This window comes from Dama dama, chromosome 24 (genome assembly GCF_033118175.1).
Source record: "Dama dama isolate Ldn47 chromosome 24, ASM3311817v1, whole genome shotgun sequence".
In the NCBI taxonomy this organism is placed as follows: Eukaryota; Metazoa; Chordata; class Mammalia; order Artiodactyla; family Cervidae; genus Dama; species Dama dama.
Genome location: NC_083704.1, coordinates 58,967,975 through 60,009,243, shown reverse-complemented (window position 1 = coordinate 60,009,243; position 1,041,269 = coordinate 58,967,975). Strand labels below are relative to the sequence as shown.

The following is a 1,041,269-nucleotide window of genomic DNA, read 5'->3' as shown; positions in this document are numbered from 1 at the left end:
TGTCCCTTGGACCAGCAACATTAGCATCACATAGGAGCTTGTTAAAAATGTAGGATCTCAGCTCTACTCCAGATCACCTTAGTCTAAGTCTTCATTTTAACATAACCTCCAAGCAATTTGTATGCATATCACAGTTTGAAAGGCACCAGGCTAGAAAACATATGTAATTTGGTGTCGGGAGCCACCGGGATGTGCCCAGACCATGACAAGGTCACGGGAGGAGAGAGGAACCTACAAGGCATCTCTTCCCCTAGGAGTCGCTCCAGGGGCCAGTATGTCCCCTTCCTCTTTCTATCTTACTGTTATTGGGTTTTCTATTAATTCTTGGGAATGTAACATATAGTGATCAGGCCTCCCTGGAAAAGTCCAAGCCTATTTAGAAAAATCCCCCAAGGCCGAGGCCTACTCTGCCTCCTGGGCATTGGGAACCTTATGACCAACCAGGAATGAAAGACCTGTTCAGGTTTGTGACAGACCATCCACCACGCAAGTGGCGTTACGCTTGGGAGGGCATCAGAAATGCTCATGATTGTTCCGGCCCAGGACACGACCATAGACATCGTACCAAGTCAAAAAGGAAAAGGCCACAGGCATAGATTGGCTGCTTGCTTAGAAGATTATAATGTTCTAGATTAGAAAAGAGTAGAGGCATTTAGATTCAGAAGTATATGTACGATAGGTTAATGTTCTTTGATCAAGAGGGTTTCATTGTTGCTATTTCAGTGCTGCTATTTGTCCATTGTTTCTCTTCCTTTAAACAATATGGAATATTACGGGTATTTTTGTAGAATTGGAAAATATGTAGCATAGGATTTCAGTGGTATAGAAGATTTATATTAACCAGCCTCACTGCCATTACCTCACTATTAATAGAGATGTTTTGCTGCTTCAGAGGTATTTTGCTGCTTCATAGTTAAAGACTGTAGACTAAGGTTTTGTGGTCTTAGACAAGGAAAAATATCAAGGTTTTCTCATGGTACTATTCTCAGAAATGTCAAACATGTTTTTCATAACCCTTCCCATGTATTGTTTTATTGTCCAAAGAATTCATACTATATCTGGAATCAGGGTCTTTTCCAATGAGTCAGCTCTTCACATGAGGGGGTCAAAGTATTGGAGCTTCAGCTTCAGCATCAGTCCTTCTGAGGAATATTCAGGGTTGATTTCCTTTAGGATTGACTGGTTTGATCTCCTTGGAGTCCAAGGGACTCTGAAGAGTCTTCTCCAGCACCATAGTTCAAAGTGCTCTGCCTTCTTTACGGTCCAACTCTCACACCCATACATGACTACTGGAAAAACCATAGCTTTGACTATATGAACCTTTGTCGGCAAAGTGATGTCTTTGCTTTTTGATACACTGTCTAGGTTTGTCATAGCTTTCCTTCCAAGAAGCAATCGTCTTTTAATTTCATGGCTGCAGTCACCATCCCCAGTGATTTTAGAGGCCAAGAACGGGAAATCAGTCATGGCTTCCACCTTTTCCCTTTCTATTTGCTATGAAATGATAGGACTGGATACGATGATCATAGTTTTTTTAATATTGAATTTTAAGCCGGTTTTTTTTCACTCTCTTCCTTCACCCTCATCAAGAGGCTCTTTAGTTCCTCTTCACCTTGTGCCATTAGAGTGGTATCATTCTGCATATCTGAGGTTGTTAATGTTTCTCCTGGCAATCTTGATTCATTCAGTCTAGCATTTTGCATGATGTTCTCTGCATATAAGTTAAGTAAGCAGGGTGACAATATACAGCCTGATACTTGCTTGTACATCTGAAACTGCCATAAGGAATTTTGTTTCCGTGAAAGCAAGACAAGTAACTGTTATACAGAAAACTATCACATACCAGTGACTTTAAGTTTCTAATTATTGTGCTAGTTTCTCTCTCACCTCAGGGCGTTTGCTTCTGCTGTGGCCTGTCCATGATACACCTTCCTCTCCAACTCTGCTGTCCTTTCAGGTCTCAGCTGAAATGTCATTCCCTCGGAGATCCCTTCCCCAACCCCACAGACAAGGTCAGTCTTCCCCAACACACACCCAGGTCATCCTGAACTTCCCCTTTCTCAGCCCAGCACATGGGTAACTTCCCCCTTAAAAATCTTCTTTCCTCTCTAGACTGTGAGCTCCAAGGTGCAAGAACTTTGTCGTTCTGAAACCACTGACTGTTTCTTTAGGTACTCGTTAAATGCTTATTGGCTTAGGGACTTCCCCAGCGGTCTAGTGGTTAAGACTCTGCACTTCCACTGCAGGGGACATGTGTTTGCTCCCTGGTTGGGGTACTTCCTGGCTGGGGTGCTAAGATCATGGCATCCGGTCCCATCACTTCATGGCAAATAGATGGGGAAACAGTGGAAGCCGTGGCTGACTTTATTTTGGGGGGCTCCAAAATCACTGCAGCTGGTGACTGCAGTCATGAAATTAAAAGACGCTTGCTCCTTGCAAGGAAAGGTATGACCAATCTAGACAGCATATTAAAAAGCAGAGACATTACTTTGTCCACAAAGGTCCAACTAGTCAAAGCTTTGGTTTTTCCAGTAGTCATGTATGGATGTAAGAGTTGGACTATAAAGAAAGTTGAGTGCTGAAGAATTGATGCTTTTGAACTGTGGTGTTGGAGAAGACTCTTGAGAGTCCCTTGGACTGCAAGGAGATCCAACCAGTCCATCCTAAAGGAGATCAGTCCTGGGTGTTCATTAGAAGGACTGATGTTGAAGCTGAAACTCCAGTACTTTGGCCACATGATTCGAAGAACTGACTCATTTGTAAAGGCCCTGATGCTGGGAAAGATTGAGGGCAGGAGGAGAAGGGAACGACAGAGGATAAGATGGCTGGATGGCATCACCGACTCAGTGGACATGAGTTTGGGTATACTCCGGGAGTTGGTGATAGATAGGGAGGCCTGGCGTGCTGCAGTTCATGGGGTTGCAAAGACTGAGCGATTGAACTGAACTGCGGTACTAAGGAAGCTTTCCTGGTGGCTCAGCCGTAAACAATCTGCCTGCAATGCAAGAGATGCGGGTTCATTGCCTGGGTCAGGAAGATCCCTTGAAGGAGGGCACAGCATCTACTCCAGTATTCTTGCCTGAAAAATCTGAAAATCCCATGGGCAGAGGAGCCTTATGTGCCGCAACCTTTGAGGTCACAAAGAGTCAGACATAACTGAAGCTACTAAGCACTAAGATCCCCCATGCAGCACTGTGTGGTGAAAATTAAAATAAATAAAAAATATGCTAGAGTCATTAAAAATTTTCATGCATATTGGGTTATTAAATGAACAAATGGTGACCCTATTCACATTAAATGAGGCATGACCCTGCCTTCTATTTGTACAATGTTTTATTCTTTTTAGCACATTTTTACTTCTATTATCCCATTTGGGCCTCCAAAGACCCAGATCCAGCTCTGAGCCTCTCTCAGCTCTTAAAACATGGATGAGGGAGACTTCCCTGGCAGTCCAGTGGTCGAGACTTTGCCTTCCAATGCAGGGGCTGCAGGTTCAAACCCTGGTCGGAGAGCTAAGATCCCACATGCCTCCTGGCCAAAAAAGCAAAACAGAAAACAGAAACAGCACTGTAACAAATTCAATAAAGATCCACATAAAAATCTTTAAAAAAAAAATATGTATGAGACATCTGACCTCTCACACATAAGCATGACTAGGGATTGGTTGCCTGCCTTCCAGTCCTAACTCTGTGTCTTGGGCAAGTTGCCTTACCTTTCTGTACCCCAGTCCCCTTATTTTTATTTACCTCATAGATACACTGTGAGGAGTAAGAGAATATGTACATGTAAAGCACTTGGAACAGTGCCTGGCACCTGGCAAATGTTAGCTATTAAAGCTCCAGTACTTTGGCCACCTGATGCCAACAGTTGATTCTCTGGAAAAAACCCTGGATGCTGGGAAAGTTTGAAGGCAGAAGGAGAAGAGGGCAACAGAGGATGAGATGGGTGGATGTCATCACGTACTCAATGGACATGAGTTTGAGCAAGCTCCGGGAACTGGTGAGGGACAAGGAAGCCTGGTGTGCTGCAGTCCATGGGATCACAAAGAGTCAGACACCGCTTGGTGACTGAACAGCAACAACCATGAAGATCAAGAGCATTGGGACCAATATTAAAGATGAGGCATCCTCTCTGTTTGTTGTCGCTGCTGTTTTGTGGGTCAGTTGTGTCTGACTCTTTCTGGACCCCCTGTACTGAAGCCCACCAAGCTCCTCTGTCCATGGGATTCTCCAGGCAAGAATACTAGAGTGGGTTGCCATGCCCTCCTCCAGGGGATCTTCCTGACCCAGGGATCGAACCCATGTCTCCTGCGTTGCAGGTGGATTCTTTACCGCTGAGCCACTGAGGAAGCCCTATCCCCTCTCTTATGTTGAGCGAAAAAGCAGCCAGACACAAAAGAACAGTTTGATCTTTTTTTACGTGATGTTTAAGGGCAGGCAAGAAGTTAACCTATGATGACAGAGGTAGATCAGTATAGAGGAGGTGGGAGGCCAGCATGTTGACTTGGAAGGGGTACACGGCCATCTTCCCAGATGCAGAAATGCTCTGACTCTTGCTCATCATTACATAGATGAATGTGTATGTGGAAATGTAGTCTTGAGATCAGAGTGCTTTACTGTATGTAATTTGGGGGCTTCCTCAGTGGCTCAGCTGGCAAAGAATCTGCCTGCAATACGGGAGACCCGGGTTCAATCCCTGGGTTGGGAAGATCCCCTGAAGAAGGGAAAGGCTACCCACTCCAGTATTCTGGCCTGGAGAATTTCATGCACTATATAGTCCATGGGGTCGAAAAGAGTCAGACACGACTGATCGACTCTCACATGTTTTAGGCAGAAGTAAGGGATTGTGGCCAATCTCCTTTTATCTTGACATAGAAGACTTCCCCCAACTCCCTTCTCTTCCTCCCACCAAGAACCTCAGAGGGGAGCCTTGCTGAGTGTAAATCTTCCTCCCCTAACCCTGACTTGGCTGCAACTTCATCCCTGGGAACTGGTCTGGTTACTCTGCTAGTTAAACATAATGTTCACAGTCCAGGGTTCCAGAGATGGGGCCAGAGAGTTCTGCAGGTGAGATCCGGCCAGCTCAGGATGTGGTCAGAGGAAAGCTCCAGAGAAACATGAGTCGTCTCAAGTCCAGGTGCTCAGCTCTATCCACAGAACGAGAGAGCAATAGAATCTACCCAGGCTGGGATCCCAGACACTGGTCCTTAAGCAGCAGCCCACGTGAGCTGTGATCAAATGCCGATCCCTTTCGGCTCTGGGCTTCAGTGTCCTCCTCTGTAAGTTTTGACAGTAATGAGAGAGACAGCAGAATCCCTTGAAATGCCCCCAACAACCTCGATTTAAATCCAACCTCTTCCCTTAGCAACGGTGTGCTCTTGGGAATTTTTTTTTTAACTCTTCAGTTTTGAAAACAATTTCAAAACTGCGAAACATTTGTAAAAATAAGTCAAATAACCCAGGTTCAGCAACTTCCTGTGTGTTGACACCTTTATTTAGACATTCTTTCTCTTGCTTTTTTCCTGAGCTATTTGAGAGTTCCTGGCATACACCATTCCCCTTTTACTCTTCATGGTTTAGTGTTTCCTAATAACAATGATTTTTCTCTTACATAACCACAATACAGTTATCAAATTCAGGACATTTAATATTGGTATAACACTTCCCAAGGGGACTTCCCTGGTGGCTCAGCAGTAAAAAAAAAAAAAAAAAATCTGCCTGCAATGCAGGAGACGCAGGAGATGGGAGTTAGATCCCTTGGGGCGGAACGATCCCCTGGAAGAGGGCATGGCAACCCACTCCGGTCTTCTTGCCTGGAGAGTCCCATGGACAGGGGAACCTGGCAGGCTACAGTCCATAGGGTAACAGAGAATCAGATGCAAATGAAGTGACTTCACACGCATGCACACCTCCCAAGTCCATTTTCCAAAGTTGCCAGTTGTCTTGGTATCCCACAGCTTTTTTTCCCCTCCAGTACTGAGTCCAACCCAACACACTCCAGTACTCTTGCCTGGAGAATCCCATGGAGGGAGGAGCCTGGTAGGCTACAGTCCAAGGGGTCGCAAAGAGTCGGACATGACTGAGCAACTTCACTTTCTTTCACTTTCTTATCAGGTCTTTTTAGCCTCCTTTAGTCTATAACGTTTCCTCAGCCATTCCTTATCTTTCATGACATTGTCATTACTGAATAATGTAGGCCAACTGTTTTATAGAAGGTCTCTCAATGTGGGTTTGTCAGATGTCTCCTAATGATTAAATTCAGGTAATACCTCCCCAACCAGAACTTTAGACAAGTGATGTACCCTTTCAAGGGTGTCATATAATCCTAAAGGAAATCAGTCCTGACTATTCATTAGAAGAACTGATGCTGAAGCCGAAACTCTGATACTTTGGACACCTGATGCAAAGAACTGACTCATTGGAAAAGACCCTGATGCTGGGAAAGATTGAAGGTAGGGGAGAAGGGGACAACAGAGGATGAGATGGTTGGATGGCATCACCGACTCTATGGACATGAGTTTGAGCAAGCTCCGGGAATTGGTAATGGATAGGGAAGCCGGGAGTACTGCGGTCTATGGGGACACAAAGATTCGGACATGACGGAATGACTGGCCTGAACTGAACTGATATGGAGGCATGTGATATCTGACAAGTCTTATTGGTAATGTCTGTGTGGGCCACCTAGTCAATGCTGTATCTGTTTTCTCCATTGATTAGGTCCTGGTTTTCCTCTTGTTTTATGGGGAAGCTATGGGAAACACTGTAAGACCGTGCCAATCTCACATTTCTCAGCAAATTTTCCTCCTTAGGTTCAGCATCAATTGATGGTATTTGCAAAATCAATCTTTATTATGATTGCCGTAAACTGTCATTTTCCAAACCCACCTCTTCTTTCACATTTATCACCTGACGTCATAACATAAGGAAGAGGCCTCCCACCTCCCCATTTCCTTGTTTTTTACTTATTGTCCATATGGAGTCATTGATTCCAATTTTACTCAGTGGATTATAGTCTAATACTATCTAATTTTTATTGGGGTAAAATATGTGTAGCATAAAATTTACCATCTTAACTATTTTTAAGTGTACCTTTCATTGACATCCTTGTTTTGTGTAACCATTACCACCACCCATCTCCAGAACTTTTTCATCTTCCCAAAGTGAAACTCAGTGCACATTAAATACCTGCTTTGTCCTTATCGTGGAGAGACAAAGACGCAGAATAGTCAACATAATATTGAAGAACTTAAAGAACTGAAAGTATCTGACATTAAGACTCACTATAAATCTACAGTAATCAAGACAGACTAATGTGAGTGAAAGAATGGACAAGTAGATCAATGGAACAGAATATGGAGCCCAGAATTAGATCCACAGAAACTTCATCAACTTTTCTTTGACAAAGGAGCAAATTCAGTACAATGGAGAAAAGCAGTCTTTTGGACAAATGGTTCTGGGACAATGGACATTCATATGCAAAAAGTGAACCTAATTACAGACTGTACTCCTTCACATAAATGAACTCAAAGTGGATCATAGGCCTAAGAATAAAACACAAAACTTAAAGCTCTTAGAAGATAACAGAGGAGAAAATTAGGCAACCCCGGGAATGGTGATTAACTTTTTAGATACATCACAAAAGCATGACCCAAATGTCTTGGTCCATTCAGGCTGCTATAACAAAATACCACAGACTGGCTAGCCTGCAAACAGCAGAAATTTATTTCTCCCACTGCTGGAGGTTAAAAGTCCAAGGTTATGGTGGCATTGTTTGGTGAGAGCCCTCTTCCGGATTTCAGACTTCTCCTATCCTCACATGGTAGAAGGGGCTGAGAAATCTCCCTGAAGCCTCTTTTATGAGGCTGTAGTCCCATTCTTGAGGGATTTAAGAACCTCTTAAAGCACACCCCCCAACACTATCATCTTTAGGGGTTAGGATTTCTTTTTTTTTAATTCTTTTTTATTTAATATTTTAATTTTCTTTTTTTTTTTTGGCCATGCCATACAGCATATGGGATCTTAGTTCCCCAACTAGGGATCGAACTTGAGCCCCCTGCAGTGGAAGTACTGGAAGTCTTAACCACTGGACCACCAGGGAAGTCCTTCAACATATACATTTTGGACAGACCCAAACCTTCAGCCCTTAGCACCATGAGAGGAACAATTGATAAACTGAACTTCATTAAAATTAAAAACTTCTGACCTGTGAAAGACTTGTTCAAGGAAGTGAGAAAATGAGCCAGAGACTGGGAGAAAATATTTGCAAAAGGCATATCAAAAATATACAAAGAACGCTTAAAATTCAGCAATAAGAAAATGAACTACTGATGTAAAAATGAGCAAACTATCTGAGCAGACACCTTGTCAGAGGTGAGATGGCAAATATATACAGATGGCAAATAAGCATATGAAAAGATGTTCCACATCATCTGTCTTTAGGGAAATGCAAATGAAAACGACGAGATACCACTACACATCTATCAGAATGGCCAGGTCTGGAGCGCTGACATCACCAAATTTTACTCTTGAGGATGTGGGGCAATGAGGGCTCTCTTTTATTGCTGGTGGGGACGCAAAATGACATAGCCACCTTGGAAGAAGTTTGGTGGTTTCTTGGGCTTCCCTGATAGCTCAGTTGGTAAAGAATCCACCTGCAATGCAGGAAACCCCGGTTCAATTCCTGGGTCAGAAAGATCCTCTAGAGAAGGGTTAGGCTACCCATTCCAGTATTGTTGGGCTTCCCTTGTGGCTCAGCTGGTAAAGAATCCGCCCACGATGTGGGAGACCTGGGTTTGATCCCTGGGTTGGGAAGATCCCCTGAAGAAGGGAAAGGCTACCCGGTAACTCCAGTATTCTGGCCTGGAGAATTCCGTGGACCGTATAGTCGCAAATAGTCGGACACGACTGAGCGATTTTCACTGGTGGTTTCTTACAAAACTAGACATACTCTTAGCACGTGTGTGTGCTTAGACACTCAGTTGTGTCCGACTCTCTGCGACCCCCTGGACTGTAGCCCGCCAGGCTCCTCTGTTCATGGGATTCCCCAGGCAAGAATACTGGAGTGGGAAGCCATTCCCTCCTCCAGGGGATCTTCCTGACCCAGGGATGGAACCCATGTCTCTTATGTCTCCTGCATTGGAGAGCGGATTCTTTACCACTAGTGCCAGTTCAGGAGCCAGTAATTGTGCTCCTCGGTCTTTACCAAAAGGAGTTGAAAATTCACGTTCCTGAAACTAACTGCAGAGGAATATTTATAGCAGCTTTACTCTTAATTCTCAAACCTTGGAAAGCAACCAAGATGTTCTTCAGTAGGTGAATGGATAAATAAACTGTACCATATCTAGACAGTGGGATATTTTTCAGTGTTAGAATGGAATGAACTCTCAAGCCATGAGAAGACGTGGACGAACCTTAAATGCTTATCACTATTAATAAGTGAAAGAAGCCAATCTGAAAAAGCTACATATTGTGCAATTCCAACTGTTTGATGTTCTGAAAAAGGAAAAACCGTGGAGACAGTAAGAGGATCAGTGACTGGGGATGTGGGGGTGGGGTAGGCGGAAGGGCTGAATCTACAGAGCACAGAGGATCTTTAGGGTAGTGAAAATACTTTATATTTCACTTTATAATACACTATAATGGTGGATACATGTCATAATGCATTTGTCAAAATGCAGAGCCTGTACAAACCCAAGAGCAAACCCTAAGGTGAACTGTGGACTTCAGGTGATAATGATGTGTCAATATAAGTTTATCAGTTGTAACAAGTGTACCACTCTGGTGGGGGATGTTGACAGAGGGGGAAGATGGGGGCAGGCAGGGGACACAAGGGAAATTTCTGTAACTTCTACTTCATTTTGCTCCTAAAAAATAAAATCTATTTAATAACATATGACAGTGACACGTAGTAAGTGTTCAGTAAGTGATCAATAGTAATCATTATTATGATTCTTCTCATTATTTCACCTGTCCATTCCAGCACTGGCGTGTCATGATCCTATGACAGTAAATGGGTGAGAACAGTAAGAAAACACTTGTAAAAATGTGTCCGGTTCCGATTTCAAATCCCAGGTTTAAATCCCCAAAGAGTAAACTGAGAGAGAAGGGGACGCTGGAAAACATAGACAGCATTTATTGAGTACCTACCAGGGAATTCCCCTGGTGGCTCAGATGGTAAAGAATCTGCCTGCAATGTGGGAGGCCTGGGTTTGATCCCTGGGTCGGGAAGATCCCCTGGAGGGGGGAATGGCTTCCCACTCCAGTATTCTTGCCTGGAGAATTCCATGGACAGAGGAGCCTGGCGGGCTACAGTCCACGGGGTCACAAAGAGTCGGACACAGCTGAGCAACCAACTACCAACATTGAGTAACTGCCATGTGCCAACAGCTTTATTTATTTATTCACATCACCCTCACAACATCCAATGACATAGCTCTGAGAGGCAATCGAATCTCTTTGCAATTGATTTGAGTTCTACTGGCCCTGCCATTTACAAGCTGTGTGACTTTGGGCAAAATACTTCACCTCTCTGTGCCTCAGTTTTCTCTCTATCTCTTTTTTTGACCGCACAACACAGCTTGTTGGATCTTGGTTCCCTGACCAGACCGGAGGTCATCAAACAGCCAGGACCCTGGCAGTGAAAGCACTGAGTCTTAACCACTGGCCCGCCAGGGAATTCCCAGTTTTCTCATTTGTTTAAAATAGAAATGAATGCCTTTCATACCAGTCTCATAGAGATGTTTTGTAGATGAAATCGAGGACATAAGACAGGGAGAGGCATGTAGCAAACATTTTGTGTTTACTGATACCGTTTTAGGGATGTAGCAACTGAAGCCCAGAGAGGTTAGGTCACTTGCTCACGGTCACACAGCTGGAAAGTAACAGAACTGGAATTTCAACTCAGGTATTCTCTGATGACAGGCAAACAACTGTGTAGACAATTACAAAGTATGTACCTTTGTAATATCTCCTATAATATCTCCTATTACAAAGGTACTCCTTTGATAGCTAGGAGATAGCTTGTAATCTGTGGCCGCCCGGAGGAGGCCTTTAGGCAGGTCTGGGACAGGTCTGGAAGGCTTCCAGGAGGAGATGGTGCCTGGATTGTGGCTTAACGGATGGGCCGAGGTTTGCCAGGTGAGCAGGTGTAGTGGGGCTGGTTCCCAGAGACCCCTACCCCCACCCCAGCTTCCCTGCCACCCTCTCTCACATCTTTACAGAACCCCCCAGGGCCTCACCCTTCAGTCCTACCCCTGAAGGAACTGAGGCCCAGAGGCCAGTGATAAGTGTTGAGGCAGTCCAAGTGCAAGCTGGAGAAGAATTTCCAGACAGAGAGCATTTCAGAAGGGAGTGAGTTTATGAAGAGCCAAGAGCAGAGAGATAAAGTGGGCAGTGCCACAGCACAGTGGGCCAATAACGCCTGACAGACCAGGGGGAGTCAACAGTTTTCATGGGTTAATAGCCAGTTTTTAGAGCCTGAAGACAAAGAGAATTCCTGCTGAACAGTTGGCATTAGGTGATAGGTTGGGGCATGATAGGGTGTTTCCTGGAGTGGGCATCGCTGCCTGACTGGGAGTCAGGAAGCTTATGAGTGATGACCAGCGGTTACAAAGGGGCTCCGTCAGCTTCAGAAGTGACCTCGGTTCTGGGCTCCGCTTCTGTGGCCTTAGTGCGAGGCCTCGCACCTGCGGCCTTGGGGCAGGCCTCAACGGTGATAAGCGAGGTCCCACCTCTCCTGGGAGACTGCGGCCAGGACTTTGAACTCCAGTAGTTCTGGGGCCTTTTCTTCTCACGATCTTTAGAAGTTTTCCTGGAAGATGACAGTTTCTGAATAAAGTTGGCTGAAGTGGGGGAGGGGAAGCAGTACGGCTCAGAAAACCACAAAGCCGCCCCTTTCTAGGACTCTATTCAAAACGGAGGGCCGGTCAAGACAACCTCAGAGACCCTGGCCCACCCCTGGATCCTGAGGCCATTGGCTGGGCCTCAGCCCCTCTTAAGGAGACCCCCTGCCCGCACCCCCACCAGCCCCAGCTCTCAGGCTCTGTCCCTCCAAATGCTGCCCCCAGACTTCAGAGGGGGCAGGGCATGCCAGTGAGTGAGGCCCACACGGAACACCCGGCTGGCGAGCAGAGGCCTGGCGGCCCTGGGGGCCAAAGTCTGACAGGATCCAACCTGGCGGCTGACAGGATTTTTAGGCCTCTGTGCGCCTGCCGCTGGGCTGGAAGCAGATTAGAGAAACACAGAAATGGAATGACCTCTGCGTGGCCCTCACAATGCCACCAAAGGGAAGGAAAGCCTTTGAGAGAAAGCTAAACAGCCTTTGCTTTTTTTTTCCCCCTTCCCTCCCTCTTCTCTCAGCCCTGGGAGCAAGGTCAGGACCCAGAGTGGGTTTGAGGGGGGAGCCCCTCACTCCTGCAGATACCTCATTTGGGACCAGGAATCTCCTCCCAGCTTAAGCGAGGAATCTCCTCCCTTAAAACCCGTGGACCTGCCTTCACCCGCTTTGTGTAGGGCCTAGGGAGGGTCTTCCGTGTGCCTTGCAGGAGCCGTCTGTAACAGGACCACGCGGTCCCCATCTCCCCCCTCACTCAGCACCATTATTTATTTCACAGACACACACCTCCCGGGCTTTCCTCTCAGCACTTCCCAGTACCCACTCATTTAAGCCTCATACGCCCTCACTCTGACAGCCGAGCTAGCCGAGATCACAGAGAGAGATGGATTAACCTCCAGCGTCCTCGGGACTCACCTCCGGGCAGTCTGGCTGCAGAGAACCCCCGCCCCCGTGACATTCCACTGTCTGCCACTTCTCCAAAGTCTGACTCCCTTCAGGCTCCCGGACACCAGGCTTCTGAAGTTGCCCCCCAAACCCCCCAGCTGCCCCCCGCCATGACCTCTAATGTCACCCACTCGCCATGGGAGGCTGTGGTCCCAGAGTCATTATTCACAGATGAACTGCTCGCCCACCCCATCCATCAGCTGCCTCTGACCTGCTGCGTCTGGCTGCCCGGCTGGTTGTTCTAGAACCTCCCCCCTCACCCCACTGCTCCTCACCTGATTCCTCTGAGTCAGCAGAGTCCAGCCTGGGGCCCTCACACAGTCTTGTGAAAGACTGAAGGAGTGAAAGGAAAGCTGAAACCAGTCAGCCCACACCTGCCCTGGCCGGTTCTTGTCCTGGAGAGCCCTGCCCTGGGGGCTCCTGCTGGCTGCTCCTTTCCTGAGCCCTTGGCCTCTGATTTTAGTGAGAGACCAGGCCATCACAACCCCTTGTTCTCTTCCTAGAGTGGAGGAACTTCTCACTTCCCAGGCCAGGCCCCAACCAGAGCGGCAAACCAAGAAAACCCCCACAGTCTATCTCAGTTGCCACCTCCTTGCGCTGGCAGAACACTGGGGCCAGGATTCCTTCCTTCTACAGGAGGGCTCTCACAAATTTGGGCTTCTCTGGTGGCTCAGAGGGTAAAGAATCCACCTTCCAATGTAGGAGACCCGGCTTCAATCCCTGGGTTGGGAAGATCCCCTGGAGAAGGGAATGGCAACCCACTCCAGTATTCTTGCCTGGAGAATCCCATGAACAGTCGAGCCTGGCAGGCTACAGTCCAAGGTCTCAAAGAGTCAGACACAATTGAGCTACTAACCACTCAGAAATTTATTTAATCTCCAATAACTAGATCATGAGATCCTCAAGGCTGGGAAAACCTTCTAAGGTCTTACAGTGGGTTTTTGTTAATTTCCTCTGAACATTTGCATCTTGGTCTGGAATGTCTTATCCGTTTTATCTTGGTGACTGAATAGGAAGTTGCAATTTAGCATCCTGTTACACGCATGTGCAAGTGCGTGCACACACACAATTACATGTGCAAAGAGGTAAGAACAGTTTATACTGCTGAATTTTTGCAGGGAGAGCTGTGTGTGCAGGGGCGAACAGGAGCACTGGCTTGGGGGTAGATGGTGAGGGCTCTGCGCTCGCTAATTCTGGCGCCCCCAGCCCCTTTCCCATGCCACCACCGGCCCATCCTCCACCCCTAGCTCCCAGGTCAAGGTGAGAGCGGAGGCTTTGCCTAATGAAGAAACAGTCTGAACAGCAGAGGTAGAGGAGGGGCAACAGAAACAAGGGGGAGAGTGCAGCGCAGAAAACGTGAAAGGTAGCCTCATACCTGGAACTCTCTCCCCGAAGCCCAAAGTGAGAGAAAGTGGAAGTCTGACTCTTTGTGACCCCACGGACCGTGGCCTGCCAGGCTCCTCTGTCCATGGGATTCTCCAGGCAAGAATACTGCAGTGGGCAGTGTTCCCTTCTCCAGGGGATCTTCTCTACCCAGGGATTGAACCTGGTTCAATCTGATTGCAGATCTGGTCTCCTGATTGCAGGCAGATTCTTTATCATCTGAGCCACCAGGGAAGCCCTAACACCAAAGCCTGACAAAATTCCTCTACAACTCACAAGCAGGATCCAGGCCCTCTGCTCTGAGCAGACGCTGAAAAACTCCTTCTCACCTGTCCTTTGGGGCCAGGAGCTCTGTCTGCAAAGGCAGGGACTACTGGGTCTGTCTTGGCCACCACTAGATCCCCCAGAGTGAGCGGCCAATAAAGGTCAGATGACTGACTCAGGCTAGAGCCTGAACCAGGCTTTGGGGGCTGAGATGATGACTGATGTGCCCAGGGCTCCTTTATGGTTCTGTTCCCTCCCCTTCTTCGTCCTCCTATGGTCATACAAATTACATCTTCACGTGTTATAAGCTTATCCACTTTTTGTTTAAAAATTAAACAAAAGAAAAAAAGAGCTATAAACCAAAAAACATATTTATGCTATCTTCTAGAATTACCTATGTAGATGCCTTTATGCTGGTGCTCTTTATTTCGTCCTGTGGATTTGAGTTACTCTTGAGTGTCCTTTCATTTCAGCCTGAAGGACTGCTTTATGTAAGCATTAAGCAATGACTTTCTATTATCCCCTCCTCTCTGAATCTAGAAACCACTAATCTGCTTTCCACTCTATGAATTTACCACTCTAGGTACCTCATATAATTGGAATCATATAATATTTGTTCTTTTTTTATCTGGCTCATTTCACTTTAGCATGATTGCAAGGTTCATCTGTGTAGTAGCAAATGTTGGTACTTCAGACATTTTCATCAGTTCAGTTCAGTCACTCAGTCATGTCTGACTCTTTGTGACCCTGTGGACTGCAGCACACCAGGCTTCCCTGTCCATCACCAACCCCCGGAGCTTGCTCAAACTCATGTCCATCGAGTCGCTGATGCCATCCAACCATCTTATCCTCTATCATCCACTTCTCCTCCTGCTTTCAATTTTGCCCAGCATCGGGGCCTTTTCCAATGAGTCATTTCTTCATATCAGGTAGCCAAAGTATTGGAGCTTCAGCTTCAGCTTCAGTCCTTCCAATGAATATTCAGGACTGATTTCCTTTAGGATTGACTGATTTGATCTCCTTGCAGTCCAAGAGACTCTCAAGAGTCCTCTCCAACACCACAGTTCAAAAACATCCATTCTTCGGTGCTCAGCTTTCTTTATGATCCAACTCTCACATCCATACATGACTCCTGGAAAAACCATAGCTTTGACTATACGGACCTTTGTTGGTACAGTAATGTCTCTGCTTTTTAATATGCTGTCTAGGTTTGTCACAGCTTTTCTTCCAAGGAGCAAGCATCTTTTTATTTCATGGCTGCAGTCACCATCTACAGTGATTCTGGAGCCCCCAAAAATAAAGTCTGTCACTGTTTCCATTGTTTCCCCATCTGTTTGCCATAGAGTGATGGGACTGGATGCCATGATCTTAGTTTTTTGAATGTTGAGTTTTAAACCAGCTTTTTCACTCTCCTTTTTCAGGCTCTTTAGTTCCTTTTCACTTTCTGCCATAAGGGTGGTGTCATCTGCATATCTAAGGTTATTGATATTTCTCCCAGCAATCTTGATTCCAGCCTGTGCTTCATCCAGCTTGGCATTTTGCATAATATACTCTGCACATAAGTTAAATAAGCAAGGTGGCAATATACAGCCTTGACATCTCCTTTCCCAATTTGGAGCCTTTCCCAGTTTTCCTCCTTTCCCAGTCTGTTTTTCCATGTCCAGTTCTAACTGTTGCTTCTTGACCTGCATACATATTTCTCAGGAGGCAGGTAAGGTGGTCTGGTATTCCCATCTTTTAAATAATTCTTCACAGTTTGTTGTGATCCAGACAGTCAAAGGTTTGGTGTAGTCAATAAAGTAGAAGTAGATGTTTTTCTGGAACTCTCTTGCTTTTTCAATGATCCAGTGGATGTTGGCAATTTGATCTCTGGTTCCTCTGCCTTTTCTAAATCCAGCTTGAACATCTGGAAGTTCTTGGTTCATATACTGCTGAAGCCTGGCTTGAAGAATTTTGAGCATTACTTTGCTAGCATGAGAGATGAGTATGATTGGAATGCCTTTGTCAGGATGTCTGGCTCTAGGTGAGTGACCTTTTCATGGCTAAATAATTTTCCATGGTATGTATAATATCACATTTTGTTTATTGATGGACATTTGGGTTGTACCCATCTTTGGATTATTCTGAATAATGCTGCAAGGACCACTGGCATAAGTTTGCTATACACCTGAAAGTAACACAACATTGTAAATCAACTATAGTACAATAAAAATGATCAAAAAATAAAGTCTTTGTCTAGTAAATCCACCATCTGGCCTTCCTCAGAGATAGTTTCAGTTGGTTTCTTTTCCCCCCATGTATGGGTCACACTTTCCTGTTTCTTTGTATGTCTTGCAAATATGCTGAAATGCTTGCATTTTAAATAGTAAGTGCAGCAATTCTAGAAATTAGACACCCCCCCCCCCCCAGGGTGTGTTGTTATTGTTACGCATCATTGCTGTTGCTGCTGCTATTTGTTTGTTTGGTGAAGTCCCTGAGTGAATTCTATAAAATCTGTATTCTTTGTTATGTGTGGTCACTAAAATCTCTGTCTGGTTAGCATAACGGTCTGCTAATGATGGAACAGAGATTTCTGTAAATGCCTTGCACCAGTGAATCTCCCAGCCTGGAGGAGAGGCTCTGTGTGTTGACACATGCTTCCAGTGCTCTATCAGACAGTTTACAATCTTCACTTTCTGCTTCTGCAGAGCCTCAAGGTCAGCCAGAGGTGAACCACTAGGGCCATCTCAGGTATTTCCTGGACAGGTGCCCAGCCCTGCCCACGAGCATGGCCTTCTAGACCTCCAATAACATATTGGAGCTTTTCAAAGCCCTCTATGGATATATCATTTTCCAGCTTTCTTTTTACATATTTTTGTGCAGCTTCTTGTGTATTCCATCTGTTATCAGTGCTTCAGGCAGATTTTATGTTAAATTATTGCTGCTGACCTTTTTTTCCCTGTTTTTTTTTTTTTTTTTTTTTTGACAAAAGTCCCCTAGGGAAAAGGCTATTCACGCTGACAGAGCTGAGTCAGGTCAAACAAAGACAAGCTCTGGGAGCGGGGATTTCCAGGTAACTTCCAGCAGGTCAAATAATGACAGTTTAGGGAGCACCAAGCCCTCCTTCCCCCTCCAGATGCTGCTAAATTGCTGTTTTTCCTGGCTGTTGTGATTGTGAAACTGTTGGTTTTCAAGGCTACTGCAGATCTGGGAAGAGAAGAATGGACTCAGATAATAGCCACAAAAGTTCACGGCTCTTACTGAGACTCAGTTTGTTTTTCTTAAAATAAATGTTCCTGGGAATGTTGTAAGACTTTGGTTAATTTCCAGAACACTGAAAAAGTTGGTTTTGACTACTTTTGCCAACATCCTCATTGTCCTTATGGAGGGCTGGATTTTCAGAGGTCCTTACTCCATTCTTCTGGAAGTGCTCTCCCCTCCCACAGAGATTTTGAAATTAAAAAATTTAAAATGTGCTGCCCAAACAAAAGAGCCTGTAGATTGAGATGGTCTGTGGTCCATCGGATGATTTGTGGCATCTGGTCCCTAAAATAAGCCCTCTACAGGGCCTCCCTGTGGCTCAGTGGTAAAGACTCTGCCTGCCAATTCAGGAGACAGAGGTTCAATCCCTGGTCTGGGAAGATCCCACATGCTGCGGAGCAACTAAGCCCATGTGCCACAACTACTGAGCCTGTGCCCTAGAGCCTGGGAGCTGCAACTACTGAAGCCCAAACACTCTAGAGCCCGAGCACCGCAACTAGAGAGTAATCCCTGCTCACCACAACTAGAGAAAAAGACCGCACAGCCACAAAGACCCAGCACAGCCAGATAAATAAATGATTTTTTTAAAAAGCCCCCAACAAATGTTTGCTTCCCTGATAACTCAGTCGGTAAAGAATCCGCCTGCAGTGCAGGAGACCCCGGTTCGATTCCTGGGTCGGGAAGATCCCCTGGAGAAGGGATAGGCTACCCACTCCAGTATTCTTGGGTTTCCCTTGTGGCTCAGCTGGTAAAGAATCTGCCCACGATGTGGGAGACCTGGGTTCGATCCCTGGGTTGGGAAGAACTCCTGGAGAAGGGAAAGACTACCCACTCCAGTATTCTGGCCTGGAGAATTCCATGGACAGTCCATGGGGTCACAAATAGTCGGACACAACTGAGCAACTTTCACTTTCAACAAATGTTTATTCATTTGTACAAAGTTGTAACGCTTGGTGGGGCGAGCAGTAGACGATGATTCCATAGCCTGTGGTCCCCGGACTCCCTGTGTCTCTTCCCACCTATCAGACCACATGCCTGGCCCCTGGCTGGATCCATGACAGCTGTAGCTATTCCCAGTGGGTCTGGCCCCAGCTGCACCACCTCTCAGCCCAGGATTTTTCCCGGGGCCCCCGAGGTGGGCAGTGAGGGAACGCTGTCCAGGGCAGATGTGGTGGGTACAGAGCCTGGCAGTGTCCAAACCTGTTCTTGGGCAGTTTCTCATCATTTGATCAACACACTAACTCCCTGACACAAGCAGTACACAAAAGACCACAAAGGAGATGCTACTGAATAGTTAGACAACTGAGCACATCTCCTTATATGAGTGAGTATGTGACCTCGTAAATGTTTGTGTGTGTAGCCATGTGCAGGTATGAGTGTATGCGATGTTTGAGTGTGTAAGTATACATGTGTACATATGTCAGCTTGAGTATGAACATGTGTGAATGTGTGTGTATATGTATATGGCTATGTGTATAAGTGTTGGCAAGTATGTATGAAAGTGTCTATGAATGTACGCAGGTATGACTGTGTGGGATATATGTATGTCACAGAATGCCAAATGGGTGTGTGAAAGTATGAGTGTAAGTGTTGTGAATATGAATGTGTGTGAGGTGTAGAACATTTGAGTATGTGTGTAAGTGTATGAGTGCTTTAATTACATGTGTGTGAATCAACGTGCACAGATATATCAGCATGCGTGAATGTTTGTGTGTGTAAATGTGCGTGACTGAGTATGTGCGAGTGGAAGTGTATATAAATGTTTGAGGGTGTATGTTTGGGAGCAGATTTAAGTATGTTTGAGTATAAAATTGTGTGACTATATTAGTGTGTGTGCCTTTAAAGTTGTGAGTGTGTATGTTTATTGTTGTCCAGTCGCTAAGTCATGTCCGTCTCTTTGTGACCCCCATGGACAGCAGCACACCAGACTTCCCTGTCCTTCACCATCTCCTGGAGTTTGCTCAGACTCACGTCCATTGAGTTGGTGATGCCATCCAACCATCTCATCCTCTGCTGCCCCTTTAGTGGTAAAGAATCTGCCTACCAATGTAGGAGACTCGGGTTCCATCCCTGTGTCCTGAAGGTCCCCTGGAGAAGGAAACGGCCTCCCACTCCAGTATTCTTGCCTGGGAAATCCCGTGGACAGAGGAGCCTGGCAGGCTACAGTCAACTGGGACGCAAAAGAGTTGGACACAACTGAGCACCTAGCATCTAGCGTATACGTTTGAGGGTGTGTAAATACGTGGGTAAATGAATGAGCATGTGGATATGAAAGTTTGAGTGTGTAAGCTATGACCACATGTGTAAATATATGTCTGTGAGCACAGAAGTCTGAGCAGGGGAATCGTATGGGAGCGTGAACATGTGGATGTGAACATTTGGGTGAACGAGTCTGTGATGTATGAGAGTGTATGTGTGTGCGTGTGTGTGTGACAAGTGTATGCAGATCTGCCAGGGGCAAATGAGTGTCAACCACAGTGAGGGGGTAAAGCCAAGCTTCTCCCCTGGGACATGCAGGGCAGGTGTCCCCAGGCGGGAAGGCTGAAGTCACACTGGGCAGAAACTCACCTGCTAGACCCTAAGGCCCCAGGCCTCCTGCTTCCCCAACACTCACAGTCCTGGGCTCCCAGGCACTGGTCTCCTGGCTGTGGCTTCATCCACCCCCTCTCAGTCGAAGAAGCCTGGAGTTTGCAGCTCACCTTTGCCTCCAGGCCTGCTATCTGGGGAGGTAGTAAAGCGTGTGTCAATGGCATGGTTAAACTTTTCCCGTCAGCGTTATTGCACAGGCCATCTGAAGGTTACTTTTAAAAGCCTGCTCTTATTTGAGAAATTTGGGGCCTTCCCCTCAAAACTTCACCTCCTCACCTAATTCTCTCCTTCCATTATCTCCATCACATAAATCTGTTCATTTCCTTGATAACACAACCTATAATTATCTTAGTGTTTGGATTGTTTGTTGATGTTTCTATCTCCAAACTCCCCCGAGGCAGGTATGTATTAAGTCAGTCCTAGTCACAGCTGAATCCTCAGCATTTAACACAGCTTGCGGGCACTTAATAGGTGCTCGGTGAATAACCTCACTGACTGGCAAGGAATTAATTCACATATATATGCCACAGAAGTAAATGCCTCTTGAAACCAGCTACCCACTGGAACTTCCAGAGCTCAAAATTCGCAGAGCTCGAGTGTAGCATTTCCTGTCTTAGTTTGCAAATTGGCTGATGCTAAGATTCTAGAACTGTACTTGTACATGTTTCGATTATTTGTTGGTTCTGGGGCCACAGTCTACTCAGCCCAGAGTCTGGCTATTTCTGGCCCTGCAGTGCCACCTACTGGCTTCAGATAAATCTGCAGTCTCAGGAGAAGTCCCTACCCTCCAGGTCTCAAACCAGGAATGGAATGGGGGGTGGGGGGCTGATAAGAAATTGGTTGTGAAGCAATGACGCTTCAGCTGTGGTTACAGTTGGTTACAGCTGATGGATCTACATCAGGGCATCATCACCTAAAGCCTGTAGCTTACATTAGAGTCCACTCCTGGTGTTCTGTCTTGTACTTTTTTTTAATGTGCTGTCACAAACATGATGTTTTTGACAGTGCCACTCAGAAAAAGAGCAAATACAAAATGTTCCATCACTGAACGAATCGCATTTAAGGCATTCAGGGAACTGACGCCAGGAACATATTTTTTATGGACTGGCAATCAGCAGCCATACCATTACAAAATAACTCACAATTTGGCATTCTTTGGTACCCATATATTTCTTTTTTTTATTTTTATTTTTATATGTGATATTATATAAATATGGAGAAATATATGGACAGATTCATGCTGGGTTACAGTACCCATATATTTCAACCCTGCCTCCTCTTTTTTCTCAAAACGTTTTGGTTTGGACTTTTTATTTACTTATTTTTTTTTTAGTGTCCTGGATTCCAAAGGCTATTCTAATAACCAACATTAGATTTGAAGATTGTTATATCTCTTTGGGGTAAAAATCAATCCACTTCATTATTTTGACTATTAACCCAATCAATTTCATTTTTTTCCCCCTGACAATCAAGAATGGAAAGATTCAGATGAAGCTGTCTTTAGTGCCTGTATTAACAGAGATACTATATACATATCTGTTGGCTCTGGGTCTTAGTTGTGGCATGTGGGGTCTTCCATCTTTGTGGAAGCATGTGAACTCTTAGTTTGGCGTGTGGGATCTAGTTCCCTGACCAGGGATTGAACCCGGGCCCCCTACATTGGGAGTATAGAGTCTTAGTCAGTGGGCTACCAGGGAAGTTCCCATATCATAGAGATAATTCTAAAAATTCTAGCCTAGAGAATAATGATGACACAAAGTTGATGTAGCCAACATCTTTATTCTTGTCCTTTTTTTTCTACCTAGGAATTTTAGGATCATGATGTAGCAGCCTGGGAAAGTTATTCCATGATAAAACAGAACTGTATATCAATATTTTGATAAGCTACAATATAAGTTCTGTGATGTCTTTTTTCTGCACCTTTTTTCCACTTTGATACAGGTAACATTAGGCATCTACATAGTTTGCATTTTAATGACTTCAATACACCCTGGTTTTTCCGGTGGTCATGTATGGATGTGAGCTGCACCATAAAGAAGGCTGAGCACCAAAGAATTGATGCTTTTGAACTGTGGTGTTAGAGAAAACTCTTAAGAGTCCCTTGGACTGCAAGGAGATCGAACCAGTCCATCCTAAAGGAAATCAACCCTGAATATTCATTGGAAGAATGGATGCTGAAGCTGAAGCTCCAATATTTTGGCTACCTGATGCGAAGAGCCGACTCATTAGAAAAGACCTTGATGCTGGGAAAGATTGAAGGCAGGAGGAGAAGGGGACGACAGGGGGTGGATTGGTTGGGTGGCATCACTGACTCAATGGACATGAGCTTGAGCAAGCTCCAGGAATTTGTGATGGACAGGGAAGCCTGGCGTGCTGCAGTTCATGGGGTTGCAAAGAGTCAGACACAACTGAGCAAATGAATAATAACAACAACAATATGCCGTAGATCCACTTTTTGGTTTGACCCAGAGAAGCACAATAGCTCTCAAGTACTGCCTGTTTTAGAAGCCTTATATCCATAAGATGAAACCCCAGGCCAAAAATTTGAGGCAAATTAATTTGTGTGGAAGGAATGTAAAGAAAACATTGGCTGGAGCATAACTAGGGCAGGATGCATTAACTAAATTCTCTGTTTTCAAAAACTTGAGTTGCAATAAAATCTTTTAATGTGTATTTCAATTTTCAGTAGCAAATAAATGAGTGTACAGAGGATCTTACTAAAATTTGAGGTGTATTTGAGTACTTAAAAAAATTCTTGTTCTTATTATTTTATATTTGCTTTTTTCTAACCAGGTATTCTGCTGCAGCTGCTGCTGCTAAGTCGCGTCAGTCGTGTCCAACTCTGTGTGACCCCAAAGACAGCAGCCCACCAGGCTCCTCTGTCCCTGGGATTCTCCAGGCAAGAATACTGGAGGGGGTTGTCATTTCCTTCTCCAAGCCAGGTATACAGTGAACAGTAATATCCTCATCATATCCCTAGGATATAAATATCTGGCATTCTAATATTTTGTGATACTGAACCTCTGGGAAGGAACTTCATGCATTTGAGTTCAAAAACAAGAGCACAGATATTTGTACATACCAACTTCCAGGAAGAGATGCCAAAAATGGAGGGAGGTATGGTATATATACATATATATAGGCTTCCCAGGTAGCTCAGTGGTAAAGAATCCGCCTGCCAATGCAAGAGATGCTAGTTTGATCCCTGGGTCAGGAAGAGCCCCTGGACGAGGAAATGGCAACCCACTCCAGTATTCTTGCCTGGAAAACTCCATGGACAAGCCCCAGGGATTCTGGTGGTGCGCAGTCACATCCTCCCCATGCCGGCCTCCCCACGGCTCCGTTAACTGATGAGGTGGACTCTCTCCCAGGGCCTTTGCTTGCCCTTCCCTCTGCTGGGACCTTCCTTCTCTGGATTATCCACTCAGTTCATTCACTCAGCCTCTCTGGGTCTTTGCTCAATGTCTCCTCCTCAGTGAAGCCCTCCCCCGGACTTTCTCTTGCCACCACCTCCTACTCGGCATATTTTATACATTTGCTGCTTGTCCAGTCTCATTCCCAGTGCTCTATGCTTTAGGAAGCCAGGGATCATGGCCCCTGCTCATTTAGTTCACCAGCACACAGTAGACACCAAGGGCTTCCCAGGTGGCTCAGTGGTAAAGAATCTGCCTGCCAATGCAGAAGATGCAAGAGATGCGAGTTCTGTCCCTAGGTCGGGAAGATCCCCTGGAGGAGGAAATGGCAACCCACTCCAGTATTCTTGCCTGGAAACATTCCATGGACCAAGGAGCCCGGCGGGCTACAGTCCATGGGGTCGCAAAGAGTCGGACCTGACTGAGAACACACACCATGATTTGTTGAATGCGTGAATGAGTGCCTACGGATCAAAGCTGGCAGTCTAATGCAACAGAGAGGGGCAGCAAGTGGGATTTCCTGGATTAATCAAGTCCTGGTTAATCATCTCCATGTGGAAAAGCGTTCCAATATTGCCTGATTGTCTGATTATTCAAGGGAAGCTAGAAATGTGACATTTGTTAAGTGAAATTCTCCACTTTTTAAAGTGGAACTGGTGTCGTTTTTAAGAACGTTGATCGGACAAACCAAATGACACCTGTTGGCTAAGTTTGCCCCACGGGCTGCCTGTCTTGTGACATCCCATAGAGCCCAGCTCCCTTTCTCCACCCCTGATTCCTCTTCTGGGCCTCCATTTAGGGAAGTGCTGCCTGGACACCTCCACCTGGATGGCCTCCTGGACTCACAGAATCCCCAGATTCAACCCTGATTTCACCCTCCTCTTCTCTCAACCACATGCTTTTGAGCTCCTCATCTCACCCTGCAACCTGTCTCCTAAATCAGTCTCTTTTCAATCTGACTCCTCCGCCTGCCCTGTTCCTGACTTGGTGGCCATCCTCTGAGGTACAGTTGGGGTGAGAGGTGCTCACCACAAGCTTGTCAGGGCTTGGAGGGGTCTTAATCCAACCCTGGGGCAGAGAGCTCACAGAAACAGACAGGAGATGGGACCACTGTCTCTGATCTCTGCATGAAGTCCATACACTTGATAATTTAACACAAATCTATTTTAAAAATTTTAAATTGGGATCCATACATATATATGGCCAACATTGGGATCCATATATATATATAGCCAGGGGCAAAAATCCTAAGTATCCGGCATGGTGGACTTTTCCATGTGTAGATACATCAGGCCATAGGACCTTTCCAGCCTCCCAGCAGACGGCCTGGTGTCCCTTCTCAGTCAATAATGTCCACAGCCCCACAACCCCACCCCACCTCACACACATACACACTCCCAGTATTATTCTGATTTTATCATTAATAAATGACTTAGGCTGCTTCTGGAATTTCACACAAATGGGGTCCTGCGACAGGGACTCCTTTATGTCCAGCTCCTTTGTTCAATGTGATGATTCTGAGATTCAGCTTTGCATAAATCAGCAGTTTGCTCCTCTGCTTGGATGGATATTCATATGGAGGTGGACGGTGGGTTGTTTCCAGGTTTGGCTCTTATGACGAGTCTGCCTCGAGCCTTGCTGTCCAAGCCCCCGGTAGCCTCGAGTCCCGGTGTCTGGGGGTGTCTACCTGGAGCGGAATGCCTCGTTCCCAGGCAAGTGCAGGCTCGCCTTCCATGTCCAACGGCAGAGGAAAAGTGGCTGGACTTTGTGTTTTTAAAGGATTTTAAAGACAGGATGAGGGAGAGGTGTGTTATTAGCTCGTGGACTGTCCTTCTGATTTGTTGGTGGTGAGGTAACCTGGAGTCAACATCATCAACCTTCTGGTTCCAGCTGTTCGGCTGTTACCTGCTTATGGTCAACAAGCAGTTAATTTCTGCCACCTGGTAGGGGCTTCAGTGTCTGCAAAACAACATAAAGAATATGGCTCAGAATATTATCGATAGGGCTTCCGGGGTGGTTCAGTCGGTAAAGAATCCACCTGCAATGCAGGAGACCCTGGCTCGATCCCTGGGCCGGGAAGATCTCCTGCAGAAGGAAACAGCAACCAACTCCATTATTCTTGCCCAGAGAATCCCATGGACAGAGAAGCCTGGTGGGCTACAGCCCATGGGGTTGCAAAGAGTTGGACACAACTTAGCGACTAAACCACCACCACCATTATCTACAGCCATTGAGGGGGAACTAAATGTCTTTAACTTCATTTCATGACTAAACTATTTTATTTTATCTTGCTTGACTGTTTTCTTTCTGTATTTTCTCACCTCTCTGATTAAATTTACTTTCTGGAACTCAGGGAAGGCCTAGAAAGCGCAAGTTCTTCCGCAGATAAGAGGCAGGTAGAGGACACTGCAGGGATCTGTGTTCCAGGAAGACCCCATAGGACCCCCAAGCAGGGCCCTAAGATAACACTCACCGGCCTTGTGACCAACCAGCACCACCCCTCTCTGTGGGCCTCAGTCTCTTTGTCTGTGAAATGGGAGAGTTAGCTCCTGAGACCAAAACCTGGCTGTTGTTTTCCTGACAAATCTGCTTTGCTTGACCTGCATGGTTATACATGAACTTTGAATTAGTTGCCAACCTGTAGAAATCTGGAAATTTGATCTAAAGCCAGTACTTGTGCCTCTTTTGAGAAAGGAGTCCTTCCCTCAGGGCTGTGGTGGGTGGGGCGAAGTGGGGGCCACTCCCTTTAGAGGTCTCCTTCAGCCTATGTAACAACTCCAAAGGCCAGTCTGACAAATCTAAGCTTCTGTGAAAAGGATCCTGGGGTAGGGTGGTGGTGGCATGTGGTTGCCAGATTTAGCACATTTAAAAATGCAGGACTCTCCGTCCCTTTGCTGTGACCAGAAACCATCACAACATTCCTAAACGGCTGTGTGTGTGTGTGTGTGTGTGTGTGTGCGTGTGCGCGTGTGTGCGTGTGCGCGCTCACGGGCTTTTGTCCTTCCTGACTGCAGGAAGGGGTGCAAGTTTAAAGTGCAATTCTGATTCTTACCACCAGGAGGAAGCAGAGATTGCAAAATTGACGAGCTCCAGGCCCAGGCAACAGAGGAGATGGTCGGATGGCATCACCGACTCAATGGACACGAGTTTGAGCCAACTCCAGGAGATAAGGGAAGGACAGGAGGGAAGCCTGGTGCGCGGCCATCCACGCGATCGCGACGAGTCGGACACGACTGAGCGACTGAACAACACCCAGGCCCGGGAGCTCTGCTCTGCTGGGGTCCGGGGCTACCAGGGCTGGAGGAGAAGGCAGCGGAAGGAGATGGTGGGGACAGGATCTGGGGACTGTGCCTGACCCAGTGTCCGACAACAAGGGGAGGCTAGGGCGAGCGGTCATAGCGGGTATTGCGGTTCAGCTGTCCCAGTGAGTCTGGTGTTTTCAAGAAACAACCAAAGCCCTCAGGGCTCTAAGTGATGAGCGGGGCGATCAGAGGAGCAGAGGAGACACAGGAAGGAGATGCAGGGCCCGTGAGCCACGGTAAGACCTTGAGTTTTTACTCTCCCTAAAGCCAGGAGCCATGGAAGGCTTCTGAGAAGCAGAGGAACATGATCTGACTTCAGTTTCGAAAAGAACCATCCGGTAGGAACTAGCTCACGGGGCAGGGGGCCAGGGGGGTGGGGACCCAGGTGGAAGCAGGGAAACCCACCGAGAGGCTGTTGCAGTTGCTGGGGTGAGAGGAGATGGTGGCTGAACGAGACTGATGCTGGCAGAAAGGGTGGGATTCTGAATACATTTTGAAGGATGAGCCAATAGGATCTGCTGCTGGAGGGGTCGTGGGAAATGAGAAAAAGAAAGGAGTCAAGAATGACCCCAGAGGTTTTTGCCAAAGCAACTGCTAGGAGCGGGTTGCATTTTCAGAGACAGGACGCCTGCAGGAGAGCCATCAGCACGTGTTAGAGAGAACCGACTGTAGCGGCCCAGCCAGCCTGATCCTGGAGCCTGCGGAGGGGAGACAGACAGTAACCTCTCACTCACAAGTAAAGACAAGATGCTGGCTGGTTGGCAGGGCCACGTGGATCACAACACGGTCACGGGGTCTTCTTGCTACCTAAGAGCAGCCAGAAGCAGCTTTCAGCAAGAGTCACAGGATACCTTGACCCTTTAGGAGAGAACAGAGTGCCTCACCGCCTCACCACCCCTCTCAAGGGGCTTGGGAGACCCTCCAGTTCCCTGAGAGCTCAGTTGGTAAAGAATCCGCCTGCAATGCAGGAGACCCCGGTTTGATTCCTGGGTCGGGAAGATCGTTGGAGAAGGGGAGTCTACCCACTCCAGAATTCTTGGGCTTACCTGTGGCTCAGCTGGTAAAAAATTCGCCTGCAGTGCAGGAGACCTGGGTTCAATCCCTGGGTTGGGAAGATCCCCTGGAGAAGGGAAAGGCTACCCGCTCCAGTAATCTGGCCTGGAGAATTCCATGGACTGTGCAGTCCATGGGGTCACAAAGAGTCAGATACGAGCGACTTTCACTTTCTTGTGCCCAGGGGCTCTCAGAGGCTGCCACCTCACCATGGGGACTGTCACGTCACCCTGGACCCCGAGACTCCCCCTTCATTTCCCTACAATCAGCTCCATCTCTGGGCTTTTTCATTTCCTCCGGAGCCACCCCCCACCCCCCGCCTTGCTCATATCCTGTTGATTCAGACCCCTCATCCACCAGCGCTGCCCCCTACCTCCCTCTGGTTATGACTTGGCTTACAAGGGCATCACTCCGATGTCTGCCTCCCGGGCCACTGGGCCATCTCCCCGTGTGTTTCCGTCTCTGCGTCTTTTCTCCCCTTCTAACAAGAACAGCAATTGTGTTGGCTTAAGGACACACCCTACAACTTCACCTTAGCTAATTACATCCGCGATGACTGTTTCCAAATAAAGTCACCTTCTGAGATACTGAGGCTTAGGACTTGGATGTAGCTTTTCAGGGGGACATAGCTCATCCCATGACAGCTTCGTTGTTGGGGCAATGAGCCAGCCTGCGTGTCTACATTGCCCAAGAGTTGTGCCCTATGGGAGGGCTCTGCGGATGAGGTCGTCCCATCGGCCAAGGACAATTGTCAGGAGAAGGAGGCAGCTGTGCTCTTTAGCGGGCAACACTCACGGCAGCCGGGGGGTGGGTGCCTCAGCCTGGGGAGGGGTGCTGGGTGGGGTACCCACAGCTTCTGGACAGGCAAGCTGTTCAGCCTCTCTGCGCCTCAGTCCCTTCACTTAGAAAACAGGGGTTGTAGCCTGTGTGGTGGTGATTGAGTCACTATGTCGTCTCCGACTCTTTGCGACTCCATGGACTGTAGCCCACCAGGCTCCTCTGTCTGTGGGATTTCCCAGGCAAGAATGCTGGAGTGGGTTGCCATTTCCTTTTCCAGGGGAATCTTACCAACCCAGGAGTCAAACCCCGGTCTCCTGCATTGCAGGTAGTCTGCATTGCATAGACTGTGTACATTAGGGAAAGGTGAGGATTAAAATAATTCACATTCTTAGAACCGTGCCTGATACACAGTAAGTTCTTGGGAAATGCTAGCGTATTGTTAATTATCTCCTGGGCCACGGTGGGCATGTCAGTCTCTGAGAAGCAGCAGGGCTCAGTCTCAGCTCAAAGACGGGCCCCTGCTCAGCCTTCTGGCTGATTTAAAAAAAAAAAAAAACCCTCAGACGACTTAATTCACCACAAACACGACTGCAGAATGAGCCCTTGGAGGTCATCCACTTCAGTCCTCTGGGACCATTTTGCAGATGGGGAAGCTGAGGCCCAGCCAGGAACTTACCCAAGTAATGCGTGGGAGGCAACACGGCAATCTTTCAGAGAGAGGTCTTAGAACAGACAGACTTGGGCTTGAAGCCCAGCTGGGTGGCCTTGGGTCAGTACCTCTGCCTCTCCGGGCTCCAAGTTTCCTATCTATTAGAGGAGTCTCCACTGTACTTATGGTTGAACATGAAATGCGCTCTCTAAATGCTTATTAAATGTCAGCTCCTGCGTCACACCAGCATTATCATGAAACATGTGGCACGTATGTGGCCCTCCTGGAAGGAGGGGGCCTTCCTAGCCCAGGAGACTCTGGGTCCAGGCAGGGTGGCGGGGTGGGGGTGTCAGCCCCTGCGCACAGACTCCAGTCTCAGCAGAGGCCCCGTCTGGCCTGGGCTGTGGTCCCACCCATCCTGGTGGCCTGTCAGTCACCTCGCCGGCGCCATGGAGCTGCTTAATTGCATAGATGGTGGTGCTGTCGCCAAGGCCTCATTCGTCAGAGCCGTGTGGTCTCAGCCGTGCTTGGCTGAGAAGTACATTCATTATGCAGACAGCTCTGATCGGGACTTCCAGAGGGACGGGCCGAGGAGGGAGGCGAACAGGCACGCTCCATTCTCGGGGCTCAGCAGGCCTCTCGTCCCGCGGCTGATTGACACGCGGGCCCACTCTGTGAAGGGTGCTGTCCTCAACGCTTCACAAATATCAGCTCAGAACAGCCCCACGAGGATGGTTATCGGTGAGGATGGTTACTGTGCCCGTCCCCATCTTGTAGATGCGTCATGAAGGACTGAAGCTGAAGCTCCAATCCTTTGGCCACCTGATGCAAAGAGCCGACTCATTAGAAAAGACCCTGATGTTGATGCTGGAGAAGGAAATGGCAACCCACTCCAGTATTCTTGCCTGGAGAAGCCCATGGACAAAGGAGCCTGGTGGGCTACAGTCCATGGGGTCTCAAAGAGGCAGACATGACTGAGCAACTAACACACAGATGTGCTGGGAAAGATTGAAGCAGGAGGAGAAGGGACGACAGAGGACGAGATGGTTTGATGGCATCACCGACTCAGTGGACGTGAGTCTGAGCAAACGGGGAGATGGTGAAGGACAGGGAAGCCTGGCGTGCTGCAGTCCGTGGGGTCACAGAGAGTTAGACACAACTTAGCGACTGAACAACAGCAACAGCCAAGGCCCAGAGAAGTGCAGTGACAACCCCAATTTCACTCAGATGGAAAGTGGGGCCAGTGGCTCCCGGGCGGGTGGCATCTCAATGACAAAGGTGTTGATAAGTGTGACATCACTAGTAGTTTCCAGGTACTGGGAGTTTGCAGGGGTCAGAGGCGGTGCTAAGCCCCTTTGTGAATGGCCTCTGAGATAAGGAAGAACAGCCCCTTTTATAAAAGGCCCCTGGAGGGTGGAGACGCTTGCCCCAGGCCATACAGCCATCCGGGAAACAGCTGCTTGGTCCTCTTCTTTCTTTTTGAAATATGTATTTTCTTTTTATTTATCTATTTGACTGAGCTGGGTCTTAGTTTCAACATGAAAGCTCATTAGATGTGGGATCTAGTTCCCTGGGCAGGGATCAAAGCCAGGGCCCCTGCATTGGGAGCAGAGTCTGAGCCACTGGGCCACCAGGGAAGTCCCTGCTTTGTCTTCTTAAACAAGGCAGTTCCGGTTCCCAGCCTGGGCCTTAACCACTGCTTCTGCTTGGGGGAGGTCCTGGCCCCTCTCTGAGCCCCAGTGTACTTTTAAAAAAAAACTTATTTATTTGACTGAGCAGGGTCTTAGTTGTGGCATGTGGGATCTAGTTCCCTGACTAGAGATCGAACCCGTGCCCCCTGCCTTGGGAGCAAGAAGTCTCAGCCACTAGACCACCAGGGAAGCCCCCTCAGTGCCTTTTTTAATCCATCAGTTCAGTTCAGTCACTCAGTTTTGTCTGACTCTTTGCAACCCCATGGACTGCAGCATGCCAGGCCTCCCTGTCCATCACCAACTCCCAGAGCTTACCCAAACTCAAGTCCATTGAGTTGGTGATGCCATCCAACCATCTCATCCTCTGTCCTCCCCTTCTCCTCCTGCCTTCAATCTTTAGGCATTAGGATCTTTTCCAATGAGTTAGTTCTTCGCATCAGGTAGCCAAATTATTGGAACTTCAGTTTCGGCCTCAGTCCTTCCAATGAATATTCAGAGTTGATTTCCTTTAGGATTGACAGGTTTGATCTCCTTGCAGTCCAAGGGACTCTCAAGAGTCTTCTCCAACACCACAGTTCAATTCTTTGGCGTTCAGCTTTCTTTATAGTCCAACTCTCACATCCATACATGATTACTGGAAAAACCATAGTTTTGACTATATGTACCTTTGTTGGCAAAATAATGTCTCTGGTTTTTAACATACTGCCTAGGTTGGTCATAGTTTTTCTTCCAAGGAGCAAGTGTCTTTTAATTTCATGGCTACAGTCACCATCTGCAGTGATTTTGGAGCCTAAGAAAATAAAGTCTGTCACTGTTTCCATTGCTTCCCCATCTGTTTGCCATAAAGTGATGGATGGGACGGGATGCCATGATCTTCATTTTTTGAATGTTGAGTTTTATGCCAGCCTTTTCAATCCATGAACAAGTCTTTACCAAGCTCCCTACACCAAACAACAACTAGACTGTGTTGGGGGATGGGGCAGGTACAGAAGACGGAGGGATCTCAAGTGTCTGCCCAGAGGGTGTCAGATACCCGCTTCCAGCCCCGTAGTTGTTTTATTGCTCAGTCGTGTCTGACTCTTTGCAACCCCATGGACGGCAGCATGCCAGGTGTCCCTGTCCTTCACTATCTCCTGGAGTTTACTCAAACTCATGTCCATTGAGTCAGTGATGCCATCCAACCATCTCATCCTCTGCTGCTCCCTTTTTCTCCTGCCCTCAATCTTTCCCAGCATCAGGGTCTTTTCCAATGAAAAGGTTCTTCGCATCAGGTGGCCAAAGTATTGGTGCTTCAGCTTCAGCATCAGTCCTTCCAGTGATTGGTTTGATCTCCTTGCTGTCCAAGGGACTTCTCGGGAGTCTCCAGCCCCGAAGATCCCTCAAACCAGCATTTCTCTGGGTGCAGACCACATGGATTGAATGGGACGTCCATAGGCTACAAGGAATCAGATTTTGCACTCTTTGCTCTTAATCAAAAAGCCTTAGGAAGAGAACACGTTCTCCACCCAAAGCCTCAAGAAGGTTATTTGAGACATTTAACAAATTAATATACAGTTTAACAAGTTTGAAAAGTCATACATGCACATGTTAAAACATTCAAACAGCACAGGAGGGTGAAGTAGGAACTTCAGCTCCTCACCCTCCACTCTGCCTCCCGGAACTGCCGCCTGGAGAAAACCACTTTCCTGATGATATTGATCACCTTCTTAGAGCCAAACACTCCCCTGGGCCCTGGGGACAGCAGGGAACCAGACACAGCCCCTGCAGAAACAAGGCCACAATGATCGTGGCTGTTAAGGTTTATTGAGTGCTTGCTTAGAGTGGCCAGGAAGGATCCTGATTCTTTTAACAGTGCCGTGATTGTGCCCCTTTAATAAAAGAGGAGAAGGGAGCATCTTCAAATCATGATTTCCTAGACTTTGTCTGAGTTCAGCCTGTATCTGAAGCACTTGGACTGGCCGTGCTCAAATGGAGGTTCCTGGGCTTACACTCACGTGCTTCTCAGAGTGGGGCTGAAGTGAAAAGTGAAGTGAAGTCGCTCAGTCGTGTCCGACTCTTTGTGACCTCATGGACTGCAGCCTCCCAGGCTCCTCCGTCCATGGGATTTTCCAGGCAAGAGTACTGGAGTGGGTTGCCATTTCCTTCTCTAGGGGGTCTTCCTGACTCAGGAATTGAACCTTGGTCTCCCACATTGCAGACAGACGCTTTACCCTCTAAGCCACCAGGGGTCTAGGAGCCTGCATTTTGCACACACACCCTGGGAGTCTCTGTTGTTGTTGAGTCGTGTCTGACTCTTTGTGACCCGATGGACTGTCTCTGTTGTTGGTGAGTCGTGTCTGACTCTTTGTGACCCGATGGACTGACTGCAGCATGCCAGGCTCCCCCGTCCTTCACCATCTCCTGGAGTCTGCTCAAACTCTTGTCCATCGAGTCGGTGATGCCGCCCCTTCTCCTTTTGCCTTCAATCTTTCCCAGCATCAGTTTTGAGGACCACTACCCCAGCTGCCCTGGGAGGTGGCAGGGTGAAGTGACAATTGAGGTGGTGGCATTCTGTAGAAGTGAGAAACCCTTGGTGCGGGGGTGCAGCCAGGGTGAAAGTGCAGAGGGGAGCGGGCTCACCTGCTGGGTTTCTCTGAAGCTGAGCTTCCTGCAGGTCTAACTGCTTCCATCCCAAGGCTTCCAGCCCCCCAAGTCTCTCCCCCTCCTTCCCGAGATGTGCAATTATTCCAGCCTCCCCAGGCAATCCCAGCTGCTTTTTTTTTTTTTTTCAATATCTTATTAGTCAAGCGGAACATTAATTAAATGTGAGAATAATAGGCCCAGAAATGAAAAAAAAATTATAAAGCCGAAGCAAGTCTGTTCACAGGGCTCTGGGGTAGCTGGGACCCTTAACTCTGTGACAGTGAGGAAGACTGTCACCCGGATGGTCCCACTCTGCCGGGTGACTCGAGATAGCACCTTTAGATGTGTATGGAGGGTGGGGGGAAGTGCATGGAGATGCTGAGTCCAGGGAGCCTTGGAAACCAGGATCTCCTTGGTCACCATGGGGCTTTGTGAGGGAAGGGCAGGACGTGGGCCACCACACAGGAATAAACTAGACCCTGTGGGAAAAGAAGTCCAGCTGCCTCTCTTCACTGCATCCTCCCACTCTGCTGGCTGAGCTCCTATTCATCCCTCAAGGCCCAACCCAAAAGACCCCACTTCCGGGAAGCAGAGCTAATCCTTGCATTTCCCCGGCTAGAAGCAGCTCTCTGTCACAGTTCAGGCTCCCATTCCCATGTCTGTCCCCCTTACAGTCCTCATAACAAGGCCTGGCCCTGAACAGATGTGGGTGAACAGGTATTTTGGCAAGACAAGCACCGGAGCTGGTCAGCTTTGCTTCCAAACTCCTCTTTTCAAATTAAGTTTTGTCCCGACATCCAGCCTGTTCTAAACAAGTAGACTGGAGTCGCGTGTACTGTCTGAAGTGACATTCAGGGTCCTTAGCGACCTCAGCCTCACTTCCTTTACTGGTTCTTCCTAGGCATGCTCTGGCCCAGCTACGTCCGAGTCACCTGGGGCACCCCCTGGACCTACCTGGTCAGAGGCTCAGGGAATTTGAGGAGTCCTAGTTTGCAGATAGCATCGGGCAGTGGGAAGAGGTGGTGATGCACAAAGTCGCCGGAAGCCAAAGAGCCCCACCTCTCCCCAACCCCCAGCCCCAACTCTCACCGCCACCCACTCAGCAGTTCTCCTTTGCCCAGCAGTACATTTATCTAAATGAAACACGGTGCTCCTAATGAAACAAGGAGAGTTATTACACACTCCGCTACCTCCCGGCAAAGCCTCTAATTGACTCAGCCACCCTGAGAAGGCACCGAGAATGGGGGTCTAGTCCACCCCCATCCTGCCAGAGGAAGGCACTCGGACACCAGAAGTCAGCTCAGCAAGGCCCACCTCCTTCATTCACCAAGGTCCTAGAGCTGGAATGCCCACCCACAGGATCTGCGGTGTGGGGAAGTCAAAGTGGCCCCGTGGAGAGAGTGAACCCTTTTCCAGCCTCCTTCCTTCCTGGCTTTGTGCTCAAACACTGCCATGACGGGGCAGCTGGGACCTTCCCCAGCAGCCCTGACCCACCAGCTTGAGGTCCCTCCTGGGTCACGTGTCACGATCGACCCCCGGCTTGGCTCCGTGAACCCTTGAACCCTCATGCCTTTTGCCCTTCCCGTCCCCTTTGGTAACTTACAAGGATCCCAGGAGCAGAAACTAACGCTTACTGAGCACTTCCTCTATGCTGGGCTTTGGATTCCTATCTGGATTGTCACTGCTGCAGCCCCTAGCTCCCACTCTTTCCAGCCTGGGGAGGGAATGGAAGAAACAAGATGTTTCTGTCTGGTTCTTTTGGGTCACTTGCTCTGGGCACCTGGCCACCCTGCTGCGAGGGAGCCCAGGGACCTTGGAAAGGCCACACGTAGGTTTTCCAGGCCACAGACCTGGCTGAGGTCCCAACCAACAGCCAGTATCAGCTGCTAACTGAGGGGACCTTCAAGGTACTTCCAGCCTCAGCCACTGTCTGACTGTAACAGCACAAGAGACCCTGAGTGGGAACCCCCCAGCTGAGCCCAGTCGGCCCTCAGACCTGTCCAGACAATAACTGACTGTTCTGTTATTCTGTCAGTTCTTCTTGCAAGCTACTAAACCTGGGGGTGATTCCTTAGACAACAATAGAAACCCGGGCACTGAGCAGTAGGGGTGGGGAGATTCTGAAATGATTAAGTTCCCACTTCTTAGTAGGGAGAGAACTTGTGATGGAAATGAGGTGTCAACCTAGAGAGTTAAAATGTTTGCCTATTCGGCTTCTAGACTTTCAGACACAGAAGTCATGACCTTCATGCCAGCTGTGTGACCTTGCGGAAGTCACTCTCCCTCTCTGAACTTCAGTCTTACGAAGGACGTGATGCACTTGGCACACTCACTCAGCTCTCCTGGTCTGCTGTCACCTCCACGGGATTGAGCGCCCTTCACATCTTCCCAGACTCCCTCCTTTTCCACTCTCAGGCCATGCTGCTCCTGGGGACACACGCACGCCCCTTCCTGCCTCCCTGGGTGCTGGAGTGAGCTGGGAGCCGGGCAATCGATGGCCAGCCCTGCCTGGATGAGTTCTCTGCTCATTAGAAGGGCCTGCTGCCTCTGCCTCCCTCCCTTCCCACTCAGCAGGGACCTGATTCAGGGCGGGAGTAAGACAGCTAGCAATCTGCTTCTGATCCCACCTGCTCAGAGTCGGAGAGTCTGCCCCCTGCACCAGAGTGGTACCTGAGTGGAGACCTAGGCCATTAATTTCACTCCTGAGAATTAAGCTAAAGACATATCTAAAACGTGAAGATATCCATTGCAGCATTACTTAGAATAACGAAGCCCTGGAAAGGACTTAAGTGCACATGAAGCGTGACCCTTCATCTCTAGGGCCTTAGACAGTGGAGCAGAAAGAGGCTGGGCTTTGGATTCAGATGGACCTGGGTTCGAATCCCACTCTGTGTGTCTCTGTGTGTCCCTGTTGAATGTTCCTGTGTGCCTGTCTTCATGTCTCCGTGTGTCCTTGTGTGTGTCTGAGTCTCTGTATTGGTCTCCACGTGTGTCCATCCGTGTGTGTTGAACATGAGACACTTTGTCCACCACCTTCCCCACACCCCGCCTGCCTGTCCATTCCATCCCATCTTAGGAGCTGGCAACCCTGACCTCTGTCTGCCTTGGACCAGCCCGGTGGCTGTGACCTGGCCCATCTCAGCGTTCTGCCCTCCCTCCCAGGCCCAGGGCAAGTGCCAGGACTTGGTAAATCCTGCTTGAAACCCCAGCCCCCACCATCCTGACAGCTGCAGCAAATCCGTTTGTGACTCTCTGAGTGTGAACTGAAAAATGACCGGCGGTAATTGTGAGTGGAGGGTGTCTCTCTCTGCGTGACTCCAGCCAGAATTTATTAAATGTTCTTCTGAAAATTTCTGTTCATTTCCCTACCTGTTGGACCCGAGAGGCTCATCAATCATGAGGCGCCTTGGGCGTGAAGAGCATCCGCAGAGCTCCCGCTCGACGTCCGGCCCTGCCCATCCCTGCAGAGGATGTCACAGTGTCCTACCCTCTTCCTCAAGCTGCATCCCTGCAGAGACCAAGCTTATCTTTCATCAGAGGGTAGTCATCACTGCGCTCCCCTCTCCGCGCCATGGAACACTGGCTGAGGCTGCAATTGGAAGATGGAGGGTTTGGGAGCATGGTGACAGAGAGGGGTCTCCAAGTCTATTACCAGCAGGGCATTCAGAGACCCCCTTCCCTGGGTCTCTCTATTTGACCATCCGGATCCACTGTCCATTTCCCCTCCCTGCTCCGTGCTTGTGGAGCAAGCCAGTCTTCAGGGCTCCCTGGGCCCCTGGTTCTCTTTTGGGTTTGGCCGATGGCGAGTCCCAGGGAAGATGAGAGGTGGGAGGAGAAAGAGGCTGCAGTGTTTAGCCCCCCGGCTCCTCTCTGGGTCGGGGGTCCCTGAACTGAGGGTTGCAGCTCCGGCCACGCCCCTCTCCACCCATCCCCTGCCTCCTCTGGGTTCTGGTGACCACTGCCTCCTCTCATCTCCCTTCAGGCTCGAAGGTGCTGACAGGGGTCCTTCACCTTTCTCAGGTGCTGCATGATACCTTGTACACTCTGCCCGTATTTTTATAAATATCCCCTTTATTGAATTATCCTCAAACTCTCCAGTTGGAAGATGCCATCTATTTCTTGGCCTGACTCTGACCAATACACTTTTGCTACCCAGACCACAAGCAGACACACGGTTGCTGTTTTAAATTTTTTTAAAAAATTAACTCTGTTTCCAATAATAAGTGCCCCCCAATTTTTTTAAAAACAAAAAAAAAAATTTAAAAAGACAAAAATTAACAACAAACAAACAAAAAATAGAGAGGGAAAAAAAAAGCCAGAAAACAAAACCAAAAACAGTGCCCGTTGGGGAAAAGTCAGATACTTTTCCAAGTACCTGCTCTGTTCCAAGCCAGCGTGATGCCAAGAACATTCCACATTCCCTCACATGACCCCCATGAGGAAGGTTTTACTTCCTTCAATGTAAAGATGAGGAACCTGTGGAATGGAGAGGTGACGATACCTGCCCCAGTCACAAGGCAAGGCCGTGTTGGGCTGAGGAATGGACTCTCCCAGTCCAGAGTGCTTTCTGAGGTCCCACCCACCTCCTCAGATGCCCTTGCTTATCTGAGCATCATTCTTCCTGTTCTGAATAGCTCTCTGGCCCCAAAACCAATAAAGGAAAATCTACCTGCTGCAGCCACTAGGCCCCCAGGATAGCCCTGGAGATGAGTTTAGCCTCAACCTTTGCCACGGCCAGATCGGGATGTTTGTGATGGAATGGTCTGGCTCACCTCTGCACCCCACTTGTGGGCTCAAGTGCAGAGAAGTCCTTCCTTATGATTTCTCCCCCAAGAATCCATGCCCTAGATCTGCACCCACAAATAACTCTTGGCTTAGTGCTGCTACAGGCATCGCCCTCACCTTGGCAAGGGCGAAGTGGGTCTGCAGGGAGGCGGTGAGTCTCCTGCATGCCCTCCTCTTCTCCAGCTGCACGAGGTGGCCCCTCCTGAGTGCCTGACCCTCTCTGCTCCGGCTTTTCTGATGTTACCCATTCTTCAGCACCCCAATCAGCCCCCTCCTCACACTTCATACTTGACTGGGCTTCTCCAGTCCACAGAGACATCTTCCACGGTGACACAGCTTCGGTGCTATACGTCTCGGCACATAAGTGTTCTTGAGCTGTTTATAGTGTTTTTTAAATCAATTAGTTGCTTAATTGACTGTCCTGGGTCTTTGTCGCTGCGTGCCGACTTTCTCCAGTTGCGGTGAGCAGGGGCTCCTCTCTAGTTGCGATGCGTGGGCCTCTCATTGCGGTGGCTTCTCTTGTTGCAGAGCACAGACTCTAGGGCGCAAGGGCTTCAGCAGTCGCATCGCAAGGGCTCCCTAGTGGCATGTGGGCTCCAGCGTGCAGGCTCAATGGTTGTGATACACCGGCTTAGTCGCCTCGCGGCATGTGGCATCGTTCCGGATCAGGGATTGAACCCGTGCCCCCCGCCTTTGCAGGTAGCTTCTTAACCACTAGACGGCCAGAGAAGCCCATTTAAACTATGTGCGTCTAGTCTCCCGGTTGCCCTGGGCGTGCACGGGTGCTCAGTCTCGCTCAGGCATGTCCGACTCTTTCTGTTGGCGAACACATCCACCCCAGGAAGGAGATGCCCCCTGCTGCTACAAAGACGGAGTGCCCATGCCCAGGACCCTCCCAGATATCTCCCTAGGTGTCTCCTCATCTCACTGTTCATCTGCATCCTTTGTGATATTCAGTCGCTCAGTCCTGTCCAGCCCTTTGTGACCCCAAGGACTGTAGCCCACCAGGCTCCTCTGTCCACAGGATTATCCTGGCACCAATACTGGAGTGGGTTGCCATTTCCTCCTCCAGGGGATCTTCCCGACCCAGGGATCGAACCTGGGTCTACTGAGGCTCCTGCCTTGGCAGGCAGATTCTTTACCCCTGAGCCACCTGGGAAGCTCTCCAGTTGACCTAGGAGCTCCATAAGGCAGGAAACCAATTTACCTCTATCTCACTCACTCACTTGCTCATTCATGGATTTATTCATTTATTCACTCGCTGACTCGTCCATTCACTCATTCACTCAATCACTTGAAGCATTAGTATCCTTAAAATTTTCTGGCCTCCTTTTGGCTACATACAGAGGAGGCCAGGAGAAACCATCCATCTTTTGAAAGTGCAGTTCACATATTGTCCATAGGGCCAAGCAGAGTCCCATGACCCTACGTCGGGTAAGGCCTTGCACTTGCTTTGTTCTCTCAGAGACTCCTGAGACTTCGGGTCACTTCCTCACAGGAATACTTCTCAGGTAGAATTGGAGTTACCTCTGAGAGGTGCAGAATAAGTAACAAAGAGGCTAGAGCTTGTGAACCAACAGGCAGAGCAAAGCTCCCTGCCCCTCACGGCCAGGGATATTTTCAACAACTGAGAGGCTGTGTACCATGTTAGTTAAGAGTCAATGATTTGGTTTTCCATCTAGTGACCTTGGGCAAATTGCCCAAACTTCTGGGTTTCAGCTTTTTCATCTGTAAAATGGGAATAACTATAATACTTACATCATTCAATTTTTATGAGGATGTAATGTAATAATGCATGGGAAAAATCCTTAGTATAAAGACTAGCCTGTAGTAATCAATTAGTTAGTTGAAAACTTTAAAAATTATTATTAGTGCTTAAGAATCATTTTCATCTTCATTTTATAGAAGGAAAACTGAGCTAGAGATGTTAAGTAGGGTACCTAATTCCCTCTCCCCTCCAGCAAGTCATTGGCTGAGCTGGTACTTGAATGTAGACCTATAGAGTTTGTGGCAGAAGCTAAGACAGGGGAATTTGCTCTGGTGTCACATGATTCTTCTTCCCTGCCCTGGGATCCCTTTATTTCTTTGAGTTTCATCTGTTAGTCATTACATTGCAAGTGACAGAAAGGACAGCAGAAACTGACTCAAACAGTGTATTAAAAAACAGAGACATCACTTTGCTGACAAAGGTCCATATAGTCAAAGCTATGGTTTTTCCAATAGTCATGTATGGATGTGAGGGTTGGACCATAAAGAAGGCTGAGCCCTAAAGAATTGATGCTTTTGAACTGTGGTGCTGGAGAAGATTCTTGAGAGTCTATTGAACAGCAAGGGGATCAAACCAGTCAATTCTAAAGGAAATCAAACCTGAATATTCATTGGAAGGACTGATGTTGACGCTGAAGCTCCAACACTTTGCCCATTTGATATGAAGAGCCGACTCATTGGAAAAGACCCTGATGCTGGGAAAGATTGAGGGCAGGAGGAGAAGAGGGCGACAGAGAATGAGAGGGTTAGATGGCATCATGGATATAAGTTTGGGCAAACTCCAGGAAACAGCGAAGGACAGGAAAACCTGGCATGCGGCAGTCCGTGGGTTCGCAGAGTCAGACACTACTTAGCAACTGAACAACAACAACCAGGAAAAAAAAAAGGAGGGATTTGGAGGGTCCAGGCAGCAATGACTTTCCAACCATGTTATCCCAGCACTGTCTTTACTACTGGTACAAGTGCCCCCCACAATTCCGGCATGTCTCCACCCAAGAGTCTAAGTCCCAGGAGAGAGTGGGTTTCATAGACCAAGCTTGGCCCACATGCCGGCTCCTTGTGCTGGGATGCGCTGGTGTGGCTGGTGGGCCATCAAGGCCACTCTGGATGGAGATAGGGCACCTCCCCAGGAGGAAAGATGGCTCTTTCTGCTTCAGTTCAGTCCAGTTCAGTTGCTCAGTCGTGTCCGACTCTTTGTGACCCCATAGACTGCAGCACGCCAGGCTTCCCTATCCATCACCAACGCCCGGAGCTTGCTCAAACTCATGTCCATTGAGCCGGTGATGCCATCCAACCATCTCAACCATGGCTCCTTCTGCTTCCCGGAGGTCAAAGGATGGATATAGGAGGCCAAAACACAATGGCATCCGGTCCAGATTCACAAGTGACTTCCCACTAGACAATAAAAAGAAACACTTGAACTCTTAGGAGGGACAGTGAGCCTTTCCTCGGACCAAACTAACTGGATGTCTCTGTCAGCACCTGCTGGGGTCCTCTTCCTCCATCTCTTGTCACCCTGACTCATGGCCCAACGTTAGCAGCAGATTAATACCTGCTCCCCTACTTGCAATATTCAGAATTCAGACTCCATATATTCCAAGGACAAGCTCTAATTAGCCCAGAACATTGGCATAGAGCCTGCTTGTGGCTGACAGCAAGATAAATATACCTAAATGGCCAAGGTGATTTGCGGTTGGTTTTCATTTTTCTCCTGTAATAAGAGGAGCGGTGGCAGGGGTGGGGGCTTGTTATCTCTGGCGGGCCTGATGGATGACGTGGTGTCTCCTCCACCGATGACTGTGGCTCACAGGCAGCCCACGGTTTATCACCCATCCCCGCCCCAACCCACCCAGAGCACTTCTGGACTCATCAGAGTCAGCGTATATCCTCCCGAGAGGATCCAAAGATAAGCTTTGTGATATTTAAAAAGTGGAGAGTCTCACTTTTCATGATGGGCCCTGAGACATCAGAGTCTGGGCTGATGGCCTGAGGTATGGATTCCTTTCTGTTAAAATAGAAAACTCCCTCTAATTTAGTGGGGAGAAGATGTAAGCAAAACATTGAAGAAAATTTTGCAAAAGAATTCTCCATATGCATCAACATCCTCACACTAGTTGTTTTCAACTGGGTACCTTCCCTTCCAGTGGGATAAAGTAGAAACTTTTATTTATTTTAATAAAGCATTTTATTATTTTTAAAATTTTATTTATTTATTTTTGTCTGCACTGGGTTTTCTCCATTTGTGGTGACTGGAGGTTGGTTTTGGGTTGTGGAGCACGGACTCTAGATAACCGGGCGTCTGTAACTTTGGTGCATGGGCTTAATTGCTCCCAAGGGAGGTGGGATCTTCCTCGGATCAGGGATCGAACCCATGTCCCCTGCCTTGGCAGGCAGATTCTTAACCAGGGGACCACCAGGGAAGTCCCAGTGGGCGAGTTTTAGAATAACACAAACCTGAGTTCAAAGCCAAGTTCCTCTATTTCCTGACTGTGTGACTCTGAGGAGGTCATTTTGCTTCTCCGAGCCTCGGTTTCTTTAAAGAGGCAGAATCATTTTGCCCTCATACGCCTGTGTGCGTTGAATGAGAAAAAAATCTGTGTGGGGCACCCAGGCATTGGTTGCTACACACAATCTCTTTCTGCTGTCCCTCTCCACATTCATCTCCTTCCTCAGCACCCACTGTGTGCTAAACTCCCTGAGAGGTGAACACATTATGTCCGCAAGGGAGTTCCTTCTGTTATAATAACATGTGTCAACTTACCGGGCTAGCTAGTAGAGTATGTGTGTGCAGTGTCTGCTCAGTTGCTCAGCCGTGTCTGACTTTTTGCATCCCCGTGGACTGTAGCCCACCAGGCTCCTCTGTCCATGGGATTCTCCAGGCAAGGATACTGGAGTGGGTCGCCATTTCTTACCCCAGGGGATCTTCCTCTGACCCAGGGATTGAACCCACATCTCTGCATTAGCAGGCGGGTTCTTTACCACTGGCGCCACCTGGGAAGCCTCAGATAGCAAAGAACAAAGAAGAAAAGAATTTACAGGTCAGTGTGGAAGGAGGCAATGAGAGTGGTCCATTCACTGAACCTACAGCCATGTGTCCTCACCAGATGGGGTCACCAGGGACTAACTGGACCCAAAGATGATCACAGACCCGGCCCCAAACTGAGCCACAGATAATGTGTGTGACACGGGTACCCCCTGACCTGTATCCCTGGGCACAAACGCACGTGCACACCACACAGACACAAACCGCACACACGTCCATACGCACGCTCAAGCTGCCTGCGTGATGCACAGCTGTGCCCCTGAACACTCTGCGTACACGCTCCACGTCACCTTCATGCATCGGACAACACTCTCCAGAGCCGCCCTCGTGAGTTCCGCTCCGCGGCCGGCTCTGCAGGTTGGCGGCGCCTCAGCCACCCTGGGCCCTCTTTGATCGCAGGCTCCATTCAGCCAGCTCCAGCAGAGTGGAAAATTGCTCTTTAGAAACAATCTGGGCCACACAGACCTGCAATTGGCCTCTCGGCATGAATGTAAGACCTCAGAGAGGCACAGGGCCTGGGCTGGTGGGGCTCAGGGCTTCAGCTCATCAATCAGCCTGGACCGGGAGCATAGAATCCTGGGCTGGCCCTGAACCCAGACAGGGGCACGACTCTGCTGGGCATCTCACAGGGCGTGGGAAGCCTCCCTGGGCATCAGCCATCTCCAGACCACGCTGCTCTGGCAAGGGGATGTCTCTGCTCAGGAAGGGAAGAAAAACAGGTCCTCGAACAGCTTGGGCTCATCTGTTTCCAGTCCTGCTTGTCCCGAGTACCCCCATCCTCCAGCCCGTCCACCCCCAGGAAGCCTTCCCTGATTGCTCTTGCCTTCGCGTCTCTCCTCACACACCCCCAAAGCTGCCCCCCACGTGGTTCATTCCTCCTTCTGGTAAATGTCTAGACTGCCTTGTGTGTGCCCAGAGATGACACTGCGGGGGGGCAGGGTGGGGCTACCTTTGTGCCCTCTCGGTTCAAAAGACGTCGGCCAGGCAACTCAGGGGCACGCACTCGTTCTGGGCTGAATGCATTCACTCGTGCCATCAGTCGTTCAATAACTCTTTACCAAGCGCCAGCTCTGGGCCAGAAACTGGATAAACAGCACGGAGCAAGCCGCTGTCCTCACGAAGCGAGGTTCTTCTGTAGGAGGCAGACAACAAACCAGGGACAAGGAAATAAACACCCGTCTGCGCTTCATGATAAAGGCTGGCAGGGAAGGGCGACGGCCACCTGTTTCAGCCAGGGTGGTCAGAGAGAGCCCCCTGGTAGGACCTTCCATCCCAAAATCTCCAAGTCTTGTCCAACAAACCTTCCATCCCTGACCCTATGGGCTGGATCTGTGGCCCCGCCCCAGGGCTTGGGAGCACTTGGTACCCTGCAGTGCAATCGATGTGGACAGGTTCTCCTCCCCTCCCGGACTGCTAACATCTGCAGAAGAGTGTTCTTTTCTGGATCCCTTCAGTGACCCTAAAACTCAACATGAATTTTGTTCAGGGAATGTTCATTAAACGAGCAAATAAAAGGAGAGATGGATTAATAAGCAAATAAATGAGTAAATAAATGATGTATGAACAAATGAGCATCTGCGGGAGGCTCTAAAGAATGTGTCCAATTATAAAGTCCACCCTTTCGACACCAGCTTCTTTTACGTATTAATGACCTAACCCTTGGCATACAGCAAGAATGCAGGATTCAACTCTGAGACTGCTTGAAAAAATGGAATAGTGAGTGCAGAGAGGCCAGTGGCGGTATATTATATTTCTGAAAGGTAGCTTTCACAATAAAAAAGAAGATGGGATTTTCCTTTTTACATCAATATGCCACTCATTTTAGAAAAAATATTTCCTTACTTAATACCTCCACATAAGGTGCTTAAGGGCTTCCCTGATAGCTCAGTTGGTGAAGAATCTGCCTGCAAGGCGGGAGCCCTGGGTTCACTGCCCCTGGAGAAGGGAAAGGCTACCCACTCCAGTATTCTGGCCTGGAGAATTCCATGGACTGTATAATCCATGGGGTCTCAAAGAATCAGACACGACCGAGCAACTTCTACTTTCTAGGTGCTTAAGGGGTTCAAACTTTCTGCATATTTAATATATATGTGTATGCATGTCTGCATTCATAGTTTCTGAATATGTTGTCTTAAAGTCTGTATGTAAAAAAAGAGAGAGAATAAATGGCCCACAGGTGGCAAGGGGTAAGGAAAGGGGCAAAGGCATGGAGGTGTGAAACTTCACAGCAGCGGTTCTGTGGTTTTGTGAGGAAGCTGGTTTGTGGCCGGGTGCAGCCAAGTAGCTGAGGAAGGCTGGCTGGTGCATGGTGGGAGCAGACTCGGGCTGAGCCCCGTGGGGCACCAATACCCTAGACGCAGGCAGAGTAGAGCGAGAACCCAAGAGGAGACAGTGGGCAGAAAGGGGTGAGAGAGATGGGAGATTTCACAAGGAACAAGGGTTCCATAGAAGCTCCTCACTGGCTTTGCTATTTCTCTTTGCCCGCGATGTACTCACAATTAACCAAGCAGACAGGGGGATGGTCTGAAAGGATAAATCAGATCAGAGTTCTTCCTGCTTTAAACCCTCTGTTGTGCCATTGCCTCGAGAACAAAATCCATACTCTTATTCTCTACCGCCAACAAGACCCCGGGAGATCTGATGCCTCCCCGCTTTCCTCTTATTGTCTATGACCCCCTCCCCATCCCACCACCGCTGTGTGCCCTGGGCTGGAACCATCCTTGACACTTGGATGTATGTTGGAAATCCTTGTTGAATAAAGAAATACATCTATGACTGAATTAACAACTGAAAAGTTTACAGTGAACTCATGATCAATAAAGTCATTGATCAGTTGAGTCAAAAATCTCCAATGGAATCTGACTGGGGAAATTTTCAGAGTGAGTTTCTATGGAGAAAAGGCAGACGCTCAAAGGACTCTTCTTCCTGAAATTTTTTGAGAACATTTTTATGATCTTGGGAAAGAGAGGGCGCTTGTTATGTATTATTATTTCTATTAAAGCTGAATACAAAGGAAAGGACTGAATATTTTATTTTATTTTTTTATTTTATTTTTTTTAGGACTGAATATTTTAGAAGTACCATTTGCTATAATTAAAAAGCCACCATGTGGATATAGAAACCACTAGGGGAAGCTGGGAACCGTTATGGGAAGCTGGGAAAAGGGTACCTATGACCTCTTTGTATTATTTCTTACAATTGCATGTGAATCTACAATTATCTCAAAAATAAAAATTTATTAAACACTGAAAAAAAATTAACAGGTAGGCTAGGCAGACCTTCTGCAGCTTAGGGTTGATAAAGACTCTACAATATCTGAGTGGCATCTCTGAACATGGAACAGAGGGCTTTGAGAGAGGAGGTTAGAGGAGCTCAGGGAAGGCAGGATCTGGAAATCAGAACTTTCCCAGGGTCTCAAGAGCTCTCTGGAGAAGGCAATGGCACCCCACTCCAGTACTCTTGCCTGGAAAATCCCATGGACAGAGGAGCCTGGTAGGCTGCAGTCCATGGGGTTGTGAAGAGTCAGACACGACTGAGCGACTTCACTTTCACTTTTCACTTTCATGCGTTGGAGAAGGAAATGGCAACCCACTCCAGTGTTCTTGCCTGGAGAATCCCAGGGACGGGGGAGCCTGGTGGGCTACCGTCTATGGGGTCGCACAGAGTCGGACACGACTGACGCGACTTAGCAGCAAGAGCCCTCAGGCAGGAAGATGTATGTGTGTGTATGTTGGGGTGGGTGGGGGTGGCAGTCATGGGTACTAGGAGTTAGAAATAGTGTCCAAGCCTCACCATTAAATTATCTCATTATTCTTTTTCAAAAGCAAAGCTGTCTTAATCTGATAAGCAACTACAGTCTCAAAATCAAGCAGATTTCTATCATCAGGTGGGGAAAAAAAAGCAAGTTAGAAAAATATATGCAATATAATGACTGGACTCCTAGCTCCATGAGAGAGAGAAGAAACCTGACTTGTTATCCTGCTGGGTCCCTGTTTTAAAATATAAGTTTGATCATTATTCAGGCATGGTGAGACCAGTAGATGGGGAGACGAGTGGGAGTGAGTCACAGCTCCTAAGAGGAGGACAGATCACACCATGCAGGCCACAAAGGGAAGCACCAGCATCCACCTGGTGGCAGGCAGGCAGGCAGAGGGAGCAGGGAGTGGGGGGGAATGGGTAAGAACCTCTATTGTGGTTTCTCAGGAAGGAATAGGCACAGTGGGGTAGGCAGCTTTAGAACTGGCAAGTTTGAATAATTCCAGTAAACTCTGGGGCATCCGGACTGTTCCTAGTTGCCTGGTACCTGACCCTGGCTGATTACGGCTCTGGGTTAGTTAGTTTGTATATGAAAGGTGCTCTCATGGGAGTTTTTTACTATCTCTAGGAACTGGCTACCCTGGGAGGGTCAGGGTCTCCAGTCAGCAAGACCCCAGAGGTCAAAGCATCAAAAACACTTCATGAATATAGTGCCCAAGTTCTTGATCAGATCCTAGTAGCTACTAAGGACTCAGTGGATATTTCCTGAAAGAAGGAAAGAAGAGATGGAAGGAAGGGACAGAGTTGGCTTGCTGAGGACATCTCAGATGCCTTTACCATCCTGTCTGGTCCCTTGGGCTATATGGGAACCTCCATCCCATGTCCCAACCATCCAGAAACTCTCCACCTAACAAGCAACTCAGACCCCAGATTACAGAAATGGGTTCACCAGGGAGCGATGATCCCCCTTGCCCCTGGGAGGGAATCTCTTAGACTCAGACAAGATTCTGTTTTTTTTTTTTTTTTTTATTGCTTGTGGGTTTGTGGACAGGGAACCTGGTCCCATCACTTCAAGGCAAATAGATGGGGAAACAATGCAAACAGTGACAGACTTTATATTTTTGGGCTCCAAAATCACTGCAGATGGTGATTATAGCCATGAAATTAAAAGACGTTTGCTCCTTGGAAAAAAAGTTATGACCAACCTAGATAACATATTAAAAAGCAAAGACATTACTTTGCCAGCAAAGGTCCATCTAGTCAAAGCTATGGTTTTTCCAGTAGTCATGTATGGATGTGAGAGTTGGACTATAAAGAAAGCTGAGCTCCGAAGAATTGATGCTTTTGAACTGTGGTGTTGGAGAAGACTCTTGAGAGTCCCTTGGAGTGCAAGGAGATCCAACCAGTCCATCCTAAAAGAAATCAGTCTTGAATATTCATTGGAAGGTTGGATGAGGAAGCTGAAACTCCAATACTTTGGCCATCTAATGGGAACAACTGACTCATCTGAAAAAAGCCTGATGCTGGGTAAGATTGAAGGCAGGAGGAGAAGGGGACGACAGAGGATGAGATGGTTGGATGGTATCATCGACTCAATGGACATGAGTTGGGGTAAACTCTGGGAGTTGGTGACGGACAGGGAGGCCTGACGTGCTGCGGTCCATGGGGTTGCAAAGAGTTGAACACAACTGAGCGACTGAACTGAACTTGTCGACAGGGAATCCTGCCCAGAGGAAAAAATCCAAATACCTCTAAGGGCTGCAAGTGAAAGAAAGCCCCCACCTGACCTCCCCTTCTTCAACCCCCAGCTCCCTGGCTCTGTTCTCTTTCATCCCTCGGGAGGGAGTCTCTGAAGACGAGAACCACAGTTCCTCTTCTGCACCATCACACAGATGTGAAAATTGTTCTCTGCTCTGCTTTGTTCACTTAACAACACATCCTGGAGCTTACTGCATACCGGCTGAGTGACCTAGCACCTGTAGCTCCAGATGGGCCTCAGTCGATTCAAGCAGACCTCTCCTGATTGACAGACAACCAGGTTGTTTCCGGTTCTGGCCTCTGTAAACCATGCTGCCCTGAATATCCTGTGTATGTCATTCATATGCAGGTGTGGGTGTCTATAGTATCTATTCTGGGAAATGGGATTGTCTTGTGGAAGGTGCATACTGCGTGCTAAGTTGCCCCAGTCGTGTCTGACTCTTTGCAACCCCATGGACTGTAGCCCGCAGGTTCCTCTGTCCATGGGATCCTCCAGGCAAGAATCCTGGACTGGGTTGTCATGCCCTCCTCCAGGGGGGTCTTCCCCACCTAGGGATCAAACCCGAATCTCTTACATCTCCTGCATTGGCTGACAGGTTCTTTACTCTTAGCGCCACCTGTGAAGCCTTGGGGAAGGTACATGTGCATTAGATTTTCAGGTTGCCACCCAGAGAGAAGGTATTGATTTCCACCTCCACTACTATATATGAAAGGTAACAGGTCTAGGTGTCTGTCTGATTTAATGCTTAGCTAGGATGGCAGTTCTTCTAATCCTGGGGTCTGGTTGGGAGATCAAGTCTGGAATTTCAGATTTGTAATCCACCCCCATCCAACATCTGACCCTGGGGACACAAAGTGTGTCTGGGAGATGGGAAGGTGGTCAGGTTACCTCTCCAGGCCTCAGTATCTTCATCTAAGAATGAGGAGCCAACTATAGCTGATGATCTAAAAGTTCCCTTCCATCTCTAGTCTTTCTGCCTCTCCAAGTCTCTATGTCCCTGTAAAGTGGGACTAATAGTCCGTATCTCATTTATCTTGTGATGTAGGGCTGATGTAAAAGTGATGTAGGGAAGCAATGAGGTGGTGGACATGCCTGGAAAGTTAGATGCTCTGCCAAGGAAAGGAGTAACAACTAACACTCTCGGATTCCCCTTGCCAAACCACCAGCATGGCCTGAGACATACAACAGGTACTCCGAGTTTTAGCCTGAAGAACAATTGTTTGGGGAGGCAGAATAATGTTCAGACTGTCCAGAGGCAGGAGAATCTTCACTGATGTTGTTCCCTCTGCCTAAAATGTGGTTCCCTCTAAGCATGCCTGGCACACTTCTATATCTCCAGAGGGACCATGGAGCCTGGCATACTGTGCGTGCCCATTAACTGTTTCACTGTGGAGGCTGTTCCCAGGACTAGTGTGACAACGCTCTCCTCCAAGGCATCATCTGACTTCGGGGACTGCTTGGTGCACAAGCTCCATGGGATCTTTGCTTTTCTCCTCCCTCTATCCCTTCACTTCCTTTGCCTGGGGTATGTAGATTCAAAAAAAAACTTCCTATCCAGGGGTCACAAACTCCAATGTCCCTTCTCCATGACAGCACAACACATTGGGAAGACAGTAGAAATTGGTGGAGGGTGTGGTGACCCGGGGCAGCTGTTGTCAGGAGGAAATGCAAGCCCACTTTTTTCCCTAGAGATTTTCAAGAGACGCTGTAAATCCACAATTTCCCTGAGTTCTCCTGGCTGTAAAACTTTGGTTACTCAAGAGTTTTTTCCAAAACACTGTGGGAATCAAACAAAACCCACCATGAACTAGTGGCAGCCTGTGCGCGCTCAGCGGTGTCTGACTCTTTGCGACCCGGTGGACTGTAGCCTCCCAGACTCTATGGCCATGGGATTTCCCAGGCAAGGACACTGGAGTGGGTAGCCATTTCCTACGCCAGGGGATCTTCCCGCCCCAGGGATCGAACCGGTGTCTCTTGCATCGGCAGGTGGGTTCTTTTATCACTAGCGCCGCCTGGGAAGACCAACAGGCCAGTTCAGTTCAATTCAGTCGCTCAGTCGTGTCCGACTCTTTGCAACCCCATGGGCTGCAGGACGCCAGACTTCCCTGTCCATCACCAACTCCCGGAGTTTACTCAAACTCATGTCCATCACAGTTTTGAAATTTTAGAAACTGCGGCCCTCCCTCACTGTAGGGATGAGAAAATTGGGCCCAGAGAGGGGGAGACATTTTCTAGAGGCGACACAGTCAAGATCAGAGCCCAGGTCCACTCGCCCACTTTCCTCCTCTCTCGGTCTCTCCCTTACTCCCCCTCCCTCTCCCCCGCAGCCCCCAACTCCTCCCCCCATCTTGACTGTCTCTGCGTCTTTCAGTCTCTCTGGCGTGTGTCTGCCCTGTGTCTCTGCCTCCATCTCCACCTCCGATTCTGTACTGTGCGCATCTCTGCGATTCTCTCAGCATCTCTGCCTTTGTCCCCTACCCGGGTGTTCTCTTAGACATCAGACCTTCGAAGCTGGATGCAGAAACCACCCCCCTCCAGCATCCCATTCTGTGGCTCGTGCCTCCTCCCCCCACTCCTCCGCCCGCCGCCCCCGCCGCCCCCGCCCCAGATTTCCGGCGGAGCAGGCGGGCAGGCGGGCAGGCGGGCCGGCGGGCGGGGTACCCACGGGGCCCGCTGCCGTCAGCGTCCCTTCCCGGCGGCCGCGACCCCTCCGCGCTGACCTCACCCGCGCCGCCGCCTCGCGCAGATATAAGCAGCGGCCCCGCGGCGAGGAGGGCAACCGGCGCACCGGGTCCTACCAGCGCTCCTCGACTCTTGACCCGCCGGCCCCAGACCCCGAATCTCCGGATCGGAGCCCAGGATCCCGGACCGGTCCGCGGAGCTCGTGCCAGGCAGGTAACCACTCTCGGTCCCTTCTCCCCGCGGGCGGCGTCCGGGGCCCGGGAAAGGGGGGCGCTTTGCCCTGCCTCCAATGCGCCCCGCGGAGAGCGGCGGCTTTGGAGCTCGGAGCGCGCCCGGGAGGGGTGCTGCGCTTGCACCCCCGGGTCTTCCACGGCGTGGGCACAGGGCTGGCGGTCCCTCCGGCGTGCACGTCCGGGCTTCTGGAGCCGCGCATCGCGGGGAGGTTCGCATCCCACCGCTGCCGGGCTTCCCCAAGCTGCAGGTCCGCGCCAGGATGCCGAGGGCCGCGCTGGGCAGTCAGGGCACCGGCGGGAGAGCCTGGAAGTTAGAATTCGAATCCGGACCTTACAGACAGGATGTTCACGGTGGCAACCGACCTCAGTCTGAGAATCTCAGTCTCGGAGCTAGAAATAGGATTTTAGCCTATTGAAATTAGCCTCTTAGAGTTTGATTCCTAGCCTGGCCCTAGAATCTTAGCGTTAGAAATAGAGTCAGGGTTGCAATCAGAACGCAGTAGAAGGCGTGTTGGAATAAAACCGTTGCTTTGGGAACCTTGGGGGAGAATTTTAGCCTGCGACGCTGCAGGTTAGCATCCTGGCCATTGGGCCCACGCTGCAATCTTGGTGGTTACACTCCTGGAAAGTCATTTCCAGGAGTGGCATTCAGAAGCGGTGGTGGAGATGGGGTCCTGTGGCTTCCTGACTCTCACAGGTAGACCTGGGGGCGGGCAGGCTGTCCAAGCATCCTTAGGGCTGAGGACACCCAGGACTCAAGGCAGATCCTCCAGCTGACCTTGCCCTAACGTGGCAGATGGTCCTGCTCCAGGGAGGGTATTTGAACAGGTGATACCCCTGCAACTCCCCCCTACCCCCGCCCCACCTCGGGTATCCCGGGGGATAGAAAAGGGAGCCATAGAGCAGGCTGGGAGGGGAGCGCAGCGGTGTACCTATGTTCTCGTCCTGTCTCCCTACCCTAGACACCAAGATGCCTGGCCCCTGGTTTCTGTTAGCCATGGCTTTGACCTTGACCCTGACGGGTGTCCCCGGAAGCTGTGCACAGCTGGATGTGGCCCAGCAAGAGGTGGACCTGTCCGAGCAACAGGGCCTGGAAGACCTCCTGCGGCAGGCGGAGCGCCTCCTCCTCCTCCGGGAAGACCTCCAGCAACTACGAGACCAGGATGACAGCGTATCTGGTGAGGGCTGGGACTGTGTGGGGCTGCGGGTTGAGAGAAGGACGCCGGCTAGAGAGGGTTAAGGGAAACCCGGCCACAGAGGAGGGAGCTTCTTAGTCATTCAGCCTCTTGCCTTTCAGAAACTCCCCCTGGCCACACCTTCGGCAGGTGGCGAGTTGACTGCTTCCTGGAATCAGATTCCTTTTCCATCTCAGTTCTGGGAATATTTCAGAGAGCAGACCTTCGGTGGGAAAGAGTCTGTGCCAGGGAGAGAGAGTTTCTTTGTGTGTTACAGTGTGAATTACTAGGCACCTGTTCATACTAGGCACTGGAATGCCAGGCACCCTTCTAAGTACTTCAAACACCTTGTAGCAGGATTTGATCTTCCTAAGCGTCAGATCCTAAATCTGTGTGCAGTGCAGAAGACCCAGGCTCAATCCCTGGGTCAGGAAGATCCCCTGGAGAAGGAAATAGCAACCCACTCCAGTATTCTTGCCTGGAGAATTCTGTGGAGAGAGGGCTACGGTAGTCCATGGGGTCTCAAAGAGTCGGACACAACTTAGCGACTAAACCACCAAGCCTCAGATAGGTACTGTTATTACCCTTCCACACCCCATTTTACTCAGAAGGAAAATGAGGCTCAAAGAAGTTGAGTAGCTTATGGTCACACAGCTAGGGAGTGGAACCAAAGGCCATGCCCTTGACCACCCGTGTGAGTGTGCCTGGGTCTGTGAGGCCTGAGAGGCAGGTGCGAGGCCATGAATCTGGGTGAATGCTGTGGGAATCTGTCTTGCCTGAAGGAAGGCTGGAGGGGGCATCCGGGGGTCACGGGGTCCCTCACTGGCCTCTTTCCTTCCCCAGAGCCCCAGATCTTTCAACCCGATTGGTTCTCCAAGCGTCAGCATCCTGGCAAAAGGGAGGAGGAGGCAGACGAGGGAGTGGAAGGAGAAGGGGAAGAAGGAGGGGCCGCGGGACTCCGCAAACGGCAGCACCCCGGCCGGAGGGACGACGTGGCGGCTTGGGCGGTGGACGCGGGTCAGCAGAAGCGGCAGCATCCCGGCCGGCGCGCCTCCTGGCTTGGGTACGCTGTCGCCAAGAGGCAGCACCCAGGCAGACGACTGGTGGACTCCAAGGCCCAAAGGAGCTGGGAGGAGGCAGGGGAGGACGGAGACGAGGACGAGGATGGACAGCTGTTGCCCGAGAAACGCCAGCATCCCGGAAAGAGGGCCCTGGGGAGCCCGTGCGGACCCCGGGGACCCTGCGGCCAAGCCAGCCTTCTGCTGGGCCTCCTCGATGACCTGAGCCGGGGGCAGGGGGCTGAAGAGAAGCGGCAGCACCCTGGGCGGCGAGCAGCCTGGGCCAGTGAGCCCTTGGAGGAGTGAGCCCCGTTGCCTGTAAACTCAGTTTGTGGCCTAGGAGCGTCTTGAGCCCTGTGCACCCTACCCCCTGTGACCCCCCTTTTCCCCTCCTTAGATGCCTGACCATACTCCCGAGCCCCCCAGTTTACACACACGTCAAACCCTTGGCCTTGCCTGCCTACATCAGGGATGTGAGAAAGCCAGCCGATGAGTTCAAACCCTGTGTCACCCCACTCGGCATCTCTGGCCAGGCGACAGACCCCAGAGTCCCTCTCCCCCCACCCCTGCAGGCCTGCTCCCCTCCCTAGCCCTAAGATGAGCGTGTGTCTTCTAAGGGATCCCCAGAGAGGAATAGGGTGCCATTGATGTGAGCAACCAGTGAGGGTGGGTGGGGTTGAAGCCAGCATGTTCAGATCCGGCTTCCAGCCCTTGCCATGTGCCAGGATTTGCCATGTATAAACTTCGCCCCCGGCACTAGGATCTCGTTCTCTTCTTGGGCATCCTTTTGTGGGTGGGAAGAGCCTGTCCCCACAGCTGAGTTCCGCTTGGGAGAAACATTGTAGGTGGTGCTGTGCTGTGAGGTGGCCACGGGAATAAACAGGTGTAGGAGCTTGTAAACGTCACCCTGGAAGTCACAGCTCGTATGTATCCTTCTAGGCACCTCTCTCCTATCCGTGTTAATAAAACCTGCATCTGGATAATGTTGGTGGTTGCAGTTATATCTCAGCTGGTGTGGGATTTCTCTTTACAGCATTGAGAGGGGACAGGCTAAGAGCACCCCAGCTCTGCTGAGAACGGAATCAGGGATCTTGCAGGGGTGAAAAGTCCTCTCCGTCATCCCCAGCTCAGAACAAGCTTGGGAGGTGGACGGGAGCTCTGGAGCCCGTTTGACACCTGGGGAGACTGAGGCCTGGGGAAGAGGAAGGACTTGCCAGAAGACACACAGCCAGCTGGGGCAGAGCCACGGGTGTGGGAGGCAGCTCGGGACCCTGACTTGAGTTTGCCTGATTGGTGACGGGGCTGGTCTGGCCCAGTTTTATAATCATCATCGTTCTTGGCAGGAACCAAGAGTTCATGTGTCATCTGGCAGGCAATGATGAGGACAAAGGACCAGGCTGTGTTTGCAAATTCAAATCAGGGGCCTTCTGGGGCTGAGCAGGGAGGCAGGCTGGGTGTAGGACAAGAAGGAGTGGTGGGGACTTGGGCAAAAATGGAAGAGGCCGTCTGACAGCACTTCAATCCAAAAACTTTGACGTCATGAGAATCAAATAATGATAATAATAGTGACATACACCCTACATGTACTATGTGTCAGGCAGTTCTTAAGCACATTACGTATATTAATTTTGATCTTCACAATGATCCTAGGTGTTACTATGATTAGGCCAAATTTCCTAACGAGGAAACCAACATACAGAAAGCTCAAGTGGTGTGACTGGGGCTGAATTTGGCCTATTCGTGGCCACCTTCCCACTTCTGACTCAAACTCTGAAATTTCCCTGGGTCTTCAACTGTGCGTTACACAGCTTCTTTTTTGGTGGGTGGGTGGGCTATTTAGCTCTTCTGCAGACAGTATTTGGTCAGCTTCCTGGAGAGGGAAAGAAGGGTTGGAAGGGTGTCTGAGACTCAGTTCCCCTCCTTAGGGAACCACAGTTTGGGTGGGCCGGGGTTGGAGGAACTCAGGGCTTATACATTCACACTTGTCATCTCCATTAATATTTGCAGAAGTCTGCTGAACAACTGAGCCTTTGATGGATTTTTCTATTTTTTGATGAGGGAACCAGCACAGAGATTAGGCGCCTGAGGTGCCTGAAGGTAGGGCTGGCCTCCCCTTTAGACCCTCTGGCTCTTCTTCGCTGGACCATCAGGGCAAGCGGGGCCCTAGCAGGAAACCCTCTGCTCAGAGTCCCCCCTGGAAGGCAGACACCCTAATACAGGTAACGTGGGCCACTTACAGAGCTCTTCCCGGGGGCTCAGGGCCTGCAGGTGCTTACTCAGCCAATCCCACGGCAGTCCCAAGAGGTGGGCTGTCATGTCCTTTTTTGAAAAAAAATACACAGGAGGACTGTTTTGCCGTGGGTTTTTTTTTTTTTTTTTGCTGATTAAAACAATTATTTATTATTTTTGACTGCTCTAGGTCTTTGTTGCTCCGAGGGCCTTTCCCTAGTCGCGGCGAGTGGGGGCTACTCTCGAGTTGTACAGGCTTCTCATGGCGGTGGCTTCTCTTGTTACGGAGCACGGGCTGTAGGGTGCAGGCTTCAGTAGCTGCAGTTCCCCGGCTCTAGAGCACAAGCTCGGTGATTGTGGTGCATGGGCTCAGTTGCTCTGCCGCCTGTGGGATCTTCCCGGATCGGGGATCGAACCCGTGTCTTCTGCGTTGGCAGGTGGCTTCTTCACCACCGAGCCACCAGGGAAGCCCCGCTGTGTCCTTCTGAAGCTGAACGGCGGTTGAGTGTGGAGAAGTGAAGGGCTTGCCCAGGAACGCACCCTACCCTCTGCTCCTTCCAAACGTGCTCGGCATGGGTTGTTGTTACCTCTCCAGAGATGGGGCCATTTGAAGAGTGAGGCACCCACCTCCCCAGTCATTTAATGATTCCCCTCTACCCCTGAGAGTGATCAGACCACGTTGTAGTTAGTAAAGCATGCCGGGTAGACACAGACGGCAGAGCAAATCCGTCTGGCTGAGCAAAGCAGGCTTCCTGGAGGAGGAAACACCCAAGCTGAGTCACAGGATAAATAAGAGGGAAGACACTTCAGGCAGAAATAAAGAGCATAAACAAAGGCCCAGTGGGGAAAAGATCAATGTTCCTAGAGTTGCTAACACTGGAAATCTGAGGTCTGTTGGCCCATTCCTTTCTTTGAGGAGAAATGTGGCCCATTTCTCTACCTGTTGTCTAGCGCTGATCATGGCCCCTCAGAAGCGTGAGAGAGCCGTGTGGTTTGGGAGTGAAATCAAGGAAACCTTTCTGGGGGAAGGGGCACTTAAGGTGAGCTCTGAAAGATGAAAGAAAAAGAAAGCTCTTTCTAATCTTCCTCTTTACTCTGAGCCCAGACATCAGGCAAAGCACTTTTATCCCACTGCCCAGCACATAGTAGATGATTTGTAAATACCTGCTGAATGAATTAATTACCCATCATATTCATCTCCAGTTCAAAGAAAAGGATACCAAGAGAGAAGTAAGATTAGGGCTAGTCTGAAACTTGGGGTTCATCTCTACCCAACCCCTCCTCTAGCATCCAGTGTTTACCATGTCCTATAAATTTTACCTCCTAGATGTGTCTCTAGTCCACCCATTTTCTCCCAGTTCCTCTGCCGCCCCCCAGGTCCTGGCCACCATCATTTGCTGGTCTCTGGCTTCCACACTTGTCCCCAAAAGGCCATTGTCCACACAGCATCCAGAGAGAGGCAGATAGGACTATGGAAACCATACTGCTTAAGACCTCTTAGTAGCTTCCAACTTGCTTAGAATAAAATCCTTGCCACGGACCGTCCAGTTGGCCTCTTTTATGTTTCCTAAACACACTTCAGGACCTTTGTCTATGTTTTTCCCTCCATCTGGAGTCCCCTTTTCTCCTATTCCTCACACTCTCCAGATCAGTATCCTGGGGTATCCAAGGATACTTTTGAAGTATCCTAGGGTACTTCCATGAAATTAAAAGATGCTTACTCCTTGGAAGGAAAGTTATGACCAACCTAGATAGCATATTAAAAAGCAGAGACATTACTTTGCCAACAAAGGTCCGTCTGGTCAAGGCTATGGTTTTTCCAGTGGTCATGTATGGATGTGAGAGTTGGACTGAGAAGAAAGCTGAGCGCCGAAAAATTGATGCTTTTGAACTATGGTGTTGGGGAAGACTCTTGAGAGTCCCTTGGACTGCAAGAAGACCAACCAGTCCATTCTAAAGGAGATCAGTCCTGGGTGTTCATTGGGAGGACTGATGCTGAAGCTGAAACTCCAGTACTCTGGCCATCTTGTGCGAAGAGTTGACTCATTGGAAAAGACCCTGATGCTGGGAGGGATTGGGGACAGGAGGAGAAGGGGACGATAGAGGATGAGATGGCTGGATGGCATCATCGATTTGATGGACATGAGTTTGAGTAAACTCCGGGAGTTGGTGATGGGCAGGGAGGCCTGGCGTGCTGCGATTCATGGAGTCACAAAGAGTCGGACACGACTGAGCGACTGAACTGAACTGAACTGAACTGAGGGTACTTCCTCAACTGTGGAGGTTAGAAAGCAGAAACTGCGTTTCCCAGATTCCCTTGGAGCTGTAGTTTTGGAAGCACATTAAGTTGTCCATGGGGAAGAAGTGAGACTGGGAAGGTGGCTCTGATGATTCCTGCTGGAAAGCAAGGTGATAGGGATCTGTTTCTGCAGCATCTTCCTGCTCTCCGAGTTCCAGCTCTGAGCGCATCTAGGGTCGGTTGCTGATAGCACCTTTCTGGCCAGCTTCACAGCTATCATCGTATGTTCCTTTCCCTTATAGGCAACTTTATTGGTGGTATATTTTGCATATCCTGAGATTTATTTATTGCATGAAATACTTCAATGATTTTTAGTGAATCTACCTAGTGGTACAACTACCATTATGAATCAGTTTTAGAACATTTTCAGACCCGCAATAAAATCCCCGTGCCCATTTACAATTAATCTCTTTCCCTACTCTTAGCCCCAGGCAACCACTCATATACTTCTTCTCCATACGTTTGTGTTTTCTGGATATTTTATACAAATAGAATCTATAACATGTGGTCTCTTGTGCCTGGTTTTTGCCAGTTGGCACAATGCTTTTGAAGTCCATCCATGATATAGCATGTCTTGTTACTTTGCTCTTTTTGATTGCTGAATAATATTCCAAGTTGTTGTTGTTCAGTTGCTAAGTCATGTCCAGCTCTCTGTGACCCGATGGACTGCAGAATACCAGGCTTCTCTGTCCTCCATTATCTTCTGGAGTTTGCTCATATTCATGTCCATTGAGTTGGAGATGCTATCTAAACATCTCCTCCTCTCTCACCCCCCTTTCCTCTTACTTTCCATCTTTCCCAACATCAGGGTCTCTTCCTATGAGTCAGCTCTTTGCATCAGGTGGCCAAAGTAATGGAGATTCAGCATCAGCATCAGTCCTTCCAATGAATATTCAGGGTTGATTTCCTTTAGGATGGACTGGTAGCAGGTTCTTAGGCTGAGTGATTCCCTCGGTGGTCTCCTCATTTTCCTGATTAGAAACAGAGAAAACAGCTTTCCTGGCAGAGTGCTTCTGTGGTATTTTTCTGCAGGACGGCTCCCCCAGCCCTTTGACAATTTCATAAGCACTTTATTCCGAGGATGATATTCCAGATATTCTGGTACCAGACAGGCATCAATCAATCAGGGCACATGCCCAATCAGAGTGGACAGATTCTGACACACCTGTGAGGCCACAGCAGTACTGATACAACTTGCTGAATGCCAGCCCTGCTGTGTTAGATCAACTTTTCCTCTTAACATCCCTAGAGCAAAGTGTTTGCTGTGTTCACTCCTGATTCGCACTAGGCAATTCCTCCTCCTCCTTGGCTGTCATTTCAGACAACCCTTCATCGGGTTTGCTTGCAGCTGTCACAGTTTGTTTTTATATCTGTAGCCTAAGACAGGATTAGAGTGCAAACAGCTTACTGGGAGGGTGATCCCAGGAAAAGATGGTCTCAGAGTAGGGGAGGGATTTGGGGAAGAGAAGGCAATGAATGCAGATGCAGTAGTGAACACATTACCCTTGAGAAATTGGAGGACAGGACTCAGAGGGTCCCACCCGACAGAGTGAGGTAGCTGGAGATTTTCTCCTGACTCTCAATGACCAGGAGTCGAAGGTGGCTCCTAGGGATGTTAACACCCTGGCATTTTAAGCTTGCCACAAGCGCTGACCACTGGGGGCCCTGAGGTGGAGAATCTTAGGATGCTATTGTGTATCACTGCAAAGGTGAGTGCTGAGGGGATGGAATGAGGGACCTGCAGAATTTGCCAGTCTTCTCGGGTAATTTTTTCATAAATGCCTCCTTCGTCACCAAACTCTGTGCTCCATGAGGCAGGGGTCACTCTGGTACCCCCAGCACCAAGGACAGTGCCAGCACAGGGCAAGTGCTCAGCAAACATTTGTTAAACATGAAAACAAAGGTGGAGATGGAAGCTAAGGGCTTCCTTCTTCCCTCATAGCTCAGTTGGTAAAGAATCCGCCTGCAATGCAGGAGACCCCGGTTCGATTCCTGGGTCGGGAAGATCCCCTGGAGAAGGGATAGACTACCCACTCCAGTATTCTTAGACTTCCCTTTATAGCCCAGCTGGTAAAGAATCTGCCTGCAATGTGGGACATCTGGGTTCTATCCCTGGGTTGGGAAGATCCCCTGAAGAAGGGAAAGGCTACCCACTCCAGTATTCTGACCTGGAGAATTCCATGGACTGTATTGCAGAGTTGGACACGACTGAGGGACTTTGACTCACTCACTAGGTGCGCAGTGGTAAAGAGCTCAACTGCCAGTGCAGGAGACATAAGAGAGGCAGGTTTGATCCCTGGGTGGGGAAGAACTCAGGGAGGAGAGCATGGCAACCCACTCCAGTACTCTTGCCTGGGAAATCCCATGGACAGAGGAGCCTGGTCGGCTGCAGTCCATGGGGTTGCAGAGAGTCGGACACGACTGAAGGGACTTGGCACGCATGATGCCTGAGAGAGAGCCGATGGGGCAAACCCAGATGTTGCAGGGCGCTGCAGTCACTACAGACCTGTGACCTGGCCTCACGGGTGGCCCTGGAGCTGAGAGCTTGTGTTATGGCCCACTGTCACACTTGCCCAGTGACTCTGCCTTTTAAAGAGCCTTGAAGGTCGTCAAACAGCCCTCTGCGGGGGGTAGTTTTTATCTCCACCCTGGGACACCAAGGACCTCCTCTGTGCAGGGACTTTCCGCTTACAATTTACACCCCACTTTATGGGTGAGAAATGCCTGGTTTAGAGAGGTGAAGCAACTTGCCCGAGGCCATACGTCTCCTATGGGTGGTACCACCAGGCTCACCCCAGTTCTAAAGACTTCAAGGCCCGTGGTTTTTCCTTTCTACCCCTGCCATCCTCATGCACGCAGCTTTTAAAAGCGGAGGAACGGGACTTCCTTGGTGGCTCAGTGGTAAAATATCCACATGCCAATTCAGGAGACGCGGGTTCGATCCCTGATCCGGGAAGATTCCACACGTAGCTAAGTCCATACGCTGCACTCCTGAGTCTGTGCTCTAAAGTCCGGGAACTCTAAAGTCCGGGAGCTCTAAAGTCCGCAACTATTGAAGCCTGTATGCCCCAGAGCCCACCCGTGCTCCGCAACAAGAGACGCCCCCACAGTGAGAAGCCTGCCCACCGCAACTAGAGAGTAGCCCCTGCTCTCCACAACTAGAGAAAAGCCCATATGGCAGCGAAGAACCAGCACAGCCAAAAATAAATAAATTAAAAATATATATATATTTTACAAAGCTGGGGAGCATCCCTTCAAGGAGTTGCCTCTCACAGAATCCAGCGAGGCCGCCTGACCTGCTTTGCTGTGAGCCATCCCCATGTCACGACTTCCTCTGATATATGTTCTTGAATTAATTCCTTCTGAGAACCTTATTTCGATTAATTAGATGCAATCAGAGGACCGCTTTGCCATGAGACTCAGTTCCTGCTCTGGCCTCTCGGGGGGTGGGGTGGGGTGGGGGAACACGTGGGGCTTCTAACCTGAAGGATGTTGGCAATTAGAGCCCATTTCGATCACCCGGGTATGAGCTGACTGCCTTGGAGAACATCAATTAGCTCAGTGGCTAAACTGCGCTGCGAGTTACGGGTTTCCAAGGGGACCTGTGGTCAATGCCAGGATTTAAGTGGCTCTAGTCTTCGGGGATCATCTTTCCTGAATCGCGGCCATGTTCTGGGGCTGTTGATTATCGGCAGGCTGATTAGACCCTGTCCATGGAGGAGAGTGAATTCCTAATTGCCAGCTGCTGAGGAGGCGAGCTTCCCGGCACAGACGCAGGTACACCCCGTCCGACGTGCCAGACAGAGGCAGGCAGGCGCACGTCAGGGGGCGGCCACATTAGGCCAGTGGCCAGAGAGACGACACAGAACTCATGCCGGGCTCAGCCTAGTCTCCCCTGGGAGGAGTGTGGGGTCTCGGGGTGATCCTGGAGAACACGGAGGCCCAGGCCATCCTTTGGAGGATAAACATTGTCTCCAAGGAGACATCCAACCTAAAGAAAAAAGAGAGCCCCTGCTAATGCCAGGCTCTGAGCTGATAATCATAACTGTTATTGATGTTCAGTCGCTAAATCGTGTCCGACTCTTTGGGACCCCACGGACTGCAGCATGCCAGGTTTCCCTGTCCTTCACCATCTCTCTGAGTTTGCTCAAACTCAAGTCCATTGAGTCGGTGATGCCATCCAACCAGCTCTTTTTCTAGCACCCTCTTCTCCTGCCCTAAATCTTTCCCAGCATCAGGATCTTTTCCTGAGTCAGCTCTTGGCATCAGGTGGCCAAAGTATTGGAGCTTCAGCTTCAGCATCAGTCCTTCCGATGAATATTCAGCATTGATTTCCTTGAGGATTGACTGGTTTGATCTCCTTGCTGTCCACAGGACTCTCAAGAGTCTTCTCCAGTACCACAGTTTAATAATCATAATAGTCAGTGTTAATTGAGCTCTTTAATTGAGCGCTGAAAAATTGATGCTTTTGAACTGTGGTGTTTTCTCTAAAGTCGTGTGTGTTTCTTTAAATAAAACACAAGTTTAACATCATCTGTACATGTCACCCTCTTATTTATTTCTTTAGCTGTGCCAGGTCATAGTTGCAGCATGTGAACTCTTAGTTGCGGCATGTGGGATCTAATTCCCTGACCAGGGATCGAACTCAGTCTTGGGTGTTGTGAATATTGAATGAGATGCGGCATGTGAATCATTTAATTTGGGAACTGACTCATTGTAAATTATCTACAAACGCCGGCTCTTGAGATGATCACTTTATTCGTTTGCATTTAATTTTTGTTGGGGGAAGAGTTTTGAGCTGTCATACAATTCTCAAAGGGGTCTACGATCCTGGAAGGTCAAGAACCGTTGGTTTGGGAATCTGAGGAGCGTAGGTCGGATATTACGGTAAATGATCACGTCTTGCCTTTGCAAAGTTTGCCAGGATGGCGCCCTGTGATTGCCTCTGTGGGGGTCAGGACGCTCGCCCTAGCCAGGATGAGCCCCCCACCGCCCCGGCTTCTCATCCCTCCCCCTGGCCCCGAGTCCCTGTGACCTCAAAGCTCTCAAAATGCCTCATTAGTGCCTGGAGAGAGCAGAGCCAGCAAGTGGGGCTGCCTCTGGCCTCGGTGGAGCATGCCCCTCATTAGAGCAGAAGGAAGCGTCTCATCTGACAGTGGGGTGGCCAGGGCTGGCGGTCCCTTTGTGTCTGGGCCCGATGACTCAGGGAATGCAGCACGGAGCCGTGGCACTGAGCCTCACGCCCACTCCCACGATTCTCCAGCCCCAGGGCCCAGCACTGGAGCTGGCATTTACTGATGTGATAAACTAGGTATTTACTCCTTGGTCCTCCTGGTTTGGCCAAGAGAGGCTGAATCAGAACGCGAGGGCTCAGTGACGGAGACAGAGCCAGGGTTCAGATGCCTTGTCCCTGCTCCAAACCCTTGCAGTGGAGAGTTGGGGGGTCGAGTGGGGACAGACGGCAGTTGGGGGGCAGACTTGATGTCCGGCAGACAGGGGGGTCCTCTGCTGTGCCACTCTCCAGCCTTGGTGATAGGCAAGCCATTTCTGCTGTCTGCACCCCAGTGTCCTCACCTGTAAGGAGGGGATGAAGAATCGTACCTGAACCGCTACCCTGCAGAGAACCCATTTCACAAGTCAGCTCTGCTTGCATTTCTGTCCTGCTGACGTCCCTGAGGCGCGCTGACCCCCGTCCTCAGACACAGGCGAGTTCAAGGCCCGTCGTTCAAGGTCCTTCGTGAGCCAGACCCTGACCACTGCTCCTGTGTCAGCAACCACCCAGTCACCCACCTTACCCGATCACTCTGAACAGACGAGACGATTTCTCTCCTTCACCCACGCAATACTACCACTTAGCCTGGAATTCTTCCAGCCTCTCTTTTGGAAGTTGGAAAATCCCAACTTCAGGCGCAACTCGGGTACCTCCTCCTCCAGGAAGCCTTCCGTGACCTTCTCCTAGCGTTGCATCAGGCAACTCCTCAGGGATCCCATCTGCCAGAGCTGGACTGATCTGGGCCCAGGATCCTGGGGATCCATCTAGAACAGCCCATCTCAAAGCATGGTCCAGCATTATCCAGAAACTTGTGAGAAACGTGACTTCTCAGCCTCCACCCCGGACCTTCTGAATAAAAACTGGGAGCACGGCCCAGCAATCTGTGTTATAAAAAGCCCCCATGGGATTCTGAAGTTCAATTTTGAGAATCGCCAGTCTAATGCAGCTGCATTTTCTGCATTTGAACTGCCTAATAACCTGGTCCCACTTCAGCAACTGCTGCAAGAGGGAGGGATCCGGCCCGTGGGGTTGCCTCCCCTGGGTGCCAACCACTAACAGAGTTGTTACAGACGAGAACTGTCTCCAACACGTCCCCTTCTCCCACTTCCTGGAGACACTCAACCAATTTTGAATTGTAACTTTCTTTTATTGGCAAAGAAGAAATTTCAGCAACAGTCTCATTTATTTCTCATCAGTTTCTCTTCCATCCCAATCCTGCCAGGCTGGGACCTGCTGAGTTTGAGAATCAAAACGCCAGTCAGCTGCCTCTTCAGGAAAACATTGTCAATTTCGTGTGGCTCCCCTCAGACACACCAAATGTTGTCTGGAAAAATACTTCTTTTCTCCTTTTCTCTTGCCCAGCACCTCACCAATGTGGCTCAGAAAGCTGGGAAGGTCTCAAACATTTTCAGAAGAGTCACTTTCCCCAGTCTAATCCCCTCCCTGCACTCCTGGAATCTGCTAACCTCTTGTACCAGGAAGTTCTTCTTGGTGTCTAACCGCACTCTTTCTTGCTGTCACTGGCTCCAAACCAGTCTGTGATTTATAAGAAACAAGTGGTTTTATCTCTGTTTTTTGTTGTTGTTCAGTAGCTAATTCGTGTCTGACTCTGCAACTCCATGGACTACAACACGCCAGACCTCTCTGTCCCTCACTATTTCCTGGAGTTTGCTCAAACTCATGTCCATTGAGTCAGTGATGCCATCCAACCATCTCATCCTCTGTCGTCCCCTTCTCCTTTTGTCTTCCATCTTTCCTAGCATCAGAGTCTTTTCCAATGAGTTGGCGCTTCGCATCAGGCAGTCGAAGTATTGGAGCTTCAGCATCAGTCCTTCCAAAGAATATTCAGGTCTGATTTCCTTTAGCATTGCCTGGTTTGATCTCCTTGCCGTCCAAAGGACTCTCAAGGGTCTTCTCCATCACCACAGTTCTAAGGCATCAATTCTTCAGTCCTCAGCCTTCATTATGGTCCAACTCTCACATCTGTACATGAGTAGTGGAAAAACCATAGCTTTGACTATACAGACCTTTGTCGGCAAAGTGATGTCTCTGCTTTTTAATACACTGTCTAGGTTTGTCACAGCTTTCCTTCCAAGAAGCAAGCACCTTTTTGAATTCACGGTTGCTGTCACTGTCCACAGTGATTTTGGAGCCCAAGGAAATAAAATCTATCATCACTTCCACTTTTTCTCTGAAAACTAGCCAAGGGCCAGGCACACAGCAGGCACTCAGGAAATGGTTTATTCACTTAGAAATAGTGGGGCGGGGGGGGGGGGGAGGCTAGGAAATGGGGGGATTAAGAATAAACTTTGACAATTGAAAATGAACATTTACTCTGAGCATGACATTAAATGTCTCAGATCCATTCAAAGAGCCAACAAATTTACGAGGTAGATAGTATCTTTTACATGTGAGGAAACTAAGGCTTGGAGAGATGAAGCAATGTGTGTGAGGTCACACGGCAATTTTGCGACCGATCTGGTATGTGAACCCAGGAGAACATTGGGGGCTCACTTCCTGGATGGTCCCAGGAGTGTTGCTGGGGTGTAAGGGGCAGCTGTCTCGAGAAGCACCCAGCCCCTGGAGATTTCGGATGCGTGGAAGCAAGGCCCGAGGCAGAAATAAATGAGGCCTGTTCGTGTCCTCCGATGAAGGGCTTCTGAAGCTGGCAGGAGGAGGCGGCGGAAGATGCTGTCAGGAGCCGGGTGTGGTGGAGAGGCTGCCACCGAGACAGCAAGTGCCAACAGATCTGAGTGAGACACCCCTTTCCTCACACCTGGCTGGGGCTTCTTATAGAGCAAACCTTCAGGACCAGCGACAAGCAGCAAAGGCAGAGCAAGCCTCCCCTAACACTCCCCCACACACACCCTGCCGAGGAACACAGCTGTTGACGTAAAGTGCCTCCTTTATTTGCCCCCAAACCCACCCTCATTCACTCAAGTAACAGATGTCGTCGTAAAGAGACACTGCGCAACGTGAAAGCTGTTGAGTCGAGCTTATTCACTATCTCACCGAGGACCACAGCCCAGGGGGCAGTCTCTCAGGCTGAGGAACTGTTCCAGAGAGGTAAGAGGCGAGGTCAGTGTGTGTGTGATTTTGGGGAAGTGGGTACCGGCCACCAAGCCCCCACCTTGGTACGAGGAACAGACAGCTTAGAAAATGGTTTTACTGCTTTCTTTCCTTTTTTTTTTTTTAAATGAAATATTTATTTCACCGCGCAGGATCTTAGTTGTGGCATGTGGGATCTAGTTCCCTGACCAGGGATCGAACCCAGGGCCCCTGCATTGGAAGATCAGAGTCTTAGCCGCTGGACCACCAAGGTAAGTCCTCATGCTTTTTCAGAATATGGGAAGATGCAAGAGTTTGGCTTCATGAAAGTCTCTCCTGCCAGTATCTAACTGTCTGAAGGCCTGTTCTGCCAGTTCTCCCGGAGCACAGAGTGCCTCAATTCCTGATCTCCACCCTGAAACCCCCGCAGGCTGTCCTGAAGGTCAGGAACTGCAGTGCCTTGTGACCTAACCCTTGCAGACCCGGAGGGCAAGCTCCATTCTTCAGCGGGCATGAAGTAATACATTATTGTTTAAAAATGTGTGTACACATGGATCTGCAGAGCAAAACTCAGAGTCTCCTTTTGTAACTCGCCACCTCCTGCTTCCCCAGGGTTTGGAGGTAGCTGGCCCCAGGGGCCTTGCTCTCAGGAAGGGGTGGAGCCCAGGGAGGTAAGGAGGAGGGTGTGTTACTGTGTGGCCTCGTGGTAATCCTTGCACACGGCTCACAGGTGCGTCCATTTCACGTGGAACATCTCCAGACAGACTAGGAACCGGAAGGGTCCGGAGGAGTCTGGGGGTCAGCATAGCGCACACGCCCCCGAGGGATGGCCGTTCAGGCAGGGAGGTGTGGGAGGGTTTTTCAGTGTGGATTTCCTGGTGGCTCAGATGGTAAAGAGACTGCCTGCGATTTGGGAGACCTGAGTTCGGTCCCTGGATCCGGAAGGCCCCCTGGAGAAGGAAATGGCAACCCACTCCAGTATCCTACATTTTCAGTGTAGAGTTTGTTATTCTGCCTGGAGATGACTGCCATTGAAAAGGCAGCTTAGGAATTCCTGGGCCGTCCAGTGGCTAGGACTCTGAGCTTTTCACTGCCGAGGGCGTGAAGCTAAGGTTCCGAGAAAGAGAGAGATGGAGATAGAGAAAGAAAGAAAAGACACTTTGTGTCTCAGTTTCTGTGAGGAGAGGGTCCCACACTCCAGAGGAGAGCGGGCGGGCGTGGTAGGGGGGAAGCACCAGTGTTGCTGGGAGGCAGGGAGGTGGAAAACGTGGGCTGGAGCCTTTACTGTGGGCTCTATAGGAAGGAACAGGCGAGGGAAGAAGGTAAGCGGAGCTGAATAATTCCAGTGGGCTCTGGGGAGCAGGGGCTGTCCCTAGCCGGCTGGGGCCTGGCCCTGGGGTGTGGGGTGTGGGGGTGGTGGTCCAGAGTGTAAGAGCTCCTCTGGATGGCTTAGTTTGCGTCTAAGAGACACTCTCCCAGGTAATCCTTTCGGTCCCTAGGAACTGCCTACCCTGGAAGGACAGCCTCTCCGGAGTCTGCAAGCCCTCACAGTTGGTGGCATCAGAAATAAGGGAAGGTAGGGGACTTTCCTGATGGTCCAGTGGTTAGGAATCCGTGCTTCCAATGCAGAGGGCGTGGGTTTGATCCCTGGTTGGGGAGCTAAGATTCCCACGTGCCACCTGGCATTGTTAAAAAAAAAAAAAAAAAAGGTAAAAGAGTCAGTTAATACAAGGAGGAGCCAGAAACTCTGGGTCTGGGGCTGGCAGGCCAAGGGGGAGGGTCCCGCACCAGGATCTGCTGTCTGTGATCTCATGAGAGGGGGGGAAGGGACAGGACCTGACCTCTGGCTGCGTGTTGAGGAGAGACGGCCGAGGGCAAAAATGCCCGATGTGCTGGGCGCATGGTGAAGCCTTGGTGTCAGCTGAGAGGATGCAGGCTGAGCCTCCAGAAGGAAGTATACATGCTAGCAAGGGGTGGTCTCTGCTTCTGCATATCTTCATGCGTCGTGGGGGCACGCACACACTCTGACGCCTTGTCTCCTGTTACTTGACATAAATGCCATTATCCCTCTACTCCTTGTCCTAAGCCGCTTTAGCGTCACAAGACTGTGCCGTTAGAGCGCCATCATTCACTTTCACATCTAGGTTCCCTGGTGCTGGATATCTAGGTTATTTTCAGTGCTTCTCCGTTACAAACCGTGCCGTGATGAGTGGCCTTGTGCAGACATGAGACATTCTGTGGGATAGAACCCCTAGAGGTGAAATTGGTGGTGGTGATTTAGTCGCCAAGTCATGTCCGACTCTTGTGACCCCACAGACTCTAGCCTGCCAGGCTCCTCTGTCCATGGGGATTCTCCAGGCAAGAAAACTGGAGTGGGTTACCATTTCCTTCTCCAGGGGATCTTCCTGACCTGGGAATTGAACCCAAATCTCCTGCATTGCAGGCAGATTCTTTACCGACTGAGCCACAAGGAAAGCCCCACAAGTGAAATTGAAAGTGAAGTGAAAGTGAAAGTCGCTCACTTATGTCTGACTCTTTGTGACCCCATGGACTATACAGTCCATGGAATTCTCCAGGCCAGAATACTGGAGTGGGTAGCTTTTCCCTTCTCCAGGGGATCTTCCCAACCCAGGGATCGAACTCAGGTATCCTGCATTGCTGGCGGATTCTTCACCAGCTGAGCCATAAGGGAAGCCCCAGAAGTGAAACTGCTAGGACAAAAAATGGAGAGACACAATTTTTGTAAATCCTGCCAACTGTTCTACAAAAGTCTGTACGCAATTTATACTCCCACCAGAGTGAATGAGATTTCTGCGTACTCATTTCCTCATGCCATTCCCAACACTGGATATTATCAGTTTGTAATATTTTTGAAATTAACCTATTTCTTTTTTTTTCTGGCCACACCTTGCAGCCTACAGAATCTTAGTTCCCTGACCAGGAATTGAACCTGCACCCCCACCCCCACCCCCCGCCTCAGTGGAAGCTCACAATCTTAGTCACTGTACTGCCAGGGGAGTCCTGAAATTAACCTATTAATATTTATAATATATATTATACTTGATCCCCCATGTGGTTCGAGATAGCTATTACTCAAAGATACGTGAAGGAAGCCTTCTAGAATCGTACATAAGTGGTGTAGACTCTAGAGTCAGACCACTTTGGTTCAAATTCCAAGGCTGAAAAAAAACAAAAACAAAACAAATTCCAAGGCTGTGTGACCTTGGCAAGTTTCTTAGCTTCTCTGTGCGTTGGTTTCTTTGCAATGGGACGAGACAAGGAAGGCTGTGGCAAACGGTAGCCATAAAGATGCCCTTCTGAGGTCTCCAAGGATGGGCCGTGTCACCGACTGCCTCAGCCGTCTGTACGGAAGGACGCACGACATTCTCACAGAGACCAGGCTCCCGTGGGCTTCTCCCAGCTGGTGACCAAGAGCACCAGCCCTTCCCCAGGGACAAGACACCCCCTGGGCCTGGATGTCACACCTTTGACTTCCTTCTCTGACTCTCTGGCCTCCCTTCTACAAGGACACTTTTGATTACACTTAGGGCCCATCTGGATAATCAAGCATCATCTCCCCATCTCGAGATCCTTAACTCAATCCCATCAGCAAAGTCCTTCCGACAGGCACGGTAACAGTCACAGGTTCTGTGCATCTTGGGGGGCCATTATCAGCCTAGCGGACTGCCCACCTTCCCTCTTTTCCTCTCCTGCCCGTGGGAGCTAGGCCTGTGGTTGGATGCCTCTCCCAGGTGCCTCCAGATGAAGTAGAGGGTGCTCAGTTAAATGTCGGGTACACTGAACCATTTTTAAATAGACAAATGCATGGGACCTAGCGCATAGAACTTACACTATAAAATGATTCATTGTTCATCTGACATTCTGACATTCAAATTCGACTCAGTGTCCCATGCTTTTTGTTGCTTCAGTCTGGTGACTAGTACTGTCCCCAGTCCCTTCGTGGGTACAGTCGTGCCCTGGCTGAGGTGTGAGGAAGGCTAACTGCCCACACAGAGGGCAGAGGGTGTCTGGGGACCAGGACACCAGGAGCCCCTGCCCTGATTCTCTGCCTCTCCTGCCTGGACCAGGCTGGGCATTCTCAGCCACAGCTGAGGCTCTGGCACTGGCGCCTCCATCTCGGACCCTTCCTTCTGTTAACCTGTTCTGTCTCTTTTCAAAATTGATTTATTTTGGGGCCTTCCCTGTCAGGTCCAGGGGTTAAAACTCCAGGCTGCCAATGCAAGGGGGCACAAGTTCGATCCCTGGTCGGGGAACTAACATCCCAACTGCCTGTCAGTGCAGCCAAAACAGAAAAAAAGACAAAAAAGGAGATTTATTTTTAAAAGTGAAAGGAAAAAAAAAAAAAGTCCAGAAGACCTAGAGGTAGCTACTTTTACTAGGTTCTTGTGAGTCCCTCTAGAGATATTTTAAGCATTTCCAGCATTCATGTGCTGTCCTTGACTTAGAATTAACCCCTTCCATTCCTATTCTCTGCAACCCTGAAAGGCAGCCTCTAACCCCAGATCCCACGCGACCTCCCAGGTGTGGCGAGTGTCTTCTCCCTCCCAGGTGTGGTGAGTGTGCCCCTGGGTCTGCACAAAACGATCTGGAGTGGAGCATGGCTTGAGTTTTAATAGTTCATCTTCTATTTAAATGTGTCCTAAAGAAAACAGACCAGTACATCCCACATAGAACTTCCCATCTGCTTAAAATGAGATTAAAATTTTAAAGTGTGCTGTGTTCAAGGTAAATAACGGGCAATCTGTAAAAAGGGTGAAACTGTACAGGGGGTGGGGGGACAGCTTGGAAGCTTGGAAATACTTGTGGCTGTTAACACGACCAACCCAGAGAGCACATTAAAAAGCAGAGACATTACTTTGCCAACAAAGGGCCGTCTAGCCAAAGCTATGATTTTTCCAGTAGTCATGTATGGATGTGAGACTTGGACTGTAAAGAAAGCTGAATGCCAAAGAATTGATGCTTTTGAACTGTGGTGTTAGAAGACTCTTGAGAGTTCCTTAGACTGCAAGGAGATCCAACCAGTCCATCCTAAAGGAGATCAGTCATGAATATTTAGTGGAGGGACTGATGCTGAAGCTGAAACTCCAATACCTTGACCACCTGATGCGAAGAACTGACTCATTGGAAAAGACCCTGACGCTGGGGAAGATTGAAGGCAGGAGGAGAAGGGGACGACAGAAGACGAGATGGTTGGATGGCATCACTGACTCGATGAACGTGAGTTTGAGCAAGCTCCGGGAGTTGGTGGACAGGGAGGCCTGGCGAGCTGCTGTCCATGGGGTCCCAAAGAGTTGGACAAGACTGAGCGACTGAACTGAACTGAACTGATTAATAGGCGGATCAAGACAGTGAGACCCGTGTTTGAGCCTAGAATGAGCCCACCTAGAGGCTGGTAGAGGAAGGCTGGGTTCCTGAGCTACGAGTCTCAGTCTTGGTTGAACATCGGAATCGCATGGGAAGCGTTAAAACCCCAGTGTCCAGGCTGCGTTCCAGATCAACCTGAGGGTGCAGACCCAGCGTTAGAATTCTTTAAGCCCCACCAGGGACAGGTGTGCGGTTCCTAGAGCTTCCCTGAGCCTCTCAGGAGAAGAGGATGTTGGGCGCCCCCTGCTGGCGGGAGGAGCTGCATTCTCCCACCCCGGTGGGATTTGCTGGGAGACTGCGTCTCAGCTACATGGGGGAGAGATTGGTCCCGTTTATGTAAGCTGTGCTCCGGGCTGCCTTTTCACAGTTAGCTAGAGGATGCTATTTAAAGCAGGAGGCTGGGAGGCACGTGGGAGGCCACTAGGTCTGGTGCATGGGCTCAGGACGCAGGCAAAAGACATGCCCCAAATTCTGATCCTCAAAGTGCCACAAAGGCCAAACAAAAATAGGAGCGGAAGGCAGAGGCCAGACAGCACGGGGGCGTGGAGGAGGCTCTAATTAAAGTGCTTAATACACTTGATGATAGTTAATTTTTCTCCCGGCTAAAAGCTTACCCATTCCTGTGCTCTGGCATTTCTGCTTATGAAGTTGAAGGTCACGCATAATTCAGCGATTCATCCATTCTACAAATGTCTCCTGGGCCAGGCCCTTTGCAAATATAATAATGGCCACACATATTGAGCGCTTACTTTGTGTCAGGAGCTGTTCTATGCGCTTTGCACATGTTAACTCATTTGATCCTCGTACAATCAATCCTACGTGAAAGTGCTAGTTGTTCAGTTGTCTCTGACTCTCTGTGACCCCGTGGACTGTAGCCCGCCAGGCTGCCCTGTCCATGGGATTCTCCAGGCAAGAATACTGGAGTGAACTGCCATTTCCTACTGCAGGGGATCTTCCCCACGCAGGGACTGAACCTGCGTCTCTTGCATCTCCTGCATTGGCAGGTGGGTTCTTTCCCGCGCAGGTGGCATTGCGCCACCTGGGAGGTCTGAGTAGGAGTCAGCTAGGTTGACGGTGGTTGGGAGAAAAGGGAAGGGCCACTTCAGGCCACACATTCAATTTCTGAGTCCTGCAACAAACACTTACTGAGGCCCGCTTTGAGCGTGGTTAGGGGCTGGGATGCGGCAGCAAACAAGGCCGAGTTGCTACCACGAGTGGCTGGCATCCGAGAGGGAGGCCAGCAGTAAACACGCGCATATTCAGAGGAGATGAAGGAAGCGAGCGCCGGGCACAGGCAGCGGCCAGGGGGTCAGTCAGGGTGCGCGTGAACAGCCAGCAACAGGGGAGACGGCCGAGGCTCCCTGAGTGCAGAGAGGAGGCCAGCGGGGCCCGGTCTGGGGTGAGCACCCCCTTCAACTCTGCACCGTGTGGGTGCCCCCCCCGCCTCCCCCGCCAAGCCGGCTCCTGGCCACGGTCTGGGAAGTGCTGCTGTGATGGTGTGGTCAGGGTGAGGCGATGTTAGTGCCGGGTGTGAAGGAGGTGAGGGCCGGGCGTTTAGGAATCCGGGAGAGGAGTGTTTCCCGACTGGGACCAGCAAGGGCAGCTTCCTGGGGGGGGGGGGGGGGGGGGGGAGCACCCTCCCCCTGTGAGGGCAGGAGCTGCGGCACCCCCGCCCCCCAACCCCTTCCGGCAGCGGAGGGGAGAAGCGGGCACATTCTAGATCCACTGGGTGGCAAAAGCCAGCCGGACTTACTGGTGGGTTGGGAGTGAGGTGTCGGAGAGAGGGGTCACGACCTCAAGACTTTGGGCTGGAACACCTGGTGAGTGGAAGTACCATGGACCGCCACGGACAGGCTGCGGTCAGAGCCGGTTTGGGGGTGGGGGTCTCCGAGAGAACAGAACCCGTGAGCTCTGCTGAAGGCGCAGGGCTGGTCCAGAAGGCGCTGTGCGTCCTGCCGTCTGCGCTCATCAGCTGCTCAGCTGAGCCCCCGCGAGAGAAAGGGGGCTCACGTTCAGCAGTGCAGGGGCTTGGTTCGGGGAGCGCGAAGGGGGCTGACTCTCCCGCCCCAGGTCGCTGGGGTGCTCACCCGCCTCTGATGGACAGCAAGGGGCGGCCTCGGAAAGCAAAGGATGGAGACCCGCGGAGCCCCACTGGCAAGGCAGGAGGGCTGCATGGCTCTTATATGGTCGTATGGCGCCTCCTGGTGGCTGGATAGGCTCCTCGCAGCCCTCTGCTCACCCTGCGCGCACAGCCCGCAAAAAGAGTTGTTCAGTCACTGAGTCCTGTCCTACGTTTTGCGACCCCATAGACTGCAGCACGCCAGGCTCGTCTGTCCTTTACTGTGTCCCAGAGTTTGCTCAGATTCATGTCCATTGAGTCGGCGATGCCATCCAACTATCTCATCCTCTGTCGTCCCCTTCTCCTCCTATCCTCGATCTTTCCCAGCATCAGGGTCTTTTCCAATGAGTCAGTTCTTCGCATCAGGTGGCCAAAGTATTGGAGTTTCAGCTTCAGCATCAGTCCTTCCAATGAATATTCAGGAGTGATTTCCTTTAGGATGGACTGGTTGGATCTCCTTCCAGTCCAAGGGACTCTCAAGAGTCTTCTCCAACACCACAGTTCAAAAGCATCCATTCTTTGGTGCTCAGCCTTCCTTATGGTCCAGTTCTCACAACAAAAAGAGTATCCACTGTGAAAAGACCTCCCTTCAACCCAGCTCCCCCTCCCCAGAGGCAACTGCAGCTGGAATTTGTTTCCTTCCAGAGACTCGGCCTGCATCTCTTACAGCGACCCTTACCAAGGGTTCACTCTGTGCCAAGCACACGCGGTGTCTTTGTCCTCCGCCTCTCTTCCCGACACAGAAGCCGAAAGTCAAATCCTGTTCCTCTCGTACTGCAATCCTTCCCCCTTCCCCCCACCTCACTCAGAGTAAAGGCAGAAGCCGCCGTAACAGCCATGATGTGCCCTCTCCCCTTGGGCCCGAGGATCTAATTCCTATAACTCCCTTGCTCCCCGTTTCAGCCCCACTGGCCTCTTTGTTGTGTGGTGTTTAGTTGCTAAGTCGTGTCTGACTCTGCGACTCCATGGACCGTAGCCCTCCAGGCTCCTCCGTCCATGGGATTTCCCCGGCAAGAAAATTGGAGTGGGTTACCATTTCCTTCTCCAGGGACCAGCCCCTTTAGATTTTTTAAACTATGGTAAGCATATACATTATATTTATTATTTTGACCCTTTTTAAGTTTACAATTCGGTGGCATTAAATACAGTCACAATTTAGGGTAACTAGCAGCACTACCTATGCCTAAATATTTTCACCATCCCTCCACAAATCTGCCCTCATGAAACTCCCCTCTCCTTCTCTGGTAACGTCTATTCAACTTTCTGTCTGTAAACTAGCTTGCAAGTGCAGTCATAGAGTATTTGTCCTTTTGTGTCCGACTTACTTCATTTAGCATGATGAAAATGGTCCACCCATGTTACAGCATATGTCAAAACTCCGTTCCTTTTCATGACCGAATAATATTCCACCACACGCCTAGAACACACTTTGTTTGTCCAGACAACCACTGATGGACACTTGGGTACTTCCCACTTTTTTGGTTTCTGGGCGCAATGCTGCTATGAACACAGGTGTTGGCCTCATCACTCTTTTTTCCACCTGCCAGGCATACCCTGCCTTAAGGACTTGGCATGGACTGTTCCCTTTGCCTGGACTGTTTTACCCCAGGGGATCCACATAGCTCATTCCTCACTGTCTTCAGGTCTTTCTTCAAACTGTGCCTATAGTCAGCCTACTCCCAGCCCCCTACTAAATCCTGTGACCTGGCCCTCCCCATCTCCTTTATCTTTTTTCTATAGCATTCACCACTTTCCAACATATCACATAATATACTTACTTAGTATATACGTATTGTCTAGAGTCTATGTCTCTCCAGCTCCAGGAGGGCGAGAACCAGGGTCAGTTTGGTGTATCTCGGGCAATACACGCATACACAGTTTATTGAATGAACTTAAAATTGCAACCCTAAGTCAATTCTGAGTTACACATTTTAAACTGGAGACACAAGTCTTGTTAGATTCTTTGCACTCCAAACTCTCTTAAATGCCTCAAATACTTCAGGTACCACATGTTATACAGATTGCTTCAATTCTGGGCTGAAATGAGGATTAACTTCTCAACTGGCCGAGCACACGTATCTCTGGAGAAGCAGGTCAGAGGAGTGAGCTCTGAATCTGCACATGACCGGTGTGAATTTTTCTCCGAACCTGAGCAGTGTGTTGACTTTGATTCTCTCCTCTGTCCCTGGGAACACAGCTCGGGCTGTGTATATCACCGTCGAGGGGTCGAGTGGGAACAGGGGTTGGGTGGGCGGCCAGCCCCTTTGGCTAAATCCAGGGCTTGAGTGCTGGCACAGGGTTCCATCTGCTGAGTGAGCAGGGGTTGCGGGGGGTCTTTCTCATTCACTGAAGGTCCCTCTGGCCTCTGGGTGGGTGGTAGCCTTGCCTGGTCAAAGGCGATGCCAGTCCGTGACCTGCAAATCGGGCAGCCTTGCAGCTCACCTGCCCTCAGGTCAATTCCTTATTTTCTATTTTTCAGGACCGCAGAGGCTGCTGCTCCCCACCCCCACCCCCACCCCCCTGCACCCCATCACATTCACCGAAGTATGGTTCCTATCTGATTCAGTCCTGAGCTCCCGCCTGGCAGGGCCGTGACACCCAACAATATTTCCATGAACCAGCTTGGACTCATACCTCCCGTGGCAGGATCTGACTCAGCCTGACACCAACTGCCAAGGCATTTGAATGGCAGCTTCCCTTCCTCTTTATTGAACAAACATTTACTCAGTCCTTCCTAAGCGCTGGGCACTCTTCCAACACTTTCCAAATGCTGACCTCTTTAATCCTCCAACCTAGAAGGGAGGTACGACCATGGTCCCATTTTAATGATGAGAAAAACTTAAAAGTCTGGAGAATCTATGCGACCCACCTGAGATCAAACAGCTCCTGGACTGGGATTCAAACCTGGGTCCCCTGGTTCTGGCAGTGGGTAATCACAATGCTTCACTCTGCCTTTACTTAAAAAAATTTTTTTTAATTTAATTAAATTTATTTATTTGGCTGCGCCGGATCTCAGTGGCAGCACGTGGGGTCTGGTTCCCTGACCAGGAAGTGAACCCGGCCCCCGGCGTTGGGAGCGCAAAGTCTTAGCCACGGGCCACCCCGGAAGTGCCAGTTTTTTCCTGTCTTTCTTTTACTTGCTTCCCTCCCTTTCTGCCCCTTCCTTGCCTCTGCTTCCTTCCTTCCTGACCCCGAGCAGCTGCCATCTGCCTCCCCTGGACACCACCCAGCCTGGCACAGTCTCTGCCAGCTCCTCCGTCATCACGGCCGGTTCCCGGTGCCAGCGGACAGGGAGTGCCAGCCTCCACCCCGCCTGCCGCCCGCTCCGCCTCGCAGCGGCAGGTGGCAGAGGCCCGGAGCCGGGGCCGGGGCCAGCCTGGAGGGAGGCCAGGCCTGTGAGGAGCTGCGTGACGTGCCCACACCCGCCCCTGACGTCCGGTGCCCGCCTCGTGAGCTCCGTGCCCCGCTCAGCGGCTTCACAGTGACGCCAAGTCAGCCTCTGCTCCCGGGGAGGCGCTTCGACAGTAGGGACCCTGCCGCTCTTGTGAGTATCACCCTGTCTAAATGATAGAATGGCCCGCAAAAATCACGATGGTTGAAAAACAGGTTCATCGCCTGACCCCAGACACAATCCTGCCTAGGGGCATAGCTTGCGCTGGGACTCCCGTGACCCCTGGACATGAAATGCGGTGTTTTCCTTCCCCAGTGCTGGCTGCCAGGATCTAAGGGAGAGGCCAGTGACATGCACAGATCTGGGTCTCTTGCTCTGCTTCTGACCCCCTGGCAAGTCTCTTCCTGGTCCGTGTGGGTACAGGAGGGGCAGTCCCTGTCCATGCCTCATGCAAAAAAAAAAAAAAAAAAAAATGTGGCCTTCAGGTTGAAAACATAAAAGAGGTTTGGAACCCTTTTTATCTGTACAGATGGGAAAACCGAGACCAAGAAAGGGGATGGAACTCGCTCCAAGTCACAGAGTAACATGCAGTCAGGGCTAGTTCCCAGGTCTCTAGACACCTAGCTTACTGCGCTTTCACTGGGGTGGTGGTATTCAGTCGTTAAGTCGTGTCGACACTTTGCGACCCCATGGATTGCCGCACGCCAGGCTTCATCTGTCCTTCACTATCTCACTGAGTTTGCTCAGACTCATATCCTTTGAGTCAGTGATGCCATCCAACCATGTCATCCTCTGTCATCCCCTTCTCCTCCTGCCCTCAGTCTTTCCCAGCATCAGGGTCTTTTCCAGTGAGTCGGCTCTTCTCATCAGGTAGCCAAAATATTGCAGCTTCAGCTTCAGCATCAGTCCTTCTAATGAATCTTCAGGGTTGAATTCATTTAGGATTGACTGGTTTGATCTCCTTGCTCTTCAATAGACTCTGAAGAGTCTTCTCTAGCACCACAGTTTGAAAGCATCAGTTCTTCCGCATTCGGCCTTCCCTGGTGGCTCATATGGTAAAGAATCCGCCTGCAATGTCTGAGACCTGGGTTTGAACCCTGAGTTGAGAAGATCCCCTGGAGAAGGGAATGCCAACCCATAGTGCTCTTGCCTGGAGAATCCCCATGGCAGAGGAGCCTGGCGGGCTACAGTCTCTGGGGTTGCAAAGAGTCGGACACGACAGAGCGACTGAGCCCCGCAGCCTTCTTTATGGGGCAACTCTCACATCCATACATGACCACTGGGAAAACCATGGCTTTGACCACATGGACCTTTGTCAATAAAGTGATGTCTCTGCTTTAGAATACACTGTTTAGGTTCGTCATAACTTTTCTTCCAAGGAGCAAATGTCTTTTAATTTCATGGCTGCAGTCACCATCTGCAGTGATTTTGGAGCTCAAGAAAATAAAGTCTGAAACTGTTTCCACATCTATTTGCTATGAAGTGATAGGACCAGATACCATGATCTTATTTTTTTGAATGCTAAGTTTTAAGCCAGCTTTTTCACTTTCCTCTTTTACCTTCAAGAGGCTCTTTAGTTCCTCTTTGTTTTCTGCCATTAGCGTGGTATTATCTGCATATCTGAGGTTGTTGATATCTTTCCCGGCAATCTTGTTTCCAGCTGGTGATTTATCCAGTTTGGCATTTCACATGAGGTACTCTGCATCTAAGTTAAATAAACAGGGTGACAATATACAGCCTTGACGTACTCCTTTCCCAATTTTGGACCAGTCTGTTGTTCCATCTCCGGTTCTAACTGTTGCTTCTTTGTCTGCATATGGATTTCTCAGGAGGCAGGTCAGGTGGTCTGGTATTCCCACCTCTTTAAGAAATTTCAACAGTTTGCTGTGATCCACCCAGTCAATGGCTTTAGTGTAGTCAATGAAGCAGAAGTAGATGTTTTATTGGAATTCCCTTCCTTTTTCTATGATCGAACAGATGTTAGCAATTTGATCTCTGGTTCCTCTGCCTTTGCTAAATCTAGCTTCTACATCTGGAAGTTCTTGGTTTATGTACTATTAAAGCCGAGCTTAAAGGATTTTGAGCATGACTTTGCTACCATGTGAAATGAACACAATTGTGAGGTAGTTTGAACATTCTTTGGCAATGCCCTTCTTTGAGATGGGAATGAAAACAACTATACTGTGCCCCTCTTTGCCCGAAATGTGCCCATGGTATCTAATTTTCTTTCTTTCTTCTTCTTTTTTTTTTTTTTTTTTACAAAAGTTTATTCTTAAATGTACAATAGGTTCCAAGACAACACATCATTCTAGCTATAGGCGGCAACAGATATCATGGCAGGGAATCCAGGTGTTTAAACAGGAATGGAACTAAGTGTCATCACTGCCTCAGGTGCGAGGGAACAGCTTACTTTTTGCCAGATTTCTTAATTCCACCAGTGGCCAGGGGGCCTTTCCCCGCGGCCTTTGCTTTTAGCTCCTGGAGTTTCTTTTGCTCCTCCTTCTGCTTCTGCTTGAATGCCTTATCTCGTCCATCTCCTTGGCTTGCTTCTTGGGCTGCTTCAGGGGCTTCTTCTTGCCACCTTCACGGCCCGACATGGCGCCTGCCGCCCCTTCCCCAGACCCTGCCACCGGAAGCCTAATTTTCTTAAAGAGAACTCTAGTCTTTCCACACCTTTGTTTTCCTCTATTTCTACGGATTGTTTATTTAAGAAGGCATTGTTATTTCTCCTTGTTATTCCTTGGAACTCTGTGTTCAGATGGGTCTATCTTTCCATTTCTCATTCCCCTATCGCAAATTATTTTGAATTGCCTCTCACTAATGATTGCTTTTCTTGTGTTTCAGCAAAATCATCAACGCAGCAACACATTCTGCCTACGCTCAGCTCGTGAAATTTGCTTCGTGAACGGGGGTTCTTTACTGAACTGTTTCTGATGACCAGCCCTGGACATTTCTGGAGGCAGGGGGTCATTTCCAGGGCCCCAGCGTCTATGAGTATCCGGTGCCCAGAAGCGGTGGTTTTCAAGGTGTTGTTACAGGACGTGTCCACAAGGCGGCAGCACGTTTCCGTTTCCAGGTCTGGTGGGCGGCAAGCAGAGCCTTAAAAGAAGACTTCCCTGGGCGGTAGAGGAGGGTGGGCAGGGCGAGAAGACACAGCCGAGGGCTTGTGCTCCTTGCTGTTTCCCCGGACGTGTCCCACCCCCGACCCATGCCGAGCCCTGGCAGACCGCTCCGCTGAGGACGCTGTGGCTCCTAGGTGGGGCGACGGCTCCGTGCAAGGAGGCCGGAGCGGGGATTCCACCGGCGTGAGAGTTGCACACCAGGTGACTTTCCCAAGCTCTTCCATCCCAGAGCGTGCGCTGGTCTTTGGATGCAGGAGGTTTCATGGAGCTTTCAGGAGGTGCGCCTGGATCGGGAGATGGTGGTCACGGTCACAGGGGACCAGACACTCCAGGACTCAGGGGGGCTCGTTTGCTGGCCGGTCCTCCCCGGCTGTCTCAGCTGGCCCAGAGTCCAGGCTGGGGGGCCCCAGGCTGCTCAGGCCCCAGAGAGGTGACACAAGCCTGCTCAAAGGGGCTTCAGGGAGATAACGACATTTCTGTTGGTTTTGTTTTGGGTTGTTTTGTTTTCTTTTTCACCCCACTTCTTTCTAGTCTGAAGGGTTTATGTTAGATTGGAATGGAGTTCATTTACAACGATGCGTTTCTTTGGGGCTTCCAGCCACCCGATTCCGTGACACCTAAACATGGGTGTATTCCTTGTTGATTTCTTTCTCCCTTCAGGTTACTGGAGTGTGTGGGCTAGAGCAGCCTCTGCAGTGGAGGGGGTCCTTTCTGATCGTCTATGGGTCTCTTAGTGCACACCTCTTACCCTCAGACACCTCTTGTATGCTTCTCCCCGCCCTTTGTGCTTCCGTAGACATCCCTTTGGGTTCTGGGCCCCGGAGTCGGTTTTTCTTTCCTAAATGAGTTCATTTGTGTCAGTCTTTGGATTCTGTCTCTAAGTGACATCAGAAGGTGTTTGTGGTTCTATGCCAGCGGCCCTTCACTTTATGTGACCCCCTCCAGGTCCATGCATTTTTCTGTGTTTTCTGCAGAAGGCATGTTTCTTTCCTGATTTTGGCAGAGTAATATCCCACTGTGTGGATGAACCAGATTTTCTTGAAGCATCTATATGCTGACAGACTTTTTTGTTGCTTCCAGGTCTTACCTTGTAAATGATGCTGCATGTTGGTTGGGTGAGTGTGTCTTTTTGAATGAAGGTTTCTTTTTAATTGTTATTTTTTCGTGTAGAGGCCCAGGAGTGTGATCGCGGGCTTCACTGGTAGGTGCCTTTTTAATTTTGAAGGGGCCCTTCCTCCCGTTCTCCATCGTGGCTCTTAGCAATTGACGTTGGAGAAAATGGTGAAGGGGGGTTCCCTCTCCTCCGTGCCCTCCCTGGAATGTATTCTTTGTCGACCTTGGTTGATCTGCTTCCTGACTGGTGTGAGTTGATACCTGGTGGTGATTTGATTTCCCTTTCGCAGTAGTTGATAAGGGCAAGCCAGTGGTTTTCATGCAAAAATTGAAAACACACAGTGGGCGTCCAATCGCCTCTTCACCTTTGCTTTATGCAAAGCGGCTGTGTTTTGAATTGTTTTTAACTACAACCCCGGATATAGTTAAAATCTGAATACCCAGATTTAACTGCAACTGGGTCTCTGGGGACTTGTACTGTCCCCCAGGCCTCGGGGCTCAAGTCTGGTCAGGCTCCAGGGCTGTGACAGAAGCCCAGGTCACCGAGGACTCAGGGGAAGAGCTGTGACATCTCTTTTCTTTGTAATTTCCCCTCTTCATTTGAAGTTTACATATTTTCCGGTGGGAATAGAGTTCGTTTCCAATATTGTGCTTCTTTGGGGTGTCGGGCACCCTAATTCTGTTACCCATGTACCAAGATGTATTGCATTTCAGGTTTCTTTTTCCATACAGGTCGTTAGAGACGGTTGATCGGAGTCCCTGATGCTGGACAGTTGGTCCTCCTGACTACTTTACATATGCTGGTGGAGATTTGTCAGCCCCAAACTCCTAATTCGTCTCTCCTACCAGCTGTTTCCTTCTGTAACTGTTAGTTTTTGTTGGTGGTGGGTTTTTTTCCTGGGCCTGGACTTTGGTTTCTCCTCGGTCAACTGATCCGTTTGTATCCATTTTCCACGGCCTGTCTAAGGGACATCACAGGTTATTTGTTGTTCTGTGACTGAGGTCCTTCACTAAGTATGATCAAAGTCAGGTTCATCCGTCTTGTTGCAGAAGGCAGTGTTTTATTTCTCTTTTTGGCTGACTGAGAGTCCATTGCATCTGGGTGCCATGTCTTTTTGACGCATTCATCTGTCCATGGACATTTTTGTTGCCTGCCGGTCCTGGTGATTGCAAATGATTCTGCAGCGACCGTTGGTTGAGCCTTTGCTTTGGCAATCCAGGTTTTTCTTTGCGTATAGTTTCAGGAGTGTCATTGCCAGGCCCATTGGTAGAGATCAATTTGTATTTGTATTTTACTTTCTCTCGCGGAAGTGACCTTCAGGCCTTTCTCCACCGTCGCTCCTGCACTTACCTTCCCCAAACGACCCTTGGATAGGTCCCTTTCCCCTGGGCCCTATCCTGCTTTGATTCTCTGTCCCCATTTTTCCTGATCTCCTCTCTAATGGCTATGAAATGGTATCTGGTTGAGATTTCCATCTGCCTCTCCCTAATGATTGCTTTTCTTGTGCTTAAGCAAAATCACCACCTCAGCAACACTTCTTTCGACCGTCAACCTCTTTAAATTTGCTTCGTGAACGGGGGTTCTTTATTGAACTGTTTCTGATGACCAGCTCTGGACATTTCTGGAGGCAGGGGGTCATTTCAGGGCCCCAGACTCTATCAGTACCCAGTGCCCAGAAGCGGTGGTTTTCAAGGTGTTGTTACAGGGCGTGTCCACAAGGCGGCAGCACGTTTCCGTTTCCAGTCTGGGTGGGCGGCAAGCCGAGCCGTAAGAGAGGCCTTCCTGGGCGGGAGAGGAGGGTGGACAGGGCTAGAAGACACAGCCGAGGGCTTGTGCTCCTTGCTGCTTCCCCGGACGTGTCCCACCCCCGACCCATGCCGAGCCCTGGCAGACCGCTCCGCTGAGGACGCTGTGGTTCCCAGGTGGGGCGACGGCTCCGTGCAAGGAGGCTGCAGCGGGGATTCCACCGGCGTGAGAGTTGCACACCAGGTGATTTTTGCAAGCTCTTCCATCCCAGAGCGTGCGCTGGTCTTTGAATGCAGGAGGTTTCATGGAGCCTTCAGGAGGTGCGCCTGGATCAGGAGATGGTGGTCACGGTCACAGGGGACCAGACACTCCAGGACTCAGGGGGGCTCATTTACTGACCCGTCCTCCCCGGCTCTCTCAGCTGGCCCAGAGTCCATCCTCAGGGCCCCAGGCTGCTCAGGACCCAGGAATGTCACAAAAGCCTGGTCATTGAGGAGTCCTTGTAATATATTTTCATTTCTTTTATTTTTAGATTTAATTTGTATTTTTAAGTTGGAATATAGTACTTTATCATGCTGTATTTCTTTTGAGTGTACAAGAACCTGACTCACTTATACATACACACATAGCTATCTTTTCAGATTCTTCTCCCCTATAGGTTATTACGGAGTGTTGAGTAGAGTTCCCTGCGCTATGCAGTAGGTGCTTGTTGATTATCGATTTCATGCATATTACTATGTTTACATTAATCCCAACCTCCTAGTTTATTCCTGCCCCCTACCCCTGCTTTTCCCCTTTGGGAACCAGGAGTTTGTTTTCTAAGTCTGTGAGTCTGTTTTGTAAATGGGTGCATGTGTATGGATACTTCGACTCCACTCGTAAGCGGTATCGCAGGCTGTCTGTCCGTCTCTGACTGACTACACTTGGTATAATCACCTCTAGGTCCATCAGTGTCGCTGCACATGGCATTATTTCATCCTTTTTATGGCTGAGTAATATTCCATTGTATATCTGTAGCACACCTTTAGCCATTCATCTGTCAATGACCATTTACGTTGCTTCCCCGTCTTGGCTGCACAAGGCATATTAATATACTAATGCTCTGAGAAATCCCACAGCAAAGCAATCTGTTTGCATCTGCTTAATCTGATTTCCCAAACGCGGGTGCCCATGGAATTTTTTTTCATATCACTCCAAATGCTAATTCAATGAGACCCACTTTGAGACATCCTGCTCTACACCAAGTCTAGACTGCAGATTCTGGTGCCTGAAAATAGTCTAGGAATGCTCTAATTAATGCTTTCTTCTCCTACTAAGTTCTTTGCCCATTTCAGTTCAGTTCAGTTCAGTCACTCAGTCATGTCTGACTCTTTGTATCCCCATGGACTGCAGCATGCCAGGCTTCCCTGTTCATCACCAACTCCCAGAGCTTACTCAAACTCATGTCCATTGAGTCGGTGATGCCATCCAACCATCTCATCCTCTGTCATCCCCTTCTCCTCCTGCCTTCAATCTTTCCCAGCATTAGGATCTTTTCCAATGAGTCGGTTCTTCGCATCAGGTGGCCAAAGTATTAGAGTTTCAGCTTCAGCATCAGTCTTTCCAATGAATATTCAGGATGGATTTCCTTTAGGATGGACTGATTTGATCTCCTTGCAATAAAAGAGTCTTCTCCAACACCACAGTTCAAAAGCAACAATTCTTCGGCACTCAGCTTTCTTTACGGTCCAACTCTCACATCCATACATGACTACTGGAAAAACCATAGCTTTGACTAGACAGACCTTTGTTGTTAAAGTAATGTCTCTGCTTTTTAACATCCTGTCTAGGTTGGTCATAGCTTTTTTTCCAAGGAGCAAACGTCTTTTAATTTCATGACTGCAGTCACCACCTGCAGTGATTTTGGAGCCCCCCAAAATAAAGCCTCTTACTGTTTCCATTGTTTTCCCATTTATTTGCCATGAAGTGATAGGACCAGATGTGATCTTCGTTGCCCATTTAATTTCTCCCAAAATTCAGGGCTGGTTTTACAGGAGTTAAAGTAGACAGTTGCTGATTCGCTTGAAATTCAGGAACAGTAGATGATGATGATATCGACAAATGCATACACAGTCATCACTACATGTCAAGTATTTTTCTAAGAAGTTTATGCACATTAACCAGTTTAGTCATCATGACTACCCTGTGAGGTAAGCACTGCTATTATGCCCATTTTATAAACATGGAAACTGAGGCTCAGAGCTACTTGCTTGAGGTCACACAGATAGTGGCTGAGCTAGGATTCAAACCAGGCGATCTGGATCCAGGGTCCAGACTCTTGACCACCATATTATACTCCCTCTCAGATGAGACAGTTGCTTTGGTTCCCTGAAATTCTATTATTCATTCATTTCTTCAATATTATAGGAGACTGTCCTCTTCCAGAACTTCATTGGAAAAACTCAGGGCCAAGAAACTTTCCCAGAAATCGTGAAGAGCTGTCTTAACACAGGTATGGTCCAGACCACCTCGCGTTTTGCTGTAATCGCTTTGCATACGCATCTATGACATTCTCAATTGCAGAAACTTTGTTTCAGGCACTGTGCTGGGCATTAAATGACAGGCATGTGAATGAGATATGGTCCCAGAGCTCGGAGAGTTCCCGAGGCTTTTGTAACTGTTCTTGATAGACACATTTGAAATTTAATACCAGGGCTGGAGAGCTACAAGCTTAAAGCTCTAAGAGCAAAGGGTTATATGTGAGCACAGAGGACAGAACAATTACTTCTGATTAGAAGAGGGTGATATTTGAGCTGAGGGTAAAGGAAGATTTCAATAGGAGAATGAATGAGTGAATTCCTTAGGAAAAGAAATGGTTTGTGTTATTTTTATGGTACAAAAATGAGAAGAATTAGACTTGGCGCTGTATTCACAGGGACTGGCCTTAGTCCTGCAACTTCAAGCAAATCATTTTTCTGCATAGCAGTTTATCCATCTGTAAAATTGGACTAGTAACCACTCATTTCCCAGGATTTGTTTTAAGACTTAAATAAAGCTATGTCTGGAAAAGTTCTTTGCTTGAAATGCTAAGTGCCATAAAGATATTAGGTATAATTATGCTTCTTAATTTCTCTTGTACTTTGTCTCTTAAGGATTCAGTACAATGCAGAACATTACTGAGTGCTTGTTCAGAGGCAGACACCATTCTCTGTACTTCCTGGATACTGTTTCATTGGCCGTCCCAACAATCCTATAAGGTAGGTCATATCCATATGCCCATTCTCCAGATGGGGAAAAGAGGGCATAGAGAGCTTCAGCTGCCTTGCTCAGGTCACACAGCTCTTAACTACTGGGGCCCCAGATAGTACCTCAGCACCCCTGATCAGAGACTAAAGATGCGTTAAAGATGACGTTAGTCTGGCCCACTTAGAACACATCAGCCAGCTGAGAAGGGATGGATGTGGCAGGGTGACCACCTCTGAGGACACAGTCATCAAGACCCCTCTCCTCCAGTTCCATCAGTAGATCAGCTGAAAGTAGGATAAATTATAAGGATCACAGAACTTGGTTTTTCTTTTCCCAAACATTTTATGTCCTTGACCTTAAACACTGATTATAAGAAAAGCCAAGGCATAAAAGTTATAGAGATTTCACAGGGCTTTTTAGAAAATGAAATAGGCGAACATCCTCCTGGTGAAACCTAGCCTGACAAGGTCACCGTTAAGCAGTCCAAAGCCAACAGCCTGGATGAATCAGAAAAAATGAGGCCCAACATTCAGTCAAATCAAGTGACATTTATCTGTATTTTTAAATGGCTCTCTAATGCTTTTATTTCCTTGGTATAAGAGTTCCAATAGGACCCTAAAGCAATTGGGGCTTTTTAATAGCTTTTAGCTTAGCAAGCCATGGTCATTTAAAGAGAAGTGGAGGAGCTGCTAGGAGGAGGGAGATTTCTGCTGAAGAAAACGAAGGTGTTCTGGGCCCACTGCTTCTGCCTCTTTCTGGAGAGAGGCGAAATGCACACAGGAATGTGATGGAACTTTCCAGCTGGTGATTTTGCATTATCAGGAAGGAAAGCGTTTATGAAAATGAAAATTACTGATAATTATGTGTGAAAGCCCGCAAGGGAGAAAAATGCAAAAACATTTCAGAATCTTTATTTATATCCAGAGCTGAAGCCCGTTTGGTGGGAGTGTGAATTGGTCCAATTTTTTGGAAGGGACTTGTTAATGTCCTGACACTTGGACCTGGCAAGGTCCCGTCTGAAAATCTACTTTTTAGCAAGACTTAACACATACCAAAGGTCTGTGTACAAGGATATTCACTGTAGTGTAGTTTGCACGTACAAAAAATAGAAATAATCTATTGTCATCAACATGAAAATGTTTAAACAAATGGTGGCATATCCATATTTTAGAAAATTTTCCTAATAAATGGAATGACAGAGATCTAGATATTTCGACATGGAAAGTTGTCCCTGATGTTTTCAGTGAAAAACAAAGCAAATTGCAAAAGAGTATCTATTGTATGCTTTCATTTTAAAGTGTTTTTAATGTTAATAATGGAATGTGTGTGTGCTGTCTTTTCCAACTCTGTGCGACCCGGTGGACTGTAGCCCACCAGGCTCTTCTGTCCGTGGGATTCTCCAGGCAAGAATACTGGAGTGGGTTACCATTTCTTACTCCAGGGGATCTTCCTGACCCTGGGATCGAACCCCCATCTCCTGCGTCTTCTTCATTGGCAGGCAGATTCTTTACCACTGTGCTACCTTTTAATGTTAATATATTCATAGAAAAATATGTGGAGGAGTACGTACCAAAGATTGCCAGTGGCGATCTCTGGGGGTTGGTATACATATTTTTGTAATGTTGACATTTTTATATATAGATTATGTACAGATTATATATTATTATAGAGTATAGATTGCCTTGGCAAAGAGAAGGGGAAAATAGCTGAATTGTTCCTTCAAGGGAAGAAAGGAGAAAAAAGGAAATTTGCTGGCAGAGATTTATTCACTGTGCTTTGGTGAAAGTTGGCTCAGATGGTAAAGAATCCACCTGCCAATGCAGGAGACCCAGGTTCCATCCCTGGGTCGGGAGGATCCCCTGGAGAAGGGAGCTACAACCCACTCCACTGTTCTTGCTTGGAGAATCCCACTGACAGAGGAGCCAGCGGTCTACAGTCCACGAGGTGGCAGAGAGTGTGACACGCCTGAGCGACTCCCACTTTGTGTTTCGGGGTGATCCTGTGGTGAGTGGTCTCCCAGCCTGGCCGTGTGGGCAGGGGCAGTGTCGGCAGAAGGAAGCCCAGCGCCCGTGTGCCCACAGCGGGCCTGAGGCGCGGGGGCTTCCTCCGCGCCCTCTCTCTGGCCTCTGGGTGCCACGGCCGCTGCGCCTCGGCCTTGGTTGACGGAGGAAAACCAGCTGGCTTCCCATTCCCATTGCCTCCCAGACTGCCCCCTCCAGAAGCCGCTGGCTCACGGTGGTAAAGAGCTCGGCCTCTGGCGTTCGGGGGCCCTGGGTTCAGATCCTGGCGTGGCTGCACGCCTCGCCGTGGGCTTGGGGAGCTTTGCTTCTCCTTTCAGATGGTCTGTCTCCTCTTGTGAGCAACGATGGTCTAGGAGAACCTGCCCCAGGGGTCTTTGTAACGAAGAGAAAATCAGAGAGAGTCTGAGAATAGACCAGAAACAGGTCACCGATTATTACTGTCCTGTGGGTCCTTCCTTGGTAGAGTCTCCCTCCCGTCGTCTTCAGGATGAACTCCTTCCCATCCTTCTGGACCCGGCTCACCGGCCATCGCCGACGGTCTCCCTGGTCTCTGCGGCGCAGGCAGAACTGATGGGGGCTCCTCCTCCGGTCCGGCGGGGCCCTGGGCACCCAGCCTCACCCCTGCATGGTCTAGGTCTAGCCCGGGTTTGCTCCTCCGTCTCCTCCACCCCCCTGAGTCCCTGCAAGGCGGCAGCCCTGTTTGGTCACCTCAGCCTCAGCACTCACCCCAGGGCCTGAGGCTGTGTTTGAATCCCAGTCACCTTTTTCCTAATTGAATTCACCCTATTCCTGCCTCTCTCACCCCAGGCCAGGCAACTTAATGCACAGCGGAGCTCTGGTAACAGCTTCCTAAGGGGCCTCCCTGCCTCTTCTCCCTCCATTCTGGTCCAGGCTGACGTTTGAGCCTGACGGTCCCCGCCCAAAGCCCTTCAAGGGCAGAGTAGGACTGGAGGACACGGAGTCGGATTTTGATTCCGGTTTGCTAAGGCTGATGTGATGCCCAGCACATTGCTTTCTCCAACGCTTGGCGGCTTCATCTGGGAAATGAAGGCATCACCTCCTCCCACAAGGCTGTAGAAGGAATGCAATGAAAAATGCATGTGAAACGCATCAATGGCATTTAGCCAAACCCAAATTTAGCTATTGCTACTTCTGTTATCCTTGAGAGGCCAGGCTCATTGGGGAAGAAGGGAAGCATAGCTGAAAAGTCCCTGTCCAGGAATTCAGACTACATCCTGAAGGGCCCGGTGACCCGGAGCAAGTTTCTGTGTGTGTGTGTGTTATTCAGTTGCTCAGTCGTGTCCGACTCTTTGAGACCCTGTGGACTGTCGCTCACCAGGCTCCTCTGTCCATGGAATTTTCCAGGCAAGAATACTGGAGTGGGTTGCCATTTCCTCCTCTAGGGGATCTTCCTGACCCAGAGGTCGAATCTGCCTCTCTTGGGTCTCTTGCGTTGGCAGGCGGATTCTTTACCACTGAGCCACTAGGGAAGCCCCACAAGTTTCTCTAGTTATTCACGAAGAGGTGAGCTCTTACCTGGGGTCCCATTTTCATCAGAAACTGCATTTCATGTGCTCCTTTGTGAGCCCAATCCATAAGGGAAAAGGGAAAAGACTCTTTCCCATCCTTAAAATTAAATACAATTATCAGATAACCTTGGTGCATTCTTCCTTTTTTTTTCACCATTTATGAAGCGCTTTCCTGCCCATCATAGAATGTGGAGAGGATTTTAATGACAAGAAAGCACAGCCAAATCTTAACAGTGATAGTCTCTGGATGGTGGGATTTGAAGTGATTTTAACCTTACTTGTGTTTTCCTAAACCTTCAAAATCTTCCATAGTTTTGGAGCTGAATAGAAACAATGGTTGCATAATATTATGAATGCAATAAATGCACTAAATTGTAAAGTGTACAATTAGTGTACAATTTCACCTCATCCAAAAGATCTCCTGCAATACTACACACGTGATTTCACAGTCATTTATGAAAATGAGCTTTGAGGCGAGAACCAGCAAGGACTTTTACGGCTCAAAGGCAGTTCAATCAGCAGTCACGCTCCCCCTCCCATGTCCAAGTCTAAATCCCAGGCGGCCAGCCTGCAGCGCGCTCCTCCGACCACCAGGGGGCTCTGCGGAGGCCTGGCGTCCCCACTCGCGGGAGGACGCCTGCTCTTGCTCTTGCGCCTTCGGAGCACGTGTGCACGCGGGGGGCGTGGCCCGGTGGCCGCCTGAGCGGCGGGACGTCGCCCGCTCGGTTGTGTCCCGGGTGCCTCCCGCGTGACTGACTTCATGTCTGACAGACTTCGTGTCTGACTGACCTGCCGCCCCGAGTCCTTGCGGGCCCCCCTCTTCTCGCCCCCCAGCCCCAGCCCTCTTCCGTCCGGGCGGGTCCCCGGCTTCCATCTCCCACCCCGAGCGGGTTCCCTGTCCCGCCCGCCGTCCTCCGGGGGGCCCTGGGTGAGCCCCGGCCCCATGGCGCTGCAGGCGTTGCAGAGCTCGGGGGTGGCCTTCCGCAAGATCCTGTCTCACTTCCCCGAGGAGCTGAGCCTGGCTTTCGCCTACGGCTCGGGGGTGTACCGCCAGGCGGGGCCCAGCTCAGACCAGAAGGTGAGCCCGGGCCAGCCCCGCGCCGGGAACGTGCTTCCGAGGTCGCTTTGCCTTCGGTCCCTCCCGAGCCCTGGAGCTGCCGGGCCGCTCTGCGCATCCCCGTATCAACTCGCGAAGACCTGATAATAAACTCTGTGAAAGGGCTCTTAGAGCGGCAGCGTGAGCTGCGCTTCCAGGACACGTAGGAGTCCGCTTGGGTCTAAGAGCGGGAGATGCAATTATGTGGAGGGAAGAGCTGGTGCCGGGACAAGACGGGGAAAAAAAAAAACAACTAAAAAACTTGCCAGGTCCTCGTTCAGTCTTCTCAGCCTTGTCTGAACATGGGAGGTTTCTGGAAAGCTTTAAAAAAAATACTGATAATCTGGGTCCCAATTGCAGAGATTCAGGTTTAATTGGTCTGGGCATTAGGAATTTAAAAAACTTCCCAGGTGATTCTACTACGCAGCCAAGCTTGAGAATTACGTCTCTGGCTGTAGGAGAAAAAACAAAGTGATTCTCCTGACTTTGGGAAGCTGACGGACGGACGGATGGTAGGGTTCCGCATTTGCAGGAAGGGAGTTAGCGGGTGAGCAGTATATTTGCTCCTGCCCAGGACATTTACCAAGTGTCTGTTTAGGGCTAAGCATTGTTACTCTTCAAAGTTGGCGGAGCACCACAGCAGTGAGGGTATAGGTTTCCTTATGATTGTAGTTTTTTTTTTTTTCTTCTGTAGATGGTGGTGGGGGCGGGGCGGGGGGGGGGCGGCAAGTTTGCTTCCAAGTTGGAGACAAGGTTCAAGACATCCAAGAGTGGCAGGCAGTTATTTTCCATTTAATGAGGCTTTTAATTGGCTTTGACTGACAGGGGCTTTTGTGCCCTTGCTGAATTAAGGTTGAAGGAGCAGGAGTCTAGATAGAGATGTTTTCTGTATGTGCAGCTCGTGTTCTGGATTGGGTTTCTTTAAATGGTCTGGTGCAGTCTGCACTAGGGCCTCACTAGATTATCTGGCTGTAATCTTTCAGTTAATCTTTGCCTGTTCACTTCCTGGTTAGGCCGTCTATACTGTGGCTTGAATTTCCTGGTTCCCACCTGTACTAGTACTTAAGTAATGTGCTTATTTTGTATTTTATTGTGCTCAGTCACTCAGTCTTTTCCAACTCTGCACCTCTATGGACTGTAGCCCCCCAGGCTCCTCTATCCATTGGATTCTCCAGGCAAGAATACTAGAGTGGGTTGCCATTTCTTCCTCCAGGTGATCTTCCTGATGTAGGGATTGAAGCCTTGTTCCCGCGTCTCCTGCCTTGGTAGGTGGATTCTTTACCACTGAGCCACCTGCAAAGCCCCCTAATTTAAATAGTACTTTAATTTGGCAGCATATGAGAAATGATAAATTTGGGGCATACAGGAAATTATAGATTATAATAGGCTATTTTTCCCCCAACATATGTTAACATAAAATTGTTAAAAACGTGTCCACTCAAAATCTTAACTATCACCACTAGTTTGTAGGAAACTCAGAGCATCCTGATTCTGTAGTCATCTCTTCATTTTCCTGTGAAGATTTTCCTTTGAGCAGACCTGGAATTCCCTCCAAGAAAAGGTCTTTTCCCTCACCCTCGTTCCCTGCAAATTCACAAATAGATTCCAGCACCTGAGTCTGTCCCCGATGAGTCCCTGCCTCGGTGCCCTGGTTACTGGCAGGCAGCCTCGTGTGAGGTGGTGCATCCTTTAGCCCGCCCTCCCTTTCTGCTGCAGGAACATTTCTTACCATGGCAGCCAGCGTCTCTCTTTGGTCCCATCTCCCACCACTCTATACCTGCATCCCATCCCAGCCCTACTAACCTAGGCACAGCACCCAGAACATGCCCAGGTCTCATCTCCTCCTCAAGAGCGTTTTCATCCAACAGGACTCCCCCACCCCCTTCCTCAGGCTTCTCCTAACACTTCACCAAATCTGCTTAACTCTTGTGCATTCTGGAAGACTCAGACTTACTGGAGTCTTGAAGAGTGTCATCTTATAGGAAAATTCCTCCTTTTTCTGTGACCCCATTCTGAGTGAAATTCCCCTAGCAAGTCCTTTTGCTAATAATCTGTCTATTCTCCCCAGGTGAGTTTGAGCTCTTTACCTCTAAGGACCCATCAGAGCTCCTCGTAGATGATCAAAGGAAGTTGGTGAATGGGTGAAGTTAAAATAACTTATTTCCCTTTGCATAATGCTTTATAGAGCTTGTCTACATGGTATTATCTGATCTGGAAGAAAAGTGGAACACATTTAACTAGATTTAGGTGGAAGACAGTGTAGCAAAGTGGTCTCGCCCAGAATCTGGAACCAGACTGTGTCTGTTGGAGCTTACTCTGTGCCGTGGTTTCCTTTCCTACAGAAATATGATAACAATGGTGTCTACCTTGTAGGATTGTTTTGAGGATAAGAAGTTCTGTATAATACAGAAAGTGTTTAAAAGAGGGCTAAAACATTACTTGAGTAAACATTACTTTTAGGTGAATGGACAAAAAACAAAGCTCAGCCTGGTTCCAGAGGTTTGCTTAAGTTTCTGACCCTGGGTATGCTGTTAATCAAAGCTACATGGAGTCTTAGAGCTTTCCACTCTGTCTCGGTGTCTTTCTAGGAGTTAAAACTAAAATCCATCTCTTTTCTTCACCTCCCAGAATGCAATGCTGGACTTTGTGTTCACAGTTGATGACCCCGTCGCATGGCATTCAAAGAACCTGAAGAAAAACTGGAACCACTACTCTTTCCTAAAAGTGCTGGGGCCCAGGATTATCACTGCTGTCCAGAATAACTACGGTGCTGGGGTTTACTACAACCCGTTGATCACATGTGACGGGAGGGTGAGTGAGTGACTTCGGGCCTCTGTCTTAACTTGGGTGGATATTAACCTTTGTTGTTAGAATCCCAGCTAAATACACGTGTTCTTACTGTCAGGAAATGTTCACACTTTTGCTGGATGAAGGTGGTGAATACAACTTTTTTTTTTTGCCTCTGGCCAAATGTTTTTTGGTTGGGAAAGATTGAGGGCAAGAGGAGCAGGGGGTGGCAAAGGATGAGATGGTTAGATAGCATCACCGATTTGATGGACATGAGTTTGACTCCGGGAGATGAGTTTGACTCCAGAAGATGGTGAAGGACAGGGAAGCCTGATGTGCTGTGGTCCGTGGGGTGGCAAAGAGTTGGACATAACTTAGAGAGTGAACAACAACAAATGTTTCTTGGTGTCAACTTAGCGGCACCCGGAGTGCCTTTCGGGCGCATGAATGGTGTGTCCCACCCCCAGAGTTCCAAAATCAGAAAGTCAGGGATAGGGTTTGAGGGTTTGCACTTTTTACACATTGATAGGTAATTATCCTGTAACACTGTGCTAGTTTTAGGTGTGTAGCGTAACGATTGATCTTACCGCGGGTTGATTACCACAGTAAGTCTAGTTAACATCCATCACCATACGTAGTTGGTTTTCTTTTTCTGGTGATGAGAACTTTTAAGGTTTACTCTCTCAGCCACAAGGATTTACATTTCTTTTTTAAAAATTTATTTATTTTTAATTGGAGGATAATTGCTTTACACCAGTGTGTTGGATTCTGCCATACATCAGCATGAATTAGCCAGAGGTATACATGTCCCCTCCATCTTGAACATACCTCCCACCCCATCCCACCCCCTAAGCTGTCGCTGAGCATCAGGTGAGCTCCCTGTGTTGTACAGACCCGTTATTTGTCTCTTGTACACACGGTGGTGTATATTTCAGTGCTTCTCTCTCCGTTTGTCCCGCCTTCTCCTGCCCCCTGGATTTGCATTTCTAACGAGCTTTCAGATGATGCTGATGCTGCCCGTCTGGAACACACCTTGAGAACCACTGGTTTGGTCAGTGGGAGGAACGGGCAGACCATTTTGGATCAGGGTGGAAGTTTATCTTGTCTGTACGGAGAGGCGCACACGCCCAGGGAGAAGTTGGAAGTGAAGAGGGGTCGTAGGTCATTGGGAGCGTGTGGTGCCCGGTGGGAGGAACCCCTCGGTACCCTCCCTCGGTTGGGCGGAATTTGATGACTGGCGTTGGAGGGCAGGTGAGCACCCCGGATCCCGGCGGAGGGCTGTCTGACTGCGGGGACCCTGCCCAGTGGTCATTCTGATGAGGGGTCCAGGCTCTAAGAGGACGGCCAGGAACCCAGCGTGACCCCAGTGTGAGAGGACCAGTGGGAGCTGAGTCAGGGGCCTCCTAGAGTCGGCCGGGTGGAGGGTGTCGGCCGCGCCTGCGCTGTGCCAGGCTCCCCACGGCACAGGGCCGTCACTCTTCTGCGGGCAGACGAGTCACCTGAGGATCTTGTTGGCACGCAGATTCTGATTCACTTGGTCTGTGACGCTGATGCTGCTGGGCGGTGGACCACACTTTGAAAGGCAGGAGGCTGGAGTACTGACCTGAGAAGGATTTTGCAGGCCTCTCTGAGCGAGGCAGGGATGAGCACTGAGGGTGATGTCTGCATTGCCTTTGGGCCCGGCGTTTACTTTTCTGGTTGCCGTCCATCCTGCCTCCTGTCTGTTAGGCGCCTGCAGCAAGAAGGGCTCTGCGCTGTGGTGGCCGGAGTGGGGGGAAGGCGGTCACTCAGCCCAGCCCCGCACATCCGCACTAGTCATGGAGCTCGGAGCTCTGTGCTTTCTCCAGGGTTAATGTTATGCTGAGCCGACCTCTAATTAGTAGTTTCAAACACCATTGCAGGCTCCAGTAACCAAATGTTTGGGCATAATTGTGTGCCAAAGGGACTGTACTTTTTAATTTAAATTCTTTAGCTACTTTTTAGATATTTGCAGCCTGAGAAGACTGCTTGGATACTGTTCAGTGAAATGAGTCTGAAGATATCTGTTGAAGCAAATGGGATTTTGTAACCGGAAACAACGGCATTCAGGGTTTTGTGCAAATTGTTACTGAAATGAGCTTGACCATAATTCCATGTGTTTAGGGCTGATAAAGAGGTTTTATGTTTGCATGTTGCATTATAATTACAGAAGTGTTTCAAATAGTCAACAGTGAAAGAGAAATTCACCATGTCAAGGATGTCAGTGAAAACTTTGAGGAAAATTTCTCATTCTCTGCGATGAAACAAACACTGGAAGCCCAGCCTGAAATTCAGGGACCTGGTTTAGCTCTGCTCCTCCGGGTGCCACCTCGGGCACATCGTTTATTCTCTCTGAGTGTCAGGTTTCTTATTTCTCACATGAGGAGAATGAACTGTACCACGGGTCTGTCAGGACCAGTGTTTTTATTGATATTTCCAGTCCATTGAGGAGCAAGACCAGACAGCCTATAAGAGCCATTCTGCCTCTGACATCACAAGTGCCAGAGTTAAAACTGTGGTCATTGCACCATGAATACCTTAGGCAACAGACAGTCTTGGAAACTAACCCTTTGCAAAAGATTTTGTGGAGATGTGTTTTTACAAGGTAGGCAGTTTTTTGAGTGGCTTTGGAAATCAAGCTTCTGCCCTGGTCAGAAATTTAGTTCTTTATATTTTGCACTTGCACAAGGGTCAGGATGGTATTTTGCTCTTTTTCATGCACATTTCTTTTCTTTTCCAGCTTATCAAATACGGAGTTATTAGCACCAGTGTTTTGATTGAAGATCTCGTCAACTGGAATAACCTATACATTGCTGGTCGACTCCAAAAACCAGTGAGTGAGTGTTCTGTTAGGGATGTCTCTTCTCTCCAAACTTGACCTTACTTTGACCTTTGTGATTGCATTGGCATAGAAATGAGCTTCACACTCCTTTTCCTGTGTACAGAAGTATCCAGGTATTACTCACACTGCTGCTTCCCTCTCTCAAGATTATCCAGGTGTCTGAATGGATCAGACTCAGAGTCAGTCCGTTTGAGTCTGGAGGATGACAGGGGAGGTGCCCAGGCCGCATAGAGCCTCTGTCAGCAAACCACTCCCCCCCCCCACCCACCACCGCCCCCCAGATCACCGCTTCTTCTAGAGTGCCAGTGCCACAGGACACTGCTTGTCCAGCAGTCTGTCCCGACAGTGCCTGGGATCCTGTCTCAGCGCCCTCCTTGTTTGGAAGGTTGTTGGAGGAAGCCACAGGGGCAGGCTTCTCCCCGGACTTCACTAGAAGTGGAAGCAAACAAAAGAGTACAGAGGGCCTCAACCTCTGACACGCGTTCACAAATACCAGCTTGCTTCTTTTTGCAGACGTGGAGTCTATATCTGAGAAGGACATCTTCATAGTTTAAGATCTAGACGAAGTTGTCACAATTGCTAATCTCCCAACAAGGATTAATTTTTCTCGAACTGTCAGAGGGTCTTCAGCCCCAAAGAGGGCTCACAGAGTGTTCTCAGACACCTCTCATGGGTGACTGTGCTGCTCATTTTTTGTCAGCTTTGGCAAGAGATTAGAGAGTTATATACAGTCTGAGCTCACTTGGTTGTGTGATAAAATCTCTACTGATATGTGTGGGAGGACCAGATTCTCTTTCCTTGCATTTAGGCTTAAAATTTAACAGTGTAGCTCATTAAAACATGCAGAAACATTTGATCAGGGCGACAGTTACATGGATACAGTGTTCTGCACTCAGTTGCTCAGTCAGGTCCAACTCTGTGCGACCCCGTGGACTGTAGCCCAGCAGGCTCCCCTGTCCATGGAATTTTTCAGGCAAGAATACTGGAGCGGGTTGCCATTTCCTGCTCCTGGGGATCTTTCCAGCCCAGGGATTGAACCTGTGTCCATCAGCAGGTGGATTCTTTACCACTGTGCCATCTGGGAATCCCCCATACTATACCTGATCTTAGCCAAAAAGCGTGGGTACATCCATATGTAACAATCTGCCAAGCTGTGCTGGGTAGATTACTCTGCTTTACTGTATATAGTTTTACTTAAGTAAAAACTTTTAAGTCCAGAAACAATGCTTGTGTTCCTGCTAAGTTGCTTCAGTCATGTCCAACTCTGTGTGACCCTGTGGACTGTAGCCTGCCAGGCTTCTCTCTCCATGGGATTCTCCAGGCAAGAATACTGGAATGGGTTACCATGCCTTCCTCATAATTGAGGAAATAAATGTAATTGTATATTTGTAAATATTCCTTTTCTTTCCAAATTTCTTTTTAAATACACAAAATATGTAGCTTGATAGGAAGATTAATGAATGTTGAATTAGAATTCTTGGGTCTTACTCATTCCTGCTACTTATTAACTGTCTATGTGATGTTAGGCAGCTTGTTTTATACTTCTCTGTGCTCAGTTGTGTCCAACCCCAGGGACCATACCCCACCGGGCTCTTCTGTCCATGGATTTTCCCAGGCAAGAATACAGAAGCGGGTCGCCATTTGCTTCTCCAGGGTATCTTCCCGACCCAGAGATTGAACCCCAGTCTCTTGCGTCTCCTGCATTGGCAGGCTGATGACCACTAGTGCCATGTAGAATGGGAATAGCAATCCTTGCCCTGCCCTCTTCACAAAAGTGGTGAAAAGTGGAAGTAGGATGCTAATACTGGAAAGAACACAGGTGTTTTCAAGTCAGGCAGTTCTAGGGTTTGAGTCCAGCTCTGACACCCCCAGCCGTGTAAACTGGCACCAGGGACTGAATCTGCCTGGGCCTTGGGACTCACTCACCTGTAGCTGAGAGTGATGACGCTGTCCTTAAAAGGCATTTGAGAAATGCCTGGATCTAAGGTGCCTGGCACCTAGCAGACGTTCAGGAAGCCATCTTTCCCTTCTTTGTGTCTTCACCTATCTCAGTCATTTTGAGGTAAAATGAGGCGTTGAATGTGAAAATGTATTCTCTGTACTATGTTTTGTTCTTGCAATGTTTCAAGTTTTTTTTGTTTTTTTTTTAAGAACAGTCTACCCAGCACAGCTTGGTTCTGTTGTTATTGTTCAGTCACTAAGTCATGTCCAACTCTTTGCAACCTCATGAACTGTGGCATGCCAGGCTTCCCTGTCCTTCACTATCTTTCAGAGTTTGCTCAAACTCGTGTCTATTGAGTCGATGATGCCATGTGACCATCTTGTCCTCTGTCATCCCCTTCTCTTCCTGCCCTCAATCTTTCCCATCATCAGGGTCTTTTCCAATGAGTTGGCTCTTCATATCAGGTGGCCAAAGTATTGGAGCTGCAGCTTCAGCCTCAGTCCTTCCAGTGAATGTTCAGGGTTGATTTCCTTTAGGACTGACTGGTTTGATCTCCTTGCAGCCCAAGTGTCTCTCAAGAGTCTTCTCCAACACCACAGTTCAAAAGCATCAATTCTTCAGTGCTCAGCCTGCTTTATGATTCAACTCTCACATCCACACATGACTACTGGGAAAACCCATAGCTTTGACTAGACGGACCTTTGTCAGCAAGGTAACATCTCTGCTTTTTAATATGCTGTCTAGGTTTGTCTTAGCTTTTCTTCCAAGGAGCATCTTAATTTCATGGCTGCAGTCACCATCTTCAGTGATTTTGGAGCCCAAGAAAATAAAATCTGTTATTGTTTCTACTTTTTCCTCATCTATTTGCCATGAAGTGATGGGACTGGATGCTGTGATCTTAGTTTTTTGAATGTTGAATTTTAAGCCAGTTTTTATCACTCTCCTCTTTCACCCCAATCAAGAGACTCTTTAGTTACTCTTCACTTTCTGCCATTAAAGTGGTATCATCTGCATATCTGAGGTTAGTGATATTTCTCCCCAAAATCTTAATTCCAGCTATGATTCATCCAGCCCAGCATTTCACATGATGTACTCTGCATATAAGTTAAATGAGCAGGGTGACAATATATAGCCTTGAAGTACTTCTTTCCCTTTTTGGAACCAATCCGTTGTTCCATGTCCAGTTCTAACTGTTGCTTCTTGTCCTGCATACAGGTTTCTCAGGAGATGGTAAGGTGGTCTGGTATTCCCATCACTTTAAGAACTTTCCACAATTTGTTGTGATCCACACAGATGAAGGCTTTAGCATAGTCAGTGAAGCAGAAGTGGATATTTTTTGGAATTCCCTTGCTTTTTGTATGATCCAGCAGATGTTGGCAGCTTGATCTCTGGTTCCTCTGCCTTTTCTAAATCCAGCTTGTACAAATAGACTGCAGAAAACATATGTGCCATGAAATCTCAGAATGTAAACACTGGAAATGACCTCAGATTTCATCTAAATGTCAAGTATCCTGACAAAAACATCAGTTCCAAGCAACACTCAGATACACTGAGTTCATTTAAAACTGCATTTCTCAGCTTACTTGGAGAAGACAATGTTATTGATAACAATGACAGTCCCTCAGGCTTAGTGGGCTTTCTAGGTGGCGCTAGTGGTAAAGAACCCGCCTGCCAATGCAGGAGACATAAGAGACTCGGATTTGAACCCTGTGTTGGGAACATCCCCTGGGGGAGGGCATGGTGACTCACTCCAGTATTCTTGCCTGGAGAATACCATGGGCAGAGGAGCCTGGGTTGCAAAGAGTCGGATGCGACTGAAGTGACTTAGCACATGTGCACAGGCTTATTAAGAAGCTTCTCAGTTGAGTTCAGTTGCTCAGCCGTGTCCGATTCTTTGCGACCCCATGGACTGCAGCACACCAGACTTCCTTGTCCATTACCAACTCCCGGAGTTTGCTCAAACTCATGTCCATTGAGTCAGTGATGCCATCCAACCATCTCATCCTCTGTTGTCCCCTTCTCCTCCTGCCTTCAATCTTCCCAGCATCAGGAAAGAAGCTTCTAGCACAAGAAAATTAAGCTATCTTAAGAACCAGTTGAGGTTTTGAATGTATCACATGAAATTAAAAATCGTAAATGGATAATTCAACTCTTCCACCTACACCTGTCTCCAATTTCTCTTTTCTGCAGAAGTAGATCACTGTTAACTGGAGAATTCTTTGGATAACTATCTTTAAACTATTTTTACCCCTGAAAGTGTTAGTCGCTCAGTCGTGTCCAACTCTTTGCAACCCCATGATCAGTAGCCTGCCAGACTCCTCTGTTCATGGAATTATCCTGGCAAGAATACTGGAGTGGATAGTCATTCCCATCTCCAGGAGATCTTCCCAGCCCAGGGATCGAACCTGGGACTCTTGCAGGTGGCTTTGTTACCATCTGAGCCAAATACAGTTTGTTTTTTTTTCACCTCTGCTGCTGCTCCTAAGTCATTTCAGTCGTGTCTGACTCTATGCGACCCCATAAACGGCAGCCCATCAGGCTCCCCCGTCCCTGGGATTCTCCAGGCAAGAACACTGGAGTGGGTTACCATTTCCTTCTCCAATGCGTGAAAGTGAAAAGTGAAAGTGAAGTTGTTCAGTCATGTCCGACTCTTAGCAACCCCATGGACCACAGCCTGGGATTTTCCAGACAAGAGTACCTATAGGTGGCAGCAAATATTAACCAAAGGAACAAACCTGATAGAGTTGGAAGCCTTTGGATGAAAATAATGAGTGAATATCTTAAGAAAGAATTGTGAGAATGAGTGTGGACTTTTTGTTTTTATGTGTCTTAAAAGGAATTACATTAAATTATGTTGTCTGAAGCTCTAAAATTATTCTCCATGTTAGGAATGGAATAGGATTTCTCAATCACTAGCAGTTTAAGTCTTTAAAAGGAATACGCAGAGGGCATGTGGGAACTCTCTGTGCTTCTCATTTGGCTTTGCTGTGAACCTAAACCTACCTTAAAAGATAAAGTTTAAAAAAAAATAAAGTTTATTATTAAGAAAATAGGAAAGAATATAGAGGAATACATTCCTTAAAAAGATGGACATTTCTGGAAAAAATTGAGTACAAGTTGGATTTCTATTATACTTTACAGTTACCTTACCTCATCATTGAGGAGACAACCCGGTTTTACTTCTAGTACAACTGTAAGTTTGCGTTGTCAACCAAGCCATTTTCCATGTAAAGTATTTAATAGAATCTCGTTGTGGCCAGTCTTCAGGTCCAAGAAGTCTAAAGTTATATTAGTATTTATTCCTCTAATTTATTTAATGTAAGTTCAATTTTTGTATTTCATGTTTTTTTTTAGTGTATGGATAATTTGGCTTAAATAGTTAAAGCATTCACATGGACAAACAATGGTATTTTGCCACCTTGTTAAGAGAATTTTAATTTAATGTATTCATTTCAATATTTTTTTTCTTTTATTTGCTAGTCATAGCTTTTTTTTATAATAGATTTATTGAGATATAATCACACACACTTCAACCCTTTAAAAAAGTGTATGACTCAGTGGTTTTTTAGTATAGTCACAGTTTGCAGGCGTCACCATATTGTAACTTTACTGACTTACTTTTTTGTAGTAGAAAACCTCCCCCAGTGGTAGAAAAGTTCCCTGAATGAGACTTGGAAGGCCTGGCTCACTAGTCTTGGCTCTGCCTGGCTGAGAGCAAATCTTTGGGCCTGTAGCCTTTGAAATGAAAGATTGAGCCATTCATTTACTTATTCAAAAGACTTAAGTTTTTTCTCTGTGTATGCCAGAAGAATTTAAAAAAAAGACAACCACATTTCTAGTCTCAAGCACCTACAGTCCAGTAGGTAGATAATAAGTTTTTTTTGAATCCAGCTCAAATGTCCACTGTTTCTTTTTGGTCCTCAAGCAAGTCCATTGAGAAAAATCGGCCTTTCTGTTCATTTGGAAAGCTGCTATGGGAAGTATCACTGGGTTAATGGTCGAGTGTTTGAACAGGAGGGAGGGCTGTGTCCTTTGTGACTATAACTTCACTCTTTGCAATTCAAGCTCTGTCTCCATGTGACTCTTATAGAGGAGACCATGCGTGACTTTGTCCTTTTTTCTGTCTTGAAAGGTACCCACAAATCTCTCCAGTTGGGCTTTTGAAAGTCCCTTAGAGTGTTAGGCCTTCCTCTCGCTCTCCAATGAGGATATTCCCCTTGGCAGTCGTGCTGATGCTTGATCTGTGGTTCAGGTCGGGGCATTCCCAGTAAGATACAGACAGCTATTCACAAATCTGAGGACTTCCCTTTTTCTTCCGGGGCCTCTCTGGCAGTGTCCCAAGAGTTCCCTGGCTTTTCACTCTGAATGGCAAGGAACAGTGCTGCCAAGACAAGCTCCTGGTTCACCTTCCTCTGGGGAACCAGATGAGCAGAGTCTCCTGAACTCACGTTTTTCCTTTGAGTTAGGATGTTTTTATTTTCATTCTCTTAAAGCAGAGACATTACTTTGCCAACAAAGGTCTGTCTGGTCAAGGCTATGGTTTTTCCAGTGGTCTTGTGTGGATGTGAGAGTTGGACTGTGAAGAAAGCTGAGCGCCGAAAAATTGATGCTTTTGAACTATGGTGTTGGAGAAGACTCTTGAGAGTCCCTTGGACTGCAAGGAGATCCAACCAGTCCATCCTAAAAGAGATAAGTCCTGGGTGTTCACTGGAAGGACTGATGCTGAAGCTGAAACTCCAGTACTTTGGCCACCTCATGCGAAGAGTTGACTCATTGGAAAAGACCCTGATGCTGGGACGGATTGGGGGCAGGAGGAGAAGGGGGCAACAGAGAATGAGATGGTTGGATGGTATCACCAACTCGATGGACATGGGTTTGAGTGGACTCTGGGAGTTGGTGATGGACAGGGAGGCCTGATGTGCTGCGATTCCTGGGGTCGCAAAGAGTCGGACACGACTGAGCGACTGAACTGAACCTTAAGTAGCAAACACCTAAGTAGAAACTTTCTTAGAGAACAGGAGTATTTTTCATTGAATAGGAAAAATTTGCCCAAACTTACTCTTTCTTTTGCACCTTTGATTTGTTAGTATCTCAGAATAGCTTCTATTTTCATTGAGTTTCTGTGAAAGTTCACCTCCCCACCCCACTGCAAAAAAAAAAAAAAAAAAAGAGGGTGAAGAATTATTGAGCAGGACGTGGTGAATGAGGATGAAGAATAGGAAATAATAAAGAGGCTTCACAGGCTCTCTGGACAGGTCCTGGTCTAGGGTGCTGCCTGCTCCTCGAGGGGAGCTCTTTTAACCCTCTGGTTCCCAGTCTCCCCATTAGTGAGGTGAGGAGGCTGCCCTCTTAGATCCTTGATTCCATGTGGAGTGTAAGGCTTGGGAAAGTTATTCAAGGACCAGACAGAGGGGTTATTGTAGGGCCTTCAGTTTTGCCTTAATCATCTCCCAAGATTGAAAGTTAAGCAGGACAGAATGCGTGAGGGTACGTCTGAATATTCAGAGCTGGCTCTGCCAAGGACAAGGGTGTTACCCTGGTCTTTGCCATCAGCTTATTATGCAACCTTGGGCAGGCCATGCTCCTGGGCTGCTCCTTGCTTTGATTTCTGCAGATGTTTGTGGTAATTCCAAACTCACCCAAGTGCTCCAAGGCTTAATTCAGGGCCATTAAGTCCTTGTAATTATGAGGAAGGAGGAGACAGTATGGAATTAAGCAGCTTACATACCATATGAAGCTTTGTATGTTGTAAATATTCCATTTTAAAAAGGGAAAAAAGGTAAAAGGTAGAATTCAGCTTCTTCAGTTCAGTTGCTCAGTTGTGTCCGATTCTTTGCATCCCATGGACTGCAGCATGCCAGGCTTCCCTGTCCATCACTGACTCCCGGAGCTTGCTCAAACTCACGTCCATCGAGTCGGTCGGTGATGCCATCCAACCATCTCATCCTCTGTTGTCCTTTTCTACTCCTACCTTCAATCTTTCTTCACTCAGGTTCTTAAGCCTGATTTATAAAATGGTTGTTTTCTGATACTGCTTTTCACAACTAATGAAAAAACAGAGAAGAAACTATACTCTGGGATGTACATCACTCCCGTCTTTCCTTGCTATCTAAAACAGTTTTAATTTGGAGTTTCTCATACTGTATGTGTCTTTGATGTGTCATCTGAATTTTGCCAGAAATTATCCTTGTTTGATAAATAAAAGGCAGTTTAAACCCTACTTTCTGGAACACGAGAAGAGTTTGGTTACAGCACTGAGTGGTTTAGAGACAGTGGCTACGTTTCAGATACATGAGTGTCCTCAGTAGGGAGTTCTAGATGCACTGCTTGTTTAGAAAATCCGTCAGGAGCAGCACGATGGTCTACAGTCGTGTCGGGAGCGCACACTGGCACAACCGTACAGAGAGCACCTTGGCCGTTCGGGCTCCGAGCACATGCCTTAGGGCAGTGGGGCTCCCGCGCGGTCCCTGGAGCGGCGTCAGCGTTACCTGGGAGCCTGGCAGAAATGTACCCAGGCCTGCTGAGCCAGAATCTCTGGGGATGGGCCTGATACTGGGTGTTTTAACAAGCCCGCAGGAGACTCTGATCTCACTGAAGGGGAGAAGCCCCGGCTCAGAGAAACACGTGCACTGTGCACCAAGAGACACGCGGGGAAGCTGCCTTCAGCTGTGGGTTCGGATGCGGGCTCTCACTTAATCTTCCCAGCAGCCTCCGAAGCCTGGTTCAGTTATTAACCCCATCACAGAGGTAGTAAGAGACAGAGATGGGACTTGGGCTCATCCTGTTGACTGCAGTGCAGTCTTTACAACCAGCCAAACACACCGGAGCAGTTTGTATCTTGATGGGAGGGGAACGTCAAAGATGGTAGCTCCTACTAGCTAGTTTTCCTTTCTTTTTCCTTAGTCAGGTTCAAAATCAGTTCAAAATAGAGCATGGCCTGCCCAGGTTAGATAAGAACAGAGATGAGTTCTGAATAAAGAAGTAAAATGCCTTTGTCCACTGTAAAATTAAGTGAAGAACAAAGAGATTAAAAAATAAAATTCTCAATTTCTCAAAGGTCATTTATTCCATTTTGTACTAACTTTTTCAAAATTCATGTGGAGTTTCCTCACTTAAGAAAAATATTTATTTTGTTTTCTTTCCTATGTCATGAGTTGTCTGGTTTGGGCTTAAAACAGGAGACTCCAGAATTGCTTATTAGATTAGTAACTATTTCATGTCAACCTGCCTAATGCTGCAGCATCTTCAGGGCTGAGGGTGCGTGTAATAACACCCAGGTTGGGCCCTGCTCCACTTCAGGACATCTCCCTCTGAACGTCCTGCTTTTCCAGGTGAAGATCGTGGCGATGAATGAGGACGTGGCTCTGCGCTCAGCCCTGGATCAAAACCTGAAGAGCGCTGTGACTGCGGCTTTCCTCATGCTCCCGGAAAGCTTTTCTGAGGAAGACCTGTTTACAGAGATCGCCGGGCTCTCCTACTCAGGTTAGTAGGCTTCATGCTGCGCTTCCTCCAGAAGGAGATTCACTGCGGGGAGACCAGGCAGGCCCGACCCCCGCCCCTCACTGGCAACTGAGGTTCCGGTCCCAGCACCTCTGTCAGGGTCTCTGCAGGAACCCGGCGATCTGCCTCCTTCCCCAGGGTCTCTTCCTTTTCACATCTCTACATAGGGTAACCCCTCTATTGTTGTTATTGTTCATTTTTATTTTGAAACAGTTTCAGAGTACAGGTAAGTTTCAGTAATCATCCAGGAAGCTACCATATATGCCCTTTCCCCCAGAAACATCTCACCACACTTCTTTTATCATTCTGTCTGTATCAGTGATGTTCAGAAGTTGGCAGCAGATCCCCTGGAGGGCCTGTCAGAACAGACAAGACCGCCGATTTGAGAGGTCTGGGGCGGGTCCCCAAAGTCTGTGTTTCTCTCCCGTTCCTGGTGATGCTGATGCTCCTCCAGGGAGCCCACTTTGAGAACCACTGTTCCCTCTCTGCGTGTAAATACACCGTATGATGTATGTTCTTCTGAGCTGTTGGGGAGCAGGGCACACGTGTCACGTCCCGTTTAGGCCCATTGCTTCAGTATGTGTTTCCTGAGAACAGGGCATCCTCTCACAGAACCACAGTGCAGGCACCAAATAACAGCGATACATCACTTCTATCAAACTGATGATTTTCACTTCTAATGTTGTCGGTTGTCCCAATAATGCCCTTTCTAATATTTTACCCTCAAGTACATGATCCCATCAGGGATTGCATAATGTATTTAGATGCCATCTCTTTTATCTTTTAATTTGTAACGTTTCCTCAGCCTTTCTTTGTCTCGTACGACACTCACATATTTGCAGTCTGCAGACCAGTGATGTTGGTGCCCTGATAAGCAGTGTTTTCTCCCATCTAAACAAACTAGGGGGGAGACATCTGAAGATCAGGCCAGTGTCCTGCTTCTTAGCAAACTTTCCCTCCAAGGGTGAGTTTCCACTGGTGATTCTTGCTGGAATAGTCTTTACTGTGATGGGTGCAAAGTGGTGACTTGGCCGCTCCACCTTTCCTCGTATTAAGGAAACCTTTCTCCCTCCTCCTCCATTCATCTATTAATTTATCTAAATACTAACTTCCTTTCCCCTTAAGACAGCTGTGCTCCTCAGAGGTATCGGGGAGGGGGAGGCCGAGAGGGCAGAGCCGGGCCCCTCACCGTAGCCTCAGCCCAAGAGTCCCCCAGAGATCTGTTTAACGTGTTAAGGATTTGTGCATAACTCCATTTTCAGAAAAGTAGTCTGTCTTTTAAACCATAGTTTGAAAACCACTATCTTAAATATCCCTCTTTCCCAGCTTTTAAGTATGAGTCAGAGAACTCTATGCTCAAATACTGCAGAAGCAGCTAACTCATCCTCTGAATCCCTGCACAGATAAGACTGCATGGAGACGCTGTGCTCACAGAGACACGAAGGATCTCGCTCTTCAGTCTTGTTCCCAAAATGTGTGTGCTGTGAGCCCGGCTGTCATGGCAGCGTGGGTGAGAAGGCAGGTGAAGTCGCCTTGGTCTTGGTTGCTTCCAGCATCTCACGGCAGCCTCCCTGCCTGTCAGCAAAGGCCAAGGGGCCAGCATGGTGGGGCTGCATCCGGGAGGCACGTGTGGGGACGGGGCCTCTGTCTGGGTACCTCCCCCACCCCGCTCCCCTGTGAGGAAAGGTGGGCCTGAACCTTTGGTTGACTTTGTGGGAGAAGATGCAGAGCGTCCTCTGCTCTGACCGCGGCGTCAGCGTCCGCTTAGTGTCAGGCGGACGCCAGGCCGCTGTTGCTGTTCAGTTGCTCAATCGTGTCCGACTCTCTGTGGCCCCAGGGACTGCGGCACGCCAGGCTCCTCTGTCCTTCCCCATCTCCCGGAGCTTGCGCAAACTCACGTCCATCGAGTCGGTGATGCCATCCAACCATCTCATCCTTTTGTCGCCCCCTTCTTCTGCCTTCAGTCTTTCCCAGCATCAGGGTCTTTTCCAGTAAGTCAGCTCTTCTCATCAAGTGGCCATAGTATTGGAATTTCAGCTTTAGCATCAGTCCATCCAGTGAATATTCAGGACTGATTTCCTTTAGGATTGACTGGTTTGATCTCGTTGCAGTCCAAGGGACTCTCAAGAGTCTTCTCCAACACCACAGTTCGAAAGCATCAGTTCTTAAGTGCTCAGGTTTCTTTATGGTCCAACTCTCACATCCATACATGACTACTGGAAAAACCACAGCTTTGACTAGAGGGACCTTTGCTGGCAAAATGATGTCTCTGCTTTTTAATGTGCTGTCTAGGTTCATCATAGCTTTCGTTCCAAGGAGCAGACTCTTTTAATTTCATGACACTAGGAGTTCGTAAATTCCAAACATTGACTGAAGACATTTACTTACAGACTTTAAGTAAGCATTCAAGCTGCTCTCTATCTTGAGCTGATTTTTGTTCCGCCTCCTGAAAGGACCATGTCACATGCTCCTGGTTTCTCCTGTTGTTCAGTAAACACTTGCTGACTCACAGCAGTATCATCCTCTGTTCCGCTTCTTCTAGAATGTTCCTTAGGAGCTGCTGTATAGCGATGCTGTTCCATAATCAGTAGGTCAGTGAGTAGGTAGGTGGGTGGATGCGTGGGTAGGTGGATGGAGCATTATTCCTTTATTCCGTCACAGAATCCTCTTAGTGCAGCCCTGTCTGTTCCGCAAACGTGTGTGTGTCCTGTGTCTCCCTAGGCCACACACTGCACTAGGCCGGGCGCCTGCTCACAAGCGAGATACAAATGAAACTCCTCATGGAGGTCATGTTCTTTCAGGGAGAGACAGACAGTAAAGCAGCAGTGGGCGGTTTCAGACAGTGGTGGGTGCCGTGAGGAGAAGAAAATGCTTCAGGTTGAGGGTGGGCTGTTTCTCAGGGGGTGGTTCAGGAAGGCCCTCTGAGGCAGGGAACGGTGTCTACGAGCCGGCCCGGGGCTGCTGGGGAAGAAATGACCGACGAGTGGGTTGCTCCCCGGAGCCTGGTCTCACAGCTTGCTGTGTCTGACCCCAGCCCCTCGGCCTCTGGTCACTCCCATACCTCATCTCGCCTCGTCCTGTTTTCTTGCAGTTATATCTGTCATTGCTTAATCAGCCTAGGGTCTGTGACTTTGGCCAAGTAGCCTACATTACTCATTTCAAAGAGGTTGGCTTCTTTTTCCTGCAACACTTAGGACACAGTGCTTTACAAATCCTCCCCAGAGGGGGCTGATTCCCACTCTGTGTGACCCCTATCTTGTGAATAAGACCTTTTCCAAAGTCTTCTGTAAGTCAGTTGTTTAGATTGGGAATATATTTTCCCATTGAAACAGCATAATATATGATGGTTGTTGGTAAGCCAGGACACAGTGTAATTAATGGTTAACTAGCCCATGATATGATGGAACTAGACTGGGATGGTGCGGATGGGAAGGATCTAGACCCTGCAGGCAGGTGTCTTCTGTAGATGTGAGACTTGCCCCAGGTGATGTGTTGAAAGACCAGCTTTTCTACCTGCCTTTCATAGGCTTCTGAGAACCCAGTATCCTTGAATTGATCAGATTCTAATCCCTTCTGGAAACCACCCAAACCTCCCAAGCCCTTAGAATATTCCAGATTTCAAATTACCCACCAACCTCATTTTTATTTACAACTTGGACATTTATTTTACACCTATTTTCAGTTGAGAGAGTTGATATGTCTTCCCTAACCTGCGAAGTTCCGTTTCTCCCTGGCGGAGTCTGGGGGACGTGGAGAAAACAGTGGTATCCGTGTCATTGGACAAGTTCTTGCCAGTAATTGCTGGTGGAGGCAGGATCCGTCAGTATTACTAGCAATAATAATAATAATAATCCCTGTATTCTGTGTAGTATTTGAGGATCACTTTAACTGCCCCAGGGTCAGTATTTATGGTATTATTGTCATAAGTGATAGTGAGAAAGGAGTGGGTGGAAGATGGGAGCCTACAGAACTGGGGAGGAGAAAGCCTTCTAATCCTTCAGTTATTCTTAGAGCTCAGCATTTAAGTAAACAGGAAAGGAAACGGAATGGACTTTAAAGGGCCACCTTCCACATTCTCGTGAAAGTACAGACTATAAAATGACTCGTTTTAGGTAATGATCCCTGGTTTAACATTTATCAAGTGAATCACCGTCCCATACCTTATAATGAATTAAGGATGCAATGTCTGCTCTGAGGAGCTTCACATTCATAAACACGCAGTCACAGTGAGTCAGTGGCAGACTTAAGAGCAGCCCATGTGGAAAAGGTAGGCGTGTATAAGTGCACGTCCCGTTCGGGGAGGGAGCAGCAGACAGATGTGATGGAGGTCCATGCTGGTGGCAGGAGAAGGTCGCATTCTTTGTCGTATGTCAGGAATGACTCTCGGTACTTTTGATCCAATAACTCGTTTCATCCTCACACACAGCCGTTTGATAGGGTGCTAAATTATCGCACCATTTAACAGATGAGAACACCAAGGCCCAGATCTGTCTCAGGCCAGTTGTCTGGTAGATTAGTAGGTGGTAGAGCTGGAATCTTAGCCCACACTCTTTTTTAAATTTTTTGTTTTGTGTCAGTGCACGGCTGATTAACATGTTGCAGTAGTTTCAGGTGCAGAGCAGAGCAACTCAGCCATATGCATGTATCCATCCTCCCCCAGACTCCCCACACATCCAGGCTGTCCCATAACATCATCCAGGCTGTCCCATAACATTGAGCGGAGTTCCATGTTAGCCCTCATTCTTAACCACTGAAATTCACTGCCTCTCTGGTGTTTCAGGGAAGAGGTTAGACCTGGATTGGGCAGGGTGTTGAAGACAAAGTGAGCAGATGGGAATTTGACAACCAAGAGCCACAGAAGTTTTCTGGCATTGCAGGTTGGTCCAGGATTTGTGGTTGTGGAAAGATAATTTTGCCAGCAGTGTGCAGGAGGGAGAAAGACTGAGAATGAGAATGTTTTTTCTCTTAGCACATGGTCACGAGGGTTTTCTCTGCTGGACGCCATCTAAGCTCTGGGGATGAGGCAGGCACGGTCGCGGCCCTCATGGGGCTCTCTCTGCAGTTGGAAAGTCAGCCAGCAGACACGTGGCAGCACAGAACGGGGTGGGGGGGCAGGTGTCACTTTAGTGCAACCAGAGACGGCCTCCCCCGGGGTGGGAGCTGAGCACCAACGTCTGAGCACCCGTGAAGAGAACCCCGGGAGAGCTGACCAGGCAGAGAGGGCCCTGCAGGGAGGATGGTTGGGACCCGGCCTGTGTTGGGTCGCCTCCAGAACCCCCCGTGGCGCGTGGCAGGCCCCTCAGCATGCGTGTGGGTGGATGGACAGAGCGCAGCCAGTCTGGACCACGATGAGGGCTCAAGCAGGGCCTCAGGACCGTGGACAGCCTCACGTGGAAACGGCTGCTTGTTCTGTTTAGTCGCTAAGTCGTGTCCAGCTCTTCTGCGATCCCGTGGACTGTGGCCCACCAGGCTCCTCTGTCCATGGGATTTCCCAGGCAAGAATACTGGAGTGGGTTCCATTTCCTTCTCCAGAGGATTTTCCCGACCCAGAGATCGAACGCACATCTCCTGCATTGGCAGGTGGATTCTTCACCACTGAGCCACCCAGGAAGCCCATTCTATTTAGTACTTTGCATTTTTAATCATTATATTACTTCACGGAAGGCAGCATTAGTACAGAGTTTATAAGCTGGGGCTCTGCAGTCAGACTCCTGGGTTCACCTCTTAGCTCTAACCTTAATTAGCTTTCTGTCTTTGGGCAAGTTTCTTATCTCCTTGTGACTCAGTTTCTTTTTCTCTAAAGGAGGTTTTTATACAGATGAAATTAAATCATACATTTAGATTAAATTGTATGTGCCTGGCACATCATAAATGCTCAGTAAATGTTAGCCTGCACTATTCTAGATCCATGTTTGCTTGTATTAACAGAGGGCTTCCTTGGTGGCTCAGACCGTAAAGAATCTGCCTGCAATGTGCGAAACCTAGGTTTGATCCTGGGGTCGGGAAGATCCCCTGGGGGAGGAAATGGCAATCTACTCTAGTATTCTTGCCTGGAGAATTCCATGGAGAGAGGAGCCTGTCAGGCTACAGTCCTTGGGGTCACAAAGAGTTGGACATGACTGACTAACACACACACACACACAATACAGCCGCTTGCTGTAGACAGAAAGGCAAGGCTGCAGTCAGACCTGAGTTTGAATGCCAGCCTCAGGTGGTGGAGGTGCTGGAACCTTTCTGAGCCTGTTTTCTCCTTTGTAAAGTGGAAATAACTAGTTCCTAAAAAGATTTTCCATGAGATAATATGTATAAAAGCCCCCAGTATCACAGCTCACTGATGGTTGGCGCTCAGAAAATGACTCCTATCATTACTTATCACTGTTACCGTGTATCATTCTGGCTGCAGAGGTTTTCCTCAGGCTGAGACACCCTGATCGGCCCAGTGATTCAGTGATTGGCAGGCGCTCAGGCTGCCTTAATCTGCCATTGTTTTACTAACGACGTGACTATGGTTCACTTCCGCCAAATCTGTTTGGTAGGGAAGAGGGCAAAGGGGGACACTGGCTTCCTTGGACACGTTCGCCAAACTGGGATTATGTCATCTGATATACTAACCACTAAACTGGTGCATGTTGACAAATGATGCCTGTCAGAGTTAGCAGAGGACTTAAGTCAGGTAGAGTCACTTGGCCCTTCACAGTCCTTGAGGAACGAAAAACACCTTCAACGGCTGACATGTGCGAGAGAGAGAGTGGGTTTCTTTTTGATGCCAGATTGTCTGATCGCAGGCTCAGCTACTTCTAGGAGCAAGACAAAGCAGTGAGGAAGTGCTAGCTGAGTGATTCTTAGAGAAAAAATCAGGGGTGAGCGCCAGCCCTCTCCAGCGCGAGTGAACATCCCCATCTCTGGATCCTGGTAAAAGCCAGTAGAGAGACGTTTCCTCTGGGCTGAGAGCTCCTGCGATTTCTCGCATGACAGTCACACCTCTGTGCCCGCGCCAGCAGTGTCCCTGGGTGACGTGGGTGTTGGCATTGACTCTCGCAGTCATTTGGAAACAGATTTCCGCAGGCTTGGCCCGCTTGCGCTCTTGCTGAAGCCTCGCTCGGAGCGCTGCTTTACTCGGTCACTAGCTGATTTTTGAGCCTGCCGCACTCCTGAGAGGGTTTCAGTCACCAATCATGTCTAACGTCTCCAGGTTACTTACCGTGTGTCTGGGAGTGTTCTAAGTGCTTTACGTGGATTAACTCATTTAATCCTGGGAACTCATGGACTCGCTGTCCTGCTGCTCCATACTGTAACATGTGTGAAGCTCCCGAAGCCCAGAGCAGGAGGGAGCTCGTCCCTGTGGCTTCTGGTCCGGAGTGCGGATGCACGCGGGCGCTCTGGTCCAGGATGCTCGCTCCTCCCCTCCCTGTCCTGCAGAGCTCACGCCGGGGACTAGGGGAGGGACTGTAGGACCCCGTGGGTCTCCTCCCCATTCCTGGCCATCTTCCTCTGCTTGTGTTTCCTTCTTTGCACTCTCCACCTCTAAGGGACTGTTTATCTGTCGGGTTTCTCGTCTCTGGTCTCTGTCCCACCGCTAGGACGCGGAAGGCAGGCGTGTTTTCTTGCTTTGTTCCTTCCTTCAGTGATTACGGTGGTGCCTGACACACACCAGGTGCTCAATAAATACTTAGGGGACGGACGGATGGATGGATGGATGGATGGATGGATGGTGGTATTGGTTCCTTCCTGAATCGGTATCGTAAACCTGATGCTTCCTACACCTCTCCATTTTGTGTTCTCTAAAGTGTGCGAGAGAATAATTTATATATGATTCAAATGTATATCACCAGTGCATCAGCTATTTGTTCTTACCTCATTCTCTTCCATGTGTGAGTTAGTGCAGTGATGGTATCGTTTCTGCAGCCGTGGAGATATTTTTGAGGATGTATTTTGAATGGTCTGTTAGGCTCCTTCCATACTGCCTTAGTCATCTCTGTTGAAATAATAATTATTTTTCCACATGGAAAAGAATGAAGTTGGACCCCTAACACACCCTACACAAAATTAACTCAAAATAGATCATGGATGGGTCTTTCCAGGAGTCACTAGTGGTAAAGAATCCGCCTGCCAGTGCAGGAGATGCAAGAGACACGGGTTTGATCCTGGGTCAGGAAGGTCCCCTGGAGCAGGAGATGGCACCACACTCCAGTACTCTTGCCTGGATAATTCCATGGGCAGAGGAGCCTAGTAGGCTATAGCCTCTGGGGCTGCAAAGAGTCAGACACAACTGAGTGACTGAGCACACACACAGATCATGGATGTAAGAGCTAAAACCATAAGACTTTTAGAAGAGTCAGTTTGAGTTATGCAGTGTTTTCTTAAATACAAAGCAAAAGCAACAAAAGAAGAAATAGATGGGACTACATAAAAAGTAAAACTTCTATGCTGCAAACAAAACTGTTAAGAAAGTGAAAAGACAGCCTATGAAATGAAAAGAAATACTTGCAAACCATTTATCTGATAAGGAACTTGTGTCTGGAATATTTAAAGAATTTTTAGAACACAGTAAAAAGACAAGTAACCCAATATAGAAATGGGCAAAGGATTTGAATAGACAGTTTTTTGAGAGGAAGTATACAAATAAGCACATGAAAAGGTGCTTAGCATAATTTGTCATTTCTTTGCGACCCTATGGACTCTTCCGTCAATGGAATTCTCCAGGCCAGAATACCGGAGTGGGTAGCCTTTCTCTTCTCCAGAGGATCATCCCAACCCAGGGATCAAATGAACCCAGGTCTCCCGCATTGCCGGTGGATTCTTTACCAGCTGAGCCACAAGGGAAGCCCAAGAATACTGGAGTGGGTAGCCCATCCCTTCTCCAGTGCATCTTCCTGACCCAGGAATCGAACTAGGGTCTCCTGCATTGCAGGCAGATTCTTTACCAACTGAGCTACCAGGGAAGCCCACTTTACATACAAATAGCAGATAAGCACACGAAAAGGTGCTCAGCAGCATTCGTCATGAGACCCCAGTTCACACCCAAAGCCTATGATCAGAATACAGATGAGAACAGGTGTTGCTGAGGCTGTGGAGAAACTGACCCGCATACGTTGCTGAAGGAATGTAAATAATACAGCCACTTTGGAAAAAACAGTCTGGCGGTTCCTCAGAATATTAAACTTAAAGCAACTATGTGACCCAACAGTTCTACTCCTGGGTATCTACCCAAGAGAAATGAAAATATATATCCACACAAAAACTCATATGCAAATGTTCAGGGCAAGGTTATTCATTAAAAAAAAAAGAAAGGCCCCAAAGTAAGAGCGACCCAAATGCCCATCAACTGAGAGATGGGTATATAAAATGTGGTACATCCACCCAGTGGAATATTATTTAGCCATAAACAGGAATAAGTACTGATAGGTGCTCCAACATGATGAACTCCGAAAACATGCTAATCAAAAGAGACCCTGTATTGTGCAGTTACACTCATAAGTGTTCAGGATAGGAAAATCTATATATAGAGAGAAAGTGGATTAGTCTTTGTGTGGGGCTGAGGGTGGAAGCAGGGAAGGAAAGTGACTGCTGATGGTAGAGGGTTTCTTTTAGGGAGGCTGAAATGGTCTAAAGTTAGATGGTTGCATAACCCTGTAAATACACTTAAAAAAGATACAATTATGTGCTTTACATAAGAATTATATGGTATGTTAATTATATGTCAAAAAAAAAAAAAAGGAAAACCTGTTTAAAATGAATATTACATTGCACATATCAACTTCCAGTTTGAGCTGCTATTCCTGACCACTTCCACATCAGGAGTCCCGGGCAGTAACCTGCTCTGAAATGCCCTGTTTTCATGTCCCTTGCTGCTTGAGGCAGAGTCTGTATCTTTGTATGCCCTGATTCCAACACAGCTCCTGGCACTTAGAAGCCACCCAGGTATTTATTGAACTGAGATGACAGGAGTATGGCAGTTAGTCTAAGAGGGAAAGTTAGCCTGCCAGTGTCGTAAAGACCCAGGGCTTCCTGCACCCTCTGCCCTGCCCCTCCCATACACGCATCATGACAGCAGTGATGTCTCCCTCACTGTGGACAGAGCATCTTCTAATACCTTAATTACGGAAGCCTAAAGGCAGTCTTGGGAGGTTAGCGTGACTGTTACAATCATTTTGCAGAGAAGGAAACTGATTGAGAAAGGTTAAGTAACTCACCCCCCAGCCACCCAGGGATATGGCCAGACTGGAGAGCCAGGGCCTTTCCACTCACACCCCTATGTTCGTAATAAGGGCCCTGACGGCTGGGGACGTGCTGGAATCATAGAGCAGGCCAGCTCCAGACAGAGCCTCTGAGTTTGTTTTATTCCAGGTCAAGGAGAGATTACCCTTTTTGTCTAGCCATTGCATTAGACAGGCTGTTCTCTGGCTTGGGCAGTTAAGAGTTAAACTCCCATAAAATATGAGTCAGCAATCGGTTTTTCTCAATCTCTGTGTTTTGTTGCAAGTGCATCTGCGGAGGTAAGAAAAATTGATTCTTAGGATCAGACGCTGGTTCATGCTGTGCCCACAATTTTATTCACTTTGTTCTGAAGCAGCGGGCGATAAGCCCATTTGCTTTCTGTTCCCTGTGGCTGAGCTGGTTCTGCTGCACAGCAGTTGGAGAAATCCAGTTCAGCAGACATTTATGGATCTGCCTTCATGTGCCAGGCAGTGGGCGAAGAGCCGGGGTCACAGGGACGAACACGCCTTGGTCCCTGTCCCCAGAAATTCCTTAATGTTTCCCAGCTCCTTCCATCGTGGCCGGCAGTTGTTGTTTGGGGAGGGTTTGGATCATTTGCCTTTAACTTTTGGTAAAATATACTCCCTCTCAGAAAGTTACTGTCTAAAATGTAAGAGCTTTTGTTTGTTAAACGGACAGGCGGTGAGGAGGTGGCATAAACATTTAGAATTCGACAGTGGTGCAGACTGATCCTTCAGTTCTGAGCCAGCTGTGTGAGACTCAGAGTTTGATGACATTTCATCCCTTCAGGGAGAAACAGAAAACATTTATAGACTCTGAATGAAAGCATGAGGGTATATACACAATTGAAAGTCAACCCAGCTGCCTCTCCATTCACATTTGCTGGGACAGCATGTCTGTGCATCCATGAACTTACTTCAGAACGCTAGAGGTAGTGAGCCAGCGTTACAGAAGTGAGGGAGAGGGGGGAAATTACAGGGGAGAATTGCAGAGTGAAGTGAAGTTGGCACCTGAAATGTCACTGCCCTGATCTGAGAGGTGGCCGGGCCTTGGGCAGGTTGTCGCTCCTTGTCCTCGTCTGTGAGACTGAGGATAATCTGCACCTTCCTCGTGAGGTTTGGCAGCCCTTAACAAGACAGCAGATGCGGAGCACATGCCTTTAAAGAGCCCGCAGTAAATGTGTCTCTTATTAGAGCAAACATAGCCATTTAAAAACAGTCTTTTGTCTCTCTTTTTTTTTTTTTACAAAGTTGTTTCCTTCTGGTACTTTTGTGTCCTGGCTTCTCAGCTGCACATTATTCCGTGGTCATTTTCCATCTTGGTGTGTGGTTCCTGTAACGCTTAGTGGGTGAGCCCTGATCCATGGTCAGTGTGGGTGTGCCCCCGGTCTGTGGTTGGTGTGGGTGGTCTGTGTTCGGTGTGGGTGCTCCGTGGTCGGTGTGGGTGCTCCATGGTCAGTGTGGGCACGCCCCGGTTTGTGGTTGGTGTGGGTGGTCCATGGTCGGTGTGGGTGGTCCGTGGTTGGTGTGGGTGCACTGCTTCCCTGTTGAGGGACATTTGGTTGCTGCCACGATTTCGGTGTTGTAAATCGTGCTTCAGTGAACAGTCGTGTGTGTGTGGAGGGTGTTCACTGGCTTCCTGGGAGACCTCAGGCTGGTTCCGTCGTCCCCGTGTCCCTGTCCCCTTCCTGCCACATGGGGAGGGGGCAGTGCCCACCTGAGGGGACGGCCGTGTGGACAGACGAGGTAGGACGATGACCCAGACCCTCAGTGAGCTCACCTCCTGGCCTCGGTTTGGGTTTGGGCTTGGGGCTCGCTCTCCAGAGATGAGGCTTCGTCAGTCACAGCTTCCAGAAGGCCTGCAGCAGTGTACAGAGTCAAGAGCGTTACGTGAGAGAACCGGTGTCTCCACCCTCTCACTAGCAGTCATCCTCGTGTGTGACTGTGGAAACAAACAGTGAGAAGACGCTGTCGTCTGTGTTTGAGCAGCTTGTCAGGACAGGACTCGCTCGAGCTCGCTGCCCTAACCAGTCCCCACCTCATCTCACAGAGGTCAGGTTCCAGAGGCTGCCTGTGAATCTCTTCCAAAGCTTGTAGCCCCCACACGCTTTCTACTGAATTGCAGTGCGTGTTGGTGCTTTGAAGCCTAAAAATGCAGTGTATTTTATTCCTCACTGAGGTACATACTTACTGTTGGGTATCTGTTAATTTTTCCAACAATTATGGCCTAATGTCGGAGCTGCCCTGTGGGCCCAGCGGCACGCCCCTTAGCTCACCAGAACTCCCTGCTCCAGGGGGGTCCCCTGTATGGGTGACGTGGGCCCTTCTGTTGGGGTGGCGCTGGCTTCTGGGCATGCGCCTAGGCGTGGCTGGCTTTGGGCATGCGCATAAGCGGGACTGGCTTCTGGGCATGCGCAGCTGCCAGTGCGGTGGCTGCTGGCCTCCCAATGGTCGGGCTTGTCCACGGATGACTGACTGTGCAGGGCCTGCGGCGGTTCCGGACCACTGGATAGCAGGCTGGTGCTGGCGGGCTGGACGGAGGACGCCAAGATGCCCTGGCCAGCAGCGGAGTAGTCGTGGGCGGAGTGAGCTCCTCAGGAGGGCGGCCATCAGCGCCTCTGTCCCCAGGAGGAGGCCTTGCTGCCTCTAGCTTCTCTAGATTGGCAGTTCACCACTTGCAACTTTTTAAAGTTATATCAGCTTTAAAGTTTATCCTAAATGTAAACTTTGCCTTATCAAATATAATAAGGTTATTTATATTCACAGAGCACCTCAAAAGCCCTCATACAAACGCAGCAGGCAGGGCCAAGCTGAGTGAGCAGCACCAAGGACGAGATACACACAACTCCCGTCTCTGATTGGTCACAGGCGGAGTTTTGTTAACAAGATGAAAGTTTATAATAGAGAAGCTTCTGCGTTGGAAAAACAAGTGCATATTAACTCTCAGGGTGACTTCCTTCTGTACTTCAGTATATTTTAACTGGCTGACGGGCTTTGTGATTTGAGAGGCTCTATTTTCCCCCAAGCAAGTGCCTGCATTCCTGGGGTGCTGTGTTCATGTCCTGAAGGTGAAAAAGCCAGTGTTTTGAGTGCGAGATCCTGCCAGGTTGAACTGGTGCGGTGTCAGCTGGGGGCTTTGGTTCACAGGTCATTTGGGGGCCTGCAGTCCACAGGGCAGAGTCTGAAGTCGCAGTGCAAAACTGGTTTTGTATTTGTTTTAACCAGGTGACTTTCGGATGGTGGTTGGAGAGGATAAGGCAAAAGTGTTGAATATCGTGAAGCCCAACATGGCCCACTTCCGGGAGCTGTACGGCAGCATTCTGCAGGAGAGCCCCCAGGTGGTGTATAAGCCCCAGCAGGGCAGCCTGGAGGTGAGCGGTCGGAGGGACAGGATGGTCCGTCCTGAGGCAGGAGCCCGTTTAGGGGGAAAGTAGGGTGAGCAGTATGACCAGTGAAGTAATGTATCCATAGAAAGTGCGTTTTGTGTGTAAACATGTTCTCTGTGTATTTGAAATAAGGCTAAAAGGTAATATAAGAAACTGGTGACAGGAGGCTGCCTCTGGAGAAGGGGACTGGGACTGACATGAGGCCGGGGGTGGGGACCAGCCTTCACCATGTGTGTCTTTTGTGCCATTTGAACTTCTTGCTACGTATATTAATTATTAATCAAACACAAATGAAAACAAACACTGAAATTACCTTCTTTTTGCCTCCAAACCCATCTGCCTCCTAGAGGTAGTCTTATTAACAGGTTGGTGTGTTTGCTTCCAGATCTCATTGCATGTACTTCTATGTGTATTTGTACATGTATACACATGTATGAAGCAGTTTGGTCTTTTACATTTGGTTTTATTTTACTTGAATGTATTCATATATGTTATTCTGAAGCTTGTTTTTCCCCCACTTGTTAAATGTATTGTGTCTTGGCACTTTTGATATAGCAGACAAAACTTTCTTTCAAGGCACTTTTCAAAAAAATACTAAGTTTTTTGAAAATAAAAAAGAGCCCCTCCTTTGAGAAATGTAACTTGGATTTAAGACTTTTTAAACTATAAGATTCATGGCTTTTTATCTTTAAGATAACCCCATTCTACTTTTTTAATGCTCTTTCTTTTCCAGATAATATGGGCAATTAATACCATGTTGAATAACAAATTAATGGTATTTCTAGAACTGAAAGGAAACTTTATTTTTTTATGTGCCATTTGACCAACTGTGTATCTTTTTGTTAATTAATTTATTTTACTTTACAACATTGTATTGGTTTTGCCATACATTGACTTGAATCCACCATGGGTGTACATGTGTTCCCCATCCTGAACTCCCCTCCCACCTCCTCCCCATCCCATCCCTCTGGGTCATCCCAGTGCAGCAGCCCCGAGCACCTTGCCTCATGCATCAAACCTGGACTGGTGATTCGTTTCACATAAGATAATTTACATGTTTCAATGCCATTCTCCCAGATCATCCCACCCTCACCCTCTCCCACAGAGTCCAAAAGACTGTTCAATACATCTGTCTATCTTGCTGTCTTGCATTCAGGGTTATCGTTACCATCTTTCTTAATTCCATATATATGCGTTAGTATACTGTATTGGTGTTTTTCTTTCTGGCTTACTTCACTCTGTATAATGGGCTCCAGTTTCATCCACCTCATTAGAACTGATTGAAATGTATTCTTTTTAATGGCTGAGTAATATTCCATTGTGTATATGTACCACAGCTTTCTTATCCATTCGTCTGCCGATGGACATCTAGGTTGCTTCCATGTCCTGGCTGTTATAAACAGTGATGATGAACACTGTGGTACACGTGTCTCTTTCAGATCTGGTTTCCTCAGTGTGTATGCCCAGCAGTGTGAAAGGAGACTTTACAAAATAGGAATTATTTTAAATGTAGCATTGGAGAATACCATGAATGCCCAGAAAACCCACCACTCAGTTTAACAGCTTTTGCCGTGTTTCCTTTAGATTGAGGTTTTTTGTTTTTAATTTTTACTTTTCTCAAAGTGATGCCTGCACACTTTAAAAACCAGATGATACCCCAAGGTTTTGAACAAAAAGCAGCGGTCTGTGCTGCACGCTTCCTGCTTGTCTGTGCTACTCCCAGAGCAACTGCTTTCACCTCCTTCCCTGATTCTCCTGGTGTTTACTTCCATATTTACAAGTAATATGATTTGACTGTTACTTCTTGATTTTTTAAAAAGTTTTGTACTTTTTTTTTGTTACTGTTTTATGGAACATGAGGATTTTTTACTCTCATGCATTCCACCCACACACACACACTCTTTCATGCTCTCTCTTTCTCCCTGTCTCTCCCCACCACCACTCACCTATGCTCCATACATAGTTATTACATGGGCTTCCCAGATGGTTCATCTGGGAAAATGAATCCATCCGCCTGCAATACAGGAGACCCAAGTTCGAGCCCTGGATCAGGAAGATCCCCTGGAGGAGGGCATGGCAACCCACTCCAGCACTCTTCCCTGGAGAGTCCCATGGACAGAGGATCCTAGACAGCTCTAGTCCATGGAATTGAAAAGAGTTGGACACAACTGAAGTGACTGAGCATGCATGTATGCATAATTATTATATAATTTTAAATTAATAGTCAATATTTATTAGGACAACTGGCTTTCTTCATTGCTGAGATACACTACTGTGAAATTTAGTTTCCAGTACAACTTTGTTTTTCTTGGAGTTAATCAGCCCATTTTTTCCAATTTCCTTGGTTTCTGCGTTGTTGTTGTTCAGTCGCTAAGTCAGGTCTGACTCTTTGCAACTCCATGGACTGCAGCACTCCAGGCTTCCCTGCCCTTTACTGTGAGTTTCCTTGAGTGTACTCAAACTCACATGCATTGAGTTAGTGATGCCATCCAACCATCTCATCCTCTGCTGACCCCCTTCTCCTCCTGCCCTCACTCTTTCCCAGCATCAGAGTCTATTCCAATGAGCCGGCTCTTCGCATCACATGATGATGTGATGTGAAGCTCTAGCTTCAGCATCAGTCCTTCCAATGAATATTCAGGACTAATTTCCTTTAGGATGGACTAGTTTGATCTCCTTGTAGTCCAAGGGATTCTCAAGAGTCTTTGCCAGCACCACAGCTCAAAAGCATCAGTTCTTTGGTGCTCAGCCTTCTTTATGGTCAAACTCTCACATCTCTACATGACTACTGAAAAAGTCATAGCTTTGACTAGATGAACCTTTGTTGGCAAAGTAACGTCTCTGCTTTTTAATATGCTGTCTAGGTTTTGTCATAGCTTTTCTTCCAAGGAGCAAACGTCTTTTAATCTCATGGCTACCATCACCATCTGCAGTGATTTTGGAGACCAAGAAAATAAAAATCTGTCCCTGTTTCCATTGTTTCCCTATTTACCAGAAAGTGATGAGATGGGATGCCATGATCTTAGTGCTTTGAATGTTGAATTTTAATCCAGCTTTTTTCACTCTCCTCTTTGACTTTCATCAAAAGACTCTTTAGTTCCTTTTTGCTTTCTGCCATAAGGGTGGTGTCATCTGCATATCTGAGGTTAGTAATATTTCTCCCCGAAATCTTGATTCCAGCTATGATTAATCCAGCCCGGCAGTTCGCATGATGTACTCTGCATATAAGTTAAATAAGCAGGGTGACAATATACAGCCTTGATGTACTCCTTTCCCAGTTTTGAACCAATCCATTGGTCCATGTCTGGTTCTAACTGTTGCTTCTTGACCTGCATACAGATTTCTCAGGAAGCAGGTAAGGTGGTCTGGTATTTCCATGTTTAAGAATTTTCCACAGTTTGTTGTGATCCATACAGAGGCTTTAGTATAGTCAGTGGAGCAGAAGTAGATGTTTTTCTGGAACTCTTGCTTTTTCTGTGCTCCAACAGATGTTGACAATTTGATATCTGGTTCTTCTGCCTTTTCTAAATGCAGCTTGGACATCTGGGAGTTCTTGGTTCAGGTACTGTTGAAGCCTCACTTGGAGAATTTTGAGCATTACTTTGCTATTGTGTGAAATGAATACAATTGTGTGATAGTTTGAGCATTCTTTGACATTGCCTTTCTTTGGGATTGGAATGATAACTGACCTTTTCCAGTCCTGTGGCCACTTCTGAGTTTTCCAAATTTGCTGGCATATTGAGTGTAGCACTTTACGAGCATCACCTTTTAGGATTTGAAATAGCTCAGCTGGAATTTCATCACCTTCACTAGCTTTGTTATAATGTGTCCTAAGGCCCACTTGACTTCACATCCAGGATGTCTGACTTTAGGTGAGTGACCACACCATGGTCTGGGTTATCTGGGTTATCTTGGTCATTAAAGCCTTTCTTGTGCAGTTCTTCCATGTATTCTTGCCACCTCTTCTTAATCTCTTCTGCTTCTTCTAGTTCCTTACCATTTCTGTCCTTTATTCTGCCCATTTTTGCATGAAATGTTCCCTTGGTGTCTCTAATTTTCTTGAAGAGATTTCTGGTCTTTCCCATTCTGTTGTTTTCCTGTTTCTTTGCATTGATCACTGCGGAAGGCTTTCTTACCTCTCCTTGCTATTCTTTGGAACTGTGCGTTCAGATGGGTGTATCTTTCCCTTTATCTTTTGCCTTTCGCTTCTCTTCTTTTCTCAGCTATTTGTAAGCCCTCCTCAGACAACCATCTTGCTCTGTTGCATTTATTTTTCTTGGGGATAGTTTTGGTTCTTCAGGCACTCTGTCTGTCAGATGTAGTCCCTTAAATCCATTTCTTACTTCCACTGTATAATCATAAAATGATTTGATTTAGGTCATACCTGAATGGCCTAGTGGTTTTCCCTACTTTCTTCAATTTAAATCTGAATTTTGCAATAACGAGCTGATAATCTGAGCCATAGTCAGCTCCAGGTCTTGTTTTTGCTGACTGTATAGAGCTTCTTCATCTTTGGCTACAAAGAATATAATCCATCTGACTTCAGTATTGACAGTCTGGTGATGTCCGTGTGTAGAGTCGTCTCTTGTTTTTTGGAAGAGGGTGTTTGCTATGACCAGTGCATTCTTTGGCAGAACTCTGTTAGCCTTTGCCCTGCTTCATTTTGTAATCCAAGGCCAAACTTGTCTGTTACTCCAGCTGTCTCCTGCCTTTCTACTTTTGCATTCCAGTCCCCTATGATGGAAAGGACATCTTCTTTTGGTGTTGGTCCTAGAAGGTCTTGTATTTTGTACATACCTGTAACTAATTCACCCCCAAACTCTCCTACAAATCTATGAAACACCTTACGTTGTAGACAAACACATCGGGTGCTCTCTCTGTTTCTTACTTTTCCTGGGGGCATTCTTCCTGGAGACCTGTGTGCCCTGTTCCTTCCGTGACGGGCTGTTTTCTAGACAAGCTGCACAGCTCTTCTCCAGAGCTTTGTTTCATTGTCACCTGGGAATTTCTTCCCCTCTCCTTTGGCTAATTTTTGGTTTTCTTGAACTTTTCCTCTTTCACAGTGTATACTTATAAGTACTAAAATGTGTACTTGGTGAAGGAGGTAAATTTTTTGAGATTCTGTACATCTGCAAATTCTACCCTTTAACTGATGGTTGGGTTTAGGTTAGACATCAAATTCTAGGCTGGAAGTAATTTTCCCTCAGAAGTTTTTTTAAGTTATGGCTTTATTTCTTCTAGTTTCTTCTGTTGCACTAAAAAATCCAACAGGGACTTCCTTAGTGGTCCCCTGGTTAAAAATCACCTTGCAATGCAGAGATTTGACACTACATGGATTTGGCCCCTGGTTGGGGAACTAGGGTCCCACATGCTGTGGGGCACAGCCAAAATATTAAAAAAAGAAAGAAAGGTCCAACAGTCTTCAGATTCCCTATCCTTTTGTTGTAATCTTTTTTATCTCTCTGATAATACTTAGTATTTTTTCCTTTTTTCCCAGCATTCTTAAATTTCATGATGATTTGCCTTTGCCTTGTGTATGTTTTTTCATCATTATTGCTATCATTGTGTTTTGCCCGGTCACACCATGCATCTTACGGGTGTGTTCCCTGACCAGGGATGGAACCTGTGCCCCCTGCAGTGGAAGTGTACTCGCCACTGAGCCATCAGGAAATTCCCATGGTTTTTATATATTATTCTGGCACTTCATGACTCTGTTCCGGACACACACGATGTTCAATTCTAGGAAATCATTTTTTCATTTCTGTAATGAAATTCTCTTCTACCATTCCTTCATATCCATTGTCTTCATTTTATTCTAGAATTCCTATTAGTTGTTGGACCTCCTTGTTTGGTTGTTTTTTCCCCCTCATTCCTGTTTCTTTAGTTTTTTTGTTCTGCTTTCCAGAATAATTTTTTGAATTGATCTTCCAACACATCTGTGGAATTTTTATTTCCCTCTAAATGTTTTTTCATATATATATAAAGAGAGAGCGCAAAAAAAAAAAAAGAGAGAGAGCACACGTGCGTGCGCGCGCATCCTATTCTTGTTGTATGTCTGCATTATCTTTCCTCGAAACCTGAAGAGGCCTGTCAGCACAATTCTTTCTTCGTGGTGAGAGGTAGAGATTTCCTCAGTTGATCTTTACTTTGGAGAGGATGTCCCAGCATGCTCCAGATCTCTTGATCCCTAAAAACTTCCCTGCTGTGTTGGGCTCTTCAGACTTCATGGAGTTTATCTTTTACCCTCTGGAGTGCATACATCTACCAAGGCTGCCCGTGTCCTTGCCCCTTACTGCTCTCCAGCTGACAGTAGCAGCATGTTGTTGATGCAGTGGACCAACATGAGGTCACACAAAATAATGAGCTCACTCCATTGCGAGGGTCAGCAGCTTTGAAATTTGCAGGTCAAGCCGGAGACCCAGGGAGGAGTCTGCTGTTCTCTTGAGTCCAAGGGCAGTCTGGAGGCAGACCTTCTTCTGCCTCAGGAAACTTTAGTCTTTCTTCACAAGGTCTTCAACTGACAGGATGAGCTGTGTCCACATTAAAAGGGGTCTTCTGCTATTCAGTGTCTACTGACTTAAATGTGAATTACATCTAAAAAGATGCCTTTACAGTTACATCTGGACTAAAGTTTGACCAAGCAACTGGGCCCTATAGCCCAGCCAAGTTGACGTATACAGTGAAACATCACGCCTTGCATCCTTTAGGTCTACATGTGACATCAGTCTCTGCCATTTCTCCTGGGGCATGGTTTTGTTTTTTCATTGCTCTTTTGGCCAGAGGGTGAGCATGGCAGCGTCAGAGGCTTCCACCTGGCCTTCTCCATCAGGGCTACGCTCCAGTGTGCCATCTGAAGAGTATGCTTTCTAGGACTGCTCATGGTACCAATTGTGTAGGATCAGGATTGGGGAGTTTTGAAACAAAGACATCATCTGACTGATCAGGTGCTGGCACTGTGGAACTTGATGGCCCTTCTGAGCTGTCCCTACTCGGAGGAAGGAGGCCAGGCCTTCATATCCCTGCATTTTCCAGTCTTTGGAAACAGACAGCTCCACTGGCTACAGCTCCTGAAGCCAGTCCTGGGAGGGACTCTGAGAGAGGGAGTCAGCCAAACCAGCAGGTAGCGGAATGAGTACCTTGGCCCTGAAGCAGGATCTGATTGGTGCAACACAGCAGCCGCTGTCATATGACGGTATCTGCTTTTTAAAAACATCAGCCTTGTTGAGATATAATTTACATGGCATAAAATTTGGTGGTTTTTAGTTTCTTCACAGAGGTGTGCAACCACCACTACTATCTGATTTTAGGATATTTTCATCACTCCGTAAAGAAACTCCATTGCCACTAGCAGTCCCTAGCTTCCCCTCCCCCAGGCAGCCACTGAGCTACTTTCTGCTCCATGGATTTGCCTGTTCCAGACACTTCTGTACATGGAGTGATACAACAGGTGGTCTGTTCCATATCTGCTGTTAAAATGCAATGTGACTCATAATTTAACTGAATGCTTTCACATTCGTGTTTTAATGAGAACTGAAGAGTAAGGGTGATTAGAATTTTGCAGCTTCTTTGAACATGTCGCCTAATATTTTGCTTTTAAACATACTTTCAAACAGAAACTTCAGTGCATTTGTTTCTTCAAGAGAAAGCAGTGGCAAATACTATTTCCTGATTCCTCATATTACTCAAGCCATTTTGGCATCTCTAAAATTCCTGGAAGTTTCATAGGTAAAGACTTACAGAAATATAAGATCCTATTGACTAATCTCAATAGTCGGCCCCAAAATATGAGTCTATAAATGTCATTTCTAGCATATTTTACAGAATATTCACATTTTTGGGTCATTTATCTAGCGAAAGATAAGTGGAGATTGAACCCTGTGAATTTAGGAACATCTCAATGATTAAGATGAAACATTTAGGTTAAAGAAACCCTTCACCTTAGTGGAGCCTCTAATTAATAGCATTTTGTTCTTTTCTGGAAAGACTTTATAGATAAAACTAGAAAATCCAGACATTAGACATGTGCTCAATAAATATTTGTTTAATGAAAAAAATGGTAGAATGCATGAATTCTGATTATTAAGAAGGGTGGTTATATCTGAAAAATCTGAATCTAAAATTGAATACATTCTTTTGTCTAATTTTGTTTCTTACCATTCTCTTCAAGTTGAAACCTAAACACTTGTTAAAAGAACATAGGACATTGTTACTGGGAGAATAACGTGATGAGCTGTTGAGGGCACTGATACGGCTTCTCACCTTGCAGGCAGTCGATGTTTATGCGATTTTGGAAAAATTTAGTTCCATGAAGTATGTTAGACTAGGAGTTAGGGAAGCTGGGTGTGGACCCAGCTTTGTGGCTAAATTTTGATCTGAAGGTGTCCAAGTAAAGTCTAATGCATAGTTTTACTTATGTTTTATTTCTGTGTTTATCTTTAAACTTGATATATTTTAGAATACATTAGGAACAAAAACCATTGGTGTAACTTACTGTTGTTTAAGAAATAATGACAACTAAGATTTATTGGTACAGTTATTCATTCCCTTATTCAGCCACTGTTTTTTCAGTACCTACTATGTGCCGAGGGATTAAAGGTGAATAGAATAAAGGTTGGTCTCTGTCATCAGTTTATTCCTCCAGTTCAGACAGGAAACACAAGTTCAGATCCCACTCTCTGACTGGCTGTGTGATCCTGGCCCTGTTACTCTGTGTCCCTATGTTTAAAATGAGTGCCTGATTTGCTGGGGTGTCAGTTTTACCTGAATCTTCATTTTCCTTAACTACTGGATTTAGGGCAAATAAAAAAATTTTTTGAACTGAGAGTCACAAATCGATTCTTGAAAGAAATTTCTATTCTTAGGTACAAACAGAATATTATAGGAAAAGAATTGGCTTGTTTGAAGGAACTGAGACTCCTAAACATTTAGGCATTTGGTTTCAGAAAGGAGAAAGTCTCCTTAGCACACTGGCTAGTCTGGAACGTGAGTTCACATTTGCTTGTGTGGTTTTAAGGAGAAGCCTTGTGTCTTTTGAATATTTATAGCAGTCAAAGCACTTCCATAGACATCAACTTTTTTTTTTCCCTTAGATCGATAAAAGCCCAGAAGGACAATTCACTCAGCTAATGACATTGCCCAAAACCTTACAGCAGCAAATAAATCATATTATGGACCCTCCTGGAAAAAACAGAGATGTGGAAGAGACTTTATTCCAAGTTGCTCATGACCCCGACTGTGGCGATGTGGTGCGTCTAGGTACGTGCATGAATCTGACAAGGAGGAAGTGCTGACCGGGGGTAGGGGGAGGAAGGACGCAAACTTTGTGGCTGAGATGGGTTCTTTCTTCTTTCTAGCCTAGAGATGGAGAGAGAGTGCCTGTAGGAAAAAGAAAGCGCTGACAGTCTGGGGGTTTTCCCAGCCTAAATTCTCATTCGTTTGAAGTAGGGTGCTGAAATTCCTTCTATTTTCAGATCCCTGGGTCCTAAATCACTGTCAGAGAGGAAAACAATGATTCTTTTAGTCCAAAAGCATAACTTTCAGGAGTTACTGCAAAGACGTGGCTTTGTGCTCAATGGTGGTCTGAGGAAGGAGGAGACTGGCGACGTTTTTAATGCTCTTGTGACATCAAGAACACCGCTCTCCTGGGCCTATGCCCCCTTGGTGTGTCTCGTGTGCATGCACTCGATCCAGCACCCAAAAGTTTTCACACGTTATCCCCAGTATGTCCCCAAATCCTCCCGAGGGTGAACCCCAGATCTGAGCCTGAGCCTCAGAGGTTCACTGACTTTTGAGGTGTTACGGGTATTTACAGGTTCAGACAGTAAGGAAATGGTCATGGGAATTGGCTCACCCTTTTCCACTGAGCTTCCCCAGGGAGCAGCCGGCCCTGGAAGGACGCGGGTCACTATGGCGGTGCTGCGAGGCGAGGCCCGCCCGGCAGGCAGAATGTGCTTAGGGCACCAGGCACCTCTCCTGAAGATACACATGGAGGCCCGACTCCAGTTGTTTTTCTTTCTAATGTGGTGCTGGTCACAGAGTGGGCTCTCCTGCCTTTCTGAGGGCCTGAAGGACCCCTCGCTGTCCTCACCGGGGAGTGCTCGTGGTTGCAGGATGAGCTGCCTGCTACGCGGAAATGTGTGGTGTTTGGTGTTTGTTTTCTCCCTCCAATCTTCTCACATCTTGGAATTGAGAGCCATCAGGCTTAAGCAGGTTTAAAGTGAAAAAATGCCCGTGGAGGGTCACCTAAGCCCTCTTCCCTGTGGGTTGTAGGATGAGGCGGTCCAGACCCAGAGGGGCGCTCATTTGCTTGGGTTCACACAGCCGGCAGCTCGGGCCTCCTGGCTGTCCGTCCTGATAACCCTTCTCCTTAGCTGCTCTGACACCGGGACAGAGGTCGAGTTGCTGGTGTTACTGGATAGCTGGAATGAATATTGAGCTTCGAGTTTTCACAGTGTTAAGATGACTAACATCTGGCCTTTTTGGCATCATTGCTGGTTTTTCCTCACAGGGCTCGCAGCCATCGTGAGACCTTCCAGCATCAGACAGAGCACCAAAGGCGTTCTCACAGCCGGTAAGGATTTTAAATGCACACCTCACACCTGCTGGCCTGTGCTCCGGGCCAAAGTGTAACGCTTTATCTGCATCCTTCAAGCACTTGTCAGACGCTGAATTTTGCTGGTCCTAGCCTAGGACCCGGCAGTGACATACAGACAGGCAGACGCTGCTGTAACCTAGGGGCCTGAGGTGCTGCGGGAAGCCTTGGCTGCCCAGGTACTCCACAGTGCAGGGTTTCCCTGGAGTTGTTTTGTCTCTGAAAGTTACTCATGACGTTGTTGCACAAACAGCAGTACTTTGCCCTGCCCCAGCTGTTCCTCTCCAAAGACAACCCCTGCGGACTCTCCTGCTGGTTTATTTATGTTTTCACTGCTGGTTCTCTGGATAATGAGCTGGTATTGCTGCTTCTCCTTTTTAATTTTAGGCAGCATCTATGAATTCAGCTACCCCACCACACACACACACAGACACACGTACACGTCTGTACATCAGTACGTCCGTCCGTCCATCCATCCATCCCTCTCTCTGTGCTCAGTGGTCGTGTCGTAGCTTTGACCAAGTCTTCCTGTTGCCATTGTTGGCTGTGTTACTGTGACTCGTCGCTGAGCTGCCTGATAGACTTTTCCTTCCCTGCACAACTTTCTTTTCCCATGGAGTCGTCATCACCTGTCTCGTGGGAGAGACCCTTGTGTCTCACGTCCCTGATTCTCGTGGTGCACAGCCTCACTTTGGTGAAGCACACCGTGCAGGCACTTTCTGGGACGGGGTGCCTGGCAGGCAGATTTGGAGCCCATGTGTGGCCAGGTCTGTCTTTAGTCACCCTCCCACCTGACTGAGACTTAGGCTGGCAGGTGATTAGAAGTGATTGTCCTTTAGAATTCTGGTATCACTGCTCTGGTCATCTTCTCACTTCTCCGATTGCTGTTGAGGTCCACAGCCATTCTGATTCTTAATCCTTTGTGTGTGCTCTTTCTTGAAGCCTTTTAGGTCTTCTTTTTCCCCCAGGGCTCTGAGGTTTCTCAGTGGTATATTTTGATGTGAGTCTGTTTTTATCTGTTATACTGGATACTTCTTGCCCACTTTGGAAACTCAGAGTATAAGAATATAGGAAAAAATGTATTGTATTCTTTCTTCCCATCTGTTTTCTCTCTTCTCTTGCTGGAACTCCTTTTACTCAAATATTGGACTTCTGAGACGAGTCCTTTGGTTTTTTTCTTTTTTTAATCTGTTTGTTCTTTTGCTTTGCTTTCTCAACTATAGTTTCCAGCTTTTCTATTCTTGTTTTATTTTTGCTATTTTAATTTCTAGTATCTCTACTTTTTTTTTGTTCTCTGAATATTCCTTTTTTTAAAATTTAAAACATCCTGTTTTTGCTTTATGGGCTTAAGTATTTGAACGTATGTTTGGATATTGTCAGATTGCCAAAGTGGTTTACCAGTTAACCTTCACACTGCAGTAAATGAAAATTCTTTTTCCCCATTCTTTCTGACACTTTGTGTTGTCAGATGCCAGACTTTTCTCACTCAGTCTCTCTTTATGCAGCCATCCACCTAGCGTCCCTCAGGGGCTCACCACGCAGGATACTACAAGGTGAACACGACAGTGTCCTGCCTTCAGGGGCTTCGCCCTCTAAGAGGAGACAGACATGCGTCGGGGCCCACAGTGCAGGGGAGAAGTGCACAGAGGGAGCCTGCAGGAGGCGTGACCGTCCAGCCTGAGTCTCACCCCTGGGTGGGGATTGCCAGGCGGGCACGCTCACGCCTCCTCATGCCTCACCCCAGCAGCCTGGGGACACAGCCAAGCTCCATCCTCCTGAATCTTCGGGAAGGTTCAGCCTGTCAGCAGAGGTTTAGTATCTCAGGTGCCAGATCCACTCAACTGAAGATCTTCCTGCCACACAGGGGTGCGTGGCTTTGCGTTTCCAATCAGAATATTTATTTGATCTGTTTTCTTGCTGATTCATCCTGGCCGGGCTGGAGTTGAGGTGCTTCCCTTTGTGTGGGTGGCTCCGGCTCTCACTCTGTGTTTTGCGTGGTTGCAGCTCCCTCACTGTGGTCCTCCTTGGGTGACGCTGGGTGCTTTGGCTTTTTATTTTTGGCTTCCTGTGCTATAAGGAACTACTGGATTTACTCTTTATTTATTTATTTTTTTTTAGTCATGATAATGGTGGTGTTATGGGGTTAAACAATCATTTTCTTTAGAAATACATACTAAGGGACTTCCCTGGTGGTCCAGTGGCTGAGACTCTGTGCTCCCAATGCCAGAGGCCCAGGTTCGCTTCTTAGGGAACTAGATCCCACATGCTGCAACTAAAGATTCTGCATGCCACAACTGAGGCTCCTGTGGAGCCAAATAAATAAATCTTTCTTAAGAAAAGAAATGCATACTAAAATATTTGCAGATAAAATGATAATGTCTGAGATTCGCTTCAGAAGAAAACATGTTTGGGCTGAGTCCCATTGCTGTCCACCTGAAACTCTCACAACCTTGTTAATTAATCGGCTGTGCTCAACTATAAAATGAAAAGGTGAAAAAAGGAAAGAAAACACATTGGAAGGAAGTGAGCATGGGCGGGCTGGTAACTCGAGATTGGCCTTGAGTTGATACGTTGTTGAAGTTGGGTGAAGATACTTGTGAGCTTATTATGCTATCTTGAATTTATTCTAATAAAAGGTTTTTAAAAATCCATCCTCATCATCTCTAGACCCTTCAGCCTGAAATGACTCTTGGGTCCTCTTTCTGCCTGTTCTTCCTGGTCGCCAGCAGAGGGCAGTAGGTATCCCCTCACGGCTCCCGAGCCCAGATGGCCACTGGCTGCGTGCTCAGTGCTGCTCCCCGACAGCTCCCGGGCTTGCTGCTTGCCCGCCTCTCCCTCTGAAGGCGCCTGCTTGGGTTGTGGAAGCAGAATGACAGCACGTCTGCAGCCTGCACTGAGGCCGCCGGCACTGTGAGACGTGGTGTGCGCTCCTTCACACTCTCCGGGTTTGCGTCCCCTGGGCCCTGCTCCTCTGGTTTATGGTGGTGGAGGGCCGTGCTGAAGGCGGCCTGGGCCAAGGGCAGGGCTTTGTGAGCCCCAGAGACTCGGGTTCAAATCCCAGCTTAACTGCTGTGACTTGGGTAAGTTGCTCATTTTTCTGAGTTTTCATTTCATAGGGACAATTATTCTTGTCTCACTGGGTTGTGAAAACTCTTAGGACATAAAAGTGTCTATCATGGCTGCTGGGCTTTCCCCTTTGGTCTCATTACCAAGAAGTTCCCTGACCTCTGTTTAGAACGAGCCCCATCGCACTGTCACGTTCAGCTAGCATTTGTCCCTTCCCAGGTCCCCAGTTGGAGCAAACTAGCAGCCTTAGGCCCCGAATGGCTGATTTGCTCTTTCCCTGTCCTCTGACTTCACAGCAAGCTGCAGAACCCCCAGCCCCAGCGCCGCTCTTAGAAGTCTTCTTGCTGTCATCATCACGGCTGTCATTCCTCCTGGCTTTTCTGGGTCCCTCTTCCGGAACCCTCTGGAGTCCTGCCTCTGTGCAGTCTTCAGCCAGTGGACCTGTCACCTTCCTTTGTAGCCATTACCACTCCTCCCCTCTGCAAGTAAGAAGGAAGGGTCTCCCTAGCTCATGAAGAACTTCTATATTCCGGTACTGTTAAAGTCAAGGAGAGCTAAGCTACAGTTGCTCAGAAGACATTGGCTTGAAGTTGTGGTTCATGCCTTTGCTCTGTAACCTTGGGATATCAACCAGCCCTTCTTCCTTGAAATGGAGGAGATGCTAATATGCAGCTTACGGTGTTCTGGGAGCGCCCAGTATGTCCTTTTAAAGCGTTAGTAGGTGCTGTATAAACTTGAGTGAGTCTGGATCTGAGTATCACTTTCTTCCTAGACAAGGTGGAAAAAAGCCAGGTGTCCATGGCAGCAGGGAGGGCACCCTTTCCAGTGGGCTGTGATGGGTGACGTGGCAGGTGTCCCGTGTCGTCTGGCCCTCCGTCTGTGTTAGTGCTCTGAAATTCCCCTACCATCAGATACCTCCATGCTCCAGGGTGAGCACAGAACTACTTATAAAACCAAACACTTTCTTCCCCTTTAGCCTGGGAGCTGGTTACTGGGGAAGTAACGCTGACTTCTTGGACTGTGCTGTTAGTGGAGTGGCCCAATTCTCTTAAAGGTCTCAGGGCAGTAGCTCGAGGCAGTGGACACTGTTGAGTCCCCCGCTTCTGGCCGGCTCCTCCCTTCACTGCAGCAGCAGATGGTATCGCAGCTCAACCTGCTAACAGGAGCTGCAGCCGCTCATGTTTCTAATCTGCTTAGAGGGAGGTGGAACTGTTTGGGCTGGAGCTGGGGGCTTGGAGAGAAATGGGTCTGGGGTTAGTAGTTTTGACTGAGAAACAAGCTGGAGCCAGACAGCGGAAATCCCTTAAAAGTCTGAAAGGGAATCCAGAGTTTCAGTGAAGGCGGAGGAGGCCGCTGAAGGATCGTCGGAAGACTGCTGCAGCAGGAGACTGGAGAGCAGCTCCGAGGGATGTGCCGCTGTTGCTTGGGAAAGCGGTCAGCCCAGCCGCAGCCAGCCCGGCGAGGAGGCAGGCCCTGACCCGGGGCTGCGGGGAGAGGCAGAGGGGCAGGCAGGGCCTAGACGGCATCGGGAGGGGGCCCAGCTCCTGGGCTTATGACTGGCGAAGTGGGAGATGGAGGTGCTCTTCCTGGAGGTCAGGGAACAGAGGAGAGCATGGCAAGTTTAATTTTCAAAATCTCTTGCTTTATTTTTCCCCCTGTCTGATTTTCTGATCTATTAGAACTCATTTGCGGGTCAAATACCTACTTAACCTCTGTAGCTTCAAAAGATTCAGATTTCACAAAACAGGTTTAGTCTTGTTCCTAAAAGGAATCCAACATGCCTCGCGTTTGTCCTCACCAGCCCTTTCCTGAACGTGATGGAAGGATCACTGACTCTACTCTCCTTCTCATGTCTTATAACTAAACATTTCATCCCCATATTTTGGTGCCTCCATATCTCAGTTAGAAGAACTTATTATTTCAATAAAAAGAATAAGAATGAAGGTTGTTCTGGTGATGTATTTATCATTTAAACCTGAACGTTTTACAAATAAAACCACCTCAGAAGAGATTTTATTTTTTTGGTAGATGTAGGTGACTGTGTTTGGAAATTAATTGCAAGAATGTTGAGGGCCTGTTGATTTTCTCTCCTGTAGATCTGAAATACAGAATTATAGGAAGGTGGACCCCTCTCACAACCTGGTCTCATCTCTGCCTCACGTTGTTTCCTGGAGAATTTTGTTGGTCGCTGGACTCGTCAGTTTAAGGTTGTGTAGGAAATTCATGGTCTTACACCTGTGGTGATTTTGCTGTAGGTCACATGAAGCAGACCGGAAGTCAATAGAAGGAAAACCTTAGGAGCCATATGTTGAGGTAGATTTCCTTTGGCTTTCAAAACTAAATCCTGACTTCGGATCCTAATCCAAGTTTATTATGACCAGCTTTAGGTGAATAAGGAGCTGCCTGATTTAGAGGAGGTGACTGAGGAGACCTGCATCTCTATCCCCTGGGGAGGGAGCAGAGTCGGGGTGTTTCCAGTTTGGGGCTGTTTTCAAGGAGTCCTGCTCGGCATGTTTTGGCACCTGTCTTTGGGTGAGCAAAGGTGTGCTTTTCTGTTAGCTTTCTTCTTAGGGGTGGAATTGAAAAAATGAAAGTGTCAGTCGCTCAGTCGTGTCTGCCTCTTGTGGCCCCATGGACTGTAGCCTGTCAGACTCCTCTGTCAACGGGATTCTCCAGGCCAGAATACTGCAGTGGGTTGCTGCTTTCTTCTCCAGAGGGTCTTCCTGACCTACGGATCGAACCCAGGTCTCCTGCATTGCAGGCAGATTCCTCACCGTGTGGGCCACCAGAGGTGGAATTACTGGGTCATAAAGTGTGAGGATGTCCAGCGGTGGTAGATACTGACTAACCAGTGTCCAGTGACCCTCCCGGCTGCAGAGTCCTGCCTCAGAACCCCTGGGGCCAGGCTTGGTAGTGTGTCCTGTTCATGCTTGGCCCTCTGGGAGGTGAGTGGATGGGTCGTACTGGAGTTTTCACTTATACTTTCCTGATGACCAGTAAGTCTGGGTGTGTGTTCCGCATGCTTACATGGATGTCCTCTTTTGTGAAGTATCTGTTCTGCTTTTGTGCATTTTTCTGTCGAGTTGTCTGCCTTTCCTTCTCTGCACTGAATTCTCTGCATAGTCTGGGTACAGGTCCTTCCCTGGACACATGGAATGCTAGACTGGCCCACTCTGGGGCCTGTCATCTCACTGTCTCACTGGTGTCCTTTGATGAGCAGCCCTTAATCTTACTCGGTCCAGTTTTTCAGTTTTGTCCTTTAAGGTTGGCAGCCTTTCACATCTTGTTTAGGAAATGTTGCCCCTCCAGGTTCATGAAGTTTAGTCCCTCACCTTGGTGGCAACTGGAATATTAAGGTGAAAAAGATCCCTCACTCTGATCTCTTGGATCTTACCCATCTGCACAGCCTGGCTCCCTGGGAGAATCTGACTAAAACTCCAGGCTGTCTGCACAGACAGGCACACAGAGACACCTCCCTGTGACTTCAGAAAGTTCTCAGACTGGCCTCGAAGCCTGTCCGTGGGTGCCTTGCTGGAGAACCCCCACGGAGTCCAGCCCTGTCACTTGGCAGACCACCAGGAAGTCGACCCCTGGAGACGGGGAGTCACCATGCCCAGCTGGGACTAGCACCCCGTTCTCTCCACTCCCATTGCAGGGCTCTTTTCAGCCATTCCCAGAGAACGTCTCTGGCAGAACCGTCGAAGGGGGGGACTCTGTAATTAAGGGAGGTTTCTCTCCACTAGCAGCAGACAGCGGCTGCCTGGTGCCGCTCGTGGGCGGTGGTGCGTTCACCTTAGTTAGATGTGAGGCTCCCAGGAGTCTGCGCGGAAGGCTGGCGAAGCTGAGCTGGGACCCTTGTGTCGACGTCTCCTTGTCTGGCCTGCCTCGGGTGCTGCCTCGAGCCTTTGTGCAGCTGCGGGGCTGTCTTGATGCGCTCTGGCTGGAATTCTGAAACGACCTTACATAATGTGTTTCCTGTCCTGGCGCTCGAGTGGGTGAGGTTTACCAGAGCGTCTGCTGCGGGGAGAAGGGGTGGAGGCCGGGAGAGGGGCTGCGAGTTCCTTGAAGAGGCTGGTGTTCTGCAGTCATTGCTCAGTGCACAGTGAGGCCAGGGTTTCTAGAAGCGTTCAGTAATGATTTTACCGGTACCCTGCCTTTTTACCTGCTCCTGCCTGCAGTCACCTCGTAAAAGATCCTGAGAGCACTCAACCGCCTCCAGCTAACATGGCCGGGTGTTTCTAGAGCGCTCACACCCCAGGGCGCAGAGTCTGGGGAACCGGTCCTGTGACCTCGTCAGCAGTGCCCACGTGGCGTGTCACACCTGTCGCACACACACAGTCTGCATCTCAGGGTGAGAAAGACCGTTGGGATCTCTGGGCCACGCCCTGAAACACAGACTGCATGATCTCACTGTCTGCAGATAGGATCCTGTGAGGGCTGATGGGCAAGAGCGCCCCGCGTGGTCGGCTGCAAACCCCAGAGCGCCTTCCTCCGGTTTCCTCAGGAGCTTGTGACTCCGAGCGCCTTCCTCCCGTTTCCTCAGGCGCTTGTGACTCTGTAGCTGGGGGCAGACGGCTGATCCAGGTGCATCTGCACCATCACGGCAAGACTTTGCTGAGCACTTGCCCTGTGCTGGGGCCGCACTAGGCGATGGGGACACCGGTGAATAGGACAGGTCCCTGTCCTCCGGGAGCTCCAGGGCTGGGCAGAAGGCCAGGTGAGCACTGCACAGCATGACGAGTGCTGGGCTGGGCGTCAGCACAGGCACCGTGAGACCAGGAGGAGCAGCGTCTTAACCGCTGGGGAGTCAGGCCTGGGGACCCAGCATCTCCAGGCAGAGTGTGATGGGAACATGATGCTAAACTCAGGCTGCAACACACGCTTAACTGAAAGCACTCCCTCAGCCCCGGGCTTGGGGGCCTTTGCCTCTGCATCTCCGCTTCAGCAGATGTCGAAATCAGGGCAGTTGCTGGGGTCTCCTAGACCCCTCAGTCAGCGCCACTGGTCTCCACTCAGAAGACACCTCTCCGGTCCCAGCGTCCTGGCACCTCCAGTGAGCGTCCGCTCAGTGAGCCTCGGTGTTCTCACCCTCTCTTCTTTTCTCTTTTAGGTCTGAAGAAATCAGTGGTTTATAGCTCACTCAAACTGCATAAAATGTGGAAAGGAAGGCTGAGAAAAACGTCCTGACTTTTATCTATTTTATGTTTAGCTGAATAAAATGGTCCTTTTTGACAGAACAGTTTCTTTTACTTTGACCCGTTGCTTGAATTTGAAGATGTCTCGGTTTGTAGGATGCAATTTCCCAGATTTTGGAGATGTATGTGCCACATGTTTATCCAGGGGGACCCAGTACGTTTGAGGACCCAGCATGAGAAGAGCCTCTGGGCCCTGCTGTCTTGAGAGCTTCAGCCACGGTCTGTTCGCTCCCCGAGGCTCGGAGGCCTGAGAGGTGGTGCGTGCGCTGCGGGCCGGCGACCCCCTCATCAGGGTGGGGGGTTTGGCTCTGTCTGCCTCAGCTCCATCTCGCCCACTCGGTTTTCTCCAGTGAGAGTCCCCATCAGCTTCTTCCTGGAGCCGGGTGTCTTACATTTCTCCTGGTTCTCCACGAGGGTGCGTGGAGGTGACTCGAGCGAGGAGCCTGCAACAGACCGGTTCAGAGCTTTCCCCGTGTAACGGGCGTGTTTGGGAAGGAGGAAACAACAGGACTTGTTAGGTCAGCGAACTGGGCGGTCAGAGGCTGGTGGGCGTCAGTGTCGGTTTGAATCAGCAGGTTGACAGACCAGCTTCCAGCCTCTCCCTGCCCTTTGCCATGCTGACATCCCACAAAGGCCAACTCCTGAGCCTCTTAACTCAGACCCCTGACAACAACCTCAAAGGCTGTGTGTGCCCCTATCCCGGTTTGGGGAGACGGTGAGGGGCGGGGGTTCCCTTCAGAAGCCCGCCTACAAAAGCAGGGAAACTCCAGCGAGCCTCTGTCTGGGCTCCTGGGCCCTAACGGTAACCTGGTCCCTCTGCCCTGAAGAGTCACCTCCCCTCGCGCTTATGCGCTTACGCGGGAGGAGCAGGAACGGGCAGCCCGCTGGAAACTGGGAAAGGGGAGGGTGCTGGGAGGCAGGGTCTGTCCCCTCACCCGGCACGTCGTCGCTTCAGTCCGGACTCTGGTTTTGTCTTTCTCTTCTCACACTGTCCCCACCCCATGCTGTTTCCGTCATCCAGTGCCCCATCGCAGACACTTAGGTTCCTTTGAGAATCAGAACAATAGCTTTCTGCTTTTTTTTTTTACCTTTGGGTTTTGCTCCTTCCAACCCCAAAGAGCTCTCAGGCTTGGGACATGAGTAAGCTGGGTGGAATCTCCATGCCATTGCTGACCAGCTCCGTGGCTTTGGGAAGTGATTTAGCGTCTCTGAACAGTTTGGCCATGTCTGAAGAGGGAATACGGTCACCGTAGTGAAGATCCGGCAGGCTGCCTGTCCTGCCTACTAGAACACTGCCTGGTAGCATTCAGTCATCGTCACTCTGCCTTTGTTACGATTTTCTTCTGCACACCTTTGTTTCTTTGGGTCAGGTTCCTCAAGAAGCTAACATGATTTCCTGTTGTTTATCGGATAAAATATTTCTCACCGGCCTTGGTCAGATACCACAGTTGACTTATTATAAACAGCAGAAGTTGACTGTTCACAGTTCTGGAGCCAGGAAGTCTGAGACCAGGGTGCTGGTATGGCGGGTTTGTAGCGCGAGCTTCCTGGTGACAGAGGGCTGTTTGCCCAGCGTCTCTTCTCACGCAGGAGCTGGCAGCAAAGCTCTCTTCTTATAAAGATGCTAATCCCATTCGTGAGAGCTCCACCCTCGTGATATTACCTCCCAAAGGCCCCACCTCTGAACCATCATCACATGGAGGACTGAGAGACTGTTATGGGGACACTAGCATTCCATCCATAACAAGCCTGTTCAGGGCCTGTAAGCCGGCTTTATTTTGACTGTAACTTGTGCCCCCTGTATCTGATAGAGCTTTTCATTAGACCACGCTTTCCCGGTGGCTCAGCGTTAAAAGAATCCTTCTGCCAATGCAGAGAAACAGGTTCAACCCCTGGGTCGGGGAGGCCCCCTGGAGAAGGAAATGGCTACCCAGCCCAGTATTCTTGCCTGGGAGGTCCCATGGACAGAGGAACCTGGTGGGCTACCGTCCATGGGGTCGCAAAAGAGTTGGATATGATTTAGCGACTAAACAGCAGCAACAAAATGTCCTGAACTATTTTGCACGGTAGATACTCAGTAGTTAATGTCAGAGTTCTGTTCCATTGAGGATATCTGACTCCCTAGGAGAGGCAGTGACGGCTGAGGGTCAGAACACACAGGAGCATCGTGACTGAGACCAACCCAGGCCTGCAAACTGGTCTGGTGCCTTTTCCCACACACCCCATAGCTTTCGTAATTGATGAATACTTGAGTCTTTGTGTCCCACTTCCTCAAGACGTAGTCTTATCTTCCTTTTCCTCCATGCATTTTGAAGTATCTTAAGTTGGGATTCATCAAACAGGTATCTTAGGATGAAAGCGTGAGACTTCCTCTGAGGAAAAGGAATTCTTTGGCAGGAAGTAGCTCTTTTCATACACTAGAAGACCCAAAAAATAAATGTACTTGAGAGTCAGACTTCCTCCCAGCTGTGTTTTTGGGCAAGCTATTTAGCCTTTCTGAGCTTCAGTGTGTGTGCTATGAGGGCAGTCACTCACTCATACCTCTCTGGCAGGGCCGGCATTAAATTTTAACGAGGACGCATGCACAGCGCCTAGCATGGCTCTTGGTAGATGACAGTAGTTCATGCTTTCTGTAAGTCTCTCTGCTATGCAGATGGTGAGTTTGGATAGCTAGGGAATAGCCCCCAGAAAGCATCAGGGAAAGAGAAACAGTCTTTGGTATATCAAATAGAGGGGATTTAACCGAGGGAATTAGTTATAAAAGAAAGAAGGCAGAAGGGATGACTCCCGGAATCAGGAAGTGGCTGACATCCCTGGAATAGAATCTCCAAGCTGACCTGTTTTGTGTGACCAGAGATGCTGCCTGTGGTGGTTCCAGAATATGTTTGCAAATTCTGTGGGCGTCTTCCCAATCAAGGCGGACTCTTAACTCCTCCTCCTTGAATATGGACCGGCTTCAGTGGCCTATCTGCATTTTGAACAGGATGCAGCGAAGAAGACAGCCTCACTTACGCGATGAGGTCCTGAATCGTGCCACACCGTCCCCCAGCTCTCAGGACACTGGCTCCTAGGGGCCAGCTGCCAGGTTGTGAGGAAGCACAGGCCAACCCCATGGAGAGGACGTGTAGCCGCCCCAGCAGACAGCACCAGCCGCCAGACAAGTGAGTGAGTGACCACAACCAGGCGTGGGACCCCAGTCAACCCCCAGAACTCTGAGGGGGAATCACAAAACGATGATCGTTGTTAAAGGCCACTAGGTTGGGAGGGGGTTGCAGCATTAGATAATTGGCCCGATGCCCCTGCCACTGGGGGAGCTGCGAAACGGTGCCACCACTGCCCAGATGCCACAGACATCACGGCCACTGCTTTTGGAGGCAAAGCCAGAACCTTCCTCACCCTCCGACCTCCCGCCACTATCCCCAACTGGCAAAACCTGATAGAAAGTCACCAGGTCAAAAGGCCTGCGAAAGGTAGTTACAGTCCAGAGTGGAGTGTAAAGCCGTGTTCATCTTGTGGCTGAGGCCCACAGGATAATATCTGCCAGGTCCGCTCTGGTGACCGGGCATCCATGTGTACCCTTTAACCCATACACGACCTTCCAGCAGCAGCACCTCCAGCTCCCTGCAGCACCAGGCACTGTCCTAGGTATAGAAGAAAATGCCCTTGCTTTCTGGCAGAAAAGAGCTTTACATCCATCTCTTGTTTTGTTGTTCATTTGGTAAATTGTGTCTGACTCTGTGTGACCCCATGGACTGCCAGCATGCCATCTCCGGGTGATGATAATTCCTCTTGTAATCACAGTTTCACCTGGCTACCATGTAACCTAGAAACTAACCTGTGAAGTTTCCTACCACTTCTTACAGAAAATCATAGAAGACAGTGAAAGGGGTGAAAAATACATACGTGCCTGTCAGTGATTGAGTGACTGGGTGTGTGAGTCTGTGTGTCTGCGAGTATGTGTACATACACGTTATCAAGCAAGGAAGGAAGGAGACCCACCTCATTTTTCTGAACCAGTAGACACATCTGGCATCTCCCTTCCATCACTCATTCTGCGTTTCTGCTGTCCTGAGCCGGCGCTTCAGCTGGTCAGAGCTCCTTACCTGCTGGGGTGACCCAGATCTTCATTTCTGCGGGACCCGCATCCTTAGTGGACCTGTCTTCACTGGGTCGATCTAGTCTCTTATTAACTTTCACTATTGAATACGGTTCCAGGCTTTGTGTGTCAAATAGTGAGAATTTGATAGCGCTTACTGTGCTAAGGAATGTGTCACGTATTAACTCATCTCACCCTCACAGCAGCCGTATAAGGTAGGTACTGTAATTGTTGTACAAATGAGGAAATTGAGGCTCAGAGAGGTTAAGTGATTTGCCCAAAGTCACATAGCTAGTTTAGTGGTAGAGCCAAGATGCGCGCCGCCCCCCCACACACATGGTTTGAGTGGTCTGAACCAAGTCTCAGCGTCTGTAACCACTGTGTTCATCCACAACTCGGGACATGGAACACACACGGTCAGTGCTAACTGTTACTGTTGATGTTGCTTCCATTTGACTGATACTTGGAGAATCTTTGACTCACTGCCCTGTGAAAATGACCAGGCGACTGAAGAAAGCCTCAGTAAAGAAATCTCCCTGGTTCCTGGCCAGAATTCCTTAGACCGGTGTTTGAGAATTCACAACTGTCTAAGGCAAAGCCTGATTCGCTATGGTTGAGTCATGGCTTCCAGTCATAACACCTCTGCATCAGCTGGGCGACCTGGGAGAAAGCTTTGGTGTTGGTGACTAAAGACTGATGAGCAGATCTCAGGTCAGCTCTGCCCCAGACCAGCCGGGAGACGTTGAGCCTACCCGAGGGAGGTGTTGGCCAAGTTCCCTTACGTGGCTCTAGGACAAGCAGTCTTCAGGAGATGGGACCAAAGAAAAATGGCAAGAAGACAAATACAAGACAGCACAGTGCTGAGGGCGGTATATTGTCCAGGCGCAGGTGTCCACGTGATCCCCAGGTGAGCGGCAGAAGAGCCGGGCGCTGAGACAGGCCTTTTGTAATCTGTCACATGAGCAGAACTTGCTGGAAGTCAGAGGTAGTCCTGTCGTTCTAAGACATCTCCATGGCCACTGTCCTGAATTGCGGCTCCTGCTGAAGCATGGGTTCCTACTCGTTTGGGGGTCTGCGTGGCCCTGTGTCTGCCCCGGCCCCGAGCCTTGCCCTCCAGTCCCCTCAACTACCAGACACCCCCAGCGAACAGTGAGAAGCAGGAGTGTGAATTTGATCAGACGTGCTGTATTCCGACTAAGGCAAGATGCTCGTCCACCCAGGCACTCTGTCTGGTCCTGACCAAAAAGCCCCCAAGCTCCTCTAACCCACAGAAATGCCCACCGCCAACCTGTGCTGAGGAGCCAACACGTCGAGTGTCACAGACACTGGCGAGCATCTCAGGTCCTTTAACTAGTGGAGGATAGAACGGAGCCGGGGAAGTGACCCAGCAGTTACAGAAGGCCAGTGAACGCCAGAGGTCATCCATAAACCACTCCTTTTAATCCTCCTGCTTCTGGAGCATCAATATGATCCCTGGGTTGTTTTTTTTTTTTCTGATAACCGAGGAAACTCAGGATTAAAGAGGCTCCATAGCAGGTCCCCCACCCGACAACTAGTACACGGCAAGCCTGGAGTTTGAATTCTGGTCTGTGTGACTCAACAGTCCACCCGTTGTCCAGAATCACACCCCACTCTGATCCTTGCCTATAAGAGTTGGATAATCCCACATTGATCCAGATGAGCCCTCCTGCAGTCATTATCAGCCGTGACTAGTCATGGGCCTAAAGTCCGCTGGTGTGGTTTCTCCTCCGCTATTTCTGTTTCTTGTGACATCAAGTGGAATGATAAAAACATTCCTTCCCAGAATGAGCTCCTTCTGCTGAGATGATTCAGGAAACGTCAGACTCTCTGGGAAGCCCAGACACCGTTTACCCTCCTTCACTCTCCAGGTAGGATGAGGAGATCACAGACAGGTTGTGACTTCCAGGGTAATGTGTATTTGTTGACAGCCTAAGCTAAAGCCTGCAGCTTTTTTTTTTTTTTTTTAATTTTTACTGAAGTATAGTGGTGTAAACGCAATCCTCAGTGCTGTGTTAGTTTCAGGTGTACGGCAAAGTGAATCAGTTGTACATATACACATATGTACTCCTTTTTTTCATTCTTTGCCCATATAGGCCATTGCAGTCTTGAGTAGAGTTCCCTGTGCTGTACAGTAGGTCTTCATTATCTCTTACATATATAGTAGTATGCATATGTCAATCTCAATCTCCCAGTTTATAAAGACTGCAGCTTTTACATCCTGCTTAATCCTCCTTTTATTAATCCTCCAGCCTGTTATCCTGCCCACCTAGCGGGTAGGAAGTAGGTTCATTGTAACAGTGTCTAGGATTTCAGTAGCTTTTACATGATGAAGAAAATCTCTAAGCTCATATTCTTTACAAAAATTACAGGACACCCCACCGAAATAAAACTTCTAACTCTTGACTTGAGTTTCATTATCCTTAACCCCTTCTTATATGACTGACCTACTGTGACAACAGGCTACAGGTAAAAGAAAGTTCCTGAGATTCCAGGTTCCCATGGGTTGTGTGGAAGTACCTCAGGGGCTATAGTATGTGAACAAGCAGGAAAAGGCTAAAGGCTCTCAGGAGAATGAAACTCAATTGGTAGGAATTCCGTGTTGCTTATCGAGGTGGCTTTGTGGGGGAGATGGGACCCTGCCCTCCATAAGGTTAGCAAGTAGGGAGGACAGAGTTCTTCCCCATATCATAATACAAGATGAGGAAGGACCGTTGATTTAGTACTTAAATATTTAATAAATGCTTACTACAGGACAATAATACAGCTGCCTGTGGCTCAGATCATGAACTCCTTAATGCAAAATTCAGACTTAAATTGAAGAAAGTGGGGCAAACCACTAGACCATTCAGGAATGATCTAAATCAAATCCCTTTGATTATATAGTAGAAGTGACAAATAGATTCAAGGAATTAGATTTGATAGAGTGCCTGAAGAACTATGGTCGGAGGTTCGTGACATTGTACAGGAGGTGGTGATGAAGACCATTCCCAAGAAAAAGAAATGCATAAAGGCACAATGGTTGTGTGAAGAGGCCTTATAAGTAGCTGAGAAGAGAAGTGAAAGGCAAAGGAGAAGAGGAAAGATATACCCATCTGAATGCAGAGTTCCAAAGAATAGCAAGGAAAGATTGCTATTGGAAAGCCTTCCGAAGTGATCAATGCAAAGAGATAGAGAAAAACAATAGAATGGGAAAGACTAGAGATCTCTTCAAGAAAATGAGAGATACCAAGGGAACATTTCATGCTAAGATGGGCTCCATAAAAGACAGAAATGGTGTGGACCTAACAGAAGCAGAAGATATTAAGATGAGATGGCAAGAATACACAGAAAAACTATACAAAAAAGATCTTCATGACCCAGATAACCACAATGGTGTGATCACTCACCTAGAGCCAGACACCCTGGAGTCTGAGGTGAGGTAGGTCTTAGGAAGCATCTCTACAAACAAAGCTAGTGGAGGTGATGGAATTCCAGTTGAGCTATTTCGAATCTGAAAAGATGATGCTCTTAAAAGCGTTGCACTCAATATGACAGCAAATTTGGAAAATGCAGCGGTGGTCACAGGACTAGAGAAGGTCAGTTTTCATTCCGATCCCAAAGAAAGGCAATGCCAAAGAATGTTCAAACTACCACACAATTGTACTTTTTTTCACACGCTAGCAAAGTATGTTTTTCCAGTGGTCATGTATGGATGTGAGAGTTGGGCTATAAAGAAAGTTGAGTGCCGAAGAATTGATGCTTTTGAACTGTGGTGTTAAAGAAGACTCTTGAGAGTCCCTTGGACTGCAAGATGAAACCAGTCAAGCCTAAAGGAAGTCAACCCTGAATATTCACTGGAAGGAGTGATGCTGAAGCTGAGGCTCCAATACTTCGGCCACCTGATGTGAAGAGCTGACTCATTGGAAAAGACCCTGATGCTGGGAAAGATTGAAGACAGGAGGGGAAGGGAACAACAGAGGGTAAGATGGTTGGATGGCATCACTGATTCGGTGGACATGAGTTTGAGCAATCTCTGGGAGTTGGTGATGGACAGGGAAGCCTAGAATGCTGTGGTCCATGGGGTGGCAAAGAGTGAAACATAACTGAGCGACTGAATTGAACTGACAGAACAGTAAGGCGTTGTCCCGACTCTTAGGATCGTACAATGCAGAGAAGTAGTCAGGTCAGTAAATTGGGAATTACATTTGTCTGATAAATGCTAAGTTATAGGCTGCTCTGAAGATACATAAAAGTAAAGGCAAGTTTTGGTTGAGTCCTCACAGTATGTCAGGTGCTGTTCTCAGCACTCTGCATTTATTCATTATAGCCTTATGTAATAGAGACTCTTATTATCCCGTTTTATGCCCGTGGACATGCAGGCCCAGTGAAGTGATGCCTCACCCTATTTCACAGCTTGCAGATCATAGCCGGGGTTCAAAACTGGTTTGTCAGGTTCCAGAACCCTCCCTCTTAACCTCTTAGCCAAACCATCTCCGCATCACTTAGTGATCACCTCTTCTGAAGGAGGGAGCAAGTGATATCCAGTCTGTTACTTTAAGAACAAGTATGAGTTAACCAGAAGAGGAGGAACAGTAACCCACACATGGGGATAAAAGTCCTGAGTGAAATCATCACCATGCCTTTGGGGAACTAAAGTTAGCTGAAGAGCAATAAAATGCCAGGCAGATTCCATGCAAAAGTGAGGCTGGAGGATGGCATGGCTATCCATCTAGTATTCTTGCCTGGAGAATCCCATGGACAGAGGAGCCTGGCGGGCTGCAGTCCATGGGGTCGCAAGAGTCAGACACGACTTGGCAACTAAACCACCACCACCAAGCTGGCTTTAATAAAAAAAGAAAATACCAAGCACTGTGAAGATGTGGAGAAGTCGGAACCCTCATGCACTGCTTGTGGGAATGTAAGGGTGAAGCTGCTGTGCAAAACCAGGCGGCGGTTCCTCAAATGGTTAAACATAGAGTTACCACCGCATCTCACAACTACACTTGGAGCTACACACCCAGGAGAGATGAAAACATATGCCCACACAAACGTGCACATGAGTAATCACAGCACCATGATCCACAGTAGCCAAGAAAGTGCAGACATCCCCGTGTCCATCATGATGAGGGGGGACATAGAACATGGTACATCCCTAAGCATGGAGGCTGCTTCAGCGATAAGAAAGAATGAAGGGCTGAGACAGACTACGATATGGGTAAGCCTTGAGCACATTGCGCTCAGTGAGAGAAGCCACACACAAAAGACCATGCGTTGTGTGGTTCAGCTTATTGTATATCATATATCACATTATAATTTGTAAATATAAATTATGTATATATTATAAATTTTTATTTATATAATTTATATATAAATGTATTCATATATAACATATTTATATAATTTATATTATAAATTATATATGTGTAATATATTTATATATAATATATATTATATAATTTGTAAATAACCATATATTTGTAATTTGTAATATATATTATATAATTTGTAAATAACCATAATAATTTGTAAATTATATAATATATATTATATATAATTCATATATAAATTAAATTTATATAATATATATGTAATTTGTATAATTATAATTTTATATAATATGTATATTATATATTATATATAATTATATGTAAATTTATGTGTTCTGTATTATAATATTTATATGTTATATATTCATAAATAATATATATTTGTATATATTTATATATATTATAAATATATATAATATATATTATAAATTTATGGTATATTATAAATATATAGTCTATGTTATATATTATAAATATATAGTCTAATATATAGTCTAATTTATAAATATATAATATATAAATATAATTTATAATATAATATATAACATATAGTATATCATATATAATTATATGTGATATATATAATTATATGTAATATAATATCATATAATTATAGTTGCATTTTAATATATCAATATATTATATATTGATATCTCTATATTAATATATAGAATATATGGTTAATATTAATTTTATTAATTATTATAATAATTAATGAACAACAATCAATAATAAAATAAAATAAATAATAATTTATTAATAATATTAATTATTAATATTAATATAGAATATATATTCATGTCAATGTATGACAAAAACCACTACAATAGTGTAAAGTAATTAGCCTCCAACTAATAAAAATAAATGAAAAAGTTAATTTTATATAATATTTATATATAATATAATTATATATAATATATAATAATTCATATATTATATATAATAATATATAATATGTTATATATCAGATAATATATAATAATATAAATTATAATATAATATAATATATAGTAATATAATACATAGTAATATATAATATAATGTTATAAATATAAAATAGTATATTATTTTATAATATATAATAATTTATAGATATATATAAATATATAATATAATAATTATATGTATAATATATATACTATATAAAAGATGTTTACTCCTTGGAAGGAAAGTTATGACCAACCTAGACAACATATTAAAAAGCAGAGACATTGCTTTAACAACAAAGATCCGTCTAGTCAAGGCTATGGTTTTTCCAGTAGTCATGTATGGATGTGAGAGTTGGAAAATAACAAAAGCTGAGTGCCGAAGAATTGATGCTTTTGAACAGTGGTGTTGAAGAAGACTCTTGAGAGTCCCTTGGACAGCAAGGAGATCCAGCCAGTCCATCCTAGAGGAGATCAGTCCTGGGTGTTCATTGGAAGGACTGATGTTGAAGCTGAAACTCCAATACTTTGGCCACCTGATGAGAAGAGTTGACTCATTGGAAAAGATCCTGATGCTGGGAAAGATTGAGGACAGGAGGAGAAGGGGATGACAGAGGATGAGATGGTTGGATGGCATCACTGACTCAATGGACATGGGTTTAAGTAAACTCCAGGAGTTGGTGACGGACAGGGAGGCCTGGCGTGCTGCGGTTCATGGAGTCGCAAAGAGTTGGACACGACTGAGCAACTGAACTGAACTGAACTGAAAATAAAGAAATGCATAGAGACGGAAGTGGGTGAGTTATCTGGGGCTGGAGGTGGGTCTTTGGGGAGGGAGGGGATTTGGGAGTGACAGCTAAGAGGTGAGGGGTTTCTTTTGGGGTTATTGAAAATATTCTAGGGACTTCCCTGGTGGTCCAGAGGCTAACACTCCGTGCTGTCAATGCAGGGGGCCTGGGTTCAACCCCTGGATAGGTAACTAAGATCCCACATGCCACAACTAAAGATCCTGCAGTGAAGATCAGAGATCCCAAGTGCCACAACTAAGACCCGGTGCAGCCAAATGAATAAAACTTTAAAACAAAAAAAAGAAAATGTTCTAAAATTGATCATGGTTATGGTGCATAACTCTGAATATACTGAAAACCATTGAATTATACTTAAATTCAATGGTTTAAGTTCATTAAACAGTGAAGTGTATGGTATGTGAATTATATCTCAGCAAAGCTTTTAAAAACAAAAGAAAGGTTTGTCTCATGGAGAAGGCCCTTGAGATAGCCTCAGAGGAATGGTGGGGGTCACGAAGAGAAACAACAAGGGAGATAGGACAGAAAGACCGGAAGAGTTAAGGAGTTGACAGCAAACAGGACTTTGGCTTTCTTTTTTTCTCCTGAGAATTTGGAGATTTGTTTGAGGGTCTCAAACCAGAGGTGCCTCTCACCTCTAAGCCAAGCAAGCCAGATTTTAGGACACAGAGACAACTCAAAAGGGGTCTTTTGCATTTGCTTGCCCTCCAGTGTGATGCCAAGAAGTGCCTGGATATGACAAGCTATACCACTTCCAGCTCTCTGCTGGAAGATAGGATTCCTCAGCCTGTCCTGGAGCCTGTGTTGTCCTCGGAGAGGCTCACCACGTGAGCCTCACATACCTCACCACGTGAAGAAGTGAGACCAACACAATGGCCCATCATGACATCCAGCGACATCCAGTCTTACCACAGTCGTAGACTGAGAGCCAGGTTTCTCAAATCTCTTACAGAAGTTGGAGAAGCCAGTATGATTCTTGAGACTGGAGGGACTTTTAAGAGAGAATTTGCAGGGGCGACGTATTTTCCTCCTTTGCTGCAGATAATCATCCGGCTAGAGGCCCCCAGGCCTCCAGTCCTCAGGCCAGTATGACAGACAGAAGTCTCAGTCTGTGGATGCGGCTGCCTCCGTGGAGAAGGAGGATGTCACACTGGGGATATAAGCCCTGGGGGTGGAGGGTGGTGCCCTGGGGAACAGACCTGGAGAAGGGGATCAGTCTGCAGGAGGTGGAGGTGGGGCTGCTGTCAGGGACACCCCCTGGAAGGAAGTGGGGAGGGGGCAGGCAGAGGGAGAAGCCGGGCTGGGACGCGGCCGCAGTAGAGGCCTCAGCTGGTCCTCCAGGGATGCTCTGGGGCTGGCTGGCCTTGCAGAGTGCTCCCACATGGCAGGTCCAACAGAAAGACTCAGCCGTGAGCAGTTCCACAGTTGGAGAGATGTTCCTTTTTTTTTTTTTTTTTAGTTTATTTATTTTATTTGGAAGCTAATTACTTTACAATATTGTGGTGGTTTTTGCCATACATTGACATGAATCAGCCACGGTTGTACATGTGTCCCCCATCCCGAACCCCCCCTCCCTCCCCATCCCACCCCTCTGGGTTTTCCCAGTGCACCAGCTTTGAGTGCCCTGTTTCATGCATCAAACTTGGACTGGTCATCTATTTCACATATGGTAATATACATGTTTCAATGCTCTTCTCTCAAATCATTCCACCCTCGCCTTCTCCCACAGAGTCCAAAGTCTGTTCTTTATATCTGTGTCTCTTTTGCTGTCTCGATTTAGGGTCATTATTACCATCTTTCTAAATTCCATATATATGTGTTAATATACTGTACTGGTGTTTTTCTTTCTAACTTACTTCACTCTGTGTAATAGGTTCCAGTTTCATCCACCTCTTAGAACTGATTCAAATGCATTCTTTTTAATAACTGAGTAATATCCCACTGTGTATATGTACCACAACTTCCTTATCCATTCATCTGCCAATGGACATCTAGGATGCTTCCACGTCCTAGCTATTGTAAATAGTGCTGTGATGAACATTAGGATATACGTGTTTCTTTTAATTCTGGTTTCCTCAGTGTGTATGCCCAGCAGTGGGATTGCTGGGTCATTTGGCATTTCTATTTCCAGTTTTTTAAGGAATCTCCACACTGTTCTCCATAGTGTCTGTACAAGTTTGCATTCCCACTGGAGGGATGTTTCTGAAGAGAGATCTGAATGGTGCTGGCTTCTCCTTTTCCACAGTAAAACTTCAGAGCCCCCGTAATACAGAACAGATGTTCAAATATCCACTGTCTATACTTTTAACGAGTCTCTTTAGCACTTTTCTCCAAAGATCTCACAGGCCTGTGCAACTCAGCCTGGTGGCCACTAGACACATGGCCATAGTGCCCTTGACATTAATCTGCTCCGAAGTGAGATGTGATGTGAGTGTTGCATTCATGCCAGATTTGAAAGTCTTAGTGTGAAAAAAAAAAAAGAATGTAGAATGTCTCATGAATAATGTTTAATATTGATTAATATTTATTGTATACTGAGATGGTAATATTTTGGACTCCTTAGCTGGCACACCCTGGTTTCTTTCTGAATTGGGATGAAGGCTGTTCTCTCTTCATAGGATGACCAATAAGAATGCTGCTCATTCTAGTCACTGGTAGGAAGCCCTCACAGCAGTTTGTTGAGGAAAAGGTTGAAGCAGGAACACCCCTCCTTGCCTGAATTCCCTCTTTCAGATGTTGCTGTGCCATTTTGTTGATCAGCTTCATCACAGATGGGAAAGAAGAGAGATTGTGGGTGCATCGAGTGTGTGAAAGAAAGAGTAGCTTGCTGGAACGTTGTGATGTCATTCAAGGAAAGCAATTGAGTAAAGATCATCCAAACACAATGGCTGCTCTTTGTGCAGAGGCTTAACAGCTATAAACACGTCTCTGAAAGCTTTTTCACGGGCATTGTCTAACTTAAGCCTCATAACAGTGCCGTGAGATGTATATTATTCTCATTTGCAGGTGAGGGAACTCTCATCTCTCATCTGACAGTTGACTGCTCACAGCCAAGTCTCTCTGGTTTAGATCACCTGCCTAGCCCTGAGGGATTTGAGGTTTTGATCCCCACCCACCGTTCCTTGGCCAATTACATAACTTTATATTGAAAAATTGATGGAAACCAAAAGAGTAGGGTCCATTCTATGTTTTAGCCCAAAAACCTTGATTGAATTTTTTAACCAAATGCATTTATATTGTGAGCTAAATATTTATTTAGACTTGATTCAATCCCTAGTACTGGAGACTCCATTTCAGTTTCTTTTGTAACCACACTCTAGTTGTTTGACACCACCTTTTTATGCATCCTTCATAACTCAAACATAATTTTAAGGTTTCCTTTTTGGGAGGACCAGATGCTGAAAGCCGTTTGTTTTTCAAACCTTGGAGCTCTTCCAGAACCTGAAGCTAATTGAAGCACGTAACTGAATTCACTGGGAGGTGACCTGTTTTCCAATTGAGCAGGTGAGGGAGGGGCTTGGGGTAATATTTCCAGTATTTTTATTAGGTGCACAGCCACAGCCAGCGCAAATGTAGAGCTATCAGTGGTTTTGCTTAACTAGAACAGCAAACATATGTTTTCCAGATATTTTTATTCAAGACCAAAAAGAGCAGATTTTTTTCCAGTAAAAGAATGAGAGTTTTCGAAATGTTTAACTCATTTTCTAAATGTAAAATACTTTTATTTTTAAAATATGCAGTAAGCATATTTTATGATGTCTCCATCAGAATATTTTTATGCTTTATTTTAAAAATATTTTTATGATGTTTCCATCAGGTTTGCATGTGCACTTTAAACTACAGGATTATTTTACACGATTATGTATGATTATGTAGCTAACACACTTCTCAGTTTTTTTCCTTTTTACTCACAGGAGAGAAAGCATTTATACTTTCCAATTTTCAAATGATATTTCCACATAATATTAACTTATCTAAAGAAAGGAGCTTCCCTGGTGACTGAGACTGTAAAGAATCCACCTGCCATATAGGAGATGTGGGTTCGATCCCTGGGTCGGGAAGATCCCCTGGAGTAGGAAATGGCAACCCACTCCAGTATTCTTGTGTGGGAAGTCCCATGGACGGAGGAGCCTGGCGGGCTACAGTCCATGGGGTCATAAAGAGTTGGACACGACTGAATGACTAACACTTTTAGCTTTCATCTAAAGAAAATATCTACACTTTCTATGCCTATTGCTGTCAGAAGCTTAATTATTGACTCAAAGTGACTGTGTGGCTTAACAGGAAAGATGTGACCTCTGGGTGGTCATCAAACCTCGATTCAAATCCCACCCCTGCTTCTTGTCAGCTAACTGGCCCTAGGCGATCATTTATCCTCTAAAAAGTTGGGTTTCCTCTTCTGGGAAATGGGGATAATGCCTACTTTGCAAGGCTCATCATGAGGCTCAAATTACCTGACTGTGGTGGTGGTTTATCCATCGTAAAGCTGATGTATAACATCCTCTCTGGTGAGCTGCAATGATGAGGAGGCAGACTGGTGTCATGGAAAGAACTCAGCATCTGAAGACGGGAGAGGAAGGAAGACAGCGCTGCTTGCGTACCCGCTGCTCTCCTGGCCATGCACGTCACAGAAGCTACACTGTTTGCCTTGCAGTAATCCTGCCAGGTAAGTGTTAATGTTCCCCCCTTGCACTCTGTTATTTACACCTCTTAGATTTAAGTTCAAGTTTCCATTTTGCCAGTTACTGTGTGGCCTTGGGGCCAACATTTACTCTAAGTCTCAGTGTTGTTATTGTTGTTGCTTTTTAATCTGTGAAACTGCAGTGATATTAATCCCGACATCACATAGTAGCACCTCAACTGCTTTTTTGGAGACACCCAAACCCAGTAGCTCCAACACTTTGGCCACCTGATGCGAAGAGCCGATTCATTGGAAAAGGCCCTGATGCTGGGAGAGTTTGAGGGCAGGGGAGAAGCGGGTGACAGAGAATGAGATGGTTGGATAGTATCACCGGTTCAATGGCCATGAACTTGAGCAAACTCTGGGAGAGAGTGAGGGACAGGGAAGCCTGGCGTGCTGCAGTTAGCAAAGAGTTGAACATGACTTAGCAGCTGGAACACCAACAACAAAAGCCTTCTTAGAGCTAGACAGACCAAAAATTAAAAAGTAAAAGTTCAAATGGTTACCTTTGGGATCCAGGGGGATAATGTGCATAGTAACACCTTGCTCTCAGGAAGTCAAGTAAAGACACCTGGATGTGAATTAAGTTACTTGCACCAGCACACTGGCTTGACTTTGTTTTAAAGCTTCTCAGCACACACATCTAAAGAACTCACCTGCCAGTGCAGGAGACATCAGAGATACGGGTTCGATCCCTGGGTCAGGAAGATCCTCTGGAGAAGGAAGTGGCACCCCACTCCAGGATTCTTGCCTGGAGAATCCCATGGACAGAAGAGTCTGACCGGCTGCAGTCCACGGGGGTCACACAGAGTCCGACACGACTGAAATGACTTAGCCCACACATCTCTTAAAATCTGTAGCAGTTTACACAGTGGAGACGGGACCACAGAACGGCCAGATCCTGGCCACCTTACTGAAATGGCAGTGCTGCTTGAAAAACACAGTTGAAGAGTAAGTTGTACACATCGATGGCAGAAATCGCCAGGATGGTGGCAGGAACTGTGATCCTGATGTCAAATGTCTGAGGTCGTTCGGAGACAGCAAGAAGAGAAGTGTTCTGGCTCATGCCTGAACCTCAAAAGGAGAGAGGTGAGGTCCACGGGCAGCTATGGGAGTCGGGAGGTCACAGGCCCCACCGCCTGGGCCAGTGGCGTGTGGTCCCTTCACAGCAGGTGCCTGCCCCAGTCTGCCCATGGCCCAGCTTGTCCGCCCTGTGCTCTCCCGGCCAGCTGGTCAACAACCACCCTGGGACTCAACTGCAGTCGTTGGGGGTGGAGGGCCTGCCTGTGTCAGCCTGGTGTGATAGAGAACTTTCTGGGTGCACATTTAAAGGGAAGGAACATCCTCTGACTCCCAGGGAAGAGAAACAGACCCCTCCCCCGGCTGGGATTTCTAAGGTGCTGAGAGAACTCTCCCTTGCTCTGCTTGTCCAGGAAGTTTTCCTGCCTGTAAGCTGAGCCTTCGTGGCGTTGGAGCCAGGGTGCTCAAACCTGTTTTCAGTGACAGAACACCTGAAAGTCAGCTTCCTCTGCAGGAGGTGATGAAACACCTGCGTTTCTATGTCTCATAAGAACCATGGTTGGACCCAGAGTACACCGATGTACTTCTCGTGTAGTTGGGCCAGAAACATTCTGCTTGATTGAACATGCACACTTATGTGAAACAACCAAACCACAGCCTCAAGCAGACTGGCTCACGGAGGAGACGAGCTGCTGAGGCTCCAGACAAGTTTCCCCAGGACCCAGTTTCCAAGAGTCTCCACTGCGTTCATTTCATTTCCAGTATTCATTTTCCAAGAGGTTTGGATGCTCTGCTAGTATTTGATAGTAGTCATCAAACAAAAATGTCGGGAAAAACTTAAAATTGACTGACTTACTAGTTGTTAGCTTTTTTTTCTTTCTTTTTTTTTTTTTTTAGCAAATCATAAATAAAAAATATTATATTTGGGGGACTTTGCAGTCAGAAAGACCTGGGTTTAAATCAAGCGTATTCGCTGTTGGGACAGTGGGCAAGTTGGTCAATCCCTTGGAACCCACTTCCTCTTCTTTGAGATGGAGATAATACCTTCTTGGCAGGGTTAGTCTCCAGTTTAGCGTCAGTGTCTATAAAGCCCCCAGCACAGCACCTGCCCCATAGCATGAGGCTTAACAAATGCCAGGTATTGTTTATACTCTTGGCAGCGGAACACTTTGTTCAGCTCCTGGAACACCAGTGTTCCATTAGGAGGGAAAGGCTGAGCTGGAAAAGGCCTGGAGGAGAATGAATTCTATCTCCCAAGCCCCGCCAGAGGAGGCAACAGAGACTCAGAGAGTAGCCCCAAGGTCACCCAGCAAGTTCGCAGCACATCAGGCATAGAATCCCAACCTCAGCCACTTCCCCACCACGTTGCGTGGGTCCCTTCTGCAAACCCAGCGCCTTTCGAGATCAGCCCTTACTGCCCCTCAAGACCACCAGCTGTTGCCTGCATTTCCTTCTCCTCTGGCCACCTGCCAAGGGCAGAGGATAGGCAGTGATTCCCCAGGGGACCCGCGACCCACCCCCGCTCCCCAGCTCCTGGTGACCGTGCCTGTTGAAGAAAACACTGCTCTCCAGGCTGTGCCCATACGTTCGTCCATCTTGTCCTGTTTATTCCTCCCACTGTGGCTTCGCTCTGTTAGGAGAGTTTGTCAAGGAGGCTGCCTGCCCCGGCGCCAGGGCACGGCTCAAGACGCTGCAGGTGGGAGCCGGCTGCCCGCCTGGGGCTGCAGACAGCAGGTCTGGGCAGAGGGCAGGGGGTGGGGGGTGGAAGGAGACCTGTTGGCACTTGCCTGCGAGCCTCCAGGGAGAGAGAGACACCTGGCCCAGGGCAGGCAGAAGCAGCGCAGAGGAGCCCAGGCGCACCTTAGGGACCATACAGAGACACCACTATCTTGAACACCATCTTTATTATGTAAAACACAAGCCCTAAGCTTTAAAAGATGTCGGCGGGTGCTCCCCCTCCCACCGCACTTCTGTTTCCCTTCTGGGTTCACAGCTCAGCAGCGGCGGCCTGCCCGCCAATCACCTGCCTGAGCCTCTCTTATGTCACCAGCAGCCAATCAGAGAGGCTGTTGAGTGTGCGATTCCAGGGTTACTACCCCGTGGGTTGACTTAATCCCGGCCAAGACCAAAGAAGCTTGACAGTTTTCGTCAGCAAGCTGAGCCTTTTAAATGGCTTTCTGAAAGCCTGCATGTTCTTCTAGGGCCACTTACAAACCTTCCCCGCATCTCCGGCCCCCGGCTGACACCTCCGCACACCGAGGCGGAAAGCTGGTTTGCAAAGCCTGCAGCAGAGACCAAGTGCCGCCCCTGCTTCCTACTGTGCAGCTCCCAGCTCGGTCCAGGACCACCTGTGCGTCCCACCTCCGGGTCCCAGGGGGTGCCCTGGGTCACATGCTTCTCTAAATCACCCAGACTAGGCCCTTCTGTCCCAGACCAGTTTATGCTCTGCCAGGACTTCCTACCTTGTCGTCTAGGCTCCTCCTTTCCTTGGCAGCACTGTCCCTGGCTCAGGCTCAGTATGTCCCACATGGCTAACACAGGGGACAGCAGGGAACTCCAGTGGCCTGAAGCAGTGCTGTGCGTCTGCAGTCTCGGGATTCTGCCTTGCCTTGTGCCACTCGCTGGCTGGGGCTGGACTGGGGTGGGAAGCAGAGTTCCGCTCTCTAGCCCAGCCCATGCTGAGGACCTAACTCTTCTGGAACCCTGACGGTAGCCTCTGCGTCAAATAAAACTCCCCTTGTTTGGTGTTGATTTTCACCACTAATGAGAGAACTTCCAGATACTCAGGGGTCTACTTGCTTTCACTCTTCCCCTGGTCTGACCTAGCAGTCTGTAAACCATGGCCCTCCAGACAAACAGGCTCCGCCTGGTCTTGTAAATAAAGCTGTGTTCGGACACAGCCAGTCTCGTGGCCGTGTCAGTACACAATTTAAGTATATTTTAGTATACAATTTAAGTACTGTCTGTGGCTGCTCACGCTACAGCAGTGGAGACGAGAAGCTGGGATAAAGATCATGTTTGGGGAAGGCCAAAAATGTTTATGATTTGACCCTGCAGAGATTTTGCCAACCTCTTAAGTCATCTAGCAGACTGCCCGCACCCCCGCCACTGCAGTGGATCTCTTAAAGCTGAGAGTCGATCGCACCATTCTTTTGTTTAAACAAAAAATATGTCTCCCGGTTTACACTGTGTAGACAGAAGCTCCCTCGGGCAGCTCCACACAGCCAGACTCTCACCCCCACCCCTCTCGACTTCTCACCCTCCGCCTCTGCACACGATCAGCTCTGATGTCACGCCTTTGCCCAGCCTACAACACCCTTCCGCTTTCTCCATCTGTCAGGCCTCTAGACATCCTTTGACACCAAATTCACATTTCATCTCCCCTATGCACCCTTCCTGGATGCCCACAAGAATTAATGGCTCCCTGCTCTGTGCTCTTTGGACAGACAACCGCCACTGTGCTGACCATATGGGATGGCAATGATGTCTTTATGTGGTTGTCTCCCCCACAAAAGACAGTGAGCCGCTAGAGATCAGGGACCCTGTTGCATTGCCTTTCTGCCCCTGCCAGGAACCAAGATGAATCATCCAGATGATAAGTCAGAAACAGAACTTCATAAAAGCGCCAGGAACCTGACTGCAACATCTTATCCAGGCCGCTTCTCACGGCTGACGGTAGGGTTCTTTCCTATCTCTGGTAACTGGGATATCATAGGTGCTCCAGAAAATGTCTTAATGAGTGAGTGTGTAAATATATATATATATATATTTTTTTTTTTTTTTCTTCTAGTCTAACATCAAAATGCGGTAAACACATTGTTACATCTCCTTTATCATCAAATACCTTCAGGACTTTGAAAAGTAGTCTGTCTCTACCCAAAGATATACAAATGGCCAATAGCACATGAAAAGATACTCAATATTATTAACCATTAAGGAAATGGCAAATCGAAACTACAACGAGACCCTTAACACCCACTAGGATGGCCATAATCAAAAAGACAGGTAGTAAGTGTTGGTGCGATGTGGGGTAATTGGAACCCTTGTACGTTCCGGTAGGAATGAACCATGGTACAGATGCTGTAGAAAACAGTTTGGTAGTCCATCGAGTTACCAAATGACCTAGTAGTCCCATTCCTGCCTATGTGCTCAGGAGGGATGAAGACACACCTCTACACAAAAACACACACAGCAATATTCACAGCAGCATTATTCATGATAGCAAAAAAGTAGAAATGCCGTGAATGTCCATTGACGGAAAAATGGATAACTGTGGTGTCTCCCTTACAAAGAAATATTATACAGCCTTACAAAGGAATGAAATTCTAATATGTGCTATGAGATGGATGACCCTTGAAACATTATACTAAGTGAAAGGAGCCGGTCACAAAAGGCCGCATAGTGTAAGATTGTATTTATATGAAATATTCAGAATAGGTAAATCTATAGAGACAGAAAGTAGACAAGTGTTGGCCTAGGTTTAGTGGGGGTAGAGTTTGGGAGAAGAGATGAGCAGTAATTGCTAATGAACAGGGAGTTTCTTTTTGGGGTTGATGAAAATGTTCTGGAATCAGATGGTGGTGATAGTTGTACTGCTTCGTGAATATACTAAAATAATTGAAATATACACTTTAAATGGGCTTATTTTATGGCAGTGGATTATAAGCATATATGTGTGTTTTAAGTATTCTTGTTGAATAGAACTAAAATTGGTGAATTCTACCAATTCATTATCCTGGTAGGGAAATTGTACTGTAATTTTTTTTCATTTTACTATAGTTGATGTACAATATTATATAAGTTTTGGGTGTATAACATAGTGATTCACAATTTTAAAGGTTATACTCCTTTGATAGTTACTATAAAATAGTGGCTTTCCCCCCAGTGTTGTACAATATATCCTTGTAGCTTATTTCATATAGAATAGTTCAAAAAAAAAAGAATAGTTCATACTTTGAATCCCCTACCCCCTGGTGCCCTTCCTCCCATCCCTCTCCTCACTGGTAACCACTAATTTGTTCTCTGTATCTGTAAGTCTGTTGCTATTTTGTTGTTGTTGCTATATTTACTAGTCTGTTTCTTTCTTAGATTAAGTATTTGTCTTTCTCTGTCTGACTTATTTCACTTAGCATAATACCCTCCAAGTCCATCCATGTTGTTGCAGATGGCAAGGTTTCATTCTTTCTTATGGCTGTGTAATATTCCAGGGTGTGTGTGTGTGTGTGTGTGACATCTTCTTTATTCATTCGTTCATTGATGGACATTCAGGTTGCCCCCATGTCTTGGCTATTGTAAACAATGCTGCTGTGAACATTGGGGTACAACTGTCTTTTCAATGTACTGTTTTTGTTTCCTTCAGGTATATACCCAGGAGTGGAATTATTGGGTCATATGATGGTTCTATTGTTTTCTGAGAGACACTCATACTGTTTCTACAGTCACTGCACCAATTATTAACACCTTATTCATCATACCATTTGCAAACATGTTCTCCCATTCTGTAGAGTGTCTTTTCATTTTGTGGATGGTTTCCTTTGCTATACAAAAGCTTTTAAGTCTAATTAGGTCTCGTGTGTTTCTTTTTGCTTTTATATCCTTTGCTTTAGGAAACAGATCAAAAACAATTGCTATATGTCAATGTCAAAATTTTGATTTATGTCAAAGAGTGTTCTGCCTATGTTTTCATCTAGAAATTTTATGGCTTCTGTTCTTACTTTTGGGTCTTTCATCTATTTTGAGTTTATTTTTGCTTATGGTTAGAGAATATTCTAATTTCATTCTTTTACTTGTCGATGTCCAGTTTTCCCAACATCATTTATTGAAGAGATTGTCTTTTCTCCATTGTATATTTCTTCCCTTATCGTAGATTAATTGGCCATAAGTTTGTGGGTTTATTTGCGGGATTTCTATCCTATTCCACTGATCTGTGTGTCTGTTTTTGTGCCAGTGCCATACTATTTCGATCACTGTAGCTTTGTAGTAGAGTCTGAGGTGAAGAAGCTTGATTCCTCCAGCTCTGCACTTCTTTCTCAAGATTGTTTTGGCTATTCGGAGATCTATTATGTTTCCATACAAATTGTAAAATTATCTCTTCTAGCTCGAACTGTAGTTTTGCAAGGTGTTACCACTGGGTAAAAGTTACACGACGTCTCTCTCTTTTATTTATTACAACTGCATGGTATCTACAGTGATCTAAAAATACAAAGTTTAGTTTAAAAGCATACTGGATCTTTTTCCTGTTCCTCTCTTCCCAAAATAAGAATGTCCCAGGAGCAGCATGTCCCTGTTCTTTCAATGATGTTGCTATTTGATGGCATCTCTCACTTGTTGGAAACCACAGGCCTAATTCACTGACACTATGAATTTTTTAGGAGCTGACCAAAGTATTAGATGCACCAAAAATGTTTATTGACTCCAAAAGGTGGAAAGAAAACCACAAAATCATTGACAAATGTTTAGATGTCTACAAACTATGATCTTGCATCAAACATCAGCTGTAACTCAACTTAACTTGTGTCCTTCTGTGTGTGTGTGTGTGTGTGTGTGTGTGTGTGTGTGTGTGTATCATACATCCTGAATATTTAATGTGAGGTATCATGAGGATTTGAAACCCACAGGTGACCTGGTTTAGAATCCCGTCTTTACCTCTTGCAGCTCTGTGGCTTTGGCTATGTTTCTTAACTTCTTGGAGTCTCGACCTCATTATCTGTGAGAAGAAAGTTTACAGAATCTGCTCCACAAAAGTGTTGTAAAGATTAAAATCACATGTGTAACTAGTTCATGTGAAAGCCTCAGTGGGGCACGTGCCCCATAGTAAGGCAGTTGTCACGGTAACACCCGGGATACTGATAGACACCCTGTTGTTCCCTGACAACTATTTGTAGGTCACTGGGGCTGATGCTAAAAGCCTCGAGCCCAGTAGGTCCTTGGTTCCCACATGACATTGGCTTTGTGCTTAACCAGAGCCAGAGGGACCGCTTCTGTTGTTGGCCCTGCTAGAGGAACAGCTGAAGCAAGAGAACAATGCCTGGTAACAGTGGAGGCTCCAGCTAACATTGTTTTATGAAAAGGACAAAAACAGTGTGGAGAAACCACACGAGGGGTGGAGCCAGCTAAGATTTGCATCCTGAGGTCAGCTGGTGGTTGACTGAGTCACAAAGCATTTCATACAAATCATGATCTGACAACGACTGTGGTTTTCCTTGCTGAAACATGGGATCAGTTCAGTTCAGTTCAGTTCAGTCGCTCAGTCGTGTCTGACTCTTTGCGACCCCATGAATCACAGCACGCGAGGCCTCCCTGTCCATCACAAACTCCCGGAGTTTACTCAAACTCATGTCCATCGAGTCGGCGATGCCATCCAGCCATCTCATCCTCTGTTGTCCCCTTCTCCTCCTGTCCCCAATCCCTCCCAGCATCAGGGTCTTTTCCAATGAGTCAGCTCTGCACGAGGTGGCCAGAGTATTGGAGTTTCAGCTTCAACATTAGTCCTCCCAATGAACACCCAGGACTGATCTCCTTTAGGATGGACTGGTTGGATCTCGCAGTCTAAGGGACTCTCAAGAGTCTTCTCCAACACCACAGTTCAAAAGCGTCAATTTTTCGGTGCTCAGCTTTCTTCACAGTCCAACTCTCACATCCATACATGACCACTGGAAAAACCATAGCCTTGACTAGATGGACTTTGTTGGCAAAATAATGTCTCTGCTTTTTAATATGCTATCTAGGTTGGTCATAACTTTCCTTCCAAGAAGCAAGCGTCTTTAATTTCATGGCTGCAATCACCATCTGCAGTGATTTTGGAGCCCCCCCCAAATAAAATCTGACACTGTTTCCACTGTTTCCCAATCTATTTGCCATGAAGTGATGGGACCAGATGCCATGATCTTAGTTTTCTGAATGTTGAGCTTTAAGCCAACTTTTTCACTCTCCTCTTTCACTTTCATCAAAAGGCTTTTTAGTTCCTCTTACCTTTCTGCCATAAGGGTGGTATCATCTGCATATCTGAGGTTATTGATATTTCTCCTGACAATCTTGATTCCAGCTTGTGCATCTTCCAGCCCAGCGTTTCTCATGATGTACTCTGCATAGAAGTTAAATAAGCAGGGTGACAATACACAGCCTTGACGTACTCCTTTTCCTATTTGGAACCAGTCTGTTATTCCATGTCCAGTTCTAACTGTTGCTTCCTGACCTGCATACAGGTTTCTCAAGAGGCAGGTCAGGTGGTCTGGTATTCCCATCTCTTTCAGAATTTTCCACAGTTTATTGTGATCCACACAGTCAAAGGCTTTGGCATAGTCAATAAAGCAGAAATAGATGTTTTTCTGGAACTCTCTTGCTTTTTTGATGATCCAGCGGATGTTGGCAATTTGATCTCTGGTTCCTCTGCCTTTTCTAAAACCAGCTTGAACATCTGGAAGTTCACAGTTCACATATTACTGAAGCCTGGCTTGGAGAATTTTGAGCATTACTTTGCTAGCATGAGATGAGTGCAATTGTGTGGCAGTTTGAACATTCTTTGGCATTGCCTTTCTTTAGGATTGGAATGAAAACTGACCTTTTCCAGTCCTGTGGCCACTGCTGAGTTTTCCAAATTTGCTGGTATTGAATGCAGCACTTTCACAGCATCATCTTTCAGGACTTGAAATAGCTCAACTGGAATTCCATCACCTCCATTGGCTTTGTTTGTAGTGATGCTTTCTGAAGCCCACTTGACTTCATATTCCAGGATGTCTGGCTCTAGGTGAGTGATCACACCATCCTGATTATCTGGGTCGTGAAGATCTTTTTTGTACAGTTCTTCTGTGTTTTCTTGCCACCTCTTCTTAATATCTTCTGCTTCTGTTAGGTCCATACCATTTCTGTCCTTTATCGAGCCTATCTTTGCATGAAATGTTCCCTTGGTATCTCTAATTTTCTTGAAGAGATCACTAGTCTTTCCCATTCTGTTGTTTTCCTCTGTTTCTTTGCATTGATCACTGAGGAAGGCTTTCTTATCTCTCCTGGCTATTCTTTGGAACTCTGCACAGGATACCTGTCCTTTAAAAGTTATTTTTAGAATCTGTGATTTGTGGTGTCTGACCTGTAAAAAGGCTTGCATACAACTTAAGTCAAACATGGCGATACATTTATTCAGTCGTCTTTATTGAAAAGAGTAAGATTATGTGCCTTGGGACCCCACCATAGCCTTAAAGCAAGGCTGGGCTTTAATGTTGCATGACCTCTGGGATCACTGTTTGTGACAACTCTGCAAACATATGTCAGGGGCTGACACCTCACTGAGCACCAAGGACATAGAACAGCAGCTCCGACACTCACAGGCCCAGACATATACATGTAAAAGACAAACAGTGATAAAGCAAAACAAAACAACACAGAACAGAAAAAACTGGACATCTTCAATGAATAAACATCCGTGATTCTCTGAATGTTTTATCTTGTTAGTCAGGGATAATGTTGCAAGAAAAATGATCATGAAGGTCATATTCTTGTTTCCAGCTCTTGAAAAGTATTGTTTTAGAAAAACAATAGAACAGTAGAAATGCGCTTATATATAAGGCAATACGGAGATCAGAAGTGAAAAGATCGGAGTTGCATTACAGGCTCTGCCACTTACCTACTGTGCAACTTTAGCCAAGTCCCTTAACCTCTGTGGACTTCAGTTTCCTTATTGGTAAAAAAAAAAAATGAATAATAATAGCCACCTCACTGGTTTGGTGTGAAATTATGTCAGAGAAATGGAATCTTATCCATTCATTCATTCATTCATTTTTGGCTGTGCTGGGTCTTTGTTGCTATTTTCTGGTTTTTCTCTAGTTGCAGCAAGTGGGGGTGACTCTCTGCTGTGGTGTGTGGATTTCTTATTGTGATGGTGGCTTCTCTTCTTGTGGAGCATAGGGTCTGTGGCTTGGAGCTTCAGTAGTTGCAGCACGTGGGCTCAATAGTTGAGGCACGTGGGCTTAGTTGCTCCCCGACATGTGAGATCTCCCTGGACCAGGGGTTGAACCTGTGTCCCCTGCATTGGCAGGTGGATGGAATCTTTTTTCGAGTATAAGTAACATTGTAGGAAATTAGAGAATGTTAGAGAATGTTCTCACTTGTAGGCTGTTGACAGATAACCAGGACCACAGAGTTGTATCATTTCCAAAATGTGTTTGATTTTCAGGTTTTAGGCCAAAGTTAGAGCATGAAGTAAAAATTCGGGAGCAGTAGAAGGAGACCACTACATGAACCTACTTTATAAACTTTTCCTGTTTTGTTTTTCAAGAGATTTAGGACATTCAGTTGGTAAAAGGAGAGTGTGTGTCTCCACTGGGAGGGCAAATGTTCATCCGCTAACAGTGAACGTCTGACTTGCTGCGTTAGGAGGGTCGTGTGGCAGGAGAGTTTGACCCACTGTGGTGTTTGCTCTGGGCAGAGAAAGGGCAAAGACTTAGGTGTTCACTGGCCTTCCATGTCTAAAGAGAGGGGGCTACCGTGTTAGCTCAGGGAAGAAAAATCGAAGGTGGATTATGATAAATCTACAAGACGGCAATAGGAGGCTAATGCAAGCCGCTCGGCAAACATTAAGTGAGCCCCTGTTTTGTGCCCGTTGCTTATTTCTCAGTGTTCTAAACAACAGGCCTTGGAGTCAGTAGTGAAAGTTGCTCAGTCGTGTCTGACTCTGCGATCCCATGGACTGTACAGTCCATGGAATTCTCCAGGCCAGAATACTGGAGTGGGTAGCCTTTCCTTCTCCAGGGGATCTTCCCAACCTAGGGATCAAACCGAGGTCTCCCGCATTGTGGGTGGATTCTTTACCAGCTGAGCCACCAGGGAAGCCCAAGAATACTGGGGTGGGTAGCCTATCCCTTCTCCAGCAGATCTTCCTGACCCAGGAATTGAACCGGTGTCTCCTGCATTGCAGGCGGATTCTTTACCAGCTGAGCTATCGGGCTTAAATCCTGGCTCTGCTGCTTGATCTGTGGCTTCAGGCAAGCAGTGGAATCAGCCATGTTAACTCTTTTAATACCAGGTAACAAGTGGGCTGATGGTCATGGGAAGCTTCTGGTCAAGCTGATGTCATAAGGTCATGCTCTGAGGCTCTCCCCTGCTCCAAACATATGAAACGGCAGATAAAGTATGAAAAGAAAGAGAAAAAACAGAGCCACATGAGAGAACATAATAAATATTCTCTTTGGACCATAAATGGAACACAGTGATAAATGGGCCGGCAGGGCTCTGAGTGAAGGAGCGGGCAGAGACGACCTGGAATTAGCCTTTTGTGTAGTGACAGGAGAGGCAAGGGGAAAGGCCAGCTCAGGGCCCCTGGGGAAGAAAGAGTGTTCTCTTTGTTCACACAGGTGCACACACACACACACACACACACCTGTGAAAGGTGGCTGAGAGATCCACAGCTCTTTGGACATGTGGCTTGTGAAGGGGTGTTCCCTGGGAGGCGGAGGGGCTGAGGCCAAGGCCAGCCTTTCCAGTGGCTTGAGCCTGGACGTGCACGCCCCCCAGGCGGATGGAGAACCCAGCATGGGGACCCATGCCACCTCCACAATACTTGATTCTGGACTAGGAGCCCGAGGGCCTGGGTGGAGGCCACAAGAAACCTGTACAGGGAAGAAGGAAGGAGTGAAGCAGAGAGACTGGTGTGGGGGGGTGCGGGGTCAGGAGGGGAAATGCGGCCTCAAACTGAGCACGCGAACCAGAGTCCCAGAGTCTATAAGGAAAATCGACGCTAAGACACAGAGCCAAGCAAAATACAGTTCCTTCTGCCGCGAAGCTTCCGGGGAGGGCAGTGACTTGCCCGTCCAGAATGACTGCCGTTGTATGTTGTGGAAATATTGTCCTTAGGCCCATCATGCGGGTTTTCTCCTGGGGAATGTTTTCTCAGACCTGATTTATAGCAGTCGGTTTTAGTCTAGATACTTAACCCTGGAGAGAGGAGGCGTGGGAGTGGAGGTGGGGGGATGAATATTTTTTGAGTTACGCACTGCTCTTGTTTCCCACACACTTTCTCAGTAACCCACACCCCAACTCTGGAAGCCAGGTGTTCTGAGCCCAGGGCTACCAGCTGAGGCTCCAGAAGGACTTCAGTTGCACTTATTTCCCCTCGAGCCCAGGAGGTGGGGATGGGAATTTGAACCCGTGTCTGGCTGTTCTAACGCTCTTCCCACTTAAAAATAGAGACTGATGACATCTTTGTTTGTACTCCTGGCACCTAGCACAGTGTAGGGCACATGAAAGATGCCCAGTAAGTGTTGGCCCAAAGAAGGGAAGCCCCGTCGATCAACCCACAAGCTCCTTGTGGGCGATCCCTCCTTCCACTAAACAGGACAGGCAGGAGCGGACTGAATCCACACGCAGGCCGGTGGATCCCTGATGCATGTCTGCTGCGGGAAAGATGAAAAGTGGTTGCTTTGCCATCATTAGGCTCTTTAATCTCACCCAAGCCCGCTAATCCTCACTGTTAGATCTCTCTCACACCGTTGAGTCCTCTCCACCCCTACCACCTCCATCCCTGCCAAGACGCCTTGGTTCCTCACCCCCACGGTGCGTCTCCCCTCCGTCCATCCCCACACTGCAGATACCATTGTCTCTCCCTGTTAAAATCCTTGCACGTTTCCATCACCCTGAAAACAAAAAGCCGTGAAACCATTCACACCTTAACGTGACCTACTGACCTACGGAGTCCCTTACCACCTGCCTTGATCAGGCCTCCTTGCTTGGAAGCGCCCTCTGTGCAGCTCTCTACCCTTCAGGCACCTGGAATTGTCTCTGTTCCTCAGACCTGGCTGGCTTCTACCTTGGTACATGCTCTTCTTTCCTTCTGTTACCTGCCTGCCGTACCCCCAACCCCAGCTGGACATGGACTCTGCAAGGCAGCCTCCTCTGTCCACCCAAGACTGAGTTAAGACCCATGCTGTGGGCACCCAGGGCTCTCTGCCCACCTCCTTCAAAAACTCCTAATACAACTTTAACTGTTTCTTAAATATCCCTCTCCCCACCTGGACTCGTTTCCTAGCCCCCAGGGGCTGTCCCATCCTTCTTCTCCAGCTTCCCCTGAGTGGGCATGTGAGAGATGTCCCGTGAACACATGTTGGGCTGCATGCATGATTCTCATGCCGCCCTGAAGTAGTGACATGCCCAGTGATTGAAGGGAAGTGACACAGAATTGCTTCTAAATCGCAGAATCAGAGCAAAGATTAAACAGCCCTATGATTTACCTCTCAGTGACTTTTAGCTGGGGTTCTCTCTATGATCTGAAGAGTAAGTTTAAGAGCAATGTCACTTCCCCCTCTGCAGCTGGCAGTTAATCAAGTGCCAGTGGGACCCGATTCCCACGTGGGGAATAAACAAGGTGACATCATGGTGACATACGCCCAGGGGACTATGCAAGCTGTCCGCTCCGTTTGCTGGCTGAAAGAATCTGTCCTTGCTCTCTTGGGCCCCTCGTCATCTTTGTATGGCTTCTGACTCTGTAAGGCCTCCAGGGGTGGGTGACAAACTTCAGTGTCCCGGTTCCTCCACCCTCCTCACGACCCTCGTGATCAAGCCCATTCTTCGGGGTGGTGGCCTCCACTGCATACACAGAGCTCCCGGGAAACAGCATCTCTGCACACAGGCTTTCAAACTGAGCACCTCAGATTTGCCCCCATCCCTTGGATGTCAGCATCCCAGCTAACATCAAAGTGTGTATAACTTCCCCACTTCATCCCTCTCTCATTTGGTGGTGGGTCTTATGCTTACTGAAGAAAAAAGATAGGTTGCAGAGTGCAGTGTTCCACATGCTAGAGAGACAGATTGCACTCAGCGATCTAGGTGGCCATGTCACCTCAGTTGCTTCAGTTCTTCTTTGAAAAAAAAAAACCAGAATAATAGTTCATAGAGTGTTTACAGAAGTTTTCAGTTAATAGATGTTCAGAGTTATAATTAGTCCCAGCAAATAGCTAACCACTAAGTGTTAACTGTTTCTATTACTTTCTAAAAAAATTCTGGGCTGTGCTGGGCCTTCGTTGCTCTATGAGGCCTTTTTCTAGTTGCGGTGAATGGGCTTCCTTGCAGTGCATGGGCTTCTCACTGCCGCGGCTTCTCCTGTTGCGGAGTGCAGGGTCTCGGGAGCTCAGACTTCAGAAGTTGAAGCACAGGGGCTCAATAGTTGTGGCGCACAGGCTTCGTTGCTTGGCAACATGTGGGATCTTCCTGGACCAGGGGTCAGACCTGTGTCCCCTGCATTGGCAGGCGAATTCTCATCCACTCTCCCACCAGGGCAGTCCCTACTCTTATTCTTATACTGTATGTCTCGTGAGAGGAAATGTGGTCTCTGTAGAAGGACATGGGCTTTGGAATCCAGAAGGCCAGTTTTCTAGCTTGACTCCGTCACTTACTGGCTATGTGACTTCAGGGAAGTTGTTGAACTTAGAGCCTCCCCTTGATCAGAGTAGGATAGAGATGAATACTAGTGACCTCAACATCATCGTGAATATTCACTAAGAGACTGTCTAGAAAACACCTGGGGAAGGTCAGACACAGAGTAGACACCCAGTAAGTGATAGCTCATTTCCAATACATGATAAATGGGGATCGCGCTCACATTAGCCTGTCACGGGCGGTCAGGGAAGGAGGGAAAGGCAGGTAGCAGCCCACAGACTAGCTAGCTGCTCAGTGGCTCTAGCGTTAGGACCGACATGTATTAGTGTCTGGGAAAGAGTGTGTGTGGTAGTCACTCAGAAGTGTCCGACTCTTTGCAACTCCATGGACTGTAGCCCACCAGGCTCTTCTGGCCATGGGATTCTTCAGGCAAGAATATGGAGTGGGTTGCCATTTCCTTCTCTAGGGGATCTTCCAAACCCAGGGATCGAACCCAGGTCTCCTGCATTGCAGGCGATGCTTTGCTGTCTAAGCCACCGGGGAAGCCCGATAACATTTATTGGGAAAGAGAAGAAAAGTGAAAGTTGCTCAATCATGTCTGACTCTTTGCGACGCCATGGACTGTAGCCCATCATAGTCTGTCCATGGATTCTCCAGGCAAGAATACTGGAGTGGGTTGCCATTCCTTCTCCAGGGGATCTTCCAGACGCAGAGATCGAACCTGGGTCTCTGCATTGCAGGCAGATTCTTTACCGTCTGAGCCACTGGGAAGCCACCTCCACCTGCAATATTGGGAAAGAGAGCTAACGTTTATTGAACACCTACTGTATGCCAGACACTGTAAATAAGTCCATTTGATTCTCAGACTCGCAAGGAAGGGATTGTCTAGTTTCCGGGTAAAAAGGCAGACAGAATGTTTGCTCAGGTCTCACAGTGAGTGAACAGCATGGCTGGAGGTCTACCCCAGAACTGTGCGACGCCTGAGACGCGGCTTTTCTTATCCTTACAGAATACCCAGGCATGGATATCACAGAATACCTTACAGAATGCCTTTACGGAATACCCAGGCACGGAACGGCAGTTGTAAGGGTGAAGAGGGCGTGGCCAGGAGGTGGGCAGGGGGAAGTCACTGCAGGTGTGAGCACCGCAGGGAGAAGCTGGAGCAGCAGAGGCTCTGGGTGGGGGGGTCCAGTCCTCTCCAGGAGGTGATGGAGGAGGTGGGAGAGGGCTGTGGGAGACGGGGCCGTGGAAGGTCCTGCGTGGCGGCGTCAGGGCTGGCCAGTGAGGGCACCTGGTCACACAGCTCGAGAAAGGCTCCTCCTCTGCAGGTTGAAGCTGGACTCCCACCTGAGGCGCTCGGGGACCTCACACGCCTTTCCTCACTACCGAGATAGCCGCCTCTTTGCATATCTCCAGTCTCTCCCTCAACCCTGAAGGCCCATCCCCAAGGCTTCCTTTTGTTTTCCTGGCTTAGGCATCTGCCAAGGTCAGGAAGAACAGGGCTGGGGAGTGGGGGAAGGAGGAGAAGTGGTTCCCACCAGCCCCACTGGGGGGAAGCTGGACTTTCCCCAGTTCATCCCGGGGCAAGTTCAGAGTGCAGAGCAGAGTTGAGGGAATGGGACTGGGGTAGGGGGACGCTGAGGGGTCACTGCAGCTGCCCAGGGAGAGTTGTGGTCCTCTGGTCGTGGGCTGTCACGAGGTAGAAGAGTAAGGAAGAGAGAGATGTGAGACACCCTTAGAAGGTTGGAATAAATCGGTCACTGATTGGCTGTGAGAGGTGAGATGGGGGGGAGGGACTCCAGAGGACACTCAGGTCTCTAGGCCGGATGTCTGGGTAGCAGGGAGCCTGGTTACCTGCTGGAGAGATGGGGGTGGTGCCAATTGAAGGGGAGGCTGCCCAAGGGCTTTGCATAAGTTTGAGGAACACCAGGGATAGATGGGGGTCTAGTTCATCTGATTCATGAGTGTGAAACCCATGAGAGCCTTTTTTTTTTTTTTGAATGTATGTATTTATTTATTGGTTGCTGCACACAGGCTTTCTCTAGCTGCCTTGAGTGCAGGCCAGTCTCTAGCTGGGGTGCACGGGCGTCTCGTTGCAGTGGCTTCTCTTGTGGATGGGGTGCAGGCTCTAGGCACTCGGCCTCTGCCGTTGTGGTGCTCGGACATAATTGCTCTGCAGCATGTGTGATCTTCCCAGACCAGGAACTGAACCTGTGTCCCCCGCACTGGCAGGCACTGGCAGGCAGATTCATAACCAATGGGCCACCAGGTAAGTCCCCAGGAGAGGTCTTAATGTCCAGCTGAGATCAATTAAGATTCCTTCCCCCAAGCAAGTCTCCTCTGGAAACTCCTGGAAAAGGCTCTCTTCCTCTGGATGTTGTGGTATGAGAGTGTGTGACCCAGACCTGCGGTGGCCGTTTCACTGCCACAGGGGCAGAGTTTAGAACCAGCAGACAAATTAGGTCCCCAGGAGGGAGAGCTGGGGGTGCAGGAAACCGGGCCCCATGTGGAGCCCGTCCCTGCCGAAGCTTCAGTCCTACGGCTCAGGACACGAGAGGGAGCCTGACTGGGGCAGCCGGGATGTTAGCCTGTGCATCCCCCAAGCTGACAGTGAACCAGGCCTCTGTTTGACCCCAGGCCCTTCAACAGGTTTTACTGAAGTGGGTTGGGCGTCTCAGCCACCATCACAACCTGTCCGTGTATTTGGAGGGTTAGAACCCAGGTCTCAGAGGGTCCGAGCCTCACGTGGGCCTGGTTCTGGGAAGTCGACCTTTTACAGTCCATACCAAGAAACCTATTTAGACATAGACACTCTGGGAAGTCTTTTGTCTGTGGTCACACACCAACGTCAAGATGTTCCAGGATCCAGGACAGCCTCCATAATCTTTGCAACCAAAGTCAGGTCTTGCCATCATTAGAAACCAACCTGGGAACAAGCAGAGCCGACAGGGCTCAAGCTACGGCAGGTCTGAATGGACACGGCCTCTCCCTTCATTGCCCGAAAGCTGTACATCTGTTTCAGATTGTACACTGTGTGTCTGTGCTTTGATTCACAGCAACTTCCCGTGTTATGGAATTGATTTGCACTGAACACCACTGTCAATAAAAAGAAATAAGTGTCTGAAGAAAAAAGACAGCCTGCCAGCAGATCCTGACCAACTGTTGTAACAATGACTGTCCGTCCTGTGGAGGTTGAAGCTGCACAGAATTCAAGGGCCTCTCTTGGGGACCCTCATCACTGCAAGGCCAAGGAAACAGGCTTTGCTGGTGGGACCTGCAGTATATGACCACAGGATTCCAGTCTCTAGGTTTGTGGTCAGCAGAGCACGGACTTTGGAGACAGACTTGAGTTCAAGCCCCAGTTCCACCACAAGGATGTTACTTAACAATTGCAAACATGAATATAATCAAACCTACTTCTTGGGTATTGAGGGTCAAATGGTAATAAGCATCATTTGAAGGTGCCCAGCAGGCCCCCTCTGGGATCTCAGATTTTTGTAATGCCAAATAACAGCCACAGGGTCAAATCTCAGGCTGTCCACCATACCATCCAAGTGACCCCTATAGTAGCTCCCCACAAAGAGAAAACTCTCAAAAATGTCAATTTCTGCTCCTTTTCTTTCTCTCTCATTTCACTGCTCAGTATAACGGTAAAGAATCTGCTTGCAGTGCAGGAGACCCGGGTTCGATTCCTGGGTCGGGAAGATCCCCTGGAGAAGGAAATGGCAACCCACTCCAGAATTCTTGCCTGGAGAATCCCATGGACAGAGGAGCCTGGCGGGCTACAGTCCATGGGGTCGCAAGAGGCAGACACGACTTAGCAATTAAACTACTACTACTATAAGAATACCCAAAACATTCCTAACTTCAATATGAGACATTCTAATTACTTTGGGGCTGAAGACTGAACTCTAATGTGCGAAATGTTAATACTGAATACACGTTCTCATCTGTGTCCACTAACATTCTTTCAACTTTACTGACATATAAATTAGATCTGATTTAGGTGCACAGCTCAAGGACTTTTGACAAATGTATGCACATGTGTAACCACCGATCAAGGTATACATGATTTCTGCCAAAAGTTCCCTCATGGCTCTTTGCAGTCAGTCCCTCCTAAGCCCTAACCCAGGTAACCACTGACCACACCTCCACCATCAGAAATTAGATGTGTCTTCTCTTGAAATTCATATAGATGAAATCACACATGTGGTCTTTTGTATCTGGTTTCTGTTTTTCACCATCATGTTTCTGGGATTCATCCCTGTTGTTGCATGTGTCAGTAGGTTGTTCCCTTTACTGCTAAGAACTAATCCATTGTGTCGCAATTTGTTTACCAATTTACTTGGCTTCCCTGATAGCTCACTTGGTAAAGAATCCGCCTGCAATGCAGGAGACCCTGGTTGGATTCCTGGGTCAGAAAGATCCTCTGGAGAAGGGATAGGCTACCCACTCCAGTATTCCTGGGCTTCCCTCGTGGCTTAGCTGGTGAAGAATCCACCTGCAATGCAGGAGACCTGGGTTTGATCCCTGGGTTGGAAAGGTCATGCTGTACAGTTATAAACTTGGCTGTCGTATATGTGTGTGCCTTTGTGTGAAAATCTAAAGCATCACTGTCTCAGTATTCATCATGTAGAATACTGGTAGATATTAGGCTTATGTGATAGGTCTGTCCAAATGAGGTCCCTGTCAGGAGGACAGAGGTAAGACCTCAACACAAAGGCAGCATCAGTATCAGTTCTTCACAGACTCAGAGAGTAAGGTAATATCATGAGAAGAAGAGCAAAAGATGAGTCCACAAACTCAAAGTAAATAAGCAAAATAAAGACTTTACTCAAAATGATGCACTTAACTTCAAATAAACAAAAGCAGAGATAATCAAATGGCGGCCCACTCCAATATTCCTGGGCTTCCCTCGTGGCTCAGCTGGTAAAGAATCCACCTGCAATGCAGCAGACCTGGGTTTGATCCCTGGGTTGGAAAGATCCCTTGGAGAAGGGAACAGCTACCCACTCTTAGTTGAGGGACATTTGTTTCCAGCTTTTTTGCTATTATAAATAAAGCTGCTCTTTGTGTGCAAGTCTTTCAGTAACATTTCATTTCTCTTGGGCATCTATCTAGCTGCAGAACTTCAGTTATGTGATAAGTATATGTTTAAATTTTTTAAATGTTTCTAAAAAGTGCCCAACAGTGTGTGAGCATTCCAGTTGCTTCAGTCTTTGCTGACACTTGATACTCTTTTAGCCATTCTAGTGGAAATGAAGTGGTAACATTGTGGTTTGTTACTAACCTTTTTTAAAAAGTTGGTGGGAAAATACACATAAACTTTACCGTAAGTACACGGTTCAGTGGCATTAAGCCCAGGCACATTTTGTGTAACCCTTACCGCCATCCATCTCGAGGACTTCCATCTTATGCAACTGAAACTCTGCCCCCATTAAATCCTCCTCATTAGTATCTCCTCATCCCCCCTTCCCCCAGCCCGTGGCAACCACCGGTGTACCTCCTGTCTTTGTGAACTTGACTAGCACTCTAGTACCTCATATGGTGGAACTGTACAGTGTTGGTCCTTTTGTGGCTGACTTGTTTCACTTAGCATAAAGTCCTCAGAGTTCCTCCATGTTGTAGCATGTGTCAGAACTGCCTTCCTTTTGATTCTTTTGGGTAAGTATCCAGAAGGGGGATTACAGGATCTTACGGTAGTTCTATTTTTTTTTTTTTCTTTTTTTCTTTCTTTATTTTTTTATTGAAGGATAATTGCTTTACAGATTTTTATTTTTTTCTGTCAAACGTCAGCATGGATCAGCCATAGGTATACATGTATCCCCTCCCTTCTGAACCTCCCTCCCATCTCCCTCCCCATCCCACCCCTCTAGGTTGATACAGAGCCCCTGTTTGAGTTTCCCGAGCCACACAGCAGATTCCCGTTGGCTATCTATTTTACACTTGGTAATGTAAGCTTCCATGTTACTCTTTCCATACGTCTCACCCTCTCCTCCCCAATAGCTAGAAAATGGAAGCAACCTAGATGTCCATCGACAGATGAATGGATAAAGAAGTTGTGGTACATACACACAATGGAATATTCCTCAGCCATAAAAAGGGATGCATTTGAGTCAGTTCTAATGAGGTGGATGAACATAGAACCTATTTTACAGAGTGAAGAAAGTCAGAAAGAGAAAGATAAATATCATATTCTAACACACATATATATGGAATCTAGAAAAATGATACTGAAGAATTTATTTACAGGGCAGCAATGGAGAAACAGACATAGAGGATAGTTCTATTTGAAACCTTTGTGGATTCACCATACTGTCTCCCATAGAGGTTGCTCCGCATCATGTTTCCACTGTCAGTTCACAGAGTTCCCATTTCTCCACCAACACTTGTTGTTTTCTGTTTTCCATTTTTCTTCTTCTTCTTTTTGTTTTTTAAAAACAATCATCCTAATAAGTGTGAGGTACAGCTCACTGTGATTTTGATTTACGTTTTCTTAATGGCTAGTAATGTTGAGCATTTTTCATGTGCTTACTGACCACTTCTATATCTTCTTTGGAGAAATATCTGTTCAATTCCTTGGCCAATTTTTAACATCAGGATGTTGGTTTTCTGTTGTTGTTGCCACTAATTTTTCAACTGTCCCTCTCTTAGTGATGTAATTTCATTTTATAGATGAGGAAACTAGTTCAGAGTGGCAAAGTGACCACAAAGGTACTAGTCACAGGCATTGTTCTTATGTCATCAGAGATAAAAATGAGCGATCATTTGATAATCATTTGAAGATTGATTGAACACATACTAAAGGCAATAGAAGTGTGACACGGGCTGGGGATACAGGTTTACAAGTTCCTGGAGGGAGACAGATAAGTAAGCAGGCAGTGTTAGTACACTGTGATGAGCACTGTGACCGGGGAGGTACATTCTGCTCTGAATACTTGGGAAATTGGAGAGAGTTTAGCAGAGCTGGAGGACTACGCATAGGAGTGGCTGGCAATGAGGCTGGAAATGGAGATTGGTCACAGTCCCTAGTTGTAAACAACAGAGTCCTCTCAAGCTTGTTTAAGCAGAAAATAAATTTGTAAAAGAAAATTAGAACATCCCCAAGAGGACCAGAGAATGTGGCTTGGAGGCCACAGAGCTAGAAACAATGCCGAAAACACCTCCACAGGGCTTTCAGCAAAGACTGCCCTGCCAATATCGTCACCGAAGCTCCCTGACTGTGGTGGCAGAGACACCCAGCGCCCACCAGTGCTGTCCCCCCAAAGCCGCTTGCCTCTGCTCCCATCCCGGTCTTCATATGATTCCCCAGAGTGCCTGCTTCCTCACACCGCTCACTGGTGAATGAAACGTTGCGTGGCTGTGTCTGATGGACAGAACCTGAGCTCCCCAGATGCAAGTTGGAAAAAGGAGTGTTTCTGGCTTCTGTCTTCATTAGGCAGGACTCTAGAGGAGGGGGAACTCCCCAGTCATAGACAGGGTTTAAAAAGCAGTGGGCAGGTTCACACAAACACTTCTATAAGAACGTTCACAGCAACTTTATTTGTACCAACCAATAACTGGAGAGAGTCCAGATGTCCTTCAGCAGGTGTTTAATGGTTAAACCAAGTCTGGTCGGTCCAGTCCATGGAGTATTCCTCAGCAGTGAGAGGAACGGGCTATTAATACACGCAACAGCCGGGATGACTCTCCAGGGAATGACGCCGAGTGAAAGAAGCCAGTCCCCGAGGGCTGCACACTGGGTTACTCCGTTGATATGACATTTTTAATCTGTATTTATTTGGCTGCACCAGGTCTGAGTTGCAGCACTCAGGATTTTCGACCTCAGACCCCCTGCTTTGGGAGAGTGGCGTCTTAGCCACCAGACCGCCAGGGATGTCCTAATGTAACATTTTGAATGAGAAAATCTTAGAAAGCAGATTGGTGATTGCCAGGGGTCAGGTATGCGAAAAGGGCTCAGTGGGAGGGAGATGGGGGTGGTTATAATGATGGATAGACTGTTCTGTGTCTTGACTGTGGAGGTGTATACATGGACTCACGGACATGACTGAGCGACTTCACTCACTCACTCACCCACTCACACACCCATGAGTGCCAGGCGAACTGGGAAATCTGGGTGAGATGGGTGTGTTGTGTCCATGCTGGAATCCTGGTTCCGTTACTGTGCTGCAGTTTCATAAGATGTTGGCATTGGAAGGAAGTGGCCAGAGGGTACATGGGGTCTCTGTGTATCATTTAGTACAGCTACATGTAACTTACAATTATCACTATAAAAACATTAAGAAAAAAATTAGCAGTGGGAAGCCAGAAAACACAAGGCATTTGGGAGTTTATTTTAAGAGCTGTGGGGAACTATTGAGGAATTTTAAGCAGCAGTGACATGTCTTCATTTAGCACCTATTTTCTATCCAATGGTAGGATAATGTTGTCCTGGTTTAAGTTACAACTGTGACTGTTTACTTTAAAATAAAATTTAAAAGATCTTAAAAAAAAAAAAAAAACCTGATGTGGTTTCCCAGAGTCTCTAAGAAGGCAATTTTAGGCTCAATATGTGAACTGTGATTCCTCATCCAGAAAAAAATAATAAGAATTCATTCTCTCATTCCTTCCACAAGCATTTCTTAAGCATGTCCTATGGGTCAGGCACTGAGCCAGGCCCTTCAGATTCTGTGATGAGTAAGATAGCTCTGCCTTTGTCAGATTGCACTGTTAGACCCTGGGGGGAAAAACAATGGCTCAAATAAGAAATGGACTTATGTGAAAATTACATAACCTAAAAGCTGGGGACAAAGGTCCAGAGAGGGTGCAGTGGCTTCATAGCATCACTTACGTCCCACACTCCTACTGTCTTTCCGCTCCACCATCCTTGGCAAGTGTCTCCAGGAAGGATGAGGAGCTGAATCAGCAAACTCCTCAATTCCCCCGGGAATGCCCCCCCAACCCCAGAGCTGTACCCATAAGCTTCTGTTCCCATCTCACTGACCCCTCCCATCTAGAAAGGAGCCGGGAACAAGGCACAATGAGAGAATGGATGTTGCTATTGTTGTTCAGTCACTCAGCCGTGTCCGACTCTGCAGCCCCACAGACCGCAGCACGCTGGGCTTCCCTGTCCATCGCCATCTCCCGGAGCTTGCTCAAACTCCTGTCCATAGAGTCAGTGGGGCCATCCAACCATCTCATGCTCTGTCATCCCCTTCTCCTCTTGCCTTCAATCCTTCCCAGCATCAGGGTCTTTTCCAATGAGTTGGCTCTTCGATAAGGTGGCCCAAGTATTGGAGCTTCAGCTTCAGCATCAGTCCAACCAATGAATATTCAGGGTTGATCTCCTTTAGGATGGACTGGTTTGATCTCCTTGCTGTCCAAGGGACTGTCAAGAGTCTTCTTCAACACCACAGTTCAGAAAGCATCTATACTTCAGCACTCAGCCTTCTTTATGGTCCACCTCTCACATCCATACATGACTACTGGAAAAAACGTAGCTTTGATTATATGGACCTTTGTCGGGAAAGTAATGTCTCTACTTTTTTAATATGCTGTCTTAGGTTTGTTACAGTTTGGTTTTTTTTCCCTAAGAGCAAGCATCTTTTAATTTCATGGCTGCAGTCGCCATCTGCCGTGATTTTGGAGCCCTAAAATATAAAGTCTCTCACTGTTTCCATTGTTTCCCCATCTATTTGCTAAGAAGTTATAGGACTGGACGCCATGATCTTAGCATTTTGAACATTGAGTTTGGAGCCAGTTTTTTCACTCTCCTCTTTCACCTTCATCAAGAGGCTCTCTAGTTCCTCTTCGCTTTCTGCCATAAGAATGGTGTAATCTGCATATCTGAGGTTATTGATATTTCTCCTGGCAATCTTGATTCCAGCTTGTGATTCATCCAGCCTGGCATTTCACATTATGTACTCTGCATGAAAGTTAAATAAGCAGGGTGACAATATACAGCCTTGACATACTCCTTTCCCATTTTGGAACCAGTCCATTGTTCCATGTCCGGTTCTAACTGTGGTTTCTTGACCTGCATACAGGTTTCTCAGGAGGTGGTCTGGTATTCCCATCTCTTGAAGAATTTTCCACAGCTTATTGTGATCCACGCAGTCAATGGCTTTAGCATAGTCAATAAAGCAGAAATAGATGTTTTTCTGGAACTCTCTTGTTTTTTCAATGATCCAATGGATGTTGGCAATTTGATCTCTGGTTCCTCTGCCTTTTCTAAATCCAGCTTGAACATCTGGAAGTTCTCAGTTCATGTACTACTGAAGCCTGGCTTGGAGAATTTTGAGCATTACTTTACTAGCGTGTGAGATGAGTGCAATTGTGCAGTAGTCTGAGCATTCTTTGGCATTGCCCTTCTTTGGGATTGGAATGAAAACTGACCTTTTCCAGTCCTGTGGCCACTGCTGAGTTTTCCAAATTTGCTGGCATATTGAGTGCGGCACTTTCACAGCATCATCTTTTAGGATTTGAAATAGCTCAGCCAGAATTCCATCACCTCCACTAGCTTTGTTCATAGTGATGCTTCCTAAGGCCCACTTGACTTCAGACTTCAGGATGTCTGGCTCTAGGCGAGTAATCACACCATCGTGGTTATCTGGGTCATGAAGATCTTTTTTGTACAGCTTTTCTGTGTATTCTTGCCACTTCTTCTTAATATCTTCTGCTTCTGTTACATCCATATCATTTCTGTCATTTATTATGCCCATCTTTGCATGAAATGTTCCCTTGGTATCTCTCATGTTCTTGAAGAGATCTCTAGTCTTTCCCATTCTATTGTTTCCCTCTATTTTTTTGCCTTGTTCCCTTAGGAAGTCTTTCTATCTCTCCTTGCTGTTCTCTGGAACTTTGCATTCAGATGGGTATATCTTTTCTTTTCTCCTTTGCCTTTTACTTCTCTTCTTTTCTCAGCTATTTGTAAGGCCTCCTCAGACAGCCATATTTAGTGACAACTAACTAGTGTCATCCGCCCGTGTGTGTGATTTGACCGTGGCCTGCAGAGCTGCAAATCCAGCCTTCAGACAATTAGAGAAGACTTCACAGAGGAGGTCTTTCCCCCACCGCCCTCCCCCCCCCCCGCCAAAATATTTACATGTTTATTTGGCTGTGTGAGGACCGTTAGCTGCGGGACCTTCAATCCTCGGTCCAACATCAGGATCTTTAGTTGAGGCTTGAGGGACTTATAGTTGTTGTGTGTGAACTCTTGGTTGTGGCATATGGAATCTAGTTCCCTGACCAGGGATTGAACCTGGACCCCTGCACTGGGAGCAGCAGCGTTAGCCACTGGATCACTAGGGATGTCCCAGAAAGAGACCTTTAGAAGACATGCTTGTGGAGGACCTGCATTGCAGGTACTAAGCCTGGGAAAAGTGCCTGTCATGTGTAAGACAGAAAGGAAAACCTAGTGATGTTGGAGCATAAAAGTGTTTTCAGAGGGCTGGGAGAAAAGGCTAGTAAAATGGGCTGAGACCAGAACAGGAAAAGCCTTGAATGTCACGCTAAGAAGTCTGGACTTGGTCCTCTAAAGCAGCAGTAATCATCTGGGGGTCTTGTTAAAACCCAGACTGCTGGGCCCCACCACCAGACTTCCTGACTGAGTCTGTCTGGGATGGGGCCTGAGAATTTGAGTTTCTTCCTGCTGATGCGGGGACCCCAGGTGGAGAGACACACGTGTCAGGAATAGGACAGAAGCGTTCAAGCAGGGGAATCGTATGATCAGTTTTCTTTAGAAGGCTCTTCAGTGGAACTAACCCAGGGACCAAGTGACTTCCTGCAGTGTCAGTCCCTGCAGTCAGATACAGCAGCTCCCTGGGTCAGGAAGACCCCCTGCAGAAGGAGATGGCAACACGCTCCCGTGTTCTGGCCTGGGAAAGCCCATGGACAGAGGAGCCCGGCGGGCTACAGCTCATGGGGTCACAAAGAGTCAGACGTGACTTGGTGCCCAAATCACCACCACCACCATATCTGAGTGACGGGAGAACAAAGACATTGTAAGTCAGCTCTGAGAGTCCAGGGGAATTTTCGTTCATCGGTGGGGGTCCACAGATGACTTAAGACTAGGACAGGATTCTGGATGAGAGCCAACAGAAAAAGTCTCTGGTTAATATAAGCAGAAACAGAGTTTACTGGGTGGGTCTTTGTGGCCAAAGAAGAGATGGGAGGCTAGAAACTCAGAGTCGGAGTGTGGTCAGGAGCTCGGGAGGGGAGGAAACCCTGGTTGTCCCGGCACTGCACTCACCACTTCAGCACGGGCGCTCTCATCCCGGAACTCTCGATGCGGCTGCCACACCAGCCTTCACATCACTCTCCCAAAGGTGAAGATTCCAGGCAGGGACATCGCTCGTTCCCCCACCTCCTGGCTGCCAGGGAGGGGTCATGTGGCTCTGTTTGGCTTCTGTAGACCCAGCCAATGGAGACAAAAAAAAGTAAAAAGTGAAAGTCATTCAGTCGCGTCCTACTCTTTGCGACCAGGCCAGAATACTGGAGTGGGTAGCCTTTCCCTTCTCTAGGGCATCTTCCCAACCCAGGGATGGAACCCAGGTCTCCCGCATTGCAGGCGGATTCTTTACCAGCTGAGCCACAAGGGAAGCCCAGGAATACTGGAGTGGGTAGCCTGTCCATTCTCCAGGGGATCTTCCCGACCCAGGAATCCAACCGGGGACTCCTGCGTTGCAGGTGGATTCTTTTCAACGCCAATGGAGAATCTCCCCCAAATAGGATACACCTCTAGGTGCCGGGGAGCCAAAATCCAGTGCTGTGCACATACGCCTCCACAGACCAGAGGACATGGGCCAGGATGTCCGCATTAAATAGGACAACCTCAGGAACATAAGCTGGAAAGCCCTGCCCACATGTTTGCAGTTACTGCCAGCAGGGTCTGTCCGGCGAGGTCCCACTGTGATCAAGAGCAGAGATAAAACACCCAGCTTCCACCATGGCTATTTCCGTTTCATGGCCTCACTGCAGTGGGCAGATCAGGAGGGAACCGTGCATGGTAATTGAACAGAGAAACCGTGTCTTCCTGGGGAAAAAAAAATAAGTTTTTTTTCTTTTTTCATTAAAAAAAATGAAAACATTTTTTTTCTGATGTTTATAGAAACAAGCCCATAAAAGGTCTCTGGCTCAGATTTTGGAGTTGAAATTCAGAAAACATCGTGTTTATCATGGAAGCACTTTTCTGTTCCAGTCCTCCCGGGCTGATCACACAACTGGTTTTGCTGGGAGCAGGAGCTCTGGGCAGTGTTTGTCTGGGCCCCTGGAGGCGCTGGCTTCAAACGCTCCCCCGCAGCGCTTCACATGTGGCTGCAATTAGCTGAGCGGCAGAACTGCAGGAGGAGAAACTGAACGGCTTGTGTTTCACGGCAGGAAGCTGTGACCCTTTCTCATCTCAGTTGCAAATCCTCCACTTTGAAGGTGTTTCATTTGGGGAACTGCACAGGAAGTCCTTGATTGTATGTTACTCTCTTGGCAAAGATTTCTGCCCCTGGAAATAGGAGTGTTTTTGTCCTTCCTTCTCCAGTTACATGACGGTGTTGTGGGGCGGGCAGTGGGGAACCTGTGCTTTGGCTACTGCTTGACCTGTGCCCACCCCCACCCCCCCCCCCCACCCCGCCCCCAGCCCCACCACCCACCTCTCTGACCTCATCTCCACTAGTCCTGCTCCTACCCCACTCTGCCCACACTGGCCTCCTGGCTGGGCTTGGAACACACCACGCACTCTTCCGCCTCTGAGTCTTTGTAGCTGCTTGGTCGTTCCCCTGCACATCCTCCCCTCGTTGTCCAGTCCCTCAGTTGTGTCCGACTCTCTGCAACCCCGTGGACTCTTTGCAACCCCACGGAAGACCCCATGCCAGGCTTCCCTGTCCTCTGCTATCTCCCAGAGCTTGTTCAAACTCATGTCCATTGAATCAGTGATGCCATCCAACTATCTCATCTTCTGTCACCTTCTCCCCCCGCCTTCAATCTTTCCCAGCATCAGGGTCTTTTCCGATGAGGCGGCTGTTCGCATCAGGTGGCCAAAGTATCGGAGCTTCAGCTTCAGCATCAGTAGGACACAGGATTTGCTTCTCAACTCCCTTCCAGTTCCTGATCATGTATTTCTTACTACGGAAGTCTTCCTGCCTCTGGCAGGTCCCACCCTCACCTTCTTTGGCATTTTCCTCACTCACCCTGCCCTGTTTCTCCCCAGTGTACCGGACACACTACTCTTATTTCTTTCTTTGTTTATCACCTATCTTCTATGAGAATCTGTCTTCATGAGGCAGAGAGTATGTCTCCTTCCTTGCTAATCGCTAGTGGCCAGTGCATAGGAGATACACAATGATGATGTGGATGCAGGAAATAGTAAAAGCTATCATTTCACAAGTAGCAGAATTATAAACATCATCTCTAAGGGGAGTGAATTTATGCTGATGCAGTTACTGCAGCTAGGGGCTCGTACCAGGATCAAAAGCCACTGGGTGAAGGGGAAATACAGCATTTAAATCTTTACCCTTGACTCCCCCTCTGCAGTTCCAGCTCACGTACCCAGCGGCCTTTCTGACAGTCCCTTTTGGATGTCTTAGCTCACACTACATATGTCCCAAGTGGAATTCTTGATTCCTCCTGCTGCTGGTATCAATCTACTCCTTCCAGAACTTCTTGGTTCAATTAATGACCATGACCACCCTTCACCTTGCTCAGGGCAAAAACCAAGGCGTCACTTTGGGTACCTGGCTTCCCTCTAGCCCCTACATGCAACCCACTGGAACATGACAGATATGACCAGTTGGCGACAAACTTGTGTCCCCTTCTGCAGTGTAGGGCCCTTGATGGGGAGAGGCTGCACACACCAGGACATTTCCTAGCTTCCATCATTCAGGGGAGGCCACGTGGCTCTCACTATGGAATACAAGCAGAATGATTCAAGCCGTGGCCATGCCCCTGAGTCCTTCTCTCTGCCTCCTGTCTCCATCTGTCCATTGGAGGAGGAGCACCCTGAAAGGATTCTGGGGCCCCAGGGGTTGGCAGAGTCTCAGGGTGAGGATCCTGGGTCCCCAAGTCACCACCTGGAAGAGAAGCCACTTGCTCTCCTAGAACGGCTCACCGTTCAGACTTCACGTGAAAAACCACCAAGTTTTTGGGCTCGTTTGATTTAGTAGCTGGCATTACCTTAACTAGTGCATCTGTCTCCAAACTGTATCTCAAATCTGCCCACCTGTCTTCATCAATCTCTTATTTTATTTGTAACCTCCATCCTCTCTCATTAGAAAGACTGCAGACCTGTCCTAACTTAGCCCCTCGCTTCCGTCCCTGCCTGCTACAGACTGTGCTCCCCTCCCCTGATACATGTGTTGAGACTGCTCCCCAGCGTGAGGGCATTTAGAGCGGGGGCCTTCTGGAGGTGATTAGGTTCTGAGAGGGAGCCTTCATTCATGGGGTTAGTGCTCACATGTGAGACCCTCGGGGGCTCCCCTGCCCTTTCTTCCATGTAAGGGTACCGCAAAAAGAAGCCCGTCTAAGAAACGAGAAGCCAGTGTTGTTCATTGTCGCTCAGCTGCTCAGTCATGTCTGACTCTTCGTGAACCGATGCATTGCAACACACCAGGCTTCTCTGTGCTTCACCATCTCCCAGCGTCTGCGCACACTCATGTTCACTGAGTCGGTGATGCCATCCAACCATCTCATCCTCTGTCACCCGCTTTCCCTCCTGCCCTCAATCTTTCCCAGCATCAGGGTCTTTGCCAAAGAGTCAGTTCTTCACATCTGGTGGCCAAAGGATTGGAGTTTCAGCTTCAGCATCAGTCCTTCTAGTGAATATTCAGGGTTGATTTCCTTTAGGATTGGCTGGCTGGATCTCCTTGCAGTCCAAGGGACTCTCAAGAGTCTTCTCCACCACCACAGTTCAAAAGCATCAATTCTTTGGTGCTCAGCCTTCTTTATGATCCAACTCTCACATCCATACATGACTACTGGAAAAACCATAGCTTTGACTATATGAACCTTTGTTCATATAAAAGCCAGACTTTGCCAGACACCAAATATGCCAGTGCCTTGACTTTGGACTTCCCAGCCTCCAGCACTGTGAGAAATCAGTGTTTGTCATTTAAACCACCCCGCCTGGAAGGACTAAGACAGCCCCTCCCTATAGTTTACTCTCCACACAGCCATCAGGGAGACCTTTTAAGAACCCAAATGATGTCACTCCCGTCAAATAGCTTCCCTTTGCATATGAGATAAAGTATGAACTCCTTACCACAGCCTGTCCTTTTCCCCAGCTTTATCTCAAACCTGTCTTCTCCTCCACTTACTATGATCCAGCCAGCTAGGCCTTCACTCAGTTCTTCAAACAGGGCACACGTGCTCCTGCCCCAGAGCCTCTGTACTTGATATTTCTTCCACTTGGAAATGTTCCCCTTAGATCGTGGCATGACTGGCTTCTTGTCATCATTCAGGTCTCAACTCAAATGTCACCTCCTCCGGGAAGTCCACCCTGATCACACCATCGGCTTATTGCCATTCTGCTGCCACAGCAGGTCGTTCTCTGTCTCGTTCCCTGTTTTATTTTCTTCATTGACCTCATCACTATTTTAAATGATCTCTTTTGGGTTAACTTACATGACTCAGGTTGAGTTTCCTGGCTAACTGTCCTCTCCCCACCTCCTCCCCAGCACCTCCCCATTAGAGTATAAGCTCCATGGGAATGGGATCTTGTCTGTGTTATTGGCAGTCGAATCTTCAGTATCTTGAACAGTAAATGGCAAACGGAAGGTGCTCTAGACAGAAGCAAGGGAAGAAAGGAGGGGAGGCAGGGAGATGGAAGGGAGATAGGAAGGTTTGCCCTGATCGGATCAAGGCTCTTCACAGCCCAACGCCAGATCCACACAAAGCTGCTAGTGAGGAGGTGGGCTGGGGAGGTACAGGCCTGGGCAGCCTTCCCGAAGCAGGCTCAAAGGTGCAGAAATGACACCGCCTACCAACCCGGCCATCATCTTCTCATTCCTGGGACGCTCTCTCCCACTTTGGAAGGAAAAAAAAAAAAATACCCTTGCCCTTTTTTTTTCTCTCTACACAGAAACCTCATTTATTTTGGACCCAAACCCACTTCCCCTGCTTCCAGTAAGTACTGGGAAGGTTATAGTGCCTCCTCGTCCATGTAATTTAGAAGGATATGAAATTGTAACTATGGTATAAAGAAGATGCACTTTGTCCAAGATGACTAGTTATTTATATGAATCAAAGTCTTCAGAAATAGTTTTGTACATTGTGGTGCCCTAAACACTAACACAGTCTGCTTCCTGGGTGTTCCAGGGCTGCATGCAGTGGCGGAACTTTGGGCTTTGAAACAGGACCCACTGTTATTGATTATGTGACTGTCCCAATGTATACAGATACTTAAAACAAATAAACAAACAAGCTAATACAAATTCACCAGCCCAAGCAAGTTTGACTTGGATTTTTAAAGCTGTTCTAAGTAATCAACTGTAGGGGCTTCTCTGTTGGCTCAGTTCAGTAAATAATCCGTCTGCCAATGCAGGAAACACAAGTTCCATCCCTGAGTTGGGAAGATCCCCTGGAGAAGGAAATGGCAACCCACTCCAGTATTCTTGCCTGGAGAATCCCTTGGACAGAGGAGCCCAGCGGGCTACAGTCCATGGGGTTGCAAAAAGTACAACACAACTTAGCAACTGAACAAGAACAAGAAAGTAATCAACTTGAAGGGTTGATTAGATGAATGAGGAAGTGGAAGAATGTCATTAAAGAATTTTTAGTGTTTTTAAGGTACTTTGTGACTTTCAAAATCCTGACTTTTTTTTGTTGTTAGGGCTTTTTCTCCTTTGCTACTTTTACTGAGATGTAATTGACCTAGGGCACCAAGTCTCGGGTGTAGAGCAGAACGACTTGATTTATATATACTGTGAAATGATTACCACAATGAATGTGGTTAACATCCGTCATCTCGAATAGATTTTTCACAAAGGAAAAAAGTGTGGGTTTCTTTTGACTCACGATGAGAACTCTTGGGACTGACTCCCTTGACAACTCTCAAATACACCACACAGCCATGTGCATTATGCTGATCATGCTGCGTGCATCACCACACTAGTACTCACAGGTCTCATAACCGGAAGTTTGTACCTTTTGACCATCTTCATCCAGGGCCCCCATCCCCCTCCCCCCACCACCTCTGCTAACCACACATCTGATCTCTTTTTTATGAGCTTGGTGTCTTTCTTTCTTTCTTTTTTAAGAAGATTCCCCATATAAGGTATTTCATACCATATCTATCTTTGTATCTGTCTGTCCATGCACATCTCACAAGAATCTTCTTAGTAGGACTGCTCCCTGATATATAGGTGGGAAAATGAAAGGGTAAGCAGGGTCCATGTTCGTGTTCAATATCACGCAGCTAGAACAGTAGAACCAAGGTGTGAACTCTGGTCTGTCTGATGCCTCAGTCTCAGCAATTCTCGAGTGCCAAGGGATTCCCCATCCTCTGACAATGTTGAACCTGATGTTAAGACCCTAGTAAATTCCAATTGCACATGGTAATCCACAGGAAATGGGAAACCAGGAGAAGACAGTTCCCTTCAGAACTGAAGTATCGGTCTAAGAGAGTAGATCCAATGATTTACTTAGAGATCATCAAAGGGGTCTTTTCCAGAGGAACCTGGTGATATTGTTGAAAGATGGTTGAAGGAGGAGTCGGGCCAGCTGGTCGGAATCCTGGTTTGCGGCACCAAGGCAGATGTCCCACCCGTGCTGAGCGCCGGTTGCCTCATCTGTTGAATGGGGTCATCCGTGCCTCCTCACAGGATCACACTGGATTAGATGAGGATGCTCGGTGCCGTGCACACAGTTGGCACCCAGCAGTGCTGAAGTATGGATGTGACAGTTGGACCATAAAGAAGGCTGAGCACCGAAGAATTGATGCTTTCCAAGTGTAGTGCTGGAGAAGACTCTTGAGAGTCCCTTGGACTGCAAGGAGATCAAACTGGTCAATCCTAAAGAAAATCAACCCTGAATATTCACTGGAGGGACTGATGCTGAAGCTGAAGCTCCAATCCTTTGGCCACCTGATGCGAAGACACGATTCATTGGCAAAGACCCTGATGCTGGGAAAGATTAGGGGCAGGAGGAGAAGGGGACAGCAGAGGACAAGATGGTTGGATGGCATCACAGACTCAATGGACACGAGTCTGAGCAAGCTCCGGGAAATGGTGAAGGATAGAGAAGCCTGGGGTGCTGCAGTCCATGGGGTTGCAAAGAGTCGGACGTGACTGAGCGACTGAATATAGGCCCAGCACATGCTTGTAGGAGTTGAATGCAAAAGGAGACATTGGAAGGACTTCCCTGGTTGTCCCTGGTCTGCCTTGCAGTGCAGGAAACATGCGTTTGGTCCCTGGTTGGGGAACTAGGATCCCACATGCCAGGGAGCAACTAAGCCCGTGTGCTGCAACTACTGAGCCTGTGAGCCACAACGAGATAGCTCGTGCGCCTCGACGAAGATCCCTCCTGATGCGACTAGGACCCTATGCAGCCAGAGAAGTAAATATTTTAAAAAAGAAGAAATTGGGGCTTTTAAGAGGGACATGGCAATCTTGGTTTGAAGAATTTCTCTCTGAGATATTGTCCTCTGAGTGTGTCTACTCTCAGAAGAAAAACCCAGGCTTCTTTTTGGTGAAGCTTCTCAACTCAGATGATTCCCCATCTGAGAGGCAGGTAGTTAACTGTGGCCAAGCTCTGTCTGGCCTCAAATCCAGCATCTGCAACATTCTTTTCTATGGAGAATAGCTCTTATTATCTCTGGCCCCAGCCCACCGAAGTCTCTCTCGAAGCAAGACAGCAAGAATAGATTGCCAAGCAGAATTGTTCTTATAGTATTGGAAGGAAAATTCGCCGTGCGAGGACAAATCCAATCTTTGGATCAGTGTTAAACCTCATTCAGCGATCAAGGTCTGAGCAATTGTTCTGGCCAGAAATCTGGTCTTGCTTAAGGGGATCCATGCTCTGAAAAGAAGTGACACGCAGAAGAAAGCTCACCACTGACTCCTTGACAGGTTTCACAGAGTACCTCTCCCGACCCTGGAACATGACTCTCCCTCACATCCCACGTGGGGCTCGGGGCTCAGGTTCCTACCACTCAGAATGGCCCCACCACTGGACTCTGTCCAGGTGCGTGGTGGGTAAAATCCCTGTTGGTGGAGTTCTGACTGCCCGCCCTGGAATGATGGTGCAGTGAGAGCAGTGTGTTCACTACTGCGGCCCCAGTGCCCCCAGCCCTGCCTCCTCACACACAGGACGATCTCGGTACATGTTTGCTAAGTTGAGTTACCCCTGCGCAGCTTACTTAGCCTCTTTAAGGCTTCTGTCTCCTCTTCGGTAAAGGTAGGAAAAATAAAACCTAGATCATAGGGTTTTCAGTTGCACTCTACGTTGTGAGATTGCTGTAGATGCAGATATGGTTGTAAGAAATAACATGTAGAGACCGCATAAGTCATCTCCCCAGGTGGTAGTGCCTTGCAAAGAGACAGCGCAATGTCACAACCAGGATGTCGACACTGATCAACCCATTGATCCCAAAGGATTTCCCTTCTAGGATTTTCACATGGATTAAGTGCAACTCTGTAGGCATCATGTTTAGCAGAGCACGTGCTTCCCATAAATGTTTGATAATGGTTCTGGGAGACAATAGGATAACCAGGGCTGCTCAAAGCATGACGTGAATACGAATCATAGGGGGTACTTGTTGAAGTGCAGATTTTGACTCAGCAGGTCTGAGTGAGCCTGAGAATCTGTGTTACCAGTCACCTCCCTGGGGGAATCTGCTGTGGTGACTGGCTAGGCATGTGGACTCCAGAGTCCAGACCGTTGCTCTTTAGTTGTTCAGTCGTGTCCAGATCTCTGCGACCCCATGGACTGTAGCCCAGCAGGCTCCTCTGTCCATGGGGTTCTTCAGGCAAGAATACTGGAGTGGGGTGCCATTTCCTTCTCTCGGGGATCCATCCTCCTGACCCAGGGAGCAAACCTGTGTCTTCTGCATTGCAGGCAGATTCTTTACTGCTGATCCACCCGGGAAGCCCCCAGAATCAGACTGCCAGGGTTGAATTCTAGTGGCACCTTTATTATCTTCAGGACCTCAGACAAGTTATTTAACCTGTCTATGTTTGGGTTTCTTCTTTTACTTCATGTGGGTATTTATGACCCCTACCTCATGGGATTGTTGTGAAGCTTAAATTAGAAAATGGTCTTGAAGCACTTAGAACAGAGCCTGGGCCATAGCAAGTGCTCATGAAGTGTTAGGTATCATTGTCATTTTGTGGCTTTCCAAATGGCACTAGTGGTGAAGCACCTGCCTGCCAATGCAGGAGGTGTAAGAGACGCGGGTTCGATCCCTGGTTCGGGAAGATCTCCTGAAGTAGGGCATGGCAACTCACTCCAGTATTCTTGCGTGGAGAATCCCATTGACAGAGGTTGCAGAAAGTTGACATGACTAAAACAACTTAGCATGTAGCATCATTATCATCTTAGATTCTTTCTTATTCTATACTATCTTCATTGAAATGAGATGATTTGAGTTTTTCCACTGGTTACTTAGGCCCCCAGAAAAGTAGAAATTTATCTGTTCTCTGTGAGAAAAGAGAAGATATTGCTAGAAGGGATTGATAGAGCTCTTCTAGACCACAAATGGTAAATGTCTGATTCACGAGTTTTCCTTCCCCACCCACAGCAGACATTACTAATCAATCTTGACATTCTTTTTTCATTGAACCCCAACAACAGCTTCAGAGGCCTTCTTAAAGGAGGGCTCATGGCATAGCTGGTGCTCAAGATGAAACCTGTTTGCCAAGACTGCTGTGGTCTAATCTCCTCCCAGGAGTGGAGGTTTAGCCCCAGGGCTAAAACCTGACTTCCAGGGGCTCACACTGTCACCTAGAGAAGAGTCTGAACTAGAACCCACATCCGGGCTGTTGGCAGAACAAGATGGAGTGAAGACAAGAAAGGAAGACCAGGAGAGATCATGAGAGCACAGGAGAGGCAAGGCGACCACGGGTGAGAAAGACTTTCCTCATAGACAGGTCAGTGCATGGAGAAGAGCCGTAAGAGCCTCTGTGCCCTGTGACCATCTCAGACTGGCAGCCACTGGCGTTTCCCTTGTTGCCCCCATAAAGTATGACGTTGGAGGACACAGTGAGAAAATGAACTACTTATTGGGAATGTAGTGTGGAAATGAAAGCTGTCTTTACAATACTAACGCTGCTTGCTAAGTTGCTCAGTCGTGTTCGACTCTCTGCAACCCCACATGCTGTAGCCCGCCAGACTGCTCTGTCCATGGGATTCTCCAGGCAAGAATACTGGAGTGGGTTGCCATTTCCTCCTCCAGGGGGTCTTCCCGACCCAGGGATCGAACCCGGGTCTCCTCGGTCTTCTGCGTTGGCAGGTGGGTTCTTTACCATTAGTGCCGCCTGGAAAGCCCACAGTACTAACTGGGGAGCCTTAAAAAGTCAAAAGGAGAAAACGGCAAGGCAGAGACCTTACTCGCACTTAACTGAACTCCTGAGGGCCTTCCCAGTGTTACTTGAGTTCTATCAGTCTTGCTGCCAGCATCCCAGTCTTGATGGGGTGGCTGTGTGCTCCACCCTGCAACTCTGCCTCTTCTTACTCTCATTTCTCATCACTGGACCGTGCATGACTTCACGAACCCTCGTGGACACACATCTTCAAGGGAGATCCAACTGTGGCCATTTTTGTGGATTGGTAGGAAGATAGGAATCAGGCTCTTTGAGCAATTTGACCTATAAAAGTATGAAAGAAGCCAGTTATGGGGGTCAGGGGGCAAAAGCCAAAAGGGCTAGTAAGGACAGGAATAAGGGAACCAACGTGATGAGGAGGCTCCTTGGTAGGTAGATAAGGAAGAAGTAAACAGGGAGGAGGCACAGAGGAACCGAGAGGGAGTCTAGGGAATGACTCTGTGGCCCTTGGAGGAGGCAGAATCGTGGTTCCTAGAGCAACCTTCTCCTGCACTTTCTTTTCCTTTGTTAACCTGGAAAAATTCAAATCTATGTAAGGGAGAACAACATAACCACCCTCCTACCCCGCCCCCTGTACCCACCACCCGGCTTCAACCATCATCAATTCAGGGCCCATCTTGTCTCTTCTCTGTCTCTCCTCACTCACCTTCTTGATTATTTACCTTTAATAAACTTCTGGTGCATTTATAAAATCTTTGCTGTGAAACACATTCTTATCAGAGATCCATGCACACCCGAACTTATTTTTTTTTTAGTTACTTAAGTAGTTTTTTGTTTTCGTTTCAAGAAACTTGCCCAAATTTTCTTTTAACTCCTTATATGAATTTTTTATTGTAGTAAAATATGCAGGATGTAAATTTGCTATTTTAACCATGTTAAGTGTATAGTTCAGTGGTATCTCTGTTCTTGTGCAACTGTCACTGAAGTAAGTGGTTATTCTTTTTAAGTAGTTAATTTTAATGGTGAACCTGTGAACCCACCAACCAAACACTAAGACTTTGACAATGACCTGTATCTAACCAGTGGTTCCCTCCCACCATCCACCCCTCGCAGGTCTCCTCCCCTGGTATCCATCATTCTGAATCTTCTCATCATCCTCCCCTCACTTCTGTTTTATGTAGTTTTATTGCAGGCGAAGGCACGACTGTAATTATTCTTCATGCTATTTGTAACATTACAAGTAGGATGTTATGCAGTGTGTAATCTTTGGGAACTTGCCTTTTTCACCGACCACTGTCAGGATTTGTCTCTATCGCTGCAGGCCACTGTAAGTCACCGATCGAGGCCGCTGTCCACGTTCCCATGTGCGGATAGTCCGAGTCTGACACTTTGCACCTGCAGTGTACTTCCTTCTCCCTGTCTGACGGAACCTTGAGTGTGTAGCTCATCGGCAAGACTGAGACATTCAGACTGAAACCGCCCTGCTGAGACACGGCCAGGGCGAAGTCGCCCGAACACTGATGTAAGGCAGGCTGTGAGATTAATCCTTGGGAAGGTTGAAGACTGGTTGCCTCCATGAGAAAAGGCCTTCTGTCCCCATGCTTTATCTGCAGAGTAAGGCTCGCTCCAAGCAGTGATGGAAATTAAAGAGGCAGCTTTAGGACCTCCACACTGACCCAAAGCAGAAATCATTTAGCAGCACACAAATGGCAGAGTTGTCATACAGATCAAATGAGATAATGATATGTGAGGGCACTTTGTAAGCCCCAGAGCTGTTTTATACATGTGCAGTTGCATTGTGACTGTTGCCATTACTCATGTGCATTATCTGGACAAATCATTGCCCTCTTCCTCCATGACTGCGGTACCCTAGCAAGACTGGATTTAAGGAAGAGAGCCGGGGAGAGATGTGATTGTTCACCGAATCTTCTGCCTGCTCTTTAGTCTCTGCAACAGCTCTTGAAGTTAAGAACTGTCTCTTTTACAGATGAGAAAACTGGGCTTGAGGATATGCCCAGAGTTCTAGAACTAACAGAGGTGGGGTTTGGGTTCAAATCCGGGTCTCTTCAAATCCAAAGCCCCTCTTCACTGTCACACTTCCCCAAATCTGCTCCAGTAGTCCTCACCCTTCCTAATTTGGCAGGATGAAAATCTCCTCTTTACGATCTTTCTCAAGATCTTATGTCTTCCTAGTCTGAGACTACTGATGAACTAAAATGTAGTCTTCAAGGAAAAAAAAAAAATCTTTGGGAAGACTGGGAGCCTTCCCAAGCTTTAAACTGTGCACTTACACATGGAAACCATGAAAACAGGCACAGCTATGCTTGGGTCAGACTGTCACCTGGGTCATCCTATGTCCACCAGCCCTGTGTGGAGAGGAGGAGAGTGCATTTCAAAGGGGGATGCAAGACCCTGACTCTGGTGCAGGCGATGTTTCCACACTGTTTAGGTCCCTGATGGCTCAGTCAATTAAGAATCTGCCTGCAGTGCAGGAGACACAGGAGACGTGGGTTGGATCCCTTGGTTAGGAAGGTCCCCTGGAGAAGGAAACGGCAACCCACTCCAGCATTCTTGCCTGACAAACTCCACGGACAGAGGAGCTTGGCAGGCTACAGTCCAAAGGGTCGCAAAGAGCCCCACAGGACTGGGCGCATAAGCACCGGGGCAATCTCACTGTAACACGGAGCTATTAACACCTGCTCTTCCTCCCCAACGGGGGCTAAGATCAAATGAGATACTAGGCTGGGGCCTGATATAACTGGATGAGGTAATAGATGGAAAAACAGTTTGAAACCTGCAAAGCATTTCCCTCCAGCGTTAATGTAAGCTGGTATTTGTTTTTGCTATCCTTCCCTCTCAGCGGAGCCGTCTTCCCACGGCAAGCTCTATAGTAGGAGCTCCTCATAATGACTGAGGTTTGAGAACCGCCAGGAGGCACGGGCAACCACGAAGCCATTTAAAGCAAACCAGAGGAAGTCCAGTCCCTGACTATTTATTTTATGAAGTTAGCGGCTGGATACGTTAAGCAAACGTTTTCTTCATTGTGGCAGTCCGCGAAAACAATGGGGCAAGGGCAGCCCGGGTGGTGGGGGGGCGGCGCCCGGGGAGGCTCAGGCCTCCACCCCTCCTACCCCCCACCCCGAAATCTCCGGAGAATGACAGGAAAAAATTAAAGACAGGGCTTTTCTTTTCGCGGTCACATGTCTGCGCTGCTGCCAGAACCTGCACCAATTGGAAACGTCTCGCCTCCTCCTCCTCCCCGCCCCTCCCCCGGCACGTTTCGGAGCCGACCCGGTGGAGGACTCCGGGGAGTTTGCCAAACACAGCAAACACTGGGGCGTGAGCGGCCGGAGGGGGCTCGGCCTCGGACCTCGCTGCCTTCCTCCTCGGTTCCCTCCCTTTCACACTGTTTTCATTTTCTAGGACTTCCTCCTCCGGGCGAGGGAGGGGGGAGGACAGACGCTGCAGTGCGCCCGGGGTGTGTGTGAGTGTGTGTGTGGAGTGTGCGGTGTGACATGGTGTGATGGGAGGGAGCCGAGCGGCGTCCGAGAGCCCTGGACTGCAGCGGCCGTTCTGATCGCCGGAGCACCTGAGCACACGCCTCCCCGAGCAAGGGCGACCTGTCCCTTCAGGTACGCGCGGCCGCCGGCCCGTCCGGGCTGAGCGGCTGGGTGTGTGTGTGCGGGTAACGAGCCGGAGAGGCAGCGCCCCAGGTCGGCGGCCGGTGGAGCGCGGAGCCCGGGAGGCGCCGGCGTGCGCGGCGCTCGGGCGGCTGAGCCGGCGTGGACGCCTACCCCCGGGCGCCCTTGCGCGCGGGCAGCTCGGCGAGCGGGTCGGCGCGAGAGGCGGGAACGCGCGCGGGTCTGGAGCCGAGGGCGGCGGAGGTGCCTCAGGTCCGGCTCGAGTCCGCGGGCACTCGGCCGGCTGCATGGCGGTCGTGCGGCTGGGAGGTTAAGGGGCGGCGGGTGCGGAGTCGGCCTCCGCTGTGGTCGTCGTGGTCACGAGTGCTGTATCCACCAGGTGGGAGACTCTTCTGTGTGGGGCGGGGGGGTTGCTGGCCCGCAGTGGCGGGCACCTGGCCGCCCACGGGAGGTTCGTCTGCGTTCTCGCTGTGTGGGCCTTTGGAGTCCGGTGTGTGTCAGAGGCTGGTACCCAGCGCGCAGGGCGCGCCGACTCCACGCGCTACCTGGGGTCGAGCGCCGCCCGGGCCCCAGGCGGACGTTGGCCGCCCGAGCGCGTGGGCACCGGCCGGGGAGGTGCAAGCAGCCTCCGGGCGCGCGGCGGAGGGGGGAGGGGAGGGGAGCCTCTCCCGGGCGCGCCAGGCCCCGCCCCCGCCTCCCGGCCGGCTCACCTGGGCCGGCGTCCCACCTGCCGGGCGCTGGGGGCGGGCCCGGGGGCGTGGCCTCGGCGGGCCCAGTGGAGCCCGGCTGAGCCCGGGCGAGGGCGGGCGGAGCCTCATTCCAGGGATTCCTCGCGCTCCCGCGCTCGCGTCCGCCTCCGAGCCGGCTCTGGGCGCGCGCCGCCCGCGTGTGCGTGTGGGTGTGCGGAGCGGCGGGGATCGGTGCGGAGCGCTGGCGCGAAGGCGCCTGCGCGAGGGCGCACCTCCGGAGTGCGCCCGGCCCCGTGTGCCCCGCGGTCGCGCCCCTGCCTCTGCCCCCAGCGGGGCCCGGCCGGCCCGAAGTGGGCGCGCCGGGAGCTGCCCGGCGGTGAGTGCGGGAGAACCCGGCCGGGCGAGGGCTGGCCTGCGGGGAACTCAGGGGTGGGCTGACTCGGAGCGGGACGGGGGCGTCCTCCTGGAAGGACGAGGCGGCTTGTTCTTGCGGAGCACCTCGAGGCTCCCGGAGGGAGAGCTCTAGCGTCTGGAGTGGAAGGTGTCTTGGGAGTCGGCGGCGAGGCGGCGGCCAGCGCCCTGCAGCCCTTTGGTCGTGGCCGGCGGCTAAGGACGGCTGTGGGGCGGGATCGCAGAGCGGAGCAGCCGGGACCGGCTCTTTCTCTCTGTATACTTCCTGCACCCTCCCCAAAACAAGACGGCACACTCTTCCTGCAGCGAGTGCAGGCCTCACCGCAAAGCAAGGTCTTTTTCTTTTCTGTTTTGGGTAAAGTCTCCTTTTATTCATCACACGGAGATCTTTAAATATCTTAGGTTAGGATGACAGTACTTGCTGGGGCTATTAGTCTTTACGCACGCTAATGGCAAGTGTTCGTCTATTTAAACCAGGTGATTTTTTTAAAAATCGGTTTCACTTTGATCATTGGTGCTGTGTGTTTGCTAGTTGTGTTTCCTTCTCTGCGGTTAATAAGAACCAGGAGCCTGGGGGTCGGGGGCGGAGGCGGGTCTTCTAGTTTCTACCAGCAGCTGGTTGCCCCCTGTATTTGAAAGGTGCTGTCTTCCTGTAGTTTGTCTTTTTTCAAACCCAAGCCTACTTTGATGAAAACGAAGGCTCGTTTTTGTTTCCTCTGAATATTCAAAGACAAAAGCAGCAAGTGTTACTTCTCCTATTAGTATTGGAAGGTCCGTTTTGCGTTCCAATTTAGCATACCAAAAACTTTAACTCTTTCTTTAGCGTCAGAGTGCACAGACTCGTAATGTTCATTGTTTCCTGCTTGCAGCTGATGAAGCCTGCGTTTGAGCCTGCGGGGAGTAGCGTGGGTCGTTTAAAGAGCGCTGAAGTGTCAGCATCTCAAGGCTGTACTGGGGGGGGGGGGAGGGGGAGGGAGGCGTGTTCTTGGAACAAGCTATCTATCGTCTATCTCTCAATCTCAGTGCTCTCATTTAAATAATGGGTTAGGAAATACTTACAAGTTTGTTGTCTGTACTCCGGACAGTTGTGTGTGTGTGTGTTAACTGTTGCATCTGGCTGAAAAGTCATCTCCCTCCTAGTAGAAATGATGTAAACCCCTCAATTTGTTGTTTGACTTTGGCAGTGGTTTAATCCCAAGCTGATTTCCCCCGCCACTGTTTACTCACACTTCTGGGCAGCCAGCCTTTGCTTTCCATTTGGAAGAGAATGCAAACTAATTTTATGTTGACCAAAACACAATACAATTAAGAAGATAATTCTGCTATAAATAACCATGAACTGCATTCCAAAACTGTGAATGTTGTAGTAAAAACAACTCCCCAGGCATACTTCTGGAGACTTGAGTTCAAGTCTTATCCTTGTCACCTACTCATTTTGTGACCAGAAAAATTTCCTGCTAGTTAATAGTTTGTGCTTCATTTTCCTCTGTAAGAGCGTGATAAAATCTGTTCTGATATATCAGAGTTTCAGGAATTACAAGGAATAGTGTGCTTTGAAAAATATTTTGTGTTATGCTATTTATAAAAGTCTTTGAAGACTTGAGAGAGCTTCATAAGCACCCGCTGTTGCAACTTATCCCAGCTGGTTTAGAACTGCCACTCTACCTTGGAAAGATTATAACCCTTCTTACAAAAGGTAACTTTGGAATGAACACTTTCCCTTTCAGATGGTTTGTTTGGTAAGAGCTCCATAGTGGGAAATTCCTTTTCACTCCTTAGGGAGCCGGCCTTGTCATCATCCTCTGGTGGTTGCCAAAACAAATCCTACGGAAGATTTTACTTTGTGTTTGTTCCAGGTGTCTCTCTTCCATAGTTTTGCCGTGCTACTTTCAGTTTGCCTTAATTAAATCGTAAGTAAAATAATAATAAAAGCTGTTCTCCAGCCTTGAGTATGACTTAAAAATGAGTCACCATAAGTTTAGGAGGTAAAAGTCAAATACACTGGGAAAATGCTAATGTAACTAAAACCGTGACACTGTGTGGCAGGGTTACCGTGCCAAGTTGTCTGTTCCTTGCTTCTGTTAGACAAGCTGTTGCTGCTGTGAGAACCTGGTCAAAGAGTGTTGTTTTGTGGTTTGTTTTTTTTTTGTTAAGTTTCTGCCAGGTATGTTGACTGAGGCACATTTGTGATTCTTTTCGGGAGCCTCTCTGAAGTTAGTCAAGTCTATATGTGGGAGCTTAAGAGAAAAGGGGATACCACCGATCAGTCTGTAGCCATTTAGGATCTGTCCACATTAAAACAGATAAAAACCCAACAACTGCCAAATTTTATAATATAAACTGGCTTGGTATGGAAGGAAGGAGCGTTTGCAGGTGGTGCTGAAATCAGAAAAATCAGTGTTTGCAGGTGTCTGAGGCCTGATAACTGGATACAGTTGATCCTCATTATTTGTGGATTCCTATATTTGTGAATTTATCTCCTCAGTGAAATTGATCTGCAGCCCCAAATCAGTACTTGAGGCAGTTTCTTCCTAGGCACAGGGGTTCAGCATTCACTAACTTAAGAGTTCTTGGAGGCTTTACAGAACATGTCAATGGCAAATGATGAGAACTGACCGTATTTAATGATGCAGATGAGGAAAGGCCTTCCTAGTGATGCAACGTGTCAGACTTTTCTAGGCTGCTGATAGGCGGGGAGTGGAAATTTTGGCGCAGTGGGGAGCTCGACCTGGGTATCGTGGGAAGTTTGCCAACTTGGGCTGTAATGTAGGTCATGTCACTCATTCCTGGGGGTAACAGATACCTAAGAGGACCTGTTAGTTCTTCTGAATAGGAGATTCTCAGTATCCGAGGAAAATAAATGACAAGAACAGGCATGTCCAGGGTAAACTGAAAATGCCTATGAGGTGCTGTGGAAGGCCGAGGTGTCGAAAACAGGTTCACAGTAGCCTAAATATGAGAAGAGAAAAGATAATCCCTGGTTTTATTTGACAATCATGTTGAAAATCGTGGTAATTGGTAGTTTACTCGAAAAGTCCAGATTTGAAATTTTATTCTCCCTCCTTGGACACGCTGGTGTCAATGTGGGCCCCTCCATACAGGCATCTTCCAGTGGGTATTTTGTGGAGCTGGGTGAACTTCAGCCAGCAGGAAGAATTTTGCAGTGGCATTGAGCAGCTTCACCTAAAGGGTGTGAAATACACAATAAGCTGAGTTTGGTTTTGCAGCTGTAAGTCTGTATGGGTGGCCCTCAACATGCACATGGTCGCTTTCATACTGTCCGTGTGTTTGTGCAGCTGACAGTGATGCCAAACTTATTACAGTAGCCAAGGATTTTCGTTATTGTTGGGCAGTTTCTGTCACCAGCATCATCACGACGACGGAACTTCACACCCCGACAGCACTACCCGCCCCCCCCCCCCACCACCACCGGGGGGCGGTTGTTGCCGAGCGTGTCCATAGACACAAGCCTCGGACCACTTCAGTATCAGAAAAGCGAAGATGTTTGAGTTGAGTGCTCATCAAAGATGTCCATCCAGAGTGGTGCCTGTGATTGAGCCCAGCTGACTGTGTTGATGTGATGGGAGGTACGGACGAGCAGGAGACAGAACTGAGTTGATGGCAGGCACCTGATCCTGGTTCCTGATAGCGGAGATGTCCCACGTGGGGAGAAAGAGATCGGAGGCCGCCCAGCCTGTGGACCTGCCCTATTGAGCTTTCACGGGGTGGGGGGCACGTTAAAGCCTTACAGGAGGTGTACACACCTGTACCGACTTAGTTTTCTAGAACAAGGGGAGCAGCACCAAGAGAGCCGTTTCTCATCCTGGGGCTTGTGCTGGCAGTCGACAATCCCCTGAAAGAAGCCTTCCTAGGGACCTTAAACAAATATGTTTTTAATTCCCTGGAAATAAGCATAGAACTTGTAGAAGTATTGTTTGTTATTTCAGACATTCGACCGTCAAATGAATTTTCAGAAATCATTCTGTGTAGAAGTAAGGAATTGGATACAAGGGGAAGTGAGGCAAGTCCTTCTCACATCGTAGATGTGTACATTTCAGGAAGACAGGTCCGAAACTCAGGCCCAGGACGTGTCCCGATAAGAGAAGCTGGACAAGCAGAGGATCCATCTATTTATACTCTGTCTTTGGAAGTATGACCATTGAAAGAGTATTATGAATAAAGACTGGTTTCTGTTTGGGAGTGTGGCATACAATTTAAGGTTGTAAGAACTATGAACAGCAAGGTGAAAATTTTCAGATCTCATTTACTGAACCTTCAGAGTTATCCCCTGGAGTTTAATAGCAGGTTGTGTTGAGCATGACTAAGTGGAAACCGACCTTCCTGATACTGAACCTGTTCTTGGAGTTTGAAGTCCTCAGGGCTTATGTTAATTCCTGTGTGGCTGGAGTCCCAAGAACCCTTTGGCATCGCTGCCAGGGTCATCTGCCCCACTCTGCCCGACCGACGTGGTACGCGAATCTTCTTACCTGCCTTGGTTACTGTTCATGGGACTCTGTTTCTCTCTATTCGGAGGAAGAGAAATATGTCCTGGTTTTCGTGTTCCCAGGAGGGGAGGGCTTGCCTTCCTTTGCTTTCTCCAGAAATTATCATATGGTTCCCTCATATATATCTCAAGGTATGGGGGCAAGAGCACGGGACTAGAAGGCTTGCCGGAAGGTATTCTTTATTTTTTGGTTTTGATTGTGTGTTTTGGCAGATAACTTAAGCTCAAACACTGCTTTCTCTCCAAAAGGTCTTGACGAAAATTAGCTGAAGAATTAGTAGCAAAAGCATTGGATGGTGAGTCAGGAGCCATGGATTTGAGAGTTAGCTTCTTTAGGAAGTCAGCTTACCTTCTCGGCAACTTGGTTTTTCATCTGTGGAAAGCTATAATAATCTTCTTTGGCAGACTCACGGTGAGAACCAGTGAGGTGAGCGTGTCTTGAGAAGCAAAGCCGCAGAGCTCTGAGGTGTCCTCACTTGCCTGTTCTGGGCATTTTCAGTTACATTGTTATCATTTCATTCCATTCAGTGGGCACTTTCAGTTGTGTTGTATCATTTAACCCACATGCCAAGGTCACATGCTTGTGACCTTATGAAGCAGGCAGCCTTGTTAAGTTTTCTTTAGGTGAGCAAAGGTGGATCCAGAGAGGTTAAATGACCCCCCGCAATTGGTGTTAGGCATTTGAAGTTTGGAACATCATAGGCTGAGTAAGTAAACGTATGAAACGTAGGTTTTCTGATGCTGAAGTCCCTGTTCCACTCATTTAACAGATGGGAAAGCGCAAGAAGCAAAAAGCGTTACATGAATGAGAGAGGTTTTTAGCAAGAAGAACAGAGAGGCACAGATCTGCGAATTGAATGTTAACAGAAGCAATGTATGTGTTGCCGGAAGTTACTGGGGCACCAGTTGGACACGCTGTGGTGGAGAAACAGCTAGGAGGTGCATTCACGTCTACTTGATGTGCCTGAAGCTCTGCCTGTGTGTGGTCACCTGAATCTGGTGGCGGTTTCGTCTGAAATTTCATTTCATTTAGCCTCGCTGAGATGCACAGCTAGCCACATCGACCACAGAGTGATCCGCTTTTGGTGTAGGTTGCTGCCAGGGCAGCGGGTTCATGTTGCCTTTTCTGGAAAGTCTCTACACAGTGTTTACCAGACTGGAGACACCCAGTGAAAGCCTCGATTTCCGGAGGGCCCCAGGGGCTGCACACCCGCTGCCGTGATGAGATACTTCATACTGTAGGCTTGTCCTACCGTTGTGTTGATTAGCTGGGGCTGAGCTCGATGAGCTCAGGAAGTGGTCCTATGGAGTGAGGATGGGACACGGCCAGCAGGGGTTTGGGATACTGAAGAGAGTGCATCTGGGAGCTAGATGTGCCATCAGGATCCCTGGAGAGTGATGTCTTCCTGTTTCGGGTCTTTGGCCAAGTGACCAGCATGGCAGGAACGTCAAGGGGTCTGACGGAGCCTGTCCCCACCTTCACCAGGTTCCGCCTTTAGCCGAGACGCATGGTGGTGGCGGTGTAGTTGCCAAGTCACGTCAGACTCTGACAACCCCCTGGACCCCCCCGGGCTCCTCTGTTCATGGAATGTCCCATGCAGGAATACTGGGGTGGGTTGCCATTTCCTTCTCTAGGGCATCTTCCCAACCTAGGCGCTGAACTCAGGTCTCCCGCATTGCAGGCAGATGCCTTACTGACCGAGCCACCGGGGAAGCTGAGACTCACTCTCTTTGCTATGTTACAGTGTAGTTGGGTCACTGGCGGAGCCGTGCAGCGAGCCAAGCCTGGTGCTGGGTTTTTTTTTATCTTGGAAATCTCCTTGGAAGACTTCCATGACATATCTTGAACTTCTGTTCCCTTGCCTGGGAAAAAAAAACACACGAATACACCCACCCCAAAATTCTGTTTCCAAGATGGGGCTCATGTCCTCTTGTTGGTCCAAAAAAAAAAAAAAAGCTTCCTTGGTGAAAGCCCAGAATAATGGTGTTCACATGTAGAGCTGAGCTTTTCATCAGCACTGAATATCCCTAAATTTTAGCGGCTTTATCATGGATACCTGTGTCTGTCTGCTTAGTTGCTCAGTCATATTTGACTCTTTGTGACCCCATGGACTGAGCCCCCTAGGCTTCTCTGTCCATGGGATCTCCAGGCAAGAATACTGGAATGGGTTGCCGTTTCCTCCTCCAGGGGATCTTCCCGACCCAGGGATCAAACCCGCATCTCCTGCTTTGGCAAGCGGATTCTTTACCACTGCACCATGTGGGAAGCCCCTCGTTGATACCCTTTCTTAATTCTTCACAATAAGCTGAAAGAATGTATTATTGGGGATAAGGAGGTCTCAGAGAAGGAATATGGGCTGGCAGAGAAAATACCATTGCCTGGGAAAAAAAAAAAAGGATTTGTTCTCCTCATGATGAGGTATGTTCATAATTAACAACAACCACACACACAAAAAAAGGGTGAATGGAATGGACCAGAAATGGGTTGAAGGGCAGTAGATCCCTTGTAGATGGACTTCATGTCTTTATATAGAAGGACATTCTTCTCCCTTTAATGGGGTTATTACTGTGTTCCAGGTGTCAGCATTTCAAGTAATTATGTTTTTGGTGATCATGATACTGTAAAACCTATCCCGGAAATGTGAACACTTCACTGGTGGGTACTTAGATTAATTTTCCGGATGCTGCGTAATCTTTTGCAAAAGCTTGTAGATGATTTATGGGTTCATAAAGGATATAAAATAAACCAGACTCGTCTCTCCACTGTTGAAAACCATTCAGACCATTCAAGGACTTTTCCCTAGGAATAAGATCTCAGCTTCATCACGCCCCACAGAGAATGAGTGACCCGGCCCATGCCAATGCCCCGCATCGCCCCCGTCTCCTTGGCTGTGGTCCCAGCAGGCCCCTGCGTCCACAGGGTCAGCTTGGCCTGTCCGCCGCCTCCCCGTCACAAGCCTAATCCCTCCCATCCTGTGGGTTTCTCATCCCAGAGAAATCTTCTGTATCTCAAGTACTGGCCAGTGCTCCTTTTCTGGTACATTTACCATTATTTGCAGTTTATTATGTTCATATACATATTTTAATACATGTGCAGTCTTTTAAAAATTGCTTGTTTGACCTCATCGGGCCTTAGTTGCATCGTGAGGGATCTCCCGTTGAGGCGCGTGGACTCTCTAGCTGTGGCACTTGAGTTCAGGAATGAAGGCATGCGGGCTTAGTTGCCCAACCAGGGATTGAGCCAGCATTGCCTGCATCGCTCAGCAGATTCTTAACCCCTGGACCGTCAAGGGAGTCCCCTGTTCATGTATGTTTTGACAAATAGTTATCTTAATACAGGAAAAGCCCTTTCACTTCTCCTAACACTCTGCGAGGCAGGAAATATCAGCGTCCCCATTGTACAGGTGAGGTCACAGACGTAGAATGACTTCCCAGGTCACACAGGTAGGAAGTGGCTGAGCCCATGCCGACTACAGGGTTAGTGACCACCCCCCGCCCCCCAGAGAGTCCCCTCTCCAATCACCATGGTGCCATCATGCTCATTTCCAGTGGGGTGTGACACTCTGTCAAATACTGTAGCTATAGTTCCCCCCGCCCCACGTTACTCACATGTTTCACTGGGTGTCCTGGGCTGTGGATATTGTTTGAGATGTAAATTTCAGGCGTCTGTTTTGTTTGACTGTCATCTTCTGCCTTTATTTGCTGAGGTCTTCTGTGCCTGCATAGTGCCTGGTCCTTGGTCCTCATCTCCCCCCTGTGTCCCCTGTTGTCCTTATTTCACATCTGGTTCCCACAGAAGCCTGCCCCCTGGCCCGCCAGTGACCCCTGACTGCACCCCTTCCGGTCACGCCATCCTCCCCTCACCTGCCAAACCAGAGCATCCCTGACCCCACTCCCCCAGCCCGCTCAGGGGCTCCCCGCTGCCCGCTGGTTGCCTGCTCCAGTGAGTGGAAACCGGTCTGGCCAGCCGTGGGCTCCCTCCTGGGCCTCCACCCACATCGTGCTTCCCAAACTTTGCTGCTGCTGCTCCCTGACGACGAGACTCCCAGTCCTGACCCGGCTGATTCGTCTCCCTCCCTGATTCTCATTCCTCCGCTGTGCCTTCCCTCAGGCTGTGGGTCCAACAGGACTGTACACGCAAGGATCAGGGTACTCACACTCAGGAAGTCTTCAGACCGTGTGATCCAGGTGCCTGGGAGAGGTCTGTGAGGAGAGACCGCCCAAGGGAGAAGGATGGGAAGGAAACCTTTGAAGTGGCTTTTTAAAACACACACACACACACAAACATGTTCACAGGGTAGACACTTCAGCTGACACTGATCTCTCTTTTATCCCACACTACACATTTTAGTGTTATATTTTGCCTTTTATTATCCCGTTCTGTGTACTTCAGCTTCACCAACGAGGCTGTAATGTCTTAAAAGCAGGCGTGATATCTTCTGTTCCTCTGTGACCTGTCCCAAATACTTTGCTGAACTCAACAGTTGTGTAATAAAAGTTGGTTGGTGGCGTTAATAAGATTGCAGCAGATGGCAGGTGCTTCGTAGGGGAACTTTAAAGCACCTAATCTCTTATCTACCTACTTTGAACCTAAGTCACTTGGGAAGAATAAGCTTAAATATCTGATCTTCCACATGTTTGAATTCTGGACTTACTTCTATGTGTCCTTTTGTATCTTTATGCTTTGATATTTTGCTTCTGGGCAAATATTTGCGCAAGAGGCATGTGTTAACATGTATCTTTGGGTGTTTAGAATTTTGAAAGAGTTGTCCTTCAGCTTAATGAAGCAATTAATTTAGGAATTGTGAGCCTAAATACCGACCTACTGAGTAGACTGCTTATCAGCATTTACTTAATCAAAATAAAAGACATGAAACTCACATCTTTCCTGAATAGGAAACTGGCTTGGGTGAACAGAGTAACCGAGTTCTCGTGAGTTCAGCAAGCCTTTTCCTGTCAGTCTGTCCCAAACTTTCATTTTCTCCACCTTTGAGCAAGTTCCCGAGTCTTAACTCTGGAGGTGATCTTTTCTATCATATAAGAAAGATGAGGACTGTGCGTGTCATTGATTTTTCTCTTGAGTGCCTCTCTCTGAGTTTACTTGCTCCCTCCTTGTCTCTGAAAAAGAAGAAATTTACTATTTACGTGTCCTCCTTGCCACTCAGAGCCTTCTTGGACTCTCCTCTTTCACGTTGACACTGGAGTAGGTTGCCATTTCCTCCTCCTAGGGGATCTTCCTGACCCAGGAATCGAACCTGGGTCTCCTGAATTGCAGGCAGAGTCTTTACCATCTGAGCCCCCGGGGAAGCTCCATCCATTGCCTTCTGCCCATCACATCAGATCATCCCCTGCCGTCAGCTTCCTGTTCCGCAGATTGTGACTATAGGCTGCTCCCAGGATGACTTTACTGGAACAGCACATCAATGGCCAACTCATTGCTTGGCTCAGAGAGTTCAGTGGGTCCTTAATTCACACAAAATCCAGCCCAAATCCTGTGAAAGCCCTCTGTCCTCCGGTGATGTGGCATCAGTCCAGATTTCCATCCTCATTGCTCACTTCCTGGCCCCACACTGCCCATCTTGCTGATTTGGACATTGGTTCTTGAGTGCATTCTGCTTCTGTCCTTCCCTTCTGTACTTGTACATTCATTCTTCAGAGGCTCAGCTCACCTTCTGTTTTCTCCCCAAAGCCTTTCAAAATTCGTTGGTATTTCTACAGGATTTTTTTTTTTTAAATAGCCCTGTTTTGGCACTTAGCATTTCTCCCTAATCCTTGACTTCCCTAAGTGTCCCCTAAGAGTGGTTTCAGGTTAAAAGAAGGGCTAGTGAAATTTGAGAGATTTCAAGTATATAAGATTGCCCTCCCTACCACCTCCGCCCGCTGCAGAAGACACAGCAACCCATCAAAAGCCCAAGAAGGAAAAGAAATCGCTTGATGTGGTTTATTCTGGTGTTTCCCAAATGTAGTTATCATAGAAAAAAATTTTTTTTCACAAAATGCGAACATCCAGTGAAACACTTGGGGAAAAACACTGCCTTAAACTAGATTTCTTATTGGCATGTCTACGGTATAAATTCAAATAAGCCCTTTGAAGCCAACTGCTGGGCTCTGTTTATTTTTCCTGCCTTGGTACGTAGTTGATAATGTTTATTGAATGAAATCACAGTGCAGGATCAAGAGCGTATTTTTTTTTTTGAGGCCTGACGTATGAATACTGTAAAGCAAAGCCACTCTGCTGTGTCTAGTAACTGGCACATACACAGTTGTTGTTCAGTCTTTAAGTCGTGTCCGGCTCTTTTTGACCCCATGGACTGCAGCCCGTCAGGCTTCCCTGTCCTTCACCATCTCCCAGAGTTTGCTCAGATTCATATCTGTTGAGTCAGTGATGCTATCTAACCATCTCATCCTCTGCTGCCTGCTTCTTTTGCCTTCAGTCTTTCCCAGCATCGGGATCTTTTCCAGTGAATTGGTTCTTCGCATCAGGTGGCCAAAGTATTGGAGCTGCAGCTTCAGTCCTTTCAATGAATATTCAGGGTTGGTTTCCTTTAGGATCGACTGGTTTGATCTCCTTGCTGTCTGAGGGACTCTCAAGAGTCCTCTCCCAACACCACAGTTCGAAAGCATCAATTCTTTGGCACTCAGCCTTCTTTATGGTCCAACTCTCACATCTGTACATGGCTACATACGCAGTAGGTACTCAGTAAAGGCTGAGGAATGCTGAGTAAATGCTGAATGTATCTAAAGGGTGCACTTAAGAATGTATTTTTTCTCAGTTGAACTGACAGGATCTATTTTCCTAATAACTGTTTGTGAGTGCATGCATGTGTGTGTATATATTTTAAAATAATCCCAAACAGGAATTTTTCTAGGTTTTCCACCACCTTTAGCTCTTCTTCAGTGTTTGCTTTTATAGGTGTGCTGTAATTTAAGAAAACAGAATTAAAAATAAAAATCCAAGTTTTATTAAAAAACAGGTGGCAGTGATCGCTACAAAATAAAGACAAGTTAGAATAAAGATCCCTATTGGACTTAAAATGCCATTTAACTCACCAGTGGAATTCACACAATTTTCATGAATCTATTGCATATTTTAAGCTCCACAGCTTTGTAGAGTCTCTTAGCTCAGGAGGCAAAAGAACAGAGCGATTCAGTCGTAGTAATTTTTGTTAAAACCAACAAACCAACAACCACCACTACCACAGCAAAAGTGTTGCCGGTGTCATGCTATGCTTGTAGAGTAGGCTTTGTTCTGAGAAGTGATTTTACTGGGTACGTCTGGGCAGGCGTGCTGTTATGCATACACATAAACATTTATAAGCACAAATAACATGGGCATGAATATTCACAACATCCCTTCTTTGAGTCCTGACTTGGGCTGCTTCCTGGAATTGGCACGGTTTGGCTTAGTGAACAGAATGGAATTTAACCCCTTTCTCTATCTGTTCCCGAACCACGTTCATTGGCTTTCAGCCCTGGCCGGAAAGAGTTTCACCTTCAGCATTGGGATCTGCATTTAGTGGAGGAGTCACCGTCTCATGGGTAACTGCCAGAATTCTAGAAGAGTCTTTTGAATTCCTTTTAAATTCTTTTGCCTTCTAGGCTCCAACCAGGAATGGAGACCCCATTGGATGTCTTGTCAAGGGCAGCATCGCTGGTACACGCTGATGACGAAAAACGTAAGTCAGGAATCCATTCTAAGTGCTTTGTACCCCTCCCCCTCTTGACTCCTGCATTGTCATAACATCGGGTGTTTCTCCACGTGGTTTCGGGGCTGTACACTGTGAACCTGGCTTGTTTTCTTTGGAGATAACAGCTTGGCGTCCTTATTTTTGTTTTCAGGAGCCAGAATATGTCAGTCTTGTAAATGATATCTCTGGATGCTAGGGCTTCAGCTGTTAACCTCAGGAAGTCCTCTCCTCCGAAAGACTCTCTTAAGTGGGACGTGGAGTAGAGATGCTCCTTCTGTGTGTCTCCAGAACTTTCGATAAGTAGGTGTTTGTCGATAGACTGATTGACCAGCGGAGAACTAGAGACGCGAAGACTCATCCAAAATCATCTGTGTCATTGGAAGTGTGTGTAAAATGGGAAATAGTCTTGCGAGTCCCGCCTGAGAGAGGACACATACTCGGGGTGGGGGGGTATGCCCTGATGCGGTGGGAGGGGGAGGAAGAGGAGAGAACCCCGAAGCTGGAAGGTCGCTTGCCATTGTGTGAGTGCGATTTTCCTGCTGCTTCTCAGGCACCTTTGTTTTTAAATGTTACTGTTCACCGTTGATATTTGCAGAAACGACCGTTTTCTGTGGAAGTCAGGTCGAGGGTTCTTTTCTCTAAGCCCTGAAATGCTACTAACAAAAGATTTATTGAGGTGGAACTTTCATACATGGTAAGTTCTGGAAGGAGGAGCAACTTTCCGGGTTAGTTCTTGACAAATCTGGCAGCCGGAGCGCACGTTCTTGAGACGTGAGGTCTGCTTTTTCACTAGCTGGTAGGACTTTTGTGTGTCTAAGCCTCAGCTCTCTCACTAGTCACAGGAAATAGCAAGAGCTGCTTCCGAAGTCTTTGTGAAGATGCCCTGGGCTCCTGTGTGTGTAGAGCTTACTGTAGTCTCAGCTCCTGGGGCCACTGCCTTGCGCTGTCCTGTGGGTGCTGCGTGGGGCCCTCTGCTGGGACCTTATCTCCTCCTTTATGTTACTATAGAGTCCGCCACTCACGCACGATCATCTTTAGATGCGTGGTGACATGAAATAGCCGTTGAAGTTTGTTTTTTTCCCTAGCCTCTCACGTAATGTACAGCTGTAATTATCCCTTCCTAAGTAACTGAAGCTCAGGGATGTTAAGCATCATTCCCAAGGACATTGAGCTCCACAGCGGCAGCCCAGGTTGTAGACTTCTTACTGAAACAACAACAAAAACCCCTTTATGTCGCTAAGATGGCAGCAAGTGTTACTGACTTGAATAGCTGGTTACAGATTTCTTTAAACATTACTATAGCCAATTTAGAAGCTCTTAAAAAAAATATAAGACAATATTTTGAGTTTCTCTGTTTTGTGATATTCAGTTCAGATCAGTAAAACAATATCGTGTTTGTGCAAATGAAAAATAAGTAATGACCTCAGAGTGGTTTTTGTGTCCTGAGTGTAGAGAGGGTGAGATTCTTTCCTTGTTTTTTTTTCGTTTATTTATATTAGTTGGAGGCTAATTACTTTACAATATTGTGGTGGTTTTTGCCATACATTGATGTGAATCAGCCATGGATTTACATGTGTCCCCATCCCGAACCCCCCTCTCACCTCCCTCCCCATCCCATCCCTCTGGGTCATCCTAGTGCACCAGCCCCGAGCACTTGTCTCATGCATCCAGCCAGGACTGGCGATGTTTCACACTTGATAATATACATGTTTCAATGCTATTCAGAGGGGGCGAGTTTCTTCTCTTTCTCTACTACGTTCTCGGGTTCCCTCCCGGAGCCCAGCTTCAGGATCCGTCTGCTCAGGCTGGAGGCCTGAATAGTTACCAGTTGTGTGAGCAGTGCGTGTGGATAAGGGGCTTTTCTGGGTGGGCAAGGGCAGTCCTGCCTTCATGGAGCTGGCATCGGTCACTAGTCGTGTCCAACTCTCTGTGACCCCCTGGTCTGTAGCCCACCAGGCTCCTCTGTCCATGGGATTCTCCAGGCAAGAATACTGGAGTGGGTAGCCATTCCCTTCTCATGGAGCTTATGAACTGATTTCTGCTTCGACTCTTGTGGCTGTAAAATGTTCAGCAGGGGAGACTGGGCATGCTTGTGAGATAGCTGCCAGGCGTCTGTGGTGCCTACAGCGTGGGAGAGCTGTTTTCACAGAAAGCAAAGGACACTGCCAAGAGAGAGAGGAGTTCTTACCTTCCTTCTGCAAGGAACACAGTATCAGTGCTTTAAGAGGAAGGACAGATACCTGTGTAAGGTCAGAGGGGTCACAGGGTAGACTTTATTTTGGGCTCCAATTGGTTTAACAACGGGCCAGCATAATTCTGGAGTCCCCTCTGTAAAGGTTTCAGCATCTCTGGACCACTTTTGACATTTAAAGATAACTGGGGGGGGGGGGGGGGGGGAGGGGGGAGTCCAAAGATGTCTGTAATCATTATTATTCACACAGGGGCAGCATTTTTAAGAAACTGTTTTGCTGTGGTGCTCCGCCCTTCACCCACAAGAGAACAGAGCCCAGAAAGCAGAAATTCACTGTACTTTCTGTGACCTAGCAGTGTAAGGACATGAAAATTCAGGCAGTTTATAGACAGAGCTGAGCATTAAGTTCACCGCCTTTCTGTGGATTTCTTCAGGCCCACTGGAGCTTTTTCAGCCTGATTCAGGGCTCTGTGCCCTAGATTAATTCTGTTTTAGCTTCTGTTGTAAGTTGCTCTTACACTTCACATTCTCCTCAACTTTAAAAAAAAGTCTTGTGTATGTAATCTGATGTGGGTGTCTTATTACAAGCAGAAAAATGTTCTACTACCAGAGATCAGGTTTCCAGCTCATGTGGGTGACCTCAATGGTTCTCTTTCCTTTTGCTGCTGGGGAGCCAGAGACTTGGGCATTTTTGAAGATGCTATTGTTTTAGCATTTGGAGGAGAACAGTATCTGTTAGGAGCTGAGTACTTAATACCTGATAGCCTTAAGGCTTCGTTATGTCTACTAGTGAAGAATCAAAAGAAATAACCTTAACAGTACTACTGCAGAGATAAAGGCAATAGTGAAATGGTGGTTTTGTGGAAACACAATAGCTACTTATCTGGATGGCCTAGAAGGAATACGCTTACTTAAAATAATCATCCCACTGCTCAGGAGACGTTGATTGAATCAGCACCCTGGGTAATCCTGGAAGGTACTTAATGAAAATGCAATACGATGGCCATTTTTCCATGTGCTTGAAGAATCTCTCTTTGCAGGGATCATTAATCCTGGTGCTGGGAGGACCTTATAATAGTGTGTGCCCGGTTGTATCCTACTCTTTGCAACCCCGTGGACTGCAGTGATTTCCCAGGCAAAAAGACTGGCATGGGTTGCCATTTCCCCCTCCAGAGGGTCGTCCTGACGCAGGGATCATACTTGCGTCTCTTGTGTCTCCCGCATTGGCAGGCGGGTTCTTTGCCGGTAGCATCACCTGGACCTTAACCTTTTACCAAGCCTATTTTTTAGAAGTCAAAATTTGAGGACAGGACACATAGGCACCGATGTTTATATTAATAACAACACCTGGGTATGTCTGTACCATGACTGCACTTCACCGAGATATGTACAGAATGTTTTCTTTTTGGTAATTTTGTTCTTATGTCTCTTGATTATGAGTTCTTTTATCTGTTGACTTCTTCAGTTAGGCTGGAATAATTGTAAGGAGCATGTAGCTTTCTTTTTGAGAATTCTGGCGGCGGGGAAAGTACCTTTGTTTCATCTAACGAATACTCATATGATCTGAACAACCCAGATGAGGTCAGCATGAGTGATGCACGGAGAGTGGTAGGGAAAAAAGGTGGCTTTCACAGTGTTGCCATTGCATCTGCTCCTAGAAATGCACTGACTCCTTGGGTGGTGACGGTCACTGAACACTAACTGATTGATGAAGCATAAATTACCGCCCTCCTTCCAGGGAAAGCATTCCTGGGAGCACTGGCTTTTTGTTATCATGAGGACTGATGCCCCAGATGTGTGGACATTTGCATGTATATAGATTCTGTTTTGAGAAGGAAATGGCAACCCACTCCAGTATTCTTGCCTGGGGAATCCCATGGACCGAAGAGCCTGGCAGGCTGCAATCCATGGGGTCACAAAGAGTCAGACTGAGTGACTAAACAAACAAACAGGGTTCTGTTTGGGGCTTCCCCGGTGGCTCAGCCGTAAAGAATCTGTCTGCATCGCAGGAGACATGAGACTCTGGTTTGATCCTGGGTGGGGAAGATCCCCTGGAGGAGGAAATGGCTACCCACTCCAGTGTTCTTGCCTGGAGGATCCCACGGACAGAGGAGCCTGGAGGGCAAGAGCCGGACTCGACTAAAGTGCCTGAGCACAGCGCGGGTTCTGTTTTGCCTTAAAAAGGGAAAAAAGAAACCTATGGACTTAATTATGAAGAGGAGTCGGGCTCACACACTGTCTTCTCCGGTGGACATCTGTCCTCCTGGGTGGCCGGCACTGTCTGCCAGTGAGGTCACTATGTGTAGGTCCTGGTGCCATAGCCAGCGCCTTCCTGTGACCGGACCAGCTGGGGCTGCTCCGCATTCCTTTCTCTTTCTCTCCATTCCTCCCGTCCTCTTGTCTTTCCTCTCAGCCCCTGACACCATGGCTTGCCAACATTTTGGCCACGGCCCAGAAGAAGAAAAGCTTTTACCTTGTGACCCTCAAACTCATACTGACATAACTGAGACAGCAACTTCATGAAACAGTTCTTATCCTCCCTTTTGCACAGTTATAGCTTGAGTTGTCTCTATTTCTTTGCATTTTACTTTGTTTGAGTAAAAGTTGGGTCATGACTCATTAAGTTGACTTGAGGATCTGCAAATGAACTGGGTGGGACCTGTAGGTGAAAAAACATGATTTGGTTTTTTATCTCCTTTGTTGGATAAACTTGCTTCTGGCTCCTCCGTTTAAGTCCTGGGGAGCTTTGACTAACCGCTGGGGCATGAAGGGTGTGCAGTTGGAATCCATCGGTGGCTGGACGGGGTGACGTCATCACATTGTTCTCGGTCAAGAGCCCTAGGACTTGGCACGCCCGCTGGGAGCGAACAGGACTGCCCCTTTAGAAGCAGTTCTGCTGTAGCCTGAGGCTGTACTGTTCCTGATTTTTAAAGTCAGTGCTCAAGAAAGCAGTCACTCCTCTTTGGTTAAGCCTGTTTAGGTCCCTCTTGTTCCCCCAAAGCATGCTCCGTTGAGACTGCCCAGTAGACCCTGATGGGAGCACACCAATCAGATCCTTTGCAGCCTAATGTGATGGCTTTGGTCACTGCATTTGTGCTGTGCATTCTTTATATCCTACCGCCTGTAGAGACACCATGTATCCAAGACCTGGACTTTCTGTGGCCACAAATTCCAGAGAGAGGAGGAAGGAGCATTGGTAAGCATTCTACAGTCGCCTGCCCAGTGTGAGTCCCTTCCCCCAGGTGTGAGTTACTGAGTCATTGGTCCAATAATAAATACTCCTCGGGGACTTCTGGATCTGCCTCTTTAACCAGGAGGGGCTGGATGCTTCTAGGTATGAGATGATGTAATTCTTTGGCTATCAGGATCCTTTAACCAGGTTCTCTGGTTGTCTATGGATGTGTACTCAGTTCTGTCTGACTCTTTCCAGCCCCCTGGACTGTAACCGGCCAGGTTCTTCTGCTTTGCGATTTCCCAGGCAAGAATACTGGAATGGATTGCCACTTCCTCCTCCAGGGGATCTTCCCAACCCAGGGATGGAACCCAGGTCTCTTGCATCTCCTTCATTGACAGGCAGGTTCTTTACCAGAAGCGCCACCTGGGGAGCCCCCAGGTTGTTTATATTTCATCCTATTTCCTTCTCTCTATATATATTATATGTGTATGTATGTAGTGTTTGTACATATGTATACACACACATATATGTGGATTATTTTTACTGAAACATTTGAGAGCAAATGGCAGATATCATGCCTCTTTACTTCTAAGTACTTACATATCTCCTACGAACAAGAACATTCCCTTGCATAACCACAGTTTGGTTATCTTTATTACAGTGTTACTTAAATATACATAAGCATAAAACGGGGCATAAAATCTTTACACGTATAGTTCTTTTACAACTTCACAGCCAGAGCTTGAACCTACAATTTAAACGTAGCCCATAAAAGTTCGCCACGATCCGGTAGATGACGATAAATCCCGCTCCGCTAGCGTATGGCGCCCGGCACTGCCGAGCTGCGGTTGATTCCGTTGACGTCACCCTGCTCGTCCTGCCGTGCGTCCTTTGACACAGTTCCCCCACCACTTTATCTCTGCAAACTCTTGTAACGTATTTCATTGCATGCATTATGGTGGCATAAACTGGTTTTCTTTTAGTGCAGATACCTCCATTTCATACTAGGTTTGTTTCTGTCCTTTTCTTATGAGACTGGGGCGGGGGCGGGGGGGATGCAAACACAGTCACCAAAATCATGTGCCAATACTATGGTTATATGAATGGTAGGTGTCCGATTCAGGATATGCATATGTCAAATTTTTTTTTTTTTAAGTGTTCTCAGTGAAATAACCAGCTCAGGTGAAAGCTCCTCCCAGACCCCTCAGCATTTCCCCATGGACCTCAATTTCAGGGTCACTGCATTATAATTCTCACAAGAGCCCTGTTCAGGAGTTACTGTGATCAGTCCCATTTTATGGACAAGGAAACAGGCATACAGCGCCTAAATAGCTTGCCTAAGGATGCTTAGCTGGTCCTGGTGCTGCTGAGGTTTGAATTTGGGAGCCTGACTCTGAAGTCTAAATCCTCGTTCCTCTATTTGGGTGTCCTGAGATGGAAGGCATTGAAGACATAGCTGTAGATTAAAAGTAAAACTGTGTATGCTCCCTCTACCAATAAGTCAGCAAGAAGGTTTTCATTTGGAAAAGGCTTCCCAACCAGTGAACCAGCATTTCCCAAATGTTAGTAGCTGTGATCGGCCACACGTGGAGGCCGGGTGACGGCCCCAGAACCTCTCTGTACAATGCGCTTTCTTTACCTGTGAGGACCGTGGTCTGCTCAAGGAGGGGATCTCAGCTCTTGCTGGCATGGGCTGCTTGCAAAGAAACAGGATGCCTCACTGCCGAGGTGCCAGGCAGAGACGAGGTGACTGCTGTCCAGATGCGCTGAGGAAGGGGATAGGCTGGACTTCAGAACCTAAGGTTCTGTGGGTCTGTGTGAGTCCCCAGACTTGTTCAAGGCAAAGATTCTGCTCCATTCTGCTTCATATGCCAAGCACGGGCCATTTGGTGCTTATGATCAGCCTGTAATAAGCATCTATAGGTAATAAAGTAACCATGGGAGTGAAGGCTCATCTCTAAGAAATTAAGTTATTGAACACTAGCAAAAATGATTTCGCTCTAATTATCACCATTACTGCCCAAAACGTACCGAGTCAACGGAGTACCATGTCCCTCTCGATAATACTTTAGACTTTGCAGAACATTTGCAGTAAGCTGAGTAGGAGGTGTCAGAGGGGGAAATGAAGCTTTAAGACTTTGGATGCCTAAATCAAAATTAAAGTTTAAAAAAAAAAACTTGAGGTGCTTCTCCCGCCTCCCTGCCTCAGTACCTTCATGCGCAATCACATGCTGCCGTGATCTTCAGAATGGTGTTTTGTTTAATCGCTAAGTTGTGTCCGACTCTTTCGGGCCCATGGACTGTGGCCCCCCGCCCCCAGCACTTAATAACTGGGTGTCAGCTGTTGCTGGGTGGTGCATAGTCCTTCAGGGGATGAAACCGCAGGTCCTGGGGAGCTGTCTTCTTCTCTGGCTTCATGTTCCCACGCCTTTTGATTTTCAAAATAAGGAGACTGAGTTTACTGCCTTTTGTTTTTTCGTAAGCTTTCAGTTTTTTCTTGGAGTCCAGCCGATGAACGATGTTGTGATGCTTCCTGGCGCACAGCAGAGCCCCCGGGCCATGTATCCATTCTCCCCCGAACCCCCTCCCTTCCGGGGGCTCCCACACAACATGGAGCACAGTTCTCTGTGCTAGAGCGGGTCCTTGTTGGTTATCTCTTTAAATACAGCAGTGTGAACCTGCCGGTTCCAAACTCCCCAACTGTCCCCCCCGCTAGTAACCATAAGTGCCTTCTCTAAGTTTGGGAGTCTGTTTCTGTTTTGTGAATAAGTTCATATCTATCATTTCTTTTTAGCGTCTCCATATAAAGGATTGGGTAGCCATTCCCTTCTCCAAGGGATGTTTCTGACCCAAGGATCGAATTTGGGTCTCCTGCATTGCAGGCAGATTCTTTACCATCTGAGCCACAAGGGAAACCCTACATAAGGGATATCATACGACACTTCTCTTTCTGTGACTTGACTTCACTAAAGGTTGGAGTTACTCATGTTTTGTGTGTTCAGTTATTTACCTTTCATGAATAGTGGCAGTGAAAAGGTCATCCCTCAGTAGCCCATTTTATCATACTTTAAAAAGCTGCATGAAACATTAGGCAGGATATATTAGGAGCTTATTGAAGACACTCTCTAGGTGTGGTCAGAAGCTTTCATCAAAGTGTTTCCTAGGGTGGGCACCTGGCATTTAATCAGAGGGCTGCCCTCCAAAAACAGATTACAAGTGTCTCTGCTATTCTTGTGGTTTTATATCTGATCAAATTAGCATATGAAATGTTAGAAATGGATCTCACTGGTGGAAATAATGGCCTGTTAACTAGCATAATGGTTGTTGGAAATAGATTCTTCCACTTAATAGCTCTTTAGACACTTGAGAATGCTTTATTATGTTAACTTTAAATGAATATTTCTCAACCTTTAGAAATCCTTGCTTTTTCTCAATACACATAAAAACGTTTTGAGCTATTTTAATGTCATTTGCAATTAAATTCAAAATATCAGAGTCAAAAATCCTGGGCTGAAATAAACACTGACCTTTTTTCATTTGATACCTACCTGGTTCTTCCATCTCCATCCTCTCTTCCCCTTCCCCAACCAGCGTCTGGTGCAAACATCCGCAGCACTATCACCCCTTCTTTGTTGGGTGTCTTCCAAAGCATCACGTGAAGTGGCTGTCTTCTCCACACACCCCGATTCATCGATTCATCGGTGTCCTTCCTGTAAGCAGACCTAAACAATGCTCTCTGTGTGTGTGTGGTCTGCTGCAGTGCACCCAGGACCACCACCAGCTTTGACTTGGTCGTGAGTTCTTGGGGGTGAAGGGGCAGAAGAGCGCGGACGCCTGAAGCAGCCAGGTTTGAGCGGGCAGGGGCACGGGACCCCTGGAGATCGGAGCTCTTCCTCCCTTTCAGGGGGCAGCCCCTCACCCGGTTCCTGCCGCGGCCGTGCCAGAGCTGGTTCCTGGGGCTCGCCTGGTGGTCTTCCTCCCAATCTCACTGTCACAGTGGGAGCTTGAAATCAGCCCTGGTGGGAGTGCTTACACCAGACCATGATTTCTGTTTTCTCTCCCTACGGAGCCAGTCCTTACCACTGGCTCCAGCTGACTACTTTAACACGCGAATATGGAGCCCTGATCTAGACAAGTGAAGCCTGGATTTTTATGTAAAATTTCTAGATATTTAAAATTCCATATGAGGCCATCAGGAGTTCCCTTGCCAAGAGGGAACCAATACGTATGTAGCTAGTGTGTGCTTTCTGGTCTAGTCCCAATACTTCTATCAATACAACTGAGGAACAGATTTTTTTTTTAAAAAGCAGCTTGCATCAGCTTCTCTTCCCTCTCACTTTGTAGTTGTGAATTCCTGTAGCAATTCTTTATGAACTCAAAAGGGAGATATTTAATATTAAAACAGCTCCTGGGATCTTTCATGATCTCGATGTGGAAATGAATTTGCATATGTGTATATTTTTCTTCTCATCCAGACTTTCTATTTTTAAAAGAAAAATGGCTGCATCTTTTCTTTATCTTTTGTTTTCTCAAAGATTTAGGTAGCATACTTACAGAATGCTTGTTGACTTGGCATTTTATGTGGATACAATTTGTAGAAGCAATACGTATGTGATTTACACTTTTAGAGAAATCAAATCCAGTTTGAAAAATCAAACTGTTACCTCCTCAGTGGCTTTTCGATCTATTGTAACTGCTTTTTTATTGGATCACACTCTAGATTCCTTGTAAATGGAATGAGTAAATTTTCTTTGCATTTGAAATCTGGGGAAGTTAGCATTTCTTTCATCACACTTTTTACGTACATTTGTTTTTTTTCCCCTGTGAAAAATATTGCTTAAATGTCCTTTCTTTTATGGAGCTTAACTTGTTTAACTAGGCTATAATCAGTTTTTATTAATGAACTAGACAAGGCAGAAATCTGTTTTTTTTTTTCCCCCCACCAATAAGTAGGAGTTGAGAACAATGACTTTTTTTCCAGTTCCCAGCGAAGTGTTAGCTTTAGGGTGCTCTGAATAAAATTAAATTACATAGGAATGTTTCATTTAGGAATTCAGGAGGACAAACTGGATTTTTGGAGTAAATGGCAGTCTGAACACATGTATCAGGCTCCTCTCTTACCAAAAACCCTGTAAGATGATGACAAAATAGACATTAAGAAAAATCTCTACCGCTGCTGGAAAACTAGCATGGGTGTCTACCTTCATTACTCCAAAAGTTATAAGGAATTCCTGGAAAACTGAAAACAGGTGGGAGTAGATTGACAAAAGGAAGCAAAAACAAAAACAAAAAATCATAACGCAAGACACAGGTGCAAAGCTGAATTAAAAGCAGAACTTAACAGTGACGAGCAACTACCAGTGGGAAGGTGCCCTGGAGCAAAATTCAGGAAATTAAAGTATTCCATTTATAACAGTGACCCCCACCCCCCACCTCCCACTCCTCGCCCCTCCCCACCCCAGCCAAGAACTGAGACTGTGCTCTTGAGAAAGTCAACGTCCTTTTGGGGAGGGTTCCCCAAGTGGGTTTAGAGACCTGAGCGGGGAGCAGAGCAGAGCTTAAAATCACCCTGGGCGCCCACAACACACAGCGTGCTGGGGAAGGAAGCCTAAGCCTTCTACAGGCAGTGTCTGCTAAAGTGTTTCACACCAGAGGCAAGACTGACTTGTTTTTGGCAGGTTTGTTTTTGTCTCCCCACCTGCCTGCTGCTTGGTCCTCACGCCCTTACCCTGGAGGAAGGCCCATCATTTGATGCAACCTATGGGGGCTCAGACGTTAAAGCGTCTGCCCGCAATGCGGGAGACCCGGGTTCAATCCCTGGGTCGGGAAGATCCCCTGGAGAAGGAAATGGCAACCCACTCCAGTATTCTTGCCTGGAAAATCCCATGGACGGAGGGGCCTGGTTGGCTACAGCCCACAGGGTCGCAAAGAGTTGGACACGACTGAGCGACTTCACTCACTTCACTTCACTGTGCTCTCACCTAGAGCCCTAAGGTTGAGCCTCTCCGTGAGCGACCTCATGCCAGAGAGGAAGCCTGCTTTACGTGCGCTTGTGGATTGGCTCTGTCTTTTATCCTAAGTATGAATGAAAATCAAGGGATCATTGGACATTTGAGTAAAATAGGATGAAAGAAAAGACATGAGTCAGCACACTCAGGGGAATTTAGGAGGTGTGTAAATATATCAAATAAGGGCTTCTTAGGTGGCACTATTGGTACAGAACCTGCCTGCCAATGGTAAGGAGATATAAGAGATGCAGGTTCGATCCCTGAGACTGTGCTCTGGGTTGGGAAGATCCGATGGAGCTGAGCATGGCAACCCACTCCAGTATTCTTGCCTAGAGAATCCCATGGACAGAGGAGCCTGGTGGGCGACAGCCTCCGGGGTCACAAAGAGTGGGACACTACTGAATTGACTTAGCATGCACGCACACATTAAATAAAAGTAGTCTGCTATGAAAAAGGTGATTTAGAACAACAAAGTTTATGGAAAGTAAAGCTATGATGATTGAATTTGAAAGATTAAAAAGATCAGCTGGATAATCAAATAGATATGATTAAAGACAAAGTTAGGGATCTGGAAGACTGGCAACAAAATGTTGTAGAGTTAGGCAAAGATACTAGGATCTTACACATGTGCCAGATTGAAGTTCTGGTGGGGTGAGGCCAAAGCAGTATTGAGAAGAGAATGCGTTTATTAGGAAAATAGGAAATAAGTGAGTCAAATGGACAACCAAAACAATAACAGCAGAAAAACTGATATCTGCCCTTTATAAAAACGAACCAGCAAACAGAAACGGTAAAACCCCAAACATTTTTTTCTTTAATGTTGTTTAGCCGCCAAGTCATGTCCGACTCTGCAACCCCAAGGACTGCAGCACGCCAGGCTTCCCTGTCCTTCAGTGTCTCCTGGAGCTTTCTCAAACTCAGCATCTCATGCTTTGTCACCATGTTCTCCTCCTGCCCCCCTCCCCCACAATCTTTCCCGCAGTCAGGATCTTTTCCAGTGAGTTGGCTCTTTGCATCAGGAGCCCAAAGTGTTGGAGCGTCAGCATCAGTCCTTCCAATGAATATTCCGGGTGGATTTCCTTTGGGATGGACTGGCTTGATTTCCTTGCAGTCCAAGGACTCTCAAGTCCTTTCCAGCACCATAGTTCATCAGTTCTTCTGTGCTCAGCCTTATTTATGGTCCAGTGCTCACCTCTGTACATGACCACTGGAGAAACTATAGCTTTGACTAGACGGACCTTTGTTTGCAAAGTGATGTCTCAGCTTTTTAATACACTGTCTAGGTTTGTCATAGTTTTTCTTCCAAGGAGCAAGTGTCTTTTAATATTATAGCTGCAGTCACCATTTGCAGTGATTTTGGAGCCCAAGAAAATAAAATCTGCCACTGTTTCCATTGTTTCCCCATCTCTTTGCCATGAAGTGATGGGACCAGATGCCATGATTGTCATTTTTCGAATGTTGAGTTTTAGACCAGCCTTTTCACTCTGCCATTAGGGTTGTATCATCTGCATATCTGAGGTTGTTGACGTTTATCCCGGCAATCTTGATTCCAGCTTGTGATTCATCCAGCCTGGCATTTTGCCTGATGTACTCTGCATTTAAGTCAAATAAGCAGGGTGACAATATACAGCCTTGACATATTCCTTTCCCAGTTTTGAACCAGTCCATGTTCCATGTCCAGTTCTAACTGTTGCTTCTTGACCTGTATATAGGTTTTTCAGGAGGCAGATAAGGTGGTCTGGTATTCCCATCTCCTTAAGAGTTTTCACAATTTGTTGTGGTCCACACAGTCAAAGGCTTTAGCATAGTCTCAACAAAGCAGAAGTAGATCTTTTTCTGGTATTCTCTTGCTTTTTCTATGATCCAGCAGATGTTGGCAATTTGATCTCTGGCTTCTCTGCCTTTTCTAAATACAGCTTGAACATCTAGAAGGTCTCGGTTCATGTACTGTTGAAGACTAGCTGGAGGGATTTTGGGCATCACCTTGTTAGTATGTGAGATGAATTCAATTGTTTGGTAGTTTGAGTATTCCTTGACATTGCCCTTTTTGGGATTGGAATGAAAACTGGCCTTTTCCAGTCTTGTGGCCACTGTGAGTTTTCTGACGTATTTGCTGACATACTGAGCGCAGCGCTTTCACAGCATCCTCTTTTAGGATTTTAAGTAGCTCAGTTGCAACTGCATCACCTCCACTAGCTTTGCTCGAAGTGATGCTTCCTAAGGCCCACTTGACTTTATACTCCAGGATGTCTGGCTCTAGGTGAGTGACCACACCATCATGGTTATCTGGGTCATTAAGACCTTTTCTGTACAGTTCTTCTGTGTGTTTTTGCAACCTCTTCTTAATCTCGGCTGCTTCTGTTAGCTCCTTGTTGTTTCTGTCCAATGTTGTTTCAGTTTCAAGGGAGCAACAAAGGGATTCAGTTATATACTGAACATGTTTGTTACGAGAAAACTAGTCATCCTTTAAAAGAAACAGTCTTGTTGAGGTTTATGTATTTGAGAAACATTTAGAGAGGTCAGCCTAAGATCAGTGAATAATAAGAGTCAAAAACTGTGAAGGTCTGTCAGCTCCTGGACTCTGATAGAGAGCCCAAGTAAAGAAATTTGGTCTAGACGGTTCTAATATAATTCTTCCTCCAGTGAAAGCAGTGCGGAGATTTACAAGAGTTCATTCTTTCAAAAAAATACTATCGAGGGCCAGGTTTGTATAGAAAGGTGTGCTAGACTTGAATAGAATACATTGAAATGTACAAGACACAGTGTTTGCTTCAAAGCTAGCGTGACCGATGTTAATGAGCAGTTGTGTTAGTTTTCACTTGCTGCTGTGGCGATCAGTGCAAACTTAGCAGCTCAGAAAACCACGTGTTTATTTTATTCTGTTGATTGATCTTAATTAGGTTTCTCTAAATCTTCCTGAATTAAGCAGTTTGACTGGAGTACCGGCAGGTTCACTTTTCCTTGTTATTTTTCTTTGAACTTTCAGAAGAGTTTCAGAGACACATCACAAGAAGCTGCTTTACCTTTGTGTGAAAAGATCATTTCAAAAAATCTTTCTGTATTAAATTTTGAACTTTTTTCAATCTAAAAATGGATCAGTCTGAAGAGGTGACCTTTCTGATAATTCAGTGTGAGGGTAGACCCTGCTTGCCTGTGTCCACAACACTTCACTTTTCTGTGTCAACACACGCTTCATGAGCAAAAGGAAAGCCTTGTTAATCTTTGTATCATAGCTGAGCATATTCTCCATCAGTAGCATTTTAACGAGGGTAAAATAGTCTTGAGATTTGCTGAGAACCCAGCTGCTATAATTGTGCAAGACTAGATGTTATTCACCTATTTTTCAAGAGTACAGAATTAAAAAATATTAATTGTCCTTGAAGCATATGCATAGAACATATCTAGAGGATGAGACAAATTTTGTGTTCATCTATGGATTTGGTTATTTTTCATGGTATTGAACTTGCATTTCAGTTCACGTTATGGAAATTACATGTGTATGGTGCAGATAATTTTATAAATTAACGTCCTACTATTAACAGGATGAAAGAATAGCACAGAGAAAGCTTATCAGTTAGAAGATAGTCAAAGAGTAAAGGAATGGTTTATGTCTGGACGAAAGGGGTTTTAAATTTTTTGATTTTACCCTTAATTTGAGTATTACTGGTTAATCATGGCTGTTGTTGAAGAGAAGAGAATGGCAGTCCGCTCCAGTGTTCTTGCCTGGAGAATCCCGTGTAGAGAGGAGCCCGGCGGCTACAGTCCATGAGATCAGAGAAGAGCCACTGAGTGGCTACTCACACTTGGCACTTCAGTTTTTTTTTTTTTTTTTCCAAGCCAGACCAGTGAGCCGCTAAATATTTAACAACGCGGTGTCGTGAAGTGCCAGCGTCTTGTTTTGGCATTTGACACCTGTTATTCTACCAAAGTAATTGATGCAGAAAAATGTTACCTAGCGCTTTGTAGTAGACTCTGTTCTGCTGGTCGGCCCGGTCCCCCCAGTTCTCAGCCAGTGGGAGCCCCCCTCCCAAAGCCACGCCCCTTCCCTGGGTGCAGCAGTGGCTGACGAGTAAGGGGTGTACCGGTCCAGCCAGCCCTCTTGCCCTCTCTCTCTGAAGGTCGCTGTGACTGCGTCCCAACCCAGTTTCTCCCTCAGCTCCCATCTCCTTTCTTCCCCCAGAGCGGTGATCCTGAGGACTCCCCAGCAAACTTCTGCATGCCGTCTCCTGTCCGTCTGCTTTCTGGAGACCTTGCATTTTTGCCCTTTCGTGCTGTTCATGGGGTTCTGGAGGCAAGAATACTGAAGTGATTTGCCATTCCCTTCTACAGTGGACCATGTTAGATAGCATCACTGACTCAGTAGGCATAAGTTTGAGCAAACCCAGGCAAATACTGAAGGACAGGGAAGCCTGGCATGCTGCTGTCCATGGGGTCCCAAAGAGTTGGACAGGACTTAGCGACAGAACAACAACACCTTGCATTAAACCCTACTTCCTTTTGAGGACTTCTGTGCAAACAGACGCTAATTTAGGACCTCAGAACTTTAAAAAAAAAAAATACAGATAGAATTTTGATTATCCTCTTGATCAGTTCTCCCTTTAAGGCAGAGGTGCCCTAGCAATATTCCTGGTGTGTGCCTCGCTATCCTCTGCTTGAATGTCAGGGAGAGTTCATCCTGTCAGTACACTGTCCGTTTTTAAACACTTCTGGGGGTTTGGACAGATTTATTGTTGAAATGAAATCTACATGGCTATAACTTTCATTCCTTGAGTAACTTTCTACTCCCAGCTTCTCAGAACATTTAACCCTTGAAATTGTTCCAGTTTCCATCCTTGAGATATTTGGAGAAAGTTATCACGTTCCCTTTAGGTTTTCACTCTAACCCTGTAAGAGATGCAGGTTCGATCCCTGGGTGGGGAAGATCCCCTGGAGGAGGGCACAGCAACCCACTCCAGTATTCTTGCCTGGAGAATCCCACGGACAGAGGAGCGTGGCGGGCTGCAGGCCATGAGGTTGCAAAGAGTCGGACACGACTGAGCACCTGAGCGTGCGCGTGTGCACACACACACTCATACACACTCACACACACACACGTAACATTAGGCAGGGTTAACTTTATCATGTTGTACATCATATCCCTAGTGCTTATTTGTCTTACAATTGGAAGTTTGTACCTTTTGACCAGCTTTGTCTAATTCCTCCTACCCCCACTCCCACCCCTGCCTCTGGTAATCACCATCTGCCCTCTTTTTCTATTCTGTTTGTTTTTGAAGTATAAGTGACCTATGACCCTGTGGTAGTTCCTGGCGCACAGCATAGCGATTTGATATTTCTGTATGTTTACAAAATGATGACTGCAATAAGTCTAGTTACCATCTGTGACCGTACAAAGATACCACATTTTTATTGACTCTTTTCTCCACACTGTTTCATACCTGTGACTCATTTATTTTGTAACTGAAACTTTGTGTTTCTTTTTTTTTTTTTTGAGAGATATAGTTGATGTATAATAATATGTAAGTTTCAGGTGTACAACAGAATGAGTCACTCTTTTGCAGGGTTATACTCCATTTATAATTATTATAAAATACTGACTCTATTCCCTGTGTTGTACATTGTAGCCTCAAAGCTCATTTATTTTATGTGTAGTTTGTACCTCTTAGTCTCTCACCTATTTCTCTCACCCACCCCTGCAGTCACCTGTTTGTTCTCTGTACCTGTGACTCTCTGTGTTCTTAGGTTTGTTTATTTGTTTTGTATTTTAGATTTCAAACGTAAGTAAGATCGTATGGTATTTGTCTTTCCCTGTCTGGTATATTTCAGTTAGCATCATGTCCCCCAGATTCATCCATGTTGTCCCAAATGGCAGGATTTCTTTCTTTCTTATTGCTGAGTAATATTCACATATCTATAATATAATACCTTAGTGTATATACTTGTGTATATTCTCACTATATATGTCTTGCAGTAATATATACAAGTGCATAGTTATACTAATATGTTTTACCTTTTCACATTAGCATCATATACACATATACATACTTGTGTGTGTGTATATATACATATATATGTGTCACATTTTCTTTATCTATGCATCTATTTTCCGATACTTAAGTTGTTTCCATATCTTGGCTGTTGAGGTAATGCTGCGTTGAACATGGAAGTGTGGATATCTCTTTGAGATACTGATTTCATTTTCTTCGGGTATGTACCCAGTAGTGGAATTGCTGGATCATATGATAGTTCTATTAATTTTTTTGAGGAACTTCCCTTCTGTTTTCCATAGTGACTGCACCAGTTTACATTCTAATCAACAATGTACTTGGGTTCCCTTTTCTTGACAATCTTGTCAATACTTGTTATCTCACCTTTTTGAAAATAGTCATCCTCACAGGTGACATCTCTTTGTGGTTTTGATTTGCATTTCCCTGCTGATAAAAAGTGTAGTTGAACAGCTTTTTATATACCTGTTGACCTTTCTTTCTTTTTTTTTTTTTAATTGTGTGATAGGTTTTGTCCGGACACTTTTTCAAAGCTGTTTTCTAAGTGCTAGACGTGTAGTGTTCAGGTCACAGGTGAGCTTTGTTTAGCTGTGGAAAAAAATCCAGCTAAGTTTCTCTGGCATGTGGGATCTTCCTGGGTAAGGGATGGAACTTGAATGTCTTGCATGTCAGGCAGAGTCTTTATCACTGGGCCACCAGAGAAGCCCCCCTATTGACCTTTATATGTCATCTTTTGGGAAAATGTCTATTCAGTTCCTTTGCCCATTTTTAAATTGTTTTCTTTGTTGTTGGTGGTGGTGGTTTTTTTTTGTTTTGGTTTGTTTTTTGCTACTGAGTATCATAATACTAAGTATTAACCCTTTATACTATATGAAAGGAGTTACAGAATATTAATCACCATTGTTAACTCATAATATTAACCCCTTATCAGATATATAGTTTGAATTTTTTTTTTTTTCTGTTCCATGGGTTGCCTTTTTGTTTTGTTGATTGTTTCCTTTGTTCTGCAGAGGCTTTTAAAAAAAGTTTGATAATAGACTCAGTTGTTTTTGCCTTTGTTGCATGTACTTTTGGTGTCATATCCAAAAAAAAAAAAAAACATTGCTGGGACCAATGTCAAGGAGCTTATCCCTCTGTTTTCTTCTAGGAATTTTACGGTTTCAGATCTGAATTTAAGTCTTTAATCCATTCTGAGCCGGTTTCTGTGTAAGGTGTAAGGGTCCAGTTTCATTCTTTTGAGTGTACAGAGTCAGTTTTCCCAGCATTGTTATTGAAGAGACTACCCCTTCCCCACTGGGTATCCTTGCCACCTTTGTAATAGGTTAATTGAACTGCACACACATGGGTTTATTTCTGGAGTCTCCACTCTGCTCCACTGGTCCTGGTGTTGGTTTTTATGCCAGTAAGTGCTCCACTGTCTTGATTATTCTAGCTTTGTTTGAAGTTTGAAATGAGGAGTGTGAGCCTCCAGGTTTGTTCTTTCTCAGTTTGGCTTTGGCTCTTTAGGGCCTCTTGTGCTTTTATACAAATTATAAGATTATTTTATTTCTGTGAAAAATCTCTGGAATTTTGATAGAGATTGCTTTCAGTCTATGAGTAATTGCTGTGAATAGTGTGTACATTTTAATAATGTTAGTTTCTTCCAATCCATAAACATGAAATATTTTTCCCTTTGTCTTGTCAACTTTTTTTTTTTCAGTGTCTTACAGTTTTCAGTGTATAGATCTTTTACATCCTTGGTTAAATTTCTGAATCCTTTATCGTTTTTTAATGTGAGGAAATGTTTCCAAATACTTTAATGGTTGTATAATATTATCATCCAGTGCATGGGCCAAAACTGATGCTCCTATATTGTTGTAGTTTAAAATTATTTCTAATTTTTCCCTTTTATACATAATACTGCAATGAATGTCATTTATTCAGGCAGTTTCTTCATCCTTTCCCCACCCTTTTAGGGTTATTTCTTCTTTTTTTTATTTATTTATTTTTTATTTTTATTAGTTGGAGGCTAATTACTTCACAACATTGCAGTGGGTTTTGTCATACATTGACATGAATCAGCCATAGAGTTACATGGATTCCCCATCCCAATCCCTTCTCCCACCTCCCTCTCCACCAGATTCCTCTGGGTCTTCCCAGTGCACCAGGCCCGAGCACTTGTCTCATGCATCCCACCTGGGCTGGTGATCTGTTTCACCATAGATAGTATACATGCTGTTCTCTCGAAACATCCCACCCTTGCCTTCTCCCACAGAGTCCAAAAGTCTGTTCTGTACATCTGTGTCTCTTTTTCTGTTTTGCATATAGGGTTATCATTTAGGGTTATTTCTTTATGGTGAGTTCTCTGTCATGAATTACTAGGTCCAAGAATCTATGTATGCTGTTATCACTATTTCTGTCCTGGCTGTTCAGTTCGGTTCAGTTGCTCAGTCATGTCCGACTTTTTGCGACCCCCATGGACCGCAGCACACCAGGCTTCCCTGTCCATCACCAACTCTTGGAGCTTGGTCCATCAAGTTGATGATGCCATCTAACCACCTCATCCTCTGTTGTCCCCTTTTCCTCCTGCCTTCAATCTTTCCCAGCATCAGGGTCTTTTCTGATGAGTCAGTTTTCTGCATCAGGTGGCCACAGTATCAGGAATGATTTCCTTTAGGATAGATTGGTTTGATCTCCCTGTGGTCCAAGGGACTCTCAAAGTCTTCAACACCACACTTCAAAAGCATCAATTCTTCGGTGCTCAGCTTTCTTTATGGTCCGATTCTCACATCCATACATGACTACTGGAAAAAACCATAGCTTTGACTAGACAGACCTTTGTTGGCAAAGTAACGTCTGCTTTTTAATGTGCTGTCTAGGTTGGTCATAGTTTTTCTTCCAAGGGGCAAGCATCTTTTATTTATTTATTTTTTTTTAAGCATCTTTTAATTGCATGGCTGCATTCACCAACCGCAGTGATTTTGGAGCCCAAGAAAATAAAGTCTGTCACTGTTTCCATTGTTTCCCCATCTATTTGCCAGGAAGTGATGGGACCGGATGCCATGATCTTAGTTTTTTGAATGTTGAATTTTAAGCCAACTTTTTACTCTCCTTTTTCACTTTCATCAGGAGGCTCTTTAGTTCCTCTTTGCTTTCTGCCATAAGGGTGGTGTCATCTGCCTGTCATTATTGATATTTCTCCCGGCAATCTTGATTCCAGCTTGTGCTTCATCCAGCCCGGCATTTTGCATGGTGTACTCTGCATATAAGTTACCCTGGCTGTCCTGGGTTCTTTTCTTTTTCTTTTTTAAACTTTTCTCTGGTTCCTAGCTTTATCACAAGAGAACTGAATTTTCAGTTAAATGACTTTTTAGTAGGTGGAATTAATAGTTTGCTATTTACAGTTCATTGTTTGATATGTTTTAGCTTATTTCAAGAAGGTGTATGATTTTGAAAATGGGATTTTATGTCTCAGTTTTTCATCATGCCTTGTCGTGGTTGTTCGGTTGCTAAGTCGTGTCCTGCTCTTTGCAACCCCACAGACTGTAGCCCACAGGCTCCTCTGTCCATGAAATTCTCCAGGCAAGAATACTGGAGTGGGTTGCCATTTCCTTCTCCAGGAGATCTTCTAACTCATGGATTGAAACCCATGTCTCCTGCATTGTTGTAGGCAGATTCTTACCACTGAGCCACCAGGGAAGCCCTTCATTGTGCCTAGCACAGTATAGAAATAGGCATTGAGTTTGGCTGATTGGTTGAGAAAAGAGAATTTTAGAAAGGGACCTAGTTCTGGGGAAAGATGACACAGTTTTATTGCCGTCAGATCAGATTGTCAGTTCTAGACATACGAGTTTAGAATTTATTCTAGAAAGAGTACCGATCAGCTCCGTGGGAATGGATCATCTCTGAAAAAGGGAAGGCTACAGCTGTCGAGGCTGAGGTCGGGACCTGCCCTGGGGAGGGGAGGAGGCTGCCGCCCTCTACCGAACATGGTGATAATGGTGTGCGCATCGCCATGTCTGATTCCTGCCATCCATCCATTCGTCCAGCAAATCTCTAGCGAATGCTGTGACGTGTCTGATGTGCCAGGTGGTGAGATGGAGAGCGTCATCTCCATCTGAGCAGGACTTTGCCGCGTTGTCTCACAGCAAGCTGGTGGCAGAGACCGGGTGAGAAATCAGACTGGACTGATTGCGTCACACATATCCTTCTATCCTTTCCACTGTGCTGTTCCCAGCGTGTGTCTGCTAAGTCGCCTCAGTCATGTCTGACTCTTTGCGATCCCGTGGACTCTTAGCTCACCAGGCTTCTCTGCCCGTGGGATTCTCCAGGCAAGAATACTGGAGTGGGCTGCCGTGTCCACCTCCAGGGGATCTTCCCGACCCAGGGATCGAACCCGCGTCTCTTATGTCTTCTGCACTGGCAGGTGGGTTCTTTATCACTAATGTCCCCTGGGAAGTCCATTTAACAAGCTAGCTTTTTCTCATTTTCAGTGTAGGTGGACATTACTAAATTGTCTACTTGGAGTTCATCCTGCAAGTTTTGTATAAAACTTGGTTGATGAGCTTGGTATAAGTGCTGAGGATGAGGGAAAAAATTGCCTAATGGTGTCCCCCACGTCTGAGGTGTCCTCACTGTTCTCCCTGCTGCCCTTCTGGAATTAGTATTACAATATTGTGGGATCTGTTAGTACATTTTGGTATAGTCTGCCTTGCATCAGGTTTGCCACCATGGTCACCTAGAGTATTTTTGTTAGTACTTTAAATAAAATTTTAACTTGAATATGGTTGTTTCTCTTAGTAGGTATAAATTTGGTAGTGTTTTGGGATATTTGATTGTCATACTGCTATAGAAAATAGCTCATGGTAGACATAGTAGGGAGCACTTAAAAATGAGATGGCATTTCTTAGGAATATCCCTTGGCTGTCAATTTTTTTTAGTGAATATATCAGTACTTAAAATTCTGTGTCATGAAAAATTTCCTACATAACAAGCAGGGGGAACATCTTCATGGATGTTTCAACCAGATTAGGAGAAGCTGTTGAGAATCGCAGCCAAACAAAAAGCCCCTTTAAGAGGAAAGAAATGTTGCCGGCGGGAATGGCATTCCTGCGGAAAGATAATTAGTACTTAGATCAGAATTAATACTGTGTGTCTTTGGAGTGAAAATGCCATGATATTAAGGATTTAGCTATGGGTCTGAGGCATTTATTTGATGTGAATCTTTAAGGAGCCTCTAGAGAACAACCATCTGAGAACAGTGGCTTTCCTTGAAGCAAGCCCGTAGAAATGTCAATTTAAATTGTAAGCAGTATGGCTTCAACATTAAGTGAAATTAAAAAAAAATGACTTCTCATGTATTCTTTCCCTCACATACATTTCTGCTCATTATCGCACTTAAAAAAAAAAGAAAAAGTCTACCTTTAAAAAAAAAAAAATCGAACTCATCATACTCAGAGCCACTAATGGGATCAGTAGTTTTGCTTAGAAATTGATTCTAAGACAGTAATCTGAGGCTTGCAGCGTGATGCTTATGGTGGTATCACGTGATATTGAAATGAACCTAAATATGTAACAATAAAACTGCACATATGTTAGCACACTGATTCTGCCAGAAATATCTCTCATGTAGGTAGAAGCTCACATCAGTTTTAGCTGTGGTTATCTTTTGAGCCTTAATATGGGAGATACATAATCCCTTTATAGCTGGAAACTCATTCTTGGAGAAATTTCTTAAACAGTTACATTGGTAATTCTTATTGCTGCTTTTTTTCCCCCCCTTCTTCTGACAGTTTTACTCTTCAGATGTTGGGCTTCCTGGACTGGTCCTCTTTTTTTTTTTTTTTTCTATTCCCTTCTCCCTTTTTTCTTTCTTGACTGTATATTTTACTTTTCTGGAGGACTTTTCTCAACTTTATTTTCCAGTTCTTCAATTATTTTTCAAAACTTATGCTCTCATCTTCTTAGTTTCTAGAGCTCTCCTGAAAAATCCCACCCTGTTTCAGGGATTTTGTATTTCTGAGGTAACTGACAGAGTGTTGCCAAAAGTTCTCCTTCCTGCGTTGTCTTCATATATTCCAATTTGCTTTTGGAGTTTGATTTGGCCTCTGTCCTCCACTTTAGTGGCTTTTCTAAAACATCTGCATGTCTGCTCGTGGTTAAGGTCAGAGAAGAAAGTACAGGGTTAAATGAAAGGCAAGGGAAGCCGGGGGTTGTGCTCTGAGCCCCACTGTAGAGGGGTCTCTGGGGGCCACCTGTCTGTCAGGAGAAGCTCAGTATTCTGGGTCTTTTCATCTTGGGCTCCCCAGAGTTTAGACCACCGGCTGGCGGCCTTCTGGGAGCCGAGTGGGGGGTGTGTCAAGTGGCCTGCCCGCTGAACTTGGCTCGGGGCTCATCGTTCAGCAGAAACCCTGACGTTTCCTACCCAACCCCGCTGTTCACCATTCCTTTACTCTGCATTTTTAAGGACAGTCTTGCTGAGATGCCGAGATACCATACAACTGACCAGTTTAAAGTGTACAGTGCAGCGGTGTTGGTATGTTCCCAGACTTGTACATTTGCCGCTTTCTCTGAACACGCTTTTTTCTTTTTTAAAAACTGAAATATCAATATATTTGATGCATAACACTGTGTACATTTAAAGTGTACAGCACGTTTGACGCGTCTACATGTTCTGACGTGGTTGCCATTGTAAGGCTAGCACCTCTATCGTGTTGTTCAGTTGCTCAGTCGCATCTGACTCTTTGTGACCCCACGGACCACAGCACGCCAGGCTTCCCTGTCCTTCACCATCTCCTGGAGTGTCTCACATCTGTTGAGTCGGTGATGCCATCCAACCGTCTCACCCTCTGTCGTCCCCTTCTCCTCCTGCCTTCAGTCTTTCCCAGCATCAGGGTCTTTTCCAGTGAGTTGGCTCGTCTCGTCAGGTGGCGAAGTCTTGGAGCTTCAGCATCAGTCCTTCGAATGAATATTCAGGGTTGATTTCCTTGAGGATTGGCTGGTTTAATAGCACCTCTGTCACATTGCATAAATATCATTTCTGTTTTTGTGATGGGAATAATGAAGACCTATCTTCTAAGCAAGTTTGGTGATTATAATCCATTACTGTTGTCTCTGTTCACTGTGCTGTGCCTTTGATCTCCAGGACTTACTGTCTACTAGTTGCAGGTTTGCACCCTAAACACCATCTCTCCTATTCCCTGACCCCAGCCACTGGTAGCCATGACTTTACTTCTGCTTTTATGTTTGGCTTTGTTAGATTCCACATGTAAGCAAAACCTGCATTTCTTTTTCCAGCACTTATTGCTCCCAGATATCACATTACGCGCTTATCTCTGTCTGTCCCTGGAACACCAGCTGCGGAATGGCTGGGACTGTGGTCACGGCCGAGCCCCGGCATCTAGACCAGGACTTGGTCCGTGGAGGCGCCTGACCGAGTGTGTCACCACACAGAGTCCCACCTGGGAGGCTTCCTCCCCTCTCTAAACCTCTCTTGCACACTCACCTTGGGTCAGTGATTAGGAAGCTGCTTGTTGAAGTTGAAAAACATTGAACTAATGATGGAGTTTTGGACTAAATACGTTTCAGAGACCTGTTTCACGGCTTGCTCTGGCAGTAAGTAGTGTTGTTTTACTTAACCTTTTTTTTTGTATTCCATTTTCCTTAGTGGGACCAATACCTGCTCTGCCTGCTTCCCATGAATTGATCTTGTGAAAATGCTTTAAAAAGTATACAGTGCTGTTACAACTCAGGGCATTTAAAACTGAGGGGCAAACCCAGTTGACTTGTTTTCAAGCTCTTCTGAAAGTTGGCAGTTTTTTTTAAAAGATAATTTTGTTTATTTATGTATTTCGGCTATATATTGGCTCTTGGTTGCCCTGAGGGCTTTTCTCTAGGAAAGCGGTGAGCAGGGGCGACTCTTGAGTTGCAGTTCACGGGCTTCTCCTTGCGGTGCCTTCTCCTGCTGCAGACCCCTTGCTCCAGGCATGCAGGCTTCAGTAGTTGGGGCTCCAGGCATGCAGTCTTCAGTGGTTGGGGCTCCAGGCATGCAGGCTTCAGTGGTTGGGGCTCCAGGCATGCAGGCTTCAGTAGTTGGGGCTCCAGGCTCCCCCGCACAGGCTCACTAGCTGCGGTGCATGGGCTGAAGTTCCCCGTGTGGAATCTTCCCGAGTCAGGGATGGAACCCGTGTCTCCTCTGTAGACAGGTGGATTTCTTTACCACTGAGCCACCAAGGAAGCCCCTGGCGTTGCTAATGGCAATAGAATCCTGAAGGCAATTAGAGGAAGTAGTGTACAAGCTGAGTTCATGAAGAGCAGCAGTCTGTCTTTGGAGATCAGGGCAGGCAATGGAGGGAATATTGTGACAATATTAACACGATATTAGAAAGGGTGGAGAATATGATGTTTATTTTCTGGGTGTTTCCTTTTAAAAAAAGAAACTTTTAAGTGGCCCTATTTGTGTAGTTGACTCAGTGACAGCTAGAGACGGATGCTGAGATGCTCCTAACAGCTTGCTACAGTGTTTCATTTTCAACCTGAGGTCGATTCCCGTGAACTTGAAAATGTGCACTTAAACAAAAATTGGGGTATAGGTAAATGGGATTCTGAGATTCCTTCGTTCCAAGCAGATGATTTGAAATTGAACTCCCTATTGAGTGACACTTACTGATAAATATTGGTCAGTAATCGAAATTCCTCAATTTGGGTTTTATTCAGGCCTTGAAGATGGAGGACCTGGTTGCTAGTGCTTGAAACTAAACATTCTTCTCCATCCCAACCTCTTCCGGTCCCAGGGCTTTTTCTCTTTCCCTTGGTTGAACATCACGTCAAGGTTTATTATCTGTCACTAAGCCACACAAAGCTCAGCTCTGATTAGTCTATTTGTCACATTTAGCCCATTTCCCACCCATTGCCCATAAGCCGCCACCCCAGTGTGATCAGGGCAAGTGTCTGGGTGCTGCAGTTAATCTCTCTCTCTGCCTTTTCTCTTTTGAGTCATTCTTTCCACAGATTTGTGGTGAGCACCTGTTCTGATGTTGGCACTCTTCTGGGTGCCAGGACACAGCAGCGAACAGTCCCAAACCCTGTCCTCGTGTAGAAACATGGACTGTCTTCCATCTGGTATGCCGCTTGTAATTGCCTCCAGTATAAAATAAAAGTATATAATGAGGCAATCCGTGAATATCCTGACAAAAGTTTATTCGTCCTTGTTCATATTTTAAAAAACTAATTGCATGTGATAAATTTTTCTGAAAAAATTAAGCATTAATTCTTTGACTTCTGAGTGATCCTCCACTAATTTTCTTTTGTCCTGCTTGGGTCATTGGTATTCGATAAAGAAGAATTTCCTCCCTCTACTGAACAGTGGAAGTTTGCTGTGAAACCTGGTAGAATAGATGAGGGCATATTTGCTGCTATAAATTCGGTTTTGTGAGTAGTGGCCCGAGAATTCACTGTGGTGTTCACCCTTTATTTTACATTAAGAGCTCTGCATTCTCTCTTTGCTTACAGGATTTTTATTGGTAACTTCTTTGGTAAATGTTTTTGAATAGAGAGCTTCTTTTACAATTTTTAACAATTTTTACTTATTTTTGGCTGCACTGGGTCTTCATTGCTGCTCCAGGGCTTTCTCTAGTTGTGCAGAGCAGGACCTTAGTTGCCCCATGGCTTATAGGATTCTTAGTTCCAACACCAGGGATCAAACCTGTGTCACCTGCATCAGCAGGCAGATTCTTAACCCCTGGACCACCAGGGAAGTTGCAATTAGCCAGTTCAGTGGCTCAGTCATGTCTGACTCTCCGTGACCCCATGGACTGCAGCTCGCCAGGCTTCCCTGTCCATCATCAACGCCCAGAGCTTCTCAGACTCATGTCCATCAAGTTGGTGATGCCATCCAACCGTCTCATCCTCTGTCATCCTCTTTTCCTCCTGCCTTCAATCTTTCCCAGGATCAGGGTCTTTTCCAATGAGTGGACTCTCTGCATCAGGTGGCCAAAGGATTGGAGCTTCAGTTTTAGCATCAGTCCTTCCAATGAATAATATTCACGGTTGATTTTCTTTAGGATTGACTGGTTTGATCTCCTCGAAGTCCAAGGGATTCTCAAGAATCTTCTCCAACACCACAGTTCAAAAGCATCAGTTCTTTGGTGCCCAGCTTTCTTTATGGTCCAATAGAGAGCTTTTATTTCTCATAATTGGCTGTCTCTGCAGGTCTGTGGGTTAATTAGAATATGCACAAATGAAGAGGCCAGGGGACTTGGTTTCTATAGCAGTGGATCTTTAAACCTGTTTGGTACTCTGGTCTCACTTGTAAAAGGGAGGGGCCGCAGAAGGCTGTTTGCAAGAGTCTTGCTCTGCTAAGAATTTTAGCAAAGCCTCAGCAAGGGGACGAAGACAGAGGTCAGGATGCAGATGTCATTCTATTGCAAAAGTTTGACAGGTGATATCTGTACAGACTGACTTGGAGACCCACGGCTGTGCAGAAAATTCATGGGTAAATCTGAAGAATTTTCCAGGATATTGAATGAGAATGGAGATGTTTTTAAAAATAAGAAAATAATAGGACAGTAAAAGCTACAACAGGAAGAAAAAAAAAAAAAGCACTAAGTAGAAGCATATGTTTTCTTCTTGAGCTATTTTAATGCTGAGAGTACAGTCTTAGAAAATCAAGTTACTACCCAGATGCCTGAAAGATCTTTGCATCCTAAATCCCTTTGAAGTTGACCTTCTGAATTCTAGTTTTGTAGTTAAGTAGCCTTCTTGCTTAGCAAAGAGAACCCTTGCTCACCTTCCCGTGGGATGATGATTTGAAGCCATCACAAACCTTGAAAACGCACAGAAATTCTTGCTGGTTTCCTGATTCCAGAATTCTGCCACATGATACAGTGGGCCACTGGGAATCTTACAGAATTCAGAACAATAAGAGAGGTTGGTGAAAAGGGTTTCACCTTTCATCTGTAAGATGAATGAGGTCTGAATGTCTCAATGTGAAGTGTGGTGACTGTAATTGATAACTCTGGATTGCATAGTTGAAATTTGCTAAGAGAGTAGACCTTAAATGGTCTCATTTTAAAAATGAGGTGAGGTGATGGATGAGGTAATTAGCTGGGTGGGATCCTTTCACAATATACATATGTATCAAATTGCTACGATGGACACTTTAAATATCATACAATTTTATGTGTCCATTATACCTCAGTAAAGTTGAAATGAAAATAAAGAATTTAGAAAAGTTGCCAGGAAAGATCTTTCTCTGCTTTGTAGGAGATAAGGAAATGGCAAAAGAGATTTCGTATACCAGGCAAATAAGAACAGGGATTCAGCAATTATATAACACAGTGTAATGATATGGTAGACCAGGAGGTGAAAATTGAAAGAAGGATGACGTTAATTAAAAAAAAAAAAAAAAAAAAAAGATTGGATTGGTGAGAATCAAGAACTTTGCTAGAATTTTAGGCAAATATCCTATTCTTTTTTTAAAACATGCTAAGCATTTTGAGAGCCTATTTTTAAGAGGCGTGTGGCTGGGTTCCTGGGCTCTGAGCCAGGGTCTAGCTGCATGGAATTTTCCCAGTTGAAGTTGAAAAGAAAAGTGAATTTTTAGATTATGTATTTTCAGAATGTGACGCTTTTGGCAGCTTGTTGCTGTGCAGAATACATTCTCTGCCTTTCCACTGCTTCATCCTGGTCCACGGTGTCACCTGAGAGCTTGTAAGAAACACAGACCCGTGGTCTGCACAGTGGGGCTGCTGGTTGAGAGGCGACATCGTGACCACTTTCTCGAGTGGGTCCTGTGCACACTCGGATTTGAGAAGCACAGCCCTGCTTCTCACCAGATAAACAGTGGGTTTATCTGTGGTGTTAATGGTAATCTCTCCAGTGCAGGAGAGATAAGAGACTTGGGTTCAATCCCTGGGTGGGGAAGGTCCCCTGAAGGGAGGGTATGACCATCCACTCCAGTATTCTTGCCTGGAGAATCTCATGGATAGGGGAGCCTGGTGGGCTTCAGTCCATGGGGTTAGATGACTGAGCAATCAAGCATGCATGCATGCTCTACATCAGGGTAAAATGTTCTCTTTATTTCCACATTTTCTTTGGGGAGAGGGGAGTAGAAGAGGAAACTCAATGGTTTTCTTTTTCCCAGCGTGCGGTATCATAGGCCAATTTGTATATATTTAAAGTATACAGGGTGATGATTTGGTATCTGCATACATTATGAAGTGATGACCACCATTAATTAGCACGTCCATTATCTCACTTAGTTACCACTTAAAAATTTTTTTTTGGTTATATATTCTTAATTGACAAGGTAAAATGGTATTGCAATGGGTTTCTTGCAAAAAGGAAAGTTTCAGATGTTGATTTAAAGCCTCATTACTTTGTACAAACATCATTTGTGCTCGAGGCCAGACTGTAATCTCCTTAAGGATGGGAGGTGGTGGTCGTGGTGGGGTCGCCTGCCTCAGTTACAGTCCTCTGGCCCTCTCGGTTGTATTGCCCATCTAACCACCCCTTTCATTCACACCACTTACATATGTGTGTGTGCTGTCTCCTCAGTTGTGTGTTTTACATATGTGTGTGTTCAGTTACATATATGCGTGTGTGCTAAGTCCCTGCAGTGATGTCTGGCTCTCTGCCACCCCGTGACTGTAGCCTGCCAGATTCCTCTGTCCGTGGGGATTCTCCAGGCAAGAATACTGGAGTGAGTTGCCATGCCCTCCTTGGGGGGATCTTCCCGACCTGGGGACTGAACCCTCATCTCTTATGTCTCCTGCATTGGCAGTGGGTTCTTTACCACTAATGCCACCTGGGAAGCCCTTATATATATATATATATATATAAATTTTTTTTAATTAAAAATTTTTTGCACTACTTATATTTAAATATTTAAATGATTAGGTATTTCCAATTCTAATTTTGGGGCTTCCCAGGTAGCGTTAGTGGTAAAGAATCCACCTGCCAATGCAGGAGACTTGGGTTTGATCCATGAGTCAGGAATGTCCCCTGGAGTAGGAAATGGCACCCCACTCCAGTATTCTTGGCTGGGAAATTCTATGGGAAGAGGAGCCTGGTGGGCTGCAGTCCATGGGGCTGCAAAGAATTGGACATGACTGAGCAGCAAAATTCTAATTATACCTTCAAAAGATATTTTCCATCGCTTAAAAGAATGCCATTAAAAAGAAAAGTCAGAGAATCTAGAGGAGAATGCATAGATTTCCAGAGATGCATTTTGAACAAAGAAAATTCTGTCTCTGGTTTGCTTTTCAGAAAGCATTTAATTAAATGCCTGTTTATTCCAAGCCATGTGCTAGACGCCAAGGCTACAAAGATGAATCATGTTTGGCCCTGCCCTTGAGGTGCACACTGCCTGGTGAAGGAGAAAGAGATGTTTAAATACACATCACAATTCAGAGATCCAGCTGTGCTGGAGGATGAACGGAGCCAAAGAGAGGAGAGATCGTTTCAGCCTGGTTGGTGTTGAGTCAAGGACAGGGTGTGGGGAGGCTGGGAGTGCATTTGTTAATGACGTTTGAGATGCAGGAAGTTTTTACAGGTGCAGAAGAAATTCTCTGTAAAGGAAGGTGTAACCTGGCATCGAGTCAGTACAGTGCATGGGTGAATTTGGAGAAGGCTGGATGAGGTTGTGTGACCAGATCACAGGTGATGGGGTCTCTGTTGGGAGTTGAGTCCTGAGGGCAGGTCCCCCCACTGGAAGGTAAGTTGCCCGAGAGCAGGGACCTTGGCTGCATCCTTGCTGCCAGCCCACTGTAGAGCAGGGGGTCAACATGTGTTTAGTGATTCAACGGGAAGATGGCTGCAGTTTAGTTATGAAGATCCCTCACTTTTTGCTAAGGTGTTTGGGCTTTATCCTCTGGCTGTTGGAGGTTTTCTAATGAGAGAGATGACAGGTTAGGGGGTGTCTTCAAAATGTTACTCCGCCAGCCGGACAGAGGGGTACAGCGGTCCTCCTCCACTGTGTTTACATAAAGAGCCGGTCTGATGCAGCGGTGGGGCTGGGGCTGGTGAGCTCCCAGGCGGTGCTGAGGCTGCCGTAGCCTTGATTTTAGCAGCAAGAGGAGATGGGATCATGTCCCTAAGGAAGCGTCCAGGAGCGATAGCGGGTATGCTGCATTTTAGAAATTGTGGTTACTCTAAAGGGCTGTCTTTGGGATTTAGAAGATGAAAGTGCAGCTGTTTTGATGTTTAAGCTTCTGTCTCCCTTCAAGGTACTACTTCTCGTTTGGTTTGTTTGCTCCTTTTCGTTTGTCTGTTTATATCCTGAAGAAATGGATTGCTTCCCGTGGCTCTGGGATGGAAACTAGAGACCCTCATGAAATGTGCCCCAGATAGGTTCCCAATTGATAAGGAAGCTTTGCTAATTGCAGAGTAAAGAAAATGCAGCCAAGTGATAATGATATTTAGAGAGTTTTAAAGGAAGTGACTTCGAAAAAAAAAATTTTTTTTGAGCTGGCTTTGATGTTGGGTCACTTTGCATTGTCTTCTACGCATTTATTTGTGATACCACAAATATGTGGTATGTGGCCCTTCTAGGTGCTAAGTCTTATAGAAAGTGAATCAGTAGGTCCTGAATGATCGTTTAGTGTAGCAGGGAAGAGTAAGCAGTCAGATTAATAAATTTTGAGTGCATATGTACATGTTCTATGGATATATATATAAAAATAGGATCTGTTACTACTTACCTTTTTGTTAGGTCAGAAGTAACATGAACCATAAAAAGAAGATAGGTAATGTGTTTTGTAAATTCAGAGGAAAGATTATCAGGAGACTCATTGATCTCATTTTGCTCCATGTTAGTCATTGAATGAAGCCCAGTGGTTCCTGTCATTCAAAATCACACTTTCTGCCTTTAGCCACAGAGAACAGTGAGGATGAGAGGCTCAGTTTAGGACTTGGTGAATTTGAAAGGCTTGGTTGTTGCTGTTCAGTCACTAAGTCATGTCTGACTCTCTGTGACCCTAGAGACGGCAGCACATCAGGCTTCCCTGTCCTTCACCACCTCCCAGAGTTTGCACAAACTCATGCTCATTGAGTTGGTGATGCCATCCAACCATCTCATCCTCTGTCATCCCCTTCTCCTTTTGCCCTCAGCCTCTCCCAGCATCAGGGTCTTTTCCAGTGAGTTGACTCTTCACGTCAGGTGGCCAAAGTATTGGAGTTCAGCTTCAGCATTAGTCCTTGAAATGAATATTCAGCGTTGTCATTCAAAACCACACTCCTTGGCTTTAGCCAAAGAGAACAGTGAAGATGAAGTGCTCGGTTTAGGGCTTTGTGACTTTGAGAATTTGTGGGATACTGAGTAGGCATGTGGAGCTTGCAGGTCCAGAGAGTCAGGCTGGAGATGTACATTTGTGTGCTGTCCCGTTGGAAGGGATTGTTGTCGAAGTGATTACAATCTCTGGGTGAAAGACGGTGGAGACAGAAGTCAGATGAGGATAGCTGTTTGGAAAAGATCAGCCTCAGTGGGTGTTGAGTGAGAAGGTGAGACCAGGGAAGCACTCGGGAGGGCATGGGTGCTATAGGAGAGCATTGCAGAGGCTTCGAGAGGAATGTCGTTACGGAGAGGGGTCAGCAGTCTTTGCCGCGCAGAGAGGTTAAGGAGAAAGTGAGAACTGAAGACTATACTATTAGTGATTTATGGGAGTAAATAAATTTCCCGTAAATGTATATGAGTCTCTACAAAGAAGAGAGTGGGAATAAATAGAACTATAGTAGCGTTAACATTTTGTACGTGACTAGCATTGCAGCGAATTTCTTTGTAGGTTTGGTGTCATGGAGCTTTAGAATCTGTAGGTTTGTAGGGTCTCTGTTGATGACCTTTTATATTAACGGCTTGCGAGACCTCTTTGGCTCTGGATTCCAAACCTGTTTTCAGTGTGAGTAGTCATACCCAAATACATATTTTGAAAATCTTGCACGGAGGCCAAAAAACTTAGAGTCATTTTTGACTCTTATTTTTCTCAAAAACTGTCTACCAGCAAATTCTGTTGGCTCTCCCTTCTAATATATCCCAAATCTGACCGCATTTCACTACCATTATTGCCACTCCAGTCCACAGACACTCGTATTTTTCTGTTTTCGGCTGCGCTGGGTCTTTGTGGCTGTGTAGGCTTGTCTCTAGTTTCGGTAAGTGGGCGCTAGCCTTGCTTTTGGTGCCAAGCACGGGCTCCTAGGGTGCACAGGCTTCAGTAGCTGTGGCATGTGGGCTCAATAGTTGGAGCTCCCGAGCCCTAGAGCTACAGGCTTTGTAGTTGTGGTTTAGTTGCTTCTGGGCATGTGGGATCTTCCTGGACCAGGACTGAACTCATGTCTCCTGCAGTGGCAGGTAGATTCTTTACCACTGAACCACCAGGGAAGCCCATATTTTTTTTAAATTGAAGTGTACTTGATACACAATATTATATAAGTTATAGGTATGCAATATAGTGATTCACACTCTTTCAAGGTGATATTCCATTTGTAGTTTATAAAATATTGGCTTTATTCCCTGTGTTGTTTGTAGCTTATTTTATACCGAATAGTTTGTACCTCTTATTCCTCTAGCCCTACATTACCCCTTCCCTTTCCCTTTCCACACTGGTAACCATGAGTTTGTTCTCTATATCTGTGAATCTGCTTCTTTTTATTTATATTCACTAGTTTGCTGTATTTTTTTTAAAATTTCACATATAAGTGACATCATGCAGTATTCATCATTCTTTGACAGAGTTATTTCACTTAGCAATATAACCTCCACGTCCATCATGTTGCAAATCACAACATTTCATTCTTCTTCATGACTGAGTAGTATTCTTCTGTGTGTTTGTGTGTGTGTATCAGCTTCTTTATTCGTTCCTTTACTGATGTGCACTTAGGTTGCTTCCATATCCTGGCAAGTGTAAATAATGCTATGGACGTTGGGGTACGTACCTCTTTTTGAATTAGTGTTTTTGTTTCTTTTGGATGTATACCCAGGAGTGGAGGTGCTGGGTCATATGGTAGTTCTGTGTTTAGTTTTTTTTGAGAAACACTCATTTCTTCTCTGGATCATTGCAGAAGCTTCTCAGCTTCTGTCACTGCTTCTAACCTTGTTCCCTTCCAGCCTTAACCAGAATAGTGATCCTTTAAATTTAAATATGTGAATCAGACAAGATGGGGACATTCAGAGTGGTATGGCCTGAGACTAAAAATGTAAATCTGATCATTTCACTGCTCTATTCACAGTCCTTCGCTCTCATGCAGAGATGAGAGCTGTTGTTCTTATGTAATCTCCGTGCAAACTGACCTCCTTTCTGTTCCTGGGAAGCTTGCTGCTCTCCTGCCTCAGGGCCTTTGCACAGGTTGGTGCCTCAGCGTGGAACGATCTGGCTTCAGATATCCTCCTGGACTGCACCCCACCTTCCTCATGTCTTCTCTCAGATGCAGCTTCTCAGAACAGCCTTTCTCGTCCTTGCCTCTCCACCTCCCTGCGGCTGCAATCCACGACTTGACCGCACTTTTACGCTGTACTTATCTTGTTTGTCTCCCACATACACTTGAATGTGTGATCCATGAAACCTGGTGGTGGTTTTTTTTTTGTTTTCTTTTAACAGTTTGAGGAATGTCTTTCATATTTCATCATTTTTTTTAAACTACTGTCATTGAAGTACACTTGATTTACAACATCATGTTTAGTTTCAGGTATAAGTGCAGTGACCTATTTTGTTTTTGCAGATTATACTCCATTACAGGTTAGTGCAAGACATTGGGTATAATTCCGTGTGCTATACAGGAAATACACAGTAAATACAGTAAATCCTCATCGTCTATCTGTTTTACGTGTAGTAGTTTGTCTCTGTTAATCGCTTTCTCCCAATTTGGTCCTCTGCACCCCCCTCACCCGATAGGTAACCATAAGTTTGTTTTCTATGTTGGTGAGTCTGTTTCTGTTTTATATAGAGATTCATTTGTATTATGTTTTAGATTGCACATATAAGTGATACCACGTGGTATTTTTCTCTGACCTGACTTCACTAAGCCTGGTATTCTCTAGGCCCATCCATATTGCTGCAAATGGCATTATTTCATTGTTTTCTTTATGGCTGAGTCACAATCCATTGCATGTATGTAGCACATCTTTAGCCAGTCATCTGTTGATCGATGGGCCCTTGAGTTGCTTCTCTGTTCTGGCTGTTGTCGATGGAGAAAGCAGGGGTTTCCGTTGTCCTGGGTTCCGTGAGGAATCTCTAGTGGCCCAGCGCAGTGCCTGGCCCCTGGCAGGCGGTCGGTGACAGCACGTGCTGACTGCGGGAATGCGGTCTCTTCCTCCCTCCAGGCTGGTGCTGGGGTGGGAGCGGGGGTGGCCGTGGCCAGGCGCCCGCGTGGATGGGTGGGAGCCCGAGGGGCAGGATGTGCGTGGGCAGGAAGGGGCTGCTCTCCTAGGGGCCGCATCCTCAGCTCCTCCCTCCTCCACAGCTTCCTGCCCCCTCAGAAGTTACTCATCCTCCCGGCCTTGGGCCGGCAGCGTGCTGGAAATTGGCTTTGGCAAAACTTGAGAGGCACACGAAGGCATGTTGGGATTTGAATACGGTGGAACTTTAGAGTAAAGTGAGCACACTCAGATCTCCATCATTTTGGGAAGCAGTGTCTGGAACTTCATTTTGGAATTAGTTGGATGTTCTAAAAAATAACAGGAGACATTCAAGAAAACTTCCCACAGTTGCTACAAAGGGCCTGCGCCCCGAGAGGGTTGCAGGAAGAGGCTGCCGAGCTTTGAGGGTAAACGGAATGGGAACACACTTTGGCTAATTGAGGCTGTGATTGCTTTGTTGTGTTTGGGGTCAGTTTTGTTTTCTGAGCGCGAATTCTGTGCATCTCAGGGATCTGGGGGCAGTAGAGATCAAACACAGAAGAAGCACACTTTGGAAAAATCTCAGGGATTAATGTTTGTTCTCTCCTACTTATTTCTGGTAAGAATCATGTTCTCTTTGAAGAAATTGTTTCCTGTAATAACCCTTGACAAGCCTGTCTCTATCTGCTAAGTCTAGACTAGAGTCTCTTTTATGTGGGAAGCCTGGAGGAGGGCATGGCAACCCACTCCAGTATTCTTGCCTGGAGAATCCCCTGCACAGAGAACCTGGCGGGCTACAGCCCATGGAGTTACACAGAGTCAGACACAACTGAAGCAACTTATTAGCACGTATGCATGCATCGCCTCGGGACATATCAGAAACCCTAGAGGAGTTTTTACAGATGACACTGTGTGTGTACGTGTACATATGTGTCTTCAGAGACTGCGACACAGTACACTTCTGTCTCCTAGGGGTGAGACAAATTACAGAAAAGAAGGGATTTAAAAATATGATGCAAGTTTATTGTCATTTGCTTGTTGCTCATTCAGTAAAAATGAGAAGGTACGTTAAAAAACAATCACAAAAACCACCTGAAATCTTCCCTCCTGCTCACAAGATAACTCACTCTTAGTTTTGCCGCGCCAGCTTCAAACATTTTCCCATACAAGTGTATAATATATCACCAAAATAGAATCCTATGTCATATTATTTATGTGTTGTTAACTAGATATACAGTCTCATACACTATGTATATGAAGTAAAAATGGAATCACGTACATAAAACTGGAGTTACAGATATTGCCTGATTTTTTTCACTTAGAATTATTGTGAACACTTCTTTCCATTTCACTAAATATAGACCTATATTATTGTTTTTTTAATTATTTAAAAAAAGTATTTGCTTATTTTTGGCTGCGCTGTGTCTTTGTTGCTGTGCGTGGGCTTCCTCTCGTTGCCGTGAGCAGGGCTATTCTCTGGTCGTGGCTCCGGCGCTCTGGAGCACAGGCTCAGTAGCTGTGGCCCATGGGTTTAGTTCCTCCGCAGCCTGTGGGATCTTCCCGGGCCAGGGATCGAACTCCCGTCTCCTGCATCGGCAGGCAGATTCTTGACCCCTGAGCCACCAGGGAAGCCCCTGTATGTGTTTTTTATGGCAGCTTGCTAGATACGTGGTAGGTATAATTGTAACAGAGCACAGTCCAGCGCAGCCCTTAGCAAGGGGCAGATGCTGTGCCTCAGTGCCCCTGGACCCTGTTACCAGGCGTTGGTCACCACTGGACCACTGTGTCCGCGAGCAGTGGTCCAACGAGCTCCGCCATTGGTTGGTGCCGCAGTGGGCCCCGCCCACAAGCTACCAGCTGCCAGTGAGCAAGGCTCAGCGGAGTCCTAGAGCCAGTGGTCGGTGCAGTGGTGGTCCTCAGATAGAGAGCGAGGTCAGAGGCATCCTGCTTGGTCTTCTCCCTGGGGCCCTCCAGCTCAGCGGGCCTTGGGCCAGCGGGGGCCAAGGGCCAGGCGGGGGGCTGTGTCCTGCAGGGCTCCAGGGCCCCCACCAAGGCCCAGCCCAGGCCTTGAGGCGGCGCGAGCCTCGCCCTCTCCGCGCCTCTGTGACCTGTTGGCATTGGCTGTCGGCCCAGGGCGGGGCGCAGTCTGCAGGACCCCCGCCCCTTCACTTTTTGGCCTGAGGAGCCTGAGGGCCGGGTGGGTTGGGCGTCTGGCTCCCTCTGTGATGACAGCTGGGCAGGGTCGGGGGACCTAGCCCTCAGGTTAGCTGCCAACTCAGCTCTGCCTCTTCAGCCAGGATTTCGGCCTCAGAGGGAAAAATCATGCCTCCGGACCTGGCCTTTCCTCAGGACAGAGAATTGCATTTGTTTGGTGAAGATTTATAGGAACACTGTTACCTGATCGTGACCCGACCTCAGGAACAAAGGCTCTGACACCAAGAAGTCTGCAACAGCTTCCCACGCCGCTCTGTCCCCACCTTTCCTAGAAAAGGGCTTGGTGAAAGCTTTTGGGAAGTTTGAGGTTCTTAAGGCAAGAGCCGCCCATCTCACCGCAGGGCCCTCGATACAGCTGTGTCTGTTCCAAACTCAGATGGCAGTTTGGGTATCATTTTGGTCTCACTGGGCATCTGGTACATAGACTTGCTTTTCGGGAACATAATCGTTTTTCTTCAAATAAAATTCTGAGACATGTGGTCACATACTTTCTTCTCTGATTTGTGAAGATGTCACCTGAGTATTGCTGTTTTGCTGGAATGCGTTTGTGAGCTTTAGGATTCTTGGTCAAGACTTTCTCAGATTGTAAGTACCAATCCAAAGGCTTCCCCACCACGGCTGCAAAGGGGAGTCAACCGTCAGAGGGTAGACTAATGGCCCAGGGCCTTCTCTGGCCATTGCTAGCCTCCACATCCTCTCTAGAATTGGTCACCAACACAAGTCACAGGAAGTGGGCCTCTGACAGGTTTCTGTGTTCCCTCAAACAAGGTATTTAAGACACTTCATTATCTTATCAGAAATACTTAGCTTTAAAATACCATGAATCTTTTCTAGGGTTAGATTAGAAAATGTTACACATCTGTGAATTCTCCAAGACTAGGTGATTTAAAATTCCACTTTAATATAAAAATAAAATATTTACTATTTAAAGTTAAAATTTATTAAGATTTAATTTTTCAAATTCATTTTCTAAATACAAAATGAACCCAAAACTGGACCTGGTGTTTAATAAGCAGATTTTTTTTCAATAGCTGTGTGGTTAAGGTATTAATAGTATTCACTATCTTGATGATCTGATAGTAATTTTTAAGGAATCTATTTCTAAACTTGATTCCAATGCAGATTTACTTGGCAGAGTCCCACAAGCCAACAGAATTGCAATTATCGTGTCGTTTACTCTGCAGTCTGATGCATATGAGTTCTCTGTTCAGACAGGTCCTACCAGTTCTAATTTTTCTGAAATACACTTTGAAACTTACATAGTAAATAGGATCAGTGCTCTGTGGGTTTTTTGTTTGTTTTATTTCGGTTTATTTCAGTTGTTCCTGCTAGCGAGGGACAAAGGAATCTACAGGAGAGTTAAGGGGATGTAACCTTAGAAGGAAGAAGTAGAAGACTGTAACCTTAGAAGACTGAAGAATCACTAGTAAAGAAGTGTCAGATCATAGGAAGCAATAAATCGCCTTTTACTGGCCAGGTTTCTCCTGAAATATTGTGCTAAGTTGTTCATTACTTATAAAAAAGCATGTCAGTAACGATTGAAATTCACATGAAGGAAATTGAATGGAAAGATGATGTGGGGGTGGGAGGGTGGTGGTTAAGATTGTGAAATCCTTTTTCTTCTCCAGCGAGTTGAAAGAGTAGTTGGCTGCTGAATGACCGGTCTCCTCATTTTAGGTGAAGGATTAGGTTTATCCGTATTGCTCCAGGAGATCCCACTAGGATCTGTGGGCAGAAATTGTAGGAGTTGATTTCAATTCTCTGAAAATAAGAAATGTCTAACATGAAGAATGGTCCAGCAATGGAATAACAAGCTCCCAGGTGAGACAGGGAGCCCCCAGAACTAAAGCTGAGAGGGACTTGGTCTTCTGTACAGTGATTTTTTTTTTTTTAATGCAAGCAAGCTGATTTTAGTAAGACCTGAAAAGTGATAGGACACTAAATGTTACAAGTAGATGGGGAAATTAAAATTCTAAACATTTAAAGAGAAATATGCTCTCCCTAGATAAATAAGTAAATCATCCTATTTAAAGTAGAATCCCAGGAGAAAGCTTTGTTGAAGTCAGCCAGTCTCAGTTTTATGATGGCAAGCTATCAGATAAGTATAAATCAATAAAATGTCCTCACTTCAGTCTGGCTTACCCCTAGGGTCCTCAAGATAGCTTAGCTATAAATCCTCTTCTGTTTCTTTCTATAAAGCAAGATGTAATGACTAGCCAAGTGTTTTATGTATATATTTTAATAAAAATATTTTATTTGATATCTTAAGAGGAAATATAAAACAAGACAGAATAAGGTAAAAAGGACGATGCAGCCCTAATAATTCACACCTGCCTTTTGTCTTAATACAATTTCTTGAACTGTGACGAGGAGGTGAAATTTGGAAAGCCCACAGGTCCCTTCCACTTGGGAAATGTTAGAATTTTATAATTGGCCAGTGAAATTCCCAAACCAAATGCTTAGTCAGAAAAGTCTGTTTCCTTTCATTTAGTTAAAAGGAATTTAAAGAATTTTCTAATAAAATTTCTGATGGCTTTTGCAGTTCCTTCCTGCAATGACACAGTAGTTTACTTGAGCCTGGGTTGCATCCCAGTGCTGTAAACATTCTCCCATCCCCCCCAAATTTTTTTTAAAAATTTAATATCTTTATTAATGTACCTAAGGATGTAGATTTACAAAAGAGAATATCTCAGTGTGACAATTCTATCATAACATTAAAGTAGCAATGAAAAACTGCAATGTCTTAAGAAGTTGGTTAAAGGAAGTGGATTTCTGTGATTTATCCAAATGCTTTATTCACCTAAAGATATAAAGATGTATTAAGTGACTCATCATAGCAATGTGTGTAGAAACAAAAAAAATATGATACTGGGTAATGTTCTTGAATATTTATTATTGGTGTTTTTAAATTTTGGAAAGAACAATTAACATGAAATTTACCCTCTTAACAGCTTTTTCAGTGCCCACTAGAGTATTGTTACTGTAGGGACAATGTTGTACAGTAGATGTCTAGAACTTACTCATCTTGGTAACCCAGCCTTCATGTAAGCAACTACCCATTTCCCTTGTCCCCTTGCAACTACCGTTCTGCTCTTGGTTTCTGTGAATTTGACTGTTTTCGATTTCTCATCTAAGTCCTGTAACTGGCTTACTTCACCTAACATACTGTCCTCCAGGTTCATCTATATTGTTGTAAATGACAGGGTTTTCTACTTTTGAAAGTCTGAATAATAATCCATGTGTATGTAGGTACCACATTTTCTTATTGTGTAAAGAAACAGAAGGAAACAGGCAAGGATAAAAACTAGAAACCGTTTATGGATTTGTTGTTCAGTTGCTCAGTCGTGTCTGGCTCTGAGACCCCATGGACAGCAGCACGCCAGGCTTCCCTATCCTTCACAATCTCCTGGAACTTGCTCAAACTCATGTCCTTTGAGTCAGTGATGCCATCCAACCATCTCATCCTCTTTCGTCCCCTTCTCCTTCTGCCTTCAATCTTTCCCAGCATCAGGGTCTCTTCTAATGAGTTGGCTCTTCACATTACGTATCCAAAGTATTGGAGCTTCAGCATCAGTCCTTCCATTGAATATTCAGGGTTGATTTTCTTTAGGGTTGACTGGTTTGAACTCCTCACAGTCCAAGGGACTCTCAACAGTCTTCTCCAACACCACAGTTCAAAAGCATCAATTCTTCGGTCCTTAAATGGACCTTGTTTATGGTCCAACTCTCACATCTGTACATGACTACTGGAAAAACCATAGCCTTGACTAGATGGACCTTTGTTGACAAAGTAATGTCACTGCTTTTTAATAGTCTGTCTAGCTTTGTCATAGCTTTTCTTCCAAGGAGCAAGCATCTTTTAATTTCATGGCTGTGGTCACCGTCTGCAGTGATTTTGGAGCCCAAGAAAATAGTCTGTCACTGTTTCCATTGTTTTCCCATCTCTTTGCCATGAAGTGATGGGACCAGATGCCATGATTTTCATTTTTTGAACGTTGAGTTTTAAGCCAGCTTTTTCACTCTTCTCTTTCACTTTCATCAAGAGGCTCTCTAGTTCCTTTTCACTTTCTGCCATAAGGGTGGTGTCATTTGCATATCTGAGGTTACTGATATTTCTCCCGGCAATCTTGATTCCAGCTTGTGCTTTATCCAGCCCAGCATTTTGCATGATATACTCTGCATATAAGTTAAATGTAAGTACAGCCTTGACGTACTCCTTTCCCAATTTTGAACCAGTTCGTTGTTCCATGTCCAGTTCTAACTATTGCTTCTTGACCTGTATACAGGTTTCTCAGGAGGCAGATAAGGTGGTCTGGTATTCCCATCTCTTGAAGAATTTTCCGTAGTTTGTAGTGATCAACACAGTCAAAGGCTTTAGCATAGTCAACAAAGCAGAAGTAGATGTTTTTCTGGAATTCTTTGGCTTTTTCGATGATCCAGTGGATGTTGGCAGTTTGATCTCTGGTTTCTCTGCCTTTTCTAAATCCAGCTTGAACATCTGGAAGTTCTTGATTCATATATTGTTGAAGCCTAGGTTGGAGAATTTTGAGCATTACTTTGCTAGCGTATAAAATGAGTGCAATTGTGCAGTAGCTTGAACATTCTTTGGCATTGCCTTTCTTTAGGGTTTGAATGAAAACTGACCTTTTCCAGTCCTGTGGCCACTGCTGAGTTTTCCAAATTTGTTGGCATATTGAGTGCAGCACTTTCACAGCATCATCTTTAGGAATTGAAATAGCTCAGTTGGAATTCCATCATCGCCCCTAGCTTTGTTCGAAGTAACGCTTCCTAAGCCCCACTTAACTTTACACTCCAAGATATCTGGCTCTAAGTGAGTGATCACACCATCGTAGTTATCTGGGTCTCTAAGATCTTTTTTGTACAGTTCTTCTGTGTGTTCTTACCATATCGTCTTAATATCTTCTGCTTCTGTTAGGTTCATATCGTTTCTGTTCTTTATTGTGCCTATCTTTGCATGAAATGTTCCCTTGGTATCTCTCATTTTCTTGAAGAGATCTCTAGTCTTGCCCATTCTATTGTTTTCCTGTTTCTTTGCATTAATCACTTAGGAAGGCTTTCTTATCTCTCCTTGCTGTTCTCTGGAACTCTGCATTCAGCTGGGTGTATCTTTCCGTTTCTCCTTTGCCTTTCACTTCTTTTCTCAGCTATTTGTAAGGCCTCCTCAGACAGTCATTTTGCCTTTTTGCATTTCTTTTCCTTGGGGGTGGTCTTGATCACTGCCTCCTGTACAATGTTACGAACCTCATCTGTAGTTCTTCAGGCAATCTGTCTATCCGATAAGATCCCTTGAATCTATTTGTCACTCCCACTGTATAATCATAGGGGATTTGATTTAGGTCATACCTGAATGGCCTAGTGGTCTTCCCTGCTTTCTTCAATTTATGCATTAAGATGGTGGTGTTCTGGGTCAATTTCTACTCTTGTATATTAAGCTACTATTAATACACTGTTTCAAAAGCCATATCTGTTAGATTGGTGCAGACATAATTACAGTTTCAGACTGAAATTTAAATCATATAACGAGGCTCATACATATCTTTATTAATCAAAATAGGAATCATTACAATCAACACATTTTGAGAGATAAGTTTGTTTATTCCTGTAGCATAAACATGCCTGCTTCGGGATTCGACAAACTTTGGGAAAGCACTTTCTGCCTCCTGCTGGTTGTGGAAGCGTTTTCCCTGCAGAAGGTTGTCAAGATGCTTAAAGAAGTGGCAGTCGGTTGGTGAGAGGTCAGGTGAACTCAGGCAAACTTTGGGAGATGGTGAGGGACAGGGAAGCCTGGCATGCTGCAGTCCATGGGTTCGCAGAGTCTGACACGACAGGGTGACTGAACAACAGCAAGTGGATATGGCGGATGAGGCGGAACTTTGCAGCCAAATTCGTTTGACTTGTGAAGCATCGGCTGTGTGACACACAGTCAGGCATTGTCCTGGAGAAGGATTGGGCCCTTTCTGTTGATCAGTGCCGGCTGTAGGTGTTGCAGTTTTCGGTGTATCTCATCGATTTGCTGAGCACACTTCTCAGGGATAATGCTTTTGCCGAGATTCAGAAAGCTGGAGTGGATCAGACCAGTCGCAGACCACCAGACAGTGACCATGACCTTTTACTGGTGCAGGCTTGGCTCTGGGAAGTGCTTTTTGTATAAAATCCACTTCTCATCCCATGCCACAGATCGAGAAATGTTTCGTTGTTGCATAGAATAAGACTTCAAAACGACAACACTTCAAAACACCAGGTTTTGGATTTGTGTTTAGTTCCTGAGGCACCCAGTTACTGAGTTTTTTCTTTTTCACCTTTCCAATTTGCTTCAAATGCCAAATGACCATAGAATGGTCATTTATACATATAGTATATAATGTCAAATATATAGTATATAAGGTCAATATAGTATATAAGGTCAAATATATATATAGTATATAATGTATTTTATAGTTACTCTTGCTATTAAGGATTCCCTTGATCAAGGTAAGTATGAAGTTGGGTAGTACAGGTTCCTCAGGGTAGGACCTGTGAACTTTTCAGAAGTGGTAAGCATGGTGATGAGGTTGCGGTGTGCCCAGGTGTCACGGGGAGCCTGTTACCATACAGTCTCGGTTACTCAATGCCCGGTCCCCCGCTCTGGTTCCAGATTCTCTTAGCCGCCATTGCTGCCAGCCCCAAGGTTAAACTAGATGCAGAGTCTTAGACTCAAAAAGGACAGTTTGGGTCCAACTCCCCTATTTAGTGGATGAAAGTGCTGAGCTGCAGAAAGAGGAGGTGACTGCCCAGGACCCCAGACTTGAGACTAGGAGCCAGACCGGGTCTGTAGGCTCCTTATCACGTGCACTTTATTATTTCGCCATGCAGAAGGGGTGAATTGGACCCTGGCTGCCTCCCTTTGAGGGAATGGTCTGTGTCCAACTACGATTCTTTTGGAGCTGTTCAGCTGGAATGTATACCTAAAATGCAGTGGAAAAAGAAATAGCAAGTTTATTCTCTTACATTGTGGTTCAGCATTGAAAAATTAAGTCTGTCATTTTGCTAGTCTCAGAAATAATATGTAAAGAAGTAATGTGTAATAATACAGCTGTCCAGATATTTTTTTAAATCATGTGCTTCAAGTTCTAATTTAATTTTGAAACCTGAGAATTGAGTTGGATGAATTAGTTGTGATTTTCACTTTTTCTTTTGCCTTTTTCTCTCCAAACTTATTTTATATCCTGGACTGACCTTCAAACATTGTTTTTATTGTATTATTCCCTCCCTTTCCCCAAAAGGAACTTATGGGACTCTTTATTACTGTGCATTACTGCAGAGTCAAGCTTAATTTCCGTCTAATTTATTCCTGGTCCTCAACCTCTGGCTGACTTTATCTTTTCAGTTAAATTTTCTGTTGCTTTTGTCTCCCTGGAACCCTTTGCTTCAGTAAAGTCATAGCTCGTGTCATTTTGCTTGCCTGAACACCTTTTCCTCTGCTCTTTTGCTTACCCAACCTTTACTGGCCCCCTCTTTAAAACCTCCTAAATACTTTCAGTGGCCCCAAATAACCTTTCCTTCTGTATTAAAAAAAAAAAAAGCAAACAAAAAACCCCCCAAACCCAACTTTATTTACCAGCTTTTGTTATACAATATGTTAAAAAAAAAAATTCAGTGAAGTAAATCCCTCCCATCTCAAGTTGCTAGTTTTTCTACGGTAAGTTTCTTTGGAGGCTTCTCATGTTTTTCACTCATGAACACAAAATGGCTGCTTTATCTTCAGGCATCACATTTGCATTTAAGACACTCAGTCGGGGGAGGGAGAAACAATATGTCCTTGGCCATATCTGACTTTGTTTAATAAAGCAAAAGGTTTCCCAGATTCTGTTTGTCTCATTGGCCAGATCTGTCTGTGTACAGGACTGCTCCTGCCTACAAGAACCTCTGTTACGCAGAGTACATATTTAGTCTGTTCGGTGCTTCCAGTGGAGGTAATAAGGAAGAAGGGAGTGTATTTTGAACCAGATTGTGTCTACCACGCATAAAATGTTAGTTATGTGTTGGATGTTTGAGACGTTAACTTTATAACAAGTCGTTTTGCTGTATTCATCTATTGTTTTGAATAATTTTTCAGCTGTTTCTCTTTTGTTTTTGTGGTATATGTTACTTTAAAATTATGAAAACTACTCCTTTTTCTATTATAGTAGTTTAAAAAAAATCTCTTCTATGAAGATGCTTTCAATGTAGATAATGGAAAACTTAATTGAGTTTAAAGACAAAAGGAATTAAGTCACGCGGGGGACATTGTGAAGGCGGGCGGGCTCCAGGTGCAGCTTGAGTTGAAGGATCCTGGTGTTTCCAGGTTCTGGGTTCATTTCTCTGAGGCTCTCTTGGTGTGTGGCCTTGTCCTTGGCTGACCTCCTTACCAGTAGCAGGATGGCTGCTCCACATGCACCAGAGAAGAGTGTGTCTTCTGATAGCTGTCCTCGGCTTCTTTGCAGAAAGTCCACAGAAAACATGGGCAAGGTAACTGCTCACCCTGGCACCAGCCCCCATGGTTTCCTGAAGCCTGTCCTTCAAAGACCGACTTGAATTTTCATCCATGTCTCTGTTTCTGTTATTGTCTTATTGTATGGTGCTGGCGTGCCAAGTCGCTACAGTCGTGTCCAACTCTTTGTGACCCCCATGGACTGTAGCCTGCCAGGCTCCTCTGTTCATGGGATTCTCCAGGCAAGAATACTGGAGCGGGTTCCATTTCCTTCTCCAGGGGACCTTCCCAACCCAGGAATCAAATGCACATCTTTTATGCCTCCTGCATTGGCAGGTGGATTCTTCACCACTAGCACCACCTGGGAAACCCCTTTAGTATGGTATCCATTCTTGCCTAGTTCCTCTTTTCTGTTTCTTCCATGAATTTTGTCCAGCTCTATACCTCCCCTTGTTGTCTTACCGTGTCCTCTTTAAGCTCTTATTTCAAAGAGGTTCAGTTCAGTTCAGTTGTGTCTGACTCTGTGACCCCCATGGACTGCAGCACACCAGGCTTCCCTGTCCATCACCAACTCCTGGAGTTTACCCAAACTCATGTCCATTGAGTCGGTGATGCCATCCAACCATCTCATCCTCTGTCGTCCCCTTATCCTCCTGCCTTCAATCTTTCCCAGCATCAGGGTCTTTTCCAATGAGTCAGTTCTTTGCATCAGGTGGCCAAAGTATTGGATCTTCAGCATCAGTCCTTCCAATGAATATTCAGGACTGATTTCCTTTAGGATTGACTGACTGGTTGGATCTCCTTGCAGTCCAAGGGACTCTCATGAGTCTTCTCCAACACCACAGTTCAAAAGCATCAATTCTTCAGCACTCAGCTTTGTTTATAGTCCAACTCCCACATCCATACATGACTACTGGAAAGACCATAGCTTTGACTAGACGGACCTTTGTCGGTCAAAGAGGTTATACCTTTTTTTTTTAAAGTCTCATAGAGAAATGTTGGTTCCTAAATTTGAAATTCTTTTAGTGTGATTTCTCTGGTGTGTTTTCTTATGTTGTTGTTCAATTGCGAGTCATGTCCAACTCTTTGTGACCCCGTGGACAGCAGCATGCCAGGTTTCCCTGTTCTTCACTCTCTCTGGGAGTTTGCTCAAACTCACGTCCACTGAATTGATGATGGCATTGAGCCATCTCATCCTCTGTCGCCCTCTTCTCCTCCTGCCCTCAGTCTTTCCCAGCATCAGCTCTCACATCTGTACATGACTGCTAGAAAAACCACAGCTTTGACTGTGAGAGTGAAAAAAGGGAAGGTGTCCGTCACTCAGTTGTGTCCAACTCTTTTGTCTTCCAAGGTCCGTGTAGTCTATAGCTTTGACTATACTGACCTGTGTTGGACAGTCAAAGCTATACTGCAAGATCAAACCAGTCCATCCTGAAGGAAATCAGTCCTGAACATTCATTGGAAGGACTGATGCTGAAACTCCAGTACTTTGGCCACCTGATGCGAAGAACTGACTCATTGGAAAAGACCCTGATGCCGGGAAAGATTGAAGGCAGCTGCTTCAGAACACTTTGTTTGTTACCAGCCTCCATCCCGAGGGTCCTTCTCTTCCAGCCTGGCAGGAATTGATGCTGTGAAATCCGTGTGCCCAGGTCCTTCTCACTTACTGTGTGCGTGCTCAGCTGTGTCTGACTCTTTGTGACCCCAGGGACTGTAGCCTGCCAGGCTCCTCTGTCCATGGGACCTCCCAGGCAAGAATATTAGAGTGGGTAGCATTTCCTCCTCCAGGGGATCTTCCAAACCCAGGGATGGGACCCACACCTCCTGCACTGGCAGGCGGATTCTTTACGTCTGAGCCAACGGGGAAGCCCTTCTCGCTCAGGATCTGAACAGACATGACCGAGCGACTAAACGACCACCACATAAATATTTTAAACCTGTAATGTTAATCAAACAAAAAATCCTAACGGGATAGAGACATGCTCACCTGAGCCGGGTAAAACTCAGGTTTTGAAAGCGGCATCCATCACAATTTGAAGAACAAAGGAATGTATTTTCATAGTAAATAGAAATTCAGTGGAGGGAGGAGAATATGGCATTTATGGGATGTCTGCTAGTAGGAGCACTGTGTCAAGTGTTTGAGAGTAAGCAGGGGACCCCAGGAAGCTCTAGGTCTGCAGAGGAGGTAAAGTCATGCGTGACCAGGGCAGGCTGTTTAGTGCCCTGCTAAGAGTGCTGGCATCTGTGGGAGGAGCCACCTTTTGGGGGTGCTATCATCACCCCCCCTTTTCTAGAGATGGAGAACTAGACCCGAGGGGTTCAGTTATATGCCTCAGTTCACAGAGGTAGTTCCTAGCAGAACCAAGAGTAGAACCTGCTTCTGATGAAGTCCTGGCTGCCAGGATTGCACTTCTGAAATATTTTTTATCACTTCAGTCACCTTGTCCATAATAATCAAAGTTAACTTCATATGCCTCTGGAATTGATCGATGAGTTATATCAAGTATTTTGTGTGTATCTAGTGAAGTACTGTGTTTAGAAGGCCTTGTCCCTTCAACCCTGCTTTGGAATTCTATTCTTTTAAAGGTCCGGACAAATGCCACTTTCTTTATGAAGCTCACACCTAAGTCTCTTCAGAAAATAGGTTTTTCCCCTCCTCTGCCTTCTACTTTTGTCTGTAGTTCTTGTGGTCTGTCCCTAGTTATGAGCTCTTTAAGGACAGGGATTGTATGGTCTTCATCTCTGGACCATCCTCCGCAAGGCCAGTGAAGTGGTACCTGGGTTAATGTGAAGTTCTGTCCATACTGTTTTTTGGGTGTCTTGCTTCCTGTGTATCTGCATATCTAGGGTTCTGAAGACAAGCACACAGTATGTGCAGTCATGAAGATTGTATCTGGGTTGGGTTTCTCTTGTAGATTTTTACCTCTTTCATGACCCTGGGCAGGATGAATTTGTATCTAAGCCTTGGTGATAGGAGTCAGGTGTGTATGGAGAACATTGGTAGACATCTCTGCCTCAGGGGCTCAGCAACGCTCTTTTCTTCTTACTGGAAGTAACAGTAATAGAAGAAGTAATAGAAGAAGAACTAGTCGTCTTCTTACTAGAGGTAATAATAATAATAATAGTAGAATTCTGGGTGGTACATTTTGTGTAGTGTCTTCTATCAACAGCCAAATAGCACTTTTTGGGTCTTCAAAGTATTTTCACATTCATGTACAATGTGTATACTATAGGCATTTAAACCTTCATAAGTGCCTGTTGGGCAGCTTGTTCAGACGCTGTTTTCTTTGCGTTCAGTGCATTTATGAGTGAGAACTGATGGTGTGATTTCTCTTCCATGAAGAAGAGTGGGCCATGTGCCAGATGAACAAGAGGAAAGGTCCAGAAAGTTCATGTGTTCTTTTTCTGCTGTGGCCTCCTCAGTCTGTTAAAGCTGGCAGCTGATTCTTTCATTAATCCTGACATTAAAACAGAAAACGCACTGCAGTGCTCTGGCAGAGGGTGACTGGAAGGTTGGCTTCAATAAGAGGAAGAAGGTTTCTGCTGCGCGTGTCATCCCTCCAGAGGAAGATGTGCGGGTTACCTTTCGTGGTGTTTGCAGGTCACACGAGAAGTGGTTTAGCCTGTGCCCTGAGGACTTGTAACCTTCAGCGGGTCTGCAAAGAAAGGAAGGTGTTCGGGTGTTGCTGTGGGGTTGTTGTTTGGCCGCTTAGTCGTGTCCGACTCTTTGAGACCCCATGGACCGCAGCACGCCAGGCTTCCCTGTCCTTCACCATCTCCTGGAGTTTGCTCCAATTCTTCTCCGTTGAGTCGGTGATGCCATCCAGCCATCTCCTCCTCTGTCGCCGCCTTCTCCTCCCGCCCTCAGTCCTTCCCGGCGGCAGGGTCTTTCCCAGTGCTGTGGAGTGGACGCCACTAAATGCTGGTGCCGTGGTGTGCGTTCTCATGGTTCCCTTTCTCTTTTTAAAACTTGTTCTGCTGGGTCGGCGGGGAAGAGAGAGCAGGAGGGAGCATCTACATCGATGCAGTGCAAATCGGCACTGCTGCCACGAGCGTCGCAGTATTTCTCTTCTCGGCAGCCCAGGGCGCAGGACCGTGCCTGCCCCTTCCATCCTCGAGTAACCAGAGTGTCCCAGAACACTCAGAAGCTTTCAGAAGTAATAGGGTTATACCTGAAACTCTCACGGGTAAAGTGGTTGTGCAGCTTAACCCTCGGGTAACTAGCCTCCCCTGGAAATAGACACAACTGGGAATTTTAGTTCTTCTCATTCTTTTTGTAGAGAAGAGCCAGATTTTTCTAGATAGTCCCAAGTGTTCTCCCCAAAGAAATGTAGAACGGGCACTTGAGGTCTCTCACGGTTGTTGCTGCTGTTAATTCACATGTCAGGAAAATGAGCTAAACGAAATAGCCTTCATTCCTGTTGTTGTGATGAAAAATGTCCTCGGCATGCTCCTCTCCCTTCTCTCTCTCTCTCTCTCTATTTTTTCCCGTTTTTTGACCTGGAGGTACAGCTCTCATTCACTCTCCACATCCGTTCAGTAAGAAAAACCAAAGGAAACTCATGAGCTCAGTGGAAACAACCCTAACTCATCATCACCATCATTTAGTATATAAAATATGCAGCTCTTTTTGAGATTGCAAATGAAAGTGGTTGGGCAGGGGCGAGGGGAGAAGGGGAAGAGAGGAACTGTCCAGAACCTGAGAACTTTAGGGCTGACTCAGATACTGTTAGAGGTGGAAGAGAGGAGTGTGTTTATGAAGTGGGGTGCAGGCAGCCGGGAGAGGGGAGGGGAGGCCTGGGGTTGCGGGTGTGGGCAGACGAGGCGCATCTTGCTGCCGGCTGCGGAGTAAGTCCTGGACCCTGTTTGTAATTCCGACTGCAGGCCCTGCTTTTGTTTCATTTAAGTAATGCACGGGCGCTTGAGTAGTCTGTGTGATTTTCCAGTATTTGATAGCTTGTAGGGTGAGAGTGCTCCATTTAACTGAGTGTGCGTTATGATCGCCTTTGAGAAGTTACAGAAAAGGTGTGTGCTGATTCCTACCCAGGTTCCCGTCCGGCTTGAATTACTGAGATGCCAGGGGAAGCACCGACTTCTCCTTTCAGAGAGGCCGTAGGACGGCCTCCTTCAGCTGCAGGAAACGGCCAACTGGCAATAAAACGACCTTCGCTCCCCCTTCTTTTTTATGGATGTTGTTTCTGTTTGAGGTTCTTTGGGGCTGGGTGGGGCGTTGTCTAGCCTGAACAGGCCCGCTTCTCCTCGCGGGACCAGAGGAAGCGCATCATCCTTAGGAAGCGTCGTGGCCGTCACCCCCACTTTGCACCTTCTGGTGGTGGGTCGCGGTGACCGCCAGGCGGGTGTGGGGCAGGGGAGCTTCCATCTACCCCTTTTGCAGATGAGGAGACCGAGGCCGAGAGAGAGACTTCCTTGATCACCACCCCGTGATGGTGGGTCCGAGCAGGAGAAGACGCTGGCGGTTCTGACTCTGGGTTTGGTGCTCTCTGGTGCTGGGAGACCCGTGTGAGGTTCCGAGAGCTCAGGAAATCAGGGCACCCCACCCCCTCAGCTTCCACCTTCCGTCGCCTCCGTTAGCAGAGGGGAGCCACTGCTGGCTGCACCTGGAGGTGGCCCTGGCCGACCGCCCACAGCCCGTTCCTGCTTTGGCTGGTCCCAGCACCCCGCCTTCCTTAGGGTCCCATTCCCTCCCCAGGCCTGGGGTTCCTGTCCCCGGGGTAGTTGGCAGTGAGCGCTTCCCTGGGAGGCCGGGATGTCACCCGTCCCGCTAGCCCTGCTTAGAAGCCTGGTTCTGCAGAGCCGCCCAGCTGTCTGCGCTCTGTGCCCCAGAGGCCCCTAGACTGCACCCAGAATCTGGGGTGTCCGACTCCTCCTGGCTTTCCCGTGCCCAGCTTAGGTTCTAGAGTTCTTCCTTCTCGTTGTTCTTTCGGCAAGTCATTCACCTACCGGGTGCCGGGCACTGGGTCAGGTGCTGGGGAAGCAGTGGTTCGGAAAACCGGGGGCGGGGGGCTCGGTCAGAGGAGCCCCCGTGCTCTGCGTCCTCCGGCGGGAGGTGCCTCGAGCCCCTGAAAACCCACCATCGCCAGCCGGAGCCGGATGCAGGGACCGGCGACCCTGCTCTGCTCCTCCACGGGGCGCTCTGTCTCGTTCCCAGGGCCCCTCACACCACACCTCCCTGCCCACCTGGGGATAAAGAGGAGTCCTGGCGTGCACGTGTCTGGCGTTCGTTGAGTATTGCTAGTGGACAGAATCTTAGTCCTTTCTGACCACAGAGCACCCCTAGTTTAAGGAGAGAGGATGAGAACGAGGGGTCCATTCGCCCCTTCTGCGTCAAGCAGGACTGGAGCTGTGTGAATCTAAGTGAGGGAATCACTTCCCCGCGGGGAGGGAGTTGAGCTGTTTCTAGGGTTGATTGACTCACGTCGCCCCCTGGTCACGCCCACAGGTAGCTCACTGGGATGCTCAGGGAGGTGTGGAAGGCAGGGGGTGTGAAGCTCCGTTCAGAACCCCTAGGGCGTTGCTCCAGGACCTCAGGGGCCGGAAGTGTGTCAGGATGACGTGTGGACCTATTTTCAGACTGTACTGAGTGTAGTTCTTTTCTGGGTATCAATTCAAAATATGTCTCTCCGGGCCCCACCCCAGATTTCCTCTGCCAGATTCGGGGCCTGGCATCCGTAGCTTCCAGGGCTTCCTGGTGACGCTAATGCTTGGCCAGGGCTGAGACCCTGTCTTCCTTCCAGTGGCTGCATATCTGGTGAGCCTGTGACTGAGATGTCCTCACAGACAGAGCATCAGTAGGGAACATCAAAGGATGATGGCAGGACCATGCTGGCAAATCCATCCTTGGAAAAACTGAATTGCTTGTGTTATGAAGAGAATTTGATGGTATTGACCTTTACTTGATTTAATAGAATGTCTTCAACCAAAACATTTCATTTTATTTCATATTTCCAAAATAGAGTTGACTTCGTGGGGAAAAAAAAATCTGAACCATCTGCTTGCTTTTTGAAGACCTTTTCATCCCTCTTTGGTGTTTTTTAGGTCAGTAATTCATCCAGGAAAATTTAAATATATACTCTTGTAGGCACTGCATGCTTAGTTGTGAAGTCATGTCTGACTCTTTGGGACCCCATGGACTATAACCCGCCAGGCTCCTCTGTCCATGGGATTTTTCAGGCCAGAATACTGGAGTGGGTTGCCATTTCCTCCTCCAGGGGATCTTCCCCACCCAGGGATCGAACCCCTGTCTCCTGTGTGTCCTGTATTGCAGGCAGATTGTTTACCCACTGAGCCATTGGGGGCATCCCATAGGCACTGAGGCATATCCAGAGAAAAATAAGACATGAGTCTCACTTTAAAGAGATGACAGTGTGGTGAAGAAGATGAATTTGTGTACAGTTGTTAAGGTACAGTTTTCTTGCAGATGCATGTTAACTCCACATTGCAAAGGATCTTGTTTCCTACCTTTTTATTCAGCTGCTTTTTGCAAATCTACCGTAAAACTCATCCCTTGCAAGTTAACAGTCATTGTGGACTTAAAAAACTCTTCTTACTTTTGGTTAAAAGTAAGACCCTGGGTAGAGTGGAAAACCGCTGCTTCCGATCCCAAATCTACACTCTTGGTGTGAGTTTGGACAAACTTCTCAGCCTGATACCTGTTTCCTCATTCATAAAACGGTGATAGTTATTGTCTGTCACTCAGTCGTGGCTGACTCTCTGTGGCCCCATGGACTGCAGCACGCCAGGCTTCCCTGTCCTTCACCATTTCCCAGAGTTTGCTCAAACTCATGTCCATTGAGTCGGTGATGCCATCCAACCATCTCATCCTCTGTCGTCCCCTTCTTCTCCTGCCTTCAATCTTTCCCAGCATCAGGGTCTTTCCCAATGAGTCGGCTATTGGCATCAGGTGGCCAGAGTATTGGAACTTCAGCTTCAGTATCAGTCCTTCTAATGAATATCCAGGACTGATTTCCTTTAGGATTGACTGGTTTGATCTCCTTGCTGTCCAAGGGACTCTCATGAGTCTTCTCCAGCACCACAGTTCAAAGGCATCAATTCTTTAGCGCTCAGCCTTTTTTATGGTCCAACTCTCATATCCGTACATGACTACTGGAAAAACCTTAGCTTTGACTATACAGACCTGTGTAGGCAAAGTAATGGCTCTGATTTTTGTGCTGTCTAGGCTTGTCATAACTTTTCTTCCCAGGAGCAGGCGTCTTTTAATTTCATGGCTGCAGTCACTGTCCACAGTGATTTTTAGCCCAAGAAAATTAACTTTGTCGCTGTTTCCTCATCTCCTTGCCATGAAGTGATGGGACCAGACACCATGATCTTCGTTTTTTGAATGTTGAGTTTTAAGCCAGCTTTTTCACTCTCTTTCACCTTCACCAAGAGGCTCTTTAATTCCTTTAAATAGTTGTGAGTTTTAACAAGAAACAAGATATGTGAGCACCTAGGGCTCCACCATGTGCCACGCCCAGCATGTAGTAAGAGTCCTATGTCTTTCTGTCCCTTCGGCTTGGGGAAGCTGAAGGCGGTAGGCAGTGGATCTCTTGAGCTGCACCAGCCATCGACTACATTGATTGCCTGACTGAAGAGAAGGATTCTAGGAAGGGTTTGCTGAGCTAGACCATGGTTTCTCGGCAGCGACATTGCTACTGTTTTGGTCAGATAATTCTTGGCTCTGGGAAGCTGTCCCATGCATTGTAGCGTGTTTGGCAGCATCCCTGGCCTCTGTCCACTAGATGCCAGGAGTCCTGTCAAGCTGTGACAGCCAGGCATCGCCAGAGTTGCCCTGGGCTGCAGCATGCAACATGGCTGTCTCTGAGAGCCACTGGGTTAGACCGTCCGCCTCTCTTCTGCGTGATGGAGCCTATCGCTCTGTCCCTTAAAAGCGTTTAAGGGTGTTTGCTCTTGGTCAGAGAAGTGCAAAGTAGAACTGCAGTGAGGCTGCTCCGTACCTGCCCGAGTAGTGGGAATGAAAAGATGGAAAGGTGCTGGCAAGGGTGTGGAGCGACCTGAAATCCCAGACGCTGCTGGCAGCAGAATGCAGGCTCCTGTTCGGTCACTCAGCTGTGTCTGACTCTTTGCAACCCCTTAACCATAGCCCACCAGGCTCCTCTGTCCATGGGATTTCCCAGGTGAGAATATCGCAGTGGTTGCCCTTTCCTACTCCAGGGGATCTTCCTGATGTCGGGATCGAATCAGTGTCTCCTGCGATTTCTGCATTGACAGGTGGAGTCTTTACTACTGAGCCACCAGGGAATCAGGCGTTTAAATTGGTCCAAATGCTTTGGGAAGCTATTTGACAGTATCTACTTAAACTGAACGTATGCTTGCTGTAAGACCTGATGTGTCTACTCCCAGATATGTGTGCAACAGAAATGCAGTCAACGCTCACCAAAGACGGGGACTAGAATATTTGTCGGGGCACAATTTATAATGTCCTCCATGGAGAAACTACCTAAGTGTTCATCAGATGTAGAATGAAGTGTGGTCTATTAGAGCCCTGGAATACTGCACAGCCATGAAAAGCGTGGTAGTTCACCTTCATGTAAAAATAAGGATGCCATTCATAAATATAAAATTGAGTGCAAGAATTTAATCACACACAAGTACATACCATACGATTCTATTTGTATTAAGTGGTCAAGCTGCTCAAATGCTCTTCAATATTAGGATAGAAGTTACCTCATGGGGTAGTTGCTGGCAGGGGCACTAAAATTCTCTATTAACAAACAGGTATGGTGTCTCTTCTGGACTGGATCCTAATTGGTTGAAAGGAGGTAGAAAGAGGTTCTCAGGGAATGAAATACTGTGAAGGCAAATTGAACTGCTAGGTGAAGACTGAATCAGTAATCGGAACTATCATGGACATTGACCTTCAGATATTAAATATTTAGGACTTTTCTTCCATTGGACTTCTCCTGTTTTTACCAATTAGTTCTACCCAACCTGGCAAGAATACGTCTGTGGATAATTATAATTTGTGAGACTGTTAATATCAGAATAATATTTTATTTGTGATGGTTCTTTGGGATTTACTGAACTAAATTTTAATAATGAAAAACCACTAAAATAATCATTTTTGTTTATAAGGAAACATTTGTTTCAAGCATATAAAGCACTAGTTTAAAACCAGCAACTTACAATGTTTCTCAAAAGATTTCTCCTTTCTTGAGAATGCTAATTAATTTTTAAAATTTTGTATTTATTTTCTTTGTGCCACACGGCCTGTGGAATCTTAGTTCTCTGACCAGGAATGAATCAAAACTGGGTCCCTTGGTGGTTGAGAGCACAGAGACCTAACCAGTGGACCAACAGGGAATTCTAATTAGTTCTGTTCCCTTCCTCAGTACTGGTTTAGTCGGGTTTATTTAAAACATCAGTCCCAGTCTGCACTTTTAAATGCTATTTTTATCCTGCATACTATGTCACTTCAATTGTGTCTGACTATCTGTGGTGCTATGGACTGTAGCCTGCCAGGCTCCTCTGTCCATGGGATTCTCCAGGCAAGAATACTGGAGTGGGTTGCCATGCCCTCCTCCAGGGGAGTGAACCCACGTCTCTCATATCTCCTGCATTGGCAGGCGGGTTCTTTACCACTAGTGCCGCCTGGGAAAATATTCATCAAGCAGATTGCCTATTCACTCATTCGATGTCAAGTGAATTGGTTCTTAGTATGTTGTTTTAATTTTTGCAAAGTTTAGTGAGAGTGGAACTGTTTGTTAAAAGATATGTACTCGGACTTTTTAGATTAAATAAGAGGCTGATTGTGTTTAAACTCAGAAATCAGGTTTGCTTTCCCAAAATTGTCTTTGCAATTTAATACTCACCCCTAGAGGGTGCTGTTGTATTGAAAGTTTAAATCCTGGTTTTGAAGAACCATTTTAAATTTTTAAAAAAATTTTGTGTTAAAATCCCATTATATTACAGTACATTATCTAGTTATACTTAACAGAAGTTGAGAGTGTTTAGCTTAGAAATAGAACAATTTTATAAACAGTAAAGGTCAAGACATACAGCTTCATGGCATTTGCTACTGTGAAGAATTTGACAAACATTGCCAACTTTTCACCATCATTTCAGTGTGAGCAACTCCTAGTTAGAGAAATAAACAATGTTATGTGATAACTTTAGGAGTTCTTTCTTTGAGAGAAAATCTACTAACAGAAAATAAATATTCAGGTCCAAATCCTTGATGTGTGAGCTGTTTGAAAATAAAATATATTCGTATTGGTGTATGTGTTTTGTTTTGTTTTAATTCAACACTATACTGTTGAAGAGCCACTATGTGCAAAGCAGTCTTTATAATCAGGTAGAGGAGAGATGCAAACATCATCTCATCATCTGCTTTATTTTAGAATTAAGTGCAAGGATAAACCTGAGAAACAGTGGAATAAAGAGATGAAGCCTAGCTAACCAGGGTTCTTGTGGGAGGTGGGGTTTTTTACCCGAGCCTTTGAGGGGCCACAGAACTTTGCATTCTGAACGGTATTTAAAAGAGAAGAAAGTCTGGTTCCTTAACTCTTCTTTCTTACCACTCAGTGCTGTTTGTTTAACAGCACCTAACCCTTTTCTATGCTTTTACTTAAACCCTTTTCTATGCTTTTCCCTCTCGCACCTTGTCTTATGAATTAAGATAGTAACATAAGAAGTGACAGTACTTTGACCAGTGAAGCGTCCAACAAACATTATCATCACCATCATGTTGTTACTGCTCTTATCATACCGAAGAATGTATCCACAGCTATAGGCATGCTGTTAATATGGTGTTTTTGCTCATCCACCTTTTTGGTTAACCGATACTGTAAATCAAGTTATTACCGTCAACTTGCTTTGTTCATTTGTTAGAGTCTTTTGGATTATTATCCACCTATTGGGTTGAAGTGATTAAAAAAAAAAATAAATGTGTGTGAAGGAGAAAAATAAACTTTAAAATGGAAGCATTAGTTAAATATGTTGCTTAGAATTCTGGAAAGAGGAGAGCAGTGGAATCCACTGTCAGGGGCGAGGGGAGCCCAGTTGGGTTATTTACATTTCCTGGGGTGTCTTTGAAGAAATTATTGTCGGACTTGACATTGAAATATTCCCTGCTCAGCAAGTGTGCTAATGAAAGCATTTTATTTTTTAATAAGTGTCTGGAGAGTGGTTTTGATCATTTGGCTTTTATGCGGCAGCTCACAGTTTTGCTGCTGCTATTCTATACTGGTAGTCAAGTTTCTAGCAAATAGAACCACTTAACCTAGTAATTAGCCTGGGCTTCCTTCTGTCATCATTTTGCCATCATTATTCCACAAAGAGACTGAGACGCTGCTTTAATGAACATTTATGGAGCCCTTATTTTATGCTGTGGGGAGGTTGGTTTTCCTTTTCTCCCAATACTAATACATGAAATAATTAGTGAATAATAGAAGACAAAAGCATATGCGTACAGGTCCACATTCTCTGAAAGTTTAAAGTACAGGGAGTTTTTCCTTGTAGGCTGCTTTCCTCAGCCCCCCAGATTTACTGAGATATAATTGACATACACCACTCTACTGTGAAGTGAAGAACTAAAGAGCCTCTTGATGAAAGTGAAAGAGGAGAGTGAAAAAGTTGGCTTAAAGTTCAACATTCAGAAAACTAAGATCATGGCATCCGGTCCCATCACTTCATGGCAAATAGATGGGGAAACAGTGGAAACAGTGGCAGACTTTATTTTTTTGGGCTCCAAAAGTCACTGCAGCCATAAAATTAATTAAAAGATGCTTACTCCTTGGAAGGAAAGTTATGACCAACCTAGACAGCATATTAAAAAGCAGAGAGATTACTTTGCCAACAAAAGTCGGTCTAGTCAAGGCTATGGTTTTTCCAGTGGTCATGTATGGATGTGAGAGTTGGACCATAAAGAAAGCTGAGCACCGAAGAATTGATGGTTTTGAACTGTGGTGTTGGAGAAGACTCTTGAGAGTCCCTTGGACTGCAAGATCCAACCAGTCCATGCTAAAGGAGATCAGTCCTGGGTGTTCATTGGAAGGACTGATGTTGAAGCTGAAACTCCAATATTTTGGCCACCTGATACAAAGAGCTGACTCATTGGAAAAGACCCTGATGCTGGGAGAGATTGAGGGCAGGAGGAGAAGGGGATGACAGAGGTTGAAGACGGTTGGATGGCATCACCGACTCAATGGACATGAGTTTGGGTAAACTCCGGGAGTTGGTGATGGACAGGGAGGCCTGGCGTGCTGCAGTCCATGGGGTCGCAAAGAGTCAGACACGACTGAGCGACTGAACTGTACTGTGGGCATCCCTCATAGCTCAGAGGGTAAAGAATCTGCCCTCAATGCCGGAGACCCAGGTTTGAATCCTGGATCGGGAAGATTCCCCTGGAGGAGGAAATGGCACCCCACTCCAATACTCTTGCCTGCAGAATCCCATGGACAGAGGAGCCTGGTGGGCTACAGTCCACGGGGTCGTAAAGAGTCAGACATGCCTGAGAAAGTGCAGATACATACCCATACACACATATGTGCGCTCATGTCTTCCTTGTAGAAATGTGTATGTAGATCCTCTGCCCTTTTCTTTTGATTTTTTTTTTTATATTGAGTTGCATGAACTGTTTATTTTGGAAATTAATCCCTTGTCAGTTGCTTCATTTGCAAATATTTTGTCCCATTTTGAGGGTTGTCGTTTTGTTTCGGGTTCCTTTGTAGACTGTTCTTTAGACAGATACCTCATCACAAACATCTCTAAATCTTACGAAGTTCTAAATGTTTGGAGTTTTTTAGTCATTAGTTTTTACATCTAAATCAAAAGGTCATATCATGGTGTTAAGAATTAGATATAACTGATCCATTGCTTTTGCTTCACCAGGGCGTATGTTCTCATCATGCGCTTACTTTTGTAAAAGTGAGGACCTTCCTGCACCCTCACTTTGATTATATGAGAAGTATAATCTTTGTGGGTCATTTAGAAATGCAGAAGAATTTAACAAATGCCCACACCTCCAAGATAGCCACTGCTAACGTTTTGGTGCACTTCCCAATCTTTTAAATACATCTGTGTGTATTAGTTTTTCTGTATGTGTGTGTATAGTTAGGAATACATAAGCAAAATCGGTGTTGAGTGTACCTACTGTTTTTATTTGCTTGTTTTCAGTTAATATATGTAGCTCTGTTATCACACGTTTTGAGTATTACTGTTTCTTCCTGTCATTATGTATTTTAGAAGGAATTATAGTGGTTGCATGCTATTCTGTCATTGATATACCACAGTTTTCGTGCATTCCCCAATTTTCGGACTTTTAGGTTTTCAAGCTTTCGTTATTGTAAATGAGAACATGATAAGCAGCTTTATGTAATTCTTGTGGACTGCTCTGTAGAAAGGCACTGCCTGCTTACATTTTCACTAGCACCAACCCAAATTCCAGGGGCAGCTCACCTCACCAGCATTAAGTAAGACTGAGATGTCTTTGTTGCTGTGGTTAATTTGGCAGGTGGAAAATCACTTAATTGTTTAAAATTGGTATTTTTTTCTATTTTTTATTGAGGCCAAAAAAGTCAACAGGCTTTTTAAAACTATATTGCCCTCATGTTCTTTGCTCGTTTAAAAATAATTTTTAAGATTAGATTTTTTTCTGGTTTTCTATTTTCAAACATTCTTTATATATCAAGAATAGGTATCCTTCATTCACCAAGGTATATGTTACAGATACATTTTTCTGTTCTCTGCTTTGCCTCTCTATTTGGCTTTGGCATTTTCAGATGTAAAAAAACAAAATTTATGTATTCAAGTTCTTCAGTAGTTTCCTCTGTGACTTCTTTCTTTGATTTAATTATTTCAGGCATAGAAAATGTTTCCCCATTCCAAAGTAGATCTCATCTGAACATTTTCAGACAGCTTTTAAAGTTTTTTTTTTTACAGTAAAAACACTATGACGGTATGTTTCATGTTTCTGATTCTGTATACAGTTCCACCCTGGAAGTGTTCTTCCCTTTATGTTTGTTTATTTTTATTGGAGTACGGTTGATGTACAGTTTTGGGTGAGTTTCGGGCGTACAGCAAAGTGATTCAGCTATACACATGCATGTATATTTATATACGTATATGTGCTGAGTCGGGCCCGGCTGTGTGTGACCCCATGGACAGTAGTCTGCTGACTCAGGGACTGAACCTGCGTCTCCTGCGTCTCAGGTGGGTTCTTTGCTGCTGAGCCTCCAGGAAATCCCTACATATACACACACACATATATTCTTTTTCAGGTTCTCTGCCATATAGGTTATTACAAAATACTGATTATAGTTTGCTCTGCTATACCATAGCTTTATGTTTTAAGCATCCGATAGATCAAATTTCTTCATCCTTTAAAAAAAAAAAACAACTTCCACCTGATTTTCTGTGGATAAAATTTAGAACCTCCTTCCAGTTTCCTTAAGAACAGTCCTGTTGGTTCTTCTGTTGTTTGTTGCTATTGTGTTGTTGCCAAGTCACGTCTGACTCTGTGATTCCATGGACCGTAGCCCACCAGGCTCCTCTGTCCAGGGGATTTTCCAGGCAAGAATACTGGAGTGGGTTGTCATTTCCTTCTCCAGGGGATCTTCCTGACCCAGGGATCGAACCCATGTCTCCTGCAGATTCTTTACCACTGAGCCACCTGGAAAGCCCATTGGTCCTTTAGTTATGACAATATGAGTCAGTGAGTGAACCTGAGAAGCATCGACATTTTCCAGTGCTCGGATTTCTTAATGGATGTGTTGACCGTAACCTGAAGCCTGATCAGAATCTAGGTGAGTGTTCCTCACATCTGAGGACATGTCCCCAGTAGATGCTAACAGACTGCAGTCTGAGAATTGTTGAGTTAGATGATCCGGTGTGTGCTGGGGAGTAGGGAGTAGGAAGGAGGTCTGCCTTTGAGATGTGGCATTTATTGAGGGCTGCGATGTGCCAGACTCCTGCAGGACCAGCTGAGCTTTGATGCAGAAGGCATGGCCCTGGTTTCTAAAGCCTAGACTTGATTTGGATGGAAGCGTGTCCGTGGGCAAGTGATTGCATAGAGCGGGGAGTGAGGACTTGGAAGGACAGGGGTCCTGCAGGACAGAAGAGGTGGGTGCAAGTCTGGCGGGAAGAACAGGTGTTTGCTGGCAGACAGGCTGCAAGAGCCTTTCACAAGGAGGCAACACGTGCACCGAGACGTGAAATAACTCGGTTTTTGAGCGCCACTGTGGGCAGTTCCATGCTTGAAGCGGAAGGTGGAAGACGTGGGGAGCTGGGATGGGACAGGGTCAGGCACAGAGGACTGACTGCCCTGCAGAACGGCCAGGTAGGACTGCCGCCCTCCAGCCTGGGGCTTCTCAGACTGTCTGTCTGTCTGGGAAGATTTGCAGGAACTAAGGTGACTGCCAGATTGCTATAGAAGTTTCTGCCTGTTCACTCACCTCTTCTGTGTTTCTCTGAGTGGGGCCACACTGGCATCCAGGTCAGTGGAACAGACACGATGAGGACTGGGGATTTTTTTTTTTTTCCCCACTGCTCATTATTCCAAACACAGGTCAAGGTGCACTTCTGGGCCTGTGTCCACATGAGTGGTTGCCTCTCGGAGACTGAGACCACGTTGTCCGTGACACTGAGTCATTAAAGCGATGTTACTAAATGTTTTTACTCATATCTTTACCACCTGATTGTTTGAATCTGGTTCAGTCATCGTGGTTTAAAAGGAAAACTTTTCTTCTCAGAATAAGTAAATAAAATGAAGTATCTAAATCGAAGTATCTGAAGGCAGGTGATTTTTTTTTCCCCCCTCTGAGATAAAAGCAGTGGTTCTCACTGTGTGACAGAACCGCCTGGGACTCTTTAAAAGCGACGCCAATGCTGGGCCCCAGCTCCTCAGATTATTTTGGGCTGCACCCTCAGCATCAGGACTTTTGAAAGCTCCGCCCTGATTCCCAGGTGCCGTCAGCTTTCTCTTGTGTGGGGTGCGCGATTGAGAACTGATGTGAAAGAATGTAGTACCATAATTGTTCTCCAGAATCACCTGCATGGTTGAATCCAGACAAAAACTGTCAGTTGAACCTGACTCTGTACCTAAAGGTATTCAGTACAATAATATAGATCAGATCTGTATACTAGAGGCTACAAGAGTTTTCTTCTGACCTTTTCCATCAAGTACCATCAAGTGTTTTAATTACAATTGATGATGTACCTACTTTTCAGATTCTAGACTATATAATCTAGCATAGATAAATAGCCTTATAAATTAAAGCTTGTGAAATGTTGATTCCTCTGTTGCTTACTTCACCTGCTGTTATGCCAGTTACTGTTGCAACAGCGATGGCAACTTGGGTGTCGAATTTATCTCCAAATAAGATCCAATTAGCATAACTTGTCATAAACATGCCTGTTACCCAGAGTGCAACTGTTGCTAATCTTTTAACATACAAGCTGTTGAAATTACTTATTCAGTTCTTATTTTAGAGTATTACAATGTTAGGTCTTGGTCTACAGTATAGCATATCCCTTGACATTTTCTAAATCTCCAAACAGCATACCATAATATTAGTACAGAAACACTTCTCATGGTGACTTACTAGCCTATTCATGGTGCCAAAAGCTAGCTGCCATCTCCAGAGAGAAAATTTTTTTCCCCGTTTATTTTGCTAGCGTGATCTTCATGTGCTGAAGATTCTGAACATGCAGTGATTTACTGATTCAGTAAACAGCTTTTGGGCATCACTTGTCTGGATGTTGGAGTGTGACATTTAAGGCCCAGGTCCTACCAAGACAGAAGGACATGGCCTCGTGATACTCCGTGAGCCTCCGATGCACAGATGGAGCAGCTTTGTTATGTGCAAAATAAAAATAATTTTCATCCCTCCTACCCATTATGTCCCTTAGGCTTTCTATTTTGGATCTATAGTCTTAACTTCCTTAAACTCTCTTTCTCTCCCCCCCCCCCGCCCCCCTTGTGTTTTAGAAGTTTATAATATTAGGGAATAAAACACTCTACAAGTAGTTCTACCAACTAATTTGGGAGCCATAGACCATTATTTAATCCCTCTGAGCCCCAGTTTCCAGTGCTGTAAAAAGGTGATACCACCCCTGGCGTGTTTATGTGAGCTGTTATGATGGTTATGAGAGAAGTTATATGTAAAGTGTAAATGCAAAGTTGTAAAACAACCTTTAAAAGAGAAGGAAAGAAAAAAGAAAAAAAGAAAAAACAAAACAAAACGGTGGTCTGCGCACCACAGCAAAGCCGTTTGGGTTCCCGAAACCCAAAAAGTGCAGCGGCAGCAGGGTTAAATTCCACGGAAGTTTTGCTTCCATGATGGATTTCTGACTTCTTTTTTTTTTAACCCAGCTCCTGGAAAAAAAAAAAAGGCGACTTCCTGGGTTTTCTCTTCCCTCCCCCGGTGTTGCAAAGCGGCAGGACGGCTTCCTGTCCAGAGCCGCTCGGCCCTGGGCCCCTCCGAGTGCGGGGACCCCCCTAGCCCCCGCCCGCCCCGGGCCCCCACCTCCTCTCCGTCTCGCTTGCAAACACTCGCTCCGTTTAGAGCCGGAGCCCGTGCAGAGAGCATCCTGCCCCTCGCGGCGCCCCGGGGATGCCAGTGAGCATGCTCCGCGCGCCGGGAGGAGGCCGGCCGTGCGCGTTCGAGTCATTCCAGGCATAGCCGGCGTGTCGGCGCGGCGGACTCGCAGCGGGCTGTGAGCGGCTTTGTGCTGGGAGATGGGCCGCGGGCTGCCCCTCCTCGCCCGGCTCTCCGCTGCAAGACACCCCCGTACGTTAGGCTTCTGAAAACGGTTTTTCTTTTTCCTTTTCTTTTTTTTAAATGCTGGATTGACGATCCAGGACGCATACCGTCTGCACACGAGCCCTCGAAGGGTTTTCTTTCTGCAAGTTCGATTTGGTGTGCCTGTGTCTTTTTTTTTTTTTTTAAGACTTTTACTGACCTTGTTTTGATCCGAGGCCGGGCCTCCGTCTTCTGTGAAGTTTTTTTTTTTTTAAAGAGGAGAGCCGGGAGCTCCTCAGCCATAGTTGACTTTGGAAACTGTACTTTTTTTTTTTTTTTTCCGGGGGGCGCAAGCAAAGAGCTGGTTTTCTGTGCTAGCCCGATCAATGCTATTTATGAAGATGGACCTGTTGAACTACCAGTACTTGGACAACATGAACAACAATATCGGCATTCTGTGCTACGAAGGTAGAGACCGTCCCTTCTAGAAACTGCCGCCCTGTTGGTTTTTGGGCAAGGCCACTCCTCCTCTCCCGGTTCCGATCGCCTTCTGTGCGTTTTGTTCTCATTTCTTGGGACTTTCAGGGTGCTCTGGAAGGCAAGAGGTGCTTTCCTCCGTACGAAGTGGTGGTGTTTGTGGCTCTTAGGCTTCAGGGGTTACACTGGAGAGGGCTGGGGGGCGGGAGGCGGCGAAATATATACATTGTTAAAACCTTGGCTTTATCCTCGCAACTCCTCACACTTAAAACTCTTGAAAGATGTTATTTCTTTCTTTCTTTCTTTCTTTTTTTTTTTTTTTTGGATGTCTGTTGGTGTTTTCTTTAGAGGAAGAACTTCTAGGACCCAAGCAAAAAGTTAAAACATGTCGGATTTTCTCTCCTTTTTTTTTTTTTAAAAACATACACCATCTACTGTACAGTATTCCTGTTGTATTCCTATAGCCAATAAGCGCTTTGGATGTGCATATAGAGGGGAACAGAAAGTTGCAGTGAATTTTTGTGTTGGGGAGTGATTGTCCCAAACAATGAAGTTTTTTTTTTTTCTTCCTTCTATTCATTTCGGGGGCCCGGAAGGGCACCCATGTCACGGAGCACAGACTGGCTCTTTGTCTGAATTCCCATTTCCTGTACAGCTCCGGGAGGGTTCTGACATTGAGGGATGTTCCCTCCACACTCCATTCCCTTGTGGAAGCAAGCGATTGCACAACCCACCAACCAGTAAGCTAAATTAAAAAAAAAAAAAAGAAACCTTCTGAATTCTTATTGTTTATTATCTCCTCCTAAACCATGAGGTATTTCCCCACTGCTGGGTAGTATTTCAAGCTGTCTCTGTTAGTAGTAAGAAGAGAAAAGGCGATTTCTTAATCTCCTGGAACATTATCTACGTGCGATTTGAAAATGTGGTAATGGTCTGAGTGTTGAGCAGTTGGAGACACTGGGGGAATTCTGCCCAGCAGGGGAAGTGTTTTGTTTTTTTTTATAACCACATACAAATCTGATGCAGCAGGAGAAGTTTCCATGTTTTCGTCCTATAGTGAAACTGAGCATTTCTCTGGAAAAAGAAAACATGGAAGAAACTTGGGAGGGCGACCCGATCCATTTGTGTTTTCCATGTTGAAAAAATAAAAATAAAAAACTTTAGGCCTGTTGCCTAAGCATTCGAAAAGTTACCCTTTCCCCTTCAAGGAAAAAATAATTGCATTCTGTTTTTGTTTTTATTTTATTGGATAAACTTATATTTAAAGTTTCTTCTTTTTGTGGTTTTTGGTTTCTTTTAATCCTACTTGTTCAAGGAAAGCGAATTTTGGTGAATTGCTTCCTTTGAATCTGCTGTTTTAGGTATTATCCTGCTTCTAAAGTCCCTCATTTAAAAGGCAGACATGTTTAGAGTGGTCTAAGCAGCAAGTGATGGGGCTTGTTTCCCGTGAAAGTAACAGATTGCAGCCAGTGTAAAAGAATTTTTTTCTTTTTTTGGTGAACAAGAAATGGAAAACTTTTACGGGTACTTTCTGTTGGGTTGTCTTTGTAATTGAGGGACAGGATATTTTCAAAACAATACAAAGCATGATAATCAGCCTAGGAGAGGACGATAGGGATTATTAGGAAACTGATACCACATTAATCTTTTTTATATCTGCAGGTGGTGAGGAAAAGTTTACAGAAAGTGGGTCCAGGTTGCTCTGTGGTGTAGTGAATACACCCTACTCAAGAGTGGTCTCCTGGGCCCCCTCCTTAATTAGGAGGAAGAAGCTTTGCTTTTGAAAGTTGAGTAGATACGTGGGACGATGTGCCATATAGTCTGTTTGGTTTAAACATCTGCTGCTGTTTTCCTTATTATGAAAGTTAACATTATTTTAACACCAAAATAAATACACAGGAAATGAAGAAAAGCACAGCAAAATCTGAGTGGTGTTTATAGTGGGTTGTTTATGTCCTGGTGGTTTTCTCAGCGTAAACACTGCACACATCTGGCTCTGAACTCAAAAGGGTGTTTGGAAGATGGGCATAAATCTTTGAAGGGATCTTTTTTTTTTTTTTGAATAAGAAAAACTGGAATAGTATTGTTCCTTCTATATCCAACACTTTGAGAATATTCGTTTTAAACCCATCTGCGTTCCAGGGAAGTTATTTGGAAAATGGAATGTACAGTTGGTGGGCAGTGTTTGATTTCACTTAGAGCCCAGGCAGGTTTCACGTCTCTTGAAACTTGAACAGATTCAATTTTTAAAATTTTTAGTTTAAAAAAAATGTTTATTATTCATTATTATCTCGGTCCCTTGTACTCCTTTCTTTAGTTTTAGCGTTTTACTCCACAGAATAAGCGTGTCTGCACCATCTTTCCTCAGCCTCTCTAGCAACTTAGACACAAATAGGTCTGTTTTAGCCAGTTGTGTCATAGCATACACGGTCTTCCTAAAATCCCACATTCTGAGTGAATCCAAATAGCTTAGATAAGGACCCTCTGCTTGGGATCTGCTCCTTGGCACCTGACTTGTACCATAGAAATCTGCAAGCATAATTGCAAAGAGAATTAAGGGGAAAAAAATGAACCACAAACAGTAGGTCTAGGTGGGGGCCTGTTGGGATAGGAGACATTGATTGTCATAAGGCAGGGAGAATCTGCTTGTGCCTAACTTCTGGAAACTAATTACCTTCCTTGGTGGTAAGCCAATTAGCACACTACGCTTGGGTATTAATGTGTCTTCAAAAAGCTCTGGTTTATTACTGAAGTCTTCAACAGTTACCCAGGTCATCATTGTCACCCTTCCTACTGTATGTTCAAATTATATCCGTTTGAATTCCCATTTTCCCTCTATCTCTGTGAATAGGAGCCTTCATTTCCCCCCCCCCCCCCCCCTGAACTCCTGAGAATGCTCCGCTCGCAGATGGAAAGCTTCCTGAAGGCAGGGCTTTGTCTCCATCACCGCTGTCCTAATCCCGAGTCCTGGCATGACGCCTGGTGTGGCCTGTGGCCCTCAGGAATCGACGGGCAGAAAACTCCACGAAATCTCTCCATCAGCAATTGTGGTCGCTACTGTATAATTTAGCACTTAATAGTCTACTGTCTCGCGTTCTTTAATTATCTAATTATTGCCAGGGCTACCCAGGGCCTTAGATGTTGCTAATCCATTTGCCTCGTTTTCGCCAAGGAAGCTGAGGCCCAGAGCGGTCAGTTGTCTGTCCTAGGTTACGCCGCAGGTCTGTGGCAGAACTGAGTGGAGGAGCGGACCCAGTCAGTGGTTTTGACTGGCCTGTTCCTCTGTACCAGGTCTCTGAAAGTCTGTGGCGTCTCCTCGTTAGTTATTCATGCCCCTCTTGGTGTGAGGGAGCATGCTCCGTCCTGGGGACCGTCACAGCCCGCCGCACATGGACAGCATCTTTTGGGGCATGATGAACAGGTTGGGTCCGACCTGGATTCTTCCTTGCTCCAAAACTGGTTGCTGCTCTAGGTTGCTCCCCGGTCGCTGTGATCAGGGAAGGTGGGAACCAGGACTCTAGGTGAGGAGCCCCGGCGGCATCAGCCCTGCTTGCTGCCCTGGCATGGAGCTTTGCTCGACTTTTTTTTTCCCAGCCGTGCAAAGGAGGCCCTGTGTAGACGCCAGTTCCCAAAGTTTCCTCAAGGGAACAGGGAGCTGGTTGACCATGGACTCTTCTCAAGATGGCTGGTGGTTCTATTTACATAATTACTCGGCGCTGAAAGCTCAGGTCCTAATAAATGTGCTCATGGTTGGCCGTGGCTTTAAGCTGCTGTTAGTGATACTTTAATTATGGGTTAAGAGCCATTAGTGTGTAATTTGGTAGAGGAATTCTCCCCCCCCCCCCTTTTAATTTAATGGTGTGATTTATATTGGGAGAAAGTAAGACTAGATTGCATCTTGAGATATTCTGGAAGCTTAAGAGAAGAGCATTCTAAGTTCCTGAACTCTCTTAAGCTGTTCGTTGTTTCAGAACATAATTATCCCTGGTTTTGTTGCAGGCTGCATTTAAGATGATTTTCCGGAATTGAAAGGAAAACACACACAGCTCGGGTGGTGGAGTCGAGTGAGAACCCCTACTTGGGGGTGTGAGCAGGGCCCCAGGGCCGGGCGACCACCGGATTTGTTTTGTTTTCTGCCAGCCAGCAGCAGTTTCATGGAGTCCTGCTTCCATTGTTCTTTGTCTAATGAACTCAGAGGCATCAGGAAACTTAGGAGCGTGGGGTACCAGTCGGGGGGAAAGGGGCACGGAGTAGGGCCGATGTGCGCCGGCTGGGTTCGTCCCCAGCCCTGAAGATCCGGCGACCAGCTCTTCACCCAGGGGTGTGTTTGGAGGTGGGACGTCTGCAGCTGTTTTGCTGAGGAAATTCGTTCTACCGTAGCTTTTAATTTGTAGGCGAGGGTCAGGAGTGGGGGGGCGGTGAGGGAGAGAGGAGGAGGGGGGGAGGGCCGGGGGAGGCTGGGAGGAGCTTGGCTAAGGAAGCAAGCCCAGGTGAACCCCGAAACAAGCCCAGGGGAGCCCCAGAGCTTGCTGGCCAGGATGTGGCCAGTTGGGCCTCCTTCTGGTTGCAGTTTGGGGGGGAGGGGGTGACAACCCCTTCTTCCTCCCAGCTCCCCTCCCTCCCCTGCCCTCTTCTGGAAGGATTATTATACTTTGCTGTTTCTGGGAACCCGCACAAGCTTTGTTTTGGAAGGCGGATTTCTCTTCCTTCCTCCCTCCTTCCTTCCCTATTGTCTGCAGGCCTTCAGTTCCTACAGGGTGTTTGGATTCGTCGGCAGTGAAGGCAGATATATATATATAAAAAAAAAGAATGCGCTGTAAGATAAGATTTGAAAGCTCTCCTCCTCAGTTCGGCTCTTTATTGTGAGGACCCTGTAGAAAAGTGGGTTGTGTCCTGAAGAAATCGGATCCAGGTTTAGCACCTCTCCATGTACACAAGGATATAAAACCAGTCTTACCAGGGCTTGCTTCTGACCGTATCTGTTTGATCTCTGCCTATCTGAATGTTTATTCCGTGACCGTTTATACTGTGTGGTCTCTATGTATATACTGAGCTCTCACTGGGGCTGAGCGGTCTTGCTCAGCAAGGGCACTTTTGTCTCACAAAATAGTTCCTCCCTCCCTCTTTTATTTTTTAATAAACTCATATATCATCCCCCCTCCCCCCCAGAAAAAACTTCACCCACTTTATTTGAAAAGCAGAGTTTGAAAATTGTATTTTCTCTTTTGCTCTCTTCCACTCTGCCTTCCCAACTGTTACACGGTCTCCTAAGTTTTAAGGGATTGTTTCAATCAGTTTGTTTTCTGATCCTGCCTTTTTTTTCCCCCTTTTTCTTTCTTTCTTTCTTAGAATTCTGTAGATTGTTTTAGTTTCAGGGTATTGTATACAGGATATGTTTTAATCCTAACCATGTGAATCACTGCCCATTGAAAGAATGTTTATTTACGCTAAATAAAATAGAAAATCTCTTCTTCAAGTTGTCTTTAATTTGTGGCTATTTATATGATCTTTCCGAACTCTTAACATTTCACCCCCATCTGTTTGCAAAGACGTCTGTAAACATAACAAACAAGTATATTTAGTGAGTGAGTCGAGAAGACTCAGGGCTGCGCTTTGTCACCCAGTATCCATTCTCGTAAACATGTATGGAATGTTTCTACTCTGCGGAGGAATGTGTTCGGTCTCTGGGCTGATCTTTCTCTGTGTGTGTCTGGCTGTCTCCCTCTGTCCCTCTGTATTGCTCTCTGTCTCTGCCTCTCTCTGTGTTTCTCTGTCTTAACACTTTTTATCATGAAACTTGTATACACCTGAAAGTGCGTAAAGCATGTGTGTAGTTTATAGTTAAAAAAAATAACCAACCTTGTCATGATCACCAGGTGAAGAAACAGTCAGTCGCCTCCTCCAAGTTCTCTCGCAGGCACAATTTCTCCCGACCCCTAGAGGTCATCACAATTGTAACTGGCTTCACTTTGTGCTTTTAACTACCTATGTGCGCCATTCAAAACAGACTAGCTTAGTTTTGTCTGGTGTTTTTTTTTTTTTTTTGCAGTACTGTCCTGTAATTCTTCTCTCGTGTCTTGTGTATGAGGTCTTCTAAAGTAGTGGCCACGTCCTAAGAGGTTTTCTTCTCCGTGTGAATGAAGCCTGCTCCCCGGGCGGGCGAGAGGTGCCTCACCCTGGAATATCCACAGAGGTTCCCGCCGCCCTCCTCACTGCCCTGTGTCCCTGCTGTTAACAGGCCTGGTGACGCTTTGGCCTGAACTGTTTTTTTTTTTTCCAGCCAGTATTTTGGTCACAGTCTTCACCACCTGTTAAAACCCTCCACCATCCATGTGTCATGGAAAACTGCATGTCAGAAAAATTCTGCCCAGTTTCAGAGAGCGCAGAACAGGGAGGGACCCTTCTCGAGGTACGTAGCTTAATTAGGACCCAAACAGAAACTTCGGTCCTGCATTAATTAATAAGCAATTTGCTTAAAGGGCTGAGACCTGTCACAAGTCAGCTTTGACACCATGCCAGGTTTCTTGGGATGGTGATCCAGGGACTTTCAGATAAACAGCGGAAAGCTTACATTGTTCCAGCACTCAGACAATGCGCGGCATTGTATAGACAGGGCTGCCAGCGAGCAACCAAGAGCCCAAACAGTCGTGGGTCTGCCTTACGCACCGTCTGAAACGGTGAATGGAGAAGGATCACCCATATGGATCGCTCTTGGTGTTCGGTTTGTATCTGCTTTGCATGAAAATGGTTGCCTGTTAATTCTTCTTGGCTAATGATTTGATTTTAATAGAGCGAATTCCAGAATTTAATGGCCCGATGCAGATGTGTGCTGCCAAGCGCTGGAGCGGTGTTTACACTGCCCCCGCTCCAGCTGGACCCAGCCCGCCGCCTCCCCAAGGACAGCTGATGAGTGCCCATCTCTGGATGTTCGCCTCCTCCCCTCTTTGGAAACAAGCACATCTTCCCTTAGGTGGCAGCCTGATTAAAGTGACAGGGGACTAACCTAAACTTTGATTTCATTGTCCGAAGCTTTCTCCTGTACGCCTGTCCCCTCCCTTTCTGACAGTCTGTCCTTTTAAGCTGCTGTTTTTCCGATGAGCCACTGGTAACACCGATTGGCTGACCCTGTGGAGAACCCTTGTTTTATTTCCCTGCTGAAAAGCGCTGACCTCTTTGCCAGTGCCTACAATCACCCAGGAGAGTGACTCGGGCAGCTTCTTAGAGGAACATGTAATAGCTGTGCCAGGCTTGATGTTCTGTTGAGCAGAGGGTAAGAGGGGCGGGAAACAGCAGTCGTTCTCCGTCTAAAACCTGTGTGGGGTTTTTGAGCACTACCCTGCAGAATTGCCAACTGGGAACAGTTACAGCCAGGTGCTGGAGATGATGGGGGAACCCTTTTTCTGTTAGAGGCTTTATATCAATAAAGAGGGGGAGAGGGGAGAAGGAGTGGAGAGAAATAGAATCCCAGGATTAGCAGGAGACACCAAGTATTACTCCTGGTGTCCAATAATAAATACAACACATTACTTATATGTGTGTGTGTGTATGTGTGTGTATATGTATTAAAACATGAGGGAAAGTCACTCAGTCATGTCCAACTCTTTTTGAGACCCCATGGACTGTCTCAAAAGTCTGTCTCCATGAGACCCCATGGAGCTCACCAGGCTCCTCTGTCCATGGGATTCTCCAGGCAGGAATACTGGAGTGGGTAGCCATTCTCTTCTCCAGGGGATCTTCCCGACCCAGGGGTCGAAGCTGGGACTCCCGTATTTTAGGCAGACGATTTACCGTCTGAGCCACCAGGGAAGCCTGTGTAAGACATATATATAAATACACACACACGTGTGCATACGGTACGTGGTTTTATATTGTGTCTAACAGAGAATGGGGGAGAGCTTTCCTGTAGAGGTGGAGGAACCCTTAGACACCACTCAAGGAGAAAGTAGAGGGACCAACACGACTCCTTGGCTTTCCTACCCGCAGGCTCTTCGGGATCCAGCTCCATCCGTCTGTTCTTGCTCACAAGTCCCCACCTTCTGGCCTTGGGGACGTCTCCGTGATGGGTGTCTTTCCTGATTCCCTTTTCTTTCTTCCTCTCCTGGGTCTCCCTTTTCATCATCTGCTCACACTCAGGTCTCTCCCAATTTTAAAACAAGAAGCCCCAACCTTGTGTTTTCTTCCTCACCATTAGACCTTCTCCTTGCCATCCACGTTACGGGGGAGAAGGTCGGTGTTCTGTCCATCCGCTCCTCGGCCCACTGATGTCTGATCTCTGTTCCCACCACTCTGCTGAAGTCCTGCTGGACAAGGGCACGCAGCGCCGTCCTGGTGGCACGTCCCGTGGACACCTTTTCATCCTTGGCTGAGCCTGTGCCTGTGGTGCTGAGTCCTTCCATAACCTTTACATCTTTTCATCCCTTGGCTCAAAGACTACCACGTCCCCACTCCCTCAGGAATGGGGTTCTGGGCGCGGCATCAGCAGGGCTTGTGTGCTCCTGGGCGTGGGGAGGAGGGTGGGTGAGAGGAGGCCGGCTGAGAAGGGTTTGTCTGTAGCTTGAGGACGAATTGGGAGGAAACAGGAGAAATAGGAGAGGGCGTGAACCTGCAGCGGTTCGGGCAAGGGGTGATGGTAACCCGAGTCACTGCGGGGATCAAGGGGGAGGTGGGGGGCGCGTGGATCTTGGATTTGGAGAGAAGCCTGAGGGGATGTGGTTCTGGATGGGAGCAGGGGAGCCCCCGCCCCACTCTCTGCCTCTGGCACTTGCAGCTGGAGGGACGGTGCCGCCACTTGCAGAGAGAGGGAACCCCGGGTGAACGCTGGGTTCTGGGGCGAGACTCTTGAGTTTCCCGAGCGTAGTCTCAAGTATGTTTAGTTTGAAGGACTTTGAAATGAGTGTATGGTCTAGATCTCAGAGGAGCGGGCTGCTGTGGAAGACTGAGACTTGGGATAGAGAATAAGAGTGGTCACTGAGGAAGAAAGACTGAAGGGAGAAGTTGCAGCAGCCTGGGAACCCATCCCTCAGCCTGGTCTCCGATGGTTTACTGCCTTATCACTAAGAAAACGGCATCACCGGATCCGCGTCCATGATTCCTCACTCATCCACTGCCCGCATCCTTTCTGCCGCCAACCCCCAACCCACACCTGTGGCCCAGATACACGCAACCCCATCCTTTGAGTGAGCTGTTGCCTCTCTATGAAATTCCACCTGCTCCAGGCCTTTTGCCTTTTATCTCTTTGTTCTCAGCACCAACCACTGTGGTGTCTGCTTTGGTGAGAATCGACTCTACCGACTTTTCGTTAAAGATCAAGAGACATTGGAGCTGTGTGATTAGCCCTGGGATGCTCGGTTAATGGCTAAGACAAATGAGTTTGTTAATTCCTATCAAGTTACTCTTAAGGGAAGGACAGATACCAGGGAAAAGAAGCGGGGGTATGAAGGTTTGGTTGAGGGGAAATCTTTAAGACTCAGTTTCTTTAGAGAAACATTTTGAAGTGGGCTGGTTGCTTGAAAATGACTTCCTCAACTCATCTTGTTTTCTAGTTACTTCATTTTAGTCTATGAGGTGAACTGATCATTTCTGGGGAAAATATTTAATACCAGTTACCTGCCAGGCCCTGTTTTATGTACTGGGGACATAGCTGTCAACAAAATAGACAGCAAGATCCCTGAGATTTTGGAGCTTAACCATGGAGATGAGAGGCAAACAATGAAGATGTAAATAAAGAAAGAAGATAACTACAGATTATGAAAAAGTGTGATTGCTAACAGGTTGATGTCTCTTAGCTGACTTAACGGTTTATGATAGTTTTATCCATTCTTTAAAAGTGACTGGTTTCATTTTCAGACTTTGAGTGGATGATGTGTCTCTCATTGTCTTGTGCGGGACTTAAACGTATGTTGAGGAAACTTGAAAATGATTTCCTTTGGGATCCTAGAAGTGTGAGGTCTTCTACCTGATCTGTTAACTGAGGTCGTAGTCAGACTCTCTTCGCTCTGTAGTACCTGTCTATTATATTGGGAACTAGCATTTATTGTAGCATTATCAACTTAAACCCCAAATGGTTAGATGGTTCATTTGGGTCCTAATAGGAATAAAATATGTATTTAGAATGACAAAAATTCAGTGAATTAAAAAAAAAAAAAAGCCTAGGTAATCAATGGATTAGTTGTATGTTTTTCTTTAAACCTCTCTAGCCATACCTTGAAAGATATTGCCCTGTCTGGGATAGGTCCTACAAGACCCCAGGGGAATTTTTATTGTGAGCTCTTATTTTGTGATAGAGTGTTTGGGGAGCGCTAGACAAAAGGCTGGTCTTGGACTTAATATGGGCCATGGACTTGCAGGGTCCCACCTCTTTGGTTTTCTTTCTTCTTGCCTTTGTTGACATTGAGACATAATTAATTATGGTGAAATTTTGAGGGCATGGCTTCACGAATTTTTTCCTTATGTTTATACCTTTTGTAATCACCGCCCAGATGAAGAGACAGAACATTTCCATCATCACAGGAAGTCCCTTCTTGCCTCCTTGCCAGGTAGTACCTACCCCCTACCCCCCGCTGGAGGTAGCCACTGTTTTGACTGGGTGGTTATAAATTATTGATAGTTTTGCCTGCTCTTTGGCTTCATGTAAATAGAATTATTTGACTCCAGCTTCTTGTGCTCAGCATGGTATTTCTGAGATTCATCCACGTCCTTGCCCAGATCAGGGGTCTCTTCTTTCAGATCGCCCTGCTGTAGTCTGTTACATGAGTGTATCACAGTTTGCTTCTGTCTTCTGAGGTTGAGGGGACATTTGCCTTGTTTTCAGGTTTTCACCATCATGAATAAAGATGCTCGTTTAAACACTTTTTTTCCCCTGTGGTAAAAAGATACATAACATGAAATCTGTTATTTTAGCCATTTTTAGGGTACAATTCAGTGGTTTTCAGCATATTCACTTTGTGGCTGAGCCTCCAAACACTTTGATACAAGCCTTTTTGTGGACTCACCTGCTCCTTTCTCTTGGGTAAATACTTCTGAGTTTAATTGTCGGGTCATTGGGTAAGCTTAAGTTTTTTTAGAAACTGCTCAACTGTTTTCCGGAGCGGTTGTACCATCTGACGCTCGCACCGGCGGCGCAGAAGGGCTCCAGAAACTCTGCGTCCTCCGCAGAACGTGGTGTTGCCAGTCTTAAACTTTAGCCCTGCCGGGGGTCTAGGACAATAATGTTGCAGTGTTTTTTAGTGTTATCTGTAGAATCCGTTACTTAACTGGAACACCCGCTATGACACTGCTCACCGGGCTGGTGTGCCGTAATACACAGTCTCTGCGTTTGAAGAATCGATGGTCTCAGAGGCTGCAGTAGGTACATTTGTTGTCTAATTTCAGGTCAGAGGTAGTGATGTTCGTATTGTTCAAAGGAGGGCTTGTTTTTCCAAGTGGGTAAATCCACAGCCGTGGAAACCAGCGGGCGGCCAGATCCAGAGATGGGCGCAAACACCAGCGTGGCACAGAGGACTCTTTGGGAACACGTGCTCTAGTCTGGTTCTGCTTGGCCTTAGCTCCTGTTGGGTAGTGATTCATCCATCCACTGGCCTGTTGAGAGAAAGCTCAGGGTTTAAGCTCTCGCAGCTCCAGTTTGATTCATCTCCTGGTTTGCCTACCATCCCCTTTAGGCTCTTTCAATCCACTGTCCTCCCTGCCCCCCAACCCTCCCCCACTCCCGCTTTAGATTGTCCTCCCTGCTTCTTTCCAGCAATGTGGATTCTGTTCACCTTCCTGCCTCCCTTTATAAAAACTTTACCTGAAACTTTTTATAGGCAGAAATTGTACTGTAACCTGTTTAATTCTCAATTCTTGGCAAGATGCCTTGCCCTCTTTCAATGCGTGGAATGTTTATGTTCTTTCCCTTTGAATATCCGTGGCGTTTACAGCCTGTAATATTCACTTAGCAGTTATATCACCTTGTATTTTGTTATCTTTAATGTAAATAAAGCGTGACATTGAAAGCAAACAAACGTTACAGCTTCCATCTAAATAAGTAAGGTGTTGAAGCTTGTCTGCAAAATAGTTACCTTGGAAAATTACCACTCTTAACACTGCGATGATCTCATTCCCAGATCATTGTTGGTGTTTTAGAAGTTGCCTTCGTGGGCTTGAGATGCATAGGCCACAAAGGCAGCTTTGGAACGTTTTGAGCGGTGGCCAGTAATTAAATACACGCAGCAGACACTCGTAGAGGACTCTTCCTGCCTGCAACGCTCAGTTCGATGTTAGTGTGCCTATAAAATGACGAGCTGGTTTTTCCTTTGTTGTTCTAAAGCCAGTTCCACAAGTGGAGTTTGAAAATAATCTTTTAATCAGTGACAACTTTCTTTGGAATAAGTAGGCTCAAGTCATTCCAGAATGACTGCTTTGAAAATGACAACACTCATTTGCATGCTTACCAGAAGTTTTTACAATTCGGTTTTATTCGAGTGTCTCTCTGCGGGCAGCACCTCTCGTGGTGACCGTGGCAAGCCCTGGGTGAGCACGCGGTGACTTGCGTTCACACAGCGCTTGTTTTAGAGGGCTGAGATAACTTGGCTGTTAACGCTGGGTGGAGTGACCGTCTTCTGGCTTCATCTGGGAACTGGTGAGCTGCGTGCACTCATTTGAATGCTGGTGAAGCTCTAGCAACCTGCTCTTCGGCTCACTTGAGGGAAGATTTGAATGCTACCTGGTTTGTCTGGGAGGGATTTTCTGTAGGGCAACTCCCACATCGCCATCGCAGACGGGGCACGGTCAGAGCTCTGGGGGCCACAGGGGTGTACGGAGCGCAGCTCAGGCAGTGTTCGTGGCATCTGAACATGCTTATTGCTGCCTTTAAAGGTTATGATGTCTCCGGCTCTGCTAAGTCTTATGGTCATGAGAAAAAAAGAAAAGTTCCTGCCCTTCCCAGGGCTTATCTTTTAAGTAACACGAGAATAAAAGAAACCTCTGGTGACGCTGGGACACACGTCTCATATGGGAACTCGTGTTGTTTTGGTTTTGTGGCCTGTGTGTGCGCGCCTGTGTGTTTCACATGGTTTATTACTTTGGGTGTGGCATATTCCCCTTCTGCATTTGCTTCATCTCACCTTGGTTACGCCGCAGCCGTGCCAGTCGCTTGACTAATCCTCCCAACGCCCAGAGTTCATCGGCCGTTACCTTAAAAAGATAGAGCGCCGGAGTGTTGACTGTCCTCCGTGTCGGCCCTGTTTCTTATGTAGCTTTTTAAAGATGATAGTTTCTTTTTGTTTTTAAATCTAGTAGTTTTTTTCACCGCTTTATTACTGAGATATAATTTACATGCCATAAACTTTACCTGTTTGAAGTACACAATTCAGTGCTTTTTAGAATATTCACAGACTTTCATAAAGATGGAATTCTGTAGCATTGTCTTTTGTGACTGGCTTCTTGCACTTAGCATAATGAGAGGCTCACTCTTGTTGTAGGAGGGGCCAGTACTTCATTCCTTTTTATGGTTGCATACTAGTCCCTTGGATGGATAGACCACATTTTGTTTATACAAAAGATACTGTTTTTTAAGAAGTGGTAATAGTTCCTAGATGCAGATTGGGCTGAGAAGTTATTCGGACTACCATGTCTCTTTGGCTCTGAAAAAGCAGAAGAAAAACATGCTGTTTTGTCTGCTGATCTGCACTCGAACACCAGCAAAACGTCCTGGTCCCAGTCCTATGGGATAGCCCCCTGGAGCAATAGCATGGTTTATTTCCAGCGTCTGAGTGATGCTTTCTGCTCACAGGAAGACCAACAGTCTCTGCCTTTGTTGTTTTTCTGTTCAGTTTTGCTCACTCATACGTTGCATAGGGCTTCCCCGGTGGCTCAGTGGTGGAGAAAGACTGCCTGCCAATACAGAAGACGCAGCTTTGACACCTGGGTCTGGAAGACCCCCCTGGAGAAGAAAATAGCAACCCACTCCATTATTCTTGCCTGGAGAATTCCATGCAGAGAGGAGCCTGGAGGGCTGCAGTCCATGGGGTGGCAAAAAAGTCAAACAGGACTGAGCGACTAAACGACGATGTTACATAAATGGTTCTGGAGGAGGGAGGGTAGATTCCTTGCTGTCAAATAATTTGCACTTCAGACGTGGCGTTTTATTTGTCCGCCATCCGTGTGTGTGTGTGTGTATGGCAGTGAAACTGGATTTTCTATTTTGGATCTCTGATTTTACATGGATGCCTGTCGGTAGATGTATCTATATATATTTAGAACATTTCTGTATAAAGTTTTCTACATATATATAGATAGATAGAAGGAAGGTCCATGGCACTTTCAAAGACTTCAGAACCAAATGTCTTTCAACCTCGACCGTAATAGATAAGCAGCTCGGTGTCCTCTGGTTTTCTTGTCAGGGGTCAGATCAGATAGACTGACTCGGAGGCCTAATTACAGGGTAAGAGAATTGCGCTGCCAGAGGTCAGGGGCCGCGCCTCTATCTTGAGGTGGCCTTTGAAAAGCAGTCTGGGGCAAAAGAAAAAGCCTCTGGCAACTGCGGGATTTTTGGAGAGAGAAACCTTTGGAAGGCAGCATCTGATTCTTTATAAATTATCTTACTGTTTTATTTCTTAATGTATGAATATCGCAAGACTGAAATGAGATGTCTTAAAAGGCAGATCCTGGAGGTTTTGACCTCCTTCCTCTGACACCAGTTCCCCCAGGGCTGTTCTCAGATGCATCCACAGCTGGCCCGAGGGTGATCACCAAGGCCCTGTGGCCTCCATTTCGTCCTGGGGAGCCAGCCGGGAGAACTTACTTAGCAAGCTGAGTCTGGTGTCTGCAGAGTGTCTCTCAGCTCCCTTCCCTGTCCCTCTCAGTTTTCTCAACTTGGAGAGGTTTATGAATAAATCGGTAGCTGCGGACTCCCATCAGCAGAGCTTTTATGGACCATCTCTCGGTCCTGTTGGAAGGATGTCAGTACATGCATTATGGGGGACGTAGGGCCACAGATGTGTACCCATGCTCCTTACCGGAAAACCGAGGCACTGGTGCAGGTCCCCTCACTAAGGTTCTGACCGCTGAAAAGGTCAACGGTTAAAGAAATTGGTAGAGAAGTACATCACAGTTTGAAAACAGGGTCTCCTGAAGGTGGTTTTAAATGTTTGACCTGTGATCGTTGGCTGGAGGAACCAGGAACGGGCCTGAGTCTTGTTCTCTGGGCATTTTCTCACCAGACACTTAAGCCTGGAGATGCCCGGTCCTTAGTTCTTCTCTTCCACCATCCACATCACACATCCAAATACCCCTTAACTAGTTCAGAGGTTTGACTGATCAGAATACTGGTTGACCGTAGTATTGATCAGTTTTGAAAGTGGAAGAAGGACAAGCTGGAGATACGTGCCAGTGTGCTTGGAGACGTCCGGGAGTGGGGGGAGTGGTGCTTAAATGACAGATTTTTAGGGTCCCTGGACAACCCTTTCATTAGAGCTTTGTGTTTTAAACAAGCATTCCCGGTGATTCTGAGATAGGTGGTCCAGGACCACACTTGGGAAAACCTTGTACCACAGTGGAGGGTAGGAGCACCGGAATGGGAAGCAGTAAGGACGGTTTCCAGGGATCAATGACAATCAACTGAGAACCACTTCTGGTTTACGTAGGAGCCTGGTTTACATTGGTAGCTCACGATCAGACTTTAATCAAAAGTTAATTTACTCCCAAATCTTCAGGAATACATTTGTCACATGAAATCAGTTTCACCTGGTAAATATTCAGGATCAGCAACTTAGACAGAAAACCCTGTGAAAGAGAGTGTAATTCCTCTTTACACAGCACCTATTTTTAACTCTTGACTAAAATAAGATCCCTTACTGCTTCAAGTTCCTAGATCCTTCCTCTTATTCCTTCCAGCAAGGCTCCAGTGCCTTGACAGTGTCCCAGTTAATGATGCATGTTCTCAGTGAAGTACGCTGAAAATATGGGGGTGAATGTAGAAGCAAGAATTTGGATGTGGATGAGGTGACTTCCCTTTCTCCATCCCAGATTATGGTCTCTGGAGTTTGAGCACCTTTGGGAGTCAGAATATGTTTAATGTGAGAATCTTTAGTGACCGTCCATCCTGTTGATGTCCAAGGAAGGTTGACGCATTAGCCATTTAAGTTATTTGCCGAAATATCAAGCGCTTACATTAAATGAGTCATTGAAGCCTGCACACCCCAGAGTGAGTGTAAGAAAGAAAAGGCATGTCCCTCAGGCCTCGGCTCTCAAGGCAGCAGATGGGAACGTCTCAATTACATGAGCTCACACCTGTCTCTCTGACTTGACTGGGTCTGTGCTACAGTATGCTGTGGAATTACTGATTCTGAAATCCCTGGAAAGCGTGGTTGAAATGAGATTGACAAAGAGCTAGACCCTCAAGGTTAATGGCACAGAGAGAATAAGAGGCCTGGAGAACTAACAGTGAAATACAAATGTCAGTGGTTGCAAACCACTCATCCATTTAATTTGCTGAAAGTTAATATGGTCTAGTAGACCCCAAATGAAAATGTTTCAGTATTGCTTTATTTCTTCATTAGTCTAATTCCCATTGACCTGTGTCAAGGCTGAAACAATTTATTTTATTTTAAGGCTGAAACAATTTAGAAGCATACTAGCGTGGGCTCAGTTTTAATGACTGTTGTCAGCATGGTTTTAAAGAAAATAGGTTGGCAAAACACATGTAGGTTCTTAAATCTATTAATAGTGTGACATTGTGTTTCTTTGTTTTGTAAAACCATTAAAATAAGGCTCTGGGAGATGGCTTGAATTTCTGAAATGCCAGAATGTCTATGGTGAATATCACCGTTATTTAGGAGTTTGCTACCCGGGTGTATCTGGTGGGTATTTAGCAATGGCTGGGGCGTCGTTGTACGTAGGCTGGCCTATCAAAAAGCAAGAGGGAAAGCTAGTGGCTTTTAAGAGAGCGTTTGTAATAAAAGTTGCATTCCTTATAGGATATAAGATGTGAGTAAAAATAGATGTGAGTAAAAAGACAGGAGGACCACAGAATCAGAGGACACTTTACACATCAAATATCTGGTAGTGGACTTGAGTGTAGAGTGTATAAAAAAACTCTTATACCTCAACAATACACAGACCGGTAACCCAATTAAAAAATGAATAGAGGATTTGGGGAGAGGGGAGGACAGGGTGAGCTGTATGGAGAGAGTAACATGGAAACTTACATTACCATATGTAAAGTAGATAGGCAATGGGAATTTGCTGTATTAAAAAAAAAATGAATAGAGGATTTGAACAGACACTTCTCCAAAGATATACAGATGGCCAATAGGCACATGAGAAGATGCTCAACATCATTAGTCATTAGAAAACCGCAAGTTAAAACTACAGTGAGGTACAACTTCATACCCACTGACATCAAACAGAGTAGAAAATGACAAGTGTTGTTGAGGATCTGGGGGAGTTGAAACCCTCCTCTGTCACCGGTAGGAATTTTAAATGGTGTAAGCTCTTTAGAAAACAGTTTGGCAGTTCCCCAAAATGTTACAGACAGAGTTGCCATTTGACCCATCAGTTCAGTTCTGAGGTATACAGCCAAGAGAATTGAAAACACGGCCTCACGAAAATCTGTCCGCAGATTTTACACCCATAGCTGCATTATCTTAACCAAAAGGCAGACACAGTCCAAGTGCCCATCCCCCGATGAATGGGTAAATAGAATATGGCATATCACCTATCATGAAATATTATTTGGCAGTAAAACGAACGTATTGACATATATTATTACAACATGGATGAACCTTGGAAACGTTATGCAGAGTGAAAGTGAAAGAAGTCTTCGTATGTGATTTCAGTTCTAAGAAATATGTCCCAAATAGGCAAATCTCTGGACACAGAAAGGAGGTGAATGGTTGCCAGAGGCTGGAGGGTGGGGGACAGCGTGGGGAGTGATTGCTAAGGGCTGTAAGTTTATTTATTTATTTTTTTTGGCGGAGAAGGGAAGGATGAACTATTTCCCCCCCTCAGATTGTGGGGATGGTTGTACAACCCTATGAATACGCTAAAACGCATAGAAGCGGGCAGCTTTAAATGGGTGACTTTTATGGTGTACGAATTATATCTCAGCAAAGATTTTTGTAAGACTTGGAGGTTTGGAGTGGAACATGTTGTTCGTTACTGTTACTTTATTCATTTGATTCTTGGCAAAGTTCTGTGGGTGGGCATTTGCTCACATGAAAACATTGTGCAAAGTACCGTCAGCTGGAATCTGAGCCTCGCCGGGACCCGTAGTCCACTGGGTGGGTGTCCGGCGCTCCGGGGACCTTCCGTGCTGAGCGTGATGCAGGTCTTCTCAAGAAGCTGACAGTCGACTACAGTGCCTTCCTTAAATCACTACTCGCTATCTTAAAAGAAGCAAGTTGGCGTCGTGCATACTGCAAGACGATCCTCACAGAGAATGATGTGTGCGTGTTGGGGTCCGGTGTTTGCAGCCCGGGGGAAAGGAGAGGAGGGGGTGGAATTCCAGGTCAGCCAGGGCAGGTGAGCACATGGCCACACGTCCGCATGCAGGTGCTGCTTTCCGCCTCAGGCCTGGCCACTCTGTCGGCCCGTGGGGTGAAGTCCACCCTCCGTTCTTGAGTGTGGCCAGTGGAAGAGGCCGCTCCGGGACCTGCATGCAGGGCTGTTCCCCTAGGGCCAGTCTGATTGGAAGTGGGCAGAGCGAGGGCTCACGGGCGTGATGGGCAGCTGCCTGTGAAGCCAACCCAAGTTTTTTTACTCATGGTGATCGACTTTAGGGGGCTTTGGAGAGGCCGCCCCCCAGCACCACCATCCGTGGGCTTGCTTTTCTCCTTCCTGTCGCCTCCGTGCTTCCACTGGGTCTCTCGTGCTCCGGAGGCTCAGTGACACCGTTCTGTTTCCCGGTGTCCTGTGCCCACTGGTGAACTCGTGCTCATCATTCGAAACCGAGACGGTGCACACTCGTCTCCATTAAGCCTCTCCGGAGTCCTGTGACCTGGCCAAGTTGCCAAGCCACTTTTTGCTGCCATTTTCCTCTTCTGAAAGATGAGATTAATAGTATAGTACCTACTCTGTAGGAAATTAGAAAGATGGAATGAAATTCACATACATAAAGCTTTTGGAATCCCTCTTGCCCCCCTAAGTAAATATTTGCTCCTGAGTGGTTACCCGTCTTCCCGATTACTAATCTCAGGCGGAGGCCGTGGCTGCCCTCTCTGCTTTCAGGGCATTAGCATGCACGCGTGTCCGTCACTAACAGTACATTCTAGGGGAAACTTGTAAATTCCCTGAAAAGTCTGCCGTGTGGCCAGAGCTGTACAGATAAGGTTGTTCCTGTGTTATAGGGAGTGTGTGTGTTGGGGGGTGATTCACAGTCACCTCTTTTAATAGTCACTCCGCGGAGTCTGTCTGAGGAAGGAGGTTAGGCTGAGTGACTTAAGGGCCCCTGAGAATGTAAGTCCTTCCTTTCTTGCCCACAGCAGCATCTGTCTGGTCTGTCCAGGTGCCAGGCACGGAAGACGGAGTGGAGGGGGTGAGCTGAGGGCACTGTTGTGGTTTCAGAAATGGACCCGCTGGCCCTGCTCTTTCTCTGCCCAAGGGTCTCTAGCAAGTCTGGGGAGGGAGGGGGGCCCTTCCGCCTCAGCGCACTAAGTAAGGGTCCCACGTTCAAGTCCTGGGAAGCCAGACTTCCTGCTACGGCCAAGGTCTCTCAGAAGGAAGGTTTATTTCAGGACACACCTCAGGGCATAAGGAAGAACTGTTCAAATATAATTGTACAACGGCTTTAGACACTCGTTTCTTCCATGGTCCTTGAACCTCGTTACACTGAACAATTTTCATCTGTGGGCGTGCAGACCTGAGGTACGCCACCTCCACCTGATAATCTGGGGGTTACCTCCTCCTCTGTCCCTGCGGGAAGAAAGCGTTTGCATCTGTGTCCTTTGTCACATTTCTGCTTTGCACAACCCGCCCTCGGGTACCTGGCCTTCTGGAGGCCACCTCCAGCCCTGGGGCCCGGCCTGCGGCCTCCCGCTGTTAGCACACCTGAGCTCAGCTGCCCTTTGAAGTGAGGGCAGGCCTTTCATCCCCCTTCATTTTTACTTAATGACAGCCTGGTCTTTGATCAGCACCATTTTCTCTCTCTCTTTTTTTTTTGCTTCATATTGAGTCACTTGGAGGTGAGGAGCAGCGACCTGAAGGTCCGCCCCCAAAGGCCACAACTTTTATGAGCACTGTGGTTGTTTGACCTTCATATCTTGAGCAAACATGCCCGAGGGAGTCAGCCCTTCTCGGCCTCTCATTGATAAAATTCCCTCACCCGATAACTGACGTAAACTTGAAAGGAGAGGTGGGGGTGGGGAGGGAATGAGAAGCAAAGGAAAATGTCCATAGGACCCCCCACACACACACACATTTGAAGCTGTCTCATTTAGGGCAGCCCCCCTCCCCCTTTCACACTCAGCAGCATGTGGGCCTTTCAGGTTTTGGAAGCAGAGTCAATTCTCCATGCTGGTGGGATATGTTTGTTCTCAGATTAACTTTTATGGCTCTTTAGATTATGGTCTAACAGTCTCTTGGAACTTGGTGATACGAGAAGTTCTCCTTGGTTGGATATAATTTTTATAAGGATCTTATAAGATTTTATAAGGACATCTGAAAGATTTCTAGTTAATATGAAAATCTAGGGGACGAATGCGCAATAGTCCCTGCAAAAAGCAACTCACAGATCCCTATATTCTTTGGTTTTGCTGCATTTTTCCTAATAGGGAATAAAAATATGTTTTGATATTAAGCATTCTTCTCTACATATTAAATTAGCTGTGTGCCTCACCAGTAAGTCTCCACTAAGTGTGTTTTAATGCTGTCTCAAGCTGGTCAGTCTCCTTTCAGACTTCAATTTCAGTAGCCTCTTAGTTTTTGGTTGGGGCATGCAGACATCTTTTAATAATAGCTTATGCAAACTGTAATTATTGAAATAAATTTATCCATAAAAGGACTCTAAAATATACTGTGTACTGTGAAAATAAACAACATAATTGTGTATTACTTGACATCAATTTAATGAATGATGGCATGTTATAATAAGATTGGTCTATTTTAACAGAACTTAACATTTCATTTGAGTCTGTTTTAAACCACTGTTACAAATTTTTCTTTTATAAATATGGATCTCTATTTGAGGTGTTTGATGTTTGTTCTTCATAAATCGGGTGATGCCCACAAGTAACTACTGAATGAATGTTGGTTAATCATGGATAATTGGACTCCCTTAGCATAGTCCCTTGGAGAAGGCAATGGCACCCCACTCCAGTACTCTTGCCTGGCAAATCCCTTGGACGGAGGAGCCTGGTGGGCTGCAAGTCCATGGGTTCACGAAGAGTCGGACACGACTGAGTGACTTCACTTTCACTTTTCACTTTCATGCATTGGAGAAGGAAATGGCAACCCACTCCAGTGTTCTTGCCTGGAGAATCCCAGGGACGGCGGAGCCTGGTGGGCTGCCGTCTATGGGGTCGCATAGAGTCGGACACGACTGAAGTGACTTAGCAGCAGCAGCATAGTCCCTGCCACTAAAACAATGGACATCAATATTATTTTACTTCAAGAAAATTTGGCATACGTTTTTTTTCCTCCAACAATTAAAAATCACCTTATGGGAATATTAAAAGTATCCACTGATAACAGAAATGTGGATGCAGAAGATGAACTAGACTTTGTTAGACCAACCTGTGTATCTTAGCACATGGAGTTATACTGTCTTTTTTCTTTTTCACTCATAAATCCATAAGCCAGAAAACAGCTTTTTCTCTGGCCTTTTCACTTTGTTCTAGTTTCTCAACATATAAAGAAATCAAGAGCAGCAAGAGTGTTGAGGGAATGATTTAGGAACAGGATGAGGGCAGCCTGTTTTGAAAGGATCAGGCGAAGGTACTAGTTAAAACACTGTCCAGTTCTCTCATCTTCCCGTAAAATGTCCCTCGAATGGGCCTCCTCTTGCCCGTTGTGCATGTATGAACGCTGGGGCCCTCCATGACCGCCCCGTCCCCTGGCTCAGTTGAGTCCGTCACGGCGTCCTCAGACCCCCCTTATCTGAAGCTCCTCCTCGTCTGCGTCTCCTCCCCCAGTACCCCCCACCCCGCCGTTGTCTGCCATGAGATCTGAACTCTGACTATACTCAGAGCCCTGTGCTATCTGACCTGCTGATCTCTGTAGCCTTACCTCTTAACCAGCAGATGAAACAGGCCCTTTCTTCTACTTAGATGGACCTCTCACACACAGGACACCATTCCTGCTTTCTGCCTTTATTCCCACAGCTGAGCCCCACCTGGAATGCCCATTTCCATAGTTTCCAAGTGTCGAAATTCTACCTGCTTTTCGAATTCCACTCCTAAGTATATTTATTAGAGCTAGAATTGATGTCTTCCTCATATGAAGTGTCCATAGCATCTCAAATTTTCTTTTTACCTGTAATGAGTGTATTTTTATCTTCAAATTACTCTTTGAAAACTTTCTCCATTTTACTTCCCAGTGTGGTGATCGTTGACAGAAACATTGTAGCAAAAGTCATCTGTGGTCCTCAGCAATTTTGGGGGTAACAGTTTTATTGAGATGTGATTCGTATACCGTACGATTCATTCATGTCAAGAGCATCTCTTTTGTTTCTGCATTTAGTTCTTCCTTACCTGTTATTTATCTCCATGACTTATCGCTCCTGCGAGAACTGCTGTTCCTTGAGGCAAAGACCAGATCTCAAACATCTTTGTTTTCTCCTTAGTGGGGCATAGTGCTTGCTCTGAACATAGCAGGCACTAAAGTTCTTTCGAAAGAACCACATTTCTTCTTTCCTTCTGCCAGTTCTTAATCCCATACTTTCTTTAGGAGGGGCTGGATTCAAAACTGCTTCGCAGTTAGAAGCTCCAATACTTGGGCCACCTGATGGGAAGAGATGGAAAGAAATGCTTGAAAGGTTGAGGGCAAGAGAATGGGGCAGCAGAGGATGAGATGGTTGGATGGCACCATCGACTCCATGGACATGCGTTTGAGCAAACTCTGGGAGATAGTGAAGGACAGGGAAGCCTGGCGTGCTGCTGTCTGTGAGGTCACAGCCAGATGTGATTTAGCCACTAAACAACAGCAGCAAATTAGCCTTGAAAATGAGGGCTCTGGCTGTCAGTTTCCAGGAGGACTTGGCAGGGTTGCAGGTTTCACTCAAGTGCCATTCAAGAAGAGGGCTTGGGCGGCAGCTCTCAGAGTGAAGGCTAACGAATGCACTAGGGTCGTCGTCTTGAACTTGCCAGGTGATGGTGAGATGGAAGAGCACCCCTTATGTGAGTGAACAGATTGAGCGGCGAAGTCTGGGAGGAGTAGAGATGAAAGGGAAGAGAAGGGGAAGGCTGGAGGGATGGGCTGTGGAGGTCATCACCACCGGGCTGGGAGGTTTTAGACTTGATTTCAACAATCTGATCCATCAGGGACTATACACTCTTTTGGTGGGAGACCAGGAGACCATGTTGAAGGACTTTCTTCTGCCAAGTTTAAGGTGATGCGAGAGGAATAATTGAGAGGACGAAGTTCGTGCCGATAGCTTTCATCTGCCTGAACCATACAGGCTTCTAATGCAGCAAATGTTTATTGAGCACCTGTTGTTTTCCAAGAAGAGCGTAAGCCAGTCCTTGATCGTGCCGGGTGTTTCCTTATATGTTTCTTTCACTGTCTTTTATGTAAAAAAATTTGTGTCTCATATCAGATTTGTGCTTAGTTGTAATCAGGGGTCGGGAGGTCTCTTGCAGAGCAAAGAAGAGGTGATTGATACATGAGTATGGATGTGAGAGTTGGACTGTAAAGAAAGCTGAGCACCAAAGAATTGATGCTTTTGAACTGTGATGTTGGAGAAGACTCCTGAGAGTGAGTCTCTTGGACCGCAAGGAGATCCAACCAGTCCATCCTAAAGGAAGTCAGTCCTGAATATTCATTGGAAGGACTGATGCTGAAGCTGAAACTCCAATACTTTGGCCACCTGATGCAAAGAACTGACTCATTTGAAAAGACCCTGATGCTGGGAAAGATTGAAGGCAGGAGGAGAAGGGGACAATAGCAGATGAGATGGTTGGATGGCATCACCAACTCAATGGACATGAGTTTGAGTAAACTCCAGGAGTTGGTGATGGACAGGGAGGCCTGATGTGCTGCAGTCCATGGGGTCACAAAAGTCGGACACAACTGAGCGACTGAAATGAACGGAAGGAGATTGAGAGTGACAGGATGTGTTGTGTGTTGTGGTGCTCAGCCGTGTCAGACTCTTTGCGACCCCATGGACTATAACCCGCCAGGCTCCTCTGTCCATGGGATTCTCCAGGCAAGAATACTGGAGTGGATTGCCATTTCCTTCTCCAGGGGATTTTCCCAACCCAGGGATCGAACCCACATCTCCTGTGTGTCTCCTGCATCGGCATGCAGGTTCTTTACCACTGAGCCACCTGGGAAACCGGGCAGGGTGCTCACGCCCATATTACTGTGAAACGTTACTCTTTTAGGGTAGAGAAATACTGTGAGCATCATCGTAAGCAAGCATTGACGCTTACTGTCACCCGCGGTGGGACAGGGTGACATCAGGTGCCTCCCACATGAGGCCACATGCTGTGCATACCTCCTCTCATTTTCCTGCCGGAAACGTTCACCTTGAATTGCTTCATGGGGAAATGATCAGACCACGGGAAACCGTAGGGCAGTTGATTGGCCTGGATCCCCCGGAGGAGGAAATGGCAACCTGCTCCAGTGTTGTTTCCTGGGAAATCCCACGGACAGAGGAGCCTGGCGGGAGACAGTCCATGGGGTCGCAAGGAGTTGGAAATGACTGAGCATGCACACACACATTTAAATATGTCATTGACACAGAAGAGGAAGAAAGAAAAAGTTGCTCGGAAATGAGAGATGCAGCAGCTCTGTCGCCCAGTGTCTGATTCTTGATTGGATCCTGGATTCTGTCTACTTCATCCCCCCCAGAAAAAGAGACAGTTCGGTTGGGGAAATTTGAATCTGGACTGGATATTAGATACAATGTTATGTCAGCTTTAGCTTGCTTGGGTGTGATGATGGTTCTTTGTCTATGAAGGAGACTCTTCTCACTCTGAGAAGACAGTTGAAGTGCTTGGAGTATGATGTCTGCAAGTTACCTTACAAATTGTAGCAATTATAGTTTAAAAAAAAAAAAAGCTGGATATGTGTAGACAGACAAAATGAATCAAGGTAAAGGGAATGGGATATTCACTTTTCATTAAACTTTCCAGTAGCTTTAAAATGATTTTGACACAAAGAGTTGGAGAAAATAGAATTATGTCCTTGGGCTCTTGGATCCTTGAGTGATAACGCTGACAAAGATCTTCCTTTAAATTGCTCATTTTACCGGTCTTCACGGGGATTGGATGCTGAGATCACGTGGGTGCCTGAGTTCCCCGTGCTGCGCTCACTCTGCCTTGTGGAGTCTTTGAACTCTGTGCCTTGTTTTAATCCTTGGAAAATTCACTCTGGCCTCCGAACCCAGCCCGTGGGGCAACGATAAGGAATCCGGTGGGTGGCCGCCTCTCTGTGGGCGGCAGAAGGGCTTTCTGAGATGCTGGACTTGGGATGTCTGCCACACCTCAGCAACTTGTGGTGGGGGTTCGAAGCTGGCGTGAGACCCCGTGTTGGGGGTCGGCGGCCCCAGCCTGGCCTTCAGGAGAGCATACGGCGGTTCACCTGTGAATTCTGCATTGGTTCCTGGGAGCCTCGTCTTCTTTCAGGTCTGGACTAGAATATATTTCAGGGAACGAGACTGTACCTATTTGCCTCTCGAGAGACCATAGCAAGCACGATGGTGTTGATATCAAAATATCTGTAGTTTGGGAGCTTCCACCGGGCCATCTCACAAGAGATGCTTCTGGGGTGGCAGGCCACTTTGGGGTTGGGTTTGGAAAGTGGGGATGACTGCACTGGTCACGAGAAATTCTGAGTGCATTCTGGGGGAGCGGGGAAGGTGTCCGGAGCCAGTGAAGGCATGGAGGGTGTGCCTGGGGGGAGGGGTCCCGGGCGCTGTGCCAACTTCCCCGTGTAATCCTTGAGACAGGCCGGGGCCGCCGTGTGGGCTCATGTCCTTTTAACACACGTGGCGTCAGTCCAGGCAGTCAGGTAGCTGCCCCGCGATGGCCTGCCGTCTCCTGGTGGTCAGGTGGGGCACCTCACTGACCCATCCTCTGGGGCGCTGATTTGCCATTTAGGTGGCTGGACACAGCTCACTGCTGACCTCTGGCCACCAGCGGGAGCGATGCTGGAGGAGTCCCCTTTCATCCTCTCTGTGGGAGTCGTAGCAAAGGATGGAACGGAACAGGTGGCTGTTCTGGGCTGGAAACTTCCTGCAAATTTCCACTGATTCTCACTGTGATCTCTCAAGGTAGCTGAGGACAGAGGTGTGAGAGAGGTGGAGAGACTTTGCTGAGGTCACACCTTTATACTTATTTTTTTTTAAGTGTTTGTTTATTTGTTTGGGCATACCAGGTCTTGGCTCTGGTGCGCGGGAGCCTCGCTCTTTGCTGTCACACGGGGTCTTGAGTTGCAGCATGTGAACCCATTGTCTCACATGGGATCCAGTTCCCCGACCAGGGATCGAACCCCGGCCCCCTTCATTTGGAGCGTGGGGTCTTAGCCACTGGACCACCGGGGAAGTCGCAAGATCACACCTTTTGAAAGGTTGCACTCCATTTATACTTATTTTAAAATGGGCCATCAATTCTCATGCAAATTAAGTGGGAGAGGAACCTTCAAGTTTTCATATAATCGAGTAGATTACAAGCTGATTTGGAAGAGTGTTAATCTCTGGACATAAAGTTTTAACATTTTTTTTGATTGATTTATTTATTTGGAGTATAATTGCTTTACAGTGTTGCCACACGGTTATTTTAAATGATGTAGAACCTGCTAGGTAATTGAACAGCAACATAGGAATGCAAATGTAGCAATTTTAAAAAATTTACTTTAAAATATTTTCAGGGCTCCCTGGTGGCCCAGACAGTAAAAGAATCTGCCTGCAATGCAGGAGATCCTGGGTCGGGATGGTCTCCTGGAGAAGGGAAGGGCTACCCGTTCCAGTATTCTTGCCTGGAGGATTCCTTGGATAGAGGAGCCTGTTGGGCTACATACAGTCCATGGGTCGTAAAGAGTTGGTTGTGACTGAGTGATTCACACTCTTTTCAGTCAATGCTTTTTTATTTGGGGAGCGGGCGGTGGGTGTTGGGATGGGTCTCTGCTGGACACGGGCTTTCCCTGGTTGCAACGAGTGGGGTGAGACTCTTGTGGTGCTTGGGCGTCCCACTGTGGTTCCTCTTGTTCCCGAGCACAGGCTCTGGGACACGTGGCCTCAATAGTTGAGGTGCATGGGCTCAGTTGCCCTGCCGCACGGGGGAATCTTCCTGGACCAGGGGCTGAACCCATGTCCCCTGGATTGGCAGGCAGATTATCCAGTGTACCACCAGGGAGATCCCAGTTAGTGCTTTGTGATATCAGGTTATTCTTTCTCTTTACCTTACTAAAGCATCCGAGTGTGTATTTAGAATGGATATTTGGGAATTACAGAATTCTTGCCCTTTCTTTGGGATTTTCTTTTTACCGCTTCTCCTCTTGCCTCTGAAGAATGACAGATGTTTGAAACCATTGGAAGCTGTCTACACTGTCTACCCCTGGTGCACCAGCAGTCTGAGTGAGACCTCCCCCACTCCCGCTGGCCCCCAGCCACATCTCCAGGACCCTCCCCTTTACTTATGCTCTTTAGAGAGAGCCTTGGTCTTCCCTTTGTGAATATTCTTGCTGAGACGCAGCTCAGGCTGTGTCTGCACTTTTGCTGGTCGTGAGCCAGGAAACCCCCTTGCTTTCTGTGAAGCCATCTGTCTCCTCCCCTCTGCCGGCAGGTGGCCTTCAGGAGTTATATCATTTGCATCTTGACCAGTCCCACTAGGTTAGGTCAGTTGGGATAGACCAAGTGGTGGAAGCTGTTCTGTCCCAAAGCTGTTCATCTTTGCCCCAGACCCAGGTCTCAGCTCTGTCCTCACCTTCCCTGCTTCTTCCTCCTTTTATTCCCCCCTCCTGCTCTTGTTACCTTAGTTAGTTTGGCCTCCTGGATCAGGGTACCCCAGACGGGGGCCTCCGCAGAAGACAGCTGCTCTCACAGTTTTGGAGGCTGGACTTTGAGATCAAAGTGTCGGCAGGGTCGGCTTCACACGAGGCCTCGTCTCTTGGCTTGTAGATGTCTGTCTTCACGTTCACGTGGTCTTTCCTCTGTGTTGGTCTGTGTCCTGATCTCCTCCCATAAGGACATCAGTCATGTTGTCTAGGTGCCCACCCAAATGATCCTGTCTCCACGTAAGTCACGTTCTGAGTACTGGGGTGTTAGGACTGCGACATATGAATCCCGGGGGCATTATTCGGCCCATCGGGCCCCCTTCCTGCCCTCACCCCACCGCCCTTCCACTCTCTTTCCGACTGCCTGCCTTCAGTTGTCTTCCTCCCACTTCCTTTCCTTGACCTGTAAGGCACCCTGCACAGCTAGAAGGACCGTGAAAGCTGAGAAATCTAAATGCCTGGTTTCTCCTTTCAGCCCTTCTGTTAATCTGCTTTGTGACTTGAATTATTTACCCATTCTTTTTTCTTTTTTTTCTGCGCTGTGTGGCGTGTGGCACGGCCTAGCAGTCAGGGTCTTGGTTCCCCAACCTTGCATCGAAGCCGTGCCTCCTGCAGTGGACGTGCAGGGTCTTAAACTCTGGGCCGCCAGGGAAGTCCATGTTCACCCATTCTTGAAACATTGATTTCCTTGGCTGCAGGATGTGAGCTCTCCTTCCTTCCTTCTCTTCCCTTACAGGACTATAGTCAGGAGAACCCAGAATAAGAGCTCAGATTTTTAAATGATTTAAAAATAGGATATGTACCGAAGTGGTTCGCCATTCCCTTAAGATAGAAGGTCCTGACAAAGAATCTTGTAGACATGTCTACAAGATTATTTGGAGTGCTTGGAATTCTAATGAAAACAGGGTGTGTTTCAAGTCTGCAAGTTTTACAATGGTATTGTTATCCTCAATATATATTATTAGCAGTCAGTCATGTGGGTTGTAGGTTTAGTCCGCCCCCACCAACAGTCTTACTGTTGCTCTAAAGACAAGGCAAGAACAGCTCAAACCAAGCTCCGTCTGGCAGAGACCTCCCCCCATGCCCATGTCCTGTCTGACGGGGCGGGAATGGCCTTTAGCCGAGGTTTGGCCTCCAGACGTGTGATCGGGCTGCAGGATCAGAGCCGTGCGTCTCGAGTGACGGTGGAAAAGGCACTTGGTGGGACACCTCTGGCGACGTGGGAGGGTGGGGGTGCGCGAGCGCCGTCCCTGGGTTGTAGTGTCGCGTGCAATCTCTGCACTGCTGGCAGACGCTACGTCACATCTTTTATCTCCGCTGGCTCACCCGGGTTTCATCGTGTTGCCCAACAGCCCTCCGTTGCAGAGAGCAGTCAAGAATAGCCACAAGTGAACCGTTGGAGAGCGGGTGACTTCGCTGTCTCCTCCCCAGCTGCTGGCCCGTGAGACAAAGCAGTATTCTTTGAGAGAAAAGGCATACGCCCCGGCTGCCGGGCCGTGAGGTGGGAGATGGGTTGGGACATGTGGAGCGCGTTTGTTTTATCAGGTGCTTCCCTGCCAGCAGGGTGATGTCAGCTGGTTGCTGTGGGCTGTGGTCAGACGGGAGACGGAGCCCACTGCCGAGCGGCCGGCTTGGGGGACCGGGCCGTGGTTTTCATACCTCTTTGATTTAGGTTCCGACACGATAAAAGAGACGAGGAGGAGAGGAGAACATAAAATCTTGGACACAGCCAAGATGTAAATTGTGGCAGGAAACTCTCCGTCGAGCGAGGCATAGGGGTTCATGAAAAATCCGTAGAAGTTATAGCACGTGTTAGTTGCTCAGTCATGTCTGACTCTTCGCCACCCCAAGGACTGTACGTAGCCAGCCAGGCTCCTCTGTCCATGGAAGTGTCCAGGCCAGAATACTGGAGTGGGAGACGTTATAGCAAGAGACTCCTTAAACACGCAGTCATTTCAGCCTTGCGCCGCCTGACTGGTCTCCACATAGCCACAGTCAATGCCGTGATTTTGGTTCATCTCCCCTGCGTCACGCCACAGTCTTCAATGCGGCCGCAGAGCTGGTGAGGAGGAGGCGTGGCGGGGAGCTGACCCGGGTCTGGCGCCCGCCCCCCGCCTTGTCCTGGGGTCTGTTTATCTCTCTGAACCAGCCCCGTGGCCTCCTCTCTGTGGTGAAGGTCTGCGTTTTTGTGGACCAGACCACCTTTCTCCCAGGCCTCCACTGACGAACAACAGCTTTCTTGCAGTGCTGAAATAAGGAAATGAAGCTGAAAGGCCGAGCCTGTGAAGGGTTCTTGGTTTTTAACCAAATCTTCAGCTGTGAGGTCAGCGGTCAGGGGTCTCAGTTGCAGCTTTTTCTCCCCGCCCCTTGTCCAGCGTGTCCACCACCTCTGGAAGAGCCACGTTACGGAGCGTGTAGCGATGAGAGCCAGAGGCAGGCCCTCAGCATGAGCTCAAGGGGCCTCCCAGAGGGAGCGGTAAAGAACCCACCTGCAGTCCCGGAGGACCCGGGTTTGATCGCTGGGTCGGGAAGATCCCCTGGAGGAGGAAATGGCAACCCACTGCAGTATTCTCGCCTGGAGGAGCCCATGGACAGAGGAGCCTGGCGGGCTACAGTTCCTGGGGTCACAGAGAGTGGGCCACGACTGAGCAGCTAGGCACGTGGGCCCCCAAGGTTAGAGAGACAGGCGCCGTTTTGAAGGCCCTCCAGTGAGGCTCCGCACTGGGTCTGGTCTAAGATGGACCATGTGTCACGTCCCCCAAAGAGAGAGACACACCTCTCATCCAAAGATGCCACCTGATGAAGGACAGGGTCAGCTTCATTATAGTGTAGGAAGTCTGGAGACCTAGAAGCTTGAGTTGTGGCAGGAACATGACTCTGAATTGAAGCTGTGGATTCCTGGGGCTCATCTCTCTCCCTTGATCTCTCTTCCCTTCGTCCCCATTCTGACTTGGAAAGCAGGATTTTCCTCTGATATCTCACCAGAATCATTATATAACACATCATAAAGCTAAGTGGTTTTCTTTTTTCTTTCACTGTGTGAAACTTTTTTTTTAAAATTTGAAATTAGTATATGCTGACTCTTGTGAAATCTTGGGCCAAAATCCTTGCTCATCTTCAAAATTTGGAAAAATAATTAAGGAACACTTTTGATCCATTTACTAAAACTACTATCATGACTGGAAATAAGAACTAGTTTTTGTATCCATTAGGCACTGTTCTTTGGTAACAGATACCTGGATAAAATTATCTTCTATTTAACAGGCCAGATACAGTTTGAGTCGAGCTCCTTTAGTTATAATTGTAATCTCTTAAAAAAAAAAAAAGGTTAAATTGACAATTGTAGCTAAGCCAACTCAGAAACTTAAAATACTGGGTTCCTCAGACAGCTCAAATGCCCTTCTCTTGTTTGTTCTTGACAAAGAAAGATCATTTCTCCTTTTTCAAATTACCAAACCATTGTGAGATTTAGCATACCCATTAGCGCAAAAGAAAAAAGCCTTTTATACCCCAAGATAAATTCTTTTTGGTGTGTATTCTTTCCCTTCCCTGCTTGTGGTCAGAGTCTGTATAAAAATTTCGTCATCTGTTTTTTTTCTGACAGCACTTCGCACACGGTCTGATTAAAAGCTGAGCTGGAGCTTAATAGGATTCTGATGAACCCAAGTGCCTGCATAACCTCAAGCTCTTCTGCTCTGATTTTTTTTTTTTACCCTTGATAAATATTTAGAAAGTTATCTGACCATGACATAGTAAGAGAGATAGCTATAATAACAAGAGGCTTATTTTTATTTCAGGGACAATTAATGGGTGCTTGTTCTTATTTAACAGTTAATTGTGGAGACAAGGATCTCGTCACAGTGGGATCTTCTTTCACCTACTTACAAATACAGCTCTAGGGAAGTGTAATTCACATTATCCTACCGTTCGCCCACTTAAGGCACATGAGATGGTGGATTTTATTGTATTCACAGGGCTCTGCAGCCTTCATCACATTTAGGAACATTTTGTTATCATTCCCAAGAGAAACCCTGCCCTCCCTAGCAGTCATGTCCCACCCCGGACTTCTCCCAACTCCCAGCTGCCACCAATCTACTTTCCTTTATTTTAAAACGAATCTACTTTCTGTCTCCGCGCATTTGCCTATTGTGGACATGGCGTAAAATGGAGCCAGACGGCACGTGGCCTTTCGGATTGGCTTCTTTCACTCGGCATCCTGTCCGCTAGGTTCGCCGGTGATGGAGCACGAATCAGGGCTTCAGTCCTTCTCGTGGCCGAATGACGACACTCCCGCATGTGGATAGACCACATTTCCTGCGTCTGCTCCGCGCTGGGTGTGTGGGCTTGGGGCTATGAAGAACACAGCTGCTGTGAACATTCGTGGCTCGGTCTTGTGTGATTGTGTGTTCCCATTTCTCCTGTATCTCTCTACCTTGGAGGGGGGTGGCTGGATCTGTGCTTAACCATTTGAGAAGCTGCCCCTCGTGGTTTTCCCTAGCACCTGCACCATTTTACATTCACATCAGGAAGACACGAGGGTTCTAACCCGTCCACGTCCTCACCAGCACGCGTCCTGTGTCTGTTTAGCCTGGCCTCCTAGTGGCTAGAACCTGCCTGCCAGTGCAAGCATACCTAAGAGATGCAGGTTTGATCCCTTGTTTCGGAAGATCCCCTGGAGGAGAGCATGGCGACCCACTGCAGTATTCTTGCCTGGAGAATCCCAAAGACAGAGGAGCCTGAGGGGCTACTGTCCATAGGGTCGCCCAGAGTTGGACACGACCAAGCACGCATGCACGCACGACTAATTATGGTGAAGATGTTTCCTCCTGCTTGGTTACTGGTCATTTGTAGACCTTCTTTGGAGAAAGTTCTATTCAGATCCTTTCCTCTATTTAATTTGGGTTATCTTTCTGTTACTGAGTTTTAAAGAGCTCTTCATATAAATATATACTCAAATTGATCTTTAAAAAATCCTTATTCTACTATTTTTTAATCTTTAACATATCCCCAAACTCTGTTCCTGGGCATCCTGGCCTTATACACACATTGTCAGTATATCGTGACTCTCTGCTGTGTGGAATACACTGAGGTCTCTGCTCCAAGGACAGGAAATGAATGCAGTGTCCCTTCCTTCAAGGGACACAAAGTGGGAAGGGCCCTAGTGATACATTTCTATGAGCGTCAGGAAAAGAGATGACTTTCAGATAGAGGAATCAAGGAAGGCAGCCTGAAGGAGGTGGCATTTTTAGTTGGCCTTATGTATAGGATTGAATACCAGAAGATTAGGGGGAGAACCCGAGTAAAGATTGTGAGTTCTCTGTGTTGTGTGGTGACCGGTTAACTTTTAGGGCTGAGATTTTCAAAGCCTAGAAAGAGGAATACTGGGGACACAGGTGGGAAACCCAGTTGGGACCAGATGTTGCGTGTGAAGGCTGGAGCAGCCTGGATCGTGTTTTGTCAGCGACTGGAGAGCTCCTGGCTGTCTGGGTGAGGGTGGGGCCGCGCGGAAGGCTGAGTCTGCAGAAGGTGTAGGGTGCCTTGGGGCGGGGTCACGGAAGGCACCGCTGCCGCGATTGCCTCTTAGAGACTGATGCGTGCTTTAGGAAGTCCGGAAGGAACTGCTGGGAGAATTGTTTAATCTCATGGTTTCCAAATGTATTTGACTATAGCTTCTCTCTTTTTTTTTTTAACCATCTAAGATCGGAGGTCCATACTTTGGGTTTTGATGTCTTAGTTCAGTATTTCACAACTAATTGGTAAAGGACCCGCCTGCCAGTGCAGGAGATATAAGAAGAGAGAGTTGGATTCCTGAGTCCGGAAGATCCCCTGGAGGAGGAAACGGCCCCCCAGCCACTCCAGTGTTCTTGCCCGGAGAATCCCATGGACACAGGAGCCTGGCAGACTGCAGTCCATGGGGTCGCAAAGAGTCGGACGCGACTGAAGCGACTTCGCACACAGTACCAGGTCTCAGTAAATGTTGGCTGGTTGGTTACCTACTAGATGAGGGGATTGTGGACCACAGAATTGGGTGTGAAGGAATGTGAGAGGCCAGCTGGTCCACCCCCTGGTTGCATGGAGGCCCAGGGAGGGGAATGTTAGTCTGATAGGCAGTGGGCATGGCTCTTGGGACTGTTAACCCGTCCACGTGTGACCCTGAGTGGGTCACATCGGTCACTCAGAGGAGTCCAGTACTGACGGCAGGCACGTCCCCATTGTCTCTGGAGGACCCCCAGGGGGAGCAGGACCACCCGTGCTTCCTCCATGGGTCCTCTACCCCCCCAGGTCCCCCATCTCCAGTGTTGTCAAAAGATTCATTCCTGTGGACTGGGGCACACACCAGCGCCTCCGTTTGATGAACTTAAATGCAAACAAGCCCAAGAACTTGTACAAGGATGGGAGCTGGGGAGTGGAGCGGGAATGTAATTGTTGCCCCAAGGGTTGTGCTTTTCACGTAACGGCGAACATTTGTGTAATGAGTGACTCTTCCTTTTTTGGGGAGCGACTCTTCCTTTGTTGCTATAGTGGCAGTTTTCCATGGCAACTGCTGTTGCCACACATCTGGCATCTTTACGAAATGGCTCCCAAAGCCCAGGGGTCCACACGGAGTCCTCCTCACCCTGCGTATCCTGCCAAGGACATGGAGAAACGCTGGGTGGAGCGCACGCTGGCGCTGGGCCTTGTGGATGAGGCTTCCTCTGCAGTTGCTGAATTTCTGGGGGTCTTACGGGGCTCCTCCAGAAGTTAACCACGCTGCTGATGCTCTGTGGAGGAGGGGCCGACTTGGAGTATTTTCTGATTTATCAAGATAGAGATATCAGCAGTGCTGTTTGTTTGTTTAAACTAGAAACGACTTACTAGGAAGTAGAGGGTCAACCAAAATCCTGCTGCATTTCTGAGGCCAGCACGGGGCTTGTTTTTTTAGGTATTTTATTTAAGATGGAAAGTTCCAGTTTGCTTTGGGACCAGAGCCCTTAAAAGAAATCCTGACTGGAGGTGGCTTACGGGTGACCGTATGTTTGCTACCTTATATCCTGCTGACTAAATTGGCAAAGTTTTTATTTTCCCTGGTAAACATGAAGAAGGTGTTTTGTTTTTTTTTAAATTCCCCTCACCCCTTCTAACAGGATCATGTTTGTCGTGTGTGTGAAGCGAGCGACTGTTAGAACTGCCCACGCATCTGTGATGATAGGAACATTAGTGTGGCAGATGAAGGTCGCCTCTCTCAGGTTCCACAGGCCTTTATCCCAGTGTGACTCTTGAATGGGGACCCAAGTGGAAACAGAAATGGTCAGGCCCTTTGAGGCCAAATATCAGAAGCACCACAGAGGGGTTATTATTTGTGAGAATTTTAGGTAAACCACCAACCCCCGCCCCCCACGCCCCGTTCCATGACTTAGAAAACGAAGTTTGCTCTTAAAAGTAAATATTACTCTCACTTACAAATATTAGAAGGTACATAACCATTTTTAAAATGAAAGGTTATGATTATTTTAATTCATAAGGAGGCCCAAAGTTAGCTCTTCGCTCAAAGCCTTTCTGAAACAGGAGTGAAAAACACCCAGATGTCGAATCCGATCAGAATGTGAACTCTGATGTGAGTGTCCAGCTTTGAAGGTATTTTGAGAGCTGCCCCTGTGCATCAGCTCGTGACAAATTACTCACAGAGACGTGGTGCAGATCATAGTCATGATGTTTGTGACATGCAGGTTTTCAGTGTAGTCTGAGGGAAAAATGCTTATTTCCCATTAAACCATGGTGTTTTAACACTGGGGGCAAATACGTGAACTATGAGCCCAGAAAATTTCCTCATTCTTTAAAAAAAAAATAACATACCAAAAACATAATAAAAATGTAATAAGCAAGAGAAGTGAGGTGAGGGGTTTAATGAAGCCACGGTTAGGTCATCCTCTTCCAGATCAGCAGTTGAATCACCCACAAGTCAAAAGACCTTTCATGCTTTCAGTTAACTCCTGAGGTGGTTCATGGTCTGCACTCCCCCGTTACTTTACTGCAAGTTTTTATTTTAACCTAGACCCTAAAAAGTTGCTGAAGGGGAGAGGATGGTTATGTGACGTGATGATGGAGTTCGCTCTGGGGTGACGTTTTTGCATTCTGTAAGTGTAACAGATGAACACGTGGTTCACCGTGAACCCGTGCAACGTTATATGTCAATTATGTCTCAGTAAAGCTGGGGGAGACAAGAGCGATCGTGCTGCGAAACCACGTTTATGTAGAAAGTCTCATGCCCGGCAGCTCACCGCGGGCCTGGGCCCGTTCTGAGCACCCCGGGGCAGCCCATCACGTTGCCAGCGACTTTCCCCCGGGAGTTGTGGGGGCGGGCGGGCGCTTCTGTCCTGCCTGGTGACCACGCTGACATACCTCTGTCTCTGTGCAGGTGAAGCTGCTCTCCGAGGGGAGCCCCGGCTGCAGACCCTCCCGGTGGCCTCGGCCCTCACCGCTCACCGCACGGGGCCCCCACCCATCAGTCCCAGCAAGAGGAAGTTCAGCGTGGACCCCGGTGACGACGACCTGGACTGTGACGCTGACCATGCTTCCAAGATGAGTCGCATCTTCGCCCCCCACCTGTAAGTGTCCCCCTCTCCGCAGCCAGCCCAGCTCACGGGGGCCTGCGGGGCCACGCTTCTCCGGCTGCTCTGTGCTGACTCCGAAAGGAGAAGGTGCCTGCTAGTCCCCCCGGTCCTGCTCCCTGCCCAGAGGGGCCATTTAACCGGTTTTAATAACTTCGGGGAGGTGACCTCCGCCCCACATGTCCGCTGTTTGCGTGCGCTCCCCACCAGGGTAACTTGGTTCAAGCGGCTTCAGGAGGGCATCGGGGAGACTTGCCTCCCTTGCCTGGTCCCTGCCAGCTGCTTCTTGGTGGGGACTGATCCCTGCTGAGTGTCCTTAGGGGCGGGGCAGTGACCGGAGGGGCCAGCACCCCTGGACCCCGGCTGGGAAACGCCAGCTGCCTGAGATGTAGGCACGCGGGCTCGCCGGTGTGTTCGTGGCACCAGCTGAGACTTTCCCACGGCGGAGGGTGGTTTTCATATTTGGGTCTGAGCACTCCGGCTCCTGCCCTCCGAGAAGTGGTCCTGAGGCCGTGGTCCTGGGGCTGGTGTGGGGGGGCGCTGCTCCCTGCAGTCTGCACGCGAGTTGCCTCCGTGTCTTCCTCTGTTGAGATGAGAACTGGAGTCTGTGTGACATCACCACGTTTGTATTGGGAAACCCGCATGCTTCCGTGTGCCCCCCACCCCCCCACTATTGTGTTTCTCACACGCACACCCTGCGGAGGGAGTGGGTACTGCTTTGTATGTTTGCTGGACTCAGAGACCCCCCCCCCACCCTGCGGGGAGGCTGCTCTGGCCTTCATGCGCAGGTGGGTGTGGTCAGAGCCTGGGGGCTCGGCAGAGGGCGGAGGTGAACGGCCCTGTTCCTTTCTCCTCCCCACGCGTGAGTTAGCGTGCAGTGATCATTCAGGATGCTCAGCTTCCCCAGTTCTTCCAAGGACGCTGCTGTTTTCTGGCAGGAGCGTGGAGCTCAGAGTCTGGAGGCGGGGACCTCGCGTGGTGCGAGGGCTCCAAGTGCGCCAGCAGCCCTCGGCATCTCCGGCATTCCAGCGCGCTGGGCTGTGTGTGCGGTCATAAGACACCCTGACAGTGGCGTTTATGCTCGGTAAATCACTGCGGTGTTAGTCAGAGGCTGAGCCTGCAGTCTGGAGCCTGGAATTTGCTACGATCAGGAATCCAGCAGTGAGGCTCTGCACAACAATGACCTCTCGCAAACAGGGGAGCCTCATAACTTAGATGCTGGGCGCCCAACTGTTTGCAGTTCATTCTTTTGTCACTAGGAATCTCTGTCTTTCCCCAAACCCAAATAGGAGACATTTGGTCAATTTTTTTTTTTTTAAGGAAAAAAAAAAAGGGAAGGAAGTGGGAGCTGGCTGTGAGAAGGTGTGTTTTGTGATCAGACGTGCCTTAGTTGAAATCCCAGGTTCTGCTACTTACCAAATCACTTCATTTACCTGGGCCTGATATCCTTCTCTATGGCGGCAGTGCTGAGAGTTCGTGTGTAGAACTATTGTGAGCAGTATGGAGTGGCGATATGCACGGAGTTGGGCACAGTACAATAGTCAGTTGATGAGAGTTACTGCTTTTATTATCACAGAGTCCATGACTCAGATATTGGTGATGATAGGAAACCAGAGCACTGTTAACAGCAAATGTGATGTTTGAAAGTCATAACTGGGTTATGGGTTCAGATTCATCCCAGCTTGCTCATTTCTCAGTGGGAGTAGGGTCCTTCCGCAAAGGATGAGTGCTAAGCGCAGTGCTCAGATAGTAAGCAGAGATAGTAAGCTCAGATAGTAAGCAGAGCTTCCATCATTACTGATATTATTAGAATGTCAAAGCATTTAGAAAATGATCTTGTGGTTGCAAATATGACCTTGATGCACAGGTTCTCTGATGACACTGTAAATACTCTATAAAGTGCCGGTAATAGAGAACTGGGGAGTTCATATGCAACTCACAATCGATGTCCTCAGACAGGTTTAGAACAGAAACAGCAGCGCCCCCCCAGGCCAACTTAGAGACGAAAGACGTGCAGTGTCGCTTGTTGCCAAGGGGTAGTTAGTTCCTCATCTCAGTAACTTTACTGAGGTTTCGGTGTGTGTCTTCTGAGAGCCGAATGACTAGTTTTACAGGCAGTGTAAAAGATACTTCTTCTCTTATGACTCCATGGGGTAGGGTAGCTTGTAAGTGCGTTGCTTGATTTAGTGAAAAGTTTGCCATGCCTGTTTTCCAAGAGCCGGATGATTAGTTTTGGAGGCAGGTTTAAAAGATACCTCTCCTCTTACGACTTCGTGAGGTAGGATGCTTAGTTAAGTGCGTTGCTTGACTTGATGAAATGTTTGCCATTTAAACTGTAGTGCATGCCCTCCTTTTTATTTAAGGTGCCTGAAAGTTTTCCATACTAAACTACAGATTCGTGTGAAGAGGACTTGTGCTCAGCCGCATCTGACTCTTTGCCACCCCACGGACTATAGCCCGCCAGGCTCCTCTGTTCATGGGATTTTCTGGGCAAGAGCACTGGAAAGGGTTGCCATTTCCTCCTCCAGACATGTGGAGAGGAGGGGGTCCTCGAAGATGTATGCTTTGGCTGCATTTCACAAAACCAGCATACTGAGTTATTTTCCACTAGAGCGAGGGTAAGATTGAGGCAGGATAGGAAGCTACAGAGTATGACTGTCTTCTGATTTCTTTAGGGAAGGAAGGGGAGAGAGCAGAGGTTCCCCTAGTGATTTCTCCAGAATTTGGAAATTGAGAATTCCAGGTCATTTGAACTGCTTATTGAAAGGGTGGCCCTGAGGAATTTTTGTGTTTTTTTGGCTTGTTTGTTCTGATTTTTTTATTGCCTAAGAAAAGTGTTAAGAACATGAATGTCTTGTTTGGGAATTGAAAAGTACTCTGTCTGCCACTTAGAAAGAAAGTGGACTAAGGTATGAGGCAAGGGTTAGGGTGAGATTCACCTTACCGGAACGAATTTCAGAAGTCATTTCATCTGTGATCCTGGTTTTCAAGTGTGAGCCAATGTAGAAGAGCTCTCCTGTCACCCGTCTGTCATTCGTATGGACTCCAGGGCTCCTCTTTTATTAGGTGAGTTTAACTGTCCCAGATTTTGGCAGATAAGAGCCCCTTCAGCTGACTCCTGTGTCCTTCTTACATGAAGCCCTTTCTTGCTGTCTGGCAGACCACGTGCTTATCTTGTAAGCTTTCTGCATCTGATTCCTTTCAGTGGGGAGTACTCTTTAGAAGCCAAGATCTGGGTGCTAAGTGTTAACTGTGGTGTCATTGCCTCTAGACTTGAGTTGTCTTGTGTATTAATAGTAGACATGGTTGCGTGTGGCCGTTCACATTTCACTTCAAATAAAGTTAAAAACTCAGCTCCTTAGTCATACTAGCCCCATTTTCAGCTCTGTAGCCACATGTGGCTCATGGCTACCACACTGGACAGCATACACACACAACATTTCTGGCATCAGAGGAAGCTTGGTTTCTGTACTCAGTGGAAGGAGCTAGGGAGTCATGGATTCACTTTAATACTGCAGTTTTAATTCAACTCCACAGAGCTCTTCCTCACCCATCCCAATGCATCTTCTATCTCCGTGGTTACGGCAACATCAACTCCTTTAGTGTTCCGTCCTGCAGTACACATCAGGGTGGCAGAGTTGCTGTGCCCTTAGCATTCTGAAAAACAAACCTGCTAAAAAGAATTTAAGATCTGTAGATTGTTTTCCCCACCCTGTGCTGAAGAACTCTTCTTGTACAGAAGGAACTCTACAAAAAAGATCTTCCTGACCCAGAAGACCATGATGGTGTGATCACTCACCTAGAGCCAGGCATCCTGGAGTGCGAAGTCAAGTGGGCCTTAGGAAGCGTCACTATGAACAGAGCTCCTGGAGGTGGTGGAATTCCAGCTGAGCTATTTCAGATCCTAAAAAAATGATGCTGTGAAAGCGCTGTATTCCATATGCCAGCAAATTTGGAAAACTCAGCAATGGCCACAGGACTGGAAAAGGTCAGTTTTCATTCTACTCCCAAAGAAAGGCAATGCCAAAGAATGCTCAAACTACTACACAATTGCACTCATTTCACATGCTAGTAAAGTAATGCTCAAAATTCTCCAAGCCAGGCTTCAACAGTATGTGAACCGTGAACTTCCAGATGTTCAAGCTGGATTTAGAAAAGGCAGAGGAACCAGAGATCAAATTGCCAACATCCGTTGGATCATCGACAAAGCAAGAGAGTTCCAGAAAAACATCTACTTCTGCCTTATTGACTACACCAAAGTCTTTGACTATGTGGATCACAACAAACTGGAAAATTCTTTAAGAGATGGGAATACCAGACCACCTGACCTGCCTCCTGAGAAATCTATATGCTGGTCAAGAAGCAACAGTTAGAACTGGATATGGAACAACAGACTGGTGCCAAATAGGGAAAGGAGTATGTCAAGGCCGTGTATGTCACCCTGCTTATTTAACTTCTATGCAGAGTACATTATGCGAAATGCTGGGCTGGATGAAGCTTAAGCTGGAATCAAGATTGCTGGGAGAAATACCAATAACCTCAGATATGTAGATGACACCACCCTTATGGCAGAAAGAGAAGAAGAACTAAAGAGGGCCTCTTGATTAAAGGGAAAGAGGCGAGTGAAAAAGTTGGCTTAAAACTCAACATTCAGAAAACTAAGATCATGGCATCTGGTCCCATCACTTCATGGCAAATAGATGGGGAGACAATGGAAACAGTGACAGACTTTATTTTCTTGGGCTTCAAAATCGCTGCAGATGGTGACTGCAGCCATGAAATTAAAAGACGCTTACTCCTTGGAAGAAAAGCTATGACCAACCTAGACAGCATATTAAAAAGCAGAGACATTACTTTGCCAACAAAAGTCCGTTTAGTCAAGGCTGTGGTTTTTCCAGTGGTCATGTATGGATGTGAGAGTTGGACTATAAAGAAAGTTGAGCGCTGAAGAATAGAGATACTTTTGAACTGTGGTGTTGGAGAAGACGCTTGAGAGTCCCTTGGACTGCAAGGAGATCCAACCAGTCCATCCTAAAGGAAATCAGTCCTGAATATTCATTGGAAGGACTGATGCTGAAGCTGCAACTCCAATACTTTGACCTCCTGATGTGAAGAACTGACTCATTAGAAAAGACCCTGATGCTTGGAAAGATTGAAGGCAGGAGGAGAAGGGGACAACGGAGGATGAGATGGTTAGATGGCATCACCGACTCGATGAACATGAGTTTGAGCAAACTCGGCGTTGGCAATGAACAGGGAGGCCTGGCGTGCTGCAGTCCTTGAGGTTGCAGAGTCAGACACGACTGAGTGACTGAACTGACGGTGCTGAGGGTATAATAGCAGCCTCTTTGAAGCAGTAATACCAACTTCAAAAGTTACTTTCCCACCCCTTTCAGTGTTGTGTTCATTACAATCTCTTCATTTGTTGGCACTCAATTAGAGATTTTTTCCATCCTTGTTGATTTTACTTTTTGAATATGTGAAATATTAACGTGCTTCTAGAAGCCAAGACTGTGTAGTCATATCACCGTATATGTAAGTCATTCTGCTGTTTACCTTGAACTTTCACAGTGATGTCTCGTCAATTATATCTCAATAAGACTGAAAGAAGAAAAAGTCAAAACCATACTGAAAAGTACTGGAGAAGTATTACTCCCTTCCCTGTGTCTTTCACCACTTTTGTTCCCTCCCCCTGAAGGTGATTACCCTTCTTGTGTGTGTGTGCGTGTGCGTGTTTGTTAAAATAAGCAGGTATATGAATATTTTCTCAGTCCCTTTATTCCTAACACACAAAGTGTCATATTTTATATATTCACTTGAGCGCAGATATTTTCAGTCAAGGATATATCATGGATATCTCTTCACGCCGGTTCCTCATCCTTGTTTACAGCTGCATAGCAGTCTAATGCGTGCATGTGCCAAGGTTGGTCCAGCCAATCCCCTTTGTTCAGATGTTTAGACAATTTTTTATACTAATACTGTTGCAGTGGATAACGTTGTCCGTTTGTGACATCTTGTGTATTTGTAATACAGTTTAAAACTCTTGAGGGCTGACAGTGGATGCGTGCTGCATTTGTCCTGGTTTTGAGACTTAGTGTAGGCTGCTTGGCTGGCAGAGCCTGCTGAGAACTGTGTGCTGGAGAGTACCGTCTCCTCGGTTCTCCCCTGTGTGTGTGAGTGACGGACGTAGGGACCGTTCACTGGGTTACCTGTGAGAGGGAGGGAACGTAGATTCTGAGTGCTTCCTCTGTGCTGACCCTCCCTATGCCAGACACTGTGTGTGTTATCTCATTCAACCCTCACAGTCAATGTGTCCCTTTATGATGGGGTGTGTGTGTGTGTGAAGCAGAAATAGAGAGGATAATGTGTCCAAAGTGACAGTGATCGAGCTGGGATTGACCCTACTGTGCATGACACTGAAGCCAGCCGTCGTGTGATCATGTCACGCCTGCATCTCACCTGAGCTGGGGTGACCTGTCGCTGAAAGACAGACATCACATCGTCAGGGCGACACCTGAGCCTTCCCGTGTGTGGCGCGTGACAGCTGCCACATCATCTCTGTGTTGAAGTGAACATGAGACCCCCGTGCAGGGAGTGTGCTCCCGGAGCTCACACCCCCGTGGGAGGAGGCACGCTCTCTGGTCCATGGTGTGTGCGCGTGCAGAGTAGTCCCCAATGGCCTCGGGACAGGGCAGAAGGCCGGTGCCATGACGGCTGCGCCCGCCCGGCCCATGGGAGCAGTTCACGCTGAGGGAGGCAGGGCCCCCGACTGCTGCTGCTGCTCTGAGCTCCTGTCCGGGGTGACCCGTGGCCCCCGAGGCTGTCTCTCCGCCGCGGCCGTGCCTTCGAGGTGTCCCTGGAGCCTGAGGGAGCCGAGCCCGCGTGTCCGTGAGCGCGTTCTCCAGGATCGGGTTCTCTGCTGTCTGTTCTCCTCCCTTCTCTCCTCTTCCTTCTCCCTTGCTTATTCTTTTTTTTTCCTCCCTTGGCCTTAGTCACTTCCCCCCTGACCCCGTAGGAATGAACAGAAAAAGAGGGAAAAACCAGACTCAAAGCCAGTAATTCCTACAGAGTGACAGGCAAGTTGGAGGAAGCCCTTTGAAATCAGGTTCTGGGCATGTAATAGTAGCAGCTCTGCTAAAACAAAGAAGCCCCACTGCTTACTGACTAAAATGAGCGTGTCCCCCCGCAGTAGGGTTGATGGTATAGATGGCACCTGGGTGTTCAGGAGCATCTGATCTGTCCAGTATCTCCATATTCCTTGGCAGCATCACCACGCTTCCTTTGAGTCTCCCATTTCTTATATGTCTTTAGCACCTTTAGTGGGGATGTGTATGGACACGCTTTACCAAGGGACTGTTCATTCCACAAACTTTGTGAAAGTAGAGGAAGGAATTCCTCATTTCAGTTTAAAACTAGACCCAGAGGGAATGGAAACTGCTGCAGCCACTGTGGAGAAGAGTATGTATGTGTGTGTGAGCTGTTCAGTCGTGTCTGACTCTTTGCGACCGCCATGGACTTTAGCCTGCTAGGCTCCTCTGTCCAGACAAGACTATTGGAGTGGGTTGCCATTTCCTTCTCCAGGGGATCTTCCTGACCCGGGGATTGAACCGGGATCTCCTGCATTGCAGGCCAATTCTTTATCAACTGAGCTATAAGGGAAGCCCAAAATCAACTGTAGTGCAATTAGGAAAAAAAACAAAAAAACCAACTAGACCTAGAGGAAATTGAAAACTTGGGGCTATTTTTGTACCTTGACATACTAGCAACTAGGGCTTTGAAAGGTAAGCAGTCCTATATATTTATTATGTAAACAGTAATGTGTATTTATAGGCAGAGCGTGTTATTGCTGTGTCCATGTCTACATAAGCCTTGGAGAGGGTCAGACTTTTCATTCCTGAGAGTGGTGGTAGATCAGGATTCCCAGCACCCAGAGAATCACGAGAGCCTTTGTATCAGGGCTCAGTCATGACCATGACTGTCTGTCAAGCCTGATTGTGTCCTAAGCACTATGCTGAACGCTCCGTGGGCGTGATCCCTCCGTGTGTCATCTCAGCCCTGAGATGCTGTGATTGTCCCTCCTTTGCAGGTGGTAAAACTGAGAGGTTGTAACTTGTTCGAGGTCACCAAGCTAGTTGGTTGGTAACAAAGCCAGGAATCAAAACCCAGGCTGGCTGTTCCTGCAGCCGGCACTCTTAGGAACCATCTTAGCACCATACTGAAAGGCGCGCGTGTCCGGCAGCTGTGTATCGTTTGATACAGGACCTTAACGCCTTGTGGTTTTGGATGGTCTGCTGTGTGCACATTCTCAGTCCAAGGGGCAGCAGAGGCGGGGGGCAGGGGCCTCGGCGAGGAAGGGCTCCTTGGTAACAGAGAGCGAGGTGGATTCATCCGCCCTGCATGAGAGGCTTCCCTTCAGCGGTGCTGCTGCTCACCGGCCCCTGATTCCCTGCAGGGGAGAGGCCCACGCGAGCTGAGAAGGGTTTCTGCCTTCATGCTTGGGAAAGTGCTTTTGGAACCGTGTTCTTGTTTAAGGTCTCTCTGTGTGCTGAGTCGCTCAGTCGTGTCTGACTCTCTGCGAACCCGTGGGCTGTGCCCCACCAGGCTCCTCTGTCCATGGGATTCTCCAGGCAAGGATATTGGAGTGGGTTGCCTTTTTCTCCTCCAGGGTATCTTCCTGACCCAGGGATGAAACCTACATCTCCTGTGTCTTCTGCATTGTAGGTAGATTCTTTACTTAGTGAAAGTGAAAGTTGCTCAGTCGTGTCCGACTCTCTGCCACCCCATGGACTATATAGTCCATGGTATTCTTCAGGCCAGAATACTGGATTAGGTAGCCTTTCCCTTCTCCAGGGGATCTTCCCAAGCCAGGGATCGAACCCAGGTCTCCTGCATTGCAGGTAGATTCTTTACCAGCTGAGCCACAAGGAAAGCCCAAGAATACTGGAGTGGGTAGCCTATCCCTTCTCTAGCAGATCTTCCCGACCCAGGGATTGAACCGGGGTCTCCTGCATTGCAGGCGGATTCTTTACCAGCTGAGCTACCTGGGGAGCCCTTACCTGCTGAAGTGAAGTCGCTTAGTCATGTCCAACTCTTTGCGACCCCATGGACTGCAGCCTACCAGGCTTCTCCATCCATGGAATTTTCTAGGCAAAAGTACTTGGAGTAGGTTGCCATTTCCTTCTCCAGGGGATCTTCCTGACCCAGGGATCGAACCTGGGTCTCCTGCTTTGTAGGCAAGATGCTTTACCGTCTGAGCCACCAGGGAATCTGCTGAACCATCACCAACATTAAGTCAGACCAATAGTAAATGAAAGTCGCTCAGTCGTGTCCGACTCTTTGTGACTCCATGGACTACACAGTCCATGGAATTGTCCAGGCCAGAATGCTGGAGTGGGTAGCCTTTCCCTTCTCCAGGGGATCTTTCCAGCCTTAGCCTGAAGCATTCAGGCTGGGGCATTTTATAATTTGCTTTAAATACATGAAGACACTTTTTCTTTCCCCTCTCCAGATTCCATAAATCAAGAATTCTTGAAATAGAATCCCTCAAACTATGTGCGTTCTCTCTGTCTCCCACATCCTTCTTGGCATCGTCTGAACTTGGGAAGTTTTAGCCCCCAGATTCTGTCTTCTTCTGCGCTTTCAACACGCAGGCGTGCGTGTCTTCCCACAAGTGTTCTGGGATTTAAGAGGATATTTTATGGCCTTTCATTTCAGTTATCCTAAATAACTAACTCTGAAATCCTCCTTAGCATCTAGCAAGTGTGTGTATCCTTTTTGAAAGGAACGTGAGATCTGTAATGAACACTTTGGTTCAGGGAGGTGGAGCCCAAGCAGTGGGGCTGACTGCTTGTGGGGCTGACTCGCCCTGCCCTGCGGGTGGGGTGGGGTTTGCTGCCTGCCCGGGGTGGAAGCAAAGGTGGTTTTCCCGCTGCTCCGCTGGACCTTAAAGGCACAGCTGTGTGCCGTCTGCGAGTGTTTTGCTAATGAAGTGTGGTACCTTTAAAGAAAGGTCACGGGCCTGACCTGTGTTGTGTGGGTTTCTTGTTTGTCAGGCTGGAGGCATTTTCTCATTTTCACAGTTCAGCCGAAAACAAAGACCTCCTTATCCGAGCTGGGAGCAGTGCTCTTTAGAGCTGACATCAGCCTTTTCCCAGCGGGCAGCGTTTCTGCCTTAAGAGTCTCTGCCGAGAGCTGGGCAGGCCGGTCGCCGTCCTGCACTGGGTCTCTTCTGGCTGGATGGCACGCAGGGTGAAGAAATGCCAAGCGTGCCAACAGTCAGGGCAGCAGAACCAAGCGCTGTCGTCATGGGTCCCTTCTCATCTGTTCCGGGGACCTCTGGGCGCCTCCGTTTCACAGAACTTGTGACCGTTGGGCCGAGAACCCTGAGAAAGGAGGACTGCTTTCCTAGAGAGGCGTTAAAGAACCTTTGGGGCCTGTTGGAGAAGCCTCATTAGCATGTGTAAAGACACTGTTTAAAGATGGGGGGTGGGGGGAGTGTTTTTAGGTGGATGGATTAAGTCAAGGGCGTTTGTTGGGAGGTTGAGGAAACGAAACCACACAGGGTCTGATTTCCCCTCCTGCCCTGACTCTCCCCGTCTTGCTTGAAGATGCCTCTGAGCTGGGGACACCGACGGCAGCGCTGAGTCCACACGGTCGCAGGATCAGCCTTGCCGCTCTGTGGGGATACAGAGCCAACTCGTCCTGGGGTCGGGGCCTGGCACGTCAGCGGGTCTGCCTGAGGACCAGGAGGAGGACTGCTCAGAAGTGGGCCTCGCGTCAGAGTCGGGGTGGTTCTTGGACTCTCCCCTAGGATCTGGCCTAGAATCCCTGCAGCTGGAGCTCGGCGAGGCGGCGTCCGAGCGCTGAGTTCTGCATGTGGGGCGATTCCTGTTTCATAAACGGCGGTGCGCGGTCCCAGAGCATCTTCGCTACAGCTTTGGATTCGGGCACGCTCTCTCTGCCTCCCCTCCACCCGCGGCTGTCTTCCCACTCCTCTGTCTCGCTCTGTCTTGAAATTTCTCCCCAGATTGATTGTCTCCAAAGCATGATTAAAGAGCTCCATGTTGCAGTCAAGGGGTGGGTTAGGGATGTAGCTCAGAACCCCGCCAAGCAGCGGATCCAGATTTTGGACCTGCGCCTCTGTGGCCGCACTGGAGGCCCGCAGGAAGCGGGCTTCGCTCCCCCTCCGCTGTCTGCTCTGACTTCTCCACCTCCCACGTTCCTTCCCTCGACAAGACCCAAGAATACAACGACTGGACGCACAGAGAACCCGGATGGGGCGAGCGGCAGACCAGCTCCTAGTGGGTCCGGGCGCTTACTACTGGGCCCGTCGGAAGCTCCACCCTCTTTGCTCCCCGAGCCTGTCCCCGTGGTTGAGCCTGTCCAGGGAGGGTTTGGCTTTTCTGTCTCATCAGGAGTCGTATCCTCAGGACCGCTCGGGGACTTGGAGCACCGTTGCCCATCGAGGACCATCTTGCCTCAATGCTCAAAGGATAGAGAGTGTTCCCTGGCCAGAGTTCGGGAAGCACCCGACCTGGGCTCCCGGGGTCTGCCCGTGTGGTTGGCGTGAGGCTGGCCCTGAGAGTCTGGGGTGCAGGGAATCTCCAGCATGACTTGCCGTGGGATCCTCGAGTTCTTTGTCATGAGCCCTGTGGGCAACATTCTAGGGAGCATGCTTGCCAGGCCACGTGGGCATCTCATCTGGTCTCGAAGTGATGTTACAAACGTGTACACGCGCAAGGCTCTGGCGCCATACGGCTTAGATTGGTGACGATGCGATCCCTTGATTTGGAGTTGCCGGGTGCCAGCTTCCATGCTGGGTCTTTCAGGGAGAGTCACTGAGGCCAGAGAGATGGGGAGAGCCCAGCCTCCTCCTCCCTGACGGTGTGCCCCCCACCTTCCTTCCCAACGCTGGCTTCTTCACTCTGAGCTGTTTCCAGGGAACAGAGCATCTCCTCTTCCGCATCCGCACCCCAGACCAGGCTGTGATCCAAAGCGTCAGTGGTCATGGGGCTTCCATCTGCCCCTCCCTGGCGCCCTCACGACCCCAGGCCCGGGGGGACCCTGCGACTCCTAGTCCGGCTTCCTTGCCCCCTCTCTTCCTCTCGCTGGTCCCCCTCCTGCTTCTCGCTCCTGCACCTAGGCAGTCTCAGAGGCTCGTTGTCACTGCGTGTTCCGGGCCCCGACCTTTTCACTGCATGGAGCCCTGGATGGAACACATGGACCAGCTCCCGGCGTGATACCCACTGGGGCGGAGGGCTCCCAGGCCTTTGTGCCCGGCTGGGCTCACCCTCCGCGCCCACGGAGCTGTGTGTCCCCTCCGCTCCCCCCACCTGCGGAGCTGCCCCACCAGCGTCGACCATAGAGGTTCCTGTCTCCGCCAGCCCTTACGCAGGCCTGCCCCCGTCTCTATGGCGGGGTGATTCCACTTGCCCTGGAGTCAGCGCTATCTCTTCCGTCTGCTTTCCCACGTGTGATCGTCGCTGCCCCTGGTGAGATCCGGTTGCCCTGGATGTCCTCCGGGAAGCTCCTGGCCGCGGCCGTGGCTTAGACCCCCTTTCCCACGGCAGCGCCCTCCTTACTGGTCTTGGCACCTCGGTGCACAGGAAGGTTTCTGGAGCTTTCCTCTCTGTTCAGAACTCTCCCGGGGCCCCCAGGCAGCCCCAGGGAACTCTGAGCAGACCCCCGCCTGCAGGAGCTTCTGACCCACTGCCGGGGCGCACCCACCCCTGTCCTCGGTCCCTTCTCGTGCCTCTTCCAGCAAAGGCAGGTTCCTGCTGCATCGCCGCGGACGCTTCTGTGTACAGAGCGACGCTTTGCTGCTCCTGACCCGGGTCTGTCCCACCCACACCCAGCATGGGCCCCAGGCGCTAAGGTTCATAGGAAACGTCACTCTGAGTGCAGTGTGACATCCTGCCCTTTGGAGGGGAAGGTGAGAATTACTCAAACACGTAATAAGCCCTAAGCGGCACTTCTGCCTGTGTTTCCCCCCCGCCTCCCCCGCCCCGGGACAGACTTCCATTCCCGCTGCCTCCCTGCCTTCCTTACCCCTCCTCCCCACCGTCTCCCCCACATCCCCGCCCCCCAAACAGAAACATGCAGGTCCCTAGTATCTGGGCACATGCACACTATATAATCTGGGTCACTGCCTCTGCTTGAGATGCAGGTTTTGCATCAAATGATCTTGTCCCAGTTGCTGACTGTTAGTAATAAGCCTCCGGAGTTTACTGTGTGAATGAATCCCCCGCTGCTCCTCTGTTTCTGTTTCTGCCTATGCACCTTGCCTGGATCTCCAAGTGGGCATCAGGTGAGATATTTGGAAGGGAGAGATCCAGTTCAGCTGGGCGCCTCTCGCAGGTCAGAGGGATGGCCAGACTCTTCTTCTCAGTGGAGAGAGGAGTTCTGTCCATACTAGAGAAGCAAGCAGACCTCTGCCCAAGTGTTTACTCCTGGAGTTTTTCCAGGTCTACCTAAAAGGTTCTCAAAGCTAAAATGTTTTTCAGCTGTCTTACAATACAACTGTGGTGTTTATTTGTGGGAGAACCCTTTGGGTACTGGGCTTCCCAGGATCAGTGGTAAAGAACCCACCTGCCAATGCTGCAGACACAGATTCGATCCCTGGGTCGGGAAGATCGCCCAGAGAAGGAAGTGGTGACCCACTCCAGTATTCTTGCCTGGAGAATCCCATGGGCAGAGGAGCCAGGCGGGTTACAGTCCATGGGATCGCAAAGAGTTGGACACGACTGAACAACAACTTCGGGTGTGTTAGCCCCCGAGCAGGGGACTCACGCGGAGGCTCCCTCTTCTCCATGACACAGGAGAGACCTTGGCAGTAGAGACGCTGGTGAAGGGGTGATGGCCACGTGGCTCCATGACCAGCCTGTGTGTCTTGAGCGCCTCCATGGAGGGCGTGGCCATGTCTATGGGTGGGCGGTGGCTCTAGCTCCTCTTTGACAGATAAAACCCAGACTCTTCAGGGTGACCTGCAGGGACTCCGGTGATCTGTCCTAAACTCCCTTACCCAGAATCCTTCTCCTTAGCTGGCTTCCTTGGACTGTCAGTCCTCACAAGCCTCCTTGACCATGGTTATGTCAGGAAGATACCCGAATCCCCGCTAATACATGCCTTTGAGCCAGCTCCACACGGTGTGGGAAGAGACCTCCCCAGCCTCACGGTGGGCAGCCTGGGTGGTCCTCCTGCCTCAAAACGTCCGTCTTGAAACCAGCACTGCCACTGCCCGGGGCATCTTAGCGTGTGTGGCGTGGCCCTCGCCACCATCTCCCAGGCTGCCCTTCACGCCCCTGGCCGCCTGTACTGTAACTTTGATCATTCTAAGCGCGCCACCAAATCTGGTGGTCATGTGACCTGCCGTCCTCCCAGCACCCCTCCCGCCAACTTTGGGACGAGTTGGGATCCACAAAGACCGAAAACAACCAGTACCGTGAAAACGCACATGTCTTCCACTCGCTTCACTAGGTGTGAATCTTCTGCTGCCCCGTTTGCTTTCTCTCTGGTGTGTGCCGTAGACAGTGATGCCGTCTAACATCCTACACGCGTTCACCTTCAGCAATGCCCCTGTAGGTGTTTTAAATTCAGGCTGCCCTAAGATAGCGTTTTGTTGTACCTTCCAGTGATCTTTGATCGAGGATACTTTCCCTGTGTTCCAGGCTCGGCCCTGGATGCCCCTCCTTGGGAGGTCACCTTTGGAACCAGCTGGACCCACGGCAGGGAGCCTGTCTGTCCACACTGGGGGCGATGACGTCCTGTGTGATAAATGAACCGTGTTTCAGGATGCGCGTGGCTGTTACACAGGAGGGGTTGGAGGGGGAGCGTGAGTTCAGAAATGATGGGGGAGGGAAGTCAAGTTGGAGGAGGAGGCGAAGCAGTTGGAACAGGACACTTGTTCAGTCGCGTTTGACTCTTTGCGACCCCGTGGACTGCAGCACACCAGGCTTCCCTGCCCATCACCAACTCCCGGAGCTTGCTCAAACTCATGTCCATTGAGTCGGTGATGCCATCCGACCATCTCGTCCTCTGTCGCCCCCTTCTCCTCCTGCCCTCAGTCCTTCCTGGTATCAGGGTCTATCAGGAACAGGACGTGGCTGAGCAGTCAGAAACAGACTTAAATCCCCCTGCGAGCTCCAAGATAAAACTCAGCTCCTTTTCCTACCCTTCTGTTGCTGCCCAAAGGCTCATTTCTATTTCTAGCCAACAATTCCAACACTTTAACTTAAAAAAAAAAAAAAAAAGAATTAAAAAAACCCAACAACCCAGCACCTTCTGTCATTCACAGCAGAGGAGGGGCATTGCCCTCACCCTCTCTTCCCTAAACCTGCAGAACTCTAAGAGACCACTTTCCCGTGAGACCCTCAGTCTCTTAGAAATAACGCAAAGCTCAGGTGGCATCCATTGACTGTGGGAACTCGTAGGATTTGGGGGAGCAGGGGAGCTGGAGGGAGGGGTTGGTCTTTGACTTTTCAGTGGCATGGTGCTCCTGCTAAGTCATTTCAGTCGTATCTGACTCTGCGACCCCATGGACTGTAGCCCGCCAGGCTCCTCTGTCCATGGGATTCTCCAGGCAAGGATACTGGAGTGGGTTGCCATGCCTTCCTCCAGGGGATCTTCCCGACCCAGGGATTGAACCCAAGATCTTAGATCTCAAGGCAGTGTCTCCTGTGTCGGCAGGCAGGTCCTTTACTGCTGGTGCCACCTGGGAAGCCCATTGGAGGCCTAATTTCTCGAATTTCTGAGCCCCGCTGTCAACTCCGTGGTGGTGCTGTGACGGAGGCGGGCGAGGATGTGGGACCTGGACTGGTGACTGGGTTCTCTCACTGAACTTGCTGGGCCTGGTGGGCCCGGGGGGCGGGGTGGCGGGGTGTCCCCAGGAGGGCCACTTCCCCTGGTGGGGGCCTTCCTCCTCCGGTTGCCCCCGATCCCAGGGCTGCCTCCTTTTCTCCTTATTGAGCACTGGTGGTTTGCCGCTTGTTTCGTTTCCAAGAAACGAGCAGAGTATCCTTCCAGTAAACTCCCCACTGTGCCTCAGCTAGCAAGCCTTGTTTGATGTTGCTTGTGACCAAAAAAAAAACTTGTTAACAAATGCAGACACTGGGGTTGTTTTACAGGGTCGCACGATTATTTGTGATCTTTCTGCGGCTGTCTCTGTGCTTCCATTCTTGCTCACATCTCACATGGCGCATGTCTCTAGAAGTGGAGTTTCTGGGTTGGATGGCGCCCATTTCTGCTTCCGTGCATCCTGCCAGCTCATCTCTACTAGCTTTGCTGACTGACATTCCCACGGGCAGCTGTCTGCATGTGTCACCCACGGCATCCCAGAGGTGACCGTTAACTGTTAATTTTTCCAGGTTTCATGGGAGAATCATTGTTCTAACTTTACTTTTTTTTTTCTTCCTTTCTTTCTGCTACTAGAAAACTTGACTAATCTTTTCATATTTCTATCAGCCATTTGGATTTCTTTTGTGATTTCTTTTTTTTAAAGTAGCATATTCATCTTTCTATTGATGATGTTACAACTTCATATTAGGGACCCTCCATCAAATGAGCTAGGAAAATAACCACTTTCCTAAGTTAAATTTGCTTTTCAACTTTACTTACGTTTTTGAAATACAGATTTTTTTTAAATTGAGAAGTGGTCAAGTCATTGAATCTTTTTGTTTTGTTTTGTTTTAATGGTAAAGCCTTCTAAAGTGTTTTAGAAGGGACTGGAATGCTTCAGCAAGCGCCTGGGCTGTGTGTTGCTGGTGGGGACAATTGCATGTGCTTGCTACCTGTTAGTGGTGGGACCAAGAGGCACGTATCATGGTACATTTCCTTGTTTGTTTCCTTGCCCAGCACTTTCTGGGCGCCTGCTTTGCTGGTGGGACTGGGGGGCTGTGGGAGTGTGTGGAGGAGTCTGCTCAGGGCCTGAGGACATTTCAGGGGTGGCATCGTGGTACCGCCACCCCACAGAGGAAACAGGATCCCGGCCAGGGTTCCGGACTGTCTGCCTGTCCACCCGCCACTCAAGGACCCTGAGTGTTGAGCACTGCGAGTGGGCAGCGGGCTTTCGGCATTTGTTCTATTTAAAAAAAATTTTTTTTTTCTCATTCTGCATTTGTTCTAATGGTCTCTCGTTGGTACCATAAGCGCGCTCTGAAGTCAGACATTTAAATTCTGTTTTTATTTAACCATTTTACCAGATGTTTCCTGTGGTTTGACAGAGGTACCATTTACTCGAAAGTTCACACTCCTGAGATCTGTAATGTTATGGACACTGTTGCTATAGACTGATTCTGTCGGGGCCAGATTTGGAACACGCTTTCTCATCATTTTCAGGTCAAAGATGTGTTTTTCCCCAGAACACAAATGCCGTCTTCATCATCATCACATCATCTGTTACAGTTGTGGTCTCCAGTTTATAAAAGGCCATAACGGGCTGATCACCATTTATTCCCATAAATACTGCGGTGCCGCCGTGGGCTGTACTTTCTGCAAGCTGGACCCAGGCATGCCTTGGTTTTGTCTGTAAAACTCACCTGGGGCAGAAAGGACTCAGGTGGGGGGCGGGTGAAGATCTGGCCTGGCCTGGCCAGGGGACCGGGCCTGGGGGGTGTCTGTGTCGGGGGCGGGGGGCGCGGGCGGTCGGTGACGCGCGGTGTGGGTGAGGGTCCTGCAGGCCTGTGCACCCTCTGCACCCACCCCAGACCGGATTCTACAGGAGGAAGTCCGTTCCCACAGAACCCGGCGCAGGGAACACGGGGCCATCCTGGCCTTCCTGCTCAGAGGGGCCCTTGCAGGCCACGCTGCTGCTCTGAGCACCCCCCACCCCCACCCCGAGCCCCGCAGCAGCCCGCAGGCCTCTCTTGGGTTCCATTCAGCCTCCTGTTTTAGAGAAGTTTTATAAAAGGCCGATGTTCTGGAAGACCGAGGAGACAAAGGAGGAGGAAATGGCTTGCTGTCATCCTGACGACCGAGCTCTTTTCTCGCGATCGGGGTGGTAAAGATGCGGGTCACCTTCTGGCAGAACACCCTCCGTGCAGAAAGCGCCCTGGAGCCCCGGCCCCCCGCAGCTGCCCCCCGTCCCCACCCCCAACACACACAGCGCGCGGCCTCCCCCGGCGGGGACTTTTATTCTGACGGGCCTCCCGCCCAGCCCGTCCTGCGCGGGACCGCCTGCCAAGTTTGGGAGGCCCACGGCTTTCTTGTGGGAGGACGCTGGGCTGTCTTCATGCTCTTTGGCAATGATTAAAGTGAGGTTAGTACCAAAAAAGCCCTTTCATTTTATTCCCTTATCCTTGCTTTTGCAAACCAGATGGCAACCCTGTATTTTCAGCTGTAATTAATTTAAACTCCGAAGGCAGCGAGGCCGGGCGAGGCGGCCCTGTCTCTGCCCCCTCCTCCTGCGCATCCCTCTGGCCTCGCCAGGCGGCCCCTCGGCCCAGAGTCGCATCCCCACCGAGCGGCCGGGGCTCTTAAAGGGGCCGCGGCCCCGCCAACAGCAGCACGCGCGCACACGCGAGCCGAAGGGTGAAGGCACATGGGGAGTCGTTGGGCGAGCTGCCCTCCTGCCGTGGAAGCAGGCAGGCTTCAGGTGACGGCTGACGTGTTTCAGGCCGGCTGTCACGTGACCGGCTGCAGCCCGCAGCTCTGGGGAGGACGGGGTGCTTGTCCTTCCCACTCAAGTTCGGCTGCTAGGATCGCCTCCAAAAGGAGAGGGGGGCGGTTATGTTTTCGGCTTAGCATGTATTCTTAAAGAAAATTACAAGGCAAATAAAAGCACTTGGCCACAACTGAAGTCTGGAGGCTCTGACCTCAGCTATGTGACCACTTCCCTCGCGGGGAGGGAGAGGAGGCCCTCCTCTGTGAGTGAATCGAGGGCCCGGGGATCCACTGGAGAGGAGGCCCCTCCAGAGGCCTCAGGCCACGGGGCTCTCATCCCGTAACTCCTCGAGCAGCCCCCTCCCCCTGGCCCCGGGAGGAAGCTGAGGTTCAGATGGAGATGAGGAGGTCGCAGGCACGGAGCCCGCCTCCAGGGGCTCTCACCTGTGCTGGCCTCGGGCACGGCAGGGCCCTCGGGGCTGGGTTTCCGTCTGGTCATTTGACGATCATGTTTGCGGGGCAGAGGGTTGAGGCTGTGGATCGAGGCAGATCTGTTAACGTTCGTGTGTGCAGGGCACTCTGTCAACTGCTCACTGATGTTACACAAATGATCGTTATTACTAACACTCGCCATCCTTGGATGACTTGAAGTCATTTTTGAAGGCCCATAGTGAAAGATGAGAACCACAAATAGGTTATTTTGTGAGTCTCCACTCACTCACCCGACTGCAGTCCCCGTGTGTGTGTCCCTGGGGCCGTGGGCTTCGGTGAGCTGGTGATGGATGGTCTCTTGTTTATTTAGTTCTTATGTCAAATGCTTACATTATTCGCCAGCATCTGTCTTGTGAACTACTTGGACTGTGTTTACAGAGACATGTGTTTGTGTTGTTGTTGTGGGCCAGACCTATGGTGCTGGAAACCCATGATTTTTGTCTCATAGTGAGGGACACTTAACTACCAACAATTAGTCAAAACATCTAAGGACCGAGAGTTAAACCCCGAGTGCCATGTGATCCAGCAAGTCCTTGAGCGAGTATAGATGCAAAAGGAGTGAAGGCAGGAACCTCAAACCGGTATGTGTACACCTGTGTTCACGGCCACCAGAGCAACCCACTGTCCGTCAAGGAATGAGTGGGTCCGTGCAGTGGAATATTACTCAGCCTTAAAAAAAAACCCAGTTCTGGCACCTGCTACCCCATGCATGTACCTTGAAGACCTTATACAAAGTGAAACGTGCCGGTCACCAAAACACAGATAGTGTGTGATGTTCTTCAGTGGGGACGCATGTTTATTGAAGCGAAGAGAAGGGTGATTGCCAGGTGGTTGAGGAGAGAGGACTGCGTTCATATTTAAGAGGTACAGAGTCTCACTTCAGAAAGATGGGGAATTTCTGGATGTGGGTGACAGGGATGGTCATACAACAGTGAGAGTGGGGACTTGCCTGGTGGTCCAGTGGCTAAGACTCCCTGCTCCCCATGTAGGGGCTCTGGGTTCAATCCCTGCTCAGGGAGTTAGATCCCACACGCCGCAGCTGAGGACTCGCATGCCCCAACTAAAAGAAGACTGTGTGCTGCAGTGAAGATTGCAGACCCCAAGTGCCACAATTAAGATGAGGTGCCAAAAAAAACAGTGCGCATATATTGAATGCCACCGAACTGTATCTTTTTAAATGACTAAAATAGTGAACCTTATGTGTATTTTGCCACAGTTAAAAAAAAAAAAAAAAAAGATTAAAAGAAAACCTTCCAAAGACTAATGATTAACTTTGGTTCGAGTGGATAAACAGGAATGAATTTATTATGTGTTCAGCCTTTGTATTCCGTGCTCAGCTGGGTTGAAGAGTGTAAAGAACTCGGAGGACAGATGGTCAACTCTCAGGCTAGGACGTTTGGAGCCTCATGGTAGGGAGTGGTCGTCATGTGAGGACCTGAGGCGGGGTATGGTTTTTTTTTTTTTTTAATTTAAAGGGTGATTGGGAGTCACCATTCCCATTCGGTGTGGGAGGGCCTTGTGAAAAGGAAAGGGGTATGTCACTCGGGTATGGGGCGATGGCTGTCCCGGGTTCTCTGAAGACGTTTTTAGCATCATTAACTCACGAGTTGGGGCGGGGGCGTGATGCCATTTCAGGGTTGAACAGTCGTGGTTCTCCTGGGTTCCTCTTTGGGTGCCAGGTTTGGGATTAAATGTTTGATTTTTAACAGCCAGATGCTGCTGATGTTAGAGTAAAACTAAGCAGACACTATAGGGGAAGTCAGTCCTGAATTCTCTAAAGAGTTTGAAAATGAGAATATTTGTCAAGAAGTACAGTTTAATAAGTTGAGAAGTGAAGTAAGCCATCCACATCGGTTTTCTGCAAATCCCTTGGGGACTTGGCTTAGAGAATGGAGATTGGTGATTGGTAATTTGCCTATCAGTTGTCCATTTATTAGTAGCCTTTCTTAGTGTCCAGGAATCCTTGAAATAATCTTGAAGAAATTCAAATCATGTTCTTATCCTGTAATTGAAATAAAGGAAAAAAAATAGCTATCCTTTTCCTCTGGTTTTCAGAAAGATAAGAGTTCAGCTGAGACCACGTGGCTTCTCAGAGGGAATTAATTCAGGAAATGCTTGGAATTAATACACTACATAATTTGCTGTCAGATGGAGGGTCCCAAAGGCCCTTTAATAATGATACTTCTATAATTAATAATTATAACATCTGTTTTAAAAAATATTTGGTAGGTGCCTCAGGATCTTTTATTAAATGAACATTTAATCACTTTATATGCTCAATGCTTAAATTCTCCAGCATTTTTAGTAAAGTTTTATAATAATTTAATTCAGTAATTTATTTTTGCTTGCAGAGTTTCTGATGTTAGGGTTGGTGGGTGGTTTTGAAAGAGAAACTAGCTTTTAAATTTTTCTTTAGTGTTGAATGAATGTGTTGAATTAGAACTTATCCTCTACTGTCAAGAAGTCCATGGCTCCAAAATAGACAAAAAGCTCATGTAGCTCTATGTCCCCGCCACCAACAAAAAATAAAAAAAATGGGCAGATCTGAATAGACATTTCTCCAAAGAAGACACACAGATGGCCAAAAAGCACGTGAAAAGATGCTTCACTTTCAGTACTTATCAGAGAAATACAAATCAAAACTCCAACAGGATACCCCCCTGACACCTGTCAGAAGGGCCATCATCAGAAATCTCCAAAGAAAACGCGCTAGAGACAGCATGGAGAAAAGGGGTCCCTCCTACACTACTGGGGGAAATGCAAGTTGGTAGAGCCACTTGGAGAACAGGATGGAGGATGGTTACAAAACCAGAAAGAGAGCTATCATATGCTCCAGAAGTACCGCTGCTGGACAAGGTCCTCAAGAAACCTGAGGTTTCTTAGCGAAACTTAGTGGTTCAGAGTGCTTTGCACCACTGTTTACAAAGAGCAAAATACTGGAGCAACCAAATGTCCATCGATAGATGAATGGATAAAGGAGATGCGGTACTTGTATGCGATGGAATACTACTCAGCCATAAAATAACTAAATAATGCCGTGAGCAGCGACGTGGATGAACCTAGAGATGATCATCCTGAGTGAAGTCACAGAAAGACAGAAACAGGGAACCCCTCACATGTGGAATCTGGTTTTCTTAAAACTGATACAAATGAACGGATTTACAAAACAGAAACAGACTTATAGATATCGGAAACAAAGGTAGGCTTACTAACAGGGAGACAGGGCAGGGATAAATCAGGAGCTTGGGATGGACACACACCCACTGCTCTGTATAAGACAGGTAAGCCAACAAGGACCTGCTGTGTAGCGCAGGGAACTCTACTCAATGTTCTGTGATAACCGCTATGAGAAAAGGATCTAAAAAAGAATGAGTCTATGTACAGCTGAGCCATGCTGCTATGTACCTGAAAGTAACACAACATCATAAGTCACCTATACTGTAGTAAAAGAGAAGGACGTCCACGGGATCGTTTGGAACCGGTTACTGCCAGCATCAGGACTCCCCCGGTGGCTCAGCTGGTAAAGAACCTGCCTGCCAGTGCAGGAGATGCAAGAGACTCGGGTTCAACCCCTGGGTCGGAAGATCCCCTGGAGAAGGCAGTGACAACCCACTCCAGTATTCTTGCCTGGAGAATCCCATGGACAGAGGAGCCCGGCGGGCTACAGCCCATGGGGTCACAAGGAGTCGGACACGACTGAGCACATGCGCGCGCGCGCACTGCCAGCGTGGGAGCGGGATGCTGGGAACGCACTCGCGTTCAGGGGCAGGAGCGCGGCTGTGTGGGTCGTGAAGGGCGGGAGGGAAGTGCCGCAAGCCAGATGGCACAGGAGGACACGTGCGGGTCTGTCCTTGACGGGCGTGTGCACGTGATGCAGTAACTCGTTTATAATTTCTCTCTTTAGCCAGTACGTCAGAATGTAGCTGAGTTAAAGAGGAAGAAAAGAGCGGAAGGATTTTAGGAGACTAGACATTACTGTGGGATCAGGCTGTTGGAGGAGAACCGTTGCATCTTGGGTCCTGTTGTAGGCGGAGTTCCAGTTGACTACAGGTCTTGGAGTTATCCTGATTTCAGTACTAAGTTCTGTTGGCCTTGGTTCTTACTTTCTTTTGATTTTTGGTTCAAAGTATGCTGAGCACACTGAAGGGAGTCACCTGTTCTTCTGGTTTTCTCTGGAGTGTTCTGTCTAGTTCTGGGTACCGCACTTAAAGTTGAAGGGCCTCCCTGGTAGCTCAGGGAGCAACGAATCCGCCCGCCAGTGCAGCAGACGCAGGTTTGATCCGTGGGTTGGGAGGATCTCCTAGGGGAGGGCATGGCGGCCCACTCCAGTATTCTTGCCTGGATAAACCCCTGGGGGGAGGAGCCTGGCGGCCTACAGCCCATGGGGAGTCTAGATCTGGGTCCCACTCTTACAGATGGGTGCTGAGGTGGAGAGCACACGCAGGCGGGCCTGGCATGGTGCAGGCTGGCATGGTGCTGACGGTGTTCGGACCGTCTGGAGGGGTTCTTGTTGGCTGAAGAGGATCTGGGGCGTGACAGGGTGGGCGCAGAAGTGGTTTTCCGGTGGCTGGAAGAAGAACCAGACTTCCTTGGGTTTTTCCAAAGAGCAGACTGTCAATCACAGAATTTTGCTGGAATATAGATTTCGTTCATCGTAGGGGCTGCCTTTCATCGGCGCTTCCCAGCCGTTGAGTGAACTGAGTAAGCCCCGGCCCTGGGAGCGTCTGAGAAGTCGCCACAGGGGGTGACGCAGGGGTGCTTTGGTCCACACCCCTCTCTCCTGGGTTGTTCACAGCCACCCCACCACACAGCTCTCTCCTCTGACCAGGACGAAGCAGCCAGGCTTTTCACCGTAAATGGTGTGCAGTGTCTTCCAGCCACTTGTCACCGAGTGTGGAGTCAGAGCTGAGTGAGCCTTCCAAAGAGCTGGGATGGAATTAGAGAGGGGGCCCGGCTCTCACCTGGAAGAAGGGAGTGGAGATGGCATTGAAGGTGTTTTCAGACCCTCCTTCCTGGTGGCAGGGCCTGGGATCACTTCTTCAGTGACCGCTGGGCCAGACGCTGCCCTGGAGCTTCACGGGTTCCTATCTTATTCAATCCAGCTGGCGCAGGCATTTCCTAAGAATCCGTTTGCTTTTTGTTCAGTCCGCTTATGAATTAGGTGCTGGGTGTCAGGCGCTGTTCTAGATGCTGACTTGCGGGAGCGTCTGAGCAGGCAGCGTGCAGGAGGCCCGCGTGTCCGGAAGGGCTGTGTCTCCGCCCCAAGTCCCAGGCCGGCCGGTGGCTTCCGTCTTCCTGTGGCCTGGGCACTGGGTACCAGGTTTCTAGCCCGAGGAAGGCTTTCCCCGGGGCTCTCAGTGTCAGACTGACCCCAGCAAAGCCGCTGCAGACAACTGTTCATTTTAAGAACCGCCTCAGGCTTCCCTGGTGGTCCGGGGTTAAGAATCCACCTGCCAGCGCAGCGGGGGAACACGGGTTCGTTCGACCCCCGCTCCGGGGGGAGACTGCACATGCCGCGGAGCAACTGCTGAAGCCCGAGCGCCTCGAGCCTGTGCTCCGCAACCAGACGCCACCGCGCAGAGAAGCCCGCGCGCCTCTCCTGGAGAGTGGCGTCCGCTGGCCGCAACTAGAGAAGAGCCCGCGCACAGCAGCAAGGGCCCCGCCCGGCAGAAAAGCAAGGAAAGAAAAGGCAGCCACTCCGGGCCATCTCCGTGGGCGGACCCCTGTCTCTGCCCCCTGCCCGGCCGCCCCGTGGGCATAGCCCTGCCGCCTGCGAGGCGAGCCCTGCGGGCGCTGCAGACACTGCAGCCGTTGGGCGGGAGGAGAGACGTGAGGCCTCCATCGTCCTCGGGCGCGCGGGCTCGGTCCGGTGCCAAGAATACGAGAATGTGTATCTTTTTTTTTTTTTTAAGGATTATTCATTGAGAGAATGCCTAATGACAAACATCACTTACACATTTAGTAGCAGCAGGAATGCTAAGTTAATTTGTGTTTTATTAGTCTCAGCAACGTCTGCGTTCGTTTGAAATGAGTGAGCCCACACATGGGGCCCACGTGACGCCGTCGGCCGCAGGCAGGCTGGGCGCGCAGGGTCCCCGTGCGGGCCGCCCTCCCACCGCCAGTGCCCGCTGCCAGGCCCGGGGGCAGGGCGAGGCGCTTTAGCAGTCTGGCTCTCAGTGTGGACCCCTATTCTAAAACTTTGGTTTTTCCCTCTGTCTCAGCTCATGATGGAACACACGCTCAGGCTGTTCAGTCAAGGAAAGCTGGCCCCTTATTTACATTGAGTCAAGCTGTCAGGAGGGCTTCCCAGGGGGTGAAAAAAAAAAAACCTGCCTGCCATCGCAGGAGACGCAGGTTCAATCCCTGGGTCGGGAACATCCACTGGAGAAGGAAATGGCAACCCACTCCGGTAATGCTTGCCTGGGAAATCCCATGACGGAGGAGCCAGGCGGGCTGCAGGCCATGGGGTCGCAGAGAGTCGGACATGGCTGAGCACAGCCTGTTAGGAGAGGCGCTCCGGGCAGTGGTCCCGCGTCGCGGGTCTCAGCCTCAGGGCAGCCGGTCTGGGAGACCCAACTCCCCGAGTGAAGCAGGTCTCTGAGCGCCGGCCCTGTTCTCGGGGCTGCAGCGTGTGGGCACCTGGCGGCCTGGCCCCGCGACCCGTTGGGTGTCCCTGGTGGCAGGTGTCACGGATGACACTGTCTTCCCCCTCGGTCAGAGGCAGCGGCCGGTCCCTCTGTGTCCTGTGGGAGCGGGGCTCTGAACACCAGTTACTTCTCAGCTGTGTCCGGCCCGTGATACCCGGCTCACCGCCGAGCACCCGGGACGGCGTCTCTGCCTCAGCCCCCAGCCCCGCGGTGCCGACGCCTCTCCTCCGAGCCCTGTGCCCTGCTGGGGCGTCTCCTCCCACACCTCCCTGCTTCCTGTCTGAAACTGGTGAGGGGTGACAACACCCCACTAGGATGTCCTGGTCACGCCCCCCTCACGAGGAAGGAGGGTGATGTGTGAGGTCTGGGTGGGTGGGTGGGGGATGTTTAGAAGCAGACGGTGGGCTGGGGGAGGAAGACTAAAGATGGGGGAGGTAACAGGGGAGACCGCTTCGCAGCTCTTTCTGCCTGGTGTGTAAATGCTCCTTCAACTCTGCTTTTTCAGAAAAAAAGTCTTTTCCTGCCGGCCATTTCCTCTGAAATTTCCTTAATTCCCTTTCATTCATCACAGACCTTGTTAACTGGATCACACATGATCCAGTTCAGTCGCTCAGTCGTGTCCGAATCTCTGCAACCCCACGGGCTGCAGCACGTCAGGCCTCCCTGTCCATCACCAACTCCCGGAGTTTATTCAAACTCGTGTCCATTGAGTCGGTGATGCCATCCAACCATCTCATCCTCTGTCGTCCCCTTCTCCTCCTGCCCTCAATCTTTCCCAGCATCAGGGTCTTTTCCAATGAGTCAGCTCTTTGCATCAGGTGGCCAAAATACTGGAGTTTCAGCTTCAACATAAGTCCTTCCAATGAATGCCCAGGACTGATCTCCTTTAGGATGGACTGGTTGGATCTCCTTGCAGTCCAAGGGACTCTCAAGAGTCTTCTGCAACACCACAGTTCAAAAGCATCAGTTCTTCGGCGCTCAGCTTTCTTTATGGTCCAGTTCTCACAAGATGCATCACACGATACGTGTCCTTTACCAGTTCATCTAGTCAGTGAATGGTCGTTTAAAACCTCTGCGCTCTGCTCAGCCCCGGGGAGCGGGCAGGGCATGGAGGGTGAGGGTCTCCGGTCCAGCTGGGGAGGCTGCCGTGTCCCCAGTGCCGTGACCCCTCCCGCATGCACAGGTCCCCACTGTGTCCTCCAGCCCCGTGGTGTGGGGGTCGGGGGGCCTTCCAGAGCTGAGGATGGAGATGGGGTGAGGCGGGGGCTGCCCGGGGCCCGCTGAGTGCCCGGTTGCCACTCTGCCTCTCTCTCTTAGCCTCTCAGGCTGGGCGTTCATCGGCTCCACCTCGGACCTCTTCTCTGAGACGCTGGCACCTGTTGCCGGCCTGATCCCTGTCCTAAACCCAGCACGTCAGCCAGCAAGGGGAGACTTCTGCACCCCGTGGCCACCCCGCCAGCTCAGGGGTGTTCCTGAATTACAGGAGCCCAGGATGGGGTGGGGGATATGGGGGGCGCTTCCCTTCCCAGCCTAAGAAGTCGGAGCCTGTTGGTTTAGCTAACTGCCGTCAGGAATCCAGCTGAAAATCGGAAGACAGACCTTCCCAGGGGCTTCCTGCAGCTCTGAGCCCCCTTGGTGAAGGGCAGGGAACCCCATGTTCACGAGGGTGCGCGTGGAGGGCGTCCCGCATGCTCCCACTGCCTGGGGTTGAGTGTGTGTTTCTCCCGGGGATGCGGAAGGCAGGGCGGCAGCTCGTGGGACCCGGCCCAGATGCTCTGTCCTGGAGGACAGGGTCCCCTTCCTCCTCGCGAGCCCCTTGCCATCTTCTCTGTGGCAGCACCGTCCCTGGGCTGAGGATGGGCCCCTGGCGTGGGGGCACCCGGGACCCCGAGCCTCGTGTCCTTTGGCGGTCCCCGGCACCCACCCCCCGGGAGGCCTCTGGGCCCCTCGCTGAGCAGACGTGTCCCTAACGAGGGCGGAGGCGCCGCGGGTCGCGGGCAGGAAGCGTGTGGTTTGGGTCCGAGGGCACATGACGCCCCGGGAAGCGGCGGAGCCCGGGGCTGAGTCACTGGGGGAAGGGAAACGACGTCTGTGTCCAAGCTCCGGGAACCGGGAAGAGGAGCTTGGAAGTGTGAGTAATGTGTAATTTACTAAAATTAACCAGCGACTTCTTCAGATGGTTTCTGGGTGTTTTCGGTGTCTCTTCTGGTCCCCGATGCCCGCTGCGTCCTGCCTGCGGGGCCCGTCTCCCCTGTTCACTCCCCCCTGCCCCCCGGGGTGGCGCTGGAGAGACCCTCCGCTGCTCGGGCATCCTCCCCGGAACGAGGCTTCAGTCCCTGCGCCTCCGGAGCGGCGGCCCGGCTGTGCTGTGTGGTGTCTGGGGCCTCGGGGGGCCGGGTCTGTGTGAGCCCCTTCTGCCCACACCTCCCCTCCCGTGCCCAGATAGTGAGCCCCTGAGTAGGGCTGGGTCTTCCTCCTGTAACCATCGTGAAATAGGCGCTTGGTTACCGTTGGCGGCCTGGCACGGGGCCTGAACTGGGCGCGGGCGTGTCCCAGGGACCCGTCCAGCCCGAGACCTCTCATGGCTAGTGATGCACCATCTAGAAACCTCATTTTTCAGGGAGATTGTGTCAGGGAGGCAATTTATATAGATCATCAGATATTAGAGGGAAAGTGTCTGCGACCCCCTGGACTGTAGCCCACCAGGCTCCTCTGTCTGTGGGATTCTCCAGGCAAGAACACTGGAGCGGGTTGCCATTTCCTTCTCCAAAGGGATCTTCCCGATGCAGGGATCAAACTCGTGTCTCCTGCATTGGCAGGCGGGCTCTTTACTGTCTGAGCCACAGGGAAGCCTGATAGCCTGTACCTTGAGGGAAAAGCACCCTGTTCAGGAGAAGCGCTCTCATCCCGGGTTGGAGGGCTGAAGTCCCTGCTCTGTGATATTCTGTCAGAATGCTGGCGTTAGCAGCTGTGACTGCGGAGCCTTCTGCATAAAGGCTGGTAATGTCCTCTGAATCATCACAGGAAGATGCTACGGACAGGCTGCTTTCAGAATTCAGGGCTTTTTTTCCCTTTTCTTTTTCTGGTCTCGTTATTTGGAAGTTGCCGGGATCTGTGTGGCGTGTACGTAGCATCTCGTCCGGACTATCTTACTTGTCTGTGATTGTCTTCATGGGCTGGAAGTGTGTCCTCTAATCGCGTCTAAGTCACTCTGTGGAGTCCAGCAGGGGAAGGGGGGGGCGGGTGGGGACACCCCCGAAGTGAATGCCATGCGGTGTGCGGTCGGTCACGCTGCAGCTGGTGAGCTGCGCTCCCAGGGGGTCTGTTCCGCCCGCATCCTGCCGTGTGCCCGCATGATTCCACACGTGTGTAGCCTTCATTCCCGTTCGAGACCCTCCCAGGGGGCCCTGCGCCCACACGGCGGCTGAGGACACCGGCTCCGGGGACGTGGAGGCAGAGCCAGGCTGGTCTCCTGCGTCACCCACCCCCCACCCCCCTGCCGGCCCCAGTGCCATCCCAATGGGCACAGGCTGCACCGAGGGACGGCTCCTCAGGCCACGGGGCCTTGCCCTCACCCGCACAGGTCCTCAGTGGGTGCGGGCAGGGCGCCGCGCACGAGGCGGCTGGGCCGAGTGGGCGCTCAGACGCCCTGGGGGGCTCCAGGGACACAGAGGAAGGCAGGCTCGCTGGCGGGGTGAGGGGAGGCCGTCTCTCTCGCAAGGGTCACCTTCGTGGGGTCCAGGGCCAGAGCCAGGCTCAGCAGTTGCGGGGTGTCGGCAGCCCAGGTGTGTGGACGGTCCCCACACGGGCGGTGTGACTGAGCCAGGGAAGGGCGGACGGATGCCCGGACGATGGATGTACGGGGGTCAGGGCCACAGCGGACCGGCCCTCGGGGGGCCATCCTGGGCACCTGCCCCGGCCAGCCCACTGCCGCAGACTCAGCCTCCCGGGACGCCACGGGTGACTCCACCTCAGACAAGCCCCGCCGGACTGCCCCCCGGCGGGCCCCCTAGCATGGCCCCCCATGCCCGCGGGCGGAATTCCCCAGGCGAGGCCCTGCCGCCGGAGTCAGGGCTCCGCACCAGCCTGAGCACCGCACCACGAGCCAGACGCCTTGGTCGGTGACGGGACGGCGTGGGGTCTCAATCCCCGCACCTGGGAGGTTCACAGCTTCCCCGGCTCAGGATGGGACCCGGCGTGTGGGAGATCCTGGGTTGTTGCGGCATCCTAATCGCCTTCGTCCTCCTGCAGGCAGGTCCCGGGCAGAGCACGCCAGCCTGGAGCGCGGGGTGAGGCCTCTGGCCCCGCGTGGGTGGGGTGTGTCGGAGAAGCTGCAGGGAGGCTGCTAGGGGAGGGGGGTGAGTTCCTTCCTGCTGGTGCCACGGAGCGGACCCCAGACCCTGCGAGGGCACCGCTCCCCAGCGGCCACCCAAGCTAGCATGCTGGCCCCCGGTTCCCCGCGGGCTGTTTGGTGGAGGTGCCCCAAGGCGGGGTGATGACGGTGTTCCTGTCTGAGCGCACACTGCTCTCTTTTCAGGAACAAGACGGCCAACGGGGACTGCCGGAAAGACCCCCGGGAGCGGAGCCGCAGTCCCATCGAGCGGGCCGTGGCCCCCACCATGAGCCTGCACGGCGGCCCCCTGTACGCGTCCCTGCCCAGCCTGAGCATGGAGCAGCCCCTCGCACTGACCAAGAACAGCCTGGACGCCGGCAGGCCGGCCGGCCTCTCGCCCACCCTGGCCCCGGTGGAGCGGCAGCAGGTACGCCTCTGTCCAGGGGCCGGGACCCCATCGGCGGGCCTGTGCCGGGATCACCAGCCACGTGGGTGACTCCTTGTGTGGGCCGAGCGGCCTCAGAGAAGCGGCCGTGTCTGGGGGGCTGTTTCTGCGCACGAGGAGGGAGTGGCCACGACTAGTCGTGTTTCTCGCCGTCTTCCTTGGCAGCCCTTTCAGGATCACTGTGATGCTCCCAGGGGGACTCCCGACTGAACCCCTCACGAGGCCACACAGCTGGAGTTCAGCGCCAGGCTGCTCTGCTTGGGGCTGCAATCCTAGGAAGTCAGTGGTCAGAAACCTATGATTGGCAGACTGGGGTTTTGTTTTTTTTTTTTTTTTAAGGAAAATAAGGGGATTAAGTTGTCAATAAACAGAGGTTGTTTGGTAGGAATGGAGACTTAAAAAATGGGGTTCCCGGGGGAACAGCTAATAAAGGGAGGCACTGACCGTGAGGCTCAGAAGCACGGCGTGCACCCTGGTTCCTCGCTCTGAACCTCCGAGGCCAGCAGATCCTCAGTCAGAGTTTGCTCGAGACGCCTGGACCCGGGCGCAAGCACGAGGAGGTGCCGGAGCCGAGCTCAGCCTCCAGGCTGCCGGCGCAGCCCCTGCCCAGGCCCGCTTCTGACCCGTCTGTGCCCCCTGCTCGTGGGCGCCCCCGGGTGTTGGGTGAAATTTCGCTGTGGCTTCCTGGAAGGCCGACGAGCAGTCACGCTTCCTGCCTTAAAGCCCCAGATCACGACCCTGTTTGTTTCCTCTTTAACAAAGCTGGGTAGAGACAGCTGCTTTGTGTAGGGAGTGTGTTAGAAGCTGGTCCAGCAAGATGCGGGTGCACACACAGTTCGAGTCTGGAGGAGCCAGGTAATCGAGTGTGCCAGGCTGTTGATGTATCCGCTGGGGGAGCCGGGGGGAGCTCCCAGGTAGGGAACACTCACCGGAGCTGCAGGGAGGAAGGAAGTTATGCCGAGAGGCCCCGGGCGTCTCCCGGAGCCGGCCAGGCTTCGGAAGGAAGGGCCGGGCCAGGCCGGGCCTGAGAGCCGGACGGGAGGCAGGCCCCCTTCCTCCCCTGGCTCCGGGCCTGTCTCTGCATCCTTTTCTCTCGCTGCATGTGGATTGCACAGCAAGCTCTGCGTGGCTGTCCCCCAGCTCCCGAGTTCCCCCCACGTCTCCTCCTGCCTCAGCCTGGCCAGGGGCGAGGTCACTTAGGAACACAGCCCCATCTGGAGGGTGGAGGGCAGGTTACCCAGCGAGGGCACGTGGGGAGAGCACGGGCTCAGGGGTTTGAACAGACCCTCCAGAAGTGGCAGGACACCTGGACCTGACCCCGGCCAGGCCCCCAGACCCGTCTCAGGCTGAGCTCCAAGCCCCTCAGGTCCGATTCTTCCCGTTTCACAAAACGAGCTTAGAGGGTGAATGAAGGTCCTGCCTAATGAGCGGGCAGCTGGTTCTCCGAGGCCTGCCGAGTCTCAGAGTCACGTTCCCTCCTCATCACCGTTTCTGTCCCCACGGCAAGGTGTCGCACTGGCTCCCGGTGGCCCTGCTCCGTTGCCGACGTGTGGAACTGTCAGTAAAGCCCGAGGTTTTTGTTCTCAGGCTGCTGCTGCTCAGCCTCACCTTCCCCCAGCTCCGGAGTCTGCAGTTCCTCGTTAGACCTGAGCACATGCCTGCTCTCTCACATGGAGCCAGATCTGCATCACAGACCTGCCCACTGCCCATCCCGGGAAGGTCTGCTCTGCAGGCCTCCGCAGGGGCTACCGACCTGGCTCTACAGGAATGGCCGGGGTGGACAAGCCCCGATCCCCTTTGCTGACCCGCTGCCGTCACTCAGCCTCTGGGCTGCCGCCACGCGCAGCTCCTGGGAGCTGGCTGGTCCTGCTCCGTGTCCTCTGGGGCTATTAGGACCCTTCCTGGCTGCAGCCTGAGGGCATGGTTGGTTCACGGGTGTTTTCATCCAGGTCGAGGGATGTCCGGCAGGGTGCCTGCTTGGGGGTGGCTTCAGGCTTCACAGAGGAGGTAGCTGAACAGGGTTTTGAAGGGTGGGTTGAGGTTGCCAGGCCCACCGCGTGGTGGCCTTGGGGAAGGCGGAAGGGGTAACGCTGGTTAGTGTGTGTGTGACTCACACACTGGGAGAGGTTCCTCTGTCTGCGTCTCCATCATCACTTGCATGGTCAGAACAGAAACATGAGCAGAAGCGGGAGTATCTTGGAAGGTCCTTGAATGGCTCAGAGAAGCTCGGGGGTCCGGGGGACACCTCAGGGGACTGTGGCGGTGGGGCCTGTGGTCCCGTTGCAGGGGGCCCTCCCCCTGTCGTCCTCCCGCGGGTCCCCGCACCGGTGATGGTCTCATTTCAGCCCAGCAGCCGAGCCTCTGTCCCCCGGGCTCAGCGACTCACAGGGCCGCTGCTCGGAGGGGGCCGGCACACTCCCTCGGGGCTTGTTCACTGTGGATTTGGGGCCTTGAGCTTCCGAGTGGGAACCACGAGGCGGAGGAGGGGCTTGACCAGATCTGCCTTTGGGCCGGGAGAGGTCTGGGGGGGTGCTCGGCGAGAAAGGGGAGCCGGGGAGAAGGCCCTGCGCGCACTGATGAGGGTCTCCCGGTTCAGTGGGTGCCCGGCCAGGCTGAGGGGCATGGGGGTGGCCGTCCTGCCTCGGAGCTGGCGAGGAACGCGAGGGCAGGGTGGCCGGGTGGGGGCCGCACTGCCCGCCGTGTTCTCGCGCGGCTCTCAGGCCAGCTTCCTCCCGCAGAACCGGCCCTCGGTGATCACGTGCGCCTCCGCCAGCGCCCGCAACTGCAACCTCTCACACTGCCCCGTGGCGCACAGCGGCTGCGCGGCCGGCCCGGCCAGCTACCGGCGGACCCCGAGCTGTGAGTGCCCGCGCGTGCCCCCACGCCCCTTCCCCTCCTGTTCCCGGAACGGCGGCCTCGTCCCAGCACAGAGGCCCCGGGGCTGGGCGGGTAACTCGTCCTGGGCGGGCAGAGGGGAGCAGCCCGTGGGCCCCGCTCTCCAGGCCCCCCTTGAGTCCCGCCTCTGGCCGCCCTGTGTGCGTGCATGTGCGCGCGCACGGCCCCAGACAGCAGGCGCAGAGACGGGACCCGCACCGGGGTGGCCCTCTGTGCGGGCCCCGCTCTGACCGCTGTCCCCCTGCCCCCAGCCACCTGCGACCCCGTGGTGGAGGAGCACTTCCGCCGGAGCCTGGGCAAGAACTACAAGGAGCCGGAGCCGGCCCCCAACTCCGTGTCCATCACGGGCTCCGTGGACGACCACTTCGCCAAGGCCCTGGGCGACACGTGGCTCCAGATCAAGGCGGCCAAGGACGGCGCGTCCAGCAGCCCCGAGTCGGCCTCGCGCCGAGGCCAGCCAGCCAGCCCCTCGGCCCACATGGTCAGCCACAGCCACTCCCCGTCCGTGGTCTCCTGAAGGGAGCGCCGCCCTCCGACACCACGTCCATCTGCATGGTTTGCCTGAGCTTTGAACAGTCAGTGCTTAAAAAAAAATGGAAAAATTGGAAAAAAAAAAAATGGTGGGAAGAGGGAGGGATGGTTTATTCGCAAAAACCACGTGGTGGGGCTTTCTGTTGTGTTTCGTACTTGCTTGGTCTTCGTCCTCGGGGCCCTCAGACATGCTGGCGGCGCCGCGCGGGACACCTCTGTCCGCGGGCGCCCGCACGCACGCCCGCCTCGGTTACCAAAGACGCCTGGACCAGGTCAGCGCCCCGCGAGGCCCGGTCGCCACGGCTCGCGCTTTCTCAGTCACAGGCCAGGCCACTGGCGACCCAGACGCTCTGTGCTTTTTCGTTCGCTTCTCGAGACCCGGGCGTGTGCGGCTCCGCTTCCAGCCTGCGTGTGTGCGTGTGTGCGCGTGCTTGTGTGCGTGCGTCTACTTGAGAACAGGACTGTCGTGTCTGATTTGCACTATGGGAGGAGGACTCGAGTGGCCTGCCTGACAGCTTTGTGCGAGGCGCTGGTGCTCCGAGGGCAAACTGCTGAGAAACAGAGGGTTTCAGGATGACATGTGTGACCATTTGTGTTTTTTTTTGTTGTTGTTTTTAACTTAGACAAAACCGCTTTGGAAAGGGGAAGTCTCATGCAGGTTATAGGTCTTTCTCTGTCTAGATTTCAGGTGCTTGCAACTGGACTGCAGACTCTTACCAATCACGGGCATTTTACCTTTTCTGAACACTGCAGTTTGTTAGGCTAGAGCTGAAGTTGGAGGAGCGTGTAGTGCTTTAAACAGTGATGCATGTTTTAATGGATAAAAATAGCTGGTTTCTATTAACTGTATAGACAGTAAACAAAAAATCCTTAATACTTAACTAGCTTCTTCTCAGAATGCGTTTTATTTTTGTCAGTTACAGTCCTAGATATACTTACTGCTGGTACAGTTGTACTCTAAGATTTGTATTTGATATCCATGTTGCTCCCTGGCAGGCCCTGGACGCGGGCGGGCGAGTGGCTGGTCAGCCGCCGAGTAGGATGCTGGAGCGGTGGCCGCAGGCTGACAGCATCGGCTATTTTCTGCCTCCCTGCCTGCTCCCTCGCTCCCAGGGGAGTTGGGACTGGTGTCTCCCAGCTTCCCTCTCGCTGCAGAAACTGCTCTGCTCCCTTGGCGGGACAGCAGATTCCCGACAATCTGACGCGGTGTTTTTGTGTGCTTCCTCTCGTACGCTGGGGCCAAGGCAGTATACATTCCTCTGACTTTATACAGTTATTACTGCATTTATTATCGTTTGCTATAGTCATAGCTACTAACTAGGAATTAGGTGAAGAAGCAAGCATGACAGACCCAGCTGTGGATGTTCTACAGCTGCTTGTGTTTCCGGGCACCTTTTCTTGGGCCCCACCCCTCCCGGCGCAGCCTCCCGGCCCCGCCCACCAGGGCTCTGGCGCGGCCCCTGGCCTGGTCCTGGCCTGGCCTGGCCGCCAGTAGGAGAAAGATACAGGTTTGCTGGTGACTTTTAGAGTTGGCACTGGGTGACCAGGCGGCGTTGGGCTCCTGGGGCTGCAGGTCTTTGAAGAGGCAGGAGGAGGGCGTCTCCCCCACCCCCCGCACGCATTTCCCTCCCACTTCACTGGGCTTCCAGGCTTTTGCATCCAGGCCCCTATATTTTCTGTAGGAAAAAAAAAATCATCGAGAACACTTTTTTTATATAGGTAACTTTAAGACCATCATTACGCTGTGCGTAAAGAATGTACAGAGAAATTTGTAGGTATTTTTTGAAGAACAATTAATTTGTTAATGATATGTAGCTATTTAATTTTTCCCTTTTCCTATTGTAATCATTCTTTTTTTTTGGTTTGGAAAAAAAAGTTGATCTTTTTTTTTTTTTTTTTCGTCGTAGATTTGTCTGTAAAAGTGCAGGAACACAGTTATTCTATGAGAACACTGCATCTGCCTTAATAGCCACTAGTTTGTTATTGCTACAGGCTACTGAGCGTCGCCCAGGAAAACGACCCACTGCCGGCGGCTCTGTGCAGAACGGGCTCCGCGGGCGCCTGCCAGCGAGGCCATCACTGGGGAGGGGGGACGGGAGTGCCGAGGGCTGGGTCCCTGCGCGCTGATCGACCTGGGCGGAGGGGCCCCGGGCAGAAAACCTAGCGGCAAGGGGAAGGGGGACACGCCCTGGCCTCAGGGGCACAGAGGGGTTCTCCACAGAGCCAGGCCATCCGCAGTGCGTTCAGACCATTCTCTCCGTGTTTGTAAATCTGTAATATACCATTCTTTGTGGCCTGTTTTTCCTGGAAGAAGAAGAAAAAAAAAAAAGGTTTGGCAGGCCATCTTTTTTTTGTACTTAAAAGTAGCCTTAAGAACAATAATAAAGTGCTCTTAAACCACGAAGTGTCGGTGTGATCCTTGGGTCCAGGCTGGGTGGAGGCCTTGCCTGGTGTCCAGTGGCCTCCGGTTTAAGCCCCACATAGCCTGGAAAATTAATTTTAAAACCTACAGCAATCCAACCCAAGACTCATTATTGACTTTGCTTCCTTGCCGAAGAAAGACGACCGCGCGCACACACACGTGGGGTAAGTGCCCCCCTCCTGATTTCCATGCCCTGCTCGGCGGGCCACAGACCTGCACCCCCAGGATGAAGAGTGAAATCAGCCCGAGTGACCCCGGCAGGGAGCCTCCCCCTGGCCGCGCTCGGGCAGCTGCGTGTCAATCCCCGAGCCCCGTCTCCTTCCCCCAGTGCAGCGGCGCAGGCCCATCTTCCCTCTGCAGAGCAGGAGGCAGAGGTGGGGAGCCGCCCGGGCAGCAGACTGCGGTCCCGGGGAGGTCCGCTTCCCTGGGCCGGCGTGGCCCCTTTGGTCCTGTTTCCCCTCCGGCCGGCCAGGCTGGGGCCGCAGCCCCCACAAAGGCCACTGGAAGGAGCCAGCTTCTTGCTCCCCACGGGTCTGGGCCACCTCCTCCCGCCGTCACTCCCCCCACGGGGGTCCTGGCCAGGAGGAGCACCCCCCCCCCCAACACGTGTGACCACAGAAGAAAGAAGCGCTCGTGGAGGGGACCAAGTCCCAGGTCGCCGGCAGTGCCGAAGCCAAGGTTATTATTGAGCTCAGAACCGGTGGGATGAGGAGCTGTCAGAAACGGAGGACGCCAGCAGCTCCCGGCGCGGAGGGAGGCCGGGCCTCCACTGCCTCCAGCTGTGGGGATGCGGGGCCGAGTCGCAGTCCTGGGGCAGCGGCCTTGGAGCGCGAGGCGCATGTCAGACGGTCTCGTCGTCACTCATGTCCCAGATCTGCGTGGAGAAGGGGAGACGCTCAGTGTCCGCCCGCCCACGGGGCCATCTGAGCCACGTGGGTGCGGCGGCCAGCGGAGGAGAAGCCCGGTTGCGCCCCCGGCCCCCGTCTCCATAGAAGTGCCGCCACGCTTCTCGTGGGAGGAGCCACAGGCCCCAGGCCCCGCCGGGGAGCACCCGGGCCGTTTCTGCGGCGCGGATACTGCCGGCCTTCCCAAGGCGGCCCTCGCCGCTGGCCCCGCTCCCTTGGCCCCCTCGGTGTGAACCCCAGATAAAGAAGGCGGAGGCCAGCATGGGGGCCCCGGGGGGCTTCCCACACCAGTGGAGGGGGGGCGGGGCGGGGTCGGGCTGGTCCCTGACCTTAGGCCCACAGACTTTCCAAATTCCTAGAATTGGTTGCAAAAGGCGGCCTCCGTGCTCAGAGAGCTGAGAGCTCTCTGAGGAGAAGCATGGTGTTTACAGGAGGCTGGCCCGGGAGGCAGGGAGGCGCGGCCAAGGTAAACACCAGCGTCCACAGCGGCCTGGCCGTCAGCGTGGGGACTGCGGGGGACACACTGGGAGAGGGGCATTTTCCTCGAGGACCAGCCACCTGGGGGCAGCGCTGGGGGGGGGGGGGTGTGTGCCTCACACGCACCCCGTCCCTGGTGCACACCCCCTGCTGCCCGAGCATGTGGGGGGTGAGACCACGACGGCCCCGGTGTCTGAGGGCGCCAGGCCTGCGCGCACAGGCTGGGCTCCCCGGCTCGGGGCAGTCCTGGGCCCGCCTGGGTGGGACTGGGGGGTCCCGGGGGCGTGGGTGCATTCCCACAGAGGCTGCCCCCACGCTCAGAGGGCGCGCTGCGCACTTACTCTCCGCTCTCATCCCGTGGACACACACGCCTGTGGATTCCTCCCTGTGCCACGTGAGGCCAGAGGCTCCCTCCTCCACGACTCCCTACAGCCCGTGACATACAGGCGGAAACTGGCTCAGAGAGGGGCGTCAGCTAGCCCCGGGTCACACAGCGAGAGAGGTGCGGAGCTGGGAGCACAGAGGAGCAGGCTTAGGAGAATGAAGAGGGTGCGGGGACGCCTGCGTGGGTGGCGGGGCCGAGAGCCTGGGGGGTCAGGACGCTCCACCCCTGCCCAGGCTCCGGGGATGGCGAGGGGTACTGGGAGTGGGACACGGCCCACTCTGTCGCCCTACTGTCTGGTCTAGTGGGGAAGGGCGTCTGCAACTAGAAGGGGAGACAGCTGGCCTGAGCATGGGTGGTGGGGAGAGGTCCAGGCCCTGCCCAGAAGGTTCAGGGGTACAAGTAAGGCATCCAAGGGACTTACTACGCTGGGACTGTGCTGCAGGGGAAGTGGCATTAGGCGTCCTTCTCTAGGCCCAAGATGGGGTTTCTACGAGAGGGCAGCCCATCGTCTGCCGTTGGCTGCTCTCTGGAGGGAGTCTGAATTGTGAACCCCAAGAAATGTCAAGATCAACAAACAGTATCATAAGACGTAACATATAGACTCAAAAAAAGCCCAACTCACAGAGCCAGAGGCTAAATAACGAACGGCAGGGCCCGGAGGAAAGGGGAGATAGTCAGGGCACGAGCAGCACAAATCCTGAGGACACATGTAGTCTTAGGACCACTCTACCTTAGTCTGTGGACCACTACCTGTAGTTTACATGGGCTACAGTCTATGGATTGGCAGATTTGGGTCAGAGTGGTTCTGACTAGTCTCCAAGACCACTCTGCCTACAGCCTGCGGACCACTCTCTAGAGTATACAGGCCCACACTGCCTGTAGGCTGAGCACCACTGCCTACTGTCTGTAGGGCCACTCTGCCCGTAGACTGCAGACCAGTCTGTCCAGGGCCTGTCTCTGCCTACAGTCTCCAAGCCCAGTGCACTTAGAGTTTCCACGGATGGTAGTCAGAGTAGACCTGTAGATCTGTCCTGATTGTAGTCTGCAGACCACCCTGCCTATAGTCAGAAGGGGCCCATGAATGTGCTCTTAATGAATAAAGGTGGTAAGAAATTGACAAAGATTTAAAAAATTTTAACACTCAGTGCTGGCAAGCGTGTGAATAAACACTTCCAAGAGGAGTATACACTGGTGCCAGAGATTTGGCAATATGTAACACAAAGCTTTAAAAATCCTTGTAGCCTAAGGAAGAGATAAATGATCTTTTTGTCAGATGATAATGCAAGTTTACTGAGAAAACCCAAGAAAATGCTTCGATGAATACAGACAATAATGAGTTTTCAGTAAGATAGGAAGATACCAAATTAACGACTCAATTACAGCCTTCCTGTATACAAACAGCATCCAGGTAGGAAACAATGAGAGAGAGGAACCCAGTATAAGAGCAGTGAGAGAGAGAAAGTACTAGGAAGTAAACCTAACATAAAATTGACAACGTGTCTATGGAAAAACCCCTGTGTGAAAAGTACCCTGGGAGAAGTGGGGACACACCCTGTGTCTTTGCCCCGGGCAATTCAACATCAGTGAACATGTCCACTTTCCCAAGTAAGCATAAATTTAACACAATCCCCATTTTTTAAAAAAATCAACTATCTTTCCTGGAGCTAGACAAGCTGGTTTTAAAGTTTATTTGGAAAAAAAAAAAAAAAAACAAGGGAAGCTTTGAGTATGAAAAGAACAGTGAGGAGGTTCCCCTACATTGTGTTTAAACATCATCAAATCTGTAATTTAGAGGCAGTGGTAGCAGAACCACAGGCAGATGGGGCCAGGGGAACCAAACGGTTGAGCAACAGAACAGGACAGAATGTCCAAAGACATATGGAAATCTACTGTTTTAACAATAAAGGTCTGGGAAGTGTGATCTCAAATCATTAGAAAAATATGAGCTTTTAAATGATATAAGGACAACTGGAGAGTCATTTCCAAAAAGATAAGATTGATCACTGTACATCCAAATCAACTCCAAACGGAGCAGAGATTAAAATTTTTTTTTTACATTTCTTGAAGGTAAAAAAACAAACTATTCAAATACTAGATGCAAACGTGGGTGAATTTCTTTATAACCTGGGAGTGGGCAGCCTATAATCAAAGTCTATAAACAACAAAAATAGATACACTGGATTATGTAAACACACAGGAGGAATTCTGCATGGAAAAAGCTCTGTAAGTGGAGCTGAGAAGACAAATGACACACACTGGGTGAAAACACAACCTTGTACCATACCCTAACATATAAAAAGCTCTTTTAAAATCAAGGAGATAAAAACCAATAAACTGATTAAAAAAAAAAAAACAGACCAAAGACATGGGCAGTTTACAGAAAAAGACTTGTAAATAGCTTTGATACATAAGAAAAGGTGTTCAGCCTTACTTAGAGTAAAACAAATGCTAAAGCTTTGTACGACACGGTTTTCAGAATGTCTGTCTCTGAAAGACACCACCATGAAACTGCAAAGGCATACCACAGGCCACAGGCAAACAGCCACGCTGTACGTAACGAGGAACTGTATCAAAATATACAAACTCTTCCAGCTCAACGATAAAGGGACAAATAATCTGATTTCTTTTTTAATATGGGGTAAAGATTTGAACAGATATTTAACAGCAGAGGAAATACAGCACTAATAAGAACCTGAAAAGACGCTCCGCATCCTCAGTCTTCAGGGAAATGCACATGCAGAGATGCTCGACATCACTATCAGAAACACGCAGATCAAAGAACAGTGAAGTGTCCCCTCGCACTGGTCAGAACAGCCGCTGTCAGAAACTACGACCCGCACTGGAGGGTGTAGGGAGAAGGGCCCTCTGGTACTGCTGGTGGCAATGGGGACTGCGGCCACCGCTCTGGGGAACAGTGTGGCGCTTCCTCAGGAAACTAAACACCGCATTACCGTGTGACCCAGCGGTCCCACTCCTGGGCATACACACCGAGAGGACCGTACTTCCAGAAGATACATGCACCCCACCGTTCACTGCAGCACTATTTACAATCGCCAGGACGTGGAAGCGACCGAAATGTCTATCGACAGATGAATGGATAAAGATGTGGTACTTAAAGACAGTGGAATATTACTGAGTCATGAAAGGGGAATGAAATTGGATCATTCGTAGTGACAAGAATGAACCCAGAGTCTGTCATACAGAGTGAAATGAGTCAGAAAGAGAAAAATATATATTAATGCATACATATGGAATCTTTGCAGGTGGCGCACTGGTGAATAACCCACCTGGCCAATCCAGGAGATGCAGGAGACATGGGTTTGATTCCTGGGTCAGGAAGATCCCCTAGAGGAGGAAGCGGCTACCCTCTAGTATTTCTTGCCTGGGAAATTCCATGGACAGAGGAGGCTGGCAGGCTACAGTCCATGGGGTTGCAAAGCATCGGACATTACTGAGTGTGCACACACACGTGGAATCACACACACAGAGCAATGGTATGAATCTATCTGCAGGGCAGGAAAGGAGACACAGATGTAGGGAAGAGATTTGTGGGCACCGTGGGGAGTGCTGGGCAGGCAGAGCAGCCAGATGCCCACGCGCGAGCGTATGTGAGATAGAGCGCTGTGGGACGCCGCCGCGCCACGGGGGGCTCAGCTCCGTGCTCGTGACGACTGGGGGGGGGTGGGGGCTTGAGAGGAAGGGGGGGTATACACAGAAAGCTGGTTCACTTTGTTGTGCAGCAGACACTGACGCAATATTGTCAAGCAATTATAATTTAAAAAAAAACTAAATACAGAAACTTATGATCGAACAATCCAGCTCCTGGGCATCCATCTGGAGAAAAGTGTAATTCGAAAAGATACCCACACCCCAGTGTCCACAGCAGCATTACTTACAACAGCCAAGACATGGAAGCAACCTAAATGTCCACTGATGGAGGAATGTGTAAAGAAGATACGGCACATGTATGCCATGGACTGTTAGTCATAAAAAATGAAATAATGCCACTTACAGCAACATGAATGGACCTAGAGACTGTCATACTGAGTGAAGTCAGAGAAAGGCGAATATCATAACACCTAGTAAAATATGTGCGATCTAAAGCAAACCGTACAGATGAACTTACTTACAAAACAGAAGAAAGAGTCACGAGTGAGTGACCAACTTTCACAAGTTAAGTAGAAAGCAAACCTACGGTTACCAGAGGGGAGCGGGCGTGGGAAGGATGAATTCGGAGAGCAGGACTGACGCACACACACTGCCTCGTGTGGAAGGTAACTAACGAGGCCTCCTCCACAGCACGGGGGGCTCTGCTCCATGCTCGGCGGTGGTCTGTATGGGCAAGAGTCTAAACTCATTTACATCACTGGGCACCTGAAGCTAATATGACCATGTAAATCAACTACATTCCAGCAAACATCTTTTAAAAAATGAAGCAATTTTTTGTGAGGGACAGCACCCCTCGCCTTCTGGAACAGCCAAGGTTAAAACCTGTGGCTGGCAACATGAAGGTCGGTGGGAAGGGGTGGGGGGGACCGGAGCTCACTCAGGGCTGTTGGTGAAAGGGGAAGGGGCACGGCCACTCCAGGGGACGCCTGGAGACTTGGGAAGGCCACACACACATCTCACCTGTGCCCCCAAAGGAACACAAACATGGGCTTGCAAAAGGATTGTGTCAGAAGGTTCACAGCGGGCTTGGTTCGTAACAGGCACAGCCTAGACCCAACCCATCAAGAGGCAAACAGGGACACCATACAGCGGACGCTGCCCGCCATCGAAGGAACCCCCCTCCAAGGCTCGGAGCTGCGTGCACACATTTCGGGATCGCTCTGCAGAGCCAAGGGAGCCTCCGGACACAAGACTGCACACTCCATAAATCCATTCACAGGAGATTCTGGAAAGGGCAAGACTAATCTGTGGTGACAGAAAGGAGATCATCTGCCACACTCACCAAACTATACACTTGAAACAGGTGTGTTTTACTACATGTAAACTGCACTGTAATAAAAGTGACTTAAAAAAAAAAAAAAAGCCACACAGACCATTTCTCATCACTCAGATTGGCAAAACCCCCAAAGCTTGACACTGCGAGTGGTGCGGGAAAACCCTGCGGTCCCGGACCACTGCTAAGACCGAAACCTCCAGACCCGCAGATGAAAATGAAGCAGTGTTAACGGGTGATAAACTGGGAATTACAGTAGATGGCTACCTCTTAGGCGTGGGTGGAATGAACGTGAGGCTGCTTTGAACATATCTTTTTCACTTTAGAATCAAGTAAATGTTTCGCATATTTAAAAAACCAAAAAGAAAAATAACCGAAAAGACAGGCAGAAAACCCAGAGACACAGTTTCGATCCCTAGGTGGGGCAGATCCCCTGGAGAAGGACATGGCAGGCCACTCCAGTATTCTTGCCTGGGAAATCCCATGGACAGAGGGGCCTGGCGGGCTGTGTACATAGTCCATGAAGTCACAAAGAGCCGCACATGACAGCGCACACACACAAAAGATGGGCTAAGGAGTTGAACACACGTTTCTCCAAAACGGACAAATGGCCGAGAAGCACATGAAAAGACATGTGATCATCAAGGTAACACTCTGCACCCATTAGGATGGCTTTAACCAAAAAGCCAGGCAGTAACCAGAGAAGGTCTGGGGCAACTGGAACCCTCATGAATGTTGCCACTGGGAACATAAGACAGTGAGACTTCTTTGGAAAGCAGTTTGGCACCTCATCAAACAGTTTAAAAGACAGAGTTCCCAAATCACCCACAAACTCCACTCCTGGGTGTATACCCAAGAGAAATGAAGGTCCACATCCACACAAACAGTAGTACATGAATGTCCACAGCACTATTCACAACAGTAAAAAAAAGAAAGGAAGGAAACTGCCCGAATGCCCACTGAGTGATGAGTGGAAAACGTGGTCCCTCCCTGCAGTGGAGTATTATTTGGCCAAACAGCTGCCTACACTCCACTTCTTGAGCGCCTGAGGACATTGGGGTGAATGTCCCCTTTCACACAGAGGCCCCTCAAGTGCAGACGGACTCTTGTAACCTGCCATGGAGGCCGAGCCAGGAAGGGGGAGAGTGGAGGCTCTTCCTGCTTTATCTCACCATGCCCTTACTGCCGAGTGAAATCCCTTCTACAGAAAGGGACAGGGGCGTGTGCCTGGACTCCCGTCCTGTCAGGTGGGCAGGCAGTGAGAAGCCCCACGGCTGACAGCACGCACAGGAAGCGTGGCCAGCCCAGGGCCGGGGAAAGGCCAGGCGGGCCCCCCGCTCCATCCCCGGACCCTGCTCAGAAGGCTCCCCAGGGAGAGGGCCGGCTGCCGCCTGTGCTCTGGCTGGCTGGGGGTCCTGGCTGGTCCCTGCCTCAGGGACAGCCCGCCCAGAGGAGGTGCCGCTGCCCACAGGCGAGTGGAGGGGTGTGGGCAGGAGTGGGGCACCCATTACCGGGAAGGGGAGCCGTCCAACCATCAGGGAGTGAGCACTGGACCCCACGCACCAGAGGGCTCTGGGTCTCCCGGTCCACTCTCCCGGGGAGACGGACGCGTTTCAAGGGGCCGTTCGTCATGCGGTTTCAAATTTGTGTCCCATTTCTGGACCACACTGCCTGGAGCCTGCCGCGGACTAAGGTTTTTCTTTGGTAAACACTGTAATTATCCCGTAAATGGCACAATTATATTTGTGCGTGTGTTAAAAGTGTTCATTTGTTCAATGTAAACATTTAAAATACGCCACAATTTTTGAAACCTAGTTTTAGCGTTTCTATTTTTTTTTTTAAGATTAAAAATAAAAACCTGCGGCTCTCTCTGAGCAGGCCTGCTCCCCACACCCCCTGGCCGGTACCCTTGGAGGCAGGAGTCTTCCCACTGGGAAGATGGGGGGCGGTTTGGAGGTTTTGCGCTTCCCCAGCAGGGGTTGAGCCAGGGTTCTGTCCACTTGGGGGAAGAAGGAAGGTCCCATCATGGTTCCACGTGGCTCCCACTAATAGCCATTCATTCATCCATCCCCTAGAGAATGCTGACTCAGAGGCACTTACGAGGTGGTGCTGCCTGAGACGGGAGGAGGGCAGGGGGTCCCTCGTTTTCTGCCTGTCCAGGTGGTCAGGACTTCTCTCAGGAGACCTGTGGAAACTGGGGGGTCTGGGGGGTCAGGGAGCCCAGGGGATCACTGGGACCAGGGTTCCCTGTTCAGCAGCCTCAGTACCCCTCATTCTCAACTCTCTGCGTCTTGGTTTGTGCCTCTGCCTGACTCCCCAGAGGACTGGGAGCTCCTGAGGGCGGGCCCGGTCTGTGGGACCCCTGTGCTCCCAGCCCTGCTTCTGAATGAACAAGATTCAGAACCATCTGCTCGGGGAACAGAACCACTCTTCCACAGTGGAGAACGGAGACGGGAATTTCGGGTGTGAACAGAACACCCAAGATTCAAGCGGTAAAGAAAGGGTCCGTCAAGCCTCCTACATGGTTGGTAGGAATGTAAAGTTGGTGTGGCCACTAAGGAGAACAGTATGGAGGTTCCTGAAGAGAAAAAAAAACAAACCCACAGACAGAGCTACCCTATGACCCTGCAATCCCACTCCTGGGCATCTACCTGGAGAAAAACACGGTCCAAAAGGATACATGCACCCCGTGTTCACAGCGGTGCTGTTTACAACAGCCAAGACATGGAAGCAAACTAAATGTCCACTGACAGAGGAGTGGAGAAAGAAGCTGTACCTGTATACAGTGGAATATCACTCAGCCATGAAAAACAACGAAATAATGCCACCTGCAGCGACATGGATGGGCCTAGAGAGCGCAACACTGAGTGAAGTCAGCCAGACAAAGGAGACATAGAAACCCCTTACACGTGGAATCTAAAAAGAAATTACACAGATGAGTTTATCTACAAAACAGAAGCACGCTCACAGAGAACAGACTTACGGTCGCCGGGGGGAGGGCTGGAGGGAAGGGGTAGTTGGGGAGTTTGGGGTGGACCACTGCACACGGCTGTATTTACAATGGACAGCCAGTGAGGACCTGCGGCATGGCACCCGGAACTCTGCTCAATGTTCTGCGGCAACCTGGATGGGAGGGGAGTCTGGGGGAGAGTGGCTACATGTATGTGTGTGGCTGAGTCGCTCTGCTATGCACCTGAGATTATCACAACCTTGTTAATTGGCTCCTCGCCAATATACAAGTTCTTTTCTGAGTCCCTCAGCCCACCTGCTTTGCTGGGCATCCTGGCAGGTCAAGCCCTTGGCTTCCAGGCCCACAGGACGGTGGGGCAGGGCTGTGGAGCCACCTTTGAGTTCAGAGCACTGACGCCTCATCCTCCTCCCTGGGAGGCCCCGGCGGGCCCCATGCCAGGCCCTGGGGGTGCGGAGGGGTGGGCAGCTCTTGCTTGTGGGCTCCCAGAGGCCTGGAAGTGGGCTTAGCTCTGGCCGGAGACAAGGCTGTGTGTGAACTGCCCTGCGGGGCTCACCTGTCTGTCCGCACACGCCCCTGGGGAGGGCAGCGGGAGGGGCCGCCCGGTAGAGGCTCAGGCAGGTCCCCGTCACACCAAGCGCTAACCCTGCCGTCTCTCTCACAGTCAGCCCAGCACCTGAGCGCACAGCGCGCACACGCGGTGTCCCCAGGTGCACCCTGCGGTCTGGAAATTCAAGACCCTTCCGCCCCTCAGACAGGGGCGACTGGAGGGAACCGCCTGGGTCACTGGTGGAGCAGCCAACGTCCTCAGGAATGAGAGATGGGAGACAGAGGGCCACGGGTCCGGCGGGAGGCTGGGGCGGAGAGGGAGGGCCGTCCCAGCCCCTCGCCCACCTCTGTCCACCTGCCTTTCACCCTCCTTCGGGGGAGATAAGATGACCCCGCAGGCCCCCTCCTCAGGGGTGTGCACGCCACCCCGGGGCACCCCACCCTGGTGCCTCCCCACTCCAACTCGGGCCGGGAACACTCAAACCTCCTTCCGCCTGTCCGCCGCTGGGCGCCAGATGTGGGGGAGGAATTAAGGCCCGAACCTCTTCCCCGCGAACCCCAGCCCCAAACTCAGTCTCCCAGACAGGAGGCAGCTGCGGGCTGGAGGAGGCGCGGCTAAACGTCTAGCCTACTGGGGCTAAACGTCTCACCAGCCTCCCCCTTTGCCATCCCACGGGCGCCAGATTCAGGGGCCCCGTGTGCACTGTCCCCCGGTTCCAGGAACGAGACTAAGGTCTTACTAGAAAGAAACTGTGGTGGCCAAGGCAGCTGGTAGGACGCAAATAAGGACTTCACAGCAGATCCTGGCAGGCCACGGTCAAAGGACTGATACTGTGTATAAAACAGATGACCAATGAGAACCGAGGGCTTCCCTGGTGGCTCAGCTGGGAAAGAGTCCGCCTGCAATGCAGGAGACCCCGGCTCGATTCCTGGGTCGGGAAGATCCACTGGAGAAGGGAAAGGCTACCCACTCCAGGATTCTGGCCTGGAGAATTCCATGGACTGTGTAGTCCATGGGGTCACAAAGAGTCAGACACGACTTGAGCTGCCTTTCTCTTTCAGTGAGAACCTACCATACAGCTCTGGGAACTCTATTCCACGCTGTGAAAGTGAAAGGGAAGTCACTTAGTTGTGCCCGAGTCTCTGCGACCCCACGGACTGTAGTCCACCAGGCCCCTCCATCCAGGGATGGAGCCCTGTCTCCCGCATTGCAGGCAGACGCTTTATCGTCTGAGCCACCAGGGAAGCCCCATGCTGTGGGGTGAGCTAAAGGGGAAGGGAACCCAACAGAGCTGGCTGCAGCGGCGGCAGGAGCGGCCTCTCCTGGGTGGGGGGCGACTCTGTCCGGCCGCAGCCCCCACAGCTGATCAAAGCCCACGGAGGGACGAGGCAGGGCTGGGGCACAAGGCTGGGCTGCACGGCACCTTCGGGGGCCTCTGTTCCCCCCTCCCTCCCCCGGACCCCCACACAGATGCTCTGGGCTCCAGGTGACAAGAGGGGATGAGAATAGCTTTACACCCCAGAACCAGGATCCAGAGAAAACGGCCAGCACACCAGGCTGGCCCTCGAGAGTGCCGGGGTTGCCTGGCTGGCCCTCACCTCCCTGCTCCAGGTACCGAGGACACAGCTGAGGTGGGACACGGACAAGGGACAGGAGGCGGCCCTGGAGGGGGGCCGGGGGCCTGTCATCTCTAAGGAGGCACGGGAGGGAATTGGAGAGGAGAGGCTGCTATGAGCGGTACCCAGGCTGGAGGCACAGACCTCAACGCCACCATCCGCTGACAGTCCCCCAGGCTTGTGTCCACCTTCCTGGAGCTGCTTGGGCGTTGGGGGCAGAGGGACGTGGGTGGGAGGGGAGAAGGTACAGCCCACGGTGGGCAGGGGGCGCAAGCCACCCCTTGGGCCAGAAAAGAGAAACTGCTGGCTCAGGCCCCTGTCCTTGTCCTTCCCGCTCACATACACCCTCCCCGGGGAGGAGGGCATCCAGACAGCCTGGTCCAGCACCGGAGGGAGGGTCAGGAAGGTGTTAAACATGCTTTCAGGCAAGTTTTAATGGTATGAGAAAATGATCAGAAGTGTCTGAAATGAAAAGAGAAAATAACACCGTATGCTTAGTCTGACCCCGGGCCTTGCAGGAAAAAAAAAGTCAGAAGCGGAAAGCAGATTGAGTGGTGAAAACCACGGGTATGAGTTTTGTTCTTGATTTGAGCTTTTTTTTTTTTTTTTAATAATACTCAGGTAGCTCAAATGGTAAAGAGTTCACCTGCAATGTGGGAGACCTGGGTTCGATCCCTGGGTTCGGAAGATCCCCTGGAGAAGGGCACGGCTACCCACTCCAGTATTCTTGCCTGGAGAATCCCATGAACAGAGGAGCCTGGTGGGTTACAGCCTATGGGGTCAGACACGACTGAGACTCACACTTTCACTTTATGATGCCGACCTGTGACCTCTGTGATTGGGAAGAAGTGTGGTGTAAAGAGGGGGGATCCTGACACCCCCTCTCCCCCGCCCCATGTGTGGAGGTGAGGGCGTGGTTCTGGGCGCCAGGACTAGCGGCTGTTGCTCTCTTGTGTTTTTCACTCCCAGGAAGTGCTGAGAAGTGAAGGGAGACAGTCTGGAAGAGGGGGCTCCCTCCCTCCGGGCATGTCCTTAAATGAGCACCAGTATCCAAGGGTCCTGAGGGGGGTTATAGCATAAAGACGGGGGCCGTAACTGAGCGCTGTTGTGGGGGTCGGTGGGGTCCAGGGATGAGGACGGGTGAGGAGCGGCGGGCTCGGGTTCCCAACCCCTCGTCTAGAAGGATGGAGACTAAAATAGCAGGGAGTGACTAACTGCAGGGTGTGGACTCCCCACTGCATTTGGGCAGGAGCGGGGACTTATTTTGGGGACAACATGAAGGAAGGGGGCATGTGGGGGAAAGCGGCCAGGCCCCAGGGTTGTTTGCTTTCTTCCTGGCTTCAAAACACATTTTTCAAATTAGGTGGTAAGAACACAGGGCGATTTCTGTGGCACCAACATACTTTCTTTCAAGATATGATTTATATGTTTGACCCACATTTTAAATGAAATGATTATTGAGATAAATGGCCATGCTGGAGGCTGCAAAATGGTTTCCATTATGTAGTTCTTCTTTTCAATGCCTCAGAAGACTTTCTGAAGAGTGCCCCATAAAAAGGCGGGCGCTCTGGCATTTCTGTTCTCTACCTCAGAGGGCTTTTGGGGTCAAACACTGGAGAAGGGGGAGGCGGGCGGGAGGCAAGCATGTGAGCTCAGAGCTCCAGCGTGAAGTGATTGCAGCATCTAAAGAGATGCAGGAGAAGCGACTTGGTATGAAGAAGAGGGCTTGGAAACTTTAAATCTGCAAACGCAGGTGCCCCGGGCATCAGCAGAGGCCCAGGTGCAACCCCTGCAGGAGTCTTCTGAGTGCTGGCCTCCGGGCCGGACCAGCAGAGGCCACAGGATGAGACTCAGCGCAGAAGTACAGGAACCCGAGTGTGGTCCGGAGATGGGGTGGATCCCGGCCGAGAAACAGACTCCCCCTACAAACACGGGTCGAACGACCTTCAGCCAAGCTGCCAAAGTAATGTATGGGGAAAGGAGAGTCCTTCCAACACATAGTGCTCAAACAAATTAGATCTCCACATGGAGAAAAATGAACCCTGAGCTTTAGCCCAAATCACACATAGAAATGAATTGGAAATGAATCATGGACATATATGTAAAAGCAAAAGGCATCCTCTTTAATTGATGAGACATAGACGTAGGCAAAGAATTCCTAAGATACCAAAAGTATGGACCATAAGATAAAAAATGGACTGGATTTCATCAAAATTCAAAGCCAATGAATTCAAAATTCATTGTCTTTTAAAGACAATGTTAAGGAAATGAAGAGGCAAGCCAAAGCTACTGAGAAAACACGTGCAATGCCGACAGATTAGTGACAGAGGACCTCTGTCCTGAAACTATAAAGAACTCTTACGACTCAATCATAGAAAGATAAATCACCCAGTGGAAACATGGTCACAAGATTTGAGAGAAGTGTCATGAAAGCAGAGAGACAGCAATTAAATACACGAGAAGATGGTAAACATCCACTGTCATCAGAAAACTGAAATAAAGCCCATGTACCCCCCCCCACCCCCGCCCAAATGGCCAAAATTAAAGGGACGACCAGCTCTAAGAGTTGAGAACAACAGAATTCTCACATTCTGCTGATGGAAGAGACGGCACACACCTTTCATACACAGCTCAACAGCTTCTAAAAAATTAAATATGTGTTCCACAAGACAGAACCAAACTCAGATACCAATTAAATAAACTCCTGTGTGCTGACAGAAACTTAAATATGAACTTAGAACGATAACCCAGCAATTCCAGTCCTAGGCAATCACTCAGACGAATGAAAACACATGTCCACACAGAGATCTGTTTAACAATCACACATCGGAGCTTTATTTTTAATAGTTTCAAACTGGAAATAAATACTCATCGATAGATAAGTGAATAAACAATTGTGATATAAAATGGGATACTCTTCAGCAATTAGAAAGAAAGGACAAACTACTAACCCATGCAATGAAATGGAAGAATCTCAAAAATTTACTGAACAGAAGAAGCTACACAAGAGTATTCAATATGATTCCAAAACATGATCCTCAACTTTGTATGGAACCACACAAGGCCCCAGAGAGCCAAAGCAATCTTGAGGAAGAAGAACAGAGCTGGAACCATCACACTCCCTGATTTCAAACTACACTACAAACTACAGTAATTAAACCAGTACGGTACCAGCATCAACACAGACACACAGGCCAGTGGAGCAGGACAGACGGCTCGGAAATAAGCCCCTGTGTTTATGGTCAATCACTGCTTGACAAAGGAGCCAAGAGTATTCGACAGGGAAAGGATAGTGTTTTCCGTAAACGGCGTTAGGAAAACCAGTAAACCACAAGCAGAAAAATGAGCCTGGATCCTTATCTTGTACCACTCACAAAAATTAACTCAAAAGGGATTAAAAACTTATACTTAAGACCTGATACTAAAAACCTGATATGGAAGAGACTCCTTGACACTGGTCTTGGCAATGGTCCTCTTTATATGATACCAAGCACAAGTAACGAAAGCAAAAATCAACAAGTGGACTACATCAAGCTAAAAAGACTTTGCACAGCTGAAGAAACTATGAAATAAAAAGGCAGTCTACAGAATGGGAGAAAAAGCATTAGTCACTCAATCATGTCCAACTCTTTGGACCCCACGGACTGTAGCCCACCAGGCTTCTCTGTCCAAGGAATTCTCCAGGCAAGAATATTGGAATGGGTTACCATTTCCTACTCCAGGGGATCTTCCTGACCCAGCTGTTGAACCTGGGTCTCCCTCACTGCAGGCAGATTCTTTACTATCTGAGCCAGCAGGGAAGCCCAAGAATGGAAGAAAATACTTGCAAATCATGTATGAGATGAGGGGTTAATATCTGAAATACATAAGGAACTCACACAACTCAGTAACAACCTCTACCACCACCACCAAACTAAACAATAATCTAAGCAATCTGGTTAAAAAATGAGCAGAGGAACTAAACAGACATTTGTCCAAAGATATGCGGATGGCCAACAGGTACATGAAAAGATGCTTACATCACTGGTCATCAGGGAAATGCAAATCAAAACCACCATGAGGTATTACCTCACATCTGTTAGAATGGCTAACATCAAAGAGACAAGTAACCAATGTTGCTGAGGATGTGGAAAAAAGGGAATCCTTGTACACTGTTGGTGGGAATACAAATTGGTTCAGTTCAGTATGGAAAACAGTATGGTAGTTCCTCAAAAAAAAAAAAAAAAGAAAAGTAAGAAGAGAACTACTTTCTGATCCACTGATTCCACTCCTGGGTATCTATCCAAAGGAAATGAAAACAGGATATCAAAAAGATATATGCAGTCCTGTGTTTACTGCAGTGTTATTCACAACAACCAAGATAGGAAAACAAGCTATGCGTCTGTCAACAGATGAACAGATAAAGACATGCACACAGTGGGATACTAGTCAGCCGAGAGAAAGAAGGGAATCCTGCCATTTTCAGCAAGGATGGACCTGGGGGCACTGTGCTAAGGGATGTAGGTCACATGGAGAAAGACAAACATTGTATGGTGTCACATAGGTGGAATCTAAAGAAGTCAGACTTGTAAGAACAGAGAATGGGGTGATGGTTACCAGAGGCTGAGGCGTTGGAGCAACTGGGGAGATGGTGTTTAAGGGTACAAACTTGCAACTAGTTGATAAATAGGTCCTGAATAGCTAACGCACAGCATAGTCATGATACAAAATGGTAGTGTTATGAACTTTGAAGTTGCTAAGAGACTAGATCATAATTGTTCTCAACACAAACAAATGAAAATTATGGGACATGATGTTTAGCTAACACTAACATTGTAAGAAGTAAATACATCAAATCAACACGTTGTACACAAACTTATACAATGTTTCCTGCCGATTATATCTCAGCAAAAATAAAATAAAAAAAATAAAACAAAAAATGTGGTTGCATTTATATGAAATCTTAGGACATACAAATGAAATCTGTAATGACTGACGGAAATCGGACCCTTGACTGCCTGGGAGTGGGTGGTGTAGGATCTCAGTGTTAAGGGCCCTGAGGAAATCTTTTTTTTTTTTTCCTTTTTTTTTTTTATTAGTTGGAGGCTAATTACTTCACCTGAGGAAATCTTTACCTTTTGGGGTGATTAGACATGGTCCGTATTTTGACTGTGGTGGTAGTTACACATGTAAGTTTGTCAGAAATCACAGGGAAGTATACTTTTACATGCATTTCACTATGTGTACATTCAACCTCAATACATTTTATATTTTAAAATTCAGCAAAAAAAGCTAAAAGGTGGGACATTCACAGAATATAAATATATGCTATGCTGTGCTTAGTCATTCAGTCGTGTCTGACTCTTTGCAATCCCATGGACTGTAGCCCACCAGGCTCCTCTGTCTATAGGATTCTCCAGGCAAGAATGCTGGAGTGGGTTGCCATGCCCTCCTCCAGGGAATCTTCCCGACCCAGGGATTGAACCCAGGTCTCCTGTATTGCAGGCAGATTCTTTACCATCTGAGTCACCAGGAAAGCCCAATGTTTATAATAATTTGCCAAGATACACAGTTTAAGAGGAATACTGTGGCTTTTCTAAAATGGCCAAGAAGGCAGCGGGTAGGCAGTTCCGGGGGGTGGGGGGCTCCCACCTTTTCAGCACCCAGACTGTCTCCCAACCGCCTGACCCAGAGTGTAATTTTCCAGCCACTCTTGAGTGTAACAGAATCACTTCAGTCCAGTGTCCTTGCTTCCACAGCTGGTTGGCAGCCCTTCTCTTAGCCTGGCTAGGACTTCCCCTTTAGTCACCCATCAACATCCCGCATGTTAGCCCAGGGCTAAAGAGCCTGGCCTCTGTCGCCAGACTTCCGGGACCACATCCCACTTACTAGGTTGGGTGACCTTGGGCAATTTACCTAATCTCTCTCTCTGGCTGTTTTCTCATCTGGAAAATGAAGACAGAAACTGCATCTTCTTCATAGGGCTGTGTGACAAAGAATTTAAAGTGCAGAACAGTACCCAACATCAGGTAACACGGTATGTGCTGTTATTTGTCTGAAATTATTGGGAACACAAATTAACAATCTGGGAAAAAAAAAATCCCTGTTTACATCATGAGCATTTCCTGGTCAGCTCTTAGACATTGTGAGTAACTGATCTCATAGAAGAGTCTAATTAAAGCTTTTCCTGCTGAAAATATCTCAAAGCTGCTTCCTCCTGAGATGTCACTCCTTCACCTGCTCACTCACAAGAATTATGAGTTAGATCTAACTCTACAGAGTTAGAGTTAGTGCTCCCGAGTTCAGATCCGGAGTCTCCCACTCAAGAGCTCTGTGACCTCAGGCAAAGTTTCCTACTGTGTATGAGACTCAGGTGCAGAGTTATCCTCACAAGAGCTCTCAAGGGCAAACAAGCCGCGGATGGAGAGCACTCACCCAGGACCTGGCGTCAAGCGGGCCCTTAAGAAACCAACCGTGCTGAGGCCACGGGAACACGGGCTCTTTCGGCTCCTGGCTGAGGATTTCCTAATGGACACGGGATTTATGTAACACCGCCTTCATTGCTGCATTCAGATCCTTGAGGGAGAATGGGGCCTGAGACTCAGAAATCAGGAAAGAAACCGATGCTCTCTGTGGAGGAAGTATGTATGGATGTGAGAGCTGGACCATAAAGAAGGTTGAGCACCAAGGAATTGATGCTTTCGAACTGTGGTGCTGGAGAAGACTCTTGAGAGACCTTGAACTGCAAGGAGATCCAACCAGTCCATCCTAAAGGAAATCAGCCCTGAATATTCACTGGACGGACTAATGCTGAAGTTGAAGCTCCAATACTTTGGCCACCTGATGCGAAGAGCCGACTCATTGGCAAAGACCCTGATGCTGGGAAAGACTGAAGGCGGGAGGAGAAGGGGACGATAGATGGTTGGATGGCATCACCGATTCGATGATGCTCAAGTTGAACAAAATCTGGGAGATGGTGAAGGACAGGGAAGCCTGGCATGCTGCAGTCTATGGGGTTGCAGAGAGTCAGACACGACTTAGCGACTAACCAACAATGACAATAACAATCCGTCCATCCACTCATCCATTCTACAAACACGGAACACCCTCCGTGTCCCGGGCCCTCTGCTGGGCTGTGTGTGTGCAGGCCTCCGCGTGTGTGACACTCCCATCCCAGCGGAGGCGACAGGACACTGAGACAGGACGGGAACTAAGACAACAGCCCCAAGACACGTGAGTGCCACGAGGCGCGGTCAGTAAACACGGAGTGAGGCGGAGTAGTAGACAGGGATTCTCAGGAGGCCCCGCGAGGCAACATTCAGGCTGAGATCTGAGGACTGGGAACTCCACGGGGTGCAGAGAAGGGGGCTCCGGGTGGCGGGAACGGCAGGGGCAGAGACCTGAAGGCGTGCGTGCTCCAGGGACTGACGGGGGCGCCCATGGTCAGGGCAGGAGGAGCTCAAGGCGGAGGCTCCATGAGGAGGGGGTCCATGGTGAGGAGTCTGGCTCTGCTCTAAGCTGGTGAGCTTCAGTGCCAAGCAGCATGGTCACACAGGGTGCCAGGAGAAGCAGAGAGCAGGGTATGTATCTGAGGTCTCGTCTGGAGGGAGGCCCAGCAGGCTGATAGTGAGTATAAGATCGGAGTCCTAAAATTCCAGAGCTGGAGACGATCTCACACACGTCAGGTCCCCCCAGCCTCACCCCCAGTCACGGGAGGGAGACCAAGGCCTAACGGAGGTCACAGGCGGAGCCGGGCGTGGAGCCCTAGGCTACCAGGGTGGTCCTGGGTCTAGCCGCAGGCCTGGTGCACGCTGGAGGAAGGAGAGGTGAGGGGTCCGCCTCCCCAGATGCCCCCCACCAAGTATGCTCACACAAATGTTTACCCTGAGAACAAGGGTGGCCTCCACGGAACACAAACGCCCTTCCCGCGCCCCTGAGACTCTGTGTCTCCTGCGGAACAGGGGTCTGGCTTCCCCCCACTGCGTCCCCGGGAATGGTCCTGGAAGGCACAGCCCTGCCTGAACCCCGGGCTCCATGGCCAGTATGGAACTCCTGTGCTGAGGGTCGCTGCTGCTGGGGCGAGGGGTGGGCACAGTGGGCCCCCCAGCCCTGCAGTCTCAGGCTGCTGGCTGCCCGGCTCCCCGAGGTCTGCAGGCATACGAGGAGCTGGAGCCGGCTCCAGTTGCTAACAGCCATCCGTAAAGATGTTTCTCTCGCTACCTGACTTCCCCTGATGAGCTACTTCCAACTCAGCAGAAGGTGTGCAATTCCCCTCTGGTCCTGTGTGTCTGGCCCCTGGGAACAGTCCCCCGAACCCGGACCAGCTCTGAGAGGCCCTGAGAGACCCAGCCGGGCAGACCTGCTCAGAGTGGGGGTCTCCCTGCCCCAGTGGCCAGTTTGGGCCCGTCTGGGTGGGTGGGGGGTTGGGGGTCTCGGTGTCTTGCACACAGAACCGCCTCTTCTCTGCAGAGGAGGATAAGCGTTGGGTTCATTTTTGGCAAGGGAGCGAGGTGGGCGGGAGCCCTGGTCTGGGGTTGGAGAGGGGTGGTTCTGAGCTGCTCTAGGTTCTAGAAGGCCCTGGGAAGGTCAGCTCGAGAACGGCCACACGGCTCCCCCAGAGTCAGAACGAGCAGCGCTTCATTCCAGGCCCCACCATGTCTGCGCTAAGGACCTCGCCCCATGTGGATTCGAAAACCAAGAGACCTGAGCCCTCCGCAGGGGGAGTCTGCGGGCCTCAGACGCTAGAGCCGGCTGGGGAGCTGGGTCCTCGCGCTGGGTGAACAGCTGTCCCCTCATCCGTGGGCCCGAGGGCCCCGCAGGGTGCCGTCCCATCGCCACCTCCCCCAGCCTGTCCGGGGGCCTGGGAGAGCCTCTCCTCCCCGTGTGCTCACCCCTCCACTAGCTCTGGGGAGGCTGGGGCGGGGGAGAGTTAGGGTGACGGAAGCTGGAGCTGCACCTCAGGTACCGGGCGAGGTACCTCTGGGGACAAGGAGACGGCTGAGCGGGAACGGCCCCTTCCCCAGCCTCTGGTCTGGCCAGGATGGTAAGGCACGGCAGGAGGGCTGTCTGACAGGCGGCCCAGGGCAGCTGCCTGAGCTGAGGGGCAGCGGGCCGGGCACTCCGCTAAGGCTCTGCACTGGATGATACCGATCTAAGCCCTGAAGGATGGAACATTTCGGAAGGCAGGCCAGCATGACCTTAAGGGAGAAGTCAATAGACCCTTTACAGAAGGCTTCCTGGAAGAGGTGATTCACAAGTGAAGGAGGGGTGGGGTGTTAACTGTAAGCACGGCTGGGGATGAGGAGTGGGGGGCAAGGAAGGGAGGCCAGTGGTGAGGCTCCTGAAGGAAGCGGGGGCAGGGAGGCAAGGAGGGCTTCTGGGTGGGACTCGAGGCTGGAGAAGCTTCTGCGTGGCTTGCGGGTGAAGGTCCGCCAAGCTGGGCCGCCCTTCCGCGGCTGGGGGCCTCTCTGTCCCCAGGTGCTCAGCAGGCCCAGAGGCCGGGCCCCGGGGAGGGCAGCTGCCCACTGCAGGCTGGGGGCCTGCTGCTCTGGAGAGGCGACGAGCCCCTGGGCATGCCGGGTCACTCGGGGCACGACCACACGGCCTGTGAAGGGGGCGCACGGGACACGGAGGCCAGTGCCTGCCGGGCGGCACGTCGCCGCAGGCATGAAGGGCGCCATTCAGGAGGGCTGAGCTTGCCCCCCCAACACCAGCCGCTGGGCTCCGGGAGGTGCCTCCTCCTCTGTGAGGGCATCCAGGCCTCGGGGCAGCACGGGGCCTGCCGTGAGCAGAGGACGCGGGCACAGGCGGGGCCTCTGTGCCAAGACAAACAGCGTGCGAGGCGACAGGGACCATGCCTTTCTTTACCTTGGCAGCGGCTTGCCCTCACCTAAATATAGATGCCTGTGCGGCGGCTGCCGGGGCGCCGGCCCGGCCCGGCTTGACTCCCAGCAGAAGGGCTCGGGCGTCCAGGCTCTAGGGGCTTTTCCCGGAGGGTCGCCGGAACCTCAGGTTCCTTCCTTCTGCAGCCTTACCATCCTCGGAGGCGGGGGAAGCCGAGAGCCCACCTGCCCGCCAGCCGAGGGGCACGGCCACGCCGATGGGCTTGAGGAAACCGAGGCCTGGGGAACCCTCCCGCCCTGCGGCGCCCCCCTGCTCCAGGCTCCCCTCTGGTCCGTCAGTACTTTTCCAGCCTGCTCAGCTCCACGGGGCCGATTCCCGACCTTTCCTTGGCAGCTGCGCATTTCTGATGGTGGGAAATCTGGGCCTTGAGACGCGCTCCAAGTTTTTTCTAATTGGCGGTAACCTGAAAGAGCTTAGAGGTTGCAGACAGAAAAAGAAAGAGTGGTTCATTCCCTACTTTTCTTTTTTTTAAAACCCACTTCATAAACCGTGTTCAGAATTTTCCAGCCTCTTCCATTTATTTCTCTCTTCTCTTCCTCAGCCCAGTGACGGATAGGCGCTATGTTCAGAAAGCTGAGTTTTGCTTAACGGAGAAGCAAGACAAGGGTGGCAGAGGAAGGGAACATCTCCAAAGAGTCGGCTCCCCTGTGATGTCCCTCCCGTGTCACCCCTCTTCTCAGAAAGGAGTTTGTGTGGTGACGGTGTTTAGTCATTTCAGAGACGTTTCTGCCTCAGTCTGTGTGTGCAGTGGCTACTATTACAGATCGGGGGTGTTCTCCTCTGTGGTCCCAAACTACCAGGAAAAGAAGGTAAATCTAAGTTCATGTTGGGAACAACATCAAACCCAAGCAGAAGAATAACAGAAAGCAAGCTCATGTGTGGGCCTAACTCCTTAAAAATCACACTTAAAAATCGCTCTATCTTTCTTAATAAATTATTGCAAGCTGGACTGGGGGAAGGAAAAAAAAAAAAAGCACTCCAGAGGAGGCTGACAATATAAATAACCGCAAGAGATCATTTTCTTCGTTTTTGTTGGCGTGGGTCTTGCTGGGCTTCAATGAACATGCACGGCGGTGATGAGAGGCGCTGAGGAGGAGGGCTCCGGGGGCGGGGATCGGCTCAGCTGGTCCGGCCCAGCCTCCCTCGTCCCCCTGCACGCGGCGCTGTGGGCGCTGAGCTGCTCCCAGACCCAGGGACCCCAAGAGTCCAGGGGCCCCAGGTGAAGGGCACGTTCCGGGCTCTGCCTGTCCTGGGCTCCTTCCTCCAGTCCTCCCCCGGCCCGGGGCCTGTGCCCTTCGTTCAGAGACGGTCCAGGTGAGCGTCCGGTACCGAGCTGCCTGTGCGAGCCAGCACTGACACGGGGGGTGGGGGTGGGGAAGGCAGATGAACAGACCAACTTGGGCTCCTCGGAAGCCCTCTCACCCTACAGACAGAGGGGGCACGCCTCCCTGCCTGCCCGTCAGACGCTGCTGCTGAACCTGTCACACGTAACTAGGTCGTGCCCCGCCCATGGGGAGACTGTCATTAACCGCGGGTGAGAAGCCTGTCCTTCATCACCAGCTCGCTTCCCCCTTGTACCCCCCGCTCGAGCTTCGAAATGAGCCCCGCCGCATCCTCCTCCTCTCTCTCGCCCCCCACCCCCCGACCCTGAACTTCCCAGCGTATTCGCTGTAGATGACACACTCCTTAAGACCAGTGTCTGCAGGACTGCACATGGCGCTCGGCACCAATACATCACAAACCAGCCATGACTCAACCATCAGGCTCAATAAACGCTGCTGAATGAGGGAATAAAAGAGCAAGCCTATTCTTAGCAGCAGATCAGCGAGGTACACTCTTCTTACCACCCTGACTCTCAAGCACCTGGAGGGCAGGCACCCGCTGCCCCCTGCAGTCTCTGCGTCCCTCACAGCACCAGGCTGGGTGAGGCACTGCTCTGTCTGATGGTGTGAAATGACACCTTTCTGTTTTCCTAAGCCTTCAGTGATCACTTCCTAGTACTGTTTTCATGGCTGTGCTGCACGGCACGCGGGGTCTTAGTTTGTGGACCAGGGACTGAATCTGTGCCCCCTGCCCAGAAAGGGGAGCATCTTAATCAGTGGACCACCAGGGAAGGCCCAAGGATCCCTCTCTAAAGTAATGATTCTGGGGAAGATCAAGTAATTAACTTTGATTAAATTTAATTTCGAGGACTAAATTTAAATGCTGTCAACAAAGAGACGGGGAATACCAGACCACCTTACCTTCCTCCTGCAAAACCTGAATGCAGGTCAAGAACAAACAGAACCGGACATGGGACAATGGATTGGTTTAAAACTGGTAAAGGACTACGTCAAGGCTGTATATTGTCACCCTGCTTATTTAACTTATATGCACAGTACATCATGCGAAATGCTGGGCTGGATTCTAGCACAAACTGGAATCAAGTTTGCTGGGAGAAATATCAATAACCTCAGATATGCAGATGACACCACTCTAAGGGCAGAAAGCAAAGAGGAACTAAAGAGCCTCTTGATGAAGGTGAAAGAGAGTGAAAAAGCTGGCTCAGAATTCAACATTCAAAAAACTAAGATCACGGTATCTAGCCCCATCACTTGATGGCAAATAGATGGGGAAAAATAGATGGGGAAACAATGGAAACAATGACAGACTTTATTTTCTTGGGCTCCAAAATCACTATGGATGGTGGCTGCAGCCATGAAATTAAAAGATGCTTGCTCCTTGGAAGAAAAGCTATGACCAACCTAGACAGTGTATTAAAAAGCAGAGACATGACTTTGGCAACAAAGGTCCATCTAGTCAAAGCTATGGTTTTTCCAGTAGTCATGTACAGATGTGAGAGCTGGACCATAAAGAAGGCTGAGCACCGAAGAATTGATGCTTTTAAACTGTGGTGTTGGAGAAGACTCTTGAGAGTCCCTTGGACTGCAAGGAGATCAAACCAGTCATTTCTAAAGGAAATCAGTCCTGAATATTCATTGGAAGGACTGATGCTGAAGCTCCAATATGTTGGCCACCTGATGAGAAAAGCTGACTCATAGGAAAAGACCCTGATTCTGGTAAAGAGTGAAGGCAGGAGGAGAAGGGGGCGACAGAGGATGGGACGGTTGGATGGCATCATCAACTCAACGGGCATGAGTTCGAGCAAACTCCAGGAGAGAGTGAAGGACAGGGAAGCCGGGTGTGCTGCAGTCCATGGGGATGCAAAGAGTCAGACGCGACTGAGTAGCTGAATGACAACAAAGTATCCGTGTGTTTGGCGAACAGCAAGCACTAGGTAAATGTTAGCTGCTGTTCTTATTAGACCACTGAAAACCATTTGATAAAACTTCAAAATGCTTTGTCGTCAGGGCGGAGCTTCTTGAAAGCTGATGAACAGGCTTGTAGACCATCTCTTCGCTGGGCTCAAGCACCCGTTCATAAATGAATGAGCACTGCTGGTGGCTCCAGCAAAGGACTGGGGCGAGAGGAGCGGCGTCCCTGTGAGGAATGGCTTTGCCTCCCCAGGTGGGCTGCGCCCCGGTCCTTCACACGCAGGCTGAGAGGAGGCGCCAAGTGCCCAGTCACAGTAAGGCCCCTCCTGCGGCCGGCTGAGCGCCCCCCACCTCTCAGGCCAACTGGGCGGGAGTCCAGGCTCCCCACCCTCATGCTCACCCTTCCCCTCACCCCACTGCACTCAACAGGCCCCTCGCCCAGCCGCCCTGGTCCCTGGGCGCCAGGATGACTAGGTTTTAGTCTAGACAGGCTGCAACCTACTAGCTGAGAGCACTGGCCCCGGAAGGTGAAGCCAGCCCTGCCCTGCGGTGATGGGGTGTGCTCACTGGGGAGCGCAGGGCAGGGGAGGCAGTTCTCATCACGAGTCACACAGATGTGCCGAGTTCCCGTTCATTATCAAGAAGCAGAGAGACCAAGATAGCGGCAGGACGGGGTCACACATGGAGGTGGTGATGGCGGGGAGCAGGCACATTTCATCATGCGGTCCAGGTTGCACACCAGTTGGAAATATTTTGGATTTTTCCTGCATTTCTGTTTACAGCTAAGGCAAATCATTACTTCACAGTTTAGGATCCAAGTTCCTCAGAAAATCGATGAAAGGAGGTCTGGAAGCGACTCCTGGGCCGAGCTGGGGCTCGGGCCATTATCAACCTTTAAATTCAAAAGGCCGCACTTCCTAAAAAGCTCATCTTAGGATGCTCAGCACATCGACGGGCAACCCGTTCGGTGAAGGACGCCCGGCTGGGCTCTCCCTGCTCAGGACGTGCTGCTGCTTGCAAGGCCTCGCTCGCCCTGTGAGCAGCTCTGACAAATGAATGAATTGTTCAGGGCAGACAGTCTGTTTCGTCATGTCTGCTGAGGCAGGAAGGACATTACAACACACCTGTTCTCACTCCGTCTCCGTGGGTCATCCGGGCCTCAAGCCCGCCTCTGTCTCGCTCCCTCTAGCCAGGGCCAGAGGGTCCCCCACCAGCCAGCACCTCCCACCTCAAAAGGAGTACGCCAGAGGGAAGTCGGCGAAGAGCAGGTGGTGGAGGACGGGCACTGCCGGGGAAGAACAGGAGCGGGCGGGCCTGAGGCTGGCTGCCGGGCACAGAGCCGCCCGTGCCCAGCACTCCTGCTGCACATGCTCCCTCGCCCAGGCCAGCTCTCAACTCCTCATCCTTCCTTCCATCCCTGCTCACGGGCCCTCCTGTCCAGCTCGCGATACTGGACCTGATAAATGATGGACAGTAAAGCGGAGACATCACTTTGCTGGCAAAGTCCATATAGTCCAAGCTATGGTTTTTCCATGAGTCACATATGGATGTGAGAGCTGGGCCATAATGAAGGCTGAGCACGGAAGAATTGATGCTTTTGAACTGTGGTGTTGAAGAAGACTGTTGAGAGTCCCTTCGACTGCAAGGAGATCCAACCATTAAACATCTCAATAGATGCAGGAAATGAGTCTAACATGCACTCATAATTTGAATAAAACTACAAAGCTATAACCAAAAGGAGGTTCCTTAATCTAAAAAGCTACGGGGAATATTATGATAAATTTAACACTTTGGAAGCATTCTTAGTAGTCAGGAACAATTCAATGAATCTGCTATTAGGGCTTTAAATCAACATTATTTTGGCAGCCTTGGCCAAAGGGGGGTGGGGGGGAAACAAGAAAAAGAAATGAGGCATACGAATTGGAAGAGAAGAGCCCAGACTATTGCTGTTTGCAAAAGATATGATGATCTACATAGAAAATCTGAAAGAATTCTCAAACTATTAAAACTAATATGAGACAGCCACTGTGTTGTTAGATATATAATCAACATACAAAAATCAATTTTGCAGTGTACCGATAATAATTAGCACTTTGAAAAAAAAAAAAGTAACCCAAAGAGTCAGGGGCGTTACCAGCAATCATATCGTTTATAAATCAGTAACTTCAAATGTAGTCGAAACTCGCCCATCAAGGACCTCCTGAGTGCAGGTTACGGTCCAAGAAGCTCCCAGTCCGCCTGTGAATCTGGGAGCCGGGGCAGCGGAACCACGTTTAGACCAGCACTGGCCGCTTCAGCATTGCTCCCGCTGCGGCTAAGTCGTGTCCGACGACATGAAGTCATGACTTCAGTGCTAAGTCGTGTCCGACGACGACGGCGCCTTACAGAACACTGAGCCCGACTCTGGGCAGAACGAGACATCCACTGAGGGCGAGCAGGAAGGGCTGAGTGACTGCGGATACGAGCGGCATTTCTTTTCTGAGGGTGACGAAAATCTTTCAGATTGACTGTGGTAATGGTTGTACAACTCTGTGAAAATACTAAAAACCACTGACTTGTACACAGGAAGTGGGTAAAGTGTAAGGTATATGAATAATATTTCAATAAAGCTGTTGTTATTAAAAAACAACAACAACAACAAACAGGGACTTTCCTATCTGGTCCAGTGGCTAAGAGAGACTGTGCTCTTGATGCAGGGGGCCTGGGTTCCATCCCTGGTCCGGGAACTAAGACCCAGTGCAGCCAGATAAATAAACAAAACATAAATATTAGAAAACAACAACAATAAAAAGTAAAACAAAAAAGAGTTTCTCTAGGCAAACACATCTTAGAACTGACAGTAAAATGTCACCTGCTTAGTACATTTTTCCTAAAGGTTTACAGTCCTTTTTCTTTTCTGCTTTAACCTCATAGTGATCTTTGGCAATATTGTTAGCTCCCTTTGGGCTTTATTTTAGAGTTGGAGAAATTGAAACACAGCACTTAGGTTGGCCTGTGGAACCTCCATGGAGCTGACTCTTGCTTGCTCTAGAAAGTGAGGAATCTCAAGGAAGAAACAGTACTGGGGGATAAAAGTTGACAGCTTTATTAAAGAAGGAAAAAAGTGAATGAGACGGTTAGGTGGCAAACTCCCTGAATTCAGGCAAGAATTCTCTTTCATCTTTGGCCTCCAGTAACTAGGCAGAGTCTAGCCCAAAGAAGGGGTCAATAAATACTTCTTTATTGCATAAATGAACAAGTGGGTGACTAAGTGAACAAATAAGAAAGGAATTTTCTAAGTGGTACAGGCACTAGGAGCATCTTTTGTTCTCGTATTTGGTCCTTGACCCAGGTTCCTGACATAGCTCCTAACTTCCTTGTAATTGCCTGGGTGACAGGAGCATCTTTCATCCTAATGGGGTGACTGGTGGTGTCCTCCTGGATGGCTTCAAGATGGGGGCTGGTCCCCAGAAACACCATGCCATGATCAGAAGCTTGGAACTTCCAGCCCTGTCCCTCATCCTCTGGGGAAGGGAGAGGGACTGAAGGTGGAGTTAATAATTGATCATGGGGGACTTCCCTGGTGGTCCAGTGGTTACGACTTTGCCTTCCAATGTGGGGGGTGTGGGTTTGATCCATGGTCAGGGAGCTACTAGGATCCCATGGGCCGTGCCTCCTGGCGGAAAAGCCAAGACATGGAACAGAAGCAATATGGTAGAAAGTTCACTGGAGGCTCTGGGTGTGGGTTCAATCCCCCATCACGGAACTAGATCCCATGTGCCACAACTGAAAGATTCTAGTGCTGCGACTAGGACCCAGCCCAGTCAAATAAATAAATGAATAATTAAAAAACAGATCAGGTCTACATGATAAAGCCTCCATAAAAATCTCAGAAGTAAGGTACTTGGAACTCTTTGGAGCTGGTGGTGCTGGGAAGGTGGGAGGGGGCAGAGGCCCCCTTCCCCAAATCGTGCCCCACACATCCCTTCCACTCTGGTGTTTCTGAGCTGTGTCCTGGTACCCTGAGTTCTGTGAGCCATTCTAGCAAATTGTGAGGCTGAGGAGGGGAGTCGAGGGAACTCTCAGTTCCTAGGCGAGCCAGACAGAAGTCGTGGGCCACCAGAGGAGACAGTCTTGTAGGAGCGGGGAGAGGCCTACAGACCTGAGCCCTCACCAGTGGGATCTGACGCTACCTCCAGGCAGATGGGGTGTGAGAACGGAACAGAACTGCAGGACGCCCGGCTGGTGTCTGTGGAGAATTAGAGAACTGCTTGGTGTTGGGGGGGAAAACCGACAGGTTTGGAGTACCGGAGTCTTCTGTCAGTCAGGAGAAACGGTGAGACAGTTAGATGGTATCATCGGCTCAACAGACACGAATCTGAGCAAACTCCGGGAGACAGTGGAGGACAGAGGGGCCTGGGGTGCGGCTGTCCATGTGATTGCAGGGAGGCACCCAGGACTCAGTGACTGAGCAACAACAAAGCAGAAACGGGAGTTTTCCCTTTCACTGGGTCTAGTCTGGGACCACAATAGCATTTTAGATCCTCCAAACAGTCTTGTGATAGAGGCAGAATCTCTATACACAAGGAAATACGGTACAAAATTTCTCAGTACCTGGTCATCTGGTTCCAAATAAAAAACCAAAAACGGCTATGCCTGCATATTCATACCTGCTGAGTAAAAGAATGCTCAACCCACCAACAACCAAGTGAGTATCTATTCAGTACAGGGACAGAGGAGAACAAAATCCACCCAGGATTTCCTATGACCCTCCAGAAGTCAGTCACTGAGGCTGGCAAGGAGAGGACCCTGTCTCCTCCTCGTCGAATAACTCCCTTGAGACGTGAGCAGAGGGGTAAAGGCCCCACCTCGCCACCGCAGCCCCGAGGCAGCCAGGGAAAACGCAGGATACATGGAGCTGGCTTCTGCGCTGTCATCTGAAGTATCTGCTTGCTGACAGACGGTCGTGGTCTTAACGATTTGCAGAGTTACAGACGCCCTACCTGGAGGACGCCAGGGTAATGGGCGTCCGCTACAGACTCGGCAGGCGTGGTATTTATTAGGGAGCGTTAAGAAGAGAGACCGTACATTCTTTTGCCTTTCTGAGAGACAGGGAGCAGCCGCCACCATTTCGCAGGGCGCTCCTCTGGTCTATACCACGCCGCAGCTGCAGGGGGCCCCCAGGCCCCCGTCTGCAGCGCTCCAGCTCGGGTTTCCTGTGTGAGGGCGCTGTGCTGTCAGCGGCTGGGAGGAAATGCCTTCCTTTGTTTCACCTGCTTCAGGTTACCTGAGCCATGGTTAACGGGCGGGAGTGGTGGGGTGGGGTGTGTGTGAGTGTGTGTGTGAGCCATGTAAGTGTGTGTGTGTGTGTGTGTTGCCCTTGTGGTGAAGATACTCATGTGAGAGAGGGAGAGAATGTTTCAACAGCCTTTGAACGGAGACTTGTAACAACTGTTTTCTCTGTTTTGGCCTGGGGCTGCACGCTGGAAATGATAAAAGCAGCTCTCTCAGCCCAGCTTTAAATCCCAGAGTCTCCACGGCCAGTGTCCACACGAGGGGGCCGCCTGGGGCCCTGCACCCAGCAAGTGCACACACAGCCCTGTCCAACCACGGCCCCCTCCACGGCCCTGGCTGATTTCCCCTCTTCTCTCCTGGTTTTTCCATGTTAGCTGGATTTAGCAACTGTTGTTTTAGCTGTAATCAGAGGCCGAGTGCGGCCCGGCCATCGCCACATCACAAGATACTGTGTGATCCCTCTGTCACTTGCCGGGTGCCAACATCACCAGAGCACTTCCTTCGGAGCGTGTGAAAGGAAATCGGTGCCAGGCCCATGCCGTAAATCAGACTGTGCCGGGACCCCTGCCCTCCCAAAGGCAAAGCAACACTTGGGGCTCCCCGAGGACGATGGAAATCCAAAACCGGAGCATGCGCCTCTGTCCAGAGGTGGACTGGGAACGGGCCACGCATACGGTAACAATTAACAAGCATCCTCCCCTCCCCTCTCAAGGCCTGCAGTTGGGTGAGATGGATGGGCCTCGTTCGGGGTGGGTCACCGGGACAGAAGGGAAGATAATGTTCAGGGAAGAATTTTCTGAAGATTACGGTAACATAAATGGACAGTTAGCAGCTCACACCTCAAAAGGAGAAGGGAAAGGAGCTGATTTTATTCTGCAGGTCAAACACGTATGAAACGACCATCACAGCTCCTGGCCCATCCTCACAACTCAGGGATGCCACTGGAAAGGACTCACGTTCGATGTTACAAACAAACACCAAGGAATCATTTCCTAGACCAGCGGACCCCGACCTTTTTGGTACCTGGGACCAGTTTCGTGGCAGACAAGTTTCCACGGACTGCAGCGGGGTGGGGGCGGGGAGTGGTTTCTCAGTGATTCAAGTGCATTGCATTTATTGCGCACTCTATTTCTCTTATTATTACATGGTGGTGTATAATGAAATAAATATACGACTCACCATAATACGGATTCAGTGGGAGCCCTGAGCTTGTATTCCTGTGACCGGACGGTCCCAGCTGGCAGTGATGGGAAACAGAGGCAGCCACTCCCCAGTGTTAGCATTACCGCCTCAGCTCCCCCCCAGGTCATCAGAATTCTGAGATTCTTATAAGGAAGGCGTAACCTAGACCCCTCACAAGCACGGTTTGCAGTGGGGTTCAGGCTCCGGCTCAGACCTAATGCCACCGCTGATCTGACAGGAGGCGGGGCTCAGGCGGCAAAGGGGGCGATGGAACAAACACAGATAAAGCTTCGGGCTCTTGCCCATTGCTCATGGCCTGCTGTGTGGCCCAGCTCCGCACCCTAATCCCAGGGGTCTGGGGACTCCTGTCCTATATGACACAAAATTGCTGCCAACATTTACAAGGCACTTCACAAAACGGGGCCACACAATTTCATTAACCCCTCTGTAAGTGAAGGTGTCACTTGCTCAGTCATGTCCAGCCCTTTGTGACCCCGTGGACTGTAGCCCGCCAGGCTCCTCTGTCCATGGAATTCTCCAGGCACGAATACTGGAGTGGGTTGCCATGCCCTCCTCCAGGGGATCTTCCTGACCCAGGGATCGAACCCAGGTCTCCCGCACTGCAGGCGTATTCTTTACCGTTTGAGCCACCAGAGAAGCCTGATCCTCTGAGGAGCCCAAAACATGTGTCCACTTTAAGACGACGAAACAAAGGTGAGTGAGGACAAGCGAGTGGCTGGCGGCCACGTGGCCGGGGGTGGCCGGCTGGACAGCGCCTCTGCCCCGCTTGGCCGCAGACCCAGAGGTATCTGTTATGTTGTGAAAAGGGACCTCAAACACTGAATTGAACTGTATGGAGATTCACAGCCTGAGTCTCCCAGGAGTCTCACCACGACGTGGCCATGCTTCAGTGTGGGCAGGTCGGGCTCAACGTAGAGGTCACACAGTGGCCATTCAACAGTCTAGTCTGCAGACTGGGGCTTGTCTGAATCTATCGCTCCCAGAGCACAATGAACTGCCCAGTAAACACTACCAAAACTGCCCACAGCACTCTGATGTAAAAGAACAGTAGTCGAGTTTACATTCCACTAGATGTCCTCCACTATGAGGCCTGGCACGCTGTAGTCCATGGGGTCGCAAAGAGTCTGACAGGACTGAGCGAGTCAACAACAACATCAAGAAGGATGCCTGTCACCTGGGGGCGTGACAGCTTCTGCCCCAGCCCCTCCTGGCACCCCGCAGCTGCCCAGCCGACTCACGGGGCCAGACTGTGGACTCTGTGACTCTCAGGGGCTGGTGTGAGGGGTGAGTAAGTCCTGGCCTTGTCCAGGTCTTCCAGCACAGCATCATCTTCCACGTTACAGTGAAGCCACCTCTTTATAGAGTAGTTAGGAAGAGCAGCGGGGACACAGAAGCGTGGGGCGTTCCCAAAAGACATGGCTCCTGGCCTGGGGCTGTCAGGGCTCCCAGGCGTCGTGCCGAGGACACGTGCCCGTCTCCACAGGAACGTCCCCACACTCAGGAGAGCCAGACGGAAGGAAGCAGGGGAGGGCTGGGGGGGCACAGGGTGAGCGGCACTGCCGGGCAACGGGCTTGTGTTCTGGGGACAGCCAGGTCTTCGTGGAACCTGCGTGGCTGCTTACTAGCTGATGCCTCGGTTCCTGATCTCACAAGACTCTTAGGATAATTTTACGCGCAGAAGCCTCCAGCACAGAGCTGCCTGTAGGCATCTGGTGGGCTCCCTCCTTCCCTTACTCACTGCAAGTCCAGCGCAGCCTCAAGCTATATGAATGTGGCCCCTAAACTATTCCTGTTGTAAAATGCCCTCAGGACTTCCCTGGTGCTACAGTGGATAGGAATCCGCCTGCCAATGCAGAGGACATGGATCCGATCCCTGCTCCGGGAAGATTCCCCGCGCCATGGGGCCACCGAGCCCGTGCACCACTGCAGGTGCGCCCGCGTGCTGCAGCTACTGAAGCCGGTCCACCTGGGCCTCCGCTCCACAGCAAGAGAGGCCGCCGCGCTGAGACGCCCGCGCACTGCAACGAAGAGCGGCCTCACCTGCCCACAAGTAGAGAAAAAGCCTGCCCGCAGCAACCAAGACCCAGCGCAGCCAAAAATAAGTAAACAAATAAACGCCCCAGTGCTTTCACATCGCGGTGCTGGGGAAGACCCTTGAGAGTCCCGTGGACAGCAAGATCAAACCAGTCAACCCTAAAGGAAATCAACCCTGAATATTCACTGGAAGGACTGATGCTGAAGCTTCAGCTTCAATACTTTGGCCACCTGATGCGAACAGTCAACTCACTGGAAAAGACCCTGGTGCTGGGAAAGATTGAGGGCAGAAGGAGAAGGAGCAACAGAGGATGAGATGGTTGGATGGCATCATCGACTCAGTGGACATGAATTTGAGAAAACTCTGGGAGATAGTGAAGGACAGGGAAGCCTGGTGTGCTGCAGTCCATGAGGTCGCAAACCAAGAGTGGGACATAACTGAGCGACTGAACAACAACAGAACTTCAGAGTTGGAAGGGAACTGTGAGCTCAACAGGTCTTCCTTCGATTACCAGATGAGAACGCTGGGGTCAAGAGAGATTGTTTCTATTGTTGACCTTACTGTTTAAATTTACTTATTTTAAGGAGTAATTGTTAGAATTCAACCAAAGCTCTGTCTTTGAGCTAACTGCTCTGGCTTTGAGGCTCACGTCAAGTTTTTCCCCATGCTGCAGGAAGCGCCCAGCTGTCATCTGGGGTTCAGACCTCTTTGGGAATGCGAAGGCTGTCAAATGTTTACTCCAGGATCTAACGACTCCCAGATGGCCATCTATATTCCAGGTCTGGCTGAAGTCTGAAGTGTCAAAGGAAACAGTGGTAACAAAACAGTGACTTGCAGGAAGACTGCACCTTCCCTGGGTTTTTCACACAAATTCTGTGCTGGCATTCAGCTCCGTCACAGCACAGCTGTAGGTAACCAACCAAGCCAGCCTCAGTCCTCTGCTTCCTCTCGCAGATCCTCCCCTGTTTGTGCACCCCCACCTGCTATCTGAACAAGACCCTCACCCTCACAGTCTTTCCCCTTCATCACCCCAACCCAGTCACTGGGGCCTGGACATTCTACCCTCTCACGTCACCCACTTCTTTCCGGTCCTCTCTTAGCCAAGCTGCCATCCCCCTTGGGCCAGTCCATCATCTCCAGTCTGTCCTGCACTCTTGGGGTCACTGCTCTGAAGCAGGGAGCTGATCACGTCACCCTGCTCAGAACCCTTCGGCCCCCCATAGCTCTCCATGCGACATCCCCAAGTCGCCGTGGTGCAGCTGACCGAGGTCTGTGTGGCCCAGCCGTCCAGCCTCAGCCTCCCAGGCCAGCTCCGAGCTCTCCTGGGCCAAGTCACACGAGGTCGGTCCTCCTCTCTCTCACAGAGTCTGGGCCTTTCCATGTGCGGTTTGGGGCCTGCAACAGTCTTCTGGCTTTCTTTCTGTTTGCAGCTCTTTCTGGTCACATCTTAGGTGTGTCTCTTCCTCGAGAAGCCGCTGGAAGCCCCCAGGGCCAGTCAGTTCCCTCCTTGGACTTCTTCTGGGAACAGAGGAAGAATCCCAGTTCCTCCTTCTGCTTGTGCACTGGCTCTGTCTGCTCGGCCAGGCAGACGTCCTCAAACACAGGCATGGAGCCTGTATGTTCTCCACGGCCCTAAAAATCCTCTGTGCTCTGCCTACCTATTCAACCTGTCTCCACCCCGGCACTTGGCAACCACTGAGCCTTTTACTGCCTCCATAGTTTTGCCTTCTCCAGATTGTAATATTGTTGAAATCATACAGTATATAGCCTTTTCAGACTGGCTTCTTTTACTTGGTAACATGCACTTAAGTTTCCTCCCTGTCTTTTTGGGGAGGATGTATTTTTAAATTTTGAAAAATTCTTTATTGGAGTACGGTTGCTTTGCAATGTTGTGTTAGTTTCTGCAAAATGCACAGGCCACCCAGATACATAAACCCCTGCCTTCTGGACTTTCTCCCCTCTCAGCTCACCGCAGGGCATTAGGTAGCGTTCCCTGTGCTCCGCAATATGGTCTCGTCAGTCATCGATTTCATGCATACCATCAATAGTGTGTATGTATCAATGGGGTGTATGTGTCAACCCCAGTCTCCCAATTCCTCCCACCCTCCCCCTTCCTCCTCTGTTCTCTACGTGTGTCTCCATCTCTGCTTGGCAAATGGGATCATCCATGCTATTCTTCTAGATTCCACACGTGTTAACATGTGATATCTGTTTTTCTCTGACTGACTTCACCGTGTATGACAGTCTCTAGCTCCATCCACGTCTCTACAAATGACCCAACTTCACTCCTTTTTTGTGGCCGAGTAATAATCCATTGTATATATGTGCCACATCTTCATCTGTTCCTCTGCTGATAGACCTTTAGATTGCTTCCATGTCCTGGCTCTGATAAATGGCGCTGCTATGAACACACGTATCTTTTTGAATTACAGTTTTCTCTGGGTGTATGCCCAGTAGTGGGACTGCTGGGTCACATGGTAGCTCTATTTTTAGTTTTTTAAGGAGCCTCTATACCATTCTCCATAGTGGCTGTTATCAGTTCACACTCCCACCATGAGGTTCCCTTTTCTCCACACCTTCTTCAGCATGTATTATTTGAAGATTTTTTTATGATGGCCCTTCTGCAATCCCCATCAAATTACTAACGGTAATTTTCACAGAACTAGAACAACAAAATTTACAATTTGTATGCAAACACCAAAGAGCCCAAATAGCCAAAGCAATCTTGAGAAAGAAAAGCAGAGCTGGAGGAATCAGGCTCCCGGACTTCAGACTACACTACAAAGCTGCAGTCATCAAGATGGTATGGTGCTGGCACAAAAACTGAAATACAGACCAGTGGAACAGGGTGGAAAGCACAAAGGCAAACCTATGTGCCTACGGTCACCTAAACCATGACAGAGCAGGCAAGGATATACAATGCAGACAAGACAGTCTCTTCAGTAGTGATGCTGGGAAAACTGGATACTAGATAGCTACATGAGAAAGAACGAAGTTAGAACACTCCCTGATGCCATATACAAAATAAACTCAAAATGGAGTAAAGACCTGAATGTAAGGCCAGACAGGATAAAACTCTCAGAGGAAAACACAGGCAGAACATTCTTTGATATAAATCGCAGCAAAATCTTTTTTGACCCACCTCTTAAAAGTAATGAAAATAAAAATAGAAATTAACAAATGGGACCTAATTAAACTTAAAAGTTTTTGCATAAGAAAGAAAACATAAATGAAATGGAAAGACAACCTTGAGAATGGGAAAAAATATTTGCAAACAAAGCAACTGGCAAAGGATTAGTCTCCCAAATAAATAGTTTATGCAGCTCAGTAGCAAATAAACAAACAACCCAATCAAAAAAAGAAAGGGCAGAAAACCTAAACAGGTATTTCTCCTCCATGTCTTTTTCACAGCTTGATAGCCTACTCCTTTTAGCACTGAATAATATTCCGTTATCTGGACGTATCACAGTTTGCTAACTCATTCACCTAGTGAATGAAGGGCATCTTGGTGCCTCCAAGTTCTGTGGGGCTTTGTATGGACACAACTTTCAAAACCATCTGGGCAGACCCTGAGGAGTGCGGCTGCTGGGTGGAGGATAAGAGCATGCCCAGTTGTGTAAGAAACGGCTAAGCTGTCGTGCAGACTGCCATTCCCGCCAGCAGAGAAGGACAGTCCCTGTCGTCCCATACCCTGCCAGCATTAGGGGCTGCCAGGATTTTCGACCTGGGCCATCCTCAGGGGTGTCTCAGGGCTGCCTTGGTGACTCAGTGGGAAAGAGTCCTCCTGCCGATGCAGGAGATGCCGGGGACAGTGGTTTGATCCCTGGGTCGGGAAGATCCCTTGGAGCAGGAAATGGCAACCGTCTCCAGTATTCTTGCCTGGGAAGTCGCATGGACAGAGGAGTCTGGTGGGCCCACGGGGTGACAAAGAGTTGGACACGACTGGGCATGGACGCTACACTACGTAGGTGTTTAACAGTATTTCGTTATTGCTGTAATCTACAATTCTCCCATGCAGATGAGGTGGGGTGTCTTTTCATGTGTGTATTTTATTTGGTGAGGTGGGGTGTAGGGGGGTCATCTCAGAACCCCAGCACCTGACACTGGTTGGTACAGAGCCAGGGCTCAACAACATCAGCTTAGGAAGTACATCTTATGTTGAAAAAAAAAAAAAAGGACTGTGAGCTGTCCCCACAACACAGTGTAGGACCACACTGCACGACGGGCCACCCGGCCGTCAGGACACGTGAGGCTTCCCACGGCTGGCACTGCCCCATGCTGACTTCAAGACCCCCACCAACATCCTTTTGTCCAACCTCTCTTATGGCAAAGATGGTATTTAAGTATGGGCCAGGCTTCCCTGATAGCTCCGTTGGTAAAGAATCCGCCTGCAACGCAGGAGACCCTGGTTCGATTCCTGGGTCAGGCAGATCCGCTGGAGAAGGGATAGGCTACCCACTCCAGTATTCTGGGGCTTCCCTTGTGGCTCAGCTGGCAAAGAATCTGCCTGCAATGCAGGAAACCTGGGTTCGATCCCTGGATTGGGAAGATCCCCTGGAGAAGGGAAAGGTTACCCACTCCAGTATTCTGGCCTAGAGAAGTCCATGGGGGTCGCAAAGAGTTGGACATGACTGAGCAACTGTATTTAAGTACACAAGACAGTTCATTGGCTAATCTACCATGAAGCTGTAAGCTCTATGAGCAGGAGCATCCATCTCTTTAAAGAAATAATTATTTTTGAAGCTTACATAGTCCCTTGGGCTGCAAGGAGATCAAACCAGTCAATCTTAAAGGAAATCAGTCCTGAATATTCATTGGAAGGACTGATGCTGAAGCTGAAACTTCAATACTTTGGCCACCTGATGCGAAGAACTGACTCAGTGTAAAAGACCCTGATGCTGGGAAAGATTGAGGGCAGGAGGAGAAGGGGATGACACAGACAAGAAGGTTAGGTGGCATAACTGATTCAATGGATATGAGTTTGAGCAAGCTCTGGGAGATGGTGATGGACAGGGTGACGGACAGCTTGGTGTGCTGCGGTCCATGGGGATGCAAAGAGTCGGGATAACTGAGCGACAGAACAACAGAAAAATAAAAACCAACTGACTTTTTGGTGGATGAGTCTTAACACACACGTGTCTCTGTCACCACCTCCACCAGTCTTGTTCACTTTTGATTCCCTCCTGCAACTGTAGTTCAGACGTTGAAGAAAACTGCACCGTGACTCACCTGAGACGTGGACAGTCAGAAAAGTGGTCCGTTGTATCGCGTATACATGAATTAAGATTAAAATGCAGTTTCTATCAAGTCCTCTCAGGAACGCTGACCAGAGACACTTAGCTGTCTCTCTCACGGGGGGAGTCCTCTCCTCACTATTCCACCCGGACACATCAGCACCCAGATCACGCTCTCTCTCGTGGGGGCTCCCCCAGAGCCTGTATCAACCTCTCCCCTCTCAGAATTCTCCTCTGACGCCCTTAGTCCTCTACTGCTGAACACCACACACACACACAGGCGCGTGCGCACACACACACACGCGCGCACACACGCTGACTAGTCACCATGCCTGCTCAGTCTTGCCTGCAGGACGGGGGCTCCGGATCTCTCGGTGTGGCTGGCCACGTGCTACGCCAGAGGCTTGAGGAGTGCACACCTGCCCCGAGACGCTCACAGGCAGAGCGGTTCGACATGCCGACTCGGGCCCTTGTCCTGCCGGGGACAGACACGCAGCGGCTCTCGGGGAGCCTGAGCCCCTCTGCCAGCCAGCGGCTCACACGGCAGAGAGTGCCTGAGGTGCAGGCGGTGCACGGGAGGTCGGTGCCGGCGACAAGAGCAAGGGGCATTTTCTGCAGCAGGCGGTCCATCTCCTACCGCCCTCTCCCCCTGGGAAAACCACTGAGTCTCCTCTGTTGAAGGGATTACGAATTGAGCACTAGAAACTGCTTATTGATCTGAAAATGGAGGGTAAAAATAGGCATCTCAAGGAAAAGGACTATAAATGCCCATCTTTAAAGTCCATCTTGCTTCTCTTACCAGTTCTGAAATGGGAAGGGAAAGTTGCTCAGTCGTGCCTAACTTTCTGTGACCCTATGAACTGCAGCCCACCAGGCTCTTCTGTCCATGGGGATTCTGCAGGCAAGAATACTGGAGTAGGTAACTGTTCCCTTCTCCAAGGGATCTTCCCAACCCAGGGATTGAACCTAGGTCTCCCACATTGCAGGCAGATTCTTTACCATCTGAGCCACCAGGGAAGCTCGAATTCTGAAATGGGAAGGGAGAACTTCTGCTAAAGAGCTGAAAGTGTAGGCTGTAAAGTCATGCTTGACTTGCCCAGACTCAAATTTTGACTCCGTCGCTTCCCCTAGGCGTGGGAGCCTGACCAACAACTTCATCTTTTGGAGTCTCATGTTCCTCTCTGTAAAGCAGGCATCAGAGATCAGTGAAGGTTACATAGTCGTGTCTGACTCTTTGCAACCCCACAGACTATACAGTCCATGGAATTCTCCAGGCCAGAATACTGGAGTGGGTAGCCTTTTCCCTTCTCCAGGGGATCTTCCCAATCCAGGGATCAAACCCAGGTCTCCCGCATTGCAGGCAGATTCTTTATCAACTGAACTATGAGGGAAGCCCAAAGCGGGCATAGTAGTCCTTTTAAGAGAGTGGCTGCCAAGATTTAGTAAGATAGATCCCGTGAAGCACTACACACAGAACACAGTTGGTGCTTCTAAAAGAGGAGCTATGATGTGTATTCTTACTCTGGCGCTCGCTACCTTTCACAAGGCATTTAAAGCATTAATACGTTGCTTCACTTGATCTCCACAGTTATTCTGTGATAGAACATTAATCCCGTGCCAAGGCAGAACCAAAGCTCAGAACATCACTGGTGACTTGGTTTGTGGTCCCTTTGGCCAGACTGCAACGCCAGGCTCTGGGGCCTGTGAAATCTGGGGTGGAGATCAGAAATTGAAAACAGTCTCTTTACTTCCAGCACTTGGCCCGGGAAGGGAAATGGGGCCCAACACTTAGGGCTGGCTGGGAAGGGGGGTTGTGGAAGAGTTGGGAGGGGGGCGCTCCAAGAGGGAAGCTGGCTGTAAAGTTAAGAAGACGCTCAAGGCCACTGGGTGGTGGAAGTCACAGATGCTGGCAAATGATCCAAGGGAGCGCTGACTCCAGATGGCATTTTGCCAACCGATTTAATGTCTACATGTAAGCTATCAATTCTACCCCCAAGCCTGGAAGCTGTGCTGCCAAGAACAGCATGGTCAGAAACACAAGTTGAAAAGAGAGCAGAATCAGTTTTTGTTTCATGTGGAGAATGTGCTGTTTTCAGCATGAAAACCTGGGAAAAGGATGCAAAGAAAGGCAAGTTTCTCCCAGCTGACGGTGAAACTTACTGTGGTGGACGTGGAGGGCAAGGGGTGGGTGGGTGGGGGGGCCCACAAGGAGGCAAAAGAGAGCTCTTAAAGCCAAGATGTCCTCCTGGAAGGCCTGACTAGACCCCACGATGTCTGCCTCACTTGGGGTGGGCGTGCAGGCTGGGGCAGGGAGAAAAGTAGGGGACCTCGGGGGAGGCAGTCTGGTTCATAAACTTGGGGCAGGGCTGAACGTACAAAGACAAACAAGAGACAATACTGTAAAATAGATGTTCAGGCATGAGTGGGGGGAAGTGATCTGCTTGAGAGCTGGCAGATGTCTATTTCAGACAAAGCAGCCAGTCCCCGAGATGCTGGAGGCCGACGGTTGGGATAGGTGCCATTCGGGGGCCGGATGAAAGATGATCCTGAAAGTGGCGGGGGGTGGGTTGTGGGGAGAAGATATAAGATTTCAGGCAACTCTGCCTCAGGCACGTACCTTCCTTCTGATTTCTGTGGACGCCAGCTGGCTGGGGGGAGGGGAAAGGCAGGCAGGAAAAACCAAGAGATCTCCCCAGCGGTGGAGGGAAACAGGGGAAGTCAGAGGGAGGGGGAGATGTTCTAGGTTCAAAGAAATCAACTTAGAAAGCTTCCTTTATAAAAATAGCCACTGCCCCATCCTAGCCTATTTATATCACCCGCCTGAGATTGCTATCGGGACCCGGGCCTGCATCACAAGACCCAGTGAAAAACCCTCCCTTGTGTGGAGCGCTGGCTGTCTGATTTACGGGAGGGTGTCTGAAAGGGCGGTGGGGCAACTGAGTCAGGGACAATGTGAGTGCTGGCACCACACGGGGCACTTGCGAGTGGGTCTCACTCTACAGAAATAGATAGGTTCCTGAAAAGTTGGCCTGAACGTGAACTCAACTAACGGGAGTCATATTTTCCTAGTGAAGCACATTTTAAAACTAGAGATGGATTAGGGGAGGGGTGGCCAAATAAACAAACAAAACAGCGGTGACCCTAAGACCAAACAAAAGCCATTCTTCGTTCAGCAAACTTGAAAATGGCACTCACTTAAAAAGCCATTATAAATGCTCATAAAACACAAATGATTTGTCGGCAAACATATGCCCAGCGCCTCTGACACACAAGAGACTGCACCAGGCTTTGGGGGCGGGGTGGGGCTCCAAAGACTCCAGGGCCTGCCCCTTGGGAGCTCGCTCACAATCTGGGGCTATAAGGGAAGTGATACTAAATATTCACGTTATCTCCCCCTGGATGGAGACAAGGGGTGTATGAGGGGTCGCCTGGCCCTTTAAGTGCTCTCTAGCCTTGGAACAGCTCTGTCTCCATCCTGCCAGGAGAAGCCGACCAAGCTCGCCTCTAAATATGTCTTTTCAAACCCTCCGTTCATAAGTTAAAGGCTGCTGGCCATGTGGTGCTGTGTCACAACTGCTATTTATTTAACTTGAAAAAAAGAAAAGCAAGCAAGAAGAAACAAAAAAACAACGATCTGGGCATTTTATAAATAAGAAGAGTTAGGGTACTTAATAGCTCTCTGAGAAGTCAAAGACCTGAACAACCCAAGGGGTTGTTATTTTAAACTTTAAAGGGCATTTGCTCAGGGATCTGTTTGTTTGGAAAAGGCCTGCCTCCTCCTACTTGATGCTCTCCTGCACATACAACACTGGTGACAAGAACAGACACCTAACCAGTTGTTAGTTCCATAGCTGCAGATCAGGGGCATCCTGGGTTTGTGTTAAGCAAGGGACAACACACTACTGGCACCAACAAAAATGTCTCTGGGCTAATGATGACAACGCCGCCAGCAGCTACTGCCATGTGATCAGGACTGGGGAACAGGAGCTCAAACTGTGCTACATCCCCCGGACACTGTGTGCCCCGGGAGCTGGTACCACACCGGGGGCCTGCTAGTAACGGTGGAACTCTTCCTGGCATTTCTGACTTAGACCTGAAAGTGTACAGAATAAACAGTACGCTTTTTTTTTTTTGAAGAAACACTTCTTGTTTCATGATTATCAATGAAGCTATGGCAGAGACTGCTGGTTCTCCTAAAATCCATTCTTTCTGCCTGCGATGCAGTAGACCCGGGTTTGATCCCTGGGTCAGGAAGATCCCCTGGAGGAGGGCATGGCAACCCACTCCGGTATTCTTGCCTGGAGAATCCCATGGACAGAGAAGCCTGGCGAGCTACAGTCCATGGGTCGCAAAGAGCAGGATACAACTGAGCGACTCACACTTTTACTTTTACAGATAGACTTCCTTTCTGGTTCTAATATCCATTCTTTCCTTCTTCCTTTTACAGACAGAGTTCCTCCTGCTAGTTTTTTACTAGCAAGATACATGGCTGCCCTGGAGACTACATTTCCCAGCCTGCCTTAAAATGCGGATGACCACGTGACTAACAGTTGGCCAACGGGAGGCAAGTAACTCCTGGGTCATGCCCTTAAAAGGGAAATCATTTGCCCTCAGCTTCCTCTCTTCCCCACTTTCCATATTCTGGAGTGTGGACCTGACAATACCAAGCCAGTTTTGACAAGACCTAGCAGGGTTTCTTAATTTTGAAGTCCACAGATGGCAAAGGGGTCTATTTACACAGAACTGTTGGTCTATAAACTGGAATGGGGAAAATGCTATATAACTTTATACACTAACTTCTATCTGAAGTTAATTAGTTCCTTCAAGTATCAGGTAGGGGAAAAAAAAACACAGAAGTATTAGCAAGATCTAGGACTCTGTCAGCAACAGACACTTACAGATAACCTCATAACACATTATACTTGTTATGGATTATCACAAAATATTATATAAACTCATAAATATTTTTAAATTAGTCATCATTATACTTGCCCCTAGATCATTACTTGATGTCTTAATAAAGCAGATACTGCTATATTATGGGGCTTCCCAGGTGGTGCTAGTGGTAAAGAACAGGAGACGCAAGAGATGTGGGTTCAATCCCCGAGTCAGGAAGATCCCCTGGAGTAGAGAAGAGTAAACCACTCCAGTAGTCTTGCCTGGAGAACTCCATGGACAGGGGAACCTAGCAGGCTACCGTCCATGAAGCTGCAGAGAGTCAGACATGACTGAGTGACTGACTGCACGCACTATATGAGCTTGTTTCATTTTTAAAATTACTTCGGTAATTGTATTTCAACACAATTGCTTTCCTTTGTAATTCTATGTATTTTATCTTACACATTTAAAAATACTACTCTGTGAAGTGGTCTGTAGGCTTTGCCACACTGTCAGAAGGATTCATGGCACACCAAAGCATGCCGTGAAGCCTTACCTAGAGACTGGCAGAGTCTAGGGACCTGAGTTTCTGAGGACTATCTAAGGAACTCAGGCCCATGGATGACCTTTGCAGCAGAGCCACCCTTCAAGTTGTGGAGCGCTCCTCTAGAGCAGGGCTGCACAAGAAAATGATCACAGAAATGTTCTATACGTGCTGTTTAATACAACAGCCTATAGTCAAGTAGCTAAAGTGCTTGAAAGGAGACCAGTACAACTGAGGAACTAAATTTTATCTTATTTTAATTCATTTAAATGCAAACAGACACTTGTACCTAGCAGCTACCACACTGGATTAACACAGCTCTAGACTGTTACATGAGAGAGAAACGTATTTCTGTCTGCCTTGAACTGTGACATTGTGGGGACTCCCTGTTACAGTACTAAGCTTAAGATATATCTCAACTAATAGATAAGCTCACCTGGAGTCAATAATAATAAATATACTAGGGACAGAAGGCACACGTGCAGACACAAACTCAACAGGTAAAGAAACTCACTAACTGAAACCAAGATCTACAGTAAGAATCTTCTATTTACAAAGCAGTCCCATGCACCTTACTTCAGCGGACACCTCTAACCACCCCGTGTTTATTACCGCACCGATATTACTCTCAAAGGGTCAGGGGACTTTGTTGACACTACACAGATGGTTGAACCAGAAGTCAACCCCGGATCCTCCTACCACACCTCGTGCCTCCTGGCATTTCCAATGCCTCTAGACGGTAGTCCGCCATCAGAAGTGGCCCAGCGGCTGCAAAAGACCCACAGCCAGAACTTGGCACCCCGGCCCACTCCTAGATGTCCATTTGCCTCTAGGCACACGCAGCTGCCAAGCCCTTTTTCTGGCCCTGTGAGCTTTGAGACGCTGCAGGCATCTGAATTTCCCAAATTCCTGGCACACTGCCCGTTTCCTTGGGAGTCTACTATCTTGCAAGGACTTCTGAGTTCTGGGAACGGTGGTTGAAATACTCTTCTCAAGCCCAGGAAAGGACTTGGAAACGACACTGCCTTTTCAGCAAACCTTACTGCCAGGGTCAATTCAATGACAGCTCACTTTCTTCCTTTTGAAATTAGTTCAAAGAACACTATTATTTTAGAGCAATAACCAAACATAGTAACAGGTTATAATTTTATCAGTTAACAAAAGGGCCAAGTCTTAAATTCTAAACAACAAAGACACCAAAAGGAGAAAAGCCAATAGTGAGGTGTGACAACACCCCACAACTCAAGCTTCCATTCGGAGGCTAGGCTATACCCACTCTGCCTTTGGCCAGCCTTGGTTCTCTCTACCTGCCAGCACACCCGTCTATTCCCTAGCCTATAGAACTCCTATGTATCCTTCAAAAAAACCAGTCTGTCCACTCTCATGATCACTTCTTCCACATCACCTTGCCAACAAAGGTCCATATAGTCAAGGCAATGGTTTTTCCAGTAGTCATGTACAGATGTGAGAATTGGACTAAAGAAGGCTGAGCACTGAAGAATTGATGCCTTTGAACTGTGGTGCTGGAGAAGACTCTTGAGAGTCTCTTGGACTGCAAGGAGATGAAACCAGTCAATCCTCAAGGAAATCAACCCTGAATATTCATCGGAAGGACTGATGCTGAAGCTCCAATACTTTGGCCACCTGATGGGAAGAACTGACTCATTGGAAAAGACCCTGATGCTGGACAAGATTGGATGCAAAAGGAGAAAGGGGTGACAGAAGATGAGATAGTTAGATAGCATCACTGACTCACTGGATGCGAATCTGAGCAAACTCCAGGAGATGGTGAAGAACAGGAGAGCCTGCTGTGCTGCAGTCCATGGGGTCACAAAGAGTCAGACATGACTTAGCAACTGAACAACAACAACCACATTGTTTTGTTGTTTTTAAAAACTTTTCATTTGATTATAAGTCATAAATATATATGAGCAAAGTTTAAAAAGCCAAAGTTCCAAGGCTTGTTATAAAAAGTAGCAGGCCTCCATCTTCCACTCTCTGTGGTGAGTCACCTGATACTATACAAGTAATGTTTTACCTCTATATGTGAAAATAATATGTCTACAATACTGGGACATAGGAAATATATATTTGGTCACTCAGATGACTGAAATCTATTTCTCATACCTATTTGGCTTCATCCTGGTTCACAGCTTCCCAAAACCTTGGAATTTACTGAGTGATGAGAGCAATGGGAGGATCTTAAAATATTAGATCCCTTGTCCTCAGTTTCTGAAAACTCTTGAGAACCATAAAGGTGAAATGGGCGTCTGTTTACTCATAACAAGTCCCTTTCCACTCTGACTGGTTCGCATCAATAAGGTGACTTTCGGAAATCTCCTTAAGATGGGGTCAGGGGACTGGCTGCCAGGAGAACTAACCATGGATAGAAGGCTGTAATTTTCAGTTCCGCCCTCTGATTTCCAGCAGGGGAAAGGAGGCTGGAGGCTGAACCACTCACCGATGGCTAACGATTTAATCAGCCATGCCTATGTAATGAAGGCTCTGTGAAAACGCAGGAGAGGAGGCGTGGACAGCTTCCATGGTTGGTAGATAAGACTGCTTCAATGTGCCACTGTACAGGCCCCAAACTCCACAAGGACAGAGCTCCTTTGTTTAGGACCTCGTTCTATGTATCTCTTCACCTGGCTGTTGATTCATACCCTTTAATATCCTTTGTAATAAACTGGTAAGCTAGAAAGCTGGTTCCTTGAGTCCTGTGAGCAGCTCTAGCAAATTAATTGAACCCAAGGAGGGTGCTGGGGAAACCGCTGATCTGCGGCCAGTCAGTGAGAAGTGGGCTTGTGACTGGCATCTGAAACGGAGGGCGGTCTTATATGTGCGTGCATGCTCAGTTGCGTCCGACCTCTTTGTGACCCCATGAATTGTAGCCCACCAGGCTCCTCTGTCCATGGGATTTCCCAGGCAAGAATACTGGAGCAGGTTGCCATTTTCTACTCCAGGACATCTTCCTGACCCAGGGATGGAACCCTCGGTCTTCTGCATTGGCAGGCAGATTCTTTACCTCTGTATCAACCTGACCAAACCCTTAACCTGTGTGAGTATCATGAGAACTGAGTTAACTGCAGGACACCCAGTGGGCAGTGGAGAATTGCTTAGTGTGGGGAAACTATCACCCCATATTAGTATTGGGCACAAAATCTTTAATGTCTGATTGATATTTCTTGGCTTCTTGATTTTTTTTTTTTTTTTTTTAGGTTTAAGCATTGTTGTTCAGTCCCTAAGTCATGTCCGATTCTTTGCGACTATTTCTCTTTTTGGTAAATGAGGAGTTAGCTCTCTTCTTCTCTTAAGCACTCCCTTACCCCTGTGATCACAAACCCTTACCTTCCTGTCCTCTCATTCTTACAGCATAATTATAATTCCGATGAGATCAATATCTCATTGCTATATCTAGGTGAACCGTGTAATAGGGTAGGATTACTTTTTTTCCCCTTCTACATCATAGTTTTCTCTAGAGTTAACAACTGTCTTTTCTATTTGTTTGTTTCACTTTGTTCATAAGTGCTTATCCATAATTTAATCCCAAACTATCTGTCAATTATCTAAATCCCTATATGCTCAGACACATTTAGGTATGCAAGCGATTTCATTTCCTTAACAAAAATCTGTGCTGGAGGCTTGTGACCTGATCTGGTCTGTTCTCGTTGCCCTCAATGCTTCAGGCACAACTGTCATCGCGAGCCTTCCCTCTACCTTTATTCTGGGATTCCGTTCACTCTCTACTGCCTGCCATTCCCCACTCTCTATATGCCATGTCGTCTTCTTCCTTGGTTTACTCCTTTGTTTTTCTGGAGTTCATCCTTCAGTGGTCTCCTCAGAAAGGGTAAATGGAAGGTAAAATTTTCTAGATCTTAGGTATTTGCAAATATCTTTAAGCTACCTTCACACTCAATTAACAACTGGGCAGGATATAGGATTGTAGGTTAGAAATAATTCTCCTTCATGGTTAGAAAACACTGGATCTCTGGTTTCCATTGTAGTTGCTGAGGAGGCAAAAACTATTGAGATTTTTAAAATTCTTTCTATGTGACTGTTTCTTTCTTTAAAATGTACATATTTTTTGACCCAGCTGTTCTGAAATTTCACCATGACGGGCCTTGGGGTTGGTCTCTAGTTATTTTCCGTTTCGGGCAGTCAGTTGGCTTCCAGTCAAGATGCTGTGTCCTTCAATTTTCAGAAATTTTATTTAATTCTTTATTTATTTCTTCTGGTCTGTTTCCTCTTTCCTTCTGGAACCTCTATTACTCTGATTTTGGCCCTCCTGGCCTGATCCACTAATTTGCTCCCCTATTTTCCTTTTCTTTCTCCTTTTAACTTCTGGAATATATTCTGAATTTCATTATCAAATTCTTCTATTGAGTTTTAAACATATATTTTTAATTTGAGAGCTCTTTTTAATTATCTGAATATCCATTTTTATAACTTTTTATTCTTGTTTCATGAATATAGTACCTCTTTTATCTCACTGAAAACCTAAATGACAGTGGAATTTTTAGTAATACATAAAATTATCATCCCGAGGCATAGTCTTATCTCCTTCCAATTTAGTTTAATCTCTGTCTTTCAAGTCAGATGGCAAGGAACACTTGGTTTGTGCTTCTGTTTAAGGAGGTACTCAGCGTGCAGCCCTCCGCGGACCTCACCACAGGGCCATCTGGCTGAGCTGTCTGTCATGTCACAGAGCTCCTTACATTTTCTCTTTAGTGTTGGTCAGATTCCCGGGAGATCACCCATGCTCCTGTCTGGAAGGCATTTAAACTGGAGGGCTGTGAAGTGGGAGCCCAGGGTGAGGAAGAAGTCTGACCTCTCTGTATTTGATGTGTAAACATTCATTTAACCACATCTTTGCAGTGATACATCTTATTTTCAACTTGGATTGAGGCATCCTAGTCTAGAAATCTTGTTTTATTCTGACCAGACAGTAAACTTTCAGTTTCTTAAACAAAGTTGTGCAGAGTTAGGGTGGGGATCTAACTGCTTCTTCAGACAGACCTTTAACGCACTCTCCTGTTTTAAGTCTCTTATTTACCTTTCTTTCTGATGTGTCTACTGTCCCCATATCCTGTCTCTGGGTGGTTCTGAGGGAAATACTGGCTTTCTCTATTGGCTGGCTGGCTTAGAACTTAACCTTCTTGTTGTCCATCTGTTTTGGTCAATTCAGGCTGCTATGTCAAAACCACTATGGATTTGGGGGCTTCCCTGGTGGCTCAGTGGTAAAGAATTCACTTGTCAATGTGGGAGACATGGGTTTGATCCCTGGTCCGGGAAGATTCCACATGCCGCGGAGCAATGAAGCCCATGCACCACAACTACTGAGCAAGTGCCCTAGAGCCTGTGCTCCACAATGAGAGGAGTCCCTGCAATGAGAAGCCCACGCACTGCGGCTAGACAGCAGCCCCCGCTGGCCACAACTAGAGAGAAGCCTGCACAGCAACAAAGACCCAGCACAGTCAGAAGGAAAAAAAAACTACAGATGTGGGGGCTTAACCAACACACATTTATTTCTCATAGACCTAGAGGCTGTGAAATCCAAGATCAAGGTACCAGCAAACTTGGTGTCTGGTGATGGCCTGCTTCCCCCTTCTCACTTGGCCCTCACATGTAGAACGGGCAAGGGAGCCCTCTGCGGTGCCCCTTTAGAAGGGACTAAGCCCATTTGTGAAAGCCTCACCCTCATGACCTAATCACCTCCCAAAGGCCCCACCTCTGAATACTCTCACGCTGGGGACTGTTATATCAATTCTGGGGGGACAGTCTGTCTACAGCACTGTCTTTCCAGATTCCAAATTATTTGTTGCTGCTGTTTACTCTTCCATATCTCTGTAGGTTTTAAAAGATATTCCTTTTACTGTGATTTTAGGAAGTTATAGGAGGAAAAATAAATAAATGAATATGCTTAATCGACTTTTTTTTTTTTAGTATTCAGAAGATGATTCATGTTTCAGAAGGAAAAAAGCATATATAATTATGTCTCCCTCCCACCCTTAGGGACCAGCCACCCAAGGGTCCCCTCTTAGGAAGAAACCAATGTTACCGATTTCTGCTGTCCTTCAGCCTACTTTATCATTTCAGATCCTGCTCTGTATTATCAGCATAATAGGTATCACTTTAGACTCTGCCTTGTTACTGAAGTACTTTTCACAATACACTAAGAACTTCTTGAGGAAAAAAATATAACAAGTCTAGCTCCTGGGAGGAGGATTAGAACAATGATGAAGTTTATCTTTATAGTTCTTTCCACTTTATGTACATTCTCCCCCTCTTTTATGGCCCAGTTCACTACCTCTGACACTAAGAAGCAATCACAAAAGCTTCTCCCCAGCTATTATTAAACTAGCTCTACAAGAAAGGACCTGATAAATTGTTGTTATGTGAATGACTAATACAGCCTACTCTGCCAATCTTCCCCAAAGTGGCCAAATTTTCAGAGGAGATAAAACGTAAGGGCAAAGGAATCAAACTCTAGCAGCTGCCATTTCAAAACTTGCCCAAGACAACAAGTCAGTTTTGCCAAGACGTGCTGTTACCAGGACTATGCTTACCAGGAAAATAAGGTTAAGCCAGAGTGGACTCTCAATACTAGGCAATTTTAAGCCAAGCAAATGCCAAAGAGGCTATCTCTTAATATTGTGAGCAACAAAGCTCAATAGGCTAATTTAAACTTTCATGTTGTTATTGTTGCTATTTAGTTGCTAAGTCATATTTGACTCTTTTGCAACCCCATGGACTGCAGCCCGCAGGCTCCTCTGTCCATGGGATTTCCCAGGCAAGAATACTGGAGTGGGTTGCTATTTCCTCCTCCAAGGGATCTTCCTGACCCAGGATCACACCTGCAGCTCCTTCATTGCAGGAGGATTCCCTGCCACTGTGCCACCTGGGAAGTGCTTTAAACTTTCTTACATTAATGCTAAATAATAATCATTTTCCATGTAAATGATAATGTGAAACATTACTGAATAACAAAATTACCTTAAAGTAAAATTAAATCAAAATAATCCACAGATTGTGTCTTTCAAAATGAGTATAAAGACATATACCCTAAACCGAGGAAAATGCTGACTTCCAGCTCAACTATAATAAAGTAGATGGTATCAGACTTACTTTCTTTCCATAATAAAAACTTGACAAATACATAAAATAATTGTTACCAGGCTCAGAGAGCAACCAACACAGGACCAGCAGAGAGCGATGGTTTTGATGGAGGGACAAGGCGAAAGGTAAAGTTTGATGTTGTTAAGGAGACTGGGATTTGGAGAGCAGGGATCCACGGAACTTAGAAAAGGAACCCAGAAATCTGCATGGAAACTTCCCTTGATCCTTGGTTCACTTGGGCTGCAAAGTGAAGGGTGAGACCCCTAAAAATCTGGGAGAAAGTACATCCTGGGAAGCTGAGACAGAGTGAAAATGCCAGATGTTAAACGTACCAGAGAGATGCTGGTTTCTGGCCCAAGTCAGAGTGGAAGACGTAGGTGAACACACCAGACATTTATTCAGACCTAGACAGTGTTCTTGCCTGGAGAATCCCAGGGATGGTGGAGCCTGCTGGGCTGCTGTCTATGGGGTTGCACAGAGTCGGACACGACTGAAGCGCCTTAGCAGCAGCAGCAGCGTAAGACTATCAACCATACTGAGGATTTAAGGGGAATGCTAAAATAGATCTTCCCTAACAAGTAGACCTTAATAAAACTAAAGTGAACTTCTAGTAACTTAGAAGTTACTAGAACAAATTTAACAACTGTCTGAACAAATTTAACAACTCTTTAGGATATTATACCTTAATCTAGAGTAAACCTATCATTTACGTGTGACATATACTAAAAAATTACTAAGTATACTCCCTGCAAAAAAAGAAAAAACTATAAAAAATGACCAATAATCAAGGGATAATCCAGTGATTAGAAGTAGATTAGAGATAATCCAGATATTTGATTTAGCAGACAAGGACCTCAAAATAACATAATTAATATGCTAAAAAAAGACAGAAAAGCTGTATGAAAAGATAGAATATTTGAACAGAGAATTTACAAAAAAAATCCTTTCCAGCAATAACTGAAATTGAGAACTCACTGAATGAATTAAAAGTGGACTGGATATAGCAGCAGAAAGGAATAGTGAGCCAGTAGATAACTCAGTATTAAGTATTCAAAATAAATCACAAAGAAAAAAAAAAACCAGAATTACAACTGCATCTAAAGGAAAAACTTACACTCTGAAAACTACAGGACACTGACGACCGGAAACTGAAGACATCACAAAGAAATGGAAAGATACCAAGCTCACAGATTGGAAGAATTAATACAGTCAGAATTTCCATACTACATAAAGCAATCTACAGATTCAGTCTGGCCCCTATCAACGGCCCCCTATCAAAATACCCGTGATATTTTTCATAGAAGTAGAACAAATAATCCAAAAATCTTCAGGAAACTACAAAAGACCCTAGAATAACGAAAGCAATCGAGAAAACAGAACAAAGCTGGGAGCATCACTCTCACTGACGTCAAACGACACTACAAAGCTACACGAATGCTGTGCGGTGGCACTGGCACAAGAACAGACACGAAGGTCAGTGGAACAGAACAAAGAGCCCGGATATAAACCCACGTACGTGTGGCCAATGAATCTGCAGCACAGCAGGCAAGAACATAAAACGGGGAAAGGAACGTTTCTTCAATAAATGGTGCTGGGAAAACAGGACAGTTATAGGTAGTGAATGAAACTATACCACTTGCTTACACCACATAAAAAATGAAGTCAAAATGGATCAAAGGTTTAAATATAAGACCTGAAACCATAAAGCTCCTAGAAGAAAACAGGCTGTATTATCCTCAACATTGTTTTCTTTTAGCAATATATTTTTGAATCTATCTCCTTAGGCAAGGGAAACAGGCAAAAGTAAACAAGTAGGACAATAAAAAACTAAAAAGCTTCTTTATAGCAAAAGAAACCATCAACAAACCAAAAGGGTAACCTACTGAATGGGAGAAAGCATTTGTAAATCAGATGTCTGATAAGGGGTTAATATCCAAAATATATAAATAACTCATATAACTCAATGTAAATTATACAAACTATCTGATTAAAAAATGGACCTGAATAGACTGTTTTCCAAAGACACAGAAATGGCCAACAGACACATGAAAAGATTCTCAACGTCACTAATCATCAGGGAAACACAAATCAAAATCACATGAGATACCACCTCAGGCCAGTTAGAATGGCTATCAGAGAGACAAGAAACAACAAGTGTTGGTGAGAATGTAGAGAAAAGGAAACTCATGCACTGTTAGTGGAAACGTGTAAGTTGATACAGTATGGAAAACAGTATGGCGGTTTCTCAAAATATTAAAAATAGAACTACTATCCAATGCAGAAATCCCACTTCCAGATACTTATCCAAAGAAAACAAAACACTAACTCAAAAAGATGCACATATTCTGATATTCATTGCAGCGTTAATTACAACAGACAGGATATGGAAGCAACCTAAGTGTCCATCAACAGATGAATGGGTAAAGAAGATGTGGTCCACAAACACACACAATGGAATATTTCTCAGGTATAAAAACGAGTGAAACTTTGCCATGTGTGACAAGATGGATGGACGTAGAGGGTATTAGGATAAGTGAAACGAGTTAGAAAGAGGACAAAAGATACTGTGTATGTTTTGGCTTATATTTGGAATCTGAGGAAAAGAAACAAATAAAACAAAAACAGACTCATAGATACAGAGAACAATCTAGGGGCTGCCAGAGGTGAGGGGGTGGGAAGACAGGAAAAAGGAAGTGAAAGGGATTAAGAGGCACAAACTACCAGTTATAAGTAAATCATGAAGATGTCAAGTACAGCACAGGAAAAATAGTCAAAAATATTGTAATAACTCTGTATGGTGTACGATGTATAAAAATATTAAATCACTATGTTGTATATCTGAAACTAATATAATATTGTAAGCGAACTATACTTCAATTAAAAAAACTATATATATTTGAATTTTATCATACACATTTTATGTTATAATCTATTATTTTTTTAAAAAAATCTCTATTCATAATCATGTTTCAAGCAAATAGCTAGTTATGCTAAAATATGGACATTCTACACTTTTGAAAGCCAGAAGTCTGGATGTAAAACTGATCAAAATGCAACAGTGATAATAAAATCAATTAGTAGCATCTACTTTTCATTGGATAATACATGAAATAACAAATTAAGTGAAACAAAAAATGAATTGTTTTGCTAAGAATTTTTAAGATGGACTTTATTGTTTTAATATGTACTGATATAGTATTATAATGGTTTTTGAGGCTATTATATTTGAATAAGCCACAGTAAAATGTCAACCATTAAAAAAAGAAAGTAATATAGATTTGAGGCATGGTCAAATGATCTAACATTCATGTAAGTAGACTTATATACAAGAAAAAGAGAGAAGAGGAAAGAAAACAAATTTGAAAAAATAATGGCAAATAATATTCCAAGGCTGAAGAAACATATCTACCCCACAGATTCAAGCTGAGTGATCCTCAGGCAAGATAAATTAAAAAAGAACCAAACCGAGGTACACTACCAAGTGATAAAAATTTTAGCAAAGATAAAAATTCTATATCCAAGGAGAATGTCCTTTAAAAAGAAATGCAAAATAAAGATCCTTTCAGAAAAACAAAAGCAGTATTCAGCAATTCTTGCAGAGAACTGCTCTACAAGTAACATTACAGATATTTAATATGGTGAGTGTATTATAGGCACTTCTTCAGGCTCAAAGGCAAGTGATCTGATATGGAAGGAATCAATTACAAGGAGGACTCATCAGCTCTAAAATGGTAACTATATAGATGAACACAAAGACTACTGATTGATAAAAGCAACAGTGATAAAGCCTTGTGGGTTTTATTATTTACAGGGAAATAGAATATTTGGCAATTATAGCAAAAGAAACCTCGTGAAAAGTAAACAAAATACACTAGTTCAAGTTTCTTGCACTGTTTGAAAAATGATAAACTGCAATAGATTAATTTGGAAATTTCAACAATAACCAGTAAAAGATTGATATCTAAAAGGTATAACAAAAATGTCAATAGAAAAGATAAAATATAATTTTAAAATTCATGACTAGTTAAAATGAAGCCAGAGAAAAAGAAATAAGGGAAGAAAATATAGAATGAACAAATAGAAAACAAATGACAAGAAAATTATACCCAATTATAGTAGCAATTACATTAAGTGGAAACAGAGTAAACAATCCAATTAAAATAAACAATTGCAACTAAAAATACACATTAAATACACATTAAATACAAGTTGAAAGTAAATGATTTATACCAGGTAAACAGTTTTTGTTGTTATATAAGTATTAGGTAAATAGATGTTTAAGTAAGAGGTATTACAAGAGATAACTGGAAACATTTCTTAATAATTAAAGGGTCAATGCAACAGAAAGGTATCACTATCTAAATACATATGCATCAAATAATATAGCTTTGAAAGAAATAAAGTTGAGAATAAAAAAAAAGATATTGATAAATTTACAGTCTGGAGAATGTAACACACCTAACTAACAGGGTAAGACATGAGAAATCAGTAAGGGCATATGCAGGATGTGAAATGACTAATCAACTTGAGATCTAACTTACATACATAGTATACCATATGAAATAATGGCAGAACTTATTCTTTTCAAGTACATGTGGCACATTTACCAAAATAGATTATAGTCTTATTCATAAAGTAGATCTGAACAAATCTCAAAAGATTAAAATCAATGCTTTCTGACCACTGTGAATCAAATGCATTAAATGAATGAATGAAAGTGTGTAACAACAGAAAGATGAGAACATCTCTAAATGACTGGATATTAAGCGATACACTGCTAAGAAACTCACAGGTCAAATACGGAGTCACAATGGATAATAATGAAACTAGGATGTATCAAAACTTGTGGGATGCAGCAAAGCAGTACTGAGAGGGAATTTATAGCTTTGTATGCAATGCATGTAGTAGAAGAGAAGAAAGTTTAAAAATATGTATTGCCAAATTTCAAATTTCTCATCATTTGGGGAGTTTTTAGTCTAATAATCTCATAGAAGAATATGCTGGAAGACTAAATGAAGAAAGTAGCCTGAACACATACCCACTTTTAAATCACTTGAATAACATATAATTTCTAAAAGAAAAAAATTCTTAAAATCACTAAAATAAAATGGACTGCTCTGAGAAAACTAAAAAAATCTATGGTCTGACTTCTAATACAAGAAACTAGAAAAAGAATCAAACTGAAAAAGGAAGGTAAATATAAATATAGGAGCAGAAATCAACAAAAGAACACAGAAATAACAGAAAATGAAGAAAGACCAAAATAGGTTATTCTAAAATATTACTAATTCAACAAAGTTGCAGAATACAAAATCAATACCCCGGAACTAGCAGCATTTCTATATACTAAAAATGAATAATCCAAAAAGAAAATTAAGAAAACAATTCCATTTACTACAGCATTAAAAAAAAGTACTTAGGAATAAATTTAATCAAGGCAGTGAAAGACCTGCTCTACAGTGAAAACTACAAAATATGTTGCTGAAAAAAATTAAGATATCAAATTCATCACAGTGTATACTTAAGTGAATTTTATTGCATGCTAATTGTACCTCAATGAAGATGTATCTTAAAAGATGTAAACACTGGAAAAGTAGTAAATTAGTCTGCATTCACACATGACAAATTGCAGACACTGAAAATCTAACAGAACTGACAAATAACTGGAATATATAAGTGAATTTGGTAGATTCCTGGATACTAAGTCAACATGCAAAAATTACCTGTACTTCTATATTCTTGCAATAAACAACAGGAATATGAATTTTAAAAAGTGCTGTATATAAGAGCATCTTTTCTGTTGTAATTAATAGCGGTTCTCATTTAACAAGCACGTATCATCTTGCCAGATACTGTACAAAACCCTTTACACATGTGGCTTTCTTTACTGAATCTCCAAACAACTCTGAGAGGTGGGCATCATTAACTTCATTTTACAGATGAGTTACCAGAGACTTAGAGGTGTGGGCCTTGACCAAGATTACGCAGCTCACAAGCAGCAGTCAGGCCTGGGGTTCAGGTTTGTATGTCTGATGTAAGTATCCAACCCAGGGATCAAACCCAGATCTCCTGCATTGCAGGCAGATTCTTACCATATGAGCTACCAGGGAAGTCCTCCGATGTAAGTAAGTAGACACATATGACAAGGGGTCAGACGTGAAGAAGGGAGACTCACTAAAGACATTACTTCAAGGCCACCTTCTCTGTTGTCTCCTCTCTATTCCCCTGCCCCTTCTCTACATTTCTCTTCTGAGACTCCTTCTCTCTTAGATTGTGAAATGTCTATAACCCCAAGTGACTGGCACAATACCTGCTACATAGTCGAGACTGAATAAAAAGTTAGCTCAATAAATGGACTCAGCCACAACTCATGTTTTTTAACAATCCATGTGTTTAAAATTGTGATATTTTTCTGAGTGGCTGCACCATTTCACACTGTACAAATAACACGTGAGAGTTGTAATTGTGCTACATCTTCACTACCACTTGCCATTGTCTGTCTTATTGTAGCCAGCTGGGTCGGTGTGCAATGGTTTCTCACTGTGGCTTCGACTTCCGTCTCCCTGATGACTAATAGTGTTGGGTATCTGAAAAGGTGCTTACTGACCACTGGTGTATCTTCTTTGAAAAAATATATTCAAATCATTTACTTATATTCTATTCAAGTTTTTTTTTGTAAATTGTAACATTTATACAACTTATATTCACTGGAAGGACTGATGCTGAAGCTGAAACTCCAATACTGTGGCCACCTGATGCGAAGAACTGACTCACTGGAAAACACCCTGATGCTGGGAAAGACTGATGGCAGGAGAAGGGGACGACAGAGGATGAGATGGCTGGATGGCATCACTGACTCAATGGACATGAGTGTGAGCAAGCTCTGGGAGTTGGTGACAGACAGGGAAGCCTGGCGTGCTGCAGTCCACGGGGTTGCAAAGAGTCAGACATGAATGAGCAATTGAACAGAACTGAACTGAAGATTTATACATTATGGATTTGGGGCCCTAATCAGACAGATAAATGATTTATAAATACTTTTTCCCCATGCTGTGGGTTGTCTTTTCAGATTCTTAATAGTGCTCTTCAAAGAACAAAGTTTTTAATTTTGAAACAATTTATTTATTTATTTATTCATTCATTCATTCTTGTCCTTTGTTTGTTGTGCTTTGCTGCCGTAAGTAGAAATCACTGCCTAATCCAAGGTCATGAAGATTTACACCTGTTTTATTGTTGTTCTAGCTCTTATGTTAGGACCCATATAAAGTTAATTTTTGTATACGGTATGAAGTAGGGGTCCAACTTTATTCTTTTGCATGGGGGATATCCAGTTTTCCCAGTATCATTTGTTGAAAAGACAATTTATCATCCATTACATTGTCTTACACTTCTGTCAAAAATCAATTGATCACAAATGTATGGGATTATTTCTGGACTTTCAATTCTAATCTATTGATCTACACATCTGTTAGTACCACAGGCTGAAGGTGAAGCTTCAATACTTTGGTGACCTGGTGCTGAAGAGCCAACTCATTAGCAAAGACCCTGATGCTGGGAAAAATTGAAGACAGGAGGAGAAGGGGACAACAGAGGGCAGGATGGTTGGATGGTATCACTGACTCATCGGACATCACTTTAAGCAAGCTCTGGAAGATGGGAAAGAACAGGGAAGACTGGTGTGCTTCAGTCCACGGGGTCGCAAAGAGTCAGACACGACTGAGCAACTGAACGACAACATATGTCAGTTATTAATACCAGTGCATTGTAATAAGCTTAGAAATGAGGTGTGAGACCTCCAGCTTTCTTTTAACCATTCTGAATCCTTGTATTTTTTTATGATTCTAAAAATCAGGTGTCAATTTCTGTTTTAAAAAAAAAGGCAGCTGAAATTTTAATAGAGGATGTGTTGAATTTGTAGATCAACTTAGGGGGCACTGCCACCTTAATAATATTAATTATTCCAATCTATGAACGAGAGATATCCATGGATGCCACTTACTTATGCCTTCAACAATATTTTATAGTTTTCAGTATACAAAGCTTATACTACTTTTGTTAAATTCATTTATGACACTGCATTCTTTTTTGATGCTATTGCATATTGAATTATTTATTAAATTACATTTTTAGATTGTTCATGGCAAGTGTATAGAATCTGAATTGAGTTTTGTATATTTTCCCTGTATCTTGCAACTTTGCTGAACTCATTTATTAATTCTAATACTCATTATGTGGGTCCTTAGGATAGTCTATAAATAATATTATGAGCACAGACAGTTTCACTCTTTCTTTCCAATATGGATAATTTTTGTTTCTTCTTCTTGCCTGACTGCCCTGGGCCCCTGTCCTTTGGATGTGACTTGTTAGTTTTGAGAGTTTAATTTATGTTTTCGGGCATAGAATGTCACTCTAGATCTATAGTTATTTCTCCAGAAGCTCTACTGTTCCTAGAGCTTTCGGTTTCTTTTTCGGCTGTGCAGCATAATCTGTGGGATCTTAGTTCCCTGACCAGGGATCGAACCTGTGCCCCCTGCAGTGGAAGTGCAAATGTTAACCACTGGGCCACCAGGGGACTCCTTGTCTAGAGATGTTTAAGATGGATAACCTTTCTGGCATTACACCTCTACAATGGAGAGGGAACCCTGACATTCAAGATCATCCAACTAGTTCTGATGCATGATCAGCAAATTACTTGACTTTAACTTGGCTTTCTACGGAGAATGTGCCAACCAGAGGGTTTTGATGAAAAGACTATCACAGTTGTGTTATTCTCCAGTTAAGCTCATATGTATCAGCAAAAACCATGTTTCTGGGCTTTCATAATTGAGAGTCAGACCTTGATCCATGCTTGAAACCAAGATGAGCAATCTGCTGGCAGCCTGAGAAACCTCTCTCTCATCACGTCTGTAACACGACTGGATTCTTCAAGGGCAGGGCAGCAGCTGAAGCAGGCAACCAAAGGTGTCCTTCTGTCCCACTTCTATAGATGAATGCCAGTTAAGCACAATCCCTCTTCAGAGCTCACTGGCTCTTTGTATTAGCTCTGAGAAAAGAAGAGAAGCGAAAGGAAAAGGAAAAGGAAAGATACCCATCTGAACACAGAGTTCCAAAGAACAGCAAGGAGAGATATGAAAGCCTTCCTAAGTTATCAATGCAAAGAAACAGAGGAAAACAATAGAATGGGAAAGACTAGAGATCTTTTTAAGGAAGTTAGAGATACAAAGGGAGCATTTCATGCAAAGATGGCATAATAAAGGACAGAAACAATATGGACCTAACAGAAGAAGAAAAAATTAAGAAGAGGTGGCAAGAATATACAGAAGGACTATACAAAAAGACTTTAATGACTCAGATAACCAAGACGGTGTGATCACTCACCTAGAGGCAGACATCCTGGAATACGAAGTTGAGTGGGCCTTAGGGAAGCATCACTGTGAACAGAGCTAGTAGAGGTGATGGAATTCCAGCTGAGCTATTTCAAATCCTAAAAGATGATGCTATTAAAGTGCTGCACTCAGTATGCCAGGAAATTTGGAAAACTCAGCAGTGGCCACAGGACTGGAAAAGGTCAGTTTTCATTCCATTCCCAAAGAAAGGGAATGCCAAAGAATGTTCAAACTACCACACAACTGCAGTCATTTCACATGCTAATAAAGTAATGCTCAAAATTCTCCAAGCTAGGCTTCAACAGTATGTGAACTGAGAACTTTCAGATGTTCAAGCTGGATTTAGAAAAGGCAGAGGAACCAGAGATCAAATTGCCAACATCCACTGGATCACAGAAAAAGCAAGGGAATTCCAGAAAAACATCTACTTCTGCTTCATTGACTATGCTATAGTCTTTGACTGTGTGGATCATAACAAACTGGAAAATTCTTAAAGAGATGGGAATACCAGACCACCTTATCTGCCACCTGAGAAACCTGCATGTAGATCAAGAAGCAACAGTTAGAACCGGACATGGAATAATAGACTGGTTCCAAATTGGGAAAGGAGTACGTCAATGCTGTATACTGTGACCCTGCTTATTTAACTTATATGCAGAGTACATTATGAGAAATCCTGGGCTGGAGGAAGCACAAGCTGGAATCAAGATTGCCAGGAGAAATATCAATAACCTCAGAAATGCAGATGACACCACCCTTATGGCAGAAAGTGAAGAGGAACTAAAGTGCCTCTTGATGAAGGTGAAAGAGGAGAGTAAAAAAATTGGCTTAAAATTCAACTTTCAAAAAACTAAGATCATGGCATCCAATCCCATCATTTCATGGCAAATAGGTGGAGAAACAATGGAAACAGTGACAGACTTTATGTTTTTGGGCTCCAAAATTACTGCAGATGGTACTGCAGTCATAAAATTAAAAGATGCTTGTTCCTTGGAAAAAAAAGCTATAACCAACCTAGACAGCATATTAAAAAGCAGAGACATTACTTAGCCAACAAAGATCTGTATAGTCAAGCTGTGGTTTTTCCAGTAGTCATGTACAGATGTGGAGTTGGACCATAAAGAAAGCTGAGTGCCAAAGAACTGATGCTTTTGAGCTATGGTGCTGGAGAAGACTCTTTAGAGTCCCTTGGATAGCAAGGAGATCAAACCAGTCAATCCTAAGGGAAATCAGTCCTGAATACTCTTTGGAAGGACTGATGCCGAAAGTGAAGCTCCGATTTTTGGCCATCTGTTGTGAAGAGATGACTCACTGGAAAAGACTCTGATGCTGGAAAAGATTGAGGGCAGGAGGAGAAGGGGGGCAGCAGAGGATGAGACGGTTGGATGGCAACATCCATCAACTGAATGGACATGAGTTTGAGCAAATTCTGCAGAGATGCTGAAGGACAGGGGAGCCTGGAGTGCTGCGGTCCGTGGGGCTGCAAAGAGTCAGACAGGACTTAGCGACTCAACAATTACGTATTGATACAAACACTGCGGCTATTTACCTTTCGTCTGATACCAGTTGACAAAGTGAGTAGAAACAGAGAAAGAGTAAATGACCAAAGCTGCCCTCTGACTGCCGATCAGCATTTTGCTTCCTCCCTGACGGAGTGGTGGTGGTGGTGGTGGTGGTGGTTTGGTCGCTAAGTCGTGTCCAACTCTTGCGGCCCCGTGGACTGTAGCCCGCCAGGCTCCTCTGTCCAGGCGATTCTCCAGGCAAGAATACTGGAGTGGGTTGCCATTTCCTTCTCCAGGGGATCTCCCTGACCCAGAAATTGAACCTGTGTCTCCTGTGGTTCCTGCGTGGCAGGTGAATTCTTTAACCGCTGAGCCACTAGGGAAGCCCCCCTGACAGAGTAGCTTCCTTCAAGTTTATCCTTTCCTTTGCTCTTTGCTGCTGCTGTTGTCTCCTCTGGTCTCCGAGACAGGCCTCCAGCTCTCCCCTTACAACTGATGCCTTTCCTGACTGCCAAAAGCATTTTCTCACAGTCCCCACCCAGCCTCTCAGGAGCCACGCACATCTTCAGGATAAATTCCATTCAAAATGCTCCTAGGCCTAACCTTAACCCGCCTACCTTCCAATCTTTCCAGCTCATCTCTATGCTTCACCCCACCTGCACCCGATTCTCAGATACCCGAGAAAGGCAAAATCTGTGCCTCTGAACCTGCTGTTCTCATTGTTCGTCATCTCTGCTAAAGTCCTACCATCTGTGAAGTCTTCCCCAGCCCCCAAACTGGAATCACCCCCTGTTTGACACTCTATACTCCTCGTTTATACGTATCTGGTGGCCTTTAGATAATAGGTACAGTTATAAGTGTATATACGTGCAGTCGACAGCACCAAAACAGGAGCTTACTGAAGGCAGGCTGTAACCCTTCTATTCAGCGTGATATCGGAACAAGGTGACTGGCCTAGCAGCTGGAGTTAAAGAGGATACGCCTTGTCTAACCCAGAAGGAAGAAATACATCCAACCTGCCATCGGTTCAGGTACCTTCTAGGGAGGCCAGCGAAGCAAGCCAGCAGGGCAGGACCGCACCACAGTGGTGTCCGTGTCCGTGAGATCCCGCTACTGAAAGGCCCCTTCCTCCCCTGGGGTGTGTCCCGTCCAGGGGGCTGTGACTGCAGTCAGTGAGGCACCGTCCGGGCCGGCTGTGACCCGCCGCTGTATGGAGGACAGCCGGCCGGAGTCCACCCCGGGCGGGAAATCACACTAAAACACTCTCCAGGAGGACCGCCTCCTCCCCCCAAGAAACACCGACTTCTCTAGGTTCCAGGTCAAATCTTGAGTTTATTTTCAAGGGGGCCTCCCAGGTGACCTTAATGTACCACTCTCTAAGTTAAAAACCCTGAGGGAAACCAACATGCCACGTCTCAGACAAGCTCCCACTTTAATGAATCACGAGTTTCTGGAACGGAGACCTAAACCAGTCGTTTGGCATGTTGATCAATGAGGGGTAGGTGATAGAGCAGAAAAGATTCAGACCCTCTAGGACAGGAGCTGTGTGCACCAGGACGCTCGTTGGGGCGTTATTTTCATCCAAAGCTTGGGAATGACCTCAGTGTTTTTCAACAGAAGAATGGATGGGTTTCCACACAAATTCATGTGGTGGCAACGGCGGAACTGGAGCTACTGATACAACAACAGCATGTTTGTCGTTGCTGCTCAGTTGTTAAGTCTTGTTGGACTCTTTGCAACCCCGGGGACTGCCGCCTGCCGGGTTCCTCTGTCCTCCACCATCTCCTGGTGTTTGCAGCAACATGCAAATATCTCAAAAAACAAGCTCTTGAATGGGAAAAAAAAAAGTTAAGTTGTGGAAGGTTTATCTGACACCCTCTAGATAAAACATCAAAATGTGGAAAGCAAGGTGCTACACTGTCCAGGGAGACAGTGCCCCTGGGGTCAGGTTAGGAAGCCAGCACAGAGGAGGTCAGCACCAAATTCAGGGCGGGGCTTCCCTCTGGGGGGAGGGCAGGGGAGGGCCATGGTGGGTGGGGCTTCCACTAAACCCCTCCCTTTGTTCTGTGGCTGAGGGTATAGTATGCAGGCTTTGAGGATCTTTACTAAGTCCTTATGCACCTCTGAAGAAATACCCTAGGATAAAGTTTGTGGTTAAGAGGGCTTCCTTGGTGGCTCAGTGATAAAGAATCTGCCTGCCAATGCAGGAGACACGGGTTCGATCCCTGATCTGGGAAGATCCCACAGGCCGCAGAGCAACTAAGCCCCTACACCACAGCTACTGTGATCATGCTCTAGAGCCCCAAAGTTGCAAATACTGAAGCCGATGTGCCTGGAGCCCACGCTCTGCAGCAAGAGAAACCACTGCAATGAGAAGCCTGCACGTGGCAACTAGAAAAAACCTGCGTACGGCAACGAACCCAGCATAGTCATAAATAAATAAATAAAGAAAAAAATTGAAAAAGTTCCTGGTTAAGAGAAAGCTCTCAAGCGTTTTATGTAAGAATCTCCAGTGTCAGGATTGTATCCCTCACAAATTTATCAGTCTTTTCCTGGAAGGAGGTGAATCAGGTTCCTTGCCAGCCCTTGCATGGACAAAATAAGATTTTTTCATGAACCCTGCCTCCCTTCCCGCCTCCTCGGCTTTAAGCTGCACTCTGCCCTTTCCTGGTGGAAGCAGACAAGCACACATCAGTGGCAGCACCAACGGTCCGGGGTCACCTCTCCGAGGCCTGCGGCAGGCCCTGGAGCCCAGGCTCCCTGAGGGCTTCCCAGGCTGCCGCAGGGTCGTGGAAGCACCCCGAGATGACGCGGAGGAGTGGGGGCACTAGCTGTGCTGCTCAGCCAAAGACCCCTGCTGACCCGAGTGTCTTCATCTGAGCAGAAGGACCGGCCTCTGTGTCTTCCGGCTCTGAAATTGCTGGCACCACCAGCCACGTCCGAGAAGAGCGCCTCTCTCCCTGGGGGCGACTCCAGGGTCAGTGCCTCTCTCCCGAACGTGGACTCTGACACTGGGGCGTCTCCTGGCGTCGGGGTAAACAAGCTATTTATTAAGAGCATTCCGCAGAAACGCTCTCCCACACGCCTGAGTCACAGTGAAAACAGGAAGCCCACACCTTTTTCTTCTGAGGACCGTCCCATGTGCCCACCACCTTCTACCAGCTGTATAAACGCCTTCTGGAAACCCCGCGGGGCCAAGGCCGGCGGGCTGCTCCGCGTGGCGGGGGTGGGGTGGCGGGGCAGGAAGCAGGGAAGCTGCTCAGAGCAAAAGAGGAGGCCGTCTGAGAGCCCTGCCCGAGAGGAGACATCTCCTCAGCGGTTTCTGGCACCCCAGACCTCCGGCACGCTTACCTCACTTACAACACAACAGGGAAACTGAGCATCCATAGAGTTAAAACGCTTTGTAATTTGTTACTAGTTCTTTTTTTTTTTTTAAAGATTAAAATGTAACCTCATAGATGAAGACTCCACAGCTAAGTCTTCCAGCCACTGTCCCCAGGCGTCCAGCTCCCCTCCCCAGGGGCAACCACTGCTCTGTCTCGAGCATGTTCTTTAGAGATAATTCATGCACGGACAAGCCTGTGCGCAGAGGACCACACACACCTTCACACACGTGATTTCAGAAGCAGACTACATGTTCTGTACCTGGGCTTTTTTTGTAATAAAATTTGTTCTTTCACTTTTGAAAACTTCCAAAGTTAGAGAAAATTTGAACGAGCACCTATATACAATTTACCTAAATATGCTAATGTTTTCCTGCAGTTTTCTCTTAATAGAAGTTTATTTTTTCCCCTTGAGCCTCTGAAAAGTATACTGCTGGCATCATGACACTCATCTTCTGAATACATCAGGATAGAACCTCTAAGAATAAGGGCTACCTCCTGCAAAGTGAAAGTCGCTCAGTCGTGTCCGACTCTTTGTGACCCCATGCACTATACAGTCCATTGGATTCTCCGAGCCAGAATACTAGAGTGGGTGGCCTTTCCCTTCTCTAGGGGATCTTCCCAACCCAGGGATCAAACCCAGGACTCCCGCATTGCAGGCGGATTCTTTACCAGCTGAGACACAAGGGAAGCCCAAGAATACTGGAGTGGGTAGCCTATCCCTTCTCCAGGGGATCTTCCCGACCCAGGGATCGAACTGCGGTCTCCTGCATTGCAGGCTGATTCTTTACCAACTGAGTTATAAGGGAAGCCCTCTACCTCCTGCAGACCATAATAACATGATCACACTAATGAAAATTAACATTAATTCAATAATATCACCTAACATGGAGTCTATATTCAAACTTCCCCTCCTGTCTCAAAATTGAAACTTGCTTTTTAAAGTTAGCCCTATTCCCTGGAGATTTTTTCTGTATCATTGAAATAAAGACTCCTCAATACTTTTAATAACTAAATAAATAAAAAGAGTAACATCTCAGTGGTCCATTGGCTAAGACTCTGTGCTCTGAATATAGAGGACCCAGGTTTGATCCCGGGTCAGGAAACTAGATCCCACATGCCATAACTAAGACCCGGCACAGCCAAATGAGGTACCATTACACGCCAGTCAGGATGGCTGCTATCCAAAAGTCTACAAGCAATAAATGCTGGAGAGGGTGTGGAGAAAAGGGAACCCTCTTACACTGTTGGTGGGAATGCAAACTAGTACAGCCGCTATGGAAAACAGTGTGGAGATTTCTTAAAAAACTGGAAATAGAACTGCCATATGACCCAGCAATCCCACTTCTGGGCATACACACTGAGGAAACCAGATCTGAAAGAGACACGTGCACCCCAATGTTCATCGCAGCACTGTTTATAATAGCCAGGACATGGAAGCAACCTAGATGCCCATCAGCAGATGAATGGATAAGGAAGCTGTGGTACATATACACCATGGAATATTACTCAGCCATTAAAAAGAATTCATTTGAACCAGTCCTAATGAGATGGATGAAGCTGGAGCCCATTATACAGAGTGAAGTAAGCCAGAAAGATAAAGAACATTACAGCATACTGACACATGTATATGGAATTTAGAAAGGTGATAACGATAACCCTATATGCAGAACAGAAAAAGAGACACAGAAATACAGAACAGACTTTTGAACTCTGTGGGAGAATGTGAGGGTGGGATATTTCAAAAGAACAGCATGTATACTATCTATGGTGAAACAGATCACCAGCCCAGGTGGGATGCACGAGACAAGTGCTCCGGCCTGGTGCACTGGGAAGACCCAGAGGGATCGGGTGGAGAGGGAGGTGGGAGGGGGGATCGGGATGGGGAATACATGTAAATCCATGGCTGATTCATATCAATGTATGACAAAACCCACTGGAAAAAAAAAATAATAATAATAAAAATTAAAAAAAAAAAAAGAAGAAGATTAACATCTAAAGTGCTTACTGTGTATCAGGCACTTTTAAAAAGATTTTTCTTCTGCTATCCCAGGGTTAATTTTATTGTTCTTTTAATAACTTCATAAATTTAGTGCATAATTTCTTTCATTTTCATTCATTTTGTTATTCATATAAGAACTCAGCTGGAGGTCCATATAGTCAAAGCTATGGTTTTTCCAGTAGTCATGTATGGATATGAGAGTTGGACCATAAAGAAGGCTGAGTGCCAAAGAATTGATGCTACCAAACTGTGGTGCTGGAGAAGACTCTTGTGAGTCCCTTGGACAGCAAGGAGATCCAACCAGTCCATCCTAAAGGAATCAACCCTGAATATTCACTGGAAGGACTGATGCTGAAGCTGAAACTCCAATACTTTGGCCACATGATGCCAAGAGCCAACTCACTGGAAAAGGTCCTGACGCTAGGAAAGATTGAAGGCAAGAGGAGAAGCGGGTGACAGAGGAGGAGATGGTTGGATGGTATCACTGACTCAACAGATATGAGTCTGAGCAAACTCCAGGAGACAGTGAAGGACGAGGAAGCCTGGCGTGCTGCATCCATGGGGTCACTGTGTCAAAAGAGTATTTATGTGTTGAATTCTCACATTATTCTCCAAAGAGTCTAGAGTTCTGATTTTGATTTCCTCATTGACCCAAGGAGAGTTTTAAAATTTTCCTGTGATTTAAAAAAAATTTATACATATATTTTTAATTTATAATTTTCCTTTATAGTACACAGTGATCTGATTATTTTTCTTTGTGCTACTTCTCCTTTTTTAGTGCGTACTGTGGTTTTCCCAGTGTCCTACTATGTGGTCAGTTTGTATGACAACTGAAGAGAAGGATGCTTATCAAATTAATCTACTTTATTAATGAAGGAAGAGCAGTTTCTCTAACTCCTTCCTCCACATCAAGTCATGTGAAAAGTCAAACACTATTCTATTTTGGCATGGGGGTTTGAGACATTTCATCCTCACCACTGCCATGCAATTGTGTTCATATTGGTCCTACATGGCATGTCATTGTTAATGAATGAAAGAGGCTTGGCTTAGCAATGAAAGGGAATTTAAAAGGCAACTAAGCCAACCTCCACTCAGTATAGGAATTTCCTTCACAGAATCTGCAAAAGATGTTCAAATGGGTTTAACCTGAATTACTGCCATGACACTAAGCCAGGTGGCTTAGTGGTAAAGAATCCACCTGCCAAGCAAGAGATGTAGGTTTGATCCCTGGGTTGGGAGGATCCCCTGGAGAAGAAAATGGCAACCTGTTCTAGTATTCTTGCCTGGGAAATCCCATAGACAGAGGAGCCTGGTGGGCTGCAGTCCACGGGGTCACAGAGAGTCAGACACGACTGAGCGACTAAACAACAAGTGCCATGCCAGGGAACTCAGCAAACTGCTGAGACCGCGGCATGTGTGGCCTCCATCAGACACTCGAGGGTAAAAATGGTACTAACTGGCTACCTACCATGAGGACCGCATTACCCAACGCACTCTGGGGACACACCAGAGAAGGAAGACATGATACTTGTGCTCTAGGAGCTGTGGTTCCCAAACTGTGCCTTTGGGCCCTGCAGTGAATTTCCACCATGGGGTATTTAAAATTTTTGAAACATGATACACAACATCTGTCGGGCCCTGCGCAAACTACCAGGTCAAAGTAGTTTACAGCTTCCACATTAGTTTGTGCTACAATCATTTTGATGATTTCATATCTTTGTAAAACTAGAGCGTTTGGCAGCAAGTATTATGTGAAAATCCACACAGAACATCAAAAAAGTCTGGCAACGTCCCATCTCCAAGGTTTGGGAAGCTGTGCAGTGCCCAATAGGAGTGTACATCCTGTTAGTAAATAACTGGGTATTTCAGAATAAAATGATATTGTCTTTCAATTTATGTGCAACTTTTGTTTTCAGGTTTTATGCAATTTACGTGCAGTATTTTTTTTTTCCTCCCAAATAGTTACTCAGTTGTTTGGACATAGCTGCTCATTAAGTTGTCTGGTCTTAACTACTTAATAATTGGAACTGTTATGCTTTTCTTTTGGCCTGGGGGCTCTGTGAAATAATTCCCGAGACTCTGAAAGCACCATGAACTAAGAAAGCTGGAGAACTCTGGCGGTTCATGGCTGAGTTTCAGAGACCAGAAGTCACGCCAGTGATGCAACCAGCATGTGAACAGTCAGGCTTCTCCGCTCACAGACCCAGCAGACACTTCAGGAGTTAGACTGGGGAGAGCGCAGCTGAGCACAGAGTCCAACCAGTGGGACAGGACTGCCCATTGAGCGAAGGGAAGGGCTGAACACAGACAGGAGACCGGCCTCTACAAGAGCAAAGAGCACTGGGAATGAAGGTGGCCTGCTCTGGAGATGGTGAAGATGCGGTGCCTTGTAGGGGTTGGGAGCTCTGATCTGGGGGGGCGGACAGTGGGATGGAGTTTGGTCACAGGAGTGATACAGTAAAACACCAGTGCTTCAGGAACATCAGTCCCAGGGTCGTAGTGGATGTACTGGCGGGATGGGAAGGCAGGAAAATCTATCACCTGAAAAAGCAATTCTCCGACACGGCCCACGCCTGACCTAATACAGAGCAGCGGGCAGTCCCTTCCTTCAACCTCAGCATGACACGGGTACCACGCTGCCAAGTTCCCCAAACTGCAGCTCCTGGTCATAGAACTACAATCCTTGATTGTGCGCTTGGAGAGCTGCGGTTTCAGGATCCTCTCTAGCTGGGGGATGCTGGAATCAAGTTTTTAGAAATGTCATTTTGGAGACCACCGCCTTACGCCTTACTTCTAGGAAAGTAGCTATAAAGAGGGAGGAAACATCGAATAGAGAAAAGAACTACTGGATAGAGATTTGGAATCGAGTCTCGATTTGACCACAAACACACTAAACACTAGGCCTAGATCTTGGCTTCTTTACTCTTTAAATGAGGGCTCTCTGACTTGAAATGCAGAGAAATACTGAATTGCCAAAGAGGACTCATGTCCACCTGATGGCTGAGGTTCAACTTCTTTGTGTAGCAGCAAGTACAGCCAAAGACTGCGGTTTTAATACTTCATTCCAATTTGCATAAAGCGTTTATATCCACAAAGGGCTCTATATTATTGAAAAGTCATAATCTGGGCTCCTGTAAACTATTATTGCTGTAATAGCAGTGAACATATATACATGCATGCAAAGTCGTTTTAGTCGTGTCCAACTCTGTGTGATTCCACAGCCTGTAGCCCGCCAGGCTCCCCTGTCCACGGGGTTCTCCAGGCAAGAATACTGGAGTGGGTTGCCGTTTCCCTCTCCAGGGGATCTTCCCTGACCCAGGGATTAAATCTGTGTCTCCCATGTCTCCTGCATTGGCAGGCGGGTTCTTTAGCACTGGGAAACCTGTGAATATATACAACAGCCTGGAACACTGGCAGAAACTTCTGGGGAACAATATCAGCCTCAAGGGCCAAAGCGGCCTCGTGATGATGACTCACAGACCACATTTGAAATAAAATTTAAGCCACCGATCTGCTCGGTGTCTGGAGGGAGAAGCATGCTCTGTACGACCTGCATTAAGACAGAGTAGGAATATATCCAGGTACGATGGCGCGAAGACTATGGAAAATCAGGTGATAGAAAAACTCAGAGCTTGAATAATTATGAACATAAGAAATAAAGTGTTAGTCGGTCAGTCGTACCTGACTCTCTGTGACCCCATAGACTGCAGCCCGCCAGGCTCCTCTGTCCACAGGATTCTTCAGGCAAGGATACTGGAGTGGGTTGCCATTCCCTTCTCCAGGGGATCTTCCCAACTCAGGGATAGAACCCAAGTCTCCTACATCGCAGATAGATTCTTTACCATCTGAGCCACCAGGGCCACACTGGAAAGGACGTTAGGAAAATTCTATGGCTTTTTGTTTAATTTGAGTAGTAACTTTATTTTCCTTTCTAGCTTTAGAAGGACTGGTAACCCAGTCTTAAAGAACTAGCCTGTAAAGCTCTCCAGATTCTTTGCTCAAACTGGGTAGAGACCCAAGGGGACGGGGCTTGGGACCCTTATGGTGATGGAATTATCAAAGGTCAGGACTTGGTGAGAAGTCACAGAAGCAGTGTTCGGCTTTTTAAATAGCCCCCAGGCATCCCAGTCCCTTTGACAGCCCGGAAACACCCTTTCAGAGGCACTGGTCTGGGCGGGGGAGGGCATGAAACCCGGCCTCAGCCATCCCCAGGGAAGGCCAGGGCAAACACGGCCACAGGGAGCCCCCAGATGCAGCGGTGGCAGACTTTCGCTGCAGCAGGGAGTCTGCGGCTGTCTCACGGAGGAGGAAGAGGAGGGGGAGGAAGAGAACACGTGCTCTCATCCTTGGGAAGCTTGCAGACTGACTTCCCTCCGAGAGTCTATGCAAGCAAAACCTCCCCCTCTTGCCCCTGCCCCCAGGTCAGAGAACCCATTCACAGATTAGGAAGTGACCCGCGCGCACCCGGGTGAGGACAGGGGTGCGGCGGGGGAAACGCTGGGAGAGAAGGCTGTATCCTGTTTAACTTGGCCTTGCTGATGCCAAGCCCTTTCCCTGTGAAAGTTTCTTTAGTGAAAAGAGCGATAACGTCCTCCTTCCAGCAGCTTCCGCTCTCACAAAATGGGCTATTCTCCATTCTTGTCAAAACATGCTCCCATCACTCGGCCTTGCCCGTCGGACAGGGAGGCGGCCCTGATGGACTCGCATCTCAGGGCCGCCCTGTGCGAGTCGCCTGGAAGCACAAGTGTGATACACAGGGTTGGACTCGCAGGCAGCGTCCGCCGCGTGCACCCCGCATCTCGCAGGAGCTCGTTCAGCTCCATCCAGACGCTCAGTCGTGCCCGACTCTTTGCGACCCCAGGGACTGCAGCATGCCAGGCTTCCCTGTCCTCACCAACTCCCGGAGCTTGCTCAAACTCATGTCCGTCAAGTCGGGGATGCCACCCAACCACCCCATGCTGTTGTTCAGTTAAGGGAAAATGAAGGGTGAATGTGGGAAGTTAAACTAAGCCAGACAAAGAATGTGAGGTGGCTGGAACGAAGGAAGCGTTCTCCAGTACAGGAGACAAACAGGCCCAGGTTCGATCCCTGGGTGGGCAAGATCTCCTGGAGAAGGAAACAGCAACTGATTCTTGCCTGGGAAATCCCATGGTCAGAGGAGCCTGCTGGGCTACCGTCTATAGGGTCGCAAAAGAGTCAGACATGACTGAGCATGCACACACCACACCACACGTATGAACAATGGCAGAATGGACAACAGGCACCCAGGGCTGTTAGAAGGGCAGCCAGCAGGAGCGAGAACTGAAAGCTGCAGGGAGTTCAGAGGGCTAGCGTTAGAAACCCGTGAGGCCACATGCGGCCGCGGCTGCAAGAGTGAGCCTAGTTCCTCCGGTCCTAAGGAGGCGCCTCTCCCCTCGAGTCTTTGGGAACTTGCCCCTCTGCAGCAGGAGCAGCTACTGAGAGGTGTGGTCTGGCAGAGCAGCTGTGGGGTCGGGGTGTCCGCCGCCCGCCTGCCTGTATGAGATCATATGGGAGCTCGGTGTCCGAGGACTTCAGCGCGCATCTGCCCTTAGGATCATGCACCTCACCTCGCCCCTATAAAACCCTCCGCAGCGCACGGTGGAAGGTCTGCAGCAGCGAACCTGGCTGCCTCTCCAGCTTGGGGCTTCCTGTTGCCCCCACCCCCCTGTTATCAATGCAAACTTCCCTCTCATTATTTCCCATCCTTCCCCTCACCCCATGCATGTCTACCTCCGAGCCTTCAGTCATCCAGTGCTCCTTAACTCTGTCCACATGTCTAGATCCAGGATGATCCCTGCCCACTTCCCGGGCAGCCCAGCCCAGGCCAGTGAACCAGAGCCTGGACTGTGGTTCATTGCACACAGACAGTCCTTCCCCTTTGCACGGTCACGAGCCCACCTACTCCATCTTCCCCGACAACCTGAAGGGTGGGCTAGGGAATGAGAGACGCTTCTCTGTAATTCTCTCTACTCCTGGCTTGGCCCCTGGGGCATAAGCCACACCACCCCCCAACATGGGGAACAGCCGCCGGGTATCTGGGGGCGGGACCAGGCATCCTCTGGTTCCCTCCTCCTTCACCTAACTGCTCATGCTTCTATCTGAGGATGCTCCGAGTTAACACAGTCCTCAACCCCGGTCCTCCACGACCCTTGGCTTCTTTAGGTGTAGGTTCTGGCAGTGGGTTCCTAGGGACGGAGCCTCACGGTGCAGAAGCTATCTGTCACTGCCATGCCCCTCGCGCTGCTCCACTGGTGCTGCGCTCCTGAGCACTGAAAACCTCTTTCCGTGGGGGCCACTTATTGCATCTCCCCATCCTATGCCCGTGGAAACTTCTTTTCTTCCTAAGATTTAAGGACTTAGACTTGTGCCTACTGTGTTTTAGTGTTTTAGCTGCAGCCTCACGTCTGTCACGATATCTTTAGATCCTGATTTCAGTGTTCTTCCCTGGTTTAGCATCACCCATGGATTTGGTGGATGTACCAATGTCATCCCAATCTAAGTCATGGATAAAAATGCTGAAAGAGACAGTTTTGAGGACTGAACCTTTTGGCATATCACCTTCCCTTTAGGCCGTGAACTGCACTTTGTCCAATACTGTGCATGTGATATCACAAATGATTAAATATAACTGTCAAGCCACAGAAAATTCTGCTCCATAGCAAAGAATATTATAACTTATTTCTATGGTAAGGATGCACTCTATCTTGATTCTTCCTTGCTGGTTTCATCTTCACTTTCTCTCTCTAAGCCCGCCCCCCCCCAACTCCCTGCCCCCCCCCCCCCCCCCCCCCGCCAGCTCGGAACTCTGGGAACATCAGGAGGCCTGCAAAGCCCAAGGAATAAACACTGTGTCCACAACAAGGTCTTCAGTCCTTCTGTGGAGTCTAACCCGACTGGCTTCACAGCCAAGCCAATCCGTAGAGAACCCACTGTCTTAAACCAGATAACATCTGTGGATCCTCTCGTTTCCTGTTTGGCTCCAACGTCAATAAAATAATAGCTTCTTGCAGATATCTTTACTGTATAGGATAAACTAAGTTCCACTTTAAAATATGAGGACTTGAGTGTGGCAGGGCATGCTGAAATGGGGGTTTTTGTGCACCTCCCGTAAAATAATCCCATTGTATTCCTCAAGATGGACAACGGTAACATGCTGAAAGGGGCATGCGATGTTACCAGTCCTCGTCAAATGCACTTCTCACCCCCAAGAAAACACAAAACATAAGCAGGGGAAAGAAAAATGCTGCTCCGACAGAAAACAGAAAGCTGGCATCTGCACGTGGGGAGCTCAGTGGACACTGGGCGATTCTAAGAACCACAGTCTTACCTGGCTTAGAGAACAGTCCACCATGAGGTTTGAGCTCCAGAAAAACAGGACTCAGGTCCCGGGGGGGACGGAGGCAGGGAGCGACTGTCTTTCTTCTCTTCCAGATTCTGGGATTGAGCATGACTGACCAGAAAGGAGGAAGATGGGTACCGGGAACGGGGCAGAGGGTGTATGGAATGTGTGTGGGAGGAGGCAGCAGGAGAAGCATTTCTAAGAGGATCTCTACTTTCTCTTTGGTTATAATAGGCAGTAATTAATTTTGAGTTCTTAAATGATATTAAGGAGGTTGTGAGAGTTGGACCATAAAGAAGACTGAGCTCTGAAGAACTGATGCTTTCAAATTGTGGTGCTGGAGAAGACTTGTGAGAGTCCCTTGGACTGCAAGGAGACCAAACCAGTCAATCCTGAAGGAAATCAACCCTGAATATTCATTGGAAGGACTGATGCTGAAGCTGAAGCTTCAACACTTTGGCCACCTGATGTGAAGAGCCGACTCACTGGAAAAGACCCTGATGCTGGGAAAGATTGAGGGCAGGGGGAGAAGGGGACGACAGAGGATGAGGTGGTTAGAAAGCATCACCAACTCAGTGGACATGAATCAAGCAAAGTCTGGGAGACAGAGGAGGACAGAAGAGCCGGGCATGCTGCAGTCCATTGGTCGCAAAGAGCCGGACATGACTTAGAGACTGAACAACAACAAGTGAAACAGGAAGGAGAGTAGGCCTGAAGGGTGGGCATAGGTGGAAAAAAGTTGAGAACCCAAAGAAAGGTGACTAGTCGGATTAGTCACCTCGGGGGGGTTGGCTGGACAGGGTCAAAGGGACATTCTGGAGTAACCAGTAATGTTCTGAATCTCAACTTGTGTGGTATTTGCACAGGTGGACAGATGATAAAAATTCCTTGAGTGGTACACCTAAGATTTATATGTAACCAAGATTCAATTGTACAGAAATTACCTAATTCTCAATAAAAAGGTTTAAAAAATAATAGAAGGGTTGAGCAGCGCTGGCATTAGCTATTAGCTGACATTAACTCATGGAAGCGTGTTTATAAGATGTAAAAGGACATTATTAACTTGGGAGGCTGAGAAACCACCACCAATCAAAGGAACCTTCCAACAAGCTGGATGTCAGCTCTTGGTGAGGCCCAATGCAAGGCCAGGCTGTCCCCTGGAGCCAGAGGAGCAGCACGGACCCAGAGGGAAGGGAGGGTGACCGTCGCCAGACACAGTTTTTCAGACCTCGGGGAGGGCGGCCTGCTGGGGCCGAAAAGACAGTTCTTTCTTTGCTGCTGGCTCTAGACTGAGGGACACAGAGGTCAAATCAAAGGGGATCAAGGGAAAGAGAGTAACCCAGGGGAGAGGTGGGAGGTCTGAGAAGCGAAACCCTGATGGGCCTAGGGTTCTGAGAGAGCGACAGGCCGGAACACTGGCCGCTGAGCATCGCTGTGTTCCCACAGCTGCCGCTGGCACCTGGCCGGGGGCTCAGGGCGGGCCGTTTCCTCTCACACAACATCACTGTATTCATATCATCAGCTGCCCAGCCCAGTGCAAAGGCCGGCAGAGCGGAAACCAGTCTAGAGAGTGACCCGAGGGGGGACCTGGGCAGCAGGAGAAGGAGAGGAGGGTTTCAGGAGGCGGCTCGCAGGCTCCCACACATGTAGGAGGAAGGGCTCACTGGAGTCTGGCTCGGACATCCGCCGTGTTATAGTCCTGGGATTGTCATAAAAGCCTCACAGATGTCTGCACGTTTGGCCCGGCAACCCCGCAAGGTGGGCATCTTCATTCCCATTTTGCGGACAAAGACGTGGCAGCCTGCAGAGAGGAGACCACTGACCCCGTCACACCACCGGCCGAAGACAGAGGCCGGAGCCGGAGCCTGCAGGCCATTTGCGAAGACCTGTCACCATTTTCGCAGACCCTAGAACAGGATCTGAATCTCTGTCCTCCAGGCTCAGCAGAGCTCCGGTCATATTCGGGCACTGCAGTACGGATGTGAGAAGTCCAAGGCCTAACTCAGGAGTGCGTTTACGGCTCATTAGCTGAGACTCGGTTTTTGCTCCTGCTTTAGAGGATAATCATTTATTAACTAAGACCTGGTAAAGTATTCTGACAATAGGAGAAATCAGTGGAATCATGGCCTCAGTACTTGCTATGTGAAATACAAGACGTGTGCAATTCTAGGTTTCTGTGCTGTCACACACACGTATTTTGATACAGTATATGTGAAAACTTTAGCATCAGTCCTTGCAATGAATATTCAGGATCGATTTCCTGTAGGATTGACTCGTTTGATCTCCTTGCTGTCCAAGGGACTCTGAAGAGTCTTCTCCAGCACCACAATTCGAAAGCCTCAATGCTAAAGCTGAAGCTCTGATACTTTGGCCAGCTGGTGGGAAGAGCAGGCTCACTGGAAAAGACCATGATGCTGGGAAAGACTGAAGACAAGAGGAAAAGAGGGTGGAAGAGGATGAGATTGTTGGATAGCATCAGTGACTCAATGCACATGAACCTGAGCAAACTCTAGGAGATAGTGGAGGACAGGGAAGCCGGGAGTGCTGCAGCCCATGGGGTCACGAAGAGTCAGACATGCCTTAGTGACTGAACAACAGAGATATGAAAACTTGCAACTTACAGCAAATAGTTTTTTTTATAACGGTACAGTACCTATAACAAAAGCTACCATTTGTGCCATTTTAAAGTGACATTAAGTATTTTGCACCATAGTACAACCATCACCACTACCCTCTCCAGAACCTTCTCATCATCCCAAACTGAACCCCTGCACCGTTTTCACAAGGACTCCCATTGCCTGTCCTCAGGTAGTGGCTTCCAGGACTCTGCCCAGAGCACAAGCTTAGGAAATGCTTGTTGAAGAAAAGTGAGACTTACAGGCGCACAAGAAGACTGACTACTATATTCTACAAATAAAAGAGATTAAAGGGAGTATTTTTTTCCATAACCAAAGACTGAGAGCAGTGTAGCCAAGAAGCATTAGGAGTAATTTACGACTTGTTTACACTTCTGGCATCGGCTCTAATCGTCTGTTGTGACCGGGACCTTCTGCTCTCTGTCGCGCTAGCAGGCGACGGCAACATCTAACGATGGGGGTGGGCAGGCGGGGACGCCTGGCCAGCCGGCACCTGGGGCTGGTTGCTGAGCTGTCACCGAGTGGGCTGGCACCCGGTGCTCATCTAGGCAAGCCTCCTCTGACAGATTTGTGTGACTTGGCAGGGACCCTGTGATGGAAATTCACCGAGGAGCCAGCTTTCAACTCCTGCTGAGCAGGGCTTTCAGAGGTCTTCTGCAGGGACGCAGCCTGGAGAGAAGGCAGGGATTCCCAGTCCTGTTTGGGTGAAGCTGGAGAAGCAGAAAAGCAAGCTTACGGGGCCTCTTACTGACCCTGGTGCAGAAGAAGCATGGAAAGCCTGAACACAGGGGCCCCTTTGCTGCCCTGTTTCCTAATCCAGTAGAGTCACACAGCCCTGAGAGGAAAGGGCTGGGAGGGAGGCTGTTTGTTGGAAGGAGGTTAGCTGGGTTTTCAAAAACTGACCAAGGGACAGGGCAGCCATGCATAGCAATGACCACTGCGCCACTGGCTCGCCTCCCTTGACTTTCTCTGGCTAAAGAATAATTCAAGAAACAAATTTTGCTGGAGAAGAAATTACCCACTAGGATCTGCTCTCTGTGGGTTTGTGACTCATCTGAAACAACTGCTGTTTGACAGCTTCTCCTTTGCTTCCAGGAGGGACACGCCTCACCCGGTGCTTCAGACTCGAAACCCTGGGCTGGGGAAGGTGATTCTGAGCTGGTGGACTTGGACTGATCAGAGATGCTCGGTTCCAAGAGAAGGAACCAATGAATATCTGGGCTTTGGAAGCAACTTCGAGATGTTTGGATTCTGGGCTGGCACCAGCCTCTGGGGTTTAAGTACTATGTTGTCATACGGTGTGCAGCCTTTCCAAGAAAAACTCTATAAAATGAAAATACTTTATTGCCATGGCCTTTGACTTCATGAGAGTCACGCAAATACTGTCATCTCGCGTAACATTTAATTTAATTTAAACTTGGTTCACCTAAAGAAAAAAAAAAAAAGAGTTCTGAATCTGCCCGTTTTACTTCTTAAAAGAGCACCCAGTCCTCTCTCTAGGTTGTCACTGTTTTGTTTGCTGTGTGCCAAACTGTTATTTCACATATGTGAAAAGAAAGTTGGCATCGAGTCCATATGAACTAAACTGCTGGCAAAGGCGATGCTGGGGCCTGCCATTGAGAAGATTAGATTCCCAAGAAACTTCTCTAGCAGCATCCAACATCCACAAACTAAAAAAGTGTGTGTGTGAATACACACATGCCCACTCGGCTGAAAGAAGCTGCTGCCCTTCCTCAGAGTTCAGGTAGTGTCCTATTGGTGGTTTACGTTACCCTCAGCTTAAATATCGCAGTTGTACAAATAAATACATAACAACAACAACAACAACAAAATGCACTGATTAAGATAAAGAGAAAATTGAGAATTTATTTTATTCAAGTATGAGGTTGCCCATTTCAACTATCTTCCTTCTTTGTTTAATAAACAGGATGATTCACACTTTCCCCATAAGGAAGACTGATTTGATCAGGTTTGGAAGGGGGAGGGGAGAGACGAGGGTAGGAGGGACACTTTCAAAAAAATTTTCAATTCAGTTTTTCCTTTAAAGGCTTTTTTTTTTTTTTTTCTATTACAGTGTGCTATTTTGCAGACTTGTTTTGCCTCTGAACTCAGAGATTCAAATATGGAACTAAACCAGGAGAGAAATGGAAAATTTCATCATCCAGAGCTGTGGTAAGTGGTTGAATACAACAAGGTAGTTGAAAACGGTGCTCCCTGAAACCCTGGACCTGGAGGCACCCGTGACAAGGCAGCGGTGGCGGCTGAGCCACCGCTGCAGGCATCTTTCATCTGTGCCTGTCCCTTCTCCTCAGGGCCCTGCCCACAGATCACACTACTGGGGTCTTTGGGGGCTCAAGAATGACTACAGGTAAGGTGGGACAATCATCTGAAACTCCGACAACGTGGTCTCACAGAGGTGGAATATTTCTAAAAGAAAGATGGAGACCCATACTTTGGGAAAACATGTAGAGAAAAGTTTGGATCCTTCAGATTTTCATATTCACTTTCTAAAATAATCTTTGTTTTTCTTAGACACTGGGTGCTACCTATGGGGACAAACTGATGTCTCTGACAGTACTGTTAACCACAACTCACCCAGGGATAACACATGACCCAGGCTTGGCCAATCACATGGTGCCATTTCCTTGGCAACAGTAATTAGTCCAGGCGGTGGGTGTATGACTCAGGGAAGGACCAATCAGAATCCTTCCCTGAGACTGACTGCTTTACAAATGATGGAAGACATATGCTGCTTTCCACTGGAGTTGCTCAGCTTGGAAGCTGGGAAATCTGGGGCTACTGAGGGCCATGGTTCCTGCCACAGGGAGAAGCTGGAAGCCCATCCTCAGGCTGAGAGATGGAGAGAAAGTCTCAGAGGGACTGAAACCCAGTTCCTAACCTCGAGCCTGGTTCCTGCAGCTCTTCCTTTTAGTCCTTTTTTTTTTAAAAAAAAATATTTATTTTAATTGGAGGCTAATTACTTTACAATATTGTAGTGGTTTCGCCATACATTGACATGAATGAATGAGTCTGGTTCCAGTAGCTCTTCCTTTTAATTCCATGAGCTGTTCCAATAACGTTCCAACTCTATAAGCCAGGAAATTTCCTCTTTGCTAGGCTGGTTAGGATTAGGGCTTTGACACAACTCAAAGAGTTCTGAATAATACAGGGGCCCTTCTTAACTTGGAGATCACACTGTGACTAACTTCAAGTGATTAAAGTGATTAATGGCTTCCCAGTTGACTGTTAATGAAAGCCACTTATCTTCTCTGCCAACTTTTTGTTAGTGGCATCTCATATCAAGAAAGAAATACTGAAACTTACAGTGTGTTGGGGGGGAAAGCTTGTTTTAAAAATAAAAGCAGAATTATATTAATATACTTCTACCCATTTCTCAGCACATGGGGAAACATTCATTATTCAATGTGTTTACTGATTCAGGAGTTTACGGCACAAAAATTCTTAGGCACATCTTATTTTGTCATGACTGTTCATCTCCTTGTGGAACAAAAGAGGCCAAGATCCAGAATGGGGAAGAACGGAAGAAAAGCTTCCATTCACAGGAGAGCCTGATGCTTCCTGTCCGTGTGTTTAGATTCAACGCTTCCCCTGATCCAGGGCTGAACGTCTCGGAGACACTGGCAGGTACAAACACGCTCCCTTTTAATTATACCACCAAATTGCTGCAATAACTGATTGCCAGCTAAATAATTACAATCAAGTGGCCATTGTGCATAACAATCATTTAATGACTGCCATCCGCAAACACTGTAATAATAGAGAGCTTTAATGAAGAAATCTGGAGAGGGGCCAGGGTTTTATGGCGGTTTGCTTAAAGGGAGAGAGAGCCATAATCTGTACTTAAGATTAAAAGAAGCCTTTAATCCATATGCTCAACATTAAACAAGGGAGTGGAGTCATGTTTTGATCAAAAGTTACTGCAGGCATAAAAGAAAGCAATGTAAATGTTCTTTTAGGAATTAAAAATAAAAAAAGGCTCCAGTAAATTATATTGAGGAAGTGTTCATAACCATTTGCTTTGGGGATAAAAAAATGAAAAGGAAAAACATCTGATTTTCATTTTGGACAAGAATACTAAGCTCAAGTAAAATAAAAGGGAATAGGATTTTATTTGATTTGTATAATATCACTGAAAATAAGGGAGCTGCCATTCAGGCTCCCTTGTACCAGTAATCATTCTCCTACTGAATCTATTTTTTACCCTCAGTTTCCTAGGCCAGGCCTGCATCTTTGGGAGGTGTAATTACATTCTCACACAAAGTCCTAATTGAAATGGTTTTGATGATCTCAGCTCTAGCAAACAGTAGTTCTCATCGGAGGGGGGGGGGGAAAGAAAACAAAACCAAAAATCTCACCACATAAAACTCAGATCCACTGGCAGCTACCATTACTGCTGATGCAGGAGTATTTGCCTAACAAATTAAGGCTGCGATTCCTAGAATTGCAGTCATTCTCTACGAACTGATATGCAGCCTGGCCAACGATAAACACCAGAGCCTCCAGATTTTGCTAGAGTTGACTGCTGGGAGAGAACTAAAAGCAACATCAGTCCTCTCAAGGAGGAGTAAGAGGGGAAAGCAAAAACCAAACCAAAACAGTTTCTAGAGATATAAATAGCTGTAGACCAGATCTGGGCTCCAACAGCTGTCCATCAGTGTTAAGCCCAGGATACAGGAGCGGCACTTGACCCTGGTGAGGGGCCCACAGAACATCCCAGCCCCCAGGAAATTCTGATGATGGCTTGGGGCTGTGGGAAGACCCCGAGAGCCGGGGGGAAACACACCACATCTGGGATCCTTCTTGTCCCAGGGTGGATGTTCAGGACAGAACACACTGCCCTGGAGCTCCTGAGGTGCCCCAACCTGTCCAGGTTCTCGGGTGTGTGTGTGATAGAGACAGGAACCAGGATTAGGAAACGGGGACGGGAAAGAGGCCCGCCGGACTGCCTGCCTGGGGTCAAGGACACAGGCCAGGGCAGATTTCCTAAGATCACTTCAGCTGAAGACTGACTGAGGAGAAGGTGTAGGATTTTAGTTTTGACAGCAGGATTTTCCTGACATTCTTAGCTAAGGATATTGACAAATTCTCCTTCAAGAAGTCCTCCATTTTGAACTCGCCTACACTGTTGGTGGGAATGGAAGCTGATGCAGCCTCAGTGGAGAACAGTTATGGAGGTTCCTTAGAAAACTAAAAATAGAGTTGGCAAGTAAGATGTCATTTTGCTGACAAAGGTTCATATAGTCAAAGCCATGGTTTTTCCAGGAGTCACCTACGGATGTGAGAGTTGGACCATAAAGAAGGCTGAGCACGGAAGAATTGATGCTTTCAAACTGTGATGCTGGAGAACACTCTTGAGAGTCCTTCAGATAGCAAGGAGATCAAACCAGCCAATCCTAAGGGAAATCAACCCTGAATATTCATTGGAAGGACTGATGCTGAAACTGAAGCACCAATACTTTGGCCACCTGATGGGAAGAGCCGACTCACTGGAAAAGACCCTGATGCTGGGAAAGATTGAGGGCAAAAGAAGAGGGCAGCAGAGGATAAGATGGTTGGATGGCATCACTGACTCTCTCGACATGAACTTGAGAAAGCTCCAGGTGACAGTGGAGGACAGAGGAGCCTGGCATGCTGCAGCCCATGGAGTCAGAGACTCAGACACAACTGAACAACAAAATGACCCAGCAGTCACACTCCTGGATGTATATCTGGACACAACTATAATTCAAAAAGATGTGTGCACCTCCATGTGCATATTCACACTATTCACAGTAGCCAAGACCTGGGAACAACCTAGATGTCCATCAACAGATGAATGGATACAGATACGGTGTATATATACAATGGACTATTACTCAGCCACAAAGAAGAATGAAACGCTATCATTTGCAGCAACATGGATGGACCCAGCGATTATCATACTAAGTGAAAAAAGTCAGACAGAGAAAAGACAAATTCCATATGATATCACTTATATGTGGAACCTAAGATACGACATATACAAACTTACCTCTGAAACAGAAACAGGCTCAGGGACACAGAGAACGGACCTGTGGTTGCTGTGGGGGGTTGGGGGGAGAGAGGGAAGAACTGGGAGTTTGGGATTAGCAGATATAAACTATTATGTAGAAGATGAATAAGCAATAAGGTCCTACTTGTATGGCACAGGGAACTATATTCAATAACCTGCGATGGACCATAGTGGGAAATATGAAAAAGAATATATATACACGCACAACTGAATCACTCTGCTATGCGGCAGAAGCTAACACATCATTGTAAATCAACTATACTTCAATAGATAAATAAACTGGAGAGAAAGGAGTCCCTGAGTCGCAGTCTGCGGCAGGGGTCTATCTGACCGTCTGTCTGGAGCCCGGGTAGCAGCCGAGAGCACCAGTGTCGCCTGCAGCATTCACCTCGGTGGTGTACCCAGTGCGGGCTGCCCTTTGATGGGTCCTCCGAATGCAGGCTCTTCCCCAGCCACGAGGGCCAGTCTTCTCCTCCGCACCTCAAAGTCACCCTCCCAAACTCCAGCGGCCTTCCACGTGCTCCCCAAGTCTCCCGGGTCACTTCTGGGAGTGGGGCGCCTGGTAGGCAGGCCCTCCTGTTCCCTTCCCCTTCTAGCCCCTGGTCAGTATCTCGGTTCTCTCCACTGCCCCTCGTCCTCTATAAAAGCTGGCTTCAGTAATGAAACACCAGCATTGGAGGGTTTTGTGAGCCTGTGAGGACTTGATGGGAAATGTAGTGTGACTGGCACTGCTGAGAGCTCCATACGTGGGGTTATTATTGGCACACCACTGTCTTTAGGAGAAAATCCAAGCCAGATCCTGTAGCCAGGTCTGCGATAACGCCAGTGATTCAAACAACACAACGTACCTCGCCCGGCCACTCACACCCAAACGTGCTTGCTTCAGCCCTCCTACACCGGGTCCATTCCCCACACCGCAGCCGAGACAGAGGGAAACGTCCAACCCTCCCTGTCACCTCTTGATTGATGCCGGCTCTTTCTCACAGCCCCTGAGAGCCCAAGTCACTTGCTCCCCACCGCGCCCCCCTCACTTCCTACCACTCTCACGGTACTTTTGCCAGGCTGCTCACATTGCCCCCCATGCCCCCCATTTCTCAGACTGAAGGAGCTTGTTCCCAACCTAGGTCTCTGCCCGGGGTGATCACTCAGCCTCCCGCTCCTCCCCCGGGTGCTCCCAGGTCTGGCCGCCTCCTCTGGGTTCAGGTCTCAGCTCAGAAGCCACCTCAGCATGGGGACCATTCCCGCCCGCCAGTCTAAGCTGGGTCTAACTCCTGACTCTATGCGCTCCTCTCCCCTCCCCACTGCAATTCACTAACTCAACAGCACCCTGTTTCTCACCTTTGTGTTCACCACCAACTGAAAGCTTCTTTTTTTGCTTGTTTGTGAGACTAGATGCAAGCCCTGGGAAAACATGTCTGCCTCGACTACTACTGCACCCCCAGAGCTTGGAAGGAACCCAGCATGTAGCAGACGCTGAGTGAACACGCTGTCTCCCCCCACAGCATCATCCACAGGCTACTCAGCTGCAGCTGAGCCGCCCTGCACTGAATTCAACCAGGGGACAGATGACTGGGGCGCAGATGAAAACTGAGCCTTGGCCACTGTCTTGCCAGATCAGATGCACCATGAAGGGCTTGTAACTGGGACCAGTGCTTATCAGTGAGTTCACAGGACCCAAAAGGCAGTGGACCTGAGGGTGAACACGCGTGTAAAGATATCTGGGGCTCACCAATGTTTCTGGGTTCAAAAGAAATGTGAGGACATACAAATATCTCAATTTACAGCACAGAATAGATTAAATAGCGGATCAGCACACGTGAAACCGGGGCAAAGGTCACATCTGAAACAAAGCCTTGATTTAACTATATACTATATACGTGCCAGTTGGGTTCAGATAGAAGGAACCTAACTGGCATATAACCTTAAATTCTTAACCTCTCTTTGCCTTAAATCCCACATCTTTTAAGTGATGAGAATGATACCTATCCCTCAAAGGGTTGCTATGAGAAATAAATAGGATGATTTGCAAAGAAGGTCTATTGATGTACTGAACAGAAAGTAGGCACTCAAAAAAAAAAAAAAACCTCCATCTGGGTGGGTGGTAGGAACTCAGAAAACACTTCCTAGGTGACAAGCAACCTGGGGTGGAAAGCATGCCAGGCAACCAACACATGAAGAGTGGCAGGGAAAAGGCGAGTCAGCGAATGGGAGACACGGAACAAGGCCGTGCTCTGGGCCATGATGGTTTGTGACTACGCCTCACGTAAGAAGGACCTGCCGATACGCGTGCTTCACGACCTGATCACAGTGACACGCGGCACTCAGAGCTGAGTATCGGTAGGAAAATCAGTGAATATGAGAAATCACGGGCTAACTGCAGAAAGAAAGTGTGTTCCTGAGAAGAGTATTTATTTACTTTTTATGTTTTTTTTTTTGGGTCATGCAGCTTGCACGATCTTAGTTCCCTGACCAGGGACTGAACCCAGGGCCACAGCAGTGAAATCGCTGAGTCCTAAGCACTGACTTCGGGGGAACTCCCAAACTGTTTACTCTAAATCTACCCAGTATCAGAGAACGCACAGCAGGAGTCCAGTTTCAAAATCACTTGGCACGTGGGTATTCTGTGATCTCACCAAGAGACAAACGTCGTCACACAGCATGCTGTATTCACACCTCTCCGTCGGGCACTCCAAGGCCCCGACACAGACCTGGGGGCTGCCGGACCGTCACAGAGGCTAGGGTGAGAAGTCAGTCAAAGGCAGCAGTCGCCTGGCTATTCTTATTAATCCCAAGGGACGGATATTTACCAAAAAAAAAAAAAGGAGAAGAGAAGCCACCTGCCTGGGGTCCATCACACCATCTAGCTCTCGGAAATAAGAGAAATATTAGCAATATCAGCGACAGAAAAGAAAGGAAAAGTAACCACAGCAGACAGGGACCCCTGCCCCGGCTCAGCCTGCAACACCATCTCTGTGACAGTCAGGCCAGGTTTCTAGTTTCTCACCAAGCTCTCCTTGACTCTCAGCTCACGTGATCTGGGTGGGTCATTCACCCCCCGGGTCACGGTGATGAGAACACATCCTGGACCTGGGCAGGGAGAGCCACCCTCTGTGCCACCGCGGTGAGCGGGCCACCAGTGACCAGCGAAGCAGGACAGGAGCCAGCGTCGCCGGGAACAAGGCCCCCTTTCCATGAAGTCGCTACACCTGGGGCTCCCGGCGCCAAGTTGCCCTCCTGCGGAGACAGCCTGCCTGAGAACCAAGCGGTGCAGAGACCAGCCAGGCAATGGAGGAGGCAGAAAGGTCATGGCTGACATTTTTTGAAAACTTGGATCTAGTAGTGCCTAAGGCTAGAACTATCCATGAAATTTTTCAGTTAGTTGAACAAATAAATCCCCATGTTTGCTTAAGTCTCTTTGAGTAAGTGTCTAACTTTCAACCAAGGAGGGCTGACTGATGTAGGAAGTAATCTTGTAGACTTTGATCCTAAAGGACTTCTCTAAAGAGGCAGCCAGCGAAGCACTCTTCTGAGTTCTCTTTAAAAAAAGAGTAGCACACGTGAGATGCTGGGGGGGAACCACTGGCTCTTCTTGAGCCAGCAACTGCACTTGACCAAACACAGACGGAACATCAATGAGACGTGCACTGTGAGGTCGCTGTGGACGGAGGGAGACCTGCGGCTGACCATGTCCCTGATCCTCCACCCTCACCTCCCGCCAGAGTAAAAAATTCACCCGTTCTTTCAAAAACGCTTCTAGTCTGTGCCAGGTATTATGGTAGGTACTGAGGACATAGAGATGCTGAAGTCATGGGTCTCATTCTCAGGAAGCTAATGAACAGTTACGATCCAGGGTGACGAGGGTGAAAAGGGACCCTGGAAAGGATCAGCAGGTGCTTGCCAGGCGGGGAGCACGGGTGGTCCAGGGCGGGAACACGGAGCTGGGGAGGCAGGCTGGAGCTGGGCTCGTCTGCCCTGAGGGGCTGACGGATCCTGGAGCCGAAGCTGAGTCTCTGGGGGTCCCTGAGTAAGTGTGTGCCCCTCAAGGTGGGGTGACCTGTGTGGAGGGCAGACTGGAGGGGACAGAGACTGAAGCCTGTGGTCACTCATGGGAAATGACCGTGTGGACTCTGACGGAGAATAGCCAGGCTGGAAGAGAAGGCAAGAGTCTACAATCCTAAATCAGACAGCACTGAAAACCAACGGCGCTCAGATGACGTGAGAAAAACGCTGCTCCAGGGGATCGTCTGCATCTTAGAGGACAAAGATTGAGTCAGAGGAATTTGGGGAGAGGTCATAAATGCCTGTGGTTCCTCAGACTCTGGATCCCAGCAGCTCCATCCAAAGTTCCCTCCCCACCCTTAAATCCCGTCCACCCAAGGGGCTCGGCTTCAGGGAGAGCCCTGGTCTGGACCCGCTAGCAGCTCACCGGGTGCCCCCTTGCTGCAGGATCCTACACCTGAATTTTAGACCTGATCACTCACGACATTTCTCTGAACCCCGACTTCTTCCTCTTCAAAATGGGAACACTGCCATTTACCTCAGCATAAATTCTTACTGCAAAATTCAGGCTTAAATTGAAGGAAGTAGGGAAAATCACTAGGACGTTCAGGTATGACCTAAATCAGATTCTTTACGATTATACTGTGGAGATGATGAATAGATTCAAGGGATTAGACCTGGTAGAGTGCCTGAAGAACCATGGATGGAGGTTCAAAACACTGTACCGGAGGCAGTGATCAAAACCATGCCCAAGAAAAAGAAATGATAGAAGGCAAAGTGTTTGTCTGAGAAGGCTTTACAAATAGCTGAGAAAATAAGAGAAGCAAAAGGCAAGAGAGAAAGGGAACGGTATACCCAATTGAATGCAGAGTTTCAGAGAAAAGCATGGAGAAATAAGAAGGCCTTTGTAATGAGAAGAAATAGAGGAAAACAACAGAATGGGAAAGACTAGAGATCTCATCAAGAACATTGGAGATACCAAGGGAACATTTCATGCAAGGATGGGCACAATAAAGGACAGGAACGGTATGGACCTAACAGAAGCAGAAGAGATTAAGAAGAGGTGGCAAGAAAACACAGAAGAATTATACAAGAAAGGTCTTAATGACCTGGATGACCACAGTGGTGTGGTCACTTATCTAGAGCCAGACATCCTGGAACGTGAAGTCAAGCGGACCTTAGGAAGCATTACTATGAACAAAGCTAGTGAGGTGATGGAATTCCAGCTGAGCTATTTAAAATCCTAAAAGACGATGGAGTTAAAAGTGCTGCACTCAATATTAGCAAATGTGGAAAACTCAGCAGTGGCTACAGGACTGGAAAAGCTGAGTTTTCATTCCCGTCCCAAAGGGCAATGCCAAAGAATGTTCTAACTACCGTACAATTGCAGTCATCTCATATGCTAGCAAGGTCATGCTCAAAATCCTTCAAGCTAGGCTTCAATAGTACATGAACCAAGAACTTCCAGATGTATAGGCTCAGTTTAAAAAAGGCAGAGGAACCAGAGATCAAATTGCCAATATTTGTTGGATTATGGAGAAAGCTGGGAAATTCCAGGAAATGTCTAGCTCTACTTCATTGATCACACTTCACTGACTGTGTGGATCACAACAAACTATGGAAAATTCTTAAAGAGGCGGGGATACCAGACCACCTTACCTGTCTCCTGAGAAATCTGTATGCAGGTCAAGAAGCAACAGTTAGAACCAGACATGGAACAGACAGGTTCAAAACTGGGAAAGGAGTACAACAAGGCATTCTATTGTCTCCCTGATTATTTAACCTATAGGCAGAGTACATCATGCAAAATGCCAGGCTAGATGAAACACAAGCTGGAATCAAGACTGCTGGGAGAAATATCAACAACCTCAGATATGCAAATGATACCACTCTAATGGCAGAAAGTGAAGAGGAACTAAAGAGCCTCTTGATGAGGGTGAAAGAGAAGAGTGAAAAAGCTGGTTTGAAACTCAGTATTAAAATGAAAATCATGGCATCCGGCCCCAACACTTCATGGTAAATAGATGGGGAAAAAGTGGAAGCAGTGACAGATTTTATTTTCTTGGGCTCCAAAATCACTGAAGATGGTGACTGCAGCCATGAAATTAAGACACTTACTCCTTGGAAGAAAACCTATGAACAATCTAGACTGCATATTAAAAAGCAGAGACATTACTTTGCCGACAAAGGTCTGCATAGTCAAAGCTATGGTTTTTCCAGTAGTCATGTGCTGATTTAAGAGTTGGACCATAAAGAAGACTGAGCACTGAAGAAATGATGCCTTTGATATGTGGTGTTGGAGAAGACTCCTGAGAGTCCCTTAGGCTGCAAAGAGATCAAACCAGTCAATCCTAAAGGAAATCAGTCCCAAATATTCATTGGAAGGACTGAAGCTGAAGCTCTAATACTCTGGCCACCTGATGCAGAGTTACTCATTGGGGAAGAGCCTGATGCTGGAAAAGACTGATGGCGAGAGGAAAGGTGGCAGCAGAGGATGAGATGGTTGGACAGCATCACTGACTCCATGGACATGAATCTGAGCAAACTCTGGGAGATGGTGAAAGACAGGAACCTGGTGTGCTGCAGTCCATGGGGTCACAAAGAGTCAGACACGACTTAGTGGCTGAACAAGAATAAGAACAACAGAAGGATTAAATACGGCAAGTTTCACAGAGTGCTCTGCACAGAACTGGCATGTGATAAACAGCACACAGAAGCTGCTACACTCTTATGGAAGATGAAGCCGACTTCACTACGCGCTACAATGACACAAAGACATCCTCATGCCAAGCAGCGGCTTCTCATTTGCCAGGGATTTCCAGAGCTTACAGTCAATAGACTTTTGTTGAAAGAACGAGGCAGAAACCCTTTTTGTGGTAGTTAAAGCATGTGGACACAACCTCAGAAGGCCCCTAAGGACTCCGGTCAGGCTGCTGAGAAAGGGGCGGACAAGAGGGATGTTGGTACTACCGGGGGTGGAAATGCAGCTCTCGCCCTGCAGTTCTGGGGTGAAAAGGTCAAATGGATCCTGGTTCCTCGTCTGAGAGTGTGGGAATGGCTGCGGAGGGCTTTGTGACTGAAGGAAGGAACTCTTGATGAACAGATAGGCTTGATGGTGATGCGGCTTTACTGTATCCTTAAAGCCAAATCCGTGGACATATCTTGTTTGCAGAACTTCTTCAACCAAGCCCTCTGCTGACAAGTCAGGACTTGGATTCCAGTGGGCCTGGCTTAATTGTTCGTGCAGAGAGCAAAGTCAGTAAGAGATGAGCGAGCCGCGATGCAGAGGTCCAACAAGACTGGGCGGCTGTGTGCTGCTTCAGCCTCTCCATCCTCAGCCCTCCCACAGAGGGCTCTGACTGCCAGGGGCAGGGCTGCAGAGTCTGCAAACACGGTGAGGTATCTCAGGTCCACCTAGGGCCGCGGTTCCAGACCTATTTCAGACCTCAGGATTCAGTGACACAAATCCTTCCCCCATAAAACACACACATGCAACCTTCCACATGCAACCCCTGGCTGGGTGTTCAGGAACAGTCCCCACCTCACCCTCCAAGTCCGTCTCAGTCCAACAGGAATTTAGAAGAACCAGTTCACAGGGCCTGAAAGACTGAGGCCGGAGAGTCAAGAGCTCCTCTTCTTGGGGTTCACATGGCTGTGGCCATGAACCCCACCTCTCGGGGGGAGAGGGCTAACACTCAGAGCCTGAACATTTACCTGTCTGCACTGCCTCACTCTGAGGGGCCGTGGGAAACCTTGGGATCTTCAGTGGTTTCCTTCGTGCTGAGTAGATAAAAGCCAAGGAGGATGCTCTGGGCAAGGGGACTCCTTGGGTGATCTGCATCAAATCTGAATGGTTAAAAATAATTTGCTAAATACCTTCCTAGATAAATCGAAACCCAAGACCTTTCTGAGTCCTGTCCTGCCCTGCCTCAGAGGGCGAGCCGGGCTGAAAAGTCCTGCTCTTTCTCTGCTGAATCCCTGAGTCAGACTCCTGCCTGTCAATCTTCTGACATCATAAGTCAAACTGTGCCATGGAAGGGCGGGTCAGCAGCTTCAGGAAACAGAAGCCCGACTGTAAGCACACAGGTATTTCCAAACAGAAAACAACTCTGCCCAGTTGCTAACTCGGCTACTGTATATAAATTTAGCCATGACACCAGGAGGGGGATTTTTTAAAAATAGAAGTCAAAGGCCAAAAGGATAAACAACAGTAGTGTACCACTCACTATCCTTGTCAAGACATATAAATGGTAAACAAGACATAATAAAGTCTTTGCCCTTAAGAGTGGGTGCTGGAGTGGAAGATGGAAAATAAACACAGACTGCAGAAGGTGATAAATGCCATATAGAAAATAAAACAGGGTAAAGGGGATAGAGAATGCCTGAGGTACTATTTTCCTATCCAAAGAAAAATATACAGATGAGGAAACTGAGGATAACAGAAGTTGGGTAAATTGTTCAAGGTTTCACAGCTAGTAAGGAGTGAACGTAAACTCAGGTCTGTCTGATTCCTGAGCTGTTCCTAACTGCTACACCATGCCATCTCGTTAATATCCAGAGAAATCAAAGAGTTTGGAGAATAGATGAGGTGAGAGACCACCTTTATTTTTTTAAATAAGTGTCTCCCTTGGGGACATCAGCAAAATTCTAAGATCTATGAAGTCATCTGAGTAGGCTACTGGCACCATTTTGATAGCAGTGCTAAAAAATATCTGAGATTCTATCTGCGATATTTTGACTTCCCTGGTGGCTCAGACGGTAAAGCGTCTGTCTACGGTGCAGGAGACCTGGGTTCGATCCCTGGGTCGGGAAGATTTCCTGGAGAAGGAAATGGCAACCCACTCCAGTACTCTTGCCTAGAAAATCCCATGGATGGAGGAGCCTGGGGCAGGCTACTGTCCATGGGGTCGCAAAGAGTCGGACACGACTGAGCGACTTCACTTTCACGTGATATTTAACACACTTTAAACCTTAAAGCCACCCTCTGGGATGGGAATTGTGTGTGTGTGTGTGTGTGTGTGTTTAGTTGCTCAGTCGTGTCCAACTCTCTTGCGATCCCATGGACTACAACCTGCCAGGCCCCTCTGTCCATGGGATTCCCCAAGCAAGAATACTGGAGTGGGTTGCCATTTCCTCTTCCAGGGGATCTTGCCCCCAGGGATCAATCTGCGTCTCCTGCACTGACAGGTGGATTCGTTACCACTGAGCCACCTGGGAAGCCAGAGATGGGAATTACTGTTCTTATGTTTCATAAAAGGACACTGAAGCTCAGCGAGTGTAACCTGTTGAAAAATCAGAGCTTATAAGTGCGGAAGCCGCAGTCCAGGCCTCATGCCTCCGAGTGCATTGCTTTTTCCATTACACCACGTTGCCTTCCAGAAGACTCCCCAAGAGCCGCGTTTTTCTCCCACTGGGAGACAGGGCAGTAACGATCTTGGCAGTGCAGAGAGAAAGGAGAGACTGCTTTGCGTCTCTGCCAAGTATGCGTGCCCATTGCAATATGACTAGGATATGACATCCAACCCAACGCAAGCAGCTAAGCATTCTAGAATTTGCTTAAGGATTTTTTTTTTTCTACCTTCTCCGTATGGGGTCCAAAATTAAAAGGGGAAAAGCACATTTATGTCTCATTCAGAATTCAAAAAGTAATAAATCCTTCAAGGCCCTGGCAAGTTTCTCTAATCCACTGTAATCATGTTTCCTTGTTTAACAAGTCTTGTGATGTCTGAGGCAGCGTCTTGCTATAGTAACGGCAGCTTGGATGCTGGAGCTCTTCTTCTGAGGCCTGGGGGATTATTCCATTTTCCACATTAGGAATAAGCCGCAGACTTTAGGTTCTAAAACGGAGCCAGAAACGCTGACTAGGATCCAGATGCCCTAAATATAATTAGAACTAAATTTTACTGCCCTCTGTGAAAGGCACAAATGAAAAGAATGTTGCAGCTTCTAGAATATGGATCCAGAAAGCAAAGCCATGAGTAGGGCCGACAACAGGGTTCTTATGCACTTGGAGATTTTCCAAATCTCCCCTGCTTCACATCCTTGGCTTTGTAACTTTTACAAAAGCCTCATATTAGGGAAGGGGGTTTCCCAGATGGCTCAGAGGGTAAAGAATATGCCTGCAATGCAGGAGATGCGGGTTCAATCCCTGGGTCGGGAAGACCCCCTGGAGGAGGTCATGGCAACCCACTCCAGTATTCGTGCCTGGAGAATCCCATGGACAGAGGAGCCTGGTGGGCTACAGTCCATGGGGTCGCAGAATCAGACACGACTGAGCGACTAAGCACACACGGGACACACATTAGAGAGGAAGGATATATTACAGATTCATCCTAGTAAACCACATTTTCATGGAGGCAGCCTTTTCTTTTTTTAATTTACTTTGCTATTAAAAAAAAAAGTTTTTATTGGTGTATAGTTGATTTACAATGTTGTGTTAGTTTCTGCTGTATAGCAAAGGGAATCAGAGGTAGCTTTTACATTAATGATATTATTTAAACTTTCACAAGCTGATTTGATAAGTAATGGTTAATTTATCTCTATGGTCAAACATTTACTTCTGTTACTACCAGAAAGACATTTATTAAATTCTTTAATGGAAATGACATCCTCTCATTAGACCACTTGACATGGGCGGTGTGGAACAGTGTAAACATACATGTCTCACTTCAGACTGTGAGTGGTAACTACGACTGTGACAGTGGTCCCATTTCTGAGAGCTTACTATGTGCCAGGGACGGTGTTCAGTGCTGTAAACACATCACCTTAGGGTTCGGAATCCCCTGACAAAGTTATCACTGTTTCCATTTTACGGTGCAGGGTCTCCATCTCAGGAAGGTCCCACCACTCGCCCAAGGTTGCACAGTTTGTTCGTGGTGAGCTAGAATTTGGTTTCCCAGGTGGCGCAGTGATCAAGAATCCACCTGCCAATGCAGGAGATGGAAGAGACACGGGTTCGATCCCTGGGTCGGGAAGATCCCCTGGAGAAGGGAATGGCAACCCACTCCAGTATTCTTGCCTGGAGAATCCCATGGACAGAGGAGCCTGGTGGGCTACAGTCCATGGGATCACAAAAGAGTTGGACACGACTGAGCGACTGAACACACAGAATTTGTATAGAGGGGATTAGACTCTAGAACCTGTTCTGGAATAAAAGGTCAAACCCTCTCCCCACTGCAGAAGAGTTGTTGCTTCTAGCTACTGTCATTGAATCTTCCTGAACTAAACTTGATTTTCATAGAAATAACTTTCTTTTGTGCTTTTTTTTTTTTCACTTTGGGGATATTTACTTAAGTGGTATAATTACAACCATAAGTCCATCTGGCGTTTCCATGTCTGGCAAGAAACACAAGTGACTCCTGGAGAGCATATGCCTCACCCGGTGGAAGCAGAAAAGAGTGGGGTGTCCTGGAAGCCAGCCTGCGGGCTGGGAGCATCCCGCCTCCCATGGGCACCAGGTTGTGCTGGACCAAGGCGGTGAGGAGTCCATCTATCAGGAGGGTCGGTGAAGGGAAAGCCGGCGAGGGAAACCTCTCTGAATATGTATTATTTTTCGAACGCGCATCACGCCTCTCACTGCTTAAATCACTTTGTCATCCCTCTCTTGGTGCAGTCAGGTTTGTACCAACACTTTCAGTTCTGCTTGCCCAGCACCTCCTGTCTCCTGGTAATGGCCAGTATCTTCCTCTCCTCATGCCAGCCCTGTTCCTTTTCAGACCCTGCCTCTCTGGCTCATTCTGGCTGACCCCAAATAAGGAACAGATGCAAGCTGGGCCGTGAGTTCTGGATCTGGGTTGGGGGCTGGTCCGAGTCAGGTGCCTGAAGTGGCCAGCGGCCACACTTCCTGCCTGGAGGAAGACGCCCGTCTGCAGGGAGAACACCTGTTCGTGCTGCTCTGAAACTGCAGCTTTGCCCAAGGTTTGCTTGACCCACCTTTCCTTTCATTGTGTTCAGTGCCCCATGACTTCCCTTTGCCTCTGATGATTCAAGTTGGGTGTGTGTCTCTTGAAGCCAACAGCGTTCTGGATAATTTAGAAAGGGTACCAGCCATGGAGAGTCTAGATGTAGACCCTACCTACATCTACCAAGTCTAGATGCAGATAAGGATGAGAAATACCCCTTCTGGGGTGGGGGGAAAAAGTTCACTCACAATTGCTATTACAAGGTGGTAAAATGACTGGTTTGACAAAGCTGAGGGTTTAGGGGCTTTTGGGAGGCATGGATTATGGGAGACAACATTTCGTGCAGCATTACCAAGGGGCAGTGAAGAGATGCTTCTGTGCCAGTCGGTTCGCCCGGAAGCAGACAAGGACAGCAGAGCTGCCATGTAACACCCTAAAGGGAGGCCATTTCTGTTTCTGGTCAGCCATCTGAGTCCTTCAGGACAGAGGACGCTGAATTTTCTGCTGCAGACTCAAGTCAGTGGCTGTCAGGAAATGGAAGAGTCAGATAAATGGGTAGAAATCTACAAATGGGGTGGAGGATGGGGAGCCAGGGCCCCTCATAAAGGCCTGGAACTCAGGTGCAGGCTGAGGGTGGGGGACTGCCCAGGGCCCCAGCAGATTGCTTACGTGGTGGGCAGCTGAGCACAAGGTGCAAGTTTAGAGTGAGCCAAAAAAAAGGAAAGGTCCGTTTTCATTCCCATCCCAAAGAAAGGCAATGCCAAAGAACGCTCAAACTACCGCACCACTGCACTCATCTCACACGCTGGTAAAGTAATGCTCAAAATTCTCCAAGCCAGGCTTCAGCAATACGTGAACCGTGAACTTCCAGATGTTCAAGCTGGTTTTGGAAAAGGCAGAGGAACCAGAGATCAAATTGCCAACGTCCGTTGGATCATCGAAAAAGCAAGAGAGTTCCAGAAAAACATCTATTTCTGCTTTATTGACTATGCCAAAGTCTTTGACTGTGTGGATCACAATAAACTGTGGAAAATTCCAAAAGAGATGGGAGTACCAGACCACCTGACCCACCTCTTGAGAAACCTATATGCAGGTCAGGAAGCAACAGTTAGAACTGGACATGGACCAACAGACTGGTTCCAAATAGGAAAAGGAGTACGTCAAGGCTGTATATTGTCACCCTGCTTATTTAACTTACATGCAGAGTACATCATGAGAAACGCTGGGCTGGAGGAAGCACAAGCTGGAATCAAGATTGCCGGGAGAAATATCAATAACCTCAGCTATGCAGATGACACCACCCTTATGGCAGAAAGTGAAGAAGAATTAAAGAGCCTCTTGATGAAAGTGAAAGAGGAGAGTGAAAAAGTTGGCTTAAAGCTCAACATTCAGAAAACAAAGATCATGGCATCCAGTCCCATCACCTCACGGCAAATAGATAGGGAAACAGTGGCTGACTTTATTTTTCTGGGCTCCAAAATCTCTGCAGGTGGTGATTGCAGCCATGAAATTAAAAGACGCTTACTCCTTGGAAGGAAAGTTATGACCAACCTAGACAGCATATTAAAAAGCAGAGACATTATTTTGCCAACCAAAGTCTGTTTAGTCAAGGCTATGGTTTTTCCAGTGGTCATGTATGGATGTGAGAGTTGGACTATAAAGAAAGCTCTGTGCCAAAGAATTGATGCTTTTGAACTGTGGTGTTGGAGAACTCTTGAGAGTCCCTTGGACGGTAAGGAGATCCAACCAGTCCATCCTAAAGGAGATCAGTCCTGACTATTCATTGGAAGGACTGATGCTGAAACTGAAACTGCAATACCTTGGCCACTGGATGTGAAGAACTGACTCATTGGAAAAGACCCTGATGCTGGCAAAGATTGAGGGCAGGAGGAAAAGGGGACAACAGAGGATGAGATGCTTGGATGGCATCACCGACTTGATGGACATGGGTTTGGGTGGACTCCAGGAGGTGGTGCTGAGGTTCATGGAGTCGCAAAGAGTCAGACACGACTGAGTGACTGAACTGAACTGATTAATATATCATCTAGATGAGTCTTGGTGAAGCTAAATATCTCTAGAATGTTAACTTCCACACCAACAGAGCCTTCTCTTTCTTCACTGTTGTGTTCCCAGAGGCTATGTCCATGCCTGGTACTTTGCAACTGTGCAATAATGTTTGCTGAACGAATGAATGAAAGAGGTTTACAAAGTTCTTTGTGTCCACTTAGTTGCTCAGTTGTGTCTCACTTTTTGTGATTCCGGGGACTGTAGCCCGCCAGGCTCCTCTGTCCATGGGATTCTCCAGGCAAGAACACTGGAGTGGGTTGCCATTCCCTCCTCCAGGGGATCTTCCTGACCCAAGGACTGAACGTGAATCTCCTGCATTGCACGCAGGTTCTTTAACACCGCACCGTCGGCGAAGATGTCTTACACTGAGTCCTGGGAGGAGGAGCGGAGACCCTTAAACCACTCCTGCAGGTACTTCCACTTAGAAAAAGGACAGGGAGGGCTGAGGAGGTTTAACACCTGAACCCCCCGTGGTATTTGGAGCTGACTCCTGGATTCAGAGTCCATATCTCAGAACAAGAGCAGCGGACGAGGTGATTTCCAAAGTGTCCTCTCGGTTGTAATGTTTTGTTTCTTGGTGATTAAACACAGTATAAAACTTTGTTATTTTCTTAAAACCACTGAGAAGAATTCTCCTCAGGCTCAGCATTAAACTGAAGAGCAAGTGTGCGGTGAGAGAGATGAAGTGCTGTCCCGTGAGTCTTTGTTCGATTATTCACTGTGCAATCTCAGACCGCAGGCTGGGTCTCCTCACCTGCCTCAGAGCGGATCTGGGACGCCTGTCTTCACAAGGCAGTGAGAAGGGAAAATACTCGGTGGAAATCTCAGACACGATTAGGGCAAAGCTCTCTCTGAAATCAAAGGTCAGCTTCAAAATGACTTTGTTTGGGGTTCTTCAGCCCCAGTGGTGCCATTTCTGACCCCATCACTGTCTCCTACGGTTGTCACACGTCTGGAGAGAACATATTTCCTAGTTCACACAGAGATGCTGGCCCATCTCTGGCTTTTCGGCCTTTCCCTTTGAGTGTTGGACTCCCCCTCCCCGGGACTGACTCCCCAGATCCCTGGCTTCATCCTTCTTGAAGTTCTTACTCAGAGCCAACCTTGAGAAACGCTGACCAATCATGACAGAGTCCATTTTATCCTCTGTTCCTGGGTGAGGAACTGCATCAAGATCCAAAGAGACAGCCTGCTCATGATGGTGCTGTATGCCCAGTGATGACGACAGCTGCCCAAAAATCTTGGGGACGCTGGCCCTGCCAAAAGTGAAAGTCACTCAGTCATGTCCTACTCTTTGTGATCCCATGGACTGCAGCCTGCCAGGCTCCTCTGTCCACGGGATTCTCCAGGCAAGAATACTGGCTTGGGTTGCCAAGACCTCCTCCAGGGGATCTTCCCGACCCAGGGATAGAACCCGGGTCTCTTGCATTGCAGGAGGATTCTTCACCGTCCGAGCCATCAGGGAAGCCCAATGGCTGTCAAAACATACTCCTTCAGAGGGTCCACAGACAGGACTGAATTGGGTTTGGACTCACGGCACCATCTCTGTGATGCCTGTCTGTCCTTACAACAGCACTTCATAAGCATTACGTCACTGTATGGAAATGATTTGCTAAATTTATATGTCTGTGGCTACAAAAAATTTTTTTTGGAGAAAGAGACTTAAGACTTATTAATCTTTTTATTATGTGCCTTGTACAAAGAGAGAATTCAATATATTGTTGTGCAATGAATTAAGGAACTGTGTCAATTATGTGAACCATTCCATTGTCTTCTCCTCTTGAAGGGAAAACCATCTCAGAAGCCACAGGGTGCAGAGGGAAGCCCTGACTTTGAACTAGACCATGGCTGGCAAAGACATGCACTCGTGCTTGCCCTCGGCAGATGTGACGACTCAGCCATGAACCTCTCTCATCCCATCTGAACCAGGCCTGAGACCCTTTCTCAACACAGCTTCCCAGGCAGCCACCCTCTTGAATGAGTCGGCTGGCATCCTGATGTAGATGAAAGATGCTCGAGGACAAGGTGGCAGGCGGCAGATGTATGATGTGGCCTCACGAACACGGAGATGAGGGAAAGGATGCTTAGACAGAGTGCACACTGTTCCTTTAAAACGCAACATGCCACGTTAAAGCAACACGGGAAGAACAGTTTTAACTCAGTGAGCAAACAACGGACCCGCCCGATTAGGTAGCTGTGGCTACAGCAGCTGCCTACTGTCTAGCTGGTAACTGTCCTTTAAATGAGATGCTCTGTCCTGAGATGGCTCGGATGCTGGGAGTTGAGCTGTGTGCCTCAAGTGAAATCTCTGCATGACCTCAGAGGTGAGAGCGGCGGCCGGTGCAGCGGGTAAGACCACAGGCCTCAGCGCTGCTCCTACCTCACAGAGCTGCTTCAAGGACCGGATGTCGTACTATTAGATAAGGTGCTCAGAACCGTGTTTGGCACATACGTACGAAAAAAGCAAGCATCAGCTCCTACTATTTTGTGTGGTGGTCTGGTGAAAGTCCCCCCAAACAGTGAGTAAAATAGCCATTATCGATCATTAAGTGATGGCTATTGCCTTGGTAATATACGAGGCTCTTCGAACAGGCCTGGCAGGCTGACAAACTGTGCCTGCATTCTCCATTGTTTCCGTCCACAGCCAATCATCCTGGCTGTTATCAGACAAGGAAGATGAAGCAGCCCGTTACCTCCCTATTCGCTCTGGCTGCCAGGAACCACGGAGTTAAACTCCATGTTCAACTTTGGAAGTTTCCCTTAGTTTATGTTTCCTAACATAATGACTCTAAAAACACAAAACTTGGCTCTTGTCCTTTTAATCTCATCCTAAAGGCTTACAGATTTAGTTATGTCTATGGTTTTGACTATAACTATCTTAAATATTCTTTTTAGAATCAGGTAGAATGTACATAAATATAAGAAAAAAACATAACTGTCAGAGTCTTCATGCTGAATGCCAGCCAAGACATGAGTTTGAGGTGATATATTACATTTTTATACATTACACGTACCACAGTCCTCTTGGAAAACAGGGCAAATCTTATGTAACATTCTGCAGAGACACCAAAAAAAGACTCATTTTACTGTTGTGGTTCATCATTAAAAATGTCACACACACACTCCTACCCTACATTTCCCCAGGATCACTGCTCCTTTGACAGAAAGTGAAGCTGGAATCAGAGAAGCTATCAGCTATGCCAAAGACAGATTATGTTGCTGAAACCAGTTCTCTTTCTCATCCTCTATCCTGATTCGCAGAATCAAAGAGCTCACTGACTGCAATTCTCTCATTTTATAGAGGACACTGAGACCCAGAGAGAAGTGACTAGCTTAAGGTCACATAGTGGGTTAACGGTTGAGCTGTAAGTAAAACCTAAATCTGTCAGGCTTCTGTTCTAAGATGCCAAGATTCCTCTCTACACAACTTAAATAGAAAATGAGGACGTTTACTTAGTTTTTAATTTTGAAATTCTTGAAATTTATTGTTTTATTATAGCAAAATATTAGAGGGCTTTATAAAAAAAAATCAAGGTACTAGATCCATAAAAAAAAAAAATCAAAATTCTCTGGGAAATACTTCTGTTGCAAAAAGGCTTTACTGTTAAGGCCTTTAATGTGCGTCATTCACTTAGAATCATGGGGCCATTCTAAAACTAGGAAATTGAATTGCTCATTTATCCAGTGTATACTTAATGGTTAATTACTACATGAGGCAATGTGCTGGATCCTGAGACTATACTACTAAGAAATGTCCCTGGGGACTTCCCTGGTGGTCCATGATTAAGACTCCGTGCTACCAATACAGGGGGTGCGGGTTTGATCCCTGGTCGGGGAGTTAAGATCGCACATGATGTGCCGTGTGGCCGAAAGATTTTTAAAAATATATATTTTTTTTAATTAAAAAAATAAATGTCCCTGACGTCATAGGGCTCAAGACCTAGAACAAATATTCAACACATATGCCATCCTCAGTATCTTAGGTACTCATGACAGATGACTGTCTTTCCTGCTTCTGTGACCATGTTCCTTGCTGACCCTGAAACTGGTCTCAAAAAATCCTTCCTGACCCAACCCTCCAAGTGGCCAAGAACAAGTGGTAAGAGGGGCATGAGCTGAAATCTACCTGTCACCACTGAACTAGTAAAGTCATGACGTGTCTACTAAATCCTACACAATGTGAGGTTATTATATTTGCTGGAACCCTGATTTCCCTCCATTAGAATGTAAACTGTTTCACATATTTAGCACTGATTAAACTGGGAAGAATAATTCTTGTAGGTGCTGGGAGAACCCTTGATAACAATGCATGAAGGACCAATTATACCCCCAAGGAGAGACCCCGGTTGTCCCCCACGTGAAATGTCCCTTTCATCCCGGGAAGCTCAGCCCTCTGCCTCCTGCCCATTGTCACCCACGGCCGCCATCTGCTGTGGGAGAACCAACAGAGGTGCCGCGCCACTCACTTCAAAGCCGCTGTTGATCATGCCCAGTGATTTACCAACTGAGAGAAGGACCGGTTACTGACAACGCCACTGCCCCAGCACAGTTCTTCCTAGCGGAAGAGTTGGGGGAAGAAAAAACCAACAACAAACTTTTGATCTCGCCTTAAGGTGGACCCAAAGGCAGCTGCAGTGCCTCCGTTTTATAAACCTGGCATCGGTCCTCCCCTTTGTGGAAGCGGAGGAAGAGCAGGAAGGCGGCTTTTCCTCTTAACGGCTTTTACTGTGTCTGTAAACATTGTAATTGTTGGTGATGAGTGAGCAAGGGCCCTGGGAAGTCCCACGCGGGGAGGTACGGTCATGCCCCAGAGCTGACCTGTCTCCGCAGCACAGGGCGCTTGCACAGTGTCCTCTGGAAGGAGACACAGTGGAAGCTGAGCCTGCCGAGGGCCCCGAAATACACCCCCTTGGGCCGCTCACACCTGGGGCGGCTGTAGACTAAAGACCTGCATTTGCAGATGGGTCCCCCCTCTACCACTGGGGCCTGGAGAGGCCGGACACTGTCAGAAGAGAGAGCAGAGCAGCATAAACAGGAAGAGGTGACAAAAATCAGGGTTAAAGAAGGAAGGGAACTTCGCAAGTCTCTGCCTCTTTGTATTACATTTTCACGTCCAAGTAGTGTTGTGTTTCTGGTTGGGCAGACATGGTGGTTGGGGACTGGGTGGAGTATCCAGAAAAATGGGCTTATTTTTCCCCTCTGCCCCCAAGGGTTTAGATCCCCTAAGGAAGGCAAGATATAGCTTCTTGGAGGCATGTTCTGAGTCTTGTGCATGTCTGTATCTCTGCAGTAGCACCGTTCTCAAGAGCTTTCTGCAACGATGAGAATGTTTTCTATCTGTATTGTCCAGTATGGTGGTCACCAGCCTCCTGCAGCTACTGAGCACTTGAGATGTGGAGGGTATGACTTGGGATCTGAAGCTTTTTTAAACTGAATTTTCACCAATTTAAATGTGCAGTTAAAGAGCCACATGTGGCTAGAGGCTGCTGTATTGGACAGCGCGGTCCTGTAAGATCCAGAACCAGGCTAGGTTCCTCATGAGTGTTCAATAAACATCTGTTCGACTGAATGAGACTTTGTGCAGGAAACACATACTGAGCTTCCTCTGCATGCCAGGCACTCTACCGGGTGCTGGGCTGACTGAGACGCTGCCCCTGAATGCGTTGGAACTCTTGGTTGTGAGCGACAGGGAACTCAACCTTGCTTCCGTTGTCCAGTCACTAAATCGTGTCTGACTCTCTGCGACCCCACGGACTACATGCAACACGCCAGGCTTCCCTGTCCTTTACCATCTCCCAGAGCTTGCTCAAACTCATGTCCATTGAGATGATGCCATCCAACCATCTCATCCTATGTGGCCCCCGGACCTTGCTTTACTCAAGGCAACAGGAGACCTGGCTCACAGGCTGAGAGACCAAGATAACGGCACCCCCAGGGCAGCTCAATTTGGGCCTCGGAGGATAAGGCTGTGACTGTCCTCACCCTCTCATTCTCTTAGCTCAGAGAGACTCAACTCTCTTCCATGTGTGGTTTCCACGTGCAAACTGGCTCTCCACTCAGGAGCACTAGAAGGCTGCTCCCCGCCCAGAGCTCATGCTGGCAACGCCCCCCCCCCCCCCCAGTCCTAGCCCCGCCTCCCAGCCCAAGTCTCATTGGATCCCATGGCTGTCACTGGGTCCTACACCCATATCTGCACCAATCATCATGACTGGAGGAATACGAGGGCGTGACTATTCGGGGCCTCAAATACAGACTCCAGCCCTGAGCCAAAGGGGGAGTCCACTCCACCAGAAAAAGCACACGGGATGAGAGCAGGGGTCCAGGATGGGTTCTTAGACTAAAATCAATAGGGAAAGAGGGAATTCTGCTAAGGAGCAAAAACAACATAGATCCATTCTAGTCTCTACCTCAAAGGGCTCAGTGTCTCCCTAGGGAGATTTTAAGTAAGAATGCTGGTTGGTCAGATCTGCTGGCCAGATAGAGAAGAAAATACTAAAGAGGAAAAGTTTAGCAAGGTCCAGGTTGAAATGCTAGTAATGTTTAATGACACAGAATTTCCTCTGATGCTGTCTACTTTTCCATAGATAATTCTCATGAAACCCGTGAGGCCAAGGTGCCACCTATGAGCTCTAGATGCCTGGAGGAGGGATGGGAGCCTGCTGTCTGCAGCCTTCTTTGCCTGCCTCAGATTCGGGGTTCTGAGGTCTCCCGGCTCAGGGCGCACTCGGGCCTCAGAAAGCCCTGCCGTGTGTGTGGATGCAGGCGGAGCAGACGCAGCGCGGCCCACCCAGGGAAGGGACACACATTGCCAATTCACACAATGCAATGTGAATTGTCTATTTTCATAAGGGCTACTCCGAGAAAGATTATTTGTGGGCAGGATGACTCATGGGAGAGCCAGATGAATTCGCCCCACAGAGAAGACAAAGGGCTTGGAACATCACTGAGATGAGAGAAATTAGCCAGAACAGCTGCAGCACTTTAGGGTCTTTTAAATAGCCTCCTTCTCCACCCATTTTGAGCTGTGCTCTCTCACTCATTAAACACAGGCCGAGGTTTTCCTTTTGTTGGCTCCGAAGGCTAGCAGAGGTTGGGAAATATTCTTTTCAGCAAGCGCATCTTTTTATCCCTCTGAGCTCTCTGGGATTATCCTTTTTTTTTTGCGAAGATGATTCTGGATTACTCTGAGAACTACTCTGAAATTTCTTGGCTTTCTTCTAGGTGGGAAAAAAAAAAGTTAATAAAGGTTGTGGACCAGACTTTTCAAGCTTCAAGGACTGTCAGGGCTCAGGCCACAGGGCAAGAAGGTCCATGACTCAATCTGTTCTCTTCTCCTGGAATCCAGAAAACTTGCAGCCCCCACTCAATGTCAAACTGACCACCCTTCCTCTAGCTGTACGAATCTTCCAGTTTGAGCATGGCTCTCTTTAGGCAGGGCTTACCTGGTGGCTCAGTGATAAAGAACCTGCCTGCAATGCAGGAGACGCAGGAAATGTAGGCTTGATCCCTGGATCAAGCAGATCCCCTGGAGAAGGAAATGGCAACCCACTCCAGTATCAGTGCCTGGGAAATCCCAGGGACAGAGGAGCCTGATGGACTATAGTCCATGGAGTCGCAAAACAGTCGGACACGACTGAGCTACTAAACAACTCTTCAGGCATGGGCTGTAGGTACTCCATGCTTGGTAAGCAAGGAAGAGCTGTTTGCTTTCAATATCCTTTCTGGGTTTTAACAGACTGCTCAGTTCAGCGGTACGTGGGCCTGTCCCCCGCTGGAATGTCACTGTGCTTCCTAGAGCCCAGGACGCTTGACACTTTCAGCAGACAAGAACTGGTCCTCCCTTGGGCTGGCAGTGGACACACAGTAGGTGCTCAGTGAATGCTGGTGAGTTGTGGAATACTGTTGGAAACTTGGAGATCTTATGGTGCATAAAAAATACTGAAGAGAATGGGTCTGGACACTAGTATCCACAATATTTGTGTTTCGGAAAAGTGTTCATCTCTTCTGCTTTACTCTATAAACCTCAGTTCCTAACAACTTTTCAACCCTAAGGTGACTCGGCTTTTAAAATGGTCCTTATTATGGATCTCAAGTCTATGTAATAACTAGTTAGCTGATTATGTAAACACAAGCTTGGTAAGTGGTTCTCTATTCCTCAAGGGTTAACTCGTTGGGACTCTAACAGATCAGATCGGAATGAATGAGTTTGTTTTTTAGAATGCCCTGGTCTTACCCCTTTCATTTGTGTAATGTCTAGTGGGCTTTCTTATGGGTTTTGCCTTCTCATTCATTTTATTTTTTTATGTCAAAAACTATTTTATTGCAGCACTGGTGGTAACAACAAAATCAGAAATAATCTAAACATCCATCAACAGAGAAATGGAAAAATAACACGAAGTAACATATCTACAAGAGAATATGATACTAGAATTAAAAAAATTTTTTTTTAAAGATAAAAGCATTAGACCTATATTTAGCAACATGGACAGATCTTTAAAGCATCAGGTTGCATGAAAAATGCAAGTTGCAAAACACAGCTTATGCAACTTAGTGTATTGTTTGTAAACACCTGGAAAATACAATTCATTCAATATAAAAATATAAAAGTGAGGGCAAAAAAAAAAAAAAAAAGTGAGGGCAGGCACTAGTAGTAGTGGTTTCCCTTCAGAAGGGTGAGGGAAGTAAGTGGGGTGGGGGCGGCTCATCTGTAACATTTCTTTTACCTTAAAGAAAGAAAAACTTGAAGCAAATAATACCAATGGCAGTAATGCATGGCATGAACTAAGTGTCTGCCGTATTAATTTTTGTTGCTACTTTTCAAGTTAACAGACTTTAAGGGAAGTTTTAGATTTACAGAAAATTGAGTCGAGTTCCATGTGTTCTCTCCTCAAGCCTCACAGTTTCCTTATTATTAACCTCTGGCATTAGGGCGGCACACTTGTTACAACGGATGGGAACACTCGTGACACATTATTATTAACTCCAGCCCGTATTTCACGCTGGGGCTCACTCTGGTTTTATAGTTCTGTGGGTTTAGACAAGTGCCCATTGCTACAGTGTTATACAGAATACGTCATGAAAACCTCCTTTGCGCACCTACTTAACTTCCTTCCTCCTCCTGAGCCTCCAGCAACCACTGATCTTTAAACTATTTCTATAGTTTCACCTTTTCCAGAAAGTCAGATCACCAAGTAATTACACAGTAAGCAGCCTTTTCAGACTGAGGCCTTTCACTCAGCAACATGCATTTAAAGCTCCTCCATGTCTTTTTGTCATTTCATGGTTCATCTCTTTTTACTGCTGAATAATATTCCACTGTATGAATGTATCCCTGTTTTTTTTTGTTGTTGTTTTGGTTTTTTTTTAAAAAAATCCATTCACCTATTGAAGGACACCTTGGTTGCTTTCAGCTTGGGTGGCTATATTATACAGCTCCCCTAAATAGTCATGTGCAGGTTTTTGTGGGGACATAAGTTCCCAACTCCTTTGAATAAATACCTAGGAGCACAATCCTGAATCATAAACTAAGAACAGACGACTTGTTTTGTAAGAAGCTACCCAACTGTCTTCAAAAAGGCCTGTGCTATTTTATATCCCCACCAGCAACAAATTCTCATTCATTTTAAAATTAAATTTGTTGAGATACAACTCACATGCCACATAATTCACAGACCATACGATTCACCAATTTAAACTGTAAAATTCTGTGGTTTACATGTCTTCACGGAATTGAGAAACCATCACCACTGTTTAATTCCAGGACATTTGCATCATCCCCCCAAAACCCAGGACCCATCATGATTTCCCCCAACTCTCCCTTCACCCCCACCATCTCCTAACAACCACTCATCTATTCTATGTCTCTATAGATTTGCTTATGCTGGGTATTTCATATACATGGAATCTCATTCATTAAAAAAAAACAACAAAAAAACTCTTGTTATTTTCTGGGGCATGCTAGCTTCCATGCCAGATGCTGGAATCACAGACTGGAGTAAAACCTAGTGTCTGCCTTCTAGCTGCTCACAGTCCAAGAATAAACATTTGCAGACCTCCCAGGGTTCTCTCTCGGCCACGACAGCCACACTCGTGTTAGCTGGCTGAGGCCCGTGTACCAGTTGGACGCTCGGGCCAGAAGGCCCATCATTTCCCTTTCGGTTCAGCACTGCTGGGTAGATGCTATCCAGGGATCCATCTCACTGGGTGCTGATCAGGCCTACAAACATTCCCCTTTATCGCTACTGATCAAGCAGATAGACTTGACCTATCCTTTTCAAAAGACACCCTCCTTGGTAATGACTCAGAAATTTTAGCCTGTTTTCAAATACACCCAGTTTGTCATCTTCCTGCCATTAAGATCAAAGGAATGTCTCTCCCGGGTTTCTAGTAAGGTGCTTGAGATGTTCCCCTGCGATAATGACTGTCCTTAGCACATATCAGAGTGGGTACACAGAGGTCTCCCTGCAGATCCTAAAAACAAGGTGAGCCTCGGAGAATGGAATTAGTAGAACTGACACATGCCGGAGGACCCTGGCCATGTGTGGAAGTTAGTCTACTGAAGAGGTTATAGAAAAGCAGTTGAGGATACGGGGGGCTTCCCATGTCAATCAAAGTGACACAGGAGCCACGTCAGGAGACTCGTTGTAACTAAGAAAGTGATCGACATAACTCTAGAAGACTGTTTACAGGTGGCATCAGGTTCCACATGGAGTCTGAGAAAGGGAGCCCAGAGTTTCTGCAACCATCTGTTCATGTGTCTGCCTTTGTCCAGAGATTAGCAAGATGATCTCACCGGAAAGCAAGACCCTTCAGTTCCTGGGGGATCACAGGTCCATGAGGTTATCATGAAACCTCCCAACTCCCAACTGCCTCCCCATGTATGGATGGGAAATGGCAGACAGAACTGTAACAATGTGTTTTATATATCAGTTTCTTACGAGCTTGGCTATTGGGAGTTAGTCTTCAAGCTCTGGCAAAACTGAGTTTCTGACCCAAAGGGGTACGACTCATGCACCGTGACGATCCACCAAAGCACCTATCCGGAGAAGACAGGTTTAGGAAAGGTGAAAACCATGGGCCAACATACAAGGTCTGCCATTTAGGACAGGAATTTAACTAACTCTAAGGCAAGTCCAACAAATAGACATATTGTAAGGTAATAGTTAAAAACACAGGTTTTAGAGCCAAATGACTTGGCTCCAACACATACTAGCTACGTCAACTTGGGCAACTTACTTAGCCTCTAGGCACCTTGATTTCCTCATCTGTGAAATAAAATGCTTGTAAAGACTAAATGAGATAACCCAAACAAATGCTCACTGACACATCTGAAACACAGCAAGCTCTCAGAAGTTACCCATCACATCACCATCATCTGAAGGACAATCAGACCACCCTTTGAGACGGGGAGCCCCCCAGAGTTCAACTGGCAGAGATCTGTCAACTGAGGGCCAAATAAAAACTTGACGTCGTTGAACTTACTTCAACTCCAGGATTTCCAATGAGCTCTAAGCCCCTAAAGCTCTTACACACAATTCAAAACAGGAATGTGGTCTCAGTAGTTGATGCGTTTTTTACATAAAACCTTTTCTTGCCATCCAATCGATGTATACTTTCCTGAGTACTCATGTGCACAGCACCTGTTAGCCGATGAGAATGGGAAAGGTGGTCCTTTCCTTCAAGAAGCTGGACATCTAACTGAGAAGAGCAGATGAGAGAAGCAGACAGTGATGCAGACGTGCGTGCTGGATTCAGGCCGACTGTCCGTTTGGTGCTGGCCCTTTTATCGGAGGGTCAGGGGAGTCTCTGTGTCTAGAATCGCTCTAAGGAGCATGAGGAGTGTGTTAGTAAACGAAGCTGAGACCAGTCACATTGCCTCTCCCTCCCTCTCAATCTCAGTCTCTTTCCACTCCCTTCAAGGCACAGCAAAGCAGTGTGATGGCTCTGCGACCTTTCAGTCTCAGACTCCCAGGCAGTGCTGGCTGGACCGCGGCAGCACTGGTGAAGGCAGACACGCAGCATCTGAGCTTTGACTTCCCGGGGGACAGCAAAGGCTGCCCGCTTTTTACTTGTAAAGTTAAAGTGTTAGTCGCTCAGTTGTGTCTTACTCTCTGCGACGCCATGGACTGTAGCCCACCAGGCTCCTCTGTCCATGGAATTCGCCAGACAAGAATACTGGAGTGGGCTGCCATTCCCTTCTCTGGGGGATCTTCCCAACCCGGGGATCGAACCCGGGTCTCCCACATTGCAGGCACATTCTTTACCATATGGGCCACCATAAAGACTGCTCTAATGCCCCCTTCCTCTCATCTGTAGACTCAATGGGGGAGAAGGAAAGTGGGCTTTCTTCATGTGACCCCAGGAGGTTATTAATATTAATATTCATTGACTGCAGTAGGTTCACGCAAGGCTATTACAATCAGCATATGTAAGAAAACCCCCTGTCATCTCTTAAAGCACCATCTCCACTCTCTAGTGACACTTTCTTTTTGTGACATTCGAACCACAGTTCCAGACTTCCTTTAGGTCCCATGGGATCTGGCTGCTGCATTTTAAGTGTATTTCTCTCCTCTAACATGTCAGGTAAGGGAGAGAGGCCCCGGGGGTCTGTCTTGTACTCTTGTACCCTGGACGAGCGGCCGGGGCCAGCGACACCAGGAGACTCCTCACAGTGGGACAGTCGCCAGTTTACTGATTGCTCTTTTGCCTCGAGAAATTCACAGCACCTTCGGGCAAGAGGGGACAGCAGTGTGGTGTTTATTGAAATCTACATCTGGTAGCAATTTGTCCAACAGCAACCAGCTTTCCCCCCACCCCCCCAGCCCTGTCCTTTTCTTCAAGTCAAATAATCCACAGGGGCCCATAATGCTCCACAACTGTTCATTTGTGTGAGGCCTATACCACGTCATTTATGTTCCTAATTACAGATCTGGGTGCACGGCAAGGATGATTTTTTTAGACTGCAGTGGAGACTGAGGGCTTGTGTCCTGAGGCTGTGACACGGGCTGGCCATCCCCATCTGGGCTGAAAGAGGCGGCCTCACGCCGGCCTCTGGCCCCACACTTGGCCAGCACAGATGGCCTGAGCAGTCCCCTTCCCAGCCCTACGAGGTGTGGCCTCCCGATGCTGCACGGACGCTTGAGAGAAGGGAGAGCTGAGCCCTAACCGACAACAAGAAACGGGTGTGCTGTGGAGAAAGGAGCAGCCCAAGCTCCCACCTCAGACAAAACTCTTTCTTCCTTAGCGGGTGGTGGTGGTGAGGGAAGCCGAGCAGCTAGTTGTTTGCTGGAGGACTCGCTGAGTAGAGTTCTTTTATATGAAGCTGTAGTTAGGTGAGAAGACAGTGGAAATCAAGAAAGCAGAGTACGTCAAGCTTGGGGGGCAGAAATCTGGTGACTGGAATGTCCAGGTTTACAATGAAGACCCCAGAGGAAAGCAGAACTGTTTAGGAGGGACGAGAACAGACGGAGGAATTAAGAGCAGGGTGGACTTGGGATGGGCTTCTGAACATGTGCCCAGCTATGCGTTGCCAGTCTTGGGAAGGCCTGGCCCGTACCTCATTGAATCCCCACCTAGCCATGAAACTGGAAAGGGGTCAATAAATATTTGTTGACCGACAGGAGCCAGGCTTCAATATGAACAATATTAATAAAAATATACACTATAGAATATTTCCCATCCCTGTCCCTCCGTGCTCTGCCAGAGCTAAGGTGAGAAGCAAGATGGATCAAAATGAAGATTTCAGAACCGAGAATCAATTTAATTTCACAGTATGAAAACATGGAAACACCCCAAGAACAACACAGCGCAGATGTCATGTTTGCAAGTGAGAGGGATCAGCTGTAAAAATACAGCCCCTAGGACTGGGGTCATGGGCCAAACGGCGAGCCCACCTCCCAGGCCCCCAGGACCCTCCGCTGCGGTCAGCAAGTCTGGGCCAGCGGTGCTCCACTTCCTCATCCCCACTTTCTCTATCACAGGCTGAGAAATCCCTCCTACCCGACAAAATGCACTCCTTTATCTCAATGCGTTTATAATTCAAAGTCACACATAGGCTGCCGAGGAGGAGAGCTTTAGGACGGGTCAGGCTGTTCAGCATGCCATTCCACTGGGAGATGATGGAATTCGGGGGGTGATGACGGTGGTGGGGGAACAGCCTGATGGCTTAGCTGGTCAATGTCATCTCAACAGTTTAAATGTTGTATTCCCATTTGGCTTTTGCAAACATCAGAAGTAGGTCCCGGAGTCCCATTCCTGCCTCCTTCAAAGCCTCAGGCGCTGGGGACTCTGTGGAGGGGTAGGCTGGCCTTCAGGACTGCTTCCGTCAGACCAGCATGCCCAGGAGATAACCTCAAGTGGAAGAGGCCTGTGTGGGACAGCAGGACAGAGGGGACACAGCCTAGCGGGAGAAGTGTGTCTCCTCATGCAGAGATGAGGGTGCGAAGACAGCTTAACAGATATGCTCAAGTTTCTACACCAAGGGACTGATGCTTAATTATTATTTCAAAAACTGCTTATGTATAAAGATACAAACTTAAGGAGAAAGCAAACAATGGCCTAAAAGGTGCCTTTAAAACCCTGCGAACTATTGGGACATTTTGAGTTTGTGTTGGATTTCAGGTGGTGATACAGAATTATTGTTCTTTATTCTGTGATGACAACAGTATTCTATTTACATAGAAGAGTATCTGAATGTTTATCAGATTAAAAAAATATAGGAGGGGAGGGAGTGTCACTGTATACGGAACTTGCTTTCAAACAGTTCAGGAAAAGAGAAAATGTGTGAATATGTATGCGATGTGTGAGGAAAGGAAGAGCAAGAGATAAGCAGGTGTGGCAAAACATGAACAGACAAATCCAAGAGGAAGGTACCGGGTATTCATTTCACTTTTCTGTAAACTTTTATGTATGTTTGAGACTTCTCACACACACACACACACACACACAAATATCTTGGGGAGAAGATAAAATCCTGTAACAAAGAGTGAAATTTTGAAGATTCAGAGCCAGGTTGGGATTTGGATCTTTCAGATGCCCACTTCAGCTTAAACAACAACAGACTGCAGGGCACGCCTGTCTTCCCTTCACCCCCCATCAGGGTGGCCCTGACTGTCTCCTCCTAAGGGGCCCACAAGGGAGGCGGTTCACCAGTGGGCTCTGTGGTACTAGAGAAGACTCCTGAGAGTCCCTTGCACTGCAAGGAGATCCAACTGCAAGATTCACTGGAAACACTGATGCTGACGCCGAAGCTCCAGTACTTTGGCCACCTGATGCGAACAGCCGACTCACTGGCAAAGACCCTGATGCCGGGAAAGGCTGAGGGCAAGAGGAGGAGGAGGCGACAGAGGATGAGATGGCTGAGTGGCAGTTTAAGCAAACCTGGGGAGACAGTGAAGGACAGGGAAGCCTGGCATGCTGCAGTTCGTGGGTTTGCAAAGAGTCAGACACAACTCAGCAACTGAACAACAACTCAACAAAGTATCTACTGGCTCCCGGTGGTAGGAGAAAGGGTTCAATGAGGTGTGCAGAGACCACAGCTTTGAAAATGAAGGCACAGTAAAAATGGAAGAAATCATTGTCACATCTACACCAAGTTTACTCTTAGAATGAGCTCGTTGTCACAAACAGAAAATACCCACAACCACCAGGACCCAGACGGAGAAAGGAGGAGACAGAAGCCGGGGAGGGCCAAGCATGTGCCTCGGGGCTATGTGCTTCCTTTCTTTTAAAAAATATTTTATAGGGAAAAAATCCACACGCCACACAACTCACCCGTTGATGTGAATTATTCAAAGGTTTTAGCACATTCACAAGGTGCAATCATCATCACAATCCAAGAATGGAACACTTATCAGAAATGGAACACAATCAGAAAGAAACCCTTACCCAGAAGCAGTCACTCCTCATTTCCCCCCAAGTCTCCGCACACACCCCACTTCCCAGGAACCCCTAATCTGCTTTGACTCTATGGACTTTTTAATTCTGGACATTTCGTACAAATGAAATACTGTAATACGTGGCCTTTTGTGACTGGCCTACTTCACTCAGCACAATGATTTCAAGGTTCATCCTTCATCCACATTATAACACGTGCCTTTCTTTTTTATTACCAAATAATATTCCATTATTATTCCAAGCGTAATATCCACATTTGATTGATCTGTTCACCAGGTGATGGGCCTGTGGGTGGTTTCTACTTTCTGGAAATTATGATAAAGAATGCTGTTATAATCACGTGTGTACAAGTTTCTGTGTGAACATTAGTTTTCATTTCTCTTGCTTATACGCCTAGAAGGGGAAGAACAGAGCCCTATGGTAATTCTATTTAACTTTGTGAGGAACTGCCAGACTGTTTTCCAAAGTGACTGCACCATTTTACACTCCAAGCAACAGTGTGTGAGGGTTCCAATTTCTCCATGCCTCACCAATACTTATTACTCTCATCTTTTATAGTCATCTTAGTGGGCCTGCAGTGGTATCTCACAGTGGTTTTGATTTGCATTTCTCTGACGGTTAATGATGCCAAGCACCCTTTTTTAAATGGACTTACTGGACATCTGTATATCTTCAAAAAATGCCAATTTAAATCCATTGGCCATTTTAAAATTGGATTAGTGATTTTTTATTATTGAGCTATAAGAAATCCCTATGTAAATATTCTGGATACTGGCTCCTAATCAGAAAAATGAATTGCAAAAACAGAAACACCTTTATTCTCTAATTCTTTTCCTTTCTTGATAGTGTCCTTTGAAGCACAAAGTTGCAAACTTTGATGGAGCTCGATTCCCAATTGATCTATCTTTTGCTTTGTTGGGCGCTTTCTTATTTAATGCTCACAGTAATTGTGCAGAGTAGAAATTACTGATCCCATTCAACAAATACGGAAAAGGAAGCCCAGTGGAGCATATGACCCAAGGTCTCACAGGGGCCACTGCACATGGCCCTCTCCTGCCACAGGAGTGAACAGGGCAGTTGTGGCCATTGCTTGGAGCTGGGCCATGAATGCAGGCCTTCTGACCAGGCCAGGTTCAGGCCTTCATATGCTCTGGGAGTGTTACTGTCTAATATGGCCAGTTTTTAAACAGACTCCTCAGATACTACACATTTAACATTCTAAGGATGCTGCCATTACTTAAAACAAGGGGATTTGGGGAATCTGTCTTTGGAAGTTATATGAACAGGTGGTGAGTTGGGCATGTTTTATAAACATACCCAATTGTAATGAGGGGAGATTTGAGTTTATGATGAAGCCAAAAGTCCGGGGTACCCAAGTCTGGAAAAGGAGGTAAGTTATTCGGCTGGATTGCGCTTTTAGGATTTATATAAATGGTGACACACACACACCAACCAACACAAAGTATGAGAAGTCATTTAAGAGTTAAAAGGTAGATCTAAGTCTCAGAACTGTTTCTAGCAATGGCAGCTAGGTATGAGAGATCCCAGAGGGCATTGATACACTGTATGAAAAGGAATCACACTGATACATTGGAAGACATTTTGATATAAAAACTGGCCATCTTTGTACTTCTCAGTCACACCAGTATGTTGAATCAAAATTACTGAATTACTGGAGCTAAAACAGATTTCACATTTCGTCCAATCTCCTTAAATTTAAGTGATGTAACTGATGCACCAACTGTTGACTCGCGAGTCCTCACGAGAACACTAGCAGAACAGGGACTAAAATTTAAGGAGGATGCAGTTTCCATGTTCTAGTTCTTATTATTAGCTGTTTGAACTCTGCTTTTAGCATTTATGGTTCTTCCCCTCTTTCCCCCACAGACCTCCAAGTGGGTTGTGCCATCCAAGACACCTCTTCTAAAGGGTGTGGAACTGTGCCCGAGGTTCACTGTCCATCCTCCAACCGGATCATCCCTAATACCAACTTATTTAAACATCTCAAGTTCATGTAGATAACTCTGACAGCAAATAAAAGCGGCTCATTTTATGAAGTGAGTTCTGAAGGGATACTGCCAAGCCTTATTTCAAAAGCCAGGCTCCAGTTTCCAGTCTAAGAATTAGATGGCTTTCTGCCTGCTGTCTCTGCCTTTCCCCTCTCACTTAGGAAAGAAGGCCAAAGCTGAGCCTCGAGGGACTGCTTCATAAGGAAAAATCGACGCGGGGTATGGTGTCAGGATGGGCCAGTACAGGTTGGAAGTGGGCTAGCAGAAGGCTTGGGAGAAGAGATGCTGCTTCGTGAGTGGGTTAGGTCAGTCCCCAGAGCCATTTCCCTCCACTGGAAACAGGTTTAAGTGCTGACACGGGGGTTTCCCACAGCTTCTACCAGCCTCCAAAGGCATATTTGTCATCGGAGGCTCTTGATGAAGCTGTACATAAATATCTGACTGTTGTTAAATACAAAGCAAAACAAAACAAAAATATTCCACGGGAACCAAATCAAAACCAGCTGTGAGGGGGAGAGGCCAAAAACTCAGTGTCAGTGCAAAAGGCTGGGCAGAAACACTTGTTAATTGTGCTATTTACTTTGCTGAATAGTAAACTGTCATGCCAATGAAGTCATATCACATGACTATAGTGTCTTTCATATGACTCTCCAGCTACGGGAGAAATGGGCATTTTATTTTCTAGAATTCTGGATTCTGTAGTGGATGAGTCAGAATCTGAGTTTTAATTCAGAATCAACCCGTCAGCCCAGGCCTGTTCATTGCCAGTCATTAAAAAAAAAAAAAAAAAAAAAGTTATGATTTTACATTCTATGGTATATAGCTGGTGTGCTAAACTTACTTTTTAAATGATCATTCATTAATCCCTAATTCTGCAGAAAGAAAGTGGTGCTCAGCAAAAACACAGTTCTTTTAAAGAAGTGCTGTAATTGCAATCCTAAAAAATAACTGTATGACACAGCATCAAGTAAAACGTGTGTGTGTGTGTGAGTCGCTCAGTTGTGTCTGACTCTTTGCAACCCCATGGACTGCAGCCTGCCAGGCGCCTCTGTTCATGGGATTCTCCAGGCAAGAATACTGGAGTGGGTTGCCATTTTCCCCTCCTGGGGAACTTCCCAACCCAGGGATCAAACCCACATCTCTTGCATTGTGGGCAGATTCTTTACTGTCTGAGTCACCAGGGAAGCCAAGTAAAATGTAGCCTAAAATTAATGCTGGAATCATGAAACTTGCCAACTTTCAAAAATGAGAATGAACTATTTCAGGCAAGTTGGGTTATGGAATTTTGGAATTTGTACATCTCAAGCATATACCAATATAGCTTGTTTTATTAACTCCTATAAATCAGTGTTTTCTCTCTCTGGTTAGATCGAGTTTGAAACTTATTTGGCATTTCCCACAGCACAATGCTGAACTCACAGCTGGAACTGAAGCAGTACATGTGAACTGATACTCGATGAAAAATAACCCTAAGAAGGAAAGTTAAAGCAAATTTTATGAAAAGATGGCTAAGTCATTCACAAGTTTGATTAGACTCGGCCTCTTTACAACAAACTCAGCAATTTAAAGAGTATGTGGTGAGCACGTCAATGGCTCCGTGACTTGGATGTCTTGTGTTTCATCAACTTTAGGTTCATTTCCTTTGGTTCCAGTTGGGATAAACAGTCAGCTAGGAGCCAAGGGGGACTGGGGTCCATCTTCTAATATGTGAGACCATTCTCAACAGGGTCTTGAAAGTAAAGGTTTGAACTCTGTGCAAAATTTCCTGTTCAGAGAGCAACTTTTTAAGAGGGTGAACAGCTGAGTGGGGCCTCCTAATACCTCATGGGCAAAGTGTACTTACCAAGAGCTAAACTGGCTACAAAGAATCTAGCAATCTCTGCCCAAGACCCCTTCCTTATGAAAAATTTATGAGGTGGGTGTTTTAAAATTTTCAATCTACAACTTGAGATAAAATTAATCCATCAACACATATTTTTCACCTAAGTATTTTTACTGCATCCTTGGTCTATAGCTTCTCTTCACTGTACTAAATGAAACAGGAGGACTTTATCTGCTAAACCAAGCTACAAGTTCTGTTCTTTTTCTCCAAGCCGTATCTCCACCCTGTCTCTAATACCATCAGTCATTTTCACTCATTTATCCCACTACCTCAAAATCATCACATCCCAAGACAGACTGACCTCTGTGAAGGCACCCGCTTCCCCCAACTGCCAGTCCCCTTTTCGCACCTTGCTCCTCACTCCTCTTCAACAGACCCAACCTGGCGATCTGTCTGTTTGTCTCAACAGCACTATCATTAAACTAGTACAAAGGCAATCATTTTTGGATACTCGATGATGGGAGGGAGATGGGTGCAAAAAACTCCATGGGTCAATCTCACTAAACGTGGTTGATTCTGTCTTGAATCTCTCTCTCAACCCATTCTCTCTGTGCCCCTTTCTACGAAAATAAAGGGATCTGTAGTCTCTAGTGGGATCAGTTTTGTATTCCTCCTTCATAAAGGGGCCATATCTGGGGAGAGAGACCACAAATGTTAAGGGAGATGAAAAAGTTTAATAACAACAAAACATTTTCTGTCTTTAAATTGAAAGGAATTACTTTGCTACAAAATGGATGAACCTAGAAATCATCATGCTAAGTAACAAATATCAGACACAAAGGCCTTAACTTTGTTTGGTTTTAGGCTCTTGAAAGTGAAGCCGCTGAGTCGTGTCCGACTCTTTGCGACCCCATGGACTGTACCCTGCCAGGCTCCTCCATCCATGGGATTTTCCACGCAAGAGTACTGGAGTGGGTTGCTATTTCCTTCTCTAGGGGATCTTCCCGACCCAGGGATCGAACCTGGGTCTCCCACATTGCAGGCAGACTCTTTACTGTCTGAGTCACAACGGAAGCTCATTCAGCCTCTTGATGAAGGGCAAAGAGCAGAGTGAAAAAGCTGGCTTAAAATTCAACACTAAAAAAGCTAAGATCATGGCATCCAGTCCTATCGCTTTGCAGTAAATAGGAGGGGGGCAAAAGTGGAAGCAGTAACAGACTTTATTTTCTTGGTCTACAAAATCACTGTGGATAGTGACTGCAGCCATGAAATTAAAAGACACTTGCTCCTTGGAAGAAAAGATATGACAAACCTAGACAGTGTGTTAAAAAGAAGAGACATCACTTTGTTGACAAAGTCTGTGTAGTCAAAGCTGGTTTTTCCAGTTGTCATGTAATGAGAGGGTACAGGCAGGAAGGCAGGGGCCCCCAAATGGAGGAAACAGGCTGCAAATATCAGACACTTTTTCTTTATCTCTCTTTTAAGCAGCAGGAGGAAACAAACTACAAGTATCAAGATTTTTTCCCTTCTCTATACAAAATTAAAAGGAGGTTTCTTTTAAAATTCTGTGCTGCCATGACGACACCTGGTTCTACATGAACTTAACTTTTCTCAAACCGTGAGCTAACCAATGCATTTTTCTTATGGAAGCGTGTTTTGTAAGCTATTTTAATGATCTGTGTATTTACCTTCAGTCAGGTCAGTCCTCAGTCACGTCTGGCTCTTCCCCCAGGCCTCCCTGTCCATGTATTTACCTTAGACTCTGTCTTTCTTCAGGTCAGTTTGCTTAAGAACCGACTTGACAAACCAGTCTGTTTTATGCAACAAACCAGTATGTTTTGCTCATGCAAATGTTCTCTTAAGCTATGTTAATGAGACTATGTTATTCCTTGGAAATCCGCCTTTCTCCAAGACACAAGTCAATCGTTTTATGGCCCAGGATGACTCACCTTGTGCCCATGTTATCTCAAAATGCACGTTGTGGGTGAGGGGCCTGGCGCCACTGTCTGAGTTTTGAGACACTTCCTTTCTCTAATTAGCATCCTGCTAGTAGGTATGTAACTTTCTGCTAAAGGCTAGCAGGGGGGCACTCTTTCTGCCTCCTTCTGATGTCTATGTCAGAAGCTTTCTTTATTTCTTTTATAAAACTTTATTACACAAAACCTCTGAGCGATCAAGCCTCGTCTGCTTTTGAACTGTGGTACTGGAGAAGACTCTTGAGAGTCCCTTGGACTGCAAGGAGATCAACCCAGTCCATCCTAAAGGAAATCAACCCTGAATATTCATGGAAGGACTGATGCTGAAGCTGAAGCTATAATACTTTGGTCATGTGACCTGAAGATCCAGCTCATTGGAAAAGACCTTGATGACGGAAGAAACTGAAAGCAAATGAAGAAGGGGGCAGCAGAGGATGAGATGGTTGGGCAGTATCACTGAGTCAGTGGACACGAGTTTGAGCAAGCTCCGGGAGAGGGTGACGGACAGGGAAGCCTGACGTGCTGCGGTCCATGGGGTTGCAGAGTCGGACACGACTGTGGGACCGAACAGCAACAACACGTGACATATCCAGGATCGGAAAATCCAGAGACAGAGGGAGGTTAGTGGTCACCAGGACTGCGAGGAGGCAGCAGGAGTGAGGAGTGCCGGCTCGGTGGGCACAAACCTCCTTTTTGTGGGGATGAAAAGGTACTAAGCTCGACAGTGACAGTAGCAGGACTGTGAATGTACTAAAAGCCACCAAACTGGACATGCTCAAAGGGTGAAAGCTTCACGGTATGTGACTTGTAAGTCAATGAAGCTATTATTGCAAAGTACATTCGGGGCTTCCCTAGTGGCTCAGTGGTAAAGAATCCGTCTGCCAAAGCAGGAGACACGGGTTCAATCCCTGATTCGGGAAGATCCCACATGCCGTGGGGCCGCTGAGCCCATGTGCCACAGCTACTGAGCCTGTGCTCTAGAGCCGGGGAGCCGCAACTACTGAACCCATGTGCCCTGGAGCCTGTGCTCTGCAACACGAGACGCCACCGCAGTGAGAAGCCCGCGCACCGCAATGAAGAACAGCCCCCCTCACCACAACTAGAGAAAGCCTGTGCGAAGTATCAAAGACCCCGTGTAGCCAAACAGAAACAAACAGGCTCTGATATCGGGTAACTCCAACTAAATGCTCAAGATCTGAGTAACACACTTTAGACTCCTGGCCTCTGAGACCTTTATTCCAAGGACACCCTGGCCCTCTTCTCCTGTCCCACTCCTTCCCCACGCTTTCCCTGCCCAAATCTTCTTTTCAGAGACAGCCTACTTATCCTATCCTAACTAACTGGAAAATCTGGTCCCTTCCGAGGAAAGTTTTTTGTTGACATACTTACTCCTCCAGGCAGGAGTAACTGTTCTCTCAGCACCTAATATACGAACGTCTAAAATGTTTTTGCTGATACTAGAGTTCAGTAGTCACGTCTCTTCTGCACACACTGTGAGCTCATCTCGCTAAGTTTTGTATTCAGTTATGAGGACAGTGCCCTGCTAGCGAGTTTCCAAAAGATGTTCAGTAAAGGCTTTCTTTTTGGCAAAACCAGCATTTGTACAAATATTTTATAAACAATGCATAAAATGATACTGTCACATATAACTATCTGGTTGAATCTTTTGCAACTGCGATGTTGATGAATAAAACCAGTGAATCCAAGAAGAGAATTAATTGGGCATTCCTCATCACATTGCTTCCCTGGTTGGCTCAGAGGGTATAGCGTCTGCCTGCAATGTGGGAGACCTAGGTTCAATCCCTGGGTCGGGAAGATCCCCTGGAAAAGGAAATGGCAACCCACTTCAGTATTCTTGCCTGGAAAATCCCACGAACAGAGAAGCCTGGTAGGCTACAGTCCATGGGGTCGTAAAGAGTCGGGACACGACTGAGCGACTTCACTTTCTTTCTTTTTTTCATTGCATCGCTAAAACAAGTTGGGACTTTTCCATATGGGATGTAGAAGTTTGTATCTTTATTACTGAACATCTGTAAATGTACTGAGAATCAACTGTGCAAATCAGCACACGACCTTAATGCAGGTATGTGGATATCCTTTGATATTCATATTTATTCACACACACACTTTTCACAGTAAAGTAAAATAACATAGGCAAGACAATGATTTTTGTTGCTAGGAGCTCTGCTGATAGGCATTCTTTTTTAAAAACATAGTCCTATTTCAAGTCTTTTGAAGAAAAAGAATAACCCTTTTCTAAGATAGGAGTTGCAAACTCCAATACCCATAAGAGTCATCAACTGAAAAGCATCTTCAAAACAGAGCACCGTCACTTAAGAGTATCTTTTGGCAAAAAAGCAACAGCAGTGTTTGTCTGCAGGAAGGGAACTGGGTAGTAAGGGACAGGTGTAGAAGGAAGGTTTCCTGTCCACACAGTGTTTTTATGCCTTTAAAACCTTGTATCAAGCACATTATTTAATCTATAAAATTGGCTTTTTGGCTCCAGCTAACTATCACTATTAAGGAATGCAGGCCTGGGGTTGCCAGATCGGATCTTTCAAAGAAGTTGGAAATGGGAAAACTCACATTTTTATGTAAAACTCATAATTTTTAAAACGCTGGCTTCATTCAGGATTTAACACATGGGCGGCCAAACAAAACACACGTGTAAGCCATATCTGGTCACAGTCCAACCAGTTTACCATCTGTAATCTAAAACCTATGTGTGGCTTATGATTGCAGAACTATAAATGTACTTTAATGGAGGAAAACTTCAAAAAGAAAACTCAAGACTTGTGGATGAGATCACTCCCCCTTCCTGCCCTACCATCTCACTGCTGTTGCTTTCTTAAACTGCCCCTTTTTCTGGGTCTTTGAAAAGGCAACTAATGTTTGACCAACTGAAATGCAAAACAAGCCACGTTTGATCAACGAATATACCCTTTATCCTAGCATCCAGTCTGTTTTAAAAGAGTGAAACATGGTAGGCAGAGGCGATGGGGTCAATATCAAGTTGCAATTCTTCTAGGCAACCAAAGAGAAGTATGTGAATTATTTCTAGGTAGGTGGAAAAACTCCCCCTGCCAACTAGTCAAATGCCTGCGTGGTTCAAAAGACCTGTAAGTTTTTGTCCCTCACCATCAGCCCTGCTCAGGAGACAAAATGCAGCCTTGATCAACGTAACATTCTGAACCTTCTCCTGGAAGCCAATCACAGCTCTGGGGGAAATCTCACCGTCTCTTAAAGGCCTGAAGAGATGCCAGTTATCTGCTGAGAACAAGGCTAAGAGATTCTGTGTGGGCCTGATCACAGTCACAAGCAGAAGACTGCATCTGCTGGATGCCCAGAGGACACCGGGGCAAGACAAGGCAGAGTTGCTTTTGGTTCTAGGACAAGCACGAGAGAAGTGCCATCATGCCTCTGTGGTGAGGTGAACACTCTTACTTCCATCTGCTGAGAGCTTCGGAAGATTTCACTGTGGTATTTCTGTGTGGTTTTCCTACACCCGGGGCTAGGTCCACTCTTATCAACAGCAGTCTTTTCACCACCAGCTAGTCTGGTGTTCGGCCTGACCACCACTCACTGATCCCTGGGGTCTCCCCCAATAGTGAGGATACACAACCCCAGATTGTAATCAATGAACAGGACTAGGGGGTTGAAGGTAACTCTGCAAATGTCCTACAACTGAAGGACACAGGCACCCAGGCTTTTGTGTGGCTTGGGGAAACGCTATGACGGGCCACGTTTTCCTAAGAGCTTCTTTACCCAGGTTACTGTGGGAGAGGGCTGGGTTGGGGGGATGTGTTGATTTAATCTCATTCATCCATTTTGAGGGCTTCCCTGGTGGCTCAGATGGTAAAGAATCTGCCTGCAATGCAGGAGACCTGAGTTCGGTCCCTGTGTCAGGAAGTTACCCTGGAGAAGGGAATGGCAACCCACTCTAGTATTCTTGCCTGGAGAATCCCCTGGACAGAGGAGCCTGGTGGGCTACAGTCTATGGGCTCACAGAGTCAGACACGACTGAGCGACTAAGCATCCCCCTCGAGGAACTGTCTCGCTAAGTGACTGGGCAGTGCCACACATACGCAGCATACTCTGCATTTGGAAAAGCAAAATGATCATCTACCCTGTAATCCCAGTCTTTAAAAAACAAACAAACCATGATTGCAGCAACCCAGGAAATTAAGATTTGCAAAATATTCTAAATGGCAAGCAAAATAAAACTCTCTTAGGTTGTTAACTGAGGAAGCCACTTCATGGTGGGCTTCAGGGGCCCAAGAGGACAGACTCACTTGTGAAATAAAAACCAGGCATGTTCTTGCTGAACATGGCCAGAGTCCAGTGTCTTCCCTGACTTGCATTTTGATGTATGGACATCACAGCCAACTCTGCAACGGCCACAGGCATGCTGCTCGATAGAAAGAACTGGGGTGCTTGGAAGTCGATCACCCGCAGTTTCTTCATCGGCAGTTTTGTGCATTTGGCACCCACCACACAACCTGCACACAGCAGCATCCAACAACTGCAGAAGGCTCATTTACTGATGACGAGCAGACTGACTGAGCAGTTTGGTTCTAAGGAAAACATTCAAAATTAACCACTTCCTTCCTTTTCTGTAAATCTGAATACCAAACAGGTTTTAGACACATCTGTCTTCTGAACAAGTTGCTTGTCTTAAGTCTTACCTCAGCAGCCTGGGTCTCTTGATGCAGCAACGTAAGACCGGTCAAGTCCTCTAAGAAGGAATGTGAAGAATTAAACACCTTCGCCAGGAAATTAAATCCCTCTCGTTCATACTGATCGAGAACCTGTAAAGACATTTATGAGTGAAAGTGTTACTCACTCAGATGTTTCCAACTCTTTTTACCCCATGGACCATAGCCTTCCAGGCTCCTCTGTCCATGGAATTCTCCAAGCAAGAATACTGGAGTGAGTAGCCATTCCCTTCTCCAGGAGATCGTCCTGACGCAGGGATTGAACCGGAGTCTCCTGAATTGCATGAGGATTCTTTACTGTTAAGACCACCATGGAAATATATTATATATATATGTTAGGGGGGAGGTAGGATTTAAATGCATATTAAAAGATTTTTACTTCTAATAATCACCTGCCAAAAATGGAACTAAAACAAGAATTAAAAATTAAGTATGGGAAAAATCAATCTGTTAGGCCAAAAACAGTGAGGGTTTAGTATTTATAATTTTCTCTTTCTTAGAAAGAACGACAATACCATCTTCCAATTCAGATGACCGTAGTTATCAGACAAAATAAGTTACAAGCAAATGCACTAAAAATTCTAGTAGAAGAGTAGAGGTTGCTGATCCTAAGGTTCACTTTTCAGGAGAAAAGAGGCAATTATTTCCTGGTGCACTGACAGACGGATGGATAAAGAGACTGTGGTACAGGCATACCCGTGATACTAGCCATGAAAAGGCACGAGTGTGAGTCGGCTGAGGTTGAACCCAGAGCTTGTTACACAGGGTGGAGTGAGTGAGAAGAACAAACACGGATATTAAGGTGTGCACGTGAACCCTAGAGAAATGGCACTGATGAACCTGTGTGCAGAGCAGGAGTAGAGACACAGACGTCAAGAGTGGCTCGTGGACACAGCGGGGGGAGGCGAGGGTGTGACAGGTTGAGAGCGCAGCGCTGCCATATGCACACCACGGTGTGTGAGGCAGGCAGCCAGTGGGGGCTGCTGCAGAACACAAGTCTAGCTGGTGCTCTGTGATGGCCCAGAGCGGCGGGAGGAGGGTGCTGGTGAGAGGGAGGCTCCAGAGAGACGTGATACATGTATATCTATAGCTGATTCACGTGGTTGTATGGCAGAAATACAACACTGTTAAGCAATGACCCTCCAATCAAAAGTAAATTAATAAAAGAACAAACAAACAAAATTATAAGCAAGAGAAAAGTCAAGGAAAAAATTTTTTAAGGATAAAGGGAAAGGAAGGGACAAAAGGTGGGAAATGAGACCCACCAGTTAGTCAAATGCATTAAAAATGATTTTTTTTAATGTAAAAATGAATTTCACCGGGCATATCACAAAAAAGTTGCCCAAACAGCCAATAAACATGAAAAGTTGCTCAACATTACAAGTGACAACTAAAAACCACAATGAACGACTACTTTATACCTACCAGAGTGGCTAAGATGAACAAGACAGAAAATACCAAGTACTCAGAAGGCTATAGAACAACCACTATTCTCATGGGAACACAAAATAAGATAATCGTCTTAGACGTTTAATATTTATATGCCGTGTGATCAAGAGATTCTTAAAGAAGTCTGAGCGCCAAAGAATCAATGCTTTTGAACTGTAGTGTTGGAGAACACTCTTGAGAGTCCCTTGGACTGCAAGGAGATCCAAGCAGTCCATCCTAAAGGAAATCAGTCCTGAGTATTCATTGGAAGGACTGACGCTGAAGCTGAAGCTCCAATACCGTGGCCACCTGAAGCGAAGAGCTGACTCATTTGAAAAGACCCTGATGCTGGCAGGAGGAGAAGGGGATGACAGATGGTTGGATCGCATCACAGACTCAACGGACATGAGTTTGAGCAAGCTCTGGGAAATGGTGAAGGACAGGGAAGCCTGGTGTGTCCACGGGGCTGCAAAAAGTCGGACAGGACTGAGCGACTGAACAACACCAACAAACAAAAAAATGTGCACAGAGGTGCATCAGAAGACCTGAACAAAAGTGCCCACAGCAGCACCATTCATGACAGCCCCAACGAGGAACACTACCCAAGTGTCCATCAACAGTAGACTGAATTAACAAATTGAGGCTTATTCATGCAATGGAATAACACACAGACATGAAAACGTATGACAACTACAAACAACAATATAGATAATTCTCACAAACAACATTAAACAAAAGAAGGGAGAAGCAGTATATACTACAGGATTACAACAATATAAAGTTTTAAAAAAATGAACCTGTGCTGTTAGAAGTCAGGAGTGTGGTTATGCAGTGAAGGACTGTCATTGGAATAGGGCACAGGGGAGGGTCTGAGGTGCTGGTAACTTTTTCTTTTATCTGGGTTCTGGTTACAAAGGTACACCTGTTGAAAAACTATCAGGCACTTTTTCATATATACATTGGCCTTTGATCAAAAGATCAAAAGAGGGACTTCCCTGGTGACCTGCCCACCAGTGCAGGGGACGAGGGTTTGATCCCTGGTCCAAGAAGGTTCCACATGACACAGAGCAGCTAAGCCTGTGCACCACAGCTGTGAACCTGCACACCCCAACTGCTGAGCCCTTGTGCCCTAGAGCCTCTGCAACAAGAGAAGCCAGAGCAATGAGAAGCCCGAGCACCACATCTAAGAGTAGCCCCCGTTCGCTGCAACTAGCAAAAGCTCACACAGAGCCACCAAGACCCAGCGCAGCCAAAAGCAAAGAAGTTAATTAATTTCAAAAAATATCAAAAGATATGAGACCGGTAGTCTTTTGAGAAGAAGAATATAAGAACATGACTACTTAAAAGTGATTACCACACTTAGGAATTCAATGATCACAGAAACTGTGAATTACAGAAGGCACACAGTGAACCAGAATGTCTTGGAAATTCTCTCAAAACTCAGAGGAAATAAAGAGATGACTGCTTCAAATACATAGCAGACACTGATGATACATCCCAGCAATCAACACATGAGCGGAAAGGTTGGAAAAGCAATGACACACAGACAAAAAAAATACAGAAAAAAGAATTAAAAAAAAATTTCTCCATGCAGAAATGAAAATGTGTAAGTCCTTCAATCCAGCAATTCCACTTCAAAGACTTTTCAAAGAATTTTTGCTGTTGAGGCTTGCAGAATTGTGATCCTCTCCTCCTTCTCGATTCTTTAATATTGAGAGGGAAATAGGCAGGAAGGCCAGGGTTCTCCAAACAGAGGAAACAGGCTACAAGTGCCAACATTTTTTAATCTCTCTCTTAAGTGGCAGGAGGAAACATACTACTAGTGTTATATTTTTTCCCCTTCACTGTACAAATTTAAAAAGAGGTTTCTTTTAAAATTCTGTGTTGCCATGATGACACCTGGTTCCACCTGAACTTTTTTCAAACCTCGAGCTAACCAATGTATTTTTCTTATGGAAATGTTTGTCTTAAGTGATGTTAACGAACTATGTATTTACCCTAGACTCTGTCTTCAAATAGATTTTGACAAACCAATATGTTTTACTCATGCAAATGTTCTCTTAAGCTATGTTAATGAGACTGTATTTGCTTGGAAACCTACCTTTCTTCAAGATTCATGTCAATCATTTTATGGCCCAGGACAACTCACCTTGTGTCAATGTTATCTCAAAATGCATGTTGTAGGTGAGGGGTCTGGTGCCACTCTCTGAGTTTTGAGACCTTTCCTCTCTCTAATTAGCAGACTGCTAGTAGCTATATAACATCTGGCCAAAGACTAGCAGGGGGGCACTCTTTCTGCCCCTTTCTGATGTCTATGTCAGAAGCTTTCTCTAACTCTTTCATACTTTAATAAAACTATTACACAAAAGCTCTGAGTGATCAAGTCTTGTCACTGGCCCCGGACTGAATTCCTCTCCTCCGGAGGCCAAGAATCCTGGCATCTTTCATGGTTCAGCAACAACCTTTCGGTATTCAGCTATTTTTTCTTTTATAAGGTGAACATTTTAAAGAAAATCTGACGATGAGCATGTTGACTCTTCAGTGGCATGCCCACCCCACCCCACTGAAATCCTGCTTCTTGCTGTTCAGTCGCTCAGTCGTGTCCTACTCTTTTCAGCCCCATGGACTGTAGCCCGCCAGGCTCCTCTGTCCATGAGATTTCCCAACCAAGAATACTAGAGTGGGTTGCCATTTCCTTCTCCAATATCTTGTTTGCATGGGCACAAAGGCTGATGTGCAAGGATGCTCACAGCAACACCATTTGTAACAACAAAAGATTCCAAATAACCACCCCTTTAAAGGGTGCTGACTGCAGTATATTTACAGTCAAAGACATAATCATGACGCATTAAAAGAATGAGGCATTTCTACAGTACTGATATAAACTGATTTCCAAGACAGAGATGTATTAAAAAGCAATATCCAGACCATGAATCTAGTACTAATGCTTTCAAAATAAAGGTGGAGGAGAGGAAGAAAGGGAAATGCACATACGCATGGGCTTGTTTTTGCACATAGTATCCCTGGAGGAACACACACACACACACACACATACACACACACACACACACGCCTGACAACAAGTAGTTGCCTTTGAATATTCTTTTACACTACTTGGGTGTTTTTAAACCATGTGCACATATTACCTATTCATATATCATAATCTCAAATTATCCCCGCCCCGCTTTGGTACCAGAGAAAGGTCTTAAAAGAAAAGGATGAAGAACTCTAACGTCCTAATGAGGAAGTTGGAACTGGGGGGAGCAGTGGCTCCTCGTGGACACAGGAGGTGTGTAGGATGGCACCAGGGAAGTGGCTGCAGTGCCAAGTTAAGGAGAACAGGGAGCTGGGTGCTGGGGAGCTCCAGGGTCTGGACAGGGCGGTCCAGTGAGGACCAGTCAGCTCTGGAGTCAGGCGGTAAGGTCATCTGCTGCCAGAGAAGGGGACACGGTGGGCCATGGAGCTTGAGGAGGGTAGTGATGGTTTGGGACAGCAGGGCGGAGAATGGGAGAGGGGCAGGTGATTAGTGGTGCACAAAAGCACTGGACAATCTAAAATTCCCGTTTGGGACAAAAAATATGAGTTTGGGGAAAAAGATATTTAACATTCCATGGAAGCTTGGGGACTGGCCAGAAAGGGTCAAATAATCTGAGGCACTAGTGGGTAATTAAAAGACAGTTGCTCCTTGGAAGGAAAGCTTTGACAAACCTAGATAGCATATTAAAAAGCAGAGACATCACTTTGCCGACAAAAGTTTGTATAGTCAAAGCTGTAGTTTTTCCAGTAGTTATATACAGATGTGAGAGTTGAACCTAAAGAAGGCTGAGTACTGAAGAATTGATGCTTTTGAACTGCGGTGGTTAAGAAGACTCTTGACAGTCTCTTGGACAACAAGGAGATCAAATCAGTCAATCCTACAGAAAATCAACCCTGAATATTCACTGGAAGGACTGATGCTGAAGCTGAAGCTCTAATACTTTGGCCACCTGATGCGAAGAGCTGACTCATTAGAAAACACCCTGATATTGGCAAAGATTGAGGGCAGGAGGAGAAGCGGATGACAGAGGATGAGATGGTTGGGTGGCAACACCGACTTAATGGAAATGAGTCTGAGCAAACTCTGGGAAACAGTGAAGGACAGGGAAGCCTGGCTTGCTGCAGTCCATGGGGTCACAAAGAGTTGGACACGACTGAACAACAAAAGTGAGTAGCCACGAAGGGACCTGAGGTTGTCGAGGATAGACCTGCAGGTTGGAGGCACAGAGAAGTGGAATCCTGGAGAGCTGGAGGAGCAGGGGGTGACTGTTACATGCCAAGGCATCAACAAAGTACAGCCTTTGGCCGATTAGCCACAGTAAATTAATCTGACAACCCAATGCCTGGATAAAAAAGCACTTAATAACCGAATTCCTCAGTAATTACAAGATTCCTTACAAACCGGAATGTTATCTCAGGAAAAATGTGCATAGAAATCAGGTAACCCTTTTCAAAATGCCAAGAGCTCTGTGTTTAGTGATCATCCCATTTTTTTTAAAGACAGACGACATTAATATTGCTATTTTTTATTTTTTAATTGACATAAAGTTCATTTACAATGTTGTGCTAGTTTCAAATGTACAGCAGAGTGGTTCAGTTACACACATATGTATCTATTCTTCTTCAGATTCTTTTCATTTATAGATTATTATAGAATACTGAGTAGAATTCCCTGTGCTACATACAGTAGGTCATTGTTAGTCATCTATTTTATATGTAGTAGCTTGTGTATGTTAACCTAAAACTCCTAACTTATTCATACCCCCTTTACCATAAATCTTTGTAAATCATAAGTTTTCTCTGTCTGTGGAAGTCTGTTTTGTAAACAAGTTCAATTGTATCTTTTTTTTTTTTTTTTTAGATTCCACATATACACAACATCATATGATATTTGTCTTTCTCTGTCTCACTTCAGTTAGTATGATAATCTCTAGGTCCATCCAGTGATCACTTATTTCTGAGTGAACTATTCAACTCATTAAACAGCTTCTTTGTGCCAGGTTTCCAGTAAGGGGAAAAAAAAAAAAAAAAAAAGACATGGGAATGAAAAATGGACAAAAACCTTGAAAAAAAAAATTGGAGTAACTCCAGAGATGACTCTTCGTTGGACCTTAATTAAACCTGGAGATTTCAAGCCTATGTTTCCACAGATAATTTTGTAGTGCTATAAATCTGGAAGAAGTGGAAAAAACTAATGGCCGGGGTAGAATGAGTGAAGGCCTTCCCCATAATCAGGATGTACAGAAAGTTAGATGCTGAAACATTATTAATAGCTCTGGCTTGAAAAATATGTGGAAAAACTTAACCCTCCAGGGGCATATTTAATCATGCAAGAGTTTTCCAGTATTCCCTTTATGTGCTGGGAAGTTAATCTGTGTTACGAGCATAAGCAGCTTATAAAATGTAGGAGGATTTTTTTTTCCCCCTCTACAAACAGCTCAACCTTAAAGGAGAAAGAAATGTGTTTTAAATTATCAAAAAAAAAAAAAAAAGAAAGAAAGAACTATCACAATGAATTTGAGCACTGCAACAATCTGTCATAAAATATAAAACATTTAATACCTCTTAAGTAAATTACATAATATGTGGTCTTATACACATCACATTTTGGAAGGTTATAAGTAGTCTACAGATACTAGGAGAGTTTGCTAAGTAGAGAAATAATAACTCCTTTAAAGATATGGATCCTTTCCTGATGGACACAATTTTCCTTACTTAACTATGGCAACCCACCCCAGTATTCTTGCTGGGAAATCTCATGGACAGAGGAGCCTGGTGGGCTACAATCAATGGGGTCACCAAGAGTCGGACACGACTGAGCAACAACAGGGCTCTGCCACTCTCCATGGGATGCTGAATTGCCATGGGGATTGAAGGAGACACTCTGCCTCACTGTCCTGGTAATTGAGAGTTGGTCATTTTTAAATATCAACCAGATACTCGGTAACTTTGTTTCTATTTCTGTATATGTCAGTGATGTAAACCAGATAATGGATAAGAAAACAGCTTCCTATGGAAATGCAGCTATCATCTTAACTAAATCAGTTGCTGTTAACTTCCTCTGTTTAGACACAGAAAGGCTTTACAACGTCAAATTTTTAAAAAGGACAGTTCTAAGTTCAAGATACATAATAGCAGGGGATGATTCATGGGTGGAAGAGTGGGAGGTACAAACGACTCAGTACAAGACAGGTTACAAAGACATATTATACAACATGGGGGATACAGCCAGTATTTTGCAATAATTGCAAATAGGGTATAACCTTTCAAAAATGTATAAAAATTTTTTAAAAGTGAGTCTGAAAAGATATGAGATTTTAAGGTTAACTAGTTCTTTCCTGTAAACTGATCTAATTTCATAATGTAAATAAAAATAGAAACAAAGTTCAGAAAACACACCAGTATGTCAAAAACTATAGCATTAATCACAATAATTACTGGCATGTCAAAAACACAGTACAGATAAGTCTCTTGTTCTTTCCCTAATGTTACTGTACAGTATACATTTTTCTTAGGTATCCAAATGCAAAATGGGTACAATGGTAATTTAGAGGGTATGGGAGATTTTAAATTAAAATGTTGAATAGCTTTCAAATTTCAACAATGGAACAAGAGTTCCAAACACTTTAGGATTTTTAACTGAACTTCTTACAGTGCAACACACAACTGTACTAAAAAAAAAAAAAAAAAAAGCCAAATAATATTGTATCTTGGTGTTGTCACATACCAAACTCAGAAATCTACTGAGGTTAATTGAGCAGAAAGAAAGAAACTAAAGATTGGAAGACAACATGCAATGGGCAGTAATTTGCCAACAGTGGGCAAAACTTCATCTTTCTGAGGCTGTTTGCTCATCTCTACAGTGGGTTTGTTTGTTGCTTAGTTGCTAAATCATGTCCGACTCTTTGTGATCCCATGGACTGTAGTCCACCAGGCTCCTCTGTTCATGGGAAGAATACTGGAGTGGGTTGCCATTTCCTCCTACAGGCGATCTTCCTGACTCAGCAACTCAACCTGCATCTCCTACATTGGCAGGAGGGTTCTTTACCACTGAACCACTGGGGAAAACCTACAATGGGGAAAAAACTCCAAGCCTATCTGTCTACTTAGATTAAAAAAAAAAAAAAAAGAGTTTATGACTTCAATCACTGACTAAGAATGGTTTACAAAGGACAATAAAAATGCTATTCCTTTATTACCTTTTTTTGCACTTATTCTCATGATACAATTATTATTACCTAATAGGGTGTGATACATACAGAAAATACATTACAAAATGACACACAGTGACATTAGAGAAACTATCACAGTAAGGCTCTCTGAAAATGCTCTCTTCCATAAAAGAGAATACTAACAAACTCTGAGGCGTATTTATTTAAGAAAAGCAGCTGTAAAAATAAGGTTTGTGGTATTTTTGCTTGACCAATTCCCACCCCTTTTCCCCTTCTAGCTTGACTGTAGCCTTGAAAACCAACACACCATCACAGTGAAAACTAGGCTGGTAGCCACTGGAGGAGGCACATTGGAGCTCTGAAGGAGCTATGACCCCATGTTCAGAAAATTGCCACCTGTTTGTAAGGAAGACCCCACTTACTTGCTGTCTTTATTTGACTTGACTCAGAAACCACCCTGTGTGAAAGCCTTTTTCCAGGGACCAGTTGTTGAAAAGTATCAGGAGCAACTGTTTAACACTGTGATCTGCTGAGGTGGTAAGTAACAGGTAAAGAAATGATAAGTTGACCAAAAAGCTTAAAAGGAAAATCTGGTGAATCCCACAATCTTGGGAATCTAGAAGACTACACACGAGCATAGAGCTAGGTGCATGCCCTAAGTCACACATGCGCTCAGGGAAGATCTGAGAAGGCCTTAAGTTCCCCCCTCTAGCTGATGATGAGGATCTGGGCAAGTAGGAGATGAAGGGTAAGGCAGAGCTCCTAACTGCCCAGGAGGGCACTGAAGGCATGCCCCACGACACACACAGAGCCCCCAACAAAGAATGGAGGACTTACTGGTTCCAGGCATTTAAGGAAATCTTTGTCCAGTCATTAGATGACCGCTAAGTTAACTGAGCAGAAAGGGCCACACAGGACAAAGACTACAAACTTAACGAAATTAGTTTAGAGAAGTCACTAAATAACAAACAACAGGAGCAGTAAGGAATGACAATAAACCTTAGAGAAGGAAGAAAATCTGATTCCTAGAACTTCTGCATTTTATTGTTGAAAATGTCCAGCTCTCAACAGAAAATTACCAGTTATGTAAAGAAATAGGAAAGTATGTCCCCCACACAAAACAAAACTGAAATCAGTCTATAGAAACTGTCCTTGAGGAACCTACCAGAGAAAGACTTGAAAACAGCTATTTTAAGTATGTTCAAAGAACTAAAAAAATCATGTATAAGTAACTAAAGGAAAATATGAGAATGATACCTCACCAAAATAAAGAATACCAATAAAGGGAAATCATTAAAAAAAAAAAAAAAAAAAAGCACTCAAGAGACATCCTGGAATTGAAAAACACAACTGAAAAATTCATGACTCTCAACAGGGTTAGCTGAAGAAAGAATTACTGAACACGAAGAGAGGTCAACTGAGACTATCCAGTTCCAGCAGCAGAATGAAGAAAAACGAAGAGAGTATCAGATGTCCATCAAGCATACAAACCTATGCATAACGACAGTTTCAGAAAACAGGAAAGACAGAAAAGGGCAGAAAGAATACTTGAGGAAATAATGAGAGGAAACTCCCCCAATTTGATGATAAAAATATCTACATATCCAAGAAAGTAAAGTTGCTCAGTCATGTCCGACTCTTTGGGACTCCATGGACTGTAGCCCACCAGGCTCCTCTGTCCATGGGCTTTCCCAGGCAAGAGTATTGGAGTGGGTTGCCGTTTCCCTCTCCAGGGGATCTTTCTGACCCAAGGATCAAACCTGGGTCTCCCACGTTGCAGGCAGATGCTTTACCATCTAAGCCACCAGGGAAGCCACCACATACATCCAAGAAGCTCAACTCCAAGCAGAGTAAACTCAAAAGAGATTCATTCCTACATACAACATAATCAAACTGTAAAGAGACAAAGGGAGAAGAATCTTGTAAGTACAAGAGAGAAACAACCTATCGTGTAAAAGGAAGTATGATTAGCCAATTTCTCACCAGAAACCATAGGGACCAAAACTAATGGAATGAAATACTCAAAGTCCTGAAAGAAAAAGATTCTCAACTAAGAATTTCATGTCCAGCAAAACTTACCTTCAAAAATGATGGAGACCTTAAAATAAAGAATATTACAAGAGATAACGAAGGACACTACATAATGATCAAGGGATCAATCCAAGAGGAAGACATAACAATTGTAAATATCTATGCACTCAACATAGGAGCACCTTAATACATAAAACAAACACTAACAGATATAAAAGGAGAAACTGACAGTAACACAATAGTAGTAGGAGACTCTAACACCCCAATCACACCAATGGACAGATCATTAAAACAGAAAATTAAAAAGGAAACATAAGTATTAAATGACACATTAGACCAGATAGATCTCATGGATATCTTCAGGACATGTCATCCAAATGCAGAAGAATATACATTCTTTTCAAGTACACATGGAACATTTTCCAGGACAGACCACAGCTTGGATCACAAATCAAACCTCAGTAAGTTTAAGAAAATTGAAATTGTATCAAGCATCTTTTCTGACCACAACATTATGAGACTAAATATAAATTATAAGAAAAAAAACCATTAAACCCACAAACACATGGAGATTAAACAATAGATTTCTAAATAATGAACAGGTTACTGAAGAAACCAAAAGGGAGATAAAAAAAATTCCTAGAAACTAATGACAATGAAAACATGACAATTCAAGACATACAGGATGCAGTAAAAGCAGTTCTAAGAGGAAAGTTTATAGCAATACAATCAAGAAATACCTCAAGCAATACCTTAAGAAATAAGAAAAACATCGAATAGACAACCTAATTTTGCACCTAAAACAACTGGAAAAAGAAGAACAAAAATACCCCCAAGTTAGCAGAGGGAAATAAATCATAAAGAGCAGAGCATGTATTTCTATACATGAAAAAGAAATGAAAAGAACAATAGTAAAAATTAATAAAAATAAAAGCTGGTTCTTTGAGAAGATAAAATTGACAAACCTTTAGCCAGACTCATCAAGAACAAAAGTGAGACAAATCGAATCAACAAAATTAGAAATGAAAAAGGAGAGGTTGCAACAGACCATGCAGAAATACAAAGGATTATAAGAGACTATTATAAGCAACTGTATGGCAATAAAATGGATAACCTGGAAGAAATGGACAGATTCCTAGAATAGCTCAATCTTCCAAGACTGAACCAGGAAGAAATAGAAATTATGAACAACCCAATTACAAGCACTGAAATTGAAACTGTGATCAAAAATCTCCCAAAAAACAAAAACCCAGGATGCGATGGCTTCACAGGTGAATTCTATCAAACATTTAGAGAAGAGCTAGTGCCTATCCTTCCAAAACTCTTTCAAAAAATTGCAGAGGAAGGAACACTTCTAAACTCATTCTATGAGGCCACCATCACCCTGATACCAAAACCAACAAGGACAACACACAAAAAGAAAATTATAGGCGAATATCACTGATGAACACAGATGCAAAAATCGTCAACAAAATTCTAGCAAACAGAATTCAACAACACATTAAAAAGTTCAAACATGATGATCAGCTGGGTTTATTCCAGGGATGCAAGGATTCTTCCATATACACAAATCAATCAATGTGACACATCATATTAACAAACTGAAAGATAAAAACCATATAATAACCTCAAGAGATGCAGAAAAAGCCTTTGACCAAATTCAGCACCCATTTATGATCAAAATTCTTAAAAAAATAGGCACAGAAGGAACCTACCTCAACACAGTTAAGTCCATATATGGTAAGCCCACAGCAAACAGTATTCTCAGTGCTGAAAAACTGAAAGCATTCCCTGTAAGATCAGGAACAAGACAAGGGTGCCCACTCTCACCAATATTATTCAACATAGTTTTGGAAGTCCTAGCTACAGCAATCAGAGAAGAAGAAATAAAAGGAATCCAGATTGGGAAAAAAGAAATAAAGCTCTCACTGTTTGCAGATGACATGACACCATACACAGAAAATCCTAGAGATACTATCAGAAAACTACTAGAACTTATCAGTGAATTTAGCAAAGTTGTGGGATACAAAATCAATACACAGAAATCACTTGAATTCCTATATACTAACAATGAAAACTCAGAAAGAGAAATAAAGGCATCAACCCCATTTGCCACTGCAACAAAAAGAACAAAATATCGAGGAATAAACCTACATAAGGAGACAAAAGAAGTGTATACAGAAAATTGCAAGGTGCTGATGAAAGAAATCAAAGATGACATAAACAGATAGAGAGATATTTCATGTTCCTGGGTTAGAAGAATCAATATTGTGAAAATGACTAAACTACAAAATGCAGTCTACAGATTCAATGCAATTCCTGTCAAACTACCAATGGGATTTTTCATAGAACTAGAACGTAAAATTTCAAAATTCACATGGAAACACAAAATTTCTTGAGCAGCCAAAGCAGTTTTGAAAAAGACGAATGGAAGTGGAGGAACCAACCCTCCTGACTTCAGGTTATCCTACAAAGCTACCATCATCCAGACTCTCTAGCACTGGCACAAAAACAGAAATACAGACCCATGGAACAAGATAGGGAGCCCAGAAATAAACCCATGCACCTGTGGGTACCTTATTTTGACAAAGGAGGCAAGAATATACAATATAAAAGAGGCAAAGATAGCCTCTTCAGTAAGTGGTGCTGGGAAAACTGGTCAGCTACATGTAAAAGAATGAAATTAGAACACTTCCTAACACCATCCACAAAGATAAACTCAAAATGGATTAAAGACCTAAATGTAGGACCAGACACTATAAAACTCATAAAAGAAAACACAGAATACTCGATGACATAAATCAAAGCAAGATCCTCCAAGACCCACCTCCTAGAGTAATGGAAATAAAAACAAAAATAAACAAGTGGGACCTAATTAAACTTAAAAGCTTTTGCACAGCAAAGGAAACTATAAACAAGGTGAAAAGACAACCCTCAGAATGGGAGAAAATAATAGCAAATGAAACAACTGACAAAGGATTAATTTCTAAAACATACAAGTAGCTCATACAATTCAATACCAGAAAAACAAACAACCCAATCAAAAAGTGGGAAAAAGACCTAAACAGACATTTCTCCAAAGAAGACATACAGATGGCTAACAAACACATGAAAATATGCTCAACACTGCTTATTATTACAGAAATGCAAATCAAAACTACAATGAGATACCACCTGACACTGGTCAAAATGGCCATCATCAAAGAGTCTACAAACAATAAATTCTGGAGAGGGTGTGGAGAAAAGGGAACCCTCATGCACTGTTGGTGGGAATGTAAATTGATACAGCCACTATGGAAGACGGTATGGAGATTCCTTAAAAAACTAGGAATAAAGCCACCATACGACCTAGCAATCCCACTCCCAGGCATATACCCTGAGAAAATCAAAATTGAAAAAGACACATAAACCCTAATGTTCACTGCAGCACTATTTACAATAGCTAGAACATGGAAGCAACTTAGATGTCCATTGACTGATGAATGGGTAAAGAAGCTGTGGTACATATATGCAATGGAATATTACTCAGTCATAAAAAGGAACGCATTTGCATCAGTTCTAATGAGATGGATGAACCTAGAACCTATTATACAGAGTGAAGTAAGTCAGAAAAAGAAAGATAAATATCGTATACTAACGCACATATGGTAAGTCATTGGGTAAAGAATCTTCCTGCAATGTGGGAGATCTGGGTTCCATCCCTGGGTTGGGAAGATCCCCTGGAGAAGGGTGTGACCACTCACTCCAGTGTCTTGCCTGGAGAATCCTCAGTGACAGAGGAGCCTGGTGGGCCACAGTCCATGGGGTCACAAAGAGTCAGACACGACTGAGCAACTGAGCACACACAGCCACTCATACACACGGCATCTGGGAAAGGTGATACTGATGGATTTACCTGCAGGGCAGCAATGGAGAAACTGACATGCAACACAGACTTGTAGACATGGCGGGGGCACGCAAGGAGAGGATGAGATGTATGGAGAGCGTAACATGGAAACTTACATCACCATATGTAAAATACACAGCCAATGGGAATCTGCTGTATGGCTCAGGGGACTCAAACAGGGCTCTGTTATCAACCCAGAGGAGGGAGATGGGAGGGAGATGGGAGGGAGATTTACGAAGGAGGGGGCCTATGTATACCTATGGTTGATTCACGTTGCTGTTTGACAGAAAACAATAAAATTCTGTAAAGCAATTATCCTTCAATTAAAAAATAAATTAAAAGATTAAAAGAGTGATGGAGAAATTAACACATTCCAAGGTAAAGAGAAAACAGAGAATTAATCACTAGAAAACCTGCCCTGTCAGAAAAACTAAAGGGAATTCTTCTGACTGAAATGAAAGGATATAGGACAATAACTCAAATCCACATGAAGAAGACATTACAGGGAAAAATAACTGTATAGATAAATACAGAAGACTAAATATATTTCTGTTGTAATTTTTTTCCTATGTGATTTAAAATATAAATGCATAATGCAATAATTATAAATCTATGTTGTCGTGAAATATATAAAGATGTAATTTGTGTGACAGCAAGCACAAAGGAAGGAAAGAGAAACATATATACAGGAGCAAAGTTTTTGTAAACTAATGAAATTAAATTGATGTTAAATAAAATTACATTGTTATAAATTAAGATTTTAATTGCGATTCTCAGGACAGCCACTGAGAAAATAACTGAAAAAATTTATTATAAAAGAAAACACAAGGCATGAAATACAAGAAAAGTAATGTGGCATGTTAGAAAATATCTAGTTAACACAAAAGAAGGAGGTAATAGAGAAATACAGAAAGAAAAAAAGACATAAGACACACAGAAAACAAACAGCAATACTGCAAATGTAAATCCTATCAGTAATTACATTAAATGTAAATGAATTAAACACTTCAACTAAAAGGCAGACATAGCAAAATACATAAAAAAGCATATCCAACTAAATGTTGTCTACTTGAGATGCATTTTAGATTCAAAGACACAAATAAGCTGAAAGTAAAAGAACAGAAAAAGGTATTCCATGGACTTTCAATTATGCAACACAAGTATTATTAATAAGTTCTAGAGACCTAATGACATGTTAATGATAGTAAACAATACTATATTGTTTACTTGAGATCTGCTAGTAGGACAGATTTGAAATTAAACTTCTCACACACATACACACACACAGTAACTGCGCTTGTTGGAGGTGATAGATATGTTAATTAGCTTGACTGTGGTGATAATTTCACAATACATACATATTTCAAGACATTAATTTATATACCTTAAATACATATAATTTTATATGTCAATGATATCTCAATAAAGTTGTTTTGCTTTTGGGGCCATGCAGTGTGACTTGTGGGATCCTAGTTCCCCCAATCAGGGATTGAACCTTGGCCCCAGCAGTGAAAGCACTGTCTCAACTACTGGACCACCAGGGAATTTCCTAAAGTTATTTTTTTAAAAAAGATATCCCATGCAAATGGTAGCCAAAAGAGAGTTGGAGAGGTTGTAATAATATCAGACAAAATAGACTTTAAAATTGTTAATAGAGACAAAGAAGAACATTATTAATGATAAAAGGGTCAGTCTATCAAAAATGTATAATAATTATAATCATACATGTACCTATCAAACAGCCCCAAAATAAACAAAAATTGACAGAACTGAAGGGAAAAATATAAGTAAACAGTTAGAGAAGTCAATACTATACTTTCAGTAATGAATATAACTAGAGAGAAGATCAGTAAGGAAATAGAAGACTTGAACAGAACTATATACCACCTAGATCTAGCAGACATCTATAGAATACTCTATCCAGTGATAGCAGAACACATATTCTCCTCAAATGCACATGAAGCGTTCTCCAGGATACACAATGTGTTGGACCATAAAAAAATGAAGCCATACACTATATGTTCTCCAGCTACAATGGAATGAAATTTATTATCAATAACGGAAAGAATTTGGGAAACTCACAAATAAGTGAATATTAAAAAACACACTCCCCAAAAGCAGTGAATTGAAGTGAAAAACCACACGGGAAATTAGAAAAGACTTTGAGATGAACAAAAAAATTAACACAACATACCAAAATGTATGAGATGTAATGAATGCATTGCTTAGAGAGAAATGTATAATAATAAATGTCTATAATAAAGAACAGTTTCAAATAATCAATTTTATCTTTTGCCCTAGGAACAAAACAAAGCAGAAATATAGCTAAATATGAAGCAAGCACAAGGAAGGAAATATAAAAAATTAAGCATAAGTAAAATGTTGGTTGCTTGAAACATCAACAAAATTGACAACTCTTTATCTAGACTGACCAAAAATCTGAAGACTCAAATTACTAATATTAAAGGTGACAGAGGGGACAATACTATCAATATTAGAGAAATAAAAATGATTACAACACCATGAACAACTGTATGCCTAGATGAAATGGACAAATTTACAGAAAGACACAAAGAACCAAAATTGACTTAAACAGAAAATCTGAACAGACTTATGGGAAGTAAAAAGAGCGAATTAGCAACAAAAGAACTTGCCACGGAGAAAAATGGACCAAGTGGTTTTGATGGTGAATTTTACTACACATTTAAAGAATTAACCAAACTTTCACAAACTCCCAAAAAATAGAAAATCAGGAAACATGTCTCAACTCACTCTCTGAGGCCAAGTAGTATCCTGATGAATGAGAAAAGACATCACAAAGAAAAGTTCCTTATGAATATAAATGCAAAAATCTTGAGTGAAGTACTAGCTAACTGAATCCAGCAACATAAAAAGAATTACACACCTTGAGAAAGTGGGATTTACTCCTGGAAAGCAAGGCTGATTCAACATATAAAAATGAACTAATTTACTATACCATATTATGATAATAAGGAACAAAAATCATATGATCATCTCAATAGACACACAAAAAGCATTGAACAAATTCCAAAACCTTTTCATGACAATAAACATTCAAATGAAGAACAGAAGAGAATTTCCTCAACCTGCTTAAGAGCATCAGTAGTCATCAATATCACACTTAATGGTGAAAGACTCATAGCTTACTTACTAATATCAGGAACAAGACAAGGATGCCCACTTTCATCAACTCCATTCAACATTGTATTGGAGGTTTGACTCAGGGTAATAGGCAAGAAAAAGAAATAAAAAACATCTATCTTGACTGAATCAGGGAAATTTTCTGGCAGTCCAATGGTTAGGCCTCACCTATTTTACTGCTGTGGCCAGAGTTCAATCCCTATATGCATGTTGTGTACAACGTGGCAAAAACAAACAAACAAAACCCATTGAATCTAGATTTGGAAGGGAGAAATAAAACTATCTCCATTTGCAGATGACATGATCTTATACATAGAAAGGCCAAAGTAAACCAAAGTAAATTAAAAAACCACCTTAGAACAAAATAAGTACAGCATGGCTGCAGGATACAAGAGCCATATAAAAAAAAAAAATCAACTGTATTTCTATATACCAGTAATGAACAATTCTAAGCAGAAATTAAGAAAACAACTGCATTGTCAACAGTATCAAAAAACAACAGGTGGGAGGAAGGTTCAAGAGGGAAGGGACATATATATACTTATTGCTGATGTACGTTGATGTATGGTAGAAGCCAACACAATATTGTAAAGCTGGGAAAACTGGTCAACCACTTGTAAAAGAATGAAACTAGAACACTTTCTAACACCATACACAAAAATAAACTCAAAATGGATTAAAGATCTAAATGTAAGACCAGAAACTATAAAACTCCTAGAGGAGAACATAGGCAAAACACTCTCTGACATAAATCACAGCAAGATCCTCTATGACCCACCTCCCAGAATATTGGAAATAAAAGCAAAACTAAACAAATGGGACCTAATGAAACTTAAAAGCTTTTGCACTACAAAGGAAACTATAAGTAAGGTGAAAAGACAGCCCTCAGATTGGGAGAAAATAATAGCAAATGAAGAAACAGACAAAGGATTAATCTCAAAAATATACAAGCAACCCCTGAAGCTCAATTCCAGAAAAATAAATGACCCAATCAAAAAATGGGCCAAAGAACTAAACAGACATTTCTCCAAAGAAGACATACAGATGGCTAACAAACACATGAAAAGAGGCTCAACATCACTCATTATTAGAGAAATGCAAATCAAAACCACAATGAGGTACCATTACACTCCAGTCAGGATGGCTGCTATCCAAAAGTCTACAAGCAATAAATGCTGGAGAGGGTGTGGAGAAAAGGGAACCCTCTTACACTGTTGGTGGGAATGCAAACTAGTACAGCCACTATGGAAAACAGTGTGGAGATTTCTTAAAAAACTGGAAATAGAACTGCCATATGACCCAGCAATCCCACTTCTGGGCATACACACTGAGGAAACCAGATCTGAAAGAGACACGTGCACCCCAATGTTCATCGCAGCACTGTTTATAATAGCCAGGACATGGAAGCAACCTAGATGCCCATCAGCAGATGAATGGATAAGGAAGCTGTGGTACATATACACCATGGAATATTACTCAGCCATTAAAAAGAATTCATTTGAACCAGTCCTAATGAGATGGATGAAGCTGGAGCCCCTTATACAGAGTGAAGTAAGCCAGAAAGATAAAGAACATTACAGCATACTAACACATATATATGGAATTTAGAAAGATGGTAACGATAACCCTATATGCAAAACAGAAAAAGAGACACAGAAATACAGAACAGACTTTTGAACTCTCTGGGAGAAGGCGAGGGTGGGATGTTTCGAGAGGAATCGGGTGGAGAGGGAGGTGGGAGCGGGGATTGGGATGGGGAAGACGTGTAAATCCATGGCTGATTCATATCAATGTATGACAAAACCCACTGAAATGTTGTGAAGTAATTAGCCTCCAACTAATAAAAAAATTAAAAAAAAATAATAAAGCAATTAACCTTCAATTAAAAATTAAAAACTTAAAGAAACATTAAAATATGTAGGAATAACAAAATAAGTGTAATGCATGTACACTAAAAAATCAAAAACTCCATTGAAAAAAAATTAAAAAACAAAATAAATACAAAGACATCCCGAGTTCACAAATCACAAAACTTAGTACCGGTTAAGATGGCAGTACTCCTCAAGCTGATCTAATTTAATATTCAGTGTAATCTCAGATGGCTTTTAGTAGGGTGGTAGATATTGACAAACTGATCCTAAAATTCATATAGTAATGTAAGTGACCTAGAATAGCCAAAATAACCCTGAAAAAGAACAAAGTTGGAGATCTCACACTACATGATTTCAAAACTTTCTTGAAAGATACAGTAATTGATACTATGGGTTACTGGATGGACATAAGGATTGACATACAGATCAACAGAATAGAATTGAAAGTCCAAATATAGACCCTTCATTTTTTTTTTAAAAGACAATTTAATGGAGGAATGAGTCATCTTTTCATCAAGTAGAGCTGGAACAATTGAGTATCTACCTGCAAAGGCTTGAAGTTAGAACCATAGCATAGACCACATACAAAAATTAACTGAAAATGGGTTATCGGCCTAAATGTAAACTAAAACAAATACACTCAGAATAAATCATAGTAAATCTTCATGATCTTGGGTGGAACACAGGTTTCTCAGTTATGACAAGACCATAGGCAACCAAAGGAAAAAAAAAATTTGGACTTCATCAGAGTTAAAAACTATTGCACTTCAAAGCATAGGTTAACAAAGTGAAAATACAGGCTACATGAGAAAATATTTATAAATTATAAATCTGACAAGTTTGGTGTTCAGAATATATCAAAAACTCTCATTAACATATCAATAAAAAGACAACTCAATTTAAAAATAGGCAAAGGAATTCAATAGACATTCCTCCAAAAAAAAGGTATAAAAATAGCCAACAAGCACATGAAAAGATGCTCAACATCACTGGTCTTTAGGGAAATGTAAATCAAAACCACTAGGAGATACCACTTCATGCTCAGTAGGATAGTTATATTAAAAAGGAGACAATAATAAGGGTTGACAAGGAAGAATGGAGAATCAGAGCCCTCCCACACTGCTGACGGGAACTTAACACAGTGCAGCTGTTGTTGGAAACAGTTTTGGCAGTTTCACAAAACGTTAAACATAGAGTTACCATATGAGCCAATAATTATACTCCTAGGTACACAACCAGGAGAACTGAGAACATTTGTTCACACTAAATCTTGTATACAAAGGTTTACAGCAGCATTATTCACAATAGCCAAAAAATTTGTAATAGCCAAGTATTCAGCTAAATGGATAAAAATATGGTATATTTGTACAACGGAATATTATTCACCCATGAAAAGGGATGGAGTGCTGATACAAGCTACAATGTGGAGGAACCTTGAAAACGTCATGCTAAGTGAAAGAAGCCATTCACAAAAGACCATGTGTATAATCTTCTTCATATGAAATGTCCAAAATAGGAAAATCCATAGAGATACAAAGAGCTTGCCATGGTCTGGGGAAAGGTTGTGACTGGGGATAGACCTTTGTTTTGGGGGTGAATTTGTTCTGGAATTAACATCATGTGATGTTTGCACAAACTTGTAAATATACTAAAAAAGCCAATGAATTTTACATTTTAAAATGGTGAATTTTAGGGCATAATAATTTTATCTTAATTAAAAAAAAAGACAATCAGCTGTTAGCATGACAGGGTATCTATAAAGCAACCTGAGTAATTAAAAACACTACCTGTATATTTTTGAGATTAATCCTTTGTCTGTTTCTTCATTTGCTATTATTTTCTCCCAATCTGAGGGCTGTCTTTTCACCTTACTTATAGTTTCCTTTGTAGTGCAAAAGCTTTTAAGTTTCATTAGGTCCCATTTGTTTAGTTTTGCTTTTATTTCCAATATTCTGGGAGGTGGGTCATAGAGGATCTTGCTGTGATTTATGTTGGAGAGTGTTTTGCCTATGTTCTCCTCTAGGAGTTTTATAGTTTCTGGTCTTACATTTAGATCTTTAATCCATTCTGAGTTTATTTTTGTGTATGGTGTTAGAAAGTGTTCTAGTTTCATTCTTTTACAAGTGGTTGACCAGTTTTCCCAGCACCACTTGTTAAAGAGGTTGTCTTTTTTCCATTGTATATCCTTGCCTCCTTTGTCAAAGATAAGGTGTCCATAGGTTCGTGGATTTATCTCTGGGCTTTCTATTCTGTTCCATTGATCTATATTTCTGTCTTTGTGCCAGTACCATACTGTCTTGATGACTGTGGCTTTGTAGTAGAGTCTGAAGTCAGGCAGGTTGACTCCTCCAGTTCCATTCTTCTTTCTCAAGATTACTTTGGCTATTCGAACAACTCCTGCAGCTCAATTCCAGAAAAATAAATGACCCAATCAAAAAATGGGCCAAAGAACTAAACAGACATTTCTCCAAAGAAGACATACAGATGGCTAACAAACACATGAAAAGAGGCTCAACATCACTCATTATTAGAGAAATGCAAATCAAAACCACAATGAGATACCATTACACGCCAGTCAGGATGGCTGCTATCCAAAAGTCTACAAGCAATAAATGCTGGAGAGGGTGTGGAGAAAAGGGAACCCTCTTACACTGTTGGTGGGAATGCAAACTAGTACAGCCACTATGGAAAACAGTGTGGAGATTTCTTAAAAAACTGGAAATAGAACTGCCATATGACCCAGCAATCCCACTTCTGGGCATACACACTGAGGAAACCAGATCTGAAAGAGACACGTGCACCCCAATGTTCATCGCAGCACTGTTTATAATAGCCAGGACATGGAAGCAACCTAGATGCCCATCAGCAGATGAATGGATAAGGAAGCTGTGGTACATATACACCATGGAATATTACTCAGCCATTAAAAAGAATTCATTTGAACCAGTCCTAATGAGATGGATGAAGCTGGAGCCCCTTATACAGAGTGAAGTAAGCCAGAAAGATAAAGAACATTACAGCATACTAACACATATATATGGAATTTAGAAAGATGGTAATGATAACCCTATATGCAAAACAGAAAAAGAGACACAGAAATACAGAACAGACTTTTGAACTCTGTGGGAGAATGTGAGGGTGGGATATTTCAAAAGAACAGCATGTATACTATCTATGGTGAAACAGATCACCAGCCCAGGTGGGATGCACGAGACAAGTGCTCCGGCCTGGTGCACTGGGAAGACCCAGAGGGATCGGGTGGAGAGGGAGGTGGGAGGGGGGATCGGGATTGGGAATACATGTAAATCCATGGCTGATTCATATCAATGTATGACAAAACCCACTGAAATATTGTGAAGTAATTAGCCTCCAACTAATAAAAAAAAAAAAAAAGAAAAGAAAACAAAAAAAAACCACTACCTGGATGGCTGGTGGAAGGGAAGGAAAATGGGATGAACTTAACCCTGCCCCCATTAATCCTTGGACTGCTAAGGCATGCTTACCCAACATGCGTCATTTCAAATTAGAGTTTTTCGGGGCTACATAAGCACCAAGTCTAATTCATCATTTTAAAAGATTAACAATGCTTCTGAAGGTTCTTGGGAAAATAAAGAAACACATATGGTGAACAGAAAGCGAGAGAAACAGAAAGAGTACGTTCACTTGAGGAGGTTTCATAACCTTCAAGTTTCAGAGACTAGAAGAGGATCAAAGAACTAGCAGAGAGCTTTTGTAGAAAAGTTAATCTGGCCCCCATTCCCCCAAAAATGAAAAAAAAAAAAAAAAGAAAATGTGCCATGAGCAACTTTATCCAAGTCTATAAACTAACTCTTTTTAATTCTAACATAAAAATGAAATGAGATTTTCTCAAATGATTTGACTTCACAAACTTGAGCTGGTTAAAAAAAAAAAAATTGAGCTGGCTAGTGAACAGGATATTATAATGACCAAAATATTTACAAATGGATGCTCTGACCAATTAATCTACTCTTGTAAAGGTCATAAGTTTGTGGAGGGCTTGTTTTTATTGGGGTAAAATGTACATGACATAAATTTACCATCTTAGTGTACAGTTCAGTAGCGTCAAATACATTCACACTGTTGTGTAATCATCACCACCATCCATCTCCGGAACTCTCTTTATTTTCAAAAACTGAAAAGCTATATGCATTAAATTTCTCATTGCCCCCTGCCTGGCCCCTGGCAACCACCACTCCACTTTATGAGTCTGACTACTCTAAGTACCTGATTCAGGGAAGTCATACAGTGTTTGTCTTTTTGTAACTGGCTTATTTCACTTAGCCTAATGTCCTTTCTTTATTCATGTTGTAGCACATCGGAATTTCCTTCCTTTTTTTTAAGGCTTAGTAATATTCTGTTGTATGTGTAGACCACGTTTATCCATTCAGCTGTTGATGAACACCTGGACTGCTTCTGGGTTTTAGCTTTTGTGAGCAATGCTGCTGCTAACAAGGACGTTCAGGGGTGCCATCTCCTGTCAAGAAGATAATCTAACATCTGCCCTAACACAGTGCACACAGAACTATTTCTGAACTTGTGATGTTCATTCTTTGGTCTCAGGTTTGCTTATACAATAACATTTTGTTCGTTTGTTTTTATTTCTAATTTTCTTTGTTATATCATTAGCACTCTTTAATTTCTAAAATTAACTCAGGGAAAAGGAACCAGGCTATCTTACAAACTTAAGTATTAATTAACAATAACATATCAAAGCAAGGCTTCCCTGGTAGCTCAGCTGGTTAAGAATCCACCTGCAATGCAGGTGACCCTGGTTCAATTCCTGGGTCAGGAAGACCTGCTGGAGAAGGGATAGGCTACCCACTCCAGTATTCTTGGGCTTCCCTTGTGGCTCAGCTGGTAAAGAATCCGCCTGCAATGCAGGAGACCTGGATTGGATCCCTGGGTTGGGAAGATCCCCTGAAGAAGGGGACGGCTGTCTACTCCACTCCAGTGTTCTGGCCTGGTTGCAAAGAGTCAGACACGACTCAACAACCTTCACTTCACTTAGTAAAGGAAGATTTTTTCCCCCAATTAAAAGCAAGTAATTTACAGGTGGAAAAAATATTTTTAACTGTATAAAACTTCACATTAGATACAAGTTGTATTTCTTAAATGACTTTTTATCCTTCAATATCTAAACAGAGGAATCGGACAAAAACTATCCTTTTTCAACATTTTCTTCTGAACACAAACAAGCTGAAATGCCTATCATTTCAAAAACAGACAAAAATCCTCTCAACTACCTCTCTCTTACTACCTTCCCCCAATGTCTTTAACAGTAAAAAATATCCTTGAGAAATATATCTGTTTCAGCATATGAGGAGTGGAGGAGAAAGGCAGAAAGGGGGTATAACTGCATCTTTTGTCTACAAATCTCACTTTAAAATGGAATTTTTAGGGATGTAATTTTTCTTTCTCAGTTATCTTTTTAGACCAAATATGTGTGTGTGTGTGTATGTTTTACCTGATTCTAACATCCTGGATATATTCTTTAAAGGATCATTTGGAGGATTCCAAGACTTAAAATACATGGAAAACTTAATACAACAAAGAATAACTTTCTAAAGACATTCTTCAAAATAAGTCACAAAGCACAAAAACTACAGAGTAGAGATTCTCATTCTGGAGCCTGCGTCAGAATCCCCTGGAGGGCTTGTTAAAACACAGAGCTGGGGTCCACCCCCAGAGTCTGTGATTAATTAGGTCTAGGGTGGGGTTGAACCAGTCACTCCCAAAGGAAATCAACCCTGAATATTCATTGGAAGGACTGATGCTGATACTAAAGCTCCAATACCTCGGCTTTCTGATGGGAAGAGCCAGCTCATTGGAAAAGACCCTGATGCTGAGAAAGATTGAAGGCAGGAGGAGAATGGGGTGACAGGGGATGAGATGTTGGATGGCATCACCAACTTGATGGATGTGAGTTTGAGCACACCAACTCCGGGAGTTGGTGATGGACAGGGAAGCCTGGAGTGCTGCAGTCCACAGGGTCGCAAAGAGTTGGACACGACTTAGAAAATGCAAGACAACTACAAGGGTGGCATGTTAAGAATCTGCATTTCTAGTGAGTTCTCAGATCACAGGGATGCTGTGGAGTCCTTTGAAAAAACCTGCTATATCCAAATAGGAGCACATTCTCTTGAGACTCAAGAAGCATGCATGTTCCCTTTGAACTAGCTTTGAAAAGTCACCTTTAGCTGTTCCTCCAAAAAGAAATTACTCTGTGTGATAGTACTGTTCAGTTAGCAGTTTTGGTCAATCCCTTTAATTAATTCTATGGCACAAAGTTTTTAGTACCCTTTCACAGAGAGCCAGGTCTCATTAAAAGAACTTATTATCCCAAGTGACTTTTGTAATGTGTGAATTCTGGTTCAGCGAATTTCTTTTAATTTGGAGGCTGATAATTATACTAGCACATATTTGGCATGCAAGCTCCCCTGTGAAAAATTAGGTACTTGATTATATTAAATTATTTTACACATTTTTCTCTGTCTCCATCTGCATGGCCCTTGAGCTTATTGCCATAAACCAACAGGCGTTGGATGGAAAGGGCCCACACACAGATTTGGTTTGATACATGGAATACCTCGGGCAAGGGGAAATTATGCTTGATCCAACACTTAAAAATCAGGTGCTTTCACATTAAAATTTAGATTTCCCCCATTCTTAAAATTAAAAAAAAAAAAAAAAATACAAGATCTGGTAACGTTATTTCCAATTTTGCAAGTAAATAATCATCCAGAGTTGAGCCACAGCTGCCCTTCACAGAGAATTCGAGCTCTATCTGGCCACAGTCTGCATTCATTTCCTGTCGTCATCTCCACTGTATTTATCAGCCTAGCCTCTGTTGTTCAGTCACTCAGTTGTGTCCGACTCTTTGTGACCCCATGGACTGTAGCAAGCCAGGCTCCTCTGTCTGTGGGATCTCACAGGCAAGTTTATTTGAGTGCTGGGCATAAGAGGAAACACATAGTAAGTCTCAACTTCAAAAAATGCACATATAAACTGGCTCAAATTCGGTGTGGTGTAGGTAGCTCCTCTGGTCTCAGTCTCTTATGGCCTAAAGCTGTTGAGCAGTGGGGTCTACGGGCAGCCCACCTCTATTCTCTGGAAATTCTTAGGAACCTGCAGGCTAGGAAGAGCAGTCTCTGAAAAGCAATGTGTCAGGCTGAGAACCTTCCTAGGTGGCAGAAAGAACAGTGTAAATGATGGGTGTGTCTGCAAAAACCTGCATGCAGAGGCCTATTTATTCATCGTTTAAAAAAAAAATGTTATTGGAACTTAGTTGCTCAGAATGCCTATCTATCACCTTAACCCTTTTTCATGTGAAATAACACAGAAAAGTGAAATGGAATACACAGCTTACAGTACTGTAGAGTAAACCTCTATATGAGCTTCCCTGGTGGCTCAGACGGTAAAGAATCTGCCTGCAATGCGGGAGACCCAGGTTCCATCTCTGGGTTGGGAGGATCCCCTGGAGAAGGAAATGGCAACCCGCTCTATTATTCTTGCCTGGAGAATCCCCGTGGACAGAGGAGCCTGGCAGGCTACAGCCCATGGGGTTGCAAAGAACTGGACACGACTTGAGCAGCTAACATACACACACACTAAACCTCTGTATAACCACTACCCAGTCAAGAACATCAGAATTCCCTACAAAGCCACCTCCTAAACACAACACCCGATTTGCCTTTCTGAGGTAAACACTGACTTGTAAGGCCTTCCCTGGTGGATCAGTGGTAAAGAATCTGCCTGCAATGTGGGAGACGTGGGGTCAATCCCTGGGTGGTGCTGCTTTTCTGACTTCCTGGGGTAATATTTTCTAGTTAATTTGGGGCCTTTTTTCTTTTAAGCCATACATTTTTCTGCTAAGTACTGTTTACCTGTATGCTATAAATTTTAAATGAAATATTTTTTATCATTTATTTTTCTTAATTTCCATTGTGTCTTTAATTTATTAGTTATTTAAGGTTATATATTTCAATTTCCAAACATATGATTCTATTTATTACTGATTTCTAGCATAATTACATTGAAATCAGAGTACATATTAGGTATCATATCAATCTTGGAAATCTGCTGAGGCTGAATTCAGTGTCATAAATTCTTGTAAAATACTATGTGCCCATTTAAAAAGAAAATGTACTTCACAGTTTGGTCCAGTTTGGTTCACCAGAATGTGTTTAGTAATTATGCTGATCAAATTTTCAATAAACTTTACAGATTTTTTTCATATGCTTCTTTCATCAGTTACTGAGAAAGGCCTGTTAAAAATTTCCACTGTGATTATGTATAATACTATCTATTTCTCCTACAGTTCTGTAAAATTTTGCTTTATATACTTTGCAAACATGTTATTTGTTATTGTTGAGTTGCTAAGTTGTGCGTGCCAGGCTTCTCTGTCCATGGGATTTCCCAGGCAAGAATCCTGGAATAGGCTGCCATTTCTTTTTCCAGGGGATGTTCCCAACCCAGGGATCAAACCTGCGTCTTCTACACTGGCAGGCGGATTCTTTATCTCTGAGACATCCAGAAAGCAGGTGTGTCTATTAGGTACAGACAAATTTAAAATTCTACCTTCTTGGTGAATTAAAACTGATCATAAAAAAGTAACAGTAATACACAATAATGCTTTCTGGCTTGAAGTCTATTTTATCTGATATTAACATAGCTACACCAGCTTTCTTGTGATCAACATTCATATCGTACACATTTTTAGATCTTTTTATTTCCAATCATTCTGTATCCACAGGTTTAAGATACACTGTTTGTATAATTTATAAAATCTAGACTGAAAAATCTTTGTCTTTTAACCACAATAGTTAATTTATGTTCAATGGATTCCCTAATAGATCAGTTGGTAAAGAATTCATCTGCAATGCAGCAGACCCCGGTTCAATTCCTGGGTCTGGAAGATCCACTGGAGAAGGGATAGGCTACCCACTCCAGTATTCTTGGGCTTCCCTTGTGGCTCAGCTGGTAAAGAATCTGCCCGCAATGCGGGAGACCTGGGTTTGATCCCTAGGTTGGGAAAATCCCCTGGAGAAGGGAAAGGCTACCCATTCCAGTATTCTGGTCTAGAAAATTCAATGGACTATAAAGTCCGTGGGGTTGCAAAGAGTCAGACACAACTGAGCGACTTGCACAGTACTTAATTACTGATTTGAATTTGTCTACCATCTCTGTTTGTGTTTTATAGATTTCACTTATTCTATGTTGCTTTTCTCTTCCTTTAAACTCTTTTCTCATTAGTGGTTCCATTGTTAGTTACAAAAGTTTCTATTTGTTTAATGCTTTTTGTATTATAACATATATTTTTGACTTATCCAGGTGAAATGTTAATTGACACCTTACTACCCTTCTCCAAAACAATGTATAAATCTCAGAATAAGCTAATTCCACTTACCTCCTCCAAATTTTTATGCTATGTTTGCCCTGTATTTTAAAAAATTCACAACGGTATTGTCTTACACAGCCAATGTTCACTTAGAAATTACCCACATATTTACCACTCTTTTGGTTGTTGTTGTTTTTTTTTTTACTACACTTCTGACCACCCATTTGGATTTCTTTTCTCCTACTTGAAGACCCTGATGCTGGGAAAGATTAAGGGCAGGAGGAGAAAGGGGTGACAGAGGATGAGATGGCTAGATGGCATTGCTGACTCAATGGACATGAGTTTGAACAAACTCCAGGAGATAGTCAAGAAGAGGGAAGCCTGGAGTGCTGCAGTCCATGGGGTCATGAAGAGTGAGGAACGAGTTGGCAAATTAACAATAACAACAACCTGAAGACTACCCATTAGGCACTCCTTTTGGGCAAACAACTGGTGGGAGATTCAGTTCTGTCTATATAAAAGAGCTTTAACCTTCACTTCTATCTCTTTCTTTTCATTCCTGAACACTATTTTCTGCTGGGTTTAAAATTTGGGGCTGGCAGTTCTTTCTTTCAGCACAGGGAAAACATTATTTCACTGCCCCTGGTTTATGTTCTACAACAGAAAAGTCAACTGTCGTCTAACCATCACTCTTCTAAACTTCATGACACTTCCCCTCCTTACTGCTTTAAGATTTATCTTTGCATTCTGCTTCCAGAAGTTTCATTATGATGAGTCTAGGTGTTGACTTAATGTTATTTATACTATTTCAGCTTTATTGGGCTTCTTGGATCTTAAGCTTGAGGCCATTCATCTGTTTCAAAAACGTTAAGCAATGATCCTTTCACTATCTCACTCTTCCCTCTTCTAAGACTCCAACTATATGACAGGCCTTCCTCTATCCTCTCCTACCTTCGCTTTTATATATATTTTTCTTCTCTTTCTGTGCTTCTCTTCAAATAGTTTCTTCTGATCAACTCTTCTGCTCACTATTTGCTCTTCAGCTGGGTCCAACTGTCTGTAAACTTGTTCATCTTCTTTTACATATTCAGGTCTGGAATTTTATAATCTGCAAAGCCATAATTTAGAGCTTTCCGTCCTTGCTGAAAATAAATTTTTATTTCCTTGAATACTGTAACCATAGTATTTTACACTCTGCATCTGATAAGCCCAATATCTAGAACTCTGAGTCTATTTCTGTTGTCTGTTGCTTTTGCTGATTCTCACCTATGTTGTCTTCTCTTTTTGGGTGCCTGTTTACCTGTAATTGTGGCCAGGTGCTGCAATTGAAAATTTATTTGTAGAAATAATTTGAGAACTAGAATTATTATGCCTTTCTCTGAGAACGTTTCATTGCTTTTGCCTGGTACCTATGGGAATAAGCTAAATGGAATCATCTTATTCCAAGTAAACGTTATGGTTTCTGGGCTACTCAAATAATGTGAAACTGAGCTGCAGTCAATGTGAGAGTTGGTTTACTATTAGTTCACCCTTATTGTCAGACATCTCAGGGGGTCCCAACCCAAAGTAAGGAATATTTCACCAGGTTTCTCAGGTTTCAGAGATTCAGACTACAATTTTTATCTCCCTAACTCTGAAAGGACTCCAAAGGTGAGCTCGGACTCTCAATTTCCTTTTCCTGATTAGCAAATGCCCACAGGACAAAAGGGGCATCAGGGATAAGCCTGATCAGGGCTAAACTTCTCTCTGTTTATATTATCTCCCAAATCTTAACTCAAATCCATACAACTTACTACTTCTTAAACATTTAACATTAAATATGTTTTTATCCAGCCTCTTTCAGTTCAGTTCAGTTCAGTCGCTCAGTTGTGTCCAACTTTGCAAACCCATGGACCTCAGCATGCCAGGCCTCCCTGTCCATTGCCAACTCCTGGAGTTTACTCAAACTCATGTCCATTGAGTCGGTGATGCCATCCAACCAACTCATCCTCTGTTGTCCCCTTCTCCTCCCATCTTCAATCTTTGCCGGCATCAGAGTCTTTTCAAATGAGTCAGTTCTTCGCATCAGGTGGCCAAAGTATTGGAGTTTCAGCTTCAGCATCAGTCCTTCTAATGAATATTAAGGACTGATTTCCTTTAGGATGGACTGGTTCGATCTCCTTGTAGTCCAAGGGACTCTCAAGAGTCTTCACCAACAACATAGTTCAGAAGCATCAATTCTTCGGCACTCAGCTTTCTTTATTGTCCAACTCTCACATCCATACGTGACTACTGGAAAAACCATAGCCTTGACTAGACAGACTTTTGTTGGCAAAGTAATGCCTCTGCTTTTTAATATGCTGTCTAGGTTGGTCATAACTTTTCTTCCAAGGAGCAAGCCTCTTAATTTCATGGCTGCAGTCCCCATCTACAGTGATTCTGGAGCCCAAGAAAATCAAGTCTGTCACTGTTTCCACATCAATTTGCCATGAAGTGATGGGACTAGATGCCATGATCTTAGTTTTCTGAATGTTGAGTTTTAAGCCAACCTTTTCACTCTTCTCTTTCACTTTCATCAAGAGGCTCTTTAGTTCTCCTTCACTTTCTGCCATAAGGGTGATGTCATCTGTATATCTGAGGTTATTGATATTTCTCCAAGCAGTCTTGATTCCAGGAGAAATCTTGATTCTTGTACTTCATCTAGCCCAGTGTTTCTCATGATGTACTCTGCATATAAGTTAAATAAGCAGGGTGACAATATACAGCCTTGATATACTCCTTTCCCTATTTGGAACCAGTCTGTTGTTCCATGTCCAGTTCTAACTATTGCTTCCTGACCTGTACACAGATTTCTCAGGAGGCAGGTCAGGTGGTCTGGTATTCTCATCTCTTTAAGAATTTTCCAGGGTTTGTTGGGTTCCACACTAGCCTCTTTAGGTGACTTCAATAAGAGAGCTGATTGACAGAGCAGAAAAAGAAGTAAAAGGAATCCAGATAGGAAAAGAAGAAGTGAAACTCTCGCTGTTTGCAGATGACATGATCCTCTACATAGAAAACCCTAAAGACTCTTCCAGAAAATTACTAGAGCTAATCAATGAATATAGTAAAGTTGCAGGATATAAAATTAACACACAGAAATCCCTTGCATTCCTATACACTAACAATGAAAAAACAGAAAGAGAAATTAAGGAAACAATACCATTCACCATTGCAACAAAAAGAATAAAATACTTAGGAGTATATCTACCTAAAGAAACAAAAGACCTATACATAGAAAACTATAAAACACTGATGAAAGAAATCAAAGAGGACACAAACAGATGGAGAAACATACCGTGTTCATGGATTGGAAGAATCAATATTGTCAAAATGGCTATTCTACCCAAAGCAATCTATAGATTCAATGCAATCCCTATCAAGCTACCAACGGTATTTTTCACAGAACTAGAACAAATAATTTCACAATTTGTATGGAAATACAAAAAAACCTCAAATAGCCAAAGTAATCTTGAGAAAGAAGAATGGAACTGGAGGAATCAACCTTCCTGACTTCAGACTCTACTACAAAGCCACAGTCATCAAGACAGTATGGTTCTGGCACAAAGACAGAAATATAGATCAATGGAACAGAATAGAAAGCCCAGAGATAAATCCACGAACCTATGGACACCTTATCTTTGACAAAGGAGGCAAGGATATACAATGGAAAAAAGACAACCTCTTTAACAAGTGGTGCTGGGAAAACTGGTCAACCACTTGTAAAAGAATGAAACTAGAACACTTTCTAACACCATACACAAAAATAAACTCAGAATGGATTAAAGATCTAAATGTAAGACCAGAAACTATAAAACTCCTAGAGGAGAACATAGGCAAAACACTCTCCAACATAAATCACAGCAAGATCCTCTATGACCCACCTCCCAGAATATTGGAAATAAAAGCAAAACTAAACAAATGGGACCTAATGAAACTTAAAAGCTTTTGCACTACAAAGGAAACTATAAGTAAGGTGAAAAGACAGCCCTCAGATTGGGAGAAAATAATAGCAAATGAAGAAACAGACAAAGGATTAATCCCAAAAATATACAAGCAACTCCTGAAGCTCAATTCCAGAAAAATAAATGACCCAATCAAAAAATGGGCCAAAGAACTAAACAGACATTTCTCCAAAGAAGACATACAGATGGCTAACAAACACATGAAAAGATGCTCAACATCACTCATTATTAGGGAAATGCAAATCAAAACCACAATGAGATACCATTACACGCCAGTCAGGATGGCTGCTATCCAAAAGTCTACAAGCAATAAATGCTGGAGAGGGTGTGGAGAAAAGGGAACCCTCTTACACTGTTGGTGGGAATGCAAACTAGTACAGCCACTATGGAAAACAGTGTGGAGATTTCTTAAAAAACTGGAAATAGAACTGCCATATGACCCAGCAATCCCACTTCTGGGCATACACACTGAGGAAACCAGATCTGAAAGAGACACGTGCACCCCAATGTTCATCGCAGCACTGTTTATAATAGCCAGGACATGGAAGCAACCTAGATGCCCATCAGCAGACGAATGGATAAGGAAGCTGTGGTACATATACACCATGGAATATTACTCAGCCGTTAAAAAGAATTCATTTGAATCAGTCCTAATGAGATGGATGAAGCTGGAGCCCCTTATACAGAGTGAAGTAAGCCAGAAAGATAAAGAACATTACAGCATACTAACACATATATATGGAATTTAGAAAGATGTTAATGATAACCCTATATGCAAAACAGAAAAAGAGACACAGAAGTACAGAACAGACTTTTGAGCTCTGTGGGAGAAGGTGAGGGTGGGATGTTTTGAAAGAACAGCATGTATATTATCTATGGTGAAACAGATCACCAGCCCAGGTGGGATGCATGAGACAAGTGCTCGGGCCTGGTGCACTGGGAAGACCCAGAGGAATCGGGTGGAGAGGGAGGTGGGAGGTGGGATCGGGATGGGGAATACGTGTAACTCTATGGCTGATTCATATCAATGTATGACAAAACCCACTGAAATGTTGTGAAGTAATTAGCCTCCAACTAATTAAAAAAAAAAAAAGAGAGAGAGAGAGAGCTGATTGAATTATATGCCTGACCGTTAACTAAAGTAAAAACCTCCTAGCATTCTGTTACGTATTATAACCTTGGTACATGCCTTCAGCATTCTGCTAGGCTTCAGTGTTATTTGAACCAAGAACTTCCAGATATCCAAGCTGGGTTTAGAAAAGGAAGAGGAACTAGAGACCAAATTGTCAACATTCACTGCATTATAGAGAAAGCAAGGGAATCTCAGAAAAACATCTATCTCTGTTCCATTTACTACGCTAAAGCCTTTGACTGTGTGGAACATGACAAATTGTGGAAAGCTCTTAGCTCTATGGGAATACCAGACCATCTTATCTGTCTCCTGAGAAACCTGTATGTGGGTCAAGAAGCAACAGTTAGAACCCCGTGTGGAACAACTGACTGGTTTAAGATTAAGAAAGGAGTACGACAGGGCTGGCTGCTGTCACCCTGTTTGTTAAACTTATATGCTGAGCGCATCATGAAAAATGCTGGGCTGGATGAGTCACAAGCTGGAATCAAGATAGGCAGGAGAACATCAACAACCTCAGACATGTGGATGATACCACTCTAACTACAGAAAGCAAAGAGGAAACTAGAGAGCCTTTTGATGAGGGTGAAGGACGGGAGTGAAAGAGCTAGCTTAAGACTAAATATTAAAAAAAACTACGATCATGGTTTCCAGCCCTATTACTGCATGGCAAATAGAAGGAGAAAAGATGGAAGCAGTGACAGATTCCCTCTTGGGCTCCAAAATCACTGCAGATGGTGACTGCAGCCATGAAATTAGAAGATGACTGTTTCTTGGCAGGAAAGCGATGACAAACCTAGATAGCGTGTTGAAAAGCAGAGACATTACTCTGTCAACAAAGGTCCATAAAGTCAAGGCTATGGTCTTTCCAGTGGTCACATATGGTTGTGAGAGCTGTAAAGAAGGCAGAATGCCAAAAATTGATGAGTTCGAACTGTAGTGCTGGAGGAAACTCCTGAAAGTCCCTTAGATCAAACCAGTCAATCTTAAGGGAGATCAACCCTGAATATTCACTGGAAGGCTGGATGCTGTAGTATTTTGGTCATCTGATGTTAACAGATGACTCTTTGGAAAAGACTCTGATGCTGGGAAAGATTGAGGGCAGAATGAGAAGAGGGCATCAGAGGATGAGATGGCTGGACAGCATCACTGATGCAATGAACATGAACTTGGGCAAACTCCAGGAGATGGTGAGGGACAGGGAGGCCTGGCGTGCTGCAGTCCATGGGGTCACAAATAGTCGGACACAACTGGGTGACCGAACAACAACAGCAGCAATAGCATGGCCTTCGCTTGACAACACCTACTCCAAGGTGAAAAGTCCTGTGATATTCTTTGAAAAGCAGTGACAGTTCTTCTTGGTAGCAACTTACCCCTATAAGGCAGAGGAACTATGAAGGATGAGATTTCAGGTTACAGTTTCCTTCCATCAACAGATGAATGGATAAAGAAGGTGTTTATATGTATTTGTGTGTATACAATGGAATATTACTCAGCCATAAGGAAATGAAATCACGCCATATATAGCTATTAATACACGGTTAGACCCAGAGATTATCATACTAAATGAAGTAAGTCAAAGCAGAAAGACAAATATCATATATCACTAACATGTGGAATCTGAAAAATAGTACAAACAAACTTATTTACAAAACAGGCTCAAAGACATGGAAAACAAACATGGCTACCAAAGTGGAAGGTGGGGAGAAATAAATTGGGAGTTTGGGATTAACAGACACAAACTATCATATATAAAGCAGGTAAACAAGAAGGATTTACTGTATAGCCCAGGGAACTACACATAGTATATTATAATAACCAATAATGGAAAAGAATTTTTAAAGAGAATATAGATATATACAAATAAATGTATTACCAAATCACTGTGCTGTATAGCTAAAACTAACACAATATTATAAATCAACTGTTCTTCCAAAAAAAGTTCCTGTAATGTGTTCACTCTGTGACCCTGGACAAAGATCTGTCGGCAAAACTGGGTAGAGGAAATAATACTACCTTACATATCAGAGTGTTGAGTGAGGGCTTAGTTGCTCAATGATGTCTGACTCTTTGCAACCCCACAGACTATAGCCTCCCAGGCTCCTCTGTCCCCGGGATTATATAGGCAAGAATACTGGAGTACTGGATATTCCCCACCCAAGGATCAAACTGGGGTCTCCTGGGTCCCCTGCATTGCAGGTGGATTCTTTACTCACTGAGCCATCGGGGAAGGCAGAAGATCAGATCAAAGAACACAAAAGAACCAGAAAAAGCCTATAAAACCAACTAAAACTACAATTCTCTTCCTTCCTTGCTCTGCCCTATGGATGAACCACTCATGCACGGCCTAGCTAATTCATCACAGCAGGCTAGTGCTCAACTCATAACTCAGGTCAGTCATCACTGGCCAGCAACATTCCAGAAGATGCAGCATTCCAGGTGCCAATCAAGAGCTACCTGTTGTTATACTATCTATATTTTTAAAACTTCTGTATACTGACTGTGGACACATATGATGTATACACACTCACTTAAATACTGGAGGTGGATAGTATTTCAGGTTCCTTAATTAAAAAATGCCTACTCCAGGTGTGGCTCACATTCGAAAGACTAGTAAATGCCCAACCTTCAGAGTCAGGTTATCACAAGTATGTCCATTACAGCTGTCTAAATCTATAGGAGAGGGTTCCCAACGAGAATAAAGAAGGATGAAAGTAACTTCTCTGATTAAGAGCGTTCAGTACACATAAGGGTTGGCTGGAACAGTTGTAGAGGGGCAGTCAGCCTTGTACATACAAGTGGGTTGTTAAGAAGCTGGCAAGCCAGGCAACCAAACACTCCTGCAGCAGCACTCTGGGCCTGGTTCTGGACATTTCACAGAGAATCCCATCACCTGATCCGATGGAAAGGTTAGACATGTCCTGTGATGAGAGTAAGTCTGCATCTGTCTCTACCGAACTTCTGACGTGGAACTCACAGTGAAAGCAAAAGGCCTGGGGCTTCTGTCTCTAAGAAGAGGCTGAATGACTAACTTCTGTGCCTGCGTGCATGTATGTGTGCTCAGTCGTGTCCAGCTCTTTGCAACCCCATGGGCTGCAGCCCGCCAGGCTCCTCTGTCCATGGGGTTTTCCAGGCAAGAGTACTGGAGTGGGTTGCTGTTTCCCTCTCCAGGGAATCTTCCCGACCCAGGGATCGAACCTGGGTGAGGGCTTAGTTGCTCAATGATGTCTGACTCTTTGCCTGCATTGGCAGGCGGGTTCTCTACCACTGGAACCACCAGGGAAGCCCAATGAATGTTTTTATCTATGGCAAAATTTGGTCTGAGACTTGACTTTACTGTTATAGATCAAATGGTAGCATGATATCCTCCAATCGCTGGAAGATATCGACTTCTACCAGAAAGATTTGCACTGTCAGGAGCAGGAAGACCGTCGGCTCAGTTCACTCTGCAGCAATTACTGATGCCTCCGATTTCCCAAATGAAGCATGTTGGAACAGAACCTCAAAGCAGGACCATCATGCTGATCAAGCTGATGCACTAACTTGCCAGCCTGGACACTCTAAGAGAAAAGCTGTTCCTCTTCAGTGGGAAAACCACAGGAAGCTACAGAGACGGCCTTGGGGTGTGGGTTTTTCTGGGCCTGGGAGCCTGCCAAAAATACCATCATTCCATTTCTGGCCCCTAAAACGCAATGATAACCAAGGCTTTTTTTTTTTTTTTTTCTTTTTTTGCCTCCAGGAATTCCCCTAAACCACCTAGACTCAGTGCTCTGCTCAAAATGATGTCACTTAGACAATATCTGTATTCAAAGGCATATATGGGAAGCAACTCTCTTACTTCCTTAAGTAAATGCAAAACAGAAGCATCTGTACTTTCAAAACAGCACTTGTTTTGGATTCCTAACAGCTGTATGTCCCTTCCCTTCAAAAAAAAAATTTTTTTTTTAACTGAAGCTGAAAATTTACCAAAATAGGAGAGTGAACTATGTTTGCCATGAACAGTTTCTTGAGGAAAACCTCTGAAATTCTCACTTCCTCTCCCACCCTGCATCTGGGCTGCTGGAAGGAGGCAGCACTAGCCATTGCTCCAGCCCACATGATATTCCTGACGACACCTTCTGAAGTCTTGACCCTGAGAAGCACGTTCAGCACGCTCCTCTGGGTATCAGAATTCCCCTTTAAAAAGACAAGTTCCCCAAGGGTAGTCGACCAACTGGTTCATCAAGGAGCTTAATCAATCTTTTTTTAAAAAATTTATTTATTATTATTTTCTTTTTTTGGCTGCACTGGGTCTTCGTTGCTGGCTTTTATCTAGTTGCAGTGAGCACGGGCTTCTCCTTGCTGTGGCCTCCACTGTGGCAGGGCACAGTCTCTAGGCCCAGGGGCTCCGCAGTTGTGGTGCATGGTCTCAGCTGCTCCGCAGCACGTGGAATCTTCCCGGACTAGGGATGGAACCTGTGACCCCTGCGCTGCACCACCAGTGCGGTCCCCAATCCACCCTGGAAACTGTTGAAAATGTAAAGTGGACTCTTCCCCTCTGCCCCCAGATGAGTACACTGGAATACTCTGAGTGTGAGTCAATCCTTCCACCTCACTGTCTGAGAGCTGTTTAATACAGTAGGCGAACGAACTGGGAATCGTGGACTCTCGTGCGACTTCTCTGAGTCCAGTGATCTCTCCACCTGATAGACTGGGAAGTCCCCTTGCTAGCCCCTTCACAGGAAGCTTGAAAGGGAGACTGGGAAGACATCCATCAGGGGAGGCCAAGGCGGGCGGAAATGCCACCGCCCAGGCAGCTGATGCACTCAGCTCCCGTTGCACTGGCCTCCAACCCACTCACAGCTCCAGCAAGAGGCAGGAGATGGGCCCGTGAGTAGCACTGAGGGGCAGAGACGAGAACACACAGACAGGCAGCAGCCTGGCGCTGGCACAGAGTTGCCCTCCAGACTCTCAGGGCCTTGCCTCTAAGAGCACAAGGAGACGCTGAGTTCAGAAGGAACACAGGCAGAAGCCTTTCCCCAAGGTTCGCATCAGCTCCTCTCAAGCTGTGGGCCCAAACCTGGCCACATATACCTACAGAGATCTCCAGGAGAGGATTCACCCCTGCCCCGAGTGCACAATCCTGGGAACATTAAACCTCATTTCATTTTGGTTAATAAATAGGGCCCTGGGTGAATAGCTTATTGGAAAAGAAAAGGAAAGAAAAAGACAAAGAATCTAACAGCCTGCATGTTTATTATTTGCTGACCTCCTGAGGCCATGCCCTTTTTTACAAAAATTGCTCATCTTTTTTTTTTTTATTCATCGCGTTTTTTTTTTTTTTTGGTCAACTTCTGAAGATGGAAAGTTTGTTATGGCTGTAAATTACAAAGTGAGTGCATTTGTAAAGGACAATGGGAATGGCACCTAATCTCTGCTTGCACAAAGGCGCGATCAAAAACATTTATAGAAGGATGTGCCTGGTGGTCCAGTGGTTAAGAATCCACCTTGCAATGCAGGGGATGTGGGCTTAATCCCTGGTCTGGGAACTGAGACCCCACAGGCCTTGGGGCAACTAAGCTTGCACAGCACAACTATTGAGCCCTCCGTACAACTAGAGAGCCCATGAGCCACAATGCAACATCCTGTATATCACAACTAAGACCCAACACAGCCAAATAAATAAGAAAAATAAAGCGGAGAAAAATAAAGCGGGGTGGGGGAGACATGCAGGGTGGTGCCTCATCCATGACGCTCAGCACACCTACTTTTCTTTAACCCGCACTGTCACCAAGGAACAGTCACAGCTCTTCTCCCCCTGAGGAAACCGAACCGCAGAAACTTCCAGACACTTGCCGCAGGTCACGTGGCTACTAGGCGGCATTGTCTCGAGAGCCAGTGCTCATTTCTAGTGCACGAACCCTGTCCAAATGGCCTGTTACCTCTCTGCCAGGCTTGTATACCCTGAGTTCCCTGGAACAGGGGTTCATACGTGTTCAGACCTGCAAGCCGTTCGAAGCCTTTGCTGTTCTTTAAACATCACCGACTCAGTGGACATGAGTCTGAGCAAACTCTGGGAGATGGTGAAGGTCACGGAAGCCTGGCATGCTGCAGTCCACGGGGTCGCAGAGTCGGACACGACTGAGCGACTCAACAACAACAACTTGAAACACTTGTTCTTGCAGATGGCTCGTTCCCTTCATTCACGACACACAGCTTCAAGCTGCTTTTGCCCTTTTCCAAAAAATCAAACCCACCCTCAAAGGTCAAGAATTTGCCACTGCTGAGGCTATGAGGAGGAAAATATTGGGAGATCTGAAGCAATTTCCCAAGAAGAACTTGTCAACTGTTTTGAGTTATCACAGCAGAAATGAAACAAGTACGCACACCCCCTGTGCCGCACCCCCTCCCCACCTCCCCAGGGGCCCCTGAAAGAGCCCATTTCCGGGGACTTTCAGTCGTTTTGCAGAGAGCACGACAGGGTGACGCAGGTCTCATCTTTCAGGTATGAAGTAAGTGCCTATTGGAATATTCTCAGTAATAGGGAGCAGTGAATGATTAGGCAAAGAACACCAGATGTTGTGAAATAAAACTCATATTCCTCCAGCAGAGCCAAGTGGCACGCGAGTGTTTTTGTTCTTACAGCAACCCACTCCAGTATTCTTGCCTGGAGAATTTCATGGACGGAGGAGCCTGGTGGGCCATAGTCCATAGGGTCGCAAAGAGTCAGACACGACCAAGCAACTCACACACACACTTATATATACTGCTCTACCAGGAAAGCATTTTTGCTCTCATTTAGTTTTTAAATCCACTTGCATTGTGATTGAAGTCAAGTTCGTCAGGTCAGACTGAACTAATAGAAAATCTGGATGTGGGCAGAGTGGCAAGCCCATGGCCGGTTTTCTGCTCAGGCTTCCTTCTCAAAGAAAGTGCAACGTGGAGTTCATGTTCATGCTCGGGATGGGAGAGGGGTTTTTAATACGACAGTGAATCACTGCCACTCGCTTCAAACTTCGACTTTTTCCATCATCTCCCTTTTGGGGTCCTTCATGTAAACGTTGACATAAAACGAAAGGGAAATGTGAAGCTCAACCTAGAGCTGGGGGGAAACCCATATTCTCTCTCCTGCCTTTGCAAACAACATGAAAATGTACTTTTGCCTGGACTTCTGTTCGAAGCTGGAGTGCCAATAAAGGTCTTAAAAATATCCATGTGCTTCAGTGACTCAAGTCAACTGCCAAGACACCTAGGCTGCCTGGAGTTCTGACTGCAGGCTGTGACAATTCATCATGGCCGGCAAAGCAGTCCTTGCGGGGAAAGAGCGCGTGTCCCAGCGATGCTGCTATTCCTTAAGATTCCGCAGGGAGTCTGCTCACTCAGTGTCAAGACGGTTCTCCTGACTTAACAAACTTTGCCGTGTCTGCTCTCCCTTCGGCATGCCTACAGCCCTGCCAGGACCACAGAGCAGATATTTCCCCAGTTTTAGTCTGACTGCTATAAATTTAAGATGTCTAACTTCAGTGTGTGCTTTAGCCAGCCCTTAAGATACTCCAGGAAACAGGAACACGCAGTCTTTTCTTCCGTGTTAAGAAAAATAAAAAAACCTTAATAAAACTTTTATGCTGGAAGAATTACTGAGAACTAGGAAAGGCCGGACACTGTAAAATTTATCACTATGATCACACACGATGTGATATAAACAAGTTATAACATCAGTAACTTCGGGAATAGGATGTTCTCAAATGGTTCTTTCACATATTCTATGGCAAGAAAGGCTGCAGTGATAAGCACTTTTAGAAATACCTGGACAGGATATCAGAAGACCTTTCAGAAAATAATAAAGTGGAGACTTTGAAGAAGCCTGCAAGAGAGCAAGCAAAAGCCTGCAAAGAGCTCACTGCCAGAATACGTCCTTTCACAAAATGTTAAGTCATCTTTGATGAATCCCAAAGGCTCTTTGGTTTAATATACTTTGGAAATGGTCTTCCAACACAATAACAAATCATCGAAAGCATCAACTCAAGCGAATGAGGTAGTAAAAGCTGGAAAGCTGAACAAATACCCAGAGCACTGAGATGTAACACTTGATTCCAGCTACCACATATAGCGTCATGATAGATCATGCCTATGCACTGGCAGGCAGAGGGCATCTGCCACCACACCTCAGCTGCCCGCCCGACTCAGCTCCTGGAGGGCACAGCGTAGCTTCCCGTCCCTCCCTGTTGTGCTGTTTGTTTATTCAGCTACAAATCACTCATTCATTTTTCTCACCATTTAAAGCATATTTCATCAGTTCCTACCACTTGCTATGACATGGCTAACCCTTGCAAGCTTAGGAACATCTCTTGGGAAAACACGTTTAAATAAGTTGATATGCCTGACGTATGTAATTGTGTGGTGTCATTTTCCTACCTTGTCCAGAAAGATACCATCAGAAGCTTCAGAGGCTAACTTCCTGACCTCCGTATCATCCCAAAATGTTTCATGAAACAAAAGCTCCCAACATTTGTTGAATAATGGTTGTGAAAATAAACACCCAAATATATATTTACATGAGTTTAAGTACTCAATTTAAACAGCTTAATATATATATTATTTTATTCCAACTGTGTCTATACAATACAAGCATGAATGTCCATAAATGGTTTCCCAATTCAAGCTGATGATGTCCTTATTTCTTGGAGTGGGAACCTATCCATTCTCCAGCGGATCTTCCCAACCCAGGAATCAAACCGGGGTATCCTGCATTGCAGGCAGATTCTTTACCAGCTGAGCTACTAGTGAAGCCCTCTTATTTCAAAAAACAGCAGTTACTCCCATGTTCTACCCTCTCTCCCTCACAAAGGTATGAGGGGTAGAGGGAGGAGGGAAGAGGATGAATGTATTACAGAAACAAGAAGGAACATGAGCAGATGGCAGCTGGGGCTCTTTGCCCATCAGAAAACAAATCAATGCGCCACTAGAATAGTGGCAACTAACTCCTAGAACTGAGCAGGGTCAGGGTCTCCTCCCTCCCCAACCTGGATGTAGCTCAGCCTAAAGAAAGTAGCTGATCAAGAGAGGCCACGATCTCCGGGTCGTGGAACAATACTCAGTGGTAGGTCAGCTCAGGCATCTCCCTTGACTACAGATGACAAAAAGGACTCCCCAGAGAGAGGGGGCCACTTTCCCGAGCCGTGCAGAGAGGTCACAGTGGGCCTGCGGCTGGCTGCACCCATACCCTGCAGTGTCTCGTCAGGAGGCTGGGAATGTCACCCAAAAAAAAAAAACTCAGAGCAGGGATGCCTTCCTAGGATCCACGGGTATGTTTGAGGCACTTCACGAAGCCAATGAAATCGTCTACAAAATTGTGTGTGGCTCCCATGTCTCACAGGAGCAGGGTCTACTGCCTTCATCAGCCTGAATGAGGCCCAGAACCACTGTATCAAGAGCTGGGGGAGTGGGAAAGGCTAAAAGCAAGTGAGATTAATTCCAAGCTGAAAGGAACCCAGATTTTCAGTAACATGAAGATTACGCTTGAGCCAGGCAGAAACTGGAACTTTCTAAGGAGAACACAGCCCTAAATTTTCTGGTCTGGATGTTAAAAGAAATCCTGTGATGGGGGAAGAAAATGTGTTTGGACAGGCAAGGCAGGTCTTTGACCTCAAGTGACTGGGAAAGCAGTAAGCACTGATTGGGTGGTCTCAGAAGACCACAGGTTAGACGTAACCAGCAAGGCTGAGTCCTCTGGAATCACAGGGGAGGTTTTGGCATCAACAGTTGTCATGGATCATGACAGAAGGTTTCTGTGGCCTCTCAAAGCCAAGGCAGCCTGCACTTTCAACCAGGCCTTTCACTGTACCTGCTGGTCAACAGTGAGCCCAGGAGGGGTGCCACAAACCCGGGGAGACCTAGCGCAATCACAGCAGTCTGTGTTTTCCTCCTGTTTCTGATGTCGACATCAGTTCCAGGCGCAGGCAGAGGCCTTGCTACTTGGTCACAAGGAACTGGATATGCGTCAGCCATTGCCATTTCCCTGGGAGACAGAAAATATTTTCCCCGCTCTATGGATGAGGAAATTGAAGCAAAGGGAGAAACGTCCAAGGCTTTTCAAGGAGGTGAAGAGCCAAGAGCTCTGAGGTTAGGGCCCTGCAGCTAAAACACTCCATACTGGCTCGGGCTGGATGTTTCGCCTCCTTTTGGGAACCGAGCAGTTCTGGGGGGCTGGGGAAACCCTGGTTGCTAAGGATGAGATGTGGGATACAGTTTTACACAACGCGGCCATACATATGGAATCCATCACACATTAAAACAGGAGACTCGGGGCCTCGCTGGGCAAATGAGATAGAAAGAGGGAACCTGGGGGTTACTCATCATTTTCCAAATCAGAGATTTACGTCCCTTTTTAAGGAGAAGGGAAACCTGGCTGCAGCCCGGTTTTGAGTAGTATTTGCCACTGCGAGGCTGCATGCAAAAATTCCTGGCCTGCGCTGCGGAGAGCTCTTCCGATTGGGCTCCGGCCAGTTCTTGTAAGTGATTGAGATTTAAACTCTGTATCAGATCAGAGAGGCCGAGAGTACGCTTGATGCAGCAGCACAAATTCCTCTCTCTAAAGCTGATTTCAGGCTTATAACAGGAGTGCTCAGAGAGAAAAATTACCTGCACATACCCATAAAATACAGGCTTCCCTGGTGGCTCAGATCGTTCAAGAATCTGCCGGCAATGCAGAAGACCTGGTTCCATCCCTGGGTTGGGAAGATCCCCTGGAGAAGGGAATAGCTACCCACTTCGGTATGCTTGCCTGGGAAATCGCATGGACAGAGGAGCCTGGTGGGCTACTGTCCACAGGGCTGCAAAAAGTCGGACACGATTGAGTGACGAACACTTCCACTTCATCCTAAAATATAGGTGATTCTGAAGCCCAGAAGGGTAGACATCAACACTTGACAAAGATCTGCATGGCTAGGATATAGTTAATTACTTCTTTATCCTTAAATATACTTGTTGATTTTTCTGCAATGAAAACGCACTGCTTGGGGACTAAAGAATGAAAATAAAAGCAAGAAAAGGAAATATAAAAGCTAGCAACGTTGAGGGTCAACAGGGAGCCAGAGCTTATCTCATTCGACTGACTCATGTAACTGAAGAAAGGGAAGCGGGGAGCACCATGCTTGTGGTCCCTCGGCTGGCGGGTGCGGGATGGAGAGCCAGGACCTGGAAAGCCCCTGCCTGCCTCCCTGGGCCCCTACCCCCACGCCGGGGCTGCAGCAGCTGGACTCCTCAGGCTAGGAAACCCCCTAGAATCGGGCTAGGTGAGAAAGAGCCTCAAGGGCCAGAGGAAGTACAGCCAGATTCCACTTAGGAACAACCGAGATGGAAACAACTCACCAAGACAAGGGCAACGAGGCAATGAGGTGCGCCGCTCCCCAGAACACCTTCAGAAACGTGCCGTGTTCTCTTGCCCCTGGCTGTCGCCCGTGTGAATCCCTGGGCCTGGAATGTCTCCCCCGTGTCCTCTCTCTCATGGATCTCTACACATTCTTCCTTATCCTTTAACGTCAGCTTAGAAGCTGCTGAGACGCCTTCCCGGGTCTTCCCCATTTACAAAGCTAAATGGTACCAGGACACCCCCACTAGAGGATATCCTGCAACCTGCATGGCACAGCAAAACAGAACCACCAAGAAAAGAAGAGGGTGTGCCTTGCCTCTGAAGCACATCATAGCACTAGGGAAGATTAGTACTGCTTTATAGGTCTCCCTCACTCTTCGCTCAGTCAGTAAAGAATCTGCCTGCAATGCAGGAGACCTGAGTTCGATCCCTGGGTCGGGAAGATTCCCCTGAAGAAGCAAATGGCAACCCACTCCAGTATTCTTGCATGGAGAATCCCACGGACAGAGGAGCCTGGTGGGCTACAGTCCATGGAGTCACAAGAGTCGGATGCAACTTAGTGACTAAACTGCTCTCTTGTTAGTGTTCTTCGAAGGCAGTGCTGTTTTAATCATCTCTGCCTCTCTGGCACACGGCAGGGACTCACACGTCAGTTGAGTAAACGAACGTCTGCTGACAGAGAGTGAGAGTTCCATTTCTCCTTTCAAACCTACCCTTTGTCTTTTTGTCCTCAACAGAGCATCAGCGGAACTTTTAGGAAACAGGTTGCTCTGGGGTAGAGGTTTTGCTTAAAAGAATTTTAAATACTTGAGTTTAATGTTGATGTTTCATGCTTCTTCAATTAACAAAGAAAAGAGAAATGACAGAAGAAAGGTAGGATTATATAATATCAAAGGGAAAATGACAGCCCGCCTCTGCCGAAGGCAGAATGAAAGCACAGTTTACCACATGATGATACCACAGCTGACATACTCCTCTTACACCAGCCTCTCTGTCCTCAAGACGCACACACACAGGTGCACATAAAAAGCTAAGAAGAAGTCACTTTGGGAAGTTTAATCATAGCCCATCAACAGAAGGGCCCATCGTACTGTAAACACCAGAACGAGTACATTATTAGGGTTGCTAATGGCTAATTAAAATCTGAAGATCAGGTTTCTGGGCACATCTTGCTACATCTGGGCACTAGGCAGTCCCAGATGGTATGAGAACTGAGTTTGGGGCCTCCTTCCTCATAACAGGCTGTCCCTGCACATTGCCAAGGTGGGGAGTGACAGAATCTTGCAACCACAGCAAGAGACCCCTGCCTGCAGTCTCCTTGGGCACGGCCCTGCTCCTGACTCTGAAGGTCCGAGAGAAGGTTCCAGTCAACTGCTGGGTCCAGGAACAAGGCTACAGTTACATCGAGACCAGAGGGGACCTAGTTTTACTCCTTGGGAAAGAGAATGGTCACAGTACTCAGCATACTGCTCCCCTCCCCCAAGACTGTCTCGGAAGGGGCGCAAGGAAACTTTCCAGGGTAAGGGAAGCACTCTGGGCCTTGACTGAAATGTAGGTTACGTGGCTGTATGTGTGTGTCCAAAGTACAGAATTAAGTCTCTTAAGACTTCTGCGTTGTGCTCTACGCAAACTCTACCTAGAAAATAAGAACCGTGCACAATGATCAAATTCCAGGCGATAGGCTTACTATCTGCGATGGTATGGACTGGAAATTTTGGAACTACTTTCTGTGGAGTCTAGTGAATCAGCCGGCGTAATGGGGGCCAGGTTTCTCCTCTCAGGGGAAGGTAGTTACACGCATAGAAAGGGGGAGATTCTCACTACCAAGGGCGGGTAACATACACCATGTGCCTCCTGACATGAGGACACATCATCTCTTCTTTCATCTCATCTCTCTGCCAAAAATTCATCAACTGAATCTAGTCGTAAGGAAACGGCAGACAGATCCAAACAGAGGGAAATTCTACAAGATAACTGGCACAACGTCAACGTGTTCAAGTTAAGAAAAGATAAAGAAAAGCTAAGGAACATTTCCAGACTGAAGGAAGCCAAACAGACATGACAACTAAACGCCTGATCCTCCTGACTTGGATTCTGGTCTGGGGAAAATGCTTATGAAGAACATTACTGGTACAAGTAACGACACTTGAAACATAGACTGTGCGTCAGGTAACAGTATTTATGCAAACATTTACCTGCCCGCATTTGATAAGTGCATTCTGCTTAGGCAAGACAAGAATTTTTTTCTGAGGAACCATACACTGATGTATTTAGCTTTAAACAATCACAGTGTCTCCAACTCATTCCCAGAGTCTCAAGAAAAAGAGGAGGGGGACTTCCCTGGTGGTCCAGTGGTTAAGAATCTGCCTGCTGATGCAGGGGACACAGGTTCAATCCCTGCTCTGGGAACTAAGATCCCATATTTTGCAGGGCAACTCAGTCCATGAGCCACAACTGCTGAGCCTACGAACCCCAGAGCCCAAGCTCCGCAACCAGAGAAGCCACCACAATGAGAAGCCCTGCGATGAAGAGTAGTCCCTGCTCGCTGCAACTAGAGAAAGCCAGAGCACAGCAATGAAGACCCAGCACAGAGGGGAAAAAAAAAGAGAAAAAGAGGAGGGGCAGGGAGGGAGAAGATCACATATACACAAATGGGGAAAAATATAAACAACTGGGAGATCTGGGTAAAGGAGTTCCTTGTACTATTCCCACAACTTGCCTGCAAGTTAAAAATTATATCAAAACAGAAAGGTACCCCTCCAAATACCCTAACTTCCCCCAAATTATCTAGGTGGAAAATCTAAAAACAACAAATTAATTCAAAGTATTACGAGAAATTCAAGAATATTGGTTTCAAAATTATACTTTTCCCTTTGGTAGCAGTTCCACAAAACTATTTGGCTCTGAAAACTTAAAAAGAAGAAAGAAAAGACAGACACAAACCTTGAAATAGGGTTTTTTGAAATTCCAGTGACAGATACTACCTATCATGTTAGAAAGTCTTACAAGGCGATGGCGGAAATCGGAATGAAAGCAACTCCTCACTGCCCTCCTCCCTCCAGATCTTCCAATATTTTTTCTGGAAGATGGAACAATTCACCTGGCTGCATGCCAAGCTGAAATCGACTAGGATAAGGAACAATGTGAATGTAGATGATCTAGCTTCCCTGACACCTACGTAGAGAACTGTACTCTTCCCCAGCTCAGGCCTTATAAAAGGTCTATGTTTTATTTACATAAATAAGGTAATGAAGGCATTAGTACTCAGCATAGCTTATTCTACCTCCTCAATCTATTTGTACTTATGGTTAAATCAAGACACAAGAATGGCCTTGTGTGTGTGTGTGTGTGTGTGTGTGTGTGTGTGTGTGCGCGTGCTCAGTCGTGTCCGACTCTTTGCAACCCCATGGACCGCAGCCCTGGATCAAGCTCCTCGGTCCATGGAATTTTCCAGGCAAGAACACTGGAGCAGGTTGCCATTCTTCCCGATCCAGGGATCAAACCCACATGTCATGTGTTGGCAGGCAGATTCTTTACCACTGCGCCACCTGGGAAGCCCATTCTATTTAGTACTTTGCTTTTTAAAATCGTAACAGTACTTCATGGAAGTAATGTCAAGACACAAGTATGGCCTTAGTCCTATGGGGGGGGTGGGTAGAGGTGGTGAGGGGGAAGCCAAAATACTGAAAAGTACCAAAGGAAAAAATTACTTCATAGATGTCAAAGGAGAAATTTTTAAGTCATTTTTAGCCCCGAAGAATCTTTTTGAAACAAAAACAACTATGATACGACTCAGTATAAAAAAAAGTATGCATTAAGAAAAATTCATACGCACAGAGATGAAAATATAACTGCATTTGTCATTTCAAAGTATCAATGCTGGGTCTGCAGATAATACAGAATGACATTCTTCTAAGCAAATAAGTAAGGTAGCCAAGTAAGTAAATGCTGGGCTTCTACTGTAAGGAAATACATACACCCATGAAGCAACCTTTTCAGCACAAAAGAAATTTAATACCCGGACCACATGAAAAGTGATCGCTCTGGGAATAACACAGCTGTTAAAATGCAAGTCAGTTTGTATTAAGTCCTCCGGCGTGTTTATGTAAAGCAGGACTCTCAGAATGACCACTAAGAGGAAATACTTTGCTAACAAAAAAGTACTATCTACATTTAAGGCTTACAATAAGTGTGAAAGAAAAATGCAAAGCTATGCTCTTTCTCCTTTTTTTTTTTTTTGCTCTTTCAAAGAATATAAGGGACGGCAGCTAGCGGATGTGCTTGTGATCCTTTTATAAACAGTATCTCTGGAGCTAATTTAATTAGAAATAGAACAAGGAAAAAAAATGAGTGTTTGCATTTCACTTAGAGAACCTAATTATCTTCACCTCATTTGACTAACTAGACCTAGATAAAGCCACAGAGAAGTCTCTGACACTTGTGTCAAACAATTTCAATATGAAAATTAATACTGCCAAGTTATTTTGAGACCAATTAGCTCAGACATTCAAAGGGAAAAAAAAAGGTACTGTGCTGAAGAGCACACAATCCTAAAACCTGCATTTCTGAAGACGAAAGTGCACGTAGACATCCTTGAGGCCTTGGCTCAGGCACATAGATATAAGACGCCCTAGAGAACCCACAGGAAGTATGAGCTTGTGGATAGCTACCTACAAACGGTAAAGTTTAACTCTCAACATGGACACTTGGGATGCAGAGTGATAAAACCAGAGCTCAGTTTGCGTTTGAAGAAGAAAGAAAGAAAATATCACTCGAAGTTTTTGAGCACCTAAAATTAACCAAATTTATCAACACTGTTGGTCAAATCTGAGTTAACTTTTTAGAGAAACTGGTCAAGATGGTGCTTCTTCCTAAGCACCATCCCAAGTAAGACCCAAGACCCAAGTAAAATTTTCAAAGACAGCTTGTCATCTCAGAGTGCAGAGACTTTACCCAGAATTCAGTCCTGTTCAGACTGATGTAGGCTATGCAGCAAAGAAGTCCCAAATTATAATGACCCCAACGTTTGGGATTAATGACCCCAACGCCTAACACTTGAACATGGAAGTCTTACCAAGAATCTTGAGTTTTAAAAGCCAGGTTAAATCACTGGGCGTTAGAAGGCTTACAGAGGTTTCCAAAAGGAAGTCAGCTAGAACACACAGTGTATGTGCAAAAATAACTCAAGACTATCTCAAGGCCTATTAAAAAAAAATGAGATGCCATCACTGTAGGTCTGAGATACATCAGCTGGTTCCGTTACAATGGGGGACACACCGGCTTTGTTTTTAGAGCCTCTGGAAAGATCAAAGCTGAACGGGCCCTTCTATTGGCTCCCCAGCCAGGCCCCTAATCTCTGCCTACTTTTTCTTTGTCGTTATGTGGAACTCCAAAAGACAACACCATCACGACTGCCTGGTCTCCCTCATCCTCTGAGCAACACTTAAAAAACTGCTCTGTGATGGTCTGTGTAAGGGAGGAGCCCTCCGGGGAGGAACGAAGACGAGAAAAGTTCAAATTTGAGCCCATATCAGCCTGATGCACGGACTGACACAGAGCTGGAATGGTCTGTCTCTCTCGCTATTCTACAAACCCGACTTTCTCAGGCGGGTTTCCCTGTGAGAATGAACACAGATAAATGAAAACGTAACCCCTTCTGGTTTGGTTTTTTTTTTTTTCAGACCCTTGACCTCCCCACGAAAAGCCCTCGGCTGCTTTGGGTGCCTCTGGCTGGGAAGGCTGACGGGGCTCATATTAAAAAACAAGCCCCGCCAATGTAGAACGACTTACTTTGGAAGAACAAGCTGTGCATTTGTCAAAGGCCAGGCTGACAGGAAGGACGTTATCAAACCGTGACAGAAATCCTCGTATCTAGAAACAAACAAACAAAAATTCACATCAAGCCCCGGATGACAGACCTGCAAAGGACATGTGTAGTTTCTGACAAGAAGTGGGGAACAATTCACCTGTGCTCTTGACACAGATTATGAACAGATTACTAATGAAAATGGAGTTCAATGTACTTTAGTACTTGTGCTAAATAAATCAGTTTTGAAGAACTATACTAGGTCCTTTATTCCATTAAGAACTGGCACACAAGCTTTGCACATATCTTGAGACCTAAACACAAACTGACTCCAAAACATAAAAAGCAAGCTGAAAAATCTGTTGTTTTAATAAATGTCTTCAAATATATAATCAGCCAACTAGTTTATTATGGCAATTCTCACATATGTTACAGTGAATATAGGAGAAATGTGCACTTTAGGATATGGCATTGGATGGGGCCTCACAAGGTAAGAAGGTCTGTGAACAATAGAAGGTAGAAATGGTCCTAAATGTTTATTGAGTTACTTGCCTGACTTGGAACCCACAGAGATAAAATGCAAACATCACCAAAAGTATGGGAAAACAGCGCCACCCTGAGCATAAAATTCTGAACTACATCTGATTTCCACTTACAGGGTATCAGCCTGGGACAGGGGATAAGATGGTTGGATGTCATCACTGACTCAATGGACATGAGTTTGAGCAAGCTCCAGGAGTTGGTGATGGACAGGGAAACTTGGCGTGCTGCAATCCATGGGGTCACAAAGAGTCGGACACGACTGAGCGACTGAAATGAACTAAGCCTGGGAAATCCCATGGACAAAGGAGCCTGGTGGGCCACACAGTACATGGGGATCACAAAGAGTCGGACACAAGGTGATAGATTTTCACTTCCAGCTATAATCACTAGATGGCAAATAAAGGGGGAAGTGACAGATCTCGGGTTCCAAAATCACTGCAGACGGTGACTGCAGCCGTGAAATAAAAACACGCCTTCTCCTTGGAAAGGAAAGCAATATTAACCTAGACAGCGTACTGAAAAGTAGAGACATCACTTTGCTGTCAAAGGTCTGTAAAGTCAAAGCTATGGTTTTTCCAGAAGTCATGTACAGATGGAGAGCTGGACCATAAAGAAAGCTGAGCACTGTAGAACTGATGCTTTCGAATTTAGGTGCTGGAGAGCAAGCCAGTTTGGTCTGATCAAACCATATCAAATGAGCTGCAAGGAGATCAAACCAGTCAATCCTAAAGGAAATCAACCCTGACTCTTCATTGGAAGGACTGATGCTGAAGCTCCAATAATTTGGCCACCTGATGCGAAGAGCCAACTCATTGGAAAAGGCCCTGAAGCTGGGAAACACTGAAGGCAAAAGGAGAAGGGGGTGGCAGAGGATAAGATGGTTAGATAGCATCACCAACACAATGGACATCAATTTGGGAAAACTCCAGGAGACAGTGGAAGACAGAGGAGCTTGGCTGCAGCCATGGGTTCGCAAAGAGTGGAACACGACTTAGTGGCTATACAACAATAAGATATAGTCCAGTTTTACAAACTATGATTTAGGTAATTTGTTCAGATATTATACCTCCAGAACTACACTTGTACCAAAAGAAGAGTTTAAACATTATCATTTGTTATTGCTGTTCAGTTGCTCAGTCATGTCAGACTCTTTGCAACCCTATGGACTGTAGCACACCAGGCTTTCCTGTCCTTTATATTTATCATATTATTAAAAATACATCTGGTGAAATCTCTAGAGACTCCAGAGGACTCAACATTTATAAGAAGCCAAACAACACGAATCTTCTCCCCAGTTAACTTATTTGATCTTGAAAACTGTCCCGTTGATGGGACTCTGGGGAGGGTGAAGAATGTTGGCTCAGGCAAGCAGAGAGTGACTGCACTAAGATTCAGAAGTGGGTCCCCAACTCCAAACCTGCCTGGGCTCCCCCCCGTCCCTCCCTCAGGACAGCACAGCTTTCATCTTCCATATGAGGGCTCACCTCACATTTAACAGCCTCACTTGAACACAGCACACCAACCAATCCCCCCCACCATCCCACCCCTAGTTCTTGCTGCCTTTAGCCACCTTAGCAATTCTCTGCTACCCTCCCACACCCCAAATCCCAACAGAACCTGGCAAACTTTTTGGGGACAGACCTCCTTCAGAGTGTGGGTAACTCTACTAAACCAACAATCTAGCTGCATTTGCACACTTTTCAAGGGAAAACCTCACCTTAAAGGAAATGCCCACAGCGATCTTTTAAATGTCGTCATCTATATGTGATGAGATTTCAGTGTAAAGCAAGATCGAAAGAGTGTTTGGTAGAAAGGATGAATTAGACAGCTGGGATAAGTAGCTGGCCTCGAGGTGAACCTTTGAAAACGGGACAATCGTGAGTTTCCTGTGTCTTGGGAAGGTGGTGACCATCTCTGCTCTCTGGTTCACCAAGACCGGAGACGGCAAACCGGCAGGAGAAACTTCAACGGCAGACCACAAACGGGTGTGTTGACGTCCTCGTGAGACCGTGAAGTGACAGGACTGAAAAAATTCTCAGACCGAGTCTCCTCAAATCTCAGCGGCTCTCACATTAAATTTACCTAGAAAAACATTCATCATATGTAGTCTATTTTCCATGAAAATATTCACTGCCATGGTCTACATGTCAATAGCTCCATATACGCTTCATGAAAAGGTTTCCTGTCTTTTCTTTCATATTGCTAAGATCAAACTTCATGTTGAGCAAAGGAACAGTGGCAATCTGCTAGACGACTGGAGGTGGGGAGATACAGGCCACGGGAAGGGAGACAGTAGAACCAATTAGAAGCAGAAAGGGAGGGAGAAAAAAGGAGAGGAAGGAAGGAAGGAGAGAGGAAATGTAAACAAACAGCATAGATGGCGAGCGACAGAAAGGAGCCGCGGGGAACGGAGTGACTGAGCGGGGTCCCCACACCATTGTTTAGCACCCAGACAGCTCTCTACCAGGAAGCTGTGACTCACTTTCCCAGGAAACGACGTAGAATAACATCTGTGTGCAAGGCCTTGCAAATTGCCTATGCTGGTATCAGAAGGCTCAGAACTCCAAACTAATTCCAGTTTCAGGAGATGTAAGAGACGAAAGCCTCTCCTCACACTGGCTGCGACAGACTCATAACAGGGCCCTCGACAGGAGCGCGCGCTCCCGGCACTCTGGGTGGACTGAGGCTCCGGACTCAGCTCTGAGGGGGCCTCTTTCTCTCAGCTTCCTGTGCGTGCTCAGTTGCTCAGCTGTGTCCCACTCTTCTGTGACCCCATGGACTGCAGCCCCCCAGGCTCCTCTGTCCATAGGATTTCCCAGGCAAGAATACTGGAGTGGGTTGCCATTTCCTACTTCAAGGGATTTTCCAGACCCAGGGTTCAAACCCGTGTCTCTTGCGTTTCCTACATTGGCAGGTGGATTCTTCACCACTGGCGCCACCTGGGAAGCCCCATCAGCTTCCTGTGACGTGAAGTCGCTCAGTCATGCCCAACTCTTTGCGACCCCATGGATTGTAGCCTACCAAGCTCCTCCGTCCATAGGATTTTCCAGGCAAGAGTACTGGAGTGGGTTGCCTTTTCTTTCTCCAGGGGATCTTCCCAACCCAGAGATAGAACCCTGGTCTTCCACGTTGCAGGCAGACACTTTACCATCTAAGCCACCAGGGAAGCCCATCAGCTTCCTAGGGTGACCAAATACAGCAGAGAATTCCTCATCCTGGCACTCAAGGGCCGCTAATCTGGGCCCATCCTGCCTTTCCGATTATGTCTTGCATTCAATCTTTTCACAGGCTTCATATACACAACTACTAAGCTCAAAGCCAACTTCCCCCCCAGACAATCTGCCATCGCTGGCCTTTGTTGTTCATTCACTCAGGCGTGTCCAACTCATTACGACCCCATGGACCGCAGCATGCCAGGCTTCCCTGTCCTTCATTATCTCTCAGAGCTTGTTCAAGCTCATGTCCCTTGAATCAGTGATGCCATCCAACCACCTCATCCTCTGTCATCTCCTCCTCCTCCTGCCTTCAATCTTTCCCAGCATCAGGGTCTTTTTCCAATGAGTCATCTCTTCACATCAGGTGGCCGAAGTATTGGAGCTTCAGCCTCAGCATCAGTCCCTCCACTGGATATATTCAGGATTGATTTCCTTTAGGATTGATTGCTGGCCTTATCTCATGCCAAACTCTGTGACTCAGAACTCTTCCTTTTGGACGCAGCTATATATCCAAATCTCCAGCTTCCATAAAAGCCACTCAAGGTCAAACACATCCCTTTCATAAATCCTAAAAAGCAGACACACTACTTTGCCAGCTAAGGTCCGTTTCATCAAGGCTATGGTTTATCCAGTGGTCATGTATGGATGTGAGAGCTGGACTATAAAGAAAGCTGAGCGCCAAAGAATTGATGCGTTTGAACTATGGTGTTGGAGAAGACTTGAGAGGCCCTTGGACTGCAAGGAGATCCAGCCAGTCCATCCTAGAGGAGATCAGTCCTGGGTGTTCATTGGAAGGACTGATGTTGAAGCTCAAACTCCAATACTTTGGCCACCTGATGTGAAGAGCTGACACATCTGAAAAGACCCTGATGGTGGGAAAGATTGAAGGTGGGAGAAGGGGATGACAGAGGATGAGATGGTTGGATGCCATCACCGACTCAATGGAGATGAGTTTGAGTAAACTACTGGAGTTGGTGATGGACAGGGAGGCCTGTCGTGCTGTGGTCCATGGGGTCTCGAAGAGTCAGACACGACTGAGCGACTGAACTGAACTCATCCCTTGACTTAGAGATTATGCCTTCAATATGTGAAATTCTTCTTTTGGGTATTTATCACCAAAATACCTTGTGCAATAGTTATTTCTTTAAAATAAAATAACAGAGGTATTGAAATTAAAATTCACGTACCATAAACTTCATCTTTTTAGAGTATACGATTCAGTGGCTTTTAGAATATTCATGGAATTTTGTAACCATCAGGAATATCCAACTTCAAAACATTTTCATCACTCTCAAAATAAACTTGGAACCCATAAGAAATTAGCCCCCATTCTCTACTTTTCCCAGATGCTGGCAACAACTAATTCACTTTCTGGGCTTCCCTGGTGGCTCAGGCCCATCCTGCCTTTCCAATTATGTCTTGCATTCAGTCTTTTCACAGCCTTTGTGTATACAACTACAAAGCTCAAAGTCAACTTCCCCCCAGACAATCTGCCATCGCTGGCCTTTGCTGCTCAGTCTATTTTCTATTTCTAGAAAATAGAAATCCTCTATTTCTACTGACTTGGCTAATTTGTCTATTGACTATAAATGGAATCATACATGACTGGCTTCACTTGGCATATTGTGTCATGTATCTGTACGTCATTCCTTTTCATTGCTAAATACCATTCGGTTACATGGATATACCATATTTTGTCTGTCCATTCATAAGCTGAAGAACATTTCTGTTGGGTATAAACAGAGTGGAATCAATGAATCACAAGATAACTATAATACATGTTTAACAGTTTGAGGACCCAAGTGACTGCACCATATTTCTTTTCTGCAACAGGGTTATTTTTCCACCTCTCGTCTTTTGAGGATAGCCATTATTCTAACGAATGTGAAGTGGTATCTCACTGTGTTTTTGATTTGTATCTCTCTAATAACTAGTAGTGTTGAGCATTCTTTTCATGTGCTTCTTGACCATTCATACTATCTTTCTTTGGAGAAATATCGATTCAAATTCTTAGCCAAATTTTATTAGAGTTTCTTTGATGTGGACCATTTTTAAAGTCTTTGTTGAATTTGCTACACTATTAATTCTGCTTTATGTTTTGGTTTTTTTGGCTGCAAGTAACTGTGAGGTCTTAATTCCCTGATCAGGGATCAAACCCTCACCACTCCCACACCCACACCTCCCACCCCACACACATTGGAAGGCGAAGTCTTAACCATTGGACCTCCAGGGAAGTCCTGTTGGCAAAAAAAATTTTTCTTTAAACACTCATTTTTTGGGCTGAGTTGGGTCTTAGTTGCTGCATGTGCAATCTTCACTGCATCAGGCTGTGGGATCTTCTGTTGTGGAACACGGACTCCCTAGCTGTGGAGCACGGGCTCAGTAATTGAGGCACACGGTTTCAGTTGCTCTGCCGTGGGGGACTCTAGTTCCCCAGTCACGGACAGACGCCGAGGCCCCTGCATTGCAAGGCAGATTCTTAACCACTGAACCACTGGAAAGTCCTGGCCACATTTTAAATTGGGTTATTTTTCTTTTTATTGCTGAGCTGTTCAGAGTTCTTTATATATTCTGGATTTAAGTTTCTTACAGATACATAATTCTGCAAATATTTTCTCCCATTCTGTGGAGAAAATAACAGGTTTATTCTGATAAAATCATATATAACAGATCACTTCTCAATGTCATGAAGACTGATAATGTTTTCTTCTAGTTTGATAGTTTTAGCCCTTCCATTTAGGTCTATGATCCACTGTGAGGTGACTGAGGTGATTTTTGCATGTGGTGTGGGCTAAGGGTCCAAGTTCATTCTTCCCATGTGGAAATCCAGTTGTTCCAATACTTTGTTGAAAAGACTCTTCTCCCCCCAAGTGCACTCTAGAAACGACCATAAAGGCAGAAGAGCTCATTTCTGGGCTCTCATTTGTTTTGTTGATCTATATATCTATCCTTATGTAAGTACTACACTTTTAAAAAATGTGGGCCGTTTTACAAGTCTTGATTGAATTTGTTACCATAATGTTTCTGTTTTATATTTTGATGGTTTTTTTTGGCCACGAGGCATGTGGAAACCCTGACTGGGGATCGAACCCACACTCCCTGCTTTGGAAAGCAAAGTCTTAACCACTGGACCACCAGGGAAGTCCCTAGACTGTCTTGATTACAGTAGCTTTGTAGTAAGTTTTGAAACCAGCAAGGGAGAGTCTTTCAGCTTTGTTCATCTTCAAGGTGATTTTCACTATTCTGGGTCCTGTGCCTTGCCATATGAATTTTAGAATCAGCTTGTGTAGTATAATTACTTAAAATTTTATTCTTTATCTCACTTGCTTTTACAGGGCAAGATACAAGTCTAACTATTTGCATTTGTCCACAGTACAGTGATGTGCACATAACAGATACTGATTATTAATTATGAAATGAAAGAATGAGAAAACATAAACATCCAAAAGCCAACCAAGTTATTCATGTCTGAAATATCCAGAGAAAACTACAGCCCTGGTGGCTCAGCTCGTAAAGAATCCGCCTGCAATGCAGGAGACCCAGTTTAATTCCTGGGTTGGGAAGATCCGCTGGAGAAGGGGTAGGCTACCCACTCTAGTATTATTGGCCTTCCCTGGTGGCTCAGACGGTAAAGAATCTGCCTGCAATGCAGGACACCTGGGTTCAATCCCTGGGTGGGAAGATCCCCTGGAAAAGGGAAGCTACTCACTCCAGTATTCTGGCTTGCAGAATTCCATGGAAAAAGGATCCTGGCGGGCTACAGTCCATGGGGTCCAAAGAGTCGGACACATCTGAGAGACTTTCACTTTCATCCCAAATGAACCAAAAAAACACACCCCATCTTCCCATCATTCACATTTTCCAAGTAATTTGAAACCCATCTCCATCAACAATGCTTTAAATTCACAGTATTACAAATGCACTGAGCTCACACAACATGCTCTGTATTCCCTAATATCTTATAAGAAATGCTTAGAATTTAAAAACTGGAGGTTGCCGCTTAAAATTTTAGCACCTTCCTTAGACAGGCATTGAAATCTCAGAGCAATCTAAAATCCAGGCACCTGATGCAAAACCCGAATAAACATACTGCACCTGTTGAGAGAGGCCAGGCACCAATTCACAGCCAAACAAGTTACAAGGGGATGTCCTTGATGGTCCAGCTGTTAAGAATCTGCCTTCCAACGCAGGGGACAGGGGTTTGAGCCCTGGCCAGGGAACTAAGATCCTACATGCCACAGGGCAGGGAAACTAAGTCTATGCATTGCAATGAAGAGCCTGGGCAGCTAAATAAATAAAGGTTTAAAACAAAAAGCATAAGAAGTTTGCTCTATACACTCACCATCACCTGTAAGACGTCAGAAGATCTAGGGACTCCATCAGCAAGCCTCTAGTTCTTTCCACGTTTTCTGTGCACAACCCCATCACATCCAGCGACTTAAGCCACGTCTAAACTAATGCCTAAATGACAAGGCTTGACAAAGTGATCACTCCATCCACACAAAGGCCTCCTGACACTGCTCAAGACACAGACTTTAAAAAAAAAAAAAAGACAGACTTCCACTTTGGGGACTGCACACAGCTTACTCTAAACTCTTGATTACTAATATCTGCTGTCAATCTTTTCCTACAGGAGACTGTGTTAAATAGCTATTTTTAAAAATCTGATTCAACCCATAATAAAAATAAGCATATGACAGAAAACAAAAGCACAAACAAAAAAACCATTGGTCCTCCCATAGCATACTTAACGCCCATTTTCCTAAGTTTTTAAAATACAGTATTTACATACTTAGCTTCATTTTAAACAGCCTCCCCTGAATAATACTGGCTTCTCATTATCCCCCCTCCCCAGAGAGGGGGAAAACTGCCAATTTCACACACACACACACACACACACCCCTCCACACCCCTCTACCTAGCTTTGTGGCTAATAAGAGGTATTCTTTAGCACTGACAAATGTTGCCTGCATCCCTGCATGTTTTATTTTTTAATTTACACTGATGACATTTTTTATTTCCCTTTAATACTGAAAAGAACAAAGAAAATATTGAAGTGGTCCATATGAAAATCAGACCAGTGGGGATATGACCCTGGAAAAGGCACAAAGTCAATTTTGGGGGTGAAGGAGATGCTCCAGGTCTTGTCTGTGGCAGTGATGGTCATACACAAGAGTACACACCTGTCAAAACTCATTAAACTGCACATTTAAATGAGTGTATTTGACTATATGTATATTGTACCTCCAGAAAAGATGAGGGGAAAAAAAGCTAATAACCTTATTAACAGGTTCCAAACATTACAGAAAGGTACAAAATGAAAACCATCAAGTCCCTATTGCTCCCAACCCCTCTGCCTCAAAAACAAAACAAAACAAAACAAACAAAACCTTCAGCATTAGTTTCCTGTGTAGCCTTCTAGAGGGAAAAAAAAAACGCTTTATGAAAAACCAGCTTTATAATATGTGTCTCTGCTGTGCTGTGCTTAGTCATGCAGTCACGTCTGACTCTTTATGACCCCACGGACAACAGGCTGCCAGGCTCCTCTGTCCATGGGGATTCTCCAGGCAAGAATACTGGAGTGGGTTACCATGCCCTCCTCCAGGGCATCTTCCCAACCCAGGGATCGAAGGTCTCCTGCATTGGGGGCGGATTCTTGACCCTCTGAGCTACCAGGGAAGCCCATCTCTTTGCTACCCCCCGAGTATTTAAAAGCCCCACACAGGAACGATGGAGTCTAGGAGGAGGACAATTACCTGCAGCTTCCTGGCCCCATGCCCTCTGTCACCCCCAAGCCCCACAAAGAGCAGAAGCAGCTTGCTTTGAAATCCCCATTGTCAAACAGCAGTAAGACGAGGCGCTAGGTCGTATTTGGGTTTGGCTAACAGGGCCTGATGCGAAGAACTGACTCATTTGAAAAAGACCCTGATGCTGAGAATGACTGAATGTGGGAGGAGAGGGGGACGACAGAGGATGAGATGGTTGAATGGCCTCACCGACTCAATGGACGAGAGTTTGAGCAAGCTCCGGGAGTTGGTGACGGACAGGGAAGCCTGGAGTGCTGCGGTCCGTGGGGTTGCAGAGTCGGACACGATGGAGCGATTGAACTGAACAGGGCCTTACGCTCCCGTCCTGAGGAGGAGTAAGGTGCGTGCAGAGATGACGTAAAAAGCAAAAAGCCGCAGAGCAGGTGGGTCCCAGGACAGCGGGGGGGGGGCACCCATCAGGTGCACCTGTGCGTGTCTAATCAGCCCCGCTGGCTGGGGGCGGGGGTCTGCCTGGGACCAGGAGTCAAGGGCCCTTTTGGAAGGAGAGCGAGTGTCCGTGGGAGTACAAAACTTAAAATGTATGTTCAAAGACCAGGATTCGGCTTGTGTTAACTTGACAGACTATGTACTTTGTCCCATAGGAAGCCATCAGGAAGCCATTTTTACAGACTGAAGCCGAGTCGTCGTTCTCAAATGCCGAAGGTCCCTGGAGGTTGTCATGCAGTGGACCTGGAGTGGGGCTGGGGATTTTGACACGGCTCCCAAGGAGAGTCTGACGCACCAGATGGGGGAGCCCCTGGATTAGGCTGTCTTCCACTTAAAGGCTCAAGGGCTCCAACTCTGTACCCAGATCCACTAACACCTCCTCCGGTCTATTCTCTGTGCAGCAGCCAAACCTGAAACCTGACCAGGTTTATGGCTCAGCTTATGACTTTTCAAGGGCTTTCTGCAGCCCCTGGGTACATGGCCTGTGAGGTCCTGCCTCCCCTGCTACCCCCACTCCCTCCGCAGAAATGACGGCTCCCTCCCAGCCTAGGAGGTGGTGTAGGAGGGCCTGTCCCGGCCTCACGTGGAAACGGTGGCAGGGGGGCTGAGCCGAGGAACAGCATTTATTACATGCCCTCCCTGTGACATCCCTGGGGGCTCGGCAGTGAAGAACCCGCCTGCCAATGCAGGAGAGGCAAGTCTGATCCCTGGGTGGGGAGGATCCCCTGGAGAAGGAAATGGCACCCCACTCCAGTGCTCTTGCCTGGGAAATCCCATGGACAGAAGAGCCTGGTGGGCTGCAGTCCATGGGGTCACAAAGAGTCAGTCACGACTGAGTGACTAGATAACAACATCTGTATGTCTGCTCTGTGGAGTGTCTTCACATACTCCTCTCGAGGTGGTCTCACTACCATCCTGTGACCTCCCTCGTGTTCCAGACAAAGAAATTGAGGCTCAGGGGGTGGCTTGGCTTGCCCAAGATTCCACAACCACCACGTAGCAAAGCCAGGGAGCTGAGCTCTCTTCTTCCTCTCCAAAGTGTAGGGGGAACACTGAAAAGCAAGGAGAAGGTAGAAAGAAAAGAAGGAAGAGAGAAAAAGACCAGAGGAACTAAGAAATAAAGAAACAGACACCCTCCCCAAACCAGAAACTCAAGATGAAGATGGCTGCTATCAGGGTCTGAGTGGACTAAACTATCTTTGGTCATTTATGCCTAACTGGCCACAAAATAAATAGATCAGGAATAGGAAGGGGTCCCATCCACTGGGCCACCCCTGGTGGTATTTACACCTAAGCTGAGTTAAAAGCAGCGTGGAGCCCCAAGCCCACCTCGCCTGGATGGGAAGTGAAGATCCAAGGCCAGAAACAAACAGAAACAGCTGCTCTGAGAAGGCACAGTTGCAGCCACAGTGCGGACCTCCTGCTCTACCCTCACACTGGTTTCCAGCAGGCCTGGCAATACTTCTGGAGCTTGGAGTTTGCGTAAGTAAGAACTAAATCCAAACTCCGAGAGGCTCTTGGATGTTGAAACGAATCTTAACCAAATTCAATGCCAAAACAGAGTTTAGCAATTTCGAAACCCTAGGTGCACCACAGAGGTCTTTGTTTTGGACAATGGCTCCAACTACCACCACTGAGCCACCACTCACTCTCAAACAGAGGCCACCGAGGTGCAGAAGCAGCAAGCTGGAAATGAGCCAGCATCGTCCTTGGGAAAACACTGCAGGATGGGACTAATCCCTCCAGCCCTTCCCTACATACTCACTGCTTCTGGAGTTTTATGAGATTCCTTGTAACCTCCTTTTTAGGAGGGTAGATAAGCTCCCACTTTACCATTTTAATGAAAAGTGAAAGAAGGGACTTTTCCTGGTGGTCCAGTGGTTAAGAATCCACCTTGCAATGTAGGGGAAAGTGGGTTCAAGCCCTGGTCAGGGAACTAAGATTCTTTACACGTGTGTGCCTGACTCTTGTGACCCCATGAACTATATATATAGCCCACTAGTCTCCTCTGTCCATGGGGATTCTCCAGGCAAGAGTACTGGAGAAGGTTGCCATGCCCTTCTTGGGTGTGCTAGTATTTAGAAACTATAATTTAATCTGTACATTAATCCCAGTGTATTATTATGCCCATTCCACTAATTTAAAATATGAAGTTCAGAAAGGATCAGTAACATGCCCAAGGTCACACTGACAAGTGGCAAGAACCTCCTCAAACCCCTTTTGTCAAATGAGCTGATGAAAATGAAATGAAGAGGCAAAGTTGGGATTCTAATTGGCTCTGTATGATCATAGAGCCTTCAGGTTCCCTGCCATGTGGGCCTCCCACACAGGACAGCCTTATCAGGTGAGCGAAACTTGTGGGGCATGAGTGACCTCCTTCAACTGATGAAATTATACCCAAGCTGGAACTTCCCTCCTGGTCCCAGTGGTGAAGAATCTGCCTTCCAATACAGGGGATGAGGGTTTGATCACTGGTCCAGGAAGATCCCACATGCCATGGGGCAACTAGGCCTAAGCACCTCAGCTACTGAGTCTGTGTTCTAGAGCCCAGGAGCCACAACTACGGAGCCCACAGGCCCTAAAGCTCGCAACAAGAGAAGCTGCTGCAAGAGAAGCCCATATACTGCAACTAGAGAGCAGCCCTTGCAGCAACAAAGATCAAGCACAGCCAAATAGAAAATAAATTTTAAAAAATTAAAAAAAAAAACAAAAACAAACAGACACCTTATTAAAAGGTAATGGCCTGAAAATTTGTGGGGCACAGCCTGTGCAGACAGGCCGAGGCGCGGCTGGAGCCCACAGCTCCAGCTCAGCTTTCGTCTTGGTGGGGAGATTTCCCAGGCTGGTCCCTCCACAGGTCCTGCCCTAGTATGGGCTTTGTCCTATTTTTCTGAAATTAACTGAAAGAAAGAACTCAAGAGGCCAAAAGAACCATGGGGTTGGTAAGACCAAACCCCTAGGAGGGGCATAGCCATCAAGGGTCTTCGTTGAGTAGTGCTTGAGGACCAAGAGTACCTTCACACAAAGACTAAAAAGGTGAACAGCCTTGTCCACGGTGGGATGAAAGCAGGAATGCTAGATTCACGACCGTGGTGTTCGGACGACTACTGAATCGCCACGATGCTTTTCCTTCTCTGAGGGATGTCCAGGAGCTATATCGGCTGCAAATTTCCATCATATCTGTCTCACCAGTCTGTACACCAACTGCCCAGCGACGTCAGGAGTGGCAGTTTTTTGCTAACTCCTGAACTGCACCTCCCACCAAAGAACCAGAAGAGGAGGGGTCTGGCCTCACAGAACTCAGTCGTGACCCCAGGAGCCAGGAAAAAGACAAGCTTCTTTAAAAAATAAAATTAAATAAATAAAAGATCCCACTCATAGAGCAGCAGAGGGAACGACAGTATGCTAAAATCGACAGTGACAAAGTTCTTTCTACAAAAGAAGCCAGACTCCAAAGAGCATGTACCATATCATTTCATTTACAGAGTTCAAAATGAGACAGAAGTTTCCTGAGGTGTTCAGAGTCAAGAGAGGCTTGTCTCTGACTGGAAAGGCCATGATAACTGGAAGAAGCATGAAAGGGGCTATGGGGGTGCTTGACAAGATTTCATTTTGATGTGTGTGCTGGGTACACACATGGTATTCATTCTATGATAATCCAAGTTGTACATTTCATGATCTGTGTGATAGTGTGCATTTTATATGTGGATAAAAGTGACAAATTAAAAGCGCATTACAGACAGGGGCTTACACTCACGGCCACCTGCTTGTAGAATCCTGGTTACATACAACGGGCTGGAGGCTTTTTAAAAAAGCACAAACCCATAAGCCTATTTTCTCACCTTCAAATGGTTTCTTCACGGTTTTCAAATGCAGTAAGAGGTTTTGGGGTTTCTTTCCCCCCTAGGCTGGGTATCACTGAATTTCAGGGCCTTCATGAAGACTTTTCCTGCACTTGGCCTGTCTCTGGATGAGCCAAAGCCTGCCTGTGGGCCCATAGAGAGATAGACTAAGTCACCCCCAGGTCTCCCAGGTCTGACCCTGGGGAAAGCAGAGACATGAGAGCAGGAAGTGAAGCAAGCTTCCCCAGATTATACGACCAACTGGCTGGTGGGTGGGCGGCTTTGGGATTCTCCATTCAAGGACTATCACTTTTCTACTACATCTCATTCCACGGAGGCCAATTAATGAACGCCCTCCTTCGGGGAATGGAGAAAAGCGAGCCTGGGGACGTCCTGGGCCGCCCTCTGTATACAGCGCACACAGAGGGGCTCGGGAGCTCCTCCCCGACAGGAAGTCATTTGTCGGGGAGAGCCGGGAAGGGGACGGTGCTGGTGCTGAGTCTGTACTGCAACACAGCCCAGCGTGTTCATGGAAATGCCACGTCTCCTAGTCAAAGCACGGCTGCTTACATGGACTCACTCCACTCCAAAAAGAAAAAAAAAAGAGGGAAGAAATTTAAAGCCTCTAAATTGGGACCACACAACCCTGAATAATCGTAAAGTTCTTTCCCCACTGTCTTTTTTAGAAAGTGGCTAAAAATAAAGGCTTGACACTTGAAATAATGTAAGCAAGCAGTCACCCGCACGCACTGGGCCTTTCCCATATATGGCTGCGTTACCCTTCAGCCTTTGAAAAGGCCAAATGAAGAGATGGCCAACAACCAAAATAATCCTTCAGACGCTGGAAAACGAGGAGAAAGAAGTGGGAGAGTGGGTGACTGACAAACAATCGCCAGGCCCCATGGGGGTGAGTAACACTGAGGAGGATTAGTTGCCATAGTACTTGAAAAACATGGGCACGCATCTTGACACGGGAACCCTTCTATAAAGACTCTTGTTTTGCCCTCTGGCCTCAGCACTGAGAAAACCACAACTGTGGTAATTTAACATCAAGGACTTCAAGACAGAAACTGGTGCGAGGGCATGACTGAAAATTTAATTAAGGCCCTTCTTAGCGTGAAATCTGTGAAGGAGGGGAGGGCACACCTCAAGGTCAGCAACTTGTGAAGAGAGGCGAGGGTGGGGAGTCGCGTGAGCGCGTCCCCAGCAGAGGCCGGCTCTGGAAGGTTGCTTCCTCATCATGGGGCTCAGTGCAGGGTCTGTTGGGTCCTACTTGAGGTGAAGGTTGCTTCCTCATCATGGGGCTCAGTGCAGGGTCTGCTGGGTCCTACTTGAGGTGCTTCTGCAGAAAAGGTTAACCCATTCGTGTCATACAAATGCCCTCCTGAACGAGGGAGGCTGGAAAAGTTCCATTTGCATGGTGTCTCATGGCTCACAAAGCGTCATCATTTTAGACAGTTCTGGACACGAGGTCGAGCAACTGGTGTGGACACTGAGGCTCGGGGAGGTGAGTGACCTAACGTGAGGCTGCGACGGGCGACTTGTGCAAGTGGCCCAGAGTGGTGACTTGACGTGAAGGGAGAAGACTCTGAGAGTCCCTTAAGACTGCAAGGAGATCAAACCAGTCAGTCTTAAAGGAAATCAACCCTGAATATTCACTAGAAGGACTGATGCTGAAGCTCCAATACTTTTGCTACATAATGCAAGTAGCCGGCTTACTGGAAAAGACCCTGATGTTGAGAAAGTCAGAAGGCAGGGGAAGGGGGCGACAGAGGACGAGATGATTGGACGGCATCACTGAATCAATGAACACGAATCTGAGCAGACAGCTGGATACAGCAGAGGACAGAGGAGGCCAGTGTGCTGCAATCCATGGGGTCGCAAAGAGTCAGACATGACTTAGTGACTGAACGACAACTCCCCATGTGCAGGCCAGGGCCGCTTCCACTCAAAAACCTCAGACCCAGCCCTGGTCAGAGTGCCATGCTGAGGTTTGGATTTCAGCAGACCCACTACTTCTCTCTATGAAAGGGGACAAGTAACTTCCTGTCTTCTGATGTAGACCCTCAACCAGAAAACGACAGGGCAGGTGTGCACAGGCAGAGAGAAAGGTGAATGAGGTTGGCGTGAATCACCCTGCTCTCTGCACCCATCTGGGGGTCTGTCCTCACGGCCCCCCAGACAGGACTGTCGGGCACTCTCACCGCTGCTTTCATGAGATGGCCCTCCTCTACAGAGTGAAATACACACACGCACAGAACTCAGATGACTTCCAAGACCAGAAAACCTCCAAAAGCATGGTCACAAAAACTGGTGCAGAGGGAGCACAAACTTAACTTTTTCATTCTCTTTCACTCTCTATGGCATAGGCCTTCCTTAGGAAGCCTCAGATTCTTTTTCTGAAAAGACGCCCTACTTTTTGGTGACACTGTGCACTTCTATTGGTCTTACCGTGCATGCCCGGAAAGGCTGCTCTTTGGCTGAGGAGTCGATGATAATAACACAGCCGGCAGCATCATTTACTGAGGGCTGTGACACTCTAGGCGCTGTCGCCGAGGCCTTCCTATACCCCACCTCTCATCTCTGCCGCTACCAGCCGAGGTCGGTGTTCCTGCCCACATTTTACAGAGAAGGAAACTAAGGCTCCGAGTTTGGTGACATGGCCAAGGAAGGCCACCTTAATAACTGCAGGGTTGGGATTGACGCTTCTGTCTAGTTGGCTCCAGAGCCCGTTCTCCCTCGTTCTACTCCATCCTGAAGCCCTGAGTCAACATGAAAAATGCTAAATTGAGCCTGGATAGTACTGTTCGTCCAGGGTTTCTTCTCGTCACCATTCTGCAGCCCGGGATCCCCTCTGGGTGCTCATAAAGCTCATAAATTCCAAGGAAGCAGAAGTGCCAGGAGGGTGGGGGAGAGGTGGGCCGGGAGGACGGCATGGTAAGGTGACCCCCAAATACTTTCCTGCTGCACCGCCGGGAGGGGGCCTGGAGTTGCAACTTCATTTCCACTCACTCACCTGGTGAGGCACAAGGCCGAGGGACGTTGGCGGCTCATTCATGCGGTCATCACTGCTGCTGGCAATGGCGTAGCCCCTGAGGAAGTGAAATGGTGAGAGCTGCTCATTTCAGAGAAGTTTATGTTTAATTCCCGTGAGGATGATCTAGACAAGGTCTGTGGAAGATTTATAAGGATAACTGAAATACCCTTTGCTAGGCAGCACAAGCCAGGGAAACAAAAAAACACACATTAAAAAAAACTAATTTTCCTGGGAGGAAGGTAGAAGAATAGTTTTTTTTTTTTTTTAAAAAAAAGGCCTGTGTTTTGAAGTTAGAAAGACCAGAGCTTGTGGCCACAGGCTATTTGCCGATAAACATTAGTTCTCGTTCTCTGAAAGAGTCTTGTAAAACACCACAGCATGCTGCTGATGTTTTGAAACAGAAAACTTTCCGACCTTAACTTCTTGAGGTGATGTACCTGCTACTGCATGGAGGAAGGAGAAAGAAAAGTGAGGAATTAATGGGGCAGAATGGATGTGCTCTAGCCCAAACCACAGTGTGGAGTCTCCTTACATCACAGAAGACATGCGACACGGGCCCTGGTTCTAGCCCGTGACCATGGCAAAGGTGGCTGAGTGGCCGATGTGGGGTTGGTGTCAAGGACTTGGAGTCAGCTCTGAAAGATTTTATCCCCAGTGCTTCCTGTCCAGGAGCCATAAGAAAACGCAGGTGCCAGGGAGATGAGAAAGATGAGAGGAAGACAAAAGAGCTGTTTGTTTCCATTCAACACTGAAGCAGCCATACTAGTTATGTATGCTACCGATGCTACAGCGGCCATCCTTCCAAGCATGCAGAAGAACTCTGAGTTATACGGTAAATATATGTCGATTCCTAACAACTGGAAAAACAAACCTTTCAAAAGTTCACTTCTTCCGTGTAGGTATTACAAATAGCATATCTTAGCAGAGTGCTTAAAGCCAGAGTTTGCAGCCAAACTGGGCTGAGCTAAATCCCAGGGTTACTGCTCACCAGCTACGTGAATTTCAGCAACATAGTTATCTTGGTTATGCCTCTGTTTCCCCATCAAAAATGGGACAAATAAAAGAAAGGAAGGAAGGAAGGAAGGAAGAAGGTAAATGGGACAGATAACAGTTCTTTCCTATTATGTTTGCTATGAGGATTAAATGAGTTAATATTTGTAAAGGGCTTAGAATAAAGCATAACACAACGTAAGTACTAGGTCAGCGTTGAAAATATATAAGATAAGTCACAGTGCATCTGTCACACAGTCAGATGTAAACGTGTTTGGCTCCAGTCTGACTTTACCATACAACCTTGACAGCACTGTCTCTAGCAGATATTGAGAGACTCTTAAATTGTTGATTAATTTTCTTTTTCTTTCCTTTGTTGTCTTTCCTTTCCTTTTTTCCTTCCTTTTTTCTTTTTTTTAAATTAGTGACTCTTTTTAAATTAATTTAATTTTTGTCTCACTTTTCTTTGCTAGATGAAAGATGAATTACTTCTATTGTTTATAAGTCATGAAGTAAGATCTTCCTTGCCTGGAGAAGCAGGGTCTCTGGACCATAGCGGTGCTAGTTTTCACATCCATGATATAATATACACACAATGTGTTGAATACGGAGCCTACCAAAAGGGCCAAGGTCAAGTCAAATCAAAACACACCAGCCTACTCCTTTCCTTCCTCTCACACACAAGCCTAATGCTATAGGTGCTTAATAAATTACAAAGCTGAAGAAACTGAAAACTGTTTTTTAACTGGTGTGGCTTGGTAGACTAGGCAGTTAAGACCAGCCCTCCCATAGAGAAGACAGAGCAAAGCTAGACAAAGTATAAAAAGCCCTGTGTTTGAAGCGTCAGAGCTCCCACGGTAAGGGAGAGTTACAGAGCCAAGCTATGTGGGAGGAGGGAAACCCACAGAGGCAACCTAGGCATTTGCAAGGAGAGGTTCCCAGGGAAAGTGACTGCCAGTCTCCAAAAGTAGTGGCCATAGGATCAGAAGCTGAACAGTGATCCTGACTGACTCATGGGGCTGATGGTACAGTCTAGAGCTGAGGTCTGCCCATAGGGAGGAACCTTGGAGAATATCCCAGGCTTTGAGTTGGGATCATGGCGGGGATACATCCTCAGACTAAGGGAGGACCTGAAAACAGACCAGTGCTAACTGACTAAGATGGTCTAAGATGGCACTCCACTTGGCCCAGCAGTTTGCCAGGAGGAAATGGAAATCACAACATCTATATAATTTTTCACATAATGGCCAGTACTCAGTCAGATAACCAAGCAAATTCAGGAATTAAGGAAATTTAAATACTTACTGGATATGTGATAATATTAGGGAACTGCCTTTGTTTTTATATGTAAAAATAGTGGAGATACATACCAAATAGATACATTTTTATGACTGAAGTACTATGTCTTGGGATTTGGAAGAAGAAAAAACATGGACAGTAGTACAGATAAATGATGACCGGTCATGTGTTGGTAATTACTGAAATGGATGGTGCATACAAAGGAGTTTTTATATATATACAAATGGTGTGTGTGTATGTAGCACATAATATATGTCTTTTTTCATATATGTTTTATTTTTCTATAATAAAAAGGCTTTGTTTAAAAAAAACAGGTATACGAGGAGATAAAAGCTATAGACAAGAGGAGCATACTCATAGGAGATCTCACATTAATGGGCATATCTGATAAAAATTAAAAGGAAAACATGATTAAATGTTTTCAAAGAATTAAAAAAAGTCACAATTTCAGCAGAGAACAGGAAATGTGTAAAATAAGATCAAATTATTTCTAGAAATTGTAGAACTGAAACATATAATAATGAAATTTAAAACTCAGTGGATAGTTTAACAAATAGACATAGAAGAGAGAATCAGTAAACTGGAAGATAAGCCAAAAAGCAAACAGCCAGACTGAAGCAAGGAAAGACATAATGATGGAAAACACAGAAAAGCGCATCATTGGATTCTAACATGCAGCTGGGGACTCAAAAGGAAAGAATCAAAAAAGAGGCAGAAGCAATATGCTTTAGGAGATAATGGCAGAAAATTTTCCACCATGGCTGAAAAACATCAAGCCATGGATTCAAGAGGCACTAGAAAGCACAATCAGAATAAACACAGAAAATAAGTATATAATAATAAATACAGAATTAAGTAAATATTTCCAATGAAATATTGAGAAGATCTTAAAAGCAACTGAGGGCAGGGGCAGGTGGAGAAAACCCAACTGTACCAGAGGAGCAGCAGTGAGATAAACGCCTGGCTCCTCAACAAGAATAATGGCAGCCAGAGACAACAGGATTATTTTCCCAACATGCTAAAAGACAAGTTGTGACCAACCTAGACAGCCTATTACAAGCAGAGACATTACTTTGCCAAAAAAGGTCCATCTAGTCAAGGCTATGGTTTTTCCAGTGGTCATGTATGGATGTGAGAGTTGGTCTATAAAGAAAGCTGAGCGCTGAAGAACTGATGCTTTTGAATTGTGGTGTTGGAGAAGACTCTTGAGAGTCCCTTGGACTGCAAGGAGATCCAACCAGTCCATCCTAAAGGAGATCAGTCCTGGGTGTTCATTGGAAGGACTGATGCTGAAGCTGAAACTCCAATACTTTGGCCACCTGACGTGAAGAACTGACTCACTGGAAAAAACCCTGATGCTGGGAAAGATTGAAGGCAGGAGGAGAAGGGGACGACAGAGGATGAGCTGGTTGGATGGCATCACCAACTCACTGGATATGAGTTTGGGTGAACTCCGGGAGTTGGTGATGGACAGGAAGGCCTGGTGTGCTGCAGTCCATGGGGTCACAAAAAGTCAGACAAGACTGAGAGACTGAACTGAACTGAACCAGTCTAGAATTCTGTACATGGCAAAAATATTTTTCAGCACAAAGATAAAACAAAAGCATTTTTTAGACAAACAAAAACTAAAACATCTTTGCCATTGGCATTTCTAAAGGAAATGGTAAAGGGTGTTCTTTCAGCAGAAGGAAAATGACCTAGGATAGAAGCTCAAGGACTTAGAAAGCAAAGTCAAAAAATGGAAAATAATAACAAAATTAAATGAACCCAACTATGTAACAATAACAGTATCTTCTAGGGTCTAAATATATACAGAATTTTTTTTAATGAGTGTGTAGACACTGCTGGGTGCCTGCCCAACGTCCATTCTCCTTTCCTATCTCATCATAGTTTCATTCAGAGGCAATGTGCCCAGCCAAAGAACTACATTTGTCCGTCTTCCTTGCAGTTGTAAAGGGCAAGGTCAAGTTATATACGAGTTTTAGAATCAATGCCTAAGTCTTCCTGGAGAGCCATTTAAAGGGGGTCAGCCTCGGGGACTTCCCTGGAGGTCCAGTGGTTAAGACTCCATGCTTCCACTGCAGGAGGCACAGGTTCAATTCCTGGTTAGGAACTAAGATCCCACATGCTGCAGAACATGGCCAAAAAAAGCAGGGTGGTGGGGGAGAGCCTCAGATGAGCACAGCTTGCATCCTTTGGTCACTCCTTTCTTCTTAACTGTAACACAGAAGCAACCCTGAAGGCAGAGCACTCATCCTGTGACCACAACAGGACAAGCATAAGGAAGAAAGCCAAGAGTGCCTGGGTGAATGATCAAGAAACACAGTGTCTGACGGTGCATGGGAACCCCTGTCTGGGGGCCTGCCTCTGAGCTTCTTGCTGCATGAGAAAAATAAAACCTTGCCCATCTGACTAAGTCACTGAAGATGGATCTGTTACATACAGCCGAATCCAAGTCATCACATGTGATTCATGTACTGCCTTTCAAATGCTAAGAGCTAAGAAGATCAAAAATAATATATAACAGAATGAAAGCAGGAATGTCCTAAAGCCCCTATGAAAATTTTTATCCTTCCTTATCATCCATTACCAAATAACCCTAGGAGAGTTCAGTTCTACAAGGACGCAGAGACACAGCTCCAAACATCACATGACAAGTTTACCAGCCCAAAGGATCAAACCAGGTTGTTTTTTTTTTAATCTTGTTTTTTTGAGAGTGGAAAGAACAACACAATTCTCAGAAAAAAGTCAGATTGAGAAAAGGTCAAGGGAGATACAGAAGCTGTCTTTGTCTCAACAGCCATCTCTAAACGGGAAACTCACCCTTCGGGATGCTGCAGAACGGAAACCATCAACTCCACCGCCAGCGCTCCTGCGATCATGGCTAGTCCCGGACGACTCACAGTGCACTGCTGGTCCAAGGTCCGGTCTCTGGTCGACTATGGAGAAACAGTCATGGACGTGAATGCAAAGTTCTTTTCCACCCAAGGCAAGTTGTCAGGGGCATGCAACTCCTCCATGGTAAAGCTCTATGACACAGCCAGACACTCACTGTTGGCAGAGATCAGTCGGCCTCACGTAATACCATGTCTTGCGAGTACCAAGAAAAACAAAATATACCTGTTAGGTAACTAAATGAGGTAATACTCTTAAAAACCCTTGAGTGCCCCGGAGACACTGGTGAGCAGGGCATAGCTGTACACAGTCTATGATGCCAAGCAAGGCTCACGAGGGATAATGCCACATCCCCAAATAAGAAGATTTTTCTCTTCATTAAAAGACAATATTATAAACAGTCTTAAAGGAAAGAGCTGGGTCTCTTTGCCCTAGTGGGCAAGACGGCTGTAGGAGATACCTGCAACAACAAAGAAATCCACTTACATCCCCTGGGGCCACCACATCGTTGCAGAAGTAGCAGCCAAGTTTGTAGCCAGGGATGTTGGCAAACAGCGATGAGCCCAGGAGGTCGGCAGATGCCACGGGGTAGCTGGGACACAAGTCCCCGGCTCCCTGATGCCTGGGCTTCTTCAGGCCATGTCTCATGACAACGAAGGTGTCAAATCCCAAGGCAGCGTTGATGACCAGCTGTGAGTTCCAAGGAATAAAAGATCAGAGGTAAGAGACGCTTACATTTTAGGCCATGGCTAACTGCATATTGGGTCAACTTAAAAAACTTGTTTCATAGTGTTTCTGTTCGATTGTAATTAGGTTCTATAAGCTAATGTTGGTATTCAACCCTGAATATTCATTGGAAGGACTGATGCTGAAGCTCCAATACTTCGGCCACCTGATGCAAAGAGCCGACTCATCAGAAAAGACCCTGATGCTGGGAAAGATTGAAGGCAGGAGGAGAAGGGGATGACAAAGGATGAGACGGTTAGATAACACTGCTGACTTCAGTGGACATGAGTTTGAGCAAACTCTGGGAGGCAGTGATAGACAGGGAAGCCTGGCATCATGCAGTCCATGTGGTCACAAAGAGTTAGACACAGCTTAGCAACGCAAAAACAACAACAATGTTGGTAACAGCTACCCAAGACTGAGGGCTTACCAAGCGCAAAAGACTTGACAAGTGGTTAACATAAATTATCTCTCTTGGTTTCATTTAAAACTCCCAGCAAACATTTCTTACTTATAGAAGAAGATGCTGAAAGTCAGAAAGGTTATTTCTACAACTTGCCCAAGGTCGCTTAGCTGATAAGAAGGAAGGTATATAAAACTAAGTCTCCAGAGTTCTCAAAGCCATTCTTTGCAGCATTATGCTGTCATTTGTCATTTCTACAGAGATTTTTTTTTTTCATAAATTTCATAGATTTTTTTTCATGTTATATAATTCACCCTTCACACAGGTTTTCAAGGAAAGCTTCTTTTCATTTAATACTATAATAACTTGTTAGTCATAAATTGACTTATTCTCCCAAATTTCTGTTTACATAGAACACTGAAAAAATCAAAGAAAACCACACCGGAAAAGACAACAAAAATCACTCAGAATCTCACAGCCCCAACAATTATAATAATAGTCCGAGGTATTTTTATTTTCTCTCTCGCCCATCCCCCTCCTCTCTTTCTCCCTTTCTCTTGCCACCCCCATTCTTTGATAAACAGACATGGATATCTTCATATACATAAACATAACTGATGTAAGAGATATATATATATATATATATACTTATTTAACTACGTAGTATTTTCCATTATATTAAAATTCTTTGACAGCATAACTGTGACTGGTTACATACTATTCTATCATGTGTATGCACCCTGACTTCCTGAACCATTCATTCTTGCGGCCCTTCAAGTTGTCACTGGCCCGACCGTGCTGAATGAGCCGGAGTCTGCGTCCTCTGGGAGCTCACATTCCACTGTAAGCAGAGTGGCCCCGCCAGGGCACGGGGCTCACAGGGTAACATCTGGGCTACATGATGGTGCGTGAGGCACGCGGTCTGCGGAGGAAGCCCTTGGCCTTGGGTCAGCAGGCCACACAAACACCCCTCTGCTCCGGAGGTGGGGGCAGAATGGGGGGCACTCTGCCCTGGAGATGGGGCCCACGCCCTACCTTTCTCTTGCTCGCGGCGATGACGGCAGGCAGCCACCGGCTCTCCCGGGTGTCCATCAACAGGAAGACGACGTCGTGGTCGTCGATGAGCTGCTCCAGCTGGTCCACGTCCCTGCGGGCCTGCTCCAGGGTGACGCTGGAGAAGTTCACGGGGTGCCCCGGCATGGGGATGCTCATGTTGAACCCTCTGGCGTTCTGGGGACACACCCAGAGAGGGGGGGCTTCTGAGGCAAAGCGACGGGTGGGATCCCAGAGCCTGCATCTCCCCGTCACCTTGAGCACGCAGGGCCACTTACAACCTGACATCTCCCCATCACGACCATGCTGCCTCAGCCTTCTGCCAGCTGAGCTCCCCACCTTCTTCACCTCTGCGACCCAGACCAGCTGTCCTGGCATCTCAGGTCCCTAAGGCTGGACAGGGCAGCAGAGACACACGGATCTAGCTCCAAAGTGGCAGGGGTTGGGGGAGGCACTTCCCGTGTGGACAAAGCAGACACTGGACAGAACTGTCTCTTTCCTACAACCTGGGGCCAAGGCATGTCATCACAATGCCCTCGGCTTCCCCAAGGCCCTCGGTCCAGCTGGACTGTCTCTCCACTTGTCCCCAGATTGCCCTCCACTCCGCTTTCTTAGTATGGAACACCTCCAAAAGGGATGTCACAATCAGAAATAATTTAACAAATTCACCTAAGATTAGGATGGCTGAGAGTCTTGCCTTAATTTTATCAGGGGCCATATGCATTAAAAACAAACAAAACCCTCAAAACTGAAAGACTCTCCTTGCTCACTAACCAGAAAACTAGACTTAGGAATGTGAAGATATTAGTCTGAGGGGTAGAGGGGCTGGTAGGGTAACTTGGGTTCTCAAGGCTCAAGACGTATCATGGGGCCTTTAGAAGAGCTCTGTAACTTACCTTTTGTCCCCTGCTGGCTCCACAATGTGTTGGCAGATGAACTGTGAGTCACATATGTGTGCCAGTGAAGCCAGGGACATTGACTTTTCCCAGAAAAGAAAGTGTTCTAGAATCACAAACTGCACACTCAATCCCCTGCATAGCCCCTGCCACAGGGAAGCATGTGAAAACGCCAGCTTTTTTATTTGTCAAAACCGCTCACACCCTGCAGAAACAGCTCCGGGGACACAGCAGTAGGCCCCTTTACAAAGTAAAACCTATTTTGTAAGTGGATGCTATTTTTTTCATCAAACCTAATATCTGGAATTCAAGAAAGGCACAGTAGTAATAACAGCAAAAATTTCAAAAAGAATTGAGCAGGGGGGAAAAAGGGTTGCAGCAAAAGATTCCAGGCAGAAAGAACTTCAGTTAAGAAGGTTCAAAACAAGTCCATTTTAACGAGGACACCACAAAGATACCTCTCAGGACCTCATAATTCATTCATTCATTCATTCCTTAAGTACAGTGTATCTGCTGCATACCTAATACTGTAATGAACAGTAAGAAAAGCAGCAAACCACCATAATAACAACAACAATACCTTACTGTCGTATTTACAACAGACAACGTGTTTTAAGTGATGGTTGCTCGATCCACAAAGTTATTGCCTGGGAATTTTAACGACACCAAGATTAAAGCATAATTACTCACCCCCAATTCTGACCTTCTGAATAATTCAGACCCTCACCCCCATCTACTTGGCTAACCTGAATGAATCTCTGCTTGCTAGAGCTCCAGCCAGTGAGTCTGTGGAGGAGCACTGGCTCCCGGCCCGCCACTGAGGCCCACAGGTCTGAGGCTGGAATTCAGCAAGCTGCCAGCACAGTAGTGTTCAGCCTTGGCTGTACATCAGAGCCACCTAGAGAGTTGCTTAAATTCCTAATGCCCAGGCTTTTCCCCGGACCATTTCAACTGGAGTCTCTGAGAGTGGGCCCAGGGATGGATATTTTCTAAAACTCTCCAGATGACTCAAACGTGCAGCCAGGGCGAGCGATAATGTACAGCAAGTGAGGTACACGGACGGACCTCGCGTGTCCAGTTTGATGTGTTTTGACAAGCTGCGAATTAACCACTGCACACGCCCCTCAGGGCATTGACTATTATCCAGGCAACGCTCTTCTACCCTTTCGCAGTCAATCCCCAGGACCTCTACCCCGAGAGTGTGAGAGCTGTGGGTGCCCCTCACCCTCCCACCATTTAGCATTGTCAGTCTTCTAATTTTAGTCATTTCAGTGCATGTGCAGGGATATGTCTTCATGGGCCTGACTCACATCCCATGATGACTACTGATGGTGTTGAGCATGACATGTGTTCACTGGCCACGCACACACCTTCCCTAGGAAGCTGTGCTGGCCCAACCCTTCAGTCCCTTACAAAAAAAAAGGTTTGCCTGTCTTATTATCGGGTAGCAGGAGTTGTTCATGTATCTCGGATATAGGTTGTTTGCCAAATACGTGTACTGTGAGTAGTTTTAGTTTGGGTCAGCCTTTGTGTTCTCTTATCAACATCTTTTGAGAAGCAGAAACTTAAAATTTCGATGAAGTCCTACTCATCCATTTTCTCACTTATGATCAGTATTTCCATGGTGCTAGGAATCTCTGCCATCACAGGATCACCAGGCTTCTCTCTTGTAGAAGCTCTCTAGTTCCAGCTTTTATGTTTAGTTCTGTAGCCTCACTGGGGTGTCACCTAAGGGCCCAGAGTGGCCAGAGAGGTCTCTCCCTTCTGGATGTCTGGGACTCCGGTGCCTTGCAGCCTGTAGGGGCTCTGGAACCCCATTCTGCCCACAGCAGACTCACGGTGCTTCCTGCCCAGATTACAGAGTCCTGCCCTGAGAACGTGTGAAGCCTCAAGGTGCTGCTGCCCAGACACTCTTCTGGAACTCCTTCCCTGCACGGCTCGCGCAGGTCTTATATTCTGTCCTAAGGTTTCAGCTGCCTGGCTGCTCTGAATTCTCATCTCTGTTTCCTCAGCTCATCAAGATCAACAATACCTCCTTGGGCTCCCTGTGGGCTCTGACAAGGGCTAAAAAATGCCTCCGTGCAATAAATTGGGACAAACACTTCTTTCTGAGCCCACAGTCTCTCACTGCCTGCTGGTCAGCGTCTGCCAAGTCATTTTACACAGTCTACTCAGGTGCAGAACCAGTAGATGCACCATGGCAGGAGAGCCAGTCCATCAGTCACTCATCAGGGTTGGAAAACAGATGTCCAGAGATGGATTTTAAAACCCTCAGTGTGGCTCTACAACCCTACATTTTATTGCCTCACCTTTGCAGGGCAAATAGTGACCTCAAGTGGTTACTTGATTGATTCAAGGTCAGTTGTTTCCCTATGCAATGAATTCCACCCTAGGATTACGAATATTATTTGTGGCTGAGTTCTTTTCACCTCTTTTCATGTCTTCTTCACTTAGACTAGCCTCCTGTCCGGGGCCTGGTGTAAGGAAGGTGATGAGGCAGTATCTGTTGAATGAAAGACTATACTAAATTGAACGTACAAAGGGTCCTGGTGGGCTGATGCTTTCAAGAAAAGGGGAACCTGAACTCTAAGGCCCAGCATGACCCGGCCCTTGCTGAGGCCCTAGCTCCGAGTCTCTTTCTTGACCCCATGCCGCAGCCAGCCCAACTTCCTTTCTGTCCACAGGGGCACAGGCTGTGTCCTACCTCAGCGTCTGCACAGGCTGCTCTGTCCGCCCTGGTCTAGCTAACTCTCACCCGCGTCTCAGGGCTTAGCTTCCTCAAGGAAGTCTGTTCTAGGTCAGGTGTACCTGCTAAACATTTCCCACAGCCACTGAGCTCCCGCTTCGTGCACTTATTACAAGTGTAGCCATTCATGAAATTAGTTTCTTGACCACATTCCCCATTAGACTCTCAGCTCCAGGCGAGGAAGACGGAAGTTCGTCGGCCTTGTTCCCCAGCCCCTAGCACATGGCAGGCCTTAAATAAACGTATGATGAATGAGTAAGTCATAGGATAACTGAACAAATAAAATAGGGGGAACTGCATTGGGTCACAGACCATGGCTAGGATTTGAGTGAGCAAAAATCTCAGGCAGAGCTCAGATTCAAAGCCAGGTCTGTCTCCGGTGATAGAATGGATTATTCTTCCTGACTATGCACTGCCCACCTCTAATAGAATTGTGTGTCCACGCCCTTAGCCACACGGCTTTGCAGGACCTCCCACCAGGTAGCCAGAGTATCCGGACCAACCCCACTGACTTGGGGCCTGGCCCTGTGACCTGCTCTGGCGACGGCGATAGAGGACACTGCTGAGACTTTAAGAGACACAGGAAGTGCTGGTAGGCTGACCAACTCCTTTACACTTCCACCTTCTATCATAACGAGAGCAGGACCAGCTGACCATTGCTCCTGGAGCCTAGACTTTGGAATTATGACATACAGGGCAGACTAGAACAGGACTCAAAGCCAGAGTCCAGTCCAGCCCAGCCACTAAGCCACGACGAACCCGCAGACCTGCGAACATGAAATCAGGGTTCGTGATTGTAAGCCACTTGGATGCTGGGAGTGTGTGATGTGTAATGTCGTCACAGCAGAAACGTAACTAAGAGGTCTCCTCAACGATGGGGTGTAACTTATTCTTCTCCCTCTTGTCACCCAGCACCTAGCTGGGTACAGAGGGCTCAGTCAGTCCCACTGAATTAAACCCAAGAGATGACATTCTTCTGGTGAAATGGACAAAAGGGCCAAAGTCGCTTTTAAAGCAAAGGCTGAAAATGAATGAATCTAATGCTCAGTGACTAAACAGAGAAACCTTAAGAAAGCAGGTTTTTTTTTTCTTCTATTTTTAAGCCAGCACTGAGAGCCTCTTGTGGCACTTTCAGTAGAAGCAGATGCTTTGGGGACACCTGAGCTAACCTCTGTCACACAAATCAACGAAGCATGCAAGATGCAGAATCTGTTCTGCTGGATAACCTCAAAAACATGGCCAGATGTTTAACCAAATGAGCTGAACGACTTGCCTCTCACTGTTTTCAAAGTAAATGACAGACGTCAAGGACAAGCAGTGGCTAGAGTAAAAGGCTGAACATTTCGCCAGATCTTTCTTGTGCAGACTATATCTAATTTCATAAACCTGTACTAACCATCAGGCATCCTGGCCATGAGGGAGATCATATCCTACACTGGATCCAATATCCAAAGTGGATAAATCCCTTTGGAACAAGGCAGTATCTAACACCATGCGGACCCCCAAATTCCTCAACTCTGTGCTTTGTAACTTATAAAACACTTTGTCATATAGCCTCCATGTTGGTTTCACAATAATATATGAGGGTTTTATTTTGTTCTTGTAATCCCCACTTCTGAGATGAGGAAACAGAGGTTCCTAAAGAAACACACGATGAGGCCCTGGCAGTAAGTGACTGCTGTCTGTCTCTGTTCCCTCCATCCCGTAGAGCCTGATTCCTATGTGATTAACACTTAAACACGGACAGGCCCTGGCAAAAAGCCCTGATGTTCTCAGCACCCAGCACCAACGTACCACTCCAGGGAAGATCTTCTGCAGCCGGTCTGCTGCCGCCAGGGCCTTGGGCTTCCCGCCCGCCAGGCAATCTTCAAATTCATACAGCGGCTGCCTCACGGGGTTAGAGTAGGAGATCCTGGCGTTGTCCACGAACGTGATGCATCTGACGCCCCAGCCCTGCATGGGAAACAGGGGATCGCGGTGGGCTGCTGATGGACATTGCACAGGGTGTCTCTCTGCCAGTCTCTAAAAGGGGTTTGGCTTTGGGGCAGCTTGGGAACACTGAAATACAGGAAACGCTGGAAACTGAATTGTGCAGAGTCCATTTTTGACAGATAGAATGTCAACTTCCTTTAAAAGACAAAATAATTATACACCCGGTGCCTCGCTTCCTACAGCAATGAGACTAAGAAATATGTCGCTGCTGGTCTGACTAACACTTCACTATTTTTGACAGTGGCACCAGAGGAAGCTTAGGAAGGTGAGTCCCTGCTGCTGTCTTCAGAGGACCGTCAAGGGCCGCCCAGTGACCTCGCTTTCCTGAATGAGTCAGTCAGCATATGGAACAGCTCATCCTAAAATTCACTCAAAGCCTAAAATAGCTCCATGTATTAATAAAAGTGACTTCTAAGTTATTTCCAATTGTATAACACCATAGAAGATTTTGTACTATTTCTCAATGAGGCAAAGCCCTTATGAATATTCTGGAATGTAGGGGACAGCTCTACGTTCTCAGAAATAGCTTTCATGACTTCATACATCTCAACTGAATCTCAGAACTGAACAATTTTAAAGTCAGATAGGCGCCTGAAAATCTTTAGCTCCATTACTTTATTTTACAGATACAGAAACCGAAGCCCAGAAAAGATACGTGACTCACCGTGGGTCATAAATCTGGTTAATGGTGAGGAGGAAATGAGATGCCCAGGGTGCAGAAAAGAAGATGCTTCCTTTCTTGGGGGGTGAGGTGGGATATGTGTATGTCAGCAAATCAGAAACAGTGGCCTAAGAGAAGCCCTGCTAGGACTGACTGCAGAGTCTGACTAAGAGTCTGATCTCTGTCTTATTTCAATATCTTTCCATCGATTCGGTCAGTTCAATTGCTCAGTCGTGTCTGACTCTTTGCGACCCCATGGACTGCAGCACGCCAGGCTTCCCTGTCCCTCATCAATTTTTGGAGCTTGCTCAAATTTATTTCCATAGAGTCGGTGATGCCATCTAACCATCTCATCCTCTGTCGTCCCCTTCTCCTCCTGCCTTCAGTCTTTCCCAGCATCAGGGTCTTTTCCAGTGAGTCAGCTCTTCACATCAGGTGGCCAAAATACTGGAGTTTCAGTTTCAGCATCAGTCTTTCCAATGAATATTCAGGACTGATTTCCTTTAGGATTGACTCGTTTGATCTCCTTGCTGTCCAAGGGACTCTCAAGAGTCTTCTCCAACACCACAGTTCCAAAGCATCAGTTGTTTGGTGTTCAGCTTCCTTTATGGTTCAGCTCTCACAGCTTTGGAACAAGATACATGACTGCTGGAAAAACCACAGCTTTGACTAGATGGACCTTTGTTGGCAAAGGAATGTCTCTGCTTTTTAAAATGCTGTCTAGGTTGGTCATAACTTTTCTTCTAAGGAGCAAGTGTCTTTTAATTTCATGGCTAAAGTCACCATCTGCAGTGATTCTGGAGCCCAAAATAATAAAGTCTGTCACTACTTCCATTGTTTCCCCATCTATTTGCCATGAAGTGATGGGACCGAATGCCATGATCTTCGTTTTTTGAATGTTGAGTTTTAAGCCAACTTTTTCACTCTCCTCTTTCACTTTTGTCAAGAGGTTCTTTAGTTCTTCTTCGGTTTCTGCCACAGGGTGGTGTCATCTGCATATCTGAGGTTATTGATATGTCTCCCGGCAATCTTGATTCCAGCTTGTGCTTCATCTAGCTTGGCATTTCACATGATGTACTCTGCAACTTATTTTAAGTTAAATAAGCAGGATGACAATATATAGCCTTGACGTACTCCTTTCCCAATTTGGAACCAATCTGTTGTTCCGTCCATCAGGGACACTGAAATTCAGTTAGTCTGACAATTGCAGGGGCAAAGCCAACACAATCCAAGATTCGCTGTTGGGCTGAAGATGACGGGCCAGAATTCATCCTTTCGAAAGCACAGTTTAGACTGGCTGTGTGTTTTGAAGCCCACGGGTAACTCTAGTCTACTCACCCTGTTTCATAAGTGACTTTTACCAGCTGAGCAAACCACCATGTAGGGGGAAAAAAACTGTGGAAAATCCAAAGGTCATTTGTGCTTGGCTAGGGGATGTTTATTTCGGGAGTATTTTTGCATTCCTTAAAGCAGTGCTGAGTGGACAGCAAGGAAGGCAGTCTGGAAACTGCTACAGAAGAAGAAAGCTACATAAATTACAAGCACGCTGCAGGTGAGTCACAGGCACGTGGACTTGCACACTTAACTTTTGGTTTCTTGGAATGCTATACAGTTTAATGGGCCTTCCCTGGTATATCAGTTGGCAAAGAATCCACCTGCAATGCAGGAGACCCTGGTTTAATTCCTGGGTTGGGAAGATCACCTGCAACATGGATAGGATACCCACTCCAGTATTCTTGGGCTTTCCTAGTGGCTCAGACAGTAAAGAATCCACCTGCAATGCAGGAAACCTGGGTTCGATCCCTGGGTTGGGAAGATCCCCTGGAGGAGGGACGGCAACCCACTCCAGTACCCTTGCCTGGAGAATCCCCATGGACAGAGGTGCCTGGCGGGCTACAGTCCATGGGGTCACAGAGAGTCGGGCTGAGAGACTAAGCACTTACAGAATAAGAAGTGAAGTGAAACTCACTCAGTCATGTCTGACTCCTTGCGACCCCACGCACTATACTGTCCATGGAATTCACCAGGCCAGAATATTGAAGTGCATAGCCTTTCCCTTCTCCAGGGGATTTCCCAACCCAGGGATTGAACCCAGGTCTCACGCATTGCAGGTGGATTCTTTACCAGCTGAGCCACAAGGGAAGCCCAAGACTACTGGAGAGGGTAGCCTATCCCTTCTTCAGCAGACTAAGCACATACATTGTAATGACTAATTGGCAAAGATTAAAGAAAATTGCAATACTCAATGCTAGTGAGGATGGGGTTTTAATGATTGAGAATGTAATACTGGTATTTTATTTCATTGAGATTTCATTGACTGAGAATGTAAACTGGTATCACTCTTCTGGAAAGCAATCTGGCAATATGATTCTAGAATTTTTTACATGCGCATATCAATCATATCAACCTATTTACAGCAATCTATCTTAGGAAATAATTCAAAATATTGACAAAAATGAAATCACCAAGATGTTCTCTATAAAATAATTCATAGTTGTAAAAGATTGAAAGCAATGTTAATGCCTAAAAATAGAAGAATGTCTCAGTAAATCATGTTTCATCATATAAGAAGGCATATTCTACAGCCAACTTCTTGTTGCCAACATCTAATGGATCATAGAAAAGCAAGACAGTTCCAGAAAAACATCTACTTATGCTTTATTGACTACGCCAAAGCCTCTGACTGTGTGAATCACAACAAACTATGGAAAATTCTTAAAGAGATGGGAATACCACACCATCTTATCTGCCTCCTGAGAAATCTGTATGCAGGTCAAGAAGCAACAGTTAGAACTGGACATGGAACAACAGACTGGTTCCAAATTGGGAAGGGAGTATGTCAAGGCTGTATATTGTCACCCTGATTATTTAACTTACATGCAGAGTAGATAATGCGAAATGCCAGGCTGGATGAAGCACATGCTGGAATCAAGATTGCCAGGAGAAATATCAATAACCTCAGATATGCAGATGACACCACCCTTATGGCAGAAAGTGAAGAGGAACTAAAGAACCTCTTGATTAAAGTGAAAAAGAGGAGAGTGAAAAAGTTGGCTTAAAACTCAACATTCAAAAAACAAAGATCATGGCATCCAGTCCCATCACTCCATGGCAAATAGATGGGGAAACGATGAAAGCAGTGACAGACTTTATTTTGGGGGGCTCCAAAATCACTGCGGATGGTGACTACAGCCATGAAATTAAAAGACGCTTGCTCCTTGGAAGAAGAGTTATGACCAAACTAGACAGCATATTAAAAAAGCAGAAACATTACTTTGCCAACAAAGGTCCGTTTAGTCAAAGCTACGGTTTTTCTAGTAGTTGTGTATGGATGTGAAAGTTGGACCATAAAGAAAGCTGAACACTGAAGAACTGATGCTTTTGAACTGTGGTGTTGGAGAAGACTCTTGAGAGTCCCTTGGACTGCACAGAGATTCAACCAGCCTATATCCTAAAGGAAATCAGTCCTGAATATTCATTGGAAGGGCTGATGCTGAAGCTGAAACTCGAATACTTTGGCCACCTGATGCAAAGAGCCGACTCATCTGAAAAGACCCTGATGCTGGGAAAGATGGAAGACAGGAGAAGAAGGGGATGACAGAGGATGAGATGGTTGGGTGGCATCACTGACTCAATGGACATGAGTTTGAACAAGCTCTCGGAGTTGATGATGGACAGGGAGGCCTGGCGTGCTGTGGTCCATGGGACCGCAAAGAGTTGTACACGACTGAGAAACTGAACCGAACTGAAAGTCTTTCATTCCCCTGTCTTCTATTTAAAGAGCCCTTCCCAGACTTACTTACACAATTTTAGTCTTTCATCTACAGCCGTTAAAAAAGCTTTTCAGGTATTCTCTTTAACAACATTAGAAAGTGTTTTGTGTTAACTGATAAAAACAAGGGACATTTTTACATATCAAATAAAAAATTTAAATATATGTTAAACACTGAAAGGAAACAAGTGATAAAGTAGTAGAAAAATGGGTCTTCTTTTTCTACCTCATAACTCTTACACTGTAGAAATTTTCTATAATGGATCTAGATCTATACTAACTTCATAATTTAAAAAGTGCTGGGAAAACCTATGTACCTAATTCTGGAAGTTAGGGAAAGAATGAAATAAATTCCTATAAAAAGATGAAGAAATTAATAAAAAGTAGATAGTAGTGAATCTGGAAACAAACCAAAACAAAAATTACAGAAAAAAAGAGACCAAGGATTTAGTTTTCTGGAAAGACAAGCCTATCTGGAAAGTCTGAATAACAGGAAAAAAGAGAAAACAAAAATATTCAACATTAGGAATACAGCTCAGGTGGTAAAGAATCTGCCTGCAATACAGGAGACCTGGGCTCAATCCCTGGGCTGGGAAGATCCCCTAGAGAAGGGAATGGCAACCCACCCCAGTATTCTTGCCTGAGCATCCCATGGACAGAGGATCCTGACTGGCTATAGCCCATGGGGTCACAAAGAGTTGGACAAGACTGAGCGACTAACACTACTACTAGCAAAGAGAAGATAGGAACTTCCCTGGGGGTCGGTACTTAAGACTCTGAGCTTCCACTACAGGGATCCCACTCCATCCCTGGTCAGGGAACTAATACCCCACATGACGTGCAGCACAGCCAAACATAAATAAACAGATAATAAATAAGATAAAAGATGGAAAAGATGGCAAGAGAATACTATATGGATTTTATATCAATTTATTTTCAAATTGAGATGAAATGGATGATTTTCTAGGAAAACAACATGACTAAACTGACTCAAAAGAGGTATAAAATCTAAAAGGTCAATGACCGTAGAAACATTTCTAAAGGTTCCCACAGATTCCCTGCTCTCATCGCTAACAAAATTCCAAAGGCATCATGCTGAGCTGGATTTATAACTGAATTTTACCAAACCATCAAGGAACTGATAGTTCATACACCAAACCTGTCCTGCTGCATAGAAAAAGGCAGAAAGTTTTATTTTATAAAAGTAGTGTAATTCAGCTATAAGATAAACAGTGACACCAGAAATGAAAAGAAAAACATTACTATAAACCAATCTGACTTATTAATACATATGGAAAACTTAGCAGTAAAACATTACCAGCTGAACTCCACTGTATATTAGAAGAATAACAAACTATGAACAAATAGAGTTTTTCCCAGGAATGCTCAGCATTAGAATACTTAGATTATCTTGATAGATGTATTTGATGATAAAGCTCAACAATCATTTCTGATATAAACTCACAGCAAACTAGAAAGAAAACTCTGCCTCCTTAACTTACAGAAGAATATTAGCAGAAACCAACATCACGTATCAAAACTAAAGGAAAAAACAAGAAGTTTCTCACTGAAATCAGTAACCAAACGGGGGTGCTAACTCTCACCACTGTTCTCACCATTGCTGTGGAGTCCTAGTCAATCCTATAAGACAAGGAAACGAAACCAATATAGATGTTGGTGAGGAGCACTTATCAACCTAGAAAATTCAAAAGAATCAAACAAAAAACTGTCATAGCCAAGAAAGTTTAGAAAGATGACCAGATAGAAGATAAACATTCAAAACTCACTATCTTTCTTATATCTTCATCCCAGTAAGAGTCAATTGGAAAATTTAGTATCTTTAAAAGAAAAAGAGGTTAAATATGTGAAAACTAACTAAATGAGGCATGTGGGAAACCTAAATAAATAAAATGCTACAAAGATGATCTAAATAATTTAAGAGATATACAATGCTTCTGAAACTAAGGATCAATATTGTAAAGATGTTAATCTCTTCCAATTTATCTATAAATTCACTGCAATTTGAGTGAAAGCTATGAGTAATAATGCAGGAATGAACAAATAGAATGATGGAATAAAAACAGACTCCAAAAAGGGACTCAGGTATAAAGGAATTTAGAGTTTAATAAAGGTGGAAAAATGAGATTTGTATTAGTGAATGAATGACATTAAAATAAATGACTATTAAAAAATGTTACATTGTTAAATTTCATAAAACAAAAATAAATTCCACATTAATAAAGATCTAAACATAAAAATAAGAGTTCTATAAACCATAAAGGAAAAGATTAACATATTCAATAACATTAAATTTTTAAAAACCTTTACGTGGCTAAAGATAAATAAATGGAGAGAAATACTCGCAGTATATTACAGAAAAACGGTTAATATCCATAAAAAAGGAAAAGGGTTTGGCAGAAGATGAGATGGTTGAGCATCACTGACTCAATGGACATGAATCTGAGCAAACTCCAGGACACAGTGGAGGACAAGAGGAGCCTGGTATGCTGCAGTCCACGGGGTCTCAAAAAATCAGACGTGACTTAGCAACCGAACAATCCATAAAAAAAAGTACTCCAAGTCAAGATACAAGAAACAGCCTAAAGGACATGAACAGAACAAACAAAATTCACAAATGAAATAAAATTAAAGACTAACCCTCAGTAATTAAAGAAATGCAAACAAAAAAGCTGTTTCACATTCTTTCTAACATGGTAGTTCTATTTCTAGAGTTTTTTTCCTAAAGAAATAATCCCATGGACATGTAAAGGTATAAGAATATTCATTTCAACAGCATCTCTAAAAGAAAAATATGTTGAAATTGATTAAATGAACTAAAGACAAGTCATATTAACAATGGGCTTCCCTGGTGGCTCAGACGCTGAAGAATCCGCCTGCAATGAGGGAGACCTAGGTTTGATCCCTGGGTTGGGAAAATCCCCTAGAGGAGGGCATGGCAACCCACTCCAGGATTCTTGCCTGGAGAATTCCCATGGACAGAGGAGCTTGGTGGACTACAGCCCATGGGGTTGAAAAGAGTCAAGACATGAGTGGGTGACTAAGCATAGCACAGCACATAACAAAATTCTACATATACATAAAATGGAATAAATAGAAAGAGAACCACAATTATTGCTCTATTGAGTTAAAAAAAGAAACTTGCTATAGACAGGTTGCAATGATCCAAGCTTTGCAAATATAAATAACTAAATAAGAGCAAAGATGACCAGTGCCTCTCTGCATTTGCACACGCCTATGAAAATTACAGGGAAAGATGCTCTATAGCACTTGACGAAGTCTGCTTAATTCTGGGAAGTAACTTGGGAGGAGAGTGGAGGCAGATTTCTTGCTTCCACCTTATAACAAAGGCATGTGTTCCTTTTATACTGAAAGAGATACTGAGAAAAGGAAGGAGGGAGGGAGGGAGGGAGGGAGACGAGGAGGAGAAAGAAGGTACTCAGGCGCAGTCCCTCATTCCTGGTATCCAAGGGGGGTGGGTTCCACGAGCCCATGGAACCAGCCAGAGATTCTTTTTATTTATTTATTTTTTTGAGTCAATGAACTCCCGCTTGAAGATCAAGGCAGTCTGGAAAACAATTTTTTTTTTTAACCGTAAACTTCAGTCAAAACTGAGCAATAACCTGGGGGGGGGGGGGGGGCGGGGGGGAGGGAAAAAAGGAAGGAGAAATACAACAAAAAGACAAAAAAAAAAAAAAAAGAGATGCATGCTTGGCTGTTGGGGTTGTTTAGTTGGTTAATTTTTGGTTTGGGTGCCCCCCCTTTTTCTTTTCTTAAAAAACAAAAATGCTTTCCTACTCTTGGATGCGAAACCCACAAGTCCGGAGGGTAGACTGTGTAGTGAGAGAAGATAAGCCACAGCTTGAGAGGCGCCATTCGACCCCTGCAAACTCACCATCAACGTCCGGGCTACGTTGCAACCCAAGGTGCCGGCTCCAAGCAGCAGACACTTGGCAGACACCACCTTGTCTAAGTCCAGAGTGGGGACCAATCTCCAACACATCAGCTTGAGGTTGAGATCTACCGATGACTCAGCTAACCTAGAAAAGGAGAGAATCATTTATTTATGTAGCCAGTCACCCGTGTAGGCCCCCAATCTTGTCCTTTTTTTAGAAAGAAAGTAGCTTGTGTGAGAAGATAAGAAACAAGTTAACAGAGGGAATCAGGATCAAAGGGGAAGTAAAAGGAGGCTGGAGGGTAAGCGAGGGGGACAACGGTGACCACACGGAGTGGTGCACGCCTGACAGTCCTCAACAACTGCACCGTGACGGGCCCCCGTTTGATCTGGAGCTCCCAGGAGCCCAGGAGAAATGGGAAGCCTGACTGGTTACAGGGGTTATCATGTCCAGGGCTAAAACCACACCAGCCACTTAAGAGGAAACGTTTTCCTAACACTGAACACAGAAAAATTTCTGTCCCCTCAGAAGAGGGAGTACTTACATCATCCCTTCAGCACAAAACTGGTTTCTGTGAAATATTTCTCACCATGGCCCTCCCTGTAGGCTAATGGAACACGAGTGAAGGGGAGCGAATAAAGGACAAACAGGTGGAGTAGGTGCACAGGTCTGAGAGGGTGGGCTTGAAGCCAAAACAACATTTAGGATGTCCAGAAAAACAGACGCTGTCTGCCCTTCAGATATCCATGATTGATATTCATTCTCACAACCAAACTCAAATCAGGAGGCGGCCAAGAGAGAAAGAACACACTTACTGACGTGCCCCTTCCCCCTGCAAGCCCCCCAACTCCGCCTGAACTGGGTGGTGCACCCGGCGGGAGCGGCTTCCAAGCTGTACCTTTTAGGGTCCATGCACTCGCTGAGGTTCACCATCCTCGGCCCCATGCCTCCCTTTTGGTTCTTCTCCCACCCGACTGCCTTGGGACAATCTGCAGACAGATAAAACAATGATTTCAGCGAAGGAAAGAAGGATAGAGAATGAGTCCAAGCAGCAAGATGGCTCACGCCCCGATGGGCTTTCAGTCCGCGTCTTTTTCAAGGAGGTGAGCAGGCCTGAATTTACATCCACCGGCCTTGGCTGCCTCCTCGTGTCCCTGGGCCACGAGGAGTCTTGTTTAGAGACACCCAGACCCAAGCACGGTCTTCCTGCACAGGGGCTTCTGAAAGAGCCCTGACTGCCCTGAGTTGCCTCAACTTCTGCAGCTACTGGAAGCTGCTCAAAAAAAAAAGAAGACTATACTTGGAGTGGGTCTAAGCCTGTGGAGGGGTCTTCACCTGAGGAAGCCCCGCCAGCGTGCCTGCAGCACACCTTCCCATCCAGGTCAGCATGCCCCTTCCGCTCCTCATCCTACGTCACCCTCTCGCCCTGCGACCCTGTCCACCACGGCACATCTACCTGTCTACAGACCTCAGTCCAGGGACTGCTCCTCTGCTAAGCTGTCCTCTCCCCTAAGACTCTCCTCTCCCCTGACTTTTCCCTTCTCTACTGATCTCTTTTAACCTCTGCTGGCGGGGCGGGGGGGGTCCTCTGCAACTCCAATTCCAGCCATTCTCAAAATGCCTCCCCCATGCAAAGCTCTGTGAGGATGAAGATCCTGTGGCCAACGGGCCTGGGAAATGCTTTGTACCCCACCTGCGTCTCCATCTGCCCGCCCCCGCCTGGAGAGTCCCTCCCACGTGGTGGAGATGAAGCTCGGAGAGACCTGCAGTAAAGGAGCCACTCTGTCCGATTTGGTTTTGAGCTTCCCAGTCTTGGCTGGCTCTCCGTAACCCCCTCACCTCGTAACACCGATCGATTAAAGCCCCACGGGACACATTCAGGGACCTGCTGCTCTATTCCACTACTGCAAAATCCTCTCAAAAAAAAAAAAAAACCGCAAGTGCTCTGCGGAATACCTCAATGGAATCCTGGCTTCCTTGGTGGAAACCTGGCCTTGTAACTCCTGCACAAGGGGGCCACCCACGCCTATACTCCCCGCACCTGGGGACCTCAGTCACTTTCCCTTCCTCACTGAATCCCCCAAGTTCAGAAGACAGTCTCAACTCCTCCTCAGGGAGTTCACCCAGCCAGCTACCCTTCCAGCACCACCTCCAGTATCTGCTTTAACTAACAGTCTCTGAAGAGACAGGAGCTCCTTGATGTAAGGTTCGGAGGTATTTTAGGACAACTGGCAGGAATTTGTCACTAATTGTACACTGGCTTTCTTTGGAAATTCTCCTATTTTTATATTTCTATCAACACCCTGTTTTCCTTTCCTTGGACCTATTAGCTTTTAACCTTTGTTTCCCAAAATAATATTGCTCAATTTAATTATGGGGCCAAGGGGTATTAATTTCCTTTACACAATTTTTTACTTCTGGGCTAGGATGACCAGTGGAAAATCAAGTAGCTTCAAAAGCTACTTGGCTGGGGGCATCTTTCACAGCAGGAAGCCAGAAGACAAACGCCCCTTCCTATTCTAGCTCAAGTGCTATGGCCTGTTCCTTTTTTACATCACAAAAAAATTAGAGCTGAAATAATAGATTTGAGATCTTAAAGAGAAGAACTCCAGAATTATTTTTCTGGGGAAAAAAAAAGTTCAAACCTGTTACTGATTCACATTTTGTTTGATTTCCTTACTGTTCTTACACTAAATTAAAAAATGCTTCTTTAACACATGGCACAGAAATTTGACAGGAACTTTAGAAACACAGTCGAGTACTATGATTAATAACTCCAATCTAAGCTTGCTCCTATTACAGATAAGAAAGCATAAAACAAAAACAAAATGTCATCGCAAATTATAACCTCTCTGTACTCAAGATGTTACAGCCATTTTAATGAAATCAGATGTACTTTAAACTTATGGATGATTTTTTAAAAATACTATGTGCTGTGCTCAGTCGTGTCTGACTCTTTGCGACCCCATGGACTGTAGCCCGCCAGGCTCTTCTGTCCATAGGATTCTCGAGGCGAGAATACTGGAGTGAGTTGCCATGCCCTCCTCCAGGGGGTCTTCCCCACGCAGGGATCAAACCCAGGTCTCTTGCACTGCAGGTGGACTCTTTACCATCTGAGCCACCAGGGAAGCCCCCTGCTTCCATCCAATCTACATCCATAAGACATACCCCAAACTGATGAGGAAAAAAAACTTTTAGGGGAAAATAAGGCCCTGCTCTCCCCTAGCTGGACAAAGAGGAGAGTTGGCCGAAGCTGCAAATCAAAGACAGGAACTGAAAGTGGGGGCCCCCACTCTGAGCCGTGCCCACCCCCCAGCCAGCTGCAGGAATGCCTGGGTCAGCAGAGGCCAGTGAGCCTGGCTGCACCCGGGCAGCAGCAGAAGCTACAGGGTGTTCAAAACTGTATTTCTTACGACCCTGTCGCTGCAACTATGGGATGTCTCAGAAATGTTAAAAGATACTACTGTACTAATACCTTCAGTTCACATTACAATACAGAGTTTTATTTATTATGAAGTTTTATTTACAGCTAAGCCGGAAAACATCAATCTGCATCAGGAACATTTGCCTTTCTTAAACTAAACCATCTACGCTTGAAATCAACTGTAAAGACTTGGAGGCACTACTGTGCTACAGAAAACCGCTTTCTCAAGTGGAAGTGCATGGCGTATCCTGGGTTTGCCAGCTTCACCAAGCATCCGTGATATCACGGGGATCAGAGAGTCATTCAGTGACTTTATCTTAAAGATGGAAAGAAAAGTGCCTCTCCCCAAACGTGGTACGCAGGAGAGGGTGCTAAATCAAATGCAAACATCCAAAGACGACGCACTAGAAGCGACCCTGATGCTGGGAAGGACTGAGGGCAGGAGGAGAAGGGGGCAACAGAGGAAGAGATGGTTGAATGGCAACACCGACTAGATGGACATGAGTTTGAGCAAGCTCTGGGTGTTGGTGAAGGACAGGGAAGCCTGGCGTGCTTCAGTCCATGGGGTCACAGAGTCAGATACTACTGAGCGACTAAACAGCAACAAGAAAAGACAGTGGAAAGACAAAAGATACCTCAAGGCTCCAAACTCAAGAGTAAACAGCTTCTTCTTTTGCCTGACCAAGCAGAGATTTTAACACTCCTCATTCCCAAAATACACACCCACAGTAAGGCACATGACTCATGGACTGAAGAAAGCAGTGTGCCTTGGGACAATGCAGATGCTATAATACAGGAGCAAATTAAACCATCTAAGTGTATAAAAGTACTCCGAAGAGTTTGCCATACAAAGAAAGCTGAAGGGGTCATCTTGGAAAGAGTTCTGGACTTTGGGTAAGATAGGAAATTACCATAAATTAGCATTTATGAAGCAACTACAGTATGCCCTCACAGCATCCATCATTTACACAGGAGTCAGAATCCTCCTAAGGGGTGCTCCACGAGATGGCTATCACTTCCTTTACTTCCACTCAAATTTGAGTATGTTATTCTGTCTTTGTGATGTGTACCTCAAGATAGACATAGATATAAATGCAGGACCATCTATACATAAACACATCTCTCTCTCTCTATATATATATATGTATATAAAACATATCTGTGAGCCTGCATTTCCTAACTTATGAGGTGGGGATAAGATGAAGAACATTAAATGTGGAAGGAGAAATGGCACTTTTGCTGACTAGTTTATGGAGAATAAGATCACACACATATTTTGTAACAAATAAAAATGTAAGTGCATTAATACTTCATTCTTTCTGTAAGAAGGGTAAGGAATAAAGATTCTTTTGTTAACCAAAAACAAAAAATAGAGGGAAAAGAAAATCCTCAGGGCTGAAAAAACTGCCTTGAGGGAATTTCCCGGGGAGAATCTCTGCCTTTGTTCCCATCTGTACAACAGATGGGAATCTCTGCCCTTCGTTCCAGGGACACAATCCCAATGACAAAGAGGCAGGAGCTGTGGTTCACCTCCACTGTTATTGTAAACAGAGGGAAGAAAAGCGAGGCCTGATTGGTTTTTTGGGCTCCAAAATCATTGCAGACAGTGACTGCAGCCAGGAAATTAAAGGACGCTTGCTCCTTGGAAGAAAAGCTATGACCAACCTAGACAACATATTAAAGAGCAGAGACATTGCTTTGCCAAAAAAGGTCCATCTAGTCAAAGCTATGGCTTTTTCAGTAGTCATATATGGATGTGAGAGTTGAACCATAAACAAAGCTGAGTGCCGAAGAACTGATGCTTTTCAACTGTGGTGTTGGAGAAGACTCTTGAGAGTCCCTTGGATTGCAAGGAGATCCAAGCAGTCCTTCCTAAAGGAAATCAGTCTTGAATATTCATTGGAAGGACTGATGCTGAAGCTGAAGCTCCAATGCTTTGGCCACCTGATACGAAGAGTTGACTCATCTGAAAAGACCCTGATGCTGGGAAAGATTGAAGGCAGGAGGAAAAGGGGACGACAGAGGATGAGATGGTTGGATGGCATCACTGACTCGAAGGACATGGGTTTGAGCAAGCTCTGAGAGTTGGTGACGGAGAGGGAAGCCTGGCGTGCTGCAGTCCATGGGGTCACAAAGAGTTGGATACAACTGAGTGACTGAACTGAACTGAATTGATTGGGTTTCTGATAGATGGTAGTTATGTGCATTCTCCAAGGTGATAAATTACCTGGGCTGAACGCCATCTCTGGAAGCTTCACTTCGAAGACGATGCTGTGGGCGACGTCTCTCACCCCCTGCAGGGTGCGGTCCCGGAAGCAGACCACTTCCACGGACTGGAAACTGCCACTCCTGGTGTTGGCCCCGGGGGTTTATGTTTCGGTTTTTTCAAGGAAGGAAAAGAGAGAGCTCACGTAAGAGCTTCGGCAAACCCAGCTGGAGAGGATTCAAGTCACTGTAAGTACACCCCCCTGACATCCTTGGGGGAAAGAGCCTTCACCTCTGAGATTCTGAGCACATCCACATACGCTCCCTTTGTCCAAGAGTATAGAGGCTGGGTGTGGAAGGGGCTCTGATTTCTTTCTAGGTGAGTTTTATATAACGATTTCATATTGCACAGAAATAATTCTGACAAATGAATCTTGAATGCAGGGGGAAAGAAGCTCACAAGACATTAAAAAGAAACTCCAAGACAATCATGAGTTCCTCCGGTCCCCGTTCTCCCACAGGAGCTTACAGAGCGGGCCGTGGTGAGGAAGGCCAAGCCCACAGACTCACTGCCAGGATAAGCACGTGTAACCCTCTCCTTCTGGGGAAGGTCTACGATCTAGCTGTCTCCCAGTGGACATCGTTATCTAAGTAAAGCACACACAGACGTAAATACCCAAATCCTAAACCCACAGGAGCTTGTCTCATGCTTCCTCCCAGTCCTTAAACAGCCCTTTCAACAGTAACTCCTACTCTAACTTCTAAGTAGGAACTTAAGTTTTAACTTAAAAGGTCCAGCCTCTTTCACTCAACACTATGCTTTTTAAACTCATCCGTGTTGATAAGTATACCAGTAATTCACTCAGGCTGACTACAACACCGCATTCCATGGCAGTGAATACACCCCACTGTATTATCCATTTCGTTGCTCAAGGAGATCTGGGTTATTTCCAGTGTTAGGTTATAAAGAACAACGCTGCTATCGGCATTCCCGTATAGGTGTCTTGCTTGCATCTGAGGGTGCATTTCTGTGCTTTATGCACCTGAGAGGGAAACTGCTGAGTTGGAGACAATTTCTAACTTTGGGAGATACTTCCAAACACGTACCCAGTGATGTCTGAGGGTTCCAATTCATCCACATCGTCAACAGCACTTGATATTGTCATCTTTTTAAACTCAGTCTGGTGAGTATCTCATTATCTGGTGAGTGTGTGGTAGTATCTTTCATAACAGCATCTTGTTATCTTTATTAACGAGTACTGTCTTGTTATATTTTATTTCCTGGATGACTAACTATGTTGGGCATCTTTTCAAATGTGCACTACCCTCTGTTTTATTCAGTTTAGGGTCGGGAGAAAGGGAGGACAGTAGCAATAAGAAAATCCTTCCTGAACACAACTCAGCTGAAGTGGGGGCTAGAGAAGTTCAGGATGGGGATCCCCTGGCTGTGGGTCCTGATCTACCCTACGCTGTCTTCAGCGCAATACGATTGGAATCTGAAGCTCCGTAACAGACCTGCTTAGAGGGTCACCACCAATGGAAACTGGGTCATGACAGTGTACTGATTTGTTATCTGGTTTCTACATCAGCAATGAAAAAAAAATCCATTTGGGAAAACAAAAATATAGACAGAGTCAGACACAAGGTCAGAAACATATAGTCAAACACTGACAGAGACAGGCAGGCAGATGGACACATATACATACACACACACACATAAATACCATCTGTGGGCTGCCAGGACCAAAAAGTTCCTCAAAGGCCATCCGGGGTACTGCGCTAAGTTACAGGGATCGTACACGCCAATCGTTATCTGTGAACAGAAAAGACTTCGAGTGAGGCAGGGACCGAGTCCGATTCACAGCACAAACACTGCTAATCCCTCCCCTCTCCGATTAATTCAGTTGTGCAAAAGCATCAACTATTAGACACTTGGTGAAGGGCTGGAGGAAAGAGAAGAAAGCAAAAGGACCTCACACCTGACGAGAGAATGTCCTGACGGCTCGGGTTGTCAAATTCTTCCCTTCACCCGCTGTGAGGAACTAGACGTTTAGAAGGAAGGCTGAAAGGAAGACAGGGAGGGAGGGTGGGAGGGCAGCCAATCGCCAGGGCTCACAGAGAGAAGATCCTGTCTCAAAGAGATGTGGTCGGTGCAAACTGCTAATTTTCATGTAATGAGAAAAGTCAGAGAGGGGCCATTACCACTGTAAGGAAGCGTACAGTCAGACCAAGCTCAAAAGGTGAGCCCTCGATACTGCTCACCTGCACTTCCTCCCACCCCTCCCTCTTCCAGCTCCCCCCAGTCCTGCTCTCCATCTGGAAACACTGCCTGAACTTCAAACGCCGTGTTTTTAAGGAAGACTGTCCCCAGTGGAGGTCATCACGCTGTCTTCTCTGCTTCCTGATCCCTCTGTACATCATACAGGACAGCTTTCACTTTTTCTGTCTCCTTCCTCTCAAAAGACAATGAGGCCTTAATTTCTAAATACCGTTCTCCAGTAAAAGGAATCAGGGCTTTTTGGACACATGGGTAATCCTAGGGCTAGAGCAGGAAAAAAAAAGGGCTTCCTCGATGGCTCAGTGGTACAGAATCCACCTGCAATGCAGGGGACAAAGGAGAAGCAAGTTCAATCCCTGTGTGGGAGAGGAATGGAGGAGGAAATGGCAACCCACTCCAGGGTTCTTGCCTGGGAAATCCCATGGACAGAGGAGCCTGGTGGGCTACTGTCCGTGTGGTCACAAAGAGTCGGACATGACTGAGTGACCAAGCAAGCACAGCAGGGAACACAGAAGACGAGCCTGGAGCAGAGCGTACACCAGAAAGTGCTGAATAAACAGAAGGCCAGGGGCATTCAAGGGGCACCAGAGACACCTGAAAAGAGCTCTCAGTGCCCGAGGCTGGAACAAGGTGAGCAACGGAATAAAGAGCGTAGTATTAGATTATAACCCAACATATAAAATAAATACCTATGAGTCCATAATGACATAAATGAAGAGACGAATATTTGAAGGGGAAGGGACAAGTCTTCCTTACAGAAGGTTTCCAAGCAATATATGTAGATACAGACCCCCCAGGGACAGAGCTTAATCCTTCTCCACCCTGAGTGTGGGCTCGACTTGGTGACTCTTTCCCAGAGAAAAAATAGTAGGGATAATTTTGCAATATTAGAAAAACAAGGGAATTCCAGAAAAATATCTATTTCTGCTTCAATGACTATACAAAAGCCTTTGACTCCATGGATCACAACAAACTGGAAAATTCTTAAAGAGATAGGAACACCAGACCACCTACGGGTCTCCTGAGAAACCTGTATGCAGGTCAAGAGGCAATAGTTAGAACTGGACATGGAACAATGGACTGGTTTCAAATTGGGGAAGGAGTACGTCAAGGCTGTATATTGTTACCCTGCTTATTTAATTTATAAGCAGAGTACATACATCATGTGAAGTGCCCAGCTAAATGAATCACAAGCTGGAATCAAGATTGCCAGGAGAAATATCAACAACCTCAGATATGCAGATGATACCAAACTAATGGCAGAAAGTGAAGAGGACCTAAAAAGAGCCTTTTGATGAAGGTGAAACAGGAGAGTGAAAAAGCTGAATTAAAACTCAACATTCAAAAAACAAAGATCATGGCATTTGGTCCCATCACTTCATGGCAAATAGATGGGGAAACAATGGAAACAGTGGCAGCTTTTATTTTCTTGGGCTCCAAAATCACTGCAGATGGTGACTGCAGCCATGGAATTAAAAGACCCTTGTTCCTTAGAAGAAAAGCTATGACAAACCTAGACAGTGTATTAAAAAGCTAAGACATCATTTTGCCAACTAAGATCTGTATAGCCGAAGTTATGGTTTTTCTGGTAGTCATGTACAGATGTGAGAGTTGGACCATAAAGAAGGCTAAGCACTGAAAAATTGATGCTTTTGAACTGTGGCGCTGGAAAAGATTCTTGAGAGTCCATTGGACAACAAGGAGATCCAACCAGTCAATCCTAAAGGAAATCAATCCTGAATATTCATTGGAAGGACTGATGCTGAAGCTCCAATACTTTGGCCACCTGATTCGAAGAGCCAACTCACTGGAAAAGACCCTGATGCTGGGAAAGATTGAGGGCAGGAGGAGAAGGGGGGAACGGAGGATGAGCTGGTTGGATGGCATCACTGACTCAATGGACATGAGTTTGAGCAAACTCCAGGAGATAGTAAAGGACAGGGGAGCCTGGCATGCTGCAGTCCATGGGGTCACAAAGAGTCAGACATGCCTTAGTGACTGAACAGTTTCGCAGTGGAGAAACCTGGCCAATTCTACCTTAAACAACTGATCACGTTTAATACCACCAGGAATGTCATGTGAGTTTCAGGTAGCTAATACATGATGTTTCGACAAGGGCACTTCGCCTTTGGGGCACTCTTTCCAAAAATAATCCCAACTGATATAACCCCATTTAATCATAAGTAAACATCAGGCAAACCCAAACCAAGAGGCATTTGACCAAAATAACTGAACCAATACTCTTCAAAATTGTGAAGGTCACTAAAAACAACAGAAGTCTGAGGAACAGTTAGAGACCAGAGGAGACATGACAACAGAATGCAGTCTCCTGGATGGATCCCGGCATGAAGGAGGATGCGAATGGAAACACTGGTGAAATCTGAACCAACTCCAGAGTGGAGTTAACGGTTATGGACTAATGTTGGTTTCTCACTCCTGACAAATGTACTGTGATAATGTAAGGTGACAACACCAGAGAAAACTAAAATGGGTGAGGGTGGCCTCTGCACCATACTTCAGCTTTTCTGTAAATCTAAAATTATTCCAAGATAAAGGTCATTAGAAAAAAAGAAGAGAGCGAGCATCTACAGAGCAGGGAGTAGGTTCCAGGTCTCCATGATGAGTTCACAGATATACAGCATATACCAAATGAAGGCAAATGAACGGTGAAAAGATAGGAAGAAGAGAGGGAGCGGGGGGAGGGGGAAAGGGTGGTGAAAGGGTGGGAAGGAAGGTGGCTGGCAGAAACCGATTAACTTATTAGCATCAACTGTATTCAATTTTCCACCCCTAGTACCAGGCTAGAGGATGTATGGATGTGAGAGATGGACCATAAAGAAGGCTGAATAGCAAAGAATTGATGCTTTTGAACTGCAGTGTTGGAGGAGACTCTTGACAGTCCCTTGGACTGCAAGGATATCCACACAGTCCATCCTAAAGGAGATCAGTCCTGAATATTCATTAGAAGGACTGATGCTGAAGCTGAATACTTTGGCCACCTGATGCGAAGAACTGACTCATTGGAAAAGACCCTGATGCTGGGAAAGATTGAGGGCAGGAGGAGAAAGGGATAACAGAGAATGAGATGGTTGGATGGCATCGCTGACTCAATGGACATGACTTTGAGCAAGCTCTGGGAGATGATGATGGACAGGGAACCCTGGTGTGCTGCAGTCCATGGGGTCAAAAAAGAGTCGGGCATGCCTGAGCAAATGAACAACTAGTACCTGGCTAGTTCCTCCCTGATGCCCCCACTCTTTCCTTTCTCAACACTATAGGTTCTCCACTCAGCGATGTTTTAACCCTGGGATTCTCCTGGGTGAGACAGTGAGGGCATGGTCTGAAAGACCGTTTCCTATGACAAGCACGAGCACTCCGAGGAGGCCCCCGCCTCGCGCTCTCTCTGAATGGACACGCTACCTTCCGGGAGTTTTCCTGGTCCAGCTGGCCATCACCACCATGGGGGCAGGTTTTTGTTTTGTTCCCCCATATAGACGGCGATAGACGGCATCTGTCAGGCTGACTACATTTAATAAGGCATCATCGCTTCAACTGCACACTTAAAAAAATTTACCAAAGGCATTAATCACTTTGTTGTCCAGCAAGAAAACGGGGAGAAGGGAGAAGCTGGCATTCAATGACTGTACCATTGGAAACAGCTTAGAGAAGAGAATGGCCTGATAGTGGGCGGGAAAAAAAAGTGCTGGCTATAGCCCCAGTGGATATGGTTCTAATCCTGCCGCTACCTGATTCCAGGACCTTGGGGAAGGTCTTCCCTCGCCTGTAAAATGAAGTGGTAAAATCATTCCACCTCAAAGAAGTCCTTCTAGCTCCAGAATTATAAAGCGTTATAGGCCATTAAAGAGGGGAGAAAAAAAAAACTTACATAGGTTACAAAACAACACAGACTATATTAAGGTTCAATTTTACCTGGTGTCTAAAGGCTCTTTAATTTTTATTTGGGAAGAACCCAGACATATCAATCCAGAAAATACCATTCATACAGAGATGTTGCATTTCAATTTTCAAATACAACTCCATAAACCTGGGCTGTTATCAAATGTTCTGAGTTACTCTCATTTGATCTTCAGCAATTTCCTACACCTCTCTATGCCTTAAATTCTCATCTGTAGGGTCACACTCACCTGCACTTGGCACAGAGACCGAGAACAAGATAAGCACTCAACCAACGATAACTATAACCACAAAAATTCCACTGTAGTAAATTCATCGACCTCTTTGTTCAGTTCAGTCTATCACCGTTAGTTATCTACCTTCAGCTTCAAAGTTATCATTTCTTAGCTGGCAGAGAAAAAGGAGGGTAAGTTCTAGTTTAATCAAATATTCTCTGGGTCTAGGTTGCATCATCTGAAACTGTAGAGCTGAGACTAAATGATATTTAAATTATATAAATTAGAATGTGACATTAGATAGTACAAGTGGATGCTTAATTTCAAAAAATGAGCATATTTCTGACACTAAATACAAAGGCAACCAGGCAGGAAGGTAGTAAGAAAAAAAAAAATCCTTTTAGCTAAGACCAGGAAGAAGTTTCTTAGAGCAACCTGACCTAAAAATGAGCTATAGAGAAGGAATAAACCACTAAAGAGAAATTTACCACTTATTTATAAAGAGAGGTTAGCTCAAATCTGTTTTAAAGGAACTCCTCTACCCACAGGAGGCACGCCTAAGTACAAAGAGCAAGCGTCCAGAGAGGAAGATGACAGAATCCATTTGACACCACGCTGAGCACAATGAAATAGTCCTCTGATGATTCAAAAGTGACCCCAAAATCTTTCAGTCCTTTAGGAATCAAACCTGCAAGCTTAATCACTGTAGGATTCAGTCCAAATGAGGCTGAGCAAGCCAGTTTAACTATTTTGGTAAACAGACTTTGTAAATGGCAGTCAGAAATAACCATTGGCTAGGAGACCTGGATTCTAGAACTGGCTTTGCCACAAATTCATTGTGTGAACTTGGGCAAATCACTTCCTTTTACAAGAGAAATCAGCAGAAAGAAAATGTAATTGCAAAAAAAAAAAATCTGTTTAGAAGGTTTATGAAATAAACGCTCCTTTCTCCTTGGCTGAGAGCATACAATTCATTGAAGCTGTTCAGTGATAATCTGGCTACCATCCACCCAGAAATTTGCCGAAAAAGTACAATGAGAGAAAAGAAAGAGGGCAAAATTGCCAACTTGAGCGTCTGGAGAAATTTCCACACTGATGCCATAAAACAGGCTCATCTGACAAATGGCTGTCTATTACCCACACACTCAATGTAACAGGAAATGCACAAAGGGGATCATGTGTTTTAAAAGTATAGGAAAAAAGTTCCGAGATCTCATGCGTGGTGATGTCACCGATGGAGGCCATGATGTGGAGACCGGTGAATGAAGAAACAGCCCCTAACTCACAGTAGACCAATTACTGCTCCTTTGCTAGTGCTCTCGTCCTAAGACTTCACAGCCCCAGAACTGAAGGCTCACGCTGCCAAAATGACAAAATGTTTCCCAAACATTCAATCTCGAATAGCTGTCCTGAAGAAAGAATGAGACTCAAGCAAGCAAGCTTTCCCTGACGATGGGCGGTGGGGCAGCGTCAGCGGCTGTACCAGCATGAACCCCAGAAGAGCTGCAGCAGCGCCACCACCAGGACCCACACTGGAGGGCAAAAAGAGCTTAGACAAAGCCCATTCTCAGCCAGCCCGGTGCATATACTGCTCAGTGCTGCTCAGGGAACACTGCGAGCTTGAGGGAGACCGGCAGTCTGTGGGCAGTCACCAGAAGCAACGGTGCGGGAGCTGGCCCCCCAGGCGGGGAGGCCACCGGGTACTGGCCCTTCCTGGCTCCGTAGCCCGTGACTCCACGCACTGGAAGCCCAAGAGTGGCGGGGGGCGGGGGGCACGCTGGGAGAGCTGAGGCCACGGAAGTAAGCAGACACCACGAAGGCACAGCACCCCACCCCGAGAGCCTGCCATCGGACATCGGCCAGCGCACGACTGAGGATAAACCTTAACATGCCCAGCTTCTTAACCGAGAAATCCCACATCTAGAAATCTTTCCTAAGGAAACAAGTAATTCAACGTACAAAGAGGAAGGCAGGGAGGGTGGGATTTCAGGCATAAAGAAGCTCCTAATAGTGAGGAATTACGAGAAACCTAAATGTCCGAAACTTGAGAAATTCACAATGATACGTATTTAATTAAAAAGGATGTTGATGCAGAGTTTAATATTATGCTAAAATAAAACAGAAGGTAGTATAATCTGAGTCATTAGAAACTGCACAGGAGATTAAACGATTTTCAGTAAATGGAGTGCTATGAGTACCCATTGTGGGCCGAATAAACCATTTTATGGAAGTCAGTGGGGGGGGGTGGGTTTCTTCAAAGAATCATGAGTAAGTTTCACTCTGAAGAAACTGGGAAGAGAGGAGGCAGAAGGAGAGAAAGGAGACGGGAGCTCCAGGCATAAGCCTGCAGGGGGAGGGCAGTCAGCACCTCCGAGGGGAGCACCAAGGGAGCCGAGGCCGGATCCACACAGGGCCCGGCCACATGCGGTCCTCTGCCTGGGGGACCCAGGGACAGATCCACACAGGGCCTGTGCCACGTGGGGTCCTCTGCATGGGGGAACCTGGGGACAGATCGGCACAGGGCCCAGCCATGTGGGGTTCTGCACGCCACACGGGGGACCTGGGTTCTTAGAGCACAGGAGAGACAGCATTGCTCTGCCTCATTTGGAGAGTGACATGATCAGATCTGCTTTTCAGGGACTTCCTGGGATGATACGGGGACGGACTGGTGGGAGGCTTGAGCAGGCACACAGAACCCCCTGGGAAGCGACTGCGGGAAAGCAGATGAAAGATCGTGAAGCTCAGGCTGGGAAGGTGGCAGAAGAAACGCAGAGGTGGCAGACAGAGAGAAGTTTAGGAGGTGAAATCCACGGATATGGTGCTGGTAGAGGACAGAGAGGTGTCCAGTTGGCTGCTCAGATTCCCAGCCCTCGTGACCGGATAGATGACCGTAACGCTACAAGACGGCGATGCCCAGGAGGGGACCAGACTTGGGGTGAAGACCTTGAGTTCAACTCAGACATATTGAATTCGAGGTGCTGCAGAAGGCAGGCAGGGGGTTGGATAATGCAGGCCAGGGTCCAGAGGGAAGTTCAGGCTGGAGAAGGTGGTCAGTGGGGTTGTGGGCACCAGGTTTCCCAGAGGAGAAAGCAGACTAAAAGGAGAGAAACCTAGAGGGATTCCAACAGTTCTCCAGCTTCTGTGTGAAGATACCACGGCAGAGCTGACAGAGGAGCAGTGGCTTCTTGAGGGTCAAAGTCCCTGGTGAGAGGAGGAGGCACGAAATAGAGTAAAACAGGAAGCTGGAGCACAAAGGCAGGAATTCATGTAGAAAAGAATGCCTATTTCTCAAAGGACAGGATAAAAAATTTCAAGGAAAGTTCATGACTCAAGGAACACGAAAGAGGAAGTGGAATTATGTGAAAGCAAGTGAGCAGGGTTCACACCATGAGGCAGGAACAGGCTTGGGTGAAGTGAAAGCTAGGTTTCACAGACATCACATCTCCAGAAAGAAATAGTCACTCAGTCAGGTCCAACTCTTTGCGACCCCATGGACAGTCCCTGGAATTTTCCAGGCCGGAGTCCTGGAATGGGTAGGCTCTCCCTTCTCCAGGGGATCTTCCCAACCCAGGGATCAAACCCGGGTCTTCCGCACTGAATTCTTTACCAGCTGAGCCACCTGGGAACCCCTCATGTCTTCAGGGCTCTGCTCCAGTCCTGCTTTCCTGGGAAGTCTCCGTGCTCACCAGCCTCGCGCTTGTCCACAAGGATCAGCAGCTGTCTCCTCTCTAAATTCACGCACACACTGTGTGCCCGTCAAGTGTCTGGCATCAGGCTACATGTGGGGCCTGTGCTGTGGGGTGTAACACCGTCTCGGTGTGACAGCTGCTCATGGGCTGGTCAGGGATCCCAGTTGAGACGACCTGTGGCAAACCAGCGATGGCACGCGAGCCCAGTCGGTGCCCGGAGAGGGACCGCGACCAGCACCCAGAAGAGAGGTGTCAACCAGTGCCGGGACCCGCCAGCGCTTCCAGGGTGTGAACTGGGAAGGCGGGGGTGAGGCACTGGCCAGCGGCAGGAGGAACACCGGCTGGGCGTGACCTAGGGCGGGAAGATGGGGAGAAGACGAGGGGGGCAGGGGCGTCTGGAGGGCACAGCTTGGGGAGCAATCGAAGGTGAGGTGGGAGGGATGGGCAGGCACCAGGTCTGAGGAGGCCCTGAACGCTAAGCCTTTCTAACTCTGCCTTGAAGGCCACAGGGGCCACAGCGGGGTTTCAGGTAGCAGAGGGACATGATCTGATTGCTGCGTGAGAAAATGCATCCGGCAGCATGGCGGGGGTGGATGGGACCCAGGACCACCCAAGGGAGGTCGGCCGCGAGGCCACGAAGCTCCTGAGGGCCCACCAGTCTGTGCAGGTTCTGGTAATCCTTCCTAGAACAAGACTGGACACAGAGGCACAGATAAACCACCAAGTATCCGTGTCACTTCGCTGGTCCTTCTCCTCCGTGACTTGAATTTCTAGTGAACTTTCCACAAGTCGATGTCTCATTGCTCCTACAAGGGCTCGGATTCCACAAGAACAGGTGCAATCATACTTCACAATTTCTGGCTCACAGGAGGTGCTCATGACATGCGCGGAGCCGTGCCAGGCTTTCCTGAGATACGACCTTAACCCAGTGAAGGATGCTGTGTCCAGATTGGGTGCTGGTTGGCCTCTGGGTCAGGGGCCTCGCCAGCTCGCCCAGACCACTTCACAGGAGACGCCAGAGAGCTGTTCAGGCTTTAAAATCCGGCTGCTGCTGAGAAGGAGAGGAAGTGGACAGGCACTGCCCACCTGCTGCACGCTGGGCACACTACCCACGTCATCGCACTTCTTCCTTGTCAGCAGTGTCAGGGTAGAGAGGAGCCTGGCAGACTATACAGTCCACGGGGTCTCAAAGAGTAAGACACCACTGAGCAAGGACGCACACACAGGTGGTAGCGTCACCACCATGGACAGTGAGACCTGGGCGATGCAAGGGTGTGCGCATTCCCCAAGGCTACAGACCTACGAGGTGGCAACACTGGAAGCCAGACCTACTTGATTCCAAATGGCAAGCAGGGTCCACCTCTCCCCCAGTGACATGAGAAAGTGCATGGGCTTCGGAACCAGACAATTCAGCCGTTTGAGTCTCATTTTTGTCAGGGAAAATGCAGGACTTCCTTGGTGATCCAGTGATTAAGAATCCACCTGCCAAGGCAGGGAACATGGGTTCGATCCCTGGTCTGGGAAGATCCCCCATGCCTCGGGGCAACTAAGCCCGTGTGCCATGACTATGGAGCCCACGGGCCCTCAAGCTGGTGCTCCAAAAACAAGAGAAGCCCAGCGCAAGGAGAAGCCTGCCCACCACAACTAGAGAGCAGCCCCTGCAAGCTCAACCAGAGACCGCGGGCACACAGCAACGAAAGACCCGGCACAGCCAAAACTAAATAAAAACAGGAAACGCAGGTACTGAGAATACCTATGCCATGACGTTATTCCACGACAGAGCACATGAAAGCCCCCTTCAAACTGCCAAGTGCTCTGCCAACTGCTGCTCTGGCAGAGCCGCCCTCCGGGGGAAGACCACGTCTTCACCACGCACAATCTGAAGTCCAGCCGCTTTCAAAGCCAGGCCAATTTGCCCCATCTGCTGTCACAACGGGGCCTTGAAGCACCAATGAATGGTCTCGCTGCTGCTAAGTTAGCTACAGGTCTGTGAACCTGACTGGTGTGGGGCCAAGGGCAAGGACTATAATAAAAACCCAACCCTCAGTCATCAATCTGAAGAGGGCTCCCTCTGACAAAGAAAATGCTAGTGTAGGTGAGAAAGAAAAAATCTACTTAAAAAAAAGAGGCACCTGAAGTTCAGGCCAAGGAAGAGGCACCAGCGAGAGGCCCGTCTCATCTCAGCTCTGACGTCCCTACACGGTGACTGAAATTCTCCCACTTGATTTCAAACCTGCGTGATACTCATCATCAATATTTTATTTTTAATTTTCAGTGTCTTAATATGGCAAGGACAGCTTCCTATCTATCTCATCACATCTAAAAGACACTTACAGTACTCCTTCCCTCATTCAAAAGAGTTTTACTGAGGGCCTGAGGCGAGGGCTGGCACTACGTTGAGGCAGATACGTGTGGGACTCGGTCCCTGTCCTCTGGCAGCGCAGAGTCCGACAGCGCGAAAGGCAGCGTGTGCGAGGGAGTGAGAAGGGGAGTGAGGCGGGGGAGGCGGGGCCAGGGCGGTGAGTCCGAGGGGACAGGTCACACCCGAACACGAGAAGGCCTCTCCGTGGACGCAGGGCTTTGACAACGGGACAGATCTCTCAGCAGCCCCACAGGCAGGACCTACTTCAGGAAGACCAAACAACACGAGGGCAAAGACAGACACAGGGACACTTCTGGGTCTGTTTGCTTAGGGGGCTGTGGTGAAAACAGAGGAGCTTAGCGGGAGCAATGGCTCATGAGGACAACAGGGGAAGACGAGGCAGGAAAGCTGGCCCGGGGGCCGAGGGCCGGCGTCTTGAGCTCTTGCTCAGTGAGCGGCACAGGGAACGTGACGGGGCCGAGGGAGACCCCTGCGGGGTGGAGACCGTCCCCGACCAGGAGCGAGAGGGCCAGAGTCTGCACTGCCGCCGTAGCTCTGGCAATGATTAAAACATAGATAGAAAGTGTATCAGAAAGAAAAACTGAGGACGTGAGGAATCCACAATTACTCTGAGGTGCCACAGAGCTAAGAAAGCCTGGAGGAGGTCCTGATTTGGGAAGTGAAGGGGTGGGGGACAGTGAAGATGAGGAGATGTCCTGAAACCGTCTCTGGAAGGCTTAAGAAACCTAAATGAGCTGGAATTTCGCAGTGGTCTCTCATAACATGAACATCAGATTTCTTAGTGGATAATAAAATGCTCCTCAAAGTTTCTCTGACCTTTGCCCTTTGACCTGGGAAGAAATCGCTGTAGTGTTTGAGCGAGGAAACCAGCACCGTGGTCTCATCATACTTGATTAGGAAGTAAGGCAGCGCGGGGACGCCTTCAGTCTGACAGAGGTCATCATACGCGTGTTCCAGGGCTTGAATCTGAAATCAGGAAACACTGAGTTATTCTCCAGACAACTACTTACCTAGCTCTGAACTGAGAACAATTAACATACAATGAAAGATACTTTCAGGCCAGAAGACCGGAAGTGATTGACCACACCCCTGTTCCTCTTTTGCAGCAACCAAACCTAAGAGTGCCCCAAATCATACCAGCTCACTTTGAGACAATGCCTCCCATGTGCAAGCTGGAGTGTCTCAGACAGGAGCACACACAAATACTTTACAGCACCCTTAGCAATGATGGCTCCCAGTTCCCTAAGATGCCACCACAAAGGTTTAGAGAGGCGTCCAGACACTAAGCCTCACCTGTGATAAACAAGCATGAGTCTACCATGGATGGATTTCGCCCTGACCCCTTCTATAATCTTTAATAGCTCCCTTGAGACACGCTTTCTCTTACTTATCATACAACTGACTCATTCACAAAGCACAATTCAAGGCTGTTTGTAGCACGTTCACAGGAATTGGTCACAATAATTTGAGAACATTTTGTCCCCATTAAGAGAAACCTCCAACCCATCAGCACTCAATCCCCAGGCCTATTCTTTTGTTCCCACTTGTATTTCTCCTTAGAAAATTCAATCCACAGAACCACAACCTTTGATTTATCTTAGCAAATGAGCTTTTTAATTAACAAGGGCTCTTCCTGGCTTTGGATTTCTGGGCTTTAGCGAGCGACATGCTTCGTGAATTCAAGTCATCTTGACACTCAGTATCTGCCTCGATAACAATCAGAATTTGGGGGCTGAGGGTCTGTCTTCTACCAACATGACGGTTTTCACTGCTCTTCTGGGAACCACGTCTAATGACCTTATTATCTTCCTTAAACTGCAACGACTAGCTCTGTAGGGACCATCCTTAATGTAGAAGTTCTGCAACTTGGCACAAAGGAAGGAAGAAGTCTCCTCTTTGGTTGCAAAGACTCTCTCCACTGAGAGTGGAGATCACGCTCTGGCAAATCCCCATAGTCTTTCAAAGTGTTTCTGTAATTCCTCCCTACTGGCTCAGCATCTCAACACAGGTCACGAGGACCTGGACAAGTGCTGCTGACCATGCTTCAAACTCATTTACAAAACACTATGAGAGTAAGTCTGCTCCTAGTGCCATCTTTGGAGGATTCCAGAGACTGCCTCCTCATCCAGACAAGTGCAGGTCTGTCTTTAGAATGAGCCAGATACACATTTAAACCCAGTTTGATCTGCATTTTATTTGTTGATACCTGTTTTGGCAAAAACCATTGATCCAAGCCCACTGGCCCCTGAATGAGGGGTATACTCTCTGGAAGGCAGAGAGCGGGGGAGCAGAACCAGTAGTAGAAGTGGTACTTCTTTAGATCCTGGAAGAAACAATACAACATATCAGAATAGCACCGGTGATCACACGGAAATGCGCCTACTAACGTTAACTTCCCAACAGCTACATAAGACAGAAAAACTAATGCACACGAGAAATGACCAGCTTGTCAGAAATCTCCCAACAGAACTCATGACATACGACAGAAGCTCCCTGTTTATCTGAAATGTTCCCACACATTAACACTAATGTATCAGGATAGACATAATATATTTTATCGACCACTTGCTAATAGAAAGTATTCAATAAGTAACTGATGTTGTTGTCATCATTGTTTAACATATAAAATCACCCCGGGAGGTAACTATTATCAGCGGATTTTATAGACAGAAAACTGAAGCTTAGAGAGGGGTGGAACGCTTGAACATAGATACTAAGTGGCAGAGAAGAGAGCAGAATTCTACTTCCAAAACGTAAGCTCTTGTCCGTGGTACCAGGCGTACCCAGCGTGCCATCTGTGGAGGTACAACTTCCAAACAGTTACCACTCTTGTCACAACTGAATGAACTAAGCATGCTATTCAAGTTATTAGAACATGCTACGCATAACCTGAGATACTATAGCAGGGTTTTCAGGAATGTTGTATTGGTGAAATTCAAGTCACCAACTACGCACTTGCTGTGTACAAGGCAAAATGTTAGATACTCCGGCAGTAAGAAGATGAAGAAAATTCAGCCCAGCGCTCAGGTAGCTCAGTCACTGCAGGGAACAGAGATGAAACAAGCACATGAGTAGCTGGATGAGTCACAGAAGAGGTTCCAAGAACTAAGGTGCACGGACGATAGAAGAGGCTGTGCCTTCAGGGGTGTATGTGACTGCTCCCCAACCAGGGGAGGCGATAAGGGGCCAGTGACTTGTGAGGCTGTCCCCACTCAGGTCCAGTGTTCTCGTCTCTGAATTTCTGTAGCAGGTGTGGCCTGAGTCACTCATGTGGGAGGATCCTATGGTCATGTGGGTACCTGCCAGCTTCCCCACCAGCCTGTTACCACAGACCACTTTGTAGTTTATTTCGCTACTTGATATTTCCTCTTGAATCCTGCTAGGAATCAGGAGGGGATGGATGCTTGATGACTTTTCATCGAGGTATGAGTCATGTACCATAAAGGCCACCATGTTGGACTCACCTGGTGGCGTAGTGGGTGAGAATCTGCCTGCCAATGCAGGGGACCCAGGTTTGCTCTCTGGTCTGGGAAGATCCCAAGCGCTTGAGCGCCACACTACTGGACTGTGCCTCAGAGCCCGGGAGCCGCAACTACTGAGACCACGCGCCCTGGTGGTGGTGTGCTCCGACAAGAGAAGCCACTGCGGTGAGAAGCCCGGGCACCTCAGCTAGAGAGGAGCCTCCATTCGCTGCAACTAGAGGGAGCCCACACAAGGCAATGAAGCCAGAAGAAAGAAGTCACCACGTTAAAGATGTTAAAGCATGTTAAGTGGTTTTCTAGTATACTGACAAGGCTGTACCACCATCCCCACCAATTTCAGAAAGTATTCATTGCCCCCAAAAAGAAACCCCAATAGCAGAAACTCCCTACTGGTTTATTAGTTAGAAATACCATTCATAGAAACTCTCCATTCACCTCACTCTCATCCCCTGGAAACCCCTAGCCTACATCCAGTCACTATAGCTTTGCCTATTCTGGACTTTCCAAACAGATGGAGTCATACTAGGTGACTTTTTAAAAACAAACTTACACATAAACACATGTCCAGATGAAGAAGACTAGTCATTATAGCTTCCAGTTTTTATTTCTGCCACTAACTGATCAACTAAGGACAAATTCCCTTTAACAACAGCAAAGCAAACTGCAAAATGGAAATTAATAAAGTGTCTGTACCCTGGAATCCTAGAAAGAGCAGAAAGGAAAGAAAAACACCTCTAGAGATTTTTCTCTCTTCCATATGCTTAAATGATTTGTCATAACTGATCTTTAGCAAAAGGTTAAACGATTCAAGATGAAGGCCTTGGCCACTTCTAAGAGCTCTTATCAGGTCATCTTCAAGAGTCAAAAGGCTTGAATTTCTTAGGATGCTTTTCAGGATACAAGAGACCTCGATTACATCAAACATAAAGCCCTTTCTGTCTGACAGGTTTCTGAAGACAGAGACTTTTAATTTTTTTTAAACGCAGGCTAAGAACACTCAGTAGAAAGGGCAACATGCCCATCTCACATAATGACTCTGGGAGATGCCTTAAAGCTTTAAGTGAGATCCAATGCTGTTTTCTCATTAAACACAAGTTGTCTATTCGATTTTACTAGCCAGAACTCTTAATACAGAAGATGTATAGATGGTAAAGTTAAAAAAAAAAAAAACTTTAATTAGCATTGCTTTTATTTATCCTTACAAAATTACTCAAATTTACAAAATACAAAGCCAAATTGTGTCTAGTAATCCCCTGAAGTATCTGGTGCTCTTCTATCTCACCACTGACACACAGAAAGCAATTTAACTTGTTAAGAAATGTGCTCCTTGCAGGGCTCCCATGCCCACCACCCCCGACTCTGGGTACGACCCCCAGTTTGAATCCTTTCTCTCTCCCCTCTGCCTCCGGTGGTGCATCAGAGAGGCAGCAGGAGGAAGAAATGGAGGACGAGTTCGTGGGGGAGAAAGGAAGGCAAGACCTGTTAACTTGGCAAACCAAAAAAAGAAAAGAAAAATGTAGGGAAGAGGATTAACATACGAAGCTGATAAAGCTGGGGTGAACAACCAGCGTGCTTAATACGTGTCAACATCAGTACATTTACATGCCCACTCCAACGGGCTATCTTCTAAAGAAATAAGCGGGAAAATAAAATCAGTGTGGATGACAATGTTCACTGAAACTTTTTTTTAATGATAGTGAACACTGGGGACTTGCCTTGCAGTCCAGTAGTTAAGACTGCTTCCAGTGCAGGGGTCGTGGGTTCGACCCCTGGTTAGGGAACTAAGATCCCACATGCTGTGTGGTGCAGTCAGAAGTAAAATAAAATAGTGAATATTGAAAACAACTTAGATATAAAAAGGTCTATAGAACATATACTTGACAGAATACTATAATGTCCACATAATGATAAAGGGTAAATGAGCATTCTATGGAGATACACACACGCACGCATATGTGTGTATACACATGCGTGTGGGTGGCCTGGCACTTCTATTAAAATCAGCCCTCACCGTCTCCCCATGTGCCCCATCACTGACGCTCCCTCCCCCTGCTTCCCTGGGCAGCAGCTGTTCCCCTAATGTGATTTCTTCTCCTCTTCAAAGCTGCCCTTAAAGTTCATTTTAATTAGCTCTCACTTAAATAAAACATTTTCTTTGTTAAAAAACAAAACAAAACACAACTGTGTGGACAAGCTATGCAGGGTGACTTCCTCTCATCTAGAAGTCACCTGGGGATGGCTTAGATCCTCGAGTCGTCACCTGTTCCTTATGTCGACGGACTCAGCAACTAAGCTCTGCGGCGCTGAACTAAACAAAGACGTTAGCAGCAATGGACCCAGCTCCTGGAACCAGACTTCGTCACGTCCTCAAATGACGACAGCTGGGTCTCCCTGTCACATAAACCAGGCAACCACCACCAGTACGATCGGTGAGAATGAATTAATCTTGCATCAGTGAGAAACGCCAGCCATACCGGGTGACTAACCACCCAAGGATTTGTTCAACAGATGTGACTTGAGAGAAGAGAGCTGACTGTCCCACCAGCGCCCTGGGCTCGGCCAGGGCAGTCCACAGTCCAGACCCCGCCGAGCCTGTGGACTTACCGCGAACGTCAAGAGGAGGAACTTGTTGAGGAGCACAGGGTTGTCCAGGGCGGCTCCCGATTTGATGGATTCCCAGATCTGCCGGGAGGAGGAGGAACATCAAGGCAGGTCCCGGGGTCTCCTCCCACCTCCTTCCCAGGAACACGCGGAGCTGCAGGGCAGCGAGCCTTCCTGCCCACAGGCCCAGCACACTCATCCCAGGCCCCCTGCAGAGACACAGGCAAGTCCAAAAGCATCCTCTCTCTTGCTGGGTCTCAGTGTCAAGGAGGAAACCCGGCCCGTTCGTGCCTTGGTTACTGCGTTCCACAGATGTTTACTTAATGTCAACTACAGAGCAAGCACATCAGGGATACAGAAGAAAGAGGCACAGTCCCCGCCCTCCAGAAGCTAACAGCCTGGGAGAGAGCCGGGCACCCGTGTCTGTATGCCGCCAGGCAGCAGGGGATCTCGCAGATGGGCAGACAGTACCTGGGAGGAACCCTGACCTCAGCTAAGGACAGGGGAGGGGACGCAGCCAGGGACGGGCTCCAGAGGCCGTGATCTGAACTATGTACAGAGCATTTTCTAAAAGTCTTATTTGGTATACTCTTTCCCTGAAGAGAAACAAAGAAAAATCAAGTTTATGGATACTCAGGAAGGACTGTGACCAGGAGCAGAAGCGGGTCCTGGTCAGACATTTCAGGAACTAAGACTGGAGGCTAAACTTTGGGCCACTGAGGAAAGCGACAGCTGGGCCACCAGAAACCCCGGCACACACGTGAGCAGAAGACGGAACCAGCAGAGAGAAGGTCCTGCTGTGGAAACACCGAGCTTGGAGGAGCTGGAGCCCAGGAGAGCTGGCCCCACTCCCGACAAACCGAAGGGGAGGCTGAGCCCGGACACGGGACAGGGCTGGGATTCCTGGGGAGCAGCCTGCTGTTTCCAATGACAGCCTAAGAGCCGACCGACTCTCTCGAGACGGGCTCTGAAACACGCAGGAGCCCACGAGCAGTCACGCCACAGGCCGAGGAGGGCAACCATTGCTCCCCATTACAAGGGGCAGGAGGGGGCCCAGGCCCGAGGCAGGGGATGCCCCTCTCTGATCATGGTCCCCATGTACATAAAACTCACCGGGGTGAAGCTCATCGATGAAGTAGGTGGTAGAGAGGGCTGGGATAAACTGGTCCCCACTTATTCCTCACACTAACTCAGACATGAAGGAAAGGAAAGACATTCCAGGCAGAGGAAACCATCGTGTCCCAGGGAGAGAGGGGACCGCAGGAAGCAGTGAAGGGAGGAGTGCTCCCTGATCTGCCCTGAGTGGTCAGAGACGGCGAGAGCAAGAGTGACGGGACGGAAGGCCATGGGGCCGCAGAGGCCGGGTCACGGGGGCCCCAGGAAGTCCCACGGAGCCTTTCCGTTCAGCCCTGAGGACGCGGGGGAGACATGATGGGCTCTGACAGCGTGACAGCGCTCAGGCCTAGAAAGCCTCTCCGGGGGCACTGGGAACAGAGAACCCGAGTGCACGAGATATGGGCACGGGGCTGGCACACTCAGAGAGGCTGAGCTGCTGCAGAATGCTAACCGGAGGCCAGCCGGCGCGCGCTTCCCTTCTCTGCTGTGACCTCCTCCTCAGGCAAGAGCCTGGCTGGCTCCTCCCTGACCCACCCACCACTGCAGAAGGCCCTGAGTGCGCTTGAGTGCCGGGTACACGCTAGCTTCTGTGACAGAGTCAGGCACTTGGTCTGCGACTGCGTGCCCGCGGGACCGTGGACAAGACAACGGGTACATCGCGTTTCCCAGCTAACCTCGTTTGCTGCTTCTTCCAGAAGTAGCTTCTTATCTGCAGCCTTGAAAGCCTCCAGAGTGTTGGTATTATACAATGTGCCGACCGCCGGGCAGCAGCGGGCTGGGGTGGGCGCACTCCTGGGTACGAGAGAAACGTGGTTAATGGGCACAGCTGGGACTCGGAAAGGCAGCTGACGACAAACAGACTGGAAGACAGTCAGACACAAGGACTGCGCTCTGCAGGGCAAAGACTGGCTTACATTTCTTTGGAAAACGACGAATATCATTGCATAAGAAGCAAAACCAGGCACTCTACCCCCTAAAAGTCTCTCTACTCCCCTTCCCCTAATGTCTCTGCATGCTGTCTTTCCACTGCCTCCCAGATATAAGCTCTTTTCCTATTGAAAAAAATTCTTTCCCATCTTTAAACTGAAAGGGAGACGTTATTTACTGAGCTTCTACTGAACCTGGGTATAAGGGATCGGTTCTGAAAGGAGTTTGTTCTCCCACTTGAAGGATTAAGTAACTTGCTTAAGGTCACATAACAGGCAGAGCTGGCGTCTCAGCTTAGGATTGTTGACTCTAAGGGTCTGTGTTGCCCACTCCCCCCTCAAGCACTCCCAGGCTTCAGCGCCCTGCTGCAAATCCTCCTCTTCCAGGAAGCCATCCATCCATCCCTTCTCTGACCATGAGCATAGTATTTTAGAGTGTTTTCAAGACCAACACGCACACCCCCTGGAGGACAGGAAGCTCTCCAAAGGCAGGGGCATGCCTCCTCCTCCTGCTGGCACTGACCTCACCACCGCACACAGGCTGCGCATGCGGCCGCCACAAAGCGCGTCCCAGAGGGCGTGTGGGCCACGCGGCGCCCCGCACCACACCCCGGACACCCATGTGGCCACGTCGTGCCTCCTGGGTATCACAGTCTACACTGTCTCCCCAGGCCCAGAGTAATCCAGGTCAGGAGAGGAGAAAGATGAGATGACTCTGAACACAACCCTGATGTGGGAAAACTTGGTCTCGCCACCAAAATGACTAATTTGCGTTTCAGAGGTTGTGTGTGTGGGTTCAGTTGCTCAGTCCGTGTTTGACTCCTTGTGACCCTTTGGACTGTAGCCCGCCAGGCTCCTCTGTCCATGGGATTCTCCAGGCAAGAATACTGGAGTGGGGTGCCATTTCCTTCTCCAGGGGATCTTCCCGACCCAGGGATCAAACGCGTGTCTCCTGCATTTGCAGGAGGGTTCTTCACCACTGAGCCACCTGGGAAGCCCTTCAGAGGCTACAGGTGTTTACTGAAAACAGTACTCATCTTATGACAAGATGCATACTGTGGTCACAACCACCGCAGAGTATGCTCACTGCTTACACAGATGGCAGCTCTTCAGACCTAGCGCCTCTCCCTTTTGAGTAAGTAAAATGGGGTTCGGGAAGGAGGGTGGGGCTGCAGGTTTAGAGAGATCTAAACCTGCAGCAGGTGTGGAGGGGTGCGACGGGTGAGGAGGTTCTGCCAAATGCTGTCTCTAAGGCTCAAATGCCAAGTCCTGGGAGAAGCAACTTTCAAAGGCCAGAGCTTGCCTCTGGGGGCTGATGAGTCAGTGGCTCATGGGTTGTATGTGTCACCACTCTACCACAATAGAAGAATATTCTTCACTCAGGTGAGATGAGGACATCAAGGATAGACTTGAGGAGAAAAAAGAAATCAGAAAAGGACAAGACTAGACTGAGAGGGAAGAAAAAGGAAGCTTAGCAGCTGGCAAACCAGGCTTCTACAGGCAGACGTGGTTCTACACACAGACATGGCTTCCTGAAAGGACTAGAGAAACAGAGAAGGATGCTCTGATCAAATCTGGTACCCGCCCTCCTAGCGTCCAGATGCCCTGGATGCCAGGCCAAAGCCTTGCTGTGAGAGCTGAGAGTGGAGGAAACTAAAGCATGAGAAGTCAAGTAGCTGCTAGGACGTCAGCCCTTGCGTGACCTCATTAGTGAGTTTCAGAGGAGAATCATTTTTCAAGGCTAAAGTTCCACCCGGAGAGGTGGCCAGAGGAAAGAACTTAAAATGTGAAAGTGGGAGGGAAAGTCATTCCAGTAGTTTCTCCAAGTTCAAGTTCCACTTGTTGCAGAAAGAGGTGGCTCAGAGGAGGACTGGAAAGAGCCTTAGATTTGGAAACTAGAGAGTTTAGTCCAAATCCTGCGCCTGGACATGTATGAGTTTAGGCTGCTGTGACGCCACTGCTGTGAAATGTCCAGAGCAGCCAAATCCATAGAGACAGACAGCAGAGTCGTGGTTGTCTAGAGCGGGGGGAAGGCAGAAGGGAGGGGTGGGGAGTGACTGCTAAGGGTACAGGGCTTCTCTTTGGGGTGACCAAAGTGTGCATTGGTGGCGCCTGCACCTCATGAATATACTAAGTGCTGAACTGTACATTTTAAATGGGTAAATTGTATGGTGCGTAAAGTGAAGTGAAGCTGCTCAGTCATGTCCGACTCTTCGCAACCCCATGGACTGTATCCTACCAGGCTCCTCCGCCCATGGGATTTTCCAGGCAAGAGTACCGCATTGGGCTGCCATTTCCTTGCCCAGGAGATCTTTCCGACCCAGGGGCAGAACGCGGGTCCCCTGCACTGCAGGCAGCCGCTTTGCCTTGTGAGCCACCAGGGGATTTCACATGGTACGTGAAGTAAACCTCAATAAAGCCGTTTTAGAAAACTAGCATCAGACGTCTGCCCCATACGCTACAGCCTACAGTGAACTCTAGCTAGCTAGTGAACACACTAACCCGAGTCAGGGAAAAGATCAGATCCTACAAAGGCCTGAAGCCGGGCATGTTTTCGCTGGACCGCAGGCCCTCAACCTCACTCAGCCTCACAGTGATGACTCAGGAAAAGTACGAGGGCGGTTATGGAACTTCCTGGGCAAAGGCAGACACATGGCCAGATTCTCCAGGACAGACAGGCGGTGAGGGTGGCTGGGATGGAATGAATCTGGAGAAGCCTTTATCACATGTGCACAGTCTCACCTGCCCGTGGGGAGCTCTGGGATCCAAGTCACACTCAGTCCAGGGGCCCGACTGCATGATCTCCTGCTTGCTGTAACCATCTCTGAGCTTCTGGTCATCGTGTCCTCTAACGGGGTCCATGGGTGCCTTTCCACCAGCCATGCCACTTCCCATTTTGACAGCCAGGCCCTCAGACTTCTTGCAATCGATGCCAACAGCTATCTGAGTGGCCAGTCCATGTCGGACCTGCGTTAGGTGCTGGTAAGATGGTGGAAAATAAGAGGGCCTGTGTCCTGCACAGATGATCTAGCAAATGAGCCGTATTTCCTCAGTCACTATTTAAGGTCTCTGAACGCAAGGGTTATGCCTTCTATTTCTCTTATTAAGCCCAACCTGAAGCTTAGAAAAGGAAAATATGTCTTATCACTAATTAGGTAAATGTTGGGATTCCCTACTGGTCCGGTGATTAAGAATCTGCCTTGCAATGCAGGAGACAACCATTCAATCCCGGGTCCAGGAAGATCCCACATACCACGGAGCAATAAAGCCTGTGTATCACAACTCCTGAGTCCACATGTCCTACAGCACATGCTCCCCAACAGTGATGAGCCTGCGTACCACATCCAGAGAGTAGCCCCCCACTCGTCACAACTAGAGAAAGTCTGTGCGGCCGCACAGACTCACCACGGCCAAAAATAAAAAGTTAATTCATTAAAAACCATTCTGAAAAGATGCTATATATTTTAAAAATAAAAAACTAGGTAAATGTTCCTCAAAGCAAAGGATTTTTTTTTTCACTAGCTTTAAATTTGTACAGAGATTGTCCACCAAAGTCTATTTCTCTCTCTTTATATAGAAGTAATGCTCTGATGCCTGTAGCTCGGCACCATGTCTCAGCCTCCCCTGCGGGATGGTGAGGCCTCGGCTCTGCCTGACGGAACGTGAGTGGGGTGATACATGCCCCCCCACCCCACGCTCACCCCGGCCGTTAAGGGTCTTTAAGAGAGCTGGGGGTGTCTCCTCAGATTTCCACTTTGGTTCTCTTGCACCTCCTCTCTCTTGCCACCGGAAGGTGACAATTCCGTTCTCAGCAGCACACAAAGGCAAGCCCTCCAGGACGATGGAGGCACGAGACAGAAAAAGACTGGACCACCTCCGCCCCCCGGCCCCCACCTGGACTACTAAGCAGGTAAGAAACAGACCCCCTCTGTGTTAGGGCCATTACGCACTGGGGTCTGGTTCATCAGCGCGCCAGCCTAAGACAGCTTGCTCCAGCGCAGCACAGTCGGTGCCGACTCAAATCAGCCAAGTGTGACCAATAATTCAGCCGAAACAAGGCAGATAACGGGACCCTGTGATGCCAACTGCTGGCAGAGACTCACCTGGCTTCCGGGATCTCAGAGTGAGAGGGGTTTCACTGGTGCTGGGCAAAGCTGAGGTACACCTGGCATCTACAGAGGAGGACTCAGGCTGTTAGCTCTCCAAACGGCATCTTACGCTTCTCTGTATGCCCGGGGCCCGGCACATTCTATCAGCAGGACCCAGCGGAAGCAATCAGTAAGCATTTCTGAACCAACCATCAGCCCCCCATGCTTACTGCATGTGTGATGCTAATACCTGTCTCCCACCTCCATGCAGAGCTCCTCCGGAGTTCCCTGTTGGCTTAAGGCTTTGTATTCCTACCACCTACATGTCTGCACACAAGAAACATTCAGTGTTTGATGAATAAATGCAGGCAGATTTTCCCTACAAACCCACACACATGCTCAGCAATAAACGCAAAGAAAGAACAATCATGACCAAAACAATTTGGATACAAAGACCTCGTTTCTTCGGAGGAGCTCCAAGGGCTTTCAGTAAACTTCCTGACTGTCTCAGTCTGCCTGAGCAGAGGTTGTACCACACCACAGACTGGGGGGCTGCCAAACAACAGACGTTTTTCCCTCATGGCTCTGGAAGCTGGAAGTCCAAGATCAAAGTGCCAGCTCCTGGCAAAGAGCTTCTTCCGCTTCAGCTGTGTCCTCGCAGGGTGGAGGGGGTGAGCTAGGTCTCTGGGGTCCCTGTCACTAACCCCATTAATGAGAGCACTGCCCTCACCACCTCCTAAAGGCCCACTTCTTCAGACCGTAACCTTGGGCCCTGGGTTTTCAACATATGTGCTTTTGAAGAACACGGTTTAGACCATGGCACCAATAATCCTAAGAAAGGGGGAGTCAGAAAATCAGACTTTTACAAAAAAGTTGAATTAAAAAAAAAAAAAGAAAGGAAGAAAATCAGACTTTCAAAACTGAAAGGAACATTTAGAAGCTGGGAGCTGCAGATGAGGAAACTGAAGCTGAGAAAATGAAAAAGACTCATTCCAGGTAGGGCAGTTAATCAGGGGTAGATTCCAAGCCCTCAAGCTTCCAATCCAGGACTCCCATGTCTTAATTCTTAGTCACTTCCCCCAGTGCCTACCACGGAGCCTCTCACGTGGTGAATATTCAACAGCTAACTGACATATGATGACCAAGAAAATCAGGCCATCTGGGAGAAAACCACAGCCACGGGATCACAGACTTTATCTCCTTCAGCTAAAATTTCTGGATTGTAAGGTTTAAGAAACCTGGATTTTGCAACAAAATCAATCCTAACTTCTGTGAATAGTTTTTTTTTTTTCCTATAATTAGTTGTGCCAAAGAATAAAATTATTGAAACTCAAAAAAATAATAACCTTTCAACTAGTGTCAGAAGAGATAGGAGCAGGCTTCCCTGGAGGCTCAGTGGATAAGAACCCACTTGCCAACGCAGGAGACACAGGTCTGACCCCCGATCAGGGAAGATCCCACATGCTGCAGAGCAACTGAGCCCTAAGCCCATGCGCCACAGCGATGGAGCCTGCGCTCCAGAGCCCAGGGCTGCAGCTACTGAAGCCCATGCGCCCTATAGCCTGTGCTCCGCAACAAGAGAAGCCCCCGCAGTGAGAAGCCCACTCGCCACAACCAGAGAAAACCCCACACGGCGACGAAGACCCAGCACAGCCATAAATAAATAAATCAAATTATACATTTAAAAAAAAAAAAGAATAGACAGGAGTGAGGGCAGCTTCTGAGGAATGTTGGACTCTTCAGGTTATACTAGAACGACACTACCCCATTTATTAGCCTCAGGTAATTTAAGACTGTACGCTGAATGCATTTTCCTCATTATTTTGTGATTGCTCCAAAGTCAGTCAGTCTTTGCCGACGCAGGAGAGAGATGACTAGGATTTTTTGCTTTGACGCGCAATCACAAGGATTTATTATGGAGCAAGAAAGCTCTGAAGGGAACAAGAAACATCAAAACACATCTTTTAAAGGTGCAAAGACTAACATCATTTTCGATTCAAGTTGTGCAATTTAGTTTCACAATTTGATTGTGACAGAGGAATAAAATGTATTGACTTTTCAAGAGATTTTTTGTTTTCAAATTCCAGGGAAACTTCATTTGAAATACCCTAATCTTTGACTAACCAGTCCCATCACTTCATGGCAAATAGATGGGGAAACAATGGAAACAGGGACAGACTTTATTTTCTTGGCCTCCAAACTCACTGCTGATGGTGACTGCAGCCATCTTAATTTCATATTAAAAGACGTTTGCTCCTCATAAGAAAAGCTATGACCAACCTAAGCAGCATATTAAAAAGCAGAGACATTACTTTGCCGACAAAGGTCCATATAGTCAAAGCTATGGCTTTTCCAGTAGTCATGTATGGATGTGAGAGTTGAACCATAACAAAGGCTGAGTGATGAAGAAATTGATGCTTTTGAACTGTGGTGTTGGAGAAGACTCTTGAGAGTCCATTGAACAGTAAGGAAATCAAACCAGTCAATCCTCAAGGAAATGAACCCTGAATATTCACTGGAAGGACTAATGCTGACGCTGAAGCCCCAGTACTTTGGCCCCTTGATGCGAAGACCTGACTCGTTAGAAAAGACCCTGATGCTGGGAAAGACTGAGGGCAGGAGAAGGGGACGACAGAGGATGACATGGTTGGACGGCATCACTGACTCAAAAGACATGAGTTTGAGCAAGCTCTGGGAGATGGTGAAGGACAGGGAAGCCTGGCATACTGCAGTCCAAGGGTTCGCAAAGAGTCGGACACGACTGACTGACTGACTGAACAACGATTCTTTGATTATCTCCATTTTCAGGTGGTCTTTACAAATACCTCTTCATGTTCCCCTTATCCCCCACCCTCACACAGCAAACACACGAGGGAGCAGAAAAAGATGCCTCCCTCCCGGCAGCCTTCAATCCTTCAGTTCTTGACATGGCTTCTGCTCTGCCCCCAGGCGCAGAATTTAGTTTCTCACACAACCCAATCAACAATTCCGGTGACTCCAGCACTGAACTCTAACCTTTCTGATTCTGTCACTGTTGACCCTCTTTCCTTCCTGAAAACATCACCTCTGGTTCTTCTTCTCCAGCAAATCACGTCTCTTTGGCGAGTTCTGTGTCTCTGCCCTCCCTGATCAGGTCTGGTCCCTGTCACTGCCCTTCCTTCTCTTTCTGCTACAGTCTCTTCCTCTCTCACAGCCTCAGGATCTCTACGTGGACGACCCACCCTCCCGGGGGCCAGTGCCTCCCAGACGTTTCTACTGGACTCTGTCATCTCTGACTCAACATGTCCTAAACCAAATTTACCCCCTCCCCAAACTGCAGCCACTGCCTGGCTTCTCGGTTTCTATAGAAAATAAGAAATTGCCCCCAGCTACTCAGACCACAACCTCAGAAATACTGGTTACTTTTCTCTCACCCTTGCTTCCTAAATTGAGCCATGTCTAAATGACTTGGGTAAGTCACTTCACCTTTGCAATCATGGTTTCCTCACCTGTGAAAGGGAAGAAAACCACGCCTGGCAGGTCTGAAAGGATTATGTCTAGAAAATAAGTCAGTAATTAAGTCAATAAATGTGTTTCTTCTCTCCAGAAACTCCCCATGGTCCCCAGTTAGTTAAAGAAACCTCTGTGAGGACATTATGTTGCATTTCTTTGTACATCCCTACAATGCCTTGCACAGTAACTTGTATAACAGAAGTAGTCTAATAAATGTTCGCTGCTGCACCTAATAGGCTCTGATAAATACGTGCTGAAAAAATGAACCAGACAGTCCTGAGCACCCAGCACTTGTCTCTATGCCATGGGAGGTACAAGAGAACCATGAGACGCCAGCCCTGCTCACCGGAAGCTTCTGTGGATCGCCCCGAGGCCCACCTATGACGAAAGTTAAGAACCCTCATTCCTTGCAAAAATCAGTGTTCTCTATTTTAGACTTTGATAAAAAAAATACTCACATGTCGAAAGCACTGAACTCCAACGTTAAGCGAGCTGGCAGCCCCGCAGAGTCACCTGGAAGGAAGCATTTACACATTCAATCATGAGTTAGTCACAGCAGCCTTTGCAACAAAAACATCTGTGGATCATTTCTCTTTTCTGGTGAAGCCCAAAGGGCTCCATCCAATTTCCAGCCACCCAAGCTGAGCAAGGACTCAGTAGCAGATGACGGCTTTTGTGAATCCAAGGTATTTGCTAAGAATATTGAAGCAAAGATTCACTGGGGAGAATGTTTCCAATCCCTTTCCCCCGCAATACTCAGTAATGGGTATTAACTCTTTCAATTAATACACTGGCTTCTCCCTTTCTTTTCCCAATAAGGAGAAAAGAAGTGAACATGGGTCAAAAAGTCAGGAAGTTAAGTAGAAACCAGGGGATAACAGTAATGGCAAAAGTCAAGGACATCCCATTCTGAAGAAGAGCTGACCCTACACTGGGCAGAGAAGGTGAGAGAAGAAGAATGGAGTTTCCTATCGCCTACCATTGTAGTAATAACCCTTAATGTCCTTGGGAGCTTCGTCTAGCCGGTACTCATTCAGCTTCTTCTGGGTCAACTCATGCCAGAAGCCAACATCCAAGGCGCTGCTGAAGGGGGCGAACTGCAATCTGGAGAGGCTGGGCTCCCCCATAGCTGCCGCCACTCCTTGTCGCCTGCTGGATACAAAACATGGCAACAACGCACAGAGTAGGGTGAGAAAGGACCTCTGTGACCACACCCGATCAGAGCAGGCAGAGCAACCGAAAGCAAAGAGAGGTCGACCAGCTGCCTGAAGACACAGCTTTGGAAAGCAGCCCGGGGGTCCTGGCTGCGTTGCCACATTCAGCCTCTGGGCGACACAGCTGACCTCCTGGCCTTCACTTCGGGGCGTCTTTCTTTCTCGCGAGCCAGTCTGACTGATGCTAGTGTTATCCCTTCTTCGAGCCATCCTGTGTGGCCCCAGGGAACTTTACAAGCACAAAACCCCGAAGTCCAGCCAGTGAGCAACGCCAACTGTCAGGGTTCTGAGTGAGGCAGCACTTGAGCACCCCAGCCAAGAATGATGAAGAAGTTCCCCCACCCAAACCACAGTATCAGAAATGCTTTGAAGTCTCACATTTTATCCATCAAATGAGGGAAATTTGCACTTTACTGTATGTATTTTATTTATTTTATTTTTTTACTTAGACTTTTTACTTTGTATTAGGGTATAGCTGACAGACCTAGAGAGTATGTTAAAAAGCAAAGACATGAGTTTGCTGACAAAGGTTCATATAGTCAAGCCTATGGTCTTTCCAGTAGTCGTGTACGGATGTGACAGCTGGACCATAAAGAAAGCTGAGCGCAGAAGAATTGATGCTTTCAAACTGTAGTGCTGGAGAAGACTCTTGAAAGTCCCTCGGACAGCAAGGAGATCAAACCAGTCAATCTTGAAGGAAATCAACCCTGAATATTCATTGGATTGGAAGGACTGATGCTGAAGCTGAAGCTTCAATATTTTGGCCACCTGATGTGAAGAGCCAACTCATTGGAAAAGACCCTGATGCTGGGAAATATTGAGAGCAGGAGGAGGAGGCGGCGGCAGAGAATGAGATAGTTGGATGGCATCACTGATTCAAATCTTCAAATAAATTTAACCGTCCCAGCCAGCAGGCATACATTCAAATTCCCTATGTCCCCTGCACGCTCTCGGGGGTGGGTGGGGAAGGGACACAGACCCTGGGGTGATGGGGTGCTGGTGGTCAGGGAGGCAAAACCCTAAAGGAACCTGTAGTTCAAAGGCATACGCTAATGAGGTCACTTGAGTCTCCAACTGCCCCAAGACAGATAAGTATGTCTGCAGTGGGATGTATGAACAGTCACACAACAGGGGATAAATAAAAGAAGACGGGTCATGTCTACTCAGTGAAGTTCTGAGTGAGTTTCGTGCAAAGATTTTTTAAAACCTTTCAGTTTTCTTTTTTTTTTTAAAACCTTTCAGTTTTCTAAACGTGTTGGATATCAGAGAGACAAGGAGCTTTGGTCCAATAGTAATTATATGGTAAAACGCAAATGAGCACTACCTAAACCTGGTGAAAATCAAGGAAGAGGAGGTGAGGGTGGGTCAGAGCAGGGTGAAAGTTCTGAGCAGGGCCTGGGCACGTTGCGGCCTTGGCATGAATTTGCAACATCACACATCAGCCAGCACTGAACAAGTGTTTCCACCTCCTTGTGGGCTTATTAAAAAATGAAGATGCCTCGGATCCACTTGCTGGGGAGGCGGGGTGGGGGGGGGGGCGGCGCTAGGGAGAAAAGACAGAGAGGGTGGCGGGAACTGGTGCCCCAGGGGATTCTGATTCGAGTTTGATGCTATCTTGAAGCCTTTGGGACACCAGCACTCTTACTTTTGGAGTCAGAACTTGCCTGCTAAATGCAAGAGATGTGGGTTCGATCCCCCGGTCAGGAAGATCCCCTGGAGAAGGAAATGGCAACCCACTGCAGTATTCTTGCCTGGAGAATCCTCACAGACAGAGGAGCCTGGTGGGCTACAGACCATGGGGTCACAAAGAGGCGGACACGACTGAGCATGCACACACATGCAGACACACCGACCTCTAAACCATTTCAAACAGATTTAAATGCACCCTTGGCCCATATTATATTACTGGTTTTTCTTTGAAAGGCTCTTTATAGCTTTGCGCTTGCAGAATGCTCACCTTTTTGGGTCACTCCTGTGTTCACAGGCCCCAGAAAAGTGTGTGGATCCTACGCACTGTGCCTTTAGGGCCCAGTGGAGAAACAGACCCTCAGGCTGGTGGCCTGGGGCACACACGATGAGAAACACTGGTGCAGAACACCCTCAGACTCTCCTGCTTGGTTTTGTAGGTTTTTCCATCGCTCCTTTCTCCTCTCTCCCCCCACAACACAGCTGGTATTCTCCTTCTGCTGCTGGCTTTTGAAAGCTTCCATGCTCAGCCCTCTCCTTCATCTATAAGCTTTCCCCAAAGCAATTTTTTCATTTTATACACCCATTTCCATCTACATGCCGATGAATCCCAGGATGGTATTTCTAGCGCTAACCTCCAACCGTATATTAAAGTCTTCTAAAGGCTGGAATTGAATTTCTCACAGGCATCTTCAGCTTGACAAATTGAAAACTGAATGTTCCTTTCACTAAAATTCTGTCCATTTTCCTATATGTCCTAGTTTATTAAACAGCACCATCATATAGCCACGAAGAAACCTCAAAGTCACCTTCAATTCTTCTCTTGCTTACATGCAATAAACCACTACAGGCTAGAGGATCAACAGTCCTCTGCCACGAACGGAAGTGGTAGTTACGAGGTATTGGCCAGGGCCAGCACTGCAGCAGGGGTGGGCGCCTGAACTAGCTCCTCCCCAAAGCCCTAAGACGTGACAGTTCTGGTTTCACAGAGGACGACACTGAGGTTCAGAGAGGTAAAAACTCAACACCACCGTGGAAGAGCAGTACAAACAGATCTCATCCGAAATCCTCCGTGGGATGGGGCATCAGACCCCTACACATGCTTCACCATCAACCGCAAGTTAGTCTTAAAAGTCGACAGTAACTCATCATCATTTTGATGACCTGCTAAGGTCACCAAGATGTTGAAGAACCACAGAATGTAGCTGGCCAAGCTCCCCTGTCCATGGAATTCTCCAGGAAAGAATACTGGAGTGGGCAGCCAGCCCCTTCTCCAGGGCATCAAAGGTCACCAAGATGAAATTTTACCAGGGCCAAAGGCAAAAGAGAAAACTCTATTCCACACAGCACTTGAGCACCAGGAAAAAGAGGAGGACTGCAGGAAGAGTATGGACTAGAAAGTAATCTGCATGAGAGGCACATCCTTGGGGTTTACCTGGTGGACCAGCGGCTAAGACTCAGAGCTCCCAGTGCAGGGGGCCTGTGGGTAACGGGTCCAGGAACGAGATCCCACACACCACAAATGAGATCCAGCACAGTCAAATAAATAATATTAAAACAAATCAGAGGCCCAGGCTTCATTTCTGACATATTTGGTCTTTGAGAAATTCTGAACAGAACCCAAGAGCCCATTTCACCAGAGGATGTGGTTGGTGTCCAGCCGCTGAAGTGCTGCCTTACTGGCTAGGACGACGGAAAGGTCTTAAGCGACACCAGCAAAGTGTGATTAGGAAGCTGCTGGAAACATCTAAACAGGATACTTGAGTAAAAAGGTATTGCCTAACAACCTAAACATCTGTGTCACACTGTCCCTCAACTAGAAGGGAAGACCTAAGACGTAACGATCAGGAGGGAATCCTGGAGGAGGACATGAGTCCCAGGTACAAAGTCATTCATATGTAACCAACCTAGACACAAACAGTACCTGCGTCCTGAAAAGTCAGGCTTGCCCGTGTAACCCCAAATGGTGCAGGAGAGACTTCAGGCCTCGGCTCAGCTTATAAAGCTGAAAGCTCATTTCCATTGATTTTCAACGTTTTATTCAGGATGTGAAACCCAAGAGTTTCACACAAGATGGGACTGCATCCCTTCCGGTGGAAGAGGAAAGGCTTTGAGGACCTGAGACTGTAATGAACAAGAACCCCAGCAGCAGAAGAAACCCAGTGGTAACCAAAATATCCAGTGAGGAGTTACCTAAAATAATGCAGATGCATGTCAAGCAATATGAACCCTCTGCATCTATCACCCAAACTTACCAATTTTAGGCTTTTCTAGAAATAAAACTAAGTCACACTCAGCAACTTAAAACAAGAGCTCAAAAAACACTACCCTGTGGTACTTTCCAGAAGTTCCTGTCCAAATGGACCTAACCATTGTGTTAGTGCTGTTCTTCACCATGAAATCCCCACAGGACATATGGAATAGTGGCTGCCTCCCAGAAAAGAAGTTCCAGGGGTCAGAGACAGGGCTGTGGACAGACTTATTTTCTTGTATGTCCTTTTCGCCTTTTGAGTTTTGTACTGTCTAATGTGAAACAGTAACACAGAAATAAGTAAAACAAGGAAAGAGAAAAGCCCTGACCCAATGGCAAGAAGAGCGGGAATGAGAGACAGGTGAGAAGACCAGTTCAACTGTTTTGGTTCACAGAAATAACTCCTGGAAAACCCTAATGCAAGAACCTTGTCCTACTTATCTTTCTCCAGCACTCAGCACAGTGCCTAGGATAGATTAGGCACCCAGAACCTGCTGACCTGAAATAACAGCTTTCTTCTCCCCTAAAGAGCCAATGGATGGATGCTGGCTTAAAATTCAACATTCAAAAAATGAGGATAATGGCATCCAGTCCCATCACTTCATGGCAGACAGATGGGGAGACGATGGAAACAGTGATAGACTTTATTTTCTTGAGCTACAAATCCACTGCAGATGGTGACTGCAGCCATGAAATTAAGACGCTTGCTCCTTGGAAGAAAAGCTATGACCGACCTAGATAGCATATTAAAAAGCAGAGATATTACTTCACCAACAATGGTCTGTCTAGTCAAGGCTATGGTTTTTCCAGTAGTCATGTATGGATGTGAGAGTTGGACCATAAAGAAGGCTGAGCACTGAAGAACTGATGCTTTTGAACTGTGGTGTTGGAGAAGACTCTTGAGAGTCCCTTGGACTACCAAGAAGATCAAGCCAGTCAACCCCCAAGAAAATCAACCCTGAATGTTCATTGGAAGGACTGATGCTGAAGCTGAAGCTCCAATACTTTGGACACCTGATGTGGAGAACCAACTCATTGGAAAAAATCCTGATGCTGGGAAAGACTGAAGGCAGGAGAAGTGGGCAACAGAAGGCAAGATGGTTGGATGGCATCACTGACTCAATGGACATGAGTCTGAGCAAACTCCAGAAGATAGGGAAGGACCGGGAAGCCTGGCAGTCCATGGGGTCGCAGAGTCGGATACGACTGAGCAACTGGACAACAAACAGGAGGCAAGATTTGGGCAGAGTTTAACAGTTATAACCTGAGTTGTCCAAACAGGAAGCAGGCTGACCAGAAAGGTGATGCATTTTCCATTGGTGGAAGTACTCGAGCACGCATCAGGCAATCATTTGCCAAGCCATTTTGCACAGAGGTGGCCAGACAAGAACACGGGTTGGCAAGCTTTTTCTGAACAGAGCCAAATAGTAAATACTTTAGGCACTGCAGGCCAAAACAGTTTCTGTCCTATTTTCTTCTTTTTTCACAACTCTTGAAAAACGTTAAAAAAATCTTTAGCTCATGGACTGCACAAAGAAAGGCCTTGGGCTGGGTGTGCCTTGCGGGCCATAGTTGGTCAACCCTGGACTAGACGATCTTCAAAACCTATTGTTGTTTTGATCCTTGGAAGGTGCCGATAAGGCATTTTGTTTCTTGGGTGACTGAGATTTGGGGCAGAATCTTCTCAGAGGGCAGGAGAGATGTGTTGAGGGTAAGGTAGATGACAAGGCTGGAGTCCTAGGCCACGGGAGCCATCTACGGCACCAATCTATCTTGAGGGACTGGCGAATGCAGTCTCCATAGACCAGTCTCACACAGATGGGAGCATCTAAGCCAAGACAAAGCGCATTCGGTCTTCACCCAGGCTCATCACACACGGGAAAGCCCGCGGTAATAGCAGGACTCCGCGTCCTCAGCCGGCGCACAGCCACACCGCTGGCAGGCTCCTCCACGCCTTCTCCTGGACGCTTGCGACTGCCTCCCAGCTTCTCCAGTGCCACCCTGGGGGGCCTGCCCCTCCGCACCTCCACCCGACGCTGCAGAAAACCAAGCTGCTCGGTGCTTGGCTAACTCGCCTGCCGACCTGCCTCGGCGCCCTGTCTGAAAGGTGCTCTTCCCTGTGTCCCTGCACGAGGTGACACGCTCCGGAGGGCCTTCCTGGAGCTGCTGCTCACACCACCCTCCCCTGCACCCCTCCATCGGCCACTGTGAACACCGCTACCCCGCGGCCCCCTCGATGGCGAGTGCTGTGGGTCCCTCTGAATAAGCACTGAAAATGAAATATCATTTCCATAGACGCTCTGGCATTTGATTATTCAAGATGCTCAAGATGGATGTATTTTGGCTTCACTGCTTATCAAGTTAACTGGAGCAGAGGCGTTTTCCTGGAATGAGTCTGCCCAGCCCTTCTCCCTCAGCGCGTGCCGAGAGGACTAGACGCAGCAAAAAACAAGTCAGTATAGGATTTCTGGAAAAGGAAGGAGTAAAACTGGTGGAGGACAACAACAATCATAGAGATTAAAAAAACAAACAGACCTACCTTTAGGGACACTAGGCCCTTGGTGGGGGGAGAACAGAAAAACAGAGCAGCCTGACTATGTAAACATCTCTCACTAGGCTTTTTCACCTGTGTGTTCTTGGGGTTTTGTTTGTTTGCTTTGGGAAGGCAGGGAAGGTTTTGTTATTGTTTTTTTTTGTTTATTTGTTTTTAACGTTTCGGAGAAAGGATGCTGAAAGCTAAGGTAGCTGGGAGCTGGGTCCTCAGTCAGATTAACCGACGTTGGGAGTTCCGGCCCCACGTCTCACTTGGGGCGCGGCCCAGGGTGGGTAACATCGTGCCCCGTGCCTCTGCTTCGTCATCTGCAGATAATCACACCCAACCCACGAGGCTGCGGGGAGGGCTAAATGGGTGTCTGGCTGAGAGTCAGTGGCCCATACAGGGCAGCTGCTCTTCGTCTTTCTTGTCGTCTCACCCTCCCCCGCCACCAGCCAGATGCAGTCGCCCTTCCCCACGCACTCACCACCAGATCTTCCCGTGCCTCAAGCAGCCCTCGCTAAGTCTCCCTGCCTCACCAGAGCTCTGCAGACATGGCAGAGGTTTAATTACAAGGAAACGATGGTCTCCGGCTATAGGTCATCCAGGGGAAGTTCAGAGAGGCGAGTGCTCAGAGGTTGGGAGCGCTCTGTGTTCAGTTTCTCGGAGGCCACGCGGGGCCATTCACTTAGCAGAAGTGCCGCCATCATCTGCAATTTGGCCCTGAGGCACCATCTCTGGGCCAAAAAAATGGAGCGGAGAGAACAGACTTCTCAGGTTCCCAGCTGCAGGGCTTGCGAGCTCTGGCAGTCATTAAAACAAGCAACGAGGCACATGACCAAGTCCCACTGACAAACCGAGTATGTGCTTAGCTGCTGATGGGTAAGAAGGCAGTGGAGACCACCTGGAGCGGGGAGGGGGCCCCTCTGGCATATGGAGCCGATGCCCATTTTGCTGGGTAATGATGCTTCTGCAACTTCATGAGGTATGGAAGTCATTTGCCAGGCTGTTAAAGAAGGAAGTTTTTAAAAAGCTCTCCCTTCCAAAAAGGAGGCGGGCGCAAAGTTCCAAACTTAGAAGAAAGAGTAGGTTTTACCAGAAGATGAAAACTCGGGACTCCTACAGGGGAACCAGCTGGTACAGAAGCCTCGATTTCTTTTAAAAACAGCATCAGAGTCAAGATGTTCCCTGAGCCAAACTGATGATGTCTCCACAAGACACCAAGTCACCCCAAATGGCTTTTTTGGCGACGGTACTATTAGGCGCTGATAGCTGATGTGAGCAGGCAGGATAACTGCTCGGAAGGTCAGGTTGTCCCTCTCGCCTCCTTGGGTCACCTCTGCCCTGGAAGGATCCACGTGATTTGCTTCTTCCGGAGGTCAACCGGGGAACCGGCAATCACCTCCACAGGCTGCAGACTGTAACCTTCAGTTTTCACAATTACTTCTGGGACTTGTTCTTCCTGCTGTAATAACCTCAAACTTCACATGCGACCTGCTCTCTTGTTTGGCCTCAGATTTGAGAACGGATGCCCTGGATACCAGTATTGTGGGGTATGGCGAGCCCATGAGAGAGTGGAGGCTGAGAAAACGCGGGCAGGGAGGGGGAGACAAAGAGATCATACGAGGAAGGGGGTGGACACCATGCCCACTTTCGAGGCCTCTGCGCTACATCCGCCCATCAGTAGTGTCAACCTGTTCCATCCTTACCTGAGTGACAGCCACTGGATTTACCTAAGCCACAGAGGAGCCCTCAGGTCAGCCAATAGCCAAAATCCGTGATGGTTTCCTAAAAGCTGGCTGAGGTATGAACGACTGCGTCTGAGTAACAGTCTTTTTGTTTTCATTTCTGGTGATCTTTAAAAAGTTCTGGAAAATGAGAGGTGCTGAAAAACTGATAGTAATAGCCTATAGTAATAGGCTACTATTACTAAGAAATAGTAATAAAAAAGTAATAGCCAAGCTATTACTTGGCTTCAGGTTTTCAAAATAATTTCCAAAGATGAGAATATAGATGGATTCTGTAGCCCACCAGAGAGAGACTCTGCTCCCAGGGGAGGCGTCACACAGGCCATTCTTGTTCACATGGCACCTCTGTACAGTAAGAAAACTGTACCACTTCCTCAAAACATTTTACCTCCTTTCCTGAGAAAACTATTGTAATATATTGAGTTAGCTCAAGACATCTTTGCCCTTCTCTGCCAGAAAACCGTCATTACAAAACACACCCGTGACGCCTATGATCTAAACAGAACCCTCTCAGATGTGGCCCCATGTGCAGTGTACAACCTGCTCAACTGTATCCAGCCACCCTGAGTATTCACAAAGGCCACCATGGTTTCTCCAAGAACAAGTCACGACAGAGTTACTGCACTTCTGCTGTGGTTACAGAAGAACCACAGACAGAGGTAGCAGGCTATGGGGGCCTCAGCAAGGTCTCTGACAAGGCGTCTCCACACAGCAGAGTAGACAAGATGGAGATGTAAGAACTGACACAATTAGAAGGACTTAAAACTGGTAAAATAATATTATTCAAAGGATGCTGGTTAAGCACTGAACTGATGTCAATCAGAGAGGAGCTAACAGGGATGTCTTTGGTTCAGTCTTGGGGCCTATCGAATCTGTATTTTATTATCTATGTGAATGAATATTCATCACATTTACAAAGTGTTTCATGTGTCCTGAATCTTGTGTGCTCTACCAAGACAGCAGAGTAGAAGGACATGAGCTCATGTTGTCTGCGAGAACTCCAAAATTACAACTCGCTGCTGGACAACCGTCGAGAGGAGAATGTTGGATCCCACCAAAAAAAGATACCCCATGTACAAGGGCAAATGAGAAGCCCCAGCAAGACAGGAGGAGGGGCGATATTACACTTAGAATCAAACCCCATACTCGCCAGAGACACTCAAAGGGCTCAAACAAACTTTGTGTGCACCAGGACCCAGAGACCTCACAGAGACTGAGCCAGAACTGTGTCTGAGTGTCTCCTGCGGAGGTACAGGTCAGCAGTGGCCTGCTGCAGGGGCAGGGGTGCTGGGTGCAGCAGACTTGGGTATGGCACAAGCCTTCTTGAAGAAGGTTGCCATTAACCCCACCATAGAGCCGCCAGAACTTACACAGGACTGGGGAAACAGACTCTTGGAGGGCACAAACAAAATCTGTGTGCACCACGATCCAGAAGTAAGGAGCAGTGACCCCATAAGAGACTGACCCAGACTTGCCCGTGAGTGTCCAGGGGTCTCGGGCGGAGGTGTGGGTGGCGGTGGCCTGCTGCAGGGTCAGCGGCATTGAGTACGGCCGTGCGTACATGGGACCTTTTGAAGGAGGTCCCCATTATCTTCATTACCTCCACCATAGTTCAGCCTCAGGTCAAACAACAGGGAGGGAACACAGCCCACCCATCAACAGAAAATAGGATTAAAGATTTACTGAGCATGGCTCCACCCATAGAACAAGACCCAGTGTCCCCCTCAGTCAGGCTCTCCCATTAGGAGGCTTCCATAAACCTCTTACCCTTATCCCTCAGAGGTCAGGCAGAATGAAAACCACAATCACAAAAAACTAACCAAACTGATCACATGGACCACAGTCTTGTCTAACTCAATGAAACTATGAGTCATGCCTTGTAGGGCCACACAAGACGGAAGGGTCATGGTGGAGAATTCTGACAAAATGTGATTCACTGGAGAAGGGAATGGCAAACCACTTCAGTACTCTTGCCTTGAGAACCCCATGAACAGTATGAAAAGGCAAAAAGATAGGACACGAAAGACGAACTCCCCAGGTCAGTAGGTGCCCAATATGCTACTGGAGATCGGTAGAGAAATAACTCCAGAAAGAATGAAGAGTCAGAGCCAAAGCAAAAACAACACCTGTTGTGGATGTGACTGGTGATGGAAGTCAAGTCCGATGCTGTAAAGAGCAATATTGCATAGGAACCTGGAATGTTAGGCTCATGAATCAAGGTAAATTCGAAGTGGTCAAACAGGAGATGGCAAGAGTGAACGTCAACATTCTAGGAATCAGGGAACCAAAATGGACTGGAACGTGTAAGTTTAACTCAGATGACCATTATATCTACTACTGTGTGCAAGAATCCCTTAGAAGAAATGGAGTAGCCCACATAGTCAACAAAAGAGTTTGAAATGCAGACCTTGGGTACACTCTCAAAAACGACAGAGTGCTCTCTGTTCGTTTCCAAGGCAAACCATTCAATATCACAGTAATCCAAGTCTATGCCCCGACCAGTAACGCTGAAGAAGCTGAAGTTGAACAGTTCAATGATGACCTACAAGACCTTCTAGAACTAACACCAAAAAAGATGTCCTTTTCATTATAGGGGACTATAATGCAAAAGTAGGAAGTCAAGAGACGCCTGGAGTAACAGGCAAATTTGGCCTTGGAGTACAGAATGAAGCAGGGCAAAGGCTAATAGAGTTTTGCCAAGGGAATGCACTGGTCATAGGAAACACCTTCTTCCAACAGCACAAGAGAAGACTCTACACATGGACATCACCAGATGGTCAATACCAAAATCAGACTACATTCCTTGCAGCCAAAGATGGAGAAGCTCTATACAGTTAGCAAAAACAAGACCCGGAGCTGACTGTGGCTCAGATCATGAACTCCTTATTGCCAAATTCAGATTTAAATTGAAGAAAGTAGGGAAAACCACTACATCATTCAGGTATGAGCTAAATCAAATCCCTCATGATTATACAGTGGAAGTGACAGATTTAAGGGACTAGATCAGATAGACAGAGTGCCTGAAGAACTATGGACAGAGGTTCCTGACATTGTACAGGAGGCAGTGATCAAGACCATCCCCAAGAAAAAGAAATGCAAAATTGCTGTCTGAGGAGGCCTTACAAATAGCTGAGAAAAGAAGAGAAGCTAAAGGCAAAGGAGAGAAGGAAAGATACACCCATCTGAATGCAGAGTTCCAAAGAATAGCACAGAGAGATAAGAAAGCCTTCCTCAGTGATCAATGCAAAGAAATAGAGGAAAACGATAGAGTGCGAAAGACTAGAAGTATCTTCAAGAAAATTAGAGATACCAAGGGAACATTTCATGCAAAGATGGGCTCAAAAGGACAGAAACGGTATGGACCTAACATAAGCAGAAGATATTAAGAAGAGGTGGCAAGAATACACAGAACTATTCAAAAAAGATCTTAATGACCCAGATAACCACGATGGTGTGATCGCTCACCTAGAACCAAACATCCTGGAAAGTGAAGTCAAGTGGGCCTTAGGAAGCATCACTATGAATAAAGCTAGTGGAGGTGATTCCAGCTGAGCTATTTCAAATCCCAAAAGATGATACTGTGAAAGTGATGCACTCAATATGCCAGCAAATTTGGAAAATTCAGCAGTGGCCACAGGACTGGAAAAGGTTAGTTTTCATTCCAATCCCAAAGAAAGGTAATGCCAGACAATGTTCAAACTACCGCACAACTGTACTCATCTCACACACTAGCAAAGTGATGCTCAAAATTCTCCAAGCCAGGCTTCAACAGTACATGAAGTGTGAACTTCCAGATGTTTAAGCTGGATTTAGAAAAAGGAAGTGGAACCAGAGATCAAATTGCCAATATCCATCGAATATTCAAAAAAGCAAGAGAGTTCCAGAAAAACATCTACTTCTGTTTTATTGACGTCCAAAGCCTGTGACTGTGTAGATCACAACAAACTGTGGAAAATTCTTAAAGAGATGGGAATACCAGACCACCTTGTCTGCCTCCTGAGAAACCTGTATGCAGGGCAAGAAGCAACAGTTAGAACTGGACATGGAACAACAGACTGGTTCCAAATCGGGAAGGGAGTACGTCAAAGTTGTATATTATCACCCTGCCTATTTAACTTATATGCAGAGTACATCATGAGAAACATCAGATTGGATGAAGCACAAGCTGGAACCAAGATTGCTGGGAGAAATATCAATAACCTCAGATATGCAGATGACACCACCCTTATGGCAGAAAGCAAAGAAGAATCAAAGAGCGTCTTGATGAAAGTGAAAGAGGAGAGTGAACAAGTCAGCTTAAAACTCAACATTCAGAGAACTAAAATCATGGCATCCGGTCCCATCACTTCATGGCAAACAGATGGGGAAAAAAATGGAAACAGTGAGAGACTTTACTTTTATTTTTGCTCCAAAATCACTGCAGATAGTGACTGCAGCCATGAAACTAAAAGATGTTTGCTCCTTGTAAGAAAAGCTATGACCAACCTAGACAGCATATTAAAAAGTAGAGATATTACTTTGCCAACAAAGGTCTGTCTAGTCAAAGCTATGGTTTTTCCAGTAGTCATGTATGGATGTGAGAGTTGGACCATAAAGAAAACTGAACACCAAAGAACTGATGCTTCTGAACTGTGGTGTTGGAGAAGACTCTTGAGAGTCCCTTGGACTGCATGCAAGGAGATCCAACCAGTCTATATCCTAAAGGAAATCAGTCCTGAATATTCGTTGGAAGGGCTGATGCTGAAGCTGAAACTCTGATACCTTGGCCACTGGATGTGAAGAACTGACTCACTGGAAAAGACTCTGATGCTGGGAAAGACTGAAGGCAGGAGAAGGGGACGACAAAGGATGAGATGGTTGGGTGGCATCACTGTCTCGATGGACATGAGTTTGAGTAAGCTCCAGGAGTTAAGTGATGGACAGGGAAGCCTGGCACGCTGCAGTCCATGGGGTCACAAACAGTCGGACACAACTGAGCGACTGAACTGAACCGAACCTGGCTAGAGCAAGGGAACTCCCTGGCGGCTCAGATGGTAAAGAATCTGCCTGCAATGCAGAAGGCCCACTTTTGATTATTATAACCACATCTCACCAGGGACTTAGATAGCAACACAGGTTTGCTTATTAATTCTACACTGGGGCTTCCCTGGTGATGGTAAAGAATCTGCCTGCAATGCAGAAGGCCCACTTTTGATTATTATAACCACATCTCACCAGGGACTTAGATAGCAACACAGGTTTGCTTATTAATTCTACACTGGGGCTTCCCTGGTGGGCCAGAGGTTAAGAATCTGCCTGCCAATCCTGGGGACATGGGTTTGATCCCTGGCCTGAGAAGATTCCACATGCCACGGAACAACCAAGTCCATGTACCACAACTACTGAGCTGGCATGCTCTAGAGCCTGTGCTCTGCAATAAGAGAAGCACAGTAAGAAGCCGAAGTACCGCAACTAGAGAGTGGTCCCCACTTAGGGCAACTAGAAAAATCTCGTGAACAGCAACCAAGACCCACCCCAACCAAAAAAAAAAAAAAAAATTCTACACATGACAGGAATAGGAAGAGGCAACGACGAATAACAGAAATTGAGAATAAAAGATTCTGACCAACTGGAATGACAAGCCTATTTATCAAGATTACAATTTTCAAGTTGTTAAATGGCAGAAAGTGAAGAGGCTAAAGAGCGTCTTGATGAGGGTGAAGGAGGAGAGTGAAAGAGTGGCTAAGACTCTAAATATTAAAAAAAACTAAGATAATGGCATCCGCCCCCATTACTGCATGGCAAAGAGAAGGGGGAAAGGTGGAAGTAGTGACAGATTTCTTCTTGGGCTCCAACATCACTGCGGATGGTGTCTGTAGCCATGAAATCAGAGGATGATTGCTTCTTGGCAGGAAAGTGATGACAAACTTAGATAGTGTGCTGAAAAGCAGACATTACTCTGCTAACAAAGGTCCGTATAGTCAAGGCTATGGTCTTCCCAGTGGTCACCTATGGTTGTAAGAGCTGGACCTTAAAGAAAGCAGAATGCCAAAGAACTGATGCTTTTGAACTGTCCCTCAGATAGCAAGGACATCAATTCAGTCAATCTTATGGGAGCTCAACCCTGAATATTCGCTGAAAGGACTGATGCTGAAGCTGAAGCTCCAGGAGTTTGGTCATCTGATGCAAACAGACGACTCATTGCAAAGTCTCTGATGCTGGGAAAGACTGAGGGCAGAGGAGAAGAGGGTGTTAGAGGATGAGATGGCTGGATGGCATCAATGATGCAATGAACATGAACTTGGGCAAACTCTGGGAGATGGTGAGGGACAGGGAGGCCTGGCATGCTGCAGTCCATGGAGTCACAAAGAGTCAGACATGACTGGGTGACTGAAAAACAACACAATTTTCATATCTAGGGTCTTAAGTCTCAATCCACAAAAACACCTGGACAACCATGCAATCTGATGATACACTGGAGATAGATATATGGCAGACAGAAGGGTGTAGCTTCATGAGCCAGAGAGACATAAGTTCAAATCCCACATTTGAAACTTCCAGCCACACAACCTTGGGCAAGTCATTTATCTTCTCTGAGCCTTCCTCATCTGTAAGATGGGAAACCATCTGCGGTGCAGAATTACTGAGAGGATTCAACTAGAAAATGCATGAATCTTACACATAGGAGGCACTCAAAAAGAAGATACCATCAATAAAACACACACCCAAAACATGGGGTTTCCATGTTTTCCATTTCATTGTTCCTTCAGTAGACACTGGTAGGATGTACCAGCTGCTGCTGCATAGTCACTTCAGTCGTGTCCAACTCTTTGCAACCCCACGGACTATAGCCTGCCAGGCTCCTCTGTCCATGGGATTCCCCAAGCAAGAATGCTGGAGTGTGTTGCCATTTCCTTCTCCAGGGGATCTTCCCAACCCAGGGATAGAACCCAGGTCTCCCACGTTGCGGGCAGATTTTACTGAGCCACCAGGAAAGTCCTGATGTACCAGACCCTGTGCTGAATTTCAGGACTCAGTGGCAAAAAGCCATGGTCCTTGAGTTTAAGGAGCTAACAGTCTCAAGGGTAAGACAGACCAGGAATGACAATACAGCAGGTTACAGGTAAAATGAGCACCGGTGTCTGGTGTAAGCATTTGCACCGGATGTAATGCAAGGAGGAGGGAGGGACAGCTAAATTAGCCTAAAGAGGCAGGGGTGTTCCCCACAAAACCCTCAGGCCCAGGCTTTTAAGAGAACTGGCAGTGGACTCTCAACAAGGGCACCACTTGACGTGCTGGGTGGGACAATTCTTTTTCATTTGGTGCTGGCCCCACACACTGTCTTTCCCTACTGTATGGGGTTCTAGAGGCAAGCATACTGGAGTAGGTTGCCATGAGCGCAGCCATGAGATTAAAAGACACTTGCTCCTTGGAGGAAAGCTGTGACAAATCTAGACAGCATATTAAAAGACAGACCTCACTTTGCTGACAAAGGTCCGTATAGCCAAAGCTATAGTTTTTCCAGTAATCATGTATGGGTGTGAGAGTTGAATCATAAAGAAGGCTGAGTGCCAAAGAATTGATGCTTTTGAACTTTGGTGTTGGAGAAGACTCTTGAGAGTCTCCTGGACAGCAAGGAAATCAAGCCAGTCAGTCCTGAAGGAAATCAGTCCTGAATATGCACTGGGAAGACTGAAGCTGAAGCTCCAATACTTTGGCCACCTGATGCGAAGAGCCAACTCGTTGGAAAAGACCCTGATGCTGGGAAAGATTGAGGTCAGGAGGAGAAGGGGATGACAGAGGATGAGATGGTTGGATGGCATCGCTGACTCAATGGACAAGAGCTGAGCAAATTCCGGGATATGGTGAAGGGCAGGGAAGCCTGATGTGCTGCAGTCCATGGGGTCACAGGATCAGACACGACTTAGCAACTGAACGACCACCACCATCACACATTGCAGAGTGCCTATCAGCCATGGCACCCTCTTAAACACAGTCGTGCCTGTGGTTATATCACGAAGTAAAACAGCTCCCCCCTCTTCCAAACGTCCTCTGGATGGCTAGGAGAGGGCAGTGGTCGGTGGCAGCAGCCCAAGCCAGTCCCGTTGGATGAGGAAGGTTATGCTGGGGACTGGGGACACTCCGGGCAAAAGGAGAAAGCTTGTCTCAGTTCCACATCTGCAATTCTGGTAACACTCAACGGTCTCTGCACAAGCTGAGAATGTTCTTATCCATCCACGTGCCCACTGTCTGCTTAATTCCTCTTTTCCCTTCAGATCTCAGCTCAACCATCATGAGAGGGGAGCTTTCCCTGACTCCCTCAACTCCTACTCAGGTCAATTTTTCTGTATCCGCCTCACAAAGGGCAACACCACCTCCCCTCCAGAGTACACGTGCAGTGTGAACGTCAATCTTCCCTGCTAGAAGAAAAGCTCTTTGAGAAAGGCACTGTGTCAGCTTCTCATTCTCCTCCATCTATCGCTGTTTCCCCAGCGCCTGCCTCAGTCCTAGCCCCTGACAGGGGCCCAATAAATACTTCCTGATGACTGAGTCTATGAACAAAGGAAACAGCACGGTCCATTTCAGAACACACCAAGAGTTCTGTGTGGTGAGAAGGCAAGGTTCGTGTGCCACGGGAGCTGGAAACCACGCCCGTAAAGTAGGCAAATGCCAAATCACAGAAGGCCTTCCATGAGAAGCTACTGACTTGTATTTTAGCAAATACTGGAGGGTTTTGTTTGCTTTGTACATTTTGGGAGCACACAGCATATGGGATCTTAGTTCTCCCACCAGGGACTGAACCCGCCCCCACTGAGGTGGGAGCAGAGTCTTAAGTACTGCACTGCCAGGGAAGAACCGCAAAGACCTGTATTTTCAGAAAGGACACTCCGAACAGTCAGGGCCAGGCTGCTGAGACCAGGCAACCAGCTCAGAGGCCGGGCAGGACACAGGCAGGAAGTGAGAAGGGGCCTGATCTGAGGCAGGGGGAGAGGAAACGCAAATGATAAAAACGTGTCCAGTCGGTATGGAGGGAGGAGAAGCTGTGGAACTCTGACAACTGCCAGGCTGGGAAGGAGGACGGGAGGCATGGTGTGAGCGGGAGAAGTCCAAGAGGACGCGCAGGGCTCTGCCTGGAATGAATAAATACAGAAGGGGAATGAGCGAGAGCACAGACAGGAAGAGTCGCAGGTTTGGAGAGAAGATGATGACCTTAGCTTGGGACTCGCTGAGACGGAGGGCTCAGGAGAGATCTGGACTCAAGAGCCTGAGCAGAGGTCACTGGCCCCGGGATTAGAGTTTACGCTGTGCATGAGATGAACGTGAGTATGAGACAGGGCCTTGGAGAAAACCAGCATTTAAGGGACAAAAGGAAGAAAAGAGCCTGCAATGAAAACTGAGGGGAAACAGCCAGAGACAAGAGTTTAAACCAGGAGTGCTTTTTCACAAGTGAAGGGGTAGTATCAATGTCAGGCGTACTGAGAATGCAAAAAAGAGAAGGAAGGGAAAAGAGTTCAGGGGTTCTGGTGCCACCGAGGCCTGGTGACTTTGAGGAGACGGTTTGCGGGGAGGGCTGCTGCAGAAGTAGAATTTCAGTGAATGCTGACTTCAAGCAGCAGAGGAGGCAACTTGTCTGAGAAACGTGGCTGTGACAGGGTGGAGCAGAGGTTAATGGGGGGTGTTTTATTTTTGCAAAGATGAAAGTATAAACGGGGGGATGGATAGTAAACGGACGGGTTAGTTAAACAGGAAAGAAGTGGGAACAATGATGGGAACCAGGTCTTGAGGAAAAGGAAGTGATAAAGGGATCCCGGCACAAGTAAAGGAATTAATCTTAGAACAAACACCATTTTTTCCCCCACGGAATCAGAATAAAAGGCAAAGCGATAGGGTCGGCTGGATTTAAGTTTGTAATGATACAAGCTGAGGAGCCTTGACTGGTGGCTGCAATGCAGTGAAGTCAAAAGCAACACAGGCGGCTGGGAGAGGGACGAATATGTGAGAGATAAGGAGGGATGCGTAGACAGCATCACACTGACTCTCAGATAGTGTGACTGTGTTGACAGCATGAAGTGTCCATGACGAAGCCGAGCAGAGCCGTGTGGGGTCTTGGGTTACGGCAAGGACAGTAAATACAGTGCTGTTCCACATGGCCAGACTCCTGGAGGAAAAAGGACTTGCTTTCTATGCCACACACTCACGGAGAGATTGACACATAGGGACAAGTTCAAAGGAGGGTAAGCAGAAAGAAGGTGTGAAAACCCCAGAGGTGATCATTCTGAGACCAGGTAGACCGGCTGACACCCAGCCCGCCGTGACCATGGAGATGCACGTTGCCAGCCTGGCGACAGAGCAGCACCTGTTGGTTCACCCTTGAACACCCTGTGGCCACAGGACTGGAAAAGGTCAGTTTTCATTCCAATCCCAAAGAAAGAAAGGAAAAGCCAAAGAATGTTCAAACTACCACACAACTGCACTCATCTCACACGCTAGCAAAGTAATGCTCAAAATTCTCCAAGCCAGGTTTCAACAGTACGTGAACTGAGAACTTCCAGATGTTCAAGATGGATTTAGAAAAGGCAGAGCAAACAGAAGTCAAATTGCCAACATCTGTTGGGTTATAGAAAAAGCAAGAGAGTTCCAGAAAAACCTCTACTGCTTTACTGACTATGCCAAAGGCTTTGACTGTGTGGATCACCACAAACTGTGGAAAATTCTTAATAGGTGGGAATACCAGACACCTGACCTGCCTCTTGAGAAATCTGAATGCAGGTCAGGAAGCAACAGTTAGAACTGAGCATAGAACAACAGACTGGTTCCAAACTGGGAAAGCAGTACATCAAGACTGTATACTGTCACTCTGTTTATTTAACTTAATATGCAGAGTGCATCATGTGAAATGCTGGGCTGGATGAAGCTCAAGCTGGAATCAAGACTGCCAGGAGAAATATCAATAACCTCATATATGCAGATGATACCACCCTTATGGCAGAAAGTGAAGAAGAACTAAAGAGCCTCTTGATGAAAGTGACAGAGGAGAGTGAAAAAGTTGGCTTAAAGCTCAACATTCAAAAAATGAAGATCATGGCATCTGGTTCCATCACTTCATGGCAAATAGATGGGGAAACAATGGAAACAGTGAGACTTTATTTTCTTGGTCTCCAAAATCACTGCAGATGGTGACTGCAGCCATAAAATTAAAAGATGCTTGCTCCTTGGAAGGAAAACTATGACTAACCTAGACAGCATATTAAAAAGCAGACATTACTTTACTGACAAAGGTTCCTATACTCAAAGCTATGATTTTTCCAGTAGTCACATATGAATGTGAGAGCTAAACCATAAAGAAGGCTGAATGCTGAAGAACTGATGCTTCTGAACTGTGGTGTTGGAGAAGATTCTTGAGAGTCCCTTGGACCACAAGGAGATCAAACCAGTCAATCCTAAAGGAGATCAGTCCTGAATATTCATGGGAAGGACTGATGCTGAAGCTGAAACTCCAATACTCTGGCCACCTGATGCAAAGAACTGACTTACTGGAAAAGCCCCTGATGCTGGGAAAGATTGAAGGCAGGAGGAGAAGGGGACGACAGAAGATGAGATGGTTGGATGGTATCACTGACTCAATGGACATGACTTTGAGCAAGCTCCAGGAGTAGGTGATGGACAGGAAAACCTGGCGTGCTGAAGTCACAAAGAGGTGGACACAACTGAGCAACTGAATTGAACACTGTGGGGCATTACTTACCCTAGAAAAAGCAGGCAGGACCGGAAGAAAGGAGGAAGGCATCAGAGAATCTTATTTCAATGGGCAAAAGAGGAAGACAGAGGTCATTCTGACTTTCAAATAAAATCTCTGAGGTCAAGGATACTGTTCAAACAACTTATCATTTTTATTTCCACGTAGAGGGTTCATTCTCCCTCCTCAAACCCCAAAATCCTGACTCCCTCAGCATCATCCAACCAGTTAACCAGTCCAGCAAATCTCACTTCCTTGTCTCTTGAATCCACCCACCCCTCTCCATCCCCACAGGTGCTCCCTTGGTTCAGGCCCCCCTCCTCCGCAACAGTGCCCTGACCAGTCTACCTGCCAGTCCTTCCTGCCCACTCTAATCAGCACATCACCGCCTGGCTAATTTAAAAGAGATGAAACCACGTCACAACCCTGCTTAAAATTCCTCAGGGCTCTACTCTTCACACCCACACTTCCAAATAAAGCTTCTTAACATGTCTTAACATAGCAATAGTAACTGCAACAGTTTACTGTTTACTATCTACTAGTGCCAAGTGGCGGAGAAGGCAATGGCACCCCACTCCAGTGTTCTTGCCTGGAGAACCCCAGGGACGGCGGAGCCTGGTGGGCTGCCGTCTATGGGGTCGCACAGAGTCGGACACGACTGAAGCGACTTAGCAGCAGCAGCAGCAGCAGTGCCAAGTGCTAACATCCTCTAATTCACTTCTCACAGCAACCCTAGAAGATGGGTTAATGTCTGCCCTTTATTTTTGTTCTGGTTTTTTTTTTTTTGGGGGGGGGGCGGGATGTTTGGCTACATCATGGGGCTTATAGGATCTCAGTTCCCTGACCAGGGATTGAACCCCAGGCCAAGGCAGTGAAAGCCCAGAATCCTAACCACTAGGCCCCCAGGGAACTCCCTATTTGCTCCTTTTCAGATGAGGAAACTGAAGCTAAGAAATGGAGTGACCAGCCCAAGCTCACAAACTAGCTCAGTGGCAGAGCCAGACATGGCACACAAGGACCTCAGCTTCCAAAGTCTGCACTCCTCACGCTATCGCCCACACGATCCTTCATGACCGGGCTTTCCAGAGTCTCCTCTTCCACAACTGGGCCTTCCAGCTTGAGTGAACTACTTGCAGGTCACTCACTGGACAACCTTCTGTTCATGCCACTCCCAATGTCTGGGATATCGTCCCACCTCCCTGCCCTTTTCACCTGACTAATCCTGCTCATCCTTTAGGACCGAAGCCTACTGATGCCTCAGCCTGACCTGCGAGCACCCTAAGTCCGCCAGCAAACCCCTACAACAGTTTCATACTGTAGTGTTGCTAGCTCCTTGACTTTGAAAAAAAACAAATTAACTCGAGGACAGGGATGTCTACCTTACTCACTTTGGTGTCCCCGGCTTGCAGAGCAGCGCTGGGTGTGCAGCAGCAGCTCGATCAGTACTTATACTTATTCTCTACCACGAGAAACTGGCTGGAACAGAAAAAGGACCCTGCGGTTGCACGTGAGCCCTGCACTCAGCTCCTTAAAGGGTTTCAACATCATGTCACACGAAGGGAGGAGAGGAGTTGGCCAGAAAAGACGCGCCCGTCACAGCGAAACCGGGGAAAGCCAGGAGGGAGAGAGCCTAGGCGTCCTGGCCCCCGTATTTCCACACAGGATGTTCAGAGCACTCGCTGCCAGCGGACAGGCGGGAATTACTTCGTTAATTAGCAAAAAGTGCTTCCTAGTCGTTAGACTCCGGGATGAACCAGCCTGCGGGGGACGTGACCGCAGACAGAAGGCGAGAGCCAGAGTCGGTGTGTCTCCCTGGAGGAGGGAGGCCCGCCTCTTGAACGAGGCTTCTCAGACCCGCCGTGACCCTCGACCTCACCGCCGAGCTCACCCCTCAGTCCCAGGGCTACAGAAACCGACCTCGCAGGACCCCTGTCCTCCTCAACGGCGCGGCTCACTTACCGCCGCCCAACTTCCGGCAACCGCGGCGCTGTCCGCGGCGCGCGGACCGATGACGCAGTTGCCCCGCCCCCGCCGGCGGGGAGGGGTGTGCGCATGCGCACAAGGATCCGCTGGCCCAGTGAAGGAGCCCCTAGCACCTGGCGAAGTGGGAGGAACTTGGGCCCTGGGGAAGGCGGGTCATCAGGAGGCTGGTCACGCCCCCTTGGTAGAGCCGTGAGAGAGCCTTTCTCTTTATCAGGGTTGGCAATGTGTATATATGTCCCTCAGGCTGTTAAAAGTGTCCCTCCGCCCCTCTAGTGATTTGAGGATGACAGGAATTATCACTTCCATTTTCCAGGCAGCATTTCATTTTGTATGACAGGGACCCTTAGGGAGTCACGTGTGGAGAGACAGGCCCTTTTTAGTGCATTAAGTGAAGTGAAAGTCGCTCAGTTGGTATCCGACTCTTGGCGACCCCATGGACGATATACAGTCCATGGAATTCTCCAGGCCAGAATACTAGAGTGGACAGCCTTTTTCTTCTCCAGGGGACCTTCCCAATCCAGGTATCCAACCCATGTCTCCCACGTTGCAGGTGGATTCTCTACCAGCTGAGCCACCAGGGAAGCCCAAGAAGACCGGAGTGGGTAGCCTGTCCCTTCTCCAGCGGATCTTCCCGACCCAGGAATCAAACCGGGGTCTCCTGCATTGCAGGTGGATTCTTTACCAGATGATCTACCAGGAAAGCCATTTGGGTCCGATGAAAGTCAATAGTGACCAACCTCTTCTTTCTAAACCAGGTATTTTTCTTACAGCTTCCTGGTATCAAGAGATAAAGTTGTTCATTCCAAATTGTTTATTGAGGGTATGTTATGTTCTAAGCACTGGACAGTGTTAAAGACACAGCAGTGAGTGTAAACTTAACCTGACATATAAGGCCAGGACTCTAATGTAACTCTATAGAATACTATTTATTGATTATGTATCATATTTCCATGGTTTCCCATCTCTAATCATCACAAAGGTCCTACAAGGTAAAAATTATATCATCCCCATTTTACACATGAAAGAACAGAGGATAGGAAAAGTTTTGACTCTTTGAAGGTTAAAGAGCGTTGGGGCTATGATTCTAATGGAAACATATTTGACTGCCAAATAAGAAAATAAATCCAGACTTATTAATGTGCTCAGTCACTCAGTCATGTCTGACTCTTTCCAACCCTATGGACTGCAGCCTGCCAGGCTCCTCTGTCCATGGGATTCTCCAGGCAAGAATGGAGTAGGTTGTCATTTTCTTCTCCAAGACTTATTAAGGAGATACTTTATTCGGAAGATTTATTGCAGAGGGTGGGGGAGTGGAGGACTACAGCAGTGTGGAGACAACGCCAACCAAAAGCTGTCTCATTCAGATTAGTAGCTCAGTCGTGTCTGACTCTCTCTGACCCCATGGACTGCAGTATGCCAGGCTTCCCTGTCCATTACCAGCTCCCAGAGCTTGCTCAAACCCATGTCCATCAAGTCAGTGATAGCATCCAATCATCTCATCCTCTGTCATCCCCTTCTCCTCCTGCCTTCAATCATTTGAGCATCAGGGTCTTTTCCAATGAGTCAGTTCTTTGCATCAGATGACCAAAGTATTGGACCTTCAGCTTCAGCATCAGTTCTCCAATGAATATTTTGGACTGATTTCCTTGAGGATTGGCTGGTTTGATCTCCTTGGATTACAAAGGATGCTCAAGTCTTCTCCAACACCACAGTTCAAAAGCATCAGTTCTTCAGTGCTCAACTTTCTGTATGGTCCAACTCTCACATCCATACATGACTACTGGAAAAACCGTAGTTTTGACTATATGAATCTTTGTCAGTAAAGTAATGTCTCTGCTTTTTAATATGCTGTCTAGGTTGGTCATAGTTTTTCTTCCAAGGAGCAAGCATCTTTTAATTTCATGGCTGCAGTCACCTCTGCAGTGATTTTTGAGCCCAAGAAAATAAAGTCTATCACTGTTTCTATTGTTTTCCCATCTATTTGCCATGAAGTGATGGGACCAGATGCCATGATCTTCATTTTTTGAATGTTGAGTTTTAAACCAGCATTTTCACTCTTCTCTTTCACTTTCATCAAGAGGCTTTTTAGCTCCTCTTCACTTTCTGCCATAAGGGTGGTGTCATCTGCATATGTGAGGTTATTGATATTTCTCCTGGCAGTCTTGATTCCAGCTTGTGCTTCATCCAATCCAACATTTCTCATGATGTATTCTGCTTATAAGTTAAATAAGCAGGGTGACAATATGCAGCCTTGACATACCCCTTTCCCGATTTGGAACCAGTCTGTTGTTCCATGCTCAGTTCTAACTGTTGCTTCTTGCCCTGCATACAGATTTCTCAGAAGGCAGATAAGGTGGTCTGGTATTCCCATCTCTTTAAGAATTTTCCACAGTTTGTTGTGATCCACACAGTCAAAGGCTTTAGCATAGTCAATGAACCAGAAGTAGATGTTTTTCTGGAATTCTCTTGCTTTTTCTATAACTCGACAGATGTTGGCAATTTGATCTCTGGTTTCTCTGTCTTTTCTAAATCCAGCTTGAATATCTGGAAGTTCTTGGTTCATGTACTGTTGAAGCCTGGCTTGGAGAATTTTGAGCATAACTTTGCTAGCATGTGAGATAGGTGCAATTGTGTGGTAGCTTGAACTTTCTTTGGCATTACCTTTCTTTGGGATTGGAATGAAAACTGATCTTTTCCAGTCCTGTGGCCACTGCGGAGTTTTCCAAATTTGCTGACATATTGAGTGCAACACTTTCTCAGCAACAACTTTTAGGATTTGAAATAGCTCAACTGGAATTCCATCACCTCCACTAGCTTTTTTCATAGTGATGCTTCCTAAGGCCCACTTGACTTCACTTTCCAGGATGTTTGGTTCTAGGTGAGCGATCACACCATCGTGGTTATCTGGGTCATTAAGATCTTTTTTGAATAGTTCTTCTGTGTATTCTTGCCACCTCTTAGTATCTTCTGCTTCTGTTAGGTCCATACTGTTTCTGTCCTTTATTGAACCCATCTTTGCATGAAATGGCTTCCCTGGTGGCTCAGACGGTAAAGCATCTGCCTACATTGCGGGAGACCCAGGTTCGATCCCTGGATTGGGAAGATCTCCGGAGAAGGAAATGGCAACCCACTCCGGTATTCTTGCCTGGAAAATCCCAAGGAAGGAGGAGCCTGGTAGGCTACAGTCCATGGGGTTGCAAAGAGTCAGACACGACTGAGAGACTTCACTTTCACTTTGCATGAAATATTCCTTTGGTATCTCTAATTTTCTTGAAGAGATCTCTAGTCTTTCCAATTCTGTTGTTTTCCTCTATTTCTTTCACTGATCGCTTAGGAAGGGTTTGTTATCTCTCCTTGCTATTCTTTGGAACTCTGTATTCAGATGGATATATCTTTCCTTTTCTCCTTTTTTTTCACTTCTCTTATTTTCTCAACTATTTATAAGCCCTCCTCAGACAACCATTTTGCCTTTCTGCATTTCTTTTTCTTGGGTATGGTTTTGATCATCACCTCCTGTACAAGGTTACGAACCTCCGTCCATAATTCATCAGGCACTCTATCTATCAGATCTAATCCCTTGAATCTACTTGTCATTTCCACTGTATAATTGTAAGGGATTTGATTTAGGTCATACCTGAATGGTCTAGTGGTTTTCCCTACTTTCTTCTATTTAAGTCTGAATTTGGCAATAAGGAGTTCATCACCTGAGCCACGGTCAGCTCCCGGTCTTGTTTTTGCTGACTGTGTAGAGCGTGTCCCTGTTCTCAGAAGGAGTTATCTGCTGACTCAGGCTGTGTGTGTGCTACATTGCTGCAGTTGTGTCCAGTTCTCTGGGACCCCATGGACTGTAGCCCACCAGGCTCCTCTGTCCATGGGATTCTCCAGCAAGAACACTGGAGTGGCCTGCCATGACCTCCTCCAGTGGATCTTCCCAACCCAGGGATCAAACCCACGTCTCTTATGTCTCCTGCACTGGCAGGCAGATTCTTTACCACTAGGCCACCTGGGAAGCTCACCTTGGGCTCTTGTTGTTCAGTTTTTCAGTCACTAAGTCATGTCTGACTCTTTGTGACCCAATGGACTGCGGGATGCCAGGCTTCCTTGTCATTCACTATCTGCCAGAGTTTGCTCAAACTCATGTCCACTGAGACGGTGATGCCATCAAACCGTCTCATCCTCTGTCACCCCCTTCTCAGAACTTCTGCCCTCAATCTTTCCCAGCATCAGGGTCTTTTCCAGTGAGCTGACTCTTTGCATCAGGTGGCCAAAGTACTGGAGCTTCACCTTTAGCATCCGTCCTTGCAATGAATATTTAGAATTAATTTTCTTTAGGATTGACTGGTTTGATCTCCTTCTGGTCCAGGGGACTCTCAAGAGTCTTCTCCAACACCACAGTTTTGAAAGCATCCATTCTTCAGCACTCAGCCTTCTTCAAGATCCGACTCTCGTATCCCTACATGACTACTAGAAAAACCATAGCTTTGACTGCACAGACTCAGGCCTACTGTGTGTCAAAATTAAAGAGACTGGAAAAATGAGAGGAGTTTAAAATTTTGTTGACCAGCATTTTGTTCTATTGATCAGTGGAAACCAGTAGTTCAGGGAATCTTTTATATGGTAAAGAATAGGAATTCAGAAGGACTGTGTGTCGCCTTGCCCCAGGTACCCTAGTGAAGCAATCAGGAATCTTCTGTAGGTCCTACGGGATGAGGTGTTTCTTTGCAGTAAACCATTGCCAGAGGACAAAAGAGTTGGGAGATTTCTTCACCATCCATTTTTTTCAAGAATGCAGGGCTCAGGTAGAATTCAACGTTGTCATCTCTTTCCACTTTATCAGGCTGCTGCCCTGCCACTGCCCCTCAGACTGCATGTGTCAGTCATACTAAACTAATTCTGGTGTTTAAAGCACACTCTGCTTTCATGTCTCCATCCCGACAATATCCTCTCTCTCTTTCTCTTAGTCTCCAAAACACAGTTTTGAAATGTGTTTGAATCTTAGGCAAAATATTGATGGAGAAAGAGTCCATACTGTACAGTTCCACTTGCAGAAAGTTCTAGAAACAACAAAACTAATCTATAGTGACAGAGTCACTTCAGTGGCTGCCTGGGGCCTAAAGGAGAGCATTATCTGCAAAGGGGCGTGAGATTCTTTCTAAGGTGATAGAAGTCTTCTATATCTTGATTGAGATGGAGATGACATGGGTGTACACATCTGTCAAAACTTATGGAGCTCTGCATTTAAAATAGGTGCATTTCACTGTATACATTGGGCTTCCCCAGTGGCTCAGCGCTAAAGAATCCGCCTGCAATGCAGGAGCCGCAGGAGACTTGGGTTCGATCCCTGGGTGGGGAAGATCCCCTGGAGTAGGAAACAGCAAGCCACTCCAGTATTCTTGCCTGGAGAACTTCATGGACAGAGGACCCTAGCGGCCTATAGTCCATGGGGTTGCAAAGAGTTGGACACGATTGAAGTGACTGAGCACACATGCATTACTGTATATACTGAATGTAATAAACTTGGTTTAAAAAAAGATAAGTGGAGATGTCACCTCCTAAGTGAAAATGTGCCTGACACCCACCTACCCCTGAGTTTCGGTTAATTAAGCATCTATGAGGCTGAGTTGAATGTAGTTCTTTATAAGATTTCCTCTGCTGGACTTCAAGATCCTTGTAATGCATCTTTTTTTTTTTTTTTTTTTTTTTTTTTTTAGAGTTTCTGCTCTGCTCACTGTGATTCCTACTCCTCTGGAAACTGTTGGTCCTCTGCCCATGTTGTGCCAACTGGCCCCCACCTCCCTTTAGAGCTGATTGCAGCAGAGGTGGATATAAGACGATTCTTCACCCTAGCTTTGGACTTTTGAACTGATGCTCATAGCAAGTAGAGATAGGAATGATTCATATAAGTCAATGGCAACATTCTAGTGGGAATGTCCTCAGATTCTGGTTGATGAGGTTCCAGAAACTGACTTGGCTTAAGCCTTTCAGAAGTGAGGTCATCCAGTGTTCCTGGATTCCACAAAACATGCCAGTAGCCATTCACAAAGTTTGTTTCTGTCACTTGCAACCCTGTAGTAGATCCATGGGGTGGAAACCATATCTGACATGACCTCTATTGTCTCCTAAGGCCTGATCCCAAGGACTGGCCCAAGAAGTGCTCAAAAGCATTTGTTAAATTATTAGATGAGGTCTGGGCATCCCAAGTAGATGGTCACCTAGGTCACAAATGTGGCCTCCATGTTAGCAGGGAATGGGGTGAGGCTCAGAGCAGATCACCCCCAGCTCCCCAATACTGGGGAGGCAGACCCCTGGGGCACCAAGATGGTGAGCCTCAAGGAAGATGCATGACCAGGAGCCATAAAAAGACAGAGAACATTCTCAGACATAGTGGGGCAGGGAGGCCCATTACACTTATTCAAGACCACAGTGATCCAAGTCAGTGTACCTTCATCACTTCTCTTACGGCTCAGCTGAGGACATCACACTTCCCTGCACAATGGGAACCGTTGCACAACCTAGGTTTTGTAAGCCCAAGAAATTGTGGCATGATGTGTTGGCAATGTAGGTCTTAGCAGCATTGTTTCTTTACAGCTCTTCAAGTGCATCACAGCCAGGAGAGCCCATAATCTCCTTCGCCTTGCCCTTGAGACTTACATTTCTCTTCTAGGAGACCCATTTTCAAAAGAGAGGCAAGCTATTTTCTGCCAGCTAAGTAACCGAATGACCGATCTATCAAATGGCCAATCGGGAGACTCATGGATTTTTCTGAACAGATATTTTGTAAGTGTAAGCAAATAGCGTAGGGGGTCCCCAGAGAAAGAGAACCAGGCATGGGTTTCTTGACATAAGAGAAGCTATTTTTGGCCTTAGTTATTTTGTGATCTGAGCCCGGCCACAGTGCTTATCATTGAACAGGTCTCAGTAATTAATGATCTTAAGGGAACAACAACAACAACAACAACCCCTGCAGGAACACCTTGACTGTTATCAAGCAAGAGAAGTAATGATAAGCAAAAATAATATCTGTTGTAAAGATTCCCAGATTTGTTTCAATGGTAAATACTAGCCTGAAGCACTTTCTTGAGCTGCTCTGCAGAATTTAATTTGCACCCCCCACCCCACTGCCCCAGGAGCTCAGCCACCAGATCAGTTGCAACCTGAAGGATGATGATGTTGACCTTTTCTGATTCTTGGGACCTCAATCAACACCCAAGCTCCTTCATGAATATGCAAACAACCATAGCTTAAATCTTCCCCAATTTTGCTGTTGGGAGACACTGCCTTGGGAAAGATCTCTGGTGTTCTCCTTACAACAAGGAATAAATACTTATTCTGCACAGAATAAATCCTTCCTTCTGCTCTTGGGTTTGGTTGTGTCTTTTGGCTCAACATGCACCAAAAGGCAAACCCAGCCTTTGCAGTAACGTTAACTTAGCAATGTCAAAAATCTATGGCAATTTCTACTGGATGGAATGGGTTTGCAAGCTTTTATAGATTTATATGATGATGTAATTGATGGTTTTCATATTGCCTTCAGATTACAAAGAAAGCTGAGCACCAAAGAATTGATGTTTTTGAACTGTGGTGCTGGTGACGACTCTTGAGAGTCCCTTGGACTGCAAGGAGATCCAACCAGTCCATCCTAAAGGAAATCAGTCCTGAATATTCATTGGAAGGACTGATATTAAAGCTGAAACTCCAATATTTTGGCCACCTGACACGAAGAACTTACTCATTGGAAAAGACCCTGATGCTGAGAAAGATTGAAGGTGGGAGGAGAAGGGGACAACAGAGGATGAGATGGTTGGGTGGCATCACCGACTCGATGGACATGAGTTTTAATAAGCTCTGTGAGCTGGTGATGGACAGGGAAGCCTGGTGTGCTGCAGTCCATGGGGTCGCAAAGAGTCGGATATGACTCAGTGACTGAACTGAATTGAACTGAAGGATGAAAATAAATGCTAAGGATGAGTTTATTCTTCCTTTGAATATATTTAAGCTATGAACACATTAGTGAAGAATATATTCTTTTATCCCCTCCCCTTTTAGTATAAAATAAGCCTGAATTCTAACTCAGGGAAGACAATTCTTTGGGGGACTAGTCCACCTTCTTTTTGGTCCATTGGCTTTCAAAGTAAAGTCAGTATTCTTTGCTCCAACAACTCATCTCTTGATTTACTGGCCTGTCATGCAGGAACAGTAGGAGCGTGGACTCAGTAACATGCCCACCTCCCCTGGTTTCCTCTTGTTTTGACCCATTGTTTTCCCCACCTCACCTGCAGTCCCCTCTCTGCCACTTGGCCTTTTCCTGGAATAGCAGTGATCTGGGGACAAAGCATATTGAACCTTCCTCCACATGCAGCAGTGAAGAAAAACAAGCATCTGTTACTCTAACTTAACAACTTGGAGAAAACTGCTCTTAAAAAGCTCATGCAACATGCATTGTTGTAAACCTTGTAAGTTGTTAAAAAGAAGCCAATATTTGGTAAGCTTCACACACTGGTCAGTGGAGGAATTGACTTCAAGCTCATCAGCTTTAAGTCCATAAAGAGAAACCCAAGGGGGTGGCTTCTTTTTAATCTAAAATGTGTAATCAAGTTCTAATCTATAACCAAGGTCTCTAACAGCCTTTTCCAAGAAGGCATTTATTTTCGTATTTGGAGCAGGGAGCCTGGTTTCAACTGGATTTTGTCTAAGTCATCAGCCACTAATTCTTTCTTGAGTGGGCTAGGGCTAAGTTACATCTGCACCCTAGTCCACTGCCTTTCATGAATTCAACAGTTAATTCAATCATCCAGAGAGTTGGAGGAAGAACAGGTTGATACCATGGAAAGGAAGCCCATTCCAGAATCAGGTCTTAGACTCGGTTCTTATTAACCCCTCTGTGCTATGGTTTACCTATTTGTAAAACCACAGAAATCTGCCTCACAAGGTTGTTGTAAAGATTAGATAAAAGTGGTAAAGCACGAAGTATATGCTCAGTACACTTTAAAACTCCGAGTCCCCACTGGGTACCATTTACTCTGCAAGCCCCGTAAACACCATGCACAACAATGCATGGAATCTTGTTTTTTATGCTCTGGAAAATTATACTGACCATTTTTATTCTTGTCAGATTCAAATCCAGATCTCGTTGACCAAGGTCTGAGCTTGTAACCACTTGGCTTCACTAGTTGCTTCAACTGTTCATCAATATCAGTAATGGGTACTTAGCCATTTGCCTGCGTGGGGTGGTCTTTAGAAAGACTTAAAAGTGCTCCTTGGTCTGGAGGGGACCCAGGAAGCAACTCTTCCTGGTTTCTGACATGGAAAAAGTCTCTTTGGCTCCCTCCAGTTTTGAGGGAGGAGAGCTTTGGGAGGTGCAAAGTAGAGAGTGAAGCTTGTTATAAAAAGTAAGTCCTTTTCTAAAGACATTTACAAATATGACCAGAAACAAAAGGGAAACCTTGTATCAAATCTTGTAACATTTAACATTACATTTCAGTTCAGTTCAGTTCAGTCACTCAGTCATGTCCAACTCTTTGCAACCCCATGAATCACAGCACGCCAGGCCTCCCTGTCCATCACCAACTCCTGGAGTTTATTCAAACTCATGTCCATGGAGTCGGTGATGCCATCCAGCCATCTCATCCTCTGTCATCCCCTTCTCCTCCTGCCCCCAATCCCTCCCAGCATCAGGGTCTTTTCCAATGAGCTGACTCTTCGCATGAGGTGGCCAAAGTATTGGAGTTTCAGCTTCAGCATCAGTCCTTCCAAAATCTTAAGTCCAAGAGACTCAGAAAGGCAGAATTAAATAAATCAATCTTACAACAGTATAGCTTCAAAGATCATATTTTAGTAGGTAAAAATCTCTCATTTTAACAGATCATGCAAACAGGAACACAAGACATAAAATACTAGCTTGTACAGGCATTCCCACTGGCTACATATATTATAGTTTAGCATCCAGTTTTAAAATATAATCACAACCAGACTGCAACATAAACACCGAGTAAAACTGCCTGTTCCCATGCCTTTGTAAGTTTTGACTTTAAAAGTGTGACCATAAAAGTACATGATGAAGTTTCTTGGATAAACACAGCAGAATTCACAGATGACAAAGTATACTGTTCCTTCTAAAAGTATCACCTGTGGCCACATTCTATGTCAGCTGTTCCTCCTCTTAACATACTCTTGTGAACTGCCACCACCACTCAGGAACTCTGTGTGTGTGTGTGTGTGTGTGTGTGTGTGTGTGTACTGAATAGAACAAATTTTTGCCTTTCGGAGAAAATGTGTTACAGTGAGTTAAAACCATAGGATGTTTGCTCCAGCTTTCTTATAACTAGTTGTGTGATCTTGGGTACCTTATTGCACCTTGCTGTTCCTCCATTTGCTTTTCTAGTAATACCATCCTCCTGTTGTGGGGTGTCATCGGGCTTAAATGACATCAACCTGGCACATCCCTCAAGCAATATGGCTTTCTTCTCCCCACTCCTCTTTTTTTGTTTCTAATAGACAACCATCTAACACATATTCCTTTTCTCTTTGAGGGAGGCATTTAACCTCTTCTTTAATAGAAGAACGGAATTTGGGTTTGAAAATGATGGATGTGCAGACTGCATCATTTCCCATCAACTCTTAAGATGTGTGTGAGTGAGAAATAATGAGGTGGAATAGCCAGGGTGGTTCAGACACTGGATCTGGAGAAAGCTGCAAAAGAGGCTCAGAAAAGAGGTGTTCTGAGACGTGGCAGTCACAGTGGAATAGCTGTCCTGCCTTTCAAGGTGACCACTGGCAGGGGACAGCATCTATCTGCATGTCTAAGGTCTCTGCACCACAGTCATGGAGCTCCATTTGAAGAGGGCTCCGGAGTTCCACTGGAACTCTCCCCACACGTCCCTTCAGTAGCCCAATAATTTGAGTTTGAAAGCTGGAATTACAGTGTGAGTCGGAGGTCCCCACATTCCCGAGGAATAGGAGAGCTCAGACAGAGCTGAGTCTCTTGCAAATATTCTGCTCTCTGCTGACCACCGCCATCTGCTGTTCTTCCCACTGCGCCTATGAACTTTCCAAACTCCCCAGCCCCTAAGACCATTCTTCCGACTCCAGAAAGCCCAGGGGCCTGGCAAGGCAACAGGCTTCCTCCTTCACTTCCTTCAGGGACGTCATTAAGCATCACTTGGTTGCATGCCCCAGGAGCCTCTCCTAGGAACGAATGTGCAGAATTTTCTTGAAGGTCTTCTTGAAGTTCTCATTGCACAAGGGGTAGATGAGGGGGTTCAGCGTGGAGTTGATGTAACCCAGCCAGATGGTGAACATGTGCACATGCTGGTTACAGCAGCTCTCACAGAAGGCAATGACCATGAAGAAGATGAAGTAAGGAATCCAGCAGATGATGAAGGCCGCCATGATAAAACCCAACTGCTTGGCGGCCTTCCGCTCTCGGTTCATGTGCAACCCAGACACATACTGTCTTGAATGCGAGCGGAGCCTCTTCCAAGTGAACTTGATGTACTCCAGGCCTGTGCTGGACTCGCTTGGCGACTTGCGTTTCCCAGGTGTCGGCTCTGCAGGGGTGTCCGAGTCTGTCCGGGAGAAGGACTGGCTGTCACCTAGGATCTGATCCTCTAAGGCCTCATTAGCTCCAGGCATGCTCAGGCCCTGCTCACCCATCTCCAGCCGGGTCTGGCTCTGGTCGATGGCTGCGTAGCCCCTGCCACACCCCTCTGCCTCTGGCTGCATCTGCACAGTGTCAAGTGGGAAGCAGTAGAATTTGCCCGGTTCTCCATCCTTCTCTTGGCTGAAGACACCTAGAGATGTCACCTCCTTTGGCTCTTGGGGTGGTGGCTTCAAGACCGGTCCACCCTCGGTGTCTTTCGGCTTCCTTTTGAGAATCTCCCAGGGGGATTCCTTCCCCGGTTTCTTAGCGCCCACCTGGAGGTTCTCCGGCTTCATCTTCACGTCAGAGAAGGAGGGGAAGGACCCGTTGATGAGCTCCCGGTGCTGGCAGTGTTCCCGCACGGCTTTGTAGATCTTAGCATAGAACCAGAGCATGAGCAAGGTGGGCAGGTAGAAGTTGATGATAGCGGTCATGATTTTGAACCACCTGACGTTGTAGAAGTCCGTCTCACACTTGTCCCCCCGGGGCTCTGGGGTCTCCGGCCGGAAGCGACGCCAGCCCAGAATGGGGATAATCCAGAGGAAGGAGAGAAACCAGGCGGCTAGGATCGTGACGGATGCTCGGGTCTTGGTACGGTACCGCAGGTACTTGAGGGGCTGTTGCACGGAGCGGTAGCGGTCGATGCACAAGATGAAGACGCTGAAGATGGACGCCGTGCTGGCCACATAGTCCATGGAAAGCCAGAAGAGGCAGAGAGGGCGCCCCAGGGACCACCTAGACATGAGGAGGTAGAGGATGTTCATGGGCATGACGACCGCCCCCACAATCAGATCGGCCACTGAGAGGCTGACGATGTAGAGGTTCCCCACCGTGTGCAGTTTCCGCTCGCTGCGCACAGCATACAGGACCAGCAGGTTGAGTCCCACCGTGACCAAGGAGATGGTGCTTAGGACCACTGCCAGGGATATCATCTGGGCATCGTTGGCAGGGGCGGTCTTATTCCCCTCACACATCTTGTCTTCAAAGACACAGGAGGAGTTGGGACAGGTCATTGGCACAAGTGTAGCCTCCAGCTATGGCTCAGTCCCTGGTGGGGGGGGGGGAAGAAAGACATAAGGATTCAGGTCAGAGGTCCCGTGATCAGCAGCATCACTCAGCGCTGTCGCAGGCATTGAACCACGGTTGTATGCGATCAGGATGATAGACACTGTTGGTTACCTGCAGCCCATACTCCCTGCCTCCTTAGCCAGCCCCTCCTTCCTTCAATTATTGACTATTCATTGCAATGCTGGGCATTGTCCTGGGTGCTGGGAATACACCAGTGAACAAAGCAAAAGCCTCTGTCCTCCAGGAGCTCACATTCTAGTGGAGGGGGCATGGGCTAAGACAAGGTGAGGTTTGTACAAGTCCCCTGTTGTACACGCATGCTGGGAGGCGGGTTGCATCACGATTGGTCTAAGCTGCATACGGTGCCGCTGTTTCTCTTTGCCAGTGGCTGGTCTAGGAGTGGGTGTGAGACATACCTGTGGCTGACAAGGTAGATGGGGAAGTCTCATGGCAGAGTTGGGGTTCTGGAAAAGTTCTTCCTCTCTGACAAATGAGCAAAATGAATACAAGGGTGTTTCCTATTCACCGTCTTCTTTGTGATAGGAAGTGATGAATGGAGCAATGGCAATCATCTTGGGGCCATCAGGGAAACATCAAGAAAACCACTGAGATACCAACTCAGAGCCTAGTTATTACTGAGCTGCTGAGCTGACCCTGGAGTCTTCTTCCACCAGGCTGGTTATTATGAGAAATACTCAAATATCTTTTTAAGTCACTGTTGTGAGAGTTTTTACTTGGATCTAAAGCACTGCTAACCAATATAAGGGAGGGTTACCAGGGCACATAAAGCATGAAATAAATCTAGAAAATCTGCTTAGATGAATGGTTCTCAAATGGGAAGAGGATTATGTTATCTGAGAAAGTATTTTTATCATTTCACTTTTATATTTGAATTTCTTTTTTCATTACATAAACTATGCAAAGTAAATGTAACACAACCTCTGCTTAGTGGGACTATACTGAAAACAGACTACTACAGTTGATCCTCAACTGGGGGGGAGGTCAAGGTACATATTAAAACTTCCAGAAGGTGTTGTTAGATTTTTATATCAGTCAAAAAGTGGTATGAGTTTAAGGAAAACTGAGAAATACTAACAGTGTAAATGTCTCTTGATATTTCAGCAAAAAAAATTACTTCTACATTAAGGCAAAGCCAGATAAATTCTTGGGTAGAAGGCTACATTCTTATGATTTTTAAAGAGAAAAAGCAAAACCCGCCCCAAAACAAATGGACCTAATTAAATTTGAATTCTTTTGCACAGCAAAAGGATCCACGGGCAAAATGGAGAGACAGTCTACTGAATGGGAGAAGATATTTGCAGATGATATGATTGATAAGAGGTTAATATTGAACGTATATAAACAGCTCATATGACTCAACATTGAAAAAAAAAACACAAAACCAAAGAAGCTGATTGAAAAATGGACAGAAGACCCTAATAGACATTTTTCCAAAGAGGACATGCAGATGGCCAACTAGCACATGAAAGAAGCTCCACAGCACTAATCATCAGGGAAATAAATGTGAATCAAAACCACAATGACACATCACTTCACACCTGTCAGAATGGCGATCAGCAAAAAGAACACAAATAATGCGGGTGAGGATGTAGAGAAACGGGCATCTTGTACACTGTTGGTAGGAATGTAAATTTGTATAACCATTATGGAGAACAGTATGGAGGTGCCTTAAAAAACTAAAAACAGAACTACCATGTGACCTAGCAGTTTCACATCTGGGTATACATCTGACAAAAACAAAAGCCCTAATTCAAAAAGGTACTTCTACCCCAATGTTCACTGCAGTGTTATTGACAACTGCCAAGATACTGAAGCAACCCAAGGGCCCATCAACAAATGAATAGAGAAGATATATATATATATATATATATATATATATATATGCCTCAATCAATATATATATACATACATACATATACACAATGGAATACTACTCAGCCATAACAAAGAAATAAAAGTTGCCATCTGCAACAATATAGATGGACTTAGAACACATTATGCTTAGTGAACAACCTCAGATATGCAGATGATACCACTCTACTGACAAAAAGCAAAGAGGAACTAAAGAGCATTTTGATGAGGGTGAAAGAGAAGAGTGAAAAAGCTGGCTTAAACCTCAACATTCAAAAAACTAAGATCATGGCATCCAGTCTCATCCCTTCATGGCAAATAGAAGAGGAAAAAGTGGAAGCAGTGACAGATTTTATTTTCTTGGGCTCCAAAATCACTGCGGATGGTGATTGCCCCCATGAAATTAAAAGACATCTGCTCCTTGGAAGGAAAGCTATGACAAACCTAGACAGCATATTGTCAGCTACAAACTGGTACTTGCCTGTCAACTACAAACTGGTACTTGCCAAGAGCATTTGCCAGTGACTGAACAACAATAGCATTTGCCATCTGCCTCTGTGGAGATTGAACTTTGTGCTGCTGCAGCTGCTGACCTTCAGCTCCCCCTGTTGAAGGAATCCAGGGTGCAGTGAGGCATTCTGTTCTCCAGGGAATCGAGTGGAACAGGTCTTCAGATAGTTAGATATTTCCAGGAACCGATTTCATGATCCCAATCCTTGTATTGCTTCACATTTAGAAAAACACTAAATCCCTTCATGGTGACATCAGCTCCTTGTGACTAGCAGAAAAACTTTTGTAGAGTAAGCTCTTGATTGCACTGAACTCCCCCTTCACCGAAATCTTATATATTGACCTTCCCCAACTGCCTCTCTGCAGCAGCCTCTCAGAGCTATCTGAGGGGCTGTCTCCCAGGCTGTAGTCCTCATTTTGCCCCAAATAAGACGTAACAACTCTCAAGCTGTACACATCTTTTAGTCGACATTAATAAAAAGCAGAGGCATCACTTGGCCGACAAAGGTTCAATCTAGTCAAAGTTATGGTCTTTCCAGTAGTCACGTACAGATCTGAGAGTGGTACCTTAAAGAAGGCTGAGCACTGAAGAACTGATGCTTTTGAATTGTGCTGGAGAAGACTTTTGAGAGTCCCTTGGACAGCAAGGAGATCAAACCAGTCAATCCTGAAGGAATTCAACCCTGAAAGTTCATTGGAAGGACTAATACTGAAGCTGAAGCTCCAATACTTTGGCCATCTGATGCGAAGAGCTGACTCATTGGAAAAGACCTTGATGCTGGGAAAGACTGAAGGCAAAAGGAGTAGAGGGTGGCAGAGAATGAGATGGTTAGATAGCATCACCAACTCCACTGACATGAATCTGAGCAAACTCTGGGAAACAATGAAAGACAGGGAAGCCTGGCATGCTGCAGTCCATGGGGTCGCAAAGAGTCAGATGTCACTTAGCGACTGAATAACAATAACCTCAATAAAAATACAATGCCTAGTGAATTAGGTCAGACAAAGACAAATACTGTATGATATCACTTATATGTGGAATCTAAAAAATAAAACAAAACTGTATCGGTGTTCACTGTATAATGTTTCTAAATTCTCTATTTCACTGATACTTTTCATAATAAAATGTGGGAGAAAATATAGTAGATAAACAACAAGATCTTACTGTATAGCACAGGAAACGATATTCACTATCCTGTAATAAACCATAATGGAAAATAATACGAAAAAGAATATATATATATTACATGTGTGTATATATATACATATATATAAAACTGAATCAGCTTGCCATACACCAGAAGCTAATATTGTAAATCAACTACACTTCAGTTCCAAAGAAAGATAAAATATTGGAGAAAACTAATACAGCATAACCTTATCTTCCTCACTTAGTTCAGTGCAGTTCAGTTGCTCAGTTGTGTCTGACTCTTTGCGACCCCATGGACTGCAGCAAGCCAGGCCTCCCTGTCCATCACCAACTCCTGGAGCTTACTCAAATTCATGTCCATTTAGTCAGTGATGTCATCCAATCATCTCATCCTCTGTTGTCCCCTTCTCCTCCCACCCTCAATCTTTCCCAGCATCAGGGTCTTTTCCAATGAGTCAGCTCTTCGCATCAGGTGGCCAAAGTATTGGGGTTTCAGTTTCAGCTTCAGTCCTTCCAATCAATACTCAAAACTGATTTCCTTTAGGATGGACTGGTAGGATCTCCTTGCAGTCCAAGGGACTATCAAGAGTCTTCTCCAACACTACAGTTCAAAAGCATCCATTCTTTGGTACTCAATTTTCTTTATAGTCCAACTCTAACATCCATAGATGACTATTGGAAAAATCATAGCTTTGACCAGCAAAGTAATATCTCTGCTTTTTAATATGCTGTCTAGGTTGGTTATAGCTTTTCTTCCAAGGAGTAAGCGTCTTTTAACTTCATGGCTGCAGTCACCTCTGCAGTGATTTTGGAGCCCCCCAAAATAAAGTCTGTCACTGTTTCCACTATTTCCCTGTCTATTTGCCATGAAGTGATGGGACCAGATGCCATAATCTTAGTTTCTGAATGTTGAGTTTTAAGCCAACTTTTTCACTCTCCTCTTTCACTTCCATCAAGAGACTCTTTAGTTCTTCTATCTCTAATTTTCTTGAAGATATCTCTAGTCTTTCCCATTCTATAGTCTTCCTCTATCTCTTTGCATTGATCACTGAGGAAGGCTTTTTTATCTCTCCTTGTATTCTTTGGAACTCTGCACTCCTCACTTAAGTATCATCATAAGCTCCGTTTTTTACCACAGTTTCTTTTTCAGAGTTTAGGCACATTATTTTGATAACATTATAAAGATAAAAGGAGCATATCAAGAAATATTTGTGAATTGAATAAACAAATGAACAAGAAGCAGGATGCTCCAAAATATCTCGGCTCAGAACTCATTCATTCAACAGATATTTACTGGTAAAAGGTTTCTTTTCAGCTCAGGGATCCATTTTAGGAACAAGAAAACCCCCTTTTGTTCTTTGGAACCATGTGGTTCAGAAGAAGGATTCCTGGAAAGGGGAGTGCAGTACCCAGGCTGCTACAGACATACGTGGAGCTGCGGCTGGGAGGCTGGCAGGGGGACAAGAAGGGAGCCAGACGGCACACGTGCCCCAGAGACTGGGCTCCTGGGAACAGTGGGTCCCACTGGGAGGGCAGCCAGAGGGCAGCCAGAGGGGGTGGTCACATCTGCATATCCTGCGCGTCCCACTCTGGACATAATATGCAGGGCCCAGGGCAAAATGAAAAGCCAGAAAGTTATTAATCATTGCAGGATGGAGGCAGCAGAGCAGTGACCCGAGCGTGGGGCCATCCTGAGCGCAGCGCTGGGTGACTGCCATTCTGGCCTCTCTTTTCTCACCTGATCCCTGAAAAGGCCCCACGCAGTGACAAAGCTAATGGAAGGTACTTTCCCCTCCCTTGGGGATCTGAGCTCCTCGGGGAATGATCTTTGAACGGTTTTCCCTCCCTCAGCGCCAAAGGGATGCCAGGCACTCTGGCCGAGGGTGGGCGGTACCTGGGGACGTGGGTTCACAAGGCTGCTCAGGATGCCACACCCCCCTCAGGCTGCCCAGTCCCTGCTGGGCTCTGACGTGCCCTCTCTGGGGTCAAGGTCGAGCCTACAGAGAGGATGTGCCCTGGGGAGAGAGAACCGAACCTCAGGAGGCACTCGGGACAGGGCATTTCTAGAAGAAAGAACCAGGGCATCAAGGGTTCTCAACAGCACCATGTCCCTCGAGGAGCAGGCCACGGTACCCCCTCCCTCCAGGGCTGTCTGGAGCATCAGTTGAAACAGTGAGCAGGAGTGCTCCACTAACCCCCTGTGATGACAATGTTGTGACAAGCAGAAATGGGTCCTTCCTCTCTAAGAGGCAAGCCATCATTTCTGAGTTGAGGCAATAGCTCCATTCCAAAACCAGTGGAATTTGGAATTCCACTGAGCTGCAGTGGAATTTTTACTAGGGTGATTACAGTCTAATCCAATCAGGTCCACGTGCCAGCAAATGAAGGTGGTCAACTGTCCATCCACACCCTGGGAGTGCCGACTGGGGCAGCTAGCCCCTGGGACTTTTCAGAAATCTGTGAGTAAGTAAGTACCCACCACAAGCCCACAGCGAGGTTTTCTGATGATCTCCAAGGCAGAGAGGAGGAAACGGTGAGCTCAGGCTCAGAGGAGAACATTGACTTACTCAAAGTCACACGGCTAGAAGTGGTTGGGGAAGCCAAGATTCAAAACTAGGTCTGACTCAGAGTTTTTCAGCGTTCATTCTATTGACATTTTGAGCTGGATAAATCTTTGTTGTAAAGGGGTGTCCTGTGCCTCGTTGGATGTTTAGCAGCACCCCCAGCATCTACTCTGAGATACCAACAACACCCTCTCCTTCATTCCCAGACCCGACAACCAAAAATATATCTAGACATTTCCAGATATCCACTGGGAAGCAAATGAGCCACAGATCTAACTGGAGGATATGCCAGAGAAAACAGCTTTCAGGAAGGAGTGTCAAAAAAAATAGATGTTGTCTAACAATACAACGAATTGCCTTGAGAGATACTGAGCTCCCCGTCACAGGAGGTATCCAAGAAGAGGAGGCTCTGGCTCCAAATTAGAAATACTCCTGCTTTCTGAAAGGCAGTTGTTGGTTTTAGATATAAAGAGCCGCAGGGCAGGAACTTCCGTTGACATCCAGAAAGGGGAGGCAAGGTTAACTGGAGGATCTGAGAGATGCTACACGGGAGATGAGGCTCCCAGTACCTCGTCCATTCCTCTTTCTCTCCCATTTAAGCAGTGCTGGTCCATGGAAGGCTTGGAGCTCACGCAGGTGATAGAACAGGGCAGCAGTCAAGGCTTGGAGCTCATGCGGGTAGTAGGAGAAGGCAGCAGTCCAGAACCCAGGCTTTGGGAATCCAGTCAACCTCTGCTGTCATCCTGCTTGGGCCCTGGTTAGCTGGGCAAGATATTTCGCTTCACGAAGCCTCAGTATTCACCTCTAAAACAGGGATAAACTCCTAATACAGGGCCTGACATACCAGAAGTGCCCATTTAACAGTAGCTGTGCTGTTTTCTTCCATTTCTTGGGGAGTGATGCAGCAAGCCCCTAGCCAGCCCCATTGAGCTCAGAGGAATCATCCTAACCTCTCCCTCCTTTTCCTGATGGCAGAAACTATTAATAGTTTCCGAATATCCCTTCTCTTCTATTTAGGAATAGACTCCTGCTATTCACATGAAAACACGGCTTCCTAGAATAGGACCACATTCCCCAGGCTTCTTTGTGGCTGGGTATGACCACATGACTAAGTTCCAATGAAATGGAAATGGAAACATAGCTGGCAAGTTCCAGAAATCAAGGATGTGTTCTTTTCTTTGGCCCTTCATTCTTCCAGCTGGCTGCAATGTTGAGAGGATGAGCAGAGCTTAAGCAGCTATTTTGGGACCATGAGAAAGAGCCTCAAGATGAGGGAAGTGAAGCAGTAACTGGGAAGGAGCTGAGGTCACTGATGATCGTGAAGTTGCCATACCAGCCAGAACCACCTCTGGATTAGCTTGGGTTTTCTATCACCGAATCCTAGCCAATAGCACTGCCCCTGACTTCAAGGCATTTGTTATTAGGATGAGAAGAAAAACAAAAGATAAACAGACAGCGTCAGAAAAAATAAACTAGAAATTCCATGATGGCATCACCGACTCCATGGACATGAGTCTGAGCAAACTCCAGGAGACAGTGGAGGCCAGGAAAGCCTGGTGTGCTGCAGTCCATGGGGCCGCAAAGAGTCGGCCGCGACTTAGCGAATGAACAACAACGGTTGTTTGACTGGGACTGGTGTGATAACTGAGGTAAGATCACAGCAGATGACAGGACAGGGGAGGGAGCAGCAGTCTCTCCCAAAGTAAAGTGGGGATGTGGAGAAGGACATCAGAGCACGGGTGATGTGTGACTGGGCTTTGAAGGACGAGTACAAGTTTGCAGGGCGGAAGGAAGAGGGATTTAAGGATGAATAAAAGAAAGAATAAAAGGACAGAGCTGAGTTCGAGGTGTTGGGAGGGAATTGCTGGAAGAGACTGGAGCACAGAATAAGGAGTCAGGGGATGCAGGCTGGGGCTCAGTCGGAGTTGTTTATTCGCTCAGTCGTGTCCAACACTTCTGCAACCCCATGGACTGTAGCCCGCCAGGCTCCTCTGTCCATGGGATTTCCCAGGCAAGAATACTGGAGTGGCTTGCCATGCCCCTCTCCAGTAAGTAAGTGTTTTTACCCTCTATGCCTCTGCCTGTGCTGTTTCTCCTTCCTGGAGCATCCTCTCGCCTTGAAGCTCTTAGCTGCTCCTATTTCTGTGCTTATGACACCCTAATGCTCCCCTTTATGTCACCTATCTTATCATTCTTTCTTTACTTGATTCTCCGCAACTACAAGGGGGTACCTTTAGGGCATGGGGTGTGCCCACCAATTCTGCTTCTGAAGGTCAACACCCAGGGTCGTAAAGGGGACACCACCTCCCTGACGGCAGGGACCACACCTTTTCCTTGCTGCCATTCTCCTATGCTGGTGCATGATAGATGCCCAGTGGATGCTCAGGGTTTGCTGGATGAGCTCTGAAACGAAGACCCACACGGGCAAAGAGCAGCAGAAGGCATAGGAAGGACCTCAGTGCAGAAGCTGTGGGCATAGTTTTCACAGGCATCTTCAAACCAACAAAAACTTGAGATAAAATTTGTACTATTGATGAATACCAATACCTTTCAGTGAACTTTCCAACGTTTTCCAGGAAACTTCTTTCATGATAATCCAAAACATGAATAAAGACCTACGCATAAAGGGTGGGATGCTTCGAGAGAACAGCATTGACACATGTATATTATCTAGGGTGAAACAGATCACCAGCCCAGGTGGGATGCATGAAACAAGTGCTCGGGCCTGGTGCACTGGGAAGACCCAGAGGGATCAGTGGAGAGGGACGTGGGAGGGGGGATTGGGAGGGGGAATACATGTAGATCCATGGCTGATTCATGTCAATGTATGACAGAAACCACTACAATATTGTAAAGTGATTAGCCTCCAACTAATAAAAAATAAATGGGGAAAAAAAAGAAAAAAAAAGAAAATATATGTGCACATCTTAAAAAAAAACAAACAACCTACACATAAAGATGCTCGCTGCAACATTATTTATGGTAAGAAACAAAAGGAAATAATCTAACCTTTGGGAACTACACATATTATGGGATAGCTGCAGTCATTGATAATCACATTTATGGAGCACCAGTAATGATATGGGAAGATGCTTATGATGAAATTATATTTACAACAGACGTTGTTTGGACAGGATGATGTCAGTTCTGTGAACTAACAGGCTTAGAGAGAGGGTGAGTCTCTGCTATGTTAACAGTGGTTTCCTCTGGGTAGTAAATAATATTTATTATCTCTCACATTTTCCAAGATTTCAACAACGAAGACAGACATGTTAGTTTTGTAACAGGATGAGTAAGAACTAACTGTCCTCATTTTTAAAAGCAATATAAAATAGATTTATCCCACTGGAAAAAAGTTTTTTAATGTCTTCCACACTCTTAGAACATCTTTTATTTTCTTTGGTAGAAAGCGGGAGTTTGGGATTCCTTTTGTGATACATTCTGAAGTGCCTCCCTCACCACTCCCCGTTCCAAACTACTCTGCCTTCTGCCTCATTTGTGTTGGTTGGGGTTACTGCGGTCAAGTAAGCCAGAACATTAAATTCTTTGCTCTAATTCTAAGAAAGAGGCGCCATGCATGAGGGGGCCCCAAGTACTGCATATTCTCATTGAGCCTGGCCCTGGCATCATTTCCATCAAACGCTCATGTTTATCAATGCCACTGGCAGTGGTGCAGAGAGCTGAATGCAAATAGCAAAATTCCATTATGAGCCCAGCACTGCACGAATGTGGCTGACTCAAAACTAGGACACTGCTGGGCTCAGAGTCAGCCTCTGGGTGAGACACAAGAGGCAGAGGACTCTGTGGGCAGGCAGGGGCCCCAGAGATTTTTCTGGGGGTGGAGGCACACACTGAAACATCTACAGAGTCAGGATGGTGGTTTAGTCGCTAAGTCACGTCCGACTCTCACGACCCCCTGGACTCTAGCCCGCCAGGCTCTTCTGTCCATGGAGCTCTCCAGGCAAGAATACTGGAGTGGGGTGCCATTTCCGCCTCCAGGGGATCTTCCTCACCCAGGAATCGAACCTGGGTCTCCTGCATTGCAGGTAGATTCTTTACCGATGGAACTACAAGGGAAGGCCACAGAGTCAGGCAAGAAAAGTTAATAAGAACAGAGGACTGTGTGTGGAGCAAGATGGTGTGCAAGGGCTGGGGCAAGCAGGAGACCATGTCTTTTGTCTGAAGAGGACAGTTGCCACTCAGATGCCACCAACAGGCAAGTCCAGATCTGCTTAACTTTAGAATGAATCCTAAAAGCTGGATTTTTGCATGAAAACTCTTAGTTGTTTTTTTTTTTTTTTTAAGTTGTCAGTTGGTTGCTTGTTTCCTTTGTTTTCTTGGACACTTAAACACAGGTGGAGCAAAAACAGTTTGGGGGATCTGACCTGTGAGCCCTGAACTGGAGATGTGAATCTAGTTCACAGGGGATGCAGGGTGGTGAATACAAGACAATGAGCCTGAGGCTGAAGAGACACTTTTTGGGGGTACTTGCCCAGCTCACACCAAGCCTCCTCTCTGAGAACCATCACTCGTCTAGGAGTGGGTCCTGGTGGCCAAAGTCACACCATGTCAACTCAGTGTGATTGGACCAAGGGCTGTCTCCTGATCCCAAATGGGCCAATCCGTCCAATTCTTCTTCCGGAAAACTGGAATTAAGAGTGCGCAGTCAAGATACTCAAGCCTCCTGAACTGAAGTGAGGCGGAAATGCGGGCGGAGGCTGCTGCTGGGGGGCAGTGTTGCTCACCTCCAGGCAGAAGGCGAGGAGGTGAGGGAAGGCTGCAGACAGACAGTGATGCTCCTGCACAAAGCTGAACCAAACCTTCCCCTCACACCACACACACAGACTAACCCAACTCACACCCAAAGTCCTAAAGGTATGAGCCAAACCTCTTAAACATCTTAGAAGAAAGAGAAGAAAATCTTTATGACCTTGAGTTAGCCAAAGCTTTCTTAGTCACAACCCCAAAGGCACAACCAATATAGGAAACAAATGGCTAAACTGGTTTTCATCACAACTAAAAACTTGTGTGTTTCAAGAGCAAATGAAAAGCTACAGGATGGGAGAAAATGTTTGTGTACTGTATATCTGATAGAACATGTATCTCTTGTATCCAGAACACATAAAGAACTCTTCCAACTCATAATAAGACAAATAAACCGATTTAAAAATGGTAAAAGGACCTGAATAGACATTTCACGAAGGAAGATATAGGAATGGCTCACGAGCACATGAAAAGATGCTCGACAGCATCAGTCTCTAGGGAAACACAAATCAAAACCGTCGGGAGATACTACTGCACACCCACCAGGATGTCTAAAATTTTAAAAGACATACAATAATAAATGTTGATGAGGACATGGAGAAATTAGAATCCTCATACTGCTGCTGGGAATGTAAAAGGGAACAGCTACTTTGAAACAGTCTGGCATTTCCTTAACACTTAAACATAGTTACCAGATGATTCTGTGATTCCATATCTAGATATGTGCCCAAAAGAACTGGAAATATATGCCCATGTAATTGTGTGTTAATGTTTCCAGTACTCTTCATAACAGCCACAAAGTGAAAATAACCCAAATGTCTATCAACTGGTGAGTAGATAATAAAATTATGGTATATTCATATTTGTCAATAAAAAGGAACAAAGTAGCGATCCATGCTATAACATGGAGGAATTGTAAAAACAGCATGCTAAGTGAAAAGAATCCAGACATAAAAGGCCACATATTGTATGATTCCATTTCTATGAAATGTTCAGAACAGGCAAATCCATACAGATAGAACGTGGATTAGTGGTTGCCTGGGGTGTTTTATTAGTGGTTGGTTGGGGGTGAGAACAGGAAGGAGTCTTGGAAAGTGTTGGCAATGTTCTAAGGTTAGATTCTGACAAAGCTCTGTCTAGTCAAAGCTATTGTTTTTCCAGTAGTCATGTATGGATGTGAGAGTTGGACTATAAAGCTGAGTGCCAAAGAATTGATGCTTTTGAACTGTGGTGTTGGAGAGGACTCTTGAGAGTCCCTTGGACTGCAAGGAGTTCAAATCAGTCAATCCTAAAGGAAATCAGTCCTAAATATTCATTGGAAGGACTGATGCTGAAGCTGAAGCTCCAATACTTTGGCCACCTGACACAAAGAACTGAATCATTTGAAAAGACCCTGTTGCTGGGAAAGATTGAAGGCAGGAGGAGAAGGGGACGACAGAGGATGAGATGGTTGGATGGCATCACTGACTTGACGGACATGAGTTTGAGCAATCTCTGGGAGTTGGTGATGGACAGGGAAGCCTGGTGTGCTGCAGTCTATGGGGTCACAAGGAGTTGGACATGACTGAGTGACTGAACTGATCTGAAAGTTAGATTTTGTTGGTGACTGTATAACTCTGGACACTTACTAACGATAACTGAATTGTATGATTCACTTAGAATGGGTGAATTTCATGGCATATAAATAATAAAGTTGTTTGAAAAGAAATTCAGTGATTCAAGAAAGAAGCTGCCTGGGTTTCCAGATCTGTTTTGGTACCCTAGTGTTGCTCCCCAAAATACTTACCATAGGATTTGTTCTTAAAGGAAATAAACACATGCTAGACAAAGAAGAATGAACGTAAATATGGGTCACAAAGGGTCACTGTAGTTGGGCCATGGTTTTCACTCTGAGCTTCCCAGGAGCCAGAGCAAAGAGGAAAACAGGATCAATGACAATATTTTTAGTGTCATTTAAATGAAAGCAAGTAGCTGCTTAGCATAAGGACAACTTTAGCTGATACTAAGTTTTCATTAAAATGTATCTCATGGTTTCTTGTAAAGGGAGCACAGTGAAATGTTACACATAATTTCTTAGTTAATCTTCAGAATTGGAAATCTGGAAACGATGTAGTTATATCAATCCTTTCCTCCTGTACCTAACTGGTTTTCTCTCCTTGTATAATTTGGCTTAAGACTTTGGAAGGTTGGACTTGCGTGATTGTTTGTCTGCCCCTCCCACCCCCCCCAGCACTGGTTGGACAGGCTGGAATTTTCGTTTTTAATTAGGTGCAGGAAAGGGAAGCTGAAGGCTAATCATCACTAAATGGCAGAGGGAAAAAGTATAAAAATAAAAACACCCCAGCTCTGCGTATTCTCTGGTCTAGAAATGCAATGGAGAAAAAGAAAAGTCCTATCTCAAAGACTTTCTATACACCTGCACTGGGCTGGGGGCGGGGCGGTCTCCTTATTTAATCCTCACAGTGCTGAGAACTGCACAAGAAAGGGATCCTTCACGCCCTCATTTTAGAGATGTGGACACAGAGACTTCTGCAGTTTGCTGGTTGCCCTGCACTAAGTAAGCTCCAAGGGCAACTGAAGGGCAAGTCTCATTTAAAGGCCTAAAGGATACCCACCTTCTAAGACACCTGAATGAGCTGCAGACATGCCCCTCCTTGCCCTCATTTGCCCTCCTTTTCACTACAGTGAGAAACAGAGGACAGTGAATAAATGCTTTACAAAATGAATTCATGGAATTGGAAATATAAACATCCGTGCTCACATTAGTCAAGGACGCAGCATGCACGGTATGGGCCCAGCACAAGCCCACGTATCGCTTCAGGATGTGATGAATAATGCTTTCTCTCTGGTCCAAATCCTTGGAGACTAAGCCGTGAGAAGGGCACCCTCAAAGACCAAAGTTATCCAGGCTGTCCTCTTCTTAAGAAAAAAAAAATAAACTATGATATTGAAGTAAATAAAAGAGCTGACAGAAGAGAAAGGAGAGGCAGACACGGGGTTTTTGTGCGACATCTCCTGGGTGCTCAGGATTTTCTTCAATGTCTCTGTCTCCTTCAGTCAAGTGACCTGGTGCCTGACTGCAGTGGCCACCCCAGCCCCACACCAGCGCTCTTCTGAGCCACCAGCTGGTCAGGCCCTCCTATTGGTTCTGGGGCCAAACGTACCAGTGATGTGCATGTATAGGGGCTCAGGTGTGTGTCCGTCAGTCTGGCTGTTGATTCCATTCTAATATTCATCCAGCCAGCCAGCCATATGAAAAGTCTTTATGAGACCCCATGGACTATAGCCCGCCAGGCTCCTCTGTCCAGGGAATTTTCCAGGTAACAATACTCGAGTAGGTAGCCATTCCCTTCTCCAGGGGATTGTCCCAACCCAGGAATCAAACCTGGGTCTTTCCTGCACTGCAGGCAGAATCTTTACCATCTGAGCCACCAGTTAACATACAGGATAAACACAGTCTCTGTCTTCATGAAGCTTACAACCTATACTAGTGGTTATCAACCTTGGCCTGGAGAGCTTTTAACACATACTAAGACATCTGCTTCAAGGAAGATGGGGGTACAGGTACTTTTTCCTATTCTTCTGGCTAAGTTCAATTAAAAAACCCTGGACATCATATCTAAAACAAACAGAAGATGATTCTGAAAAATGGAAAAGCAAAGGCAGACCAGCCCCTCTTTGGATTTCTTTGGAATCCAGGACCCAAAGAATCACACAGCATCAATTTCCCTGGGTTTTCACTTGGCCAAATATATTCTGAGACTTTGAGCTGAAGAAGCTGGCAACTCAAAACACCAAAGGGCACAGACGAAAGAAAAATAGCCACAGTAAAAGCCTGCAGTGTCTAGACAAAAACACAGGAAAAGCACAGTCCAGGGAAATAGAAAACCTCCAGACAATGACCGCTCTGCAGCAGACAAACACCACAGAAAAACACGGGAGCCCTGCTACCATCCTCACCAGCAAAGGCTGAGAAGGAAGCCAAGATTTCTACCCTTGTCAGGCTACACATGGAGACCCAGGCCTTCTGCCCCCACTGGGGTGGTGCCCCTACAGTCCCCAGTAGGGCCGTTCATCCCCATCAGTGAAGACACACCCTGAATCCACCCTCACATTGTCTGTGGAGGCAAACCAGCCCCTCCCAGCCAGGGAGTTATCCCTGGGGGCCTGGAGGGGAGCCAGAACTGTACCTCCCTGCTCATCAGTAATGAAGACCCCTCCCCACTTCAAGTGTCAGAGAAGCTGAGCGGGGAACCTGGACTTCTATGCCCACAAGGAAGGAATGAGTCGGTGTACTCTCTCCCCACCGGCCCCGCCTCCTTTGTTGAAGCAGGGACTTCCCTGGTGGCCCAGGGGTTGAGAATCTGCCTTCCAATGCGAGGGATGCAGGTTTGCTCCCTGGTTGGGGAACTAGGATTCCACATGCCCTGGGGCAACCCACATGTGGCAACAACCGAGCCTGCGCCACAACGAAGACTCGATGCAACCAAAAATAAACCAAGTATTAAAGAAATTTTAAAAATCAATAAGACAAGACTCAAATATGATTCAGAGTCTCATACCATAATATCTAAACTGTCCACACTTCAATCAAAAATCACCCATCATGTCAAAAACTGGGGAAATTTCAAATGGAATTAACAACAACAAAAATAAAGAGATACCCATGCCATGATGACAGAGATGTAAGGACTGTGTGACAAATATTTTAAAGTAATCTCATAAAAACACCCAACGTGCAAATGGGAACATGACTGAAACAAATGAAAAAGGAAAGCCCATGTGCCTAGACCCTGTGCTCCGCAATAGGAGAAGACAATGCAGTGAGAAGCCCATGCACCAAAATGAAGAATAGCCCCCATTCGCCACGACTAGAGAAAGCTCACATGAAGAAACGAAGACCCAGCACAACCAAAAATAAATAAAACTTTTAAAAGATTCAATACTTATAAAAACAAAAGAAGAGCCAAATGGAAATTTTCAAACTGAAAAAAAAACCTAATAACTGAAAAAATAAAAAATAAAAACACTCACCAGAAGCGTTCAACATCAGGATGGAGGAAGCTGAAGAAGGAATTAGTGAACTAGAAGACAGCACAGTAGAAATTATCTGATCTGAACATCAGACGGAGGATACTGAAAACAAAACGGAGTCCCAGGCACCTGTGGGACAGTAACACAACTGCTAACATTCCTGTAAACAGTCCTGGAAGTGGAAGAAAAAGAGGCTGGGGATAAAAGATACTTGAAGATAAAATGGCTGAAAATTTCCTAAATTTGACAAGAGACAGAAACCTACAAAGCCAAGAAGCTAAGAGAACCTCCCGTACTCCACAAAAGAATCCATACCAAGACACAGAATAATTAAACTTCTGAAAATTAAAGAAGAAAAAGATCTGGAAAGCAGCCAGGGGAAAAAAAACAAACAAAACATGTTACCATAATAAGGGAGACAGCACATTATTCTTCAGAAAATACAGAGAGGAGCAGGAAGTGACACAATGTTTCTTAGAGGCTGAAAGGAAAGAACTGTCAATCCAGGATTTTATACTCAGTGAAAATAGCCTTAAGGAATAAAGCCTGTCAGCACGTTCTCAGATAAAGAACTTGTACAACACTTTTATGCAGAAAATTGCAAAATGCTAATGAAAGAAAGAAAAGATCTAAATAGATGGAGAGACACTCAGTGTCCACAGATTAGAAGATTCGTAGTAAATATGTAAGCATAGTAAATAAGTCAGTTCTACGCAAATCAATGTAAAGATTTAATGCAATTTCTATCTAGATCTCAGCAAGATGTCTTACAGAGAATGAAAGACTATTCTAAAATCTACATAGAAAGACAAAAGAACTAGAAATAGCTAAGATAATCTGAAACAAGACAGATAAATGAAAGAAATAAGGCTGTGTGATTAAAGACTCATTATATGACTACAGTAATCAAGACTGTGGCATCAGTGGAGACAATGGAACAGAATAAAGAACTAAGAAATAGACTTGCACAAATATGCCCAAGATTTTTCACAAAGGCACAACATCCATTCAACTGAGGTAAGGGTGTTTTCAACAAACGGTGCTGGAGCAACTGGACATCCACAGACAAAAACTAGAATCTCATATGTGATTAGAAAATTCACTCCAAATGGTTCACAGACATAAATGTGTTCAGTTGCTCGGTTGTGTCTGACTCTTTGCAACCCCATGGACTGTAGCCCACCAGGATCCTCTGCCCATGGAATTTTCCCAGGCAAGAATACTGGAGTGAGGTTCCAGTTCCTCCTCCAGAGGATCTTCCCAACCTAGGGATGGAACACATGTCTCTTCTACCTCCTGCACTGGCAGGAGGATTCTTTACCACTAGTGCCATGTGGGAAGCTCCAAAGGGAAATCATAAAACCATAAAACTTTTATTTAAAAAAAATTAGAGAAAATCTTCAGAGTCCTGGCCAAGGCAAAGCATTGGTAGACTTGACACCAAAAGCATGAACCATAAAAAAGATACACTGATGAACTGGCTGTCTCCTTCAGTTATTTACCTACTCCCATGAGCACAGCTGGAGAAGGAAATGGCAACCCACTCCAGTACTCTTGCCTAGAGAATCCTATGGACAGGGGAGCCTGGTGGGCTGCTGTCCATGGGGTTGCAGAGAGTAGGATAGGACTGACGCGACTTAGCAGCAGCAGCACAGCACATACATGTGTCTCTTATACCATTATTTACTTTGTAATTTTTTTTTAACAGATTCACCTTCTTTTTTTAAGCTTATTCATCCCACTACATGTGAAAAACTAGTCATCTTTTTTTTTTTTTTTTTTGTCATCTGTAGAAACTTTCCATAAGAATAAATAAGAGTGACAACAAAATAATGTAACTAAATTCTAGCCAAACATTTTAAGGACTGCTCTTCTTTGTTTTTTTTTTTTTTTTTTTTTTTTAAAAGATGAGCAAGTGTAAGACAGGTGTTAAAGATCTACCAACACCAAACTGTGACTCTCCCGGAGGTCATCAGAAGGACTGAAAACCTATGTGAGTCGGTGTTAATTAATGCCACATCTGAGTACCCTTTAGAGTCACTTCGAGTGAAAGTGAAAGTCGCTCAGTTGTGTCCGACTCTTTGTGACCCCATGGACTATACAGTCCATGGAATTCTCCAGGCCAGAACACCGGAATGGGTAGCCTTTCCCTTCTCCGGGGGATCTTCCCAACCCAGAGATCGAACCCAGGTTTCCCGCATTGCAGGTGGATTCTTTACCAGCTGAGACATAAGGGAAGCCCAAGAACATCAGAGTGGGTAGCCTGTCCCTTCTTCAGCGGATCTGCCCAACGCAGGGATCAAACGGGGTCTCCTGCATTGCAGGCAGATGCTTTACCAGCTGAGCCATAAGGGAAGCCCTGTTTGCAGAACAAAACCCATCTTAAAAATTCCTTCCTCTCAGCAATCCCACTGCTGGGCATACACACCGAGGAATCCAGAATTGAAAGAGACATTTGTACCCCAATGTTCATCACAGCACTGTTTATAATAGCCAGGATATGGAAGCAACCTAGATGTCCATCAGCAGATGAATGGATAAGAAAGCTGTGGTACATATACACTATGGAATGTTACTCAGCCATTAAAAAGAATGCATTTGAATCAGTTCTAATGAGGTGGATGAAACTGGAGCCTATTATACAGAGTGAAGTAAGTCAGAAAGAAAAACACCAATACAGTATATTAACGCATATATATGGAATTTAGAAAGATGATAACGATGACCCTATATGCAAGATAGCAAAAGAGACACAGATGTAAAGAACAGACTTTTGGACTCTGTGGGAGAAGGCGAGGGCGGGATGATTTGGGAGAATAGCATTGAAACACGTATATTACCATATGTGAAATAGATGACCAGTCCAAGTTTGACGCATGAGACAGGGCGCTCAGGGCTGGTGCACTGGGATGATGCAGAGGGATGGGATGGGGAGGGAGGTGGGAGGGGGTTCAGGATGGGGACACATGTACACCCGTGGCTGATTCATGTCAGTGTATGGCAAAAACCACTACAATCTTGTAAAGTAATTAGCCTCCAATTAAAATGAATAAATTAATTTAAAAAAAAAAAAGAAAAAAAATTCCTTCCTCTTTGAGGTTTTCCCATATTCTTTAGCCACCTCTAAGCATTCCTTTCTCTAGGATCCCACAGTGCTGTTTTCATATCTCCATCAAGGCATTTAACTGTCTGCACTCTACTGAACGAATAAATGAATAAATTCAGCTTTTCTTCATTAGACTTTGAGCCTTGCCAGCGCAGGGACAATAAAATATTCACTATAATTTGGCACCTAAAAAAAAAAAAAAAAAAAAAAAAATTTGGCACCTAACCCAATGGTTCTCAACCTCGGCTGCACACTGGAATCACATGGAAAGCTTTAAAAAGTACTCATACTGGGACTTCCCCACTTCCACTGCAGGGGGAACAAGTTCAATTCCTAGTTGGAAACTAAGATCCTGCATGCTGCATGGGGTGATTAAAAAACAGGTTTAGGGAATTCCCTGGCAGTCCAGTGGTTAAGACTCTGCATGCTCACACCCTTGGACATGAGTCTGACTTAATTGATCTTGAGTGTGGTCTAGTTTTGGGATTTTTTTTTTTTAACGTCTCAAGATTTTTGATAACTCTCCAGATGCAGCCAAGAGTTTGAACCACTGTCCTAACCCAAAGCAAAGTGGTAGGAGGAACTCAATAAATGCTTTTTATTCATTTATTGATTCACTCAGTGAATCAGTAAATGGATGAATTCTGTCTTTAACACAGGGTCCCCAACCACAGGGCCTTGGACCAGTACCAGTCTATACAGAAAGAGGTGAGCAAGTGAAGCTTCATCTGTTTTTACAGGCACTCCCCATCTCTCATGGGTTTCCCCACTGGCTCAAGAATCCGCCTGCCAATGCAGGAGATGCAGCAGATGGGGGTTCGATCCCCAGGGTGGGAAGATCCTCTGGAGGAGGAAAGGGCAACCCACTCCAGTATTCTTGTCTGGGAAAGCCTGCTTGGCTTCAGTCCATGGGGCGCAAACAGTAGGACATGACTGAGCATGCACATACATGCAATACCTCCCCATCTCTCACATTACCGCCTGAGCTCAGAAAACAAGCTTAGGGCTCCCACTGATTCTGCAATATGGTGAATCATATAGTTATTTCATTATACATAACAAATGTAATAATCGGAACAGAGTGCACAATAAATGCATTTGAATCATCCTGAAACCATCTCCCCTCCCCTGGCTGTGGAAAAATTTTTTTTGACAAAACTGGCCCATGGGGTCAAAAAGGTTGGGGACTGCTGCTTTAACACAACACAGTCCTGATGCAATACAACCATTTTCAGGGTTTCATGTAATACTAATTCATTAATATATTCAGGGACCATTCATTAAGCAATAATTCAGTACCAGGTGTTACACAAGGCCAAACTGCTAGAGATGCAAACATGATTAAGACGCCCACTTTCCCCCCTTGTTCCAATGTGCCTTAGGGAACACTGCAGTTGGGTTCCAGTCCATCCAAGAACTTTCTGTCCTGCTGACTAATTAATTGGCCAGTCCCAACAGCAATCACCTCCACAGTGATGACAGCAAAACTCACTTTGAACTGCTTGGCAAATATAAGGACAGATTCTATTTACTCCCAGTGAGAAAGTTCCAGGAGGGTGTGGGTGAGTCAAAAGACTCAAAAAAAAAAACCCTGCTTCTGTCTAGACTTCTCTGAACCCTTCAGAAGACAAAGGCAAGTCTCAAGGGACAGACCAAAGTCCTGTGCTGCCCAAATAAACTTCCTTCTGGGTGTGTATTTACAGAAAGACAATCTAGGACCTCAGGATATGATTAAGATCTTAATTAGGCCAAGGCAAAGGGCCTTTCCTTCCCAGCTGTGCCCCCTCACTGCTGTAAGATTCTGCACTTGTTGTTCGGTCGCTCAGTCGTGTCCGACTCTTTGTGACCCCGTGGACTATAGCACACCAGGCTCCCCTGTCCTTCATTATCTTCCACAGTTTGCTCAAACTCCTGTCCATTGAGTCGGTGATGCCATCCAACCATCTCATCCTCTGTTGCCCCCTTCTTCCCCTGCTCTCAATCTTTCCCAGCATCAGGGTCATTTCCAATGAGTCAGTTCTTCGCATCAGGTGGCCAAAGTATTGGAGCTTCAGCTTTAGCATCAGTCCTCCCAATAAACATTCAGGGTTGATTTCCTTTAGGATTGACTGGTTTACACTCTTTGCTGTTTCAGGGACTCTCAAGAGTCTTCTCCAGCACCACCATTCCAATTCTTCAGCACTCAGCCTTCTTTAAGTTCCAACTCTCACATCTGTACGTGACTACTGGAAAAACCATAGCTTTGACTATACAAAGCTTTGTCAGCAAAGTGATGTCTCTGCTTTTTAATACAGTGTCTAGGTTTGTCATAGCTTTTCTTCCAAGAAAAACTTCTAATTTCTTTTAATTTCATGGCAGTTGTCACCATCTGCAGTGATTTTGGAGCCCCCAGAAATAAAATCTGTCACTCTTTCCACTTTTTTCCATCTATTGGCCATGAACTGATGGGACCAGATGTCATGATCTTGGTTTCTGAATGTTGAATTTTAAGCCAACTCTTTCAGCTTCCTCTTTTACCCCCACCAAGAGGCTCTTTAGTTCATCTTCACTTTCTGCCATTAATCTGATATTATCTGCATATTTGAGGTTGTTGATATTTCTCCCAGCAATCATTACCTTGTGATTCATCCAGTCCAGCATTCCACATGATGTACTCTGCCTGTAAGTTAAATAAGCCGGGTAACAATGTACAGCCTTGACATACTCCTTTCCCATTTTTGAACCAGTCCATTGTTCCATGTTCGGTTCTAACTATTGCTTCTTGGCCTGTATACAGGTTTCTCAGGCGACAGCTATGGTGGTCTGGTATTCCCGTCTCTAAGAATTTTCCACAGTTTGTTGTGATCCACACAGTCAAAGGCTGTAGCGTAGTCAAAGAACGAGAAGTAGATGGTTTTTTGGAATTCCTTTGCTTTTTCTATGATCCAGTGGATGTTGGCAACTGGATCTCTGGTCCTCTGCCTTTACTAAATCCACCTTGTACATCTGAAATTTCTCAATTCATATACTGTTGAAGCCTAGTTTGAAGGATTTTGAGCATTACCTTGCTAGCAGGTGAAATGAGCACAATTGTACGGTAGTTGGAGCATTCTTTGGCATCGCCTTTCTTTGCAATTGGAATGAAAAATGACCTTTTCCAGTGCTGTGGCCACTGCTGAATTTTCCAAATTTGCTGACATATTGAGTGCAGCACTTTAACAGCATCATCTTTTAGGATTTGAAATAACTCAGCTGGAATTCTATCATCTCCACTAGCTTTGTTCGTAGTAATGTGAGGATGGGCACAATAAAGAACAGAAATGGGAAGGATCTAACAGAAGCAGAAGAGATTAAGAAGAGGTGGCAATAATACCCAGATGAACAATACAAAGAAGGTCTTAATGCCCCGGAAAACCACGATGGTGTTGTAACTCACCTAGAGCCAGACACCCTGGAGTAGAAAGTCAAGTGGGCCTTAGGAAGAATTACTGTGAACAAGATTCCACACTACACATTACTGTAGACCTGCTCTACTGCAGACTTCTACAATACATGTTTCCTCTTGGGGACTTCCCTGGGGGCTCAGTGGTAAAGAACACACCTGCCCATGCAGGAGACGTGGGTTTGATCCCTGGGTCAGGAAGATCCCCTGGAGAAGGAAATGGAAACCCACTCCAGTATTCTTGCCTGGGAAATCCCATGGACAGAGGTGCTGGTGGGCTACAATCCATGGGGTCACAAGAGAGTCAGACATGACTGAGCAAGCGAGCACACATACATGTATCTCCTCTTGACCATCCTCACAGCTTCCCAGATGGCCATCCTGATCCTGGTCTTGGCCCCTTCAGCCCACCCTACACACAAAAGCCAGATAATCCTTCGAGTCCAACCACTTTTTCCTCCTATTTGATACTCTTTAGTGGTTTGATACTGCTGTCAGGATGTAACAGGATACATAGAGTAAGCCCCCGACATATCATACAAGTGTAACCCAATAAAACTGGGCTTCCTTGTGCCCAGTCCAACCACGATGTTCCATTCAGAAGAAACTCAAGTCCAACATCCAGGAAAAAAAAAAAAGATGGAATATAAACTTTTACTGAAGACTCTCAAAGAGGCAAAGAAACCAAAAAATCCTAAAAAACCTCTTCTCCCATTTACCATGCCATAAATGCCAATTCCTCGCCCTCAAATCTCCCTCCTCCCACAAAAACCTGAGCTTGCAACTGACTCTGCTCCACTCTTACCCACTCTCCAATCTCTCTGGCCTACTGAAGGGCACCAGAAATCCACTTAGCTTTCCCAGCGCCTTCTCTTCATTTATTCCTGTAATCAGCACAACAAAAGCCCAAGAGACAAACATTCAAACGCAGGTCCTACTCTGGAAACTCTGCGGAGTACATCATGTGAAATGCCGGCTGATGAATCACAAGCTGGAATCAAGATTGCCGGGAAAAATATCAACAACCTCAGATATGCAGATGATACCACTCTAGTGGCAGAAAGCAAAGAGGAACTAAAGAGACTCTTGATGAAGGTGAAAGAGGAGAGTGAAAAAGCTGGCTTAAAATTCAACACTCAAAAAACTAAGATCAGGGCATCTGGTCCCATCACCTCACGGCAAACAGGTGGAGAAAAAGTGAAAACAGTGACAGACTTTATTTTCTTTAGCACCAAAATCATGGCAGATGATGAGTGCAGCCATGAAATTAAAAGATGCTTGCTCCTTGGAAGAAAAACTATGACTGAAGAGGGAATTCATAGGGCCTGGACTCCATCTTAGGCCTGCTCATGCTGATCATGCTCAGCCACCTCTCCAATGGACTCTGAACTCTGTGCTCAGTCCCTATGGAAACTACAACAGACGGATAAGACCCCTTCTGGACAGGGGAACCTTGAAGATCATATCCAGGTTACTCATCACCTAAGAGAAAACGTACACTGATCACCCCTGCCTCTGGACAGGTCACAAATTTTTCTGTATCTCTTGGAAAGTAACCTCGGGCTTATTGATTATTAACTGTTTGAAATGTAACCTTGGGTTTATTGATTATTAACTGTTTGAACACATAACACATGAATGATGGGGTTATTGTGATTGTATTTACCCTTCCTTTGTAAATCTCAAGGAATTTGGGGTGGTGGGTTCAGACACATACACATGGGGTATAAAAGATTTTCACAAATGCTGGTCGGGGTCCTTGGCTAAGAGGAGACTCTGCCTTGGACCCACCGGTGTAATAAATTGCACTTCACTATTTGCATTGTCCTTCTGAGTGAGTTTGTTTCCCAGAACACGTGGCTACAACATGACAAATCTAGATAGCATATTAAAAAGTAGAGATGTCACTTTGCCGACAAAGGTCTGTATAGTCAAAGCTATGATTTTTCCAGAAGTCACGTACAGATGTGAGAGTTGGACCATAAAGAAGGTTGAGTGCTGAAGAATTGATGCTTTGGAATTGTGGTGTTGGAGAAGACTCTTGAGAGTCCCTTAAACAGCAAGGAGACCAAACCAGTCAATCCTAAAGGAAATCAACCCTAAATGTTCATTGGAAGGACTGATGCTAAAGCTGAAGCTCCAGTAGTTTGGCCACCTGATAGTAAGAGCTGACTCATTGGAAAAGACCCTGATATTGGGAAGATTGAAGGCAGGGGGAGAAAGGGGCAACAGAGGAGATGGTTGGATGGCATCACTGACTCAATGGACATGAGTTTGAGCAAACTCTGGGAGATAGTGATGGATAGGGAAGTCTGATGTGTTACAGTCCAGGGAGTGACAAAGAGTTGGACATGACTTAGTGACTGACAGCAACAAAGTTATCTGCAAAATGGAATATTATTCAGCCTCAAAAAAAGAATGGGATTCTGACACCTGCTACAATGTGGAGGAACCTTGAGGACATTATGCTAAATGATATAAACCAGTCACAGAAAGACAAACATGATGATTCCATTCATACCCAGACGAGCCAAATTCATAGAGAAAGAAAATAGAATGGTGGTTGCCAGGGACCGGAGGTAGGGGGAATGGGGAATCAGAGTTTAATGGGGACAGAGTTTCAGTTCTCCAAGAGGAAAACATTTCTGGAGACAGATGGTGGTGACCATCATACAACAGTGTGAATGTACCCAATGCCACTGAACTGCCACTTGAAAACTGGCGAAAACAGTAAATTGTGTTATGCGTATTTTATCACAATAATAAATAGGTAAGTAAATAAGAAACCAGCAGCTCCTTACATCATTCAGGATGGAGCAGGGGTGGGGTGGGGTTCCCTAACATGAAAGGATTTGCCAACTGAAGGGGATGTTTAGACAGAATCTTTCTGGGAACCCAGGGCAGGGCGAATGAAGGTGGCTAGTAGATGCCAGCGCACTGACTGAACTGCTAGACAAAAGTAAAGTTTCTTGTAAACTCACATTCCTGCATCCAGATACAATGGAGGAGTGGTGATTCCAGACATTGCCAAGTATCTGGATTTCCCCCATCAGCTCAGTTAAGGGATCAAGGACTGGAATCCTTTCCACACTTCCTGGGAAGGCAAGATTCTGTCAAAAGTGGCTGGAGGGACTTTCCTGGTGGTCAAGAGGCTAAGACTCCATGCTCCCGATGCAGGGGGCCCAGGTTCGACCCCTGGTCAGGGAACTAGATCCCATATACCACAACTAAAGATCCCGCAGGCTGCAAGTAAAACATGCTCCAACTAAGACCTGGCACAGCCGAATAAATAATTTTTTTTTTTTTTAAGTTGCTTTGATGAGCAGGTAACCCTCGCCCAAGGTTGCTGTCATCACCCGCCCGTTTGGTTGTCCTTCAGGTTCACCCAGTCTGATAAGGGCAGCAGAGGGAGACAGCCCAAGCCTCCAGAGTAAAACGCAGCATGCTTTTTCCTGCAGAGGACAACAGAAAGCAATTTACTGTCTCAGTCCTCTGTCTGGGGCTCATTTTCACCTGCTGGTGACTGGGAAGTATTCACAATTCCACACATCCACTTGCCTGCACTTCCTGGGGAGACCGAGGTTTTGCTGGAGGAAATGCAAGCTTCAGCAGGCTCAGCCCTGAGTATCATGGGTCCTGGCAGGCAGCCCACAGCCTCTTGCCCAGGGCTGGGGATTATCAGGGAAAGTAAGAGGCATTCATATTCACCAGCAAGTGGGGGTGGAGGGGAGGATGGCCCTCGGGGCTTCTTATTTCCAGAAGCAGCAACAACTCACTTTCACAGCACTCACTGAGGCCGGGCGAGGCATGGTCCTGCAGGACTGTGTGCATTGTCTCACTAAAAAGTCACAATGCTAGGAGCTTAGTACTATGATCGTTTCTTTTCTAGATGAGGAAACTGAGGTTAAGTCACTCCCCAACAGTCACGGAGCTGATGGGAGGCAGAACCTGGGTTTTATCCAGATCGTTGTGACTCCTCTTTCTCTCTGTATCCACCTTCTCTCTTTCTTCTAACAAGTAGTTTTCCTTTTTTTTTTTCCTTTAAAAATAAAACAAAACCAGAAACATACAAATCTAGCGTATGAATTAATAGATTATCATAAGGCGAACACCACTCAGAAAAGAAAGAGAACTCAGCCCCCAAGCCTGGAAAGCCCGTGCACACATCCCGCCCGACTCACGGCCCCCACGGTAATGACTTTCCTGACTTTTAAGGAATCACTTCCAAAGTCTTTTTTTTTTTTTTTTAATTGTTTTATTACCCGAATGTGCATCCCTGGACAGAATATTCTGGCCCATCTGAAAAGTCGACCAGTCTCTTAGATCTGTTTTAATTTATGGGTTCCTCATCCATCCTTTTTATTTCCTTGCACGTGTTCATCAGAAGAGCCTGTGAGTTTGCAGCATCTTCCCAGTTGACGTTGCCAAGTGCACACCCGGGGTCCAGTTTAATGCTTCCTTTCTTCTGTCCCTCTGTAAACTGGAAGCTGGTTCTGGAGACTTGACCAGACTCAGATGGTTCTTTGTGTGTGCTTAGTCACTCGGTCATGCCTGACTCTTGTGACCCCAAAGACTAACCTTCTAGGATCCTCTGTCCATGGGATTTCCCAGGTAAGAATACTGGAGTGGGTTGCCATTTCCTTCTCCAGGGGATCTTCTCAACCCAGGAATTGAACCCGGGTCTCCTGCATTGCAGGCAGACCCTTTACCCACGGAGCTACGAGGGAAGCCAGGTGGTTCTTTAGGGCGTACATAATATCTGCTTGCTGTAATTCTGGATAATCTTAGCAGCTGTGGGTATTTCATGCTTACATCTACTCACATGTCTCCTTAAAATTCTTTTTAATTGTGATAAAATACACATAACATGGAAGTTATCATCTTAACCATTTTTAAGTGTGAAGCTCAGTAGTGTTAAATATATTCATGCTGTTCCACAACCAATTCCCAGAACTCTTTTCATCTTGCAAAACTGAAACTCTGTCCTCATTAAACAACAATTTGCCACCCCCTTTTCCCTCCAGCCCCTGTCACCCAATCTTTTACTTTCTGTCTCTAGGAATCTGCTCTAGGGACTTCAGATAAGTGGAATCATACAGTATTTATTCTTTTGTGACAGGCTTATTTCATATTGCCAGGAGAAATATCAACTATCTCAGATATGCAGATAATACCACTCTAATGGTAGAAACTGAAGAGAAACTAAAGAACCTCTTGATGAGGATGCTAGAGGAGAATGAGAAAGTTGGCTTGAAACTCAACATTTATAAAGCTAAGATCATGGCATCCAGTCCCATCACTCATTGGAAAGACTGATGCTAAAGCTCCAATACTTTGCCCACCTGATGCAGAGTCAACTCGTTGGAAAAGACCCTGATGCTGGGAAAGATTGAAGTAGAAGCAGGTGGAGGAGGATGAGATGGTTGGATGGCATCACTGACTCAATGGACGTGAGTTTGAGCAAACTCTGGGAGATAGTGAAGGCAGGGGAACCTGGTGTGCTGCAGTCCATGAGGTCGCAAAGAGCAAAGAGTTGGACACAACTTAGTGACTGAAAAAAAAAATGTCCTCAAGTTTCATCCATATTGTAGCAGGTGTCAGCATTTCCTTTCTTTCTAATAACATTCCATTGTATGTATAGACCACACTTTGCTTATCCATTCACCTGCCACTGAACACTGGGTTGTTTTCACCCTTTCACTATCATGATTAACACTGCTATGAACACAGATGTACAAGCATTTCTTCAAGACACTGCTTTCAATTCTTCCAGATAAACACCCAGAAGTGGAGTTTCTGGCCCTGTGTTGATTCTAGGTTGAATTTTTTGAACCTGTGCTGTTTTTCACAGTGGCTGCACCATTTTACATTCTCATCCTCTGTTCCCTTTTACTGTCCATTTCCACTCCTCACCATTCAGAGCTCCCCTCTACCCAGTGGGGAAAAACAAGGCAACGTTCCCCGTTATAGTCCCAAACTGGAGGTGGTGTAAAGGTCTACTGAAAAGGGGTTAATTTCATGGTAGGTCGTTGCCACTGAATCCCAGGCATAAAGTCATGGTGAGAGTATCTGATGACATAAAAAGCTGCCTCCACTCTTTGCTTAAGTTAGCAAAAAAAGGTTACATAACAGCATATGAAGATTGAATCCTTTTGTTTTAAGATAACTATTTGTTTACAGGAGATGCTCTCTTAATTAACATAACTAATTCACTGGATTAACCAAAATCCTCCCCTCCTTCTTGTAAGACAGTGATCCAGCATCTCTAGTTTTATCCCTTCTGTTCCTGGCCACTGTACAATAACTAAGAGTTAGCTCTGTTTTCAAACTGTGTGTTCTGATTGTATATCAACTTGCAAATTGCATTCAATACAAGAAGGTGAAATATGAGTGCACAAAGAATGTCTCTGTGAGAACCAAGCTGAATGCTTGGGGAAGATGCATTAAGCCAGGGTCCTTTGAGGGGTGGATGAGATAGCTGAAAAACTCTGGAGATGTGAGTTCTTTAAGGGGACCTACCTCTTTGAGTTGGGTTTCCCTGGTGGCGCTGGTGGTGAAGAACCTGCCTGCCAATGTGGGAGATGTAAGACGCGGGTTCGACCCCTGGATGAGGAAGATCCCGTTGCAGGAGGGCATGGCAACCCACTTCAGTACTATGGCCTGGAGAATCCCATGGACAGAGGAGCCTGGCGGGCTACGGTCCATAGGGTGGCAAGAGTCGGGCACGACTGAAATGACTTAGCATGTAGCACTTCTCTGAGTTACCATCCTGGGGCATTAATTCCTGGCCCCTTTGCAGCCCTGAATACCTACCGCTCTCCATGTGAGTTACCAGCCACATCACACTCACAACTGTGCAGGCTCAAGAAATTATTTTCTTCTGCTTTAAACCCTCGGGTCAGTGAATAATAGGTATACACACAGCTCATTCCTGCAATGGCAAAGCTGTGGCGTTGGACCTACGATACTCCTCCTTAACCCCATGCAGACATTACTAATCAATCACCAGATTCCTTTCTGCTAAGTGCACTCTAGGGTCTCAGAAATCTTCTCTGGGCAGCCATAAAAAAATCAACTGGAATTGACATTTGAGATGAAATCTCCGACTTCCTTTAAGTTATGGAAACTTTTTTTTTTTTTTTTTTTCAGTTGAGTAGAGTTGGCTCAGTGGTAAAGAACTCATGTTGCCTGCAATGCAGAAGATGCAAGAGATACAGGTTCAATCCCTGAGTTGGGAAGATGCTCTGGAGGAGAAAATGGCAATCCACTCCAGTACTCTTGCCTGGGAAATCCCATGGACAGAGGAGCCTGGTGGTCTATAGTCCCTGGTCTAAGATAGTCACAATTTAGCGACTAAACAGCAACAACAAAGAAAATAAAGCTATACAAAGCGGCCAAAGTCCTGGTCCTTGGGCCCTGGGCCTGAATATGCTGTACTGTACATAGTAAGTGCTCCGTGTTCAGTGACTGAATGGCAGATGCTAGTCCTCCTGCTTTCTGAAGTGAACAGTTCAGTCTTTTCCCCTCACATCTTCCTTCTTGGCTTCCCCTTACAACTGTGTTTTTAATTTCTTCCCAATCTACAACACAGCACAGTACCCCTGTACCCAGAAATCTCACCATAACTAATAGGTATCTTAGGGATGTGATAACCCATTCAAGGTTATTTACAGGTAACACCCGGTAGAAATAAAAACACCTAATACATCCGGCATCCCTGTAGAAGGGTTGTGAGGAGCCAAAAGGCAATGCCAAGGGATTGCTTTACTGACTGCAAAGCCCTCTGCCCCCAAAAGGGGACCAGAAATCAGATTTTATCTTAGTTCGATTGTTGCAGTAACTGGTTTCTCTTCTTGCAGGGAGAAAAAAATGCTTCCACATCCTTATTCTGCTTCTCCTCACCCTTCCCGTGTTTTGCAGTCCCCAAAGTTTAGGAAGCATGCCTAACCAGTCCCTGAACTTTCTTCCTCTGCTTCTTCGCTCTCATGGCTCCGTCTTTTGCACCATCATTCCACAAACTCTGTACCGACCTGCTCAGAACCTGTCTAGCTCAGAGTCCGGGCTCAAATGCCAACCCTGTGAGAAGCCTTTCCTGATTCCAGCCACCGGGGTGGAGTTACTGCCACATCTCAACATGATGGCCCTTTGCAAACCTCTTTCATTTTCTTTAGCACCTTCCATCTTACTTTGATGGTCTAAGTAAGAAGAGTCTAAGGTAGGTCAAAATTTACTGAGGACTTTGAGTGTGCTGGTAACCACGCAAGGCACTAACAGACACTGTCTCCTTTAACATGTAAACCCCCATGACAATGTTCATTTTACAGGCCTGGTCACTGAGGCTCAGAACGCTAAGGAGCCTCAGGTCACACAGCTAGTAAGGAACAGAGGCAGGCATTCATTCATTCAATCAACCAATCATTACTTATTAAGGGCCTACAATGCACTTAACATGTACTAGATGTTGGGAAAACAGCAGTAACCAACTCACAGCTCCTATCTACAGGGAGCTATTGTTCTCGTGGGGAGAGACAGATTAAAAAAAAAAAAAAAAGGAAGTAAATAAATACTATATAAAGACTTCCCAGGTGGAACAGTTGTAAAGAGTCCACCTGCCAATGCAGGAGATGAAGCTTCAATCTCTGGTCGGGAAGATCCCCTGGAGAAGGAAACAGCAACTCACTCCAGTATTCTAGCCTTGGCAATCCCATGGACAGAGGGGCCTACAGTCCGAGGGGTGGCAGAGGGTCAGACACGACTGAGCAAGTTATCTCTACATCAACATCTAAGCACACACGCACAACAGGGCAAACACTATACATGCTCGGAGGAAAACAGGGGGTTAGTGATGGCTGGGGTGAATGCTGTTTTATTCAGGATGGTCAGGGTAATGTGGTGACTTCCAAGCAGAGACCTAAAGGAAGTGAGGGAAAGAGTCCCACAGAGATCTGGAGGAAAGATCGTTACAGGAGGAAGAAGCAGCCTGTGCAAAAGTCCTGGGGTGGATACACCCTTGACGTGTTCAATAAACATGAGAGGTGCTGAATGAGAGGCAGAGGAAGTTATAGAGAGGTGACCGGGATTAGATCACCAATGGCCTTGCTGATGCGGGAGGGACTCTGGCTCTGACTGCAAGCCACACGGGAAACCAGTGGAGAACGGTTCCAGGAACACATGCTCTAATGACTATGATACAGAACAGATGGATGAATGTCATTCAGTCACTAAGCCGCGTCCGACTTTGCAACCCCATGGATTGCAGCTCGCCAGGCTTCCCTGTCCTTCACTATCTCCCAGAGTTTCTTCAAACTCAAGCCCATTGAGTTGATGATGCCATCCAACCATCTCGACCTCTGTCGTCCCTTTCTCCTCCTACCCTCAATCTTTCCCAGCATCAGGATCTTTTCCAATGAGTCAGGTCTTCGCATCAGGTGGCCAAAGTATTGGAGCTTCAGCTTCGGCATCAGCCCTTCTGATGAATATTCAGGGTTGATTTCCTTGAGGATGGACTGGTTTGATCTCCTTGCTGTCCAAGGGACTCTCAAGAGTCTTCTCCAGTGCCACAGTTCAAAAGCATCAATTCTTCAGCACAGGGATGCATGAATGAATGTCAAAAGGTACTTGGAAATGTTTTCTCATTAAAACTAGCAGGATGGCAGCCAGACAGTCTGAAAGCAGTCCCGGAAAGAGCAGATCTGAGCTAACAAGGATGGGTGCTGATTAAGAGGAGCATGACAGTCCCCTCTGTTGCCAGGAGTCTATGTGGCTCCCCCACAGCCCAGGACTGGGCTCTGTGATGGCCCCAGTAAATCCTCTGCCTGAATTCAGTAAAAAGTAAATTTCCAAGTCCTGTCCCAGGGGAAGTTTCAGCCTCTCCCTGAAAATGTGTCCTTTTCTCATAAGAGGCAGTGAGAAAAAAGCCAACTTCTACGATGACTCACCAGAGAGAAATGACAATTGTGTCCAGGCTGGAAAGAATCCATTGGAAAGTGACAGCTCCAGAATACATATATCAGGCTTTTTCTTTTTTTCTTCTCATTTGAAGGATGGCAGAGCCTTCTCACACACACACTTCCTCACAGCATGAGGATATTGGAGCTTCAATTTCAGCATCAGTGCTTCGAATGGGTATTTGGCATTGATTTTCTTTAGGATGGACTGGCTGGATCTCCTTGCTGTCCAAGGGACTCTCAAGGACAATCCAGACTGCAGATATTCTTCTGATCAGTGCCCCCACTGAACTGTGTGTGGGTGCATGCAAAGTCACTTTAGTCGTGTCCGATTCTTTGCAACCCTGGGGACTGTGGCCCACCAGGCTCCTCTGTCCATGGGATTCTCCAGGCAAGAGTACTGGAGTTGTTGCCTTGCCCTCCTCCCAGCGATCTTCCCGACTCAGGGATCGAACCCACATCTCTTTGGTAGGTGGGTTCCTTGCCACTAGCCCCACCTGGGAAATCCCCCTACTCATTCACTGCCCCCTAACTTTGCAGTGCATGCAAACCACGAGAGCTTGTTGAAGGCAGATTTCAGGGGGCTGCATGTAGCAGGTCAGGAACAGGGCTGGAAGCTGCGTTTTAAATAAGGAATCCCAGATAATTCTGCCACTGGTGGTCTAAGAATCACCACCCTGAACAACAGAGGTAGCACCGAAAACCCAATCTTTCTGCATCTAAGCTTATAGGACATATGGGCCTCCAATCCTTCCCGGACCATGAACAGCTCACTTGGGCTCCTGGCAGGGCTGTGAACCCTTCTGGAAGCAAATCAGAACAGAAGAGAATCCTGAAATCCCAGTCCGTGCCGATGTTCACCTAAATCCTCTGCATGCGTCACCCTGACATGAGCTGCCCTGGGCTTGCTCTCTGGTAATGCCCAGGAAAGCCCGAGTCCAGGGCTTTGCGGCTGCCCTGAGTGCAACCGGGACTAGAGAGGCTGCCAGGCCTTGCTGTGATCATGGATGATAACAAAAGGCCGAGCTGTGATGATGAAATCCTGTTTCATTTCTCAATTTGTCACATTTACATGTTGACAATAGGTTCTCCGCTAACAGCTGGAAATATTAAAAGAGCTCGGCGTGCACTGTTAACATTCACCGGATTAGGAGCCCAGATACAGCGCCTGTGGCTGCACCCCTTCCACGTGGCTCAAAACGCTGCTCTGAGGGCCCTGTGACCTGCCTCCTTGGGGCCCAACATTGCTAATTAAAGTCATCCCATGGCACATGCCACCTCGTTCCACTCTCTGCTCGGATGCCAGCTTCCTCGTTGTGCGTGCTAAGTGGCTTCAGTCATGTCCGACTCTTTGCGACCTCTTGGACTGTAGCCCACCAGGGGCCTCTGTCCATGGGATTCTAGAGCCAAGAATACTGGAGTGGATTGCCATGCCCTCCTCCAGGGGATCTTCCCCACCCAGGGATCAAGCCTGAATGTATTGCATTGGCAGGCAGATTCTTTACCGCCACCTGGGAAGCCTTTTTTGTCTGTTTTAAATCATCAGTCCCCAACCTTTTGGACACCAGGGACCGGTTTTGTGGAAGACAATTTTTCCATGGACTCGGGTGGTGGTGGGGGGGGGAGGATGGCTTCAGGTTGATTCAAGCTCTTTCCATTTATTGCACACTTTATGTCTATTTTGTGGCAATCTCAGGCTCTTTAGCCTTGACTTTAAGGTTAGGGTTCACGCCCCTGGGAGAGTCTAATGCCACCACTGATCTAACAGGAGGCAGAGTTGATAGTAATGCAGGCGATGGGGAGCGGCTATAAACACAGATGAATGCCAATCCATGGCTCCAGGGGTTAGTGACCCCTGGTGTAAATAATTCCCCTCCCTGACCCCTCTCTTGTGATTTCTAAACTCTCCGCCTGCTCGGCTTTCCTTCATGGCACCCAGCGCTCACGCGGTGGCTCCTGACTCACCCCTCTTCCCACTCCTGCCCAGCGTTTTTGTGCCTCTTCTCACAACTACTCTAGGAGCGAGGGCTTTGGGTTATTCTTCCTCTATTTTATAGATGAAGAAACCAAGGCTCAGAGAGGTCAAGAGTCTTGTCCAAGGTCACACAGCAGGTAAGTGGAGAAGCTCAGACTCCAGGCCAGGTCTGTCTGATTCTCAAACCCATGACCCCAAACCTCTAGTTGGTTCTGACGTGGCCTGGTCTTTGACGCTCGGCATGATCTGGCCTCCTTGGAAGAAAAGCTATGACAAATCTAGACATCGTATTAAAAAGCAGAGACATCACTTCGCCAACAAAGGTCCATCTAGTCAAAGCTATGGTTTTTTCGGCAGTCATGTATGGACATGAGGGTTGGACCATAAAGAAGGCTGAGGGCCAAAGAATTGATGCTTTTGAATTGTGGTGCTGGAGAAGACTCTTGAGAGTCCCTTGGACTGCAAGGAGATCCAACCAGTCCATCCTAAAGGAGATCAGTCCTGGGTGTTCACTGGAAGGACTGATGCTGAAGCTGGAGCTCCAATACTTTGGCCACCTGATGCAAAGACCTGACTCACTGGAAAAGACACTGATGCTGGGAAAGACTGAGGGTAGGGGGAGAAGGGGACGACAGAGGATGACATGGTTGGATGGCATCACCGACTCGATAGACATGAATTTGAGCACATGCCAGGAGACAGTGAAGGACAGGGAAGCCTGGCGAGCTGCAGTCCATGGGGTTGCAGAGTCGGATACGACTGAGTGACTGAACAATGACCAGGACCTGGCTTCCCCCATCCTTCCTGCCTCCCCTCCCACAGTGCTCCCTGCCCACCCTCCATCCCTGGTCCCTAAACTCCAGTGCACCCCAGTACCTCACACCTGCAAGCCACTGCACCTGCCCCTCCTTCCTTGCTTTCTGCTGCAAGACTGCAGAGACTTCCACGCTTCCTCCAACTCGCAGGGCAAGTGTTCGCTCCTCTGAGGGCCCTGCTTCCCTTGACTCTGCCCTGGGAAGACAAAGCTCTTCTCCACACTCTCACTCACTCGCCTGAGTTCCCTCCACCACCCCACTTCCTCCTGCTCTGTCATCGTCTGTCCCTTCCTACTTGTGTGTGCTCCTGGAGGAGAAAGACAGTTGTCTCTCTGGGTTCTGGGCACAGACCCTGGCACACAGCAGGCATTTGGGAACCGCAGAGGAGCTTAACTAGAGGGCTTACAAAGAAGGTCAGGAGTCAGACAGACACGGTCGGAGCTCCAGTTCTTCTGTAAAACTGCTGTGTGTCCTTGGGCAAGTCACTCCACTTCTCTGAGCCTCAGTTTCTCCATAAGTAAACTTGTTGTGAGAATCCGACAACGTAATTAAAGGTAAAGAGCTCGCTGCAAATATTAGCTATAATTATGATGATGTCAGTTGAATCATTTACTTAGAAATAATTGCATCTGGCCACAGGTGGTGGGGCCATAGACTAAGAGATGGTGGGAGGAGGGGGGGAGTCAGGTGACAGAAAGAAGTCCGGGCTGGAAGGCCAATTTTGACATCCAAAATGGGGAAACAGCCAGCCCACAGGTGGCTACCCGTGCAAAGAAACAGGTATTGGGTGTACCCGCGCCTCACAGACAGAGGGACCACAGCGCAGAGCATCCAGGACCTAGAGAAAGTCTAAGTCCATGACAGCAACAATAGAGATCTCTGAACCTAGGGTCTGGGGTTAGAACTACCCACACGGAATCTGGGGAACTGGCAGAACCAATGAAAATGCCCAACATGAATGGACTGGGTGTTCACCAAGCGCTTTCCAAGCATTATTTCATTTCATCTTCATAGCAGCCTTATAAGCCGATGCTATCAGCGTTTCACTTCACAGAGGAGGAAACCAAGGCCCAGAGAGGTTAAGAAACTTGCCCAAAGACACATAGCCAGTGAGTGGAAGAGCGGGGTTTGAACCCAGGTGGTCTGCTTCCAGAGAACTGCCTCAGCCCCACCTGGCCCACATCAGGAGGCCAGGGCAGAGATAGCAGGTGGAGGTCATGGGGGCCAGAGCGGGGGAGGGTTGCAGGAGCCCAGAACTGGGTGACCCCTACATCAGGGGTCATGAGATTGGAGCGGTTTCTGCACTGTGTTCTACCTGGGGTGGGTTATCTTGCTGCACTGGAAGTGCTTCCCCTCAGAGCCCAGCCAAAGGCAGCTTGGTGGGTTCCAGCACGAACACTTCCCTACCCTCAGACCTACCAACAGAGCAGAGAGAAGCGGATAAGAGTCCTACTTCACCAGTGAAAATGCCTCCAAATTGCCTTCTTCGTGAATGGTACAAATTTGCATCTTAATGAGACTTAATAGAATACAATGACCAGACCCCAAGTTTTCTCTCTCTGATTCTAGCAAGGATGCCGGCTGAGGACAGCCTGGCTGGGTTCCCCCTGCGGGAAATCTCACACCTGGAAAAGGGTGGGGGGGTCGAGGTGCTGGGCAGGGGTCTGGCAGCTTTGTGGGTCCAGGCCCGAGCTGGGGAGCCAGGGAGGTCTGGGCTGTGGATGGGGGATGCCTGGCTCCACCTCTGACCAGCGGTGTGATCTGCCCTCCGTGACCCTCAGTTTTCCCACGTGTAAACGGGATGGGTGGCTCGGGGGAGCAGACAAGATCACATGCATGACCGTTTGGCGCAAGGTGTGTTCTCTTTCTCCAGGCCCTCTCCACACGCACCTCTGAAACCTTGGAAAACTCTAAGCTCCTTCTTGCTTCAAGGGCTTTGAAGTGCTGTTCCTTCTGCTCAGATGACCTGGCCCCTCCCTCTGCCTGGGTAACACCTACTCACGCTTCCCATCTCAGCTGAACCGCCTCTTCCAGCAAGCCTCCCCCAGCCTAGACTAAACACTTCTAACAAGATTTACCTGCAGGGTGATGTCATCAGGGCCCCTCCCCTCCGGGAACACTTTCATTGTGTGCTCCGTTGTAGCTCCAGCTCCAGGCTCAGGGCTCATCCCTTGGTAGGTCCTTAATTCATACTCATGTAAATGGATGAATGGGCCCATCTTGTGGAGCCTCAGTAAATGCACCTGTCAAATGGGAATCATGACCCCCCCCCCCCGCCCCCATGGTGTTGTGAAATGATTAAATGATTTCTGGCATGCAGTAGGTCTTCGAGAGACCATCTCCCCCCGGCCCACCCCCATTCCCTCTGATCAAGGAAGAGGCAGAACAGGAGTGGAGCTGGCTGCAAGAGTGGCCTGGCCCTCAGAGGGCAGGCGGGGGGCCCTGGGGGCCAACACCGCTAAGGATCAGGCTGCTAAAAACTTAGACATGATCTGGTTAACTGGTTCCCAAACAAAAGTTCTTTTTTAATCTTTCCTGCATGAAATAATTCCATCCACCACCAAAGTCCATGGATTAAGAGAGACTCCACTTTCCCAGCTTTGAATGACCCCAAGGCACACTTGGTATGTTCCATCACACTCAGAGCCAAGCTGCCGTGTCGAGGCAAATCCAGCAGAAATGGAGGAGGCCTGGGCAGCGGGTAAATGATTTCCTTTGACTTCCCAAAATGTTAACAACAGCCCTGGAGGCTGAGCGCAGGGGCCCCCCGTTTACAACCGCCACGTGACTACATGACGGGGAAAAGTTTCTGCTTTTATTTTTCCAGGCTGGACAAGCTCCCTGCAGGCAGCTCAGCGGGCTCAGAACAAAGTCTAGGTAGGAGAGCTCTCTTCCCCAGGTGGTTCCCTCTCTCGGTAACAGTGGCGGCCTGGTGACATCTTCAATTTACAGATGACCCTTAACCAACAAAGCCTGAGGCTGCATTGATTTTTTTAAGCCTGTTTTTCGGAGGCCCGAATCACACATTAGGTCCTTACAGGCCTCTGGAGACATTCCCGTCCTGTCCCCCACTCTTGGAAAACCCCACCCCCAACCCAGCAAAGTACCCTGGACCCTGCCTCCTCCTGCGGGCTCCGCTCCCACGTGGAATTCCACCCTCCCCTGCCCTCCACCACCTCCCTGCCCACCTGCCTGGTCTGTGATGGGCTTTAGTTGCTCAGTCGTGTCTGACTGTTTGCAACCCTCTGGACTGTAGCCCACCAGGCTCCTCTGTCCATGGGATTCTCACAGCAAGAACACTGGAGTGGGTTGCCATGCCCTCCTCCAGGGAGTCTTCCTCACCCAGGGATCGAACCCACGTCTCCTGGGTCTCCTGCACTGGCGGGTGGGTCTTTTACCACTAGCACCGTCTGGGGTGGGGGGAGGCCCTCAGTATACAATGCTGGCAAGTTATGGAGCCTCTTTGAGCTGGAGATCTAGCCCAGCCTTCCCATTTTACGGACAAAGAAGCTGAGCCTCAGAGCCAGGAGACGATTCCTCAGCCAGATGGCTGCTTTAGCGGAGACCTCCTCTCCCTTATGTGCTGGGAAGTAGCAATATTAATATTAATCTACTCCAGAGAAGGCAATGGCAACCCACTCCAGTGTTCTTGCCTGGAGAATCCCAGGGACGGGGGAGTCTGGTGGGCTGCTGTCTAAGGGGTCGCACAGGGTCGGACACGACTGAAGTGACTTCGCAGCAGCAGCAGCATCTTTCCACTTCAAGTCCAATGCTTTTTCAAGCACCTACCATGTGCAAGGTACAACACGGGGCTACAGAAATGATGAGCGTCCACAAACCACAGGGAGAGAAGATGCATGCAGGGACCATGGAGACACACAGACAGAAGAACCCAGAGGAGGGAGAAGAAGTCTTTGTGGAGAAGTGGCACCCGAGCTTTGCACAAAGAGCTCACGGACCGTCAGTGCCGGAGCTGGAGCCCACATCCCTGCCGCGTTGTCCACCTGCTCTGACGGCCCTGTCCCTCCAACACGCAGTGTAACTGTTAGGTTGACTTTAGGCTAAAAGGGACAGAAAACCCCAACTCACTTGGCTGACGTGATAAGGAAGCGTCTTCTCCCTCTAACAAGAAGTCCTGAGTCAGGACAGCTCTGGGGTTGGTGAGTTCCGCTCTTCGAGGATGTCATCAAGGACTCCTTTGCCACCTTTCGGCTCTGCTGTGCCCAGCGTCTCTAAGGGGTGTGCTCAGATCACTTCCTGGTTATGAGACAGCTGCCCAGGCCCGGAGGTCACACCCAGGCGTGACAACATCCTGCTCTCTGAGTTTCTTTCCTAAGATCAAGGAATCTTTCCTAGAAACACGTGGACCCCAGCCCCACCAACTTTCTGAATGTCTCAAGCCCTAATGTGTCACTACTGAGTGAATCACCAACAATGGGGGTAGATTTCCCAGGAGTGGCTGAGTTAAGAACAGGGTCACCTTTCCTGAGGGTTAATTACTCAAATAAAACGAGAGTTCTGCTTGCGAGGAACCAGAGGGCTGACTCCCAATTGTGACTACGACACTTATTGACCACAATGACTGTGTGTTGGGTTGCTTATCTGGGGAACATCAGAAACGGAACAAACAGTGGTGGTGAACTGCATGCAGGTCTGCAGCCAGGCACTGTCTTGGATCCAAGCAGCACCTAACAATTATGCCTGGGTCCCTGCCATGGGCCCTGCTCCATGCTGGGCAGGGAGGATTGTGATGGGCGAGAGAGACAGTCCTGTGCCCAGGAGGGGAACAGACAGGTGAACGGGCAGTTACCACGCAGCATGACAAGTGCTATGGTGGCGAACGGGAGAGCCACGGATGCTGGGGAAGTGGCTCACTCTGCCCAAGACCGGAAGGGTGTAAGCAGAGAAGGCTTCCTGGAGGAGGCATGGTCCAAACCGTGACCTGAAGGAAAAGTGAGAGTTACCGAGGCAGGGAAACGTGGGGGAAGGGGTGGGCACTGAAGGCGGAGGGAAGAGTGTATGCAAAGGCCCTGAGGTGAATGACTGTGAGTATCCCCTAGGGCTGGTGGTACGTTTCACGAATAAGCGCAAGATCTGAGTCAAAGAGATCGGCATTGGAATTCTGGAGTCACCACTAAGCGGGAACAGGACTGCAGGCAAGCTGCTAAGACTTTACTGCCTGAGCTATTTCGGGGGTGATAATATCAAAACATCTCACAGCGTGGATGTGAGGCTCAAATGAGGTCTTGCCTTTATAACGATCACACCGCAGTCCAATATTGCGATTATCTTATTACGAGGCTTGGGTCCCACAGTGAAAAGCCTATAGCAGGGGCTGAGCTCCTCCCTGTTCAGCAGAGGCAGGTGGGGGCTGACCTTCTCCCCGGGACTCTGGGGCAGGTGGCCTTGAGCTCGCGCCACCGCCTAGGTGGCCACCAGCCACATGTGCCTGGGGAGACCTCGACTGGGGTGGGTCTGAGCTGAGATCTGCTGTAAGTGAAGAGGATACGCTGGAGTTTGAAGAATGGATCCTTGCTCCCTGGCCACATTGTAAAATGGCTCATTCAAATTTCTTTATGTTGATTACGTGCTGAAATGATAATATTGGGTGTATACTGAGTTTGATAAAACATGCTGTTGAGATGAATGGCATGCGTTTCTTTTTCCTTTTTAAAATGTGGCTACCAGAGAGGCTTCCCAGGCGGCACTAGTGGTAAAGAACCCGCCCGCCAATGCAGGAGACTTAAGGGACACAGGTTCGATCCCTGGGTCGGGAAGGTCCCCTGGAGGAGGGCACAGAAACCCACTCCAGTATTCTTGCCTGGAGAATCCCATAGACAGAGGAGCCCGGCAGGCTTCAGTTCAGAGGGTCACAGAGTCAGACACAACTCAAGCAACTCAGCATGCAGCACTAGATGTTTGCCATCACATTTGTGGTTCGAGCATATTTCTACAATATTAGATGGTGCTGGGCTGGGCATGACATCCCACTGCAAATGTAAAGAAACAGAAATGCAGACCCATTCAGCAACTCCAGGGAGCTCACTCAGTGTCGCTCATGTGGATCCACTCCTCACCCCACTCGGCTCTCCTGCTTTTGAATCTCCAGACTGTCTTCCGATGGACCTATCTCCTCCCAGGCTACCTGCTTCCTCTTTGCTTAATGAGCCCCATTTCTTGGAACTGTTGACAAGTGATGCTCCCGACAGAGCAGGAGGGAGGGCAGAGGTGTAGAAAGAGCCGATGGCTATTGTGCGGGAAGGGAACTGAGCACTGAAGTCACGTGGGCTCTGCAGTCAGCCCAGGGGTGGGAGGTGAGTACGCGTGCTGGGTCTAACCTGACCGTGGACACACAAGGGCCCTAAACAAGCAGGAACACCCAAGGGTCCAGGGCACAGTGTCCAGGGCTCCTTGGCGGCTACTGCGTCACCACTATCTGTCTGGGGACGTCTCCAGGGGCAAGTCTCAGGTGCCTGGGACTCAACCCACCTGAGCTGCCTCATCACCTGTCACAAATTCAGCAGACCCCTTGGTCTTCTCAGATTACTCTGCATTTCCAAAGGGGCTCTCCTCCTGGGGACATCCTCTCCCCATCCCACCTCTTCTACCCCCCACTTTCCTCACCCCCTTCCACCCCCAACAAGCCCCCCACCACTATAGGGCAGGATGGAAGTGCGGGAGAGTTAACCAATCCAGCAGCAGTGATGCTCAACCGACTTCCTGAGACCAGCCTCAGGTGTGGTCCCCAGTGGCTCGGGGGGTCCCCAGGAGGGCCAAGGCTCCATTGCCTGCAGCAGTAATCTGTGCGTTCACACCTTTCATCAGTATCCTTTCCCACTCAGCTCCCTCATCATCCCCTTACTCCCAATCCTCACCTCAAGGTCTGCTCTGGGAGCAGTGCAAACTAAGTCATCATCTTTCCCCCCGAAACTGCTGCTTCTCCCTGGATTGCCCTGCCCTCCTCTCAGACGCTGTGGCATCTGGAAAACAGGAGGTCAACTTTGATTTCTGTCCCCATCTCACCCACCACGTTCCAACCATCTCTAAGTGCTGCCCATCCTACCTAAATGCTTCTCAATTCCATCCACTTTTCTGGATCGCTTTGCCGCTGCTTCTGGGTCACCTCACCATCATCTCTCTAGCCTTCTGAATTCCTGCGGCAAGCTCCAAATCCATCCAGATCTACCAAGCCCAGACAAGTGTATCCAAATACCTCCTGGACAACTCCTCCCGCAGGGCCCCTCATGGCTGGCATCTCCCAACCTCCTCCGAGGCACCTGTGTCTATGACTGGTGCCCGCCCACCAGCCGCACACCTGTAAAGCAGGAAGTCCTCCCCAGGCAATTTCTTTCTGCATCATCCTGCTTCTGCCTGTGAAGTTCTTGCACATCAATACTCTCTTTTTTCCCATCCCTGCCTTGCTTCAGGCGGCAGGAATGCTATGATTCTCTCCTAACTGGTCTGCCCTCCTCCCATCTTGCCCTCTCTCACCCCTTCTCTTTGTTGTTGTTAGAGGGATTGTCCAAAGACACCATTGGACCATGCCAGCATCCAGGTCCACTCCTCACTGCTCCCCACGTCCCAGAGGGCAAACTCTGTCTTTGACATGAAAGACCCCCTACAGTTTGGTTCCAAAAACCTCAACTCCCACATCTATCCCCAGAATCCATGACTGCAACCACCCCAGTCCATTTGTACCCTTTCTTGCCTTGGGCTCCATGGCCATTAGGGGTCGACCTAGAGGTGGCATCTCCCTTGAAAGCTCCGTCAGTGGTAGGAAGCCCCCACTCCCCTCTCCACCCCAGAGAATTCCACCCTCCACCAGCCACCTGCACATTCAGCCCAGAAGCCAAGCAAAACCAGATGTCCAATACAGAACAGCAACTGTTAGCATAATAAGAGACGGGCCTCCAAGTCATTCATCTACTCCCATTCCTTCATTAAATAAAATCCTGGTAGCAGGACAGAATGGGAATTAGATCTGAGGGGGAAATGTTCGGCGCGTGAGGAACTGGAAAGGGAGGGTGGGGAGTGGAAGCTGGTCTGGGTGGCACTTTGTGAGGAGGGCATCAAGCAAGCACTGTGGGCATGCAAGGCAGAGGGTGTGCAAGGCGGATGGGGTATGTGAGGTGGTGGGGTGTGTGAAGAGGATGTGCAAGATGGAAGAATGTGCATGGTGGAGATGGTACAAGGTAGATCGGAGGGTGTGCGGGAACAGGAAGCCTGAGGGCACAGGGGACCAACCGCAGCTCTCAGGACCTACAGCTTTGCAGAAGCGTGGATCTCGGGTCCCCACGGGTCCCTGGGCTACAGATAGAAGAGGCTGCAGGTAGCGAAGGAGGGGAACAACCGAGGGTCCTGAGGGGCATCTGGGTAAGTGAGGCTTCAGCTACAGAGTGGGATAAATGATGCTGAAAGGCAAGCAGACTCAGAGAGCAGCATCTCCATTGTCCAGGCACATCATGAAGACTGGAGTTGAGAACTCACCTGCAACCACCAGCTAATAAAGGCAGAGCAAGGGGTTTCCAGTCACCTGTCCAATGTGGTCCCTAGGGGCTAACCCTGCAGGGTTAGGAACTGCGCAGATATGAGGGAAGCTGTCAAGGAGCAGTCTTTTTCTAAATTAATTTTGTGCATGCAGGTTGTGACCCCACAACATAAACACGTACTGTAATACTTTTAAAGATGATCTTCAAAGGGCACTCATACGGTGATACCCAGCAATTACAACTGTGAAATCATACTTTCCAGAAATGATGACTAAACTGGGTCGCATTTCTTTATTTTTTATCGAATCCACCGGGTGATTGCTATAAACATCCAAACTAGCACTGAGGTCATTTTCAGATAATGTGCCTTTCCCAGACAGTACTTTTTGTTCAAAACAAAATAATTTATAGAGCATCCTATAAAATGAAAGGTTTTGTATGGAACTTTCCTGGGGCATAATTTTAGGGAGAAAAATCCTTGCCTATATCATGCCAGGCCTGTACCCAGCCCTCAGGTCATGCAGGGTCCCAGCTTCCGGAAGCTCATGGTGCAGAAGACAAGGAGTGAGAAATGGAAAGAAGTCAAGGGAGATTATAGGAATGTATAAAAGTGTCTTAATCCAGTGCTTCTCAAACTTTAATTGCACGTGAATCACTTGGTAAACTACAGATTCTCCAGGCTTCTCTGGTGCTCCAGTGTTAAGAATTCACCTTCAAATGCAGGAGACACAGGATCGATCCCTGGTCAGAGAACTAAGATCCCACATGCTTTGGAGCAATGAAGCCCGTGTACCACAACTAGACAGAGTGCATGTACCTCAACGAAAAAATCTTGCGACAAAGATCCCACGTGCTATCACTGAGTCCCAATGCAGCCAAGTAAATAAACAAATTTTTTAAAATGAGTTAGACTTTAAAAACAAAAATACAGATTCTCAATGAGTAGGACTGAGGTCAAGTCCGAGATTTTGCATTTTTAACCAGCTCCCCAGGTGATGCCGATGCTGTTGGTCCGTGGACCAAACTTTGAGTAGCTGAATGGCTGCTTGTGATTTGGGATATAATTCCCTATAAGTGAAGTCACTCAGTCGTATCCAACTCTTTGTGACCCTGTAGACTGTAGCTCACCAGGCTCCTCCGTCCATGGGATTCTCCAGGCAAGAATACTGGAGTGGGTTGCCATTTCCTTCTCCAATAATTCCCTATAACAGCATCATATTTGGTTTCCAAAAGGGCAGCGTCTCAAACTTAATACATGGGTCGATAGCCTCGCCGACTCAATGGACATGAATCTGAGCAAACTCTGGGAGATAGTAGACAGAGGAGCCTGGTGTGCTACAGTCCATGGGGTCACAGAGCGTCAGACATGACTTAGCAACTGAACACTAACAACAATAATGAAAATCAAAAGCTCTGAAAGGCTTGGAGACATCTCTCCAAGACATGATGAGGCTCCAGCTGCTGCTCCTAAGGTGTGCCGACTGCGTGCTGAATGGAGGCAGACAAGTGAAAATCAGAGGCTCATCATACACACGAATGTAAACGCACATCTGGGACACAGGCTGTGAGTGTCTGTAAGAGGGAGCAAGACCTGGCTGGGGAGGTTGGGGACGGGGGAGGAGAGAAGAGCAAAGGCCTGGCGGAGGATCGAGGGGACCCGGATGAGGCTGGGCAGAGGGGTGAGGCCCGTACGCAGGGGCTGACCACGCAGGACTTCGAGAAGTTTCACCTTCACGCTAAGAGTCAGAAGTGTCTTACCGAGGAGGAAGAATAAAATCAGATCTGCATTGCGAAAAGATCGCTCTGGCTGCAGCGGAGGACTGCCTGGAGGGCCCAGAGCGTGTCCCTCTCCTGGGAGGCACAGGGCCTGATAGAGGCAGCTCTATCAGCTCTCTCTCTCTCTGGGTGGCAGAAGACTCTCAAGCTGTAGACGGCCGCCTTCTGCCCCACGGATGCTGGAAGCAGGACAGTCGGTCTGCTCAGACACCCGGGAATGAATTGGACACCCAGAAAGTAACTGGGGTCTTGCGGAGGAGGAGGGGGGAGCTGGGTCTCTGCTGTACTCCGGCCCCTGGTTCCAGCCCTTCCTAAAGGCTCCTCTGCAACCCTGCCCCCACTCCTTGGGCTGTCTCTGTATCCTTATGAAGAGTTCACTGGTTGAGGAGGTTTCTGTTCCTTGTAGCCTGAGAATCCTAGAGAGCTCAGCAGCATACTTGTCCTGAGGCTTTCACAAGTGCCAGAGCACCACCCAGGCTGCAGCAGCACCCCAGGATTGGAGCCTCCAGACACCCCTTAATTTGAGCCAGTGACACTGTAAAGTCACTAAGTTCTGAAGAATCCATGCCGGTTCCTGAGCTCCGGCAGGAACTCACTGCGCTGCGGTGGTGGGAGTTACAGCCAGGCCAGGAGCGGGAAGATGGGGGCAGTGGGCGGTCAAGGGACCACACGGTAGAAATGGTCCCAGTGGAAGCACAGCTGGGCTTTGAAGGTCCACCTCCGGCCCTGTCCAGCCGGCCCCGTTCAAAGCTGTTTACGGTTTCTCCTCACATGGGAGGCTTGGGTTTGATTTACAAGGGATGGAGATGAACTGTGAATCTTTTCAAAAGGAACAACAAACTTGCAGGAAGCTTCGAGGTCCGGGAACCACTCGTTACAGGATTCTGCTCTCGTTGGTGACAGGGGAGGAGATTCAGGATCTGAAAGATCCCTCTTGAAAAGAAAACGTTTTGAAGGAATGTCAAACCGACCTTTGAAAGCTACCAAGATGATGTCTTGTTAATCGGGAAATTCATTTCTTTATCTCGAACACGGGGTAATTCTCCTCTTGACACAACATCTTGAGGATTAAATATGGACATTGGGGTATCCTAAAGTATGGCTTCCCAGGTGGTGTGAGTGGTAAAGAACCCACCTGCCAATGCAGGAGACATGAGACTCAAGCTCGATCCCTGGGTTGGGAAGATCCTCTGGAGAAGGACATGGCAACCCACTCCAGTATTCTTGCCTGGAGATCCCAGGGATAGAGGAGCCTGGTGGGCTGCAGTCCATCGGGTCACAAAGAATTGGCCATGACTGACGCCACTTAGGACATAGCACAACAAAGTATGCTGTGAAGATAAATGCTGGTAAACACAGTGATTCTTCTCTTTTCTGTCTCACGCAAAGAAAATTGCTGTTTTAATGCTTATGCACATATTTTAAGGCATATTAGGAAAAAAAAAGCACCTCAAGCCCATAGTTTCATGGCTAGTATTGCTCAGGATGAGGCGTAATTTGAAAAATGAGCTGAGGATAAACAACAAGGTCCTGTTGTAAAGCACAGGTAACTGTAATCAAAATCCTGTGAGAAACTATAATGGAGAGGAATATGAAAAGAATATATATGCATAATGAGTCACTTCGCTGTACAGAAAAAATTAACACAATATTGTAAATCAAGTATTCTGCTGCCGCTAAGTCGCTCAGTTGCGTCGGACTCTTTGTGACCCCCAAGAACTGTAGCCTACCAGGCTCCCAGGCTGCTCTGTCCGTGGGATTCTCCAGGCAAGAATAACTGGAGTGGGTTGCCATGCCCTCCTTCAGGGGATTTTCCCAACCCAGGGATTGAACCCGTGTCTCTTACATCTCCCTGCATTGGCAGGCGGGTTCTTTACCACTAGCGTCACCAACTATACTTCGACAAAATTTTAAAAGTTACTAGAAAATTTCATCAGGCAGCTTATAAGTTTCGCACCTAACTTTCTAAAATAAAAAATACTATATGCTGGCAGAAAAAAGTGAGTGGACTTAGCAAGTATTGGGTTGGCCAAAGATGTTCTGTAAAATCTTATGGAAAAACTCGAAGGAACATTTTGGCCAATGCAACAGCTGAGTAAAGAGCAATGCAGTTAGTATACTAGTAAGACCAGGGTTGTAAAATTCAAGGACACCAAGATGAAGGGAAGGCAAGCATCTGGCACAGAACCTCGTATAGACCAGGAGCCCCAACGGGACAGCCACCATTTCACAGGTACCTATGCCATCGCTAATCCTTCTAACTGGCAGGTAGGAATTATCCTTCCTATTTTAGAGTTGATAATGGGAGGCTTGGAGAAATGAGGACACTTGCCAGATGCACACAACTAGAGTGCACCAAGGTTGGGATAGTTGAACGTAGGTCTGCTTACCTCCAGCTCCCAATTTCCCTAACTGCAACACGTCACCCTTAACAATACATCATTTTCTCTCTCCTCTAGAAAGCACAGCATCTTTCAGAAGAGACCTCATAAACCCCCCAGGTTCGGGCCCTAGTCTATTTTCCCCCAACCCATCTACTTACACTATGTTTCTGTTTGCATTTGTGCTTGGGCAACTGAGAGTTGGACCATAAAGAAGGCTGAGCACAATGAAGGATTGATGCTTTCAAACTGTGGTGCTGGAGAAGACTCTTGAGAGTCCTTTGGACTGCAAGGAGACCAAACCAGTCAATCCTCAAGGAAATCAGCCCTGAATATTCATTCGAAGGACTGATGATGAAGGTGAAGCTCCAATACTTTGGCCACGAGTTATGATGAGCCAACTCACTGGAAAAGCCCCTGACGCTGGGAAAGACTGAGGGCAGGAGGCGAAGGTGGTGACAGAGGATGAGATGGTTGGAGTCTGAGCAAACTTCGGGAGACAGTGAAGGACAGGGAGGCCTGGCGTGCTGCAGTCCATGGGGTCGCAAAGAGTCCACATGACTTGAGCGGCTGAACAACAACAACGAACTTCTACTGAACCAACAAACTTTAAGACCAGCCCTTCCTTCCATGTGACCGACCTACTGCCCCACCCTTAGCAGGCCCGGGGGAGCCTAGCCTGGATCCACTTGGCCTGGGGCAGCGTGTGACGGCTGTCTTTCCTCACTATTGGGTGGGGAGAGCTCAGGCCCGGGTGAGGACCAGGGAAGGGGACAGAGCCTTGCGTTCTGGTCTAACTGTGCTCACCTGGGGCCCAGGGGGCCCAGGTGTGTTGGTGGAGTCACGGTTGTAGAATGACACTCCGTCCAGTGTCCTCTGGGCACTTATGTCCCCCCTGGGGGTGTGCAGGGCACGAGTGGGTGTTCCTGGGCCACTGACTAAACGCCACATGAATGACACCCTTCTACCCACATCTGCAATTTCCCAGAGGTTCTCACAAGGCACCAGAGGCACTCCTGGCTTTCTCCCTACACGCAGTCACTCTAAAGGCTCAGGCTTCCTGACTGTCTCTCCTCCAATTAACATGGGTTCTCACTGTTCTCACTCCCTTAGTGGCCATTTTTCATAAAGGGGTGCATATGTGTTTAAATTATCATCATAATATCATTCCATCTAAGTAGTTAACTTCTGCTTCACCAAAACAACAAGCTGTTACACATCCTGGACCACTGAGGTCCCTGAGAATTGCCCACAATCCATCTACTGCTGCCCAGGGTCCCATTAGGGTCCTGACGGATGTGGATGGAGCCCTGTGTCCCCAGCACTATTTTAAGACCATCGTACGCATTAGCTGACTTCTTCTTGAGGTACTATTACCTTCCCATTTTACAGATGAAGAGATTGAGTCTCAAAAGGGTTGAATGGCTGGATTATGAGTGCAGAACCATGCCCGTCACCACCAGGCTGGGCTATGGTCAAGAGTGCATCTCCTGAATCTGGAAGGATCATAGGTTTATTTGAGAGTAAAGAGATCTGGGCTGCAGTTACACAGAGTGGTGTGACCTTGGACAATTTACTCCACCCCGCTGAGACTTCCTCATCTGTGCAAGGGGGACAAGGCCTGCTCTGCTCACTCAGAGGGTTCCTGTGAAGGTCAGAAGAGGTAACTAATGGGAAAATACTTGGTTTTTGGCAAATGCATGCATGAAGAGACTGGGACAGGTGGATGAGTCCAAGGCGGTCATGCCTTCAGGATGCATTAGGATCTTAGGAGCAGATACATTTTCTTCGGTGGGCTCCTGCCCAAAGCCCAGTGTTTGAGGTACGGCTGTGAGGAGCACTGGGAATGCACCGAGAGATCTGAATCAGGACACTTCTCATCTCCGGGCTTCGCCCTCCTCGATCCAAAAGTGAGGGCATCTCAGGGGCGGTCCCTTCCTATCCCAGTGTTTTACAATGTTGACCCTGTTTCTGGGTTAAAATACTCATGAAACAGGGAATGGCTTATATTAGGAATTACTCTTGCTGATGGGAGCAAAGCACTAGCGATGTGCCTGACAGATATTAATGGTGTGTACACATGCAACTGATAAACAGCCTATAAAATGGCATTTCTGTCTCCCAAACATCAGCATTCTGATGGGGGATCTTGAGCCTGGATGTTCCTTCTCATCGGAAACTAAGGACCTCGCCTTTTTCCCATGAGCCCAGACTCCAACCTTCCCCTTGCAGAATACATTTTCTTGTCTAAGCTCTCTTGAACTTGAAGCTAGTTCAGGAGGAAATAGCAACCTTAAAGTCACACAGACCTGAGGTTGAACCATGATCCTGCAACTTACTAGCTGCTTAACACTGGGCAAGACTCTCTGAATGCTTCCTTGTCTGGGAAGTGGACATGGTAACAGCTCTCTTAAAGGGTGGCAGCGAGGACTAAATGAGACAAAACAAGTTAAGTCCTTGGGCATATAGTAGGCATTCAATAAACAGTAGCTCTTATTACTGAGGGCTGGGACTGTATTAGTCAGCCTAGGCTAGGTTATGCTATGGGAAAAAAAAACAAAATACCCATATCTCAGAGGTATAACAGAGCAAAAGTTAATTTCTCCCTCATGCTAAATGGGGAAGTCCTGGTCAGCAGGGGATTCTGTTCCATGTGGTGACTCCAGGAGGCAGGATGAAGAGGCTCTGTCATCTGATACACAGCTGATTAACACCACATGGGATGCGAGTGCCAAAGGATCTTCAATAGTCAATGAAGTGCTATGGACTTGACCACCCTGAACTAGGTACTGGTGGTGATTGGCTGCCATGGGTTGGGAAATGTAGAGGAGTGCATGGAATATAGATGACATGGAGTCAAACTCTATGCAATACAGAGCCAAATTTTGTTGACCTTCACTTCTCCCACAGTGCTTCAGTTCAGTTCCGTCGCTCAGTCATGTCCAACTCCCTGCGACCCCATGGACTGCAGCACACCAGGCCTCCCATCCATCACCAACTCCCAGAGTTTACTCAAACTCATGTCCACTGAGTCGGTGATGCCATCCAACCATCTCATCCTCTGCCGTCCCCTTCTCCTCCCACCCTCAATCTCTCCCAGCATCAGGGTCTTTTCCAATGAGTCAGTTCACATCAGGTGGCCAAAGTATTGGAGTTCCAGCTTCAGCATCAGTCCTTCCAATGAACACTCAGGACTGATCTCCTTTAGGATGGACTGGTTGGATCTCCTTGCAGTCCAAGGGACTCTCAAGAGTCTTCTCCAACACCACAGTTCAAAAGCATCAATTTTTCAGTGCTCAGCTTTCTTTATAGTCCAACTCTCACATCCATACATGACTCCTGGAAAAACCAAAGCCTTGACTAGACGGACCTTTGTTGGCAAAGTAATGTCTCTGCTTTTTAATAGGCTGTCTAGGATGGTCATAACTTTCCTTCCAAGGAGTAAGCGTCTTTTGATTTCATGGCTACAATCACCATCTGCAGTGATTTTGGAGACCAGAAAAATAAAGTCTGTCACTGTTTCCACTGTTTAGCCCACAGTGCTGAGCACAATGTTATTAGAGAAAGTAAGACATGAGTCAAAAAGAAGCCGTCTCTGATGATGTAATAATTTTCTAACTGAAAGAATGTTCTCTCTTTTTCTTTCCATTTTAATCAGATGTTTGTTATCTTCATCATGCAGTTTATCACTGAGACCAGTATTTCAGAAGGTTTATAAATAATGCTCATTGTGAGGAAGCTGGCCAATACCCTTTGAATTAAGAGGAAATCCCAGATCATGTTTAGGCCATGAGTTTACACTGGGGAGGAGGAAGAAAGAGAAGTGGTAAGGAAAAGGTAACAAGTTACTGGCATTTCTTAATACTTCCAACCCTCCTCAGGAACCTGAAGTCACCCTGGGGGTAGGTAGGTGGTCCCTGGCATGGAAGTCAGTGCAAGGAGGTGGTATGACTTGCCCATGGACCTCAGACAAGTCAAGGGTAGATCAACGTTCCTCCCAAGGGTAGATCAACTGTTCCTAGACAGTTAAAAAGCAAAGACATCACTTTGCTGACAAAGGTCCATTTAGTCAAAGCTATGGTTTTTCTAGTAGTCATGTATGGATATAAGAGCTGGACCAGAAAGAAGGCTGAGTGTTGAAGAATTGATGCTTTTGAACTGTGGTGCTGGAGAAGGCTCTGAGAGTCTCTTGGACTGCAAGAAGATTAAACCAGTCAATCCTAAAGAAATCAACCCTGAGCATTCACTGGAAGGACTGATGCTGAAGCTGAAGCTCCAATACTCTGGCCACCTGATATGAAGAGCTGACTCGTTGGAAAAGACCCTGATGCTGGGAAAGATTGAGGTCAGGAAGAGAAGTGGATGACAGAGGATGAGATGGTGGGATGGTATCACTGAGTCAGTGGAAATGAGTTTGAGCAAATTCTGGGAGATGGTGAAGGACAGGGAAGCCTGGAGTGCTGCAGTCCATGGGGTCACAAGGAGTCGGACATGACTGAGTGACCAAAGAACAATATTCCTCCCACACTTCCTCTTCTTCCCAGACCCTGGCCTTCTGCAAAGTCCTCCTTCCTGTCCTACATTCACTGAAATTATTGTGAGTCAGGACAATATGTGGATCCATCTACACAAGAGAATTCCTGAGAGCTGCTGTTGACTGCACGTCACCCCCGATTCTGGGTGGAGAAAGCAGAGCTCAGGAAAGATCCTTTCCCATGGAAGGAATGGCCCATCACTGGGCTCCCTTCCGGACTCCCAGATGTGCTCTGGTCCTGGCTCTGCCACCACATCACTGGGTGACCTTGGACTGGATGCTCCTCTCGGGGCCTCCCTTTATTCATCCATAAACTCCTTCAACAAGCATGCAGTGCAGGCTGGGAGGAGGGCTGGGGGACAGGCAGGTGACTAAGCCATGAACTTGCTCTCCAATCAGAGGAATGGGGCGAGCAGGGGTCAGGAGAGCTGCCTATGCCAGCAGGCCAGGCATAGACAACAGGGAGGGTGGAGGCCGGTGACTGGGGGGCTGTGGACAGCTCGCGTTCATGCTACGACCAAATGGGCCAGCTGCCTCTCAGCTCCCGACATGCTCGCCAAGTGGGAACGTGGGTCCGGTGTTGGCAAAATCTCTTGACTTTTTTTTTTTTTTCAAGAGAAGCAGGAAAGATAAAATTATATATGAAATGTGAGCAGGCCAACCAAATCAGCTTCATCTGTTGCCTGGCTGAAGACCATGGCCCATCCATTTGCAACTCCCAATGGATGTCAGTGAGAGGACTTTATGAGACTATAAGATGATACGATCCTATTTGACCTGATTATTTTTCATACGATCAGGCTTTAAAAAAAAAATGCATTGTTTTACTCTAATAAGAAAAGTATTGCTACAGAAAGTTGAAAGCAGATATATTCCTTAATTATTCCTAATACCATTCCCCCAAAGTTAACATTTTGATGTATATTTTGGTATATTTCCTACCAGCCTTATATCTATGCATAAATTAGGTAAATAACATTATATGTGTGTATATGTTTATGTATGTGTGTATGTATGTATATGCTTTCCAGCTGGCACTAATGGTAAAGAATCCGCCTGCCAATGCAAGAGACTTAAGAGACGCAGGTTCAATCCCTGGGTCGGGAAGATCTCCTGGAGAAGGAAATGGCAACCTGCTCTAGTGTTCCTGCCTGGAGAATCCCATGGAAAGAGGAGCCTGGCAGGGCAATATGTAACATTATATAAACAAAATGTGTAACATGAATCTCTTTTAAAATTAGGGGGACACTATTTTGGCTGTTTGACTTTGCATCCACTATTTTTTACTTAACATGACATTGTGTCATTATATATTCTGGAAAAACATGACTTTTAATAGCTATATAAAAATTCTATAATACAGATTTACCATAATTTATACATTTAACTTACACCTGAACATTTGAAGGGAGTTTCTAATTTTTAAAATATATATTAATAAAGGAATTGCAATGAACATTTTTATATAAAAATATCTCTTCATGTATCTGATTATTTCTTTAGGATAAACTTCCACAAGTGGAATTCTAGGATCTAAATGCATTAACATTGTTAAGGTTGTTGATATATATACTTAATTGCTTTTCATAAAAGCTATATTACTTATGTTTTCATTATATTCTTAATGACATTGCATACTGTCATTTTAAAAACTGAATGTTAATTTGTTAAAGTTAAGTGATATTTCATGGTGATTCTAATTTTACCAGTGAAGTTTGAGCTATTTTTCCCCCAAATGTTTCCTGGCCTTTTGTATTTCTTTTCTGAGTTGTCCTAATGCTCTTTCAAAGAACCATTTCCTATATTATATGCAGGAAAACTTTGCATCATATATTTGTATAACAGTAAAAAAATGAGACGAAATCTAAACGTCCAGCAACATGAAAATATTAAGTCAACAAAGGCACAAGTAGTTGATGGAATATTATGCAGTTATTATAATGTGAGGCTACAAAAGCTTTAGCATTGTGGGAGAACACTCATGACATATGTTAAATGAAAAAGAACAGCTATAAAACTAAATGTGTACCACGTTCCATGTTAACAACCACATAAAAATTCCAATTATAGTCGGAGTTGTGTTTAAGGGTTGGGATCTCTGAAGACATTCTTTTTTTTTTTTTTGCTTCCATGTTTCAAATGTTTTGTAATTCTGTTGCATAACATTTTCTGGTTAAGAGAAAAAATACTTGAAAGACATATTTTCAGTTGTCTTTCCAAATGTGTCTTCCCAGTTTCTTAGGTCTCCCTCTGTATTCCTTTTAAAAACGTCCTTATTTGTGCCACAGGAGATGAACCACTTTTGATTTACTTAAATAAATCTGCTGGCACTGCAGTCAGCAGAGAAAAAGACAGTTTGTCATCAGTAGCAAGCAGGGCTACAGTAATGACCTTGAAGGTGGGCTATTCCAGGTCTTTGGGTTGCTTCCATCCCCACTCCACTCCTCTGAGGCTTGGGAAGAAGGAAGGTCTGGAACTGCATTAGACCTGAGGGGCCTCCAGTAAACGGTGGGGGAGGAGGAGGGAAGAAATATGCTGTTCCCATCAGAAAGAGGAGGAAGCCCTCCAGACCTCCAGGGTTAGGAATCACCCACGTGAGGCCCAGACAGGCACGTTTGACAGATGACAAAACGGAAGCACAGAGAGAAGTACTTCAGTCATCAGGAGAAGCAGACTGGATCTGTGGGATGCCCAGAGAAACCTTAAATAACAACAGCATCATTACTATCACTACTGCTTTTCAAGTACCGGGCTCCTTTCCGAGCAGGGTCCCTTTGGATGGCCGCGCTGACCCTCACAAGGGCCCAGCGAGGCGGCAGTGCTGGGGCTCAGGGCTCCACTGTAGCAGAAGAGGAGACTCAGGTGCAGTGAGGGGGAAGGGAAGGGATATATTCAGCCCCTCTTATGTGGCAAGTGTTTCTGTGTTGCTTGGTTTATTATTTATTTGGACATGCAATAAATCGATTTATGCACAGGGTTAGAAAAAAATGATACTAAAGAAAATAGAGTAAAAACCAAGCCCTGTCCCACCAGCCACTCAGAACTTATTCCCAGAAGCATCTATCACTCCTTCCTTGGGTGCCCTTCCAGGGCCAGGCTAAGTGCACACAGGCATATGCATTGCAAGCTCTTGGCCTCCTCCTTCCTTCCTTTCTTTCTTTTGTTGTCTCTTACCCACCCTTTATCCAGCCTGGAAAAGGTCAGTTTTCATTTCAATCCCTAAGAAAGGCAATCCCAAAGAACGCTCAAACTACCGCACAACTGCACTCATCTCACACGCTGGTAAAGTAATGCTCAAAATTCTCCAAGCCAGGCTTCAGCAATACGTGAACCGAGAACTTCCAGATGTTCAAGCTGGTTTTAGAAAAGGCAGAGGAACCAGAGATCAAATTGCCAACATCCGCTGGATCATCGAAAAAGCAAGAGAGTTCCAGAAAAACATCTATTTCTGTCAATAACTACGCAAAAGCCTTTGACTGTGTGGATCACAATAAAGTGTGGAAAATCCTAAAAGAGATGGGAATACCAGACCACCTGACCTGCCTCTTGAGAAACCTGTATGCAGGTCAGGAAGCAATAGTTAGAACTGGACATGGAACAACAGACTGGTTCCAAATAGGAAAAGGAGTACCTCAAGGCTGTATATTGTCACCCTGCTTATTTAACTTATATGCAGAGTACATCATGAGAAACGCTGGGCTGGAAGAAGCACAAGCTGGAATCAAGATTGCTGGGAGACATATCAATAACCTCAGATATGCAGATGACACCACCCTTATGGCAGAAAGTGAAGAAGAACTAAAGAGTCTCTTGATGAAAGTGAAAGAGGAGAGTGAAAAAGTTGGCTTAAAGCTTAACATTCAGAAAACTAAGATCATGGCATCTGGTCCCATCACTTCATGGGAAATAGATGGGGAGACAGTGGAAACAGTGTCAGACTTTATTTTTTGGGCTCCAAAATCACTGCAGATGGTGATTACAGCCATGAAATTAAAAGACGTTTACTTCTTGGAAGGAAAGCTATGACCAACCTAGATAGCATATTAAAAAGCAGAGACATTACTTTGCCAACAAAGGTCTGTCTGGTCAAGGCTATGGTTTTTCCAGTGGTCATGTATGGATGTGAGAGTTGGGCTGTGAAGAAAGCTGAGCGCCGAAAAATTGATGCTTTTGAACTGTGGTGTTGGAGAAGACTCTTGAGAGTCCCTTGGACTTCAAGGAGATCCAACCAGTCCATTCTGAAGGAGATAAGTCCTGGGTGTTCATTGCAAGGACTGATGCTGAAGCTGAAACTCCAATACTCTGGCCACCTCATGCAAAGAGTTGACTTGTTGGAAAAGACCCTGATACTGGGAGGGGTTGGGGGCAGGAGGAGAAGGGGATGACAGAGGATGAGGTGGCTGGATGGCATCACCGACTCTATGGGCATGAGTTTGAGTAAACTCCGGGAGTTGGTGATGGACAGGGAGGCCTGGCCTGCTGTGATTCATGGGGTCACAAAGAGTCGGACCCGACTGAGCGACTGAACTGACTGACCCACCCTTTCCTTTCTTTCTTTTGAAAATATTGCTTCTGGGAAAGCATTCTATTATCAGTTTATACAGGCTGGCTTCATTGTTTCCCACAGATGCATAGTAAGCCATATATGGAGAGAGGACCATTTATTGAGCCAGTGCCCCAGAGGTGGATATTTATGGCTCTTTCCAAGCTTCTGTTGGGCTTCCCTGGTGGTTCAAATGGTAAAGAATCTGCCTGCAAAGCAGGAGACCCAGGTTTGATCCCTGGGTTGAGAAGATCACACAGAGAAAGGAATGGCTACCTACTCCAGTATTCTTGCCTGGAGATTTCTGTGGACAGAGGAGCCTTCTGGCTACAGTCCATGGGGTCACAAAGAGTCAGACATGACCAAGCAACTAATAAACAGCTAATATTTTCACTTTCACTTTTTCTAAGCTTCTGTCACTTCTGACTCTCCTCAGACGATCATTGGTTCACATAGGCACAAGTTTATCTGGAGGATGGATTTCTGGAAGCAGAATTACTGGGCCAAATGATTTGCGCATTTAAAATTTTTTTTAAAGATCCAAAGTAATCTCCCTGAAGGCTATAAGTATTTGTACAACATTGACAATTTATGAGGGTACTGATTCTGCACAACCTTGACAACAGGGTGTCTTGTCCAACCTTAAAATTTTTGCCAATCTAATATGTTATAATGGTACCTCATTGTAGTTTAATTTACTTATAATAAGAGAAGTCAAGCATCATTCCACAGGGTTAAACACCATTTGTATTTCCTTTTCACTTTCTTTGACCATTTTTCCTTATGAGGTTGGATTTATTATTATTATTACTGGTTGGTAGGGGCTCTTTATATATTAAGAAAATTAGCTGCTTCCTAGGATTTATGCTTGTCATTATTTTCCCCAAATAACTCATTTGTCTTTTGACTTTGCTAATAGTATTGTGATGAAGACATTTAAAATTTTTAGGTATTAGAATGTATAAAAAATTTCGCTATGTTTTAAATTATGCATTATACCTTGGAAGACCTTCTCCACCTTGGGATTATTTTCAAAATCTCTTACTTCTTCAAGTAGTTGTATTTAAGCTTTAAGAAATCTTACATGCTGAGTCATCTGGAATTAATTCTGGTAAAAGGAGCAAACTGCAGTCCAACTTAATATTTTCCAGGTGTTTCTTCAACTGTTCCAATACCATTTATTGAGTAATTTATTTTTTTACCCCAGCCCAGCAGTTGTGCTGATGGGAGGCAAGTGGCCTGACCAAGTGGAGCCAATTCAATTATATAACAGCGCCAGAGACACTGGGAATGCCCAGAGACCTGGGAAGCTCAAGGGAACAGGACTTTGAAGGCCAATGAAGATTTGCTTATAGAACTTGCATAGGACTGGGGGAAACAGAGACTCTTGTGGGGTACAAACAAAACCTTGGGCCCATCATGACACATGGGAAGGAACAGTGATCCCCACAGGAGACTGAGCCAGACCTGACTGTGAGTGCTTGAGGGTCTCCTGCAGAGGCATGGGTCAACAGTGGCCTGCTGCGGGGACAGGAGCATGGGCAGCAGCCATCCTGGGAGGCAGCTGTTGACATAAGTCCTTGTGGAGGTCACCATTAGGTTGGATGGCATCGCCGACTCAATGGACATGAGTTTGAGTAGACTCCGGGAGTTGGTGATGGACAGGGAGGCCCGGCATGCTGTGGTCCATAGGGTTGCAAAGAGTCGGACCCGACTGAGCGACTGAACTGAAATTATTAGCCCTACCATAGAGCCTGTAGACTCCAGGACTAGGTGGCCTCAGGCCAAACAACTAATAGGGAGGGAGCAGAGCCCCACCCATCAGCAGACAATTAAAGATTTACTGAACAAGGCTCTGCCCGCCAGAGCAAACCCCCACAGAGTGTTCCCCACGCCAGTCCCTCCCATCAGGAAGCTTGCACAAGACTCTTAACCTCATCTGTCAGAGGGCAGACAGAAGAAGAACTACAATTCAACAGCCTCCAGAACAAAACCATAATCACAGAGAGCTAACCAAAATGATCACATGTATGACAGCCTTGTTGTGGCTAATGGACTTGTGTAACTCCACGAAGCTATGAGCCATGCCATGCAAGGCCACCCAAGATGAACAGGTCATGGTGGAGAGTTCTGACAAAATGTAGTCCACTGGAGAAGGGAACTGCAAACCATTCCACTATTCCTGGCTTGAGAATCCCATGAAATCATTTTGCCTTAAGAAAAGGCAAAAGATATGACACCGGAAGATGAACTCTCTAGGATGGTAAGTATCCAATATGCTACTGGGGAAGAATGGAGAAATAGCTCCAGAAAGAGAGCTGGACCAAAGCGGAAATGACGCTCAGCTGGGGATGTGTCTGGTGGTGAAAGCAAAGTCTGATGCTGTAAAGAACAACATTGCATAGGAACTTTGAATGTCAGGTCCATAAATCAAAGTAAACTGGACATGGTCAAGCAGGAAATGGTAAGAATGAACAATGATGTTTTAGGAATCAGTGGACTAAAATAGATGGGAATAGGCAAATTTAATTCAGATGACCATTCTATCTACTACTGTGGGCAAGAATTTCTTAGAAGAAATGGAGTGGCCCTCATAATCAACAAAAGAGTCTGAAATGCAATACTTGGGTGCAATCTCAAAAATGACAGAATGATCTTGGTTCATTTCCAAGGTAAACCATTCAGTATCACACTAATTCAAGTCAATGTCCCAACCACTAATGCTGAAGAAGCTGAAGTTGACTGGTTCTATGAAGACCTACAAGACATTCTAGAACTAACACACACACACACACACACACACACACACACAAAGATGTACTTTCATCATAGGGAACTGGAATGCAAAATAGAAAGTCAAGAGATACTTGGAGTAACAGGCAAGTTTGGCCTTGGAGTACAAAAAGAAGCAGGGCAAAGGCTAAAAGAGTTTTGCCAAGAGAACACACTGGTCATGGCAAACACCGTCTTTCAACAACACAGGAGACGAATCTACACACGGACATCACCAGATAGCCAATACCGAAATCAGACTGATTACATTTTTTGCAGCCAAAGATGGAGAGGTTCCATACAGTCAGCAAAAACAAGACTGGGAGCTGACTGTGGTTCAGATCATGAACTCTTTATTGCACAATTCAGGCTTAACTTGAAGAAAGTAGGGAAAACCACTAGGCCATTGAGGTATGACCTAAATCAAACCTCTTATGATTATACAGTGGAAGTGATAAATAAATTCAAGGGAATAGATCTGGAAGAGGGAGAGCCTGAAGAACCAAGGATGGAGGTTCATAACATTGTACAGGAGGAGGTGAGCAAAATCATTCTAAAGAAAAAGAAATGCAAGAAGGTAAAGTGGTTTTTGAAGAGGACTTAACAACCCAGATAACCATGATGGGGTGGTCACTCACCTAGAGCCAGACATCCTGCAGTGTGAACTAAAGTGGGCCTTTAGTTCCACTACAAACAAAGCTAGTGGAGGTGATGGAATTACAGCTGAGCTATTTAAAATCCTAAAAGATGATGCTGTTAAAGTGCTGCACTCAATATGCCAGCGCATTTGGAAAACTCAGCAGTGATACTGGACTGGAAAAGGTCAGTTTTCATTCCAATTCCAAAGAAGAGAAATGCCAAAGAAAGTTTAACTACAGTACAATTGCACTCATTTCACATGCTAGCAAGGTAATGCTCAAAATCCTTCAAGCTAGGCTTCAACAGTACATGAACTGAGAACTTTCAGATGTACATGCTGGATATAAAAAAAGCAGAGGAACCAGAGATCAAATTACCAACATCTGTTGGATCATGGAGAAAGCAAGGGAATTCCAGAAAAACATCTACTTCTGCTTCACTGACTATGTGAAAACCTTTGATTGTGTGGCTAACAACAAACTGTGGAAAATGCCTAAAGAGATGGGAATAAAGGCCATCTTATCTGTCTCCTGTGAAACCTGTATGCAGGTCAAGAAGGAACAGTTAGAACCAATCAGACATGAAACAATGAACTGGTTCAAAATTGGGAAAAGAGTACATCAAGGCTATGTTTTGTCACCTTGTTTATTTAACTACCATGTTGAGTATATCATACGAAATTCTGGGCTGGATGACTCAAACTGGAATCAAGATTGCCAGGAGAAATATCAATAGTCTTAGACCTGCAGATTATACTACTCTACTGGTAGAAAGCAAAGAGGAACTAAAGAGCCTCTTGATGAGGGTGAAAAAGGAGAGGGAAAGGCTGGCTTAAAACTCAGCATTCAAATAACTAAGATCATGGCATCCAATCCCATCACTTCATGGCAAATAGATGGGGGAAAAGTGGAAAAACAAACAGATTTTATTTTCTTGGGCTACAAAATCACTGCAGATGGTGACTACAGCCATGAAATTAAAAGACACTTGCTCCTTGGGAAAAAAGCTATGACCAACCTAGACAGTGCATTAAAAAGCAGAGACATCACCTTGCCAACAAAAGTCCATATAGTCCAAGCAATGGTTTTTCCAGTAGTCATGTATGGATATGAGAGTTGGACCAGAAAGAAGGCTGGTGCTGAAGAATTGATGCTTTAAAACTGCAGTCCTGGAGAAGACTCTTGAGAGTCCCTTAGACAGCAAGAAGATCACACCAGTCAATCTTAAAGGAAATCAGTCCTGAATTTTCATTGGAAGGACTGATGCCAAGGCTGAAGCTCCAATACTTTGGCTACCTGATGTGAAGAGCTGACTCACTGGAAAAGACTCTGATGGTGGGAAAGATTAAGGGCAGGAGAAGTCAGGGAACAGAGGATGAGATGGTTAGATAGCATCACCAACCCAATGGACATGAGTTTGAGCAAACTCCAGGAGACAGTGAAGGACAGAGAAGCCTGGTGTGCTGCAGGACATAGGGTCTCTAAGAGTTGGACGCAACTCAGCAACTGAATGTCTTTTCTCCAGTGATTTTCAAAGTCACCTTTTAATATATACCAAATCCCCATATGTATTTGAGTCTATTTCTGGACTCTGTTCTGTGTATCTGTCTGCCTATTTATTCTGAAGCCACTTTCGTACATTATCACATCAAACCAAAACACCCTAGCGGTGCAGGTAAAGCCAAAACCGGGTCTCCTAGCCTGCGCTCCTTTCTCTCCCATCACTGGGTGGTCTCCTAACTCTGCGGTGGGGTTCAGAGGGGTCAGAGAGGTCCCAGATCCTGATCCCCCAAAGCAGGGAGATAAACAAGCTTAACACACAGCCTTTCCCTCCTCCCTCCCTCATTCAGAGGCACTGACTGGTCTCCAAACTGGACTCCAGCTTTCTCAGGAGTGAAGTGGTGTGCCCTGGGGTAAGTCAGCTCCCCTCGTGACGCCTCAGCCTCCCATCACCAAAGTGGTAATGATAATAATGACACTTATGTCTCAAGGATGCGATCGTCTGAGGCCTGCAAAGGTGCCACAGTGAGAGCCAAGATGACCGAGGACGCTGCCCCACGGCAGAAATTTACCAGTTGTGCAACATTCTAACAACCGGTGAGTCAGTCTAGAGATCTGTCCACCCAGACTTCAAGGACACAGGACTCACTAGGCCAGGTCGTCCGAAGAGGAGAGGGCGGAATCGGCTCTGACCTCAGAACTGCTGAGCTGTAAAGGGCGTAGCATATTCCCAGGGAAGGCCCCATCCTGCTTGGCACGGGACCTGGGGCTCACGAGGAGCCCTGCAAGATGGGCAGGAAGGGCAGGGAAGCCAGGCGGGGCGGGAACACCACGAAGGTGGCTGGAGGTTGAGTTCTCCACACAACACCCAAGACCCAGCGGGTGCCGTTCCCTGGAGGCGCCACCGGCTTGCTTCTCTTTGGAATCTCCATCTGCCCCCACCCAGTGCTGTGAGCCCAGGGGAGGCCAGGCCCGGAGCCCAGAAGTCCTGTGAGCAACGCCTCTCAGAACACCCACCTTCCAGAGCAGGAACAGCACAGCCCCCAGGCCATCTGCCCACCCCTCCCGCACTCCAGCACTGCACCTCAGCTTCACAAAGACCATCACACTGCTTGCCTACATTGTGTGAGCTCCTCCGCGGGGGAGGGATAAACATCATTCCCATTTTCCAGATGCGCAAACTGAGATTCAGATGGAACGCACGAACGGCCCAAAGTCAAAACACCAGCAAGGGCAAAGTTAGAAATCTGGGCTTTTCAGCCTAAAAGCCTGACCACAAGGAGCTCTGGATGACCGAAGTGGACTGTCTGTTTAGTTCATCTGCCTGTTCAGCAAACACTCATTGAGCGTCAGCTTTATCTTTGGCAATGGAATTGTTGCTGAGTGGCAGGGGCTTCCTAGGCGGCTCAGTGGTAAAGAGTCCACGTGCAATGCAGGAGACCCGGGTTCGATCCCTGGGTCAGGAAGATCTCCTGGAGAAGGCAAGGGCCACCCACTCCAATATCCTTGCCTGGAGAATCCCATGGACAGAGGAGCCTGGTTGGTATAGCCCATGGGGTCGCAAAGAGTCAGACACAACTGAAGCGACTTTGCACGCACGCACAGAGACAGATAAGAAACATTTCTTGTTCAAAAGGACCAAATACAATAACTATTCTATGATATCAAGTCTGATGGACATAGAAAGGGAAGGAGTGATTAGCTACTTTGAATCAGGGCAGGCTTCCTAGAGGAGGCAACTTGGAGGACAGAACTTGAATGACACGTTCATCATCAAAGATGAAAAGGAGTTGCAGCTTCCTGGGCTCCGGTGTTAATGCTCCAGGCTTCTGTCCTCTCTGATAGACTTAAGAAATTCCAGGGAAGCTTGTTAGAAATACCCATTGCGAGGCCTTGCATCAGACCTTCTGAATCCAAACTGCAGCCCTACCACCACTTGAATGTTTTCACAGCCTAATTTTTTTTATCTGGGGATGTTCTGTTTGGGACCTGCCATCCAATGGGCAGTTACTGACAGTTTTGTTTTTTTTTTTCCTTTTTATGAACATGGTTCATCTTAAGAAAAACTCTAAATGCAATGGGAAAATAAAGCCAGAAGCCCCAGGGCCAAAGCTCGCCCCCAGTGAGCCCGTCACAGTGAGTGTGGGGCTCCTCCTTGAGTTCGGAAATCATCATCTGGGGCCGTGAGGGAAGCGCTTCCTGCCCTCCCACTGACAGTGCCCGACACCGCGGGAGAGGCTGTGAGCTCTGGGAACCTCTGTGCCTGCCTGGGAGAAAGGGGGTCTCCTTTCAAGACACATGGGAGGGAGGGAAGGAGGGACAGGGTGCAAGCTGGGCTTCGCTGGCAGTTCTTAAGCAAGGGCGCGAAGCATTCGGTGGTAAAGAGCACGGAGCCAGAGCACGTGTGTTCAGATTCTGCTTCTACTGCTTCTGAGTTGTGCCATTTCAGACAAGTGACTTAACCTCTCTGTGTTCCAGTTTCTTCATCTGTAAGATGGGGACAAGAGAAATATCTATCTTTTGGGCTGTGTGAGGATTAACTAAGTTAATATATATAAAGGATTTAGAGTAGTACCCATCAGATATGGTAACATTTATATAATTACTTGTTTTCATTTATTAACGTGCCAGTTGGAGGTGAAAAGCCAGGGGCTGTCTATGGTTGAGACTTAAGCTCAAGGCATCTTCTCTGACCAACCGTTGTTGTTGTTCAGTCGCTAAATGGTGCCCAGCTCTTTGCAACTCAATGGACTGCAGCACACCAGGCTCCTCTGTCCTTCACCGTCTCCTGGAGTTTGCTCAGATTCCTGTCCACTGAGTCGGTGATGCTATCTAAGCATCGCATCCCCTGCCTCCCTCTTCTCCTTTGGCCTTCAGTCTTTCCCAGCATCAGAGTCTTTGCCAATGATGAACTGCCATCATTCACCAAGCGCTGCCTGAGAACCAGCTCTGACGGTTTCCTGTGCTGGGCACTGGGGACACAGCGGTGAAAGAGACCCAGCCCCTGCCCCAAGGACCCCACCTCCAACCCCAGTGAGGAGGTAGATTTGCTTGACTTCTAGAAGGGGAGGCCCAAGGGATCTTTGCCCCCAAACTCAGCACAATCCAGGCTGGGGGTGGTTCTCAGCTGAGCCTGGACTGCATTTGAAAGTATCAGATCAAGAGATCTAAGAAGTGATAAAAGGATTTTCTTTTTCCTCAGGTTTCCTCTGTGGTCTTTTGAGAGCGTAGGAAATAACCACAGTGAATATCAGAAGAGGAAGAAAAAGGGGAAAGTGCTTCCCAGGAGGCACAGCAAAAGCTAGGATGGGCACTGGGGCTGGAAAATCCTGGGGCTGAATCCTGGTGCTGTCACTGTCTAGACCCGAGCCCTCGGGTAAGGAGCTTTACTTCTCTGAGCAACAGTTTCCACATCTGTGAAATGGGCAGGTAGGGACATGTAGGACTTGGTGAAATGGGAGGCCTGAGCAGGATGACATTTTTCAGACAGGGCTTGCACACATGAGATGCTCAGTGTCAGCTAGCTGAACCCCTCCGTCATCTCCATTTTGCAGATGAAACCACTGAGGTGCAAGGAGAGGAGGTGACCTGCCCACACGATCTGGGCTCCATCCCAGATCTGCTTTAAGCCATTTCTGAAGCCAAGAGCAGGAAGCAACGTCCTCCCTCCGGCCTGAGTTGCTTCATCTGTGAAATGGGTAGATGGAGCGGAGAATCAGATCAGATGATGTCTAGAGGTTTATCTGATGCTGGGGATTAAAAGAATGTTCTATTAATGACAACAGCTAACAGCCACTATGAGCAAACAGTGGAGGACAGGGAAGCCTGGAGTGCTGCAACTCATGGGGTCACAGAGAGTCCGACTCGATCTAGTGACTGAACAACGACAGCTACGCAGGCTGTGCTGGGTTCCTTACATAGGTTGTTTCTAATCTGAGAAACAAGGCAGCCACAACCAAGAGAACTGAGGCCTCGGGTAGCCGATAAGGGACCAATATCCACACAATAGGAAGAACTCACAAATCAACAGTAAGAATACACATAACCCAACTATAGAGTGAGCAAAGACCCTGAACAGGCATTCTCCATAGAACCTATGCAAACAGTCAGTAAGCACATGGAAAAATGCTGAACGTCATTAGCTATCAGGGAAATGCACATAAAACCACAGTGAGAAATCACTTTACCCACACCAGGGTGGAGACAATCAAACACACAATAACAGGTGCTGTCAAAGATATGGAAAAACTGAAACCTTCAAACATGCTGATGAGCTTGTAAAATGGGGCAGGCTCTTTGGAAAACAGGCGATCCCTCGAAAAGTTAAAGATACAGTTACCATATAACACAGAAACTCTACTCCTAAATACATACGTATATACCTGAGAGAAGTAAAGCCCTTTTTCCATACAAAAAAAAATCTGTTCACAGCAGCACTATAAACAATAGCCAAGAAATGGGAACAACCTAAATGTCCATCAACCAGTGGATGGATAGACAAAGTGTGGTACATCCATGTAATGGAATATTATTCAGCCATGAAAAGGAATGAAGTGCTGACATGTGACACAACATGGATGAACCTCGAAAATATTATACTGAGTCAAAGAGAGCGATCAACAAAGACCACACGTTATATGACCGCGCTTACACAAAATGTCCAGAGCAGGAAAATCCATAGACACAGAAAGTGGATTAGTGGTTGCCATCGGTTTGAGGAGGGGCAGAAGGAAAAGGAGAGTGACTAAATGGGTAGGCGTTTCTTTTTGGGGTGATGAAAATGTTCTATAACTAGATTGTAGTGAAGGTAGTATATCTCTCTGTGAACATACTGGAAACCCCTGAATTGTGCATTTTAAATAAGTGGATGACACATTATGTAAATTAAATCTTAATAAAGCTATTTAAGAAAAAAGAAGGAAAAAAGTCTGAGGCCTAGAGAAGCAGAGAGACTTACTAAAGGATAACCAGCTACTTTAGAACATGACTCAGGCCTCCCATTCCCAGGCCAGTGACCCAGGCTGACTTTCTGAAAAGAGGGATCACTAACAGGACCTGTGGATTCGCTATTTGTCCCACACCAGGCACTTCATATACTATTTTATCTAATCCTGCCAACAAGTCTAAGAAACATACATTACTAACTCCAAGTCACAGATGAGAAAGCCGAGCCTCTGAAATGTGCAATGACCTGCCCAAGTCACTGTCCTGATTCATGCTCCCCAGAAGCAGACCCAGAGATGGGAGATGTATGAAGTGCTCTAAGGAGAAGGTGGAGAGGGGACAGGGGCGGACCCAGCAGAGAAGGCGGGCATCGCAGGCAGAGTCCTGCCCTCCCTGCAGTATGAGTCAGCCCCAGGCTTGGCCCTGGTGAGGCAAGCGAGAGACAGAATCGGCCCCTGCACATCCAAGAGCCTTTGGTCAAGGGCCTCAGGGATGGGGGTGGGAGGTGGACATCCCCAGGCGTGTCTAGGATTCTGCACTTGTGGACAAATGGCTCGCAGCCCAACAGCAGCCTCCAGAGGAGGGATGCAGGTGCAAGCCTTTGGAGGCAAAAGCACAGCCCGATCGGAGGCGCGTTTCCCAGACACTGCAAAGGATCCAAGGGCTCTGGGTGGAGAATCAACACCGCCCGCCTCGGGCACCTAACTAGGAAATAAAGAATCTGGGGCTTATCCCCAGGTCTGCCCCCAAAGCCCATGACCTCCTCACCCTCTTCCAGAAAGATGTGCTCATAGCCTGGGCTGGGGAAGTTCCTAGCACATGGCCCAGAGGGGTTGGGATGACAAGCAGAGACAGAGGAAGAGGAGGATGGTCGGTGAGCCAGATCCCAGGGAAGACAGAAGAGGAAAAAGCAGGCATGAGGTGGGCACTGGGGGCTGTGGGGTGATGACGGGGGCTGGCGAGCACAGCCCCTCCCTCTGTGGCCTGGAGTTAAATGCAATCAAGCACCTCTTCTCTGCTGCTGACAGCTCTGGCTAGGGGGTGGAGGGACCCAGTTAACAGACATGACTGCAGGATACAGATGTGCTTGAAAGAAACCCCTACGGAGGGAAATGTTTTGGATAAACCTCTTCAGAGGGAGGCTGGACAGAGGCAGGGACATGCTGACTCCTGTCTCTACCGGTGCTAACGGGGAAGCTGCAGTGTTTAAAGAGAGGCCATCAACCGCCACGAAATCCCAGGTGACTGTGACCTGTTCCACTTAGTCACCCAGCACAAAGGATCTGCTTTGAGAATAGCTTAGCAGGCAAAGTGAGTTGATTCAATCAAACATTCCTTCGGTCTCCACTTATTCATGCCTGTGATGCAGCTGGCTGACGTTGTGTTTGGCGTTGCGGGTGAAGGGAAGGTGCCAGGGGTGGTCTCAAAAATGAATCAGAGAAGGTCTCTACACTCAAGGAGCACATCATGAACTAGGGGAGAGAGACAGGGCAGGAGCCACCACGCAGGGTGGTAACTGTCATAGTGAGATTTATGGACGGGAGCCCAGAGGAGGGAACACTCCCTCACACTGGAGGAGTTGGGAGTAAGTTACAGAAAAGGTGAAATTGGAGCTGGGTTTTGAGGGATGAGTAGGAGTTTACCTGAAAGCATGAGAGAAATGCCCTTTCAAATTTACTTGACGGGTGAAGAGTAGGATTGGGGTTGTGCTTGAGTGTCAGTTGTCCTCTGAACACTGTACAATACTGTCTATCTTGAGACTCCCATTTCATTAGTCCCCCAAATTGCAACTTTTTAAAGTATGGTAGAAATAAATCCCTTCAGAGTTGGTACTGTTTGAATGACCTCGTGCCCAACTGAGAGTACACACTCAGTGTTCATTCATTTCTTTCCCATTTTCTTACATGGTTACAGGCTTAGCCTGTTACAGTCCCCAGGCCAACCTGAGACACTGGCTACTATTCATCAGGTGAACCAGGAGGTAGCGTCTAGATCTGTGGGCAGCAGGCCTGAAATTCACTGTGAGTTGGAAGGGTGGGAACCGTGAGTGCCCGCGTGCCTCTCTAAACTTCAGACCCCACCCTGCCCTACCATAATAACCCAGGAGAGTAGCTTTTAGTGGGGGAGTAGTGATGGGGGAGAGGTACCACCTTCTGGTAGCTCTTTGGAAAAAGATGCTTGCTCCTTGGAAGGAAACCTATGATAAACCTAGACAGTGTATTAAAAAGCAGAGACATTACTTTGCCAACAAAGATGTATATAGTCAAAGCTATGGTTTTTCCAGTAGTCACATACGGATGTGAGAGTTGGACCATAAAGAAGACTGAGCACCAAAAAACTGATGCTTTTGAAATGTGGTGTTGGAGAAGACTCCTGAGAGTCCGTTGAACAACAAGGAGATCAAAGTAGTCAATCCTAAAGGAAATCAACCCTGAAGATTCATTGGAAGGATTGAAGCTGAAGCTCCAATACTTTGGCCACCTGATGTGAAGAGTCGACTTACTGGAAAAGACCCTGATGCTGGGAAAGACTGAGGGCAGGAGGAGAAGAGGGAAGCAGAGGATGAGATGGTTGGATGGCATCACCAACTCAATGGACATGAATTTGGGCAAACTCTGGGAGATAGTAAAGGACAGGGAAGTCTGGCGTGCTGCAGTCCATGGGGTCACGAAGAGATGGACATGACTGGGCAACTGAACTGCAACACCAACTGCCTTCTGGGAATACAGAGGTCATCCTGAGTTATCACATTGCTTTGGAGGACACAATTGGCATGAGTGGGTAGCGGCCCTTGTCTTCTGTCCTGCCATGTTCCAAATGTCCCCTGGAAGATATGCAGGTAGAAAAACCTGTTGGTGTGAAATTTGCTTAGTCATGTCCAACTCTTTGCGACCCCATGGACTGTACAGTCCATGGAATTTTCCAGGCCAGAATACTGGAGTGGGTAACCTTTCCCTTCTCCAGGAGATCTTCCCAACCCAGGGATCGAACTCAGGTCTCCCAAATTGCAGGCAAATTCTTTACCAGCTGAGCCACAAGGGAAGCCCCCAAATCTTGTTTATAATCATCTAAATCCAACCCTCCCAATCTATTTCCTTGAACAGAAAAACTCACTGCACAGCTTTAATCCACTCTAAATTGTCTACGATTGCTCTGATGATGTAAGCTGAGGGAAAGTGATACAGGATTCTGTTTGGAGGTTTTTCAGCAGTGTTTGAGTTGCCCATTCAACACACCTAGACCCATCTGCTCTGGCAACTCTGTATTTACTCAATTTTAGCCATGACTACAGGCATCAACTGCTTCAGAAAATCTTCAAGTGTGGACATGCCCAAGCATTTATCTAGTGAAATATATATTTCTATTTCATTACAAATGGCTTTCCTTTTATTTCTCCTTTACTATCTGATTGGCATAGTATTGTTATTACTGTTCTTAGTATTTGTAGATAAACGGTATGGGCTATGCATGAACTGTCTTTCAGGATTATAAAGAGGGATCACAAACTATTTGTTGTAAAGGGGGCATTGAAAGATTCAGAGCCACTGACAGGATCCAGACAACTGGGAATCTACCCTATTTTCCTCAGGATGACAGACAGTACAGCCTAAAGATCAGAGACAGGGCTTGGGAGGCAGAAGGACTGAAATGTAAAACTCAGAGCTGTTGCTTACCATCTATATGACCCAGGGGAATACATATACTCTTGCTAATTCTCAGCATCCTCATCTGCAAAATGGAGATAAAATACCCACCTCAGAGGGTTATAAAATGTTAGTCACTCAGTTGTGTCTGACTCTTTGAGACCCATGGACTGTGGCCCCCAGGCCACAGTCCTCTCTCCGTGGGATTCTCCAGGCAAGAATACTGGAGTGGGTAGTCATTCCCTTCTGCAGGGGATCTTTCTTACCCAGGGATCAAACCTGGGTCTCCCGCATTGCAGGCAGACTCTTTACCATCTGAGCCGCCAGGGAAATTGACAGAGGGTTATAGTGGGGGTTACATGAGCGTGACTACAAGTGAAGTCAGTCAGTCGTGTCTGACTCTTTGTGACCCCATGGACTGTAGCCTGCCAGGCTCCTCCATCCATGGGATTTTCCAGGCAAGAACACTGCCATTTCCTTCTCCAGGGGATCTTCCTGACCCAGGGTTTGAACCTGGGTCTCCTGCATTGCAGGCAGACTCTCTACCGTTTGAGCTACCACGGAATCCCTGAGGTTGACTACAGAAAGACGCCAATTAAGTGCTGAGTGCTAAGAGAAGTTGCTATCCTCATTGTCAGTGCTGTTATTATTCTCTCTTCAAGGAATCCTCCCCAGATGGGACCCTGAGATGGACCGGGCATTAGCAGCCCCCACTCCCCACATATGCAGTCTGCCTCAGCATCCTGGATCTCCAGACACTGATCCACACGAACCACGATAACTAAGACCCCCGTTGGATCCATGATAACTAAGATAACTAACCATGATAACTTACATGACTAACCACCATAACTAACATGATAACTAAGATCCCCCGAGTCAGACCTCACCCTCTACTGAATGTTGCCGTGGGTGGTGACGGGCGAGCAGACTATTGCCCGGCAGCTCCCCGAGTCTCCCCACTGGCTCCCAGCTCACCTGGCCTGTGCTCCCCCCGCCCCACTGCTGGGGCCCCGGCATGCCCTTTGCCGAGTCCCCCGGCTGTGGGGGCCAGCAGGATTAGCCGCTCAGCTTTCAGCTCTGGCCTCAAGCCTCCAGAACAGCCCTTCTACACTGGCCCACCCTAGCCTGCAGAGCTGTCTCCTTCCAAGGTTAAGTTAGCATCTAGAGGACCTCACCCAGCTCTCAACAAGCTACCCACATGGCAGGTCGCAGGGCATGAACTCTAGAGTGGATGCTGGGAGCTGCCTTTCTCATCGCCATTCCTCTGTGGTTCTCTCCACCCTTCCACAGCAGGAATCCCAGAGTTCATCTCCTGCCTCCCGCACTCCCCTGGGACCTCTGCTCTTAGGACCCCAGGAAGGTCTTGACCCCAAGGCAAAGGGAACCAGCACAGTTGTCAGAGCTGAGACGGCCCCTCCCAGCCTCAGAAGACCCAGAGCCACCTCTTCAGTCCTCCAGTCACTGGCGGAGTCGTTGGGATTCCCTGCAAGGTGATGGATGAAATATGGTCTTGATCAAGTGCTATGTGAGAGCTCTGGAATGGCACACACGGGGCCCACCCTGAAGAAGTTCGTGGTCCGGCTGGGAGGGACAGTCATATAACAGATAACTGCAGTTCCGACGTGATCCACGGTGAGCGTGAGTTATGCGCTAAAGGCCATTGGCCTTGTCACGTGGGAATGGCTAAGTCTACCTGGGCAAGGCAGGAAGGCTTCTGAGAAAGGTTAACTTCGAAATGGGATACTGAAGAATGAGCAGTGTTCCAAGGCCTGGGCTAGACTCTCAAGTCTCTTCCCCTATTTCTAAGCCCTACAATCCTGGCATGGCGAGCCATACCTTTCTTCCTGAGTGACGATCTCGGGGGGAGAGGAGATAGAGGAGAAACTGAGGATGGAAAACAGCTCTTTACATCTGGAAGCATCCATGTTTGGACTGGATCCTGGGTCAGAGACACTGGCTTCTCCAGACAATTCCAAAAACACAAAAATCAGTATTTCCCAGAGTCCCACAGAGCACGAATTCCTTAGGAAAGAACTATATGTTAAGTGAAAAAGAAGACTCCAAGATCATATATCTCAGAAACACCGAGTAAGCAAAGTCAAGCAGACATTACCGCAGGACTTCTCAGGGCCTTTAAAGGTCAAATAAGATAAAAATTTACATATTTAAAATAGATTTTTATAACTATAATGATTCAATAATATTAAAAGTATAACTAATTTTATAGCTATCTTTTATTTGGTGCCTTCTAAAGTACAAACCATGTGTTGTATGTTATCTCATTGTTATTGTTCAGTCACTAAGTCATGTCCAACTCTTTGTGACCTCATAGACCCCAGCATACCAGCCTCCTCCACTCTCTCCCAGAGTATGCTCCAATTCATGTCCAACCATCTCATCCTCTGCTGCCCCCTTCTCCTCTTGTCCTCAATCTTTCCCAGCATCAGGGTCTTTTCCAATGAGTCAGCTCTTTGCATCAGGTGGCCAAAGTACTGGAGCTTCAGCTTCAGCATCAGTCTTTCCCATGAATATTCAGGGTTGATTCCCTTTATGATGGACTGGTTGGATCTCCTTGCAGTCCTAGGGACTCTCAAGAGTCTTCTCCAACACCACAGTTCAAAAGCATCAGTCCTTCAGCATTCAGCCTTGTTTATGGTCCAACTCTCATATCCATACATGACTACTGAAAAAAACCGTAGCTTTGACTATATGGGCCTTTGTTAGCTAAGTAATGTCTCTACTTTTTAATATGCTGTCTAGGTTGGTCATAACTTTTCTTTCATAGGTGTCTCATGAATCCTCATAAAACTTCAGGTCATCAGTAGTGCCCCATTTTGCCCACAGGGAGACTTAATCAAGCCAAGAAGTGACGTTCACTGCCCAAGATCACACAGTAAAGTATGGCTGTGATTAAAAGTCAAGTTCTGTCTGACCCAACGTCTCCACCCTTTCCTGAGAATTCTGAATCCCTAAGAAGGGGATGTGATGTACTGCATTTCCAAACCTCTTCAGCCATGAACCTTCCTTAGAGCTAGGGTTCCAAAAAGTGACTTTTGGGAATCACTGCTCTTCTGTTTATTCCCAGAAGATTCACCAAAAACAACCTAAGGACGTCTGAGGTACCACTCCTCCCCTTGTTCCCTGTCCCCAGCAGGGCGCTGGGTGCGAGTCCCTCAGTAGTCACTGTGTTTACTCCAGGGGCCAATGGGAGCATAAGGAGGGGTTCCCATTAGTGGCTGGGACTCCAGCTGGCAGCTCTAAAGCCATCCAGATCTAAACAGATGACCTCACTGGTCACATATGGCCCACAGAGGGTTCCAATTCTCTTCCAGCCAGTTTTGAGTTGCTGCTCTACACTCAGCTGCTACTTGAGTTGCCAGCAGACTAGTTAGGTTATGAACTCAGAATCCTTTGAACCATTGCCCATTTAGCAGGAAAAAGGACAGACCCTCTAAGGCCGAATGCAGTTGACCAAAGAAGGCCACTGGCTTTGTCAGGCCTTGTCTTTGTCACTTGGGCACCTATGTCAGCCTCTGTGCTCATGTGTCCAGACACTTCCTGCCACCTCCTCCCTGCTGGCAGAGCAGTCTTGCAACAGGCAGCGTCCAACTCGTCACTCCTAAGAACTCTTCTGTGGCTCCCTAGTGCCCGCAGCAGAAGTCTAGACTGCCAAGCCTGATTTTCAAGGTCTCTGGAAGTGGGGGAGACTCTGCAGTCATTTTCCCCTTCTCAGGGGGCTTCCCAGGTGGCTCAGCCAGTAAGAATTTGCCTGCAATGAGGAAGACCCAAGTTTGATCCCTGGATGGGGAAGATTCCCTGGAGAAGGGAATGTCAACTCACTGTAGTATTCTTGCCTGGAGAATTCCATGGACAGAGGGGCTTGGGGATCTATAGTCCATGGGGTTGCAAAAGAGCTGGACATAAGTGAGCAACTAATACAACACTTCCCTTTCTCAAGAGAACAAGTAGGGACTTCTCTCGTGGTCCAGTGGTTAAGAATCCAAACTTCCAAAGCAGAGGGTGCAGGTTCAATTCCTGGTCAGGGAACTAAGATTCCACGTGCCGTGCAGCCAAATGAAAAATTAATTGATTAAAATAAAATGTTCCAGATTAGACCAAGACAGGGGAGGAGGCAACCCCTGATGACCCTGCTTCTTTCCCTAGGAGGGTCCACCTCCCACCACCTCCTGCCCTTAAGCTTTACTTTACGTCTGGCAAGCCTAATTCTTTATAGTTTCCTGCACATATCACACTATTTTGGATGTTATGTTGCTCTGCTCAGGCTGTATCTTCTCCTGAAAGCTCTTCTCACCTTAGTCTGCTGAATTAAGACCGGCTCATCTTTGAAAACCCTGCTCGCACATCCTCAGGCTGAGATGAGCGCCCCGCCCCTCCACCCCCAGAGCAGTTTCTGCACACACCTAACCCTGGGGACATGGAGACCATAACACGTATCTTATTATATGGAGACTGCCTGAGTCTGGGTCTGCTTTCCCCACCAGGCTGGAGGTTCACAAGCACAGATCATGCCTTGCTCTTTCTGTCTCCCCAATGCCCAGCACAGAGTCTGCACACAGTAGGTGCACCATAAGTGTTTGTGGAACTGATTCAAAGCTGGCAACGTCTCTAAGGGAAGGGTTTCTTTCCTCTTAAAGAAAAATGATTTAATTTTATAAACAAAATATGTGCATGTGTGTCTTCTGCTGCCTTCCTTGTTCCCAAGTTTAAAGAAAAGTGTGAAATGACAGGCTTCCCTGGTGGCTCAGATGGTAAAGAATCTGCCTGCAATGCAGGAGACCCAGGTTTGATCCCTGGGTTGGTAAGATCCCCTGGAGAAGGGAATGGCTACGCACTCCAGTATTCTTGCCTGGAGAGTCCCCATGGACAGAGGAGCCTGAGGTTGCAAAGAGTGGTAATAATAGTAATGCAGTCTGCGGATGTCTCACCTGGATTAACTCGTTGAATCCTGTGATGTGGGTTCAGCATCAGCCCCCTTGAACAGATAAGAAACCTGAGACTCACAGGACCAGCGAGCTGTCAACAGCAGCTAAGCGGCCACACACGTGGGGGTCCCGACACAGCCCTGCATGACATCAAGAGCAGGGGCCTCTCTGCTGAGCTCTCCGCGCTGCAAAGCTAGAGGTTTGCATTCGAAACGGGGGAGGGACCGGCTTGACAATGGTCACACGCTGGAGAGGAGGAGGCGGAAGGGTAGAAGGACACAGGGATGGGGGACCAGAACTGTCCCTGCCTGCAAGGCGGCGAGCACCTCCCTCTGACACGTATTCAGAGAAGCAGCCAGAAGTGCCATCGGCTTTGACCTGATGGCAATGGGGTGGGGAGGCTCTTTCAAAGAGAAGAAGACAATGACTGCATCGCCTCTTGAAGAGGGACAGGCAGAAGGACAGGGGATTGTAGAAATGAGTCACGTCCCGCTCCAGCTGGCCCAGGCCTCGGGGGGCCCAGGGGGGTGCCTGCACGTGGCCCCACAGGTGGGAGGGCCCTGTGTACCCCACACTCCCTACAGGAACAAAGCCTCAGTGGGGTGGGGACCCCAGCGGCCTTTGTCTCCATGGCGGCAGAGGGCCTCAATTCCCACCCCCGCTCTGTTCCTCTGAACCATCCCTGCTACAACAAGCCAGCTGCAGTGGGTCAGAGGGTGACCGTGGGAAGGATGTCCCCTCCCCCACACCTCCTCTGGACCTTGCCTGTTCCCCCATCCCTTGGTTTCCATGGCAGCGTCTGGCAACGAGGCATCTACTTCAAAACGCTGGCAGGAATGCCAGGCGGGAGCCGCAGACACGCAGGCCTGGGGGTGAGAGGAGACGCTCAGCAGATGAGTGCCCACTCTGCGCGGGTCCTGTCCAAGGCTTCATATCCATCACCTCCCTCACACCTCACCCCAGTCAGGCAAGAAATCCATTATTATCCCATTTTACAGATGAGGCGACTGAGGCACAGGGCAAGGAAAGGCCGTGCCCAGGGTCGTAAGTACAGCCAGTCAGCAGAGCCAGGATTCGAACTCAGGTTTCCGTGGATCCCAAGTCCAGGCCTTTATTCACTTCTTGCCTCTTGGCCAGGGCTCAGCTGCTCGGGCCGGAGCTCTGCCATGGGGCCCACAGGCCCTTGGGTGAATCCCTTCGCCTCTCCCAGACTCTGCAAAATGGGGTGGTGAGTCCCATTGCTCCAAGGGGCTGGGAGGACTGAGGTGGATTGGGAGAAGCCCTGAGCTCTTGGCTGGGGTTCAGGAAAGGGGTCTGCTCCTCTGTTTCCAAGTGGGGAGACTCCCATCCCAAGGTTCCCAGACAAGGAGAGACACAGCTGCCCGGATGCACTGGGGGAAGTCAGCCCAGCACTCCCCCTGGCATGCTGCCCCCGACCCAGTGCTCTTGAGGACGACAGCTCTCATCTGCTGGGCATCTACTTCAGGCCAGGAGCCCCACGAGGGCCCTGCGTGCTGCCAGGGACCCTGGGAGGGAGACACACTTAGCCTCCTCTTGTTACAGATCAGGAAAGCTGGCCATGGCACCCACGCTGAGCTCACTGGAAAAGACCCTGATGCTGGAAAAGATTGAAGGCAGGAGGAGAAGGGGACGACAGAGGATGAGAAGGTTGGATGGCGTCACTGATGCAATGGGCATGAATTTGGGCAAACTGCAGGAGATGGTGAAGGACAGGGAGGCCTGGCGTGCTGCAGTTCATGGGGTCACAAAGAGTCGGACACGACTGAGCGACTGCACGACAACCACCACCCACGCCGAGCACCCCAGGAGCAGAAATCGGGTGGCACTTCCACCGACCTGGTGACTGGGGGAAATGCCTCAGAGACACGCCCCCATTATGCTCAGCTCTACCTTCAGACTAGACCTGGAAGCTGACCCTTCCCAGCGAGTCCACATTTCACCCTGGCCTGGCCACCTCAGCCCCGGCTCGAAGGCCAGAGAGCCTCCCTCGGAGTCGCTGGGGCACTGTTCCTCATCCTTTCCATCTCTGCACAGCGGGCTGAGAGATGCTTCTCATCACACACCTCATCCTGTCATCGGAGGCCTCAAACCCTCCAGTGACCCCCAAGGTCTTCCCAACCAAAGCCAGGTCCTCCAACTAGCCAACAAAGGGACCTCAGGACCCTTGACCCAAGGACCCAAGGACTCATGACCTCTCTGACCTCATCCCCTACACTCACCCTTGTTCACTCTGCTCCAGCCACTGGACATTCTTCCAAAAACATTCTAAATCACTTCCAGCCCAGGACCCTTGCTGTTCCCTCTGCCCAGGATACATGCTTTCAGACACAAGTGTGATTCAATTCCTCGTGATTGAAATGCCATCTCTCCCACCGTATATAAACGACCCCTCCCACTCACCCACCCTGTTTATCTGTGACTGCTCAACACTCAGGTCATACATTTGTCAGATGTATCTCTTGCCTGGGTCTCCACTAGACTATAAGTCCTAGGAAGGCAGGACTGTACATTTTGTTTCTTTTTTAAGCTTTTTTTTTTTTTTCCTGGCTGCAGCTGGTGGCCCGGGGGGGATCTTAGTTCCCTGGCTTGGGACTGAACTAACACCTCCTGCATTGGAAAGCAAGAGTCTTTAACCACTGGACCGCCAGGGAAGTTCCAAGACTGTCTATCTTGTTCATCCCTGTCCCTCACTGCCCAGAAGAGCTTTTGACCCTCCTTCACGGGGCAAAATTTTTGGACAACTGGGTACTGGTTAACTGAACTATTAAGATTCCCTCTGGAAAGGCTGAGTGTGACACATAGAAAGCAGCAGCAGTTGGTAGGAATCAGAGGCAGAAATCAAAAGCCACGAGGCTGCAGGAGCCAGGAGCCATAGAAACCACGAGACAACACACGTCACGGGCCAGCAGAAGCCAGGAGGAAGAACAGGCTCCACCTGGGTGGGCAGCTTTGTCTGCTTTCTCCTGCGGCAAACCCCAAGGGCCTGGAGGAGGGCCTGGTGCACACAGGTGCTCAATAAGTGTTTGCTGAATAAATAAAAGGTGGAGTGGAGTCAAGTGAGGAGTTAGCGGCAAAGCAGGAACAGCCAAAGTGGAGCGCAAGGAGTGGCGATCTCGGTCACCTGCGGGAAGCAGGGGGCACGGCTCCAGGGGACACGCATGACCCTCCAGTCCCCGTGGGGCTTGGCAGCATGGTAGTGACACTGCTTTCTGCCCTGTTACATTCTCCATATCCAGACAATAACCCCCATTAACTGAGGCTAACTTGGACACGTTAGAGTCCCAAGCACTCTGCTAATAGGTTTCCTGGAAGAGGCATCTTGGAAAGGGGAACTTGAAATAGGCATCCCCCAAACCCTCTTCTTAACGTTTCTTTTCTTTAAAAAAGAGCTTTATTAAGATTACAATTTATATTCCATGAGACTCACTTATTTTGCAATGTATATTTTATCACAATTAAAAAAAATTCAGAATTAAATTCTTGGGGACTTAGGGTTCGAGTGGGCAGAGGAGGCAGCAGGGTATGTTGGCAGCAAAGTTACGGTGATGAGGGAGACCGAGGTATGTCTGGGGAAGGGCGAGGTGTCCTGCATGGATGGGAGGGGGAGAGGGTGGGGGTAGGGGGTGAAAGGCACCCAGGGGCAGTGTAGAGAGGGCAGCGTCTTGGCAGCCTAGGAACAGAACGCTGGCTAAGGGTCTGGATCTGCTGTGATGAGCCTTGGAAGGAGCATGGTCTGCCTGAAGCCAGTGAGGTGCCCACAGAGGTCAGCAGGGCAGGGTTCCAGAGCCAATTCTTACAGCCTTCCCCCCTCCCTCTCTCCCTCTCCTGGTCCCTTGCTCCCCGCCAAAGGAGGGGCTTCACCACCCCTCCCCAGCATCTCCCAAAGTCCCTTGCAGCTCTAACTTCCCCTGAACAAAATGTGATGAGGAGGAGGGAGCTGGGAGCCAGACCGGGCTTGGAAGCCCTGGTCCTTCCCCTTCTAGCTGAGTGACTCTGGGCTCCTCATTTCTAGGACGGGGACAACAGTCCTGACCACACCCAGCTGCTGAGAGGACCAAATGAGGCAGCAAATAGACCATCGTTTCGTGTTGGCCGATGGCCTTAAGATGCACAAGGGCCACCTTGGAAACCAACAAGCACAGAAGTGGAGACTGCTCCCAGCTGCAGTGTTAGTGCGTGGACAGACACACGGCTCGCTGTCTGGGATCAAAGGGAGGAGAAGGTGGTTGTCAGAAGAAAGTGTGGTTTCCCTGCGTGAGTAAGGATGCAGAGAAAGCCCCAGGGGTTCAGAACCAGCCCGGTGGGCTGGTAGATTCAGAGCCCAGCACCGATGGGGCAACCTGGCCCTGCGCCAGCCCGAACCTGGGGTGTCCATCCTTGTAACTCACTCCAGCTTTCCCTCCTATCCGCAGACTCAAATGTTCCCTTGATTATTCTTCCCTGTTTGCCTATGTGACTTTTTCTGTTTGTAACAGCAAGAAATCAACATCATCTCTGGGTATCTGTGAACATTCCAGATCAGAAACCCCAGGCTTTATTTTGAGACTTATTTTTGCTACGTAGCCTGGAACTCAGGAGAAAGGGTATGACCAGGGTCTAACATCTAGAAATACCCACTTTTTATATTCACACGACAGACTGAATGGACAAATGCGACATAAGGTACCAAGAGAGGAACTGGAAGGGTTACCTAAGGCTGAACCGTTTCCAGAAACACTTCAGGCAATTAGCATCTCACTGTGAGAGGCCGCCTAGCACGTGGGAGAGGGATCCAAGTGTCTCAGTTCAAACCCAAGCTCAGCTAGAAGAGCTGTGTGACCTTGGACCATTCACTGTGCCTCTCTGAGCCTCAGGCAGGACCGTGCTTCCCCATCTGATGAGCTTTGTTACTCATCCAGCCAGGGTCTTCGTCACCCTGCACGGCCAGGGCTGTGTCTGTCTATCCTACTGCAGTGTCCCCTGCACACAGCCGGGCATGGTCCTCACGAATCCTCCAACCCTAGCTCTTCCTTCCCATGCCTTGGCTGCTGGCTTTGGGTTTGGCAAAGATTCTGTTCAGTCCCAAGAGGTTAAGTGAGAACTTGTTCTTCTGCAGGCCACTGGTCAAAGGCCAGCGCCGTTGTCTGACCCAGCAATGAACTGCAAGGCTGTTCTTGCTTCTGGTGTGATTGAAGAACTCCATAAAAAGGAAGAAGAGTCAGTTCAATTAAGCGCAGAAGCCATAAATCATCAACTCCCACAAGAATCGAGTGACGTTGACTAGGATCCAGACATCAGAACACACAACACAATCTGTCTGTAACCCTAGGTGACAGAGAAGAAACAGGGGTGGATGAAGAACAGCTTATCTTTGTGGGCAAGAGTTTTAGAAAAAAGAGGGGGGGGGGAACACCATACATTTCCATTTCTCGGGGAGTTCACTGTCTGGGGATGGAAAGAGACAGGGAAAGAGCTGCTGACTTTACATTATGGTGAGCACACCTAAGCCAGTCTGGGGGATCAGGGTAGAAACGGGAGAGGGGCATGGTGGCCCCATAGGTCCCGTCCTTGCCCTACCCACCCCTAGGACTGCTCTCATGCCCCCTGCCCACCTTGCTCACCATAGTTGATCTCTGTTACCCTCCCCGATCACATGCTTTGCTGTGGCCTGACCAGGCCACCTGCTCTTTCTGGAACTCGTGGCTTCCTCCCTCTGCCAGGAAGTTCCTTTCTTCATATCTGTACCCCTTGAAAATGTATGTTTCAAAGTCCTGCTCACACTCATTCATTTGATCATTCAACAAGTATTTCTAAGGGCTCACTATGCCCCTGACACTGTGATGGGCACTAGGGATATAACGGGGAAGCCATAGCCTGTGTCTTCAGACTGCTTACAGCCGTGGGGAGACAGTCACAATAAGCAGTAAGATGTGTGTGGTAGACCTGAGTCCTGAGAAGGCTCCTAACCCAGCTGTGGTGGGATGTGTTCAGGGAAGGCTTCCTGGAAGAGGAGAATTCTGAGTGTTGACATATGAGGTGAAAATGGGGAGACGTGCCTATAAATGTAGGTGAACCTGTGTAACGGTAACAGGAGCTGACATTTATGGAGTGCTGCTGGGAGCCAATGGGGCTTCCTTGGTGGTTCAGCAGTAAAGAACCCACCTGCCAATGTAGAAGATGTGGGTTCGATCCCTGGGTTTGAGACGATCCCCTGGAGAAGGAAATGGCAACCCACCCCAGCATTCTTGCCTCGACAGTCCCATGGACAGAGGAGCGGGGCAGGCTACACAGCCTGTGGGGTCACAAACGAGTCAGACACAACTTAGCAATTCAACAACAGCTAGGAGCCAAGCGCTGGGCTCAGCCCTGCACACGCATCAACTCCTTTTCAGACCTTACAACCCATTGGGAGTGAGTATTGTCATCATTCCCATCGCCAGATGAGGAATCTGAGGCACAGAGGAGTTCAGAACTCGCTCCTGGTCACACAGCTACCAAGCGGCAGAGCCAGGGTTCAAACTCGGCACAGCCCCAAAGCCCAGGCTTCCGACCACCGCCCTCTGCTGCCTCGGGCTGTCGGGATTATTCAGCACATCCTCTTTTCATTTGGTGATGAACTGACCGCAGACATCCTTCCAAAGCGGTGCATCCCAGGCTCCATTCCACTTATTGGCTGCAGAGGTCGGATGTCACCGGCATCTGAGCAGGGGAGCGACTTGACCAGATTCTTCCCTGGGAAGCAGGTAGGGGGCTGGCTGCTTAGCGGCAGGGGAGCTGTGCTGGGATCTTGGGGAGGGACGCCCGGGCCTAAGCTCAGGAGAGGGAGGCTCTGGGAACATGACGGAGCCGCAGCGTGCCCTGCCAGGGGATGGTGGAAGGTGGAGAAGGGGTCCTGAGATCACACCCTCCACCCCCTGCCCCTGCCGCTGCCAAGCCTCTTACGGACTCAGCATCTCTGCTCTCGTCCCCACCCCAGCCCCGCGGAGCTGACCCTCTGTGCACACCCCCGCTGGCCCTCCCAATGGAGAGTGCGCCATCATCCCCAGTTCAGTTCCGCTGGCGTGTGCAGATGTGCTGTCTGTGGAATTCCTAATTCACTCAATAGTCTTTGCCCAGGAGCGTCACATCTATTCTTCCCAAAGTGCAAAACAACAACAAAAAACAACAAAAAACCAAAAACATCACAAGTTACCCAGGAGCAATGACTCATCTGTCTGTCCACTCCCCTCCAGGGCCCCCACCGCTGGTCTGAGCGACCCTCCTCTCTCACCTGGCTGACTGCAACAGCTTCCTTCCTGGTCTCCCCAGCTCCACATCTCCAGCCTCAGTTTTCGGATCTCTGCAATGGACACACTGACACTTCTCTCCCAGGGCTGTGGGGAGGATGGGGTGATGTGATGAACCAAAAGCCCTGGCCCGGGAGAGCCTGCGTCCAACTCAGCTCTCTACCAGGGAGGAGGAGGAGGGCCTTGGGTCTGCAGGGACCAGGCTGGCCTGCCCCTGGGCTGGTGGGAAACCCATCAGCATTAGCCAGCCCACATGCCCTGATCTCACTTGGACTGGTGATAAACAAACAGCGACACTGTGTTCTCTGGCTACCTCGATTTTTTGTCTTAATCCTGGGTTGCTCCAGACCTCAGGCTGGGCAGAGGAGCGCTATTTACCGGCCCCTCCCACCTCCAAAGGGAATAAGCAGCAGGAGAAGGCCCCACCCTCTGTTCCTGACCTGTTAATGGATCTCCTGAGGGCCTCCCTCCTCAAGCCCGGTGTTGGGTGCTGTGAGAACCAATCAATAAATGACACTGGCAAACACTGAGCTCCTGATATTAATATAACCGTGAAGAGAACTCATCTTGGCTCAGTGTTTCTCGCTACTTTTGAGATGCCTAAGAGGCTTTTTCAGGTACCTGGACACTAGGAAGTGCTGGTACCTTCTCCAACGAGGTGGTCTTTACTGCCGTTGGCCTGCCTGGTCTTTCGGGATCTAGCTGTGAACTCGTCCAACTTCCTTCGTCCAGTGTTTTTACTGCACACCTTATTAGGTGCCAGGTGCTATGGGTGAAGGCACGGTGGGCACGGCCGTCAACCAGGCAGCTGATGCTCCTACACTCAGACAATCTGGCGGCCGCAACGAAGACATTCAACAGGCAGGGAGTGGACCAGGTGGCGGTCTAAACAGGGAAGGACGCTCTGAGGCGTGAACAGCTGAGTCCTCAGTGGCGGGAGGTGCCGGTCACTGCAAGACCTGGTGGGGGGGCTCTCAATAATGCTGTGAGTGGCGGTACTATTATTATTATTATTAGGACTCCCCTTTGACAGATGCAGAAACTGAAGCCAAGAAGGCTACAATACTTCCTTTGAGGCCAAAGAGGTAACTATTTACAGAACCAGGTCAAAACTCGGAAACCCCAACTACAGCCACCAAACCCACCCGCCTCTAGGGTCCAGCACTTTTCAAAAGAATCTTAACCTCTGAGATCTTCAACAAAGTAGCATGCAGCACCGTCTCTAGGAGGCTCCAGTCTAATCTGAGAAAACGTCTACACAGAAACACAAGGTGGGTTAGAAACTAAGGCAGTGGTCCCCAACCTTTGGACATGAGGGACCAGTGTCATGGAAGATGATTTTTCCACAGACCGGGGACATGGGGGATGGTTTGGGGATGACTCAAGCGCGTGACGTTTACTGTGTTCATTATTCCTATTACTGTGACATCAGCTCCGCCTCAGATCAGCAGGCACTAGATCCCAGGGACCCCTGAAATTAACCTAGTTTCAAAATTTTAATCTCCAGTGGGATTTATTCTGAAACCTGACAAAATGACTCCCAGCTTCTTGGGGGAAAGGAAATCCATATGACATAGTTATTTTTTCTTTGGTTTATTTCATACACATTTATGACTTGCCAGGCTCTGTTTCCAAAGCTTTTAAAATATTAATTCTTTCAAACCTCATGACTCATTTAATACTCATAACAATCCTGTAAGTTAATACAGTTGCCAACGGCACTTTCTAATCGAAGGAATCAAGGCAAAGACAGGGTAGATGGCCTGCCGGGGACACGCTCTGCAAAGTGATGGAGCAGAGATCCAAACCTCGGTCATCTAGCACTGGAAACTTTGCTCTTTGCCTCAAACTAAAACAAGTATCATTCACACAGTTGAATTTATACAATTACATTTTGTCTCTCTGCCTCTTTCTGTCATATCTGCTCAGTCGTGTCTGATTCTTTCAATCCCATGGACTGTAGCCTTTCAGGCTCCTCTGTCCATGGGATTTCCCAGGCAAGAATACTGGAGTGGGTTGCCATTTCCTCCCCCAGGGGATCTTTGTAACCCTGAGACCGAACCTGGGTCTCCCCCATTGCAGGCATATTCTTTACTGTTTGGGCTACCAGGAAAGCTCCAGAGAGTGATAACTTACTGTGAAAGATGAAACCATTAAAATTATTCACAACTAGAAACTCTGTCTTCCTACTCTGAATAATGGAGGGGGGGGGGGTGCCTTGGGCGCCCTCATGGCCTTGTTTTGGGGATTAAGAGAGGTGATCCAAGTTAGCTCAGGGCCTGGCACTTCAGTAAAAGAGAAACTGGGGAACTTGCCCAAACCTAGAAATCCTGGGGGTCAGGGGAAATGGCTGGAGGAGTGTGTGGTCCCAGGTCAGAATCTGGGAATTCTAGGCAAACTGATACCACAGAGACAGAAGGAGGAGGTGAACACGGGTGGAGTCAGGTCCTTGTACTGCAGGCCCTGGACAGAGAGTAACTATTCACCGAAAGTAGGGCTTCCCTGGTGGCCCAGGGGGTAAAGAATCTGCCTGCAGTGCAGGAGACCTCGGTTTTGATCCAAGCCAAGGAGAGCCCCTGGAGAAGGGCATGGCTACCCACTCCAGTATTCTTGCCTGGAGAATCCTATGGACAGAGGAGCCTGGTGGGCTCCAGTCCATGGGGTCGCAAAGCATCGGACTTGACTGAGTGATTGATTTACTTTTACAACTACACTTTCTTTCATGTTGGGTCTGCAGTTGCAGCAACTTGAGGAGGAGGAGGAGGAGACGGGCACCAGATTTTCACCCTGGGTTGAACTTCCTCCATCTGGGATGTCTGGCTATAAAACCCTACCCAGCACCCATGGCGGACTCTCCCCGAAGTGCTCGGGACAGCTGGGTTCATGGACTCTGCCCACTTCCCCGAGGCAGCCTGAGCTGCTCCCTGTTGGAAGGTTCTGCCTTGGACTGAGCTGAGACCAGCTGTCCTTCTCCACCCTCCACTTAGCTTCCACCCACTGGGGAGGGGGGTGGTGGGGGGAAGGGGGGAGTCCCCACGGATCAGTTCCAAACTCTTGACAAAAAACAACACCCAGCTTACACAATCTCTTCTAGAGAACTGATAAAGTGGGAACACAGTCCACCACGTTGTGTGAGGCCAGCCTAACCTTGACATCAAAGTCTGACAAGTAAATAGCAGAAAGACATATCGCCAGTGAATCTCACTCATGAACTCTTGATGTTGAAGTCCTCCGCAAAAAACGGTGAGGAGAAAACAGCTGAATGATAAAGATGCAACAGGACAACCCAAGTTGGGTTTATTCCAGAAATGCAAAAATCAATCATGCTAACGGATTGAGAAAGAAAAATAATGACCATCGGAGCAGAGGTAGGAGAAACATCTGTTAAAAATTCTACTTCCACTTATGACTCAAAAGAAAAGAAACACTCAGCAAACTGTGAATAGAAAGGAGCTTCTTCAATCTGATAAAGATTAGCTGCCAGGGGAATTCCCAGTCCATTGGTCAGGACTTGGTTCTTTCGCTGCTGGGGCTCAGGTTCAGTACCTGGTTGGGGAACTAAGATCCCTCAAGGTTGTCTGCCAAAACCCTAGAGTAAACACTATACCTAACTGTCAAATGTAGACAGCCCTCCATAACAGAGAGGAAAAGAAGAAAATCACAAACCAAAAGGAATGAAAGGACTGAAAAGGAAGAGACAAAATAGTGTTTTGCACCTCCTATGATCACATACAATTTTCTAAAATAATCTACAAGCACATTTTCTAAAATTAGTAAGAGAGCTTGGCAAGATTTCTGGATACAAAACATGCAAAATGCGAAAATATTTCTCCAAAAAGCAACCGACGTAGCAGAATTTAAAAAAAGAAAATGTGTTGAAAGATATAGATAGATATACCATTTACAATAGCATAGAAAATACCATATAATTAGGAATAAATGTAACAAAAATGTGCAAGGCCACCAGGGAAAATTAGGAAACAGGAACTAAACTGTATCCTAAATCATGAAGAGAGATACCATGTCCATGGAAGTCTAAATGTTGCACCCTCTACCCACAACAGGCAATAGAGAACTCAGCAGGAACACCTGGAAGACGAGAGTAACCTGAGCTTATATTCTGCCTCCTGCTGCTTCTAAACAGTGTGACTCTGGGTGTTCCACCAAGCCCTCTGAACCTCAGCTTCCTCACGTGTAAAACACAGGGAGCCAGTCCTGACTAGTTGTAAGGAGTCAATGGTTACAGAGCACTTTAGGAGAGGGGAGGGATAACCTGGGAATTTGAGATTAACAACAGATACACACTACTACATATAAAATAGATCAACAACAAGGACCTACTGCACAGAGAACTACATTCAATACTTGTAACAACATTACACACACATATATATGTATATTCAGTTACATATGTACACACACACATATATATCACAACTGCAGGACTGAAACACTAAATCAACCATATTTAGTAAAAAAGAAAAGAAAGCGCTTTGCAGAGTGTTGCATAAATACAGGGATTCTTATGACCAGCATTATCACCCCTTGTTGGTCTGAGGGTGGGGGAAAAGCTCTTTCTACCATATTAGGCTGGCTGTGTCTTTGCTTCTCATCACCTTGTCATTCAAGGCATCGCTGGGCACTTATTCTATACATTTCCTCATTCAGTGCCCCAGCAACCCATAAGGCAGGTGCTGTGTTAGCCCCATTCTACAGAAAGCTGAAACTCACACAAGCAACTTGTCACTCACACACTCACTCTCAGACATTCATGAGCCCCTTCTAAGTACCAGGAGTTGTGAATACCCTGGTGAATAAGATGGACATGATCCTTGCTCTTTTAGAGCTGACAGTCGAAGTGGGAAGATAGATAAAAATCATACCCCAACTAACAAGATGACAGGACCAAGATTCAAACTCAGGTCTGTTGGACATGAGCATCCATGCTTTGAAACATTCCCTGAGGTGCCTTCCTCAACTTCCTCTGCTCAGTCCCCTCTGCTGTGATGTAATGGTTTCTAACATCCACTCTGCCGGCAGCGACAAGTTTCAATGGATCTTGCCATCCAAGCTGCAGCACAAATTGAGAGCTGTCAGCTTCCACCCTGGCCCATGTGATCCTTGTGCATTATCATCAGAGAATTACAGCCAGGAAGATGAATGCATGAAAGAGGAGAGCATCCCGTAACCCCTCCCCCCAGCATCAGCAGCATTGTTCCCAACGAGTGTGCGCCTGAGTCCTCTGCCACCATTAACGGCAGAAGTGAGTCACTTATAAATAAGACTCGGGAGCTTTATTATAATGACATCCCGACATTCAGAAATGCTCAGCGTCACCGTGAAAGGGAGGGCAGCAGGTGACTGGGCTTCAGTGATCCTCTGCCAGGTACGTCTTTCAGATAAAACATCTTGGGTCAGGAGCAATTACAGCTAATGCCCAGCCTGAATACTAATAAGAATTACTTACAATTGCTTGTAAGTCTTTGCCATTTATACTGTCTGCTTTTCCCCTTTCTTCCTCTTCTTTTCCCACCCTGGCATTAACCCTGAGAAATACACCAGAAAATATCATTAATGGCCATTTTGAAGATGAGGAAACTGATGCTCAAGGTTACTCAGCTCAAAGAGCCAGGGCTTCTAATCCTGAACTTTTTTTTTAAACTACACCATTTTGTCTTTAATGGGCTTCCTAGGTGGCTCGGTGGTAAAGAATTCATCTGCCAATGCAGAAGATGCAACAGACCTGGACTTCGATCCCTGGATCGGGAAGATCCCCTGGAGGAGGAAATGGCAACCCACTCCAGTATTCTTGCCTGGGAAAGCCCATGGACAGAGTAGCCTGGTGGGCTACAGTTTGGGTGGTTGCAAAGAGTCTTGAAGAAGAAAAAGAAAATCAGAACTTTGGACAAGTCTTCTCCGCATGGAAGGTACACAAAATATCAGTCTGAAAGGCAGCAGGGGTGGTGTGTTCTACTGACGTCTTTGCCTTGGTGAGGACAGGGCAGACCTTACGAAGTGACCTTCAAACCTACACTCTGCCACGCCACAGCCACCAAGACGTGCACACTTGTCCCTGAGAAATGACCATGAAAAGAGAACCTGGACAGAAAGAAGAGTCCTTCTCGTGCCCACACAAGCCAGAAAACTGTCCCAAACCCATGCCCCTAAGAAACACGCCGGAGGATCAAGTTCAGGCTACGGTGTGAAGGAGCAAGGTTCGCCATGACAGAGCTAAATGTGGTAATGCCTAGCATTTGTTGAGTACCTCATAAGGCACTGGAAGTTTTTAAAATAAGCCTGCACTGGGACTTGAGGCTTTCAGCTATTTAAAGCTTGAGCCTGCACTAAAACTTCTACCCTGCATTAGACCATTCCCACTTTACAAACTAGAAAGAGAGTCTTACGGAGGTTCGGTGGAGCCAGGCTACCAAGCTGAGTCTGTTTTGATCTTAATAGTAACAATAGTGCCAACTAATATCTCAACAGCACTTCTGTGGATTGCCTGACTCCATCTAGGCGCTTTAGGCGCATGAACACACCCAGTTCTCTCACCAACCCAGCGAGGAATGTGCTAGAAATATTCCTGTCCTAAAAATGGAGCAGAGAGGTAGAGCAATGCGTCCAAGGCCACAGATCTCTTAAGTGGCAGGGCTGGGATGTGAGCCAGCACCAGAATGTACACCAAGCTTCCTCTTTGTTACCGAAAGGCCACACCTTTCCACCAGGCACTCCTTGATTATAAAAAAAAAAAAAAGGAAAGTGCAAACAGGAACAGGGAATCTTGAGAGAGTCTGAGGGGAAGAGGCTCAGATGCAAGTTCTTCCTACCTCGGACACTCAGCCAGGAGGGACCACTCCCAGCCCAGCACCGCCCTAACTCCCCTGGGGTGCAGGGGCTTGCAGGCTGCACCGGCCTCCACCCAGCTCTGAAATCATGTTAGGGCGGTGCTGGGCCACCTCCACCCTCCACCCTGGAGGGATTCTGTCTTTACGCTTGAAAAGTGGTACTAGGCCTCCTTACAGACCTGCCCTCCAGCAGAGGAAACCCCTCCGGAGACAGCAGGGCAGCCTCAGGCTTCCGTGGGGGGCCCACCAAGCCCTGGGTCGTAACCCGCTCAGCGGCAGGCCTCCTGCATGACACCTTTCACAGAGAGAGGAGGGCGGTACAGGGGTAGGTAGCTCAGCCGGCCGTAAAGACCCTGCCTGCCAACGCAGGAGACTCAAGAGACTCGGGTTCGATCCCTGAGTCAGGAAGATCCCCTGGAGTTGGAACCGGGAACCTGCTCCAGTATTCCTGCCTGGAAACTTCCATGGACAGAGCAGCCTGGCAGGCTACAGTCCATGGGGGTCACAAAGAGTTGGACGCAACTGAGCATGCAGGCCTCGAGGTTCGTTTGTGTTACGGCATGTGTTCAAATTTCCTTCCTTTGGGCTCCCCTGGGGGTTCAGATGGTGAAGGATCTGCCTGCAATGCAGAAGACCAGTGTTCAATCCCTGGGGTCAGGAAGATCTCCTGGAGAAGAGAATAGCAACCCACGCCAGTATTCTTGCCTAGAGAATTCCATGGACGAGCCTGGTGGACTATAATCCGTGGGGTCACAAGGAGTCAGACACAACTGAGCGATCAACACAGGGGTATTGGGACCCTGTTGCTTGGCATGTCTCTATTTTCATCTTCACTGGTACCAGCCACACTTAGGAGGGACCTAAGGTCCCATCTACAGCCTAGATGTCACTGACAATCTAGAAGGAGTCAGGAAAAACCTGTATTCAAATCCCAAACCTGTCACAGACCAGCTGGGCAACCGCAGGCAAGCTATTTAACCTCTCTGAGCCTCAACCGACTATCTGTTCAATGAAGGTAATAATAATGACAGTGCCTGCTTTGCAAAGCTGCTGTGAAAACTGAGCGGGATAATGCACAATGACACTCTGACCTGTCCATTTTCTCTCCCATTCTCTGCTGGTTCCTGTCTGCCTCCAAAATTAAAGCCAAGATTGAGGCAGTCAAGACCTGCCTATCAGACCCCCAGCTCGCCTCTCATTCATGCTCTGGAAACACGCTCCATTCTTGGCGCCAGTCACAGGGCACTAGCGCCCACCATGGAATCAGCTCCGCAAGCACGTTGCCCCCGAGGAGCTTGTTCACAGAGTACTTACTCCTAGCACCACTGTGGGGCTCCAGGCCTGAGATGGGAGCCCCCTGCTGGAGGACCGGAGCCCTGCATGGAGCATCTCCCAGGCAGAGCCCATACCTCAGAGATTACGGGATGGGGTGGGGTCTCCCTGGGCAGCAGAGGGGTGGCTCAGATGGTAAGAATCCACCTGTAACGCAGGAGACCCAGGTTCGATCCCTGGGCTGGGGAGATCCCCTGGATAAGAAATAGGCTACCCACTCCAGTATTCTTGCCTGGAGAATCGCATGGACAGAGGAGCCTGGCAGGCTACAGTCCATGGGGTCACAAAGAGCCAGACACGACTGAGCCACTACACTTACTTACTCCTTGGGTGGGGGGTGGGGGGGCGGGGTGGGCAGGGGGCAGAGTGACCCAGAGAGGGAAAGAGGTTTCTGTGAAGATCTGCTGTGCTCCAGCCCCAGCTCCTGACTCCCTCGGCTCCTTCCAGAAAAATCAAGACTAACTTCCGTAATTGGGTTCCTCTCCCCTGAAACGGCAGCCCCCACGGGGCTTCTGCCACCGGAATCCACTTCCTGATGCGTAAGGGTCTCCCACCTTTCCAAGGGATCCTCCCTGAGACACAGTGAGGAGGAGGTGGCCGCGGCCTCCTGGGTTTGCAGCCAGGGCATAGGAAAGGCTAAGGTGGTCTCCATGCTCCGCCCCCCCCCCCCCCACCACACCCCTCTCCTGGTGATGCTGAACCTGGGGCTCAACCGCATCGTGTGGTGAAGCGGTTTGGGTCCGGCGGACTGGGGCACAACCTCCTGGCTCTCTCCTTGACTGGCTGGTGCTCCTGGGCGCAACTTGCCCCTTCTGAGCCTCTTTCCCCGTCTGTAAAATGGGTATCATAATACCGGATCATCGAGTTACAGGGAGAACCCGAAGAGATGAGGGATAACCCCGTGCCTGGCACACTCAGCGCACTCAAGAGATGGGCTGGAACGATGGGAGCATCGAAGTCAGAGCCTGGGGCAGGGCTGGAAAAACTGGACATTCGCCCTCTCCTGTCTCTCCGGTAGGAGCCCGAGGCAGCCGCCCCAGGCGCGCACCCTGGCGAACCCCGGCAGAGCCACAGGTGTCTGCGCATCGCGGTGGGGGAGAACCAGAGCTGGGTGATCAGGGTGCCGCGGACCCCTACCCGCGCCGCCTACAGCCCCCAGGGCCCCCAAGCGCGCCCACCCCACGCCGGCGGCTCGGGGAGCTCCGTGGCTCCGCCAGGATGCCCGGACCCAAGCCCGGCCGGCCGCGCAGCGTCCAGCCCCGCCGCCGCCGCCGCACTCCGGCCCCTTGCCCATGCCCTGCCCGCTCTCCGCTCCGACTCACCGGCACCAGCTCCGGGGAAAGTTTGGTGGCACGGCGGCCGCGACGGCCAGGCTGCTCCGGGCTCGGTGGCGGCGCGGCGCCGAGGGAACCGACCCGGAGGCGGGGCGCGGGGGGAGGAGCCGCGCCGCGGGGGCAGCCCGGAGGGAGGCCGGGAGGCGGAGACCCGAGCCCCGCGCCTGCCGCTCCCCGCCTCCGGTTCCGCGCGTCGCGGCCGCCCCCGCGCCTGGAGGCGGCGTGAGGGGCGCGCCCTCCCTCCCTCCACACCCGCCCCGGGGACCGAGCGGCGCCCCCGGAGCGCCCCTGCTTCGGGCCCGGCCCGGGGGCGAGGCTCCTAGGGTGGGGAGCGAGCGGGGAAAGGAGGCTCAGAAGCTTGGCGAGAACTCCCTCCGCCCCGCGCACACCTGAGGGCGCACGCACAGAGGTAAGTCAGCCCGAGGAGGCCCGGAGCCGGAGAGTCGGCGCTGCGATGCCGCTCGGCCACGTGAACCACAGCCCGACTGACACCGACCTCCAGTGACACTTCGGTCCCTCACGGCCCTGCAAGAGAGGCCGATCGAGGAAGAGACGAAGGGGCGCCGCCGTGGACGAAGACTGACAGATAGGCACCCCACCCCCAGAGGCTCCACGGGGGTCTAGAGACGTCCCCCACCCCCAGGTCTAGAACTCCACCTCTCCACTCCCGCCAGCTGTTTCTCTCAAGCTGCTCAGATGAGCTCAAGTTTCAAAATTCAGTGAGTTCCTATTAGCATCCTAAGGATGGGGGTGGGAGGTGGGGGTGATTCCTCTGCAGGTCTCCTCTGCCCGTGACGCCGGGAGCCTGAGAATTCTTACCCGCTGCCTTCATCCGGGGGACCGAAGAAGCAGAATCCTCTCCCTTTCCTCAGTGCCAGGAAAACTCCACTGGAACCACTCAACTGGTATCTTATCTCAACACTCCAAAAGAGTCACCCAGACTTAGCAGGGGAGATGGTTGTTTGGAAGGAGGGAGGGACTTCCTTGGTGGTCCAGTGGTTAGGACCGACGCTTTCACTGCAAGACAGCAAGAGTTTTATCCCAGGTCCTGGGAACTAAGATCCGCGCACACCCCGCTGCAGGGCAAAAAAAAAAAAAAAAAATAGTAGGAGGTGTGGCTGGGTGTGGGTTTGGGGCTGTTTCATGGGGATATCTTAGCCTCCACTGAGTGCAGGGAAATTCCACTCAGAGGAAGTGCAATGGTGCAGAGTGAGTCTGAGGCCCAGCTTCATGAGCTGTGTATGGTCCGGGGTGATCTGGCTTTCCCACCTCAGGGCCCACATCTGTAAAGTGAGGGTTAATAAAAACAGCTGTCTTCGTGCCATGCACCTTTCTGAATGCTGCAAGTACTTACCCATTCAGTCCTCATAATCGGCCCTGAATAAATGGGAACTATTGTCACCCTTTTGCAGAGAAGATAACTAGGGTACAGAGAAGCTAAGTAAATTACTCAAGGTCACACAGGAGAACTAGGAGCCTAACCTATGCAGCCTGGCTCCAAGATCCAAAGTCATAATTATTGTACTGTAATTTTCGTCTCAATAGGGCTGCCGGAAAGTTCCACGAGATCATTTATGTAAAGGATATAAATGGTAGCTCATAGATCACTGAGCCTGTCTACATGGTGGGGATTTGAGGGGAAAGAGGAGACTCTGGATTCTGGGTAACTGGCAGACCATGTTACTCTGACTTTTATGAAACAGAGAGGCAATGGATTTCCCATGTATTCCTCTGAGCGGCCCCCTGTGACTTAGCGTAGCCCCACCACCAGGACCCACCCTGAGTCCACAGTAAGCCCCCTCCATTCCCTGGTGATTCTCCAGGGCCTCCATATTTTACACTTTACCAGTCTCTTGCACCCTTTGGAACTGAGAGAGCACTTGTGGTAGCAACTGTTATAAACTCCAGAGGAAATGCATTTCTGCTCTCCACAGCTGTAGGGCTGATAGGAATGAAGGGGCGGTGGGGGTGGGGGGGAAACATCGGAAATGGCTGGGTCCATATCCATCCCCTCTCGCCTTTCTGCAATTCAGCAAAGGCTTGATTATTTGGAATTCCTCCGCAAAGTTTCACTTCCTGGGCTGGTTTTAGACCTACTAAAGCCCACAGTGATCAGCATTTTGAGAAACATCAATATTTGAAAAACAGCACATCAGACATTAACTGAAGTCCCTCATGACCAGGGTGTGTTTTGTTTTCTTATGGCATTTGAAACTGATGTATCATGAGATAACTCAGGCCATATCCTGGGTGTGTGGGGTGGAGAGGGAGTAGCCAACTTACTAAGAATATATAGGCAGCAGAAGAAAAATAATAGCCAGCCCTAGGGTCACACTTACTGCTTGCCAGGCTAGTCCAAAAGTGTTACACAATCTATTTTACCTATTCACAACAGTCCTATGAGGTAGATACTATTATCATCCCATTCTGCAGATGAGAAAACTGAGGAACAAAGAGATGAGGAGATGGGTTTAGTAAATACAGCCAGTGAGTAACCTCAAGATCAGACAGGTAGAAAGCAGCTGAAGCAGGTCTGGAACCTCGATCAACCTGGATCCAGAAGCCTCTTTTACTTCTGTGGTTTGTGAAAGAAAACTAAAAAGGAGGAATCACTTGAGACCCTGAGTAGAGACTAGAGGTATGGATTAAAAAGAAACAGAGATAAATTACAAGTTTGGGATTTAACATATATATACTACTACATGTAAAATAGGTAAAAAACCCAGACCTACAGTACGGCACAGGGAACTATATCTACTATCTTGTAATAACTTATAATGGAAAAGAATCTGAAAAAGAAAATATGTGCAACTGAATCTTTGCTGTATACTTCAAATTAACAGAACATTGTAAGTTAACTATGTGTGTGTGTGTGAGTCGCTCACTAATTAACTAAAGAGTTAGTGTCCAACTCTTTGCAACCTCATGGACTGTAGCCCACCAGGTTCCTCTGTCCATGGAATTCTCCAGGCAAGAATACTGGAGTGGGTTGCCATTCCCTTCTCTAGGGGATCTTCCCGACCCAGGGATGGAGGGAAGTCTGTAAGTTAACTATAATTTTTAAAAAGAAGTTGACTAAAAATATCTGTTCTGCCACTTGTTAGTTCTCTGCTTACTTTGCTTCTCTGAGCCTGTTTCCTCACCTGTAAAATGAGAATAATAAGGCCTATGCTACATCTAGGATTTTAGTGATGATCTTTTGGTAGCAGGATACATTAAACCCAGTTGTAACCAGCTTTAGCCCAAAGGGACTTTAAGCTGAAAAATGCAGGAAGTCATTCTGGATTCAGACATAGTCCATGCCAGAAGCTCAAGGGAAGTTGTCATAAATCTGTCTCTATCTCTTGACTGTTTTCTTCTTCTTTTTAAAAATATTTATTTATTTTGCTGCTCCAGGCCTTAGTTGAGGGATGTGGGATTTTTTACTTGCAACAGGTGAACTCTTAGTTGCAGCATGTGGGATCGAGTTCCCTAATCACGGATCGAACCCCAGGGTGGAGTCCCAGCCAATGGACCACCAGGGAAGTCCCTTGACTGTTTTTTATTTTTGCATCAGTTTTATTAGCAGGCTAGATCTCTTTATGCTGCTGCTGTTTAGTTGCTCAGCCATGTCCGACTCTTCCTGACCTCGTGGACTGTAGCCTGCCAGGCTCCTCTGTCCATGGAATTCTCCAGGCAAGAATACTGGAGTGGGTTGCCATTTCCTTCTCCAGGGAATCTTCCTGACCCAGGGATCAAACCCACATCTCCTGCTTAGCAGGTGGATTCTTTACCACGAGCCACTTGGGAAGCCCAGGTCTCTCCATAGGGAGGCAGAAATGGCCCATTAAGCAGCCTCAAGCCAAGAGATCACTTCCTTCTCCAAACCTCCAGCAAACATCCTAGATCTGACTCCCATTGGCCTGGCTTGAGTCACATGCCCAGCCTGAAACCATCATGGTTGCTGTGATTGGCCAAACCTGCGTCACATGCCTATAACCGGAGTGGGAGAGGGGGGGTCAGTCCTCCCCAAGTCACCAGGACTAGAAGTGGGTGAGAGATGGTTCTATAAAAGGAAATCAGGGTGGGGCTTCCCTGGTGGCCCAGGGGCTAAGAATCTATCTGCTGATGCAGGGAACACAGGTTTGATCCCTGGTCTGGGAAGATTCCACAGGCCATGCGGCAGCTAAGCCTGTGCACCACACCTACTCAAGCCCATGTGCTTAGAGGTAGTGCTCTGCAACAAGAGAAACCAACTCAGTGAGAAGCCCTTGCCCCACAACAAAGAGTAGCCCCTGCTCACTGCAGCTAGAGAAAGCCTGCCTGCAGCAACAAAGACCAATCACAGCCAAAAATAATATTTAAAAAGAAAAGAAAATCAGGGTGCTATTAGCAGAATAAGGGGGCATGGTGCTGGACAGGCACAGATGTCTGCTTCCTCACAGAGCCCTTGTATGTTAAATACGTGTGTGTCTACAAAGTGTATGGCTCTGGTGGGTATTCAGGAACTGAGTCCCTCCCTCTTCCCTCTCCTCTGGGAAACAGGATACGCATCCCACCAAACCCAGGCCACCAGCTTCCTGGTTCACATGCGGAGGCTAAGAAGCTCCAGAGACGAGAAGGGACTTGCCCAGAGTAACCCAACAACCAGGCAAGCAGTCATCCAATCTGTGTCTTTTGACCTGGAACAAATCTTGGTGAAAGTCTTAGCTGAGAACTTTGAGATCCCCTCTGAGCCACCGGAGTTTTCTTGCATGTGCAGAGGGGAGGTGGGAAAGATGCAACACTCTGAAGACCCAGCGGAAATGATGCCACTCATGTTGGGATCCCAGACCGCGCAGCAAGCTGTGGGCTGGTGGACCTGGCAGAGTGCCGGTCCAGCCCCCTGCCCATTACATGATGAATTCGGCCATCTCCTCTGGGGACTCTGCACTCAGGAGGCTGAGAGATCCAGGTGGTCATATTTCCTACGGCTGCCCCAAGTAGGCAACATGGCCCTTCCCTTGTTTAATTTCCAGCTCTGTTTGTGAGAGGGGACGTGCCTCCTTCAGGACCAAAGTGGACCAAGTAGCCAGAGTGTGATTTAGAGCTGTCAATATTGACCCTTTCAATTTGGCCCTTGACTCGGCTTGAGGGTTTCCAACGTTGGGCGGGTCGTCTGACTTCTCCACTCTAAATATAGTTAGGCTGGCATGCTGTGAAGCGATCTATTTAAAGGAAGCTGGGCCAGACTCACACACCTCTGGCTGGAATGACCAGATTGCTCCCTCCATCCCCAGTCAAGTGAAGCACATTGGTTTGCTATACGCACTGCTGCGGGGAGTGAGCATTGCTACGGCCTTCCCCGGAGGGTAATTTGGAGCCAGATGATGATATCTTTAAAAATGTTCAGACTATTATTCCATACCCTACAAAGTTTTCCTGAGAAAATAACCATGGATATCACCAAGATATGCATAAAGCAATTCATTGCAGGACTGTACGTTGTAGTAAAAGACTGAAATTAATCCAAATGTCCAACCACAGGGAATTGGTTAATTTAATTATGGTTCCCAGGTGGCACTAGTGGTTAAAAAAAAAGAAAAAGCCCACCTGCCAAAGCAGAAGACATAAGAGACATGGGTTCAATTCTTGGATCGGGACGATCCCCTGGAGAAGGGAATGGCAACCCACTCCAGTATTCTTGCCTGGAGGATCCCATGGACAGAGGAGCCTGGCGGGGTACAGTCCATGGGGTTGCAAAGAGTCAGACATGACTGAAGAGACTTACCACGCACACCCTTATATCGATAGAGTAAACTATTATACAGATAAGATTGTACTACAGCATATAGAATTATGTGAAAACTGATTATAATATGAATGTTAAAATGAGGTTTGACAGAAAACAACAAAATTCTATAAAGCAATTATCCTTCAATTAAAAAGTAAATAAATTTATTTAAAAAATAGTAGAACCTTAAAAGATACCAAGTTATAAACTCATTTTGTTAAGAAATACACCGACTTATGTATTAAAAAGCTTACAGTGGTTGTAAGGGATAGGCAGGAAGGAAAGAAAAACTTGTGGGTGCTCTTGGTTTTCACATACCTGTATATTTTTCTAACATTTCATTAATAAATTTGTATTACTTTGTTAACTAGGAAAAATGCCCAGTAGTTTTTACAAAGAGATTTTTGCTGGTTTCCTTTTTAAAAAAGCACTTTTACTTATTAAAACTCACCATCAGAAATGAGGTTAAACTGATCTTTCTCTCTCTCTCTGTCTCCCTCTCAGGCTATGATATGTGGAGACAAATGGGGAGCTGATGGTTGGGAGAGCAGCAACAGCTACAGAGCAATATGGTGCAAGAAGGTTGCACCAGGAGGCTCTGTCCCTTTGCTGTGTGACCCTGGGAGACTCACTCAGCATCTCTGGGCCTCAGTTGCTACATCCACAAAATGAAGTGCTTGGTCACGTCATCTCCGGAGTTCTTTCCAACCTGTGAATTCTACCGTGGATGAGTCTGTGCGCTCCACTGAACGTTCATAAATTATTTTCATCTCTCCAGACTGTAAGACTGCGGAAAACTCGGCCTGGCCTGGGTCTCAGCACGAGCCTTCTGCTCAGTCTCTTTATCCAGCTACTTTGAAATTGGCAGATTCATGCAGAAGCACATTGACTTCAGGCTCTCATACTCTGGGATTTCCAGCACTCAACTCCTGGCTTCCTGGACAGCTCTTTGAAGCCTTCTAACAGATTTTATGGAGAAGGCAATGGCACCCCACTCCAGTACTCTTGCCTGGAGAATCCCATGGACGGAGGAGCCTGGTGGGCTGCAGTCCATGGGGTCACTGAGAGTCGGACACAACTGAGCGACTTCACTTTCACTTTTCGCTTTCATGCATTGGAGAAGGAAATGGCAACCCACTCCAGTGTTCTTACCTGGAGAATCCCAGGGACGGGGGAGCCTGGTGGGCTGCCGTCTATTGGGTCACACAGAGTCGGACATGACTGAAGTGACTTAGCAGCAGCAGCATTAGCAACAGATTTTAATTTTCTTTTCACCCATTTTATCTGGGTCTTCTCGCTGTTTATTGAGAAGGTTGATCTCTCTCTACAAGTTAGTTTGTCACAGGCAGAAGCAGAAGTCCCTCCATATGTTAGTAAGTAAAACAAGTAGTTATAGAATGGTATGTAAAGTGGGTTCTATTTATATGCAAAGTGTATATGTGTATATATGTGTGTGTGTGTTCATGAAGAAGAAAGAAAAAGAGCAAAAGCTATACATACTGCCTAATTACTGAGGTTTTCATTTTTTAACATAAATATTTCCAGTTTTATACAATGGACACTGAGTGTGTCCAAACTGGGATTGACTTTTGAGGTCATTTATACCCATTTTGAAAATGAGGACTTGGAGGCCAAGATGATTTAAATTCATTTCAATTCAACAATTATTGGAGGCTTGTTGTGGGCAGAGAACTATGCAGTGGGCCTCAAGGCATCCAAAGAAATGTAATAACTAGTTACCTAATCCTCTGTTCCAAGTATCTCCAATGTGTGCTAGACTTTGGGAGATGAGGATGAAGATGACAAGAATCTGCCCTCAAGAAATTCTGGCTGTGGAGACAGTTATTCAGATAAACCATCCCACATATGATGTGATAAATGCTAAATAATGACATGGCAGAGATTGTGGTTTTCTTCTTAATAGCTATTCTTTCAACATCCAACTAAAAGATTGTATTTTCCAGCCTCCCTTACAGTGAGTTGTGGTCATGTGACAAAATTTTGGTCCATGAGATGTAAGAGGAAATGTTCTGGGGGTTTCTGGGACGTCTTTTTAAAGGGAACAGCAAATCTTCCCTTTTTTTCTGCTGCTCGGAATATGACGCAATAGCTGGAGCTTTAGTAATCCTTTTGACCTGTGAAGGGACCCCCATACTAGGATGATGGAACAGATAAAAATAGCCTTAGTCACCAACACCATGGAGCTGCTCTATCAGTCCTGTATTTCTATGTTTATACTTACTTCACACAGGAGAGAAATAATCATCTTATTTCTTATGCCACTGTTATTTAGGATATTTTTCTTACATGCAAATAAAGAAAGTCTCAATTTATACAAATCCTAAAAATAAAATGTTACAGGAGCAAAAGAGTGAGTGAGGAAAGAGTGAGTATTTCCATTTTTGAGCATCAGAGAAGTCAGAATAGGCATGGAGGTTGTGAAGGGAGTTTGCCAATGAGATGGACAGGGATTAAGGAGGAAGAGCGGACCAGAAGGGAGCATGGGCGTAGGGCAGGGAATGGGCAGAGGGGTGTTGGAATCATGCAGTCTGGATTCAAACCCCATCACAATCACTTCATTGCTCTATGCTTTAGTTTCCCCATCTGTAAAATGGGGGGTAATCGTAGTGTCAGCTGCATCAGGTTGTAGTGAGGATTATGTGAGTTAATATAATGTGCCTGGTGCCTGGTGAGTGCTCAGTAAAGGCTGGCTGTTAATGTGCTTATCTGCAAATTGGGATAATCATAGTCTGATCGCTAAGGGCAGCCGGTGTAGATAACACAGCACAGAGCACCACCCACACTGAGTGCCCAGCTACGGAGCCCCCTTTCTCTCCCTGCTGTCAGGGAACTTACAATCAACATTTAACAAATCTTCACCAAGCCCCTGCTCTGAGCCAGGTACTGGGCCAGGAGGTTGCTAATTCCAGGAAGGATCAGACCTTATCCCTGGCCTCCAGTTGCTCACAGTCTCAAGGAGAGGAAAGGAAAAATAAAAAGATGAGCATAATACAGTATGGGAAGTGGAACAGTGGTCCAAGTTCAGGCCACAAACTCAGGTGAGCAAGAAAGGTAACTTTATTTTGGTTAAATAAGCTCAGTCTCGGCTATGATCTCTCACATGGGGTGGGAAACCTTAATCTCAGGCAAGTTGAGATTTTCCCATTTCTCTGGGGGTGGTGTTTCCATTCTGTGGATCTTATGGGGAGTGTCTGAGGTGTGTCATCACACCTCAGGAAAGGGTAGTCTTTCCCTTCTCCCAGGGATCTTCCCAACTCAGAGATTGAACCCAGGTCTCCCATGTTGCAGGCAGATTCTTTACCAGCTGAGCCACAAGGGAAGCCCAAGAATACTGGAGTGGGTAGCCTATCCCTTCTCCAGTGGATCTTCCTGACCCAGGAATCAAATTGGGGTCTCCTGCTTTGCAGGAGGATTCTTTACCAACTTAGCTATCAGGGAAGCCCCAAGCTGAAAACAACCCAAATGTTTATCAACAAGAGCTTGAAAAAACACATTTTAGTTAAGTTACACAACCCAAGAATTAATCACAACCCTGGTTGTGAGAGTTGGACCATAAAGAAAGTTGAACCCCAAAGAACTGATACTTTTGAACTGTGGTGTTGGAGAAGACGCTTGAGAGTCCCTTGGGCTGCAAGGAGATCAAACCAGTCAATCCTAAAGGAAATGAATATTCATTGCAAGGACTGATGCTGAAGCTGAAGCTCCAATACTTTGGCCACCTGATGCGAAGACCTGACTCATTGGAAAAAACCCTGATGCTGGGAAAGATAGAAGGCAGTGGGAGAAGTGGATGGCAGAGGATGAGATGGTTGGATGGCATCACCAACTCGATGGATATGAGTTTGAGCAAGCTCCAGGAGTTGGTGTTGGACAGGGAAGCCTGGTGTGCTGCAGTCCATGGGGCTGCAAAGAGTTGGACACTACTGAGTGACTGAACTGAACTGAAACACCCAAATGTCTATCAACAGGAGCTTGCAAAAACACATTTTAGTTAAGTTCATACTAACAGATACCACACAACCATAAAAGTATATGAAATACTGCTGTCCACGAAACATAAAAGTCAACATCATCATTCGGAATAGACACAGCCAAACACAAAAGAGTAAAAATTATATATCCTACTTATATGAAGTCCAGGACTAATCTATAGTTTTAGAAGTGGTTATCTCTGGGGGAGAGGGGGGGCAACTGTCATTGACCACGAGGGGTACTGAAAGTGAGTTCTGGAAGACTCTGATCTTGGGGTTGGTAACACAGGTATAGAACAGGTGAAACTGTTAATATTTGTGCATTCTGCAATATGTAAATTATACCTAAATTTTTAAAAATCAAAATTTCCTTAAAAAAAACCACAGAGGCTAACATTTCAAAAATAATGGCACCTGGTGCCATGAAGAGGTGAGCATATAGCACTCGGCCCAGGGAGGCAGTGACCACACCAGAGGAAAGAGAGCTATGTGCCTGATGATACCGTCTGGGCTCCTAGATCCAGCCGCACCTGAAGCCTAACCTGGACTTTTCATTTTTATGAGGAGACCGCTATCTGTCAGCCAGGGAGAGAGGTCTCATCAGAATCCAATCAAGTTAGCACCTTGACCTCAGAGTTCAGCCTCCAGAACTGACAGAAGGTAAGTCTGTGTTGTTTAAACCACCCGGGTTTAGGCGAGCAGACTTAGGCACGTGGCAGGGTACATTTTACAGATGGGGAACACTGAGGCCCAGGAAGTGACGTGATTCTCACAAAGCCACACAGGCTTTAAGTGGCAAAGCCCAGGATAAACGCCAGCACAACTGGGTATGGTTACAAGTGCATATGGTAGATGGGAGGTCAGCGGGATTCCTCTACAAGAGGTTCCAGGAGGAGGTGAGTGGGGAGCAGGGGTCTGAAATGCAAGGTGGCTTAGTGGAGAGGGTGGGCAAGGGAGGGTCTGAGGGGCCACAGTGAGTCCCCAGGAGGCTTCTGGGGTGTGTGAACTAAAAAAGGGAGCACAGCTGGAGTGACAGGAATGAGCAAGACTGGGTGTGTGGAAGAGGCTTGATTAGGGAATTTGTGTTGCTGAAGTTTCAGTTGGAAGGCTGTGCAGAGTGAGAGATCTCAGAGCTGGTGCCAAAGTCAAGCACATACCTAAAGGAAAGAAGGGCTTCTTTTACTTCTTGGGTGGCTTCAGTACATTCACAGTTTTGTTCAGTGATTGCCACTCTTCATTTCTAGAACATTTCCATCAACCCCCAAGATAACTCTATGTTTCCCAATTCTCCTCTTCCCCCCATTCCTTTGCAACCATTAATCTACTTTCTGTCTCTATAGATTTCCCTCTTCTGTACTTTAATATAAGTGAAATCAACTCCACAATGTTGTCTGACGTGACTGTCTTCTTTCTCTTAGCATAATGTTTTCAGTTTATCTATGTTTTCGAGGTACTTCATTCCTTTTTATGGCTGTATAGTATCCCATTGCACAGATATTTCACATTTTGTGTATTTATTCTTCAGTAGATAGACACATGGGTTGTTACCTCTTTGGGGCTGTTATGCAAAATGCTGCTATGAATGTTCTTGTACAAGTTTTCATATGAACCTATGCTTTTTTATTCTCTTAGGTATATACCTGGAAATGGAGCTGCTGGATCATTTTGTGACCCCATGGACTGTAGCCCACCAGGCTCCTCTGTCCCTGGGTTTCCCAGGCAAGAATACTGGAATGGGTTGCCATTTCCTTCTCCAGGGAATCTTGTCAACCCAGGGACCTAACTCAAGTCTCTTGCATTAGCAGGTGGATTCTTTACCACTGAGCCACCATGAAGTCCCAAACAACACCACCACAATGGTGATTCTATGCTTAACGTTTTGAGGAATCACCAACCTGTTTTCCAGGGCAGCTGCACCATTCTACATTTCCATCAGCAATGTCTGAGAATCCTAAAGTCTCTGCATATCCTTGCCAACTTATCTTCCCCCACCCTTTTACACATCCATCTGAATGGGTGTGAAGTTGTATCTCTTTGGCTTTGATTTGCTTTTCCCTAATGACTAATGATGTTGAGCACCTTTACATATACTTATTGGCCATTGTATGTCTTCTCTGGAGAAAGGTCTATTCAAATCTTTTGCCCATTTTTAAAAAAAAATTCAGCTGGGTTGTTTGCTTTTTTAGTATTGACCTTAAGAATTTTTTTAATATGTTCTAGACACTAGACGCATATGAGACATTTGGTTTGTAATTATTTTCTCCCATTCTCTGGGAGTCGCCTTTTTCTAATTCACACCGGAGTACCTTTGGGTCCGGTGGGGACAGTAACCCTACTGTCAAAGCCCAGGTCACTTTCCTGCCACAAAAACAGAAACAGTCTTGCCCAGGTCTCACCAAGAGGACATGGAAGCACCTCAGCACCTTTACAGCCGGTCTGCCAGGCACGTGCCTGGCACTAGGGGCTTAACTCTGGAGATAACATGGTCCTTTCCCTCGCTTTCGCATCTCCTTGAAAGATACCTGTACTCCATCGATCAGGCTCTCAAGCCAAACACCGGGGGCCCTTGACTCCGCCCCTTCGCGCCGCCAGCCAATCGGCTCCCGCGGCCGTCACCTGTCCTTCCTCCTCCTCTCCGCACCCCAGCCGAGGCGGTGGGTACCCGAACAGGCTCAGGCTTCTTGGTCGTGTGCAACCTCACGGCTGGCTGGCTTCTTCCCGTCCATCTCAAGCTCCACCGGGGCAGGAGCGGAGTGACTTTTCTTAAGTGAAAATCCACCCTGGGGCTCCCCTGATTGACAAGTTCCCATGGCTATAGCCATGAAACATGCACAGGAAGCGACCTTTTGTCTGGGACTGGTCTCTCCACCCACTTCTTGAAGTGACTCAGCCTGATCGAGTCTTCTCCCCATCTCCCAACTCACTCTGCCTCCAGGCTATACAGAACCCACACCACCACCAGCCTCCCCCACCCCTGCCCCCGCAGTAGGGGATGCAAAGACTGGCAGTGAAGATTTTACCGAAGGAAATCTCAGGGTGGGCAGCAGCTGCATGGATAAGGGGAAGGGTGATGGGGAGGGGAGGAAACCCCCTCCGCCTGTGCAATGACACCCTTCACACCTGGCCCATCTGGGACTCACCCTGGTCACCTGAGAGGCTGCTGGGAGGCACCGGAGAGGTGTGTGAGAGCCCAAGTCAGCCTCAAGCATCGGCAGGCAGATTCCTCCGGCCCTCTTGGAGCCTCTTAGATTCCTCAGACCAAGAGCTAGAAAAGCCATCAGCCCTCACCTCCGTAAGCCTGCGTCTAGACTCCTGGGCTAACTCTGATAACAAACGGGGGAGACCGAGGCCCACAGAGAGGAAGAGGCCCTTTTCATCCTTGACTGTGTCTTGACCACCAGGAGAAAGTGAAGGTGTTAGTCGCTCATATCCGACCCTTTGTGACCCCCTCGAATGTAGCCCACCAGGCTCCTCTGTCCATGGGATTCCCCAGGCAAGAATACAGGAGTGGGTAGCCATTCCCTTCTCTGGGGGATCTTCCTAAATCAGGGATCGAACCTGGGTCTCCCACATTGCAGGCATCCCAGGGGTATTTGAAGGAACTAAGCTTCCCTAGATACTACTGCCAGCTTGGGGCAGGGGCCCTGTCATTTGCATTTTTTAATAGGTGATTCTGCTGGGAACAGGAGGGCAGCTGATGGCTGGGCGGACACATAGAAAGGTGTGGGAGCTTGTGTGGGGAGCCCATCTCCTGATGGGGTCTGGCTTTCGTCCCAGAATCCTGGGGCGTGCCCGTGGTGAGGGGTCAACAGGTCTGGGCTGTGTGTGGCCAGACCACCTTGCTTTCTCAGCCTGGAAGCCAAGGCTGGCTCTCTGGCTGCCAAGATGCTGGGACTGCTGCTCGCCTCTGCGCTCTGGACTTGGCCGTTCAGGATGTTCTGGGGAGAGAAGGTTCCCGGGGTTTCAGCTCTGAAACCTGGGAGGGGGAGGTTTGGAGGCCAGAGGGAGACGGAGGGGAGGAACAGAGCCTCTGTCCGAGGGTAAATACAACAGAAAGCGAATGACAAAGGAGCCTGTTTGTCTCAGGGCGGGGTAGGGGCGGATGTGAGGGGTGGCGGTGCAGGCAGGTGTGTTAGCTGTCACCTGTCACCTGCCCCAGGCTCCTGGCAGCCTCCCGGCTCCCTGCCTGCCCTTCCATCAAAATGTGTTCCCTGGGCGTGATGTGCAACCCATCCACACTTGGGTGCAATCACCTGATAACGTGGATCCAAAACCCGAGCATGTTCCCTTCTTGCTTTCCTTCTTCCTTCCCTTCCACTCCGTGGTCTACTTTCCCATTGCGCTGCTGGTCTTGAGCTTTTTGATCTGAGCTTCCTGTTCCTCAGGTCTTTATTTCCTCACTCATCATGTCTGTTTTCCACGCTCACTTGGCCAAGCCGCCAACCCTGGCCGTGTCCCACTCTCAGCCGCCCCGGCCTCCACCCCCGCGCAGCTGCTGCTGGAGCAGGCTGGAGAAGAGCTCGCAAGCGTTCTGGCTGTGCTCGCGTTAAACTCATGACCTTGAATGTTAAGAGAGCCCTCCGCGCTGCCTGGCAGTTGGACTCGACCTCCCCATTCATTCACTCCTTGGCTCTCTAAATGTTTCTGTGCCTCCTCCCCAGTCCCCAATCTTGGCTTCCTGTTCACTGAGCTCATCAAAGCAGTCAGAACATCCACAGACCCACCACGCACCCACCTTCTCACCAGCATCTCCACCCAATTCTCATCCTGCCTACCCACTGCCACAGGTGAGCTGACCTGACTCTTGCACATCTGTGTTGTGTGCTGGACCCCACTCCCTTCCTCTGCTCAAGGACGTCTCTCCAGCAATGCTCTCTCTTCTTTCATAGCATCATTTTTAACCTCCTGTGGATCATTCTCCTAAGCATACAAACACACCATTATTTCCCCGTCTTTAAAACAACAAGAGCAGCAAAACAATCTTCTTGACTCCTCTTCCCCTTCCAGCTACTCCTTCATGTCTCCCTGTCGGGTTAGTTATTACTATGTAACAGTCCACCCCAAACTTGGTGGCTTTCAAACCATCACCCTTTTATTATCTCAACAGTTTTATTTTCTTGGGCTCCAAAATCATTGCAGATGGTAACTGCAGCCATGAAATTAAAAGATGCTTGCTCCTTGGAAGGAAAGCTATGACAAACCTAGACAGCATATTAAAAAGCAAAGACATTATTTTGCTGACAAAGGTCTGTTTAGTCAAAGCTACGGTTTTTCCAGTAGTCATGTATGGATGTGAGAACTGGACCATAAAGAAGGCTGAATCCCAAGGAACTGATGTTTTCGAACTGTGGTGCTGGAGAAGACTCTTGAGAGTCTCTGGGACTGCAAGGGGATCAAATCAGTCCATCCTAAAGGAAATCAGTCCTGAATATTAATTGGAAGGACTGATGCTGAAGCTGAAGCTCCAATACATTGGCCATGTGATGAGAAGAGCTGACTCACTGGAAAAGATCCTGATGCTGGGAAAGATTGAGGGCAGGAGGGGAAGGGGATGACAGAGGATGAGATGGTTGGATGGCATCACCGACTCAATGGGCATGAGTTTGAGCAAACTAGGAGATGGTGAAGGACAGGGAAGCCTGGCATGCTGTAGTCCATGGGGTCACAAAGAGTTGGACACAACTGAGCAAATGAAAAGCAACAGTTGGTGGGTAGAAGGGGCTTAGATGGGTGGTTATTTGGTTTCACGTTGTATCAGTTGGGGCTGTAGGCTCCACTGGGCTAGGATGTCACCAGGTCCACGGTTGGTGCTGGCTGTTGGCTGGATCTCAGTTTGGCCTGTAGAGCCCAAGGCCTCCATTCTCCCCTCCATGTGGCCTGGTTCCAAAAGTGCAAAAGCTGCCAGGCCTCCTTAAGGCCTAGGCCTGGAACTGGCCCAGTGTGGCTTTTGCCACATTCTGCTGGCTAAAGCCAATCACAGGGACAGCCTAGTTATAAGGGTAAGGGCTACACCAGGACTTGAACAGCAGGAGGCAAGGTCACTGGGGGCCCACAACCAACTAACTTCCACACTCCCCTTTTCAAAGGTGCTCTCCAGCCTCAGTCTTTCCAATTCCTCTGTGAAATGAAATGCCTCTTGCCGTATCAACAAACTAGGATGTAACAGCCATCAGCGATTTCGGGCCTCCAAATGTGAACAAGGGCTCCCAAAAGGGAAAACAGAGCCTATGATCCAGCAGGTGCCACCTCTCCCCCCCGCCCTCCCCCACCCAATGATTGCTGAGGAGCTGGGTGGTGGGGGGCGGGGGGATGGAGAAATCCAAAAACACCATGCTGGCCCCAGATAGCTGAGACGCATATGAAAGGGATGACTTCAATAATCCCCGGACTCTTGCATCTTCCCATACATGGAAGAGACTTCTGGTTTTCCTTAATTAACAGTAATCTTTGATGTTCAGACTGCCTGCCCTCCTTTGTTACAAGCTCCTGTATATCCTGACTCCTTCCCCCACCTCCTCGGAGCAGTCTCCCAGGGCCCCTTGAGATGCTGTCTCCCGGGCCTGAAGTCCTAAGATCTTCCCACTGAATAAAGCACTCTCTACTTTCAGGCTGTAGACTCATTTTTTAGCTGATGCCTCCCTCCCAATTTTCTTAAACCCGTTCCAATCAAGGTGTTCACTCCTGCTACTCCACAGGCGACCCCCCGCATCAAGACTGCCAGGAGCCTCCTTGTGACAAACTCGATGGTCAGTTCTCGGTCCCCGTCTCCTGCGTGGCGTGGCCCCATTGCTCCCTTCTTCCCTTGATTCTTGGACCCCATGCAGTCCTGGTTGTCCCCCTACCTCACTGGGCTCTCCCTCTCACTCTCCTCCACTGGTTCTCTTCATTTGCAACCTCTTAATGTCGGGACGACCCAGGGGCTCAGTCCTTGATCCTCGTCTCTTCTCTATATCATTTTCTTGGTAACCTCCCCTGATCTCATCACTTTAAATACCACTCACATGTCAGTGACTCCACATTTATATCTCCAACCTAGACCGCTCCTGGATTCCAGCTCACATCCAACGCCTACCTGCTACCTCCACTGGGTATCCAATGCATGTAAAACCCGCATGTCCAAAACCAAACTCCATGTTGACCCCTCAGCCCCACCCCACCAAAACCTTGATCTGACTTCAGCCTTCCCCGTGTAGCTTGATGGCAACTTGCTTCTTGCAGTTACTCAGGCCCAAACCCCAGCATCAAACTTGGTTTCTCTCTCACACCAGTATCCACACTGCCGTGACCTCCTGTTGGGTCTCCCATCAGGATATATCCAGACTCTAACCACCTCTCATCTCTTTCCGGGTCACCACCCTGGTGGGAGCTCCCACCCCCTCAGCTGGATGACTTCTCACTGTTCTGTCTCTACCCTGACCTCCAAAAGCCTGCTGATTTATAGCTGGGTGGCCAGAGGGTTTCTTTTAAAATCTAAGCCCCCTTTTTTTTTTTTTTTAAACTAAATAGCATTAGAGACATTCACAGCATGTGAACACTTGCAGGGCTGAATTCCATTTGAATTTTTTTGTTTTTAATGAGATTCCCTAATAAATGTCTTTATTACATTTCTTTAAAAATTGAAATAAATAAAACCTAAGCCAGATCACATCCCTGCCCTGCCCAACACCCTCCAAGCACTCCCATGTCAGCAAAAATTTGCCAAAGTCCTCACCATCACCTGTAAGGCCCTGTGTGACCTGGATAACCTGTTACCTCTGACCCGCTTCTACACTCCCCTTCACTCCCCCTGTTCCAGCTGCTTGGCCCCTGATACAATCTTTCACACTCAGCAGGCACACTGCCGCCCTCCCGGGAGTCTTTGCCGAGGCCTTTCCCCTACCCCTAGATCTCTGCAAGGCTCCCTCCCTTGCCTCCTTCCCTCTTTGCTCAGAGGTCACCTCCCCCAAGAGGCCTTCCCTGACCTCCCCAGTTAGAGCTGCGTCCTAGCTCTGCCTCTCTGGCTTTTCCAGTCTCCCTTTTCCTGCCCTTTTCTCTCACCAACAGCTCTCCACCTTCTAACACACTCTGTCCTTTCCTCGTTTATCTTCACTGCTTATTGTCTGACTCATGCTGCTAACACGTGAGGTTCACGAGGGGAGCACCTTTGCCTTTTGTTCACGGAGGCGTTCTAACGCCTGGAGCAGAGTCAGGTCCAGAGAGGGTGCTCACATTTTATTTTTTTTTAATTTTACTGTAAGTATCTCAAGCCCTTTTAAGTATGTCAAATCCTTTTCAGTATATCAAATCCTTTGTGACACAAGGCAGGGTGTAGACACATTTATGGTTGCATTTGCTCTTCCATCTATCCTTCCATTCACTCAACTGTCCATCCTTCTGTTTATAATCATTTATCTGCTTAACACCATCCACTTATGTCTCTCTCTCTGTCCAGCTACTCATCTGTCCAGTCTGCCATATATCTAAACAGTCCTTCAGCAAACATTTTGAAGCAAATATTTGAAGTTTCAAATTTTGGCCCAAGCTCTGTGCCGGGCTCTGCAATCACATCCATGACAATAAGATTCTGACCCCAGGGGTGGCTGTAAATAACTGTTTCCGGATGTGCCCATTTGTTAAGAGAACAAAACAAAACAGGACCTCGAGTCTTAATGTAAAGAATGACCATAATTGACAGCTGGTGAATTGCTTGGGTGGAGTGGATGGGGGGGTGGGGTGGAGGGGAAGCTCCAGGCTGCCGCTGCCCCGGGCCACAGACCTAGGACTTCTGGGTTCTACTTTCTCCACGTCCCTGAGCCCCAGGTTCCTCATTCGCAAAATGAGCTAGTAGTGCTCATCTGACCCAGTTTACTAAAGCATGCGTGAGACTTCTTGCAACGTGGATTCTAACCCTGGATGCACATTCTAACCCCCCCAGGAGTCGGATGCCCAGGCCTCATTTTTGAACAGTGAGATCTGAAACCTCTTGGAGTGGAGCCTGGGCATTGCTGTTTTTAAAAAGCTTCCAGGGGATTCTGATGTGCAGCCAGGCTTGTGTACCAGCGGAGCTAGCGCCTGTTTAATCAATGCCCTTTATCTATTTAATTGATCTTGAATATTGCAGCTGGAGAAAAGCAGATTTAATTAGAGGAGCCTCGACATTTGTGAAGGTGCCGACGTCAGTGTCTGAATACTTTCAAGGGCTTCACAAGTTGTGTGTTGCTCGTTGTTAATATTTTACTCTTAGTTGTTTCAGATTTAGGTCGCTTTAGATTTAGTCACTCGGTCATGTCTGACACTTGGTAACCCCATGGATGGTAATCCACAAGGCTGTGCTGTCCATTGAATTCTCCAGGCAAGAATACTAGAGTGGGTTGCCATGCCCTTCTCCAGGGGACCTTCCCCACCCAGGGATCCAACTTAGGACTCCTGCATTGCAGGCAGGTTCTTTACCGTCTGAGCCATCAGGGAAGCATCATGGGAAAAACTCACGTTCATAAAGCTAACTTTTGGAGAGAGCAGTTAAAAAAAAATAAGAGCTGGAGAGAAACTATCAATGGTTGAGTCCATAGGGAAGAAGAGAAAGTGAGAGAGACAGAGAGAGAGAGAAAGGAATGAAAGAGAGGAAGAAACTTTCCTGAGCTCCCTGGGGCAAGAGTAAGTGGTAAGGAATTTGTCTGCCCATGCATGAGACCTGGGTTTGATCCCTGGATTGGGGAGATCCCCTGGAGAAGGGAATGGCTATCCACCACACTATTCTTGCCTGGGAAAGCCTACGGACAGAGCAGGCGGGCTATAGTCAGTGGGGTCGAAAAGAGTCAGACATGGCTGAGTGACTAAACAGCAGCAGCAAATAGAGAAATGGCAAAGAAAAATCTGTGAACGCACAAGAGAGAACTGGCCCGAGGTCATATTCTCCAGCAGCTGACTCAGTGATGACTGAGCAGGTTGGGCTGGGGGGCACATCCCTCCAAGCAGGGGGGCGTGTCTTGGTGGGAACAGAACGCTGGACCCTGGTTCCCAGTCTTACTGTGATAGAACGCCAGGTCCTCCAGGAAGCAGACCTCCAGACAAGAGGCAATGCAAGGGACTTATTGGGGAGCGACTTGTGAGAAATAAAGCAGAGAGAGAGGCAGGAGAGCCTCAGATTGCAGTGGTGGTCGGACACCTGTAAAAGGAGAGAGGGAAGCAGAGGCTTGGACTGAAGGAGCCTCAGGCTGCCAGGCTGAGGGGGGCCCTGTTAGAGAAGCCCCCACTGGGAGGAAAAGGCCTAGCTCCAGTACCCCCACCAGGTGCAGTCTTTGTCTGGGAGCAGCTGGGGCACCAGCTGGAGGCTGTCAGCCAAACACACTCTTCCCAGGAGGGAATCTTCAAGGGGCAGCTCCAGGGCCACTGCAGACACTCACAAAATAATGAAGACATTCATTAACCCAGCCAATATTGGTTGAGCTCGTGTTCAACATAAAGCACGGTGCTAGGTGTTGTGGCTATAACAGCGCACAAGGCAGGCATGCCCCTGCCCTCGGAATCTTTCACACCACATCTAGGAGGTGGACCTCACAAGATGTCTGAGTCACAATTAAGAGATGCTCGGAGAATCTAAGTTTCCCAGGTGGTGCAGTTGGTAAAGAATCCACTTGCCAAGGCAGGAGATGCAAGAGACATGGGTTTGATCCCTGGGTGGGGAAGATCCCCCTGGAAGAGGAAATGGCAACCTACTCCAATATTCTTGCCCGGAAAAATCCATGGACAGAGGAGTCTTGTGGGCTACAGTCCGTGGGGTCACAAATAATTGGACAATCTATAATAGGTGGGGTGAACATATGATTTACATGGACCTCTTTGAGATGAAAGTAATTGCCACTAATAACTATGCCCGAGCAACTGGCATAAACTGGGACCATCCTGGACAAACTGGGATACAGGGTGATTCTGAAATAGAGACACATGCTCTAGTCCAGGAAGTCAGGGAAGACTTCCTTGGGAAAGAGACATTAGGAGCTGGGCTCTGAAGGATGAGCAGGAGTTAACTTGTTGCTCAGGTCCCATATGTGTTATCAGAGCCTGTTGATCCCTTAGATGGCTGTCACCCCAGGTGTTCATTGACCATTTGATGGCTGATTCCTCACTGTCTCAGGGACTCCCATATCGGGGACATCAGAGAGCCCTGCCCGGGATACTTCTGAGGCACCAAAAAGGAAACCCAGGTACTGAGACAGAGTCTAACTGTAGTTTTCCCTCTGCCTTGGATGATGTCATTCTGCACAGGGGAGAAGGGAAGCTAGTCACATGGATTATAGTCCTTGTTTACCTTTTTTGAGACATCATGGACCTGCTTTTACCTAATCTCTTTTACTGTTGTAAATACACATAACATAAAATTTACCACCTTGGTCATTTCTAAGTGTGCAGTTGAACAACGTTAAGTGTATATCTGCAGTGTTGTACAACCATTACCACCATCCATCTCCAGAACATTCTCAGCTACCTGAACTGAAACACAGGATCTAAGTGCCCGTTCTTCTCTCTCCCAGCCCCCAGCAACCACCCTTCTGCTTTCTGTCTCTATGGATTTAACTACTCTATAGGGACCCCATGTCAGAGAATCATGTGATGCTTGTCTTACTGCGTCTGACTTATTTCACTTAGCCTAAGGTCTTCAGGGTTCATCCATGGTGTAGCACATGTCAGAATTTCATTCCTTTTAAAGGCTGAATTATATTCTATTGTATGATGTACCCCATGTTACCTATGCATTCACCTACCAATGGACATTTGGCTTGTTTCCACCTTTTGGCTATCAAGAATAATGCCGCTATGGACATGGGTGTACAAATAACTCGTCGAGTTCCTATTTTCAACTCTTTTAAATATATACCCAGAAGTGGAATGTTTGGATCATATGGTAATTCTGTGTTTAAGTTTTTGAGGAATTGCCTTACTGTTTTGAACAGTGTTTTCGCCATTCTACATCTCCATCAACAGTGCAAAAGGGTTTTGGTTTCTCCATATCCTTTCCAATGGTAATTTTCACCTCTAATCTTTTAAAGGGACTTGAATTTTTTTAGATTCAGAGATAATTGTTGATTCACAGGCAATGGTAAGAAATACTTGTTGGGAGGTCCCATATAACCTTCATCCATTTCCCACCAGAGGCGACATCTTTCATAACTTCAGCACAATATCACAATCAGGATATTGCCATTGACACAGTCCATTGACCTTATTCAGATGTCACCAGTTTTACATACACTCACGCATGTGTGTGTAGAATCCATTTTTTGCAAATGTATCCAACGCATGGATCCACATGACCGCCGCCACATGGTGGTCCCAGTCAAGACAGAACAGTTCCATCACATGGATCCACAAAAGAGATTTAAACACATATTTTATTTTGGAAAAACTAACGCTACACCAGAGTAGAGAGCAGAGTGTAACGAAACACCCATGAACCATTGTCCATCTCAATGGAAATTTCATTTCCTCTATAGCCTCACCCGCTTCCGTGTTACAATGGAGAAAATTTCAGCCTTCTTATCATTTTTCTGTAAACAAGTATTTCAGACCATAACTCTAAGAGACACCTCCCTTTCAAATAGAACCATAACACCATCATTATGCTCTATCCCCAGCCCACAGCCAACAATAATCCCCAGAGGCATCACAGAGAATTTGCAGATATCATAGGTTCTCCTTCCTCAAGCAACCTCTTAAAAGGGATGCTTATGGCCCGTGAATAAGTGGTTGAAGGAAAATAGACAGGGGTAACAAGTGCTTTTTCTCCCATCGCCCCACCCACAACCAATCCATCAGAAAACTCCATCCCACCACCTGCAGAACAGAATCGGAATCCAACCCTGGGTCACCACCTCCGCTCCCACCGCCCCTGTGCCAGCAACCATGCCTCTCACCTGGGCCAGTCGCCCAGCCTCATCCCTGCTCTCCTGGCCTCCATGTCTGCCCCGCTCTGCCTGCTCTCTGCGTGGAGCCAGAGGGATGCTACCAAAACCGAGGGCAGAGCTTGCCCTCCTCTGCTCCCCACCCTCCAGGGCTACTCACTGCATCCAGGAGCCGCTGCCCAGCACCTCTGCTGTCTTGGGATTTCATGCACTTTTCTCTCTCTGCAGCCATGTAAATATGCCAGCCCCTCGCCCACCACAGGGCCTTTGCCCATGCTCCATCCTCTGCCAGAAACGCTCTTTTCCAGGTGTCCCCTTGACCTTGCTTCCTTCAGGTCTCTGCTCATATGTGAGTACCTTCCATTTAAACACCTGGATCCACTCCACACCCTTTTCTACCTTGCTCTGTCCCCCAGGGGCTGACTGTGGGGACTAAACCCACGAACTCCTTTCTCCTCCAGCTCCCACTGGGTTTTCTCTGTGAGGGAAACTGTGAGAAGGAGATGATCAGGAAGAGAGGAGTGAGGTTGGGTATTTATTCTCAGACTCTCTTCCCAGATGGCTGTTGCAGGCCGTGTGCACACAGCCTTCCTCCTCTTTGTCCTCTGTCCTGTCTCCTGTCCTTCCAGCCCCGGCGGACAGCAGTCCCGCGCCACTGTCCCTGTAGATTCCCTCCATCCTGCCCGTATTGTTGAAAGCAGTCCCTCTGCTCACTCTTCTCCAATGACCCACTTGCCGTGGCAGCTGCTCCCTGCTGAGATTCTGACTAATACAGTCATCTTCGCAGGGAGCCCGTCCCTGGCCACGCCCGCCCCAGGCCCGCACCCTGTCTGTATTCTCTGCCTTATGTCCCTCCGCATTTCTCACCATCTCACATGCTACATGCTGTACTTGCCTGTGTGTGTCTCCTCTGACAGGGAGAGCCGTGTCCTGTTGCACAGGCTGTGCACTGCACAACGCCTGAGGTCACCGTTTACACAGATTACAGTGTGACAGGGCAGCGTCACCTCCTGGAGGTGTGCAACCGGGCGGCCCCACCCCTACTGGAATAAGAGCTCTGCCTTTTTCTTTTTTCCACTACCGTATCTCAGTTGCTCAGAGCACTGGTGGCTCAGATGGGAAAGACTCTGCCTGCAACAGAGGAGACCCAGGTTTGATCCCTGGGTTGGGAGGATCCCCTGCAGGAGGGCATGGCAACCCACTCCAGTATTCTTGCCTGGGAAATCCCCTGGACAGAGGAGATTGGCGGGCTACAGTCCACGGGGTCGCAAAGAGTCACATATAACTGAGTGACCAAACAAAAACAAAGGTTGGTTAGGAGCCTTTAGATGCCCCCAGCAGAATGCCAGGAATGTCACATCCCCCAGTTTTTCTGACAACCTCCGGAGGTGGGAGCAGCCGTCGCCGTTGCCCTGGGCTGCTCGGCTCTTTGCTCTTCTCTGAATGTTAAATCTCGCTTGGCTCTCTCACCTGTTAGCTCCTGGTGGGGAGCTTTCTGTCTCATGGCCTCTTTCCCCCAGGGACCAGGGCTCAGAGGCGCTCTGTGGATGCTCTCTGCCTGATTGAAAGTGCTTTGGGAACCAGGAGGGACTTGGGAAAAGACAGCAATTAGAATGTACCATTAGGTATTAATGCCACCTGCCATCAGAGCGCTGGCCAGACTGGCCTCCCCTGTGTCTGATGGGCTGAGGTTAATTAGTTTTTGGATTCTTAGCTGTGGGGTGTCACTTTAATTCAGCTGCCACCTGGCCCCGGCTCAGCCCTGGCGAGAGAGAGGCCTCTAGAAGCATGAGCTGATGCAGGGACATTCCTGCAGAGGGAGAAGCCCTCAGAGCTGAAACCACGCTACAGTGACCAGACTGCCCACCTGCTCACCCCACGAGAGGAATCCAGAGGGGGGACTGACCCTCAGCACGCAGCAGAGCCGGGTTGAGCACTCAGGCGGCCTGTGTGATGCTTTGGGGGTTTGTCCATTTGTGAACCCCTCCATCCCTTCACTCAGCACTTACCCGGCACCTCCTCTGGCTGGGATGCAGCTCTGAAAGAATCTACCCTGAGTTGCCTTATACAGGGACAATGGGGAAAATCTCTCCGAGGGGCTGGCAATTCCCCTAAGAATTTTCCTTAGAGAACGGCAGCGAATAAATAAAGATGAAGTAATAGAATGGGATGCCCTGGTGGCTTGATGGTAAATAATCCTCCCGAGACACAGGAGACAGGAGACGTGGGTTCGATTCCCTGGGTCGGGAAGATCCCCTGGAGGAAGAAATGACAACCCACTCCAGTATTCTTGCCTGGAGAATCCCGTGGACAGAAGAGCCTGGCGGGCTACAGTCCATGGGGTTGCAAAGAGAGTCAGACACGACTGAGTGAGCACACATGTGCTCGTGGACCCAGACTTTGGGCTTCAGTGGTTGCAAACATCACAGAAAGGGAGGCCAGCAGACACCAAGGGCTTCGTGACAGAAGAACATAACATGGCCCTAAAACTGCCAGAAAATTAAAGGGAAATCTGATCAGGCCCCTAGCACAGCCCTGTCCAATGAAATACACACAAAGGTAACTCAACTTATCACATGTGTAATTTAAAATTTTCTGGAAAGTACATTGGAAAAAAGTAAAAGGAAGCAAGTGGAGTTAACTTATTTTTTTCTTATTCAGTCATGCATTCATTCACTCAAAAATCATATTTATTGAGCACCAATAGTGTTTCATGCAATAGATTAAGTATTTTGAGGTTATAAAAAGAGTTGCTGTTGTTGCTCAGTTGCTAAGTCATGTCTGACTCTCTGCGACCCCATGGACAATAGGCCACCAGGCTGAACAGTACCATGTCTCTTGTCCTATTGAAACGAGCAAACTGTTTGGATGTTACAGAACTTACAGTGATTATTTTTCTTCCCATGGGAAATTTCCAGAGAAGTCATAAAGGAAAGACTTCCAAGAATGAAACGAGGGATATTTTCCATTAATTCCATCCCTGTAGCTCAGACGGGGAGAACCAAATTCAATCCCTGGGTCCGGAAGATCCCCTGGAGGAGGAAATGGCAACTTACTCCAGTATTCTTGCCTGGAGGATCCCATGGACAGAGGAGCCTGGCGGGCTACAGTCCATGCGGTCGAAGGCAGAACATGACAGAGCCACGAGCACCGCTACTACTAAGGGAGGAATTCATTTTAATATCTTATTTAACCCAGTCTCTCCAAAACATTCTCGGTTCATAATTCGATGTCTATATTTCTGTATATAATCAATATGAAAATGATCAGTGAAACAGCTTCTGCTCTTCTTTGCCCAGCTGGGCTTTGAAATCTGGTACAACACGTCTCGGTGTGGATGGGCCACACGACAAGTGCTCAGCACACACTTGTGGAAAGTGAAAATTTCCAGGAAATTCAGAGAGCAAAGGGACGTGGGAAGCAACACCACGCTGATGTAAGCAACCAAATCCAGACACTCCAGATTTCTGAAAAACTACAGGAAAAGCAACGCAGCTTTTTTTTTTTTTTCTTTTTCTCTAAAGAAATACATCGTAAAGGGGAAAATAATGGAGAGAGAAGCCATAAATTGTCTTCAAAGCAGAAACAGAGGCACAGAGAACAAATGTATGGACACCAAGTGGGAAAATGGGAGGTAGGACGAATTGGGAGATTGGTATTGACATATATACACTACTACGTACAAGATAAGTGACTAATGAGAACGTGCTGAGAACTCTACTCAGTGCTCTTTGGTGACCTAAACGGGGGGGAAATGCAAAAAAGAGGGGATATATCTACATATACACGGAGAGCTGATTCACTTTGCCGACCACAGAAAGTAACACAACATCGTAAAGCAACTATTCTCCAATAAAAATTTTAAACAATCGCCTTCAGCGACAGACATATCAACCAGTCACAGTGTGTAAACAATTTCAAACAATACATAAAACATTTTATCGTTGTTGTTGCTTAGTCGTTCTGTCATGTCCCACCCTTTTATGACCCCACTGACTGTATAGTCCTCCAGGCTCCTCTGTCCGTGGGATTTCCCAGGTAAGAATGCTAGAGTGGGTTGCCATGCCCTCCTCCAGGGGATCTTCCTCACCCAGGAATCGAATCTGCACCTCCACATGGGTAGGCGGATTCTTTACCACTGAGCAACCAGGGAAGACCTAAAACATTTTAGTGTTTATGAAATAACTGGAAATCTGAACACTGAACGTTTGATGCTCTTAAAGGATTGTTGTTTGTTCTAGGTGTGATAATGATATTGCAGTTATTTATTTATTTTTTTGAGAGAGTCATTATCTTTTAGAGAGATATTCTGAAATACTTACAAAGGCATATTGAAATAATATGAAGTCTGCAGTTTGCTACAGAAAAATACAGGATGAGGGAGATGAATGGGAGTGGGCATAGAATGAAACAAGGCTGATAATGGGTCATCCTAGGTGATGGATGCTGGGATTTTACTAAACTACACTGACTACGTTTGCATGTGTTTGAAGTCTTCCATAGTAATAAAAATTTTAAGGAAACTGGGATGATATTGCAAAGGAATATGGATGGTGTAGTGGAGGGTACAACATGACAAATTCCAGAAGGGCAGGGATGTCCACCTTATCCATCAGTGTTTTATAGCATCTCACAGAGACAGGACACATGGGAGACACTTAGCACATTTTTTTTCTTCTTCACAGTTATTTTCATCCTTAAAGCTCTTCAGGGATATCCTACCAGAGATGTACAGTCAAATTACTCTGTTTTTTTTTTTTTTTTAAGGAATAGTTCTTCTCTATGTGATTATATCACCAACTTTCGCAAAGGTTTGTTTCACTTGATTTTTTACTTAGTGAGTTTTTAATTTTGTTTCATAATTGTGTAGCACATTTGGATGTTCCCCAAGTCAAATCTACAAAAGCAAAGCACAAAGGAGCCCAACTTCAGTCCCTGGCAAAATTTCCTCCATTCTTCGGCTATAGCTACTGGGAGTGAGAGCCTCCCTGGTGTTCAGTGGTAAAGAATCTACCTGTAAAACGGAAAACCCAGAGTTTGATTCCTGGGTCAGGAAGATCCCCTGGAGAAGGAAAGGGCAACCCACTCCAGTATTCTTGCCTAGGAAATCCCCCAGAGGGGCCTGGCGGTCTACAGTCCAGGAGGTCGCAAGAGTTGGACATGACTGAGCGGCTAAACAACGAGAGTGAAGTCAAGAACTCCTAGCTAAAGGGCTGACTCATGGCCCATAAACTAACCCATGGCCATTCTTCTTTGGAACTGCAGACTCCAGTGCAGTGAAAGTCACTCAGTCGTGTCCAACTCTTTGCAACCCCATGGAATTCTCCAGGCCAGAATACTGGAGTGGGTTGCCATTTCCTTCTCTAGGGGAATCTTCCCAACCCAGGGATCGAACTCAGGTCTCCCGCATTGCAGGCGTATTCTTTACCAGCTGAGCCACCAGGGAAGCCCAGACTCCAACAGAGGGACAAAGAGATAAAGGGGTTGGATTCTTCTCATCAGGAGTGGTGTACCAACCAACATGTCTCTGCTCAGACTCCTGAGGTCCTGGCATCCAGCCCTCTGACACTGCTTTGGATCCTGCGTGGGTCCCAGGCAGGTCCTTGAGGCTTCATGAAGTTCTCAGCCTCTGCTTTGAACCCACCAGATTCCCTCTGGCTAACATCAGCCTGAGTCTGTTTCTGTTGCTTGAACCTTAAGAAACCAAACAGAAGCACAAACCTTCAGGGACAAACTGCCTAGTTAATTACTTCATCCAAATCCTGATAAGAGGAGTCCATGGTACTATGATAGCCCACAACCAAATTTGGGGGGCAGATTGAGCTTCAAGAATGCCCTGAATCAGGAACAGCTGGAGAAGTAGGGATGGCAGCCGGGACACCTGTGTGGAGGCGTGGCTGAGACAATGCGCATTTCTGAGGGTTCCGTATGCAGCTGGTGGTTTGGGCTGATGGTCCCCAGAGCCTGTGCTTACGACGGTGTTCCCCGAACCCTTCATCCTCACCTCTCCCCAGCTTACACATCCCTGGCGACGACACCATCAGAGCAAGCGCTTGTGGTTTTCACCACAGCTCAGCCTTGTTAGCTATTCTGAGGACAGACCTTTGAGGCTCAGATCTCTTTTGCTGTGTTGAATCCTCCTGACTCTGCTCTAGGCAGGCTGATGGAAATGCCTGGCGGGGCCAGGCCACATGTAGGATGAACTGCGGGGCTGGAGAGAGCTGGAGGAGTTCTGCTTTTAGGTTCTAGGGATTGTCACCATGTGAGAATGGCAGTTCAGGGTTGCCAGATCCCCTGACTTTTCATGAGAGCCTGAAAATTAGAAATTTTATGAAACATGTTATTTTTCACACACACAAAAAAATCTCTGAAGGCCAAATAGAATATATCTGTGGAATGAATTCATTCCATAGGCCACTAGTTTGAAAGCACTGGTCTACCACCTACATCATGGCTTTCCTCTCTATATTCCTGTCTGTTCATCTCTTTCATAAGACCCTGAGCTTTGAAAGGGCCAGAATCAGGAGTCTCTTGTTTAAAGTTAGGCACTGCATGCCTAACTCAGTTCTTGGTGTGCAATAGAGATCTATATGTGCATGAATGGGTGAATAGTCAGCTGGATGCATGCATGTATGTATATATGGATGGACAGTGAGTAGATAGATGGAGAGGTGGATGGATGAGATCACACAACTGATGCTGGAAGACAATGCATAGATATGAATCGGTACCAGAGCAGGCAGAGAGAGGGAGAGAGAGGAAAGATGAGTTGGTTTCTTCATTTGGGTGGTTATGCCATTAGCAAGCTCTTGGGGTGGGGTCCATGAGAGTCACATCGATCCCTCTGCAGAGCTGCCAGATTCTTTTCTTGGAAAAGTGCTTCGGAACACTTGCTCCACCCTGAGTGAGGGTCCTGTGTTCTTTGGTCCACAAAGCTTGCTGTCTCGTTGCTCAAAGCTGAGAGCCTGCGGCCTGTGGCTCTGCAGGCTTTCCCCCTCTGCCTGGCCTCTGGGCATCTCCGTGCCCCCAGCCTCAGCAGGGAAGTAGCCTGCCTGAAGTATGGAAGTCAGAGCTGCCAGGCCAGGGTGGGGCAGGGAGCGGGGGTTTCCCTTGGTCTGCCCCCCTTCGCTTCCTGCTGGCTTCCTTTGAAGAGCTTCTTCCTTCCCTGTTCTGCCACCCACTTGGCTCTGAGGATACAAAAAGGCTCATCAGTTGCTATAACAACACCCACCACCTTCCTCTGCACTCAGCCAGGCTGTTTATTCTCTCTCAGATAATGGACCTGCCTGCAGAGTGACCGGTCCCCCTTTGTCCTCAGAGTTGGGCTTGAGCAATTGCTATTATTACGATTCGTCGTGTTGTTATTGTTGGTTTGAGCTGCCATTTATTGGGAGCTCATTGTGCCGTGTGATAAGCAAGCCTTCACGAGCACTGTCTCCTTTAATCCTCACAGTGATGCTATGAGTCAGGGAATACTGCTCTTGGTTTATGGCAAGGAGAAAGTCGGTACGCTCTAGTTTATAAGAGCAGGAGTCCTGGAACCCGACGGCCCGGGTTCAGATCCTGATTCTGCCAGATGCTAGCTATGTGGGCAAATTACATATCTGCTCCCTGCCTCAGTTTTACCATCTGTAAAATGGAGATAATAACGGTGCCTGGAGGACATGCCAGTCATATAACAAGAGCTTTTCTTGGTTACCCCAGAAACATTTCTTGAGACAAGAAATATAGTCTGTCTATACCAGCAGAAGTATAGTTTGGGGGAGATCTGAGGTTAGGAGTAGGGTTAGGCGTGGAAAGGCAGGCATCCCAGAAAGTGCACTTTATTAATGAAATGACCACTGTGGGAAGCTGGTGATAAAGCCTGCTGGGAGCAAATGTAGACACATGCCGAGTTACTGCCTCCACAGGGTGATGGACTTGGGTTACTTATCCACCAGCTCCCGTCAGCTATAGGTTGAGGGCTGCTCCTGGGTGGGTGTGAATTCCCCAGCACTTCTGTCCTTCCACATGGGCTCTGCCAAGTTCCTCCGGCAGCTGGAGAAAGCCTCTGACCAGGTGATACAGGCGGTGGCAGCGGGAAGCTGGGGTGGGTATGTACTATGAAGCTAATAAACCCTTGTCGAATGGATGAGCAAAAGGCAAGTGCAACAGGCAGAATGCAACACCCTAACCCCAACCAAAGATGTCTATGGCCTAATCCCATTATGAAGATGTGAATGTGTTATGTTACATGGCAAAGGGACTTTGCAGATGTCATCAAACTTACAGATCCTCAAATAGGGAGACGATCCTGGATTTCCCTGGTGGACTCAATCTAATCACATGAGCCATTAAAAGCAAATGGCTTTCCCTGGTTGGAATGAGGAAGGAGCCACAGGAGAAGCTGGAGGTTTCCAAAGCCTGAGAAAGACTCGACCTGCCTGAGAAAGAATGCAGGCGGCACCCAGGAGCAGAGACCTGCTCCCAGGGGACCACTAGCAAGGACGCACGGCCCTTGGTCCCACACTCACAGGATCCGGATTCTGCCTACAACTTCACTCTCCTTGGAAGTAGGTTCCTTCCCAGGGCACTCAGGAAAGAGCCTGGGTCCGCCAACACCTCTATTTGAGACTCCAAGCAGAGTGGCCAGCTGAGCTCCGTGGACTTCTGAGCTACATACTGCTCATCATGGATTTTTTTTTTTTTTTTGGCATCAATTTTTATTTGTTTTTTTGGCCATGCCCAGTGGCAGGCAGAATCTTAGTTTCCCAACCAGGGATCGAACCCATGTCCTCTGTAGCGGAAGGTGGAGTCTTAACCACTGGGCCACCAGGGAAATCCCTGAGCTACAGACGGTGAGATAACAAACTGCTGTGGTTCTAAGCCACTGAGCTCGTGGGAGTTCATTACAGCGCCCTGGGAGACTAGTACAGAAACAGGCTCAGAACGGGCGAGTGACTTGCTCGACGCCACACAGCCAGTGAGTGACGGAGCTGGCCTGTGAACAGAGCTGTTAATCTTTAGGTCCCAGGTTTTTGATCTCTCTGTAGTGTTGCCTCCTGCTCCTTGAGGGGCAGGGAGAAAGAGGAGATCCCTGAGAAAGTCTGTGGGAAGAGGGGCAGAAAGGAGAGTTGTTGCTGAACAACACAGCATCAGTCAGGAGCACAAATTCTGAGCCGGACAGGTTAGTATTTTAAGTCTGCTCCGTAACTAGTTAGCTGGGTCACTTGGGGTAAAGTCACGTTGCTTTCTTAAGCCTTATTTTCCTCATCTATAACATAGGACTGATACTCTTTGATGGAGTACACTGTGATAATTAAGTGAGAGTTGTTTGCAATGCCTGCCACCGCAGAAGGACTCAGTAAACTTTACCTATTATTAAGTCACCTGAAAGTGTTAGTTGCTCAGTCGTGTCTGATTCTTTGTGACCCCCTGGACTGTGGCCCTCTAGGCTCCTCTGTCCATAGGATTTTCCAAGCAAGAATACTGGAGTGGGTAGCCATTCTCTTCTCCTGGAGACCCAGGTTTGATCCCTGGGTTGGGAAGAGTCCCTGGAGAAGGGAATGGCAACCCACTGCAGTATTCTTGCCTGAGAAAGTCCATGGACAGCGGAGTCTGGCGGGCCACAGTCCAGGGGGTTGCAGAGTCTGGACGTGGCTGAGTGACTTACATTTTATAGTCATCTGTTCAGCATCAGCTTTCTGTCAGGTGCCATAATGGGACCCCGGTCTGCACATGACCGCTCTCTAAGATAAGTATTGTTGTGCCCACTTTACAGATGAGCACGGCTCGTGGAGATGAAGGGCTTGTCTAAAGTCACACAGATGGTGTTAGAACTGGACTGGAACCCGCTCTGCTTGCATCCCAGACTCGGTGGCTCTGTGCTACGCTCCCCAGCAGTCCTGACTTCTGGGCTTGGCACTCCACCAGTCAGTCCGGGGAACCATCCGAGCCTTCTCTCTGCCCTGAAGTCTGCCTGTCAGTTCCAGAGGTTCACAGAGAACTTTCATCTTCCTTTTTCATTTTGGTCTGGCTGTCTGACTCATGGTCCAGACCTGGTACCAGAACAGGGTCCCCTGGCTCCCTGCAGCAAACACTCAGAGGGTCCTTGGCTCTGATACACCCTGTCCTAGGTGCCCGGGAGTGCTTGGCTCAGTCAGCTCTGGCCCCCCGCCCAGCCCTTGAAGAGCACCCTGTCTCATGAAGGAAACAGATATGTGAATAACTACAGCACCATGAGCCCAGGTCATAAACCAGGTCTGAACAGTGAGTGGTGATGATGATGGTAATAATAACACACTGCCTTGGGATTGTTTTCAGAGCTGGTTAGTGAGGAGATAATAGAAATTCAAGAGGATAAATGCAGTTCCAGGGCGTCGTATGTTTGTGAGAGGTGATAAAGATTTAAGGAAAAGAAAAGGTAGGAAATGGGAATGGTTATGAAGGGGTGATGAAATTTAGACTGTTTATAGAGGAGGCCTTACAGAGAAGATCCATCTAAATGAAGTCCCGAGGCAGTGATGGAGTGAGCGATGAAGATAACAGGAAGAGTTCCCCCAAGCAGTGACAAGAGCCGGCGCAGAGCCCTAAGACAAGTTAAATAAGGACATGAAAAGATGCTTCATGTCATTTGTTATCAGCTAAATGTAAGTTACTGAAAGTGTGATATTGAAGTGTCTGACATTACTGCGTGTCTATTTCTTCCTTCTGTTCTGTCCGTTTCTATTTCATGTATTTTGGGATGCTCTTGTTAGGAACATACATGTTTATAATCATTGTATCTTCTTGATGCATTGACCCTTTATCATAAAATATTCTTCTTTGTCTCTACATACGCAGCCGTGTCCAGCTCTCTGCAACCCTATGAACTGGAGCCTGCCAGGCCCCTCTGACCATGGAATTTTCCAGGCAAGAATACTGGAGTGGGTTGCTATTTCCTCCTCCAGGAGATCTTCCCGACCCAGGGATCTTTGTCTCTACTAATACTTTTTTCTCTAAAGTCTATTTTTCTCTCATGTTAGCAGAGCCACTCAAGGTCTGTTTTGATTATGGTTTTCATAATATATCTTACCATCTCTTTTAAACCTATTTTTCTTTGAAATCTCAAAACTCAACACCTAGTTAGATCACAGTAGGCCTTAAAACAAGTCTTTATACATTTTAAAAGATTGAAAATCATATAAGGCATATCCTCCGACCACAGTAGAATAAAATCAGAACTCATCATAGCTGTAAATACCTACAGAAAAAGGGAGAAAGGTCTCAAATCAATAACCTAACTTTATATCTTAAGAAAGTAGAGAAAGAAGAACCAATTGAACCAAAGCTAAGCAGAAGAAAAGAGGAAGGAGGAAAGAAAGAAGGAAGCAATCATTAGAGTCAATAATTAAGTTTAGGAAGGTGGTAGGACATAAAGTCAGTACATAAAAGTCAACTGTGTTTCTATGGACTAGCAATGAATGGTCCCAAAGTAAGACTGAGAAAGCATTTCCATTTATAACTGAAAGACTAAAATATTTAGGAATAAATTTAACAAAAGAGGTGAAAGACTTTTACACTGAAAACTACAAAGCATCTTTGAAAGCAACTAAAGACCTGTATAAATGGAAAGACATTTGTGTTCATGGACTGGGAGATTTGCTACTGTTAAGATGGCAACACTGCCCAAATTTATGTATAGATTCAATCATTGCATTCCCTCTCAAAATTGAAGCTGCCCTTTTTTGGACAGAAACTGACAAGCTGATCCTAAAACGCAAATGCAAATGGAAGAGACCCAGAAGAGTCAAAATGATTTTGGAAGAGAATAGTGAAGTTGGGAAGAATCATACTTCCTAATTTCAAAACTGGCTTCAAACCTGTCAAGTAATAAAGACAGTGGTGCTGGTGTAAGGATAGACAGACACTTAGACTAGAACTGAAAGTCCAAAATAAGCATCTGCCTTTATGATCAATTGATTTCTGACAGGGTGCCAAGGCAATTCAACAGGAAAAGAATAGTCTTTTCAACAAAACGTACTAGGAGAACTGGATATCCACATGCAAAATGAATCACAGACCTAAGTGTACGAGCTTAAACTAGAAAACTCGTAGAGGAAAAATTGGTGTTCGTTTTAGTGACCTTGGATGAGACCATAGTTTCTTAGGTAGAATACAAAAACAGCACAAACAACAAAAGACAAAATAAATTGGACTTTATCAACATTAAACACTTGTGCTTCCAAGGACACCATCAAGAAGTAAGAAGACAATCCACAGAGAGGGGTAAAGTATTTACAAATCAAAGTGACTAATGTTCGATATGCATAAAACTCTTGGAGGTCAACAATAAAAGACAGGCAACCAAGTTTAAAAATGGATGGATGGAATAGACATTTCTCCAAAGAGAAATATACAAGTGACAAATTAGCACGTGAAACAATGCTCAACATTTGGGAAGTGAAAATCAGAGCCTCAATGAGATACCATTCCACATGCACCATGATGACTATAATAAAAGAGGAAAACCCAGCAATAACAAGTGTTGGCAGGGATGTAGAGACCCTGTAGCTCTTACACATTTCTACTGGGAATGGAAATGGTGCAGCTGCTAAAGAGAATGACTGGCAGTTCCTCCAAACAGTAAACACGGAATTACCCTATGACCCAAAGATTTCACTCCTAGGGTAGATGCCCAAGAGAACTGAAAAACGTATGTTCACACAAAATCCTGTACACAAATGTTCAAAACAGCATTATTTTAAAAAGCCAAAGAGTAGAAACAACCCAAATGTTCACCAACTGATGAATCAATAACCAAAGTGTGGTATATCCACATAAAAAGATATCCATAAGAAGGAACGAAGGACTTACAAAGGCTCAACATGGATAAACCTTGAAAATATTATGCCAAGTAGAAGAGGCCAGATCAAAAATGTCACAGATTGAATGTATATGTGTATATACACATACACACATATGTTTCAAGATATGCAAATTTAGAGTGCAAAAGTAGATGAATAGTTGCCAGGAGCTGTGGGCAGAGGGGAATTGGGAATGACTGCTAATGGGTACATGTTTCCTCTTGGATGATGAAAACATCCTGTAATTAAACTGTGGGGATAACTGCACAGCCTTGTGAATACACTGAAAACATAGATTGTATGCTTTATTGGAAGGACTGATGCTGAAGCTGAAGCTCCAATACTTTGGCCACCTGATCCGAAGAGCTGACTCATTGGAAAAGACCCTGATGCTGGGAAAGATTAAGGACAGGAGAAGTGGGTGACAGAGGATAAAATGGTTGGACAGCATCACCAACTCAATGGACATGAGTTTGAGCAAACTTCAGGAGACAGTGGGGGACAGGGAAGTCTGGCGTGCTGCCGTTCATGGGGTTGCAAAGAGTCAGACATGGCTGAGCGACTGAACAATAACAACAGAATATGGCTCATTCAATTTTTATAAATTTGATTAACCTAATATTAATGTATGCAACTAATGAGCTAGGAAGAAGTGCATAGAAAATGTGGAATCCAGTATTCTCTACAAGGATTTAAGATGTCATAGTACCAACCAAGGATGCATCATGACCTCCACCCTCACTGCCAGAGAATCTCCTGAGAGGTTCCATCTCAATAGCTGGACATCCTCTAGCAAAGGAGCAGCAGTATGGAATAAGAGAACTTTGCTACAGAAGAAGGGACCTTAGAACACCTATGTGTGTCTTAACAGCACAAGTGAGTTCATTTCTAATTATTCTTCTCTGAGAAAGAGTGATAGGCAGAATATTTCTGTTTATAAATGGAAAAATAGTTAACAAAATTAAAATAATCAGTACTTTTTTTAAATAGGCAAAAGACTTGAATAGTTGCTTCACAGAATAATATACGAGAACGGCCAATGAGCGTGTGCAGAAGTGCTTGACTTCATAAGTTATCAGAGAAATACCATTTCTAAAGTTAAAAGCCCTGAAAAGCCAAATGTCTTGGAGGCTATAAAGCAGCTCAAAATGTCAAGCACTGCCGGTGGGAGTGTAGAATGACATGCCCACTTTAGAGAACAGTTTGCTCATTTCTTGTCAAGTGAGCAACACCTATTCCATGACCCACCAATCCCACCCCTGGTTATTAACCCACAAGACATGAAAACACATGTCCACAGACTTACTCGAGAATGTCCACAGCAGTCTTATTCAATAGCCAAGAATAGAAAGAATGCAAACGGCCCTCAACAGGACAATGGAGGAATAATTGCCGCGTATTCACACAATGGGACATCACTCAGTGACAGACAGGAGTCACGACTGCTGCCTGCCTAGCGTGGACCAATTTCACAGACACGGTGTTGAGTGAAAGAGGCCAGACCCCAAAAGTACAGACTGTGTGATTCCATTTATATGATGGTTGAAAGCAGGTACATCTAATTCCCAGTGATAGAAATCGGAACAGTGATTGCCTACGGGGATTAACTGGAAAAGGAACACACACAGACACACAGACACACACACACACACACACTCCTCCCTCCTGGAGTGATGGGAACATTCCATATGCGGAGAACTGTGTTCATGACACAGGTGCACGCATTTATCCAAATTCACTTCCCGGGACACCCAAGGCTTCTGCACTTTGGTGTATGTAAATTTCACTTCAATGAAAAGAATGAAAAAGGTGTTTCAACTCATTTAACCGAAGCAGCAGTCGGGACTGGAAGGAGGGCATTTCTGGAGCCAAATTGAAAGAGGCTGGAACACAGGGCTCTGATGTTCCGGGTCCTGGGGATGTGCAGAGGTGTGGGGCTCGGCCCCTGCCGTGTGTTCCGGGGACACTGTCCGCCTCGTGTTCCCTTGCGCACAGCTTTGGCGGCTGAGTCAGCCAAGCTCCTCGCATCTGGGCTTTGCCATCAGCCCCTGAGACACTTTGGAGGGCTTGTCCCCCGGGAGAGGCTCACCTGGAGCGACAGCAGCCTCTGGGCCTCCCTGCCTCCAGTCCTGGGGTGACCAGGAACGGTGGCGGGGGGGGGGGGGCTCCCCCTCAGCCCCGGCGTCCCTGAGCCGCGATGGGCTGCGGCTTCGAGAACTCTCATCTGGAGCGCCTGCTGCCCGCCCAGCCCTGCTCCTGAGTCCTCAGCACTCTCCGCGCAGGAAGGCGATGACTCAGTGCGGGGGAGGGCGACGGGGCCGCTGCAGCTGGAGGAGGAAAAGGCCCCCATGCCTGGGGGACCTGGGCTTTCTGCGCCTCATCTGTCCGCTGTCCAGGCAGGATGAAGGAACAGAAAGGACTTGAACTTTGGGGACAGACTAAGCTGGGGTGGAGGCACCATCCTGCTTAAGCCTCAGTTTCCTGTCCTGTAAAATAGGGTGGTGGTATCTGAGGGCACTGGGTGATTTACTGAGGAAGGACTCTTAGGAAAAATCTGTAAGGGGGTGAAGGAAACAGGACAGGGAAGGGGGAAGCCGAGCAGGGAGGTGGCCATAGGTAAGGTCCCCCTGATCCGCTGGGGGCCTAGGGGTTGATCACATCACAACGCTGTTACCCACTCCGGATGCACCCCCCCCCAGGTCAGCACTGACTGTGGGGTGCTCTTGAGAGGACCGCCTGGGGAGGCTCTGGTCAACAGAGGGTGATTCTCTGCAGAAGGAGGGGTGGCTGTGAGTTCTTGGCAGCCAGCATGTGGGAGGGTGGGCAGGCTGCCCTGGTGGGGGAGACGTCCTGATGTGGGACCCCCAAGAGCAACTATTGTAGGAGTGAGGCACTGGTCAGCTCTGGGCTTTTGTGAATTCACACAATCAGCAACAAAGAAACAGTAACTATTTCTTAGCTGCATGAGAAAGGCTACATAGTACCATAAATGTGTGTGCCCTACCTACTGCAGAATCAACATGTTTTAGCGATCTGGGCAGAGTGAGAACCAATATCTATGCATCTAAGAATGAACAGTATAAAGAAACACTTAGCAATGCAAACTATTATATACAGGATATTGTAAATAGGATGGATGCTTTTGAACTATGGTGCTGTAGAAGACTTTTGAGAGTCCCTTGGACAGCAATGAGATCAAACTAGTCAATCTTAAAGGAAATCAACCCTAAATACTCACTGGAAAGACTGATGCTGAAGGTGAAGTTCCAATACTCTGGCCAACTGATGCGAAGAGCTGACTCATTGGAAAAGACCCTGTTGCTGGGAAAGATTGAGGGCAGGAGGAGAAGGGGACGGCAGAGGATGAGATGGTTGGGTAGCATCAGACTCAATGGATGTGAGTTTGAGCAAACTCCAGGAGATAATGAAGGACAGGGAAGCCTGGCGTGCTGTAGTCCATGGAGTCGCAAAGAGTTGGACATGGCTGAGCAACTAAACAACAACAAACAACATGGTCTAACTCTATAGCACAGGGAATTGTTAAATATATTCAATACCCCATGATAAACCATAATAGAAAGAATATGAAAAGAATATATATATATGAATCACTTTGCTGTAGAGCAGAAATTAACACAACATTATAAATCAACTCTACTTCAATAGAACACAACAGCCAGAAGTTGGCAGAGCAGCTGTGTCCTAAAGGCCTTCCTTTTATTTCTGGACACAGGAAAGTTTGGGGTTTCCAAGGAAAGTAGCTGGAGTCATGGTGGAAGGCCCTTTAGGGACATGGGGCAGTGGCTGTCTACCATCTGGTCCCACCACCTTGCCACACCATTCTGCCTTCCTTCCACGTACCTGGAAGATCTTCATGCCCACCTCCCCGGGCCTCTGCCCATCTGTACCCACTCCTCCCCTTAACCGCTCTCCGTTTTGTGCTTCTAAGAACTTGAGACTGGTCACTGGGTACCATCACCTGGTCCATCCAGCCCGGGACTCTGCTTCTCAAAGGGCTTTCCAGAAACAGCAAGTTAGAAATGTTCCCGGGATGTCCATGTCCCCTCTCAGAACGTACATCATGGGAGGGAAGAGCACTGACTTCAGGGTCAGACAGGCCTGGGCTTGAACCCAGCTCTGCCATTTGATGGCTGTGTGCTCTTGATCAAGCTGCTTTACCTCTCTGAGCCTCAGAATCCCTCTCTGTAAAAACCAGATACATGGACGTGCTTGTTCAGAAGGGTGAGGAAGAAGACTAAGCGCCGCATCAGTGAAGGGCTCAGCACACAGAAAGCCCTTGATAAATGCCCACTCTTTGCCCCTTGTCTCCTCTGCTGGGCTGCATTCTCGGTCTTGTCACCCCTGGGGCTGGCGGGCAGCTTTCCTAGGTTCACCACTTGCACTGAGGGGCCAGCTGATTCTGCTCACTTGACCTCGTGAACCTCCTCGCCCTCTGGGAAGGGGCCCTGGTCCTGCCGGCTTCTGGCCTCAGTTCCAGGAACTGCCCCATGGTTCAGTTTATTTCCTCTCAGCTGTTTCTTACATCTGCCAGGAAACTCATCTCTTTTACAAACATCCTCTTTGTCTCCTCGTCCGCCGCCCTTTCCTTGGAAAGATGGTTTGGCCAAGTTGGCTCCTTTGCCACGAAGCTGTGTCTTCTGTTTGGCATTCTGATAAGATGGTACGGCGCCCCCGTGGGATCGGCCATCACAGTTGAGGACTTGAAAAGGGCTGGAGGTCGGATGCCTGAGCACCTCTTTCCTCCACCTTAGAGGTGCCTCTGCAGACAAGGAGGGACCTCTGGGTCTTGCATGTCAGGGCACAGACAGCAATATCCCAGCCTGACCGTGGGGTAGCTTACAACTAAAATGTGTCTTTTGATGGAGTCTGGGGGTTTGGAGAGAGGGGAAGAGAGACCCACGTGTGGAGGGGCCCTGCCTTGATTTCTGGAACTGCCACATGCAGTGGGAGGGGTCTGGGTTTGAGTCCTGGCATGGCCATTTACCAGCTACGTGATGTAGGGTATTTTATTGAACCACTCTGTGCCTCAGTTTCTACCCCTATAAAATGGGTATAATGACAACGAGCATTTTCCCTGGCACTGGGGTTTTACCCCGTTCACACACATGCATCATTACTTCTGAAACAGCAGCTGCTGTCCCTGGGGAAAGGCCCCTGCACACCCAGGCCCTGTGCTGGGTAAGGTTGACCTTGGCCTCCAGCCTTCAGGTTGGGCATGTATTTCAGACCTAGCCTGTGAGCATATTCCCAGGACATGTCCCTGGATATATTCCTTGGGGTGTTCAGATATGGATACCAGACCCCCAAGGGCTCAGTCAGACTCAATGCCAGGGCTTCTGTTGGAAGTTGAGAACCAGAAGGTCTCTTTCCCCAGGGATTTCAGAGAGATTACAGTTTCTGCTCAGAGCTGCTCCTGATGATTTTGCCTCCATGAAAGGACAACGTTATTGAGAAAGAAGCCAAAGGAGATGAAGAGAGAGAGGTTCTCGATAGCTCCTTTGAACGCCTGGATCCAGCTGGGCCTGAAGATTGGCCTTGGGTTTCTAATCACCATCTTTGGCCAAAGACAGTTTATGTTGGGTTTCTTGTCCCTTATAATTGCAGAGTCCTCAGTCCTATTGAATGTGCAACAATAACACCTCCCTCTCTGCAACCCACTCCAGTATTCTTGCCTGGAGAATCCCATGGACAGAGGAGCCTGGTGGACTACAGTCCGTGGGGTCGCAAAGAGTCAGACACGACTGAGCAACTGACACTTTCGCTTTTCTCTGGTTGTTCGGAGAATCAAAGAACACAAGCCATGTGAGGCTCTTAGCACAGGGCATGGCATGCAGTAGGCACTTAATAAACGTCCCCATCTCCCAGGGCCTCACTCTTCTCATCTGTCAGATGGGTGTGTTAAACTGTGGCCTATCACTTGTTAGCAGCGGGTCAGACCTTGAAGGGGACGTCTGGGCGGTTCTGTTAAGCAACAGTGAAGCCCCGTGGTAGAAAGAGCAGTGCCCGCCACACAGTGTCCGTATCCCAACCCCTGGTCCCCGTGAACAAGTTACTAGGCAAAGGAACTTCTGCAGATGTGATTCAGTTAAAGATTTTGAGATAAAGAGTTTTTTTTCTAGATTATTTGGGTGAATGCGTTCTCGGTTGTTTCCGTCGTGTCTGCCTCTTTGCAACCCTATGAACTGTAGCCTGCGAAGCTCCTCGGTCCATGGGATTCTCTAGGCAAGACTATTAGAGTGGGTTGCCATTCCCTTCTCCAGGGGGTCTTCCCAACCCAGGGAGGGAACCCACATTTCCTGCATTTGCAGATGGATTCTTTACCTCTGAGTCACCAGATGGGTCCAACCTAATCACACGAGTTCTTAAAAGAACCTAAGAATCACATCACAGAGATACAACATTGCTGACCTTGAGGATGAAGGAAGAAGGCCTTCTTCTTCCAGGAAGGAGGCACGTGGGGAGCTTCTAGAGAGGGGAAAGGGGAAAGGTAAGGAGATGAATGTGGGGAAGGTAAGGGGATGAATTCCCCTGTATCATCGGGAAGAAGCGCAGCTCTGCCAACACACCGATATCAGTCTAGGGAGACTGGCATCGGAATCCTAACCTCCAGAACAGTCAGATAATCAACTGGTATTGATTTTAGCCACTGAGTTTAAGATAATTTGTGTTTATAAAAGAGACAACAGGACCCAAGTGGAGTCACTTATGTGACACTCCATGTCACCAAATTGAGACTTAATATATAACAATTACAGTCTCGGTCACATTCAGGAATAGAATCTTAACCCAGTCAGGAATGATCTAGTTAGCACTGGCGAACCTGCCTGACAGAAGCCTTCTCTACTCCCCAGGGGGCTCAGAAGGCAAAGAGTCTGCCTGTGATGCAGGAGATTCAGGTTCGATCCCTGGGTTGGGAAGATTCCTTGGAAAAGGGGATGGCTGCCCACTCCAATATTCTTACCTGGAGAATTCTATGGTCAGAGGATCCTAGCAGGCTACAGTCCATGGGGTCATAGAGTCTAACACTTTCACACTTTCACTAGTTTCCATGGACTATAAACCAGGAGAGATTGGGGCATAAGTGAAGTGAAAGTTGCTCAGTCGTGTCTGACTCTCTGTGACCCCATGGCCTATACAGTCCACGGAATTCTGCAGGCCAGAATCCTGGAGTGGGTAGCCTTTCCCTTCTCCAGGGGATCTTCCCAACCCCGGGATCCAACCCAGGTCTCCCGCATTGCAGGCAGATTCTTTACCAGCTGAGCCGCCAGGGAAGCCTAAGACACTGGGACATAAAACAAGGTGCAAATAGCTCACAGTCTAAAGATACAGAAATCATACAGGGTCTGTTCTCTTTTCACTGTGGATTTATATTGGAAATCAATGAAATAGAATTTGTATCCTGCTGTTGTGTGAAAATTGTATAAATCTTAATTTTGTTGAATTGGTTCATAGTGCTTTCCAAGTCTACTATACTCTTCTACTTTTCTGTTCATTCTGTTAGTTTCTGAGAGTTTGGTAATGAAACTCCAACTGGAAATCTTATTCAATCTCCTTAAAAAACAACTGGAGAGACTTTCCTGGTGGTCCAATGGTTAAGAATCTGCCTTGCAATGCAAGGGACTCAGGTTCCATCCCCGGTCAGGGAACTAAGATCCCGCATGCTGTGGAGCAACGAAGCCCATGTACCACTGCAATTACTGATCCCACATACCCCAACTACTGAGTCACACATCACAACTACTGAGTCACACATCACAACTGAGACCACACATCACAACTACTGAGACCACACATCACAACTACTGAGACCACACATCACAACTGAGACCACACATCACTACTACTGAGACCACACACCACAACTGAGACCACACATCACTACTACTGAGACCACACATCACAACTACTGAGACCACACATCACAACTACTGAGACCACACATCACAACTGAGACCACACATCACTACTACTGAGACCATACATCACAACTGAGACCACACGTCACAACTACTGAGACCACACATCACAACTACTGAGACCACACATCACAACTGAGACCACACATCACTACTACTGAGACCACACGTCACTACTACTGAGTCCACATGTCACAACTACTGAGACCACACATCACTACTACTGAGACCACACATCACAACTGAGACCACACGTCACAACTACTGAGACCACACATCACTACTACTGAGACCACACATCACAACTGAGACCACACATCACTACTACTGAGACCACACATCACAACTACTGAGACCACACATTACAACTACTGAGACCACACATCACTACTACTGAGACCACACATCACAACTGAGACCACACATCACTACTACTGAGACCACACATCACTACTACTGAGTCCACATGTCACAACTACTGAGTCACACATCACAATTACTGAGACCACACATCACAACTGAGACCACACGTCACAACTACTGAGACCACACATCACAACTACTGAGACCACACATCACAACTGAGACCACACATCACTACTACTGAGACCACACATCACTACTACTGAGTCCACATGTCACAACTACTGAGACCACACATCACTACTACTGAGACCACACATCACAACTGAGACCACACGTCACAACTACTGAGACCACACATCACAACTACTGAGACCACACATCACAACTGAGACCACACGTCACAACTACTGAGACCACACATCACAACTGAGACCACACATCACTACTACTGAGACCACACATCACTACTACTGAGTCCACATGTCACAACTACTGAGACCACACATCACTACTACTGAGACCACACATCACAACTGAGACCACACGTCACAACTACTGAGACCACACATCACTACTACTGAGACCACACATCACAACTGAGACCACACATCACTACTACTGAGACCACACATCACAACTACTGAGACCACACATCACAACTACTGAGACCACACATCACAACTGAGACCACACATCACAACTACTGAGACCACACATCACAACTGAGACCACACATCACTACTACTGAGACCACACATCACTACTACTGAGTCCACATGTCACAACTACTGAGACCACACATCACTACTACTGAGACCACACATCACAACTGAGACCACACGTCACAACTACTGAGACCACACATCACTACTACTGAGACCACACATCACAACTGAGACCACACATCACTACTACTGAGACCACACATCACAACTACTGAGACCACACATTACAACTACTGAGACCACACATCACTACTACTGAGACCACACATCACAACTGAGACCACACATCACTACTACTGAGACCACACATCACTACTACTGAGTCCACATGTCACAACTACTGAGTCACACATCACAATTACTGAGACCACACATCACAACTGAGACCACACGTCACAACTACTGAGACCACACATCACAACTACTGAGACCACACATCACAACTGAGACCACACATCACTACTACTGAGACCACACATCACTACTACTGAGTCCACATGTCACAACTACTGAGACCACACATCACTACTACTGAGACCACACATCACAACTGAGACCACACGTCACAACTACTGAGACCACACATCACAACTACTGAGACCACACATCACAACTGAGACCACACGTCACAACTACTGAGACCACACATCACTACTACTGAGACCACACATCACAACTGAGACCACACATCACTACTACTGAGACCACACATCACAACTACTGAGACCACACATTACAACTGAGACCACACATCACAACTACTGAGACCACACATCACAACTGAGACCACACATCACTACTACTGAGACCACACATCACAACTGAGACCACACGTCACAACTACTGAGACCACACATCACAACTGAGACCACACGTCACAACTACTGAGACCACACATCACAACTACTGAGACCACACATCACAACTACTGAGACCACACATCACAACTGAGACCACACATCACTACTACTGAGACCACACATCACAACTACTGAGTCCACATGTCACAACTACTGAGACCACATATCACAACTACTGAGACCACACATCACAACTACTGAGACCACACATCACAACTGAGACCACACATCACTACTACTGAGACCACACATCACAACTGAGACCACACGTCACAACTACTGAGACCACACATCACAACTACTGAGACCACACATCACAACTGAGACCACACATCACTACTACTGAGACCACACATCACTACTACTGAGTCCACATGTCACAACTACTGAGACCACACATCACTACTACTGAGACCACACATCACAACTGAGACCACACGTCACAACTACTGAGACCACACATCACTACTACTGAGACCACACATCACAACTGAGACCACACATCACTACTACTGAGACCACACATCACAACTACTGAGACCACACATTACAACTACTGAGACCACACATCACTACTACTGAGACCACACATCACAACTGAGACCACACATCACTACTACTGAGACCACACATCACTACTACTGAGTCCACATGTCACAACTACTGAGTCACACATCACAATTACTGAGACCACACATCACAACTGAGACCACACGTCACAACTACTGAGACCACACATCACAACTACTGAGACCACACATCACAACTGAGACCACACATCACTACTACTGAGACCACACATCACTACTACTGAGTCCACATGTCACAACTACTGAGACCACACATCACTACTACTGAGACCACACATCACAACTGAGACCACACGTCACAACTACTGAGACCACACATCACAACTACTGAGACCACACATCACAACTGAGACCACACGTCACAACTACTGAGACCACACATCACTACTACTGAGACCACACATCACAACTGAGACCACACATCACTACTACTGAGACCACACATCACAACTACTGAGACCACACATTACAACTGAGACCACACATCACAACTACTGAGACCACACATCACAACTGAGACCACACATCACTACTACTGAGACCACACATCACAACTGAGACCACACGTCACAACTACTGAGACCACACATCACAACTGAGACCACACGTCACAACTACTGAGACCACACATCACAACTACTGAGACCACACATCACAACTACTGAGACCACACATCACAACTGAGACCACACATCACTACTACTGAGACCACACATCACAACTACTGAGTCCACATGTCACAACTACTGAGACCACATATCACAACTACTGAGACCACACATCACAACTACTGAGACCACACATCACAACTGAGACCACACATCACTACTACTGAGACCACACATCACAACTACTGAGACCACACATTACAACTGAGACCACACATCACTACTACTGAGACCACACATCACAACTGAGACCACACGTCACAACTACTGAGACCACACATCACAACTACTGAGACCACACATCACAACTGAGACCACACATCACTACTACTGAGACCACACATCACAACTACTGAGTCCACACGTCACAACTACTGAGACCACATATCACAACTACTGAGACCACACATCACAACTACTGAGACCACACATCACAACTGAGACCACACACCACAACTACTGAGACCACACACCACAACTGAGACCACACACAACTAGAGACAACTAGTAATAAAGAACTAATAATGCTGATGCAGCCAAATAAATAAATATCATAAAAATATTTACAACATATAGTGGAACCATATGAAACTGTGTTCTGTATTTTCCACGATGTGTTATCATACTTTTGTTGACTTTATTAGCACTATGAACTCTAATTAAGCTTTTGAGTTTTGTTTTCAATCGCACTTTTTATTGCTATTATAAATCTCTGCTTCTATGTTGGCCTTTTGCAGTTCTGTGGAATTTTCCTTTTTTTTCCCCCTACTTTTTCTCTTATTTTATTTTTAAAATTTTTAAAATCTATTATTATTTTTCTACATTTATTCGTTTGCTCTTCCTACTGTTCTTTCTCCCTTGCAGTTAATCTTTAATATGTATGTCTTCTTTATCTACCTCTATTTAACTTTGCATTTCTATTCTTCCTTTCCTTTCTTTTTCTCACCATATTTGTTAGCTTTGTTTCATTGCTTTATTCCCCAGTTGGCACCTTACTTTAGTTTTGTTTTCTAGTTTGTGCTTTAGTTTTGTTCTTTTTTTTTTTTTTTTTCAGTTTTGTTCTTAACTGGTATATATCATTTTTGGTTTCCTGTGTCCACTGGGTCAATCTATTGTACTTTATTTTTGTTGGATTGTTTTGATTTGCTTATGGCTGTATATGCATATGTGTGTATTCCATTATTTTAATTATTATTTGCCTGATTTTGTCACTGCCATTTGTCTGGTGTTCACCTTTGGTTTCTCGTTTCTGGGTATTTGTATTAATAACATTTAATGCCATAATAAACCATCTGTGAAATCTCTGTTACTGGCCCAAGATCAAGCCCTGAGCTTTCGGATTGGGAGCGCTGATTCCAAGACTCTAGACTACCAAAGAACTCCTAACCCTAGGGAGTATGAGACAGAGAGACACTCACAAAGGCAACCACTTCTATACAAGACCAAGCATCACCTGACTACCAGCAGCGTCCCGTGCAGGACGCCTCATCCAAATAAAAGACAAGAAAAAGTACAAACCCAGTCATCAGCAGACAAGATGACCACCTCACTCAGCCTGCCCATCAGAGGAAAAAAACAAAACAAAACTCAGCACAAATCTCACCCTACACAAAGCTTACACAAACCGCAGGACCAACCTTAGGAGGGCAGAAGCCAAAAGGAAGAAAGAATTCAACCTTGAAGCCTGGGTAACGGAGACCTCAAACACAACAAGTTAAAAAAAAAAAATGAAAAGGTAGAGAAATACTGTACAAATGAAGGAACAAACTAGAAACACACAAGTCCAAAGAAATTTTAAAAAATTTAAAAATAAAAGACGCCTACTTCCCCCCGAAGGAAGGAATAACTTCCTGGTCCTGGTATAACTTCCTTGTCCTGCTCCCTCCCTCCTATAAAAACCTTTCAGTTTGCATAGCATCTCAGAGCCCCTTTCCATCTGCTGGATAGGATGTTGTTTGATTCATGAATCACTGAATACACTTATAAGATCTTTAAAGCTTACTCAGGCAAATTTCGTTTTTTAACAGATTTTGTGGCAGCAATGGGATCTGGAGGAAACCTCTGACAACTTTGGGGACAACAAGAAACACAGGAGTTGGTAGGCACAAACCCCTTCAGTTCTCTGTCTTTCTTGCCATTTCCAAGGGCTGGGGGTAAGTTCTCCTCAGTTCAGAGCTCTGTTCGCTTTGCAAGGAGCCATTGATGTACCTGACTTTCCAGCCCAGGGCAGGTCGGCTTGAGTCAGCAGACAGTCCCGATTCTGAGCTCTTGGCTCAGTCCCTGGATTCCATGTTGGGTTGGGAGTTCAGCCCACAGTGGCCCATTTGACCGGAATCCCAGTCCACAGTCCGCATTCTTTGGGGACGTGCTGGTTCAGTCCTTTCGCCAGTCCCCAGGTCCAGTCCCTAGGGTTAGGGTTAGGGTTAGGGTTATGGCTAGTGGTGCACGCAAGGCCTCCTCTGGGCCAGTCCACAGTAACAACTCTTTGGTTGTTGCTGGAGTGTTAACAGGAAGGAAAGGCTATTTCTGGTGGGAATTTCAGAAGCCAAAAAGCTGCAACACTGGTGGGCATAGACCGAGCACTTCAAAGCTGTTAGGGCACTCACCACCTAGCTCCAAGACTCTTGTGTTGGAACACGCTGATCACAGAATGGGTTAGATTGACACTAGCTCACGCATCAGCCTAAAGAAAATTTCTGTGTAATGAGGTACACTGTAAAACCACACAAATTCTCAACCCAGTGGCACATGCCTCTTAAGTATAATATTAACTTGGCTCTGAGAGACCCAAGGCTCTGCTGAAGAAATGGGGTCCTGAGGTCCCCACGAGCTGAGCACACTTTCAGCATACTTGCTTGTTTATGTCTAAGAGCTGTGGTCCCAGGCTAAGATGACCTAGAAGTATAATGGCTATTAAGAGGAATGGTTTAAGACAAGGTCACTTAAGAAATGCACTTGAAAGCAAGGGCTCTCCAATCAAACAAAGAATAGGTTTCCTGATTTAGTTGTCATGCAGAAGCCTCCAAAGGGCTTCAAAACTCCAAAATAGCTTCATTAAGAGTCACTGACAAAGACTAATGAAAAATTAAAAGGTAGAAGATGCACACAAAATAAAAGACCATGAGCGTGATGTAACTCATACCAGTCTCCTCCACTGCCTTTATTTGCCATTGTCACTGAGCACCGCCAAGAACGGTGGGCCAGAAGTGATCAGACCCTGCCCTCTCCTCAACCTCCTGCCTTGCTTGCTGATTGCGACCCTGCCTGGGGCTGGAACAACCTGGACAGAGTACCACTGTGGGATGTAAAAGCTCTTACTGTCCACTAGGATGGTTCTACCACTTCCTGTGGGTTGGCTCCAGCCCCACAGGGAGACATGTTGGAGGCATAGCTGGACGTGATGCTTATGCTCCCAAATTCATACAGTGTCAGAACAGAGGGTGAGTTGGTTACAGTGCACAGGGGAATGTGAGACCAGTACAGATATCGAGTGCAAATTGGAAAAAACTACGCCGAGCTGGAAAAACTATGAATCCTCTGAAGCCTGTTCCCAAGAGGAACTAAGAGGTTCCTGTATCTTGGGGTATAACTTAGATTACACGGAACTTGGCCAGAAGAAGGTGAGAGAGAGCCTGGGGGAAATCACAGCTTTAACTCTTTCTCTGATTATTATGAGTCGTACCGTCCAGATTCCTGTGGCATCAATGAGGTGATTGTTATCCTGGAAGCTACCTGCTCTTGCCTGTGCAGTTTACAAATTGTTCCTTTGTGACCGTCAAGATTGTCCTCCCCCACATCCTAAGTATCCTCCATATTCCCATCGTTATTAGAGGTTCACCAACTCAGCGGGACCCCAAAGCGTGAAGTCTGAGTTTACGGGTCCACATGGTGCAACCTCGGGTTTTGGCAGCGCTTGAGCAGGACAGCAGGGAAATGAGCATTTAGGACCAAGGTTCCGCACTGGCTTGGGAACTGGAGGAATATTGGAATATTTGGCAGCCACAGAGCAGCAACACCCATTCTCAGACGCATGGTACCACCTACCTCACCCTCTCTTGTCCTCCAGCCTGTGCAAGAGCCCTGCTTACCACTTCTTGGGGGAACGGGTTGTTCCTCAGCATATTCAAGCTCAGAGACAAGATCCAGAACAGTACCAGGACAGGGTGATACTAGAAGATGATAAGAAAGTAAAGAGTTGAAGTCAAACCCTGGTTGCAAAATTTCTGGTTTTTCATCGCTTTCTCTTTTTTAAAAAGTGCTATACCTGCTAACGAGTGGGGAAAAGGAATATGCAACAGTTTTATGATGTTTCATTTTTTAAAATTTTGTACTATTTGACGATGGTGATATGTGACAAAATGCTTATCTAGAGAAATGTATGTTTGTGTAGCATGTAGATGTATAACTTTTGAAAGTGATGATTACTGTGGGATGCTAAAAATGTATTGTTTAATTTATAAAAGAGTTAAGAATGGGATGGCATAAGAAGAGTTAAGAATGAAGGCTTTATACCAATAGACAATAAATACAGGAAATTTCAGACTTAGGTGGTTTTAGTTGATGAGTCATTATCTCATAAAAGCATTGATAATCTAGCTGGTATTTTTTAGTGGGTGTTTGTGCTGTTCTTACTCATTCAGTTGGGTCCGACTCTTTGCGACCCCATGGACTATATGTAGCCCACCAGACTTCTCTGTCCATGGGGATTCTCCAGGCAAGAACACTAGAGTGGGTTGCCATGCCCTCCTCCCAGTGGGTGTTTACTCTTCTTCAAACATTTAAACCAAGCCTTTGACTACTAATTATACTTATCTGTGTGTTTTGATCACTTCTGAGCTTAGGAGCTTTGAATTCTTCAGTGGTGTCTGGAGTTCTGGTAAATGAGAATTATCTTTTTTCAGAAAAGGTAGAAAATAAGTATCTAGAAGGTTGTTGTGAAGGATTGTGTGCTGGAAAAAAACCTTGAAACCTCCATTTCATTTTAAGAATGGAAATATAACTGATTTAAATATGGTGTTCATTTCAGGCATATAACACAGCAATTCAATATTTTTATATATTATACTATATTTCAAGTTATTATAATTATTGGCTATATTCCCTGTGCTGTACAATATATCCTTTGAGCTTATTTAATTATATTTATTTACTTTTGGCTGTGCTGCTTGGTTTGTGGGATCTTAATTCCCCAACCAAGGACTGAACCCAGGCCCTGGGCGGTGAGGGTGCAGAGTCCTAGCCACTGGACCACTAGGGAATTCCCTAGCTTATTTATTTTATACAAAGGATTTTATGCCTCTTAATCTCCTACCCCTATTTTCTCCTTCCCCACTACCTGCTCCCCACCGGTAGCCACTAGCTTGTTATCTATATCTGTGAATTTGTTTTGTTATATTCATTCATTTTATCTTTTAGATTCCACATAAATGTGGTAGCAGATAATATTTGTCTTTCTCTGTCTGACTTATTTCATTAAGCATAATACTGTCTAGGTCTATCCATGTTGTTTCAAATGGCAGAATTTCATTGATTTTAATGGCTGAGTAGAAGTCTATTACTATATGTATTATCTGTGTGTATATGTATATATACACATATTTTCCAGGTGGTGCAATGGTAAAGAATCCACCTCCCAACGCAGAAGACAGAAGAGACACAGGTTTGACCTCAGGCTGGAAAGATCCTCTGGAGGAGGAAATGGCAACCCACTCCAGTATTCTTGCCTGGACAATTTCATGGACAGAGAAGCCTGGCGGGCTACAATCCATGAGGTTGCCAAGAGTCGGAGGTGACTGAGCACAGACACACATACATACTAATATATATGTATACAGACCCTGATGCTGGGAAAGATTGAAGGCAGGAGGAGAAGGGGCCAACAGAAGATGAGATGGTTGGATGGCATCACTGACTCGATGGACGTGAGTTTGAGCAAGCTCTGGGAGTTGGTGATGGACAGGGAAGCCTGGTGTGCTGCAGTCGGTGGGGTCACAAAGAGTTGGACACGACTGAGGGACTGAACTGAATACAGACACACATTTATCAGTTGTTGATGGACCACATGCATTTTTTTAAAAGAGGTAAAGTTCAAATGCTTCAACAAATGTCAGAATTCTAACAGCAAAATCATGCAATTCTCTGTGTAAACTGCAGTGTTGCTGTAGCAGTCTGTTTCAGTCTTATATTAAAATGATAGAAAAATAAAATAAGACCCCCTGAGGCTGCAGGTGATCCTCTCCAGGGAACTTTCACCCCTTGGTCAAGGACCAAACGAAGGAGTAAAGAATTTTCTAAACCCAGGGAAGATCCCCAAAAGTTTTCTGAAAAATTTAGAGTCCTTAATGAGGCCCGTGACCCCAGGCTGCCAGGTCTTTAGCATCTTGTGTGTATGCTGGTAAAGACCTGTTGCTGCTGCTGCTAAGCCGCTTCAGTCGTATCCGACTCTGTGCGACCCCATGGACTGCAGCCCGCCAGGCTCCTCTGTCCATGGGATTCTCCAGGCAAGAATACTGGAGTGGATTGCCATGCCCTCCTCCAGGGGATCTTCCTGACCCAGGGATCGAACCCATGTCTCTTATATCTCCTGGGTTGGCAGGTGAGATCTTTACCACTAGCACCACCTGGGAAGCTCAAAAATGGATTCAGGAAGCAGAAAGTCAGAACCCCAAGGATGATATCTGAGATCCTCAGTTTTCAACATGGTCTCCTTATGGACCAGAAAAAGCTTGCAAAATAGAAACTGATCTTTTAGAAGCTCTTTCTAGTCTTTGTGCCTGCACTGATGGGTCTGTTATTCAAACAGGCAAACAAAACAGAGATGAATCTGTACCAGCCTTTAAAGCCCATTTGGAACCTCTCTTCCTTCAGTGTTCGGGTTCCATACAATAAACGATGCCACCCAGCCTGCTCTGGCTGCCCTGTTTGTAAATGGATTATCTCTTGAGATTAGCAGTTAGATAAAAAGCAGAAAATAGAATGGGAGGCCACTGACCTGACTGGACTTATGACTAGAGCTGAGCACTCTGAAAGGATTGTAAACAAAGGTCCATCAGGCTGCAATTGCTCCAAGGCCAGAAACCTAAAATAACACCTGGGCCTCATCCACTGCATCGTGTGTGCTAGGGCTCCATCATGAGAATACTGTCCCCAGTGGGACAGTGTCTCATTTGTAATCAACTGGGACACTGGAAAGAAAAGCTTTTCCTCAAAGGTTTTATGCAAATCCTTCCACATCAACTTGCATGTCTTCATATCTACCCTTGAAGGTGGTGGTGGTGGTTTAGTCACTAAGTCGTATCCAACTCATTGCAACGCCCACCAGGCGACTCTGTCCATGAGATTTCCCAGGCAAGAATATTGGAGTGGGCTGCCACTTCCTTCTCCAGGGGATCTTCCTGACCCACAGACTGAACTCGCATCTTCTGTGTTGCAGGTGGATTCTTTACCGACTGAGCCACCAGGGAAGCCCATTGAAGAACTCCCAAATGGGCCCCTCCGAGGGTTAATGGATCTCTAAAGGATCTTCTGGTAAACTGCTCTGCTAGTCCCTTAAACAGCCAAGGGAAACCAACATTAAAATTAATGGAAGGCTATTCTAAATTCTGGTAGATAATTGGAGCATGCTAACGCAATCCAGGGAGAACTGGGAGAAGCCAGCGAAGGGTGAGAATTCTTACCAACATCAGCTTCCCTGAATCTCTGCCTCTAGTGTTTGGCGGAGAGAAGAAAATATCTTTTCATATTGTCCCTTTCCAAGTTTAGACCCAATGGTTATTGACCCTTTCTCTCCCAGGGACAGCTGTCACCTTCCTTCCTGTCAGTGTCCTGACAGCTTGACTTGGTAACTGCCAGGCTGGGAGGGGGCCTCAAAATATGGCCAGAAAGAAATGTGGGTTGAACTCCATTTGTGGCTAGGGTCCACAGCCAGCTCTCATGGGAGCAGTCTAAGTCCTTCTTTCCTTTGGCTCCCTTCGGGAGTAGCCCTAGATCATGGAAGGATGCTATCTTTTGCGCCTTTCTTTGGGGATGGCTCCTGTGTCCAGGGGCTGGTTCAGTACCATCAGAAATACTTCTTGCTTGTCTCAACTGAAACCTATTTGAAAGGATTTCTTTTTGAAAGGATTTTTAATGTGGCTTAGTTGTCAAATGTTGGCCAAATTGGAAGCTAGTATTCAGAGCCTGATAGGAATATTTTTAAAAGCCTTTCCCCTTAAGCTAAGTGTATCTAGAGGAAAAGTAAAATCTTCTGAAACTCTTGAGGAAAGATTTACTAAAACATTCTAAAGACAAACAGTCCTACATCCAGACCACAGAACTCATTCAATTTCCATCTTAGTTGGAAATCTTCTCCCTCATATAAAGAAGCAAATTGAAGATAATGTATTAAGTATCTGGAAGGGCAGATCAGCCCCTAGGTATCATTTAGGTTACAACTCATTCTTTGAGGAATTAAAAACAATTGTCCTTGGCTTTCAAATTTCTGCAAAATTTGAAGTGCTGCTCTAGAAACAATTCAAAATCCACTTATCTTTACCATCTCCGATTCCTAAGACTGAAAACAAGGGAGCAGGAAGCTTTTAAAAAATACAGACTGCCATAGAAATCCTTCACTAAAAATCTAGCCCACAACTTTCATAAAGATTACTTGCCAAGGATGAATACAAATATTGTGTCTTCTTCAAAAATATTAATAGGAAAAACTTTAACCATCCCAGCAGGTACACTTATTTCAACTGCCAAAAAAAAAGTTTGAATTCAACTATTCTTTTATAAGCTAATGGGTTTTACATTATCATGTCCATTTCATGGCTAAAAATGTCAAAGCTAGAAGATCTCTGTTTGCATTTATCTAAATGTTGATTTACATCTATGAATATATGTTGTAGACGTGTGATATTTTTCTACCTTTGAGTGGTATTGCTAAGATTAACTTTTAAAAGAGTTTTATTTAATTGACTTGAAGGAAAATAAATGCTTCTAAACTCTCAAAAGTATAGAAATTAATCCAAATGTTTTCCAACTTACCATTGAAATATTTAGTAAATAAAATATTTAGGCTAAATATTTAGTAAATAAAAACTAGTTTAAATTTTTTTATTTGATTAAAACAGGTCTGTCTTTAGAATTATCAGTATTAAATGTAAAACTTTTACTCAGGCTTACTAAAGTCAAATAAGCTCATGTTATCTCTATTAAAGAATCTGTTGGCAAGAAAAATAGCTTGGGATGATGGCTGACTTTGTTCAATATCTTAAGAAGCTTTCACAGATAGTCAAAATATAATTGTTAAGAACAAGAGATGTAGACAGATGTAAATGAAATAAGAGATTGTAGGCGAACTTTCAGAAATAACTATGTGTAAAAGCATACCTAGTAGTTTGCCAAATATTTTTTGTAATTTGAAACTTTTAGGTTTTGATGATTTAAATGATGGAAACTCATTGAATATCTAGATCATCTCCAAACACTTAATTACTGAATACAGTTTTACCCACTTTTAACATCTTCTCAGAGAAACTAAAGCTATTTGAGTCTACCAGTAAACATGTCTTCTCCCTCATTTAAAAAATTGTACTGTGAGAAAGCATATGCTTCTAGAGTTTATTCATGCATTATTCATAAATTTGCCAATTTAAAGACACTAGTGAAAGAGACAGTCTATACTTGCTTATTTCTTAGTCTTCACTAGAAATGGAAGGTTCTAAGAGCTAAGAATTCTGATCAATACATATAACTAAAACTACTTAGAAATAATAAAGAAAACAAATGTTTATGAAAATTAGGTAAAAAAGCAAAATGATTGATCCAGGGTGAGAAACAGAAAAAATACATAGGACAAAATCTGAAAGGATATGAAAAAATAACTTGCGGGAGTTTTGTGCAAAAGGATTCTTAGGAAAGGAATTTTATGCATGGTCAAGCTCAGACTAGAATGAATTAAAGTTAAAAAGGGAGTTTTTTATATCAAAAGTGTACTGGTACAAAATCAGAATTCAGCTTTCTCAAAGTTGTTTTTTTTTTTTTTAGACTATTGGTCTGCACTTGATAAGAAAGATATTGTGAAAGGTTTTTCTTCACCTTTTGAGTAATCTGCCTAGAATGCAAAGATTTTATGTCTTACAAAACAGTTTCCTATTCTTTGTGCTGTCTTAAAAAGGTCTTTGAGTATTTAAGAAAACTGAGTTTTCTCAATAATAAAAGAGCTAAGTTTTGCTTAGGACTGTGTAATTTTTTTTTGCCTTTGAAATCTTTTATTGTCACTTTGGTTAAATAGATATCTAAGTGTTGCTTCATTATATAACCTGTGGTCTTTATTTAGTCAAGTATCGAAGACTTCTTTTTTTTTAAACAAACTCCACCAAATCAAATTCTAAATGAAGTCTTTTTGACTTAGAAGTAACTTTGGGACTTTTTGAAAGGATCCCTGGAACATCTCAGAAGACATGTTCTCTCTCCTTAGAAAAAGGAGGATGTTAAACTAATTATTTTCTTGGGCTCCAAAATCACTGCAGATGGTGGCTGCAGCCATGAAATTAAAAGATGCTTGCTTCTTGGAAGAAAAGCCATGATAAAGCTAGACAGTATATTAAAGAGCAGAGACATTAATTTGCCAACAAATGTGCATATAGTCAAAGCTGTTGTTTTTCCAGTTGTCATGTATGGATATGACAGCTGGACCATAAAGAAGGTTGAGCACTGAAGAACTGGTGCTTTTGAACTGTGGTGTTGGAGAAGACTCTTGAGAGTCCCTTAGACTGCAAGGAGATCAAACCAGTCCATCCTAAAGGAAATCAACCCTGAATATTCATTGGAAGGACTGAGCTGAAGCTGAAGCTCCAATACTTTGGCCACCTGATGCAAAGAACTGACTCATTGGAAAAGACCCTGAAGCTGGGAAAGAATGAAGGCAGGAGGAGAAGGGGACGACAGAGGATGAGATGGTTGGATGGCATCAGACTCAATGGACATGAGTTTGAGTAAGCTCTGGGATTTGGTGATGGACAGGGAAGCCTGGCGTGCTGCAGTCCATGGGGTTGCAAAGAGTCAGACACAACTGAGCAACCGAACAACAACAAAAACAACAAGCTAATCAGGCTTATTTGACATATTAAATTACAGGGGAAGAATTGTCACATAAGAACTAATATAAAAAAAAAAACTCATATCAAGCCTTCTTTATGTTGTACTCACAAAGATATAGGGCTTCCCAGGTGGCTCAGTGGTAAAGAATCTGCCTGCCAATGCAGGAGACATGAGTTCAATTCCTGGGTCAGGAAGATGCCCTGGAGAAGGGAATGGCTACTCATTCCAGCATTCTTGCCTGGGAAATCCACGGACAGAGGAGTCTGGAAGGCTACTGTCTATGGGGTCACAAAGGAGTTGGACGTGACTTGGCAATTAAACAATAACAACATAAAGGTACAAGTTATAAGTATTTCAGAAATTATACAGAATTCCTAAAATTCTGATGTGTCCTGGGTATACTGTTATCAGTCATAATTCTATCTATTATCTTAAAACAATTTCTTTTTCATTTGCATTATAATGAACCCTAATCAGATCTGTAACTATGGCCAAGCAAGGACTTCCAAAAAAAAATCTACTTCTGCTTCATTGACTATGCTTAAGACTTTGTCTGTGTGGATCACAACAAACTGTGGAAAATTCTTAAAGAGATGGGAATAGCAGACTACCTTACCTCCTGAGAAGCCTGTATGCAAGTCAAGAAGCAACAGTTAGAGCCAGACATGGAACAATGGATTGGTTCAAAATTGGGAAAGGAGTACGTCAAGGCTGTATATTGTCACCCTGCTTATTTAACTTATATTCAGAGTATATCATGGGGAATACTGGGCTGGATGAATTTCAAGCTGGAATCAAGAATACTGGGAGAAATATCAACAACTTCAGATATGCAGATGAAACCATTTTAATGGCAGAAAACTAAGGAGGAACTAAAGAGCCTCTTGATGAAGGTAAAAGAGCAGAGTGAAAAAGCTGGCTTAAAACTCAACATTCAGAAAACGAAGATCATTTCATCTGGTCCCATCACTTCATAGCAAATAGACAGGAAAAAAGTGAAAATAGTGACAGATTTTATTTTCTTGGGCTCCAAAAGCACTGTGGGTGGTGATTGCAGCCATGAAATGAAAAGATGCTTGCCCTTGGAAGGAAAGCTGTAACAAACCTATACAGTGTATCAAAAAGCAGAGACATCACTTTGCCGACAAAGGCCTATATAGTCAAAGCTATGGTTTTTCCAGTAGTCATGTATGGATGTGAGAGCTGGACCATAAAGAAGGTTGAGTCAGACACAACTTAGCAACTGAACAACAACAATGACAAGGTCTTCTGTTGTTCACATGCACTTATTATTGTTCTACTCTGATGATGTTGGGAAAATGAGATTCATGTGAAGGACCAGAGCAAGTATCCCTGACCACTGACACCAGGGCCAAATGATAAAGTGTTGAAACTTTGGGACATATTTCACAATGAAGAAGACCCCCATCTGACATCAGGTCATATGCAAATACCAGAGACTTCACAATCAAATTGACCTGGAAGTGGTCAACTTGGAGGCAGACTGCTTCCTCCCAAGGCATCAGATCAAGAGGATCAAGCATGTTTCTTTCCATTCCTCCTTCCCTTTCTGACCATTCTTTTCCTAATTCTTACACCAAGAAGCTCTTTATAATTCTGTTGCCCATTTTTCCCCTGCTCTGGCCTGGAACGGTTACTGTTCACACAACTCAGGCCACCGCAAAGGAGAATAAACAGACTATGGATTTGCTTTGATGCTGGTGATCCTGTTGTTCTTTCTGCTTGTCTCATAAACTTCTTCTTGATTTTGGACTCCTCGGTTTCTCAAAAAAACAATCAAATAAACAGGGACTTCCTTGATGGTCTAGGGACTAAGATGCCCCCCTCCCCAATACAGGGATCTCAGGTTCGATCCCTGGTCAGGGAAGTAGATCCCACATGCTGCAGCTAAAATTTCCACATGCCACAGTGAAGATCAAAGATCTGAAGTGTTGCAGATAAGACTCAGTGCAGACAAATACAATAAATAAGTAAAAATAAATATTTAAAATAAACAAACTAACAAACAAAAAAAAACTCCTCAGCCCCCTCTCTATTGTGTCAGAGATACAATACCCCTCTCTCTGACCTTGCAAGTCCATTTCCTTACCTCTGATTGACAACTCCAAACCCAGATAGCCTTGCATCCAGGCTGTTTATAAGGAAAGGAACCTAAGGCAAAGGTAAGCAGAAGAAAACCTCCTGTGTGTTCTACCAACTCTTAAATTTTACTGACCTCTATGGCTGTCACCTTTCTAGTCCTGAGCCACAGATTCAAATGGGAAAAGCAGAGACATCACTTTGCTGAAAAAGGTCCATAGAGTCAAAGCTGTGGTTTTCCCTATAGTCATGTATGGATGTGAGTTGGACCATAAAGAAGTCTGAGCACCAAAGAATTGAAGCTTTTGCACTGTGGTGCTGGAGAAGACTCTCGAGATGAGAGTCCCTTGGACTGCAAGGAAATCAAACTGCTCAATCCTAAAGGAAATCAACCCTGAATATGCACTGGAAGGGCTGATGCTGAATTTGAAGCTCTAATACTTTGGCCACCTGATGCAAAGAGCCGACTCATTAGAAAAGACCCTGATGCAGGGAAAGATTGAGGGCAGGAGGAAAAGAGGGCAACAAAAGCAGGAAAAGAGGATGAGATGGTTGGACGGCATCACCAACTCAATGGATGTGAGTCTGAGCAAACTCTGGGAGATAGTGTAGGACAGGGAAGCTCAGCGTGCTACAGTTCATGGGGTTGCAAAGACTTAATGACTGAACAAGAATAGCAACAATTCATGATTCAAAATTATCTCCCTTTGGTAGATCACTCCTCACCTTGCTAAGAGTAAATGCAAAACTATGATCAGAAACTTCTCCTTAACTTTTGAAGATTTTGTAGAATCTGCTGCTAAAGCGATTGCTGCCCTACAAAAATTCTTAAATTCCCTGACCACAGTTTTTCTTGCTCACAGGCTATCCCCTTGATTATCTTCTGGCTGAGCAAGGAGCTGCTTGGGCAATGGCCAACACCACTTGCTGCAAATGGATTAATACTTCTGGAGAAACTGAAACTCAGCTACCTAAGGTCACTGAACTAGGCAGTTGGCTTAAGAAATTGATTGCTTTCTTTGGCTCGTTAGATTCTGATTGGTTTGGGTCTTGGGAACACAGCTCTTGAAGCACACTCCAGACACTGAGAAGTATCCTGCTAATAGTAATCGAAGTAGTGCCCCTGGTGTGCTGTATTCTCTTGAAAGCTTTCAATTCATGTTGGCAACTGCCGATCACCAAGCAGACGATCTCTTGAAGACTAGAATGTCAGAAAAGGAACGAAGAGAATGGTCAGCTTAAAATAAGCAAACCTGAAGTTGTGACCTGTGAATATCACAGAGATTCAGTAAAGAGGTCATGACTTGTAAATACCACATGGAGGGTCAGTAAAAACTGTAAGAACTCCAGAGAGGTAGCTGGAAGTAGGGCTCATGCCTTACATTTTGATCACATCTCTCAGTTACACTAAGAGCTTGACCAAAGTGGGCAATTATTAAAAACAAAAGTGAGAGAGACAACAGGCTCCAAATGGAGTCACTTATACTAAATGCCACGTAACCAAACTGAGACTTAAGACCTAACTTTATTACAGTTTCCCCTTTCCCAGGAATGGAAACTTAAACCAGTCCATCAGGAATTACCTGGTCAGCGCTAGTCAGGTCATCTGCATGACATACCCCTGCCATCCTCTTTAGGAAGATGACCTCGCCAAAACCAGTCCACTTCTTGTTAGTACAGCTTCCTTGCCCCACCCCTTTCTGCCTATAACATCCTTCATTTTGTACAACATCTAGGAGAGCTCCTTTTTATTTGCTACATGGGATTCTGCCCAATTTATGAATACTGTTAAATAAAGCAAGTAACATCTTTAAATTTTACCCAGTTGATTTTTGGTTTGTAACACTTGTTACAGCAGGAACAGGAACTCATGTAAGCATTCACACATATTCATGTCATTCATTCTTTCATTCATTCATCATTTAGCAACTGTGAACCAGGCTTGTGAGTAAAACACAGCTTTTGCTCATAATCTACTCAGGGACATAAATCATTAATACCCAGCTTGCAAATCTCTGTAATGGGAAAATTAACGCTTAGTTTGATGAGCAGTACAAGGGAGAGCCTACAGGTTTTTTGGGAACACAGAGGCGGCCCCTCACACAGCTTGGGAGTGGGGCTGGTGGTGGCCAGGGAAGGCTTCCTGTGGAAAATGCCATCTAAGCAGACACCTAAGAGGATGAGCAGAATTAACCAGAGTATGAGCAGCGTGACGTGGGACAAGCTAAAAAGTATACGGTGGTTTATTAGGGTTCTCCAGAGAAAGAGAACAAACAGAATGTGCACATGTGTATATAGAGAGGTTTATTTCAAGGAACTGGCTCACAGAATTGTGCAGGCTTGGTAATTTCAAAATCTGCAGTGTAGGCCTGCAGGCTAGAGGCCCAGGGAGGAATTGTAGTTTGAGTCCAAGGACCATCTGCTAGCCGAATCCCTTCTTGCTTGGTGGAAGTCAGTCTTTATTCTAGCAAGGCCTTCAACCAATCGGATGAGGCCCACCCCCATTATGGAGGGCAATCTGCTTTACTCAAAATTCAATTTAAATGTTGACCTCATCCCCTAAAAAACACCTTCTTAGAAACATCAAGAATAATGTTCAACCAAATATCTGTGGTCCAGTCAAATTGACACATAGAACTGGCCATCACAGGCCATCACAGGCAGGCACCAATTTGCTCCATAATGTGTGCTATACCATGCTCAGTTGCTCGGTCAGGTCTGACTCTTGCAACCCCATAGACTGTAGCCTGCCAGGGTCCTCTATCCATGGGATTTCCCAGGCTAGAATACTGCAGTGGTTTCCACTTCCTTCTCCAGGGCACAGAACTTCTAGCGCAAGTTATTTGTTTACCTGTAATTCACATTTCACTGAGCATCTTGTATACTCTCTAGCAGTCCTACCCCTGAGAGGTAAAAGCGCAATCCTCAACCAGAAAGCAAAGGAGAAAAACGCAGGAAGAGAGCAGGGTCTGGCCCATCTGGACCCAGTTCTGGAACCTGCCCAGAGGTTGTGAGCTGGAATCTCAGTGGCATTTCTCAGGCTAAAAAAGCTATTGGATCTGAAAGAGTCACTTTGATGTATTCTGGCTGAAGTGAGAAGGTTGGATTTAACTCATGGCCCGTGTTAAATGGCACACAGTCTCAGTTTAAAGTCAGCCTGTTCTGGAGACCAGGTCCCATACGGACACACACAAGGTCACATTAGCTTACTTGCCTCAATCATGTAAGGTTGCCCCTCTGGCCCCACTCACCAGGGTGGCAAGCATGTCCGTCTCAGGCACAGTTTTATGGGCTACTCAGTTAGGGGCTCAAACAAGAATCAATGACGGGGGCTTTTTGTGACAACGGGAAAATAGGGGTGGGACTTGTCCCCCAGCCTGCTGAGAGGCTACTGTGGTCATTTATCCTTCTGCTCCCCATGGTAGTCATTTGGCCTGCTTCTCTGTGCTCCAAAGACCAGCCCCTGTTAACTCCAAAAGTTTCCCTCTCCACGATTTGTGGAAACCTGCCTGCCTCAAGTTCTCAGGGCTATTTCTCCAGCCTTCCCAGGCACCCTGGAACCCCAGAGATACTCCCTGTCTTCCTGCTTTGCAAAATCAACAGCCCTGAGAAACCCCCTTCCCTTCCAGCCCCTTCCTCCCCGGGCAGTCTCTGCCTCTGCCCCAGTCTCCCTCCACAGACCACTCCCTCTCTATTTGAAGTCCTGTACAGGTGAGGTCCTTCCATAAGCCTGGAAAGTTCTGTCTGAGGCTCTGAAACACACAAGCTCCTGGAGGTATCAAGATCAACGCCAGGAATTATAAAAAGGTCTAGAGGAGAGAGGAGGAGTGGATAAAACCTTCTTATTTTTTTGAGTCATCTGCATGCGTGCTGAGTCTTGTCTGACTCTCTGCAACCCCGTGGACTATAGCCCTCCAGGTTCCTCTGTCCATGGGGTTCTCCAGGCAAGAATACTGGAGTGGGTTGTCATGTCCTCCTCCAGGGGATCTTCCCGACCCAGGGACTGAACCTGCATCTCTTATATCCCCTGCATTGGCAGGCAGGTTCTTTACCACTAGCGCCATCTGCAAGGGTGAGAATCAGAGACGAGTTCCTCAAGAAGCAACTCTTCCCCAGGCACATCAGACAAAGGGACCACTTGTGCAAAGGCCCTGGGGCAGGAATAAAGCAGCAAGGAGGCAGCATTGGGAGCAGAGAGCGAGGGAGAGTGGCGAGAGTTGAGGAGAGGCAGGAGGCAGGGCCAGACTGCAGTGGGGCCTTGAGTTGGGGTAAGAAATGTGAGATGTATCCTGAGGATCAGCGGTGAGAGAACATGGGATACTTCTGAGTGGGGAGCCACCAATCGCACTCGTGCTTTAGAAAGCTCCCTTTGCAACTGGACAGGAAGTGTCCCTGATGGGTGTTATGGGCTGAGTAGTGTCCCCTCAAAACCCATATGCTGGGGATTTCCCTGGCGGTCCAGTGGTTAAAGCTCCACGCTCCCAATGCAGGGGGCCTGGGTTCAATCCCTGGTCAGGGAACTGGATCCCACATTCCCACATGCAGCAACTAAGAGCTTCACGCCACCACTAAAGATCCTGCAGACCGCAACAGAGGGCTCACATAGAGCAACTAAGACAGTGCAGCCAAAAAAAAAAAAATAAACCACCTCCCAAACCCACATGCTGAAGTCCTAACCCCAGTAACTCAGACTGTTACTGCGTTTGGAGACAGGGCTTTTGAAGAGGTAATTCAGGGCTTTCCTGGTGGCTCTGTGGTAAAGAATTCACCTGCCAATGCAGGAGACCCAGGTTTGATCCCTGGTCCCGGAAGATCCCACGTGCCATGTGGAGCAGCTAAGCCTGTGCTCCACAACTCCTGAGCCCACACGCCCCAGAGCCCACGTTCCACAGCAAGAGAAGCCGCTGCAGTGAGAAGCCCGGGCCCCAGCAAGGAAGAGAAGCCCCCGCTCGCTAGAGAAAAAGCATAGCAACGAAGACTCAGCACAAAGATAAATAAAAAGAGGTGATTGGATTAAAATAAGACGGGCCCTAATCTAATACTTCAGGTGTCCTAACAGGAAGAGGCAATCCGGATGGCCACACAAACACACACGGAGGAGACAGTCACGTACAAGGAAGGAGAGAGGCCTTGGAAGAAACCACCCTGCCAGCACCTTGGCCTTGGACGTCCGAGATCACAGCAGAACTGAGGAAACATTTACATTTCTGTCGACTAAGCGCTCTGGTCTGTGGCCCTTTGTCACGGCAGCCAGAGCTGACTCATACGGTGATGCCACCAAGGCAGGCACTGTGACCTAGGGTTGGGCTCAGCCTGGGGGTGATGGGCGGATGCCTGCAGCGGGGCGGGGCCTGGACCAGACGCACGGCTTTCCCCTAAAGGCTTCGGGTCGTGCCGAGAAGAGAAAGGCGGTGCTTGGTACTGACTTGGCCGCGTCTGGAAAAGAAGTCTCCTGCCCGCTTCCCGCCACAGTGGGCTCCCCTGAGCCTTGAGCAGACTTCCTCCAAACTGAAGCTTTCTCCTCCTCATCTCTTAGACACGGTGATGTGCTCCAAAGCATGGTCACACTGAGAAACAGTTCTTATCAAAAACGATCAGACGGCTTTTCTTCCTCTTGGAGCATGAGCACACTCGGGAGTATATAGTTTGTTAATTGTTTTGTCAAAACTTGCCATTTGGATACATCTAGTGGTTTTTATTGTGAACAGTTCTAGGAGCAATACACACACATACATGATTATAAATGCATACATACATGCACATAACATTTGTGCATTAGGATTTATATAATTATATATTATAATAGAGTTTTACTGAGTTATTAAGGTACAGAAAAATGCATATATCTTAGGGGTAGAGCTTGATGAATTTTCACCTGTTTATACTGCTGTAACTCCCCCAGATTGAGGTGTGGAGTACCTCTACTCCCCAAAAAGTTCCCCATGCTCCTTTGCAGTCAATAATCACCACCCCTCCACACACATAAAGCAACCACTCTCTGACTTTTCTCACCACAGTTAAGTTCTGTCTGTTTTTAACGTCCTATGATGGACTCTTACAGCCTGCAGTTCCTTGTGTCTGGTTTCTTTGACTTGATAGAATGTTTCTGAGATGCATCCATGATGTTGCATTTACCAGTACCCATTCTTTTTTAAAGCTGAATGATAGTCCATTATATGACTGGACCTCAACACATTTACCTTAACTCCAGTTCATGGACAAGACACAACTTACTCTGAGCAAGACATACATAGGTCATGCTAAATTTCAATTAATAGAAAGTCAGGGATGAGCAGAGGGAAACTTAGAGATCATCTATTTCAACTTTCCTATTTTGTACAGAGGCCCAGAGAAGGAAGGTGACTACCCAAGGTCACACAGCTTTGTCAAGGCACAACTAAGACCCCAAACCAAGTTGTCATCTGCTTCTCTGGCCAGTCAAGACTCTTTTATATACATCTCCATATCTCACCATCTCTCTTAAACAAATGTGAAAACGTTAATCTTTTGTTTTCCAGAGAGACATCTTCGAGGCGTGTAGTGGCAAGAAAATGGGAATTGGTCTGGAGTGTGTGAAAGATAACTTTCGTCCTCTGAAGTCTAACATTTTCCTTGGCAAGAGCTGTAAGCCTTTCAAGCCCCTGACACCTGGCCTTGTCTCTCTGCCTTGTGCTTCCCAGATACCCCTCTAGAAAGGGAGGGCAGGAAAAGGGCAAGGCTCATGCTGTCTGGAGGGCACAGAATTGGGCAAAGACAGCCTTGGTGTGGAGCCCCAGCATGGCACCGAGCCTGGTGAGGGTCAAGCAGCGAGAAAAATGGAAGACAAAGGCCCCACGTAGGTAACTGATGCTTTCTTTAACTTTGCAGGGCCTTAGGAGACCCTCCTGAATGGGGCCTGAACATTTGGGGTGTCTGGAGCAGAGGGAGGAACCCAACTTCTGGACCGCCCTGGGTTGGGATCCCTGCTCAACGAGCTACGTGACCTCAGATGAATCATTTCCCCACTCCGAGCCTCTGCTTCTTCCTTTGCAAGTTGGTGAGAGTCCTTCCCACTGGGAAGGTTCAAGGACCCAGTGAGAAGACAATGGGAGCGAGGAGTGGGTCAGGCTGATTTCCATTCCCCTTTCTACAGCTGACGGAGGAGAAGACTCAAGGCCGCACCGACTAACCAACCTGCCAAGTTACGAAAGCCTTCCCACGCCCCCATCCCAGATCCGAGGCAAACCGGGCAGCTCGCACAGGTCTGCCCACAACTCCCCTCTGCCCAGCTCCAGAACAAGCAAGCAAGCCTGCACCGTGGTGGAGGGACATGGTTATTCTCCATGAGAATCAGGGAATGTGTCTCTGGGACTTTCCAGGCAGACAGATGCGGCTCGCCACGTGACCTGGGCAAGTGTATTCCTCTTGCCAAGTTTTTATAGCTCTAATGGTAATTCGGGATTAAATAAGTCCCCCTAAACTGCAAGCTCATCACCAGGATTAAGTGAACTAATGATACCAAAGCCCTGAACACGGAGCCCTGTTAAAAAGAGACGGCATCAGCAAGATCCTCTATGACCCACCTCCCAGAATATTGGAAATAAAAGCAAAACTAAACAAATGGGACCTAATAAAACTTAAAAGCTTTTGCACTACAAAGGAAACTATAAGTAAGCTGAAAAGACAGCCCTCAGATTGGGAGAAAATAATAACAAATGAAGAAACAGACAAAGGATTAATCCCAAAAATATACAAGCAACTCCTGCAGCTCAATTCCAGAAAAATAAAATGACCCAATCAAAAAATGGGCCAAAGAACTAAACAGACATTTCTCCAAAGAAGACATACAGATGGCTAACAAACACATGAAAAGAGGCTCAACATCACTCATTATTAGAGAAATGCAAATCAAAACCACAATGAGGTACCATTACACGCCAGTCAGGATGGCTGCTATCCAAAAGTCTATAAGCAATAAATGCTGGAGAGGGTGTGGAGAAAAGGGAACCCTCTTACACTGTTGGTGGGAATGCAAACTAGTATAGCCACTATGGAAAACAGTGTGGAGATTTCTTAAAAAACTGGAAATAGAACTGCCATATGACCCAGCAATCCCACTCCTGGGCATACACACTGAGGAAACCAGATCTGAAAGAGACACGTGCACCCCAATGTTCATCGCAGCACTGTTTATAATAGCCAGGACATGGAAGCAACCTAGATGCCCATCAGCAGATGAATGGATAAGGAAGCTGTGGTACATATACACCATGGAATATTACTCAGCCGTTAAAAAGAATTCATTTGAATCAGTCCTAATGAGATGGATGAAACTGGAGCCCATTATACAGAGTGAAGTAAGCCAGAAAGATAAAGAACATTACAGCATACTGACACATATATATGGAATTTAGAAAGATGGTAATGATAACCCTATATGCAAAACAGAAAAAGAGACACAGAAATACAGAACAGACTTTTGAACTCTGTGGGAGAAGGTGAGGGTGGGATATTTCGAGAGAACAGCATGTATATTATCTATGGTGAAACAGATCACCAGCCCAGGTGGGATGCATGAGACAAGTGCTCGGGCCTGGTGCACTGGGAAGACCCAGAGGAATCGGGTGGAGAGGGAGGTGGGAGGGGGGATCGGGATGGGGAATACGTGTAACTCTATGGCTGATTCATATCAATGTATGACAAAACCCACTGAAATGTTGTGAAGTAATTAGCCTCCAACTAATTAAAAAAAATAAAATAAAAAATTAAAAAAAAAAAAACAAAAGAGACGGCAGGGACTTCCCTGGTGGTCCAGTGGTTAAGACTGTGCTTCTAACGCCAAAAGTGCAGATTCAGTCCCCGGTCAGGGAACTAACATCCTACATGATTCATGGCCAAAAAATCAACACATAAAGCAGAAGCGATGTTGTACCAAAACCAATAAAGACTTTAAAACAAACGGTCAAAAAAAAAAACTTGAAAAGAAAGAGAGACAACAGACCCAAAATGGGGTCACTTGTGCTAAGTTCCATGTTACCAAACAAAGACTTAAACATAACTTATTCACAGTTTCAGCCTTCCCTAGGAACAGTCTTAACCAGTCAGTCTGGAATTACCTGGTTAGCACGAGTGACAGAATCTGTCTGATTGAAGCCTGCTGTCCCCTCAAGGAAAGGCGACCTTGCCACTAACGAACGGCTCTTTGCGAGTCTCACCTCCTCGCCCCATCCTCTTCTGCCTATAAACGTCTTTCATTTTGTACAGCTCCTGGGGACTCTTTTCCAGTTGCTAGTTGGGATGCTGTCTGATCCATGAATAATTGAATAAGGCCAATAAGATCTTTAAATTGACTCCACTGAATTGTTTTTGTTTGTTTTTAACAACCCTGATGAAGCACAGTGGTTAAAAGAATGGTCCTGGTTTTCAGTCTGGGTTCAAATCCTGTCTCCATCACTTCTCAGCCAAGTAACCTTGGGAAACTCTCCGAAGCTCCTGGGGCCTCTGTTTCCTCCTTCGTAAAATGGGATATGACTAGACCCCTGGAGAAGGAAGTAGCAACCCACTCCAGTATTCTTGCCTGGGAAATCCCATGGATGGAGGAGCCTGGCGGGCTAAAGTTCAAGGGATGGCAAAGAGTTGGACACGACTGAGTGACTGAGCTCCCAGTACATGTGACTAGACACCCACCTCACACAGTGAGTGAGTAGCGCCAACCAGGTAACGGACGTGAAAAAAATAAAGCGCTTGGAAGCTGAGCAAACGTTAGAGAATCGTAGGACACAGACAAGACCTGAGGGGGATGCCAAACAGCAGCACAATGGAAGTTTAATCAGTTACAGCGAGGCAACTGGATTCTCTGCCGCTACGGCAGCGGGAAACCCTTTTTTATTTTTAAAATGCTTCTCTTTCTAAGAGGGGCGATGAGGCAGCTGGAAAGAACGTGGCCTCTGGGTTCAGACTGCATGTGGACACTGGGCAGGGGCAGCCCTCACTTTCCTCCCCTGCATTAAAACGCGCCTTCCTTGCAGGGGTCCCCTGAGGGTGAGGTGACACAGGGGCCCCGCTCCCCGCCCCCTCGCTGGCCCAGATTCAGCCTCCCCGAGGCGGGGGCTTCCTGGCTTGCCTTTGTGTCAGGGTTGTCATGGGAGTGGAAGTTTGGCTCAGGGGCTCAGATGGCTCCAGGCCATTAAGGGAATGTTGGTGTTTGTTTACTGCTCCGCGGGCTCAGCCTGCGTCCTTCTCTTCTGCTTTCTGCACACGGAGAGGAAGGCCTTTGGTGCCAGGAAGCAATCAGGATTCCTGGCTCCCCTGCCTTCCTCTGGCTGACCAGAAATAGGGCTCAGGGGGCTGCTCCAGCGAGAGGCAGGGCTTTGATCTCAGATGGACCTGGACTGATTCTGTCCCGTACATTTTATGTATGCTTTTGAACTGCGTTGTTGGAGAAGACTCTTGAGAGTCCCCTGAACTGCAAAGAAATCAAACCAGTCAATCCTAAAGGAAATCAACCCTGAATATTCACTCGAAGGACCGACGCTGAAGCTCCAATACTTTGGCCACCTGTTGCAAAGAGCCGACTCATTGAAAAAGACCCTGATGCTGGGAAAGATTGAGAGGAGGAGGAGAAGGGGACGGCAGAGGACGAGATGGTTGGATGGCATCACCGACTCGATGGACATGAGTCTGAGCAAACTCCAGGAGAGTGAAGGACAGAAGAGCCTATCGTGCTGCCGTCCATTGGGTCGCAAAGAGTAGGACAGGACTTAGTGACTGAACAACATACATTTTAAACCACATCCTCTTAGGCAAGTGCCTTCAAGCTCTGATCCTACATTTCCATCTTTCAAATGGAGACAACAATGGTCCTTACCTTTGTTACAGGGGTGCCTTTCTTGTGCAGAATCAGGGTGTCTTCTACTCTTGTTGTTACAGATGAAGATGGGCCTGGTGTCACCTTCTGACCAATGTGTCCACTAGCAGGAGCGGAGCCAGGCCTCCTCATGGCTCCAGGGAGTGTGGCAGAATGTGTGCACTTGACAATGTCCACCGAGTGCTTGCCACACGGCACGTGCTCACTACATGCCAATTCCTGCTCCTCCAAACCTCCAAGGCAGGTCTGAGACGGCCCAGAATGTCTCTGGACATCGTGGTCATTATTCCTTCTGCTCAGCCCCTTCCAGCTCCCAAGGGCTTCAGGTCTCCTTCCCCCAGGGCCGCCCCTTGAGGTCTTATCACCGTGCAGTGGAGGAAACCCGGCAGGGAGACTCTCATCAGGGCAGAGCTGCAGGGTGATAGCTGCATCCTCGTCATCTGCTTCCCGTCCATCATTCATTCATTCAACAAGTATTTAGTGAAGGTGTACTACGTGCTGTGGCCGTAAAGTAGTTAACAGGACAGATCATCTTGGCCTATGGAGTTTATTGTCTAGATGGGAGAGAGGGACATGAATAAATGAATTAATGACACAAGGAGTTTTGAATAACAAATTTACAGCCCAGGCCCCAGGCATTTCTGCTGGCCCCCCTGAGTCTCGGGAGTGGCAGAGTTTTCTGGAAAAGCCCATCTTTCTAAAGTCTCAGCTCCTTCTGGACAGTCACTCTAAACTGCACTTCTAAAGCGTGTCCAGCAGGAGTGCCGTCTCCACCAGCAGATCTATGGATCCACTTTTTTTTTTTTGCCATGTCTTGTGGGTTGTGGGATCTTAGTTCCCCAACAGGGGACTGAACCCACGCCCTGGGCAGTGAAAGCTTGGAGTCCTAACCACTCGACTGCCAGGGAGTCCCCTGGATCTGCTGTTGATCCAGGTGGACATGGGGGGTGTTGGTGAGAATCAGATTTGTTCCCTCCTCCTCCTCTCTGGACTTCCTATTTCCTCGACCCTCAAAGACTTCTGTTGTTGATCAGTCACTCAGTCATGCCTGACTCTGTGTGAGCCCACGGACTGCAGCAGGCCAGGCTTCCCTGTCCTTCACTCTCTCCCGGAATTTGCTCAAACTCATGTCTATTGAGTTGATGGTGCCGTCCAATCATCTCATCCTCTGTTTCCTTGGAGGGCAGGAGATGCCCAGACAAGTTCCAGAGCACCCTTGTGCCTGGGGTTTGGGTCATGGAGGGGTAGCACCGGAAGGCCCTTGGTGACTGCAGATACCCAAAGAAGACGGATCTCAAACACAGATGTCTCTTGGAATTCAGGGAGCTCAAGGCATTTTCTACCCTGCACTTCTCTCCCCCGGCCATCTCATTTGCTAAAGGCAGAGCTTCTGGCCAGCAGCCCGGTCTTGGGGCCAGAGGGAAGATACTTTCAAGGAGGTGGTGGACCTGTATCTTGGCCACTCCCAACTGGTGGGGACAGAGCAATGGCCTGGGATTTAGAAGACCTGGCTGCAGGCTCAGTGACTCCTAGGGTCATTACTGCAAAGAAACCTAAGTCAGTGTGAGATGCAGAAGCCGTGTTCATTTTAGAGGGATCATGTGAGGCTTGCAGCTTTCCCATAGTCTGGCTACCAGGCTACGGGGAACTGAAGTTGTGGACAGAATTCCACCCCTACAGTGACATTTATTAAGCAACAATTGTGAGCAAGCAGGCCTCAAACAGTTCATGCAACATGATATTAATTCAGGAAGTCTTAGAGACTTTCTGGTGGTCAGTAAGGACTCCACGTTCCACTTCAGGGGGCACGGGCTCGGTCCCTGATTGGGGAACCAAGGTCCCACATTGCTATGGGGTGTGGCCATAAATTAAAAAAAAAAAAAATCAGTGAATCTCAGACAGAGGTAAGAACAGTCCAGAGCCACATTCTGCGACTATTAAGAGTCCCCATCAGGCAACTAGAATCCCCCTACATCGCTGGCCAGATACAGAATCTGGAGAGCTCATGGGGTCTCATCCCCCTCTTCCTGCCGGGAGAGGGGGCGTCTCTGAAATGTTTTAGCCAAGCTATATATGCTCAATACCAGTAACTTCATCAACAAGTGCCTGTTACTAGCATTTATTAAGCTCGCTGACAAGCCACTGATTTCACCTCTGAAAACCCACTGATTTTTAAGTCATTATGCGAATTAGCAAAATCTCTGATTGATCAACACCGAAGGTAAAGCTCTTGTCCAAGAGGCTGCTGGAGCCAGCGAGGCCTTCTTGGAGACAATGCCAGCTGGACCGTGAATTCCAGATTAAAGCAACTGAAAACTACTCCAGAACTGCAGCTTCGACACAAACACAGGTTCCTACCCCATCATCGTCTCTGAAGTGCTTTAGACTCGACTTCTGACATCATGGTGGCAAGCTCCTGACAGCGCCCCCAGTGGCTCTCTCCACATCCCCATCTCTAAGGTCACTCCTGCCCCAGACACTTGTCACAGACTCTGGCTCTGGGGGCAGAGTCTTGGGCAAGGCTCTTCCAGGCTCCCTGCAGACCAGTCTGGGCATTTTTCAATACCTGCCTTTCTTCCTTCCTCCCCCACCCCCACCGGCATATTTATAACATTGTATTCGCTTTGAACTCTGGTGGCCTCGCCTGCAGCAGCTTGAAGCAGGGGTTTGGTTCCCAGCCCAGAGACTGAGGTTGGGTCTCAGCAGTGGGAGCATCAAATCCTAGTCACTAGACCAGTGGGGCTTCCCAGGTGGCGCTAGTGGTCAAGAACCCACTGGCCAGTGCAGGGGACACAAGAGACGTGGGTTCGATCCCTGGGTTGGGAAGAGCCGCTGAAGGAGGGCATGGCAGCCCACTCCAGTATTCTTGCCTGGAGAATCCCATGGACAGAAAAGCCTGGTGGGCTGCAGTCCATGGGGTTGCAAAGAGTTGGACATGACTTAGCATGTGCACAAACAAAAAACAAACAAGTGGTTAGTATAAAGTCCTTGGGCCTTCAGCTTGGTAGAAAAAAAATCCCACAAAGACAGAAAGGAGTGAAACAAGTAAAGAGTTCATTAGGAGGAAAAAGAATATAGCGCGTGTGGCTGGACACACAGGTGGACTCAGAGAGTCGCACCCTCACGGAGGTAGTTTGAGTCACGTACATGCAGCATTTGTGCCAGGTTTCCTTTGGCCAATCGTCCGGCTTTGCCTGGCTCTGAGCCCGTGTTTGGTTCATCTCAGGATCCTCCCATGCGTACCTGCACGCCTCTCAGCCAAGATGGATTCCGCTAAAGAGGCCTATGGGCAGGTAGACTTAGCATCACTCCCCTCTTGACCTCCTAGGGGCTTTTCTGTGCAGGTGTAGTCGGGGAATGAGAGTGTAGTCTCATTCTCCTGACTCTGAGAATGAGATGTATGTGGTCTCCTATCTTCTATCCAGGCAGGGCCCAGCCTCCTCTTTTGACTGTCTTGCTATTCTTGTCTCAGAGTACCCATCTGAGGGATCGATACAGGGAATGAAATCTCCAATTGCTTTACCCTGCGGGGCCCATCTACCTCCTACCTCCATTTCAGGTGTACAACATAATGATTCAATATTTGTATATATTGTGAAATGATCACTGCAGTAAGTCTAGTGAACATTCATCACCAGTTACAGTTCTTTTCTTGTGATGAGAACTTCTAACACTTACTCTCTTAGCAACTGTCAAATATGCAACACAGTATTACTAACTATGCGTCACCATACCTTACATCCCACGACTTACTTATTTTACACATGGGGGATTTGTACCTTTTGATGCCGTTTGTTCATTTCTCCCACCTCTCAACACCCCCACCTCTGGGAACCATTGATTTCTTCTCTGTATCCATGAGCCCAGTTTGTTTGTTTAGACTCCACATACAAGTGAGATCACACAGTATTTGTCTTTCTCTGAATTATTTCACTTTTTAGCACAGTGCCCTCCAGGTCCACACATGCAGTAGTAAATGGCAGGATTTCCTTCTTTTTACAATTAATTTAATTACATTTTGGCTGCTCTGGGTCTTTGCTGCTATTGTGTAGGCATTCTCTAGTTGTGCCAAGCACAGGCTACTGTTAGTCACCATATGTGAGCTTCGTGGAGGGATGGTTTCTCTGGTTGTGGAGCATAGGAGCTAAGCATACAGGCTGAGTTGTCCCCCGGCAAGTAGGGTCTTCCTGGACCAGGAATTGAACCTGTGTCCCCTGCATTGGCAGATGGACTCCTATCCACAGGACCACCAGGGAAGTCCAAGATTTCCTTCTTCTTATGGCTGAATAATATTCCATTTCGTGTGTGTGTGATGTCAATAATGTATATATATATAATATATATATATATATCACATATCAGTATCACATTTTATTTATCCATTCACTCATTGATGGACACTTAGATTGTTTCTAAATCTTGGCTATTATCAGTAATGCTGCAAGGAACATGGGGGCGCAGAGATCTTTTCCAATCAATGTTTCTGTTTCCTTCAGATAAATGCCCAAATGTGGAATTGCAGTGTCCCTGGGTAGTTTTTATTTTTTGAGAGCTTCCACACCGTTTTCCAAAGAGGTTGCCTCAAATTACACCCCCACCAGTAGCGCCCGAGGGATCCCTTTTCTCTACACTCTTCCTCACCAACACTTGTAGCTTCTTGTCTTTTGGGTGATAGCCACTCCGTCCTGGCTTTGATTTTTGCATTTTCCTGATGACGAGCGATGTTGAGTATCTTTTCATGTACCTGTTGGCCATCCATAAGTCTTCTTTTGAAGACTGTTTTCAGATCCTCTGTCCATTTTTAAATCAGAGTCTTCGTTCACACTTTTCATTTTGGCAACAGCAGTCCTGCCAGTGAGTTGGACTTCCCTCCGTCAAGAGGTCACAGTTTCTCCTCCAGGGGCCTCCATCCCAGAGTGTTTATCCTTGGGGCAATGTGTCTGTTTGCTGCTGGAAGAACCAAGCCTTACCCCCAACACTCTTTTTCAACTGGTCATTTGTTCATTAACAACTGGCAGGGTTATTTTCCATGTGCCAATGACGGTGCTAGTGTTAATTTTCTGTCTCTCCAGGTAGACCATTTGCTGCACCCTCTGTGCCTAGGACATCCTGGGGCTCAGGAAATATCGCACTAGTGTGTGGATGAATGGCAGGACAGAAAAACCTGGCTCAGGGCTGTGGATGCCTGAGCAGAAGCATGGCCTCTCCCTGATGCTTCCTTGGCCCCTCTATTTGATGCTTCTCCCAGGTTGGGTTAAGCCTTGAGAGAGAGGATGAATTAACTGCGAGGCTTCCTTCTCTGGCTGAGTGCCCTGTAAGAGTGACTTCAATTAGCTGATTGCCAGAGCGAGAGGTTCTTTTCCTTGCCTGATTCCCCTGGGATTCTGAAAAGCTGAGACCTGGTGACACTGCAATGGATCGAGGGAGAGAGAGGAAAAGAAATCGAAAGGGCAGATGGAGAGAGTGAGTCAGAGCCAACTAATATCTGCTGAGATCTCCCTCCATGTCAGCCAAGCTTGGAGGGAGACTTAGAGATGGAGGGCTGAAAAATAACCAGGCCCTGGCCTTTAAGGAACTTGGAATCTAGACCAAGGGCCAGCAAACTCCAACCAGTGGGCTGACTCTGGCCCATGGATTGCTCTTGTAAATAAAGTTTTATTGGAACACAGCCAGGCTCATTCCTTTGAGTACTGTTTACAGCTGCGTTCCAGGCTTCCCAGGTGGCACTAGTGGTAAAGAACCCAGCTGCTGATGCTGGAGAAATAAGAGATGCGGGTTCAATCCCTGGGTTGGGAAGATCCCCCGGAGAAAGGAATGACAACCCAGTCCAGTATTCTTACCTGGGAAGTCCCACGGACAGAGGACCTGGCGGGCTACAGCCCGTAGGGTCGCAGAGGGTCAGACACCACTGAAGCGACATAGCACGCATGCACGCATGGCCGCTTTCAGTCAATGCCAGCACTGAGTATTTGCAACAGGAACTGTATGTGGCCATCAAACCTAAAGGACTGAAGGTCTGCAGGAAAACAAAAAGTCTGCCGGGCCCCAGGGCAGAGCCCAGGCAGACGTGCAGTCAGGAAGAGAAGCAGAGAGAAGCGTGAGGGAAGTGAAAGTACGTGCAGCTGGGAAACTGGGAAGAACAGGACACACCTGCCTTGTGACGTGATGCGGCCGCCAGCAGTTCCCCATATATCCCACTTGCCATCCTTTGCCAGGACGAAACCCCCCTACCCAGAGCCTGTTCCTTTGGGATGATCAATGCTTTTGAACATGCCGCTGGGGAGGGTCGTTCACCCTCAACTCACACCCTGACTGTGGTGTGAGACCGTGCAGGAGGAGGCAAGGCTGCCCGGGCTTTCCAGAAGTCTGGAAGAAGGGAGGGGGAAAGTGAGCAGCATTGTAAGCCAAAGCAGCCGTGTTTATCAGAGACGAGCCCGCTGCGAGAGTGTCTCTGAGACTGGGGTTTCTGAAAGGTGGGGTTGCAGGTGTGACTTAGGGGTCACTTGCCCCCTAAAAGCAGAGCTGCCCTTCCTGCCCCCCTCCCAAACCTCGCAGATTGCCTTCCCACATGCAGGTGTGTGGACACCCAGATCTGCACACGTGTGCACACTTGCATACATCCGGTGCACTGGTGGGTGTTAGGGATGTGTTCACGTTTTGTCTCAGGAGTGGCGGTGGGCGAACTTTATACAATTTGGGGGGACCCACTTCATAGACAACAAAAGAGTCCAAAATGCAGCTGACTCATTAAAGAAGACCCTGATGCTGGGCAAGACTGAAAGCAGAAGGGGATGGCAGAGGATGAGACGGTCGGATGGCATCACCAACTCAATAGACATGAGTGAACTCCGGGAGACAGTGAAGGACAGGGAAGCCTGGCATGCTGCCGTCCATGGGGTTGCAGAGTTGGACACACCTGAGCAACTGAACAACAACTTTAAGGCAAAGATTTCAAAATTATCAATACAAATTTAGGTATACAAGTACATATGTTTTCAGAGTTTTAAAAATGGACAAACACCAGAAAACATCACAAAAGCTAGAAAATTCATATATATATTTTATTAACTCCCTGATATCATTGAAAATGAGTTTTCTACTCTCTTTTTTGCGGGGGAGGGGTACTGTACAGTGTGACAGCCTCTTCAACCCTCTATTTCAAAAAGAAAAATGCATCCCTATGTTCATAGAAGCACTATTTACAACAGTCAAGGCATGAAAACAACCTACATGTCCATCAGCAGATGAATGGACAAAGATGAGGCACATATGTACAGTGGAATACTATTCAGCCATAAAAAGAATGAAGTCAGGCCATTTTCAGCAACATGATGGATCTACAGATTATCACACTAAATAAAGTAAGTCAGAAAGAGAAAGACAAATACCATATGACATCATTTATATGTGGAATCTAAAATACAACAGAAAGGAACATATCTATGAAACAGACTCACACATAGAGAACAGTCTTGTGACTTCCAAGGAGTAGGGAAGTTGAGGTTAGCAGGCACAAACTATTATATATAGACTGAATGAACAACAAGGTCCTACTGTATCGCATGGGGAACTACTTTCAGTATCCTGTAATTAAACCATAATGGAAAAGAATTTTTAAAAAGAAGGTATGTACATATATATGTATCACTAAATCACTTTGCTATACAGCAGACGTTAATATTGTAAATCAACTAAACTAAGATGCATAAAACAGGACTTCATGCAGGTATTTGTTGCTTAGCATGACTTTGCATGTGGGTCCTATGGATATAGGAATCCTGATCAAGTCTGTATGTTTTCCATCACAAAGAGAAGAAGAATATACAGTGTACTTGGAGTGATATATGTTGCAGATTTGGGCATATGCTGCGTTATCAAACTTGGGCCCAAACGGAGAAAAAAAAACTTTTTGACTAGGAGTCAGTGAGAACTGACTCCAACTACAGAATACACGTCTGATGACGAGAAGAATCTCTCAGGTTCATTTCCAAGGGTAATTCCTGACTCACACCTCTCCAACCTTGTTTCCTGTGACCCACACATTCCTGGCACGTAAGGCACCAGGGAACACAGTGAGGTGGTTCAGCCCAGCCACAGGCCCCACTCCTCCATGTCCGGACTCAGTGGGAGTCGGCGCCTGGCATCAGAGCGACTGCTGGAGCAACTGCCAGGCCAGGATGGCTGATATTAAACCATCTATGGGACAGTTGTTATTCAGTCACTAAGTCGTGTCCAAATCATTGCAACTCCATGGACCACAGCACGCCAGTCTCCTCTGTCCTGCACTATCTTCTGGAGTTTGCTCAGATTCATGTCCATTGAGTCGGCAATGTCACCCAACCATCTCATCCTCTGTTGTCCCCTTCTCCTCCTGCTCTCAATCTTTCCCAGCATCAGGGTCTTTTCCAATGAGTCAGCTCTTCGCATCAGGTGGCCAAAGTATTGAAGCTTCAGCCATCAGTCCTTCCTGTGAATATTCAGGATTGATTTTCTTTAGGATGGACTGGTTTGATCTCCTTGCTGTCCAAGAGTCTTCCCTACCACCAGAGTTCAGAAGCTTCAGTGCTAAAACTGAAGCTCCAATGCTTTGGCCAGTTGATGTGAAGAGACAACTTACTGGAAAAGACCCTGAGGCTAGGGAAGATTGAGGGCAGGTGGAGAAGGGGGTGACAGAGGACGAGATTGTTGGATGACGTCATTGATTCAATGGACAGGAGTTTGTCCATTGGAGTCAATGGGCATTGAGTCATTGGACTCCATGGACAGGGGCAAACTCCAGGAGATGGTGAAGGACATGTGCTGCAGTCCATGGGGTCGCAAAGAGTCGGACATAACTAAGCAACTGAACAACTATGTATATACGGGTGTGTGCCCACTTCTGTGTTTGCTATGAACCTGCTTCTGTTATATTTTCTCTGAGTGTGTATACATGCTGGTATGGGTACATTCTGGAAGCTTTTCTACTTGTTGGTTTGTGCAAGTGTGAGCTTTCCTAGATGAATGCCAAGTATATTTGCTGCAGACTTGCACCTGCCAAGTCAGCGCACATGCCTGCCCTCCAATCCCAATCCCCTGGGGAGATTCTGGCGTCTCTGAGCCCTTCCCGGTCAGTTCCTCAAGCTGGGCAACTACTAGAGACCACAGGCTTTGAAATCTGGAGTCCTGCCACTGACTGGCTTGGCAAGTGACTCCAGCCCCAGTGCTCTGATCTGTAAAATGGGGACACACTTCCCAGCTTCCCCGTGAGTAGCCTACACAGTAAGTGGCTTTGTTAGTTACGAGGATACTGGGGGAGTGACTTCCCTCCCCACTCCACATCCCAAAGACCTGACCCTTTCCAGGTGCTGAAACTGGAGGTAGCTCTGTAGCTCTGCATCTCTGAACGTGCTGCCATGGCAACCACCGCCTCCTGCTCATGTGTCAGCAGCGTGGGATGGGGCTCTCATTACTGCTAGGCCTGGGCGTGGCAGAGGAGCAGGCTCACGGGAAGTCCCTACCCCACCCTTCTCTTCCAAAGTGGTCGGGGAAGGATTCAGGGAGGCTGTTATCTTTGTGGCTTGGGTTCTGCTCCTTCTACCGTGCTCCCTCCAATAGCAGCTCGAGCAATACCTTTAAACTTTAGCACACCTGAAAATCAACTGGGCATCTTTCAGAAAGGCAGACACTTGTGCCTACCCCCAGAAAGTCTGCTTCAACATGTCTGAGAGGGTACAGGGCACCTGCATTCTCACTATGCTCCCTGGAACCATACCTGCAAAAACTCGGCATCCTGAGTGTGGGGGCTGCTTTTACTCCTGATCCCCACAACATGATCAGACACTTCATTCACTTATTCACTCACCAGTGTATCTGCATAATCAATTATCCATTCACCCACTCACATGTAAATAACCATTCCCTCATTTGTCTTCTTATTTATTTAAAGGCATCTATTAATGTCTTAAGCTCTGGGAGATGAGGAGAGAAATTAAGGATGTGTTCCCTGCATCCTAGCAGGAAGTTCCAGGCAATGTTTTTCATATTGTGGCAAAATGAATTTAATGGATTCACTGGCATATTTTAAAAATTGAAGAGAATAGGCTGTAATAGGAAATATTAGTGTGCACAGCAGTTAGCAAGGGAAAACAGTGTTTGGGAAACTTTCACATCTTGTGTACACATGGGTGTGGATATTGGCTTTTAGTGAGAAAGGCATTTTCCACTGAGGGACTGGGGGCTGGAAATAAATGACCATGTGGCATGCATGCCAGTTTCTGGGAGTGGGCAGTGCTGAGGGGGCAACACAGCTCCATCCCTCTGTCAGCGTGGCATTGAGAGGCTTTACGGAGAAGGCGACATTTGAACTGGGTCTTGAACCGAGAGCCGGAGTTCTTCCACTGAGGGAGGAGCAAGGGGATTGCAGGTGGAGGTAACAGTGTGTGCAAAAAGCACAGTGGTGTGGAAAAGCAGAGGGAAGAGCCAGATGACCCACGGGGCCTGGAGTGTGGAAGGTGTGGCTGGAAACGGCGTGAGCAGAGGTGGAGACTAAGGAAAGTCTGGATCCCCAAGGGCCTGAATACCAGGGAAGGCACTCAGGTGTTAGCATGGTACCCTCTGGAGCCTCTGGGATGAGAGCAGGGACGTGACGTGGTTAGAGTGGCCTTCTGGACAGACTGCACCGGCGACGCTGGGCCCGGGAAACCGGCAGATGACTGTGGCTGTTCTGTGGTGTATTCTGCCATCCTGGGGTGGGCTCAGACGCTGCTCTGTGGTGTGAGGCGGTAGGGAGCATTACTAGGCAGTGGTCTGTGGCTGGCGGTTAAGGATACACTTGAGAAGCATTTAGGAGATGAAATAAACAGGACGCACTGCTTGGCCAGGGGCATCCGGAAGAGTACGCACTGATGCCTGGGGTCCTGTTGTGGGGAGCTGGGTGGATGGGAAAACCACCGAATCTCGTCTCAGCAGGCCTCCCTAGTGGCTCAGCGGGAAGGAATCCACCTGCCAATGTGGGAGATGTGGGTTCGATCCCTGGCCCAGAAAGATCCCCTGGAGGAGGAAATGGCAACCCACTCCTGTATTCTCAGCTGGAGAATCCCATGGACAGAGGAGCCTGGTGGGCTACAGTCCAAGGGGTCACAGAGAGTTGGACGCAGCTGAGCAACTGAACTGATGTTGCCACCTGATTTCAGCACACATGCTCTCCCTGGGAAGTGGAGGTAATTACTTAGCCCTCCAACTGAGAGAGGAGTTTTTGTAGCCTTATAGTTAAAAAAAAGTTTTAAAGTTGGTAACAGAGGCTCACTACGGGAGTCATGATGGCAGTGTGGGGTCCACTGCTAACCTTACCTCCCCTGTTCTCAACGTCTGGACACTTATGCTCCCCCTCACCCCCAACCCCGCCCCGTGATGGCTAATTTTACGCTTTAACTTGACTGGACCGTGGGATGCCCAGATAACTGGCTAAACATTATTTCTGGGTATGACTGTGAGGATGTTTCCAGAAGAGACCCACATTTGTGTTGATAGATTGAGTGAAGACCCGTCTCCCCAGCGCAGGTGGGTGTCACCCAACCTGGGAAGGACTTGAATGGAGCACAAAGCAGAAGTGCGGGCATTTATCCCTCGACTTGACTGCTGGAGCTGTGACCTTATCCTCCTGCCCTAGGACTGGGGCTCACACCATTGGCTCGCCTGGTCCTCGGGACTTTGGAATCTGACTAGGAACACACCATCAGCCTCTCTGGAGCTCTGGCTTGCAGACAGAAGACTGTGGTACTTCTCAGCTTCCGTAATAGCACAAGCCGATTAGTTGCTCCTGCTCAGCTTTTAAAGCACTCACTTCCTCTGGCTCAGAAACCCCGAAGTCCTATGTTGAAACATCAGTGTCATAAATGGGTGGCCCGTCAGCCAACTGGATCCCTAAGCGAAGAGCCCCCACCCACCTGCGCCAGCCCTTGGCTGGACATGTAGTGTGAGCAAGAAATAAATCTTTGTTGCCCTAAGCTGATGAAATGCAGGATTATTTCTTACCCACCCTGGCTGTTATAAACCTCCCTCTCCCCCTCCCATTTATTGAGCATCTACTGTGTACCAGGCTCTTTCTTCATCAAATAGGTAGGAGGACTCCATCACTATTCAAGAGTTTTGCCACTTTATGCTAAACTCTTCTTGACCTCCCATCCCGTTCAGAGGGAAAGCCCCGTTCTAACCAGTAGGACCTAGAAAGCCCCTCACTGTCTGCTGTCTGCTCTGTCTGCTCCTCCTTACACCCTCCTCCCAACCCCGCTGGCTTCCTTGCTTTTCCTTCAGTGCTAGGCACGCTCCTACCCCAGACCCCTGCTCTTGCTGTTCCTCCCGCCTGGAATGCTGTTCCTCTGCATATCCTCGCGATTTGCCATCTTACCTCCTTTGCTCAAACCTCACTTTCTCAGCGAGGTGTTCCTGGACTAAATATTTAATCCCCACCTGCCTTCCCTGCTTCATTATTATTTTTATCACCTTCTCCTGATTTACACGTACCTTATTTTTTCTTGTTTAACTCTCTCTCTCCCCACCGGAATGGGATCTCCCCAGAACAAGGATTTTGGTTGTCTCTGATCCCTGTTGAATCCCCAGGGCCCGGCACATAGACGTCCTCAAGAAATTAACTTGAATGAATGAATACATGAGTCTGTGAGGAGGGCACTTTTGGTTCCATCTTCAGTGGAGGAAGCAGGGACTCACCATCCGGCCGAGGTCGCTCGGTTGTAAGACCCACAGCTCATGTTCTAAACCTGCCCCGTCTCATACATTGTTGTTTGAGACATAGTCACTCATTGGTGTCTGACTCTTTGCGACCCCATGGACTGTAGCCCGCCAGTAGCTCCTCTGTCCATGGGATTCTCCAGGCAAGAATACGGGAGTGGGTTGCCATTTCCTCCTCCAGGGGATCTTCCTGACCCAGGGATTGAACCCACGTGTCTTGCATTAGAAGGCAGATTCTCTACCTCTGAGCCACCAGAGAAGCCCGTCTCATACGTTAGGCAACAGTAACACTGTGTGGGGATTCCCATCTTTATCTTGAGTGTCTAGAGGGCCACTGTGACTTTAGACTGGTCCTACCAAGCTGGTGCAACTAGGCTGGTCCTGGGAAGGTCTCCCTTCCCAGCCTGGCTTAGAGGGATCTGCCCCAACCAGGGTTCTGGGCTCTGTTGGGGCTTCTGAGTCAGGCAGCAGCGCCACCTTCTGGCCACGTGAATCCCTCCGTGTCTCTTGCTCCCTGATGGGCAGGGAAGGAGCCAGGCAAGCTCTGGGACTTAAAGAGTTGAAGTGTCTTATGCCTCCAGGGCATAAGCCGACAGACCCCCCATTATCTCCACACTTATTCACAGCAGCATTGAGAGCTGGGCTGCAACAGACTCGGCTTTAATTCCCAGCTGCACCACATTTGAAAAGACCCTGATGCTGGGAAAGATTGAGGGCAGGAGGAGAAGGGGACGACAGAGGATGCGTTGGTTGGGTGGCATCACCGACTCGATGGACATGAGTTTGAGTAAACTCCGGAAGCTGGTGATGGACAGGGAGGCCTTGCGTGCTGCGGTCCATGGGGTTGCAGGGAGTCGGACACGCCTGAGGGAATGAACTGAACTGCACCACTTTCTAGCTATGTAACCGCTAGTTTCAGACCCTTATCTGTAAATTGAGCAGCTGTTTCCTGGATGCAGTGAGGGTCAAGCTGTAATGCCCACAGACCACCCCTCAGAGAGCCCTTCCCAGACCATGCCCGGCTGAAAGAACTCCTCCTCTCCCTCCAAGCCTTTTTTTTTTTTTTGGTCCTTTCACCTTACCTTGTTTTTTTCTTTATAGCACATACCACCGTCTGACATTTTAATATTCCTTGTTCACTGTCTTCCTCACAAAATGCCAGCTCTATCAGCGTAAAGACTTTGCTCCCTGCTGTATTCCAGGAGCCTTCCGCAGGGCTGGGTGCATTGTACGGCTAAAGAAAAATACTTCTGTGTTGAAATACACTTTGTATTTTGACACAAAGTGTTCGGTAAACATTACTGTTTTTGTGGTTCTGTGTTTATTTATTCATTTATTCACGTGCTCCTCTCGTAGTTGATTCACTCACATATACTTCTTTTTTCATTATGGTGAAACATACAGAACTCAAAAGCTACCACTGTAAACAGGTTTTGAAGTGTGCAGTTCAGTGGCATTAAGGACATTCACACTGCTGCTTAACCATCACCAACAAGCCTCTCCAGAAATTTTTCATCTTCCCCCACTCCCAGGCCCTGGCCCTCACCATTTCACTTTCTGCCTCTATGACTTTTGGCTACTCCAGGGACTTCATGTAAGAGTGATAGTTGCTCAGATAGTTGCCTGACTCTTTGCGATCCCATGGACTGTAGCCTGCCAGGCTCCTCTGTCTATGGAATTCTCCAGGCAAGATTACTGGACTGAGTTGCCATTTCCTTCTCCAGGAATAAATTAATTAATTTATGTGCAAATCACTCAGTCGTGTCCGACTTTTTGCATAGTCCATGGAATTCTCTAGGCCAGAATAGTGGAGTGGGTAGTCTTTCCCTTCTCCAGGGGATCTTCCCAAACCAGGGATTGAACCCAGGTCTCCCGCATTGCAGGCAGAGTCTTTACCAGCTGAGCCACAAGGGAAACCTTCATGTAAGAGGAATCCCCGTTTTATCTTTTCTCACATGTATTTCTTGAACCCCTACTGCGTACATAGGAAGTGGTTCCGGTAGGATTACAGAGAGGGTTGGAGGTGATCAGTGCTCCCTGTTCTAGATAAAACACCTAGAACAGGGCCTGTTACAGGGGAAGAGCCCAAATGAAATGGGCACCATCCCCTGCAGATTCCTTTCTGAGCTGTGAGGTGCTCAAGCCTGGGCTGGGAATTAACTTCTCAGACTCCTGTCTGTACTTTTTCTGTGGGTGCTATACCGATCAGAGACAACAGGTGGCAGCCTCGTGCCATGAAGAGGCCTTTGGCTGCTGCCTTCAGAGGGAGATGATGATGTCTGGAGCTCCAGGGGCCGCAGGAAGTGGTTTAGAAGGTCCTAGTGAGTGGGATACGGGGGCCCAAGTCCTTCAGGGTTTGAATCGGCCCCAACAAGGAGGAGGCGGAGGGGAAGAGAAGGGGGAGCATGTTGTAGGGGAAAGTGCGTGAGTTGGCAACGGACACACGTGGTGGGCTCAAGCCCCGCCACTTCTCTGCTGTGTGGTACTGGGGGAGTCTCTTCACCTCTCTGAGCCTCTGCTTCAGCATCTGTAAAGTGTGCTGCGCTAGTCACTCAGCTGTGTCCAACCCCCTGCGACCCCATGGGCTGTAGCCCTCCTGCCGTTCACTAAAGGTCACTCTGATTCTCACTCCCAAGCTCTGACTGCCGCCCTGAGCCGCCAGAGGTTTTCCAGACCATTTTACAGCCTGCTGCTCCAGAGCCCCTCCTGCCTGCTTCTCGGCCCAAGCTGCTGCCACGAGCTTCTTCCTTCTAAGAAGGAGCGGCCAGGCAGGGTTTTTCATATCCCTGCTTTACAGATTCCTTGCTGATCTCAGAAACTAGGTTTTATCACCCCTAAGAAGTCTGATTTAAGCAGACACTAAGGCTCAGATTTGGAATGATTCCCATTTATATGAAATGTCCAGAGAAGGTACATCCAGAGACAGAAAGTAGGTTAGTGATTAGCAGGGCCTGGGGGAGGGGAGGATGAGGAGAAACCATTTAATGGGGTTTTATTGTGGAGTGATGATGTAGTTTGGAGTCAGATAGAGGTGGTGGTTGTATAATATTGTGAGTGGACTAAACATCCCTGACTTATTCATTTTAAAAATGGCGAATTTTTCATGTAAAAATGGCTCCTCTGTTCATGCAGTTCTCCAGGGAAGAATACTGGAGTGGATAGCTGTTCCCTTCTCCAGGGGATCTTCCCCACCCAGGGACTGAACCCGGGTCACTGGCATTGGAGGCAGATTCTCTACCACCTGAGCTACCAGGGAAGCCCAACTTTGATAGCACTTCCTTAATATCCATCCTCTTTAAAAAAAAAAATTTCTACAAAGAATAATCCATGCCTACATTTCTGCATCGACATGTCCTCACTGAGAAGCAGAAAAAGCAGAACCAATCACACAGCCTATGAAGCCCTAGAGCCTCAGCCTGAATTCTGCTCTTCCCCTTACTAGGAAAGCTGTGTGACCTTGGGAAGGTTACCCAGCCTCTCTGTGCCTCCGTTTCCTTCTGCCAGATGGGCTAATGAAAGTGACTACCAGGGGAGATGGTGGAATGGACCAATGGGTTAACTTGCATAAATGTAATGTGCTGAATAACGGTAAACATTTATCGTTTGGAGGGCATGTACCAGGCACTGTTCTTACACTTGACACATATTTACTAATTTAATTCTCACAAGAGCCTTGTGAGACAGGCCTTCACTATTATGCCTATTTTACAGATGAGGAGACTGAGGCCCGGAGAGGTGGATCCCACTGCCCTTGGTCACATAGGGAGTACAGAGGTTGAGCCCTGAATCGTGTTCTCGTAGGTGCCCCTCCGGGGACTGTCATGTTCTGTAATTATTGGACACAGTGGTTATAGCCACCACCACCATCACCCAGCATCGCCTCGACCTCCAGCCCTGCTGCTGGGCCGCGGGGAGGCTGGCTGAAGAGAAGGGACAAACGTGAATCAGGAAGGTGCTTCCTCCCTTTCATCTCATCTGAGCAGACGACCTGAGAAGTCAGGCTGGCGGGCAGGTGGGGTGAGAGCAAGCAGGAGAAGGAACAAGGAGGAAGACCTGGCGACCCGGAGCCCTTGTTCCCCGGCGTGGCCCACACCACATTCTCCTGTCTCCCCTGCACTTCTAATGACTACTATGCACAGTAATTCCATCTCAAGATGGGGAGAGCCCTCTCTGGGGTGCGTGGGCTCTGGGATCACCCACACTTCTTCACTGCAGTTAGGAGATGCCAGCCCCGCTGGGACCTCAGGAGACAGCTGCCTCGTGGAACTTTCTGGACACTATGCATAAACAAATGGTTTTATTGCTTTTCCCCACTTGATTATAGAAGTGATAGATGTCCATTGTAAATAGCTCGGAAAAGAAGTTTTTAAAAGCACACAAAAAGTTTTAACCGTCTACCCACAACACCACTCCAAGAGAGGCTGTGTATAGAAAAGAGGGTAGAAGCCGTGGGCTCTGGAGTTGGGCAGTCTTGACCTTGATGAGAAACTTAATTTCTTCTGCCTCAGTGGTCCCATCTGCGGAATGGGAATCATAAACGTGGTCATCTCAACGGTTGTTATGAGGAAGAATGAGATCAATGCATGTCCTACGTTGCCCTGCTAAACAAATTTAGCAGGCATTGCTGCATACACTGTGAGCCTTTAGGTAGATTTTCTTCTAGGAATAAATTACAATTCGAAACAACCCAACCCAGTCCAATTCAATTCGGATGACACTATGTATATATAATTTTGCATCCTACTTATTTTTACTCATCATTCAATTTTGGACACTTTCAGAAAAATGACATTGACTTTTCTTTTACCATGTTGGTTGTAATGGCTGGGTCATGTTTCATGGACTGGACATGCCATCACTTACTGCACCCACCCTACTGCTGGACTTAGAGGTGAAATCCTTTCTTTTGTTGCTATTATATATAGTAATGTAGTGAAAAAAACTTTAATACAAATTCTGTCCAGCATTTCTGAGAATTTTCTAAGAGATTCCTAGAAATGGAATTGCTGAGTCAAAAGGAATAAATATTCTGGCTATGTTAGCAAATTATGTCCAGACACTTTTTAAAAATCAGTTTGGGCATCTGCGCTGCATCTAAAAATGTATTTATTTCCCTGCATCCTTACTGGTACTGCCATTTACGACTTTTTTTTTAAGTTTTGTAGATTTCATGGGTGAGGAAGAGTCCCTCTAGTTTGTGGTTTAGTTACTAGGTGAAAAGATGAGTATCTTGATATTTAATGTTGACTGGTAGCTGACAGAGCAAGTGTCTCAATTCTCTTCACTCTGGTCCCGTACCTGTAAACTGGGGATAAGGTCTACTTTGTAGGGTTGTTGTGAAGATAAGATGAGTTGATGCATATCAACCTGCTAGAGCTCATCTTGATAAATGTCAGATCGACCTCAGAAAGTATCATTATATTTGTTTGCTGTTGCTGTCAAACGTCACAGGCACACCTCAGGGCCGTCTGCTAGAGGAGAGAACCCCATGCAGGTCCCATGTCCTGCCCGTTCCTCGGTTTCTGAATCTGTCGGGTGGGGCTGAGAACACCTTGCCTTGAAGAAATCAGTGGGGGTTTCCTTCTCAGAGGCCTGGGCACATGTAAGGGTTTACTGCCTCTCTTCCAGTCTGATGAGACTTAGGTTCCAAAAACAGGTGCCAACACTCCAGGCAGCCTGCCTAGAAGGGTGCCAAAGCCAACACTTGAAAGAGTAGTTAGAGTTAGCCAGTTGGACATGAGGAGGAGGGGGCCCCAGGCAGAGCAAGCAGCAGGTGCAAAAGCAGAAGTTTAGAAGAGTCTCAGGGGTGGGGGACGTGAATGGCGAGAGAGGGGGCGGGAGCCCGAAAATGCCCTTGTGACTGGACACTGGCTTGTTTCAGACTTGGGCTGTTACAAAGAGCATGTCTATAAAAGTTATTCTATAAACTACCTTGGGTGTCCACGAGTAAGCATTTCTATTCTACCTAGGATAAAATTGGTTGGGTCATAGAGTATGCATAATATTTAGTTTTAGTTGATACTTAGGCTTTATTTATTTTTTAAACATCACTATGAAAAATTTCAAACATACAGAAAAGTTGAAAGAATAGTACAGTGAGCACCTTTATACCACCATGACTCCATCATTAACGTTTTATTACACCTGCTTTGTCGTCACGACCCCCGCCACTAGCTGGCACACTAGGTTTGATGCACATTAGCAAAGTAATGCTCAAAATTCTCCAAGCTAGGAGTCTACAATGCATGAACCAAGAACTTCCAGATGTTCAAGCTGGATTTAGAAAGGCAGAAGAACCAGACACCCAATTGCCAACATCTGCTGAATCATAGAAAAAGCAAGAGAATTCCAGAAAAACAGCTACTTCTGCTTCATTGACTACACTAAAGCCTTTGACTGCGTGGATCACAGCAAACTGTGGAAAATTCCTCAAGAGATGGAAACACCAGACCAACTTACTTGCCTCCTGAGAAATGTGTATGCCGGTCAAGAAACAGCAGTTAGAACCGGACAAGGAACAACAAACTGGTTCCAAATTGGGAAAGGAGTACGTCGAGGCTGTCCTTTGTCACTCTGCTTATTTAACTTATATGCAGAGTACATCATGTAAAATGCCGGGCTGGATAAAGCACAAGCTGGAATAAAGATTGCTGGGAGAAATATCAATAACCTCAGATACGCAGATGACACCACCTTTATAGCAGAAAGCAAAGAAGAACTAAAGAGCATTTTGATGAAAGTGAAAGGGGAAAGTAAAAAAACTGGTTTAAAACTCACATTCAAAAAACAAAGATCATTGTATCCAGTCCCATCACTTCATGGCAGATGGATGGGGAAACAGTGGAAACAGTGACTGACTTTATTTTTTTTGGGCTCCAAAATCACTGCAGATGGTGATTGCAGCCAGGAAATTAGAAGATGCTTGCTCCTTGGAAGAAAAGCTATGACCAACCTAGACAGCATATTAAAAAGCAGAGACATTACTTGGCTGACAAAGGTCTATCTAGTCAAAGCTATGGTTTTTCCAGTAGTCGTGTATGGATGTGAGAGCTGGACTATGAAGAAAGCTGAGTGCTGAAAAATTGATGCTTTTGAACTGTGGTGTTGGAGAAGACTCTTGAGAGTCCCTTGGACAGCAAGGAGATCAAACTCGTCAATCCTAAAGGAAATTTGTCTTGGATATTCATTGGAAGGAGTGATGCTGAAGCTGAAAACTTCAATACTTTGGCCACCTGATGCAAAGAGCTGACTCACTGGAAAAGACTCTGATGATAGGAAAGATTGAAGGCAGGAGGAGAAGGGGATGACAGAGGATGAGATAGTTGGATGGCATCACCGACTTGATGGACATGAGTTTGAGCAAGCTCTGGGAGTTGGTGATGGACAGGGAAGCCTGGTGTGCTGTGGTCCATGGGGTGGCAAAGAGCTGGACACGACTGAGCAACTGAACTGAACTGAACACTGGTTTTATCATGTCTCCATCAATCCATCCATCTCCCACCCATTCACCCATCCTTTTTTTCCCCCCAGCATCTATTTTCAAGAACCAAAAAACTCCCCCACCCCTCCCACTGCCCGGCTCCTCACCCCTCACTGGCCATAACTGCTTTCATGCCCATGAGTCTACCAATCACTGCCCAGGAGAATGGAATCACATGATTGACATAGACCAGTCAACATTTCCCACCTGGAGCTGGGGCAGAGCCCCACTTCTGTATGCTGAGGCTGCCTGCTGATACCTGAGTAGGATCAGGGTTCAGTTCTGAGGAAGAACGGGGAAGATGGCTGTTGGCTCCCTGTCTCCAGACGCCGCCTTGGTAGACAGAAAGACGGGCTGTGTGAAAGCCGAGCCTCCTCCGAGGCAGGAGCACCCCGAATGCACGGGAGCCAGGTGCCTCCACTTGGTTTCTTGCCTCACTGGCTCCTGGCTGTGACCCCCTTGGGTCCTGGCAGGCCTTGGGGGCCCAGAAAGCAGGAGATAGGTCTGGGGGAAGCAGGAAGATTTGGCCTAGTTGAGCCGGTGCTGAGCACCCATCAGGGACCTCCCATCCCTAGGTTCTGTTGACTTAAAAAAACGCACAACCTGAAAGTTGAGAATTCTGTTTCATTTGCAACATTCCTGAGGACTTAAACCCAAGGTACATACAGTCTCTCAGATACCTCTCAGGGACTATTTCAAAGAGCTAAGTGAGGAGTCAGGCTATATAGAAGTTAAAAAGAAAAAAGCAGATAGTTAAATATCAAAAGATTAGTGCTAATTAAAGAAAACCAGACATCTCAAGTTAATGGATTCAGTGCTTTTCTATGCCTGCCAATGCAGGAGACCTAAGAGACACAGGTTCAATCCCTGGATTGGAAAGATCCTCTGGAGAAGAATATGGCAACCCACTCCAGTATTCTAACCTGGAGAACCCCATGGACAGAGGAGCCTGCAGGGCTACAGTCCATAGGGTCGCACAGAGTCGGACAAGACTGAAGTGACTTAGCATGCACGCATGCATGCATGGGAGAATGCGGGTCTGGGCTTATTGAAATCTGATATTGCACCTTAACTATTTAGACCCAGTATCCTGTTGTTCTCAATCCCGAATTGCAGGGTGCAACATCAGCGTGGCTCAGTGGCTCAAGGTTTGATGGCCACAGCACCCTCTGTTTACTGAAATGGCAAGCTGACATTCCTGTTCACAGTTCCAACCCTGGGGTGCCTGTGTCACCTTCAAAGAGGCAGATCTGAGCTAAGAAGCCTGCCCCTGCCAGCTCAGAACCATGCCTGGCACGTAGAAAGTACTCAATAAATACTGCCATTATATCTGGCTTTGGGCAGATAACTCATCTTCCCCAGGTCTCAGGTTCCTCATCACAAAAATGGAAAGGCAAAGAAAAAGGATGATGGGAGGATAGCTGCTTTATGGTGCTGTGTGCTTTATGGACTTCATGGTGAACAGTGAGATGATCAGCTCTATATGTATCCCTTCCTTCTTGGATTTCCTTTCCATTTACATCACCACAGGGCCCTGAGCAGGGTTCCCTGTGCCGCGCAGTGGGTTCTCGTTGGCTATCTATTTTATAGATAGTATCAGTGGTGTGTATATGTCAGTCCCCGTCTCCCAATTCATTCCACCCCACTTTCCCAAACCCAATCCAGGGAATGAGCGCCTCTGATTTCAGGACATTAAGTCAGTCATTAGTACTATAGAAGTATTTCTTGTTCATTGACTCAGTCATGTCCAGCTCTTTGCCACCCCATGGACTGAAGCACTCCAGGCTTCCCTGTCCTTCACTATCTCTCGCAGTTTGCTCAGACTCATGTCCATTGAGTCAATGATGCCATCCAACCATCTCATCCTCTGTCACCCCCTTCTCCTCCTGCCCTTAATCTTTCCCACCATCAGGGGTCACCATCAAGGGCTTTTCCAATGAGTCAGTTCTTTGTATCAGGTGGTCAAATTATTGGAGCTTCAGCTTCAGCAACAGTCCTTCCAAAGAATATTCAGGGTTGATTTTCTAGGATTGGCTGGGTTGATCTCCTTGCAGTCCAATGAACTCTCAAGTGTCTCCTCCAGCACCACAGTTCAAAAGCATCAATTCTTTGGCAGTCAGCCTTCTTTAGGGTCCAACTCTCACATCTGTACATGACTACTGGCAAAACCATAGCTTTGTATCTATATGGACCTTTGTCAGCAAAGTGATGTCTTTGCTTTTTAGTATGCTCTCTAGGCTTGTCATAGCTCTTCTTCCAAGGAACAAGTGTCTCTTAATTTCATGGCTGCAGTCACCATCCACAGTGATTTTGGAGCCCAAGAAAATAAAGTCTGTCACTGTTTCCATTTGTCCCCCATCTATTTGCCATGAAGTGAACAACAAGACATTGGGGGAGTATTATTCTTGAAGTGAGGGTTGGAGGGAAGAGGAAGGAGGGTAAGTGCTTATTTTCAGGTCTCTGGTATCCCAAGTCCCTTCTTCCCACTGGACCTGCTTAGAAACCATCTGCTATCAGGAGAGCCAACCCCCCATCCCACCTGGGTGTGCAGCCAACTCTGTCAAAGTGGAGCTCTCTGCTTGCATACCCCCAGGGATGGGGAGCTCAGTCACTACGAAGGAAGCTTGTTCTACCGCTGGAGAGCCCTGACCAGGAGAATGTGCTTCCATCAGGCGAACTGGAGTCTGCCTCCCATCCACCCCTGGTGCACATACCTTTGACCCCTCTGGGGTCACAGAACACTCTGACCTTCTACTTTATTTGCTTATTCACTTATTCGATAAAATTTTTTTATGGAAAAATCTCTTCATTTTTCTAAGCATTATTTTTTCATCCATCATATGGAAGTAATCAGGCCTACTGTCACCAGCAAAATCCATAAACAATTCTCAGGGAATGTAAATGGAATGTGGGTAATAAAAATGTCTATTCTCTTTTATAGTTTTCCTTTGCCCTTAGTCTAGTTTCATGTTCTCATAGGGTGTGCAGGCAGAGGCCTTGCACCCACTTCTTCAGACCAGAGTTCCTAGGGTGGCAGGAACTCTGCACCTGACACTTCTGCCCATGACACCACAATTCAAGATAGTGATGGCAGGCCGTGCGCAGAGATGCGCTGCTCGGCACTTGGATCTGAATCCTTGAGCAGCATAGCTGAGTCCCACCAGTAAGAACGCCGCCTTCTCCCTGATGAGGAGAACAAGAAATTCTTGCTTTTGAGTGGCAGGACCCAAACACACAACAAAAAAACAACAATACTGCTGGGGAGTCCTGCCCCAAGGGTTCAAAAAGCCCCCCATCATTTGGGGGGAAACTTTAGCTAAAGACCTAAAAGATACACTTTGAGGAAATACTACAACCATTCTGAAACACCTAGCCACTAAAGGATATAAGCTGTCCAGGAAAAAGGTTCAAATGTCACAAACAAGGGTGATTTACCCAGGCTTCATTCTCACAGAAGGTCAGAGAAGCCGCCCCAGGAAAGGCAAGAAACCATTTACAGCTTCACCCGTCTGAACAGTGGAAGACAGCTTAAGGGTTTCCAGGGGATGGCTGGGTTTTCTAGCATCTGGACCCCTAACTATGGTCTAATAGCTAGGCCTCTATATGAAAATTTGAAAGGAAAGGATAATGACCCTTCCAAATAGAATTTAGGATACAAAGGGGCCTTTTAATAATTGGAAAGCAATTATATTTGAGTCTGGCTCTGTCACTCTCAGATTAACTAAATCCTTTGACCTTTGGGGGTTTCCCTAGTGGCTCAGACGGTAAAGAATCGCCTGCAACGTGGGAGACCTGGGTTTGATCCCTGGGTTGGTAAGGTCCCCTGGAGAAGGGAATGGCTACGCTACTCCAGTATTCCTGCCTGGGAATCCATGGACAGAAGAGCCTGGTGGGCTGCAGTCCAAGGGGTTGCAAAGAGTCGGACACAAGTAACACTTGGACCTTTACTTTCATGAGCAAAGGGGGATTGCCCCCTCAAATATTAGCTCCGAAACTGGGACCCCTTGCTCAAGTGATTGCTTATTTCTCTAAACAATCAGATCAAACCGCCAAAGGGGGGCCGCCTTGCCTATGAACTGGAGAAGTTACCACAACCCTGCAAAAGGAGGCTTTAGTTAAAAGTTAATATCGGGTCAATCACTATATAGACAGACCCCACACCAAGTTCAAGCTTTAGTTAGTTCTAAGCAAACAGAATGGCTATCCCCCAGAAGGTCAACTCAAGTTCAGACTATGCTTTTAGACAACCCAGTGGCTACGTCAAAAACCTGACACACACTGAATCCTGCCACCCCACTACCCACAGAAACGGGGCCCCTGGAGGATGACAGACTAGGCCAAATCTTATGGCTGCTCTGATCTCCTCGCTGTCCAAGGGCCTTCCAAGCAGGACAAATCTCAGCCTTAGAGTGGTTTCACACCTCATTGAGAGAGATTGGGAATCTCGGCTTTTAAAGCTAGTATCATGGGGTTCATTGGATTGATGCTTTTTTTTTTTTTTCCTCTGATTGAGATATAATTGACATACCATAAAATTTACTCATTTAAACTATACAATTCAATTTTTTGGGGTATACTTACATGGTAAGTATGTAACCCCAAATCTAAGAAGTCAGCCTCTCCCAAACCCCAAAGAGTAATGGTTCACAGATGGGAGCAGTTTTGAGAGAGGGGAAAAGGAAAAAAGACGGGTGGGGTATGCAGTGACCGCCCAGACCCAAGTCACAGAAAGTAAGAAGCCTACCCCAGGGATTTTGCTCAAAAGGCCCTGCTGACAGCCCTCACCTGAGCCTCAGGGCTCAGGGAGGGAAGGTCTTAAATCTTTATAGATTCCCAGTATGTATACACCATCCTGTACACACACACACACACACACACACACACACACACACACACACACACGGCGATTTGTAAGGAAACAGGTATGCTTCCTGCAGATTGTAAACGGTAAAACCTGGCTAGTACAGCTCCCAAAAATCATGTGGCAGTGATCCATTGCAGGAGTCAGCAACAGGAAGATGCAGAATTAATAAAATGAAACAACAAGGGGGACGCAACTGCCCAAGAGACGCCCTAGAGCCAGAAAGCTGGCAACCGCTTCTCACACCTCAAAGGCCAGATCCATCTAACTACTCCCCAGCTGACACAAAGGAAGAATTAGACAAGCCCCAAATGGGGCTTCAACAGAGATCTGGGGGTGTCTAGTTAGTGAACAAGGGCAATACTTCTTTCCCCAAACTGCGGCTCATCAAGCCATGAAGGAGGGTCCGCAAAGAACTCCCTATGTGAGGGAAGCCCCACATCACTGGTTGTTGTCTGTGTGTGTGCTAAGTCGCTCAGCCGTGTCCAGCTCCTTGCGACCCCATGGACTGCAGCCTGCCAGGCTCCTCTGTCTATGGGATTTTCCAGGCAACAGTGCTGGAGTGGGTTGCCTCTAGTAAGTACATACATGGTAAGTATGTAACCCCAAATCTAAGACGTCAGCCTCTCCCAAACCCCAAAGAGTAATGGTTCACAGATGGGAGCGGTTTTATAAGAGAGGGGAAAAGGCAAAAAGGACGAACTTTTCGTCCCACTAGAATGAACCCACTGCGTCCTCCAGGGGATCTTCCTGACCCAGAGATGGAACCTAAGTCTCCTGCATTGTGGGCGGATTCTTTACCACTGCTGCACATGGGTTGAATTGATTAGTTGAGGATGTGGTAACTTCCGGCATGAAAAGTAACCCTAGCACAAAACCCACCAGAGGCCCACAGATCAGGCCCATTCAGACCCGAGGGACTTATCCTAGGGATAAGTGCATCTAAAATCCTGGCAAACCGGCAGCTGCCAAGCCCAGCTCACCCCTAAGGGGACGGGCCCCACCGGGCGACCCTAACCATCCATCTGACCGGAAGTCACAGGGACCGCTCCATGCGTGCCTCGCACTCAAGGGAAGAGAACCCCAAGCCCTCACCTCTGCAGAGATGACCTGGGGCAGCGACCCCCTGACTACCTGTGGGACCCTCACTGACCTGAAGATTCAGCCGCGGCAAGGCCTGGACGCCAGGGCCCTCTCGCCCTGACCCGCAGGCCGAGGACCCAGAGACCCACGTTTGTAGCAAACACTTGACAGGTGACCGTTATTCTCTTGTTAATATCTTGGCCTTTTGGAACTTTACATTGTCTGGTGTCCTTTGTCTCCAAAAGGTGAGACAAATGGGTGTGGCTCGGGGATGCGAACAATCAGGGCCTAAGCCTGGGCATCCTGGGGGCAACCCAGACATACCTAAAGGCAGCCGGGGAGCATTCTGCCCCTCCAGGGGGCTCTGATGATGCCCCAAACCCACAAGAAGCAGTCACAGAAGGCGGTCTAGCGCCCCTCAGGGCCTCTTGACAGTGAGGGGCAGGATATGGAGCAGGGATGTGTCACCAGCAAAGCCCGCTAATAACTCCCAGGAAATGAAAGTGGAATCTGGGTAATAAAAATCAAGTCTAACCTTTAGTTTTCCTGTGTGTGCAGTCTTCATTGGCTCAGAGGATGCCGCACCCGGAGGCTTTGCACCATGTGGCTTCACACCGGGGGCTCTGCACTCTTCAGAACCAAGTTCCTGCTTCAGAATGCCGTGGGGCCAACACCTCAGTTGGCTTTGCCGGCCATGTGCAGAGGCGAGCCGAGATCGCTATAAGGCAACCCCGCCCAAGGCCTGTCTGCACAAGCAAGCGTGTGCTCTAGAGCAAGTTCACATCTCCCCATTCTGTGCTGGAAGCAATAAGCTTTCTCCTGCTTCTGAACCAAACTCGCCCTTGTTTTATCAACTTGAACAGCACCAGGCAGGAGAACTCTTTTAGGGGACCCAAGCGAAATGGTCAGGTTGGTGCCACTACCTTATAGGTTTGTGGGTACTAATGAGAGAGAGGTTAGGCACGTGTGCGTGCTAAATCACTTCAGTCGTGTCTGACTCTGTGTGACCCTATGCACTGTAGCCCGCCAGCTTCCTCTGTCCATGGGATTTGCAAGAATACCGGACTGGGGTGCCATGCCCTCCTCCAGGGGTTCAAACTCGTACCTCTTATGTCTCCTGCACTGGCAGGCAGGTTCTTTACCTCTAGCACCACCTGGGAAGCCCCAGGGGTTAAGCAGGGTTTAGTTATTAACAGTTAGGGTATATCGTGATATGCTGAATTTCAAGAATCAGAAACCAAAAGTGGATCTCTTTTGAGCACCAGCCTGTGATAAATTTTGTGCCAGTCCTGGCCGCCTAAAGACCCATGAGACACAGCCACTCCTTTCCAGCCGCAGTGGGGGAGACTGAGTGAGCAGAAAGGGGATGACTTCGCCCGGCAGGTCTGACAGCTAGGAGGGCCCCCCGACACACACACACACACACACACACACACACACACAAGCAGCCTGGCTGCGTGAGCCTGTTACCATCCAAGGGTGTGACTTCTGGGCTGAGACCTGAAGGAGGGGCTTTCCAGAAGAAAAGGGACAGTTCCAGCGGCAGGAGTGTGAGAGAGGAGTGGTCCTGGTGCAAACCAAAGCCTGTGTGCACCTCTCCGCCTCACCCCTGCAGGAACTCCCATCCCCACAGCCCTGCGCAGCTCTCATCAGATGAAGGCGACACCCAGGTCTTCCTCAATTGTTTAAATAACTTCACTTGGAAGTTGCAAAACTTGTATAATTTCTGTACAACCTTCCCCCAGACTTATCAGGTGGTCTTTCTCCACGTGTGCCTGTCCCTTCATCTCTTTCCCACTCGACACACACACAACATACACATGTACATACCACAGAGGTGTAAGTTGTTATTTTTCCTCAATCACTGGAGAATAAATTGTAGACAAGGTATTCCTTCACTCCTATTTCAGCATGTGTTTCCTAAAAGCAAGGATATTCTCATACGTATTCACGAAGCAAGTCAAAATCAGGAAACTAACACTGACACAATATTATCATCTAACCTTATTAAAATCTTTAGATTATTAAAATTCCACCTAATGGCCCACTAATGCCCTTTATCACAAAAGAATAAAAGTATTTTTTCCTCTGGCCCAGTGTCTAACTCAGGAGGAGGCATTCCATTCAGTGGTCATGTTTCCTTAATCTGAAAAATTCCTCCATTTTGCCGTTTCTGACCTTGACATTTTTGAAGAACATAGGCCAGTTGGTTTATAAAACGTCCCTGAATTTGGGTTCTTGGATTCTTTCATACAGTGTTTCAGCCAACTTTCTGCATCGGAAAAGGCTGACCATTCATATGTACCAGGCCCACTCATACCTCCTCTCATTAGTGACTATCCTCTGATCTCCCAACTCTCTTAGACCCTTACTCCCTTATTTCTCCCACAACTGTAAAAGGCTTGTTCCTATAATAAATCCCTTATCCCATAACACTCGGAGCGTTTCTGCTTCCCAGATGAACCTGATGGAGAGACAGACTTAGAAACAACAGGACCAAAGCTGGTGACTATGGGTGATTGTTGAATCATTCTTAAAACTTCTCTGTAGAATTCAAATTTTAAATAAGATTTTAAAATTAAATATTTTGAGGAATGAGTCACAGAGAGTGAGTGTTGTTAACTAAGTATGCTCCTATGATGCTAGCTTTAGACCTTGATTTAGTTGACCGCCTTACAGTTTTAGAACAGTGAAACCGTCTCCCTTACGTGGCTCAGAATCATTTTCTATTCACTCATTCCAAGACTCTGGGAGAAGTCCAGCTCCATGTCCCTCGATTTTGAGCCCAAATCTCTCTCTGTTGGGGAAAATATTTTAGTGTTTTTTGTGTGTGTCTATCATTGTTCTGATGAAAGAGGTTATTGTGCCCCCACCCCCAAGAATTGAAGGTCTAACATTGTATATCATAGAACCTTTATTATTTTTTCCTCTATATTCTTAGAAACGTACATAACGCCCGTGCTCTAGTTATAACACCATTTATAGACATTTAAAATGCATCTTCATTTATAAATATTTTACATTTGGTCCATAGAACAGATCATTTTACTAAATAATACTGTAATTTTTTTAAAACAGGCTCTGTATATAGTTTGAATATGTATATATTACATATATTTTTTAATATAGAGATAGATTTACTTGGTGTTCTGAGAATAAACCCTTATTGCAAAAAAAAAAGCATATATGATAATACAATATCTTCCCCTCCCCAGGGCAAATACTAAAAAAAGTTACACGTATTCACAGTTCTCACAGTAATTGTACGACACGTAATATTGTGCTATATATGTGGGTTTGGATGGAAATCAGTTAAGGGATTTCTTGCCAAACATCTCACTTAGATTTGCTTACAAACATTATTAAATACGCTGCATTTGTCTTCGAAAGACTTGTTCTTAGTTCCAGAATGAAGAACAAAGAGAAAGTTAGAAGTCTTCCTGCCCTTATTTTAAAGGAATTCACGCCAAGGCTGAGGGGGTGGGACCACGAGACACAGAGAAGGGTTCCTTTTGTTCTAAACCCTATAATTTAACAATACATATGCATTTTGATCCTGGATTCACCAGTTGGCATTTGGGATGCCTTAATGATGAGACTATTTTACAGATGACTTCAGGAAAAGGTTGTGAGATTTCCTACACAATATCAAATGAGACCCTAGGTACCACACGTGAGGATGAATGTACATATGTGTGCATTTCTATGCATACACGAACTTTTTTTTTTCTCTCTCTATAAGAATGTGCTTGATATTCTGAGGGTAATACCTTATTGCAAGAACTGGTATGCTGGTCACTTCTGGATGAGGATGAAAGATTTTAAAAAAACCCACAGTCACAGTTATTTACCATAGTTATTAAGGATTAGTTGTAAAACACAGCTTGTGAGTTTAACTAGCTAAGGAGTACAGGGCACGACATATGACTTGCTACACGGGAACCCATGTTCCCAGCAAATGAGAAGCTGTTGAGCTGCTGGAGCTTGCAAGAAACTGTCTTCACTGGATCTGCCACCATCACCACCACCACCGTGGAGCCCAGTTCTGGAAAAGAACAAACACTGCCTCCCAATGAAGCAGTTTTAATCTCGGAAGCACTTGGGGAGGGGGTCTGGATTAACACCAGCCCTTGGTTACTGGGCTGGTGGATTTTAGTGGCAGCGAGGGGATGCCCACTGGGGAATTTCAGAGGAGGGGAGAGGGCAGCAGGCGTGACTGGGGCGGCCGTAAGGGAGACGGTTCAAGAAGGAGACAGTTAAGACCACTGGATCTGCTTTGCAGTCAAACACAGAGCCTCACCTTCATTTCCTATGGATGGTTCTGTGCTCGGCAAAGCAGGCTGGCCTAAGAAAAGGGCTCCTGGTTAGGAAACGGCCCCGGCAAGATCAGAGCCCCTCCACCACCAACGGTGGTTAAAAAAATCAATTGTGCTTTGCAGCCATTTTCCGAGGAGCAGGGGGTTTGTCTGGAAGGATCACTGTTGGGCCAGGTGCCCTCGGAATGGCCTGGCCAGGAGTGTGGAAGGGGGTGGGGTGGGGGGTGAGGGAGGAAGTTGGAAGCTTAGTGCAGAGATGCCTGTTCAGTTGGGTGGAAGGGAAACAGGTTACTGGATCAGCTGCTTGAAAAAGCAGCTCTGGGAACACTGACAGACCTGCGGGGGTGGGCGGGGGTGTCAAGCTGCCTCGGGAAGGAGAAAAACAGAACACTATAGCACTGGCTCCCTGCTCTTATTAAAGGTGAGCTCTCCCTGGAAATGCCCATTATACAGAAAATAGCCTTTTCACGCACACAGAGCAGCATTCCTGGCAGAACCCAACTCCTGCCAAGCCGGAGATAACAGTCATGGGTTTCGGCAGTAGGAGAACAGTCAGGAATTAAAACTAAAAGCCAGGAGCCCACAGCCTCGCCGCTTCTCCCTGGCCGGTGGGGTAGTAAAAAAGATCTATTATAGCAGCCACACAGGCCGATGCTGACGGGGGAGGAGGGAGGCCGGGTTATAAAGGTCACCAGCCGGCGAGCATCTACTCCTCCCACGGTGGGAGCCCCCCAACCCCGGGGGTGTGACTGTCCCCACCTCCCTCTGTTTGCCTGCTGATGGTGTCTGGACTCGCCACTCGAGGTAGGTTGAGATAGACGGTATCTTCAGACATCAAGTGGTGGTCACGCGCAGCCGGGGCGGGGGGTGAGAGCATGGGTGGGCGAGGCGCCCCGCACCCCTAGATGTAGGCCTCTTTGCTGGCTGAGCCGCTGGCCTGGGACTGCTCTGGACCGTTCTCCGGGCGCACGATGTCTTCACTCGGCTGGATCATGACCTGGATCCGCTGTGGGCCACAGAGTGATTAGCGCTAGGATGGCGGGAGGCTGGCTTCTCCTTGGCCCACCCACTTTCCAGGTCCCTCCTGCCTGCTGGCCTGCTAGGCCGGAGCTCCCAGCCCCCTCCTGCACCTCTGCTGACTCCCCCCGGGGCCACGCCCACCCCCTTTCACGTGGGTCATTGTAGCAACTCCCCTGCCGGTCGCAGCACCCCGTTCTACTTCAGTTCTTGCCCCTCACCCTTTTCATTCTATTCTTGACACCCCAGCGGGGGTGGGGTGGGGGGGTGGGGGATTAGGTGAAAAGAGAAGTCAGACCACGTCCCTCCGGACCCAACGGTGGCCCCCATTTCACCAAAGCCCTACAAGGCCCCACAGGACCTGGCCCCCCCATCCCCGCCTCCGCCCCTTCACTGCAGACCTCACTGTTCTCCCTTCACCCCCTCACTTCCTCCACTCTAGCCAGGCAAGCCCCCTCAGCACTGAGCAAGGGCCCCTGCTGTCCCCGCAGACTGAAACATCCATCCTTTCAGATGGTGACACAGCTCGACCTGTCTCCTGAGGTCTCGGCTCACTGATATCTCCTCAGGGAGCCCTTGCCCAGCACCCCCTAAACCCCCTTTCTCCATATTGCTCATCCCCATCAAGCGTGACTTTATTTAATTGTGGATCTTTTCTCTCTTAGAATGTATTGTCCAGGGTGGTAGTTTAGTTCCTAAGTTGTGTCTGACTCTTTGCAACTACATGGACTTGCAAAGCCAGGCTCCTCTGTCCATGGGGATTCTCCAGGCAAAAATACCAGAGTGGGCAGCCATGTCCTCCGCCAGGGGATCTTCCCGACCCAGGGGCTTAGACCCATGTCTCCTGCATTGAAGGTGGATTCTCTACTGCTGAGCCTCCAGGGATGCCCGTGAGGACGGGACTGCGGCTCAGGGCTGAGTCCCCGGCACTGACCGTGGCGTCTGGCACAGCATGTCTGCTGATGGGGTGTGACTCTGACCCACCTTCTCTGCACGCGCCGCCCCCCATCCTACCCCATCAGCATCTGTCCTCAGATGAGCCTTCCCGTTTCCTGACTACCTTCTGAGACTTAGTAGAGAACTGTGGGAGACAAAAGCCTTGGACATGGAGTTGGAAGAAAAGGCCGTAAGGGCCCTGCTCTGCTAATACCTGACCGCAAGGGGTGGAGAAGAGGCTTCTGCCACGTTTTCCCTGTGCTGCAGACCTGCAGCCCCTCCTGCCGGCTCTGAGTGGGTCTGGCAGGTACCTCTTGGAGGGCAGTCAGGCTGAGAAGCACGGATCCAGGTCCTCCCCAGCTGTGGCCCTGCCTCCGTCCTTGGCCAATCCCCCAGCCTACCCTTACTCCATCAATGTCTCAGCCCCTGGACCTCCAGCACAGCCTTGTTCACTCGAGGATTCAATATAATTTAACCAAGAGCTGCTATGGACCTGGTATGTGTCAGGGGGCCCCCGCTAGGGGCAGCGTGCTTTTCATGAGGTCTCGAGTTAGGCTCTTAACACATCTGATTCCACCCTTCATGGCTCTGTACAACCCTCAGGATAAAGTCCAAAGTTCTTGTCCTGGTTTTCCAAGCCTTTCATGATCTGGTCCAACCTTATTACATTCCCAGCCTCATCTCTCATCACCTCCCTGCATGCCTCCCCTCTCTACCTGCCAGCTACACTGATCCGTTTATACCCCTGGGCCTTTGCACATGCTTCCTATCCTCTTCCAGGGACATTTTCTCTGCTTCTATCATTTATTTTATATATCTATTCTTTTCAGATCTGCTTCTCTTATAGGTTACTACAATACAAACTATTGAGTATTGTTCCCTGTGCTACGCAGTAGGTCCTTGCTTATCTGCTGTATGTATATTACTGTATATATGTTAACCCCAACTTCCTAATTTATTCCTCCCCTACTTCCTTTCCCCTTGGTGACCGTAAGTTTGTTTTCTATGTCTGTAGATCTATTTCTGTTTTGTAAAGAAGTTCGTTTGTATCTTTCCTTCCTGCTTCTACTTTTAAGTGTGGTTTGTCCGTAGGCCTCTTCTTTGTTGCCCCCTCTTTCAGAAAGCCTTCTCTAACCCCCCTCAATGCAGGCAGAGCTAACCCACCTCCCTGGTTCACCCCAATCGTGACCTCTGACACCCTACTGTCATTGGCTAGCGACCTGTCTGCTCCCCAGGCAGACTGTGCTCACAAGGGTGGGGTGGTGCTCAGCACAGCACAGAAGGGGCCCAGCGGCAGGAAGGGTAAGGCCCAGGCTTACCTGCTTCAGGGAGCCCTTCAAGGTGAGGAACATATAGGCCATGTATCCGGGGATGAGGACCATGGAAGACAGGGCCATGAGCCAGCCCACGCCCTGGCCCCACTTGGGGAAGACGTAGCTCCCCATGGTGAGAGGGGTCATCTGCACAGCACTGAAGATGAACACACCCTGGGGAGGGGGAGAGAGGGAGGGCCAGGCGGTCACCCAGACTGGACTGCCAAGGCCCTTCCTTAGACCCTGAAGATGGCAGGTCCACTGCGCTCCACCCCTGCCCTGGTGCTGCCCACGGCCCCCACAAGGGCCCAGCATCTTGGGAATCCTGCACCCGGGGCCACTGCTAGGACATAAGGTAACTTCGTGTAGAACAGAAGCCACCATCTCTGAGAGGACCAATAATAAAAGGTGCCTTCTCTGTGACAGCCAATAGAAAACGGCCTCCCTTCTGGGAGAGCCAATAAGAAAAGACATCCGCTCTGGAAGAACCAATAGCAAAAGGTGGTTCCTCCGGGAGGACCAATCGCAAAAGGCCTCCCTTCGTCCCAAGCAACCAGTGTGCCAAGCAGAACAAGGGTGGGAGGTCACCCCCAGCCTGCCGTTGGCTGGGTGCCCTTGTGCAGGACACAATATATGCAGTGGCCCAGCCCCACTGCAAGGACCTGGGGGGGGTGGTCCCTGCCAGGCCGGTTCCTGCCTTAGTTTCCCCTTGCAGGAGAGAATGAGGGATGCTGAGAATGCGGGGCTTCCCCATGTGGATGGTTTGGCTTCAGAATCAGGCCAACATGGTTTGAGCCTGAAGAGGGTAGGCTCAAGTGGTAAGATGCCCACTGGGTGAGGCTGGCTGGTGAGCCCCGGCCCCCGCAGCAGTGAAGTGGGGCAAAGACAGCCGCTGTGCTGGGGTTCGTGAAGACTCCAGGGAACAGAGGAAATGCTCAGCACAAATGGGAGAGAGCAGTATTCCTAGGGAATAGAGGTCTGGAGCCCTTCCATCTGCCTTTGGCTCCGGAAGTTTCTCTCTGGCCCCGAGTCACCCCAGGGTCCGGTCTGGCCCTGCCCTTACCGCCACAATGATGGGGGTGAAGAAGGACCAGCAGAGCTTCCACCAGATGCAGGGCCTGGAGCCGACCATCTCCTGGATGTTGTCGTAGAACCGGTTGACGCCTGTGACAGGTGGGATGAGAGCAGGAGGGATAAGGGAGCAGTGGGGAACTGCAGGCTCAAGGCCCCGACCTGCTGCTTCCTCACACTGCGACCACGGCCAAGTCACCTAACCTCTCTGAGCCTCAGTTTCCTCGTCTGTAACACAGGGCGAATGCTCCAGGGTAGGGGGTCCTTGTTAGCTAAGCGCTCAATAACCAAAGCCCCCCCCTGCAAGCGGGGCAGTCACCTGAAGGTGAAACCATCTACCACCACGAGGATGTACCTACAGGAAGCAGCCCCACCTTTCAGGTCCCTCCCACTCAACATCTCTCCCAGCAACGCCTTCAAAGCTTTGCTGGGCAAAGGAGGTTTTCCCTGCTGATCTGATGCGTGAGGGGCTACTGGTAAGACTGCATGGAAGAATTGCCAGTCTTGCAGAAAGAACTCTGCGGAGGTCCTGAAGTTCATGAGAGGGACACTGGGTGCCACGCAGACTTAAAAGCAAAGTCACTGATAATGAGGACCTGGGAGGGTCAGACCAGGTGGAGAGCAAGAAGGGAGAATGATGAGGAGGGTGAGGTGGCAGGACTACAGGGACCCCCCAGGCACCCAGGGGAACACTTCTTCCAAAACCACCAGCTTGCTATGACAACCAAACTGCCCAAAAGGACAGCTTTTTCACTATCAGGCAGTTGAGTCTAGAAACTCAGGCCACAGAATCAACAAACAAAAATCGCCATGTCCTGCATTCTTTGTTCTATGATTTATTATTGCTGTGTTGTTCAGTCGCTTAGTCACGTCTGACTCTTGCATCCCCATACTGCAGCACGCCAGGCTCCTCTGTCCTTCACTATCTCCTGGAGTTTGCTCAAATTCACGTCCATTGAGTCGGTGACTATCTAACCATCTAATACTCTAGTCACCCCCTTCTCCTCCTGCCCTCCATCTTTCCCAGCATCAGGGTCTTTTCCAATGAGTTGGCTCTTCGCGTCAGGTGGCCAAAGTATTGGAACTTCAACTTCAGCGTCAGTCCTTCCAATGAATACTCAGGGCTGATTTCCTTTAGGATGGACTGGCTTGATCTCTTTGCAATCCAAGGGGCTCTCAAGAGTCTCCTCCAGTACTGCAACTCAAAAAGCAACCTGAAAGGTGCTCAGCCTTCTTTGTGGTCCAACTCTCATAACCGTGCATGACTACTCTTCTAAAACAATACATGCTTTTAATTATAGCTTAGCTTTTAAAAAATATTTAACTTTAGAACTTTTTTTGTAGTTTTACATTTCTTTTTCTAAATAAAATTTCAAATAAATCTTTGATCCCAAAATTTATGAAGAAATGTTGGCTCCCATTTTAAAGGAGTTTAACTTAGAGTTCAGTTCAGTTCAGTCATCCAGTCGTGTCCAACTCTTTCCGACACCAGGCCTCCCTGTCCATCACCAACTCCCGGAGTTTACCCAAACTCACGTCCATTGAGTCGGTGATGCCATCCAACCATCTCATCCTCTGTCGTCCCCTTCTCCTCCTGCCCTCAATCTTTCCTAGCATCAGGGTCTTTTCAAATGAGTCAGCTCTTCACATCAGGTGGCCAAAGTACTGGAGTTTCAGCTAAGGTGTCTTCCAAATATGGGATGTCCTATGCTAACTTCATTGAATTGCTGTGAGGACTAAATAAATTAATGTATGGGAAAGGTCTGGTGTTCAAGCTGTATTTGCAGAATGATGACTGGAGAAAGGATGACTGAATGGATGAATGAATGAATGAGGAAGGAGGGGTTGGTGCTTACCATAAAACCAGGAAATGGAGACACATTCAAAGAACACGAGGAACAGTAGGCTCATGCCGCTGGCGGAGTAGTAATCGAAGAGTTTGAAGACATAAATGCCCCCCTGCAAGAGCAGAAGAGGGGAGAATGGGTCCCCTTACCCTGGGGTCCAGTGCACTCAATTCAGGGTCAACACAGGCTGCTCAGGTTGGGCAGCTACCCTGCAGCAAGAAGGCCTGACAGTAGATTAGAGAGAAGACAGGGGGCCTTGCGGCCCTGCAGGGATGTGGGTGTGGACTCTGGGGACTAGGAATAAAACGTCTGAGTGGCGGGCAGAAACACCCCATTTCTGGGAAGGCTGGAGGGCAGAAAGAGGAACTAGTCACTCGAGCCACATGTTCACAAGGTCAAACGAGTCACGTCTCCCCCCATAAGCTCTTCCATAACTTAAATAAGACCGTAATGTAACACATAAAAAGTAAAGATACATAAAATAAAATCCAAAACGTATCTGGAACATCCTGCACAATCTGGCTCTGCACCCTCTACCTAACCCCCGACTCCGTCACCTCCACACTGGCCTTCCTTGGTGAGTGTCCCCCACTCTCACCAAGTCCATTCCCACGCCGGGGCCTCTGCACCTGGGTGCGGTCCTCCCCTGGTGAGACCTCTCCCCCAGCTGGCTCTTCCTCACCAGTGAGTTTCCGCTCAGTTGTCACTCCCTGACCACTCTGTCCCAGGCGGCGTCCCTCCCACCCCCGCTGCTCATTCTGTCCACTCTCCTGTCTTGTTCTGCCACGTTAACTGCAGAATCTGCAGGGTCACGCCAGACCCACAGCAGGTGGTGAGCGACTCTGAAGGATGGAGTAACAGAGGAACAGTAAACCTGGGGCTGAACGGCATCTGGATCCAGGGAAGGCTTTTCGGATCATAAATAAGACCCACGGGGCTGTGTTCACAGCTTTAGGCTCATTTGTATTTATTGTGTAATTCCTCAGTTGTGTGTCTGTCTTCCAACTAGACTGGGAAGCTCTTTCTTTAAAGAAAAAAAAATTTATTTATGTGTTTGGATGTGCTAGGTCTTAGTTTAACTGAGGCACGTGGGACCCTCAGTTGTAGCATTCAGGATCTAGTTCCCTGACCAGGGATGGAACCCAGGCTCCCCGCACTGGGAGCTTGGAGTCCTAGCCAGTGGGCCACCAGGGAAGTCCCCTGGAAGCCTCTGAATGCAGAGACGCCTGCTCACTCTCCGTATACAAACAGGAATGTGGAAATGAAAGGAAGGGATAGCTTCAAGTTCCAAGGCCCAGCTCCAACCTGACTCCCCGGGTTAACTCTGTGAGTCTTTCAGGCTAAGTCCTGCATTTCCTCCTCCAGGGAGCAGTCGCTGGGGTCCCACGTCAGGTTGAGGAGGCTGTGTTCTCATTTCCCCCTCAGCGTCTGCATCTCCCATCAGCCCGGGAGCCCCTTGAAGGCAGGAAGCCTTCCTGAGTCACGGCTCAGGGCCTGGCACAGAGACGGTGCTCGGCGAACACACGAGAGGAGGCACACAGGGTCTGCCAGGGGCCCCAGGCAGCAGCAGCGGCAGAGGCGTGCCAACGCGCTCACCTGCGTGATGTTGGACAGGCCGATCAGGTAGGAGACGAGGCAGACGGCGGCGATGAACAGCTCCCTGCGGTTGCGGAGCAGCCGGGGGTACTCGTCCACCAGTGCAGTGATGAAGCCCTCCACCGTGCAGAACTGCGGTGGGGGGTCGGACGTCAGCGCCCCGGGCAGCCCCAGCCCCCCACCAAAGCCTGACCCTCGGGCCCGGCAGGGCCAGGACAGCCCGGGATCCAGGCCTGACTCTCCCCCCACCTCCCTCCGTGACCTCAGAAGAGGGCCTTCCCTCTGGGCATCAGTTTCCCCATCTGGAAACTGGGCAACGTGGCTGACCTCTCCCTCACATCTCACATGCTGGAATATTCTAGGGGGTCTGAAACTCGTGGCCATGTCCCCGGGGACCTGAGACAGTGGGCTGCTCTCCTGGCTTGTTCCTGGACCCGGGAGGCTGGGAGGGGCTCCTCAAGGTGCCAGGGAGTGTGTCCTCACCTGGCTGTCAATGCCCAGCATGAGCAGCATGGAGAAGAAGAGGATGGCCCAGAGGGGAGAGATGGGCAGCTGGGTGACTGCCTCCGGGTACGCCAGGAACGCCAGGCCGGGGCCTGTGGAGGGAGAGGCAGAAGAGGAGAAAACACAAGGCCCTGAGCACCCGCGCCCGCCCCAGCACACCCGCCTCCTAAGCTTCATCCCATCTCACGTTCAGAGTCATCTTTTCAGTGAGTGTTGTCAGCCTCCCTTTCCAGACAAAGAAACAGTGTGGGAGGGGGCTGGGGGGGAGGCACGGGGGCTCCAGGGTTGGGTTCAGAGGCAAGGGGACCGGTGAGACGAGATGAGTGACGGCAGGGGCCTGGCTAGCGGTGCAGAGTTCCAGGTGCAGAGAGAGGGGCAGCTGCAGAGACGCTCGGGAGGCAGAGTGGGCAGGTGCTGGCTTTGGTTGGTTTGAGGGAAGATGAGGGAAGCACCAGGATGCTGCTGGGGTCTGGCCTGGGCACTGGACACTAGAACCCTTTGCTGTGATGGGAGCACAGGGTATAAGGCTCAAGGAGTTTAGCAGTTTGCGTTTGAGCGTCTCCTTGGAACACAGGAGATTGCCAGCTCCCTGGGGTCTGGCTCTGGAAAGCGGGCAGCTAGGAAGCTCCCCTCATGGGCAGGGGAGATTAGGACCTCAGTGAAGAATGCTCTTTCCACACGACCTGCCCAGCTCTCCACAAAGGGAATGGACAAGTCACGCTGCCTCCCCGAGCCCCTGCCGTGTGCATGGGGGCTGCTGTCCTTGGACCCTGTAGCAAGGAGGGCTGCGGGGTAGGCACACTCGATGCCAGGGAGCCTGGGGGGCGGCCATGGTGGTGATGGCCAGGAAGACGGCAAAGCCTGTGCAGTTGGCCCCTCCCCCCAACCCTCGCCGGTGCAGGTGCTGACCTGAGGCCGCCACATCAGCAATGGACCTCTTGGTGACGTGGGCCATGAAGCCCACGATGGAGAAGATCACGAATCCGGCGAACATGCTGGTGCAGGAGTTGATGCAGCAAACGATGATGGAGTCCCTGCAGGGGTTGGGGGGGCGGAGGGTGTCAGGAAGGGTGGGGCTGGTGGAGGGTGACCCCGTGGGCAGTGGTTATGGAGTGACCAGGTGGACCAGGGTATTTGGGAGCTACTGGTGCGCCCACCCCCAACCACCAGCGCAGGGGCAGAACTAGGAGGAGTGGCCAGAAGGTGCTGGCTCAGAGATGGGTGGAGGGCTAGGGGAGGGGTGTGGCCATGGAGGGGGTGTGGCTGTGAATGGGGGCGTGGCCGGGGCGCAGAGGGTGTGGCCACGGGTGGGCGTGGCGTGAGGGCGTGGCCATGGGGTTCACCTGTAGACGTTGTTGTGGAAAGAATTGTAGCTCCCGAGAGCGATCAGAGATCCCAGGCCCAGCCCGTAGGAGAAGAAGATCTGGGTGGCGGCATCCAGCCACACCTGCAGGCAGAATGATTTAAAAAACAGTCAAAATTAGAATCACAGCCAGAGTGGCCCCAAGACCTTGTACGCTAATCGCCTCTACCAGGCAGCACCCGGAGTTTACAAAAGACAGTCAGAGACATGCGATGTTGTTGTTCAGTCGCTAAGTCACGTCCGACTCTGCGACCCCACGGACTACAGCACGCCAGGCTCCTCTGTCCTTCACTGCCTCCCAGAGTTGGCGCAAATTCACGTCCGTTGAGTCGGTGATGCTATCTAACCATCTCACCCGCTGCCGCCCCCTTCTCCTGTTGCCTTCAGTCTTTCCCAGCATCAGGGTCTTTTCCTGGAGATGTGTGATGACTTACCCTAAAGCTGGTATGGGGACTCGGGACTCGGGTGTGTTCTTAACTCAGTGCGGGCCCTCCAGGAAGGCCAGGAGGTGAGGCCAGGAGAATCGCTCACCTCGGAGTCTGACAGCTTGCGGAAGTTGGGCGTGATGTAAAAGAGGATGCCCTCCTTGGCCCCGGGCAGCGTCACTCCACGGAAGAACAGGATGATCAGCATGATGTAGGGGTAGGTGGCGGAGAAGTAGACCACCTGGGAGGAAAGGGGGCAAAGGGTCACACCCCTCCAGCACACCCAGACTCTCCCCCCTCCCCACTTTACCTACATCCACACCTGCTGTGGCTCTGGGCTTGGTTCTGGTTCATCTTCCTCCAGGAAGCCTTCCTGGATTCCTAACCCCCCCTGCATAGCCACTTTTCTGAAGCCCCTCCTTGGTATCCGAATCAAACAGGTCAGCACCCATGTCTTCCCTTTCTCTATCCCTCCAGTTTTTTAATTTTCATTTAAAGTATTCAAGTAATACATGTTTGACAAGGAAATTTTAAAATTCCACATGAACACACACACACAATTAAAGTTCCTTTCAACAGCCCATAGAACACAAGTTACATGAGGGACAGGACTTGTTGTGTTCATGTCTGTTTTCCCAGTGGCTAGAATGTCCATGGTATATAGTAGACACTCAATAAGTGCCCAACAAATACACGAGTGCATCGATGTTAATATTTTAATGTCTTCTTTTGAGGCTTCGCATATATGACTCCATTTTCCTACAAAGAAGGCTCAATTCTATACCTGCCTTTTCGATTAACATGTTTAAAGTTAAAAAACATACAGTACAAACCACTTTGTTTCTTGTGTTGTATACTGAATGCTGTTTGATTGTCTCCTAACACTGTGATTTTTAATTATACAAAACAGTCCCTCAGGAGGTCCCACCACCTGATGGTCCAGGAGCCACATCTACCCTCTGTTTTGCGATGACTCTGCCCAGCCCAGGGGAATCTCGAGAGGCCCTGGCACTGTGCTAAAAGCATGACACGCACTGTTTCCTTGAATCCTTACAACTTCCCAGAAGGTAGGTAATGTTATTATTCCCATTTTACAGGAAAGGAAACTGAGGAGGCACAGAGCAATGAAGGGACCTGCTTAACTCAGAGTTGGATGAGGTTCCCTGGAGCTGACTCATCCCCCAGTGCAGAGATCTCCCTCTGAAAACCCATCCCCCGCAGGTCCCCACTGTGCAGACCCCTTACCTTTCCCGTCCAGCCAACACCCTTCCAGATACAGAAATACACCAGGATCCAGGCGATGGCCAGGGTGATGGCCAGGGGCCAGCGGATCTGACCTGGCTTATCCAGCCCGTCTGTCATCTGGTGCATGTTGCGCCTGGTGGAACACGGGAGGGAAGACAAAGTCACGTGGGGCTGGCGGGGGCTGAAGTGACCTGGGGGTGCCCAGGGCGTGGACACGAGTGATAGCTTTCTCCGTGATGCTGCTTACAACTCTGATCACTGGGCTCCAAGAGCTGGGCAGAGACTGTGTGCCAGTTAAACTAATGGGGACAAGGGGCTGTGTGCTCAAGGGTCCTGCCAGCGCCTTCATTCAGCCACCAGGATGGCTCACCTGGGTGCCTGCGGCGGCCTTCCAGCAAGACCCCATCCTCTCTTCTGCTCTGTCCCCACTCCAGCCCCAGGGAGCCTTCTAATGTCTGATCATGTCACTTTCCTGCTTGCAGCGAATAGCTCACTGTTGTTCTCACAGTCGTTCTTCCCGAGTGACACACCCCCAACCTCATGGACAGCCCCCTGCACTTACTCCCAGAACTCCACCACGGCGCTGGTCATGTTGGTGGTGTTGATGACGCTGTAGTTGGAGAAGCAGCGGTCTGTGTTCCAGGAGTTGTCACACTGTTTCCATGGCAGCGTCTGCAAAGACACAGCCGCACAGACAAGCCCCATAAGCCCCAGGAGCTGACAACAGTGGTCCCAGGACATACCGTGCATCCTCACGGTCCTCCGAGCCGCCTCACGCCATCATGTCATCTCCTCTTCCCAGAAGCTGCTGGGTGCTGGTCATGCTGTGCTCCCCATTTTAGAGATCAGAGAGGGGCAGCAACTTGCTCAAGATCACACAGCTCCTAAGCGTCAGAGCTTTACACTCTCAAAAACCAGCTCTCCAAGCTGTACCATAAGGTCTTCCACGTCCACCCTGGGGCTACCTCCCAGCCACATGACCCTGGGTAAGTGACCTCACCCATCTGAGCTCTGCACATCAAAGTTAACAGCAAACATTCACCATGCTTGTTCTTTGCTGGGTACCGCTCTAAGCACTTTACATGTATGTATTCCTTAAGCCTCATACAATCATGTGAGGTAGGTTTTACTTTAAGCCCCATTTTGTAAACAAGGGCAATGTGGCTCAGAGAGGTTAAGTGTCTTTCCTGAAGCTGCACAGCTGGTATATACTAGGGGTCAGGATTTGAACCCAGGCTGTCTGGGTCCTTATAAGATGGGCTAACAATGCTATGACTTTTGGAGAGACCAGGGCAGCTGAAGACAAACCATGACCCCCACCCAGAGGAATGGCCCTGTTAGGGGCAGAATGGTGGTTAAGTGGATGGGGGCGCCGGTCTGGGTCTGGTTTCTTCAGGGTGGGGGCAGGCCAAGGGGCCACTGACCGTGGTGAAGGAGTTGTACAGGTAGTAGATGGCCCAGGAGATGATGACGATGTAGTAGATGTTCAGCCAGAAGGACAGCACAGCAGCGGCAAGACCCACACCTGGGAGCAGATGCACCAGCATGACACTCGTTTAGTAAAGTGCTAGCAGAAACCGGCCCAGCTCCTGTCACTGGTACTGCTTTCCTTGACATCGCCAATCTCGCTAGACCCCGGAGCGAGGCAGGGACTTGGCTAAGGTCACACCTACATGGCGGGTGAGGGAGCCGGGACTTGCCGCTGGGGCCCAGCCCAGGCTGGAGGCAGGGGAGGGGAGAGGGGCTGAGGTCAGCCAGGCAAGCACGACCCTCCATGTGTAAACCTGAGTGTCCATCAGGCACCGAGCAAGGAAGTGAATGGTCGTACCCAGCCCCTCCTGGGGCAATGAGCTTGCAGGACAGGGCGGGCTGACATGGGGTGGGGCCGCTGGCTTGGGACTTCTCCTGACCATCACCACCAGCACTCACCTTCCTCCAGCAAAGGCTCCTCTCTATCCAGACACGACCTGACAGCTCCCTCTGTCTGGGGCCCGGAGGTGGGGGCAGGAGCATGACCACAGCCCACAGCCCCACTCTGCACACTTACCCTTGAACATGGGGGCCAGCTTCCACACCCCCAGGCCCCCGATGGATGTGTACTGGCCCAGGGAGCACTCCAACAGGAAGAGTGGGACCCCCGCGAAGATGAGTGTCAGGAAGTAGGGGATCAGGAAGGCCCCTGCGGGGTCAAGAACAGAGGTACTCATGGCCTCAGAGCTCCGAGAAACCCGGTCAGTCAGAGAGAGCATCACAGAGCTGGGGGTGGTGGTGTTTTGGGGTCCCTGCCACAATTGCCTTATATTCTGCCACCACGGCAGCCCCCAAAGCCAGAGTAAGGCCTGAGGACGTCCTGTGCGCAAAACCCAGGCCCTGCACTTTGCAAAATGTAGAGGTGAACTCTTTGGTGTCATCGACAGAGGACTACTGCCCTTTGGAATTCTTAGGAAAAGGATAAGAAACAGGAAGTGGGGCCTGGCACTTCCATTGGAGTCTCTGTTGTTTAGTCGCTCCGTCGTGTCCAACTCTTTGTGACCCCATGGACTGTAGCCCCCCCCAGGCTCCTCTGTCCATGGGATTCTCCAGGCAAGAACACTGGAGTGGGTTGCCATTTCCTCCTCCAGGGGATCGTCCCAACCCAGGGATCAAATCTATGTCTTCTGCACTGGCAGCCGGATTCTTTACCACTAGTGCCACCTGGGAAGCCCTCGGAGTCTTTAGGGGACCCATTTCCCCCAGGTCACCCCATAAAACACCTCCACGGGGGTTTGCCCCCACCAGGAAGTCGCCAAGCCAGCTACCTACCACCACCGTTTTTCCCGCAGAGATATGGGAACCTCCAGACGTTGCCCAGGCCGATGGCGTAGCCCACGCAGGACATGAGGAAGTCAAAGCGGCCCTTCCACGTGTCCCGGTCCGGAAGGTCTGCCGCCTTTTTCTGCACCTTGACCACAAGGGTTTTGGGCTTGTCGTTGGCCACGGGGACCTCGCTGACCTCCGTGGAGATCTGCCCGTCGGCCACCTTGCTGCCGTCGGTTGCCATGTCTCGGAGTTTGGACGCGGGGGTCCTGGCAGACGGACGTGCAATGTCAGCCCCGGTCCACGTGGACAGCAGTTTTGCGGCTCAAGGTCACCCTAGGAGAGCAGAGGGTTGGGGCGATAGGCACTGAAGGTATCAAGATCCTAGAGCCTCCCCAATATAGCAATGAAATAATGCACAAGCCGGGGGCCATAGAGGGCTCTCCCCTCTTCCTTCCACCAGCTCCTGCTCCAGGAGGAAGGTGTCTTTTGTTTCCAAGGTCAGCGAGTGAGGGTATGGCCTGACGTCTCCTGGACCAGCATCCAGGCTGGCCATCTGTGACACGTGCCGTCTGCGATGTGTCCTGCTCAGAGAATACTGTCCAGGCTAAGTTGCTTCAGTTTTGTCCCACTCTTTGTGACCCCCATGGACTGTAGCTCGCCAGGCTCCTCTGTCCATGGGGATTCTCCAGGCAAGAACAGTGGCGTGGCTTGCCATTCGCTTCTCCAGGGGATCTTCCTGACCCAGGGATCGAACCTGCATTTCTTACGCCTCCTACATCAGCAGGTAGGTTCTTTACCACTAGCGCCGCCTGTGAAGCCCGCTTGGAGAGTAGCCCAATGCAACCAAAATTCCAAACTACTCTTGATTGCTCTGGTCTCAGTTTCCCCACCTGTAAAATGGGGGGAGGGGTAATCTTCTCTGGCTTATAGAATTACGGCTAAAAGGAATTTTTAATGGCTATGAGGGTGCTTTTCACCCAAATGGTTCAGAAAGGAACCCCACAGACGACTGTTTGGACTCTGGTTGTTGACGTTACCTGATGGTTTTCTCTGCTGGGTCAGCTCCACCACGGTTCCCTCTGCAATCGCGGGGTGAGAGCCTGCAAAGAGGATAGACAGGGTGGTGAGCCGGCAGACAGGCTGCGGGCAGCCCTGGGTGCAGGCAGCGGGGGTGCAGGCAGCCTGCCATCTGAGCCGCGGACAGGCACCCAGCCGGGTGACCGCAGTGGGTACATGCGACCAGTCGCTGGTTCCCTGGATGCTGGGAACATGCAGGAGTGAGCTTGCTGCCCCTGGGACCACGGTGGGGGGTGGGCACAAAGGCGAGGCAAGGAAGACGTTCCATAATTTTATCAGAAGGAAAAGAGAAACCCACAGAGGGGCCCCAGCTCCTCAGGGTCCCTTGGGGAACCAAACGAAGTGGCTACTTTTCTGTGTCCTCTGTCCACATGTGTAGGAATGTCATCACAGAGCACGTTAAGAACATGGCAGAGAGCGAGGAAAGTAGGTTCCAAGACAGTTCATTTAGTGTGACCGTATGTTTGCCACCCCCTCCAAACTGTTCATGAAAGAAAAAAAACAAAACTAAACTAAAATAGAAGAAGGATATACCCTAAGATATTCACATTGTGTAGTTTCTGAGCTCTGGTTTCTTCTTCGTGCCTTTCTGGGTTTCTATAACGTTCCACGTTTAAAAAAAATAAAACACCAGAATAAACTTATGGAAGCCTCAGAGCAGAAGGAGCACATGAGCGCTGGTCAGCGGGCCCCCGGGTGTAGGAGCGGGGCCAAAGCAACGTGCAGTGTGGGCCCGGCCCTATCCCAGCGGCCCCTCCCCTCAGCTCGGCCCCCCACCCCCCACCCTCACATGCGGTCCCCGGTTACCAAACACCAGTGTCTCTTCCCAGGGTTCACGGAGAGCCAGACCACCTTCCGGTAAGCCACACTTGACCGCCAACCCTGCTTCTCCTTCTCAAGGCCGGTCTCCGGTGCCGTCTAAGACCCCGGCCTGAGCAGAGCAATGTCGCAGGGAGCTTTAGTCTCAGGCTGGGGTGACTGCCCCCTAAATATCAGCACAGGCTGGAGGCAGCTGATTCTGGGGTCTACCAGCACATCCAGGGGACAGAGAAGCCTCAGGCAGGTGGGAAGAGGCTGAAGCCGACCCTCTTTGGGGGAGGAAGCATCAACCATTAACTGTTAAAAGACAATGATGCCCTTAACTGTCTCCACAATTTGACCTTGTGGGAACCAGCCTCCATATTTGTTCAAAAACGATCCAACCACTTTGCACCAGGACTAGTCACCTGATCCTACCAGTCAATCAAGGCTCCCTCCCTGGCAACTGGAGGAAGAAGGCAGTTTCTCCCTCCACTTGGGAACTCTGAGGCAGCCATCCTTGCCCACCCTGTCCTCGGAGCAGCAGAGATGGTTTGCTGAGCCGGGAGGAAATCAGAGATCAAAAGACAAACAGGGTCTTCAAGGCATTCTATTCTGCAGGTCCAGGCTTTCTTAAGACCGGCTACATTCCTGCTCTTAGAGTTTATAAAGCATCCCCACGGTTGTAATGGGGCTTCCCTGGTGGCTCAGATGGTAAAGAATCTGCCTACAATGCAGGAGACCCGGTTCAATCCCTGGGTCGAGAAGACCTCCTGGAGAAGGGAATGGCAACCCACTGCAGTATTCTTGCCTGGAGAATCCCATGGTCGGAGGAGCCTGGCAGGCCACAGTCCACGGGGTGGCAGAGAGTCAGACAAGAGGCTGAGCAATGAACACTTTCATGATTGTAAAATAAATCCCCCGCTTCTGCTTATGTTGGCTCCTGGGTTCCTGCTCTAATCCTGAAATTTCTGCTCACACCCTCTGTGTCCCATGGGAACACCAGCTTCTGGCCTCCACTCTGGGTTGACTTGTTGCTCATCAGAGAGACTCAACTCCAACCAAACTCCAAAATCTACTGGGCTTTGGAAACTGGTGCGTGCACTGGGCCACAGGATCGTCTGACTCCATTTGGGGAGACAGACGGAAAGATGGTAGGATGTGTTGAACAGAGCGGGTGGGTGTGTACATCCTTTGAGAGAACCATTCAGGGCTGGGGGAGGCACACTCTGGTTCACCAGGAGGCTTAGTCCGTCGTCTTCTCCATGAGTATATTGAAGACCTTCTCATGCCAAGCCCAGAAGGATCAAAGATAGCAGCTGCTCCAGAGACCTCTTCATGAGGAAGACGTCCATGCAATTTCCAGAACTGGGGAAAGTACTGAGATTCAGCCCAATGTCTGTAACTTCCCTGTGAGAAGCCACACCACCAAATGTGGAGTCTTCCAGGATCAAGCATGTAATAAAGTCAGGAATTAATATAACTGACAACTTTTTTTTGTTTTTTTTTTTTTGCAGAGTCACACTGAGAAGGGCCTCCTTGCAAGGACCAGCCTGGGGCTAACTCAGACAGACCATAGGGATCCCTCCAACACTTACCTTGGGCCAATTATGTCACCTCTTTGGTAAAACAAGGGGAAAACACTTCTCTCCCAGGGTTGTGGGGAAGATGAAATGAGACGTGCCTGCAAAGCATGAGAAAGCGCGCCCGGCTCACAGCGACGGAAAAGGGAATCTTGGTCATTTGCATTGTGATTGCTGCCATCCATGTACAGATCGTGGCTCTTAATCTGGTGTTCTCCGCTTCCCAGAAGGCCACAAAGATGATGATGATATAACAATAATAGCAGTAATAAGAATAGCAGCTAACATTTATTGAGAGCTTATTATTCAGGCCCTGGAGCGACTTGAAACATTTTCAGAAGCTGGATAGAAATCAACCTTTTAGTTGCCGTGGGGAATACTAGTTAATAAAAATGTCAAGCCCTTTGCTTTGGGCTGTTTTTATACCAGCTCAGAGTGGTCTAGCTGATCACCTTGGGCCAATCAGAAGCCAGCAGTGGTAGCTTTGAATGTTTGGCTAATTAAAAATAAAAAATCTTTTTCTGTAGTAAATAAAATCTGGTAAGAAAAAAAAAGAATCCAGAACATCTTACAGATGGGAGGAAAATGATAAAAGGTCCCCATTGGTGATAAAAGGACTCCCAGGTGGTCCAGCGGTAAATGATCAGCCTGCAATGCAGGAGACATGGGTTCCATCCCTGGCTTGGGAAGATCCCCTGGAGAAGGGAATGGCAACTCACTCCAGTATTCTTGACTTTGGAAATCCCATGGACAAAGGAGCCTGGCGGGCTATAGACCATGGGGCCACAACACAATTGAGCACATACACACTCATGAAAAAGCCTGGGACCCTGTGCTAATAAACCAGAGTTGTTCCAGGAAACCGCCTCACTGTTCATACCCTGCTGCTCGGAGAACTTTAATTCCTGACCCGGCTGGTTCTCCTGTCACCTCCCCGTCACAAAGAACGGCAGGCAGAAAGCACAGGCACGTGCCTGTTTCCTGCGAGGGAACCCGTGTTTCGACAAAATGAATGCTCTCTGAAGCAAAAGCAACCTTTCTGCCACTGTCACCTCTTCTTTCCTGAAAGCAGCACCCGTGCTCTGCAGGTCCAGGGCGTCTGGAGGATGGCTCTGCAGGTCTTGTCCCTCCTCCTCTTTTATCTGCTGGTGGAGCCGGTGGAAGGACAGGCCTCACCACCCCTGGATCTGAGGCACGTTGCCAAGACCTTCCTCCAGCGTCTCCCAGTTCTTCCTCACCAGGTGGCAATGTTCTGCAGACCAAGAATCCAGCTACGTCTTCCTCCAGGTCTGTCATTAACTGAACTCCAGCAAGGCAGCATTCAAGAGGGCATGGTTAATGTGAGACCACAAGCAATGAGTCCTCTGTATTCATCACCTACTCCTGCACGCCTTCATTCATTCATTCAAGCATTTACTGAGCACGTGCCAAGAACTGGTGGTGGGACCGTTGTTCCAAGTGTTCTGCATTCTGAGCTACACCAGAGTTTGAATCAGTGAACTGACAGGTACCAGCAGACAGATTCTCTTGTGTAACTATTTATTGAGGGCCTAATGTGTGCATGGAGCTGGGCTGGACACTCAGATGGCAAGGATTAGTAAGACAAGATCCCTGACCTTCACAAGGTCACGGCCTCTAAAGAGAAACAGCTCTGCCACAGCTATTCCTAATACTCTGTCTATGGGAGTCTATGGAGTCTATGGAGCAGACAGGCCTAAAAGGAATGACTTAATTCAGCCAGCGAAGGTGTCTCAGATGAAGGGACATTTGAACCGGGCTTTGAAGGCTGTATATGTGGTTGTTAGGCTCAAAAAGAGGGAAATGGCATCCGCAGCAGAGGGAAACCCCTGAACAAAGGTTGGGAGATTTGAAGCTAGGAATGTCAGTTTATGAAGGGCCTCAAAACTCAGGCTAGGGAACTTAGGGGGACCAGCTGCAGGGATGGGACAGGGGTGACAGTGGGATCAAGTTCACATTACAGAAGAAGACTCCCTCCGGGAGGCTCTGTGAAGGATGGAGTTAGAGAAAGAGATTCGAGACAGAACAGTGCTCAAGATGTTCCCACGATGTTCCATCCTTCCTTGACGTGCTCTATGACCAGGTCTTAAAGCCATGGATAAAAATGAGGCCAAACCAAGCAGGAAGCACACTTTGTAAGGAAAAGAAAACATGTTGCATTTGGAAGCATTAGATCAGGCAAACTGGGTCAAAACTGGCCCTGGGGCTTGTTTTATTATTTAGCCTGAACAACAAAAAAAATTTTTTTCAGTTTGAATCAGGAGCCAGAGATGTGATTATCTTGGATCCAGCATTTCAAGCAGAGGAAAGAGTAAGTGTAAAGGCCCCAAGGCAGGCGTAAGTCTGGCATGATTGAGAGCCAGCGTGGAGGCCAGCGGGGCGGGAGTCCAGGGCAGGAGAGGGCAGTTCTAGTTAGAGGCAGGCAGGGGCCAGATCATGCAAGGTCTCAGAGACCACAGTGAGAAGCTCAGATTTCATCGTAAAGGGGAAGGGAGAAAGTGGGGGACGTAGCGGCAGGGCTGGCCTGACTTACATTTAGGAGTCCTCTCTGGCTGCCCAGGAGAGGCCGCAGAGCAGCAAGGGTGGATGCGGGGGGGCTCCTTAAGAGCTGAGAGTCCAGGCGAGGGACGATGGTGACTTGAACCCTGGCTTCAAGGCGAGGCCAGAGCTGCTGAGGAGGAGCAGGGGATCCACGTTGGAGGAAGGGCCCCCGGGGCCTTGCTGGAGGCTTGGCGGTAAGCAGTCCAACTCCAGGGACAGATGGCAGGCTGGGGGAAGGGGAGCACATGGCAGCTGCCTGGGACAATCCCCCTCTGTCCCGCTGCCGCATCAGAGGGACAGGCAGGGCGGCTGCGTGGGGTGGGGACCTAGGCAGAGGCAGAAAGGCCAAGACGGAGTCTCAGGCCGCCATTGTCTAGGGCCGGGGCAGGGCCCAGAACCCACTGGGAGCCAGGGGGGCTCTGCAGGGGCAAGGAGGGGGAGCAACGGGCCTGGGAGGGGGGCCGCTTCCTCCCATGACGCTGCAAGCGCTTGCACCCCCGCTTTGTGTTGCTTCCCGTTCTGTAATTACAGAAATTACAGAGGCTTGCTTCAGACCGCATTCGCTGCTCTACTCTCCTTTCTTTCCAAAACTCTGCGGTTCAAGAAAAAAATTAATATTGGGTTTGGCCGCATGCCAAAGGGAAACATAATGGTTTATTCTCTGCTTTTTAGGAAGAAACGCTAGGCTCGGTCCATTGCACAAGGCTTTATTGGGCATCTGTTGTGCACCCAGGCCCAGAACAGTTCCAATGAAGAGAAAAGAGCTGGCATCTATTGAACACCTCTTTTGTGCCAGGCACTTATCTCAGATCTCTTAGGTCTGCCAAGTGCTCACCTCACCTCAAGAAGCCGAGGCCTATGTCACCCGTTTTACAGATGGGTAAACTGAGGCTTGCCACCCTGGGGCAGTTACTGTAGAGGAGTCTCAACTCAAATGGCTCAGCTACTCAGAGACTTGCTACTCAAAGTGTGCTTCTCCGAGGGCAGACTGGCAGCCTGTTAGAAATGCAGAGTCCTGGGCTCTGCTCCAGACCCATGGAATCAGAAGCCGCATTTTTTTTTTTTTTAGATTTATTTATTTATTTATTTACTTCTGGCTGTGCAGACTCGATAGACGTGAGTTTGAGCAAGCTCCGGGAGTTGGTGATTGACAGGTAAGCCTAGCGTGCGGCAATCCACGGGGTCGCAAAGAGTCAGACATGACTGAGTGCCTGAACTGAACTGAACTATGCGGCACTTGGGCTTTCTCTAGTTGCAGTGAACAGGCTCAGTTGCTCCGAGACACGTGGCATCCTCCCAGACCAGGGATTGAACTCATGTCCCTTGCATTCCAAGGTGAATTCTTAACCACTGGACCACCAAGGAATCCCAGAAGCTCCATTTTAACATGTCCCAGGGCTTCAGGTGCCCGCGGCAGCTCCCAAGGGTGTAGGTTATGGGTGACCCTGATTATCTCATGGAGTTTGATTCAAATCCCTGGGTGACCAGGAGCTAGATGTTTACTTTGCTTGAGCCTCAGTTTCCTTATTGCAAACCTGGACCCCTGTATTTCACAGATCATTGTGTCAACACTGAAGTGAGATGATGAGTCTAGGGAAAGCAGAGGGCCTGGTGCACAGGAAGTTCTCGATACACAGCAGCTTAGATGGCCATTCAGAGAGATGAATGGCCACGGAAGTGTTTGCTTTGTAATCGAAAATCATCATATAAAAGTGGCCCAATTAATAGCTGATGCTCGGTGCAGAGGGGTTGAGAGAGGCTGGGCTGTGCAGTGAGAGGCGGGTGCTATGGGCAGCCCTTGCTACGAATCTCCCTGCAAGTCAGGGAAGGCTCCCCGGAGAAGCTTCTGTGATGGAAAAGCTGGAGAGGGTCTCCAAGGCCTCAGGACTTTGGCCCCAGAAACCTGAGCCCAGTCTGGGGGTGAGAAGTCAATCTTTTGCCTGGCAAAACGGATGCCTGCGAGTCCAGATATTAGGCCCTCATCCTTGGACTCTCAGTCCAAGCGGGGCTTGGGGCTGGGACCAAGGCAGCCAGCCTCCTTCCTGATCCAGACTTGGTCTACAGCAGCAGTCTACAGATGAAGACAAAGGCCCAGAGAGGGCTGGGGGCTGGTCTGAGGTCACAGAGCACAGGAGTCGTATGACCCTTACAGACCCCCACGGCCCCCAGATCTCAGCCTCCTGTACACTCACTTCAGAGATGAAGGAGGGAAGGTCTGCGTCCTGGTGCAAACCTCTCGGTTGCTTCGACAACCCTGAGAGGCCATCTGCAGCTCCAGGTGAAGTTCTCAACAGTATTGGGCGCTGCTCCTCCACAACATCCCAGGGTGACTTTCAAGTAAGCCATGTAATTTCTCTAACTGTCTGTTTCTTCGTCAGGAAATGGGGCCAAAGGTAATTACTTTATACATTACGACCACTAGGTTGAGATTTTCCAGCCCAGCAAATCGCAATACAGTGACGCTAAAATGATTATTAGTTCCATTTTGCAGATGATGGTTCTGAGGCTCAGAGAGGTCAAATAACCTGCCCAAGGTCACAGAGGGTTTAACCCTGGCTCTCTGCTCACTTAGCAGGTACCTCCTGGACACTGGCCTGTGTGAAATGCTCTGAAGCACATGGACGTGGCCCCTGACCTTCTGAGCCTGCCTCTGGGCTCTGGGGAGGAAGAGACTTATTGGCGTGAAGAGGCGTCTGCCTGGCCCCTCAGCCTGCTACAGGGAAGGAAATCAAGGTGCAAGTCCTTCTGCCTTCCGTCTCAGAGAGCCTGCAAGTCTGGTTTTCTAGGGTGCGTCCCAAATCAGAAAGTACAAGGTTAGAGGACATCCCACCCCAGCAACCAGAGTGAGCAAAAGATCAGCTTTATAACTGCTGGAGGCTTCTTAAATCCATCACTCAGTTCAGATGCTCAGTCGTGTCCGACTCCTTGCGACCCCATGGACTGCAGCACGCCTGGCATCCCTGTCCATCACTAACTCCCGGAGCTTGCTCAAACGCATGCTCATCGAGTCGGCGACGCCATCCATGCAAAGGTGAAATAAGTCACGCTGCTCTTCTGTCTGAATACACACAGGAAACTGTCCCCAACTTTTTGTTAACAAAGAAGGAAGGAGACAGAAGAGCTTGAAGTACGAGAAGAAAGTGAGCTGGGGACTTAACACATCAGGGCGTGCTCTAAGCGCTTTATGGAGAGCACTGGGTTGGTCAAAAAGTTTGTTCAAGTTTTCCCGTAAGATGTTAGCCAGCTCAATAACTCGCCACTCTCACCCCTCCCCCACATTTTACTGATGGGTAAACCAAGGCAGAGAGAGAGAGAAAGGGACTTGCCGAAGATCTCCCAGCTGGGAACTGGGGCCGGGGGGGGGGCGGGGGCAGGGCTGGAACCCAGGCAGCTGGTCTCCTGTGCCCACATCCTCAACCAGCCCACTCCACTATCTCTAGTTGGATACCTGCAGAACTCCCCCAAAGGCCCACCATTAGGATGGGAGAGAACGTAATTCCCTCCAGAGCAAACCCCCAAGGACAAGGAGCCCAGAGTGGCTGCTGACACTACCTCCCCAAGGTCTGGCTCCATGAAGGCTAACTGGTCCCCACGGTCACACCGGGCGAGCCCTGCAGGTGTCCTGGGAGCCAACAAGGGGTCACCTGGGATCCCAGCTGAGCAGCTGTCAGCGGGCCCCCAGGGCTGGGCTCTAGAGAACCCCCCAGGAGGCAGCTGGCCCAGGGGTGGCAATCCCCTCAGGAGTCCCCAGCTCTCCTCTGCTTGCAGACACAGCCGGTGCTCGCAGAAAAGCAGGCCTTTCTAGGGACTGGGAGGGGAGGATGTGCAGTCAGCTGGAGGCTCTGGAGTCTGCAGACCCTGGTCTGAATCCTCACTCTGCATGCTACCGGCTGTGTGATATCAAGCCAGGCCCTTAACCGTTCTGTGCTTTGGTCTAAGGAAAGGAGTCAGGCTCTGGCCGCGAGCACCCTCCTGACTTCATCCTGGTTCTCATCTCAGCCCGCCTGCCTCGCTCACATGGTCCACAGCCTGCTAACATCTGTTCTAGCCCCTAATTGTCTGCAATGCCTGACGGTGCACCTCGCTTTGTGGAGGCAATTTTCAATCCAATCCAACCTGCATCGACCGCGCACCTCTAGGGAACTGGGTCCCACGCTGGGTGCAGAGCGATCCAGATGCCAGCTGGAGTCTGCATCCTGCCGCTGAGCGCTGGTGACAGCTGGGCGTGCGGATAAGCAACATCCACTCGGGGAAGTTCTCCCACAGCCCAGAGAAGGGGGGATGGCGCCCGGCTGTGGCCGGGGGCTGGATTCAGGCAAGAAACCAGGAGACGATGGCATTAGGGCTGGTGGAAATGGGACACAAGTGGGACATTCTTTCTATAATCGCAGTGAGAGAAGCAGGAGCGGAACCTTTGCTCCTCTCCCCAAGCCTAACACTTCTAGTCCACCCCAGGCAGAGCAGATGGGGACAAGGCATAATGTATTTACAGACAATGAGGAGGGACCTGAGTCTGGCTGACGAGAATCTGGGGTCCCTTAGGGAGCCTGGCTGGGGAGGTGGCAGAAATGGTCAAGGGCTCTGAAAGCAGGAGAAGGGGGTGCTCTGTGTCCCGGAACAAGAACAGTGATCATGCCAAAGGTTTATCCAGTGCTTTAGTTCAGTGGGCTTACATGAGAGCTCAGTTGGTAAAGACTCCGCCTGCAATGCAAGAGACCCCAGTTCAATTCCTGGGTTGGGAAGACTCACTGGAGAAGGCATAGGCTACCCTCTCCAGTATTCGTGGGCTTCCTTGGTGGCTCAGCTGGTGAAGAATCCACCTGCAATGTGGGAGACCTAGGTTCGATCCCCGGGTTGGGAAGATTCCCTGGAGAAGGGAAAGGCTACCCACTCCAGTATTCTGGCCTGGAGAATCCCATGGGCCGTGTAGTCCACGGGGTGGCAAAGAGTCAGACACGACTGAGTGACCTTCATTCATCTCACGGATGCTCGTCTTTAATTCTCACAGACACAGGGACCGCAGGGGGACAGGAGCTTGCCCAAGTCCGTGGTCTGGAGGCATCAGCTCAATTCCCATGCTTTTATCCTCTCCCCCAAACCCCCACCCCACAGCAAGGAGGCAAGGATGAGACAGAGGGATGGCATCACCGACTCAATGGACATGAGTCTGAGCAAACCCCAGAAGACAGTGAAGGACAGGGAAGCCGGCAGTCCATGGGGTGGCAGAGTCGGATACGACGGAGTGACTGAACAACCCCACGGTGAGCACAGAGCAGGGGGAGCCTGGGGACCTTTGAGAGAAGGGAGATTTGATCTGATGGTGACATGGCCAGAACCCATCTGCTGAGTACGTGGTGGGCGGAGGGACAGTGAGCTGGGGGTGATGGGGAAGGCCTGGTCCCTCTACACAACCTGCCTTCTGTCCTGACGAGTTAACTGATTCTTCTACCCTGTCTCTCCAGCTCCACTGGTCCTCTCTGCACCAGTGGGACCTGCGTCTTCACGTGGCTCTGCTTCCCTCCACGGCAGCTCACGCAGTGCCCGACACACACACACACACACACACACACACACACACACACGCTCTCCCGAGTCCCACCATGGGGACATTGCTATCACAGGTCCTCGAGAAACGTCGGCTTCGGAGAAGGTGGCACCCCTCCCGTTGCCAAAGCAGGGGTGTGCTGGTGAGCTTGAACAACGGGCTCTCCAGAAAGCAAGGGACCAGCCCAGCTGGGAGTTTCTGCTGATTTTGGCAGGGTCTGTGTTTCCGCCCCGGCGGGGTCACGGTCCACCCTGAGGTCACAGGATCAGAAGAGATGAGCTCACTCAGTGAGCCTTATGGGCTCTTGATTGCTTCTTGTGAGGAAAGCCTCAGATACCAAAGATGAGGTTTAGAAGGAGAGATAGAGACTGGAGAAGAGCAGCAGGGGGACAGGGAGAAGGGGCCGGAAGGAAGAGAGGGGAGGAGAGGGGAGGAAGGACAGGACGGAAGGGAGCGGGGAGACCCAGGGGTGTTGTTGGTTTCCTCTTTGCCCTGCTCTGGTGACCTCCCAGAACCTGCGTGTCTCCCAGAACCTGCCCGAGACCCCAGGGAGGGAGGGAGCCTGTGTGTGCCTGCCCAGTCGCTCACTCGTGTCCAGCAGGCCCCATGGAGTGCAGCCCACCAGGCTCCTCTGTCTATGGAATTCTCCAGGCAAGAATGCTGGATATGGGTTGCCATTTCCTTCTCCAGGGGATCTTCCCAACCCAGGGACTGAACCCGCAGTCTCTTCCATCTCTTGCTATCGGCAGGCGGGCAGCAGATTCTTTGCCACTAGCGCCACCCTGAGAAGGCCAAGAACCTGAGGAGGGAGAGGAGGGAGGAAGCCCAAGTTTCAGAGACCCTGGCAGAATCCAAGGAGGCAAGTGGCTGAAAAGCTGAGACTGGAACCGGGTCGCGGGGCTTCCCTCCCCCCAGCTTCCTCCAGCTGGCCTAACTGGCTGAGCCAGGGCGGGCTCCAGGCACCCCTGAGAACCACCGAGTCTCTCATCGCCCCCGACCCCGCTTCCTCCACCCGGTGTGGGGAATGTTGGTGGTTCTGCTCCAGGGGACGCCTCTGAAAAGCACCCCCTACTCCCCTGGCCAGAAAGGATGAACTCAGATCAGGAAATAGAAAGTGAAAAGACACCCGCCCAGCATTCTTTACACACACCACTCTTTGCCTCGGAAGGCACGCTCATGAGAAACCCAAGGGTTAATCGGCCCTTCCCTCCTGTTCAAGATGTGTTTGAAGGACCCTGAAGGGCATTAGGATGAAGGCCCTTTAAGAACTCAGATTCAGGAAGAAGAAAAACACAATACTTCGGGGACTGGTGGAACAAAACGGTTTTTAGTCCCCCGCAGACGCACAGCTGACGTGGAGAGCTGACCCCGTGCCACAGGACGGGACTTTGGTGACAGGGGCCCTCGGCAGCTCCGTGGTCCCCTTGCCAAGCGTCCGCACCTGCGACCCTGCCTCCTCCTCTGGACACCTCTGCGGGCTTTCTCAGCCCCGCTCTAGAGATGCACACGCCGAAGCCCCGAAGACAAACTATCTAGATTAAGATCACACAAAGTCATAAGAACCACCAGGGGTCTCGAATCGCCTGCCCGTGGGCGAGAACAGGCCCCACACCGGGCCTGTGTGTGTCTGGTTGAGCGCTTTGGGAGGGGGAGAAGGTGTGTATTTACCAGTTTATTACAAGTCCCACCATGACTGTCACCTTGCTCCTGACCTCTTCATTCACTTCTTTGACCCACCCAGCCCTCCATGGCCTTCGAGTTTGCAATTCTAATATATAGGGCACAGTCTAGTCATGCCAGACAGCTCTTTCTCAAAGTGGTAGGAGGAGGGGTCACTGTTGCCCCTTTCCTAAGAAATATGCAAAATTGGGGGGAGAGTGGTTAAAAAAGCGAGGTCAGCATTATGAGTTTATATTTGGGAAACAACAAATCCTACTGTCCTTTTAATACAGCTCAGATGGATTTAAAAAAAATGTTGAGAGACACTGCTGTAGGATATTTTTCAAGAATGAGGAGGGTGTGTATTTTCAGTTGATTAAGGGTCAGATTCCTGGGTCTCAAGTATTTCCTACAAGAGAAAGCCAATTTTGTTTTTGAAAGACTCCAACGAATGCTCACTTTAGCCAACGCATCTATTCTTGATTCATTCACCAAGCTTTCTAAAGAAATCTTCATCGTATGAATACCCCACCCCCATTTTTGTCAAGAGAAAAAAATCCCATGTAGGGAGAAGAAACCACCCATTTGGGGAAATGAGATTTTTATTGAGAAAATGGTCTTAAGTCCCAGGAACAATGAAGAAATTCAGGAGTAACTTCTGCTCAGGAGGTCAAGGGTATTCAGAAGTTTATTTGTCAAGAGCCAGGATGGAATAGGGCAGTGTTTGAGGGCACTGGCCCTGTGGGTGAGAAAACCTGGTTTTCCATCTCAGTTCATAAGCTGCATGACTGTGAACCTCTCAAACACGGAGGTGACAATGTCTACTTTTACGGCCACTATGAGGATTACCTGGGGAGACTACAAAAAGTGGTTCACACAGAGCCTGGTAGGTACTCAATACTTGTTACCTGGCAGAAATTATAATAAATCACCTGATTAAGGCTACTATTTTTTTTTTCCCCCAAGAGAGCTATGGAGAAAAAGTCCCAGGCAGGATGCCACAGTTATCTTAACCCACAGGCAGTTGATAAAAGGGAATGGTGAAGTCACTGTCAATGCTGACCACATCAAATTCTCAGAGCAAACTGCTCACTAAACACAGTCCCCAAGTGGACATGGGTACCTATCCCTACAATTAGCACATCTGCTCAAACCTCCTTAAATGTCAACTGTCTTCATCTGTCCATGGAATGGATCTCCCAACCCTCTCCTGTCTGCCAAGGAGAGAACAGTCAGAGTCTGGGGGGTGGGGGGCTTGGGCTCACTGCTTCGCAGCACCCCGCCATCCAGCCTCAGGAGCAGCAGCGAGCAGACGACCCTCCCTCTCCCGGGAATCCAGGACCAGGCCGCTTCTCTGGGGGTGGACGTGCTCAGACAGGGAACAAACAAAATGGTCGCTTGCCTCTAAGTCACTAGGATCCGAGCTCTCAACCGTGCTTTTGAAACAGCCAAACGCCGAGGCCAGCACCCGCTTTCTGCTTCCTAAATGGAGTGGGGCTGTCTGCCAGCTCGCCTCCCCTCTTTGCCAGCATGCAAATGATGTACTTTGGGGTTCCTCGGGGTGTTAACCCCATGCTCCCTGACCCCCAAGTAGGGAAGGGAATATACTGCCCCAGCTGTTCGGGATGGAGAGATGAAGAGCGTGGGTGAGAGTGTTTATTTTCCATGGGCTCACCTGGAGAGCAGCACAGAATAGACACAACTCCCCCGGCATGGTGCGCGTGCAGGTTTTCGGGCTCGGTGCATTTACAGCGAGGTATACACCAGTCATGCCTTCCAAACACAAAGTACTTATGCATGTTTTTAATGACCGAAGCTGTGGGTTTGTCCTGGTGACATTCACTACGCCTGCAATGTAGATCCCCATTATTTACTGCTCTTGTGCTCGTTTTAGCCAGTCTCAGTCATCCTACCACCTACACCTACTCTTCCTGCACCACACCTCACGCCGTATCTTCCTACACCAAATATGGTTGGGACACACCTCTCTAGCCTCTTCCCTGTGGTTGATGCTCAGCAGTGGGGCCTGATGCTCTGTCCACCTACCCTATTTGGTCTCATAACAATCGTATGAGATTGATCTGTTCTTATCCCCATTTTGCAGGTAAGGACACCAAGGCTCAGAGAGGTAAAGTGACTTTGCTCAGGGTCACGCAGCTAGGAAGTGAGAGGGTGGGCTTTGGACTCACTGTTTCCCATTCCTCTCGGCCTGGAATTGTTGCTCCATCACATGGACTGTGTTTGAGAGTCTCCTTAACAATCTTTAGAGAGGTCTAGGTACTCTGAGTACACTGTGTCCCCAGCTCATCGACTGCCCTCCCCCTGGCTGTCCCCCTCCCAGGGCCTCCACAGTCCAGACTCCCTGCAGCCACTGGAGGTTTGAAGCCAAGCTCCATCTCGTGCACAGGTGTGTGACCTGGTGATGTCACTTCACCCCTCTGCACCTCACGCTGCACCTCCACAAATGAAGAAAATTACCCCGTCCTGCGAGGCTGCAGCAAGGATGCTTCCAGACAAAGCCAGTTTCCCTGCAGTTATCCCCACCCCCCACCCCCAGCCTCTTTTCTGGGGAAGCTCGAGCCCTAGACACGAGAGCCTCCACTCACTCCATCGCTCGCTCGAGCGGCTCCCGAATCAGCATTCAACACACATCATTCTGCCTTGTGCAACGCCATTATCTCCCGAGGACACAGGCTCCGTCGTCATGGCAACCAGAGTCCTTCCACCAACTCTATTTAATAATTTTTCAACAGCGGTGCTGGGCTTGGGGCAGGGGAAGGAGCACCGGGTTAGGGGTTAGGAGCTCTGGGTCCTAGCACCTGTGGGCCCCTGACCCCGCCTCTTTAGGCCTCAGTTTACCCACCTATAACAGAGGTATCTGAAATGGGTGGCTTTTGTGACTTTCCCTGTGGCCTAGAAAAACCTAAGAAACTGATTTCAAGGTCCAAGAAGCAGGAGGCAGGGAACCAGAGCTACTGGGGCGGTCTGAAGGTTTGAGTGACACTTTGAATCCACCAGAAGAACCAGAAGCGGCCTTTGGTGACCAGACTCTCTCCTGCTGCCTCTACAATGTCACTTTTCAGACATTGCTGCGATCTCCGTGACCTGCCGCGGTCAGGTCTAGGGTTCATTCAGAGATAGGTTTGCCTGCAGTCATCACAGCCCTCACTACACCCGATTTGCTGCTGTTTAGTCTCTAAGTCATGTCCAACTCTTTCGGGACTCCACAGACTGTAGCCCACCAGGCTCCTCTGTCCATGGGGTTTTCCAGCCAAGAATACTGGAGAGGGTTGCCATGCCCTCCTCCAGGGGACTTTCCCAAACCAGGGATCGAGCCTGCGTCTCCTGAATTGGCAAGTGGGTTCTTTACCACTGAGCCACGTGAGAAGCCCCAAACCCAATTTGCAGATGTACAAACGGAGGCAAAGGAGCCCATAAGCACCAGCAAGTGAGAAGCCCTGCTCCCGGAAAGGCTAGGCTGGTGATGCCCAGGAAGTGAGCCAGTCCCCCTGCCTTGCCCTTCTGCCCCATTCAGCCCACGACAGGCCAGCTCCGGCCCCCACCTGTGCGGCTTCTGGCTCCCCCTCAAGCAGTCACAGAAACAATCAAAAGCAAGAACTAAGGACTTGTTCTGTGTCCCCGACTACGTGGGGCACCGCAGACCCCAGAAGACAGTGTTTCTGCTCCTGGCTTATCTGCATGACCCACAGTAGGGCCTGGCACACAGTAGGTGCCCAAAGCTTTATTTGGTCCCGTTGTTGGCCCACATCAGCCTCTGACCACCCCCCTCCCCAAAGGCCTCTAAGAAAATCTCCCAGAGCAGCCACCAACGTCTCAGCTCCAAGGACCCGCTGCGGACCCCATGCTGGGGAGGGGGGCCGGTGCGAACAGGGGCTTTGTGACTCCCGGCTGGCTGCAGGCTGGGGAGGGGGCGGCTCTGCCTTGGCACAGGCTGATGGCACTGCTTTCAGGCATGGCTGCTGCCAGCCCAGTGGCGCTATTTAACTCCTCTGGGGCTGGCGTTTTCATTTAATACCCGCAGCATAATTAACAGTGCTGCATCTGCTCTGTCATTAGCGGCATTCTCTGCTGTTTGGAGAAAGGGCCCTTACATTCCCAGTCATTAGTCTCAGGGAGGCTGTCATGGGGGAAATGGAGGAGGAAGTGGGGCATGCAGCCTGCCTTTTCCCCGCTCGGAGAGCTGGCACTGGGCGCACGGAGCGGCCAATCGATGTGTCCCGTCCAAAGCCCTTGGCTTCATGGGCAGAGAAAGGGGAAGCACCAGATTGGGGAAGGACCCAGCCCACCATTCCCCAGGCTCCCAGAGAGCCCACAAGGGAGGTGGCGCTCCCCCCCACTTCCTGGGGTCTACAAGCCCAGGCCTCAGGTGTCCGTCGGCAGGACGGAGCAACCTGGGCAACCAGGAGAGTGCCCCGGGCTCGGTCACCTACTGAGGATCCCGGAACATGGTTTATGAAATACTGGGCTCGGTGCCTGTGTCAAAAGTCAGAGCTCAAAACTGGGTCTCCTACGTGTCTGATGACTTGGTGGCACGGCGCAGAGCCAACCCATTAAAAGCGTGTCCGTGCAATACAGCGAGCGCATTCAGATTCCTTCAGGAAGACTACTTCTTCCCCATGCCCAAGCCCACTTACAAAAACTGCAGGTGAGTCCCTGACCACATGCTCTGGAGACAGCCAACAGGCGCGCTAAGAGGCTCGAGGCTCGGGTGGCCACGAGGGCCAGACGCATTACGGAGAGCACACAGCACATGGGAAGCGGCTGCCTCTGGCCGTGGTCACTTTCGTGTCGGCTCCCCCCACGACGATCCCACCCGGGTGCTCCCCGGAGGCAGCAGGTGGCATGGGAAAGCACAGGGGGCCGGCGCCAGCAAGACCTGGGCTTGAACTCTGCAGTGTAACTCGGGCAGAGCAACCCCACCTCCATCGGCCTTGGGGTCGTCCTCCGGCCAATAGGGATGGCACCGCTGGTCCCCTGGTACTCTTCTCACCACCTCGGGCAGCCCACAATCGATGCCCGGGAAGTGCTCCAGCCTCACTGGTCAGGGTCGGGCTGGCCACGCAGCCAGGGGACGTGTCAAACCCCCAAGTTCCCCTGGCCTCCCCCAGACCTCATCCTATTCCACAAGCACCTTCAGCACAGGCACAGGCAGCAGTCCGAGGGCAGAGGGGAAGTGGATAATGTCCAGGACAAGTGGTTTCCATCCCCTACCCACCCCTTCCCTTCCCTCTCGGTCGGGCAGAACTCTGAGCGACACGGCAGGTCCCAAACCACCTCGAGTCTCACGTGCAAACACCTGCCCACAACCTGCCAGGCTACCAAGGCCCTCAGATCCTTCTGGATGGTCTCACGGGGCCCCTGGGGCTCAGATTCGTGTAGATGAGCACTGCTGTGCCCGTGCGTCCGAGAGCAAGCATGCTTCTTGTCCCCAGGCCCTGCCACCACTCGGACGCCCCGGCCAAACGAGCACACTTCAGACCCCAATCTGGACACAACGGAGCACGTGTCAGCAGCGGGCCAGAGCTCAGGGCAGGCAAGAACAGGATCTGGGGCCCTTTCCTCTAAAACCTCACGCCGCGCCTTTCCACGCTGTCCGGCAGGCTTGACCCCGGTGCTGTGACCTGCCTCCCACAGAGGTTCCTTCCAAGGGGCTCCCTGATGAACTGGGATTGGGGCTTAGGAAAGGTGACGTCCCTCAACTGGGAAACCAGAGGTCAGGCTGACGGGGTGCAGGGCTTGCTGAGCCCCTGTTTCCCCATTCAAAAAGTGGAGATAGATAATAATGAAAACAATAATAATATTACTTTCCCCTGGAGCTCCCAGCTAATGCAAACTTCAACAGAAACAACTTCATGCACATCTGTGTAAGCATTAAGTGTGTGCGTATTTCACACGTGTGCAAAGAGGGTGCATCTGAGTCAAGGTCATTCTGATAAGGGCTTTCTGAGAAAAGTCACTTACAGCAAATGCCTCTTTTTGTTGGACAGAGGACTCTTCTCTGTCAGGGACCATATTTTCTTCCCCTGGAATACTTCAGACAGGAGCAAAAGAAAGAACACTACAAGAGGTTTTTTTTTTTCTTTCTTTTCGTACACTGTGAAGTGTTGTTCTGATGACTGAAGAGAATTGCTATCAGGACGAAGTTCCAGAAGACCGCAATCCTGACACCAAATGTCATTGCTCACCCTCCTTGTGGCCACTGCCTTCTCCCTGCACAGAACCTCCTCACCAAACAATAAGGCCATGAAAGCAACCTGCTGTCACTGTCTTTCAGGGCATCTCTGACCTTGAATGTCCCTCTGGCCAGAACACAGTTGTCTCCAGAGCTGGCAGGCGACACCGATCTCGCAGACACCGTGCGGCTGACAGGTGGGCGGAGTGGCAGGCCACTGTCCGAAGCAGCCGCTAACTCGTGCACCCTCCAGCCCGGCCCGCCTGCCACGATGCCATCCGGCCCCGGAAGCTGGGGACCCTCTTCTGCAGCCAGGAGGGCCCCTGACACCCTAATGTAGCCCGTTCCACCTAGCTGCACAACCCGCTGCCTGCACAGGGCTGCAGCCAATCACTCCGCCAAGACCTGGCCTCCTTGTAATTTCCAATTTGTCAGAAATGTAAAAATAGAAGGCCATTCGCTGCAGGCAGCTCGCATCAAATCGCATGCCACTTTGGTGTCACGTCAGATCACGGTAAACAGAACTGATGGCTTCCTTGGCTGCTCCCGGTGACTTCCAGAGCAGCAAGAGGGTGGTGCCAAGTTGGGGTGGAGGGGTACCTGAGAGTTAGGGCAATGTGTCTGGGTGCCCAATATCAACACCAGCTTTAAGTGAATCTAAAGCACAGGTCACAAATCCGCTGTATAATACGGGGACCCCTAGGAACGAACCCCAGTCCCGCCACTTAGCAGCCAAGGGACCTTGGGCACAAATTCATCTCTCTGTACCTCAACCTGCCCAGCTAGCAAATAGCAGCTATCACACTACCAGCCCCCTAAGCTGGGGCAAAGCTCAATTGATGGCATGAACTGCAAGGTGCTTCCTAACGGGCAGCTCCTTAAACAGGGTGTCGCGGCCCCGGCCACACGATCGGGGCCAAGGCCTTCGTGGCAGAGGCATCAGCGCCACATGGCTGCACCTGGGCTCCCGGGTCAGCTCCTAGCCCAGCGGTCTTACAGCTGGTGCCGTCCCTTCTCTCCATCTCAGTTTCCTCATCGGTCCGGGGACAATTCCGCTATGGAGCTCACGGGGTTTTGTGGAAATGAGACACAGTCCTATCAGGAAGGTACACAGCGCAGCCCCCTGGCATATCACCAGCTCGCACTAACTCTTAGTTGTGACTGTTATTGATGAGACTATCACTGGAATCACATTTTGTGGAGTTTTTTTTTTTTTTTTTCCTGTTTATGACTGAATCCAAGTCTGCGCTGAAATATCACAGCTTGTGTTCACACCTACGGTCCATGCCAGGCAACCCTGTCTCTGCTTTTAGCCAGCTCCCCGCTCACTCCATCTCTACCTCCGCTCCGGAGGCCCTCAGGTGAGCTCAGAGTAAGGATGCTGGATGTTTGTAAGGCTCACAGAGGCACATTTCCTGGGAAGCCCTATCTTGGGGTCCACATTGGGCCTCCCAGCATTTCCCCCTCTCAAGTACCACGCTGTTTCCCACTACCTTCCAGAGAATGGGTGGTACAGAGTGCACCCCCCAACCCCGGTTCTGGGCTCATATGGGGAGCTGGCGCCGGGGAATGCCACAGAGCAGCGGCTGAGCATCTGATGACATTCTTGCTGGGGGCAGCGGGGGCTGTTGCTCTTTGCAGTTGTTGTCAATTCAAGCTTGCTTTTATCATGGCAGGTGTGCTCTGCCCACCCTTCGAGCAGCTTGGCCTGGCTGAATGGAAAGGGCAGTACTGACACAGGAAAAGGGCAGCAGACACTTCTGTCTCCACCTGGGGTTCAGGTGATCAAAGGGAAGAAGTGCTAGGCCCGCCTCAGGCCAGGTGACACGGAGGGGCTTGGGTACCACCCCACTGCTCTCAAGACAAAGCAGGTGGACTTTGGGATGCTGAGGGGCTGGAGGCAGCAGGCAAGGATTAATCAACTGGGGTTGATGCTTGGCTTGTGATCCACACACCGCAAGGGACAAAAAGACATTTCTCAATTCCGAGTGACTTGGGACATCTCTATCTCAGCTACTGAGCTCATAGCCAAGTGCGGGAATAGCGTCTTTATGTGAAGGCAAGAAGCCGCTCGACGCTGTGCTTTACTGAAAGATGCTCTCAGCATATGCTGGGAAGGCAGGCCAGCAGCCACTGCTTGGAGGGCGGCCCAGAGGGGCCTCACTGTCAGTCATCCTGACCATCGCCCCACCACCTTGCTTTGTGGAGGTAAAAGCAAGGCCCAAAGACCTATCAAGGGGACAGAGCATTGGCCTGGAAGTCAGAAGAGTGGGGTTCAAACCTCTGCCCCACCTCCTCCCGGCTGTGTGACCTTGGGCAAGTCACGTTCCCTTTCTGTCCCACAGGTTCCTCACCTCTGAACTGGGGGGTCAGGACAGTACCTGCTGCACAAGGTCACTGTAGGGATCACAAGCTGGGGACACGGCAGCTTTCAGTACCCCGTCCCCACCTCCCCATGTGGACGAGAGCTTGCCCAAGGTCACCTGCGGAAAGCGGCCTCAGCCCTGCTCAAAGCCCATTCATCCAGGGTTCGCTCCCGGCTGTGGCCTCAGAGGCTGTATTTCATAGCCTTCCTGCTCAACAATGCAGGGAGGTCCATGCTCGCCCTGTCCTCACCTTCCATCTGTGCTGGCTTTATTCTAAGATCCTTACTGAGCACCTGCAAGGTCCTGGGTGATCGGTAAAAACATTCACAGCATTTGGAGCTCCGGGTCGCCATGCATGTGAGGACCAGGGACAGACGAAGCGATTGTGCTTCTTTCAGCTTTGAGGGACCTGCTCCCTCCTTGTCTTTACCCTCCGCATTTCCTCCTACTTGGCCTCTAGACGCCCCCTCCCAGCCCCATCCTGAGATCCTGGGGGAACCGGCTTCTCACCGAGCCTCCAGCCCGGGACTGAACAGGCAGAGTGTCAGCAGAGACGGTTCCCGCTTCTCCCCGGCAGCAGCCGCCTCTCTCCTGTAATTCTCAAGGATCGCCCCACGCTACAGATGCCCCGCCAGACAAGCTGGGTTTCCTCCCGCTGCTGGGGACTCATGGTTCGTCCTCTAAGGGCTGGCCATTGAGCCAGCGCTTGGCTGGATAGAGAGCAGTTTCTTTGTTTGCAGCCTGCCGAACAGTTTCTTCCTGAGGCTCAAGGGAGGCTCGGCCATTTTGCCCCATCGCCCTGGGAAAAGGTCCCTCTCACTTGTCCAGGGACCTGCACCCTCCTCGCTTTTGGGGTGGGGGGTCTGGGGCTGCTCTGCCAGGACGAGGGCAGGGGCTGGGTCAACCCTTCACAGAGACCGCCAAGAGGCAGAAGACACACGCCTGCGGTTCCCACTGACATTCTTTGTTCTGGAATTTCGGAGTTGGGGTACTGCATTTCACGCTCTCTTATGAATGCATTTCCTCCAAAGTTGCCAACGAGAGAATCTAGGCCATATCCAACACCCAACACTCCCCTCTCTCACCGAACACCCACCGTGCCCATCACAGATCAGGACTGACCCCAGAGTCCGCTGACTTAGCCTGACAGAGTCTCTGATTTGGGGGTGTCACCAAAGCTCAGGAGCCATTTTATTCAGTGCCCCTCTCCCCAGTTCTTCATGAAGACGAGGCTGAGCTTCCTGGGACAGGACAGAGAGCTCAAGCCCCACACCAGGCAGACACTGGGCATTATAACTGGTCTTTTAAAATCCCAATTTTCTCCCCAGGATTCATGCCTGTTTGGAGAGATCAGCTCAGAGCCTCTGTGTGGGGCTGCTGGGTCTGGGTTCCTTATCCAAAAAGCAAGCTAAGCTAGAACATCTGTGGATGCCAGCCATAGGGACGTGTGGGTACAAGAGGACGCCCCATGGAGACATCGTCATTGTCCCGGGGGTGGCAGGGTCGCCTCTTTCTCCAGTGTCCAGAAAATAAATGTCAGGTTGTAAGGCAAGAAGACAGACACAGTCTTCAAACCTTCTAGGGACCCCCCCGCCCCCAACCAATCCTACATCGCTCGGAGAGAGCGGCGCGGACTTCTGTGCGCTCAGCTCAAGCCCAAGCTGCGGTGTACTTTCTAGTCAACGTTTCTTGAGAGCCTAAGCTGCAGAAGACAGAAAGGAGATGTCCCATTCCCCAGTCGCCTGGTCCCCGGAGCCCGCAGGGAACAGAAGAGGGGCACAGCCCGACCTCGGCGCAGCTGACCCCGCGAGCAGTGGCGCACGGCTCGCCAAACGTTATCATTCCATCCCGGGTCCCCCGCCATCCCCTGGGGGTGATGCGGGTGAATGGGGCGCTTCGACGGCTTCAGCAGAATTTAGCGCCAGCTTGTGGGGGGCGGGGGGGGGGGGAGGCAAGGGGCCCGTGACCCCTTGGAAAAGAGCCGGAGATTTTGGCGACCCTCGTGCGTGCTCCCTCGGCCCCCTCGCGCGTCCCAGAGGGATGGCCCGGGTGCGCGTCGACTGTCGGAGCTGCGCCTCCGGCTCCTTCCTGTGGGCCCGAGGCCGGGCGAGGCGCGGGGGACTGGAAACTCGGCGAACCCGACCCCAACCCGCCCGGCCCGCGGCGGCGGCTCTGGGCGCCCGGCCTCGCCGTCCGGCCGTCCCGGACTCGGCGCCCCGACGCCGGCCGCCCTTCTCCTACCTGCGGCCGGGGCTGCGCTGCCCGCGGCGGGCGCTGCGCGGGCAGCTCGGCCGCTCCGGTGCGCTCCGGGCGCGGGGCCGCTCCCGGCTGGGGCCGCGCTGCGCTCCCCGGCTCCTCCGTTCCTCCGCTCGGCGATTCTCGCCCGCAACCTCGCCGCGCGCTCGGTCTTCCGAGGGCGGGCGCAGGGACGCCGGGGGGAGAGGGGCGGGGAGCGCGGGGGCGGGGCCGGGGCGCGGGAGCCCGCCCAGCCCGGGGAGGGGCGCCGCCGGGCCGCCCCGCCCTCCGGCCCCCTCGTCCCGCCCCCGTCCTTCCCTTCCCGGCCTCCCCTCTCCCGTTTCCCGCTTCCAGTTCCTCTCTCCCCACCTCCCCTGTCTCCCCCTTGTCCTCTCCTTTTCTTCTCTCTTCTCGGCCACGCCCCGCCCGCCTCGCCCGCTCCCCTCTCCCCCCTCCCCGCCTCCCGCTCCTTCTTCCTTCGCCTTCCGTCTGGTGGGCTCTTCCCCGGCTCGGCCCGGCTGTCTGGGTCTCTGCGTCCCGTCCTTTGCCGTAAGGATTTCCCTCGGGGCTTTTCTCCTTCCAGCCCTGCCGACCTGCTTCTGTTGGTTGGTTTCTCTCTTCTCTGTCACCTTCTTCTCTCCCCGTAGGTCGCCAGGCCCCCTTGGGGGGTGGATGGAGGGTGCGCCCCTGCCCCCTCTCTGCTCTGCTCCCAGGGGCTGCTCCCCCCGCCCCCCATGCCTGCTGACCCCGTGAAGTTTTTGAGCTGGAGCGCCCAGGCTGTGGGTCCCAGGCTAGATGCGTGCACCTGGCAGGGAGGTGCGGCTTGGGGAGGACTTCCTGTCTGCTGGAGACACAACTGGCTCAGTGTGTGGATGGACAGATGGATACACAGATGATTAAGAATGGAAACACAGCCTGGAGCAACACCCGGGGATGGGAGCTGAGCACGCCCACCCTCCTTCCAGGTCTTAGGGATTGAGAGGCCCTCCCCAGAGACCCCTCTTTCCCAGTCAATGCTCACCCCATGCCTGAGGCCTCCCTCCCTTCCCCTTGACTCCTTTCACAAAGACTCCTGGTAATGGGGCCGCGACTGCCCTTCCCTCCAGGTTCCCCAAGGACTCACAGAAAGGATCTCCTCCCCCCCAGGGCTGGCATTTGCCAATAGACTTGCCACCCCCCACCCCACTTTCACCCCCACCCCCATCATCCATGGGCTCCCCAGGTGGCTCAGCGGCCAAGAATCCGCCTGCAATGCTGGAGCTGCAGAAGATGCAGGTTCCATCCCTGGGTGGGGCAGATCTCCTGGAGGAGGGTGTGCTGACCCCACTCCAGTATTCGTGCCTGGAGAATCCCATGGACAGAGAAGCCTGGTGGGCTACAGTCCATGGGGTCACAAAGAGTTGGACACGACTTAGCGACTTAGCACGCATGCAAGCCTATCATCCATTGTGGGGTCTCCTAAAGGTGACCCTAACTGCTCCTGCCTCTTTCCCCCATTCTCACCCACAAGCATGGAATCCTGATATCTTCCTTGACTGGTCCATCCTCCCCCATCACTGGTCACCAGCTCCCATGCTATGACCTTCGCCTGTACTTCAGTGTCTATTGAACTCCTCCTGCTTGCCAGGCACTGTTCTGAGCCCTGGAGACAGTATGGGGAACAAGACAGGTCACAGACCCCTAGGTGGTCCTGATTGAGGGTGGGAGACAGGCTACTGTCAAATAAGCACACAAGCCCAGGCGGACAAGCTCTGCCAGGAACGCACATTCAGGTTGGAATCCAACCTGAATCCATCCCAGTCCTGCTTGGGATGTTTGGGAAAGGTTTCCTCAAGGAAATGCCATTTGAACCAAGGGCCAAAGGATGGACAGATGCTGTCTGGATGGAAACGCAGGGCACAGACTGGAGCGAGGTTATGAGGGTAGCAAAAACAGAAGCTGTTTTTTTTTGCCTGACATTCATTTCAGTTTGGGTGACAGCACCTCGGTTTTGATTTGGGGACCTCCCCTCCTTCATTCATGTTCATCAGGTTGGATGGGGTTTCCTCCTTTCAGAGATAGCATGTGACCTGGGCACAGTCATTGCACATCACCCCAACCTCGCTGGGGGGAACACGTGATGGATCCTGGCTTGATAATTCTTCCTGGGACTTTGGCTAAAAGGACTGTCGGCCAGAAGTTTGATCTCTGCCACAGAATCCTTGGATGTCCTCAAGGGGCCTCAAGGCCGGAGGGGAGCTGAGAGGCTGGGCTCCTGCTCCACAAACCAGCCCTGGGAGGAGGAAGCCGACAGCCACAGCAGGAAGGAGGGCCTGTCTGGGGGTGACCGTGGCCTGGCAAGGGCCCTGGTGCTGAGTGACGTCTAAGGGTCTGTGCAGCTTGCGGGCACAGGTTAAAACCAGTTGAGGGCTCCCTCAAATTCTCAAAGCACATGAGTGCGTCTACCCAGTGTCAGGTGGCCTGGGCTTCCTCATAGCATCTGACTGGAGAGCTGTCCAAGGTCTCAGCCTCCAGCAATCTTGTCCACACACTGATTTCTTCCAGGAAATCAGTCCTGAATATTCTTTGGAAGGACTGATGCTGAAGCTCCAATACTTTGGCCACCTGATGCGAAGAACTGACTCATTGGAAAAGACCCTGATGCTGGAAAAGATTGAGGGCAGGAGGAGAACGGGATGATAGAGGATGAGATGGTTGGATGGCATCATTGACTGAATGGACATGAGTTTGAGCAAACTCCAGGAGTTGGTGATGGACAGGGAAGCCTGGAGTGCTGCAGTTCATGGGGTCACAGAGTCGGACACGACTGAGCAATTTACTGAACTGATCTGAACTGAGCAGGTCATGTCTGAAAGTGGAGCCAAAACAGAGGAAGGAAGAACTGAGAGATGGGGAAGTGACAGAACTGATGAGTATTGTCTGTCCCTGGACACAGCTGTGCCCGAAGACAGTTTTATTATTTAAATCTCATTAAGTTCCTTTTTTTCTTTTTTTTTTTTTTTTGTCATTTACACAGGTTTGAGTTCAGTTTATGTTGCTTAAAACCAAAATAGTCCCTAAGAATCCAGTGCCAGATTGAGAAACAGGAAACATTACCAATAGAAATGAATTATAATAACCATTTCCACTCCCCCTTCTTCCTTCAAGTCTGTCTTACAATCATCTCTCTTTGCTTCTTTGTTTCTGTTCAGAAGTTAACTCACCTTAATTTTCATTGCTCTAAATGTGTTTTGCCTACTTACGAAAGGAAAGTCTGTCTGGCTGTCAGGTCAGTTTCATAGACTGGCCATCTGATGCTTGAATTATCTCCATCACACCCCCTGTTCCCCGCCTCCCCTGCCCACCCCACCTGCCCATAACTGTCTAGCATCTGTCTGCACCTCTCCAGTGATGGGGAACTCATTATTCCATCAGGCAGATGGCTTCAGACAACAAACTCTTATCTCAGTGGAGTTCTGAGGACTGTCTGTCTGCTGTGCAGGGGCGGCTTCAGATAAAGGACCCCATACTATAAAATTGAAATGGCCAAGGCACCATCTCCGGGTCCTTCCTAAAAGCCCAGTTGAAGTCTTCCAGAGAATTCACATGCAGCCCTTGTGGGCTAGAGGCATGGGTTCTGTTAGCAGAGTTCCCAAAATGTGGGCGGCAACCACTGGCAGTAGTTAGGATAATTTTCATTGGCATGAAATAACTTGGCGTGAAAGGGCTCTTCTATCTTCGTCCCCTGTAACATCCTTGTGATTGCTGTCCATGGGCAAGTCTCAAGATGGTGCTCCTTTGTCTCAAACACCTCTCGCGGTTCTGAGCCATCCCATGTTAATGGAGAGAGAGAGAAGCCCTAGGCCTGCAGCCCTGGTAGACAGCAATATCTAGTTAGAACTGAACATAGGGCTCATCTGTCCTTGTATTTATTTTAGTGGAGACCTATTTCTGGCAAGTAATACTGATCTTCTAGTTACAGTATGATGTATGGTTTCCTTTTCAGATACATTTATTTAATCTAAAAAAGGAAAGTACTTAAGTAAATAAAAATAGACACAATGCACAGATTTTTGCAAAATTCTTGCGGCTGGTCTGCAAATGACTAAAGTTTGCGTTGCGTCATTTAGAGAAACGTTTCACCCATGTGTTCATTCAGTCAACAAATGTTCATTGAGCACCTCTGAGACGAGACACGGGGGAGGACTGGACAAGCAGCCAACACAGCTGGCACGAGATTCCATTAGCAGGGAAGGCTTCACCACCACGTGGAGGAATTGGACCTCGCCTTGTGGCGGGCGCTGGCTCTGGGGAGCCACTGCATGTGCTAAAGCAGCGAGCAAGGTAGGGTTGAAGGTGGCTGAGACAGGCCAGGTATGCGTGGTGGGTTAAAGAAGAGAGGACTGGGCCGGGAGGCCAGGAGGTGGCTGTTGTGATATTGTAGACCTGACATGAAGGGAGAACCAGCACCTAACAGTGGACATTCAACACACGGCTAAAACGATTAATATTGCTGCTGTAGTCATCTCCCTTCCTTTGACTCTGGGTGGTTCTCTGAGTGATAGTCTTGCAAGGCAGCAGACTGGAGATGGCCTTGAGATATTGCCAAGTCAAACACTTTTCTTTTAGAAATGGGTACATTGAGGTTTGTATGGTCAAAGCTGTGCTTTTCCCAGTAGTCATGTACAGATGTGAGAGTTGAACCATAAAGGAAGCTGAGCACCAAAAACCGATGCTTTTGAATTGTGTGCTGGAGAAGACTCTTAAGAGTCCCTCGGACTGCAAGGAGCTCAAACCGGTCAACCCTAAAGGAAATCAACCCTGAATATTCAGGGACTGATGCTGAAGACTTTGGCCACCTGATGCGAAGAGCCAATTCATTGGAAAAGACCCTGATGCTGGGAAAAGACTGAAGGGAGGGGGAGACGGAAACAACAGAGGATGAGATGGTTGGATGGCATCACTGGCTCAATGGGCATGAGTTTAAGCAAACTCCAGGAGATAGGGGAGGACAGGGAAGCCTGGCGTGCTGCAGTCCATGGGGTCGCAAAGAGTCAGACACGACTGAGCGACTAAACAACAACAGCAAAATTGAGGTCCAGAGAGAAGAAGCACCTTGCCTACGAGCATTTGGCTACCTGGGAGCAGAGCCAGGAAGGTGATGACCGCTAGCTGTATTTTGGAGCACTGCTCCGTGCTCATCACTGACAACTGGGGGAACAGAGGCTCAGAGAGTCAGTGGCCCAAAGTCACGGAGGAGAAGGACAGAACTGGAGTCCCCATCCAAGCCTCCAAAGCTGGCACTCTGTGCCATTAAGTTCATCAATCTTGCCGCCGGGGCTTTCCTGCCACCCTGGTCAACCCCTTGTCAGGTCACGGGTGATGCTGTGGGTAGAGGCCTGATTTTTTGGCAGGGGTGGGGGGGGTCCAGGATACTCAAATCTATCACCAGCCCTCTGTGCGTGCTTTGGCAAGTCCTTCCCCTCTCTGAGCCCCAGTTTCCTCACCTGTAAGTTAAAGAGATGGCACTTCCCCTCTGCCATTCCTTGGGCTTCCCTGGCGACTCAGTGGTAAAGAATCCACCTGCCAATGCAGGAGATGATGCAGTTTTGATCCTTGGGTCAGGAAGATCCCCTGGAGAAGGAAATGGCTACCCACTCCAGTATTCTTGCCTGGGAAATCCTATGGACGGAGGATTCTTGGTGGGCCGCAGTCTATGAGTGACCAAACAATAGTAACAAACTGCCACTGCAAGGGGTGAGGGGCTTAGGAGGAAAGGCCATGCCTGAGTCTGTTCCCCACGCCTCACCCAGGCCCCCGCCCTGATCCCCTCAGACGCTGTCTCCCTGGACAACAGGGAGCTTCTCCACCAGCTTCTCTGAAGCCTCTCTTTGACCTAAGAAAACATCCCCTGTAGAGAAACGAGGCTTTGTGTTTTGTTTTCAGAAATGGTGCTATTACCTTAACCACACCCCCCTCCATGCAAGAAATTCCTCCATTAGCAAAAGAGCCAGCACATTAATGTGCGTAACCACTTGATAAACCACAATAAACCTCGCGGGAGATAATGGGACGTAAGATCATTTTGTTGTGGTCCTAAAGGAACCAAAGAGCCTCTTGATGAAAGTGAAGGAGGAGAGTGAAAAAGCTGGCTTAAAACTCAACATTCAAAAAAACTAAGATCACAGCATCCAGTCCCATCACTTCATGGAAAATAGATAGGGAAAAAAATGGAAACAGTGACAGAATTTATTTTCTTCAGTTCCAGTATCACTGTGGATGGTGACTGCAGCCATGAAATTAAAAGATGCTTGCTTCTTGGAAGAAATGCTACGACATGCCTAGGCAGCATATTAAAAAGCAGAGACATTACTTTACTGACAAAGGTCCGTCTAGTAAACTCTATAGTTTTTCCAGTAGTCGTGTATGGATGAGAGAGTTGGACCATAAAGAAGATTGAGCACTGAAGAACTGATGCTTTTGAACTGTGGTGTTGGAGAAGACTCTTGAGAGTCCCTTGGACTGCAAGGAGAGCCAACCAGTCCATCCTAAGGGAGATCAGTCCTGGGTGTTCATTGGAAGGACTGATGTTGAAGCTCCAACACTTTGGCCACCTGATTCGAAGAACTTATTGGAAAAGACCTTGATGCTGGGAAAGGTTGAAAGCAGGAGGAGAAGGGGACGACAGAGGATGAGATGACTGGATGGCATCACCAACTTGATGGACAGGAGTATGAGCAAGCTCCAGGAGTTGGTGATGGACAGGGAAGCCTGGTGTGCTGCAGTCCTTGGGGTCGAAAAGAGTCAGACACGACTGAGCGACTGAACTGAACTGAAGATCATTTTGTTACCCTGCCCTTGAATCACGCTAGGGTAGGTCCTCTTTGCTGAACGTTCAAACATTTGTTCACGTCTCACCATGCTGAACTCAACACAGAAACACTCTGACAGACTGCTGCTTCCAAATAGACATCACCCCAGAGGTAAGGAGCAGGCTGTGCTGGGTGCAGACAGAGACTAAGGACATGGCCTGATAACATTTCTTCACAGTGTCCAGTCTGTGGGTTATGTGCAGTCTGCAGAGCTAGACAGACGTTGGAAAATGACCTCACATTCCTGGGCTTGAGTTTCCTCATCTATAGAATGGGAATAATAACGATAGTTATAGGGACTTCCCCGTACTCCACACTCCCAATGCAGGGGGCCCGGGTTCGATCCCTGGTGTGGGAACTAAGAGCTGGTGTGGGCGTGCTGAGTTGCTCAGTCGTGTCTGACTCTGTGTGGCCCTGAGGACTGTAGCCCACCAGGCGCCTCTGTCCATGGGATTCTCCAAGCAAGAATACTGGAGTGGGTTGCCATTCTCTCCTCCAGCGGATCTTCCTGATCCAGGGATCGAACCACATCTCTTATATCTACCTGCATTGGTAGGTGGGCTCTTTAGCACCAGCACCACCTGGGAAAGCCAAGACCTGGTGCAGCCACATAAAGAAAGAAATATTTTTCAAAAATAACAATAGCTATAGCTTCTACCTGACAACATTGCTGGGGGAAAGCTAGCTCCTGTTCTGGTGTGTGGGAAATACTCCAATTTCTCAGGTGTCATTTGCAAGCTCTTCTCCACCCGACTCAATAAGACTCTACTTGAGGGTTGAAGGCAGTCTCAAATGCCACCACCTCCAAGAATCTTGTCTGACTTTCACCCAACTGCGTAGGATTCCTTCTGCTCCAATTCCCACCAAGATCTTGTTCCTGCCTCCCTTTAGGTACTCACCACTCCCCACTTGGTGGGAGTGGGGACTGCCCTCCAGGAGCCTTGCACACAATATTGGCTCAATACGTGCTGAGAGTTCATTAATATCTGCTCCCAGGGCAGAGAACCTGGGCCTCTGGGTTCCTTCCAAACTCCTTGTGGACATCCAGCCTGTGAGACTACCTTCAGCACTCATCAAGAGGTTCCCACCTCTGGGCCTTTACCCATGGCTGTTCCCTCTGCCAGGAACACTGTGTCCTTACCCTCTTCTCTCGTGGACTCTCCTGTACCGTGCTGGATCAACCCAGGGATCGAACACACATCTCCTGCATTGGTGGTGGATTCTTTCCAACTAGCACCACCTGGGAAGCCAGAAGAGACAAATACACACATGAAGACCACGGGCTCTTGTCTCACTCAAGTGGCAGATTCTTCAGGACCTGCCTGCTGGACCCTGGGACAGACCAGGCGGGAGTGGGGCTCAGAGTTCTGAAAATCCTGACTTTTTCTCCCCTGAGCACTCCTGGAAGTGAAAACCCTGTCTGCTGGCGAGCATGAGAGTCAGTCACTCTCAGGACGGAGCTGAGTGTCGGTCTCACCTGTGGGCATCTGACAATCAACCCGGGCTCAGTGACATCCCCAGGCCACAGTTTCTTCCTCTGTTATGAGGCGCAGCCGTGATGACCCAGGAGAGTCTGCCGAGAGGGCCGGAGGAGTTCATGGCACTCAAACCCTGGCATGGAGTGGACGCCCCATGAGGGCACTGGCACCCATCCATCTGTCTCTATCTTCGGAAATCCCGAAGCAGCAAATGCCTGCTCTGCTTTCATTATCTGCCATCAGAATGGCAGCTAATCACACTATCGTTATTTATGAGAGCGATGGATTCAGCATTTTTATTCCGAACAGAAGCTGTTGACATTCCTAGAATAGTCCCTGGAGAGGGAAAGCCCATTGCAAAATGCTCCTTCAGAAACAATTTGCAATCAGTGGGCCAGGCTTGGGTCCAGGGATGTGGTCCTCGCTGGTTCTCACTGATAAGGGGAATAAAGACAGCTTCCACTGGAGGCTGGGGTCAGGGGCGGGCAGGAGCCAGCAGAAAGCTGACATCTTAATGGGAGACAACATTGCAGGGACCTGGGGCTGCAGCTTGCCTGCCCCAGCTGATGTGGGCTGGGGACGTCTTGGCAGGTGGGAGAAGACGGGCCCTGGGGAGTCCTGCCCGCTTCTGTTCCATCCGCCGTCCACCCCATCCCTTTCTCTCTGGCCCTCTGTCTGCTCTGTTAACCTGCCTTTTCTCTCCCTCCCTCTCTTCTTTCCTTATTTTGTTTTCCTTAATTTTTCCTCTTTAAAAATTACCCTTAATTACCCGAGTATTTCTGGTATTTACTCCTTGTAAACTATCACAATATTTAAGACAGATGTTCCTTTTGACCTTCCAAATGCAATCCTCACTTACTCCTCCTCCCCTTAGCAAACCGGAAGAGTTTGCTGTGTGTCCTTTCTGAGCATTCTTTCTTTCCATTTGCATGTGTCTATATACACCTAGGAAATATGTTTTTGTTTACATTATAAAAATAGCGTTGTACTCTAGTTGTCATTGTGTCACTTGCTTTAAAAAAATACAAACAACAACAAACTTTTTTTAGAAGAGAAGTTTTGGGGGACTTCCTTGGTGGTCCAGTGGTTAAGAATCCACCTGCCAGCGCCAGGGACACGAGCTGGATCCCTAGTCTGGGGAGATCCTACGTGCAGTGGGGCAACTAAGCTCGTGTGCCACAAGTACCAAGTCTGTGCTCTAGAGCCCCCGGGAGCTGCAACTAATGAGCGCAGAGGCCTTGAGCTTGTGCTCTGCCACAAGAGAAGCCGCGCCAGCGACAGCCCCATGCACTGCAGTGAGGCCCCAGCACAGCCAAGAATCAATAAGTACTTTTTTAAAAAAGAGAGATGTTTTGGCTCCTGCAAACTTAAGAGGAAGGTACAGAGATCTCCCCCACACCTTCTTCCCCTAAGGGAGCAAAGCTTCCCTCAGTATCAGCGCTCCCCTGCAAAGTGGTTCATTTGTTAACAGCTGATGAACTTCCACTGACACGATGTTATCACCCTAAGCCCACAGTTTACCTTACGGTTCTGTCTTGGCTTTGTACATCCTGTGGGTTTGCACAAACGTGTACCGTTATTACACTGGGTTGGCCAGAAAGCTCACTCAGGTTTTCTGTTATATCCCACGAACTCTTTGGCCAACCCAACAGTGTCCACTGCCCTAAAAATCCTCAGCGCTCTACCTATTCACCTCCGTTCCCCACCCCGCATTCCCAAGCAACCACTGATCTTTTCACTGTCTCCATAGTTTTGCCTTTTCCACGATGTCATATAGTTGGAACCACACAATATGCAGCCTTTTCAGACTGTCTCCTTTCACTTAGTAATAATATGCATTTAATACGTCTTTTCACGGCTTGCTGGCTCATTTCCTTTCAGCGCTGAAAAGCTTTCCATTGTCTGGATGTACCTCAATTTATGTTTCCATTCACCTACTGAATGGACATCTTGGCTGCTTCCAAGTTTTGGCAGTTATGAATAAAGCTGCTATAAATATCTATGTGCAAGTTTTTTTGTGGATGTAAGTTTCAACTCCTTTGGGTAAATAACAATGAGTGGTATTGCTGCATAGCAGTGCCAGAATATGTTTAGCTTTGTAAGAAGCCAGCAAAATGTCTTCCACAGTGACTGCACCGTTTTGCACTCCCACCAGCAATAAATGAGAGTTCCCTGTGCTCTAAATCCCCACCAGCACTTGCTGTTGTCAGTGTTCCAGATTTTAGCCATTCTAATAGGTAGCTCATTGTCATTTCATTTTGCATTTCCCTGATGACATATGACGTGGGACATCTTTTCATATGCTTATTTGCTATCTGCATGTCTTCTTCAGTGAGGTGTCTGTTAAGATCTTATGATTTTTAAATTGGTTTGTTTGTTTTCTTATTGCTGAGTTTTAAGAGTTCTTTACGCATTTTGGATATGTCTTTTGCAAATATGTTTTCCCCAGCCTATGACTTGCCTTCTCATTCTTTTGATAGCGTCTTCTGCAGAGCAGACGTTTTTAATTTTAATGAAGTCCAGTCCAGTCCATTACTTCCTTCGTGGATTGTTCCTTTGGTCTTGTTTAAAAAGTCATCACCACACCCAAAGGAAATCAACCTTGAATATTCATTGGAAAGACTGATACTGAAGCTTAAGCTCCAATACTTTGGCCACCTGTTGTCAAGAGCCTTCTCATTAGAAAAGACCCTGATGCTGGGAAAGATTAAAGGCAGGAGGAGAAGGGGATGACAGAAGACGAGGTGGTTGGATGGTGTCACTGACTCAATGGGCATGAGTTTGAGCAAACTCGGAGATGGTGAAGGACAGAGAAGCCTGGCGCGCTGCAGTCCAAGGGGTCGCAAAGAGTCAGACATGACTGAGCGACTGAACAGCAACAAAAAGTCATCCCTATACCCAAAGTTGTGTAAATTTTATCCTATATTATCTTCTAGGAGTTTTCTCATTTTGCATTTTATATGTAGGTATATTTAGGATCTATGACCCACTGTAAGTTAATTTTTGTGAAGGGTATCTGGTGTGTATCTGGATTCATTTTCCTGCATGTGGACGTATAGTTGTTCCAGCACCATTTGCTAAAGAGACTATCATTGCTCCATTTCAATGCCTTTGCTCATTTATCAAGGATCAGTTGATTGTATTTACCTGGATCTATGTCTGGGCTCTCCATTCTGTTCCATTGATCTATTTGTCTGTTCTTTCATCAGTAGCACACTGTCTTGATTACTTTAACTTTATAGCAAGTCTTAAAGTCAAGTAGTGCCTGTCCCCCAACTTTGTTCTTCTTCAATATTGTTTCACTTTCAAGGTTATACAGCTAGTGACCAGTGGCACTAACTCAAGTCTTGGACTCTTATTCCAGCATGGAAGAGGGGAGGAGACAAGGGTGAGAAGAACAACTAAGGTGAGATCACGGGGGACCTTGAGAACCAGACGGAGGCACAAGGATCTTGTCCTGATGGCAATGGGCAGCCAAAGAAGGGTCTTGAGCAGCAGAGTGACTGGGAAGCCGTGGGAAGATTAATCTGGTGATGGTATGTGCTGTGAGTTGGATGGAGAGAGAGGTGTGGGGACCGAGAGGCATTCAGGAGGTGGATGCAATTATCCGGGAAGGGATGATGGTGCCAGGAAGAGAAACCCTAACAACCAGCCCTGCACAAAGAACTTCCAGCTGTCAACTCGGAGGGCCACTCCTCCATATACCATATACCATGGAGGCCACTCCATATACCATGATGCATGTCATATCGTGGAGCTGGACTCACTGCTGGCTCTAGAGATGGGCACATGCCCCAAGCCTGGCCAACCAGGATAAATTCATCATCCCCATAGGAGTGATTAGTTCAGGAAGGAGCACATGATGAAAGCTGGCCCAGAATGAATGAATCCCAGACTTCTGCTGATGAAGGGTGCCTGCCTAAAACCAAGGCCAAACTAGAGGCAAAGGTAGTCAAGGAATAGTGAAAGTGAAACTCAGTCATAATGAGTCCTAATGATATCATCTGAGCTCCTGGATCCAGCCATGCCTGAAGTCCTCCTGGAACTATTTTTTCTTATGTGACCCCAAAAGCTCTCCTCCCCTAAACAGTGTTTAGTGTAAGCTAGTCTGCTTTGGGATTCTTTTGCTTACAACCTAAAGTGTCCTGGGGGCGTGCCAGGTGAAACTAACGGTAAAGAATCCATCTGCCAATGCAAGAGATGCAAAAGACAAGGATTCACAGAAAAATAAATGACCCAATCAAAAAATGGTCCAAAGAACTAAACAGACATTTCTCCAAAGAAGACATGCATGTGGCTACCAAGCACACGAAAAGATGCTCAACATCACTCATTATCAGAGAAATGCAAATCAAAACCACAATGAGGTACCACCTCACACAGGTCAGAATGGCTGCTATCCAAAAGTCTACAAACAGTAAGTGCTGGAGAGGGTGTGAAGTAAAGAGAACCCTCTCACACTGTTGGTGGGAATGCAAACTAGTGCAGCCACTATGGAGAAAAGTCTGGAGATTCCCTAAAAAACTGGAAATAGAACTGCCATACGACCCAGCAATCCCACTCCTGGGCATACACACCAAGGAAACCAGATCTGAAAGAGACGCGTGTACCCCAATGTTCATCACAGCACTGTTTACAGTAGCTAGGACATGGAAGCAACGGACATGTCCGTTGGCAGACGGATGGATAAGCAAGCTGTGGTACATATACACGATGGACTATTACTCAGCTATAAAAAAGAACACATCTGAGTTAGTTCTAATTAGGTAGATGAAACTGGAGCCTATTATACAGAGTGCAGTAAGTCAGAAAGAGAAACACCAATACAGTATATTAATGCATATATATGGAATTTAGAAAGACAGTAATGATGACCCTACATTCAAGACAGCAAAAGAGACACAGGTGTAAAGAACAGACTTTTGGACTCTGTGGGAGAAGGTGAGGGTGGGATGATATGAGAGAATAGCATTGAAACATGTATATTACCATAAGTAAAATAAATGACTGGTGCAAGTTCGATGCAAGAAGCAGAGCACTCAAAGCCGGTGCTCTGGGACAACCCAGAGGGATAGGGTGGGGAGGGACGGGGGAGGGGGCTCAGGATGGTGGGACACATGTCCACCCATGGCTGATTCATGTCGATATATGGCAAAATCCACCATGATATTGTAAAGTAATTAGCCTCCAATTAAATTAATTTTTAAAAAGACATGGGTTCAATCCCTGGGTGGGGAAGATCCCCTGGAGCAGGAAATGGCAACCTTCCCCAGTACTCTTGCCTGGAAAATTCCACAGACAGAGGAGCCTGCTGGGCTACAGTCTACAGGGTTGCAAAGAGTCAGACACGACTAAGTACACACAGACACTCTTTCTATTAGAGTGTCCTGACTGACACTGCCGTCACACCTGGATCAGGGCTCAGCAATCCTACAGCCCGTGGGCCAAGGCCAGCCTGCCACCTGTTTCTCATAAGTAGAGTTGTTTTGGAGCACAGCCATGCCCATTTGTTCACATGTCATCTATGGCTGTTCTGGCACTGCAAGGCAAAATTGAGTAGTTCTGACAGACACGATGACCCACAAAGCCTAACACATTCCTTTGTATGGGCTTTACAAAAACATACATCATCACGTGGCCTAGATCAATCTCTCTCACCTCTTACTAAGGTGGAAACGGGGGCCCAGAGAAGGGCTTGCTTAACACTGGGCAGAACCAGCCTAGAATCCAGATTTTCTGACACCCAGGCTAGAGCGCTTTGTTCTGCCTCCCCTTGTTCCCAGACACTGCCCTGAAGTGTCCATGCGTCCTTCTGGAGGGTGTTTGGTTCACTTGACAATTGAATCACCCTCGTAGGCCCAGACAAAATCCTTTTCTGTGGCCTCCCTGTGAAGCTCCTGGGAGTGGCAGGGAGTCTGGGAAATTGAATTCCATAAATAACCAAGCCTGACAGCCCAGCCAGTCCTTCTTGCCTCCCCTAGCGACCTGCTAAGTGGAACTGGAACAGACAAGGAGGACGATCATCCTGATGGGGACCCCGTCCACATCCCGCAGGTGCCCTCCTGGCCAGGGGACCCAGGAACAGGGGAGGGCCCACTTGTATTAATAATATGCTTTTACATCATTTAAACAAGACAAAGATGAGTGAGTCTCATCTTCCCATCACTTCATGGCAAATAGATGGGGAGAAAACAGAAACAGTGACAGACTATTTTCTTGGGCTCCAAAATCACTGCAGACAGTGACTGCAGCCATGAAATTAAAAGACACTTGCTCCTTGAAAGAAAAGCTATGACAAACCTAGACAGTGTATTAAAAAGCGGAGACACCACTTGCCGACAAAGTCCATATAGTCAAAGCCATGGTTTTTCCAGTGGTCATGTATAGATGTGGGAGTTGGACCATAAAGAAGACTGAGCACTGAAGAACTGATGCTTTTGAACTGTGGTGCTGGAGCAGACTCTTGAGAGTCCCTGGGACAGCAAGATCAAACCAGTCAATTCTAAAGGAAATCAAGTCTGAATAATCATTGGAAGGGCCGATGCTGAAGCTGAAACTACAATTCTTTGGCCACCTGATGTGAAGAGCTGACTCATTGGAAAAGACCCTGATGTTGGGAAAGACTGATGGCAGGTGTAGAAGAGGGTGACAGATGATTGAGATGGTTGGATGGCATCACCGACTCAGTGGACATGAGTTTGCACGAACTCCGGGAGATAGTGAAGTACAGGGAAGCCTGACATGTGGGAGTCCATGCGGTTGCAGAGAGTTGGCCATGACTGAATGACTGAACGACAACTATCTTGAGGAGGCTGAGAGGTGATTTGGACCACTGTGGGTAGAGCTGGAAGGGCTCAGAGGCATAAGGAATGTGTAGTCAGAGAAGTTTCCCTGGAGGAGGCAGTCTGGAGTATTCAAAGTAAAAAATGTTCAGGAAACCCTTTGCTACCTCTCTGAACCCTGCCCGCCCCCAGCTGTCCACACTCCAGCCACACGGGCATGACCCAAACATGCCAGACCCACTCCTGCCTCGGGACCTTTGCAGTTGCTGTTCGCCCAGCCAGGAGTCCCCGAGTCTCAGACCTTTGCGTTGCTGGTTTCTTCTCATTACTGGGTCTCAGCATGCTTGTCACCACCTCTGAGAAGCCTTCCGTCGCCACCTATCTGAACGCTGCTGCCCAAGCCTAGTTGGTCTCCCTCTCGTCCTCCGCTCTTATCGTCATCCATCTCCGGCCTCCTGAACTGTGCCTGGCCTGGGGCAGGGAGAGATCAATAGCGTTTGTTAAGCGAGTGACTGAGGAAGCAGCGCGTCCCCCCAGGAACTTACAGTTTAGTGGGGGAGACGCGAGCGTCCTGTGGGGTGAGCGGCCCCACGAAGGGATGGGGCAGGGCAGGGAAGGCGGCCCTTAGGGGTGCAGGGGAGACTCCCTGGAGGAGGGCGGGGTGGGCAGGAGAGAGCTGGGAAAGTGTGAAGGAGGCTGGAGGAGGGAAGCACCAGAAGTGAAGGAGCATGGGGGAGGAACTCAGTGCTAGAGCAGAGAGGAGGGACTTCCCTGGCGGCCCAGTGGCTAAGGCTCCAGGCGCCCAGTGCAGACGGCCCGGGTTCAATCCCTGGTCTGGGAGCTAGATCCCACGTGCTGCAACCAAGGATCCCAAGGGCCACAGCTAAGACCCAGCACAGCCAAATAAATACATGTACTTGAAAAATAAAAATAACAGAGGGGACGTGGGGCTGAGAGGCCAGACAGGTGGGCGAGGCTCAAGGTCAGGGCCAGCCTCAGCTGTCAGGGAGGCTGGACTCCATCCCAGGCCAGGATGGCGGTTGAGCAGGGACGTGACAAAAGCTGCCCTGGTCATGAGAAGCTCATTTCAAGGATGTATTGGAATCAGAATCAGGACCAAGTGGCCGGGTGTTGGGGGGGGGGGTCTTCCCTCCTGGAAAGGGGGAGGGTGGTCACCAGAGAGGAAGGTGGGGTGACCTGTATCCTCTGCTCCATTGCCTCACCAGCATCCACCTTCAGGGCTGTGGTCCTGCTGTAGCCCAGGCCTGGCCCTTCCAGGCTGCTAATCAGGCGGCTTCCTGGAAGAGGTGACCTGGAGCAGCCCTGGCCCCAGTGTGAATAGGGAGACCTTAGCGAGAGACTCGGTTTTGCTGCCGGTGGAGTGTGTGAATGTGTGTGCCTCGCAGCGGCTTGGTCTCCTCATCGACTGAACAGGGCGAGGAGCAGCATCGGTGTCTTGGGTCTAAGTGAGACGGTGCAGGTCAAGTGCTGAGCACAGAGCCTGGACTAGAACCCGGTGGAGGTGACTATCAGGGGCTGGCTCGTTCGGCCCCCATGAAGGCTCCTATGTGGGGGGCGGGGAGAGGTGAGCTGGGAGTAGGAGAGTGTGGCTGGAGGTCTGGGGAAGCCTAAGGCATTTGGGGGGCTTCCCAGGTGGCACTAGTGGTAAGGAATCCACCTGCCAAGGCAGGAGACGTGGGTTTGATCTCCGGATTGGCAAGGTCCCCTGGAGTAGCAAATGGCAGCCCACTGCGTTATTCTTGCCTGGAGAATCCCATGGACAGAGGAGCCTGGGGGGCTACAGCCCATGGGGATACAGAGTCAGACACGACTGAGCGACTAAGCATGCATTTTGGAGACCCCCGAATCCCTTCTGGAAGATACTTGTCTTTGGCGGTGGCTCAGGACTGTCTCTCTGCTGGGCTCCTTCCCCCCGGGGGCAGCTCTGAGAGCCGGTCCTGGGTCCAGGAGGCACCTCAGTCTCTGGAGCTGCCGGCAGGCCCTGCCGCCATCGCTCTGCAGCCTCGGCGCTTGGGCCAGGTGGAGACGGCCCAGCGGCCGCGTGGAAGGCGACAGATGGCCACAAATGAGGGGTGAATGAACCTGCTAAATCATCAGCTGGGAAATTGAGCATCTCGCCTCCCATCTGTGACGGCTTCTTCTCTGGGGACAGGAGCGTATGTTGGGGTGTGAGTGTGGGGGGCGTTTGCTGCACATGCAGATGGACGCAGTGCCGGGGTGTGGGCTTGTAGCACACAGGTACATACATATTTGCATGTGTGTGCACACACTTCCATACTTGTATACACACACAGAAACTCGCACACACAGGCTCACACTCTCCCCTGACTCACATTCTTCCCATCACACACACACACACACACACACACACACACACTCCCATTTGTCCACTCAAGCACAGGCTCTTGTGCACACCATTTACACACTTATTTTTTATAACCAGAAACACCAGCTGACATCTGTGCACAGCCAGAAGCACAAGGTACCCCAACAGATAGATTTGTGCAGCCGTGATTTTTCACAGTCACCGAGAGCCACTGAGACACACAGTAGTCGTGTATGGATAAGAGAGTTGGACCCTAAAGAAGGCTGAGCACCGAAGAGCTGATGCTTTCCAACTGTGGTGCTGGAGAAGACTCTCAAGAGTCCCTCAGACTGGAGATCAAGCCAGTCAATCCTAAAGGAGATCAGTCCTGAATATTCATTGGAAGGACTGATGCTGAAGCTGAAGCTCCAACACTTTGGCCACCTGATGCAAAGAGGGGACTCATTGGAAAAGACCCTGATGCTGGGAAAGATTGAGGGCAGGAGAAGGGGGACGACAGAGGATGAGATGGTTGGATGGCATCACTGACTCAGTGGACATGTGTTCGAGCAGACTCTGGGAGATGGTGAAGGACAGGCAAGCCTGGTGTGTGCAGTACATGGGGTTGTAAAGACTTGGCCACAACTGAGCAACTAGAGACAAGAACTGAGACGCACAGCTTCTCACAGCCCTGCATCTGAGTGGGGTAGCCTGGCTCCCATTCAAGGGTGCTTCCTGGCTCTCCCTGAGGGAGGGGCCACTTTCCATGAGAACAGGCTCAATCACGTGACCAGCTCCAGCCCCTGAAACTGGAGGGGAAGAGCTGTGTGTCCCTCTGGGTGGAAGCCCCCAGAGCCAGCTCCCAGTTCCTCTGTGCTCTCCTTACCCTCTGCGGTGGGGACCAGCGGCACTCCGGGTAGACGCTGCCCATTTACTCTTGGCCCAGGGAGCAGCTGGCAGGGTGCAGAGCCAGAGGCGACCCTTGAAGTAACTCAGATGCTGAGAAGTAAATCTTCATTGTTGTGAGCTACTATGATCTGGGGATCATTGTTACTGCCCCATGGTGCAGCCTCGGCTAAGAGAGACAACACACACACACACACACACACACACACACACACATCTCACAAACATACTATGAGATAAGATAAAATATATATACACGTATTGGTTGATTGATCTCTGCCCCCAGTTCCTGGCACAGAGCTCCTGAAACCCTTGGAACTTCCTAAAGGATGGGAGTTTTTTTTCCCCCAATTATGTGACATTTGGTGGGCTCCTGGATGGCTTTGGGATAGGTGCTGGTCCCCAGAAAGACCAAGCCATGATCAGAAGCTTGGAACTTTCAGCCCCACCCCTTACCCTCTAGGAAAAGAAGAGGGGCTGGAGATTGAGTCAATGATTGGCTGGGACTATATGATGGTGGTGGTGGGAGTTGAGTTGCTAGGTCATGTCTGACTCTTGAGACCCCATGGACTGTAGCCCGCCAGGTTCCTCTGACCATGGGCTTCTCCAGGCAAGAACACTGGAATAGGTCACCATGCCCATCTCCAGGGGATCTTCCCGACCCAGGGATCTTCCCAACCCAGGGATCGAACCTGTGTCTCTTAACGTCTCCTGCACTAACAGCAGATTCTTTACCACTAGTGCCACCTGGGAAACTTGAGACTCTTCTGGACCTTTCTGTACGTGCTGCTTCATCTCGTTGTTCATCCATATCTTTTGTGATATAATAAACCAGCAGCCAAAGTATGCGCTTCCCTGAGTTCTATGAGCCATCCTAGCAAATGATCAACCCCAAGGTGGGAATCACGGGGACCCTGACTTCCGTCTGGTCGGTGAGAAGTACAGGTGCACTCAGGACTTGTGCACAGATGGACAGAAATGCACTCAGGACGTGTGACTGGTGTCTGAAGCGGGGGCAGTCTCGTGGGGCTGAGGCCATAATGTGTGGGATCGGACTCTGACTCCAGGCAGACAGTGCCAGCACTGAGATCAACTGTGGGACTCCCAGCTGGGGTTGCAGAATTGCTTGAGGTGTGCAAAACCCACACGTCTGGAGTCAAAAGTGTTGTGAGTGTGGTCACAGCGTGAGAGCAAAGGAGAGACACAGCAGGGAGCATCTTTTCTTACGTACACAGACGCTCAGGGGTCCTGCAGGGTACACACACACACACACACACACATACCACTCCCCTGTGCTCACATACTCTCCCCAGCACACACCAGGCTAGTCTGACAAGCAGTGCATCCAGCCTCTGGTCAGGAACAGGGAGAGCGGCGGGGACAGGATGAGGTGGGAACAGACACGGGGGTTGGTGATGGAGCTGTGTGTGTGTGTGTGCACGCTCAGTTGCTCAGTTGTATCTGACTCCTTGTGACCCCAGGGACCGTAGCCCGCCAGGCTCCTCTGTCCATGGGATTCTCCAGGCAAGAATACTGGAGTGGGATGCCGTCTCCTCCTCCAGGGGATCTTCCTGACCCAGGGAGCGCACTCGAGTCTCATCTCCTGCACTGGTGGGTGGACTCTTTACCACGGCACTGGGAAGCCAACAGACCTGTGGTCGAATTATTTCCTTATTAGGGGATTTTCTGTTGTCAAAGGATGCAGAGCTCGAGTGAGGCAAGTTCCCGAGGGTCAAGGAGCACTTCCGGGGGAGTCGGGAGTCGGGAAACTTGGCGCTGGGCCTTGCGTGTCTGTGTCCCCTTCTCTGCTCTGCACCTCCCTGGGGACGGGCATTGCTTTGAATCCAGGAAGGAAGGAGGCTGGTCAAATCTGAACAACAATAATAAACAGTCCAACACGGCCTTCCCCTGGCATGGAGTCAGCCTCGTCCTGAGCTGGAGTCCTGAGCTGGACTTGTGGAGTCCTCACGGGGCCCTCTGAGATCTCAGGGTCAGTGGATTAAAGCCCCCTCGGCAGAGATCTGTGGGTGGCTCCCAGCCTGCAAATGCTGGTGCTGGGTATGGGTGATGCCATGGTGACCTCCTGAGCTCACAGGCACAGCTGACCGGAATCCACAGCAGGAGGAGCATGCATGATCTTGGGATGGAAAGGCATGCGGTCCCAGGAACGAGTGGGTATGTCTTGGGGAAGTCGGCAGGGCTGAGCGGGGCCTTCAGAAGCTAATGAGGACCTGTGTTTTGGTGACAGAAAGACTTGGATTCACGTCTCAACTCCTTTGCTTCCTGGATATGGAACTTTGGGTTAAGGACTTACTCTGACCGGGTTCCTTATCTGTAAAGTGGATATAATCATGGCTATAATCATTGTTGCATTGTTGTGGTAAGGATGAAATGAGAAGATGCTCAGAACAGCCCCAGGCAGAGCCTGTCTTTGCCTAAAGGCTCATATCTGATGCTCCTTCCTCCAGGAAGCCTTCCAAGATCTCTTTTCCCTCCGAACTTATGGAGCAGTTTGTACCTGATTCAAACACAATTCCCATTGAGCTTGAATTAGAGTTTGTGTGTGTTTGTGTGTGTGCACTTGGTTGTGTCTTACTCTTTGCAACTCCACAGACTGCAACCCACCAGGCTTCTCTATCCGTGGGATTTCCCAGGCAAGAATACTGGATTGGGGCGCCATTCTCTTCTCCAGGGGATCTTTCCCACCCAGGGATTGAACCTGTGTCTCTGTCTCCTGCAGTGGCAGGCGGGTTCTTTACCAGCTGAGCCACATTACCCTGGAGAATTAGCGTTTACTCAGTTGGAAACTGTTCTGTTTTCTCAAGACCCGTCTCTGTATCAGGCCCAGGGCTGGGGGTGAGTAGGAGGCCACTGCTCTCCCCAAGCGCCCCACCCATGTGCCTGTTATCAGGTTGAGGCCGTGGCCAAGTTCTGTTTTTCCTCACTGTCTGTGGGGCTCAGAGACTGGGACACAGGGCTGTCCAAGAGACTGGGAGACAGAAGAGCAGGGTGGGAAGGACTTCGGCCTGCAGTCATGTCTAAGCTCTGTTTCTTTCTTACTCTGTGACCTTGGGCAAGCCCCGGGACCTCCCCGAGCCTCAGTGTCTCTACCTGCGGCCCAAATGGCAGGGGTTGGGCCTGATACTGTACGTGCCCCTGGGCGCTGGCCCTGCACAGCTGTTAGGCACGAGCCTGTCCTCACGTGGGAGGCTGGTGGGTGGCCCAGAGCCCACCCCAGGCCCATCCCCCCCAGGGCCTGACTGTGTCTTGTGGAGGAAGCTGCGAGCTCTCGGAGGCCACCTTTTGTTTGGAGCGACTTGAATTAGCATCTGCGGGCTGATCAGAGTCCGGGTATTAACGAGCCGTTGAGTCAGAGCCAGTTTTCCAGCGCGCTCTGCTGTTGATGAATTAATCGCTTCTGACAGCTCTGAATGCCAACTCTGTGCTCACCCTCAGCAAGCCTGGGGTGGCCGCTGGCTGAGTCACCCAGGGCCCAGGCCACCCCTTGCCCCCGGCAGCATTTCAGTAGCTCAGCCTGGGTTCTTGGCTTCGTTAATCTGAATCCACCCTCGTTCCATTCCATCCACCACTTTTCCTTGATTCCTAATCCAGTCCCACCCAGGCCAGATCATTCAGCACCCCCCGGTTAGAACAGTGGGTGAATGTCAAAACACTCTCTCATCTCTTGGGCAACAATGTGCTGAAAATCACATGCTCTCAGAAGCTCACTCCCCCACTGGGGAGACAGGTGTTTTGTTTGGATGAACATTTGTATACTTTTGGGGTGGATTGGGGTGAGGAATGCAAATTGAGGGCAGAGCAGAATTGTTTGAGCAGTAAAGAGGATTTTTAGAGACTATGTGGGGAGAAGAGAAAGGAAGAGATGCAAACATATTCTGGGTGCTCCTTCTGTCTTGGCCTTTTGGCAATTCCTTGACCACTCCATGACCTGTTGTACCCTTGGGCCTTTGCTGGAGCTGTTCCCTCCCCTTGGAATGCCCAGGCCTCTCTTCTTGGTTATAGACAACTCCTAATCATACGTCAAAGCCCACTCTACATTCTCTAGTCAACCCTTGCTGGGTTTCCACTCAACTCTGAAAAGATTGCCTCAGAGGTGAAATTAAGGAAACAATTCCATTCACCATTGCTTCAAAAAGAATAAAATACCTAGGAATAAACCTATCTGAGGAGTCAAAAGACCTATACTCTGAAAACTGTAAAAATACTGATGAAAAGTAACCTATAGGTGTACAGAATTTGAAAAAGAATGAATACACGTATAACTGAATCAATTTGCCATATACCTGAAACGAACACAACACTGTAAATGAAGTATATGGTAATAAATTTTTTTAAAAAAGAACAAAAGTTCTAAAAAAAAAAAAGGGGGGGGGCTTCCCTGGTGGCTTGGTAGCAGAGAATCCTCCTGCCAATGGAGGAGACATGGGTTCGATTCCTGGTCTAGGAAGATCCTACATGCTGTGGAGTAACTAAGCCCGTGTGCCCCAATTACTGAGTCTGTGCTCTCGAGTCTGGGGACCACAGCAAATGAGCCCATGCCCCACAACTACTAAAGCCTATGCTCTACAAGAGAAGCCACTGCAATGAGAAGCCTGTGCACATCTAGAGAGTAGCCCCTGCTCATCACAGCAAGATAAAAGCCTGTGCAGCAATAAAGACCCAGCACAGACATAAATAATCAAAATTATGTTTTAAAATGTTATGGGAACATGTTTAAAAAAAGAAAAAAGAAGCACAATTGCCTCAAGGCTTCCCTGGTGGCTGGGATGGTTAAAGAACCTGCCTGTACTGCAGAAGACCCAGTTTTGATCCCTGGGTCGGGAAGATCCCCTGGAGGAGGGCATGGCAACCCACTCCATTATTCTTGCCTGGAGAATCCCATGGACAGAGGAGCCTGCCAGGCTACAATCCATGAGGTCACAAAGAGTCGGACACGACTGAAGTGACTCACCAAGCATGCAGGCACCCTGGAAGCCTGGCTGAGAGCTCCTTGAGGGCAGGGACCTCGTCTCATTCAATATTGTAGCCCCAGGCACATCTGCTGCAGTCAGGCATCTGTGATGACCACACTCTGACAAGCCTCATCTGCAACTACGGGCTCCTCCCTTCAGAGCAGGCCTGCCTTCAGCAGAAGGTTAGTATTTGAGCATCTGTGACTGTTTCTCCTGTTCGGTAGGAGTGCCACGGCCTCAGCATGCTGCTTGGGGGGCTGGCAGGCGGCCCAGGGAGCTGGAGGAGGATGAGAAGGGCCGCCCTGATGGCCTGGGGCCTCCTGAAAGCGGTGTTCTGTGGGGAAACAGTTGTCACAAGGCTTCTGATCATCGTCCCTGCGTGGGGCTGGCTTTCATATCTATGATCACACCGGCCCCCTGAGGCTGCGCTGGTGGTGGGAACACAGGGCTGGCGGGGCAGCTGGATCACAGCGAAGGCCGTCAGCCTCCCGCCAGGCCCAGCTGTCTGTCTGTGGGGCCCGGATTCCAGACTCTGTGTGCAGTGTGGCTTCCGCCAGCTCCCCACCCTGTCCTGCCTCTTGTCCCTCCATAAAGTAAGTGGTTAAACGGTGACGAGGTACAAGGATTCTCACTCACTCATTCATGCACTACTAAATTCTCTTCTCAACCTGCTGGCCAGGGGGATTCTGTTAAATGACCAGACCCCTCCTCTCTTCAGAAGCCACTACCCTCAGAGTAGAAAGCAAAGCCGCTGCAGTGGCCTTTGAGGCAGGATCTGCGCCAGTGGTCCCCTCTCCTGGGAAGCCCACCCCTGGTCTCAGCCACACAGACGTCCTGGCTGCTTCTGAGCTCCCCATACGGGCCAGCTCTTGTCTCAGCAGTCGCTATTCACCACTCCCTTCGCCCGGGACATGGTTCCCTCACATGGGACCCTCCTGCCCTCCCTCCTGTGAGCTCTTAAATGCTACCATCTCTAGAATCTTTCTCTGATCACTCTATTCTATTTTTAGCCCTCCCCCAGCGTTCCCAATCCTCTCTATTTTACAAACACATATTATATATAGTCCATATATGTATACACACACACACACCTATCTCCTTAAATTTTCCACAGCATTTGTTGCCTTTTAAAGGCCTACATATTTGCTTGTCTATCTGTTTATCAGAATTTAAAGGACACCAGGGCAGGAATTTTCATTTATTTTGTTCATTTACCAGCTGTCTGATCTTACAAAGGCCTCAGTTCCCTTGTCTGTTAAGTGCAGGAGACTGGCCCCACAAGCTCCCCTCACAGCACTGTGAGAGGACCCCACACGGCGTATGTTAAGGGCCCCCTGCTCAGATGCTGGCTGTGCAAACCCAGGACTCCCGTCACAGGAGGCTGTGCCCTGTTCCTCTGACTGAGGGTGCATTTCAAGTGGAAGGGGTGCCGGTATTTCTCGCTGTGGGCTCTGCCCCTCTCCACCCAGTTGCTTTCTCTTGGCCATGCAGGTCAGGTCGGGTGCGCTCCTAGAAGCAATCCTGGCCAAAGATGGACGATGGATGGGAGTGGGAGGACGTAGTCCAGCTTCCTCCCCTCCAGGACGGCTTGACATGAGCCCTAAGCCCCAGTGGCCCATGGCAGGAACCCGCTCAGCTGTGAGCCTTTTCTTTACTCCCTCCCTCCCCAGCTTCCCCAACAAGGGCTTCCTGGGGTCACTAGCTAATAAGTTGTTTCCATTCGAATCCTTGTCTCAAGGTCTGATTCCGGGGAGTACAACCTGAGGCAAGTGGATTCCTGGGAGGTCTGCCTAGGGCGCCTCCATGTCCCTCCTCTCCCAACCCGGCCAAGCCTTTCCACCACAACGGTTGTCTCTGTGGTTTTCTTACGAGTGCCTTTTGAGGTTTCCTTAGAGAGAGAGAGAGACCGACCCAAGGTGGGAATCACAGAGCAGCCTAGAGCCCATGGGCTAGAAACAAGACATCCTTGGGAGCTAGTTACATTCCAAGCTTCACTCCTGAAGCCAGAAGCCTGGAGACACAGCTCTTTCTGGTTGTCTACACTCCATCAAATGAACTATTTTTGTAGAGTGGCTTGTGCATGTGTGTGTGTGTGTGTGTGTGTGTGTGTGTGTGTGTACCGGGAGGGTTGTGACTGGCTAGGACACTGGCTAAGAGCTTTAAGCCTTTGGAGCTAGATAACCAATAATCATACTGAATTTTCACTCAGTACATACTGTGTCTCTGGATCATGCTGAATGTGTTTGTTACATGTGGGATTTTTCTAAGCTTTCCTGATAGTTCCATGGGAGACTGTATCAGGCAGGGTCCTGATGGGAAAGAGGAGGTGCACACATATGGAGAAAGTCAGGAGAGTTTAACAAAAGAGGCAGGGAAACCAATAAAGGATGATGGAGCACCTGAGTTCAGCAGCTGTGGGCCTAAAAGGGACTACAGAGAGAATGGCCGAAGCTCGGGAGAGGGCCGCCTGCCAAGAGCTGTGGCTTTGATGGACGGATGTGGCTAAACTTCGGGGAGGGGACAGGACAAACACCCCGGGGGGGTGGGCAGCATGCCCTTGGACCCAAGCACCCGCCCTTCTCCTGCCCTCCAGTCTCCCATCAGCTGAACCCAACTGTTCAACAGGGGATGAGGGAGACTGAGGGCTAGTTCTTAAAGGCCAGCCTTCCGTGCCATAGGGCAGGGGAAGAGGCTGGAGAGTAGGGCTGGAGCAGAAAACACATGTCCAGTAGAGAGGAGCTGTGATAGTCATTTTCACGCAGGACTGGCTGAGTGCGAGATGCAGGGCTCAGTGCAAAATGAAAATGCCGATCTCCGCTGTTAAACAATTATTAAGAATTTCACGACAGTGACAGGAGAAAATTAAAGCACGTCACATGCCCTTGGAGCCAACCTTGTTCCCTTGTTACCGATGAAGAAACTGAGACACAGAGCGGTAAGGTGCTTTATCTAAGGCAGTTAAACTTGCACTTTGAGTCCTGACTCTGCCCTTCTAGCTACAGAGCCTCGGGCAAAACACTTTAGTGCCCTACAGGAGGGTCTCAAGACATTTGACTACTGTAGCAGCGTAGAGGCGTTGCTAAGAACAAGGGGGATGAAAGCTGGCTAGGCGAGCAGAGCCTCTGAGAGCTGTCCGAGGTGCTGGTAGGCCATTGGGCTCCCTGGGCCGCCCCAGTGTCTCTTGGATGTTTAGGAAAGCAACAGCTTTTAAAATAGCCTATTTCCACTCCCAGCCTGTCTCTGAGCTCCTCTAAGCGTCAGAACACATAGACGTGAAGTGTTATTGTCTGGAGTGTGCGATGTGGTGAGCTGGAAAGAGCATAGCAATGGGAGTCAGGAAACAGAGATTTAACGAGGGCAATGTCTACATCATCTCATTTCATCCTCACAGCTATCCCTCAGAATCAGGGGTCCCCAGTCTCTGGAATCTAACACCTGATGATCTCATGTGGATCTGATGTCATAATAGTAGATATAAAGTGCACAATAAATGCTTCAATGTGCTTCAGTCATCCCCAAACCATCCACCATCCCCCCAACCCTGCTGGTCCATGGAAAAACTGTCTTCCATGAAACCAGTCCCAGGTGCCAAAAAGGTTGGGGACTGCTGCTCAGAAGTACCACTGTAGCCACACCACAGGCTTTAATGAACACTCTCTATTGGGCAGGCTTAACTTCACAGTTACTCTATCATGTAAGTGTTGTTATCATCCTCACTTATGGACCAGGAATCTTAGGGTAAGAGACAGTCACCACTGCAGTAGATTCCACTAGGGCACTGGCCATTATGCTTGCTCTGTGCACAAGGAAAGCTGAAGATGCTGGGGCTGATGCCCATGGAAACACCTCTCAACCAATGATGGGCAGGGGTTGGAAGGACAAACACCCCTGTGTCCTCACCTTGAGGTTGGGATGATGCTGAGGCATGTTCTGCACTGTCTTCCAGGGTCCCCCTGTGGGGTTAAGCTCCAGTTGCCAGCAGTAGGATCTGGCTTGCTACCACACCCTCTGCTGGCTTCCTTTGCTTCCTCTGTCTCACTTTCTGTCTTAGCCAACCTCTAAGATGACCCCCACGATCCCCACCTCCTGGTATTCAAACTCTTGTAGCCCCTCCCACACTATATCAGAGTTGGTTGTGTGACCAATGAAATACGACAAAAGTGATGGTATGTGTGGCTCCTGTCTGGAGATTTCTGGCTCACTCTCTCTCTCCCATCACTCACTCTGGGGAGAACCTGCTTCCATATCATGGAAAGCACTATGGAGAAGCCAACACTGTGACATGTTGAAGCCCTCAGCCAGCAGCCTGCGAGGATCCCAAAGCTGCCCAGAACTATGAGAGTGAGCTTAGCGGTGAATCCTTTAGCCTCGCTGGTTGTTATTCAGTCACTGAGTCATGGCTCACTCTTGAAGAGTCCATGGACTACAGCATGCCAGGCTTCCCTGTCCTTTACCACATCCTGGCATTTGCTCAAACCCATGTCCTTTGAGTTGATTTTGCTATCTAACAATCTCATCCTCTGTCACCCCCTTCTCCTCCTGCCCTCAATCTTTTCCAGAATCAGGGTCTTTTCCAATGAGTCAGCTCTTCGCATCAGGTGACCAAAGTATTGGAACTTCAGCATCAGTCCTTCCAATGAATATTCAGGGTTGATTTCCTTCAGGATGGAATGGTTTGATCTCCTTGCAGTCCAAGTGACTCCCAGGAGTCTTCTCCAGCACAATTCGAAAGCATCAGCTCTTCCGTGCTCAGGCTTCTTTATGGTCCAAACTCTCACATCCATACATGACTAATGGAAAAACCATAGCTTTGACTATACAGACCTTTGTCAGCAAAGTGATGTCTCTGCTTTTTAATATGCTGTTTAGATTTGTCACTCTTCCAAGGAGTAAGTGTCTTTTAATTTCATGGCTACAGCCTCACTCAATTCTTCAAATCTTTAGCTCTGACTGACAGTTTGACCAAAACCGCATAAGCAGCCCTGAGCTAAACGACTTCCAGATTCCCAACCCTCAGAAACCATTAGGTAATAGACACTTATTGTTTGACACTGCTAAGTGTTGAGGTGATTTGTTATGGTGATTGTTAACTAATACACTTTCTTATTCCACTATCAAGGTTTCCTGGATTCGCTTCTCAAATGAACTATTTAAACTTGAATCCTCATTTCAGCTTTAGCTTTCAGAGGAACCCAAACTCAGACCTCTACCCAAGGGCATCTGCCTGGTAAGTGGAGAAGCCAGGATTCACACCCACAGGACGTGAAGTGACTGCTCAAGGGTTCAGAGCTGTACGTGTCTGTCAGTCTTAGCTGCAGCCTACAAGCACCTTGGTTATAGTGACCCTATAATCTATAGGAGCCTATAATCTTGGCACCTTTGGTGGCTTCCACACCCAGCTCAGCGTCTTTCACACATGAGGTGCCCAGTATGTTCCTGCCCCTCTGCACCCTGCCCTGCCCTTTATTATGGGTGTTTGACTTCAGAGCATAGCTCTCCTGTTTATATCGAGATTTAAGTACCTGAACCAAGGATTTAGGCTGTGTTCAAATCCTGATTCTGGAATTCATGACCAGGGTGACTTTGGTCAAGTTATTTAATCATTTTGAACCTTTCTTCCTCTATAAAATGGGGTGATAATGGTATCTACCTCACTGAGGTAATGGTAGATAACTGAAGTAAATGTGTATTATCAGTTCAGTTCAGTCACTCAGTCACGTCTGACTCTTTGTGACCCCATGGACTGCAGCACGCCAGGCTTCCCTGTCCATCACCAACTCCCAGAGCTTGCTCAAACTCATGTCCATTGAGTCGGTGATGCCATCCAACCATCTCATCCTCTGTTATCCCCTTCTTCTCCTGCCTTCAATCTTTCCCAGCATCAGGATCTTCTCCAGTGACTCAGTTCGTCACATCAGGTGGCCAAAGTATTGGAGCTTCAGCTTCAGCATCAGTCCTTCCAATGAATATTAGGACTGATTTCCTTTGGAATTGACTGGTTGGATCTCCCTGCAGTCCAAGGGACTCTCAAGAGTCTTCTCCAACACCGCAGTTCAAAAGCATCAATTCTTCAGTGCTCAGCTTTCCTTATGGTCCAACTCTCACATCCATACATGACTACTGGAAAATCCATAGCTTAGACTAGACAAAAGTGTGTATAGTCTTGGTCAACACCCAGCACTTGGGAAGTGCTGTATCAGGGTCTGTGTGGCCAGGAGTATTTCAGATGCGTCTCCATCTCCCACCCGCATCTTCAGATGGCACACAAGTCACGTAGCTATTGATTTGGCAGATGACTTTGAGAGACATGGGAGCTGATTTCTTTCAACTCCCAGAGCCCCTTGGGGACCCTTACCAAACATGTATAACTTGGAACAAGCTCTCACCTCACCCAGACGATGCAGAGAGCAAAGCTCCTTGGGAGTGGGAAGGGAGATGAGTGGTCTGTGGGGTGGGAGCACACTCTGTGAACTTCATTTTTTTTATTTTTTATTTTTTTGCCAAGAATGAATCCTGGCTGCCTTCCCAGCAGGTGCTCAGTAAATACACATGAAAGGATGGATTGGAAAAATGCCAAAATGAACATCACTGTCTTGAAAACAGAGGTGCATTTTACATAAAACAACATCTCCTGGGGACAGTTGCATAGCATCACTCCTAAACACATACCTACCTGGCCTGTTCTCCTCTAGTTTCTGAACTGATGACCACAACCCTTGGCTGGTATTGATAACTCTACCAGAGACCCCGAAGGCACCATAATTCATATTCATCTCCCATGTTGGGTTAAGAATATTGGCCCATTTATGCCCTAATTATGCTAATTAAGTAATTTTTTAAATAAAGGAGACAGTTATTGCCTTCAGTTTGACAGCATCTGACTCCACTAGCAGTCACAGCTGCCAACATCAGGGTGCTGATTAGTTACCTCGAATTGCTTAGAGAAAGTCAATTATCATCGGGGTGCACCCCCAGTGTCTCTTGCATTATGGCAGCATCGGACTAAGTGGTTTCAACAGTGAGCCAGAGTCTAGAGAGATGAAGCCACAGTCGGTGCAGGGGGGTCACCAATTCTGACCGTGGTTTAGGCAAAGGCAATGCTGTTGGCCTGGCATGCTGGGGTCCATGAAGTCGCAGAGTCAGACATGACTTGGCAACTGAGCAACAACAACAATGCAGTCGGAGCAAGAGGCCACTAGAGTGGAGTCCAGACAGCTGTGACTGCTGGTCTAGGATCAGAGGAGCCATGGTGACCGCAAGTCCCCTTTTCCCCCGGTCCGTGTCGCTTTCCACGGTCCTGAAACCCTCTGCACCAGGGCTCACGGTTTCACCTAACCCTTGGCTCCTGGTTCTGGAAACTCATGGACAACAATCCCCACAGCTCATATCTTTTATTTTTAAAACTCTTTATCTCTTGATACACAATTCTGTCATTTTTTATGCTGTCACCGATTAGTTAGGCCCGTGTCTTATTAATAATTCACAGGAGTGACTCCATACACCGTTGACAGTTCCATAATGCTTCTGACAGTTACACACTTTATTTTTGTCTCTGAGAGGCTGGGAGGGGAGCTCGCGTGACCTTAGCTGCCTTCCCCAAGGTTCTGCTTTTAAGCAGTGGGTACACTTGGGGGAGGGCAAGGATGAGGCCTCCAGAGACAGTGACTTCCCCTTTAGGGAATCAAGGGCAAAAATCTGACGAGTGCCACCGAAAGGACAGGAATGAGGGAGAGGGAGCCTTTGGCAGAAGATGGGAGTCAAATCTGCCCGTGCCTCCTGAGGCACAGTGCCATTAGAACTGTGCCCTCCCACGGGAGTTCCCTGGAAGCCCTGTGAACTTCCTGGCCATCACCCTTATTTAGGCTAAGACTCTGGCATGTCTTTAGGCGAAGTGAAAAGCAGCCTGCACAGACAGCTGTGCTGAGATCAGGGGCCAGTGGAAGGGGGACCAGAGGGGTGGGGAGAATGGGACGGGGGGTCATGGCGGGGCAGGAAACGGAGAGCATGTGAGTTGGAATCATTCCAGGCACCAGGATGCACTTGCCATTCACTGGACTCCCTTTAAGTATGTCCTTGATTCCCCACCCTCGGCATGACTGCTCTCACTCGGTGGACCAGATGACACTCACTAAGCTTTGCTAGGTGCCAAGTTCTGTTCTCGTCGCTTTCCATCTGTGAACGCTTTTAAACTTCCCGACCATTCTGCAAGTACTGTTATTGTTATTGTTTCCATTTTACAGATGAGAAAACTGAGGTCCAGCTAGTTAAGTGGGGAAAGTTGGATACAAATTTGGCCCCAAAGTCTGAGCCTCTAATTACTCTTCTGTGATACTCCAAATTCCAAGTTGCTGGGCACATCAAGAGAATATTTGGCATATTTCTACTTCAGTATTAGACTTGCCAGGTGGCACTTAGTGGTTAAGAACCTGCCTCCGGGTGCAGGAGACATAAGAGACATGGGTTTGATCCCTGGGTTGGAGAGATCCCCTGGAGGAGGGCATGACAACCCACTCCAGTATTCTTGTCTGGAGAATCCCAGGGACAGAGAGGCCTGGTGGGCTAGAGTCCTTGGGGTTGCAAGAGTCGGACAGGACTGAAGCGACTTAGCACACATGCACGCTACCTCAGCATCACGTGGCCCTCCACTGACTCCGGTCACTTCATGCGGAGGACTTTGGGGCAGAGCAAGTTCCCAGCGCCGGGATGCTGGGGGGAAACGGGACTCAAAGCCTGGGGTGGGTATCTTTTTAAGCCCTGCAGGCTTTCCTGGGGACTGCTTTTACAGAACTCATCCAGCCCCTTCCTCTGTTTCTGGCCACCAACCTGGGCCTGGGTCTCCACAGAACCTTGTCTTGTACCCTGGAGGTGCAGGCACAGAGCTGTTGAGAAATAGCCACTCAGATCTGGTGGCCTCCGCAGCCTGATTCCCAGCAGCTGTGGCAGGGGCGCTGCTGGGTCACTGACAGCCAGGAAGCCCTCCAAGCCACCAGCGCCTGTTGACTGCTCCTGAATGCACTGCTCAAGGCCAGCTCCCCTCAGCTTCCCTCTGTTCCTGGGAGGGGGGCACGGCTTTTAAAGGGGAGTAGGCGTGGTGGGGGAGGCAGTGTGGTGTCCTGGGGCCCCCGTCCTCCCGCCTGGCTGGCTGGCTTAGGGTCCATTACCCTCCCCTGGGCTTCTCTGTGGAGAGCAGAGAGCTGGGGCTGCTCCAGGTCTCCCCGCTGGGGGTCACAGAGGATGGAGCAGGGTCATAACCTGCATTGGGGTGCTCATCCACTTGTCTGCAAGCTCTGTCTCGGGGCCCACAGCCACAAGTCTTCTTCCACCCCAGACCCCCAGTGCCGTGCGTGCAGGTAAGTGCTGCATAAACGTGGCGTCTATAGAATCACCTGCCATTCCTGATTGTCATTATTAACATTTATCACTGGCTGGCAGTCTACTCCGCACAAGGCTGTGACAACATCGCTGCCTCCAGGAAGGTCTCCACTTTACAGATAAAGAAACAGAGGGTGAAAGGAATCAAGCCCCTTGTCCCAGATCTCACTGCTCCGAGGGCCAGAGCCTGGAGTCCAGCCTCGGTCCGGCCAGCTCCCGAGCCGAGCCCGCCAGCCTCTGTTACACGAGGATGAGAATCACAGCCGCTGTTTATGGAGCAGATTTCTCAGCAGGCCCCCTGGTAAGGAAGTTCACAGATACTACTTCACTGAACCTTTGCAACAGCCCGTTTTATGGGGGAGGAAACAGACTCGGAAGAAAGAAGTCAATGGCGCAAGACCACAGAGGGCCCAGAAAGGAGGGATCAGGTTTGCAGCCCGCCTCTGGCTGTGCTAAAGCCTGTATCACTTTGACCACCATACTGCCCCCTCCCCCACAGTCCCCACTCCAAATAAAGTTGGGACACAAGGGGAACAAGCCTTCTAGAACACCCAGCATAAGCCAAAGGCTCTCCCTGCAACCCACCACCCGCTCCCCATGGGCTGTGCCCAAGTTGTGCAAATCTGACTCTCCCTACAGCGACAAGAGGTAGAAATCGGGGTCAAAGTCTGTGGCAGGAGAGGAGCGGATGCAAGATGACAGCTCCGTGGCTGGCGGGCCTGCAGGCAGGAGGGAGTGGAAGTGGGTTAGCGTCCAGGGCAGCGTTGACCCACTTTGGGGCTCGTTTCCTCTCTCTGAGGCTTGCTCGGGCTCCTCCTGCCCTGCCCATCGGGACTGGGTGAGTGGGCTTGCCCCCACCCACAGGGGAGCCGGGGACACTGGGTTGATCCTTCCCTCTTAGCCTCTCTTGTGGAAAGCACGTGCCTGGTACCCTTGGCACCAAGGAGACCTGCCTGGGAGATTTCAGCACGCCCATCTGAGCAGGAACAAGGGGCTGGCTCCATGGGCCCTGGGAATCAATTGGGCATCGTTACAAACTGGTGGTTTCTCTCTGAACATCCACAAGAAGGACATCTCTCAAAGACAACCATGAAAACTCCTGCCCTTGATTAAGCACCCCTGTGTGCTAGGAACTTGACGGAGCTCATATAGAATCTGCAATGGATGCAGAAACCAGAGTTATATTTCATTTTCCCATTATAGATGAGGAAAGCGAGGCTCAGAGAGGTTCAGCAACTTTCCCAGGATCACACAGTATGTCTATTAGAACATATTGCCAGCTTTTCTGTCTCCAGGGCCCCCCAACTATCCCCTCTGTTCTGAGACTTGCCAGGTCTCTTCTCTAGAGCGGTGTTTTCCCAATCACGAAGAAATCTGTTAAAAATAAAGGATTCCCTAGAAAATCCTGAACTGGCAAGTCAGGGATGGGCCATGGGAAGCCAGAGTTTTTAGAAGTTTCTGGTGGGGTTGGAAGCCCCACGTTGATCGGAACGTGGAAAGTGAGTTCTAGGTGATGGTCCTAGTAACTGCAGGCCAGGTTTCAGGCTGCCTTCACACAGTTTGCTTCAGCTGCATCGGGAGTCCAGGAAACCAAACAGTGGAACTGCTGGGATGTGAGGGAATTTGTTGTCTGCGTGCCAGACCTCTTGAAAGCTCTTGTTTTGACCCCAGCAGGTGGGCCTCAGATGAGCATCTCTGCCTGGGCCTGCATGCCTGGAGCAGCCATGGGTCAGGTGAAGGCAGCAAGGAGGGGCTGTTTTTGCAGCTGCTGCCCTGAACAGCACCCCCCAGGGCCCCATCTGGCCTGTAGACTCTGCCTCCTGGCTAGGGGGGCGGGGCACTCATGGTGAGGCAGCCGGATGTGGCGCACAGTAGGCCCTCAACAAGTCACGGCACTGGCCTCCACTTGTCGAAGGCGGAAACTGACTGGTCCCTGATTCCGTCTCCGCCCCGACAGCCCTGCCTCCCAGCCGCTGCCCCTGTCCCCCCGTGCAGCCTACACCCTGCCACCTCGCCTCACTTACCACCGTCCAGTGGCCCCGGCCTCCTCTGTGCAGTCCACACACACCCAGGGATTTGCATCTGCTGTTCCCTTTCCTGACCATGTTGCTGTCTCCACTCTGCCCTGCTGGTGCCTTCTCCTGGTGGTGTCTCCTTCAGAGCGGTCTTTCCTGACCACTGTTAGGAGCAGCCCACCCCCAGGCTTAAGACTCACTGTCTCAGGCCACTGACCCCTTCCCAGCAAGCAGCACTGCCATTGTTTTGGTTACTCACAGCTGGATACATTAAGGTATATCCTCCACACAGCAAGAATATGCATCTAGCGTGGTGGCTGGCTCATAGTAGGTGCTCAACAAGGTTTTATTTACTGAGTTAATGAACAGTTAACGAATGATCTCCAACCTGTGCCTCTGACTGAAGGCCTTCCCTCCTGCTCTTGGCTCCCTGCCACTGCTAGATCTTTTGAAAATGGAAGATGAGAGGGACTGACAGAGTCATAGTGAAAAGATGACTTTAACAAAATGTAAAGAGAAATCTGGGCAAGGACGATTTGGTGAAAGTCTCCAAGCCCATCCAAACAGACACACCGGGGCTGTGACAAAGTCCTCTGTCCAAACTAGGAGCAATGAGAACCAGTGCTGCCAGAGCAAGAGGCTGGGCAGAGAGGCCTGCGAGGCCGGGGTCAGAGGAGCTCCCCACCCCCAATCAGGCCTTCAGCCTGTCCCTGCTGGTGGACCAAGCCCTGAGTCCCAGCAGGGCTGACCACGGGGACCCCAGTGCCTGCTCCCTGTGTCTGCTCGCTGCTCTCAGCCACCCCGCGTCCACAGGGCCTGCTGGCCAGCCTAGGCTCCACTGGAGGCCCTGGTGGTGCTGGCCCGCGTGGGGTCCCCTGTGTTCCTTGGCTGGGTCAGAGAGATCATATGCGAGATGAGAAGACCAAGAAGATGATGAAATGACGGAAACATCTTAGGGGCAGAAAAGCCAAACAGCTCGCAGGAAAAGTCAGCATGTGTGGTGTGCGGTGTTTGTGTGTGTGTGCATGGATGTGTGAGGTGGTGTGTGTGTGTGTGTGTGTGTGTGTGGTTTGTGATGTGGTGTGTGTGTGTGGTGTGATGTGGTGTGTGTATGTGTGCATGTGTGGTGTGTGATGTGGTGTATGTGGTGTGATGTGTGTGTCTTTGTGATGTGTGCATCTGTGTGATGTGGTGTGTGATGTGTGTGTGTGATGTGGTATGTATGGTGTGTGTGTGGTATGTGATGTGTGGGTGTGAGGTGGAGTATGTGGTGTGTGGTTTCTGTGTGATGTGTTTATGCATGTGTGTGTGGTGTGTGTGTGTGTGTCTGTGTGGTTTGTGATGTGGTGTATGTGGTGTGATGTGTGTGTCTGTGTGATGTGTGTATGCATGTGTGTGTGGTGTGTGATGTGTGCATCTGTGTGATGTGGTATGTGATGTGTATGTGTGTGATGTGGTATGTGTGGTGTGTGTGTGGTATGTGATGTGTGGGTATGATGTGGAGTATGTGGTGTGTGGTTTCTGTGTGATATGTTTATGCATGTGTGTGTGGTGTGTGTGATGTGGAGTGTGTGGTGTGTGTGTGGTGTGTATGATGTGGAGTGTGTGATGTGTGTGGTGTGTGATGTGTGTGTGTTGTGTGATGTGGTGTGTGGTTTCTGTGTGATATGTTTATGCATGTGTGTGTGGTGTGTGTGTGTGGCGTGTAATGTGTGATGTGTGTGATGTGTGTGTGTGTGATGTGTGTGTCTGTGTGATGTGATATGTATGATGTATGATGTGTGTGGTGTGTGTGATTTGTATGTGATGTGTGTGATACGTGTGTGATGTGGTGTGTGTGATGTGGTGTGTGTATGATGTATGACGTGGTGTGTGGTGTGTGTGTGATGTGTGTGGTATGTGTGATGTGTGTGATGTATGTGTGTGATATGTGTTGTGTGATGTGTGTGTGGTGTGTGTGATGTGTGTGTCTGTGTGATGTGGTGTGTATGATGTATGATGTGGTGTGTGGTATGTGTGTGTGATCTGTGCGTGATGTGGTGTGTGTGATGTGGTGTATGATGTGGTGTGTGGTGTGTGTGTGATCTGTGAGTGATGTGTGTGGTGTGTGATGTGGTGTGTGGTATGTGTGATGTGTGTGATGTGTTGTGTGATGTGTGTGTGTTGTGTGATGTGGGGTGTGTGTGTGATGTGGTGTGTGTGTATGATGTGGTGTGTGGTGTGTGTGCGATCTGTGTGTGATGTGTGTGGTGTGTGTGATGTGGTGTGTGTGTGATGTGGTCTGTGGTATGTGATGTATGATGTGGTGTGTGTGTGATGTGTGTGTCTGTGTGATGTGGTGTGTGTGTATGATGGGTGATCTGTGTGTGATGTATGTGTTGTGTGGCATGGTGTGTGGTGTGTGTGATGCGTGTGTGTGATGTGTGTGTTTGTGTGATGTGGTGTGTGTGTGATGTGTGTTGGTGTGTTGTGTGATGTGGTGTGTGTATGATGTATAATGTGGTGTGTGGTGTGTGTGTGATCCATGTGTGACGTGTTTGTTGTATGATGTGGTGTGTGGTGTGTGTTATGTGGTATGTGGTGTGTGTGATGTGTGTGTGGTGTGTGAGGCATGTGTGATGTGATGTGTGCATGATGTGTGTGTGATGTGTATGTGGTGGGTGTGTATGTTTTTGTGATCTGTATGTGATGTGTGTGGTGTGTGATGTGGTGTGGTGTGTGTGTGTGATCTGTGTGTGATGTGTGTGTCTGTGTGATGTGGTGTGTGTGATGTGGTGTGTGTGTGTGATGTGGTATGTGTGTATGATGTATGATGTGGTGTGCATGTGATCTGTGTGTGATGTGTGTGGTGTGTGTGATGTGGTGTGTGTGTGTGATGTGGTATGTGTGTATGATGTATGATGTGGTGTGCATGTGATCTGTGTGTGATGTGTGTGGTGTGTGTGATGTGGTGTGTGTATGATGTGTGATCTTTGTGTGATGTGTGTGTTGTGTGATGTGGTGTGTGGTATGTGTGATGTGTGTGATGTATGTGTGTGTGATGTGGTATGTGATGTGTGTGTGTATGATGTATGATGTGTGTGGTGTGTGTGTGATGTGTGTTGTGTGATGTACTGTGTGTATGATGTGTGTGTATGATGTGTGATCTTTGTGTGATGTGTGTGTTGTGTGATGTGGTGTGTGGTATGTGTGATGTGTGTGATGTATGTGTGTGTGACGTGGTGTGTGATGTGTGTGTGGTGTGTATGTATTGATGTATGATGTGGTGTGTGGTATGTGTGATCTGTGTGTGATGTGTGTGTGGTGTGATGTGGTGTGTGGTGTGTGGTGTATGTGTGATCTCTGTGTGATGTGTGTGTGGTGTGATGTGGTGTGTGGTGTGTGTGTGATCTGTGTGTGATGTGGTGTGTGTGATTTGGTATGTGTGTATGATGTGTGATCTGTGTGTGATGTGTGTTGTGTGACGTGGTGTGTGGTGTGTGTGATGTGGTGTGTGTGTGTGATGTATGATGTTGTGTGTGGTATGTGTGTGATCTGTGTGTGATGCGTGTGTGGTGTGATGTGGTGTGTGGTGTGTGTGATGTGTATGATGTATGTGTGTGATGTATGTGTGTGATGTGGTGTGTGTGTGATGTATGATGTGTGTGTGTGTGATGTGGTATGTGTGTATGATGTGTGATCTGTGTGTGATGTGTATGATGTATGTGTGTGATGTGGTGTGTGTGTGATCTGTGTGTGATGTGTGTATGTGTGATGTGGTGTGTGTGATTTGGTATGTGTGTATGATGTGTGACCTGTGTGTGATGTGGTGTGTGGTGTGTGTGTGTGATGTATGATGTGGTGTGTGGTGTGTGTGTGATCTGTGTGTGATGTGTGTGTGGTGTGATGTGGTGTGTGGTATGTGTGATATGTGTGATGTATGTGTGTGATGTGGTGTGTGGTGTGTGTGTGATGTGGTGTGTGTGTATGATGTGTGATCTGTGTGTGATGTGTGGTGTGTATGATGTATGTGTGTGATGTGGTGTGTGGTGTGTGTGTGTGTATGATGTGTATGTATGATGTGTGATGTGTATGATGTATGTGTGTGATGTGGTGTGTGGGGTGTGTGTGATGTATGATGTGTGTGTGTATGATGTGTGATCTGTGTGTGATGTGTGATGTGTATGATGCATGTGTGTGATGTGGTGTGTGGTGTGTGTGATGTATGATGTGTGTGTATGATGTGTGATGTGTGATGTGTATGATGTGTATGTGTGTGATGTGGTGTGTGTGTATGATGTATGATCTGTGTGTGATATGTGTGTTGTGTGATGTGGTGTGTGTGTGTGTACAGGTGCGCGTGCAGGTACACTTCCCCCAGAACTTCTCATCTCAAGTCCGCCCTGCCGTTTAGAAGATCTTCCCAAGAAGCTTCCTCCAGCCTGACTCTGCCAACACCTCTCTCAATGCTCAGCACCGGGTCCGCAGGGCAGACTATGTCACGATGTCCTTCCTGCCCCGGCAGAGGGCCTGTGCCCAGCAAAGTGTGGACCAGCTGGACCCACGCACCGCAGCGCCGGGCAGGCCCACTCTCTCCCTTCTCTTCCCCATGCTGCTGTTCAGTCGCTCAGTCGTGTCCAAATCTTTGCGACCCCATGGACTGCAGGACGCCAGGCCTCCCCATCCATCACCAACTCCCAGAGCCTGCTCAAACTCACGTCCATCGAGTCAGTGGTGCCATCCAACCATCTCGTCCTCTGTCGTCCCCTTCTCCTCCTGCCTTCAATCTTCCCCAGCGTCAGGGTCTTTTCTAATGAGTCAGCGTGTGAGTGTGAAGGGGGAGCCCAAGCCAGCTTCTCCCCCACAGCCACAACGAGGCAGAGCGGGGTGGGGTCTGAGTCTGGAGTTGGGAGAGAAAAAGAAGTCGAGGGAGGGAGGCTGTTGACGCCCCCTGAGCAGCCAGCCAGCTGCTCAAGAGGACCCAGCGGTGGTCACCCCTACCCAGCCGATGCCTGTCCCCCAGCTCCCTCGTGTCCTTCCCTTTCCAGTTTCACCGAGACCCACGTGCTCAGCTCAGGTCCCCGCCTCAGCCTCACACTTACCCTCACTGGCTGGGCCAACATCTGCCCCAGGAAGGGAGAGCTGGCACAGCTGGAAGCTGAATGTGTGCCTGGGGGAGAAAGGGTAAAATGTCCTCAGACGCCTCCTCTGGGCTTGGCGCCTGGGGAGTGCTTGCACCCAATCTCTGGCTTTCTTTCCACAGGCTTGTTGTCATCAAACCCACTCTACAGCAGCCAGCCTGAGGTCCGGAGAGGTGGAGGGGCTTGCCCACGGCCACACAGCAAGAAGACAGCATGTGGCCAAGACCTGAACTTCTGAGTCCCAGGGCCCATGCACGCTTCATTCTGCCACATTTCTCTGGGCCTCAGTTTATCCATCTGTAAATGAGGTCAGAGCAGCTAAGAGAGAATAAACAGGATTATCTTTCATGCCGACTCTGGTCCGGTGTTAGAACTGCCTGACCACCGTGTTGAGAATTCTGAGGTCAGGCTGGCCTCAGTGGGAAGGAGGTCAGTCATCCACTAGCAACGTCTGCCCTGGCTCAGGAACTGCGGGTTGTAGCACAGGTCTTCTTATGGAGCCGATTTCTAAGGGTCCTGCCGCTCTGACATGTTGGTGCTAGAATGAGTTAACCCTCACCCCCAGTGGCCTTGAGTAAGCCCCTGCACACTTCTGAGGCTCAGGTTCTCCCTAGGCCTGGCCTGGGAACACCTTCCACCAGCCCCTTTGTGAAGGATAGAGCCAGCTGCTCGGCTTTCCTCGACTCAACCTCTGCCTTTACCTTCAGCCTTGCGCAGCTGTTACCTAGCAACAGGGGGTGGGAGGCTTGGAGGGGTTTGTAGAATCCCAGAATCTGGGCAAACATTCTGCCTATCTCCCACGTCCCAAGCATGGGCCTTGGAGAACCAGAACCATCTCCGTGAGGGTCCCCAGAGCTGGGGCCTAGGACCCAGGTCTCTAGGGGCCATATAGCTGCTGTGGACTTGACCTGCTGCAGACTAGGGGCTCATGGCTTCACCTTCCTGAGATGAGTGTCTTTATGTAGAACACTGAGGTGACTCACCCAACCTGGCTGAGGCATGGGAAGGGTTACGAAGATAATGGGTGTGAAGGTGCCTTGGAAAATCTTAACCCTCCAGACCCTCTGCTTCCCTCTGAGGGCTCATGGAGAACCTGAGAGGGGCTCACACATTCATTTCCCTGCCCAGAGATCTAGTCCGGGACCAAGGTCGGTCTCAAGCCCCTTATTATAGTTCTTGAGAACCGCTGTGTGTCAGGCAGGTACTCAGGACATCAGGGGAGGACTTAGGGTTTTGCACCTTCCTCCTCAGGATGGTGACACTGGGGTCCATCCTGGCCTGGCCTGGTCTGACCCTTGCAGCCCAGCCCAGGACCCTGGGCAGGATGGACAGAGGTCCCTTGTCTCATAAAGAAATGGGAGCAGGGTCGGCAGGTGGGGATCTGCAGAGAGGGAGATAATGAGGGATGAGGTCTTCAGACAAAGAGGGGTGTAAAAAGATGGGGAGGGGGAGGGAACAGAGATGCTGATGAGAAGAAAAGGCGGGTAGGGGAGGAGCTGAGGGATGCTGGAGAGAGAAGGGGCCTCAGGGTAGCAGAGAGGGAAGGGGTGAACTGATGTGCGTGCTCCTCAGAAACTTCTGGGGGCTGGAAAGGGCCATCAACCAGGAGTCAGCAGTGATCCACTCCCCAGGGCTGCCCAGGACCCAGGGGCCAAGGCAGGTATCGGGGGGAACTCCAGACCCTTTTGCCAGGGCTCTGAAGCCTTGTTGCTGCCAATAGGCCTTCGCTTAGGCTGCTTGGCATTCTGGGAGCCAGGGCCAGGTCTCCATGGCCTTCTCACTCCCTGTATCCCAGGAGGGCAGGCAGGGCTCCCTTGTCCTGGAGGCCCACAGGTTCTCTGAGGTAGGGAGAAGGATCTAGGGTTCAGACCCAAAGCAGACATTCCCTCCATGATCTCCTTCCAAGTGAGTACTCACAAGCTTCTTGCACTCCTCTCTTCATGGGGAGCTCACCACCCCAGGGCACCCCACTCTCTCCCAGGCGAGTCCCAGGAAGTTAAGACTTAACTCCACCTAATAAGTGAGCAGGAGTTAACCCGACAAGAAAAGGGAGAGGTGGAGCTCTAAGAAGCAGCAGCGATGTCCTCTGGCGGACAGTCACATAGTGGGTTGAACATTGAAAGAAGACCACAGTACTGCAGGGAAGGGGCGGGCTGTGTAAAATGAGGCTGGGGAAGGCACCAGGCCCTGGATGGTTCTGGAGACCAAAGAGCAAAGTGTGGGCTTCGAGAAGTCTTTATCTCCGAAGTAATGGGGAGCCATGGATGGTTTAGGCTGGAAGGTGGTGCTGGTGTTCAGATTTGCGTTTTGAGAAGATCCTTCAATGTGCTGTGTAGCAAACGGACAAGAGGGTGCCTGAGTGGCAGCAGGGAGTCCAGGAAGGGAGGACGCTGCTACGTGATGGCGGAGGCTTGGGCTGTTGCCAGGGAGTGTGAGGGTGTGGAGAACCAGACGGAGTGGCGGCCCATTTGAGAGCAGAGCAGATAGGGCGTGTGGATGGATGGGGGCAGAATTGACTGCTGTCAGACAGAACCACTGACCCACATCTGGAGAGTGTCTTAAAACACTGGTTCCCGGGCCCATCCAGGCCTATTGATTTCAGATTTCTAAGGCTGGGGTCCAGAATCTACATTTTTCAAAGAGGACTTTCAGATTATTCCAGGAATCAGTCCATCCATCATGGGCAATGGCTAGAACCTGGGATACCTTAAGTCGACTCCCAATTTTAAGGAGGAAGAAACAGATTTCTGGAGCGGAAAATAAAAACAAAAACTTTTCCAGGATCACACACAGGACTAGTAAGGTAGAAATAACCAGCATTAGACCTCTGCTCTATTATTCTAATTCATGGTTTCCCTTAACTCTGGCCAAGAGCCCCGAGCAGGCTCTGGGGTGCTGGGAAGCATAGACTTTGCCCTTGCAATGACCTTGGTTCAAATCCAGACTTCACCATGCCCTGGCTGGGCTGTGGTGGATAAGTGATATCACCTCTGGGAGCCTCAGGAGCCTCACCAGCAAGCAGACATGAAATAGGTGCCAAAGATGACCGTGGTGTTTGCACAAGGTAAGGTGTCCCAGGTACACGGCAATGTGCTCAGTAAAGGAAAACAATGATGATTAAAATTCATCCCACTGCATCAAGGACTGGCAGGAGCAGAGAAATCTCTGTGAGTTTGTATGTGTGCAAGACAGAGAGAGAAAGAAGGCTAAAACTATGCTCCTTCGGCTCATGACCAATCACGACGACAGTATCTGGAAGCCCACCATGAAAGCCACCGTTCCCTAGGCACTATTTTGTTCCTTGCCTTGTTGAGCACAGAATTTTGCAGCAGAGGAAATAGAGACTGGGGGGCGGGGGTAGGGGGTGGGGGACGTGACCTCCCCAAGACCCACCGGCGGCGGAGGCAGAATGAGGAGCCCAGCCCGACTGTGCTGCACCCCCTCTCGGGTCCAAGGCCTCTGGGTGCCGGTGGGTGGCAGGGCCACGGTCCCCGGAGCGGGAGCACGGACGCCCCAGGGAGCCTGGGGAGGGGGCTGGGCGATGCGCTCACCATCATCAAGGCGCAATCAGCGCTAATCAGCGTGTTCTTGAAATAGACCCAACTGGATGGGGGAAGCGAGCAGCCGCCTGGGTTTGTATAGCGGCAATCAAGAGGGAGGCAATTTTAGATCTGCGGGAACAACAGCTCTTTGTCCGCGCGCAGGGACTTTGCCGAGCTCTGCGGAGCCCACTGCGGCTTGGAGATAAAAAGCACCCATCGGGGGCTGCAGCTGCCCCCGCCCAGGAAGGGGGGCGTTCAGGCAGTGGGTCCAGCTGCCTCTGGGGTGAAGTCCAAACTCTCCAGCACTTTGGCTGGGCCCCTACTATATACTGGGTGCACAGAGGGCTGCTTTTTTGGTGACCAATGGGGTCCATTTTGGGCTTCACAGGTGGCGCTAATGGTAAAGAACCCGCCTATCAATGCAGAAGACATTAGAGACAGGAATTCGATCCCTGGGTCGGGAAGATCCCCTGGAAGAGAGCATGGCAACCCACTCCAGTATTCTTGCCTGGAGAATCCCATGGACAGAGGAAGCTGGCGGGCTACAGTCCATGGGGTCGAGAAGAGTCGGACAGAACTGAAGCGCCTTAGTGTGCAGGGACAGGGCTCTATTTTACAGGAGGCGGGGCAGGTGGTGGAGCCTCAGCGAGGTGGGGGGTTTCATGGTGGGTCACCCGGCTGGTAAGTGGCTGAGCTGGGATGGAAATCCAGTCTATCTGACGACAGACCTTGAGGCTCTTCCTTTTATGGGGGACCTTCTGACCCTAGGAGACCTTATCCTAAGCTAAGCCAACACCTTAATGGGACTCTCAGGTCTTGAAAAAATGTCAAAGCCTGGGGATAACTGGTTCCAGTCTGCAGATGAGGCAAACTGAGGCTCAGAGAGATAAAGACAAAGAGATAAAGGAAGAGATAAAGGTCATCCAGATGGTGTACGTGATAGAGCAAGGCAGTGTGGGCGCTCCATCGTGTCTGACTCTTTCCAACCCCATGGACTGCAGCCCTCCAGGCTCCTCTGTCCATGGAATTCTCCAGGCAAGAATACTGGAGTGGGTTGCCATTTCCTACTCCAGAGGATCTTCCCTACCTAGGGATCGAACCCGCATCTCCCGCATTGCAGGCGGATTCTATAAGGCTGAGCCACCTGGGAAGTTGAGATGCCACCTAAAGAGAAACGCCTCTGCGGCCCCGCCCACCTGCCTGCCGGCCCCGCCCACCACTGTTGGCACTGTTGCGCAGGCGCCTCTCCTCATGGTCCAGGTCCTGCAGCTCCAAGACCTCCACTTTGGGATCCCTTCTCTCGCACCAAGCGTTAAACGGCCCATGGGGGTCCTCAAACAGTCTGTGGTCAGTCTCCGAGTAGTCCCTGTAGCCCTGGCCAAGTCTGGGGTTCCGACTGGGAAGTGGTAGAGCCAGCGCTCAAACACGTGTCTGAGAGATGTGGAGCCTCTTGAAATCATTAAGCTCTGGGTTTCTCCAAGGGCCCAGCCAGCGCCACAGCCTCTGGGAAGCCTTCCCTGCCAACTCTGGGGCTGCCATTCTCTGCCCCTCTGAGTGATGCTTGGTTGTGAAACTGGCCTGGTGGTTAGGTATGGCTGGCTGGAGAACTTTTGGGGATTTGGTGGCCCAGCATCATTCCCTTTCTCTGTCAGTACTGATGCCCCCTAATTTCCCTTTTTGGGGAGTAACTCTCAGGCTGAAGGAAACCTCCCTGACAGCCGGCGGTCAGTCAGGAGCTCTAACAGGGGTGATGGGCAGGAAATCAAGGGGAGAATACAGCGGGGAGGCTGGGTGCAGACAAGGCAAGAGGCCACAGCAGCGGCCAGGTGAGGGCAGATGGTCCAGGGAAGTGGGTGGAGCGGATAAGTGAGTGGATCCGAGAGGTTTCCAGGAGCAAGGTCTGAGGAGACCGGCTGACTGGTGGAATGTGGGGAGTGAGGAGCAGAGTCTCACTTGACCCACTGGCTCCACACCTCAGGCATCCCTGACTCCCCTCACAATCCCAGGAAATCCTGCCTTCAAAATATGGCCACAATCTGACCACATCCACCCTTCTCTGTCTCATCTCTTGCCTACATGACACTCCTCACTGATCTCCCCACTTCCACGCAATCCCCCCGACAGCAGCCAGATGGTCTCACTGAAACAGAAGTAAGGTTATGTCCCTCTTCCGCTGGGTTAGCTCACATGGACACCAGCCTCCCAGCTGGTGATCTGCCCACCGCCTGTCTCACTTCCTTTCTACATGGTCCCCTTGCTCCCCACGCTTCAGCCATGCCGGCTTCCTCCTCACTCTGGGAAGAGTGCAGATAAGCACTCATCCCAGGGCCTTTGCACATGCTGTTTCCTCTGCCCCAGAACACTCTTCCCCAGACAGACGCTCTAGACAAGCTCCAGACAGGACGGACTCCCTTCCCCTTCTTCCCCTTGCCCTGATCATCTTGTTTAAATTCCAACAGCACTCCACACTCCTGGGCCCTCCTGATACTTCCTCCCTATTTTATTTCTAGCCCTATCATTTATCATCTTATAAACTGTCTATTTTTACTCTTTAAGATATTTATTGTCATCTTGTAATAACCTACAATGGAACAGAATCTGAAAAGGCATACACACACACACATATATATAACCGAATCGTTTTGCTGCACACTTGAAACATTATAAATCACCTAGACTTCAATTAAAAACAATCACTGGCTGGTCCTCCCACTAGCATGTAAGCACCATGAGGGCAGAGTCACTGTGGGTCCTCAATCAATATTTGTTGAGTGAGGGAAGTGGTTGAAGGGTGGTGTCATTTATTGAGATAGGGAGAAACAGACCGGTGGGTGTGGGTGTTGGAGGAGATGAATTTACCTGGGAAATTCGAGTCTGAAATGTCCCCATGGGCACCCAGGAGCAGCTATTCAGAAAGCAGTAAAAAAAATATAAGCAAAGACCTTAGTTTCTTCATCTGTAAATTGGGCTGATAATCTCAGCTCCCTCAATGGGTGTGTGTGGGGAGGGCAGGTCCGTTGAGATACAAGGGCAGCAGTACTTAGCACACAGTCAGTCCTCAACAAAGCGTGGCTTCCTTGCTTGTGTGTGTTTCCCTCTCCCTTCCAGCAGCTATGACAAGTTTGCTGTGACAAGTTCCCTGTGACAAGCATGAAGCCGCCGGCATGCCCATAAATGTTTGGAGGATTATGTGGCCTGGAGGAGGGGTCCTGCCCCCTTTGCTTCTTCCCCTTCCTGAGGTTCAGCTCACGGGGTGCCCAGAGGCCCCAGCAGAGGCTGGAGCTGAGGTTGAGGACCGTGTGCAGTGGCAAATCCCCCCCTTCTCCCTGTCATCATTTCTTCCAACCACATGAGAATCATTTTCCATTCCCTGTGGGCCTGCATTTGTAACCAGCCTCCCAGTGGTGAGGGGAGGATTTTTAAAAATAGCTTTATTGATTTTATTTTTTTGGAAGATAAAAGCAATAGATGTTCTTTGTTAAAGGAAAAATTAGATGGTATAGAAAGAAGAAAATGAAAATTAAAATCAGCCCAAACTTTATCATCCAGAGATAATAATCATCTACATTTTAGGATCTGGCCTTCTCATTTCTGTGCTATATCTTTGTGTCTAAATGGGTTTGGGGTAGGACCCTGGGGCAGATGAAGCAAGGTGGGGACTGGGGGGAGGTGGGACAGGTACCAAGGCAGGTACCTGGTGCCGGGGCCTGTGTAATTGCTGGTACATGGTCAGAGAAAACCCACAGTCTGTCTCGTGTGCCATGTCAGCACCCGAGAAGTTGCCTGGCACGCCTCAGATTTTATCATCATTTGCATATTCACCTAATCACAACCCCTATTATATCTTTAATACCTTTCCTGCTTATTTGAAGCTCTATAAAACGAACACCATATAGCCACTATCTCATTTAATCTTTAGAATAACCAAAAGAGAGAGTTTCTGTTATTAGTCCCATTTTACAGATGAAGAGACTGAGGCCCAGGGAAGCAAAATGACTGTCCAAGGCATGGAGTGAGTTCAAAACCAGGATCCAGGTCTCCTGATACCAGCATGCTAAGCAGAGCTACATGTAACAAACAGCACATTCTTTTCATGTGCCAGACACACACCCTCAACATCCCTGCCAGAGCGGCTTATTCTGTCCATTTGTTCAGTTGTACAGATGATGAAACTGAAGTCAAAAAGGTGAAGTCATTTGCCTAAGGCCACACACCCAGGGCTGTTGAGAATTGAAGGCAGGTGTGTCTGGCTGCAAGCAGGAGCTCTGGATGGGCTGGGATAAGAAGGGTGACTGTTCTGTCACGAGGAGCCTCTTTGTCCCTCTTCTGGGCACCCAGAGTGGAGCCTCAGGACCCTCTTGTCTCGATTCCAGTCTCTGCTCTGGTCCTGACCTCACTGGTCACGGCCTGGACCATGGGGAGGGGGGTTGGGTTTAGCAACAGCACCACCTGGTGGCTGATTCTGCCACCGGAGCCCATCTGAGCCCAGGACTCAGGGTGGGAGGGCAGTGATGGAGGGGTGGGGGAAGCCCCCAGCTCATTCTCCCCTGCTGGAGCCCTGGGTCACCCAACAGTTGCCTAGTATAGAGAAGAAACAGGGGCTCTGGGTTTTGTAAACCTGGCTCTGAATTCCAGCTCAGTCTGTGTGATGTCAGCCAAGCTCCTCCACTCATTTCTCTTGAGTTTGGACTTTGAGTTTTCACATCTGTAAAATGGGTATGAACTGCAGTCTCAGGGTAGTTCTGAGGCTGATGGAAAATACCTGCCTCCCCCCACAGGCACCCACAGATCACGCCCAGACCCTCTGTCAGGCTTCTTCTTAGTCACCCGGCTAAGTGGGGCTAAGAGAGCCTTTCCATTCTAGAAACGGCTCACTTGGGGAAGACACTCAAAAGAAAAGGCAGAGTAAATCCACGGGAGAACAAGAAAAGTCGAGTGTTGGTTAGAACTGGTCTGACACACTGGTGGGGGTCGGGGGGGGGGTCTCTTAGGGAGAGCCAAGCTCATTCCACTCTCTCAAGGTCAAAGTTGCCTGCTGAGTCCTTTGCCCAGACCCGCCTCGCCCACCACCTTAGGTGGTCTGCAGTCTGGCTGGCTTCCCATCACTGCGTATCCCCAAAGACTTCTTCCTGCCTCTGCCTTTGCTCAAGTTGTTTCCCATCTCAAATGGGCTTCCCTGCCTGGCAAGTTCTTTCCATCCCTCACTATGCAACTCCAGTTCTCAGCCCCTGGTCAAGCGCTTGGGCGTGTGGGCCCCGTGCAGACCTGGCAAACCGTGATCCTACTCAGCTCCTCCATTTTCCACGAGGTGTATCTGGTGTCTTTTTTTTTTTTTTTTTTAAAGTTGTGCAGCATGTGGGATCTTAGTTCCCAGATCAGGAATTGAACCCTCGTTCCCTGCCTTGGAAGGTCAGAATCTTAACCACTGGACCACCAGGGAAGCCCCGGTGTCATTTTTTTTTTTTGGGGGGGGGTGGGGAACAAATTATTTACAGTTTCTGAACATTAGTTCCTTGTATAAGCAACGAGATGAGTAAATCTTATCTGTGAGGTCTGTTGTGGGGCTCGGACGAGGTAATGTCACGTGACCCCTGGAACATGGCAGGTGCTCAACAAACTGTCCTGATCCTGTCCTGGCACTGCCTGAGCGCTCGTCCCTGGCACACTGCCCTGCGGCCTCTCGTGGGGCGTGGCTCTGACTGTGCACCTAGCCTGACGCTCTGAGGGCAGTGTCTGTGTGGCTCCTCCCAGTCTCCTTCACGAAGAGGACCTTATTCTAAAGTGAGAGGCAGAGGAGGCCAGGAGTTGGCAGCAGAGCCTGACTCAGCTCCCTACGGGGTCAGGAGGTGCCCTCAGGCCAAGGGCTCGCTTGAGTTTTCACAGCCTGAGAGGGTGCCATTAGCTGAGTACGAGACAGGAAGGCAGAGGACTTCTGGGGGAATCCCGCGCCGGCTATGTTTCCTCTCCGGGTCACCTTTTCGTCACCACTCTACCGACGGCCAAGCCAAGGCCCAGACAAGTGGGCAGACTTGCCCGGGGCCGCACCTCGGAGCTCAACTGGCCAGAGAAGACCAGACGAGGCAGAGTGCTTCTTCCCCTGCGCGCCCCGAGTCTGGAGTGGCACAGGCACGTTCCACGGGACCGGGAAGGGCAGAAACACTCAGACAAAGGGCTCTTCCCCTTGTCTCAGCACCCCCAGACCTAGGTCCACGACGGGAACATGCGGGTCCTCGATAGAGCCCACCGAACACCAAACCCCGTTTTCTAAAATTTGCAGCTCTGAGCCAACCTGGGGGAAGGAATAAACAAAGTGGGGTTGTGGCTGGATTAGAAAGACAACTCTTGTAAAGCACTTAGCAGACGGTAGACATTCATTGTAGAGAGATCACATGAAAGGCAGTGTGGGCTTCTGAAACAGCCCTGGGTGTTTCTAACTGATAACCCCCTCAGTTGAAACAACAGCCCCCAAATATGGAGCCCAGACGGTTTTGCAGGAACATCACAGAAGTTAGATAACCCGGAGAAGCACCTGATGAGTTACAACCACTCCACCAGGAAGAGCCACAAAGAGTTGGTTCATTTCCTTTAATTTTTAAAAATGAGTAAGCAGACAATTGTGTACCCTTTGAATACCCCATAAAAACGTTCATTATGCAAAACAGTACAACCTTTTTCATTTTTTAATAATACTGTAAATATCTCAGAAAGGATGTATTGTTTCTAATGAATATCAAAAAGAGTCACCGTGATGACGTTTCGCCTGCCCCCACATTTCCCTCCCTGCCCTCCTCCCCGAGTTACCCAGGTACTAGTAGGGAATTATAAAAAGCGAAGAACAAAAGCCCTCCCTCCGCCCTGGCCCACGAGTCCCGTAAAGTGAGTGACGTGTTAAGGGCCACACGAACAGCGCGTCCCCAGCGAGGCAGAGGGGCAGTGCGTCGGTGACCGCGGTGGGTGGGGAACCGGTAGCAGCAGCAGTGGGGAGACCCCGCCCCAGCCTGTTGTGAGAAGAGCCGAGGAGGATGGACACAGGCAGGGGTTCCGCCGGGGCCCCAATCTTCCTGCGTCCATTTCCGGGGTCTACCAGATCAGACAGGTCAGGGAGATGCCGGGATGTGTGTGCAAAAGGGGGGCCCTGGAACCAGACACCCCGACCTGCCTGGGTGGTGGGGGGCGCTTGGCCTCTCTCTTAGCAAACGCGGGCTTCAGACGGGGACCGCTGGGGTCTGAGCAGCTGGGCATTTGGGTGAATCAGACACGCAGGTTTATTACAGGAAATTAAATCCTCTGTTTGGAGAAAGCTTGCATTGCCACCGCATAAGACTGGGCACAGAAAGAAGAAGGACAAAGGATGCACCTTGCCTGTCCCCAGGTAACTCAGGACCCAAGGCAGAGGCTCGACATCAAATCCAATTAAGGAAGAGAGGGGACCAGCCAGGGAGGCCCCAGACCCCGGGGTGGCGTGAGCGAGGGAGGGGATGAGAGCCCAGGGCTCCACGCCAGTGAGCGCTGAGGCTCCTCAGCCCCTTGGCCAGAGAGGCAGGCGGGCCAGCTCCTGGGGAAAAGGTAGAGGAGAAGCCTTGTGAAGATTCCAGGGCTCTGCTAGTGGCAGGAAGGGTGGGCAGGGACTGGGGGGTTTCAGGAACGCAGGAGAGGGAAGAGGGAAGGGGGATGGTCAGAGGGAGGAGACGAGGTCGGGGGATGAAGAAGGGATCAGAGGATGAAACCGGTTCCAGGCCCGACTGCAGCTCTGACTCAGGAGGCTGGTGGAGGGGTCACATGGCGCAGACCCCAGTAGGGCCAGTGGTAGGACAGACAGCCGCAACCAGGACGGAGCCCAGGAACCATCAGCCAGGCGCCTCCAGCCAGCCCGCTGAGGAGGATGGAGCGGCAGAGCGGAGCGTGTGAGCAGACGGCCCGGAGGAGCCCTGCCGTCTGCGGGTCTCCACGGGAAGGAACCTCTCACGGAGGAAATCAAGCCACGTGGTTTCCAGATTAAACTTGCTTTAAAGAAGGGAGTGACGAGTGGCAAGTCTTCAGAAGAATCCAAGATCAACAGCAGGTCTGCACGCCCAGGAGGCACGCAAAGGATCCGTGGAGAGATGCGGCCAGGCCAGGCAGAAACCCCCAGAGCTCACCTGACCCAGCCATCCCCACCGGGGAGACCCAGGAGGGCTGGGAAGAGCCCAGGTCACTCGGAGGGACCAGGGCAGAGGGGGGCCTGCCGCCCAGGAGTCCTGAGTCGGCCGGGACGTTTTCTTCTCTGACATAGCCTTGCTGTCTGCAAACCCACCACCTCCGGGAAGCCGGGGAGGACGGGCAAGGGAGGGGCTTCAGGGGAAGCCTGGCGGTGTGGAGACAGACAGACTGGACTAACGCGGGGCACGGACAGGTCGGTTCAGAGGCTGATGGAGGAGGCAGACCTCGCTCCCACCCGCTCACCCCACAGCCCGAGGATAAAAAGTCCGGTCCTCTGGTACAGCTTCTTCCTAACCCCGAGGGAATGCTGTTACACCCTCCTCACATGAGAAGTCCCTGTATAGGGTTATCTTTTCACATCGTTACTCACATGGCAGTTGTGGGGGTGGGATGAGGAGGGGGCATGACTTGAAACCAGAGTGGGCACGGCCACCTTAAAATTAACTTGTTAATAAATCCTGTGCAACAAACAAACAAACAAACAAAAACCAGAAACGAGCAAGCCTCTACCACTAGGTGAAGAACGCGGTTCAGGTATTCATTTGTACACACGGCGGTGGACGGCAGGGGGCGAGGAGCAGGAGGAGGGCCATCGAGGTGGCAGGGCGCTCAGAAGTGCGTCTCCTTCTCTGTAATGGCCGCAACGGTCCCATCGCCCTTGAGTTTGGCGTCACAGTCATTAACCGCCACCGTCCGTGGGCCTGCCCCAAGTGTGCCCCGCATTTTCAGGTCGGCGCTGGGGATCATCAACTTGCGGAATCTCTACACGGTTGGAGAGGAAAAGAGTTGTCTGAGAAGAGAGGTTGTTGGGGTCCCCGGGGGGCCTGCCTCGGCGCCTCCCAACTGCACAGCAGACACCTCGGGGGGTGGGGCATGCTGCGGAAACGGCAGGCCGGGCTTGGAGCTCTGCCCTGGGCAATGCATCGGCCTGGAGATCTGTTTCCCGCCCCCACCCGGGGACACGGGGACCACAGGGTGCCAGCGCTGGATGAGGAAGGAGACGATGAGCAGTGTTGCCCGCCCTGTACCTGGCCCACTGCAGGAGGCCAGGACGCAGGCGCTATACCCAGGCCGCATCCTTCCTTCCTGGGCAAGCTGACGCTGGGCTCTGAGGCCCTGCTTGGCCTTGATACGTGTGAGGCCAGTCACCTAACACCACCGCACCGCACTGTCCCACCTGTGAGATGGGCCAGCAGTTCCTCCTGGGGACTCTGCTGTGAGGGTGAGCTAGAGCACCTCCGGGGCCGTCTATACAGTGGTTTCTGCATAAATGGGTATGTTTCCCAGAGAAGGTCATCAGCATGCCCGTCATCCCCGTCTAGGGAACAGGAGGTGTATGTCTGAAGATGGAAACATTCTTGCTAAGGCCCCAACCCCGCAGAGTGGCCGGCAGACAGGGTGCTGGGCGGATGGGGTGGCCATCATCCACTCTACCCCTGACACACGCTCCTGCCCCCTTGATCCTGCCTGGGCACCCCGCCCCGCCCGACCTCAGCCTCACGTGCACCTCCAGAAGACGTCAGGCCAGGATGTGGGAGGTCCTTCCTGGGCCCTTTCCCCAAGAAGGCTGGAAGGACTTTGGCATGCTGGTTTCTTACAATCAAGGTCCTGTTTTCATGTTCAGATCCTGCCATGCCTAATAGGCTGGGCCTATTCTGCCCAAGAGGGATTAACAGGCAGGACGCCCCTCTTCCCCCATAATACCATCATGCTGAACATCTCCTAGGTGCCAGGCAAGGTGCTAGGATCTTGACAGAGGACAGGAGCTGGGAGCATGGGCTCTGGAGCCGAGTGCCTGGGCTGGACTCCCAGCTCCACCGCTTCACTGAGGCAAGAACTTAACCCTCTGCATCTCGGTCCCTTGTCTTTCGAAGAGGTTCACAGCGGCACCTGCCTCGAGCGTCATTTTCCTGAGGTGTCCTCAGATTTGCTGACCTGTGCATGGCTCTTAGCACAGATTACCTGCCCTCAGAGCAACTCTCTGACCTCCATCTTTCCTTCCAAATCCTTCCCATCAGCTGGTAGAACCTTCTGGAAATGCGTGCATGTGTCTTCAGTCATGTCCGACTCTTGACACCCTACGGGCTTGTAGCCCGCTAGGCTCCTCTGTCCATAGGATTCTCCCAGGCAAGAATACTGGAGTGGGTTGCCATTTCCCTTTCCAGGGGATCTTCCCAACCCAGGAGCAGAACCTGCATCACTTACATTTCCTGCACTGGCAGGCAGGTTCTTTACCACTAGCGCCACCTGGGAAGCTCTTCTGGAAATGGAGGGACATGAACTCACTGGCAGGGGCCAGCCGGGGCCAAGGTATTTGGGATCCAGGGCAGCTCTCCTCTGGACATGCCTGGTCCCAAGTCAGAATCAACAACTGCCCTTGTCCTGCATTCCCTGCAGGAGCGGAGGACTCGGCCTTGCTCTGGGGGCAGGAGCAGGCTGGAGAAAGGGACCTTCCCTCTCGGCTTGCTCCCGGGACCTGGCTGGGTGCTAGCTCTCCCCTGGGTGGACAGGAGGGCTGGCTGGAGCTGACTCTGGGCTGGCACGCACCTTGGGGGGCATCGGCACACAGGCCATGTCTGTGAGACACAGCTCAGCCCCGAGACCCCGGGGTGCTGCACTGGGGCCGGAGCCAGGCAAGGGGCATGCGGCATGAAGGCACAGCCTCAGGGTGCCTGCTCCAGCACGCCAAGGCTGCGTGCCCTGGGGTAACTGGCTTCCCCTCTGTGCTCAGCTTCCTCACCTGTGACATGGGGACAGGAAGCACCTCCACCTCACAGGACACCTATGAGGACTCGGCAGCCTACTGACTGTGGACGGCTTAGAGCAGCGTCTGGCACAGAGCACGCGGTTAGCAAAGGGGGCGTGAAGCTGACTCAGACCTCCTGATCCCCCAGCAGGTGGGAAAGGAGCGTGAAGAGAGACAGGGTGTCCGGGCTATGACGGGCCGGGGCCCAAATTCACTAAACAAGCAGGAGAACATGGACAGCACAATTTCATTGGCAGGAAAACGCCCAGAAGAAGCATATACAGAGAGATTTCTGGGTGTCTGGGGCTTGGGACAGGGCTTACTGGAAACAGGCACTGGGAATCTTATGAATAAATAAGAATATATGCAAATAAATAAATAAAAATGTTTGCAAATGGATTTATGGTGATGACAGCATGACACAGAACATTGCTACAAAAAATATGCCACTGAATTATATCAGAAATGGGTGAATTTCATGATACAGAAAACATATTTCAATAAAATTGTTGAAAATGGTCAGTTTGCTAATTCTTGGTGGTCTGATCTTAGGCGAGTGACTGAGTTTCTCTGAGGATAGAGGAGACACAGAACAGAGAGAGCTCTGCACGATGACGGCACAGGACAGATGCCCCCAGATGTCAGACTCTCTCCCCGTGCCCTGGAAACAGGGTCGTTAATGAACGGGATCAATGGAACACCAAGAGCTGACACTTGGCCCCTCTCTCCCCCCAAGTCCTGGCTCAAGTGCTGTCCCTCTATGCACTCACTGAGTCCTCAAACAACCTCTATAAGTGAGGGACTATTGCTGACCCATTTCACAGATGGGAAAACCGAGGCTGAACTCAGGGGAAGCAGCTCAATCTCCAGGCCTCCACACAACAGTACTGATGAACCCCTGCCATGGAGGAGCTGGCCAGCCTTCCCCAGGAGACACGTGGGGGTACGTTCTCATCACGCCCGTGGCCCAGATGAGGAAGCGGGGGCCCAGAGACTCCCGTGACCACACTCACACTCACCAGCACAGCCCTTCTAGCATATAGCCAGCCCCGCCCTGTGTCACATTCCCCCCCGCCCCGCCCCACTTCCCAGCCACCCTCGCCGACCCCTCCGCCCGGGCTGCTCACCTCTGGCAGTGTCCCCTCTGCCTTCCACACCTTGATGCAGACCCAGACCGGGATGCAGAGCATGGAGGACAAGGCCATCAGCCAGCCGATGCCATAGCCCCAGGCGGGGTAGGTGTACACGTTGTTGTACTTGAGGGGCTTGTATTTGACCAGGAAGAAAATGAAGATGCCCTGCAGAGAGACGGGGAGAGGTCCCCGGGATGGCCCTCAGCCTGGGTGCGGGCGGCCGGTAGGGGAGACGGTCGACCCTGTGCGGTGGCCTCGGAGAGGTGGCATCCTGCCTGTCCACGGCGAGAAGCACAGGGAACAGACCCCACAGGTCCCAGGAGACCCTCCTCGACCCCCCCCAGGAGCCTGACCTCCAGCCTCCAAACAGTCAGAAATTTTAACTTTTTTTTTTCTAGCTACTTCTCAGGGCTGGTTTCAAAGCTGACTTTCAAAACTAAGGTGGTTGGTGAAGATGCTCTGAGATACTTCCAGTGCCAAGGACTGGGTGAAGAGCAGCGGTTTTGTTTCTTTAATTAAACATCCTTTCACCAAGGCCTCTCCGCAGTTTGGTCTGAGGGGCAGAGCGTGAGTCTCTCACTATCCTCAAGCTGTTGCTTCATTGTTAACAGCAGAGCCAGATGTCTTTCACGGGACCCTCAGCCCCCATGGAGGTGGGCGCCGTCTGCCCAGGCTGCGGGTTTAGAATCTGAGGTCCCAGGAAGAGAGGTGACTTGCTCACTGTCACACAGCAAGCTGGTGGCATGACTGGGGGCCTAGTGAGGCCCCCTGGCCCAGCCCAGAGACTGTCCCCCAAAAAAACACTGGCTTGGAAAGGTGTCAGTTGCCTTGGACTTCTGAGTGCACAGAGGGTCCCCCAGGGGGACATCACCTACCTCCTCAGTTTTGGCCTCAGCCAGGCCTGGGCTCTGGGGTGGAGCAGTGGGCGGGGGGTGGAAAAGTAGGGGAGTGGTGGGCTGCAGGTGGCTCCTGGCAGCACCCTTACCGCACAGATCCCGGGGGTCACGACTTTCCAGCACCATTTAATGAGTGACAACGGCCGGTAGCCAATCATGTCTTCGATGTTATCATAGAAGCGGTTGCTTCCTGTCCAGAATAAAGCAGACGGGCACACACACCCCAGAGAATTTCTGTACAAGACTCAGAGGAAAGGCGATGAGTGCTTTCCCCAGCCGGAGACAAGTTGCGGCAGGGACCCTACTTGCTGCTTAAAAACTACCAGGGTGTTAGCTATGTGCAGCATTAGGATAAACTATGGTGGAAGGGGCTCTGAAGAGACCCCTCCTGACTCAGGCCATGAGGCCCAGGACACAGTCAGGAGTTTCTGGGGAAAAGGTGGAAGGTGGTCACTCTGAGCGGGGTCAGGCTGGCTGGCCTGCCTGGGTGGGGTGGGGGTCAGGGCTCAGATTTTAGGGCTGGTGGGTGTCTATTCACAAGCCCAGCAACTCTCATCCACTCCCTCAGTCTGGGGAACAGGAAGGCCGAAAGGCAGGTGCCGAGGGCCTGCCACTGGGCTGGCTGGTTTGTCTCCACCCCCTCCTACCAGGAGCCATGGTGACGACTACTCCATTATACAGATGGGAAAACTGAGCCTCGGGGGCAGAAGGATGGACCCAAGGTTACAGTGCCTGAGACTGGAACCCCTCCCTGTGCTGCAAAAGGGTATACAAGCAGTAGGGTCTTCCAACAGGTGGGAGAACCCAAGATGTGCCTGAGGGTCAGAGGGTGATGGAGATAGGCTACAGGGAAGCCCAGCCCACCCAGGTCCCGGGCACTGTGGGGTGGCGGGCTCGGCCTCCACTCACCGTACACCCAGCCGATGCAGATGCACTCGAAGATGGCCACAAAGAGAAGGCACATTCCGCTGGCGGCGTAGGAGTCAAAGAGCTGGAAGATGTACATACCGCCCTGCGGGGTGGGAGGCCAGACACGGGGGAAGAGTGACAGACAGACATACGGGAGAGCAGGGTCAGCCAGCTCTCGGCGAGGGCGCCCCACCCTGTGGTCACCTACCACCCTGGAGTCCCGGCCACCAGGGCAGACTGGTCTCTCCGGCATTCTAAACGCCACACCCACCATGGCTGGGCCCCCTTGGACCGCCCTAAGGGGCTGCTGGGATCGCAGAGGTTTGTCTTGCCTCTGCTGCCTGGATGCTAGCCACAACACAGAAAACTGGAGACTGGAGGCCGGGCAGGCTCAGCACCTCCCTCCAGGAGGCTGTGACGGCCTCCCCGCCTCTAGCCTCGCCCTCTCCTATGCGTCCACACCGCAGTGTGCGTAGGTCCTGCCTCGTGTGGTCATAAGGCCGGGGCTATTGGTGTCCTCAGTGCTCATGCGGGGAAGCTGAGGCCCGGGGTGGTGAGAACACGCCCCACCGGTCACCAGAGGTCACCCACCGTGGGCCTGAGGACCGGGCCCAGGCGTCCGGCTGCAGAGCCTGAGACCTTCCCCGCCCACCGCCTCACCTCCGTGGAAGAGCAGATATTTGCAGACTATTTTCCCCCAAGAGCAGAGCTTTAAATGTGTTTAAATGAGGGAGAAGATCCTCCGAGCAATTACTGAATCTGCCACGGCCCATTTGGCAGGTTTAAGCTCCCGGTGCGGTCACTCATAGACACGCCTCCGCAGAGGGCAAAGGTGGGTGTATGGGGCCTGCGTGTCTGCTGATCCCCCGTCCGGGCAGGCAGAGCGCTGACTCCCTGACGGGCTCCATGAGCCAGGGTCCCAGGGCTGGCCAGCTGGCATCCAGGAGAGCCCTCCAGCGACCGGCCTGCTGCAAGCCGAGGATGCCCACGAATGCCTGCTTTTCCTGGAGTCCCACCAGCCTCTGGAAGGCATCAGGTAACCCCCCAATTTGAGTGTGACAGAAGACTCTACTTGGCGTAATTAATCAGCACTTAATGAGGCCCTGCTCACTGGCTGTGTGGAGAGAGGCAGGGGGGAATGCGGCACCATTCATTGCTCAAATGCTGATTATCACTCCCATTAATGTGACAATGACTAGGAGCAGGGATTACACACCCCGGGCCAGGCCCCAAGGGCACAGAACAGATCCAGGCCGGCTCCTGTTCTTGAGGACTTTGGGGCCTTGTGGGGCAGGTGAACACACAGGTCACTGTAATGTCCAGACGGAGACTGGACCGAGCTTAGAATGAAGTCCTGGGTGGGAAGGAAAGCAGAGGAGGCTTCCAGGAGGAGGTGGCTTTTTTGAGTTGAGAAGCAGAGAATGACGAAGATCAGCAGACTGACCCCAGTACCACGGCAGCTGCTTTGACAGATTCTAAATTCCCTCACTTTTTCCATGTGCCTTACAAAACCCCTTTGTGTCTCCTGGCAACAGTTTTCTGGTTATTTGGGAGGGGGGGAGAGCGGCTTGGTTCATAAAATTAATTTTGTGAGTGTGGGTAAAAAGATACCTAATTTTGCCTTCCCAAGTTACTTAAGAAAGTATCTATTAGGATGCTACAGGAGGGAAAAAAATCATGGCTTTATGAGACAGTCTGAATTTGGGGGTGTGATGAACCCCTCCCTGCCCACAGGCCTGGCAGAGACAAGAGGGGACATGCGGAAGGTGGGAGCTGGAACACACAGCGCCTTAAGGTGTCCAGGTTCCTCAGTGATGAAGCCTGTTCTGGACTTGAGGACAGTGAAAGTCACTAGCTGAGGGTTGTCCGGCAGACACTGCCTCCTTCACTCAGAAGTTTTACTAAAAGGGGTAGCAGGGGCATCTGGATGCTCATGGGCTTAGTTGCTCAGTGGTGTCTGACTCTTTGCGACCCCATGGACTGTAGCCTGCCAGGCTCCTCTGTCCATGGGGATTCTCCAGGCAAGAATACTGCAGTGGGTTGCCATGGCTGCTCATAATGAGCAGGTAAACTCAGCCTTTCTCATTGTGAGTTTTATTCCTTCTGGTGATGGAGACCTGGAGCTGAGCACTTATACAAGTGCTGAACGAGAACTTCCACGGAGTCTCACGATGACCCATTACAAACACGAGAACACAGAGTCCCCGAGAAGTGCCGGACCTGGAGGCAGGGTCACACAGCCAGTCAAGGTCAGCGCTGGGGTGTGATGTCAGATCCGCCTAACCCAAACATGTCCATGCTAAGTCACTTCAGTCGTGTCCAACTCTTCACAGCCTCATGGACTGTAGTCCACCAGGCTGCTCTGTCCATGGGATTCTCCAGGCAAGAATATTGGAGAGGGTTGCCATGTCCGCCTTCAGGGGATCTTCCCGACCCAGGGATCAAACTCACGTCTCATGTCTCCTGCACTGGCAGGTGGGTTCTTTACCACTAGCACCACCAAAGCCCAGGCACTTACCCCTGATATTACCCTGTCCACATCACTTACCCCTGTGGCTATCACTCACCTCCGTTAACATCACAAGGCCCAGAAAGTAGGAGGTGACCGACAGGGCCAGGATGAGCAGCTCCCGCCGATAGCCCCTCCGGAAGACCTTGGGGTACATGTCTACCACGGCGGTCACCAGGCTCTCCACACACACGAACTGGACGGGGCAGAAATGACGGTGCGAAGCTCCAGAGAAAGGCCATCAGAGGCCCTGGCTCCAGGCAGGCACAGCAGCCCTAAAGCCTGGGCTTCCCTCCCCGCCGGGCCTTGCCTTCATTCGCACACTTCCTCACCCTGACGGCGGACCCAAGAATAACAACAGTCTCCCCCGCATTTACAGAATGCCAGCAGGCCCATTCAACACAAGAGGACCCTGAAGCTCAAAGAGGGGAGGTGACCAGCCCAAAGTCTCTCCGCAAGGAAGCAACAGAGTCAGGCCTTGAGATGAGGTCTCCTGACTCTAAAGCTAGAATTCCTTCTCCCTTATGCTGCCAGTCACGTGCCCATGTGCTGGGCCTTGTTCTGGGGTGGACGAAATAAATGAGATCCAGTCTTGGCCTGGGAAGCGAGATGGCAGTCTGGGTAACTGTCTTGAGAGCTGAGGGCTCTGGTCAGTCTGTGGGGGCCTGACTTACTTCATCCTCCAGGCCTGTGACAGTGCCCCTGCCCTTTGCTTCCGGTGGGCGGGTGGCCTTCTGCTGGGGGGAGGGCAATGAGGGGAGCTAATGCCCAGCTCTTGTGTTTGGGCTGGGCAAGTTTAGATGGCAGAGCTTGAGCCACTATGCATCTCTGTGATCAGGGCCAGGTGTGAGATCAGCCACATTCCTACTCAACCCTCAACACCCAGACCCAACAGCCCAGCATATCCCGCACCCCCTCCCCGAGTTCTCCCAGCACTGCGGGCAGATCTCCTGCATAAGCCTTTTCCTAACTGCTTCTTCTTGCCCTCAACTTGAGCAGAACAGACCCCAGCCCCTATTCCAGGCCCAGTCCATACCCCTCATCTGTGGGGTCCATGCTTGCTCAGATCTGTCTCCTTACAAAAAGGTGAGACCCTGGAAGGCAGGGGCCATGTCACTGACATCTACTTCAAGTGGCACCGGGCAGATGCTCAGAAAATGTTTGATAAATGAATAATAACAACAGTGGTGAACACACGGTGCTTGCTGTGTGCCAGGCTCAGTTCTACGTAGTTAACAGATGTTAATTTATTTAATCTCTATGTATTAAGTTCCACCATTGTCCCTTTTTTGTAAAGAAGACACAGAAGCATAGTGGTGTAAGTAACTTGCCCCGAGGTCACAAAGGTCTAACATTTTAGGGCCTGAATTTGAAGGGGGCGATCGTCACTACCGTGGGGCCCTGGGAGGTCATTATTTGGGGGCACCCCTGTCCCTGGGGCCACTGCTTGGCTCCATGTCCTTTCTGGTCCATGTCTATCTCCCCAGGGAAGGTATTTCCATCCTCATTGTGGAAAGGGACTGCAGCACAGCCCGGAGTCACACGGCTGGAAAGAGCTGGGACTTAAACTCAGTCTAGACGCCAACGCCCAGGCTCCTGGCCTCCAGTCTGTCCTGTCTCTGGGGGAAGACTATCTGTGCTCGTCCTTTCTCTAGGGTCCCCAGGTAAAGGAAGGGGACTCAGGGGACGCTGTTGATCCAGCACTTAAACCGAAGAGGCATCAGAGCAGATGGTCTACGCAGTGCAGAGACCTGGGTGCATATCCCTTCAAGTCACTTGGCCTTTCTGAGCCTCAGTTTCTTCCTCTGTAAAATGGGGATAACAGAAGGCGCCCCCCCCCCCCCCCTCCAGCCCATATGGTTATCATGATTGAAAGCTGAGGACACAGCCCAGGCACACCTGGGGATGGTCTGAGCAGCCACCCCCCGCCCTGGGGCCCCAGGTCCCCTTTGTAAACAGAGTATCTCAGCCCTAGTGCTGGTCTGGCTCAGCCCAGGGGCTCGCAGAGCCCAGGCCCGGCCCCCACACCCATCTGCGGAGACAGGCTGTCACTGTCACACAAGCTGCTGATCCCTCCTGAGGCCTCTGCCGTGACAATGGAGGGACGGTTATCAGCAAAAACACCCAGTTGCTTCTGCAGCTCGGCTTAGCAGTTTCTGAGAAACCATCCAGGGGAAGAAATAGGACTTGGCTGGATTGACAGACACACCAGCCACGGGGCCTGGATGCTGCGTGACTCACTCAAGGTCACAGGTAGGGTGGCAGGAAGCACCTCGCCAAGACACCCCTGTCTGAGGGCCTCAGAGCGCCTGGCTTTGGCTGGAAGACCTTCTCTGGGGCTCTTAGGAAGGCCAGCCACAATATAGCAGCAGGGCCAAGGGTTGATTTCTGGAGATGAAGAGAGACTGGAGGCCACAGGGTTCCAGCAGGAAAACCAGAGAGGGGATTGAAAGAGGGTGGGAGGGTGGGCGGGGGTGAAAAGATGTAAGTGCACACATTTGCGTTAACAGAAAGGAAAATGTGAACACATAAATTGTTAGTTCTAACTCCACATCCTTCACGGAGGAAGGCGGGCTGCCAAGTGGGGGTGGGTCTGGGAGAGGCAGGAGAACAGAGGCGGGTGGGGGTGGGGTGCGGATGTGGGGGGAGCAGGAGCTGGTGGTGGTACCCACGACCCACCCAGGTGGCCACCTGGGGCATGTCATGGGGGCCCCGATGTGGAGATCAAGGAAGGAAGCAGATGCTTTTCTGTGTTCCCAGGTCTTTTATGATCTGGTTGGTCCCAACTGGCCAGAACCAGGATGTGGTGTGCAGGCCCCAGATCTGTTCCTGGGGGCAGCACCTGCCCCCCGCTGCCACTGCCGCCTGGGGTCCCCACTTACCTGGCTGTCCAGGCCCAGGAAGATGAGCATCATGAAGAACAAGGCAGCCCAGAGAGGGGAGAGGGGCATCATGGTGACGGCCTTGGGGTAGGCGATAAAGGCCAGGCCAGGGCCTGGAGAGGAAGCAGAGAGAAGGGGCTGAGTGGAGTTCAGTGCCTCATTCAATTGCTATGTTCATCTAAAATGGACTAAGTGTTTCTTTTGTGCCAGGTACTGTGCTGAATTCTTCCTTGAATCACATACATCTCACAGCCACCCCATGCTCCTGGTTCTACGAGGATACCCATTGTACAGATGAGCAAGATGAGGCAGAGAGAAGGAAGCAAGTGTCTGGAAGGGTCAAGATTCAAGCCCATGTTAGTCTGACACCCAGACCCTCCTCTGTATAGACATGTCTCTATTCTTACTGGGGTAGGTGAGGAGAGGTGGGTGGTGGGAGGCATTCTTATTAAACTGCAGGTTCTCAGGCCCACCGAGAGATCCTAATTCAGCCAGTCTAGGGTGACAAAAGGACCAATGATACCTATGTAAGTAATTAGGAGTCAGGGCTTGCACAAATGATGGTCCACCCAGAACACCTTCTCCTCTGAGCTTCTCATCTCCCAGGTCCACACTCACTTCTCTTGACTGCTCCCAATAGGGGGCTTGATAGCACAGCCACAGGATGGGCTTTATTACTGTCAAGGATGGGAGTCGATGTTCTAGCCCTGCAGCACGGTGGCCAAGGGTTCAAATCCCCATTCTTTACTGTGAGCTCTACCCTTGTCTCCTCAGCTAGAAAATGGGAACAAGGGATTCCTGCCTAATAAGGCAGTTGGCAGAGTTCAGTGGGATGACGCGAAAATATGGAAAGCACTTAAAAAGGTAAATGTTCAAGAGACATTTATCTTGATTATCTTCTACCTTAAAAAGCAGCCTTATTAAAGGCTAATTTACCTATCATAAGTGTTCATTTTAAGTGTATAATTCAATGAGCTTTGAAAAGTGGAGGCACCCAGATAACCACCACTGCAGTGAAGACAGAGAACATTTCCTCCACCCCCTGCTGCCCCTCTCAGTCTCCCCATCCTCATTCCCTGTCTTTGTACTGGGCAACTACTGATCTTTTTTTTTTCACCTTAGATTAGCTTTGTTCATCCTATCTAGGAGGGGAATTACCAGGTCATATGGGAATCATATGTTTAATTTTCTAAGAAATGCCAAACGGATTTCCAAAGTGACTCTGTCATTTTACATTCCTACCAGCAACACTTGAGAGTTTCAGGGGCTCCACATCCTTGTCAACACTTGATGTTGTCAGTCTTTTAAATTTAGTCATTATAGAGGGTATGAAATGTTATATCATTATGTTTTTAATTTGTATGTCCCTGATGACTAACAATGTGAAGTATCTTCACATATCTTTATTGTCCATTCATAAATCTTTTTATTGTTTATTTAAAATTTTTATTTATTTATTTATTTTCTGCCCATGTTGTGACTTGCAGGATCTCAGTTCCCTAACCAAGGACTGAACCCAGGTCCTCAGCAGTGAAAGCAAGGAATTCTGATCACTGGACCATCAAGGAATTTCCTACATATCAACATCTTCTTTTGTGAGGCGCCTCCTGTGTTCTTGCCCATTTTCAGTTGGGTTAGCTCCTTTTTATTTAGTTGTGAGAATTCTTAATATATTTGGGATACAAACCCTTTATGAAACAAAAGAATTATGGTTATCTTCTCCAAGTCTGTTGCTTACCTTTTCATTTTTAAATTACATTTTGTGAAAAGCAGAATATAAAAATTTCCCAATTGTTTGTTGTTGGTATAAAAAAATACCAAAGATTTTTGATTGTCTTTCTATCCTGTGACCTTACTAAATTCACTTAGTAATTTTTTTTTGTAGATTTCTTAGGATTTTCTATGTAGTCAATCATGTTGTTTATGAATGAAGACAGTTTTTATTCTTCCTTTATAATCTTAATATTTTCACTTTTTCTTGCCTTATTGTACTCTCTAGGAATTTCAGTACAATATGGAACATGTTTTGAGCTTTGCAATGTTCAGTCAACATACTGCTTCCTGAAATTCACTTTTGTTAGCGCTTTTCTTTCCCATTCTTTTCAGAATGATTGCATTATGCATTTGTAATACAGTTAAGTTCATTCATTATATTTGTATTACATTTGGTTCCACCCACAAAAAAGTAACTATTTGTCTTGGGTGCTCTGTGAAACACTACTGTGGCTCTCAGTCAGAGCTACTAAAGATAAATACTCAGAGAAGTATTCTTCCTTCTCCTTACTTCTTAATTCCTCACCTTTTTCTATCTCTTTCCCACTCACCACTGTAGGCAACCATTCTCTTTAATTTTAAAACGTTTATGCACATACCTATTTAAAAAAAATCCTTTAATTTCCATTTACTTATTTTTTATAGTGAATGAACGTTGAATTTTTCAAAGACTTTTTCCACATCTATGGAGATAATTTTATGATTTACTTTGTTTGGACTATTAATACGGTGTGTGATATTAATGTCTTTCTTAGCATTAAATCAACCTTCCATTATTCCTGGAATAAATCTTACTTGGACATGGTATATTACCTTCTTAAAATGATTTTGGATTCTAATATTTCAGATTTGAGTTTTCTAATATTTTATTTGGTATTTTGGCATCAATGTGCATGAGTGATATTAATCTGTAGTTTTCTTTCTTGGCATTGTCTATTTGGTTTAGGTTTCAATACTGTGTGTTTCAGATAATGAACTAGCAAAGTTTCCTCCCTTTTCAATAATCTGGAATAATTCATAGGGCACTGGGCCTATCTTATCTGGTCTCAAAGGTTTGGTAGAATTCCTCTGAGAAGCCAGCAGGGCCTGATGTTTTCTTCTGAGGTTGTTCTTCAGTAACGCTGTCTGTTTCTTCCATGGAAATTGGCCTGCTTAAGCTTTCTAAGTCAAATGGGGTCAGTTTTAGCAATCTCCATTTCCCTAGGAAACTATTCATTTCATCTAGGTTTTCAAATTTATATGCAAAGAGGATTGCAAAGTAATCTCTTATGATTTTAAAAAATGTCTTCTCCTCCAATGGTTATTTCCCCTTTGTAATTTCTTATTTTGCTATTTGTATGTTTTTTACCCCCCAACTTCATTTCCCACCCCCTCCTTGATCATCTGGTGATTTGCCTATTTTTATTTTGAAAAACCTGGAATTTTTATTATTTAAAAAAAACAAAACCCAGTTCTCTACTTCATTACTTTCTGCTTTTTATTATTTCCTTCCTTGAGCTGTCTTTTAGTTCATTTTGTTGCTGTTCTTATTTTTCTGAACAAGGAATGTAATTGTTTTCATTCCTGCACTTTTATTGATAAATGTGTTTAGTAAAGTTCTTATTGTTAGTTTATTTCTGTGTCCCCTTGCATTGTCTGCAGTTTTTTTCCTTCATAAAGACTATTGCTGTGTTATTTGGTGCATACATTTGTGTGTGTGTTATATCTTCACTGTGAATTGTGGTTTTTAACATTAAAAGGTATTATCCTTTGTCATCCTTAATGCATGTGGAAGGCTACTCTGTCTTCATTTATAGCCTTTGTGAGCCACTTTGTCTTGGGTGTATCTCTCGTATACAGAATAGATAAGCAGATCTCAGAGATGCTGTAGGTTTAGCTCCAGACTACCAGGACAAACTGAGCATCACAGCACACTGAGTCACATGAATTTTTCGGTTTCCTGGCATATATAAAAGTCATGTTTACACTATAGTCTACTAAATGAACAATACCAGTAGGTCTAAGAAAAGGTATATACATTAATTAAAAAATAGTTTATTGCTGAAGAATGCTAACCATCATCTGAGTCTTCAGTGAGTCGTAGTCTTTTTGCCGGGGGAAGGTCTTGCTGCGATGTTGATGGCTGCTGACTGATCGGGGTGATGGTGGCCGAAGGTTGGGGCAGCTGTGGCAATTTCTTAAAATAAGACAAGAGTGAAGTTTGCGGCCATCGATTGACTCTTCTTTTCACAAGTGATTTCTCTGTAGCATGCAGGGCTGTTGGATAGCATTTTTACCCAGAGTAGAACTTCTTTCAAAGTTGGAGTCAATCCTCTTAAATTCCGCTGCTGCTTTAGCAACTGTGTTTACTGTTGATCAGTTGCTCAGTCATGTCTGACTCTGTGACCCCATGGGCTGTGGCATGCCAGGCCTCCCTGTCCCTCACCATTTCCCAAAGTTCGCTGACGTTCATGTCCATTGCATCATGATGCCATCCAGCCATCTCATCCTCTGACACCCTCTTCTCCTGCTCCCAATCTTTCCTAGCATCGGGGTCTTTTCCAATGAAGAATACACAACTCTGTCAGCTCTTCGCATCAGGTGGCCAAAGTATTGGAGCTTTAGTGTCAGTCCTTCCAATGAATATTCAGGGTTGATTTCCCTTAGGACTGACTGGTTTGATCTCCTTGCTGTCCAAGGGACTCTCAAGAGTCTTCTCCAGCACTTTTGCTGTCATTTCGACAAAGTTCACAACATCGTTACCAGTAGTATATTCGATCTCAAGAAACTGCTTTCTTTACTCACTCAAAAAAGCAACTCCTCATCCACTAGTTTTAATAATAATTTAAAAGTTTGAAATACTGTGAGAATTACCAAAATGTGACACAGAGACATGAAGTGAGCAAATGCTGTTGGAAAAATTGTGCTGGTAGACGTGGCTTGATGCAGAGTTGCCACAAACCATGAGTTTGTAAAAAATTAAAAAATAAAACAAGTGAAGCACAATAAAACACAGTATGCCTATGTATAGGTCTTACTTTGTGAGTCAAATTGAAAATCTTTTTCTTTCAATAGACGAGTTAAGGTCATTCACCTTTACTGACAAGACTGATACATTTGGTCTTGACTGACAATATATAATTATGTATACTTTATATGTATATGAGTTGTGTATTCTGTTTTTTTTTTTTTTTAATTATTATTTAGGAAGGCTTATGTAGCTATTCTGGTAGCTCAGTGGTTTAAAAAAATGCCAATGCAGGAGATACAGGTTTGGTCCTTATTTTTGGTCTGGGAAGATCCTCTGGAGAAGGAAACGACCACTCACTCTAGAATTCTTGCCTGGAGAAGCCCATGGACAGAGGAGCCTGGCATGCTATAGTCCATGGGGTAGCAAAGAGTCGGACTCATTTAGCAACTGAACAACAACAATGTTTTTATTCTGGTGGTTAACTTCATCCTTGTACCCTTTTTAACGCTCTTAGGCCCTTAGTCTCTTATTTAAACCTTTAATATCTGTCTTTTCAGGTCCCCCACACCCACCAGTATTTACCACCACTTATTACTCATACATCAGGGAGTTTTTTCTATCTTCTCTTGCCTCGTCTTTCTATTTTTTGGTTGAATTATCTCTACTTTGTAACAGTATGCAGCTTATTTCTACACTAGTTCTCTATCATCTTCCCCACCTTTGTTTTCATCTTATACATATACATACATATTAATACATATTTTATATATTTTAAGAGCTTAACATTAAGTCTTCTTCTGGAGTTTTACCAGTCATTATTGGGTTGAATGACACTCATGCTCTAATAGAAGAATGTCAGAACATCAGAAGTCTCTAAGTTCTTGCATATTAAAAATGGCTTTTCTATATAGCTTTAACATACTACATATAACATATATAGCCATAACATACATAAAGACATGGCTGGATATTAAATTCTGGTTCTTACTTCTTAATGTGAATTTTAAAAAATGCTATCCCATAGTTGCCTTGCTTTGTATGTTGGTTTCAAAAAGAATGGTGCTAGTTTAATGCTTTTGCTATTTTAAGTTATTTGATCTTTTCTTGCCTGGAAGCCTGGAGGATTTAATCTATTTCTTTGAAACTTGGCCCACTGCATTGGGAGCATGGAGTCCTAGCCACTGAACCACCAGGAAAGTCCCTGCTTCTCTTTTGTTTTGCAGGTCTTTACATTTTATCTCTTTTTCTTGGGCTCCCTTCACCATGCATGTGTTTACCATCTCCCTACAAAAGGATGCTTTTCTTTCTTTTTGCCCCCCACCTCTTCTCTGCAAGGTTTGTGTTTCAGATGGCTCCTTTAAAATGTGCCTATGCCTTTAAATGGTCCTTACCCCTTGAAATCACACTGACTTTGAACCCCTGTAGTCCCTGCTAAAGGATCTGTCACAGTCCTTTCTAGGACTTTCAGACTAAGAGTAGATTCAATCTTTCTGGTGACTGCTCCAAATCACTCCCAGATCCTTTTGCTAGCCTCTGTCTTCCATCTGTCCCACAGTTTTTCTCAGCTTGCCTTTGTAGGAGATACTGTGTGCTGGGATTGGTGGTTTTTCTTTCTGTCACAGTCATCTGCAGCTTCAACACTTTCTGTCTTCAAATTATCCAGGAGGCACAGTTTTGTGTAGAATATACTTTTCCCTTCCTGTTTTATCTTGCTGGCAGAAAAAAACTGGGATAAGAAGAAGCTATACAGTTGTCACTGTCCTCAGATACTCTTACTTCCTCTAATTTTTAAAAGACTTTGTGTAAGACTGATAAGACCCATCTAGTCAAAGCTATAGTTTTTCCAGTAGTCATGTATGGATGTGAGAGTTGAACCATGTAGAAAGCTGAGCACTGAAGAACTGATGCTTTTGAACTGTGGTACTTGAGAAGACTATTGAGAGTCCCTTGGACCGCAAGATCAAACCAGTCAATTCTAAAGGAAATCAACCCTGAATATTCATTGGAAGGACTGATGTTGAAGCTGAGGCTCCAATACTTTGGCCACCTGATTCGAAGAGCCAACTTATCGGAAAAGACTCTGATGCTGGGAAAGATTGAGGGCAAGAGGAGAAGGGAGGTGACAGAGGATGAGATGGTTGGATGGCATCACTGACTTAATGGACATGAGTTTGAGCAAACTCCAGGAGATAGTAAAGGACAGAGAAGCCTGGTGTGCTGCAGTCCATGGGGTCACAAACAGTTGGACACTGAGCGACTGAACAAGAAGACTGACATTATTTATACTTAAACATTTAGTAGAATTCACCAGTGAAACAGCAGGGCCTGGAGTCTTCTTGGTAGAAAGATCTTTGACAATGAATTCAATTTCTTTTGGAAATACAAAGCCATTTAGTTTTTCTGTTTCTTTTTGAGTTAGCTTAATTAAATTATGTAGTATTTTTTAGGAAGTTGCCCATTTAATTTACATTATCAAGTACATTAGTTTGAAGTTGTTCATGGTATTTCCTTATTCTCATGTTTAAAAATGTCTACAGGACCTGTAGCCATATCTCCTCTTTCATTTCTGATATCAGTAATTTGTATTTTCTCTCATTTTTCCTTTCATTAGTCCTGTCAAGGTGTTATAAATTTTGCTATCTTTTATAATACAAAATTTTCACTTTGAAAATTTTCTTTATTGCTTGCATGTCTTATCTTAATTAGTTCTTTTCTTCTACTTACTCTGGGCTTCCCTAGTGGCTGAGGCAGTAAAGAATCTACCTGCAATGCAGGAGACCCAGGTATAATCCCTGGGTTGGGAAGATCCCCTGGAGAAGGGAATGGGTACTGATTCCAGTATTCTTGGCTGGAGAATTCCATGGACAGAGGAGCTTGGTGAGCTACAGTCCACAGGGTAGCAAAGAGTTGGATACAACAAAGTGACTAACACTTCTAACATTCTCTACTTACTTTGTATTCCTTTCTTTCCCCCAGCTTCTTCTGATAAAAACTTAAAGTGTTTACTTTAAATCCTTCTAATTAGGTATTTAAAGTTACAAATTTCCCTGTAAGATCCTGCTGAGCAAGGTGAGGGGGCTACATACTTGCAATATGCAATTTCTGCAAGAGGCAGGAACTCCTAAAGGGCATCCTGGTCTGATTCATACCCCTAAACAGAGCAGGCTTACCTCCTTAGCACCTGAAGTGACACAGAGGGTCAAGCAGAAGAGATGATAGCCAAGCTAGGCTGTACCACCCATGTTCTGTGCGACCTTAGAGGAACCTCTGTGGCTCTGAGCCACAGAGTAGCGCCCTCATCTCTAACGGGCAGTATAAAGCCCAGGACTGCTGTCTACATGAACGGCGCCCCCTGCAGTTGTGCAGGGCACATTCTGCACAGCCTTCATAAAGTCTGCCTTGCAGAGGTGCCGCAGTTGCTTCACGAAGTAGTTTATGAACAACCAGCCTGAGGCCTGATAGGTGAGACAGAGTAAATTAATCATGGTACATCCATTCTGTGGAATCTCACTTGGCCATGAAAAGTCACGATTAAGCTCTCTATTTGTGCTCAGTCCTGTCTGACTCTTTGCTACCCCATGGACTGTAGCCCGGCAGGCTCCTCTGTCCATGGGATTATCCCAGCAAGAATACTGGAGTGGCTTGTTATTTTCTCCTCCAGGGGATCTTCCCGACCTAGGCATTGAGCCCACGTCTCCTGCATTGCAGGCAGATTCTTTACCAATGGGCCACCTGGGATGCTGAGATCTCTCTTTACTGAGGAAGAAAACTCTCATGCTTTCTTGTGAATGGAAAAATAAAACTGAATACGATCCAGTTTTCATTAATATAGGTATAGCTGTACATGTATGAAAAATCCTGGCAAGAGAACCTCAAAGTGCAGTCTGATTCAGACTGGAGACTTTTTCCTTTGTCAATATTTAAACATTTTCCTACAGTAAGCATGCTTACAATTTGAAAAAAGAAAAAAAAATTTTTTTAGTTGGCTCTTTTCCTTTCCACCTCCACTCTGAGCTTCAGCTTTAAAATGCATCTATCAAATGTAAATAATGATAAAAAGAGCAACAGAGTGCTGCAGATACGCTGTGTCACTCAACACCTGAGCTGGGAGTTAGTTCGCTCATGTTACAGAGGAAGGAGCAGATTCTCAGAGCAGGCAGAGGCCCCATGGAGCAGGTAACGCGCCCTCTTCGCAGGGCTGCTCTGTGGTTTACTGCCACGGAGGATCATGGATGTTATGTGAAGCGCCAGGTGCCTGCCTACCATGGGCTGCAGGATGGAGCACTCAGAGCATGGTCTGGATCAAATCCAACAGCTCTGTTCCTTCCAGTTGATGTGACCTTAGGTAAGCGACCACAACTCTCTGAGCCTCGGCTTCCCCACTGGTAAAAAATAGGGGTTGCAAAAGTGCCACCTTGGGGGGCTGAGTTGAGGCTCACATGAGGCAGTTCCTGCCCAGAGTGTGCAATCTATGATAGACAGCTTCGGTCATGTTAATATCCTCTGGTCCGGCTCTGGTCCCCTGATTTCAGCAGGGACTGTCTCTCTCTCTCTCTCTCTCTGACAGACATCATGCAGAAGGTGGAGCCCCAGGGGCCATGAAGCAGAGCCTGGCAACCAGCTTCCTGATCCAGGGTCCACACCCCCCCACCCCGCCCAGCTTGGTGGATTAGAGGGGTGCTTCCTATCTGTGCATGTCAGGTAAAAGCAGCCACGCCACGGACTAGAGTTCTCAATGGAGGCAACGCAGCCCCACGAGTGGCTGGGGTTGTCATAACAAATGGGGGGCACGAGCAGCCTTGAGCAGACAGAAGCCAGGGAGGTTGGACCCCCTGTGATGCTCCTGACTGTCTCACCAGACATTCCTATAGCTGAGAAACCTATTTAGATGTATGGAGGTTAGTGTCTAACTCTGTCATGTAGATAGAGACTATTTTTCTACTTTATAATAATATACAATGAATTGTCCCAGGATTCAAAACCATGTGAATCAAGGGGAGAGTTCTCCACCATTTTGCACAATCACTTCAGCAGCAACTACCCTACCTGTGGTGTGTTTGATACAAACACGTGTCATTTTACATGAAGAATGTCACACTCATGGTGAGTCTACACATAGAATGAAGAAAGGGAAAGGGGTCCTTCCAGCAGAGGGAGAACAGTATGTGCAAAAGCCCTGGGGTGGGAGGGAGGGGGCAACCAGAGATGTGAAAGCAGACCTCAGTGTGGTGGGGCAGAGTGAGCCCGGCGGGGGGGGGGGGGGGGTCGTGAGGTGGGTGGTGAGACCACAGGAGCTGGGCAGTGCAGGGCCTGGGGGCCATGCCGAGAGGTCAGCCCTGCGAGAAGCCAAAACAGACTGTCCGCCAGGGGAGGACACGGTCAGGTTTGCATTTCAAAAAAGAATCACTCTGCAGGAGAGTGACGCATGGAACGGAAGGGACAATGGTGGAGGCAGGGAGGCCAGTGGAGGCTCCCGTGGTTCACGAGGTGACAGGGATGGTGCTCTGGGCTCGCGGTTTCCCCTACAGGAGCCTGGTCTGTGGATGGACAGGGGGCCCCCTCCTGAGACCCGAGCCCAGGAGAAGCGAGCTGAGGAGGAAGACCATGGTTCCACTTTGGCAAACTCACCTGACTCTGCCACCTCGGCGATGGGCACCCCCTGCTCGTATGCCATGAAGCCCAGGACTGAGAAGATGGCAAACCCGGCCACGAAGCTGGTGCCGCTGTTCAAGCAACAGAGCATGATGCAGTCCCTGGCGGGGGAAGCGGGAGAGGGGCTCGGGTCAGAACCCGGCGGGGGGAACCGGTGCAGCGCTGGAACGTTCTGTCTGAGCGCCAAGGAGGCCCTCGGGGTTCAGAGAGGGGAGGGGGCTGGCCCACAGTCACACAGCTTCTCCTGCACTTTTCTAGAAGTTGAGATCAGTCGCAGACTGGAAGCACGGAGAGGGGGTGGGAAGGAAGGGAGGCTGGCAAGTGGGAAAACGCACACCAGGGAGGAAAGACTTGGAGACAAACCAATGCTTCTCCAAACTCCTGGTAGGAGAGAAAACCAAGGGAAGTGAGAGAGGATTGATTTTCTGGGAGCTCAAAGCATGAAGATATCAACCTCTGAAAGAAAGGGCTGTTTCCCATCCAGCACAGAGGCCTCAGGAGAGACACCCCTCCTGGCCCAGTGTCTCCCAGACCTCACACAAGCCTCCACTCTGATGCTGCAAGGAGCAGACCCTTCATGGACTGGGAGGGAGGCCCTCACCAGGGCAGTGACTGCCCCCTGCTCTTGGCCAGGGTTCACAGCAAAGAAGCACCAGCATAAAGCCGTGACACAGGAGATTCCAGACTACAGACGACGGGGCTCCACCAAGAGGAAGAAGACGGAGCCATGCCTCCCGACCCCTCCAACTTGGGGCTGTGCACCCTCATGCAGGCGGGTCAGGGGATCAGACTCTCGGACCTCGGCCACCACAGAGCATGCACGTGGGAGTCGGGCTTACAATACCCGTGACGCTTCACTTTAAAGGGAGGGGCCGGGGTGGTCTGTCCAGTGTCCTCCCTGGAGCAGGACCAGCCCGGAGCATCCCCACCACGACCCTAGCCAGCAGGCCACCCACCTTGCTCCGTGGCGCTTCGCTTCTCAGATGGCTCCTGCCGCTCACAGTGTAAGAACTTCCTCATGCTCTATTTGACCCAAATCCACCTTCTCTGGGAAGTGTTAGTTCTAACCTCCCCAACAGCCTGAAGACCTGAAGATAGAGGCCCTATACCTCCTTGAGGTTTTAGCTCTCTCAGTTAAACCCCCCAGTTCCCTTACCAGTGATCCTGTCTGTGATCTGAAATTCAGTCCAGCTTGTCCCTCTTCAAGAGTGTCACATCCAGGACTGAGCACTAGACTCAAGAACAGAGCAGGACTCTCATCTCCTCTTCTCCTGACACCATACTTTTTGTAATGCAATCAAAGGTTATACTGATGTTGGTGACTGTGACCCCCAGTTGCCTTGCATTGACCCTGGGAATCAAGGGCATGGTGGGAAGAGCATTAGACTGGGGTTCCAATTCTCCCAGCAATATTTTCTCTCTGGGCCTGCTCTCACTGGATAGATGACAAGGTGCCTTGGATAAGAGGGTTTCTTGGGCCTTGTGATCAATTAAGTCATTTTCCAGCAAGTAGTCACTTCCACACATTCCTCCCTGGGATGGAGTATATTTCCCGGCCCCACTGACTGAGGGCTTACCCACGTGACTTGCTTTGACCAATGAGATAGCAATAGATGTGACATAAACAGAGGGTTGAGATCCACTTATGCAGTTGGTCTTGTCCTCACTCCTTCTGTGATTTGCCATGAGAAGCACTTTCCCAGGGTAGCTCCTATCTCTGCAGCCTGGACCCCAGAATGTACACATGGCATGGGCTTGAGCCTTGCCTGGACCCTGGAGCCAAACCTGTCCAACCTACAGCCTGAAAGACAGAGTTCCCAACTGACCAACAGATGTATGAGCAATAAAAGCAAATGCTGTGGCTGTGGTGGTTAGCTACTGCGTTCTGGGATGCTTGTAACACAGCATTCTTGCAGCAGTGACTGACTGATGCAGGTCTTTTTTACAGAACTCTTCAGGCACTGTGGACAGAGACTGGGCTACCAAGCCTGGAGACTTTATCTGCAGGCCTGATCACCTTCTGGGTTTCCCACATGGCGCTAGTCGTAAAGGACCCGCCTGCCAGTGCAGGAGACATAAGAGACACAGGTTTGATCCCTGACTTGCAATGATCCCCTGGATAAGGACATGGTTACCCACTCCAGTATTCTTGCCTGGAGAATCCCATGGACAGAGGAGCCTGGTGGGCAACAGTCCATAGGGTCGCAAAGAATTGGACATAACTACAGCAACTTAGCACGCACGATCACCTCCACTCTGAGGGAGACTCAGCTCAGCTCAGGAGGGCAAAGTTATTCCTAAGTCTGACCTAAATCTGTCCTGCACGCCTGTTTCTGGCCCCCGGAAACGGTGCAGAACGAGGCAGCACTGGTGAGGAAAGTGTTTTCTTCACAATCTCTCCGTGCTGGGATTCTTCTGTGTTTTTGGACCTGCAGTGTTGAGCACTGTCACTGAATCCCGAGGTCCAGGGAGGACAGACACATACTCAGGCTCTCTGTTATCTGCTGGTGAAGTTGGAAAAGACCCTGATGCTGGGAAAGATTGAAAGCAAAAGGAGAAGAGGGCAGCAGGGGGTGAGATGGTTAGATAGCATCATTGACTCAATGGACATGAATTTGAGCAAACTCCGGGAGACAGTGGAGGACAGAGGAGCCTGGCGTACTGTAGTCCATGGGGTCTCAAAGAGTTGGACACGACTTAGAGACTCAACTACAACACTGAAGTTGGGATGTGAATCCAGTTGTCTCAGACACCAAAGCCTACTTTTTCCTAGGAGCTACACAGTGCTCCTAAGAAACAGTGCCCACTAAGAACTCAGACTTCTAAATCCTGACTTTTGGAAAACAACCTTTGGGTATTCATGTGGTTGTTGGAAACAAGTGCCCCTTATTGCAAGGTCCCCACCTTCCCTCAGAGCCCACCCCCCCCTCAGTGCCTTCCTGACCACAGAGGGGGACAGGCTCTGAGCAGACCCAAGGTCCCTTCCAGGCCTGTGCCCCTGCACCCCATCCTCAGAGCACCCCCACCTACAAGCAGAGAGCCTAGTGGCCTGTGTTCTGAAGTGAGGATTTTCCCCGTCTGGTTTGCTCCATTTGCAGCCCTCTAATTCCTTCCCCACAGGGCACCTTCTAGGTGAAAAGCTACATAACACGCACTTTGAAGTTGGCAGGAGCTGAGCTGGGCTTTGAAGACCTCCAGAAGCTATTATGCTGTCGGAAGAGGGTATTAATTTACTCGCTCTGAGTCAGGAAGATCCGTTCACGGAACAATTTGGAAATGGAAATAAAAGGAGCCCTCAGACTTTTGCAATGTCACTTAGGGGATTTGCTTTCTTCTGCTGATGGGAAGGGGAAAAAAACCTGCCTGTTGGATGAGGGAGCTGAAGGGGTCTGGGGTGGTCAGCATATTTCACCCATGTGCTCGGCGGGGAAGAAAGCTGACACTGTCTCAGACACAGCCTGATGACACGCAGTCTTGGCCAAATCCTTGCTGATTTCAGTAGCTGGGAAAGAGGTGGCCAGGCCTGGGAGTGAGGAATGAGGGTGCAGGAGCCAGAAAGGCTCAGGTTCAGAGCCACATTGCATCGAGCCTCAGTGTCCTCATCTGCATAATGGCAAGGCTCTTTCCTCACTCCCTTCCACTTCAGCCAGCGCTCTCCTAGGCTGGAGAGACGGTGATGAACAAGAGGACTCAGACTGCGTCCTCATGGAGCTGAAGGCCGAGCAGGAGGTGACCTAGAGACCTCTGCCACGCGCGGCACACAACACAGGCAGGCTGGCAGCCCATGTGCTGACAGACGGATGCGGACGGCATCTCTCTCCAGCATCCGAAGGGGGTCACCCTCGACCTGGACCAGAGGCCTGCCTGTGCTCTCCTTGTGCCCACGCCTTTCTCTTCTTACCCCTGGTTCTATCTGTCTCACGGCTGACAGGGCTCTACCTCTCACATCCCAGATCCGCCTCCTGTGAACACCTTGAAGGACCAGAGAGTCCACCTCACAACCTGGCCTGACTTCCACCTCTCTAGCATTCCTCTGTCCAGTGGTTCCCAGTGACCTCTCTGCCCAACAGCCCAGGGACTCAAGAGAACTCGCTGGCTTCCCCTGTGGCCTTTCCTCCAGCATGTGGGATCTGCCCTCTTTCTTTGCTTCGGTTTCGCCAAGTTGTAACCTCTGTAGACTGGAGCTTTACCTCTCATGGTAGCGATTGGGGGTCTCACAAACTTAGTGACACATAGAGCACATGGTTGGCTTAACACGTGGGTGAGTAAAGCCATCACAGAGTCAGCTTTCAGAGAAGATGTGGTGGAGTGCTGGGACAGAGGTTAGGAGACCATGGCCAGAGTCCAGGTCCACCACATCTAGCTGGGGTGGGGGAGGGACCATATCCATGAGCTTCAGTTTCCCTTCCCTTGAAGATCGGGATAACATGAGAGGGACTTCATCACTGACCAAAGTCCTTAGAAACGAGGCTCCCACTTGAGCCTCACAACAACCGAATGATGTGGCTATCACATCCAAGGTCCCACCCCACCACCACACGTTGACCTGGCTTCTCTCACTGTACCCTCACCTACAGCGAGGGTTCATTTTCAGATCACAGCTCATTTGCTGGTGAAGGAAAAAGAGCTGATTATTTTAAGAGCGTGTTACTGATCTTTTTCTTGGTGTTTTAGGATTTTTCATTTAGATCTGTTTCTATTCTTTACCTTAGTAGGGACACTAACCCTTTTGAGTATCACATTACATGTTAATTGATTTTTGAGTCTCATGTTACATGTTAACTGACTTAAATTGAAGACAGTAGGGAAAACTACTAGACCATTCAGCTATGACCTAAGTCCCTTACGATTATACACTGAAAGTAACAAATAGATTCAAGGGATTAGATCTGAAAGACAGAGTGCCTGAAAAACCATGTACAGAGGTTCGTAATGTTGTACAGGAAGTGGTGATCAAAACCATTCCCAAGAAAAAGAAACGCAAAAAAGGCAAAATGGTTGTAAAGAGGCCTTACAAATAGCTGAGAAAAGAAGAGAAGCAAAAGGCCAAGGAGAAAAAGAAAGATATACCCATTTGAATGCAGAGTTCCAAAGAATAGCAAAGAAACCCAATAGAAGCAGATGATATTAAGAAGTGATGGAAACAATACATAGAACTGTACAAAAAAGATCTTCATGACCCAGATAACCACGGTGGTGTGATCACTCACCTAGAGCCCCACATCCTGGAGTGCAAAGTCAAGTGGGCCTTAGGAAGCATCACTACGAACAAAGCTAGTGGAGGTGATGGAATTCCAGCTGCACTATGTCAAATCCTAAAAGATGCTGTTAAAGTGTGGCACTCAATATGCCAGCAAATTTGGAAAACTCAGCAGTGGCCACAGGACTGGAAAAGGTCAGTTTTCATTCCAATCTCAAAGAAAGGCAATTCCAAAGAATGCGCAAACTACCGCACAATTGCACTCATCTCACATGCTAGCAAAGCAATGCTCAAAATTCTCCAAGCAAGGCTCTAACAGTATGTGAACCAAGAACTTTCAGATGTTCAAGCTGGATTTAGAAATGGCAGAGGAACCAGAGATCAAATTGCCAACATCCATTCGATCTTCAAAAAAGCAAGAGGATTCCAGAAGAATATCTACTTCTGCTTCATTGACTACACCAAAGCCTTTGACTGTGTGGATCAAAACAAACTAGAAAATCCTTAAAGAGATGGGAATATCAGACTGCCTGACCTGCCTCCTGAGAAACCTGTATACAGGTCAGGAAGCAACAGTTAGAACCAGACATGGAACAACTGACTGGTTCCAAATAGGGAAAGGAGTACGTCAAGGCTGTATATTGTCACCTTGCTTATTTAACTTATATGCAGAGTACATCATGTGAAATGCCAGGCTGGAAGAAGCACAAGCTGGCATCAAGACTGCCAGGAGAAATATCAATAACCTCAGATATACAGATGACACCACCCTTATGACAGAAAGCAAAGAGGAACTAAAGAGTCTCTTGATGAAAGGGAAAGAGAAGTGTGAAAAAAAAAATGGCTTAAAACTCAACATGTAGAAAACTAAGATCATGGCATATCCAGTCCCATCACTTCATGGCAAGTAGATGGGAAATAATGGAAACAGTGACAGACTTTATTTTCTTGGGCTCCAAAATCACTGCAGGTAGTAACTGCAGCCATGAAATTAAAAGATGCTTGCTCCTTGGAAGAAAAGCTACAACAAACCTAGACAGCATATTACAAAGCAGAGACAGAACTTTGTCAACAAAGGTCCGTCTAATCAAAGCTATGGTTTTTCCAATAGTCATGTATGGGTGTGAGAATTGGACTATAAAGAAAGCTGAACACTGAAGAATTGATGCTTTTGAACTGTGGTGTTGGAGAAGACTCTTGAGAGTTCCTTGGACTGCAAGCAGATCAAACCAGTCAATTCTAAAGGAAATCAGTCCTGAATATTCATTGGAAGGACTAATGCTGAAGCTGAAGCTCCAGTACTCTGGCCACCTGATGAGAAGAACCAACTCACTGGAAAAGACCCTGATGCTGGGAAAGACTGAAGGCAGGAGAAGAAGGGGATGACAGAAGATGAGATAGTTGGATGGCATCACTTGATGCCATCAGTGATGACTTGATGGAACATGAGTTTGAGCAAGCTCTGGGAGTTGGTGATGGACAGGGAAGCCTGGTGTGCTGCAGTCCATGGGGTCGCAAAGAGTCAGACACAACTGAGCAACTGAACTGAACTGAATTACATGTTATTATGTCCTTTAACTTTGTAGATGATTTTCATATTTTGTTTGGAGATGTTACGCAGAATGTATATAGATAACATTTGTATTAATGTGACTTTTTAAGAATTATAAAATCTATATGTACTCAAGAGTAAATATAAGACAAAACATTTAAATTGTATGGGAAAGTACAGGTAGACAAAGCCCATCGTTCCATCTCAATGCTTCTCTTCAGAGGTGGCTCTTTAATAGTTTCTTGTGTCTTTCTAGAAATTTTGAAGTTCTAGATATTTATGTGAATCACTCTGTCATTTCCCTTCCTGACCTAATCATTTTGGGTGTTTTCATATCTTTCTCATTATGAAAACAGTATTTTAGTCCTCATTTTAGGATGGTTTCCTTTTTTAAAAAAGTATTTAACTCTTTAGTTTTCCTGCACTTACTATGGTGCATATGTGGGGCAAAGTATTAGACTCCGTCCTAACTATTTCTACCAAAATACTTATCCTAGCTCAGAAACATTTGCTGAAAAACCCTTCCTTTTCCAGTGAATCTGTGTTGAGGGACAGCATCATTGCCATGAGTCCATGACTTTCCACATTACACTGAGGAGCTCTTGATCTTGGGGGCAGAGATGTGCCATCTGCCCAGCCCTGCATATTCACCATCTGTGTCTGTGACAGGCATGGAGTCAGAGGTGCAGAGACCTCAGCAAACAAGCCACTGGCCTATGGTTAGAGACCAACGTGCCAAGTTCACTTCTGCCAGACACTTTTGGCTGACCTTGGGCAAGTCCCTGGACTTCTGTGGTCTCAGCCTCAGGGCTGAATCCAGGCTGCAGGCAGGAGGACCAGGCAGCCAGGGTCACACAGCCCCAGGCTCACCCCCAGCATGGGTCCCCTCTCCACACTGGGTGCAGCGGTTGCAGGAGGCTGGGGGTGGGGAGGGAGGTCCATTAACAAAGGGGAAGCAGGACACTGGCCACTCCAGGTCAGACTGGACAGGACCCTACAGTCAAGCGAGAGAAAGCAGGAAAGAAATTCCTGACCAGAAGGCAGAACAAGGCCCTCCATGTCGGAAGACCTGGGTTCAACTAGCTGTGTGACCTTGGACCAATCCCTTATCTACCCTGGGATAAAACTGTGCTGGAAAAGGTGGGATGGAGGCCTGAATACAATTCCTGGCATGGGTTCCTTCCGAAGCCTGGAACTTGCTCTGATCATGTCTGCTATTCTCTGAGCTCCTCTGGTGGACCACTCTTAGACCCTGGGCTGGGAGAGGCTGTCAGATCGCCCAGGGTCCTCCCCTGTCCCACCTGGATGGTTGGCATCCTGCCTCTTCTCCTCTGACAGGCCTGTTTCCCTCACCCAGCCTTGCAAGGTTGGGGGGAGATGTCAAGGAACTAGCCAGACAGCATGCAGGGCTCCCAGGTTCGGTGGAGAGCGGACAGGCAGGGCTGGGGACATGCTTACCTGTAGCAGTTGTTGTTATAATTGTTATAACTTCCCAGAGCTGTCAGACAACCCAGGCAGATGGCATAGGAGAAGAAGATTTGCGTCCCAGCATCTACCCAGACCTGGAGGAGGGCACAAAGAAGTTGGCAGAGAGAGAAGTCAGATGCACAGCCAGGGGGTAGGGAGGCGGGGTGGCCCCATTCTCTGAAATCCCCCGCCCACGCTCAACCCCCACAAGAGACTCCAAAAAGGGACAATCAAATGTCCTCATCTCAGGAATGCGGTTTTTAGATATTCTATTCTCAGGATGATTAAATATAAATGTCCTTAATTAAATCCAGAAATTTCTGGAGGTTTTGGACAATAGTTCACCAAGCAGCAAGAATTTGGGTGTTTAGGACCCTGTTCCAGCCGTGTGAGCTTGGAAAAGTTACTTAACTTCTCTGAGGCTTAGTCTTGCTACCAGCAAAGCGGGGAATAAACTTCCCTCTCAGAACTACTGAAGCCAAGAGTCATTTTTCTTCTAATGGCTGAGACCATCATGAGAAAAGTTCTGTTGGGTGTCTTTGAACTCACAGAGTTGTACAGTGTCTAGTGGGGGTGGGGGGAATTAACCAAGGGGATCAGTTACAATGAAGCCCCCAGTTTTCCTACAGGTCTGGAGGCTTCTCCCACTCTGCCCCATCACTCAGTCAGAGGACAGTGAAGGGACAAGAAAGAGGGTAGGCACTACATCTTGATCACTTTTCCAAAGAGCTGTTACTTGGGGGTTTCCTGTGTGGTACATGTGGAAATTCCTTTCTCAGTCTCCAAGTGTCCCTCTGACAGAACAGCCAGGGATGGTGTGATACACGCAAGAGGAATCACGGTAATTTGTCTAACACTCCTTTGGGCTCTCTTTGAGCTCTGCTCTAGAAGTCATCGAAGAAATGCCACAGCTGGAACCCAGATGCAGCTGATGAGACTGATGCTTGAGAATCCAGTGTCATCTAGAGAACAGGTGTGATGCCAATTCAAATACTAGCAAACATTTGCTAAGCATGTACGACGTGCCAGGGACTGCTGTGAGCCCTGTATGCATTACTACACTTGAATATTCACACCAACACCATGCAGGAGGTGCTACTATTAGCTCCCTTCTACAACTGAGGAACAGAGCAGTTGAGTAACTTGCTCAAGATCACAAACCTGGGAGTGGCAGAAACAAGTCCAAGAAGACCTGCCTCTAGAGAAGCACACTTAAACAGTCCCGGAATTCCAGAAGTCTTCAGCTGTAACCTCCCACCCAACACAGGACGCTCTTCTGGTACTTCTGAAAGAACAGTCTCTGCGTGATTACTGCCAGTGACAGGGAGCTCACTATCTTTTGACACAGCCCTTTTCCTCCTCAGAGAATTCTGACCATTAGCACATTTCTTAAAATGAGAGAAAATCTACCTTTTGAGTTCCCAACTCTGAGGCCACCCAGGCCATATCTCTCTTTCCCACATAGCATCAGTTTACAGATTTGAAGACCCCTCTAGAACACTCCCTTTTCCAGGCAAATTATCACTATTTCCTCTTTTCTGGGGATTTGATTACACAGCCCACGTTACTTTACCCTGGATTTGCTTGCTTGTTAAATCATTCAACAAATACTTTTAATGAGCAAAGTTCACAATGCTGTCTCTTGACCTAAAAAGTGCATACATTTTTTTCCCCCTCTAACACACAGCTTTTGGGTTTAGTGTTTTTGGAGCTAAATGAGGAACTTAGGGAAAGCTATTTCTCAAAGTGTGTGTGTGTGTGTGTGTGTGAGTGAGTTGGGTGGTGCAGGGGAGGATGCTAGCAGATCATAGTAGACTGAGAAATGGTGAGGGGGAAACAGGAAGAAGAACTATTAAAACTGTTTTTTAAGAAAGGGGAGTTGGGAGATGGGATAATCACGATAGTAAATAAATTTAGGGAAGATTTTTTCCAAATGGTAGAAACTTGAGGATATTTAAATGTTTCAACAACACAGGGTAGGGAAAAAGTGTTAAAAAAGATTTGAGAGAGAAATGGGTGTATTTTAAAGTCCTCCTTCTCTGCCTCAGTCTCCCCACTTGCCACCTCAGTGGATTCCCTTTTCTCCTTGGTAAGGCCAGTAAATGTTATGGAGAAGCAAAAGACAGGTTTGCTGCTGAACTGGGAAACAAAATCAGATCCCAGGAGCATGGTGTGAGGATGTTTAACACTCAACCAAGCACTGTTTCTATAGCCTCTGTAGGACTTTCCTGGTGGTCCAGGGGTTAAGACTCCGTGCTTCTCTATTTACAATAGCTAGGACATGGAAGAAACCTAGAGGTCAATCAACAGATGAATGGATAAAGAGGGATACATACATACAACGTGGTACATACAATGGAATATTACTCTGCCACGAAAAGGAACACACTTGAGTCAGTTCTAATGAGGTGGATGAACCTAGAGCCTCATTATAAATCAGAAAGAGAAAAACAAATATTGTATATCAACACATATATATGGAATCTAGAAAGATGGTACTTATGAACCTATTTGCAGGAGACGGCAATAGAGACACAGACATAGAGAACGAACTTGTGGACACAGTCGGGGAAGGAGAGTGTGGGACAAACGGACAGAGTAGCATGGAAACATACACATTACCATATGTAAAATAGCTAGCCAGGGAGAATTTGCTGCAAGATGCAGGGAGCTCAAGCCTGGAGCTCTGTGACAACCTAAAGGGGTGGGATGGGGTGGGAGGAGGGAGGGAGGTTCAGGAGGAAGGGGACGCATGTATACCTGTGGCTGATTCATACTGATGCATGGCAGAAACCAACACAATATTGTAAAGCAATTATCTTCCAATTAAAAAAAAAAAAAAAGACTCCATGCTTCCAATGCAGGGGCTGTGGGTTTGATTCCTGGTCAGGAAACGAAGATCCTGAATGTTGCCCAGCATGGCCAAAATTTTTTTAATTAAATTAAATTAATTAATTAGTTAAAGCCTCTGCAAACCAATGTACCTCTCCCCAGACTCTTCACTGAGCACACACACCAGACTGTGAGAAGCCTCCAGACCTTCATCACCACTGGGCCCCAACGACAAATGGTTCCCCCTCCCCACATGGTAAATAAACCCTCTGTGAGTTCAAAAATACCCAAGAGAGCTTTCCATCCTCATGTCCCGAACATCTCAAACCACAATGTTCCCCTGCAGGGGATTTTTCTTGCAGTTTGCTCTTTGAGCGCAGCACCCAGAAACAGGCATCTGCTTTCTTTCCCACCCACCCAGCATCCGTCTTACCCTTTCAGGTACCAGAACCCCAATATTACTTTGAGAAACCATCTCTTCCCCACCCAGGCCTGGCCAATCAAAGCACTTCTCCTGGCCACAGTGAGTGGCTCGGGGATGAGTCTATGATGCTAACCAAGATGCAGCTCCAATACTTTGGTCACTTTATGCCAAGAGCTGATTCGTTGGAAAAGACCCTGATGCTGAGAAAGACTGAGGGCAGGAGGAGAAGGGGGCAACAGAGGATGAGATGGTTGGATGGCATCACTGACTCACTGGATGTGAGTTTGAACAAACTCCGGGGGATAGTGAAGGACAGGGAAGCCTCGTGTGCTGCAGTCCGTAGGGTCACTAACCATCAGACACGACTGAGTAACTGAACAGCAAGCCAAGGAAACTCAATCCTGGGACTTTTAGTGGAGCCACGGCAAATGGAACACATTATTTTTTCCTAGAGGGAGGCTGGAGGTATAACATGGGGCAAATGGGTATATGGATAGACTAGACTTTTATAATCTCCTTGGTGGCTCAGACAGTAAAGAGTCTGCCTGCAGTGTAGGAGACCTGGGTTCGATCTCTGGTTCAGCAAGATCCCTGGAAAAGGGAATGGTGACCCAGTTCAGTATTCTTGCCTGGGAAATCCCATGGACAGAGGAGCCTGGAGGGCTACAGTCCATGGGTTCACAAAAAGTTGGACACGACTAAGCCACTAACAAACACATAGTCTAGACGAAGCATCAAATGAGTTGTTCAGGAGACAGGTAGAAAGTCCAGGGCTTAGTACTTCCCTAGAGACACAGATTTGCAAGTCATCAGCATTTTAGTACTAACTTAACCTCTCCCTGACTCCAGATTCAAGACCTTCTCTACCGGCCTTTTCTCTTCTCCACATTTGGAAAATGAGTGTTGATGCAACTTTACTGCTGAGATACACGCTCAGATCTTGCAGAGCCTGGGAAGCTTCAGGATTAGATTTCTTGAAAAAGTTTTCTGAACACGCATGGTATGTCTTCATATGACTCCACACATTGGATGCCTTAGCAGATGGGCATACCTGACACATGTCTATATTCTCAATCCTGTGAAAATGCAACAGGGTTCCAACTGTTGGCCTCTCTGCACCCCTTGTCTGGGAAGGAATGAATGAACTCATTGCGGAAGCCACTATTTTTGTGAAGACAATTACTGCTAGGCTGGGCTGAAATAAACAACAAGCCCCCAAATCTCAATGGCTTAGCACAGTGGAGGCTTACTTCCCACTCACACAGAACCCACTGAAGATTGTGAAGGGGCTCTTCCACCCAATAGCAGGGATGCAAGCCCTCTTATCTATGATGATACCTCCGCATCAGCACAGCCTCTGAGGCAGAGGAAAAGGGAACCTGAGCTTTGCTCAGGAAGTTTTTAGAGCCAGACTTAGGGAATTACTTATACCACGTTTGCCCACTCACCCCTGACCAGAACCAAGTCATGTGATCTCAACCTAAAGCTGAGGAAGTCTGGGAAAGTCTCTTTCCATTTCACTCAGGAAGAGGAAGAACAGCTGTTGGTGAGCACAAAGCATTCTCTCCGCTACAGGCGTTGAACCAAGTCTTCTTCATCTAAGCCGACTCCTTCTTCAACCAGTAATTCCACAAACACCCACAGATCAAACCAGATTGTAGTGGCCACTGCGATGATCTGACAGAAGGGGCCAAGTGAGGCTAACAGAACAGGTCAACAGGACATTCACGAACCTTCGACCAGTTTGGTGATGCCTTAGGAAGTGGGAATCCTGAGTGATCATTTGTTGAAAACCTACTGTGCATGTGAGGCTCTCAGAGGACAATCTCATAATTTGCATAACCATCCCACTAGGGAGTACTGTTATCTCCATTTTTAGAGAAGAGGAAATGGACCCATAGACGGTCAAACAGCTAATGAGGGACAGGGTCAGGTTTGAACCCAAGGTGTCCCGGCTCCACATTTTGAAGAGAGAAGCCGGGGCGCTCTGGCGTGCTGGGCAGGCCTGGACCCTCGGCAGGGGCTCACACAGCTCTGTGGCTGTGAGGTCAACAGGACAGAGGCAGCATCTCCCCCCTGAAAGGAAGACTAGGTCACCGGGCCCCGCTGACCAGCATCTCCCAGGACGCGACAAAGGGACAGCTCGGTGGAGAAAGGGCTTCCGAGCTCTTGACACAATCTGAAGGGGAAATAGTCTCCACTGAACAAACAAACCCTAAGGAAGCTGGGTCAGCGGCTGAGAACCGGATCAGTCCCCATGATCTGCGGCAGTGAATGGGGGGCGTTCTGGCCGTGTAGCTGGGGGCGGTCTGCATTTAGAGGTCTGGAGAACAAATTTGCATGGGAATCCCGGGGGCAGGGCCCCTTTGGAAGAGAGGTGGTCCCGCCTCCTAGCTCTGGGGCAACCAGTTCAGAACAACTGATTCCAATGAGCCCTGGTGCATAGCAGGTGCCGAGAACAACAGACTGGGGTGTAACCTTCCCTTCCCACTGGACCAGCAGGGCCCAGCTGGGAGAAGCAAGGAAGGGTGGACGGACGAGGACACGATCTCCTCTATCAAGATCAGGAGGTACACTGTCAAGCTGGGTGTCTAACTCCCGCTGCCTGGTCCCCATGGACCGCTCTCTATGGTGTACAAGGTACCGTCCACATCCTGTGACCTGCCCGCTGCCCCGGGGAGGGCATCATCACAGCCGGGCTAGAGACCGCTGTGTGTGGGGAACATGCCTGCCCCCCTCTTACCTTCCCACCCTGACCTTTACATGTGTCAACAGAGTGTCTAATCTCCTAGAAGTTTAGGGGGAACGCTTCACGTCTTTCTCTCACCTCTTGGAGAGAAGAAACCTCCCGACTGGGGAGACGGAGAGAGGGTCATGGTGCGTGTGTGGTGAGCCCCTCCCTTTTTCTCTCAAGCATAGACGATTCAATGAGATGTGTCATGCTTAGTTGCTGAGTCATGTCTGATTCTTTGTGACCCCATGGACTGTAGCCTGCCAGACTCCTCCATCCATGGGATTCTCCAGGCAGGAATACTGGAGTGGGTTGCCATTTCCTCCTCCAGGGGTTCTTCCAAATCAGGGATGGATCCCATGTCTCCTGCATTGTAGGCGGGTTCTTTACTCAATGAGCCATCAGGGAAGCCCCTCAGTACAATGTGTGTGGAACAAATACTCAGCACACAGCCTGGCTCTCAGAGAGCTCTCAGAAACTCAGCTGCGAGCTCCGAGAGACAGCAGGTTGCTTAGTCGATGTTCATCCCTTCTCAGGATCCACCAGTCCTCACAGATCTGGAGAGAAGAGCCTCTCTTCCCTTTTCTCCCTGCAGTACACAAGACGGGGTGTCCACTATGTGCCAGGCGAAGTCCCACCTTTGTAAGAGAAGGGAGGGCAGGAGCTCCTGGGACTTCGCCTGCTGGTCTTGAGGGGAGCGTGAAGGATGGCGTGAGGTGGGGCATGGACGCAGAGGGCAGCAGGGGCCAGGGCTCTGCTCCGTCAGGGGAGCTGGAAGGGGACGGGAGCTGCAGACGTGACTTGCTGCCGTGAATAAGGCAGCGCAGGCTGCAGACAGAAGCTCTCCTAGTAACCTGCTTTCATGTCTACGAACAGCCACCCGGCCAGGCATAAGGACAGCACTTCTGTCCGGGATCAAAGCCGGTGCCAGCAGGTGGGCCTGGCCTGTCCTTCCCTGCATCCTGGAGGAGGTGGTGCTTGTCACACTGATGCTCCGAGGTCCCTGACAAACCAGCGGTGACCCAACCTGCCAGGGAAGTACCAGCGAGAGGAGCCAGGAATCAGGCATCAGCGTCACCTCCAGAAGCACCGAGACGTGCCAGGCAGGGGGTGGGGGTTCCTCACACTTCACAGGCACAAGACTCACCGCTGCGGTCGGGTGCAATGATCATCCCCCTTTTATGCATGAGAAAAAACTAACTCCCAGGAAGGAGACATTTATTGTCTATTTAGCCTTGGAGAGGCGGGGTACCAGGTCAGTCAGTTCAGTTCAGTTGCTCAGTCGTGTCGACTCTTTCTGACTCCATGGACTGCAGCACGCCAGGCCTCCCTGTCCATCACCAACTCCCGGAGCTTGCTCAAACTCACCTCCATCACATCGGTGATGCCATCCAACCATCTTGTCCTCTGTCGTCCCCTTCTCCTCCTGCCTTCAGTCTTTCCCAGTATCCGGGTCTTTTCCAATGAGTCGATTCTTTGCATCAGGTGGCCACAGTATTGGAGTTTCAGCTTCAGCATCAGTCCTTCCAATGAATATTCAGGACTGATTTCCTTTAGGATTGACAGGTTGGATCTCCTTGCAGTTCAAGGGATTCTCAAGAGTCTTCTCCAATACCACAGTTCAAAAGCATCATACAACTCCCTTACTCTGCCTCTTCTTGGCGGTTAACACTTCTCCAATACACGGGCTATGAAAACAGGCTCCAGGGGCTTTCCCGCCACCCCAGCCCGCTCAGCGCCAGGCCAAGAAGGGGCTCAAACCACCAGACCCAATGGCACATGCGGCATTTGGCTGTCCACGTCGCCAGGACAGAGCTCGGTGGCCGTCTTGGGCCCATGATGACCCACAGCCTTTTCTTTCTTTAACATTTCCTTATCAGACGGACAACCACACACACACACACGAACACACACACACAGCACAACTTCTGTAAATAAAGGCTTCCACTGAGGTGAAAACATACAGCCCGGCAGAAAAAGGCTGAAATTAAGCTCTTTCTCTGGGCTGTTCATGTGGGTAAATAGTCTCAGAAGATGAAAAGTAGGTTAGGAGAATAATACAACAGCTGTGTTTCCAGTGTGTACCTGACAACGACCTTTGTAGGAGTGAATAATTACATGAAAATCACTTCCTTCCCACCTCTTTTGCAGCCCCCTCCGGGTTGCTAGGCGCCCTGTCTCCTCTGCTAGGCTAATGCCACATACAGATGCGGTGAATACAGTACGGCCATTGGGAGGGAAGGGAGTCCAGGACTGGGGAGGACTCGAGGGGCCCCTCCTCCGTGGAGTCAATGCGGGAAGAGGGCTCCAGAGGGCTCGGGGAAGAGGATTCTGGATGTATTTAAATGCTAATGTGCTGGGCAGCCAGGCAGGTCCAACGGGAACAGTGGTGGGAAGGGGCAGAGGCTCTGGGCCTGGAAGCCCCACTGGAAACACGTTCTGTGGCCTCTGGCTCCAGGGCCAGCCCGTCCTCGGGCAGCCAGCCCTGCTGGCCGACTCAAGCCCAGCCAGACGCCCTGCCAGTGCAGTGTCACTGGGTTGAAGGTGGCTCCGTGGGCGGTGAGGGGAGCCTCGGGGTGTCACCTGACCCTGGCGGCCCCTTCGTGCAGAGCAGGCAGCGGGGTCACTGGGCCGGGCCTTTGCCCAGAGGCTGGACAGCCGCATCCTGGTCACAGAGTGTGGAGGGAGTGGACAAGCAGTTGCTGGCACGGGGCCGATGGCAACAACTTCTGTGCTTTCTATGGTAGAACCCTGGGGCTGTGCACGTCTACCCCTTAACCCACTGCATGAGGCAACTGAGCCCCAACTTCGTTGTTGTTGAGTCGCTAAGTCGTGTCTAACTCTCTGTGACCCTAAGGACTATAGCTTGCCAGGCTCCTCTGCCCACGGGATTCTCCAGGCAAGAATACTGGAGTGGGATGCCAGGGCCTCCTCCAGGGGATCTTTTGAACCAAGTATCCTGCGTCTCCTGCATTGGCAGGCGGATTCGTTACCACTGAGGAACCTGGGAAGCTCTGAGCCCCACTTTACTATAGGGCTAAACAGAGGAGGTTTGGAGCAGTGGGCAGTTTGGGCAAGACCTGAAGACGACATGGTCTCAGCTCTGAACTGTTCCCAGGACTGTCCACCGGCCTTGGGGGCTACAGTTTAGGGTAATGTCTTCTCCCCCCACAAAGTATTCCTCTAAGAGACTGCTACTCTGGACAGGACACTCATCACGTAGGATAGTCCTGTTCATTGTAGGAGGTTCAGCATCGCTGGGTCCCACTCTCTAAACATCAGAGCTGCCCCATCAGAGAGGAACCAGAATTACACCTCCATGTATTTCTAAATGACCCCATGGTAGTGGTCCTGCCTCCTCCCTGGGAGAATCATGGAGGTGGGGGAGCCTGAGCTGGCATCCATGCTGGAGCTGCAGAACCCAACAGCCTTCACTGGGCACACAAGGCCAGGGTCTTCTGGGCCAAACCGAGCTCTGAACTGGCACATCTCCTGTGTCATCTGAGCAAGTGCTGAGAGGGAGATGAAGCCTTGTCATCTCCTGCCTTAATCACTGCTCTGCTAAGAACCATGGAGCTGGTTCAGAGGCAGAGAGGCAGGAAGAGAAAGGGCTCACAAGGAGCCTCCAGGCCCTGGGAAAGCCAACCAGCGGCGTGTATACCCTAGTCTAGAGAAGGGACTTCTTCGGGAGGGAAACAAAAGAGCAAGCAACCTCGGTTGGTGGAGGCGTCTGCCCAGTGACAGAGCAGTCAATACACTTAATGACATCATCAAATTCATTGTTTTTTTTTTTTTTTTTGTCTGTCTCCCCGACACCAGAACAGAAGCACCAGAAGAGGAGGAAGTTTAGTTTTCTCACTGGTGTATTCCCAGGCCTCTTGTTTTTGCACAGGGTAAGCACTCAACAAATATGTACCGAATGCCACCGCTGTTTAGAGTCTCCAGTACACAGGAATGGAGAATTCAAGGCTTATGCAGAGTCCTAGCTGCCAGGCCAAGTGGAGAACATGTTAGACTAGGAGGGTCAGGAATAGGAGGGTCTGACTCCAGGTTATCCTGGAAGTTCCTATGTGTTTTCCCTAAGGCTCTTTCTTTCCTCCTGGCCTCAGTTTTCCAATCTTCAAAATAAGGAAACTGCAATGTAAGGAGACGATAAAGATATATGGCATGCAAATCCCACCCTTATGCCTGTTCAGGGCAGACATTGCTAATCAATCACAGGTTTTGGATTATGGAGTGAGCTCCCCGTTGCGAGAGGTAATCAATACAGCAGAGTCAGGGAGGGAATTCTTGCACGGCACTGGAAGTTAGGGAAGAAGGTCTCTGAGGTTTTCTGCTTGTGAGAAACTTTATGATCACTGGGTCAGTTCCCATCAACATTTTCTGAGCATCATGTATCTGCCAGGCATGGCCAATACAGAGATAATTAAGAACGCTGATCCCCTGCTCACTGGCTTGCAATCTAGCACGTGTACATGGGAAAAGGAAGTCAGCCAGACACTGTCCCTGGTCATACAGATTCAGGCAGATCTGGCAGAATGCCAGCTCTGCTGGGTGACTTCAAGGTCACCCCTTGAGCCTCAGTTTATTTGTGGGTAAAATGGGGATGAGAACAGCTCCAAGCTGCTCTGACACGAATGGGTATGTGGAGAGTGCGTGCTGGCCTCTGGCTCACAGTAAACACCCATCCAGAGGAAAGGGCTGAGTGGCCACAGATGGCTCATGACTTCAGGCTTGAGAAGCATCCTCGAAGGGTTTGGGGGCTGAGCAGGTGTGTGTCCAGGGAGGGAAAGCAGAGGAAAGTCAGCTCTTCCTGGCTCAGTCAGGGGCTGGTCCAGAGGCCTGTGTCCTCCCCACCTGGTGTGAGAGCCCCCCATCCCAGGGCAGGACACCCAGCCCTCTGGCAAAGGCTCAGAACTGCCCCAACTGGTGTCCCAACAGCCCCCTTCTCAGCCACACCTCTTTCCTCTCCCAGACCCACAGACACACCCCAGGGACTGCTGACCTCAGGACGCCCCTCTGTCTCCCTGGGGCCATAGCGTCCAGGCAGCACTGGAGCGAGAACAAAAAAGAAACCCACCGAGGACACCGTGTGAGCCTTTGTGCCTCCCGGTGTGAACACTGCCTGGGGGTACAGACACCCTTGCTCCTGAAGAAGCTAGACGGTCGGGTCTCTTAATCACCTCCACTGCAGAGAGCCAGGCCCCCGAGCCTGGGCAGATTCCTTCTGTGCTGGGGGCTTACACTAAGCTGACTGCTCATCTCACTGGGTCCTGGCCACACTTTGAGCCAGGTGCTGTTTTTATCTCTACCTAAAGCCCAGGAAGGGCTTCCCTGATGGTTCAGTGGTAAAGAATCTGCCTGCCAAGCAGGAGACTCGCGTTCTATCCCTGGGCCCAGGAGATCCCCTGGAGAAGAAAATGGCAACCCACTCCAGTATGCTTGCCTAGAGAATCCCATGGACAGAGCAGCCTGGCGGGCTACAGTCCATGGGGTTGCAAAAGCTTCTGACACAGCTTGGTGACTAAACGACAGTAACAAAGACCCAGGGAGGCTACAGCAGTGGACCTGGGTCAGCCAGCAGGCAGGGGGACGGTCACGACTCAGACCTGTTGACCCCAAAGCCCCTCCCTTCAAGCTCCCTGAAGACTCTCACCATCTCAGCCACGAGGGAGCAGCCAGGGCGACCTGCCTGCTACCCGGCCTCTGCCCCTCCCAGGCCCACGTCCCCGTGGATGCAGTCGTTGACATCCGGGGACCTGCCTTGTCCATGCACACATTTTCCTTTTAGCCCCCACCCCCACCCTGTGTCCTGGCCAATCTTTGTGGTCACGCGGCCATCTGCTCCACACCGCCTCTCCTCGGCTCATCTGAAGGGGGAGGTGACAGCTTTAAACAACACCAGGTCCTGGGGAAGCTGACTAACAGAGCAGCAAGCCCAGGGCACCCAAGAAGAACACAGAAGCAGGTCTGAAGACTGGGTGAGCAGACGACCAGCAGTGTATGGCCAGCCACCCCCTCACCCACAAGCGCTGAGGCTGTCTTTCTGACCACACAAGGTCAAGGTCATGGAGGACAGGAAAATGGAAGGGATGGGTAACGTCACGTGTGGACTCATGGGAGATGAGACAGGTGGCCACAACACTCCCTCCCCACTGATGCTGCAGGACAGTGGCCTCAGCTCTGGGCAGAGCCCCGTGACACAGGACTGTCCTCACTCCTCAGACCTCTCTCAGTGACATCCCGGGCATCTGCTTGAGCAAGAAAACCCAGGATGACCAGGCTAAAAATAAATCAAGATATGAATGTTGAAGCGTTTAGGAGGGGAAGTGTGCCGATGTCTGTGACTTATTTTGAAATGAAAGAAAGTGAAAGTCATGTCCAACTCTTTGCGGCCACTTGGACTGTAGCCCACCAGGCTCTTCTGTCTGTAGGATTCTCCAGGCAAGAATACTGGAGTGGGTACTCATTCCCTTCTCCAGGGCATCTTCCTGACCCAGGGATTAAACCCAGGTCTCCCACAGTGCAGGCAGATTCTTTACCATCTGAGCCACCAGGAAAATCCTTACTTTGAAATGTATACAAAGAAATAAAATGGATGGATGGACAGAAGTCTTGGGAAGATACTGGATGGAGCCAACATGGCAAAATGTCAAGGCAGAATCTAGGTGGTGGGTAAAGTGGGGGTGTTCCCTGTGCAGGTAGAACCAACAGGACGCCATATGGGATGCGCTCAGCCCAGCAGTGGGGACTGGCAGGTTCACCGGGGAGATGGGTCCATAACCGCCAGGAGGACTGCGTCTGCGAGAAGACGTGTGCTCTGCGGCCAACACCGCGTGAGCACGACACTGCGGGTGAACTAAGGGAACCCTGGCCCTGCCCACTGACCATCAAGAGCCAAAGCCAGTGTTCAGTCCCTGAACAGAAAACCTAAGAGGTTCCCGGGAGTCACAAGTCTCCTTGACCTCACCCTAAAGATTCAAAACACATCCACTGTGACTCATGGATTTATCTGTTGTTGTTCAGTTGCCAAGTCATGTCTGACTCATGTGACCCTGTGGGCTGCAGGACACCAGGCTTCCCTGTCCCTCTTCATCTCTCAGAGTCTGCCCAAGTTCATGTCCGCTGGAACAGTGAGGCTGAAGCTCCAATACTTTGGCCACCTGACGCGAACAGCCAACTCATTGAAGAAGACCCTGATTCCGGGAAAGACTGAGGGCAGGAGGAAAAGAGGGTGACAGAGGATGAGGTGGTCGGATTTATCTGAGCAGGGCTCAAACCTCACTGTCAGCCATGATTCCTTTCTGACTGAGGCAGAACAGGTTTCCAGGGTTCAGGAGAGGTGCAGGAGTGCTAACTAAGAAGGCACAAGGGCAAATTCCCCACCATCACTCTCTGCATGATTTCCCAGATATATTTGACACTGTCTCTGAGGCCTTCACTCAGAAGCCTGTGTCTGTAATTTGCTGTCCTCATCTATCTTTCTTAGAGGATCTTTACATATTGCTTCCCTTAGTGTCTTCTCTATGCTGTCACCTATTTTGAGGTATAAACAATGATCAAGGCAGCCCCTGTTCCAGGCTGCAGCCCAGCGCTAAGAAGATGAAGGCCTTCTACAGCAGGTGTTTAGTGAGCACCTACTGTGTGCTGGGCAGCATGGCAGCCCCCATGGGGGAGGTATGGTTGGATCAGATGTGGCCCGTGGTCAGCAAGGGTGGTCTTGGGTGGTGTATTTTAGATTATCTCTCCAAGGATGTTAACTACTCTTGCTTAGAACAACACTCATCCAACCCTCTCTCCCCACTTATTCACAGGGCCTTGAAAATTCTTTTTTTTTCAAATGATGGATTTATTTTTAAACATTTTATTTTGTATTGGAGTATAGCGGATTAACCAAGTTGTGATAGTTAAAGGTGGACAGCAATGGGACTCAGCTACACATATATCTGTAGCCATTCTCCCCCAAACTCCTCTCCCGTCCAGGCTGTCACATAATATTGAACAGAGTTCCCTGTGCTGGCCTTGAGAACTCTTAATGTGCTATCATCTCTAACCTTGAAGACACGTGGGTGATTTATAACATAAACACAAATTCACATGCCCACAGATAAATCATCTCCCATCTCAGTTTCACTTTCACAGAGGATTTTAAAGAGTAATTCCTGGGCTCCGACACCTTTTATTAATCACACATAAACAAGCACTAATAGGAACTTTCTGTCAGCATGAAATAAACCAGGAGAATGGGTCATAAGGGGAGAAAGAAAAGTCAAGGGTCACTGAACAGGAAAAGGTTTGAAAATCAGTGATTTTACTCGATGCCCTCATTTCATGACTGAGGAAACTCAGTACCAGGAAGGACAATAACCCTTCCGGGTCACTGATGGAGCTGGGTCCTTGATCCTGAGCCTGGAAGTTTCCCTCTAGGCAACGCTGCCTCCGGTGGGCAGGAGAGGGAGGGAGCGGCGTAGAGGAAGGAGCTGAGCCATGTGAGACATCTCTAAGCACTAAGCAAGGAGCGGAGCAACGTCCGCCCTCTTTGTAAATGTCCTGCGGGACTCAGCGCTTGCCCTGTGGGTCTTTTCAGCGCTTGCTTACACATAAGAAGGAAGGGAGGCGGAACATGAGGTTCACACACCAGTGAGTTTTCAGCATCAAAAGTCACAATCCCCAGCAAACTCAGATGCATCAAAGCCCCATCACCGTGCTGCTCACAGAGAGAAGAAAGCCTTGCTCTCCCGGCTCCCATCTGTGCTGGGTCAGAAATCATCAGACTACGTCACCTTTGCAAAGCACGCACCTTCCTCACCAAGGAGGCATCTGGGGAGGCAGACCCAGCATGTTCAAGACAAGAACAGCGCACACCGCTCGGCAGCCCTGTGTTCCTCCGGGCACCATCGTCCAGGTCAGCCCCCTTGATGCTCTCACTGGTCAGCTGAGGTGGAGAAGGTCAAGCTTGTAAGGACAGAAGCCCAGAGAGGTTCAGTGACCCACTCAAGGGTCACGAAGCTAGTGAGTGAGGACCTCATTCCATGTCTGGTCTAACCTCTTGATTTCATAGTTGAGGAAACAGGCTCAAAGGATGAAAGGGTAATAGATGTTTCAACTGGAGGTTCTATTTTCTCGTCCAGTTCTCTCCCAGCTGTGGCCGTGGGTAAGTCATCTCCTTGCTCTGGGACTCAAACCCAGACTTGTCCACCAAAGAAGAAGGTGAATCTAGACACTGACTCTCAAACTTGTTAAGACAGCAAAGAAATGGGCCCCATGGGGCATTTCTGCCAAATACCTTGGTGAATATGATTTTACTCCATGTGCTACAAACAAATGTACTGTCAGAAAACATAATCATGGATAGTATGAAATATGAAATCATCCTCACAAATGTATGACTTTATGAATAAAACTGAACTGTTGAATTAAGCATGAATGACTCAAGGCGACTTTCTTTAATTTTAATTTCCTGCTTGAACTTTCAGCGTGTCATGTTCAAGACCAGCAGATGAAGAGTAGCAAATGCCAAGGGTCAAATTTGTTTTTTATGAGAGATACGGGAAACAAGTCATTATGAAATATAATAGACACTGAAAATTCATAACCTGGCTGAAAAGGAAGATAAAAAATTCCCCCAGATGTCAGAAATGAGACAGTTCAAAGCTGAAAAATGAGGAGACGGAATAGACTCAGTAACCCATGGGGATATCCAAGTAGATAGATATTCAAGGGGCTGGGGTTTAAATTCCTTCCCAATGATAGAGTTCAAATCTCAGGCCCTGGCAAAGAAAATCCAAAGGAGAATATGCAGACTTTCCAATAACTGGCGATGGGAAAACTGGACAGCTAAATGTAAAAGAATGAAATTAGTATATTCTCTAACACCATATACAAAAATAGACCCAAAATGGATTAAGGATCCAAATGTGAGACTGGAAATCATAAAATTCCTAGAGGAAAACTTAGGTAGAACACTGTTTGACATAAATCACAGCAATATATATATATATATATATATATATATATATATATATATATATATTTTGGAGCTGTCTCCTAAAGTAAAGGAAATAAAAGCAAAAATGAACAAATGGGACCTAATTAAACTTAAAAACTTTTGCACAACAAAAGAAATCATCAACAAAATGAAAACAATCTACTGAATGGGAGGAGATGTTTGCAAATTATATGACCAATAATGTTTTAATACCCAACATATATAAACAGTTCATACAACTCAACATAAACAAAAACAAACAACCCAATTAAAAAATGGGCAGAATAGATATTTTTCTAAAGAGGACATACAGGTGGCCAACAGGCACATGAAAAGAAGCTCAACACCATTAATCATCAGGGAAATGCAAATCAAAACCACAATGAGCTATCACCTCACACCTGTCGGAATGGCTATCACCAAAAGAAATACAAATAAGAAATATTGGTGAGGATATAGAGAATAGGGAACCCTGTATACTGTTGGTATACAGTATATATACCCACAGGTGCAGCCACTGTGGAAAATAGTATGGGGGGAGGTTTCCCAACTAACTAGAAACAGAACCACTATATGATCCAGCAATTTCACTCCTGAGTATATATCTGAAAAAAACAAACCACTAATTTGAAAAAATATATATATTCATAGCAGTATTATTTACAATTGCTGAGCTATGGAAGCAGTCTAAGTGCCCATCAACGGATGAATGGATAAAGAAGATGTGGTACATTTATACAATGGAATACTACTCAGTCATAAAAAAAGAATGAAATAATGCCACTTGTAGCAACATGGATGGACTTGGAGGATATTATGCTAAGTGAAATACATAAAACAGAGAAAGACAAACAATATGTGATATCACTTGTATGTGGAATCTAAAACATACAGCAAACTAGTGAATATAACAAAAAAAGAACCAGACTCAGACACAGAAAACTAGCTAGTGGTTATCAGTGGGGAGAGGGAAAGGAGGAAACACAGGAGTAAAAGATTAAGAGGTACAGATTACTATGTATAAAATAAGCTACGAGGATACATTATACAACACTAGGAATATGACCAGTATTTTGTAATAAGTATAAATGGAGTATAAACTTTAAAAATCACTATATTGTGAATCACTATATTGTACACCTATAAATTACATAATATGGTACAACAACTGCACCTCAGTAAAACAAAACATTTTAAAAAAAGATTTCAAGCCCTGGGCATGACCAGAAGCTGAGTGGTTGAGCTGTAAAATGTAGAAGCCAGAAAGGGGTTGCCCTATAGTGAATGACCTGTCAGAAAACTCCATGCCTCGGGCCAGGACTCGATCTAGAAGTAATAGGTATGGGTGTGCTCACACACGGCTCCTGCAAAGTGGGCACCCAAGTTTAAATTAATACTTCAAAATTACTGTCCTTTTCACACATGAACTAAGAGAGCTTGGTTTTCACAAGCTTTTGCTGAAAGAACTACTAAAGGATGTACTCCAATAAGAAGGAAATTTAATCCATTAGAAAGGAGTGAAAATAGGAAGCAAAGGAATCAGTAAACACCTTGTAAAATTCAAGTAAATACCAACTTTAAATGGTAATAAAGCAGACTTTTAAAAGGAGCAGAAAACAATAACAAGGATAGGGATAGAGTGGAAGCTGGAGAAATTTGTGTCCCATGGTATTTTCCTGTTGAGAAAGAGGACAAAGCTAGTTAAGAGCCACTCTGACTAACTGGGCTCCTGCATCTTCTGTCTTCCCAATGCACTGGAGAGGAGATCCTCTCCTCCCACCCCGGGCCACTGCAAATGCAGCTACTACAGCCTCCGTGACATGTCACTGGGTGGACCTCCACTGCAGTCCTCTCTGCCCAAGGCAGCGGTGGCCACTGTGCTGGTCCTGACTCTTCAATGTGCCGTCTTTGAACTCTTCTTGAAATAACCAGGCCCCTCAAAGGGGCAGAGGTCTTCCCTGGTGGCTCAGTTGGTAAAGAGTCTGCCTGCAATGTGCGACACCCAGGTTCAATCCCTGAGTCAGGAAGATCCCCTGGAGAAGGAAATGGCAATCCACTCCGGTATTCTTGCCTGGAGAATTCCACAGACAGAGGAGCCTGGTGAGCTACAGTCCACGGGGTCACAAAGAGTCGGACACGACTGAGTGGCTCACACTTTCTAACGCGCTCTAAGGGTTAGAGGAAAGATACCCCCAATGCTAACAGCAGGCCTTCAGAGAGCCAGGGCTCACTTGGCCCCTGGTGCAATCTGAACTTGAGTTCCACAGACTCTTCTGCTTCTTGGGCTTCTTTCCCTCTAGAGCATGAGTGTCTGATAGACTGCTCTGCAATGATAGAAATGTTCTATATCTGCTCTGCCCAATAAGGGAGGGCCCAGGCATAGGTGACTATTGAGCTGCTGAAGCCTGATGTGTGAAACCAAGGAACTGAATATTGACTTGTACTTAATTTCAATTACTTTAAATTTAAATGGTTAGATGTGGCTTGTGGTCACTGTGTGGGACAGTGTAGTTCTAGAGGGTGGGCACTCCCTGAAGGGATCTGCTCCATTCCCAGATCACCCTGAGAGAGACAGATGCAGATCTCTCCCACCCTCTGCCCTGGAGCATGAGCAAGAGCAGGGAGGTGACCCCAGCACCCAGGAAATCCTTGCCCACCTTGTCTGGCCCCAGCACCTCTGCCTCCCCGACCACACCCCTCACTGATGTGTCTGACAGGTCTGAGAATGCTGAACGCGGAATGCTCTTACACCACTGCTCCTCAGACTCTCGCACTGTAAAACCAGCAGAAGGTACTGCGGAGATGCAGACTCTGATGGGGCAGGTTGGCGATGGGGCCTGAGGGTCCACATGTCTAACAAGCTCCCATATAAGACTGATGCTACTGCCGGTCTGGGGACCACACTTTGAGTAGTAAGGTTTAGACAGTTGTCTTGAAATGTCAGTTTGTTACATGTACACGTACCATGCCGAAGCTGAAGCTGCAAATACTTTGGGCACCTGATGTGAAGAGCTGAATCATTAGAAAAGACCGTGATGCTGGGGAAGATCGAAGGCAGGAGGCGAAGGGGATGACAGAGGACCAGAGGGTTGCATGGCATCACTGACTCAATGGACGTGAGTTTGAGCAAACTCTGGGAGACGGTGAAGCACAGGGAAGCCTGGCGTGCTGCAGTCCATGGGGTCATGGCTGAGCGACTGAACGACAACACCACCTGCCATGACAGCTAGCCTACTAGCTTACATTAATATCTGTATCTCATTGTTTTGCGGTATCTGTTCTCTAAAGACTTTGAAAAGCATACTCTGTGAGAACAGGATGGGTTAAATCAGTTCATACCGTGCAGCGCCACAAAAATGCCTGAAGCCTTGGTTAAGGAAATAAAATTAAATGCATATTCGTCTCTTACAGAAAATGACAGCTAACATTTATTGAGCATTTACCATGTGCTGGACACAGTGCTATGCATGTGATGAATGAGTATTACCTCATTTAATCCTCATAACAGCCTTTTCCACAGAAGAGAAAACCAAGGCACAGATAGGCTAAGTAATGTGCCTGTGGTCATACAGCTAATAAGCAGATGAGTCATGGAATCCAAGTAGTCTGATGGGACCCCCACACTGTACCTGCAGCTTTGGCTGAAAGCTTAAGATCAGGGCATCTCTATGCAAGTCAATGGACTCTTTTAGAGAAACAGATTCTAATGAAATACCTGCCCACAGGTATTCATAGTGGCTTTATTCACAATGATCAAACTTGGAAGTACCCAAGATGCCCACCAATAGGTGAAAGAATAAACAAATTACACATTATCCAGACAATAGAATATTAGTCAGAGATAAAAAGATAAGAGTTTAAGGACACATAAAGACATACAGGAAAGTTAAATTCATATTACTAAGTGAAAGAAGCCAGTCTGAAAAGGCTACATAATGTATGGCATTCTGGAAAAGGCAAAACTATGGAGACAGGAAAAGGATCGGTGGTTGCCAGGGGTCTGGGGAGGAAGGGGGAGGGATGAACAGGTGGAGCAATTTTAAGGTAGTGAAACTATCCTGTGCGATGCTGTAATGTGGATACACGACATGATGCATCTGCCAAAACCCACAGGCAAAACACAAAGAGTGAGCCTGAATGTCAAATATGGGTTTGTTGAGCTAATAACACTGTATCAGCATGGCTTCATCAATTGTAACAAATGGACCATCTCACCTTTCAAGGATTAAATCAAAAGCTACACACATTTGTTGTTGTTTAGTCCCAACTCTTTGGGGACCCCATGGACTATAGCCTACCGAGTTCCTCTGTCCATGGGAAGGTCCCAGCAAGATTACTGGAGTGGGTTGCTATGCCTTCCTCCAGGGGATCTTCCCGACCCAGGGATTGAATCTGCATCTCCTGCACTGCAGGTGGATTCTTTACCAATGAGTCACTTGGGAAGCCCACCACACACATATAGGATGTTAATAGTAGGGAAAAGTGTGGCCAAGGGATAGGAGGTATATGGGAACTCTCTGTATTTTCTGCTTAATTATTCTGTAAAACTTGCTTTTAAAAAGTTTATTAATTGAAAAAGAATATGATTAATGCACACATTTTTATATCTAACTTTGGAGAGGGAGGCCAAAGACCCTCCAGCAATGACAAAACTCCTGTTCCAGAATATATCACTCATCTACCCTCTCCACCCCACTCCCCTAGAGCCCAGCAAAGGTCTGGCAAGAGTGGATACTTTGTACATTTCTGTTGATTCATTTTAAAAGCAAAGACCCAGCATAATGCCTGGCATACAGTAGGTGTCAGTAATACTTGCCAGATGAACAAATGTAAGACTGGAATTCTAAAAAAGTGGCCGAAGGACCCCCGGAGATGGGTTCACAGCTGTTCCCTTCCTGTGCTGGTACAGCTGAGGCCTCATCCTCCATTGCTCTCGCCAGCCCCAGCTGTGGCCCCTCCCGGTGGCATCTCAAGGGCAAAACCCCCGCCTGATTCATCTCTCATACTCCTACTGCACAGGCAGGCCTTGCACACAGTAGGTACATCCTGAATGCTTGCTGACACCTGTCTCGTGGGCTGCTGCAGGTAGCCGGACACACTCACACACCTGCCCATAAAGCTGTGACATCATAGCTGGAGGGACCCTCTCACATCCCCTCCCTGGAGCAAAGCCTCTCTCCCACCACAGCAAGGTCACTGGATACAAGTCTCCACTTCTTCCCTCTCTGTCTCCAAATGTACTCTATTTTCTCGCTCCTTCTGTGTAACCAGAGAAGTTTGCTTGTGCTGATTCATCTACCCTTAGCACATCTACGAGGGGGCAGGAGGCAAGTAAAAGATCAGACTCTGCCCGCAAGAAGCTTACAAGAGAGGAAATGAGTCTCAGAGAGAGTGAGCTGTCTGCTCAAGGTCACACGGCAGATGAAGGAGGGTCAGGCAATCAAATGCAGTTCCAGTGACTCTAAAGCTCTTGGTCACTGAGTTCTGCTGAGCCTCTCATCTGCATAATCTTCTGAAGTTACAGCTCTGTTCCTGACAGTGAACCTTGTACTGAAACACTCAACGGCTCCCTGTAGACCACTGGATAAAATCTTCAGCTCTCTGGGCTTGACATCTGGTGTTCCTAACGAACGGGCCTCAGTCTGCTGTCTCACCTTATTTCTTGTGATTCCCTGTCACAAAATCTATCCTGTGGCCACAGTGAACTACTTATCATTTCCTCCGTTTATGCAGACTTTCTGGGCTTTGCTTTTTCTCCAAATAGTCTTCCCTTCCCCATCCTTCAAGGATCAAATCAAAGATTTTATGGTTTCTTAAAATCTTCTCTGGGACATCCAACTGGAAATAATTTTGGTCTCCTCTGTTTGCAGTCCCTTTATCTAAATCACTGTACAGCATGCACCCATCTACCCACTCACCCACCTACCCATCCTCCCATCCACTCATCCATCCATCCCTCTATCTACCCACTCACCTACCTACCCATCCTCCCATCCACTCATCCATCCATCCCTCTATCTACCCATTCACCCACCTACCCATCCTCCCATCCACTCATCCATCCATCCCTCTATCTACCCACTCACCCACCTACCCATCCTCCCATCCACTCATCCATCCATCCCTCTATCTACCCGTTCACCCACCTACCCATCCTCCCATCCACTCATCCATCCACCCCTCTGTCTACCCATTTACCTACCCAACCATCCATCCATCCACCCACTCATGCACTCACCCATCTACTGATCTATCCATCCATCCATCCACTCACTCATCCAACCCCCTATCTATCAATTCACCTATTCATCCATCTATCCATCCACTCATTCAACCACCCACCTACTCTTCCTGTATTGACTGGGAGCCTAACATGTGCCAGGTTCTCTGACAGGTGCCAGGGAGTCACAGTGGACAAGACAAACACATCCTCAGCTTACATGGAACTGACAATCTAATGGAGGGAGGTTAACAGTGAAGCTTCAACAAATGAATACAAGATTGCTTCAAACAGCCAACTGCCCTATGCATAAAATAATACAGAGGTTTGGTTAAAGTCATGAGGCTTAGTGGGGGTGTCTGAGCTCAGCTGATCAGATATAACTTCAGAGCAGAGACTTTAAGGTGAGAGGGAGCCAGCCACGGGAATATCTGATGGGACAGTGGTCCAAACAGATAGGGTCTGTGATGCTCTGGAAAGAGCCTGGGATGTCCAGGGCCATGTAGGAGATGGGAGCAAGCCACAGAGGGTTCCTTAGCCTCGGTCATGGTTGAGCAGTCTGGATTCTAATTCTAGTGTAAGGAGAAGCTGCTAGGATTTATAAGCAGGAGAGTCAGACTTCTGCTTCTGGAAAGGAATGGCCCTCCTGCCATAAGCGGCTGTCAGAACAGACAAAAACAGAACCATTTTCAGGCAGTAGATAACACTCAGGGCAAGACTATTATCCCTGAGAGATGGGGCGATGCCAAGAGGGGTATGCTGAGCCCTCTGCCTGGGGACAAGAACTGGAGCCCAAACAGAGCACAGAGTCCCGTCACGCTGAACAGGCAGGGCCAGAGGGCAGGGCAGCTGATGGAACTGGACGCTACAGGGCGTGGCACAGGGAAGGGGGAGCTGGGCAGAGCAGGGCCCTGTGTGTCCATGTGGAGGCTCCTGCGGCTGATGGCTGGGCTGCAAACATCCAGGGTGAGACCACCAAGGCTCCCCAGGTAGCGCTGCACTGGGCTGACAGTGCAGCAGCAACACGAGAGGCCAGACACTGCCGAAGAAATGCAGGGTCAGAGGATCGGGGCTCCTGCCCTGCCGGAGTGGACAGATCTGGTCAACACCAAGTATCCATTCATCCTTGGTACCTGGCTGAGACAAAGCAAGGTTCTTCCCTTAGGGGAAAGAACCATGTCCTAAGGCAGGGTTTCTGTTCCTGTGGCACTATGGACATTTGTCACCCACAATTCTTTGTCACAGGGGCTGTCCTGTGCCTTGTAGAACACTTAACAGCATCCCTGGCCTCTACTCATGAGATTCCAGTAACCGTCCCTCCCCACAATCAAGTTGCAACCTCCAATAATGTTTGCAGACATTTCCAAGTGTCTCCCAGGAAGCAAAATTCCCCTAGTTGAGAACCATCACTCTAGAGTAATCACCACTCTAGATGCATCCTTAAAAATCCTAAAGCCAAGCCCTGGCAAGATCTACAGGGGAGTCCGAGTTGAGAATCCTATTAAGCCCTACTCAGTCCATATTAAGTTAGAGGAGCTTGACAAACAGCTTGGGATTTCCACCGACCCACACTAAAAAACAAATCTGAACCTATACAAGTTTAAGATGATCAGCCAGTAACTGAATTATCTATTAAAATAAAGACCAACTACTCTTCACAGGAAGATAACAAATCCAGAATGTCGACAACATATTATCCACAATTTTCAGTCAAAAACTACCAGGCATGGGGCTTCCCAGGTGGCTCAGTGGTAAAGAATCTGCCTGTTTATGCAGGACATGCAAGAGATGCAGGTTCGATCCCTGGATCAGGAAGATCCCCTGAAGAAGGAAAGGATAAACCCACTCTAGCATTCTTGCCTGGGAAATCCCACGGACAGAGGAGCCTGGCAGCTACAGGCCATTTGTTGTTATTTTTCAGTCGCTCAGTCATGTTTGACGCTTTGCGACCCCATGAACCACAGCACGCCAGGCTTCCCTGTGCATCACCAACTCCTGAAGCTTGCACAAACTCGTGTCCATTGAGTCGGTGATACCATCCAACCATCTCATCCTCTGTCATCCCCTTCTCCTCCTGCCTTCAATCTTTCCCAGCATCAGGGTCTTTTCCAATGAGTCAGTTCTTCCCATCAGGTGGCCAAAGTATTGGACTTTCAGCTTCAGCATCAGTCCTTCCAATGAATATTCAGAGCTGATTTCCTTTAGGATGGACTGGTTGGATCTCCCTGTGGGCCAAGGGACTCTCAACAGTCTTCTCCAACACCACAGTTCGAAACCATCAATCCTTTGGTGCTCAGCCTTCTTCATGGTCCAACTCTCACATCCATACATGACCACTGGAAAAACCATAGCCTTGACTAGACAGACCTTTGTCAGCAAAGTAATGCCTCTGCTTTTTAATATGCTGTCTAGGTTGGTCATAGCTTTTCTTCCAAGGAACACGCGTCTTTCCATTTCGTGGCTGCAGTCACCATCCACACGGTCGCACAGAACTGGACATGACTGGGGTGACTTAGCAGGCACAGGATGGCTGGATTACACCACCCCTCCAACTGCTGAGGAGTCCACACGGTGACGGAAGGGGCACATCTGTGTCAGATGCATTCCAGCCCCCACACAGCCCTTCTCTGCCGTTATCACTGACTTCACTCTGTCTCTTTCCGAGGAGACTGTCAACGCCTTGAAGACAAGAACAACGTGTGATCTGATTCTGCCTCCCTCTGCTTGGTTCTGAGCGGAAAACACACCTGCGTGACTGGAACCATGACCCTAACCCAGGATCAAATAAAGCGAAAGGAAAACTTTGGGGTATTTTCAGTCCCAAGGAGTGAGGTTGGCAAGCACCTATGTCAGTGAGGTTTGCAATCTTTCCCAAAATGTATCCAATGTCTCTAAGTCAATATCAGTTTTGTAAATATTGGTTTGAACGTCCAACAGCCAAGAGGCCCATTTTCCCTTGGGTGCGAACCTGGACTCTGAGTATACTGCCACCAGGTGGCAGCAATTCCATGGTCCCATCCCCGAGGTTCATCGGTTCAGCTCACTTCAGTCGCTCAGTCGTGTCTGGACTGCAGCACGCCAGGCTTCCCTGTCCATCACCAACTCCCGGAGTTTACTCAAACTCATGTCCATTGTGTTGGTGATGCCATCCAACCATCTCATCCTCTGTCATCCCCTTCTCCTCCCGCCTTCAATCTCTCCCAGCATCAGGGTCTTTTTCAAGGTTCTTGGCATCAGGGGGCCAAAGTATTGGAGTTTCAGCTTCAGCATCAGTCCTTCTAAGGAATATTCAGGGCTGATTCATCAGGTTCATCAGGTAGGTTTTTCAAAAAAATTACTTACTTTAATTGTAGGATAATTACTTTACAACATCGTGATGGCTTTTGCTGTACATCAACATGAATCAGCCATAGGCATACATGTGACCCCTCCCTCCTGAACCCCACCTCCCACCTCCCTCCCCACCCCACCCCTCAGGTTGTCACAGAGCACCAGCTTTGGGTTCCCTGCATCATACATCAAACTCCCACTGGCTACTGATTTTACATGTGGTGATGGATGTTTCAATGCTATTCTCTCAAATCATCCCACCCTCTCCTTCTCCCACTGTGTCCAAAAGCCTGTTCTTTATGTCTGTTTCTCCTTTGCTGCCCTGCACCTAGGATCAGCGGTACCATCTTTCTAGATTCCATATACATCAGAGAGGGTTTTAATCCGGGGTCTTGTTTGCCCTGACTTGTCCCCTGGTGAGGTGGAGAGAGGGGGAGACTTGGCATTCTGAGGGCTTTCTCTGGGCATCATCCAACCCTGTCCCCTCAGCTGCAGGCTCCAGTTCCCTCCAGAGAGGAGGCTGACTTGGGGTGCTTGTCCCTGACTTGGGAAAGCAGACCCCGGGACTTGGATCTGTGACAGGCCTTTCTGTTCCTGCCCTGAAAACACACACTCGAAACACAATGAAGAGCGAAAGTGGCAGAAATCTGGGGCAGGGAAAATGTGATTTCCTGCAAGAGCCCCTCCACTCCCCCAAAGACTGAAAAGGCAGAAAATAAAAATTTGAGGGGGGAAAAAAATGGAGTGGAAGCACTTCACACTTGAGAGAGAACACAGGGCTGACAGAGAAGACAAATAGATGTTTAGAAAGTTATAACAGACCACGGAATGCAAATTGCCAGGGGACAAAGGCGGGCGAGCTGCTGTGTCGCTTCAAGTGCTTGACAAGAAACTTAATTACTGGACCCGTGATTAGAGGCGCTCGGTTCTGAGTTCAAGGCCTCCCCTTGGGCTGGCCAGAGCCAGGGGCATGGGCACAGAAGGAGGAACACCACCAAGTGCCCGATGCCCTACTATGTGCCAGGCCCTGGCCGGGCACCCACACTGAAGCCGGGAAGTGCGTCTGCCTTCCCAGGCGCACTGGTTTCACGGCTGCCGTGTGCAGCAGATGTTCATACCTGGCTGGACAGGTGACGGCCCTGAGCTCAGAGAGGTAAGGAGATGGGCTGAAGGCTGCCCAGGAACTCAACAGCAGGAGCGTCTCAAATTTCCTTCCCCCTGCACTGAAAATCCCTCTCTCTGAACCCCCAACCACGGTACGTGCTATGTCACCATAATGCAAAGTCACACAGGCTCTGGTGGGAACTGTCCTTCCTTTCTTCATTCATTCAAAATCTATTTACTGAGCGTGTACGGTGCTGCAGGCACTGGAGAGCTAACAGTGACTGTAACAGGCCAATCCCTGCCCTCACGGACCCTACACTGTCGTGTGTGGTGGACAGTGATGCACGATGAATAAAGTCTGAATGTTGGCAAGTGCCTCAGAGAAGTCAAAGCCGGGAAGGTGGGCAGGATGTGCGGGGGGTGGGAGGGAAGTGCGGTTTGAAACCAGGTGGGTGGGAAGCCCTCAGGGACACGACCGCCCTGCAGACCTGGAGACAGCATCCACGGCTCTCTCGACCCCACAGTGTCCCATGACGAAGGCGTTCTCCCGGCTCCCAGGCTCCCAGCACTCAGCTCCTCACCTGTTTTTCATTTCTGGAGTTCTCTCTGCTGCCTCACTAGCTTGGGAGACAGGAGAAGGGGACTGCTGTGAACACTGCCCCCATCCCCCAGCCCCACAATCAGTTTTCATGGAGAATACCTGCCATACAAACTCAGAGGGGCCAGAAGGGCCCCTCAAAGGGAACCGTCCCTTGTTAAAGGCCCCGGGAGTGGTGTCCAGAGCTCTGCACCAGTCAGGCTCCCTGTAACCCTTTGTAAATGTAAATGACACAGCAAACAGGCGTGTCTGAGCCCCTTGTAAGTGGGAGGGAAGGGTGGCTGGGCTGGATCTGGAATTACCGGACCCTGCAGAGGCTGCATCTGAATTCCTCGCCACCCTGGTCAAGATGCGGGCAGAAGAGCAGTGCTATGGGCGGGAAGACACCCTGGGGACCTTCCTTCTCCTGGGCGTCACTGCCTCCCCTCCCCTGTTGACCCGCACAGGCACCGCCCCTCCCACCACAGGCCCCAGACTTCAGGGAACCCCAAACATGCCTGCAGAAAAGTGACACTCTGACGGGGAGGTGCAGTCCCCCAGTCATCACTGGAGTCCCGGGACAGGGTTGGCCGCAGCAGAGACCAGGCAACTTGGGGGTTCTGTCCAACGCCTGCAGCAACACCGCCCCCATCCCCGAAGCCCCCACCCAGTGAGCCTCTGGGAAGGCAAGAGAGGGAAAGGGAAGGCAAGAGTGCAGCCGTTCCCCATCCCCTGGGATGGATGCAGAAAAGGCTGATCGGCCCCTGGCTTTGGCACAAGGATGGTCTTCAGTAACAAGCTGCCCCGTTCTCCTCAACAGATGGAAAGGAAGCAGGAGGCTGTGATCTTGCCCAACCCCACGTCCCTCTTTCCACAGGGAGAGAAACCCGGGTGAGGAGGGGGGACTCTGCTCTCTTGCACCAGATGGTGGGCCCCCTGCAGGGAAGGGGGTCTTGCTCATTCTACATACTGAGTATCTGACATGTATGCTTGTATTGGGTTCAGGGCTTGGTTCAGTGTGGGCAAGGTCTGTGGGCAAAGCCTCATTCCATAGCATGGATAAGCCCCAGGGAACAGGCAGAATGGTGACCTTTTCTAGACATGTAAGTAGCCAGTGAAATCACCAAGCGGAGTTCTTCCATGATGTACTTTGTTAATATGGGTTTCACTTTTTCCAAGGATAATCCCTTATTGCCACAATGTTGATTTACTTTAAACAATGACAAAAAATGTGTATCAACTGGTAATTAAACCCACCCAGACTGTTTTGGCCTTTCCCAATTTGGGGGGGAGGTGGGGAGGGGAGGATATTAAAATAGTTTTAAGAAGTGAAAAAAAAATAGTGCCCTTTGCTTCTTTATGGTCTGGAACACGTACCCAGTTGTAACTGGGTGGTATGGATACTCATCTCCTTTCATCTAGGAGCTGTCCTGCCCAGAACCCAGGGACTCTGGGCTCTAAGTCCTCATTGGGTTGCTCAGCTGCCGTGTGGCCACAGGCAAGTGTCCCGGCCTCTCTGATCTGAGTCTCTCTGCCAAGTGGACGCTTCAGCTGGGACACTGTGACCCTGCTACCCTGCTCATGGGCTGCCCTCTCTCAGCACAAGGAGACAAGCTTTGCATGGGCTCCGAAGGTGGCGGAACCGTCAAAACCTTTACACACACTCAGCGTGCCTGTACACTCCATTGCCTGCCTTTCAGCCCCCAGAGCAGATAGAGGGCTGGTTCAGGGCTGCTCCCATCTCCCTTTCCAGCCACGCTGAGCCCTTCCTGCAACACACCCAGCTAGTGTTCAAAAACACTAGCTACATGGAGTACTGTTTGCCTTTCCCTTTGGGGTCACTATCCTCACCTACGCACGAGACAATCAGCTATGACTACTGCTTTTTGGTGGAGCTACACGCATGGGGGTGCTGGAGAAGACTGTAGAGTCCCTTGGGCAGCAAGGAGATCAAACCTGTCCATCCCAAAGGAAATCAACCCTGAAGATTCGTCGGAAGGACTGACGCTGAAGCTCCAATACTTTTGCCACCTGATGCGAAGAGCTGACTCACTGGCAAAGACTGATGCTGGGAAAGATTGAAGGTGGGAGGAGAAGGGGACGACAGAGGATTGGATGGCATCACCGACTTGACGGACATGACTTTGAGCAAACTCCAGGAGATAGTACAGGACGGGGAAACCTGGCATGCTGCAGTCCATAGGGTCACAAAGAGTCGGACGTGACTTAGTGATTGAACAACAACACAACAAACAACAAACATATCCATGTCTTGGTTGTTACTGACGGAGAAACAAAAATTATTACAGCTCACACATCTGGTGAGCTGGAGGTTTTCAGACTTCTTGCTAAAGCAACAAAACATTCCTTTAAAAGCCAATATAGCTCTCCCTCTTACATTCATTCAGCAAATATTTATTGAGCTACTGTGTACCAGGAGCTTCTACGTCTTGCTAACCCCTTTCCACTGAATGTAGGATGATAAGGGTGGGAGGTCTTGGAACCCTTGATAAACGGGGTTACATGGTTTCTGGCTCTACTACTCAATTCTACCTTTGACTCATGCCTTCGGAGAGCCACAGACAGCATGTAAAAAAATAATAATACCATGGCCAGTGCTCCAGTAAGACCTTATTTATATAAACGGGCGGAGGGCTGAATTTGGCCAGAAGGTCATAGTTTGCCAACCCACACTCATGGAAAACTCAGGGTTCTCCAAGTCTATTTTGAAAACGATTCAGTGAATTCACCCTTTCATGTCATCTGTGGGGAACTGAGGCCCAGAAGGAGAAAGAGAGAAGGAACTTGTCCAAGGTCACTCAGGACCAGAGGAAGAACCCAAAGCCCGACTCCCAGCTCCATCACTCCAAGTGGCCACGCTCCACAGAAGAGCCTTGCAGGTGAGTGCTGGCTGGGGACCCAGACACTTTATTAAAGGGAAGAGCTGGTAGGTAACGGGGATGATTGGGGCAAATGGTCTGAACGGGGAACTACCTGGCCTCACCTTTGTTCTTCTGCCCATGGGCATGCATGTGTCTGTGTGTGCACGTGTGTCTCTGTGCAGGGTTCCAAGGCTGGGAAAGACTGGGGGCAGGAGGAGAAGGGGGCAACAGAGGGTGAGATGGTTGGATGGCAGCACCAACTCAAAGGACCTGAGTCTGAGTAAACTCTGGGAGACAGTGGAGGACAGGGAAGCCTAGCGTGCTACAGCCCGTGGGGTGGCAGAGAGTCGGAGATGACTTAGCAACTGAACAACATTAAGACTGTAGGTATCACAGTTGGGTTTTCACAAACTTTTCTGATCATCAGGGTGGTCATTGGAGCCTCTTAATAATATAGACGCCCACGTGCCATCTCAGCCCCCCAACAATGCATCTCAATGTGTGCCAAGGTATCTCGGGGATCAGCCAGGTTTGGAAGCTCTGGGAGATGCTTGGGACCAGCTGACCCTGAGGACCAGGAGAAGGAAGCGAGTGAGCAGAGGAGAGAACAGGACGGCCATCCTGGATCAAAGCAGAATTCGTGGACTTAACAAAAATACACAGACCGGTGATTTCAGAAATCTGTTTTCCAAAACTGCTTCTTCAACTGAGCCCTTGGCTCAGAGGTTGGAGTTGGAGAGGCCAACCGTCGGGAGCTCATTTCCTTCTTCCTAGGGATTCTGCCTGCAACTCAGGTGGCTGCTGTCAGTGGCCTGGTGGGGTCTGAGCCTCGGGGCCCTCACGGTGTGGCAAACTGAGACAGAAATGAACACACACGCCAGTGCCGCCATCTGCTTTAATCCACCGTAATGAGCTTTACCTGAGCTGCACAAACCAGGCCTCCTCAAATATTCCCACCCCCACCTTTCTAGCAGGGGGCAGCCTCAGCCGAGACAATAGATATGACATCTGTGAAATGAAAATATCTCCTGCCATATTAACAAACAAGAAATGTCACAGTGATCAGCAATTTCCGGCCTCCAAATGTGAACGAGGGCTCCCCAAACTGCAACCCAGCAGATGCTGCCTCCCCCCAAGGTGACGGTTGAGGCACTGGGGGAATGCAAGAAGGTGAACAAGGAGACAGGATTGTCCCTAGACAGCTGAGGTGCACAGGAAAGGAATGAATTCAGTGAGCCCAGAAGCCTGCATCTTCCCATATATAGAACGCAAAATTCTTTAACTTGATATCTGATCTTCGCTGTTCAGACTGCCTGATCCCTTTATTGCAAACTTGTATATAGCTTGACTTCCCCTCCTGTCTCCTTGGAGCAGTTTTCTCAGAGCTACTGAGATGCTGTCTTCCCAGGCTTGGAGTCCTAAACATTCCCACCAAATAAAGTAACTCTACTTTCAGGTTGTGATTATATTTTTCATTCGACACATCTCTTGCAAGCTTTGTGATCAGCTGAACATAGATTTTACACTCAACTCTGTAATCTGTGTTTGTTTTCACAGAAAAACGAGCGCCTCCTCACCCACTGGGATATCTGTGAGTATGTTATTTCACATGTTGGAGCTGCCAGGGGGCCCTCAAATAACACTGAGCCCTGGGACCCGCCCCCAGAGAGTTTGCTTTCATTGGTCTGGGTTGTGCTCTGGGAATTGGAATTTTCTAAAGCTCCCCAGGGCTTTCTAACAAGTGGTGGGTGTTGGAAAGACTTGATCCCCTAAGATGCTGTCTTCATCTCTTGTCTAACGCCCTGAGGCACACACACCACCCCTGCCCACCTGGAGATGCTTCAGCATAAACAGTCCCACCCAGGATTCAGAACAGCTGATGCCTTTCCAAAGACAACTAACAGCCTGGCCAGGTCACCCATTGTTTTCTTTCTGTGAGCAAACCCCACCGCAAAGAAAATCGCCAAGACCCAGTTTCTCTCAGAGAACCACGGCTGCAGAGATCTGTGTTCTCAGGTGGGGGAAAAAATGTGTATTTTTATTTTTACTGACCTCTAACTGAGCAATTCATTCAATTATGAATGCAGGCAGTAGACCACAGTCCAAGCAGCAGTATGCATACATGTGCTTAGCCGCTCAGCAGTGTCCAACTCTCTGCGACCCCAAAGACTGCAGCCTGCCAGGCTCCTCTGTCCATGGAATCCCCCAGGCAAGAATAATGGAGTGGGCTGCCATGCCCTTCTCCTGGAGATTTTCCTGACCTAGGGAATGCACATGGGTCTCCTGGATTATAGGCGGATTCTCTACTGTCTGAGCCACTAGGGAAGCCCTGTTAGCACGTGAAACCCCAGATATTTTCATATCATGGTATAGATATTTCCAAATACCATTTATGCTCATCACTGCTTTGAAACCATGGAAACTATTCATCATATGCTGGATCTTGCTACATTGTGCTGTGCGAAGTCACTTGCTACATGACCGTGTCACAAAATCTGTCTTTTCTCATGTTTTGGTGATTGCATTTCAATATATCTGACTCCCTGGTTTTACGCTTTGAGAAGTATTATTCTGAGAAGGAGGCCACCGACCTTCCAACTACTCGACGGGGCCACTGAGCCTCTATGGAGAAGCCTCTGGCTGTGCACAGAGCCAGTGACTCTTACCTGTGGGTCGGAGAGCCGGGAGAGATCGGGGTACAGGTAGAACTTGACGCCTTCGGAGGCCCCAGGCAACGTGACCCCTCGGATCAGGAGGATCAGCAGCATGACATAGGGGAACGTCGCGGTGACATACACCACCTGCCAGGAGAGGAGGGCAAGGGTGAAGAAGGGGTGATGGTGATGGGCAGTGCAGCAGCTCCCCCCTCCACCACCTTCTCGCCAGCAGCAAGAGCCCTGACACACGTGTTCTCCCCTCAAGGCCAGATCTTGCAGTGAGCATCTCCTGAGAGTCCGTGGGCGGTGCTGTATCAGTGGTCCCCTCCAATCTTCTTCTGACCGGCACCGAAGAAAGAAATACATACAATACCACAACCCGTACACACACAGAGCCAAGACAGGAAGTTTCGCAGACTCATGCTCATCTCACATGTGTGATGCACTCTAAGACCTTCTATCAGATGGTTCCATTTGGAAAAAAAAAAAACAGGTCATGATCCTTTAAATTCACATCACACTTTACCAATGGGTCAAGACCCACATTTTTGAAAATCACTGCTCTTAACAGAAAATCAAGTTTTCATAGCCAAAGACAGGACAGAAGAAGACAGGATAAAACAGAGAAGGGAACGGGAAGGGGAAGGAGGCTGGGGAGCTGTTGAGGGTGTTGTTTTCCTGGAATGATTCCGGCATGGTCCGCCTGGAAGGAGGAGACTGATGAACCTGATTGGCCCCTGCAGCCCAAGGATGCCGTGCAAGAATCAAGGCAGGAAAGAGACAGACTCTTCCCCAAGCATCCCTGAGCAGGAGCAGCATAGGAGATGGCCACACCGTGTCGGATCGCGGGGGTTTCTGTCTGCCCGGGGTTCCCTCAGCACTCAGAGACCGCTCCTGGTCACAGACATCCTCCCGCACATCCTCGCCTCCAGTCACTTGGCTCCTCTATTTAGAGCAGCAACTTGTTAACCTCTGGGGGCCACAGACACTTCTGAGACTCTCCTGACAACTGTGGACAGACTCCCTCTCTCCATTCACAGATCATGTGCACCAGCTTTTGGATGGCCCAGAGGCTCCGATTCCTCAGGTAAAGGACCTACGTATGATCTTAATCCCTCCATCACTCTGGAGCCTCTCATCCCTTTGCAAGGCAGGGTTTCTTCTACCAGCGGCTCAGGCCTTCACTCCACTGATTTATTTACAGTATTTACTTACTCATACCCCTACTCACTCACACGCCCCTGCAACACTCCTATGAATGGAGCACTGAGCTAGACTCCTTGATAAAGTGGGGGGTGGTCAAAGGATGAGGGTTTCTGTTCAAGTCTTCCACATGGGTAAAAAAAGACAGACATGTATGTAGTAGATAAAGAAGCCACTGTGTAACTGGGGGAACACAGAGGATGGTGAAGCACAGAGAAGGGAGTAGCTAACCTCAGGGACAGTCAGAGAGGGCTTCTCCAAGGAGGTGATCCAGCTGTTGACCCATAAAGGATGAGGAGTTTCAGGACACAGGAAACGTGGCGAAAAGGAAGAAGGAACAAGTAAAATCCTACCGCACGCTGGACACGTTACACAAGATGATAGAAATGGCTATGTTTATTCACCACTTCCACACGCCAGTCATTCATTCTTCAGACAGTTATGATTATCCTCTTATTACATATGAAGAAGATATCTAGCATCCTAGATGCTAACTCAGGATGGCCCAGCTAAGGAATGGCTGATGTGAATTTAGAAGGAGGCCTGTGGTGAAGGTCATGACTTCAAGGTCATGTGACCAACCACTGGGCTGTGTATGTGACTCTCATGACAGCAATGTGAACTCAGTGTTATTTCCCCCATTTTCAGAGATGCGACTCTCAGAGAAGTCAAGTCATTTGGTTGGTAATTTTAACTCAGCCCTCAAAAATAAAAAAATAAGAACCACCTGGGGGTGGTGTCAACGGGTCCCGCCACTGACACAACCTGGAAGGTTGGATAACCTCGTCTAGACACTGTCCCCAACCTGCGGTGACCACGCCACCCTCAGGCCACCCACAGTCCTGCCCCACAGATTTTGGCATCCGTGTTCAATCCATACGTCATGTAATCAATGCAAACCATCTCTTGCCATCACAAATTGTAATCCAGAGAAGGTAAAAGCAAGTTAAATATATAATGAGAGACCAGCAGTCATTATTAGTAGTATAATAAAACACCCCAGGTTGCACTAGGGGTAAAGAATCTGCCTTCCAATGCAGGAGACGCAGGTTTGATCCCTGGGTCAGAAAGATCCCCTGGAGAAGGGAATGGCAACCCACTTCAGTATTCTTGCCTGGAGAATCCCCTTGACAGAGGAGCCAGGCGGGCCACAGTTCATATTACGCACATAATAGTAACAATAATAATAAGAAATTAGAGACCAGGTTCCTGCCCAGAGAGCTAAGAGTGCTATATAATCTCCACCTCCCTTAGCAGAATCTGTCTATCATAGATCTTCAGCATTTCAGATAAATGTTTGATTCTCCTGCCTTCAAAATGAAAGCCCCCTAGTCAACTAGCTTCTGTCTAGGAAGCTGGGGAGGCAAAACTCTATTGCTTTCATTGTATAATTTCCACTTCTGTTTCTGCTATATGGTGGAAGATTAATTATCCAGAATGCCTAGGGCCTAACTAATGATATTTCTGGAGCTTGATTCTCAATGCTCACTAAATCAGGGGAGAAAAAGTGTTACTATGTGAAACGTAAGAACAAAGGAAAATCATAGACATTTGTCCTTCAATCTGTGGGACCATCTTGGTATGACTTGACATTCTGCTTATGCCCCGCCTGTAGCGAGTGGACTGGGCCAATGGTGTCATGAGGTGTCACTTGTAACCTGGCCACACATACCTCTGGAGTGTCCTGGAAGCACGCAGAGCGGAGAGTCAGCACAGGGGCGCGATTTATGAAGTGGCTGATCATTATTCTGAAGCAATTCCAATGTTCAGAGTCCTAAATGGATGCTCTGCTTCCACACATTTAGGAGAACTCGACTCCCTCCAGTGGTACCCACACCCTCCTTTTCAACATTCATTTTGCAAAACCATAAGGGAAATAAAACATTCAGGTACAGTGCCCAAAGACCACAGTGTGGACAATGAGTCAGGCTGCCAAAAGGAAACCGCTGGCTGGCAGGCGTTGGCTAGAACAATCCCTTTTGTAAACCAATGTTTGAGAGCCCAGAGTCAGGGTACAAAAGGTGGTTCAGGGGCATCATTACGTAATGGACGCAACTGGAGAGTGCTATGAAAGGTGGGATGCAGTGCTGACCCAGCTCTCCTAAAAGGCCCTCCCAGTCTGTCCCCTCAGCCATCCCAGACACGTGAACATCACCTTCGATTTCTCCTGAGAGTAGCTACAGGCTGTCCAAACAGCATAGATCACGTCATCGAGAGTGCACCTGTAAATGGCTCACACGTGGCCACACCTTTCCCGTGCCCATGCCAGATATCACTAATGGACCACCATCCTCTGCAGAAAAGCCCGGATGCAGCCCCAGAACCCCCTGCGCAGGACTTGAGGCAGCACCGCTCTCGGCTGGGACGAGACCTGCTATCTGCTTCCCTTGCTCTAGCCCATTTTTCACTCATGCCTTTGCCTTCCACTGCAGATCCCTAGTTCTGGCCCCCACAGTGGTGAGACCTAGTCTTGTGCTCAGTGAAACAACTGCTGGATGCGTGCACATGGATGAAGAACCTGGGGCCAAGAGCCCGCCGCAGCAGCGTGAAACCAGGACCAGAGGCTAGAGAGACAGGTTGGAGGGCCTCAGGAAGGGCTCTGGCCTTCTCCTGGCCAAGTCGGCGAGGCTGGAGCTGGGTCTCTGAGGTTGGGCAGGAACGGGAGAGGCCAGTCAGGCGGGGAAGGTATGGAACCAGCTGAGGATGTGGACGCAAGCACAGGTCTGGTCCCACGGGACGTCTAGGCACCTCCAGGTTGTCCCCTGGTGCTCAGGCTGGAGTCAGCCTTGTCACTTCCCTCCGCTTCCTCCACATCCCAGCAGTAGCATCAGGTCCTGCCAACCTGACCGCCAATTGTATTCTGAAGCTACACCCCCGTCTTCAGGGCCCCTCATCACCCTTCTTCTCAGCCATGTGACAGCCCCCTTCCGTGGCCCGAGGTTTATAAAGCAGACTCTGGCGTGTGTCTTCCTGCTTCCCCGAGTCTAACCCCCAGCCACACAACCCAGGCTGTGGGATACAGAGCCGAGCGCTGGGCTCCGAGTCAGGGACCCCGCGCTCCAGCCCTGGCACTGCCCCCACTTGCTGTGCGGCTCAACCAGTCTCCACGCCCCACCCCCCCGGCCACTCGGCTCTCAGCTGTGCCAGGCCCCTCGCTGCTGGGGCGCAGGCCAGGCCTCCTGCAGGCCTCCCTGCCTTTTCATGCCTCCCTTTGTCCGAACGTCCACCCCCAGCTCCTGGGCCACCCACGGCGTCAGTCCTGGGTATGCCCGACTCCCCACGGCTCTGAGGGCCCCTCAAAGTCAGGGGCCCTGCCTTCCAGCTGTGATGTCCTGGTCCCATTACTGTCCCCATTAGGCAGGGGGGCCCCAGCGGTGGGTTGGAAGTTCCTTGGTCTCACGTCAGAGGCTGCCTGATTCACTGGAAACCACGCCATGTGCCATGTCCTCCTCGACTCCCACCCACATCCACACCCACTCTTGCCTGCATCCTCTCACCACAGAGCTGTTCTCTGTCAGCTGCTTAACTTACTGTCATGTACGTTTAAGATTCTAAAATGCAAGTTCCACAAAAAAGGGGGGTTTCATCTTTTCCTTTCCCACAGTGCCCAGGCCGGCCTATGTCACACACAACAAGCTCAAAAGACATCTGTGAGAGAAACAAATCAGCAGGCTGATACCTGAACCCTGAGGTTAGATGTGGGTCTTCAGAACAGCTCCTCCGCTTTGTCTACTGGAAATACTAGATCCACATAAAATGGGGTTCAGAAAACTACATTGGATTTTAAGGAGCGTTCATGGCTTCCCTAATGGCTGAGTGGGTAAAGAATCTGCCTGCAACGCAGGAGACACAGTAGATAAGGGTTCAATTCCTGGGTCTGGAAGATCCCCTGGAGGAAGGCATGGCAACCCACTCCAGTGTTCTTGCCTGGAGAATCCCATGGACAGAGGAACCTGGCAGGTTACAGTCCATAGGGTTGCAAAGAGTCAGATACGACTGACTGAGTGACTAAGCGCGCACACACACACACACAAGAATAAGGAAACCACAGTAGATATGGCTTTAATAGACAGACCAGGTCAATGATGGAGGGCTAAGACGCTCAGGTGCAGAATTCAGTTTCACTGTGTCTGAGGCCCTAGGATCTGTCTGGAAGAGCCAAGCAGGGCTCAGGCATTATGCTAAATGATACAGAATCTGGTTACAGACAAAAATAAGGTCACTGACAAGGTACTATTTCGGCCTGCAGTTCCTGGCCGCTCTCAGTAGTGGTGTGGACCCAGAGAGGTGGGCGTGGGGGAAGGGGGGTCTCAGCTGTCAGACCACTTGGGCCTCTGAAAGGAGACTCCTGACCAAAGCACACCCTTGGATTAAGAAAGAGTTTTTTTTTTTTTTTTTAACTATTGTTTAATTTCCTTTCAGCAGGTCAAGTCCTACTGAATATGAAGGTTAGCACAATTGGTGGTAATTATGGTGCATCCTGTTTTAATTGACTCTAATTGCTCATTTGCATTCTAATACTGGAATTGTGGGGTGTTTTCTCCCTACTTCCAGGACACAGCTATTTATTGCATGACGAGGAGGGCACTGTGTAATCCCTGAGAATGCCATGAAAGTTCAGAAGGGCTGTCCCTTCACTGGACTCAGCTAGAAGCATCAGTCAAAAGGCACTGAGCAAGGAGGCTGGTGTGGAGGCAGGGACCCAAGACCACAGGGTCAGAAGATACAATTTGCAGGGCAGTGTAGGCAAGTTACACACCCTCTCTGGGCTGGCATTTTACATGGACAATGAGGCAGGGATAAACTAATCTAAAGTGCAATCACTCTTAACATCGTCTCAATTTTTTTTTTCTTTTGCTATATACACGTATCACCTTTATTTTCTTAGGATCTTCTATACATCAATATGCTCTCTTGCATTAAATAAATATTATATAATAAGAAAACTGTGATTTTTTTCACCATAAACTGAAAATCTTTATCTCTTACCACAAACAGAAGGTAAAAGCAAAAATAAATGCAATGAAGATAAAATGCGATTAAATTCTAGCCAAAGGCTCTGAGTCTGTGCTGTATTCTCAGTTCAAAAGCAAGACTAGCAAGTGTCAGAGAGTTACTAACATAGCTAAAAAACTTACTGCACCTTTTGCCTTAAGACACATGAAAAGGGAACAATGTCTCATTACATGATGGGATGTTCTTTAATCCGGGTTCATGCATCACTAAAACCAACCTGCAGACCGCCAGGAGAAACAGCCCTTCCCATATCCCTGAGAAAGACAGACTGATGATCGCTGAGGTCCATTCTAGCAACTACAGTGTTTTCTAGAACACAACCCTTTTCAAAGGATCAGGAGGACTCCTGGGAGCTCTCCAGGGTCCTGATTCTGACTTGGGCTGAACCTTCCTTGAGCCAGCTACCTGCAGCTTGGGAGACACCGAGGTTAACTGAGCACCGACCCCGGTGCCTGAGATATGTCACAGAAGATCTTTAAGTGATCTGTATACTACTTGAATAAGTTCTATCCTCATTTTGCAGACGAAGGAAAAACAGATGCTTGAGAGAGAACTGTTTTGTTCCCAGTCACAGAGCAAGAAGAGATAAGAAAGCCTTCCTCAGTGATCAATGCAAAGAAATAGAGGAAAACAATAGAATGGGAAAGACTAGAGATTGCTTCAAGAAAATTAGAGATACCAAGGGAACATTTCAGGCAAAGATGAGCACAATAAAGGACAGAAACGGTATGGACCTAACAGAAGCAGAAGACATTAAAAATAGGAGGCAAGCATACACAGAAGAACTATATGAAAAAGATCTTAATGACTCAGATAACCACGATGGTGTGATCACTCACATATAGTCAGACATCCTGGAGTCTGAAGTCAAGTGGGCCTTAGGAAGCATCACAATGAACAAAGCTAGTGGCGGTGATGGAATTCTGGCTGAGCTATTTCAAATCCTAAAAGATGCTGTTAAGGTGCTGCACTCAATATGCTAGCAAACCTGGAAAACTCAGCAGTGACCACAGGACTGGAAAAGATCAGTTTTCATTCCAATCCCAAAGAAAGGTAATGCCAAAGAATGTTCAAGTTACTGCACAATTGCACTCATCTCACATGCTAGCAAAGTAATGCTCAAAATTCTCCAAGCTAGGCTTCAACAGTAAATGAACTGAGAACTTCCAGATGTTCAAGCTGGATTTAGAAATGGCAGAGGAATCAGAGTTCAAATTGCCAATATCCATTCGATCTTCAAAAAAGCAAGAGTTCCAGAAAAACATCTATTTCTGCTTTATTGATGCCAAAGCCTTTGACTGTGTGGATCACAACATACTGTGGAAAATTCTTCAAGAGATGGAAATACCAAACCACCTTTCCTGCCTCCTGAGAAATCTCTATGCAGGTCAAGAAGCAACAGTTAGAACCAGACATGGAACAAGAGACTGGTTCCAAACTGGGAAAGGAGTACATCAAGGTTGTATATTGTCACCCTGATTATTTAACTTATATGCAGAGTACATCATGCAAAATGCCAGGCTGGATGAAGCACAAGCTGGAATCAAGACTGCCAGGAGAAATATCAATAAGCTCAGATATGCATATGACACCACCCTTATGGCAGAAAGTGAAGAGGAACTAAAGAGCCTCTTGATGAAAGTGAAAGAGGAGAGTGAAAAAGCTGGCTTAACACTCAACATTCAAAAAATGAAGATCATGGAATCCAGTCCCATCACTTCATGACAAATAGATGGGGAAACAATAGAGACAGTGATAAACTTTATCTTCTTGGGTTCCAAAATCACTGCAGATGGTGACTGCAGCCATGAAATTAAAAGACGCTCACTCCTTGGAAGAAAAGCCATGACCAACCTAGACAGCATAATAAAAAGCAGAGACACTACTTTGCCAACAAAGGTCTGCCTAATCAAAGCTATGATTTTTCCAATAGTCATGTATGGATGTGAGAGTTGGACTATAAAGAAAGTTGAGCACTGAGGAATTGATGTTTTTGAACTGTGGTGTTGGAGAAGACTCTTGAGAGGGCCTTGGACTATAAGGAGATCCAACGAGTCCATCATAAAGGAGATCAGTCCTGAATATTCATTGGAAGGACTGGTGCTGGAGCTGAAACTCCAATACTTTGGCCACCTGTTGCGAAGAAGTGACTCACTGGAAAAGACCCTGATGCTGGGAAAGACTGAAGGCAGGAGGAGAAGGGGATGACAGAGGATGAGATGGTTGGATGGCATCACGGACTTGATGGACATAAGTTTGAACAAGCTCTGGGAATTGGTGATGAACAGGGAAGCCTGGCATGCTGCAATCATGGGGTTGCAAAGAGTCGGGCATGACTGAGCGACTGAACTGAACTGTAGAGAACAGAGCTGTCGTCGGTGATCAGGAGTCTGCCTTCTCCAGCACGGGTACCAGGCTTTCTGCCGCAAACCTGGCCAGACGATACCGTCCTGTTCTCAACTTCGTGCTCCTCTGTCCGTCCTCTAATCTCAAGGGTCCATCTTGCCTGACTCTGCGCAGCAGCTCATTATCAGCTACCCCAGACTGGGAAACACTGTGGTAGCCTAGCCCCCATCCCCCTTTCCTTCCAGCCAGACTTGCCTCTGTGTCTGGGGTATATCTGCACATCCCGTATGAATGGAAAGCACGGTATTGAACATTCAATCCTAAGAGAACCACTGCTTTGCACACCAACAGGCTTTTCCCAGCTCAGGATTCTGAGAGGTACTACCTGGATTCCCCTGAGAGAACGCTACAGCAGGTGCCAAAGAGTCTGGCAGACCCGCCACTAAGATGTGATCGATCTCCAGGAACAAGATGCCAGGAGGATGAGAATCTGAAAGGGGAGGTCACCAGAGACACAGCTCTTCTCTTCCCCAGTTTGAGAGATGTTCTCAGACCATGCCGACAGAAACAGTGAATGAAGAAATACAACATTCCCTCTGTTTCAAGTAACCAAATTCTAAACAGGTGCAGGAAAGGAGGCTTTAAAAAGGAAAGAGTGAAGGCATTCACTATTCAAGGAGGTAACAGTCTCTTGGTGGTGGTGCTTTAGTCCCTCAGTCCTGTCCAACTCTTTGCGATGCTATGGGCTGTAGCCCACCAGGCTCCTCTGTCCATGTGATTTCCCAGGCAAGAATACTGGAGTGCGTTGCCATTTTCTTCTCCAGGGGATCTTCCCAACCCAGGGATTGAACATGAGGCTCCTGCATTGCAGGCAGATTCTTTACCACTGAGCCACCAGGAAGCCTGACAGCCCTTTAGCATTGTAGCAATATTTCCATGAGGAAACATGCTGTTCTTTGCAGCCAAGCTGCTTGGGTGAAGCTTATGGTGAGAAACTTGGGGAGACTCCTCAGATCCTGACCCCAAATGCCACTCCCAGCCCTGGTGAGGTCAAGATGGAAGGATTCGCTCAACATCTAATGTCATCTTCAGGGTTGGGACACTGTGGGCAAGAAACCTAACATCTTAGGAGACCAGGGGAATAGTGTTAGTCTTACTTCTTGCTGGTGGTTGGGACCAAAAAGATCACCTTCACCCACGGCCTATTCTGACCTTGAAATTCCCCGGCTTTATTATTCTGTAGTCAGGGACATCCTGGTTGAAAGCAGAGGGCTCAAGAGGGAAAGTGCTGAGTGGGGACAAATGGAAGATCAGGAGATACCAAGTAAAGATATAATGAAAATAATTACTGTTGGCTCTACATTCTAATGGCGGGAAGTGAAGAGGAACTAAAGAACCTCTGGTGACGGTGAAAGAGGAGAGGGAAAAAGCTTGATTAAAACACAACATTTAAAAAACTAAGATTATAGCATCCAGTCCCATCACTTCATGGCAAATAGATGGGGGAAAAAGTGGAAGCAGTGACAGATTTTATTTTCTTGGACTTCAAAATCACTGCAGATGGTGACTACAGCCATAAAATTAAAAGATGCTCTCTCCTTGGAAAGAAAGCTATGACAAACTTAGACAGCATATTAAAACATAGAGACATCACTTTGCCAGCAAAGGCCCATATAGTCAAATCTATGGTTTTTCTAGTAGTCCTGTATGGGTATGAAAGCTGGACCACAGAGAAGGCTGAATGCTGAAGAATTGATGCTTTCCAATTGTGGTGCTAGAGAAGATTCTTGAGTTCCTTGGACAGCAAGGAGATCAAACCAGTCCATCCTAAAGGAAATCAACCCTGAATATTCATTGGACTGATGCTGAAGCTCCATTACTTTGGCCACCTGATTCGATGAGCCAACTCACTGGAAAAGACCCTGAGGCTGGGAAAGACTGAAGGCAAAAGGAGAAGGGGGTTGCAGAGGACGAGATGTTTAGATAGCATCACTGACTCAATGGACATGAATAGAAGCAAACTCTGGGAGATGATGAAGGACAGGGAAGCCTGGAGTGTTGCAGTTCATGGGGTCGCACAGAGTTGGACATGACTGAGCGACAGTACAACTACATGCATTACTCTAATTCTCAAAGATGGAAACTAGTATCATCATTTCTGTTGTACAGAGGTGGAAATGGAGGCACCCAAATTTGAGCATTTGGCCCACAGTTGCCCAGCTAGAAAAAGGTAGGATTCAAGTTCAGATCCACCCACCTCCAAAGCCTGACACTCAGCCATTACCTAGACCCAAGGGGAGTTCAGGTGCAGCCTCATCTCACACCAGGTCTCCGTGTGCTGTGTGAACAAACCCTGCACTTCTCCACGTGCAAGTCTCTCCTGTCATTCCCTTCACCCGGAAGGTCCTGTTCCCCTTCTGAAGTCATCAAAACCTTGCCAGCCTTCAAGACCAGTTCAACAACTGTGTCTTCCAGGACTCAGTATGAAGCCACCCAGGCAGGAAGACAAGTCTCCGTCCCAGCCTGCAGTGCACTCACTGACACGGCACACAGGTACGGAATCAGGGCATCCCTCCACAGGGTAAATTCCCTGGTGGCTCAGGTGGTAAAGAAGCCACTGCAATGCAGGAGACCCAGGTCCGATCCCTGGGTCGGGAAGATCCTCTGGAGAAGGTAATGGCTAGCCACTCCAGTATTCTTGCCTGGAGAATCCCATGGAGAGAGGAGCCTGGCAGGCTATGGTCCATGGGGTTGGAAAGAATCAGACACAATTGAGTGACTAACACTTTCACTTTTCCAGGTTTTCCTGCAAAACCTAACCTGTGGCACTGTCTACATCTGTGACTGATCTGGGGCAAGCTGTATGTATTTCAAGGGCTTGATATTCTCCTCTGTGAAATGGGAACAATAATAAAGCAGGTTCTCAAGTCCATGGAATGTGGCTATGAGTTCCCACCTCCCTCGGGAACTAGCATCTCCACCACAGCGGGCACAGTGGCCCTTAGTCAACACCTCAGGCCTCCTCTCTCTACTGAGCTCTTTTCTCATTCTACCTTCTCCTGCACCTGCCTCTCCCGCACTGAGCCGTATCTCTGCGGTTCTGACTGCTTCTCACAGAGGCCCATGAAGGCTCTAAACAGGTGGTGAATGAGCACACTCGAATCCCAATAACCCAGCAAGGATGACTGGAACAGAATAGGACAGACTCCCATGAGACTACAGTGGGCTTTCGATGCAAACAGGCTCTGTTCTTGCCCGAGCCTCTCCATCTGAGTGTGAAGGACTTTCTGTCCAGTTCAATTCACCAGCCGTTTTGTAAGCCCCCCTGGGTGCCAGCTGCCAGGCTGGTCTTGGAGATTATGCTGGTGAATGAGCCAGCCCCAGACAGTGACAGTCGTGACAACAGACCATTCAGTGGATGGCAATGGGAGCTTAGGGACATATGGAGGCAACTCAGGTGGCAGTGGACCTCAGGTGGCAGAGGACCTCCTAGGGAGGTCCTCCTGGAGCTGGAATTTAAAGGGGTAATGGGCTACCTGTTGCTCCAAGGACTCTGCACCTACAGTGTGCTCTGTGAGTAAATTCCTTAGAGCAAGAAGAGTGAGCACCCAGGGAGCTCCAGCCTAGGAAGAACCGCACCTCTAGGAAAGAAATAAGATCTTCGCAAGGACAGGGGAGCTGGGCCTGGAGCAAACAAGAGCCTTGAAGAACAATGACATGCATGAAGATGGCTGAGCCCAATTCAAGTCCTTGTCCACGGGACATCTTAAAAAAAAAAAAAAATCACTGGAAGGGAGTCTGGTGTTAAGCCTATTTCATGGTGAATTAAGATTAGTGAGAGAGTCAATGCTATTGATTTTTATATAGCTCCACCGTGAAGACCACAAAAATGAAAACAAACTCCCAGAATAGTCTAAATGACATAAATATTCCATGCAGTGCCCAGCCAAGCTTCCACCAGCATTAGGAGCGATTATTTACTGCCTGGAAAACACATTGGTGCCTTGGCTAATAATGATTTAAACACCATCCATCTCCCTTGGACTAGAAGGCTGCTGTCCCCATGGTGACCAAGGGCACCATGAAAACACACCCTTAAATCCCGGGCAGGACTCTACAGGTGCAGGGAGGCTGTTGGGCCAGAAATACCACTCTGTGTCCTCTTCCTCTAATCTCCAACACGCTTTTGGTGATGGAGGGGAGAGGAAAGCACCCATGCTCGGGGGCTGTGTCTTAGCCAGAAAGGCAACATGCTGCCTGCATCCTTTAAACATCACCTGTTCACTGAGACAGACTGCCTCCCGTCTATCCCACAGGCCACTGCCTGGGGGCTCTTCTGGGCCCTTCCTCAGGCATCCTGAGCAACACAGGTCCCTCCCAGACCACCTGAAGTAGCCATAACATGCTCCTTCCAAAACAGCTCCATTTGTTAAAAAAAAACAATCTACCTTGCCTCCTGTTCTAGCCTCAGGTGCCTTGTCTCCCACCTCTCCACCCAGGGGCCACTCCCAAGGACACCAGGGGCCCCCATTAAGTCAAGTCTAATAGCTTCTTAGCCTTTGTCTTTCTCCCAGTTCCCAACTTAAACACTTACCCCCATTAGAAAGTTTCTGCTTTCCTGCTTCCTTTCCTCGTGATTTTTTAAAAGTCATTTACAGGTTCATTTTCTCACACATTCTTTCCATCAGCTAATCAACCAGTTGGCCAGTTTTGATCAGCATCTGTTATGTGCCAGACACTGCAGTGGGCACAGTGTATGCAAAGGTAGATGGGGACCGAGCCCTGCCCTCTAGTTGTTCTGGGGGCTGCCTGCTGTGTCTGCAGATTTCTAAGCTGCTTTCCGGAAGACCGGCCTCCTCCCATGTCTGTTCTTTCTTACCTACTCCTATGGAGGGCTTCCCCAGAAGCTCGGCGGTAAAGAATCCACCTACAATGCAGGAGATGCAGGAGACATGGGTTTGATCCCTGGGTTGGGAAGATGCCCTGGAGGAGGGCATGGCAACCCACTCCAGTATCCTTGCCTGGAGAATCCCCATGGACAGAGGAGCCTGGCGGGCTATAGTCCATAGAGTTGCAAAGAGTTGGACACAACTGAAGTGATTGAGCACACACACATGGTTTTCAGAGCTACTGATGCACATGTGGTCTTCAGTGTCTCTCACCAGCCCAGTGGTATCTCTTGAGTTTAAGACCCATATTTTCAACTCCATTTTCTGTACATCTACTTGGATTTCCTGTCTAAAATCCCACATGCTCAAAATAAAAAACATCACTTTCTCCCCCGATCTGTTCCTTTCTCTGTGTCTCTTTCTTGGATAACAGTGTCACCTACATGACAACCTCACTGCATCCTCTTTGAGTCCAGCTTCTGAGTTCAAATGAATAAAGCCTTTGAAAGGGAGAGAGACACACAGTTGGGGTCCACTGCCCTTCATCCCTTCACAGCCCTCCATAGGTGTGGCCAGCTGCAGGGGGCCCTCCCTCTCCTACTCCCCTCCAGGCCCTCCTCCTAGCCCTCTCTACTCCCCCATCTCTCAGCTCCCAAAGTCCCATATCCTTTGCTGTTATTCAGTTGCTAAGTTGTGTTCAACTCTTCGCAACCCACGGACTGCAGCATGCCAGGCTTCCCTGTCCTTCCCAGAGTTTGCTCAAACTCGTGTCCATTTTCAGTGATGCCATCCAACCCATCTCATTCTCTGTCACCCCCTCTCCTCCTGCCTTCAGTCTTTCCCTGCATCAGGGTCTTTTCCAGTGAGTTGGCTCTTTGCATCAGCTGGCCCAAGTATTGGAGCTTCAGCTTCAGCATCAGTCCTTCTAATGAATATTCAGGGTTGATTTCCTTTAGGATGGACTGGTTTGATCTCCTTGCAGTCCAAGGGACTCTCAAGAGTCTTCTCCAGCACCACAATTGGAAAACATCAGTTCTCCGGTGCTCAGCCTTCTTTATGGTCCATCTCTCACATCCATAAATGACTACTGAAAAAACCATAGTTTTGACTAGACAGACCTTACCTTTCATCCTTCTCTTGAATTCTTTCCCTAGGTATACCACCTGTTCCCAGAGCTCTAATTCCATCAGCTCTAAGATGCATGCATTTAGCACTATTCACCTTATTATCTCTGAAATCAGGATGCCACCCCTTTGAATAGAAGGGACTGGGGTCAGAGCTGATCCTATTATCACTACTTCGGCTGAGTTATGGGCTCACTGGGCTAAAATATTTTAAATCAATTTAAATCAATTGGTGTTTGAAGGTTTACAATGTCTTTTTTTAGAAGATCACACTGTGCTCCAGAGACAGGGGGTGAAAGTTGATACTGTGAAGGAAATATAAATCATTACAGAGAAACGATCACACATTTTCTCGCAAAGGAACAACCAAGTACTTCATGGATCTGAGAAGATACCCACCAGCAGATGAAGCTGGATCACACTGTTAGTGCAGCACATGTGAACTGATCACTATGGCACCTCAAACAACATACCTGCAGACCGGAGAACCTGCCGATTCCTTTAGGAGGGATAAAGAATTTTCAAAGCAACAGGAGTCTGGTGTGGTATCTCACATGTCACAGGGGGTAACCAATGTCAAGACAGTGTAGAGCAGATTAACTAGTAGTGTTTCTGCTTCTGATGTTCATTCTTCTTAATTGGGCACATTAGGTACCTTCTAGTATATAAGATCGGCTTCCCTGGTGGCTCAGACTTAGGTAAAGAATCTGCCTGCAAGGTGGAAAACCTGGGTTTGATCCCTGGGTCAGGAAGATCCCTTGGAGATGGCAGTGGCTACCCACTCCAGCATTCTTGGGGGTTCCCTGGAGGCTCAGACAGTAAAGAATCTGTCTGCAAGGTGGGAAACCCGGGTTTGATCCCTGGGTTGGGAAGATCCCCTGGAGAACAGCATGGCAACTCACTCCAGTATTCTGGGCTGGAGAATTCTGTGGACAGAGGAGCCTGGCAGGCTACAGTCCATGGGGTCGCAAAGAGTCAGACACGACTGAGTGACCATAACGGTGCAACTCAGATCAGGTGAAATGTGGCATGTCAGAAGTTTCTCATCTTTTAGGGGACACAGGCCCTTTCAAAAATCAGATGATAGCTATGGACTCACACCCTAGCAAAGTGTACTTATTCTCATGACCCCATGATTTTTACACAATTCCAAGGGGCTCGGGGGCTTCTTGAAGCATCTCTGGGTCCCAGGTAAAGAAATCCAAACATGAAAGCTGATGACTCCCCTCCACATCCCTCTCTCTTCAGCGCTCCAGGCTTCCCATCCACCACCTAGACATCCCTACTTGCAGCCTCAGAGGCATCGCAAGCCTAATGGGTCCCCAAAGAGAGGCACCTCTCCCCCAACTCCAGCCACAGCTCTCTCCGCTCCGACACCACCCTGACCCACCACTAGCACCACCAAGCACGGCCACTCAAGCCCGGAAGCAGCCTGGGCCTCTCCAGCCCCCGACACCCTCTTCATTCAGACACTAGGAATGGATGGATGGATTCTCACGCTTGCATATTTCCCAAACCACCCTCTTCTCTCCTCAAAGCTGCCACCACCTCCTCCCGAATGACCACCATGTGGAATCCAACCTTGGCCCCTGGGCACCCACTCCCCATGCTGCAACCACAGTGGCCTTTCTGTAAAGAAATCCTGGCCATGACACCCCCCTAGGTTAAGCCCTTTGTGGCATTTCACTGCTCGCATCTTATTATGAGGCTTGCCTACAAGCCCTTTCTAAGCCACCCCACCCCCCACCCCTGCCACTCCAGCTTGTCTCTCTCTGTCCCCTTTCAAGGCCTGTGCACTGGCCACTCTGAACCGCTTTCTGTTCCTCTCCTGAGCCACAACCCTCATCCCGTCCACAGTCTGTACCAGCCCACGTGGTCCACAGGGACCACATCTTAGATATTTGCCTCTCTGTCTCCAGGACTCACCAGGGTGCCTGTAATCCAGTAGGTGTTTAATTAATGCATGTTGAAGTAATCCTAGGGCACATAGGTCCACAAAACACGAACTCAGTAATAAATGCTCTGGTGAGACAGAGAAACAGAGATGGTTCTGGTCCCAGCTCTGGGGCCTTAAGCAGGTTATGGCACTTCTTCAAGCCTCAGTGTGCACATCCAGGAAACGGGAATGAAAACATCGACTTCATAGGATTGTTGTGAAGCTTAAAGAATTTAATACAAGTTGGCAGTTGCTGCAAAAGCAGTCCGTCCTCTAAAGGGCCACCAGGAGACACATGAGGCTGCTCTGCATGCAAGCTCAGTCGCTTCAGTCGTGTCCGACTCCTGGTGACCCCACGGAGAGTAGCCCACCAGACTCCTCTGTCCACGCGATTCTCCAGGCAAGAACGTAGAGTGGGTTGCCATGCCCAGGGGATCTTCCCCACCCAGGGATCGAACCTGCATCTCTTGCATCTCCTGCACTGGAGGTGGATTCTTTATCTGCCAAGCAATTGGGGAAGCCCAAGGGCTACTTCAGGTGACCATAGAGACTGAGGGTCAGCATTTAATGACCAAGGAAAGCTGGCAATCCTACATGCATGGGCACAGTCGCCCACAACAGTACTGCCCTGTTTCTCAGGATTTCCGAAGGTGCCACTAGATACTCATGTGTGTAGTTTATAATAATTTTTTGGCCATGCCACACAGCATGTATTGGGATCTTAGTCCCTCGACTAGAGGTCAAACCTGCACCCCTCTGCATTGGAAACTTGGAGTCTTAACCACTGACCCGCCAGGGAAGTCCTGCTTATAATTATTAAGCCTAGAATCTAACTCTGTTTTATATATAACCTCAAAGCATATTTCACCTCATTTTAATAGAAACTGCATGTTCCAGAAATGCGATTTACCATATGAATGGAAAGTGGACTGTGCTGTCTTTAATTCGGTGCTTTACCAAATGTTATCCATCATTTCAGAAAATCATGTCGTTACTGGCAACGCCACTGGTGGAACCCAAGTGGCCAGTGCCGCCTCTTCCTATCAGTCCACGCTTGTGGTCGTGGCATTCACGGTGATTCTATCATAACGCAGTGCTCGGTTCTTATTTCAAGATGTGAACTGCAGAGGAAAAGAACCGACAACATTCTGTGGAACCTCGGCTCTCCCATCTCATAGTCGAATGCAATCACACCGGCGTGGTGCCCGCCCCTGTCGAGTCTGGCATGTTTGTACCTGAGCGTTTACATGTTGAAATACAAGCTGCTTTAGTATATGTTGCTTCCTTTCTGCTCGTCCTTTAAAATATAGTGGGGGTATTCTATAGATTTTCTTGAACTTACTGGGCTGGTAGATTATTGATGACCTGCTTTTCTAGGTGGTAAGGGGGCAGTATTACAAACCTCATCATCAACAAGAGTACTGGGTCTATCAACAGGGCTCATAAAGGCTGTGGTGCCAGGGTGGGCATGGAGTCAGCACCGGCTTCCTGGTGTCGATATGACAACCACCAGAGTGCTCGCTTCGGCAGCACATATACTAAAGTTGGAACGATAACCACCAGACTACTGCGCCAGTCAAACTGTGACACACCATGGTTGTGACTCAGGACCGTGGTCGTGTCTGGCTTCTGCATAGTGAGTTACCATCTGCTGCTATGTCCTCACCAGGTGGGCTGGGGGGTCTTGTTTATTGTCCATTGTGGGGAGAGTTGCTGTCGATCAGGAAGGAAGAGAGAGGCTGCCCAGCACAGACAGCAATGTAATGCCTATCAGGACCCCTCCACTCTCCAATACACCCCTGCCCAAGAACTCTCAAGGGCTTCTTCCCCAGGGGCTCAGCAGTAAAGACTCTGCCTGCAGTGCAGGAGATGTGGGAAACATGGGTTCGATTCCAGGGCTGGGAAGATCCCCTAGAGGAGGGAAATGGCTACCGACTCCAATATTCTTGCCTAGAGAATACTGGACAGAATCTCATGGACAGAGGAGCCTGGTGGGCTACACAGTCCATAGGGTTGCAAAGACTCGGACACGACTGAGTGACTGAGCGCACACAAGTATGCACAAGACTCTCAATGGCTCCCCACTGCCCACGGGACCTAGTCTAGCTCAACCCTGGAGCCTGGCCCAGCCCATCACCTCCCAGCCTCCATGGCCACCCCTGACTCCCCTTATCCTTACCCCTGGAAGGCACAGCCCTGCCCTCCACATGGCTGTCTTCCAACATGATGCTCACATCTCCTCCCAGGAGGCCTTTCCAGAATGCTGTGGTCCACAGCAACTTCCTTATTCAAACTCCATCCCAGCAATGACTGGGCCATCATCTATCCAGTGGTCCCCAACTTTTCTGGTACCAGGGACTGGTTTCATGGAAGACAGTTTTTCCATGGACCAGGGTGGGGATGGGGAATGGTTTCAGGATGATTCAAGCATATTACATTTATTGTGCACTTTACTTCTAATTTTGCCACTGATCCGACAGGAGGTACCATTCCATGGCCTAGAGGTTGGGGGCCCCGTGACCTATACTACAAAATCCTATTATTATCTTCAAGTGAATGAATCCAGTCTTACTGCCCCACTAGACTGAAACCTCTTTGAAGCTGGAGAATGGGTTTATAGAACTTGTAAGTCATAAAAGAAAAACAACTGCAATTCATGTGTTTACTGTGTGACAGGCAGGTAATTCACAGGCATCGCCTCACTCAAGGTCTAGAGCAACCCAATGAGATGTGTGCACCAAGGACCCTGCAGTGAAGGCCGAGGAAGCAGCTCCAAGGCAGAGAAAGGCACACGCCCGAGGTCACGCTGGAGGCAGGGCTGTGCCGCACACGCTCTCCGCTTGGCTCTGCTCTCCCCGACCCGCCTCCCCGTCTCCCACCAACAGTGCTGGGCAAGTGGCACGCACTCAGGCTGGCATCGGGTGGAGGCTCACTTACTGAAGGCCCTGCATTCACCGGTGGGGAGAACCCTGGCTGGGGAGCCACCTAGGCAGTGTGCGTGCTCCGTTGCTCAGGTGTGTCTGACTCTTTGCGACCCTTTGTAGACCTGGGTTCAAATCTTGTCTCCCATCGCTTCTTGGCCTTTTGGCTAAGATCAAGTGTAGTATCAAATTGTGTCTCTGTTAGCCACGTGACCTATCCGAGCACATCACTTAGCCCTCCAGGACTTCACTTTTAAAGTGGACTTGCTGATACTCCCCTGTCCGTCTGTGGGGGGTTAAATTAGACAATGAACAGAAGTGCTGAGCCCAATGTCAGGCACACGGTTGGTGCTCTGTAAAGTCAACGTCATTTCCTTAGCTGCGGGGAGGATCCACATTTAGAACCTGAGTCACGTGATTCTTCAGCTTCTGTGGCCCCCTGCCCATCTCCCTGCACCCCCGCCATCACCATCTGCAATCGCCCTCCAGCTGATCCTCGTCCGCAGAGAGGATCTCGCACCTCCAGCTGCACACGGACCGTGCACAATGCCATTCACCCTGCTTCATTTTCCACCCCTCTCCCCCAAGACAAGTTTTCCTTCTACTGTTTCCTGACCTGCAGGGGAGGTCAGGGGAGAGAGCTTGGCTGTGTGACTGCCAGGAAAGGCTTCAGAACTTTCACCTCAATCAAACAGGTCCTACCATGTGACGAGCAAACACACATTTTGCTGACTGAATTAACAAGTGATGGTTCCCAGTATCTACCATGTGGGTTACCCTGGACACAGAAAAATGCACAAGGGCCCTGGTCATGCAGGGCTTCCCAGGTGGCTCAGTGGTAACGAATCTGCCTGCCAGCACATGGGAACTGAGTTTAATCCCTGGGTTGGGAAGATCCCCTCAAGAAGGAAATGGCAAAACCCACTCCGGTATTCTTGCCTGGGAAATCCCACGTCCACGGGGTTGCAAAGAGTCAGACACGACTGAGCAACTAAACAGCTCATCGTGCGATGGATGCTCTGTCAACAGATACAAGGAGGAAGGAGGAGGGAAAGAAGGAAATAGGGAGGGGGAAATGATGTAAGCTAGCTTTTTGGCCTTTGTACCTGGGCCCTCTGACCTAGAATCTCCTTTCTCCTCTGCCTTTGGATAATTAATAACCATCTGCACCTCCCCAGCCAGCTTGGATCCCACTGCCTCCTGGGGCTGCATTCATCCCCAGCACCAGGACATTTTGTAACTGTCTGTTTACTTCTCTGCCTACACGCCCAGCCCCTAAACTTGTTTAGAGTTGATACCTGTGGTCCTGGGCACAAGCCATGGTACACAGGAATGTTTCACAAATGTTTGCCGGACGAGGTAAGAAACGTCTCTGGACCCACAAGCCCAGCAGTCACGAGACAATGAGAGGCAAACACAGGACAGCTGGAAGCTGCTGTGGGCGAGAGCCATCAGCGGAGGGAAGAGGAGGTTGAGAAGGATGGGGGTGGGGGGCCCAGAAGGCTTCCTGGAGGAGGAGGAGGAGAAAGCAGGGTGGTAGGGAAGGAAGAGCTTGTTGTTGTTCAGTTGCTCAGTCTTATGCAACTCTTTGTGACCCCATGGACTGCAAAACGCCAGGCTTCCCTGTCCTTCCCAGAGTCTGCTCAAACTCATTTCCATTGAGTCGGTGATGCCATCCTACCATCTCATCCTCTGTCCGCCCCTTCTCCTCCTGCCTTTAATATTTCCCAGCATCAGGGTCTTTTCCAGTGAGTTGCCTCTTCACATCAGGTGGCCAAAGTATTGGAGTGTCATCATTAGCATCAGTCCTTCCAATGAATATTCAGGACTGATTTCCTTTAGGATTGACTGGTTTGATCTCCTTGCAGTCCAAAGGACTCTCAGGAGTATTAATTGGAAAGCATCAATTCTTCAGTGCTCAGCCTTCCTTATGGTCCAGCTCTCACACCTGTACATGACTCGTGGAAAAGCCACAGCTTTGACTGTACGGACCCTGATCGGCAAAGTGATTTCTCTGCTTTTTAATATGCTGTCTAGGTTTGTCATAGCTTTCCTTCCAAGGAGCAAGCGTCTTTTAATTTCATGGCTGCAGTAACCATTGGCAGTGATTCTGGAGCCCAAGAAAATAAAATCTGTCACGCTTCCACTCTTTCCCAACCTATTTGCCATGAAGTGATGGGACTGAATGCCAAGATCTTAGTTTTCTGAAGGTGTCTTATAAAGTCCAAAATCAGTTGACTTTAAGTAAGAGAGATTGTTCTACATGATCTGGGTAGGCTGATGCAATCGACGGAAAGGCCTTAATAGCAGAACCGAGGTTTCTCTAATGAGGATGGGTCGCCTGTGGTCACTGCTATAAGTGACCACATAACGTGGTCACTGTTCGTCTGCGGTCACAGAGAGCTGCAGCCCGCCCTCTGCATGCTAGCCTTGCCCAGCCCAGCCTCACAACACACCAACTCTTCGTACAGAATCTCCTTCTGGTTCTGCTGCTCGGGCTGAAGGCTGACCGACAGAGGTGGCCACAGGGGTGCAGAGCAGGGGGACCGGCAGGCCCCCTGGAGGGAGACAAGAACACTGAAGTGACTGCTGCCGCTGCAACAGGCCAGTCTCAGCTTCACTGCCCAGCCTGCACTCTGCGCTGGCTCATGCCTTCCCTCTCTGCTCCCCCAGTGCCGCTTTGGGTCTTTGTCCATCACTTTTCCTCCCACACCTGTCAGAGCCAGCCCACCTGTCACCTGCCCGGAGCCTCCTGGACATGCTGACCCCACGTCCTGCACCTCCCAGGCAGGCTGTGGTTCAAAGGTAGGGACGCCGACACCATACCCCCCACCTGTCACCGCACCTGCTGCACTACCCTTGAAAGAAGGAGAAACTGAGGCTGAGAGAAATGGAGTGAACAGCCAGCGAGGTTGGTGGGGGCCTGCACTGACCCACGCTGCTGGCCCGTGGTGGGGCAGGACTCCTGACACCAAACGTCGGCTCGTTCCGTTCTCCATTGCCAGCTCTGTCTTTGGCTTCTTTGCCCGATTCTTGAAGGCAGGGTACACAGTGAGTAAGTCTTTTATTTTTATTTATTTATTTATTTTTGGCTATGCCAAGTGGCATGTGGGATCTTAGGTCCCCAAGCAGAGATCAAACCTGCATCCCCAGCACTAGAAGCAGAGTCTTAACCACTGGACCACCAGGGAAGTCCCAGCTAGCAATTTTTTTAAACTTCCCCTGCAGTGCTCAGCCTGGCACTAAGATTGAAGCGGCACACCACAAATACCTCTGCCCATTTCTGGTTGAATCTATGGCATCACGCCTGGTCTCACGTGGAGCTCAAAGCTGCCTGGACTCCTCGCCGACGCCACTCAGGAGGGCAGCTCATTTCCCAGCAACATGGGTGCACATGGATGGGCTCTGGTGGGGCCGGGCTCCCAGGGGTGCTCTGGAAGGGTTAATGGCACCCAGTCTCCTCGGGCCCCCCTCTGTGTACTGAGGGCTTTCTCAGGAGGCAGCCAGCCCTGTAGGACCCCTCCCACCAGCAACCACTCGGACTTTCGGGGGGCCTTTGTGCTTCAATAAAGACAGTATTACCCAGTCGCAAAGCTTCCCTCCTTTCCAACCCTCCTCGCTGCCAGGGTTCCCGCTAAAGGTGAAGCGCTGTCATTCAAGGCCAAAGAAAGGGCTGAATCAAGACGCTAAACTCTTTTGACTTCATGTGACAATCGACGGCTCTCCCTGGACCAGCGGTGTGAGAGCTCCCAACTCCGCACAAAGGACCCTCGGCAGTGGCTTCGGGTGTCCTCGGGCCCCAGGGCTGGAGGGCAGGAGATCTCCCCGCGGGGCTCTCTGCATGCATCTCATGAACGCTCTAGTTTCCTCTCTGAATGCAGACAGCAGCCGGGTGCTGGGAGAGCCCCACCACCAATGCCGTCCCCGCTTGCTTCGGGTTGCAACAAAGGCCACTTGAGGGCCCAGAGACAGTGCTGCCCAGTTCCTTTCCTGGGCCTGTTCTCTTCCCTTTCACACATCTTTCCCTTTCACTCCCCCTGCCCCCTTTGCTGCTGCTTTATGCCTCATTGAATCCATTAGCCACTTTACAGGGTGCTCCTGAAGAATAAATTTTCTGTGTGGGGCTCCTGATGGCTCCCCTGCTGGCAGCTCCCGCCTGCCTTGGTGGTAGTGGGGTGGAGGGAGTGGGGAAAGGCACACATTCGAGGAGGAGCTATTGATACCTGCCCCTCAGCCTGCATCTCCATCTGGTAGGTCAGGGGTAAGCTGGCTGGAGCAGGCACCCTCACCTGCCAAGGGGCCCCACCCTGCTCCTCCCCAATCCTGGAGTCATCTGTTCTCCCAGGATCTTAGCACAAGCAGCTTAAGCCCTGTGAGCCTCTGTCTTCTCATCTGCAAAATGGGGATAACAACCGCACCTTTCTCATCTGTGTGTATGTCGGTCACTCAGTTGTGTCTGACTCTTTGCGACTGCATGGACTGTAGCCCTCAAGGCTCCTCTGTCCATGGAATTCTCCAGTCAAGAATACTGGAGTGGGTTGCCACTTCCTTCTCCAGGGACCGAACCCAGGTCTCCCACATTGCAGGCAGATTCTTTACCATCTGAGTCACCAAGGAATGCTCAGTGGGTTAATGTAGCCAGGGCCTTACAACAAGGCCCTGATCAAAGTGCCACTTAAGCATCTTCTTTACCATTAGCATCATACAGAGGAGGCAGGCTGTTTAAGAGTCGTTGTATAGGGCTTCCCTGGTGGTCCAGTGGTCGAGTCCACCTTGAAACACAGGGGACAAGGGTTTGATCCCTGGTCTGGGAAGACCCCACAAGCTGTGGAGCAATTAAGCCCCTGTGCCACAACTACTGAGCCAATGCACCACGACTACTGAGGCCCGGACACCCTAGATCCCAGGCACTGCAACAAGAATTTTTCTTGTTGTTTAGTCGCTAAGTCATGTCTGACTCTTTGCAAGCCCATGGGCTGTAGCCCACCAAGCCTCTGTGTGCAGCACGAGGAGCCACTACAATGAGAAGTTGGCGTGACCCAATGAAAGAGTAGACTTGTTCACTGCAGCTAGAGAAAGCCCACACACAGCAACCAAGACCCAGCACAGCCAAAAATAAACAAACAAATGAAATTTTAAAAAAAAGAGTCTTTGTACAGATGTAAAAACAGAAACAGACTCACAGATACAGAAAACAAACTAGAGATTACTAATAGGAAGACAGATGGAGGGAACTAAGAGGTACAAACTACTAGGTATAAAACAAATAAGTTACAAGGATGTAAGTATAGCATAGGAAACGGAGCCAATGTTTCAAAATAACTTCATCTGGAGTTTCATCTATAAAATTACTGAACCACTGTGTTGTACACTTGAAACTAATATTGTAAGTCAACTACACTTTAATAAAAGGAAAAAAAAAAAGTCCTTGTACCACCTCCAACTCCTCTACTTGTTGGTGAATGAAGGAAGAAAAAGGAAAAAAAAAAAAATCAATTCAAGGCTATTTGCAGCTGTTTCTGTGTGAGTGTGTCTGTCTGTGTGTGTGTTTTCTTTTTTCCTGCCTTGGTGTCCTGGAGCTCTGAAAAGAATAAAAACAGTGGCCTAAAGCAGTGAAAAGGCAGGATTCTTCTTAAAATCCCAGCTAATCCTGCAGCTTCCTTTAAAGTGGCAGCAGGAGGAGGGGGGAGGGGGCCAGAATTGTTTTTGCTGCACCCTCCCCTCCCAACCACTGCTCCTGGAGACCAGGAAACGAGGGGGAAAAATCCATAAATCATCCTCCAGAGGAGGACAGAAGGAGGAACACTCAGGAAGACAGAGCAGAGAACAGGAGCCAGCCTGGGGGGGGGAGGGTGTGGGGGCAGCAGGAGGGGGCACCTGACTATCTGGTGGGCAGGGAGGGCTGCCTGCAGAGGGCAAAGCATCCAGGCAAGAGCTGGGCCAGTCACCCCATTCAAAAGCCAAAAAAGAGGGCTGCCCTGGTGGTCCAGTGGTTAAGAATCCACCTTGCGATGCGGGGGCCGCCAGTTCGATCCCTGGTCCAGGAAGATCCCACATGCTGGGGGACAACTAAGCCCATAAGGCACAACCACCGAGTCCGCGTGCAGCAACTACTGAAGCCCATGTGCTCTAGAGCCTGGGCTCCACTGCGAGAGAAGCCACCACAGTGAGGAGCCTGCGCCCTGCAACTGGAGTGTAGCTCACGCTCCCTGCAGCGAAAGAAAGCCCACGAGCAGCAACGAAGACCCAGCGCAGCCATAAACAGATAAATTTTTTTAAAAAGGTCAAAAAAGAGAAAGGCCTAAAACTCCGGTGCACCATCAGGTTCTGCAGAACGAGGATGCCACACCGGAAGGTGTCTCTGATTGGACCACCTCTCTTCATGCACTGCACCTCCACCCTGGTCACCCACTAACTGGGTTCCCTAACCTCTCCATTCCGTGCCCCGCCCCCCCGCCACCCATTCACAATGAGTAGCCAGAGCCAGTTTTTAAGGATGAAAGTCAGATCATGTCACCCTTGCTTAAGATCTTCCTGTGGTTTTCTACTGCCCGTAGAATAAAATCCCCGACTGCTCAGCACAGCTGCAAGGTCTGAGCCCTGCCCCATCACATGCCACCATCCACTCCATCTGGCCCCAGTTTTGTGTCACCTCTCCAATTCACCAGGTCCTACCCCCACTTGAGAATTTCATCTGTGCTGCTCACCTGAATACTCCCTTCCCATCTTTCCCATCACAGATGGGGGTCTCACTCAGTAATGCTTTCCTTTACCTTCCTCACCCTAAGGAGATCTCCTGCCTTCATTCTTCCCCCTCGAGCCCCCATTCTCTACTCACAATATTCCTATAACTGCTCATTCTTCATCTGACAATCAGCTTCACAGTCTGACTCATTCACCCGTAAAAAGAGCCCCCCAGTCTCGTACCTGGCACACAGTAGGTGAGCAATAACGCACTTAGTGGATTAATAAAATGATCAGTGAGTAATACTCACTGCAAGTGAGCATTTGAATACAAAAACTCAGCACATTTGGGAGCTGGCAATGCTGGGGTGAGATTTTTAAGGATCCTTCAGAAAAGCTCTTCATCCCAAATCATCACTGTAGCTTTTCAATATCTCAAATAGTCCATGCTTTGGGTGACAACAATTTTGATGTTAGTTTCCTTTTGCGTGGCAAACAGTTTTCATGAATTAGTTTAACAGATTAGAGATCCAAGAACTTTTTCTGTGAAGGGCCGGATAGTGCATATTTTAGCCTTTGTGGGTCCACATACTCTGTTGCAATTACTCAGCTCTGCCATTGTACCAGCACAAAAGAAGTTGACGGCAACGCAGAAAGATGGGTGTGGCTGTGCTCCAACAAAACCTTATTTACAAAAGTAGGTCATGGGTCAGATTCCGTGAAAGACCAATGCTGACTGATCCGTGGGTCAGGCTAAGGCCTAGCAAAGCCACAAGAGAAGAACACATAGTAAAGACGAGTCTTTTCAGTTTTCAAAAAGCATTGCAGAGCAGGTACTAGGATCACCCTATTCTAACGTTTCCATGATGCAGTATGACAACACAGAATAAAGACAAGAACACCTGGAATTTATGTTAAATTATTGTTTGGTAGAGCACAAAGGATTTCGGTTGTGTCATTTTGCATGTGGGCAATGGGCTTCCCTGATAGCTCAGTTGGTAAAGAATCCTCCTGCAATGCGGGAGACCTGGGTTCGATACCTGGGTTGGGAAGATCCCCTGGAGAAGGGAAAGGCTACCCATTCCAATATTCTGGCCTGGAGAATTCCATGGACTGTACAGTCCAGAGGGTTGCAAAGAGTCGGACAAGACTGACTTTCACTTTCAATATGTTTGTGCAAATGGGAAATTCTAAGAGCAATTTTCTCTCTGGAAGACCTGGGGAGCTACTGTTAAATGTCTAGGTGGGTGGGTGAGTGGATGGATGGACAATAAAAATGGAGAATACAGGTTGTTTTCTAGGGTGATTATAAGGTAGACTTGGTTAATGATTAGATGAGATGTTACAGGAGAAGTTGTCCAAATGAGTTAGCGGTTTCAGGCCTATGAGACCACAGAGAGGACCTGGTGGCAGGGATGGGCAAGATGAATCTGGTTGACAAAAAACGAGTAAAAAGCAAAGACTTTTCAACAAATGGACATTCATATGCAGAAATGAATCAAGACACATACCTTACACCCCTTACAAAAATTTACTCAAAATGAGTCATAGATCTAAATGCAAAATCACAACTATAACAAAGTCATCTAGGGAAAACCTAGACTTTGCATATGGCAAAGACTTTTAGATAAAATATAACACCAAAAGCACAATCTGGGAAGGAGGTAGTTGACAGGCTGGACTCCATTAAATTAAAAATTTCTGTGCTGCAAAAGACAATTTCAAAAGTATGTGAAAGCAAGCCACAGACAAGGAGAAAATATTTGCAAAAGACACATCTGATAAACTACTGTTATCCAAAACACACAAAGAGCTCTTAAAGCTCGACAATAAGAAAACAAACAACCAATTACAAAAGGGGTCAAAAACTTCAACGGACACCTCACCAAAGAGATACACAGATAGTAAATAAGCATATGGAAAGATGCTCCACATTACCTGTGATAGGGAAATGCAAGTTACTATAATCAGGAGATACCACTACATATCTATTGTTGTTGTTTAGTTGCTGAGTCGTGTCCGACTCTTTGCGACCCCATGGACTGTAGCCCTCCAAGCTCCTCTGTCCATGGGATTTCCCAGGCAAGAATACTGGAGTGGGTTGCCTTTTCCTTTTCCAGGCAATCTTCCTGAACCAGGGATCAAAGCCAAGTGTCCTCCTTTGCAGGTGGATTCTTTACCACTGAGCCACCAGGGAGGCCCCACATACCAATCAGGATGTAGGACAGCTCAAATCCAAAACACTGATGATACCAAACGCTGGCAAGAATGCAGAGCAACAGCGACTCTCTTACACTGAAGGTGGGAACGTAAGATGGCACAGCTGCTGTGGAAGATAGTTCAGTGGTTTCATATAAAGCTAAACATACTCTTACCATAAGAACCAGCAGTCAAGCTCCTTGGTATTTACCCAAAGAGTTGAAAACTTAATGCCTATACAAATGCTTATACACAAATGTTCATAGCAGCTTTATTCCTAGTTGTCAAACTTGGAAGTACCCAAGACGTCCATCCACAGGTGAATTTGGTATACATCCAGCCAACGGAATATTATTAGTCAGTGATAAAAAGACATGAGCTATCAAGACATAAAAAGACATGGAGGAAACTTAAATGCACCTCACTAAGTGAAGGAAGTAGCTTAAAAAAGCTACGAACAATATCATTCCAATGACACGGCATTCTGGAAAAGTCAGAAGTATGCAGACAGCAAAAAGATTCTGTTTTGATGGTTGCAAGGGCTGGGGAAAGTGGGGGGAGATGAACAGGAAGTGCACAGATTCTTAGGGTGGTAGAACTACTTTATATGAGACTTTAATATTGGATCCATGTCATTATACATTATGAAAGTGAAAGTGTTAGTCACTCAGTCGTGTATAACTCTTTGCAATCCCATGGACTGTATCCTGCTAGGTTCCTCTGTCCATGGAATTCTCCAGACAAGAATACTGGAGTTGGTTACCATTCCCTTCTCCAGGGGATCTTCCCCACCCAGGGATCAAACTAGGGTCTCCTGCACTGGAGGCAGATTCTTTACTGTCTGACCCAAGAGGGATTCAGGCATTAAACATTATGTGTGTGCTTAGCTGCTCAGTCGTGTGCGATATTTCATGACCCCCATGGACTGTAGCCCGCCAGGATCACACATCTGCCCAAATTCACAGAATGTACAACACCAAAAGTGAGCCCTAATATAAATTATAGACTTTGGGAGAATATGATATGTCTACGTAGGCTCATCAGTTTTAACCAATGTACCACTCTGGTGGGGGTTGTTGATAATGGGGGAGGTAACACAGTGTGGGGGCAGGGAGTAGATGAGAAATCCCTGTACTTTCTGCTTCACTGTGCTGTGAACCTAAAACTTCTCTAAACGAAGAAAATCTCCAAAAGCAAAACAAAAAACCAAGAACACAGGAGAATCACAAAGATGTCTCCGTGTCTTAGCCACTTGATTTCAATTATCCTGACTGAAAATGTTTATCATCCAGAAGATGACAACTTATTAACAGCTTGGAAGTTTCTTCCTAAAGAAACCAAGTGTTTCAGAATCCTATATTTACTCAGGATTTAATATACAATTGAGAAATGTTCTTATTTATTTCGTTAATCCAGACTTCTGGGAATTTTCAATACCGTCCAGAGAGAGGGGATGAATAACTGTGTGGAACTAAAACCAGGGCAAGAAAATAAATGGCTTTACTAAGCCCTTGCCACATGCTCAGAAATCAGACCTACACGTTGTCTTTGAAGCTGGACATGAGCTCCCAGCTGGAGGTATCAGAACAGATGAGGACCAGGCTTAGGGAAAGCAGAGAGACCCAGAACTGAATTCCAGCTCATCTCCTTCCAAGCGGGGTGGCCTCAGGCAAATTTGACGACCTCTCTGGGCCTCCACCTCCTTACTTGTACAGTAGGGTTTGGACTTAAACCCTCCCAGCTCAGACAAGCTGTATTCTCACATTCCAGAGCTGGGTCTCTGCCATTAGAATCCCCTTGTTCACAGGACCTGATTCTCTAGTTCTACTGCTTAACGTGAGCACTACTACACAGAATCATAATTGCTCATCTGTCGGTGTCCCCCGCACCCAGTGTGGACTGCACACTCTGAGGGGGCAAGACTGTCCACCGTCCTCCCAGGTGCATCCTGGCACCTCACAGCGAGCCCCCGCACAGGCGGGACTCACCCTTTCCACAAAGTCTACTAAGCAGCAGTCATGTACCACTTGCTCTGCACTGAAGCTGGAACCCAGAGACCATCTCTCCAGCCAGAGCAGCCTCTTCTGAGTGTGCAGGTTGCTCACTCAGACCCTGGGAGACCTTGAATGTGGGTCTGTGACATTAGAAGGATGGAAAGCGCTGAGGAAGGCATGGGAGGAAATGGAGCTGAAGGTCACGTGCAGCGATTCTCCTTTGTGGGGTGGGGGACACCGATGCCGACACAGCCTCAGGGCCCACATACCGCCCCAGAGACCAACAGAGAGCACTGTCATCCCCACCTGTGGCCCTGCCACAGCCTCATCTGGGATCTACTTATTTGTGAAGTGAAAAGACAAAGTGTTAGTCTATCAGCTGTGTCTGACTCTTTGTGAGTTCTCATGGGGTTCTCCAGGGAAGAATACTGGAGAGGGTTGCCATGCCCTCTGCCAGAGGATCTTCCCGACCCAGAGGTTGAACCTGGGTCTCCTACATTGCAGGTGGATTCTTTGCCATCTGAGCCACTAGGGAAGCCCTGATCCCAAATCCATACTTACAGAAGCACCTGCCAAGAGGCTGAGCCTACAGCGTGTGCATCCACTCCTGAGCAAGGGTTGTGCTCTCAACTGAGTTAAAGTCAGGGTTACAGTTTTTGCCTTGGAGACGGGATGGAGCCAGGAACTTTTCCTCAACTTGATGAAATTTCAGAAATTTCTCCTGAGTCCCAGGTATGGATAGCAGGCTGGAACTTGGGATGAAGAGGAAATGTCAGCTCCTGGACAATAGCAGGAAGATGGGAGTCCCTCCCGCTTCCTTGAACTGACCCCTGAGGGTGACTCTGGCCAGAGTCCTGCAGGCAGGTGGCAGGGGTGACCTCTGCCCACTCAGGAAGACTCAGATGAGCTGTGTTTATTTTTAACTGTTTTTATATAAAATCTGAAAAGCCTTTGGACGCTGGGCTCACATCCAAGGTAAGGTGAATAATAAACAGTAAAAAAATAAATAAAAGCATCAGGCCCTAGAGCCTACATGCTGATCTGGGGTCTCCTAGTCTCCTCGAACTGTCAGATGTGACCTCCAGAACCTTGTCATTTATAAGCAGCCAGGGAAGTCCCTCATGCTGGGAAGGAAAGATTAAGGGCAGAAGGAGAAGTGGGTGACAGAGGATGAGATGGTTGGATGGCATCACATACTCGATGGACATGAGTTTGAGCAAGCTCTGGGAGATGGTGATGGACAAGGAAGCCTGGCGTGCTGCAGTCCATGGGGTCACAAAGAGTCGGACACGACTGAGCGACTGAACAACAAGGGAGCTGGGCCACCAGAGCATGTCCCCACCTGACATTTACTCACCATGTGACTGTGAACAAGTCCCTTCTACTCTCTGAACCTCAGTTTCCTCATCCATAAAATATGGCTGTGGATGGACCAGATAGTCTCCAAGGAGCCTTGCAGGTCCTGAAAACCACTGCTCATCCTGGACACTCACCCTGGTCTTGGACATGGAACATGGAGAAGAGCCCATGAAACCCAGTCTTAAGGAAAGGACTTAGTTGCTCTTGTGACTTCAGCATTTCCCTTAATAGGACCCTTTAGCTGCATCCAACAATCACGGAGCACCTCCTACGTGCTCTTAACAGCCTCTTCATAAGCCACCTGTAAGGAAACTGTCACTGTCCTCAAGTCACACAACAGGATTGATGGTGCACTCACCCAGAGGCCTGGGCTATGCAGTCACCAAGGCGTAGGGTTCATTCCAGCCCTCCGCCTCCCCACCTGAGTGTTCTTGAGTGTCTTTGTGGGGTCATGTAACCCCACAAAGCCTCAGCTTCCTCACCTGTACAATGGAGATAATGCCGGCCCCTGTGTCTCATGCAGTTATTTCAAGGTCTGAATGGAATGGGCTTGTGAAGCACTCAGGAACCATCATCCTGCCTCCCCCCAAACCTCTTCTGAAATCTCTCAGCATGGAGCCTGCTGGTCCTTCCTTGATACTGGGTCCCTGCCTTAGGACCCTTTGACACACAGGCTTGATGGGCCCGCCAGTGGCAAGCGGTCCTGCCTTGGGACTGCACTTCCTCCTGCCATGGCCCACGCCCAGGCCCAAGAGCCTAAGGCCACACATTCACGTGGACAGCCCGCACACGTGCACCCACCAAAACCTCATCTGCACTGTCCTCCCCACAGCCTTGAACACCCGCCCCCCAGCCAGGCCCCACCGGCCCCGCGTGAACACCCGGAAAGCTGGTCATCGTAGTAGAAGCAACCAGAGCACCAAGCATGACGGCGCTCCTCCCTGTTTCAGACGGTTCACAGAGCGCTGCCACACAGACCATCTGCGGAGGGCAGAGGCCGTGTTTCATTCGTCTTAGAGGCCCACTGAATAACGCCAGGTATCCAGCAGATACGCAGAAACCACTTCTTGGATGAATAAGTTTGACAACAAGATTTTTAAAAATCACCATCTGCTTCTCACACTTACGATCAGTTCTCCATTCTGCTAAGTGTTAAAACATGCAGCTGTGCATTTCAGTCTTGCAACCACCCCGTGAGACGAGCTCACTTATCAATCCCTATTTGACCAAAGAGGGAACAGGCTCAGAGAAAGCAAGTGATTCACCCCAGGTCTCAGTCAGCGAGAGACAGACCTGGGATGTGGACCCTGGTTCTCGATCCTGGTTCTCACCCCCTGCATCTGCCTCCTCTTTTTTAGCCAAAAAAGGCAGTGGCTGGGGGCGGGTGGAGGGGAGTGATGCATGGGAGCAGGATGTATATAGTCTGAAAAGTAGATTGATAGTGCAATGATTTTTATATTTTGGAAAAACAGAAAAAAAATTCTATTGTCTTTAAGATACAAACCAGAGAAAGCAAAGATTGGCAAAATCATCTCATCTGAAGGGACACGAGAGTCTCTGTCCTACTTCCTGGTCCCTGAGGCACATTCATGATTACTTTCTAGTACATCCTCAGCCTCCTTACAGCTCATAACATGAGGCTTGCTGACGTCTCTTCTGTGTTGTTCTAAGTCCCCTCACTCAGGTCTGCCCCCCTCCCACATTTTAGCAGTTGGTTCTTCATCCCACCTACCACCCTGGGAGCCAAGGGGACCATCTTTTGCAAAAGGTCCCAGAGTCATTAAGTTCTTACTTCCTCAGAGGTTTTGTCTCCATGCATGGCCTCTACCAATAACTTAAGAGTAAAGCTTACAAGTAACTGCCTACCAGAAGCCGGCAGTCAGGGACTATGACACAGTCAGGGTGACACAGGCATTTTTAAAAAGCCCTATTTTCCTCTTTCCCACAAATGAGGAAGCTAATAGTGGCTCAAACGGTAAAGAATCTGTCTGCAGTATGGGAGACCTGGGTTCGATCCCTGGGTCAGGAAGATCCTCTGGAGAAGGGAATGACTACCCACTCCAGTATTCTGGCCTGGAGAATTCCATGGACAGAAGAGCCTGGTGGGCTATAATCTATGGGATCACACGGAGTCAGACACGACTGAGCAACTGACGCTATTCACGGCATTGACCCTCAGCCACAGGACTGTGGACTGTGGCCAACCGAGTCCCCGTAGAAGCAGGTGGCTGCTGCTCAGCTCAGCCCAACACTGTCAGGCAGGTACACAAGCCCAGAGGTGCCCTGTCTCTCAACTTTCCAAGGGATAGCAGAATCCTATTGGTTTTTTCACATATTTCAAATGAAATTACCTGTTCTCCATATGTTGGTAACTAATTCTTCTCCCCTTCTTTTTTTTTTTTTTTTTAATAAAATACACGAGTGGGCTGGACTTGGCCATGAGCTGCACATGTGGCCCTTGTGGCACAGACGGCTGCAGCCATCAGATATCCCTCTGCTCCCCTCGCGTCTAAGCCTCCCTGGCAGCTGCTGAGGCCGTGTCTCAGGCTCTGGCCAGCGGCTTGGGAGTGGAAGAGCCGCTGTGACTCAGGCCAGGGCAGCTCAGAGCTTGCTGTCTGCTCCCATCTTTCTTCTCCTATGGTCCCTGGTGGCTCAGCCGTAAAGAAACCACCCGCAATGCAGGAGATGCTGCTTTGATCCCTGGGTCAGGAAGATCCCCTGGAGAAGGGAATAGTAACCTACTCCAGTATTCTTGCCTGGGAAATCCCAGAGACAGAGGAACCTGGTGGGCTACACCCATGGAGTCACAAAGAATCAGACACAACTGATCGAATAAACAACAAACGAACAACAGTGAGGCACTGGAGGCCACACGGTACAGACAGCACAGAAGGATGGAGGCGGCTGGCCTTCCCCTCACGGACCGCAGGCGGGTGAGATCTCCAGGCCCATCAGTGGAGACAGACAGTGCCACCTGCCCGAGCACACGCCTGGAGCCCAGGTCGTTATCACAAAATACTCCATGGTCGTAGTTTAGCACTCCCTGGTTTCTAAAGCACTTCAACTCTCCTTCCCGTATAGGACTCTCAACCCAGGAAGAAAATAGGATGAGGCTTTGCTATTTCACAGGTGAGCAAGCCAAGGCACAGGAGGTGGAAGTGGACAACCCTGAGGCGTGTGGCACACAGCTGGTGGACGGGGGATTTCAACTCTGGACTCCAGAGTGCCGCACAGTACTCCTCCTAGCTCCCAGTTCAGGAGCTGGCCTTTGTAACGTGATGCCCCTGGTGCTCTCCGGGTCACCTGTGAGCTTGGACGAGGACCACTCGCCCCCTCCCCTCCTGCAGTGAGCTGAAGATCCATCTCTTACCTTTCCCGTGGACTTGGTCCCCTTCCAGATGCAGAAGTAACAGATGGTCCAGGCTGCCAGCAGACACAAGGCCAGCTCCCAGCGAAGGTCCCCAATGTGCTCGATCCCATCCGAGATGGCCAGGACCCGGCGCCTACAGAATGGAGGGCCCAGAGTCATGGGGGCTGGAGATGGCCCACACGGACCCCACCGTGGGCAGGGGCTAGTGCTGCAGAGGGGCAGGGGCAGGTCACTCAGCCATGCGCCCCCCATTCACCAAGCATCTTCTCTGAGTCATACCAGGGCCAGGTGTGGGGGTCTCAGAAAGGAACGAGACCCAGCCCCCAGCTGTCCTGGATTCACCCTGTGGGGCGAATGGGACCGGATGGGGGTTCAGAGATGGCGTATGGAACAGCACAGGAAGAGCTATGTGGAGGACGTCCAGGGGAAGCACTGAACCTACTTCAGGGGTCCCGGGAGATGGCAGGACCATCCATAAACACTCCAGGTCCCTCCCTGAGGGGTGAGGGGTGATGACACGTTCCTGCTGAGCTCAGCTCTGGCCAGAGGACTTGCTGTGGCCAATGGCACACACGGCCCTTCAGATGGCGGCATTCAGAGCCAGGCGGTGTGGTCTGCCCTGTTCCTTCACATGAGTGTTGCTGTCCTAACAGAAGCATGTGTCCAGGTGGCCCTCTAGAAGCTCTGGTTCATGAGAGGATACACGAGCCCTCCGGCCACCCTAGGTCAGAACTGCTCTATGAGCAAGAAGGAAACTCTGCTGAAAGACAAATGCTGGATGATGTTACTTGTACGAGGAATCTAAAAATGCAGCCAACTAGTACATAAAACCAAAGAGCAGCAGACTCACAGATACAGAGAACAAACTAGTGGTTACCAGTGGGGAGAAGGAAAGGTGGGAAGGGACAATATAGGGTAGGAGCTTCTTTAAAAAAAATTATTACGGGGTTATTACGGGACTTCCTTGGTGGCTCAGATGGTAAAGAGTCTTCCTGCAATGCAGGAGACACAGGTTCAATCCCTGGGTTGAGAAGATCCCTTGCAGAAGGGCATGGCTACCCACTGCAGGATTCTTGCCTGGGAAACTCCATGGACAGAGGAGCCTGGTGGGATACACAGTCCCTGGAATTGCAAAAGAGTCAGATACGACTGAGCGACTAACACACACGGGAATATATAAAGTCATGTGTGTGAAGCTTTTCAAAGTTGTAAAGCACTGTAGAATTTAAATAATCATTCATTCACACACACACACACAAACAGAACTCGATTTCTTCAAGCTACTAAGATCTTTGTTACTGCAGCACAACCCAGACTATCCTGACTGCCATGGGGCTCAGAGAAAGCTTTGTGGAAGAAGTGATATTTGAGCTAGAGTTTGAAGGTTGACGGAGTTTAGCCAGAAGACGGAGTGGGCAGAGATAGTTTCAGGTCCAGGGACAAGCACGAGCAATGGCCAGAAAATAGAGCATGGGGTACTTGGGGAACATGGGGGCCCAGAGACCAGAAGGGAAAAGCAGGGCAGATACACAGAGGAAGTATCACTGGGAGTCCTGAACAGCGGGCCAAGGGGCAGGGGTGTCCAGGGGGCCCAGGCCACAGCATGCATCCAGCCACAGCCTCGCTCGGGACTCATCCGCCCTTCAGAGCTGACACAGGCCTGTCTCTCACAGCACATCCTGGGGCTTGTGTTTCTCTAGAGTTAGAGTCGCCATGCTCCATATTGTGCAGGACCGTGGCAGGAACACAAGCCCCCTCCACACTCGCTCCATGAACCCCATTCCGGCTGCCAAGTCATCCCACTGGACCATGCCAGTCACCTGGGCGCTCTGGGAACGTCCTCTGAGAAAAGCAGCTCCCATCCCACCAAGCATGAAAGCCTCCCTCAGTGTCTATCTCCCTGGGAATCCACTTGGGGCCTGATTCTGCATTAATTACTCAATGACAACAATTAGCGCTGGTCTGCAGGCTCCCTCCGGCCCCAAACCCTGCCGGAGAATCAGGCAGGCCCCCAGACAAAACTGGGCTGCGTGCAGTCAGGGATTTACTATCAAGGAAGCCAGCTCTCGCTAGACTGATAGCCAGAAAGGAGAACATCTACTTAAATACACATTTAGTGAGCACATACTAGGTGCCAGGCACTACATTTATACTGAGGATAAAGAATTATGGATGGTGCAGCTCTTGCCCTGTACTAGGAGGAGCTGGGCAAAAAGAAGTGCAAGTTGAGAAAGAAAGGAGACAGCTGCTTCGTTATAAGGATTCTTTATTTGTTTCTCATGTCTTAGCAGTCTTTGGCTTTAATTCATTTTAAAGTGAGGGGCTGTATTAAATGTAACTTTTAGGAATATCTATTCTTACAACACCCTGGAGAAGGAAATGGCAACCCACTCCAGTATTCTTGCCTGGGAAATCCCATGGACAGAGAAGCCTGGCAGGCTATGGTCCACGGGGTCACAAAAAGTCGGATATAACTGAGCAACTGAGCACATTCTTATAACCAAGCAGCAAGACCCAGAGTATGGTCCTTGTGGGATGCCTGCCGAAAACATAAAAATCCCTGGGTCCCATCCTGGACCCATCAAGTCTGAATCCTTATGGAATGGTTCTGAGGAAGCTTGCGTTTTGCTACATTTTCCCAAGGATTGCTTGTGAAGGGCAAGGCTTGGCCATCACTACAGAAGTAGAATTTCCTGGTAATGAAGGAATGACTTAGAAACAACAAGGGGTTTTTTTTGAGAGAGAGAGAGAGAACAAAAGGGAGGGGGGCTTCTCTAATACCTTAGACAGTAAAGAATCTGCCTGCAATGTGGGAAGATCCCCTGGAGAAGGGAATGGCAACCCATTCCAGTATTCTTGCCTGGAGAATTCCATGGACAGAGGAGAATAACGGGCTACAGTCCAAGAGGTCGCGAAGAGTCGGACACGACTGAGTGACTTTCACTACCACTATTACTACTTGAAGAGGGAGTTGGGGTTCTCTGAGAAGTTACTGAAGGGATGCACTGTCTCCCCAGAACAGAGCAATACCCTGCTGTGCCCGCTCACCCCCAAAATTCTGCAGGAACTTGAGGGGGCTCACCGACTTCCTTGTCTCCAGACCAAGAGCCTCGTAGCCAAGGATGCATACTACCACCTGACATACTGCAGGAGATCTCCCCATCCCCAGGCCCTGAAAGCTTCCGGAACATCCATCAGCCAGCGAATGGGAAAGGACAACTTGGAGCAGAAGAGAAAGTGGCCGAGGCAGAGGGAGATGCCTGGGGTACCGAGGACTCAGATCTAGCAGGGTTGCATGCACACACGCACATGCCCTCTGACTGATGTCGTGGTTTTTCTGAACAGAGTGTCTGAAAACTGGAAACAGCGCGGGGACCCAGGGACAAAGAAGGGGTTAGACCTGCCAGGAGCGAGCTGGCGCAGGCCCCCTCTGCCACATTTTGGAGCTTGCACACTTTCGAGTCATGCAGCCGGCTTCAGCGCCCTCTCGCTTAATTGAACAATCTAGTTCCCAGAATGGGAAGCACATTACTAAAAGCTACACGGGATGAATGGCTCTTTTGTTCCACCAGACACTATTTGAAAACATCCTCAAACTATTTTCTTTAGGTTTTACCGGCGCTGACTCTAACTAGCAATGGGCCCGAGTGTCTACAGAAAGGAGGCTCGGGGGGTCAGGTTCTCGGCCTGCAGGGCTCTGGGGTTGTTTTCAAACCCACAAGGGCAGCCTTTGAGAGCCTGGGGGCTGGGACACTCAACTCCGGAGACTTGGAGAAGGCACAGCTCTTCCTGGGGAAACTAAAAAAAAAAAACTTTCTTAATGACCCTCCCCCATGAAGCACTGGGACAGAAGAACGGTCTGAATAAAGAAGAGTCTGCTGCCAACACCCTGGCCAAAAAGGACCCGGGAACAGACCTCCCGACACCGTTCGGGGGACAAGAGATGCTGAAGACTGCCTGGGGTCCTTCAGAAGCATTCATTGACCTGGGTTATAATGTGCACCTACTACGAGCCAGGCAGGAAAGCAGGTTCTTCACATGGCTTTTTTTTTCAGGTCATTAAGACTATGTCTGGAGATTTCCACCCAGCACTTGGAGGTGTAATGTCTCTGCTTCTTCAGCCTTCAGCACATACAGAAACGCCCGGGCTTGAAACCAAGCTCTGTTCCTGACCAGCTGTGTGACCTTGGGGAAGGGACATCACCCCTTTCCATAGGCTTTCTTTTTGTTGCATTTTTTCTTAGTGTTTTTTTTTTTTTAACATGTATTTACTTTTAATTGGAGGATAACTGCTTTATAATATTGTTTGGCTTCTACCATACACCAACATGAATCAGCCATAGGTAAACATATGTCCCCTCCCTCCTGAAGCTCCCACCCACCTCCCACCCTTCTAGGTGGGATTTGAGCTTCTGGCATCATATAGCAGATTTCCACCGGTTATCTAATTTTACACACAGTACTGTCTATGTTTCAATGCTATTCACTCAATTTGTCCCACCCTCTCCTTCTCCCCACCGCCATGTCCACAAGTCTGTTCTCTAGGTCTGTGTCTCCATTGGTCTTCAAGCAGGAACTCATCTTACCCTCCTAACCATCCTTGAGGAAGGTACAGTTGTTATTATCATTGCAAAGATGGGGACACTGACATGCCAGGTGGTCAGGGAACTTGCCCAAAGTCACTGAGAGCAAGTGACAGGGTCGGGATCTGAACCCAGGGACCCTGGCTCCAGAGCCCAGACATTCACCCACGGGGCCTGCTCCTCAGACTCCCCCATGACACGAAAATCACCCCTTACTGTCTTTACAGATCAAAGGCACGTACCCCAGAGCTACTTCATGTGTCTTCGTGTGCTGGGTAAAAGCAGTTCCCGGCATGCATCCTTCATGCATTTCTCAATTTATTCAAATGACACTTATTAAGGCGTCTTCAGTGTATCGGGTACTGCGCTACACTTGGGCTCACGGTCCACTGGGGAGGACAGGCCAGTGAACAGAGCCGAGTGCGGAGACGGTGAGGACAGGGAAGAGCAGGGGACCCTCACTGCAAGTCTGGCCAGTATCAGGATGTGGGGGTGGGGTGGGGAGGTCCCGGAGAGCAGCAGGACAGTTAACAAAGAAGAGGGAGGCACTTGGGGGCAGAAAGGCCACCAAAGGCAAAAGCCGGGAGGCTGGAACCAGGGCTCTGGGAGGCCAGAGAAGGGCTCAGCGTGCAGCAGGAAGCAGGGTGAGAAGCAAGGGCGAGGACAAGGCTGGAGTGATGAGCAGGTGAGCCTTGCTGAGGGGCGGGTGCCTCCTCCTGAGGGTGATGGAAGCCTAGGAGAATCTTACAAAGGGGCAAGACTCCATCAGGGGCATGTTTTGGAAAGCTCTCTTTGGTTGCAGTGGGAAGACTGGATGGTAGGCATGGAATGGAGCAAAGTGCCCGGTGTGGAAACTTTTGCGTTAACTAGGACAATAAGGAGGGAGGGGCTGGACTAAGGTAGGGAAATGACCCTGGAGGGGAAGAGGGGGGCTGAGGAGCAACAGGGACATCAGGTGGCTCCCTGGGGGTGGGAGGCAGCAGGGAAGTGGGCGGTCCAGGCTGACACCAGGCGTGTACCTGAATGGATACACAGGGGTGGCGGGGGGAGTCGTTAGCTGAGCAGGAGTGAACTGTTAAGTAGGATGGAGGAGGAGGTGGAGAGTCAGTCAGTCTTTTAGATAAGGCGATTTTGAGATGCCTGTGGAACCCCCAGGTGGCTGCAAGGGCCAGAGGCAGCTGGGTCTCTGGCTGCAAAAGCTCACAACAGAGATGCAGACAGGAGATTGGACCTGAGCCCTTGGCCATCAAGCGTCCAGGGAGAGCATGAGGTCGAGTAGGCAGAGGCGGAGAAATGAGCGAGAGGGGGCATCTCATCTCATCTCAGAGCCCCATCATTTACAGGCAGAGAGGACGACAGAGGAGCCCTTCACGGGACGGAGGAGGGCTGGGCATCCCTGGAGAAGGCGGCTTCTGCAGGCAGAGGGAAAGAGCTTTCCAGCAGCCTGGTGAGAGGGACAGCGTTGTGGGGTTCAGAATCGGGGAGGTGGGGGAAGCAAGGCAAGCCGCTCAGCCCTGGTGGGGCAGACTTCAGACAGCGGTGCAGGTGGGGAGGTGAGACCTGCTGAGACGGCTCTTTGGGGAAGCTGCTCCGATGGGGTCGGAGGCTGGTAGTTCTCAGCCACAGGGTACCAGAGCTGTCTTACGTTTGTTTTATTTTCAGGTTGGCACAACTGGGAGACTTAATGGGAAAGAGTCAGGAGGGAGGGAAAAGTTTCAAATACAGGATGGAATGGGGGACGAGGGAGGAGGGAGGGGGTAGAAGTCTCTGAGATGGGCAACAGGGGCAAAGTCCACAGGTGGAGATGTCATTTCTGAGGGAAGAGGAGGGAAAGAGTTGGGGAATCCAACAGGTGAGTTTAAAAGCAAACCATCGTTGTTAAGAGATTCTCGGAGGAAGGAACAAGAAGGAGCTGGTGGCAGAGGTGACTGGCGGGTGCCACGCGAGGGTCCTCACATCTCACACATTCAGTTCTCATGGCAACATAACCACTCTGGAAGACACTCTTATACCCATTCTACAGGTGCAACTGGGGTCCAGAATGGCCCAGCAACTGACCCAGATTGGGACCTGAAACAGGGTTCTTCTGATGATGCCCACAGCCTCTGCAGAAGCTGGCCCCAGAGAGGGGAGGCCTGCTCAAGGCTTCTCCACTGTCCTCCACGGTCTCAAGGAAGTGTCTAGATCAGATCCTGTAACACCCTCATTGCCCTCTCCATGTCCCCTGCCCGCCCCTTACACACGGAGGGGCTGAGTCTGGATGGGACCCCACGCCCGGCACCTCCCTTCCAAACACCAGCTTCCAGACCTGAGAGTGGTTTGACCTGAGAAAGCAGAGGTGGAGCAGACCCCTCTCCCACCACGGCAGAGAGCCCGGGTGGGCGGGGTGGGAACAGGCCCCCAGCTGGTGGGGGTGGGGTGCTCATCCTAATGTCCAGCACATAACCGGCATGCACTTCAGCTTTCTTTAACCTGTCACGGACAGGAGCGCTGCCGGGGATGGGGAGACCACCCTAAATGCTGGCACTGAGGGACCGAGCTATAAATAGCCTAGCTCGGGCCTCCTCTCTGGTCTCCCAAAGCAACAAACAAACAAACAAACAGCCCAAACAAATGCGCCTTCCCTGCCCCCTCGGGGTCCTGCTCTCACCTCCCTGGCCCAGTGTAGGGCATCAACTCCCCCCACGTCAGGGGTCTGCTCCTGCAGGGACCCTCAGTCTAGGCACCGAACCGAGCTGGGGACTCAGGCCAAGGACCCTCCTGGCAGGAAACTCAGGCCTCCACATCACGCATTCCCTTGGGAGAATGACCGAGTGTTACCTGCAGGCTGCTCAGTGACCTAAGAACAGGCGCTGCGGTGATGAGGAAGGCAGATGACTTTTGCCCTCAGGGAGGAGACAGGTGATGACAAGGACAGGGACAGCTGGCATTTCCTTCCTGCTCACTGAAGTCAGTGCAATCACGATTCCCACTTTACAGATGGGAAAACCGTGGCTTAGGGAAACAACATGCCCAGAAAGGCAGAGGCTGAAGCCACAAGTGCTCAACTTGAGATACAGCTAGGACCCACAGCCCTGTCTTAGGAAGATGGACCAAAAAAGTATCACTCAGGGACTACAACAAGGCAACGAAGCTGGTCTGTAAGGTGTGGAGTTCCCGCACCAATTTCCTCTGTGGCTGCAGAAATCCTCCTCCCCGGTCATGTGGAAGTCCCCTCCAGTCCTGAACACACCCTGCACTTCTCCATTCCCCAGGATCCATCCCACAGTTCTCTCTGCCAGCAATGTCCTTCTCAGTTCTCACACGCCTTCACAGTTCTGCCTGTCCTTCAAGCACCAGCTCAAATAATACGAAGCCTTACCAAGTGCTTCCTTGGTCAGTACCTGTAAACCAAGAACCTCCTTCCCCCTGAAGATGCAGTGAGCATCTATGCTGACCTCTGACCTAGAAATGCCTGGTACACTAACTGTTTCTATATAAAATGCCAGACAGCACGGATTTAGGCTTCACAAGGCGTATGGTCTCTGTCCCAACTATTCAACTCTACCCTTGCTGTGTGAAAGCAGCCAGAGACAATCTGTAAACAAATGCTATGGCTGTCTTCCAGTAAAACTTTATTTACAAAAACAAGCAGCAGATGGATTTGGTCCATGGTTTTCTGACCTCTGTCCTAGGCTAATGCTTCCCAAAGAAAACTAATCCTGTATGCCACCCTGAGGTCATACAGGGACCTCACTGAGGAATGGCTACATACTGTAGCCCTCTTTAGACAGTCCCTATGCTCATTAGAATATTAAAGGCTCTGAGAAGTCCTGCAATAAAGGCATCTCTATAGCTCTGTCTGTCTGGGCTTCCCTGGTGGCTCAGATGGTAAGGAATCTGCCTGCAATGCAGGAGACAGGGTTCAATCCCTGGGTCAGGAAGATCCCCTGGAGAAGGGAATGGCTATCCAGTCACATATTCTTGCCTGGGGAATTCCATGGACAGAGGAGGTTGGCAGGGTATGGTCCATGGGGGTCAAAAAGAGTTGGATGTGACTGAGCAACTAACAATAGCTCTGTCTAACCCAATGTTTCCCGAACTTACTTAGAACTATTCTTCATTAAAGTGCAAATTAAAACAAAATGAGATGCCACTTCATGCCCACAAGGGTGCACCCACGAGGATGGCCTAATCAAAAAGATAGACAATAATAAGTATCTTCAAAAACACATGTGAAATAGATGACCAGTCCAAGTTTGATGCATGAAGCAGGGCACTCAAAGCCAGTGTACTGGGACAACCCAGAGGGATGGAACGGGGAAGGAGGTGGCAGGGGGGATTCAGGATGGGGGGACACAGGTACACCCCTGGTTGATTCATGTCAATGTATGGCAAAAACCACCACAATATTTTAAAGTAATTAGCCTCCAATTAAAATGAATAAATTAAAAAAAATAATTACACCAAGACAAGCAATCGCACTGGGACCAGAGAAACCAAAATGTGTACTCGTCCCATCAAAAATGTATAGTCTTTTCTGTCAACATATCGAAATCATAATATCACTCATACATATTCAAGAATCTTTGTTGAACTTTGACTCCCAAAAATGTACTATTCTTCAAGTATAATTTTTTCTATCTTGTCACTTTCTTGTTAATTAGTATAAAAAATAATATTTGGAGTAACTCCTTAAGATAGACCCATAAAAAGTATATTCCTAGCCAGTCTGAATAAATCAAGAGCATCTGCTAAAAAAAAAAAAAAAAAAAAGGAATACAGAGAAATGGAACTCATATCTTTCTGGCAGGAATGTAAAACAGTTTAGCCACATTGGGAACGTTTGCCAGCTTGTTAAAAAGGTTAACATAAAACTCAGCCTTTGCAAAACCCCTAGGTTATTCAAACCCCATCTGAATGCAGAGTTCCAATAGCAAGGAGAGATAAGAAAGCCTTCCTCAGTGATCAATGCAAAGTAACAGAGGAAAACAACAGAATGGGAAAGGCTAGAGATCTCCTCAAGAAAATTAGAGATACCAAGGGAATATTTCATGCAAAGATGGGCACAATAAAGGACAGAAACGGTATGGACCTAACAGAAGCAGAAGATATTAAGAAGAGGTGGCAAGAATACACAGAAGAACTATACAAAAAAGATCTTCATGACCTAGATAATCATGATAGTGTGATTACTCACCTAGAGCCAGACATCCTGGAATGCGAAGTCAAGAGGGCCTTAGGAAGCATCACAATGAACAAAGCTAGTGGAGGTGATGGAATTCCAGTTGAGCTATTTCAAATCCTAAAAGATGTTGCTATTAAAGTGCTGCACTCAGCACTGTTTATAATAGCTAGGACATGGAAGCAACCTAGATGCCCATCAGCAGATGAATGGATAAGGAAGCTGTGGTACATATACACCATGGAATATTACTCAGCCATTAAAAAGAATTCATTTGAATCAGTTCTAATGAGATGGATGAAACTGGAGCCCATTATACAGAGTGAAGTAAACCAGAAAGATAAAGAACATTACAGCATACTAACACATATATATGGAACCAGCCCAGGTGGGATGCATGAGACAAGTGCTCGGGCCTGGTGCACTGGGAAGACCCAGAGGAATCGGGTGGAGAGGGAGGTGGGAGGGGGGATCAGGATGGGGAATACGTGTAACTCTATGGCTGATTCGTATCAATGTATGACAAAACCCACTGAAATGTTGTGAAGTGATTAGCCTCCAACTAATAAAAAAATAAATAAAAAATAAAAATAAATAAATAAATAAATAAATAAAGTGCTGCACTCAATATGCCAGCAAATTTGGAAAACTCAGCAGTGGCCACAGGATTGGAAAATATCAGTTTCCATTCCAATCCCAAAGAAAGACAATGCCAAAGAATGTCCAAACTACCAAACAATTGCGCTCATCTAACACTCCAGCAAAGTGATGCTCAAAATTCTCCAAGCCAAGCTTTAACAGTACGTGAACCATGAACTTCCAGATGTTCAAGCTGAATTTAGAAATGGTAGAGGAACCAGAGATCAAATTGCCAACATCCATTGGATCATAGAAAAACCAAGAGATGTCCAGGAAAACATCCACTTTTGCTTTATTGATTATGCCAAAGCCTTTGACTGTGTGGATCACAACATACTGTGGAAAATTCTTCAAGAGATAGAAATACCAGACCACCTTTCCTGCCTCCTGAGAAATCTGTATGCAGGTCAAGAAGCAACAGTTAGAACCAAACATGGAACAAAAGACTGGTTCCAAATTGGGAAAGGAGTACGTCAAGGCTATATATTGTCACCCTGCTTATTTAACTTACATGCAGAGTACATCATGCAAAATGCCAGGCTGGAGGAAGCACAAGCTGGAATCAAGATTGCCAGGAGAAATATCAATAACCTCAGATATGCAGATGACACCACCCTTATGGCAGAAAGTGAAGAGGAACTACAGAGCCTCTTGATGAAAGTGAAAGAGGAGAGTAAAAAAGCTGGCTTAAAACTCAACATTCAAAAAACAAAGATCATGGAATCCAGTCCCATCACTTCATGGCAAATAGGTGGGGAAACAATGAAAACAGTGACAAACTTTATTTTCTTTGGCTCCAAAATCACTGCAGATGGTGACTGCAGCCATGAAATTAAAAGACACTTGCTTCTTGGAAGAAAAGCTATGTCCAACCTAGACAGCATATTAAAAAGCAGAGATATTACTTTGCTGACAAAGGTCCATCTAGTCACAGCTATGGTTTTTCCAGCAGTCATGTATGACTGTGAGAGTTGGACTATAAAGAGAGCTAAGTGCCGAAGAATTGATGCTTTTGAATTGTGGTGTTGGAGAAGACTCTTGAGCGTCTCTTGGACTGCAAGGAGATCAAAACAGTCAATCATAAAGGAAATCAGTCCTGAATACTCATTGGAAGGACTGATGCTGAAGCTGAAGCTCCAATACTTTGGCTACCTGATGAGAAGAACTGACTCTTTGGAAAAGACCCTGATGCTGGGAAAGACTGAAGGCAGGAGGAGAAGGGGATGACAGAGGATGAGAGGGTCAGATGGCATCACCGACTCGATGGACATGAGTTTGAGTAACCTCTGGGAGTTGGTGATGGACAGGGGAGCCTGGCGTGCTGCAGTCCATGGGGTTGCAAAGAGCCAGACATGACGGAGTGAGTGAACTAAACTAGGTTATTCAAAAATAGCCCCAAACTGAAAACTACCCAAATGTCCATCAACTCATAGTCAGACAAATGAAACTTAATTAATTAATTAATTAAATGGGATATTAGCCACAAAAAGGAATAAAGCAGTGACACATGCTGGAATATGAATGAACCCTGGAAACATTTTGCTAAGTAAGTGAAAGAGGACATTAACCAAGGACCACACATTGTATGATTCCATCAAATATGTGATATCCAGACTACACGAATCCAAGAAACAGACAGCAGGTGAAAAGTTGCCTGGCAGTGGGACTGAGATAAACTATAAATGGGCATGGGAGATCTTGTTAGGATGATGAACATAGTCCAAAACAGTCTTGTGGTGACAACTTCACACTTGGCAAATTTACTCAAAAGTCATGAATTATACACCTAAAAGGGGTGCAGTTTATGGTATGTAAATACACCACCAAGTCATCTAAAGGCTATTAAGAAGGAAGTGCCCCACCATGTTTCTGCCTTGCCAAAGCCATACGTCCTAACTATGCAGAACACGCTCTGGCAGAGACAGCGCCATGCAGGTTATCCTGTGTCACACCCACTGTCCAGAGCAGACTCAGTCAGGCTCCAAGAAGATGTGCACCTTGCCACGGACCACAGGCAGTGAATGGCAGAGCCTGGCCTTGCACCCCCATCTCCTGACCTCAAGCTTAACACCTATTCCAGTCCCGCATGGCTGGAGGGTAAGAACCAGCAACACAGGAGGCAATAAGGAGAGGTGTCCATATGCAGGGGTCCCACGCAGAGGAAAGGGCCTCGCTGCCTCATGGCTGGGGTCCCAGGGCCCTTGGGTTCCTGCCCTTCTCCCCCTTGGCAGGACTCAGCACAGCTCCAAAGCGCTGCCCAAGCCTTCCATGCCTCCCCAAGTACAGCAGCTCCCTATTACAAGTGGCCGAAAGCTCAGAGGGTCAAACACCACATTCTGTGTTAAGGCTGGCAGAGAGTCATTGTCTGCTACAGAGGGGGCGGCGGGCACACACATGACGTGGGACAAGTCCTGGACGAGAGATCCAGCGTGGGAGTGTGTGTGTGGGGGGGTCTTCCCCCTGGTCCAGAGTATCCCACCAGGAGGCCTCCATTTTTTGAATGTCACCTTCACCACCTGAGCTGTGGGGTTTTGGTGGGGGGGACAGGCTGAGTATGGGTAAGATGCAGGGGTGAGAGGAGCTACTACTGTTGATGGGCTACTGGCCCCCGCCCCGCCCTGTCGCTGTATGCTGACTGCGCCTGCACCTGGAAGGGTGACGAGGCACACCTGTTTTCCAGGGAGGAAGCTCAAGTTCAGAATTGCACGCCCAGGGTTCCTATAAGTGAGTAGGAGAATCAGGTCCCAGCTCTGGGGCTTCTTCCTAATCTTACAGGTCTTCCAGGGAAAGCATGGAGCTGTGTGTGTGTGTAAAATCTGGAGAGTTTCAAACACTTTCTCTCGGCTTTATGAGAAGTAATACGGAATTGGGATAACGCACTAAAGTTTGGGGACAGCCCCTCCTGTATGGCTCTCTGCCTGAGCCTGAATTGAAGTCACTCATGAACCTCTCGTGCCACCAGCTGCTGGGCCACTATAGACACTGGGGGGCCAGCCTCAGTCTCCATCTGTCATCACAGCAGATCAGAGCCTGCTCGCCTTGCATGCAACGCCTGGCTCAGCTGGAAACCACAGTTCTGCTAAAAGCAAGGTTCAAGTCATTTCCCAAAGGTGCCTCTTGAAATCCAAGAAGACATAAGCCAACAGGTTTTCTGTGTTTTGGTTGTGCTGGGCGCTGGAGACTTAACTCCTTCCTCATTCATCCCTCCCTCCTTCCCTCCATCAATTATACAGAACTGTGGGGCTGGAGAAGACTCTTGAGAGTCCCGTGGACAGCAAGGAGATCAAACCAGTCAATCCTAAAGGGAATCAACCCTGAAGATTCAGTGGAAGGACTGATGCTGACGCTGAAGCTCCAATACTTTGGCCACCTGATGTGAAGAGCCGACTCGTTGGAAAAGACCCTGATGCTGGGAAAGATTGAGGGCAGGAGAAGCCAGCAACAGAGGATGAGATGGTTGGATGGCATCACTGAATCAATGCACATGAGTCTGAGCAAACTCTGGGAGATAATGAAGGACAGGGAGGACTGGTGTGCTGCGGTCCACGGGGTCACCAAGGCTCAAACACGACTCAGTGACTGAACAACTGCAATCTGCCCCAAAACTCTCCCTTTGAGAATCTAGTACCACAGGACTGCAGAGAGGAGGGACAGGCCAGTGGGATTCCGCCCCGAGATAAAACAGGCAGCTGATGGCGTTTCAGTCACGGGCAAGAGGAGCATGCAAGGAAGGGTGGAGGGACACAGCAGGGATCAGAGAGGCTGGCTCTCAGCCCAGCTCGGGCTCTTGCTGGCCAAGAAAGGCACTTTGGATGAGCCCCTTAACCTCTTCCTGCCTCAGAATCCCGAGATGACAATCTGTCCAGTCAGTGATGCCGTACCATCTCTCCAATGGGTAGGTGGAGTAAATGAAGCGATGGGCCTGGAGGGCCATGCTTGGGGCCAGGATACACAGCACGTGCTTAGTAACTAACCGTGACCTCCTTTCTCTTCCTGCATGCATCAGGATGCAAAAGGAACCTCAGACACAACTCTTGCAGTTCAGTAAATCCCTGCTTCCCATGACTCAGTGTGAGACACCCACTATTTGTGAAAACAAATCGCCTCATAGCTGATTTTATATACAAGTATCTTTACTCTAATGTTCAAGAATGAGTAATATTTTATAGATCACAGCTCTTCCGCAGTTACTAAGCCCAACTGTTCCTCCTCCTCCTCCCCCTCCTCCTCTCATTTTGCAGACAAAGAAAATGAGCTGCAAACAGATTCAAGCAGTGAGCCCAAAGCTGATAAGTGGAAGCAACAGTATTTAAATTCTTGCTGTCTGGCTTTAAAGCCCAGGTCTCTGTCTGCATCCTCGCATCTTATCACTACACTTCTCTGGAACATTTCAGCACCTGGATATACAAGCAGTGCCTCTACCCTGAGCTTCCGCTCTCAGCATCGTGTTCATACCTCCTCATCTATTTACTGGTCCTGCTAGGGCCCCGGGGGGTCTGGGCAAGCAGGGACCCCTGGTGTTGACAAGTCAGGGCAGATAGTTGCCAGCAGCAACAAGAGTGAAGAAGCACTGCTCTCTGCTCCGCAGGGGGAGGCCTGGTTCTTGCTTCAGGGATGGTTATCCAGGGAGGGTCTGGTGGATACCAGCAAGTCTGGAGAGCAGACTTCCGCAAGTAACCCCTCCCTGCTTTAGTATCATGGAAAATAAAATCCCATTGTATGCAGTTTTTTCCCTCTTCTACTCAAACATACTTCCTACACTTTTCTACAAGAAAGCACAGGTGACTTTGGCAATAAGGAAATGAAGTGTTCACCAGAGAACCCACTTCTATAAAGGGGAGCTGATCTAAGAGACGAATGACATTTCTGAACCTGGGAATGTACACTCTTCAATAGATGGGGCAAGAGTGAACTCAGACGACACTGACCTCCGCAGGGTTAAGAAACACTCATTCACTCATTCATTCACTCTTCCATCCATGCATGCTAATAAATGGTTATTGAGCACTTAGCATGTGCTGGCAAGACAACAGGGAACAAAACAGGACAGTCCTTGCTGGCACAGGGCTTTCCATTTAACAGAGAGACAGAAAGAGAAGAAACTAGTAAATAAAGGCACAAGGATTTCAGGTAAGTCCTATGCAGACAACAAAACAGATGGATGGGGTGGAGAAAGACTAGGGTACTGACTCAGCGGCATGAACTGGGAGGGCTTACTGAATGACATTTGAATTAAGACTTGATGATAAGAAAGAGCCAGACACACGAGGAACTGGTGAGGAATCTTCTAAGCAAAGGGACTCTTCTCTACAAATGCCCAAGACTGAGCCTAGGACAAGTGCAGGACATACAAAGGGCACCAGTCCAGAGAAGGGGAGTGGGCAGAAGGGAAGATGAGGCTGAGAGGTAGGTAGGGGCAACCCCAGAACCACAGAAAGAATTAAGAGTTTCACTTCAGCAACTCTGAGCCCAGATTCTGTGCCCAAATGAAAATCAACTCAAGTGGCCATGCGATTTAGAAATACACAAATTTTTAAAACCTCCTCCAGTAAGAGAAACCAAAAAGACAAGACTGCATCCTTCTGAATAAAGATAGAGAAGAAATTACCCTTAGAGCTTAATGCAGGCTTAGCACACAATATGCTTACAACAAATGTGTGCTGAATGGATGCCATGCAAAAGCACTTTCAATTGTACACATGGCGAACATGCATTTGCTTGCAAAACCGTGGACAAGAGAATGAGAGTGCCTAGAAAAGAAAGTGAAAACAGAACACAGTCCATCTGATGCCACAATGCTGGTTACACTCATAGCACTCAATCCCCACAAGGCACATGGGCTTAAAATGCAGAATTGCCAACATATTGAGATAAATGCACAGGTGCCAGACGCATAATGAGTTAGTAAGGGAAACCAGGTGGCCTGATTTTGAAATCTGACATCAGGAAGACAAGCCGCCCCTGCCTCACAGGCCCCTGCCCGATCCAGAACCCGGGACTGACCCAGAGCCTGAGCTGTTCTCAGTGGCTAAGACAGTCATTTTAATTACTCCCTGAAAGGGGAAATGAACCTTCAAGATGTCAGAAGCCCAAGGTCAGGGTGAAGGCATGGCCAGCCACAGGCAGGGAAGCAGCACCTTGTAACTGATTTTATGAGATCCACGGGCTTGTCTCTCCTCCGCTTCCAGAGGGCTAGGACCACGTCCTCTACTTCCACCACTCCCAACTACGCCAGTTTCCTGCTCACATGCACCAGGAGCTCAGGTGTTTGCGGAACAAATGAACGAGCACCCAGCTGAGGCAGTCTATTCTGACCAAGCCGCGTGGCCCTGAATGAGATGCCCGGGGTCAGAGGCAGCAGGGACAGGACTCTAACAGCACAGTGTGGACAGGAATCAGACACACAAGAAAACAGAAAAGAGAACCAGGAAAGACGCACTTTCGAGGACACTTGATCCAACACTCGAAGCGTCGTCACACAGGAAAGGAATCAGGCACATTCCCTCTAGAGCCCCAGAAGCCAATCTTTGGCTGAATTCAAGGAAGAACTTCCTCCTAGCATGGCATTTGCCAGGCTGTGTTTGGTGGAATGCTAGCATTCCGGGGTGGGGGAGGGGAGGGGAAAGGGGGGAATGATTCCAAATGATTGCACGGGAAAATACGTTTGGGAATTTGAGTTAATCAAAGGTAATGGATATTCTTATTGGAGGGCACAGCTTTCAGCCCTTCTCAAGTTTATGTGGCCCCAAACAGTTTTTCACAGGATGCTACAAACATCGCACAGAGTGTCTATGTCCCAAGTTCACCGCTGGGGAAAAGATGAATTACAGCTGTCTCATACAAACATCTTGCAAAGGAAGGAAGGAGTGTCATACCAGAATTGGAGTGCTTTAAGGATGCAGAATTCAACACTGCATAGATGATACAAATACAATCAGAGAAGAAAATTGGAACTATGGGCTCATTCTGCCATCGACTTTCATCTTGAATGACCGAGTAGCAGGCAAAAAGGCCCAGTTACACGTGAGGACACAGACTAACTGTCCCCTCCCACCACTTGGTGTCCAAATGAGTGGGTAACATGGATATTATGGGCTTCCCAGGGGGCTCAATGCTAAAGAACTTGTCTGCCCACGCAGGAAATGCAAGAGACTCAGGTTCAATCCCTAGGTTGGGAAGATTCCCTTGAGGAGGGCACAGCGACCCACTCCAGTATTCTTGCCTGCAGAATCCTATGAACAGAGGAGCCTGGTGGGCTACAGTCCATAGTGTTGCAAAGAAATGGACATGACTGAACCGATTAAACATGCATGCACACATGGATATTACAAAGGGATCCTCGAAGCAGTCAGTACTGTTCTGAGGAGCTTAGGGATAAGATGAGTACTTGCCAGAGCCCACTTTGACTCTCCTCATGTACTGTTTTCTAGAAAATACCATCTGCCTGCCTTCCTCCCATGTACCTTTACATTTGGTAAATATTCACTGAGGGTCTTCCATACACCAGCAGTGGAGAGCAAAACCAGAAAAGGTGCTGCTTCACGACAGCCTCCTGGGGAATTCAGACAATAAACAAACATGCTGCACAAATAAGAATTTAATCCAGGTTTCCATACACATTACAAAGGAAATGAATGGTACAAACCAATGTAAGTTACACAGAGACCTTGTCCAGTGTAGGACGTCGGGTTCTGTTCTCTAAGGGACCACAGAGACCATCTTTTGCCATCCTCAAATGTGCAGGTCCAAAACATTCCCATAGGAAACTCTAGTCCACTGGGGCTGGAAAAGGCCACACAGCACCTGTCCCACCCACATACATACAAAGCAGCCTCCACTCCAGCACAATGTCACATGGATGCTCTATTTGACTATGACCTACTGAGTAGGTCATACCTGACTATCTGACTGACTCAGTAGGTCATAGTCAAATAGAGCATCACTGGCTCAATGTATATGAGTTTGAGGAAACTCCAGGAGATAGTGAAGGGGGCGAAGCCAGGCATGCTACAATCCATGGGGTCGCAAAGAATTGGACATAACTGAGCAACTGAACAATGACAGTAGGTCTGGATAGAGCTGGAGAGTTTGCATTTCCAACCAGGTGATGCTTCTCTGCCAACCACATCAGCTAGCACTACTTCATCAGGCATTTTAAACGACCTAAACAAACTGAAGGTTATACCATGTTCATGAACAGAGAGGCTCAATCACAAAGGTGTCAGTTTTCTCAGACTAATCTATAAGTTCATTATCCTCCCAACCAAAGTCCCCACAGAGTTGTTCTCTCCTTTATTGTTGTTGCTTTTTTAACTTGACAAGCTGATTCTAAAATTCATCTGGAAGACTAAAATAATTTTGGAAAACAGCAAAGTGAGGGACCTGTCTTGTGGGTTCAAAGCTTAAAATTAAACTTTAGGTATAGCACTGACAAATGGTTAGCAAAATAGATGAAGAGACCACAGTGCCCTCAAACAGATCTATGCTTTCAGTAAAACTTTATATGGAAGATGGCATGACAAATCAGTATGGAAAGGATGAATAATTCAGCAAATACTGCTGGAGAAATTGGTTATTTATATAAAAAATAAAACTGGATTCCTACTTCATATCTTGTACAAAATAATATTCCAGGTAGATTATATTCCTGAATGTGAAAAAAACTTTAAAACTCCTAGAAGAAAACCCAGGAAAAAAAAAATATATCAACTTTGAGGTAGGGAACTATATCTTAAATAAGACACTCACTGTGCAAACCAAAAAGAAAAATACTGGCAGGTTTGAATTCAATATAGTTGAAACTTCTGTACGCTACACACAAACAATGAAAAAAAGCCACACACTAAGAATGGTATCTGGTTAAACAAAAAGAAAATCACTCATAAAACTACTGCTCTCTACACTGCTATTCAGCAGCACTAGGGTAGTGGAAATTCTTCAAAGAAGTCAGACCTTTTCAAACTGAAAAGCCTCAGCGAGCCTTTATCCAGTCTTCAACCCACAGAGGAAACTTTTCTTCAATTCCTGGGGCGCTGCACAATTCTGCACATTCACAATGTAAATGATGCCCTCTAGGGTTGTGCAGTGAGCAACTTATACAACCGTATATGGCAGCCCTGCAACTCCAAGAGCTACAGATCCCTTCGCAACACTGATGAAAAATGCCTGTCTTTGCAAAAATGCCTACCCGCACAAATACAGCCTATAAAGTCAGTGGATTCAGGCACTGTCTCCAAAACCATCAACAGCCTTATGTTGGTCAAACACTTCCAGGTATGAGGGCTCAAAACCCATGAAAGTACTTGCAGACAACACTGCGGGACTGCACTCTTCCTTAAGTACTTGCCTCTTTACAACCTCTCCCCACTCAAATTGATATATGTCCTTTCCGTGTGACCTTGCAGCTACTGAATGAAAGCTAACCTGTCCCCCCAGGAGACTTCTGCTTTCCAGGCTAAATATACTCTTGACTTTGTTTATTGCAAACAGTCTAAATCTTCTCTTTCGCTAAAAATGAGTTTTTAAACTGCCCATCATTTTACCAAGCACTTCTTACCCTGGTAAGTAACTAGGCATGCTGACATGTCAACAGAACGAGAAAGCATTTTTCTCAGCTGTGCCCATTTGGAAAACCTCTCAAGATCTCCATCCTGGCTTCTAAACCAGCCAAATGCCCACAGAAGCCAGGAAGTTCAAGGCTGGAGGCAGGGTCAGGTTTTTTCAGCGGTGGGGTGGAGGCAACCAGGACAGAGCCCCCAGGGGCTGAAGGAGACAAGGCGTTTCCACTTACTCCCAAAACTCCATGACAGGAGAGGTGGCGTTCTGCAGGGACACGTGGCTGTGGTTGGTTGCATTCAGTTTTTGGAACTCCACGCAGTTCTCTGAAGTGGGAAACAGGACAAGAAACAAGAAAATTAACCTCTGCGAGGGCTGGAGCTTAGCACAACATTCAGAGCTGATGGTGCAACCAGGTGGTTTTTACTCAGCCACTCCAGGTAAACATGCCTCACAGAGCACTGTGGGGAAAATCAATCACGTACAAACAGTTTAAGAGGGAGGCTTGGCTTGATTCCAACCAGAGAAGAAGTTTTGGGGGTCGGGCACCTCCCCCCTCTATTTCCCACTAGTACGCCCTGTCCAATTCTTTCCTCCTGAATCTTTCACCTTTCCCACTTCCCTGCCTAAGGCTTCTCCATGGCATCTACCTGTTCCACCCTGGCAGGAATGTGAGGGTTAAAAAGGGGCATCAGCCATGGTGTCCCTGGGCCAGTGACGCAGGTGAGACTCAGGCTAATGTCACAGCTGCTTCATAAAGACCCGACAGTTGGATAAAACAATATCCGAATGTGTAAAGAATCCCTGGTTCCTCCATCATTCCCTCACTCACTCAATCTAAGAAAGGATTTATTGAATATCTCTTTTCATTTCATGAGACTTGACGACCAAGGGGGATTTGAATCTCAAGGTAAAAACATGAGTGTCTGTCCTTTAAGGCCCAGATCAGCCTATTACCCTCTCTTCCAGGAAGCCTTCTTTGATCTCCCTCTCCTGAATTCTAAGGAAGTTAGAACTTAAAAGTCCTCCAAGGAACCTCCTTCTCCAACTCCCTTTATTTTGAAGAGGATGAATCAAGGGTCAGAAGTAGTCAAGGGACCCCCGCCCACACCCTCTCCCTGCTCACAAGTCACCAGCCAGTTCGGGGAAGAAAACAGTCCAGCCAAGGCTGCACTTCCTTTACCATGGTTATTGCCTGGTTCTGTCTGCCACCACGGAATCCAGGTCTCTTTACAGCACCTCCCTGTTCACAGAGTCGCCTTAGTCACCAGGCTATGAGCTCCCTGAGGATGGCATCATGTGTGCCCACTCACTTCAAAGCCCCTGCACCCAGCACAGTGACCAGCCTGAAGCCTGCATTTAGCTTCATGCTGGCCCTTCACTCTGCTCATGTATGCACAAACCCTCCAACTACATCTATAATCGCTGGAGCATGAAGCCCTCCTGCACATGATACTTCACACATTATAATAGTTGACAAGCCTTCAGAGAAAGGGGAGTGCAAATCAGTGGAAGAAAGCTTTGCAGCCCAATGGGGGAAAAGCCTCCCAAGTGTCTGCTCCTTTCCTACTTCTCTGGACAAGTGCTAACCATACCAGGAAAGGAGATGGTCTGTGGGGTCCACAGCCAGTCTTAAGAGAAGTCTGGGAACCTAAAGTTATAAGCAAAATGCCTGAATGTGCCCTTGTGCCTTTTTCTAGAGCGAGGAGCCCTTAGCTTTGATCAGATTCTCTTAATACAGTGTCTCTCAATTTTTTTTTCTAGGGTAAAAAAATTTCTCAGACACCCAAAGTTGACAAGGCATTTTTATTAAAATAATATTTAATCATTTACAAATAAGCAATGAGTTATAAAGCCTTTGTGGTTCAAGTATTCAAACAACTATAAAGCCAGATTTTACAAGTTAAATACCAACTATACTACCGAACCAACACAATTCAAATTGATAGCATAAAACGGGTATGCACGATAATGCCATCTTGTGAGATTAAAGTGATTTCCCAACAGGAAAATGGACCTGAGAGGTAGGAGGCAGGGTCTATGGAGTTAAACTTGCTTATTTTTCCATGCGCTATTTGAGATTCAGTTCTATCACCATTTTTCTCTGGTCATGCATTTGCAGAACCTTCATTTCTACAGTTCACTGCATTCTTGGCTGGACTTATATCAATGACCATTTATGAATTAAATCTCTTTTTCCCTTGGCCACCATCATCCTATTCACCAAGAATGCATCTTAAATTGTCAATGTGAACAAAGTCAGGCATTGAGATCCCCAACCGTCCTCATTTATAAGGTGAATGTATAGATGATTAGAACATGCACATATTTTTAGAGTACCCTCAAAATAAATTTGCACAATTAATTTATCATGGATGACTTGCAGGCCTCCAAGAATATGTCCTTGGATTTTAGTTTGATAAACATCTTGATTATGCTCCTGGGCAAAGAAAGGTTAAGAACCAGGGAGAGAAAATGAGACCCCCCCCCCAACCCGCCAAAAATGTGCTGGGTTGGGGAACAAGGTAAAGTTATGCAGGGATTAAAAACTAGTTCACAGCATTTTCCTGGTCTAATGACTGCCGTTCCTTCTGCCAGTGACCAACATCCTGCCCTGTCTTACTGTATCTCAGCTTTCAGGATGACTGGCCACTTACAGGGAAAACTAACCACAGGTTACAACATAGATGGTGAATAGATTAGAGCAGGTATGTTGACTGCAGTCAAAAGGCAGTGACTGTCTAGGGCAGTACTGAGCAGAGCTCCGAGGCCAAAACTAGACTCAAGAGGAAAGAGTTCTACAATCGATTAGTAATGTCTGTACAGAGCAGTCTCCATACATAGGGGTTGAGACGTATTTGTCTTCTCTAGATTGTAAGACTCAGTCCTGACAGGTTGACAAATTGATAAGTAAACAGTATATTAGAATCCAAAGTCATCTCAAAAGTTACCCATTGAAGGGAGGAGGAGGGTGGTGAATTCAGGTGTCTACCTGGGGTGGACAGGTAGAATCAATGAGCCACATGAGCTGGGTGGGGACTGTGGCCAGCTTGAGGACAGATGCTTCAACCACAGACAACAGCCGTTTCTGATCTGCAGCCACCACCACCAAGTATGATTGTGGGAATGTGGCTCTGCTATTGCCGGATCTTTTTAACTTTTCAAGAGAAGCCAGGAATCTGGATATTCGTCCCCAGTCTTCTGATTTTTCAATTTTTGAAAATACAGATACATTTTTGAAATGGGCTGGTCACTGATCTAAAGCCTAATTGGCTTACAGCCCCCGTCTGCAACTCTTGATCTAGTCTAACCCCTTCATTTTACAGAGGAAAATGTGACACTCAAGAGGCAGGGCTGGAATTGCAGCCTGAATCCCTGGATCTCAGTTTATCACTTCTTACTTGCATCCTTACTGTGTGCCCAAAGGATGCAGCCTCTATTTTTGGCAAAGCAAGGTAAGAAAGGCACAATTCTTTTCCTTGTGCCAGTCCCTGGGCTAGGGCTCAGCTCATGCTAGTATGCAGGCCAGGTACAGAAATGACCCCGGCTTCAGTGGAATCTGAACTCACAGCAAGACACGTGACACACCACCATTCCCAGCTCGCCCAGTAAGACCAGCAGAGAGAGCCTCCAGGGAGGCCGTACCTGTGTTCCACTCGTGCCCGCAGGTGGCCCAGGGGAGCTCGGTGGTGAAGCAGTTGCTCAGGTAGAAAATGGCCCATGCCAGGATGATAATGTAGTACACGTTTAGATGGGCCTCAATCACCTGCGTTGCGTAACCAATGCCTGAAAAAACACAGAAAAGGCAGTGATCTGAGTCCCTCTCCAACTCGTTAAACAAAGCTGCCCTTCACAGCCTGACAATACCCAGGCATCCTTTTATTTTCTGATTAACTCAGCACTTACCTTCAAATAAAGGGCACACTTTCCTCCAACATGTAATGCCACCTTCACTCGTAAACTGTCCCAGAGCTGTTTCCAGGAAAAAAACAGGAATCCCACAGCATATAAAAAACACCACATAGGGAATCAGGAATGCCCCTGCAAAGATGCAAAGGAAAGGAATGAAGCTAAAGTTGCCTCCACCACTTCAGCCCTTGAATAACCTATTAGAGGCAAGACAGCATATGCTCTGAGCTTGAGTTCAAGTTCCTGCTATGAGGACCAGAGTCAGACAAGGTGAGCCCAGGTTTGGGCTCTCTGCCACCTACTCCCTTGAGTAAGTCTATGTCACATCTCCCAGCCTCAACTTATTCACCTGTAAAATAAGGCTTTAATACGTAAGAACTGCACCACTTACCTCACAGAATGGTTGTACAGGTAAGAGGATAAAGTTTAAGAAACTGTGTAATATGCTTGAATCTTTCGTTTATGCATTCTATCCTCCAGCACAAGTCAAATCCATTCCCTCCCTGAATGCTGCATCCTCCTTTTATATAATAAAGTAACCTCAACTGGCCAAGGGAGGGGGCCTCTTCTTTTTACTTTGGAAGTAACCTGCAAAAAATCTTTATAAAGAAAGGCATTCTCAAGGAGATATACAATGAGCAGGAATAGGTCCCTGTACACAAGCCCCAGGTATGGAGCTAAGATATGAGGAGTTCATAGCAAGAATACAGCCAGAGAGGCTGGCTTTGAATCAGTCTGGAGAAAAGACCACCTTAAGCTTTAGTGCTCCCATTTTGAAACACAATACCCACCGCCTGGGCCTTTCTGTGAAACAAATTAAATAACTGAGGTGAACATGAGCCATTACAAGCAGAAAGGGATTTTTCCAAATCCCTCATTCTCTCTCTGTCTAATAACAAAGCATGAAAACACATGCTATTCCCCCGCCATCTGATCTTGCGAATGAAGGCTTTCACTGAAATTGCTTTTTGCTAAATGAAGTCCCTTTAACCCAGGATTAACAGCAATGATATTGATCAATCCTGGTAATAGGACAATATTTACCAGGTTGTGAAAGGGTCTTAGCTCTTCTATTTTTACAAAGTTTCACATTGGGGAAGAAATACTAAAGTATTGTTGCAACTTATGAGTAGAGCTGTACAGATTTTTTTTTTTTTAAAGAAAGTTAAACAGTTGATAAGCAGATCCCCCAACTATATTAGAAGGCAAAAAAGTGCCTGAAAGAAGATAAAAAGGGTCTGTTTGCTGAATCTAAGTGATTAAGACAAGCCACAGAAGTTTCCCTAACATGCTGTAATTTAAAATAAAATAACACTTTCTGAAGGCCTTGTGGCCTCTCTGTTCACAAAGCTAGTAATCCTTAAGATAATTAAACCAGGATATCTGTACACCCAGCGGAGATTCTTGTTGAGTTAGAGTAAAAAAAAAAAAAAAAAAATGACTCATTTTAAAACTGTACTCACTACAACCTTTTTTTAAAAAAAATCTGAGAGTTTGTAATTAATGCAGCTTATACAATGTTCTGATTTTACGAATGTGTTTCTGGTTTTGGTATAACAATTTCCTGCTTAAAAAAAAGGGCGGGGGGGAGAGGTTTAAACAACTCTTGCCTGGGACAATCCTAAAGGGTTTCCACAGGCTTCTAAGTGGACGCAGCAGCTTACACAGGCTGAATGTGCAAAGAGGAGAGGCAGGCTCCCAGCTGAGGGCTCAGGGCACGTTCGGGGTCTCTGAGGCCACTCCCTCTCTCCCCGTGCCAAGCCACCGACACCGGCGGCCACTTCATTACCAGTGCAGAGCAGGCTTGGAGCAGCCTGTGCCTTCAGGATGAATGTCTCCAAAGAAAAGGGCCCTGGCCAAGCAGTCCCCTTCTCGTTCTCCCTGCAGCTGCCCGCACAGGAAGTCCTGCCCCGCAAAGCCGGACAGTGTGGTCCCTGCCAAACCTCTGAGCTACCTTTGCTGGACTCTGGGGATCCGCTGGAGGGACACAGCAAAGACAGAGAGGAATACACAAACACTGGCTTTTCTCTGCAGAAACCATGCCCCTCGAGGTTTCACACGGTCCCTTGCCATGGCCCTGCCAGCTGTTCTGTTGATAACGACAGGTGGGGGCTCCTCAAATCTGGAGGCCCCCCCTTCTTGGAGCTGGGAGATCTGAGGATTTAACTGCTGCGTCTCCACCATGCAGCCTCGGACATGCTGTCACTAGAAACGACTCTCTGGTCACTTTCGTTTCCCTGACCCCGGCAAGCTCTGCTGTTGCTGCTGCTAAGTCGCTTCAGTCCTGTCCGACTCTGTGCGACCCCATGGACGGCAGCCCACCAGGCTCCACCGTCCCCGGGATTCTCCAGGCAAGAACACTGGAGTGTTCTTCTCCAATGCATGAAAGTGAAAAGTGAAAGGGAAGTCGCTCAGCCTTGTCCGACTCCTAGTGATCCCATGGACTGCAGCCCACCAGGCTCCTCCGTCCATGGGATTTTCCAGGCAAGAGTACTGGAGTGGGGTGCCATTCCCTTCTCCACGGCAAGCTCTAAGCACCTTCTAAACAGCAAGTCGGTACTGTTGCTAACTGTTCTGAGACGAGTCAAAGAAGCTGTTTTGTGCCCATCTTCCCACCAGACAGTCCTAGACAGGGCCCTACGGGCAAATGAAAGGAAGGGAAACCAAACGGCAACGGGCCTCGCCTAAAAAAGTTCTCCCAGTTGTGCGTCCAATCTCACTTTAAAACCAGGCCTTTGGTGTCGGAACCCCACCTTTACCCCTTGGGGAGTGAGCGACTTCTCTGCCCCTCAGTTTCCTCCCCTGCAAAACGGGGAATATACCCCTACCTACGAAGACGACTGCGAAACGATATGAGGTAAGTTGAGTCCGGAGGCTGGCATTTCGGGAAGCCCTCAGAAGCCCAAAGCTGCTCGGATGACCAAAGTCCCCTTTCCTTCACGCGCGTTTCCAGTCAGGAAAGCTGAGGCTCCAAGGGGCTGCCTCCTGCCCCCGAACTCCCGCCAAGGGCTCCCGGCCTCGGTCTGCACCTCACGCCCGCGGGGACAGAACACACAGCCGGCGGACGAGTGCCCGCGTGCTAGCAGGTGCCGCGCTCAGGTGCGAAGCGGGGGGCGCGAGCATGCGCACTGGGGCGGCGAGCGTCGCGCCGGGGGTCAGCTCTCGCGCCAGGTGGCCCCGGGGCCGGCGTCCCCGCGAGACTGGGGTCCCGCCACACGCAGGCGCGGGAGGGGGCCCGGCTCCCCGCCCCCACAGGGCCGGCTTCTCCCACCCCGTCCTCTTCAGGGCCGCGCGCGCGCGCGCCGCCTCACCTCCTCCGTTCTTGTAGCACAGGTAAGGGAAGCGCCACACGTTGCCCAGCCCGATGATCTCCCCCGCCACGCTCAGGACGAACTCCACCTTGTTATTCCAGTGGCCGCGCTCGTGGACCGCCTTGTCGCGCTTGTCGCGCGCGGACACCGCGCCCCCGCCGCCGCCGCCGCCGCCGCCACTCAGCACCTCAGACTCCCGCGCCTCCTCAGCAGCCTTCCCGTTGCCCAGAGGCAGCGCCTTCTCCGCCGTCATGGCCGCGCTGGCTGCCTCCTCGTGCGCCGGGCCCGGCTCTGCGCCGCCGCCCCGGGCGGGCTGGCTTTTCAGGAGGCGCGAGCGGGCGGGAGGGGGAGGCAGGGGGTGGAGCTGAGGGGCCGGGCCGGGCCGGGCCAGCGCGGGGACGGGGACGGGGACGCTGCGGCCCGGCCCCGCCGGGCGCCCGCGTCGCCTCAGCCCGGCTAGACCGGGCCAGGGAGCCCGCGAGCACCTTGCGCGCGCCGAGCACCTTGCGCGCGCCGAGCACCTTGCGCGCGCCGAGCACCTTGCGCGCGCCGAGCACCTTGCGCGCGCCGAGCACCTTGCGCGCGCCGAGCACCTTGCGCGCGCCGAGCACCTTGCGCGCGCCGAGCACCTTGCGCGCGCCGAGCACCTTGCGCGCGCCGAGCACCTTGCGCGCGCCCCTTCCCTCCCCGTGTCCTACCCACTGGCCTCTTTTTAAAAGAGTGGAAGCGTGCATTCAGGCCTAGACTGGGCTCCAGACACCAAGCCCTGAAGTTTCACCACTCTGTGATCTCCGAATTTCTGGGTCTCAGTTTCTCACCTGTAATAAGAGGAGCGGCTGTAGAACAGGCTTCTGCAGTCTGAGCGCCTGCGCGTCCTGTTAAACTGCAGACCCTGATTTAGTGGGTGGGGCAGGACTGGAGCTTTTGCGTTTGTTGGAACGTGTGCGCCCAGGTGATGCTAATAATGTTGGCAGGGACCACAGTGTGGAAGAAGGGAGAAAATGAACTGCAGGGAAGAAAAGGAACTTTCTTCCCAGCGCTCAGACTGTGAGCTCCCCTAGGCTACTGACGCCTCCAGATCTTGTCCATCCTGCCGCCCACCGTTCTAAACATAGTGACTAAGGACAGTGTGGCGGTTAGATTTGCCTGTGGAAATGGGCAAATCTAATTTGAACCGCCATCTATCTTAGTCGTTTTAGTCGTGTGAAGAAGTCATCTGACATTTCTGTGCCTTAGTTTCCTGATTTGCTAATAGGAATACCAATATTGCAAATAGTGCTTTTGTTACAAATGTGTGTGTGGAGTTAATACGAAAATGCTTATAAAGTATTTAGTGTATTGGAAGTGCTTTATGAACATTATCATACGCTGTGTAGTCACATATAGTTATGTATCATCTTGTTTAATATCTGTCTTTCCACTCAACTGAGAGGGTGATGTACCCTGCCTTGTTTATTTTAAAAGGCATAGAACCTAACACAAGAGCCTGCACATAGTAGGTGCTAACTAAGTATTTGTGGAGAGAAGAAGGAAAGACCAGAGGAAGCAAGAAAAAAAGCAAAAGAAGGTAAAGTTTGCAAGGGGCCACAGAGATAGTCAGACCCCCTCTCTGTGATTTCACAGCCCTGAAGAAGTCCAGCCATGTGAGCTGTCTGTAACACCCCCTACTGAGCCCTCCATCCATCCCTTGGAGCTCTCTATGGTGCTCTGGAGAAGAGCCTCCCTGTCTCGTGGCCTCAGCTTCTCCTTCATTCTAGTGTACAACTGCTTGAGTCTCTCCCCACCTTTATCTCCTCCAGAAAATGCTTCCAGTTACCATCTTCCCCTTTCAGGCTTCCTTCCTCCCCTCCCCCTCACTATCATATTTCTTGAAAGAGTAAGTTTACATGCTGCCTGCCCCTTCTTCACCTCCCACTCATTCCTCAGCCCACAGCAATCTGGCGTCCACCCCCGCCACTCCCCTGAAAATGCTGTCTGTGAAGTCCCGGAAGCCCTCTTAAGTTGACAAATCCTACAGTTCCTTGTCCCTCCCCATCCTGCCTGATCTCTGGGTAGCTTTCTGCACCATTATACCTGTCTTTCCTTCTTAAAATTTCCACCTGCGTGGTTTCCTTGGCATTGCCTGCCTTTTTTTTTTTTTTTTTCTACTGTTTCTCTTTCCGCTTCTCTGGTCCGCCTCTCTTTCCCCTTAAATTGGGTCTTTCTCGTTACATTAACCATCCAACGAAATGCTGATAGCTCCCAAACCTCCACTCCCAGGTGCTGTCCTGCGTATACTCAAAAGCAGAGATCCTATGGAG

General features: G+C 47.8%; 7 protein-coding genes, 1 long non-coding RNA gene and 2 pseudogenes across 30 annotated transcripts; 5 read left to right on the top strand and 5 right to left on the bottom strand.

The window, feature by feature from the left end:
- Nucleotides 1-29,899: 29,899 nt before the first annotated feature.
- TRH (thyrotropin releasing hormone) lies at nucleotides 29,900-54,522 on the top strand. The gene is made up of 6 exons (XM_061127786.1): nucleotides 29,900-30,191; nucleotides 34,665-34,720; nucleotides 51,201-51,304; nucleotides 51,368-51,768; nucleotides 52,751-52,966; nucleotides 53,807-54,522. Exons 1-6 carry the CDS (start codon nucleotides 29,900-29,902, stop codon nucleotides 54,325-54,327), a joined length of 1,590 nt encoding a protein of 529 aa, XP_060983769.1. The 3' UTR covers nucleotides 54,328-54,522.
- A 25,490-nt stretch (nucleotides 54,523-80,012) lies between these two features.
- LOC133045492 (translation machinery-associated protein 7-like) lies at nucleotides 80,013-80,395 on the bottom strand (annotated as a pseudogene).
- Nucleotides 80,396-80,671: 276 nt separating this feature from the next.
- On the top strand, nucleotides 80,672-139,203 carry TAMM41 (TAM41 mitochondrial translocator assembly and maintenance homolog). 5 transcript variants are annotated; one of them, XM_061128865.1, is made up of 10 exons: nucleotides 80,672-80,840; nucleotides 86,153-86,237; nucleotides 86,878-86,982; nucleotides 94,246-94,428; nucleotides 97,163-97,255; nucleotides 106,538-106,688; nucleotides 120,149-120,294; nucleotides 129,399-129,564; nucleotides 130,817-130,879; nucleotides 139,077-139,203. In XM_061128865.1, the coding sequence occupies exons 4-10, from the start codon at nucleotides 94,252-94,254 to the stop codon at nucleotides 139,151-139,153; spliced, it is 873 nt and encodes a 290-aa protein (XP_060984848.1). In that variant the 5' UTR covers nucleotides 80,672-80,840; nucleotides 86,153-86,237; nucleotides 86,878-86,982; nucleotides 94,246-94,251; the 3' UTR covers nucleotides 139,154-139,203. The 5 variants fall into 5 exon arrangements, with proteins under 5 accessions (XP_060984848.1, XP_060984847.1, XP_060984846.1 ...); XM_061128864.1 differs by lacking the exons at nucleotides 80,672-80,840; nucleotides 86,153-86,237; nucleotides 86,878-86,982 and adding an exon at nucleotides 91,210-91,599 and having other exon boundaries at nucleotides 120,149-120,261; XM_061128863.1 differs by lacking the exons at nucleotides 80,672-80,840; nucleotides 86,153-86,237; nucleotides 86,878-86,982 and adding an exon at nucleotides 91,210-91,599.
- A 56,906-nt stretch (nucleotides 139,204-196,109) lies between these two features.
- VGLL4 (vestigial like family member 4) lies at nucleotides 196,110-348,367 on the top strand. 6 transcript variants are annotated; one of them, XM_061128870.1, is made up of 6 exons: nucleotides 196,110-196,452; nucleotides 209,665-209,741; nucleotides 311,834-312,023; nucleotides 342,297-342,519; nucleotides 345,276-345,396; nucleotides 345,684-348,367. In XM_061128870.1, the coding sequence occupies exons 2-6, from the start codon at nucleotides 209,678-209,680 to the stop codon at nucleotides 345,947-345,949; spliced, it is 864 nt and encodes a 287-aa protein (XP_060984853.1). In that variant the 5' UTR covers nucleotides 196,110-196,452; nucleotides 209,665-209,677; the 3' UTR covers nucleotides 345,950-348,367. The 6 variants fall into 6 exon arrangements, with proteins under 6 accessions (XP_060984853.1, XP_060984855.1, XP_060984854.1 ...); XM_061128872.1 differs by lacking the exon at nucleotides 196,110-196,452 and adding an exon at nucleotides 197,506-197,526; XM_061128871.1 differs by lacking the exon at nucleotides 196,110-196,452 and adding an exon at nucleotides 197,876-197,894.
- On the bottom strand, nucleotides 313,280-723,643 carry ATG7 (autophagy related 7). Of its 12 annotated transcripts, none has more exons than XM_061128855.1 (19): nucleotides 618,721-618,783; nucleotides 596,593-596,765; nucleotides 596,072-596,126; nucleotides 587,782-587,899; nucleotides 585,995-586,072; nucleotides 582,115-582,231; nucleotides 580,725-580,874; nucleotides 569,153-569,241; nucleotides 567,451-567,572; nucleotides 562,698-562,788; nucleotides 561,799-561,943; nucleotides 553,255-553,413; nucleotides 547,801-547,995; nucleotides 546,123-546,326; nucleotides 545,565-545,680; nucleotides 540,432-540,507; nucleotides 523,546-523,626; nucleotides 472,323-472,445; nucleotides 313,280-315,930 (listed from the first exon to the last, which is right to left on the bottom strand). In XM_061128855.1, exons 2-19 carry the CDS (start codon nucleotides 596,738-596,740, stop codon nucleotides 315,919-315,921), a joined length of 2,079 nt encoding a protein of 692 aa, XP_060984838.1. In that variant the 5' UTR covers nucleotides 596,741-596,765; nucleotides 618,721-618,783; the 3' UTR covers nucleotides 313,280-315,918. The 12 variants fall into 12 exon arrangements, with proteins under 12 accessions (XP_060984838.1, XP_060984837.1, XP_060984836.1 ...); XM_061128854.1 differs by lacking the exon at nucleotides 313,280-315,930 and adding an exon at nucleotides 331,091-331,153; XM_061128853.1 differs by lacking the exon at nucleotides 313,280-315,930 and adding an exon at nucleotides 349,041-349,259.
- On the bottom strand, nucleotides 628,566-724,409 carry HRH1 (histamine receptor H1). Of its 3 annotated transcripts, none has more exons than XM_061128862.1 (2): nucleotides 724,392-724,409; nucleotides 628,566-631,430 (listed from the first exon to the last, which is right to left on the bottom strand). In XM_061128862.1, the coding sequence occupies exon 2, from the start codon at nucleotides 631,393-631,395 to the stop codon at nucleotides 629,929-629,931; it is 1,467 nt and encodes a 488-aa protein (XP_060984845.1). In that variant the 5' UTR covers nucleotides 631,396-631,430; nucleotides 724,392-724,409; the 3' UTR covers nucleotides 628,566-629,928. The 3 variants fall into 3 exon arrangements, with proteins under 3 accessions (XP_060984845.1, XP_060984843.1, XP_060984844.1); XM_061128860.1 differs by lacking the exon at nucleotides 724,392-724,409 and adding an exon at nucleotides 723,561-723,658; XM_061128861.1 differs by lacking the exon at nucleotides 724,392-724,409 and adding an exon at nucleotides 670,698-670,817.
- On the top strand, nucleotides 723,828-735,430 carry LOC133046054 (uncharacterized). Its single transcript, XR_009690399.1, has 3 exons — nucleotides 723,828-724,291; nucleotides 729,829-733,976; nucleotides 734,949-735,430. It is a non-coding gene; the product is annotated as an uncharacterized LOC133046054 (long non-coding RNA).
- An 87,847-nt stretch (nucleotides 735,431-823,277) lies between these two features.
- Nucleotides 823,278-839,843, bottom strand: SLC6A1 (solute carrier family 6 member 1). Its single transcript, XM_061127590.1, has 15 exons — nucleotides 839,812-839,843; nucleotides 838,778-839,107; nucleotides 838,023-838,154; nucleotides 837,400-837,500; nucleotides 836,538-836,647; nucleotides 835,976-836,108; nucleotides 834,837-834,971; nucleotides 834,286-834,389; nucleotides 833,852-833,976; nucleotides 832,922-833,034; nucleotides 832,439-832,570; nucleotides 830,852-830,954; nucleotides 828,988-829,088; nucleotides 827,931-828,098; nucleotides 823,278-825,664 (listed from the first exon to the last, which is right to left on the bottom strand). The coding sequence occupies exons 2-15, from the start codon at nucleotides 839,013-839,015 to the stop codon at nucleotides 825,560-825,562; spliced, it is 1,800 nt and encodes a 599-aa protein (XP_060983573.1). The 5' UTR covers nucleotides 839,016-839,107; nucleotides 839,812-839,843; the 3' UTR covers nucleotides 823,278-825,559.
- A 75,119-nt stretch (nucleotides 839,844-914,962) lies between these two features.
- Nucleotides 914,963-1,039,222, bottom strand: SLC6A11 (solute carrier family 6 member 11). The gene is made up of 14 exons (XM_061127589.1): nucleotides 1,038,970-1,039,222; nucleotides 1,035,656-1,035,790; nucleotides 1,035,395-1,035,535; nucleotides 1,031,985-1,032,075; nucleotides 1,011,809-1,011,941; nucleotides 976,777-976,911; nucleotides 944,014-944,117; nucleotides 935,780-935,904; nucleotides 925,429-925,541; nucleotides 922,605-922,742; nucleotides 920,038-920,140; nucleotides 919,218-919,318; nucleotides 918,227-918,397; nucleotides 914,963-915,115 (listed from the first exon to the last, which is right to left on the bottom strand). Exons 1-14 carry the CDS (start codon nucleotides 1,039,220-1,039,222, stop codon nucleotides 914,963-914,965), a joined length of 1,896 nt encoding a protein of 631 aa, XP_060983572.1.
- LOC133046344 (U2 spliceosomal RNA) lies at nucleotides 996,350-996,421 on the top strand (annotated as a pseudogene).
- Nucleotides 1,039,223-1,041,269: the final 2,047 nt, after the last annotated feature.

Excerpts from the sequence above, each read along its gene's own strand:
- SLC6A11 (XM_061127589.1), bottom strand. The coding sequence starts at position 1,039,222 with ATGACGGCGGAGAAGGCGCTGCCTCTGGGCAACGGGAAGGCTGCTGAG. Across the intron at positions 944,118-976,776 it reads CCCGGCTCTCCGACCCACAG|GTCTGGGTAGATGCTGGGAC; the intron begins GTAAGAGTCACT and ends GCCCTCCTCCAG. Across the intron at positions 919,319-920,037 it reads CTGCATCGGCTGGGTGTACG|GAAGCAACCGCTTCTATGAT; the intron begins GTGAGTGGAGGC and ends TATTCTGGACAG.
- ATG7 (XM_061128848.1), bottom strand. The coding sequence starts at position 596,740 with ATGGGGGAGCCCAGCCTCTCCAGATTGCAGTTCGCCCCCTTCAGCAGC. Across the intron at positions 562,789-567,450 it reads AGAGATGGCGTTCAGCCCAG|ATTGTCCCAAGGCAGTCGGG; the intron begins GTAATTTATCAC and ends ATCTGTCTGCAG. Across the intron at positions 545,681-546,122 it reads ATGTGGTGGCCCCAGGGGAT|TCGACCAGAGACCGGACCTT; the intron begins GTAAGTGGATTT and ends GTTTCTCCATAG.
- VGLL4 (XM_061128869.1), top strand. The coding sequence starts at position 275,223 with ATGCTATTTATGAAGATGGACCTGTTGAACTACCAGTACTTGGACAAC. Across the intron at positions 275,305-311,833 it reads CGGCATTCTGTGCTACGAAG|GTGAAGCTGCTCTCCGAGGG; the intron begins GTAGAGACCGTC and ends GTCTCTGTGCAG. Across the intron at positions 342,520-345,275 it reads CCCCGGTGGAGCGGCAGCAG|AACCGGCCCTCGGTGATCAC; the intron begins GTACGCCTCTGT and ends TTCCTCCCGCAG.
- TAMM41 (XM_061128863.1), top strand. The coding sequence starts at position 91,465 with ATGGCGCTGCAGGCGTTGCAGAGCTCGGGGGTGGCCTTCCGCAAGATC. Across the intron at positions 106,689-120,148 it reads CGCCGGGCTCTCCTACTCAG|GTGACTTTCGGATGGTGGTT; the intron begins GTTAGTAGGCTT and ends TGTTTTAACCAG. Across the intron at positions 129,565-130,816 it reads TGGCGATGTGGTGCGTCTAG|GGCTCGCAGCCATCGTGAGA; the intron begins GTACGTGCATGA and ends TTTTCCTCACAG.
- HRH1 (XM_061128862.1), bottom strand. The coding sequence starts at position 631,395 with ATGACCTGTCCCAACTCCTCCTGTGTCTTTGAAGACAAGATGTGTGAG.
- TRH (XM_061127786.1), top strand. The coding sequence starts at position 29,900 with ATGGAGCTGCTTAATTGCATAGATGGTGGTGCTGTCGCCAAGGCCTCA. Across the intron at positions 34,721-51,200 it reads GCACCCCCTGGACCTACCTG|CCCCCAACTCCTCCCCCCAT; the intron begins GTCAGAGGCTCA and ends TCTCCCCCGCAG. Across the intron at positions 52,967-53,806 it reads CCAGGATGACAGCGTATCTG|AGCCCCAGATCTTTCAACCC; the intron begins GTGAGGGCTGGG and ends TTCCTTCCCCAG.
- SLC6A1 (XM_061127590.1), bottom strand. The coding sequence starts at position 839,015 with ATGGCAACCGACGGCAGCAAGGTGGCCGACGGGCAGATCTCCACGGAG. Across the intron at positions 830,955-832,438 it reads GCCTGTCCAACATCACGCAG|GGGGGCATTTATGTCTTCAA; the intron begins GTGAGCGCGTTG and ends CTGCTCTTGCAG. Across the intron at positions 828,099-828,987 it reads TCACCCCCATCATTGTGGCG|GGTGTGTTCATCTTCAGTGC; the intron begins GTAAGGGCAGGG and ends CCCCCTCCCCAG.